The sequence below is a fragment of the Periplaneta americana genome, chromosome 15 (genome assembly GCF_040183065.1).
Source record: "Periplaneta americana isolate PAMFEO1 chromosome 15, P.americana_PAMFEO1_priV1, whole genome shotgun sequence".
NCBI lineage: Eukaryota > Metazoa > Arthropoda > Insecta > Blattodea > Blattidae > Periplaneta > Periplaneta americana.
In genome coordinates this window covers 118,808,673-119,962,105 of record NC_091131.1, presented here as the reverse complement: position 1 = coordinate 119,962,105, position 1,153,433 = coordinate 118,808,673, and the positions used below count along the sequence as shown (strand labels likewise).

The 1,153,433-nt window shown below is 35.8% G+C and overlaps 9 protein-coding genes across 19 annotated transcripts; all 9 read left to right on the top strand.

Moving 5' to 3' along the window:
• The first annotated feature begins 143,774 nt into the window (after positions 1-143,774).
• LOC138715301 (uncharacterized) lies at positions 143,775-167,957 on the top strand. Its single transcript, XM_069848076.1, has 5 exons — positions 143,775-145,395; positions 158,076-158,283; positions 160,582-160,763; positions 161,610-161,753; positions 165,540-167,957. The coding sequence occupies exons 1-5, from the start codon at positions 144,004-144,006 to the stop codon at positions 165,651-165,653; spliced, it is 2,040 nt and encodes a 679-aa protein (XP_069704177.1). The 5' UTR covers positions 143,775-144,003; the 3' UTR covers positions 165,654-167,957.
• Positions 167,958-182,332: 14,375 nt separating this feature from the next.
• On the top strand, positions 182,333-238,869 carry LOC138715298 (protein scarlet-like). 8 transcript variants are annotated; one of them, XM_069848064.1, is made up of 15 exons: positions 182,333-182,621; positions 201,747-201,912; positions 202,176-202,224; positions 204,270-204,319; positions 205,802-205,935; positions 208,474-208,626; positions 210,622-210,860; positions 213,393-213,588; positions 219,544-219,575; positions 226,233-226,338; positions 228,038-228,259; positions 228,773-228,911; positions 232,985-233,090; positions 234,107-234,207; positions 237,788-238,869. In XM_069848064.1, the coding sequence occupies exons 1-15, from the start codon at positions 182,619-182,621 to the stop codon at positions 237,967-237,969; spliced, it is 1,878 nt and encodes a 625-aa protein (XP_069704165.1). In that variant the 5' UTR covers positions 182,333-182,618; the 3' UTR covers positions 237,970-238,869. The 8 variants fall into 8 exon arrangements, 7 of the variants coding, with proteins under 7 accessions (XP_069704165.1, XP_069704168.1, XP_069704170.1 ...); XM_069848067.1 differs by lacking the exon at positions 182,333-182,621 and adding an exon at positions 183,263-183,605; XM_069848069.1 differs by lacking the exon at positions 182,333-182,621 and adding an exon at positions 190,247-190,265.
• Positions 238,870-260,764: 21,895 nt separating this feature from the next.
• On the top strand, positions 260,765-284,976 carry LOC138715296 (uncharacterized). The gene is made up of 5 exons (XM_069848061.1): positions 260,765-262,369; positions 263,085-263,298; positions 271,365-271,546; positions 280,079-280,234; positions 284,534-284,976. The coding sequence occupies exons 1-5, from the start codon at positions 261,653-261,655 to the stop codon at positions 284,636-284,638; spliced, it is 1,374 nt and encodes a 457-aa protein (XP_069704162.1). The 5' UTR covers positions 260,765-261,652; the 3' UTR covers positions 284,639-284,976.
• Positions 284,977-294,705: 9,729 nt separating this feature from the next.
• LOC138715669 (ras-related protein Rab-7L1-like) lies at positions 294,706-313,739 on the top strand. 2 transcript variants are annotated; one of them, XM_069848740.1, is made up of 6 exons: positions 294,706-294,795; positions 294,903-295,202; positions 299,341-299,548; positions 303,002-303,180; positions 308,247-308,381; positions 313,233-313,739. In XM_069848740.1, exons 2-6 carry the CDS (start codon positions 294,963-294,965, stop codon positions 313,317-313,319), a joined length of 849 nt encoding a protein of 282 aa, XP_069704841.1. In that variant the 5' UTR covers positions 294,706-294,795; positions 294,903-294,962; the 3' UTR covers positions 313,320-313,739. The 2 variants fall into 2 exon arrangements, with proteins under 2 accessions (XP_069704841.1, XP_069704840.1); XM_069848739.1 differs by having other exon boundaries at positions 294,716-295,202.
• Positions 313,740-322,960: 9,221 nt separating this feature from the next.
• Positions 322,961-342,310, top strand: LOC138715668 (ras-related protein Rab-32-like). Its single transcript, XM_069848738.1, has 5 exons — positions 322,961-323,167; positions 326,321-326,522; positions 335,275-335,453; positions 340,244-340,384; positions 341,939-342,310. The coding sequence occupies exons 1-5, from the start codon at positions 323,012-323,014 to the stop codon at positions 342,029-342,031; spliced, it is 771 nt and encodes a 256-aa protein (XP_069704839.1). The 5' UTR covers positions 322,961-323,011; the 3' UTR covers positions 342,032-342,310.
• Positions 342,311-347,592: 5,282 nt separating this feature from the next.
• LOC138715667 (ras-related protein Rab-32-like) lies at positions 347,593-378,471 on the top strand. The gene is made up of 6 exons (XM_069848737.1): positions 347,593-348,370; positions 350,279-350,477; positions 358,247-358,428; positions 366,616-366,759; positions 377,289-377,406; positions 378,001-378,471. The coding sequence occupies exons 1-5, from the start codon at positions 347,816-347,818 to the stop codon at positions 377,394-377,396; spliced, it is 1,188 nt and encodes a 395-aa protein (XP_069704838.1). The 5' UTR covers positions 347,593-347,815; the 3' UTR covers positions 377,397-377,406; positions 378,001-378,471.
• Positions 378,472-390,332: 11,861 nt separating this feature from the next.
• LOC138715295 (ras-related protein Rab-38-like) lies at positions 390,333-410,590 on the top strand. Of its 3 annotated transcripts, none has more exons than XM_069848059.1 (6): positions 390,333-391,186; positions 395,675-395,843; positions 400,776-400,945; positions 406,373-406,516; positions 406,828-406,926; positions 409,038-410,590. In XM_069848059.1, exons 1-5 carry the CDS (start codon positions 390,518-390,520, stop codon positions 406,888-406,890), a joined length of 1,215 nt encoding a protein of 404 aa, XP_069704160.1. In that variant the 5' UTR covers positions 390,333-390,517; the 3' UTR covers positions 406,891-406,926; positions 409,038-410,590. The 3 variants fall into 3 exon arrangements, with proteins under 3 accessions (XP_069704160.1, XP_069704159.1, XP_069704161.1); XM_069848058.1 differs by having other exon boundaries at positions 395,639-395,843; XM_069848060.1 differs by lacking the exon at positions 390,333-391,186 and adding an exon at positions 394,553-394,693 and having other exon boundaries at positions 395,639-395,843.
• A 6,463-nt stretch (positions 410,591-417,053) lies between these two features.
• LOC138715294 (uncharacterized) lies at positions 417,054-1,093,168 on the top strand. The gene is made up of 11 exons (XM_069848057.1): positions 417,054-417,239; positions 786,625-787,990; positions 799,959-800,012; positions 1,039,083-1,039,195; positions 1,053,583-1,053,853; positions 1,061,002-1,061,517; positions 1,069,986-1,070,169; positions 1,078,135-1,078,259; positions 1,083,551-1,083,670; positions 1,085,996-1,086,143; positions 1,087,316-1,093,168. Exons 2-11 carry the CDS (start codon positions 786,625-786,627, stop codon positions 1,087,431-1,087,433), a joined length of 3,015 nt encoding a protein of 1,004 aa, XP_069704158.1. The 5' UTR covers positions 417,054-417,239; the 3' UTR covers positions 1,087,434-1,093,168.
• An 18,681-nt stretch (positions 1,093,169-1,111,849) lies between these two features.
• On the top strand, positions 1,111,850-1,148,270 carry RpLP0-like (ribosomal protein LP0-like). The gene is made up of 5 exons (XM_069848056.1): positions 1,111,850-1,112,098; positions 1,112,201-1,112,363; positions 1,129,370-1,129,519; positions 1,147,494-1,147,722; positions 1,147,852-1,148,270. The coding sequence occupies exons 1-5, from the start codon at positions 1,112,071-1,112,073 to the stop codon at positions 1,148,077-1,148,079; spliced, it is 798 nt and encodes a 265-aa protein (XP_069704157.1). The 5' UTR covers positions 1,111,850-1,112,070; the 3' UTR covers positions 1,148,080-1,148,270.
• The last annotated feature ends 5,163 nt before the right edge of the window (positions 1,148,271-1,153,433 follow it).

The window sequence follows — 1,153,433 nt, the reverse complement described above, 5'->3', positions numbered from 1 at the left end:
ATTCTAAATGACATTGTAAGAATTGACAAGGTAAGGAAAAAAAATAATATACAAGATACTAAATCATATTTCAGTGTTTAGTTATGGTAATATAAAGAATTTTCTTTGCGCAGGTGCGAAGACTGCGAAATTTTGTTATGAATTGATTATTTTCCTGAGATGTTTGAGACCAGGTTATGTCCTTATGTCATATTTCTCTACAGTTTAGAAGAGGTGTAGACTGGACTTTTCCAGCTGTTTGCGATCAAAAAGGAAATCGCAGCGTTTCGAAGATTGACTTATCTTCTTCAGGTAATAAAAATGGGGTGGGAAGGGAGTTCCTACTTGTTGGCGCTGTTACTGTACATACAGCTAATCCTGGTCCCATCTTGCAGGTGGGGAAAATCTGGGAAACAAGTCAACCAAATAATCAGCCCAAACGGTAGTGAAGCCCACACCCTAGCGCAGCCTCGGATTACGATTCAAACTCGCTACGTCTGAGCTATGCTGATGGCTCATCTGTACTTCAAGCGTGCAATGTACTGTATACTTGACTCGAAAACATGACGGCCTTTCTTCTTGGAATTGGTAATCCCTCATAAACCCCCATCCTCTACTCAACCCCTAGCCGCGTGGCAGAAATACAATAGATCCCAGCATTGCCAAATCTAGCAGTCATTGCCTCTACCTGTTGGGTTTCACCCGTTTTCAGTATCTTTTTAAACATTTGTCGACGTGTTGTTTTATACCGTTGTGCGCTTCAATACGTCTATTTATTCCGGCCATGATTAATGAGTGTTGTAGCAGATGATCCGCAGCCAGGCCTCCTGATTCACCTGAAGATCCAGGACCATCACAAGAACAAATAACACCGTCGAAGAAAACAGAATATCTTATTTGTAGAGGAGCGTAGCTAAAAAAAACAAAGTGTTAAAATTATTCTAACGTTAGAAATTCTATCCATATTGTAATCGACAGTTAAGGCAGTTTGATAAGTACAAATCTTAATCACTTAACATCGGACGCAACCGGCGGAGTTGGTAAAAAAATTATATATGGGGCATAGAAATTAAGAATTACGATTCACCAACTGAAGAGAAAATAAACTAAAACAGAATTCGGTAAGATAGACGATTTTATACGTGATTTACTTCGTCGAACAGTATGTGAACAGTACGCGAAAAAGATATCGCCAACAGCAAATAAACTTACGGAAATATTCTGGCCTGATTTGTACATTATGTTTAAGAATACAGAAAAAATTTCATTCGATTCTATCCAGCACTTTCGGAATTACCAGGAAAAGGGTTTTTAAGGAATATAGTTCGCGAAGAGGAAAAAAAAAGCTCATGCCGTTTTCCACTTAACAGCTATTATAGCCAATGCCGCACTTTACATTAAAAATCATAACTTGAGAACTAATACAGAGCCACTGGCGTAGCTCAGTTGGCTGAGTTGAACAGTAAGGCGAATGTCAGGTAATCTATAGCGAATCCTCGACCTCATCTCGCCAAATACCATTTTGCTACCACCAATCCCATCGACACTAAATAACTTAAAGTTACAGTGTCGTTAAATAACTAAAAAAAACTAATACAGGTTGTTTTACCTGAATGAACTTCAATAGTTGGTGTAGAAATTTAAATTTTATATTACGCCTATATTTTACATAACAGAATTTTAAGGTATAAGAAATGTACATGCATCCTTAATTAATTCAATCATATTTCGTATCTTATAACGTTCCTTAGGCCTACAGAAAATTTGCATCGAATCAGCAACTAAACTGGCAGAGAAACAAATATATTATTTTTTGTGCTTCAATATGATTTTCGTGTTATGAAAAAATGATCTAAAAGGAATACATTTATCCATGACTGGTATCTAAACTGGTCTTTATTTCACCGTCCTTAGCAACCTAAATAATGACATTATTCACAGCAGTGCTTAAACGTTTTCTAACTTACATCAGTGAATTAAATGTTTTTAAATCACTCTCTATATGACAACCAACATATTAGCATTAATTAAAATGAATATATACGAACTTCTTTGCCAACAACACATTACAAAGAAAAGACCTACAATTTAAAATTAAATTTACATACCAGTAATGAATAAAATATTGTATAGCACACTAGAGTAAACATTTTAATTGCTTGTGGAAATTATCACCCAAGGCGAAGCGGATAAAATCTAATTTTACTCTCTTGTACTACAAATTGCTATTCAATGATCACAGTTTCCGAAAATTTTACCAGCGTAACACCCTTAATTAAGTATAAAATTCTGGAACTTCAATAACATGAGAATTTAACACTTATTATATCATTCTGCATTTCTTTGTTTATTTAGGCAAAACATGTTAGTGAAAATATAAATATAAAGTATTTTTAAAATAAGTTTGTTCATTTTTATACCAATTTTGTTTTAGTAATTTGTAAATGAAGATATATTTACAAAGATAATATAGTCTCGCTGAAAATCGCGGTTTCACGGAACAGAGTTTGAAAGACGTTCGCAAATCACAATGACTTGAAGAATTGGCAACTCGGCTAAGGGTTTATCCCTTGCGCGTGCCTGCAGTTAACTGGTGAAGGGGATGAGGGAAGGTCGTCATGTTTTCGTGCGAAGTATATAAATTAACTCAAACGTCATAATTCTGGCATTATAAAGAATATCTTTCGTGTGCAATACAGAAAAAATAATCCTATAGGCCTATAGTAATGTAATTAGAAATTCTGAAGCTCAAAACGAGACGCTTACTAAAACGACTGTTTTTACAGAAAACTCCCTCTCTTAGTCGTACAACATTCAGTACCGGAAATAGATATTTTAGGGCCGTATTCATAGACATTTTTAGCGCGGGTTTTCGGTGGATTATCAGCGTTTTTTGTATTCATAAACGAGTGTTAGCGATAGGATATGATTTGAATGCTGTACTAGTAACCAGTGGATAGCCGGGGCTAGCTTAGTACGCTCGTAGCGCGTGCTGCGAAATGTCTATGAATACCACCCTAATTCTTTAAATTTAAAATAATGTGAACACAACATAGGTGTAAACTTTTTAAGATTCATCGTACACCAGCTAAAAGCACTCAGCGTTGCCCGGGTTTTCCTTTTTGCTTCTGACTTATGGAGATCGGCAACTCAACTATAGAAAACCAAATCGAATTACTGTCTTTACTAAGCTTTCCAAAGCCTTTGACTGTACCACTACACTACAGAGAGCTATATTATAGTGAAATGGTTGAATTTACTTGTTATGAATACTTTCATGTTTGCTGCCTATTACGTTTGATTTTGAATTCTTAAATATTAAACTAAAATGTGTTTATGCCATATTATATTGTATATTCATGTCACATGACACATTCAATCAAGAGATTGTCCCTCATTTACGTAATTGAATGTTATTATATTTAATATTTCAGTAGCCATATGGCCGCATTTACAATGGAAGAAGATGCGCGTTACCGCGTTTCTGATTCGTGATTGGATGACGTCCAACTTATTTTATACATGCGTGATTTCTAGTTTTTGTTTTCAATAATTTAACGTCCATCTGTGTCCTCTCGTGACTAAACAACAACTGTCCTATTTTAATGTGGCCTTGTTCTTCTCCTGGTTATGGAGGTTAAATGTGTAAACTTTGGGAAATATCAGTCAAAGCGTGTAGATTTGTATAGAGTATATACATACATACATACATACATACATACAGTCCACACCTGTGGAGTAACGGTTAGCGCGTCTGGCCCCGAAACCAAGTGGCCCGGGTTCGATTCCCGGTCGGGAGCTTTTTAGGAGTTTTTTTCCGGGGTTTTCCCTCAACCCAATATGAGCAAATGCTGGGTAACTTTCGGTGCTGGACCCCGGACTCATTTCACCGACATTATCACCTTCATCTCATCCAGACGCTAAATAACCAAAGATGTTGATAAAGCGTCGTAAAATAACCTACAGAAATAAAAAATACATACATACATACATACATACATACATAGCCACATTGACTTTCATATATAAGATGTAATATTACAAAAACAGAACAAAAGTAGATTAGGTCTACTCATAACACTCATACTGAGCATACGTTTTTGGTGAATTAAATTCCGTGAGAAGTGTCGTATTCTTCTTTAAGAAATAGATGAAGTAAAGGAAACTGTATTTGAAATTAATTTCGGTAATTAACAATGCCTTCAATGCGTCAATCATCGATTTTGTTTTCTCCGATGTCGGTATATTGATCATTCTGGAACGTTGGTTCCAGTTAGAGATAAGCCAAATTCTACAATTATTTTAGTAATGTTACTATAGTACATTAATTAGTATTGTTGATAGGATAAATAATGCTGGAACATTTCTACCGATCTCAAGCGGACTTATTTCTCCGATTTATTCCATTGAGTGACCTTGTCTGTACTAGTTGCTTCACATAAACAAATTCATTCAACACGGCTTTGCCATCAATATTGGAATTCCCAGAAACGTTTGTAATGATGTCTATACATATTTCAACATCATTCCATTTTGGGCTCATTGTTCAAAAACATTTTTTGCATTTTACAACAAAAAATGGGACCATTAGGCATCCCAAAAATAACTGTCGGGACACCGGAACGAAATGTCTAAAAACGGGACGTCTGGTCACATTACCTATCAGTGCATATTAAATGATTTAATTTATGTACGCATGTCGTATAATATTTCAATAAAATAAACTGTAAACTAAATTTTTAGACAGCAATTTCTAAAAGTAGTTTTTTAACGCTAGGCAAGCGTGTTCAAAATTAACCATTATATGGCATCGTGCATAAAGTGCGAGAAGTACTTTTAACACTAGAGCAAGAAGTACTTTTAACACTGACTTTCTACTGTTAGCACCGCTTGTCAACTGCTTCCCACCAGATTTCACACGGCAGCAATTGCAGTTAATCATAAATCGGTTGAAACAGTGCCAGAGCTGCTTTTAGAAATAACCTCTTTTGGTTAAGAAACGTACACAAATTAAATAAATTGTTTCAACAACTCTTTTATTGATAAATACAACTACATGTGAAACAATAATTCAGAATTAAATGTAATTGAGGGCAGCCGGATTTGAACCACGGATCTCTCAATCTGCATTCGAATGCTCTACTAGTGATCTGTATCACCGCCTGCTTTCGATGTGATAAAGTTTTCTATTACAATGGGGCCTGCGACCTCATTTCACAAGCATCCCTACTCACAAAATAAAATGTTTTTAACACTTGTATTGTAAATACGTAATAATTATTGCGCAATCTAAGGAAAATGAATTAGGCTATTGCGAAACACCTAAAACGTATGAGAAAGTTGCGTCACCTTTATAACGCTCACTTTATATTTAGTATAGTGCATTTAACAGTTTTATAGCCTATTGTATAAAAAAGAAATAGCTAGTCTATGTTAATTTGCTGTAAGAAAATATTATATATATATATATATATATATATATTACGTTTGTCATGTCCACACCTGTGGAGTAACGGTCAACGCGTCTGGCCGCGAAACCAGGTGGCCCGGGTTCGAATCCCGGTCGGGACAAGTTACCTGGTTGAGGTTTTTTCCGGGGTTTTCCCTCAACCCAATACGAGTAAATGCTAGGTAACTTTCGGTGCTGGATCCCGGACTCATTTCACCGGCATTATCACCTTCATATCATTCAGACGCTAAATAACCTAGATGTTGATACAGCGTCGTAAAATAATCCAATAAAAAAAAGTTTGTCTTCATACAATATGATTTTCCATTCTGTACTTAAATTTTAGTTTTGAGATTTAATGTAATTATGGTATACATGGTGTTAAAAAAAGTATCCAATATTTTAGGAAGTGCTAGTATGCATCAAAACAAGAAAATAATATATAATAAACATGGGTTTTACATTACATAGACTACTTTCTGAGATCTATACACTTGTTCATAGGAGGTGCTCAATGTGACGTCCATTCATGGCAGTGCATTCCTCTGCCCTTCGGCGTAAGGAATCACGCACTCCTTGAAATTGACTTGGTTGTTCTTGATAACCAAAAGTCTAGGGGATTTAGGTTTCGGGAACGAGCAGGCCAAGGTGTGAGGCGTCCCCAATGAATCCAGCAGTCCTGAAATGTCAACGTCAGGTGTTCACGCTCATTGTGGAAAAAAAAAATGTGCTGGTGTGCCATCATGCATGAACCACATCTGTAGTCTTTGCTGACAAGGCACATACTCCAGCAAGGTAGGCAATACGTTAATAAGAAAGTCCTGATAACGAGCCTCAGTTAATCTCTATGGTAGCACGTATGGCCCTTAATCTATCGCCAAGAACGTCTACCCATACGTTGATTAAGAATCGGTGCTGATGCCTTATTTCTTCAACTGCATGGGAATTTTCATCAGCCCACACATGCTGATTACGAAAATTCACAACACCATCTCTGCTGAACCCCGCTCATATTCACAAGCAAACTTTTTTTTTCAGTATTCCTTTCGACGTATCAGTTTTCCATGCTAGGGGTGTCAACTACGGTATGATTATCTGGTAGCCTGCTGTATTGTAGGGCAAAAAAATGCATTGCCATAAATGGACGTCACATTGAGCACCTCTTTAGAACAAGTGTTCAGATCTCAGTAAGTATGTGTTGTAGGACTCATGCTTATTAGACATTTTTTTCTTGTTTTGATGCATACTATTACCTCTTAAAATATCGGGTACTTTTTTAACATCCTGTATAACTGGCTCTTCGCATCTTAGTAGCTTGTGAGTTGAACATAAATTTGAGAACCCAAATAGAACAGTCTTTCCATTTCAAGAGAAAGGCGTCAGTAGAAGGCGTAAATCTTCCATTTAAACTTCATGCGTAAAGGAGTTTTATCTGCCATTACTCTAGCGATAATTTGCTGCCCTCAAGACCTCGGAGTCTGGGCTCACAGTCAATGAACCCAATAGATGCTGCATCGCCTGAGTGCATAGGCTCCATTTTCCCAATGGATGATTGGGCATAAGTCCTTTATTTAGGTTATACAATAATTTTTAAAAACTTTCCTCCATAGCACGGTTGGAGTTCTGACCTCTTCCAGATCTATTGAGTTGTATTTTCCTTGACAACTTCATTCTCACAATAATTATTAATCTATACTAATAATAAATCTGTAGCCGAAATTTTTCTGGTAATTTTCGATTTTCCAAAAATAATTGGTCGTAACATATATAATTAATCACCCTGAAACCGAAAAACACTTTTTTGAAATTTTTGTTTGTCTGTCTGTCTGTCTGTATGTTTGTTACCTTTTCACGCGATAATGGCTGAACGGATTTCGATGAAAATTGGAATATAAATTAAATTCGATGTAACTTAGATTTTAGGCTATATGGCATTCAAAATACATTATTCAAAAGGGGAGTTATAAGGGGGCCTGAATTAAATAAATCGAAATATCTCGCTTATTATTGATTTTTGTGAGAAATGTTACATAACAAAAGTTTCTTTAAAAATAATTTCCTATAAGTTTTATTCCTTGAAACATTTTGATAGGACTGATATTTAATGAGATAATTGAGTTTTAAAATTAAAATAACTGCCATCTAAGTCCGTGTAATGAATTAAAAAACAAATGACTTCGTCTATAAGGGGCCTTGGACAGCAACAATCGAAAACTATGAAAGATAGCCTACAGAGAATGTTTCTGTGTTTGTATGAAGTAATATCGGAAGCTAAATTAACCGATTTGTATAATTAATTATTAATTCACCATTGTAAAGTGTAGTTTCTCTAGATGGACATAAAGCTATAATGTTATTACAGTAACTTCTGAGTGAATCGAGGACAGGTAAGATTAAAATAGCTTCTTATGCACTGAAAACTTGATAGGCTATTCTCTACATTCGTTTCCTGTATTTCCTAAAATAATTTTTATGACCAAATGAGTGGTCTGTGGATCAAAATGGTCGCATTTTAATTATGCAAATACAATTTAAATTAAGTAACATAATAAACGATTTATTCTTATATCAAACACGAATGTTCCCTGGATCAAATGTCCTATTTTAATTATGTAATTACTTTATATTTATTTCTAACGGGTGCAGCGAAGCGCACGGGTACGGCTAGTAATATAATATAATATTATATTATATTATATTATATTATATTATATTATATTATATTATATTATATTATATTATATTATATAAACATAATAATAAATCTGTAGCCAAAATTTTTTTGTTAATTTTCGCTTTTCCAAAATTAATTGGTAATAACAATTAAGAAACATGTTAAAGGAATTGTCATTGTCATGAGTGGTCTCTGGATCAAAATGATCGCATTTTAATATTTTAAATACAATTTAAATTAAGTAACATATTAAACGATTTATCCTTCTATCAAACACGAATGGTCCCTGGATCAAACGTCCTATTTTAATTATGTAATTACTTTATATTTATTTCTAATGGGTGCAGCGGAGCGCACGGGTACGGCTAGTATGATAATAATAGTAATAATAATAATAATGATAATAAAATCACCACCGTTATTAGCGTCATACTATCTCAGAACTACATGTTTAAAATTTAATCTCGTTTCAGTATGATCTAGAACAGTTACAGGTTTTACCAAAAGTTTAAAGACACTCCTGCATAGGTGATATTTCACTATGAAACCCCCTTATGTTTATACAGGGACGAAATATTTGTGAAACGTTAAGTTTTTACTGCAAACCCAACCTGTCTATCTTCCAAACTGTGGATTATATTACAATTTTTCTTTTATGAAACTTATTGAAGAATTACATATTGTGTAGGAAGAAAATTACTCCAGAATGGGTTGACTTAGATGAGCGTTTCTCAAACTATGGTCTGCGGACCACCTGTGGTCCTCGAGGTCTGCCCTTGTGGTCCTTCAAAAAAGACAGAAAAAAATAAGCAGATTATGTTGCGCTGTTCTAAAAGTTGTTCCTTCTGAGATTCAAGAGCCCCCACAACAAATTTAAAACTTACTTATCGGAGTACATCCGTCATCAACGTACTTTTCATATAATATAATATAATATAATATAATATGATATAATATATGATATGATATATGATATGATATGATATATGATAGGATAGGATAGGATTTGATATGATATGATATGATATGATATGATATGATATGATATGATATGATATGATATTATACTAATAATAAATATGTAACCGAAATTTTTCTGGTAATTTTCGCTTTTCCAAAAATAATTGGTGTTATTATTCATCCTGAGACCGAAAATCCCTTTTTTGAAAATTTTGTTTGTATGTCTGTCTGTCTGTTTGTCTGTCTGTCTGTCTGTCTGTCTGTCTGTTTGTTACCTATTCACGCGATAATGGCTAAATGGATTTCGATGAAAATTGAAATATAAATTAAGTTCGTTGTAATTTAGATTTTAGGCTATATGGCATTCAAAATACTTCATTTAACGGAGCCTGAATTAAATAAATCGAAATATCTCGCTTATTATTGCTTTTTTGTGAAAAATGTTGCATAACAAAAGTTTCTTTAAAAATGATTTCCTATAAGTTTTATTCTATGCAAAATTTTGTTAGGACTGATATTTTAGGATATACAAGACTTTTAAAATAACAATACAATACATTTTCACCGCCGCCTCAGATTGTAGCGTTGTTGTTCCTGCAGTAATTCCTATATGCAAAATATAAAATTTTTTAGTAGGAAGAAAAAACAAATTTATTCATTCCATGGCGATGGTACATAGGAGATCGTGAATTCTTACATTTTCGAAAGAAAGAAATATAATTACATATCACTGTTTATGCTGTATCACTATTTAAGTTATTTGAAGGGTTCAGAACCATAGTGGGCCAAGCGCCACTGAAGACGTAGAAAACAAGGGTTAAAATTAAGTTATTACCATAATTCAATGGAAACATATAGCAAGTAATATAAAGTTTACACATTAAAACTAAATGATATGTCAATCTTCATTAAACTTTGGTTACATATAATAACAAATAAGAAACATGTTAAAGGAATTGTCATTGCACCAAATGAGTGCTCTCTGGACAAAAATGATCGCATTTTAATTATTTAAATACAATTTCAATTAAGTAACATATTAAACGATCTATCCTTCTAACAAACACGAATGTTCCCTGGATCAAACGTCCTATTTTAATTATGTAATTACTTTATATTTATTTCTAACAGGTGCAGCGGTGCGCACGGGTACGGCTAGTGATAAATACAACGGGAACAAACACATTTTTTATGAATGATTTCTGACAAGTTTACAAAAATTACACTTCAATATAAACCACAAGGAAGACGAGACATCAGTATTATATAACACTGAGCTGATGGCAAATGACTTCAGTCGGAATGGGCCAGCTGGCCTACTGTGCAGTAGATAATGATTGTGATGAAGGCTAGTACAATCAAAATATAAAGGTTTTCAATTCATTTTTTTACTGTTTTTTTCTTTTGTTTCCTACTAGATATATTTTTATAATAAACATATATTAGGATGTTGTAATCAATTACAAAGCTTTCTTTGGAATATAATGTCAAAATGGAGCTTTTGTCTGACATTTAGAATGATATTTTATCCTAAAAACAATATATAATCATTCGCTGTCACATCATAAAAATACATAAGTTCGCCATTTTGAAACGATTAAAATGCAAATATGACGAAAGAATATAAACTATAATAACAGCCTATACAGGGTGTTGTAAAAGCCTTCATGGACTTACAGAGCAGGACATTTGGAGACGTTTGAGAAACCTTCTATTACAGCTACATCATTGTAAATTAATGTGTTAACCCCTGCAGGCAGCAAGTTGCTTGGAATTAAAGGCTCTTTTGGTGCCTAGTAACTGTGGCCGGGCAGGAAACAACTATAGCAAACAATACTGTAGGCGAGAATTGGACACTTTAAATGTGTTTGGAATTCGAAGTGTTTGTTTTATTACACAAAATAAACACTGTACCGTTTCTTTTACTTACACCAAATGTTCATAGCGATCGTTACATTTGTTTTGAGGTCCAGATTTTACGACATTTTTATCACCATTCCACTGTGGTAAAACATAGTACTCAGCTTAAAGGGCCTTGAATTTCAAGCAACTTGCTTACTTGAAGAACTTAACACATTTGCAATAACTTAACTCTTGAAGCAGGCTTCGGCGGACATGGATTCCCTATCTAAAACGGTTTCAAATGTCATGCCCTGCAACTCCACAAAGGATTTAATTTTTTTAAACGTCCTGTATACGATGTGGCATACATAATACCAATAATCACGGTATTTGTTTATATTATTCGAAAGTTATATCACATAAAAACAAACGACAGATTTCAATTAAAATTTGATTTTATCGATTACGTTCCGTAAAATTCGTAACTCGCCATTTTGAAATGAGTGGACTAAAGATTTTATAATGAATAACTATGTAGGCTAAATGATATTTGTACCCATTTTCAATAACTTTCACTATTCAGTGTTAAGGAAATTATGAATAACTGATGGATTTTAAGGAAACTTGAATCGAAAATGTCTATGCAGTTGCAAAAATATGAAGTTCCATAAACATTCTCCAAGTGGTGTATTAAATGTTTCTTATAAACAAACTGAAGGGTAGGCGTAGCAACCCTTTCGCTCTCAGCGTAGCCTGTCAGCTACATGTTCTTTGAAAGCCAGAAACTCTTATGGAATCGTACAAATGTCAATCGGACCAAATGTAGCTAGTCTCTGGTATATGTTCCCGCCAATTTTTAGAAACAATCTAAAATCATTTAAAAGCATTCATTCAAAGCATAAATATAGAAAGAGTGATTTTTTCGATCAACAAAACCTTCTGGGTATGAAAGAATTAACACATCTAAAAGAGGTTCACTCGGAGTGGAAAAATTACACGGAAATATTGAATATGCCTATCTGTTGAAACATTAAATACACACAAGACATCACATAGACAGAATCCATGACGTCACGCTCTTGAGAAGATAACCCCTTTCATTATGAGACACGTATCACGTCATGGTCAGTGTAACGTGTCATAACAAATATTGAATTTTGGTTGGTCTGTTGTGTAAGAACTCGGCCTCTTATTCTGGTATGTTTATTTTCTCCACATAACGCTAGACGAAAAAAAGCGGCTCTTTGAGACTATTGTTAGGAATTCATTATTTGATCAACAAAGAAGTGAAACCATCTGTGACAAATGTGCAAAGCATCATCACTTTCTCAAGAAATTGGTAATTTATTTAGTGTACTTGAAATGTTGCCAAAGAATTTAAATAAATTGTTAGTGTTGTTTATTCTTTCCGTCTCAAAAAAATGAATGCAACTTAATGAACTGATATAAAATGACTTTGCTATTCACAACTAAAATTTTAGACCAGGAAGGTCTTGTAAGTTCCCATAAATAAATTGTATTCTTCACTTAATATAATTACAGTTCTTCAACCAGGCGATTAGCCGTGAAAGGAATGTGCTTACTATTGCGTCATCTATTTGTAGCGAAGTAGATGGATAATATTACCGTTATAACGTCAGTTTAAAAAACATTCGCTCTCCTACATACGTTATTTTCTGTATGAAGGGATTAAAAGACCAGCAGATTAATCGTGATCTAATTTTGTAACTAGGATAGTATAAATATTTGTGTATTAGTATTATCGTTTGTGCTTTGAGAGTTAGCCATTGGAGATGCGTGTACCTACGTGTGTGACCTCATGACATCAACATTCATTTACAGCATTACCCCGCTGCGTCTCATTCCCCTGAGACTTTCTCCTGGTTGGAGTACAATAGGAACATTGAATCCAGACATTTTAGATGAGCAGGGCATGTAGCACATATGGACGAATCCAGGAATGCGTATAGATTGTTAGTTGGGAGACTTGAGGAAAAAAAGTGAATCCAGGAATGCGTTTAGTGTTACTTGGGAGACCTGAGGGAAAAAGACCTTTGGGGAGGCCGAGTCGTAGATGGGAGGATAATATTAAAATAGATTTGAGAGAGGTGGGATATAATGATAGGGACTGGATTAATCTTGCTCAGGATAGGGACCGATGCGATGGCGGGTTTATGTAAAGATAGCAATGAACCTTCGGGTTCTCTAAAAGCCATTTGTAAGCAAGTGGAAAAGAGGTTTTTCGAAAGCGTCTCAAAAACCTTGAATTTCTAATTATCTATTTGTTAAAATCGTATTTGATTATAGAGAAATTTTGGGAAGTCTTCTTAAGAACATGCGCGACATTTCGGACAACTGAGACATATGAAAATATCAGTACGTTTCTTCTCATTAATTTTTGGCCTCTTTCCAGGATTTTTATTTAGCTTTTTTCTGTCAATTTTCAATTAATTTATTGTCATTATATATGGTAGATGAGAGAGTTTAAAGTTGTCATCACCGCTGAAGAAAAGATTTCAAGAAATGTTGACTGAGTGTAGAAAAAAATCAGAAACCTCTCATAAAACAAAAAGGAGATGTCGAACTAAAAGCTTCTTCTTCTGATGTACGATGTAGCCTACATCCTGTTTGTTTCCCAGTTAAACTTCTTCATCTGATGATGTGCACTCACTCCCCATCCATTGTTTGGGCTGTCTTCCTCTTTATACTTTCCCATCTAACGGTCCATCTTCTTTAGCTCTTCCCAGTAGTCGATTTTTTCCTTCTGTCCATTAATGTTTTGTCCAATATTCTTTCCTGTCTTTAATGAATTCAGTAATGCGCTATCTTGAATGTTACTATTTGCTCTTATTGTTATAGCCTATTGTGTTTTCTGTCAAATGTTTTTCCTTAAATAGTCCTTAATTTTTTCGTAAATGCTTACTATTTGTTTAGTTTTTTTCTTTATCTGGCCTGGTACGTGCTAAATATATTAAAATATGAACTAAACTCAATTTTTTAAGACTGTATAATGAAATAATGCATATTATTCAGCATCAAACATTTGAAAAATTATCAATATTTGGGGAAATTGAAATTTTCTCCATTAACCAAGAACAGCTCAAGGTAATAATTTTCTGAAAAAAAAAAAAAAAAAAAAAAACAGTTTTCAATCTCTAAAGTTACAGTGAACGATGTAATTTTTCAGATTTTCGGGTGAATTAATAACATTTAATATATAAATCTTTCAGGAAAAGTGTTTCATAAACAGTTATACTCGTATACTGAGATGAACTGAATTCCACAGTAAAATGTTCCACAAATAGGCCTAGAGATTGTGTTACCTGAATTACAGTAATTCTGGACGATTCTTTATTCATTCATAATTTCTGTCCAAGGACAGCTCTTTCACTGCAAATCCAGCATTCTATAATCTTCCCTATTTTCCGCCTTTCTCTTAGTCTCCGCATGCGACTCATATCTTGATGTTGTCTATCAACTGATATCTTTTTCTGTCCTGAAATTTTCTCCCTTCACCATTCCTTCCAGTGCATCCTTCAGTAGCAGTTTCTTCTCAGTCAATGACCCAGACAATTATTTCTCTTTCTCTTCCTGTTCAGTTTCCCTAATAAACATTAAAATACGTAATAAAAAAATACATAAGAAACACAAAGATGAAATGGCGACCATTGAATGTCGGTAACTTAGGTCTATTAGAGAAATACTCATAGTGTGAAATGGCAATTAAAAATTTCGTCAGGAAAGACTGAAGTATTGAATTCACTTGCAAGTAAAAGTACAGAGCGTTCGGCTTGGGTCTGGGCCGACAAAGCGCTTAAGCCTTGATTTTTCTGAACCGACGCATGCGACGTGCGAGGTGCGAGGCCAGCCTCGCACAAATCCGGACTACACGAGAGATAGTGAGTGGTTTCTTTAGTTCCGAAGTGCGCATGCATCGCATCTCGCAGTTATAGAAACCACTCACTATCTCTCGTGTAGTCCGGATTTGTGGGAGGCCCGCCTCGCACATCGCATGCGTCCGTTCAGAAAAACCAAGCTTTACGTGCGTGACGAGTTGCGCGCAGCATAGACAGCGACTACTTCTATCAATTCCCGCGTAGTTCAACACATAACGATATAACTTATTAATAATAGCATGCACACAATTACATTTTTATTTCATAATGAGTAATAACCTTTGTTATTGAAGTCGTTCAAAGTGATGTTCGTCTGCATTCATACATTCCCGATATCTCTTTATGAAATTGGAATTGACTTACTACAGTTCTCCTTATGTAATTCTTGTAATTTTGTTATGTTGTCATATATATATATATATATATATATATATATATATAAACCTACTAAAGACTTGTTTTAAAATGTTACATAACTGTTAAACTGTGTGTATACATATATCTGTATTACATTAAGTTTCTTGCATATTAAGTTGTCAATGTACAGTGTACTCTATAAGACAGGGATGAGACGATATTAGCTCCCAATCATGGTAGAAGAGCTCGACCTTGATCACGAGCGCATAGCGCATTCACTGTAACGTAGACAACAGGGATGTACGTGCACATTAAGCGAATAAAGGCAGCAGTTATTACAATAACTTGGGTTACTAAATTTCTGGCTATGTAATAGGGTTAATTACTCAGTTATTTAATATACATGTACATATATATATATATATAAACAAATCGCAAAGGGAACGGTTTTTAGGTACAAAAAGAGAAATAGGAAAAGTTAATTGTATGTAAACCATTTTATTGTTAAAAGAAATTATTTATTATGTAAATACTTCACTTCATTGATTAGGAGAAACTAATAGGGTCTACCTGCTCGACGTGTGTGATCTCTAAAGTATTTGTTGAAAAAATAATAATGGCAATATTGATTGAAATAGAGTATATTGATTGTGTGATTGTGAAAATGTAATTAATTTACCTTCAATGTCAATTCCGAAATGAATTTATTTCTCTCTTCTCCTGAATAATGCCTATAATTTTTTCATGTTGCGTCTCATAATGCCGTTTTATGTTGCTTTTTTTGCAAATGATATTTTTTTTTACACAATAAACACTGGACTTCATTACCATGTTCGAAGCATAAATATTGTATCTTCCACTCTTCCTTGAAAGCTTTAAGCGCTTCCGTTCTATCATGATGCGCTGTGTTCTAATGCCACGTTTACACGGCGACAGTTTAGAGAAGAGAGCTAGAGATTATACCTGAGTATCACCGTGTAAACGGTTATGAGAGCAGGTATCTCGTTGACTCTAATATCTAAATAGAGAGTCTAAATAAAGCCTTGAAAACTTCTCTCGCCGTGTAAACACCCTGAACAGAGAACTCGCATATACTGTCAGCTCTCATTATAGCTACTCTAAATTAGTCAGCTAAGTTGAACTTTTTCATTAACTCTCGCGACTGTTGCGTACGAGATTATACAAGCTTGCGCATAGCTCTTGAAATACAGATCTAAAGTAATAATCATGCTACATTTGCACGGCGAGAGTTCAGAGCGAAGTTCTGAAGAATCACCAGAGCTCTCTAACGGAGTGTTTACACGGTGACAGAATATAGCTTCTCTAAACCCATTAGCGAGCTCTCATGCGATTTATATAATTGTAAACTCGAAGTTATGCTAGGTTTACACGGCGACAGTTTAGAGCGAGAGAAGATCTAAAGCATCAGGAGAGCTCTCTAACGGAGTGTTTACACGGTGACAGAATATAGCTTCTCTAAACCCATTACCGAGCTCTCATGAGATTTATATAACTCTAAACTCTAATGTTACTCTCCGGACCGTTTACATGGTGCAGACAGTTTAGAGTGAGGGAAAGTGTTACGAGCATATAGAAAAGAACAGGCTGGTCAGTGCGTTTACAACTATGGCAGAAACACAACGTTTTTCGGCCGCTGTAGTGTGCAATTCTTCTGAATTGAAGAAGGCAGAGGAAAAATAGATCTACGTGGGAAAACTCCTGGATATCTCGCCGGAACACGCATGGAGCTTACACATCGGACCTGTAATTGGCAAAAAAGACACAACTATGAGGATTGTCATTAGTATAAAGGAAAGGCTGTTGGTCACATTACGCTTCCTAGGAACAGGTTTATACCCTAAACACATTATTTTATTGTTCTTAACAGAATAAATAATAATAAAAATAATAAATAAATAAATAAACATATGAAAATAGTAGACTACATTGCTCATGTAAAGTGTATTAAGTTTCTTTCATAGACTGCTAAATGGGGCCGAAACAGGTATACAGAGGCCTAATTCGTGAAGGATGATGATGATGATGATGATGATGATGATGACTCAATTCCGCCGCTCAGAGCGCTGTTTGGTTCTAGATATTTGTAGCAGAACACTTATTGACATTGACATTTGGGGCATTTAAAGGACTCATCATTGCGTATTAAATGCTTCGTACAATATTTTATGGTCAATAGACGTAAGTTCAAAACTTCTACGTATTAATTATATTAAAATAAATGGTTGTCATTTTTTATATGAAAAGATATTACATATTATAAACTCAGGCACTACCTTCCTGTTGTTCAATTCATACACCATACCTTTTCGAACATAATGAAAGAAACTTAATCATTTTACATGAGCAATATAGTCTACCATTTTCATGTTTATTATTATTATTATTATTATTATTATTATTAATTTATTCTGTTAAGAACAATAAAATAATGTGTTTAGGGTATAAACCTGTTCCTAGGAAGCGTAATGTAACCAACAGCCTTTCCTTTATACTAATGACAATCCTCATAGTTGTGTCTTTTTTGCCAATTACAGGTCCGATGTGTAAACTCCATGCGTGTTCCGGCGAGATATCCAGGGTTTTTCCCACGTAGATCTATTTCTCCTCTGATTTCTTCAATTCAGAAGAATTGCACACTACAGCGGCCGCAAAACGTTGTGTTTCTGCCATAGTTGTAAACGCACTGACCAGCCTGTTCTTTTCTATATGCTCGTAACACTTTCTCTCACTCTAAACTGTCTGTAAACGGTCCGGAGAGTAACATTAGAGTTTAGAGTTATATAAATCTCATGAGAGCTCGCTAATGGGTTTAGAGAAGCTATATTCTGTCACCGTGTAAACACTCCTTTAGAGAGCTCTCCTGATACTTTAGATCTTCTCTCGCTCTAAACTGTCGCCGTGTAAACCTAGCATAATGCTAGAGCGAGAGAAGTATTCTTCCACCATGACGAGATGCAAGCGAGACTGAACAAGCGTTACCCCTTCACTCCTAACCGCCCGTAGAACTGGTTTCTCCATCAAGGTAAGCTTCACCAGGTTCCGTTCGAGCTCTATCACCGTGTAAACGGTTTTGAGAGTAGGTATCACGTTGACTCTAATTAGATATTAGAGAGACTAAATAGAGCGGCCTTGAAAACTGCTCTCGACGTGTAAACACCCTGGACAGAGAACTCGCATATGCTCTCAACTCTCATTATAGCTACTCTAAATTATTCAACTCAGTTGAACTTTTTCATAAACTCTCGCGAGAGAAGCAGTGTAAATGACGGCCAAAAACAATGGAGTGTCGAAGAGACGAAGACTCACTGAAGCATATGAATTGGAAAGTTGTTTGTGGAATGTGTTTAACAATAATTAAAAGAATAAGGACCTGAGAAATCAGACATTGTCAAAACTAGCTGAGACTGTTGAGGCGTCTGAATTTGGCTTTTAGTTTTGTTAATTTATTGTAATTTTGGCATTAATTTTTAGCAAGTTCCATTATTTTAGTTATTAATTATTTTGTGGGTTTTATTCTTGCTTATTTATTTGCTGGAGGAGGTACAGCGAAAGCTCCATAACCTCCGGTAAGTGCGAACTATAATAATAATAATAATAATAATAATAATAATAATAGTGACCATAATAATAATAATAGTGACCATAATAATAATAATAATAATAATAATAATTATTATTATTATTATTATTATTATTACTATTATTACTATTATTATTATTATTATTATTATCACTATTATTTTATTATTATTGTTATTATTACTATTGTTATTATTATTATTATTATTATTGTTATTATTATTATTATTACTGTGCAATTATCACCATTCACTTGATGTGGAATATTTTCTATATTCTATATTCCTTTGATAATGCATCATATTAATAATAATAACGCTCACCTAGTACATTACAAACAAATCACATAACTGGTACAGTGGGGTCTGTACCGGAATCTGAAGAATATAGTTATAATTTAACAAAACGAAATAGGCACAACTATTACACTGTATTAGTAGAACCATTATTAACACAATATAATGAAAGAAGATGAACAATGTTATGTGAAAAATTATAGTTTTTCTTTCTTTGAACACTCGGTCTCTTTTGAGGAGCTTAAACGCAATCAGTCATTTTCATCGCAAATTCTGCACACTTTTTTTTTAACATTGGAGGTAAATTGGACTTTGGCCCTTGTAGCAATAATATTTTTTTTTCCTCTTTAATTTTGGGGGACACAAAGCACATCTTCTTCTTCTTCTTCTTCTTCTTCTTCTTCTTCTTCTTCTCAAGAACCACTTCTTCAGCTGCATCCGTTGCCATTCTTTCATCAGGAAGCCTGAAAATTGTCTTTATACAGGGTTCCTACAAAAGACCTTTCCGGTTTTGAACACATGTAATTTACGTGCTATGAATGTGAGGCGCATGAAAATAGTACCAATGGAAAGAGAAACTCGAAACGTTTAGTTTCTTGACTTAAAGATGTTCAATGTGTCCCCCCCCCCTTAGTAACACGGCACACATCAAGCCTATAGTCAAGTTCCACGTAGGTACGCGGATCTTCCGATCTTCAGATTCTGAGGTTATGTCTGTTAACCTTACCAGAAAGTTGAAAAGTGATGTCGTCAGAAAACACTACGGAACGAATAAATTCATAAACGTTTTCAATTAAAGTCTGCATACTTGTGCAAAAATTTCTTCGTAGCACTTTGTCCTCTGGTTTTAGGGCTTGCAGCAACTGTAGTAGGTATGGATGGAGTCGCAACCGCTTGCGAAGAATCGTGCCTTTAAATCTGTGTACCATTAACGGATTTTAGCCCACTGGGCGGATCTGCACCAAAATTTGTTCGGTAATGCCGTTGCACATCAATAACGACTGGTTCACATAAAAATTAAGCTCTTCTGTCGTCTATAGCAGCCATTTCCCCTCAACAATGAACTAATTTGTTTATATGCGCTATTATGAGTTGTGTTATCAAGTAGGGAAACAATGTTAACAAAACTAAACGTTTTTATTTTCTCTTTCCAGTGGTACTATTTTCATGCATCTCTGATTCATAGAACGTAAATTACATATGTGCCGACTTGAGCTATAATTTGCACATTTTTGATCAAGACTATGAACTCCGTCCTTCGTGCAATTATAGTATTCTATACTATAAATAAATAATGACTCACCCAACAATATTAGTAACGCAAGTGCTATGCGCGGCCAGGTTACAGAACTGCTGACCACTGCTCAGAAGTTAGATGGATGCTTATGTCATAAAAACGCACTGACCAGCCTATTCTTCTCTAAATGCTCTCTCTCAACACTTTCTCTCACTCTAAACTGTCTGCACCATGTAAACGGTCCGGAGAGTAACATTAGAGTTTAGAGTTATATAAATCTCATGAGAGCTCTGTAATGGGTTTAGAGAAGCTATATTCTGTCACCGTGTAAACACTCCGTTAGATATCTCTCCTGATTCTTCAGAACTTCGCTCTGAACTGTCGCCGTGCAAACGTAGCATGATTATTACTTTAGATCTGTATTTCAAGAGTTATGCGCAAGCTTGTATAATCTCGTACGCAACAGTCGCGAGAGTTGATGAAAAAGCTCATCTTAGCTGACTAATTTAGAGTAGCTATAATGAGAGCTGACAGTATATGCGAGTTCTCTGTTTAGGGTGTTTACACGGCGAGAGCAGTTTTCAAGGCCGCTCTATTTAGAGTAGTGGTAGTAGTAGTAGTAGGGTTTAAGAAGGGCGCGTCAGCTAATATGGCTATTTGCGCCCTTATCTAAAATTCTTAATATAACAAATACATAAATAATATAATAATCAGAGTGCTAAAAGAACTAAACAGCGTTGTCACCATAAAACGAGGCACACAATTCTATTTAGATATTAGAGTCAACGAGATACCTGCTCTCACAACCGTTTACATGGTGATACTCAGCTATAATCTCTAGCTCTCTTCTCTAAACTGTCGCCGTGTAAACGTAGCATAAGATCTGTACATCCTTTAGCAATGTTTACAGGGCATAAAATAGCACTCGCCCGCAAATATTAGTCACCATCGCAAGACTGCTATAAGATGTGCAGTATACCTAACTACGTTGGATTGTGCAACAGTTTATTCACTGAATATTTAGTATAAAATCAAATTACAGTAGATCGGACATAAATGGTCGCGTTCCTATCGACCAAGAGATCCTCAAAGCGCAGGACGTGATATGCAATTTACACAATATATTGGGGCTTTCACAGTAATGAATATGGCTAATGTGCGACCTTTGTGACAAGAAGCCATCACTTCAATATATCAACTTGTCTAATGTCACAGTTTTCACATATAATATTTGAAGGGTAGACGGGAAAAACGAACAATGTCACAATGCTGTTAAGGGTGATGTCATTATCTAATTCACTGTATTTCTACAAACTTTAGTGGTATTTTTTACCAAAAGTGATAAGGGAGAATTAAAACTACGGATACATTAATCATTGCCTTCATTTCAAGTAGAAACACCAATAAATTTAGCAGTAATATACCGAAATAGATCAATATCTCAACCTTAATGGAAATGTGACATTGTTCGTTTTTCCCGTGTACCCTTCATTTATTTCTAATATCTGCAGCTTAATTCAGTAACAGATTCATGTCATTGTGCCACGTCAATGTAAAGTGTGCTCAGCATATGCCTGTTAGCAATGTTTTCGTCCATTTGGAAAATTTTGTGAATTGAGCAGTTGCTAATTGGTGCTGTGTAATGTACAGTATATGAAGGGAGTACAAATAATGAAAGACGAAATACATTAATGATTTAACTTCTACTCTGTCATTTAGATAATGTCTACGGTTTAATCACGAACGATGTAACAATTTTTATAATGATTTATTTACACTTTTTGTACACGAAATCTTCTCCGCCATTTTGGACGATGGCCTTGTATTGTTCGATACTTCATTAATGTTGTGACACTGAACAGAGCGGCAAAGTTGAAGAGTCTGATGCAATCTTGTAAACTACTGGTATGGATTATTTTTTTCTTCAAGATCAAGATCAAGGAGACAAATGATGCAATTACAATGTTATGGGCGTGTTCATGTTTAAACATTTCGTCATCTACTCATGAGAGGAAGGGAGAAACAGAGTGACAGCGATGAGTGGGAAAGAAATTTGTCCTGAAGGCAGGCTATAAATTTAAATGGAGATATCGCAGATGATAGTGCAACAGAAAGGAGTCTTATTACTCATATTACTTTTCATCTTTTAAATCTGCAGTACATACATAACATGCTATAATTCACACATCTACTCATCCTACTACATAAGCCAAACAAATATACTACGTACTGTTGATACAAACATAGGTCTACATACATACATACATACATACATACATACATACATACACTCAGTAAGAAGACAAAACTGTTCTTTTCGCAGTTTCTTAGAGCTGTTTTTTATTTTTTTCGCACGAAATAAGATAATTAAATTGGAATTTTACTCTTTGACAGTGGATTCTAGAGTAGAGTCCTGTATATATTTCCAAGTAACTCGATTTAATATATAATAAACTATAAAAATGAATATAATACAGTTTTTAAAATACACACCTCTGGTAATAGGCTATTATTAATTATTTCTCTGCAGCAGAATATACAACCGCACACTACAGCTTTAGTTAGAAGGCTGAAGGCAGAGATTACTCCGTTTTTAAACATCAAAGCAAATATTGACGAAATATTGAATGTCTGAATGTTATAGGGCCTACTTTCGTTATTTCTATAAGTTTTAGTAAGTTTTTTTTAGAAGATTTTAAACATTTCGGAAATAAAGTATTTTCTCCACACAATATCAAATTGATTAAGGTGTGAGGCAGTTCAAAGTACATAGCTAGTTTCGGCAGTGTGTGAATTTGCCATCCAACATACAATAGTTTCATCATGTTTAAACAGACTCAAGAGTAGGCTAATATAATACAAAATCATACATTTACAAAATTATGTTGTATCTAAAAGACATCGATACTAAATAAGGAAATGTGTTCTAAATCTGTTCACAAAATTCGTATAGTACTGTATACTATATTTTACTTGTAAGGCACTAATACTGAATAAGAAAATCTGTTTCAATTTTTGGGAAAACGAAAATTCCCTTATTTTTGTATTCAGAATTATGGCAGCCCTATCTATTACCAGCTCCACTGAAATCATACGCTGAATGTGCCATAGAACAAGGAACTTAAGAATCCTAGTTAGCACTGACACATTCGCTATGGCACAAAGATGATGGCTGGAGACTTGGAATTTAATCCTAGAAAAGTCGAGTGGAATATAGGGCCTATGAGTTCCAAAGACGGGCTTGGTATAGATTTTTCCCATTTTCTTCCTTTTCCCCTGACGTGGTTCTGCAGTTTCTCCATAAATAATTATTTTCCTCATTAAAAGGACTGACTCCGTTCAATCGTTACGGTTCGATGTTAGATGTCCTTAAAGCTTTTCAAGTTCTTCGCTACATGTCTTACGTGGTGCAAGGTCACCCTTTTAGATAAGACTGAACAAATAAGAAGAGTCCACTGCAAGAATGATGGATGTCATTCGGAATACATTTTGCAGGAGAAGCAATTGAAAGTTTGAAATCCTTAGCGCTCAAAGCTTAACTGTGATTTCCGATCATTATTGGACAATGACTATCAGTGTTAATGCCATATAACTCTCTATATACATTCCATATGTCTTAAGCTATGCATTGACAGTCTTAGTTCATTTTCGACAAGAAAGTGACATCCATCATTCTTGCAGTGGACTCTTCATATAAAACAAGTGACGTAGACTCATTCCCTGTTGAAGGAAGATATATAATCATTTTCCTGCATTGCCTGTGCAGTGTAGAATTTAGACCTTTTTCCCCCGGGGGCGATTATACCATAACTGCGTGGGAGGGGGAATGTACCGACAGCAAAAAAAAAATCTTATTTAACAACAGAGGCAGTCTGTGTAAAAGGATACATAAAAAATTAGGACAATAATTAAAGAAATTAAGCTTTCACTCGTTTATATTTGTTTTAAATATTACTACCAGCACGAATCTATTCGTCCTGTTACTACTAAACTAGGCATTAACTTAAAAATATTAATATTTGTATTAAAACATGGTGAATATGAACTATCCTTCTGTGTAAACTTGTCACATAAAGCTGGTGTTAAGTGCCCCTTTACATAAATCGCCTAAATTTAGTACAAGTAGTAATTACTCACCGATTAAATTAGATGAATGCGTCTTCCAGTAACTTTTCTAAAGTTTTGTGTTGTCTAAAGTTGTGAATACCCTATCTCGTTTTTGGAAAGCTTCGCGGTTATTTTAAAATGTATTTCATACAGTTTACAAAACCACCCTGAATACGATCGAAATACTATAAATCATTTTAGTTTTCCAAAGTTTGTTTTTTATATTTAATTTCACGTTCAACCATTTTATTCACTGACTCACCACTAGTAGCATTAAATGAAGGTAACACAGATGGAAATTCAGAATATAGTTCAAGTGTGATTTGGAACTTGACGGGAAGGAATATATATTTTCTTTCTTTCATTTTTGTTATTGTGTTGGGCTTTTGTGTTATATTTTATTTTTCATTAGGCTATATATTTGTGCTTGTATTATTCGAATATCAATAAATCTAATCTAATCTAAAGCAAATTAATTTTTCTTTCATTACATTTAACGGATGCGCTTTCCATTGACTCCTCAATACATGTTCTTTTAGCATCATACAGTGTGGTATTTATATTTATTAGATATGTAGCAGGTAAGAAAATATGTAGTAGGCCTACAACTAGTATAAGAGAGTCAAAAAAAGTTAGGCAAGTTTTTAATGATAGTGAAGTTGAAATGGGAAGAGAAAGTTAAAATTAATCGTGTATTAAATTGATCTCGTAGTGTGTGTATGTGTGTGTGTGTGAGTGGTATTTTTTCTGCTTAGAAAATAGGGGGTGTGGTATATGGATATTTTTAGGAGAGGGGTTGTGTTTAGATAGTAGCTAATTGAATGTGTTATGTTAAAAAAGTATATTGGATTAGTGTTTAGGGTAATGTATGACTTGGCATATAGGTGAATAAAATTGTAAAGTAAGACAGGTCGGGGGTAATATACTGTAGAATAATTGTAACAGGTCTGCCTTACAGATATATGATGGATGAATAAATATATCATATCATATCATTTGTATTTATGTATATGCTATAACACTGAAAACTACGCCAGTAGAAACACAGCTTAATTAACAGACTGAAAATTCAGATGGCTTAAATTTCAACCAGTCAAGATCGGCCGTAGACTCAGCTATGTGAATTGTGTTGTCAACTAATCTTTCCTAAAATGTTCTACATAAAAATAAACAAACAAACAAAAGACCAACCTTCAAGAAAACAACTACAAATCTACATAACAGAATTTATTTAATTTACTGAAAAGTCATATCAAATTGAAAGATGATATTGTGTGAATTATATTTTTTAGTTAAAGTCTGATATCTCCGGGGAGAGACATCCTGGAATCCATAGGGAGGGGTGAAATTCCTGTATTCATTACTGTTCCCTGGGGAAGAGAGGTACCAATACATGGTACCTCTCTGGTGATACACACCACTTCGCTGAATTCTCTGTGGAAGGGAGATATATCGTATTTCCTTGCCAAGGATCGCATCGAATGTAAGCGTGCTGAATTTGTATTCGAATATATGTTGTTAATTAAGGTACAGACGACAATAACTTCCGCAAATAAATATATACACAATATATGTTATGTTTTAATTGGTTATTTTATTACGCTTTATCAACTGCTATGGTTATCTAACGTCTGAGTGAGATGAATGTGATAATGCTAACGAAATGAGTCCAAGATCCAGCGCCGAAAGTTACACAGCTCATAATGGGTTGAGGAAAAATTCCGGAAAAAACCTCAACCTGGGTAACTTGTCTCAACTAGGATTTGAACTCGGGCCCGCTCGTTTCGCGGTCAGATATGCTAACTGTTACTCCATAGCGATGGACTACACAGTATATTGTCAATAGAATTTATGTACGTTAATTTGAGGTACGGTATTGAGGATTTCAAAATTTCAAACAGTAAGCCTACGAAACTCATGACTAGGGGGCTGATGTTGATGAAAAGTCATCTTCTTATTTTTCACATTAGGACGATGCCTATTAATATAGAAATCCTTTCTATGTTAATATCAACGTAAAAAATAATTTCTTATATTGCAGTTTTTGACGTTTTTGAACTAATAGGTTATTTTTATATTTTTTTCCGACAATTTTTGGTCATTTTTAATACTTTGAAGAACTTTTAGATCATTTGGAATGCATTTTACTTTCTCCTTTACCGATAGGTCTGTTAAATCATTTTATAAGCAAATAGGTCAATAGTAATTACCTACTGAATAAGTGAATAACAGTGAATTTCGAGTTTTATAGTTTGAAACAGACTCTAAAGTCCATCCCTCATTCCACTGAAGGCTTCACTTCACACAAGGGAAGTAATATAAAATACTTGACAACAGCTTAGTTTAAGTGAGGGCTTTGACCGCTACGTTCTTTTGTCGGTACGAGGGTTCTTTAGAATTTTTATTTGGAAGGGGGAAACTTTCAGCGTGTCCTGGACAGGACGTTGTGTGCTCAACATGGTTCGGAAGGGATGTCTACTGTAGTATACAGTATTTTTAACATAAGGATTGCAAGAATGTAGCGCCCACAATTTGTTTTGTCATTCACACTTCCTCATCTGAAAGATCTGGTAACAAAAGTGAAACGCGGTAAGAGGAGGAGACAGAATGAAGGCACTGACGTGGACCGCCCCTGATTGAAACACATTGTAAACCCTCATTAAAATCTATAGTTTTCCCTTAAAACTTTCATTTTGTTGCATGTTCTTTTCGTTTATCTTAGCCAAATTCCAGAAAATTGCCTCCTCTCTCCGAGATTTGCAGGGCAGTCATTGAAACAAGGTGACTAATTTTTAAGACGTTGTGGTGCGAGTACTTTGAATAATATTTAAATGTCATTTTCTTTTTAATGTTATGTCATTTTTCCATTAGTTTAAGGGGATTTTAATGATCATTTTAAGTAGATTTTTAGGTCATCAACATTCGCCCCATACTCATGACAGTAAATCTGCTGACTTGGAAGTGTAAATGTTCGGGTAACTTTTTGCACAACTCCGAGAAACTCACGCAGCATCCTATAAAATCTGTACTTTAGGAGTATAGCATTCTTTCCCTGGAAAGCTCTCAAAGAGACAGAGTGTTCTAGCTTTCTTCCCAACTATTAACACATTCCGCCCTTACTTTAGTTATTCAAGAGACTAAGACTAACATCCCCCCTTCCAGTGGGACGAAGAATCTTGGAGTGATACAAATGACTGATACGTTGTAACTAATTCAGTCAGTCCCATGGATCCTTGCAAAAGCGAGCTAGTCAGGCGTACTTTATAGATCAATTGTACTTCAATCTCTCTCTCAATCGATCAATGAAATAATAGAAACTCAATATGTGACTGGGCTAATCAAACAATTAAGCATTAATTAATTAATTCATTCATTCATTCATTCATTCACACTCTCATCTTTGCTCTTTATGAGAAGAAAGACTTCTGTGTTCACATTAGCTAAAAAGCTGGTGATGCTATTGAAATAAGTTGGTATGAACTGGTTTAATTTAATTCCAACAACAAACTTTTTTCCTCCTGATATGTAAGTTTGTACTCTAGAACCAAAGATACTAAGACTGTTTTTAGATTATAAATCGAATCCGCAAATTGTTATGAAGTTCATTATATGGCCGTGACCGACAAGAGATAATATTGATGCTAGTTGCTTATTATTCATACTTGTATGAAAAAATAACGTTTTTGCACGATATTGCGTTTTCTCGTCATTACAGCAAACGGCCGCCACGATTGAAAGTTGATTTTACTGAATTCAGAGTTACCAACCTAGATAAGTATGTTAAAATATTAAAAAAAAAAAACTGCTCTAGTGTTGTAATGAAAATCACTGCCTTCTATGTATGCTACAATACATGTAAATTTCATACGCAAAAGGCAGTATAAAAATCAATATACATTATACGAAACAAATCACTGCATTTGAAATGTATTGAACTTCATTTCAACAATTCAAACTTCACATAACAAAAAGAAATAGAAATTATTCTAATTGAACACGAAATATTACAAGTACCTGAATCATTTTTACTCCTTCATATTCCTAGGATGTGAACTACATTACTTTCAGCATTTAGCGTATTTACGTTGGCCAGACTGCCAACCTCAGTCAGTTATTCATAGTGTAACTTACGTGCTGTATATTAAGATTAAAAAAAAATATTTTCAAAATATATTATCGTGCAAAAAATACTACGATACAATTCTATTTCTATTGTTATAATTATATTCTGTAGTCTTTTGTATTCTGTATTAAGAATTAAGAATAAATGAACTGTGTCGGAATACCGTAAGGGTATCATGTAGAAAATAAAATAAACACGCTTGTAAAGTGCATTACAAAATCTCTGAAATTGAAAAACTCGTTCTGCTCGTTTTTCAAACGTTTCCTCGATTTTGTAAAAAACACTTCCCAATCTTGTATCGTAATATACTATTGTTTTAACTTTTAGTATTAAACGCCATGTAAAGCAATCACAATTCGTATCCGTAACTCCATTTTGTCACCGGCGTAGTTCAAGCGGTAGGCGCGTTTGCCTGCTTCTTCGGTTTGCGCTCAGGCGTGTGTTCGATTCCCGCTTGGTTGAAGTTTTTCGGAGATTTTTCCCAGCTGTAAGGCGAATATCAGGTAACCACATGGAGAATCTTCGTTCTCAACTCGCCAAATACCATTTTGCTACCAACAGTTTCATCGACGCTAAATAACCTTGTAATTGATATAACATCGTTAAATAACGGAATAAAAGAATTCTATTTTCTATTAAAATAATGTCTATTTTTCGACAATAATTATTCAGAGACCTGTTTTAACAACAGAGCTTATACAAAAACAGAGAGATGATAAAACAGAAGTAAGGGAGCAATAGTGAAATGAAAATGATAGGGGAAACCAAAACACTGGAACGAAAAATGTCAGCTCTTACAGCTTATATTTATCCATCGTAAGTGTTTAAAAAGCTGTCAGCTGACTGGTTGTGGCAGATTTAATATAGTAAATGAAAATCTTAGTAAAGATATGCGTCGTTGTTACATGTAAATCATCCCCCTCGATTGTGATTGCCACATCACACCCATGAAGTGCGCCTCTTGCAGGCGATTTAAAGAGGCTGTATTAGGGTGATGTACGATCTGGTATCTAATTAGGGGGAAATATTGTTCGTCCTTGAACTGGAATGAGTCTTTCTCCGTGGTGGTGTAGTTAACATTCTGGCCACTATATTTGAGATCTTCGTGTTCAGATCCATTGAGAACAATTAAAAAGGTAATTAATATGGCTCCGATCGGAATGTTGGGGGTTCCATCTTGGACATTTATGACAAGAAAAAGAAGCCTGAATGAGATATCTGGAGGAAAAATTCATCAACTATATTTCTCGCCCAGTAAAAATGAGGACGTTTTCCTTTGTTGATATGGTGTTCTGTGTTGCATATTCTTGTCACTAGAAGTCAGTCTATGTGTGTGTAGGTCATACGAATTAAGAAACATTCGACACCGTGAAGTCATAGAAGAGGACAGATAAGTGGGATGTTTGTGATGAAAAGCAAAGAATTCATTTTTTAATTAACTTATCATTATGTACACAAAGTTTAATAGTAAGTAGTAGCGACACACAAAGTCTATTTCTAAATTTCACAGAAGTATAACTTGGTACAAAAGTCCTCTATCTCTACTAAACAATTGCCTATTAATCTCACACTGACAACATGATGGAAGAAAGTAGGACGTGACTTTCCACACTGTGACACGGATTCAGTTATGGAGAAGGCAATGAGAAACCGTATCACCGTATCAAAGATATGTTTTGTGTGATTTCTACAGAGAACTTTCAAGTAGCATCACCACCACCGCCAGCATCATCATCATTATCCAAAGACGTCTCCACCATTGTGAATTAATTATCTCCATACGAATTTCTAAATATTTTTTTTTACTTTACTCATTTTCTGTCTTCTTGGTTTTTTTTTTTTTTTCACTTTTACTTCATTCTAAAGCTAAATTGGGAATGTATTATATTTTTATTATCATCATAAATCTTCATAAATGCGTAGGCCTACTTCTGATTGAGATTCTGGCTGATATGTACTGTACATCTTATATCAGGCAGTACATCTCATGTGTCAGAGGAAGAACAAATTGTTTGTATACATCTGAAATCTAATTAATGTAATATGTAGGGTAAAGTTGCCTAATTCCGTGATACTCCTAATTCCGTGATACGTTTTTTTTTTTTCACTGAATGTCCCGGGGTTGGGTATCTTGCTAGGAAGTTCACCGATATCTCAAAAGTAGGCGAAAAATGCACTCTTTCGAGAAGGATTTCTAGCGCTATGGTCGAACGACAAAGCTTTGACTAACATTCAATTAAAAAAAATAAGTATCACGGGATTACTTAGGGGTATCACGGAAATAGGCAATTTTACCCAATCTAGTCAGCGATGTATGCAATGAGGAGGAAAAGGAACTGGCCACCCTATCCCATTATCTCCTGGCTTAGTTGCCTCATGAATGATGCCTTATTAGTGTTACTTATGAGGTTAAAACCTGTCTTCGGACAGTTGACTAACAACATAAATACGGGCCATTATAATATTTTTCATTGTATCGATTATGTTAAATATCTTTTTCTAATTTTTTATTCGTTAATGTCACTTTTATTGTAGCTTTGGATGCCCAGCAAGGAGTCTGTAAATTAACCATAAATCAGGGCTTAAATGAAGTTACGATAGGCCTAACAAGCCAATAGTGAATTTGAGAATACAATAGAAAGCACTGAAAAATGGAAAACAAATAACGGTAGGAATATTTACAGTTGTCGCCTACGCCTGAGATGCGAGGTGTGGGAACAGCAATTTTATTGTGATACGTGTCGCTGACTTCCATTTAGTCCTGAGCCAGTTTCAGTTTCCGAGGCTAATTTTATTGCAGTCCAGCATATATGAAGACACACAGTAGTGCGATAGACGGTTGTTGCACAGAGATGCGGGGAGGCGTGTTTATGACGATAGCGTCGGACTGGCCCTGTTTACTACGTTCAAGGAAGGCGTCTGTCTGGCACTACTATGACGCGACCTTCCGACCCGCACGTCACCACGCACGACCTCAGCACTTCGCGTCTGCCTCCATTTGTTGGGTTAAAGTCCGAAATTTCTGTCTCAGGTGAATGATTTCACTGTGACAAGTTCCCAAACTCAGGGGCACGCCTCTTAGGACAATGTAAGTTGCTTTCAAAAGGGACTCGATAAGTGTGTAATATAAACATTTATTTTTCGGTTTATAAATTTTGATATCTCAGCTTGATCCAGAAACATACTGGAATTATGTAACCTATAAAACACGGTTCAACCTATGTTGTCGCATGTTTGCGGCGCTTAGGTGTGTCAGTGACAGAGAAAGACCGGCATATGAATTGAAGTCCTTTAGAGGACTAGAACCGTAGTAGCTCAGCTTGCAGAACAACTGACTGCGGAGTGGAAGATCGCAGATTCGCACCTGGGTGGCGGGTAGGGTGACCAGATTCACATCGATAAAAAAGAGGACACAAAGCTTCAAAAAGGAGGACATTGTTCGAAAAAAGAGGACAGAAAATATGTACTTAGATTTAGGTTTAGGCCAATATTATATTTTAATTTACTCCAATATCTATTTTATTACAAAATATTTACAGTATAGATTTAGGCTTATATAATATTTAAAAGTATATTAATATCTATTTTATTACATAAATAATTATGATAAAACTTAATAATAATGAGTTTACAGTTAGCTACATATGAAAGTCAAGGGAACTATAGGCTAATTATTAAAGAGGACAGAAAATATATATTTAGACTTACATTCGGTTCTCGATCTCTCAATTTACTAGCAACCTGTGAACAACGACCATAACAAGGAGGAGCAAAGAGAGTTATGATTAGGGTTCTTATTTTGAAGACCTAAAAGTTAAAAATGGCAGTGAGTATATATAGGCCTAATTAGTTGTGTGTTAGAGTATGTAAGATAAGTGTCTGGTTTACACTTCTTTGGAATTCAAACAGTCTTTGCTCAACACATGGTATTTCAAATGAAAAGAATTGTTTCTTGTGTAAACCGCGCAACAGATTTCGTTACCTGTGGAAAGGGTACTGTAATCTTCCTTTTGTTTACGTTTATTGTCGAAAAATTGTGAATAGGTTTCGGAGTCAATGTTCACCAGGCGTAACATAATACCTAGTGTTAACGAGGATTCTACCTGAGACAGAGGGAATGATTTCTTAGCTTGAACTATACTACGTTGCAATACTAACTTTTAGGTCTTCAACTTCCGAGCCCTAGTTATGATCGTTAGCAAAGAGTATATTCCATCGATGCTGCTGTCACCTACAGGCAAATTACAGTAGTTGTAAAAGGCTTTAAATAAGGTAATTTCAAAATATCAGGCATACATACAAGTTACGAAAAGAAGGACATTTCTTGATTTTTAAAAAATCCGTCCAGACCCCGGACAAAGGCCTAAAAAGGAGGACATGTCCGGACAAAAGAGGACGTCTGGTCACCCTAGTGGCGGGGCATTTTTCTCGTCATAACTTTTAGGACTGCTCCGGGGATCCACTCAGGCTTGTATTACATTGAGTGCCAATTCTTTCTGGCGGTAAAAGGCTGTGGGAGCGTGGTGCTGACCAGAGATAAAAAAACATGTGAGCTCTATCTTCACGTCCTATACGACGTAGGACGTCACATGACTCCTTTTGCTATACAGAAATGATTACAGATATTTACCAGGAATTGAAAACTGTACATTTTTAGGCTACATAGCCTAAATTAAGTTAGACTTGTTTCACGTTTTCACGGTAATTGTGTTGTGAAGAAGATATTTGAATTTTGAACCACTTGCAGGATTTTGTACTAAATTTCGAAACTACATGCATGTCGCAGTCTCAGGGTCGCATTGGTAGCTCGAGACCAAACAGGATAGGCGCCCTTTTTAGTCTTCAGCGACATGACTCTCAAGGCGAAACGATAGAGTGACGCAAACACTAAATCTCAACGCACAGTTGAAGGAGCAATATGAAATTGAATGGAAAAAGTCATGTACTTTGAATAAAGAATTATGGAATTTCATATCAAATTGTAAATTACAAACCTAACGAAGATGGCTGTTTGGAAGATCTAATATAATGTGGAATAAGATAGTAACTGACCAATAGCGCATACTGTATGTCATCAAAAGATACAGTAAAACCTGTCAGAAAGACCACCCCTCCTAAAGATCGATTTTTTAAAGAACCGAATTAAACATTCATAAAACCAATGTAAATCACACCCCTTTTAAGAGACCACCTCTCTCCCCGACCACCTACCAGTGATTGAATAGTCATTTTCTTAATTTTACCCCTTTTAAAAGAACATACTGTATTTTTTAAAATTTACAATTTAATCGGTGAATAGTAATATAGGTAGTGCTGGTGGTAGTAGTAGTAGTAGAATTAGTGGTGGTTGTGGTGGTAGTAGTATGTTTAACGATGCGTTTCAACTGCAGAGATTATTCGGCATCGAAATTCAACGTCGGCGAGAAATGGCGGATGAATTTTCTTTGGACCCCTTTTTATCAGGGACAGAGTTCATTTACGTTACGTGAATTTACGACACAGGGTCATAGCTTTAATAACCTCTCAAAGGAAGCTATATTAAGTATTTCGTCCATCTTCCTGGATCGAGTCTGAACACACGAACATCTGATCTCATAGTCAAGAATCAGGTATGTAAAAATGCCTGCACTGCGTGCTCTCAAAAACCCGCACATTTCCTTAAGAGCGATGATTGTACTCTATCTTGCTGGTAAGTGAACCTTGTTGGATTTGATTGTTTGTAGTATGAGTACGTAATTCAGGCGTTTTGAAATTCCTGGTCAAGATGTAACCGTCTGAGCACAGAAAGACGACATATCGGAGAGGTTTACAGACAGAAGGATAGATTCTTTTGTGGCAATCCAAAGCATCATGTAGAAGGTCTCGAAATGGAGTCTATACAAAATAAATGGTTATTTTACAGCATCGCTGTATACGAAACTGATTGCTCGGCGACATGATAAGTTATAATTCCTCCTCTTCTTGATGGGGTAAAGTCTTTAAGTTAATTGTATGGGCATGAATTCCTAAACGAAGCAAACACCTAATATTAACGCACAGTAAAAAATTCCGCAGCCTTCTTCACAATATACAAAATGTAATAGGAAAATAAATTACTTTGGATAGAGTAGAGCCAACTATAATTTCCAAGCCAGAACATGACATTCTAGGGAGCTGTCAACTGGAGGACTATGGAAAAAAAAAAAAAAAAAAAAGAATGTCTGTTAATGAGATTTGTGCAATAAAAATAAAGTATATAGATTCTTATTGGCACTTCAAAGGTATTTCTTAATTGTTAGCGAACACTGAAATTTAACTTTAAAATTACATATTAAATTAATTCGTCGTGTGAATGCAAGAACTAGGTAACTCGAAATTTGCGTTTTTTAATTACCTCTTTTATAGCATAGCAAAAATCGCACAAAATGTAATCTAGGATATAGGTAACTGATCGAACGATACCAGCGACATCTATTTTCCAATATAACAAATAGGTGAATGAAAACGAGACATACTCCTTAGTTGAATAAATAAGTAAATAGGCAATGTCACAAAATATGAGAAATCAAGTTACCTAGTTCTTGCATTCACACGACGAATTATAAATACATCTGCTATATCTTCTTATACTAATTGAAGAGTGCCTTCCTAAATGGTGCTAATTCAAAAAAGCTACTTCTTCAGGAAACATTATTTTTTTATATAAATGGAAATATCTTGAAGGTACTGAAAGGAGACTTTTTCAGTTAATACATTATGGAAAGTGAGATTTATTGACAGAATTTAATTTTTGGAAATTGATATTGTGCTAGGTAACACTGTTGTTAAACATTTTAATAGGGTAGTCCCAAAATGTGCTAAGTCACTTGACTTAACACGCCTTGGAAAAAATGCTGTGAACCTGTTTAGTAATTATGTATGTTTATTTTAAAATGTTGCATTACATGTAAAACTGAAAGTAAGCAACGTCTTAATAATAATAATTTTAATATCACATCAGAAAGACATATGTTTATAGCTGGTGCTACATAATAGAGTGTCAAATAACAGAATCTATAATATTATCAATGCTCCCTTTGCAAACATATTGTTTAGTAATCAATTATGTGTTTAGTTGAACATTTTGCATTATATGTAAAACTGACAGTAGGCAATGCCTTAATAATAATCGTAATATCACATCATAATGACTTAGCACAGTTTGGAACATTCATCATACTGACTTAGCACACTTTGGAAAACTGTGAGATTATGATGGAAATGACACGGAACATAACACCGTTTGGAAAGTTTCAAGTGTTTCCTGCATATAGATGTAGGCCTATGAGAAATAATAACGTTAACCTATGAAATAAAAAAGATCTTTTATAAATCACTTAGCACCGTTTGGAAAATCACTCTTCAATTGTGAGCTATACGTTTTTATAAGTGGACAACTTTCTTTATGATGAAGCTACAGGCTCATCTTTAGCTATGGATACATTCTAACGTACTTCGAGTAATTATTCAGAAGTATATTTGAAAGTACTGGTCATAAATCGTTAATCAGGACAGAAATGTCGTGGTTATATACATTAGTTTCCAACCAATTTGGCTTCCATCCATTTCCACATAGCTTTTAGTTAATTGTACGAGAACCTTTTTATGATTATTAATTCTGAAATACTCCTCTCTGAAGTCATCTGACGTTAAAATAGAAAATATACCTGTGATATTTATACATAAATGAATCGCTAAATTAGAGGGTAACACTAGTTTACCTCGCTGAAGTTGGTTAAAATAGAACTCGTCACATACAAGATACACAGCTAAGTTTTTGTGAATGTTTTTTCACAGCATAGACAGAAATGTAAATTACTTCAGGTAGTATTTAAAAACAGCTCTCATACATAAACGTTCAATGTTAGTACTAATTCAAACCTATAACAATCTGTTTCAGGTTATTCTTGTAAAAAAATGTTACAATTAAATTTTATTTCCTCGTATCTAGAAAATGTGTACTTAAAATTATTTTCAGTCTTACTTCTTATTTTCTAGGACCTGAAATATATAAATGTTAAATTAGCAACCACTTAGTTGTCTTTACTGACAAAATCTGCGTTCCAAGTTGCCACTTTGAAATTTACCTAACAAGCAATTAGGCTTGATTTTCTCAGAAACAAACTGTGTTAACTCATCAAAGTAAATGCGGTGTGAATCAATGCATGTGCTGGGTCCTGTGTCGATTTACCGCATGCTAACTCATATACTAACCTATCATTTTACCCAACCACGAAACCTAATCAGAAACTAAATCCTTCCATCACCTGCAGTGGTTAATTGCATTTGATTGGCATCTGCATTGAATATACGTTTAATTATGTTTTTAACATTTACAATATGCCATCACTTACAAATAAAATTATTACACTGACCGGCACATAGAGCAAAACACTTCAATTTTTTTTATTTATTATTATTAAACGATCTAAGTTAATGTTAATTGATAACCATACCTACTAGTGTCGTGCAATGTTCGAACGTGAGAGGAGATCTCAAGATACGACAAACTTCGCCCTACTCCATAGGCATCTCTCTCTTCCCTAAGAGAAATGGGCCACGGACCTATATGCCCTTCCCCATAAATTCCCCCTTTCTCTAACAAACGACGTAATGCCCTAGTTCAGAGTCTAAAATTATGAAATACATGTGCAAAGTCACTTATGTAGTCGCAATGCGAAAGGACAGGGTACCTTTCAATTTGCAGATTCAGAATTCACGGCGTCTCTCCTGGCGGTCTTCATCTGTCTTGTCATCGAACAACAGACGACAGAGTCTCGACTCCTCCTGTACTGCGAAATGACATAGTTAATTTCAATGTGCAGATTTACACGAGCCATTTCCTCCTCGTCCCGTCCCATGGTCACTTTGATCACATTTCTGTCCCCCTCGCGTATGTGGTACCTAAGAGGTTACGTCCATTTTCGGTTTTCCCCTTCAAAATTTTCTAGAGCTCCTTCAGTGGAGCAGCGTAACCCGGAGTGAGACTAGTGGCCAACAGGCTTGGAGCTCACATATTTAGTTTCTTGCAGACCCGAAACCCTTGAAAGGACGCGTTTTGCGTACCTTTTAAATCTGTCCTCCCAATTCTCCTCTTTCAATTCAATTCAATTCATAGGCATCTTAACAGTACGATATCTTTTGGACTGATCGAATCTTAAGTTTCAGGTTCAGTTTCCTGATATTCTGTCACTTGGGTGGGTTAATGTCGATTAGATGCAATTTGTAGCCCATCGTTTTCTCCCTAACAGCTTTAACGGTTTCTATAATTTCCTCCTTGCTCCAGAGTTTCCGTTTTCCCATCTGAAACCCACCAGAAATATAAATGACAACAGCCTTGTTGAAATTACATGATATGGGAATAGCATTCCGAAATCCGTCCCGGGGACGAAATTTAGACACACCCTGGGGGACGAAATATAGGCATGTGCACCACAAACGTATGGCGGCATGTTATTCTAAGCACACTGCAATGTCCAATCCGTTTAATATATATTCTTACACTACACACTTTACTCGATATATAGAAGCAAAAAATGTTATAAAAATATGTACCTTAGGTTGTGAAACACTGCTGAGAATATATAAGGAGAATAATTTTCCACCTTCCAGATATTTAAAACTTAAACTTGAACCGAACATAAGTCCTCTGACTGGTTTTCAACAGACAGGGTTATTTTAGTTTACATGCTTCATTTCCACGTACTGTTTATATGGCATTCTCGTCAGATTACACAAGATACAAGTCCTTCCAAGAGCGGTTAAATCCTGAACCGACTGTCGACGCACTTCTCTTCATTCATATTCAAAACAGTTAAGCACATATGGATGAATGAATGACTGATGGAACGCATAATCCAGCAATGCTTGCAGAATATCATCGAACAGACGAATAGAGTAAAGTTGATGATCGTATGCATTCGTACACCACCACAGCCACAGCGACAGAGAGAAGTGGGGGACCGCCCAGGGCAGGCACAGGGCAGCGTCCAGGCGCCCTAGCCCTCAAACTCTATGTTGGAATGGTCTGGCGTAGTGGACATTATTCTGGCCATTAAATCCGAGGTTCTCGGGTTCAAATCCATGGCTCCCGTCGGAATGTCGGGTTCCATGTCCTGCATTTATGACAAGGAAAAGATGCTTGTTCCTGAATGAGAGACCTCGAGGAGAAATGCATCGATTTCTTGCGCAGTAAAAGTGAGGTGGTGTACGTTAAGCAGCTATAAGTAGCTCCCCTAGTGGTGTCACGTAAGAGATTAATAGACATCTGCAGAAGGCTTAATAATTTTCTTAATCCTTTGTCATTTTAGTAAAGACATGATGTTATACGTTTTATTTCAGTGACAGTCTCTTTTTAGGTTCAAGTGGAACAATTTCAAAATTGTTGGTGAATTGGCAAAATATATAGAACATTTCTAAAACTGTGCAGGACGAAATAGTAATTACTGTTATCAAGTAATCGGCGTCTATTTTTTTAAATCATACAACATTAGTGATAAATATTTTTTTTTGAGGAAATCACATTTCTTTAAATAAATGCACGGAAATAAAAAAAAAATATGTTGCACAATTTTAATAACTCTCTTAAAAATAGTATTATGAAAATTAGTTCATTTTATTTCAAGTATAATATCTTGATATTCTTAATATCTTAATTTATATGTTTTTATTTTATACTGTTTTGTGTTATGAAAACTTTTATACAGTGATAATAAAATTACGTTATAGCCAACTGACGTGATTTACAAAGGTCTATAAATTAAATATTTTATACCGTACACCGCTTTGGCTTAGGAAAACATGCTAATTTTCTTTCAGTGAAGTTAGAGATGTTCGCATAGTTTGTGATTTCGATACGCACAGTGTCAAGATACTGACATTACTAATCGAAAGCCTAATTTTTAACGTGCCCAAGGATGATTATCGATGCAAACTGAAAGTTGTATTAGATTTAGTAAAAATATCTTCCTATTATCTACGTAAGTGAAAATCGTGAACTTTTTTTGTTTTCGTTATGACATCATCACTATACCAATCCTCAAGGCTCAATCATTAGCACTAACTAAAAGCTATTCTAATCCAGCGGTGATCGGCACAGTGCACCCTCGGGCTAGCGTCACTTACCCGCGAATAAGAGACTGCATTATGGTGCATGCGTGGCTGCTGGCGGGTATGCTCTCTTCCTCTTCCTGCTGCACGACGGGGCATATTACGATGCATTGCTTACCCGTTACCCATTTCAGCGACTGCTGACAACCACTATTCTAATTACTTGTTCTGTGGAACGTTAGTCCATGCAGTTGGTCTTGTGAGACGATGATACGGTGCGGTACTTCTGCTTTTTCTGCAGTGGTGTTAAAGATTATTATGAATTCACCGAGAAAACGAAAATCTATCCCTGCATCTTATTGACCGTCCCACGAAACCCCGCGTATTACCGGGGAACGGTGTAATAGAGTATAGAGTAGGAGAAAATGGTGGAGATTATAATTTGGCTTCCTTAGCAGGCAACTTAACTGACATTGTCGTTTCTCTGGTTGCCAACCAGCAAGGTGCTCTCAGTAAATATCAATTGCCTGTCTTCGAGGTGGTATCTTCTGTTACCTGTTATTCTTGTTGCGGTAGCAGTAGGCGTGCATCGAACCGTTAGCTTTCATGTGTGTGCTGTAATTAAACGTTATTTCATTAATCACAACAGTCAAGTACAAAAAATAAGCTATAAGTATAATTACCTATGCGTAGGTACCGTACTTTGTCCCAGGAGGTTATAAGATTAAGTATTACTGCAGTTTTTTAATGTAGTGGACGAAGCGCGAGCATCTAGCAATTTGACTGACTGGTCACGGGATTCTTGGTAAAGTTACGCGGCACAAAACATGGACCACTATAACAATTAGGCTACACTAATATTTACAGTTTATATTATTTACACTAGACAAAGTATATGATTATGTCTCGTGATGGAAATATTGTACGAAATATAAATATAAAAATTGGAAGTTTATCCTTTGAAGAAGTGGAAAAATTCAAATACCTCGGAGCAACAGTAACAAATATGAATGATACTCGGGAGGAAATTAAACACAGAATAAATATGGGAAATGCCTGTTATTATTTGGTTGCGAAGCTTTCATTATCCAGTCTGCTGTCAAAAAATCTGAAAGTTAGAATTTATAAAACAGTTATATTACCGGTTGTTCTTTATGGTTGTGAAACTTGGACTCTCACTTTGAGAGAGGAACGTAGGTTAAGGGTGTTTGAGAATAAGGAGCTTAGAAAAATATTTGGGGCTAAGAGGGATGAAGTTACAGAAGAATGGAGAAAGTTACATAACACACAACTGCACGCATTGTATTCCTCACCTGACATAATTAGGAACATTAAATCCAGACGTTTGAGATGGGCCGGGCGTGTAGCACGTAATGCATATAGAGTGTTAGTTGGAAGGCCGGAGGGAAAAAGACCTTTGGGGAGACCGAGACGTAGATGGGAAGATAATATTAAAAGGGATTTGAGGGAGGTGGGATATGGTGATAGAGACTGGATTAATCTTGCTCAGGATAGGGACCGATGGCGGGCTTATGTGAGGGTGGCAGTGAACCTTCGGGTTCCTTAAAAGCCAGTAAGTAAGTATTATTTATACTAAGTACACTAAAATAGAGTTCAATGAACAATGAAGTGCATCTTCTAAGGAGAATTAGCTCACCGTGTTAGAAGAGTTAGAGCTTTCTCTCTAGCAAGAGGCCTTTGCCCTTCACGGGAAACAGTAAGGTATCTTTGTTTTTATCTTTATCTTATGTAGACTAGAACACGCTATTTTTATCATTTACACTATCATGAAGAATGTAGCCCTACATTGATTAACATTATTTACACTATTATGCACAGTGTTGTGTATTGTAATGCAAGATATTTTATTTTATAATACTGTTGTTGTTTAATCAACTGTCCGAAGACAGGTCTGAACCTCACAAGTAATACCAAAAAGGGACCACTTATAAGGCAACTAGGACAGGATATAATGGATAGGATGGCCAGTACCTTTTTCCCCTCCGTCATAATACTATAGCCTACTTATTTTGTAAATAGTGTATAATAATATAATAATGTTTGATCAGTGTAAGCCTACATTTTTATTTTCAAAAGTCGATTACCAAAAAGACTGCTTTTCGTCTCTAGAATATGATCAGTCTTCAAATATAATTTTTGTAGAATATGATTTTTATTTTTAATATATAAATTCGATGGTGTTTAGGTAAAGAAAGATAAGTTATACAAATTAGTTTTGAGAAAAATGAAAATTGATCTTCGTACCCTTATTGGAAATAATTTCCTACAAAAAATAAAACACAACAGGTGCTAGTATTTTTTTTTTTGCACAAATAATGACTTAACCTTGTTTACTCGAACACCATCGAATTTTCCTTTATTATGTTTATCATTGCTTTAATCCAAATTGTTTTATTTAACACTAAATTGTGATTATTTAACTCTTAGGATTACATGTAACTAAACATATGCATATTTTGCTGTTATTATTATTATTATTATTATTATTATTATTATTCCATTGTTCTCTGTATTGATGCTGTTTATATTTGCTACGTAATTTTTTACTGGTTGAGAGTGTAAGAAAAGGCCTTATGGTCTTAACTCCACCAGTAAAAATAAATCAAATAAATGAACAAATAATTTAAATTGTAGGAAAGATCATCGTTCAGTCTTTATCATTAGAATCCATTGTAAACAGTCTATGAAGTCTATTTTTGAATCATGAATAGAACGTCAACTGCAACACAAACAAGATGCAAGTGTTCCCTGATAGTACCTGTGTCACGCGGCACACAGTCATGGCGTCACGTCAATATAGCCCAGGGTTGCAGAACTGGGGAAGAGAGGGACGGAAACATGGAGAAAAAGTTCGTTACCCTATCCACAAGGCCTTCAATGACGTTAGGTACTGCCCGTGTCTCACGTCCTGAACCGAGAGTTCCCTGGTGCTTATAACCACGCCTCTTAGGTCTGCTTGGACCGGCACGGCAGTTGCAGCGTGTGGCACGGCAGCATATTACATGTGCTGAAAACATTATCCTATGCCATTGCAGGGGTCTTTACTGTTTATAATACTGGATACTCTAATCGTGGTTACCACTATCGCTATTATCTCTGATGGCGATGGCGATGTAAGTACACACTAGGCCACTCTTCGTTCAGTCTGGACAACTGCTGAATTGCCATAGAGCGGCATTTCTCAAAGTATGTTCCGGGGTTCCGTGAGCCCTGTATGATTTTAAATTTTATTTTATACATTTTTTACTTGGTTATTTAACGACATTGTATCAACTACTAGGTTATTTTGCATCGTGGGATTGATGATAGCGAAATGGTATTTGGCGAGATGAGGTCGGGGATTCGCCAAAGATTACATGACATTCGCCTTACGGTTGGGGAAAACCTCGGGAAAAAAATCGAACCAGGTAATCAGCCCAAGAGGGAATCGAACCCGCGCCCGAGCGCAACTTTGGATCGATAGGCAAGCGCCTTAGCCAACTGGGCTGCTCCGGTGGCTATTTTATATTTAGTGGATATTATAAAAATATATAAATGTTACGAAAATATGAATCAATAATAACATGAAACCACCGATGATGATGATGATGATGATAATAATAATAATAATAATAATAATAATAATAATAATAATAATAATATTCCAAGAATATGCGTAATAATAATATTCCAATAATATGCGTAATAACAATATGTTTAGGCCTAATGAACATCTAAAACGGAAAATACCCATAATACTTATCACTTTCATCACTGGATTCTCTGCGTATGTGTCCACTAAAACAAAATACCGAAAAGACAAAATGCAGAAGTATAGCATAAATGAGACTACAACTTTCCGCTATAAAACCAGATTGCAGGCTTAAAAAGCAAATACATTCGTCCCACTGAACAGAATTATTGAGATACTAGCTCTCACTTGTCTGTTAACTATTAAATCTAATAAAATATTACAATGATTCCGCAGTTACACTTTAGATTAAAAGGGGTTTCGCGGTGGAAAAACGTTTGAGGAACACTGCCATAGAGGAAAGAGTTTACGGATGTGTACACGTGACAACCGTAATCCCATTAGGTCGATAATCTCAAGTAGAGACTGTAGTCTACCACTGGTATTAGTGTTTAGTTACAGGAATTGATAAGTAGAACATAATTTGTTTTGTGAGGGGACATACTATACATTCGCTTGTCCATGGCTTATCTTGCTCCATAGCTGACGAAAGGAATCCTGAAAAGGCCGATGTGTTGAACGTAGGATAGTAGGCACATGCGGTACCCAGGACCTCCTACTCACCCCCTCTGCCTCTCGCCCCGCAAAGAAACAGCTCAGTAAGTGAGGCACGGGCAGTATACAGACTGGTCTCTCTTCTTCTCCCCCCCCCCCCCACCGTACAATGACGCGAGAGTTGAAGGGAAGGGATGACTTACGTGTTCCGAGTTATGACGCGTGCTTCAATTGTAGCAGAGTTCTAGATCCCTGTATAGCCTTTGAATAACTAACCTTAGCTCCGTACGTCCTGGGACAAAATACGGTCCCTAATTATGTGTACTATGTAACTATGAAATGGAAACTGAAAAATAAAATAAATACTTCTACAAGAAATTAGGCTATATAAACGGACGAACACGTAATTGACAGTTGGGCCTTAAATAGAATTCAAGGAATAAAATCTGAAACCTTACAATTCAAGGAATAAACCCGAAACCTTAGAATTCAAGCTTTCTGAAGACAAGTTACTGCATACATACGAAGTGACTTAAACAGTAATATTACAGTTAAATGGACATATTAAAGGAAATATAAATCTAATAGCAAGATCTTATTAACAACTTAAATGGACAATTAAAGGCAATTTAAATCTAATAGCAAAATCTTATTAACAGACTGAAGGAACACGGAAGCACGAAGGACAGAGAAACATAGTTCACGCCTACGGAAACCGAAAAGATAATACAGTATTCAATTACATTGTAAGAGAAACATCGCGTGGTGTGATAGGCCTACTTGTTACACGGGGCTAAAAAGTGTTCAACACTTAGCAGGTTATATTTTTAATTTATGAGCTTTCATTGTGTGAAATAAGAGTGTATTCTTAATTTTTTTAAATAAGTAATTACATGCACTCTTTTACAGATATAAGAACCATTCTTTCTTAGTATCCTCAGTAAGAATATAATTGCTAGGCACGTTAAAGTGGTTGATGGTTGTGTGATTGGGTTTGAATGTTTGTAGGTTATTTTAAGATGTGTATGAAATAAATTAAAGATCATCAGACATGTTGCGTTATTAAGAGTTATTTTATTTGTATCCTTTATGCTATGTTGCTGGTTGCATCGACCGTTTCCGCTAAGGAGCTATGATATGTAACCGGTTGCATCGGCGCGCTCCCGCTAAAGAGCAAGACGTACTTAGAGTGGTACCGAAATGATACCGACATTTTTCCCGAATATGTGCTCACTTAAACGATCCACGTTAATAAAACAGGTTTTTCAACACAATTTCTATTTTGGCTAATTTTATTACCACTCGTACTCTCTGGGGTTAATCCTGGATCTCTGACGTGCGATGCCGACTCTTGATGGGTCATTAGTTTGGTATTGTTCATATCGTGATACGTAAGGTTTGAGGTTCTGTTTCCTGGCACTGATTTTCTTACGAATTGCCCGTATTCAATATAAAGAATTTCGTAACTCGTGATTGTTTTGATTTTCTCGGTCCACGTGAATAGTGGGGAATTAGGAAGAACGGCATTATTGGTTGTCTAGACGAATTCTATTACGGATGATAACGCCACTGAACTTGGAACTAAGACTAACTACCCACGAGGACATTCAGCTCTTGTAACGAGCTATTGTGGTGTTTGCCGCCGATTTATCAGTACAATACGTAGATATCTCTGGCAAATTATATAAATGCAGGGACCCTTGCGGACCTATTACTAAAAATACTAGTATCAGAATGACTCTTATTTTCAAGTCTTACAGTCATACACATCGTCGCCAGAAAAGTGATAAAACTGTCAAATAGAGCAGCAGATTGTTTCTGTTCAGTTTCAATTTTAATGATGGGAGACTTAATGAATTTTGAAGAGAAAACAAGTACATTAACCTACTCGTAGTGTATGTAATGGCTGAAGCGCAGCTTTGACGCTACGGAGAAGCGAGTGCGGATGTGGGATCGAATTTCATCTAGAGATTTGTTGTTTCTTACGCCTATGTGTTGTTTTAGTTGGAGGGCCTTTGTTGATCTGATTTCTCTTCACGGGAAGTCCCACAGTGTGACTGAATATAGTGTTCGAAAAAGTCTAAATATGTAGTAGTAGTAGTAGTAGTAGTAGTAGTAGTAGTAGTAGTAGTAGTAGTAGTAGTAGTTTATCTAACGACTCTTTCGTCTGCAGAGGTCATTCAGCGTCAAATTTCAATATGGACGAGAAATGACCCTCATATTTTGCCTGGAGCAATTCGGTACAGGCTATATGGAGACATCGGTAAACGACTGGCCGTTTTTGAACGGAAAATTTTCAGGAAAATAATAGAATCAGTTAAAGTTAATGATGAGTGGAGAATAAGGACCAACAATGAACTAGAGCGGCTGTTTAAGGATTTGGATTTGGTCGCATTTATAAAAATTATGAAATAAAAATAACATACCACATGAAAATATCAATCCTTGAGTCGGCATTGTTGGTGATGCTCTGTTGGGACCTCATGTTCTTCCACCCAGGCTCAATGGAGAAAAATACAAAGAGTTCTTAGATTATAACTTACCTGTTCTGTTACACTATGTGCCGTTAGCAATACGACGAAACACGTATTTCATGTAAGATGGAGCTTTTGTTCATTTCGGTGTCAATGTTCGTCGATTTCTAAATCAAAGTTTCCGTGACGGATAGGTAGAGATGGACCAACACCTTGACCCTTGCCTCTCCAGACCTAAACTCAGTAGACTTCTATTTGTGGTGTCATTTAAAAGAGCTTGTAAATGAAACCTCGGTGCAAGACGAAGAGAGTCTTTGAACCCATATTTTGGAAGGCTGCGAGACAAAACGACATTCTCCAGGGATACATCAGCGCATCCGAGATTGAATGCTATGTGATGGGTTGATGCATGTATTCATGCCAACGGGACCATCTTGAACACTTCCTGTAAGATAGATTTTCATGTGGTACCGGTATGCTATTTTTATTTCATAATGTACTGCATCAATGTAAGTAACGTTGTATATAAAGGCCTGTAGCAAAGAAATAAAGCATTTCTGGACCAATGTTCATATAACATTTTTCATCCGCTCTATGAGAGAAATATGCCCCTAACGTTTTGACATACATTTTAGTTACAACCTGTATAATGGTAGCATATGATTTGCAAGTAAGGAATAAAACGTGCAAATATGCTAATATCCGTCCCTTAATAAGAACATTTGTCGTCTTGTGTGGTATATTGTTTGCCATGCATGTCAGCCGTTGAATTCAAGTTTCAAGGGTTAAGACTCAGTTGAGGGCTACGGATTTTAAAGGGCGATAAAAGTTTTGGCACGGCTCCAGCCAGGATGAAAGTAGAAGTATGGAGCTTGAAGACTTACGACACATTAAAGAACCCTGTGCCATTTTTCGCCGGGTTGAATTAAGACAGTCAATGTTATCTGTAGTTGAGACCGTAGTTGAGTATACTACTACTACTGCTGCTGCTGCTCCTGCTGCTACTGCTACTGCTGCCACTACTGCTACTACTGCTACTGCTACTGCTTCTGCTACTATAGTGATGTCAACGAGAGCGCAAACGTGCTCGCAGCCCGTATGCGCTGATCAGAGCACGTAAGGCACGCAGGTACAAGTCACTGATGAACACAAGGGTTGTACATCACATTGACGAAGAAGTCGTTCATTAAGTTTCAGGCTGACTAGACCCTTGACTTCTTAGGTAAGTGAAAGATAAGGTTTGTTGGTTTGTGGAATTTATTTAGTTACAAAGACAAGCAGTGTCGAACGCCTGAAATTATTAGTTCATCTACAGATTGATATAATATTCAAATTTTATTGACATTAAATAGTAGTAAATGTACATATGTGAAGATGCATTGTAGAGCTTCTTCCTTACAGCATTGTATTTATGTTTACAGAATAAAATACAAACAAAAGTGTGTGCTGCTAATGGCGCAGACTCGTTACATGTCAGTTACGAGTTGTGTCTATAAATTGTCCAGATTTTCGTATATAAATTCTCAGTTTGACGATGTTTCTTACCATTACGATATCCTTTGGTTAAGCCAAGAAAAAATTCTGTCCAGGTATTTTGAATTGCGTGAATATTTATCAGAATTCATAATAGAAAAATAGAGACAACCAGAACTAGTTGACTCTACATGGATCGAGGAACTTGACTTTTTCAAAGATATATTCGAGCATCTGAACGTTTTGAATTGGAGATCGCAAGGAGAGAATTAATTTGTGTCGACAGATATTGTTAAAAGCTTTCAGATGAAGATTTCATTATGGATGTCACAGATCTCACAGCACAATTTTTATAATTCCAACACCTTCAGTCATTGAACTCCTGTTTAACAGTGTAAAATACTGCAATGTTTTAAAAAATCTCTGGGAAGAGTTACATAGACGATTTAAAGATATTGACCTACTCCAGCCCAACTTGGATTTGTTTTGTGATCTTTACTCATCAAACCCAGAAAATTGACAAACACCTCAAGTCCAAAATTTACCGAATTCGACTTTTTACCTAACAATTGTGTTTTACATTGTCAATCATTCTGTAAAAAAGAATATTCTAAGTCCGACTTTAAGCCTGTGTTTTTGGATCATACAAATATTTATTTTAATACTCATAATGCAAGCCTATATTGTTTCTTTGCGGTCCTGAAAAATTTAGTTCAATAGACTTGGAACGTTAGCCAATTCAGGTCTTCCATTAGAAATTATTTTGCTGCAGGAAACAACATTTCACCGGACATAAGAAGGCTGGTGTCGGAAAAATCAGAAAAAAGCACTTCTGAATTACGCGAGATGTCAGGAATTTAAATTTGTTTCTAGAAGTGTGATGATGCTCATATAAGTAGTAGGCTACATGATTATATAACAGTTAATAACAATAATTAGGCTAATTATAGGCCTCATTATGTAAAACTGCTTAAGTTAAAGAGAAGCTGTGTTTATTATTTGTTATATCCTACTATTTTATAATTAATTGCATTTATTAGAGAGGTACATGCTGCAAAACATGCCTTTATTTCTTGTTTTCTTGTATGAGCGTAACACATTATCTATTACTGAAGAGCAGTTTAATTCATCTTGCAGTGGTAGGCCAATAGAGTTCATTTTCCTCACCCTTTCTTTTTCACCGCTACTGCCTGCAGAATAGATTCATTGAAATCCGTGAGCGCTTGGTAGCTCGTAGAGTCTTTCACGTGCTCTGACCTTGACATTCCTGTATTACTACTACTACTACTACTACTACTACTACTACTACTACTACTACTACTACTACTACTACTACTAATCAAATTCAATAATTGTTTCTTCTAAATCAAGGAATTTCATTCCCTGTAGAAACATAATTATGAAATATATGTCGTGTATATACAGGAAAAAGTTGGTAAATCTCGTTGCTTTCCTATTTAGTTCCCAATTTTTTTCCAATAAGCCCACGATTTGGCTTTTCTCGACGGATACTAAATACGGAAGTAGACAAACATCCATGTTCTCTCAGATGAGGCTTCAACTTCTTTGGATCCTAATGTTCGAAACGAAATTCAAATCCATAACCATCGAGGTATAGAAGTGTAGACATGCTTATGGGACGTGAAGAATTCCTAAGCACTTCAGCCCAAGTAGACTTTTTGTGTTCCTGTAATGGAATTAATTGCGTGCCGAGTTTGCTGCCTAGCTAAGCCGGCTCCACCATCCGTCACACTATGCATTCCTCTCCAGCCATCAAATTAGTATCTTTGGTAGTGATCTGCCGTAGTACCTGAAACATCTACATGAGTCACCATATCCCATGAGGCAAGTGAAAACCTGGTTTTCTCCGATACTTCTTAACCGACATATGAGCTGTCTACAAATCTTTGGACTAACAGCGAGAAATAGGCCTACTCGCTATGGCTGACGAGCGATTCGACGTCACACAAACACAAATAGTGCCCTATTTTCCGAGACAGATATGATAATAAAGGGGGGATTTGGAAAGTACTAGTACTAGTTCGATTAATTAAAATGTGTCTCAGTGAAACTTACAGCAGAGTCCGTATAGGCCAGTTTCTGTCTTATGCTTTTCCAATTTACTGCGGGGTAAAGCAAGGAGATGCATTATGACCTTTACTTTTCAACTTCGCTCTGGAATATGCCATTAAGAAAGTTCAGGATAACAGACAGGGTTTGGAATTGAACGGGTTACATCAGCTTCTTGTCTATGCGGATGACGTGAATATGTTAGGAGAAAATTCACAAACGATTAGGAAAAACACGGAAATTTTATTTGAAGCAAGTAAAGCGATTAGTTTGGAAGTAAACCCCGAAAAGACAAAGTATATGATTATGTCTCGTGACCAAAATAAGCTTATTGTACGAAATGAAAACGTAAAATTTGAAGATTTATCCTTCGAAGAGGTGGAAAAAATTCAAATATCTTGGAGCAACAGTAACAAATATAAGTGACACTCAGGAGGAAATTAAACGCAGAATAGATATGGGAAATGCATGTTATTATTCGATTGAGAAGTTTTTATCATCTGCTGTCAAAAAATCTGAAACCTAGAATATATAAGGTAAGTTATATTACCGGTTGTTCTGTATGGTTTTCTCACTTTGAGAAAGGAACAGAGGTTAAGGGTATTTGAGAATAAGGTTCTTAGGAAAATATTTGGGGGTAAGAGGGATGAAGTTACAGGAGAATGGAGAAAGTTACACAAGGCAGAACTGCACGCTGTATTCCTTACCTGACATAATTAGAAACATAAATCCAGACATTTGTGTTAGCTGGGAGACCGGAGGAAAAATATCTTTGGGGAGGCGAGACGTAGATGGGAGGATATATTAAAATGGATTTGAGGGAGGTGGGATATGATGATAGAGCCTGGATTAATCTTGCACAGGATAGGGATCGATGCCGGGCTTATGTGAGGGCGGCAATGAATCTTCGGGTTCCTTAAAAGTCATTTGTAAGTAAGTAAGTGGACTAACGAGGGGGAAACGGGAAAAACTCGAGAAAAGCTCACAAATACAACTCCGCCGTTGCTGAGATTTGAACTCAAAATCAGATGTGCAGTAGTCGTAAGATAACGGTCTGCTGGTCTAGCATAGCGATTATCCTACAATGCTAGTTTTCACGCAACACCAGATCTTTGCCTTAATTGATATGTACACCTCGACTGGCTAACAGCTTATTTAATTCTGATTTAGGCCTATATTGTACTTGTATTAACTAGCGACTGGAATCTAGAAAAAGCCTGTCTTTTTATCTGTTTTTTAAAGGAGTCGCTTTTCTGTTGACATGAATAAGATATGATCAATAGTGACAAATAGATCTAATTTTTTCTCGGATCTGCGATCGCGAAAACAGTTAAAAGGTTAAAGACCTGGTATAAGACTGGGTACCAACACTATACATGAATAAGTAAACTTGCAATAAATTAGAATAGCAGTAATTAAATTGAAATTTTAGCTTTCGTATGTTATTGACATACTATCATTCAATACTGGAAGACGACGACGGGACCAAAGTTCTGCTAAGGTCAAACGTCCTCTGGCAAGCACTTCGCTTTTTTTCCTTGGCAGCCTTGCGTCTCTTTTTCCTTATCTCATAGTACGGGCGGATAACACGGGAACAAGCTTTTATATTTCATTTGTGTGCCTCTACGAAGAGCATTTTCATTCAGGACGCTCAGTAAAACTGTCATAGCCATAGCACAAGAAATTGGACAGACAAAGCTGAAATGTCTACTTGTATTGTGTGTGATCTGTAAGGACAAACGAATCTTTTGAGCAATGATGCTGTAGGATAAGCGAAACTCTACATAGATACAGTCTTGAGTTAAATTAGAATGTATTCATAATTAGCATGTACACAATGGGTTTCCATTTGAACTCATAATTAAATACAAGCTAATTCTTGCGTCGGGGTTAATATACAGTTGAGGAAATATTAGTGATATTTTTTCAATTGTGACATTTTAAAACTTGAATTGACCCTTTCGACGTAAAGGTAGTTTGATTTATAGAACAGTATTGATTTTAGAACATTTTATTGAATATTAGGGAGTGTTTTATCCCCTTGACTGAGTATAAACAGTGGTTAAAAGCCCAAAAATTTACATTTGAGAAGAGACGGTGATAATGATAGAAGTTGCTACAAGACCAAGTAATCCACGTTCAAGAGGCGAGAGAACAAAGCGACGTCTGAGACATCTGACTATGTCAAAGGAGAAGGAGCGTTATCATGCGATATCCGTGAAGATTGCACTGAACAATGAGAAGAATTGCAATTACATCTTGGTAAGCATTGTATTAAATTGTATGAGTTTGTTACTTAGATTTATTCGTTGTTAAGTACTATAATGGCAGTGTAGACTTTAAATAACGTTTTTGATATTAATATATGTGTATGTGTGTATACAGGGTGATTCAGTGACTATGTTACAAACTTTTAGGGATGATAGAGGAGACAATTAAGAACAACTTTCATATAGGAACCTATGTCCGGAAACGTTTCGTTTGGTAATAAAAAGTCAAGATATGTTAGTCAATGTAACCAGCTAGATTCGAACTGAAAGGCATTCTTTTGAAGTCTGGTTGCAGACGATTTGTCCCTGTGAACGTTAAATATTTCTCATAAACATGGTATAAGCACAGTCTAGTACATACAGTCACGAAGCTTGAGTTTATGAGGTTGCTAGGAACAATAGACTGTGCAGGTACTATTTCGCATTGTCTGTAATGAGGCGATAGTAGCGATCCTAGTGGTTAGCAACTATCTATGAATGCATGTTTACTACGTATTGAGCTTCGTGACTGTATATAATAGACTGTGGTAGAAGCTAATTGGCATCGTAAATGATATTTTGATTGATTAAACCTTGAAACTTACTGATATGCATTTCATTTATAGAAGAACAAATGGAAATGGAAGGAAATTTGCACGGTTTCATCGGTCAAAATATCATTTACTATGCCGACTAACTTATATCATGTTTATGGTTTATGACAAAATCACCAATGTTTGCAGGAACAGGTCGTTTGCAACCGAACTTCAAAAGGATGGCCCTGAGTTCGATTCTAACTGACTACACTGACTAACATATCTACACTTCTAACTACGATTCCGGACATAGGTTCCTATATGAAAGTTGTTCATATTGATGACCTCTATCATTCATAAAATTTTGTAATATAATCACTGAATCACTCTGTATATATTTTACAGAATTATAATTGGTGACATAATGTGTGAGTGTGTGTATGTGTGTGTTTTAAACCTTTTCAATTTGTATGTATAGATTAAATAATACAGGACTACTCTAAATTACTTCTACCAAATCAAACTATATAACAACTATAAGCTGTGTTAACTTAAAATTATCTGCTATTTTTTTTAAATAAAAGTCAGTTATTTGAGATCAAAAATCAGTAGGCTATATCAAAAGCGCATATTTCATAAAAGAATTGACTAATATATATTGAATTTGAACCAAATCTGCCTAAGAACGTAGGAGAAGTAATACTGCACACAAGCAGGAATAAAGAGAGTCAAGTCGGATGGCAATAAACCAATTTTCTCGGTATTAAGGGTACAGAAAATGTGCATTTTCATCAAAGTTTCCAAATCGATTTTTTTGCAACATCATAGTAGTTTGTCATTATACGAGCAGTTTGTCATTGTATGAAAAAGAAGAATGTAGAAGTTAATAAAATTTCCGTATCAAAAATACCAGACGACAACCAAAAAATATTCGCCACAAAACACATACAATCTGTTCGGGATCAATCTCGATTTCGTTTGGTGAAAAATCCTGATGTTACTGCACTATTGAAACAGTAAATTATAATTTATAACATATTTCTGGAAGTGCAGTGTGTAACATACCTGAGAATTAAGGTATGCACTGTACCTTATTTTACAGAATTATAATTGGTGACATAGTTTCTGAATTAATGCTTCTAACTTATATTTCCGGAGTTAAAGTTTGTGATTGATATTTTCAGAATAAAAGCTTGTAAGCTGCATTTACAGAAGTGGGATTTGTAGCTCGTATCAAAATATTATTGTTCATCGCTTCGATTTAGTGGATAGCATACGCGCCTCCCTTCTAATTGGTCCTTGGTTTGATTTCTGATGTGTACAATGGAAGGGGTTTTTTCTTTACCATGTGCTGTCCTGTGTTGTCTCAAGCGATTGTGTTGCACTGACCACACAACCAGAGAGGCGCGCATTGTTTCTCTGTCTAGTGTTGGTTCAAGAATATGCCTTCACCTACACTGCAATGGCTTGTACGTCGGTATCAAAAGGAGGAGATAAATCAAGACAATGCATCAAAATTATAATTGGGTAATTAATTTAGAATAGTTGTGCATAGCAATTAACTTACTTTTTCTTTGTTTCTGGTTAATGTTTCTATGATTTTGTGTATGTGACGTGATAAGAAATATGCTCTCTTGAAACACGTTTATCACTCTATTAAATGATTTATATCGTCGTTGTTCCTGCAATAACTCCTATGTGACATATTTATCGATATTCAGATAATGCAGTAAAATGAGCTGCTGCCAAGAAGTCGAAAGGAGATTAGCAATGGCAAAGGAAGCTTTTAATAGAAAAAGGAGCATCTTCTGCGGACCTCTGGAGAAAGAACTAAGGAAGAGAATAGTGAAGTGCTTTGCGTGGAGTGTATGGGGCAGAAACATGGACATTACGACGAAGTGAAGAGAAGCGACTAGAAGCATTTGAAATGTGGATATGGAGAAGGATGGAGCGTGTGAAATGGACAGACAGAATAAGAAACGAAGCTGTGTTGGAAAGAGTGGATGAAGAAAGAATGATGCTGAAACTGATCAGAAAGAGGAAAAGTAATTTGTTGGGTCACTGGTTGAGAAGAAACTGCCTTCTGGAGGATGCACTGGAAGAAATGGTGAACGGGAGAAGAGTTCGGGGCAGAAGAAGATATCAGATGATAGACGATATTAAGATATATGGGTCATATGAAGAAACAAAGAGGAAGGCAGAAAATAGGAGAGACTGGAGATTGCTGGGTTTGCAATGAAAAACCTGCCCTTGGGTAGAACACTATGAATGAATGAATATTCAGCTAACATAGACTGTCTATAATGAACTTGATAGTTTAAGTACTTGTTCTGTATTCTCCTGATATTATGTTTTTTTTTTCTTTTCGTTATATACGCACAGCATATTGGCGTCCTTAATTTATTGACCCAGACAACAAAAAGCAGTTCGTAGTAATTTGAAGCGTATGACCTCCTGATAGTGAGGTTATCAGTATTAAATCCATTCGATGTTCTGTTTGAAGTGTGGAATAAAATGTCTACAAATCTTTTTCCCAACGTACACAAATCCAGAGATTGATTTTAGTATTGCGAAATTTAATATAATGTATAATAGACCGTTATATAATACTGTATATAATGTTGAGAAGCTTTTGTCATCTAGTCTGCTGTCAAAAAATCTGAAAGTTAGAATTTATAAAACAGTTATATTACTGGTTGTTCTGTATGGTTGTGAAACTTGGACTCTTACTTTGAGGGAGGAACAGAGATTAAGGGTGTTTGAGAATAAAGTTCTTAGGAAAATATTTGGGGCTGAGAGGGATGAAGTTACAGGAGAATGGAGAAAGTTGCACAACGCAGAACTTCACGCATTGTATTCTTCACCTGACATAATTAGGAACGTTAAATCCAGACGTTTGAGATGGGCAGGGCATGTAACACGTATGGGCGAATCCAGAAACGCATATATAGTATTAGTTGGGAGGCCGGAGGGAAAAAGACCTTTGGAGAGGCCGAGACGTAGATGGGAGGATAATATTAAAATGGATTTGAGGGAGATGGGATATGATGATAGAGAGTGGATTAATCTTGCACAGGATAGGGACCGATGGCGGGCTTATGTGAGGGCGGCAATGAACCTTCGGGTTCCTTAAAAGCCATTTGTAAGTAAATATAATAGACTCAGCTGAATTTAGACAGACTCCATGACGTTTAAATATAATATAGCGCCTGGGCAATAATCCGTATTCAATATTCAGTCTTAAATTAGCCAGGTAAAGACATAGGACTTTGAAGTCCGGCATATGTTTCGAGATTAATGGCGAACAAAGAAAAAGTTTTCCACGGGGACTTAGATTTCTTCTACAATAAATTATCATAATATAATTGCTGCATCTTATCGTACCATCATCGACTTATTGCCTTTGAATCCCTACTGTATTTCAAAAGGGACGCTAAATAAATATTTGTGTTGTCATCTTCTACCTTGCAGTTTCAAGATTTTAATTTTCGCATGGCCTAAACACAAGATGGACACAGCGGGATTCCTATGACGTGGAGTCAGCACTACGCCAGGCAACGAAGATTCATTCAGAATGAAAAAGCATAAATGCTCGAGGCGAGTATTGAACGCGGCCGTACTTTACATGCAACACGTCATGGTGCCCATGGTGTGCATGTGTCCAGTTAAATAGAGAGTGAAGATGGTACAAAAAGGATTACCATAATTAGCAAATTAATTTATTATATATAGCGAAATTAAATTCGTTTTAGTGCAATCTTTTGAGATTTACATACATACATACATACATACATACATACATACATACATACATACATACATACATACATACATACATACATTAGTCCTGCATTCTGATAGTTACATTATAGTTTCAGTTTCACTACATGCGAATACGTGTCTTGTTCCAAGTTCGTTTATTTTATTAAATGTAGTGATGAAGCTTTCCCTTCGCAGAGTATCATTATTTTATTCCTAAACATATGTTGCGCATTTAATTCGCTTCGGATTGTTCTCTTGCTACGCTCTTTATTTCCACAGGCGATGTCCCGATCTGTTCATCTTCTTGCAAGAGGCAGTACTTCTATCTGCCCGCACCTCTCACTCTCTCGGCGTGCGTACATACACACGTCAAAACAAACAGTAACGCCATCACTGTTTTTCGGTAATCGTTCCTTGCGCAACCTATATAATGATATTTGATAACTGATAGGAAACAGCCTGCGCCATTTCTGCTATAAATCTGCCCGTAAAGAGTTCACCCATCTCACCACACCCTACCGAGATATTGTAAACGTAAGATATAACTATCGTAGTGCAGAAGGACTTCCGTCCGCCCACTTTTGTAGATGCATGCCCTCAGAGGGATTAGGATCCACGACCAAAGCTTTGGTGAAGTCCTAAAAATGCTAGTCATTGTATAAGTTACACCACAACCGGCAACTAAAAGTTATTCTCAAGAATATATGAGAAAATAGGTGTAATTCATTACCCTGCGTCAAATCCAACAAGTCCGACGTGTAACTTCCATTGCTGCGAGCGTTCTCCACAAAAACAAACCGCACCTGGCTTCATGAGATATTCATAGCTCCTTTGTTCATATTTCCTCCACTAAAGCCGCGCAGTTCTTTCCTTGTTGGTTCTTTCTTCAACCTGTTGAAACAGCGAAGTACCGGCTGAATGAGCCATAAAGCAAAGGAGCCAAATTATATTGTGCTGCCTGCCTGTTTATGAGCCAGATATTGAATCTGCGTCTCGGACTCAGACCTGGCACAAGTTCAATTTCCGTAGACCATTTACAGTCTTCCGCCGCAGCAGAGCGTTGAAAAATGTTGAGTAATATGAAGAGAAAATGTAGAATCTGTGTACGCACATTTAGATGCTTTTTCCAGTTCTTTAAAAGTAATAAAAAAATAAACGACACTACATATTAAACAAGCGTTTCATCAAAATTTGAGTGAAGTGTATTGTAATGTTGCCAGAAGAGATTTTACACTTATTATCAGGCCTACAAACGACATGTCAGTAGTATAATAATTAGTGCTGTTGATTGATCAAAATATTTAATCGATTAACTATTTGAATTTAATCGATTAATCGAGTTTTGATCTATTTGAAAAATATTTTAATATACTGTAATACACAATTATTGTTAAATTTAACTTGTGTCCGGTGATAAGTATAAGTATTAAAGGTTGTATATCTGTATATATTGTATCGTTATATTACAAAATAACTATTTTAATTACTTACTAACATATTTATTATGAGGCTTATAATTTATTGTGTCAATTTCTCCGGGAATTTTTTAGACAAACATAAATAACAAAAATTATGAAGACTCACCTAGTTAATACTGCTTCATCCATGATTTTAAACATGTGAGTGCATTCACATGCTCTAAATTAAGTGCCGTTCTACGTTTAGTAACAATGTTTCCTGCATCACTAAACACGAAAAAACTTTTTTTCTGTCATGCACTTCTCCACGATCGTTCAATTTGAATCCAAACGTTTAACTGAGTTTACCTCTCAAATTATCATATGACATAATGGAGTTTACACTTTACACAAACCACAGAAAACTTATTTTTTTTCTTTATCAAACTGAACACACAATCTTCATATACAAACTCAGCCCAGAAACTGCAATTGCAAAAGTACAGCGGTCGAAACAGAAGACTGGCCCCTATTGTAATCGAATTACCAGATTTTAGAAAGAGAAGAAGATAGTTACTCTCTCACTTGCACACAGTGTAGACATGGCTATTTTATAAGGGATGAGGGGGGACGAATCCAGAAAAGTATTTATTTCATAAGCTAGGAAGATGAGCTGAGAACAAGGTGGAAGTTTTCTTGGAAAACCATAAAACTTAATAAGGGTTTCGCATTGTGTTTCAACTTTCAATAGAGGTAGACTAGGTCACTGTCCTCATATCTCCATCTCTTTCTGAAATGTTTGTGCAAAGGTTTTCCCTACGCTATCTGGTGTACAGTTAGAAAATAACAGTACTATTGTGCTTTTTAAGTAAGCAATTTCCGAGAGAGAAATATTGTCTGAATTTTTAGTATGAGTTTGTATTAACAAAATAATAATTAATATCAACTACAACCGATTAATTTTAAACGACTCGATTATTCGATTAAATATTTTTGATCGATTAATCTTACAACACAAATTGATCGATTAATCGATTAAATCCCACAACACTAATAATAATACTATGTAAAGAACTAGTATCAAGAAAGGTTTTGGTATAATTTAATAGCAATAACGGTACATATTTAATAATAGACGATCTGAAAGGTGATGAGCGGTATAGGGTAAAGTTGCCTAATTCCGTGATACCCCTAAGTGTAGGAAATAGTCTCTAAAGAATTGAAAATAGGCTCTAACAAAAAATGTTTTCTTTAAAAACATGTCCCAAATCATCAGGAATTCACTTCTAGAATTTAATAATTTTAAATGCTTAGACTATACACTGTTACCACCACTACTACTAAAAGTACAAGAACAGCAAATATCCAACTAGTTATACATAAACTAAACAATTAAATGTGAAAAATAAGTTTTAGACATAAATTAATTCAGTACATAAACAAGTTAAATATAATCAATTTTTACCAAGCCTTGTCCGTTAATGTCCATAATTAGTTTCACAATAAATTAATAATACTCTTCCTAAATTTTCAACTAAAAAGCAATGCCGTCTGTCACTCAACACAAATTTATATGCTGAAAATGAACGCTCCACATCCACTGAAGTAACAGGAGCGTATTTTAAGTTTGACACTAGATGGACAGGAATGTTACACTGTAAATCCGTGTTCTTCCATGCTAGGATATCTGAAGCAGTGCGCAGGCCCTTCAGTCCTACATTTCTCTACAGAATTTGCTCCAGTTTATCCCGTACTTTATTTCCAACAGAACCAGGAACACATTCGGAATTTAAAAGACAATTTTTTTTATAAGAATGGGTGTTTTGACCTATTAGAGATAAAACATATTTAATAGGTTAAAATAGGCTTTGTCGTCAAATTAGGTATATTTAGGTGCTATTAAAATCCCAATTTTGGGCATAGTTTCATATGAAACATGTACTTGCAAGTTTTATGAACGTATCTTTTAAGGATTAAAATAGGTTTTTACCTAAAATCCGAAGTCTAGTGATGACCGCGATTAAACATTTGCGCATTCCATAAAGTTGTTAACATGAACCTTTTGCGCAAATCGGCAATCCCGTGTCCACCACAGTATCAATCCCGTCAACGCAGGAGATCGAACTCGAATTCGCGATAATTATGACAAACTCTCGCTCTAGCACTTAACATTATTAGTCGAACGACGGAGACCCAAATTACAATCCTGACTAAACCAAGTAAACCTAGTTACAAACATGTTGTTGGAGCATGTTTTCTTTGATATTCCGTTCTATTGTAGGCCTAAGTCGTACTGCCATTCTGATGCAAGCTTACCATGAATCCGATGATATACGGCTGACGCAATAATTACCCGTCTATGTGGACGTAACATATCGTAATTGAAGTATATTCTAACTTTGGACTTATGACTCTTTACGAAACCCAAAGTTCAAAACTTTTCTGACGATTTCTGTTTCGTTTCTTGGTTATGTACAATCATCCGCTCTTAATAGGCTATATGTTTCTCTAGTTGGAAGCTGCACAATTCTGTGTTTTTATGAATATTATTTCGTCGTTCTTCTTGCAATAACTCCAATGTGCAAAATATAAAACTTTTCAGTAGGAAGAAAAAACACATTTATTCATCCTATAGCAGCCGTACATAGGAGACTGTGAATTCTTACATTTTCGAAACAAAGATATATAATTACATATAGGAGATTTTATTATTTGCTGTATCACTATTTAAGTTATTTAATAGAGCAAAAATATGAAAATCGGTAAATATGTCACATAGGAGTTATTGCAGGAACAACGACGATTTGCTTTTAATTTTTTCAGATAATTTAATTTCTCATTTTACTTGTCATGTGAAGCCCCTTAATGATTTTAAAAAATGTCATTTACTTGGCTTACAGTATTTTATTTTCCCATTATATGAAGAATAACAACGTATTGTAATGCTTCAAAAGGGGCGATTTGAGACATTTTCACGCAAATTTACGTTTTCATCGTCTCTGATAGGAAAATAATATTTCTTGACATGCCTTCTGTCTTTCTGTATGTCTGTCTGTATAGCCTATAGCGATTTATACTGTATACTATTGAAAGAATTTTGTTCAGATTTAGTATATACGAATTTCGTCAATTCATCCGAAAAAAGATTCCTGTCAAATATGACCATTTTTACTGTAAAATGAATCGACTCTTTAGAAGAGATGTAGGTACATTGGGCTATTTCCATTGCTCGTAATGAATGAAGGAATTCACGGCTTATGGAAGATTGGCTCAGTCCTCGTCTCCAAGTGAACAAAAATATGGTGAGAAGGGTATCCTGTTCTTTGATGTCGTTACAAACTGTTAAGTCTGCTTGGCGAACCTTACCACTCTTCTGGCAGTATAATATACATAGAATGTAACTAGAAATGAATGACTTGTACTTATAATTCTCACAGTTTTGAGGATGGAACAGGCTAGATCTAGAGAGTATAAATCTTCAAAGCAGATGATTATGATGGTTTCTATGACGAACTGTTAGGAGTTTCTCTGCAATAGTAATGCGATGTCGAACACTTTAAATTTGAAAGTCCTGCTCTGTGAGTAAAGGCTACTTAAACAAATTCTTCCGCTTGTCTACGAGTTACTCGTGAGAAATCAATATCTTACAGCAGAGAGAGTAAAAGTTACAGGAGACGCGGTATCACTTGGAAAGTAGTCTATCGGATAAACTCTTTCGAGGTGTTTGCCAAACAAATTCAGAGTCTTTCGTGTTTACTGAAGTAAAAAGTAAAAAAACTACACACAGAACACTTCATTAAATATTCTACTCAGAGCACTTATAGAAAATAACGCCTCAGTTTGGAAATGTCCTCTTAAAGAAATTCAAAGAAATGTCATTTAATTTAGTTGAAACCTACGGGTATTTTCATAGTCCACTGGCGTTGTGTATAGGTAAAAACGGTAATCCAGCTTGAAGATTCGCCAAACTACCCGATCGGAGTTTTCCTAGGTTTTTCCCAACTGTACACCGAATGCAAATCTTCAAACTCATCCTCAGAATACCTTCTCGCTGTTACAAATTCCATTGTGTTTCAGTTGATACAACGTCGTTAAATAACAAATAACCGGTTAAAAAACTTTTTCGTTTAGTATTATAGGTTTTAGAATTATACCAGCATTTGAATTTTATTGAAAGTGAAAACTTGAAACTAGCGTTTCTGGGTTACTGTTAACATTTTACAATGGCAGTTATTTAATTATGTATGTATGTATGTATGTATGTATGTTATGTTATGTTATGTTATGTTATGTTATGTTATGTTATGTTTTGTTTTATTTAACGACGCTCGCAACTGCAGAGGTTATATCAGCGTCGCCGGATGTGCCAGAATTTTGTCCCGCAGGATGTATGTATGTATGTATGTATGTATGTATGTATGTATGTATGTATGTATGTATGTATGTATGTATGTATGTATGTATGTATGTATGTATGTATGTATTCAGCCTATATGATTAATTGAAGAATATGTTAGGATTTTTCGAATCGAGATTTGATTTAATCAATCAATAGATCCAATAACAACTGATGTTAAAAAATACAAGAAAAGATGTTTTTGATAAACATGCGAGAATAATATCTTGCCTAATTCCTTTTATAAGTTTAACAAAAATTTCATGTATGTATCGAATGCCTACTCACTTCACTTTACGTGATTCTTGTTCCGCATATATTGTAATTGTGGTTATTTTTTTGCGGACAGTGCCTATTCAGTCAGTATCTTACGAGAATGTAGATTCGTCTAGTAGAAATTATAAGTAGAAAATACCTAAAGACAAATAATCGATTCGCGAAGGCAGGCTGAGAGTATAAACATTTTATATTTTTCTTATGTTATTTTCAAATATTGTAATACCAAGTCAAAATAGTCAAGATCGATAATGTAAGACCAACCAAAGACAAATTAATTCAGAAACATCATCGAAACAAAGAGGAGTGATGAGTTTTTTTTAACACACAAACATAATAATAATAATAATAATAATAATAATAATAATATAATAAATTATACAATATTTAACTGGAAGACCGACAATCGCCTGGTAAAGAGGGCCGAGACCATAAAATTGCATATTTTGTTAGTTATTCCAAAGGCTGTGATATTAAGTCAATATCAAAGACTAAGATGAATCAGAGAACCTTATGCTCTGTAGGCAATTCGGCTGCGGTGTTGAATTGCTTCATGTTGTCGAGGTAACTGCCACTGCCTTCTTTTTTTATAATCGAGTTCCATAAAAAAAAAATCAAAATTGTGGAGCGGGGTTGCGGTCGAAGGGTTAAACATAAATTCACTCATATATTACTGCTTCGAAAATGACTTTTTTGTTTGAATTGTAAGTGTACCCTTTAGATTTATTTTATTAGCAGTATACATTATTTGTTCCTAGAAATCAGTCAGGTTATTTAACCACCTAAAGGATTTTTTTTTAATCTAGATGTTTGAGATGGGCAGGGCATGTAGCACGTATGGGCGAATCCAGAAATGCATATAGAGTGTTAGTTGGGAGACGGAAGGGAAAAAGACCTTTGGAGAGGCTGAGACGTAGATGGGAGGATATTATTAAAATGGATTTGAGGGAGATGGGATAAGATGATAGAGACTGGATTAATCTTGCACAGGATAGGAACCGATGGCGGGCTTATGTGAGGGCGGCAGTGAACCTGCGGGTTCCTTAAAAGCCATTTGTAAGTAAGTAAGTAAGTAAGTCTAGATCAAACTAAATCGCTTTCTCACACCTGAAAATGGTAGATTCGCACCATTTCATCAATAATTTTTAGTTTAACAATATTTGGTGTAAGCACATGCTAAATAATTTAACTCCAGAACATCAGCAGCTGGATAGAAAATTGACCTCTATGTAAAATACGAGCCTGCTATAGTACAGTACAGTATTATGAACATGCGTCGTTCAACAGAGCAACAATGTTCAAGTTACCACGTAATTAATTTTATTCGAAATGCACTTAATAAACAATAAATAATGAATTAGATTGTTTGTACGTTTTGTGAGGCAACGAAAAAAAAATTGCTGAATTGGATATAAGTAAAAAAGTTTAACTTTCGTACTAGTTGAGCGATTCAGAGCAGAAGTGGTGTAAGTCAAAAATGGAATGAGGGTTAAAGTAAACATTCTGTAAAATAAAACGCAAAGTAGCAATTAATATTCAGTTTATTTAAACTATTAGTAGTCAGTGGATAGCACGAAGGACATATTAAGCTCTCAACGGCTCAATTGTCATAATAGCCTATGTCAATTATTTTCATTGTGAAAATAAATCCATTATATTATGCTTGGAAATAAATACGATAGCTAAAAAGTCGACAACATTCCGTGTCTGGGGTGTACACTGGCGTAGGTGTACTGAAGTGTCTTTAATCCTCGTTGTCTACATACGCATCCGTCCTCGTGAAAGAGCTAGATCCCTGCTGAGCAGACTCTTTTCTCGGCTATTTAGCTGTCTTATGAAATTTTATAGGAAAAGTTCTCACATTTATTTGAAATTCGTGAACTATTTAATATACACTCAGGGACAAAAAAAAAACCGGACACTTCTATATATGCTTGTATTTTGTTGTCAATTATTTCAAAATGAAACAAAACCCATTTAAACAAAATAATGTTCCATTTAGCACCTTATACGACAACATTTGAAAAAAAAAATCTCTGATGAGAAAATTCACAAAAAATTACAAAGGGCGTATAGCCTAACTATGGCATCGTTTGGTCTAACTGTTTTTTCATTTTATGGTGCCTTAAACATTAAAAACTCTTTTTAGTAACGGGTATTACCCCCTCTGGCTTGAATAACTGCACCCATACGTCTTGGCATGCTCTCAATTTGGTTAGCAATGTCTTCTTGAGGAATAAGTTCCCATTCTTCGCCAAGTGCTCGCCTCAACTGTTGTAACGATTCTGGTCTCGGTCGTCTATTCTTAACACGCCGTCCCATCATGTCCCACACGTGTTCAATTGGGTTCATGTCTGGACTCCTTGCTGGCCATGAAAGAACATGGATTCCTACTTCTTGGAGATAATCTCCGACCGCATGGGCAATATGCGGCCGTGCATTATCATGCATTAAAACAAAATTATCGCCTACAAATTGGCCAAATGGCACAACATGATCAGCCAAACATTCATTTATATACCTATCAGCTGTTAGTCTTTCATTTTCAACAAAAACCAACTCTGTACGAGCATCCGTACACACTCCTGCCCCAACCATCACTCCACCACCTCCATACGGCACATTTTCGGAAATGCAACACTGTGAAAATCGTTCTCCCCTCCTTCTCCAAACTCTTTCACGTCCATCAGGTGAGCACAGATTGAAACGGGACTCAACGGTGAACAGAACACAGCTCCACTGTCCATTTCTCCGATCCCTGTGATCATTTGCAAAACGCAGTCGTTCAACTCGATGCATCCTGAGAAGTCTGGGACCAGTTGCAGGTCTACTTGATATCAATCCACTTGCTTTCAACCTCCTTCTAACTGTTTTGGCCGAAATTGGGCGTCCATGCATGTTAACAAATTGCTGGGCTACACTAGTAGCTGGCAGGTTGCGCTCCCTAAGAACTCTCAACACCATATACATGTCTTCATTCGGATTTGTAGCTCTTGGACGACCCGAACCTGGTCTTCTGGTATATTCTAGGGTCTCTCTATACCGTTTTATGGCATCATGGGTTGTGCTTCTAGCCATATTCATAACATTTGCAATGTAACGTACACTGCGTCCATCATCGTAAAGGGCTACAGCTCGAGCCACATCTTCAGGTCGCATCTTGTTTTAAGACAAATGTTACAACCCCACTTAAACTCAGAAAATGTAAAAATAAAGAAATAACGAATGATAACGATAATGAAGCACAAAATGGTTGAAACAAAATTGTTATAGCTGAGACTCCGAAAGCAAAATTGGAATATTTGGTTGTAATGTCTTGTTTATAAAACAAAAAACAATCAACAATGTATACACGTCTCCATAACAACAGATGGCTACCATAATATTGTATGAGAAGATAATGTTTTGCAAAATACCAGCAAATATTAAAGTGTCCGGTTTTTTTTGTCCCTGAGTGCATATTTCGTAAAATAAACGGTGTCTTAGTAACTAACTTTCTCGGTAAGTGGGCGAATATAATAAAAATTGGTTCAGGTTTTCCCTCATGGAACCTCCATTTATATTGCTGTCAGTATGTCTGCTTATTTAAGATTTGGATCTCATTACACTGTATTCTGTATGTTTTATGATTTAATAGGTTTTCAAGATACCACTTAGGATGTTGCAAGTATTTGGCCTATATAAGAAAGAGAAGGCTTACAACGTAGTCTATCATAATGTTTAAAGCACTATGATGATGTATCACATCTTGAAGCGATTCACTTTACACTCTGTATAAAGCAATGAAAACACTTTTATATTTATTATGACATTAAAAACCATTATATCACACTCTGCACTGCCTGTAAACATTTTGAGTGTGTTAGAACAGTACTTTAGTACTTCATAAATGACATTGAAAACACTTCGCTATGAATTGAGTAGTACATTAGAACTAACTGTTTCACAACTGGCTAATGAAGCTGTAAAACGAAAAATTTGCTGACATTCTCTGAAGCAACTCAATTAATTTAGTGAAAACCCTAATGGAGATTGAAAGAACTTCTCAATTACGAGATCTTTACAAACAACAGCTGTTTTCTTAAAATAAATCAATAAATAAAACATTGAAACTTAAGTTACATATTATTTAGTTTTCAAATACTCTACCTAACGTTCTAACCCTCTAAAGAGGTCCCATATAATTTTAATATTTTGTTCAGTGGAACTTGATATGTAAAAGAAAAATTAAATTTGAAAATTAATAATGTAGGAACCCCTATGACATATTTGGACTAAGCTGTAGGCCTACATAGGCCTATCATGTGAGAATGTATCAAATTTTGAAACTAATGGAAAGTGTTCGTTATGGAAATGTAATCGAATGTGTTTAGTTTATAATTTCTTCGTATTCTCCACAGCCCTTGCTTTATTATTGGTCCATTTATCTTTATGATAATTTTCATTTCCCGTAATGGATCAATATAAACAAATGTGAGCTAAAAGGTTATCAAATCAATAAATCAGTTTAGGGCACTTCAAAACCTAAGAGGTTTTTAGCCTCATTCACGATATATCGCCATTCGTCTCTGTTCCTGAAAGGTTATACTGAAAAAAATATATACAGGATGAACCGTAAGTAATATAATTAATTTAAGGAGGTTATTCTTTGAGATATTTCAAACAAAACAGTTAAATAAAATTTTGCTCGTTTTTTATTTCTTTTAGAGATAAAAATTGTTTTATATGAAACATTTCATAGCGTGTTTTGCGAAAACCTTGATTTAATTTTAAGAATTTCAGTTTTGTCCCTTAAATGTGCAGAAATTTGATTCCAACAAATGTACTGTTCGCGCAACTTATCTGGGCAGCTAAAAGAGCGGGGCAGCGGGGTGTAGCGGGGTTGCTTGTAGCGGTAGCGGGGCAAGAGAGGGAAGGATGTTCTATAGGCGGGTAAAACACATTTGCTTGCTTAGTGTGATCTGTACTTACAGTAATTTTGCGTTCTGTGAAGACATATTTATGCAATGGCCGGTAGTAATACGAGATGCAACAAGATTATACGCGCCTTCTATACTCGAGATTGCCGGTTCGATCCCGGCCGAGGTCGATGGCATTTAAATGTGTAAATGCGACAAGCTCATGTCGTAGATTTACTGGCATGTAAAAGGCCTCCTGCAGGACAAAATTCCGGCACACCGCCGACGCTGATATAACCCCTGCAGTTGCGAGCGTCGTTAAATAAACCATAATTTAATTTTAATATAGCGTACACAGTAAGTAGACGGAGATAATAAGTTCAGTGGTTGTTTGTTGCGACCAAGAGGCAAAAGAGAAATATCTTACTTACTTACTTACTTACTTACTTACTTACTTACTTACGGCTTTTAAGAAACCCGGATGTTCATTGCCGCCCTCACATAAGCCCGCCATCGGTCCCTATCCTGAGCAAGATTAATCCAGTCTCTACAGTAATCATATTCCACCTCCTTCAAATCTATTTTAATATTACCCTCCCATCAATGTCTCAGCTTCCACAAAGGTCTTTTCCCTCCAGTATCCCACTAACAGTCTATATACATTTCTGTATTCGCCCATACGTGCTACATGTCCTGCTCATCTCAAAGGTTTGAATTTAATGTTTCTAATTATGTCAGGTGAAGAATAAAATGCGTCCAGTTCTGCGTTGTGTAACGTTCTCTACTCTCTTGTAACTTCACCCATGTTAGCCCCAAATATTTTCCTAAGCACCTTATTCTCAAACACCCTTAACCTCTGTTTCTCTCTCAAAGTGAGAGTCCAAGTTTCACAACCATACAGAACAACGGATACTGTTTTATAAATTCTGACTTTCAGCTTTTTTGAGAGCTGACTGGATGACAAAATATTCAACCTAATAATAGCAGGCATTTCCCCTATTTATTCTGCTTTTAATTTCCTCCGAGTGTCATTTACATTTGTTACTGTTGCTGTACTATGTTCTAGTCACGAGACGTAATCATATACTTTGTCTTTTCGGAATTTATTTGGAAACGAATCTCTTTATTTGTTTCAAGTGTTTTCCCTAATAATTTATGGATTTTATAATACGTCTAGACGACACCAGCAGTGATGACTATGATGATGATGATGATGATAATGAAGAAGGGAAGAGGATGAGAAAGAAGAAGAATATTGATAATGACTGTATGTGAAAGTGAACTTTTTGGAAACCCAACAACACAGACCTGTGCTTCTAATTAAAGACTTCATGCATCGCTTACCATCAGTAGCTGACGGCCAGATACGAATATTGTAATAATTGGAGTTGTGATCATGCTGTATAGCACACAGAAGAAGAAAAATGTAATTTATTTATGTTTGTTATTTTGTGAACCCATATACTTTCACCTACCATATCCAATGGAATGCACTGAAATTAAATACCGAATGATGTTTTTGTAACTGTACGTACAACTGCGGCAGCGACGGTCAGGAGCCAGCAGATAGCCACGGGGCAGCGAGAGAGCACTAGGGAACCCAGGTGCCTAGATAAATTGCGCGGACAATAACATTGTAAAATTCCTTTGCAGAACGGAAAGTCTATACAGCCCATCCAACCTATCTTGTGCTCTGTGGCAGTATCGTCCCGCTATTCGAATATCTTCTTTCTCTACAGCTTTCTATAACCTGTTGTCGACCTGGTTGGCGAGTTGGTATATCGCTGGTCTTCTATGCCCAAGGTTGCGGGTTCGATCACTGGCCAGGTCAATGGCATTTAAGTGTGCTTAAATGCGACAGGTTCATGTCAGTAGATTTACTGGCATGTAAAAGAACTCCTGCGAGACAAAATTCCGGCACATCCGGCGACGCTGATATAACCTCTGCAGTTGCGAGCGTCGTTAAATAAAACATAACTTAAAAAACTTTATAACTGTTTGCAACACTCGCTCTCCCCTCTCAAACCGCCGAAAAATCTAAACGGATATACTTATTTGTTAGACGAACAATAATAATGTATCTTACTGTCTAACTTCGTAGCATTTCTGTTGATATAATTAACAGTTAATCGAAGCTTCCGTTACTTGAGTGGGGAAAAGATGAAAGAGAGAAGAAGGGAACTTATGGTTCTACTTCTCACCAGATCTCTTTATTTGTTGGGCGGATTGTACAGTGTAAGTGGAGGGATAAACACAAGATAAGCAACACATATCCAGTTCCTTAGAAATATGATATAATTTTAATTTATTTACTAGGAATGGAACCTGGGTCTATTGAGTCACAGGAGACGAATAATCTAAAAATAATTGAGAGTAGCTGAACTGCGATTCAGATGTTTGGTATCCGTAGCAGCGAACAGAAGCCCTCTAAATACTGGAGGGCTGTAGCGTTCAATGGGACATTACCGCGCACAGGAACCGTAATTCGATTAGGACTCTCAGTCTCTGTCTCTCTCTCTTCCTTCCGTGCGGGGCATCTCAGGCACCTTGGAGACCTTAAGCCATCGTAACTCTAGTATTCGAGATGAGCCACGTGCAAACACGCAGCATATTTATGCACTTTCCCTCGCATTCATACACCAAACTCACAACCCCAGAAAGACACTTTGGCGCTCAGCGCAGATCTGGATCATGTGCAACGTGCACTACTGATCATTTCGACTCCTGTGTGACAAGAACCTCCGTGATATTAGCCACAGCTGTGTATGTGCAGTCTCACATTATCTGTATAATATCAGTCAAAAAAACAAGAGCATCGTCGCCATCATCATCTTCTTCGTCTTCTTCTTCTGCTTCTTCACTTCATGGTTTAGGCCAATGGTCGTCAGCACTCGCTGAAATGTGCAATGGGTACGCGGTGCCGTCCCGTGTGCACTGTCGTGCAATAGGGAGAGATAGAGAGCATACCCGCTAGCAGCTACGAGAGCACTATAGTGCACTGCGTTTTCCACGGGTAAGAGAGGCTAGCCCCAGCGTGCTCTGTGCTGACGACCCCTGGTTTAGGCTTTGAAGCATGTTCCGTCTTCACATTCTGCTCCTTGAACTCCATATCTTCTTAGGACGTCTGACATATCTTTTGTCTTTAGGTTAATATTTTTTGTATCGATGCAGGTATTCTTTCGCTATTCACTTGAAATAGGTGTTGTTTCCAATGTGTAGGCCCTAATGAGTAGACTTCGAAATTCAGACACCGGCCGGGGAGATACAGGTTAATTGTTAGCGGAGTGTTGGATGGAGGTGAGGGAACAGACTTGGACTTGTTTACTTTTTCCAGTGTGGTGGAGGTTTTGTACATACTAGCATTGAAGCTGGGACAGTTAGACTACGTGAAGTCATTGCGATGAGGAAAGCAAGTTCAGTTGAAGCAAATTTTTAAATATACATTATTAAATTTCTTCCACAAAAAAACCCTACAAGTGGAAACAAGTAATTTTATTTGAAATGGTAAAATGATTCACAATTGCTGGCAAAAAAATATATAGCCTTAATTAATGAGTGAAAATGTATAACATAAGTCATAAATCCAAATTAGAAATAGAAGATGTTCACAATACTTAATTTAAAGGTATTAATATACTTTATTTAACATACAGTATATTTTAAATAATTATTTTGTTGATGTGTGATATCGGTTGATTCTCAGTTTACTTTATTTTCTTATCAAGTTAACCTAAAAAACTTTCATTTTAATTTCTTACTATAATTAAATTCTTACTAAATAGAATACTTCAGTTACTTTCATTTCAAGTATAATATTATCTTCGTTTCTTGGTAATGAGTTACTCATACAGGGATTAGGTTTATATTAAATACAACATATTGTTTTCTAAATGTTTTATTTAAATATTGTTTCTTTTACAGTAATTTTATTATTTTCATACAAGTCTATTTCTGTGACCTATGTTTTATCATTATTACTGTATTTATGTCGCTTCTTTTCCTTATTTTGTAGGCCTACAGTTACAAATTGTGTGTTCTGATATTCTAATGATACGTATAATAATAGTTGTTATTATTATTATAAAAATTGTTACAAAGTACCTTTGTAAATAATATTACCCTGTATCATTGTTTATAGGTCTAAGAAAAATATTACGTTTCTACATCCTACAGTGTAGTCTGATAACGTAATATTTACGTTTGTCCCTCAGACGAACATTTAATTTTTTCTTTGCTCGTCCTGTATTACTCCAACTGACATACTGACATGATGTGTATGAGGGGAGAGGATTACCTTGCCAGCTGCTTAGTAAACACTATTATTCTATGTGTATAGCTCGTGCGGAACCTGGTGAAGCTTGGCGGGAGAAAGCAGTAGTGTGGTGTGGAGTCGGCTATCGGCCGACGAGATGCAAGCAAGACTGAACAAGCGTTACCCCCTCCACTCCTGACAGTCCGTAGAACTGGTTTCGCCATCAAGGTCAAGCTTCACCAGGTTCCGTTCGAGCTATACTTAACTTCAGACTAAATGTGCCTCAACTTCGAAATCTAGTAATGAGAGCTTAACAGGCCAATCGGACTGGGTGCACATAATAAAGAATAAACAAGTGCATTACCATATTTTATATACATATATTCATATATGAGGTCTCGCCATCCTCAAGACTACTATTTTATGTTAGTAGTCAACGAATTTTTCTCAAATTAATAAGTATTTACCATATTTTATTTAAAAGTTGTTGTAGTTTATGCATTTTTGTCTGTCAGATAAAAATAGTATTGCGATTGTATGCCGTACGGTAGAGTTTGCAAAACCAAATAGTGAAACTATAGTTCAGTAGTTATGAAACTCTGTTTTCCTCCACAAAGTTGCTCTACGGGTGATTTATACCTTCCGATGTCGCTACTCCTTTTGTTCTTCCGCAAGTGTAATTCAGGAAATGGGATGTTGGATACCATTATTTCAAGCACTGCTTCACTAATGGAGAATCCACATAAATGTGCTTCGATCGTATAGGCCGCTACTGCCGAAAACTATGCAACTGCTCCTTCGGCACATAATACACTCAATATTTACCTGATATAATTATTGGAAACGATGAATAGCAGTCCGTTGTTATAGAAACCGTTTTTCTTGACTTTACAGTTTTCAATAAATGTTAACCTAAGACCAGATCTGGACCTTTTCTCGACGCGATACACTAAACCAACATAAGTTGGAACTCGCGTGATGTGGAGTCAGCACGAAGCCGAGTGTTCACTAAATAAACATCCATTCTCTTGCATAAAATTTGAGCCATATCCGACTACTCAGGTGTTGATGTTAGCATTAGAAAATCTCTATGATTAGTTTTGAACGCTTCACCTTATTCTTTATTTAACATCCCTTTTAAAGACTGGTCCACAATAAACCGGGAACGAGAAGTAGAACGAAAACGGAGGACGTAAACGTGAATATTTTTGATGCACAATAAACCGAAAACGGAAACGACTATACATATCGATATGTATACTACTCTGCAAACTTAGACGACTCCAGCTCAGAGGAAAGAAGTCAAAGAAGTCACATCAACATGCTCTCGATATTTATATTATGCAGTTGGCCGCGTCCGATAACTGAATTGCTTTATAACAGCGTTATAAAAAAAAAAAAACATCGTACTTGCCTCAGCCCAGCGGCTGAGCTAATTCAGTCATAATGTGACAACGCTGCATAACTAACAGGCATGCACCGTATGATTTATTATGTTTTTGGTAAGACACGAGTCAGCAGAGTGGTGTGAGGTCGTCTGAGTTTGGCGAGAACAGTATGGTTATATGTAAAGTCGATATTATGCATTCTGATGTTATTTGTGTATAATTTACCAATGGCGTTCTCTCATGAGTACAAGTCAGTCAACATGAAGACAGATTAACCAACTTCAAAATTTATGGTGCTGGGTAACTTTCGGTGCTGGACCCCGGACTCATTTCACCGGCATTATCACCTTCATATCATTCAGACGCTAAATAACCTAGATGTTGATACAGCGTCGTAAAATAACCCAATGAAAAAGAAAAAAAAATTATGGCACGGAATATTATTATTATTCAGATGGTAATATGGTCACATATACACGTAGCATATATTGAAAATGATTCTACTGAATTTCTGGGTTAGTTACAAGCAATGGATGAAGAGCAAATTAATGTCACGGCCTCCTTGCTACAAAATATACGAAAACCAAATAGCTTTTTGGCAGCAGAATAAATCTAGTAGGCTGTGATCGGAATCGAGAACGGCAATGTTATACTTGGCCAACCTTCACGTTCCCGTTCTCAAGCTCTGGCAAGCTTCTCGTTAATTGTGAATGCTCACATTTAAATACATTTATTTTAGCAATATGTTCGTTCTCGTTCTCGTTTCCGTTCTCGTTCCCGGTTTATTGTGAATCAGCCCTTAATGAAAGATGCTATTTAGAAACGATGAAGCGATACTGCTGTTGTGAAGAAAAGGTAGAATTATAATAATAAAAAAATTGGCACTGCGAGCACCTAGATGATCCCTCTACGTATTTGTACCAAAGTGTAAGACATTTTATGTCAAAAGAAGAGGAGAAGAAAGAGAAAATGGAGACCAGGAAGAGGAAGAAAGAATAGAAAGAGAAGAAGAAGAAAATTTTAACGCTAAGCAAGAAATCAAATAAAATCGACAGTGTGACATGCGCTAAGGCTGAGCCTAATGATGAAAATAAATATGACGTAAAGCTTTTGTGAAAGTGGCCGTGACCCATCATGGCTTATTATTCCGGAGTGTTCCAGTTCGGGCTACGGAAATCGAGCGTGCGAATTCAGTGTGCTACGCCAAAGAAGAAGTGAACCGTTTCTATCTGAAGATAAGTTGCGCCAACAGCTCGACAGAACTCGACGTTAAGTGCTATGATAACTCGGAACGGGTATTGGAAGGTCTCTTGTCTTTGGAACTTTGTCACTTTCTAACACGTGTAAGAGTAACTGTAACTTCTTTGTACAAAATAACTTATGTTTAATGACTATTCTTTTTCGTTTTCTTTCTTTTGCTGAGGTCATAAATCCCCGTTTTTTCAATAATGTGAATGATGAGTTACAAGCAGTTCTTACCCAGAGTTATAGTTGGTAACCGGAGTATAACGATTTGGGGCGATTTTACTTTCATTCTCCTTTACCTAAATTCAACGACTGGGTACGTCGTTCGCCGAGCGGCTAGAGCAGTGGGACTCATTACGCGGCTCGCGTAAAGACATTTATTGCGGCTCTTGAACTATTAATTATGGATACTGTATTTTTTCTGAGAATTATTTTTTAATTTCTGTAATAATGTACAATTGGAGAAAACATTGATTACTGCATCATTTCTGCAATGAAGGTTTTCAACTACGACACGTATTTGTTTTATTTAAAAAAGTATTATGTATCGTGTGCTTATTATGTCTTGATATAATAATGGGTTAAAAATGTTTATATCTTAATATACTGTATATTATAACAGCATGCATTCAAACTTTTATAACAAGTCTACAAAACATCCTCATCAAGGGTAGAAAAACTGAAAATGTAAAAAATGTCCATAATATCTGAACAGAAAGTAATGTAATCCACTGTACATAAAAACGAATTGACAACAAAAACATCGTACCACGTAGCAAAAATTAGGCCCTTTAGGCCCATCTTCTGTGCCCGAATTAACAAAACGACAGTATATTGGTCTGAAGTGACAACACTATTTCCTAAACGTAATTATCCCTTCTCAAAGTTCAATTTATTGAGGTACAGTACAGAAGAAGCTGATATTATGTTAGTCATATAGAGAATGAAATTCATGACCGTAAAAATGCTGCTTGAAAACAACATCATATAAGTAGTAAAATTTGATTTGTTATATTGAATTATTTCAACGTTACAATTGCTTGTTTGTTAAAATGTGTATATGATAACGTTATGCAATTTGTGTTCTTTTATTTTGTGTGTTTTTGGAAAATATGTCAATTAATGCTCCGCCATGAATGTCGTAACTAAAATCTTGTGCATCCCGCGTGTTTATCGTACGGCTCGTCCTCCCCCACATGTTATCTGGACTTTGTTTATGTTTTTACAATGCCTAAACGAGACGCTCTACTGTATACACAAGACAAGAGTGGCGCAGTCGGTACAGTGCTGGCCTTCTGTGTCCGAGAGTGGAGTTCGAGCCCAGCGCAGGTTGAACACTTAAGATTTACTGGCATGTAAAAGAACTTCTGGGAGACAAAATTTCGGTACACCGACGACGCTGATATAGACTTGGCAGTTGCGAGCGTCGTTAAATAAAACATAGGCCTAATTTAAATTTTTAATACCAGAGTAGACGACCCCCTGGTCTTACCTATCTGCCCTGTTGATGGAATCTGTAACGTTGTAAATGTCAATTTCCGAGACATGGTGGAATTCTGACTGCCATGCTTACTTTAGTGTTCTCGTGATTTATAATGATCGTGATGGAATTCCTTTAAAAACTTGTAGACATAATCAGATATTCTGTTCATATTTTACGAAATCACTTGTACACTTAAATTGCCGGTACTTTATATTGTAATTGATTATTAATCACTGAATAAACTTATCTTCACTCTGGTAGCTTCCTTGAAGAAAGAATAATGATAATACAATGTTATATATTTAGTAGGACCTAGGCTGTGTGTTTTGACAACTTTTTTTTTCTTGTAGCCCAACAATGCGCTCTTGTACAAGTACAGCACGCCACACCGTGAACTCAACCTGGCCTATTGTATGGATGATGATGATTTGTGAATTAATTATGGCGAAATGAGTCTGAGATCCAAAGCCGAAAGTTACCCAGCAATTCTACTTCAATTGGTTGAGGGAAAACCCCAGAGAAAAAACCCCAACAAGGTAACTTGTCCCAACCAGGATTTAAATTCGGGCCCGCTCATTTCACGATCAGACGAGCTAACAGTTACTCCACAGCGGTGGACTTGGCAACTCTTACTTAAGGGTAACATTTGTGGGATTCATTTATATAGGCCTACATGATGGGGGAAATGGTCTAAGGGTGGCAGAAGGAAACGAGCACTTCTAACATCGTCTTTGTCTACCATAAATTCCGTTTAGACTTAACTAAGATTCGAACTTGGGTTGCCATCTTGAAAAACAGTATTTGAGGAAACTGGGCTTTATTTCTCGAGTTTTCTTTCCCAGGTTGTCTTCTCTGCTGCTTTTATAATACTTTCGGTACCTAAGTTACACTGCGGAAACGAATCGTTTCTTAAAAAAAATCGCTCAGAAGTTATACCAATGTAATTAATTTTAGACAAATATAGGCTTACTAGATATTATTAGGAGAGATGCTAATATATTTTATTATTAAAATAATAGTTAAGAAAATAATGGACGAAAATAGACTAAAAATGTATGAGTAGTAAGACCAAGGCAACACTTCGATTCAAAACAAATTATAAATTCGTATTTTATGAGTTGATTATGATTGTGATGATGGTGGTAATGATGATGATGATGATGATGATGATGATGATGATGAGGTTTGATAGTGACCTTACCGGCTAGTAAATTCTTCCTCTTCGAGTGGACAGCTCTATTTCAAACCGTGTTTGGGGTGGTTCCAGAGTGGCTGTAATAATATACTAGCCAATAGCCCGTAGCCTCGTGTTGTCAGTTAATCGATAGAACGAAAAAAGAAAGAGGCATGCGATAAATATGCAGGGAGGTGTCAATTTATGGCCTTCCTGTAGGGAAAATCATAACTTATGACTGTGGTCTTTCGCGTCTTTCATAATATGTTTATCTCCAGTCACATAGAAAGGGAAAGTGATTGAGGGCGGGGCACGCAGACATCGCAAACTGCATTGTATTTTTTCGCCTTCAGCGATCCAGTTGTAGCTCGTCAGCTAGCGGCTTCTGTGCAAAAGAGATCGAGAGTCCATTTCGGGCAGATTTGTCTGCTTTCTGGCAGATAATATGACTGTGGCATAGGTTTTCCTTAGTCACTCTCCTACTGCTCTCAGCTGCACTAGCAGCTTCTGTTATGCGACCCGCAAGATAATCGCAAAATAATGTCTTGGGCAGTAATTCATTATTACCGTCAATATTGTTACTGTGTTAAAAAAAGGAGTACTATTTAAAAATACTCAACAGCCTGAAAGTTGGTGCTGAAAATATTTACCTTGAAATCCATATATTTTTTACTTCTGCGAAGAAAATTCTTTATTTTTTAGTAGGTTATTTTACGACGCTTTATCAAAATCTTAGGTTATTTAGCGTCTGAATGAGATGAAGGTGATAATGTCGGTGAAATGAGTCCGGAGTCCAACACCGAAAGTTACCCAGCATTTGCTTATATTGGGTTGAGGAAAAACCTCGGAAAAAACATCAATGAGGTGTAACTTGCTCCGACCGAGAATCCAACCTGGTTTCGCGGCCAGATGCGGTAACTGTTACTCCACAGGTGTGGACAAATTCTTTATTACCCGGTATAATTGCTATCTTGTTACGCAGTGAATTTCTCGGTAGACTATGTGTTTTCCGGCATTTATTGAATTTGTCGTAGGCTGTATAACTTGTCTTTAAAGTAAAAAATAAAAGGCGTCAGCTCCGGGGATTCAAGTGACCACAGTTTTTCGCTTTGTAATCTCTCAGTTTACGGGAAGATTTGCTTTCTACATTCATTAATTAATATTTGCGATTTCGTTGGTTAAATCATCATGATTAGGCTTATAATGTTGGGGACCGATAGAGTGCGTTACGGTGGTTTCAAGTTTACTATCCGTTCACCAGTCACTACTCTAGCATGCATAAACAGTGTACCAGTGCCGAAGGTTAAAGGTTCTCAGGCGCATATTTTTGCAGCGGAATTTGGTGAGTGTTTTGAAGTGAATGACGGGAACATTACATGTAAATTATGTAATACAAACATACGAGGTGACAAGGTATATTATATACAGAGACATTGTAGCACAAGAAAAGAAAGGAGAAAACTCAAACCCACGAATAAGTCTATGATAATTCTTCTGGACATAACGAAAGATACATAAAAATATATTTATAATGATGTGTAGCTTATGTTTACTTTTAAAGCTGTCCAGATTTGTTTATGTGCATCTTGTTATTCGCATAATCGATCGCAGAACCAAGTGAATGTCCTCGTACTAGCTCACGTCCCCGGCCTGTGTACCATGCTTTAGTCAACTTGTGTAATCGGTCCCCAACATTACAAGCCTAATCATGATATTAACTGTCTGGAATAACTCATCTGCATGTAAACCTGTCCTTTGCATACATACTGCATAGCCAAGACATCTGCCGCCGAGCTATCTACTCATACTTTCCTCTCATTATAGCCTTTATAATTTGTTGAGGCGGATAATAAGAATGTGTCCTATTCCTTATTTTATTTCAAGGAGTGCAGTTCGGTGGCTCCTTTGAACACCCACTTACAGATTTATGACTTTCTACACAAACACCTCTGACAATTCCATCCTGTTCCCTCGTCCAACATTGCACAGTTGCCACAATCCTGGTGACCATCGAAGTCAGACTGACGGGATTCTTGGAATTCGGAAAAGATGCGACAACTCTGCCTCCACGTGGATTTGAGGGGAGCCTGTCAATTCTTCTGAACGAGGGTTGTGATTGGTTAATAAGAGGAGAAACAAGATTTCCGTCACAGTAAGGAAGACATTTATTTATGACAACCAATTAGTAGTGGGCAGTAGAAGGTCTGTCGGCAAAGTCCTTTCTATGAAACTGCACTCCATGAAATGAAATAAGCTACTATTTTCCTACGTTTTATCATTTAAAATGGCATTAACAATACAATTTTTTGGCTTTACTTCGTCTTTATGAGCGTATTATCTCTCAAGTTTTCGGAATGACTTGCAGATTACATCATCATTGTAATAGATATAGTATCACATCTGAAGAGTCGTCTACACTATTGGACCCTTTAAGTTATTGCATGTATGTATGTATGTATGTATGTATGTATGTATGTATGTATGTATGTATGTATGTATGTATTTACACTGCAAATGGGTAAATACCCGGTGGCAGTGGTAACTAATTACACTAAGTAATAAAAATTAATAATAAATTACATTTAATAATAATAATAATAATACAATAATAATATTAACAAGGAGCATCCTAAATTTAATGAAGCACGATCACTTAAAATAACATTTAAAGTAAATCTAATTTGTATCTTAACCCTAAGTTCGAACTTAAACTCACGAGTATATATATATATATATATATATATATATATATATATATATATATATATACAAGTATCTTTCAGCACTACACTCATTACGTTCTCAACTCACTCACTGCACTGGAACTGCGACACATGTCACTGATACTATCTTGAGTTCACTAACACTTCAAAAACATTTCATTGTTCAAATACTTTGCACTATCACTATAAACTATAAAACTTCAATGACACAACACACTTCTTCACTGATAGAACACTTCAAATAAGAAAAAATCAATTACGCCCTTATTCCGTAGAATCCTACTTACTAGCTATATTGACCTCAAAATCGCTAGCCTAGACCCTGTTCCAAGCTATTTTAGCACGTTCACTATAACTCACATCCTTTCACTGTAAATTATTCTCTTTTCTCTACTACTATAACTCTCAGAATTTGCTTGAAGCTTATTGCACTTTCACTGCAACACACTGCACACCCAATATAAATCACTGGAGATTCACTATGTTTCTCTTCTTACTCACTATACTTGCAAAACAACAAAATAATGTCCATAATATAGGCTACTACCGTCTATTAGTAAAGTCCTTACACCCATTTTAAATACATTTCTGGTTATTGGTAAAGCCTTTAGTAAGTCTGCATGTAGAGCATTCCTGTCCCTGATAGTACGATTGAGAAAAAAACAAGTTGTTTGAATTTTCCAGAAGTTCCAGAATTTTTCTTCCAAACACAATCATTGTAAAAGTTTAAAACCTCATACGTAGGCCTATAAGTAGGATTTTCACTTCACACAATTAACATAGCACATGACTATCGCTTAAAACAACACAGAATAAATACAATAAGCCATCAGCGTAGTTCAGGCGGTAGACGCATTTCCTACTAATCCGGCCTGTCGTGCGTGAATTCAATTGCCACTTGTGTTGATTGCCTGGTTAGGTTTTTCCAAACTGTAAGGCGAATGCCAGATAATCAAATGACGAATCCTCGGCTTCATCTCGCCAATTACCACCTCGCTATCACAAACCATATCGACGCTAAATAATCTAGCAGTTGATAATGTAGTGTCGAATAGCCAACTGGAAACACATGGTAAGGAATACATACGGTCCCAGTGGATGATAAATATCTCATTCCTAGCTGGAATTCGAACCCAGGTCTACTGGCCTTATAGGTGAATACACTTCTATTTGAACCATAACGGAAGAGTATAATAAATTTCATCTGAACTACAATAAATTGCTGATGTTTATGACTTTCGTGCACATCGATGAATAAGCTGGTAGACGGAGTGGACACGTAATCCCTAGCACAATGCACTGGGAATTGTGGAGAATTGCTGTGTATGTGGGGCACTTGTCTAGCTCGAAGCTCCCTGAACAGCCTCCTTGAGCGCATTACTTATTCTGCACCACACCATGCTTTGTCATCTATCCTGCAACGCAATTCCCTAATTCACTCTACGCGTAGGTTACTTCTTATCCGAAACCTCTTCGGCCTGGAAGGTTTTCCGGTAGAATCCATCTGTCCTGATGAAAGTGCCCGCTTTTTTTTATCATAGAACTAACAAATCTAGGACTTCATGTAATAACACAATGTAATTTAGTAAGAAACAGTGCAGGCCTGAATATACAAGTTGGTTCCGAATTACGAAATATTGAATTGATTTCACTAATAATAAATATCGTGGAATAAAATTGTATACAAATCAAATAATATGATACTAATTTTAGCATGATAACTGACAGATTCTCCACATAAACTTTAGACTTAGAGTTACTGGAACTTTGAATCAAAATGAATCACGCTTTTAGACATTGTCAAATTGCAGTAAAATAATAAAATAACATAAAAATATTGCAATATTATAAATATAATTTCGTTTGAATATAAAATTAATAAGTGATTATCCACACAGATTCACTTAGTGGATGATGTCATGAGCAGAGATCGATTCTTCCTTTTATGAGCTGCTTTGTTCTTTGTCTGTAAAATCCAGTCCCACACATGAGTCCCATCATCCTTTGTAGTGCTGCTACATGTATAATGTATTGTGATGAAAGAGTGTCCCTTGTACATCGCTCACTGCCCTCAAGTTATCAGAAAGGAAATCCTACTGCGAGTGCAAAAAAGAGAGAGAGAGAGAGAGAGAATTTTGAGCGACGTTCTGCAGCCTAAGTTTTAGGGTAGCCCACACTGCGGCAGACTGAGGCTGCTGGAAACAAAATGTTTGTTGCTGTTTCAAACGTCTTCAATTCACATTGCAGCAAACAAGTCAAATTACCAAACACACAGTGACTTTGATCCTTCAAGATAATATAGTAAATAGCAGGACATTTTTCTATCCACACATGGAGCTTCTCAACATCAAACTTTACCTAAAAATTAGTTTATTATATTTTAGATACAAAGCTCAATTTATTACAGTAACCTATCTGATAACAATTAATTTTATTTCTGATCATTAATATAATAATTGTATTGTATTCGTCTATATATTAAACAATATACTGTATATATATATATATATATATATATATATATATATATATATATTCAATCTTGCAATTATTATTTCAGGTTTTGAATTATACTGTACCTAAATTATAACTCAGTTGTACAATATGCGTAACTGGTAGTAAGAATGTAAATATCGAATTCATAATTGGTGATAAATTTTCCTCACCTTTTAATTCCTTGCTACCGAGTATTTAAAACCTCTTAAAATAATATACACTGTAGCAAACAAATCACATAGTCAGCTGGGAAGATGATTTTGGATTTTGACTGTTGCAAACAGACATGAAACAACTCCCGGTTGTTTCTCCCTGCTTGGAACAAACAAAACGTTTCGTTTACATAGAATATTCATGTGACAGGCTCTAACCTGCTTATCAAGGGCTAGTTGGTTTAGTCCTTATAGTGTTTTATGAAATGTTGTATTAAGTTTTTAAGATATTCAAGATCTAAGAATATTTAAACTTACTAACAAGATAGAAGTTACTATCAGTGGCATTTCCTTGGGGGGAAAGGTAGCGGGCACGTAGGGATCAACAGGGCGCTGGGCAACCACCTAAGACAACACAAGACGTCATTATTATTACAGTGAACATGCATCCTTACCCAGAGCGAGTATTGAATCCATGGCATTATTGTAGCATTATTGAATAGAGTAAAGAAATGTGTCTCTTGAAAGTAGGAGTTGTAAGGAGGACTTAGTCCTGTTTTTGTGGGTGTTGAACTGGCATGAGTTCGCCTCGCACAGGTAGAGCGGGTAGCAGCGAGTCAGGAGCCAGCGGAAGAGATCGATTCTGAAATTACAGAGACCGACCGCCCTGCTGCTACAGACTACACCAACCGCCGGCTGACCTCCGTAGCACGGATCGAATGTAGTATATCGCTGCTAATTTTGTTTCGGCGCCTCTCTCCAATCCCGTGCCAGCGTTAATTGCTGTCGTCTTGAGTTATGAAAAAGGGAACATGAGCAAAGACCATGTTTACATCACAGTTATGCGTATGTACAACGTAGCTTGCCGAACAGGATGTTCCGCTTGTGTTAGGAATGTAGTCTTCTGTTTTTGCGAATTCAGCCTTTACTTTCTAGCAATTTGGTGTATTTTAAAAATAAAGATGTTAGGAATATATTTGTAACGAATACTTCCACGTTTCAGCTGAAACTAGTCAACTATAGATATTTACGAACTTAGTTTACATTTAACATGTGAAAGTGATCATCAGAAATATGTTCCTAAGTGATATAGTGCTAAAAGTTGTGTAATCAAGATGTCAATAAAGATGTCTTTACCATATTGTATTATTGTTATGATTATTATTATTATTATTATTATTATTATTATTATTATTTGATTTCAAAGCACATCAGTAGTCTCTTCCTTAGTTCTTTCTCTAGAAGTCGGCAGAAGATGCTCCTTTTTCTATTAAAAGCTTCCTTTGCCATTGCTATTCTCCTTTTGACTTCTTGGCAGCAGCTCATGTTACTGCTTATAGTACACCCTAAGTATTTGAAGCTGCCCACTTGCTCTACTGTCTCATTTAGAATTCGCAAGTTTAACTTCTTTACTTTTCTTCCTATGACCATGGTCTTCCTCTTGTTGGCATTTATCTTCATTTCATACTGCTCACTGCTGTCATTTAGCTCCAGTACCATATCCCTTAGTATTATATCCTCTTCTGCTAACAACGCCATATAATCAGCAAATCTCCTATACACTTTATTCTTCTTCCTCCTACTATCACTCCTCCCATGTTCTGAAAACAGTTCTTCATTAAATACTCCAAGTAGATGTTGAACAGTGTAGGTGATGAAGGGCATCCTTGTCGTACTCCTCTCCCTATTTCAATTCTTTCTGACATTTCTTCCTCTATCCTGACTTTGACTCGTTGTTTTATATTAAGGTTACTGAACAGCCTCCTCTCTTTCCAATCCACACCAATTTTCTTCAGGATCTCCAACAGTTTATTCCAATCAACTCTGTCAAACGCCTTTTCTAAGTCCACAAATACCATATACACTTCTTTATTCTTCTCTAGGTATCTTTCGCCGATTGTTCGTAGCAGTCCAATTGCATCTCTCGTACTCTTTCCCTTCCTGAAGCCAACCTGCTCTTCTTCCAACTCTCCTTCCATCTTAGAATATAAACGTCGATTTAGTATTCGCAGAAGAATCTTTGCCGAATGTGATATCAGGCTGATAGTCCTGAACTCGTTGCATTTCTTGGCATTATTTTTCTTCGGTATTGTAAACAACACTGTCTCGAGCCAGTCGCCTTGCATAATGATAGAATTTGCTTCTTGTCTTCACCCAAGCATTTCACTAATTCAATGGGGATTCCATCAACTCCTGTTACTTTCCCATTTCTCATTTCCTTAAACGCTAGTTCAACTTCTACCCTTAAAATAGAAAATCATTCGTCTTCTGTAACCAAGTCACCCGGACGATTCCTGTGTCATATAACTCTTTTACAAATTCCGTCCATCTGTTCAGTATTCCCGGTCTGTTTGTTATTCCATTTCCGATTTCGTCCTCTATCAACCCCATGAATTTACTCTTCTTATTTATGAAGTCCAAACATTTTACTTCGCGGTACATTAGATCTTCTATTTCTTTACATTTCTCTTTCATTGAGTCTTCTTTCACCTTATCACTTTCTTTTCTTAGTTCGTTGTTAAGTTTTCTGTAGTTTCTTCCAGAAAGTGAAAAAAGCAATTGAGAATTGCGAAATATTTTTCAGAATGAATTTTGTTATAATGATGATGATGGTGATAATAATAATAATAATAATAATAATAATAATAATAATAATAATAATAATACTTACTTACTTACTTATGGCTTTTAAGGAACCCGGAGGTTCATTGTCGCCCTCACATAAGCCCGCCATCAGTTCCTATGCTGAGCAAGATTAATCTAGTCTCTACCATCATATCCCACCTCCCTCAAATCCATTTTAATATTTAATCTATCCAATACCCGTTGTAGCGAATACTGACGACCTCTGCCTTAGCCAGAAAAACAGCCTGAAATAAGTCCATCTCGCTAATCTTTGTTGTACTATAGAAAAAAGTTAGGGAAGAAAAATAGCCAATTAAATTGAGAATTCCTGAAGCGTTATTTTGTAGTTTATTATTATTATTATTATTATTATTATTATTATTACAGGTAAAAGAATGACAACTGCTGTACGCTGTAAAGTGAGATTTGAATTGCAAATCCAAATTGGAATTGAACAAACTAGTAGACTTATGTACATTCCTGTTTCTTTTATCAGGATCTGCAAATACTCTCTTATTCCTATCATTTTGACCGCCCCACAAGAAAGTTTCTCGCATTGTCACAAGCACAACCTATAATTGGCATCCGTATGGATCATATTATCTTTCTAGCTCTTCTGTTCAATTTCGTAGTGTATATTGATAGAATGGCTACTTTTTTATATTACAGTTTATTTGGGTATTTTCTAACAGTATACAATTTAGTATTGTACAACATTGTAGAATGGGCACATGGTAGAATAATAGCTAAGACCCTACGCTTCAAAGCCAAGGTCGCAGGTTCGATTTTCTATGTGATCATGGATTTTTTTAGTTGACCTAATCCTTTCGGCTACACCATGATCCTGGGATCGACTCATTGTCAGCCTCTAACAGAAATGATTACTAGAGAGTTTTTCTTGAGGTAAAGATGTCAAACACATGGAGTTGACATCCCTGCTGCTTTTAATGCCGCTTTATTTTTTTTTTTGCAAAGTTAAGAGCCTAGCCTTAATCTCCCACTCTGTCTGTGAGCCTCTCATTAGGCTAATTAGCATCTTTTTGTCTGTAGCATTTACAAAATGTGTTTCTGCTAACGTCATTTTGCACTTCTTTTATTGATGGTCTGTTGTATTCTCAGAATATACGTAGGCCTATATGAGATTACAGTGGCATCCATTCTGGAAGGTGGAATATTCATTTATATCTTTATTCTTTCTTGCTCTGCAATCAGACTCGGTACATCACATGCATCTTAATCCCTCTCTTCCAAATCGTGATTGCATTTAATTGAATATTTTGAACACTAAAACTTTCAATCTTTCTTCAATAGGTTTTTCAGTAATGAGAAACATGATACGAAAAATTGAGTTTATGCGTCTGTAATGTACTTTTGTATTTGTTTCAAAACTTCCATTACTTTAACTTTGGATTTTTTAAAATTGTGAGTTCTGAGTGTCGATTGTAACATTCTCCAGTCCCCTTTACTTCGCCTCCCCTATGCATAATTCGGGAACTGCTTTGAAATCTCTTCCCCTCTCTTAGATGAGGCACCGAGTTCCTGGATGCTTTATGTTCTAAATATACATAGAATTTAATTAAACTCAGTCTCTGGAAGATTCTCTCTTATAATGCTGTGGATTATCTGATAAAGGGTAATAAATTCTGACCCTTACACCAATTATATCCTAGGTTTGTAACGATATTTTCCAATTAATTGCGGTAATTATACAAGATTATCGAGCTTGTTCCTTTCTTCTTCTTCTTCTTCTTCTTCTTCTTCTTCTCCTCCTTTTTCTTCTTCTTCTTTTTCTTCTTCTTCTTCTTACGAAAAGCGCGTTCTGTTTTCACAATCGGATTGCCTCCTATCTGAATTCTCCCCCATTCATTCTGTTTTCTTATAGGCCTTTTTAGTTGATTTCCATTTATTTAAATCATTTTAACTTCTGTCTGCTTTGGACCAGAACCATAATTATGTAAATGAGAAATAATGTTTCTAGTAAATGTTTTTGGAGATATATTGTTCACATAATTTCACTTATCTATCTTATGAGAGTCAAGGAAAAATTACAGCCTGTTTTAGGTAAATCACCTAATTTTTTCTCTCAAATAGATTCCATTAATTTTTATTCGAATTCAATATATTTCATATGTACCATTATCGGATGAATGGACTCGCAGCTACTGAATATGAACAAAATCAAATCAACGAGCTACAATAAATCGCTGTAAGTTACATGAATAGGCAGAACGCATATTTAAAACCATTCTTCTTGACTTGAGATATGCTGAAAACTTGTTTGTTCATAAATATTTCGAATTCGAGATTTGCAACATCAAGATGTAGATTCATTATTATTAGGCCCGGATTTTTATGTAATATGAAAGTGCGAAATATGTGCATAAAAATGTAGTAAATATCTGGGAGATATGTAATTAAATATGTAGTATTAATAAAATATGTAATTTAAAATCACTGTTTATTAATGCATTAAATTCACAAAATGTCGTCACAATTTAACTGGGCAGTTGAAATGGGAGGATGCAGCCTGGAAAGTGGCTTGCCATTTCCACCCCATTGTATAGTTTGCAAATACAACTTCTCTCTGCCATAATTTATGCTTTTTCTTGTGCCTTAAGATTTCCTAGAAAAATATTTTTGTATGGCACACATAATGGTATTTTGATTTACCTGACACCCGATCCAAACCCCTCGCTAATAGCCTACATTCAATTTGTAACAAAGTTAAATGTCCGGCGCACCTGACCATCCCAAATTCTGAGAAAGCATTAGTGCAAATGTACAGAGCTGAGGCACTCCGAACGACTATGTTTTACAGACAAAGAGTTGGAATTCCCTAGTTTTATGTTTGTTTTTTTTTTATTATTTATAAAAGGACTATTCTCTTAAGCCAACTTTAGAAATTGAAGTATTTGCTATAGTTGTGAACAAAACATAACGACATCAGTTCCGGGCCCTCCCTCTTTACCAGCATCGTGTACTATAATGAGAACAAAAGGCGGCCCTCCAATCGGAGTAATGGGACAGGGACGTTAAGATATATGTCCAAATATATATGAAAAAAATTCAGTAATATATTTGCTCTGAAAATAAAACGAATTTAATAAGAAAAATTGAAAACTCAATAATTGCCTAGATGTGTATAAAAATGTTACATTCTTTACGTAATATTACTAAGAATATGTAAAATGAAAGTCAACTATAACCATATCAGAACCACAAATCGTCGACATTTGTCATTTTCAGTAGTCTACAAGTAAAGGAATGCAATATGTAATTACATAAGAATCCGGGCTCTAATTATTATTCTTGTATTGAGAATGTAAAAAAGAAATAAGAAAACAAACAGAAAAGGAAAGAACATAAAGATATTACAAATATGTCGAGAAAAAATATGCTATTAGTTCAATACATAGGCAGCTTAAGTGCTGCAGGAAAGGCAATTTACGGTATAACTTCCCTTTCCATTGGCTGTGAACTTGAATTGCATCCACCCTTAATTGCGTGCCTGTGAGTCATTAGTTACTCTTACGTTAAGAGTTTCAGTTCTCTGTTTAGAGCAGAGTTGACCTTTCTCAGTTACCTTGGAAACGGTTCATTTAAAGATCAACGTTGAAACATGTTTCTTCGCGGAGTGAAATTGATGAATTTAAATTGCTTCTCTATCGATCTCAACTCCTAACTTGAAGATAGTGCGTGCCAAACTGGCTTATCCTTTTCACTAACCCGTGTAACTTGCATCCTTAGGCCCCATTCACACGGTACGGGAATTTCTCGAAACGATCATTTATTCGAATCGATTTCATGCAAACAGCAGTGTACACACAGTTCGATTTTTTCCCGTGCATAATGAAATTTAAGTTATATGTGGAAAAAATCGAAACGTGTGTACACTGCTGTCCGCAAGAAATCGATTGGAATAAATTTCCGTTTTGAGAAATGTTCGTACTTCGTGAACGGGCTCTAACTCTGCATGGAAATCACAGTCATAAGCTCGAATCGCGCCTGAGGCATCTCGTATGTTTATTCGTTCTCAATTTGATGTCAGGCAGAATTTCTCTTCCGTGTTGGTATCATGTGTCCGTCAGGTCAGTGTCACGTCTAGAAATAAATCCAGATGTGGACTGAGGCATAGATGCAACATAGATCTTCAATGTAAGGCCTGGGCGTTAATATATCAATTGAGGTACTGCACACTACCTCTTAACTCCCCACTTCACATACGCCGGCAGAGACAGTTTTGTATCGAACCGATACGAGTAGATCTGAATGCAGGCATTACTTATCACCGCCATCACTATCACCATCATTATCATCATATCATCATCATCATCATCACCACCATTATCATCACCACCTCGTCGTCTCTGGATAGACATAGTTAAAAGGAACTTTGAGTAATAAACTAATGAGTTATAATGACATAAACGCAGTTCCAGACAGAGTAAAGATTTCCTAATTTTTACGTTCTTAAAGAATCGTATGGGAACAGAAGCTACTATAAACGTATCGAATTGTAATTACTTCTGTCCGACCATCAATTCATTATTTCTCTATTACCAAGTGTTCTTTAATCTCATCGTCTTCAGATATACTTTGTAATTTAAAAAAGGAACGTTGAATATGTCAATATAATAACATGCATAGAAACTCTGAAGGCGATTGCTGAAATGATACTTTTTAAGTTGTTGGAAGCAGATTTCGCTAACATGTTACTAATCCATAATTAACTTATTGTTATTTAACTTAAATACGGAACGATGAAAGAGTAATGGAACGGAGAAAAATTCTCTCCGGCGCCGGGATTTGAACCCGGGTTTTCAGCTCTACGTGCTGACGCTTTATCCACTAAGCCACACCGGATTCCACCCCGGCGTGGAAGAATCGTCTCAGTTTTAAGTTCCAACTCTTGGGTTCCCTCTAGTGGCCGTCCTCTGCACTACGTCATAGATATCTATGAACCTAGGACCGAAGTCCACACATGTGCTGAGGTGCACTCGAATGAGTGACTAGTTGGCCGGGATCGTACGATGACGCAGAACATCTGCATGGAAATATCATATGTACTTCGGTACATTATAATAATATATTAAATACGGAAGTTAAATCTTATTTAATTTTATTGCATTTCAATAAACTAATGCGCATTTAAAATAAAGTCCACTAATTTATTTCCCAATTAAGTCATCACGGCCTTCGGAATTATATTAAAATTGTAATTTCGAAGACCATGTGCCTTGTTAATGTAAGCAGTGACCTTTATATGAGTTCATTTGTTATATTACCGTAACCGAAGATGGCTCTGTTATATTACGACTATAAATGTCATCATAAACTTAGGTAACCTCAAGACATATATCATAGAAAAAAAGACGATGGGCAGAATTCAGCAGAAAAGCCGAAAGGTTGGAAATAAGTAGAAATTAATTTCAATGCAAAAAAAAAATATATCCCAATGCCTTCACCAATATTGAAGACAAAACGGGATAATATTATGAAAGTAGATACAAGGAAAGATCATGTAAGAAGCAAAATGGAAGTACTTAATGGATTTGCGCTATTCTAGTGCCTTAAAATGTATGGGTAATATTAGGCTTGCATGATAAATTTGTTATTCGCATTACTTTAGTTTCCGTATTTTAGGCAACAGAAGATTGATTAAACGTTTCTTCAATAAATGTACAATTTAAATAATATTATGAAGTAGGCCTACTTAACTATCAGTTGGAAATTCTAAATAACCTTCTGTATTATTCAAAATATACAATTCTGATGTTTTGCTTAGCCTAAACCGCATTTGCAAATCTTTTTTGTCCACTGTATTAAAATAATCTCCTCATTAGGAAATTATCCTCGCCCATCTTTATAAGAAATCACCATTTTGAAGTCCGTCATTATCCTCACCATAATGAAAATTATTGTCGTTAATGCAGGATTAATTAAATGATCAAATATTGACCAATGAACTTAAGTGTAATTTAATGAAAGCTTAAAGCCCAATTCTGTTGGTGAAGTGCATTACAATATCCCTTTAAGTGTCAATTAAGAAGACATTAAGTAACAATTAAAGTTAAATAATTTTGGTAAAATCGGCCCTTAGAATAAGCCTGGACAGAATTCGATTTGTAATAAAGTCTTCTGTGCAAAACGTTCGCCAGCGAAGCAAAAGAGTTGATTCCACAAAGATATTTGGCTTTCTTGACCAATAACAATGGAGCGTGGGTTTGAATGAAACGAGAGCGTCGCGTTTAAGGCGTTGCGCTGCAAACCGGTAGGTCGCGAGTTCTATTCCGATAGCTTCATGGATTTTCTCCATTGATTTAATCCGTCCTCTTGCTACCCCATGGGCATCTACGGTATGTAATAGCGATAACTTAATTTCATGAAATTGAAAATGAGTTAATGGCCGATCGATGGCATTGTGGACAGTGTTATAATCAGGTGGCAACTCTAATAAGAGTGAGTGTAGTAACAGACTCCAGTCTGGACGACATGTAACATTGTCTTCAGATCAGGCCTGCATGGGCTTTCTGGTAAGTTGTTCAGTCAGCTGTCCGAGGACAGGTTTGAACCTTGTAACTTCATAAGTGACACCAATAAGCTATAACTCATGGACGTAAAATGTTATATTTCGCAATAACATTTTTTACTAACTTATCGTAAAACAGCGAGGCTCGGTATCATGCCAAGTCCATGGGAGTTCCGCCATGAGTTTGTCTAATTAAGAAGATGAAATTAAAAGTAAAACCTCGAGACCACAAAATAGGAGAAGACAGAGGACGGTCATATAAACAAACTCCTTATCGTTATCTCATCATTTCTGTAACCTTTGTAGTTTGAAGTACCGGGATTAGTTTATAATTTCACGTTAATATCGTCAAGCATGTTCGCTCCGGTACTCCAGTTGTTAGAGTTTCATGACATTTATCCTAACAGTAATGAAAGTGTGCATGCTGCTACAAGTTGATGAATGCCTTCTGCAGCATCCCCATTGCTCTCAATGTAGCTAACCGATATACCGTGGAGCACCCGGTCGTCATGGAGACCAACTTTCCTTGCTGGCGTCTGTGTACAGAGTGGGTGAGAGAGATCGTATGCAGCTCAATTAGCTGACGACTTCTCACCAGTGGACTCATTTCGATATCTAGCAGATTTATAATGCATAACGTGGCTGAAGGGAGGTGTAGAAAATAAAATTGATTGAGCATTTAAGTAGGCTATATAACAAAATTGATTATTGAAACCCGATTAAAACATTAATTACACGTATAAAATTAGACCTCTCAACACTGAAATGACTTTTAAGCCTTGGTTTTTCTGAACCGACGCATGCGACGTGCGAGATGCAAGGCGGGCCTCGCACGTCGCATGCGTCGGTTCAGAGAAACCAAGACTTTACTGGATTCAAAAGGATGAGCAAAGGTGGAATAGGAAGCACTTATTTTGTTAGGAACCACGTATTTTGTTTTGACTTTTTAAATTCATTGACATTAGGAATTCAATGATCCTAAAGCAGAATTTTGAGATTTCACTTGCTCTTGGAAATCTCGGAATGTTGGTGGAATAATAAACAATTTAATTACAAAGGTAAAAATCTCCTTCAAGCCAAATATATCAACTTATCATACCGAAAACGTGATTTTGTACCCCGAACCCAAAGAAATATAAAATAAATAAAAAAAACTTAAAATAAATAGCATACAAGCAATAATGGCTTGAGTTTTTCAAGCGTTTCCTGGAGAACACCTCTATTGTCTCCTTATAATATTTGTAAAGCGTTGTTCAGTTATAGTTATTATAGAAATATTAATGAAGAGGGAAAACCGTGCATATGGAAACCTATGAACATTTTTATGAAATATGAAAATTTTACCAAAATATTATGAAATATGGAACAAAAATGACGTTAATTGCATTCTATGCATCGTGAATCGTGAAAATCCTTGTTCCTATACCTCCAGCAGAAATGGTTTAGAATATGAAATTTCATATTTTGTTTGTCTCTAATTATAATATTATATTACACTTGTATTTACACTTTTTTTCTTTCTTTCTTTCTTTCTTTCTTTCTTTCTTTTTTTCTTACTCTGCTTAATGTTCATTTTCATCCGACTTACACACCACTGCGGATAGGGGAGGGCGATTGAGATCAAACATTTCATAATGCGGGCCGCTTTGGTCATGAGATCGGCGTGACACAGGATCGCTACAACGACATGACAAGACAATGGGCAAAAATGCAGTCTCATGGACGGAAGATAAATTTCTCCCATAGCCCACGCCTGGAATTCAAACTCGCATCTCTTGGTTGGATTGGTTGGCTCGCACGCGCTATCAACAAGTACATAGGCATAACGGTGGACTATACTTACACTGTAATAGGTGTAGATTATCATCAGTTTTATAGATGTTTCGGAAATTCAGTTAGAAAGCAGTGAAGTAATGAAGATAGGTATGTTAAAAATTACCGAGAATTCGATTCATATGTTTTCGTAACGTCAAGACATTTTAGTGAAGCCTTGCAGTTTCAGAAAAATTATGTTTGACAAGTTTTCTCCATTCCGAACTCCACTTTAAGAAGTCAGTTAACTTATTCCTGTGCAGTAGAAACATGTGCTCTCGGCGGAGTAGAGTTTACCCATCACCCAGTGGCACAGCTCTGCTGACCTCAAGGAAGGGTCCATGAATAAGAAATTATCCCCCACGAAATAGTGTGCTCCCATTTCCTTATTCCAGGTATCTACCCACTTGAGGTGCAAACCGTTCTATATCCCAGGCTAGCGGATCAATTCCCCATCTCGCTCGTCTTTATTGTAGAGCGGACAGAAACCTGTTTGTTTTTAAAATTTAATGATTTTGTGTCGAAAAGAACTCCCCTGTCGCTCAATCAGTTAATGATTTCTTAACAAAGAAGATGCGCATATAGGCCTATAACTATATTTATTCGAATGTGAGGAGGATCTTATACGCGATATTCTACAAATGAGTAGGGAAGGATAGTAATTCTTACGTGGATCAGTCTTTCTCTATTGAATTTTAACTCACATAATGACAAGAGCTTGTGCTGTTTCACACTCAGGCATTCGACAGTATTTCCGAATGATCCTGCTATGTAACACATGCGCTAACGATTAGCACGGTTCATCAATCTGATTCTCAGCTTTGTGTGAACAGTTCTATTTAAACCGGGGTGATGTAAATTGCCCCCAAGAAGGCTGCTTGTATTTTTATAAGTATGTAAATTGCCTCCTGTTTACTAGAGATTATAGTACGTAAATTGCCTCCCATTAGCCTAGGACTTCGAATCTTAAAATCCGCCACTGAGTGCATCTCGCACTGTGCTACTTGTTCCTCCGCCGAAATGACGTCATTCCATAGAAAACGTAACAGTATTTTCAATCCCACTCATCCAGAAACTGCCCGTCCGAGTGGTTATGTCGTAGGGTCGTCCAAACGGGGAAAATCACGTGATAGTTACTTACTTGATGAGACCCTTTTCTTTAAATTATTTAAATTATTTTAAACAGTTATGTAATATTGCGTAGACTTCCAATTCGTACAACAAATATTTTCAAGAAAGAGCCTAACAGCCCAGCCACTAGCGTTTACATAGATGCCAGCAGAAACAAGTGATGTATATGTATTTATTTACACTGCAAATGGGTAAGAAGTGATGAAAGATACAAATGTGGGAAAAATAGGGCATATGTAACAAACCTTTATGTACAGAATCGGCTAAATACATTTAAAATTCCATTGGTAACATTTTTTGCATTAAGAATTACTACAATATTTTTGTTGAAGATAGGGCTAAAAGCTGACAATTAGAAGAAATAAAATCATATTATCATTTTACACATAGGCCTATTAAACTACCGAAAAACGATAAATACCAAAATTTCATTTTTTTTTTCAAAATTCGGTGTACAAACTCCCCTTAACTTCGTTATCAGCATTTCTGTGATGATCTAATCTAGTCAATCTTAATAATACATAGTAACGGTCTTGAAGTGTTATTTGTGCAACTTCTAATGTATAATAAGCGCCTCTGCCGATTATCATCCATTACGCCTTGTCAGAGTAAATGTCAACTTTAAACGTGAGTAGACTGGGCTCACACAAGCCTGTTTTCAAAGTATCATTTGACTATTCTATTAATTTGGTTGTAACTAGGCTCCGTATTCCAGCTGCCTATAAATAGGAATGAAGTTGCCTGATTCGAAGTATATGTGACATCTCAGCGCAGGTACAGATACATTCCTATACAAAATAGTTACTCATTCTCTTGCCCTCTTTCTCTACAAAGTCAAAACCGGGACGCAGTCATCGTGAGTAGTCTTATCGATCACTGCTCTTACTAGTCGTATTATTTACATAACTATGTTTTTGTGGCTGATTGAAGGTTCATTGCAGAGGTAAAATTCCTTAAGTAAGAAGCTCAAGCGTGTAATATTGCAGGGCATAGTTGAGGATATTTGAACCAATATTTTCACTGTCAATATAGACAATATTACATATAAATTGTGTAAAATAAACGTAAAAGTGTCAAAAACAGTGCACTGAAAGGCACTGCAATACCAGAAGGCACAGAGAGTGTGTTGAACGTAATCCAAAAGAATCAGTACCATGAAAATATGAAAATTATGAAGACATTAACTCGACGTTTAGCGTGGATTTGTGTAGCCTACCATTATGTTCAGTGCCAACATCCCAATTAATAAATTCAGTAATTTACATTTTATGGAATTTCTAGAAAAGTATATAGAAAATTAATGAGGTTTCAGTGATGAGCGATATCCAATACCCTAATGAAACACAAAAAAATATCAGACAATAGGAATATCGTGTATTACATCATGCACCAATAGCATCATGTGATACTGAAAAAAATTTCTTGCAATATAAATTCATTTCAAGTGACATCCGCATATGTTCAAATTCCGTAACTTACGAGTGCACGTTATTATTCACTGCAAAGATCACGACGAAAATGAACACTACGGCTCAAGCATGTGCTTACTAATATAGCTTCAGAATGTCGGGAGTTGACTGTACTCCACGAAGACGCAGCGACGGCCTTTTGTTTATATCTTTATCTGATGCATTACCTGTGTTCGACGTACTATATACTTAATGTGTCTGTAACTTCAGTCTTTAGGTAGCTGGAATACGAAGCCTAGTTATAACTTATATTTCAGTTCAACTATAAGCGCTCTCTTTTCTTAAATAATTATACTTTCTGTTGCTGCCATTCTCAAATAAAATTTTACTCTGCTTCTAGCTACATGTTTGAGTTTCTTTGGTTTTATGAAATTAGATATTGCCGTATCAAAACTTGTGACAGTTTTATTTATTTGCAGCTATCCGCAACTCTTTCTTTCTATGCTAGTGTTAAGATTTCATTATTGATATAAGAAATGGTTTGACTTTTTTTTTTGTACCTTGAAACTTCTCTTTTTATATAGGCCTATATGCAAGACAGAATATTACTCTTTAAAGTTATAAGGTGTCAAAACTTTGTGTAATATATAGTTAAGCTTACTACTCTTTCAGGTAGAAGTAAAGTTTCGGAATACATTAACATCGCTAATTTAAAGCTATTCAAGTATATGGTACGGAATTTTGGGTTAATTTTGGAGCGAGAACCTGTGAAGTAAAGCTATATTTTACTTCGATAAATTTATTCTAGGTCTTAAACTATATATAAAAAAATGAAACTAAAGAATATAATTTCATAAAGAACACGCGTATGGCGTTTATTAAACAAGCTTTTGTAGAAATATATCACGCGCAGTTGGTTATTATGTAAATACATAGTCTTTAGATAAAATAATCAACAAACTGTAAAAGATCTTTGAGTCTTTTCTCTTGCAATTATTCCAAGCTCCTTCAGGTGAATAGTAACAGGTGCAGTCAGACAAATGATTTGCGGTATTCGGACTCTCTCGACTATACTTACTATCGAACCCAAGATCTCTCTAGTCAGGACGCGATAATCGCTCCATCCTTTGTCAACGTCGAAATACAAATCTAGATAAGAACGCCAAACAATAACGCTAGACATTTTCAAAGACTAAATGTCTTTAAAGACAGAAATCTAGTGGGAATGTTCATATTTCGTATTTGAATGACAAGGAATTAGTCTATAGGGTAAGTGATTTGAATAGACTTTGCGATAGTAACAACCAACTGGTAGATTGTGGGGCAAACACAATTAGGCGACTTATATGAGCACATTGTATTATTTTAAAATTTTAACGTGGATGGGAAATGGCCGGAAAATGTTGTCTGGAGCCCTGTATAAGGAACAGAGGTGTTTTACACGCCTTAAATATTAGACACGAGATCCACAGCGTTACTTCTCGCGGAGGAAGCCATGCTAAGGATTATATCCCCTTCAAAATTAATTCTCCTTTGGCCACATTTGAAACTACGAACACTAGACCACCGAAGACGATTGTAGTAAATATATTAATAATACACAATTTTACATTTAGATGTAGAATGTAGGCCTACATAAATACAAATATAATTTGTCGTCAGTCTCTGCCTGTATAGAGTGTTCCGTATAATACTATTCCAACTTTGTGTAATAACAAATTTCTTCTGGAAAGATCCAGAAACACAAAACTTATGGCTCCATAGAATTATTTTCTAACCAGAAAGCAATCTATATGTAATGTAGTAAAATGATGTTGGACACATAGTAGTTTATTGATTGTAGAATCACTGGGATACTAGCAATATTATTCATGTCCATATAAAATGGACCTAAATCTGATTAATCTATATTTAAAAAAAATGAAAAACAATGAAAAACTATTAAACATCCATCCCATACGCGTCAGAAACTTTTCGAAGGATTGTGATATTCTCACCGGATTATCTTGGTAGGAGAGTTCGTCTTTTCTTGTTTAATATAGAACTTGGGAGGACAACTGTGCTAGGCGCTGGCGTCGCGGTGCCTCGCTGGTGCAGATGCTGGCTGCAGTAAATCGACAAGAAGTGTTCCATATATCTCATGGTAATTTTCCCGCGGGAAATAGTTTTAAGAAGTGCAACCTTCGTGCTTATGTTACTGATGTACCTGTGTGGCCGGGGCAGAGTGTGAGACCCAGACTGTTTTATACCCATCTCGAGCTTACAAGATTGCCTAATCCTTTTCTATAGAAAGAAACCGAGATGTATGCTTGTATTTTGATTGGTTACGTGTCTTGGACTCTTTCAATTATACAGAGTGCTTCTCACATACCATATCAAAAGAAATAGTTACACATAAATTTCTTTTATTCGATATCTAAAAATGGAAACACTTAAATTGGAAGAGCCACACCAGGTTATAGGCCTATGTTTTTTTTTTATTTTCCTCTAAAAAAGATTAGGTTAATGTCAATCTGTTCCGGTTCCACATTTGTTATTTTAAATTCATATTGTAAATAAATCGAAAAAAAAAATGAATAGAGGAAACGATAATAAAATATCACAAAATAAAAAACAATAACCGTTGCAAAAATAAAGTTAAACGAAACATTGAGTTAGCAGTTTCATTGGTAAGATACGGAAGCGAGTTTGGGATAATTAAAGAACAAGAGAGAAGTAATTTACAAGCAGCGGAGATGAGATTTGTTCCTAAAGTAAAACGATGTACAAGAAGAAATTTGATAAGACATGGCAAGATCCGCAAAGAATTGAAGACAGTCGTAGTAATTTTAATGAAATTGAGTTAAGGACACATTTGCTACTATTTGAAACGTTTATAGACGCCATGAACGACCCATGTCATGTACAATAGCCTAAGGATAAACACCAATTGTACAAAAACGGGTGACATGTGTTGTTCTTTTTATGTTTTATTGTTCTCCTGAAAATAGTAATTTTGACAAGGGCTGCTTTTGTAACAATGTCTTCAATTGAATTTACCCTACTGATACAGTATAATTTAAATGATAAAATGGACGAATGTAAAAAAAATTGGAAATAACATCCTTATCTCGAATGAACAGCGAAAGAAATAATAGCCTACCAGAACTGGCACAGAACTATCAACCTAAAGGCAAAAGAATCTCGGAAATCCTAGATAAAGATGGAATGAAACGAACACAATGTGAAGATGGAACTAGCTTCAGTGCCTGAATTAAAATGTATACTTTTTATGGATAGGCATACCGTTATCCGAAAAACTAGTGTTGAATTTCCATACTGACAAGTTGTATTCAAATCCTGGGGAGTCTTAAGTGTACAGACGTGGACAAATTATTAGACTAAATGTGCAACCAAGCTGTATTTATCGATAGAAATAATGAACAAAAATGCATTTTGCACAGATATAACGAACAGAAAATTGAGTCATGAGGTTACTAATATTTTGTGAACATTCCCTTATTCTTTATTAACACGTTGATTTTGTCAGGGATGCTGGAAACCAAAGTTTGACACTTTCTTTAAATATCAGCATCATTTAGCCAGATATCAGACAGTGCTTAAATGAGTCCATGCTTTGTTGTAAGGCTCTTTTTGTCACTTTCTTCTTCAGTATAGATAACAGATTTTCAATTTCGTTCAAGGCCGGGATTTCTTGAAGACCATGGGAGAATATCTTCTGCAGTATATAATTAAAATACCAGTAGTACCAACATAACCAGAAAAAATATACTTAACCATTGCAAAAATATATCAGAAGATGTAAACAATCATATTTACAACAATAGAGACTCTGTGAATTATACTGATAGTTCATATGACGAATTATATTATGTTTCCAAGAAAACGTTTTAGTATAATAATTTGTTCACGTCTGTAATCTATAGCGCACAGAGACGTTATTTGGGACTGTTCAGTGGGCCAAGCGCCATTTACTAAAACCGTAGAAAACAAGGATTAAAATGAAGTTATTACCATAATTCATTGAAACATATAGCAAGTAATATAAAGTATAGACATTAAAACCAAATGATACGTCAATCTTCATTAAACTATGGTATTCACTTAACTTTAATCCTTGCTTTCTCCGTTTTTAATAAATGGCGCTTGGCCCACTATGACTCTGAACCCTTCAATTGTGATATAACGTAAAGTAAATATACCTTGCTTGGTTGGTGCCCACGGATAACGCAAAAATGGCGAAGTGATCTAAAGATTTTGCGCGTTACTTATAGAGAGGGTATCGTATGGTTTAATGGTAGATTGTGGGGTAGACTCGCACACAATTAGGCTACTTATATGATCACATTGTAATATTTTCAAATTTTAAGGTGGGCGGGAAGCCGGGAAATGACCGGAAGATGTAGCCTGGAGGAACAGATGTCTTTTACGTGCCTTAAATATTTGACACGAGATACACAGCGTTACTTCTCGCGAAAGAAGCCATGCTAAGGATTTACCCCCTTTAAAATTAATTCGCCTTTGGCCACATTTGAAACCACGAACGTCGAGTCCAATGGCAACACTAGACCACCGAAGACGACCTTGAGAAGACATATGAGATCAAATGATTGAGAATCAAAGTACAGGCCATTGTAAAAAACACAAATAAATTACTAGCTTCCTACGCACTGTAGCAGTAAGCCTTCTCAGCACTGCAGCTTAAAAGACTTCCTTCTGCGATAGTGCGTAAAGTTGCGCAGTACTGAGACCTAACTTCTAAACAATGTAAAGACGTTGCCAGTGTATAAGGATTCAAGCAAAGGGTATAATGTATTTGGAATAGAACCACCGCTGTTGTCTTCCACTCACAGCTCGATCAGTGACGTAGCTCGCCTGTCGTATACTATGTATAACATAATTTGATAAAGAACTGAATTATTTCCAAACGCGTAAAATGTGTAATGAGAAAATACGTGCTAACTTCAGTCAGTATCTTTTTAAAGTTACTTGTTTACAAGAAATGGAACGAACAGTCCGCCGATCATGATGTACACTTGTACACAACGTTTTCAATGTGGCTTCAATACTTCGTGGAAGCTGGCGTTGTAGTTTGGAAAGTTTGTATTTTTTCAATGAGATGTATTTTGTTGCTCTATGTCAGCCGTGGCGAAAATATGATCGTGCGCCGAGCCACTGTGTAACCTGTAACGTGCATAGCACCTATAGAGGGAGGCGGACACTCGAAGGAAAGTAAAGCAACTGTCTGTCTACGGATTTTCATTTTACTTACGTCATGCATTTAAATATAATTTTATACAGTATAAAGTTACAAACTAATGTTCAGTACGTGTAACGAAGAAAGAAATGAATAAGAAAACATAGGACACATTATCACAACCTAAAATTAACTGTCTTCAGAATGTCTCTGCGACAAATTTTCAAAATCAGGAATTATTATCACTTACTGCCAGTCGTAGGTGATCACGAAGGTATTTGTCTGTCAGTCGTGATCTAAATTTGGTTTTACTATTTTTATTGTTGAAAATAATTTTTCACAAACGTAAATTGTAGCGAACCTGGCTTCAACAGAGCAAGCGAAAGAACGAAGCTTCGGATATTTATTTTTTGGCAAAGATTTGAAAGTTCAACATTTGTCAAGTCCTTACATCTAGCTTTCATTTACCATCACATTGTAAATCTGTGGGTCCAAATTGAAGATCTAACCGCATTATTCGTACATCTGCTGAAAAAAAGGATCGAAGCCTTTTAATGTTTCATGAGTGACATGTAGTATAATGCCGTTTTATGTTATACAACCGTTTTCCTCCTAATACTTGTGAACAAATCATACATTTAATATCCTCATCATATTGGCGTCCTCCCATCCTACTTAAGAGGTACATGGTTTCTAGAGAGACATTGCGACGATACGCCACTCGCAGGTCAGAGACAAATACAAATGGAACGGAGTTTGACTACAGTGAGTGAGAGGGTGGGGATTGAGGAAGGTAGGAAGCAAGAGATATGCATAGCTATCATTGGGACCCACAATATGCTCGCGAGTCACATTCTCGCCACGGATGCCCTGTGTGAAGGCCCGACTCGTGCCGACCCCACGTCATAAGCAACCCACAGTGTGTTTTCTAGTATTAGGTCGAGAAATCCTCAAGATATAGATATAGACTTAGGCAAAGGTCATCTCCGCGCTGCAGAGTCGAGAAAGATAAACTTCAGTCGAATTTTAAAAGAAAAATATAAATAGTACGGTACTAATATCGAAAGGATGTTCGGTGAGAAATATTAACTGTTACTTTGGCTTGAAAATGAAAAAAAAAAAAAAAAAAACAGAAGAAAGAATTGTTCTGTGATATACATCAAACCGTAATAATTACGTAAATGAACTTATGTATTATCATTTCCCACTCAAATATCTCTTGTACGTTCAGTTTATTTAACCTCTTGTCTATCTTGACCTACATGACATTGTGATATAATGTATGCGACACGCTTAAGTTCCCTCTGTCCTTGAAGACAGAACCAGTAACGAATCCAGAAAAGTTGGAAAGTGCATTTCTCTGCACGATAAAACGTCCGAAAGTTACGTCACAATCCTTTTCCTAGCTGTTCATATTTTTCAATCTCTCCAATAATGAGAAGCATTTGGGAAATATAAAAAGTTAATAAGGAACAGACTAGCTGTATAGTGTGGGCTGTATAATACTGGATTAGACTTTATTTTCTCAATATACAAAGTACAGATAAAGTTTTATAAATGTTTCAAAAGTTTTATAAGTTTAAAATCGATTTCCAGATCTATATGGAAGAATACGCTTTCAACATCCCTGATGATGAAAAGTTAGTTTTTAACATGAGATTAGCATTGTCTGTCCCTCTGTGTATATTTTTATCTAAACTACCGGGTAGATTTTGTTTATACTCAGTATTCATAAATCGGTTCGTTCGAGTAGTAAGCACATGAAGTAGACCTGCATTAAATTTTAATTTGGCTATAATATGAAATATTTGATTCTGTGATGCCAAAATTGTAAAAACGACACATAACCCAAGATCAACTGTTTTGTTCTTACTTTTGACGCAAATGCGTTTATATCGAATGGTCAGTAGATAATTCGGATTGACGGAATCTGGGAACAGAAACAGAAAAGAAAAGTTCAATAGTTGAGCAGTTTGAACTTTTTCCATTGCTAATTGTCAAAATCATAACACAACTTTTCGAAGAATGGATCTTTTTCCGTCTTCAGGTGAAAACCTACTGTGGGGATCGTTACAAACAACTAGCCTGTCTGACTGATCCAGCTAGCTGTTTGTAACGATCCCCACAGTAGGTTTTCACCTGAAGACTAAGAGAGATCCACTCTTCGAAACGTTGTGTTATGATTTTGACAATTAACAATGTAACTAGTCCAAACTGCTCAACTACTGAACAATTCACCGTTGCTCTCCCCCCTTATTCAGGTCAATACTAGGAACGAAAAGTGTCAACCTAATTTCACTTGTGACAACTTAGAAACTAAAAAATTTATAATATTAAATCCTATAAATAAAATGATCAGTAAATAAAGAGGTTTAAAATAGTATTAATTAATTTATTTATTTACTTATTTATTTATTTACTAGAGCTTTCTCAAATTAGAGGCTGCCATTAGACAAAGCATACAAAACAATGCAAGAACAAATAGATGATGAAAGATAACAGAGTAAGAAAAAAAGTAAACAAGTACGCAAACAAACAAACAAACAAACAAACAATGGTAGTATACAGAACAAAAAAAAGTTACAAGTAAAGAAGCAATGAAAGCTAATAAGAGAAAGAAACATGATAATGGTGCGTCAGTTTTTTTCAGTACACTGAATTAGAGTCCATATAGGTGGTTCCGTAAAAGTTTGACTGACTCTCTAATTATGAGGAGGGCCAGTTCATTCAGAAACGATTTTTGCAATCCTAGGGTCTTACGGAATTGAGAAGGGAAGTTAGGTATCGTTCCTCTTGCTGCAAACATCAATCCCGTAACACTGATATCGTGAAGTTGGTATTTATCTTTATAATACGGGATGGTTGGAACGTAGATTGCTCGTTTCTCCTCATGTACGTCTTCAGGCTGTCCTTTATATGTTTCAAACCTGATGGTGGGGTCGATTATCATACCCTGAGACAGGGATTTGCTAATGGCGATTATGTCAATTCGTCTGTTACTGCCATTGTCGGCAGTTCCGTGGACTTCTTCATAGACGGTGTATTTTTAGTTTTCTTAGGGCATCGACCAGTTTAGTTCTAGTTGCGTGGTGCCTATGTATACGGAATGTTTCGCCATAAGGGCAGACTCCCAGGACATGTCCAAGGGTTTCTATGTCACTGAGGCATCGCCTGCAGTGGTTGTCCTGAGACCTACCGGGTATGGCTCTTACAGCACTTACGTTGGCAGTCATCTTGATAGCCTCCTTCCATTCACCGCTAGTCATTCCATCGGGCTTAGTTATCCATTTGTTAGAGGGAGTGAATTCACTGTACAGAATAACGCCTTTTCCCTTTTGAGGTAAGTTGCACCATGCGTTGTATCCTTGCTGGCGTAATTCGGTCCTAATTTTTCTGGTGTTTATTAGTCATCTCGTAGAAGTTAGGTGTTCAGTTCCATCGATTTGAAGGTTGTTCAAACAATGTTTAGCTTCCTCCATTAGACATCTAGTGTTGTTACAATATTTTAACAATTTATTAGCATTGTTTATTACTTAATGCAGCAAATTGTAGGTCTATAGCAAGGTCCCGTTAAGAGCCCGTAGCTCCAACAGTATTAAAGGTAGATCTAGATTGATGTTGCTTATAAAGTTATAAATATCTTAAAATGCCCTATCTTTCTAAATTACTTATGGTTTTAGATTTGAAGTAAAACCACTGGTTTGGAAATTATAGACACTTAATTGCAACAATAAAGGCGCGCGGCAGTTGCTTAGAACCTATAATGTTACTTAAGAATTTAGTATTAATAAGAACTTTCACGTGTTAAAATGAAAACTATGTTTTAAATTATGTAGTTGATTAGTTTCATATTCGTATCAGTCATCATCGCATCAGTCCCGCGCCGTGGCGTCGTGGTCTAGGGAAGGGGTCATCAGCACAGAGCACCCTGGGACTAGCGTTCCTTACCCGCGGAGAACACATTGCACTATGGTACACTCGTAGCTGCTAGCGGGTATGCTCTCTACCTCTTTCTGCTGCACGACGGAGCACACGGGACGGCTGCGCTTACCCTTTACCCATTTCAGCGAGTGCATACGACCACTGGTCTAGGGCATCCTGCCTAGGACACGCGTTACGGAATGCGCACTGGTTTGAGTCCTCATGGAGGAAGACGCTGGCTCCTAACCAGGAGGTTTCGAGTTCAATTACTGACTCTGCCAAGGGATATTTCCTTGGTTATGTTGGCAGAGACGGTTATAAAGTTTTTCTCACTAACGACGTCTTGTTTTCTCCACTCTTGAAGCAATGCAAAACCATGGATAAATATATAATAGGATGCGAAACTTAATGAGTTTCCCGTAACACATACTAGAGGCGCTGTTGTAGAAATTGATCTTGCTGCCACCTATTTTTGGGAGAGGCGTAATTACAAATAGCAGCGCACCAAGTAGCGAAAAGAGTAATTACTCCATGCATTTAGCAGCGCACCTGGTGACGAAAATGTTAAACTGTGCAAAAAGTATTCCCTCCCACCCTCATCGATATTCAAAACTAAACCAATTTAAAATAAAACATTTACAGTTTTATTCCTCACAGCATATTCTACTGAAAATTCTTACCGGAGCCAAGAGGAAGATAAAAGAGACGATGTGTTTTACACTACCCGATTAAAATATAACCAGACAGAGATAAAAAAAATAAAGCAAGAGGTTAGATAATTGGGATTGTATTCTTTGGGTATTTATTGTACAGCACAATGAAAAAGTCTGCAAGAACTACGTAGATAGTTCAATTTATTATATTATTATTACTTTACAATACATTCAACACTATTTTTACAACGTCCATAAACATCACTGTTTAACATACACTGCTTATACACACACGTATCACTTTATGTTCACTTATTAGTAAGCTTCAGTCCGCCATCTTCTCTCCTCGACCCTCCCATACAATATCTCGAACGGATAAATAGAGAACTCTCAGTAATGTACCCAACACGTAGTTCTAATGTTCACCACCTACGACGTCGGGCGCTGATCACCTTACTTCAGAGCACCAAATCTAGATGGTGCTGACCGCAGTTTCGCATCCTATTATATATTTATCCATGGCAAAACCCTCATTAAGACTTAGAATTTTCCGAAAGAACCAAACGCTGTTGTCATACATTCTTCCTATCTGAGCACCGTTTCACTCAGCCGGCTAATCGTTATTAGTGGCGGTGTTCACTTTGTGAGTTATTTTAGTTTTTGAGTTGTAATGGAGTTTAAGCATCACGAATCCGTTGTAAACATTTAAAATTACGAAATAAAGAAAACTGCATTAAAACTGAAAAACATACAAAGATGAAGCTTAGCGTTTTGTGTATCTGCTAAATGTGACCATAAATAGCTACGAGATATCCGGAAATGTCGAGAATTGGGTTACACTTTATTTTGCGCGAATGAGCGAACTCACGAACACGAAACACGCCGATAGCGAGAATTGACTGTCGTAACTTTTAAAAAGAAATTTCTAATAAGTGAGTGAGTGAGTGAGTGAGTGAGTGAGTGAGTGAGTGAGTGAGTGAGTGAGTGAGAGGAGAAACATTTAAAAGGTACGCGAAAACGCGTCCTTGGAAGAGAAATTAGGGCTGTGTGAAAGTGTCTATGTGAGCTCCATGTCTGTTGGCCACTTTTCTCACTCCGATTTACGGCATATATTGGCCTATCATATATCATATCGTCGTTGTTCCTGCAATAACTCATATATGCAAAAATATAAAATTGTTCAGTAGGAAGAAAAAACACATTTATTCATTCTATGGCAGTGGTACATAGGAAATTGTGAATTCTTACATTTTCGAAAGAAAGAAATATAATTACATATAGGAAATTTTATTATTTGCTATATCACTATTTAAGTTATTTAATAGAGCAAAAATCTCAAAATCGATAAATATGTCACATAGGAGTTATTGCAGGAACGACGACAATATACATATTAAAAAATTACGTTTCAACTAAGGACACAATTTTTGCGTCGATGGTACGAGGTCATGAATGTACTCGCGAACTATATTTTTTCCTGGCCAGGTCATGTAAAGCCATTGTCACGAAGCCTGTATTCTATTGGAGTTGTAGCAGAGTTCTCTCAAAGTGAAATGATTCCAGTGGGACTGAGACACTGAGCGGTCTGAAACAATGCTACCGCAATGCGTCACGGATGGCTGCTTTATTGACACTACTTTCGACGATCCTTCACAATAAGGAACGGGGTTCGATACTTCACACATTTTAGGAGATTCGTGATGCACAAAACTGCCGTGAAGCACGTTTCCTTTTCCTTATTATACCACTCCATTTCGCTTTGTCGATCATGTAATCGATTGTAAATGACGTCTGTAATTGAAAAGGGGCGTTAAATTAAAATAAATTTCCATTTCTCTCGAGTTTCAACTGTTGCTGCTGCAAGTATTATTATTATTATTATTATTATTATTATTATTATTATTATTATTATTATTATTAGGCTATGTCACCCATCATTCAATTACTTCTTAACGCAGAGGATCTAGTGTCACGTTTATATCCTCTTAAGGAGTTAGGTACAACTTACAGCAGTAAAATTTTTGGAAATATTCAACATTTTTTTCCTCCATTAATGTATCTTGTACAATAATGACATAAAATACATGGCTCTCGCCATGAAACAATACTAACAATCAGTGGCGTAGCATGAAATTTTGAGTAGGGGAAGCTAACTCAAGTTGTCTTTCATGCAATATGAGAAAACGTATTACAAAAATACAGTCTTAAAATAAATAGTAGTCAATTTCAAGTCAGCAGTCGAAGATTGGTTGGAACATCGTAAGTAACACCAATAAGGCATGATCTCAAATGATACGTAATAAAATATGATTTCACGGTTTACACATATCTCTAACAAATAGACAAGTGTACGTATAACATTAGCTCACTCCCTGTCATACTTAGAGAAATCACAGTATTAGTATCATTACGTAAGTATGCGTCTGTCTTTTGGGTGTGTCCTTCATTGACAGCAAGGGAGTCGGTCATTTGTTTTTTAAATCACACTTTTGTTCGTAAGTCAGTTTTGATAATACAATTGTCCTAAAAAAATTCAAGTAAATTGGTGTCAGGAACTGTTATTTCGCTCATTATTTATTATATTAGCCACAATGCACACTAACACTTCAACTGAACATAACTAGACGAAAAGGGATAACGCGGAAACTACTTATTTTAAATGTTAAAGCTAGCTTCTTTGCGAGCCTTGCGACTAGGGTAGCTTAGGAAGGGATGGAAAATCTGCGGGGTGGATTACACAGAAGAAACCGGTCTGCTTGGAAGCTGGTGTGTGCAGGCTTCTTGTTTACTGCTGCATCACAAATCATCCTGAGCTGCCGCATCACAATATTTAATGCGTAAATATAAATTCTATTAAAATTGATAAATAATTTTCTTCATAAACTGCAGGTTTATTATGAAATTATTATTAACTGGGGAAGCTAAGCTTTTTAGCTTACATTGACGCTACGCCACTGCTACCAATACCATCCCATCGCACCTCCTCATACTCATCCTCTTTCACAATAGCCCTGCCAAGACTCTGGAATTCGTTACCTGCTGGCATCAGGGACTGTCGAATAAAACTTACTAGGCACTTGGTCAGTAATTAAAACTCGTTCAGACATGGTTTCTTGTAAATAGTTCTCTTAATTTATCACAAAATATCTCAATATATGGTAATTTCATTACTACAGAATTTTGTTATTCTAGGTTTAATTTGTAATTCAGTAAATACAAAAATATTCTTTGTTCTTAACTTCTATGATAAATTGTCTAGCTTTCATTAATCAGGTAATCTTGTCGTACTTTAATTGTCATTGTAATTGTAGTTGTAAATTTAATATTAATTGCAATTTTATTCTTCATATTATAGTTGTAATCCCCTGGTAGAGGGGCAGAGAAGGCCTGATGGCCTTATCTCTACCAGGCTAAATAAATAAATAAATAAATAAATAAATAAATAAATAAATACTACTAAAATACTACTACTATGTGTAAAACACTGTCCTTCTGATATATGAAAAAAATATTTTTACGATAAAAAATTATTTACATTTTTTTTTTTTTTTTCAAAATTCAGTTCACTATGCAGTGATGAAGCATTTCCCACGTAACTAAAAAACTATCCAACATTCTGTGATAATTTTTTTTTGTGTATTTATGCATGTCATATCTACAATATGATGCAAGATCACTTCTCTACCTTTAATAGATTGTCTGATAAAAAATAAATTCATTTAAAAAAATGGTCAAACATCAGTATTTTCTTCTAACACAAAATAAAAAAAACAATATTATTTATTAAGGAATGTAGTTGAAATATCATGATATTGTAAACATGAGTTTCAGCAATAAAATAAAAGAGAGAGAACATGAAAAAGTTAAGAAGTTTATGAGCTATGAGGGAAACGCGTCATCATTCCACAGTAAACTGCCACCATTTTGAATTTTGAAAAAAAAAAAATTTTAATCATAGAAGGACAGTTTTTTACACATACTAATTTTCATTATTATACAGTAATGGAGGAAAAAATGTTGAATATTTCCAAAAATTTCACTGCTGTAATTTGTACCTAACCCCTTAACTAATATTGCTAAAGAGGGTGTAGTATGGACTGTTCTGAGTAAAAAGTTCACATAAACATGTGTCCAGTTTTCAATGGGTTGGAGATACAGTTGTTTGAATACTATGCATAGCAAGTATTACAAGTGTCAAGTTGGAAAGACAGATGTGTTAATGATTATATTTATTGCTTATTCAGTACATTCAAACACTTTTCCGCTCTTTTCACAACAGTAAGTGTTGCTCTTCTGAGATCGTCTTGATCTTTTATCAGGATAGCACTATTCGTAATGCGAGCGACCGATTAGTCCTTGTGTTTGCTTTGTTTTTGTACACTTCGTCTTTCATCCACCTCCACAAAGAAAAATCTACAGGAGTAAGGTCTGGGGACCTTGGTGGCCAATGCACGTGACCACCACGGCCGATCCATAACTCGGGGAATGTGATATTTAGATGATTTGTCACCTGACGGCTAAAATGTACAGATTCTCCGTTTACATTTAGTGCTTATTATGCTGGAAGAACATACCCATTCTTGTATCCAAGGGAACAACGAACAACTATTTCTTTATACCTATTATGAACAGTGTTGCCCTCAGACGATCTCAGAAGAGCGACACGTAGGTATTATTCCTTTATACATAGTCAATAGTACGCAGTCATTTGTCGTTTCTTCATACCATTTATAAAGTTTGTTATGCGTAACGTTCAAACAGCTGTGTTTCCGCACCCATGTTTACATGAAGTCTTTTTTACTCAGAATAGTCCATATTACCATCCCAAAAATATTTACTGTTTCCCTGAACGTAACATAATCCTGTAAACATTTTGCTCAAGGTCTTACTTCGAAAATGTTTTATTCAGTTTGGATAAAGACATATTTCACACAATACAAAATTGCAGGCATGATTAATATATAAATATGTACAGTATATTTTTCTTGAAATAAATTTACTTTCTACGAGTTTTGGTCAAGTGTCTGTTTACTTTCTGTGTTTGATAATGATTTGGTATTTACCACTGCTCATATGAGATATTAAAAAATCTTGATTATGTTTATTGAAATTTGTAGTATAACAAATAAATTCTCTCTTATTTCTGTTTAGTCTGTAATTAGTATCGTCATACAGTGTATCTTCTCAATATTATCGCCCTGTAATTTCATAGTCTCTTAATGGTTTTTGTTATTTAGGGTTATGTTGAATAAATAATTACAAATATACTAAATTCATCATCATCTTCTTCTTCATTATACTCGTACATGGTCTGCTGAGACATTCATCAGAGAGGACAGGGCTTCGATCCTGGTTATATTCCCTGAAATTTGTAGTGGAAGAAAGAAGTTCTCTCTGAGTATTTCTGTTTATTTTGAAATTCTTGTCACACCATTCCACATCTATCTTCGTATATGTTCATAATCTCTTCGTGCTTTTTGTTGTTTAAAGATATGTTAATTAAATATTACAATTATATTAAATTCATAATTATCATCATCGTCACTCGAAACTCTTTTGTCTCGTTAAGTTCTCACTTTTGTGAGGATTTGGAAACATTACTAAACGCTCACAAATATATTTCCTAGTCTTGTAGTGAACATGTCTCATTTCTTCAGCGTAAGATAACGAGCGGTCTACATGACCAGATCAGAAGAAAGTAAGATCAATGTTATATTTCCTGCCGGAAATCGAACTTATGTCCGCTTAATCTGTTGGTAGAAACGTTTGTTCCTATTGTGGGTTGCGTTTCTGATTTCCTGTGCTTGTACCTGACAACACCGTCACTTTAGCGACAGAGGAAGACACTAGTTTTGACATCTGGTGGGTGACACATGATTCACAGGACGGAGGATTACTTTGATCAGTATGATCCTTGTTCATTATTCTTGGCTATTTATTAAATACAAGCTTGTTATAAACTTACTTGCAGAAGTAATTAGACATATTTTCATCGATAAAAGATTCCTATCAGCATATCGATGTGCGCACGTCATCTAATGTCGTGGACGAGAATATTCTAGCTTATCTTCAATAACTTACAATTACTCAGTGCATTATTTATTATCAGATATCGGATTTATATGAAAATGCATATTTAGTTTGTTTTTACTTGTGATATGGAATTAACTTTTGCAATATGTTTCATGTTCGTCTATTTTTGTATGTGAAGTTTTATAGTGCATAAAATTGCATATCTCCAAAGTTACTGCATATTTCATCATTGTTCCATGCATCGAGCATATAATACATGTATGTTTCTATTTTTAATTTTAAAATTAATTTTTTAACACATTAGTGACAAGGTAGGCCCAAGTCTTTGCACACGTAAGAAGCCTCTCCGAGTGCTACTGACAAAATCACGTGATGTTACTGGGAATAACATTCCTATTTACAGTTGAAAGCAGAAGTATTTGCGAGTCCCATCCAGAGATAATGCTTACAAAGAAAAATTTACAATATATCTTTATTCCTACTGCCCTTCCACCTCAATCCATAGTTGAAGTTAATCTATCAAAACTTGACACATTTCTGGATTGAAACATGGCTAAATTCTCGTGGTGTGAAACCTGGCCTAAATCAACACAGAACAAACACGGCAAACATTCATACTCTAAATGAAATTCGAGTCCAGAATTATGACTTACTTGCAACATTAAGGAGTGTTAGTCTAATTTAATATTCTAGAAGAAATTTGAAACATCTGCTTTCTGACACCACCTTAACACTGACACCTCAAAATACAGACAATTTAAACATTTCCTTATTCAAAGGATAGGGAATTCCTTAAAATACTGATTCTCTGAGAGGGACATTTTGCAACATGGATAGTGATTTTAATTTTTCCTGGATACAATATACCTTATGAAACTGGTAAGTCTGAGAGTTAAATTTTGCTTTTTATCTTGTCTTTAAATATTCATTTACATATAGACTTCCTGTAGAACCACTGATCTTCACCTCTCAGTGGTTAGAGGGATTTTTCCAACTTTGTTTTGTTCACATAATTTTTCTTGACAGCTTGGTCCCTGCATTATCTCGACAAGGTTGCAATTATGAAATTCAGAGAAATGTATACTGGTATATTGTTAATCCGTAGAAGCAGGGTTGCACCTGAACTTCTCTTTTTAATAAAATACTCTTCAGCTTCCACTAAAACTTGGGATTATTGTAATTGTTATCATTAAGTTCCTACTAGCGTAAGTTGCACCATTGTGTTTCTTCTTATGACTTATGCATGTGGGTTCTTTTCAATTTATCAGTTGAGTAAGCAATATTTGTGATGTATAGAGACAGGATTTTCATGCGCTATCAAATCGTAAAATATGCATGCATCCATGTACTATCAAATGGCCAAATATGCACAATGAAGGAAAAAACAATGAAAATATGCACTATCAAAATTGAAACTTACATTTTATTTTCGAATGGCACAATGTACTACTAACAGTCTTTCCAAATTTTCAGCAGTCAAGTTCATGCGTTTATCTGTCAGAATGTTTTTGTACACAGAAAATGACCTTTCTACGTCACAAGAAGTGACAGATTCAAATTTAAATGATGAAATTTGAGACAAAGTGAGACCAAATTCTGTGTCTTCAACATTTTCATCACAAATAAGTTTCTTTACTGAACACACAAATTCAGAATCGGGATTTCCACTGATGACTTTGTCCAGTTTGTCTTTAGCTGGCGTACCCATATCCCCATTGACAGATCCTAAAGACTTTTGAATGTCTTCAACAATTCCAAGGGAATCGACGAGTGGTTGGCCCAGAGTCTCCAATTTTGTTATTGCGGTAGGCAATTTTGAAAAGTTTGTCTTAATGGAAATTAAGTCATGCTGGATATTCTTATGCTTAAATTCAGCTTGAGCATCTTTATCCTCGACGGCAAAACTCTCAACAACCTAAAATCGGAAAATTTGCAAATTAATTACCCGGTAACATTGTATAATATTATACTTGCATATATAACAATATCACGTGTCTAAAGATTTATATTTTTTACGGATTTAACTGTATCAAAATTGTCACAGTAAAACATTGCAGCATTTAGCCAGGTACCTCATTTCATTAGTATAGGCTGTTGTGACAAAGCTAGGTCTAGTAGGCGTTCTGTATGTACGTAGCAACACGAGCAGATGCTTTCAAGAAGCACTTCAATAAAAGTTAATGTTTATGTAAATGTAATTAATTCTATTCAGAAATTTGAAAGAAGGAAAATGTATTGTATATTATCTATGCGTTTATTTACCTTCTTTGTGGACGATATCAATGCATTTACACTGTCATATTTTGAGCGAACTGTTTCCACAACACGGTGCAATGCATGGGCAAGGCAGATAATAAACATGCTTCAAATGTGGATAAAATATCTTTATTGCTTTCCCAGCTTTTACCATATAAGGGGCAGCATCCCTTAGCAGCAAGAGAACTCTCCCCTTATTTAGATTATCTGGCCACAAAGTTCCTATAATATGAACAGAAAATATACCAACATGATTTGATTTCTAAACTTGAAACAATTGTGTGTGTGAATCAATAAATCATTATTTCATTAATACAACTACTTACGTAATACATCGTCAAATAAATTTGCAAGTGTGGAGTGATTAGTTTTTTCCAAAAATTCGCACCGTACAAGATGAGGATGGTCAGGTTCACCCTCACACAACTTTCCAACAATTAAATTTGCTACATATTGACCCATGGAATCCGTCGTTTCATCTACAGAAGTCCATACGTCCGAATTTTCTAGTTCCTCTCGAATTTCATCTAAAGCCTGCAGCATTTATACAGTTTTATTATTTAAGCTAGCAATTATACAGATTTATTATTTATACTATCTACTGTAATAGTTTTAGCTCCTTAAATTACTATTAGATTATTATTTACTTGTTCTCAGATAATAGAAATTAAAAATGAGATACCGGTAATATATTGTTTAAATTTTATGGCAGTACCTGTGTTGACATATGGAAGCGAATAATGGATAATTAAAGAACGAGATAAAAGTAAATTACAAGCTGCAGAGATGAGGTTTCTTCGCAGAGTAAAGGGATGTACAAGAAGGGATCTGATAAGAAATGAGGATATCCGTAAAGAATTAAACATATGCAACATAAACGATAAAGTTGAAGATTATAAAGAAAAGTGGAAAGAACACCTATCTCGAATGGATAATGAAAGAATTCCAGCACTGATACAACAATACCAACCTAAAGGCAAAAGAGATGTCGGACGTCCTAGGAAGAGGTGGAACTGAATAAAATGTGAAGACGGAACAGGCATTAAGCCTAAACCATGAAGTGAAGATGATGATGATGATGATGATGATGATGATGATGAAATTTTACAAACCTTTACATATGATATGGAATATTATTTTTGTGTATTTCTCTAGAAATACTTTCAATCCAGGATTTGCTAACTTTTCGAAAGGTATATTTGCTCCTACAAAAACATCACGCAAATCCATAAAGCATGCATTTGGTGCTTGTTTAGATGGTGCAGTGACAAATGATTGTATGCACCATGTTTTAATTAGTTGCCACTGTTTTTTCTTTGCCATATGTGAAACTGAAGCAACAGGTTGGTCAACTTGAATTTTTTTTAACACTGAATCTGCAAATACAATATACTTAAATCAATATTTTGATAATGAAAGTTTTACATAGGCTTATATTTCACTCATTTATTTTTTTTTCTTTTTAATGCCGTGATGATTTAGAACTAGTGATTATCAGATAAACTGACTGGCCTGCACGCCAAGATCTCTGACCAAGTACACCAAATTCACATGCAATATTATGTTCAAGGTGGACGAAAATAATGTTTTCTAAAATTGGTCTATATTATCCTAAATACTTAATTTGTAGTAAAAATATTAATACTTACATCTTTATTGCAACAATCACAGTAAATTACTTCGCCATCTGTTCTAAGATGTTCTTTTCCCTTGATCCACTGTGCCACAAGATCTCTTCTCGAACATTTAATTGGAGGCATTACAGCATTTCACAGATCACCACAGAACACAAATACAGTAGCTAATTCACAAAACACCTGTACATGTAGCCTACCACAGACCTTCTACCTATCTACCTGTCAAAATTAAAGGCACGTTAGGGAAGCGTGTTAAAGCTATCGTCGCCAAACTACGAAGTATGGGACGGAGCAGAAGAGACATTCTTCTAATAATAATTTTAGCCTCAGGGTAAGACTTGTATAGAACAGGAATTGCGGGTGTGGAATTACAGTGTGATAATACAATAAGAGGATTAGCTGGTATGGTTCAAAATCCTCAGGTAGAAACCCTGCAAACCGTTAGCATTTCACTTATATTTATCAGTACATACACTCAAAAATTGTAAGCTCAGAAATACCAAACTCTACGAGGCGACATTTATAAAATGCAGTATTATGCAATTTAACGTAAAATATGCAATGAAACTATAAAAATGGACGTAATATGTAACATAAACCACAAAATATGCATTATTAAACTTAAAATCTAAAAAAAAACATGCATTATGCATGAATTTACCACTAAAAAGACCAAAACATGCAAATATGCACGGAAAACATAGGCCTATACTTATTTCGAATCACTAAGCCATCAAACGGATTATTTACAAAGTTTGAGAACTGTAGCAAGCTTAGCCTATATAAAAACATGCATTTGCATGGAAATCCTGTCTCTAGTGATGTATGCCTCCATTATCAATGTCGACTAAAATCTTCACGTGTCATGAAGGAAACAACAATTTAGTATTAGTATTTAGTATTTATTTATTTAACCTGGTAGAGATAAGGCCGTCAGGCCTTCTCTGCCCCTCTACCAGGGCATTACAACTATAATATGAACAATAAAATTACAATTAACATTAAATTTACAATTACAATTACAATAAAAATTAAAGTACGACAAGATTACCTGATTAATGAAAGCTAGACAATTTATCATAGAAGTTAAGAACAAAGAATATTTTTGTATTTACTGAATTACAAATTAAACCTGCAATAACAAAAATCTATAGTAATGAAATTACCGGATATTGAAATATTTTGTGATAGATTAAGAGAACTATTTACAAGAAACCATGTCTGAACGAGTCTCAATTACTTGCCTAGTAAGTTTGCGTTTGAATTCAATTTTATTTCGACAGTCCCTGATGCTAGCAGGTAACGAATTCCAGAGTCTTGGCAGGGCTACTGTGAAAGAGGATGAGTATGAGGAGGTGCGATGGGATGGTATTGTTAGTATTGTTTCATGGAGAGAGCGTGTGTTCAGATTGTGGTGGGAAGAAAGGTAAGTGAAGCGAATCGATTTGCTTCTACAATCTATACGTTAAATAAGTAACCACGTACGATATTTAAAAATATATACATTTTTAACTGTTTCATTTTCTTTTCGTGTTAATATAATATATCTTATTGCGTAAATTAATAATTTCTATTAAACGGACACGCGTCTGGCCGCAAAACCAGGTGGCCCGGGTTCGAACCCCGGTCGGGGCAAGTTACCTGGTTAAGGTTTTTCCGGGGTTTTCCCTCAACCCAATACGAGCAAATGCTGGGTAGCTTTCGGTGCTGAACCCCGGATTCATTTCACCGCATTATCGCCATTTCATTCAGACGCTAAATAATCTGAGATATTGATACAGCGTCGTAAAATAACCCAATAACAAAAAAATAACTAAACGGACACCTCTGTATTAGAATAAGAACATGTGCATGTCCCACAAGAAAGGTTTTGCTGTATATGGGAATAAGTATGTTAACAAACGATTTCCACGAGTTTGGACTAGTGCGTAATATTATTGAATTCCCTTCATGTATGTATGTATGTATGTACGTATGTAAAGTTCTCTCCAAGCTTAGACGACCTCACTCACACCACTGTGCTGACTCGTGCCTTACCCAAAACATAACAAAATCATACGGTGCATGCCTGTTAGTTATGCAGCGTTCTCACATTATGACTCTGAATTAAGCCAGCCGCTGGGCTGAGGCAAATACGATGTTTTTTTAACAGTGAAGTTAGTAGTTGTCTCTTGCGACAAGATAAGCTGACCTCTCTACTCGGACTGAGGCCGTCTACGTTTGGCAACGCTGTTATAAAGCAATTCAGATATCGGACGCGGTCAACTGCATAACATAAACATCGAGAGCATGTTGACGTGACTTCTTTGACTTCTTTCCTCTGAGCTGAGGTCGTCTAAGTTTGGCGAGTACAATTTATGTATGTATGTATGTATGTATGTATGTATGTACGAGTATGTATATAAAGTTATGTTTCATTTAACGACGCTCGCAAATGCCAAGATTCTACCGACTGCGTCACCCAGGCATGTGCGTATTTATGTATGCATCCCTATGTTTGCATGCATGCATGCATGCATGCATCTTAATGCAGTTAAATATCTAGGTACTTCACAAGTGGATCTAGGAATATTTTACCGACATAATGGAAAAACTCTTTTTTCAGAGATTTTGTCCTTTAATTAGATCTGTAAAGAGTGGATAGAGAAAACATCAAGAAAATTCTGTCTTCTGTATCTTTATTTTATTATGCTTGCTTAAAAGTAGTAAAATGTCTCTGTAAATTTAAGTTCGCATATGCTATGTAGGCCTACTGTGCTCCAACCACGAGAAAGTCTTTCCGGAATGAAACGCAGGGGGGTGATGCTGTGAATGAATGTTGATGTCATAAGATCACACACGTGGGTACTCGTTTCTCTATTGGCTAGCTCTCACAGCACAAACAATAACATTGACACACACATGTTTATACTACCCTAGTTACAAAATTAGATCACTGTTAATCTCCTGGTCTTTTAATCTCTCCATACATATGCAGGAGAGCGCATGGTTTTTAAACTGATGTTATAACGATAATATTATCTATCTACTTCGCTCCAATAGATGACGCAATAGTAAGCACATTCCTTTCACGGTTGATCTCCTGGTTGGAGAACAGTATGTAATATGTATCGTTTTGATATTATTAGAGTTTGTTTTGGGTAACTAATTTAGGCTACATCAGTATGTACTAATCGACAGAGAAAAAGATGGACTCCTATGATGATACATCGCTACTCTAGGCTATGGTACTTACCGGTTTGTGCTTGGACGATTGAAGATAACCGTGTCCACACATTATGCGACGATATGGTGATATCACAAATCTCAAATTCATTCTTTTACCTGTGGCATAGTATATTCATTAACTTGAAAGAAAGACCAAGAAACTGTTCGGCGAAGAGGCTTATGAAGCTCTATTTAGAGTTGTGCACTTGTAGGTCCTCCTCTGAAAGAACAAAAGCACTGTTGGCATTGTATTTCAAAGGCATTCTTCTTGCTGTTAACAAATAGTCACACGGCTGCTCCGGCGCTTAAGCCGTGTAGTTTGTAACATAAATCAGAGGCGCCAGGTGTTGTGCCTCACCTGTGGTGTATTTACTTGAACTTAGGATCTCGTGTTACTCCGTCACGAGGGACTTGTGCATCCATTAGCATGCATCTTCCGCTACGGCTAATTTACTCTTTAGTATGTGAGTGCGTTATGACACGCGATGTTACCCTGTGGACTTCTTCTCACTCCAACAAGGATACGTTAGTCCTACATGCAGAGATAGTGTACCCACATTTTTTAAACTTTTAGAGAAAGTTGGAAGGGAACGATAGTATGGTTTTTTAATGTTTCAACATTCATGGTAATTTGAAGTCTCCGACATTTCGGATCTGCATTGTAAGGCTCGTTTAGTACTCACGAATTAGTTTCAACTTAACGACTTGTTCTCATCTTCATATTTTCTTATTTATTCCCTATTGTGTCCATCAGGAATTTCCGTCCTCTACGAGACATTTGCCGCAGATACATTTGCTCGCATGAAAACTCGTGGATAAATAGCTGAGCTATGAATTTTAGTTAGAATCTCCTGATTGAGGAACAGAATTCATTCACGCCCCTATGACACGATACTCCCGGCTTCACTTTCCTTCTGAAGGAGCTCTGCTAAGAATTTTCTTGGTAACAATTGACCAGGTTTGAACCCGCCATTCGATTACCAAGGCCGAACGGAACATTGCATTTTACCTGTGCCATCGGGCTACGTCACTGCTTCCTATAGGCGAGGGGAACAGAAGTATCGCCTGTAATAATATGTGCGAAAACAGTAGATCTGGAAATTTCACCTCTAAGAACAGATCTTTAAAACTTCTATACACAGATAGGCATACCATTTTATAAAAATATAATTTTAACAACGCTCAATAGACGAATATTTCAGTTTATACAAATATGATTATGATTATGATTAACTGCAAGATTTCAATCCAAACACTCCAGCAAACTAACACAAACTACCCACAGTATTGCCCTTTACCATATGCAGGCTCTCGGTTCATTGATGGCCCCAATCAGCAAAAAATGACTGTCTCGTAAACGGTTAATTTGCGGACCCATGCTTAATGGAACTTCTTTTACTCTTTTCGTTTTTATTTTTCATCCCTAAATTTTTAATCGTCACTTTTAAAACACTCTGTATATTTTTTCAATATAATGTCAAAATAAATTATTGTTTACATCAGTTTCATGTTTTATAAAATATGTTTTTAAGGCATATAATGAATAATATTGCAGCGTTGGACTTCGTGCTACGAGTAAACAACTCACTTAGAAGCCTGTAATAGGAATTAGCCTACACATTTTCTTTGTATACAAATAAATTAATTTCCACTCCACTTTCTGCGTTGCATAGTTGAATGAAACCTTTGGAAATGTGTAACGCTGTAATGAAATATTTGGTTTAGCTTTTGTAACATGATCTGGTGAGATCAAAAAAAGAAATTCAAGCCGACTAAACCAATTCCGTGTCAGACATAACATTCTCGTTCGTCATTTGCATAGTGATCGAGCCCGATGAGAATTAGGTTAGGTTGATACCCGATTCTGGTTTATTACAAAACCGCAAACCGATCTTCCCAAAACGAAAAGCAGAACATGTGCGTTGAGAATCTGTTTTCTCAGCATGCGCTGTCTCCTCACAACGTTCATTTCCTTCAATATCATTCATTAGGCTCTGGTCGTTTCCAAGTTCTGTGTTTTGGTATACGAAACTTTAATAATAATGCTTCTCTATTTTAAAATATTAAGCTTAATGTAATGTTCTCATAATTGGTATATTTCATATATTTCACAGTATGAAACGAGACTATTCGAGCTTGTTTTTATGATTTAAATCAAATGTAGACCTATCAACTGAAGTTCGCCCGTGGCCGAGTGATTAGCCGAATATATTACCCGATATTCACCTTCCGGTTTGGGAAAACCTCGGAAAAACTTAATCAGGTAATCAGCATTTTACCGTGGCGATCCGGGTTCGATCGTCGTCTGGGTCACGAAGGTATTTATGATGGACAAAGCGGGCAAGAGAGGTTTTTCTCGGGGTTCTTCATTTTTCCTGCACCATTATAATTATTCTACCAATAGGCCTACTCATTCTTGTTTATTAAAAACCAATATTTTTCTTGGTTATTTAACGACGCTGTATAACTATTGGGTTATTTTTACTATTATTAAGTTCGTTATTTAACGACGCTGTATCAACTACTAGGTTAGGCTATTTAGCGTCGATGAGATTGGTGATAGCGAGATGGTATTTGGCGAGATGAGGCCGAGGATTCGCCATAGATTACCTGGCATTCACCTTACGGTTGTGGAAAACCTCGGAAAAATCCAACCAGGTAATCAGCCCAAGCGGGGATCGAACCAGCGCCCGAGCGCAACTTCAGACTGGCAGGCAAGCGCCTTAATCAACTGAGCCACACCGGTGGCCTATTGGGTTATTTAATGTCGATAGAATTGTTAGTAACGAGATGGTATTTAACAAGAAGAGTCCGAGAATTCTACGTAGACTACTACGTAGAGATATTCACCTTCCGGTTTGGAAAAATCTCGGAAGAAACTTAACCAAGTATTCAGCCCAAGCGGGAATCGAACTCATGCCCGAGTGTAACTCCGGATCAGCGGGTGACTATTATTTTTCTGGTTTTGTATTGGTATCACCCAGATAAATCTCTTACATTACCTACGTCGCGAATCGAACCTCGGATCGCTTGGTTGGGAAGCTAACACACTATCCACATAGCCACAAAGGCGGACCGGAAGTTAAACCTCTTCCATAAATTAAAAATAATAGTTACAGTTACATTTCGAAATAAATTATGTATACAGTATAACATTAGGCCTATGTAATGTCGCTTCTCAGTTGTTCAAATTAAAGTCATTGAGAAATATACACATTAAAATATAACAATATATAGGCCTACATGTACAGTATGTATATTCAAAATTAATTAAATTAATCAAACACAGAACAGTTAAATAGGAATTCTGGTAAAATAAAATAAAGTAAAAATTAGCCAGTTGAGGTGTGCGCAACAATTAAGGCGCGTATTTTTAACGTTGCGTGAAAACCACAGTCGTAGTTAGGCGTTTTGCTTCCACCCCAGATCACATAGATTGCTCATTCCTATGTTAAAATTGGTTGCACTTTGAAGAGAACAACCGCCAGGATCGCCCTCCTTTCGCCGTAAACGAATACGAGATAGCAGTACAGTCGCTAATGCAATTCAAATGGAAGTTATGACGTGACTCCTTATGTAACAACTAGATGGCAGCATAGTAAACCTGACAAAAGTTGTTACCATAAAAGCCTATAAAGCAATCTGGGTATATATGATCTAGGCTTCCACGTCACAAGAGACATTCCACTTGTCCAGCTAGGTCAAGTGAAGAAGCAAAAGACACCGGCGTAGCTTAACCGTGGACTGCTCACCCTATTTTGGACTCATTACTGCTCACCTGGGCTATGTTGTCACCCCACGACTTTTCTCTCCTCCCTCCAATACAGGTAATTGAAACTTTTATTATCGTTGAATAGCCCAAACTATTATTAGATTGGACTAAAGTACAGAAAAAAATGGAGTTATCTGGGGTGACGCGTCACCCCGGGGAGCATTGCAGAATTAAGCGTGGGTTCGATTCCCACTCGGGCTGATTACCTGATAAGATTTTTTCCCGAGTGTAAAGTGAATATCAGATAATTCATGGCGATTCTTTGGCCTCATCTCTCCAAATACCATGTATCACCAATTCTGTCACCGCTATGTAGCGTTATTAAATAGCCAACTAAAAAAAGTTAAACTCCGAAGTTGCGAGACAGAAGCGGACAAATAACAAACAAACAAAAATTAAGCATTAAGCTAGATAAAAAATCGTAGTTTTCAAAAACACGAACGCCAATTTTAAAGCTCAGAGCGAGAACTGAAGGCCAAGTTTCTCGCAACCCCTTGTGTCTCAATTATGAATCTTACAAGTAGCAGCACATGTGCACATACGTGCAAGAAGCGATCATAAAAGCTATTGCGTCTCTGAAGTCGGATGGTAATTACAAGTGAAGGTAATTTCCTGTGTGCGAATTCAGTTTGTCATTAATTACATGGGAGTGTTTGTCTATTGTACTGTCTGACTGATGATAACTAAGTGCACACGTCCCTCTGTTTACATCAGCAACCAACATCCTCTGCACGCGGCTCTTGTAATACCCCGCAGCTCGCTAGCGATTTATTTTATTTATCACTCACGTAGTACGTACACGTCACATGACTCTGTGTATGTCAAAAAGAGCGGACGAGAGTCCTTCTCTATTTACTTAGACCATAATTGATCCATTTTACCTACAACATGACGTAGTGGTGATGTAAAATTAATTCATAGAGCTAGATTTTCACTCTCAGTGAAACCGCAGAGATTACTCAGGTTTATAACGGTCACCATATACCACAAACCATCTCCGCATATCAGGGCGTGTTCGCTTACTGGCATCATGGTCAGAAAATCTCGCCACTCGCGTTTTCGTCTGGCATTAGTGTACTGCTGTCAACAGAGTTGCCACCTTTCATTTTTAAGAAGTAGGGACAAAATGTGGAATTCTTTATCCATAAGTTCCAAGACTTTTAAACCTTTAATAGCTGCCTACTGTTCTACACAAAATATGGCATTATTAGTGTGTTAGTACTGTAAAACTTAGTACAACATTATACACACATAACCAAACTAACCTAGTCTTAGTAATATAAATGAATGGTTGAAATAAAACTCATATTGTACACCCAAAATAATTCTCAAGACTGCAGGTATCGCAAAGAACTGTAAGGCACATTAATATTACCTTCCTTTAAAAGTGCTTCCATATATACTTTTTGTTGCTCTAGCACAATGGTATTCAATCTATGATATGCGTACCCCAGGATATGTCTCAAGGAGTAAACATCCCACTGACTACGTATGTAAAAATGCTGACATATTTACTTTATTATACTTGTAGATAATTATTGCAGTTTACACATTTCCTTTTAAAATATCAATTCTTGTTTTTCCTTGCTTCAATAACATTTTACATAATTCATTACTATTATTATTGCATCAATAATAATAATAATAATAATAATAATAATAATAATAATAATAATAATAATAACGAAAATGGAAAGTTAATACTGGCGTAAAAAAAGTGAAAAATAACTCGTCTTTCATTTAAATATTTGGCCCTTCAATACATTATGTTCTTGTCAAGGATTTGAATAAAAACTACTCGTATATATTCAGAAGTAGCGAAAATTTTTGGTCATATCATCAACATGGCGCAATCTATGGCTTACGTTACACAACAAACATAAAACAAGAAACACACTCAGTTTCTATGGCAGGGAAATATAATATCTGCATAGAATTTTCTGGTAGAAATCAAACATCATTGTAGCTGGGACAAAAAGGAGGACGTAGAAATTTCTGGCGAAAGAAAGTCTTTAACCACATTCTTATTGAAGCATAGTCTATAATTAAGATTGGCCGACCGTGGTACAATATAAGCAACGGCTAAAAAAAGGAGCACATTATTGTATTTAACACTGCTCGTGAACATGGATGTTTGCTCATTGTTAGTGCGGCGTCCTGTACTATCTTAGATGAAGGTCCGACATCGTGCTAACCCCATGTTATAAGAGAATTCATCACATTTTCCGCAAGTAGATCATTTACAAGTGGACGAAATTTTGCTTATTACTGATAATGCGTCTGTTTCTTAATCCAGAATTTTGGACGTGATCGCGGAGGGAAGCTGAAATTCAGAGCAGTGAAAAACACAGTAGAAATCAGATAAATCTGCTACAAATCTCGCGCATTCCCTTAGGATTACTGCGAGGGAATTCATTGTAAGAAATAACATATAATGGTCTGCGATACAGCAACGATAAGATAAGCTTTATTTCAACAGATCAGCATTTCAAAACTTTGTTGCGAAAAGTGGTGAAAGAAAAAGAATAGAAAAGTTGCCAGAGTATCGTGAACTGGCACAGAATTCGGTGTTAGGTTGCAAGAAATTCGATCAATACACTTACATAATCCCCTCCTCCAGGCTCGGGAACAGAAACAAAACAGTAGCCAGGGCGTGTACATTGAATAAAAAAAGCACATTTCATTGGTAAATGTGTTCTTGAAATATTTACCTTACATATCCTATAAGTTAGTCCTACTATGAGATATAATTTATATAGAAGAGTGTGTAAATCTACTTTCGAAGTACAAAAGAACAGTCAACAATATATCTTGTTCCAATTATAAACAGTTATTGTAATTTTAAAATAATCTGATTCAGAAAAATAAATGGTAGATCGCAAAGCAAAACATGAAGTTGAGGCAATAATAATGTTAATATATCATTTAACGACGCTATATGAACAGCTAAATTATTTAGCTTCGATGGAATTAGTGATAGCAAGATGGTATTTCACGAGATGAGGTCGAGGATTCGCCGTGTGATTAACTCACTTTCGCCTTACATTTTGGAAAACCCTCGGAAAAAACCCACCGCACTTTGGATCAACAGACAAACGCGACCGCCTGAGCTTTTGTTAATAGCTCCAACAAGTCAAACTAAATTCGGGAGAAAAGTATTAGAAGTTAACTCAGAATTTTTAATTTAACAGAAAAATAAAACATTGCAGGCAATAATGACTCCACAAGACTTGAATCCTATAGATTCAAAATCACCTATATCCACTTCCACAAATTAAAGGCAAATGTAACAAATCGATGGTGTTGGACAGCAACCTCCTACGTCGAAAACATGAACGAAATAAAATTTCTCATGATTCCATCATGGAAACTTTCCCGAAACTTTTGTAAACATATCTTCGTCAAGATTTATACAAAAACTTCATAAGAAAAGACTTAAATATAATTTTATACCAAACATTTGTTCATTTTGAAGATATTAAAATGGTTTTTCGCTCTTCTGTAAAATTGAATTTTTTTACATACGAGGTTGCTGTTCAACATCATGATATACTGAATATCTTATTCAAAGCGTAAAATTTTGGGTGGCAAATGCAGTTTTATTTGCTTTATTTCCGGAATCTGTCTCATTTGAAGACCACAGGGGAAAAGGGAGGTAAGTCAGTATTTACCAATTTTATACAACAGCAAATTGAAAGTTTGCAACCAAATATCTCTTATCTATACAGAACCCTTACAAAACTGACTTCTGTCACAGGAAGGACATATATTTGTTTATCTTAACCCAAATGATGAATTAAATTAAATCGATACATATATGAAAATAACACTAAATTCTATCTAAATGTCACATCTTTAAGTGCAAAAAGGAGGTAAGTCAACTAAACCGATGTATTTTATCTGAATGTTACTTCTTCAAGTTCACTCCATTCCACTAAACTGTCATTTTATGCAATTTAATCACTTTTTTATTCATCTTGGTCTTACTTGGATATGTGTGGTAGATTGGTGTAGTAGGCTTGAGCCTCTGCAGAGCAAAATTTCTTCAGTTTCTGGAGATCATTGAACTTTTCTACCGATATGGGTAGAAGATCTGTAGCAATTAAATATTTCTTCATGTGATACCTTAGCAAACTCTCATTCACTGAGATTAATATTTTAGCCCGATTATAAGGTACTTAATGATGAGGACCTGTGAAGCTTACATTCATAAGCTCTTGGTGGATGTACGAATTCGTTGGATTCCAACTCTGGTACAGGATTTCTGTCTGACCTCCTCCCACGCAGACTGGTGGATACCCATGCTGCGTTGTACATTTCTCTATGAACGGCCAGCCGAGGATGTTCTGCTTCAACTTTCAGCTCTTTAAAATTTCTGGTGGGAAAAGGGCACTTCTTTATATACTTGTTGTTTAGGAAGCTACGCCAGCCTCTGATCAGCCCATCATCCACCTCTACAACTGTGATGGGTTCAGGCTTGTCTTGCATTCTGAAATACGCTGATCCAATCTTGAGGAACTTTTGTCACAGGTTTTGTTTTTATCAATCCCATATCTTTGTCACATTCCAAATAGGAATGTCCTCGTATGGGAAATGTTACAAGAACTGACCGAAGATGTTTTCTTTCGTGAACAATGTAGTGTACATATCGGAAGAGGGCGTAGTTTTTATTTTGACCTCCTGCAGAGTCACAGAAGATGTTTAAGCGATGGACTTCAGGGCTTAGAATATTTCTTATATATTCATTAAGAAAAGATGATACCTCATTTGCTCCCGTTCTGCCACAAGTTTCAGGGTAAACGAAGAAAATTGTTCTATCAGACAGTTGATGAATATTGAAAGAGAAAAAGCTTAATTGTCGTTTGTAATACATTATATTTGTACTAATATTGGGGCAGGAGAGATTCTTCTGAAAGGCTATAGAAATAGACTCTACGTGTTGATATTTCCTACTCCTCATTTTTGTTTCTCTTTTGCGACTGTAGAAAGTTTCACCCTTAAGTATATGAACCTTGTTCTGAGTTTCAATATCCTAGAGTTTCTTCTCTAGCTCACATTTTGTCTGATCATTTGCTGCATCTAGTTGAGCTATTAGTGATTTTTAAGCACAGTAAACTCATCACAGGAGCTGCAAGTGTGACTTCTGAGGAATCCAAATGAAATATTAAACTTTGTATTAAAAATAGTGTGGTAAGTTTAAGTTCACAGGACACCAAATTTTCAGGATGGATTTCTTTATACATGATGTTTAGATCCTCAAGCAGGTACATGTTCTTCGTTCTCTTCCTGCTGTAATGACTTTCACGACCTTTAAATGATTATATGTGATCTATAATTAGTCTCTCAGTTTCTAGAGACAGTTGATTGTGCCTGTTCTTGTGTTTGCCTCTCATATCATTGCCAGTTTCATTGTTCGATGTGATAAGTTTTTTAATGTTTTCAAGTCTCGTTTCAGAAATACTATGCACAGATCTAAATCCTTTTTGACATATCTCTATTTTTTTCACATTATCCTCTTCTGTTACCCCTACTACGGAGGATTGCTTCATCTTCTTCCTTCCTAGGCCTCCTCTGATATGAGAAGTAATCAGACCACTTAAATACAATGTTTGTTTCTCTCAAGCCTGTAAATTATTGAAGTTTCTAATTACGATATTTTGATTGTATTCGCCAAGAACATCAAAATACTTCAACTTACAATTACAGGGATCCCCTTTCTCATGCGACTGAGCTCTCAGCTTTCTGTTAGCATCAATTATCCTACCAAAACTCCTCTTCTTTTTGCCGCCTTGATTAGCATCACAAACTTCATGACATTCACTCATGGCAGTGTCTATCTGCTCCATCGTAATGGTCCAACTGACTGCTAATGTACTTGGAAAACAACTTATTGAAATAGGAAGCTTTGCTATTAATACTGCTCAAATATGCACGCAACAATGCACAAATACACATTCGAACAGTACTACCATTCATAATTTTCCATATGCACTGCAGGACTGACAAAATACATTCTTAGATTGACTTACCTCCCTCTTTCACAGTTTACTCCTGACTTACCTCCTTCTTTCCCTGTGACCTATATCTTAAACTTACAATTTCTCATTGACTAACCATCCTTTTACTCTGCAACTTAGTACACATAAACTACATCACTCGGGCTACAAGATAGCACCAACTCATTTCACCCCATGAGATGACTTACCTCCCTTTACCCCTGTGGTCTTCATTTTAAACAGTAAATTCATAACAAGCTAAAGTGTACACAGGTAATATGCCTTTTATAGATTATTAATTCGATATGCATTTTGTTCGAAACTACCCACCACATGTATAAGAGTTATTTATTACACAGTTCATGAAATGTATTTCGAATTTTAGCTCTTGAAGTCAACAATACCCATATCTTTGTAGTAGGCTACTATCAAGTAATGCAAAGAAATGTAGCTATTGGGCCTAGTTAAATTGGTAAAGTTTTTTCACTTAGTCCAACTGCTAAAGTTGTCTTCTGAACTCAATATTTCGATACGCCTGTATATAAAAACATTCCTTCTTTTGAATTATGATCTTGTCTTTTTAAGTTTCAGGCATGCTGAAAATATAGAATTCTAGCTCTTACAGTAACATATTCTAATACTTCGCCTTATACTTCGTTCAATAAGAAAAAAAAATTAGAAATAGACCTATCATTTTATAATGTCGGATAGCACTAGCCCTTCATTTTAAGTAATATTCCTCGTCAGACAGACTTACTGATTAATATCAATTGATGTAAAGGTAAAAGGTCATTCATAACTCGTTTTCACTTCTAATGAATCCTTGTTTAGTTTAATGGTAGGGCGTGGACTAATCATGCCTCGAATTTGGATTCGATCCCCGGCCTTAACTGAAGTGTTAGCTTACTTATGGTAGGTAAGATCGGAGGATGAGGGCTTTTTCTAGGATGCTCCCTTTCTCACAGATACATAAATAATATTTATCTGAGACTAGACTATCTTCAGGAAAATCAGACGCGACCAAATCCGAACAGTCAGTCATCGAAAAGTGTTAAATGGTGTGGACATGTGGCTTGCATGGAACAAAAACTCAACTTACGGAAGAAATACTAGAAGGCAGGAAGCCCCGGGGACGAACACGAATTAACTATGTTGAGTGCGTGGAAGAACTGGGCCACAGAGTAGAGAAGATCCTCGCGGAATTAAAATCTTTAGCAAGGAACAGGACGAACCACGTTCTCATTATTCACCACTTCATGCGAAAGCACAGTGATGAAATGGCTAAGCCTACGATTTAAGCAGCGTTTCAAAACTTCGTATAATGATGAAGGGAAGAAAGATAAGCAATGCTGCAAGTTCTTTCTATTAGTAACTGGTATTGTTTTATAAACATGGCATGCGTTTACGATATTGTTTTTCTGATATCACTGTGATATCCTAAAACGCCAAACCCTTACTTACTTATTTACTTACTCACTTACTTACAAATGGCTTTTAAGGAACCCGGAGGTTCATTGCCGCCCTCACATAAGCCCGCCATCGGTCCCTATCCTGTGCAAGATTAATCCATTCTCCATCATCATATACCATCTCCCTCAAATCCATTTTAATATTATCCTCCCACCTACGTCTCAGCCTCCCCAAAGGTCTTTTCCCCTCCGGTCTCCCAACTAACACTCTATATGCATTTCTGGATTCGCCCATACGTGCAACATCCCCTGCCCATCTCAAACGTCTGAATTTAATGTTCCTAATTATGTCAGGTGAAGAATACAATGCGTGCAGTTCTGCGTTGTGTAACTTTCTTCATTTTCCTGTAACTTCATCCCTCTTAGCTCCAAATATTTCCCTAAGAACCTTATTCTCAAACACCCTTATCTCCGTTTCTTTCTCAAAGTGAGAGTCCAAGTTTCACAACCATACGTTACAGAACAGCCGGTAATATAACTGTTTTATAAATTCTAACTTTCAGATTTGTTGACAGCAGACTAGATGACAAAAGCTTCTCAACCGAATAATAACACGCATTTCCCATATTTATTCTGCGTTTAATTTCCTCCCGAGTGCCATTTATATTATTTTGTTACTGTTGCTTTAAGATATTTGAATTTTTCCACCTCTTCGAAGGATAAACCTCCAATTTTTATGTTTCCATTTCGTACAATATTCTGGTCACAAGACATAATCATATACTTTGTCTTTTCGGGATTTACTTCCAAACCTATCGCTTTACTTGCTTCAAGTAAAATTTCTGTGTTTTCCCTAATCGTTTGTGGATTTTCTCCTAACATATTCACGTCATCCGCATAGACAAGAAGCTGATGTAACCAGTTCAATTCCAAACCCTCTCTGTTATCCTGAACTTTCCTAAGGCATATTCTAGAGCGAAAAGTAAAGATGATAGTGCATCTTCTTGCTTTAGCCCGCAATGAATTGGAAAAGCATAAGATAGAAACTGGCCTATACGGGCTCTGCTGTACGTTTCACTGAGACACATTTTAATTAATCGAACTAGTTTCTTGGGAATGCTGAATTCAATAAGAATATCATATAATACTTCTCTCTTAACCGAGTTATATGCCTTTTTGAAATCTATGAATAACTGATGTACTGTACCCTTATACTCCCATACACCAAACCCTAGGAAAGGAAAATATAAATAAGTAATAAAAAAGAAAGAAACAGAAATGAAGGAAATGCAATATAGAGAGGTAGAAATAATATTGAAGTGTCGTAAACTACAAACAGAAAGAACGAAAAGAGGATACAAATCAAAGAAAGAAGCGAATAAATGAAATAAACGAAAAAGAAAGAAGCGTAAAAAAGAAATGTAAGGAAAACGAAAGAGAGGAAAAAAGATAATAGAGGCGGTAAGAAAGAGAGAAAAATAAGAAACGAAAAGAATGAAGGATGCAGAAAGAAACAAATAAATAGAAGAAGGAAGAAAGGCAACACTGTAGAATTGTAATTAGCTTGTCTAGCGATCCATGACTAATTTCAAACTAAGTACGCCTACGTAATAAATGTATTGTCGCGACCTACGCAAGAAGATCAGACTTGTCAGCTGTTGAAGGAGATGCAGATGGCAATTGGTCCTTGTGCTTTGTACTTTACTTGCTCTTCGTGTCATATGACATTTCAAATTCTGTTTTATACCTGATACTGTACCGCTCACGTCGCATGAATATCGAAACAAATTTTTTATCTCTCCAAGTTGTTTTCGATAGTCTGCGTGTTTATTTGTGCACGACGATGACCGCGTCAGAAAGCTCCCAACTTCAGCATATGTAACCTTTCGACCTTTTCTGAAATTCAGCAACGTGACACAAACCAAAAAACTAAAAGCCAGTTGTAACTTCATGTAAAATTAGTCTGTCCTATCTCGTACCTTGTCCTCTTCATGGATCGGCCTTTGACCCGTTCCGATATATTTACATATTTTCCTCGGTCGACCGACGCCTCTTCCTTATTGATTGCAAAGGCATATTCTCTTGAATAATGGAGAGTTCGCCATTCTTTCGAAATGTTCTTCTCACTTCTCTCAGTGGTCAATTATTTTATTATTATAGTGTACGTGTTCAGCTCTTCATTCCTGATTTTGTCCTGCCTGGTGCATCCTTTAATAGATTTGGGGAATTTCATCCTATTTGTCCAAGTTTCATCTCCATACAATAGAGAATAGCTGCCTTAGCTTTGTAAAATTTCAAAAAATGTCTCTTTTCGAATTTAACAATTTGGCTTTGGCTGAAACTGTCTATATCTGAATAAATCCTGATAGGCGGATCCACGTCCCGGCATAAATCTACCAAGGACCAAGTAATGGCAGTGTGACGTATTGATGTATTACCACAGTCTAGTATATACAGTCACGAAGCTTAATACGTAGGTTATTAATAAGTATTTAATGAATTTCAATCTTAAGACATATCAACTTGCAAATGTTTATTTGCTATTTAATAACAATATATGAACGTTTTCGCCGTTTAGGGCATCTTCAGATATAACAAAACATATAATCTGGACCTAAAATAGTAAATTATGCAAATAACAAGGAATAGAGAACAATATATGTGATACATGAAATTCATGAGCTTTATGTAAAATATGACATAATACAGGATGAATATTGAGATAATATTTGGATTTTGAACTTAGACTGGACGAATATTTTATTTTATACATATATGTACAAAATATTAGACTGGACGAATATTTTATTTTATACATATATGTATAAAATATTCGTCCAGTCTAAGTTCAAAATCCAAAGATTATCTCAATATGCATCCTGTGTTATGTCATATTTTACATAAAGCTCATGAATTTCATGTATCACATATATTGTTCTCTATTCCTTGTTATTTGCATAATTTACTATTATAGGTCCAGATCATATGTTTTGTTATATCTGAAGATGCCCTAAACGGCGAAAACGTTCATATATTGTTATTAAATAGCAAATAAACATTTGCAAGTTGATATGTCTTAAGATTGAAATTCATTAAATACTTATTAATAATTTACCAGGCATATTGATATATAAAATGAATTGTAAATTAATACGTAGGGAATATGCATCCATAGATAGTTGCTAACCACTAGGATCGCTACTATCGCCTCATAACAGACAATGCGAAATAGTATCGGCACAGTCTATTGTTCCTAGTACCTTACAACTCAAGCTTCGTGACTGTATATACTAGACTGTGGTATTACCGTAACAAGCTGGAGAAAATGTGAACTCCGAAAACGAGTCGGATGACCAGTATAGAGGCCGGGAGATGGCAGCCTCATTACTTCTTAAGACGTTGGTAGCGTGCCGGAAGGAAATTTCTAAAGTTAATTACTTTCTCCGCTAAGTATTTTCTTTCTTTTTTTTTTTTTCAAATTATAATTATATTATAGAAATATAAAATTCTATTAGATTCTGAGCTGATTCAGTCATAACGTACATAATTAGAATTATGATTTTCTTGGTAACTTACATTAATTTATTTGCAACTAACGCGTATTATAAATAATATTTTGCAGTCTTTAGAGAACAGAATAGATCAACAAGATGACATGAGATTTTTAGACTTTTTCTTGGGATGCAAATTCGCCCAACGTTTCGAAGCTACTCATCGGCTACATCACCAAGGCAGGCAAGAAAAATGGGAACCCGTCTCTCAGTTCCATTACCAAGAGCTGTTATAGAAGAGAAAGGTTCCCTTTTTCCTGCATTTTCTCATGATAGAGCCGATACGAAGCTTCAAAACGTTGGATCTTTCCGTTCATATAACAGGATTCAAAGATAAAAAAACTCATACTCAGAAAAACAAGATTTGTGTATGATGTATCCAACTTACAGAATCCAACTATGTAGGAATCTTATGTTGTGTTTTGTGATTTATTATTATTATTATCATTATTATTATTATTATTATTATTATTATTATTATTATTATCGTGAAGGGGGAGGGCGAACTCCGGATTCGAATCCCGATGGTGGCGGAATCGCATTTGTAGTGCACAAAGGCAAAGTTCCTGAAGGCTTTTCTCAGGTTCTCCCGTTTTCCTCCATTATTCGACCTTCACTGTCCATTTCAGTATTCATTTCATTAGCATCAATAATAGAATTAATAAAAACGGTATCGACGTGATGTGGTATTGCGACTGGCGTACATGCAGGTGACGTCAAACTGAGAAGGCGTAGTAGGCTTATGCTTTAGGGGAGGGATGAAAAGGCAACCTTATATCTATATTGCTGAATCGACAGATGACACCACATACCTGAGTCACGATATCTACAAAGAAAGCGGCCGTTCGGACTTCAACAATCATTCATAATTGAAGGAGTGGTAATGCAAAATAATAATAATAATAATAATAATAATAATAATAATAATAATAATAATAATAATAATAATAATAAGGCTGCGGTGCTAGCTTTCGGGCCTCTCCGGTCAAAGAGAAAAGAAAGTCCTGTAAGATAGTACGAAAATTAAAAGAAGGAAAGAATAACGAATAACGGAAGTACATGTGTATAGCCTATTGTAAATATTTTCACATAGGTTCAGAATAAAAAATTACGAAGTATACAGAATTCTCGAAATATATTGAAAATAAACAAGGTAATGAATAATATATATGTTAATGGGTACATTAAAATTAAATTTATCCTTAATTTCGCATTTTTGTTAAGAGGCATATGCCCCCCCCCCGCCCTTTTTAAATATATCCCTTTGCGGAAGTTCCACCTCGTGTCCGTCTAATGACGCTGATGTTTGTGCGTCACATGAAATATGAAACCTCGTCACTCTATGTAAAAGAGGACGAATAAAAAAAGAAAAGCACGAAGTGCTGTTGCGCTTATTTCAGAGAGATAATTGAAATAAAAGGCGGTGTTTGAATTTTAAGCTTTGATTTACTTGCGACTCACATTTTCATCCACAAAGTTTTAAATTAAATTTTAATCTGTCCTGGTGTAGCCTGAATATAAATTTTCTGTGCTGCTAATGTAAATAGTTGTAAATTACCTGTTATCTCACTGTTGGTATTGTGTGATCTGTTTAGCAATTTGTGCAGAGTTCTAGTAGTGCCGCGTGTATAAATTCAACTCGAGTGTTTATAAAGCAGTGGTCCGCGAATCGATTTTCTAATACTTGACCTAAAACAGTGCATAGTTTTCCGCCAACAAAATTTCGCCTTGTCGACGAGCATGCTTCCATTCACCGACTACATAGTTGGTCCATTGTCTCTAATGCACATGAAACAGCAAAGAGGTTACATATTTATTTATTAAGGGGTTAGGTACAGCTTACAGCAATAAATGTTTTGGAAATATTCAACATTTTTTTCTTCCATTATTATATCTTGTACAATAATGAAAATTGGTATGTGTAAAACACTGTCCTTCTGCTATATGAAAAAAATATGTTTACGATTAAAAAAAAAATATATATATATTTTTTTTCAAAATTCAAAATATGATGTTCACTGTGCAGTGTTGAAGCATTTCCCTCATAACTCATAAACTTGTTAACTTTTTCATGTTATCTCTCTTTTATTTTATTGCTAGAACTCATGTTTACAATATCATGCTCTTTCAACTACATTCCTTAATAAATATTTTTTTTTTTATTTTGTGTTAGAAGAAAATACTGATATTTGACCATTTTGTAAAATGAATTTATATTTTATCAGAGAATCTATAAAAGATAGAGAAGTGATCTTGCATCATATTGTAAATATGACATGGATTAATATACACAAGAAATTTCATCACAGAATGTTGGATAGTTTTTTAGTTATGTGGGAAACGCTTCATCACTGCACAGTGAACTGATTTAAAAAAAAAAAAGTAAATATTTTTTTATCGTAAAAATGTTTTTTTTTTTTTTTTCATATAGCAGAAGAACAGTGTTTTACACATACTAATTTTCATTATTGTACAAGATACAGTAATGGAGGAAAGAAATATTGAATATTTCCAAAATTTTACTTCTGTAAGCTGTACCTAACCCCTTAAAGACAAACTATTAAAAAGTTATTTACGTACCAAAATAAATCAAGAGAATGTTCAAACTGCTCGCTTTTGTTTAGTAGCATTCTTTACACCTTTGAGAATTCACCTATCACTCGTTGCATTTACCTTCGGGAAATTTATGTAGGCCTAGTGTTTCCATGGAATTTTTTTCTCGCTGGTTTTAGAGTGCTAGGATTTGATTTACTGTGTACTCTTTGTTTTTTTTTAATTCACACAGAGACGAGAGCCACACGACGACGTTAAGTTGGGGTATCTAGAGGAGCCACACATTACTATTATTATTCTACAATCTAACACTTGAATTTCTTGCACAGAAACGTTAGCAACAAAAGCAGAAAAAGAAAAAAATAAAAAGCAGCTCTAGTCTCATTTTGATGAGACAGAGAAGGCCATTTTATAGGAGGTCCAGCACATTGATTTATATTCTCCTTTTCATCGTACGGTGCTTAGACACGAGACCTTTATCTTCCACAGAAAATTTATTTTTCGAACTTAAGACATGATATATAGAAGACTGAAAATGGGTGTTGTGGTGCTGTGACCGGATCAAACAGGATCAAACAGATATTTTGAAGACGTTATTTCAGTCATTCTTTATTTTGTACGCAAATTTACATTTATTCATTTTGTGATTAGCTGACTTTTTCTAGTGCACGTATATGAAAGCATAATGAACTTCTATATAGACATCGTCATGTATTCTCTTGGTTTTCTTGCATTTCATTCTAGAGGCCGAAGTTTCGTTGCATCGTAGATAAGTTATTTGGAAAGTTATGTAAACGATCTGAAATATTTTTAAGCGTAGAAATACTGTACACTCTTAAAACAGTAACATTTATGCTACTGCGATTCTACCGACCCAATAATACTTAAAACCAAGGTGTCTTTCGATCGGATTTGAACCTGAAAATATCGGATATACTGACGAGTATGGTAACTATTGAAGACGTCCGGTTAGCGCGTCTGACTATGAAACTAGCGGACCCTAGTTCAAATCTTGGTTGGGACAAGGTACCTGGTTCTTTTTTTCGGGGTTGTCCCTCAACCAATTGAAGTAGAATTGCTGCGTAACTTTCGGCGTTGGACCTCAGACTGATTTCGCCATCATTAACTCACAAATCATCGTCATCTATACCGTAGCATGGGTTAAGTTCACGGTGTGGTATGCTGAACTTGTACAAGAGCGCGGACGTTTGGCTACCCAATTATTTACAGAATGGGAGTAGTAAGCGCAATAAGCCTCGGGCTGCAGTGTAAGCCTTCGGGTGCCTCTTCCATACAAGAGAAAAAACTATCGAAAACCACATGTAATTTCCAAATAGTGTCTGTAACTTTTTTAATCGGCAGTGGTATACATACACAACGTAGTTTTGGCGATGTGTAGAAACCACACTTGTGATTAAAATCCCATACAGGTTTGGATGATTTGCCCGTTATCAGTATGATTTCATATGTTGTTGTTAGTGGAGACTAGGCTTCATAGCAATCCATATTATAGGAGTTCTGTAATTGGCCTACATTAAGTATGTAGGTCGAAAAAAATGGCAAAATATGACAGAGAGATGAACACCTTGGAAAGAGATGCTTCTATATAAACTCCTTCACGGAGTCTATATTTCTAATCCTCTTAAGCAATACAGGTCTAATCGTTATCCCCATCATCTTCGTCACCACCGCCACCATCAACTTACATATCACACATTAGTTTCCAATTAAAACTTTGGTTTCTCTGAACCGACGCATGCGAGATGAGGTGCGAGGCCCGCCTCGCACAAATCTGGACAATACGAGAGATAGTGAGTGGTTTCTATAGCTGCGAAGTGCACAGACCTCGCATCTCTCTTTGTATTTATGATTTTAAACCATTTAAATTACTAAACATTTCCTGTCTCACTATCTTGTTAATCCTCTCCATTATAATTTTACCTATCAAATTTATATTAATTAATTGAACCAGTTTCTTACCATAACCAATTTAGTCCTGAACTGCTTACATTATTTTCTAATTCTTTTATATAATTAGACTTAGTTTTCATCGTTTGTAGGAATCTTAAACATCATTTCAAGATATCGTTTTCTCCTTTCTCTACAATTAGCCTAACCCAAAAATTTAATTTTTCTAACTAATATTGTTCCCCTACTACCCTCCATCCCTATTTCCAATCTGGCTGCTATATTTGAGGCAACACAAAGATACTGAAATGCATTGCTAGATAGTTTTACATATAGGTAGTTATATATATATATATATATATATATATATATATATATATATATATATATATTTGAACGTTTCAACTCAAGGCGACCCTTTCAAGGTTACGATGCTGTTTGAAACTTTCCTCAAATAATGATCACGTTACCGTGAGCAAGTGTTGCAGAAACTCTTCTGTCATGTCCCGTGAGGTTGATTAATGCATCAACTTCATCATTTGATCCCCTACGTCATGTGACATCACATGTTACAGCGTCTGCGCACCACCTGTTTGCTAATAGTATGTTACAAGTTAAGGAACAGATGACTATTAGAACACTGAGGATTAGTGTCGCCGAGATCTGCATAATTTGTAGAGGTAAACAATCTCGGCTAGGACTCTAAACCCGACCGACTTAAAATCTTACATAGGCTATAAAATATGTAGGCCTATATTGAAATGCTTCTATAAATCGTTCGCACTTTTTTTGCATAATATTATTTTATTTAGTCCTCCACTTACGTTGACATTTTTAAGTGCCGCATATTGTCACAATAATTGTGTGCAAATTCGGACTTCTTCTTATAGGATGATGACTATAAGTTCACTGAGAACTTGCAGAATAATTACAATAATAACGGAAGTATCTCGAGAAAGTATACGGCACCGTTTTTTTTTTCAATCACAAATTCAATTTGAGTTCGCCAGATTTGGACCTGGATCTTCGGCGTGGAAAGTCAATGCGCTATCCGCTTTTCTAACAGTGTGCCGGCCATTTTACATTATATTTAAATATTTCAAAAATTTAATTCTGCTCGTATATTCTTTTTCAGTCATATGATATGATATGATATGATATGATATATGATATGATATGATATGATATGTATGGCATGACATGATATTATGATATGATATGATATGATATGATATGATATGATATGATATGATATGATATGATATGATATGATATGATATGATATGATATGATATATGATACACAATACGATACGATACGATATGATATTTATTTCTACAGCTCTTATTCGGTTATGGTTCGCCACCATATCTCTGTACTTGGGCTAATTACAATTTAAATTACAACTTTCATCGACGTGTGTTATCTGCTTATTTTTCCTTTACTACTAATAGGCTACTACTACTGTGTAATACATTCTTTCTACTGACTATCTACCTTGAAATCTTTCACATCTTTCTAATGATCACCTCAACACTTTTTTTGTCTATTTACATTTAAGTACCCTCCTATCACTTAAAATTTCCCTGATTGCACACGATCCTTTACAAACACTACCTATATTAGCAACCATCACTTCCATCTCAAATTACAATCGCTACCAATTTCCCCTGCCACCTCCTTATCGTCTATTATTTCACTAGTCACTAATTCACTTATTCATTTTTTCACTTCACCCACCGATTACTTTTTGTTAGTCACTATTATTGTTTGTTTCTTATAATAATAATAATAATAATAATAATAATAATAATAATAATAATAATAATAATAAAAATAATAATAATCCGTGTCGCTACACCCCACAAAGGGCCAAGACCGACCAGCCGGCTGTTGGCCTCACGGTCACATGCTGAAGCTGAAGTGGACGATCATCCAACCAGAATGGAGGTATCGTGTGGTTAGCACGATGAAACCCCCCCCAGCCGTTATAGCTGGTTTACGTAACCGGATTTCGCTACCTATCGTAGCTCCCCATGTGCATCACGATGCTGGGTGGGCACCGGTCCCATACACTGGCCGAAATTTCATGAGAAAATTTCTTCCCCCATGAGGACTCGAACCAGCGCGCATTCCGTAACGCGAGTTCCAGGCAGGATGCCTTAGACCACGACGCCACGGCGCGGGACGTTTCTTATAATACATACCCTTCATTGACTATCTATCCTCCTACCTTGAAATATTTCACATCTTTCCAACGATCGCTCCAACACTTATTTTGTCTATTTACATTTCAGTACTTACTCCCCTCCTAACGCTTAAAATTTCCCTGAGTCTACCTTCAGTCATATTAAATATCGCAAGTTCTAATTCCTCTCTTGATGACGAAATGTTTCTATAGCTGCAGACCTCAAGAAATACATTTAATCAGAATGATGTTTTCTCCTTCGTTTAGATTAGTACCCCAGAGTTCTGTACCATCTATACATTAATATGATAAGTGCAAGTAGTAGGATATAAGCTACAAATCCATCGAATCCCGATGGATTGTCAGTAGCCTACCGAAGTGAAGACTAAGTTAAATAAACAAGATCTGCAATGCTATGAAAGGAAAATATGTCTCGATATATTATATATTTTTTTCAATGTCGGGTACTTGACTGCGTTATTCACCCAAGCGGTCCCCATCTGGTGTGACGTGCCGAAGCTGTAATTCCTTTTGCCGTCCTTTTCCACCACAGGAGACGAAGTACATAGTATCACATGATGATTATTATTAGTAGAGAAACATGATTATTATTATTAGTAGAGGAATTGTTGAATTCCGGTGGGAAAACGGGAGTATCCCGCGAAAACTTATCACCAAACACCGTCTTTGTCCGCTACAAATTCCACTTTGATTCATCGGGACAAGTCCAGAATTATAATGTACATACGTCAAAATGTCCACGGAATAATGTCCACGGGATAACAGCTTGGAAAGCCAACTCTATAACCTGTAGTGGTCAAGTTTGTGAGCAAAGGTGTGTGGAGGAAAAGATATGATAAAGAAACTATAGGCCTACACATTGTATAAGAAAATATTATTGTTGTTATTAAGCATATATGTTAAATCTGACCAGATTAAAGTGGACAAGGACGTGTAATCACAGGCTAGTATATACAGTCACGAAGCTCAATACGGAAGGAATATGCATCCATAGACAGTTGCTAACCACTAGGATCGCTACTATCGCCTCATTACAGACAATGCGAAATAGTACCGGCACAGTCTATTGTTCCTAGTACCCTCAACAACTAAAGCTTCGTGGCTGTATATACTAGACTGTGGTGTAATGAAGAAGGAAGATGAACTAATCAAGAAAATGTTAACTTTTCAAGTAGAAAACCGACTCTTATAAACATCTGAAATTCATCATGCTAATAACTGTGAACAAAAGACAAATAAATGTTTAATAATTAACCCTTAAATTAAAACAACTCTCACACTTTCTTAAACCACGACGGACTGTACCTTAAAGAAAACAAAGACCCAGCAGTTATGCGACCTAAAATAAATCTTAAAAAAAAAAAAAAAAAACAACTAACGCAATGTTGTAATTAGTTTGTAATTTTGCTTAAATTTATATATTCCTACCAATTTCTTTTCTTTTATTTTAATAAAATATAAAGCATACCGATGGCTAAGAAGTGATAGCCCGTATCTACAAAAAGGTAATTTAGTTTAACTACATTATTATTTGTCGCGCGCCGTGGCGTCGTGGTCTAAGGCATCCGCCTAGGACTCGCGTTACGGAATGCGTGCTGGTTCGAGTCCTCATGGGGGAAGAAGTTTTCTCATGAAATTTCGGCCAGTGTTTGGGATCGGTGTCCACGCAGCATCATGACGCACTTGGGGAGCTACGATAGGTAGCGAAATCCAGTTGCAAAAGCTAACTATAACGGCTGGAGAGATCATCGTGCTAATCACACGATACCTCCATTCTGGTTGGATGATCGTCCACCTTTGCTTCGACATGTGGACGTGAGGCCAGCAACCGGCTGGTCGGTCTGACCCCTTTATGGGCTGTAGCGCCACGGATTATTATTATTATTATTATTATTATTATTATTATTATTATTATTATTAAATACGTTATTGTTATTATGTTTACAAAATTGGACAGTTAACTAATATTCTGTCCTCGAGTAGAAGATCTTGTCAAACAGAAACACATACAGCAAGGTTGTTTATTTTGAGAAAAATTTATTTTTAAAACATTTTACTTATTCACCTGCAAATCCACAGATACGAGATATCAATTCTTAGCCATCGATAAATTGTCATACTTCGTCAATGTAAAGGTAGCCGTTACGGAAATAGAGCAAAGAAGAAAGAAAAGGACTCTTGTTTTCTGTAGAAGTTTTACTTTCGCTTAGAAGTCAAAGAAATGTCATCAAAATGATTTTCTCTTCATAATAATTAATTTAAAAACCATGCAAGACTGTACGTTCGGGTCGTTTTTCATAGTCAGTTATAAAGACAATTTTTGTACTCGCGGCCGATTGACTTTCGTGGTAAGTACTGTAGCTGCGTCACAAATAATATTTATATAATCTCATTTTGAACTAATAATGCCTTTTTAAATAGCCTACTTCGTGAAAGCAGTCATATTACAAGGATTACAATCTGTGCAGAATTAATGCGTACATCATTCAAACCATGCAAATTACTTGAAGTCTAGTATCCTACTTTTGTAATTGAAAGTATTGATTTTGTGTACAACAGAAAATGAAAGTCTCTCTTATTATTTGGGTCGCAGATGATAGTTCAAGAAAATAAACGACAAACTGGAATTTCATTGGTGCTATGATAATGAATTGGATTGTTACGAAACGCATGAGACAGTATATTGTGCAATTTTTATGACACCGATTATTATTATTATTATTATTATTATTATTATTATTATTATTATTATTATTACCACCATCATTATCATCATCATTGTTATTATGTTCTCTCTTTTACAAGATGTAGGCCTATAGCAATTGCACGGGCTTGAACCAGCAGGTACGTTTCAAATGCATGGTACATTTTACTCGTGTAGCTTATAGGCCCACAATGTAGGCTAATACAAATACCGGAAATGTATTGTTTGAGTTTTATTTCATACATTCAGAAATTTAATTTCTTTGTGAATACGTATTTTTAAGTGAGGTGTTCTACATTGAAAGATTTCCTTATTATAATGTACACGTTTACTATGACAGCTGTCTCGATTTTGTGGTGTAGGATATCTGGTAGATTTATTTGCCTTACGTTTTTGTTAAATAAATTAGTCATTTCCCCAACTGAGATGATTGTTGAGACTAAACTTGTTTCCAAATCAGTATATTATTATTATTATTATTATTATTATTATTATTATTATTATTATTAGTTTGTACAATAATCGAACATCGTCATGTCTTCACGGATCTCGATTCAACTCTTTTTGTCGTAATTTACATTTTATTGAATTAAAATCGAAATTGAAATATTAAATTTAGTTTCAAAGCGTTATTATTCAAATATATAAACTTGAGTGTACAATATTTGTAACGTTGTTTTTAATTATATTTAGTTATGAAATATTAATTAATTAATTTTCACTGTTTGTGACGTCCTACTTGTGTTCTTGTATTTACAAATTCGATGCAACTTGAATGTAATTTTATGCAGTATTACAAATAACATCATATGTGAATCTCAATATAAAAATTATGTCATGAGGAGCTATACCGATATTTTTACCCCCCTCTTCGTATATTTGATGGTTTCAGCACGCCCTCCCCCGGTCACCCTCCCCCTCTCTACCGCTGCAGGTAGTGTTGTTGGTTACCTGAGCCAGTCTCGTCTTGAAGCTCACCGGGCCAGTGTCTTGTATCTAGTCGGTGACAACAGGCGTCGGAATCTTTACGCGCTCTTTCTTTAGTGTGCATTTCAGGGAAGGCATGTTTGTGATTGTATTGGTGTGCTGTACTTAGTCTATATCCGTACTCATAACTCTCGTGACTACTACAGTGTGTTAAAAATTGCTATGTGCATAGAGTACTTGGAATTTTGAAAAATAATATAATTATTTAATTTGGATTCATTATTAATATGGAAACGAAAGAGGAGCACGGTACTTCAACAGGTGCTTCTCCGCCAGAACCAACAAAGAGCCCCACTTCTCCCAAGAAGTCTGAAGTTGCATCCTCGCAGAGTGGTGGTGCTATTCCGAAGGGAACAACAAAGAATAGAACTGGAGGCGTTAAATTGGGTTCGTTCAGATTGGGTGGCAAGAAGAAAAATTCTGAAGGTAGCGATTCCAGTCCTGATGTCAAAGACGATAAGAAGAATAAAAAGCCAAAGAAGGGGAAGAACGATACGTCACAAGCAGGACAGACACAGGAAGGAAATTCTTCCGGAAAGCAGACCTGGGACAGCAAGGCGTCGTCTCTTGTACGGAAATTGAGTATCGGTAAACACAAAGCCAAGAACCCAAAATCTCCTCCTCCTCCTCCTTCAGAAGTGTCACCAGATGCGACTAAAACAGAAGATGCTTTGGAGGAAGACTACTTCTCTCCGGTCTCGTCCCCCCCGCCCGGAGATCGGAACCAGATGATAGACGACGAGGTTTACTCCACGCCCACTTCTACAGTTCCGAGTGAATCGACTGAAGATGTCACAAGTCCTGTCGACCAATCGCCGGTTTCCAGCCCTGCTGACATTAAGGTAAACAAATCTGAAACGTGCAGTAGCGAGCATAGGGGAAGACTTAGTTGTGACGCAGTGATGTCGGGGATTAATGTCGAATGTGATACTCGAGGGTCATCGGAGGACTTGTTGCCACAGCCCAAGGCCATTCCGGAATCGATATCTCCACAAGATGCTAAGAAGTCAGTCGAGTGCGAAATGTCTAAGAATCGCGGGATCGGCGAAGAAATCACGGACTTTGATTCTGCACAGGACAATGAGATAGATTCGGAGGATTCTCGTCTGATAGACTTGCAGTCTGATGGCTCTCAATCCCCAGGAGCCAAGAGCGATGACGAGAGTCTGTTCAGGGATTACTACAGACATCAGCCCTTCGCCGAGATCTCGCCAGTGAAGGAAACAGAAGTTCCTCTGGGATTTTTAGAGAAACCAGCAAAGTTTAATGCGTGGTTTGCGAAGAAACTTAGTGAAGCTAATCAAGGGCCAGATGTGGTTGAATCCTACAAAAAGCAGACAACACGTGACCAGATTCTTTCGATTACAACTCCGATGTTGCTGAAACAACGGCAAGAAGCTGAAGATTACTACAAACTGACCGAACCACAAGCATCTGACATCGAATCTCTCACTATGCATGTACCGGAGTTATCGGGAAATTCGGATGACTTGAATCTGAGCTTGGAATCTGAAACTTCCTTCCCAACTGAGACGGATCAGAAAGTCGAGAAGCCTCCGGAAACGATGCCGGCACCTAACGATGCGAAGTCCCGTCTTTCACAGAGCCTAGGAAACTCGGTAAGCGACGACGCTGTTAATAGCACGTTCACCGTGATACAGTGTTTGTGTTGTAGTTAGAACGTAGTATTTGCTGTTTTGACAATATGATTTGTGTACTAAAGGACACTGTAGATTCCAGTGATGAGAAGTTAGATTGGGTATTACTATAATTTTGTTGTGTTGACGTTTTAACGAGCTTTCCCTACGGATTTGAAAACTCATTTAGCATTGAACAGAAATTTTACCTGAATATTTTGTCGGTATGGCGAAATTTTGACATGTGTGCTTAAGCATATTACAAAGCGTGTTTCCCTTATAATGTTTAAGAATATTCATTCACTTTCTGCAGTCTTTGTGATTTCAAATATCGAAGTTCAAAAAGATAACCGCTAATACCATACCTCAGGAAAATGTAACTTTTATTCCGATTGTAGAATTCTGAAGATCATATTTAAGCCAAATGCATTTTTAAATTACGCAAATTTAGTAATAGAATTAATAGTTGGTGCTTTAATTTTCGTATTGTATTCAAATTCACTGAGATACGTAGATAGTTTACGCTAATTTAAACGTTCAATTTTATCTTCTTAATGTCATGCTGTTGCATTTATTTCATAGCGCATCAATTTGATATCTTGAAGTAGAAGAGAGGATTACAAAAATGTTACTTTGCATGCATTATCATTGCAATTTTGATATTCTAGGGCATGTTTCATATTTGTATGAAACTAACACCGCTGTCTCTTAATACTGAAATCATTAACATCAGACAGGTAAAAACGATCTAAAACGTCTACTCATTTTAAAACAAAGAAATTGGGACGTTGTACAGTTTATATTTAAAGATTAGGTTGGTCTACAGTTATTTGTAATAGTAAATTTTCGGTGTATTTCGATTACAAGTTGCATTTTGCAGTTTCTGTATAATTTCGGTAATATTCAGGTTTTCTGTTTCAGAAACGTAGCCTATACATATATAGCACACCCAGGAAAATGCTGTCGTATGTCGAAAATCGCATATTACTTTCGTAAATTATTTCCAACACTGTTTCAGTGGTTAGATGTATGAAATTCTAATAATAAAATAGTAAAGTATCAAAGTTCTTGTACCTATTTATTACCAGGTCAAATATTTTACAGTAGTATTTTACTAGAAAATATAATTCTTTCTAAATCACCATTTTCGAGTTACGACACTATTTTACTGGGAGTGCGATATACTCTTTATATATTGTTGCATAATTAAAAAAATAATTCAACATTTGAATAGTTTACAATTAAAATTATGCGGGTTATTCTTACATGTATAATACATTCTAGCTTTTCTGCTAGAAACGTAATTTTAATTATCTTAAATTACATAAATTTAATTAGACTTAACCATCTTCAAAACTTTATGAAGAATGAGTAGGCCTATAGGAATTATTTTGTAGAGAATTATCTAAACGCAAGATGATCTTTGTGTGTGTCAATTTTTAGAGAGTTTGTTTGGACAAAAAGTTTTAACCGGAATGCATTTATCCATGAATAATAGGTGAAGTTAGTATACAGGCGAATCAAAAGTCTGGAACCATTAATTTTATGTCTGATACCTATATGTTCGCTGAATATAGACGCTCCCACCTCCCACTTACTATAACACCATCGAATCAACCAATTATACATGTAATTGTAGCATTCCACCATCTTGGATACAACGTTGCCAAAGGAAAGCGGATAGCAAGGACCCCCTCCTCACCAAAGACATTACAGGATAGTGGAGGAAAAAGGGGTTTAGGTGGGGTAGTGACATTCTTTGGCAATTGTGTGTATATGCAAGACATACCAAAAGCCTAAACTAACCTAACCTGTCACTGAATGAACCTTACGAAAATTCGCCTTTTCTCTGTGACCTAGATCATATATACTCAGATAGTTCGGCCTTACAGGCTTTGACGGTAACAACTTTTGTCAGGTTTACTGTGCTGCCATCTAGTTATTACATAAGGAGTCACGTCATAATTCCCATTTGAATTGCATTAGAGACTGTACTGCCATCTCGTGTTCGTTTACGGCGGACGGGTGGTGATCCTGGCGGTTGTTCTCTTCAAAGTTCTACCGATTTTAACATAGGGATGATCTATCTGTTACATATATGATCTAGGTCTGCGATCAGTAAGGAAACTCTCAAACATGAGATGTATCTGTAAGTGTTGGTCCTCCCTGCCGCCTAGCCTTTGCACTTGGACGGAGCGATCCCGCCTGACAGCACTTCATCGCCAACCCGCACTTTCACAGCAACTTTCTACCCTTATTTCGGTGCGAAATTGGTGTAGACACTCATTTTTACTTTTGTTTACGGTACATATGGATAGACTAGATGCCAAATACGTAAATACATTTGTATCTTAACGTGGTAACGAATTGTAAAGAAACACCGAAATGGAAAAGCACTAGTGTGACCACTCTAAAATTATCGCAAAACCAAATGCAAAATCGGTTTTAAGATACCTCAATTGCTATAGAAAATATCGTATATATATAAAAGTTTCCGTAAAATTGGATGAAACTTTGAAATTCCAAATGAAAAAGAAATAATTGTATGAAATGGTAATTGAAACATTGTAGGAGTGCCTTTGGCACAAGCTTCAATGATGCGGTAACAGTTTTATGGGAAATTTAATGTGTAATATTTTCTAAAGGAATTGAGATATCTTAAAACAGATTTTGTCATTGATTTTGTCGTGAAAATCTAAGCGTTGGTGGTCACACAACCCATTTTTATTAGAAATTTAAGTTTTATCCAATATGGTGGCTTTCAAGAGGCGCGCGGAGTCTTACACTCGTGTGTGCAGTTGGTTTACTCATTGGTGTTTTATTACAATAAATGGGAACGTGTATATTCACTTAGCATACATTAGGCCTACCTTCCAAACATACAATAAGGCGATTCCAGACTCTCGATTCACTTTGTATCATAAATTACCTTGGTTTTTTTTGGCAACATTTTATAGAAAATTAAAATTCGCCTATTTATATGAAATATTAAAATTTCTGTTTATTACGTAGGCTACATTCCTTGTTTAATGGTATAAACAATGTTAAGATAATTAAATCTTCTTGTTGACTGAAAAGATACAATCACGTGAAATATGTAAATAATGTTGAGACCTAAAAATCACGTGGGCGAAAAGGTGTTGAATCTATTTTGATTATTTATTTTAGACTATATAAAAATAAATTTGGTTCATATTTGTCTGATCTTGCAGTAGGCATCTGTTACAGTAAATTCAAGCGATAATTCAAAAGTTATAGCAAAAATCATATTGCTTTTATTATAACCTACCAAGCTGTAGTCCACACCTGTGGAGTAACGGCACAGTCTACTATATACAGTCACGAAGCTTGAGTTTTGAGGGTGCTAGAAACAATAGACTGTGACGGTTCTATTTTGCATTGCCTGTAATGAGGCGATATTAGCGATCCTAGTGTTGAGCAACTATCTGTTTGTATATTTACTACGTATTGAGCTTCGCGACTATATATATACTAGACCGTGGTAACGGTCAGCGCGTCTGGCTGCGAAACCAAGTGGCCCGTGTTCGAATCCCGGTCGGGGAAAGTTACCTGGTTGAGGTTTTTTCCGGGGTTTTCCCTCAACCCAATACGAGCAAATGCTGAGCAACTTTCGGTGCTGGACCCCGGACTCATCTCACCGGCATTATTACCATTTCATTCAGAAGCTAAATAACCTAGATGTTGATACAGCGTTATCAAATAACCCAATAATAAAAAAAAAAACTATTACTCTCGGAATTCACAGCCCCTAATTCACTATTAGTTTAGAAAGGTGTTTAGAAATTGTGTTGAATGTTCGCTTTGATCTTATTTATAATCAAGCGTGAAGATATATTTCTTATAGCCTAATTATCTGAGTTTGAAAGTCAAATATGGACTTATCACGAGGATTGGAATATATATATATATATATATATATATATATATATATATATATATATATATCTTAAATTTAAACGAAATTATCCATTCGCATACTGAATAGTTTTCGAGAAACATGATCAACCGTTTTCCTTCTAACCGGAAAGGATTGGTATTTTATGGAAAAATAAACTGAACGGAAGCATAGAAATTGCTTACTCAAATACGCATAGGCGGATTTCCAAGATTTCTAAACTAACTAAAAAGTTTTCTTTTGTCGTTTTTCTGTTACACTACATAGCAAACCATGAATAGTTTATTATTAGGCCTATGAACATTCCCAAATGTTAATTTACATTATTCTACATACGCTTATCTAGGTTTTCACGAATAATTTTTAAAGATAGTTTTTAATACTAGTTTTGTATTGGTAAATAGATGCGTTAAAGCAATTGCCATATATAAGGCGCTACAAATAAACTTCATAATTGTATTTTATGTGAAAGAACTAAAATATTGCTACATGAACGCAATAACGTCCCCATCAAATGTAATTTAAATATGGATGCTCATACAGAAGGTGCTTAATATGATTGCAAGTTGTCACAAGAATTGACTGTAATTTGCGCTACAAATGCGAAATTACAATAATATTAATAGAATGGACATCATGCCAATGACTTTATCTTCTGTCCGTACTATTATAGTGCATAATCCGATATTTTGCTTACCGAAACGTCGGTTCTCTCAGGAATGAATGAATGCATACTTTCCATTATATCCGTGCATTATCGCTAATAGTAATAGGAAAACGTAATTGCTAAATTTTTATTAGACCTATTATAAACATATTTTTCAGTAGTCTGCACCTGAAACATAAGTTTTTCTTAATACACGAAGTTTAGTCAATTTGTGACTACTTGTAATCATATTAAGCATATATTAATCTGTATGAACATCCATATTAAAATTCTAATTAGATAGGATGTCATAGTGTTCATATAGCAAAATTTTAGTTCTTTTATATAAAATATAATCATGAAGTTTGTAGCATTTTAATTAAAAACTGTTAGATGCTATTATTGATCTATTATCAGTACTAATAGAAAACAATGCATGCAGAATAAATAACTTTTCTAAGTTGCAATGTACATGAGCATTACTTGGCTGTAAGACTCATTTTTGTCACTTGTTAATAGGAAACATTTAATTGCAAGTCTGTTAAATGACATTGAATTTATTTACAACACAACGAGATTTTAATTTGTCCTCGGTGAAACAGTATTCGTTAAGACGCGGGAGTTTACCCAAGATGAAAAAGAAAGAAAACTAGTTGGGAAGCAAACTTGATCTTTACACGGGGGATGCGTATAAGTTACGCTACCTGGCCGTGTTATATAACTTCCAACGCCAGAGCATGCTATATATTTTATATCTTCCATAAAAAAGAGTAGCAATTCCAGTTTTATATGATGCCCTAGAAAGTTTGAGAGGTCAAACTACACATCTGAGGTGACTCAATTTTTTGAATCCTTATTTCGAGGTTTTATAAGACTTGACTGTTAAGAACTTATTGAATATTTTTCATAAACTTAAAAATTATAAATTACCGGAACTCTCTTATAGGTTATACGTTGTTTAATATAGCAAGTTGATCAGTTTCCTGTCCTAGGCGCACTTCAGTAGTAACAGAACATTGGAAATATGTGCTGTTTTGTGGGCTTTTTAAAGGTTGATTGTATACTGTCTTGGAAACAATTGATGGCGCGACTCTTGGTGGTGAAAAAAGTATTGAGCAATTCACACCAGTAAATGTGTATTTGTGCTGTCTCCTTTTGGTTTTTTGCATCATTAATTATATTTGCGTAATATTTAATTAAAGTTAAGTACAGTTTAAAAACAATATTTCTAATTTTGTTCGTTACATTAAAGCAAAATAAGAACGTAGTATTTTTACTCGTATTTTTACCTGTAGAGTTTTAAATATTCTAAAATTTTGTTTTTATAACTTAAATAAGCATAATTATTTTTAACGATCTCTAGAATTTCAATTCAATGTGAAATAAGCGTATCTTATTGTCTGTGTTCTCTGTAAATTCAATTAAAATTAGGTTGTAGAGTTTATTTTAAATTTTCGAAGGTTTTGTTTAACGTGAAATGAGTGTTGTTCATTCTGTTGGCTAACACACTTTAAAAACAAAAATTAAACGGTACCAATATATCGTCTGCATTTTTTCTTAAGGTACGTTTTCCTCGGTGCGACTATTGCGATGATCGTTGAGCACTATTTCTTTGTATTTTCTAGAGTCGCTCGGAGGAAAACAGCTCCATAGAAAATACAAAGAAATAGTGCTCAACGATCATCGCAATAGTCGCACCGAGGAAAAACGTATCTTAAAGAGTTTAAAACAATATACAGTCACTCGAAAAAAAAAAAAAAAAAAAAAAAAAAAAAAAAAAAAAAAGATTGAGGCACACTTGATAGCGCATATGACAGAATCCCGACGCTGTGTTCACACGAACACGTTTTCTGCATTTCAGGTAACTTTACACGTTAACCCGGACTCTTATTCAGATATGAAAGAAAGAGAAAGGACAAGTCGGAGAGCTGCTTAGTAGCTACGCGGTTAGCGGTATAGTTGTGATTGGAATCTACCTATGACAGTTGAAGACGGACGTAGGTTTAAGTAATTACTCCTACCTACTTTTTTTTTTAATTTAGCTCATTCCACGTTGTTTTGAGAAATGTGGATAAGATTAGCGACCTGATCTTGGTAGATCCTTTACGCTTCCGATTTCAATGAATTTCCTTACGATCTTCGTCACTGTTGTACTGTATGTGGAATTGGATTGTGATCTGGATGCAGATCATTAAATAAATTCGCCGCCTCTCGATGAGGTCGTTGCTAGTCTCCATACCAAAATATAATTAAAATCAGAATTCTTTCCCTTTCGCTCAACATTAGATAGGATTATTTAACGCACTAAATGTCAGATTCAATTCCTTTAAGGGGTTAGGTATAGCTTATAGCAGTAACATTTTTGGAATTCAAAATTTTTTTCCTCCATTACTGTATCTTGTACAATAACGAAAATTGGTGTGTGTAAAACACTGTCCTTCTGTTATACGAAAATTTTTTTTTTAAGATTTAAAAAAAATTATACATTTTTTGTCAAAATTGAAAATTGTGGAAGTTCACTGTGCAGTGATGAAGCGTTTCCCTCATAACTCATAAACTTGTTAACTTTTTCTTGTTCTCTCTTTTTTATTTTATTGCTAAAACTCATATTTACAATATCATGCTCTTTCAACTACATGCCTTAATAAATAATAAATATATATATATATATATATATATATTTATTTAATTTTGTGTTAGAAGAAAATACTGACAATTTTTTTAATGAATTTATTTTTTATCAGACAATCTATCAAAGGTAAAGAAGTAATCTTGCATCCTATTAGAGATATGACATGCATAAATACACACAAAAAATTTCATCACGGAATGTTGGATAGTTTTTAGTTATGTGGGAAACGCTTCATCACTGCACAGTGAACTGAATTTTGGGAAAGAAAGAAAAAAAAAATAAAAAAAAAAAAAATAATAATAATAATAATTTTTTAATCGTAAAAAAATATTTTTTTTTCATATAGTAGAAGCACAATATTTTACACGTACTAATTTTCATTATTGTACAAGATACAGTAATGGAAGAAAAAATGTTGAAATTTTCCAAAATTTTGCTGCTGTAAGCTGTACCTAACCCCTTAAATAAGATGCTTCTGTATCAATAAACATATGTTTTAATGGATATAAACAAAGGACAGCCAAATCACAGTAAACGGAAGAAGCGTTTTACTCGTATTAATCGTTAGACCTACAGTTTTTTTTTATTTGGAAAGAATAAATTTATACAAAAGTATGGAGTGTGAGTACTTTTTGAAAAGCTCTTAATGAGCATTATTCGAAAATATAACAATATATTGGGGATTCCATTTAAAATAAGAGTTGGAGTTACTTCCAAACCGGAAGTAGAAAACGGTAATACCATTGAGTTCTTAGTATACGGCTATCCTCACAGAGTTTAAAGTTCTGAATCACATGCTTCAAAAGTTATTTAGGTGGTGCGGGACTTTTAACTAACTCTGTATGTATTTAGTCAACACTTATTTGTGTATGATAGGTAAACGATTATGGATAAAATAATACTGAAATTTAAATGCCATTTTTTTTCAAGCTTGGAGGGGAGGAGGTTCAAACTCGGTAACCTCCCCTTGCGTACGCCCCTGGATTCACTGTTTTTAAATACTATTCAAACATTTCATTGGAACACACAAAATAAATCGGCTCATTTTTCATAATAAACGGTAATGAAGTAAGCATTGAGATTGATTAACTTTTCGTGAAACATCTTTAAACCCGTTAACCAAAGATGTCATCTATGAAATGGAAAAGAAAAGTAACGGACTTTAATCGAACTCTCAATCTTCAGATTTGTTGCTCTATGCCTTAACTAGCTACGCTAAACTTTCACATGTGAGAGTAGAGCTGCCGTGTATCATACTACTAAACGTTGACGGATATACTTAATTAAAAAAATGTTCATTTCTTAATATAAGTGATTAAAATGAGCTATAAATAATAATTTAAAGGTCAATCAATTAAATTCAACCATTTCGTTCTCGAGAATAATGTAATAAAGTTAGGGACTGATGAAAAGGCTTTAACTAACACAATATTATTTTCCATGTGGTGAACGCATGCGCAGATATGTCCAATAGATACTTTGAAAATATTAAGTGCTCACTCTTTTTTTGGAGTGACTGTATATGACAATGACCTTTCACTTACCTATTCAGAACAAGCTCGATGAAGTGGTGAGAGGTTGTTCAGAGCAACACAACTTAATGTGCACTCCCTGCTGATTGCAGCGTTGCACGATCTCACAATTCATATGTTTTAAAATGCACGTTTTTCTGGAAAACTATTCACAACATAGTAAAATGGTATTTGATTTTTTTTTTTCTTTATTGAAGGAATCGTCCACTAGAATGAATAACATTATTTACGGTTCACTCTGCATAACGTCATTTATGGATTTTTTAATTATTTCCTTCTTGAACGTGAACTTTGTTGGATAAATGCATGTATAACATAGGCCTATTATTGTCACACGTTAGGTAAAGCATTAATGTTTCTATTAAGTTTTTATAATGGATCATTTTTAGTTGAGATAAAAAATTAACATGTATATTTTTCAAATTATTCATTCTTATTATTTTTCTTCCCTCTCACCCCTCTATTCCTTACTCTCGATATCAAATCTATCCTTAGCTTATCGGATTACAATGACCACCGAATGAAGGTCAGTTTCCTTAACAAAGATAATTAAGCAGTGGAAAAAGCAGCAACTATGATTTGTATCCTTTTTGTATCCAATGTTGCTGGAAAATAAAATGTAAATTTAAAAAACTCTATAAAAATCAATAAGAATCGGAGAAAATGATTTTTAATGACCCCAAAAATGGGTGGGGGAGGATTTGACAAAAATGCAAAAAAAAAAAAAAATCAATCTAAATTTACGTTTTCTTAAAACATAAAATGAATTACTGTATTAAAGAGCATGGTTTCAAAGTTAAAAGAAAAATAACTTTCCATAAACATCTTCGGAACAAGTTACCGTTTCAGCTCCTGCTTACACAAATTGAGAATAAATATGTTTTAACTGCTTATTTATAAGTGTGTATTAATAGTTCGTGGTGTGTCGAATTACCGATATTATGCGGTGTATCACCGATAACAAGGTCGTAAGAGTAATCAGAGTATGCGAGCTGTTCGCCGAAGTCAGGTTGCCACGTTGCCGTTTCTTTACAGTTTTTAACCCAGTACAAGGCCAGGAATTTGTATTATCTCTTGTACAGCACAATAATTAATCACTTAGTCTACTCTATGTAATAGAATTTTCTGTATTTCGGATTGCAATGCTTGGGAATCGGCGAGTAGTTCCGAAACTTCGAAGTAGATATACTTCGGTATAAGATTGAATATGACCAAAATGTTGATCACAACTGAACCACAATGAGATCTCGGATCTTGACATTGTAAGATATTTTCACTTGTATTGCATACTATAAGAAATGATTATTAATCTTGAAATTATGGAACTTCAAAGTACTTCAATTGAAAAAGCTCGTTTTGATCTTCTTTAAAGTTGTGAAATCTTAGCAACACGTTAACAGTTTCGCAGTTTCATATCCTGAGCCTCAGTCCTTGATCGTGTTGGCCTCAATTTGCCTTTCGCTTCTCATAAGATTTAATTTGCTGTCTAAAAGTCTACACTTTCTTTACATAAGCTCCAATATTTAAATAGAATATTGGTTATTCTTACTCTTCACTGCGATCTATAGAAATAGGACATTGAAAAGCTGATAACAGTAGGCCTATGCAGTAAGAACATACCGTCACAAGAATAAACGAGTTTCTTACTACTCGAATCATCCGCTGCTAAATACTAGTAGCTACGACATATTATGATGAACGCGTAAATGCTGAGAATACATTTGCATTTTTAACTTAATAGGTAGGTAGGCTTGCGTGTAATGATCAGTGTGCGGGTAGTAGGCCTAGTATATGAATGCAGTACATTGAGACTCCTAATGCGTAATTTTTTTAAATTCAAACCACTTCATAGCCTATGTGAACAATTTCTATTGTTAATTTTTGTTCTTGGAACATTTAATTTATCATTCGTAGAATTTGTAAGTTTTTTCGTCAGATTAAAAAATTGATGTCTAAGAAATCTACAGTTAAAGCCGTAGGCTCTATCTCGCCTCGAGTGAATTGACTCTGTTCTCTCATAATCAGCTCTACGCCTCTACATCCCAATTTGAGCCTCGGTTTCCCTCAGAAATTTCTTCCAGGCTTCCCTATTTTTGGCAACCATCCACCATCCTTTAATTCCAAGCCTTCTGAGGTCGTCCAAGACTCCGTTCATGCATCGCAGCTTTGGCTGTCCCATAGTCTTCCCCCCCCCCCCTCCTCCCATGACTTGGAGATTTCATACTCGTAATTTTTTGCCCATTACAATCTTGAGACAGTTTTTTTTACTGATTAAAAAAAAATCAAAGATCGCCTTTGTGCGATATGAACCTAGACCGAAAACAGATGTGCGAGAGTATGTTTAACCGCATGTAATACTTTCGTGTTGACTGCATAATTCCTTTAGAACACTCATCAAAGATATCAATGATAGTTATACTAACGAACAACCGTGTAACTAATTTTGTATGTCAACTTTTGAAAAATTGAATCAACATTCCTTAACACTACAAAATTCGCAAAACTGCAGATATTTCCTTATAGGTTCGATAAATATGTAGCCTACATAGTGTAATCTAAAAACGAAAGATCTTATCGCAAGAACACATTAGTCACTGACATACCTTGCAAAGATCGATCGTTTAGTATAACAGCTGATAACACTGATGGAGGTAAGCGCAGAATTTGACTTCTACAATTTACCTCTGATTATAATGTCTTTATATAGAGAGAATTGGTACTGTTGAAACCTCAAAACTGATAACATCTCAATGCAACATGTATTGCAATATAATATTTTGTTCGTAAGGTTACTGGCAAATTAAATTGTATTTCCTCTGAGATTTGTTTCAAGTGTAAGTTGTATTCTAAATACAGTACTGGTATATGCTGAATGAAAGCTAGTTTAACTGGATGAGGCATTAGAAGTATTAGGTGGTGAAGTAAGACTAAACATGGTTGATGATAGTTTGGGAGAATCATCTCATGGTCTAGTGCTCTCATTGTTATTAAATCAATATCCATTGAATTTAATATTAGCATTGTGAATTGTGTGATTTAATCTGTATTTGCAAAAGCTTTGTACGAGGTGGAAATACTGTAGATGGAAGTAAGTCTAACAACAGTTGGTGATAGTTTGGAAGAAGTGTAAGAGTAGCATGATCGTAGTGTTTCCACGAAGTGATGTTATTAAATTAATATCCATTTAATTTAGTATTGTGAACAGTGATTTAAAAATTATTAATATTAATCTTATGTCTACTATGATTGAACTAATAAATTCCATGCCTGCGTGCGAAATTCAATGTTTAATGTATATTTTCCTTGGAAGTTGTAAGAGATTGTGAAAATAAGTCTGGAGACATACTATTGTTCCAAAATTGAATTCAGAGATGTAGAGTAGTTAAGCACATTCCACATGATGATTCTAGTTTTCCCCAGAAAGTTTTCAAAACTGAACTCTCTTACACAGTCTATACAAAGATTAATTTTTGGTCCTACAGAATACATCTGTTATGGTGACAATTGATATTAGAGGAGAAAAAAAAATTCGCTCTGGTGCCAGGGATCGAGCCCTGGTACGTGGCTCTACATGCCAAGCGCTCTACCTGGGGATTCGATCCGCTGCTGTGGATTGAACTTCGGTGTAGCTCGATGGTTGGAGTGCTTGGTACGTAGAACCAAGGACCTGGGTTCGATCTCTGGTGCGAGAGCAAATTTTTCTCCTCTAATATCAATTGTCTCCTACACAGAACACACTATTAAGTATGTCACTTTACTACAGTGAATATTGCAGTACCGGTACTTTCAAACAATGTAGAAAATGTAGTTTACGGTAACACTGTGAATAGTTGCAGTTTTAAATGGCAATCCACAAAAAATTCAAATCTCGTCTAGGTTCTAAAGTTCTCATGTATTCTTGCAGTGTCTGATAAGAGATCTTTTTTTCATGAACAGGCACAGCAAGTTGGTGAAAAGCGTGAGCATCTTTACAAGATTTTGGTGATAGGTGAACTAGGCACAGGAAAGACTTCAATTATCAAGCGTTATGTTCACCAATTCTTCTCTCAACATTATCGTGCTACAATTGGAGTTGACTTCGCACTCAAAGTCCTTAACTGGGATTCAAATACAATAATAAGACTGCAGCTGTGGGATATTGCAGGTATGTGATGGAAATTGTTACTAGAACGTAGTATTTGTAATATTTCAACAATTGCTTTACTAACAACATATTGCAAATGTATAATTTTAGTATGCTGATACTACTTTGATAATATGAAAAAAAAAAAAAAAAAGACTGAAGAAAATGTCTGTCTGTTTAAATAATCCAAATGCTCAGCTTTCCATTATCTATTAGAAATTCAAATGCAATATGGGTGTTTAAAGTTGTAGTTACATTAATAAATTAAAGTACTACAGAAAAGTTTAAAACTTGAAAAAGTCATTGCCTGATACGCAAGTTGTACTCAAAATTTCAAAAGATGAATTTATGAATATTAGTTTTAATCTGCATTTAAACGTTAAACAAATGTTCTGGATATGTTGGTTTAGGTGATGCTAAAAGCTACAGTCTAGATTTCTGATGTCACTAAAAGAAGGTGGGAGGGGAACCCACCTCCAAATTTACTAAAATAGAAAATTTCTAAGCAATTTCTTAGTGTTAATTGGTAAAATGTTTATGAATTGATAACACAGTCCAAGTTTTGAAGTTGTAAGTCGTGTACAATAATTTTTCGTACCTATGAAAATTTTGGATGTATAAAGTAAGATTTTAAGTAGAGAGATAAACATTTCGCAAGTAATGCAATTGTTGTTGAATTAGCGAAGTAATAATTTGCTGTAGGTACAGTACATAGTTCATGGAAAAAGAGGACATTCAATAAAACAACGAAACTCGATAATGTCTTGTCTGTTTGCACAAGATTATTAGATTCATGCTTGAAATAGGACTATGTATCCACATGCTGAATATGTAACAAAAAATTTAAGTGTATATTAGTAATGCTGGTGTCTAGTTTTTAGTCGAATGTTCTTTCTTGTCATATTTCTTCTGTTATTTTTAATCCAAAGCAAAAATATACTGAATATATAAGTAATGAATTTAATATTTCTGGCACAGAGAGACTGTTCTTTGCAAAAAAGCCCATTCCTTTGCACTTTCCCAAACTATTGCAATGGTGAACAAAAGTAATAATGTATTTGGAAAGTTTTCTATACTTTTTCTTTTCACTTTGCAAGCCAGTTTTGAAAAGGGATGGTAGAACAGAAATTGCAATGAAAAGTGGAAACCGTGAAGTGGAAAGTTTAAGGGTGGAATTGGTCCCTGGACTTGCATAATTATAAACCTATTTATCACGTAATGAACAATTATTTGGACTTGCTGCATTGTGGGTTTCGTGAATCACATTAAGAGCATCTTATGTCTTTTGAAAAAAAAGTATTTCACATTACTTAGCTCCTGTGTACAGTTCATAGTATGTACTACTTCATAAATATCTGGATTTAAGTGTACGTATTCATAAAAAGCACAATTGTCAAATATTTGTATTAGCTGAGTATAAACTAATAAGGAAATATAAAATGAGAACGAACATAAGGCATTCAAATTTTGTAAAATTTTTGCGAGGGGGGGGGGGGAAGGAACTGGCCAGTTGGCCACCTTACCCCATTATCTTCTGGCTTAGTTGCAATTATGAGTGATGCCTTATTGGTATCGCTTATGAGTAGGGAACGGATTTCTAGTTTTGTATCTATTTTGTTTACTATGTCCTAGACGTATGTTATTCATATATCTCTACATTTCATGTACAGTATCCCCTACTAAAATTCTATGGGACCAAAAATGCCTAAATTAACTATAAAGCCCTATAAATGCCAAAATCTTGGCTTGTGCCAGAAAAGCGCCTTTTTTTTTTTATAAGCATTTTGCATACATTTAAAATAAAAATGCTGGTACTAAAATGATCATCTTACAAACACTGGTTTGGCAAGTTCGTTCCATCTTGATCTTACAAGGAGAGAGTACAAGATTTTAGCTAATTTCTTGGAACTGAATTTCGTTTGGAAAAGCACATCTAACATAAAAGGAGTGGTAAGTTGTTCATGTTAGGCTATAGCTTACAAATTAGTTTCCATGTCAATGAACCCCTGTTATGTGAAATGAAATTAACCAATCAGGTGTAAGTCTCTCACTGATACAATTTGAGTCTTCAGTTCAGTAGCACTCATTGTCAGCACCAGTTCTTTGGAATATTTACTAAAATTAAAATGGTTAATTATTATATAAACTCCTATTGGATTTTATAAAGTTCTAAATCTCTTTTTTAGCACCTAGAAATCTGTTCTCTACTTATGAGGTTCAAACCTGTCTTCGGGCAGTTGACTACATAACAATGTTTTTGCAACACAATCGAAAAGTGCAGTGTGTATTTTCAATGTGACAATATTTAATGAATTACAGGTCAAGAGCGTTTTGGGAATATGACCCGCGTATATTACAAGGAGGCAGTAGGAGCATTCATTGTTTTTGATGTAACGAGAGCAGCAACATTTGATGCAGTTGTTAAATGGAAGCAGGATTTGGACACGAAGGTGCAGCTTCCAGATGGCACGACAATTCCATGTGTGCTTCTAGCAAATAAAGTAGGTTCAGCAAATGCTAATGTTCTACCCAAGTCTTAAGTTAATTTTACTTATCATTCTAATTGAACTATTCTGTTAATATTTCTCGGTAAAATTGCTTACAAGATACTTATATTATTATTTCGTGAAAAAAAAGTTCTGGAATTTCATGGAACTTACTGATCTATTAATGCAGAGAAAAATTACCTTACTACGGACATTACAGCAATAAGTACTGATTTATTCTTCGACCACTGGGTGGCACTGTGCTTCGAGGGACTGCTGACATCCGAGCCCTTAAACTTGCGATGTTTCACTGAATTAAAACTCATATGCATACTTACTAACCATAATATTTTGTATTTAATATTAATTATGTTATATTAATTACGTAATTTTGTACTCACCCTCATGACCAGAGGGCGGATTTATATGCACTAAAACTAGTGAATATTATATGCGTGCATTTATGCAGTAAAAACTTTGAATATATTCTCTAAAAATTGAGAAAATATGCACAAAAGAAAGTCATGATTTTCAATGAAATTCACAATTTTCTCACAAATTTATTCAAGTAATAATGTAATAAACAAATGATAAGAATAGACTGATGTTATACTTTCATTGAATTTATAATTAGGCCTCATTAGTCATGTGCTCATGTCATTAATCATATTCCAATCTGATTAGTCGTTGAAACATTACACGAGGTATTGAACGCAGAGAGAGAGGGAGCTGGCCGCCTGGCAGTTGCTCAACCATCGACGAATAAACTGGTACTTATTGCTGAAACTCTCTATATATGTTACTGTAATACTTAGTATTGTTTGATCTTGTATACAAATGTGAGTGCGATATTTCTTACAGTGTGACCAGCAGAAAGAAGGTCTAGTAAATAATTCTGCCAAAATGGAAGAGTATTGCAGAGAAAGGGGCTTTACTGCCTGGTTTGAAACTTCTGCAAAAGAAAACATTAACATAGAAGAAGCTGCTAAGTGCTTAGTAACGAAGGTAAGTTTTTCAGGACTATTTTAATAGTATCACTGTTATTTTTTATTATAAAAGTGTACAGCTCCAGATTATATTGAAAATAGAACAGTTATAAAATGAATAGAAATTCTAGCATGATTTGTGGTAGTCTGTTTTTTTGCTCTTTACCTCTAATTACTGAAATTGGAGAAAACTTAAAATTTCTTGGAAAGTAGCAGTTTCTCTTTGAAAGATTATGCAAAATATAGGATTAGAAGAGTTCATTGAAATTAATCTTAAAATAAGGTAATAAAAATGTACACTTTAAATACCTCATCATATCCTACAAATCGTGAACAACTTTCTAAATCACAAATCTTGATAATACCGTATTTACCCACATAATAGACGAACTTTTTTTTTTTTTTTTTTAGATTTTATAACAAAAAAAAAAAAAAAAAGAATATAGTACGTCCTTTATGCGAGGGAAAAATTTTAGTGGAGAAAAAAAACCGCGTATTAAAGGTGCCCCAGCTCGAGTGCTGAAATATTCGATAGAATACGTAACAATATATGGGCCATGACTAATTTCTATATTGATTGCGTCACACTTAAGACACAATAGTTGCAGGTAACTTGTAACAATGAATACAGCGACAATAAGACAACACCTAATTGCTATTATTAACACTAGCCTTGCCTCATTCACTGGTACCATGCATTGTTGTTTAAAAACTTGAATTTAAACAGAAGCAGTGCGTCCAATCTTAAGATTTTTGATATTATTAAAACGATCTTTGTTTAAAATGAGATGTCTATTATGTGGGGATTATATTTTTTTAATTTTAACACAAAGAATTGGGCTGCATCCATTATGCGGAGATGTCCATTATGTAGTTACCATTCTCGCTATTAACAGAGGTTTGCATCTTCAAACTTGGTAGAGGATATGGATTTGTAAGGGTGGTAATTCTTTACATGGGATTTTATGTGATAGTGTCTGTTTCGATTGATAGGTCTTGTATTAGAATCAATCCTGCTAATCATGCTGGTCATAATTTTCATACTAATAATTCTGTATTAAATGTGCCTCCATTTAGAAAATGACTAAATTCTACTGAATCAAAATAATTCCGAAATAGTTTACCATGATTACGTGAAAACAAACCCATCAACCAGTCTCAAAATCTCTTCATTCAGCACTAAATGAGACTGCCGAAAATGTTACTATCAAACTCGGTCTAATTACTAGAAATTAAAGGATAACAGGAATGAGAAACTTATTGTTTAGCCACATGATCATAATATCAATAAATGTAAATAAAATTTTCTTTCAGTTGAGTAATGTTAGTTGAGAAGTAAGAGTGGAGTTTAATATTATACAACCTTGACTTTTGCTGTTTAAGAAGTTAAAAAAAAATAACTTGGTAATACTCATAGTTGGCGACAGGAATTTGAACAAGACTGATTTTGAAATCTTCTAGAAGTGTTGAATCTCATATTGAGTCTTAACGTAGTGTGGCCAATAATTGTAAACATTTCATGATTAAATTTTCCACTTAATTTTTTTATACATTTTCAAAGCATGCGGAAAGTATACAAATCATTACTTAAGTATGTTGACTAAATTTCCATTTACTTCCTAACAAGAAATATCTTGTATAAAGCAGGTTACAAATTTCTTTCATTGCAGTAGTTTGAACAAAAGTTTCAAATGGAAAGAAACTTTCAATTGCTATTCGAAGGAGTCTTAATTTAGAATATTCCTTACCTCGTTTGCTTTATTAAAGTCTCGTTTAAATGTTTAAGATGTGAAATAATTACAAAACTCTCGTGTCGCTGCATTAAATATAATGGTTTATCTTATCCTAACAGTTGGAATGAACAATAAATAGTGCATACACACGTCTTAATATTGCAAATGAATTTTTTAAGAAAATCTTATTCATTTCAATGCTTTAAAAAATCCAATAACCTGCATTTGACTTGCTTTAGGTTACTGTTGGGAATTCTTTAAATCCAGTGTTGAGATATATTACAAATACAAACTGAGCGCTGGAACTTGCCAGTGAATGAACTGATATGAAGACTGAAATTAAAATTTTCTATTAATTTTTCTTATTGGTACGCAATTAGATCAAGAAAGGTTATTGTATACTTCAGAATTTTTGACATTCGAAATGTTGCACACAGAGAAGAATGTTTGACAAATTTCTCTATCTGAAAATGGCTTAATTCGAAAGCTAGATATTCTTACTTGAAAAGAGGATTTTGTTCTCAGTTCAATCTGGTTTAGTACAGAAATAATTCCTTTTCAGATACTAAAATTTTTCTCATGGATTTTTAATGTTCTTCCAGAATTTGGGGTGTGTAGTACGGTACCTATTTTTCATTCAGCTTAAAAGACTTAAACAAAATTACTGTACATTAGTAAGATATTCTTTGAATTCATATATTCGCAGATACAGTCAATTTTGATTATAGTAAACCTCTGCGGACAGCATATTTCGTTCACTATATCTGAGGTTCACTAAACCGAAGTGTGTGTTTTATAATATTGACGTTGCTATACATACAACATTAATGTCCACTTGGAACAGACCATGTTCAATATCAGTAATAAATTCGCTTTATCTTCGAACTTAGACACTTTACGCTTCGACATTGTGATGTTCACAGTTCGAAATTTGAATTTAATCTGACCATGTAGGTAGCAGGCACTGACCAATTTCGCATCTTTTCCCACTAGAGGTATGCTACTGTGTACTCAGCCTTGGAATTTCCCCAGGTTCACTTTTACAAAGATGTGGGACAGAGGGTTGATGACCATTATACTGTAATCCTTCTTTTATTTACCCTTTGGTCATCTCTACTCCCTTTTACAAAAGAAAACCCTTCCTCTTCCTATTCTTCGAATAACCTCTTTTAAAAAGCCAGAACTAATCCTTCCTTTCTCCCTCACTGTGTACACTATTCTTTTTAACATGTTTCAAGCTGTCCAGGAAGCTAAACAAATTCTTTGTCTTTCGATGCGCATAATGAGTAGAAGGTTTGAGATTTTGTTCTGAACATGTTCAGGAGAAAGGGTTTCCTAAATTACCATTTTAGACATTTTAAAATTACATTTTCTTGAGAAGTTCTACTTTTAGGTTCACTATAACCGAAGTGAGGATTCACTATAAACGGAAATATTAATGTTGTTGTTTGATGTTGTTTTCTAATGCCAGGCGTTTGACAATAAAGTCATTTGACCTCTTGCACTCCAATATTTTTCAAAGATATTATCATGGTCAGTCACTGAAGCACAGATTTTGAGGTGTTCCCAATCCATTTCTTGGTTTGAGTTGCACAATGGGCAGTTAGGGGGCTGATATATTCCAATTCTATGCAGGTGTTTGGCCAAACAATCATGGCCTGTTGCCAATCTAAATGCAGCTACAGACTATTTTCGTGGTAAATCGGGAATTAACTGTGGATTATGATGCAGAGAGTTCCATTTTTTCCCTTGAGATTGTGTTATCAAATTTTGTTTGTTGAAGTCCAAGTATGTAGATTTAATAAAGCTTTTCACAGAGTAATATGTAGATTTAGTAACAGGTCTGTAAGTAGCAGTGCTGCCCTTCTTTGCTAATGCATCCGCATTCTCGTTTCCCAGGATTCCACAATGGGATGGTATCCATTGGAATACAATTCTTTTAATGTACTTTATAATGTATGCAGGTCGGGACCAAAACTTTAGGTTCACTATAGCCTAATGTTCACTATAACAGAGTTCATTGTATCCAGAGTTGACTGTATTTTCATAATGAAATTTAATTTTGATTGCAGATATTGCAGAATGATAAGATGATAAATCATAATGATTCATCGAAAGATCTGGAGAGGTTTGCACTTGATGGAAGGAATCAAAAGGAACAGAAGAGCAAGACATGTTCTTGCTGACAGAGCTCATGACTGCTGTAAACTGGAAAGGAACCTGGAATACTTCGTGCCTCATGGTGACAAGTTTGACTCTGTGCCTGGGCCGCAAAACAATGGCTACTCTTTTAAGTGGGAAGATGAAATAATTCTCACAGGTTCAATCTAAATAATGCTCCAAGCACAAATACACAGCACTGCTAATGGTCAGATAAATAATCCGAGCAAAATTGAGGGATAACACGTAAATGACACTGAAAATGGCTTAATGCCATTTCGTTCTCACTTTCCCCATAGAGTTGCATAACACTTTCTTCGCTGGCTGTCTGAACTTAATTGCCTGCAATGCAGATGATCTTCCATCATTATTACATCCTTGTTGTATATGATAGAGTAGAATAGTTGAAGAGCTACTTAATCTATTTAGATGGTGATGGAGGCAATTATGTACATTCCGCAGTTGGAGGAAAGCTAAAACTGTTCCTTCTTGCTAATTTTTTTTGCTGAAATGAGTTCCCATATATTTTCCGATACCAGTCATTTTTTCTTTAAAGAATCTTTACTGTGTGTTTGGATTCTGTTTTAGGAAACTATAGTTTTCTGTTTAGCCTAGAATACCATTTCATCTCGTCAGAGCTGTGGTTAATACTTCACCTCTCAATTTTTCTTAGATGTATTAATTTAGTCAAAGTTGTTGTGCTAATGCTTGGGCAATATCTAGATTGTACCTGTACAGATACTAGTCCTGACAGGAGAAACAAATCGTCGAATATATCGTTTGGAGACTTCAATTACTTTTGAGCTATTTGGTAAAGTTTGTGAAGTAGACAAACTGCAAGATTTTTTAATTTGCAGCGAGTATAGGCCCTAATCCATAACCAAAATGGCCATTACATTCTAATATTGAAATTACAGTACCAATAATTCTCCAATTTAATTCAAATATAACAATCAAGAAATGTCCATACACAAATACAGTTTATATATTTCCATAATATTTGAGCTTAAAACATTAAGCAGTGAAACAAGTGCACTTCTAAAAAGATATTAAATTTACTTCGCATACAAAAATAATTTAAAAAAAAATCTCGTCTCACATTTGTTGCATTCGTTCATGTTTTAACCTCAAATGTTATGAAAGTGTATGAACTACTGTAGTGGTATGTAGACAAGAAATTGATGATTACATAGGAATTAAATTGAAATATTGCCACAATTTTTATATTTGAAATAATGGCCACCCTTGTCTTTTAACATTCCATTTTGGATATGAGTTAAGGTCTGTAATACTGTAGAAATGTTAAATGTTTCTCAGCAATCTGTGTGGAGTAAGTTTATATAGATGGGAAAGCTTGCAGCATTATGTTTTCCACAGAATAAAAAGTGCAGAACAAGCATATGAAAGACATTGTTACATATTCAGTTCTATATTTTTGTATCTTGTTTGCAACACCCAAGGTAAAATATTGATCTTTTATAAATTTGTCTGAATTTTGAAAACTGAAACATAAGCTATCAAATGCACTTAACGACAGCAATTAACTGCATAATGTATACTAGTTAGAATGTTGAATTAGTTGCATAAGCGTTAGTCTAAAAAATTTGAATTAGTAAAGCAATGACATCTAAAGGAGCAAATTAGTACTGCATCGGTTGTGTTAATGTTGCTGAATGTTCTTTTCAATTCAGCATATATGCTAGATTTTTAAATTTATCTGCACTTTCCCTGAATGAGTTTGCTTGAATTTAGACTTGTTCAGGATTATTTCTTGATGTTTCATTTTTAATTTCTTCTACATGAATTTTGCAAATGGTTTGCCATGGCATATCTGTAATTCAGTGCCTCAAACGTATTAAAGACCAATTTTTTTATATTTTCTACACAATCTCTCGTAAAACATCAGCTCAATATATCATTCATTACTAACTATTCATTTTTATATTTATTTAACTGATTTTCACTATAAATATTTAAATGTTAGAAATTCGTATTATTATAACGTAACTTGAGAATAATTCAAATTTTAAAATATAAATTTGAAAAGACGACAAATTATTATCGTTTGTACATTGAAATTAGTTTATTGCATGCATTTAAAGTTTCTTTACTTAGCAAGAGAAGTTACACAAATTTGTGAACAGAAAACCTAAGAGTGTCCTCTGGACACAAATACTAAGGAAACTGAAAACATAATGTATTTACCTGGCTTATCTGCATAATTTGCTAGTCTTAAATATTCGTGGCCATATTTCCTGATATATAATGTATTTTTATATGTATGTTTGTAATGTAATTAGAAATATTAAATTATGAATTTCCTTAAACAATGCTCTTCCTTTCATTTTTCTTATTATTGTACATTTCTAGAACTAAAGCAAATTTTCGTAGGGTTTTAACAGACCTTGGAAGAGTTAAATGGGTTACACTAAATTAGTGCAAACGTGATATAAACCTGATTCTAAAGGCAGCCACTGAAATGCTATGCAAGAATGGTATCAACTCCCCTTCACAAATTGATCTAATATGGGTCCTACTTCTGATAATAACTGTTAGAGATGACTCATTCAACCTGGTCAATTTGAAATTACTCATTTCTTTTTCAGCTAGAGCTGTTGTACTGTGCACTCATGTGTCTGGAAAGAGCTTTGGCACTTTGATACACTTTAAGTGTACCAAAAATATTTCTGTTGAAAAGTTGACTGCTCAACTGCGAACTCCAGTAACATGCGAGTGCGACGTTGTCACAGTTACTCTCTCCGTCTCTGTCACTCAGCTACAGTAATTTTAAAACTGGAGCGCGACGCTTTACCTGAGGTTGGTTTGATAGAGCAATGCAGAAGGCTTCATCATAATAATAATAATAATAATAATAATAATAATAATGCATTAGATGAAAATGTCACAAAATATAGAAAAATTAGTTGATTCAGACGTAAATAATCATACTTGCTGAGTTTATATTAGTTTTTGTGATAGTATTACTTTTGTTGGGGTTAATAAAATTGTCGAATAACACAAAGGCGCAATGTGATAAAATAAATTGAATGATAGGCTTAATTTGAAATGGCCTCATCATATTGTATTGAAAGAGGTGGAGAATACTCTCTGCTGTTTCTCTCTCTCTCTCCCTTAAGGCTTTTCTTTATTCTTTCCCCCGATAGCTTTTTACTCAAATACATGGGAGAATTTTTTCCTGGCAGAATCAAAGTGCGAATCATGTATTTATCAGTATACCCCCTAATATGCGGTCCTGGTTAATACGCAGTTTAACACTGTCCTTTGAACAGAGTCTTATCGGGGTTTTACTGTATTAACCCATAAAATTGGAACCACTGGGGGTAGAAATGTGATTTTTGTTTGTGTTCGGAAAACCCTAAACATTCATCATATATAGATGCAGGGTCGCTACAACATACCAATTTTCCGAGCGCACTTGTTATTTGATTTTGAGACTTTCTAAGCAGTGAGTATGCAGTGAGTCTGCGTTCCCATATGTTGCAATGCAGCACTGCTGCTATTGGCTATGCTGATAAGCAGACACACCTGCAAAAGTCGGGAGGTTTGAGCATGACTGTAATCTTCTTTTGATATTAATTTCCTTGGAAGTTAATGAATTATCCCAAAAATGATCCTGTGGTACAGACAGCCAGGAAAAAGATCAATAGGATATCCCCCAAAAATATGGACCAAGTTTGTAACAGGCCACATGGTGTAACAAACGTTTGGATGATGATGATAAATTATTAGAAATTAATTTGCTCTGCAAGCTCAATTTTTGTTCACAGCTTTTCGTGTAAATTTAAATTCATATGGTTGTCTGTAACTCGAATTAAAATTCTAAACGTGAGGATTGAGATTAAAGTAATTATTCTATAAGTGTTAATTCGAAGCCATTAAAATAAGGCAGAGCTAAACCACATTTGAACGAAATAAAAAAAACATCAAATTTATTTCTGAATATGCAGTTTTACCTATATCTCTGAATATCCTGTATCCTTGGTATTAAAAATTATCCATTAATTACTTTACATGCACGATTACTTCTCTTGAGGATTGGATGTGTTACATGAAGAGGGCTTGTTTTAAAAGCCCAGAATATTGAAGGAAGAGAGATACAGTGAATTATATAAAAATGAAATTTATTTAGCCTATTGAAATCTTAGCCTGGATAGATTGCCTTGCACATGATTGGAAAATACAATACAGTGAAACCTCTATAACCTGGACATGTATGGTTCAATAAAAAATTGTTCAATGTAGAGGGAAGTAGAATTTTTTTTTGGTATGCAATGGCGAGGGAATTACTGTACATCATGTTAAGGAACTACAGTATTAACAGTTTGTCTTTTTTTTTTTTTTTTCTTGTTAGGAGGGAGGGAGGAAATATCCCACGCACTACGACCTGAGGTCTATTGTACACCCCCCTATATGGAATGAGTTGCGTGCCTAATGATTCTCTATGGGCACTGACCTAACCACTTGACCCCTTTAATGACCCCTACAGCCAACAGAGTCCATGTACCACTCCTGCTTTGGCAACCCCCCTCCCCCCAAGGCTCTCTTAATGGTCCGAGGTGGAAGTCCGCCCCAGAAAAGGTCTGCCCCGGGTTCCGTTGCGGAAGCTATCCATCATCACTTGAATACAATCCACATAGGCCGGTCGAGAGACCAGTAGCTTTGGAGGGCCGCCTGTAGAGCGATCTGAAAACTGGAAGAAGTAACAGAATGATGAATGAAAGGATGATAGGGGAGGAAAGGAAGTGGCGAATATGAGTGGGGTTCCAGTTGCCTGATAAAGTTACCTGATATTCGTCCATAGGAGTGAGGGGGGGGGCAGGAAACCCCGAAAAACCTCGCCCAGGCAACTTGTCCTGACTGGGGATCGAATCCTGGCCAGCTGGGTTCGGAGTTAGACTCGCTAACCCCTCAGCCACAACGGTGGACCAGTTTGTCATTTAGTTCGTCATTAACAGTTTTGTGAACTCTTTTTCTTTCCCCACTGCGATTTTGTTCCCATGCATTTAATATTGAAGTCCTATTGGTACTAATGTCTCAAACTGTTAATTTAAAATTATTGTCCAACTTTTCTGCAATTTTTCTAAAACTAACACCATAACACAAACTATCGATAACTTCTTTCTTCCTTTCAATGGGTAATTCCACCAACTTACACATACTCATATAGAGGCATTATACAAACTGACTCTCACAGATAAAAACCTCGACAGAGAATGATTTCTATACTGGAGGCCTACTACATCATAAAGTTTACTGTTATGAAAGATAATGCCCCTTCACTCCATACTCAAATTTAGCCGCAGTACAGTTACAAAAAGGACAAACTGGATAATTTCAGGAATGTAGAAAGAGGCTCACAGTCGCTGTACTGTACAAGGAGAGCCCCCCTCTCATTCCATTGTGCTAATGGTCCTTGTAAAACACAAGAGTTCAATGAAACTGAGCTCTAAACACATAGCAGAAATACACAATAGAACTAGAGAATCGTCCAAGATAGAGCTATAAGGGGTGTCCAGCGAATAGGGATTATAAAGAATGGACACTTCGCGTCGGTACCTTTGATGTAGCCGGACCGATTTCAATGACCTTCAAGCCAGCTAGAGCGTCAGATTCTGCTTTCTCCCTAGAGTTGGCGCTGACATCACACCAGCTAGCAGTCGACACAGCGGAAATATAACACATATAATTATAATAATAATAATAATAATAATAATAATATTTATTAATACTATACACTTGAGCTACATTAGGCATTGCAGCCCGAAAGAGCAGAAGCTCGTGCTCGGGCGCAGTTCAGATCAGTTATACAAAATATATCACAAAATTACGAGAGTTCATTGAGCACAATCACATTAATAAATGGTAAAATACATACAGCATGTAATAACAAGGTCTATATACAAATAGAAAATACAGAAGTACATGAATATTAGAGTAACAATTTTAACTCAATTGGCTTAAACAATTAAATAATTAATCTGATTTGTTTCTTAAATCTATGTGTGTTAAGTGTACTTAGCTCAGGGTAAGCTCTAATTAATGTATTATATATTTTGGGTCCAAAATTTCTGCTGTGTTTTAATCCAGCAGTTGTGTGACATTTGGGAGTATTTAGAAAGAAACTGTAGTTTTGTCTCGTCTGGTATTCATGAGGATCATATTTAAATTTATTGTGGTTTTTATGGAAGTAAATCAGCAATTTTTGTTTATAAATTTGTTGTAGATTTGATACGCCAAATTCCTGAAAAATTAATTTTGTTGGGTAATCAAAAGGTTTATATAGACAAATTTTGATAATTCTTTTTTGGAGCAGATTTAAAGGACGGAGAGTCGATTTTGCCATTCCTCCCCAACCTAAAATACCATACTGAATTATTGATTGAAACAGAGCTAAGTACACAGTACGCAGAACATAAACAGGTAAATAAGAGCGTAGAATGGAAAATTTGTGGATTGTTTTACGCAATCTGTTACACAGAAAGGAGATATGCTTGCCCCATTTTAGATTTGGTCAATAATAATGCCTAAATATTTAACTTGTGAGGATATACTCAAAGCGTTACATGAGCAAGTAGGTAGGTTATAATCATGTATAGTTATACTTATATTATTATTTATTTCTAGTTGCTCAAGGCCATGTGATGTTAATGAAAATGGTATTAATTTTGTTTTAGAAACGTTCAAAGAAAGTAAGTGAGCATCCAGCCATTCTTTAATAATATTAATACCACTGTTAGAATTTTGATAAGTTTCATTCCAACTCGAACCGCTAAATATAACCACAGTATCATCAGCATAAGAATACAGAGTACCAGAATATTTCTCAATGTCAATTTTAAGTAAATCGTTGATATATATTAAAAACAAAACAGGACCTAAAATCGTCCCCTGAGGTACACCTATATCAATGTTACGTGATTTACTAAGGTGATCATTTATTTTAGTTGCTTGAGTTCTGTTACTTAAGTAAGATTTAAATAATTTTAAAGCAATTCCATTAATTCCTAATCTATCCATTTTATTCAAAAGTATACTGTGATTGACCGTATCGAAAGCTTTTTGTAAGTCTAGAAAAATTCCTAGACATTTATTTCCTACATCTAATTCTTGAATTATTTTTGAGGTAACTGCCATAATAGCATCATCAGTGCACAAATTTTTTCTGAAACCAAATTGATTATCATTTAGTAGTTTATTTTTTTCTAAAAATGTTATTAACCGTGTTTTTATACATTTTTCAAATACCTTAGAGAGACTGGGTAATAGTGAAATGGGTCTGTAATTATTAAGATTACTCTTGTCACCAGACTTGTGAATTGGTATCACCACAGCATGTTTTAGGGCTGAGGGAAATACACCTTGAGATATGCACAAATTAAATATAAAGGCAAGTGGTTTAGAAATAGCTTCGATAATAAGTTTCAGGGTATTTGTTGTAATACCATCAATACCAGGAGCCACATTATTTTTTAAACTGTTTACAATATTAATGATTTCACATTCGTTTACAGGAAACATAAACATAGATGATATACTTTTATTATAAAGCTTATAGTGATGAGTACCAAATACTTTCTTTTTTATATTAGATACGATGTCATGACTTACATTAGTAAAATGATTGTTAAATTCATTTGCGATAGTTTCCTTATTTTCAATTGTTATTCCGAACTAATACATCTAGGTACATTATGTACTCAAATAAAATAAATTGGATTCATAAAATAATAAATCTATCATTAACTGTAATGTCTAGACTCTAGAGTTCCTTTATAATGAGAGTTGAGACGTTCACCCCAACAACAATTAAAATATGTAATGATTTGATAGCGCTGAAAATGGAAAAACAAAACTCTTACGAGAAGTAAAACCATATATCTATATTATATTATATACAAATATTAAACGAATTCGATACTTAATTTTATAATGTATTATATTATTTTATAATATAATTTATGATATCTGAAATATAAAATATTATTATTACAACTAGTTTGTCACTGAGAAATAGGGAAAAGCTGTTAACTTGAATTTATTTGAAGCAAAGCGTTACTGGATTATGCAATAAGGTTGGCGATGTTTGGATCCTGTGTCTCAACTCTGTTCTCAATTATCATCTTAGCGTATGCTCGATTACACTAACCTCTAGCGCTTAAAAGTGGAACTAACCGCTGGCGCACAGAGAAACAAAACACAGGAAAATTCGCTCAGTGTCCATTCTTTATAATCTCTATTCACTGGGGTGTCCAACATAGAGGATATAGTGGACATGTAGAAGTATAGAAATTTGTCTGGTTCCAAGAAAATATTCCAATATAATGACGTTCTAACATGCAGGGATGTCCAAATACAGACGTTTGACTGTAATATATTGTGGAAGGAAACTTAGTTCATTACATTAATTCACACGAATTATAGATCAAACCATTACGAGCAAATTTTGTTGCATGTGTTCGGTACAACAAATCTGTTTAGCTATTTAGAGTTTCTGGAGATAATTACATGCAGCGTTTAAGAACATTCCAGATCGTAAACAGTATGTATGCCTTCACTTCACTGATTTGAGGAATGGGTGGAATTCTATCTGCTCCACTTACAGTAGCAGATTATAAAAGGGGAAATTGTAATGTAAACAAATTTCTTTCCTGATTTAAGGAACATTGAAACGTAAAGTTTCCAATAAAAAAAAAATATGCAAACTGAATTCACAAGTTGTGAATAAATAATTTTCTGAGTTTGTGGAACACCAAATTCAGATAAGTGCTTAATAAAATGGTAGCAGTAACATTTACGTAAAAGATTTGTAATTTCAAATAACTGAATTAGAATGCACATCTTGTACAACTTAGAATGTCGACTAAAGAAAAAGTTGATGTCAAGAATTAAATGAAATGTGACGTAAGAATGGTTATTTTTGTAAACCAGCGTAACTAAACTATCTTAAAGGTATTGTTCAAAATATTCATTTCTGTGCTTACATCTTTAATAGCTTTTTATCCAGTTACGTCGGACTCTGGCAAGCATTGTTCATTGGATTTCCTTCTGACCTGAAAAGTACCTTCTTCGAAGGATTCAATTCAACATTTTGAATTTGTATTCTGCTATTCATGTTCCTTACAAGAAAAATTCCATGTCTGGCAATTTAGCAGGTTATCTGACAGGCCCATATACCTGTCAGAAAGTTATGCTTTAATTAAGTCACAAAAATTCCATGTCATGTGCGGATAGGTTCCAACTTGTAAAAATAACATGGTTCTTCTGGCTTTTAAGTGGACATTATCTAGTAAACCAGAAGGTCTAGCAGAAATGCCAGGTATATCCTGGGGAAGAATGTAGGAACTAATTATACAATCATTGATTCCAACCCACATGTTTACTGCAAATTGCTGAAATGATGAATGTTGTGGAGATTTTTTTCGGCCTACATATGGGTGTTTTGGAATTTGACAGTGCCAGTATTTGTGAAAGTAGCTTAGTCTGGGCCCTATTAAGGCTGGTCCACAATAAACCAGGAACGAAAACAAGAACGAGAAGGGAAATATTGTTAAAATGTATTTAAATGTGAGTATTCACAATTAATGAGAAGCTTACTGGAGCCCAGGAATGGTAACGTGAAAATTAATTGTGAATACTCACATTTAAATACATTTATTTTAACAATATTTCTGTTCTCATTGTCGTTTCCGTTCCCAGTTTATTGTGAACCAGCCTTTATAGAAATCTGTTGGAGGGAGAAGCTACATTGCTTGTATTTAGATCTGATCCTGCTCAGTTTGATGTGCAGTCGTCTCAAAGAGTCCATTGTGAAAATATATTCACTTTGAGGGGTATTGGATTAGTTGTGAAACTGTGTTAAGTGCGGTCAGATCTCTGTATGGTGTAGGATGTTCTGCTGCACAGCAAGTCAGGTGAGAGGAACAATCACATGCTACTCTCCCCTCCACTAACTCTCCTTACTTGCGCTGAACTGGTTTCATATCTAAATAATCGCACTGTAAGTTAGGAGCATGAGCTGCTGCTGAGAGAGACTGGACTCGCTGCTGGATATAGCAAGTTTGAAAAATTTGTTCTTTCACAGTCCTAAGGACAGTCCAATGGGATGTGCCTAGTGTGAGAGAGATTCTACGACTACTGCAGCTGGGATCTTCATAAGGTTTAAAATTTGTTCCTCAGCTTTAGCTGTGTTCCTTAGTTGTCCTCCTATTATGTAGGCTTCATGCTCCGTTTCTAAAACACTCCTGTGCTGTTGCCATAAAGATTCTGGTATTTAGTGGCTGTCAGGAAATCGTTTCTGGTATAACTGGGCAGCTACAGCAGCATTTCATCATAAATTACATATCTAGGTATTTGCGATTTGAAAATTGTGGCATCTCGTTTTCAAATTATTTCCGCATACATTACTGCACTAAATCGTTCATTGAGTAATGGTAGGTACCTTTGAAGTTGCAATTGAGGAAGGTTGGTTGTCTGTTAGAAGCTGTTCCACTGCAGTTGAACCATGGCCTTGTCATCTTGCGCAGGTTACGTGGGTGGCAGCATGTGGAAATCTTACAGAGTAGATGCAGTTTTGTTCACTGTGCATCCAAGGTTATGCTTCAACCAATGTGAAACGGCTTCTATATTGTAAGCAAGCTAACAGATACTATCCTGGCTGCATCGTTGCTGCCTTTTCGCATTGCTACAGTTGACGAGTAAAACTTTCAAACCCTTTTCATGCAATTATACCACTAAAACATGGTCACAAATACGGTAGTTTATTCAACACTGTCTTACAAAAAACAAAACAACTCCGTATTTTTAAACAATTTAATGGAATCTGCAATAACAATTTTAACATAATGTAATTTTGTTTTTTTTTTCTTAAACCTTTCACAGAGGAACAAAACGTTATATTATTATTATTATTATTATTATTATTATTATTAATACATCCGCCTGTCATAACAGATGACCATATAGGTCCGGAAAACAATTAAAAAAATGCATATATGGAATAGAGAGAAAAATCAATACAATAGGTTAGAAAGTTTAAAAATTGAACATTATATAAATCATTATGTAAAATGCCTATGGATTTCTTTAAGATATTTAAACAAATATTTTTAATATCTTGGGATGTCATATCATATTGTTTTAAAATGTCAGTAGTATATTTATATGCTAATCTGCGGGCACCAAAAAGCAACCCCCTCACCTTCCATGTGTAATCAATTGCATTATACCTCTCACTCAAGTGAGGAACACATGGACGGTAAATGACTTATTTTTCTTGATCAGCCGCTAAGGCTTGAGATACATCCTTTCAGAACTGTACATAAGGGTCCAATATTACTGCCTTTTTCGTCTGTCTATTAAGAGCAACTATATCCGCTCGTCTGTTATTGCCATCCTCAGGTAGTTCTTCATGTACTTCAAGATTTTTATTTTTCCTTAAATGTGAGGCAATATAAGAGCGAACACTATGATGATGTACATTACGCAATAAATCTCCTTTAGGACATAATCCTAGCAAATGACCAAGAGTCTCAATTGCCTCGCATCCTGGAGTTCTACACTGTCGTGAAATCGTTGTTTGCCCTGGTACTGATCTTATTACTGTAGTATTACATGACATTTTAATGGCAGTGATCTATTCTGTTGATGATAATCCTTTTCTGTCACTCATCCAAGAATTTACTTTTGGTTCATCTTGGAAAACTCTTCCTTTATGCTGAAGACTAGCCCAAGCATTAAAGGCTTCCTTTTGTAAATGTTTTCTAATTTGACGTCCAGTTTGTGGATCAGAATAGAATTGTTATTATATTGGATTGCTAAATTTCTTAAAGATTCTTCAATCTCGGACACTAAATTTCTACTAATATGAAGATGTTCATCATCAACTTGGAGTAATGTCTTAGCAATATTGAGGTACTGAATATTAGCCTCCCTTTCCATTTTAACCAAGTTCAATCCCCTAACATTTCGAGGAGCATAAAGCATATTATTTTGACAATCATGTGGTAGATATAACATTTCTTTAACAGCTGACCGAATTAATTTATCGACATCTTCAAGAAAAGAAACTGGAATCTGCTCAATGGAGTACATTGTAAATGATAAGTAAGTCATATTTCTGTGAATCTTGTCTGAAAAGAAATGTAATACGTAATCTTCCATCTTGTACAACCATATCATACAACAGTGGCCTAACCTGTAAGCTGTGTAAAATGTAATTAGACGACTTCTATGTAGCAATATTATTGCCAGTGATGAGGGAGAAAGAGAAGACTGAATACGGTTTAGTTTAGGGATCGACAATATTAGCCACTGGCGTGGCTCAGTCGGTTAAGGCGCCTGCCTACCGGTTCGATCCCCACTTGGGCTGATTACCTGGTTGGCTTTTTTTTCCGAGGTTTTCCCCAACCGTAATGTGAATGCAAGGTAATCTATGGCGAATCCTCGGCCTCATCTCGCTATCACCAATATCATCGACGCTAAATAACCTAGTAGTTGATACAGCGTCATTAACTAACCAAATAAAATAAAAATAAAAAAATCGACAATATTTTATGAGTTCTGCAACAAATTAATCATGATCCAGTCATGTTAGTCTCATTTTTAAAACAAGTACCGGTATGCTTCGAATTTTCTATGGTACTGGTACAAGTAAAGTACAAGTTGCACGTAAATACAGAATAAATTTTATTAAATATAAGTTGCATATATTTGACAGCTCGCACAATGCATTACACGTTCGTATGCCCCCAGAGTTATAGATAATTTGTTGCATAAGTTCAATTTATGTAACCAGATTTAATAGAAATTGGTGAATGTTTAAGAACAAAAATTAATGTATCTATCTTAAGGAAATTAAGTTAAAAATATAATTTAGGAACTGACTTCAAGTGGGGAAAAAGAAATTGTTGCAAAGAAATATAGGTAATTGTAATTTTTAAAAGCATTTAACACATTTCAATGTTGAAGATTTCTACAAAAAATAACAATTTTTAATAAGAAATATAAGCCTCCAATCATTGGCATAAAAGACAACAATGATAATTTAATTCTGGATAAAAAAAAAACACACACACAAATGTCTTAAAGTATAATTATGACAAACATATTCAGATATTCTGTACTGTCTATTATAATTGGGGCTTGCCCTGTTATAGGCATAAATAAATAAATAAATAAAATAAATAAATAAATAATTTACTAAATTGTCAGTATAATACAGATGTCACCAGGGGTGTATTTCAGACCTCATGGGCCCTACCGGTGCCAAGGTACTATTTTTCGAGGCCAGTCAGTGCCAAGGCACTTTTATGATTTTCATATTATCGTCGAACTCTTTTTTTTTTACCAATGGCGGGTACTTGACTTACATCATTCACCTATAATGAAGCCAGTTATGTAGACCAATTTACCAATAGAGTCATTGCCCAGAGTGTGGCATAGGAGGCTGGTCTACACTACACCTGCGATGAGATGATTATGGAGATTTGTTGGGATGCCACAGGGGAACCGGAGCTTCACAGAGAGAGCCCTTGTGTTACGTAGACCACAGGCTTGCCCAACACAAGTTATAAATCGGGAGTACATCGTGGATCGAACCTGGGTTCACAGGATTATAAGTCCAGCACTCTAGCCACAAGACCATTGTGGTGGCTACTATCGTCAAATTTTGCATTTATAAAAGTCATACTTTTTTCATATCTGAGGTGCCTAGAAGTAAAGTCTATTTTTTCACCATACAAAGGTGTTTCGAGAACAAGATTGGGTTTCTCCTGACTGTAATACCGATGATTTTGTGAGGATACGTGTCCATTTAAATGAAAATAGACCTCATCAGAAAAATAAATTAATGTCGAGTCAATTTCCTCAGGATTTACTTTCTATAAAATCCAATTACAAAAATGCAACCTCTTATTGGGATCTTATTCATTTAACTTTTGAAATACCGTAATTCTGTATGGCTTTAATACAAGTAATCTTGTTGCTTGACGAGCAGACTAGTAACTTACTTCTGTTTTACAATAAATGAGGTTATAAATTATATAAGAGCTGAACTCGAGTCAATCAGTGAAGCATAACTTCTTAAAGTAATTAACCATTTCATAAGAAGGTGTCAACAGTGTGTAGCAGTTAGTGGGGGACATTTTTAACATCTACTTTGAGCTGGGTAAGTACAAATTCCTATACTAAATGTTTCAGTGCCGGCAGACTGGGTAGCCGCTTGACTGCAGATAAGCTCCTAGTGGCAGGCAGTGAGAAAATGAAAACCGCGCAACTAAACAAAACAGTGTCACTGTATTTTAAAGCAAAAGGTGAACATTTTCAGCAATTTATGTGGTTTCAGGAAGTTCCAAAATCTGCTTCTTCTTCTTCTTCTTCTTCATTATTATTATTATTACCGGTATTATTATTAATTAAAATAATATGCATGCTAAAAATCAATTCAATTACGCATTGCTTGCACATAGAATGTATGTTCATATGCATACGCCCATCACTGTAGTCCGAGTTAACATTAGAATCGAAAGCAGCAGCATGTAGTGGCGGCAGTGAAGTAATAAAATGATCACTATATCTATACTGTATAATGCAGAGTTGAGACTTCTCTATATATGAGAGAGGAAGTCAAAATTAAACACATAAATTGAAAATCCCCTTCGTGTATTAGTAGTTTGCATGGATGTCAATTTCTAAGAAGTACTTGATGCAGCAACTAAATTGGAAATTACAGGGAAAACAACTGTAACTTACAAATGGCTTTTAAGGAACCCGGAGGTTCATTATCGACCTCACATAAGCCTGCCATCGGTCCCTATCTTTAGTAAGATTAATCCAGTTTCCCCAAAAGTCTTTCCCCTCTGGCCTCTCAACTAATACTCTATATACATTTCTGGATTTGCCCATATGTGCTACATGCCCTACCCGTCTCAAACATCTGGATTTAATGTTCCCAATTATGTCAGGTGAAGAATACAATGCGTGCAGTTCTGTGTTGTGTAATTTTGTCCATTCACCTGTAACTTCATCCTTCTTAGCCCCAAATATTTTCCTAAACACCTTATTCTCAAACACTCTTAACCTCTGTTCCTATCTCAAAGTGAGAATCTAAAATTACATTACAAATATTAACAAACAATTTTATTGAATACAATGCTTCAAAATGAAACTATAAAGGACTCAACCATTTAAACATTAAATTATAATTCAGTAATTATAACTATCATAAGACTCCCACGTTTGTTTACAATCTCATGATTAAACTCAGAGTGTTACATAAACTGATACTTGGTACAATACTTTGGTTATTTAGTTTTGGAGGAGATGTATTCAACAATCAGTCACCAATAACATAAATTCATTAATGCGTATAATGTGAAAGAATTTTATTTAAGTTGAAAATTTCAAATGCTGCTGTAGTGTGAAATACCGGTTCATTCACTTAGGTCAATTATTATTGTAATTAATGAACCCGAAGACATAATCGTTGCTAAAGACATTGTACAGCTTTTGACATGGAAAATTGGAGCTCTCCTGTAGCATGAATTTATCTAAGTGTCATTTGGGTTAGTGCGAGATTCACACAGAGCAGTAATAAGCATTGAGGTCTGAGGATGAAATCAAGTCATAGCAGTGATGTATCTATAAGTCATGAAGCGACATATTCCCAAAGAAGCCTTTATGGCTTTGTAATAGAGCTCTTTCTTCTCGTTACAAAGACTGGGCTTTGAGTCTATGTAAAATGTAAGCATGTAAACACAGTGCACACGATGATTCCGAACTAGTCTTAGGTGGGACTTAGTTTCTGAACAGGATCAATTTCCGTGTCAAATGGTGTACATATTTCAACCACTTCTAAAAGTTGACATATTCTATTTTTATAAAAAAACACGAGACCGAATATTTTTGTTACCGGTACCAATGAAGCAGTGTTTTGTGATATCAGAATAATGAAGTAGGTCCCCCATACATCGTTTATTTTGAAAAGGATTGTACAGTTTGTGCACCGTTAGTAGCCACATGGCTAGTATGTTGGCTTTCTAGGCTGGTAACCCAGGTTCAAATCCCAGTAGGTTCAAGTAGAATTTGTGGCGGAAAAAAGTGGTGCTTCATGGTAGGTTTTCTCGAGGTACTGGCAGTTTCGTTTCCTCTACTGGCTTTCTACCATTGCTCCATTTATCATCATCATCATCATCCTGCAGTTCTATATAGTTTACCTCCGCTGGAGCATTTTTGCCTATGGTGGCAATGGCAAAATGAACTAAGTCTACAGCAACCTACAGCTTTGACGCGTTACTTTTTAGATGGGGTTACTTGGGTGAATGACACGAAGTCAAATGTCCGTCATGCCATTGGTTAAAAAAAACTTTAATGTTTTGTGAAATGTAGATCTCTTGTTAAGTTGTTAATATGATGACGTGATTCATTTAGAAATTGGTTTTGTTTGTTTGTATGTATGTTATTTCGCCCTAAGGATCATACGCGACGATGTTAGACACGTCAAAAGGAATTAAAACTAGTGTGGCTAAATATATGGGTCTAAGTTTATAACAGTAATGTATTACGCAGTTGCCTTCGTAACCCGCGCTTATCATATCATTAACTCGATTACTTTTAAATAAATTATGTTATAGTACGAGAATAATTTTGTTATAAGTAAATTAGAGTTTGAATTGTCCTCTTTGGGCATCGCAACCCCGAGTTCAAAAGTGTCAAGAAGTTAGCAGTGAACTAAACGGAAGTTCTGTTACAAAACACACCCACAAGACAAGCGGCAAGCGCTGATTCTGAACAAAGTTCAAGTTGCTAGTTACGTGTTTTTTTTTTAATCGGTATTTGTGAAGCAACGTGACTGTCAAGGATGTATAACCTATTCAATGAATCTACAAAGAATGAAGTAGACCATACTAAAAATATAAATTAATGTTTACAAAGGTCACAATTTTATTTTGTGATTTCATCCCACGCATTTGAAAATGGTGAGAACAAATTTAATTAATTTTGTGGATATAAACATGATCTGATATTAATCGGTAATGTTATGAACTAAACTGTCATGATATTGATAGCCAATTGGCCTACGATACGCCTACTCTAGTTATCTCAATTATGTAAATGGAATTAAATACTAGAATGATAAATTTATAGCTCCAGGACGCCACTATATCGTACTTTAATTGTTGTTATACCTTATATAAGAATTAAACCTAACCTAACCTCATTGCTGTCGTAATCTGGAGGATTAATAGCCCTATTGTGTTTATTTAAGAAGATGATAATGGAATTTGGGATAGTAATATGATCTCACATTTTACCGTCAAATTGACTCGTAATGCAGCTTTAGCGGTACGGTACAATGTGTAGGCCTATCACTCAAACTGGTACCGATGTTTTACATTCAGCTGGCACTCAAAATCTGCAGGGTGATTCAGGAGGCATAGTAAATATTTTAGCGGGAGTAGTATGCACTATTATGAGTCAAAATAAGTTCATGTAAACATGTGTCCAGTTTTCAATGACTGTGGAGATAACAGTTGTTTGAAAGTTACACATAACAAGCATTGTAACATGAAGAAAAGGCAAATTACTTAATGATTCCTACATTTATTGCTTATGATCAGTTTAATAGTTCAGTGCAATTTTCCACTGTTGACTACAGTGTTGCTCCTCGTTGTTCCTTGTGTTTACTTTGTTATTGTACACTTCGCCTTTCATCCTCTCCCACAAACAAAACTCGACAAGACTAAGATCTGCGGACCTTGATGGCCAATGACTGTGATCATCGCTGGCGATCTGTTGTTTGGGGAATGAGATTTTAAATGATGTGTCATTAAATGGATAAAATGTACAGTGGTTCCGTCATACTAGAAGAACATGCCCCATCCTTGTAACCAAGGGAACTACAAACAACTGTTTCTCTACATCCGTTGTGAACATTGGGCCCTCAGACGATCTCAGAAGAAGTATGTAGTCAATTTTGTCGTTCCTTTATACTATTTGTAAAACTTGTTATGTGTAACATTCAAACAGCTGTATACCCACACCCATTGAAAATTGGACACATGTTAAGTTCATTTACTCCAGGACATTTTTGGCATCATTCATATGCATTGAACTGTCGAGGTATTTAAGATGATGCCAGTTAGGCATGTTTTATACTCTTTCAATAGTTCACAACACCAAGACAAAATTCTAAATGCCAACATCGCTCATTTTAACTTTTGTTTTATTGCAGAATAGAAACACAGACAGTATGTGTGTCCATTTTTCCTGCTAAAATACAATTTAGGTCTCAGTTCGCAAAACTTGAAAGAAAAAAAAAATGTAAGTAAGTGTTGGATATTCGCTTTTGAAAAATTCATAAAACTCTTTCAAGGTAGCCAAAATTAACCTTTTTTTGTCCCTAAACTTTTTTATCCTTATCCCTTATTTAAATTTTTCTTCCATGACATTATTGTGCTAATATCATCTCTAATATAAAAGTCTACCATTAGTTTTGCTGTACTTGTGTCTAATGTTCTTCTATTCTTAGCACTTGGAGTACACAGAATATCTTTTCCCTAAATAATTTGTTAGTTTTTCGGACCATGTAGTTTGAAATTCCAAATTCTTATTGCATCCTTTTAGCAGTCTAACTGGCTGGCAAAAAAAAGAGAATGTTGTCATATTTTCACTCGACTCTGAATGACATAATCTAACTTCTCTTTAAGCTGACTCAACTTAGAGGTTATTAATTTCGTTTCCAGGCTTGTGTGATTTTTTCAATCTCTATTAAGCAAAAGGCGGCCGGGTAGCTCAGTTGGTAGAGCAGCTGGCTACGGACTGGAAGGTCTGGGGTTCGATCCCAGGTGGTGACAGGATTTTTTCTCGTTGCCAAACTTTCTGAACGGCCCCGAGGTTCACTCAGCCTCCTATAAAATTGAGTACCGGGTCTTTCCCAGGGGTAAAAGGCAGTCAGAGCGTGGTGCCGACCACACCACCTCATTCTAGTGCCGAGGTCATGGAAAGCATGGGGCTCTACCTCCATGCCCCCCAAGTGCCTTCATGGCATGTGACGGGGATACCTTTACCTTTTATTAAGCAAAAGATTGCATGTTTTTCTTGACAGGTGACGCGCCAATAAATTCCACAGACTTATTGAAATAACTAATAAATGTATCACCACCACCACCACCAGTTTCATTCTGTATTTTCTTCTTACCTGGTTTTGGATGCCCTGTCACTTTGAAGTGATTGCAGCAGTTATAAGTCAGGAGACGAGACCTGGCATGTGAACTGTGTGATAGGGGAAAGAATAAGATATCAAAAAAAGAGTTTGTTTCATGATGGTTAATATTAGGCCCATCCACCTCTACTTCGGCATGTGGACATGAGGCCAGCAGCCGGCTGGTTGGTCTGGGCCCTTCAAGGGCTGTGGCGCCATGGATTATTATTATTAATATTAGGCCAGGTATACATGGGTGCACCAGCCAGCATTGCATGTAATGCACGGAGTAAACTGTGCACCCTCGAGCAAGCGGTGTGCATGATACGAATCATCTAAGTAGGGTGTGCAAACCTTGAACACCTTTCTAGTTTCATTCTATTCGCATGATACACGACCATGGAATACGAGGAAGCTTTGCTAACTGCTATTTGCGCTTTGGTAGCAATAGCATACATTTTCAACAGAAAGAAACGTAGACCAACGAAGCTGTACAAGAAGCAACTAGGGAAAATTTGTTGAGTGCTATAAAATTTCAAGAAATCAGCGGCGAGTATAAAAACTTTATAAATATTCGGATGATTTTCACCAATTTTGAAGAATTATTGATGAAAATTAGGCCAAACTTTAAAAAAGCAGCCACCAACATGCGAGAACCAATCTCAAGTCAAGATAGGACAGTATTTATTGTACTAAACTCAATTCATCCTTTGCTGAATGTTATTGTGTAATTAACAAAATATGTAAAGCACTATTTTTGGTTGACTGTCTGTATATGTCAATATTCCAGGTTCGCACTGACACTACGATTCTTAGTGACGGGATTCGTTTACAAGCTTTCAACACCTTTTGCGAATTTCAAAACAGGTTATCAGACAAATAATCCGAGAAGTTTGCCCAGCAGTTGTCAGCGCATTAAAGGAAAATATCAAGATGAGTTAAATCATAATACCAACATAATGTGCATCTTTAATAGGGATATTTTAATTGCAATACAAGTAATGAAACATTGAGAGAATTAACATTTAAAAATTCGAAATATCGCATCAAGAAAAATCAATATCATTTCGAAGTCGCATTATAATAATCCTGGAAGCAGGAATTTATAGTGTTTGTTTACACCCATGGATACATTCAAACCAAACAATTAAGGAAATCTGGAATATCAGAGTCCAAAAAAATTCAGAAATCGTTGATTTGACTTGAAATGACCTCAGGGTTATCTTTGCTAGACAGGTTGTCTTCTTCACTAGGAGTCCTTCTACTCGAATTTTCTGTCTGGGTCTCATCCCTTATCTTTTGGTATTCCTACAAGGCAGGAAGTCCCTCTTTGCCCATCATTTTATCGACCTAGCTTCCTGCTGGGATTGGTTACCCAACCTTTCATTAGGTTGCTCATCATACTGTTAGCAGGATCACTTTGTGCAGGTGGATATGGAGTTAGATTGTAGGCCTAGAGACTAAGAACTACTTGGTTATGGCTTATACTCGCATACAGTTCCTTGTCCCATTTGACATATAAGTTCTTAAATACATTCATAAACTGATTACGACCTTAAAGAAAACACTTTAATTCATAGTCTCGTGTAATAACGCTATTTTCTTTTAATATCCATCATTTCAAATTGGACAAAGAAAAGTGTTAGGTTGAATTTTAATTGGTAGGCTAATCAACAGGAAACAAAATTTGGAGCTCTAAAGAATATATTGAGACATGGTATATACAGTTCAATAGAATGTAAATTTGACCAAACTTCATTGCTGAGAGTATAGGGAGTATAGTCTGAACATATAAAATGACACATTTCATTTGGCTTATAATATTTATAAATACGTGTTACATACACACACATGTAACATTGATTGAATTTTGAACTGCACTTAGTACACACACTTGATTAAATCTTCAGCATTGTAATGTGCAATATCTCTTGAAGTAGTCTAACTCGTGCTATTTAGTGAGTAGCAGACTGTGTGGTAATTTTCCCTTGACACAACTGTATGCTCTAGCTTTGGCTTACGTACTGAGAATGGAAGCTTTCTATACATCAAGGGTGAATATAGCATGCAGACCTAGTAAACATTGAGCTGTGTACATGCCAGTCCTAGCTTTAAGAGCTCCTTATTCCATTTCCTGGTAATCAGGTATCAGTATAAATCATGTTGTACATCTGTACTGAATCGCGCGAAATAGGTGATCCAATATTGTAATGCAGAAATTCTTATACTGAAGGGCAGATGGAAAATATAGTCATATAAAGATATACAGTGAAACCTCTCCTTACGGACACCCCCAAGATACGGACAGATTTTTATGTCCCAACTGACATAATATAGCCTAGAAATAATAATAAATTTAACTCTCGTTTACAGACACACTCAGACATGGACACGGACAGTTGTTTCACAGTCGTAAAGCTTGCTTTACCTCCTGACTGCGGACAGAACTTGGTTTTCAAGACCTAATGTGTTACAAAAATGGAAAATTTAGTTTTGAGAACTGTACAGAAATTCCTTAACACATGAAAGAAGGCAATAAGGGTCTCGTAGGCTACCACTAGCCCAGCCGGCTACACCTTGTTAGCTGGAAGTGGGTGGATAAACAAGAGTCATAAAATTTAACCTGTCTAATGAGTCCAAGGTTGCCCCAATTGTGAAATTGTATTCGACACATGATTGAGTTAGTAGGATTATTCTCTTCACTTCAATCATTTGTTCTGTTTCGAGAGACATGGCACCTGAATGTAAAGGTTAAGTTGAAAACTGTAAAGTACAGTACTGCATAACTGTAGACGTAGAATAAAATCGCATGGCACAGTACTGTATTTTCCTTTTTCGGTCTTATCTACTGTAGTTAAAAGTTGCAAAGAATTTACTGTAGTATACTGTACTGTATTTAGAATTAAACTATACAGTAATACATTTCATTTAAAGCGTGAAGGGATACATAATGCATATTATAAATTTACTATTAGATTGGGGAGCCTCCTTCCCAATAAAGGACAGATGCAGACAGATTGTTACGTCCCTTTGATGTCCGTAAATGAGAGGGTTTCACTGTATCACATATGTCTAATTAAGAGTTAAGTACCGGTACTCTAGGTAGATGAAAAACATATTTATATAAAGATATATTACATATGCCTAATTAAAAGTTAAGTACTTCAGGCTATTGTCCATCTGGCCTTTTGAACCAGGACTGCCCATGCAAAATTCTAACTACGAATCTGCTTGACCTCAAGACTCTGAAAAGATTGATGGATCATTCCATAACAAGAGAACATCTTAATGAAAGTGCATTTTCTCATAAACTATATGCATACCAAGAAGGTAAGTACATGGAAACGGTGCTCCATCATCTATCATCTATATATAATAAATCTGTAGCCGAAATTTTTCTGGTAATTTTCGATTTTCCAAAAATAATTGGTCCTAACATATATAATTAACCACCCTGAAACCGAAAATCGCTTTTTTGAAATTTTTGTTTGTATGTATGTATGTATGTATGTCTGTCTGTCTGTCTGTCTGTATGTTTGTTACCTTTTCACGCGATAATGGCTGAACCGATTTCGATGAAAATTGGAATATAAATTAAGTTCGATGTAACTTAGATTTTAGGCTATATGGCATTCAAAATACATTATTTAAAAGGTGGGTTATAAGGGGGTCTGAATTAAATAAATCGAAATATCTCGCTTATTATTGATTTTTGTGAAAAATGTTACATAACAAACATTTCTTTAAAAATCATTTCCGATAAGTTTTATTCTTTGAAAAATTTTTGATAGGACTGATGTTTAATGAGATAAATGAGTTTTAAAATTAAAATAACTGCCATCTAAGGCGGTGTATTGAAATAAGAAACGAATGACTTCGTCTATAAGGGGCCTTGGACACAACAATCGAAAGCTATGAAAGATAGCCTACAGAGAATGTTTCTGTGTTTGTATGAAGTAATATCGGAAGCTAAATTAACCGATTTGTATAATTAATTATTATTTCATCATTGGAAAGTGTAGTTTCTCTGGATGGACATAATGCTATAATATTATTACAGTAACTTGTGAGTGAATTGAGGACAGGTAAGATTAAAATAGCTTCTTATGCACAGAAAACTTGATAGGTTATTGTGTATATTCATTTCCTGTATTTCTGAAAATAATGTTTATGAACATATTCATTTTTATCTCAGAGAATTAATGAACGAGAGTGTATTGATTTAGTATGCAGTAATAGTACGTTAGCTTAGAAATCCATTATTGTATAATTCGAATTTTAACTATGCTCAATTGAATCGTGATAAAATACATAAAATATATATGCAATAAATGCAATGCAAAAAAATTGGGTAATGAGCCAAGCAGATTATGTTGCGCTGTTGTAAAAGCTGTTCCTCCTGAGATTCAAGAGCTCCCACAACAAATTAAAAACTTTCTAATTCGAGTACATCCATTATCAACGCACTTTTTACATAATATAATATAATATAATATAATATAATATAATATAATATAAACATAATAATAAGTCTGTAGCCAAAATTTTTCTGTTAATTTTCGCTTTTCCAAAAATAATTGGTAATAACAATTAAGAAACATGTTAAAGGAATTGTCATTGCACCAAATGAGTGGTCTCTGGATCAAAATGATCGCATTTTAATATTTTAAATACAATTTAAATTAAGTAACATATTAAACGATTTATCCTACTATCAAACACGAATGTTCCCTGGATCAAATTTCCTATTTTAATTATGTAATTACTTTATATTTATTTCTAACGGGTGCAGCGGAGCGCACGGGTACGGCTAGTCTTATAATAAGATTGGTGGGATGCTAAAATAAGTGTACAGTGCTGTGGAAGTGTTTTTGGATATTGAAGGAACATTTGAACATACATCGTTCAAATTCATATCATATGTAACCATGAGGTAGACCCATTTGTGGTCAATTGAATCAACGTGTTGCTCCAAAGAAAAGTTAAAACAAAATTTAGTGATTTTGAAATTACAATCACCAACAAACGGATGTTCTTAGTGTGAGAATCTCTCATACCTTCTTTGGTATGTTATGGTTGACAGCTTTGTGACTCAACTTCATAGAAATGGGTTTTATATTCAAATCGCTGAGGATCTGGTCATCATCATTGAACCACATATTTTAAGCACATTGTTTGATTCCTAAATGGAACTCCTTAAGCAATCTGCAGGACTGGTGTGAATTTGAAAGAATACATGTCACTCACACTAAAATTACATAACATGATTCTATTTACCTAGAAAAGGAAGCTAGTATTTAAAAGATTTTTTTTCCTCTTTTTCTGAGGAGAGCCCGAAGGTTTGCATCGAAGTCTGAGGCTTGTTGTGCCGACCTCCTTATTGTGGGATGATTGTTGAAGTTCTTAGGATAGCATTCCCGTAAGTACCATACACGATTCACTGTTTGATGCCATCTTGTTGATTCAGCTATGGAATCCAGGTCTGATAGAGTCTCCCTGTTGTTTGCAGTCTCCTCAGTTTGATGGCATCTGTTCGCAAATCACGTACTTTGTCCTGCTGCATTCTATATTGCCCTGAAGAGATACCGTGATCCACCATGGCACAATCTGTCCAGAGAGCTATCAGATTCCTGGTCTGTTGTAGTCTGCTGTTAAAGCCCCTTTGACTCCCTGAGATCATATGCAGCTGCCCTAAACAGATGACACCTGTAGGCAAGACATGGCACCACATCTGCTGGATCTCTGGTTGACCTGAAACTATCGTAGATGATACATGAAGGCGAAATGTGTCCTAGGTCCAATACCGAAAGTTACCCAGCAATTCTGCTTCAAGTGGTTGAGGGGGGAAACCTCGGAAAAAAACCCCGACCAGGTAACTAGTCCCAACCAGGATCTGCACCTGATCCGCTTGTTTCACAGTCAGGCATGCTAACTGTTACTCCACAGAGATGGACTACTTATAGGTTACATGCCAGATGATAAATTCTAAGCCTTCTGTCTCACCAGGGCAATTTAGTTATATATGAGTGGTCCTAGATAGTAAGTTGAACTGGAACAATCATAAATCTTGCTGTACCAAAGAGGCAGTTATTGGAGTGATTTTGGACATATGCAGGAACTTAAGGCTAAGATTCTTTATCAGATGTAAGTTGCTGTAATATGTTTCATATTTTTATAAATGGCTTTTGTGTGGTGGTCTTGGATCTTGGTTGGATCTTGTACAGAGGGTTATTTGCATTGGTATTACAGATACTATGAGGACTTTTAGAAGTCTCACAGTTTAATACTTCAGGTAGGGAAGTTTGGAGAGTTTGTATCCTCGACCAGTTTCTATCTGGAATCTTCTGTGATTTACTTAGTGCTTCAAAAACAAGAACAACTGTCAGAGATTGTGTCTGTTGACTAAGATTCAAATGTAATATCTCTGTACTCCTTGTTTATACGTAACACTTTTTCAAGCAGATTTGTGTTCAATTCTAGTCTGTGCTATGGAAAATCTAAAATCTTATTGAAATACGTGTCTAAATTTGTCCTAATAGTCTGATTTTGGTATCCTAAAATTATTTAGGGTGACTCTAGACTCGTTGAAGAATGTAGAAACAGACTATGCCTATTAGCAAGTCCACCACTGTGGAATAACAGACATCTGATTGTGAAATGAGTGGACCCGGATTCAAATCCTGGTTGGGACAAGTTACCCAGTTGGAGTTTTTTTCCTGGATTTTCCCTCAGCCAATTCAAGCAGAATTACTGGGTAACTTTCGGCATTGGACTTCGGACTCATTTCGCCATCATTAATTCACATATCATCCATACCATAGCCCAGACTAAGTTCACAGTGCTGCATGCTGTACCTGTACAAAAGCACAGCTGTTCAGCTACAAGTATCATTCATAGAACAGGCGTGGTAAGCATAATAAGCATTCGAGTCCCACCTCTGTATAAGAGAGAGATATGCCTATTAGCAAGGAATAATAAAATTCATCTTGTATACATTGGTGTCATACGCAAATCAAGCTTTCAGGTATAACTTCCTGTAAAGCTGATTTGATTAATTTCGAGGGAAAAATTGTTCCAGGGCCGGGTATCGAACCAGGGACCTTCGGTTTAAACTTACATTCGCTCCCGGAACAATTTTTCCCTCGAAATTATTGGTGTCACACGTAATGAAGAGACTTATCTTCTTCTTCTTCTTCTTCTTCTTCTTCTTCCCTTCAAGTATTAGGCCAAATGGCCTGTTATGATCTCACAGTTGAATTTTCAATCCAGCGCATGAAGAGACTTATACTTTGGCTAAATGGGGATTTCAACTAAACAAATTAGGCCAGACCCTATTATTGATCTTTCTCTAAGTCCTGAATTTGAAACACTGAAAAAAAAAAAAAATCTCAAGAAATCCAGAATGGTTTGGAGTGAAATGCCTAGCTTTGAGACGGGCTTGAATTCTCATTGAAAGTCTATGGTCTGTCTTCAGTAGCTAAATAGAGAAGGAGTGAATCAGGCACATTTTGACCATACTGTAATTTTAACCATCCTGGTTAAAATTAATTTTGACCAAAAGTGATGATGTTGACAAAACTTATATTAAGGGTTAACCATGAATTCATGAATCATGACTATGACTTGTATTATATACCAGTACTATAATTTTTATGTAATTGCCAAGAAGGGATAGATGACACATTAAATGTTAAATTGACAGTGATGAAAAACTTTATAAAGGAAATGAATTGAACTGGGGAAGCCTTAGATTTTTTTTTCATAAATTTCCCGACTACGAGACTCTAGAATCAAAGAAGTGGTTTTCACAGGTTTCCAAATAGAAACATTATGAATGATGAGCATTTTGATGGATGAAGAAAAAATTGCATTGAAGCTTTGAGGTCAGTCATTAGGAATTAATTGAAAACAATAAGTTATCAAACTGCAGGGAAGCAGTGAGCAATATGTTAATAGCATACAGTAAAATGGAATCCCAACATGCCTCTTGAAATACACTTCCTTCCCCCACACTTGAATTCCTCCCTGAAGATCTCAGGATAGTAAGCATTTAATATGGCGAATGATTCTACCAAACTATTGCTACTCTAAAAGACATTATCAGGGGACAAATGGAGCATGTCGATGTTTGTTGATATTACTGCTGATGCGTGATAAGAGATGCCCCAGAGGTAAAATACGAAAGAAAGAAAGGATCACGTCTATGAGGAATGTGTGATTTTTTAAAAATGTTGTCATTTTCATATAGACAAAATTATTGATATCACAGAAAATTGAGAATATCCTCTAAACAAGAACAAATTAAGTTTTTCTAGTCATTTTGTCATGAAATTTCTGCCAGTGTATGGAACTGGTGCAGTATGATGAATTTGAGTATTTGCAGTGTATAGTGAAATCCGATTTTGCAAGCCAGCTATAATGGTTGGAAGAATTATTGTGCTAACCATACTGTTTGGATGATCGTTCATCTCTGCTGAGGTACTATGTAGATGTGAGGGCCAACAGTTGGCAGGTAGACTTTGGCCCTCCATTGGCTGTCACACAAATTTTATTTTCAAATTTAACTGATAAATATATGTATGGTTTCGTTGGCTTCATTTTTGATACTTAGTCAAATATGTTGTTGTCTAGTGTAATCTGGCTCATTTATGATCTGCTTATATATTTTTAAATATTTTTTGCAACTCTCTTACGAATTCAATTAAACATTTTTGCGGCTTCTTTTGATCTGTTATTATCATGCTAACAACTCAACCAGTAACGAAGATAAAAAATGATTGGAGAGAGGGGATTGCCTTTTTAATGATACACTACAGGGTGTATCAGAAATAGGACTATGCATTTGATTGCATCGTGTGATGATAGTATTATTGTTACAGGAAATATGACATTACTATTGGAAAGACAATTCTTCAACTTAAACAAGTCACTTACAACAATACTAATCAAGTCACTGTATTGCCTCAAACTGTTCATCATTCACATCCAAGCGTAATTGGCAACGTTTTGGGAAGTCATTCATTGATTTATGGAATAGCATGAATTTCTTCTTAAATTGCTATTCTCAGCATGTCGATGTCTTGCGGTTTCCGGGCATAAACCTTCTCCTTCAAATAACCCACAACCAATAGTCACAGGCTGTGAGATCAGATGAACGGGCTGTTCTTCTTCCCACCCACCTGTTTTGCAAATCACGATTCAAAATTTCCTTCACTGCAATAGCATAGTGAGGAGGCGCACCATCCTGCTGGAATAAGCAATGTTCGTGTTCAGCACTTTGCATCACTGGCGCCACAATTTCATTAAGGATATCACAATACCGATCAGCATTAACAATCTCATCCAAGATTCGCAATCCTAATAATCCTTCCCATCCAATCATGACTTTTCCGCATCTTAAATGTGCCTCTTCAATAACTTGAGGATTCTCTCTAGCATAATAATGACAATTGTATCAATTAACATATCCGTTCACATAGAAAACAGTTTCATAAAAAAAGTGTCATTTTTTAACCAATGTTCGTCGTTTGCACATTCTCTTACAACAAATTCACACAATTTCATCAGCCTATCAGGATTGTCCTCATTAAATTCATAGACACGAATCGGTTTGAAGGGATGGTACCTCTCATGTTTCAAATCACGAAACACACTGACATGACTGATACCAAGCTCATTTGCAGCTTGGCGGGTCGTTTTTTGTGGGCTAATATTGGATACTTCCAGAATCCTTCCCATTGTTGCTGCATCTATGATAATGCGAGGCCTTCCAGGAGATTTTTCTTTCTGGATGCTTCATGTTGCTGGCAGTCATTTTCTCCACTTATCCACAGTCGATGACTGCAATGCTACGTTAAACTCACGTCTTGCCAGTCTTTTGGCCTCAAGATCATTACCAAACATTATTGCCCACGCTGCAACTGTAATTTGCTGTTGCATGTTCAGCGCCATCTTGACTAATGACATTAGCTCAGCATTGTTGTGGTGTGGTATTGTTGTTCTTTGAAGAATTGCCTTTTCCAACAATAATGTCATATTTTCTGTAACAATAATACTGTCATCACACAAAGCAATCAAACTATAGCCGTATTTCTAGGAAAACGTTTCTATATATTCATATGTACTTAAAATACATTATAGTATATAATTTATTGACATCAGAAAAGATTCCACTTAACAATAGGAGAACTGAAATGGTTACAAACTTTTCCCCTCCTTTCTTCGTCTCACAATCAGACATCAGTATTTTTTTCATCCATTTGATAATGAGGGTTATCAAAATTTATTTTACTTTCTCATACGAAATAAAAAAAAGAAAGTTTTGATACTGTGAAAGATCGATTTTTAGGTCACCATTGCTGATACTAAAAATAATGGTTTTCAATGTGTCATCTGTCTCTCTGTAAGTGAACAGCAATTTGTGCTAAACATTGGCCAGATTTTGTTCTCATTCAGTACTTATAAGTCGATTTATGTGAAAGTAAAGCACAGGAAGCATAATAATATGTTCTGTTTTTTAATTAACAAAATGAAATTGTAATTTACTCCAAATTAAGTTCTTGATTTTTTATGATTGTATTTCATACAATAAACAAACAAATTAAACTTTACTGTGTATTTCGTATCATGAGGAACGTCATTCCGTCAGAGAAATGAAATATTATCGACAGAATTATTTCTACTCTTCAGTTTGAGTTCGGCCTTTTGCTTGTCTTTATCATCTTCAACATAGACGAATCAACACAAATTAGCCTACCTCTTCTTATGAATTGGACTATTTAAGAAGTAGCTCTAAAAAGGACAATAGAATAGTCATCAACGACATGATTGTTGATAATTATCGCAAGGATAACACTGCAATTCTGAAATTTTATCAGAATATTCGAATAGTTATAGAAACATACATAGAAAGTAATTATATTGGCCACTGGCATAGGTCAAAGTATAGAAAGTTGGTCTCGTGTTTTGAGGTTGCTCTTGAGCTGATTACCTGATTACGATTTTTCCTAAGCTTTTCCCAACTGTAAGGCTAATGTTAGGCAATCCATGGCGAATCCTTTATCTTATCTCGCCAAATAAGGACCATCTCACTTCACTTCTCAATTCCACTGACGCTATATAGCATCATACAGTGTCGTTAATAACTGATTAAAAAAAATCTGATGAAGCACCCCATTTGCACTTCGCTAGACATCCTCGCATCTTCTGTATGTGCGAAGACAGGAAAGAATATATATTTTTGAAAGTTGAATGACAATATGCATTCACTGGCCAATGAATGATTTAGTTAATATTCGTGGAAGAGGGCTCAATAACAATACTTTTTTCATCTTTATTTGCTTCAGTTTATTACAGTGGTTACAAACTTTGCATTTAATCTTTGAAGATACCAGTCTTTGATTTATTTGACTCTATAATATTTTTAACATAACTTCTTTTTAACTGAAATTGTTATTTTCGCATAATTGTATTAAAATGAAGACAAGACTTGTGAAGTTTTAAGAGAAAATGTCTATTATGTAGTAGTTACAGTGGTATGTGAAATTGGGATTTGGAGCAATTCTCTTAAAGTCAGGTCATGCCTATCAAAATTGGAGTGGTAAACAACTCTGTTAAACTGGTACATATTCCTTATTATCTAAAGTATAGAAATATACATCACATAGCAAAATAAAATGTTAGTCTGTTACTTACCTCAAGCAGAAGAAAGGAAGTCAAGGAAAATAAAAAATTACGAGAATTCGTGTTGAAATTTGTGAAGTTGAACGTGGTTGATCCAAAAACATCAATATCAATCACTTTGGAGTTCATCTTGGAATGGGCGAAACTGAATGAAAAAATCCACTGAGAATAATATTGAGTGCATTTGCTCTATGCCTGTAACAGTTATTGTATTAATTTTAAAAGGTAATCAGTATATACATACAGTGATATTGTTTTGTTTAGCCGTGTGGTTTTCATTTTCCCATCGCCCGCTGTCAGGAGCTCATCTGCGGCCAAGCAGCTACCCGGTCTGCTGGCACTGAAACATTTAGTATAAGAATTTGTACTTACCCAGCTAAAAGTAGGTGTTGAAAATGTCCCCCACCAACTGCTATATACTGTTGACACCTCCTTATGAAATTGTTAATTACTTTGAGAAGTTCTGCTTCACTGATTGACTCGATTTCAGCTCTTATATATAGTCTTTAAGCTCATTTATTGTATGCTGTTTTTTTTTTTTTCGTATAAACCTTATTTTTAAGTGCTCGCCATAGATAGAAATCGCATGGTGTTAAATCCGAACTTCATGGGACTTACAAATTTTTACAGATAATTCTCCTTCCGAAAATTCGACGCAATTCTCTCATGGATTCTTCGGCAGTATGAGCAGTGGCAGAGTCTTGTTGAAAATATACTGAGGAACGTTCCCCATAAGTCAGTTCATCTAAAAATGGGTCAAGGATCTCAATCATGTAATGCTCGCTGGTAATTGTGCCCTGAGGTGAAAATAGGCCCAATAATTGTGTCCGTTCATTGCACACCACACGCCTATTTTTTCACCGTACAAAGGTGTTTCGAGTACAAGATTGGGTTTCTCCTGACTGTAATACTGATGATTTTGTGAGGATACGTGTCCATTTAAATGAAAATAGGCCTCATCAGAAAAATAAATTAATGTCGGATCAATTTCCTCAGAATTTACTTTCTCTAAAATCCAGTTACAAAAATGCAACCTCTAATTGGGATCTTGTTCTTTTAACTTTTGAAATACCGTAATTCTGTATGGCTTTAATTTAAGTAATTTTCTTACTTGACAAGTGGACCCGTAACTTACTTCTGTTTCCTGCGCCAAATGCTTAGATTTTTGCGGGGTGTGCTCTAGTCTCTGTTCTATCTCGTCTAATTTTTCTTCTGTAAGAACATGTCTCCTCCTTTATATTTTACAATCATTTACTGAACCTGTCTGTTTGAATTTTTTCGCTAACCTTCGTATTGTAGTGGCATTAGGCATGAGTCTGTTTGGAAGTTCTGTCATGTTCTTGCATAAGATTTTTTATATTTTATGTATGTAGTAAGCATATACACACGTTCACGTAATGAAAATCGCATTGCAACAACTCTGAACACACACACACGCAACACAACACCACTAATTCAACCTTCACGCACGAGTGCAGATGATAAACTAACTCTCAACTGTCATTGTATGGCGTGGTGTTCGTCAGTGGAAGCAGGCAGAAAACACACTAGCTGTGCGGACAATGCGGCAAATGAAAACCCTGCTGCATAACAAAATAGTGTAACTGTATAATACCTAAAATGTTTATTTTATTTCCAAGAGCTATTGATAGGAGGTATAATTCCATAATTAATAATTAATTTTATCTGAATGATTTTGAAGACATATAACTTTCATTTGTCACTTCATTTATGTTAGAAATATTTGAAAATTTGTTAGAACCAACTTTGAATAAATCGTTATGTCATACTTTTTTTTTAAAAATAAAGATCCTAATAAAATTATCTTATTTTATGTGCACTATTCCTGGACGAATGGATTGGTATATTATATACAAACACGTCAACTATTTTAGAATAAATTGCTGTAAACCAACAGGCAGATAGCATGCCAAAAACCACTTTTCGGTTTCAGGGTTGTTGAAAACTTGTATTTCTAATATCTCGAAATTAATTTGTTGTAGCATCACAATACTTTAAACTTCATGTAATGAGAAAATGAAAAATAAATTACAAATGTACTTAATTTTTCCCTTTATTGCATAAATGGTACAGTAACAATTTCAAGAAACAGTTTAAATTCTTGTTAAACATAGGGCCAAAGATTACTTATTGAAACATGCATTTATTTCTTTCTCTGTCTGTAAATAATTTTTTGCGTTTATCGTTATAAAAAAGAATGGCTTTGAGCATGAAGAAAGAGCTTTCAAGGCTGTCCTTGTATGCCCTTGTAGATTGAGAACTTTTGAACCGCGTAGACTTCCCTTAAATTCTCATGAGGTTATGCAGTGGCATCTGCCTGGTAAGCAGTGGGATAACTCTCCGAATTGAGTTGAATGTCTGTCCTGCATCTTTTGTTACATATTCTGGCACCAACTCTATTAGTGATATTGAATCCATTTGTGCACCAGACATCCCCAGATCTTCAGTTCGTCACACACTGATACTTCTTTTATCAGGTACTAGATCTATACCATATTAATGTTACAATATATTTCATTGTTATCGGTTTGTTAATGGTAAAAACTTCACTTAGTGTCATTATTCATTGGACTTCTTGGTACAGTAATATTTTGTTCAATTCCTTATACTACAATTAAAATGATTTGAACTTATTCCCATAATGAAAGTAAGAATGTATTGTAAGAGTGATTTGTACATTTTCTTTTTGTTTAGGGTTTTTACTGAGTGGTAGAGTAGATTTATATTTTTTTCTTTAGGACATTATGGCTTTCTTGACGAGGGAGTCCGCACTTTCCTATAATGCCTCAATGTTTTTGAGGTCATATTGGAGGATTATGCTCTTTCTGAGGTCCTCTAAAATTTTTACTACTGTGTTCCATCTGTTATTTATCTGTTCTATGGCACTTCACTATTTAAAATTGCTTGTATGGCATGTGTGGAGTTTGTTAAAATCTTGTTGAATAAGGAATACAAATATCACAAAAACTGTTAGAAAGAAGTATTTATCCCTGGAGTTTTCATCTTCGTAATTTCTTTTTGTCATGAGTGATATTATAATGAAAACAATATACGAGTCATTCTTACTCCACTCTTCATCTATCTTGTACCTACTTTTGTTCATATGAAATGATTCTCTGTAATGCACAATTTTTGTGACGGAATTGTGGATATGCAAAGATTACGTAACCTATTGTGACAATATACGATTCGACAGTAGTAGGTGAGTCAGTCAATAAAACTTTGCTGCAGTAGCAAGAGACAAATAAAATAGTATTGAAGAATATTCAGTTATAAACAACCTCATGGTAGGTAGGCCTACTGTTCTTGATTCCATAAAATTGCGTGAATACGTCATGCTTTGCTTTGGATGTCAGTTGTTGTGTAACTTGATTTTGATATATACTGTACATAGGATTACCACATAGTTCTACACAAAACATGATAACTAGAATGAAGTTATCAACGTTAAGTGCAGCTTCTATTTAGAGTGCAAAGGTTTTGTAATGCAAACTACTCCATTTTTGTCTTATGTACATGCTACTGAGATGGAAAACAGCTGTTCAGTAGAAATGTCTGAATCTGTTATGAGGTTTGTTGTAAGTACATTTTTGAATTTACGTAATATAGTAATTATTAAAGGAAAAAGGAACTAAAGTCTTAATATACCAAAACACAGTGCGACCTAAATGGTGACTTCCCTCTGAATGGACTAGAATTCGATCATCAGCAGTTTCTCAGAGATATGTGACGGACATATTGGCTCCAGGACAGTTTTCGTTCCAAATATCTAAGTTTCTCATGACACTCTAATGCACCTTTTTTCTCCATTGTTGCCTTATTATTGTATCACAATCTCTGAATAGTTTTGTTAGTTTAAAAGGGACATTACGTAATGGATTATGTAACACAATTTATTGTTACAGATTTATCTGCGTATGAGTAATGATCGATTAATATAGTATGTTAAAGGATTGGCATTATTTTCAACAATAAATTTATCATGTACATATTCAAAGGGAAAACAAGTTTACAGATTTAATCAGAATTACATTTCTTTCTCCAGAATTATATTTTTCGGTGTTTGTAATATGTATTGATTGAATTGTTTATAAACGTGCTGTAATTAAATGAATATTATTAAAAGAATAAAATAAATACGAGAGTAACATAAAAATGCTTCTGCTTTCCATTACACATTTTACATAGATACAGCTAACAAAACACTTTACATAACATTACTTTTCGTTCCCAGATCCACAAACGACTTATATTATAATATATTACAGTGCAGGAACGTAATACCAGAGTGTATTTGTACCTGATTGACACAATGAATGGCATGTGTCAGTTGTGTTGTTAGTAAGCTGACAGCTGTAATAAGGTTACGTCGAGGATTTTGCTGACAAGCGTAAGCACGACGTTAGACACTGCCCTACATATTCACATAGAATGTACTGATTCAGCTATTCTGTTTGCTCACATATTGTCTGCATCTGCTAACCTCTATGCGATATTTATTACATGAAATAGTTAAGTAGTGTGTAAACGAGGAACTGAAATTTAAATATAAATATGACTGTGGTAAAAGATAATTAGATGAATATAGCAGCAAGGACGATTTATATACACTTGTTTATTATAGAGAAAAAAAAAAGAGAATTTCTATCTTAGCATGTAAACAAGTTTTGAATGTGTAAAAAATAAATGCGATAGGGTGAAAACTTGCACTAAAACCAGAAGTAAGTGTAAGTTAAACCACATAAGTTGAATAATTATATGATAGAAAATTTATTATTAAATTGTGTAAATATTGTGTATTATCATTATTTGTGAATGTATCAGTTTTAAGATTAAGTTTATGTACTTTTGAACTATTAATAAATAATATCAATATCAATATCAATATCAGTTGTGTTGTTTGATATATGTTCTGGCTTACTTCCCATTTAAAAGTGTCTGAGTGCTTTTTCACGTATATACTGTATAGAGACCTGGACTATGAGTTTATCAATGAACTGGTATTGGTGATGCTTCAGAATTTCTCTCAGACCGCCTTCATGGAAAACTTGATTGAGAATTTTTTAACCAATAGTTATCTCTACAAAAGCTTATGGAGTTTTGGAGCAAACAATTTATAAGGGAGGTTCAGGTAACTGTGCTGCATCATAGAATTGTTATAGAAAAATGATTCAATTAAGTGTCTTAATTTTTGCAGGAGACATCACCACTCCTTGGAAACCAAGAATTTGATTTGACCCTTTCCTGGCAGAATGTGACAGTTAGTGTTAAAAGAAAAAAATCTGCTCCTAAGTTGACAACAACATGGCTCAAGAGTCAATTTATCTGGAAAAAGACTGAACATGCAGCTATTCTGGATAATGGTTCGTATACATAAAACTATTTTCTCTGTTTCATAATGAAAGATGTATTCACTAACTATCCTCTTTTGCACGCAAGCACGTACACGTTCTCACTTACACTGACACTGATTCTCTCTCACATATGCATGCATACATACACACATGCATGCATACATGTTCAGTAATGTACATATTGGAATTAAATTTTATGTTAACTGCAGGTTCTTTAGTAACATAACATTCTTATGCTCATATAATTTAAAGATATTTTTTTTTTATTTCAGTGAGTGGAAATATTCGTAGTGGAAATCTGATTGCGGTTATGGGCTCCAGGTAACTTTTGCTTTGTACTATATACAAGTTTCCGTCTAAAAGTGTTTTACGAAGTGTCTATTTACATAGTTTTTCATTCTGGAAATAAATTGTTATATATTTTGGTAATTTGCTAGGAGATGTCGTGACACATAGGCCAGTTTTACACTAATCCTAAACATCTTATTAAATATTGAACAAGTTCTGAATTATAACCTAAAATAAGACACTTTTCCCGACACTTATTCATAATAAGGTGAAACGAGCAACGCATCTTGTATTTTTGGTCCAGGGAAAATACTTCGTTTAACCGTGGTCTATATGCAACGACGTCTCCAAGCAAATTACCGATATTTTATAAAATGCAATCACATAATTATAGAAATGTAGGTAAACTTACACTATCGGTATTTGCTAAATGACATACAGGCTTATTAATTTCTTGTACTGGCTCTCTGGATTCAAAACCTGACGCATTTGTGGAATTGATGATAGATAAACATTGTATTTGGTCAAATTGTCTTTTTTATTTTGCATACTTACTGTCTTAAAAGGAGGAGATGAACAAGACAAGTTACGAATTTTTCTTTTCATTTATTGTATTTCATAGATCTTACATCAGCATTGTAGCTTTGAGATGTGGAACAAGACAGAAATTTTATAAAAATACACAATACTGATACATACAAATTGTAGTAAGCACATTAATTCAATTTACAAGAATGAGCAATTCATCAGTTGAGTAGAAGGTATGAGTGTGGAGAAATTTTGTTAATTATGTCCTGCACTTTTTCTCTTAGCCCTTCAGAACTTTAATATCATTAGGCAGTGAATTGAAGACCGTAATACATGAATAGTGAACTCCTTTTTCATAATGACTGAGACTAACAGAGGGTAGATGGAGATCTAATTTTTGTGTCTTGTATTAAAATTATTAATGTTTTGAATACTACTAACTGTATTTTGGTTTGTAACGTAAAACACTATGTTGTTGTTTAGTCAACTGTCCGAAGACAGGTTTAATCATAAGTGACACCAATGAGACATCACTCATGATGCAACTAAGCCAGGAGATAATGGGTTAGCGTGGCCAGGTCCTTTCCCCTCCTTTGCATACATCCCTGACTAGTATTAAAAAGGTCCTACTGTTTTAACTCTGCCAGGTTAAGTAAAGCCATTATTTATTATTATTATTATTATTACTACTACTACTACTACTACTACTACTACTACTACTACTACACTAATTAGAAGTAAAACACTATAAGGGATAGGATGTATTCACTAGGTAAGATCAGTATTTATAAATTTTTTAAAATCCTTTTACGTAATGTCCTTTTAAGCACTCTTGTCCGTATCCTTATAACTTTCTTGTGTAAAATAACGTTTTTCTTCAGATGAGTTGCCCCAGAATATGAATCCACATTTCATTATAGAATGAATGTATACTAAATAACGGTATGATATGCTATTTTAAGTGTGTTTATGTTATCAGGAGAAGATAAGGATATTTAATGCATAACAGGCAAAGCTCGGTTTAGGAGCAATATTATTCTGTATGTGTTTTCCAATTCAAGTGATTATTTAATTCCAAATCAAGAAATTTTCTGCTTACAGATTCTTTATGATCAGTTCCATTTGAAGAGTACAGGGAGAAAACAAAGTTACTGTTCTCTTAAGGATGATGTTTTCTAATTCAGTATTTTATTGCAGTTTCTAATGAAAAAGTAGGAAAGGATGACTGTATCTATGGTGATAATTCACCTTTACCAGTTTTGATATCATCATCATAATCATCATCATCTTCATGGTCATGATTATCCTTATTATCATCATCATCATTATTATTATTATTATTATTATTATTATTATTATTATTATTATTATTATTATTAACCCAGGTAATCTGGAATTTCCTGTATATTGTAATTGCATGTGATATTTGTGGTGTAAATTTTATTACATTTTTGCACGTGTTTGTTGCATACTTGAGTATTTGTTTTTGCATACATATCTGGATTGTCATCATATAATACACACGTAACATTATCTTTTTCACCTTTCAGTGGATGTGGTAAGACTTCGCTTCTTGCTGCAGTTAGCAAAAGGATTAAAGGTACCAATTTAGTTAGAAATATTAAATTAAATTTACTTATCTCTAGGAATTAATATTATTCAATTAAATCGATGTCCAAAAATAAACATTTTACAGGTTCATGTATGCAAATCTAATCTCTCAGGTAAAGCTTCCTGTAAAGCAGATTTGAATAATTTCAAGGGAAAAATTGTTCTGGGGCCGGGTACCGATCCCCGGACCTCTGGTTGAATGTACCAGTGCTCTGCCAACTGAGCTACCCAGGAACTCCACCCGAGTCAGGTGGAGTTCCCGGGTAGCTCAGTTGGCAGAGTGCTGGTACATTCAACCTGAGGTCCCCGGGTAGCTCAGTTGGCAGAGTGCTGGTACATTCAACCAGAGGTCCCGGGATCGATACCCGGCCCCAGAACAATTTTTCCCTTGAAATTATTCAAATCTGCTTTACAGGAAGCTTTACCTGAGAGATTAGATTTGCATAATATATATGTCACTGTGTACGTTAACAGAAAAAAAAACACAATTTCAAGTCACACAGAGTTTGTGTGCACTCGATGTGGGTCTCTGGCATTTCGTCAGCCCACGCGAATTGTGTGGATATAAAGGGAAGAGTTGAGACGGTGTCGGGTGGAGTTCCTGGGTAGCTCATTTGGCAGAGCGCTGGTACGTTCAACCAGAAGTCCCGGGATCGATACCCAGTCCCGGAACAATTTTTCCCTTGAAATTATTCAAATCAGGTTTATGTATGTTTGATTTATTATTACTGCTACCTGAATCATCCTTTAACTTTATACTTAAGCACGCCTGTGGAAATGATGGTGAGATGATTTGAAATAAGTTATCATTTGAAACAAATCTGACTGTATTTTATGTAGGCCCAAACTTAATTCTGAAGAAGGCCCATAATAGGCCGAAACATATTAACCAGGTACGATAGAATTTAACACGAGAAAGACATATAATGCATATTCCGAAGTGATATAGTGTTAAAAGTTGTGTAATCAAGATGTATGGTTAAACTTTTAATTAAAGCATCTTTTACAAAATCATACCAGAGTAAAGAAAAAAAAGAAAGTCTATGGTTAGGGGAAGGAAACAGTATCCAGAGCTGCCTTTGAATATTTTTAGTTTAATTATCTTGACATTACATGCTTATATAGTTCAGGATATGAACGCTAAGGGGAACCATTAAATGACAATTATTTAAAAATAATACAGTTTTTGATTTAGTTGTTTTTATGAAATACATCTCGGTTAATATAAAACAATGACGAAGTTTTGAATAACAACTGAGAGTTTAAAATAATGACTAGTATTTTAAATAATGACTTTAATTCCATTAAACACTAAATTCTAACTGCAACAAGACAGATGTACGCAGCTGGCAATGAAAATAACACTATACCTAGGTATGCAGGATTATTAGCGTCATATATAAATGAAAATTACTTTAATTGCTGTCTATGATACTGCAAATTACAAAGTAATCCTAATACATTTTTACAGGTAAAGTTAGTGGGAAAATATTGCTCTGTGACCGTCCAGTTGATGGTTCATTGCTGACCAAAATATCTGGATTCGTCCCTCAAAAGGATATTGCTATTGAAACTCTCACTACTAAGGAACATCTACAGTTTATGGTAAGCTATCAAAAGTTGTATCAAATAAGCAAGAATTTTTAGGGAACATAAACAGTAAATTACATCATTTCTGGGTAATGTGTGAAGGAAGTAGTACCATTATTTAAAATACATACGGTACATAAATAAAATTATTCAATATGCGCCTAAGTAACAAGATAAACTTTCGTTCTCGGGATTGCACACGAAAAGTATTGTAATAATATCAGAAGTAGAACATATGGCATCATTTATACATCTTATGGTTGTGATTTCATTTGTACATTTTATAGTTTAAGTATTGGTAGATATAATTTGTAATGAATGCCGCACAATTTTACATGAAATACCAGTACATATTACACTAATTTCTAAAATAATTTTCAATTTGCGAAAATTCGTATTTATAAATACATATACCGATATGTTAAAATATTCAACCTTGCCTTATTGGTTCACACGTGTAATAAATGGGTTTACAGCAGGGATCATAATAATCTTGCAGCAATGAAGCACTCTGCTCTACCCATTTACTATCTGTTCTGGCTGCCTGAGGGTTCAAGTCTTTGCAACATTCTCAACAAATATAGTTTCTCTTAGGAAATTATATTTCATATCGACTTGTAGTTACTGAACAAAACCGACCAGAAGTTTAAGAGAAGAGAAGACAGAATGTTAGATGGTATGCTTGAAACCATTTTTTCCATATCAGAGAAAATATTGAAATGGATGTTTTGCAACATCACAATCTTGTCTATTTATATTTCGTATAATGAGGAAGTAAAATTTTCGAATATCTTGTTAGAATGTATAGTCTAGCATTTGGAAAAAGAATCGTTTTCTTATTCAATTGAGTAGAAGCCCTACTGATCCAGTTGTTAAAAAAAATTAAACTTCAAACAGTATAGGCCTATTATCAATGAATCTGTTAACGTCTCTGACGACATTACAGTTCATGGTAAGATACCTGAAGTTGTATTGAATAAGCAGCAGGAGTGTAGTAAATAAAATAGTATCAGGACACTTGGCGAAAAGTTTACTACTACTACTACTACTACTACTACTACTACTACTACTGTTATTATTATTATTATTATCATCATCATCATCATAATCATCATCACCATCATCATCATCATCATCTTCATCATCATCATCATCATCATCATCATCATCGTAAAGTCTCTCTTCAAGGAATCGCTTGTAAAAAGTGTGTTTACAGGGACTGCATATTAGGCAGTTATTCCGGTTCTAATTTTGACTTATATACAATATCTTTTATAAATTTTTTTATCGACTTAATTATTCATGGACAGTATTACTCCATTATGTAATGCGTCAAAGACAGTTACAATAGCAGTATATACTTAATTATTTAAAAAAAAAAAAAACGTATTTTCCAGTTGTTTTTCTAGTATATGAACCCTTACAATGAATAATCAGATTTTCAAATCATTTAAATATGAATTTACACGGAATTACATATTATTATCATCTGAACAAGAGCTTTTCATTAAAACTTACTGTAACCAGAATCTCAGTCGCAGAGACTTCGATACACCAATGAAAACAAACTGACAAGCAAAAATTTCCAGAATTACAGCAACTAAGGAAAGTTGTTTGAGAAAAAGAGGGTAGGAAAAGGTTAGGGTATTGTAACCGTATATTGGCTTACACAGGTAGAGGGTCGAATAAAAGGGTGGGGTATAGTAAACAGGCTTAAGTACTCAAATAAATACTGTATTATTATTATTATTATTATTATTATTATTATTATTATTATTATTACTACTACTACTACTACTATTGCTGCTGCTGCCACTGCCACTGCTGCTGCTAAAGTAAGATAAGTATTTTAAAAATTAAAGAAAAGAAGCAGGACGCTCCCAGGTTGCAGAAAAAATACTTGGACAGAGCCCTGGCATGACTACACTCCTGACAAGCAAGAGTCTGATTAATACATAAAGCTGAAGAAAAATTGGCAAAATGAAATTGTAAAATATTCACTGATGTTTTATATTCATTCATACTTTTCTGCTCAAGGGCAGGTCTTTCACTGCAAATCCAGCATTCTCGAATCATCCCTCTTAGTCTCTGGTTTGTAAATATAAATGTTTAATATTTCGGTAAAAAACTTATGGAATTATCTTTGCATTATTTCTCTCATGTTCAGCATAACAATACTGTTAATTCTGTATCTTTACTGTGTTGACTTCTCACATCTGCTTATTTTCTTCGTTAAGATCCAAGTATGTTCTGTTATTTGTATTGACTGGAAATGCTGATTTCCAATTTAAATTAGAAACACTGTTCCTTCTTTCATTTATTTAACAGGATATTTGGTCCATTGGTTTTAATAACTTATTTTTTTCCTTAAAATCCTGTTGTTGCAGTTATTATTATTATTATTATTATTATTATTATTATTATTATTATTTCCAATGAGGAAGATTAATGACTACGTTATGGCAGTGGTTTTGGTGATGATGATGATGATGATGATGATGACAAAGACGATGACGACAATGATGATGGTACAAGAGTAAACTTATTTTTCAGTCGTGGATGCGGCTGGACAGGGAACTGTGCAGTAACACTCGCAGCATGTGGATCCAGACACTGTTCTCTGATCTGAATCTTGTTGGCTGTGAGGACACTCCCATTTCAGCTTTGTCAGGTGGTGAGCGCAGACGTCTATCATTGGCTGTCGAGGTATGTAGGTATTTTACTTCTCAAGATATTCATTTATATGATCTCTACTTTATGTAGTTTCTTGCTTTCTCTCCTTTATCAGGTGCTTCTGCTATGTCTGGGTGAAGGTCTAGACCAGTAGTGTCAGAGTTGTAAGCTCCAATACCGGTTGTGGAGCTAGATCGGAGCTTGAACTTGCTTATGTCTGTGGAAACACTGGAGCATGCAACCAGTCTAGTGGAGCGCTCCGCTGCGTTTAGTCCCTGTCTGACATCGCTGGTCTAGACTGTCGAGGCTTTTCTCATGCCTTCATAATTCGTTTCAATCATCTTTCATTTTTTGTACCAGTAGTCATTTTAAATCCCTCCATCTCTCTCTCTCTCTCTCTCTCTCTCTCATTTTCTCGGACTTAAGTGCAAGAACTCTAAGATAGTTATTTTTGTAACTTGAGAGATAAATGTTAAACCAAAATGATAATAATAATAATAATAATAATAACAATAATAATAATAATAATAATAATAATAATAATTATTATTATTATTATTTTAGATATAGCTTTTAGAGAACCTGGAGGTTCATTACCATCCTCACATAAGCTCGTTATCGATCTTTATCCTAATCAAGATTCCAGTCCCTAACATTATAACCTAACTCCCTCAAATCCATTTTAATATTATCCTTCCATCTACGTTTCGGCCTTCCCAAAGGTCTTTTTCCCTCAGGTCCCTCAATTAACATACTATACGCATTCCTGGATTCACTATTTCACTCAGGTCTCCCAACTAACACTGTACATGCATTCCTGGATTCACCCATACATGGCCTGCCATCTCACATGTTTGGATTTATTATTCCTAATTATATCAGGTGAAGTATGTAATGCGTGCAGTTCTGCGTTGCGTAACTTTCTTCAGAGGAACTTCATCCCTCTTAGCCACAAATATTGTTCTAAACACGTTATTCTCGAATATCCTTAACCTCTGTTCCTCTCTTAAAGTCAAAGTCCAAATAACAACAAAAACAAAAATCGAAATGATTAGTTGTGCGACACTTGCATAACCACAATCGTCACTGGGTAAAATATGATTGTTTGGTTCCATAACCTTTTGATTAGACATCTTCATTTTGGTCTCTCTGGGCTGCTCTTTTTGTGGTTAATATCTGTTTAATACATTCTCTTTAAGTTGTCAGTTTAGGAAGTTAGAAAACTAAACTGAAGAATTAAAATTGTAAATATAAAAATCATTAATAACAATTTTAAGACCATAAAAATATATAATTATAAAATTATAAAATATATTCTTTTAGGCAGCCATTTCTAAAAATACCAGTAGATCTTTTAATGCTATACAAGCATATTAAAAAGTGGCTTACAAGGAACCCGGAGGTTCATTGCCGCCCTCACATAAGCTGTCATCAGTCCCAATCCTGAGCAAGACTAATCCAGTCCCTACCATCATATCCCACCTTCCTCAAATCCTTTTAATATTATCTTCCCATCTATGTCTCAGCCTCCCCGAAGGTCTTCTTCCCTCCAGCCTTCCAACTAATACTCTATATGCATTTCTGACTCGACCATATATGCTACATGACCATATATAAGTTGAATTACAACTATTACAACTTATATAAGGAACTAAGAACTCTCAAGAACGGAAAATTTTGGGATTCTATAATCAGGCTCCTAAAATTCCATTGTCCTCAGACAGGTTTCAGTTTGTAAACTTAAGCTCCAATGGGAACATGTTATCCACTGGGCTATCGAGGACAATTTTTTTTTATAGTAAGAAAGATAGGGAAAAGAGAAAAGATGTGTCTGTTAAAAGTAGACTGATTTAAGATATGTTCATCTGTTTGAGAAGAAAACTCGAATGAGTGAAGTAGAGGAATGGAATCTAAATGACATTTTTATCATAGGCTGGAACTAACTGTATTCAAGAAATTAGACAGAGATACTAGAAAGTTCGGTACTGAAACATAAACAATATCTGTAATGCACATTTGATGTTGTAGTTGTTGACAGATCCACCACTCTTATTCTGCGATGAGCCCACCACAGGTCTAGACACTTACAATGCATCTACGGTAGTAGAGAAACTGCGTGTCTTGGCTTCTAGAGGCAAGGCTGTCCTCTGCTCTATCCATCAACCGCCATCTGATATCCTCAGTTGCTTTCATAAGATAATTCTACTGGCAGCTGGAAAAGTTGCTTTTCAGGGTACATTAACACAAGCACACACATTCTTTTCAAGGTAAGATACATTGTTTTCATAGAAGAAATAGTTTTTTTAAATATTTTGAAAACAGTAAAGATGATGAGAAATGGTAAGATGTAGAAAGAGGGACTGACTTTTTTTAACCTGATTTTTAATTATTATGGAAAGTTTGAGTTAGGCCTATATAGGCGTTTCCAGAAAGATAGGTACCACAACAATGTTATTTTGTGTGCTTCTTACTTGTATGTCTATCTATTTGGCTGTGTAGTGATTTCTTCTAATGATTGTACTGATTTTGTTTATGTTAACGATCAATACATGCAGGAAATAGACACATGAAATATATAGTATGGTATTTATTTTTTTCGACAAATAATTTTGAGGGATTATTTGCAGTGTTGGCGCGTGAGCTTTTCATTTGAGTGTACACAGTATATTTTTTAAGTAAGGTAATTTACTGTCTGTATCTCTATCTTTGTCTCTCCTATCCTTCACCTTTCTCCCCTTCTGCTTCCCTTTCTCTGCCTTTCTACTTCCATCTCATCCTCCCATCTCTCCCTCTCCCCTTCTCTCTTCCTTTTCTTTCTTATTTTCTTACCCTCTTCCACTTCTTCGCATTCCTCTGTTGTGTTCATAATCCAGTCTGATTAATAAAATACAATTAAATTAAGAATTTTCGACCAAATGTTAATAAAATATTGGTACACGTGAAGAAGATAAGTATTATTCTATTCCCATATCAGGTACCAAATATTGCATATCTTTAATTGAGTGTCGATAAATAAATTTCATTCTTTCATCTTTCTTGTCTGCAAAGTTGTCAATTATGCATTTGTTAAAGTTGCTAATATTCCTCACGAAATCCTTCTTGATCGACAGCATAGCCAGTACAAAAGTTTCTGTGACATCGTATTATGGGGAAAAATTTTAACACGTGTTAATGTTTTTCACTTAACTTGTTGTCATTGTCACAATCACGAGTAGTTTGAGAGTCTTGAAAGTTTCACTGGATGTTTGGTGCACATTGTTTTTAATTATGAATACTACCAACTAAAAAGCGTCAAATACAATTTAGAAGCCATTGTGCATATAATATGTATTGCTACTACGAAGAAAGAACCGACTTTTGTCAGCTCCATAACGTCTATTTTTGAACTCCGTTCTATCTGTTAATCACTTCAACCTAAAGGAATTGGATTCGTCACTCATCTGTCTGATCCCACAAGACAAGTGAAGACAGAGATGGGAGTGAAGCTGCAGTGCTGCTCCCTGACCCTGTACCTTCCATGTGCTTCACTAGAGACGTCAGAAGTAGATTATTTCATTGCATAACAATAGTTTCTAATTCACCTTTCAGCCTTACTTATTGGTACGAATCTTGTAGACACCTTTTCAGAAATGCACAATTAAATTTAGCAAAATTCTTACAGGTGTAAAGATTTGTTGCTGGAACATGGCCAGTAAAAGATAAATGTTCCTTGACTTGATAAAGAATTACATTACCTATTTCTTACCTGGGCGCAATAGCCCATATAGATCAAAGACAGCCGACTGCTGGCCTCACGTCCACATGTCTCAGTAGAGGTAAGCAGTTATCCAAGCAGCATGGGGGTATCGTAGTCCACCACTCTGGAGGAACAGTTAGCATCCCTGACCGTGAAATGAGCGGGCTCAGGTTCAAATCCTGGTGGGACAAGTTATCTTGTTGAAGTTTTTCCGAGGTTTTTCCTCTCTACCACTTGAAGGAGAATTGCTGAGTAACTTTCGGTGTTGGATCTCTGACTCATTTCGCCTTCATTAATTTCAACTTCATCTGTCATCTTCAGTACCTTCAGTTCGATCAGAAGGTTGGGCAGACGTGCATGATTCGCCTACAAATGGCATCTGTCTGGGTGAGCTGCACATGTCCCAGGGAAGCGTAGGGGCTTTCAAAGCAGATTACAATAGACCAGGAGTGTAGCTCCCTCGAACAGATGATGCCTTAGTGAGTCACGGTATCAAGGTGCCGCTATCTTCAGGTCAATGGATGCAGCAGGACATAGTATGTGAATTGCTAATAGATGCCACGATCTGAGAAGTCAGCAGAATATCAACTGAGAAGTGGAGTGGCGTTCCTGCATATGTACGAACTCTGTCAGAACTGGATGCTGTAGCTGAATCGATAAAATGGCACCAAGCAGTGAATCATTTACTCATAGGAATGCATTCTAAGGACTCCAACAATCATCCCATATAAGGAGAAATAAACCTCAGGCTGAGGTGCAAGTCTTTGGGCTCTCTTCCAAAAAAAATGGAGGTATCATGTGATTAGCATGATACCTCAGCTGTTATAGCTGGTTCATGGAACCAGATTTCGCTATCTATAGTAGCTTCCCACATTCATCACGATGAAAATTTCATGAGAAAATTTCTTCCACGATGAGAACTCAAATCAGTGCTCATTCTATAATGCTACTACATAATATGTAATATAATATATTTTATTAACATATGTTTTAATTACTATATTGCTTACAGATTTATGAGTATATTTTTAATTGCAATTCACTGTAACTTTTGTTTCAACAGTCAAGGATTAGTTTGTCCATTGTCTTACAATCCAGCTGAATTTTACATTCAGCAGCTGTCAATTGTACCAGGAAAAGAAGATGAAAGTTTACAAAGAATACATTGTATATGCGAAGCCTTTTCGACCTCAAATCAGGATGAATACCTACAGCTGTCCATGCCACATATCCAGGCTGCTCGTAATTCTATTACTGAGGTAATGTACAAAATATATCAAAGCAAACTTGAATTTTTATTTTGTTAAAATGTCAAAGTGTCTAGTGTTATGGATAACACAGAAGTATTAATTCCAATAAATTAATTGTAATTTATAGTATAACAGACAAAGAGAGTAAAATTAAATTTTATGGATAAGTAGAAAGTTTAGTGTCTGAGATGAAGCCGAGGGTGATAATTTCCATGAGCACATAAAATCTGTGTACTCTCGTGTGCTATACAATATTTTATCCATTACTCATATTCATATTCATTTATTGCGTCCAACTGATCATATATGTGATCAAAAGAAGTACAACATAATTAAAATACAACATAGTACATTAACTAAAATACAACATACAAAATTTCAACATTAATTATAAATAATTTCAATATTAACAAATAACAACCACAAGAACAGATGTAACACTTTACAAGACAAATCACATTTCATTTAACAGTCTGGAATCAATTTTGACCAATGCGTCCTTCATGAAAAGACATCCCTTAGATGATGCTCTTATTAGCAATCGCAAAGCAAATTTTACTTAATTTTTTCCTACTTCCTGAAGGTGTATAGACAGTGAGGGAAGTGAAACGGTATTCATTGGTATGGAATACCGCCACTGGTTTCTATGGCCAGAAAACATACTATTAGTGAAAAATGACATACCGTCACTGAAAAAATGTGATCCATAAAAATTTGTTTAACACCAGCTATAACAGCTGGGGGGGATCATCGTGCTAACCACATGATACCTCCATTCTGGTTGGATGATCATCCATCTCTGCTTTGGCATGTGGGCATGAGGCCAGCAGATGGCTGGTCAGTCTTGGCTCTTTATGGGCTGTAGCACCACGGATAAAAATTTGTTTATACATTCTTTCACAGCAAAGAGTACTATTTGTTTGTTTCGTAGTTCTAAACCACAGCCTTCTGGAACTGTATTCAACGTGTATTTAGACACATTTATTTGATAATCAACCCCCTGTATGCTTACAATGGTAGCATTTCAAGAATAGAAGACTGTAGTCTGTAGATTGTGGTGACCATTGTTGCCAATTTAATGATTGTGTCATCAGATCTTATTCTTTTAAAATATTTGTCAGTGACAAATATCGTTACTTATCTATTATTTAAATAGAGTTACATACTATTTTAAATACTCGTTAGTGATAGAAATAAAGTTAATTGATGTACTAGTGGACTTACTCGTGTTAAATATGAAATATCTGTCCGGCTTACAGCTGTTTCAGTGCTTCACACACCATCATCAGAGCCTACTAGATCGCGCCGTCATCTCGAACTTCTCTCCTCCTAACAGGCAGAGAAGTTCGAGATGACGCCGTGATCTAGTAGGCTCTGATGATGGTGCGTGAAGCACTGAAACAGCTGTAAGCTGGACAGATATTTCATATTTAACACGAGTAAGTCCACTAGTTCATCAATTAATTATATTCAAGTGTTAAAAGTGGTGTATGCAAGATTCAAAATGGAAATAAAGTTTTAATCGTTAACACTATAGGAAGTAAATTCATTTTGCACAGATGTTAGTGATTTTCCGTAAAGCTCTATTGGCAATGTTTGGTTCGGGTTTGAATTTAGAGCTTCACTACTTCAGTACACAGCATCATTAAGTAACAGTTAACATATTCGTTTAAATCTAGTAATTCTCATACTTCGTTACGGTATAACTTTATTACTGGTGTAATGGTGTTTGTAATATAATAAGGGATAAATTTGTTTTAAGAGGAGTAAAAAGAAACTTCAGTGACATGAAAGTGTTTGCGTTAGTGATGATCGGACTAGGCCCAGTGAATCCAACTTGCAAGAAAATAGTTTGACTATGCGCAGTTTGTCAAACATTTCTTCAAGCCAGCAAAGTGGCAGTGAAATATATTTTGGTTATTTGCTGACATTTCTGAATGTTACTCAATCACAAGCGAAATTTCAAGAACATGACTGGCTAACCTACAAAAGATCAGATGAATGGTATTCACATCTGTTAAGGCTTTTGGTGACAGCGATGTTAAAATGCGTCATGGTCAGTGTGTTATGATTCACGAAGAGGATAAACAAATTATTGAAAATGCTATTGCTAAACAAGGTGTTTACCATGAAAGTACTTGCTCCCCCAGGATTAAAAGCAGTCAGGGAGTTTCTACATGAATAAGCATACTTTTGTAAGATCATTTTTGTTTCTGTTGCACTTTTTAGTAATAATTAAATAAGACATTTTGAAGCTTTAACATCATTTTAAATGATAAGTCTCAATGGACATTGCAAAATAATCTAGTAAATAACTGAAGCAACTGGAAATTATTTTATTAAGAAACTTAATGTTTTGCTTAAGCTTCAAAGATTCGCGTTACTGACTGCACGGAACAATTTATTGCATATGTCTTGTATGTGTATGTTGTAAGGGGGGGTATATGCCTTTTGTTAAATCGAGGTATGCCAGGGGAAAATCTTGGGGTAGCATACTGCCTCTGGTTTTTTCCCCACTTCCCTCACTGTGTGCAGACCATTTTAAATGTTCATCTAGCCATATACCAAGAAATTTTGTGTTATTAGAATACTGAATTGTTTCATTTTGTTACTCTATGACAGGCCACTCAGAGTTATTGTTTTGTGAATGATGAAAAGAAATGGCTTTGGTTTTCGACTTAATGATTATTATCAGTCTGTTTCTCTCAAACCATTCCACTGGTTGATTTATTGTCCTTTATATAAGAAAACGTATGGTATTGACATCTTTTCCTGATAAAAAGATACTGGTATCATTTGCAAAGAAAGTTGGTTCTCCATGACTAATGTATGACCCTAAAATATATATATATAAAATAGAATTGGTCCAAGAATTGAGCACTGTTGAGCTTTCTTCTGTGATAGGAATTTATTATTTCACTATTTTCTTTACAAGTAATCTCTGTCCTTTGTTCACAGTTTTCCGGGCAAGATGTAAGCCAACTGTGTGCCAAGCCTCTAATTCCATTAGTTTTTAATCTTTCTAACAAAATAGTCAGCAAATGCTTTTGAGAGGTCTAAAAATATTCCTATTCCTATTTGTTTCTTGTTGTTAGATTCATATACTCTTTTTAAAAAGTTTATAGTTGCCGTATTAGTTGATTTACCCTTACAAAATCCGTGTTGGTTTTCCACAGATATATATTATGTTGGGTTAAAAATGATACAAGCCTCTTGTGCATAATCTTTTCAATTATCTTAGAAAAAACAGATAGTAAGGAGATTGGTCTATAATTTTGAACTTTCGTCTGTGGTCCTTTTTATATAAGGGTTTCACTTTTGCTATCTTTAAACTATCTGGGAAGTGACCTGTTGACAGCGAAAGATTTACTATGAAATTTATAGGAGTAACTATATTTAGAAAAAAATTTTTGATGATAAAATCTGGAATTCCATCGATGCCTGCTGATCTTTTATTCTCAAATTATTTAATAATTTCCATAATTTCTGTTTCATTAATAGAATTTAGGAATGTGCTATTACAATTGCTATCCTTGTGTTTTGTTATATTATTTTTAATCTGTGTACTGTAACCTAGGATAGTTTCTGCAATACCTGTATAATAATCATTAAATATGTTTGCTGATTTATTGGAGTCACATGTTTCTCCACCATCGCATTTTAATTTGATATTTTTATATCATTATTATTAACCCATTTCATCTTTAATAACTTTCCACATAGCTTTTGACTTGTTTCCAGCTGAATTTATAAATTTATCATTGTGCAGTTTTTTGGCTTGACTTATTACTTTATTATAAATTTTCTTGTAATGATGATAATAATCTTTAAGCGTTTTTGAGACATTCCCCTCTTTTAATATGGAGTTCCAAGATTCTTTCTCATGTAGATGATTTAGATACTGAATATATTCTTCCTTAAAGAATCTTATTTTCTTGTATACAGCAGAACTATTATAGTACTGGTACCAGTAGTTATTTTTATTTTCATCTTTTAGATGTAACTGCAAGATCTGAGTATCATGGTCAGAGAACCCTGTTGTTATTACATTAAAACTGTAGTTCCACAAATCCTTATTTAGTATTATTTTTTCAACTGCTTACTGGCTGCTGCTTCTTATTCTTGTTGGGACATTTACTATTGCCTCTAATACTAGTTGTAATTTCGAAGTAATATTATTATTATTATTATTATTATTATTATTATTATTATTATTATTATTTAAAAAGGCCTACATTTATGTCGTCCAAAATTATAATATTTTTGTTTTTATTTCGCAAAGTATGAATTATTATATCTAATTTACCTATAAGGATCTGGATATTATTGCTGGGAATCCTGTATATACAGATTATAATTATTTTCAACTGGGGAAATTCTACGATACTGGTTTCAAAATGTTCTTCAATATTAAGATTATCAAATAATGTAAATGGTATTGCTTCTATACTTGTTTTTACAAATATACAGGAGCCTCCATATTTTTTTGTTTTTCCTACAGAATTTTGATAAAAGACTAAAATTGTTAAACTTACAGAGGTCTAAATCATCTTGGTTTAACCAATGCTCAGTAAAACATAAGACATCAAAATGAAAAGATTTATCAGAGAGTACTGGTATCTAAAATTTAATTTTAAATTGTACTTCTTTTCTTTGTAATGTGTTGTTTGTGAAGAAGTTTTAAATGAATGAATATACTGATTTTATGATTGCTAATGTGTTGGTTGTCATGGAATAGTATATTGTGATACAAGCGTGGTAAATGCATTATATATCTCGGAAATTCGTCTTTTTTGTCTCGTCTTCTCAAACTTTTCCTCGATTCTGTTAAGCTCTTAACACATGTATTGCATGCTATTTTTTGGCTGATCTTAATAAAAAAATAAATTATTATTAATAGTTTTAATTTAAATAAATAATTTGTTTTTGGACACTAACATTTTTATGTGTGATCACTGTTTGTTATTTATCAATAGATGTCATTCATTTGTTATTATTCGGATTTGTCGATAGGTATTATTCATTTGTTATTTAGTTACCGCATGTGTGTTATAAAGTTTAACTTACAAGGCCTACCAACAATTTCGATAAGGTTGTTAAAAAACACGATCGGCCAAAAAAGTTTTTAATTCACAGCAGTGAATTAAAAACTTTTAATTCATTGCTGTGAATAAAGCCATTGTTTCGGTTGGTAAGAACGATGAAATAAAGACCAGTTTAGATATCAGTCATGGATAAAAATATTTGTTACCATAATATAATTATAATTATATTATAATGATTTTAGTCATGTGTCTTATTCCATCCTGTTTCATCTCAGACTGAGATTTCCAACTGTGCCAATTGCATCACAAAGTAATATACTGAATTATTTTTGTGTAATATTCGCACATGGTTTCTTCTGTTGTGTGCATGAAATTTTTTATTTTTCTAATTTTTTTTTTTAAATTAACGATGGACACTTGACTTGGCATTGTATCCAAGCATTCCAATCTAGTGGGCAACACACCGGAGCTTGTTCTTTCAGCCACTATGAAGACTTTGTTCTTGATGCAGTTTATGAGGCGAATTGCATAACATTGTACGATGATGATAGTTAATGGAGCAGTGGCGGAATGCCAGCCAATAGGGGAAGCGGGAGTACCCCGCAAAAACCTACCACCAAACACTGTCTTTGTCCACCACAAATTCCAGTTGGATCTGCAAGGATTCGAACCTGGGTTACCAGCATGGAAAGCTGACGTGAAGTTGTAGCCGTTCGGTTAATGGTGCGTCTTTTTCTGCAAATGTTAAGATTCTGATAGCCTTTGGAGAGTTCTATAAATTACATTTTAGTTGAAAATAATGTTTTGATTTTTCTCTGTTTATATGCTATTTTCATTTGAATATCAGTTGTGTAATGCATTTGAACTAGATCAATTGAAAATATAATTAATTCTTAATATATATTTTTTCTTTTCACAGATATCAAATGATTTTCAGAAATATGTGACTATGTAAGTATATGCGATGTTTGTATAAATATACAGCCATCCATTTGTTTGGCATCAGGTAGCTGCACATACTGAAACATAAGATTGGCAAAATCACATGAATGGCATGATTCTGATTATTTTTTGCAGTGCTATCGTATTTAGTGTTCAGATTTCATTTCTCTGCGCATAAATTATGTGCTATTGGAGTCATAGTTCAGGGATTTAATGCAGAACAAAGAATTTTCATTTGTTGTAACTTTATAAAAAACGAATTAGCTGCTCAGTATCGTAGAGAATATCAGGAACGTTTTCCTGTGGTTAAGATACCCAATAGGAGTACAATTCGTAAAATAGTAAACAAATACAAAACTATGGGATCAGTATTGGACAAAGAAATAAATCGAAGAAGTCACATTTCAACAGAAGAAAAGATTCATGATATCGATGCTTGATTAAATAATCACCACAAAAATCTATCTCATTTTTTTATTTGTGGGGTAGTTTAAAAGAAAGTCTATAAATTAAATCCGTGAACATTAGATGACCTGCAAAACAAAATAGGAGAAGAAATGGTCAACATTTCAGAAGCAGAGTTGCAACATGTGAATCAAAATATGTCGTTTTCTAATGCCAGGCATTTGACAATAAAGTCATTTGCCCTCTTGCACTCCAATATTTTTCAAAGATATTGTCATGGTTAGCCACTGACGCACAGATTTTGAGATGTTCTGAATCCATTTCTTGATTTGAGTTGCACAATGGACAGTTAGGAGACTGATATATTCCATTGAATCAAAATATGTTAAAACGCTACATCATCTGTCTCACAGTGAATGGTGGACATTTTCAGAATATTTGTAATGACAAGCATTTTAGGCATGTTCAAAATTGTTGTTGTTTAGTCAACTGTCCGAAGACAGGTCTGAACCTCACAAGTGATACTATCAAGGCACTACTTATAAGGCAACTAGGCCAGGAGATAATGAGATAGGGTGGTCAGTTCCTTACTCCTCCATTGCATATATTGCCGATTAGCTATATGTTACATTAATCAGACCATTCACAATTATGAATTGCAAAAATATTCTATTAATATTGAGTCCTGTTCTGTCATCTGCTAAAGCTACGATTTATCTCATATGTCCTTGATACATAAGAATGTGTGTGCCTCTCTCTTCTGTTTTCCTGATCATCCAATGGGTGGAGTGTGAGTGGTGTGCAATGTCACCTTCATTCTGCTTCCATGAGCAGTGCTGAACAAATGGATGACTCTATATTACAATAATGTACTACATACATGTCTTGTTTCCTATATAAATCAGACTAGAAAATTTACAGTAAAAATTTAATTTGCTTGAGTTTTGGGAAATTCAATTTAAAATACTTCCTTTTATCACGATCTTAGTTCTACTATATTAGAAATTTTGCCTGAACTGTCAATGTTGTGTTGTATCTTTCACCATCATTAGATGTATGTAACTGCTTTTTGGAGTTCATTTCCATTTTCTTGGATACAACTATATCATCAGATGCAGGTTATTTCATAAGTACAATAAACACGATTTAATGGTCTGCTGAGGGCAAATGGGTGTTTTTTAAATTGCAAATTTTCAAAAACAATAATATTTTAAATATAACAATATAATTTGAACGTATTAATGTTATATGTTAAATATACATACCATTTTTCTTATGCCGACATCATAATAACGGATCACCATGTCACACATGACTACATTTTATCTCACTATATCAGTTGTGCTTCTGCTGGCGATCACAAATGATGCTGATATTGCTGCTGCTGATGATGATTGTAATAATATTAAAAATTGTACTAACTAGATAAAACTAAAATATTCTATGTTACTTTTTTGGGAATATTTTTTTTGTTTTGCGACTTTCCACTTGTATTCCAAAAGAGCACTGAAAAGTGCTGTTTGGTTTTGTTGGCTTTTGGAAACATGCTGATAATATTGCTCGTTTATCACCACCCAGGGGACATACGTAGCTTTTGTAGTGTTACAGAAGCGAGCAATGTTAGTGTTGAGAAATAATTCTCTATCTGCAAACAAGTGCATAATCTACGAAGACCAAGAAATAGTACTTAATAGAATCTACAGAAATGTACTGAATTAAATACCAACACAATAGCAGGACTTTCTTGGAAGAAAGACGAAAGGTAATGTAAATAAAAAACTGTTGGTAAGCAAGAAGGAAGATGATGTAAATAAAGAGTCTCAGTGTCATCAGCTCATTATAGAATAACACAACAAAACAACAACACCAGCAGCAGCACCAAAACTACTTTTTTTTTTTAAATACTTAATTTTAGAGTTACGGTGCAATGAAACAAAAGAAATACAAACAAAGTAATTTCTTCTATCTGTTTAACAATAATAAATAATGGAATTCTATTAACAGAGGCTTGTAGTGATGTCACTGAAATAGAAAGAGATGTGCTTAATGGTTAATTGATTTTGCAATGCCACAGAATCTGTTCAAGTCATTTCGAATAGTTTCATAGTCACATTCAATTTTCCATTGCAATCTTGCTCTATTTGGAATAGTTTTAGTGTACACTTGCAACTTGTGGCAATCTCACACGCAGAACATGGGGATTCAAGTGTTATGATCTGGCCGACCAATTACCTAATTCTCCACCACATATAGTGTGGATAGTTCCTTAGCAGATGGCTGAAATATACAGGAGTGTTACTGGATTGCTATCATCGACAACAGACGGCAAGCTTTGAGTTTAGTGCAAAGAAGGCTGACAAGCCTTAAGTTTTCTTGTGCCAATCACATTGTTTTCCAACAGTCAAAATTCATATACTGTATGTTTCCGCTTTTGTCACTCATTAGTTATAAAGTACATAATGTCTTGTGATGCTCATTGTATAGAGAAAATGTGGTAGCTAAGCTATTCCTATCCCTTTCCCGATGATATGTACCAGCAATTTCTTTGCATATCAATCAGGGGCGCAATCAGGATTTGGTTTTGGGGGCGGGCTTCAGATACCGTAATATATTGTATTTTGTAATGTTAATTACCTTCAGAATATTAATTTCATTTGATACAAATATTTTCAAAGAAAGGGCCTTACATTTACAAACACAAATATAATATAGAATAAAGAACACGCCCACTGCTGTGGAGTAATGGTCAGCATGCCTGACCGTGAAACGAGTGGGCCCAGATTCAAATTCTGGTTGGGACAAGTTACCTGGTTGAGGTTTTCTCCAGGGTTTTCTGTCAACCCATTAAGAGCAAATGCTGGGTAACTTTCGGCACTGGACCTGGACTCATTTCACTGGCATCACATTCATCTCATTCAGACGCTAGATAACCACAGTAGTTGATAAAGCGTCGTAAAATAACCAATTAAAAATGAATAAAAAAATAAAGTACACTAACTTACAAAATATGAGCCTACTGAAAATTTTAGTAGGTCTGCTCGCCTGCTACTTGTTCTAAAGTACAGTACCTAAATCTCATTTTCAGAGTTATGTCAAACTTTAAAAGATTGAGTCATGTAGAAAGTCACATATATTTCAAGTACAATCAAGCCTCCTTGCACTCTCATAGTCACAGTATCAAATCATTGCCACATTGAAAGCAGATAATTTTATGGATATAATGTCTGGAAAGAAATTATCTATTGTTTTAAGCATTGATGATGGAAAGAGAACTCAGGCTTTGGAAAATAGGAAATAACTGAAGCCATAATCGAAATAGTCATACTGTGTGGACGACAGGGTCTGCCATTACATGGTCATAGAGACCATGGTGAGTTTGATATGACTAAACTCCCAGTAGAGAATGAAGGAAATTTTATAGCTATTCTAAGACCTCACGTAAAGGCGGGAAATAGTGTGTTAAGAAACATTTTCTATCCGAGTTGTGGTAGAAATGCTACTTATGTATTGTACTTGCCAAACTTAGACGACCTCAGCTCAGAGGAAAGAAGTCAAAGAAGTCACATCAACATGCTCTCGATGTTGGTCGCTTCCGATAACTGAATTACTTTATAACAGCGTTGCCAAACATAGACAGCCTCAGCCCGAGTAGAGAGGTCAGCTTATCTTGCCGCAAGAGATAACTACTAACTTCTCTGTTAAAATACGTCTTTCTTGCCTCAGCCCAGTGGCTGGGCTAGTTCAGAGTCATAATGTGATAACACTGCATAACTAACAGGCATCCACCGTAAGATTTATTATGTTTTGCGTAAGGCACGAGTCAGCAGAGTGGTGTGAGTGAGATTGTCTGAGCTTGGCGAGAACAATTAAGTTGGAATATCCAAAACCAAATCATAGAACCTCTTGGCTAGTAAACATAACAACATTCGACGCTAATTTTGGGAATAATAAATTGTTATTATTATTATTATTATTATTATTATTATTATTATTATTACATATTATTATTATTATTATTATTATTATTATTATTATTATTATTATTATTATTATTATTATTATTATTATTATTATATTTAAAAGTAGTAAAAGTTGTATATATAATAAGCTTCTATAACTTAACGAAAATTGTCGTTTGCATGAAATTCTCGTATGTTTGGAACACAAGAAAACTTTGTTTTCGTACCTTGTATACATCATCGAAGTTCATGTGATTCTGTAATTAAAATAAAAATAGTTTGAGATGTGAATGGTGCAAGATGTTTCTCAGTTATTTCATGTGAGACTAGTGATGTGTTTTCTGTTAAACAATTTTTTCTTTGTGTGCACTGTGTAAAAGATGATGGCTTGAAAGTGTACAGTGTGAGACATTTTTTTTTACAGTTTATGCCTCTAGAGAATGTAAAAGGTAAAAGTGTAGTGCAATTGAATGGGCTAACAGAATGCAATATCAACACACAATAGGCCTATCTAAGAGGTCAAGGATATGATGGGGCAGCTGCCATGAGTGGCCTAAGTATTTGCCTCATGTTGCACTACCAGCAGGAGCATTGCAAGCAGTAGCGGCCGGTGATCAAAATCCTCGGTGAGGCCAGATGCAACTAGTTTAAGTGCCTCTGATAGGAAATATTTGTTTATGATATTATTTATTATTGTTATTATACCGGTATTATTAATAATATTATTACTGTATTATTATTGTTATTATTATTATTATTATTATTATTATTATTATTATTAGTCTATTATTATTACTATTAATGAAAAATAATAATTTCACTCACCAAATAAGCTGTTATGCTGTGAGTTTCAGTGATTGTTTCAGTGTGATGAAGCAACCCATATTATGTGTTGAAATTCCCCTTTCTTTCTTTTCCTTTTATTTTTTTTTCCTTTGACAGCAACAAACAAGGCCAAGAGAAGTTTATTTTGCACCACATTACCACTTAAAAATGTATGTTGCCTATACCAGGATGCAATAGAAACTCGCGTTTTAAGATTATCTGTCAGAAAAATTGTCAGCGATGTCGTAGGTTCTCAGTAGTCTCTCTCTTTATTTAAAACTTCCTTTCTTTCAGTATTATTTCTTCTCGAAAAAGGACACTCTAACAATGAATTAAATGCACTAGCATTATTTCTCTCATTTGTTTCTGTTTATATTTTCCCGAAATACATAACAACATTGGCCCAGATTCACTACTGTACTACGAAGTACAATAGTACAACACCCTCACTTAAGTCATAAACAAAGACACAAGGGGAGAGAATAGAGTGGGTCTCTGCCTGCCTAAGAGCTAGAAGTTTGTTATTTATGGCCTATGTAGAAAGACAGTCACCACTGCTATTCCCACCCCACTCTACCCTTGAGGCCGGCTCATGGATGGGAGAAGTGAAACCTGACCAGGCCAGACGAAATGTGCCTCAGCAACAACGTTTTAAGCGCAAACTCAAAGCCCGCGAAAAGACAGGAAATGCCAGACCCGGCATGAGCGATCCTGGCCTCAGGAACAAATTTTACTCCAAAACAGGCCTATATGCATCACAAAGTTTTCAAATACTTCTACAGCGATATATGTTTCATTCAAATAACTAATACATTATATAAAAACACAAAATTTGATTTCAGTTAAGCCAAGTGACTGAGGCCCGGTCTCACTTGCCTCAGTCAATCAGCCACCACTGATTGCAAGTACTTTAAGTCAGAATATATAGGGCTGCCAACATTCAAACACTGCTAAATTATAAATATCACTAAGGCATCACTAAAATTTCCTGCATAAGTGAAAGTATAGGAACTTAGCTCGGGAATGATAAATTCTTTCCATTTTACTGGGAATACACAATAAAAATCTGGTTCTGGGGAGGGGGGGGGGCTTGAGTTCCCTTAGCCCCCCCCCCTCTTCCCATGGATGCGCCACTGATCTCAACTGTTGTTCATCATACCGATCCAACAGTACCATCAGTCAAGGTGACTCACATAGCTAGAGAAACAGTTTTCGTATTGTTTGTTACTGTTTATTTGCACTGTAACTCTGAAATCATTAGCAAATAAAATATTACAGGATAGTTTAGTTACATTATATCCCTAAAAGTGTTTACTACATAAAAGCCCAAGAAACATTTCACTTTGTTTCAGTTTTGAATCTTTTTAACATCACAATCTTTCCAAAACATGATTATTTGCATCTGTAACTCAAATCACAAGTAGTAATATTTCTTAACTTTTAATCATTCTGAGAACTTGGCCTATTTCTCTTTCAGGCGTAAAATTCATTGGCACACACAAGCATACTGGCTTACATGGCGTTCTATTGTGGATTCCAGACGGAATAAATCTGGACATTCTGTTCAAGTTGCTGTATTTTTGGTATGTTTCATTTCGGTATTGCTCTGATTTATGTTACAATATCTCTGTATTAATATTCATTTTTCAAACAAAGGTTCATCTTCCACTCAACCCTGTGTACACTTTACTCTCTAGTCTTGTGTTTATTTCAGTAAAGTCTTTCTGGTATTCCTGTATCTACTACAACATGATACAGATTCATAATTGGAAGGCTGATAAACTATTCTACTTCTGTTGTAGTATTCCAAATTAATTGTAATATTTGCCAGCTAAGCTCACAGATGCATAAAAGATGCTGGGCTGTTTATATTTATTTTGTGCATAATTTGCAGACAAGATATGACTTGTAAATTGATACCATATTATACATAATACTTTATTTCTTTTCAGCACGAACAGTTTCTTTTTACATGATCTATTTCGTGTCCGTTCACAATAATATATATACAGTAATTTATTAATTTTTTTTTTTCACTAATCTATCTTTCAATTGTTCCTCTAGGAACTTACAGAATAAATTTTTAAACAGTGCTCTTTGTTTTGCTTTTGCATTGTCACTTTTTCCACAATGGCAGATGGTAATAATGTGGTCACTGATATCTAGTTTATCAGTGCTTTGAGTTCTAGAAGAAATCTAAGAAGAATCAGTCTCTAAGTCACTTTTAGTGGTCTAACGCGTTTCATATTGCTTCATTGTTTGATATGTATATTAAAACCTTCTTTTGTACATCAGTTAAGCAGTCTTTATTGTTAGTCAAAGTCATATACAATATGCCACAATATTGTACCAGTTCCGTAAAATATTACCATATGTGCCAACTAAAACGTAATGACTTCTATTATGGTGGCATGACTTGTGCCATAAAATTAACGATTTTATATTCCGGCATTATATATAGTCTTTATCATTAGTGAAAATCGTGTATATATGCCACATACCAATGCCATAAAATATTGCCACACTAACTGAAGCACCATGACTTCTGTTATGATGGCATAACTTGTACCTTAAAGTTAATGTTATGAGACGATTTTCCGTGCAATAATATTTAATGCATCACTGTTATCATAGCAACACATTCTTCATAGACTATGATATCAAACTGCCTATCATTACAAATTTGATATGTTCTTTCTGTATTGATTGTTTTATAATGCTGTCGCTCAAAAAATAGCATATGAAACACGTTTGTAATGTTACACAGTTATTGAATTTGTTTCCTAAACATTGATTCATAGAATAAAGTATAACATTATAATCTAGTTTCATAATATGCTATTTAGGGGGATGGGTTATTTTCATCTGATTTTTTCAAGTATGATGGTGTAGGCCTACAGTATACTTCTGCTTAAACTATAGTAATATGAACCCAAGGAAATGCTATTGTTTCTTTGTCGTCTTATCTGTGGGATTAATCTTCTTTATTTTAATTGTCAGGTATATTTATAAGTTTATTAACGATACAAATAATACAAATACATAATAAAAGTTAACAGAAAACAATACAGTAATAATAATACAAAATACAGTACCGGTACCATAGTATAAATACATAAATAATACAGTGGTACATATACAATATATGGTATCCAAATTATTGTAATCATTAATAAATTATAACTGGGTCACATCTGAAAAAGCAAGATGCTCATTGATAATAAATTGATGTGAGAGATTGAAGTATTTTCTCACAGACTTCATGTACTTACGTTGTTTCAGGTTGTTTCAGTTATGCTAACACTATGTTTCATGAACACAGAAGTCGGAACACAAAGTTGGATTCAAAATATCCGAGGTCTACTGTACCTGATAATTAGTGAAGTATTTTTCACCAGTGCATATGTCGTGTTCAACACATTCCCTCGGGAGATTCCCGTTTTCCTCATAGAATCTGGATTATATTCAGCATCTGCATATTATTTTTCAAAAATGGTAACTTTGGTAAGTACTTTTTTTTTTTACTTATCTAGGATTACTTTTTTCTTGAAATAATTTGAAACATGAAGTTCTTTGTACCATATCAAAAACTTTCTCGAAGTTCAGTAGAGCCAATTATGTCTGTAAACTTAATTCTTTTCTCCATTAAGTTCTTTCCTTTCTAAATCAATTTTTGGTTTTCAAAATAAATTTTTATGAATGTCTTTAACTTGATTTTTAATAATGTACATATGTATTGAGTGCTATTCCCTTCAGAGTTATCTGCTGATAATTGTGTTTATACTAAAACCATAAATATGCTTCCAAATGTTCCGTGCATCACACAGAGAATTGCTGTAATGTTAAAAAATGGAATAATATGCTCTAACACACACATTTCACACATGATATTTTTACTTGTCAATAATTATAGTGCACTTTGAATTGTGGGAGTGTTATTGTTAGATTGGTTTTTAGTATAATTATTGAACATTGTGTATTTCTTTTTTAAGTAATTTGGTTTTATATTACTTTCAGATTCCAAGAACAGTTATTGAACCATTAATTTTTCTGGGTATTATTTTTGTCCTGGTAGACTTTGTTAGACGAGACATAATTATGTACCTTACAATGGCTGTGCCTGTTGTGCTTGTTGCCAACTCTGCTACAGCTTATGGTAAGTCTAACAATAAAATTGTTCTCTGATTGTAACGTGAAAGACAAAGAAATTCATACTAGAATGTTATGCTCCTAGTATCTCTCAAAAGATATACCGGTATGTATAGCATGAAAGGACACTTCATGGTTCGATGATAATATGTGTGTGTGCATATGGAAAGGACCAGTTGTCGGGTATTGAGTTATTGTTATTTTTTAATTCTACGATATTAGTTTAACATGTGCATGGAAAGAAAAATAAGACCTGTAAAACTGAAGCCATAATCTTATTAAAGAAACCCCTATTTTTCACTATAGATGTTTCTAAATTTATTATATTTAAACATTCATAACTCTGGTCACGCACATCACTTATGCTGATTGTGCTATTTTCTTTTCATTGACATGTTTTATTTAGACCTTAATTTCCAAAATAAGTGAAAATGTAGTTTAGTGTTTTTTTTCTGACATTGTTTATCCACACGAACGTCCAGATTTTCAGTCTCAATTTATCTCTGTTTATTTTATATAAATGCACACATTTAACAACACATTTACACTGATCTGTTCGAATCACACATGCATTTGACCACTGCTGTTCATCTCTGTGTATTGGACAAAAGACCACACCCTTCACTGTTTGATCTCTGTGGCCAATCTTCTTCAATAACCAGATGTAGGACGTTTTCTTTTTATTTAGGAGATAGTTTTCTCAGAATAGGAGACTTCCGTATTTTACTATTAGAAGTTGAACATTCAGCAGATGTAGAAGGAGGTGGAGTTTGCTGATCTGTCGTCTTCTTCTGAATGTACAAATGGAGGTCTTGGGTACAGTATATCCTTCTTATGTTCAGGCACAAAGCGACGTATCTTGTCATAGAAATAGATCTGTCTCTCATGGGTAAGACCGCTTGGTCTTATGATTTCTGGCATGTCTGTAAAACTTGCAGGCACATCACCATGAAGAATATTGAACTGCACAATTTCTGAATGCAGAGAAGTTGTAGTAAGCACTTGTCCAGAAGCTTCTTTCCTTATTTCGAAATGGTAAATTTGAGTTATACTGGTATTTGGAATGTTCTTAAATTTTATTGTCTCAAATTTTAATTGCCAGTCAAAGATCGGAATAGATACCTTTCCTGTTCCTACAGTGATTGGAATTATAGATTCAGTAGACAGACAACTCCTTTGTGCTACTTTCAAAACATCATTTATGGTAATGCAAGAGTCCTTTCGGAATGCCCTTTTGAAACATCCAAAATATAACTGGTTGAAATTTTGTATGTTCAGTTGGCAACAAAGATATTTTACAGCACAGATTCTTGTCACACATTAATCGCCACATCAGATATCTCATTAATATGTTTTTATCTAGTTAAACACAATTGTCAGTATGCAGTAGCACAGTGCCAGCACTGGAAATAATACAACTGCACTGTAAACTTAGCACATGGGACTATTAGACTTACACTTTTACATCCTAATTTGTTACACGTGATTTAATTTTTGTTGAAAATACTGTAGCCTAATACTAAAGTTATTTGTAATGTGTTACAGCTGTGTACATTAATGATCCGCCTGTTTTAGTGGCTGGTTGAAAACTAAAATCATGGCAATAATAATGAAATATGGGTTCTTCTCTGCTTCCCTTTCTTGTATAATAAATATATCAGCAAACATCCCCCTCTATATGGGACAATGCATCTCAGCCCATCCTGTCTGGATTGGTTTTTGTCTCCCGATGTTACAACTGAAATACTGTTATACATACTGATTGTGCAGGCAAATATCGATACATCTGTGTTGTAGAAGAACGGGAAATGTTTCAGTTAAGTGCATGTGTTCACGTGCTTATGTTTGTCTGCATTACCTGATGTTTCAGTATTCAGATATAATTCACAGTAGTGAATCTGCCTTATTGAATTCGCACAAATTGTCACATTAGTATTTTGCATCTCGAAAACTCATCACACATCAAATTTAATTTTTCACTCATTTCTGCCCCCTTTCACCCTCTTAGGGAATAAATTCGCACAAAATAATGCCATATTCGTATTCTATGACCTGAAAACCCCACAAATATAAAATTTTATTGAGATCGGTTGACATGATATTTCTCACTTCTGCCTCTCTCTATTAGGCTCTACCTTTGGGAATCATATTTAAAAAAAATATTCAAAATGTTTAATCTAAATTGTAGTTATGGAAAGTAACATTTATTTTGAATTTTAAAGCTTTATGTCGAAAAGTTAAATTTTTTATTTAACACTTTCAACCCTTCCCCTCCATTTCCTGTTCTCTTCACTCTCTCAGGGGATGAAATTTGAAAAACCCTCAAAAGTCTAAACGAATTCTATAAAGGAGTCTTTGTTAAATTTCAAGGCTCATGTCTGTTGGTTCAAAAGATATGCAGTGAATTTTGACATTTTTCCCTCCCCTTTTCCACTAGGGATTAAAATAAACCTACACACAAGAAAGAGATACGATGTTGAGTCAGTCTGTTGATCATGAAATAACTTATATGTGTCTAGCTTAAATGTATAACATTTCATTATTTTATTACTTGTAAAGTATTGTTGATATTTACACTTGGCTTGCTTCTACGGATAGGGTAATTCAAAATGTTTTTTACATACCTAATACACCTCGATATGCGCACCAGACGTCCAATCTGTATTCCACCTCTTTCCATGTGTTTGCAACATTGCAGGCGTAACATTTGCAACAGCTGCAACAATGCGATAGTGCAGATCTGGTAGATCTGGTGTCTGGTAAACTTGATTCTTGACAAACCCCCACAGAAAAAATCGAGTGGCGTAATGTTTGGGCTTCTAGGGGGCCAAGCAATCGAAGGACTACCTCTCCCAATCCAGCGTTGAACGAACTCATTATCCAAGAAATTTCTCACAATATCCGCATAATGGCATGGCGGCCCAACCTGTTGAAAGATCACCTTAGGAGGAAGGTGTGGCAACTGCAACTGCATTAACAGTAGACTCCGCGAAAAAGAATGGGCCTATGATTCTGTTGGAAATGTCCGTGAATGACGTAGTTTGTGCATGCGAACATGCGACGTACACTCCCACCATGCAAACACAAGAAACATTTTGAGTTACCCTACCCGTAGAAGCAAACAACAATACTCTTCAAGTAATAAAATAATGAAATGTTATATATTTAAGCCAGACACAGTGTAGATTGTGTTCTAGTAACTAGGAAATCATTACGCAGCGGGAACCGATCCCTTTTCACCTTCAACTAAATTATAAAAATTTCCAGTGTTCCAACTTACCTATGACTTTGAAACTTATATACTGTGGTTAGTTTACACATAAAAGAACATAAAACCATCAAAAACGGAAATAGCAAAATTTCACCTCTTTTTCTTAATTACCTAGCAATTTCTCGAAAACTGTGGGCTGGGAACTGGTCCCTTTTCATATGCACTCACACATATGATGAAATACAGTTGTTCTCAGTGATGAAAAAGTTACCATGCTTGCCATTAGATTCGATTATTATAGGTTCAAACCCAGTAGAGATGGATTGATTTTTAAGGGCAAAATATTCGTAGCATTACTCCTTTAGGAAGAAAAAGTTCTACATTTATAATACATCAAAGTACTTTATCCCTGAATGAGAGAACTCTGTAAACAATTTACTAGCCAGTTCTCGTTTGTATCAAATGTTAATCATCTCCCCACTTATCATCCTAACATAGTAGGTAATATATTTCATCTTTACGATTATCTTAAGTCAGAAATGGATCTCTTAAAATTACCATGCTACCAGAGGTTAGAAAGATCTCACTTCATTGTATATGGAGAGAATGGAAACAAGGCAAGCTCGCAAAACTTGTAAACAATATAACAACTGTAATGCAAAACTGGTGATATGATGGCACAAAATGGGAATAGTTGGAGAAAATTTGCCCTGACATACTTCGTCCACCACAAGGTGTGCTGTTATTACTCTGGAGTCGTCAAATGGAAAGCTAATTTAAATTGCGAAATAAAATTTATTTTGTTAGAAGATTGATATATTGGTTTTTGTACTTATTTGTTACTAACTCCTTTATTTTTTTTTATACAGGTTGCATGTTGTCAGCATTGTTTGAATCACCTGATATGGCGTCTATTGTTTCAGTTCCAATCGATTTAATTTCACTAATCATGGCTGGAATATTTTACAATATCAGGTAATTTATGCAATATAGTAGGGATGGGTACTGGGAATTCACCTGCATCGCTTTTGCTCTAAGAGATTTCTGCAATATGTAAGCAGTGGTATGCATGTTCATGGTTCACTTGCTGTAGTGAAGTGAAAAATGTGTTAAAACGTGATAAAAAGACATTTGAAATGATTGTTCGTTTAATAATGCTGGTTCCTTTTGTGCAATCCAATACAGTGTTAAAACAGAAAAAGTGTAAATTTGTTTTTTGTTCTTATTTATTCGTCCTAATGGGTCCAAATTAGTGCTAATAGCCCTAAAAATATTGTATAAGTTTTCAGTTTACCAAACTAGGCTCATGAAGTGGAAAAGTCTTCTTACAATAGTCTTTCTTAAATGAATGTCGCATTTTTTCGTAGTGTTCCACTTTTTTTTGCACTTCAGTGTAATTTCGTAGGGTTCTTCCATCTTCAATAATCTGGCTGGACTTGTGATAAATGAGACATTTTCAAGAGTTGTATTGTAATCAATTTGCATAGGGCTCTTCCAGCTTCAATAATCTTGCTGGACTTGTGATAAATGAGACATTTTCAAGAGTTGTATTGTAATCATTTTCTATTTTCATAGGGCTCTTCCAGCTTCAATAATCTGGCTGGACTTGTGACAAATGAGACTTTTCAAGAGTTGTATTGTAAACAGTTTGCATAGGGCTCTTCCAGCTTCAATAATCTGGCTGGACTTGTGATAAATGAGACATTTTCAAGAGTTGTATTGTAATCATTTTCTATTTTCATAGGGCTCTTCCAGCTTCAATAATCTGGTTGGACTTGTGACAAATGAGACTTTTCAAGAGTTGTATTGTAATCATTTTCTCTTTTCATAAGGCTCTTCCAACTTCAATAATCTGGCTGGACTTGGGGTAAATGAGACATGTAATCATTTTCTATTTTCATAGGACTCTTCCAGCTTCAATAATCTGGCTGGATTTGTGATAAATGAGACATTTTCAAGAGTTATATTGTAATCATTTTCTATTTTCATAGGGCTCTTCCAGCTTCAATAATCTGGCTGAAATATCTCTCGCAGTTCTACTACTCTAACGAGGCACTGGCTGTTCTTCATTGGCAGGAAGTTGGACAAATAAGTAAGAAATATTCAACTGTGTGCATAGCCGAATAATTTATGCTTTGTTTTCAAATGAATTTTATTAAATGTAAAATATATTATAACAGTGTAATGAAGAAACATGTTTTTAGTTCTTTTACGACAAATTATGTTTTTATTTTGTTATTTTTTCATGAATTTTGAGATAATGTAAAATCTGTTTTTCACGGACATACATATAAAATGTGACCTCCACAGTGGCTCAGTGCTAGAACACAGGGCGTATAAGCTAGGGAGCCTGGGTTCAACTCCCACTCTCACCTGAATTTATAACTTGAGTTGAGCATTTGGTCCAAGCAACACTGGTTTTCTCCAGATACTCCAGTTCCCCTGCAATACCAACAATTTTTCATTATAATTATCATTCATTATGGGTGTAATGTGCATCCACTGCGTGTGGTGCACTCTGAATAGTCTCTGACAAATTAAGTGGTCTATGCTGTCAGAAGTAGTGACATTTATGAGCTGCTTATAGAGTAGGGATGATTAATGACAATTTAAACGGATTTTTTTTCTTAGAATTTGTTTCATTTTTACTTTCTTTGATGTTGTCTGTATGTGACCGAAGTGATAGTATTTATTCTATAATGTGTTAATTTAGTCGGAAAGAGCCCAAATTTGTTTAATAAAATTTGGTCTAAATATTTTGTGAACTAGACCGCCAATACTTCCTGTATTATTGCAGGAGGTGATGCTATAGAAACTGTGGTACCTGGAGAGAGAGAGAGAAAAAAAAGGGAGAGAGAAATTATATTAATATAAAACCGCGCACATTTTTGACTAAGTTGATTTTAATATAGCATTGCAAGTTGCGATAAGTGTAAAGAAGTTTGAAAGTAAATCTATACTAATAATAAATCTGTAGCCGAAATTTTTCTGGTAATTTTCGATTTTCCAGAAATAATTGGTCCTAACATATATAATTAACCACCCTGATACCGAAAATCGCTTTTTTGAAATTTTTTTTGTATGTCTGTCTGTCTGTCTGTCTGTCTGTATGTTTGTTACCTTTACACGCGATAATGGCTGAACGGATTTCGATGAAAATTGGAATATAAATTAAGTTAGTTGTAACTTAGATTTTAGGCTATATGCCATTCAAAATACATTATTTAAAAGGGGGGTTATAAGGGGGCCTGAATTAAATAAATCGAAATATCTCGCTTATTATTGATTTTTGTGAAAAATGTTACATAACAAAAGTTTCTTAAACAATAATTTGCGATAAGTTTTATTCCTTGAAAAATTTTGATAGGACTGATATTTAACGAGATAAATGAGTTTTAAAATCAAAATAACTGCCATCTAAGGCCGTGTAATGAATTAAAAAACAAATGACTTCGTCTATAAGGGGCCTTGGACAGCAACAATCGAAAGCTATGAAAGATAGCCTACAGAGAATGTTTCTGTGTTTGTATGAAGTAATATCGGAAGCTAAATTAACCGATTTGTATAATTAATTATTATTTCACCATTGGAAAGTGTAGTTTCTCTAGATGGACATAATGCTATAATGTTATTACAGTAACTTCTGATATAATATAATATAATATAATATATAATATAATATAATATAATATAATATAATATAATATAATATAATATAATATAATATGTAATATTATATAATATAATTTAAGTTATTTGAAGGGTTCAGAACAATAGTGGGCCAAGCGCCATTTACTGAATACGTAGAAAACAAGGGTTAAAATTAAGTTATTACCATAATTCAATGGAAACCTATAACAAGTAAAATAAAATATACACATTAAATCTAAATGATGTCAATCTTCATTAAACTATGGTTGCATGTAATAAAAATTAAGAAACAGGTTAAAGGAATTGTCATTGCACCAAATGAGTGTCTCTGGACCAAAATGATCGCATTTTAATAATTTGGATGCAATTTAAATTAAGTAACATATTAAACGATTTATCCTTCTATCAAACACTAATGTTCCCTGGATCAAATGTCCTATTTTAATTATGTAATTACTTTATATTTATTTCTAACGGGTGCAGCGGAGCGTATGGGTATGGCTAGTTGAATATAATATTAGTCCTAATACCTTCTGTTAATATAGTCTGAAGTGACTGTTAGTAGTTCGAGAGATCCTTCCTGTGAAATGATCATACAGTAGAATTCCTCGTATCCGGCAACTGTGGGACAAAGCTAGTGCTGGATAACTGATTTTGCCAGATAATTGGAAAATACGTTTATAGGTTATGTAAAGACTGCACAAACATTTTTTTTTTTTTCCATGTTGAAATTTAGTAATTTTCATATAGATATTTAAAAATAAAGTTTTGAAATACGTACAATGTTTATTTTTAGTACTGAATACGGTAATGTACATTCATCAGTTCATAATTATTGTAATACATTAAAACATAATAGCGTAAAAAAATACTAAAAGTTTTCATAACCGTATGACAGTTTTAAATGGCGGTCATGTGATGTGAAGAGCAGTATAGCCAATGTCGCAAATATGAAGATGATGAAGTAGTGCTGGCTGATTTGAGTGTAAGAACATTTCACTTGTGTTTCGCGGAATCCATTGTGCAACAGCAGTGCTTAGCAGTAATAGCCATGATACTATCACTCGAATGAAATTTTTACGCGCTGTAGGAACAGAGAATTTCACACTTTCCTATTTAGACTCCTCCAACACCCCTTCGAAATGGGCGAGTTCAAGTGGCAAATTTAAAGATACCGCCTCTGCGCATTGTTTGCAAGGTCCAAGTGACAGCTTACTGATGCTACTCGATCTACTTCAGGGACATAACGGGGTTTTCTGTCTCTGTTTTCACGCGTAAACAATTTAAAGCGTAAACACAATATGCCGTATGTGCTATCTACAAAAATCTTCACATAGTAGGCCCATCATTTTTTTCTCTTGTACAGGGGATCTTCAATTTATACTAAACCACGATATGAAGGCAAAAAAAGGACTGTCAAATTACGGGGAAAAATAGCCTTATTTTGGCCTCTACAGCTTTTTCTTTGAGTCATCTAGTACTTACTGCAGCTAATTCGGTATGGGTGAGTCTGTGATGAATGGCATTCGCGACTTTCATTTAATTCATTGTGAAATTAGTTTTCATCCCAGTAATAATATTGTACGGTATTTTTTTTTATAGAAAAAGACGTCTTGAACTTTTTGAAACTGATATAGGTATTTTATGTTCTCTAACAACGAAATAAATAGAATATTACATTTAATCGTTTGCAAGATTATATTTCAAGCTAGTGAATACTAACGATAAAAAACTCAAAATAGAAAAATGTGGCAGTTAGGGTGTTTGGAATTTTAGACTCTCACAAAAAGTGATTATAATATCATTTTGTAATTGAATTAATTTTTTTTGCAGAACTTTTCCTGGAATTTTTGCTGTTCCATTAAATTATTGCAGTGCAGACGTAAAATGCCCAAAATGACCTGAGCATCTCATATACGTCCTTCAAAATATTGGTTATTGATGGTACATTAAAAAAAAGTGTTATTTTTCATGCTACAAGTAGCCACTGGGCTTCTACATATTCTTTTGTTTCTTTACAGGATGCTCGAATGATACCAGTTTACCATGTTTAGAAAACGGTCAGGAAATATTGGATGAATATGGATTTGAGACTGAGAACCTATTCAAAGATCTTACAGCTCTTGCTATTTTCTACATTGTACTCCATTTTGTTGGTTTCTTGAGTGTCTGGAGGCGAAGTAAGAAGAGTGCAGCATACTGAAACCAGAAGAAATGTTATTAATATTAAAAAGTTAAACATGAAATGATATGAGTATATATGTAATTCTGTGACTTTGTTACAAACTTTTAGGGATAATAGAAGAGATCATTATAAACAATTTTCATATAATAGGTCTAACCCATGTCTAGAAACATTTCGTTTCGTAATTACTGAACATGATATGTGTGCTAACCATTATAAGTAACATTGGAAGGTCATGGTAAAATAAATAATTTTGTTTACTTCAGTGTATGCTGTGATGTGGCCTGGTGATTTTTGTAAACATTACAAAATTCATGCTAGTAGGAACAGAACCTTGTTTACAGCATACATTAAAATAGTCATTTGGCATCGGCACTCATTGCCAGTGCATTGAAACTTCACTTCAGTTTATATGTAGCTGATTAAGAGAATTTTCTGATATGCATTTCACTTTTGGAAGGACAACTGGAAAATGGAAGACAAGCTGCAAGGTGTTATCAGTCAAAATATCATTCACAATCCCAACTAACCCATACCAACGTTTGCAGATGGAGGGAGTTGTAACCAAATTTCAGAAAAGTTGTCTTGAGTTCAATGCTATGTGGCTACCTTGAGTATACATATCAAGAATTGTAACAAACAAATGGAAAGTTTCCGGACATAGGTTCTTGTATGAGTTTGTAACAGTCATAGGATCACCCGGTATTTTTCATAATTTCATAAAAGTAACAACCATAGTTGTTGTTGTTGTTATCATCATCATCATCATCATCATCATCATCATCATCATCATCATCATCATCATCATCATCATCATCATTCCAACAAATTGTGCTTTCTTCACAAAATGTTTGCATTATATTTTTATATTTCGTAAACATTGTTTCATTGCAATATTAAAAACAAATTCAAATGAAAGTCATCTATTGTCGCTTTCTCCATTTTTCTTCTTTTAAGAAAGTTGCATGTACACAGTATTATGATATTGCACAGAACTTGAAAATACAAGTTATCAGTATTCTTCAAAACGAAAAGATGGTCAATTGCGCAGAAATCATGGCAGTTTCCTCTTATCTAACATGGAATTGTCAACAGGTAAGACAAAAATTATTATGTTTTGTGGGATAGAACCAATACAAAGTAAAATTTGTCTCAATAAACTCGAGAGAAGAAACCATTTTTGTTACCTTGGCTATAATCCAAATACGAGTATAATTTTGAGATTTTGTTTCTGAAGTTTATCTTTTAAGACAGGCAATTTACAGGAAGCTTTTTAAAATGCTTCCTTCTGTTTCTTCTTCCATCAAAGAAGCCTTATAACATGCTCTTGAAGAAAATGCAGTTACATACATTGGAGAACAGTTCTTATGTGGACAGTAACAGTAAAATTTTCTTAATAACTTGTAAAACAAATCTAACTTTTCTCATGAATAATGAATGCATCATTATTTTGTCGTGTGTTAATGCTTTCAATATTCCTGTGATAATTTTTTTTTTACCAAATGTTAATATGAAAACATATAACATGTGATGCTTTCAGAAAAAAATATGTCTCCAAATACTGAAAAGCAGTTAGTCATTCAAAGCTTTTGTTAGATTATGAAATGGCATCAGACAATGCTGCCAAAATTGATTTTCCCAGTGATATTTTTATTTTGAATAAATTTTACTCAGCTTCCTCCAAGTGAAGGCTGCCTAGAAGACAAAGCTTACCACAAAATTGTTGTTTTTTTTTTTTTAGTAAATGGTAGGTAAATAATTATAATGGAAAGAAAGGAAACAATGGAGAAGGAAAAGAAAAAGAAATAACACAATTATAAATAATTGAAAACGACTAAACAAAACATCATTAATTCCAGAAGAAACGTAAAATTTCCTAGTATCTATTTGCTATCGGGTGATCACAGTCGTCTATTTAGCACTAGTTGCAAGACCCAACTTAAGTGAGCAGACCACTATAGCAAAGAGATCAATCTATTTACGTGTAGAGATGATTTCTTAGGATTTTTATAGATCCCTTCACTGCAGACATAGATACTTCAGTGACAAGAGTTTGTCCTAGACCAAACTGCTTGCAACAATGCGCAAATCTTTTTGTGATGGCCCCTCTAGCCCCAATCAGTAATCCAGTAACTTTGATCGACGTTAGATGATATTTTTACAGTGTGTAAATTTCACTAAAGACAGTGTTAGGAAAATTTAAGGAAACAGTATATCAAACCAGGAACTCCGAAACAAAACATCTGAAATTCGAAAGTGATTAAAAACTTTTATTTTTTGGTCTTTCCTTATTTACCAGCATCAGAGGCATCAGATGGTTTTTCAGAACTAATATCAGAGGTTCCTCCTGTTAGTGAATGTTTTGAATTTTCTCATATTCTGGAAGGTCACTGGCGTAGTTCAGTTGTCTGAGGCGCTTGTCTGCCGATCCGGAGTTTCTCTTGGGTGTGGGTTCTATTCCCGCTTGGGCTGATTACCTTGTTGGGTTCTTCCAGAGGTTTTACCCAACTGTAAGGTGAATGCCAGGTAATCTATGGTCTCATCTCGCCAAATTCCATCTCACTATCACCAAACCCATCGACGCTAAATAACCTAGTAGTTGGTTAAATAACCAAGTAAAAAAAAATTATATTCTGGAAAACTATATTGAAACATCAACCTTCCCCCCTAAATTATGGGCTGAAGAACCACAATTTCGAACTATACGAACTACAGACATGGCAGAATTTTACCATAATGATTTGCAGCATGAATTTTGTTAGACATATACACCTAGATTCATGGTCATAGATGTATTAAAATAAAAACATAGACTAAATATATGAGACTAAAATTACGAGAAATAGGGAAGGACAGTGAAAAAAAAAAAAAAAAAAAAACTGAATTGTCAAACACGTAAGGAACTGGCGTGCGGTGATGACGTTTTCGGGAAAGCAATTCCATTGAAACCCTGTATGTAGGCAACAGGCATCGAAACTCAGTCGAGCAATAGCATACATACAGGTACTGCTTCCCTTCACGTCATGCTATTCAACTTGAATCATTAAGAACAATAAACTTCAAACGAAATAACCCGTAGACTACTTGAGGAGCATGGGGTATCAAGAATAGGTGAGCACAGATTTATATTTTCACTGCAGTGTTGCCATGCGACAAAATGAAAAGTACTTGTGTGCTGCAATAAAAGAATAAAAAACGACGAAATGACTGACGGCCATATTTCTTTCATTATAGGTACTTTTAAGCCGGACACACTGTATTTCAACCGTATGAGTTTCTTAGCTAGTTCGTTGAGCACATCATTTTCATTCACAGGAATGTTCTCTCGTATGTATGTACAGTTGTCAAAAAAAAAAAAAGTGGCCGCACTCGTGAACAGCGAATATTTTCAAAGTCCACTTCGGGTCGCGGCAATGTTACACGATGCATGTGCTTGTACAAGCAGTTCCGGAACTATGAAAGTGTTCCATGTCTGCGCCTCGTAGACCAGCGGTAGAGTGCTTGTTTAATGATTCAAAGGTTGTGGGTTCCGGCCTTCTTGAAGTTTTCATTTTATTTTTTAATCGTTCTTTAGAGATGTAAATGATATTCAAATTATCATTTATATCCAGTTATCGTTCTTTATGGATATCACGTTATTTATATTTTGTTATCGTTCTTTAGAGATATGAATAAAATTCAAGTCAACATTCGTATTCTGTTATCGTTTTATAACGATATGAATAATAATAATTATTATTGTATCTCCAATGGGGGTTAGCCCTATTTTACATATGTATGTTTGGGCTATGACTCTCATTCAATCCTGAACAGATGGAAAAACTATTTCGGGCAACTACTAAATATACATAGGCCAAATAGAAATGATCAGGACGAAATTCAAATACAAACTGCTGAGCCATTCATACCGGAACCCACACTTTCTGAAGTCGAAATTGCGATAGAAAATCTGAAAAAGTACAATTCTCCATGTATTGATCAAATTCCAGCAGAATTAATACAAGAGGGTGGAAGGGCATTATCTAGCGAAATTTATAAACTTGTACTTGCAATTTGGAAAAAGGAAATTGTACCAGAACAATGGAAGGAGTCCATAATCGTACCTATTTTTAAGAAGAGGGACAAGACTAACTGTAGTAACTTTCGAGGAATATCACTTTTGTTGACGTCGTACAAAATTTTGTCGAATATCCTTTTGAGAAGATTAACTCCATATGTAGATGAAATTATTGGGGATCATCAGTGTGGTTTTAGGCGTAATAGATCGACTATTGATCAGATATTGGAGAAAAAATTGGAGTATAAGGGTACAGTACATCAGTTATTCATAGATTTCAAAAAGGCGTATGACTCGGTTAAGAGAGAAGTTTTATATAATATTCTTATTGAATTTGGTATTCCCAAGAAACTAGTTCGATTAATTAAAATGTGTCTTAGTGAAACTTACAGCAGAGTCCGTATAGGCCAGTTTCTATCTATGCATTTCCAATTCAATGCGGGCTAAAGCAGGGAGATGCACTATCACCTTTACTTTTTAATTTCGCTCTAGAATATGCCATTAGGAATGTTCAGGATAATAGACAGGGTTTGGAGTTGAATGGGTTACATCAGCTTCTTGTCTATGCGGATGACGTGAATATGCTAGGAGAAAATCCACAAACGATTAGGGAAAACGCGGAAATTCTAGTTGAAGCAAGTAAAGCGATAGGTTTGGAAGTAAATCCCGAAAAGACTAAGTATATGCTTATGTCTCGTGACCAGAATATTGTACGAAATGGAACTATAAAAATTGGAGATTTATCTTTCGAAGAGGTGGAAAAATTCAAATATCTTGGAGCAACAGTAACAAATATAAATGACACTCGGGAGGAAATTAAACGCAGAATAAATATGGGAAATGCGTGTTATTATTCGGTTGAGAAGCTTTTGTCATCTAGTCTTCTGTCAAAATATCTGAAAGTTAGAATTTATAAAACAGCTATATTACCGGTTGTTCTGTATGGTTGTGAAACTTGGACTCTCACTTTGAGAAAGGAACAGAGATTAAGTGTGTTTGAGAATAAGGTTCTTAGGAAAATATTTGGGGCTAAAAGGGATGAAGTTACAGAAGAACGGAGAAAGTTACACAACGCAGAGCTGCACGCATTGTATTCTTTACCTGACATAATTAGGAACATAAAATCCAGACCTTTGAGATGGGCAGGACATGTAGCACGTATGGGCGAATCCAGAAATGCACATAGAGTGTTAGTTGGGAAGATCTTTGGGGAGGCCGAGACGTAGGTGGAAAGATAATATTAAAATGGATTTGAGGGAGGTGGGATATGATGGTAGAGACTCGATTAATCTTGCTGAGGATAGGGACCAATGGCGGGCTGATGTGAGGGCGGCAATGAACCTCCGGGTTCCTTAAAAGCCAGTAATTAAGTATGTTAGGACTATAGTTTTATACACAAAAAAGATAAACATAAAGAGAAATGGAAAAGAAAATTAAATTAGCTTACGCGATGCAAACAAAACATAAATAATCCGTAAATTAGGCATTGGGATTGCAAAACAAATATCAGTTATCAATTTGAAACACACAAAAACATTAACAACACACATACGTAACACTTCCATAACACAAATATGCAGCTTTCCGTACCATACATCATAAATTAATACACAATAGTCACACAGACACAATCAAACTATGTATAATTACGACATTGCGACGACATCAAGCATCCCATAACTGACTCACATACATAACAAATCAAGCATCCGTTGCAACACATACACTTCAACATAGTAACCGCACTTTTAAAAGTTACAAATTTGGCTCCAAGAAGAATAAATAGGACACTGTTACTAATTACTATTCTTCTACAATTTCTTAAATACATCTGTAATAAATCTGTGAAATTCCGATATGAATAATGCTCACGTTTTTATATTGTTATCGTTCTTTAGCGATATAAATAATATTCAAGTTATCATTTATATTCCGTTTTCCTTCATTAGCATTATAAAATAATGTTCAAGTTATTTATATTGTTATTGTTCTTTCGCAATATAAATAATCTGTATTTTATGTAAGTAATTATTATAACACAACCATTTTTCTGTGTAAAATAAGTTATTTTATTTAGATAATTAAATACGTATTATATAATATCTTATATTAATTAAACAAACCATTATTTATTATTTATATTCTGTTATCGTTCTTTAGTGATACTGTATAAATAATATTCAAGTTATTTATATTGTAATCTTTCTTTAGCGATATAAATAACATAAATTTAATATTAGGTTTGGAAAAATCCAGTTGCATAATACTGGTATTAGTTTTTCTTTTAGTATTATTACATTATACTATCTTGAACCACAATAAAATGAAAAGTAGTAACGAGGAATTGAACCTGAGACGTTGACATCTAAATTCCGACGTTCGTCCGCTGAGCTACGAGGGCAAAAGTGTGGAAACATTTTCGGAAAAAATGGCCCAGTCACACTCTAAGATTTTCTGATGATTCGTAGAAGCTAGTCCAGGATGCAGGGGGCAAAGGCTAATTGAGATTTCCCGGTCTCTGATCGGGTCAAACATCCTGATAGAATTAATATCTAACCCTTGCCGTGACTTTCGGTGAAGTCCGGAGGGCCCAATTAGTCAAATCCACTCTCCTCACCTCCACGCTTGGGCCCCCTGGAATTTAATAAGATGCGAAAGAGATAGTGGTGTGCGGAAAGCAACGGGATGTTACCTTATTTAGACCTAACCTTACCAAGAAAAACTGCAAACATGAACAAAGGAAGCTTTTAATAGAAGAAGAAGGATCTTCTGCGGACCTCTGGAAAAATAACTAAGGAAGAGACTAGTGAAGTGCTTTGGGGAAGGAACATGGACATTACGACGAAATGAAGAGAAACGAATTGAAGCATTTGAAATGTGGATGTGGAGAAGAACGGTGCGTGTGAAGTGGACAGACAGAATAAGAAATAAAATTGCGTTTGAAAAAGTGAGTGAAGAAAGAATGATGCTGAAACTGATTAGAAAGTGAAAAAGGAATTGGTTGGGTATCTGGTTGAAAAGAATAATAGATGACATTAGGAAATGTGGGTCATATGCGGAGATTAAGAGGAAGGCAGAAAATAGGAAAGATTGGAGATTGCTGGGTTTGCAATGAAAGACCTGCCCATGGGCAAAACACTTATGTATGTATGTTCAGAATGCCTGGAATATCGTGTCTAAGAACAGTCGCTATTTGCAAAGACTAGTCAATTCCATGCCCACTCGACTGCAAGATCGAGATAAGAGGAAGATAGACTAAATATTGAATTGTGGCTTTTTGTTTTGTTTTTTGAACGCTTAATTGTTTGAATGTTTTAAGGCCGACGCCAGTAAATTTGTTTTGTTTATGCCACGAAAGATATTTTATTGAGGATAAAATCTTTTTTCTTTCCATTTGCAGCCACAATATCATAATGATAAAGTCATGGCATAATATATTAATGAACCTGATGTTAATTACTAAAATAATCGTAAAAGAGAAAGGAGCCATTATGTAGTATGTCTCTCTCAAAAACAGAACAAAAAAGGACATAAAAAGCACGAGGTTGTAGTCGAACGCAGGACCTCATGAATAAGAGGCCTGAACGCTACCATTACGCTATGGAATAACACACAGAATACTTCGATTATAACTGTAGATATCAGGCAACGTGGTCCAACAACATGTAACATCGCCTGTCTCCGAATTGTAGCGAAGATACCCGAAGGGAATTTTGTTTCAGGAGAGCGGCCACTTTTTCTTTTGACAGCTGTACAGTACAGGTCGGCCTCGGTACCATAGTCGATATAGCGCTGGCCTTCTGTGCTCGAGGTTGCGAGTTCGATCCCGGCCCAGGTCGATGGCATTTAAGTGTCCTACGGGACAAAATTCCGGCGCACCGGCGACGCTGATAGAACCTCTGCAGTTGCGAACGTCGTTAAATAAAACAATTTTTAAATTTTTTTTACATACACATCTAGGCTCCTACACATAGGGTGAATAAAAAATACTGGGGCAAACTTTGGGAGTGGATTACACCAAAAGAAGAAAAATGTCATAAGTGTATGAATATATGTCCGGAAATGCTCGAATTATAAGTTATGATTGACAGATTACATTTCGAAGTACACTCCCACAACGCACGTTGGATACAATTATGTACTGTACCTTTTCCAGACAATCGAGTGATGTTATCAATATAAGTCAACCTGTGGTGTAGGTACATTGTATAAAGACTGCCAGGTGTTGCCGAGGCGATGTGTTCGTGTTGCATTTGTTTAAGTACATTCGTGGTTAGTCTGTTGTGTCCGTTTTACTTTTACTGCTGTTCAGTTACATTTGAGCGCCGAATTGCAGGATACGCATTTTGTGAGCAGGCAGATATATGATTTTCATGTATGGTCGCGCGAATGGTAATGGACACAGGGCTGCACGGATGTATCAGATGGGGTTCCCAGAGCGAAGGCAGCCGAATTATAAAACCTTTTCTGCACTCTGCAGTTTATGGTTGAGTTGCTGAGACAGGATCTGTATCTCTATTTATTTGTCTATGGTCTGTAGCACCACAAACTGCGAATCGCGGAAGACCGAGAGTTGCTCATGCGCTTAATCTGGAAGAACGCATTCTGCAGGGTTGCTAAAGAACAGATATCAACAGACAATTGACCATAGTATGTGGTACATCTCAAATGTCCGCATGGAGAATACTGCATGAACAGCTTCTGTATCCATATCATATCCGTGTGCAAGGTCTTGTCCCTGCTGATTGCCCATCCCGGGAAAACTTTGGTTGATATGTTGTTGCGCAAACTGCCAATCCGTTGTTCATCTCTTCAGTCTTATTTACAAATGAGGCAAGATTTAGTAGAAATAATATCATCAATTTCCATAACACACATGTGTGGGCTAACGCAAATTCTCACAGTAGACCTACAATTCAGACTACATCAACAGCAATTCAAGAGCAATGTGTGGGCTGTATTGTAGGTGACTATCTGATAGGTCCATTATGTTCTGCCATAATGTGTTAGAGGCAGTGTCTAGAAGGACTTAATTGTGAACATTCTTCCAGACCTACAGGATGTGCCTCTGGCAACATGAGCAAACATGTGGTTTATACATGATGGGGCTCCAGCACATTTTAGTCACATTGTTCGAGATGCACTCGCTTATATCTACCACGATCTATGAATCGGTAGGAGAGGACCAGTTCCAAGGCCTGCACATTCGCCCGACCTAAATATGGATAGAGGAGGAAAGAATATATCGTGCTGATATTAATTTTACTTTTAATAGGAGGTACTTGCAGTATAATACATACAATATACAGTATTATGTACAATATATAGCATTCGTATTTGTTATTGTATTTTATTAAACTAAACTTGTTTCTATGGATGACAGACATTTACAAAATTATAGTTTAGTGAAAACAAAAGAGAGGAAAAAAATTACAATGAAACAAAAGTACAACTGATCTACTACTGTCCTTCCTGAATTGTAATGTCGTGACAGTTGCGTTGCAATGCACAATTATATTCATATGAATATTCTCAAAACGAAAATCCCTACGATGATGGTCACTTAGCAGCAGGGGCGTATTTTGCGGGATACCGGAGCTACCGGTGGTAGCCCAAGGAAATTACAAAAGAAAAAGTTTATAATATAACATAATGTAATAATTTTGTATTATTAGTTTTACCATAGTAATTTAAATTAAAGTAATTGTTAGATATATTTTGTGTAATAATAGGGTCAGCGGTAGCCCAAACCCTTTAACCAGTATACGCCACTGCTTAGCAGAAGCTTATATTGAAACCTCCCCTCTACATCAGAGGAGGTAGTAGGTGCAAAACAATAATAATTTATATGAGTGTGTAATATTGCTGGGACTGTTTTGCATTTTCACATTACATATCCCTGATCTCACAAAATGCAGAATATCCACCATTCTTGCAAATTTATAATTGACTATCTACGGTCATTGGTTTTGTAGGCATACGCAAATCTCTCACGCATTTGTTTGTGTTCAGTACCTCCAGCTGCAGTGTATTACGTCATAGCAAGCGGAAGACCTGTTTAGTGCATACAGTTCTAACAGTGCAGGCCAGAACTTGCGTACACTGATCATAACAATGTTCTAAAACGTAGAAATACGTCTATAATGCCCCTCTCCATTTAAAAGTTCGCCCATCAATAACTTCCACACCGTTACATTTCGGACATAGTGTAGATAGACCTACATCAGGTTAAATCGATTTAGATTAACCCAAACTACATTATCCTGAAGTATTTTATATTCCTCCTGAGACATTCTGTATATTTAAGGAAAACTCATTTAATTATGTGCTTACTGATGGAGTATTGAAACTATACTTTTTTCCTCAGAGCGTAGACCAGTTTTGGATCAAAAGAATGCAAGAATAGGCGTACCTCGAGCTTCAAAATAAACTACGTAGGCCTTTTACATTTTTTTTTATATAATTTGAGATATCGTATTTATGCATAATAAGTTTTGCCATCAAAACAAAAGCGAGAAATCCCCTTAAAATTGAAAGTATCACTGTGTGTTTATCGAATACGAGTTTAGATTTGAGAAGCTACGTTCCGAAGAGAGAGAGAGAGAAAAAAAAAAGGCACATTTATCGCATTAATTTTTTTTTTTTTCACTTTATAACTACTAAAAATTTATATTTATATACACAACGCACATGTATGTCAAGGAGGCGTTTTTCGTTTTATTTTGTAAATCATCTCGGGGCTCCTTTCAGCTCTACATGATTCCCCAGGGTTCGCGACCCACACTTTCGGAACCACTGCTCTACACTGTTTATTGTTAGCGTAGTTGTTTGTCTTAATTAAATTTTGTTCCACATGGCGTTTCCTGTTAAGATGTTCCGATTTCAGAATAACTGCAGCACTAAATGCGTTTGAATTCGCGAGAGCATTCATGTATGCTCATGACATCACCGAAAGATCTCGAGAGAACATAATTAAATTTGAATGTTGACTATCCAATGTGAAAAGTAAAACGAAGTGAAATTACTTAAAAATTATGCTAAATTAGTTTAATTTTATTATGGGAATGATAACATTAATGCACGTTTATTTGATTTAGTAAATAGGTACAGACAAATGGGACCGGTTTTTATTCATGTTATGCACGCCTCAGCATTTATGGTTTTCCCGTAACAATCTTTTCTGTTTAGGTCTTCCAACGAAATAATGAATCGAAATTTCACTGAAGAGTAGGCTAAATTATCATGTCTGACAATGTTTAGTCAGTTAAACTATTTCTTAATGAAATTGTTAACAAACGATCTTAATAAATTCAACGCTGCATTTATATCTAACTTAGTTTCGGCCAGAGCCTTCATATTAATACTCACGGTACTCTTGCCTTTAATACATTGCATGAATCAAAACATACGAGTATTATAGTCCTTACAAAACCTCAACAAATAATAATAATAATAATAATAATAATAATAATAATACTAATAATAATAATAATTCTTCCTTTGTGTAATACGATGTTGAATCACCGAACACTACATTAAAATAGTGACGTCTGTAAGATATAAAGCCAAAGGATTAATAAGCCTATCTACTAATCTTGTTTCTCCTCCCCATAATGTATGTACCCCTATATGTTCCCCCGTTTGTTATGTCCTTGTCTGCAGCAGTTTCTGATATCCAACTATTAGCATTTGACATAAAATACAGTGTGTCCCATAAGTCTGGAACCAAAGGTCAAATTCTGAAATACTGTTTCTTCTTCTTCACAGGTACTTCTGAAGCCAGAGTGATGTAGTTGCCGGTAAGTAAAAAGGAACTCATTCAAGTGATACTGTTTGTTGGCAATCACAGGGAAGATTTCACCGAATTTAACGTTTGCACCTTGAACGAGCGCCGATTTCACAAAGCTGGGTGGGAAATCTCCAGTGGCGTAGCATGAAATTTTGAGCAGGGGAAGCTAACTCAAATTGTCTTCCATGTACAGTAGTGGCAAAAAAAGCCGGACCGACCCTTGTAGCTGATTTCACAGCCTTGTTCACTCAGAGCACGATAGACTGGTAACTAAGACTTTCGTGGTTCGAATCCTGCCTGGGAAGGGAACTTTTTTTTTGTTCCTTATTCAAATTTATTCCCAATACTTTCGATTTCAGCGATATTTTACTACTTAATTAACTTATTATTTCCAGAACATGAATTTTACCAGTAATCGAAAAGTATTGGGAATAAATTTGAATAGGGGGGGGGAAGTTTCCTTCCCAGGCAGGATTCGAACCACGAAAGTCTTAGTTACCAGTCTGTCGTGCTCTGGAGTGAACAAGGCTCTGAAATCAGCTACAAAGGTCGGTCCAGTTTTTTTTGCCACTACTGTACATATGAGAAAACGTATTGCAAAAATATAGTCTTAAAATAAATAGTAGTCAATGTCAGCAGTTCGAAGATTGGTTGGAACCTCGTAAGTAACACCGATAAGACATGACCTCAAATAGTAGTACTAAATTATGATTTCATGGTTTACACATATCTCTAACAAATAGACACGTATACGTATAATTTAACATTAGCTTACTCCCTGTCATATATTTTAGAGAAAGCACAATATTAACGGTCAATAAATACAGTATTAGTAATTAATTACGTAAGTATGCGTCTGTCTTAGTTGTATCCTTCACTGATAGCAAGGGAGTCGGTCGTTTTTTAAATCACACTTTTGTTCGTAAGTCAGTCTTGAAAATGTAATTGTCTTAAACATTCTAGTAAATTGGTGTCAGGAACTGTTATTTCACTCATTTATTATATCAGCCACAATGCACACTAACACTTCAACTAAACACAACTCACGAAAGGGATAACTCGGAAACTAAATTCTTTTCAATGTTAAAACTAGCTTCTTGCGAGCCTTGCGACCAGGGTAGTTTTATTAGAAAGAGATGGAAAATCTGCGGAGTGGGTTACACAGAAGAATGAGGGGATTGGAAGCTGGGGTGTGCAGGCTTAATGTTTACTGCTGCATCACAAATCATCCTAAGCTGCCGCATCACAATATTTAACGCGTAAATATAAATTGTATTAAAATTAATAAATAATTTTGTTCATAAACTGCAGGTTTGTTATGAAATTATTATTAACTGGGGAAGCTGAGCTTTTTAGCTTACATTGACGCTACGCCACTGGAAATCTCATTAAAAACTATGAGAGTCGTGGTAGACAAACTGCTCAGCAGACCACGAGAAGGTCAACATACTAGCAGACAGTAAGTTTTCTCACTCAACTGTTGTGTAATCGGCGTTCTTTTAGGGTGCAACCGATTAAATTCGAGGGAAACTTCCCTGAGATTGTGGCTGCCAACAAACAGGATCGTTTGAATATCATTCTTCTTTACTTAACGACATCACTCTGGCTTCAGAAGTATCAGTAAAGAAGAAGAAACAGTATTTAAGAGATTTGGCCTATGATTCCAGACTTATAGGACACTCTGTAGTACTCAATCCGAAGTCCAGTTGTAGATGTTTCCACCCCTATAAAACCCACAAAATGTTCTTCACCATCTCCTGATTTCTCATTATGACGCAGTATCATCGCCATTTGTTCGGGATGGCTTACGTCTTAAAATGCAGTCAAAAATGAATGTAAAATATTTTGCTCGCTAAACCTCTCGTACAACATATCTAGCCATTAATACTCTTAATTAATTTTCACAATTCTCCAAAAATTAAACATTATGAAGACTAGTAATCCTATCTTCTATTAGATCCCGGCGTGGTCTAGGGGTAGCGAGCTGACTCGTACTCCAAGGATGATTAAGTTGTTGAGATTTTACCCAACTATAAGGCGAATGTAGGGTAATCCTATGGCGAAACCTCAGACTCATCTCGCCTAAATGCCATATTATCACAAATTCCATCGACGCTAGACAATGGCGTAGTAAAATAACTGATTAAAATTATCCTCAATGTTTTGTAAGTTTTCTCGAAAAAGTGACCCAAACTTCGCCGTAAATTTAAATAGATTTAGAATGTTTCATTTCCCTCTTGCCCTAAACTGTTCCTCTGATCTCTAAATATTAAACGATTATCAAGATTCTTTAACAAATACAGGCTAAATGTCGATTGCGTAATGTTCAAAGGTGAAAAATAAAACGTAAAGAAGTTCAAGCCAAAGGTAAAATCCATTAAGATAATTGTAGTATTCTCAATATTGGAAAATTGAACACAACGTTTTGAGATAATAAAAGATAACATTATTAATATATACGCTGGAAAGGAAAGCTGAATGAGTTTAGTTAATGAGAGAATTGTACTCGTAAAACCTTTACAATGGTCCTTATTACTAAGCAAGTATTTTCTGCAATTGGTCCGAGCTAAGCTAGTCCACCAGGATCTAACATATTGTCCCACGGCCAGGGACTCATCCGTAGAGGCTAGTGAGGCCGTCTGCGGTGCACTACTGTCCGTGGGTTTGGACGGGGAGGGCCCAGTTAAAATAAACTGGTACGGCACGCCTGGATGTTGACGGGGCAGATAGATGCACCGCAGTGTGAGATCTGTTTTGTTAATTTTGTAAACACATTATTATACTAATTTATTTTGAATTATACGCATTTATTATGATAATATACACTAAGGTACAGTACAGTAGGTATACCCAGAACTTGTTTCATGATATTCGGTCAATTCTTTGTAGAGTTATGTCATATTATATTTCCGTCTGCACATAAAAGTTGCCATTCAGTGAAATATTCCGGCATATGTGGGTGAACGATTATAAAGATTCTTTAACAAATATACTAGAGTTTCAGGCTAAAATGTCAATTTCTTAATGTCCAAAGATGAAAATGTCAGACGTAAAGAAGTCCAACTCAAAGGTAAAATCCATTAAAAATTGTAAGTGTTTCAATAGCGGTATTCCAAATTATCCACAACGTTTTGAGATAATAAAAGATAACATTATTAATGTATGCGCTGAAAAAGAACACCGAATGGATTTATTTTGTGTGCTTTTATAGCACAGTATTTATCATTTTTAAGCACAATTGTATTGTACATAATTGTATAATAAAGTTTTCTTATGATTTGGAAAAAAAAAGAATGAATTTATTTAACGAGAGAATATTGTAGAACCTTTACAATATTCTTCGTTGCTAAGCAACTGCTCTCTGTAGCTGATGAAAATATTTCAGAGTTACTTGTATAAAATATGACACAAATTATTAGGCCACAAAAGAGAAAAAGCATTTTAGTAGAAGATAGTTTCATTTACTATTTTCATATGTATTTACAAAATCTATTTACAATGCTCAGAAAGAAGCACGTACGTCAGATATGTAACAAAATCTGATTTTGATAACATTATTCTGTAAGATGAAAACATCACATGCACGAAAGTGACGTAGGTAGTAAAAGTTACAGTTAAAAGGATAAGAGAATGCATTTACTCAGAGTACGGGCTGCAGAACGGCCACATGAGGAACCTTGAAGAATGTAAAGGAAGTTATTGGGGAAATTGAGGGCAAAATTTTATCAAGACTTCCTGACTGAAATAACGTTAAAAATATGAACGAAGATAAAAATGAAACGCATCAATGGAATATCCAAAAGTTGCAAGAATTTGTGGTGGTTGCACCGGATTATGAAAAGTGAATAACCTTTCCTTATGTACATGATTCAGACAGTAGCGGTTAGTGGTACAGTTTATAGGTGGATACAGTTGACTTATTTAATATTATAAATGAGTCCTATAGTTCCAAAAACTGCTTTTTCAATTTTTCAAGTATTTAAGAAAAATTGTTCCACCATATTTTCTGTTGAAACTTGATAAAGGATTGTGTTATTTTGAAAGATATAATATTAAAAACAAATATTCCGAAGTGAAAATGAAAGTAATATCAATAATATAGGTCTACATGAGATAGAAATTAAACATGGAGAAGGCAACTTCTGGAATGAACTACTGGATAACGCAAATTTTGGAATAAAGGCTAGTTTTGGGAATGATGTTGGGAAGATCAAAAGTAAGTAATATCCATAAGGAGAACAGTATAATAGAAATACAGTAGCATGAATCGGGATTGACCGAGATTTTTATGTGCAGGCCTAACATTTGCGAGTAACAATTAACGCACAGTACAGCACCAAGCTGCTGAAAAACTCAGTACGAGAAAAATCATCTACAAGGAACGACCAGGGAATCTGTCCGAAAAGGTCATTATACAGTACATGACATTCCCGACTTCATAAGGCCAATCTGACAATATCATCTCTGACCGAATTTCATTGGGAAGTTTTCGTTTTCTTTGTAGTAATATAAAAGATTCTGTCAACTCTCAGCCATTCTTTAATTTGCAATAATGGTAGCACTTTTTATTTAATGTACTTTTAGTAGAAACATTCTCAGATCAACATCTTCGTCTACACATCCACTTTCACACAAATCATTGCCATTACTGGAAGAAACAGTAGGTTCGTTATTTACACTAATAAGTTCATGGTAAAACAATAATCCTGATAAAAAATTTAAATTATGGTTTATTTAACGACGCTCGCAACTGCAGAGGTTAAATCAGCATCGCCGGTGTGCCGGAATTTTGTCCCGCAGGAGTTTTATACATGCCAGTAAATCTATTGCCATGAGCCTGTCGCATTTAAACACACTTAAATGCTATCGACCTGGGCCGGGATCGAACCCGCAACCTCGAGCACAGAAGGTCAGCGCTATCCCGACTACGCTACTCAGGCAGACAATTCAGAAACCTCCAAAATGTTTTTTCAGCAGATTTTAAACATCAGTTAATTTTGCTTTTGTAATATGGTTTCTACATGCTGGAAGCTCTGTAGGGTTGATTTTTTGTAGTGAATGGTCATTTTTACAACGTTCATGTAACCGCTTGAGTCATTACGAAAGAATTGCTCCCCCGTAATAACTATTTTTTTTATAAAATAAAATTCATGTTCTTTTAAGCAGGATAAATAGCCTAAATATGTAGCATTGTAATCTGTGGATAAGGCATGTTTTCGAATAAACAAGACAGATGACCAACTCCATTTATGAGGATAAGGCAGCTTTTGAAATGGGTCTGCAGTAGGCAAGTTTTGGAACAATCTTATTGAGGATAAAGCAGTTTGTGGAATAAAACTAAATTTTTCATCACAGTTTTAAATAGGACCATATATATTTTTTTTTTGAAACAGAGACGACATAAAAGTAGCTAGATTTTATAATATAGGCCTAAAATGCACTGGCATTGCTAACTCATTTTATGATTTTTGAGGAGAAGACAGGTTTTGGAACCATAGGATTCAAATGTTACATTCTGAAAACGAATTTCAAACCATGAAAAGTAGATTTAACCTTGACAGAAAGAAAAAGTAATGGAATATGAGGAAGGAACGGTGGCGGCTCTGAGTGACTGAAAAAGTGACTTGCCAAGAAAGAGGTTTTCTCTTTCAAAATGAATAACTTTAGCTGCAAACCACAACCTGTAGTTAAATTACCGAACATACTTTAATAGTACCACCGATAATAATAATAATATAGACGCATTAATTATTGCAATTAAAATTATAACTTGCCTGATTGCTTGTAAATCAGAACAATTTCTTTCGTTCATTTTAGCGAAGGCGTCTATGATGTCTATATTGCTAAAGAATGACAACAAAATAAAATAATAACTTGAAAAAGGCTCGAATTTACAACTTTCGAATCATTAAGCGAGCACTCTACCGCTACTCTACGAGAGGCAGATAGTGAATGACTCATAGTTCCGAAATAATTGCTTTTACAAGCGCGAGCATCGTGTAACATCACCGTGATCCGAAGTGGACTTAGAAAATATTTGCTGTTCACGAGTGCGGCTACATTTTGACAGCTGTACATACAAATACCCGCATTATAGAATTCAAAATTTCATCCCCGTCTGATGATTGTAAAAAGCACCAGGATTAGGGGGAAATCACTGACACTGTCAATTATGAGAATAATTTATATCTGACATACATCGTAATTTTTCCCCAACACTTTTTACCCGTTCTAATATTAGTGACACCTATTGCGAATTAGCGGAACTACTTCAAAGTTTGACAATTTGTTATATCTTTGGTTCTGACCTATCCCGTGGTAAGAAAATTCACTTACATGATAGGAAAATTCTAGGTCAGATATCTTTGAACGTCAGTATACAATGGTCTTTGGTGCTGTGGTCGGATCTGAATTCAAACTGTTAATTTTGAATATTATTATTATTGGGGTGTTTGTAATTGCGTTTAATGAGGTTAATATAAGTTTCTCTAATATTTTTCCCCCTAAAAGTCAAGTAAACTTAATGATATACAGGGCGATTCCTAAGTACCTATACAAACTTTGTGAATGTAATGTAGAAGGGAAAATACGATAAAACTATTCTATACAACTTTCCCAGCAAGTTCGTATTTAAGAGTTATGATCAGGGAACGGATTTATATGGACTAAAAATATATGAAATATGTAAATATATATGTAGTTATTTTTACCAAAATATGGAATTAAATATGGATTTTTACCAAAATATGGAATTAAATATGGACTTAAAATTATAAAAAAATGACTATGTACGTTAAATATTGGTACATTTTAATCAAACTAAACAAAAAATATAATGGACGTACCTTATCTTCCAATGTAGTTTCAACAAAACACAATTTTTATTGTCTGTTACCATAACAATAGGTTACAAACATTTCTTTCAAGTGCTGAAAAGTGAATCTTCTTCTATTGTCTCTGAGGATAGATTTATACTGACTAAAAGAGCGTTCGACGTCACAAGAAGTAACTGGTACATAATTCCATTTCACAATGTCTGCTGGGGATAAGTCCAAGTTAATCTTCACTGTTGATTCACCACTCATCACAGCAACAACCTTTTGTAGTTCTTCATATCCAGGGTTTTTTGAAAGTACAGTGTCCACCTTAGCTCTTACTGCATCTGCAACTTTACCTCTACCACGATTCAGTTGTTCCACAGTACTATTTATAATTTCAAAACTTTCAGATAGTGAAAGGTGCCTATTTTGGAGACTTTTGAGCGTTTTTATGATGCATGAAAATGTATGCTGAATGTGAGCTAAGTCATTCTTCACACTTATGTCACAGGTAACTGTTTTCGCAGTATCAATTGAGACTGCATCTTCAGAGTCCAATGCAAGGAGAACATTGTTAATAGAGTCTATATGTTCGGCATAATATTCAACTGCTTCTAGCCATGTACCCCATCTAGTTAAAATTGGCTTTGGTGGCAATGGAATTTCAGGGTACATTTCTTTCAACACGTTAACTCTACTGGGAGCTTTGAGAAATACTTTTTTCACTGATGAAATCAACAAATCTACTTTAGGGAAATTGTCTCTGACCACTTCTGCCACACGATGAAATGCATGCGCCACACAAGTAAAATGAGTCAATTTAGGATATACAACAGATAATGCTTGTCCAGCTTTGACCATATAAGGGGCAGCATCGCTAATAAAGAATAACACATTATCGTACATAATACCCTTTGGCCACAGGATACCCATAGCTTCGTTGAACAGTTTAACTATAGTTTTGTTATTGCACTTTTCTAGAACATCACAATGTAAAAGAATTCGTTCAGAATATTGTTCACTTAACAAACCGATAACTACATTACCAACAAGTCTACCTTCTTTGTCGGGAGTCTCATCAATGGAAACCCAAATTGAACTATCTTTAATTTCATCTCTTATCTTCTGTATTGTCTCATCGTAGATGGATGGAGCATACGTCTTCCTAAGTGTTGACTCATCCGGGATTGTATGTTGAGTATATTTTTCAAGGAATTCCCTGAAGACCTTATTCTTTAGTTTGTAGAGAGGAATATCAGCAGAGATGAGAGAACGGCACAGGTCGATGTTAAACTCAGATCTTACATTCGATGTTGTTGGTTGTGTTAAAAACAATTGTCTCTGCTTGGAATTTAGTTGTTTGTTGGCCTGATGTTTACTAGTTGTAATGTGTTGTTGCACCAGGAACTTTTGTGTAGATGATACTGCACACTGACACAAATTACAAAATAATATTTTATTGTCAGTTGATAAACCATCTTCTTTAAATTCTGAAATGTAACTTGTTAGTTTTGATTTTAAATTGACTGAATGACGTACTTTTGGCATATTTACCGTCTTTATAGTATGATTTACAAAACTGAACCTATGTGTACTCTGACTGGCATTTAACTGTTGAGCTGCACAACTGAAGTCTGTTAAAAATTTTAAATTAAATTAATACAGTTTTGTAACTTACTTTCCCATTGTTGATAGGACTGCTAATTTTCAAATAACTCTGATGTTAAAGGGATTACTGAACATGTGTTTAAATCTCTATTGTTGAAATGTATTTTTAAAAGTTAATGGAATTTTGTTTTGTTTTATTGTTAAACCTAATATAATATGGACTGTTTTATATGAAATATGGAAAATATATGGAAATTAACGAAAATATGTACTAAACTCTAAAATATGGAAAAATATGGAAAATAAAAGTAGGATTTTTCAACCCTACACATTGTGAAACATAAAGATAATGCAAAATATAAATTATATTAGCTTTATAAGTAAATATGTATTTACATATAAATCCTTTCCCTGGTTATGATACATAATGTCCCATCTTGCTAGACATAAAAACATGGGTCAGTAAAGCCTTCGGATGTGTCATGTTCGCCTACATAGCGACTGCGGTACATGTTTATTATTCGTATACCCCACTATAGTTGATTCCGACTTGGTAGGACTTTGTTCACTGTACGTAGGTATTGTATGATTGTGTTGCAGTTTCTATCGTTACCACGTCTCGTAAGCACACATTCATTCAGAAGGTAGTACACGAAAAGCAAGACAACGGTACAGCGAGCTGTTTCCAAACAGAAGATTACCAAACCACCACATTTTTGTAGCTGTAGTAGACATGCGTACTAAGGAAATATGGCATCACTAATGTGCCATTGTCAGGTAGGCCTCAACTGCATGGGGTGCGTGTTGAGGAGAACGTTCTGGAAAAGGTAGATGAAGATCCGACCGCAAGTATCCCACAAATTAGTGCCACTGTAGGGATTGCTTAAGCAACTGTATGGCGCATGCTCCATTGTTTGAGTAAGCCAGTGATGTCAACTGATGCCCATAGGAGCAAGCGCGCGCTTTAGAGCCCAGGAGAGCCAGAGCGCTTTATAGCGGAAAGGAAAGAGACAGAAGAAAGAGGTAGTATATGCCGCTTGGTCGAGCTATATACAGGGATGGCCAGCACTGATTCAATGGATAAAGGGAAGAGAACTTGTTAAAACTGTATCCATATTAATTTTTAGATTTGTCTGAGAAATATAAGTGCATTATAAGAATGTAAGTTTTAATTTTAATGCTCATTTTTCACAAGTTTGCTTTTTTATTCAAAAGGAATATTTTCTCAACTTTTCTTTTACAGAAAAGTGAAATTTTCAGATATGTTTGTTTAGTAGCCTTACAGGTACTAAAACAATGTTTTCGTAAATCTAAGATATCGTAAATACGTATTACTGGAGATAGTGTATTAAAATGTTTGAAAATATTCCCATGGAAAATGTTTGTAAGGAAATGAATTAACAAAGCAAATACTGTTACTTCACAAACAAAAGATATGTGCATATATGTTGGTAAAACGTCAACTCTATAGCTTCAGCAGATTTCGAGATAATTTAATATTCTGATAACAGATAGTTGCGCACCAATATCACCTAAAAGCACAATGCGATAAGAATTTTATTATTTAATATTAGTTACAGTTAAAACATACACCTAGGCAACTTTGCTTTGTACTATAATATTGTTTTGATTACTTTTATAAGGCTAAAGCTACCATCAATATCAATTTCAACTTATCATGTCATATTCAGTGTCTTTCTTTGGGATAACACTTTCTTTATGAATCATGTGTTTAATTCACTTAGTACAGTATAGTTGTAGTTATTATGGAATTTGTGCGAATATTCCTTTTTTACTCTTTATTATGTTATTACCGTTTAAAACACAACTGCAATATTAGGCTAAGAAATTGGTGTTAGCACTTTTGTTTTACAGACAATATAGAAAATAACAAACAGAAAGAAGCCATATAAAAATGACATAAAATTTCACGTTCCGTTTCAAGTTTGTATGTACACCACTGTTTTCTTAATCCAACAGGCTGCTTATTCCTCCTAGCATACCTAGCGCTTGATGCCCGCGCACGACGTCAAGGTCAGAAAAATGCGCTTGCTTTGACATCACTGGAGTAAGCCTTCGTATCGTATATAAAAACTGAAACCTACTGTATTAACGACAAAATGAATGTATATTTACAAGACGTAATGACGGTAGGAACTACAACGGTACCATACATAACTTACGTAAAGTGAACAAAGTCCTATCAGGTCGGAATCTACTCGTACACGTCATTCCAAATTCATGAATGTGCATTTTCTTAATTCTGAGAAAAAAAGGAGTTTAAAGTTACAAATGCCCTTATAAATTCAGGAAACTTCATTTTAATGAACATATTATGATAAAGAATGTTGATTAAAATGAAGTTTTCCTGAATTTATAAACAACTTTAAACTCGTTTTTCTCAGAACTAAGAAAATGCACATTCATGGCTTTGGCATGAAGGGGACGAACTGTAGTGGAGTGTATGAATAACAAACATTTTACCGTAGTCGCTATGAATGTGACACACCCGAAGGCTTTACTGGCCCTTGTTTTTGATGCCTTGCAAGATGGGACATTATGCATCATAACTCTGAAAGTAAGAATTTTCGGGAAAAACTGTACAGAACATTTTAGTCTTATTTTCCCTTCTATGTTACTACCACAAATTTTGTACAGGTACATATGAATCACCTTGTATAACTAGAGGAAAGTGTGATACCTTTCCCTAGTTTACGAATAGTAATGTGTACTTCTTTCCATGCTAGGAGATGGTAAAGTGTCTGAAACCAAGAGTAAGTCATTGTATATCTTCGTAAGGTGAATTATGGAGCATGGAGATAGTCTTTTTAGAGCTAGGCTATAGGAAGAATGTTGTCTGAATCGGTTGCTTTCCGATCCGGGCTTGTTTAAATATTTCTTATTTCTCTGGGTGCGGCCATTGGTATGTTACGTCGCCTCAGATTAGAGAAAGATATTAGGAATCCAATATGCTAACCAAAGAGGGCGCCACAAAATAGCTCATATAAATGAACAGTTATCGATATATTTACGAATAGCTATGTTTTTTAGTGCCTACCTTCCATCCCTTTCTGAAGTAGGTCAGTTTCGAGGTTGCTCCGTCGTAATGTGGGATTGAATTTACGAATGATATTATGTTCTAGCTTTAATTTTGTGAAGTCTTAGTGTATATTGTTCATAGTTACGCTGAGAAGTGACTTGCCTTGTGTTGTATAGATAAGAGAGGAGGTGAAATGCTGCAATTGAAATATGACCTTTAATTTCACAGAATTTGAATGTTCTTTGTGCTTAAGTGTAATATACTGATACAACATGCGAGATTATGGATTTATGTATGTGACGTGTATGAGTGTTATTGTCTGTGAAATAACATTTAGAATATAGTTTAGCTGATTATTTTCTGCAGAATATTCTAGAATCGTAAACAAAATGGAAGACGAAATCCAAATGGAACCGGTTTTAAGGGTATCAGATCAGGCGGAAGTGAATGAGAAAGACAGCATTAAAACTAGTCCAGGCCAATCATATATCAATACATTCGTAAAGAAAATAGTACATGGTATCGAACTCGTCCCGAGAATGTTGTCTTCGACTCCCCCTCCAACACCTTCAACAAGCTCTTCTTTCGATAGTGAATGTGTTTTTACTCCAAAGGAAGAGGGAATTAAAGTGAAAGACGACTGTTTGAATAGTCAGGATTCTGCCGATAGCGCGAGCCATCCAGGTACAGAGGGCGAGATGAAATTTCCGTCGTATCGAGGTACGCCCGAGAGGCTTACCATAACCTCAGCAAAGAATAGGGAAGAATGTGAAAGGTTCATAACACGCGAGAAATTTTTTAGTACGCAAAGTTCTCCAGGTACACCTAACGTAAAAAGTGATCACATCTTGCTAAAAACGGGCGAAATTGAAACCGATGGGACGTCATCGGATAAATTTTTGTTGAAGTCAACTCCTTCGGACTATAAAAGCGTGTTTAATGTTGACGATGAAAATTACGTCACAAGTGAAAAAAAGACTCAGAACTCGGATGATGTCACCACTTCTGAAATTGCGAGTGTGGAATTACGGAAGGCCGAAGAAGAAGAAGAAAGCCTCGCGATTTCTAAACCACTGGAAGGATATGATGGAAGCAAAGATGAATGGGTAGGTCGACTTATATCATTTTCAATTATTAATTTGTAGATTTTTAGTTTCTGCTTTCTTGTAGTTTTAAGAGTTTAATTCCAGGAAGTGTTACTGTATACGTATGTTTAGTCAACAGTCCGAAGATTGGTTCCGTGACATCGTGAGGCAACTAAGCCATGAGATAATGTGATAGGGTGACCAGTTTCTTTGCCTCTTCATCACTTACATCGCTGATTAATTACATGCTCACTAATCAAACTTGAAATAGTGTTACAATATAGTTAGCCTAATTAGTTTTTAGAGTACAATTCATTAGTTGAGCTATACAAAAATATATAACACATAGCAAATAATAATATTATTATGTTTGTTTTCCATGGTAGATGGTAGAATTTCAGGTTCAAATCCCAGCGAATCCTGAGAAATTTGTTATGAACAAGAAGTATTGTATTGATTTAAATTTAGTGTACTTCCGCTTTCTCTGTTATCCACTTCACAGTTCCTGTAGATATAATTTATAGCCATTCTTAACCAGAATATCCTGCAATAGTTCTGCAGGAACTAGAAGTACTAGTGCTGCAGAAGGTAACGGGAAGCTATTGTTCCGTGCAATCTTAACACCAGTAATATTGTGCGTGTGAATTTTCATTTATCTTTCTGGTACTTAAAAATTAGCGATTTCTTTGAATGTATGTGTCCTTAAGTTTAATAGTTATTGTTTTTATATTTCCAGCAAAAGAACACATCTCTACTGGTTGAAGATGACATCTTATACAAGATCTTGGTAATTGGCGACCTAGGAGTTGGAAAAACATCAATAATAAGACGTTACGTAGTACGTAATTTTTCCAAGGAATACAAAGCTACGGTTGGAGTCGATTACAGTCTCAAAGTTCTCAATGAAAATGGAAAACCAACTATCCGAGTTCATCTTTGGGACATTGGAGGTGAAGCTTAAAATTCAATATTCCTTTATTATATATATATTAGCATCTTTGTTTGTTTTAACATAAAGTAATAGTAGTCTTTTGCTTATTAAGGAAACTTTTGGTAAATTCTTGTTTTATTATTCATTTAGACCTACAGGCAAATAATTTTTACCATAACAATGGAAGGAGTCCATAATTGTACATATATTTAAGAAGGGGGAAAAGACTAACTGTAGTAACTTTCGAGGAATATCTATCACTTTTATTGTGTAATATTCTTTTGAGAAGATTAACTCCGTATGTAGGTGATATTATTGGGGATCATCAATGTTTAGGCGTAATAGATTGACTATTGATAAATTTTTTTTGTATTGGAGAAAAAGATGGGAGTAGGTCTATAAGGGCACAGTACATAAGCTATTCATAGATTTCAAAAAGGCATATGTCTCTGTTAAGAGAGAAGTTTTATATAATATTCTTACTGAATTTGGTATTCCCAAGAAACTAGTTCGATTAATTAAAATAAGTTTCAGTGAAACGTACAGCAGTGTCAGTATAGGCCAGTTTCTGTCTGACGCTTTTCCAATGTACTACGGACTAAAGCAAGGAGATGCACTATCACTTTTACTTTCTAACTTGGCTCTAAAATATGCCATTAGGAAAGTCCAAGAAAACAGAGGGTTTGGAATTGAAGGGGTTAGATCAGTTACTTGTTTATTCGGATAACGTGAATATGTTAGGAGAAAATCCATAAACTAATAGGGAAAACAAGGGAATTTTACTTGAAACAAGTCTGATAGGTTTGGAAGTAAATCCCGAAAAAACAAAGTATATGATTATGTCCCGTGACCAGAACATAGTACGAAATAGAAATATAAAAATTGGAAATTTATCCTTTGAAGACGTGGAAAAATTCAAATACCTTGGAGCAACAGTAACAAATATAAATGACACTCGGGAAGAAATTGAACGCAGAATAAATATACTATCTTTCAGGGTGATAAGAAAACCATCTTATCAAATATAAGATCCTACTTCAAGACCTACAGCAGAATTCACTGGTAAGTTTGGAGAAACGGTGGCAATTGACAAGGAATCGAGATTTTTGTGAAATAGTTTTGGTTTACAACCGATAGAAGATCCTGAAAGTTTATAGCTTGAATTGATTAATGTACAGAACAGCACGCCACTCAGATTCCAGTGAAATCAGGAATCGAACTGTTTGTAATGCTGCCTAAGTCAGAATTTCCAAATATACTCTTTGCTTCTATATATATATACTGTATGTGCTTGAGTCAGAGTTTAATACAAGAAAGAAGTGTAAAAGCTCTCAATGTACAGAAAGAGCTTAGAAATAAGTTTATTTCATCTGCCGTGACATGTAAAAATACTTCCTTGAATTAGTGAATGTTTTCGAATCCAGACTATTACCTTTCTGAGAACAGAGGAATACTCTTTAATGTATAAAGACTTGTAAATTTCTCACGTTCTATATTTCAAATAAGACATATAATAGAAATATTAACACATAGTGCAATAATAAATAGCCTAAGTCTTGTAGCTATGTTTGGTGTATCTTGAAAAGGTTCTATTCAGTTTGTGTTTGCAGTACTAAACTAATTTACAAAGCTAGGAAATAATATAATTTTGTTATGTGTGTTTAGGTACAGTCTGTCAAAAATTACTATAATTATTGTACCATACGGCATTCTAAATATCAAATCATGGAGTAGATATCACGACCACCTGCATGAGCCGCCAGAGCGCACCGTGGCAATGAACTGCTTTTGCAGCAAAACTACAAACAACTTGTAACTGCTACGATTGGTTCCGTCTGTCTTTCTCTCTTTCAAGGTTTTTTAGCACTTTGTGAGCACGAGTTGCCCATCCATGGGCATAGCTGACATCGGTCGATTTTTTTAAAACATAGCTATCCCACCACCTGTATTTCCTGCTCCCACAGGTAACCTATCCGAATTGTAGCCTATAAAATTTATATTATGTGAATAAATATGAACAATTAATAAAAAGTCAACTGTTCAAATTTATGTAACTTTATTTCTATTAGCTCATATCAATTTCCTTCCATATGGCGTAATAAAATCAGTGTTTTAATTATCTATACAGAGATGACTTCACTGCACTGTATAGAAACATATTTCTCGCTGTAGTGTGAAGAAAAAGCATTGCTAGCCGTCTCCACACATATTGCATAGTTCATAGTTCTCGGTGTAGTGTGTTACGGGCCTTATTTTTTTTTACAGCTACCGTTAAATTTAATATGTGCTGTCAGGTACGGACAGTAAAAAGTTTTGTTCAAGCTTTAAAGCAATTTGAATCCTTCGTAAACTTACTGAGATTACGTAAAGACAGATCAGTCAATTAAGTGTGGCCTCACTCACTCACAAAAATTCCGCTGAACTTTCTCTTGCAACAAACTCATGTTCACTGTACTTTGGGATAGGAAAGGAGTACTGCTGGTGGATTTCATGGAATGAGGCACTATAATCAATGCAGAGGTGTTTTGCCAGACTTAGAAATGTTTGAGGAGGGGCATTCAGCGTTCAGCCATAGCAGAAATCACAGGCGACATAATTCTATGACGAGGAAGCGTAGGACGTTTGAGACAGTCATGTGTTTATAACATGAATAACAGAGGTCGTTTGGGACGGTGAGTTTAAATAATCGTGTATTAGTTTACCTGAATAACAAAGGTCATTTGGGACGAATTGTATGTTTGTTTACCTGAATAACAGAGATCGTTTGGGATCCTATAAATTTCTCACATAAACAACGCTAGTAGTAGTCACTTTAGGGGGCGATAACCTGAGTGTGAAATGCTATATTTCGTCATTTTACAGCAAATCCAATGGCGGTTTTTTGCTTCTTCATGTTCAATTTCTTCGTCACCAGTCTCCCTCTTATCTTCTTCAGACGAATATCTACTTCGTCTATCAGTGGACATGATATGAGTTAATATCTATTCCTGGTAAAGTCTTTGCATTTTTTAAGCAATTTCTTATTTTCCTGTAGGTCTACCAGTATATAGTCTATCTGAGACCTGTTTTCGTCCTTTAGGCATGTCCATGTGTATCTTCTTCGCTTATGTTGGTGGAATAATGTATTTTCTACAATCATTGCATTTCTTTTACAGAAATCGCCAATGATTCTCCTCTGTCATTTCTTTTTCCCAACCTATATTTTCCAATTGTTCTTCCATCTTGTCCTTCTACTACTGCGTTCCAGTCGACCATTAGGATTACGCATGCTCCCTTCTTCTCCTTCTCAACTATCTCGTCTATCTTGCCATAGCTTTCTTCCACTTCCTCGTCTGCTAATCCACTATGTGGCATATAAACTTGCACTAGCACCAAGTCTATTTTCTTGCCTAGTAGTCTCACCATTATTATCCATCATGTACAATTGTCAAAAAAAAAAAAAAAAAAAAAAAAAAGTTGCCGCACTCGTGAACAGCGAATATTTTCTAAGCCCACTTCGGGTCACGGCGATGTTACACGATGCTTGTGCTTTTAGAAGCAGTTCCGGAACTATGGAATCATTCCATATCTGCGCCTCGTAGACCAGCGCTAGAGAGCTCGCTTAATGATTTGAAGGTTGTGAGTTCGGGCCTTGTTCAAGTTTTTATTTTATTTTTTAATCGTTCTTTAGCGATATAAATACTGCATTATTCAAATTATCATTTATATTCTGTTATCGTTCTTTATCGATATGAATAATGTTCAAGTTATTTATATTTTATCGTTCCTTTAGCGATATATATAATATAATATAATATAATATAATATAATATAATATAATATAATATAATATAATATAATATAATATAATATAATATAATATAATATTCAAGTTATAATTTGTTATATTCTGTTATCGTTCTTTAGCGACGTGAATAATATTCAAATTATCATTTGTATTCTGTTATCGTTCATTAGCGATATAAATAATATTCAAATTATCATTTGTATTCTGTTATCGTTCGTCAGCGATATAAATAATATTCAAATTATCATTTGTATTCTGTTATCGTTCGTTAGCGATATAAGTAATATACATTTAATGTTAGGTTTAGAACAATACAGCTGCCTAATACGAGTGTTAGTTTTTTCTTCTTATACTGTTATATTATTACATTATAATATCCTGTAACATAATAAATTGGAAAAGTGTCACGAGGATTTGAGCCTGATACATTGACATTTCAATTCCGAATTTCGGGACGTCCGACGTTCCTACGTTCTTCCGACTGAGCTATGTCATTTACCTGGCATTAACGTAATTCAGCGCATTGTCAGAAACAGTACAACTGAACATTCATTTTAATTATATTCTGAATATTTAATAATGATATAAAAAGGTTACGTTTATGACAATAATATTTGTAGTTGTAATACCAGCTGCAACAGCAGCAGTGTTAATAGCAGCATTGATTAAGGACGTATTGCGTGGATACAGTTCAATACAGATTTTTCGAAAACAAATTACGACACTGAGGTCGAGATTATAAAATAATTATATTCTTCTTAACTCTGTGGACTTTGTTTGAAAATGATATATTTATTAATAGGAATCTAACAAATATTTATATTATTATTTCCTAATTAAATATAATATATTTTTAGTATAATGAATGTTTTGCTGTTATTTTAAGACCTAGGTAGAGGCTAATTCTCTGAGGAAACCACGACGCCATTTCTGCCTGCGACTTTGACTGACATGGCTCCACAAAGAGGTGCAGGAACGAATGAAAGTATAATACGGGCTATGGTTCATCTTGGTTTTTCGGCATCCGAGGCAGGTAGGCGTTTCAACGTTTCAATAAGAACAGCCCGGAGATGGATGCAAAATTATCAACGCTCGGCAATTTTTGGCCGATAAGCTGGGAGTGTTAGAAGGAAAATTTCAACACCACAACAGGACGCCAGATTAGTGGCAGAGGTTGAAAGGAATCCCTTTCATACCGCTGCTACTTTGAAGGCAGTTGTTAATTTCCCTGGCCACGACCAGACCGTGAGAAATCGTTTAAGGACCGCCAATTTGAGATCTCGACGTGCCATTCCTAGGGAAGTTCATAAGGAAGAGCATATAGAAGAGCATTTAGTCTTTGCAGTGGGAAATGGTGATCGGGATTGGAAAAGAGTAATCTTTTCTGATGAAGTCGCCTTTTCTACTACAAAGTAAGGACCCACTCTTGTATATCGTCCTCATGGTACCCGATTCGACAACAGATACGCTGCCATGCGTGCCCGCAGTGGTAGAGTGTCTGTGTCGTGTTGAAATTCTTCAATTTTTAGCAGGATAATCATCCAGTCCACACATTTCAATTGATTCGGGACTGGTTTGCGAGGAGACAGGATATTGAATTGATAGACTGGCCTCGTCGCTCTCCGGACTTGAACCCTTTAGAGAATACGTGGGCTCAAGTAAAGAAGCATATGCGGAAAAATTGGCCCAATCCCCCTCCAAGACGCCCTGATGATTTGTGGAAGCTCGTCCATGGTCCCTGGGATGCCGTGACTGAGAACAGTCGGTATTTGAAAACACTAGTCGATTCCATGCCTACTCGACTGCAAGATGTGATCGAGATGTGAGGAAGATGGACTAAATATTGAATCGTCGCTTTTTTTTTTTTTTGAACTTTTAATTTTTTAAGACAGACGCCTGTAACTTTGTTTTGTTTATGCCACGAAAGATATTTGTGTTGAGAATATAACCTTTCTTTCAATTTGCAGGCATAATGTCATAATAAATAATGACACAGTCATGGCATAATACATTCATGAAACTGATGTTAATTACTAAAACAGTTATAAAAGAAACAGAAACAATTATATTTTCTCTCACTCCTGAAAAAAAATGAAAAGCATTAGGTTGTGTTCGAACGCACGACCTTACGAACACTTGCCCGAAACGCTACCATTACGCTACAGATTAACACACAAAAACTTTCATTCTGACTGTAGATATCAGGCCACGTGGTCCAACAACATGTAACATCACCTGTCTCCGAATTGTACCGGATATATCCGAAGGGAACTTTGTGTCTAGAGAGCGGCCACTTTTTCTTTTGAAAACTGTACGTAAGGCACTGGTATCGCTTTATCTTTCACATGTGGCCCTAATAATACACCAACACCATGACTTCCTTTGCACTCACCATTTCAATAAAACAACCAATATTCATCACTTACCAACTCACCACTATTTTCCCACATCGCTACTGATAATCCCATCACATCTACTCTGTTTCTTCTAATTTTTGCCTTTAAATTTTCCAACTTACCTGGCTGCAGAAGAGTTCTTACATTCCACGTTCCAATCCTCAATCTACTTTTCTTCTTCTGTCTGTTGAGTTGCTTCATAATGTGTCCTTCTCCAGCATCCCCCCCCCCCGGACATCCGAATGGGGGGATAGTTTACGTCCTGACTCTTTTACGGCGGAAAGACGCATGATGCCATGTTTGCAGTTTTTCTTGGGAAAGAAAAATACTGCAGCTTCCCGTTGTTTTCCACACACCACTCTCTTTTTCTCATCTTAAAAGATCCCAGGGGGCCCCAGCGTGAAGGTGAGGAGAATGGATTTGACTAATTAGGCTCTCCGAAGTTTACCGAAATCCACTCCAAGGGTTAAATATCAGTTATCAGGATTTTGACCTTATAAGAGACCGGGAAATCACAATTAGTCTTTGCCCCCCTTCTATTGGTAGTTGAATTAATGGAGGCGCTTGTAGAAATAAATCAGTAACGTGGTATTGCCTTTGGAAAGAGATTTTTACACGTTCGGTGTCATAGACTGTGGTCTCTAATTCCAATATTGAAAGCAGATGTTACAAGTTGATTAGTTCCTGATACCTTCAAAGGCGGAAAGCATGTTAGAAAATCCAATGATACGTTTATCCTGTGCTTCAATTCGATTTACGATAATCCATTACTGCGTCAGTCTGGGCTTGTGATTGGTTCAATTCATCCTTTCAGCTTGAATATAAAAGCATACAGCTACTGAGCTAAGTTTACGTCGGTACATTATGTCCATACAGGGTGTTTAAAAATATTGTAAAAATCTTCGTGGGGTGATAGGGCAGGAAATTTGGAGCAGTTTGAGACAGGGAATGCATTTCTACCTAAGTTTCCATTCAGAACTACGTCATTGTGTTAATCTCTGCAGGTAGGCAAACTGCTTGAAATTGAAGATCCTTTTGGTGTCTAGTAAACATGCATTCCATCTCTTAAAAGACTGCCCTACCACCCCAAAAAGTTTTTAAGATTCTTTTGAAACACGTACACAGTTACCAGACAGAGATTAGCACTTTTACAATAACGTAGCTCTGAAAGGAGACATAGGCGGACATGTATTTCCTATCTCAAATGGCTCAGAATGTCCTTCCCTACCACACAGCTACAATTTTTATAATCTTTTTAAAACATCCTCTTTATGAACATACTGTAAATGGCTACATTTATTAGAGTATGTTCTAGCTTTCATGTCAACGTGAAGTGTACTTGCCTTTGCATTTCGAATGAGGCTTTTCTTCCTTACGTTCTCTCTGCTCTTTTAAGTTGCATCTTCTTTTCGGTTTTTCTGTATAAAAATTATCTTAGCCTCTTCGCAGAGGAATAGAGTACTCCAGAGCCAAACAGAACAAGGAAATGAAACTCATATTCCTATTTTGTCAGTTCTGGAACTCTTGCAAGGACACTCGATCACGAGTATCTTTCACATTTGTTTCCCTTCCAAAGCTCTCTTTTGCATCTTGATAAACCATATTCTTGCTGTTGTTACATTTGTCGACGTAGCTGAACACAAACAGAAGGCTATTCGATTTTGCTTACTTCTTTGCCTCGTGAAACCACGTCATGGAATAAAAATAGTGGTAGAACTACCACGCTAATCATAAACTACTGATTTAAAAAGTTAATTCTATAAGGGTTAGTAATAAAAGTTACGTTTCGTAGAAATTTGCTTGCTTGAATAACTCCTCAAAATAGAAGTAATAACTGTGATAAAAAGGACATAGGCCTATAGTTGTTTTCATAACATAAACTTCATTGTGTTTCAATTACAGGTGAGGAAAGATTCAGATGTTTGACACGTATATATTACAAACATGCTCAAGGAGCATGTATAGTTTTTGACGTCAGGAACGGAAGCACATTTGATGCTGTTACTAAATGGAAGCAAGATTTGGATTGTAAAGTGACTCTATCAGATGGAAATCCCATACCTTGTGTGCTGTTGGCCAATAAGGTGAGATAGATTTAAGTTTAGTGAGTTTAAAAGCTGCAAGTAAAAGCTAAATTCAGACATTTTTAGATCTGCTTAAATGTATGCACTATGGCACATTTCGTGCTCGATCTGTCCACTCATATTTAAAGAAAAGTTAAGCTCTTACTGGACTGTGATAAAAGGTTTGTCGATTAAATTTAAATTGGTTTATTCCAAACTGACCCCTTATGTTGGTATGGTAAATGAACGGCAACTGGTGTAAATATACCATGTGACAAATTATTTCTGAACAGCTATATTTAACGAAGTGTTTTGTGGTCTTATTTTTGTTCCTAATCTGCTTAGTGAAGGAAAGCATCTGATTTTTTGGAAAGACTGCTGTTGCTGCTACTAAGACTACGATTACTACTAAAAATAATAACAATAATAATATTAATAATAATAATAATAGTAGTACAAAGTTCGAATCCCGAAGAGTTGGAGACGATGCTGCAGAGAACAGAGGCGCGCCATCCGTGCTGATGAGAAAATTGAACTTCGTGGACTGATAGCGATAGACTTCCCTTTTTTTGTGTTCTGTAAAGTAATGCCCACTTATTTCCTTTTCTCTTTCGAACTGCACACCTCTGTCTAAGTGAAAAAAGTGACCAACAGATCCTTGCATGCTTTATTTCTTTCTCCTTCTTAACTTCCATTCTTTTCTTGTTAGGCCTACGTCAAATATTGTGTCAAATCATCAGGATTAGTCTGATATGGTACAACGAAGCATCCAAAGGTCAATGATGTAGTAATTGTTGCTCTGAGACTGCTTTCGATATGGGTTCGAATCCGACTTGGTCTGATTACTTGATTGAGTTCTTCCGAGGTTTCCCCCCCCAAATGTATACTGACACTTAGTCCAGTGACGAATATTCGGACTCATCTCTCCTAAATGTCGTCCCGCTATTGTCAGTCCTATGGATACTAGATAACCACGTTATTGTTACAGATTTGCTAAATAAACGGTAAAAATTTTTACAGATTCAACTTCTGAAATAACTGTGCTAAACAACGATTGAGTTATAAAATGATAAGAGATGGTGTCTGCTATGACAAGTTTTCAATAGAAAAGTATTGAAGTCTCCAGTGTGTTGCTGAATATATATTTTTCATAATGAATGACTGTATAATAATAATAATAATAATAATAATAATAATAATAATAATAATAATAGCAATAAGAAGTTTATTGATATAAAAATATACAAATAAATGTAAATATACAAAGTTTCTAGTATTCTTCTGAAAGAATGTGATCTCATGCTAAGGGGAGGATTGAATACGTAAAAAATTTGCATAGATACATTATAATAAATAACATTAAAAATGTTAATTAAGATTCACTAATAACAAAGTGCTTATATGCATTTTTAAATTTAAAACTCTTTGAATAACAATTAAATAGATGGGTATTTCTTTATTAATTTGTTATAAATTCTAGGACCAATGTTACTACTATGATTAAAAGCAGTGGTCGTTAAACAAATTTGGGTTCAAGCGAATGTATTGTATCCATGCCTTTAGTCTTGTGTTTGAGAGTATATGATATTAAATATATGCAATCTTTATTTTTAATAATATACTGATATACGTCGATCATTCTTTAGATGAACTTCATATCGAGGATAAAATTATCAGTAGAATGTGTGGCACTATCGATCCTTTCACCTAACCTCTTGTGACTTTTACTGTATCTCTGGTCTGGGGCACTCTAAAACACGAAATGTACAAAAATAATACACCCTGAGAGGCATGAAAAACGGTAAGTATTCGATAAAATAGTGCTTCTATTTTTCAACTGAAGCTGCAACGTTAGTGCGTCACTTCTTAGCCAGCTGTGATAAATAATTGAAAAAAGAAGCCAGTTGTTTGTTTTGTTTTTAAGTTGAGTGAGTAAATGTTTTAGCTACTTATACTTAAAAATTAGACTTCGTTGAATTTCCACACGCAGCATGCAATCAGGTTGCCGATGTACGGTAGTATAGAGGAGGTGAGCGACCGCATGGTCTTGTAGCCGTAAAATGGGGCGACTTTGATACCGCGAGGTGACTTTGATCATTTACATTTAATTTAAAAAATCCCGCCTTAACAAACAAATGAAGGTTCTCAGAAAGTTGCTTCTTTGCATGTTAATTTTAACAATGGTATCGGAACATAGTTTGCAAAAATTATATTAACAACTTTTTCCATTCTTCGTGTAGCAGTCATTGTCGTTAGATGTTATTTCCTGCATATTGTGAATTCACGTATAAAATGTGAGTACCCTTATTAAAGTATTTAAATATTTATTCTGTTGCATATACTATTATTTTAAATGGTAATTGATCTATGATTAGCATTAATTAAATAAGTTTTAAATTGTAAAGTACGTATTCAATAGCAGTTTTTAGTTATTGGGGTGAGTTTGATCAGTTTCATTTCTTTATCAATTTTAGATTGAAGAAATGGGTAGGACGTACAAAAGGAAGCCAGGATCTAGAAACTACAAAAACTATTCAGATGTGAATCTTGAGGAAGCTCTTACTAAAGTAGCAACCGGCAAACTTTCAATTCGGGTAGCTTCAAACCAGTACAATATAAGTTTCGGTACACTTTATAACAAATTCAAAGGCCTTCGTACAAAGAAACCCGGTGGAAAAACTGTACTTTCAGAGTTAGAGGAAAAATGCATTATACGTGAAATTGTAAAATGCGGCGATTGGGGTTTTCCCATTAGTATGTTGGATCTGCGTCTGGTCATCAAACATTATTTGGACACTAAAGGGCGAACATGCACTTCTTTGAAAAACAATTTACCAGGAAAAGATCTAGTTTACTCAATGCTAAAGAGACACAAATCTGAAGCATCACAAAGACTTTGTGCTAACATTAAACCAACCAGAGATTGTCTGTCACACGCAACAATACGCGATTATTTCAAGAATTTGGCCTCAACAATTGCTGATGTGTCTCCTTCCAATATTTATAATTTTGACGAAACAAACTTAAGTGACTATCCCGGTAAAAGTAATTTCATTTTCAGAAGAGGTGTGAAATACCCAGAGAGGGTAGTAAACTTCTCAAAGTCTGCCACATCTATTATGATGTGCGGCTCTGCAGATGGGACATTGTTGCCACCGTACATTGTGTATAAAAGTGAATGTATGTGGGATACCTGGTGTCAAAATGGACCAAAGGGAGCACCATGTTGTACCAAGCAATGTTGTTCTCAAGATTCTCGCTATGCACGAACTAAACATGGTTGGTTTGATGCTCAAACATTCCAAGATTGGTTCCAACTTACATTTCTGCCTCATGCTAAAAGATTACCTGGTCGCAAAGTGGTCATTGGGGATAATTTGTCTTCACACATCAACAACAGTGTCATTAAGTTATGTCAGGAAAACAGTATTTCTTTTGTGTGTTTACCACCGAATGCCACACACTTATGTCAACTCCTTGATGTGTGCTTTTTCCGTGCTATGAAAGAAGTGTGGAGAAAGCAACTATTGGAATGGAAACAAAAATATCCAAGATGTAAAATACTGCCAAAAGAAAAAATTCCTACTCTTCTGAGAAACACACTTATAGATTTGAACGGACCTTCTGGCAATAAGATATGTGAAAATTTGATCAGCGGTTTTCGTGCTACAGGAATTTTCCCACTACATGAAGATAAAGTCCTTTCAAAGTTACCGGAAGCCCAAGAGGAGTCAACATTGGGGCAACAAGTGAATGATACTCTCACACAATTTCTTCAGTCTCAAAGGACTGCGTTGGAGCCAGCAATAAGAAGAAAGCGAAATCGTCTGAATGTAGAGCCTGGACGAAGTATTACTGCACCACACGAATCGTCAAGTGACTCTGATGTAGATACTTCACATGACGAAACCAGTACTTCCGATGATTCAACTGAAAGTTCATCGGAAGGAAACGGCGAAACCCCTGAAACACTGAGTGGGAAGGATGGAAAAGAAATTGAAGTTGGAAATTTTGTATTGGTAAACTTTTGTTTCAGCTCTAAGAAAAGTCAGGTTTATAGATATGTTTGTAAAGTCCTACAGATAAACAGTTCTACACGTGAGGTAAATCATTTTCTCATACGAGAAAATCGATTGAAAATAAGTGTGCCTTCAAACCAGTTAAAGACGATGTGTCCACTGTCAGTGTGATACACATCATAAAAGTACTTCCAGATCCAGATTTGAATGCAGCAGATGATGGGGATGTGTACACTTTTCAACAGAATGTTGATATAAAGGAATTTTGTTAATCTGTGTTACATGCAATAAGAAAATACGTATACTTTGTAATGCTTTTGTATGGAACTACTGTAGGCCCTATAGATGTTGTGTGTTGATTGAAAAAAAATATTTTTGATTGTATGATGTGTTTGAAATAAATTAAACAGTTGATCAAAGTCACCCCCTCAAAAAAAAAATCAAAGGTGAATATAAGAAAAATTAAAAAAAAAAAAAAAAAATCAAACTTTTTTTTCCCACAGAATCGTTAGTTTGAGGGTCGTCTTTGATAATTGCTAATAAACTTACGGCCGATCTAATTCACCCCACTCTGAGTATGTCTTTGATCAGTGAAATTTTCGGTATTTTGGGTATCTGAAATGCATACGAATTAAATGTAGGGCACATGATAGCTGTCCCCAACGCAATATACAGGGCGTTTTCAAGTTTAAAAAAATGAATATTTTTGAAATTACTTTATGTTGAAAATTAAAAGTGATCAATCTCGCCCCCATTCATGTTAAGAGTTGTGACCGGTCCAATAAACAGAGCAGATACAGCTAATGTATACCTATGTAAGCACCTGTTTTTGCATTGCTGTGGTAGGAATAGTCAAAGTTTAACATCTGTTTAGTGCAGACAAGAATTCAATCAAACATACTAAAATGAGAGTGTTGCTGTTACAAATAATTGCCCCTGGAATACCCTTACCCCCCGCAGCCGGTCTTGACCCGTTACTATTAATTATTATGCAGAACATTACGGAAAAATAATGGAGGTAATTGATGCATTGGATAGCACAGACAGTTCCGCTATTGCAGATGTAAAATCATTTCCTTCTGAACAGCTATTGGAAGATATTCTGTTCATTGATTCTAATTTTAAAACCGTGTCCAAAAGCATCATCCTGTTAGAATCGTCTAAACTAAACTCTCAGAAGCCCTAAATATAGTATCACAAACCGTTATCCAAAATAAAAATTCATTAATTTCAGAAAAAGTGAATTGTAAGTTGAGAAAAATTATTGCTAAAAATTCTGCTTATTCACAACTTCGTACTATAAATGATGTATTATCAGGTCGCGACAAGACATCTGAAGTTGGCGTACTAAAAAGTAGTAACTTTCCGTTCTTCAAATATGTATGTATTACATCGTGTGATGTTGAACGTACATTTTCCCAAAATAAAAACTGTTTAACTGACCATCGGAGGAGGTTACTTTGCAGTCGTTCAAAATGTACGTAACTCTTCACTGCAATGCACATATTCAAGGATGATGTGAGAATCTTACATTAAATTTTAAGAGTTAATATATCTCAGTATAAATAATAGTGTATTTACATGTTTAGACATTTCCTACTTCAATTTTCATTCATTATATTTCTTGAATGCAGATTACAAGTTTTATTGTAACCGCAGTATATTGCTCAGTGTTTATATCAGAGGCATACTCCATCCGTTGCACGCCCCTTTCTCATACAGTCTATACTGCGTGCGTAGTAAACCTTACGATTCTCGTGGCAATTCCAGGAAGTCTATTAATAATACTTGACATTAATAGTTTGCAGTGTGTCGAATTAACGATACTATGCTGCATATCACCGATCGCAAACTATCTACGGAACCGGAGCCTGTGAGCGGTTCGCCGAGAGCCGTGTTGCCGAACTGCGATTTCTCTACAATTTATTCACCCAGTATATTAAAACAGAGACCACTTTTACGAACCTGTTGATACTCTAGACCAGACGTCTCCAAAAGCGTACTCGCGAGTAAGCCCCTGAACGGAACCGAAGCCAGTACGTAATGAGCGCGCTCCGCTTCACCCATCCCCACCTGTACTGTACTCAATGTTTATGCGCAAAAGAAGAGCAGTGGCGGACTGCCATTATCATTGTGTTGGTCGGCGTGTTCCACCTTTTCACAATGTCTTCTAATCATGGACGTAGTACATTCAAGGATGAATAGGAAGAGACAATTTTTTTTTTGAGTTAGTGGGGAGAATGTGAAATGCTTAATTTGTTCGAAAATTCTTAAGGGTGTGTTAAAATTCAACATGCGACGACAATACTCGACTCTTCACAAAGAATATCATACAATTACAGGCATGTTGGACATGTGGAAATAATTTATTTTGGAACTATCTGTATAATTGTTGGTTATACATAATAATCAGTATATTACAATACGTTTACACTCAGTTCCGCATGACAAACATATGTTTTTCGTTTAATTTTAGGTGAAATGCGTAAGCCTACAAATGTTTTGATAAATATAAAACAAGAAAATACAAACACAAATCACACACGTGTCCTCAGTATTAAACAAAAAAGTCTTTTGCTAGCTATGTTTTAGCTTGGAATATTGGAAAATCAATGAAGCCCTTTACAGAAGCATCATTTGTAAAATCGTGCATACAGGACGTTACTAAAATACTGTGTCCAGAACAAAGTCAAAGTTTAAGAAAATTAAAATGTTTCCAATTACAGTTCAGAGAAGGAATTTCAAGATTGTAAATGTAATTGAATCTGAAGTCGAAACCACAATTAACCAGTTTGTAGCTTACTCACTTGCACTTGGACGAAAGCACAGATAGAAATGACAAAGCTCACCTAGCCATTTTCATCCGAGGAATTAATGAACATTTTACTGTGTCTGAATGTCTTCTAGATGTAATTACAAAATACAACTGGAGAAGATCTTGTCCAGGCACTGAAAGGCACCATAGAACAGCAGAGGTTGAATTTGCAATGGCTTGTGTCAATAACAACAGACGGGGCTCCAGCTTCATAGTGTGTCAAAATAATATACAAACATATGATAATTCTTCTTATTCTTTTGATATTATTTGTAAACTTAAGGAGATCGTTGCCACGATCCCCCACTGATCGCTCCCATCTGTTGAGGTACGAGTCTCATCCCCTTCTCTAGTCTTTCAGCAAGATGTGTTCGGCGGGCAGCATCGAGAGCACGAATGACGATACGCTTTTTGGAGACCTCTGTTCTAGACTTACCTATTGCGTTTATCATTCAAGGTTCATTAATGTTAAAGGTTCATTATGTACGGCAATACTTTTATTAATAATTGATGGTGATTATTCTCATTTGGAACAAAAAATGCACTTCATATGTGACGAGGTACTTGAGCTGAACATTAAATATAGAGAAACATGTGGGTGGGGGCATGAAGATAGAACTTCATGCTTTCATGACCTTGGCCACGGGAGTTTTTGCTGGAGGAAAAGATATCTTTATAAGATATATTGCATGGCGTACTCTCCCTATTTCCTCTGAAATGAACTATTTTCCATAGAGTAAACTAGGGTAACATTCACCATAAAAAAGAGATTTAAACCATGATATCAGGCACACTGAACATATTTTTCATGTTCAATTTTTTTTTCTGTATTTATTAACTATTTTTTTTATTACTTTAAGTCACAAATAGGCCGATGTACTTTATTATTTTTTTATGGTCAAGTTTAGTTCACTTTACAGTACATTTCCAGTTTTCGCACATATGCTATCTATTCTTAACTTCTTATCTCTCTTATACGATACGCAATGCACATGCTCTTGCTGTTAATATGATGAGGTGCGAACAAATTATCATAACATTTGTTTATAAAGAAATATTAATTTCAAATAACAAATAAATTATATCTACTTTTATTTACAATAGGTAAGCCAATAATGTAGCAAATGTTTCATTTCAGCAAAATCACTAACTAGTTTTTCTTTTATTCCTTAAGCGTTCATGAAAATGGAATATTTTAATATAACAAGTACAGTTTGGGTCTATCACACATTTTTATTTAATAATAATATAAATTATTATTGTTTTTTTAATATTAAACACGGGGGTGGGCAATTTCCCCTATTACATATCTGACCTCGACACTAGGATGAAGTAGTGTAGTCAGTACAGGGAATGACCAGTGTCGCCGCTGAAAGACTCTGTACTCAATTTGGCAGGAAGATGAATGGGCATCGAAGTCATTTTCGAAGTTCTGCAACGAGAAATATCCCTTATCCCCTAACCTCTTGGGATTCAACTCGAGGGCTTCCATTTAACTGTACGAATTGAGCTACTGGGCTACCTGAACATAAAAAGAGACGCAAGAAAAAATTATCTCAGTTCATCGTAAATCGGATACCAACCTGTGTATAAAGTTGAACAATTTTTTTGTTTAATGTCCTATTTCGTCTGGCAACTATGAACTTTTCACTTTTCTCAGTATTCGTAATTGTTTTTTTACTAGATTAGTCATATGTAATACAAAGTCATGTGTTTCAGTGTGATGCTGACCTAATCGGCAAAGTTAAATATCCTGTCGACATGGACGAGTATTGCAGGCAGCTTGGATTCATTGACTGGATTGAGACTTCAGCGAAAGATGATATAAACATTACATATTCATTCAGGTGCTTAATAGATGAGATACAGAAAGTGGTAAGTATTACTGTCCATCTACCATTGCAACTCACTTCTCAGTATTAACCAGTTCTCAAGTTACCATATAAAATTGTTGGCTGGTTGATTACTAGAATCCCCAAATATAGTTCGTTTTTATCACTTGGACTCTGCTTACTCACTTACTTACAAATGACTTTTAAGGAACCCAGAGTTTCATTGCCGCCCTCACATAAGCCCGCCGTCGGTCCCTATCCTGTTCAAAATTAATCCAGTCCCTATCATCATATCCCACCTCCCTCAAATCCATTTTAATATTATACTCCCATCTACGTCTCGATCTCCCCAAAGGTTTTATTTCCCTCCGGCCTCCCAACTAACACTCTATAAACATTTCTGGATTAGCTCATACGTGCTACATGCTCTGCCCATCTCAAACGTCTGGATTTATTGTTCCTAATTATGTCAGGAGAAGAATACAATGCGTGCAGTTCTGCGTTGTGTAACTTTCTACATTCTCCTGTAACTTCATCCCTCTCAGCCCCAAATATTTTTCATAGAACCTTATTCTCAAACACCCTTAATCTCTGCTCCTCTCTCAAAGTGAGAGTCCAAGTTTCACAACCATACAGAACAACCAGTAGTATAAATGTCTAACTTTCAGATTTCTTGGACTGGAAAAGTCTATGTGCATTTCTGAAGCATGAACACTTGGAAAGGCGAAATTAACTCCGATGGTGTAACTGATGGAAAGGATGACTAGCGTATTTAAATTTCGATATAGGCGAGATTCGGTAAATTTTACTTGGAGTCCTCTTGTTTAGAATTTTTTTTTGCATGTTGGTAGTATTATATGGAATCTAAAATATTTATTAGAACTGTAGCTTGGGAATTTTTCCCTGTACAAGTTTTGAACAAACATCTATTCGTTTTCTGGTGCGAAGGGGGTGAAAAGGTTATTCTCTTTCTTAGGATTTTTAGGTGAAGCGAGGCATCATAACTAAATGGGAAAAAATATAAGAGGGAGCTTAAAATAACGTGAAAAATAAACTGAATAAAAAAAAAGAGGGTTAGGTGTAGATCCCTGATTTCCATGCGTTGGCCTCGGTAGCGTAGTTGGTATAGCGCTGGGCTTCTATGCTCGAGGTTGCGGGTTCGATTCAGGCCCAGGTCGATGGTATTTAAGTGTATTTAAATGCGACAGCCTCATGTCAGTAGATTTACTGGCATGTAAAAGAATTTCTGCGGGACAAAATTTCGGCACACCGGTGACACTGATATAACCTTTGCAGTTGCGAGCGTCGTTAAATAAAACATAATTTAATTTAATTTCCATGCACTGTCAAATATTAAAACATGAATGCATTCATGCAATATCATATGACAAGACATTCACAATGATGCGAAAATATAGTAACAATATGCAAGATCAAAATTGAATTATAGGCTAGGCTACATTACGTTACATTTTTTTATTTCCTTTTAAATCAATGCACTACAACTAATTTCTCCAAATTCTCTTTTTTAGGCTCATGCGCTTATCCGACAGCATGTTTCTGAATACAGAAAATGACATTTATACTTTACAAAAAGTGACACGAGCGTACTTAGGGGAAGAAATTTGGGAGAAAGTGAAATCGGATTGTAAATCTTTTCATTTTCGCATGACCATGATCTCATCGGAAATCGAAATCACGACCATCAGATTTTGCAGCGTTATGCCTTAACCGCGACACTACCTGACCCCTAAAATACACAAGTACTTGCATTTTTATTACAACAATCACAATAAACTACATCACCTTCCGTCTTTAGAAATTCCATTCCCTCAATCCATTTAGACACAAGATCTCTTATTGCAGTTCTAACGAGAGTCATAACAACACTTCACAATTCGACACAAATGCACTATGCACTAAATTGCAGTATGTAAGCATGCTGCTTTTGCCTTCCTTTTTTGCAATATCTTATCTTCAGGCTTGTGACGAGCGGGAGTTTGGCGTTAGAAATTCCAATGGTAACAGATGAAGAGGGTTTAGTGGAAAGTTCAAAGACGCTACTGTAGTTGACAGGTAGGCTGCCATGAAACCATAATAGCTTTCTATTATTTACTTATTTATTTTTCAATAAAGAAATAACTTTGAAATACTAGATTTCAAGAAGGCACTATTACTCAGTTAATATATGCACTAAAAGACATAATATGTAATATAAAAGTCTAAATATGTGCTGTTAAATCTAAAATATTCATAATAGTATGCATTATGCATGAATTTACTTCCGAAAAAGGCCAACACATGCAAACATTCATGGAAAAAGTAGGCCTACGCTTATTTTGAATCAGTAAGTCATAAAGCGAATATCTGCAAAATTTGAGAAGTCTAAAAAGCGTATATAAAAACAAGCATTTGCATGGAAAAATCCGGGCTCAACTTATGTAATTATGAACTGAAGCAATTACTGTGAAAAATAGTCGAAGAACAATTTATTAGAGAATAATATTCCCTTCAGCAGTTCGAGGAAGGATTAAATAAAGACAGGGTTTTGTAACCACTTTATTAGCCTGAAATTCACTTGAAATTTGCGTGATATCTGTAACGCAACTTCGTAAACAATTTCAAGTGAGGAAATTTTACATTTTTTGTATTAGATACAAAATTTTCTTTCCTTTCTTTTAAAGTTAGATATTAATGTGATATTTGATAATGTTTTAGAAACTCTCAATGAAGCACTTTTAAAATTTCCTCATTTAGATTTATTACGCGTACCATAAGCTTTCGTTTGAGCCCTGGAACACGTATTCGTGTCAAAGGATGAAGTTAACTCGTTTTGTAACGAAACGTTACTTTTTTATTTCTTTACGTTTATGACTCCTGGTTGGTACAAAAATTCAAACTAACATTTAAATATTAATTTCCAAGCTCTCTTATCATTTCTAGCATTTAAATCATTTACAGACACACAAAAAATGTGTTTTCATAAATCCTGCCCCCATAAGTAAGCCCTAATTTGCATTTCTTTCTTGCCACTTGTAAGGCTTGTTATGCATAGACCTAACACTCAACACCCATTGAAGATTGGACACATGTTTATATGAACTTTGTTTTTTTAGAATAGTCCATACTACCACTCCCTAAAGCATTTACTAGACCTCTAAAATTATCCTGCACATCCTAGATTTGTTCTACTTTTGGAAAAAGCTGTACTTCTGACATTTTTTTTTTTTCGAAAAATTCATCGTTCTCCGTCGGGTTTAAATCCGCTAAGCTTGTATTCACAGGGGCAGGCAGGCAGGCGGGCGGATTTATTGAGCAATATTATACATACAGATGTACTATATTATCAGAATTTTCTCTTAAATCCAATGCACGGATCTTCTGACCGTACGTGCTGTGTGAAATAAGTTATACTTTGTAAGTTTTACCCCCCCCCCTCCACCTATGATTAGATCCAACCACTCTCTAAAAGACCACACAGATTAAAATGAAAATGGCATAAACAAAACATATTATATAATATATCCTAACCTAAAACAGGCATGAAAGTGTACAATTGAGTAGTTGCAATTATCCCTTTGTCGTTCGCACCGCAAACTTCAACAGCTGAAGTTCTAATCTGTCCCGCCTTCAAGAGGAACAATCCAGTGTTTTATTCGCATTGTCTATTCCCCATGAGGTCAAGACATGCAAGCGAACTCCTATTCTGACTTAGCATCGAGGGTGGTAAATATTTTCTCCGGATATGTTCCGATTCGACACACTGCAATAAAATATGTCTCCAGGAGTCCTTTTCTCCGCACAGTGGACAAAGGTGCTCTCCTTCTTCGTTGACAATATTATTACCCTTCCATGCCCCCAATCTTAGCCACGCTAAACCTGCTCTGCTGTCTTTGTTACAAGAATTTATGTAGTCGCACCTCCCCCAGTTAAAAATGAGGTCTGATTGTAAATGTAGTGAGGACTTTTCTGAATATTGGAGCTCAATCTCAATCTCTTGCCTCTCGATATCAATAAAACGCATCTTCACATTACGCTATATATTCCTTCTGTTATTATCTCCTTTTCTCCACACCCATTCCATCCCATTCCTATATGATGCAGCCCTCTCTGCAGTTTATAAACCCACCCCTTTTCCCCACCCCTCTCTTTGTTGAACTTTGTAGCAAATCGACCGTAAAAACGACTGATCCCCGTATCCACAGGGAAGTACCCTACCAGTAAGCACTGGACTATCGAGAACGACCGCACGGAAAGTTGTAAGATACTTTATGCTTATTCAGTATGTTTTAAAATAATCTTGGTTTTCATTATACTTCTTGTCATTTATTTAATGCTACAGGTGGCAAGAGAGAGTGAGAACTGTGCTGAACAAACTGAAGCAGATGCATTTACTCTTGACATCGGCATCAGGGCAGAAGAATGGAAGAAGAAATGCATTTGTTGAATGTGCAAATTTAAGTTCATTAAATAGAACTTCATTATCCATATTCTATAGACTGCGACACAACATTGAGGACTATATAATATGCAATTCATAGATAACGTAATTATTGTTTATCACTTCACTGAGTGAATGTTGGTATGTAATGAAGGTGATGGTTTCTTGTTTAGTTCTCCTGTTATATTAACAACATACCACTAAATACTTGTGTTTGATTATGATGTTTGGTAGTTACACGAATTGACAAATTCATTAGAGTAAGAAATATTCTGGAAAACACGAAATGGTTGAAATTTTGTAGTACATTTTAGCATATTCTTAATACGAACATTTCCATTTATTTTCACGTATATTATTATTATTATTATTATTATTATTATTATTATTATTATTATTATTATTATTATTATTATTATTATTATTGTGTAACTTTTCATAACTTCTGTGACGTGATAGTTTTTTCAACTAAGTAAAAATAGTTCGCTAGTAAAATATATTTGTAACGTTGTTTCTTTTTCCTTCGCTTATCTATGATTAGTGTATTTCAGAGTTTGTGTGTTGGAAACACATAGCTGTTTGTTAATCACGCAAATGGAATAAACTGTAAAAGAAAGTCTCTGAAACCGCTATGAGCTAACCATAAGAATCTTGTTTCTCAAACGGAAAGCCTAAATTCGAAACGTTTTCTGTAAGAAGAAACTTTGAATAAATGGATATTGATACTTGCAAATGTATCTTAATTTGTTTAGTTATCAGAGAAAATGTCATAAAATACCAATAACTGAAAATAAGTAATATTATTATTTATTTATATATACTTGTAAAATAGTTTTTCTTAATTACATAAGTTACCAGTGTACGTGTCAATCTCTTACAATACATTTTTATTTGAATTGTTTGCATTGAAGCCACAATAATGATGTTCGTAAAATATAATTATACATAAATTTGCATTTTTTACACCTTTATATATGTCAATGAAAAAAAATAATAATTCTCCCATCACCTGTTATATCCCGCGGCTATTGGATGTGATCATAATCAATCCAGAATTAACCCAAAGTGCTAGAAAATAATTATGGAACTGTGTAAATAAAGTAATTGTAGAAATCTGGAATATCGAAACCATACCAAAATAGTAGACTATTGTAAGCTAATTGTCTTCCTGTCATAAAAATGTTTGTAAATGAAAACTGGATAAATTACCGATCCTGTCGCCCATAAATGCGACGTATAAACTATTTACAAACATTTTATCCAAGTTATATAGAACCATATTAAAAAAAATATTTAGGTGATAACCAGTGAGATTTTCGTAAAGGAGGATTTACCACGAAACGTAATTACTCTGTGTTATATCAGAAAAAATATAAAAAATGCACAATTGTGGACTGGACAAGGAAAACGGTATATGTGCCAAAATGACAACGTGTGGGAAAACACAAAAAACTATACTTGCAATTACTACTTAATTTTTTCAACATAAAGAGTCTCAACATCCAATTAAGTTCCCTGCAAACATATTGAGCTGTGAAATAACCCATTACCGACAATATTGTGTAGTGTAACTGGTTCCCACATTATCAAAGTCTGACAACGATATAAATGCCATGTATAATTTCCTTGAAAACGGTACAAACAGTCGAGTGCTTTGTGAATATTAAAAGGTAGAACACTAACAATTTGATTTGTAAGCATGAGAAACTGTTTTTTTTTCTTATTGGCACAGGTCCTTGTAGAAACCATGGCACTTAGTGTCCATGAAATTTAGCATTGCCAGGAGATCTTTTTTCTTCTCTGCCTTTAAAGAGTTCTTAGGAGTCAGCATAGCAAACTTCTCCAGATTTGTAATAGACTGCAGTGTTCGTCCTCTTCTTAGAACCTGACATGTCTTCCACTGTTCAGAATCACTCAAGTTATTCCTGGTAAGGACCAATGTTGGATGATCACAAGCAATTCGAATCCATGATACTTGAGTAATGCGCAATGTTAACGTATTTAGAGCCCTATCAGCTTCTGAGGCCACACCCAAGAAGTCTTCAGATTTCATTGAAATCACTTTGAATTGTTTCTTAATTCTGGCCGACCTTACAATGTCCTGCATCTCATCAGGAACCATGGCTTTACAAACCCTCTCCCTTAGCAGTTGTGTATGACTTCCCTTGCTGCCGTAGTTTCGTATTTTCTACACACTTCTTTGCCTTAGATACTTTTATAGTTAGTTGCCTGGTATTATCCATGATAAATGCTACAAAACCGCTACATTCATTGCAGATCAACACAGCGAGTAACTCTTCACAGAACATACAGTAGGTGGCACTTATATCGTTCATCAGGACTATACTACGAAACTTATATCAAGTGTAATCTAGAATGCACTCGTTTGACAATATGGAAGGATGTTTGGCACATATATCCATTACTATGATATTGCCGCTGCTACATATATCCTATCACATTCCATGACAAAAACAAAATTTGACCTCGGAGGCACTTATACCGTTTTCCATGTCTGCTCCTCAATTATTGTATCAACTATTTGTTGAATTAAAGCAGTTTACGCAGAATATAATCTCGATTCTATGGGGAAACTTGGAATACCTAAGAAGCTTACATACTTAGGCCCTACCAGAATAATTTTTTCTGAAACAAAGTCAAGTTCCAGAATAGGCCTTATATTTACTGATAAGTACTTTTTGTCGTAAGCCTAGACGGGGATATTCATCGTCAACTCTGCTTTTTAACTTCTGTCTGGAAAGAATAATTTTATTAGGAATATTGTTAGTCTTGGTCGTAGAATTTTTAATATATAGGCCTATACTATATCTATAAAATTAGTATTTGCTTATATTCTACTTTTAACTAGAAATACAAAGAGTTTAGAAGTTTTGACTCAAATGGAAACTGAGGTGCTCCTAGCTGGTCTAGAATTAATATAAATAACTCAATACGTGACAAATATAAATAATTTTAATAACACAGTATGTAAAGTTTTAAACTGAGCAAATTACGGAGTACAAAGTTTTAAGTACTTAGGAATCTGTGGCAACTGCCAATGATATTAACTGAAATCGAGGAGAAATTAGCATCAGACAACTTTTTTATGGAAACGAGAAAAATAATAAAACTGTGGCCGGTATGTCATTCCTCGATATGCTGCAGCAGTGGTTGTTTCCTCGAGTGACTGAGGATTCCAATAATTTCATATTCCAACTTTGAGGCGCTGCCCCATTGGCACACTGAAGTGCGTTGCTACCTGAACACACAACTCCCTCGCCGTTGGATTGGGCGATGCGCTGTTACAGTGGCCTCCTAGATCCCCCCGACACTCAACGGTCTGTGATTTTTTTCTTTGGGGGTTTGTAAAAGACGTGGTGTACGTGCCAGCACAACCAGCAACTTTGGTTGAGCTCAAGGATCGCATTACAGATGCATTTACGACCATTCTGTTAATGATCGTAAATACAGGTTATAAACCGATATGCAACAGCGCGTAAGGGACAAACTTCAATATCGCATCGATGTGTGCTGTGTAACGAGAGGAAGCCACATCGAACACTTGTGAAGGTGTGTCCGAAACTTGGACAGTTTCTGTATATTTTGGTGCATCATACATTATTGTGTTATATTTTCCCACCGAGTGCTGTCCTAGGGACGAGTGGGGTTGCCTGCTCGAAACCTGGGTACACAGATAACCTTAGTGTGGTCAGTCGGTATAGGTTTGGGAATGCGCCACTAGAGGGTTAGCGCAATAGATCTCAACAGACAGTGCTGGACCATTGTGCCCCCTTCCGTAAATTCCATTCCAAGTGTTATGTTTTCCTTTATACAGTCGCTTAAAACCTGATGAATCATTTGTAACTGCCCTGTATATCGAGCGGTTTATATGAGTTCATTTTGTTGCTATTTTGACTAACAAGTACCTTTCATTATCCTTAGAAATACCAAAGTTTCAATTAACATTTAAATTGACAATTAAATATTACATAATTTTATTTTATTACATTTTTCTAAGGTATCATAGTCCTATGAACTAAACCCGATAGGAAAAGTCCAAAGATATTTTCCGAATCAGCGCATGGATTTCCATAAAGATAAGCTATTTTCACTCCGGAAATATGACAAATTTCTTGTTCCCTAATGTTATCAAATGGAGATAAAATACTTAGCATTGCTTCTTTAGAGACTCTAGTAGAACTGTGAGTCCCCTATCATAGATTTACGACAAATAAATGAAACCTGTCACTGATAGTGAGCTTAAGGCAACATTTGTCGTCCATTTCTCGCCCACGTTGAACAACCAGTACAGTTGAGATCGTCTCTAAATAAAACAATATCGTTACTTATAAATTACATTAAAATAAAATCGAATTCCTGTAAAAGAAACGGAACTGTTGGGTTAATTACAGATTACAATAAATAAAAAACAATAATCGGGTATATAACCATGCTGTACCGACTACGCAATGCAATTCGCGATCGTGGAATGCTATTTGGCGAAATGAGACGAGGATTCACCATGTGATTACCTGACATTCGCCTTATAGTTGGGGAAAACCTAGGATTAAAACCAACCAAATGATAATAAACCCGAGCGGGATTCGAATCTGCTCCCGAGAGGAGCCTTGGAACATGAGATTCACATCTGTAGCCACCTGCTGAAATTACATGTTTCATCAAACATTTAATAAAGCCCAGTGCAACAATTGTAATAAATAGTTTCTAAACACGCGCTGTTTATTTGTCCATTTAAGCGCTTAGGTATCATGTTTCACTCAACGTGTATGTAGGAAAAAAATCTACATTTACACTAACGCGATATTGGCATACACGTCATAAAGATAATCGGGGGATCGAGGAGGCCATACATTCTTACTGATTATATCCTCGGATACTGTATGAAGTTCGTCCACAAATAGTAGGAAATCTGTTCGAGAGGAAGAGTGATTTTGCTTTTTCACTTGACTTTCATTTCTGGAGAATTCTAGAAGACAACACTTACAAAAATAAATCACATACCCTGGAGTAATCGGAAAAGAGTATTTAGGAAAACATCGCCTCCATTTGTCAACTGGAACTATAGTCAGTTATGTGTCACTTCTTTAGCAAATGTGACAAATGTTTGGAACAAGAAGATAAGCAGTATCAGCATCTTATTTCTTAATTTTGGTGAGTAAATAGTGTTTTAATTACTTATATTTAGTAATACTTAACATTAGGCCTAATAGTTTGCCTGGTGTGATACTGCACGGCGTATTATCAACAGCAAGCTCTCTACGTAAGCGAAGTTTACGACCTGATAGCCGGAAACCCGGGTCATCATTTTGAGGTTTCTCTGTAAGCCTTTCTTCTAGTACATGAACATAGAATTGCAGTAAACGGCAAAAGAAATTATCTAGAAACTTAAAAATAAATAGAGTCGGAACAAAATTACATACAGAATAGTTTTACTGTACTGTTATTATTATTATTATTATTATTATTATTATTATTATTATTATTATTACTAGTATTGATATTTTCATTCATTGCCATCCCGCAATCCTTTACGACTCATCCTCGTATCATTTTTGGTTACAAAAAATATAGCAAATCCAGATTCGATTCCCGGCAGATAAATGCAGATTTCCCTTCCACAGGGACAGAATGCGTATCCTGTGTTTTTTTTTATTTGCTCTGTATTGTCTCAAAGAAGTATCATTGTGCCATGCTGATCAGATGACTCAGGGTCACGATATTGTGAATGGCTACTGTTGGTTTAGATCCTTTAGAAGTGAAAGCGGATCATATTATGTCTAAATACTGGAAGGTAAAGCTCAGTAGATGATGATGATGATGATGATGATGATTATTATTATTATTATTATTATTACTTACAAATGGCTTCTAGAGAACCCGGAGGTTTATTGCCTCTCTCACAAAGTCCGCCATCGGTCCCTATTCTGAGCAAGATTAATCCAGTCCCTACTATCATACCCCAACTCCCTTCAATCCATTTTAATATTATTCTACCATCTACGTCTCGGCCTCCCTAAAGGTCTACTTCCCTCAGATCTCCCAACTAACACTCTATACCAGGGGCGTATTTTGCGGACTACCGGGGCTACCGGCGGTAGCCCAAGGAAATTACAAAAGAAAAAGTTTATAATATAACATAATGTAATAATTTTGTATTATTAGTTTTACCATAGTAATTAAAATTAAAGTAATTGTTAGATTTATATGCGCTCTCTGCTCTCGAAAAGAAACAAGTTGTCAAGGCGGCATCGCTGGAGAAACCGCTTGCTACGTGAGGTAGCCTGTGACCGTTTCGCTCACGCTGTCCTGTCACACAACTGCCCGTCCCCCCCCCGCTCCCATCTGTTTCCAACGTGCAATGTAGGGGGGCGAGTTGCCGCTCTCGTGATCGGTTTCTTCGCAGGCGCGAAGCAGCAATACGCTTAGTACGCTAGCAATTGAATGTGATTGTGTTCTTGCAGTGCATTATTTTAAATCTGTGATTTGTTCGAGTGTCTAAGAGTTATATTAATTGTGAATTATTAAGTTTTTAATTTCCCAATTAAGTGATATTGTGAAAAATATGGCAGAACAAGTTTCTGGAGAGGTTTGTGTTGAAAATGACTGTGTAATAGAAGGTTTATTAAAATTGCCTTTTAACCGTCGTACATAACAACGAGAAAGTTGAAATTGTGAAAATGGAAAGACCAACTCCTGAGTTAAATTTGTCCATGGACGTAAAAGAAAAACAGCGAGAGTACACACGCCATTTCACTTCAACATCATATGGTAAGTGGAATTGGTTGTGTGGTACTTCTAAACTGTCTAAACTATTTTGCTGGCGGCCATGTTTGTTATTTAGCCGCGAAACTAATGTGTGGTCAAAAGAGGGGTTTTCTAATATCAACTCCCTTCGAACGGCAGTCCTAGAATACGACAAATCAAAAGCTCATATTTGTAGTAGCATGAACTTTGCAAACTTTGGGAAGACAAGAATTGATTTACAACTAGATAAGCAAAAAGCTCTACACATCAACCAACACAATGCTCTTGTGAAAAAAAAAATCGGGAGATTTTATTGCATCTTATTAACGCAGTCTGCTTTCTAGGAAAACAAGAATTGGCTTTTCGGGGTCATAACGAGAGTGTGGAATCAGACAATATAGGAAATTATATTGAATATTTAAGTTCCTTAAGTGAATTTGACCATTTACTGGCCAATCATCTTGAGAGTTCAACAATATTTCGTGGTACTTCTCTCGCAATTCATAATGACTTAATATTTGCTATAAGTGGGGTTATGATAAAGAACATAAAACCTTTTGTGGCCATTGTTGTTGATGAAACAAGTTACTGCTCTAATCAGAGTCAATTGTCCACTGTTTTAAGATACGTCGACAGTACTGCCAATGTTCAAGAACGGTTTATAGGATTCACAAATGTCAGTTCGGACAAAACTGCTGCTGCTGCTTTGTTTCAGCATGTGGAAGGTGTTATAGCAGAATACAATGCCGGCAATAAGTTAATTGCACAGACATACGATGGTGCTTCAGTTATGGCGGGAAATATTAATGGCTTAAAACAAAAGTTCAAGAAAAGTATCCTCAAGCACTATTTGTCCATTGTTACAGCTATGTTCTCAATGTAGTTTTGCAACAAACTACTTCATCCATTCCAGAATGCCGCATTTTTTTTCAAAACACTGTTGGGTTTAGCTGCATTCTTCTCATCATCTCCTAAAAGATCAGAACACTCAAGGAATTTATGAACAAGAAACTCCCAAAAGTAGCACCAACTAGATTGAATTTTACATCTCGGCTTGTAAATACAGTAAAGGAATACAGAGAAAAACGGACTGCTTTCTTTAAAAATATCATTTGTAATGACTCTGAAGAAAACTGGGATGATGATGTAAATGTGCAGGCTCAAGGATATTTGAATTTTTTCACACAGTTTCAGAATATATTTCTTCTTGAAGTCTATGCTAGAGTGTTCGCACATACAGATGTGCTCTACAATATCCTTCAGACAAAAAGTCTAGACAGAGCATACTACTTGCAAGAGGTATCAAAGTTAAAAAAAATACTATATCAGAGTTCAGACGTAGTGGGTTTCCGTCCATATGGAGTAATATGGAAAATGAAAATTCTTCAGCCAATACAATGGGACCACCATTAAAGCGAAGAAAAGGAGATGATGAATTGAAATACAGGCAGCTGTACTACAGCATACTAGATCGTATGCACATGGAAATTACTGACAGATTTTCTGATTATGGAAAGCTTCAGTTCACATATCTTCTAGATTCTCAAAAATTTTTCTGCTTATAGAGAAAACTTCCCGAATGAGGCACTAAACAAATTATTTCAGTCCTATAACAGTCACTTTGATCAAGTACGTTTGAAAAATGAATTAAGTGTAATATATTCAGCAGAAGTCTTTCCTGAAGTCCTTAAATTGGCAACATTAATTGTGACAATACCAGCTACCTTCAGCATCGGTAGAAAGAACACTTTCTGCGTTCAAGAGAATAAAATCCTACTGTAGATCAACTCATACACAAGAACGTTTATCCGGCTTGGCACTAATATCCATTGAAAAGTCATTTCTACAGAAATTTTGCAAGTGGCCCAACTGTAATTTCAAGGACGAAGTCATCAACGTATTTTCGGTCCAATCAAGACGTCTGGAATTCACATAAATATGTAAAGAATTTTATTATAGGGATTTTAAAATATATTTTGTGTAATAATAGGGTCAGTGGTAGCCCTAACCCTTTAACCAGTATACGCCACTGCTCTATACACATTTCTGGACCCACCCATACGTGCAACATGTCCTAAACAACTAAAACATCTGGATTTAATATTCCTAATTATGTTAGGTGAAGAATGCAATGCGTGCAGTTCTGCATTATGTAACTTTCTCCATTCTCCTATAACTTCAACCCTCTTAGCCACAAATATTTTCTTAAGCACTTTATTCTCGAACACCTTTAACCTTCGTTCCTGTCTCAAAGTGAGAGTCCAAGTTTCACAATCATACAGAACAACCGGTAATATAACAGTTTTATAAATTCTAAATTTCAGTTTTTTTGAAAGCAGACTGGATGTCAAAAGCTTCTTAACCGAATAATACTAGGCATTTCTCACATTTATTCTGCGTTTAATTTCCTCTCGAGTGTCATTTATATTTGTTACTGTTACTTTCAGATATTTTATTTTTTTCACCTCTTCAAAGGATAAATTTTCAAAATTTATATTTCCATTTCGTACTATGTTCTGGCTACAGATATAATCATATACTTTGTATTTTCGGGATTTACTTCCGAACTTGCTTGAAGTAAAATTTCCGTGTTTTCCCTAATAATTTGTGGATTTTCTCCTAACATATTCACGTCATTAGTATAAACAGCGGCATATGTTACCATTATTATTATTATTATTATTATTATTATTATTAGTGTTGTTGTATGGAGCCTATATTTTAGTTCACACCGAATTCATATGGTAAATATGATGTTAAGAAAACTTATCAATTATGTTAAATATCAACAACTTAAGAAGGAAACAGGACGATTCCTAAACCTTCAGACTTGTTGGTATATAATTTAATGTCCGAATGTTTATTTTTTAATGTCATTATCGTTGGTCGTGATAACGGAGGCGTTCACTTGTCTTTGACTGAGTTACGTACTTCCTTGTCGCTCGGAAAAAAAAATAATAGGACTATTTTGAGCACTTGTTCACGTTTCGATTATTCATTAATTTAATTATAAAACTTCATACAACGATATAAATTCGAGACGAAAATGCTTCTATAAAAATATAGTTCCTCTTAGAATAGAAGTGCTTCTTATGTTTCAACTGTTTCGCCTGCCCCCTCCCTTGACTTGATATTAATGTCGAATTCATCAAGAATGTGGGTACAATAAATTTATAACAATTTATTGTAAATATTTTTTAACTATAACAGAGATATAAATATTAATGTAATGTTTTATAGTCGTTATAGCATTCTATTTTATTTTTACTTCATTACCCCCACCCGTCAACTATCATCTCTCATTCGCGATTCGTTTTGGTCTTGATACTCTTGTTTGAGTAGCTTCAGTGTTGGGGGTGGTTGGGTTATTGCTCTGCGAAGCAGGCCAGTTTGAACGTGTATAGTGGTTTTTAAATTATTAACTTTATCAATTCAAAGTCAATTGTAGACAAATCTTAATAATCTAAGTTTTTATTCGTAATTTTAAAAACATTGCTGTTTACAGAAAGCGACAAGGAATAATACTGGAATTAATCTAGTGTTCTGAGTTAGACGAGAACTGACTATGGAATTTGCTTTGGGTTCGAATGCGGCAAATCGACCAGAGAATGATAGTGAAAAATCATCTTTCTCGGAGGGAGAGACTGAATTCTCGGATGTGGATCTTACGATAAACGGATCTACTATGGCAGAACCTGAAGCTGGGACATCGAGACAGAGCTACAGCGCGAGTGGAATTCGACAAAGGCAGTTGCAACGAAATTTGGAAAGAGAGGCGCATACGTCTCGCAGCAATTTTGAAAATGTAAGTGATTCCTTCGACATTTATTAGATCCTTTGGGTCATTAAAATCATTCCAGCTTTTGTCAGAGATTTACAGGGATGCTTTGCGTTTGATTTGCAAATTAGAAGAATTCATGTGGAATTAAAGAATCATTCATCCAAAGCGAATAATTTTTCCATTCAATTTTGTATTTACATGTTAAAAAATAGTGCAGTTTAATGTGTTTTCCACTTAACCTGTAGGTTACATTATGATGATTTTCTTAAGAATTCACTTCAAATTTAAAGCTTGTGCAATCGGAGCAGAATAGAACTGAAATTGCATAACGATATACAGCGATTGTAGACGAGTATAGATTTCGAGTATTAATACGTTATAATGAAATTCTCAAATATTTAAAAAGTCGTGTTTGTTTTATAGACGGGAATGTAAGATAATTACATATACAGTATCTCAGTCGTAAGTGTGTACCATCAGTGTTAAAATTGTATTGAAATAAAAGCATTCCATTTTTGTCTTACAAGGAGAGGACACGCTCTGTATATCACCGAATGAAATAAGATTGTGTGAGATGAAAGTACAAGAAGTACTGTTTAAAGTCATACCTTCGTTTTGGAAATATTGGCTATTGTTTGTGACATACTTCTGTTAAGTTCCTAATAGGGAGGAATTGGACTGTGTAAAAGCGTAGCTCATATGCTTGGGTGCTGAGTTGTTATCCAGGCAACCTGAGTTCGAGTCTTAACTGGTCCTATATTTTTTTCTTTTAATAATGATTAATAGTGTGATCACAGTAATCTATTTACATATATCATATTTCTCAATGTATTGAACGCTTCATCATATTTTAAACAAATTACTAATTAACTAACATTATATTGTAAAAGATAAACAAGGAAATACTGCTCACGTAGGCAGGTCACTGGTGTCTGTTCTGTTTCTATTCCACTTCATTTTGTGCATGATTCATTATGATAAATGTCATAAAAAACACAAAACATACACATTTCCTGCACCATGCACAGCAAATGAAAGAAGGTTGTCCAGTCACACACATTTTTCCGCACTTCTGCTGCGAAACAGAAATCTTTTACATTCACAAACGCTTCTCGTTCGTTTATTAATTTTGATGCATACCACGCATATTTCAACATGGCTTTGAATATAGGAGCTGACAACTGAAAGTGAATTAAGGAGTGAATTTTGAGGGCATCCTCCCTTGAAGCAATTTGTCGTCCTGTATGTAAAAGGAAAGAGCTATTTTGCAAATATTTGATAAAAATCTTTACCTGTCTACAAAAAATAAACATCACAGGACTGGCATAATCCAGTACATTTGGGTGAAATCACTTTAAGGTTGCACGTTATTTAATTTTCTTCATTTGTAAATATTTCATCATACAAAGAAGGATTTACCTGCCCTTCCCACGAGTCCAGAATTAGAAGAAATGGCTACTCTTTCACATATGTCTTTCTTACTTTGTCCAGGCATTGCTTATGGAGTTGAGATGTCTGCTTTCCTGATAAAAACTTGTTACATATATATTTCCGAATTTAGAAGAGAGTTCATCTACTTGACGTTGCACTCTTGGGCCAAATTGTCCTTTTGGTTATGATAATAATAATAATAATAATAATAATAATAATAATATAATATATCAAGTTTAAAAAAATGAGACGGCATTAGGATTCGAACTGGGGTTGGCTGGATAACAACCATATGAACTACGCTGTTACACAGTCTAACACTTCCCTATTAGGCACCTAACGGAAGTATGTCTCAAACAATAGCCAATATTTCCAAAACGAGAGGTCATTGGCCACCCATACCAGATATGACTTTAAACAGTACGTCTTGTACTTTCATCTCACACAATCTCATTTAATTCGATGATATACAGAGCGTGTCCTCTCCTTGTTAAAAATATTCTTTAACTTACTTGGTGCAAGAGAGTCTTGTTGTACCGCATGCTCTTACAGATTTCTATCACGACCCAATTTATGCTTAATGTTACTGATGTGCTTCTTATTATGTCTTTTATCCTGTTAAGTTTTATTGAACACTACTTACAAAATGGTGATAGGGAATTTGAGGAAATCCCTATGATTCCGGGTAAGGTTTCTACAGGAATTTATTTGAATGTACAATTTTTTAAACCCTATTTTACCCGAAAGTACATTAGGGTTATAGATGTAGACTGATAGTTTAAATTTAAATTTTTTGTATAACCCAGTCTATGCTACTTAAAATGAACAAATGTGTCTACTATAGTCGAAGCAATTACAAGTTTTTAAATATATAACATATAAAATTACAAAGCACTTTGCAGAAACACGTTTTCCTGAAAACATTGAATCATATATTACGTTACAAAAGTGTAAATGTCCGACCATAAAAAATCTTTTATTTTCGAAAACTGGATAACGAAACAGAAGGTGGTTCACAATTTGCTGTTTCTCATAGATGCAGAAGTAGCGCTTGTACATCTTTTGGTTTCGTACGGTGTGCACATTGGATTAAATGTTACTGTTTACACTTTACATCATTCTGTGATCGATGTCCATAATGTTTGCAATTCAAACGTCCAACAGCTGTAATATCTCGTTTGCAATGCAGTGATTTAAAAAAACTTCATTTTAACCTTTAAGTGTGCACATTGAGTCACTTCCCACAGATTGCCATGTTAGATTTACAGCCCCATAATTTTTGTCCCTATGGAGCTCAGGCGGAAAACTTTCACCTGCTGACTTACTTTTGCTTCCTCTTTCCAAAAATATACGGCATTACCGCCTTTTAAATTCACCATGAAAGAAAGTTCCCTTGTTAGAGGAAAAATCATAACGGTACGTGATCTGTTTGCGAAAATTTTAGCTACGTTTCCATCTAAATAATATGTCCTTGACTTGTTTAAGGAATAACATGAAGCGGGCTACCTTTTAAGCAATAACAAAAGACAATATACAAAGAGAGCAATATATTTTTGTTAATAATAATAACAATAATAATAATAATAATAATAATAATATTATTATTATTATTATTATTATTATTATTATTATTACTACAGTATTTCAGTACATGGCATTGTGATTTTACCCTCTTTAGTGATATCTGGCATTAGTTGCTAACACTGAAGAGACTGCCAAATTAGCCTTTTAGGAACTGCTCTTACATGATCCTCGCTATACACCTGCGCTGTAGACTGGGAAGGAGAGGAGAAATACGTTACGCGCGATTTCTTCTCATTTACATTCCTGCTATACAGGGTGTTTAAAAAATACGGGGCATAATTTCATGTATGTATTTCCCACATGTAGACAATCAAAATAGTTCATTACAACATGTGTCCGGAAATGCTTTATTTCCGAGTTATGGCCTTCACAACAACTTCCTGGAAAACACCATACCTCATGTTTTAGAAGACACTCCACTGATCAATCGTCAACACATTCACTTCTTGCATGATGGCGCTCCTGTACACTTCAGTTTACGGCTCGCCGGTACTTGGATCGAAGGTTTCCTGATCGATGGATAGGTAGAGGTGGCCCAATTGCTTGGCCTCCACGCTCACCGATCTGAACCCTCTCGATTTCTACTTGTGGGGCCATTTAAAATCATTGGTTTATTCGTCTCCGGTGCCTGATTTGGAATCCCTTCGGAATCGAATTGTGGCATGTTCGGAGGACATACGCAATACTCCTGGAGTTTGGGATCGTGTTCGCAGGTCAATGAGACATCGATGTGAGGTCTGTATTCAAGCAGGAGGTGGACATTTTGAACATCCTCTGTAATGACAACGACCTGCGGAAAGAAAAACGTTCCGGTGAATTTCAATGTTGTGAAGGCCATAACTCGGAAATGAAGCATTTCCGGACACATGTTGTAATGAACTATTTTGATTGTCTACATGTGGGAAACGCATACCTGAAATTATGCCCCGTATTTTTTGAAACACTCTGTATATGAATGCAAGAAACTACATACCTAAGTAGTTATCCCGATTTTAGACATTACCCTCACAGTATTATCGCCTGACACTGAAAAAGTAACATTCTGATTAGTTGAAACTAGAAATATCTAATGTGGATATGAAACAAAAGAAATCAATATTAAAAGTAATTATTACACACATCATACTTTAATCATAATTTTATGTAGGTTCCAGAAACGACTAAGAAGAGAGAATATATCTTCAAAGTCTTGCTGTTTGGTGTAGCTGGTGTGGGAAAGACGTCTATCATCAAGCGCTACATTTACAACTACTTCCTTCCTGAAAATGGTGATGACATTCCTGGGCAATATTCAGTCAAGGTTGAAGTCCTGGATCATGATAGAATAGCTCTAATTCAAATCTGGGATTCCACAGGTATAATTTCCTTTCGTTATTCTTAGTACAGCACACACAAAACTTTATTTTCTATAAAATGTAACTTTATTTTATGATAAAGCATTATAAACATTTGACCAAAGAATGCATTGAATAAAAGCTGTAGAACCTACGATTTGCAACCTACGAATGAGTTTCACTGATCTCGTGTCAAGTCTCTACTATTGTAAACCTTTCTTGAAGTTGACTGATGAATACTGGCGTCGTTGAAGGGCTTTCGTTGTGGTAACTTTAATATAGAAACTGCACCGTGATAATTTTCCGGTGTTGGACCCAGGAAAATGTAGCACGATGTATTTTAAATTTTCCTGCGTCAGTCATGAAATTACGATTAATTGGGAAATTATGAAAAGAAGGCGCTAGGAAATGGTGTACTCGAACAATTTTTATGAAACCTCGCATCAAAATTTTGTCCACAATCTTAATTTCCTCGTTAGGATAAGAACTAGGATCTTCTGTTAGAATGTAAATACTCATGTTGCAGGCTAACAATGCATTATTGAAGACGAATCTTAACTAATTTAGAAACGAAATAGATTTAAATTTCAGTATTTGGATGTTTCAATAATTTAACGTGACACAAATGATTTAAGAGGCAGGAAAACTGTTTCTTTGAATTTTTAAAATAACATATATTGTTTTTTTTTTTTTTTTTTTTTTTAGCAATTGTCCATTTTTGCATTTGAAATAGTAGCTAACTGCAGAAATTAATTTTTGTAATACGATATTAAATCCGGACATTTGAGATGGGCGGGGCATGTAGCACATATGGGCGAATTCAGAAATGCATATAGTGTGTTGTTAGTTGGGAGGCCGGAGGAAAAAAGACCTTTGGGGAGGCCGAGACGTAGACGGGAAGATAATATTAAAATGGATTTGAGGGAGGTGGGATATGATGATAGAGACTGGATTAATCTTGCTCAGGATAGGGACCAATGGCGGGCTTATGTGAGGGCGGCAATGAACCTCCAGGTTCCTTAAAACCCAGTAAGTAAGTAGGATATGTATATCATACATCATACTTTGTTACATTGTTACATTATATATTACATTACATTAAAATAATGGAAGTTACTCGGAACGTCCGATGGAAGATGCTGAAAATCTGTCAATAAACTGAATAGATACATTCCACACAATGCAACACTAGCACCATTCGACATAACTAACCTATGCATTACTTACTTACTTTTAAGGAACCCGGAGGTTCATTGCCGCCCTCACATAAACCCACCATCGGTCCCTATCCTGAGCAAGATTAATCCTGTCTCTATCATCATAACCCATCTCCCTCAAATTCATTTTAATATTATCTTTCCATCTATGTCTCGGCCTCCCTAAAGGTCTTTTTCTCTCCGGCCTCCCAACTAACACTCTATATGCATTTCTGGATTCGCCCATACGTGCTACATGCCCTGTCCATCTCAAACGTTTGGATTTAATGTTCCTAATTATGTCAGGTAAAGAATACAATGCGTGCAGTTCTGCGTTGTGTAACTTTCTCCAGTCTCCTGTAACTTCATCCCTCTTAGCCCCAAATATTTTCCTAAGCACCTTATTCTCAAACACCCTTAACCTATGTTCCTCTCTCAAAGTGAGAGTCCAAGTTCCACAACCATAAGGAACAACCGGTAATATAACTGTTTTATAAATTCTAACTTTCAGATTTTTTGACAGCAGGCTGGAAACTACACTACACACTACAAATTTAGAAACAAATATCCATAAATTTCTTAGATGCCCACAATAATAAAGGTAGATAATAAACATATTATATTCAAAATTTATAGGAAATCCACTAGCACAGTAACACATACACAACACAATAAAACATGAAGCATTTCGATCCATGATAAAAGTCCAAATAGCAAGTAGCAGCGGAGTCAAATTCTCCAATTTCACAATTGCGCTATTCATATTATCTTCACCGTTGGACTTCTCAGCTTACAGTACTCTTTACTTAGGGAGTAAATCTATATTACCTTTATATACCGGCTAGTCATGGTCCCACAACACTTCATTCCCTGAAAATGATTGCAAAGCTTGTCATCGAAATATTATTTATTAATATTTATTATATTTATTATTATTATATTATTATATAATATTGATATTAAAAATTAATTGTCATCGAAAGCTTGAAAGCAACAATCCAACTCACCTGGCTGAGAACACGAGATGATTTATTCCACATCAAATGCCGGAAGGTCTCAAGTCATACAATCTTGAAGACGTTTGCAAGATTAAGATCTCATTCCATGTTACTTCGTTTCATGGAATTATGTGAAAGATAAATCGTTTGTGCCACCTCTACACTGGATATTAATGAATTAAACTGAGAATTACCGCAGCTAAAGAGACAATAGGAACATGTTAGGAAGGGTATGGGATGACTTGGATTACAAACCCAACATTTGTCGGGTCACAGATGGAACTAAAATTGATCATTTTCCGAATATACAGGGATATTCACGAGGATTTATCGTCACTTACGGAGCTTATTTCCGAAGACTTTCTGAGCAAAAACGTCATATAAACATTTGTCCTAATCTCAATATTTTCGGAATTACACTAATTTGAAATTGTTTATAAAATACAATTATTCTTGAGTTTTAAGGGTAAAAGAATATTACAAATAAAAAATGAACTATTTAGGAGTACCATTTCTTTAATTAACTAGTATTCTGAGGCTAAAAATATGTTGTGAATTTCATAGCTGCTCCGTACAGATTTTTTTTTATTTTTAACTATAAAATTACAGTTTCTTATGCATTTGCCACAACAATTGTTACAAATCACGCCACTCATGTAAATTCTTTAAGACTGTACATTAGGATGCATAATTAAACTATAAAGAATCAAGTTCGTGAAGTCGTATGATTTGTAGCAATTTTTTTTACATTTTTGTAAGAATGATGTCATTTTCAGTTACAGATTGAAGAATGAAATCTGTGCAAAACAATTAACAACACATTTTTAGCTTCAGAACACTAGTCAAATAAAGAAATGACACTTATGAATAATTAATTCTCCAGTTGTAATATTTTTTACTCTTAAAAATAAAGAAAAAAGGTATTTTACTAACAACTTCAAATTAATGTAATTTTGAAAATATTGAGATTAGGACAAATGTTTATATGACTTTTTTTGCTCAGAATGTCTTCGGAAATAAGCTCCGTAAGGGACGGTAAATCCTCGTGAATCACCCTGTATGTAAAACTTCAATGTTTTCATGGTTTCTTATGTCAAATGACTACTTGAAACTGTACAGCTGTAACACTTACCTTGATATAATAAATTACGTATATCAATACTTTACGTAGAATCATAGACGATATATTCTAACAGGATATGTTGGAAAGTGCAAACTTAATGATTTCGAATTCCCACCATAATAATGAATTTAATATCTTGTATGTACTGTAATTACAGCGGAGAGAGGAGATGATTCTGATGCATCCTTGTACTACAAAATGGCTTCTGGAGCAGTAGCGGTTTTTGATATAACAAATCCTGGCACACTTAAGGAACTCGACAGATTGAAGAAAGAAATGGATGAAAATGTAACCTTTCGAGGTAGACCCATACCTTGTGTATTGTTGGCCAATAAGGTGAGTACAGAGCTCACAGCTGCTTATTACAACATTTGGTGAACTTGGTTGACTTCTCACCTTGGGCCATAGGCGCCGACTACGTGGGTGCTCTGGTGCTCAAGCACCTAACGGATATATTTAATGAGTGCTCACCACCTACTGAATTTTTGTGCTGAAATTAATTTCGGTTTAGATTTTCACTTTCGTTCCACTATGGGATGAAAAAAAAATTTCATGGATCGCATAATGTGAGCTTTACCAAAGAATAAAACAATTAATCTATATGACGCAATTAAAAAAATTGTGATATTTATCAATCGAGTTCTTTTTCCCTACAGTGTATGATAGCATTCATTAGTATTCCGGTCTAAGTTGATATTGCCTTGAATTCATGTCTTATTAGTTATTACTTTCTTAGATTGTACGAATACTGGTGATTGTTTTATCTTGCATGTCTCATTTGTAACTCTGATCTTACCGTTCTACATAGAGCCGCTATTCATTAAAGAAATAATTGCAGCTGATTTATATCTCACGAAGGTTAAAGTTTTATTCATTGACAATAGTTGAATCCTCTTCAGTCAGTCGTTGTATATTAGACATGTACAGGCTTACCTGTTACATAGTAGTACGTAGTGTTGGATGTTTTAGTGCCGCAAATAGTAAAGGATACTGTGTTATTTACGAGTGATTCAGGATGGATACTTTCGTAATAAAGTTGTCGAAAACGGGAAATAATTATGGAATGGAGGAAGAAAGCCTAGTAACTGCGACCAAATTATTAAAAAATTCAAATAATCTGCAGAATATTCACGTAAAATAAGTGAACAAGAACAAGCTACCGTTCCGGTACTTTTTTCTGCAACCTGACACAACCCTGCTTCTTCATTTTTGCTATTTAAAATAATTGCTTTATTGTATCAACTTCGTATTTTATGTGTGGATTAGTAGTACCTATGTATAATAGTAACGGTATTACCTAATAAAGTAGATTGATGATAATAATACCAATAATAATAATAATAATAATAATACATTATTTACCTGCGTACCCCATCCTCTTCTTCGACCCTTTACCAGCGCGCTTAACCCTATGTTACAATACATTATCTTTTTTTCCTACATACTCTTTCTCAAACAGTTTTTCTCAGTCTACCGTAATTCTATTAATGTTTGCTGACCAGTTTGTTGTCTTTGGTGTACTGAAGTTTCAGAGAGTGTGATTAGGATTACAAGAAGCGTTAAACGCGAAGTTCTTGTTCTGATAATGAGTCGTTCAGAGCAGAAGTGGTGTAAGTTAACATTGGGGTAATGAGGTTTAAAGTGAAAATTCTGTAAAAAAAAAAAAACAGCGCAAAGTAGTAATTAATATTCAATTTATTTTAAACTATTGGTAGTCGGTGGATAGCATGAAGGACATGATAATTCAGTGTAAATTCTTTTTAAATAGTTTTAAAGTGTGGGTAATCATTGTAATAGTTCACTGCACTACTGTTCAACTCTGGAATGATGTAATTCAAAAAGAAAATGATAATAAATGCTGTATATAAGTCAAAATTAGAATACCCGCCTAATATGTAGCCCTGTAAATACATGGTTTACTCGCAGATCCTTGAAGAGAGTCTTGTCAAGATTCAATAATAATAATAATAATAATAATAATAATAATAATAATAATAATAATAATTTATTATAAACTTTTCGACAAGTGCCCTAGTACTATTTTATTTACGACTACTCCCCTGGCTATAGATGTAATCAGGAATCGTGGAAAGCATTGTGCCGATGGATTTAATGTAACGAAGAGTTAGCAAACTTAATATTGTTATGTTTTCTGTAAGAAAGCTCTAGAAACTAATCCAAAACCTGTAACTCCTTCTGTTGTAAAAAGGCGTTTGTTACAGAAGGGGTTTCTTCTTGGCATAAAGCTATTAAATGATTTAAAGTGTACTAGAGGAGTTCCTTGTATAGGTCATGCGTCATAGTGCGTCTTTTACTGAAAAACGAGTTAATGTTGCAGCTTCTATGTCCAGTAGTAAGCTAATAAAATGCAGGCAGCAAGAATTTACTTTTATTGGTTTATATCAATGCTGAAGTGTGAGCGCCGTTTAAAAAATTAAGTCTACGTCTATGCCTTGGGAGACTCTGTCATCGCTTTACAATATATATGTAGGCCAACAAGAAAAAGTAAGTTAATTTTAGAAGCATATAAATCTGTATGTTTATAATGTGTGGTGCAGGACACACATGTACACTATGGTGGACAAAAATTGCCCGCTTTGAATTAGCGGCCCTTAGACGATCAGTATTGTTGCACAGAAATATTGTGCAATAATATTGACGTTCCCCCTAGTCAGCTCAATTTGAAAGTGATATTATTGCACAATATTTGACGATCAAGACGCTTCTGCTGTTGCAATCTCATTACTTTGCTGTTAGGAGAAGAAAAAGTGAAGCTGGTTGAAGCTTCGTAAAGTTGTATGCATTCAATAATAAATTCTTTCTTTACTTTTCGCACTTATACCATATTAATAAAAATAATGGCACGATATGGAAAAAAAGAACAAGGAAAAGGAATTTGAAACAAAGAACGAAGATGACTCTCTGTGACAGAGACGAGGACTGTACTCCACGGCTTATCGTGAACATCTCACGGAATATTGCGCAATGTTACCTACCATAATACAGAGCGTTCGAGTCAAGATGTCCATTCACTACCGGTGGTCGCGCGCGCTCCGTATGCTATACGGGTCGCCCATCTCCCGCTAAACGGTGACCGTAATTTGCGGCAAAATAAAACTTATTTATTATTACAAACTTACCATACTGAAATAAAAAGGCTTACCTTATTGTAGTTATTGATCGAAATTTTGACTTCGACATTCAAGCATGCTTGACATTATTTCAGCACATTCCCAGACACTTGCAGTAGTTCATTTTCACTTATGTTCCCTATTCTTGTCGGAGATTTTTCTTCAATTCATCCAAGGTGTGAGGATTATTTGCGTACGATACACTACACTATTTAATTTATCCCACAAATAAAAATCACACGGATTTAGGTTGGGGTCACGGAGGCCACAAACCGCGACTCACAATGCGATCACCGAAAATATTAGCAAGTTAATGCATTGAAACAACCGCAGTATGCGCCGTCGCATTACCCTGCATAAAATATGCAGCCTTTTTCCTCACCTGTGAGCTGGGCAAAGAATGGCTATAGAATGTCGCACATAGCGCTCACAGTTTATAGTCTCCTAAAAAAATGGGCTTATTATCCTTTTTCCTGATATTGCACACCACACGCCTATCTTCTGATCATGTAACGGTAGTTCCTAAATGTTACGTGGATTTTCAGCGCTCCAATATCTATAATCTTGTTTATTTACATATCCACATGACTTGTCACTGAAAAATACTAAAGTCGGGTCTACTAAGCCATCATGGACTGATTACTGATACCACAAAAATTTATCCTAGCTACGTTGTCCGAGGACAAACGCTATTGCACTACAAGGGTTTTGTACGGTTTTAACATCAAACATTTATTGGGGTGTCGACTGAGGTTTTTGACACCCCTAATTCCAGGCTAATCTGTGCAAAGGTTTCTAAGGGCTTCGTTATTCTAATCGAAAACCTATTTCATCTAATATTTTCTCAGTTAAGACTCGTTTATTCACTCGACGCTTCGTATTTTGAACCGAGCCTGTCTCGTTAAATTTCTATACAAATCTGTATATTGTGTTCTTGTTTAGCACAGGACCATCGGAGAAACAACGTCTGAATTTAAGGCAACACGTTCTTCACGTATATTTCACGAAAGTCTTGCATATAAAAATGGTACGTCACAGCACAACGGACACTCACTGAATAGTGATTGAGAGAGCTGTGGGAATCTACCGTACTAGCGAGCGGCATAACGCCGGGACTCATCATTTCCGCCCGCCAACCAGTTTTCATGGAAGTGGGGACATCTTTGCTCGAACGCTCTGCATTTTTCAGATTGCACAATATATTTAAAAAAGTTTTTTTTATTTGGCTTTTTCTTACTTTCTTGTAGACTATGTAGGAGATATTTGATGTGTTATTTTAAAGACGTGACTCCCTTTTCTGTATGTGTGTTTGTATGCATGTGTATTTAGGGGAGAGTCGGGTAGTATCTGACATCGGGTAATATCGGACAGTGAGTTTCTTTCATCTACCACACGATGATAGTACCTTATTGACATGGTTAAGTTTCTGTGATGTCGCATAGAGAAACATAACCATGTCATTCAGGTACTACCATATGGTGGTAGATGAAAGAAACGCACTGTCCGATATTACCTGATGTCCGATACTACCCGACTCTCCCCTATATATATTTTTTCGAAGACTGATCCTGGCTTTCCTTGAAAAAAATAAATAGATCCTAAATAAACTAAACGAATAAAATTAATGAATAAATAAAAATAAAAATGATGTATGGGATCAGTACTTCGGCCGACCATACACAAAATGCGTTACGGTTACTCTCATAACTTTTCAAAGACGGTGTCAGCCCTGCATAGGATCTATCCTGATAGTGTCAGCTTCTCTACATACAAAAACAAAGATTTTCCGGTAGAACTGCAATGCCTGTTGCTGGTAAGTTCCGTCCAGTATCCTCCCCACCAGGTACTCCCAGTAGGGGATTAGGGTGGAAACCTCTAGCAGTTAATTATGTAACTTTGAAATACGCTATCTGGTAACGAAACATAGAACTTTCAACGTTTTTATGGTCTTATTTTACTTCCTTTTCCTTTGGGTTTGATTATTTTTAGAGGTTATTTTGATTATATAATCTCTAAAATTGCTTCAAGAAATTTATTTAACATTATAATATTTTGTCAAGGAGGCTGAAAAATTCTCAAATCTATTTCTAATTTATTGGTCTATATCACGATCTGTTCTTTCATACTCTGCTTTTGATCTTAGGGATTTCATTTCTGCAACTCATGCGAACTTGAAGTTTTAATTTCCAATTTAAAGGTTAGTTCAACAATAATTTTGAAATTAAATATTTCATTTGTGTTACAAATAATTCATCTGCTTTCTTATTTCAGTGTGATCTATTGGACGTAGACATTGATAAGAAGATGAAAGACCAGTGTAAGAAGAAAGGCTACATTAATTGGTTCAAAACTTCAGTAGTTGAAAGCATCAACATTCAGGAAGCATTTGGATATTTGCTTGATGAGGTCAGAATTTAATCTTGCTATCAAACTTTTATGGATTTTATGTTTACCATTAATTTATAAACTAGTGTAAATTATTTTAAACGACACTTATTTAGAGTCAAAATGTAGGGGTATGTAATGTTTCGAATTCCATTTGAAGCTTCTAAGAATTGAGTAAATGGATGGGACTTGGCATAATAAATATTTCATTTGCTTAACCTTCTTTCATCGACATAATAATATTACATGAACCATAAAGAACAGACAGAGAGGGAAAACAAAATGGGATTAACTGTGTTTGTTTCCCAGTAAAAATTTAAATTTGTTAAATTTCGTACTTGAAAAGAAGTATACAGTTTATCATCAAACTTAAGTGATTATGAAAATACTAGGCCCTAAATAGATAATAAAAAAACAAAACAAAATGCCTTTAGCTACTAAATTCAAATTCATCGCTTTGGAGTTGACTTTAGAAAACTGAAGACAACTGAAATTGGTCCTGTTGTATGGAGCTACCAAGTCGTGATTTACATTGTATCTTACTGTGTGGCTTTAGAGTTTTCTATTTTGTAAATCAGTAAAACAAATCCATTATGTAAGAACATTAGCATCAAGACTGAGTTGAATATGAAGTTACAATGGAAACTCTGTGCAATGCAGAAATTGTGTATTTTAAAGTTGTGGTGTAAAAAATTGAACATTACTTTATTTATTTCAAGGGATAGGCCTATTTCCTTCTCGTTACGGTCGTTGTGTACCTACAGCGAGAAATTTATTGTGGAAGAGAGATTTCGTTCTTATGTAACATAAAAAATAGAGGAGTTAAAATAGCTTATTCCGTATTTTATACCGCCTAGGTACAGTAGTTTAATGCTAGAGCTCTGCACTTATTATTAATAATACTCTGTACCCGGATTCGATTTCCGGAGTACCCCCGATTTATAAATTGTTTTGCACAAATCCAAGGTCCAGATAACGCATGACTCCGGAGTTCCGATTCCCCTGTGGCATCCCCACAAATCTCTATCATCATTTCATGTCATCCCGAGTGTAACGTAGACCAGCCTTCCCTGGCGCATCCTCGGAAATGACGCTGTCTACAGAATAGCTTCATATGGGTGAATGACAAACAATCGATTACCCATCATTAGTTAAAAGATCATAAATAAAGTCGCGGTGGTCTAAAGGTCAGAGCGCTATACTTAACAATTTCGTGGACACGGTTTCTATCACCTCCGATGTGATGCTCATCCTCGTAGTAACACAATGGGTTTCTCCGGGAGCGCCAGTTCCTCTATGGCATTCCAACTAATCACCATTTCATCTCATTGTAGAGTTGACCAACGTCCTATGACGCACCCTGCGCAACGACTATCGGTAAATTAATCTACAACTGGCTTCATAGGCCGGTAGGTGAATGACTAACATCAAGTAGCCTACTTACCATAATAATACTTACTTGCTGGCTTTTAAGGAACCCGGAGGATCATTGCCGCCCTCACATAAGCCCACCATTGGTCCCTATCCTGAGCAAGATTAATCCAGTCTCTACCTTCATATCCCCCTTCCCTTAAATCCATTTTAATATTATCTTCCCATCTACGTCTCTGCCTGCCCAAAGGCCCTTTCTCTCCGGCCTCCCAACTAACAATCTATATGCATTTCTGGATTCGCCCATACGTGCTACATGCCCTGCCCATCTCAAACTTCTGGATTTAATGTTCCTAATTATGTCAGGTGAAGAATACAATGCGTGTAGTTCTCTGTTGTGTAACTTTCTCCATTCTCCTGCAACAACAACAACAACAACAACAATAATAATAATAATAATAATAATAATAATAATAATAATAATAATAATAATAATATAAAATTATAAAATTTGTAGATGAGGTAAACTTATCCCATCGTTTAGTAAGGAATTTGCTTTAACTCCGACCAATCGGGATTTGAAGAGGAAATGCATATGAAAGGAACCCTGGAAATTAGAGGTGCCAAGAGAGTTGTATCAAGATCAACGAACAGAAATGCCCTAAAACATTCGTACAGAATAAATGCCGACTGGTAAATTGGCCGGGAAGTTATTTAATGTGCTGTGAAAAGTTGGAGGTACTCTGCCCCCTACAATTCTTTCTCGTGCCAGTGATCTTGCAAGGACAATAGGGAATATTTACGTCACAACAAGCAAGAGTGAGAAAATGGACTTAGCAGATCTACAGCTATGGTTTGAATACTGATTTTGGTCAATAGCTGGTGAAAATAACTTTCTTCTGCTTGATTCCTGGTTTGCGTATACAAATCATACTCCTTTAGAGCAAATTATCATGAAAAATGTGTGCCATTGCAATTCATCTACCTGGAACCACTGGACAAATTCAGCCTCTGGATGTTTTTCTTCATGCCTATAAAACATACGAGAATTATCACACCATCTGCAGCTCCGTCTTAAAGGAGAGCCAGTTTCACAAACTCCACGACAGACAGTTTCTCATTCAGTTGCATGTCCTCACATTCTATCAGTTCTAGTCACCACGTTATACCAATATGATTCTATATGCATTCTTTAAGAGTGGATACCTAGCTGAACGTATGAACGGTTTATAACTCCCAAGAAGTTCGCCTTCGATTTTGATGGTGGGAATCTTTGTGATCACTGTATCCCGTCAGTTTTCATTCGATGTTCATGGTGCAAGTTAATGGTTTGTTTTGAACATTTCTTGTATGTTGACGATATCCATTTTGTGAAGTGTAATACATAAATTCCATTGAGGATTGATCTCTGCACCTCCCGGACACTCATTTTCCTGATGCACATGGTGATCCGGTTTTCACCCATCGTTATGTCAATTGAGAAGGATGAAATGAAAATTTAATAATAATAATAATAATAATAATAATAATAATAATAATAATAATAATAATAATAATAATAATAATAATGCTTAACTTTTTCTGGTCGTGAGGCCTTCTCTTCCACTCAACCAGAGGATAAAAAGAATGATATATAATGTTAATGCAAAAGAAAGTTATAGGTATATCCAAGATAAAATCGAAATATAAAAATATGCATAAGCCAGAGAATTTTTGACCTTACATACTTACTTAAACTAGATGACAAATTAAATTACATGATTACTTTATAAACCAGTTACAATTGTGAATTATAATATATACCCTGGGACACTGTGCGTTCTAAAATAAGATTAGCTCTTATTAATATTATGTTTGCTCTAAGAAGTACTTTGAATTCTTTGTAGACGTTAATTATTTAAGTCTGTCTGGTCAATATTTTGTGATGGAGTTGACTGTTGCTGGAATAAAAGTTCTTATCAGTACTGATATTAATTTGATAGTATTATAATGTTTGTACATAATTTGAATATTTATGTCTTATTCCTTCTTTTACTACTTAGGCCATTTATTTTTTAATTTAATATAGATACATAGATATTTCTGCAGTGCCTGGGAGAAGTGGCATAAGTCAGTTTCCGCAAACATTTTTTAATAATTTGACAATTTACGGAACATCTGCTCGTTTGGGAAAAGAGACTAAGTATTTCTCCCACTACAATAATTCATACAGAAGAAAATCAAATCGACATAAACCAGTGTGAAGACGGTTTTTTTTTCCTTCTCCTGTAAAATTAATATTTTTGACTTGTGCCACTTTTCCCGCGCACTGCAGATTTAGCCTAATACTCGTACTAAATTTTTATCCCGTTACTTATTTACCAAACTTACCATCAGAGTGATCTGTCTAAAAAAAATATAATAATTTAAAATAATAAAAGAACACACTCGTAAATTTAGAATACATACTGTACAATGTGGGTATGAATAATTGAGGACCGTTTTTGCAAAACTTGCTGAGAAAACTAAATTTTACAGGAGAGACAAAACACTATAGTAGGGAAGTTTTGCTGCATCTCTCACTTACAGGAGAAAGCAAGTTTTGAAAAAAACGATCACACTTTGACACACTACAATGAAGAGAAATAACTCAATTTTACTAAGACGCTTTGAACACCATGTAGAGGCCTGTCTTGTGTTAACGAATCCATAAAAATCTCAATTTTCCAAATTTTGCAGTTAGCAAGTTTTGCAAAAACGGTCCTCAATTGGAATTATGTGCTATTGTTATATAAATTATATATAATCTCTGTTCCTCTCTCAAAATAAGAGTCCACATTTCACAACAATACAGAATATCTTGATTTATTAAAACTGCAAATTAGTATACAGAATATTCGGGGAAGTACCTATGTTACAAATTGAGGGATTACGCGAGCTAATTTTGCTAATGAACCCATAACCGGTGGCGCTTCAGTACGATACACATTATTAAAAGCATTACACCTGGACCAACGCTATCTGAAAATGAGGTTCTGCTGCTTGACCATCAGGTTCTTCAGACATAGTTTTCTCTCTAGGATTTTGTGGTCTTCGAAATATCTGTTAACGGACTTACTGAAAATAATACATAATTGAAAGACGAATATAAAAAATAATAAATAAAGAGTGTGGTCATAATAAAACTTAAAAAGAATCGCCCTGTATCACACTGCGAAAGAGAAAGAAAGAGCAAGAAAGTTGACAGGCATGAAACGAAGCTTCTAAGGCATGTAACGTTGCATCAGATAACTGAAGTATCGTCAAATATGGATCAATTAGCAAAGCTGCTTCTCAAAGTTTGTAGCGAGCTCGCCCGCACATACTGTATAACTTCCCCGAGAGATTTAATTAAAAAATTAAACATTTTGAAGGTGCAAAATAGTTTTAAACTTACTTTATTAGAATTACGATTGAAGTTCCGCAATAATCTTGCTATTATTTATGTAAAAATTTACGTTGTTTTTCTCTCTGATTTTACAGATGGTGAAAAAGGAAGAAGAACCTATTGATAATGTAGATCAGAATGAAACTTTTCTGTCGAGATGTTGCTCTTGTTCTCTCTGTTGAAATATGTGGTCAAGAATCATATAAGCAATTGAATGCTGTAATAGGAACTCGACTGAACTGTGCATTTCAAACAGGCTATGGAATTCAACTTGTACCAAACATCAATTTTATGTTCTCGATGATGGTGATATAATTGTTTTTAAGTAGTTTTTTAAGTGTTTATATTAATATTTCATTTCATTTTATTAAATCTTTTATAATTCTCCTTCATTAATATCATGTAATGAGCGACTGATGTTACGAAAGAGGTTATATCTTCATGTTTCATTGATATTAATTTTAGCCGTTGCAGAAATTCTGTACATAATTCTTACTTACTTTAGAACATGTTTTTAAATGCTAAGAATACACTAATTGTATATTTAAATTATAATAAGTAATATGAAATAAAGATCCAGTTTGTTCTGTACTGAAGTTTAACATTTGAAGTTTAACATTTGAAGTTTAAGTTTTTACACCCCCGGTACATTACCTATATGTCGTTAAAAGCTATATTTGTTCCCGCCCTCTGAGAGAAAATGTGGCGTTTAACGGTAATAATAAATTATGTTCCTTCATAGAGTTAGGTGCTTATTGACCTGTTCCGGCCTCACTTTTCAAAAGTCGTTAAATATTTCGTTTTAATTTGTTTCTAATACTAGCAGTGTTTTCAGTTCTACAATCTCTGTGTTAGTCTTCAGATTTACACAAATCTACGAAAAATAGAAAAGAATACTAGTGAATAAACACGTGATATACTCCTTAAATGTTACGAAATTATATCCATTTAGTCTTTACTGTTTGATACGAAACTGAATTCTAAGGAAGCATAGAATTGTCAAGAAATGGTTCTTGAGAGCATTGGTGAGATTCAGAATGCTGGACATACAGAGAAATGACTAAATAAAAATTGAATTAAATATAGACAGCCTGCATAACATAATTCAGAAACACAAAGTTGAAAGGATAGCATATCGAGAATTGAAGAGTATAGGCCTATAGACTACTTACTTACAAATAGTTTTTAGAGAATCCGGAGGTTCATTGCCACCCTCACATAAGCTCGTCAACGATCGCTATCCTGAGCAAAATTAATTCAGTCCTTAGCATCATATTCCACCCGCCTCAAATCCATTTTAATATTATCCTCTCATTCACGTCTCGGCCTCCCCAAAGGTCTTTCATCCTTAGGTTTCCCAACTAACACACTATACGCATTTCTGGATTCACCCATACGTGCTACATGCCCTGCCAATCTCAAACATCTGAATTTCATTCAGTCATTTGTTCATTCATAGTGTTCTGCCCAAGGGCAGGTCTTTCACTGCAAACCCAGCATTCTTCAGTCTTTCCTATTTTATGTCTTCCTCTTAGTCTCCCCATATGATCCATATATCTTAATGTCTTCTATTATTTGATATCTTCTTCTGCTCCGAACTCTTCTCCCGTTCACCATTCCTTCCAGTGCATCCTTCAGTAGGCAGTTTCTTCTCGGTCAGTGACCCAGTCAATTCCTTTTTCTCTTCCAGATCAGTTTCAGCATTACTCTTTCTTCACCCACTTTTTCCAACACAGTTTCGTTTCTTATTCTGTCTGTACATTTCACACACTATTCTTCTCCATATCCACATTTCAAATACTTCTATTCGCTTCTCTTCACTTCGTCGTAATGTCCATGTTTCCGACCCACACACTACTACACTCCACACAAAGCATTTCACTAGTCTCTTTCTTAGTTATTTTTCCAGAGGTCCGCAGAAGATGCTCATTTTTATATTGAACGCTTCCTTTGCCATTGCTATCCTCCTTTTGACATCCTGGCAGCTCATGTTACTGCTTATACAGTACAGTTTATAGTAAATCTATCCCAAGTATTTGAAGCTGTCCACTTGCTCTACTGCCTCATTTAGAATTTACAAGTTAGTTGGGCCCCCCAGTGAACCGGACGTCTATATACGGTAAGGCTGCAATATTCATGCTTGGTGTATGTGCCGCACTCTCCCCATCCCATTTCCTTCTAAGTGTGAGACGAAACAGATGATATGGTGAACGGTAGATAGTTAGAGGGGGACCTAACTACTTTATATATAAATACAATACGTTAAAATTTAAACTCAACATAAAATCATAGCGTGATAAAATAAATAATATGAATTACTATGACGACTTCTAGGCCATATCAACTACTCTGTTATTTAGAGTCGATGGAATTGGTGATAGCAAGATGATATTTGGCGAGATGAGGCCGAGGACCTATACCTAGATAACCGGAGAGGAGTGATAGTAGGAGGAAGAAGAATAAAGTGCATAAGATTTGCTGATGATATGACGTTGTTAGCAGAAGAAGAGATGATAGTAAGAGATATGCTACTGAAACTAAATGACAGCTGTGAGCAGTATGGAATGAAGATAAATGTCAAACTACGCAGACCATAGGAAGAAAAAATAAAGAAGGTAAACTAAATACTCGTAACTGTTCGAAATCTACTATAATCCATGTTCATATTAACTTTTGAAATTTAACTTATATCAGGAATAAAATCCTTAAACTTAGTGAATTATTCTGTATGTATTTCCCTACAATATTTTTTGAATATAAATGTAATACGTTAAAATTTAAACTCAACATAAAATGATAGCGTGATAAAATAAATAATATGAATTACTATAATGACTTCTAAAACTATAACCTAACCACAATTTAAAATTATATTATAAAACCAATTTCAAGCTAAAATAAGAAACAAATACCAAAGAGTTCTAATTGGAAATTAAATAATTTAACTGAGTCTTATGTTTGAGACTAGTAATTTTATGTTATGTAACGAAGCAGTCATACTTCCTTCGAACTTCGTGTTGGTATTCGGATGGCTTGACGAGAGAGAGCGTTTCGAGGTGTCGCTGCAGCAAAACTTCTGGGTTTGACGAATATGCTAATATCAAGTCAAGTTGGTTAAAGCAGATGTTAGAAAAAGGCAGTTATTTAGTTTGTCTAGAGGCTTTGACCAATATTTCCACACGTTCATCAATAAAAACTGTCTTGGATTTACCTTTTTAACCGTGGAGAACTCTGATGTTTTCTTTGGCTGATGTTTCAAACCATGTAGAAAATCCAAACTCAGAATAAAATGTACCCTCGTTACAATGTCTTCTAAATTGCATCAAATTTCATGTCACACTAAAGAAGAAAAAATAATTTTAACAGCATTATTTATCATTCTAATTACAGAAATAGTATCATGTAGAAAATATTTGGGGGTAAATATAATATAATATAATATAATATAATATAATATAATATAATATAATATATAATATATAATATAATATAATATAATATAATATAATATAATATAATATAATATACAAAGTATTTTAGAAGTGATGGTAAAAAATGTAAGGATGAAAAGTAAAAACGAACAGAAACAAAAAGTCACCGACGTAGCTCAGTCGACTAAGGCGCTTGCCTGCCGATCCAGAGTTGTGCTCGGGCGCGGGTTTGATTCTCACTTGACTGGGTTTTTTCCGAGATTTTCCCCAACAATAAGACTAATTTCAAGGTAAAAATATACTATTCGTAAAAATATTGCAGGGAAATACATATAAGTTTAAGGATTTTATTCCTGATACAAGTTCAATTTGAAAAGTTAATATGAACATGGATTAGGGTAAACATTGGTAATTTCGTGATAATTTCATGAAAATTAATTTAAAATGCAAATGTGTAAATATATCCTTATTCCGATTTTTCATCTAAAAGACGATAATTTGCTGTAAAAATCTGGAGACATAAAAGATTGGACACGTTCTTGAACAAGTGCCAAAAACCACTTTTACAACCTAAGCTAAAAGGTTGGTTATTTCGTGATATTATATTGATAATTTCGTGAGAGGTAGAAGAATTGTGGAAAAATCCATTAAAGTCGAAAGAAATTCTCATTTATTGTTACAAGACTTCAAACTTAGTAATTCTGTCTAATATTCATAGCAAGAAAACATAGAAATACATATAAACATATAATAAGAATGAAATCAAATTAAAAATTGAAATTGAAAAGGGATCTTCTTTGCCCTGAAAGGGTGAACACATTTATTACAGACTTTACTATAGCCTATATTACAAGGGTCACTCCAAAAGTAATGCATAACATTTATTTAAGAATTATATTTTTATCCTACAGCTTTGCTATTTTCACAGAATGTAGATACATCCTTTAGGAACAAAATGTCACTTTTCCACATAATCCCTTTCAACTGCCTTACGTAACCTAGGAACGAGGGCCTGTAGACCAGCACGGTAAAAGTCTGGACCAACACGTCTGAGCCACTCTTTAGCAGCGTGCACAAGGGAGTCATCTTCTAATCTCGTTCCGCGAAGGGATCCTTCAGTTTACCAAAGAGATTGTAATCGCATGGTGCCAGTTCAGGACTGTAAGGCGGATGTTTCAGCGTTGTCTATCCGAATTTTCTGATCTGGTCTGTGGTCTTGTGACTGACATATGGCTGTGCGTTGTCGTGCAATAGCAGAACATCCTGCTTCTCCCGATGTCGTCGAACAGGACTCAGTCGAGCTTGAAGTTTCTTGAGAGTTGCCACATACGCGTCAGAATTAATGGTGGTTCCGTGTGGCATGATGTCCACAAGCAAGAGTACTTCTTAATCGAAAAACACAGTAGCCATAACTTTTCCTGCCGAAGGTGCAGTTTTGAGTTTCTGTTTCTTTGGTGAATTTGCATGATGCCACTCCTTTGTCTGCCTCTGTCTCCGGTCCAAAATGGTGGAGCCATGTTTCATCTTCTGTCACAATTCTTGCAAGTAATTCATCTAGCACTTATCATTGGCACTTAGCATGATAACAAATCAAACAGAAGGTACACTGAACCCATTGCGTTCCCCTTTTCTTTTTTGTTATCACATCTTATCTTCAGATTTCTAAAATTAGTATTGTAATACAATTTTTAAAATAGTAAAAAATGTAATGCTTAATGCTCAACAAAATTTCGCCTCAAACAGCTAAGATTTCTATCAGTAAAGCTAAGCCTATATGGCGACTACTACAGCTGTATCTAAAATTCCAAAAACATTTCCAAAAATTTCATTAAGATATAATAAATCATTGTACCAAATATCATATGCTTACCTTTAGTAATAAGCCTGTAATGTAATTACAAACATCCACAAAATTTGTACGCCTGAAAAGTCGACGCTAACTTGCTCTCTCCAAACATAAAAGCTCACTGAAGCAGCTACAATAGTCACACAAAGCATAGCTGTATATTCCTGGAAACCGGACAACATATGCAATCCCTTGGCGGAAATTTGAATGTCGTAACACTATTAGTTAGTTCACGAAAAAGCAAAGAAAAAGTATCACGAAATAACCACTGCCACGAAATTACCAATGTTTACCCTATAGTAGATTTCGAACAGTTATTTAGTTACTTATAACTCTAAGTTTAAACGAGGCTTTTATAATTCTTCCAAATTTTGCTCACTAAAAAAAAAAAAAAGAAGTATATGTTAATGTTGTACTGTCACATAATTGGGCCTACTATAGAAATAACTACGATGACTGTAAATATGCAGCGACTACAATCATGATGTGAGCTTCAAATATCTGCGCGTAAGTAGTCTTAAAAATGTAGCCTGACAAGACATGAGCGTGATCCACAATCGGCTGTTTGAATTCAAATCCTGGTTGGGCAAGTTACCTGTTTGAGGTTTTCCGAGGTTTTCTTTCAACCCATCGAAGCAGAATTGCTGGGTAACTTTCGGCGTTGAACCTCGGATTCATTTCGCCATCATAATTATTACACCTCCACTCTTTCGCCGCCGCCGCCGCCGCCGCCGCCACCACCACCACCACCACCACCACCACTACTACTACCACTACCACCACCACCACCACCACCACCACCACCGTCGTTCCTTTCCTAAGTTTCGGACTTGCTCAGCAGGGGCAGCCCCGAACTTGAACCTCGTGAATATGTGGTAATTCATTGTTGGTGGTAGCGCTACGCATCATGGACTGTCCACTGGGCTGATGATAACTCGTGAAATGTAGGGGAGTTCGGAGGCGGCGCGCAGGGAGATCTGTAGCGCGGGGTACCTTAGGGCATGCACACTATTCCATCTCGGGTAGTACAATGGGCTCACCGGAGCGGCCTGCGTGGGAGGACTGTCCCAGTCCCCTGAAGATGTCACCAGGATTATTTGATTTGTGGCAGTTGGCTGTTCTATCTTTTATTATGATTTCCCATTGAACTCTATGGTTCACAACTGGAACGGACACTAGCGGTGTTACATACAGCAGGGTCTGAATCAGACAAGGAAGGAGATACCGAAGTATCACTGTCTTTATCTGCAGCATGTTGTCCCATGGGGTTTGTCTGTGTGGTCTTGCGCGAACTTAAATTTACATCTATTTGTTTTTTTTTTTTTTCGCTGTATGAAGCTAACAACTACTTAAAATTGAACAATGGTGACTTCGTGCATAGCAATTGGGTGCAACAACTTGCAAGATAAAAGAATTAAACGAAAATTTCACATGCAAGTATACACTAGTAACGAAAACTTATTGATGAGTTCATTCTGATACTTAACATCTACAGATCTACACATTATTTATAATGTCGAATTTAATATATCGGAACATTGTTGTGACATTGCGTAAAATGAATCGCTAATTGCATAGCAAAATATACACAATTTTATTTTAATAAAGGTAAATATTTATTAGTCCTACTGTATAGCATTATGCCAAATTTTGTTTATTGGACATTCTAAGGTAAATCGTCAGTAAATATAAGTTTATATTATGTATTATGAAATATTAACAAAGCCATCGGCGTAGCTTGGGCGGTAGCGCATTTGCCTGCTGATCTGGAGTTAAGTTTAGTCACAAGTACGATTCCCGCTTGGACCGATTACCTGGTTGAGTTTTTTCTGAGATTTTCGTCAACAGTAAGGCGAATGTCAGGTAATCTATGGCGAATTCTTGGTCTCATCTCGCCAAATATCATCTATCATCTATCATCAAATAACCCAGCGGTTGATAAAACATCATTAAATAAAGTAAAAACAAACTTTTGTTCTGAGTACATTTTTGTCACAATTAAAAAAAAAAAACAAAAAGAAAAAATTCATTGCATGAGTGGTATCAATTTCAGTTTAAAATACGATATATTAGCAAGTAAAACAATATACCAATGAATATTAGAAGAGGGAAATTCGCTCCGGCGTCGGGGATCGAACCCGGGTCCTTGGCTTTACGTATCAAGAGCTCTAACCATTGAGCTACGCGGAAGTTCAATCCACAGCACCGGCTCGAAACCGGACCGAAAATGTCAACATACATGTCAAACTTGGAGTCAGGCCACAAAGGGAAAAAACACTGGAGGAGAGGGATTCGATCCGGTGCTGCGGATTGAACTTCAGCGTAGCTCAATGATTAGAGCGCTTGGTACGTAGAACCAAGAACCCGGGTTCTATCCCCGGTGCCGGAGCGAATTTTTCTCCTCTAATATTGTTACCGTAACAGACGTATTCTGTAGGACCAAAAATTAAGCTTTAAGTAAATATACCAATGGATAGTAATATTAATATTAAATTTATCCTCAGTGTGTTAGAGTTCATATTAAGGTTTGAAAAAAATTGAAAATGGTAGATATTTAAATAGTCTTATCCTCTAAAATATTAGAAAGGTAATGTAGCTATTAAACTGTAAATAAGTAGAATTATATTTTTATATAGGCCTACCTACAGAATACAATATGTAACAAGATAATTTTGACTGTAGAAGGTTAAAAGATGGTCAATCACTTTAAAATTCCATTTGATATAAACCGAAAACTCATATTATGAATTAGGTTAGAGGTTTCCAAGCTCTTAAAGTTGATAACTTTAAAATTCAATTTTATTCGCATCTAACGCTATCAGTGCAGTAGGAACTACGTGAAGACGAAGTTAGGAATACTTCATTAGTGCTGATTGCATACTATTCTGCCGGCCTTACTCAATAGCCCTTGGAAGCCATTCCAGTTGTGAAGCATAAGGTTCAATGTGATTTCCTTACTTTCATTGAATCTATTTGACCTGAAAGAAGTGATTACTAAATCAATATCAACCGTTTTATAGACATTAAGAAACAAAAACATAAGGTACAACTTAACAAGGGTATATTAACAACCAATATAAAAAAATTCTCAGATTATATGTAATGTTCTTATAGCCTATCATTACTCCTTTCTAGCCTTGCTAAACTATCCATGCACTACAAATCTACTTCTAAATAAAGAAAGGTTGGCATGCGAGTTGTGAGTGCATTGTTTGTATTCGTATACTTGCGTTCAAATATATCGGACGTTCAATTTTCGTGTAAACGAACTTTCTAACTACGGGAAAAGCCAGAACCAAAGATATAACAAATTGGCAAACTTTGAAATAGTTCCACTAGTTCTCAATAGGTGACTGTCTTATTGGGACTGGTAAAAAAAAGTATTTGGGAAAATAGTAATGTAGATAAAGTATAAATAATTCCCATAATTCACGATATCAGCGCTTTCCCGCTAAACCTAGTGCTCGTTTTACAATCATTAGAGGGGGGGATGACTTTTTTTTTAAATTTATTTTTAATGCGGGTATATTTGTGTACTATTGGCAACACTGACTGTTATTTTCTCCATCTATTCATAGAAGTAATAACCTACACTTAACGAACAAATTATCAATTAGTAGATATCTGACCTACGATTTTATGCTCGTGTAAGCGAACTTTTTAACCATGGGATAAGTCGGAACCAAAGATGTAAAAAATTTACAAACTTTGAAAGAGTTCCGCTAGTTCTCAATAGGTGGCACTATTATTGGGGCGGTTAAAAATGTCTGGGAAAATGATGATGTAAATTAAGCATAAATTATTCTCATAAATTGACAAAATCGGCGGTTTCCAGCTAAACCCAGTGTTGTTTTACAATCAGCAGTGTACACTGGAATTCAAAGAAATCTGATCTACGATTTTATGATCGTGTAAGCGAACTTTCTATCTACGGGATAAGTCAGATCAAAGATGTAAATAATTGACAAGTTTTGAAATAGTTCCGCTAGTTCTCAATAGGTGATACCATTATTGGGGCGGTTAAAAAGTGTCAGGGAAAATGATCATGTATATTAAACATAAATTGTCCTCATAATTGACAATATCAGAGGTTCCCATCTAAATCAAGTGTTGGTTTACAATCAGTAGAGTGAGGTGAAAAATTGAATTCTATATTGCGGGTAAAATTATGTACGATTGGCGGCACTGACTATTACCTTCGCTATCTAGTCATAGAAGTAATAACTAAAGAAACCACACTTACATCAACAAATTATCGATCACTATCCATTAATACTGCCAGATATCTTTGGACGTCAGTGTATGAATAATTTAATAACACGATCCTGCGGGCGGAAATTATTGAGAGAAATTTTATGAACAATACCGAACAATAGAAATTACGTTTTGCTGCCTAAAATATAGCCATTATAAATCAGTCGAGTGCGACAAGGAATTCGATTTTAGTTTTAAACGAACCCCTTCAGAACTTGATTTATCGAAATGTAAATTTCCCGCAAGAGCGCATTTTAATGCACTTCTGTTATTAACAGGAAAGACAACAGAGAAAAGAGAAGCTTTTATACAAATGAGTTGAAAAGGAGACGAGCAAGGAAAGATGCCTGAAGAACTTTTGGTAGAAGGCGGTAGAGATAACGAGGCTTCAGGAGGAATTATCAGCAAGGGAACTTCTTCGGGAGAAGAAGGAATAGAAAAACCGAAAAAAACCAGTGATGTATCAGTAACAATTACTGCATCTAATAGTGCAACATCGGTAGATTCTGATTACATTCACTAATATATTATATTTGTGTAGTGAACTGCATAGTGACACTTATGTAAATGCTATTTAATTAAACTTAATTCAGTTCAATTCAATTCAATTAAAATCTCTGTAATTATGTAATTGGGATGGCCAAGTGGCCGGGGTATGTGACAGGGTTAGTGGGTTATTATTATTGTATCTCCAATGGGGGGTAGCCCTATTTTACATATGTATGCTAGGGCTATAGTTTTACACAAAAATTAGGCCTAAGGGTTAGTGGGTTAGTTGAGAGGATATATAACTAGCCTACTAACCTGTCGCATACCTCGCTCTCATGTCACTTAGCTATCCCCTCAACTAACTCACTAACCTTGTCGCATACCTCGGCCGCTTGGGGAGTAGTTAAGTGACATGAGGGCTAGTTATAGGCCTATGACAAGGTTAGCGAGTTAGTTGAGGGGATAGTTAAGTGACATGAGGCGAGGTATGTGACAAGGTTAGTAGACTACTTATATATTTCCTAAACTAACCCACTAACCTTGTCACATGCCTCGGCCACTTGAGTAGTTAAATGATATGAGGGTTAGTTATATGACAAGGTTAGTGAGTTAGTTGAGGGGATAGTTAAGTGACATGAGGCGAGGTATGTGACAAGGTTAGTAGACTACTTATATATTTCCTAAACTAGCCCACTAACCTTGTCACATACCTCGGCCACTTGGGGAGTAGTTAAATGATATGAGGGTTAGTTATATGACAAGGTTAGTGAGTTAGTTGAGGGGATAGTTAAGTGACATGAGGCGAGGTATGTGACAAGGTTAGTAGACTACTTATATATTTCCTAAACTAACCCACTAACCTTGTCACATGCCTCGGCCACTTGGGGAGTAGTTAAATGATATGAGGGTTAGTTATATGACAAGGTTAGTGAGTTAGTTGAGGGGATAGTTAAGTGACATGAGGCGAGGTATGTGACAAGGTTAGTAGACTACTTATATATTTCCTAAACTAACCCACTAACCTTGTCACATGCCTCGGCCACTTGGGGAGTAGTTAAATGATATGAGGGTTAGTTATATGACAAGGTTAGTGAGTTAGTTGAGGGGATAGTTAAGTGACATGAGGCGAGGTATGTGACAAGGTTAGTAGACTACTTATATATTTCCTAAACTAGCCCACTAACCTTGTCACATGCCTCGGCCACTTGGGGAGTAGTTAAATGATATGAGGGTTAGTTATATGACAAGGTTAGTGAGTTAGTTGAGGGGATAGTTAAGTGACATGAGGCGAGGTATGTGACAAGGTTAGTAGACTACTTATATATTTCCTAAACTAGCCCACTAACCTTGTCACATACCTCGGCCACTTGGGGAGTAGTTAAATGATATGAGGGTTAGTTATATGACAAGGTTAGTGAGTTAGTTGAGGGGATAGTTAAGTGACATGAGGCGAGGTATGTGACAAGGTTAGTAGACTACTTATATATTTCCTAAACTAACCCACTAACCTTGTCACATGCCTCGGCCACTTGGGGAGTAGTTAAATGATATGAGGGTTAGTTATATAACAAGGTTAGTGAGTTAGTTGAGGGGATAGTTAAGTGACATGAGGCGAGGTATGTGACAAGGTTAGTAGGCTACTTATATATTCCCTAAACTAACCCACTAACCTTGTCACATACCTCGGCCACTTGGGGAGTAGTTAAATGATATGAGGGTTAGTTATATGACAAGGTTAGTGAGTTAGTTGAGGGGATAGTTAAGTGACATGAGGCGAGGTATGTGACAAGGTTAGTAGGCTACTTATATATTCCCTAAACTAACCCACTAACCTTATCACATACCTCGGTCACTTGGGGAGTAGTTAAATGATATGAGGGTTAGTTATATGACAAGGTTAGTGAGTTAGTAGAGGGGATAGTTAAGTGACATGAGGCGAGGTATGTGACAAGGTTAGTAGGCTAGTTATATATTCCCTAACTAACCTTGTCACATACGTTGGCCGTTTTGGGAGTAGTTAAGTGACATGAGGGCTAGTTATATGACAAGGTTAGTGAGTTAGTTGAGGGGATAGTTAAGTGACATGAGGCGAGGTATGTGACAAAGTTAGTAAGCTAGTTACTTAGATATCCCCTCAACTACCTCATTAACCTTATCACATACCTCGGCCGCTCGGCCTTTCCTTTCTACGCAATTACCAAAATCTTAAGATAATATACATTTTTAAGTTAGATTTTTCGGAGTTTTATGATGCTCGTAACTTTTCCAAGACTGAAAGATGAGAGATAAACAGTATTCATAATATTTCAATCTTGAACTTAGTTATGAAGTATTTCAGTAATTTCCAAGGAAGAGTTCTATTCTCCATTCTTCACTTAACCTCACCTAAGAGTAGGGCGGGTGATAAAGTGAAGGCAGCGATCTTTTCTTGGAAGTAACCCAGTGTTATATTGACGCAACAATCATTAAAATACTTGTTGTAAATTACTTTAAATGAACTAATACTGAAAATGAGACAAAGTTTCTAGAAACTGTATGAATATTTTTAGATCATATTATGCTCCTGTGTAAGTAGCTGAAGATATTACAACTCTCAACAATCTTTTCAAAGTTGTACTGAACATTCTATTACTCAGTCGAAGAGGTTCATGTTAGATAGCACCAATAAGCCCTACTAGAATGGTTACTAGAGAATTCAAGGGCATAGGTCTGCAGATTCTCTCATTTGGCAGAAATATTACTTCACAGTTCAAGAAGTCACAGGTGAACCGTTAGAAATAGCTAGAGATCGTAGCAGTGTACTGCACTTTAATGCTTGAAGGGAAAAATTATATTAGGCATAGCCTATAAAATTTTTGTTCATTTACATATTCTTTATCTAGAGTTCAGGAAATAATGCATTGTTAAGAGGAACTACAGATGGCGCTTTTTACATTGCTGTTAATGAATTGGGAATTCGCATTGTTTCGAAGATCGGCTCTATCTTGGTCTTCAGTTGAGAAAGGGGGAGTTAGAAGAGTATCCTATATCCTACTCAATCGATACCTCGCCAAATATTATTTCGCTATCATCAATCCCACCGACACTAGATAACCACGAATTTGATACAGCGTCGTTAAATAACATTAAAAATATTTATAAATTTAAAATTTTTATATTTCAGGTTCTAGAAATCGCAGATGATGTGCCAACGTTCAAGGTTCTGGTGGTTGGGAATGCGGGCACAGGCAAAACATCGCTAGCCCTTCGTTACGTACACAAGTACAAAGGAATTACTAAGCCTGCAGTTGGATACGATTTCTTCCTAAAAAGTGTCAAAGTTGGTGATAAAACTGTTATGAAAATGGAGCTGTGGGATCTTCCAGGTACGAGCTGGGATTTTGAATTATCATAAACATGTATAGACAGTAGGAAACAGAATTTTAATCATGTTTCGAAGTTAAGCTTTCAAATAATTTTTTGACATGAGTAGTCTAAATTCGACCTACAAACTGGGAAAATGTGTAACACTATTTGTAAGATTAAGTTCCCAGATTTGATCATACGGGCAGCACCATCGCTTTCGTTATTTTATCAGCCGATAGTGGCATATTACAAATAAAATGTATATAAAAGGAAATGTTGAGGTCATACTCCGATAAGATAAGACTGCTGAATTTCACGAAACTTCATTATTCTTGCTATGTACCACAGCCTGTCACACACATTACAAATTTAACCGAGGTTAGTGTCGGTGAAATATTTTATTAAAATAATTAAAGCCTTCTTTGATGTTATAAAATGACTTTTTAATATTCATCACATTGATAATAATTTGCACATTTACAGTTGTTACAAATGCGTTATTATTTATGATATGATATGATTTATTGTCATTAAGCAAAGACATTCCAAGTGGTTGATGGCCCTTTCACATTTCTGTATTTTAGGAACTCACCATCACTATTTACAGATTTCTATACTAAACTATCCGATTCTCAAATTTACATTCCTACCCCTAAATTAACACATTTCCCACCCTATCTATTCTAACGACCACCCTCCAAATTCCTCTAATATCTGACTATTCCCCTACACCCTAAATTAGCTTTCTGTCCTCCTCTATACATATAATAATCACTACAACAAGATTTTTAAATTTATTTTAGTAGGTTATTTTACGACGTTTTATCAACATCTTAGGTTATTTAGCGTCTGAATGAGATGAAGGTGATAATGCCGGTGAAATGAGTCCGGGGTCCAGCACCAAAAGTTACCCAGCATTTGCTCGGAAAAAACCTCACCCAGACAACTTCCCCCGACCGAGAATCGAACACGGGCCACCTGGTTTCGCGGCCAGACGCGCTAACCGTTACTCTACAGGTGTGGACTATAACAAGATTCACTCACTATTATTGTTCTTGGTCCATTTTAAGTTCTATTCAATCATTTACTCTCGTTTCAAGACATCGTACCACACTCACACCACAATTGTCCACGTAACACTAAACTATCGGGTTCATAAAAATTACATTCCTACCTCTAGCTTCATACATTTCCAACCCTGTCTATTCTAACGATCACCCTTAAAATTCCTCTAATATCAGACTAACTATTACTGTCCTACCCTATACATAATAATAACAACAATAATCACAATTAGATTCACTCACTATTTTGTTCTTGGTCTATTTCAGTTCTATTAAATTTTTACTCTCGTTTCAAGACACACACCACACTTGTCCACGTAACAAACGAAATATAATCGGGAAAAAATAAAGTGTTACACATTCCTGTTTGCATAATTATTTAATAACGGATGAGTTTACTTTTTTAGAATCGTGCATAATAATAATAATAATAATAATAATAATAATCATAATAATAATAATAATAATAATAATAATAGCCTAATGTGTCCCTTGAAGGGCAAAGGCCTCCTGCTAGAGGGTAGCTCTGTTTCACTAACGCGGTGAGCTACTCCGCGTTAGATTGTGTCTAGTATTTCTTTGTCTGGTTGGAGTTGATTTCGCTGTCACTTTGATTAATTTGATTTCACTAACACTTTTATTATATTGAATGCACTTTCTCTGAGTCAACTTGGGATGTTGTTTGTGGCTGGCACTGTCTTCGTTTGTAGTCGACTTCCAATTGTTCTCCATGTTCCCCTGCTTCTTGCTATTCTGGACCATTGCTGGCCTGCTTGTGTTGTGTAGAAGTCTGCCCACCTCTTCCTTGGTCTGCCTCTGTGCCGGTCTCCTGTGCGCGGGTCCCACATGGTGGCTCTGTATGTCCATCTTTCGTCTTTCATCCGCGCGATGTGGCCTCCCCACTTCCACTTCAATTTGTTTGCTCTTTGTGTGACGTTTGTTGTTGATGCCATTTGGGACAGCGAATCATTGGAAATTCTGTCTCTCATAGTTATTCCCAATATCTTTCGTTCCATTTTCCTTTGGCATATTTCTAGCTCATTCATCTGTCTGTTTGTTGTCGACCATGTTTGGCATCCATAAAGTAGTGTTGGGTAGACGCAGGTTTGTAGTACTTCGAATTTGAGTCTTCTGCTGATTGTCTTATCCAGAAGTATGAACTGGAGGGACCAGAAGGATTTCCAAGCTAAGAATATTCTTCTTCTTATTTCTTTTCCAGTCTTGTCTTTAAAGGAAATTAGTTGGCCTAGGTATGTGTATTCCGTTGCATATGGTAGCGTTGTTCCGTCAATTGAGATGGGGATTTCTTGTCTGTCATCAGCTGTGTTTTTGCCATGTTCATTGATAGACCTGCGGTTTTGCTTTGTGTACAGAGTTGTTGGAGCATTGACTGTAGTTCTTCTGGTGTTTTTGCGAACAGGACTACGTCGTCCGCGAATCTTAGGTCTGTTAGGTGTCTTCCGTTTATGTTTATTCCCTGTTGCTTGTTCCAGTTCATTTTTCTGAATACATTTTCCAAAACGCTTGTAAAGAGTTTGGGAGAGATTGGGTCACCTTGTCGTACTCCACGTTCTAGACGGAATGATTGACCTTCTTTTTCTGTTCTTACCTTAGCAAAGTTTTGTCTATAAATATTGCTCAGTAGACGAATGTATTTGCTTTCCACTCCCTGTGTCGACAAGGCCTGCAGAATGCTTCTGTGTTCGATTGAGTCGAAAGCTTTGCTGTAGTCTACAAAGCCTAGGTACAAAGGTAAGTTAAATTCCTCTGACTTCTCTATCAGCTGGTTTATGGTTTGCAGATGATCTGTCGTGCTGAAACTTGTGCGGAATCCTGCTTGCTCGGGAGGTTGACTTTCGTCCAGGGTTTTTGTTATCCGTTTTGTTATTATCTTTGAAAACAGTTTGTATAAGTTTGACATCAAGCTTATAGGTCTATAGTTGCCTATGTCTTCCCTCGAGCCTTTTTTGTGTAGGAGGATAATTGTATTTGTCTTCCATTGTTCCGGGATTGTCTCCGTTTCTATGATTCTGTTGAATATGGTACATATGATGGGTGTTAGTTGTTCTGTTTCTAGTTTAATGAGCTCGTTATAAATTCCGTCTTCGCCTGGGGTTTTTCCGTTTTTCATCTCGTTTATTGCGGCTCTGACCTCGCTTTGCAGGATTGGTGGGGTGATCTGTGTGTTTGATGACTTGTGTGTAGTTTGATACGGGTCGTCATCTTGGAGGGAGGACTTGTATAAGTTTTTGTAGAAGTCGGTAGCTGTTTTATTTATGTCCCTCCTTGCTGTTATGCTTTTTCCTGTAGGACTCTTCGCTCCGAGTATCCATTGCTTCCCTCTTTGCATGCTTCTCCTTACTTTCTTAACTGAACCGGAAGTTTCCAGGATTTGTTTCGTTGTGAGTGAGCGGTAGGCTCTAATGTCTGTTCTGATTCTTCTCTTTGTCAGTTTGTCTAATTCCGCGTATTCGGTTCTTTTGCGTTCTGAGTGGTCTCTGGAAGCTTGTAGTTTTGCTCTTCTTTCGATTAGTTCGATGGTGTCTGCGCTTAATTTGTTCTTCTTTGTAGTTGTCGCTGTGTTTTTTATAGTCGTTTCGCTCGCCCGTTGTATGGCTTGTTCTAGTGCCTTGTATTGCTCTTGTACTGTTAGTTCCGATGTGACAATTGCTTTTGATATTTGTTCCTTTAGTTCAGTGTGTAGTTGGTCCTTGTTTAGGATTTCTAGGTTGGGTCTGTGCGATTTCGCATAATCCCTTCTTTTGCGGCTCAACCTTATTTTTGCCCGCACCATTCTGTGATCTGTGCTAAATTTCAAGTTTTGTATGACTTGAATATCTCTTACTTCATCCAGTGTGTCGCAGAGGACGTAGTCTATTTCGTTTTTGGTCTTGCCATCTGAAGATCGCCACGTCCACTTCATGTGTGTTGGTTTCTTGAAGAAGGTGTTCGCAATTTGCAGTTTGTTTTCTTGGGCAAATTGGAGAAGTCTATCTCCTCTTCCGTTTCTAACTCCGAAGCCATAATTTCCTACTGCCTCTTCTTCTATGTGCTTCCTTGTTCCAATCTTGCTGTTAAAGTCTCGGATTATTATGTTCCTTGTCGATCTGTGTAGGTCTAGGGTATTTCCTAGTTTGTCGTAAAAGTCCTCCAGTTCTTCCTCGCTGCTTTCCGTGGTCGGTGCATATGCTTGTATAACTGTTGTCTTGTGGTTTCTTGTGGTTAGTTTTAACACTACTATCCTTTCCGATACACCTATTATCTCGTGTACCATATGTTTTGAGTCTTTTCTTATTATGAACCCTACGCCTTTTTGGCCTGGGGTCGTTCCCTTATAATAGAAGAGGTCTCCATTTTCTTTTTCTATGATGGCCTCGTCTGTTTTCCTTATTTCACTTAATCCTAGTATGTCGTATTCTATTTGTTCTATGGCGTTGTCCAGTTCTTCTTCCCTCTCCTCTGTCCTCAGTGTCCTCACATTAAGTGTTGCTATAATAGTTTCTTGGCCTCGGTTTGTCTTTGGGTTATTGGTTGGTTTCTTTCCTTCTTTTACGTGGTTTGCTGCTGAGTCATATCTTGCCAGTTTAACCATTTGTCATTTATGAGTAGTTTTTGGTAGCCCACTTTTACAGTGTTGCCTCTCTCTCTTTCTTCTCTCGCTCTCGTTCTGATTTTTTGCTGTATTTCTCTTTCTTGTCTCGTGAGGTCTGAGTCGACATAGCAGTCATCCCCTTTTAGGTTGATTTTCTTTTTCAGGATGTTAATTTTGTCTTCCATTTTCCCAAGTTCTACCCTCACTATTCCGTTGTTCAAGCGGTCTTTGCCTATGTATGTTGCTTTCTTGTATTCACCTGTGTAGTCCATTTTTTGTAGAATGTTCTTTACTTTAGTGTTGATTTCGCTGGGTGGGTCTCCATTGAGGTCCTTGCTCTTTATGATTATATTGTTTCTTCTTTCCCGGCGTTGTCTGCGTTCTTCTGCTTCTTCTAGTGACTTTATTTGATTCTCTAACCGTTTAACTGATTCTTTCGTGGCGTTGTCATTGTTGGTTATTTTATCTTCCAATATGTTGTAAATATTACGTAAATAATACAATAATAATAGAATAGCTCACTTTGTTCAGAACCTAAAATGTTAATATAAATTAACAATATTCTTCGAACTATTCACAACTGTACACAGCTCCACAGAATATCACTTCTTGCGTTGTTTTTGTGAACATACTATGTATCGTCTGTAGCGAACGGGAGCAGGGCGAGGCGCGGGTGACATCTATACTCCTCGCTGTACTCAGCTGAAATCTGATGTTTTGGTACCAACTTCCAACCTATGGTAATGAGTTTCATAACCTTTACGAATTCTATAACATTATAAACTTGTTTCATACGTGATTGTTTGTACGACAGAATTATAAAAAATTAATAAAAAATAACATCGGATTTGTAATGGTTGAAAGTTTGATTTCATGGTCTATGAAGAAAGAGGTTGCTATGACAACAATGATATTATAGCATTGGCAATGTTAACTTTATGATGCATGTTATGCCTTCTTAATAGAAGTCATGACGTTTTATTTGGCATGGTAATATTTTACGACACTAATGCGATAATGTGACATATTATGCACGATTGTCACTAACGATAAAGACTGTTCATATGTCGATGTATAAAAATGTATTTTTCTACGACCATACTGAAATGAAGTTATTATGCAATGATCATCTACATCGAAATGATATTCATTTCCATACAGATTTCTTATTTAATAAATAGGCCTACCATTAATTTCGAGATGTTAAATGCTTTAATCAAACTAATAAAAAATTAATAAAGTATTGCTCACTTTTACAGCTTCCTCCATTATTTCAATTTAATCAAAATTGCTTGAATCAGATATTATTCATTAATTTTTATATTTCAGTTAACGTTAAGAGTCCCTTCAGACGTAACCACTTTTAGAAGCGCTGCTAACGCGCTGCCGCTTTTGAATAATGTATTTAAAAGGAGGCCTTCAGACACAGCCACGACCACAGAATCAGTCGCGCTACAGAAGCTCTGAGTGGTTGGCTTCGTGGTGGGAATATAATAATAGGTTTCTAACAATATTTTTAGAATTCACTTTTTACTTTAAATTAAATTTTCCAAAAGTTGACAATTTTCACACATTATTTCATAACTCCACAACCATTAGAGATAGAATTCTGAAATTTTGTACACTGATTTAACATGAATTTATGCAAAAGGTAGACTACAATAATGCCCATTTCTTTGAAAATAGAAAAATTAGGTCACAAGATATTATGTAAATATTAATATATTTTATATAGGACAAATAAAAAATAATTGTATTAAAATAAACAACTCTACATGTCTGAGAGTATTCTACTTTTCAGAAATAAGTGTTTATTACATGCAGGAAAAATATTAAAGATGTCAGAGAGACCATAACAATGTTATGGTTACCAAACTATGTAACTGCAGAATTTTTTTTATACTTTGATAAAAGCGGTTTGAAAAATATCATTAGTAACCTTTTTATACTTTTATCAGATATTTAAGTTCTAATAAGTCATGTTGTGTAATTTTTGTCCAATTGTGAGTTCATTTTCTTATAAAATTTTAGAACTTTAGAGCCTGCATTTTCTGATAATATTTGTGGTCGTTCACGTACATATACCCTTAAATATTAAACAAAAATATTGTAACTTTTTAAACCAGACAACAATGTAATTTATTGTCACAACAATAACTATTCAGTCTCTACAATTTAACTTCACTCCCGTCAACAATGGGATTTGCTCTCCGCACAGCAACACAGCGTTCGTTATTGCACTCCACAAACGACAATGACAATTTACTTGGACTATTACGAACAACAATGAACTGTTAATCTTAACTAATATTTACAAAGCACTATTTACAAATCAGAACTGTCAGTTCTCAGTTCACAGTTCTTCTTGCTCAGTCACTCGAGTTCACAGTATCTCGAACCACAGACCTTCAGAGACAGTCCACTGTACTCGAACTCAGGTCCCTCCAACTGCGGTCCACTGCACTCGAACTCAGGTCCCTCCAACTGCGGTCCACTGCACTCGAACTCAGGCCTTCGGATGCTGACACAGTTGCGGACGCACACTCAAGTCGAACTCCGGTACACAAGACTGGCTGGCTTGCTCTGTTCACTGGCTTACTCACTGACTGAATAAACTGAACTGCTCAAGTTCGCTCGCGTTTCTTCTTTTATAGCTAAACTATCGTTGCGAGAAAGTACGAGTTCCAGATAGTTCGCGGTATTTCGACGCGTGTGTCCATTCTCGAATCATCTCGCACGCTGCTGCTCCCCTCCACCGCACGTAGCCATGCCCCAGGAGGCAGATGCGCGCGCAACCCGCCCAAAACAAGGCCGACTTAGCCTCTCCTCCGTCGGTCGTGAGATCGAATCTCACGTGGGCATCACAATATGTTTTATGCCATATTGTCCCTCATTTGCGTAATTTTAAATTATTATTTTTATCGTCCTGATGTAAATCATCAAACAAGGTATGGAATAGTCCTCGATTCAGTCTTTCTAAAACTAATGGATGAACCCAGATTCTTCTTCTATTTTTACGTCTCTTCTTTCTCCATATAATTATGTAGTTTCCAAAAGTATCCCTCTTTCAACGTCCCAGTATAACTACAGATCTCATTTTTTTCTAATTATTAAATTAGATTAGATCTTTATTAGCCGAATAGAATTACAAGCATTCATGGCGTCGTCAGTACACAAGAAAAATTACATAACATACAATATAATACAAAAATAGACTTAATTCTAAATAAATTTAACAGTTTAATATTAAGTGACATGCAAAAAAAAAAAAAAAAAAAAGAGAGAGAAAAAAAAGAAAGAAAAAAAAATATATATATAGGACAAGCTTGATCTTCAGTCTCCACTGTTCTACCTAGTATCTTCTCTTTTTGCTTTCCCCTGAGATCTGTAGTTATACTGTTACTATTATTTATATATAAGGATTTAATATTATTAGCAATAACAATTGCGTACCACTGGAAGACTGAAAAATTCTCTACAAACATTTAGTGTATTAAGCAGTGCCACTAACGCGCTACTAAAGTGGACTCTTCTGACGGGACCCTTAAACTTATAAAAAAGACTCTGTGATTTCATTTATTTATTTTCGTACCTATAGGAACTGCAAATAAGAATCACTTGCATTCTTTTGTTTCCCACTGTCTCCAACGTCACTGTTTAGTTTCCCACTATCTAAAATAATATTGATACTTCCATATTGTCAATATAAAGAAATAGTTTGTATCTAAACATTAATTAATGAATTAATTAATTTTTTGTCTAACCTTACTACAGGTCGTAGAAAAACAGTTGTATGTAATTCTCATATAATGGCTATCTAGACATCTTGTCTTATTAGCTATCATTATTTATGATCGTTGCATAAGTGACTACAGTATTTTAGCACCTAACCGAAAATGGTTCATTATTATATTGCACTGTTATTATTGTTTCATTTTAAAAATATAGTTATATGTAGTGGTAATAAAAACTGATTGTAATAATAATAATAATAATAATAATAATAATAATAATAATAATAATAATAATAATAATAATAATAATAATAATAATGTTGAAAAGCTCATGTGAACTAGAAGAACGTAATTCTTATTGTTTTTTTTTTTATAAATATAGGGAGTGATCGTTCTGCACTTCTAACCCGTACAATGTACAGAAAAACTGATGGAGTAATGATCGTCTTTGATATCACCAAAAGAAACACACTTGCAGATGTGCTGTGGTGGAAGGAGGATATCAACAGAAAATTGATTGCAATGAACAAAACTGTTCCATTTATTCTTGTAGGCAATAAGGTGAGTGTAGCTAAGATGCTTATTACAAGATACTTGAATTATATTCGCAGAGGTGAGGAGTATGGTTGCATACTAAGCAATTTGCACTTATTCAGGTTGTGAGATATTAAGTAAAATTTGAAGATCTGAATTCACCAACATCCCAAGTCCAATAGTTACCGAATCTGACTTTTTACCTTACATATATTGTGACTTGCATATCCTACCATCCCGTGAAAGGAATGTCCCAAATCCTATTTAAGCTTGTGTCTTTTAATCATACAAATATTTTTATTCCAATACCCTTATATGGCAAGCTTTATAGTTTTTTTTTATGCTTTCCTGAAAACTTCACTTCAATGGACTTGGGATATTTTGTCAGTTCAGGTCTTCAATAATTGTGGCAGGTATATCACTTAGTAATTTGAATTACACAAATTTTGATTACTCAGAGTTAGATTACAAGTTATTTTTAATGCTGTGTTAACATCAACAATGAAGTAATGAACTAAAGTCAATAATTTTAGATTACCATCATTGTTGTATAAAGATGGTAATTGTATTCCGCGTATTCGCAGATGATTGTATCGTATACAGGGAAATAAATAGTTATGAAAATACTCTTCTTCAGTATGACTTCAATAGACTAAACAATTGGGCAATGGCCAACAAAATGAAAGTAAATTCTCCAAAGAGCATAGCCGCCAGTTTTACAAGAAAAATAAATAAAATAATCGCATTGTATACGTAAGGCAGTGAAACCATTCCGGAAGTTAACAAATGTACATACCTAGGAATAACTTTGAGCAGCGATCTCGGCTGTGGGGAACACGTTACTGACACAGCGGGAAAAGCATGGAGAGCGTTACACTTTGTGATGGGGGTACTAAGAAAAGGCTCTGATAAATCCAAAGATATTGCACTAGTTCGTCCAGTAATAGAATATGGTGCTGCATGTTGGGATCCTTACAGATTAGAACATATTAAGACATTGGAAAAGATTAAAAAACGGGCTCTCAGCGTTGTCGTAATAATTCAACATTAAAATGGGACACACTCACGGACAGGAGAACGCGAATTCGATTATGCGCAATGTTCAAAACATACAGACTTGAACCTGCCTGGAGAGACATAAAAATAGGTTGAGCCGCCAAATTACTCTTCAAGGAACTATCACTCATAAATTGAGGAAAAGAAGACAGAGGACGGACACTGGAAAGTTGTTTTCTTCTCAATCGTATTATCAGGGACTGGAATGCTTTACCTGCAGACTTACTAAAGGCTTCACTAATAACCAAAAATGTATTTAAAAATAGGTTTAAGGACTTTACTATAGCGGTTTCAGAATAAGAAGGCATATGGCCTACGCCAATCGAGTGTTGGCAGCAGTACGACGTTGTCACATGGTGCATGGTGCACGAGACGTGAAAGACAGAGAAAACCAATAAGGACAGAAACTATCAGTCGCTGTTCGCTGCAGCAAGCGGGCGGGTCGAGACCTGTTCCTTCATTGTGTGTAATGTTTAAATATAATTACTCTTATTGAAGTAATTTTCATCCCAATTTTTATTACTTCTTCGTTTCACAAATCAGTAGATTTTGGAGTCATTAACTTGCGAAATAAAGTGGTAGATATGTAGAAATTTACTATGCTAATTTCAGACAAAGAATTGTTTAATTAAAAAAAAAGAATACTGCATATTGTATTGCACTATCTGACATGTGGAAATACTCTCCTGAAAAAATTAAGGGCGAGAAAATTTACCCAAATGTTCAGACTTCCTTGTACAGCAAAGTTGAATTTATTATTGTTTATTTCTCCAGAGAAAAGATGAGATACAGTTTGTTTGTAGGGGCAGCTTACGAATCTAGTGATAATAAAACGTAAACATATATGTAGAAACGTAATTTAGTATTGATATTGAAGTTGAAAAGTATTTTATTTCTCCTCTGTTAAATGAAGCCTATATAATTTAATTTAATTCTCAAGCTTATGCTTACCTAGTGGTCCAAGGTTCTATATTCTGGTTACGAATCTGGCTATAATGCAACGTAACCATAATATATGATCATACATAATTCAGTATTGATACTGAAACTGTAGATTATTTTATTTTTCTTTGTTAAACTAACTTTGTTTTAATTTTATTCTCTAACTTTTACGTATCTAAAGGTCCAGGGTTCTATAGTCTGGCTAAGAATCCGGCTATAAGAATATAAGTAAATCTGTTGGCTTAATTCAGTGTTCATATTGAAATTGAAGATTACTTTCTTTTAGTTTGTTAAATCAAGCCTATTTAATTTAATTTAATCCTCAAGCTTATACCTACCTAGAGGTCCAGGGTTCTATGTTCTATCACTCTGGCCTTGTCAGTATAAACCTACGCGTGAAGGTAGTTGTATAGAAGTGAAAATGAAAACCGTAACTCATAATATCGTTAATATATTGAAGGTAAATTTGTATATTAGAAAAACGTATAAAATGTAATACATTATATACAACGCAAGATTTTTAAAATAGAAATTGAGTTTTGGAATTATAAAATCTTCTCATTTCTAGCATGCCTGTATTTATTTTAAAAGTGAAATGTAACTAAATTGCTTCAGATTATAAAGTTTTTAATGCTCTTAAGCAAGAATTTTGTTAATACTTTTCGTATAATTCATCGAAAAAGAGGCAGGAGTGTTTATGTTTACAATATCAACCAAATATCTCATACGTTTAAGCAATATTTCGCCTTATACCACGTGTAATATTCCAATGAAAAGTGAAAATCGTATGCGTGATTATTCTCAGCTTTCTTCTTTTTTTTTTTTTTTTTAGTAGGTTATTTTACGACGCTTTATCAACAGCTTAGGTTATTTAGCGTCTGAATGAAATGAAGGTGATAATGCCGGTGAAATGAGTCCGGGGTCCAACACCGAAAGGCTTTCTTCTTGCTTTCCACGTTCTATAATGGCACTGCTAACACATACTACTAATATAGTCTATTTAAAATATCGTACGATGAAGTAATACACGGTTCTGAAAATCGTCCAAATAATTAACACGTTTTGCGTTATTTTCCAAGAGAGGTAAATACAGGTATACCACCTATTTGAATTGTCTCTTTGCCCTGTCCGAGAATACGAGATAACGTATGCCTCTGCACAGTCAGACTCTTTGTGAAAAACTTACACGCACTGCATCATAAGCTAGTCCTCTAGAAAAATTATATACTTCTCGCCTGTGATTGTAGGACTATCCTTTTGCGTGTAACAGATGAAATATCAGAGCCACTTCCAATCCTTTCAAGAGACATTGTTACGGTAAGTTACACATCACACAAGAGAAAACAGACCACGTCTGAATTTGAAAATAAACAGAATCTATCTTCGTTTACAGAGAGGGACTTCAGAGGAAAATATATTGTATATTGTAGGTTGGATATCTCTGTTTAGTCTTAAAGCGATAATACGCGAGCCAGTTGATATATAATTGCCATTCTTGTACAGTTCAATTCAGAATTCGTAGCTCTACCGAATGGCACAGCTTAAAATTCATTTCTAGGCATAAATATTGTGCGCGTAAGAAAGAAACTAATACGCGACGCTGCAGCGGGACTTCACGACGATTTAACTAAGCAACGCCGCTTCACTGTTATGGCTAGTCGAGATAGACTGGTCTGAACTAGCTCCACCTTATATGCCTTCTTATTCTGAAAGCGCTTTAATAGACGGTAGTGTATATAATATACTACCGTCTATTAAAGCGCTTTCAGAATAAGAAGGTGTAATTGTGTTTTGTTATTATGAAGTGTTGTATCAATGAAGAAGTGTGTTGTGTCAGTGAAGTGTGAAGTTTTATATTTTATAGCGGTAGTGCAAAGCATTTGAACAGTGAAATGTTTTTGAAATGTTAATGAAATCAGTATAGTGTCAGTGAAATGTGTCGCAGTTCCAGCGCAGTGAGTGAGTTGAAGCGAAATGAGTGTAGTGCTGAAAGGTATTTGTATAGGTATGAACATATCGTACTCGTGGGTCTCAGTTCAAACTTAGAGTTAAGATACAAATTAGATTTATTTTAAATGTTATTTTAAGTGGTCGTGCTTCATTTAATTATTTTATTAGTGTATTATTAGCATTAATTACGATTATTATTTTTAATAATATTATTAATTTATTATTAATTGTATTTACTATTAATTGTATTTATTACTAATTGTCATTATTAAGTGTAATCAGTTACCACTGCCACCGGGTATTTACCTATTTGCAGTGTGAATAAATACATACATTATCATATTATACAAACGAAGAGTCCACTGCAAGAATGTTGGATGTCATTTGGAATACATTTTTCAGGAGAAGCAATTGAAAGTTTGAAATACTTAGTGCTCAAAGCTTAACTGTGATTTTCCGATCATTACTGGACAATGATTATCAGTGCTAATGCCATATAACTCTCTATGTACATTCTATATGTCTTAAGCTATGCATTGACAGTCTTGGTTCATTTTCGACAAGAAAGTGACATCCATCATTCTTGCAGTGGACTTTTCAAATAGAAAGACCACCAATGAGTTCTTCCATTGCAATTAGGATGTATGCAATAATTACCCTAGACTTGGAAAACAACAGTAATCATATTTATCGCAACAGGATGAGTTGAACTACATGCATGCAACACCCGACAAACGCCCTTGTACGTCGGCACGTACGACAGGCGTACTTTGGGGGGGGGCAACATTTCTGTACGTCCCATAGTGTCATATACGGAGGACTATGTAGTATATACAAGAAGGATAATGTAACTTTCTATTTCTTTTAAGTGTGATCTCAGGAAATTAAACGACGAGTCTATTGAGGAATTACGCGCCTACAGTACAGCCTCAGGATTTGATGGCTTCTTCCTTACATCAGCAAAAGACAACATAGAAGTGAGTGCGGCTTTTGATTCCTTAGCCAACATGGTAAGTTATCTGAAGTAAAGGTAAGGGCGATTACATTGACCTTTGCCACAGGTGTGGTCTAGGATAGAGAACGGGACTCATATTTCGATGCTTTGCTCTGTAGTGGGATCGAAACCCACTTGGGTCGATTACCTGGTTGGTATTTACTGAGGTTTTCCTAAACTATAAGATGAGGTGAGGTAACACGATGGCAAAGTATGAATCATTTCTTTAGAATATTATTTCGCTATTAGGAAATTTCATGGACTTTAAGATAGTACTACATGGCCAAATAACCAATTTACATAGTATATTTATTTTGAATTTAAAAATGTCAGATTGCCTTGTATAAATTTACTTTGTCCTGTGTTACACGTTCCACTTACTAGAGTTGAGTCATACTAATCTCAACAGTACCATCAATAAAAACCACCATCAGTGTGCATCTCCAAGAACTGGTGTTGATAACTTGAATGTTATGACATTTTCCTTATCAAAATACAGCCAGACTTCCTGTTTAAATTTAATTTAATTTATTGTATTTCATAGATCTTACATCAACATTGTAGTCTTGAGATGTGGAACAGGTCGAAAAAATAGAATGCACTCTACAAGTTGTTCTTTAGATCTTGAGCTCTGGCTTTTGGTGGCGCAGTGTCATATAGCACATTGCAAAGGAGGGGGAAGAAATCTCTCAGTTGTGTCTTAGCAGCGAACTAGATACAATCATACTGTATTTGCAATAAAAGAAACATCGGTCAAATTTTATACAGTCACAGTTTCAGAATGGATCAACAGGATTCCAGTAAAAACAAAAACAGTAAAATTTATTCTTCTAAAGGACTTCATAGTCAAGCAAGGGAAACAATTTTCAAAGTATGGAAATTATTTCAGAATACAGTAGTATGTAGTATAAGTCATTCGTTATCTCGTAAGTGGGGGGTAAGTGAGTTCGCTTGCTACATGTAGAAGCGTAGTGAGAAAGGGAAGCTTATCAGTCCACTTTCTTCTTCCCGTGACGCGCAGGTAGGTTTCAAGAGATACCGAATGGCCTAGGTAGTATTATAATCCAACTCTCCGCCTACAGAGGAGCAACATCTAAGGCAAGCCAGCTGACTCCGGCTCTCCTCCTTCGCGCAAGTCATAGCTTAAGTCTAACCGAACGACCTGTACAGATTGTCACTCTTGCAGTCGTAGCAGAACAGTGATTCTCTGTTTTGAGGAAAGGAAAATTGTTTATTTGTAATAAAATGAAATAAGGCATAATGTGTTCGTTTAAAAGTTTTGCGGCTTAGAATGAGAGAAGAGTATATTTTATTTTAAAAAGCTAAATTAAGATGGGCCTGTCTCATGTAAACTGTTCACACTGTCTTTATACTTAGTTACCTCATTACTCTAACTACAATATCATTAACTATCCCCCTAACACCAAAGACCTCATTTTTGTGCCCATTTTGATGTGTCAAAGCCTTCCTAAATTTAATACCATGATCCGAGGTTAGAAATTAATGTCGTGTATAAGTTTCAATGAACTCTTGAAATAGGCGAGACAATCGCTATTCATTCTACTTGCAGATGCTGGACAGAATGGTAAAAGCGAAGATAGACCAAGAAATAATAACTCTACATAAATCTAGAAGAGAATTTAAATTCTTCTGCTGCTGGTAACACATTAAGAACTGTTGTGAACATATGTATACAATGGTGAACTTTCGGAGTGGAAGACACGACAAACCGAGACGGGAAATGCATTACAGCTTAATCTTGGAATATCTTGTGATTTACAGTCCTCACGAAATTGATGTATATAGATTTAAATATGTAAATATTTCTTAAAAATGCCCTCTAAATGTACTATATAATACAAAACCATTGTACTTTAAGTATATTTCATTGCTGAATTAGAACGCTGCTTGGAAGAAAATTTTTGGCATGATTAAAGTTTTTGAAACTTATAATTATATAACAATTTAAATAAAAATATCATAGATGTTTTAAGTGTTTCATAGTTAAATTTTGTAATTTATAATAAATATGTAAAGTTCTAAAATGTGGTTATTTCCTAAAAGAAAGGAATGCAAGATGAATGTTTGTTTGTATATTTATATCTCTTCGAAATGTTTAATTATTTTTAGTCGCATTTCTCTAATTTCTGTTTCATTTTGATTGGTTTCAGTTCGAATATCTGGCTAAAGATGAAGTCTTTAGATATGAGTGGTACCGCACAAACTTGATTCAATTGACCTGGGGATAGGGTTTCATGCATTTTGTTACTTACAAGACGCTATATGGTAAATTTCGATTAATGGATTATAAAAATTGTTGGTACATTGTAGTAGATCTATGTTTCATACACTACACAAGTATTGTTTTCATAAGAATAACATTTTCCATTCGAGATAAAAAGTAATTTTAGAGTACCTAATCAGTATGGTTATCTATTTCAGAAAGGCCTCAAAAATCAAAAGTTTTATTTATTAAAAAATGCCTATTCTCTTTATCTTCAGCTACCAAAACACTACAATTAGGCCACTTTTTCGCCCAAAACTCCAATCTGCAAAGTACGGTAGATAAGGGAGAAGTTTTTATAGTCTAGATTGGATTTTAATGATGGACTAATTTTTGCTGCCTTTGGATTCGGAAACGGTGCTGAAAGAGAAAATGTTATTTAATTGAGAAATATCTACGAGTAGTAATGAGAACCAGGTAAGGTGATGTATTCCGGCTGTAAGGAAGTCTGGGCTTGGGCATGATTGCTATTCCCTTACGGATTACTTAGAACTGTAGATCAATATCAATCAAGTATATTAGAAACAAAACAATACAAACGAAATTGTTATCAGTAGGGACCGTATTTTTTCCCAGGGTGTACGGGCATAAGGTTAGCTGTTCATAGACTATATTGACGTTACGTCATGTTTGACGCGTGACACAGCATCTTGTTTGTGCAGAACTTGACGTACTATTTATGATTCAAAACTAGACCTCATAGATCGTTTACAATGCATTATAGTTCAATTCAATTCAATTTCTTAAGCCATTAGACAAACAGTGATAGGCTTCGTCACAAATACGGAAAGTGAAAAAAAAAAAAACAAACAAACAAACAAAGTAGAAAATAGTTTACATATAATATAACACAGTAAAGTTTAATTAGAACAATGAAAACACAAAATATTTTGGAACTATATAGAAATTAATGAAAACACTTCTCTCTTAATGCATTATTTGTAACTAAATGTAGATAGAAAACTTCATTTATTAAAAAAACAATTTCCTTTGAATATATGTTAAAAATATCATCTGCAGAGTAGAAAGGATTAATTAGAAGCCAATTATAAAATCTAGTTTTGAAACTATTGTTTGGTAACTTAAAATATTGACTGGGAAGCTTCTTATATAATCTCATCCCCATGACAGAAAAGTTTGTTAGTCATGTAACTTACAATATGGAATATTACTCGTAATTTATTAACAATTTCTAATTTCATGATATTAATGAGTAATTGTCTGTTATGTCGAGTGTGAAGAACTTTTGGTTGTGGGGTTACCTTAAAGAACGAGTTTTCCTGACACATCCAACAACTCTACTGCAACTGAAAGATGCTATCTCGCAAGAAATCGCCAATATTCCAAGACATTATCTGCAAAATGCTGTGCATAGTGTCGCAGACAGAATGCTGTACGTTGAACAAGAGAACGGGGGACATCTTCTCAATGTTTCGTAAACCACGTTGTTTGCCCAACACTGTAATGTTTTTGTTTTTTCCCTATGTCAAATATTATAATATTTATAGCGGTTTAATGTTTGAACTGACTCTTGAAATACCCTATACATACTTCATTGTATTTCCATTTAGTTTAATTTGTTACTAGACTAGAACATATTGAAAATATGAATCATTGTCGTAATCATCATCTGAATCGTCATATTATAAAGGCACTGAAAGTGGTCAGAATGATCTATAGAATGATAACAGAAAAACCTGCCGATCCTAAGCTGCACTGGATGTGGTTTCGGTTCCCGCTTGGGCTGTTTACCTGATTGGGTTTTTTCAAAGGTTTTTCTCAAACGTAAGGCGAATTTCAGGTAGGCCTAATATTATAGTGAATTCTCGGCCTCATTTCGCCAAATTCCATAGGTCTATCGCTATCATTAATTTCATCGAAGCTACATACATAATATAGTAGCTGATACATTGCTATTAAATAACCGAAAAAAAATAACAAAAAATTTACAGAAATGTGAATGAAAATTTCATGTATTCTCATGACAGTTAGGCCTAATATTTGCATTACGCACGTAATCTCTTATATTTTATGAACTAAAATTTAGAAGAACCAGTATATATGTATATGCACATATATAACATACATATATACATACATACATACAGTCCACACCTGTAGAGTAACGGCTAGCACGTCTGGCCGTGAAACCAGGTGGCCCGGGTTCGATTCCCGGTCGGGACAAGTTACTTGGTTGAGGTTTTTTCCGGGGTTTTCCCTCAACCCAATAAGAGCAAATGCTGGGTAACTTTAGGTGCTGGACCCCGGACTCATTTCACCGGCATTATCACCTTCATCTCATTCAGACGCTAAATGACCTGAGATGTTGATAAAGCGTCGTAAAATAACCTACTACATACATACATACATACATACATACATACATACACAGAGTGTAGGGGTATAGGTGCCGTCCTTTTTACAGTCGTCGGGGGCAGTCTACAGGATCAAAAAATGTCCATACAACATAGGGTCGAAACTTGATAGTTTTCGCAGAAAAAAAATTCTTCTCTTATTTTACTCGCGTTATATTGCTTATCTCGTTAGTAAAATTACGAAAACAATTACATCAGTAGGTCTATCTAGCAAAAGGGTTAATATTTAAATACATATTTGTGTTCTATTACGTTTTCGTGAAATTAAATAAAATTGCATGCTTAAATTTGTTAATATTCTGGCGTGAGAGACGTGGCAACGTGTTCAGCAGGCAGTACTCTGCATAGACGTAAGTACGAATCAGCTGAGTTCAAGCTCCCTGTCCATAGGTCTACTGCAGAGCGGATGACAGTTCGGTACCAGGTATTCGATAAACTACTTACAATGTCATTCACTGTTTAGTAATGTCATATGCTATTAATTTATGGAGAAAGTCGTCATAATTCAAGTGAGGCAAGAAGGATGTACCATCAATGTTTTCCACAATAAAGGTTACCTAATCGCCGAACTTTTGTAGCGGTTTCTCAACGATTATTAGAAACTACTGTCGGTGACTAGGGAGAAGACGAGAGCGGACTGAGGAGGAAGGGATGTGAGCAGATAACGTACGACAACACGTGCAATATTTGTACTGCAGTAAGCGGAAACATTAGGTCTCCTTCTGTTCAATTTAGCTTTAATTTCCACACGCATTGTTACTCATGTTTCCTGCACGAGTAATAACCTGGCTACTGGGATGCTTATCTGAGCGATGTTTATAATAATCAACAGCGATAGTCAAGAAGGTCACATTCTTTCCGCTCGGCTTCTCCTGAATAACGGACAGTAGGAGTCTCTTACCACCTTCGAAAATCGCAAACAGAAATTTCTTTAAAAATGGTACTGCTTTATGGAAGCGGGAGAGGTTAAAGTGTTGCATTTAAAAAAAAGTTCGTGTGATTTTATGTAGTAAACCATTATTGTTTATTTTTAGACGTACAATAAAAAAAATGGACCAATATTGCAAATATTGTTAAATAAAATGAAAATTTACCATAAAGGTCTATTAATGGGATTGAAAGTTTGTATTTGCTGTTCGTTTTATGTCAACAACAGTCCGCCCTTGCATTAGAACAGAGCATCTGCTTTGTACCGGTATGTCTGTACCCGCTTGAGCTGTACTGTGTACTTGTAAATCCCCTCCTCCCTATCCAGCAACGTTGCCAAACGCCTAATATTGTAAACTTTAATTAGTTAAATATTGCAATGAGAAAAAAATTGTGAGGACATTTTTTCTTCCTTATAACATGAATAATCATCAGTTAAAATAATTCATTTAGTGTTCTGCCCAAGGGCAGGTCTTTCACTGCAAACCCAGCTTTCTCCAATCTTTCCTATTTTCTGCCTTCCTTTTTGTTTCCTCATATGATCCATATATCTTAATGTCTATCATTTGATATCTTCTTCTACCCCCGAACTCTTCTCCCGTTCACCATTCCTTCCAGTGCATCCTTCAGTAGGCAGTTTCTTCTCAACCAGTGACCCAACTAATTCCTTTTTCGCTTTCTGATCAGTTTCAGCATCATTCTTTCTTCACCCACTCTTTCCAACACAGCTTCATTTCTTATTCTATCTGCCCACTTCACACGTTCCATTCTTCTCCGTAGCCACATTATATACGTGTATATAAATAAATAAATAAAATGAATATATATATATATATATATATATATAAATTTTTGCTATGAAAGTCAACTTACTATATCTTAATAAATAATTATTTTAATTATTTATTTCTTTCTTCCTGAAAATGTCTTTATCTTCGAGCTTACTATAGTGCAATATTCTATCACATGCGATAATATAATAAGTGGCTGTTATCAAAAGCGTCTCAAAACTCCTAAGGAAAAGAAGAAGGATAATAAGATATTCATTTCGGGGAAATGCGGATGTTAAGTCCAATTTCACTTGAACACTGGTACGTCTGTTTATAAGCGAATTCTATTTTCAGACTTTGGTATTGTAGTCACATTGATATTTCATTGATATTTGGATCACCCAGTACCACACTGTTCCAAGTCCATGTTACCCTTTTTTTTTATTTTTTTATTTATTTATTTTTTTTTTAGGAGAACTATTTTAAGCTCCTGAGCTCCTGACATTCAAAGCTTCATGAAACAATTTGGAATAGCTTCATAGCAACCTTATAGAGAGGAATATTTACAATTTTGTTCGATTCATATATACAGACAAGAACTGGAACACAATGAAACACAGATTTCTTTCTTATAAAAAGTTGGACTTAGAACAGTCTAGTTCTCAGCCATTAATGTATTAAGTTGATTACGTCTATATTCTATTGGTACTACTACATCCATATTTTCGTTTTCGATAAGTTACTATGATAATTTTTGTTATATACAGTACTGCCAATTAGGGCCAGAGTAATTTACTATTTCCAGTCAGAAAATTGGAGACGTGTCTAAATATCTGAGAGAAAGAAGAAGCAGAAGGCACTGAGAAGTGATAGTTCGATTCGTGTTTCGGCATAATCTATGCAGTTTATAGTCAGTTTTGGTTTGCTGAATTGTAGACAGTGTGTGTGCTAGATTTCAAATAAGTGAATTTAATGCTGTAGGAGAATCGTAAGATTTGTAATTACACGTGTTTTAGTGCATAAAAATATAAGGAAATAAATGAATTGGGAGAAACCTCACTGCTGAAGAAACGTCGTCTGCATTAAAAACAATGAATCAAAACTCATTACATCAGAATGGAGTTATAATTAAAACCAGAGATCAAAGTGAGATTTCTACCGATAATGAATCACTCGATAAAGACAGTTCTACACTTGAAGGACAAGAGTCCAGTTATGATTCGTTGGAAATAGATTCTGGACGAGTTTCTACTCCAAAGTCGTTGTTGAAACAGGTAGAAGATGATGCAATCACTTCTTCTTTGTCCTCAAGTTTATCATACTATACGGCAATGGCGTCCCTCGAAAACTCAGCAGATCTCGACAGTGATCAAGATATTAAAAAAGTTCCAGAACAAAACTCTGAGTCAAAAGTAGCTTCTGAAGGAATGTTAATTAAAAGTATTACTTCGTTAGCTGTAGATTCTGACAGAAAAGGACGTGAATTTCTGACCTTTAATTCAGCTGAAAAGCTAAAAGCAACCGAAACATTGACATACGGAACCCAACTTAAACATTCCTCAAGACGAACATCGAAATCAAAACAACACCAAATATTACGAAAAACTACTGTCAGTGCTACAAATCTTCAGGTTTCACAGGAAATCGTAAGTTTTTCTTGCTTCCAAGTGCCTTGACTAACTTTCTTTTCCTGTTGGACGAGACGAGACGAGACGAGAACCATTCGGAGAAGAGTTCAGGTTAGGTTTAGTCCCTCTCATTATACTTTACTGTCGATATCAAATTCTGAATATTTCTGATGTGCTTTTTTCAACTTCACCGTAAGAATTCCTTGAATTTGGCTTAATCGAATACTGGGCTTTTCTATAGCACGCGACGCTGAAACTTCAAACCTGAATTTTTCTAATCTGCGGGAATCTGCGACAGGTTAGGTTAGATTAGCTTCGTTTAAGCTTATCGTATATCTTGTAGGTTAGATTAGTTTAGGTTTTCTGTATGGTTTGCATGTACCAAGTAAAGTGAAATATGCGTTTCGCGTTATATTTTTAGTGTTCTACCGCTTTATTTTACGTGTTAAATAATCATTTTAGGTTATCTACACCGATAATTTTTTTCCAATTTTTATCCGTTTTCTAATACGTTTTCAATTCAACTGACGTCCTATATGAATTCTTCATATTTTAAACTGTCTTTCCTCTGAAAATTAGATTGTTTTTCCAGTTTTTTCGTCAAAGAAACCTTCAGTGTCGCGTGCTATAGAAAACCAGAAATATGACGAAGTAACTGGAAGTGCCCCGAGGAAACCTGTCCTCTGTTTGATCTTTCATAAATTCCTATTTGACTACGTTTACAAGTAGCAAGATCTTAAACAAATGTGCTCCTTGGTACATGAAAAATATCGGTGAATATTCCGCTGAATTTTCTACATAGGCTAAGGAAAGGTCGTCCAACAACAAATGAAGTTCATTCGTTGTAAGAGTTAAGCCATTACTATGAGAACCTATGCACAATATTAAATCACACGATGATACATTTCTGTGTTTTATCTTGTATTACTTTTTCGCTTTTGCTTTACTTTTATTATAATGCCGCAAGAAATTGATTTGCTTAGAAATTTCACTGAAATGCAGTTTTCAACGTTCGTGACCCCGAAAAAATATGGATTGTCACTCTTTCCGTTAAGGTTTTTGTGTTTTAAGTTTTAATATTTTCTTGTGATTTCAATGATAATGAATAATTTTTAAACATAATGTTCATGTTCAAGTGATGCTGATTCCCCCTAGTTGTTTCATTCTAACCAAGAGAGATAAGTCAAATTTTATTTTTATTTTTATAAATTTACCGTTAAATTTGTATAAAGCTTATATTACTGTCTTTGAAAATTGTAGTTAACGTTTCTTCCGTTTGAGTTACCAGTAATTCAACTTTATTGACTCAAACCACAAAATCATCTACGAAGAGCGTTGTCTGCAATTTTTGTGTTTCTAACGTAACCACTCCAAAGTTAATTTATTAGTCTGACTAGTGTATTATGTAGGTAGTCGGCGATGTATGCAATGGAGAGGAAAAGGAATTGGTCACTCTACTCTGTTATCTCCTGGCCTAGTTTCCTCATAAATTGTGCCTTCTTGGTGTCGCTTGTGAGGTTCAGTCCTGTATTCGGACAGTTGACTAAACAACAACCAAGTATTTCTCATTGAATATGAAATATATATTACTATGTTAAACAGAAAAGTGCTGAGGACAGAACTCTGGTTCTGTTGTAATAGGTAAGACAAATGAAGGGTGTAATACGTTGGTAGCTGGATTATAGCATACATATATTTTGAAGTGTTATTTTCTCCAGTTAGATTGAACGAGTTGTAGTTTTCCATGATAATGATTTTCTTTCAGAATTTAAAATTTTGATGCAAGATTACTCTTATACTCTTTAATATAAAGTTCGCTATTTATCTCACTTCAGGTGATACTGGCAACAAACAGTATGGAGTTTAGAAAGTCAACGTGCTGCAGTTCATGACATAGAACTTGAATATGTTTTCAAACTTCCGCAGGCAAATGCTGCTGAGACAAGAAAGAAATTTACGATTTTGCTGATAGGCGATGCTGCTACAGGAAAGACTTCTCTAATCAATCGCTTTGTACGTAACGAATTTTCTGAAGTGGCTGTTACAATTGCTATTGATGTCCACACAAAAACCATTCCAGGACCAGATGGAGAGGAAATAGATGTTCAACTTAAGGATTTGGCAGGTACATTGAACACTTCAGCTTGATTATGTAATATAAGTAATATATAATCACTATACAGGATGTTAAAACAGTATCCAATATTTTAGGAGGCGCTAGTATGCATCAAAACAAGAAAATAATGTCTAATAAAAATGGGTCCTACAACACATACTTTCTGAGATCTGAACACTTGTTCATATTGAGGTGCTCAATGTGACGTCCATTCATGGCAATGCATTCCTCTGCTTTTCGGCGTAAGGAATCACGCACTTTTTGAAATTGACCTGATTGTTCTTGTATGTGCTGACATGCTTTGAAGACGCGATCCTATAGTGTCTGCACATTGTTGATGGGATGGGGGAAAACCAATTTCTTCATGTATCCCCATAACCAAAAGTCTAGGGGATTTAGGTTTGGGGAATGAGCAGATCAAGATGTCGGGCTTCCCCGACCAATTCAGCTGCATTACGTTAATAAGAAAGTCCTGATAACGAGCCCTAGTTAATCTCTGTGGTAGCACGTATGGCTCTATTAATCTATCACCAAGAACGCCTGCCCATACGTTGATTGAGAATCGTGCCTGTGCCTTGTTTCTTCAAATGCATGGTGATTTTCATCAGCCCACACATGATGATTACGAAAATTCACAACACCATCTCTGCTTAGCCCCCACTCATATCCGCAAACAGAGTTTTGTTTTCAGTATTCCTTGCGACGTATCAGTATTCCATGCCAGAGGTGTCAACTACGTTATGATTATCTGGTAGTCTGCTGTATTGTAGGGCAGAGAAATGCATCGTCATAAATGGACGTCACATTGAGCACCTCCTATGAACAAGTGTTCAGATCTCAGAAAGTATGTGTTGTAGGATCCATGTTTATTAGACATTATTTTCTTGTTTTTATGCATACTATCACCTTCTAAAATATTGGATACTTTTTTAACACCCTATATTAAGTAAATATTTCTCTTGTGCTTGCTTTTCGAAGTCTTAAGTACGAACTGCCGGAACCTTTACCTATTGTACACAATAACCAACACTATTTAAAACTCCAATGGCAATTAGGTACAATTTGAAGTCTAACTCGTAAGTGATGTGACGGACAACAGAAATGTAAATTAAAATAGACTTAATTTATTTATTATAATTAATTTCTCTTAAACCAAATATTTCTGGGAACACGCGGTCTATAAAGATTCTTGTGTAATTATTTTAAGGAAGAAAACAAATTGAATGAGAATATGTTAGACTCCATCTTTAGTAGATTACATCATGTGTTATATCGTATTCTTAGCTACAGAAGTGTGCAAATTATTAGACTCAGCACCATATTTTTTACATTTTCATAATTGTCATGAATTACTGGCCACAAAATAATTCTGTAGAACTCTATGCGACAGGATCAGTACAAAAAAGTCCTAGAAACCCGAATTTTTCCACAAATGAGGGACTGGTTCCCTGATGGTGAATGTGTCTTCATGCAGGATGGAGCACCCTGTCATAAAGCCAGATCAGTAATTATTTTCTGGCTGAAAATAATCTAGACATCCTTCTCTAGCCAGGTAACAGCCCAGACGCAAATCCAGTTGAAAATCTTTGGTCTATCGTAAAGAGAAAACTAAAAAAAAAAAAAAAAAAAAACTTACCACCAAGGTGGACCTCATAGAAGCACTTATCCAAATATGGCACAGGGATGAAGACTTCAAGAAACAATGTGAAAATCTCATGAACAGCATGCCAAACCGCATAAAATTGATGATAAAGAACAAAGTGTTTCATACCAAATACTACTTGTTGCAAACAGTGTGTAATAAATGAGTTTTGTAGAAAAATTGTTACTTGAATCATATATTATCGTTTGAGTCTAATAATTTGCACACGTCTGTAAAGGTCTATTATAAATTAAAGAAGAAAATATTTGCCGGGTAGACTCAATCTTGAGTAAATCATTTATTGCATTTCATTATTCAATAAAAATCCATTACAATTCGAAATAAATCGTTACTTGATTTTGAGTAAATAATTTGTTGTGTTGTATTACTAACTAAAGCTCCATCCCAAATTGAGGAAGAAAATAGCGATATTCTATTCTATTCTTCAAAAAAAGATAAATTAAAAATTGAAGAAATTCATTACACTCGATATTTATTTTGTATTCTTCAATGAAGATCGGTTACAGTTTGAAGAAGAAAATCGTTAGACTCTGTCTTGGGTAAATCATTTATTGTAAATAATTATATTCTTTAATAAAAGTTCTTTACAAATTTAATAAGGAAATCATTAGAGTAGATTTAGATTTTCCGAAAAAGATTAATTACAAATTGAACAAGAAAAATGGGGTCTAGTATACATTCCGATATCAGACGTTGGGACTGTTGTCTTATGTGATGTCTGTGATGTTGATGTATGTTGTGTTACATCATTAGTTATTCATTGCTGTGTTTTAGGATACAAGTATGTTGGTTTAGTAGGCAGTGGATTTTAGTTTTCACGTTTTCAATGTTGGCATAATTAATTTTTTTTATTTCGAAATATGTAGTTTATGTTTAAATTTTTATTTTAGTCTGAGCAGATTTTAGAATTTTATTTGATTGCTGTGCTGTTCCAGAATGGTTTATTCGATGGTGGATGTAACTGACTGACGTCTGATTTGTGTTTCGTTATGGGCTAGATGGGTTAAATGAGGGGATAGCTAAGTGACGTGAAATCGAGGTATGTGACAAGGTTAGTGGATTAGTTGAGGGGATATTTAAATAACGTGAGGCCGAGGAATATGAAAAGGTTTGAACTATGAGTTATGGTTTAAATTATTTAAGTACGTTTTCTCTCCCGTGTGTAGGATGAGTAGATACTGAAGTTGCACCTTATTTCGTTCATACAAAAGGTAATTTCAAGTATCACTGATTGGGTATGTAACGTCATGTATTATTTCGAAGCCGCGGTATGTGACAAGGTTAATGATTTAGTTGAGGGGATTATTTAAGTGATATGAAGCCGAGGAATTGTGTAGTGTGAGGAGATACCGAAGAAGTTTGAGTGTAGTATAGGCATATATTATTAATTATTTTGCAATTCATTTTATGTAAATTTTCAGAAAAGTCGTATATATATATATATATATATATATATATATATATTTATATATTGAAGTTTATTATTTCAGTCATTGACTTTACTGTTGTGTATGTTTTAGGTGTTAACCTTTACATAATAAGTTACAAGACGTATAAACGTGTAAGCTTCATAGCCTGTCGTAAATGCTTATGCAGCTATTTGTGATAATCTTTATGCCAATATATTGGGTTTTAGTTGTAAATTATTGACTTGGTGGTGTGCGTTTGTTTTGTTGCTGTTCATTCACAAGATAAATAATCGAAATCCAATACTGTATATGTAGTGATTTATGTAGCAAGATGTGAGTCGGGTGCCTAAGCATTTACGACAGGCTATGAAGCATACACTATGATATATTGGAAAGATGTGCACCACTAAAATATGGAAATATGAATAAAACATGTAATAAAACATTGTAATTGCAAATCCTCACATGTATAATCTAATATAACATATAGTCAGCTTACTTTTATATTTTAACCTCATTTTTAGCATCACATCATTAATAGGCTAACACAGCCTACATGTGATGACTTGCAAAATATATCTACTGTACATTATATGTACATTTTTAAATGTTGACATTAGGGACACCCACATTTGGATATTAGAATATTAATGTGTATTATAATTATACTAATTTTTAACAGGTTTTTATCCCCGTATGTCATTAAACATGCATTGTATGTGTAGAGAAAGTAGAGAGTAATGATATTGCAAAATTGATTTTTCGTATCTGAAGATGTTGACACTGTTCAACGAAAACGTTTATACGTCTTGTAACTTATAATGTAAAAGTTAACACCTAAAACATACACAACAGTAAAGTCAATGACTGAAATAATAAACTTTCAATATATATATTGTTAAGTTATATATTACTGAAATTTATAATGATTTTCTTTATTATACCACTATTTATAAATTTATTAACAGTATAATCAACCAAAAACCCGGATTTCCAACGCGGATCCAGTAGTATCTTTTATTGGTGATGTCGCCATCTTGTGACGTCATAATTTCTGTGTAATGCGGTTTCACACGCAGATATCATAATGTATAATATTTCCGAAAAATGTTAGTCTCTATTTATGTTCTTCTATACAGACCCATTAAAATTGAAGAAAAAAATCGCTAGACTCGATCTTGAGTGTATCATTTGTTGTATTGTATTCTTCAATGATAATTTACGAATTGAAGAATCAAATCGATAAAGTAGAGATATAGTTTTCAATAAAGATCCAATACAAACTAAAGAAAATCTTTAGGCTCGTTGTTGACTAAATAATTTATTTTATTTGTGCTTCAATAAAGATGAATTACTTTTAGTAAAGAGTATTATACTCGTATTTCATGTACACTTAGCGGCAAAAAGAATGGTCCGACTCTTGGTCGATAGAAATGCTAAGTTCTATCGCGCGGTTCACTCGTGTAAACGTAACCCACTGCAAGGCATTGCTGTGGTGTCTCTTCATTGAAAGTCATCCGTCTATAATGTAATAAACCTTACGAGCAGTGTGTGGCCCAGTGATAAGAAGTCTTACATCCGTGCCAGAGGTTGTGAGTTCGCCTCCTGGTGCGGTAAAATTATTTTTTTTTATTTTAACTTTTACTTAATTTATTAGTTAAAATGTGAAATGGCATTTGTTAACAAACTTCGTTATGCCTGCCTTGTAAAAATATTATTGCCCATCACCTGTGGGCTATTAATAGGTGAAACCTGGTCTATATAAACAAAAATACTTGTTTCACATCCTAAAAAAACGGACGCATATCAAACACAAATAAATAATTAAATTAACAAAAACAAACAATTTGTTAATATATTAACAAAAGAAGGCTGTGGTGGGGACTAGCATCTCGTCCACAAACCACCTGCGTCAACATCTGCCCTCATTATGCGTGGCATGGAGTCCACAAGATTATGGAACAGGTCTAAATTCTTGGCCATCTTCTCCCTTGCATCTAGAACTCTGTCCCATAATTCCTCAGGTGTCCGAACGGGTGGTTGTTCTGCCCAATTAGAGCGTAGGGTCCTTTTGACTGAAGCCCACAAATTTTGAAACGGATTCATATCTGGTGAATTTGGAGGCCAGTCGACTGGGTCGACATCACGCCTCCTCGTAAACCATCTTTGAATCCGGTTGGCGGTGTGTATCGGATGATTATCCTGCTGGAAGAAAAGTGTTCCTTCTGGATATCGTTTTCGGGCGGAAGGGGCCAAAATGTGTTCGTAGACTTCTGCCGGAAACAGACCGTGGATGCGTTCCAGAAGTCCTGCCCCATCGTATGACATCCACCCCCAACACGCGACCCTCACGCGAAACGTATCGGTGGTCATTCATACAATAAACTAGGGCAGTACTATCATTGCTATTGGAGACAATTACCTCGTCGGAGAAAATGACATTTCTCCAATAAAAGTCCTGTCGGAGAGTAGCATACACAGAATGTTACTGGAGACATTTACCTGGTCGGAGAAAATGACATTTCTCCAATCGAAGTCCTGTCAGAGAGTAGAATACGCAGAATAACCTATACGAACCAGGCCAACGAGTTATTGTTTCTGTGCCATCTTCAAGCGTAATGACGAGACAGAATGTTATATTAACAGATAGCAGTATTGCTTGAAAGAGAGAGAGAGGTTTATTATTATTAGAGTTTGGGCGTATTCTAAGATATATCGCCACATAATTATAGCTTTGCGAGATACATAGGATGGCAAATTTGTAATAAAAAAAAAAAAGAAGATTGGGGGAGATTCGAACCTAGAGCTACTACGGTACAAACTTGTTCAATATACCAATGCCGTAACAACAACCCGCCATTCGATTTTATTACATATTTTAGCCTCTTATAAAATACATCAAATTTAAATGGTTTAATTATGTGTTACCTAGTGAACTATGGCGTTGACGAGACGAGCATGCGCAATGTATGTCTCTGGAACTTAGAAATTGTCGGCCGGCCCATTCTTTTTGCCGCTAAGTGTACATCGTTGTCTGAAAAAGTAATTTATTGATGCTTTTGAAATCGGTCATTTTATGACGCTGCATCAACTGCGCGGTTATATAGCATTGGTGGAATACTTTGGTAATAGCGGGATGGTATTGCGATGAAATGAGTCCGAAGATTCGCCATGGTACTTGTCTTATTGTTGGGGAAACCTTGGAAAACCCATAACCAAACAATTGGCCCGAGCGAGATCCTAACTCATTTCCGAGCTCAGTTTAGAGAAGTGGTCGTCAGCACTCGATGAAATGTGCAATGGGTAAGCGGGGCCGTCCCGCGTGCACTGTCGTGTAGCAGGAAAAGAGAGAGCATACAAGGAATGGTGTTACGTGATCAGCCCGACGAATATTGCAGACTCAGCGGACGCACATATTATGAACACATTGCAGCTCGCGCCGATGTAACGCTTAGGTCAGTAAATAGAATATCGCAGTAATCGAAGTGAGGCATCACGAGTGTTTGAACTAAAATCTTTTTCAGGGAAAGGGGTAGAAAGTTCTTCAATCGCCTAAACGAGTAGATTAGTGAGAATACCTTTTTGCAAGTTTCTCTAACTTGAATGTACCAATTTAAACCTTTACCCATATAAATATCTAGGTTCTTTACTGATTCACTGAAAGGAATTTCGGTGCCGTATATTTTAATCGGAGACAAATTTGGGCTGAGCAAGTGTTTTCAGTTGAAGTGCTCCCAAGATGTCAACTGTAGTTTAAGAGAATAATTTTGTCATTTCTTTTGCTTAGTTTTTATTAAAATGGAATAAAGTTCTTCCAGTTAAGAAAAACTTGAAAATCACTTATTTTGTAGTCAAGGTTTTCTTCCATGAAATATGGACAGAAATTGTGATTTATAATGTGAGTTTCGCCATTGATACAACTACAAATACATGACAGTGATGTAACTAAATTTACTCAAAAAAAAAAAAGGGAGAAGAAAAGGGGGAAACTTACTTCTCCTCTCGGCTTGTTAATCCCCAGGACTGTCCAAGGGTGTGATCTATGCCAGAAATTAATAAAACAAAGGAAATATATTTTTAGCTGCGTGAGTGGTATTACTGATGCCAAGTACCAAGTGATGTGGAAATAATTTTTATTGATGATATTGTTATCATAGTTTACGAATTTTCGGTTCTTGCTGGCTGCTTGAAATCCACCACTGGCGCAGACAGAGTGCCTTACTCTGTGTTCGTTTGTAAGATGGTGTAAACAAGGAAGGACATGGACGGGGGTTTCTCGGTTTCCTTGCACTACCCCTTCGCACCCAGGGCTGATCTAAATACGGTATAGCCCTATTTCAATGTAGTGCACTAGTGTTTTATACATTAATTTTAACTTATGTAATTAATCATTAATTTATAGCAGCTTGCCTGGTTGAATGGCGGTACTTATAATTTTTTAAATATATTCATGTTAGACAAAAATGAGCTATTCAGAAGTGACCATATTGAAGATATAGTGCATTGAAAATGGCAAGACATGGCGAAATTCTCGGAGAAAATCTACCGCAAAACGACTTTCTCACTACAAATTCTACAGAATGTAGTGAATCGATTCCTCGTATCTGTTGCAAAGCAGACAGCCAATAGAGCTGATACCAGAGTTCATAGAACTGAACGTAATTTTTAAGTGTATTGTACATATACATTATTTTGTTTAATTGCAGGTCAAGATAGATACATATCCTTGACTCATCCAGTTTATAAAAATGCTGATGGAGCAATTATCGTTTTCGATGTAACGAGAAATACAACTTTCGAAAACGTTGTGCGTTGGAAAGCAAATCTGAACAAGAGCGTCCGTCTACCAAGTGGCAGATCTATCCCGTGTGTGCTTGCAGCAAATAAGGTGAGATTCTTATATCGTTATGGCCCTACCCGATGTAATAAAAGACGAAGTTCTTTGTAATAATTTTCATATACAAATGGAGAATGGTTCAATATTATGTAAGTTATTTTTAAGATTACTTTAAACTTGGTAAGATTGCCTTCTGAATTTTATTACGTAATCATTTTTATATAGTGGAGAAAGTTTTTGTAAATTCAATCTTTGTATAGAAACTTCTGAAAATAGGATTACAAGCGTGTGTAATACTTGAAGATTTTATTTAACCATTTCCAAATCGATATGCTTATCACTGTAGAGTGTTATGGCAAACAGGAATGTTGAAAAGCGTTTGATGCTCCATTCACAATGAAAACATAAGCATTAACGTAATGAAAATATCACAGTAAATGTAAGGAGTCATTCCTTCATTCACGATGGGAACTTAAACATAACCGCAACAATAATTGGTAACCATGGCAACAAGACGAAGTTATTTCATCATATTTTTTTGTATACTTTAAAGCTCCATGATTGTTTATTGTTTTAAAATAACGTAAATATAGCCTAAGCATGAGAGGTTGGAGTTGGTAAGTATCCGTGTTAACGTCTTGTGATTAAATTTGTTTGCACTTACGTACGTAATTAATTGTGAATGCTTTCATTAAATAGCACATGTACAAGATCTTATACTTACGTCATGATTATGTTTAATTTTCATTATGAATAGTCGGCCTAGGTGATGCAGTCGGTAGAGTGCTGGCCTTCTGTGCCCGAGATTGCGGGTTTGATCCCGACCCAGGTCGATGGCATTTAAGTGTGCTTAAGTGCGACAGTCTCGTGTCAGTAGATTTACTGGCATGTAAAAGAAATCCTGCGTGACAAAATCCCGGCGCACCGGCGAAGCTGATATGACCTCGGCAGTTGCGAGCGTCGTTAAATAAAACATGATTTTCAATTTATTTAATTATGAACTATTATGTTAACTGGTTATGTCAAACTTTTCAGGTATTAATTTTCAGAATTCTAATGAAATTGATAAATGTTTTTCAGTTCCTATTTTTACAGTTATAAATCAACTTAGTTTAATTACAATCTATTCTCTCATATTTTCTGTCCAATTCAGACGTTCTTGCCATATCCACGGCTCCTTTTGCTATTTATTCCATATAAAACTCCCTGACTAAAGATCAATTTTGATCGAAGATCGGAAAGTGAACCGAGTTCAGACACTTCTTCTATTGTATAAAACTTTTCTGCGATCAAATTACCTAGGTTCAAATGCACTCTAAGTTCACGTGAAAAGGACTTGGCAACATCGCATAAACAGGTGAAGTATATGATACGCGGGCCATGTTGTACTGGTTTGTTCAGAGTAGCCAGTTTAGCGACTTTAACTCTTTTTCGACGACAATTTCTGTTAACTTTAATATTGCTTAAATAGGGATTTAGCGACCTTTTTAGCACCTCATAGTGACAAAATTTAATCTTTCTTTGTTGATAATAAGAAATCTAGCGACTTTCCAACTTCTTTTTGGCGACTTTCCGCACACTCTGTTGGAGACACTGGTTTGTTTTGTGCGTTGTAAATAATGACGGACAATAAGAAGAAGATTGACCGTTCTCCAAATTGTTATGTTATGGTGTTTGATATTGCTAAACATAATAAAGCTTTATAAAACGACCATTTTCGTTTAGTAATACAGTTAATTGAAAATTTATGAATGTACCTATCATATCCATGAATAATTAATGGTTGTTATAAACATAATATAATTATAGGTTATGTTATTTGATACTGCTGAACACGATAAAGCCTTATAAAATATAAGAATGTTTGTATATTAAGGCAAGAAATTGAAAAAAAATATATATATATATATATATAAATTTATCTACCATATATATTAATAATAATGGTTATTCTTTTTGCACAATCTGCCACTCGTATACTTCAAACAGAAAAGAAATAACTGAACTTGGATCATCTAACTTAATCGGAGAAATTTCTTCAGTCAAAGTTAACTTTAGTTTAAGACAAATTAATCTCAGATTAGACTTTATACAACACAAAATTCCAAGTTCAGCTAGAACGAGGATCAATTTAACCTCTGAGCTAAGATTAAATGATTTATAAAATCGGCCCTATGTTGTCTTCGATAGCAGATCTTATGATCAGTTCGCCCGATGTTTTCGTTGGCAGTAATAAGAGTGATAAGTTATGGAAGCATGAAGAGAGGGCAACGAATATATGTACACTTAAAGAAAACTTGCGATGTTTAGAAATATAATATAGTACGTGGAAAGCCGGTGCCGTATTCAGCGACCCAAATGTGTCTAAAGATTTCAGAATATAAAGCACAGTGCGTCTAGAAATAGAGTGGACTTGCCGGTTATTTACATGTAAATCTGGCTGTAGGTGCGGCAACTCTCGCCCAGTCCAAGGCCGCCGCGGTCCACTTTATCTCTAGACGCTCTGTAGTACTATATCCCTTATGGAACATGAAATCTACTTTATAATATCCTTAATTTTAGTTTAGGCCCTATCGAGTATGAGTGGGGATAAATTTTTATGTATCAAGAATGAAGAAGCAATTTCATACAATTCATAATTCCAAACATTTCACAGAATCATTATTCAAATCAACAATAATCTCCTACGGATGAACATATTTTCAACTGAGAATTACATTTTCCTTTCTCCAAATGTTTTTCATTCCGTTAATTATGATTATGATGTAAAATAACTTCTAAATGTATCTTTAAAGTGAATACGTGTATTTCTAATCAGAATAAAAGACTGAAATGATAAAAATAATGTTGGCCTCAGTTACTTAAACATACAATTTAAAAATTCCTGAATTTTAAAACTCAGATAAATGGAACCCTTGCAAGTAATTCACCCATCTTAAGCTTGGAGAAAATTATCCCAAATCTATATCATGTATTAAACTTACAACAAAATATTTCATGTATTTATATTGAACATGATGTAAAGCAATTATTTGTTATTTATTTACTTCGTTCTAGAACGTAAGAGTAAAATGAACATAAAGATATATTCTTAGATCTTACTTACAGACAATTGACATGCTACGTATTTCCTACAGGCACGTGGCATATGAGTTATTAACGAGCCATTAAGATAATACCTTCACATACACAGCCATTTTACACACCGACTATTGGTCTTGGTATTTTGCATATATATTCTTCTATGGTTACCCTCTACAATATGTCCACATACAGGCTGTTATAATACTATTATTGTTAACATTTTCTATGGTTACGGTTCAGTTTAGTTTACTCGGTCTGATTTTGATCGTTTCAAACACAAAAAGAGTATAAATAGAATGGAAGTGGAACTGATCCGAACAACTGTAGGAGTTTTCCACTATCTTCTTCAGGATTCTTGTACAACAAACAAAGAACCAATGAAAATAATAGAAAACATACTGATTGTGCATTAGGAAATCCATTTGTAGAGCATCAGCCGTGACTGAAGGACTCACCGAGAATTTTAAAGGTAACAGCATAACTATGTCTCCAATTTTGAGTTGGTAACAGCCAAGAAAATAGTTGTCAATAGGCCATAAAGAGGGTAGGTGAACAACAGCCAGAAGAATCTCTTGTTAAAATAATTAGAGAAAATCTGGCTCGGGTAGATGAATAACTGAAGTGTTTAAATAGCCTATATAATGGACAAAGTTACAAAAATATGTTTCTGAGAAAAACGCTTTTTTTTTTGTAGAAAACATATTTTTAATCACACAGTGTACTTGTCAGAATTTTATTAGATTAAGTAAGTCTAATTTTACACCGAGTGGGCTAGCTACGTGGTAGAGAGCTGTCCTTGCATTCGGGAGGTCCGGGGCTCGATCCCAGGGACCGGCAATCCTAACTGAGGTTTTTCATGATTTCCTCATTTATTTTCAGGCAAATCTCGGGATTGTACCTCTTGAAAATCCGGCCATGGACGGCGATCCTTCCCTTAATCCTTTCATATGTGTGTTGTATGGGAGGTGGCCCTGGCATTGAGCTGATCCCTCATCCAGGGAAGCCCTCAATGTCCTTGTGTTGTCAAAAAAGTATGTATGTGATCCAATAGCTTAATTCCTCTCCGGACAAGTATCGGCCCTGTAAGGCCCGTGTGGCGTGGGTCGTATAAATGAACCTAAAAGGGAGAGGTTGAACTAATGTAAAGAAAGAAAGTCTAATGTTACGTGTTTATCATGTTATTTTTAATTCGCACTACAGTATATTTTACTAATTATAATAAATGGGACAATGTGAATGAACATAAATATGGAAACAGATTATTTTCTTTAACTCTTACAAACTAAAATTAATAACCTTAGCTAATCGGCAATGTATTCAATGGAGGGGGAAAGGAACTGGCCTCCCTATTCTGTTATCTCCTGACCTAGTTAGCTCATAAGTGGTGCCTTGTTGGTACCGCTTGTGAGGTTCAGACCTGTCTTCGGACAGTTGACTGAACAACTTATTTAATAGAGAATAAACTTCTCTTAAAATAATAGAGAGACTAAATTACTCGAAGTAAACCTTCCATGTGTGCACCATCATTCTGACAAATGTCTTACGCTTGAAATAATATTATTGCAGGAGGTTTTCATAAAAGGGTTTATTTTCATCCTTTAGGTAATCCATCATTTCCTGCAAGTGCCTCTTCTTTTCAGCTGAAAGTCTATTGATGTAATTAAAAGGCTGCAGAAAGGAGGCAATGTTATTCAAATTCTTCTTGAAAACATCATTCTCGGTTCACTGTTCTAAATCACTGAAGGTTGTGCGAATCATCGCTACTCTAGACTTGTAGCGAGATGATCCACTGAGCTTTCGAGATCTGAAGTTTGGTTGTTGCAAGAGTCATAGAACTCAGATGGGTCCATTATACTTGCAGCATATGGATGATCAATTTTTGAGGAAGCAATTACTTCGATTATGGTACATGACAGTTATATAATAATTTGTTTTGTATATTTTTACTGAAGCAAGCATCATTTTCTGAGCAGACTGCATAGAACCTTGCCCTTTCTTCCTCTTTTTTCATTTCTTACCTTTACTATCACTCATTTTGAAACAATATCGTCATACAAAAGAAGTTATATTTACAAAACTCCTAAGAGCGAATAGGTTACTATAACTGGCACAGACATTGACTGGTAATAAAACTGAAAGCGTAGTTTGGTAACAGCACATAGCTAATTTTATCTGGAAACAGTGATGTTCCTTGAGGCTAGCTATATCTTTGGACACGGTATGGAACTACTTATAGGTCCCGTGTTAGTTGGCCCGTTATGTATTTAAATAACGGTTGTTTCGTAGCACACTTTAAGAAAAAAATCGATATTTTTGTCACTTGGCCCATGTATTTAAACTCTTCAACTGTTGCCACATACCTGAAGCCCTATTGTGAACAGACGACGACAAGCAGAACTCCCAAGAAAACCGGAGTGATTCGCTGATTTAGTAGGAATTGATCATGAATACACAATTACTGAGAGGAGAAAGATTCCTTCTGTACTCTAATTTAGCTGAACCAGACGAAAACAAAAGTTGTTTTTGCGACCAATGAGAACACACGAGTTTGTAACAAAGCGATGTGTGGTTCATGGATGACACTTTCAATGTGTCACCACAAGATTATGTCACAGTTGATTACGAGAGGCCTATATGAGTAGCTTAATATCAAAGGAGGGCATCTGACCTCAGATCGAAATTTAGATAAAGTGGATTCTTATACATTTTGTCATGTTCTTTTCAGTTATGGTGAACTATATGAAAACTCTAACACTACATCTATAAAAATAAATTGTGTTAAAATATTACAAAGAATACTGTGAAACAAAAAGTGCCTCTAGATCAAAACTATGGAGACAACAGATGTCCGTCTTTGATATTAAACTACTCATATGATTATCACGATAATGCATTTTCGTTTGTGTACTATCTACTATCCTCATAAGAAATAGTTATATATAAAAGAGTAAAGTTCTTACAGAAATTCAGAGCTATTGCCGAAAACATAATATTGCTCTACACTCGACAATTCTGTGGTGTTTGGGTAAAGGGAGCTAAGTCATAAAAATGAGTTCGGAGATAAATGAAAATTAAACTTGGAACCCTTATTACAAATAATTTTCTATACAAATAAAACACATCAACTGCTAGTATTCTTTGATTTTTGCATACCCACTTGTATAATTTAATTTGTGTGTTCATCTGGAGAACAAAATTCCACCTGGACAAAAAAATGACTTATACCCCTTTACCCGAACACCACAGAATTATAAGTAACTTTGAATTGGCCATCATTAACGCACATAAACTATTTTTCCTGAAGCCAATACAAGACTGTGTTTTTCCCACCTAGGCCAGACCCAGGAGCTATTCAGAATAGGGGTGTGCAGGGATAATAATAATAATAATAATAATAATAATAATAATAATAATAATAATAATAATGAATTTAGTAAACTATATTTATAAATTTCTTAAATAGTTAATACTTCAAAATTTGTATAAATTAAATTTGTTGGGTAATCCATATTAGCAGACGACTTCAAAATATTTGTCAGCGATATGCAGAGTATGAGGATCGCAATGCTGTTGTAGAATATTTAAGAACTTGTGGCCACAATTTTGCACTACAGTATTGTTGTAGTATTTCTTCAGATTGGTTGACAGTTTTTTCAAAACTTTTTTCCAAAACTGTAGGCCTAATATTTTATTACTAGTATAATAAGTACCCAATTTTATGCTAAAATTTAAATGCAGTATATTATGCATATGCAGTAGTATGTGAAGAGTACGTTATTGTGTGAAAATTTCTGAAATATAATTTCAATATGTCAAATGTTACGTAGGTGAAATGTATGTCAATTGTCGCATAGATGAAATGCCGTTGATGAACATTGTTAGTTTTGAATATGTTAGAAATGCATATTTTGCTTTTTTCAAAGTGTATTCAGATATGGACTTATTTTGTGGGGAAATTCTAGTGATATTACAGACATTTTATTAATTCAAAAGAAAACTATTAGAATACTGACAGTTTCAACTAGTAGAACACACTGTAGACCTCTGTTCATACAGACAGGTATTCAGACTGTCATAAATCTGTACACATATGATATTCTAGTGTTTATGAAAGAACATTTGCAGGATTTTAACATGAGAAATGAGATACACAATCCTACAACGAGGAATAGGCAATTATTAGATTATCCACTTTGTAGACTTGTATGTGTATGTATTTATTCACACTGCAATGGGTATATACCCGGTGGCAGTGGTAACTAATTACACTTACTTACAATTACTTAGTGTGACAAAAAACTATTATAAGTTGATTGGAATCAAATTGTTTAATAACCTCCCTATAAACATTCAGCTTCTTCCTGCTGAAAGTTATAAAACAAAATTGTACAGTTGGTTAATTAAAAACCCACTTTACTCAGTGAATGAGTTCTTCGAAATTGACATACATTTTTAAATAATGCAGTTTTAAATGTTATGGTTACTGTTTCTTAATGATTTTTTTTAGTAGTGAGATTTTGAATGAAACCTAGTGGTGAATCAATTAATATTTAAATTTCAATGTAATAATGAACAGAGCAAATTGCACTACCTTATGTTTTATTTTTTAAGTTTATTATTAAACTCTGTTGTAGTATTCTTAATTAATATTTAAACATATGATAATTAGTACTTGATATTGTCTACTGTCTTTTATCTAGTAAATATAGTACTTTTAGCTTTATATTATATAATTTGATAAATATCTACATTGTTTTAATAATTAAATTTATTTTTGTATATCCATGAAATGTATTGCAGTAAGATTGTAACATTGACAATGTCTATAGTGAAGTTTTTCATCCAGTGACAATAAAGATTATTATTATTATTATCATTATCATTATTATTATTATTATTATTATTATTATCATCATTATTATTATTATTATTATTATTATTATTATTATTATTATTATTATTATTATTATTTGTCTGTCATCACGTTTTGTACACTGTAGTAACATCCATTCCGAATTTCGAACTACAAGGTCTGCAAGTAGTGTCTTAGCGGAAAAATTAAAGCCTGAACGGATGGTTCAAAAGGTCAAAATATTCTACCGAACAAAATCACTAGAAGATGTGAAAGATCATATATTTCTTCTTCTCTTTCAGTGCGACATCAAACCGTTTGATGCCTTGGCAAGTGACGAACGAATGGATAAATTCTGCGAATATTTAGGAGTTGCTTCCTGGTTTCCAACTTCTGCTAAAACTGACATTAACATCACAGAGGCTGTGCTGTGTCTGATCGAGAAGGTAAGTGGCAAACGAAACACAGCCTACGAGTTTAAATTAGTTTTAATGTTGGGACTATAATTATACTAAGTAAATCTATTTTATAAACATTTTATATTAAAAGAAAAAAATAATTTCTTGTACTGAGGGAAGTACCACGTGTCTTGATTTGCTTTGAAGAATTAAATGAACACAAAACATACGATCTTTTGGTTATTCCAATGTCATGAATTCGATTCAAATCCCCTGGTCGGCCAATCGGACTGGTGTTTTTCATGGTTTTCCTCAGTCACAGTGACAAATGTCACTTTGTAAATTTGCATACCATGATTCATCACCGTCTTAATTAACAAGTCTGAGTAGTGTAATATGTTATTAGTCAGCGATGTATGCAATGGAGGGGGAAAGGAACTGGTCACCATACTTCATTATATTCTAGCTTAGTTGCATCATGAGTGATGCCTTATTGGTGTCTTCGGACAGTTGACTACATAAAAAACAACTCAACGATAGACTCCAAGGCCTACTGATATACCCAAAGATTCTACACTCGTGATATGACCATACAGTAGGTATTAAAGCGTGTATAAATAAATTTAAAAAAGGGGTTAAGTAAACTAGTGGCAAAAAAAAAAAGGACCGACCCTTGTAGTTGATTTCAGAGCCTTGTTCACTCCAGATCACGATAGACTTGTAACCAAGACTTTCATGGCTCGAATCCTGCCTGGGAAGGAAACTTTTTTTTTGTTCTTTATTCAAATTTATTCCCAATACTTTTCGATTGCTGGTAAAATTCATGTTATGGGAATAATAACTTAATTAAGTAGTAAAATATCGCTGCAATCGAAAAGTAATGGGAATAAATTTGAATAAGGAACAAAAAAAAGTTTCCTTCCCAGGCAGGATTCGAACCACAAGTCTTAGGGCCGTATTCATAGACATTCTTAGCGCGGGCTTCCGGTGGATGATCAGCGAACTTGTGGGTGGATGTTGTTATTGAGGCCCCACGTTGGAAAGCGCCATTTGAGGGTGGAATGTCGTTATTGAGTTCCCACGTTGGACGCCATTTGAGGGTGAGTGGTTATTGTGACCACACGTTGGGCGCCATTTGAGGGTGGGTGCGTCTCGATGTTGCGTGAGATTCACTCAGGGTAGCCGAGGTACGGTTGTGGTATAGGTTGATGTCGGGAATAATACCAAGCCGGCTACTTAAATAAAAGGCAGCGTAAACTTCAAAACTATAAGTTTATTGTCCTATCCACTTGGTAAACCCTAGAATATGTATTTCCGGCTGACATATAATTCAATCGTTGGTCGCCTTTTGTATCGACTCTATGGCGGCTCTGAATAAGCTCTATCCGATACTACAAACTCAATACTCTGTCCAGTACACTATGACACGAAGCGAAATAGTCCTGTCGACCCCAAACGAAGTAGTTATTCTGCCCTGTATGTAGGGCCGCCGACACGAAGTAAAGTTGTTTCGATGATCTCCGCTCCGAAGCGGAATAGTAGTCGTCGTCACCAAACGAAGTAGTTATTGTGCCCTGTATGTAGGGCCGCCGACACGATGCGAACTCGTTTTTATGATCTCCGCTCCGCGGCGGAATAGTAGTCGTCCTTATCTCCGCTCCCCGTCACCCTTATTTATAAAAACCTATCCTACGCTAAAACTAACTATTCTATTGGTTAAAAACTACGTCACTAACTGGCCTAAAATCTATTCCCTATTGGTCCAAAGTGACCTCATAAGCTGGACCAAGATCTCTTCTTATTGGGCGCGAAATATGTCATCTCTAAATTTAAACTTTGGATTTCCCATAACATCAAATTAGTTTGTATATCTCACAAGAATACCCGTTCTTTGGAAAACCCAAGCTTGGCAGTATCTTTCCCACGGGTCCAGTCTAACTCCGGCTTTATGCTTCATCGAGTCTCTATACGAAAACCCCGCTCAAGGTGGCCCTAAATCTGTCCGATGCTGACAAGTGACGAAACACCTGTGTGGGAAGCTAATTCTAACGAAGTCGCCAGAACATCCCCGCGAATACATGTAATAAAAATATGGAGGTATCACTTCGCTAATAAATCGGTCTCTCCCTCTCCTAATTACTGCTTCAAATGCCCATCTACATAACCATTGGAAATTCCCGAAAGAGTTTCCAATGTTATGAGATGTCCCCGCTTTCTGCCTATAACTAGCCTCATAGTTCCCCCGCGCGATCAGCCGGTAACACATTATTTACAATACAGTGAGATTACAATGTCACTACAAACAATTACAATAAATATTACATATATCTTCACAAGCCTTTCTATGTACACAACTCTCACACAATAAGCACAACAATGTACAATTTATATCCACATTTACATATGTACAATACCATTCATTCACATATTTACATTTATTTATTAATTGATCAATTACACACTCTGCGTGCTTGGTTGTACCAGCCGCCCTGTACAGGTTCACCCAGCTGTACGCGTGAGACTAGCCATCCTACTCTTTCTCATTCCTGCCTCCTAGCCTCTCCTGTTTGAAAGGCCGCAAGAGTTGCTTGTGGTACCTTCCAACAGGTTTACTTTTTCCCCTTTCTACCAATTCGAAAGTATGGTCTCCGTATTTACTCTTAATTTCGTAGGGCCCCTTGTACAGTAGCTCCATGCGTGAGTAACGTCCTCTAAGGGCGGAAGATAACTTCACGTCCCTGAGCAATACCAAATCGCCGGGTGAGGGCTCCCATTTGTGGCGGTATCTTTTGACTTTACCGAGTCTATACTCAGCCTTTTTCCTGATTCGGTCGAAAGCTAGTTTACACAGTAGTTCATCACTAGGAGGCTCACCCTCCTGTATTGCCTGCGGCAAATTCTTTATCATGGGATCGGGATCGATCCCTAACATAAGTTTGATCGGAGCTATTCCGGTCGTTGGATTGATAGAGTGGTTCATGACTCTCTCAATCACCTCACATTGCCTAAACCAGTCCTTATGGTTTCGGTGACACAGAATACGGAGGTACAATGATATATCCCTAAGCGCTCTTTCGCAGGGATTACCGCTGGGAAAGTATGCGGAGCAATTGTATAGTTTCACGCCCGCATCTTCCAGCCTTTTGCAAAACACTTTCGATTTATGTACCGACACATTGTCACTGAGCACCGCTGTTACCGGACCGTAAGTCGGTATGTAATCTCTAACCAGCTTGTCAGCACACAATTTACTAGAGATATTTCTTAAAGGGTAAATCTTTACAAATTTTGTGAAGACATCGTACGTAACAAATATGTACCTGTGTCCGAAGGACGATGTGGGCATTGGACCGTGTTCGTCCACGGCTACAAGTTCATTCTTTTTACCCCTGATAATGACCTGTGGTACATTGTCATACCTTACATTTAGAGGTTTCGCCCTCTGGCAGACCTCGCAACGAGATATTACCCTTCTAACCTTCTTTGACAGTTGCTTAATATAAAATGATTCTGACATAGTTAAAATGATCCTATCACTCCCAGAGTGACACATAGATAGGTGAAAGTTATTTATAAGTTCATTCTCCATACTCGCAGGTATGTATATCTTCCACTTCTGGATATCCCTACCATGCAATTTATACAAGATACCAGAGCGCAATCCATACACTTCGTCTTTCACCTGTGAGATTTCTCTAGCTTTGTCCATTAAGGCCCTTATCGTGGAATCTTCCTGCTGCAAATCTGCAATTTTCCGAAATTTTCCCGTCAGAGCTCCATTCCTCGTGGAATCAATTTTCATCACGGCAATTTCGTACGCGGGGGCGGTGATAGTTTCCGGTAGCCCCGATTTGGAATTCAAACGAGAGAGACAATCACCAAAGATATTGTCTGCCCCCGGAATATGTCTGATCGTCACACCATGAGCCAAAATCTCGTGCACATATCTAGATATTCTAGAGTTCGTCAATTTGCATCTACTCAGAAACGCTAGGCTTACATGGTCAGTAAATATGATTATCTGCCTATTAAAGATATACTGACGGAACTTCTGTAGTGCGAAGTACACAGCAGAAATCTCTAGTTCCGTGATTGATGCGTTGCTTTCGGTACGCGACAGTCCCCTAGAAGCTGTGGCAATCACATGTCGCTTATTATCTTCATCTGTCTGACATAGAATTGCTCCATATCCATATGAAGACGCATCCGTATAAATCTGAAAAGGTAGGCTGTCGTTAGGCCTTTCCAACAGAATTGAGTCGGCAAAAAGCAGTTTCGTTCGATCGAATGCTTCCTGCTCTGCCGACCCCCACCTGAAGGGTGTATCCTTCTTCAACAATGCTCTGAGTGGGGCTACATGCTCAGCATAATTGACGAGAAACCGATTCTGGTATTGTAGGATACCTAGATACCTACGAACCTGTTTCCGGTTCCGCGGCGGCGGGATCCTCGCAATGCTCTGAATTCTCTCTTGGTCCGGTCTAATTCCGTCAGACGAAATTACGTAACCCAGGAAAACTGTCTCAACTTTAAAAAATGCTGTTTTCCCCAGCTTGACTGTCATACCAGCCTCTCTCAATTTAGTAAGTACAAAATCAATATCCCTAATATGCCTATCAACATTATTGCCATATATAAGAAAATCGTCAATGTACTGTGCCAGAAAACCTTTCGTCGAATCACCAAAAATTATGTCAAGTGCTCTTAGTAGCGCAGATCCAGAACTCGCGATGCCAAATGGGCATCGGGTATATTGATAAACTTTCCCGTTATGTAGGAACGCTGTGAATTTTCTCGAGTCCTCGTCCAGCGGAATCTGCCAATACGAACTGGTCAAGTCTAAACTAGTGAATATAGAACAGTCACTGATACGGCCTAACAAAGTGTCCACTGACTCCGTCCTGAAATTATCTTTAACTGAAAACGAGTTAACGTGTCGGGCATCGATCGTTACTCTTAAGCTTCCATTGGGCTTCCTAACCCAGCACAATGCATTTACATAAGGCGAGTCTGATACTTCTATAACTCCGTCTTTTAACATATCATTTATGACTTCGTCTGCCTGATCCCTTAAAGATAGGGGGATGGGTCTACATTTATGCCGAAATTCCTCCATTCCTACCACCTTAATTTTGTGTGTATACACTCTACACAGACCCGGCGCGTCTGAAAAGACATTTAAATGGCTACCTACAACATCCATTAAGCGTTTTCTTTCACTCTCACTCAGGCCGTGTGCCTGGCTAACTTTATCTCTCACTATTTCAAAAGTATCTGTCTTCCTATTGTTATACGCGTCTACCTGCCTAAGATCGCCAAGCGAAATCTCATTACAATACCTGGCCCTACCGCTAATGAGATTACGTCCTATTTGTCTCGCCTGGACTAATTCGCCGATACACAACTCGCATTCTCCGCAGCCTACTTGACACACTCCCCTAGTTACCTCGTTACCTTCCCAAGGATTAACCTCTATAATTACATTCTTACAAATTTTTAGATGCTCTACGAAAAATAACTCTTCCTGTAATTCTATCTCTCCCGCGGTTCTCTCATCTAACTCAGCTCGAGCGTTATTGCTACTGAATGGGACATGGCCTACACTGCCGTTACCTGCCGTAACACCTAGTCTGTTTTCCCTGAAATCTAATAGCGCGTGCCATTCATAAAAGCTTTCTACTCCAATAATGATGTCGGTAGTCCACCTTTGTATCACAAGAAAAATAGCATTTAATTTCACTTCTCCGCACTCTAACTCGAACCATACTTGATATTTTACCTTTTCCTTCTTCTTGCTTAGGGCGCCTGCACAGTACAGTGAACATATGGGTAACGTTTGCAGTTTTATTCCTGAATCCCTAACCTTTTGAAAAAATTCCAAGCTGCATACATTATTTGTGGAGCCCGAGTCCAACAACACACAACACTTTATCCCAAATATTTTAGCATCTATATAAGGCAATACATAAGTCCCATTATTTTCTAACTCTGGGTTAGTAATCTCGCTCTGTCTCTTCACGCTTACCGAGTTGGTGGATTCTTTTGACAGTGGCTTACTGCACTTAGCTACGGAAATCTCCGAACCCTTGAGACTTCTGTCTAGCAGTTTCCCGAGTGCGACGCAGTCGGTTCCACTGCTGCCTCGTCTCTATTTCTACAATTTATAGGCTCCCGGCCCATACTCATTCTGACCGGACTTTGCTGACGTCCGTTCATGTCTCTATTCCTGCTTTGTCCCACGTTACACTGTGTAGGTGGCCTATTGCACCCTTGTGAGGCCATTTCTTGTAGGACGCCTCGCCTATCTCTCTCCTGCTCCTGTCTCCTCCAATCACCTCGATTTTGCGGTCCCCTGCTAAAATTAGGCTGCCAGAATCCCTGTCTGTAATTTCTGTTCCGAAGCCAGTGTGGTTGGGTTCTAAGCCTATTATTTCCATTTTCTTGTCTTCCCGTGTACCATCGTATGTGGTTAACCCTACGCACGGGACCAACACCTCCTCGATCGTTCCTCATCCTGTTATGACTACTCTGGTTATTCCTACTATTATTGTAAGGACCCCCAAAGGACGGGTCAATCCTTCTCTCCCTGTTGGGACTTTTCCCTCCGTTATGGCCATTATAGTACCGACTATATGCATTGTTGGGGCTCCTATCACAACCCCAGCTACTCTGATTTTGGGCTCCTTTCCTTGGGGATGAAAAGGCTGTACTTGCCCCCTTCCCCGCTTTCTGGTCGGTGAGGCTTGAACCCTTTCCTTTGCCCTGTTCATAATCTGCCTGTCCACTACATTCATAGTGCGTGGCGTCCGAACCATCCAGCGCCGTCAATAAATCTATTGTTTCCCCGAAGTCTCGGGGCCCTGCTACGATCAGATTATATCTTATGTTCTCGGGATACTGCGAAATCACAGTTTGGATCAGCTCTGAATCCGGTATTGGCGGATTGAGGCTTTTCCCTTTCTTAACAATTTCAAGAAAATAGTCTATCATGGAGACGCCTCTTCCCGCGTCAAACCTGCTCTGATTAATTTCCTTCCTAATTCTTTGTTGTTGTCTTTGTCCCCAGTATCTCTCCGAAAATTTTTCTCTGAATTCCTCATAAGTGACATTATCCCCTAGGGCCACTAGCGCCCAGTTGAGTGGTCGGCTCTTTAGTCTTTCGTACGACAGTCATTTTTAAGTCATCCGGCACCCCTCTTACTCTAAAGTACGTTTCTAGCTCACTTATGTAGTTATGCGGGTTTGAAAATTCAACCTCATCAAAAATAGGGTAACCAATCTCATTCAAAATGTGAGTGGGGTACTGGGGACGGCCTAAATATGCCTTGTCGTTTACATTTATCAGCTCACTACGCACATCATCCCGTGAGATCTGACATTCCTCACCAACACTATTGTTAACATGTCTTACATTTATGTTGCTACCTGATGCCGGGCTCTCACTTGTGCCCTCTTGTCTAGAAACTGCACGGTCCGAGCTGCTATGTCCGCTTAAATTTGCGGGACTACCCCCATTTAGTACGTCGTTTATTGAGTTTAGTTTACTTCTTAATTCTTCCAAACATTCGTTATCCGCCCTTTCTTTATTCTTTATGGCTCGCTTGAGACCGTCCACTTCCTGATCCATCTCACCTATTTTCTCTTCCACCGAATTCTGAATTTCTCGAACCTTCTCCACTATCGTTTCCTCAACAGCTGATTTTAGGTCGCTATTCTCTCTAGTAGCGCTATCTCTAACTCTAACTTCTAAATCCTTCATACTTTCTGACATCCTGTCCATAGCTATCTTCAATTGGTTCTCCATTCCGATCCCGTTCTCGGCTAATTTCCCCTCTAGCTTCTCTATTTTGTCCTCCATCTTGTTTCCTCTCTCCGCTAATTTTGCAATATGATCTCTAATCTCTCTCGAACTTTCCCCCAATCTATTTTCCATTTGTTTTATTTGTTCTCTACTTTCCCTTGAATTGTTGTCTAATTTATTTTCCATTTGCTTTATTTGTTCTCTACTTTCCCTCGAGTTATTTTCTAATTTAGTTTCCATTTGTTTTATTTGTTCTTTACTTTCCCTCAGAATCTGCTCTCTACTTTCCCTTGAGTTATTCTCTAATTTAGTTTCCATTTGTTTCATTTGTTCTCTACTTTCCCTTGAATTGTTGTCTAATTTATTTTCCATGAATTGTCTCATCTGCTCCCATAACTGTTCTAGCGTCATTTCCCCTTTGCCACTGTCTCTACTCTGTTGCTTTTCCACCGTTCGCTCTCCCTCTATTTCTTGTCCTGCGTTATTCTCGACCTCCTCCCTAATTTCCATAATTTCCTCGTCCTTCCTTTGCTCCATGGTTCCCTTGTTTCTATTTCCTCGTCTTTCTCGTATTTTCCTAACTACTTTACTCCTATGGCTACGTAGTATCATCTATACGCTACTCTGTCATCTATCCGACGCTTGCTTTCCCAATAATAATCTAACTAGGCCTGTATTTGCACTCGACTCACTTCCAACAAATTACGCAATACACTTATTTCACTCTTTCCCCCAAAATATCACACACAAAAAAAATACATATATATACCCAAAATATCATACCAGAAATTGAAACATATACACTTTATAATTATTCCCCCAAAATATCATATACATATACACATATATTCATCTTCTATTCATACTTGCCACCGCCTCTCCGAGTCGCCTTCTCTGGTGGTCCCCGTGTTGTCTTCTCTAGTGTTGTCGTGATGTCGCGATGGCTTGGTTATGTTCCCGCCTTCCAGCGTCGTTCCTCGGCTATGCAGGGCTGAAATGCTCCGTCCGGTCCTCCGCGTTGTTTGGTGCTGTGTTCGCACCCGGGGCCGGTCACTGGAACAGCTGTCTTCCTTCGAGCCCCACGTTGGAAAGCGCCATTTGTGGGTGGAATGTCGTTATTGAAGCCCCACGTTGGAAGCCATTTGAGGGTGAGTGGTTATTGTGACCACACGTTGGGCGCCATTTGAGGGTGGGTGCGTCTCGATGTTGCGTGAGATTCACTCAGGGTAGCCGAGGTACGGTTGTGGTATAGGTTGATGTCGGGAATAATACCAAGCCGGCTACTTAAATAAAAGGCAGCGTAAACTTCAAAACTATAAGTTTATTGTCCTATCCACTTGGTAAACCCTAGAATATGTATTTCCGGCTGACATATAATTCAATCGTTGGTCGCCTTTTGTATCGACTCTATGGCGGCTCTGAATAAGCTCTATCCGATACTACAAACTCAATACTCTGTCCAGTACACTATGACACGAAGCGAAATAGTCCTGTCGACACCAAACGAAGTAGTTATTCTGCCCTGTATGTAGGGCCGCCGACACGAAGTAAAGTTGTTTCGATGATCTCCGCTCCGAAGCGGAATAGTAGTCGTCGTCACCAAACGAAGTAGTTATTGTGCCCTGTATGTAGGGCCGCCGACACGATGCGAACTCGTTTTTATGATCTCCGCTCCGCGGCGGAATAGTAGTCGTCCTTATCTCCGCTCCCCGTCACCCTTATTTATAAAAACCTATCCTACGCTAAAACTAACTATTCTATTGGTTAAAAACTACGTCACTAACTGGCCTAAAATCTATTCCCTATTGGTCCAAAGTGACCTCATAAGCTGGACCAAGATCTCTTCTTATTGGGCGCGAAATATGTCATCTCTAAATTTAAACTTTGGATTTCCCATAACATCAAATTAGTTTGTATATCTCACAAGAATACCCGTTCTTTGGAAAACCCAAGCTTGGCAGTATCTTTCCCACGGGTCCAGTCTAACTCCGGCTTTATGCTTCATCGAGTCTCTATACGAAAACCCCGCTCAAGGTGGCCCTAAATCTGTCCGATGCTGACAAGTGACGAAACACCTGTGTGGGAAGCTAATTCTAACGAAGTCGCCAGAACATCCCCGCGAATACATGTAATAAAAATATGGAGGTATCACTTCGCTAATAAATCGGTCTCTCCCTCTCCTAATTACTGCTTCAAACTAAAGTTTTTCGTATTCATAAACCAGTGTTAGCGATATGATATGAATCCCGTACAAGTAACCAATCGATAGCCGGGGCTAGTTTAGCACGCTTATAGTGTTGGCTAGCGAAATATCTATGAATAGCACCCTTTGTTATCAGTCTATCGTGCTCTGGAGTGAACGAGGCTATGAAATCAGCTACAAATGTCGGTCCGGTTTTTTTGCCACTACTGTACATGTTTCGCCGACATTTACAACGCAGTGACTTGGATATTGTAGTGAATATTTGGTAGACAACTTATACAGGTAAGTTAAAATGCTGTCTAGTAAGACCGGATACTTTTCATGAAACGTTGATGGCAACGTAATAGTGGAAAATAGACGGGGAAACAGGAGTACCCCAAGAAATCTTGTCCACCTATTTGCCCAACACTGATTCCAAAATAAGATATTTCCGTGTGTAGGATAATACGAGTATTTAATAACCTTGAATAGCACATACAATTCCCGAAAGATTGTCAAAATGATTCTTATACACTTTGTATACACTGGAATTATAACTAACATAGTTACAACAATCTTTTTCTTTCTTTACAGATACGAGAAAATTTGTTGGATCCTCGTAATGTGCCAAGAAAAGATCCACAAATAGTTTCTCTTTCCTCACGGCCCAAAACTGACGACAAAGGAAAGTGCTATTGTTAATAGCTTAATGGTATGAGTTGTAAAGGAGCAACATGATTCTGCTACCTACTTAATGAGAAAACAGTGCATTACAACATTTGCAGACTTAATTTTTTTTTCATTTCATACAATATAAACAACGAAATTTCTAGAATTAATTATTACAAGTTCATATTTTAATTAACTTATTAATGAAATCACTAATTTCATCACTAATTAATTTCCACAAGAAGTCTAAAATTTTAGACATAAACTCCTTGTCTCAATTTCTGTTTTGGATATTCCTGTTTATTAATCAACAAAATATCTAGAATATCTGTACTCAAAAAAAAAAACAGTATTATGTTTAATAAAATACGACTTCTTTTGAACGCAAACAAAATTAGCAAAGTTGTTTATGAGAGATAAGTTAAAAATATTGCGCTGTTCATGAAGGTTTACATGTACAGGCTTAGATAGATTTTTATTTACCTTTGTATTTTTTTTAATTTCATGTAGAACAATAGAACATATTAGTTTATCTTCTAATTGCATCAATTAATTTATCCTTCAAAAACTCACATATTAGAATAAAATACATCAGAATGAATTATTTAGGGATTTATGATTTCATTTTTCTCCACAGATCTTAAATTGTCTTCAAAGACATCCGCACTTCTCAGTATTATAAAATCGGTCGGTTAAGAAGGCTAGAATTACAAAAACTAGTTTTGGCCGATCGTACTGCGATTGGAAGGATTTCTTGACTTTTAACCCTAACCTAACCTAACCTAACCAGGAAATGTGCAGCTGCAAATAAATTTTTTTTCTACGATAGTGCGTGAAGTGCAATTTCACGCACTGTTAGCAGTGTGTGAAGTGAGCTTTTTTCAACACCAATGCGTGAAGTGAGCATAGTGTCCGTGAAGTAATAACATCAGTGCTTGAAATGTGCGTGAAGTAATAATTTGAGGCTATCGAAGACAAAACATTGTATGGCAAGAATCGTTTTTCAAAACTACACTCCTATCAAAATACTACAACTTCACAAATTTATATCATAAATTACTATTCTGAAAATGTATTTTATTGTTTAAATAGAGAATATAAATTAGATTCCAACAAAATCTGTCATATTTTCTTTTCACACGTACGTTAATAATTTTTATCCTCTTTGATAACGTAAAGTGAAACATAAAAACATTGAAGCGAGTGTTCTAATGACCAACTTTATCTCACCGAGTGTCGTAAAGTAAAATTTTTATTTGTTATACACATTAATGGTAACATTTTCACAATTCACTTCTTCGCTGTAAAAGAGTTAACAATTGTGTGTATTTACTGATGTCCATGTTTTTTTTTTTTTTTTTTTCAATGAGATCGTAGACCGCAGCATAGTAGAATAATGAGTCCATAGAGAAATTGATATCTCCTCTTCACTATCCATTTAAAAATATTCCAGCATAACCTTTTTAGAAATATTCTCTACCTTTTTTTTTCTTACACCATTGTTCAGACTTCTCATATTCCTCTTCATATCTCTGTCGCAATTTTGTTAGAATTAATAAATCAATAGAACAATTTTCTGCTAATCCAATGTCTTAACAGTATAAATGATCCTTTTAAACATCCGCTTCATATCCCCAAAAAGTTGGATAGTACCTGGTCAAGTATAAGAATGGGGAATACTCATGCCTGCATATTTGTACAGATAAGGCCGCGTAATTATAGTTGTCCACACCTGTGGAGTAACGGTCAGCGCGTCTGGCTGTGAAACCAGGTGGAACGAGTTCGATTCCCGGTCGGGGCAAATTACCTGGTTGAGGTTTTTTCCGGGGTTTTCCCTCAACCCAATACGAGCAAATGCTGGGTAACTTTCGGTGCTGGACCCAGGACTCATTTCACCGGCATTGTCACCTTCATATCATTCAGACGCTAAATAACCTGGATGTTGATACAGCGTCGTAAAATAACCCAATAAAAAATTATAGTTAAAATGAGACCGTGTTTACTTTTAAGCTCACGACTTTTTATTTTTAAGTAATTTCATTATTTGATGGAAATTTTTTTTTATAAAATGGACATTATTTTACTCATGAAAGACAACACTTTTAACCACATCAAACTACAAAATGGTTGCGCAGTCCCAAATCTGCACAACGTGGGAGAGAATATTTAGTCTTTACATGGTTTCATCTCTTCCTACACACCCGAGACGAGTTGAGCTATAGGATTAACGCTCCGAGAAATAGGTGGGGACGAGTTAGACTATTGCATTAACGCACGAAAATTACGTCGGGACGAGTCGGTCGATATGGGACTAGACGAGCTATGCCATTCCACTCAGACTGACGTCAGTCGTGACCTTGGCCGAGACTTAGATCCGAACGGCACACAATCTCTTTCCGGCCGGATGATAATTTGCCCACTTCAATAGGTTATTTATGAAAGGGCCTAAGTCTTGAATATTAAATTGTTAGCAATTAAAGAAAAACTGCTTATAAGCCGAAATTTTGAAATTAAGGCTGAAATAAAATTGTATTATAAATTCTACTAAGCATTAGAGTGTGAAACTTGGTCTCTTCATATCTAAATCGATGTATCTACACCCAAAGAGCAGTTATTACATTACAAACTCATTTTCACAAAATAATGACTTAGGCTCTTTCATAAATAACCCATTCACTTAGTACTTGCAGTGTGTTAAAGAAATAGATGCAAATAAGAGGTCTAATGTGAAGTGCCGCCTCACCAAAAGGCATAGGTATTGTTTAAACACAAAGAATTGAAAAAGATAGGTAGATAGATAGATAGATAGATAGATAGATAGATAGATAGATAGATAGATAGATAGATAGATAGATAGATAGATAGATAGATGGATGGATGGATGGATGGATGGATGGATGGATGGATGGATGGATGGATGGATGGATGGATGGATGGATGGATGGATGGATGGATGGATGGATGGATGGATGGATGGATGGATGGATGGATGGATGGATAAGAGATCGTAGTAAACCAATGTCAGTTGTTTAAGATGATAACTATTGAATGTTCGAAACAATTGACTGATAGTTACGGAATAATGGAATTATTTTCATTCGTCCATCTGTCATACAAGGTATATTACTCTTTCAAGAATTGTAGCATGTCTTTTAAAGTTTTGGGTTTTCAAAAAGTTTTATATTTTTTAACAAGTGTTAAAGTGAACATCAAGAGAATAATTTTCGTTTCAATATCATCACCTCAAATTGTTTGACTAGTTAAAAGTTTAACTAACAGACAAATATTTAAAGTGAATTCTCTTTCATAAAAATTATACTTTAAAATAAAACTAATATAGTAGCTAATGATGCAACTAGTTGTGAAATGTGTATGATTTGCACACGAGATATGAAGGAAAATCTACAAAATTATTGCATTTCTAATAATTTTTTGCCCATTTGTTTAAGATGATGGTATAACAACAATGTAAAAACTGGTTGGTGAACTGTTGCCTAGGATTAGTTTACGAAGAATCAACGACATTCGTTTCATGGTAGCGAACTGCAAACTGAAGTCGACTTCAAATATTACGCGAGACAAAATCTTTCTCAAAATACTCTTCATTTAAGCGTAGATATCAAAGTGTAGAATAAAGTTTTTTTTTTTTTTTTTAAGTAACGAAACTGAATGATTTGCTGCTTATATGTACATAAAAAGTTTGTAAGCAAACTATTAATACAATAAATAACAACCACGTATCTCCATGGAGAGGGGAACGCATGCGCAGTGTGCATTACCTCTGGGATTACTCTCATACACTGACGCTCAAAGATATCTGACCCTACTAATCGACAGTGATTGATAATTTGTTGGTGTAAGTGACGATTCTTTAGTTACTTATTACTTCCATGAATAAATGGCGAAGATAATAATCATTATCGCCGATCGTACATAAATATAGCTGCATAATAGAATTCAACATTTCATCCTCCACTGCTGATTATAAAATAACACTGAATTTAGCTGGAAACCGCTGATATTGTCAATTATGAGAATAACTTCTGCTTAATCTACATCATCATTTTCCCCGACCAACGAGTATATAACTCGTTCCCGACACTCTTTAACCGTCCCAATAATGGTGTCACCTATTGAGAATTAGCGGAACTATTTCAAAGCTTGTCAATTTGTTATATCTTTACTGTCAGTACATTCCTACTATGTCCCGTATCCAGTACATTTGTTTAACGAGCCCATCAGAAGTCAAAACTATTATTAAACGCCTTAAACCTAAAAAGGCACCAGGTCCTGATAAAATTAATAACATGGAACTTAAAAACATACCTAGAAAGGCACTTACGTATATTACCAAGCTTTTCAATCAGTGTATAGCTCATCGATATTTTCCAGATGCTTGGAAACTTGTATATATTACTGCCATTTCCAAACAAAAGAAAAATCCAAAGGTTTCAGCAAATCGCAGACCAATAAGTTTGATTAATGACCTTGGCAAAGTATTTGAACGAATTCTTTTGACCAGACTTCTACAAAGTGTACCAAACCTTATTCCACCTTATCAGGCTGCATATCAACAAGGTCTCTCTACAACACACCAACTGCTGCGACTTGTTGAACAAACAACTATCGGTTTCAACAACAGAGCTACTACCGTAGCAATATTTCTCGACGTCGAAAGTGCATTTGACTCTGTGTGGCATACTGGTATAATTTATAAATTAATCCAATCAGAGGTTCCTGATGCACTGATTCATATAATTTCTGATTTTCTTCGGAACAGACGTTTCTGTCTTAAAGAAAACTGTTATTATCAAGAAAAAAGAAAATTCTAGGATGAGTTCCGCAAGGCTCAGTACTGGGCCCTTACTTATATTGTGCATATACTTCAGATCTTCCAGAAACTGACGTCACCAGGTTAGCCTTATATGCAGATGATACACTAGCATACACTACACATCGTAATGCCGATCTAGCCATAGGTCGACTTCAACGGTATGTCCACCTTATAGAAGAATGGTTCCAACATTGGTGCTTACTTGTAAATACAATGAAGAGTCAAGTTATAGCCTTCAGTAGAACTCGAAGTGTACCACAAACTAAACTAACACTGTACGGTACTGCTCTTGAATTTCAGGATTCTGTTAAGTATCTTGGAATCCATTTGGATAGTCGTCTGTTATGGCATACCAACACTGCTCAAATACACGAGCAAAAACAATAGCAAGAATGGTACAAACTATATCCCCTTCTAAAAACATGTGCATTGTCAACATCTAAAAAAGTGACAATTTATAAATTGATGATTAGATCAGTGCTTTTGTATGGTTCAACAGTATGGGGATATGCATCTAAGACAACGTTAAATCCCATTCGAGTAGTACAAAATAAAGTGTTACGTGTAATTCTTAACAGCGGGTGGTACACAAGAAACGAACAGATACATCAAGATCTAAACGTGGAAAGTATCCCACTTTTCATTAGGAGATTCGCTGAAACATTTTATAAGCAGGCACATTCCCACCAAAATGTGTACATATCAAAACTAGGAACTTATAACCCTCAGTACTACACAAGACATCGTACACCTTTATTCCTATTCTCATAGTTATCTGTCAAATTTGTTTTCACGCTATTCATCCTGGTTATGACGGGAGTGCAGCATCATAAAAGAACTACCTCTCAGCAATAAGCAAAAAGTAATTAGGAACAGTCGTGAGATCACCCAAATGATTTCGATACTGTATCCAAAAAGGTGACGAATTAAAAAAAAAGTTATATCTTTGGTTCTGGCTTATCCCATGGTTAGAAAGTTCTCTTACACGATCGTAGGTCAGATGTCTTTGAACGTCAGTGTTTTTATTTTATTGGGTTATTTTACGACGCTTTATCAACATCTAGGTTATTTAGCGTCTGAATGAAATGAAGGTGATAATGCCAGTGAAATGTTTTTATTATGCCTAGACATATAAGATCAACGACTAAACTAGCGCTGAGGTAGTTCCCTTTGTACTCTGCATATACACCTTGCATACACGAATCTGTGACAGGTTAGGTTTGATTAGATTAGGCTTTGTTATGCCTTGCATATACGGTCAACTGCATCTCCACAAAAAATCAAATTCAACGATTTTCACGTCCGAAATCGCCGAAACTACTTCAGCGCTAGTTTCACTATCTTATTATAAATGATGTAGTGATTAAACGATTTAAATAGTAACACCATTAGTTATCAGTACTCTATCTTGTGTAAAATCCTGTCTGAACAACTGTTTTGTTTTGTAATTATTTTTCAAAGTTTTTCCGAATACTTATACTCCGTTAATTTTTATTCTATGACTCATTATTATAATGTTAATGCACGACTTAAAATAATTTATTTATTATATACAATAAAAAGGATCAATTTTTAAAACGATTAGGATAATCACATAACCTCAATTTCTCCATACCCAACTACATTTAAAAATGAACTGATTCAATATCTACAATATAACCTCTTAATACATGAGGTTAAATTTGGATATGTTACTGTTCAGTTAGGTATTTATTTGTTAATGGTACATGTATATAATTTATTTGTTGGATTTTCCCATATAAATCACTGATGTGTGGCGTGTATAGAGAAATCGTTTTCACATTTCACTGCTCTTCAATATTTCCTGTTAATTTTTATCGGTGTGACACAATATCGGTGTAATTCATGCACATTGTGCTTACTTATCTATATAAAAATATCGGTGTGACAAAATCACCGATAAAAGTCACAGATATTTAATTGTCACAGTCACAGTTGTCACAGATACTTGAAAATATCGTTTAAGCTCATCTCTACTCCGATATGAACACTTGATTCTTTGATAATACCAAAGCGTCGCTAGGTCGTTTCTTTTATCGTTTATCGTTGCTCCATCATGTACGTACCCTAAACCGAAAGTGAGATGAAAATGAATAGTCTAGTTTTTCATATAACAAAAAAATAATTTATAATAAATGATTAATAATATTATTATTGCTCGAGTAAATATGGCTTCAGTCCCGCGGCGTGACGTCATGGTCTAAGGGTACGTATACGTTGGAGCAACGATAAACTATAAGAGAAATGATCTAGCGACGCTTTGGTATTATCAAAGAATCAAGTATTCATATCGGAGCAACGAGAACGCGGGAAGCGAACATTTTGGTTTATCAGTAGACGATATTCTATGCATCCACTTAATGAGAGAAGATATTTAGAAAGTATCAGTTGCCAAGGTTAATATAACTTAAATACGTACAAAATTAAACCCGTTTCTCAGCCCAAAGATAGTATAAATTCGTTGTGTTGTGATTGGTTATTGTGATCACATAACGTAGGACGAATAAATACACAACTGATCAATTTGTCAATATCTACAATAATTAATTTAATAAGCCGAAATAATAATAAATCGATTAATATTCGGATATATTGATAATCACCGGTATTTATACAGATTAATATTATCTTAATCAGAGATCATATGAACGACAAGAGCGAAGAAAATGGAACTTTGCTTTTTCGTCGCTTTTATCGTGTATCTTCGCTTTTATCGTTACTCCAATACGCACACCTCAATAACAATACATGCTTCAATTCTCTCTGATATAGCATCGCTGCTTCTTTTATCGTTTATCGTCGCTCCAGCTTTGGTATTATCAAAGAATCAAGTGTTCATATCGGAGCAACGAGGTCGCGGGAAGCGAACATTTTGTTTTATCAGTAGAAGATATTCTATGCATCCACTTAATGAAAGAAGATATATAGGAAATATCAGCTGCTAAGTTCAAGGTTAATGTAACCTAAATACGTACAAAATTCAACCCGTTTCTCATCCCGAAGACAGTATAAATTCGTTGTGTTGTGATTGGTTCTTGTGATCGCATAACATATGACGAATAAGTACACAACTGATCAATTTGTCTATATCTACAATAATTAATTTAATAGGACGAAATAATAATAAATCGATTAATATTCGGATATATTGATAACCACCGGTATTTATACAGGTTAATATTATCTTAATCAGAGATCATATGAACGATAAGAGCGAAGAAAATGGAACTTTGGTTTTTTGTCGCTTTTATCGTTACTCCAATATGTACACCTCAATGACAATGCATGCTTCAATTCTCTCTGATATAGCATCGCTGCTTCTTTTATCGTTTATCGTCGCTCCAAAGTGTATGTACCCTTAGGCATCCTGCCTAGGACTCGCGTTACGGAATGTGCGCTGGTTCGAGTCCTCATGGGGTAAGAAATTTTCTCATGAAATTTCGGCCTGTGTATGAGACCGGTGTCTATCCAACTTCGTGATGCACTTGGGGAGCTACGATAGGTAGCGAAATGCGGTTGCGAATGCCAGCTATAACGGCTGGGGGGATCATCTGCTAACCACACGATACCTCCATTCTGGTTGGATGATCGTTCACATCTGCTTCGGCATGTGGGCGTGAGGCCAGCAGCTGGCTGGTCGGTCTAGGCCCTTCACGGGCCGTAGCGCCACATATTACTTTAAATATGGCTTCATTACACTGGTGTTTAAAGAGCCCTATTATTATTATTATTATTATTATTATTATTATTATTATTATTATTATTATTATTATTATTATTATGGGCCGGGTATATTTAAACACCAGTATAATGAACCCATGGTGATACGAGCAAATTATGAATTACTATCGATTAGTAATTAATAATTTGTTCGGCTGCATTTGACTCTGTGTGGCATACTGGTATAATTTATAAATTAATCCAATCAGAGGTTCCTGATGCACTGATTCATATTATTGCTGATTTTCTTCGGAACAGACGTTTCTGTGTTAAGGAAGACGGCTGTTTATCAAGACAAAAGAAAATTCAAGGAGGAGTTCCTCAAGGCTCAGTACTGGGCCCTTACTTATATTGTGCATATACTTCAGATCTTCCAGAAACTGACGTCACCAGGTTAGCCTTATATGCAGATGATACACTAGCATACACTACACATCGTAATGCCGATCTAGCCATTGGTCGACTTCAATGGCATGTCCACCTTACAGAAGAATGGTTCCAACATTGGCGCTTAATTGTAAATACAATGAAGAGTCAAGTCATAGCCTTCAGTAGAACTCGAAGTGTACCACAAACTAAACTCACACTGTATGGTACTGCCCTTGAATTTCAGGATTCTGTTAAGTATCTTGGAATCCATTTGGATAGTCGTCTGTTATGGCATACCAACATTGCAAATATACGAGCAAAAACAATAGCAAGAATGGTACAACTGTATCCCCTTTTAAAAACTCGTGCTTGTCAACATCTAAAAAAGTAACAATTTATAAATTGATGATTAGATCAGTGCTTTTGTATGGTTCTACAGTATGGGGATACGCACCTAAGACAACATTAGATCCCATTCGAGTTGTACAAAATAAAGTATTACGTGTAATTCATAACAGCGGGTGGTACACAAGAAACGAAGAGATACATCAAGATCTAAAAGTGGAAAGTATCCCAGTTATCATTAGGAGATTCGCTGAAACAATTTATAAACAGGCACATTCCCACCAAAATGTGTATGTATCAAAACTATGAACTTATAACCCTCAGTACTACACAAGACATCGCACACCTTTGTTCCTCTTCTCATAGTTATCTGTCAAATTTGTTTTCACGCTGTTCGTCCTGGTTATGACGGGAGTGCAGCATCATAAATGAACCAACTCTCAGCAATAAGTAAAAGTAATTAGGAACAGTCGGGAGATCACCCAAGATTTCGATACTGTATCCAAAACTTGACGAATTAAAAAAAAAAATTTGTTCGTGTAAGTACGGCTTCATTAGTTACTACTTCTACGAATAGATGGAACACATGATCCCACATGCCCAAAATTCGCCCTCGGGTGATTTCGTAGTATAACCACAGTGTACTATATACAGTCGCGAAGCTCAATATGTAGTAAAAATGCAAACATGGGTAGTTGCCCACCACTAGGATCGCTACTATCGCCTCATCATCGCAGATCTCTCGCCTAGCAGATGACAAACACTTTCGTTGTCGTGTTCTTTTGGAAAAATTAACACCTTCCTTCCATTATTGAAATATTAAATGCATAAAGTTAATTTATTATTTTAATGAAGTATATTAAATTCCACCATAAACTCGAAGATACCTGCAACAAATAAGTTAATATAATTTTTGTTTGTGCAAAACGAACTGAAATTTACTATAATAGCTTCACTCATTCAAGATTATAGCGATAGTTAACTATGAAACCAATAAATATTAATTTTCATTTCCCTTTAAAACAATAATAATGAAAATATGAATTAATGGAGTAACTTACGTGTACCGGTACTTGTGTGTAAGCTTACGTAGTTAACAAAGTGGGATGAGGTTAAGCAATAATAATCACACCAGAATTGGAAATAAAACGTGATCAATGAATTTTATTGTAACGGACTTTTTCTACGGCTCTAGATAACCAACAAATAAAAATAACAACAAAATTAACAGCTATAATTAAAAACATGTCCTTTGAAAAAAAAAAGTAGGCCTAAGCAATAATAACCCCACCAGAATTGAAAATAAAACGTGATCAATAAATTTCATTAAAACAAACTTAATTTTTCTACGTCTTTAGTAAAATAACACATAAAAATAATAACAAAATTAATAGCTACAATTAAAAATATATCCTCTGAAAAAAAAAAAAGTAGACCTAACCTTTATTCCTCTGGAAATTTAGCAGCCTAAGTGACAGAACTTTAATCGGTATCTAATGTCCTTTCGGTTAGACTGAAACATTTCATTGTGAAATTTAAGGATATAATGTATTCTAACAGTCACAAAGAACTTCAAAATTAAGAGTTTTGTTTCTGCACAGCATTCTTGTGGAAACCTAGGAACCTTTCTGAATCTTTCGGAAATCGGAAAAAGGATAACTCTGGCCTCTTTCTCTTACTGTTGCTACAATTTATAGCACTACAAACGTCTCCTCCTTGTCCCATATTATTATTCAAATTATTATATTTTAGCCACTAACATTTTCATTACAACCAATAACGAACATTTCACAAGCATCAATGTGAAATACGCAACGAGCTAGCACTCGATAGAAATACGACACAGTCCAAAGTCGACCATGGACAGTCTATTGTTTCTAGTTGCTAACCACTTGGAGCGCTTTATCACGAGATTTGCAAAAAATACACCCCAAGCTTCGCGACTGTATATAGTAGACTGTGGTATAACTAGAGTCTATAACGACAGGTAGAACAATGAAAATACATAAGGCATATTGCACTTTTTGAAACGCCCCAAACTTTTTTCAGTAGTTATCCTGTTTATACTACCTATATGGTACATATTATGATAATTGGAGAGTTTTGTTGTTATGAATAAGTACAATGCATTTTCATGCTATTGCTACCACTCTGTTATTTTATGATTGTAAGTACTTTAGAGATGCTGAAATATATTATTTAAAGACTGGGTTCTAATTATTTAATTGCTTTAGGGATAAATATGGATTTCAGAGGTTAGAGGTTAGCCAGCGTATAGATAATAACAATAATAATAATAATAATAATAATAATAATAATAATAATAATAATAATAATAATAATAATAATACAGTATGGACACTTCGCGTCGGTACCTTTGATGTAGCAGGACTGATTTCAATGACCTTCAAACCAGTTTGAGTGTGAGATTCTGCTTTTTCCCAGGAGTTGGCACTGACATCACACCAGCTAGCAGTCGACACAGCGGAAATATAACACATACAATTTAATACATCTAGGTACATTATGTACTCAAATAAAATAAATTGGACCGATGAAATAATAAATCCGTCATTAACTGTAATGTCTAGAGTCTAGAGTTCCTTTATAATGAGAGTTGAGACGTTGACTCTAACAAGAATTAAAATATGTAATGATTTGATAGCGCTGAAAATGGAAAAACAAAACTCCTATGAGAAGTAAAACCATATAGGCCTACCTATATTATATTGTATACAAATATTAAACGAATTTGATACATAATTTTATAATGTATTATATTATTTTATAATATGATTTATTATATATGAAATAGAAAAAAATTATTATTACAACTAGTTTATCACTGAGAAATAAGGAAAAGCTGTTAACTTGAATTTATTTGAAGCAAAGCGTTACTGGATTATCCAATAACGTAAGCGATGTTTGGATCCTGTGTCTCAACTCTATTCTGAATTATTATCTTAGCGTGTGCTCGATTACACTAACCTCTAGCGCTGGAAAGTGGAACTAAATGCCGGCGCACAGAGAAACAAAACGTAGGAAAATTCGCTCAGTGTCCATTCTTTGTAATCCCTATTCGCTGGTAAAGCTATGACAGATGAGTTACGGTGTCACCTATTAAGAACTAGCAAAACTATTTCAAAGTTTGCCCAAATGTAAATAATTCCATGGTGTTCGGGTAAAGGGGCATAAGTCATTTTTTGTGCAAATGGAGATTTGTTCTCCAGGTTAAATTCTACAAGTGGGTGTGCAAAAAAAAAACAGTACTAGTATTTGATGTATTTTATAATTGTAGAAAATTATTTTCAATAAAAGTCCGAAGTGTAATTTTCATTTATCTCAAAACTCATTTTTATGACATCTCCCTTTATCCAAACACAATTGGTTTTAACTTATCCCGTGATTAGAAAGTTCTCTTACACGAACAGAAAATTCTAGGTCATATATCTTTAAACGCCTGTGTATTCTGAAAATGAAAGGTAATAAAAAATCACAGATAATGTTTTTGAGAATATTACATAAATCGATAATCTACAAGAAAACAGCCAATGGAAGTGGTTCAACGCTCAGAAACTGAAGAAAGCCTATTGGTTAACAAGATTATATGATTGTGCATGCGTAGAAGCGCTCTGTATCGAGCTTTCCTGATACCTGACGATCGCTATACGTAGTAGTTGCACTATTGACATTTGTCGTAAGTACCGGTTACAACTGTTTTATATCTGTAATGTGTTCCGTCTTCGATGTTAGTGTTTAAATTATTGATTGCTTTGAATTTTCTTAATATTTCAGTTTATAATTAGATCTTTTTAAATTTATTTTCACTCGACGGGAGCAGTAATCTGTCAGGACAACGATAAAAATGAGAAAGTTATTGAAAGGGGGTTCTAGTAAAAGTTTATTATTAGACACTACAGACTCACAAGAACGGAAATATTCACTTTATGGCAATGAAACAATGGCAGGGAGTGAAACTCATGTGAACATAAGCAAGGAAGATATCCTCGAAACAAGTGGAGTAGTAGGCGAAGGCAAACTAAATTGTTCCAGTGTGTCTAATAAGATCAAACAATTCTTTTCGCCGATAGCACTACTATTTTCATCAAAGAAAGCTAGAAATCTTTTCTCTTATAAGTCATTTGAAGATAATTCACCCACTTCATCGAGTTCTTCTTACTATTCTGCGACATCAACGGAAAAAGACACAGTGGAAACTCCTTTTCCTCAAAATACGCAGGGAAGAATTCCTGTTGCACAACGGGTATTGCCAGCATCTCCAGCAGGAGAACCATTGAACAGGCAGGACTCGGAGGATTTGACTGGAACAGATCAACAGCAAAAGCCGCAACAAGTACGAACACGAAGTTCGCATCGACGCCACACAGTTTCGTATAGAAGACAAATACAATTCAGATCTGAGCCAGGAGAACTGGTGCATTCGACAGTCGATAGAATGTTGCAGTTAAGAGAAAAATCCAGGGACACTGTTCCTAGACCATACCTCGGTATCCTGTCACCTGTGACCACCTATGTGAGTATTATCTGATAGACTACAATTTATATTACAATGTTACATTATTATTATTATTATTATTATTATTATTATTATTATTATTATGTTTTTGTATTTATTTGATTTTTGTCTACCTGCTTTGTGGAAGGTATAAAACGTAATGCACCTTTCGTGGTTTTTGCGACGGTTGTCAATGGTTGGTTCTGCTTCTTCTGAGTCTATTTTTCGATGTCCAATTATTGGTCTATGGCAACGGTCATCAAAACACTGCACGCTCGGGCTAGCGTCTCTTACCCGCGAACACGACACAACCCTAGCGTGCAATCGTCGCTGCTGGCGGGTATGCTGTCTCTCTATCCCTTGTGTACGACGGAGCAGAGTTCCTTACCCTCCATGCACTCTACCCATTTCATCGAGTGCTGACGACAACTGGTCTATGGACACCAATTTTAACGTTAAGTTTGTGAATATGTAAATAATGAAAAGTGGACGATTTTGGGATTTTCGAAAGGATCATGACTGAATATTGAAGAAGTGCGAGCTTTTACTGTTAAGACACGGTGCAATGTCCGATATGTGTGTTTCAAATTGTGAAACTATAGAATAAGCGAGTTTTCGTAAGGTTGAGGATCACTGACAGGTTAGGTTTGGTTTCTTGAGGTTTATGGCATCCCTTGGATGTAGCTACACTTCTTGGTAGATACGAACACAGATATACAGTAAGTATATTTGTGCTTCGTTTGTTAAAAATGTTATTTTTTTCTCAGAAATTATCTATTTTAGCCATTTTTTAAATTTGGAGTTTGCATTATTTCATGAGATTTCTAGAAATTTAAACTGTGTTTTCCGCAATTTTTCAGTAATTTTCGTTTTTGAAAAAAACATAAAATATGACGATTTCTTTAAGGAAAAAACTAAACCATATTGACTGGCTACAGTTTATCATCATCATCATCATCATCATCATCATCATCATCATCATCATCATCATAAATGGGAAGCTTTGCGATGGCGCAAAAATTATTTCGATGTTTTCTCAAAAATAAATTATTTTAGATTTTCTGATGCCGAAAAATTGGTCTAAAGTATTCTGCCCAATTGTGTACAGTTATTTCTGTTAAACTATGTTCTTTATAATTTGTAGGATGTAATAATTATAACAAAATACTAAATTGGACAATGGGCAAATTTGCAAAAATGGACGAAAAAGTCGCATAATCTCTAGTGAAATCTTGTATTTTCGTCTTTTCTATTTCTTTATAGCAAGAAATTTCGTGTTCCTTTCGAATTATTCGAAAATAATCTATATACCTGTAGGACAATCATATTCATTTATTTGTAAGAGATACTACGTAAGTTTTAAAGGTACAGTAAAATTTCCACTTCTGTACTTTTCTTTCATTTTAAACGCTCGGGCATCTTGACGTTGTTTTAAAATCCCCCCTTGGGGAGGGAGGAAGTAGAAGCAGACATTCGCTTCGATAGAAATCTTTGTTGCACAACAAACAATATTTACACACATACGAGTATTAATATCTGTATTTTTAGGCTCTAAAGAACTGAAGTTACAAAGATGTTTTCAAAATCAGGTTGAAACGCTCCTTGAAAAGTCGTACACGAAGGTGTTCCATGTCCGAATACATTTCGAAACGCATTACATTGTTGTAATGACTACAAGCGACCCGTTTCTTACGATTGAACTTTAATTATATCGTGCTTTGGATTAATATATTTCTTACTCCATTTGACAGTTGAGTATACAGCTGTATCTTTCGTAGCTGTTGATGTTAACAAGACACTTTTAGCCATTGGGGTAGCTCAGTCGGCTAAGGCGCTTGCCTGCTGATTTGGAGTTGAACTCGGGCGTGGGTTCGATTCCCGCTTGGGCTGAATAATTGGCTGGGAATTTTCCGAGGTTTTCCTCAACCGTAAGGCAAATATCGGGTAATCTATGCCGAAATCACGATCTCACCTAGCCAAATACCATCGCTAAATAACCTAATAGTTGATATAGCGTCGTTAAATAACCAACTAAAAAACACACTTTTTGTTATAAATTTTGTCAGTTCATTGCTAGGGTACATCGTCTATCTTCATCTGCGGTGGCTGAGGTCACATCTTCAGCCTGTCCGCACACGGTTTCGGTTAGACTCCCGGACAAAGTCTCAGTCGGGTTTTTCTCGGGTTTCTCTCCATAGTAAATATCAAGATCATTCCGTCCCATCTCCATTCCCTAATCGCTGGCGACGTTACAAGCAGGGGGCTGGTCGAAATCTGGATACTCTCTAAACCTTAGTGTAATCAGTGTGACTTGGGAATGCGTTCCTGGAGAGTAAACCCACTGGATCTATAAAGCCAAAGTGCTGAGACGTAGTGACCACCCCACTTAATAGTAAAATAAGATATACTGCCAATATTATCACCAACACTACCGATATTCTAAACCAGCGATGGTCTACTTGATACCCGTGAGGGCAAATTTAATTCAGAGAAATTCATCAGGAGACGGATCATGCTTTAAATTTAGTTGTATCAATGCGGAAAGAAAAATAAAAGATATATATTTATTTCACACTGCAAAGGGTATATACCCGGTGGCAGTGGTAACTAATTACACTCAATAATGACAATAATAGACACAATTAATAAAAATACAATTAATAATAAATTAATAATAATAATAATAATAATAATAATAATAATAATAATAATAAAAACAAAAACGAAAAAAAAAAACAAAAAAAAACAAAGACAAAAAACAACAAACAAAAAACAATGTTGGTTGCTTGACGGTTGTCAGCCCGCTTTGAGGTCTGTTGATATAGAAGGAAAAATTGGATCGGTGCGTTGAACCAAAGGTCCCGGGTTCGATGCTCGGCCCGGAACAATTTTTCCCTCGAAATTATTCAAATCAACTTCATCTGAAAGCTTGTTTTGCATAAATGCAGTAATGTTTCTCCCTCCGATAGTAAATAGCGTACCAGCAGATGTTGGTTCATTCGAATATTCTTACATCATTCTATTGATTCTTTCGAAATTTTTGCCAGTTGTAAACCGCTTCACTTGTCTCGTAATTTCGTACACCAAGATTTAATTAGCAATGTTTCTGTTTGTATCTACACTAGCATTACCTACCTATGTCACATTGTTTTCACCTCCAATAAAGTAGGCCTATGCTTCTTTCTGATCTTTAAAATATAAAAGTCTGCATGAATACATTTCTTTTACAACTTTCATGGGATCACATACATACTCATTCATGCGATATGAATGCATCAACTGAAAGCTTAGTTCAACGAACCATGGAAACCTTTGATAATGCGCGCACTAATAATACAAACCATTATAAATACATAGCCATGGAAACATTCCATGACATTTGATTGCTCTGTCATTCACAATTTTATTATGAGTTGCAAATGTAAGGCAGTTAAATAGTTTTTGTGGACAAAAATGCAATGTGAACAATTCCGAATATACGTTCAATGCGATTTGAGCTTCAAAGCTGCAGAAAATGTATTGTTGGTAAGTTATATCACAATGTATTAAAATGGTATGTGAATATTTTACCATTTGATATAAATTACGCTTAATATACTCGTATGTCCGTGGACTATAGTGAATTTTGGAAAATTTGTTTATAGTTGGTACATAAAGTGGACAGTTTCTCGGAATGTACATTCTGAAGACTTGTGGTAGTAGAAATTAGTGTGAATAATATTATTTGTCGTTCATACAATCATTTTATATCGTATTTTTAATAACGTAAACACGTGATTTATATTTCTGGGACACAAGTGAAATAAGCTAACTTACACCTTGTATTCATTAAAAAATAACAAAGCATTTCTTTCATTCTGTTGACTTTTCAAATTATTTTAAATATCGGTTTTTATCATTTATAATGTAGACCCTAATGTTTAAAAACTGGTGAAATGCGGACTGAGACTTTTTAATAATTACACTAATGGAAACTTCGGTAATTCAAAATTCAAAATTGTACTGTTACGAATTAACATCACTTGAACTTAGCATCTGTCTTAGTGCTTTAGCTTCTCGTTATATGAGCTGGTGCAGTTGAAATTATTCTTTATACAGTGTAAGCATGTAAATTATCTGAAGTTAGATGAGTTTTGTTAGGATTAGCTTAGGTTGCAGCTTTTTTTAGTATCGGTGGCTTTTTGAGTGTATGCTTCCATACTCTGTATGTAAATCGAGGAATTCTCTCACTAGAGTTTCATCGTGTCGCGTCGCTCTTCCTGCACATTGCAAATAAGTAACAGTGATTTCTTGCAATACTGGCATGACGAGGAAATTTTTTCCCCAAATTACACGACCAGGACTGCGAAAATTCTTAATTTTGCTCTAATTTATAGATTTTGGATCTGTCTTAACTCCATATAAGAAATCTTGATGCACGAGTAATATGTAAAGTAGATGCACATATTAATTTGTTCTTCTCTTTTACAGGGATATATGAATAATAGCCAAAGATCTTTTTTAAAGGTTTTGGTAACCGGTGATCGTGGTACAGGAAAAACGTCCTTGATCCAGCGATACTGTTATAATGCATTTCATGAGAGTCATGCTGCGACACTGAATGCAGATTGCGGGGCAAAACTCATCCAACATCCGGATGGACAAAGTACTATTCTGCAACTTCGGGACTTAGCAGGTACATTATTACAACAAATTACTGGCTTTTGTTCACTCATAATTTATTAGAATGTCTAAAATATTGTCGCGCAGCGTCAATAGAATGACTGATGCGTACTTTATACGTGTGAAGTGGCTCAAATATAGACAAGTCAAAGTAAAATCTAAGTTTAAAAATGCGAGATGATTCTTTTTTTACTGTCACAATTTCATCATTTACTCATAATTCACATTCTATTCGTCACTAGTGCAGAAAGCAAAGGAAAACTATTGCTAACTTTCATCTACCTGAGAAAGTATATCCATGATAGATATTAGGTACTACGGCAGGCATGTCAGTTGATGCCCACAGGAGCAAGCCTGAGCGCTTTACAGCGGAAAGGAAAGAGACAGACGAAAGAGATGGTATATGCCGCTTGGTCGAGCTATATTCAGGGATGGCCAGCACTGATTCAATAGATAAAGGGAAGAGAACTTATTAAAACTGTATCCATGTTAATTTTTAGATTTGCCTGAGAAGTATAAGTGCATTATAAGAATGTAAGTTTTAATTTTAATGCTCATTTTTCACAAGTTTGATTTTTTTTTATTCAAAAGAAATATTTTCTCCACTTTTCGTATAGAAAAGTGAAATTTTTAGGTATAGGCCTATTTTTTTTAGTATCCTTACAGAATGTTTCCTAAATATAATATACCGTATATACGTATTACTGAAGATAGTGTATTGAAAATTTTTTAAATGTTCGCATGGAAATTGTTTGTAAGGAAATGAATTACCAAAGCAACTACTGTTACACCAAAAGCAAAAGATACGTGCCCATGTGTTGTAAAAATGTCGGCTCTATAGCTTCAGCAGATTTCGACAAAATAATTTAATATTCTGATGATAGGAAGTTGCTCACAAATATCACCTTAAAAGCATAATGCGATAAGAGTTTTGTTATGTAATATTAGTTACACTTAAAACAGATACAGTACCTAGGTAACTTTGCTTTGTACTGTAATGTTGTTTTGATTAGTTTATTGATTACTTTTGTAAGACTAAAGATACCATCAATATAAATTCCAACTTATTATGTCATACTGAATCTCTTTCTTTGGAATATCACTTTCTTTATGAATGATGTGTTTCATCCACTTAATACAGTATAATATTATACTACTATGGAATTTAAGTGAATATTCCTTCTTAACTCTCTATTATGTTATTAAGATTTAAAACACAAGTGCAATATTAAGAAATCAGTGTTAGTACTTTTGTTTTGCAGACAAAATAGATAATATCAAAGAGAAATAAGCCATATAAAAATAATGACATAAAATTCCACGTTCCGTTTGAAGTTTGTGCACCACTGTTTTCTTAATCCAACAGGCTGCTTATTCATATACACAACCCTTCCTCTTTCCATACTTAGCGCTTGCTGCCCGCGCACGACGTCAAGGTCAGAAAGATGCGCTTGCTTTGACGTCAATGTACTACGGCAAACATTCCACGGAGAAAGAAACCGTAGAATTTCCAGTGGGCGAGATTTTATAGGGTATAGCTCAGTAAAGATGAGAATATCTTGCACAATATTTAGTACAGTGAAAGAAGCTAAACGAACTGTGTCATATTTGTTATTCAGGGTGAACCGTAAGTAATATCATTAATTTCAAGGAGCTATTCTTTGAGGTATAGAGTATTGCTCGTTTTTGCTTTCTTTTCGAGATAAAAATTGTTTTATATGAAATATTTCATAGCGTGTTTTGGGAAACCCATCGATTTAATTCCCAATATGCTAAGTGAATTTGAGAAAACAGAGTATTATGATAATAAATGATTGAAAGCATTTTAGTTTTGTCCTTCAAATGTGCAGAATTTGATCCGAACAAACATAACATTGTAAAATTCCTTTTCAGAACGAAAAGTTACATTTGTTTTGATCAAATTTCTGCACATTTAAAGGACAAAACTAAAGTTATTTAAATAACTTATTATCATAACACGCTACTCTCTTAAAGTGACTGAGCATTGGGAATTAAATCGAAGCCTATTTCCCAAAATACGCTATGAAATATGTCGTATAAAACAATTTTTATTTCGAAAAGGAATCAAACGCGAAAAAATTGTGTTAAACTTTTTTGTTTGAAATACCTCAAAGAATAACCCCCTGAAATTAATGTTATTACTCACGGTTCACTCTGTATATGCTTGCGCTTAGTATTCCTTCGAGGCCTCTCACCGACCCCGTATTGTCCAAGCTTAAGGAATGGCTTCAAAGAAAGAATAATATTAACTTACCGTATTCTATCATATAAGACCCTAGCGTGTGTAATTTTCCTTCAACATTTTCAATTAAAAAGTTAAATTTAATTACACATGCATTCCTCATAGAAGCTATCCTTTACATGGTCGTATTTCTCTTCTGTAGGGGCGTGAGCATTTGTAATTGCGATGTCGCACCATCTACCCTTAAATACTAAATACGATAATCTGTCACTGATAAATTGGACATTTTTTATTGCTGAATAAGCAGTCGTGGACAGCCCATAAGGGGTGGTCCTCCAGCTTGAGGGTTGGGCGAAGGGCTAACACCCCATCATCGTAAAAATAGCTGGTTACGAAATCACACAATAAGCCTCGGGATGGGACTGGTTCTCTGGCACGACCACAGCAAAGTGCATATGTACTAGATACAAAAACTGAAGATATATAAATTAAACAGAGATCTTTTGAGTAGTCGATGAATTTACATGTTCGTCATTATGAACCAGCCAATAGGCCTATTTTTATGTTGCATCGCAAATAGATTATTTAAACCGAATCATGTTATGCTTGGTTGTGTCCGCATATTTGAGATTTGTCAGCCAACTTTACAATTCAAAGTTATGGTGGACCCTTTACATTTCTGCTTTCTGATCCACCATCCTTTTAATATATACCGCTCTTTTATGTTAATATATACGTTTGCCAAGTATTTTCTGATTACTTTCTATTATTCTGTTTTAACTGAATTGCTATCTATTCTATTCTATTCTCTCTCATACCTAGACTGTCTCTCTTCCAATTCTTTCTTTCCTATTAAATATTGCATATTCTTTTCCTTAATAATTTACATTATTTATTTATTTATTTATTTATTTTTAATTCTCTGTTCTCAATTCTACCTACTCTTTATCATGCTTTTCCAGCCATTTTCTCTTAAATTATTTGACTAAATTTTCATTTTCTCTATTTTACAACACTTACATCCTATTATTCTATCCTCTATTTATTTACGTACTACTTATCTTTCTCTTCACTTCACTCGTAAATTTCTCCTTTTATTGCCTCTTTCCATAAATTTATTTCTAAAATACTCCTACAGTTATAGTACCCCTGATGCTACTCCCAACCCACAACATTGAATCAAATGAAATATATAATTCACTTCCAATTTCCCTCTTTCATTTCTTACTCGTTCAGCTGTTCTTTCACTTTAATTCTCTTTTATTCATTATTTGTATGTCTATCTTACTACACTCTCACTCTAACTTCTTACACTTAACATTTTCTTCTCTATTCTTATTCTGTCACTTTTGTCACCCCTGATTTTCTTGAACTCACTTTTTAGCACTCTTCTCCCTCGTTAATTCCAACCTCCTCACTAATCTGTCCTCAATTTCGCCATTTAATAACCTCTCACATGCCATATCTATTCTGTCCTCACAATCACTAATAGGTATCTGGAGCTGCTTCATTTCTTTGCCTGTTCTTATCATGTCTTCTTTTTCATGTCTTCCGTTAGTCTTGTCTTGTCTTGTCTATGCTCTTAGCCTCAGACACTTCCAGCTGTTTCCATAATACTTCGTCAGTAGAATCTTCTATCTGCCTCACGTTTTGTTTTTCTCCTTGGTTTATTCTGGTCAGCTGTTTCGTTCTCATAATGACCGCATATATGAGTATTTACTATCTTGTTACGCATATTTTTACATAATACGGCATTTGAAGAACATGAAAGTCTGATACCGAAGTGAAGTATAAAAAAATAATGTAGATAAATTTTACATTAAAAATTCTCGACAGAAGTTCACAATGATTTGTGTTACGAAAGCAAGAACCGTGGTTATTTGCAGAACTATTCAAAATCGGACACATGTATTTAATATGAACTTTTCTCTTCATAATGACAACAGGAATCAGTCCCTAGAGTATTGCACGATCTTTGTAAAACATTCGCTGTCTTTCTGTTCATCTGTTGAAAAATGATAGCCTTCTGAATTCGTGAATTAAGTATCAGGAAACAACGAATATTGTAACTTCATATAATGAAATCTTGTAGGAAACAAACAAATTCTATACAAAATGTTTCTTGGAATCTAAAATCAAGAAAATATATACCTAATAATAGCTTTTTTTTAATGAGATGGAAAAGTTACGTTGAAACACAATATAAGATGCTAAAATATTACTATGTCTCAGAACGCGAGAAAGACTTTGTAATAAACTAGCAATAAGAATATATTATGAATTAACTTTAGAATGACATTACATCTTTACTAAGCAATATAAGATAGACCTACTTAAATTTTGTACGATAATTAGGGACTATCCATTATGCGCATTTAAGATTATGTTTTTCGCATGGAAAATAACAGATTGGCGACTCACTTAACTACTACTGATGTGAAATATGTCTCAAACAAAATTGAACCGTTTTAAAATGGATGTTCACCCAGCCTCCCAAAATATAATTTTATCGAATACAGAGTTTTCCGGGAGTAAAAGGCGGTAAGGGAGTGGTGCCAGCCGCACCACGTCGTTCTAGTGTCGAGGTCATGAAAACATGGAACTGTACCTCCATACCCACCAAAAGTCTTCATGGCGTCCATAGAGGATATCTTTACCATTTTTTCCATGAATGTATCTAGCTTCTATGGTCAATTCTTATATTTGTAAATGGAAGAAATGAGAAATGTTTTCTTATTGCAGGCAGGAACAGATGTGATCGTGTGTTCTACAACAACGCACGTGGAGCAATCATTGTTTTCGATGTAACAAGGAATGAAACATTTGAGAGTGTGTTATACTGGAGAGGAGAAGTAAATAAAGTTGCTTCTCGATTGGGGAAGCACATCCCTTGTGTGCTGATAGGAAACAAGGTTAGTTTCGAGGTAACAGTGCCACACTGTGATACAGTTTTCTTGTGAATTTCGACAGGGATATATTTAAATAGTCTTGACCATGAATCTGCAAATAAGATTTCCAACCAGTTCATATTATTCTTATGCTATGTTAAACTTGTTTGGTTCCCGTACTGGGAAACAATATGCCTAGTTAAGCAGCCTGATTCAAAATATTTGGCTAACTTTTTGAAACGTGCACTGGATACAAAGTAAAATGCCTGTCGCATACAGTGGAGGGGACGAGAGCTGTCCTGTGACGTTATCATGTGCCGTGGCTAGGTATGACGGACGAAGATATGTATTAGCCTGAGATGAACTTCCGTCTCAGTAGATTACATTCGTATAATATTCTAGATCATATATAACAAATTGCTAATCCCTATGTTAAAATCGGTTACACTTTGAAGAGAACAACCGTCAGGATCGCCACCTGTCCACCGTAAACGAACACGAGATAGCAGTACAGTCGTTAATGCAATTCAAATGGGAGTTACGACGTGACTCCTTACGTAAAAACTAGATGGCAGCATATTAAACCTGACAAAAGTTGTTACCGTCAAAGCCTATAAGGCCGAGCAATCTAGGTATATATGATCTAGGATAATATTAACCATTCTGAAAGAAATTGCCTTTCTGATAGCTCATTCTTTCTCTTCTCGCACAGCTCACATGCCATGTCTCGCCTCCTCACCTATACTTGGCGAATAAATCATAGGACTGAATTATATTAAAGAGCGATTACAGCTATGAGTTACGATCAATAATATCACTTTACCCCATTAGAAACAAATCTATACAGTGAGCGATATGGTTAACTAATAACTGGATAGCTTTACGTTGATCCTGTTACAAATAGCTCGTAGACTGTCTATCAGCTATCTTGAATTGATCCACTGTCATCGAAACGTTTTTCCCTCAGCGGTATTTTTAGTTTCGGGAGTGGAAAGTAGTTGCAGGACGAATATGTTGGGTGAGCAAGTGGAGAGATTTGTTTTCGAGCCAGAAACTCTTGTACAACTGCTGCCTTGTGAGCTGCCACTCCAATCCTGAATTAGAAACCAAAAACCTAAGTCGCGACAGTAGAGTTTTATCAACTGGTTCGTCTATTAATACTAGTTCTTCTTTTACTAATGAAAACAGTAATTGCTCGCCTTCTCTTCATCTGTTTTCATGTCATTTAAAGTAGTCTGATATGCCACAGTGCTGCTGAAAGGTCCGAGTATTTCATTACGGAGCTGAGATAATGAGTTAATGTTGTAGAAATGGCGAAGACCTACTTTAACGCAGTTTTGACTAATAGGCCTACAGATTCAACTGGAACTCGGCAGAAATTGTACTCGAATAACATGCGTGCAAAGCAGACTTATTTCCGGGTTCTTGTTTCTAGAAACTGACGTTTCGACCATCATATTGTGGTCTTCTTCAGAGCTACAGTGACTTCTGACGCTAGCAAATACCTTACTATAATAATACCGGACAGCTGTATACTAGCAGCATTGACGTGAGTGCGAAATGTTGCGGAGCTGATATTTAACGAAGAGGTGTGGTATTACGACCACAAATACAAATATTAACATAGCGGGAATCGGACAACGTAAGGTATTAATATGAAATAATATCTGAGACACTTAAGAAATGTTGAATAGTATTTAAAGTGACATTATTATTTTATAGCAAAGCTGCATATTAACCTATGATAAATATTGCATACTTCGTATTATTTTCTGTAATTAATTGTTACCGGTGCATATTTTTTCTTTGTTTTAGTGAGACAAAATTAATTCTGACAATAAGAACGAATTCACAATAACGCTTTATATACCCATTGCTGACAACTGCAAAGATAACATTGGTAATAATCTGATGCTTGTAATAATTAGTAAAGCCAAGTGGACAACAATAAAACTCAATTTGCTAAAAACCTTAAAATTTCCAATGCATTTTAACTTCTATTCCGTTATTAGGTCTAAATAAAAAAGCTAATTTTTATTGTTCCTTCAACACAGAGACGAAGGCATTAGGCCCACTAAAGTATGTTGTTGATTCACGTTTTATGATCCCTCAGAATGCTGTAATTGTATCAGTTATAAACAGCACTTATACACCCTGACATTTTAACACAGCATTAATTAATGGAACTATTTACTAGCCCAGCAACAATCTACATTGCAGTGGATTTCAGCTTGCTTCGTGGGTTTTAGCACACCCTACCGTCTAGGTAACAGCACCAGGACCGTTCGCACGCAGAATTGCTATAGCTGTCCGATATTATTATAGGAAGATTTTTATTAATTGAATTGAATAAGAGAAGGGAGAGGAGAAATTTAACAGGTACGCAAAACGCGTCCTTGCAAGGGGTTCGGGGCTGAAAGAAACTAAATATGTGAGCTCCAGGCCTGTTGGCCACTTGTCTCACTCCGGGTTACGCTGCTCCACTCTAGGAACTCTAGAACATTTTGAAGAAGAAAAACCGAAAATGGACGTAACCTCTTAGGTACCACATAGCGAGGATGTTATATAGCTGCTTCTGTGTTCCTGCCGATTGCTGGTTGGTTGGTTAATGGGTTCTCTCTCTCTCCTGTGATTGGTCTGTTGGTTGACCATTCATTGTGCGTATTCCACAGCGTTGCAGGAAAAGACAGGTGACATTGACTATTGTAGTTCTGTTCTGGCTTTTCATAAACACCGGCCGCGGAAGCCTAAAGTCTACACTTAGGCCCAGTTCTTCTCTATGGGGAGAACAGAGACGAAATAGTCTCGGCAGATGTAGCAACAACCTCACTTTACTGCAGGCATGTCAAAACCCTGCACACACTGTGCACTGGTCTGCGTGCAACGTGCAGTTCCTATTCCCCTACCTGGAGGGAGTGAATCGGCTTGGAGGGGAACGCGACAGGGCTGTACAGTACCTATAGTAGCAGATCAGCTTTTGGATCAGCTTTTGGATCAGTACGGGTGCTCATCGAGCTGTGATTGTGAATGCGTTATGGAAAATAAAGTGAGGAGTCCATATATATAACGAAGAAGAGAAATCACGAATCATATAACATAACTGTTATGTTATGATGTTTTCCTCAGCCAATAGTAATTATTTTAAAATGAAAGACTTTCATCATATCATGTGGACCTAATAGTGATATGAGAATTTAAATCATATTAGTAAAGTTCTCAAAATATGATATTCGCCTGCTCTTATTTCTTAATTAGTACTCTCACGGCAAGACAAACATGAAAATGATGTTGTATTGGAGTCTGTACTAACACAGCCATCAATGGTTAGACGACTTACAGCTTTTATTTGATAAGCTGATAAGTGATGAGAATATAGTGAGTAATACATGTGAGGCTCTTGAGGTTGTAAGGGAAGGAAGAAAGCAACTATTTGTAAGGCAGAAAAATTTTCTGGAAAAATAATACATAATGGCGAATTTTCCACCTCACTTTACTATATTATCTAATATACTTACGTTAATAAATCCTTAAACCTGACATAAAGAAAATGTCCTCGCTTTACAGCTTGTGAAGTACTCTTTTAACTCAATTCAGTAACGCTCCCAACTTGCTAATACTTGCTCTCAACGTTTTCCAAATAAACTATATATAAATTTAAATTCAAGCTTAATTTATCCAATTTATTAATAATAATGTGAATTTATATTAATATACAGCAAGGAAATGATTCCAGTGTAAAAGCCTCACAATGTCCTATTGCATGTAATTGGGAGTAAAATATTTTATTTCTTAGCATTTGTGCACCAATGGTCCCAATAATGCTTGAGGAACAATGAAAGAGCATTACTTTGAAATAATCAGTACCTACTACGTAAAATGAAATACTGTGTTCGTTTTTTGTTGTTTCGAAATTACTGCAATATTTACATTTTCTTCAAATACTGTATACAAATCATGTAAATAAATGATTCTTTACAAACGACTGCATTGTGAATTGTAACTGAGTAAGTCTATTGTTTCTTGTGTACAATTATTGTCAAATATAGACACTGACAATACTTGTGTTTTTTCCTTCTGCTAAGTATGTTTATAATGTCCAAATGTCAATTTAATTGAACACTAGAAGCGCAGAATAGATTCTTGTGCATCCCTCCCGCTAAGAACTGGTAAGAGCAACACGTGAATGACGCAATCTGCACAGACCGGCGTTCCGCGCACATACACTGCACTTTCAGTGTCTGATTTTTGACATGCCTGCTTTACTGCAACGCGGTAGAGGCAAATACGCCCCTCATGAAATACTACAAACACTGGCCGCGGAATCCTAAGTCAAGACTTTTTAGTAGTTTAGCAATTGCTGCGCTGCATATGAAATTAAGGAAATTTTATTGTTACAGGTAAAAACCATTTGAAAGGAATGGTGAGGGCCGATAAGCTGATACAATAACAATAGGAGTTTTTTCAGGATCCGTCTGTGCTCATCTATTTAACAAATATTAGTAGTTTACAATATTTGTCACATTTATTTATTTAGTTTTTAACGCTTCTAAATGAACAGATCCCAAACTTACATAACCCATTGTTCAATTTGAACGCACATATCCCACGTGCTTGCTTATCAACCTATAACCATCCCCCCCCCCCTTCCACTGTCGACTGTAACTTAGTTCACGTGATAACTTGTAAACGCAGCGCACCAAACAGTTGTCTTCCTACCTCCAGCGTATAGCTTCATTTTCATAGCCTAGCTAATTACATCAATAAATCATAATTTTCATTTAACAAACTCCGTTTCTATCAAACCACATTAGAATTTCAATTTTATTTAGTACAACTGTTCCGTGCGCTCGCGTGCATATTCTACATCGTGATGTTTGTAACTAGATTTATGTAGCTTATTAAGCTTTTCATAGCTTTAACAGTATTATGATCTACATATGTAATTTGCTCTGTTCTTGTATATGACCCCTCATTATAATTTGGCATAGGTATCACAATCTGACACATATTTTCTTTTCTTCCCTCACAGTTGATTCACCATATTCTAGTCAGATCTGAACATTACTACAGATGAACCAACCTATTTTAATCGCAACTACATCGCACATGTTTTTAATTTTAGTATTTAATAACTTTTGATCATGGCTTATATAGCCCTTGTTTTTAATACAGTAATGTTTTAACCATTGTATGTTCACTCATCTCCACAGAGACTTATATTTTTCAACTATTTCATTTATTTGTACTATACACTTTCATACATATAGGCATAAAACTTTTTTCTGAAGATGGCTTGCTCAAGCCGAAAACGTTAAAAAACTAAATAAATAAATGTGAAAAATATTTTTAACTACTAATATTTGTTAAAATGATAAGCACAGACGGATCCTGACAAAACTCCTATTGTTAAAAACCATTTGATTGTTTTAAAATTACTCTTTTTCCTTTCAGTGCGACATTCATAGATTTGATTTTCTCAACAACACTGTTCATATGGATAACTTCTGCTCTTCAATCGGAATTTTAAAATGGTTTGAAGTGTCAGTAAAATGGGATCTTAATATTGCCGAAGCTGTGACATATGTATATCAGAAGGTAAAGTAAAAAGTAAAATTTCGGTAATACACTACAAAAGTTTCTTTAATTGTGACAGTTTGTTTTACTGAGATGGGATATCTAACATTTATCTGTTACTTTCACAATATTGCGATTATAGCTTGAATCTATATGATAAAACCTTAATTTTTCCATAATTAATTTAAAATTAGGATACCTCCTGCAGGTAAAATTACGTAAAACTTGAGCAATTAGCTTTTGAAGCTTTCATATTATAAAATGACTGTCTTTCATTGTACTCGAGATGTAAATTTGTCGACTCCTAAACTTTAAGATTATCTCGCTTTCAGATTATTGAAAGCAACGTGCAACCACAGAGTCAACAAGAACAAGATCCTGAACAGGAACTATAAGATAAATGTTCATAGATATGTGTGGACTGGTGGCAGGTTAGTGTTCCATTTGTCCAGGTATCTGCTCATTGGAACTTGAACATTATCGTCGTTGTTCCTGCAATAACTCCTATGTGCAAAATATACAATTTTTCTGTAGGAAGAAAAAACACATTTATTCATCCCATGACAGGGTACATAAGAGACTGTGAATTCTTACATTTTCGAAAAGAAGGAATATTATTACATATAGGAGATTTTTATTACTTGTATCACTATTTAAGTTATTTAATAGAGAAACAATCTGAAAATCGATAAATATGTCACATAGGAGTTATTGAAGGAACAACGACGATGTTCAGTGAACTGAAAGGTGAAGGAGTAACCCAGAGGCTACGGAAATTGCCCTGAAATTTTCTGAAACGAAATCTTGCAGATTCTGTGAAATCTTATATGGTTTGCATTTTACTGCTTCCATAATACGCAAGTTTTACTGTACATTTGATACATAAGATTAAAGTAGCCCGAATGAAGATCATACTGTATTAAAAGTAAAATATATAAAAAAGGAAGTTTAATAAATATAAATTTTTGTGGTGTGATATTATAATTAATGGCTCAGTATACCCATTTTTCATCAAAATCGTATTATTTGTCACGTACGGTATGTCAGTTACAGTGAACTAGCTCTGTTAGAATAGGGATTTTTATTCAGGAGTTTTATGAAACATTGATTGTAAAATACCAATAATTTCCATAATGTTCAATATTAGTCATGAAATGAAGCTTCAGATACGTTAATTGCGTTCACAATAGATGCAGACTTTTCGATGTTCCATCATGGACTGGAACTTAACTTCTCCATCGTTTGGGAATTACTTACAGGTTCCATCTTCAGAGCAAATTAGTAAGAGCTGAAGGGCCCAAAAAATTCGGCTATTTTTTTAAAGTGACGTCATCAAACGGAAGTAACTGCAATTCTTTTAACAATGAATTATAGTTTGGCTTATATTGCAATACTTTAATAAAGAATAAGTATCTGGTCTCTAGCATTTACTTTAAAATGACATTAGAGGAATAAATTATGTAAAATTACTATAATCTAAAGATCATTTATTTATTTACTTAGTACTTATTTGTTTAATGGCATTAGAGGAATAAATTACACCGTTCTGCATGGATTTTGTTGTTTTGAAATAAATTAGCGTTTCTGAATCACAATTTCACACTGATTGCAAACATAAAATCCGTTTTCGCGTACCACGTCAGAATTTTTTACAATTCAAAATTTTATGTTTTCAATATTTTTCGTAATATAGTAATATTACAATGTGCTTGTCGTTTGTTAAAAAGGCACGATAGCTTCTAATTTAATCTTTATTAGTTAAAATGTGACATAATATATTTTATTATGTTCCTATTTTATATTTATTAAAATCTACCTACTATATCCCCCCTTGAGGGATGTACAAAATTGTATCCTCCCCTTAAAATGAACCGAGGTTAAGACATCCGTTGTTTATTCTTGGAGATTTTTATCTGTCTGCACCCAACGTTATCTATAAACAGGAAGTTGAAATGTTTAGTGTCTCAGGTCATAAAAAATTACGAAGGAAATATTTACTCTTAGATATTGCTATTAAAACTAACAATAAATTAGAGAAATGACATATATATTTATTTATGGAAGTGCAATCCAGCTGATGAGGCTACAGATTTCCTTACTGAGATAATAAACCTATCCCCTTTAAAAGTTGTTTTAAAATTAGAGGTTCAGTTTTGTGTTGTTGGTTGTCGTGTAAAAGTGAAGTGTGTGACTTCTCATTTTTATGCGAGAGTACAACATAATAGTGTTGTTTCATAGAAATGTCGAAACGTGTTGTGTAAATGAGCCAAATTTGTTTTGATATATATGTGGGTCATATACGTTAGTAAAACAGAGACAGAATATAACAGCTTTTGTAAAGAATACTTACTTTCAATATTTTGGCATTAAGTTAGGAGACCAGAACTAGAGGAATAAATTATGTAACATTACTATAATCTATAGATCACTCATTTATTTACGTAGTTACTTATTTAGTTACTTTTATACTTATTCTTTATTAATTTATTTACTCAGTTACTTACTCATTTACTTCTTTACTTTATATATTTATTTATTTCAGAATCATCCTCGAGGCTCAACTTTTCCCTGGTGTAATATTCTATTCAAATATTTTAAAACACCAAGCTTATTTTGAAGAAATAGAGAATGAATAACCGAGACAAGACGACAGAATATTTCTGATATGCTTTGCAGTATCAAGATTTGATGTTCTAAATAACCCAGCTGTACGAAACAAAATAAAGCCATCATTTGATTGTACATTAATAGCAACATCTGCTTCTACTTTATTTGAATCAATCCGCAAGAGAAGATCTGATTATGATTAAACTCTGGTGATTTTGATTAAGATACACAAACACAATAAGTACAGATACAGCTGGGAAAGTAGACTTAAGCCAAACCCTGGTACAGTATAAGCAGAATGGGTGTTTAACTCTTATGATACAAGGTGTATCCTCATAGAAGTTTCTTAATTTGCCGCACTGGGACTGAAGAGTTGCTAGCTGTGTTTCAATGAGAATGACGAGGAAAAAACTGATTACTGTTGCCAATTTGATAATTTTAAACTTATGTTGTGATTACCCATTATTTACAGGATTTACCAGTTTTATAACATTGATATTATTATTGAACTATAAAATCGTACTTTTGAGTAGACGATTTAGAATGTCATCCAGATACGAAGTAACAATATTAGCCACTTTTGTTCAGCTTGCCAATGATTAAATGTTGGAAATCATGCCACTTGTGAATCCAATGACGTTATAGTTAGTGTTAATCTAATAACTATACAAGCCGTTGTTGTGAACAGATCGGGTAGTAGTGAAAATGTGTTATCGGTGGTTTCCACATCTGCATATGTTAAACCAAAAACCATATCATGTGCATAATACGGTTAAACAATTGAAGGAGTGAGAATGATACACAAGTAGTCCTAAGCCACAGAGACAAAACTTTACAGAAGAGAGTGTTAAAGGTTTAGAGTCCAATGCTATTAGGATCGGTATCATATTTTCTTCGGCATATACTTAGGATTACGTCATTTGTAGAGTAATTTGTATAATATTTTGCTAGTAGCTTCCCCATATGTGTAAGAAATGAACTTGTATAAAAAAACATTTTTGTTAAAAGTGTGGCTTTGGACTACCTCATTCTCACTCCTTCACTTTATTTAAATTGATGAATCATTACACGCTCCTTTGGGGAGTAATATGAAAAATACTACTGCTACTACTGCTTCTGCTGATGATGTTAATGTTGGTATAATGAATACCTGTAATAGCGATGGGACTGTGTCATAGGCGGAGTTATGCCCCCCCCAAAACTTGTCTGAACTCTTATTTTATGAACGTTAGAAAACATTGCATTGAAAAGATCTTTTTTTGCTTTTGTTTATGATTAAGTTTCTGTGCTTAAATTGACGAATTAATGTCTTCAGATCATGTGTCTGGACTATAATATTTATTTTAAATTTTTGAATATATAAGAATGTCTATACCTCATTTGAGGAATGGAAGCGTTGTAATGTTTCTTTTGTAACAGCCTGTAATCATGTGTTAGAACTCTGCAAGTGTTCAGGCCATCACTTGGAGAAAATATGAATAACATACTGCAGAAAAGAGAAAAGTGATCCCGGTATAATGTGTAAACTTAAAGACGAGGTTAGATAAAATAATTACATTTCATATGATATTTTCAGGAAAGCTTAATATAAAGTTTCTGTTAGCACTGTTACGTAGTTTTATTGATGTACAGTATATGCGTTGACGAATCTTTTGATCGTTCAGTCTCTTTGTAATTGTTCTTGGCTTATCTGACCTTGTCTACACACTGTTCTTAGACATGTAATATAAACTATTAAACTATTCTGTGCGAGAGAGAAAAAGAGAGAGATTGTTTTAAATTATGCCCTATCATAATTTGTAGTAGATCTACAGTTCAAGCCCTATACAATTTGGCCCGAAACATCGCGGATATGGATGTACTCGTATAGTCCCGTCACTCTAATTTCCGGCAGCCAATCGCGTTGCAGGTCGGCTACATTTAAACGTGTGCGTCTTGTGATTCGCTTATGAAGACGTTATTCATTTCTTAAGGCTCGATAAATACTTAATATAATCGCCCGCCATTTTGGCTCTTTCGTTGGCGTTCGCAGGAAGCACACGAAGACGTTATTTGCCGTTCAATTATTTGCTGAATTACAGTGCGTTTGATTTATCATCATAGGAGCTACGACATGATAATGTTTAACGGTGTGGCAAATAGATTCCTCGTCTGGTAGCTCGGTAACGAAAGAACAAAAATGGCGAACGATACTACCTACCTAGACTTTATAGAGCCTTCACTTCCTAAGACGTAAGCAAAGAGGAGGAGTCACGCCGGGAATAACAGCGTCGAGACTATAACACTGTAAGAAGCATGTCCTCCGAAAATACCTTTATTAAATGATCATATTCTGATATATTGTACTGTACCACGGTCAAGCTATAACGGGGGAGAAGGTAAATGATCTCCCCCATAACCCCGTTTCATGGGGATTCTATGGTTTTGCTTTGCCCCCCCCCCCCAAGTAAACTATTATTTCTCCGCCTATGGACTATGTAACATGAGATGTAGTTCTGAATTTTACCATCAGTGACTTTAACATTCGCTTATAAATTTCAATATTGTATCCAGGTCTCGAATGTATACATTGAGTTAGAGGCCTTCTAATGTATTTCTGTATTTGTCTATGATGCACAGTAAACCATGATGATATAATTTCATCTGTAGCGGCCGGCGCGGCGGGAGGAATTTCTTCCCTTCTGCGCTTTTTTGGCCCAGGTATGATCTTCCCAGTTACACATATTCTACCAAAAATGGTGTGACACAACAGGAATCGGATTTGAGCAAAATTATAATTTCAGTAGATACTAAATTGAAAATAAACATCATTTTTGTGACCAATATGAAACGAATTATGAAGTGTAATAAAATAAAATATAAAATAAAATGAGACAAAATAAAATAAAAATGAATATTTTCTGCTGAGTTTACTGATTGATAAATAACACATAATCATGACAATTGTTAAAATATGCTTTATAAATAAGATTGCTTTGGATGGAAAGGACGTAAGCATATGTACCCCTACCACTGTTTAGTAATAATCTCTGTAGAAATTAAGAATAAATATAATTCTCTCCCGGACTTCTTGATTTACTGTCATGTTAAAAGAAAATGACTCTATGTTACAAGCAGACGAAAAGTTCGCTTTGATTTTATATTAGATACACTACATTTTCCTTCCAAAGTAAATCTTTGTGTATTACGCTACTTGGATTTAACAATTTATTGGGAACAAATATGTGGACAAGAAAAACAATCCTTGTGAAATCTATAAGTTTTTCTTTCAGATAATATATTATAGATAATTATAAAGTTAGAAGAATTAACGTGCAAAATTTTTAATTTTGTCAATATCTCCAAAAATAAGATTCTGCAGAAAAGTTTTGAGTTAAAAGTTGCTATTATTACGTAAATATGTGCAATATTCTATTAGAAAATAGTGTAATTGGAATTTAATTTTACAGAAGCACCACAGTTTTTTAAAAACGAAATCACTAAGGTTCATTATAGCATTTAAGTGTACCATCCTTTTCTTTCAAGCAGATTTAATTTATGCAAACAAGCTTTCAGGTATAACTCCCTGTAAAGTTGATTTGATAGAGTTGATACCTGGCCCCGGAACAATTTTTCCTTCGAAATTATTCAGATTTAATTTAGTTTCTTTGTCGTGTCAGAATTACATTATTGTTCATAGTTTTTCTTGAACTACTTATTATTCGAAAAGCAAACAAATGAAATTGAAGACGGATGGGTGGAGCGGAGAAAAATCTCTCCGGCACAGGGACTCGAACCCAAGTTTTCAGCTCTACGTGCTAACGCTTTATCCACTAAGCCACACCGGATTCTAGTTCCGATGTCGGATTAAATGAATGTATTTATTTGGACCTGCATTTATTAGTATTTCAACCTGCGAAAACAACACATAATGATGTAACTATTGTATTTCTGGATATAAGGAAGGCGTTTGATAACTAGGCCATAGTCACTTACGCAAAGCCTTACCTGCCACTGCCGCGCCTTTAATCTAAGCTCTCCATGATGACAACACTACACAGGTTCAAGTTAACACCAGCGAGACTGAACCCATTTCAATCTATCGAGGAGTAATGCAAGGATCTCCACTGTCACCAACGCTGTACAACATCTGCACAATCATATCCTCCGTGAACTGAGTAAGACCGAAGTATCTACGGAGGATGGATATCATTTAGTCTACGATCTGCCCTCCTGTCATAGTACTAGGGTTTGCTGACGAAACAGTCGTAATCGGGAAAGATGTAAATTCTGCTATCACATTAAATGGCTCTTCATAAATTTGAGGAAATTGGTTTGAATGTCAATATACAAAAGTCCTCTGCTAGACTATTGCTATAAAAAGGGTAAACTATCTGCTACACATCTTGATATTTTCATATAAAATTGGTCTTCATATCAAGTCCATAAATGATCATGGTTGAATTAAATATTTTGGCCTCACTTTTTCTGATGTTCTTGTCTTTGATTTCTAAAGAATCCTACTTCAATTAAAAGACAAGTTGGATCTGCTCTCCTCCTCACCCTGGTTACATCCCGATCAGAAATGTAGTATTATAAAATCTTCAATATGTCTTGTTAGTAACAATGAATACTACGATTCACTTATAACAGACACTAGATTTATTTGGATCGATATGTATTAGTAAATATGAATGCCACAGTCCACTGAGTCCTATAACAGATAGTATATTATTTATTTAGATCTGTATTTAGCTATTTGTAACTATGGATTAATCGGATCACTTATAACTGGGGAACGGATATGTGCCAGAAAAGAGATTTAAGACTTAATAAAATTCAAGTTAGGACACTTAGGCGTTTATGTATAATTATGAATTAATACTTTTAATTTTTGTAAATATTCAGTTTTAGTTGGAATTTATGTACAAAGAACTGGTGCTGACAATGAGTACTACTGAATTTAAGACTCAAATTATATCAGATAAAAGATACTCATTGCCTATTGGCCAGTTTCCTTTCTCGTAACGGCGTGCATTAGCGCGAAAAATAATTTGTAAGCTCTCGCCTAATATTTTTTATGCTAAGATGAATTCTTGAAAACGAATTCCATGAAACTAGGTAAAATCTTCTTACCTCCACTTCTGAGTTTTTTACATTATAAATAGTTCTATTTTTTTTTTTGTTTATTGTGCATTTTTGTATTTTATAGTCCCATCACTCTTATTTCCGGCAGCCAATCACGTTGGAGGTCGGCTACATTTAAACATGTGTGTCTTATGATTCGTTGCTGATGACGTTATGCACTTCCTAAGGCTCGATAAATACTTAATATAAACGCTCGCCATTTTGGCTCTTTCGTTGGCGTTGGCAGAAAGCACACGAGGACGTTATTTGTCGCTCAATTATTTGTTCAATTATAGTGCGTTTGATTTATCATAGGAGCTACGACATGATAATGTTTAACGGTGTGGCAAATAGATTCCTCGTCTGGTAGCTCGGCAACGAAAGAACAAAAATGGCGAACGATACTACTACTTAGACTTTATAGAGCCTTCACATCCTAACGCGTAAGCAAAGAGGAGGAGTCACGCCGGAAATAAAGCGACGCTACTATAGTATTGGTATTTTTTATTTTAAATATATGCAAATTACTAAAAAACTGTGCGCTTAACTTTCGCTACTGTTAATTCTTTGATACCAAGCGTAAAAAAAGATTTCCTTAAATCTCCGAACAGACTCAGTTCGTTTAATAAATTGGCTCCGGAAATACCAATTCCTCCTGAACCGAGCACTACGAGATGGGGATCTGGTTAGAAGATGTCATATATTATTGTAAACATTTTGACACTGCTGAGAGCATACTAAAAGAGCTAGATGAAAATGAAGCAGAAAGCACTGTAGAAGCGAAGGGTGCTACATGTATGGTTGGAATAAAGGAGGAATTAATTTACATTTAGCCACATTTAAATTGTATTTCTACAGCAATCACAGCGCTCGAACAACATGACTTACAACTTTCCACAAACATAAATCGAATAGAAAATCGCTTACTAGAACTTAAATCTGTGTCAGGCGAAATTGCAAAGACCGCAGTACAAAAATTTAACTACCTACTACAAAAAAATACAGGTTATCACACATTACAACATACTGCCAATATTTTTGTCTCTTAAAACGGAGAGCAAATCGTCTAACATTGAAGAAACATTGTCATTGGAAGAAGTAACAAACTTTAATTATGCGCCAATAACCGTCTGTTGTAGCTGAGCGTCCTTTTTCTCAGTACACCTCAATTTTTAGAAGTAACAGAGAATTTTTATGTTTTTAAACCTTAAAAAAGATTAGGCCTACTGTTACACACTGTAATGGGAAGAATTAAGTTCACTTCAGCAACAGTTCCAGTCCACAAACTCGCGTGAGTTTTACATTTTTATTGCTCTGGTAGGCTATGTATTAACTTAGATTTTCAGTGACAAAAATGGCTGAAAAAGAACACAATCCCGAGTTTTTCATTATTTCATCATTTTCGTGAGGTTTTGGATAGTAGTCCTACATATTTTCTGGGTTGTTAATGCATATAATCCTGTTTTAAATCTCATAATTACATATTTTGCATTTTTAATGCAAAACTATCCGAGTCCTAGTTATATGTAGGGTGCCGGACATGTCCTCCTTTCTAGGTCTTTGTCCGGGGTCCGGGCGGATTTAAAAAAAAATCAAGAAGTGTCTTTTTCGTAACTTATGTGCCTGATATGTTGAAATTATCTGATTTGACGCCTTTTTCAAGTAATTTGCCTGTAGATTGCTGCAGCATCGACGGAGTTTGCCAATGATCATAAATCTCTTTGCTTACAAAGTAATATTAAATTCACATTTTGTGCGGACTTTTTATGTATTTTGGTAATAATTATAGTTCCCTTGGCTTTAATATGTAGTTGTGTAAAATAATTTCATATTGTTTTAGTTTTTAATGCTGTAATAGATATTGATAAAATTTTAAGTATAATATACGCAGAACTAAGCCTAAACATAAAAATATATATTTTTTTTGTCCTCCTTACTGTTGGCCTCGGTAGCGGAGTTGGTATAGCGCTGGCCTGCTATGCTCGAGGTTGCGGGTTCGATCCTGGTCCAGGTCGATGGCATTTAAGTGTGTTTAAATGCGACAGGCTCATGTCAGTAGATTCACTGGTATGTAAAAGAACTTCTACGGGAGAAAACTCCAGCACACCGGCGACGCTGATATGACCTCTGCAGTTGCGAACGTCATTAAATAAACCATATTTTTTTTGTCCTCTTTAATAATGTATTTCCTTCGATTTTCATACATAGCTGCCTGTAAAATCATTATTATTAAATTTTATCATAATTATTATACTTTGAGTATGACATAAGCCTAAATCTGTAGCTACTGTAAATATTTTGTAATAAAATAGATATTGATTTAATTTATAGTATAATATAGGTCTAAGCCTAAATCTAAGTACATATTTTCTGTCTTCTTCTTTTTTTTTTTTTTTTTTTGTTTGTTTGTTTGTTCTTCTTCGAAAATGTCATCCTTCTTGAAGCGTTATGTCCTTTTTTTTTTTTTTTTTTTTTAATCGATGTGAATCTGGTCACCCCTAGTCATATAGAAAAGAATAAAATGAAGAGTATAATTTTTTAAGCCCGCTTTTAAACAAGGAGCACTTCGAGACGGAAAAGAAAGCGGAAATAGTTCTACAATTTGTGACTAGATAGTAGCACTAAACATCAGACATTAGCGCCTCTCCGAACAGAGGCGCCAGGCCATAGAGTTCACCAGACGCCAGTTTACATTTTTTTATGAATCGATGAAACGCGACATCTTCAGTTACTTGTCTGAAACTTACAACATTAATTCAAACGATGGTCGAGAGATGGTGACACGAACCGTGACGTAAATAATGACGTAATAGGTTTGCGGCACGAGTTGGAGGAGGCGCGCGGCTGTTTGGTTTAGTGCTGTGTACACGTGAGGCAGGTGTATACATGCTTGATAAAGTGTGCTGGCCGTGTGATTGGTGGAAAGATGTGAACGTGCCATGCGGGCTTCGCTGTAATTCTGTTTCGCGTTACTATTTCTATAAACTGTGCGTGCGTTCAACTACGTAGATATTAATTACACGCAGTAGCGGTAAGTACATGCAAATAAAATTAGGTTTTGTGTAATTATGTGCCTTTCAGGGTTGTCATAGTAACAAATTGTAGTGTTGTGAACTTCAAAGATAGAATGTGGAATTGACATACAAATACAGTAATTATCTCGTGAAGTTCGATCGTAGCGTAATTGTCAAGAGCGACTCATCTCTCGGTGTAGCGTGTAACCGGCCTTTCAGTTTCATAGGCCGTTCTGAAGGTTTGTTACGATCGTATTGTTAGAAAAAATATTTTTAATGCATTGAAAGAAACTTGAATGAATTAAAATTTAAGTCTATTACAGTCAGATTTGAGCAATTGTGTAACAGCAACAAAATTGAATTTTTGTGAACTTCAAGGAGATGAGCGTATTTAATTAGAGTAAACTAACCTTTAAAAAACCGCAGGTTTTCTTACGGCAACGCGCAAAATATATCTGTTAGAGGGATCGTCATGTATTATTCTTAAAATGTAAATATCAAAGTATTTCATATGAACTTGACGAAACATGAATAACAAATGTTACATTGTTGACGTTAGATTAGGAATAAATTATGTTTGGAGAAACTAAATTTAGTGTTGAAAACTTAAGAAATTTGTTGTGAAATTAACATGCTTCCATACAGTAGTGAAGTTTGTGAATTCTGATCGTTTAAACATTTTTTTTGTAGATACAAAGAATTATGTTTCTATTATTACAAGCTAATATTAGAGAGGCAGAGTTATACTGTATATGAGCTAATGGACAAAGTAAATATTAAAAATCCCATAGCAAAGTTAGAAGAACACTCTATTCACTATTTTAAGTTTTAAGTCCTTGAGGTTTAACAATATTTCGTTGTAAATTTAAAAAATAGAGAATGTGAGATTAATTTAATTAGATCTTAATATTCTAAATAATCTTTTATATGAATTTCAAAGCTAGACTGTTAATTGGAAAAAAAGTTGTAAGTTTGTGACAATCAAATTGAAGCAGTTGTAGTTACTTTTTAACATTTTAGAATAGTGAAGTAGCATGTTCTTTTAGTGTTTCAACTTAAAATGAATAATTAATTCTTGCTGTTAACTTATCTCGCAATTTTATAATATACAATGTTATAGATATTTCTGAACAAAATATATATGATTTCGTTGTTACAAGCACATACGAAATAGTTTTACACGTGTAGATTCCGAAAGTTGCATGATTATTTAAAATTAATTCGTTATAAAGCTTCGTGTAAGTGCATATATGAATTACGTATGTAAGAGATTACAGTGCAGTAGGTTTATAAATTACGCAAATACATTACACGCTACATGATTTTCATGCTACCGGTACCATAAATTACGCAAATACATTATACATTACATGATTTTCATGCTATCATAAATTACGCAAATACATTATATGCTACATGATTTTCATCCTATCATAAATGACGCAAATTACATTATATACTACATGATTTTCATCCTATCATAAATGACGCAAATTACATTATATACTACATGATTTTCATCCTATCATAAATGACGCAAATATATTATACACTACATGATTTTCATGGTATCATAAATTACGCAAATACATTAAACACTACATGATTTTCATGCTATCATAAATTACGCAAATACATTACTACATGATTTTCATTCTATCATAAATGACGCAAATTACATTATATACTACATGATTTTCATCCTATCATAAATTACGCAAATATATTATACACTACATGATTTTCATGGTATCATAAATTACGCAAATACATTAAACACTACATGATTTTCATGCTATCATAAATTACGCAAATATATTATATACATGATTTTCATCATATCATAAATTACGCAAATACATTATAGAAATACATTATACGCTACATGATTTTCATGTTATCATAAATTACGCAAATACATTACACATTACATGATTTTCATCCTATCATAAATGACGCAAATACATTATGTACTACATGATTTTCATCCTATCATAAATGACGCAAATATATTATACACTACATGATTTTCATGCTATCATAAATTACGCAAATACATTATACATTACATGATTTTCATCCTATCATAAATTACGCAAATACATTATATAAAACATGATTTTCATCCTATCATCAATGACGCAAATATATTATACATTACATGATTTTCATGATATCATAAATTACGCAAATACATTAAACACTACATGATTTTCATGCTATCATAAATTACGCAAATACATTATACACTACATGATTTTCATCCTATCATAAATGACACAAATACATTATACACTACATGATTTGTCATCCTATCATAACTTACTCCAATACATTATACACTACATGATTTTCATGTTATCGTAAATTATTCACGAGATTAAAGTAATACAATTTAAATATTGTTTACTTCTTTCAAGTCGCCTATATTCCTGATTAGATTGCTTAAAAACTGCATTTTAACATTGTATATTTCCGTGAGACCATACGTCTGGTTTTTGTTTTGAAACTAAAAGGAAATTACCGCTATCAAATTACTGTTAAGGATAGTCAAATTGGTATTATTTTAGTACGGACGTTATGTTCAACACGTCGTCATTGCTGAGCGGAAAATCTGAAGGTAAATGTGATGAAATGATATTTCTGTACATATAAATTCGGATTAAATTCGACGTAACGGGTTTAACGAGTTCAATATAGAACTACATGAGGTGTTGAGTAACCGGCACTCGCAAACGTATTGATCAAACATACGTAGTACTGTATAAAGGTGCATCAATGAACTTAACATTCAAGGCAATCCGGAGGAGAGGGGGAGCTGCAGAGAGAAAACGTTCTTACTCATGCACCTCCTCCCATGTTTTTTAAACCAGAATCGCTGGACTTTAAATTTATTTATTGAACTGGAAATAAAAGTTCAACAAGGATCAAGGATCAACACGATGATGGATTTACATTTAACTTTAAATACCTATAAAACCATACTGACATCGAGAATCTATCATAACGCGGGTGCAAATAAACGAATGAGTTATAAAGGGGGTGGGAAAGAATTAATGGTTAAACGTTATATCCAGTTGTAAATTATCGGCACTTAACGACGAAATATTAGTTCTTATCCAATCAATATTAGTATTATTTAGTATTTATTTAACCTGGTAGAGATAAGGCCGTCAGGCCTTCTCTGCCCCTCTACCAGGAGATTCCAACTATAATACGAAGAATAAAATTACAATTACAATATGTCTGTTATATCTCGCTGAATGTCTGAATTCTAGAACTTTCATCAGTATAGTTATTTCTATTCCTATTACAAGAATATTATGCATAAATATAATGTTCAACGAACTTGACGCACTACCACTAAAACAAATTAATAATTTCTATTAATAATATTACTTTTGCATTATATTTAACATTCTCTGCCATCTTTCTCAATCTCGTTTATCTTCCTGGAGCCTTTAGATCAGACGTTCAAACACGGCCGAAGAAGGCAGATTTTAAAGGATGGCTTTCTGCAGGACGTAAGAGGACCTCTCTATTGCAGTTGAAAGAGTCATTAAATACTACTACAGGGTGGGCGGGAAGTAACTAGGTATTAAAAACTGCGTATAAAATCTACATTTGCAACGATAATTTATTTAAATTAATTTTACGTGTACATTATCAAATAGAAATACGGATGCATACCTCAAAATTCAACATAGGCACCTATGGCATCGACCAATTTCCCCAAGCGGCCGGGAATGCAGTGTTGCCACGACCTGCATACGAAAATCAGGAGAAAACCATCGAAAACAACAGGAGATTACAGTAGATTAATTAAGCATGAGTTTTCTGTCCGTATTATAATATTAACTACGAAACAGTGTATACTGTAAGAAAGATGATACTGTTGTATTACTATATAGCACATCCCTAACCAATGAACTGGAACAATTTTGCTAAATATTACTACTGTCATCTTTATTCAGCGTATGTTAATAAGTCATGCAATTCTGTTTTTACATAGAAATGTCTCATTGACAATGTTTCGCATTAATATGTATTAATCAGGAGTTTTTCGTATATTGACAAATGATTTTCGATAGAACGAGATTTATTTTAAAGATGATATTGAAGACAGTACTGCATTAGCTGCGATTATAACAGACGAAAAATGATCCCTTTTCCTGTTTTTGCACAACTACCCTTTAAACCGTTCATAATTTTCCCACTCTGATTTATAGTTCTGGGAAGGAGTATTTACTTGTCTTTCTTGCTGAGACACTTTCACTCATTTTAAAATATCACTGTGAACGATATGTAACACAAAAATACAATTACCTACACTTTACTTTCTCACTGTTTCACGTGTTCTTGCTCCTTTAAGCATCATTATGGCGACGCGTTATGAACAGGGAGACACAAGCTAGAAGAATATTCTTACTTCTAGCTCGTTGGGGAGACAAATGAAAACTTTGTTTGACTTCTGTGTAAGATGCAAAAGTAAGACATGGTGACATAATATAATATGTACTAAATTGAAAATCCGGGCATAGAACCAGTGACTGCAGCATGCAAAAAACGAAGGAGAAATTCGGACTTTTGACAAAAAAAAAGAAGTAGAGCAGTAGATTCAATGGAAAAACAGGAAATCTCCTGCTTAATCAGTAGGTATGGCAACACTGCGGGAATGGAAGTCACAGTCTTCTGGAGGAAGTTGTGTGGAACATTGGTGATAACGCCCCGAATTCGTGCTTCCAATTCTTCCAGTGTCCGAGGTTTCGTCCAGTACACCTCATCTTTTCCCAGCCCCATAAAAAAAGGTACAGCGTGCAGGTCAGGACTTCTTGCAGGCCATTCGTGAAGTCCGCGTCGCCCCAGCCAATGTACCGCAAACTTATCATCCAACCACGTACGCACGACATTTGCAAAGTGAGGTGATGCACCGTCCTGCATGAAGATAATGTCGTTGATGTTTATCCATCCAGTGCGTAAAATGTAATCTTCAAACATCTCATGGTACCGTTCCGCGTTCATAATATCACGCAGGAGATATGACCTGATGACATTTGTGATCGTCATTCCACGTCACACGGTCACTTTTGGACGAGACTGCATTTCTCCACCGTCATACCGGGATCTTGTGCAGCCCAATAATGACAATTGTGTCGATTGACGAAACCTCCCACATGAAATACGGCCTCGTCACTCCAGAGGATGTTTTGAAACAGTTGAGACCAATCCTCGTGCCAAACCAGAAGCAACTTCTCATACTCCATCCTGCGATCGCAGTCTTCTGGTGTCAGCTGCTGCACGTAATGGAGTTTCCATGGGCGGTAATTCAATTCTTTCTGCAACACCTCACATACTGGGTACCTTGTGAGTCCGATTTCGCGAACTGCCTGACGTGTTCATATAGCCGGGCTATGATTGAACATTTCCCGCACAACCGCCACATTATCCTCAGACCGAGACATGGATGGACGGCCAGTTCTTCTTGCATCCTTAACCGAACTTGTGGTCATTAGCTTCCTGTCACAATTCTTTATTGTCTCTGGACGGATTGTGGCATTCCTTCCCTTCACCGCACGCCACCATCTGACAGGCGATTTGCCATCTTTGCTATCGTTGCTCGCACTTTCTCGGCCACCGTCTGTATTACCGACGCGCGAAAGTTTAAAACCTATTTAATGACCTATATGCTATGTGTACACATTATTTTCATTATGATTCCTTAGATATTAAAAATTCTACAGCCATATAATAATACCTAGTTATTTCCCGCCTACACTGTAATACCACTATTAGTACTACTACTGCTACTATTGCATTAGTACTATTGCTACTTTTGCACTAATACTACTATACTACTACTATTGTATTAGTACTACTGTACTACTGCTACTATTGCAGTAGCACTACTGTATTGCTGATACTGTTGCACTAGTACTACTGTACTACTGCACTAGTACTACTATACTACTGATACTATTGGACTAGTACTACTGATACTATTGCACTAGTACTACCGTACTACTGATACTATTGCACTAGTACTACCGTACCGTAGTATCAGTAGTACGGTAGTACTACCGTACTACTGATACTATTGCACTAGTACTACCGTACTACTGATACTATTGCACTAGTACTACCGTACTACTGATACTATTGCACTAGTACTACCGTACTACTGCTACTATTGCACTGGTACCACTGTACTACTGCTACTATTGCACTAGTACTACTATACTACTGCTACTATTGCACTAGTACTACCATAGTACTGATACTATTGCACTAGTACTACCGTACTACTGATACTATTGCACTAGTACTACCGTACTACTGATACTATTGCACTAGTACTACCGTACTACTGATACTATTGCACTGGTACCACTGTACTACTGCTACTATTGCACTAGTACTACCGTACTACTGCTACTATTGCACTGGTACCACTGTACTACTGCTACTATTGCACTAGTACTACTATACTACTGCTACTATTGCACTGGTACCACTGTACTACTGATACTATTGCACTAGTACTACCGTACTACTGATACTATTGCACTAGTACTACCGTACTACTGATACTATGGCACTAGTACTACCGTACTACTGATACTATTGCACTAATACTACCGTACTACTGATACTATTGCACTAATACTACCGTACTACTGATACTATTGCACTAATACTACCGTACTACTGATACTATTGCACTAATACTACTATACTACTGATACTATTGCACTAATACTACTATACTACTGATAATATTGCACTAGTACTACTTTACTACTGATACTATTGCACTAGTACTACCGCACTACTGCTACTATTGCACTGGTACCACTGTACTACTGCTACTATTGCACTAGTACTACTGTACTACTGATACTATTGCACTAGTACTACCATAGTACTGATACTATTGCACTAGTACTACTGATACTATTGCACTAGTACTACTGTACTACTGATATTATTGCACTATTACTACTGTACTACTGATACTATTGCACTAGTACTACTGTACTACTGATATTATTGCACTATTACTACTGTACTACTGATACTATTGCACTAGTACTACCGTACTACTGATACTATTGCACTAGTACTACTGCTACTATTATGCTAGTAATACTGTACTACTGCCACTATTGCACTAGTACTATAACTATTGCACTAATACTGCTGTATTAGGCTATTACATTAGTACTGCTGTATTAGGCTATTGCACTAATATTACAGTACTATTGCACTAGTATTACTGTACTACTGCATTAGTACTATTGCACTAGTACTATTGTACTGATACTATTACACTGGTACTATAACTGTACTACTAGGCCTTCTACTACATTGGTACTACTCTACTACTACTACTACTACTATTACTACTACTACTACTACTACTACTATTACTACTACTACTGGTCTGCAATAACTCAATCGAGGTAATAGCGCCCAGGCTTATATTAAATTATGTTTATGCAATGTAGTTGCACGAGATAGTTGTCTTCCAGTATATTTTTCTATGAACTGCTTAAAATGCGGATTGTCCACCTTTTCAAAAGCAATGTTAGGTAATAGGTCTAATCATCTTTCCACACAACTCGTGTTAAAATACTGAGTACGAGGAACTTCAGCAAATGAAGCTATGTTTTTTGTCCTTGTAGCGAATTCGTCCACAGTTTTAATTTGTGCTGCAGTGTTTCTGAATGAAACGCTTTCTCTTCGTTCTGATTACAGAATGGCATAGTTTACAGAGAATATTTATCCCCACCTTAATAAAATACTCACTTCCAAACTCTTTTATAAACATGTTGATGTCCAAAGGTCTAGAATTTCTTTCTTCCGCCATTCCAGTACCTCACTCACTGACCTGCAAATCATTCGTTACTGATTGTAATCGGATCAGATGAGGTGGGGTGGGGTGGATTGTGTGCTTATGATGTGGTTGCATGTTACAAATCCCTATACAGGTTGGCAAGAAACCGTTTCAATTAGACTAAGAATCGAAACCTAACCTTGTTACCATCAGTCATTTTTTTCTATTACGGTATCTTCTACGCTGGCTGTACAGAACGTGCGCTGTGAGTGTACCATCATCTATGCCCCATAGCACAGCTAATCTGTTTCTGTGTACTCGGTGACCAAACGCTGGTCTCTATAGACATTACATTACGGTATACATATAATAATAATAATAATAATAATAATAATAATAATAATAATAATAGTAATAATAATAATCATAATCATAATTAGGCAGTGGATGCGGGATGACTCATCGTTGAATGTAGGTGCACATTTACTATATGCTACATTTTATTTTTCATTCAGATCATTGCCAGAACAGGTTTTAAACGTAAACATGCTACTGTATCTCCGTACAGTCAGAAGGAAAAGAAAAATGAAGTACTGTAGGACATACCTCGTCATCATGATGCAATTACCAGCGTTACAGTAAACTACGATATATTCTCGTAAGTTGTTGAAAGCTGAATCGTCTTCGCCTATCGCTTAAACAGTTTTTGTATCGAGAGAATTTCTGAAGAAAACCTCTAAAATGGGGATCACTCAATTTCTTTAGAGGAATATTTGCACTGAGCATCATGTTGCACATGTCTTTGCAAAACGTTTCGTTTAGACCCGCACAACTAAATGATGATGATGATGATTCCTCAGATTTCATTTCAACGCATTTCCTGTGTTATGTACTGTTGCAATGTTTCTCTATAGCCGAGTTCTTCTGGTTTTTATTTCAATTTTACATACATTACAGACGATATTGTCTTCGTTAATACATAAAATGTCACTCCCATACTTCCCAATTATTGAACTTCGTATCTCTGAGCGAATTGAACGTTTTGCTGTCGACATTATGAATGGATCAGCACAACACTATTCAACGCGTACTAAATACTTGAGCAGGATAACACGACTGGACTCTTTGCGTTGCAATGTTACTATGAACGGACTGGGCTTCCTTCATTCTGTACGCTGCTGTACCCGCCAGGTACACAAAAGACGGACGACGCGGCACGTGCCATATACTCTGATACGAAACAACTTCACTTTTCCTTAAGTCATCCCGCATACATTGTCTCATCATAATCATAATAATCATCATCCTTCATCATTAGGTTAAATAGTCTGTTACAGTCTCAAAAAGAAATTTTTACGGTATAACTGTTAATATCTTAATGTAGAGGAAATTCTACAGTAGGGCTAGTGAGGACCCTACAACTGTACCTCTCCGGGCTAGCAACCTATTGAGCGTTCTTTTTACAAGTTTTCAAGTCTCATTACATTTCATACATTTTATAATTAAATATTAAAAGTCAATTATCAGCTTTTAAAATAAGTTCCACTACGCTCCCAAAAGTGACAAGTGTTTGAAGAAGTACATTATATCCCTTATATTGAGTCAAACTCATACTGTTTTATGTACTGAATTTTACGGAGCATAAAAGATATTGAGTATTACCATTATTCACCACAAACCTATTCATTTTCCCATGCTTCTGTGAAATTTAAATGTACCTTGGAACTCGTCATATTATATTCACTTGTACGCCTCTGAATAGTACTACTGTTGTTTGTCTCAGAATGGAACCTTACATACACATAGTGCGATTAGCTTATAAGACTTGTTGAATGAGGAAAGAAAAGTTAGCTTGTTCAGAGAGCTTTACAGTACAACTTTACTATACTAGAGATGAACAACGATCGAGAAAACGAGACTAACAGCGCCCGCAAAGCCGAAAACCCGCACGACAATGTTTTATTACGTTGCGTCCTTGACGTAAAGACTGGTTGTGAGTCTTCCGAGACTCGATATTGATCATCTCCCGAAGTCCCGAAGTCAGCAGTTGTTTATACCTGACTGAACTTTTATCTACTTTGGCAACTGTTATATATGTATAAACAGTCAAGTAGCCTATTTGAAACATCTCTACCTTTCAGTGTATAATAATCCGTTCCCCAGTCTTTGTTTAATTACTAGGCTCTTATTAAAAGACTAGGAATTGTCTTTTCATACGTTTAAGATCAAGTGTGCAATCTCAAGTAAAAAGATATTGTCATGTTTTATGTTTCTTAGAAATGCAAATTTATTTGAGAATTGTTTTTTTTTATTTATACAACCGTAGATAATATCATATAACAGACCCGGAACATTTTGATAACTAAGTTACTGTTCTGTTTTGTCTTTTTTTCTCATTTAAACATTTATGTTATTTATTTAAATGATGTATGTTATTCAAAGTTACGAAATCTTTCCACGCCGACCAAATGCTATTTCGAGAATGATGAGCGAGACTCTAAGTGCAGCGAGAATGACGAGCCGAGACTCGAAAGACAAATGCAGCGAACACAGCGAGCGAGAGCGGCAGTTAGTTCTGTTCATCTCTAAACTATACGCATGCCTGTAAAGGTAAACGCGTAATATGAGACCTAGCTCATCAGGACTTGAAGGATGGACGCACGTTACATAGTGTTGATGTGTAGGCCTATTCGAATAGATTACTACTAGCTGCATACGACTTCAGGCATGTACAGGGACATCATTTTATTTTTACCAACATTTTTAATATTAACTTGTCTATACATCTGGATCAACGCCGTTTGCTATCCCTTCCACGACTGGAGTTCGATGATACTGACATAATATACAAACAAATCACTTTACTAGGTATAGGAGGGAAGAAAAGTAGTTCATCCATTTACGTAAATTGGAAATATTGCGCTTTTGAGTTTGATCATTTTCATTAGTTTTTTGTTTAATCAAAATACAGTACAGTATTAACAATGAGTGTTTTTACTCACGAACTGAGCTGTCCATGTGGACGTATTCATTGTGCAGTGTATATTATACTGTCTACAGCACATTAGCGTACAATATAGAGAATGGAGTTAAATTGAAAAAAATAATCATAATATGGATATTTAAACACATTTTTAAAATGGTGGCCGTTCATTTCGATACAGGCTTCAGTTCTAATGTGCATATTATCGCACTATATACTATTGTACCTAATCCCAATTACCAGTTTCATTCTTCGTACTAGTAACTCATGTTGGAATAATTCTGTACCTACTCTATAAAAGAGTACCTTACGTACTGTAAATTCAATCTTTACTTCTGCCCGATCCGAAAAGATAAAATTACTCAGACATACTATCTACTGTCCGTCCACGTGGTTATGTCGTAGGATCGTAGAAAGGGAGGAAATCACGTGACAGTTAATTACTTAACGAGGCCCTTTTATTTAAGTTATTTTAAACAGTTATATAATATTACGTAGACGTCCAATTCCTAACAGAAATTAATGTTCTCAGAAAAGAGCTGAGACAGCCCAGCCACTAGCTGGCGAATAAAAGCTGGTGGAGGAAACAGAGATACGACGTAGGCAAATGGACGGCAGTACCTGTGCGAAAATGATTCAATATTGAAAGCTCTTTCGTCACTAGAAAACGCGAACATATTTTTGGAACGTACTGTTTACTATGACCGTAAGGCTATTATGACTGTATATGCGGTTTTGGATCTGTGTGGAGAACGGTTGAATTTCATTAGTAGAAGGGGTGGGAGTGAAGTACATTAAAAAACTCAGGTACAATAAGAATTGAAGTAAAAATAAAATGATGTCCCTGTATATTAAGCCCTGTATATAAAAGGTTCTATATGCGAAGTGTCCCACATGTACATACATACTTCATTAGATTATTTCACAGGTTAATCTAATTAAGAAATTCATATAGGTACACTGTGGGTCATTTACGCTTTGTTGTCGATGTTATCGTGGACCTAGATATTAATTTATTTTGAGAATAAAATAATGAAAAATAACTTTTCTATTAGTGACCTTATCATTCCGCCACTGCACTGCACTGGTTTGAATTTCATCGCATTGTTCAAGCGAGCAGTGAGGTTACGTCACTGAATATGTAGCGCTGACAGTTGTGAATGGAGCGAGACTCTCGATTAGTAAACCAAATCCTGTGACGTAGGTCAAATGCGAGAATTGCCCAACGAGCAATTTTTTCATTTTCTGGATGAGAAGAGGAAGACCGGTGCCATAGACTGCTCTGTCACCTACCTCACTTTTCCCCACTAGATTTATTCCTGTAGCGCTTTCTAAAGTCAAGGATTATACTTGAATGACAAACCGGAAACACGAAAGCAGTTGATACAATAAATAAATAATACTAATGTTACCATAAGAAATGAACTCATCGATGTTCAGTGGATACGATTGATTGAATAACGCCTAGGAATATGCTTAGAAGAGGTAAGATGTGGACGTTTAGAAGAACATTTGTGAAAATGGTGACAATGGTAATGCAAGAAGGAATGTAAAATTAAAACAAACATAAATTGTAAATAATTCAATTTAGTACAGACAACTAGGACAAGTAAGGAGGCAGCGCGTTTATTTGGTGATCCGAATCCGCGCTCGGTCGTGGTTCGATTCCCGTTTGGGCTGTTTACCTGGTTGCATTTTCCCCATCTGTAAGGCGCATGTCAGCTAATCCATGAATAATCCTCGGTCTCATTCCACCACATACTTTCTTGCTATCATCAATTCCATCGACGCTAAATAACCTAACAATTGATAGATTTACAGCGTATTTAAATAACCGACAAAAAACTCAATCGAATCTCATTAACAAGGGCAAACTGGCCTTTGGTTATATGAATTTTTCTTTTTGCTTAGATTGATCTCCCAAATAGTTCAGTGAAGTGTGTCGGTTTAGATCTGGGACATACTGTATTACTCGAACGAGGCGAGTGGAGCCGCGGGCATAATGTGAACTATCGCGATGCGGTATTACGAACACATGAGCAGTAGCGCCACGGCTCTGGGCTTCAGGACTTCACTGGCTTTGGTCGAGTAACACATAGAATTTCTGTGTGTTGTTACAGGTATGTCGAAGGTATGACGATTCTGCCATGTACTAGACCACGGTCTTGCATTGTGCGTCCATCTCTTCTGAGGTCGCAGAGAGATCTTTTCCCAGCAGGACATTCCAAAATTGACTTTGGAAATATACTATTGTTCATGATTTCACATTATTTTTTCACTTCCGTTGGTGATGCCAAATGTAGTTCATTACAAGTTTCACCCAAAAGTCAGCCATTATGCTCTTATTTCTTCTGTGATGGTATCTAGTAGGCTATGACTCGCAGTCCTCACGAATTTTGAATCACGTACTGTGATTCTACTGATGTCCTCTTTTTTTTTAATTCCAAAGTTTTCTTTCATAAGGAAATATGTACCGGCCTTGCGAGAATAATATAGAGGAGTTAAGTGACTATATATATATATATATATATATATATATATATATATATATATATATATATATTTGAAGGCTTGGAAACATTATTAATACTATCTATTTTTTTCTTGTATTTATTAGTTTTCTGGAAAATATCGCGTTCACCTTCAGAAGATAATCGAGGGGCTCGAGCGTAAAATATGGTAACTGACATTTTGGTCAAAAATGAGATATGTAGCATATAATATGATATCATACATTCTGCGTCTAATGCAGTAGTTAGTTTTGCAACATCTCAACACAAGTCAGAAGTATACAGATTTAATTTTCCTAGTAACTATACAAACTGTTGTATATATAAATGTTTACGTACCTAATAACTTCAAAACACTGAAATGTCACTTATCATGTTTTACTCCCGAACCCCTCAAATTATAATTCAAATAACTCGATTTATTAATTCATTCTTTCCAGAATTTTCTTGTCTAAATATATTCTACGTTGAATTGATTCCTTGCCCTAGCCTGCCACAATAATTTGAGTCCACACTTCTGGAGTAACGGTTAGCGCGTCTGGCCGCGAAACCAGGTGGCCCGGGTTATGAATCTCGGACGGGGCAAGTTACCTGGTTAAGGTTTTCCCGGGGTTTTCCCTCAACCCAATTTGAGCAAATTCTGGGTAACTTTCGATGCTGAACCCCGGACTCATTCCACCGGCATTATCACCTTCATCTCATTCAGACGCTAAATAACCTTAGATGTTGATACAGCGTCGTAAAATAACCTACTAAAAATTAAGATGAAAAAATAATTTACAAATTTAATGGAAATTTACTTTTTAAGGTCATCTGAAAACATTTTACCATTTTCGCAATCATCTATTGCGTGTGCACGACAATGTTATAGAATCATGTCTCCAGTAAGTAACAGAGGTCTTTTCTCATGTTAACCCTTTACACCTAGATAAAACACGTACACAAATTTGCCAGAAAAATGATCCAAATTTACTCCCAACAGAGTATCACATCGATGATGACGACGTCGTGTCATAAGAGGAAATTGAGTCCAGTACCAGGGTTTCGAAGCGGCGTCAAAGTTGCATTTTAATCATTTCATACACCACAGCAAACTCTAGCCTTAGTTTCTTTAATAGATTTGTTTCCAAGTCAGGTGATTAGTTGGAGGTGAAGCCCCTGCCCCCGCCGTGTGTCGGAAGATATATTGGACTGCTACTGGCTGTCGGGTTGGCATTTCCTCATGGGGCAGTGATAATGAGGTAATTACGGAGAGGCGGTGGAACTGCGGCAAAGGAAACCGGGAATTTCCAGCACAAACACCTTCTTTGCCCACAACAAATTCCGCTTCGAATTGTTTCCGACGTGGAAAGTCGCCTTTAATGCCGCCCAACCAACGATGAGCCTAGATCCTGATATTTTTCTCTTTACTCTTTTAATCGAATGGCTAGAACGTCTGTTTTCCACGTCGAGGACCCGAACTGGCGAGTCCAAATGCCGTGACCACGCCTGCTACACTGTAACATACATAAATCTCAGACATGCAGTAGGGCTTCATATTCAATCATTCAAAGTTAAAACAGATTAAGAGACAACGAAAAATACTTTTTTTTTTTTTCAGCTGAAGCGATTGATCAAGTTCAGTGCTGACTGACGATGTCATACTTACTCAAATATATCTCACATCCTACAATTTATTCTAAAAATAATACATTTGTTTTCGTTTATAAATTGTACGGTTTAAGTAATGCTAATTACTCACAAATTGAAGGGTTCAGAGCCATAGTGGGCCAAGCGCCATTTATTAAAAACGGAGAAATCAAGGATTAAAGTTAAGTAAACACCATAGTTTAAAGAAGATTGACATATCATTTAGTTTTAATGTGCATACTTTATATTACTTGCTATATGTTTCATTGAATTATGGTAAGCACTTAATTTTAATCCTTGTTTTCTCTGTTTTTAATATATGGCCCTTGGCCCACTATGGCTCTGAACCCTTCAATTCATGTAAAATACTGTAGCTATTCGAGTATTGTAATAACTTCTAATAATACCGGTATATTATCATTCAGTTTAAGAAAATCTTCATTTACAAGTGATATATCGTAAATGCTTGATTTTTAGTCTATTGTTTAACGAAGTTGTATGAACTATTAGGTTATTTAGCGTCGATGCAATTGGTGAAAGCAAGATATTTGGAGAGATGAAGTAGAGGATTCGCCAGGGATTACCTGATACCTTATAGTTGGAGGAAACCTCTGAGAAAAAACACAACCAAGTAATCAGCCCAAGAGGGAATCGAACCTACAGACTATGAGACAATCTCGCTACTGACTGAGCTGCGCGTTGCTGACATGATCTGTTAAAATATAGTATTAAAGTTTTTTTATAATGATACTCTAAGCATATGCTATTCTTCTTTTCATTTGAATCTCCGTAAGATCTTGTTAGACTCAGAATTTACATTTACATCCATTTACTTCCTTGTTTCTTGAAAGATTGTCGCTTTTAGAACTAAATGTTAAATGTTATGTTTTATTTAACGACGCCCGCAACTACAGAGGTTATATCAGCGTCGCCGGATGTGCCGGAATTTTGTCCCGCAGGAGTTCTTTCACATGCCAGTAAATCTACTGACAAGAGCCTGTCGCATTTAAGCACACTTAAATGCCATCGACCTGACCCGGAATCGAACCCTTAACCTTGGGCATAGAAGGCCAGCGCTATACCAACTCGCCAACCAGGTTGATCTATTAGAACTAGTGACCGAAAATTCTTTAGGTAAGAGTTTTTATAATTTGCAAATACTGGCCTGCCTGTGCAGTCATCTGGTTGGAATTGGTAGAAACTTAAAAATTCGCAACGTAATGTATAAATTATTGTATGCTTAATAATAATAATAATAATGATAATGATAATAATAATAATAATAATAATAATGTATCTGAGAATGCAATTCTTCGCTTAACATAACTTCATTTCACTTGTCACTTTATTCTACATGATAGGTCTACAAAGTCAAAAAGGAGCTCGTCTATTACATCGACCGCCATTTTGTGTTTCTGATTGCAAATAAAGATCAAATAATTTTATTTTTCATTAAAATTTATCATACACCGTGTTTCAAAATTATGGTAATATTCAATATGATTAGACTATTATTAATTTAATTTGTTCAAAAAATTCTCAAAGTTTTTATTCGCACAGTATAGACACTCATTATGAGAAACATTTGTTACATAGCATACATAATACGATAGTCGAATTCTTGCCACACTCCCTCCAACATAATATCTCTGTTTATGAATGTAATCGCAGCAATGATCTGATGTCTTACTTTTTTTAGGTCTTAGGGTAGAGGTGGCACATAAATTGCATCCTTCACATACCTCCAAAGAAAGAAGTCATATGATGTCAAGTCTGGTGACGTGGGGGTCCAACGGCTATAGATCAGATCATTGACGGTAGTACGTCCAATCCAAAGATGTGGTAGATGTTTAATTCAGAAATGTCTATGAAACAACCATTACACCATTTTTATTGAATTTATTTTCGCAAGCTGCAATAGGTAAAACGATATATGTTGCGAAGTTGCCATTTTTCAACAATGTCTCCTATGGCAATAGTAATGATACGTTTTCCGAAACTTATAATTTCGAACTTTGAAAATTTAACAACCAAAATGACATGTACCATGTTAATTTCTCATTAATACTTAATAATGCACTTTTGAAAGTGTTACTATCATTTTGAAACACAGTGTATCTCATTTGTATATTTTTATAAAGGGTTATTCAAAATGTAAGGTCAATCGGCGAGGAGATGGTTCAGGGCGACATTTAGAGCAGGAAAGTCCTTTGTCAGTTCTATTTGCAATCGTTTCAGAGTTACAACAGATCAGTTAATTCACATCTCATAATACTTACAATAAATACTAATTTACAGTCAGTTTTTTTGATATAGGTTTGTTTCCATGAATTCCACCATTGATGGAATGACAATGGAATACACGTGTGAAATGTTAAGATTGGCCAACATGGTCCCCTGACTTAACGCCTCAAAATTTCTTTGTATGGAGTTGTATGAAAGAAAAGGTGCACGCTACGGAGATTACAGGCAGAGATCATCTGCTCCATCGAATTAACGCAGCTGCAACGGATATCAGACTACGAAACGAGATGTTAGATCTTGTGCACAGCGCAGTAAGAGAACGCACCCAGGCATGTTTGCGTGCAAACGGAGGACATTTTGAGCAGTTCTTCAATAAAATATTGTAAACTAGCAATTATTGTAAGTTACTCTTAGTTACGAGTATAGTCCGGATGTTTAGGCATTTATTTTGGTTAAAATAGGGCGGCATATAGGCACTAAAAATAGTAAAAATAGCCAGTGAAATAGGCATTTATTATTCATGGAAATAGACAACAAATAGACAAAAACTTAACAATCTATCCCATACGGTACTCACTTTCCTGGGTTACATGTCACAACAAGATGCTTTTTTAAGTTGTTAACCTGTCAGAGTGAACGTTTTTCATGATGGAAAAAGATCTAATTCTACTGAAGTGATTGGAGCAAACTTGAAACAACTTATTTCAGAAGGACTGTCTCTATTTTCTTTCAGAGATCGGGAAAAATTGACTGTGTATTGTCTCAAAAAATAGGGGTGTGAGAAGGGATTAGAGACTTCAAAGTACGCGTGACTTGTGCGTATAAGCGACAACAGTAACGGGACCTGGAGACTTGCTTTTAATACTTCCCTCGTCCCCTTTCTTTTGCTGGTAAACCCCGAAGTGATCTGAACACTGACGGTTATACTGTTCAAACATCTTTGTTAAGTGACATAAAAGATGGAATCGGTAGGGGAGGAAAGTTTAAGATTTCTTGGAAACATATGTATTGCTGGAGAATAAGATTCTCAGCAAATATTTGTGTGAGGTGAATAGGCCTACATATTTTTAATTTGTACAGCCGTTCTTTTTTATGTAATTTAAATGCGGTTTATTTTAAATGCATTAAAAATATATAAAATGTACATTAGCGACATAAAAAAGGCTAAAAAAGGCATTTAACCTTAAAATAGGCAACGGGAGCTAAAATGGGCAAAAAAGGCAAAATAAAAATTAGGCCTATCGTCCCCAAATATGTGGAAACGTGTTTATCTGTAATAGGGCTTTCATACATACACTCAGTTAAAAGAGGCATTTTGCCTAACATCCGGGCTCTAGTCATGAGTAAATGTTTGACCTGCTGTAACTCCGAAACGGTTGCAAATAAATAAAACTGACAAAGCACTTTCTTGCTCTAAATGTCGCCCTGAATCATCTCCTTACCGACTGACCTTACCTTTTGGATCATACTGTATAAATTGACTTGTAGATACTAAATACAGGAAAAATTCTAGAAGAAGTAGGTATCAGGGTGCTGTAAATGTGTATTTCCGTAAAAAAAATCTTGAAAACTATTTTCTGGAGCATCGCAATTCTTTCATCTTACACGACATACTGTACGTATAAAATGAAATAATTGCGTTTGAAATTGTCTTCTGTCGGTCGAAGTATACTCTCCAATCATTGTGCTCACAGGGCACTCCGCTTCTGATTTGAGCCTTAAATATTTTATACACTGAACAGACGGGTTGACTATTGAGAGCGAAGCTTCGTTCCCTGATTAATTTCATAGCGTAACGGGAGTGTTACATGTAGCAGAATTCGTTTTTATCAAGATTTCTCTATATGGATCTGGTAATTAAAATAAAAGCCTCCATTCTCAAGCAGATGCGGGCGGGTATCTTGCGACTGATTCATCAATCAGCACGCTGTTGGGGTGTTATCTAGACTAGAAGCTCTGAATAGAGATTTGCGTCGTGTTGTAATATTTATATCGCAATCCCGCCATCAATTAGAATGCAAATGTCAAGCTATGATGCCGAGGTTGTTCCGAGAAAGTTTTATCAGTACCGGGAACTGCTTAGCAATTTCAGACAGACTCTGAAGTGACTCAAGCTGAGATTAAAGGCACTTAAGTCGCGGCGAACATGTTGTATGTACAAGGAACATTTTTCTATGTTGCGAAAATAAAGTTTTGATAGTGAAAGTGGTGGCAGAACACGCTATAGACTGTAATAAGTCTGCTTCTTTACCTTATTTCATGTGTCGTGTACATAATGGACTGTAATACATGAATGAAATACTTTGCTGATTCTAAGAATTCTAATTGTTTCACGTTTCATAGGATGTATGTGACTCAGAAAGTTCGAGAGCATGTGAAGACTTTGTAGTGTTTCCATTGTTCTCTACAGTGCAGCGTGATATATGTATGGTTAAAGGTGAAGTTGTCTTCGATCATTTAATGATTACTGTACTCTCCAGTAGATTCCAAATTCGCTGGTTAGGTTCAAACCTGACCAAGGCCAGGGACTTAAGGGCGATAAATATCCTTAAGGTCAAAAGGTATTGCCTATCTCGACAATTTATTTATTTAAGTTTGGATGCACGTTTCTAAAAACACAGATATTTGAACATGATTTTCAGGGAATGTTTTTACAATCTTTATTTTTAATAATACCTATTACAAATTGAAGAGTGTAAATAGGTACTAAAATATAATTTTTAATATAAAAAACGTAAAACAAAGAAAAAATTATTCATGTGCATCTTTTTCAAAAACTGTTTTTTCAAACTAAATGGAATTTTTTTGTGCATTAACTAGATCAAAAAAAAAAACTAAAAATAGGTACGGATTTTGCTGTGGCATTCTTGAAAGTTTCAAAAAAATATTATTAAATTTTAGCCCAGAAATGATGTACTGTAATTTAAAATATCGGCGATGTATGCAATGAAGGCCACCCTTATCCCATTATCTCCTGGCCTAACTGCCTCATAAGTGGTGTCTTGTTGGTATCACTTGTGAGGTTATATATATATATATATATATATATATATATATATATATATATTAGCATTCTTCAATTTATAGTAGGTATTAATAAAGATTAAGTATGTAAAATGATACCTTGAAAATCTTTTTTAGATATCTGTAACAGCTTTTGAATAACGTGTACTCAAACTTCATGAAATTAACATAGCCGAGATAGGCAGTACCTTCTTACCTTAACTAGCTTCCTTTCTCCGATAGATAAAGAAAACTGGATGTCCTTGTCATTTTACGATACGTAAAGAATCCTCTCCTGAATGGAAGATCTGCAGATGAAATGTACCAGTAAAGTATCAACTATATTCATATATATGCACAGACCGATTATTTAGTTCTGACAGCTCAGCGATGCGAAAGAGGGGAAGTAATGGGAGGAGTAGGGAGAGTTCCGGAGTAGAGATAAGGGCGAGCGGTCGGTAAAGGAATGCAGTACAGCTTAATTGTACTGGAAACATACCGCTCTACTGCACGCATGACATCCGATCGCTTCGAAGGCAAGCGAGTGAATAACCCAAATACCCCTTGGCCTAACTAAATGGACTCGTCTGACCCAGGCGCACATCGCCTGCGACTGCTTGGACTAAATAATCGTACTGTAGCATGAAATGTAACATCAATTGGGTTGGTAATAAGGAAATGATCACTTAATAGTATATTACGATACAAGGTTGAGAAGTGCTTTTTACAAACTCCAGGAAAAGTTGAAAAATGAACAGAGCGAGTGTTTCAATTTCCGAGATTTTGTAACGCACTTCACAAACGTGTATTGTACAACATTTTTTGCACGATAATATTTTTAAAATTACAAATACAATATATTTTGCATTGAAAATTTAGAGCAATATTATTCCAAAGCCTTCGCAAAACTGCACTGTAATGGTAACTAAGTAACAATAAGTGCACTGCAATGGGTCTATTTCAGTGTAGTTTTATGTTATGAAGAATGGTTTCTCTAGCAACAAGTTTGTGTGTGGGAATTCTAACTTTCAAGGTCTAGCAACAATAGTTGTAAATACGGCAAGAAACACGATCGTGCAAAAATATTTTACACCAAATACTCTATAACAATAATACTGGAAAGCTTGCCTGTTTAGCATTGCAAGCGGCGGCGAAAAGTGACTGTGCTGCTATCTAGCGGCTTGGATTGTTTATACACTTCTTGCGGCGTGCTAGGTTACGTGAGGAAAAACGGAGAGGTGAGCATTTGATGTCAATAAAAGATGCAAATCAATAGTTTTATTTAGAGTTACAAGGTTCACAACATTTTAAATTAATAAGAAGTTACAAAGTTATTGGAATAGAAGTGAAATGAAACAATTCTCGTATTTTCAAATGATTTAGTTGTGCATGACTTTAGAAACTTTCATACATCGCGTATTTCGTTCCTTGGCTAATGGTTATCCATTTTATTTTTGATGTAACAATTTATTAGCACATGAAATGTTTGTCAGTGAAGATACTGGCACAGTCGCTGCTTTAGGGATGAAGCCTGTATTTTGTATTTTATTTTTTACATCAAGCAGATGTGATTTTAAAATCTCTCCAGGCATGATATCTTTTGATAGAAAATAAATTATACGTAGTTTGCTTTAAAAGTTTGCACATTCCTCGAATAATGAAAACCAGTGCTTGATTTGCAAATGGTACTTCTGAAATTTTTACATCGGTTGAAGTTTGTTGATTAGGCCTATCTATACCTAATTCAACGAATCTCTGAATGTGTCTGTTTTAGCATTATAAGTTGTTTTCCTTCAAAGACCTTTTATCTTCAACAATAATAGTTAAAACTTTTTCACTCAGTGGTAGAATATCGGATTTTATTTTTAATAGTTAATTGTAGAATGGTACGATTTATACCGGGCCTATACCCAATTCGTGAAGTCAATTTTTGAGAGATCTAACTGTTGGTAAACATAATTTAATTCTTACAAATCTTTAGCCTTGAGGTGAACATTAATGGAATGTTGCGGCAAACGTTTTATCGTAACTGGAATATCGTTTCCCCATTTCCTACTTTTTAAGTACACTTGTGACTAATGAATTAATCATCTTGAACAATTTTAATTAAATCGGCATTTGGACATGCTGTGTTCAGAGCTGTCATTTCCACTTGAGCCATTTTTTATTTTTTAGGATTTCTTGCATCGTAAAAAATGATCTTAATTTAGTGAAATATTAATGTAGGAATAGGCAAATTATTTGTCCGAATAACTACCCGAATCACTTATTATGAAAAAACGTGAGTCCACTTTCTTTACAAAATCAGCAATACGCATTTTTGTTACGCATCTCAAGACATACTATTTGGATTATAAAAAGTAAAGACTTCCAATTTTTTATACGGAGAAACTATAAAGAAATTGTGTTTTATATGAACAATTTAAAGTAGATTTATGCAGTTTAGTAACTGTTTCAGTTAACACAGAGAATATGTCATTGCTAATGCACTATCTAATTATACGATGGAGGAGTATGGTCTGTCGTTTCTGGCTAATATAAGAAAACCCGTAGCTTCCTCGATGCAAGATCTAATATGTTTATTTGGGACATTCGCGATTCTTTCATTGTGCTTTGATTTTGACTCATATTTTAGGAAGAAGGAGCTGTTAAATTCAGTGGAGGAAAATCTAATATCTTCATTCTCTTATTAAAAACAGAGTATTAAAAATTAACAGCCCTACGACTGATTTTAAACTTCGGTGTACTTTTCCGATTTATTACACTCTATTTTTACTTACTCATAATGTTTCGAATTATGGTTATTGAAGTCCGATAATCAAAAGTGATCTGAAAATATTTTGTGATTTTTGTACATAATATATTCTATCTCTCTAATTTTAAACGTTTCGCCTAGAACTGTTGACAGCGTTTTTAGTTAGTGCTCGCATTTTGCTTATGATTTTGCTTGTGTTTTGTTTTTAAAGAGGTTTAGATAAGGACACAAATAGCGGTAGCTGACGCGCCTTATTAAACCTCATTAAATACCGTCTGTCTAGATGAGCTTGGCACACCTAAAAGACAAAAGCAAATAACTGTAGTACCGGTAGTAGAAACAGTAATAATAATAATAAAATTAATAATAATAATAATAATAATAATAATATAATCATGATGATCATCATCATCATCTTATAACAGAAAAGTAATATTCAACTAGTGTTTACATGAATACTCCCAATCTCTATCTTTTGGAAATCTGAAGAAAGATCTAACATATTTTGCTAGGCATAGGTTTTACAAAACATAGAACAAACATTTCCACATTTAACCGACATTGGGTAGGCTAGAACTATAATGAGAATAATCCTTAGGACATTATGTATTTGTTGAAGAACAAAGCTCATATCACAGTTCAAAGCGCCATTCGTCACGTCATCCTCGCTGCCTACAATCCCTGCCGCTAGATAGCGCTGGTGAGTCATTTGCCACTTTTACCGTGAACTTTCCGGTATTATCATTGTAGAGTATTTGTTTACACTCTATCACCTACAAGTTCAGCCATGCAAATATATGTATATGCATACATTCTTCCTTGGTTGGGTTGAAACATACTAAAGGTTGTTACGATGCATTTTCACAATGGAATACTATGTCATTTGACACGAACATTACGATTAGAGTTCAGATTTTATGTAATTACATATTCTGTTCCTACGATAAAGGGTTCAGAACCATAGTGGGCCAAGTGCCACTTATTAAAAACGGAGAAAGCAAGGCTTAAGGTTAAGTGAATACCATAGTTTAATGAAGACTGACATATCATTCAGTTTTAATGTGTACACTTTATATTACTTGCTATATGTTTCCATTGAACTATGGTAATAACTTCATTTTAACCCTTGTTTTCTACGGTTTTAGTAAATGGCGCTTCGCCCACTAAGGTTCTGAACCCTTCATATAGGCTACTGTATGTACGAGTATCCAAAATAAAAGATAAATGTCGACGAATTAAACCAAAGGGATCATTATTCCGAAGTTTTAAGTTATATATTTTTACATATTTTTGTACATAATAAATGTTTTGTCTTATATTATATAATTTACAGACAAATCAGAAACAGTCCCTGTATTCACAAAATATGGTTACTTACAGACTTTTAATATTACACATTTATGCAACAATCGCTCCTCTATTACGTACTAAAAGATTCCGATGCTCACCGCTAGGAGCGCTGAATTACAGTATTATTACCATTACTTATTGAATACCCTAGTATATTTCGGCCCTGATGTTTCAACTTTGTTTATTTAGAAATGTTTGTGGGTTGACTTTGTCTCCGTGTATTACCGTCTCTAATGTCAGATTACAGAAATTAATTATGAATAGGCCTACTTATTTTACACGTGAACGTTGTAACTGGACACAGTCTATGTGTGTACACATCTATAAATAAATACATAAACAAATGGTGGAAATTACAATAAAGCAATTAAATCACAACAAAAACAAAATTATTTATACTGACTACTTGCTTTACGAGTCCCTATTCATTAAAACGAACGACTGTAAACATTTTAAGTGTTTCAAAAGAAAACTTTCTCCTTCTTTCTGATAAAATTCGTTTTCTTCTTTCCAGATGAAGCGCTCGCTATCAAATTATTCTATTCGAGCACTTATTTCCAACCGTACAGCTTTGTTTTTTTTTTTGGCGTGTTCGCTGAACAGCAGACCTGAAGTGTGTATGCCTCGCTAGACTCCATACGTATCTACACTGTTGCGGATTGCTTGGAGACTTTAGGTAACCAAATTAGGACTCTAGTCATGACATATACAGGCTTGTTTCCGTTCTCTGATAACGAATTTGAATGACATCATGTGCGTTAGGAGTCACACGACAGTTGAACTGTAGCGCGAGGTGACAGACCAGTAGTGAGTGATCTCATAGTCAGAGTGCACGGCGACTCGCAGCAGAAATTCTCAAGAAAATCGAGCCTTTTTGGGAGGGGTACATAACAACCCTTTCCGATGCCAAGTACAGTTAAGTGAAAATAAAAGAAGCCTGCAGTAAACGAGGTTTCGTTATTTCCGAGAAAGGCATCTTCTGTGTGCTTAATAAGATTGGTAAAGCTCGAATGGAATTAATTTGTATCATCTCGTGGGTGAGGCGACTTGTGTGGGGGGGGGGGGTGGATTTGCTTGGTTTTTCCACTCTGGAATTAATCCTATCCGAGCTTTGTCAGTCTTATTAGGTACACATAAGATGCAGGCTCCTATGATTTTCACGGAAAGGGTTGTTATGTACCCCTCCCAAAAGTCTCGATTTTCTTGGGCATTGCTACTGTGATACACCGTGCACGCTGATTATGAAATCACTCACTACTGGTCTGTCACCTCTCGCAGCAATTCAACTGTCGATGTTGATTCCTGACGCACATGACGTCATTCAAATTCGTTATCAGAGATCGGAAACAACCCTGCATAGAGCGAACAATGGACCAATGTAAGTCTAAGTTCAAGAATCGATCTCGAGTTCGGCCCTGAAAAGTCAAGCCAAGACAATGCTTATTTGTCAGCTGTACAGGTATGATTACAGGCCTATAGCGCCGTATTTTCTGAGCCACACTAATACAAGGAAAAGTTCCAAAGTATTATTTATTTATTTTACTCTCTTCAAGCTCCCCTTTCACCATCTACTTCCTTGAACTTGTATTTTGAAACATTCTGTGTAAAATGAGCGCAAATTGTATAAATTATTCTTCTATTTACGTCTATAAATATGTATATTGCTTAACTCTTTTCATCGGAATGTACATTTTCATATGACTAACTGTAGAAGAAATTTGAGTAAATTTATATCCTATTACCTATTGTGATTTCATAACTTTCTGGTGATTCGTCACTTTGTTCCCTAAGGAAGTTATTGCGAAAGCGATTTAGTAAAAGCTATAGCAGATTGCCAGCGCTGTGATTCTAGATTCGTTCATTAAAATGCTTTATATCTTTGATATTGTTTGCGATATTTAACGGTGATTCATACCTCGAGTGACGCGTGTGATTTGTATTGTGGAATTAAACGCGCCTGTGACTGGCTTCTCTGACTAATATTCGCTATACTAGCGCTTATGAATAATGAATAAAGAAAATGAAGATTTTTTTTTATTTCGCTCATCTATGTTGCAATGAGAGTTTTTGTTGCAAATTCATCTTATAAATACTGTGTATTCTGTAGAGAAGTGACGAAGTGTGCGTTTATGTTTTTCCTAAGCTAAGTAATGGGTACATATTTATCATTTCAATCCTCTACAAGCTTCATTACTGAATACAGCCGTTTTACTTGCACCACTGATTAGAGCAATAAGTGCACATCATTAGCTTCTATAAAGTAATTATCAAGCATAGCAAGGTCTGTTTTGCACAGCTTCTAGGATATTATTATACTATTCTAAAGGTTTTTGTCAAGCCCGGCGGTCTAAAATATACCAGTTACAACTAATTATTATGTCTGTAGATGTATAATGATAAATTTTTGTCATCCCAGACGGTCAAGGATATACCCGTTACAACTACAGTAGAACTTTGTTAATGCAGACTAATTTGGGGGGGGGGGATAAATTGACCGGTTTAACGAAAGTCCGGATTAACTGAAATATCCTAAAAGAACAGTAAAAAGTGCGTTAAAACTCCGTTTATAGGAACAAAACACGTTTATTATGGTGTATTTAAAGAGCATAGGTCTAAATACACTGTACAACCTACAGTAAAATTTGACGAATGCGATTGTTGACTTCTAGCCACATGTAAAGCCTTGCATTCTCATTTTGCCTCTTACTTATACTTTAAACCTTTGTTTGTGTGATCGATAATAATAATTTGTTTATATAATTTAATTTCTTTAACGAAAACTTGATGGATTTTCTTTATTTTTAATACTATAGGTGTAATATTGTAATTCCATAGTTTAATATGTAGAAGGTCTTTATTTTTTCCAAACTCGTAGTTTTTTTTTTGTCTTCCGAAATAAGCTAAGTTCGGCTTATCAGGGTCCGGATTAACGAGGTTTTACATTAATTATGTCTGTAGAACTAAAACTGAGGTTTTTTCTCATTCCCGATGGTCAGGGATATACCCGATAGAGAAATGATCGACATTTCGTGATTCGCGAGTCAACCCTTAATACTCAAGAAGGGCGTAGGGGAAAGGCGTGATCTCCTTCCCCTTAGCTCTCACTTGTTCATTCAATGTTAAGCAGTTCGGTAACCTCCCCTTTCTACCTTCCCCCTTGCTGTGTATTGTGGGCTGCATTTTATATGACGTAATTCTTGCGCTAGGGTCTACTCCTAATTATGTCTGTAGAACTACGTATAATGAAGGCGTTTTGTCATACCAGATAGTCAACAATATACATATCTAATTATAACTGTAGAACTATAATTAGGGTTTTTTTATCATCCGAAGGTCGAGAATATACTCGTTACATATTATTATGCCTGTAGAACTATAACCAAGGCTTTTTATGTCATATCACATGGTCAAGAATATAATATTCACTACACCTAATTTTAACTCTTTGATCGTGTGGTCAGCGCGGCACAAGGCCACCGCTCAGACAACACAGGATAATATATGAAATTGTGATTAACATCCAGTGCCGTGGACGGAAGATAAATCTCTTCCATTGTCCATTCCGGAAATCGAAACACAGATCGCTTGATGGGAAGAGCATACGCTATTCATGAAGTCAAGTCGGCGGAAAATAATATTCTTCTGGAAATTTTCCTCGTATTCTACTGTATCTTATCTTGTAATAGAGGACAATATCGTTAGCTATTTAGTACAATACTTCTGGACTGGTGGCTAGCCGTTGAAGCGTGGTGATAGTTACAGAATGTGTTATAGGGAGCGGGTCGTGGCCTTTGTAATTGATGAGTCCACTGCAAGAATGATGGACGTCATTTGGAATACATTTTGCAGGAGAAGCAATTGAAAGTTTGAAATGCTTAGCGCTCAAAGCTTAACTGTGATTTTCCGATCATTACTGGACAATGACTATCAGTGTTAATGCCATATAACTCTCTATATGCACATTCTATATGTCTTAAGCTATGCATTGGTTCATTTTCGACAAGAAAGTGACATCCATCATTCTTGCAGTGGACTCTTCAATTGGTATGCGACTATCCTAGTATTTGCCTGGAGAGACTTGGAAACCACGAAGAACCCAAGTCGGGATAGATGGCGTTGGGTTCGACCCAGACTTTTCGAATGCAAGGTAGGCATGCTAACCACGAAATCACCGTGCTTTATTGTAATACTAGTAATAATAATAATAATAATAATAATAATAATAATAATAATAATAATAATAATAACTCACAAACGGTATAACTTCCTAATCGTGTTATCATCATATCCCAAGACTACAGGTTAAACTGATACAGGAAAAACATAAAAGAAGAGACAAACTCAGGTCCGATGGGACAAAGATAATATGATAATATGATGTGGTAAGGTCTGAAATGCATGTGAAGGATGGTATAAGTCCACTCGCATTTTTGTCACTCATGTGGGCATGTTGCGCTATCTCAAAATGTTGATGCAAAATGACTGTAAAATTTCCTTAGTGCCCTCTTATTCGTTGGAAGGAAACGTGTTACGAATTTTTATTGCCCGATATTAGGCCTATTGATTGATTAATTGATTAATTCGCCATATAAAGTGGGTTTACTTTAAATTGAGATTTTTACCTTCCCCTGTTATCGTTGTCGTTGTTGCTGTTATTATTATTATTATTATTATTATTATTATTATTATTATTATTCTGCTCGTCTATACTTATAGCAGAAGGCAAATGTCTAACTACTTAGATATAACACGTGGAGGAAGTCCCTGCAATCGGCAAGCATCGTGGTTAGATACAGCTTGAAACTTCAGGCATATCATGGACAGTAAAATATCGATCAAAGGGAATAGATATTTAAGAGTTGTTACGTCATTAAAAAAAGTGAATCTAATGCGTATAAAGTTAATAAAAATTGATTTTTTTCGTAGAATATACCTATAAAATGCAAGAATAAATAAACAAAGAAACAAAGAAATAAATAAGGAAAATAACTAAGAAAAGAAAGAAAGAAAGAAAGAAAGAATGAAAGAAAGAAAGAAGGCAATATTACCTAAATCTCTCTAGCATTAATATTTGCGCCGTTTTCAAGGCGTTGATTAATACGGTACCTGTATTTACTTTGTGAGAAATACTCAGATCTGAACGTGTTTGTGACATGATGCCTTACTGGTTTGCGGCGAAGGCTTGAATTCTCGTCACAACAGATCACGTTGTACTGTTGTCTGCTTTCTTTGGACTCAAAACGCATTCAACTAAATTGGCGGAACAGTGTAGTACGAAATATACCGGCAATGATAACACATGATTATAATGGCATTTCAAAGATTTGAACGTTTGGTTTGTTTTCTTCGTTAAGAAGTGATTTTTTTTCACTAACACTAGAATCAGAAGCGTCGTGCTCCATTATTTGTGTGCCTTCATAGCGTAATAGAGAACAAATTCCATACTAATGAAAGTGCAGACACAGTTTCTGTATTTCCGCCTCATAGCCCAGAATCAAACTCTGTTCCGCTTGGTTAGTAGCCACACGCGTCACTAATGAGCACAGTGGTTGCTGTTCTTGTGTGAACCTGTATCAATTAATCCATTACTTTACCCAGGTGGTACGGCACAGCTACATAGGAACTGTGAACTGACCAAGTCGTGTAATGTTCGAGAGAGGAATATAGGTACCTCTTAAAGCCGAACCATATTGTAGATTTACACGATCTCACTATCTCGAAATATTTTGTAGTGCTTGCGTTGGAAGCTGAACTTTGAACTCTGAGCTGCCTACATAGTAGCAATAATGTGGTCACCATCGTAAGGTGAATGCGAGACGTTTGGGATGCACAAAGAGCTATTAAAGTGATTTGTGTCGTCGTTTGCATTCATTCAAGAACGTACATTTGCACACACTGTTATTTAGATGGTGGGAGGTCCTTCACACGCGTTACACATGCTTTCTTCTAGCCTGTACGGAATTCTCACGACCGTTCTTAGTGCTAGAAATATACCTCAGCATTTTAATTGCACATTGTTTAATTTTGCAGTGAACAAATGTGATTTATTATTATTATTATTATTATTATTATTATTGTTATCGTTGTTATTATTATTATTATTATTATTATTATTATTATTATTATTATTATTATTATTATTTATTTATCAAAGCTTCCTCAAATTAGAGGCTACCATTAGACAAAGCATACAAAACAATACGAGAACAAATAGAAGATGAGAGCTAAAAGAGTAAGAAAAAAGGCAAACAAATACACAAACAAACAATGGCAGTTTACAGAAGAAAAAAAAATTCAAGTAAAGAATCAATGAAAGCTAAGAAGGAAAAAGAAAAATGATAATGGTGCGTCAATTTTTTCCATACACTGAATTAGAGTCCATATACGAGGTTCCGTAAAAGTTTGACTGACTCTCTAATTATGAGGAGGGCCAGTTCATTCAGAAAAGATTTGTGCAGTCCTAGGGTCTTACAGAATTGAGAAGAGAAGTTGGGTATCGTTCCTCTTGCTCCAAACATCAATCCCGTAACACTGATATCGTGAAGTTGGTATTTATCTTTATAATACGGGATGGTTGGAACGTAGATTGCACGTTTCTCCTCATGTACGTCTTCGGGTTGTCCTTTATACGTTTCAAACCTGATGGTGGGGTCGATTATCATACCCTGAGACAGGGATTCGCTAATGGCGATTATGTCAATTCGTCTGTTACTGCCATTGTCGGCGGTTCCGTGGACTTCTTCATAGACGGTGTATTTTAGTTTTCTAAGGGCATCGGCCAATTTAGTTCTAATTGCATGGTGCCTATGTATACGCAATGTTTCGTCATAAGGGCAGGCTCCCAGGACATTATTATTATTATTATTATTATTATTATTATTATTATCATTATTATTATTATTATTATTATTATTATTATTATATTTGACAACTTTATTTTATTAATGTTCTATCGGCATGAAAGAAATCAATATTCTCACCGGTAGTCTAAATGTATATACATAACAGGTAGGTAGTAAGAAAATATTTTAGGATAGGAATATATTATTTTATCATTATGCGAAGTATGAAAAGAGATATTTTACCGCAATAAAGGTTCCATTTCGGAATTTTCAACAGTAACCTCACTAGAGGGTTTGATTTATCTAGAGAAAATCAAAACTCGAGTGGGATTTAATTGACTATTACACGATTAGAAGAAAGTATATCAAGATTAGAAAAAATAAAGTCTCTAATACAATAAAATATTAATTGACGCGACCACACCTGTGGAGTAACGGTTAGCGCGTCTGGCCGCGAAAACAGGTTCGGGCGGGTTCGATTCCCGGTCGGGGCAAGTTACTGGTTGAGGTTTTTCTGGGGTTTTCCCTCAACCCAATATGAGCTAATGCTGGGTAACTTTCGGTGCTGAACCCTGGACTCATTTCACCGGCATTATCACCTTCATCTCATTCAGACACTAAATAACCTAAGATGTTGATAAAGCGTCGTAAAATAACCTACTACTACTACTACTACTACTACTACTACTACTACTACTACTACTACTACTGCTACTAATGCTACTACTACTACTAATTAGCTTACTAAAATTCTATTTCACTAATGTTACCTTCACTAAAATGTTTGAACGGAGCCACCATAGTCAGTTGACTGTCTATGCGGGGAACAAATGACGATCACAAAGCATGTTTTATAGTACCGTAAAGAATTTGTATTTTTAAATGTTGGCAAACAAAGAAACAAATGCTAGGGAAGTGATAAAAACAAACAAATGCTAGGGAATTGATAAAATTGTAGCGATAAACAGCCATGATTGGTTGAAACACGTCCTTCCGTACCGTTTTATTGGTCAAAAGTAGGCTATTATGACGTAGTAAAAGTGTACAGGATCTCTGACACTGGGCATGCTGTTTTTTTTTTTTTATCTATAGCGATTTCTTTTGAAGCATTGGATGGATTTTGTTGATATTCGGTTTCTAATAGTCATTTTGCACATAAAATACATTGATTGGAATTTAATTTCTGGAGGGGGACACTACGACTCAGCACTGCGACCTTTCAAGATGTATAGCGTTAACCCTCTGGTTAGGCTAGGTCCGTATTATAGACCAGCCCCTCCGTGCATCGCCAGCCGGAGTTCGGGGAATGCTGTGGATTGACGACGAAGTGGAAATGTTGATGGAGTGATGTACAGACCTAATATGGGAAACGGGAGAACCGAGAAAACCCCAACTGCGACCTTGTCCGTACAAGTGCCACTACGGATTTTTAAATGAAAAATCCCAAGTCTGACCGGGACTCGAACTCGGATTGCTTGCGTGACATGCTAAAGGTCTGACTACTCAGGGGTATAATAATGATTAGTAAATGTTAATTTTAAATAACAATATGGTGAAATAATTAAAATAAAATCAGATAATTTCTTCGTGAATTCATGTAGCCTACTGTGTTGAATAAACTACAAACGAAACTGTACAGTTCATGTCGAATAACATTTTTTTTCCTAAGATAAATTATACGTATGTGTATATTTGTAATGTAGGTATGTAGACCTATTGTGTATATGTAATGTAATGTAATGTGATGTGTATATTAAATAATTATTTTCACTTCATTGCGATTATTACGATTTTAGTATAAATTGTATCTTCTCCGATCATACGACTACGTAAGTAGAAAAGGATCCTCTTTCTTAAAGGATAATCGGTGGATAAAATTGTAAGTTATCTACTTGTTTATGGGTGATTCTTCACAATGTTAATATTAATTATTTAGACATTAATATTCATACTGAGTTAATATACCAATTCCAAAATAATTTGGTTTTTTCCAAAATGTCCATTAATCTCCGCCAAGAGTAGAAATCAATCTCCAACAATCTCCGCCGACACCAATATTAAAAAATACAAATGATAAAGTTAATCTCCATAAGTACCTGCTGATTAGTCATTAAGATATCATATGTATGAAGGAGATCATCGATCACATCGTTGGATTGGACGTGTTACCGATGCTGATTTGGTCTATCGTCCTTGACCTCTCAGGTCACCAGACTTAACACCATATGACTTCCTTTTTTTGGAGGTACGTGAAAGGTGCAGTTTTTGTGCCACCTTTACCTCAAGATCTTGAAAAATTTAGACAACGGATCATTGCTGCGATCTTCAATGCACAGAGGCATTTTGAAGAAATTGTGGCAATAATTTAACTTGTTAATAATGCCGTGTAACAAAGGCCCTCACATTGAGTGTTTAAAATATGCCAATAAAAATTTTAAGAGTTTGTTAAACAAATCATGTGCACAAAGTTATTAATATCATTAATACGTACTTAATAGTATGAAAGTGTTGCCACAATTTTGAAACAATGTATTTTTTATTGTGAACCTAGAACTTCTCTCTTTTTCTCTCATATATGTATTTATTTACTTGTTAGAAAGACTTCTACGAAATTCGTCATATTTCGGCACGGATGGCAATTTTCTAAAATGACTGCCAGCATACACCATCACACGGTAGCCAACAGACATGGTGCATTAGTATAATATGTCAAAGTAAACTCCCTGAAGTTGTAAAAATTAATACGCAACAAGCAAAATATTGAAATATTTCTGCGTTCTGTGACTCTCTCGTGTCATTATCCATTCCTTTGTGTTCTCGGTGCGACGTAATAAAGCAGCAGCTAAGCGTAACTGAAATCCCGGGAGTAAAATCTACGATAGCCTCGCTGATTGCACTGTAATTAAAAAAAAAACGCTTTTTACGACAGGCGAGGAAATGGTATTTTGGAAAGTATGTAACAAAGAGACAAATGTATTTGAATTATTGATTTCAACAAATTTTTATCGTTACCAAAGTCCAGAATTATTAACAAATTGTTCATAAACTCTTAGTTTATTGTACATGTCGCAAGACTGTTGTGTGAGAAAAGCCGAATAAAGGCTGGGTCACAATAAACCGGGAACGGAAACGACAACGAGAACAGAAATATTGTTAAATACATTTATTTTAACAATATTTCCGTTCTCGTTTCCGTTCCAGGTTTAATGTAACAAGCCTTAAACCAACATGGTCAAGGATTTCTGTATAGGCTAAAGGAAATGCGAGCCTAAGTCGAAATGTAGCAAACGCTTTTCACTCAAAGTTCTGAGACATATTCTATGAAAAAAGATTTAATGCAAATATGTGACGTGCAGGTGGTATTCCTTTTCCATAACATTCGGCAATCTTATAATTGAAAATTCCATAATTCGATCCACCTGAGTCTGCACTGTGAAAAAATTACATGCAAGTACGTATGAAGACATTTCCTCTAAGATCTAGAGGAAATACAAAATTCTTACAAGTTGATTTCAGCCGATGAAAATTCCAACAATTTCAGTTATATAACAAACATAATTGCTTGAAAATTGAACTTCAGTGACGCACCATCTGGACGTCACCAGATATACACAAATCTGTTGTCCAACCTAACCCTCAAACAAAACAAGAAACAGACTTGAGAGTCAGAATCCAGACTTTTCGAAACATCCAAACTCTATGTTATCAACTGGTGAACGTTCAGTGACCAGTGTCATGAGGTAAAATATATGGAAAGTGTGAAGGAGGATTCTGTATGGATATACGTTACTCTAGTGTAGGATTTGCTAAATAACATCTTGAATAATAAATACCAATATGTGGTGTATTTAAGATTCTATTACAAATTTCTCTTCAAAATTTTTACTGATATCGAAGGTTAGAAAAACTCTCGTATGAGCAAATAGAATTCCTCAATATAACAATGTGGAAAATAATTCAAACGCTTGGAAAATTTGAGGAAAAGTGAAAAGAAAAACGGACAAATTTTAGAAAACAATACAAGACTGAAGATTTTTGGTTTGCAGGTGACATATTGATGAAAAAAGTAAGGTTCCAAAATGTCTTTTGCGCAATCTTGAGCATTATCCAGTAATAAAGGCCCAAGTGGATGTGGAACGGCCATTTTCTGTCTTTGAAGTAATACTTTGTGTACAATCTTAGGAAAAAGGTCTGTAAATTTTCGTCGCACAGATACTTTTTAAGTCCCAGAAAGGAGGCAGTGCGCATGCTCAGACATACTATGAAACAAAACTAATTTTATTACCTCAACTAGTCCTTCTCTTGCCAACCAGATCGCTCGTCCTCTGATCATGCGCACAGCCTCCTATCTGGGACTTGAAAAGTATCCGAGCGATGAAATTTTTTCTAAGACTGTACATGGTGTTATTTTGTCCCATGTTATTTGTTCTGATAGTACTTACGATTATTTAGGTCTATATATCAAATAAGCGATTTTTCAGTTGTTAATATTGTATCATTTTTTAGAATCCGAAAGTCCGCTAATGTGGCAATGACACTGATATCAGTCAGTTGCGATACTTATCTGACAGTGACAAATGGCCAGCCCGTCACCGAAGGTGAGAAGATGAGTTACAAAATAATGTTACGAAGATTGTAGAATTGGGAAGGTGTCGAAAAGTATTGGGAATAAATTTGAATAAGGAACAAAAAAAAGTTTCCTTCCCAGGCAGGATTCGAACCACGAAAGTCTTAGTTACCAGTCTATCGTGCTCTGGAGTGAACAAGGCTCTGAAATCAGCTACAAGGGTCGGTCCGGTTTTTTTTTCCACTACTGTAATTCACCCACATATAATCTGAAATTCGCCAATTATCTCTAACATTCTTTCCAAATCTTATGTATTCGTTTTTATCTTTCAGCATTTTTCCAAGTGGCTCTCTATTGATTGTTTTGGGTTTCGTTGGCATACAACAAACGTTTCTGTATGTATCTTGTCTCCGAAAGCAAAGTTTCCCATTTAAGTGTTTAAGAGAGCGCTACTTTTGTGTAGAAAGTTGTCTCCCAGCGGTTTCTCAGAGCTGCAGAGTGCATGTGTTTGTTGTGGGAGAGAGAGGGAATCTTTGCGAGAAGACCGGAATGCTTCGAGAATCTGCTTGAATTCGCTTTGTGAAAGCATAAAGGACTTACCTTTTCGGACGACAATTTTATCGTTCACTAGCTATCTTAAAATCATTTTTATTCTTGTACTGGAATACTCCTACCAAAAATGAAGATTATAAGAACAAAATAGTGAACGGACAAATCGTTCAAATTTTTATCTCTGTTACCATTGAGAAAGTATGATTTTAAGTTGCAGAAATTATATTCCTTCAAGGAATCAGCGTTTGCTGAAGAAATATTCACATCATATTAAGATATTCGGGCCGAACAAAGCATTTTGAATACAAAATATAAAAGTCCACATCTGTGGAGTAACAGTTTGCGCGTCTGGCCGCGAAACCAAGTGCCCCGGATTCGATTCCCGGTCGGGGCAAGTTACCTGGTTGAGGTTTTTTCCGAGGTTTTTCCTCAACCCAATATGAGTAAATGCTGAGTAACTTTCGGTGTTGGACCCCGGACTCATTTCACCGGCAGTCACCTTCATCTCATTCAGACGCTAAATAACCTAATCTGTTGATAAAGCGTCGTAAAATAACCTACTAAAATAAAAAAAAAAGATATAAAATAGTGAATACATGATATAAAACAGATTGTCACGACCATGTGAAGAGAGTCCAAAAGATCCCTCATTATTTATTTTAATAGTAAAAATTTACATATAGGGTAAAGTTTTCTATTTCCGTGATACCCTTAATCCCGTGATACTTTTTTAATATTGAATGTTAGTTAAAGCTTTGCCGTTCGACTATAGCGCCAGACATCTTTCTCGAAAGAGTTCATCCTTCGCCAACTTTTGAGACATCGGTGAACTTCCTAGCAAGATACTCAACCCCGTCACATTCAATGAAAAAAGCGTATCACGGAATTAGGAGTATCACGGAATTAAGCAACTTAGGAATATAAGATAAACAGTAAACTTAAATGCAGAAGAAAAAATCCTTTATTATTGTTACAATTTCAAGTCTTTCTGATTATTTTCTGTACAGTGAACTGATTTATTTAGATATGTGTAGTCTGGTTTCTATGTATTGTAAAACAGTTATAAGTTTGAGAATAAGGTTCTTAGAAAAATATTTGGGGCTAAGAGGGATGAAGTTACAGGAGAATGGAGAAAGTTACACAACGCAGAGCTGCACGCATTGTATTCTTCACGTGACATAATTAGGAACATTAAATCCAGACGCTTGAGATGGGCAGGACATGTAGCACGTATGGGCGAATCCAGAAATGCGTATAGAGTGTTAGTTGGGAGGCCGGCGGGAAAAAGACCTTTGGGGAGGCCAAGACGTAGATGGGAAGATAATATTAAAATGGATTTGAGAGAGGTGGGATATGATGGTAGAGACTGGATTAATCTTGCTCAGGATAGGGATCAATGGCGGGCTTATGTGAGGGAGGCAATTCGGGTTCCTTAAAAGTCAATAAGTAAGTAAGTAGTCTGGTTTGGAAGTCACAGTAATTCAGTTGGTAGAGCAACGGAATTGGAACTGGAAGTTCCCGGGTTCATGTCCGGGTAGCGGCGGGAGTTTTCGCGTAATCGTCACTTCAAAGACTCAGAGATGCACTCAGCCTCGTGTTAAATTCATTACCGGTTCTTTCTAGAGGTAAAAGATAGCCAGTGTGTGGTGCCGACTACATGACCTCTTTATCGTACCGAGATCAAGAAAGTTTGTGAGCTTTGCCTCCACGTTCTTATAAATTGTACAGCGTCACGAGTTTCCTTTACCTCTACATCCTCTTCCGATGAAAACTAGACTGGATAATTTGCCCGATTGTTTTGGTGTCTTTTGTTAAAAATTTTAAATTAAAAATAATAATTATTCAATATTTACAAGAGTACATACAATATTGACTTCAACATGTAAAAAGAATGGAAAGCTCCAGAATATCTAGACGAAGTGCTTGTTATAGGCTAACCACGAGAGAGAGATCCATTGGAAGATCTCGCAGACGTTTATTGGAGATCGTAACAGGTTAGCAGGTCTATTGCTTGAAAGGGTGAAAGAAAATATATTATGAGTGAAGTTCGATGATATGAAAGTTTTAAAGTATGATCTCAAATACAGAAGAATTCGGACGCTGTTTTTTTTTCTCCAGAAAATTTTGTACAATTATTGTATTGTACACCATTATACAATAAAGTTCTCCTTTAATAAGAAATAGTTTCTTATATTCTTATTGTCTATTGTTATTACTAGGAGCGTATTTTGTCCCAGGGCATACGGAAATAAGGTTAGCTGTTCATATAATATTATATTGGCGTGACGTCATATTTAACGCGTGCCCAGCATCTGTTTATGCTGAAATTGACGTTCTATTCATGATTCAGAACTAGACCTCATAGACTGTTCACAATGCATTATAGTGATGAAGACTGATAGTACGATGATGTATTCTACAATTTAAATTATTTGTTCATTTATTTAATTCATTTATTTTTACTGGCAGAGTTAAGACCACAAGGCTTTCTTTTCCACTCAACCAGTATAAAAATGCATAGAAAATATAAATAACAGCAACAGAGAAAACAAAGGGATGATGATGATGATGATGATGATGATGATGATAAAAAATATAGATGTGTTTAGTTACATGTAATTCCATGAGTTAAATAATTACAATTTAATGTTAAATAAGATAGTTTGTTTCAAAGGAATGATATTTCATAATGAAGAACAATTGATATATTAAAAATAAAAATCATATTCCGCAAAAGATATATTTGAAGAAAGATAATATTTTAGAAACGAACAGCTTTCTCTTTGGGAATTGGCTTTTGAAAGTAGTCAATGTTTGAAGTCCCTTTATATACTATTTATAAAATAAGTAGCTATAGTAAGAGTACTATGAAATAAACTACCTTTAATTACAATACACAACACTGTACATTCTCTTAATAGTGTAAATAATGTTTGATCAATGTAGGCCTGCATTCTTTATTATAATGTAAATAGTAAGAATAACGTATTCTAGTGTTTATAGTTTAAATAATATAAATTATAAATATCAGTGAAATTGTTAGTGGTCTATGGTTCGTTCTGCCTCACTTGACCAAACAGGTATTGCGTGAGCAGACACATGTACTTCGCTTGCTACATGCACGCACTTATCCGCCACAGTAAGAACTCCAGTAATACTTAAGCTTGTAGCTTCCTGGGATAAAGTACGGTCCCCAGTTATTACTATTACTAACCTACTCCACAAAGCATTTACGTTCCTTAATGGAGAATATATTTATTCAGATTCTTGATCAATATTACCCAGTTGCAAGTAATGGAACTCTGTTACCATGACGCAAGACGTTACAAACTCAAGAAAAGAAACGACCTATTCTCTGGGTTCCTGTGGAAAGGAGATGGTCTCCACTTAACGTAGGAGAAATCGAATCCAGGTGGTATCAGTTGCTTCTAACGTATCCTGAAGTGAATTGACCCATAATAAACAGAAAATGCCTAATTTAGAGAACCTAAGTTGCTTTTGAAATGAAAACTCTAATATATTATTTAAGATACGAAGTTTCATTATTTTCACTTATTTTGCAATTTTCGAATAATTACAGAGATTTGGTCTATAATAAAATTACGGATTGAATTATGCTTTCATTACTGTATTGAATTTTAAATTAACGCTGGATAGCAATAAAGCAAACCCATGAGAATTGAAGTTTATTTTATAGTCGCACGGGAAATAAAGGTCACCTGTGAAATATGAGACAGATATGAAAATTAAATTTATATTAAGCGAATAAAACAGCAACCTATGAAGCGTATGTTTAAATCAAACTATCATATTAGGACTATAACGTATTATGGATTTGCGGCGTATAAAGCAGTTGTCGGTATCTTCAACAAGGGAAGGTGTACCATGCTTTTTATTACGTAATCTACTATTGAAAGGTGACCTATAGTATTCAAAATACTCGTATATGCATGCATTTTCTTGCGTTTGAATTATTTACGGTGTGAAGTCTACGGACCTTATGCCATTTTGGGTAAGGACCATTTCATCCATGGAGTCTATGACATCATTAATTTGCTTGTTCTTTATCCTTGCATTTAAATCTTTTTGATCTCATAGTCATTTTTACGTACTTTATAAATTTATTCTTATTGTTTGTTTAATAAGTTCATCGCATTTTCTGAATTTTTTCTTTGGATCTATACAGAGTATCAACTTTAGGAAAGTGATAATTGGTGTCAAAAGGAACGAGTTTCGCTAATGGAATAGTTCCAGTACGAAGTGAAGGGTGAACCAGCCAGTGCTGGACTCCTAACCGCACTCACGGCGCCTGATTCATACATAACGAAGCTATCATATGCGGAGGATTCGTTCCGCGCTTTTGCGGTTAGTATTGCGCAATGATGTACTTACCGAATTCACAATTCATGTTTGAAATTACGTCCTTGTGATATCTGGCAGGCTGCACATCTCCCGAAGACATGTCCAGCAACTCGCCGCAGTTCGTTCTACGAAATAGCTCGAATTTCGTGCCGGATATTTTGAGTTCCTGAAGTGACTGTGGGTTATTCGCGTAAACTTTCCTTTTCAGTGTGCCCCATAAATGAAAATAGCAGGGATTTAAATCTGGCGATCGAGCTGACCATAATCCACGACTTACCACGTTGTCATCAAACACTTCCTCAATGCGGTCATTGACACATGAGCAGTATGACTTGTGGCATTATCCTGCATGAAATAACTACTCACTCAGCTCATTAAAAATGAACGGAGTATGAACTGTGTATGTCTTTGTGCGTTGACTGTTTCCTCAAAGAAAATGGGGCCAATCAGTCTTAGTCCGCTCATTGCACACCATACCCCTATTTTTATGTCATGTAGCGGTTGTTCGTGAAAACTGTGTGGATTTTCACTGACCCAGTAACGATTGTTTGAGTGTTGACGTAACCACTGAGGTGGAACCGTGCTTCGTCGCTATAAAAATTAAAGTGGGCTCAAGTAGTCAATCATACACTGACTGTTGGAACCACATGCAAAACCTAAGTCTGTTCTTATAATCGGGTTCCGTTAACCTCTGAACTACACGAATTTTGTAAGGTTTTAATTTTAATGATTTCGTACAGGTACGAGGTCTCTTATAACTGAATACTGTGACACCTCTGCCAGCTGAGCTACACGGCGGGATGATGTCGTAGGACTTCTCTCTATTCGGTGGCCAATTTCATCTAACATCTCCTCAGTGAGAACACGCTTCACACATGTTCGTTTCTTATCTAATACTGATCCAGTAGTACGAAATTTCTTCACTAAATTGTAAATCATTGCTTTAGAAGGCTCTGGCGAATCAGGGAATGACTGACAGAAGTTTGTTATAATTGTTCTCCAAGATTCGTATTTCACAAAGTTGTCGTAAATAAACACTCGTTGTTCAAGGCTATATTTCATAACGGACACACTACTGCACTCTAAATGTACGGTATACAGCTGCATCCTCACTGTGTGAACGTGTTTACGTAACTAAACACGAAACGTACGCGAGCAAGAGGTCTGACCACTGCTATGGCGCAGCAGTTACTACGCATACGACTTTTTGCTGACGCCGGTCTAGCCATGTCTGACTCACTCTCTATTATGTGCTCAGAAGAGTCTTTTCGCACCTGAACATTAGACAACTCTCTTTCTCGTTTGCATAGTAGGATGCGAGATGCTAGGCTACATATTTTTTTTATTAAGATCACATATTTAGTTGTGTATTTAAGTTTTAACAATATATTGCATGAGCGAACAGAACTATTGTAACATTATAAAAATTGTTTGATGTGGGCCTATAGAAGTTATGAAAATGGCGCCAATTCAGCTCGTTGCACACATTACGTCTTACTATGACGTCGAACTCATCCAAAGCTGCTTGGTTTAGTTTCGATGTCTTCATAAACTATTTAGGTTCTCCATTTTGTTCGCTGATATTTCGTAGATTAAACTTTTTCACGAGGTCCAGAGGAAAAAGTCGAGGTTTTGTGAGCGAAGTGGCCAAAAAGTAGGACCTCCTTGCCACAATGGCCTCAATAGTAACATCTTTCCAGATGTGACGTTGAATTGAACTACCGCCGGATATGAATTTATTAGGGAAACTTGCTGACACCACCTAGCTCTTTGCAGAGTGCGTAGCAACCTCATGTGAACACACTGTATATTCTATACATATTAACGTTTTCTTGATGTTTTCATGCTAAGATGTGATATCCTTCAGTCATAAATTCCCGTCAGCTGCTGAATGTTGTGATTTGCTGAATCATATAGTCTATAAATCAATGTGCAATTTTTTCAACTCTGTAGTTCGAACAGTTTTTAGTCTTATTTAACGACGCTGTATGAACTACTAGGTTATTTAGCGTCGATGAATTTGGTGATGTCTAAATGGTACTTTGCGAGATGAGGCTAAGGATTCGCCATATAAGCATCTGACATTCGTCTTACAATAGGGCAAACCTTAAAAAAAAAAAAAAATCGGGTAATCAGCTGAAATGAGAATAGTAACCACGCCACAGCGCTGCTTCGAATCAGCAGTTCCCAGTTTCCCTTCTGATTTCTAGTTCACAACCATATCAATTTATACTGCTTTCATCTGTTTTTTCTTTAACAATCATAGCCTTTTATCTCTTTGGTTCTCGTCGTAATATCCATTAATTTGCTTAAATTTTGAAGAATTTTACTGTTTGAGTTTTGTCAAGTAGGATTATAGGTCTTGTGTTGAGCTCTTTGGTGGATGAGATTAATTCAATTTACAAATATTATTAAAGCAGTAATTATCTGATTAAGCAAAAATGATAATGCCATAGCTTATTGGTCGTATTTTTCTGTGTATCTTAATACAAATTAATTATATATTAATTATAAAATTATCAAGAAACGTCTGTTCTTGAATTTGAGCAACAATATTTTTACTTCCAATACGTTGCTATCCTAGCAGAGCTTATAGTAATCTTTCTATCAGGTAAGAACATTCTGAAATATTATAAAGAATAATTTGAGAGAAAGATAAGTCAGGAAATAAAAAGTAAACGTAAGACACGAATAATAGTTATGTGAGTGGAAGAATGAAGTGTTTATCATAAAGGATGAGCAGCGTCATATTAGTTTCGATATCAAGAGAAGAGATACCCGGCCCCGGAACAATTTTTCCCTTGAAATTATTCAAATCTGCTTTACAGGGAGCCTTACCTGAAAGACTAGATTTGCGTAATATATACGTCACTGTGTACGTTAACAGAAAACCACAATTCCAAGTTACACAGAGATTGTGTGCACTCGATGTGGGTCTTTGGCGTTTCGTCAGCCCACGCGAGTTGTGTGGATATAAAGGGAAAAGTTGAGACGGTGTCGGGTGGAGTTCCCGGGTAGCTCAGTTGGCAGAGCGCTGGTACGTTCAACCAGAGGTCGCGGGATCGATACTCGGCCCCGGAACAATTTTTCCCTTGAAATTATTCAAATCTGCTTTGCACGGAGCCTTACCTGAAAGACTAGATTTGCAAGAGAAGAGTCCTTCAGAAAATGGGCGTCCAAGAAAGAAGTGAAGTAATTAAATAAATATGCTGTTAGACTGAACAGCAGGGAAATTAAGGATGAAGAAAACTTTAGGAATTCGTGTAATGCTAGTGGTAATAGTGTTAAATTTCCGACATTGAATCGGACGACTTCACTTTATATGATCTGAAGAGTATACTGAATGAATATGAAATGAAAAAACTGCCTGGAATGATGGAATCCACCCATTTTACCCCTGATCCGAAGGGAGAGCTCTCGTCTCTTTATTCGAAAGCACTTTCGCGTGATCTGATATTGAAAACGTCTCTTTTTGTGCTTCCGATCATTTCATTCAATCGGATAGATGTGGTCTACAATTCAAATCACGAGTCGTGGATTGACGAAACACGTGTACACGCATACGTCTTACTAAATGTTGTGTTCTTGAGCCATAGTCTTTGACACTTACCATTATTTAGCTTTTGATCGTATTCTCATATTTACTAAGACGACAAAGATGGGACGTCCACAAAATATAGATAGGCCCTATTATTACACTGTGGTATAAATACAATGATATTACTATAATAATAATAATAATAATAATAATTATTATTATTATTATTATTATTATTATTATTATTAGTTTATCGTTTTCTTGTTCTAAGGCCGTGGACGATTGGAGCACAAGTTTAGTTACCATCCGTCTGTACAGGTTTGCCGTTCTGGTTCACTGACATTGAGAGTTGCGCTACTACTTTTCATTCGGTAGATATAGTTCAAGTTCACACAACTTAATATTTTCGGTAACAACTTTCTAGCTCTAGTTATTACGTATAGTAAAGGAATAAAGTGGCATTCCGCCATTTGAAAAAAATATTGCAGACATAAGCGTTTTTGTCGTCATCCCCCCCTGTCACAGTCTTAATCGCAGTAGCTGTAGTCACAGCTATTATTATTATTATTATTATTATTATTATTATTATTATTATTATTATTATTATTATTATTTTGAATAAATTTTATTCAGCTTCCTCCAAGTGAAGGCTGCCTGAAAGACAAAGCTTACCAAAAATTGTTTCAATAATAATAATAATAATAATAATAATAATAATAATAATAATAATAATAGTAAATAAGGAAGTAGTAGTAGCAGTAGCAGCAGTAGTAGTAGTAGACTAATAATTTGTAATTAGGCTATAGACTTCGTAACTTCCAATCTAAAATAATTTACCCATACATATAAAAATAAGATTCAAAGTATACAACTATGATTTTAGCCTCATTATAACAAATAACAATGAACATTTTCATTTTATCAAAAGAAATGTTCCAAAAAAAGAAAAAAAAAACAATATTTGTACTCTGAAAGTATTCATTCTACGTCACAAGGCGTTACTGGAGCACTGCTATCATCAGGTGGACAACTACTTTGTGAATCTAATAATGTACTCGTATGTGACACATAGACCTAATATTTAACCCATAATTGTTTTCAAGAAAAATTTTCATTTCTATTGGAATGAATGAATGAGCCTATTTTGTCCCGTGAAGGGCTAAGGTCTCCTAGAAAGGGAGAGTAGGATATTCGTATCGTAATTCTGATGTTGAACGAACTTGAACTATAACGCAACCGAATGTAGAGTAGCACAGCAGCACGAGACGTCAACAGACCAGCAAAACAAACGAGTATTGACGGCTGGTAAATAACCTTGTCTCTTAACTAACATTTGACGAACAAAAATACGGAAAAAACGTGTTACACACTCCTGTTTGCATAATTATTTAATAAGAGATGAGTTTACTTTTTTGGAATCATGCAGAATATTAACATTACATAAATAATACAGTTATAACAGAATATCTCAAGTTGTTCAAAATCTAAACTATTAATATAAATTAACAATATTATTCAAACTATTCACGACTGTACACAGCTCTACAGAATGATACTATGCGTTGTTTATGTGAACTGCTTCTCGTCTGCAGCGAGCGGGAGCAGGACGAGACGCGAGTGACATCTGAAGCCGTTCCACCGTAGTTGAAGCATGATCTTGCATCTCGCGCAGGTTATGTGGGCGACAGCACGTGGAAATCTTACGGAGTAGACGCATTTTCGTCCACTGCGCATCCAAGGTCTTGCTTCAACCACAGTGAAACGGCTTCTACTCCTCGCTGTACGAACTTCCTTCCAGTGGTAATAAGTTACTAATAACAGTCCCGCGCCGTAACGTCGTGGTATAAGGCGTCGTGCTTGGACTCTAGTTACGTAATGAGCGCTGGTTCGAAGCGCTTCGTGGAGAAGGAATTTTTTGATGAAATGTGTAGCCTATAGGATCTGTGCTCACCCAGCATCGTGATGAATTTGGGGAGTTACGCTTGATAGAGAAATTCGGTTACGAAAACCAGCTAAAACGTCTGGGGGGATCTTAGTATTAACTATAAGATACCTCCGTTCTCGTTGGATGATCGTTTACCTCTGCTGAGGCATGTAGACGTGAGGTCTACAGCCGACTTGTCGGCCATGGCTCTTCATGGGTTGTCGCACCACGGATTTTTTCTTTTCGGACACATAATGAGAGAGAAATTTTGCGTGGTCCACATCCATACTGATATGGGTCGTCTTTCAACGACTTCATACGGTTCTTTCTTTAGTACAGTTTATCGATCGATAAACATCCAACTTTCCCCACCATTCCATCACTGTCATTGTAGACGATATTTCACTTGTAAATAAAGCTTCTTTATTTTCTTCCAATTTAACCGCACGTCTAAATTCCCTTAGATTAATAAGCTCAATTTTTCTCCACCCATAGTACCACGAAGTGCAGCTCTGGTCTTCACAACGTAGAGACGAGGTTGCTTGTTATAATGCAACGGGCAGGCGACTGACCTTCCACCATCATCCGCACGCTGCCCTGGAAATTACATACGTCCTGAGACCAGAACAAATAATGGAATTCCTCACAAAAAAGTACACATGGGTACTCATTATCTGCTCCCTTTCCTTTTACTTACAATTACATTATTTGAGTACGTATGTAGTTACCAGCAGCACCGGCAGCCGAACGGCAAGCGTGTTTATTTGTCCAAAACTAAGGCTCGAGCTCTCATGTTGACTAGTCCAAGTGAAATTCGTGGTAGACGAACATAGATTCTGTTAAGACGAGGTGTTTTCCGTTTCTCCGTCCCCATTTCAATAATTCATAACTAGAGACGAGAATTCCATGCAAATGCATGTTTTTGTAGGACGTAGCTCAAACTTAGTACTTACCCATTTCATTACTTTCTGGTTCCAAATATGTATACTTTTTCTGTGCATATTTGCATGTGTTGGCCTTTTTTGGGATAAAAACATACATAATGCATATTTAAGCGATTTTTAGCTTAATAATGGACTTACTATATATATTATATTCAGTTTAAATGCATGTTTTAATGGTTTTGAGTGGACACTTCAGTTTCCCTTATTCTGGCTTCAGGAATCAGGATTGAAGAAGAAAAAGAAAAAACTGAATAACACAAGAATGTAATGAAATGTTAAGATTTTCACAATAAGATGTTAGAGGACCTTTCCCTGGACGGAAGTTCACTTTTACAACACTTTACCCACGACCCTCTAAAGACTGCGTGCCATAAATGAATTTATTACTTTGGATATTGGGAGAAAAGTAGAGAGGAAATATATAGGGTTCCAGGAAACTGCCGACAAATAATTTAGGTCAAAAGCACCCTCTTTCAGGGAGGTTGTAAATTCTCTCCCTTTTCCAGTACTAGTAGCAATTTAGATTCTTATAAAACTGGAATCATTCGCATAGGATGCTATGCATAGACATTTCGCTAGCCCGCGCTACGAGCGTGCTAAACTAGCCCCGGTTATCGACTGATTACTTGTACAGGATTCATATCATATCATGTCGCTAACACTGGTTTATGAATACGAAAAACGTTAGTTTGCTGATCATCTACCGGAAGCCCGCGCTAAGAATGTCTATGAATATGGCCCTAAATGTCTTTGTAGCGTGTAAACCTCATAAGTAGTTAATGTGTTCGTTTTGCGTATGTTAATGTGGTTTTAATATGCTTCCAATTAAAGGTTCCAAAAGTGTACTCTTTGCACAGTGGATTAAAGGAAAGGATTTTATTAGATAAGATGGGAAAGTCGTATTTTGGGATTGTTGCAGTAAAGAGTTAAGCAATGCAATTCTGTTTCCGAATATTTTATATGGCATTTGTTCTTTGTAAAAAATTACAAAAATTCTTTAAAATAATTAATTAAATTACGATGTCCATTTTTAAATCGTGTATTAAAATTTCAGATGAAATGTACTAAAACATTTCAAGTCGACCAACATGTCGCATTTGCTTCACATATTGCAAGAATGTAAAAAAGGAAAGAATCTGCAAAGAATTCCATACATTCCTCAGTTATGTCGTGGGAAAGTGGGTGTAGCGGCGAAAAACAAATTGGATAGGATCATAAATGCTAACACGGAGTACAGATTCTTTTGTTCAGTGAAGAAGATTATTTGTGGCGAAAACTTGAATGAAGAATTTGACCTGTCACTGTTACAGATATGTTCATTCAAATTTAATTAAACCCATAACTTCTTGCGATGTAGAGAGGTCATTCTCTGTCTACAAAATCATATTGACTGGCAAGCGCAGGAACCTCACAGAAACCAATTTAGAAATGTTGTTAGGTTGTTAACTGTGAAAAAAAAAAATGAAGTGAAATAACTGGAACGAAACTGAAAGTGCATATTTTAATGTATTTTTCGCTTGATCGTGCATATATCATAGTTTGATAGTGCATGAATGCATGTATATTTTGGTATTTTATAGTGCATGAAATTCTCGTCTCTATTCATAACCTTATCATCAATACATGGGCCCGCCGGTCAGCGTTGTAACTTACTATCTTCCGACATTATAGATCTACGCTTATTTCCAACCCTGAAACGATTAAGTCAGAAAGTTCGAGACTCTTATCACCAGGCTTCGAGACTTCGGACCCGATAGAGCAGTTCAGTGGGAAATCCGCATAATGGCGTACTGAGTATAGTGGTAAAGCGTACAGTGGGTAGGGGTACTGTAGAATGAATGACAACAAATACGCAAAGGAAAACGCTCTGGATTTGGAGGTTCTGGTGAATAATTTGGTTTTCATACAAACCTATTTTCAAACTGTGTCTGAAACTATTACACGGTTAGAAAAGTCAGAGCAAGAGATGACGGAAGCTCTCAAATTAGTTGAGGAAATGACGCAGAGAATTAATGAGACACAAGTACACCGGTTAATGAACGTGTAAAACAGAAGTGGAAATCAATTTTATGTAAAAATAACGGATATGGAGCTTTGTGTAATATAAACAGCAAATTAGTGGACATAGATTCACCCGAGAATAAAGGACTGTCTCTTAGAGACTGCAATGATGTTAGGTTTTTTCGTTTTGCTCCTATAAAGTCATGCGACGTAGAGCGCATGTTTTCACAGTACGAACTGTGTTTGGTAGACAACTGAAAAAGATTTACGTTTGAGACAAGGAAAATGTATTTTGTAGTACATTGCAATTCGGTACTGTAACTGCACTTCCTAAAGATGACCAATACGATAAATGAAGAAATTAAAATTGCTACATGTTTATTTCCACCATTAAACACAAATGCTTATAAAAGACAGGAGAATAAATGCTTTTCACATTATTTTGACATTGTCATTGTGTAATGTATATTTACTTTCAGAATGTACATATGTGTCCGTTTCCCCACACTACCGTACTGTATTCTAAATAGCAACGTTGTTACCTCAACACAACCTTTCAGTGCCTGCAGCCAGTCAACAACCTATAGTACAAGGACAGTAAACTTATTGTATCGGGTCCAAAGTCTCGAAGCCTGCTTATCACTCAAGATTGTTTCTTCTTCTTCTTCTTCTTCTTCTTCTTCTTCTTCTCCATCATCATAATCATCGTTTTAGAGCATATGATCTGTAACGATAAATCTAAGAAAGATAGCCTTGATTCCTCCATCGATGTCTTGGTGTTTCTTGATCTCTGTGTCCTCTTGGTCTATAGACTGAGGCTAATCTTGAAAGTCTCTCCCTTTCCACTCTTTGTACATTGTTCTTTCACTGTTGCTGACATTGTTGAATTTCTTCGGTTATACAAGGAACGTGTAATGCTTTTCAGATATCTATGTCTCTTTTATGGTCCAACCTTGTTATACCCAATAACGATCTTAAAAAACGCATCTGAACTACTTCAAGTTTCTGTGAATCTTGTTTATTTAATATCCAAATTTCGCTTCCATAACTAAGTGCTGCTTTTGACGTTATGCTGTGTAGTCTTAAATTTGTAGCCACTGTCATCTGGCCAAAATGTCTTCTAATAACTCCATTTTATTATATTTACTTTTAAATTTTTTTAACGCCTTAAATTTTCGTGAGTATATTTAAAGTACGGTTATTATGGAAGGGTCGAATATAACAGTAACAGTAAAAACTTAAAAAACACCAGCATATTGGCAGTTTGCAACTCGATATTTATTACACACGGCTTGGTAAACTACATTAAGTTTTACTACAAAGTCTTATGTCAGAGAGCGTGTTGTCAGTTTATCGCCATCAGACGAAGTTTCTCACGACAAATGCCAGTCTATATATTATGTATGCTCTTTTTCTTCAAGCTCTCAACGCTGAATTTCCTATCCCTTTAGCCCACAAGTTCCTCTTGCCCGTGTTTCTGTTTTTTCAGTTAATATTTTGGAAACCAATATTAGTAAATAAGGATTTCAAGCATGATCAATCACTTTGGCTGAAAACAGACTTGAGTTTTCGTTATCGTTATCAGTTTTATGATATTTACTCATCGGAACCCCGTCTCTTTTTATTGTTCCAAATTTGTTATTCCCATAGAACTATGGTTGTAAGATAGTTTTACTTTTATTCTCCATGATTAAGTTGTTTTATTTGGCATTATCTCTAACAGATTTTGTACGACTGAGTTACAGTATTGATATATTATTTTATGCTGTAACCAGTCAATTTTTTTTTTCTGAAGAATCTCGTCTCTGTTATTTGCAGACTTTTTTTTTCCTTTAACTGTTACTGTTTAGGTTTCGCTGTCATAAAATAACGATGAAAGAACAGTTTCTTATGTACTGCAACTCTCACGTCACTAAACGTTATTCTCGTCAAACACAGGAAGTTTGAAGTCTTGGAGTTGTTCAGTAACTTAACCTTGAGTGACTATTTTAGCTCTTTCTTTGAAATTGATTAGTCTGCAATTTTGACGAAAAATATGTAAATTGTGTTCAGCTCCTTTCTCTTTCAGTTCACATAATGACTTTAATAGAATTAATATGTTTGGTGATAGGACCTGGCCCTGTCAGGCGTGATGAGTTCCCTATTAATGTAAGATCCACGAATGCCAGCGAGGCCACTCGGCGGACATCGAACAATCTTCACTTATACATTATGGAAGTGAAGTAACCCTTCAGATTTTCAGAGCGAATAACTTATGTTGTATGTAACAAAAAAGTGTAATACCATAGGCTATTGATCGAAGTCCATAATTTTCTCAGAAAAAAAAAATTCTTCCTCCCACCGCAAATGTATAAAACCTCTTAGTCAGTAACTATTGCAATAGGTTTTGTTTCGAAATATAGATATAGTCGTCCTCGATGGTCTAGTGGCTAAAATGCTAGCCGTTGGATTCGGGACTCATGGGTTCATACATAGCGGAGGGTTTCATCCGGAAGGGAAGCAAAGCTGTATGTCCCATTTAATAGATTTGAGCCGTTCAGAGCAAAAGTGATGTAAGCCAAAGTTGGGTAATGAGGTTTAAAGTAAACGTTCTGTAAAATACAGCGCAAAGTAGCAATTAATATGTCCTTCTTGCTATCCACTGACTACTAATAGTGTAAATAAATTGAATATTAATTGCTACTTTGCGCTGTATTTTACAGAACGTTTACTTTAACCCTCATTACCCATTTTTGACTTACACCACTTTTGCTCTGAACGGCTCATTTATAGAACGTAAGGGTGCTATTCATAGACATTTCGCTAGCCCGCGCTACGAGCGTACTAAACTAGCCCCGGCTATCAACTGATTACTTGTACAGGATTCATATCATATATCATATCATATCATATCATATCATATCATATCATATCATATCATATCATATCATATCATATCATATCTCATATCGCTAACACTGATTTATGAATACGAAAAACGTTAGTTCGCTGACCATCCACCGGAAGCCCGCGCTAAGAATGTCTATGAATATGGCCCTAAGAGTCGTGAAGAACATTTAACGGTCATTTCTCGTTCACGTTGAATTTCGACATTGAATATTTTTTACAGGTGAAAAGGTCGCTAAATAAAACATTGCCACTGTGGCTTCCTTAGGTTGAATTTGTTAAATACCTTAGTAAAGTCTAGGAAAACAGTAGATAAATTCTTAACATAAAAAACAATTCTCATGCAGGGCAGATATAAGATTTTGCGACCTTAAATATTATAAATTGACCAAAGATTAATTATTTACTGTTGGGCTGGACCAGCAGTAAGAGAATACAGACCAAGATTGCTTTGCATCACGATTAATGCAAGAGCGTTTACAAGTATTTCATCTGCTGACGGGGAATGTTGCTAAAGTGTAAACGCATTCTTAAACAATGTGTTATTAGGAAATCATTTTGTATGAGTTGCAAATTCGTGCACTTGGCAGAATGTCGTGGCGTGGCGCTTAGTCATGCGATCAGGTTTGCCTTTCACCAATACTCAGGTGCACACGCATTGCAACTTCTGTCTCGTACACCTTTCACATAGCCGGTGCATCAGCTGCGTCTCCGTATGTTGCAGGTGGACTGCTCAGAGAATGCATGCGGGGAACAAATTAACGGGAGGGAGGGCGAGATTGCAGACAGACGTGACTATAGTGGAGAAATAGAGTGTATGCGTACCTACTAAAATTTTATTAGTTTTTAATGACTATTACACTCTTACTACGTCATACTACTTTTGACCAATAAAACGGTACGAAAGGACGTATTTCAACCAATCATGGCTGCTTATCGCACAATTTTATCGCGTCCCTAGCATTTGTTTAATTTTATCGCGTCCCTAGCATTTGTTTAATTTTATCGCGTCCTTAGCATTTGTTTCTTTGTTTGCCAACATTTGAAACTGCGCTGGTCTGGACGTCAAAAAAATATATATATAAAATTACAAATCACTCCAGTCGATGCACAGCAGTTTCAAATATGACTCGCATTGGCATTCAAGAACAAGAATTAATAAAAATCACTGATCATACGTATGCATCTTCTGAAATCCGATTTACAAATAAATGAAGAGCACCATTCGGAAATCCTGAATAAGTTGAATACACCATGTAGGCTTAAATCAACGAGTTCCACTTCTATTACGCACACGTCCAACATAACATCAATTGAACCACCAACCACATTCAAATTTGAAAATTATACATTCAATAATTATTCCTTTTAAAATTATTCATTCGGAAATCCTGAATAAGTTGAATACACCATGTAGGCCTAAATCAACGAGTTCACTTCTATTACGCACACGTCCAATATAACATCAATTGAACCACCAACCACATTCAAATTTGAAAATTGTACATTCAATAATTATTCCTTTTAAAATTATTCATGTTTATTTTTTATGTCATCGTCGTTGATTAAAACTTTTCTAACACTTGTGTACAGTATATTAGTTAGGTTATGTTATAGCTTCTGCTATATGATATTATGGATAGTCACGTATCAGAGATTGTTTAATATTAAGATTTATTGAAAACCATCTGTAAAGTGACGTTGATTACTGGGATTCGGATAATTGAAGTGGAATGTTGCATTTTAATAAAAATGAAACTGAATCAACAATGCCTTCTTGACCAGTAACAGTCCACAGAGTTCAATGATGGTTCCATAGTTGGCACAAGTGATACCGGTAACAAGAAAACATAATCACTACTGCCATCTAGCGTAATGTTGAGATGGTACATATTTGTCAGAAACCAGTGTACAAGGCCTGGATATGACATCGTCAGGTTCGATAGTTGATACATTTGAAGACAGTTGTATTTTCATAAGCCAATTAATATTTTATTGTATTGGAGTACTTTGTTACTTCTAATCTTTATATACTTTCTTCTAATCGTGTAATAGTCAATTAAATCCCACTCGAGTTTTGATTTTCTCTAGATAAATCTGCTCGTGTTCCACTCGCAGATTTATCGATAAAATCAAAACCTCTAGTGAGATTACTGTTGATAAAACACACATGTTAGGTCAATAATAGCGTTCATTAATTTGATGAAATACATTAAAGGTGATATGTTACACTATTAGTGTTCATACAACTGTAACATATCACCTTTAATGTATTTCATTTTGTTCTTTAATTAACACTAAAAATATTATATACTCGTAGATCAAAAATAAATAAATAAAAATAAATGAATTTTATTTTATTTATTATTATTATTATGTTTACTATTAGACGGAATTAAGGCCATCATGCCTTCTCTATCACACCAAAAGGCATATACAAAAAGTAAATGCAGAGAGAAGACGTAAATAAAAAATATAAATAAAATTACAAATACAAATACAAAAAAACAAAAAACAAATGTAAAAATGCAGAAAGAAAAGATCAAAGTACTAAAGCAATATATTGACTGCCTAATATATTAGTGATTAAAGCAAATGACTAAATATCTAGAAATAAGTAACTGATTGTACATATATCATGAGAAGCAAAACAGTAACAAATTCAAAACATTTGCAAAAAGTTAGAATACTCAGTTTACTGCACTTCATTCTACGCAGTGAGAAAATGCTTAATAAGTTCGTTGTTGAATACTTACTGTTCCGACAGTCTCTTATATCACTGGGTAGGATATTCCACAAGCGCGATAGCGAGATTGTGTATGATGATGTACACGTTGATGTTTTATGTGTTGGTATGGCTAGTATACGGCTATTTTGCGTGCGTGTTTAGAGATTGTGATACAGGGTGTTTCTAAAGTAGACCGACAAACTTTGGGATCCGATAGATAACCTTCTTTCAAACAGTTTTTCTTAAGAAACCCATGGGCTGCGACACTTCTTCAGAGCAAGAGGAGTTTATGTCGTTATATGGTTCGATCGTACAGGAAGGGATTGAAGTAATTAGATACATGAAAAGTGAATAAACAAATCATTAATGTTACAGGCACAATTTACGATCCAAACATACAGAAAACACGAAGAAAACCAACCGAATGAAAAGGAAAAACACTCACTTCACTGCTAAATTAGCACTATTATCTAAATCTAATTTTTCTGCCTTCGCTGATGATGGCAGTCAACATTAACTCCTAAACTATGAATATGTGTACACCTGGAACACTGAGAAAATTACCAAAACCTTGCACCACGTTGATTATGAAAACCTCAAATAATTTAATAATTTCGCACTTTTCAAATGACGCTACCCAACGTAATGCTACTACTTCATTCTTGCAATCAAAAGTGCTCTCTTATGCAATATGTAGGCTATATACAGTAAGTAAATAATCGAATCAATATATAAGTGAACCGGTAGGTGAATGACTGATTAATTGCATGAATTAATGAATGAGTGAAAGGACCCTGTGGATGAAATGGGTCAATAGACGAATAGTTCAGTAAATTAATTAATTGATGAATAGTTGGATGGACGGATGGGTGGATGGATGAACTAATAAGTGAAAACTTAACGTCAATGAATAGGGTAATAAATTAATGTTGTAGGTATCTATTTCAATGCAGGATTAGACTATGGTATTTTATATTCTGATTTTCAGATTAGGTCTTTTTAAATGCATATGAAATTTTTATATTTTCTTCACTGAACGTGAAACATAAAAAAATCATGTTTCGATATAAAGAGTATAGGATCAGAATTGATTCAAACCTAAGAATTTTGAATTTTGGCCCTTAGGCTACATGTAATTAACCCCTAGACTATACGTGATTAAAACATACGAGCCCGTATTTCTTTGAGTTTTTAATAACAAAGGTAGTCAAAATGTTAGCACTGAATTACCTCGTAGATAAATTACAGTACTTGGAGAGAAGTTTAAAACAATCCAACAATATGCAATACGCAACTATAACACGAATTCTGTTTCTAAGCAAAAGGATAATGAAGCTGTTTTGGATTGAATTAAGTTTACTTGGAATATCAGAGTGCGATGAACTGTAATTTGATGGTTGGTATGAATGTGATGGTGCGTGATTGCGTGCCAACGCAAATTGCCTCGTGTTCTGTCTGTGGAGGAGACAATGTTCAAAGTGTGGGATGCGATGCTCTACAAACGACTTGTGGTGGAGTACCCAACGAAAAGAGAGCGAAACTATAGTAAAATAACAGAAACTTACAGTGAAAGTTTCACATCATTGTATCAGGAAGCAGGAAGGATGTAGATACTTTGATGAACATCAAATATTATGAATGAAAAAATATGTATGTACGCTCAGGCGTGGATTCGATTCCCGCTAGGCTTTATCTGCTTGAATTTTTTCCGAGATTTTCCCTAACTGTAAGAAAAATAACAGGTAATCCCATGGCGAATTTTAGGACTAATCCCGTCAAATACTATCTCTCTGTCACCAATTCCATCGACGCTAAATAATGTAGTAGTTGATAAAACATCGCTAAAACGTACAGAGAGAGATGGAGAGTTTCTTATTGATTTTACAGTGTCAAAGAAAATGTAATACTCAATCTACAGAGTTCATTCATTAAGAAATTATCTTTCAAAATAAGTAACAAATTTAACATTCATATCTACATTTTATCAATATTATTATTCTGAAGTTTCATGTAGTACTCATTGTAACAAGATTTATCATTCAACTATTCCTAACCGCTTTTTTGATTATATGGACAGTTTAGACGGCCATGAAATCGTGAATATATCAATAAAACAGGCTGCCATTTCATGGATACTTACTTCTTAATGGTTCTGACTTTAGATGGCCATGACATTGTGACCTTATAACTTCTCCAACTTGAAATATTTATTTAATAGAAATTTGTGGTACCGTATCATAGAAAAAACATTGTATGACACACATTCGTAAAGTTTCTAAATTCCATATCCTGTATTAATATTGTGGTTAAATTTCAATTATGCATATTCATTTTCCATTGTTTTTTTATTTATAAAATATTTTATTAGGGGGAAAGGAACGGTCACCCTATCCCATTATCTCCTGGCCTAGTTGCCTCATGAGTGATGTTTTATTGGTATTACTTATGAGGTTCAAATCTGTCTTCGGACAGTTGACTAAACAACAACAAATGTTTTTGTAATTTGCACGTTTTGGTAGGCCTATAAAAGAATCCGTAGTGGATAAACAAGTAAATGGTGTCATTTAAAAAAAGAAAGAGATTCATTGACAGATCCTTTATAAATGAAAAACTTAGTGTTTGAAAACATTCTCAAAATATTCCTCTTTTTATTCCCTGTAACTTTCGTATATAGAGTTTATCCATTAAATTAAATATAGGAAAGTAGTGTTCCATACTTCTACCCATTTTGTATATTTTCTTGGCCGGCATGGCCATGGCCTCGTGCAATATGTTGTATGTAATGTGACAATAACCGTAAAAATTATGATTAATGAAACATCAAAATTGAATAACTGTTCGAGTTATAACAGTTCATTCTGAACTGGGTAGGTACTGTACTTTTATTTAGTGATAGCATTTAAGCAGTTTTTGTATTGCTTGATATTTCTTGAATTTCGTAATTTTCTTTCGACACAAAATTCTTTTGAAACTTAGCATTATTCCTTTTTGTCTTTGTTGATGTTAAATTATTAATAGGGGATATTTCGGTTGACCTTTTCTTAATTTTATTTGTCTCGCAGGGCAGAAACAATATTGTTAATCATCTTCTTCTAAATGGATTTTATTGATCGTTCAGCGCAATAGTGCTATACAGATCTAAGAGAAAAGACGATCATAGCAATACATGTACTTAACAAGAAGGTCAATCAATTTGTATGTCCTTCTATGACAGAAAATGTAACAATGTCTGAATACAATTTGAGAAATGTATACAATTATGTTCTTCATAGGATGAATTAAATGAACCGGAAGATAGTAGTAGAATGTTCTGTGGGGACTGAACGGATCTTTTTCTGAGAGAAAAGAAAATAGCAAATCAACTGCGAGAAGGCAAAAGTGATAATATAAAGTCGACAATATTGCGATGATAGACGGCTCTAATTGGTTAAAATTTAACGGATTCCTACTGTATTTTTGGTTTAGTTACATGGGTGACATAGTCAAGTTAATGGGTACACTTATCGTCACTTCAAAAATGAAATTGAAACATTGCCAGCTAAGGGTCCGAAATTGTAATACAACAGTGGGTCTTATTTGGGACATTGGAAATCAACAAATTTGCTTCTAATGAGAAAGTAAAAGACTGAGTACTCTATTTCAAATTACATTTGTAGTCCAAATTAAATTTAACATACGTCTTTAAGGTATGTTTCCTATTGGTGTTGCAACTTCAAACTTCGTGGAAGAACGAATAATTACTTCTCTTATTTAAGATACCATATTTGATATGATTGAAGATCAATATTCAACTTAAGATTCTGGTGCCATTTTGGATGCATTTATAGCTTGTTAACGTGGAGGCCAGTGCTTGAATCATTAATTGAAGCCCGAATTTACATTCAAAATGCACGTTACATGTAACATCCTGCAATATATGCAAAATTAATACACTTTGACAATTATGGCTTGCCAACGATTTTAAATGCACTTGATTGTGCATATGCATTCCATATTTATTAAAAGATTTGAATGCCTATACCCTATATCTATTGCAAAACACCTTTTTATTAATATTTTAAGAGCTTAAATTTATTTCCAAGGGTATATTCTTAAAGTGATTGTAACTGAGAGAAAAAGCATACCATTAGGGCCTATATAATATTCGTCCGTACATAAGATGCTTGAATAAGACGCTTTCCAAAAAATTCAAGCATTTCTTCTGAAAAAAAAAAAAAAAAAAAAAAGGAACAACCGGATAATGCGAACGGTGTAACAGCGCTGACTACGCTCGCCACTAGTGACCGGGCCGTACTGAGCATGTGAAACTAAAGAGAATCGAAATGTAGCCCGTAAAATTTGTGACCATATTCATAGTCTTTAAGAATTCTCTGCATTAGTTAAGTGCAATATTCATGTAGTATGACGGCAGTTTTTGACGTGAACACGTCTATATGTCTGTTATTATTCGGTTGAGAAGCTTTTGTCATCTAGTCTGCTGTCAAAAAATCTGAAAGTTAGAATTTATAAAACAGTTATAGGCCTATTACCGGTTGTTCTGTATGGTTATAAAACTTACTCTCTCACTTTGAGAGAGGAACAGTGATTAAGGGTGTTTGAGAATAAAGTGCTTAGGAAAATATTTGGAGCTAAGAGGAATGATGTTACAGGAGAATGAAGAAAGTTACACAACGCAGAACTGCACGCATTGTATTCTTCACCTGACAAAATTAGGAACATTAAATCCAGACGTTTGAGATGAGCAGGATATGTAGCACGTATGTGCGAATCCAGAAATGTATATAGAGTGTTAGTTGGGAGACCGGAGGGAAATAGACTTTTGGGGAGGCCGAGACGTAGATAGGAGGATAATATGAAAATGGATTTGAGGGAGGTGGGATATGATGATAGCGAGTGGATTAATCTTGCAAAGGATAGGGACCGCTGGCGGGCTTATGTGAGGGCGGCAATGAACCTTCGGGTTCCTTAAAAGCCATTGTAAGTAACACGTCTATATGTTCGGTCCAATACTAGAGTGCCATCCCAGAAAGTGGACAGATACATTTTCAGGCCAGTTTTGTCGCGCCTAATTTATGAACTGCACAACATACCTATCACAATGAAGTAAACGGCATTGACAGACGAAGGATCCATGTATCTAACGTGACTTTGAGTTGGGGCCGATGGTGTCATCTAACGATACGCAGGAGGAGGGAATTTGAGGCACACACTCTCGGGTCGCGCGGCAGCGAGTGTACCTTTGAGAATGCGAAGCGATCGAACCTTCGCAGTGATGTCAAACAATTCGTGACAAACCAGGCTACAACTGAGCAACAATGAATAGTCGATAAATTAAATTGAACAATTTTGCGAGTGAAGTTGAGTAAAGCGAGAAAATTAAAAACGTCGAGACATAGGCAGGGCTAATGGAAGCGGACGTGTAAGCAATGCATAGCAAACGATATAGCACGATATTTACTGTACAAACCGACATGTTTACTCTCAATGTGATACAAGATGGCTGCACTCAAGAGTCTCAGCACAGCAAAGATATACCGGGTTTTTGGGGTATTTGGAAAGTAGAGATGTTGAGTTTACCTTAACAGTGATTCTACCAGCGACGTATTCACGCATAAAACTTACGGCTCTCTCTCTCCGATATAGCGTACTCCGAATGCACTAAAAGAAAATGCACGTTTTCGAACATAGAATAACACGTTATCACAGTGAAATAAAGAAGAAATGATCTGGTTCCAGGAAATATAGTTGAAAATCTACAGTTTGTCTAATTGATACCCACTCTTACCTAACCTTACCATTGTCAGTACGTCTAATTTGTACTAATATATTTCCTCATCAATCCCTCTCTAACCAAGATGAAGATGACCACTGAAACAATAACTATAACAGGGATGAAGACTATAGAAACAACTGCTATCTATCTATAACTTACTTGGCACGCTCTTAGAATGGTACCTCGTATCAACAAACGCACACGATCGTTTCTGATATATTATTGGTTGTTCATTCGCGCGTAATATTTCTGGACGTGGTAACACATAGCACAGTACAAGTAAGTCAGTGTTGAAAATGGGCGTGCATTTAAAAATAGTACGGGACTAATAAAATTATGGTAGAGTAGAAGTAAAACATTATAAATACAAATGTATGTAATATAAATATGAAGTTATAAATTATTAATTAAGCATTATTTCTGTTTGAGGTCTGCTATGGCGCACTCTGGGCAGCGACTCTTGTCTGTAAATTGGTCAACACAACTGCCTTCATATGGGTTGTCAAGTATCCGCCATTAGTATTAAAAAAGCTTCACTATTAAATTATTGGCAGCATATCAATTTATTTTATTAATAGGCTAACGGTACCGTATATTATATTTTGGGTGTCAGGATGGCAGGATAAGATAATTAGGCTAAATCAAAATCATAGAAGTTACGTGAGTAACTTAGTCTCTGTCAGATAACACGCCAATTCCTTCCGAATCAGATGGATGAGATGCTATCACGAAATAATCATTTGCCATAGTAATCTTAAATCTATCCACAATATTGTCCGGCTACCACATTCTATCTTCTTCCTGATAACATGTTCAATAATACTTTTCCATCTTGACGTCGTAACACAGATAACTTAGACCCTAGCTAATAGAAAACTACGCTCTTCAGGTAGTTTGTACTCTTAATGCGATATATATTTCTTTCCACTTTTAAGTGGCTTCCCTAATTTACTGTATATTTCTCAACAGATAAACCTGCAACTTCTTCTGACATAATATTCTATCCTACACCGGTAGACTACAACTCGAAAGCATAATATATTATATCATAACACACAACACAATCCATAATTTACTCTCACATAATTCACAACACCGAAGACAATTCACTCCACTACCATAATAATATCACAATTTATTGGTAAATGAATATTGCTCTCTGATAACTGATAAGTACATCTATTACAATTCACAAATTCATAACACAACAGTTGTTTATTATTCGTAGCACTTCATAAAAGTGACCGGTCAGCTAAAACTAAACTGCCCATCTGACATACTGCACTTCAATTAAGGCTTAATCTGTAACTGCGATTTCTCTAAGATTACGAGATGCTGAGGTCAGGCAGGTCTCATACATATCCTGTGCGCGTATGGCATTATTACTCGCGATGACATCATTCAAAATGCAACCATTCTCTGTCAACAAAGTGTTTCAGTACAAACATAAAACGTTAGGTTAGCCCTACTACATATTACTGCATAGTGCAATAGTGTATATTTTAATCTGATCACAGTGTACAACTTTTCCCTGTTTTGTATCAATGCGCTTTACTTATTATTTCAATGAAAATACGAGTAATTGTGTATATTGTTATAATAATATAAATTGGTATAAAAGCTTTCGTTTAATACTTGTAAACCGCAATATTGCAAAATTTTAAAAACAAGAATCCATTTATAAGGAGGGACTAGTTTTCTAATTGCGCACTGATGTACTTCGGTGTACAATCAATTGCGAGATTCTTGCCCACGTGCATTTGTTGATACGAGGTACCATTCTAAGAGCATGCCAAGTTTAGGCGATGACAACGACGATGGAAATAACTGCGACCGAGACGACGACGGAGCCAATTAAGTTGCCCTTTTTAAAATAAACTGCTCCATAATGGTGAATTTAAGAGTCCCATACTGCCCTTCTAAAGCAAAAGGTCGTATCTGCAGTTTTCATGTATTTTGAAGTAACAGCAGTTTTGGAATGTAGACATAACACAACTCTGTACAAGAGCATAAGGTCATATCTGGTTTCTAAATTATGTTTTCTCGCCTAAATAATTTGACGTATCTACATTCAAATACACCTATACTAGAGTTAGAAGTCGTATCTTGCATAAACTAAGGGTAAATGTCGTTTCTGCTCTTATAATTGTACATACGACTTTTTTACTTAGTATTTCGTTTAGCCACAGTGTAGATTGGTCTTATTATGTACTAGCCATACCCGTGCGCTCCGCTGCACCCGTTAGAAATAAATATAAAGTAATTACATAATTAAAATAGAACATTTGATCCAGGGAATATTCGTGTTTGATAGAAGGATAAATCGTTTAATATGTTACTTAATTTAAATTATATCTAAATAATTAAAATGGAATCATTTTGGTCCAGAGAGCACTCATTTGGTGCAATGACAATTCCTTTAACATGTTTCTTAATTTTTATTACATGCATCCATAGTTCAATGAACATTGACATCATTTACATTTAATGTGTATACTTTATTTTACTTGTTATATGTTTCCATTGAATTATGGTAATAACTTAATTTTAACCCTTGTTTTCTACGTATTCAGTAAATGGCGTTTGGCCCAGTATGGTTCTGAACCCTTCAAATAACTTAAATTATATTATATAATATTACATTACATATATTATATTATATTATATTATATCAGAAGTTACTGTAATAACATTATAGCATTATGTCCATCTAGAGAAACTACACTTTCCAATGGTGAAATAATAATTAATTATACAAATCGGTTAATTTAGCTTCCGATATTACTTCATACAAACACAGAAACATTCTCTGTAGGCTATCTTTCATAGCTTCCGATTGTTGCTGTCCAAGGCCCCTTATAGACGAAGTCATTTGTTTTTTATTTCATTATACGGCCTTAGATGGCAGTTATTTTAATTTTAAAACTCATTTATCTCATTAAATATCAGTCCTATCAAATTTTTTCAAGGAATAAAACTTATCGAAAATTATTTTTAAAGAAACTTTTGTTATGTAACATTTTCACAAAAATCAATAATAAGCGAGATATTTCGATTTATTTAATTCAGGCCCCCTTATAACCCCCCTTTTAAATAATGTATTTTGAATGCCATATAGCCTAAAATCTAAGTTACAACGAACATAATTTATATTCCAGTTTTCACCGAAATCCGTTCATCCATTATCGCGTGAAAAGGTAACAGTCAGACAGACAGACAGACAGACAGACAGACAGACAGACAGACAGACAGACAGACAGACAGACATACATACAAACAAAAATTTCAAAAAAGCGATTTTCGGTTTCAGGGTGGTTAATTATATATGTTAGGACCAATTATTTTTGGAAAATCGAAAATTACCAGAAAAATTTCGGCTACAGATTTATTATTAGTATATATTCTTTATTTTAAAGTGAATTCAATTGTTTCTTTGCATAATTCCGGTGTTTTTTCCCCCCCTTTCAGTCCCTCTATTGGCAGCAATTAAACAATGTTTTAGTACCAGCATTGTAAATTCTCATTCTGTGTTAGTTTTCTTCAAACAATGTGATAGAATGCAGACAAATTCAATTTAAAATATGGAACCAAATAAGGTAAGTGATATTAACCTGTAGATTTTATTTTAAAACCAATGATAGCTGACAAACCTGACTGTTTAATAAGAACAAAGCAATCGTTAACTGTGACGCAACAATTGAATCGGTTATTGTTGAAAGGAACTAAGTCTACTTTTTAAAGTTGTGAGATAATCGAAAAAAAAATGTTTTGTAGATAATCTATCGAAGATTAAACCAAAATATATTGCACACTTATATTTCATGTGTACAATATATTTTGGTTTAATCTTCGATAGATTATTAACAAATCAGTTTTTTTCGATTATCTCAAAACTTTAAAAAGTGGACTTAGTTCATTTCAACAATAACCGATTCAATTGTATTAATACCGCTTCTTTGCTGCAATTTTCTCGACCTGTGAAGATGCTAAAACCATTAAGTCATATGTCAAGAGGTAAACTTATGGTAGGCCTAAGTCTTGCACTTAATAAAACACTGGGAGAAAAACTTAAGAAACTACCTGCATCACCTGAGAAGCAACAAAGTGGGGGTTCCCATCAGACTGATTATCAACCTATAGAAAGTGAAGATTTCTCAATTAGTGATAGTGACAATGAAAAAGTGACAATAAGTAATGTGTCTTCTGACATAAATGCTCAAACAACTGAAACAACTGCAAATACAACTGAAAATAGTAATAGTCTTACATAAAGGGGGGGGGCATTCGTAAAAGGAGATTAATTGAAACACCGTTGCAAGAGAGAAAACAAGCTAAACTAGAATTAGAAAAACACAAACACTCTATTAAAGCTTCTTGTTCACATGACTGTAAAAGAATGTTCTTCGAATATTAGCAGAGAAAAACAAATACAAATTAATAATAAATTTTGGGCATTGACTTCTAAGGACAGAAAGTGGTTTATTTTCAAACATACAGCAAAAAGTTCTACAAACAGAAAAACTTCATGGCTAAGATCACACCGTACACGAGCCTGGCTCTTACGGTAGTGGCTAGAATCATTCTTGTTTTATAATTTTAATTTGTAGTCGCTAGCTAGCTAGCTAGTTAAATAAATAAAATTATTACATTGTTGTAATTTCTTAGTTGAACAAGAATTATGTGTTCATTGTTAATATCAATTATATTGCAAAGCTGTCAGTTCACTTACGACTTATTGCATAATACAATTTTTAAACATTACTAAAGCAAATAGCCGTATCTACTGTTCCTCACATAAAAATGTGAAAATTTGTTAATGTATTACTATAATGCCCTGCTAAATCACAAGGTCATATCTGACATGAAGTAAAATTGTCAGGAGGGAACATTTTGTGTTTAGTTTTATGCCATTCACAAAAATAATGGTATTTTTTTGTGATTTCGTTTATTAATATAATACTTTTAGACAATTTTAGCTATAGTAATACCTTAACAAATTTTCACTTTTTTATGTGAAAACAGTAGATACGGCTATTTGCTTTAGTAATGTTTGAAAATAATATTATGGAATAAGTCGTAAGTGAACTGACAGCTTTGCAAAATAATTGATATTAACAATGAACACAGAATTACTGATCAACTAAGAAATTACAACATTGTAATAATAATTATACTTTGAAAGATTACATAAGACATTGTTTTGAACTCATTTTGAACAATAAAGATGAAAATGTCACAATAATGTGACTCATAACTTTACTAAATATAATATAGTCTTAAAAGTACTAATTAACCAGTACAATACGTGTATACTGTACTGTCTTTCGAACGCAATAATTCTTGGAGTAAACATAATTTCCTTGAACATTTCACAACCAAGTCTCTTCTCATGTCTCTTTGATATTCAATCCTTACTAGCTTCACTTTTTCATTGTGTGAGTTATTCCTCTGACATGTGGAATAACAGTTCGCTTGAACATCATCTCCATGTTTGTGCACTTTCCACTGTTCACATTCGTAGTATCCTTCATTACCAAGCTGAGCGAAAGAAACATTCTTTTCTGCTATTACCTTTCTATACATTTCATACGAACACTTAAATCCTTTATGTATTTCTTGAAAATTTTCATACATGTGTTTTATTGTAATGTCACTTGGTAGATACCTTCACTTTGGTGCATGTTCTCTTCTATAGTACGAAATAACTGAATTGAAACTCTCAATATATTCTTTTATTAACATTCTATCTGCTTTAATTTATGTTTGCCTCTTTGATCTGGTGAAGGGGTTGTAATAATTTTGCTAATAACGTTTCTCACTACCCTATCATTGTTCTTGTCATATCCTAGAGTAGACAGAAAAAAAATTTGCACACTTCCTTGGTTTCAGTCTTATTATCATTATTACATGGTAGTTTGTATGAATAGATAAAAATTCTTCTGCTATTCGGGCCTGACGTTTTTCTGTTTGTAGAACGTTTTGCTGTATGTTTGAAAATAAACCACTTTCTGTCCTTGGAAGTCAATGCCCAAAATTCATTATTAATTTGTATTTGTTTTTCTCTGCTAATATTCGAAGAACATTCTTTTACAGTCATGTGAACAAGAATTTTTAATAGAATGTTTGTGTTTTTCTAATTCTAGTTTAGCTTGTTTTCTCTCTTGCAACGGTGTTTCAAATAATCTCCTTTTACGAATGCCCCCCCCCCCTTTTGTAAGACTATTACTATTTTCAGTTGTATTTGCAGTTATTTCAGTTGTTTGAGCATTTATGTTAGAAGACACATTACTTATTGTCACTTTTTCATTGTCACTATCACTAATTGAGAAATCTTCACTTTCTATAGGTTGATAATCAGTCTGATGGGAACCCCGACTTTGTTGCTTCTCAGGTGATGCAGGTAGTTTCTTAAATTTTTCTCCCAGTGTTTTATTGAGTGCAAGACTTACCATAAGTTTACCTCTTGATGTATGACTTAATGGTTTTAGCATCTTCACAGGTCGAGAACACTGCAGCAAAGAAATGGTATTAATAATACATAATAAGACCAAGCGACACTGTGGCTAAAGGAAATACTAAGTAAAAAAAGTCGTATGTACAATTTTAAGAGCAGAAACGACGTTTATCCTTAGTTTATGTAAGATACGACTTCTAACCCTAGCATAGGTGTACTTGAATGTAGATACGTCAAACTATTTAGGCGAAAAAACGTAATTTAGAAAGCAGATATGGCCTTATGCTCTTGTACAAAGTTGTGTTATCATGTCTACATTCCAAAACTGCTATTACCTAAAAATACGTGAAAACTGCAGATACGACCTTTTGCTTTAGCAGGGCAGTATAGCTAAAATTGTCTAAAAGTATTATATTAATAAACGAAATCACAAAAAAAAAAATACCACTATTTTTGTGGCTGGCATAAAACTAAACACAAAATGTTCTCTCTTGACAATTTTACTCCATGTCAGATACGACCTATTGATTTAGCAGGGCAGCATATGTCTCTTAAATATCGTAACTTTGCCAACCAGCTTAGTGGATACATCCAGTTGCAATAACTATTAACGCAGCGACATCAGAAATTCCGCGATGACGTCTCTGCGGAAGTCAATAAATCAAACGGCAAATGTGATATAATTAAAACAGCTCAACGCTTGTTCGCTGAAGTCCTATCTACAAGAGAAGAGCAGCATCTCTCCTTGTCCAGCTGCTACTCTCAACATTGGCTCTTCCATATTGAGAAGATACGGAATGAAGAGTCAATTTATTTTTTGTTAAGACTCCTTTGAACTACGGATAGTTCCATAGTTCCTTTGTCCTAATTAATAAACGTGAACAGCGACGACTAATTGCTGGCTGTCTATTAGATTTACGTGATTCACAATATTGGACGAAGTTCTTCAGACAATACTGGTAAAACACTTTTTGTTTCCTGAAGAATCTTGCATGTTCTTGAGCTATTGTCTTTAGTGTTCATATCAGTAGGGTATATTCTTCTTGGAGAAGATATAAGATGTAAAAATAAGTCGCTTAATAAGTTGATACAGTGCATTTAATTTGTATTAATTCTCTTTCCTTTCTTGAAGATTGTGAAACTGTGGCTTGTTCGATCTAGAAAGAAATCTCTAATTTTTTTCAGTGTTTTCACGTCACATTGTTCAACTTATTTATATTTGAAGATATTTTGGAGTTAATTTAAAGATAGCGGTTGTTTAATTTTTCTGTAAGTTGTAAATATCTTAGTTCTGTTGTCTGTGTCTCGTCTTTGCTGAAGAAGGGTTGATCTATTCAAAGATCTTACGATCTCGTATCCATTCGTTTAATTTTTTCTTTGGCTAATAATAATAATAATTATAATAATAATGATGATGATAATACAGTAGCGTGCAAATTAATCCGAACAACGTTAATTACTTATGCAAAAACACTCAAACGGGATAAAAAAGGGATCTAAGACATACCTCAGTAATCTATGTGGCCTCCCTTGTTCCTAATAACAGCTCTGAGACGATTTGGCATGGATTCCACTAATTTCCCACAAATATTCTTCATTTCTTCATCGCGAAACCATACACCAATGAGGGCAGAAATCATCTTCTCCTTTGTAGAACAATCCATTTTTTGCATTCTTCTTTTGCAAATTGACCACAAGTTCTCAATGGGGTTGATGTCGTGTGAGTTGCCTGGTCAGGGGAGTACCTGAATATTCTTCTTGTTGAAGAATTCTGTAGTTTTTCGAGACGTATGGCATGGTGCCAGATCTTGTTGGAACACACCTCTGCCATCCGGAAATGATTTTTGCAGCTGGGGTACGATTCTGGTTTCCAATAAGTGAATATATTTGTCAGAATTCATCATTCCCTTGATAGGTATTAATGCTCCAGGCCCTTCATGTGTAAAACAACCCCAAAACATTACTTTAGGGGGGTATTTGGGTGCTTGTTGGAGATGAGCTGCTGTTACTTTTTCGGATCCTTTCCGTACGTAAGAAACACGGTGGCCGTGGACCTCGAAATGAGACTCATCGGAAAAAAGTACATTCTTACAGTCATTCACTGTTCAGTTTTGATGTAATTTTGTCCACATTAAGCGTTTTTTGCACATAACAGGAGTTAGAAGTTGCTTTTTAATAGGCTTACGAGCCCTTTGTCCAGCTTCCAAAAGCCTTCTCCGCACTGTTGTGACGTGAATATTCGCCCCAGTGGTAGCCATTAACTCGCGGGTTAAGTCGACAGCAGTTAGTCTAGGATTTAATTTACTTTTTCTGACAATTAAACGATCATCTGCAGGTGAAGTCTTCCTTTTCCGGCCACAGTTTCCTTTTTTCTGGGGTGTGATGGATCCAGTCTCCCTGTATCGTTTTATGATCGAATTAACAGTAGCCAAACCGATGTGACACTCTGCAGCAATTTGCCTCTATGTCATAGAAGAATGCTCTGCTAATGTTATAATTTTAGACAGTTTTCGTGGAGTTGTATCCATTTTAGAAGACGACAGAATGTACACAGGATTGCAGTATTAAGTCTTCAACACAACTGAAATGCTTATAAGTACAAAACGACAGGCAAAATGTCACATATTATAAAAAAATAATGACAGACCTTCAACAATGGAATTACACCTACTACAGATGTCAATTAAAGCGGTATGAGCAGCTGTGAGGCCAACAGTGACAGAAAATGTAAAAATATGTCGTGTTCGGATTAATTTGCACACTACTGTAATGATAATAATGATAATAATAATAACCTGGCAGAGTTAAGACCGTATGGCCTTCTCTTACACTCAACCAGGATTAAAATTTGCTTACATAGTTGAACATACAACTGAATCGGGTTTAAGAAATTACAACAGATACGATTTACATAATGTGATCAAAGATAAATAAAAATTCATCTAATGAAATAAAAGTAAACACAGTGGAATACATATTAACGTTCTACGTAAAGATTAATTTTTTGGTCCTACAGAATACGTCTGTTACGGTAACAATTAATATTAGAGGAGAAAAATTCGCTCCGGTGCCGGGGATCGAAACCGGGTCCTTGGTTCTACGTACTTGGAGTCAGGTCACAAAGAGAAAAACACTGGAGGAGAGAGATTCGATCCGGTGCTGTGGATTGAACTTCGTCGTAGGTCAATGGTTAGAGCGCTTGGTACGTAGACTCAAGGACCCGGCGCCAGAGCGAACTTTTCTCCTCTAATATTGTTACCATAACAGACGTATTCTGTAGGACCAAAAAATTAATCTTTATGTAGATTATTTGAGCAACAATGCATATTACTGTGGAATTCCGGCTGCCTAGTCACTCAACTGAGTGCACTCCTTGTACACTTAGCGGCAAAAAGAATGGGCCGGCCGACAATTTATAAGTTCCAGAGACGTAACATTGCGCATGCTCGTGTCGTCAAAGCCATAGTTCATCAGTTGACACATAATTAAACCATTTAAATTTGCTGTATTTTGTTTAAGAGTCTAAAATATGTAATAAAAATCGAATGGCGGGTTGATTCTAGATGCTTCAGGGCCCTTGAAGAGTGAAATAATAATAAAATTGATAAATACAAAATCAACCGGAGCGAATATGAACAGGAAAACCACGTATTATGCCGAACCGATATTAACAGTCACAGTAGCGTAAGTCGTTACGGCATTGGTATATTGAATAAGTTGGTAGTAGTAGCTCAAGGTTCGAATCTCACCCAATCTTCAATTTTTTCTTACAAATTTGCCATCATATGTGTCTCGGAAAACTATAATTATGTGGCGATATCTCTTAGAATATGCCCAAACTCTAATAAATAATAAACCTCCCTCTCTCTTTCAAGCAATACTGCAATCTGTTAATACAACGTTCTGTCTCGTCATTACGCTTGAAGTTGGCACAGAAACAATAACTCATTGCCCTGGTTCGCATAGGTTATTCTGCGTATGCTACTCTCCGACAGGACTTCGATTGGAGAAATATCATTTTCTCCGACGAGGTAACTGTCTCCAGTAGCATTCTGCGTATGCTACTCTCCGACAGGACTTCGATTGGAGAAATGTCATTTTCTCCGACAAGGTAATTGTCTCCAATAGCAACTATAGTACTGCCCTAGTTTATTGTATGAATGGCCACCTATACGATGAACGCTTCGTGAGACGAATTATTAACACGTCGGGTTGCGTGAGGGTCGCGTGTTGGGGGTGGATGTCATAAGATGGGGCAGGACTTCTGGAACGCATCCACGGGCGGTTTACGGCAGAAGTCTACGAACACATTTTGGCAAATGTAATGATCCCTTCCGCCCAAAAACGATATCCAGAAGGAACACTTTTCTTCCAGCAGGATAATCATCCGGATTCAAAGATGGTTTACGAGGAGGTGTGATGTCGACCCAGTCGACTGGCCTCCAAATTAACCAGATATGAATCAGATTCAAAATTTGTGGGCTGCAGTCAAAAGGATCCTACGCTCTAATTGGGCAGAATAACCACCTGTTCGGACACCTGAGGAATTGTGGGACAGAGTTCTAGATGCGTGGGAGGAGATGGCCAAGAATTTAGATCTGTTCTATAATCTTGTGGACACCATGCCGCGCAACATGAGGGCAGATATTGACGCATGTGGTTTGTGGACGAGATACTACTCCCCACCACAGGCCTTGTTTTGTTAATATATTAAAAATGGTTTGTTTTTGTTAATTTAATTATTTATTTGTGTTTGATATGCGTCCGGTTTTTTAGGATGTGAAACAAGTATTTTTGTTTATACAGGCCAGGTCTCGCCTATTAATAGCCCACAGGTGATGGGCAATAATATTTTTACAAGGCAAGCATAACGAAGTTTGTTAACAAATGCCATTTCACATTTAAACTAATAAATTAAGTAAAAGTTAAAAAAAAAAAAAATACCTAATAATTTTACCGTACCGGGAGGCGAACTCACAACCTCTGGTACGAATGTCAGACATCTTACCACTGAGCCACACACTGCTTATAAGGTTTACTGTATTATAGACGGACGACTTTCAATGAAGAGACACTACTGCAATGCCTTGCAGTATGTTACGTTTACACGAGTGAACCGCGCGATAGAACTTAGCATTCTTATCGGTCTAGAGTCGGCCCATTCTTTTTGCCGCTAAGTGTACAATGACAGTTGACTTAATATAAAAATATCAACATAGGCCTACATGTCGAACTTGGAGTCAGGCCACAAAAGGAAAACACTGGAGGAGAGAGATTCGATCAGGTGTTGTGGATTGAACTTCTGCGTAACTGAATGGTTAGAGCGCTTGGTACGTAGAATCAAGGACCCGGGTTCGATCCCCGGCGTCGGAGCGAATTTTTCTCCTCTAATACTAACATATTCATGCTATTAGATTCAAATACGAATCACATAAAATCAGAAGCTCGTAATTCAATAAAATGTACATAATAAAAATAAAAATAAATACATTGGAATACGTAGTAGTATTAAATTACAAGTAAGTAGGATTCACATATATTCACAACAATTATTTTTTTTTACGTTATTATTTCATAATTCTTATAGAGCGTGGCTATGAACATTAATATAGCCTACCTGCAACTTAGTACCTAAAAGCCCTTTAACATCATACATTTTATTTTTTCGCTTAACGATTTGTACTAGAAAATAAAATTTTAAAATACTCAACAAATTGCCTTTTCTCCACTTTTGTGAAATACCTTCCTATCACTCAACCTGTAAATACTCGCGCTTGCCTTTTCTCCACTTTTGTGAAATACCTTCCTATCACTCAACCTGTAAATACTCGCGCTCGCGCGCGCGCGCGTGTGTGTGAAAGAGAGAGGGAAGGACAGAGAGAGACGGTGAAGAAAAATGAAGTTAAAAGAAATGGAAGAAGGCAGAAAGAAATAAAGGAAAGAGAAAAAGGATGAGGGAATAAAGAAAGATTCGTAAGAAGAAAAATAAGTCTACATATGCAACTAATTATTATCCTTGCTGTCTACTTTCTTAAATTTGATTACACTTAATGGACCAAATTGCTTGACTCATTGTTTCAATTTGCATAATATACTTAATGAATCCTTCGTTGTGTTGCCCTAATATAACGATTCTAGCACGCACGATGATTCTTTCACCATTATAAACTACCAGACAACATGACCGCTGTTCCTTAAAAAGTGGTGCTATTGTTCACAGTGAAAATTTTATCACATCAAATGGGTATATGGACGAAGAAATTCTCATACAACTAATTCGATGCAAATCAACTTAAGCATGTAAATCAAATTTCTAAGTAATTACTTTCTAGATGTATTGTAAACAGAGGACCTGGTTCCTATTGTCTCTTGTTTCCATAGTAATGTCATTTTCGTGAAGGTTTGAGAAATTCATTGCCGTGGGAAATGATGCTGCGTTCGTATTTGTAGGCATGGAAGAAATAAAGGTGAGTGATCTTTTGTATTAGAATTACTTCCAATAAATGGGATCAAGTTGAAAGGCTGTTTTTACCAGTCTTGTTACAGCAAAATTGACCTCAATCTCTTTCTCCACGCTACTATTGTGTAAAACTCTTGAATTTTATATGTGGAAACTTTAAATGCGGTGTTTTGAACGTGTTTCCTTGCAAACGGAATTTTCTCTGGATATGGGATCAACATTTCTCTGAGATAGTTCACTGGAGGAACTGCTGCCTAGACCTATGACTGGTTATCTGATGTATTACTTCGGCAGGGAAGTTTAATTCTTATCTTAAACGGTTTTAAGTTGTTTGTTCATTACGCTTTTCTTACTGTCCTTTCCATTTCTATTACTCGCATTTTTAGCACCACATTATGTAGTCTATGCTTTATTTTAATGCATTGATGACCATGAAGATAGGTGAATGTCTTACAAAATTCATATTGCAGTCCTTTGTGGTGACATTGTGCCGTATCTCTAGTTCGTATAGTTCAAAATTTTGGTGCGCCATCCCATAATTCAGGGGAGAAGGTTGATATTTCAATATAGTTTTACAGAATGTAATAAAAAAAATTGAAAATTCATTAACAGGATTGATCTTGATATTAGTTCTGTAAAAGCATCTAATCCCTCTGATGGTGGTAAATAAGAAAGACCAAAAAATAAAAGTTTTTAGCAACTTTTGAATTGCAGATTTTTTGTTTCGGAACTCCTGGTTTGATATACTGCTCTCTCAGACCAACCGGAAACCATGTTACCAACTTGTTCAACGAAAATTTACCGTGCAGGTTTTACTTTCTTCTGGCTGTGTAGGAACTTACATATTAGGCTTTCCTTTTATAGGAACTTACACATCCAAGTTGGGTTATCCCTTAACCATGTAGGAACTTATATCCGCCCCGAAAACTATATGTTCGCAAACTTCGTGATTACATTCTCATCACGATTTCCGGCAAAGGACAGCCAACACATTTAGGTTGAAATGTAGCTATTTTAACTTAATCTTGGTATTACTAATCAATAAGGCGTTTAATTTTCGGTATACCGGTACGTGTAAATTCGGCACAAATCCAACTACTCTCATAATGAATGAGTGCCGATTCTACTAATTCTTTCAGAAAGAGATAATTCATGTGCCTACACAGTTTTCTATCAAAAGTTCCAGGATTCGATGCAAACGAACAAAAATATTAATAGTACAGTTTTCTCGGTTGTCGAAATATTTATTCAAACGCTAATAAAATCTGTAATTTCAGACGGATTCTTCTAATATTTGGAAGAAGTGTTAACTTCATGTTTCTACATAAGTATCTATCAAAGGTTTCGAGGTTTGGCGCAAAGAAACAAAATCGTGAAAATATATTTAGAGAGATTGAAATTTCAATAACTGAAAGTTTTTCGAGATACTGGGAAAAAGCATCCAAAACTAGGAATGTTCCAGTAAAACCGGGATGTCTGGTGACTCTGGGATTAATGGCCATTAGGTGTAAACTCTCCCTTTTATCCTTGAGTTTCCGCTAAAAGCAATCGTTACAAAGGTGTGTGTTACTCATATAGGCGTAATCTATTTAATATTGTACAATAATTAAAGTTACATCTTTTGTGTGCAATCTAGCAAACGAAAGTTTATCTTATTATGTTGGTGCATTTTAAGTGACGTTTTTGTATTTATATCTTTTGATTAATATACAGTTAAAGAATATAAACTATTATATTATGTATAGACAGTACTATCTTCTGTTGCGGAAAGCGTAGTAAAACTTAATAAACAAAAAGTATGTGTTACTTTCGTGACACTCGTCTTGATTTGCAATTACTTAATATACATATACATTAGAGCTCTATACGTGTATGAAGAGTGCACTGCAAGAATGATGGATGTCACTTTCTTGTCGAAAATGAACCAAGACTGTCAATCAGTGGCGGCTCGTGAACTTGTGGATTGGGAGAGCTGCAGTAGATTTTGGTACATACAAATTTCACTTCTTGATACCATTACATATAGAACAAAAATAAATGCACTACATATCGAAAAACCAAAACTTCCTGACTTAGTTGGGAGATATCTGTGGCATCTTTTGCTAATCGCTAAAAAAACTAAGTCACCTTCGATTTCATTCTGAATTTCAGATCGGCAGACACTCAATTTGCAATCTACCAGTGCATTCTGAATTGTCTTAGAATTACCTTTCAACAGTGGCATGTTCCAAATGATTTTTGAGAGGCTCATTTAGATTACTCGCGAACTGTAGCAACCCACGAAATACACCAGGGTTCTTCGAATCGTTTTTTCATCATGTCCCCTAAGGGGAAGTTCATATTGGCCACAAAATTTGATACAATCAATTTTTTTTTAATAATTTCACGATTTTTTCTCACTTCTTGATTATGTTTGAGAATGTTTGTTCTGTTCGTTTCATTTAATTGCACAGCAGTATGAGTTGTGTAACATAGCCAATGAAACAACATTTTTCAGGTGAGACTGCGAAGATTCGTGCATTTTGCTTTTTAGGGGCAAATGCTCTAAATCTGTCACACCACTCCTAGTCCATGCAGTATCACCACCGAAGAAGAGGGAAGGAAAACAAAATACAGATTTTTTTTGTTCACATCCACGTAACCACAAATGCTTAGCGTAAATTTCATTGTTATACTTCCTTACATATATGCACTATTTCGGCTGGATGAAGCTTAAGTAAGATTTAAGTCGGGTAACGGACGACCCTTTAATTTCACTTCATTACATCAATATTCTCCGCAAGGGAAAGATGAGAAAAATAAAATTAATATTCTGTAATTCACACGCACTCATGCTTGCACATTTGCACTGGTTAAGTTATGGTATTAAGACGTCACACCAAAGCAACACTCAGATATACTGATGGTCAACAATTTTCTAAAACTGGAAAAGAAGTCGCTTTCGTATTTTACGTGCTATATCAAAAGGATTCTACTCGTGCAATCATTTTGAGTTAAGGCAAATATTAGGTTCTGCTGGAGGCTGGATATAGACGTAATAATAAGGCAAAAGAGAATATTAATTTCGTTATATTAACTCGATAAGATTCTACAACAATAAGTATGTGAAAAGAAAATAAACATTTTGTCATTAAGTTTCAAGGGAATAGAGAATCCATTTGACGTAGCATTGCAATAGGGGTGTAGGAGGGGAGGAAAGATCCTCCCTTGTGGTCTGGCTCTGCAAGCCACTGCAGCGAAATATGTGTTTTAAACAGCGGCAGTTTCCCTCTGCTTCCCTTCACCTCTCTATCCCCTGACCAAGCAAGACACACTCTCACACGAGCTGTCCCACCCTGCAGATCCCAGGACGACTTTGAATGGAGTGTCAATTCCAATACAGTCGACACGCAAAAAGATTATGCATAAGATAATAGTACATATTCCCGGCCAGATGAAATATAAAGCAATTTACCAATAAAAGCTGTAACAATTCTTCTACAAATTAAAATAAATATTATTTTTATTTTCCTGTCAAGCAGGGAGTGCTGCAGCTCCGCAGCTCTTATGGACGAGCCGTCCCTGAAGGCATAGCTTAAGACATATAGAATGTACATAGAGAGTTATATGGCATTAACACTGATAGTCATTGTCCAGTAATGATCGGAAAATCACAGTTAAGCTTTGAGCGCTAAGCATTTCAAACTTTCAATTGCTTCTCCTGCAAAATGTATTCCAAATAACATCCATCATTCTTGCAGTGGAGTCTTCATATGTATATTAAGTACGTATAGAGCTCTATACGTATATGTATATTAAGTAATTGCCTCATGTCGCTGTCATTAATTTTAATTCGTTATTTTACGACGATTTATCAACTGATATGGTTATCTAGCGGCCGAGTGAGATGGTGATTATGCCAGCGAGATGAGTCCAGGGTCCGGTGCCGAAAGTTACCCAGCATTTGCTATTAATGGGTTGAGAGAAGCTATCACAATTCTATCGATGCTAAATAACCTAGCAATTGATACAGCGTCATTAAAAAATCGACTAAAAATATACCTTGCCCCATTCTTATTTTTATCCCTTTTATTTGTTTTGTAATTCTATTTGCAATCAGTTTTCTTAAAACACACTAGTTTAATGGATTCTCGGCCAATTATAGGCCTAAATCAAAATATTTTCCTGGACGAGTTGATTTCGTTCAATAGAGCTCGGGAAACCCGTTGTTACAGTAATGCGCACAAGGGTTGTTTCTTTTTGTCGGCGAGAACGTGTGGGACGCACCGCAGGGCGGCTTCTAAGAATGTCGCTACTCCACGTCCACTCCTTCACAAAATGACTCAATTGGAGTTCCGTGCGGGCGGCGTGTCGGCCGGCCGGCGCAGGTAGGAATGATAACATCTCACTCTCACACTCACAATATGTTAAGGAAATTAAAACTTTAGTGTCCAATTTAACCAATCTCTGCCGCACGCACAAGATCCTCCTCTGCTACCAAGTACTACTTATTGTAAGGTCGGTCAGAGTTGATTTCTAAAAACCATCTACTCTCACAACAGCTCCAACATACTGCAGCACGTACTAGCTTCTCCAGCGTCACGTAATACTGTTCTTTCGTAAATTTCTGTGCAGAGATACTCGTACTACCGGGTGGGCAAAATAAAACTGGCCCGGAAAATCCGTAATATTTACATTTATACAGAATGGAAGGTAAGGTAGTACATTAATATTGTAGGTTGTGATTCCTTAAAATATAACGAACAAAAAAGTCTAATACCATTTTGCTCGTTTTTCCGAGGTTTTTGAAGAAATAATACTTTTATGCTGACATTTCGATGGCGAATTTTAGGAATACTGTTTAAAATACGTTTTAATTTCTTGTATAACAACGAATAGAAAGTTTGTTATGTTCATGTTGCAGCAGTATTTTAATTAGAAAATTCAGAGATTTCGAATTAATCGATTGAAGAAATATTGGAAACATTGATTGTCGAGTGACGTACAGAATGTCTAAAAATCTGGCATCGCTGTCGGGACGGCAGTCTCGTAGTACTCGCAACTGATCAGCTGTTGTGATGTTTACATTGCATTAGTGTGCAGTTGGACGTACAGCGATAGAGTTTAGTTTATTTCAAAACTACGAGATGCCAGAGTTCACAAATCGTGAGTACTTAGACATGATCCAGGCCGCGGAAGAAATTCGGAACAGTGAAGAACTACTGGGCAGAGTTCGTCATAATTGGACTAGAAGATGTGAAAGCTGCACGCACGCTGATGGTGGACATTTTGAACAGTACCTGTAAGACGTGAGTGGAATGTGGTTTACAGAGTTTATTACTCTTTATTTCGTTATTAACGCCCAGAATTAGTGATTCGTAAAACAACAAATTGTAATGTTAAATACATTTTGTTCACAAAGTTACATCAGTTTTCTTTTTCATTAATTGTAACTGAAACTTCAATCCGAAGTGTTTTCACTAATTTCGACATAATTTCCTGATGTTCACGTTATTTCTTATTACTGTGCGTATTTCTTCTTACATTAAAATTATTACGCCATACTTAATATTGAATTGTTAGTGTATTGCATTGTAAGTTGTTAATTCTGTATTCATTACTGAACTGCACTCGAACGCGAGCTATTTTGTTCATTCGGGTTATTAATTTACATTTTCTGACATTAAATTTCACAAACTGAAATAACAGTTACGTTCCTATTTGGAGTTTACATAGGTCATTTTTGTGCGAAGATTTATCTGCAGATTAGCTCGCGAAGTATTGCACCGAAGCTCAGTACATTTGTTTGCTGCCGTCCTCCTCTCACCTGCTGCAAGATACACAGTGAAAGGTAGTTGAACTTAACCCACCCCCTTCAAGTGGCTGACCGCATGGGGTGTGGGGTACTACTTATGCGGCGTTGAGACATCTTGCAATTGCCGTCAGCGCTTTCGAAACATTTGTAATTATTTCACTATCCTATATATTTTTTTATTTGACAAAACTTACTCTAAATAATGAGTTCTATGGGTCCTGTCAATTAATGTACTGCCTTACCTTCCACTCTGTATATATTTATAGTTATAAGACTGTTTAAGACTCTAGCAATGTTTTCTGGTGTTGGAACTCTTCGGATAGTTACGGCTTTTATTCGCTACAGAGCCCGTTTCACGCCATTTTTCCACTAAGTTTTGCATTGCAGTCTTTGCTGGAGGTTTTGCCAAAACACGTCCAGTTTGAAACTCTTGCGCAAACAGTTCCGCACAACTTTTCCATGAATTGTGCTTCGCATAACACTCGACAATGAACACGCGTTGTTTTATCGTGAGCACCATTTTGTGTTGCATTCAATTGGCCACTAAACACGTCTGCTTCTCTTACTCAAACGTAATGACACAGCGAAGCTCGGGACAGAGCATGCGGGAGATGCGCATGCGCGAACATGTTCTAGCAACCCATTGTTGGATCGAAATTACGATTACCTGCATTGCCACTTCGTATATAATAAAGCATTGATGATTTTTAACTTTATTTATACACGCTTTAACATCTGTGGTCATATCGCGTGTGTAGGATCTCTGAGTATATCAATATATTGTTGAGTTCCCGTTTCTGTTGACGTGTGTTAGAGGAGCTTCGGGTAATATGGAATAAGTGATATTTCATCTCTGTAAAATGTCGCAACCTATCGGAAACGCCGAAAACTACTTCATATGATCCTTCTGGCGCTAGGGCAGGCCCGGGCAGCAAGAGCGGATTCTACTCTCTCACGGGGAGCCATATGATTTCTCTTCATCCCCTTTCTTCCCCGCCGAACACCGCGGATGAATATTAAGCATCCCCGTTCAGAGTCTAGTTCCGCTCCCGATGCCCAGGCCTGCGTTAGGGCCTCGCTTGAGTCGAACTAGTGACAACTTTTTAGTGATCAATTCCATGATCTGTTTTTTCTAAAACCTTTGCAGGTAATTTGATATTAAATATGCGTGTGATACACAATTTAACGAAATGCGCCATGTAATGAAGTAGTTAATCTTTGTTATATCCGCGATGATGTCGTAGAAGTTTATTTTACAAAATGGTTATGCGGGTAATATTGCCCTCACTTATAACCGTATACCTCATAGGACAAATAATTAAGTTGAAATGAGACATTTTATTCTCGGTACTTTTACATATAGCCTCTCCTGTTATCAGATTCTTGATTAACGGAAACGAACATCGACTATGTTAACATTAAACCATTGTATTTGGTTTGGATTAGATTTTATCAGTCCGTCTTGCTTTTTTTTTTAGTTATTTCAAGTATTCATTTAGAGTTTTGGGCTTTTCCGACTATTTAATGTATTTTTAGAAACTGTTTTTAAATAAAAACCAACATTACCAGGTAATAATTGTAGTATTCCATATTATCCTCGTATTCCATATTACCCGACAAACGTATATTCTTATATAGGTCGTTTTTACCTAACAATTTATTGAGTTGATATTAAAAACAATTAAAAAAGTCAAGCAAATCATATGTTTGTTAATCATTTACTTTGTGTCAATAATGTTTAGATGCTTAACAAAAACAAAAATGGTATTGCATAATACCACCAAAAGTTTTTCTATAGATGTCTTGTGTTCATGTAATTGATTTTAAATTCTGATTAATGCTTACAATAGTGTGATTGAGGCGATGATGAATCATGTATGTAAATTTCCAATCCGGCATTTGCCTTTGTGACTGAAGGAAACAATGAAAAACCCCAGTCAAATTGACCGACCACGGGGTTTGAGTCAGGGACCTGTCTCGAACGTTACCTTCTGAGACAACTTGCTCGGTCATTACTAATTTATTCCTGAATGGTTTGCACGAACTGTTTCAGTCTTCCTACAATTGACAATTTTATGTGCAGTGTAATAATATTTGATCGAAAAAACATTTCGTGAGGTGCACTGGAGTGAAATAATAATTCTTTACAACAAACCCAAGTTCGGAAGTCATAAAGTATGTCATCCATACAGTAAACGTATATCTCCATTTGTTTATTCTGTCACATTACGCTTCATCAACGTTTCTCCTCGTCACTTATTAAATAATTTAACAATACACTTTGTTGACAGAGTGGAGTGGAGTTTTTCCATTGCTAGTGATAAAATATACAGAGTTGTCCAAAAAGATGTTACTACTTGGATGGGATTTACTTTTATTTGAATAACACTATGTACACAAGTTCAAATGTATGTATTGAACATGTATTTATTTTAGGCGATTGTCAAGATGACCATGACTAGACCAAGATAACCACGTGACTCCCGATTCGTGCCGAAGCCTGCCTTTCTTGTTAGCCACGATATAAACTCAGGGATATAGAAGTCATCGGATTAATGGTGGGAGCTAGAGGAACCATAACAAAACAATTCGTGTCATTCTGTCATAAATTTGGAGTTCCAACAACAACAATAAAATTAAGGAAATTTCTACGATATCTTTGAAGGGTTCTCTGCAGATTTTACGGCGACACTTGTACTTCAATTCAAATTACAGTTGAATTTTCTCATTCTATTTTATTTTATTTATCTGTATTTTTTATTTTACTGCAAATTTTCATTATTGTGAAATATTATCTATATTGAATTTCAGTTTATTATAAACAAATTTCTTGTAAGACATTTTTAATATCACACCTTAAATGTTACTGTTTAACATTCTTTGTCTTTGGCAACCTCATAAAGTTGAGGAAGATTAGATATTATTATTATTATTATTATTATTATTATTATTATTATTATTATTATATCATTATTGTATCTTCAAAGATAGCGGTTGAAATACGCATAAAATCAGTTTGAACGTCTATTCTTACTTTCTTTATCTGTTTTACCTCCCCTGTAGCAGCACCGACTTGCAAACAAACCACTGCGGTGTTGGGAAGGGAGGATATTATCTCTTAATCAACAATAAATATCTACAGATTACGGTCTCCCCAGATATGGGATTGGCACAACGCAGGGCCACCGCAGAGACATCACAGGACAATCACAAAACAGATAAATCATTCATTCGCGTAAGCTACCTCAGAGCCACCACGTCGGAATTAAGTGTATATGATTTTTTAATATATTTTAATTTGTTTTTCATTTTTCAACTAAGACAGCAATCAATATTACATTTACAGCTTGTTAAATATTTGCTTCGAGTGGGATCCGAACTCTCAACTGCGACTTTAATACATCATCAAAGCTGCACCTTGACTGCTGCTTTAATCAGTCCGATGAATAATACAAATTACTAAGATAACAAGAAATATGCGCGGGAAAGGAGGATAAAAACATGGAAATGATAGATGAAATCTGAGACAAAAGAAGACGTGAAGGGTGACAAAAAGAGAAATGGTTAAACGAGAATTGTGTTTCGCACGTACAGATCGGATGGGCACGCTTATAGAAAATAAACTGTGGTACAAGAAATTTCGTTCAGCCGGAACGTCTGTGCTTTTGATTTATCGTACTCTTGTCCCAACACCGGTGAATTGTGTTCGATGTCGAAATGAAATTGAGTTCTCCGGGCTAAACGAAGTCCCGCTGCACTCAAGGGCAACTTTTTTATTCTTGAAACATGCTTTGAATTTGAATGGCTGAGAGAGAAATTTGAAATTCTCATAGAAAATCGGTCCAAACTTAGTCTTTGTTTAGTATCCAAAGTTTTCATAACGGATTTGGCGGGAAAGCCATTGATAATTTGTTATGCTAAATACAGCTGGCTTTTCACCGAAGGCTGTTTCCTGCCTTAGAGTATACTGAGTTGGGATGATGATATTAAAAAATGTGATAAGCAAGAGATGATCTGTCGGAACACGATTTCTGCATCAAAAATGTTCATAATCCGCTTTGCGATTCCGAATCTGAAGCTGCGACGATAGCTACAGATCACAATAGAAGAGCTGTTTTTCTAAAACTCTCATAGTGACTATCTATTTTCCATGTCGTGAATCTAACGATTAAGAAGGTCTACACTGAATGTCATTTCGAAATTGTGCTAGCTTTAATAGATATACAACTCTGAAAACTGCAATTCTTTGTAGACTGCAACTGCACTAAGTTAGTACCCTAGATATAATACCCATAATTAAGAAATATTGGAAGAAATAATATTGACAGTTCACTCAGAATAGCACAAATAAATGATGAACTGCAAAATCGTTCTAAGTCAATTTTTTTTAGGTTTTGACTTAGGGACTGAAATGCATACTCTTAAAGTCAATACATCAATATGTGCAAAAACATTCTATGTCAGATGCCTATATAGCACTGTGTTGGCCTGTTGAATCATCAATGCATGCTAAAAGATTCTATGTCACTGACTTAGAAAGTTTTAATAGCCTACCACGGTAACTGACAACCCACAGAGATCATTAATACTTGGGGGCGGATGTTGATGAATAGTCATCGTCTTATTTTTCACATTAGGACGATGCCTATTAATATATAAATACTTTCTATATTAATATCGACGTAAAAATTTAATTTCCTATATTGCATTTTATATCATTTTTACATTTTTTTTCGGAATTTTTTGGTCATTTTTAATATTTTGAAGAACTTTTAGATCATTTTGAATGTATTTTACTTCCTTCTTTATATATAGGCGTGTTAAATCTTTTTCTAAGCAAACAAATTAGTAGTAGGTCCTACTAGTAATTACCTACTGAATAAGTGAATGACAGTGAAGTTTGAGTTTTATAGTTTGGAACAGACTCTAAAGTCCATCCCTCATTTCACTGAAGGCTTCACCTCACACAACAGAAGTAATATAAAATGCTGAGACAACAGCTTAGTTTAAGTGAGGGCTTTGACCGCTGCTGTTCTTTTGTTGGTACGAGGGTGTCTTTAGAATTTATGTTTGGAAGGGGGGAATTTTTCACCTATTTCCTGGACAATAGGACGTTGTGTCCCTAATAAGATTCGGAAGGGATGTGCTATAGTAGAAAGTATTTTTAACACAAAGATTGCAAGAATACATGCTGCGTCCACATTTGTTTTGTCATTTACACTCTCCCGATCTAGAAGATCTGGTAACAGAAGTGAAGAGCGGAAGGAGTAGGAGACGGAGAATGACACTGACATGGACCACCCCTGATTGAAACACATTGTAAACCCTCATTAAAAATCTATAGTTTTCCCTTAAAACTTTGATTCTGTTGCATGCTCTTTTCTTTTATTCACAAGTTTTCCCTGAACACAGGCTGGTGACTCACAGCGAGGCTGATCTAGAGACGAGTAGGGTTGTCTGCTCGAACCTGGGTACGCAGCGAACCTTTGTGTAGTCAGCCGCGGTGGGTTGGAAATGCTCCCGAGAGTTAGCGTAACAGAGCTTCTTGGTCGCAGTGCTGAGTAATAGTGTCCTTTTGAAAATTTAATTCTATTGCACTTTGTACTCCTGGACTGAAGTCTGAATCTACGGCTGATGAAGCAGCTGGTAGCAGTGCATTATTCCATTAATTCCACGCTAAAATGTAGCGTTCCGATCCCCTGTGCGTTCTGATAGTCTGTGGTAGAGTAAGCAGAAGCATCTAGAAAAGAACTCAAAGCAATGTTTGTCCACTGTACTTTTCATTATGAACATTGGTCTGTTATCCTTATTCGTTTATAGCTATAGCTACTTATTCATGTTCGGCTATTTGTATATTTATCCTTGTTCGTTTCTTTGTCTATTTATCGTTCGTGTATTTGTATATTTATCGTTCGTATATTTGTATATTTATCGTTCGTTTATTTGTATATTTATCGTTCGTTTATTTGTATGTTTATCGTTCGTCTATTTGTATATTTAACCTTGTTCGTTTATTTGTATATTTATCGTTCATATACTTGTATATTTATCATTTGTATATTTATCGTTCGTTTATTTGTATATTTATCGTTCATACACTTGTACATTTATCATTTGTATATTTATCGTTCGTTTATTTGTATATTTATCGTTCATACACTTGTACATTTATCATTTGTATATTTATCGTTCGTTTATTTGTATGTTTATCGTTCGTTTATTTGTACTGTATGTTTATCGTTCGTTTATTTGTACTGTATGTTTATCGTTCGTTTATTTGTATGTTTATCGTTCGTTTATTTGTACTGTATGTTTATCGTTCGTTTATTTGTATATTTATCGTTCATACACTTGTACATTTATCATTTGTATATTTATCGTTCGTTTATTTGTATGTTTATCGTTCGTTTATTTGTACTGTATGTTTATCGTTCGTTTATTTGTATGTTTATCGTTCGTTTATTTGTACTGTATGTTTATCGTTCGTTTATTTGTATGTTTATCGTTCGTTTATTTGTACTGTATGTTTATCGTTCGTTTATTTGTATGTTTATCGTTCGTTTATTTGTACTGTATGTTTATCGTTCGTTTATTTGTATGTTTATCGTTCGTTTATTTGTACTGTATGTTTATCGTTCGTTTATTTGTATGTTTATCGTCCGTTTATTTGTACTGTATGTTTATCGTTCGTTTATTTGTATGTTTATCGTTCGTTTATTTGTATGTTTATCGTTCGTTTATTTGTACTGTATGTTTATCGTTCGTTTATTTGTATATTTATCGTTCATACACTTGTACATTTATCATTTGTATATTTATCGTTCGTTTATTTGTATGTTTATCGTTCGTTTATTTGTACTGTATGTTTATCGTTCGTTTATTTGTATATTTATCGTTCATATACTTGTATATTTATCATTTGTATATTTATCGTTCGTTTATTTGTATATTTATCGTTCGTTTATTTGTATATTTATCGTTCGTTTATTTTTATGTTTATCGTTCGTTTATTTGTATATTTATCGTTCGTTTATTTGTATATTTATCGTTCGTCTATTTGTATATTTAACCTTGTTCGTTTATTTGTATATTTATCGTTCATACACTTGTATATTTATCATTTGTATGTTTATCGTTCGTTTATTTGTATACTTATCGTTCGTCTATTTGTCTATTTATCGTTCGTCTATTTGTCTATTTATCGTTCGTCTATTTGTCTATTTAACCTTGTTCGTTTATTTGTCTACTTATACTTGTTCGTCTGTTATTTTTCGTCCTGTCTATTTATTCTTCTTCGTATATTTGTCCATTTATCGTTCGTCGGCGCTGGTTCGATTCCCGCTTGGGCTGATTACCTGGTTGGGCTTTTTCCGAGGTTTTCCCCAACTATAAGGCAAATGTCAGGTAATCTATGGCGAATCCTTGGTCTCATCTCGCCAAATATCATCTCGCTATCACTAATCCCATCGACGCTGAATAACCTCGTAGTTGATACAGCGTCGTTAAATAACCAAGTAAAAAATTATCATTTTGCAAATCAAGCTTTCAGGTATAACTCCCTGTAAAGTTGATTTGAATAATTTTGAGGTAAAAATTGTTCCGGGGCCGGCTATCGAACCCGGGACCTTTGGTTTAACGTACCAACGCTCTACTAACTGAGCTACCCGGGTATATATTTTGTTCGCCTGTTTGTATATATGTATCCTTCGCCTATTTGTCTATTTACCTTTGTTCGTTTATTTGTCTGTTTATCTTTGTTAGTTTATTTGTCTGTTTATCCCTGGTCGTTTGTCTATTCTCGTTAGTCCATTTGTCTATTAATCCTCGTTCGTCTGTTTGTTTAGTCTTGTTTGTCTACTTATTTATTCTTATTCGTCCATTTGCTTATTCATTATTATTCAAATGTTTCTACTCATATAGTAGTTCAGTTGTATTTGTTTATTTATGCTTATTAGTCTTTAATATTATTAATATTTATTTCAGTTGTTTATTATAACGTATTTATTTATAATTTTGTTGTTGCTAACGACGTCAGCGCCAGCTGCCGTACTAACCTGAACACATATTGCAGTATGGAATATGTTGGTGAAAATCATTCGTAATATCATGTATTCGAGCTGTGCATTTTTAAAGTAGTCGATTTACATAGAATTCCCAGACACTAATATTGGGCGTGAGAAATGACCGTAAGTCTAGCTGACTTCCCCTTAAGTTCGTATCCCAACATATTTTGGGTGTCTTGATAATAAAAAAAATCTATGCAACAAAAGAAAATATGCAACAATTCCATTTCTGTTCACAAATATCTTTCAATTAGGATTCAAGTATAAATCGGCATAAAGCAGAACGCCTGGTGAATGATACTGATGAATAATACATAGGGGGCAAGAGGGTTGAGTGGAATACTTCTATTACAGTTAATCAATACGGCTGCTTCATGAATCTTCAAATAGTAAGGTAGTGAAAATAGTAGTAGACAAGTCATTAGCATGTTAAATGCAATACTTTGAGGTAAAAATGTTAACTAGAAAATAAAAGACAATTCTTCAAGTAATTCTGTAGAAATATAGAGCATAATTTTATGTGCAGCTGGAACATGGAATACGTAAGAACTACTTTCAATGTAAAATGGACTTTTGGAGAATATCTGTAAAGTAGGAGGAAAGAAGGTACGGTACTGAAATAAGAAAGTGGTGGAAATATATCTGAACAAAAACAGTAATACTAAAGCGTAAATTTGTTAGAATAAGAGAAGATTAGGCGATAATACAATACCAGAATCTGTAAAGGAACGGGATATAATAATAATAATAATAATAATAATAATAATAATAATAATAATAATCATCATCATCATAATCATAATAATGATAATGATAATTATTTATTTTAGCTGGCAGAGTTAAGGCCGTAAGCAAAACTTACAAAGAATTCAAAACAATTTGATTTAGATGAGAGTTACATGTATACAAGAGTTATTTACGAATTAAACAACAAAATACTATGAACTATTAATTAAACACTGAAATAAACTGTGTAGTGGAATTAAGCTAAAATGTATAGAATGTTAATATATTTCAAATAATATTAGATAATAGAAAGAGATTATTATGAGACAATTTTGAAAATACAGCACTATCAGGATGATGTCTAAAGAAAGAAGTAACAGTGTAGTCAGTGATAGTTTAAATCAGTATGATTGGAGTGAAATGCTAATAAGGTTATCTTTTAAGCTGTTTTTAAAGGTGTTTATTGTCTTACAGCCCCTAATACTTTGTGACAAGGAATTCAATTGACGCGAGGTGGATACTGTAAAAGATTATGAATAACAAGATGTTCTATGAAGAGGTATACTTAGCGTGCCACAGACAAGTGATCTGGTATTTACGTCATGGTTAGAGTGTAGATAAGAGAAACGAGACGAAAGGTAATTTGGTGTTGAGGTGTGCAGAATTTAAAAGAGTAAAGACAAAGAGTGTAAAGTTCTGCGTTCTTTAAGTCGGAGCCACGAAAGACTTGCGAAGGACGGTGATATGTGATCATATCGTCGGATGTTGCACACGTATCTGACGCACATATTCTGAGCTCGCTATAACTTGACTGACAGTTCAGAACTTAGGTCACTTAACAAAACGTCACAATAATCGAAGTGCGGCATTACTAGGGTTTGTACTAGGATAAGTTTTAGTTGCTGGGGCAAGAAGTTTCTCAAGCGACTCAAACAGTGAATGGAGGAACAGATTTTTTTTTATCGTTTCTTTAACTTGAAAATTCTAACTTAGATTATTACCAAAAAAGAAGCCAAGATTTTTTACGACAGATAAATAAGGGATTAGCGTGTTGTTAAGGGTAACAACTGAAAGATTACTGTTATTAAGGGAGTTAACTAAACGCTTATGTCCAATAATTATAGCTTGAGTCTTACTTGGATTAAATGCGAGTCCGAAATTGGCCGCCCAAGTGGAGACAGTGGCTAGGTCACAATTCAACTTATCAATCGATTCATTGATCGTATTGGGTCTGGAATGTATGTAAAGTTGTAGATCGTCGGCATAGAGGTGATATCGGCAATACTGTAAGTTCTTTGATACGTCATTAATGTAGATAGAGAAGAGTAGTTGTCCTAATACGGAGCCCTGCGGCACTCCCGCCTTTGTGCATCGCCATTGGGAGAACTGATTATCAAGTGACACACACTGTTGGCGATCCCGTAGGTAGGAATCTATCCAGCTCAATGAATTGTCTGACAGGTGCAAAGTCTTCATCTTTGCAAGAAGCAAGTCGATATCAACAGAACTAAAGGAATTGCTGAAATCGAGAAGAGTTAGTGCCGTTACTTCACCCCTATTCATAGCTTCACGGATGTCCTCAGTCACTTTAAGTAGGGCTGTAGTAGTGCTGTGTCCATGCCTAAAACCCGATTGTTAGTCATCAAGGAGTTTGTGTTCGTCGAGATAGTTCGTAAGTTGTCTGTGTACAATATGTTCTAATGCTTTTGAAAGAGTGGAAAGAATTGATATCGGTCTGTATTGGTTTACTGTAGAAGGTGTGTTAGATTTAGGTAAAGGTTTCACTAATGCCATTTTCCAGAGTGAGGAGTAGGACCCAGTCATAATAGATGCATTGAATATATGGGTGACGGTCGGCAGGATCACATCTATTATTTTATACAGGAGAGTGATATTTATATAGTCTATACCTTGGGCTTTAGATTTCATACGTCGCAGCGTCTTCATTACGTCAGTCGGGTTAATGTATTTAAAGAAGAATTTATCCCACACAGGTTGGGGGTAAGATCTGAGAACTTCAAGAGTCTCTTGTTTATATAATGGTTCAGGTGGAGCAGTGACGAAATGTTCATTTATACTATTGAGTGACAAGTTGATGTTATCTACCCGAGGCTTTGCTTTTGTTAGACCCAGGTTATTAAGGTTACGCCACAATTCTTTCGCACTGACCGAAGGTAGAATAAGGGAATGTGCATGGCGTAATTTAGCATTTCTTACTGCTTGATTACATTTATTTCTTAAAACTTTGTAAGTATTAAAATCTAATTCGTCCTTGCTCCGTCTGTATTTACGATAAGCAGTGTCTCTGTCATGAGACATTTTATGGCATCGCACATCCAAGGCGCAGGGCGCCTACCAACTCGTCTGGTTTTCAAAGGTGCGTGTTTATCGTATAACTGAATTACTAGGTCGTTAAATTTTTCGATTTTATCGTCAATGTTTGGTAAATTCCACACTTCAGTCCAAAGTAGGCTAAGTGCGTCATTGATTAATTCATCATGCTCAATATGCTTCAAATCACGGTATGATGTGATGTGAGGTTTATATTTTGGACAATACAAGGAATATTCTAGAAAGATTATGTCGTGAGCTGAGATACCCGGCGCTGGTAGTTGTCCATTCGTTAATACTAGCTGAGGATTAGTCGTGGCAATAATGTCAAGAAGTGTCTCCGATTCCTGGGTGGGGTGGGTAACTGCGAAAGGAAGGATGGATATATTGTAAGACTCAAACATGTTCTTAAGTTGAATTGTAGCGTAATTACTTGAATTTAATAAGTTTGTATTGAAATCGCCTAAAATAACAGTATGGTCATAGTGAGGCACAAGATTAAGCAAAGGTGTTTCAAGATCACTTAAGGATATGAAGGGATGGAAAAAAAAAAAAAATAAGAAGCAGCCAAATAGTCAAACTGTATAAGATAATGATGAACAGATCGAATTCAAGCTCAGAAGAAAAGAAAAAGAAATGGCCTATTATCATAAACAGAAGACTGATATCATTATTAATCGAAATAAATTAGTTATTTTTTATTTATATTTTCAATTCAGCTTTAATGATGTATAGTATTTTTATGCGTTAAAATGTAATTTTGTTGTCTGACAGAATAAGAAAACATTAGAATTGTTGAATGAAGCCCAAATAACTTCTCGCTTTAAGTTCTTTTCGTTCTTTGGGACATAGTATACTGAGAGTTTGAATTATATTAATTAGAAACTTGACGCATCACCGCCTTCGTCCACCACATACTTTCATAGTGGTCTCTAGGATTTTAATGGAGATAACTAATGCTAATGATGTAAATGCCCAACTGTCTCGTCAAAGGCCGGCACAGTCCGTGTTTGGGTAATGATGGGTAATAGGAGTATTAAAAGATAGTGTTACCCAACACCGTCTTTCGTCAAAGACTTCGCATTGCATTATCAAGATTTTCAACCGAAATCTGCAGCGTGGAAGCTCGATTCTAAAGGTACTTTGTATAGCTAATATGGAATTTTCGAGCTTTAAAAACACAATTCGAATTTCTCTGAAGGTACAGGGAGTTACAAAACTCCCTCCACAGAGCAGAGAACAAAGCTCGTTTACCGTTGGTGCTTGGAATGTTGGTAACTCTCAGTAAAGATCTGTCGGCCTTGGCGTAATCCTCAGTGAAGGTCACACCAGTGAATAGGAATTGTAAAGAATTGACACTGAGCGAATTTCCCTGTTTTGTTTTTCTGTGCGCATGTGCTCCGTTAGCGTGTAATTCCACTTTCAAACGCTAGAAGTCGGTGGAATCGAGCATGCGGAAACGGAGGTAGAGCAATCCTTATTCTTTGGCAAGTGTGCTAAAAGTATTTCTGCTGTCAATTGCTGGAGCGATATCAGCGCCAACTCTAGGGAAAATGGCAGAACCGCACGTTGATGTAGGTACATGATGTAGGTACAGCTGGTTTGAAGGTAAATGAAATGTCATTGCTACATCAAAGGTACCGACGTACAGTGTCCATACTTATAATTCTTTATACGCTAGTAACACTAGTCTGTGAGTGCCTGTACAGCTGCCAGCTGCCAGTGCTACTATCCGTTTTTCATACTTAGCGGATTTCTGAGAGTTATACTCACTGCAGGAGTTTTCTAACGGACTGTACGTACATTCCCAGAAACGATTGACTGATCCTTATAAATAAATATCTGGATTAGTAGGTATAATATAATTGGCACATAATGTTGATGTTTACTGTCAAAATTATTACTCCTTGAAGATGTCTTTTCTACGAATTATAAACTTGATCATTTATAACCACGTCATTATATAATTTATTTTGAGAACATTACTGTATACAACGTAGACATAGACTACGAACATTTAATATGAAAAATATTCTCAAATAGAGTGAAAGCTGAGTGAATTAATGTTACAGTACTATACTACATTGGTCACATGTTCGATTCTCGGTGTTCAATTTTCGAATAAAGTGGTAAAACGATTAATTTTCGCCGAATTTGAGTAAATTATAATTTCGTTTAAAATATTAAATGTTATCCCATTATCTCGTCGTCTGCTTGGAATAACACTTAGCTCAGTTTGAGAAGTCATTGTTACACCCGGCTACATAGCTACGCTATTCTGACACTTTTTTCGGCAGTTAATGAGGTTGATAAAAGACGAGTAAAGTTGCTGTATGCGTTATAAAATTCTGTTGGTTACAACAGTATTAAAAAACTATATTCCTGCATGAAGGGGAGATGGTCTTAATATAGTGAAAAACCATTGATTCAAAATTGTTTTTTTTTTTTGCTATAAAATGCACTTTGATATGTGAGAAATATATTACATGAAATTTAATGCGCATTTATGCAGCTGCTACGTAGTTATTTTTAAAGTTCTGGTGTGCAAAGTTTTCAAGGGGAAAGATGCTTAAAAATAGTGGAAAAGTAGTAAATTTTCTAAAAGTAAAAAAAAAAAAAGAAGCTTTAAAATAATCTTTGATACTTGAAAAAAAATATTACATGAAATTGAATAGCACTTATGGCCTTGTTAGCTGCTGTTAACTTTATTTTTTTACTTTATTCTCATACAAAAATATAAGTTATATATTTTCGTAGCTATTAATGCTACATGCATATTTGGAACACACATTCTTTAGATTACTTCAAAGCAAAATACCAGCTTGAAGACATTGAGGTGATTGGTCTTCTTATTGGAGCTCGTGGTGTGATTCCCAAGTTCTTTGAAAGCTTCAGGAAGACTTTTGAACTACCACAGACACTTACTGCTGACATCATAACTTCAGTTTTGAAACGCTCTTGCCAAATTTTGAGTTATCATATTCACTCTGTTTAAATTTTTTTTCTTTTCTTCACTTTATAATTCATATATGTTTATTTTAATTTTCTTTCTACAAAATTTATGTAAACATTTAATATTGTAAAATTCATGTAGGAGAGTATACTGAGTCTTTCTGGGCTACCTCCAATGAGAGGCAGTTGTTATAAAAAAGAAACTTTCTCTGTAACAGGAATATGTTATTTTGTTACATTTGGAAAATATCCTTCCATATTTCTATAAAAGTATACCTCCAAAATTTATTCTTAAAATGTAATCGTTTATCTTAAAAACAATGTTGAAAGCATAATATCAATATTATGCTGCATACATTTCGAAGGAGTAAAATGTCAAAGATATCTTGAATTTATTCTCAAAAAATGGTTTAGATATATCCATTTTAGTGAATTACTAATTTCTGATGGTTTCTTTTCCAAAATTTAGGCCCCAAACATTTTTCGAAAACAAATCTCGAATTTATGTTGTTGCAGAAATGATATTTTTATAAAAAAAAACAAACAAACAAACAAAAAACAAAAGCACTTCAATTATGAAAAAAAATTCAAATTACACCATCCTCTCCCCTCAAAATTTCGAATTTCTCTAAGGACTAGAAACAAGTAGATTAATTCTGGTACGTAGTGACGGCATTATGTTCAGTTACAAACCGCCCAAGTTACTACGACATAAGCGAGATCAGCTCCTTTATATTTCTTTGTATTGTAACGCTCATTTCGAAAATACCGAGCATATCAGTCATTTCTGGCCATATCCTTGTCATGAATAATGCAACCAGAAGAGGCATAATATTTAGCACAAACCACTTTCCTGAGTTTCATATTCAAGAGATGTCGAAACATTGATGTTCACTTATGGTTGTAAAATTTTGGTGACAGTTGTACCATTTGGCGAACTGTTTGAAACTATGCGTGGACATCAGCCTAGATCATATATACCCCAGATAGATCGGCTTTATAGGCTTTGAGGTTAACAACTTTTGTCAGGTTTACTACACTGCCATCTAGTTGTTACATAAGGAGTCACGTCATAATTCCCATTTGAATTGCATAGCGGCTGTATTGCCATCTCGTGTTCGTTTACGGCGGACGGGTGGCGATCCTGGCGGTTGTTCTCTTTAAAGTGCTGCCGATTTTAACATAGCGATGAGTTATCTGTTACATATATGATCTAGGACATCAGTCACATCTCCTCAACAGTTCGTAGCTTAGGAAAATGTTACAGACTAATAAAAATTATGCCGAAGACGTATAGACGCATACCAGAGGAAGAGCTGGAAATGCCGAACATATCTGGTACCAGTACGCGTTTTCCTTAATATTTTCCCAAGCTTCTTCTCGTCGATGGTCCAAAACTCTTGACTCACCATCAACACACAACGGAGTTAGAAGGGGCGTTTATAGCTGCAAGACAACTTCCAAGATTATTTTGAAGGCAGAACAAACTTTTAGTTGCTAAAGATGATACTTCACGTAATTTAAAGCGTCCTTGCATTTTTCAATCTAAAAACGGAAATAAAATTACCTCAAGCTAGCAATTCACGTTTGTCAGTCAAGAAAGAACTTCTGAAATTAGAACGTCGTATGCATGCTGAATACAAAGTGGTTAAAAAATACCATGGCGTGGTAATGTTGTAGAATGTGGGCTTGACTCAGCCCGTGTGAAGGGTGAGGGGGGGATATCCAAATTGCATAGCACAGCGCAATACTCGCTAGTCTGTTCTTTAAATAACCCCGACCATGAAACTCCTTGAGGCAAATATCTTGAATGCGAGGCAGGAAGGGCTCCGGGTCTTTGGGGTCTAGGATTTTATTAGGTCTGTAGAGAACTACACACATCTTCGTAGCGTGTTGTGTGGTGTTGGAGTGATAGCGTAAACGTGCCTTAGTTCCCAAGGAATGGCTCGGGAGCAAGGATAAAATGAGATTCCTCTGAGATAAAACACGGCTGTCTGTGACAAAGATATAGTAACAAGTTCGAACACAAACCATTTTTACTGCTGTGTGGATTTACACCGGGAATATTACATCTGGGAACAAATTATTTTTGGACACAGACATTAGGAAAAGCGGGACTTAGGCTATACTGTGTCTGCTCTTATATCGCCTGTTGTATTACGCATTTGCTATAAAATTCCTAAGGTTTGACTCTTTAGATGTCATGTTTGAATTTAAAATGAGACTAGCATTCCTTTCACAGCGTCTGTGATCTGGTCTTCCATTCAGGCGACCTGGGTTTGATTCCCGACCAGGTCGTGATGAATTTTGAGGTGGACAAAGCAGACGTAGCAGAGGGTTTATCTTGGGATACTCCCATTTTCCGTTATCATTCCATCAACACTTTCCACCTTTCTCTAATTTCATCTATCATCTGCAATAGTTAAAAATAGGCTGGGATGAAGTCTTGGAGATAATTCGGGTTTCCGATGCTGCTATAGAAAGAGCTTGAGTCTCGAACCCAGAAGCTTATGAGACTAGTCGTCTAAAGATTGCCTGACTCTTATCAGGGGCTGAGGCAGGATGGGTCACCTGTCAGCGCCGGTTTCACAATGCTTCAAGAAGACCGTGGGGATCCGGGCCCTTAGGGCTTATCAGACTATTCGCCTGCGGATTGGACCTGCTTCTTAAAGGAACTGAGGCGGGATGGCCGACTGTCGGTGTCGGATTCACAAATACCACGCAGACCGCCTATCGGACTTGAACAGTCATCGTATATATAGGGCGCACAATGGGCCAAAGTAAGCCTAAGTGTAAGGACCCGCCCCGTGTCCAGCACTCGAAAAGCCAGGCCAAAAGCCAGACCAGCATTTCTTTCCCTATTTTTCCTTTGCTCTTAACTTCGTGTTATTGGTCGCTAAAAATTATTTCGGGATATGAAAGTGATACATTTTATTTCTACTGATCTTTACTTTTCTATTTTCTCTAACATGCTGAAGATTTTACAATAACAAAAATATCTATTGTATAGAGTTGCGAACGTGGCTTGACCAGCAACAAGACAACATTTATGTTGTAGTCACAGGTCTCTAGTTTTGATTGATGTAATGAAGACACTATATATGGAATATATTTCAACTTGGGTTCCGAGTACACTGCGGTCTAAACCTACTAGTTTGTGCCCGATTTTTTATGTTCTACATGGTTGCCTGCTTTTTCACTAAAAACCTCTATGTTGGTAGGCTGATACATTTCTGTCTGCAAAGGATGGAATTTGCTGGATCGAGAACAGTTGACCGGAAATTTTGCGTATGCTTGTATCAATCATGGACAGGAAACTTTGACGTTCACTAAATCTACGACCGTTGACTAAACTATTTTAGTAAGAGAGAAGTATGTTGAGGACTGTAATCGTTCCTTTTAAAAATCATCGTATTGGTCGTATTTTAACTCGGGAACTTCCGACCTGATGGAAAACTTGCTAACCACTACACTGTAGCAAAGTCTAGTATATACAGTCACGAAGCTCAGTACGTAGTAAATATGCATCCATAGTTAATTGCTAACCACTAGGATCGCTAATATCGGTGATTACAGACAATGCGAAATAGTACCGGCACAGTCTATTTATTGTTCCTAGCACCCTCACAACTCAAGCTTCATGTCTGTATATACTAGACTGTAACTGTAGCGAGAAAGTAATAGCATTCCATAGACTAGATTACAGAAATGATTAAGAATACAGAACAAATATATCTGTACAGTAGTTGTCCTCAGTGGTCAAACAGTTACCGTGGTTGGCACTGGGTGTATGATTGGCAGAATCAAAATTTTGTGGGAGAAATTGACTTTTAAGACAGAAAAATCTTTAGAATAACTGTACTGTAAGATTACAGCGATCTTTGATGTTATACTCTGCAACATAAAAATAACATAGCATTCAATCACGGTATGTTCAGAAAGATTGATACGATCTTTTTGCGCACATTCGGGTAAAGTTTTGTGTTTCCAGGGAAATAAAAATATATCTATAAAATGACAAAATACAGTCTATTTTTACGGAGAAGTGTTCCGATGTCTAACATTGCATCCTATATTGGAATTATTGTACCTTACTGCTACTAAACTATTAATGATTTTTAAGTCCTAACGGTCGCTCTTTTGTAGATCTCGTGATTCAGCTTTGTGGTGCTATCTGTATATTCAGCCATCAAGTCTTAAGATTTTGATGGAGAAACACTACAATTCTGTTCCACCCCATGAAAGCATACTATGGCTTCTCAGAGTGACGCCACTTTGAACGCCGTCACAATATTACATCACCAGGGAGCGAAACTTGTTGCCGGATGAAACGGGTTAGCTGTTCCTTGACTATAGATACGGATTTGTTTACTCGTTCATGTGCGTGAGTAGTCATGTTCAGCGGAGGTGAGAAATAGGCAAAGACCACAGATTTTCACATAATGACATGAAGCGTAAAAGGAATATAGTAATTTCGAATGCAGAGGAGTCGGAAGGCAAATTAATTAACAATTTCAGTTTGGACTTAAACACTGAAATATAAGAATTATATAAGTATGTCAGTAAACTAGTGACTAAAAAAATTGAAAAATATGAGTTACATTATTCATATTCATATTTTGTAAATTCAAATGACTTATTCAACCCAGCAAATATTGTAGACTTACAGATAGACGTTAATAAAGTTAATGCACTCACAGAAAGGGTTAAAACAATGAGTTACTTCAAGAATATAAAAAGCACTGATTGTAGTTCAGCAGTTCTTACTTTGAAAGAAGTAGTTTTGAAGCAATCATCCAACACTTTTAATGTTAAAGTTGACGTGATTGAGGCATTACGAGCTCTCATGTTGAATTACCTTGAATTTACATTTGCTGCGTTGAAATGTGTTCGGGTTTCTCGTGTATCTGTTGAATAAATTGATGTATGAAACCTTTTTTATCATTATTTTGACGCCTAATGCGTCATATAGGGTTATTTTTTCAACAGTAATCTCACTAGAGGTTTTGATTTATCTAGACTATCTAGAGAAAATCAAAACTCGAGTGGGATTTGACTATTACACGATTAGAAGAAAGTATATAAAGATTAGAAGTAACGAAGTACTCCAATACAATAAAATATTAACTGACTTACGAAAATACAACTGTCTTCATATGTATTATTGTACCATCTCAACATTACAAATATTACGCTAGATGGCAGTAGCATGTTGTTATCAGTTATGCCAACTACGGAATCTTCATTGAACTCTGTGGACGGTTACTAGTCAAGAAGGCTTTGTTGATTCAGTTTCATTTTTATTAAAACAGTTGCATTCCCCTTCAATTATCCGGATCCCAGTAATCAACGTCACTTGACAGATGATTTTCAATAAATCTTAGTATTAAACAATCGGATACGTGACTATCTATAATAACATATAGCAGAAGCTATAATATAACCTAAATAATATAAACAATTGTTAGAAAAGTTTTAATTAAAGATGATAAAATAAACAAGAAAAGTTTTAATTAACAATGAAATAAAAAATAAACATGAATAATTTTAAAAGGAACAATTATTGAAAGTACAGTTTTCAAATTTGAATGTTTTAGTGGTTGGTGTTAGTGTTTTATATTAGACGTGTGCGTAAAAGAAGTGGAACTCGTTGATGTACATGGTGTATTCCTCAACTTGTTCAGGATCTCCGAATGGTGCTCTTCAATTATTTGTAAATAGGATTTCAGGGAAGATGCATAGCTATGACCAATGATCTTTATTAATTTTTGTTTTTGAATGCCAATGCGAGTCATATTTGAAACTGCTGTGCATCGACTGGAGTGGTTTGTAATTTTTTTTTTTTTTTTTTTTTGGCGTCCAGACCAGTGCAGTTTGAAATGTTGGAAAACAAAGAAACAAATGCTAGGCTAGTGATAAAAATAAACAAATGCTAGGGAAGCGATAAAATTAAACAAATGCTAGGGACGTGATAAAATTCTGCGATAAGCAGCCATGATTGGTTGAAAGACTTCCTTTCGTACCGTTTTATTGGTCAAAAGTAGTATGACGTAGTAAAAGTGTAATAGTCACATAAAAATCTCTTTCCAATTTATGCGAAATTATTGCGATTATCTTACAACTAATTAACGATAAAACGCGAAATATAATATTTTTATCGCGATTTTTTTCGAAATGAATACAGAATTCTGTGGTCTCTAGTCCATGATGTAAGTTACTTGTCGCAGTTGATAAAGCGTCCTAAGTAACCAATTAAAAATTAGTCGTAGGCTGCAACACAAAGCAAGTAAATAACTAACAACTAAGCCACAGTAGTTCAACGGGGTACGACCCACGCCGCCTTCTGTTGTACACGGTAGAGGGACTCTGGAACACGGTTAACCTGAAATAACTTGCTTCTCTCCCATCGGACAACAAGTTTCGCTTCCTGTACATCACACTGCAACGTTCTTTTATGAATATTATTTAAAAAATGATGATGAATACTGAAATGGAGAGTGATATTGGAATAATAGAAGGAACTGGGGAAACCCCAAGAAAAACCCTCAGGAACCTTGGCTTTGTGCACCACAGGTACAACTGCACTATCGCTAGGACTCGAACCCGTCTCTGCAGTCTTCTTAAGAGGACATTCCATTAAAATTAACAACTTTTCTCCTAATATTTTTTTTCAACCAAATTTTGAGAACATGTTCATTATGTAAAGAACTAACAAAATCCAAATTTTGAACTCTCAAATGTTTCTGGCTTCTGATTGTTTTACTTTTTTATTTTTTTATTTTTATTTTCAAATCCAAGTTTTTAGTACAAGATCTGAAGTTTTAAGATTCCATTTTCATACCTTTTGAAATTCTCCTCCGCTATATTCAGCTAGTAACTTCAGGGAGTCATCTTTAGAACAAAAAGTTACTACATTTGTAATCAGAAATTTATAAAAAAGAATTCTTTGATGAAAAAATAAATTTACAATTCTTTAAACGCCACGCTCCCTTACAGCCTTAATTACAGAAAAAAATTTAACATATTTGTAATCAGAATTGAATTAAATCCATTTGGGGTATGAAAAATATAGGTTACTCACTAAAGAAGTGAAATAGCTTGCAAAATAAAAAAAAATCATAGTTTCCACTTAAGCCAGCGTTATTCCAAGTGAGTTATCACGGCGGCTAGATATAGGCTTACTCAACCCTAATTGAATCTGTCTCGGGTATAGCTCGTTAACACTCCCTAAATCGGCCTTCGAAATGCAATGAGAGCTGAAAAAGAGAGCGCGCTTAAAATTTCTGCGTTGTATCTGGGATACGTAGGCACATAGAATATGTCACTCGGTTTCGGGAATGATACTATAGTTGTGTTGGTTTGAATGTTTTATTTTTGTTGCGGTTAACAAATAGAGCATATGGGTCTGTGTTAAGAGAAACGATTAAGGAAGGACATGTAATATTTATTCTTTTCATATGCAGCGACATTCCGAAATTAGTCCCAGCGTACAACTTTTTCAACATGGTTCACTCGGAGTGTCTCGCACGTGTCTGTCTGTCATCACTTAATATTGCAGAACTCGCGATTAAAACTCAAACGAGTGGTGACACATGTGTTTAGCTGCTCTCGATGCCGAGATATTATTGAGAGGCCGCGCGGAAGGACAAATTTTATATGTAATTTCGGCGCTCTCATGCCCGAAGCGAGAGGAGATGGCGTCATTGGGCGTGGTTATACAAATTATACATTGGTTCATGGCCTAGCTACTAACAAATTTAGCGTTTGACTGTGGCTCGTAATCTTGTTATAGTAAACACTTTAAATTCTGTATTTTTTTTGTTTCATCACGGATTCCGGAACGGGTACCCATACTCGGTGCGGGGAAAGACATATTCTACGTCAAAAAATCTGTAGACGCAACAGACTAAAAACTAATAATGATCCATGGTTTGATGCTGATATTGCTAAATAGGGTAAAGGTTGGTAATATTCTGATAATTCTTTTTGAGAATTTCTTACAATTTTACTGAGCGAGAGGAAGATCCGTTTTTTGTGCCAACGTATTAAGGGAATGTTATTGGAAAAGTTTCTGCACAAAACCGGTCCTCCTCTCGTTCAGTAAAATTGTAATAAATTCTGAAAAAGAACTATCATAATATTACTCGTATCACAATATTACCAACCTTTACCCTATACTTAATTCTTTGAGTATATTATTATTATCATCATCATCATCATCATCATGGCCTTCTATGCCCAAGGTTGCGGGTTCGATCCTGGGCCAGATCGATGGCATTTAAGTGTGGTTAAATGCGACAGGCTCATGTCAGTAGATTTACTGGCATGTAAAAGAACTCCTGTGGGACAAAATTCCGGCACATCCGGCGACGCTGATATAACCTCTGCAGTTGCGAGCGTCGTTAAATAAACATAACATGTTAACATCATCATCATCATCATCATATTTCGGTGTAGAAATGTGTGGCCTGCTTCTTCTTCTTCTTCTTTTTTTTTTTGGCCTTGTTCGTATCTCCTGCCTTTGTGTAGAGGCCAGTTTTTGATTGCGCAGAGCATGACGGACAACTGCACACAAGTTTCTCAGCAACCAGCTCATTTGTGAGATAAGGTGCACATTTAACGCCGCGTTATGGATTCGGAGACCATACAGTGGAAGGGTATAATGTAGCCTATTCAGCGTTATATTGTGAGGACGCCCTATATGGATCTAACGCTACATCATGGAAATGTTCATGCTAGTTATTGAAAGAAACTCTGAAATAGATTTCATACATCTGCGCGGGTTTTATTTTAAAATTCTTGATAAATATAAAAATGACTACCCTATCGCATTTGACTGTGTGTTATATGTACACATTATCAACATTTTCTCACAATCGGTTTTGCATTTCACAATCCACATGCAAAGTAACCAAACCGCTTACTTGTAATTAGTTTGGTATGGACGGATCATGATAACGTACGAATATTCAGGTCCTGTTCTTTTCTGAAAAGCTCGCATAGTTCCCTTTCTTTGTGGAAAATAAAAGTGTAGTAGGTCTACCCTCAAACAGGTCATTTATTTGTATTTGCATATGCTTCTCATTTTTCTGTTGTATAGCTGCATTCGTTAACAACTTCTCACAACTTAAGGACAATAAAAGTGAAGGGGACAGATTTTTTTAATACTTGGATTTTTTCTACAACTCTTATTTTGTCTATAGACCTAGTAATTTCACTAGAGGTTTTGATTTATCTAGAGAAAATCAAAACTCGAGTGGGATTTGGTTGACTATTACACGATTAGAAGAAAGTATATAAAGATTAGAAGAAACAAAGTATTCTAATGCAATAAAATATTGACTTACTAAAATACTAATCTGTCTTGAAAATGTATTATTGTACTATCTCATCATTACATATATTCCGGTAGATGGCAGCAGTGTGTTATGATGAGCTGTTCTCTTGTTAGCAGTTGTGCAAACTATACAATCTTCATTGAACTCTGTGGACGATTACTAGCCAAGAAGGCTTTGTTGATTCAGTTTCACTTTTATTAAAACAGTTGCATTTCACTTCAGTTATCAATATAGGCCCTAATTATATTAATCAACTATCTCTGATAATCTCATACAGCAGAAGCTGTAACATAATCTGAATAATATATGCAAGACAAATTATAGAAAAGTTTTAATTAAATATGATGAAATAAACAAGAATCATTTTAAAAGGTACAATTATTGAAAGTACAATATTGGCAAACAAATGCTAGGAATGTGATAAAAATTGAAGGATAAGCAGCCATGATCGGTTGAAACACGTCGTTCCGTATCGTTTTATTGGTCAAAAGTAGTATTACATAGTAAAAGTGTAATAGTCGTTGCTATCTGATCGCCATACCATATCTTTGTAATTATTATTTAAGTTGTCATTCCTGATTGATTGTACTGTTAACACTACAAAATAGTGTCGAATACGCCTAACGCCTAGCTCGAGAGGCAACGTAACGAATCTTCTAAGGTCGCAGTGATATTCATAGTGCCCTCCCCTCTCCCAAAATTCAATTCAACATGGGAGAATCAATAATACCTCCTGTGTTGTAGTCTGTATTTACTTCAAAGTAATGAAAAGCATTTTGCCGAGTCTATTGTTTCCTTTTCATACGTCTCCTTGATTTTCTGTACCTACTCTACCAGTTCTATTTTCGGCACTTGAAGCCGATCTGACATGAAGTTCCTTCTATGGACCAGTGGGGGTAGTACCGTTTGTGTGGTCTTTCAGGCTGTTACACAACCCTGGGGGCGGTGATATATGACTGAAGGATCAATGGTGGAATGAACTGATGGAAGAAACCGGAGCATTCATGGAATGCGTCGGCCTGGGTAGTGTAGTCGGTATAGCGCTGGCCTTCTGTACTCGAGATAGCGAGTTCGATCCCGGCCCAGATCGATGGCATTTAAGTGTGCTTAAATGCGACAGGTTCATGTCAGTAGATTTACTGGCATGTAAAAGTACTTCTGAGGGGCAAAATTCCGGCACACCGGAGACGCTGATATAACCTCGCCACTTGCGAGCGTCGTTAAATAAACCATATATATATGTATGTGTATATATATGTGTATGTGTATATATATATATATATATATATATATGTGTGTGTGTGTGTCTATATATATTCATGGAATGCCTGCTTCAGATTCTCTGCTACCACATATTTCACTGGCACTGTCGGTGATGGAACGATGAAAGGACGTAGTGTAGCCTAGGGCAGTGGTCATCAGCACAATGGAACCTCGGTCTAGCGTCTCTTACCCGCACTATGGTGCATCCGTGCCTGCTGACGGGTATGCTCTCTTCCTCTTCCTGCTGCACGACGGGGCATATTACGACAAACTGCTTACTCTTTACCCATTTCAGCGAGTGCTGACGACCACTGACCTAGGGTATACTAAGCACGGCTTTGTACATACAGTTAGACTTAGCGACTTGGTCTTCTGCAATGAATAGGTTATTTATGTAAAAATCCTCGTCTATTAGCATGATACTGTACAGACACAGGCAAAGCGGACAATACTCGCGCTCGTAACTGCCTGCCGTGAGGCTTTGTTTACGGCGCAGCTGCAGAACAGGTTACAATTAGGACTAGCCCATTCAGCCCAGGTTTTATAAGCCCAGTCCAGGCGGGACCCGAGAATGTCTGCCTGTGTGCTCGTATAGTAGAGTGACTTGCATTCAGGTATCATGGTTATCATGAAACAGTACTAGTTTGAAATCTAAGTTTGTTGTCTATTTAGTCACTTCAAAAAATCTGTATTTTCTGGTAAAATACAGCAGAAAACACTTGATTAAGCTAACAATTAGTTTACAATTTAAGGTAACAATTAGGTAGTTTTACAATTTATTGCACTACAGAATTTAATAAAATAATAAGATAAATGTTATACGAGTACATTTCAATTTCCTGCAAAGTGTATCTGACTCAACAAAATAGTAACCTTTTTTAACTTGTGTCTGGGAGAAGAGAGGAGGGGAAGGGAAGGTACGGGAAGAGAAGAGAAGGGAAGAGGAAGGGAAAAGGGGGGGAAACAAAAGGTAAAAGGAAAGATAAGGAGAGAGAAAAGGAAGGGAAAGGGGAGGGGAAAGGAAAGATAAGGAGAGAGAAAAGGAAGGGAAAGGGGAATGAAAGGAAAGGAAAAGGGAACGGAAAGGAAAAGGAAAGGAAGGGTATTAAAAATGCATTGGTAACAATTATTTTGAATATCAACAATTATTATAGGAAAAAAAATTCCATTTTAACTTTTTCCTTATCAATGTTTAAAAGCCTCATGAAAACCTGTAAAATGCAAAAAAGTTCTTCGGAATATTGATTTGCTATTTGACTTCTGAAGGATAGATTTCTTTTTATTTATGAAGCTTAAAGTCTGAAGAATTTGCATTACATTTATATTACTATGATGAAAAGGAAAGTGTAAGTAATTTATAACTGTTGACATTTAATGGATATTATGCTGACGATAAATAGTTTTCTGTGTATTTATTACGTTTCAGAAGACAAATTAATTTTTTAGTAGTTTGTCTATATCTGTATGCTTCCTGTCGGGTTTGGATGAGACTTGGTTAATATTTATCATGCACCTGAAAGCAGCACAATCTGGCGCAGGTCGGCGGAACAAAACAGTCCTTTCGGGTCACTATTAGGACTGTTTGGGAGTCACGTGCAACCACACTGCCTGCCTACTTGTGAGGAAGGGTTGACTGACATCAGGCGAGCGATAGTGTGCGTTAGCCCACTCACGAAGGTAAATAGTTATGGGCAGGTCTGAATGAGGTTTTGCTTGTCTCTGGTACTGTATTAAGTGTGTGTTGTTGTCAGTGGTCTAGCTCTCATTATTTCAGTCGTTGGATCCGAATTTCGTGGATGCAAACCCTGCAGAGAATGATTCATTTTAACGAGAGATGAAGTCCTTGGAGTGATTTCCTTCAACAGGAAAGTAAAACTGGTAGTTCCATGTCGTAGATTTACAGCATGTAAAAGAACCCTGTTTTCAATGGTGTGCTCCACACAAAATATGTCGACCATATCTCACTTACGCGGAAATTTGGAGCTACCACAATGAGCCCACATCAACGGTATAAGGGGTTGTACCACTCTCCACCTTTACTTAATCCGTACCATTCTTACCACTATCTTTATACTACTATATATTGTGTGTACAATAGATGTTACCACTTATTGTTATTTACTTTTTAACTACTTACAAGTTTATTCCAAATTGTAAGCCTTTAAATTATTATTGTATATTCACTTAATCCACAAGATTAATTTGTGTAATAATAAATAAAAGTGTTTCTAATAATTGTTTGATTACATTTTAACATAAAACATTTATGCTCGACTGTCGAATATGTTGCAATAATTTCAACATCTAAAGTCAGTTGCTTAGCAACGGCAATGAGTTACGTCATGCTATTCTAATGTCACTTGTTTAGCAACTGATCGTTCAAATGAAACACAGAAATTCCATTGTAAATACTTATACAGATATGTTGTATTATATTCAATGAATAAATAAAGGAAAATAATCACATTCATTAATAACACAACACTTACATTGCATAAATTTATTTCCCTCTGTCATATTCACAATCCTTATAAATAAGAACCAGTTCCTTAAAAAATCTAAATATAATAATACTCGTACATAACCGACAGCATAAACGCTTCACGCAATTACAAGGATCCTATAAAGTCCCTGTCACTTTTCATTTGGGTATGTGCAGAAATCTCGTGACATAAAATCGGAATTATGTTGAGTTTCAATCAAAAGACAAGTGACATACCAGTACCGATGCAGAATGAACATCGGGAATAAATGTTTATACAGTCAATTTCCCGAAAGGTCAAAATTGTAGTTTAGTCGTTGCGTACAGAAGTGGGCAGGGAGATCTACTAAGTTTTCAGAACACAAAATTCCGTACCATGTCTTCATCATCATCCTATTACAGCCCAAATCCGAACTGATCCTCTATCTGGATCTTCCCAAAGAATTTTCGTCTTTGTAAATTATAATTACATAGAATTCTGAGACTTTCTTATTACTTATATTGTGATCTGCATTTTTGTTTCTGCCCTAGTTTTTCTTCTTTCTACTCCAACCTGCTACAGATCATAAAAAATTCTCTTTGGCAGCCTCATTCTTCTTTCGCCTTCTTTTCTTAATAACCAATTTCACTGCAACGTAATAGTAAAGGCAAAGTAATCACTTTATAAAATTTAGTTAGAGTCTCTTTTATGTCCCTAAGATTCGGCTTATTGTTTCATCAAAATTACTTGAAACATGCCTTCATTCTCAAAGAAAGTAAAAAGGGATTAGCGTATAGTATATTTAAGGCAAATTTCGGATCAGAATTATGATAGCACATCAAAAAAGAAGAGAAATAGGTAAAATGGAAACTGGAAACTTTTTAGAGTAGTGACGAACTAAAATCTGATCAATTATATACAGAATAAAAACATCAGGCAATAGCCTGATCCAACAAATTATAAAAAGACAGATTACATAAATTATATTGATAACATGCTTTAAATTGAAGTACGAGGGTAAATCAATAAATAAGTCTCAAAACGGGATAGGTACAATAATAACTGCCTAAAATTTATTTCACTTTTCAATACATTCACTCTGTATATTTAGACGCTTATCCCATCTTTTTACAAGTCCTTGAAAGCCAGCAGCAAAGAAGTCTTTTGGCTGGCCATTGAGTGATCTCTTGGGCTACGGCATTATCATTTTCAATATGGCGGCCATCCAGATGATTTTTAAGGGCCGCAACAGATGAAAATCACTGGGAGTTAAGTCGGGACTGTACGGTGAATGTTCCAAGCGTTTCCAATGAAATGCTCGCAACAGCTCCTGCGTTTGTCTGGCTGTGTACGGGCGGGCATTGTCATCCAGAAGAACCATGCCCGCTGTTAGAGTCCAGGTCGTTTGCGGCGAATGGTCTGGTGCAGTATGACGGGGCATTCACAGTCTGACTGTGAGGCTGAAATGCCAGCAGTTTCACGCTTTGCGTGTTCCAAAACACGGTCATCATAATCATAACCTTGCGGGCTGATGGGAATCGTCTTGAACTTTTTTTGGATGGGGAGGCGGGATGTTTCCATCCAATGGAGGATCGTTTTGTTACACACGCTGCACTGTGGCTTCAGTTGACACCTCCGCAGGGCGACCAGGCCGCTGACACTTCGCCATCCATTGTTAAACTATTGGATCCAATTGTGCACAGCTTTCCTTAATAGACAGTTCTCACCATACAGGGGACGCATTTCGCGATGCACTTTTTCTGTAGACAATCCTTTGGCCCACAAAAATAGGCACAACGGTGCGCTGTTCTTCTTGTGAACATACATGTAGCACACTCGCCATCTTACACTGGCTGCCACTGAGACTGACCGTGGGCGCAGGATGTCGTATAGCATCTACTGGAGTCATGTCAACTGATGCCCATAGGCGCAAGCGCTCACTTTAGAGCTCAGGAAAGCATGAGCGCTTTACAACGGAAAGGAAATAGACGAAAGAGGTAGTAATTATATGTCGCTTGGTCGAGCTATATATAAGGATGGCTAGCACTGATTCAATGGATAAAGGGAAGAGAATTTATTAAAACTGTCTCCATGTTAATTTTTAGTTTTGTCTGAGAAGTATAAGTGTATTATAAGATTGTAAGTTTTAATTTTAATGCTCATTTTTCGCAAGTTTGCTTTTTATTCAAAAGGAATATTTTCTCAACTTTTTTTTTTACGGAAAAGTGAAATTTTCAGATATGTTTATAGCCTTACAGGTACTGAAACAGTGCTTTCGTAAATCTAATATATCGTAAGTAGGTACGTATTATTGTAGTAGTATATTGAAAATTTTGAAAATATTCGCATGGAAAATATTTGTAAGGAAATGAATTAACAAAGCAACTACTGTTACATCATAAACAAAAGATATGTGCCCATATGTTGGTAAAATGTCTGCTCTATAGCTTCAGCAAAATTCGATGAAATAATTTAATATTCTGTTGATAGGAAGTTGCGCACCAATATCACCTTAAAAGGATAATGCGATAAGCGTTTTGTTATGTAATATTAGTTACAGTTAAAACATATACCGAGGTAACTTTGCTTTGTACTGTAATATTGTTTAATTAGTTTATTAATTACTTTTATAAGGCTAAAATACCATCAAGATCAATTCCAACTTATTATGTCATACTCAATCTCTTTCTTTGGGATATCACTTTCTTTATGAATGATGTGTTCCATTCACTTAGTAAAGAATAGTTGTACTACTATGGAATTTATGTGAATATTCCAACTTAACTCTTTATTATGTTATTAACGTTTAAAACACAACTGCAATATTAAGAAATTGGTGTTAGTATTTTTGTTTTACAGACTATAATATATAATATAATCTCAAACAGAAAGAAGCCTTATAAAAATAACGACCTAAAATTTCACGTTCCGTTTGAAGTTTGTACACCACTGCTTATTCGTATAATACATAATCCTTCCTCCTTCCATACCTAGCGCTAGATGCCCTCGCACGACATCAAGGTCAGAAAATGCGCTTGTTTGACATCCCTGCTCTGAAAATATTAATAAAATTAGGTATTTATTCGGTATTTTGTAAATAATAAAAAAGAAAAATGCATACTCTTAATGCCGGTATCACGTCAGTATAGGACGACTGTACTGATGCAGAGACACATTAATGGAATTGCACTATTATACAGGTAAAAATATTACAAGTGGGGAGAGGGGAATACTTATGACGTGTTTTGAACAACTCGTTTAGTTATTACTTTTACGTAACAAAGATGATGTAATGTGACCGACTATTCATTATTTACTTAGGCCTGTAGTGGAGTGAAATAAGGTGACGTACACATTATCCGGCATTCTGGTGACTTGTGACGTGGTGCTTGCATAAATCAACCTTGACATGCAGTATTCTTTACAGTGACACTCTATGGTGTGCTGGTTAAAATGGAAAGAAAGAATACAAATCTCGCATACCGATATTTTTATTACCAGGCAACACCCAACACAACCATGTGCAAAATAAAATAACTTTCTCATCGCTGCAACTTCTCAGTGGCATTATGATATATAGTTATTTTCGGTTATTAAATGACACTATATCAACTACTATTGTTGTTTAGTCAACTGTCCAAAGACAGGTCTGAACCTAACAAGTGATACCAACAAGGCACCACTTATGAGGCTACTAGGCCAAGAGATAATTGGGTATGGTGGCCAATTTCTTCCCGCTTCCATAGCATACATCGTCGATTAGCTACATGTTACACTAGTCAGCAACTACTGTTAGATTTTATTACTTAACGCCGATGAAATTGTGCTAGCGAGAAAGTGTTTGGCTACAGAAGACCTAGGATTTGCCATGACATTACCTGGAATTCGTCTCAAAATTGGGAAAAATCTTGAAAAAAAAAAAAAAAAACTCAACCAGATAATCAACCGAAGTGGAAATGGAATGAAAAGGTAACAAACATCCAGACAGAAATTAAAAAAAAAAAAAGCGATATTTGGCCTCAGGATAGTTAATTATACGTTATACACGTTAATACCAATTATTTTTGAAAAAGCAAAAATTACTAGAAAAATTATGGTTAATTTACAGATTTGTTATTAGTATAAGTGTGTGTTTGTGTGTATATAGTACACACCTGTAGAATAACGGCTAGCGCTTCTGGCCGCGAAACCAGTTGGCCCGGGTTCGATTCCCGGTCGGGGCAAGTTACCTGATTGAGGTTTTTTCGGGGTTTTCCCTCAACCCAATATGAGCAAAGATTTTAAAGGTCGAACAGACCTAAACAAATTGAAATTCTACACCCAAATTAAATCTTAATCTAACATCGTGAAAATAAATAAATTGTTCTATAATAGGTGATGCTTTATCTTGTAAAATTATATTAGGTCATGTTGTCATTATTTATAATAAAAGTTTTCAGGAATACTTTATATATGGAGCTTAAATCCATTGCACTTATCTGCTGGATAACTTTCGGTGCTGGACCTCGGACTCATTTCACCGGCATTATCACCTTCATCTCATTCAGACGCTAAATCTGTGGTGTTTGGGTAAAGGGAGATAAAGTCACAAAAATGAGTTCGGAGATAAATGAAAATTAAACTTGGAGCCCTTATTTCAAATAATTTTCTACACAAATAAAACACATCAACTGCTAGTATTCTTTGATTTTTGCACACCCACTTGTATAACTTAACTTGTGTGTTCATCTGGGGAGCAAAATTCCACCTGGACAAAAAAATGACTTATACCCCTTTACCCGAACACCACAGAAATAACCTAAGATGTTGATAAAGCGTCGTAAAATAACCTAAATATATATAATGTCAATTCGGGAACAAGAGTTCCTTATTTGAGGCATCAGCAACAAGACATTCAGTCAAGCATTGAATATTTTGCCAGGAAATGTTTTTTTTTTTCACTTCCTGAAGAGAAAGTGTAAAAAATGGATCCAGCGCTTATTGGAACTGGACGGCCTAGTATATGTGCAACCTTTAGCATGCCCAAACATAAATTATTTCTAATTGTATCTATGCTTTTAAAGGAAGCAACGTGTCCCACATGAAGGTACCCTCACGTCAGAAATAAAATTCACACACAGTGCTGCAATAACAGAGGCCAGTACACTTTTAGTTCACCTTATCCTGGAATATTATAAAGCAGATATTTTAATAGAGTCCCGAAAGGTATTGCGTTTCATATACTTTAAAATTAAGATGTACTTATAAAATGATTATAAATCAGTCTTATTGAAATAACGGCAAAAATTGATCTGAAAAAGTTGATTAGACTATATAGCCTCTTAAGGTCGAACTGAACCACCCTGTACGCGGGAAGGCCGTGTGCCGGCGAGTCAGTCTCAAGCCGATCATCCAATTCAATTATTGAACAGACTCTCCTTACTTATTTACAAGTTCTCAGCGTAACGAAAGTAACATTCCGACCAATGTTTATTACACGCGACACCTTCGTGTGAGTTTGTTTCTCTATTTTCTGTCACGCGAGCTGTAAATAAATTTCGCAACAGCCCAGTGGTCTCGTTCTGTTACTCAAATATTCAAGAAGGTCAGTCATATAGATCAATATTAAACACAACGCAATGTGTACGGCTCTGAAGTTGGTCGATACGACAGGTCATGAACTCAGGTCAGAGGTTCGATTCCAGTCGTCGGCAATATATCTAACCACCGAAGTGAAAACGAGTATAAATTTTATAGGATATTTGGGGATAACCGACCGCGATGTACGCCAATGACAAATCAAGCAGTTTTAACTTTGCATAAAGTTGCCTTTGTGGGTTCGAACAATGCCTGGAGCATGGATCAGTGATTTTCAGCTTTCCAGTTCATAAGGTCAAGCAGAGACATAGAGCATTCATTCTTTGGAGCACATGAGTATTCTCTATACGTAGAATGTAAAATTAATATTTACACATCAGATTATTTTATGTAGTAATAATGTGCAAACTAACAAGCAAACGTTCTGATGGGGGCAAATAAAAAAGTTAATTTTTTTTCTTCCACCATGTTAATAATGTCAAAAGAAGTGCTTATACAAATTTTGGCCACTCGACCGCAATTACAAGGCCGTCCAGAAAGTGATATTCCCTGGGGCCGTTTACAGAAAAAAGCACAATTGCATGGAAATATTTATTGAAACAGATACAGCAATTTTTGCGCTATTTGTCAACATATTCCCCACTGAAGCTGAGATATTTGTCATACCATGGGATAAATTTTTGTGTCGTAGAAGTCAGCCGCCTCACATCGGAACCAGCGTTTGACTGCGTCTGCACCTCTCTCTGTCGATTCCATGATATAACAAATGTCTCAATTCCGATGGAAAATATTTTGGAAGATACAACACTGTGACCCATTTTCAATTTGTACACCACTTCGCCGAGCCACACTGTACAAGATGTGTATCTGTGAAGAGTTATGTCGTGTACTGGAGTGAATGTGTGTTATGTAGCTGTATTAATTCCTGCTTTAATTAATTTGTGCTGACGTTTGTTAAAAAAGTAGAAGTCCTAGCTGTAACTGCAATTTCAACACATTAAATTTATACGTCTCGATAAAGAACATAACCATTACTTAGCTATGGCCTCTATGATGGTGAATAATATTTATGTAGGATATAATGAACTAACAATGGATTTAACATGAGTGACCTAAACATCAATAGAGCCTATGAATTTAAATTTGCTTGGTTAATGAAACCAACTAATTGCAATGGGCAGTTCTGAATTTTAAAATAAATGTATAAAAAAGGTGAAAATCACATTATGCGTTTATGGCACGGTTATATTTTGATTTTAAAAATAACATTAACAAGTTTGAACAACTAATAAAATATGTGGCACGTATGGGCGAATCCAGAAATGCATATAGAGTGTTAGTTGGAAGGCCGGAGGGAGAAAAAAAACCTTTGGGGAGACAGAGACGTAGATGGGAGGATAATATTAAAATGGATTTTAGGGAGGTGGGATATGATGGTAGAGACTGGATTAATCTTGCACAGGATAGGAACCAATGGTGGGCTTATGTGAGGGCGGCAATGAACCTCCGGGTTCCTTAAAAGCTAGTAAGTAGTAAGTAAGTAAGAAACACATTTTAATTCATATTTCACACGGTACACAGACAGGATATCTGTGACTTCGTAGAGCAGTCAGTTGAAAATCATTAACATAGAATCGTATCATATTACTATGATATACCGGAGTACATATGATATTTCCATGCAGAAATTCTGCGTTACCATATGGTGAAGAATGGACAGAACGGAGAAGAATCCTCTCCGGCACCGAGACTCGAACCCAGGTTTTCAGCTCTACGTGCTGACGCTTTATTCACTGAGCCACACCGAATTCTAGTTCCGATGCCGGATTGAATCCTTCTCAGTTTAAGTTTTACCTCTCAGTTTTCCCTTTGGTGGCCTATCCTCATGTACTGTCACAAAATATGTGGCAGTGGCACAATGTCCAACGTACTATATATAGAGGTGCACTCATTACGAGTGACTAAGTGGCCGGGATCCGACGGAATGAGCGCCGTCTTGAACTACAAAGTGATTACTTACGCGTATCATATTACTATGATGTACCGAAGTACCTACATATGATACTTCCGTACAGTTGATGTTGATATCAGTGGACAGGGCAATATTTTTAATACTGTATTGGTGAAATAGGCATGATGTACGAAATTAAGGGTGATAGGCAGAGAAATAGCTGGTAAAATTAATTTCTTTCGTGAGCGAAGGAAAAGTGTTTTGAGTCATTCTTTCAGCACTCTACCAGAGAGACTAATCTGCTTCCCTTGTCTCTGAATACGAATGCGATAGTCGTAGTAATGATAATTACGCTGCTGATTTACGATGCTGATAGTGTAGTGGTTACAGTGACGATAGCGCCGATTATGATAATGATGATGATAATGATGATGGTAATGATGATGACAAAGAAAAAGTGATCAATGTTAATGGTTGTGGCGATGATTTATCTCTCATACCTGCTAAAGCGAACGGCTTTCCATCTTGATATTAATATTTCGAGTGTAGCAAGAATTTGCAGTATGTTGAGGAAGGTTTCTTGGAGTAGCCTATTCTGTACTGTCATTCCACATCCCTCGCTAATTAATGATCACATTTATTAGTTGTGCACAAACCAAAGAGAAAATACTGTATTTTTATTCTGTGAGACTAATTCTGTGGGTTCTAGTTTGACGAACGTTCCAAGAAGCAAATTAGAGTGCTGTAGAATAGCGCTTAAAACCGGTTTATATTCGACCGATCGGAGAAAAACCGGCGAGGTTGAACATCCGACCAAATATCCGATTTTCAAGCGGTTGCGCCTAATGTTTTGAGGGTTGACAGAACACTAGGCGCACTTCGCCATACAAGAACTCTGATAGAATTTTCTGACTACACAAATGGAGTAAGAATTGAAGGAAATTTAATTTTCCTAATTAAATAAAAGTGTTAGCTTGAAATAGGCCTATGATTGATTGGACAGTTTGGTACATTTATCTTCCTAACTAATATATCAATCAACTAATGGACACCAGTAACAACAAAGGAAATAATCGTATTGCATAGATAAAATCTGACATGTAAACAAATGCAAAAATAAAATAAATTACAATTACTTACAAAATAGAAGAGCAAATAAGTACAGACTTACTATTGTAACGTTCATACTTTAAACTCAAAATGCATATCTTGCAATTCATTTTGATTTTTCAGATAAATTTATAATCAAAATGCACAGTTTACCTGTAAAAGAGTAATTGTTATTATAGCCAATGCTATGAATGTATTTATTTAATTAATATATCATTTTAAGGAGATAAAAAGTTAAGAAAATAAAAACATTCTCAAGCTATAACGATTGTAGTTTCATGATCTGTTACTTCTGACGATACCTAACTGCAATACATGAATGAATGAATGAATGAATGAATGGAGAGAGAGAGAGAGAGGAGGAGGAAATATCAATTAAAAGGTACACAATGATAATCGCGTCCTTCCAACGATTCCTGAAACTCTTGGATGGCTCAATGTCGTCTGTCTTTCATGATCTAGAGCCGTCCACTCCGCGAGACGAAAGAGCTTTGCATACTGTCTATAGTGCCAGGCGTTCTGTAGCAATATATCATTTCTGTTTTTCGTAACCGGTCTTGCACGACTCTAAAGCAAATAATGTCAACTGTTGAAGTGTTTAATATATGCCCACTGCACAACTAGAGAACATGAAAATCACTGAATATTGGGATGTTACTGAATCAATTATGTATTACTATAGGGAATAATGTAGGTGGTTGGTTGAATTAAATGTGCCACTAGCATGTATTACGTCCCACACGGTTAATTTCACGAGAGTTATCAATTAGAACGCACGAAGCAATTTACCTAAGCTGCTTGCAATTACAGCTGCCGGAGTGGAGTCTGAAGTTACCTGCAGGGCTTAAAATGTGAGTTATATTCTAATGAACAAAAGTTAATATGAAATATTTCGCTCCCTTTAATGAAAGTTTCAAGAAAGTAAACGCTACTTAACATACTTACTTCACGATTAAAGGAAAGAATATTTAATAAAGCAAATATTAAACGCATGGAATGGTAACGTTACGGATATTAGAAATAAGGTAAGGGAAAGTTAGAGAGAACAGAGAAAAAGTACAAGAGCTTCAAACGTTTGGTGGGGAAACAGGAAGTTCAGTATTGCAAGCATTTAGTTACAAATCCACATGTGTCGGGCACTGTAATGGCCATTTTTAATTGTGTAAATAGTGAACAAAACTGATTATCATGGACGTAATTATAATTGAACAGGTTATTAGACAAACCCCTCATGTCCATTTGTTTTTTCAAAATTGAGATAAGGATCATATAATATCTTTAGGGGTCGATACATCGTTTTATGGAGAAACTCCTCAAGTTTAGCCATTCTTGTAGCATATAGAGCCTGTTGAAAAATACATATATTTGAGAAACTCCTCAAGTACAGGACATGAGGGTTTTCTCAATTACATCACTTTCCGTGATTTTAGAATAGCATTCAAAATGTTACAACATTTAATATTTATATGTTGATAATGTCTCGGGAGGAAATTAAACACAGAATAAATATGGGAAATGTCTCTTATTATTCGGTTGAGAAGCTTTTATCATCCAGTATGCTTTAAATAAACCTGAAGGTTAGAAGTTATAAAACATATATATTACAGGTTGTTCTTTATGATTGTGAAACTTGGACTCTCACTTTGAGAGAGGATCAGAGGTTAAGGATGTTTGAGAATGAGGTGCTTAGGAAAATATTTGGGGCTAAGAGGGATGAAGTTGTAGTATTCTTCATTTCACATAATTAGAAACATTAAATTAAGACGTTTGAGATGGGCAGGGCATGTAACGGTATGGCGAATCTAGAATTTATTGCATATAGAGTGTTAATTGGGATGCCGGAGCGAAAAAGACCTTTAGGGAGGCCGAGACGTAAATGGATATGAGGGAGGTGGGATATGATTGTAGACATTGAAATAATCTTGCTCAGGATAGGGACCGATGGCGGGCTTATGTAAAGGCGGCAATGAAACTCCTGGTTCCTTAAAAGCCATAAGTAAATAAGTAATGTTAAAAGTTACATATTTATGTTGGTAGCATTTGTATGATTTGATATAACTGGACAGTGCTGTAGTAAGACATTACTTAAGGATGATTAATAGAAAATTCTTATCAACCAACTTTTTTTTTTCGCAGTATTATTGACTGATACCAATAATTTTTGTAGACATCAAAATATAGGGTGTGGCAGTGGGATATGACGGTTTTTACAGCCCTGTTGTGGGGAACTCGGGACGAATTGAAAGGAAACACATACTGGATGTAATCTAGTGCAATGCAATTTATTAATGTTTGATTACTTTAAAAAAACTACATTTCGTAAGTAGCCTCCATGGCAACGAATTCATTCCTACAATCTGCTATGGAAGTTCTGCATAAGTCGCCCCAACAAAACAGGTTCGATGACACTAATTTCGTTCCTTATGTTTTGTTTTAGCTGGATGATGGTGCGAGGCTTGTTGCAATACACCCTCGTTTTGAGATAACTCCATAGGAAGTAATCAGCGCACAATGCTCATGGTTCAATGAACTGACTGCGAAACAAGTTTCCAGGACGAATAATTTCACGATTTGGAGACACTGCCTGGCCGCCAAGATTTCCTGACCTGACTGCAGCTGACTACTTCATATGGGATTATCTCAAAAGTAGAATGTATCGCAACAAGCCTCGCTTCATTATCCAGCTGGAACAAAACATAAGGAACGAAATTAGTGCCATCGAACCTGTTTTGTTGGGGCGAGTTATGCAGAACTTTCATAGCAGATTGCAGGAATGTATTCGTTGCCGTGGAGGCTGTTTACGAAATGTAATTTTTTAAAAGTAATCAGACATTAATAAATTGCATTGTACTAGATTACTTCCAGTATCTGTGTTTTCTTTTAATTCGTCCTGAGTGACCCACAACAGGGCTATAAAACAGTCATATCCCATTGCTGCACTCTATATAATAGGTGTATTGATATTTTATAACAATACAATACCTTCAATCGCATTCTACTTCAATAATTATGACATAACTTCCCACATTTAATCTTTTATTTGAGAAAGCCCTCATGTCCCAAATATTTAAATAATTTTTCTGGGGAACTGACTTGTGTTAAAACCTCAATTATGAACTTGAAACATGTAGTTACACCGTAAATCCAAGGGAAAAATATGTATTTCCATAAAGTTATTTTCATATGGGAAATATTTAGTTTTTTATCTCTCCTGAAAATTTTAAGATTTTTGATATGAGGGGTTTCTCAAATAACGTGTTCAATTGACCAAGCACGAACCTTTTGAATTCTGAGGAGCTGGATTGTTATTTCAAGAAATTAAAGTACCATTATGGAGTTTTTATAGAATGATCAGAAGAAATTTTGCAAAATCCATTAACAAAGATGTTTAGCTAAGAATACACAACAATATTAGAGAAGCTGCATTGATTTATTGTAGCAAAACTTGGCTACTTGCCATAGAGGAAGAGAGAATAATGAAGAAACCTGGATTAGATTCCTACGACCACTAGGCCCACTAGTGGTGAAGAGAAGAGATCATATTATAAAGTCGATGAAACAATAATAGAAGCATAAGGTATACATCGACTCTTGGTGTAAAAATCCACATTTTTTCCTTAACCCGGCGGAGCTCGGACATATTTTTTTAGCATAAATGCTCGCTTCGGATCACCCAATCTAGATATAAAAAAAAGTCTTAAGGTTATTATAAAGTTTTTTTAGTAAATGAGAGTTTAACTATGTTTTTACATAGTAACGTAGAACATTTAAACTATTTGCTCTGTGTCTCGGAGACCCAGCGCGAGCTGTGCCGGGTTAATGTCTTTCGAACTTTGACATGATTCTTGAGAGTAAACTAAGCAATTAATATAATTCAAACTTCAAAATCGAATTTATGGACCTAATTTTTTTTTTTTGCAAAAACATTTGATAATTTCGGACCGATCTAACTCTACAGGGTGTTTAAAAATACGGAGCATAATTTCAGGTATGTATTTCCCACATGTAGACAATCAAAATAGTTCATTACAACATGTGTCCGGAAATACTTTATTTCCGAGTTATGGCCTTCACAACATTGAAATTCACCGGAACGTTTTTCTTTCCGCAGGTCGTTGCCGTCAAAGGAGACATTAAGAGGGCACTCTGACAGTTCATTCCGAGGCGAAGGTTACATTCAGTGTTGTGTAGGCGTTAGACTGTGCGACATGTATTCAAATCAAGAGCTGGCAGAGATACACTTCATGTACGGTAAGGCGGACGGCAATGCTGCGCTGGCTCGTCGTTTGTACCAGGAGAGGTACCCACAGCGACAATGTCCAGATCGGAAGACATTTGTACGTCTCCATTACCGTCTGTGCGAGTATGGAAAATTTAACTCCTGGTTTGGGAAGAGGACGACCAAGATCTACAACTCCATAAGTACAGGAGGAGATTATGGAGGCTGTGAACATGACTCCTTCTATCAGCACAGAAAGGGTAGCGTTGCAAGTCAATGTTTCTCATACGACTGTCTGGAGACTGTTGAAAGAGTACGTATCAATTATATCCTTATCATTTGCAACGTGTACAGGGCCTGTCACCAGCAGATTACCCTGCACGAGTTAGGTTCTGTCGGTGGTTCTTGCAGCAGTGTGGTGTAAATCCGAACTTTCCTGCCTTAGTATTATTTACAGATGAAGCACAGTTCACACGAGATGGCATAACAAATTTCCACAACCAGCATGTATGGGCGTATGAAAACCCACGTGCAATTGTTCCATCTCATCACCAGGTGCGGTTCTCCCTCAACATGTGGGCCGGCATCATTGCTGATCGATTAGTTGGACCCCATGTACTTAGACTTACGGAGCAGGCGTACACAAACTTCCTGGAAAACACCATACCTCATGTTTTAGAAGACACTCACTCCACTGATCAATCGTCAACACATTCACTTCTTGCATGATGGCGCTCCTGCACACTTCAGTCGTACGGCTCGCCGGTACTTGGATCGAAGGTTTCCTGATCGATGGATAGGTAGAGGTGGCCCAATTGCTTGGCCTCCACGCTCACCTGATCTGAACCCTCTCGATTTCTACTTGTGGGGCCATTTAAAATCATTAGTTTATTCGTCTCCGGTGCCTGATTTGGAATCCCTTCGGAATCGAATTGTGGCATGTTCTGAGGACATACGCAATACTCCTGGAGTTTGGGATCGTGTTCGCAGGTCAATGAGACATCGATGTTGAGGTCTGTATTCAAGCAGGAGGTGGACAGTTTGAACATCTTCTGTAATGACAACGACCTGCGGAAAGAAAAACGTTCCGGTGAATTTCAATGTTGTGAAGGCCATAACTCGGAAATGAAGCATTTCCGGACACATGTTGTAATGAACTATTTTGATTGTCTACATGTGGGAAATACATACCTGAAATTATGCCCCGTATTTTTTAAACACCCTGTATTAGAAATTGACCTAGGGTAAAACTTCATTCGCCAAAACGATTCCCTGCCTATGAAGAATTTTACATATTAATATTATTTATTTATCTTTAATCATTCAAAATATATGCCATATTATATAAGCACTTAAAAATTCGTATGTATTTGTAGCATATATTTTTGGGATAAAATAATTATAATGGACTGAGAATAATAATTTTAGTTTACAACTTAGTCACATGTTTAAGCTTTAATGTGGTACCTTAATGAAGTCTTTTCCCCAATTGGAAGTCTACTTTTTGTTCGTCGGAAGGATAACAATTGTCGCAAAATGTGAAATAGGAGAAAAGACACTGAAGATGGTGTAAAGTATAGAAAGTATAGTGCGCTTATATTATAAATTCCTAAGTAATTATGAAATTATTGAGATACTAGGTACCTGCAATTTATATATTAAATAAAAACTAGAAGAAATGAGCTTCCAGATGAGATAAAAACATTATTTACCAAGATTTTGAAGAAATATGACATCTATAGAGTCGATGTATATCTCCGGAAAAACATATAGACCAAATAAGAAATGCGTAAAATAATGGAAGGAACATATTGACAAGATGCCTGATAGGCCTATATTACACTATCAAATTTCTGTGTCACAGAAGTTTGATAAAATATATATGATAAAATCTTTTACAGTATAATAAAGCATCTTTGATCACATCTAGCTGTGACATAGTTCTGTGACAAAAGTTATGGTCATCGTCATACCTTTGATAAAATCTGTGACTGTGAATAAAGAAAATGGCGGACATTAAGTACTCATGGTCTGTGAAAACCACAAAACTTTAATATCACATGATGAGTCACATGAAATGATACATCATCTTTTATTAAATATACTTGGTATATATAGGATTTCACATCTTCATACTGAAGTTCTCTCAGTAAAGTTTGATGGATTCCTTTTGTATCTTTTCTTCATACCCCAATCTGTAACCCAGATCGTCGGCTTAGAGTGTAAACTGCTAAAAAGAAAGGAAATTGTACAGGGGAAACAAAAAACTGAGTATAATTAACTCTGAAACTTCACCACCTATACTTTGGATTTGGTCCTAAAGTTTCACAGTTCATTTATTTGTTTCCAATGTAAAATTTCCTTTTTGTTGGTTAGCAGGTTTATACTCTAAGCCGAAGAAATACATTTTTCCTTTGATTTCTTCTTCAGTATTAATGCAATAACCATTACTGCATATTTTAGTTACAAAAAGTATAGAACTATTGTGGATTAATTATTAGAACTGTGATGAAAGTTATGATCAAAGTTTTGACATAGTGTAATATAGTCAAAATCTTACATTTGCTCATATATATTTTATCAAAAAATTCTGTAACACAGAGATTTGATAGTGTAACATAGGCCATAGAGAGACTGCCTTATAATCCTACAGATATAAACCAAAGTAAAAAGATAAAATGGAAGACATACATAGAGGTGACAAGATCAGTTCTTAGAAAGAACAAGACTTCCCATTTAATCTGTAATCATCTCGTTAGATAAAACCCACGTCACGACAAAATCAGGGAGGAGACAGTGGGCGAAGGTGACGGTAGACAAGATGGGCAAAGGCGCTGAGAAATGAGACGGGAGAAGGCGCCAGGTGACAGAGGGTGCGAAAGACATAATTGATAAATAAGTAAAAATATTAACGAACGGGCGAACGGGCAAATGGACAAGTGTGTAAACAAAATTATTAATGAATAATAAAGGACAGATGGATGAGTTAGTGGGTTATTGGAAATGTTCAATTATTAATGAACTGACCTACTTGAATATTCCTGTAGGAAAATACACAAAAACCAATCATGTCAGTAAACCCTTCTGTGGAAAATTGAACATATCGTATGACAAAAAGGGCAGTATGCCATTAGCACAAGCATTAGCATCAGCACTATGTTGCGTAAGTAGGACGAAACTGTCACCATCGATATCGTCATGTCAATGTTCTCTACCGCGGTGCAGACATGACTTGTTTCGTAAACAGCTTGCATCTCGAAGGTGATCGTTGTAAGGAAAGAGGCGGCATAGCGTAGCGTAGGGGAGTCTATTAGGAAGGAATTGGGGAAATCCACATACAAGTGGTGTATAGAAGAGTCTCTTAAAATGTCAGACAGGAATGAAATTGGGTTCTCTGATGTCTTCGAAATATCGATTCCAAGATCTATATCACAACCACACGCCTCGTCGCAGGAGTACCCTCCGCAAAGATCTGCGATGCGGCTTGAGATGTTTGACTTTCTCATTATATGAAGTATAAAAGTATTGTCATGCTGTAAAAAATCGATTTCTAGGCTCTTATGGAAATGTTTTCAGCATTTCCTATACGGAAAAAGTAGATTAGGATATTTTCCTAAATCACTGGACAGATTTTCCTCATATTCAATATCTACGAATCAATTTATCTGGAAGTAATGCACACAAAACAATTTCAGTAAAATATTAAATGGTCTTCATTTGAAATAAAAAGAAAAAAAAAATGTGCTTCACTTCTAAGAGTGGGGACAATTTTTGTGTATTGACTTTCTTATTTCGTGGAATAAACTGACAAATGAGGGAACAGAGTTATTATCAAACTGAAATCATTTTATTAAGATAAATTAATTAATTACATACAAAATCATGTGTACTCTCCGTTGCGAATTTCTTTAGAGTCACAATCTGTTGGACTGCAAACAGGTAAGAGCCTTTTGTGTAGAACCTTGAAAATACCCCAAGCAAGTGATCAATCCAAGCTGGGTTCGAACCCATGTTCGAGCGCAGCTCCGAATCAGTATTACAAATATTCTACCGCATGAGCCAGGGATGCAGAACTGGGGAAGAGAGGGGTGGAAGCATGGGGAAAGAGTTTGTTTCCCCGTTCACAATTCTCGGCTTTCAATGACGTATCTGTGACGCTTCGTAAGCACACTGAATACATCTTTCTTCTCCCCCTACCGTGTCCAATGACGCGAGGGTTGAACGGAAGGGATGAGTTACGTGTTTCGGCTTGTGACGTCTGCCGCAATTGTAATACAGTTTTGCATCCCTGATCTGAGCCATGCCGGTGACGAATTTTGGTCTAAGGTTCTTGGTACCATGAAGGTAAAAATTTATATTATTCTTGCTTTTTTAGAACTTGTTATAATAATATATTTTATCAAAACAAATGGTACCGGTGCCGTAACTAAAATTGGATAAAATGCATTAAATTCGCAGGAATATTTCTATGTTCTTGACAGAATTTCTCAGCTAAAACATTCACTCCACTTCTAGTGGTTACAATCCAAAGATTTTTCATCTTCTATGTTTATTTTCAGCGTGTTGTCCCTTATTTCATGCTTTCAAGTAATAAAATTTTTAAAATAATCAACCGAATTAATTAAACACCGATCGAGATAGAGCGGGAGAAAGCGAGTTTCAATATATCAGGGAGAAAGAGAGAGATGATAGATTGTCATTCGTGTTCGGTTTCGTTGGAAATGTTAAAAATTGGTTCAGAGTATGCATGGACAGGCGTATAAAATTCTTTGATGTGCGTGTAAATAAATATATACATGTAGAAATCAATCGCTCTTTTTGTTTTGAACCCGTTGATGTCGGACGAAATGGCGAACATAGCAAACATTCCACCACCGAGGAACGCAATTAGCTATCGTATCTTTATGTTCCTTAGAAGAAAAGGGTAGACTGTATTGGAGAGGTCGGATGTTCGACTATTGGTAAAGGAATGTCAATACATTCGGAGGAAATTGTTGTGTACAGGAAAGGTGTTTCCCCGAGCAAACAGAAGATTGAAATACAGAGTCAGTTTGTTAACACCTTGTTCTCGACATGCAGACGTGCCATGTATATTTCTGTCATTGAGGTAAAAAGCAAACGCCGGGATAATGAGGGCGCTGACAGACGAGCTCAATTCCCTCGTATTGAATTTCCGAGTATGAAAATCAATGCTGTTTGTTATTCAGGCTGTCTTCATGGCTCCTGCTTTCAGGTCTTCGTAGCTGTGATATAGATGCAAAGATAGCTTCATCGTTGTCATTATAAGCATAATTATCGTAGTAACGATCATAATCATAATAATCATAGAAATAATAATATAATAATACCATAACATTCATTGTAATGACCGTTTTAATTGCAATCTGTGTAATCGCGATTAAATTGTGTTAACCCCTTCATTATTTTGCAATTATACAGTTCTATTTATGTACACGGTGTTTCAAATAGTATACACATTTTCGTATAATGTTATAACTAGACTTCGGATTTTAGGTAAAAACCTATTTTAATCCTTAAAAGATAAGTTCATAAAAATTTGCAAGTACACGTTTCATATGAAACTATGCCTAAAATTGATATTTTAATAGCACCTAAAATGCCTATTTTGACAATAAAGCCTATTTTGACCTATTAAGTATTTTTTATCTCTAATAGGTCAAAACACCCATTATTATTTCAAAAATTTATATCTTAAATTCCAAAATGTATTTTCCAGTGTGCGTTAATAGTGTCACAGAGCATATCAGGTTACAGTATCCAAATGTATATAAATTGATTTCTACTGTAAAAACGTTTTCGTCAAGACGCCAACAAGGATTCAGATTTTCCTTGAGAATTTGCCTAATGTCTCTCTGCCACCAGAACCTGTACTTACCTGCTGGGGAACATGGTTGAAAGCTGCAGAATACTACAACGATCGCATTAGTGAAGTGAAAGATGTTTCAAGTCTAGAAGACGAGTCTGTAAGTATTGCTTCTGCAAAGAAAGTGATGGAAGATTCTGGTATTCAGAGGGGTCCAGCATTTTTAAAGTCACACTTCACTTTCCTAGTGCACGTTATTGCATCATTGGAAGCAGCAAGAAAACTACTGTATGAACAAATGAAAATATTTCATGATATGCAAGATAGAATCAAAAGTGTTGCTGGTTCTGCTGGAAATAAATACGGGATAAACTGGAGCAAGTTCTGCAGAGAAATGTGGGACTGAAGGACCTGCGTACTGCTTCAGATATCCTAGCAGGGAAGAACACGGATTTACAATGTAACGATTGAAATACGCTCCTGTTACTTCAGTGAATGTGAAGCATACAAATTTGTGTTGAGTGACAGACGGCATTGTTTTTAATTGATAATTTAGAAAAAGTATTGGTAATTTATTGTGAAACTAACTATGGACATTAATGGACAAGGCTTGGTAAAAATTGATTGTATTTGACTTGTTTGTATACTGAATTTATGTCTAAAACATAATTTTCGCATTTCATTGTTTAGTTTATGTATAACTAGTTAGATATTTGCTGTTCTTGTAGTTCTAGTAGTTGTGGTGGTAACGGTATATAAATATTTAAAATTATTAAATTCTAAAAGTGAATTCCTGATGATTTGAAACATGTTTTTAAAGAAAACATTATTTTTTAGAGTTTATTTCCAGTTCTTTAGAGACTATTTCCTATACTTTTAAGCCTATTTTAGGCACCTAAAATTACATTTTATCGTCATAAAAATCCGTACTCTAGTTATAACTATTAATGATACAACAACATGGTGTGAATAAATTGTTAGCAAAACAACTTACGAACACTCATGGCCGGGTGCACCATTCTTGATCAAAATCTTATTATACCGCGGTAAAGTTCGCATATCACCCTGTTCAACCTCAGTATCTGGTGCATCAATCACGATAAAAGTTAAACGTGATGGTTTACCGGGGTAAAACTTAACCGCTCGTGATGGAGTGATTATGAGGCATTTCTCAGGATTAAGTTCCAACAAATTGGCGGTGCGATTCGATGGAATAGAAGACGAAATGTTGTACTTGGATTATTTAAACACAAATCAATGTCAAATTGGCGTTGTTGTAGAAAGAAGGGATTCTTTTGAAGAATATGGGGATAGGAAATTGAAGATTTCGTCTGTCCAAAGAAACCGTATGGTGGTTAGTGAATGAAATGAATGAAAGGTTGGAATTTCCTACTAATCGAAATAATACCCTCTCACCTATGACTAGAGTTTTAACAACGTTAAGATCGTACGCTGCAGGGACATTTAACATTGTTATTGGTGATATTTCTAACATTCATCTTACCACGGCACCACGCATTATTAAAATGTGTCGAACATTTTTGCGTTTTTTTCCGCACGATATATTTCACTTCCTTCAATTTTCAAATATAACAACATAACCTGATGTGATGGACTCCATCAAATAGATGGATTTTCGGGTGTTATGAGAACGGTAGGCTTTACTAACATCAGAATTCAATCTCCCGGAGGAGACAAAGCTGAATATTACTGCAACAGAAAATCGTATTTTTCTACCAACTGCCAAACCATTATGACCGTAACTTATGTTATTAATAAAAGACGGGTAACAGTAAATAATATATATTCATTATTATTATTATTATTATTATTATTATTATTATTATTATTATTATTATTATTTACTAAACCGGGTTAGAAGAACAAGATGACTGAACTAGCTGAGTTATCTTGTATTTATCATACATTAGACATTTCACAAAGTCTTACAATAGAAAGTTAAAGGTCCGAGGAGCGTGGTGGCCAAGCAATAGGACCTCTTCAGATCCACCTTTCAGGATAATGTTGATCGAGATGTGACGCTTTTAAGGACACGTAGCATCGCCGGTTATGCGTTCTTTATTTCCTCTTGAGACCTCCTAACACTCAGAAAGGTTGGTAACAAATCGAACATATCGTTTTCGCTGAAAAGAATTCCGTGCAATTCGGTATAATCAGAATTATATACAATAGTACCGTTTTCCTTTTTCAGACTAAATTTGTTTTGTACAATAATATACTGTACATTATAGTACACAGTTCCAGAATTGAAGCTCAGACATTTTGCAACCCATTGTAGAGGTGGATTCTAAAGTGTCCAAAGTACTTTTTTTTAGATTTTAACTTGCTTCATTCACGTTTTAATTTATCCTTTTCAAGCCTATATATAATTGTGTAAGTTTATTTAACATACTCTCCTAAGTCTTGACTTAATGTCTGCATATGGTTTTCCAAACGGATCTAAGGATGTTAAATTTATTTTATCAGTTTTTGTCATTTTTCTCATAACTTATCATTTGGACTTCGACCAGTTTGGAATCCATCTCTTCAATTGCGTTTTTAAAAAGTGTAATATTATAGAAAGCTAACAGATACTTCTTTTTGTTCTTCTATCCAGGTTTAGGAAATGTATTATTATTCCGATCTCAGAAGTAGCTCCAGCTTTTATGTGGTTTACCATCATTCTTTTTTCATGTTAATTTTTTTGGGTAATATTTTGCCGTATTCATTCTTACATATTATTTAAAGTTTTCTAATTATCTCATTTTTATTAACTGTGGAATAGATTCCAATTCTTTCCTTATTTATTCATGTTTATTTTATCTAGTTTAGAGCACTTTTCACGAATTGAAATTAGATATTGCTAATATCTTTCATTTTTATTGTCCAGATTTCTGGTTAACAAAGTAAAGCATGTCATGTCATAACATTATAAAATTTTATCTGGGTGTGTTTTTTCTTAATGTCCTTCGTACAGTTTCTCTTATCCTCATATTATTTGAAATTTATTTATTTATTTACATCTTAGTTTTGATTATAGGAAATATCACATCCTAGGCACTTTAACCTGGTTTTCATTTACTATTTTTGTTTTCACAGGATAGTATCCATCCAGAAAAACAGGCCCAATTTTAGTTCTTTGTGAAAATAGTTCCAAATTGCAAACATAATGTAGGCCTATGTTACCGACCGACCGACCGACCGACCGACCGACCGACCGACCGACCGACGTGATCACATCAAGTATCACACCAAAAGAGTGTTTGCCTTGTCAGGTTTCCAGATCAAACATGAGGAGACCAGTCTCCAGTAATACAAAATCATAATAAAAATATTATATGAACACAACAGAAATTATTAGATTAATTGGCTAGTGAAATTTTGATGTTGTGAAAGAAAATTGTTTGAATTCACCTAATTGAAACTTCAGCACAATATAATTCTTAATGATCGACAGGGTGGAGTTGCGTTGGCTTATTGAAAGGCTGAATTGTCGCCATGACTTCTTGTGTTGAACATACTAATAACGACACTTGCTTAAAAACATCCTTAAGTTCTAGTAGAAAGTTTTGGATTTTAAAAGAACGGAACAATTTATGAAGTTCATTTAATTCTGTCTGTAACGGTTGAGATGTTTGTCTAGATGCTGACTGAGAATTGATAGACGCTATTTTAACCCAAGTTGAAGTTGGGACCGAAGGTGATGGGGATTGCATTCTGAGTTCACTTTGTAGTATTGGTTTCGGCGTGGTGAGGTTAACGTATGAAATAAACTTTAGAAATTTACGATAACTCGCAGTAACTCTACAATTTGCACATAGAGCTTCATGTTGTGGTCCTTTCTTAGGACAATCAGCTAGAGCATGTTCACCCGCCCACTTAACACATTTACTTTGGTGATGACACCCTGTAGCCACATGACCAAAAGCCTGACAATTGTAACACTCGTATAGATGGTTTAGGTCGATAGGGTTCTACAGTCATTTTAATATTAAAATACATAGTCCTTTACATTGACATAATGATTCACCGGCAGGCGAATTTTCTAACGTTTACAATCCAAATAGGAAGTTTCGAAGCTTCTTTGAAACCAGTTGATTTTGAGGTAAATTGACGAACGGATTGAACTGGATAGTTCAAAACTAGAAGTTCTTGGTAAATTTCTTCTTGGGAAATTGGTGATAGTCGTTGAATGACATACTTTAACGGCCTTTCTGATGGAATTCAATGATTTCAGAAATCAAGTGTTCAGTTGATTTTTTGTGGGCCTCTACTGTTTTTGGATGAATTTTTAATCCATTCATAGTAAATGTACATGTGAGGCTGGGTCACTTGTATACTTTTTAATGAAAGACAAATGATTGTTTAGGACTATGTGTCGCTTATTGCAATTACATTTCCAAATATTTCTATAGACAATGTGAAATAAATTTATAAATTCTCAGTACAGGGACAAGTATATATATTTTATAGACAGAATTTAATAAATTAAAAATACATATATATTTGTAAAAGAACAAATGATTATTTGGACAACATTCCAAAACGTATTTTTATGTTTCAGTAGTCATTCGAATCAGTTTTTCTTCCAATGAATTTTTAACGACCTTCAATTAGAATATATTTTTAACTCTATTTGCGTTTGGTCCGTCAGTTCTTGACTGAAATTTAATAGAAGTAGACAGAATTTAACAACATTCCACCAATTAAAATGTTCATTAGTTCAATCCTCAATTTAGAGCGAGAAATGTGTCAGATTGGACAGACCGTACATGGCTTCCCTGATTGATACAAATCCCGTCATCCTCCTCGATCAATTTGTTTGAATTCTGAAATGCTAGGCTGTATATTTAATCGGTCGTTCTACTTATATGCAGTGGTTAAGGAATCCCTTAGAGATATGGGAAGGCCTACGGGTTCGAATTCAATGCAAAGTATGAAATTTGCATATCGTTATGATCTGATAACGAATAATTTCGTCAAACGAAAGAACAAACCCAAAAGCCTATTCCTAAAGAGCAATAAAAATGTATTTCCAAATGGGATTTCCTTTCAGATTAAATTAATTTTATATAATACAGTGTCATGACTTGCAAGGTTTCTTTCTCATCTGATCCCTTCCAAAAATTACACTTCGTTATCGGGGAAGAAATTTGATTTTCTCAGTATGAATTTTATGCTTAGAAATTCTATGTTCACTCATTTGTCAATTTTTTGTAATTTTTTGACGATTTATTGTCAATTTTTTATTTTTGACACTTAATCAATTTGTATTTTACGTATTTTTGTTAATTTCTTGCTATTTTTAATTTGTCATTATTATTATTATTATTATTATTATTATTATTGATTTTCCAATTATTAATTTAACTATTTATTTTTCCTTTTGTCTATTTATTTTTATATTTATCGATTTGTTTGTCTATTTACTTATTTCGTCCGTTTATGCCTGTTTGCCTGTCCGTTTATGCCTCTTTGCCTGTCCGTTTATGCCTCTTTGCCTGTCCGTTTATGCCTCTTTGCCTGTCCGTTTATGCCTCTTGCCTGTCCATTTATGCCTGTTTGCTAATCCGTTTATGCCTGTTTGCCTATCTGTTTATACCTGTTTGCTTACATCTGTGTGCCTGTTTGTTTTCGTCTGTTTGCCTGCCTGTTTTTTCTATTTACGCCTGTTTGCCTTTCTGTTTACGTCAGTTTGCTTTTCTGTTTACGTCAGTTTGCTTTTCTGTTTACGTTAGTTTGCCTTTCTGTTTACGTCTGTTTGCCTTTCTGTTTACGTCTGTTTGCCTTTCTGTTTACGTCTATTTGCCTTTATGTTTACGTCTGTTTGCCTTTCTGTTTACGTCTATTTGCCTTTATGTTTACGTCTGTTTGCCTTTATGTTTACGTCTGTTTGCCTTTCTGTTTACGTCTGTTTGCCTTTATGTTTACGTCTGTTTGCCTTTATGTTTACGTCTGTTTGCCTTTCTGTTTACGTCTATTTGCCTTTATGTTTACGTCTGTTTGCCTTTATGTTTATGTCTGTTTGCCTTTCTGTTTACGTCTGTTTGCCTTTATGTTTACGTCTATTTGCCTTTATGTTTACGTCTGTTTGCCTTTCTGTTTACGTCTGTTTGCCTTTCTGTTTACGTCTGTTTGCCTTTATGTTTATGTCTGTTTGCCTTTCTGTTTACATCTATTTTCCTTCATATTTATGTCTGTTTGCCTGTCTCTCTGCGTCTATTTGCATTTCTGTTTACGTGTGTTTGCCTTTCTGTTTACGTTTGTTTGCCTGCCTCTCTACGTCTGTTTGCGTTTCTGTTTACGTTTGTTTGTCTGTCTGCCTGACTATTTGTGTCTGTTTGTTCCTCTGTTTATGACTGCCTGTCTGTTTATGACTTCTTGTCTGTTTGCCTGTATGTATATCTGTCTTTTTATTTAAACATTTTCCTGTCTGTTTATTTATTTGTTGTTTTTTATTATTGTTAACTTCGAAACTAATTTGAAGCAAATCTAATGAAATTATAAGTGAAATTCTTGTTTTTTAATATATGGGTGATGCGGAAGAACGTCTTTCCGGAGTAATTTATTTTCCGGTACAATCATTTCATCATTTCTGCATAACGTATCATTAATATCACTGATGCAAGAAGCAACGGAACCATGATGTACTGTATATTTTCTTTCAACGATATATTTGACCCAGAGCAAGATAATTCCTGAAGGACAGTTAACGGCACACAATCTAGTTTCTTTGTTAGTGTGGTTGTGAAGTAGGGTCTACCTACAGCAACAAGTTCTTTCACTAGAGAAGATACAGTAAAAAGAACTTCGAATCAAATGAATATAAACACGCCTTTTTCATTCGAATTGTTGACTACAAAGTTAAATTATAGAGACTGTAATATGTGATACGGTTAGATTTGCTTTCACAGATGATATATTAGAGTGGAAGTGGTTAACAGGTATTTCGTACAATAGAACTACCATTACTCTTAATAGATTTAAATTAAAAATTCACTAATTAAATTAAAAATCAAGGAGCAGTCGGTGTCATGCAGGTGTACATAGGCCTATTTATAATAAGTTTTGTGGATTTCTCAGCAAATAATTTGTCATGCCACGAATGATATTACTGTTTACAGTTTATTTTCTTCATAAATTACGCACAAAAATATTTAACTTTTTTTTTCTTGGATTGTACACAAAGGATTCTTTTTATAATTGAAGAGTGTAAACAACAAAGGTTGTAACAGCCATTCTTGTCATTATTTAAGTGATTCTCAAAACAGATTGTACAGTATTATGAATGCAGATAACTGAAAAGAACAAGTAGTAAAAGTATACATCTTTGTGAATATTCTTTCGCGCGTAACAAAAGTGATAGTTAATCCTTTAGGAAAGATTAATAGCCTCACCTTAACGATTTTTTCGTCCTACTTGGCCAACTACAAAAAAATTTGCGACTATATAAAAGTATATTTTTTACTGAAATGTCTATCATAAATATGCTCCGTATTCCAGCTACCTAAAGATTGAAGTTAAAGACACATTAGGTATAGGCCTATAGTACGCCGAACATGGGTAATGCTACGTCGTCACTGCGTGTTCGTGGAGTACGGTCAACTCCAGACATTCTGAAGCTATACTAGTAAACACATGCTTGAGCAGTGATGTTAATTTTCGTCGTGATCTTTACAGTGGATAATGTTGTGCGTTCGTAAGTTACGGAACTTGAACATTTGCGGATGTCACTTGAAATGATTTTATATTGCAAGAAATTCTTTGAGTAGCACATGACGTTACAAGATATTTTTATTGTTTGATATTTTTTGTATTTCATTAGGATATTGCATATATGTCGCTCGTCACTGAAAACTCACTAATTTTCTATGTACTTTTCTAGAATTTTCCTAAAAAGTAGATTATTTAATTTAGTAATTGTGATGTTGGCATTGAACATCATGATAGGCTACACAAATTCATGCTAAACGTCAAGTTAATATCTTCATTATTTTCAGATTTTGATGGTATTGGCTCTTTTGGATTACGGTCAACACACTTTCTGTGCCTTTTGGTATCGCAGTGTCTTTCCGTATACTGTTTTGTCACTTTTATGTTTATGTAATGTTGTCTATATTGAGAGTGAAAATATTAGTTCAAATATCCTCAACTATGCCCTGCCGGTTTTGACCTTCTCGAGCAGGGGTCGTCAGCACAGAGCACGCTGGGGCTAGCCTCTCTTACCCGCAGAAAACGCATTGCACTACAGTGCTCTCGTAGCTGCTAGCGGGTATGCTCTCTACCTCTCCCTGTTGCACGACGGTGCGCAGGGGACGGCACCGCGTAAACATTGCACATTTCAGCGAGTGCTGACGACCACTGTTCTAGAGGAAGAGGGCAGAGGATGCGTAACTACTTCGTATACGAGCGTACTTGTACCTGCGCTGTGAGTATACTTCGAATCAAGCAGCCTCATTCCAGTTTGTAGGTAGCTGGAATACGGAGCCTAATCATAATGTTAATTTTAAAATGTAAAACCCTATATGGATAAAATTATCCAATTTTTTTTTGTAATAAGATGTCGCTCATAGTATTTTGGAAACAGAAGTGTGGATGGTTTTCCACGCGCGCCGTCTAATTCCACTCTCTATTTAATGTTTTCCCACGTAATAATCATGGAAATAATAGATATATAGGTTATGTATAGAAGATGCATGTTTATCGAATTATGTACATTACAACTACGGTACTATGTCAAAGAAAACAGGTACATAACCTACTATATTTTATTAGTTCTACTTCATTTCCAGTAGAGACGTTTCACGCAATATGTTGTCACATTTCAATTGGACGTATAAGTTTGTAGGTCTTAATTTTCAAACCAAAAAAATATTTACGCTACATAACGTCTAGTTTTACGTTAATTTAGGAAAACAGTTGGTTAGATATCTTTCAAGCTCTATTTTTGTCCTAAGTAATTGATTGAACGAATAATTGTTATAATAATCAATTTATCTTGAACATATTGGTGCCTACGCTTTTTCATATATTACTTTATCTTATACAGGGACATCATTTTATTTTTACCAACATTTTTAATATTAACTTGCCTATATCTCTGGATCAACGCCGTTTGCTACCCCCTTCCACGACTGGAGAGTTCGATGTTACTGGCATAATATACAAACAAATCACTTTACTACGTATAGGAGGGAAGAAAAGTAGTTCATCCATTTACGTAAACTAGGAAATATTGCGCTTTTTAGTTTGATCATTTTCATTAGTTTTTTGTTTAATCAAAATACAGTACAGTATTAACAATGAGTGTTTTTACTCACGAACTGAGCTGTCCATGTGGACGTATTCATTATGCAGGGTATATTATACTGTCTGCAGCACATTAGCGTACAATATAGAGAATGAAGTTAAATTGAAAAATAATCATAATATGGATATTTAAAAACATGTTTTAAAATGGTGGCCGTTCATTTCGATACAGGCTTCAATTCTAATGTGCATATTATCGCACTATATACTATTGTACCTAATCCCAATTACCAGTTTCGTTCTTCGTACTAGTAACTCATGTCGAAATAATTCTGTACCTACTCTATAAAAGAGTACCTTACGAACTGTAAATTCAATCTTCACTTCTGCCCGATCCGAAAAGATAAAATTACTCAGACATACTATCTACTGTCCATCCAAGTGGTTATGTCGTAGGGTCGTAGAAAGGGAGGAAATCACGTGGCAGTTAATTACTTAATGAGGCCCTTTTATTTAAGTTATTTTCAACAGTTGTATAATATTACGTAGACGTCCAATTCCTAACAGAAATTAATGTTCTCAGAAAAGGGCTAAGACAGCCCAGCCACTAGCTGGCGAATAAAAGCTGGTGGGGGAAACCGGTATACGACTTAGGCAAATGGACGACAGTACCTTTGCGAAAATTATTCAATATTGAAAGCTCTTTCGTCACTGGAAAACGCGAAAATATTTTTGGAACGTACTGTTTACTATGACCGTAAGGCTACTATGATGAGTGGAGGACGGTTGAACTTCATTAGTAGAAGGGGTGGGAGTGAAGTACATTTAAAAACTCAGGTACAATAAAAATTGAAGTAAAAATAAAATGATGTCCCTGTACAAGAGCTGATTTGGAATAATGGACAGTTTGTGTTGTAGTATTTGTTATATTTCAGTTAAAGATCCGTTGTATTAATGTCACTGCTGTCATCAAGAGCGAGTCAATAATATACGATTTTTCGTGCTTCTTTTTTAACCTTCGTCTTTATATAATCAGAATTTTCTAAATTCTTCTCTCGATACTTGGTCGAGAAATTCGTAGTTTTTCAGAATTAAAAACTTCTTATGGACAAGTTATTTAAGCTATTTCAATCATTAATCTTTTGAGAAATTATATTCTATTAAAAGGCTTTAGAGCACGAGATATTTCAAACCCCATTAGGTAGCTGACTTCCTTACATTTATTTAGGTCACCTTTTTCTTCCTGGCTTTTATTTAAGACATGTCAATTCCTCGCGTTTAACAGTTCTTTGGCACATAATATTGAATAAGTTTTTCTTCAATATTATTATCATTATTAAATTAATAATTAATAAATAGTTACTCTCATCTAAAGATTAAAAAGATTAAAACTGAGATGAAACCTAATAATTTCATCCTTCTAGGGAGAAGATCTAAAAATACCAATATTCATGCACGTACAGAAGAATTATACAAATACGTACTTAGTGATCAATAATAATAATCAGAGGGCGGATCAGAGTGACCAGGTTCCGTGGCTTCATGTTACTGATGCAGAGAGCAGAATGTCTCGGCACGTGTTCCCTAGGTACAGACAATGGGTAAAGAATTAGGCCTATACAGTATGCAGTAGGAACATCACGTTCCGCTTCGCAAACGGGTGGTGTATGCTACTACTAGTGAAAGCAAATGCGAAGTTATTATGTGGGAATACGAGGTAACCGATGAACTACGCATAGTAGTGGACCTACAGTTAAACAGAGCAGTTAGGAACAAGATTGTGCTATTTGTGTTATTTATAAGCTGTCAGAATGCCTAAGGAAAAACGTGTTCAAAGTGAAAAAGTGAACGCTTGTACACCAGTTCGGAGGTAATATCTTCAGTAGTGAAGGAGAAATAATTACGTGTAATACATGTAAAGTGACGTTAAAAGCTACGAAAAAATGACACTTAGAAAGGCATTGCAACAGCAGACATCACAGGGAATACATACAAGAGAATCCGTCAACATCGGATGCAAATGTAATTGTAGGAACATTTATACTTAACTCTACTGGAAAGAAATATGTACTATCGTGTGAGACGATAGAAAATGTGAACCACACAACAATGACAACTGTATTTTCTAATGCCATGAGTATTTTGTGTCCTACTGGTATCAGGTATAATAATGTACTTCTTTCAGTCACACATGCTGCGCCCTATATGATAAAGGGGCCAATGACATAACAATAATATATCCTAAGTTGGTTCACCTTACTTGCTTAGCGGAAGTAATTCGCTCTTCTTATAATGACGTCGATAGCTTTATAGGCAACGTTAAGGAAATTTTTCTGAAAGAACCTTCTCGAATACAAAAATTTAAAGAAATCGCTCCCATAATAATAAGATGGGGTAGTTGGCTGGAGGCTGCCTTCTATTATGCCACATATTATGTTCAAATTGTGAAAGTGAACAATAGTTCAGATTCTACAAAGGCACATGTAATTGAAATAGCAAAATCTCTAATTTCTGATGATCTTGCGAGCAGTTTAGATTTCATACAGAATAACTTTTATCACTTACCGAAAGCCATAACGTTGTTACAAACATCTGATTTACACATGCCAAAGGCTATAAACATATAGAAGAAATATCTGTAAAACTTAAGGAAACCAAAGCCGGAAGTTACGAAAAAAGTTAACGAGAAACTTCAGAATGTGTTAGCAAAAATAATGGTTTTTCAATCATGTATGGCGAGCGAGATATGTTGCTGCAAAAAACAAACAGAGCCCTCGAGATCAAACAGTGAAAGAAATATATCAGATATTGATATTGATATTCCTGATACAGTAGGCCTATATTATTCGTATGCACCTATTACGTCTTGCGATGTCGAAAGGAGTTTCTCACGATTTAATTTTTGTTTAAGTGAGAGACGCAGAACGTTCACTTTCGACAATCTCCGCATGTACAGGGACATCATTTTATTTTTAATTGCATTTTTATTGTACCTGCATTTCTGAATGTACTTCACTCCCACCCCTTCACTAATGTCCTTGCTCCCGTCAGACACACAAACTTACGGCCGCTGTTGCATTCAAAGTCTTCAAGCAGTGAAGTAAACACTGCAGTGTATAGTGTGTTTCAGAAATATGGTTGCGTTTTCTATAGAAGAAAGAACCTATATTAATAATATCGTACTAAAAAATTATATTCAAGAAACGATAAATTCAATTTCAGAGAATATGCTTCAAAATGTTTTTAATAATATGCGTAAAGAATTGAAGCCTGCATTGTAATGAACGGCAACCATTTTCAGCAACTTGTTTAAAAATTCAGATTAGCTTATTTTGAATTGAGGTGGCTAGAAGCAAAGGAATGCTAGTGACATTTATAATAACATGAGTTAAGTGCATCCAGTGTAAGCTAAAGTATCTAAAATTTTAGTGGCAAAGGGATATTTTAATCTCATCACACATTAAAATTTAAATAAAAATTTCACCGATTTTACGAAAGCTTAAATATTTAAACCCCATTTTCTCAAAAGTAACTTAAGTGCACTAACAGCCCTTTACTTATGAGCCCTCAATTTAAATGCACTCTCTAGATATTGTATGTTAACACCGATAATTAATGTGCTAAATAAAGTAGACATTACATAACGAACATAGCCGCCTGAAAAGTTGAGTTTTTGAAAAAAAATGTTACTACTCCACTGTATTTTGATAAATTGCATAAAAGTGATGATCAAATTGAAAATAGTAATATCGTATTTCCCTACAACATAAATGGATACACTACTTTTCTCTCCTCCTATAGCTAGTAAAATTATTTGTTTACATATTGCACTAGCAACATCAAACTCCTGTAATGGAAGGGGGCAACAGTGTTTCCGAATATAGCCAGGTTGATGTTAAAAATGTTGGTAAAAATAAAGTGATGTCCCTGTACAAGTAATGCTTTACAACGGAGTACAAATTCACAGCCGTCATGTACAGCACAGTCTACGCATTCTTTTGACACAACTGTACGGACATTGCAGGTACGCGCCCGTTTTGTACTTCTGGAGTCACCGTCTGTGCTTCAACATAAACAGACTATAGTAAATGGTTAGTAAAATTGTAAGAACAGTCACTCTGATCCGTCCTTTGATAATAATAATAATAATAATAATAATAATAATAATAATAATAATAATAATAATAATAATAATAATAATAAAATACGTATTTCAGCGTAGAAATTATGTTTCTATATACTCCTAATTGAATCGTTGAGCAAAGTAAACATATTATATTTTGTCAGACAGAACAACAAAAAAGTTCTCCTTCTCTTTCTTTACGAAACCAGCTCTTATTGCTTGTAGAGACAGAGTTTGTAGAGCGACAAGATACCGCCACTGCTTGCCTTCAGTACGTGAATGAAACACACAGCAATATACAGGAAACTTCTCATATCCGTTTGAATGTTTGTGATTACACGATGTCACCGCTTTGGTCACCGCTGCTCTACACATACATGCATACAACAGACGGCACGTCTGAAGCTACTTTCTGAGTATCAATGATGCCAAAAATTATGTGAAAACCTCTAATTTTCCTTTGCAGAATCATCTATGTTTTCTCTATACAGGGTGAACACTAAATGCCGTCTTCAAAGACCGGGGCGTGATAGAGGATATTGCGGCCTTGTAATTCGAGATAGGAATCGTCATGTTATGATGATTAGTTATGGAGATATTAGAGGCAATACCCAGAAGTCAAAGGTTACTCGTGTGCGGACGGGAGCTGGCTCTATCAGGGCTGATGCAGGATGGCCCACCTGTCAGCGCCGGAAAAGCTTGGGGCTCCGGGTCCCTGGGGGATTATCAGACTACTTGTCCGCGAAACGGGAACTGGTTCTATCAGGGGCTGATGCAGGATGGCTCACCTGTCAGCGTCGGCTGATCAGGAAGAGCTTGGGGCTCCGGGTCCCTGGGGCTTATCAGATTACTTGTCCGCGAAACGGGACCTGGTTCTATCAGGGGCTGATGCAGGATGGCTCACCTGTCAGCGTCGGCTGATCAGGAAGAGCTTGGGGCTCCGGGTCCCTGGGGCTTATCAGACTACTTGTCCGCGAAACGGGACCTGGTTCTATCAGGGGCTGATGTAGGATGGCTCACCTGTCAGCGCCGGATTCACGAATGCCACCTAGGTCCCTATCGGACTTGGACAATCATCGCATGTAAGGGCGCACAAAGGGCCAAACCGTGCCGAAGTGCACGAAATCGTCTCTGGTCTAGCCCTCGCAAAACCAACCAAGTTAGTCGGCAAATTACATATCAAATTTCGTGATTCTTTAACGTCTTCCAGTGATCCATTGAGTCCAGATACATGTATAAGAGTTTCTTGGACAGTGATTAACATAATATAACGCTGTGACACAAAGTGACGATTCTAACAGTATAATTTGTCTACCTGTTGAAGCTTGCACAATGACTTGGAAACACATGAAAACGTAAAATGAAAGTCTTGGAATCAGAGCCACGTTGGAACCGGTAAAATGTTGCAGAGTACTACGCGTAATCGTTCCCATCATTAGCAGATCACTTCCTAGTTCCTGCTGAGTCGCTAGTCACTCGTTTCATTTTCTCCCTGGACGACGACGCAGTTTTCCTGTTTCTCTTTCATAATAACGCAATTTAAATTGAATATGCTAATGTCTACTTTCTTACTTGTATATCTTTTCAGTTATTGATATTTCGGTAATAGCAAGATAAAGATTTATTCGGTAGGCTTTTACAAATGGTGAGAGTAGATTACGTTACTTTCTGATTACGAAATATGACTAGGAAGAATCTGAAAAATATATTTTCACGAAAATGCATATTTTAAGCATTTCTGAAAACGAGAATGTGGTTTTGGCATATCGGCTTTGTCTGTGTAGAGCGATTCATCTTAAATTAGTGCAAGATATTTTTTCCATATCAGATTTTTGAGACTCTGTTCATCCGGGAAAGGTGCACTTGGAATATGAGAACTCTCATTCCAAATATTTAAAAATACCCCAAGATGTTTATTCACTCGACATACATTTAATAATTTTCTTGCTGCATTTGACAAATAGAATAACAGAGACAGTATGTGTAAACCATTTTTATTTTTATTAAACAAAATTGTAACCCCACGTAACGGCTGTGGTTTTTTCCCTCCTTTAACGGCGGAGTGGCCGGAAGGCTACCACCGGAGCCACGAATGGACTTATGCTTTACCACTCCTACACTGGATGGATAGTAACCTCTGCACCAAAATGAAACTGGTAATAGATCGTGAGGAGAGATTTGAAAAATCTAAATAAGTTTTTCTTTAACATTCATCGTTTTCGAGGAAATCGTTATGTTTCTATGGAGCATTTGGCAACATCATGACTTCTGCAATAACTCTAAGCAAGCGCCGCCTGCTCTCCTTACCTTCCCCTTCTCCTCCTCCTCTACTATACTCAGTCGTTAACACGTGACGTGTGCTGCGTTGCAGATTTATTTCAACAATTTTCCCTATTATTTAATTTAAATTCATGGCTAAACGGTTTAATTTAAAAAAAGACTTAAGACATTAACTGTTCAGATTATTTTTACCTATCTGCTTGTATAGCAATCAGCCATTTCTCTAGGACCATTATCGCACTAGAGAGCTGTAAACATTAGGCAAATACAATTTTTTTTTTCCTGCTTAACGGTGCTTCATTGAAGGAAAAGTGGAATGAAAGGTTTGTTATATTATTGTAACATGTAGAATCACCTCTTAAATTTTGGTGCAGAGGTTACCATTCATCCTGTATATAGGAATGGCTGTTGTAGTCCTAAGCCAGGACTGGGCACAGGGAGCGAATCCAAACTCTAAACGGGGACGCTTAATATTTATCCCTTACGGCATCAACGCTGCGCGGTGTTCGGCGGGGAAGAAAGGGGTTGAAGAGAAGTCATATGGCTTCCCGTGAAAGAGTAGAATCCGCCCTTGGTGCTCACCCTGTTCTAAGCGCTACTTTCTCTGTAGATTTCCTAATTCTATCTGTCGATTCAGCTATAGAGACTTGAAATTAGACTTATGTTATCTATTTGCCAGTGAAATTTTCTCCTTAAAACAGCTAATTTTGTCAGATACGGTGACGATGTTTTCATTTTTTCCTTGCATGCGTCTGGTAAGTGCATGCAATATTTCGGATATGTCGGCAAGAGAAGGAGCTCTTCATTGCACCAACTAAGTTATAGGATCTCATGTTCAGGTTCTTCAGACATAAAAGCAGTTACAGGATTAAGTTCGTAAAGTTTTGACTGTACGACCACACGATGACCACTCCACTTCTGTGTGCAGACGCAGCTGTGCAATTCTCTACGACTTTACGTCTACAACACATACCCACACATTGGCCACAGTGAGTCTCAAATAAAACTTTGTAAATATTCGAAGTTGTCCCATATTCGTATGGACTTAACTAAAAATCATCTCAAGAGTGAGCTGTTGAATGCAGATCAAATTTCGGAAATAACTGTGTATGCATTTTTCTTATTACCATAATAATAATAATAATAATAATAATAATAATAATAATAATAATAATAATAATAATAATCATCATCATCATCGTCATCGTCATCATTATCATCAAATTCAAAGCCAAGGATTAAGGCATGAAATGCTCGTTCCGGTCTCGTGATTTATAATTGCTGGCTCCATCTCTTCCTGGGTGTGCTGATATATCTTCTATCATGTGGTTGCTATCGTAAAGCTAGTTTCGGAAAACGGAGTTCTTCCATTCTTCCATACGTACTAATTTAGTCATATCTTAATAAATGTGAGCTGAGACTAATTTCGGAATATTGCTTCATATGGAGAGAAAATATATTGAAATTTCTTCATTAATTACTTCTCTTATCACACATCCACATTCTGTATTTGTAATCCGGAACAAAAATAAAACGTTCAAACCAACACAACTTTAGTTTTATTTCCGAAACTGAATGACGTGTTCTATGTGCCGGTGTATCCCTGATAAAATAAGGAAAAGTCAACCCCATGACAGATCAAATCGGCCCAGAGGGTGGCGAGAGGTTAAGGCTCCCACCTTTACAGACATTTAATAGTAGTAGGGATATCAGTCCCACGTGCCTGCCGCCTTTATCCCCTGGTACTCATTTCTGTTAGAGGCTGAGTAGACCCCAGGGCCATAGTGCGGCTGGAAGTATTAGATTAATGAAAAAATCCATGATCCTATCGGGAATCGAACTAGCGTTCTAGCGTTACATCTTAACCGCGACACTACCACGCGCCCGAATCCCTGGTACAGAGTAGTTCCCTTTTTCTACAAACTTCCTTCGTAACAGGATTAGGAGGACTCAAAATTTAAGTGACTTTTTAAATAACCATGTATTCGTATTTACTGATATCACGATATTCAGTTGATGGTTAGTTACTTTATTGAAACGTATTTATTAAGAGTCATTTGCGTGAATACTATTTATGCATTATAAGAATATAGTCAATAGAAATAAATTGTGAACCATAATGATACAAAAGGTATCATTACAGCAGACCCAGAAAACATTCGAATCGAATAGGAAGTGTAAATAAAGGAGTGAGACATCTCTCTCACCATCACTAGCCTATTTAATTTATATGAAAAATTCTACAATGCGGTGAAGAATGTGCTGAGATCAACAACCCATAAGAAGATAACATAGGCCTATGTGAAGAAAACGGATAAGAGCGGCTTACGTACAAAAAGTGTGATGAAGTCTAGTGTAGTGTCACGAATAAAAATTTAAGTGATTCGGGAAGTGAATTAATTAGCTTAGGGGGAAGGGAGGTCAGTGCCGAGAGGGGAAGTGAAAGTGTTTCTGTGAGTGCAAGGGCTGAAATAGGGAGAAGCGAAGAGAAGAAAAAGAAAGAAGAGTTTATGAGAGAAATGGGTGAAGTGGATGTGTCTGGTCCAGAGACTGTTAAGGATATAGTTAGTAAAATAAATAATAAATTAGAGGAGTATAGTATGAAGTTAAGTGAAATGATAGAGATAATGAAAACAGACGAGGAGTATGGTGGGGGGAGGCTAGCGAAGCATAATATGTAGAAAATAACTGAAATCAGAAAATGGAATGTACACAAGAAACAGGCATAATAACGAACATATTCGATAATGGTGCAGTAAGGTTTAGTATTATTAAAAAACAGTGTGTTCGATATAAGTGAATTGGAAATCAAGAAACAAATTGTGAAAGTGTCAATTTTGAATGAAGTCATTAAACTTTGAAAGGGGGGAGTATGAAAGAATTTAGATCGAAACAGAAGCGAGAGACTACAGTAAACAGTGAATACGTGTAAGGGAATGAGAAGGATATAGTAATGAGAGAATGTAAGTCCGAGATACGAATCTAAATTTTGAATCTACAAAAAAAGTGTATCTGTAATGAATGTAGGTCTAGTAGTGGCATCAGATACAAAATTGTAAGGTCCACTTTACATAGATGTAATTGATGACATGAAATATATCAAATACAAATTTAATTTATATATTGACTATGCTGTAAACAAATTGCAGAAAGAACAAGAAACACATTTTAAAATAAGAAATACAGTTTTAGACTCAATTTTATTTGCGGATAACCAGGTTCTAACATGTGACTCGGAAGATGAACTACAAAAGTCCTTATTTGAACTGAATAATGTATGTAAAGAACTTGACCTAAAAATATCGAGCAACAAAACTAAGGTTTTAGCATTTAAGGGACCACAGACAAAAATTATATTAGAGGGAAAGCCGACAAGACAAGTCAACAACTTCGACTACCTAGGTTACAACATTTTCTATCTTAATAAAAACCGATGCTACAAACAAAAGAAATTAATTCAATTATGTATGTGACACAATAAAAAGATACTTAAAAACACCAGAAAAGAATCAAAATTAAGCAGGTATAGAAGAGTCTATATTGAAGGGGTGGTTGGACTGATCCATTACGTGGGGGTGTACTACGTTAAATTGACAATATTTGTGTAGAAAGACGATTAAAATAATATGCAAAATAATGGGTATTAATTGAAAAAAAATATGTAGAGAAAATATCAAAGGAAATAAATAATATTTTACATTAATAATGGGGATTTATGGCCAAAATTAAATGGAAAATACCCCAAAAATAACCGAACGAAACAAAAAATGCTCTTATGAGTTGTAAAAGATAAAAAATACAAAAAATGCCCTAACAAATATGTTTTAAAACACTCAGTTTATCACATAACGTATAAATACTAATGCAGCTATGTTTCTGACTTACTAGAAAAAAATTAAATTTCATCAAAATCCTGGCCCTAATTATAATGTTCGTACATGAGAGGGGCAACAAGATATTACAAATTTCGTCCTATCCCATATGAAAAACTAATCGCAAGATATGTGCTAAATTCTTAACCGGTTAAAACATGAAGGGGTAGGAGTAAAGGACAGCGAATATTTTCATAACAAGGCCGAATAAACATAAGCCGCCTTCTGTAGAGCGAATATCGAACTTCACCATATTCGTTAGACTTGAACCGAATAAAGAGCCTGTAATACTCTACGCTATTATAAATTACTATTTTAAATAATTGCAACCACTATAAACGTAAAAGAAAAGCATGCTTAGTTTTTGTGCTTTTTAGTAGATATCATGTGCAAAACGTCGTAAATTTCCATGCAGAAGTTGATACTTGTTGAAACTGAAATAAAAAAAATCAGTTTGGTTTGATTCACACTGCTCGGCCTTCATAAATCAAATAGAAATAAACGACACTGAAGAATTATTACAAACAATGCATACACGGCTGACCAATGCAGCTATAGGTACCTACTCAAAATGATTATAGTAGCGAACTAATGACAACTCTTCTATGGTACGTCATTTGTAGCGATCAGATTACTTCACTTGCAGCTTCTAGCGATGTGTTCACCTCCCAACAGCATTTCTATTACCTTGCAGTGTCCTGATATGTCCGTATTAGTTAAGCTAATTTCCTACTAGTACGTTCAGTAGTTTCGTCAATTTGCATTGAATGTTATGTGTAGAGCCGGGATTCTATGTAATTACATATTCTGTTCCTATATATGTAGCTATAAGAAAAGCTAAAATGTTGACGATTCACACCAAAGGAATCATTATTCAGAAATTTTAAGTTACATGTTTTCACATACAGTTGATGCACGAGGATTTACCGCCACTTAAAGAGCTTATTTCCGAAGACATTCTGAGCAAAAAATGTCGTATAAACATGTGTCCTAATCTCATTATTTTCAGAGTTACACTAATTTGAAGTTGTAAGTAAAATACCATTTTTCTTTAGTTTTAAGGATAAAAGAATATTAAAAATAGAGAATGAACTATTCAAAAGTATCATTTCTTTAATTGGCTAGTAGCCTATTCTGAAGTTAAGAGTATGTTGTTAATTACTTTGTACAGATTTTGTTTTTCAGTTTATTAACTAAAAATTAGATTATTCTCACACACTTATCACAAAAATTGTTACAAATCATATGACTTTAGGAACTTGATTCTTTACAGTTTAATTATGCAGCCTAATGTGCAGTCTTGAAGAATTTACAAATTAGTGTAGCAACTTGCTGTGATAAATGCTTAAGGAAAATGTAATTTTGTAGTTAAAAATAAAAAAAAAATATTCTGTACGAAGCAATTATGGAATTTACAACATATTTTTAGCTTCAGAATACTATTAAAGATGTTATTAATTTTGTCCTACAGAATAATATCTGTAATGTTGACAATTAATATTTAAGGAGAAAAATTCGCTCCGGCACCGGGGATCGAACTCGGGTCCTTGGTTCTACGTACCAAGCGCTCTGACCACTGAGCTACGCCGAATTCAATCCAATTCCGGGTTCGATCCCCAGTGCCGGAGCGAATTTTTCTCCTTAAATATTAATTGTCAACATTACAGATATTCTGTAAGACAAAATTAATAAAATATTTGATCTCATAGCTAGCAGTGCATATTTCTGTACAGATTACTGTGCACTTTACTGCGGAATCGCGGCCAAATAGTCACTCAGCTGATTGCGCCCCTTATATAATGGCAGTCAACTTGAATATAAACTTGGAGTCAGGCCACAAAGGGAAACATTGAAGGTGGAGAGTTCGATCCGGTGTTGTGGATTGAATTCGGCGTAGCTCAGTGGTCAGCGCTTGGTACGTAGAACCAAGGACCCGGGTTCGATCCCCGGTGCCGGAGCGAATTTTTCTCCCTAAATATCAATTCAGAATACTCGCTAATTAAAGAAATAACACTCCTGAATACTTCACTCTGTATCTGTAATATTCTTTAACCCGTAAAACTAAAGAATAATGATATTTTATAAACAACTTCAAATTAGTGTAACTCTGAAAATATTAAGATTAGGACACATGTTTATATGACTTTTTCCTCAGAATGTCTTCGGGAATAAGCTCCATAAGTGGCGGTAAATCCTCGTGAATCATCCCGTATTTTGGTACATAATAAATATTTTGGCATATAGGCTATTATATATTTTAAATATTTTGAAGGATATTGCATATTTTGAAAGAATACACATTTTTTCACCAATTTTCCCTCTACTTATAAGTTACACGTTTGAAAATTGTTTATAAAGCTTGTCCCTTCGTCTCTAATGCATAAAAATAATTTAATAATTTAAAATAATAACGAATTCTGACAAAAAAATGGACATCTCTTTGCCATGCTAACATTTTGTGTATCCCTTAAGAAGTAACGGTAAAGTAGGAACAAATACCAATGCGAAGGATGCGTCATTGTACTGCTACCGCGGTGAAGGAAAGAGTGGAAATTATCCTGTTGGTATGACCGTTTTTCACAAACACTCCCAATAAGTTCCTCTGACGGTAATTCTTTCAGTTTTCTTGAGAAGCTTATTCTGACATCAGTTGATACAACTAGCTAGTCTACTGCTATGGCGCCAGTCGCCTCCAAGTTAAAAAAATTGGATTTGAATTCACGATGCCTTTACTAGTGACGGTAAAATCATGCTGAGTAAAGTGTGTGACAAACGCATTTAAAAACTGAACTTCATGTCACAAATAAAAAAAGGTACTATGTTGAAAAAACAAGTTCTTCTTATACAAGTGGTGCTGGAACCTTCTTCGTCTTCTACCAGTGAATTTAATAAAGATTTGTGCGACAATGGTTGCTGCAAACATACCGTGGTATAAACTTGGAGTGCCAAGTTCCAAGTATTCCTACGCAAATACTGATATTCCGGATGAATCAAAACTCCGGAAAAATTATGTGAACTCCTGGGTTAGCAGAATGTTAATCCATTAAATTTTCATCTATACGTAATTTGGTCCTAATTTTACGTTTGTCCAGTTATATGTTTGTCCTGCATCAAATTTTGTCCACAAATCTTTCGTCCATGTCATTTTAGTATTATGTGAAATTTCGCTCCATAAATATTTTGTCCTAACTTGATTTAGTCCAAATTTATTTACTTCAAATTGTCGTAGCTGTGTTTATTACAAAAACGAATCACTGAAATAAAACATGAGATTTATTTTAAGTTATTTCAAAGAACAAAGATCATGCATTCATTGCAGCTATTTCTTAGAAAGTTTAATTTACTTCTTCAATTTCCATCTTCGGGGTTGCTGTGTAATTTCATTACAGGTTCACCGTTCTCACATCGCCAATATACTCGTATCCTGGTTCGATACTTGTTATAAGGGTGGTGTTGATAACAGTAGCAGTCTTTTGTGAGCAGTGGTTTGTTCCCTTTTGAAGTAATCACTTTGGGATCCATACCTGATAATTTTAAGTAAAACTTATGTATGCATTTCCCTAGCAACATCTGTCCATTTTTGAGTTCTCCATTATTTGGTATTCTATTGTTGGCATCTGTTTAAAATTTTTTTTATTTTATTTTAGTAGGTTATTTTACGACGCTTTATCAACATCTTAGGTTATTTAGCGTCTGAATGAGATGAAGGTGATAATGCCGGTGAAATGAATCCAGGGTTCAACACCGAAAGTTACCCAGCATTTGCTCAAATTGGATTGAGGGAAAACCCCGGAAAAAACCTCAACCAGGTAACTTGCCCCGACCGGGAATCGAACCCGGGCCACCTGGTTTCGCGGCTAGACGCGCTAACCGTTACTCCACAGGTGTGGACTCTGTTTAAAATGTGTTTCTAGTTTCTGAATATCCAAAACCAATCACGATAGGACAATATATATATTGGACTAAAAAATTTCTGGACGAAATTTACTCTTGGACGAAAATGCTATGGACTTATTCTACTGGACTTAAATGTGTTGGTTATAGAAATGTGGACGAAATGTTGTATTGGACAAAAATGTTTGGACAAACATTCTTGAAAGCAAACTCCTGCTACACTGACACAATGGAAACGATCAGAGCTTAACTTGATGGTTCCTACGTATGAGTTGCCGTTGACGAGACAATCAGTGACAGCAGAAAATATGGAAAAATATTTAATTATTAATTGCGCTTCTAAACAATAATAATTAAATGAGGTTGAATCACATGTGCACCTGAATTTCTTATCAGTGTGCAAAAATACATCTAATAAATCTTATATTTAAAGTTACATATTTTGTATTTTTTATTACATATTTATCTACATATTTTGCCATTTTCAGCTACGTATTTCTTATTTTCATATTACATAAAATCCGGGCTCTAGTTATGTGATACAAAAATAAGGTAATAAACCTACAGACATAACATAACCAAAAGGCCCCTACCATTCAAGTCTTTAACACATGCTAGTTCATTACAAACGTATATAATTACATGATAATTAAATAAAATTATAGTAGCAGGGAAAGAGAAGCTTTACGGCATTTAATGTTGCTGTTCTCACCAAAAAAAAAAAAAATAATAAAAAAAAAATAATAATAATAATATTCCTCGTCATTCCCAGTCCACTGTTGCTCCATTGTTGTCCTACCTCTTCGTTTATGTATTTTAAAAAGGTGCATTAAATTGCTGCATTGCATTATACTCCTCATGCCCTTCAAAACGCTGTCCACTTCCCCCGAACCGGACACAAGCGCACGTATGCCGTTGATGCGTGAAGTGTAGCAGGATACCTTTCACCGTGACGTCACAGCGGTATTCATCACGCATCCCACTCCACCTCCTCCTTTCCTTCCGGTTTGTTGTTTCTCTTCTCAATCGTTGCCCTTCACGAGGATGAATTGGAGCGTTAGGAATTCTAAAAGTAACGCCCACTCGAAACAATGTTTATCCAGAATTTCGACCTTCATCCTCTTTTCAGCAGCACGCAATCCCCCTGGTCCATCGAGTCACGTCACAATGCAGACTGGCCAGTGTACTATTTCGATGGCTCGCCAGCTTCAGTTCAGTGAAACATTCCCCGCTGCCAGTTTAGCGACATAAAAAAATAGGAAACTTTTTCTCACCGTTTTCTATGTATACAATTACAGCAGAGCGCAGACGTGTCTCCTTGTAAATTGTAATTGCTTGTACGAGAAAACAAACAAAATTTAATGGGATTTGATTACTTCAGTTGCGTAATTGTTGTACGAAAATTCATTAATTTTATTGAGCATGTATAAATCGTTCGAGCAACATTAACAATAATATAAATGACAGTCGGGAGGAAATTAAACGCAGAATAAATATGGGAAATGCCTGTTATTATTCGGTTGAGAAGCTTTTATCATCCAGCCTGCTCTCGAAAAATCTGGAAGTTAGAATTTATAAAACAGTTATATTATCGGTTGTGAAACTTGGACCCTCACTTTGAAAGGGGAACAGAGATTAAGGGTGTTCGAGAATGAGGTTTTAGGAAAATATTTGGGGCTAAAAGGGATGAAGTTACAGGAGAACGGAGAAAATTACACAACTCAGAACTGCATGCATTGTAGAGATAGAGAAAATAATTTAAATCCCGATATATTGATATTGCAAACCTAATTTCGATAAATGATATATATTGCAAAAAATATATCGATATATCGAAACGATTAACGATATATCGCTATTCCGTTAGCAAATTAATAGATTCTAATGCAATTACATTTCTAAGTGTACATTTATTACAATAAACGTAAATTTTAATAGCCTATTCCTTATTAGCATTGACATTAACATAAGAGTCAAAAGATTAAATGTAAAATTGCAACGATAAACAATACTAATTCAATACCATATTATTACTATTATTATTATTATTATTATTATTATTATTATTATTATTATTATTATTATTATTTAGTTCCTAACCTAAATCAAAATTATGGTGGAGGTGAGCTTAAATGATACAATGGGAAAGTGTTAAGTGAACTCTATATGGGTCAGTATTTGATACTGAAACATTCATTCACTCATAGTGTTCTGCCCAAGGGCAGATCTTCCACTGCAAACCCAGCATTCTCCAGTCTTTCCTACTTTCTGCCTTCCTCTTTGTCTCCGCATATGATCCATATAGGCTATCTTAATGTCGTCTATCATGTGATATCTTCTTCTGCCCCAAACTCTTCTCCCGTTCACCATTGCTTCTAGTGCATTCTCCTACTATCACTCTTAGCATGTTCTGTTAACAGTTCTTCACTATATCCTCCAAGTAGATGTTGAACAGGGTAGTTGATAAAGGGCATCCTTGTCTTACTTTTCTCCCTGTTTCACTTGCTTCTATCATTAAATTTCTTCTCCTTTGACTCGTTGTTTCATTTATAGGTTACTGAAAAGCCTTCTCTTTTCCAATCCACGCCAATTTTCTTTAGGATTCCCATCAGTTTATTCCAATCCACGATTCAATTATTCTAATTTTATATAGGATTCAATCCAGGACACAATATAATGCTCTTTTCTAGATAACAACGTAATCATTTTAAAATGTAAGTAAACAGTTCTTGTATTCATCTTTAAATGTAAGTAAACAGTACTTGCATCCATTTTTAAATGTAAGTAAACAGTACTGAGAATATTACAAGTTTTAACAAACTTCACAATTGATTTAATACAATCCTTCTATAGTAAGTTCCCATTGCAAATTATTGTTACACTCCAACCTTCCAAACATCGATGATGATGATGATGATGATGATGGGGTTGCCAGGTTGAACAATCGCAGAACCTGGAGATTTACGAAGTCTATAAAATTAATTGTTAGGCCTATTATTACTATTATTGGGTGTATTATTATTATTATTATTATTATTATTATTATTATTATTATTATTATTCCTATTATGTTATAAATGCTTACGCCCCTACAGAAGAGAAAGACGACCATATAAAGGATAGCTTCTATGAGGAATTGGAACATACTTTTGATCAGTTACCTAGATATCACATGAAAATTTTATTGGTGGATTTCAACGCTGAAGTAGTACGGGAGGACATTTTTAGACCAACTATTGGAAAAGAGAGCCTACACATAACTAGTAGTGACAATGGAGTTAGATTAGTCAACTTTGCCACATCGAAAAATTTAATTGTCAAAAGTACAACATTCCCCCATAAGGATATACATAAATATACTTGGACTTCTCCAGATGCATTGACACACAACCAAATAGATCACATCTTGATAGATGAACGGAAACACACTAGTATAGTAGACATTCGAACTTTCAGGGGTGCAGACTGTAATTCTGACCATTATTTAGTAATTGGAAAATTAAGAGAAAGACTATCAGTAGCCAAGCGAGTAGAGCAACAAGTTAATACTACTAAATCCAATATTTTGAAATTAAAGGACGAGGAAACTAAGCAAAATTATCAGGTCGAAATTTCGAATAGGTTTGCCACTTTAGAAAGTTCTACGAAGTTGAGAGAGAATTAGATGTTAACAGTGTGTGGGAAAATATCAGAGATAGTATCAAAATTTCAGCTGAGCAGAGCATAGGTTATTATGAAACTAAGAAAAAGAAACCGTGGTTTGATGAAGATTGTTGCATGGTAGTAGAAAGAAGGAAACAGGCAAAATTGAAATTCTTACAGGATCCAGTTGAGGAGAAGAGAGATAATTATTTCAATGAAAGACGGGATGCAAGTCGTACACTTAGGAATAAAAAGAGAGATTACTTGAAGGAAAAACTGAATGAGGTAGAAACAAATAGTAAGAATAAAAACATTAGAGATTTATATAAGGGTATAAAGGAATTTAAGAACGGATATCAGCCAAGGGTAAACGTGATCAAGGATGAGAATGGTGACTTGCTTGCAGACTCTCCATCAATCCTAAACAGATGGAAAAACTATTTTGCGCAACTATTAAATGTACATCGGCCAAATAGAAATGATCGGAACGAAACTGAAATACAAACTGCTGAGCCATTTATACCTGCACTCACGCTTTCAGAAGTCGAAATTGCGATAGAAAATCTGAAAAAGTACAAGTCTCCAGGTATCGATCAAATTCCAGCAGAATTAATACAAGAGGGTGGAAGTGCATTATATAGCGAAATTTACAAACTTGTACTTGCTATTTGGGAAAAGGAAATTGTACCAGAACAATGGAAGGAGTCCATAATTGTACCTATTTTTAAGAAGGGGGACAAAACCAACTGTGGTAACTTTCGAGGAATATCACTTTTGTTGACGTCGTACAAAATTTTGTCCAATATTCTTTTGAGAAGATTAACTCCATACGTAGATTAAATTATTGGGAATCATCAGTGTGGTTTTAGGCGTAATAGATCGACTATTGATCAGATTTTTTGTATTCGACAGATTAATGGAGAAAAAATGGGAGTATAAGGGTACAGTACATCAATTATTCATAGATTTCAAAAAGGCATATGACTCGGTTAAGAGGGAAGTATTATATGATATCCTTATTGAATTTGATATTCCCAAGAAACTAATTCGATTAATTAAAATGTGTCTCAGTGAAACATACAGCAGAGTCCGTATAGGTCAGTTTCTATCTGATACTTTTCCAATTCACTGCGGGCTAAAGCAGGGAGATGCACTATCACCTTTACTTTTTAACTTCGCTTTAGAATATGCCATTAGGAAAGTTCAGGATTACAGGCAGGGTTTGGAATTGAACAGGTTACATCCGCTTCTTGTCTATGCGGATGACGTGAATATGTTAGGAGAAAATCCACAGACGATTAGGGAAAACACGGAAATTGTACTTGAAGCAAGTAAAGCGATCGGTTTGGAAGTAAATCCCGAAAAGACGAAGTATATGATTATGTCTCGTGACCAGAATATTGTACGAAATGGAAATACGGTATAAAAATTGGAGATTTATCCTTCGAAGGGGTGGAAAAATTCAAATATCTTGGAGGAACAGTAACAAATATAAATGACACTCGGGAGGAAATTAAACAAAGAATAAATATGGGAAATGCGTGTTATTATTCGGTTGAGAAGCTTTTATCATCTAGTCTGCTGTCAAAAAATCTGAAAGTTAGAATTTATAAAACAGTTATATTACCGGTTGTTCTGTATGGTTGTGAAACTTGGACTCTCACTTTGAGAGAGGAACAGAGATTAAGGGTGTTTGAGAATAAGGCGCTTAGGAAAATATTTGGGGCTAAGAGGGATGAAGTTACAGGAGAATGGAGAAAGTTCCACAACGCAGAACTGCACGCATTGTATTCTTCGCCTGACATAATTAGGAACATTAAATCCAGACGTTTGCGATGGGCAGGGCATGTAGCACGTATGGGCGAATCCAGGAATGCATATAGAGTGTTAGTCGGGAGACCGGAGGGAAAAAGACCTTTGGGGAGGCCGAGACGTAGATGGGAGGATAATATTAAAATGGATTTGAGGGAGGTGGGATATGATGACAGGGACTGGATTAATCTTGCACAGGATAGGGACCGATGGCGGGCTTATGTGAGGGCGGCAATGAACCTTCGGGTTCCTCAAAAGCCATTTTTAAGTAAGTAAGTATTCTTCCTATTATAATTAATTTATTAGGCCTATATTTTATTTTGTATTGCAAGTTAAAGGATCGGTTAAAAATTCAAGAATGTCGGATTTGATTTGACGGATAAATTAATATTTGAAAAAAAAAAAACCGTTTTCAACAAGTTCCTTCATTTTAATGCCAGTTTTGCAGACTTTAGGAATTTATTTCTCCGTCAAATAAAATTCAATCATGATGAAATTATTAGGCATGGCACAGAAAAATATGCTCTCTTAAATGCATATTAATTAATTTGTTCAGAGCCTCACATAAAAAAGTTGTAAAATTGTTAAAAATTCAGCAATAATCAAATTTTTACCGTATTAAGATTGACGTAGGCCTACCTTAAAATTTGTATTTCTTGGAGCTCCTTGCAGATTCCAGACGTCTCTTGTTTTCCAAGGCTATTTTGTAGAATTCCTAACAGCTTACACTCAAGTTCATCTTAATACCTACAAATTTCCGCTCTCACTAGTTCTGTTGACATTCTGTTCCTGTTATCTGTCCACAAACCGTTCATAACACTGAACACCCTTTCCATATGCGCGTTGCTTAATGGAATTTCTAGAACATGTCGCATTATTATTAACATATTAGGGGCCGTAACTTTTTCGAACAGAAAATTGGAAGTGTAGAAGTAACAAAATACAGAAAACGGTCTGCCACTGACAATGAGTATTCATTTACTTTATCTTCTTGGGAACATACAAATTTCCAATCACTTTTTGCCAAATAAAGGCCTACATTTTCAAAGCGCGCCACATTTTAACAAGGTGTTCAACAGCTTATTTGAAGGGACAATCATCGAACTGGAATATGACGCAAAATCTGAAAATAGTCCTGTTGAGCAAATTCACTCTCACAAAATCCAGCACTTCGCATAATAGACTGCACTGCACTAAGCTGTAAGAACTGGCTTGTGAAGGAACAAGGAAATGAATATTGAGCTTTAAATTTGAAATTGTTCCATTGTCACCATTGTCACGCATTCAGATGTCGTTAAAATACTGCTACAAAACTTTATTAACAACAAAAGTTAATTTAAAATGGTCTTAATTCTGAAATATATTATCACCATATCAAACTTATCTGTTTTAATTCTATATTTACGTCATCTTTCATTGTTGGTGATTGTTGGCATAGTGTGAGAGACTAGTGTCTGATTGGCGAAGCGAGCTAAAACTTCAACACTACCACAGACGCTCACTTTTAAAGTTATATGCTTGCGTCATTGTAAGCCTGACACTTTATTAATGACAAAAGTTTATTTTAAAGTTATTTTATAGACAGTGAATTTTTACTACAACATTGCTAATTATTAACATTTCAAACGAAATTTCCCCGGGCAAAGTTTTCTTGTCGGCCGGAGATGGATTCATAAAACCGGGTTCTCCGAGCGGCGCCCGGAGATCTGGCAACCCTATGATAGGAATAGAATTTTTATGTACTAAAATATATAATAAGTAAACAATGTCAGTACTAGGTTGTGCATAGAAATCCTAGCCGTAAACAAACCTAACCTAACCTAACCTAAGTGCGTCGGTGTCTATTCCAAAATCGGTGGAATCCGCTCAACGCTCGTTTAACCCAAATCTCAAACCAATATTGTATCCTTGTTTCTCTTTCCATTTCAAAACATAGAAATAAAAGTTTTGAAGTCGACGGTTCCTTTTTAAAAGTGGCAGTTGCTCCTGCCTTGGAGAACATTAATACTAAAACAGTATTAGATAAACCTCCCGTCTGTCTCATGTTCGCATACGTTGCATTTTGAATTTAGTATTGCATATTAAACAGTTTGAATTCGAATTGCAGCCCGCCAATCAGAGAAAGGCATTGATTGGATTGGATATTTCAAGGTTGCACAATTATGTAACTGTTCACTTTCATTAACGCCATCTCTCAGGGAATTATCGGAGTTAACTAATGTGGATTTTATTGTTATAATAATTCCACGAAAACAAATACAGAAAAAAACCGATAAATTTATGAGAAAACCGATATATTATACGATATATTGAATCAAAATTTCGATATCAATATATCGAAACGAAAATATCGGTATTTCGTAAAATCCGATATATCGTTCCCATCTCTAATGCATTGTATTCTTCACCTGACATAATGAGGAACATTAAATCCAGACTTTTGAGATGGGCAGGACATGTAGCACGTATGAGTAAATCTATAAATGCATATAATGTTTTAGTTGGAAGACCTGAGGGGATCAGGATAGGGACCGATGGCGGGCTTATGTGAGAGCGGCAATGAATTTCCGGGTTCCTTAAAAACCATTTGTAAGTAAGTATAAATCGTTCTACATACTTGAAATCTATAGGTCTCGGAAGTAGGGATTACCGACGGTAGGAATGCGAACGAAACAATTCGATAAGGAAGAGCGGGCGACAGGAAAGGTCACGAGACAACTTGAATTATATTCAAGAGTACAATCGGAAGAGAAACAACATCGATAGAATCGGTCCTGCATTCTGATAGTTAAATTATAGTTTCAGTTCAACTGCATGTGAATACGTGTCTTCTTCCAAGTTCGTTTATTTTATTATGTAGTGATGGAGCGTTCCCTTCGCAGAGTATCATTATTTTATTCGTAAACATAATGTTGCGCGTTTAATTCGCTTCGAATTTTCCTCTTGCTACTCTCTTCATTTCCACAGCGATGTCCCCATCTGTCCATCTTCTTGGAAGAGGCATTACTCCCATCGGCCCGCACCTCTCGCTCCCTCAGCGTGCCTACATACACGCGTCAAAACAGACAGTAACGCCACCACTGATTTTCGGTAATCGTTCCTTGCGCGAGCTATACAGAGGACACGAAAATCTAGACACGAGAGGGTTATTTGAAACTTGCTAGTTGTAACCATATAATTCTGCTGTATTATTACAGAGATTTGTTATGTTATTAGATTTTAGGGTTGTTTTTTACTTGGTAATTTAACGACGCTGATTCAACCACTGGGTTATTTAGCGTCGATTGAATTGGTAACAGCGAGATGATATTTGGCGAAATGAGATCGAGGATTCGCCATAGATTAGCTGACATTCGCTTTATGGTTGGATAAATCTCGGAATAAACCCAACCAGATAACCAGCCCAAGCGGGAAATCGAACCCACATCCGAGCGCAACTCCGGATCAGCAGGCAAACGCGCTACAGTCTGAACTACGCCAGTGGTTCTCTCCGTCTATTCTTCGTTCGAAAACACGCATGAGAAATTTCAATATATTGCATTCCAGTTTAATGCTTTGTGTGAACTACAGTATTAAGTTTATGTTTGTTGCAATTATTTTGTTTCAAATAAATATATTTCTTTGTAAATTATCTTTCGAAAAAGCAAATAAAATTTGGTCGTCTGCATAATGTATGGTGTCGAATAAATTTATCAATTTTGTATTTTATTTGTGAATTTCTCTGCCTCATTTGAAGGACATATTGAATGTTTATATTGAAAACTGTGGGAGACAGCGGACATCCTTGTCTTACTACACTTAGGCCTACTAGCTGATTTATACTTTCACTGGCCCTAATTTATTTGAATGTAAGTAACTTATTACCAAACTTTGAGCTTTATTAAATGCGGGGGATATTCTTCATGTATCATTATTTTAAATACAGTAGCTGTTTTCTATCGAGCACACCAAAAGCTTTCTCAAAAACAGTAGGCTAAACTATGTAAGTTGATAGGTCTATATTATATCGTGTTTTTCAATCAATTACCAGTATGTCAAAATAAAAATACAATCACTACAGGAATTCTTTTTCGAAATATACTTTGAAATTCTCTTAATTTCTTCTCTTCTTGCATTAAGCCTAATTCATTTTATAAGCTGCACAAAGTAAACTGGTATTTAAGTGATTTGGGTCTAAAAGCATTTTTAAATACTGGATACACTACGATTGTATCCAGTCTTCTGGTACGTTCCCTGATTGGCCTCAACAAGACATAAATTTTGAGGAACGCCATTTCCTCGACGAAATTTCCTGCTTTCATAAACTGTCTTCAGGTCTATGAGTGTGCAGCTGCGTTTGATGTTAGGCTCAGGGAATTAACCCTGATTACATAGAGTAGATTTATCAATAGTAATCTCACTGGAGGTTTTAATTTGTCTAGAAACAATCAAAACTCGAGCGGGATTCGACTTTTACACGATTAGAAGAAAGTATATAAAGATTAGAAGAAATAAAGTAGTCTAATACAATAAAATATTAATTGACTTACGAAAGTACTAAACTGTCTCCAAATGTATTGTTGTACTATCTCATCATTAGAAATATTCCTCTAGATGGCAGTAGTGTGTTATGATGAGCTGTTCTCTTGTTAGCAGTTGTGCCAACTATACATCTTCATTGAACTCTATTGACGATTACTAGTCAAGAAAACTTTGTTGATTCAGTTTCATTTTTATTAAAATAGTTGCATTCCAATTCAATTAACAATATATATTAAACAATCTCTGATATCCATAATTTCATACAGCAGAAACTATAACATAACCTAAATAATGTAAACAAGATAAATTATAGAAAAGTTTTAGTTAAGGATGGTGAAATAAACATGAATCATTTTAAAAGGTACAATTATTGAAAGAATGGTACAATGTTGGCAACAAAGAAACAAATTCTAGGGAGGTGATAAAACTTGTAGGATAAGCAGCCATGATTGGTTGAAACACGTCGTTCCGTACTGTTTTATTGGTCAAAAGTAGTATGACGTAGTAAAAATGTAATAGCCTAACGCATTTTCAAGACGACTCGTATCAATTTCTGTATCCTGCCATCCAGCTACTGCAAAAAAAAAAATCGCGTTATAACCCTGATGGAATTGCAGTGGAGGAATAGCTTCCAACTATACTTCCATCTAGCGATCATTACCAGAAGTTCATTTTCTACAGTGGAGATCCTAACGATTATTCTCTTTTATATGTTGCCATTTTATAGCATGTGAATGGTCAATCTGATATATATATATATATATATATATATATATATATATATATATATGTAACCAGGGGAATTAGTAAACCAGAACTCAGCATTGCTACCAAGGCTCTCAAAGACTTCTGCAATCTCTGAACTGAAGTGATAGTGCTGCATAACCAGGGACGCCTCTGATTGAGGTCCTGGCTGATATGTACATCTATTATCAGGCAGTACATCTCACTTGACGATAGTCAGAGGAAGAACAATTGTTTGTATGCATCTGAAGTCTGATTAGTGCAATATGTAGCTAGTCGACGATGTATGCAATGGAAGGCGAAAGAACTGGCCACCCTACTCTATTATCGCCTGGCCTAGTTGCCTCATAAGTGGTGCCTTGTTGGTGGGGTTCAGATCTGTCTTCGGAGAGTTGACTAAAGAACAATAATCCAGGGATGTACAAGAAGTCGCCAGTTTTAATTACGAACACACTCCTGCTTAACTCGCGTAACATGAATGTAGCATAACGAGATGTTTATCCGTAATGCACAGATCTAGAGGAGAGCTTCTTTCCAAAGAGGCATTTCGATTTTAAATTCGAACTTATGATTCTGCCTGAAGTGACCTTGAAAACTTACACTTCTTGTAGCAGAATATAAACACAAAGAAATGTACCAATAACTAAGAAATCGAAAGGGATCGTCGTAATAAATGTCGTAATAAAAGTAGCCTTGCATCGTATTGTGGGAAAATGATATATCCGTTTGGCACACTTGAGCATATATAGGGGGTGTTGTGTCACACTCGAACGCACATGTTTCGATCAGGAGTATACAGTATGTCGGCAGTGCAGTGTAGTGACTGAGGTGTTACGTTCCTTTCGTGCAGCGACTCAACTTTTTGTGTTCTTCTGTGTTGAACCGAAAGGATCTTTGTCACGACTAGTCGTCCATCGCCTGTGTAGCTTCACACATGGAGGCGCCACCACAAATGTTATTCTATTGTAATCTGCATCGCCTGCAGGTAAGGCTGGACTTGGAAACAAGTTAATAACACAATCAGTTTGACACTACAACTCTGAGTCAGTACTATAAATCCTTGACATTTCCTCCTCCACCTGTTCAAAGGTCGTATTTCTTTCCAGTTCTTTGTATTTGTTTTCAGTCTTTGAAGAGACTAAACAGGAAGTCACGTGTTGCTGTCGCCAGTCTTTATTGCAACATAACGATACAAAGTGGTGCGAAATTCAGTTTTTTGCTACTTTAAGTTTGATGCCAGCATATTTAAAATATCAGCATTACGGAAGTTTCAGACAATAGTGTAACTTGACCGTCGCGATAATTATTTAACGACAAACGAACTCAACATGGTGCACAATCACTTACTGTGACCTAGACCTTGTAGCTGAGTTACAGCTTACGTGGACTAGCAAGGTAAAATCTAGTTGCCAGTTTACTACTAATAGGCGTCATTCTGCACAGGAAATCCCTTTTAATTGTTCCGTTTTTGCTAAATGTGTCAACATTGTACTAGTTACTCTTCCAGACCTCTTATTTTCCCCATAAAACGATTTACTGTTTCGTTAGTTAAACTGATAATAACTCTTACAACTTACTTACAAATGGCTTTTAAGGAACCCGGGGGTTCATTGCATTGCCGCCCTCACATAAGCCCGCCATCGGCCCTTATCCTGTGCAAGATTAATTCAGTCTCTATCATCATATCGCACCTCCCTCAAATCCATTTTAATATTATCCTCCCATCTACGTCTCGGCCTCCCCAAAGGTCTTTTTCTCTCCGGCCTCCCAACTAACACACTATATGCATTTCTGGATTCGCCCATACGTGCTACATGTACTGCCCATCTCAAACGTCTGAATTTAATGTTTCTAATTACGTCAAGTGAAGAACACAATGCGTGCAGTTCTGCGTTGTGTAACTTTCTCCATTCTCCTGTAACTTCATCCCTCTTAGCCCCAAATATTTTCCTAAGCACCTTATTCTCAAAGACCCTTAATCTCTGTTCCTCTCTCAAAGTGAGAGCCCAAGTTTCACAATCATACAGAACAACCGGTAATATAACTGTTTTATAAATTCTAACTTTCAGATTTTTTGACAGCAAACTGGGTGACAAAAAAAAATAACAGGCATTTCCTATATTTATTCTGTGTTTAATTTCCTCCCGAGTGCCATTTACATTTGTTACTGTTGCTCCAAGATATTTTAATTTTTCCACCTCTTCGAAAGATAAATCTCCAATTTTTATATTTCCATTTCGTACAATATTCTGGTCACAAGACATAATCATATACTTTGTCTTTTCGGAGTTCACTTCCAAACCTATCGCTTTACTTGTTTCAAGTAAAATTTCGGTGTTTTCCCTAATCGTTCGTGGATTTTCTCCTAACATATTCACGTCATCCGTATAGACAATAAGCTGATATAACCCGTTCAATCCCAAACCCAGTCTGTTATCCTGAACGTTCCTGATGATGATGATGATGATGATGATGATGATGATGATGATAATGCATATATCACTGTTGATAATGATTCTCCCGTCGGATGGAGACATTAAGCCTGGCGGCCCCTTTGGTGCTATTCGACAGGAGTGGGCTACGTGTCGGCACCGGGTTTCCCCTTCTCCCTTCCCCACCATCATCATCCTCACCCATTCCCTACACTACACTTACACATAAGCTCACCCTAGTAAACGACATAACTCTTTACCGATACACATCATGCATAACGTGGCTCGCCGAAGTGGTGTGCAACTTGAAAATGGGTCACAGTCCTGCCATCTATCCGCAATAAACGGTACCCGAGTCACGCAAGTAAAGTGGGTAGGCATTAGATAATAATAATAATAATAATAATAATAATAATAATAATAATGATAATGATAATGACAGACACGGCTAGATTTTTTAGTTTCTACGCCGGAGACAGAGGTTCAAATCTTGATGAGCTCAAGTAGAGTTTGCGATGAGCAAAATAGTGTTTTGGGGTGACTTTTACATGGCACTCCCATCTGTTTGCTATTAAGTACGTCCACCTTCCATGTAGCAGTAACACCAACATTGAAAAAGATTTGAGAGTCGTATTTAGAAACGTCACTTCAACTATATTGCAACTTTTTTATGTAGATTTTTTACTTGGTTATTTAACGGCGCTGTATCAACTACGAGGTTATTTAGCGTCGATAGAATTGATGATAGCGATATGATATTTGGCGAGACGAGGCCGAGGATTCGCCATAGATTACATGACATTTGCCTTACTGTTAAGAAAAACCTCGGAAAAACCCAACCAGGCAGTCAGCCCAAGCGTGAATCGAACCCGCGCCCGAGTCCAACTCCGAATTGGCAGACAAGCGCCTTAACCGACCGAGCTATGCCGGTTGCTTTGATGTAGATTGGGTGAGCATATGCTTGCTACATAAGTTTATACATGTGTTCACCCAATCTATATAAAAAAGTTGCAATATACTTTCACATCGAAACAAGAAGCATTTAGCTTTTCATGTCTCTAATTCAACTTTGCACTTGCTTCAGAGAGCACACGATGTTATAAAATATCGCGAGCCTAGCAGTCATAAACGTAGATAAAATATTCACTTCGCTGTCGCAGTAGTTTGTCAGTTAGAATATTTTATATGTTTTTATCCAAGTATGTTTTAATGCTTTTATCAAATGACTTGTGTACGCCTATATGTAATTGTGCTAACATAGCATCTGCTCTATGCCTCCAATCTCTTGTATGCACAGACGTTTTTTAACCTAATTTTTAAATGTATTCAGTAAGGGTATTGTTCAAATTTATCTGAAACTGGCTCACTGGAGCTGAAAACTTTCATCAATAAAATATGTAGAAAGCATTTTTGTAGCTTAACACAAATTGCATCAGAAAAGCATAGACGGCCGGCCATTAAAATAAAATTATATATTACTGTAACGAGTTATCTGAAAACTCAAAATGTTTATAAAAATGTCTGTGAATTAGCCAAGAAAAAAATAGCAGCATTTGTAGCACATTATACAATTTTTCACCTGCACTTAAAGTTTCTAAAAATGTGAGCAAGATGGGTAGACTATCCAGAAAGCAAAGCAAAGAAAGAAGAGTTAAAATTTGGTTCCTATACTTCTAGAGGGTCAGAGTTTCGGGATATAATAAATTGTGACATTCGATGAGATTTGGGATTAATAATACAGCTCTGAAGCGAAGACTGCTAGAAGGAATACGTCCATAATTTTTCAAATTGCTAGAAAGAATCATATCTCATTCACAGACTAACATAGGAAAATGATTCAAAATATCAAAATTAAATGATGATTCTAAGGCGTGTAAAAAAATTTCATTCAAATCTTTGCACTAGTATATGGGAAACAATTGAACTTATATCTCAGTTTTCAGTTTTTTCACGGAACTTTTTCAAAAATATTTTATCAAAATCTTTATACTCGTGTGTTCATTAGAATATTAAAATTTACAGGTTGCCTTCATTACAGTTTCCTTCTAAAAATTTGAAATGGATGTCTGTAAAAGTTGAGATACAGAGCAAAATGTCGGTTACTGTAATTTATTTTATTTTATTTTGTTTTATAGTACATTAACACTTCCTGGTTACCTTCCTGTCGTTGGGTAAACCTACGTCAATATAAGGCCCAACAATTTCCTGTCGTGAAGTCAGAATTTGTGCTTGTGATAAACTTTATCAAGAATAATAAAATTAAAAATAAAGCCTTGAATTTATTACATTGTTATCATTATTATATTTGTATTTAATATAGCGCATTCTTTTCGATGGAAGGTTTTCCGACATGATAGTTTCATCAAATTTTCTACATGATGAATAGTTTCCTATGTAGCGTTAACTCAACCACGTGACTGGCGTATGGGTGCATATCCCGTAGAGCGTTCGACCGTGAAGATGCATGTAATCGAGTTATTGGTAATACGTTGCTGTGCAGTCATTTCCTTTTGATTTTTTGCGTCGCTGTAGTTATACTGTAAGCATGATTGTGTGAATTGAAGTTAAATAACTGGAATGATTGTTAATTGATTCCATCACCGTCTTTGTGCATGGCGGATTCTCTTTGATCGTGCCGGCATTTGAAGGCGATCCATATGCAGATTATTCCAGATATTACGAGATTCAGTAGTTGGAGAAAGAAGGCTGTTTTAAAGGATACGCAGGTTTAGAAGTAATTTAGTTTTAGAGAATGTACCAAAAGATGCGAAAAATACGGAATAGCCTATAAAATATTGAAAAAGAAAAAAAAAAGTTTCCCTTTGGACACCATGAGGACGCATGAAGGTGGAGTCCATACTTTTGTGACCTCGGAGGTGGAATGAGGTGGTGTGGTCGGCACCACGATCCGACAGCCTGTATACTTCCTAGGTTGAGTGAACACCGGGGCAGTTCTGGAAGTTCGGCAACGAAAAAATCCAGCTGTCATCCGAGATCGAACTTGAGACCTTCTAGTTCGTAGCCAGTTACTCTACTAATTGATAATACGAAAATGTGAAGTCTTGATTGTTCAGTTTTTGACTTATTTATTGCAGCAAAATATCAAAAAGTTACTTTTACTAATACATATTAGTGAACGTTTTCGCCTTTATTATGGGCATCATCAGACTAATAAGTAGATATCTATGTAAAGGTAAGTAAATCCATGTTAAATATATTGCAATAAACACTTGTTTATCTTGTTCATTTAGCAATGGGAGAAATTAAATATGCATACTTTTTACAAAAAGTCTACAAAGAACAAAGATATCCGCAAAAAGAATTCTATCATTAATATCTGGAAAAACAAGTGACGAAAAAATGTAACTGAAATCATGAAATGATATAATAAACATGGTTGGAAAGCACAGTATGGAATGAAATTGAATAGTGTATAACAGACTATGAATTAGGATAAGTTGCTAAATAAACAAGATAAACAATAGTGGTTACTTACAATTTTCTTCCCATATTCATTCAATGGTTGCGTAAAGTATACATTTAATAATTTACCCATGACCAACATAGTGATGATAGATAAGCATTGCTTCGTAAAAATTTTTAACTTATCTCATACAGACAATTTTTAGTACGGTTTTTTTTCATTAAATATGCATAATTTCCAATAAATTTTACATGTAACCTTGTTAATCATTTTAAATCATTTGCTTTTAATTAATAGTTTTAAACTTTAAATACTTGTTTATTGCAATATATTTAACATGAATTTACTTACCTTTACATAGATCTCTACTTATTAATCTGATGATGCTCATAATAAGGCGAAAATGTTGACTGATATGTATTAGTAAAGTAACTTTTTGATATTTTGCTACAATAAATAAGTCAAAGACTGAACAATCAAGACTTCACATTTTCTTATTATCATTATATGACTTATTGGAATACACATAAAATTAATCCAAAATTCAAATTTAAATCTACCAATTGAGCTGTCTTAAAAACATCAAATTTCGGATTTAAAAGATTTTGTAAGGTAATGATGACGCAATGATTCAGTTAGCAGAGTTGGGGTTTTTTGTTTCAATTTAAAAAAGTAGTTCAGAGATAATAGTAGAATAAAATTAGGTGTATTTAATTTAGTGTTTATAATATAAAATTGGTATAGGATTATTATGGACATATGTTAAGAATTCCAAAATAATCTTAAAAAAAAAAAAAAGAGAGGAAGGAATCAGGATTAGAACATTGACTAGATGGGAGAACAAATTTTCTTGAACACATGTGCCGACCTCTCTGCTAATATGAATAGTTAAACGTGAGTATGAGAAGATTGTGAGGATACTGTGATAAAAATTCTAGTAGAACATAATTTTATCTTTTTACCGCTTGCGGTTAATGCTACTCCCCTTACACTTTAGCAGCCCACGCTCGAGCTATATTAACTTTTGTGACAATATCTCGGACTGTGTAGGCAGACAATTTCCATTATGCAGTCGACAAATACTCATGCTATGACATGCAACTTTACATTACTGGGTTACTGGAATAAAACTGATGGGAATTTAGATAACAATGGGTATGAAACCTACGTAAAATCTTGTCGATGTATAAGCTACTTAATGTCTGAAGTTGGCTGTTAACAAATGTCATCAAGCGAGAGCTAATCGGAGGAAAATATAACCACAGTCTGGAGTGTACTTTATGTAAGGAGACAATAGATCAGATAGCGGATTTTATTCATAGGCCTATATAGGGGTAAATGAATTACTTAAGTATAGTTATTGTTGCATTATGAAAATATTCGGTCTGTTCCGACTGATACTTTCTATTTAACATCATATTAAGACTAGAGAAACTCGTCCTGTTACGTTATCATTATAATTTGAATTCTGCGCTTGTTAAAATGTAGAAAAAATGCTGTAGACCTATGTTCAATTTTGTAAAACTTTGTAATCGTGAAGAAAACACGTTTTAAATTATGCTCCTCAATTTTGGCCACTACATTATATCTACAACTGATTTTGAAATGTTGGAGTGGTAATAAAAAGTCGCAACATTTCAATTTAGTCCCGTCCATTTGAAATAAAAAGAAAGTGAGTATGAAAATTGATATAAGCAAATAGGTACTGGATTCCGCTTACAACATTAAAATCATACTTTTACAGTAGTAATAGCAGTGTTACTAGCAACAGTCTATTCTATACTATACTATAGTGCGTAATAATAATACTTTATTGACATATTTTCTACATAAAGAATTTTCAACTCGAAACATCCATTTTCGAAAGTACCTACTTCGAGATATTGTAGTTCGGTTCCAGTAATAACAAATTATCTAGTTGTTGTTTAGTTAAGTGTTCGAAGACAGGTCTGAACCTCAGAAGTGATAGTCTACCAACATGGTGCCACCTATGAGACAACTAGGGCAGGAGATAAATGGTGGCCAATTCCTTTCCCCCTCCATTACATATTACACTAATCAGACTTTTTATTTTGTTTTTTATTTTTTTATTTTTTTATATTATTTTTCCTACATTCAAATATCTTGGAGGAACAGTAACAAATATAAATGACACTCGGGAGGAAATTAAACGTAGAATAAATATGGGAAATGCCTGTTATCATTCGGTTGAGAAGCTTTTGTCATCTAGCCTGCTGTCAAAAAATCTGAAAGTTAGAATTTATAAAAGAGTTATATTACCGGTTGTTCTATATGGTTGTGAAACTTGGACTCTCACTTTGAGAGAGAAACAGAAGTTAAGGTTGTGTGAGAATAAGGTGCTTAGGAAAATATTTGGGGCTAAGAAGGATGAGTTACAGGAGAATGGAGAAAGTTACACAACGCAGAACTGCATGCATTGTATTCTTCACCTGACATAATTAGGAACATTATGTTATGCCCCAGGGCTAAAGAGCGCCATGTAGCATGATTTCCTGTGGAGTATTACATTTCAAACAGGAACAGTGTCAGCGGAATGCACGGTCTTAAGATGCTTGTCCAGCGTTATAGAGTCTTGTCGGGCGTGTGGTAAATCACTGCCTACAATGAAAGTATTCTTACGCCACAGATCATTGCTGGACTAATCGCATTGGTCCAGTAGAACAAAGCATGCATTTTAATTGGTTAAAATTATATCACGCATTGTTCGAACTCTTTTCTTGCGCGTAGTCTCATTATAGCGACTTATCACTATAATACACTGAATCAAATTAAATGTAAGAGATGTTTGGTTAAGACGACATCTATAAGTACGTGAAATCAAAAGTGCTTTTAAGCCCATCTCACCTGGTGGATGGCGTGGTCGGTACCCCGGGCGGGAAACGGATAACGAAACATAAAAAGTGTTGGTAAGGAGATGCTGCAGTTAGTTGAGATTGACGGAGGGCGTTAATCAAGTCTTTTTTTTGGTAAAGAAGAGACGGTAGCGTGATGGCGTCGGCGGAAGAAAACGAAATACCTTGTAAATAGATTTGTTTGTACATTTGTAAGTATATAATAAATCAAGTAGATTTTACAATATTGCAATCATTTCAGACTAAGTTTAGTAATCATGTAGTTTTCCTATAGTATCCTGAGAGCTCCAGCTCTTCCAGCAAAATAATTTTCCATTGTTGAGCAAAAATGGTGGTGTCAGAAATCCTGATAAGAAGGAGCAAAAGTCGAACGCAGTAGCCATCCGGCTAGCAACCAGTGCGACCTAAGTGACGGTCGCACAACAATTAAATCCAGACGTTTGAAATGGGCAGAGCATGTAGCACGTATGGGCAAATCCAGAAATGCATATAGAGTGTTAGTTGGGAGGCCGGAGGGAAAAAGACCTTTGGGGAGGCTGAGACGTAGATGGGAGGATAATATTAAAATGGATCTGAGGGAGGTGGGATATGATGATAGAGACTGGATTAATCTTGCACAGGATAGGGACCGATGGCGCGCTTATGTGAGGGCGGGAATGAACCTGCGGGTTTCTTAAATGCCATTTGTAAGTACGTACGTATAGTATTTTTCCTCTGACACATATCGACAAGTGAGATGTACTGCCTGATAATATATGTATATATCAGCCAGAACCTCAATCAGAGGAAAAATTATCTAGAAGGGATCCAAACCTTCGCGTCGGTCATATTTTCTTCTCGGAGTTAGGGCTGCATCTTAGTCCATGAGTGGCATACGTCCAAGGTTTAGAAAACTGTTTGCTTAAACTGTTAACCTTCCCTTTCCTACACTCAGGAAAATAAAGTAAAACAAGACTATCTTGGCAGTAAAAGCACACGAACAGCACAAATACACACGAGGTCCAGCACCTACACTGAAGTGTCGGCTCATATTGCACGATGTGTACAGAAGCTAATTGCTCTTCTCTTTATGTTTTAACTTGATTTTACATGCAATGCAGACTCCTTTACAGCACCCCGTAAATTAAATTTAATTTGAACTTCAGACATTAATTCACCCCTTTGTTCTCCTTACTGAAGCTTCTTTATTTGTTCGTACCGATCCTCGCTGCCTCCAGGCTGTTGTACACTTCTCCCGCATGTCTTAATAATTACAATTTTTAGTTTGGTTATCGTTTCGATATTAGAAATGTTATTAATGTATAGCAAGGTGGCAGGGAACGGAATTAAAAATAACTGCAGCTAATTTAATTTTCTTTCACTTCATTATTTTCAATCTTCATGGCAGTATGTACAGGAACATCACGGAATATTTTTGAAATAGCATAATACTGAGTGTTTCAAAATGAATATCGGGGTTTTAAGGCTTTGTAGTATTTACTACATTTAACGTACAATTATAAATAACACACCAAATGAAAGCGCAACTCAAACAGTTTTGCTACAAGTGCTCAATGTGAGCACCATTCGTCACACGACACGCATAGAGTCGATAAGCGAGTTCTTCCCAAACCTTGATCAGTGTGTCTGGAGTAATTGTTGCAACAACTGCTTCAATCCTCTGTCATGAGTCTAGCAGGTCAGTTGGTAGCGGAAGTACATACACACGATCCTTTATGAATCCCCAAAGGTAAAAATCGCATGGCGTAAGATCTGGAGAACGTGGAGACCATGCGAAACAAGCTCTGTCGTTCGGCCCCTTTCGGCCAATCCAGTGGTCGGGTACAACGTCGTTTAACCAATCGCGTACTTCCAGATGCGTCTCCTTAAAATTCTTCACACAGACGTCGCTGGAATTGCTAATTCACGACTAGCCTTCCAAACAGATTTCTTGGAGCTACCCGTGAAAGACACTCTTACTCGTTCAACGCGCTTTCTAACGGTAGACAAAGGAAACGGTGCATGCGCGTATAAAACTGTTTGGGTTGCTCTTTCATTTCATGTATTATTTATAATTGTACGTTAAATGTAATAAATACTACAAAGCCTTAAAACCCCGATATTCATTTTCAAACTACATCTTCAGGAATAGCGGAGTTCCCTTTGCGTTTGTGGTTCGTTGCTAGTGCGCTGATTTTCCATGCGTGCAGCCGAGTTCGATCTCCGCATGATGATGGACTTCATAGTGGATAAAACAGACGTTGCGTAGGCTTTTCTTCACTATGTCATTTAACCACTCTCTCCACCTTCCCCTGTACTATCTGCAGGGGTAGTCGTTACGCTGGTAAAAAGGGCTTGGGGTTGCGAACCCTCGCTCTTTCAGGTATGAGGCAGGATGGCCCACTTGTCAGCATTGGATTCACTTGTTTAACTTCGACAATAACTGCATTCAGCACGCACAATGGGCCAAATAAAGCTTAACCCTTTGCAGCATAGTGGTTGTTCAAAAGAACAATTTAGGAGCATAATATCAAAGTTAGACAACTCCATCTCTTGCGATTTCGAGATATTGATTGTTTCTCATAGAATTTGAATGTGATTCTGGAACTGTTTAGGTTCAAAACAGAGCGAAAATAGCACTTAATTGTGCTCTTTAGAATCAAAATGTAGACAACTCCACTGTGGCTTGGTTTCATATTAGGACAATTCCTTCAGTAGTCAATGAGAAGCCCATGTTTGTACCATCTTTCCGCATCACGCATCGCGAATCCAACATGGCTCATTGTTTATATAATCGGTTTGTGGATGAATAATTACTGTTTTACGTAAATTTGCTTTGAAACCGAGTTAGAAGAGACTTAGATTCAAAAGTAGACAATTACACTTTAAATATGGCTTCGTTTGGTTTCAAAAACAGACAATTCCATGACTTAGTTTCAGAGATGAACAACTCCACATTTTGAGACTGAAAAGATATTTCTATGACCCATGAGAATGTTAAAAAAAATGTACGTATAACGGTGACACTGGTTTCCATGGCTCTAGTTTTTCGCCTCTCCTGTAAAAAAAAATAAGCAAAATTGGAGTTGCGCAACTTTGATACCAAGCTTCTCAATTATAGCTCAGATATTCCACCATACAACCACCTCTTGAATCCTCAAGAGGTGGTTGTATGTCATCTGTGTTTTCAAATGAGAACCAGCTCGATTGTAGCAAGGGAAATTACAAGTTTCTGCAGTCAGTCGTCCTCTGCTAAATGTTTTCAGCTCCAGTGTTGCAGTCCAAAGAAGTTATTTCAAAAATAGCTTATTTGGCATTCATAAGTAAGATTTTCTTTGAACTTTTATCATACAATTTACTAAAGCTATACAACACCAATAAATAGTGTAAAAATAATTCTGAAGGTCTATATGTGTGAAAATATTGATGGTCTCACTTCCAAACCACTATACTATGCACATGGACATGCTTTTAACAAATTATGCATTTGTAAAACAATTTTAAATGTCACATTATGCTATATTTGTATATTTATCAAAATCCCTACAGTGATATAGTGGTCGTTCAAAATAGCCATAACTTTTTTAAATTGCACACAGAGTTAAAATTTTGAAAAAAAATTATCGAAGCTTTATGATCCATGATATGAAAAACAAAAAAAAATTACACTTTTTCATTTTTTGGCTTACTGTGCTGAAAAGGGTTAAGTGCAAGGATCTGTCCCATGTGGTCCTCGGAAAGCAAAGCGCTACCTATAAGATGACTATTTGCTATCTTATGAACTCATCTTGCCCAAGCTATTTCGCTACAATCAATTCTACCGACGATAAAAACAGCACAATTGATGTAGCTGAATAAAAAAATTTAATTAAGGGATTTTAAGTTCTGCTGGTCCCCCACGGTGGCTGAATAGTCAGACCTTCAGCCTCTCACGCAGGCATCCGGGTTCGAGTCCCGGTCAGGCCTGAGATTTTTTATTAAAAATCCATGGTGGCACTTGTGACGGACAAGATCGCGGTTGGTGTTTTTCTTGGGGTTTTTATGTTTCTCCATATTAGACATTTACTTAATTCCGTCAACATTTCTCCATTTCGTCATCATTTCAGAGCATTCCCCGAACGCCGTCTGGTGACGCACGAAGGGGGCTGGCCTAGCGACAAGGGGGATTGCCTGCTCGAAACCTGGTTATGCAGTGAACCTTAGTGTAGCCAAATGATGTGGGTTTGGGAATGCGCCTAGTTTGAGGCGTGAAAGGTCGCAGTGCTGGGTCATAGTGCTCCCTCCCGAAATTTCATTCCATTTCAAGTTCTGCTGTGTTTTCCTCATTTTTAATGATTGGTGACAATTGATAAAGGAAAACACATTAACTAGAAATACCAGGTATTACTCGACCGAAGCTGGTGGAGCGAGGGCGTAATGTGAACTATCGCGATGGGGTATTACGAAAGCAGGAGCAGTAGTGCCACGGCTCCGGGCTGCAGGACTCCACTGGCCTTGGTCGAGTAATATCTTAAGCATCTGCATTGTTTAAGTGATGGAAAACTTGAGAGGCAATTGTAATAACTGGTTTTGATCAAATCGTCACTGTTCAAACATCAAAATATTGTTAATATTCCACATATCGTCAGCTCACTTTAAACCCATGTAAGTCCATTTTTTCCGGAATGTCGAAATCTGTGTAGACCATACCTAAATTTTTAAAATGCATCTGCTGATAATACCTCGTAAAAAGAATACGACATTATATTGTTCTTTTCTGAAATTTTCTGAAACGTAGTTACGAGGTTTTAAAAGTAAGCCAACGATATATTTTTTGAAGTTCGCCTACTTTTCCTCCTAGTATACTTTCTTATTTATAAATGGCTTTTACGGAACCCGTAGGTTCATTGCCGCCCTCACATAAGCCCGCTATCGATCGGTCCCTATCCTGTGCAAGATTAATCCAGCCTCTATCATCATATCCCACCTCCCTCAAATCCATTTTAATATTATCTCCCATCTACAATTCGGCCTCCCCAAAGTTCCTCCTAGTATACTACTTTTAATAATTAATACGAAAATAATCCGTTCAGTCGTTCAAGCTCTACACAAAGCATGAGTAGACGTAAATGTGAGAACAGTTTCATAGATATTGATGCAGAAAAACGTTGAACTATTTCTAAATGTGAGTTTCACTGTTTTCTTATTAGTTTCTCAACATTTTTTCTGTTTAGGCCTATACTAGCGAGAAATTAGACATGCAATTGATAAAGTTTAATAACTGTGAAATGCAGCATGTTCAAGTCTTCGAATTAATAATAATTACCTTTAATTTATTGCCGGCTTCCATATCCATGAAAAAAGAAGTTCATACCAAGATGATAGATAATTCCTATTTTTTCCGAAACAAGAATGGAACGCAATAAAGAATGCAGTGTTACTTCGTATCTTAGCAACTAAGTCCTATGAAACTCGTAGACAATAAAATAAAATTGAAATGTAATTCCGTAAATGTTGAAAAAGGAAACGTTCTGGAAATTATGTAACTTTGCATACTTACTGGAGACACTTTTATTTGTGTATTTTGAGAATCTGAATATCAACATTTTGTTAAATTTAAAGGATGTGAACATTATTAAGGCAAGGTTTAGGCTAGTTCAGAAAAGAGTGTACTTTTAGCCATAAAACGATAGTAGATAAATTGTGAATGGTTTTTATTGGCTATAATTGTAAATATTTTTACTTTCTAATGGGAGAAATTATTGTGATTCTGCAGAAAATCAATTTAAAGATTCCACGAAAATGCACGTTTCAGCATCTTTGATACCGAAAATTTAGTATTGCTCATATAGTCTATTTGTGTGTGTACCCCGGTTTCGCCTCAACTATTGTCTGTAATATCGAAATTATGTTAATCATCTTACTATGGTTGGGTGGATATTATTGGTTTCATTAAGATATATCTTTTGGATAATATTTTAAGAAAATATACTACAAATATACTGCATACAAACTCGCAACTTGATAGAATGATTCTTTTCGAAATTCTTAAAACATAATGACCAAGGTTCGGATAAAGTAGCTGAAAAGTATCCTTGGTCCTTGCGTTTTGTTTACAAACATTAATTAGTTGTCTCGTGTCTCCCAGCCCACAGTAGTGACGACGTACATTCAGTTTATATCGGCTGTACTGTCCATTCACTAATATTTTAGCTAGGGGTTGTGGAGCGCTCTTCATAGCAGTTAAAGTTTTAGCTAGTGGAAGGTTGTAATGTTTACTTAGTCTGAATCAAGTCAAGGTCCTATTCTATACAACTATACACCTATCCTGATACATCTACTTAATCCGTACATTAATAATGAGGAAGGCAACACATCATTGTTTGAGCTATTTCAGTTATTCGCATAATTATCTCTTCTTATTCTCGACAATATGGTTGATGGCTTGTGTAACGAAGGTGCACTAAAGGTTACGTCAAGCTTGCTTAGTCCCCGAAAAATATGATGAGTTTCAAGTAGCAGAATACTTTTGTATTTCTTATATTTTCCCCTGTCTTGGCAGATTTGACAAGTTTTGTATCAACTTTCGTTTTGTGCAGACCCCGTTATAAATAGAGTAACATCAATTTTTAATACCTCACATTCAGCTCAACTTAACTGCAATATTAATTTTGTTAGCTGTATCCCAGTTTCCTTACATATCAAGTTCAGATAGCACGGTATAGCCACATCAGTCAGCTGGCTTGACTTCATATCTAACTTAGAGATTAATTACTATGATCCGAGTAGCCACTGGCGTAGCCCAGGCGGTAGCGCGTTTGCCTGATAATTCGGAGTTGCGCTCGGGCGTGGGTTCGATTGTCGCTTGACGTGATTACCTGGTTGTGTTTTTCAGAGCTTTTTCCCAACCTTAAGGTGAATGTCAGATAATCTATGGCGAATTCCAGGTCTCGCCTTGCCAAATAGAATCTCGCTATTACCAATTCCAGCGACGCTAAATAACCCAGTAGTTAGTACAGAGTCGCTAAATAACCAAGTAAAAACTATAGGCTTATCTAACATAACTTCATATAATACTACATACCTAATCTAACCTAACCTAACATTTCATATAATGCTACATATCTAATAAAACCTAACCTTTCATATAGGCCTAATGCTACAAACCTAATCTAACTTTACATTTCATATAATGCTACACACCTAATCTAATTTAACATTTCATATAATGCTACACATCTAATCTAACTTAACATTTCATATAATGCTACACACCTAATCTAACTTAACCTAACATTTCATATGATGATACACACCTAATCTAACCTAACATTTCATATAATGCTACATACCTAATCTAACCTAACCTAACCTTTCATATAATGTCACATACCTAAATCTAACCTAACCTAACCTAACCCCATATAATACTACACATCTAATCTAACCTAACCTTTCATATAATACTACACACCTAATGTAACCTAACCTTTCATATAATGCTACACACCTAATGTGACCTAACCTAACCTTTCATACAATGCTACACACCTAAATCTAACCTAACATAACCTCATATATAAAATATATTTCGGATGGGTTTACAGCAGCTTTCGCAGTGACGACATAGTGTCCCTGGAATGGGGTACTACAATTTTGATAGTATATTTATGAAGTAATGAAATAATTAAACTACGATCATTTGGTCCAGAGAACTTCCTTTTTGGTTCAGGGATAATTCGTTCAACTTGAAACCGTACTTAAATAATTTTATTAATATATGATCATTTTTGTCCAGGCAGCATAGGCTACATTTTAGTGCAAGGATAATTCCTTTAATATACTTCTTAAATTGATATTGTATCCAATATATCAGCGGTCATCAGCACAGCGCACCGTCGTGCTAACGTCTTTTACTTGCGGATAAGAGATGCACTAGCGTGCACCCGTGGCTGCTGGCGGGCATGCTTTCTACCTCTCCCTTCTGCACGAAGGTGCTTATTCCGATACACTTCTTACCCGTTATCCATTTCAGCGAATACTGATGACCACTGCAATATATGATAATTTTGTCCAGGGGAGTATTCTCTTTTTGTACAGGGATGACTTATGTGGCCTGTTTCTAAATTTGTCTTTTAAAGACCGGTACATTCTTTAATAAATCACTGGAAAACAAATCTGAATATAGGATGTGGACTGAGTACGAAATTATTACTTTTTATTTTTGACGCATCATTGTTTACGTAAATAACGACAAATAAAAACTAACATGCCACATAACATTATTTTAAGAAATACGGAAAACAAACATGAATAATATTCACCATTCTTAATGATCTTGGGGCAGAAAAAAGAACGTATAGAATAGAAATTACATATAGGCCCTAAATGTGCATGTAATAAACAATAAGCAAAGCATCTTCAATTAATCATTTCAAAACAACGTGAATATAGCGTGGATTGTGTAGGAAAATAATTTCTTGTATGTTGCCCCAATGTGCATCATTGTTAACTTATGAAAACAAATGAAAATTAACATGGCACATTAACACTATTTGAAGAAAGATAGGAGACATTAAGTAATATTCATCGTTCTTAATGATCTTTGGATGGAAAATTACAATGAAATATGTGTGAAATAGAAATTACAAAGTGAGCATATAAAAAACAGTAAGTAGAATCATATTTGAGTAATGAGCTTAAATTACGCCAGGTTTAGTGTAAGAGTGGCCTATATATAACGACGTCTCCTAGCAAATTACCGAATTTAAAAACAACAAAATCATGTTAGAAGATTGAATTTGTGGATTTTCTCTCAAACTTTCCAAATATTTGTAGGCTGTCTTTTACATTAGATTGCCGAAAATTGGTTTATAGCGCCACATTGGCAGTGATAAAAGTGTGAAATATTCGCTCAGTGGCCGGTGGATACTCTACCTTGACCAACAAATGTATAATTTAGAAATACAAATTGTGTGTGGAGAGTTCCATCTAAATTTAAAAAATGTCTCACTGATAATGTATATCTAAAGAAATTAGTATACACGAAAAATATCAAATGGTGTAAGCAATGATCAATCAAACTTAACAAAATAAGGAATGAAGATCAAGACTCACCTTTATGGTTGTTTCCTACTTACAATTAGCTGTATCGGCGATTTAATTGAAACCACCTTCTTCATTGCTGACTGCTGATGAAATGAAATGAAATTCGTGAGCAATACTTACTATATTTATTTGTCTGTAGCCATACCGTGGTGGCACTGAAAATAGTATACTTACAGCCAGTATGGAATCAGGCTGTATAAATATCGCTGGCATTCGGCTTCTTGATTTTTTTATGCACGTGCAATAAAATTTCACTCTTAGGTCCATAGGTTATTATGGTGTTAATTATAAAGTTAACAATTTCGCGTGGATAGATATACATTTATATATTCCCATCATATAGTATTATATCCGTTTAAAATTATTGTTAAATGAATAGCTTCCGTTTACTGTTATGCAAGGCCCTTTATAGAGGAAGTCATTTGTTTTCATTTCATTATAGCCTATAAAAAGCATTATTATTTTAAAACTCATGTATCACATTAAATATCAGAACTATCAAACTTTTGCGTAGAATAAAACTTATCGGAAATCATTTTTCAAGAAACTTTTGCTATTTAATATTATTAATGAAAATTAATGATAAGGCAGATATTTCTATTTATTTAATTCAGACCACCTTATAACCCACCTTTTAAATAACGTATTTTAAATGCCATACAGCCTAAAATCTAAGTTAGAACGAACTTAATTTATATTCCAATTTTCATATAAATCGGTTCAGCCATTATCGCGTGAAAAGGTGACAGACAGACAGACAACAATTTCAAAAAAGCGATTTTTGGTTTCAGGATGATTAATTATACATGTTAACACCAATTATTTTTGGAAAAGCAAAAATTACCACAAAAATTTCGGTTACAGATTTATTATTATTATTATTATTATTATTATTATTATTATTATTATTATTATTATTATTACTATATTTCAATGTTGTGTAGTAAATATTTCTTTCAACTCGACGAAGTCACTACAAGATGGAAAATTTTAACAAGTCCTGGTATATTTTTAACAAAAGATAGAACCATAAATAGTCTTCTGTTTGCGGATGATGTGATAATAATACATCATAAAGGAGAGAAATGACAAAAATCAATATCTATCTTAAATAATATTTGTAAAGAAAACGACTTGTTAATTTCAATAGATAAGACAAAAATAATGGCATTTTGTGGTAAATACATTGTGAGATCAAAAATCGTGATAGAATATAAAATGTCGGAACCAGTAACAGAATTCAAATACTTAGATTGCAATGTCAGCTATAAATATGAAAATGATATCCAAATTAAAATACATTCATTCCAGAGCATAACAACTTATGTGGTACATTTAATAGAACACTCCAAAAAATAATAAAATAAAATAAAATAAAAACACGAAGAGAAAAAATAAATAAAATTCTATAAAGTTATGGCCGCTCTGTTCTTCTGTATGCGTCTGAAACTTGAGTTTCTACTCAAAGATATTAGCAAATTCAAGCTGCTGAAATTAAATTTTTACGTCAAATCAAAGGTTGCACAAGAATGGACAAACTATATAATGAAGTTATCAGAAAAGGATTGGATACCTACTGTATGAATGATAAAATTTTGGACTACAGACATAAATGGAGACCACGTATTGAGAATGGGCGAAAATATGATCCCGAAAATGGCAATGGACTACAAACCACGCGGAAGAAGAGACCAGGATCGACCTCGCAAGAGATGGAGTGACCTTTGAAGCCGGAACGGGCAATGGAAATGCCTATACCGTGAAGTGAAGATGATAATTATATTTCTTTCAATTAACGCTAGTTATTTACAAAGTACAGGACAACCTCAAGACAAAGAAACTAGCCCTACAACGAGCCTTTTTTTTTAAAGAAAACTTCCGAAATCGCTTTTTGCACAACACATTCATAGGATGTCCCTGTAATGAACTATACCTCAGCTAAGACGAAGCCTGTTCGTGTATAAATGTTAGGAAATATAATGCACTGCACTGACACAACAGTCGTCGTGAGCTTGAGGCGATCGGCACGAATCCAATAGCGAATGAAGCGTATCAAACAAGGTGCAAAGTGTGGACCAGTCCCCTGCAGGAAGCAGCGCTTCCATCTAACAAGATGTCCCGGCGATTGCATTAATGCTAATGAAGGAAGTGAGTGATGAGTAGGAATGCAAATCTTGATGAGAAACCAGAACTGCACTTCGGACAGATCGTTAATCTGACATCTCCCGTCAGCAGCCCGCCCAGGAAATTGATTAGGAGTGCAAACTACCTCCACAAGTTGCTTTTACGCCACACATTCTGCTCACTGTTCTACGTCGAACTTCCTACGAAGCGTAGCTATACCAAAAGTTTTACAAACCTCTGTAAAATACAGGGTGTTAAAAAAGTATCATATTTTAGGAGGTGCTAGTATGATTAGATTAGATTAGATTAGATTAGATTTATTTATTTAACCTGGTAGAGATAAGGCCGTCAGGCCTTCTCTGCCCCTCTACCAGTATGCATCAAAACAAGGAAAAAATGTCTAATAAACATGGGTCCTACAACACATACTTTCTGAGATCTGAACACTTGTTCATAGGAGATGTTCAGTGTGACGTCCATTCATAGCAATGCATTTTCTGCCCTACAATACAGCAGACTACCAGATAATCATACCATAGTTGACACCCCTGGCATGGAATAATGATACGCCGTAAGGAATACTGAAAAGAAAAGTTTGGTTGCGGATATGAGAGGGGTTCAGCAGAGTTGGTGTTGTGAATTTTCGTAATCACCATGTGTGGGCTGATGAAAATTCTATGCAGTTGAAGAAATAAGACATCTGCACTGATTCTCAATCAACGTGTGGGCGGGCGTTCTTGGCGATAGATTAAGGGCTACCACAGAGATTAACTGGGGCTCGTTATCAGGACTTTCTTATTAACGTATTGCCTACCTTGCTGGAGTATGTGCCATGTCAACGAAGATTACAGATGTGGTTCATGCATGATGGATGGAACACCAGCACATTTTTTTTTTTGCAATGAGCATGAACACCTGACGCTGACACTTCAGGACCGCCGGTTTGATTGGGGAGGACCCCACCTTGGCCTGCTCGTTCCCTAAACCTAAATTCCCTAGACTTTTGGTTATCAAGAACAATCAAGTCAATTTCAAAGAGTGTGTGATTCCTTACGTCGAAGGGCAGAGGAATGCACTGCCATAAATGGACGTCGCATTGGGCACCTCCTACGAACAAGTGTTTAGATCCCAGAAAATATGTGTTGTAGGATCCATGTTTATTCGACATTTTTCTTGTTTTGATGCATACTAACACCTCCTAAAGTATTGGATACTTTTTTTTTAACACTGTATATTTTTGTCTTTTTAAAAATAATGAACAGTGATGTACGTTTTTCTTATAATTTAAACAATCATCATTTCCTAAAACAGTGTTTTGCAGATGGACACAATAATTTCTTTCGCAAGTTGACTATACAAGTTTATAGGCCTATATGTCCAGTATCAGTAGTTTCTTTCTTCATTCTTGATTCTTTGTCATTTGAATATTTTCTTCTTGCTAGTACGCATTCCTTTGTATTTTGCATTTGCATTCTTCCTGGATTATGGAGAGATCAGTTGTGCATTTTCAGTTGTGGCCAATCTTGAACTTCCCTTTGCTGTTGTAGTGCACAAAGCTCGCACCGTTTCGAAGGTTGAGTCTACCTATCCACAAAATTGTGAGACGTTGAAATCTTTGGAAATGAACTAGTGACGTGGAGTTCAGAAAGTAGGATATACTTCTCACAGTTTACTTTATCTGGAGACGATAGATTAAACCTTTAAAACGCGTGGGTCTCTGTATATTTCACCAGTCATAAGAAAAATCCAATCTTCACCTTCTGTGACATAATTCTTTTCTTGCATGTCTGTCAGTCACTGTTTATCACGTCTATGCCAATTTATCAATGTCTTTATTTCAGTTGTCTCTTGCAGTTATTTCAATGAAGATGTCTCTCCCTGATTTCGGATGCATTCATTCGAGCAATCAACAATTTTTTTTAATCGCTTGATTTGCTTGGGTTTACACTTCCCTTTCTAATATGCCATGATAGTTAATTTCATTACTTATATATCTTCAGGATATAACCTATTTTATATGGTCATGATTAGGGAACGGATTTATAGATGCTAAAAAAAGAGAGATTTGGGACTTTATAAAATCCAATTTAGGAATTTTAGAAGTTTAAATAAAATTAACAATTAATTATTTAAATTTCAGTAAATATTCCATTTTAGGTGGAATTTATGTAGTACAATGAACTGGTGCAGGCAATAAGCGCTACTGAACTGAAGACTCAGATTCTATAAGTGGAAGAGACTGATTGCGGATTGGTCAACTTCATTAAATACAAACGCATAATGGGGAAAACGCGAAAACTTAAAACCAATATTGAACGAATTTGCCTGACCAGGTTTGTGTAACAATTTTTATATACATTTTAAATAACATTCTTCTAGTTTTTGGGGGGCATTTTTGAATTTTTGATACTGATATTTTTATTTTGAATATAAGCAAAATACTAAAAAGGCGCATTTAGGCACAAATATAAGTATTAGGTATTTATAGTACTTTATGGTTAATTTAGGCGTTTTAAGTCCTGTAGAATTTTAATAGGGGGATCCTGTGTACATAAACGTAGATATATCTGAATAACATACGTCTAGGACGTAGCAAACAAAATAGGTACGGAACTAGAAATTCGTTCCCTAGTCATGATTTAACTCAGGATTACACAGGTTCAAAATAATATAGCCTATGCCTAACTCTGCAGATTTTAACAGCTTTTTACTTGGATAGAGTAGGTACAACAAAAAATGCTAATACCATGTTAGTCCCAAATGAATACTTTTCACTAAATGTTAACACTGTGTTACTCGATTTTTTGCTCTTATCAGCACAAAACTGATAAGAAATGATTTATCCCTATGCATTTTTCAATAAAATGTACGGTTTTCTTGCAAATTAAGTAAAAAAAAAATTAAGACATATCGTTTTCTGTCATTACGAAGTCTGGCAACCCTACTGTGGTGACTAAGAGACAGAACTCTGTTAGACTGCTGCGTGTGTGTATTCGTAGGTGAGCCGACGATGCGCTGTTGTCGAACTACGTAGACTCTCAGCTTAATTTTTTAATTAATCATGCACTTAATTACAAACGCATAATTAATTATATTTTTTTACTTGGTTATTTAACGACGCTGTATCAACTACTGGGTTATTTAGCATAGATGGAATTGGTGATAGCGAAATATTTGGCTAGATGAGGCCGAGGATTCTCCATATATTACCTGACATTCGCCTTACAGTTGGAGACAACGGGTAATCAATCCAAGCGGGAAACGAACACACGCCCGAACGTACAATAACTCGGGATCAGCAGGCAAACGTGCTATCGCCCGAACTACGCCGGCGACCCTTAATATTTTTCCATTGCCACCTTCAATCTACAAGGTTATGTCACTTCCACTCTGTATATTAAAACTTCTTCACAATGAATGTCAATGTTAATAAACTGACATCAGAAACTTTTTCCTTGCATTTTGAACTGTCCTGATTGTACCTGTGCAGTGTAAAATATTACCATGGTAACTGAAACTTACCGTTAAGCAAAGCTTGCATGGTATAGTAAAAAAAACAAGGTACAATAAAAATGTAAGGAAAAAGTTTTTGATGTCATCGTACAAGCGCAAGGGAGAAGTTTTGATTCAAGCGTTCGTACGCACAGAAGAATAAGAAAGAGTTGGAAAACTTGTGGTAGGAGTACAAAGAAAGAAGGAAGAATAAAAAAAGTTCTAAATGGAGGAAACTGCATTGTCATTCGTATGGAATTTGTTACAGATAAACTAGAAGTCTCTAGTTGACAAAGTAACAATTAGGTTTTGGAAAGTTCTAGAAGCTGTGGTACGCTTTGTATATTTTTTCGATAATTCTTCAGCATATGCAGAAAGTAAATAAAATTGTGTAAATCATACTACAATTTCATATGTGGTAGAATACATTGATTAAGCCACTTCAAAACTAGCCCTGACGTCGGCTATCACACTAAGAAGGTTACATAAACCAGATAATATTGCACTGTTATTTAAATTAAGTGCAAAATCGCAACAATCATGTAGATTTTATTCTTACAAGAAACTGTACACAAACTTTACATTGATTTTATCAGTAAAAATACTTACTTTTGGGGAGGGAATGGGTTTTTTTTTCTTGGCATAATAAACATTATTTGTTACCTTAAAATGTAATAAAACATTGATTAATGTTAACATAATAAATTCTAAAATTCTTGAATGTTATATTAGCTGCGCGGTTGGATCTTTTTTATTTCCCGCGATTGTTTGAAATCTCTGCAAAATGATGCAGTGTGCGTTCTACGCGGCTATTTCCACGTCAATTTCGCAATGGTTCTATATCATTCCCCAAGTTCAACATGTTACATTCACGACAGCTGAAACAGTTGATCACTGCCTCTGGATAACTGCAATCCGTCCTCTGCAAAGTATGACAAATTGTACTATCATCTCATTTACTTGGTATATCTCTAGATTAAGTGAAGGGTTAATCAAACTCACAATTACTCGAGATTAAATTCAGGGAGTAACATTTAAGCCGTTCAGAGCAAAAGTGGTTGTAAGTCAAAATTGGGTAATGAGCATTTAAAGTAAAAATTCTGTAAAATACAGCGCAAAGTAGCAATTAATATATCTTCGTGCTATCCGCTGATTATTAATAGTTTAAATAAATTGAATATTAATTGTTACTTTGCGCTGTATTTTACAGAATGTTTACTTTAACTCTCATTACCCATTTTTTACTTACACCACTTCTGCTCTGAACGGCTCATTTATTACCAATGATATAGCCCGATCTCAGGTGGCGAAGTAGCTCATTCAAAAGTAACTCATTCGAAAGGGGCCTGGAGTATACAGTTAAAATCTGAATACTCTTGGAAATTTGAAGAAAACGTTAATAAAAATAAAGCTTACAATTCTGAAACGAGACTGCACTAAGCAATGTTATTTATATGCAGGTAACACAAACAAAGGCACACAACTTCATCATTGCCTTGCTTAACATTTGAGTGTGTAAATCAAGTTTTAACTTTTACACTTAATAATTTTGTGTCTACAGTTTATCTTCTTTTCTGTTGAATTTCGGAATCAAATTGTACTCGTAACTGGTGCACAGCTGTGCATCTGCTAAAAAGAATTACGACATAGAGCCAATGCGAGTGTCTTACTTGACTTGCAAATAAGAAAATAGTCATCATTCAGTCTTACATGAGTAGCAATTAATTTCAAGGAACAATCAATAAACTCTTCACTTTATTATTATATTGATTTACAAGTTTTGATTCATTATTCTTACTTTACATCCGAAACAATAATATACATACAAATAGGACATTTTTTTAAGTTTTTTCTTACAACTGTGCTTCGGTCATTGCCGCAATTTAGACGCAGTCCAAATGAATGGAAGTAAGAAAAACTGTGGCCTCAGAAACACATGGTTGCTATGCCGTTTTGGTGCATATAATGCCATCCTCTAGAGTCTAGACTAAGTCGTCGTCTTCATGACCGAGGTTCGTCTTCAAGGCTTAGATCTCCGTCATTGAACCGCTGAAACAAGTTTGATGCCGTCCTATTACTGACCACTCTTTCACCTTCCACTTCACCTATGTATTTCTTTAACTGCTGATTTTACACTCCTAAGAACAAACGCACTCTAATTACGAATGTGTCGTGGCTGTTACGGCATTCTACTCACCATCAGACATGACTGTTTGGTGAGGCACCTGTGCCGTATTGGTATTTGACATGGACCATACTATCCCCTGTGTGACTTACAAGTAGAAATTATGACATATAACATCTACAACTGTGTCCATCCTTGAAGTCTACTTGTGAAAGTTATCGCTATTTGGAAGCTAGAGGTCTAATGGGACAGTGTTATATATAAATATCAATAACCTGTTCCATAAAAAAAGCATTTCCAATGAGAAACAGAAGATAATGATAGACACTAATACCGCAAATAGATACGCGGTTAAATTCTTCTTGAAATGTTTTTCAAAAGAATAGGCTACTAACAGAGATATAAACAAATCAAATACTTGCGACCAGAAATATTTAACATATCCCACAACATTTATAAAAAGAAAATAGTTTGTTTCAATATACGTAGGCCCTGTATAAATTTAGTATTTTATGTTTATATTAAATGCATGAGTGTTTCCTAAGTGGTGAAGAGGAGATATGGACGATGGAGTTGTCTGAAAGCCGTCCCGGCTAGGTCATATGAATCTGGTAGGCCTAACCAATCACAAGTGTAATCGGAGGTTGCGTGTATGTGATGTAATCGCCGTAAAATAAAAATATGGTGCCTACGTTAAAATGATTATACTTTTTGTTGCATCACATCTACAAGGTTATTCGAGAGCAAGACAGTTAATAACTTTATTGCCAAAAAAATCAGCATTTGTTAACAACTAGTTTAATATAATAGGTTTGTTCCTGCAGCAGTTTCCAATGTTTCCAACCGTCGACTTTACTGTTCGTGCAGCGATAACTTTAAACTCTGACTACTTGCTGAATGAAGCCAGGCGTTCTTGCAGCATATCAAACCGTCAACAAACCATTTCCTGACGGTCAGAAAAATTTGCGGATCAATTGTAAACCAATCTCAAACCACAGTGACACATGCGCATGTGCTTTACTTTTATTCGCTGGACTGGTACATACGTCATACTTTTTTCATTAATATATTATATTTCCATGTGTATCTATATTTGGTTATTAAAATGTACTGTGGCATTTAATTACATCTTCAATATACGAAATTAGTAAAGTATTTTTTAACAATCTTACCAATTTTGTTGATAGGCCATGTAAGTTAAACTTAAAGGGCCATATTCATAGACATTCTTAGCGCGGGCTTCCGATGGATGATCAGCGAACTAACGATTTTCGTATTCATAAACCAGTGTTAGCGATATGATATGATATGAATCCTGTACAAGTAATCAGTCGATAACCGGGGCTAGTTTAGCACGCTCGTAGCGCGGGCTAGTGAAATGTCTATGCATATCACCCAAAAACACTTGCGGTAAGTAAATAAATCAAATCAACTTTTATTTATTTACTTAAAAGTAACGAACTGACAGTGTCGTGCACCACTATGTGCTATGAAGAAATAACTAAGTGTTTTATTATACCTGTACTCTTTCTAAATTAATTTATTGGAGTGGAGATAAATTATAAGAAAACAGGAATTAATGTAGATAAGACGTAAACATGAAAACCATTTATGATGACTTCTGGTTGTTGCTCTCAGCGCCACTCGTGAGGTCTGGCTGAACGCGAAAACATCCATTGAGTAAAATATCCATTCAAGCATATATCCTACCGGCATGCAATTTATTAAACTGATGTATAATTAATGTGTCACCTACAAACATTTTCTATATGCTATTTATTTATACTGATATATGATTGTGTCATCTACCTACGTCTTTGAAGATAAAACTAAACTTTCTATAATTTATTTTATTACAACATTTTCACAATCGTCGAATAATAACAAATGAATGACAACTATCGACAAATAAACTGTGATCACACATGAAAATGTTAGCGTCCGAAAACAATTTATTAAAATTAAAAATGATTAGTAATTTATTTATTTTATTAAGATCAGCCAAAAAATAGTATGCAATACATGTGTTAAGTGCATAACAGAATCTCGGGAAAAAGAGAAAGACTCGATTTCGTCTCGTCTTCTCTGTTTCCTCGATTCTGTTATACCTAATGCATTTACCACGCTTGTATCACAATATATTATTACATTACAGGAGCGTTCGTGCAGAGATGGTTTGAAATTAATTTCAAACTGATCATAGATGATCATGTGCAATAGTTGAGATTGGAAGAATTTCAAAATAGTTGTGAAACCATCACAAACTCACTGCAGGAACAAACCTAATATGTTTTTCTTTGTTGGGGCCCGTTGCGTAGCAACTGAAAGTAAATTAGAACATGGAATGACTTCCGAAACAACCTAGTATTACAGTCTAGTACATACAGTCACGAAGCTTGAGTTGCTGAGGGTACTAGGAACAATAGACTCTGCCAGTACTATTTCGCATTGTCTGTGATGAGGCGATAGTAGCGATCCTAGTGGTCAGCAACTATGTATGGATGTATATTCCCTACGTATTGAGCTCCGTGACTAGACTGTGCTAGTATAAAGAAATAACCTGCAAAACTGAGATAACGGGACCTACGAAACATTATGCTTGTAACAACTGTAATATTCATAGAAGAGAGGGTGAAGCTTTGGATGAAGAGGAGAAAAGAGGAGAAGGAATAATAACAGAGATTAGAATAATGAGGATGAAGAAAAGAGGAGGAATAAAGTGAACAGATAGAAGATTGAAAGAAAAGAGTAACATTAGTGGGGAGAAGAGAGAATAAGCTGGGAAGCAACGCACGTTAGGCGAAGGAAGGTGCTCTAGGTTTTCTTCGCACTAACAAGGTAGAGCACGGTGTGACGTAGTTGTTCGGCCTGCAAGGAGAGTGGACACGGAGTAATTGGATAAGAGACTCCGTGCCCTGACCATGTCGGTCCGGTGAACATTGTTGCAAGAGGGGAAAGAATTAGATTCACGGAGGCATCACTTTCACGGGAAACTGTAAACATAAGAACATAATTAATTTTCACGATGTAGGAAATATAATCCAATAATGGCTTCACTCCCAGGAGGGGGGAAGAAGACGGCAGTTACCGTTGAGTTGTGCAGAACGTAGGCGGCAGACGCTCTACCTCTGAAAACCGATACTGCAGCCCTTTACTGCGTGTAACTTGGGCACCGAACAGAGACACAAGAAATAAAACGAATGCATGCAGAGGTAGGATTGTGTTATTGATATTTTATCTAGCAAAGCCGGAATTGAAGCTTTAGTATATTATGTGAAATAAATACCACGTTGTTAAATTAATATTTGCATGTTATCCACTGGTACACCACTATCACCACCTCCGTCGTCCTCGATGGTCTAATGGTTACCGCTGCCCGTTGGGCTCAGGGTTCGCGGGTTCGAATACGATCGATGAAGACAGATTTTAAGGGACAATAAAATTCTTATCATGAATTTCTCCGGAAAGGAAGTAAATTTACGAATTCCGTGTTATATATTTATGGTATATAAAAAATCTGTCTGTAATAGAGGGCTCCGGCAAAATTTGTTGGTCATTTTTCTCTCATGTTTGATGTCGACGCTGAATAACCTCTCTTGATGAAAGTTTCGTGTAATACTCGTAAGATGCTACTGCTGCTCGTGTTACTATAGCCTACACCATTATCAGTCACCGTAGCTTAAATGATGATTAAGATCTACAGGATGTTAAAAAAAGTATCTAATATTTTAGGAGGTGCTAGTATGCATCAAAACAAGAAAATGTCTAATAGACATGGGTCCTACAACACATACTTTCTGAGATCTGAACACTTGTTCATAGAAGGTGCTCAATGTGATGTCCATTCATGGCAATGCATTCCTCTGCCCTTTCGCGTAAGGAATCACGCACTCTTTGAAATTTGTTTTAATAAGAAAGTCCTGATAACGAGCCCCAGTTAATCTCTGTGGTAGCATGTATGGCCCTATTGATCTATTACCAAGAACGCCTACCCATAAGTTGATTGAGAATCGGTGCTGATGCCTTATTTCTTCAACTGCACCGGGATTTTTATCAGCCTACACCTACTGATTACGAAAATTCACAACACCATATCTGCTAAACCCCGCTCATATCAGCAACCAAACTTTTGTTTTCAGTATACCTTGCGACGTATCATTATTCCATGCTAAGGGTGTCAACTACGATATGATTATCTGGTAGTATGCTGTATTGGCGAGCAGAGAAATGCATTGCCATGAATGGACGTCACATTGAGCACCTCCTATGAACAAATTTTCAGATCTCTGAAAGTATGTGTTATAGGACCCATGTTTATTAGACATTATTTTCTTGTTCTGATGCATAATATCACCTCCTAAAATATTGGATACTTATTTTTAACACCCTGTATATCAGTTGTATACATTCAGGATATCCCACTAGACTTTAGCTGACTATTTAGTGCCAAAAGGACTGATATTCAATGCCGCTTCGTTATATTCATGAAACTGCTTTGGAGAAGGTTTTCTCACAATATGTACTTCCGGGCCCTTCCTACTTTTATCCCATCATTTTCCGTTTCCGTTTCCGTAGTGGCAAAAAAATCCGGACCGACCCTTGTAGCTGATTTCAGAGCCTTGTTCGCAGTGACAACACGATAGACTGGTAACTAAGATTTTCGTGGTTCGAATCCTGCCTGGGAAGGAAACTTTTTTTGTTCCTTATTCAAATTTATTCCCAGTACTTTTGGATTGCAACGATATTTTACTACATAATTAACTTATTATTCCCAGAACATGAATTTTACCAGCTTATTTTCTAATGGCTTTGAAATGGGCTAAGTCAGCAGTCGAAACTACAACAATTTCAATAGATTACTCGCTATCTTGTGAATGCGGGCGTGGCATGCGCAATGGCTCATTTCGGGGACTTTGATTATTCCGTCGGTCCGGTTTTTTTGCCACTACTGTACATTATGATTGTATCTGAATATGCTGTTATTTAAAAATACCAACTGAAGATGGCCTACTAAATAAAGTCTGAAGTCCCTACAAAGCAATAGGCACGCTTGTAAAAATTGAGGCCCTTTAGGTACACCAATATGAAAATTTTTAATTTCAGACTGTCATGAAAGTTAGTGTAGGGTGACCAGATCAATACGTTCAAAAGCAGGACAATTGAAGGAAAAAAGCAGGACATTTTGAAAAAAAGAACTGACAACACATTCAATTCCTTTTCATTCATTGAGAACAATAAAAACAATAGACAGATACAGTACCATAGCTATCCATTGTTATTAATCTTACAATTTCATTGTTCATACTTTGGTGAAGAGGAAATGTCGTTCAGTAGCTTTGGGGATTTCAATAAATAGGTGTGAAATTCTTTACATGTAAAATGCTTCAAATTATATTGTACTGTTACAATACCCTTTCCTGCTTCTATTGATAGTCTGTTCCTTTCATATTTACCATTGGGTATTGATTAGTGAAAATACCCTTTCAACATTGTCATTATGTGCAATTATTGAAAAAAAAAGAATTTATATATATACAATACTTTATATTCACAACCTGTTCAAAAAATGTATTCCACTGAAAATCTATCATTTCCAAGAAAAATGCTTCATCTTGCTTCAAAACAAATTCTTTTAGAGCACGGAATTCATAAAATGCATATTTTTCATACAATGACAGAAACACATACTTTTGACCACAGATTTTATCTCATGTAGGCTCTACTGTATTTCAGTATTTGGTACATTATGTTGTTGAAAGGCAGAAAGCCGGACATTTTGGCTTTATCGTAAAAAAACTGCCGGACGCTCACAAAATACTAAAAAGAAAAACAGGACATGTCCGGCGAAATCCGAACGTCTGGTCACCTAAGTTAGTGTGATGACAGGTGAACATTACAGAAAATCTATTTGATTAATTGCCAATATTGCGAGAATGGGTATTAAAAAAAAAAAAAAACAAAAACCTGCAGTCTAGAGAAAAATCTGCCTCACAACCTTTAATTGAGGTTCTGGCTGATACGTAAATCTATTATCAGGCAGTACATCTCACTTGATGATATAATATATGTCAGAGGAAGAGCATTTGTTTGTATACATCTGAAATCTGATTAAGGTTTAGCCTATTTGACACACTTTCTAGTAAGTGTAATTCTTGTTACTCATTCTTTTCCTATTCAGTTGCAAAAGTGAAAACAAATAAAATAAATTTAAAAAATACACGAATTTGATACACGAATATAATTTTGTAACACTATTCTTTTTGACCACGTGATAGTCTCTGGTAACGTATTTTCGCAACAAGTAGAATGTGGGGTGCAAGTAGTGTTCTGTTACAAAAATTCCTAACAGAATAATTACTTGGTGTATCTAAATATCACGTCAACCTCCAGCTCCACTATTTTAAGCATTTTAATTTGTGCACTGGGAACTTGTATGCAATTTGCATACCTCGCCAGAACAGGTATTTGAGCGGAAGAACAGTTGAATTCAAGGTTCACGTCCTCTTCCGACGGAGTGTCGCTTGTTTTTCAAGATTTCAATTCAGACCGCAAGTCACGTGATGAGACATATTCCCACACTTCGAAGAATTTTCATAAATCTCCATGAACGAAGTATCACATTTCAAAATTACTAGAAAAATGTATTAAAGTTCGATTAATGATTTATCTTGATAAACATAATATATTAAGTGGTAATCAATTTGGTGTTCGAAAAAATTTCAGTACAGATAATGCGATATATCAAGTTACTAAAATAATTGTTAGAGAATTTGATCAAGGTAACAAATGTATTGGTATTTTCCTGGACATAAGAAAAGCATTTTATACAATGAAACTTGATATCTTAATTGAGAAATTAGACTTAGTAGGAATCAAAGGTAATGCTTTAAACTTAATAAAATCGTATCTTAACTACAGAATTCAAATAACGAAAATTGATAGTTATTCAAGTGAACCTTCAATTATTAATATAGATGTTCCCCAAGACACAGTTCTAGACCCTATTTTATTTTTAATATATATTAATGACTTATTAAAAATTGACTTGCAACAATACAATGGTGTTCATTATTCTTATGCAAATGACACAGTTTTACTATTTGGTGGAAAAATCTGGTATGATGCATATAATAATTCAAATAATGGACTTAAATTAATTAAAAATTGTCTGACATAAATTATCTTTCTATCAACGAAAATAAAACCATAATTATTCCATTCTCATTATCTGAAAAATGTAACAAACCACCTACACCTATATTAAGTATTAAATTTCATAATTCTGATTGTTCTTATACAGTGTCAATGTCCGATTATTATTAAGGAGTCCTCTGAAGTTAAGTATTTAGGCATAATTTTCGACAATCATTTAAAATGGAACCATAACATTAATTATCTTCGTAATAGATTACGTAAAATAATATATTATTTTGTTTTATTGAGGAATTACTTGTCAATAAGTTTATTACGCACAATATATTTAACTTTATTTCAATTGGTAATTTTATTATGTATGGAATTATAGGATGGGGTAGCTTATTTAAATCAAATTTTAATCTGCTTTATTTATTACAGAAAAAAATAATTAAATTATGTCTTCATAAACCTATTGATTTTCCATCTCAGAAATTGTTTTTAGACTATAATGTTCTTAACACAAGACAAATTTATTATATTGTATTAATAAAATTCGTACATAAAAATCGAAATAATTTTGAATTGTATTCTCATAGTTATGAAACATAAGGTATGAATTCTTTAAGATTGTTTGAACGAAAATGCAACACTGCTACAGTATTTTATCATAGTAGTACTTTAGGTCCAAGGATATATAACAATTTTATATTTAAATATCCTAATCTTGTCAATGCTAATAGTTCTAGGATTAAATTTAAAAAGTTATGTATAGATTTTATAAAAATTGAAAAATTGTAAATTTAAATTTATATATTCTTATTGCGTAGTATACATAAGACAAATTGTATTATATACTTCTTAATTTCAATTCAGGAATCCACCCCTAAGCACGAGTTCTACTCTTTCAGGGGCGAGCTAAAGTTTTTCTGTATATATTATATTTTATGTTACAATTATTAGCATAAATAAATAACTAAATCTAATCTAATCTAATCTAATCTAATCTAATCTAATCTAATCTAATCTAATCCGATGACGGTCCCATCGTTTAGCAGTTTCCAGTTGCGGTCATCTAGTTAATTTGAGACGGTGGAGGAAACTTTGTTAAAATTTCAATTTGTTCGTTCTTGTATGTGCTTCGTAATGTACACCCGTTCATCTGTTCGCATGAAACAGCTCGGTTCTCACCGAGTGGATTTCCTTAGAATCTCTGTCAAAAGCACCATTGCCATATCGTGAACATTATTATTATCACCACCGTCACCATTATTATTATTATTATTATTATTATTATTATTATTATTATTATTATTACTATTACTATCATCGTCGTCGTAATGATCATGATTATGATCATCGTCATCGCGGTGCGATAGTTTCCCCATTTTCTGCACCGTTAATAAGGACGATGTGAATTATGGAGAGATGGAGCATGAGAATGAGAGTCTGTTGGGTAAAACCTCTTGAAATATCGTCTGAAGCCAGTAGCTCAGTCGCCAAAGGTATTTGCCTGCTTATCCGGAGCTGCGCTCGGCCGTGGGTTCGATTCCAGCTTGGATTTTTTCCGAGGTTTTCCCTAACTGCTAGGTGAATGGCAGGTAATCCTCGTCCTGAACTCGCTCTCAGAAACTCCATTAACGCTGAATAACCTAGTAGTTCATACTGTGTCGTTCTGAAAGGGTACTAAACATCGTCGTCCTAAACCACAAATGTTACACGGACGTAACGGTCACATGAATCCCCGAAGGGAAAAGCCCTCAAGCTGCTCGGTAACAGTTTCGCCTTTGGATGCGAGAATAGAATATTTTACATGAGGTAAATTTTTGTGCAAGCGTTTGGCCATTTGGTATCTCTTGAAACCTACCTGCGCGTCAGACTAAGGAAAGATTGGACGGGGAAGCTTCCCTCCTTCGCAACACTTCCACTTGCATTTAGGTAGCTCATTTACCCCCACCATTGAATTCTTACCATAAACTACGGCGCACACATGCATTTGGTTTCACGAGATAACGAATGACGTATAACAGACCTGGGCACTAATAACTCAATCGAGTCATACACCTTAACTCCCCACTCCACCTTCCCCGACTGAGACAGTAATGCTTTGGCCCTATGCGAGTAGACAGCAAGGTGGACATTGCTCAGTGACGGATTGTGGAAGTCCGGTATAATTGCATTTACTAACGTTCAGCTCTGGCTGTTCACCTGAAATTCACCACTAATACACAGTGCCTTATTGTGCGTTTGTTTATAAGGCGGTGTAAGCGAAAAGGATATGGGGGGAGTTTTCTGAGTTCTATTTCACTTTCCCGTTGTGCTCAGGGCTGACCTATGTCTACTCTAGTTTACTGTTCTTCGTAGTAGTTCTTGACAAACAAATAAGCCTAGTTGGTATTTTATTAAATGTAGTTCGTGGTGGAACGTGTTGAAACTGGCATGCAGCGATTATACCCAAGCATCCCCTATGAAGCAATACTTGGGATCTCTTTTTTGTATAATTTAATTCCATATAGAAACCTTGTCGCGAAAACTGACATATGATTTTTGACTACGAACTGCTCTTACAGTATGGGCGTTTGTTCCTTGCCAGGGTAACGGCGTATTTGGTATTAGAGGTTCGGTGCTGTGTTCCCTCCGTGTTAAGGGAATCTGTCTGTGTGTTCTTGTACAGCACGAAGAAGAAAATAGCTATCGCACATCTCCCACAGGAACTGAGAACCCATCATCATCTGGAAGGATGGACAAAAAGATTATATGAAAATTGACGTACCGTTTGCTCTGAAGTTAGTGTCTCTTTGTCGCCTTTGAACGCGGGTCTAGGGCATTTCGTAACCGGAAATTTCGTCACCGTTATAGTCATTACTTTTTGGTCATCAAATAACTTACATTTTGTCATGTTTTTTGTCACTGAGGAGATTTTGTCACCGAACATATTTCGTCATAATATACATTTTGTTATCATTTTCTTTTATACTGAGGGGATTTCGTCACCAAAATAATACAGAAAATTACATGTAGGCTGTTTTACTACAAGTACAAAACTACTGTTATTACTGTATAATTATTTAAATGTTGTGTATTGACATGGCTTTTGAATTGCATACATTCATCCCGTTTTTATGAAGTTTCAACCAAAATTCCCATTGAAGTGCTCTGTAGGTTCTTTTATAATGGTTTTCTTACCTGAAGAAATAATCATCAGTGAATTACAAATGTCGCGCTGATCACATCTCCATACAATCCCGATCTTCGTAACTTTGTGCTTTGTATACATACTGTATGTCCATTATACCTTTATGTCGATTAACCTAGCTAATGCTCTATTCCTTTTTACGAATCGAAATAATTCCGCCATACCTTAACTTGAAGATTTTGAAACCAATGAATCCTCTAACTTGAAGATTTTGATCCAAAAAAATCAATGTATCCAAACGAAATGAACAAAATATGAACACAATTTATCCCGTAACTTGAAGATTTCGAATCCAAAAAATCAATTTATCCTTGGAAACGAAATGAACAATGAAGTAGGAGGTTTTATGTTACGTATTATTTTATATAGATATCAAGGGAAGCGATACGAAGGGGGGGGGGAATTGTAGAGGCGAATATGATGAGGAAATTAAATTGGTGACAAAATATGGTAGTGACAAAAGTGATTTGGTGACAAAATATAATGATGAAAAAAGTAATTTAGTGATAAAATATGGTGGTGACAAAATGTTTCAGTAACAAAATGTGATATGTGACGAAATCACCGGGTGACGAAACTTCCGGATCCCTTTGAAGCTAGAGACCACAAGTTCGAAAGCTGAAAAATAAATAAGTAAATAAATAAATAAATAAATAAATAAATAAATAAATAAATAAATAAATAAGTATTTAAATAAATAAATAAATAAATAAGTATTTAAATAAATAAATAAATAAATAAGTATTTAAATAAATAAATAAATAAATAAGTATTTAAATAAATAAATAAGTATTTAAATAAATAAATAAATAAATAAGTATTTAAATAAATAAGTATTTAAATTAATACATAACGTATATATACATACATACACAGAGTGAACTATAAGCTATGTCATTAATTTCAGAGGGTTATTCTTTGAGATATTTCAAACAAAAAAGTTTAATACAGTTTTGCTCGTTTTTGCTTCTTTTTCGAGATAAAAATTGTTTTATATGAAACATTTTGTAGCGTGTTTTGGGAAAGCCATTGATTTAATTCCTAGTATACTCAGTCAATTTAAGAGAACACTGTATTATTGATGGTAAATAATCGAAAGTATTTTAGTTTGTCCTTTAAATGTGCAGAAATTTCATTAAAACAAATGCAGCTTTTCATTCTCCAAAATAATTTTTAAATATGTTACATTTGTTCGGATCAAATTTCTGCATATTTAAAGGACAAAACTAAAATTATTTCAGTCATTCCTTAAATTGAAGCAAAAAACGAGCAAAATTGTATTATTTTTTTGTTTGAAATATCTCAAAGAATAACCCCTTGAAATTAATGACATTACTTATGGTTCAATCTGTATATAATTTTTGTTATAAAACGTTCCCTAGACATTTCTAAGGATATGCATTCATGTTCCTTGTTACCTTTCAAGTTTATCCATTGATCATTATAATTGTTATTGTTATCTCGTCGTTGCCATTGCTGTTTTCGTTAGCTCTTGTCATCATTGCTGTCCCCGCCGTCCTTGGCGTAACATAGTGTAAATACACCTCCACAAGTTGTAGTGTAAATGATCACGCGTCGGTCGATTATGTCCATATCACTATTTCTGTCACCTAAAAATCAATGGGGGATTATGCACGATTTTATTTTCTGCCGAAAGTTTGCTATTTTAGTGAGAAATATAGTAAACGTCCATAGTCAGCCTATGTATCTGAAAACTTAAAGTTTATCTTTGTAGTTAAAAGTAGCAAACAAAATGCAATGATATTTAAACATTGTCGAGTGAATAGGAAACGCCACGTCACTGGTGTGAGTCATAACACAAAGTTGTTTCAGAATCCGATGTGGTTAATCAATCTTTCTTGCGCTTACATTTTTTTACCGCTACTAATTAGTCATTTGTTGAAGAACTGTACTATATATATTGTATTCTCGTTGAGAAGTTGCACACGAAGGAAGGAATGATGTATTGTGCCAGAATGGAATAGCACATCGCTTTCATCATCTGTGCTTAGGTAGCATTGTTTACTTCACAATGTGCTTGTAATTTCCACGCTTGACTTGGAAATGCAGCATGTTGTAAAATCGAGTCATGTAAAATAGTATTCATGAAGCTCTGAAATGTGTGTCCAGCGTTACAAAGACCAAAAAGCATAATAGGGAATTGGAATAATCCAAATAGCGTTGTGACAGCTGTTTTTGCAATGAACTCGTTCACAACAGGTATTTGACGATGCGCCCTAGTTCGCTCTATAGTAGAAAATATCTACGTTCCATAGAGTCTACTAGTCAGTGACACGAGGAATGGGGTATTTGCCAGGAATTGTGATGGGATCCAATTCGTCTATAATCCCCGCACGGTTCCATTCATTCGGATATTCTTGACACCATAATGTATGGAGCTGGAATTGAATAGGGACTCTTGTAAGACCGACAAATGCCTTGTTCCATCAAGCCGAACTCTGCTTTAGCAACATGTAATTTTTCAGGAGCCATTCTTCTTAGATATTGAAGGTAAGTCTGAAACCAGGCTTAATTGCATTTTATATTTCACCCCCCACTCCCAGCCACCCCCACTTTGAAATTTCAAATGGCACCCCTATATTTTTATACTTAAATATGAAGGAGCATTCAATTGCTTACACACCTCATTCATTTATTTCACATCTTTTGCCTGGCAACCTGACAAGAAACAATTTATTTTTCACTAAATCAAGTGTTCAAAATGTGCTCTATTGTTGGTTAAACAGTAATTCATTCTCTTTTGGAACTCCTCGGGAACGTTTATATGTGTTTCCTTACTAATCCGATTATATTCTTGGGTTATTCTATTTTTAGTTCTTGAATATTTTCAGGCGGAGGAGTATAAACTGATTTAAAGTGACCCAATAGGAAGAAGTCAAGCGGCGGCATTAAGTCTGAAGATCTCGCCGGACATTCTACAGCACCTCTCCTACCAATCCATTTTCCAGGAAATCTTCTATCCAGCCATTGTCGCACAGGTACTGTATAGTGTGGGGAGAGAGCTCCGTCCTGTTGAAAATGCAAATTTTGTTCGGCCAACACCAGGTTTCCTTCATTGACTTTGTTCTCTAGCGACAGTGTGATAAATGGATCAATTACATTTTCTAATATGTTCGGATACAATTCTTCAGTCAGGTTTTCTTCAATAAAAATCGGTCCAACAATAACATCCCCAAAAATTCCAGCCCACACATTTATCTTCTGTGGAAAGTGGGTATTATTTACGAAACACATGAGGAATTTCAATGTCCCAGTACCTACAATTGTGTTTGTTGACAAACCCATTTAAGAAAAAAGTCGCTTCATCATTAAAGCAAATATTTTTTGTCAATTTGTATCATATTCAATTCTCTGAGACATCTGTTCACAAAATTCACTCGTCTATCAAAATCGTCTTCGCTGAGCTGTTGGTGACTTTGTATTTAGTAGGGGAAAAAATTTGTTCATTTTCAGCACTTTATGTGTGGAAACAACAGAAATTTTTGTCACAACAGCTACTTTTGGAATGGAGGTGGTGAATTCTTTAATGACATGACCTAATATTTCAATCTGCGAAGTTTCGTCGAGTTTTCTAGGTTGGCTATTGCTTTATTGCACACAGAACCAGTTTCTTCAAATTTCCGTATTAAATCTAGGATGACGTATGGGTGACTTACGTTTCTCTCAGGATGCCTCTCGTTGAAAGCAGTTCTACGAGCACAACGGTTTTCAGCTCCGTAAATAAATATGATTTCTGTACTCTCTCGATGGGTATACACCATTTTAAAATAATTTAATACACGAACTATTACAAGAAATGTTCAATGGTATTTGTAGCTTCAGCTCTAATCAACAGGTAAGAATCAAGATTGCCAGGCAACGGTATAAAACAAAAGATGTGAAATAAATGAACGAAGTGTATGAACAATTGAATGCTCTTTCATATTTAAGTATAAAAATATAAGGGTGCCATTTGAAATTTCAAAGTGGGGTGGCTGGGGGTAAGGGGTGAAATGTAAAATGCAATTAAGCCTCGTTTCAGACTTCCCCCCCCCCCTCAATATTTAAACTGACGTGTTTTTTGTTTAAATTGAATTCAATTTAAATAATGAATTACTTAGACTGGGTAATTTTGAAATGAAAGCCCTGTGTAATGTTTTATATTGACATTGCCGTAATGAAGAGCGTAAAGTTTTGTCGGGGTCACCAATTGTAGGAATGATAATAAAATTTATATTGTTATTTCTGAAAAAATATATAAAATTGGGAACTATTTATTTTTCCCAACAAGACAAAACACAATAACTAAGAGAACATAATCATAACCATCTCAATGTTGATTGCTACAAACAAGTCAACATAATGCGTTGAAATTTTTAGATGACAAGACGTTAAAAGGATTCTCCAGAGAGAAGACAGTATGCAATGAAGGCAAGGTATACCAGTGAAACGCCACAGCAGGCACTGGATGATATAAACACTGTAAAATCTGGTCAACAAGAAGGTACATGTTTGTATTCTATCCCAAGACAAACGCTACATAGAAATAATTTTGGGAGGACAAATTTAATATATTTTCACCGAAAATGTGCAATAACGACTTTGTAAAAGTCTTATATAAAGGATCACTGTTCCACTGATAGACCTACAGTCAATAAATAGCATTGAAACGTATGGTTCCATCTCCAGATACAAAGTCAGTTGTAATGTTTATACTTTCTTTTGCAGTGCTGGTATATTTTATTGTTATAGTAAATGTTTTCAATAAACGTTTTTGTGATTTTATATGCAATAAAATTTCATGCATTTTCTTGTTATATGGTCAAAGGTTACCTTGTATTTGAAGGGAAATATATAGAGAATTTAATTTAATAGGAAAACGCATAAATGTGGTACAAAGTTTCCCCAATTAGCCATGTAACTTTGAACTACCATTAACTTTCAAATATCGCCTATTTAAAATATGATTTTTGATGTTTATTATGTGTCAACTCATTAAATAAATAGTTTCCTCAAATAATTCACTTTTAAACATCAGTTTCAATTGACACTATTTTAGGTATTTTAGGTAGGCATGAGTATAAAAATATGATAGAAGTGATACAAAGTTACCCCTAATGAGTGTGTAAGAGAGAGAGTGTGTGTGTGTGTGTGTGAACTGTAAGTAATGTAACAATTTCTATCTCGAAAAGGAAGAAAAACTAGCAAAATTATGAAACTTTTTTTGTTTGGAATATTTGAAAGAATAACCCCCTGAAATTGACATTATTTACGGTTCATCCTGTATGCTACAATTGGTTTTGCATGGTTTAGGTTAGGAGTGTGGAAATTGGAAGTTTTTAGGGATAATGTAGAAAATGACATATATATGTTTTGTGACGAAATAGAAGATATGAAGCATATATTGTTAACATTTGTTAAGACAGATTGGAGGGACAGCAGTTGTATGACAAAGGAATGGCTACGTTTTAACATCGGTATTGAAATTTTATTAGCCAATATACCAGAAATTACAAATAAACATATAGGCCTAATAAAGCCTCAAGAACATATTTTTGGAAACTATGGAAAAAAGCGAATGAGGACAAGAAATATGCTAAAATTATATCATATACATGCATGCGTAAATAGTGCATACGTACGTACGCAAACACGCACACACAAATACAGGCATACACAAATATACACATACATATTAACAGGTCTGTATAAAATTTAAGCAGAACTATCTATGTGTGTACAAGATTATATGTTGATAAGTTAATGACCGGAGTTCAATGCTGTCATTCAACATTGTAAAGCACTGTAAGCAAATAAACAAAATATGTTTGTAGGTTTTAAGTCAATGAATCCGGAGCAATGGCTTCGAAAATATTCACTGGCATTATTGATGCACAAAACTGTATTTTTAGAAAACTGATAGTTGCTAGTGGCCCATATTCGAAACGTCGCATGTATGTGAAGACACACGAAAGTCATTAGAATGAGGATTTTATTCTCTGCTATCACGCACTTAATGGAGACTGAACGTGGCTGTACTTCACAGCTTAACAACTACTACAAAGCTGCATGCAAAATCCTTCGCATCAGGTTTTCCTTTTGTGTGGTCATATTGTGCTTCTGAACTGTCCCCAAGCAGTTTCCTTAAAATCGTTATGAAAGCATATCCTGAGTGGTCCACTCAGCAGAGGGTATAACGTTTCCAATTAAGTCGATATTTTTAGCTTGTAATAAAACTTTAGACAGACATAACTTAAACCTAATAAAAACATGTTTCCATAGACAATACTGGAAACACTTTTTGTCCTGGAGTTACAATTTCCTAATAGGTCTACGTTTTACTTCTTCAAATCAAGAAAAAGGACAATTTAATCTGTAGAGAAAAGGTCCTTAAGGCGAATAATGGGATACCGATATATTATGAATGATCACATCCGCATTACCGGCATCAAAGAACTAACCATTTTTTTTTTTTTTTTTTTTTGGATTTACCAAATTGAGCAAAATTGGTTTGAAAATATAGAACGTATGAATTCATATAGAGTGACAAAACAGATTTTACAATACAAACCACGTGGACGACGTTCTGTTAAAAGGTTAGATTACAATGAGAAGATGATTTTTGATACGGTTAATAGCCAATCATTGCAGGAGATGAAGTATACAGTATTGCGGTGAAGTAAGTTATCTTTCGTTATTTTCACGAAAATTTCCAATTGGCATCGAGATAGAGACGGAAATATAATTATGTATCTGTATTATACTTCTTTCAAAATATGAATAATGTTCTGTCATAACGACAATTAGGTGATTACATACAAGCACTAACGCTCTTGTGAAAAATCGTTTACTAACAGTTTTATCCGAAAATGATACACATTAAATGTGAATTAACGAAAGGTATCTCGAAACCTTCAAAACATAGATTTTCAAGATTTATGGTTCAATATAAGATAGAGATGTATGGCGGTTAGGTTACAACTAAGCACTACTATACTGCATAGTAACTCTCTATAAGATGTGGATATTATAAAATATAAAGACCTACAATATTATTAAGATTGCGGTGAGCAGGGGACATCTGATGAGGATGACAAGATGAAATACCAAAGAGAGATTAAAACTACAACCAGAAGGAAGAAGGGAGAAGAAAAGATTGATGGAGTAACAAAGTGAATGACGATGCAAGGAACTTTAAAATAATGAACTTGAGAGTGATTCAGTGGCGGTGCGTCAATAAGAGCACAAGAGCACGTGAACACCTTGTTTCCATTAATGCACGACTAGTTTTAACTTATTATTTAATACCGTACTGACTTAGTGAAGATGTATAATATCAGAATCGAGTATTTTAAACTTCCTGCATCTTGCATAAACTTCTTATGTAAACCTGGCAACATGTGTTCACGTACAAGCCGTGCTCTTTTCAAGAAGGTTACAGGAATTTCACGCATTCGCAGGAGAAAATTGTCTTTAGCTGGTCGCTTATGACTCGTCAAGAGCACAATGCGTTAAGTGAACAGTGAATCTATCTTACAGATGTCAGGTGCATCGATGCCTATCGTTCACGTGCTATATCTCGAGTAAAGACATCTCGAGGAGTAAATTTAATAGTCTGTCTGTACGTGTCAGCATTTCTCAATGTCGGAACATTTACTTTGTGTGGATGTGTGTACAGTGCTGCTACGAGAGTGTAGTTTGTGAATTACTAGATAATACATAATAGCATAGTTTGGCTTTCAAACACGTGCTGGCTGATTGTGATAGTGGTATGAATGAAAGTATCTGTATGGTGGTGTATATTATTTAAGAATAATATTTACTGGCATGTATTTATAGTAATCAATCTATGCGAATGGGATTACAGTACTGGTATAGGCTATAGTGTATCAGTATGTTGTGAAACAAAATGTACTACTGAACACACGCTTTTGTAAATAACGGAACTGTGGTATGTATTAATTTTTAACAAACGTAAACAATAAACTCTGTTCAATCAATTTTGAATAGCAAAGAATTGGGTAAACTGAATTACCAGGAAAAATTGGAAATAAAGAGACTGGGTTTTTATTATTATTATTATTATTATTATGATTATTATTATTATTATTATTATTATTATTATTATTATTATTATTATTATTATTATTTATGTTTTGAATTTATATACAGGTTTTCGATAGTGAAACATTGGAATCATGACATTTCATATTAGGCTAAACGACGATTTCAAATTCTTTTCGGGTTTGGAACACAAAATTGTGAACACACAACATTATATCACGAGCCGCCACTGGAGTGATTGCATTGGAGAGGAACAGATGGTAGAAACTTCTAGAAGAGACAAAGACTCAGCAATGATTGTATAGCAAATGATAATGAAATATTAATGGATCTTTATTTGAAATGAACATACGATGGAGATTTATTCGAAATCAAAGGATACATTTTTGTTCATGTTTGTGTAACAAGAAACAAACTAAGAAATGAAACTGTATACTTCATATTAAAGTAAAAGTGATTTCTTAAATGAAATCATTAGGCCTACGAACAAACTTATTTCTGGTTTTCGGTTCGACTTCTAACAAGATAACTCTTAATGAGCTCCGAAACTTTCCTCTAAACCAGCGATGGGGAATTGAGCATCATGGGTAAAAAGTCCATTTCAGCCCCTTCCAAAGTTTAGCACCGTTTGTTTATGAAATAGCGGCGCGGAACATTGACTCAAGTTAAGATTACAGTGGCATGTACTTAGCATTTAATATGACGGAAGTTTCTTATGTTTGATCTGAAGTAAAAATTCCGTTTTTCCATCTTGAAGGGGGGGGGGAAACTTTTCTTTTCATTCATCGTAGAAATTAAAGCTTCGTTTCGAAGCCATGTTCTTTATTTACTCGATAAGTAAACACAAGGTTCGTAGAGAGTAATGGGTCAACGCCAGTGATCATTGCAGAGGGGGTTCCAGACCACGTGCTCGGCCTTGGCATTGGATTGGGTTGAAGGAGAAAAAAGTAGGGGAAGGTACTCAGTGAGTACATGTTCCGCAGCCCTGCTCTAAACTATGCACATAGATCTCCACAGCAGAGAGACAAATACAAAAATGATCTTCCCATATTAATTTTATTGTACTCGCAAAATTTTGAAATTGAAGCCTAAATAAAATGTTATCGAAAAATTGAGTAGTAGATAGTGCTCACTCAGCTGGAGCAGCGTGTTGAGTGCACAACCTTAACTCGCATGTCACTCTTATATTCCTTCGTACCTGTCGTCTCGCTTCACTTACCTTTCTTCCCACCACAATCTGAACACACGCTCTCGCCATGAAACAATACTAACAATACCATCCCATCGCACCTCCTCATACTCATCCTCTTTCACAATAGCCCTGCCAATACTCTGGAATTCGTTACCTGCTAACATCAGGGACTGTCGAAATAAAATTGAATTCAAACGCAAACTTACTAGGCACTTGGTCAGTAATTAAGACTCGTTCAGACATGGTTTCTTGCAAATAGTTCTCTTAATCTATCACAAAATATTTCAATATATGGTAATTTCATCACTATAGAATTTTGTTATTGTAGGTTTAATTTGTAATTCAGTAAATACAAAAATATTCTTTGTTCTTAACTTCTATGATAAATTGTCTAGCTTTCATTAATCAGGTAATCTTGTTGTACTTTAATTTTTATTGTAATTGTAATTGTAAATTTACTATTAATTGTAATTTTGTTCTTCATATTATAGTTGTAATCCCCTGGTAGAGGGGCAGAGAAGGCCTGATGGCCTTATCTCTACCAGGTTAAATAAATAAATACTAAATACTAATAGGATACCGTTTCACAGAGGATAGCAACTCTGCTACTCTAAAGTAGGCCTACATTTCGTTGATACGTGAGACAACTTTCAAAGCCAGTGTTTTATACCTTTACAGTTAGTATGGAGTATGGACAGCTATTTGTTTTTCTTGTTCTTGTGAATGTGCTGTGGATATGTGGAGTAACTATACGCAAAGTTTTGAGGGGAAGTTAGGCGACTTGAACTCATCAACAGTTTCTTTGCACAGACGAATCATTGCAAAAGACCCACGGTTCTATTGCATAAAAGATACTAGTAATAAGTGACAATTTACCAATATAAGGATGACAAACGACAAGTCTTAGTAATTTCTGTTGTATAACACAATTTTACTAATTGGTCATGGCTAGCATATTTTACAAGTGAAAGACAGCCATATTGACAAATTTTGTTTTAGAATATTGCGAGAAAAGCTGTGTTACAATACTAAAATCAGATTGTATTATTTCATTTTGCGTTTATTTAATTAAGGAAGAATAAAGACAATCGTAGTCTATGATGCATACAAAATATTCAACATTTATGTGTTTCATTTGTTGTAAAAATTTCGCGAAACTTTGTGTCATGTTTCTCAATAAAGCAAGAGGGAAAACGATATATTACTATTCACACAGTTTTCTTCCAATTAGACAAAGGAAGTAAAATAAATGGAAACAACTTAATACATGCGCTCAACCAATTGGTCTGGTACTACCGGGAAATATACGATTGACAATTTTTCCGAACTTATCTCTCAAATGAATATTATTACTAATTTTATTATATTTTTTTATAAATACAGTGTTCCATTAATACTATTAAAATAGCCTTCTCTTGGTTAGGGACCTATAGATAAAATCGTGTTGCAGGACCTAAATATGGCTTTTCAGTAGCAAGCAATATCTCAAATTTAATTTTTTTACATGCAAAATCTTTCTTTAAACTGTAACTCTTGAAAATCAGTATTTATTCTTGGCTCAATTATATTCCTCTGCCTATATGAATTCTTCTTCACTCTCACAGCTTGAAGATGAAGCCATATTATAGCTATTAAAATGTTATTTTCACACTTTTAAGAAAGTTTACCAATAAAAAATGGTAGGTAGAAAACTTGCTCGCGATTCTATTTCACAAATGACAAATTTTTATGCAGCAGTTCGTTAGTAAAAGAAATTAAACTCTCAGCAATTACTAGTACTTGTCACTTGTTGTGAAAAATTTACAATATAGATTTATGCAACGTAAATTACTGTTTTTTTTTTTTTTTTTACTTATTTACTAATTAGTCGCTGGTAAAAATAGATATTCTATCTTTATGCAACAGGCCCCAGATGTACAGTCAGGCAGATAGGATCTCTTTCTTTTGAAAGATTGGCGGTCCTTAGTTGCTAGTGTGTGGCTATATGTTCACATGATTAATTAATTGTACGTCTCCCAACACGAGGTGGGAAACACACAACTCTTCTTCTGAAAACAATCGTCGTGTGAGACAAATGTGATATCTGATACAAATGTGAACATTTTAGGAAATTAAATTTGGGAATAGGAAGAAGGTGCAGCTAAACAATTTTGAAGTATAACTCTGCAACGGTAAAAACGTGAAGTAGGCCCTAATAACTGAAGTTCTGAGATGTGAGAACGTGAAACTACAAGTTTTAGAAACTGCTGCCTCGATATTCGATTATAGATACAGAAGAATTTTCGCAATTATGGAATATGTTTTATTGGCGCCAAAAGTAGTCATTCGGAGTAATTAATATTCTTATTAATTTGCTGAAAAAATCCGGCTAATAAGTAGATCGGTCATCATTACTTACTTCCGATGTATAATTCTAGTTACTTCCTTGTAATTGAATTTATAAATAAAACTTCATATTACATTCTGTAATGATAACAGAATGTTTCTTAGTATTATCCCCGCGGTCTCATGCTTAATATTCGACAGGTCTTTGAGCGGCCCCGTGAGTAACATTCGGCAGGTCTTTGAAATTTAATTGTATTATTGTTTTCAATTTCTTGTGTCGCCGCTCCAATCAATCTCCTCAAGTTCAATGTTGCAACCAATAAGCTGCTTCCATTATAAAATGACATCTACTTGTCTAATCCACGTGGACTAAAACCGAGGTTGCAATGTCTTGTGCTGAGGAACGAACATTTAAGTATGTGATTAAAAATTATTATGAAAGAGTTATTATTAAGAGTTGAGAATGTCAACGTACTCGTAATAATAATAATAATAGCAATAATAATAGTAATAATAATAATAATAGTAATAGTAATAATTTTAATAATAATAGTAATAGTAATAATTTTAATAATAATAGTAATAATTTTAATAATAATAATAATTTTAATAATAATAATAGTCATTTAACAATATAACAAACTAGTGCTTATTCTTATCGAGAAAGTAGATGTGACAACGTGACGCTTAGAGTGAAACCTACAGAGCAACAATCGGTCGGAAAAATTATGTTTTAAAAGCACATCACACGTATGATATCTGCATGTTAAGCATGAGATCGCGGCTATAATAGCAATATTCATTTCAGTTAGTGATTAAAAATTCATGCTACAACAACAACAACAACAACAACAACAAAGATAAAATGCAGCTCACTCACCTGACAACATGTTACCAAAAGAAATCTGTACGTTCCTAAGCTGTTATTTATATTTATTTTGGTAAATGAAAAATTATTTTGGAAGTAGTCTTCATTGTATTAATGCTCTAGTCATTTCATTGTATTACTTTTTTTTTTAGTCATATATTAAGCATCCCAAGTATCTTTATGATATTTATATTAACGACATATTGTGTCTCACCAATGAGAGACAAAAATTTGATCTATGGTCATCATTTGGTACTTCGATTGGACAAATGCTTCGTACGGAAGATTTTCTTAGAGTTCTTTCTCTTGCTACTCTTCTTTTGCCATTCCTCTTTATTATCATGCTATTTTATTGGACAAAATAACTATAAGGAAGGTTTTGTTCTATTGCCATACCGTTTCATTGCATTTCAATGTGCCCTGTAGTTTAAAACGCATGTTACGAAGTTACAAATTGACAACACGGCTAAGTTCCTAAGAGAACTTGTTTAATCTCGTTGTCACGAACGCTGTTAATGGTATCATGTAACCTCTCAGGCTTGAGCGTCAATCGCTGCTCCTGTTAACCCTCGCATTGCTTGAGACTTGAGTAGGCGCCCTTTCGTAAAGTAAACCAAGGGAGCCTTACAAGTGAATCTAAACAGCGTTTAACAGTTTTGCGTGCCGTTGGTATTTCAAGTGAATCTTCTTATGTTCAAGTTACTTCTATGAACTCTTTACCTTAGAACTGTCCTTTACGATCCACACTTCAACGGTTTTTTTACATCAGTTTCGTATTGTATTATATACGACATCAATTTAACAGGGCTAAACAATCAAGTTGCTATTTCAATAGTTTTTAGTCAGAGCAAAACAAAACTACAAAAAAGAAACTGAAAAGCGGTAACAGCAACAAGAAGAATAATGGAAGAGAAGAACCAGAGGAAGATCAGGGTGAGAGTGGCAACAGCAACAAGAGGAATAAGGCAGGGAAATAAACGGCAAATGATGAAGTGAGTAGTAGTGACAACAAGAGGAATATGGGAGAGAGAGAAACGTGAAGATCAGAGTAAAGAGTAGGCAACAGTAACAAGAGAAATAATGAAAGAGAAGAACCAGAAGAAGATCATAAGACAGGGGAAATAAACGGCAAATGATGATGGTAAGTAGTAGCGATAGTAACAAGAGGAATATGGGAGAGAGAGAAACGTGAAGATCAGGGTAAAGAGTAGCAAGAGGAATAAGGCAGGAAAATAAACGTCAAATGATGAAGATGAGTAGTAGCGACAACAACAAGAGGAATACGGGAGAGAGAGAAACGTGAAGATGAGGGTAAAGAGTAGCAACAGCAACAAGAGAAATAATGAAAGAGAAGAACCAGAAGAAGATCATAAGACAGGGGAAATAAACGGCAAATGATGATGGTAAGTAGTAGCGACAGTAACAAGAGGAATATGGGAGAGAGAGAAACGTGAAGATCAGGGTAAAGAGTAGCAACAGCAACAAGAGGTATACGGGAGGGAAAGAAACATGATGGGATCGAATAGTAGGAGCTGTAACAAGAGGAATAAGGAAGAGAAAGATGATGGTGGTTGGAGTAGCAACGGCAGTAACAAGAATAGCGAGGAAGGTAAGACAATAAATGTAATGAATACCAACAGCATTAAGAAAAGTCATGGAAACAAAATAAACAGAATATGTTCAATGGAAATGACAGCAACAACAACGATAAGAATAAGGAGAGCGGAATAAATAGGCAATTTAAGGGGAAGATCTGTAGCAGCACCAGAGACAACAATAGTAAGGAGCAAACCACTAAAAAATTTAAATGAGGAAACGAAATCCAGGTGTATGCTCAAGCATTAGACTTGAATTCATTGCTGTAAAAAATTCCTAAACAAGCTACATTTAATCAGAAAGAAATAGGCATAATAAAATTTCAATAGTCGTACCTATCTGTAAGACTGTAAGTTATGTAACAGATATGTTGATCGAATGAATTCAACAATTTTAACAATTTTAGAAAACACTTGCAAATAAATTTAAAAAGGAATAGCCTTGATAATTCTTATTTTATTTAAATTTAAACAAGGAACGGTTAAGAAACAATTTCAGCCTTTACTATAAAATAGCTTGAATGAGATTCAAGGAAGAAAATTCATAAAAAAAAACAGATTTAGCAAAATTACTTCCCTTGTTGCAGCAAATGTAAAAAGGCACCAACGAAACACTCGTATTTTACATAGAAAAACACTGAATGAAATGTGTAGTCGTTTACAGAGAATGGCCCAAAGTTAAAATAATATTTTTGTAGGTGCTGCCTATCTCGACAATTAATTTCATGAAGTTTAATTGTCCAGACAGGCAGTACCTTCTGACCTTAAATTAAATTTTACAAACATAATTCCTCTAATGCAATGATTCATAAACATTTTGAAGGCGTGATCCACTTTTAGATCAGACTTTTGTTTGCGACCTCCCATTACCGTAGTAGTGCTTAGCCCCGTTCGAAAAAATACAAATTCCCATCAAATAGAAAACAATGATAATTTTACTCAAAACTAGTGGATAGGCCTACTATACAAAGGACGATCAGAATGGAAGTAAATTGTGAAAAAATGAATTAAATATTACGTAAACATCATTTCTATGGGGTAATAGAGTGTGCCAGTTAAGAGCAGAACTTTGTACGAGTACGTACAAGGGAAGATATGTTTTTAATATTTCCAGAAAAGAAATCAAAACAATTACGGCAATCACTGAACTCATTTTTGGACAATTGTTTTCAACTGGCCGAAATTAGAAGAAGAATAAGAAGAAGAAGAAGCTAATTGAAATAGGCTATGTACCTACTGCTGGAAAGTTAAAACTAAACTTTTTGGATCAAAAGATTGCAAGAATATCTCTAATTTACAAAAGAAGCTCTTAAATTTTTTTATAACATTTGTAATCTCGTATTTATGCAAAATAAGTTTCTCGTCTCTGCCATCAAAACAAACGCGACAAATCTTGAACTTGAAAAGTATATCACTATGTGTGAATCGAATATAGAGTCCAGATTTTAGAATGTACTACTTTCGGAAACTAGCAAATTTAATAATGTTTTGCTTTACAATTAACATACTGAAACAATTTTTTTAATATTGTTCAACAATGTTCATGTTTCTAAATATGAAATGTTATGTTATTAAGGCGTTTTTGTTTTATTTTGTAAATCATCTCGCGATCCCCCTCAGCTCCAAGAGGTCGCGCTGGGAACCACTGTTTTAATGAACTCAAGACAAACGATTTCTCTCTTTGGTCCATTGAGACTTGACGGGAGAGAGAGAAGCACGACAATTTCTGATTTTCCGCAGTTCCTAGCCGGACGCAGGACACACGTGTCCGGCTAAATCCGGACGTCTGGTAGCGCCAGAGGTTCCACCTCTTGTGTAGACGTGATAGTCGATAACCTCGGTTTCGACTTGAGAGATTAAGTGGTGGGATGAATCAGACCTGCTGGACTTTATTACGATCTGAAACATTTATTGGTGAGTGTTCCACTTGCAAATGCCAAGGTTCGTGCGTGTGCGTGTGGGAGTGCAGGTGAAGGGTTGTCCATCTGCACCACCAGGTGCATAAAATGAGGGAGAGTCAACAAGGGTGACCGTGACCGTGCTCACAGGCAGAGGGGGAACTTGAAAAGCGGTACAAGTGCTCACAAGTTGCAGCGTTTAGTCGGCTTTTTACCTATAGAGCGGCAGCGCGATTGGAAAGTGACCCTCTCTCTCCTCTCTCAGTGACATTAGTGCTTTATGCGTGCAGGCCGTCGCGTCACTCGTGCTCTGAATCTGAGAAGCTTGGATGAATACAATGCAGTCAATTGAGGCAGAAGTAAATGACAGGCTTTGTCTTAAAACACCGTGAAGATTGGCACAAGCTCCTGATCTATATGTAAATGGTAGGTAAATTGAACGATTTTGCAGAAAGAGTGATCGCTAGGCAGTATAACATTATTGTTGTTCAAATCAAGATTTTCAGGTATACCTGAAAATCTTGATTTGCATAATACACGTCACTGTTCGTTAACAGAAAACCACAATTTAAGTCACACGGAGTTAGTGTGCACTCGAAGTTGGTTGCTTGACGGTTGTCAGCCCACTTTGAGGTCTGTGGATATAGAGGGAAAAATTGGATCGGTGTCGGTTAGAGTTCCCGAGTAGCTCAGTGGTAGAGCGTTGGTACGTTAAACCAAAGGTCCCGGGTTCGATACCCGGCTCCGGAACAATTTTTCCCTCGAAATTATTCATTATTGTTGTTACTGATTGTATTATCCTTCAAAATTATGAGGACATTTTATTCTAACTTGATATTGCCATTTCAAGAGAGGACGATTGCCTCTCTTCGTTCGTGCTCTCCGCCTATATTTTCATTCCTTATAATTAGAGACGAGAATTCCATGCAAATGCATGTTTTTATAGGAACATAGGACATAGCTCAAACTTAGTACTTATCCATTTCGTTACTTTCCGGTTCCAAATATGTGTATTTTTTCTGTGCATACTTGCATGTTTTGACCTTTTTGGGAATAAAAACATGCATAGTGCATATTTAAGCAATTTTTAGCTTAATTATGCATATAATATACATTATATTCAGTTTAAATGCACGTTTTAATGGTTTTTAGTTGACACCTCAGTTTCTTGATTTATATGTTTCTTATTTTAACTTCAGAAACCAGAATTGCCAAAGGAAAGGAAAAAAAAAACTAAATAACAGAAAAATTAAATAAAATGTTAAGATTTGCACAGTAAGATGTTAGAGGACCTTTCTCTGGACGGAAGTTCAACACTTTACCGACGACTGAAGTTAACTTTTACTACACTTTACCGACGACTCCCTACAGACTAAATGAATTTATTACGTTGGATATTTTTAGAATAGTAGAAAGGAAATATAGAGGATTCAAAGAAACTGCCGACAAATAATTTAAGTCAAAAGCACCCTTTTTCAAGGAGGTTGTAAATACTCTCTCCTTTTCCCAGTACCAGTAGCAATTTAGATTCTTCTAAAATTGGAATCATTCGCTAGACTATCTTTGCAGTGTGTGAACCTCGTAAGTGGTTAATGTGTTTGTTTATTCTGTTTGCGTGTGTTAATGTGGTTCTAATATACCTCCAATTAAAGCTTCCAAAGTGTACTCTTTGCACAGTGAATTAAAGGAAAGGATTTTATTAGATCATTTAGGAACGTCGTCGTATTCTTCGATTGTTGCAGTAAAGAGGTAAGCACTGCTGTTCTGTTTCCGAATATTTTCTATGACAGTTGCTCTTTGTAAAACATTACAAAAACGTATTTAAAATAAATTGTACAGGGCCATAAATGCGAACCCGGACTACGGATTCTTTTGTTCAGTGAAGAAGTTTATTTGTGGCGAAAACTTGAATGGAAAATTTGACCTGACACTATCACAAATATGTTCATTTAAGTTTGCATCCATAACTTCTTGCGATGTAGAGAGGTCATTCTCTGCCTACAAAAACATATTGACTGACAAGCACAGGAATCTTGCAGAAATCAATTTAGAAATGTTGTTGGGGAAAACAAATTTGGAACAAAAATGGATGTGCATATTTCAATGTATTTTTCGCTTGATCGTACATGTTTCATAGTTTGATAGTGCATGAATGCATGCGTATTTTGGAATTTTATAGTGTATGAAATTCTCGTCTCTACTTATAATGATCTCTTTGCCTCTGACTGAGGTTCCGGCTGATATGCACAGCCTTAAACACAAAAAATTACCGATCTTCTGTAGCGTAAATTTGTCGAAGTCCACTTCTGGCAGCGTCTGGTTCACACGACTAGGGAAAGAATGTTTTTGCACCTAATTTACTCTATCAATATATCTTCGTCATAGATTATTAATAACACTTGACCTATAAACAGACAGAAAAAGCAACAAACACACGAAACAAAGCAAAAACGGAGCGGAGTTGTGCATGAGAAATTCCTTCACATGTAAGCCTAAGCTCTCACGGAATCAATCGAAGTCTTCCGAAGGGGACTTAGTGTATGGCAGCCGGTCTTTTTTTTGTCTACTGTATATCTATTATCAGGCAGTACATCTCACTTGACGATGTATGTTACAGGAAGGACAATTGTTTGTAGGCCTATTCGTCTGAAGTCTGATTAGTGAGCTAATAGGCGATGTATGCAATGGAGAGGGAAAGGAACTGGCCACATTACCACATTATCTTCTGGCCTAGTTGCCTCATAAGTAGTGCCTTATTATGACTTGTGAGGTTCAGACCTGTCTTTAGACTTCAGACAGTTGATTAAACAACATAATGATCTCTTCTTGTACAATCAACTCTACTCATTTCTGCCGATTACATTTTTACTTCTCTCTCTTTCTCTTATTACCCAGCGTGATTTCGAACCACACATAGGGCATGTAAGTGTGTCTGTTGTCAGCGTCATGCTATTGTCTTAGGAGGCCTGCGTAGTTCTCACCTTGCTATCAGAGTAACATCGTGTTCCCGTCTCGTGTGGGTCGATAGCATTTTACCATAATGGGAGTTAAATTCCGCTAGGTGCACGAAAATAACTGTCGATCGACGGATAAAGATGTAGCCAATTAAGATAATATTAGCATTTCCACATAAAAGATCACTGTTCTTACAAGAGAAAAAGGAAACAGTCCTGAATCAGAAAATGTTACGCAACTCACAAAGACAAAGAGTAGGTTTGCTTAGGCGTGTCGTGAATGAGAAACAATCAGCATCGCCATGATCAAATTAGGTTCACTGGGGGCGACGCACATTCTTAAAATGAAATGAGAATCTTTTGTGTTACAGTGAAGGAATAAGAGTGTCTTATACATTCTGTTGCCAGTGTACTCAACACCAATGTTTTTTAAAAGACATTCTGTCAATATAGGCTACACAGAAAAGATTGCTCGGGAAAGAAATGGTAACATGAACATTAAAACAGTAGTCTGTAAATGCATTCTTTTCCATATTTTTGTTTTGACAATAATTTGAAACACAGTTTAAGTTTTTAGTTACAACAACGGTATTGTGCAAATGAAAAAGTTAAGATAGCTATATATTTACATCACCAAAATCGAACATATCTTAATACAATGTCAGTCAAAAAAAAAAAAATAAATAAATATTGGCATGTTTCGAAAAATTACGAAAGACAGAGTTACAAAATAAACTTCCAAAAGAAGTATCAAATTTTAATTAACTGTGTTATTAAAATATGTAGGCTTGGCGAATTAAATATAATATGATGTAATAAAGCATAAGAAATGTCCCTAAATATTGCAGTAACATAGGCCTACTGTACATTTCATTCCTATAAGCAAAATAAATTCTAAAATACAGTCGCTGTTGGCCTGCTTTACCTTTGTATGTTATTCAAACATGAGTACTCAGAAAAAAAAGCCATAATACATAGAATAAATGCTTAGAAATGACTTTTTTAAGGACAAAACTTTACCGGTAAACGATATTGAATATTATAGATTTAACTTGTAGTAATACGTAAAATCATCGAAATATGTTAAATAAACAATAAAGTACTTAATTCATTAATAGTGTTCTGCCCAAGTACAGGTCTTTCACTGCAAATCCAGCGTTCTCCAGTCTTTCCTATTTTCTGCCTTCTTGTAATAAATTGGAGAAAGGAAAGCAGTCTAAATTAGCTTACCAATATCGTCAAGAAACAGAGAAGTGTGAAGACGAAGGAAAAAAGTGAGAATATATTTTGCTATGGATTCGAAACAAGAGATTAATAAAATCCGTGAAATATCAGAAGAAAAGAAGAAAACGATATACGCGCGCAAAAAAAATGGTTTAATCACATTCAAGGAACAAATATATCCGTAAATAGTTATCATTGCTGCTAAATAATGGTGAGTTCTTGGCAATAAAACCATTAACTCTCTTGCTCTCCAATATTTTTCACATACACAGTGGGTTTAGAGTAAAAGTCTGGACATCGCTGAAGATGATTTTGATCCGTTTCTTCCTGGAGACTACACAATAGACAAAGTAATGAATAAATAATTCCAATTTTGTTAAAGTGTTTCGACAAACAGTCATGTCCTGTGATTAATCGAAAGGATCCAGGACTCGCAGGAATTATATTTTGTTGTACGCTGATACATTTCTATTTTTATTTTAATTTTTTTAATGTAGTGAAATAGCATGATGTTATATCTTGATATTCTGAGTTAATAGAATTTTTAGCTGTTGAAAATAGTAAAATCGACATGGGGTTTTGTACAATATTAATACTTTCCTTATTAGCAAAACGATTAGCAGCTGCATTACCAGATAATCCACAGTGTGCCAATGCCCAATGAAAAACTATCCTTTTGTTAAGCTTCATCAGATGGTGTATAATTGTCTAAAATCAATTTTTTTCTTTACTTTTAGATGACAAATTGGTTGTTGTAGCAGTAATAGCTGCTTTAGAATCACTGAATATAACAATTTGTTGAAAATAAGAGATCCGATACAACAGATTTTCAAGTGTCGAATAGGCGGCCTCAACTTCTCAATCAGATTTCTAATTCCGTAAGTTAGGGATTTACAAAACGAGAAAAGTGTAGCTACATGTAACACCTCACCTGGTCCATTATGGTTGGACACTAGCCCCGATTTACATATACAGAGCGTTCATTTCAAAACTTCCCAGTCTAAATAACTATAATTTAAATTCAATTTAATTAAACAAAAAACAAGTCAATTTAGATACTTGGTGGGGAAGTTTAAAACCAGTCTTAATTGCATATTAGGTTTCACCCCCTCACCTTCAGCCACCCCCACTTTGAAATTTCAAATGGCACCTCTGTCTTGTGTTCATTAAATTTGAAAAAAGTATTCAACTGTTTACACATCTCTTGCATTTGTTTTCGCATTTTTATTTTCGTCGTTGCCTGTCAATCTTGATGGTTGTTATTGTTGATTAGAGCTGAAGAGAATAAAGCTGCAAAGACTTATTGAGCATTGCATATATAATAGTTGTGTTTGTGTATTAAGTTATTTTAAAATAGTGTATACTCTTCACGAGAAAACAGAAATCATCCTTATTGATTACATTTATGAAATTACATAAAATAAACGGTGTTTTCATCCTACAATCAACTGACAATAACAACAATCCAGGTTGTCAAGCGACGATAGAAAACAAAACATGAGAAAACAAATGAATGAGATGTATAAACAATGAATACTCTTTCAAATTTGAATATCACAAGATAGGGGTGTCATTTCAAATTTCAAAATGGGGTGGTTGGGGATACGGGGGTGAAACCTAATATGCAATTAAGACTGGTTTAAACTTCCCCCTCAATATCTAAATTGACTTTTTTTTTTGTTTAATTAAATTGAATTTAAATTATATAGTTATTTAGACTGGGAAGTTTTAAAATGAACGCTTTGTTATATCAGATTGGCCATTCCCATGTTATGAAATGACAACATATAAAAGAGAACAACCACTACGAACTCTGTCGAAAATTAATTTTTTTGGTAACGACCGCTAGATGGAAGTACTGCTGCAATCTATTACTTATGCAATTTCAGCAGGGTTATAATGTGACTTCTTCTGCAGTAGCCAGATGGCAGCATAGTGAAATTGATTAAAGTTGGTGTCTTGAAAGTGCATTTATCTGATCAATTTGTTATATGTGATCAGGGACAGTAGGGATCCATCAGTAAAAATATGAAGCCATTCTTTGGTAGAGAATATGTTATAAGTATTTTCCAATGCTAGCAATTTTATGATCTATTTTGGAGTGCCACTTTTTTGCTTCTTCGTATACTCAACTAGATCCAGATAAGATTATATTTCTATCACTTGTGTAGGGATAGTTTTAGGAATTAGATTTTCTTTACTTGTTGAGAGATTTATTCATAAATAGTAAATCTACTGTACCGCACGGTGGCTCAATGCTAGCACACTGGAATGAGCCAAGGGCCCCGGGTTCAAATCCCGGTCGATTCACCCTGACTTTATATTTTGTGTTAGGCAAGCCAATGGTCAAAGCAACACAGGGATATTCTCTGAATATTTAGAGTAGATTTCCCTGTGACATCCCAACAATAATTCTCCATTGTGTAATGTGGATCCACCGCCAGTTGTACACTCTGGATAGTCTCTAACGAACTAAGTGGTCCACGCTTCTCGACACTAGCGACATCTATGAGCACTCTCGTTGACTCACTGTTTGGCTGAGAATCTGCCGCCCTTCAAAGCCTATTTGGGGGAAGTCAGGGATGGAAAGCCACTTTTGTTGGAAGGGTACTAACATTTTTTAATTTTGTGTTGTATGTACCGTAAACCAGGGTTACTTTGATCCACTGAAATACATTTTTAAATGTTCTTTTGCTGGTTTCTTGTAAAAATTTCGGAGATAAAGCTTCAAATTTCATATGCGAATGCGGGAAAATTTCCTAAAAGCATTTCAACAATCATAATAGTCGCTGATAATAGTACATGTGATGAAACTTAGTTTAAAGCTGTGGGCCAAAGTTACCTAGTACATGGGATTTTTTTGACCCACCTATGCTTTCTCACATATAACCATAGTAAAATTAAACTGTACGAATGTACAGCATGTGGGAAATTAAACTACAAACTGGCAATCATATTTAAAAAAGTAAGTCTGTCTGAAACATAAAAGATATTTATTTTAGAGGCGAGTATTTAAACCTTTCCAATTTTTATGCTACAAATTCTTGTTTATAATACAATGTCTAAAATGGTATGGCACGAGATATACAAACATACATTATATTGATAAGGCTGCAAAACAAAATAAACAAAACAAAACTACAGATTTTTATATTCAGTTGACGTCTTGAAGATGAGAAAACCCCTTTTCAATTGTTTTAGGGGGTTTATTTTCTTTTCCTCTGGTAAATAAAATGTTCTTCTGTTGGGGCATAACCAATACCGACCAGTAGGACTTGCATGCATATAGTAAGTATAAATTAAATTTTCTTCCTTTTTGTGGTAACAGCTGGATATAACTGGCTTTTCCAAGTTACACAAAGTTTCCAACAGCCAATGATAGGGTATTTTAATTTCAATGATCTGATATGGCCTGCAAATAGCTACAGCGAAAGAAAATTTAACGCTAATGATTACTTTGGCCTTGGCCAATGTAACCCCTATCCACATGAATAGATGCTATTTATTTTTAGATAGAAGATACTGTCAAGAGGTTTTACAATAATCAGATATTGTTTACATATCTTATATGCCAATACTTTGAGCGTACAAAAAATACACTTACTTGATTTTTTCAATCATCGGTATTGGCTGGGAAGGAGAGAGTTTACATAATATTAATTTACTACTTCTACAACAACAAACGCCATGAATATCACAGGTGTGCAACGAAGGCCGTTATAGACAATCCTGATAGCGGGAGTTTTCTTAAAATATCTGACTATCGTATGGCGCGTAGAAATGAATGATGTGGATGAAACTTACAGTGCGAAACATTTGTAAAACTTTTTATCGTGTGTGGGCCAAAGTAACATGCGCTGAGCCAATCTAACCCTGGTTTACGGTACTGAAAATATTGTAACATTTCATTGATTCTTCCCTGTTTTAGCTATAGTGAGTATCAGTTAATAATAATAATAATAATAATAATAATAATAATAATAATTGTGACAAAAGCATTCTTTTGTTTTAACAACAGTGCAATAGGCGAATTCACAGTGCTACCATCCAAAATCCTTTACAGGGCGACAGCAGTCATATAGACAGAGTAAGCCTACTTGAAGTCGTAGAAAAAAGAGATCGGTAAATCTTTCTTATGTCCCAGCTACTACAGGAACTTGATGAAATACCTTGAAAATGCGTTGGATTTATAGTACTGATTAGTAGAAATTGATGTGATCACTGGGAGAGCTGTGAGCCCACCCAACACGCCCTAAATATGTACCTTACTTATATTCGAAAATCGTCGTGCGTGAACGAAGAATACCGCCATATTTCTTTAATGTAACAGTGGGTTTCAGTGTTGCCAACATAGTAATAATACTACACACCTAACCAAACCTAACCTAACCTCTCTCATAATAGGCTACTACACACCTAATCAAACCTAACCTAACCTGTCACATAATACACACCAAATGAAACCTAACCTAACCTGTCACATAATATTACACATTTGTAGTAACATTCCTTACATTTAGTATCATTTCCTTTTCAAGTGTTGTCGGCTCTGCCAATCGTGTCGGTTGCTATCTAGTGGAAGTGGATCGTACTACTTCTAAGAAGAATATGGCGACTTTCATAATAATTACATTTCACATGTTTCGTGATATACTAAATGTGTTAATGTAGTAATAAGCCTATATATATATTGTGACAGCGACGTGAGATTCGAACTCACGACCAGCGTCCCGCAAGAGAGAAGATCGCGCGGAGCACTTTGGGATGGCGCGCGGCGGAGAGGGGAAAGGGCCAACGCGGCGAGAGAGTGGAGAGAGTTTGCGCGCGCATCTTCTGCTTGCCTAGAGAAGCCGAGAAATCCGTCGAAGTGGAAGACTCGCGAATTCGAACGTTCGAGGCTACGCCGCTGTGGTTATAAATTACGGTCGCGAAGGAACGACAGCAGTTTTTCAGTTGATTAGTCAGCCAGTCAGTGAGAAAGCCAGAGCAAGCAAGCCAGTCTTGTGTACCGGAGTTCGACTCGAGTGTGCGTCCGCAACTGTATCAGCATCCGAAGGCCTGAGTTCGAGTGCAGTGGACCGCAGTTGGTGGGACCTGAGTTCGAGTGCAGTGGACCGCAGTTGGAGGGACCTGAGTTCGAGTACAGTGAATTGTCTCTGAAGGTCTGTGGTTCGAGATACTGTGAACTCGAGTGACTGAGATAGAAGAACTGTGAACTGAGAACTGATAGTTCTGATTTGTAAATAGTGCTTTGTAAATATTAGTTAAGATTAATAGTTCATTGTTGTTCCTAATAGTCCAAGTAAATTGTCATTGCCGTCAGTGGAGTGCTATAACGAATCCTGTGTTGAGTAAAAAACCTATTGTTGACGAGAGCGTTTAAAGTGAATTGTAGAAAGGAATTATTGTTGGAAGAATAAAATTCTATTGTTGAGTTGAAATAAAAATCACAATATATATATATATATATATATATATATGTTGGTTGTGATAAAAGTATTGAAAATTAGTTTATAGAACCACATTGGCAGTGATAAAAGTGTGCAATATTCGTTCAGTGGCTGTTGGATGCTCTAGATTGACCAAGGGATCTTGAGAAAGAAAGACTAGCAACAATGTATAGAAAGTCGTCAACAGGCGTTCTAAATCAGGATGATAAGGCTTCAAGTTCCGCCACTGGTTGCAGCACTTGCGAAAGGTTCATCTCTGTATGAATCACATTCTCGACCTACGGGAAAATGTGCGGCTCTACTACGTACGTGCTAAGGCGAAATGTGTAAACACCCATACGTCTTTGCCATGCATTAGACTTCGAAATGCCTTTTACGGTGTCCAAGACAAGTCGTGTTCACCACGGCAGTTGTACCAGGTGCGTTTCTCATTGTATTCGACACTCATGTATTAGGTATTCACTCATGACATTACCTTAACGAGATTACCATTAGTACCAAGATGTGTGTTCTGTCATTTATCATTTCACATTTTGAAGTCGAGGCTGTACTCTCTCTCTCTTGATCTACACACTACACATGGACATGGTGGAACTCTTGTGACGTGAGGTAAGCACAACGTCGAGTCTTCATTTCAAACATAGGACATCAAATTGAGAATGGAAAATCATTAATGATGTACGAGGAATTACAACCTACAACCGTGGCTTCCATACTGAAGTCCATAATACGAGTGTGTATATTTTCTTCTTTCTGCTGCGCTGCAGTTATTGAAGCCAAAGCTTTCGTGTATATGTCTTCTCCAACCTTTAATCCCCAACTTCTTAATGACTTCTTCGACATTTTCTAGCCATTTCTTTCTTGGTCCACCCTTACATCTCTTCGTACCTAGTCCTCTTTTATACACAATTTTAAATAAAGATGTTTCTTCACTTCTTTCCACATGTCCAATCCGCTCAAATCTACAATTATTGATTATCTTAAAATACTTGGAATACCGTATAATGTATGAAGTTTTTTTATCATTTCTAATTTTACATTCACCGTTTTTTACTTTTGGTCAAAATATCAGGCCGAGTATCGAACCAATTTCACAGGGAGTTATAACTGAAAGCTAGATTTGCATAATTCACGTCACTTTTCGTTAACAGAAAACCACAATTTAAGTTACACAGAGTTTGTGTGCACTCACTATTGGATGCTTGACAGTTTGCCAGCCCACTTTGAGCTATGCGGAGATAAAGGGAAAAATTGAGTCGGTGTCGGGTAGAGTTCCGAGATAGCTCAGTCGGGAGAACATTGGTGCGTTTAGCCGAAGGTCTCTGGTTCGATACCCGGCCCCGAAACAATTTTTCCCTTGAAATTATTCAAATCAGCTTCATAAGCTAGATTTGCAGTTTCAGGAAGATTTCTTCAGCATCAAAACGTAAGTCCACAGGAAGGACGAGCACCACCCGTACGCCAGATACGTGGTAGGCAGGGCAATGCTAAACTTCAGAATCAGGTTCCAGGAGTGCATTAGAAAAAATGGACGTCATTTGGAGGGTGTAATTTTCAAAATCCAATTTTGTTCCTTTGCATCAATGATGTTTCTTTTCGATAAACGAATAAAAACCAACTGCACGAGTACAACTGTGTTGTCTCATTTGAAAAACCATAAGATCTTTTTGCCGGACTGTACTATAAAATAGATGGCAAATAACCCATCAATGAGAGGAACTAATGGACTTAGTCAAATGGAGTCGTGCATGCATATGACGCATGCATACATACATGTGTAGATGAAGTCGATCATGTAAACCTCGACACAACATCACACACTAGATATGTACACATTGGTAAGACTTGTGCTATAGGGTCAGTATGACGCCCAGTCCACACCTAACGCAGCGTAGATCATCACATTTTCAATGGACAAACATTCGAATTTTGACGTAGGAAAGAAACAATTGGTATTTTGCTTCGGAACGTACTCAGAAACAGAATTATCCTGTTCTTCTTTCTAGGAGACCAGTGATGTCAAATCAAGCGCACTTTTCTGACCTTGACGTCGTGCGCGGGCGTCAAGCGCTAGGTATGGAAGAAGGAAGGATTATGTATATGAATAAGCAGACTGTTGGATTAAGGAAACAGTGGTGTACAAACTACAAACGGAACGTGAAATTTTAAGTCGTTATTTTTCTATGGCTTCTTTCTGTTTAATATTATCTATATTGTCTGTAAAATAGAAGTAGTAACACCAATTTCTTAATATTGCAGTTGTTTTTTTAAACGTTAATAACAGAATAAAGAGTTAAGAAGGAATATTCACATGAATTCCATAGTAGTATAATTATACTGTACTAAGCAAATGAAACACATCATTCATAAAGGAAATGATATCCCAAGGAAAGAGACTGAGTATGATATGGTAAGTTGGAATTGATATTGATGGTATCTTTGGCCTTATAAAAGTAATCAATAAACTAATCAAAACAGTATTATAGTACAAAGCAAAGTTTAGGTACCTAGTACTGTATATATTTTAAGTGTAACTATATTCCATAACAAAACTCTTATCGCATTATGCTTTTAAGATTATATTGATGAGCAACTTCCTATCATCAGAATATTAAATTATTTTCTCGAAATCTGCTGAAGGTGTAGAAATGCCATTTTTACAACACATGGGCACATATTTTTTGCTTATGATGTAACAGTAGTTGCTTTGTTAATTTATTTCCTTACAAACATTTTCCATGCGAATATTTTCAAAGTTTGTAATACACTATTTTCAGTAATACGTATTTACGGTATATTAAATTTATGAAAACATTGTTTCAGTACCTGTAAGGCTACTAAATAAATAGACCTATATCTGAAAATTTCACTTTTCTATAAAAAAAAAGTTGAGAAAATTTTCCTTTTGAATAAAAAAAAACAAAGTTGTGAAAAATGAGCATTAAAATTAAAACTTACATTCATATAATGCACTTATACTTCTCAGACAAATCTAAAAATTAACATGGATACAGTTTTAATAAGTTCTTTTCCCATTATCCATTGAATCAGTGCTGGCCATCCCTGAATATAGCTCGACCAAGCGGCATATACTACCTCTTTCGTCTGTCTCTTTTCTTTCCGCTGTAAAACACTCAGGCTCTCCTGAGCTCTAAAGCGCGCGCTTGTGCCTGTGGGCACCAATTGACATGAGGGTAGTAGACTTTTAGACTTCCTATATTAATTTTAACACAGAACAGTTGAACGAATTGTATCATTTGCACATAGTTTTACCAAGGAAGATTCAGTAGAACTAGGTACTTCCTATCAGTATAAATGACAATTTTCATTAGTAAAAAATTAACATTGGAAGCGATTGCAGTAGGCTATGCAGAATTATTTTATATGAGTTTTTGCAATATTAATTGCAGATATGTATGTAACTAATACAGTGTGTAAATGAAACCAGGGACATCATGAAATTTCCGTAAAATGCTTAAAATGTATCAGACAGTATGTACCATCTACATTACACGTTTATTTTAAGATGAAAGCAAGTTAAAAAGTTCTAATAATGGTAAAAAAAACTCGAAAGTTGTTCATGCGTTACATCAGCCAGGGACAGATATACAAGAGACGCCAGAATCAATAAGGACTGTAGCGTCGTGCTGATTTAAGACCTATGCATTTTAAAGGAGGAACAAGTCTAATACGTGTCGTAAAGGAAGGGGACCAGGGCTCAGCTGGAGGACGAATTATTACCGACTCACGACATGCGCATATGTTGCAAAATTGTCTCACGCCATTCGGCTGAAACAGCAAACTTCTTCCAACCAACACGCCACAAATTCAAAGAAATGCCGTACTTGTCGTGCAACTATCACAATGTATTGAATATTGTATAAGGGAACTGAAATTAGCTATGCACTCTTTTTAACTGTTGCCTTTTACAAAGTAGAGAGAAAAATGTATTTCTGGACTTTTATTTTTTGCACATAGTCTCTTTTTGTCCTTTCGTCTTTGTACAGTCTTTTGCTTCAAGTGTTACATGAATTTAAATTCAATATCTAGAACTCGGGTCAGCTGGCCTTTTATGCTCGAGGTTTGGGGTTCGATTCCGGCCCAGGTCGATGGCATTTAAGTGTGTTTAATTGCGACAGGCTCATGTCAGTAGATTTACTGTCATCTCAAAGAACTCCTGCGGGAAAAATTCCGGCACACAAGCGACGCTGATATAACCTCTGCAGTTGCGAGCGTCGTTAAATAAACCGTAACCTTTTCTAGAACTCGGTGTATCTATTTACTTGAATCCATCCATTCTAGGTGCATAAAATGTATTTTTTTCTAAGCAATAGTCCCAGTAATGCTGGATTTCCGCTTCAAAGAATTTAATTCAATTAGCAAATTTATTACCTGGAACAAAATTATGCTTGAAATCGAAAATTTATTTAAATAAAATCTTCCTTTTTAAAATAACTATTCCATGTATATTTTTTTTCAAAATTCATGCCAATTTATCTGTTTAACAAGTAGGCGTAGGACAAGAGGTCTTATAAATTCTGCACTTGAAGTTCAGTCAAAATGTTGTCGTTGCAACTTCACTTCTGGGAGGTAACTAGCTACTAGTGTAGACCTACAATAGATATCTTTTGACGGGAATTAGGACTTAAAATAATAGGTATAAATTGCGAAAAATATGTATGCATTTTGAGAAATATTCCAAAATATGTAGCATGAGCTGCAGACTTAATTTAGTGAAGACGTTCTTACGTAAAGAGTGGTTATTTTAGTTATTCCGTGGAATGTATAATAAAAAAGGCATATGAATCAGTAAAGAGAAAGTTTTATATAGGCTAATATTCTTATTGAATTTGGTATTCCCAAGAAATTAGTCCGATTAATTAAAATGTGTCTCAGTGAAACGTACAGCAGAGTCCATATATAGGCCAGTTTCTGTTGAATGCTTTTCTAATTCACTGCGGGCTAAAGCAAGGAGATGCACTATCACTCAACTTTTTAACTTTGCTCTAGGAATATGCCGTTAGGAAAGTCCAAGGTAACAGAGAGGGTTTGCAATTGAACGGGTTATATCAGCTGCTTGTCTATGCGGATGACGTGAATATGTTAGGAGAAAATCCACAAACGATTAGGGAAAACACGGGAATTTTACTTGAAGCGAATAAAGAGATAGGTTTGGAAGTAAATCCCGAAAAGACAAAGTATATGATTATGTCTCGTGACCAGAACATTGTACGAAATGGAAATATAAAATCGGAAATTCATTCTTAGAAGAGGTGGAAAAATTCAAATATCTTGGACCAACAGTAACAAATATAAATGACGCTCGGGAGGAAATTAAATCCGAATAAATATGGGAAATGCCTGTCATTATTTGGTTGAGAAGCTTTTATCATCCAGTCTGCTCTAAAACAAGCTGAAAGTTAGAATTTACCAAACAGTTATATTACCGGTTGTATTTTTTAGTAGGTTATTTTACGACGCTTTATCAACATCTCAGGTTATTTAGTGTCTGAATGAGATGAAGGTGATAATGCCGGTGAAATGAGTCTGGGGTCCAGAACCGGAAGTTACTCATCATTTGCTCATACTGGGTTGAGGGAGAATCCGGGAAAACCTCAACCAGATAACTTGCCCCAACCGGGAATCGAATCCGGGCCACCTAGTTTCGCGGCCAGACTCGCTAGCCGTACCGGTTGTTTTATATAATTGTGAAACTTGGATCCTCATTCTCAGAGAGAAACAGGGGTCAAGGATGTTTGAGAATAAGGTACTTAGGAAAATATTTGTGGTTAAGAGGGATGAAGTTACAGGAGAATGGAGAAAGTTATACAACGCAGAACAGCACGCATTGTATTCTTCACCTGACATAATTAGGAAGATTAAATCCAGACGTTTGAGATGGGCAGGGCATGTAGCACGTATGGGCGAATCCAGAAATGCATATAGGCTACAGTATAGTGTTAGTTGAGAGGCCGGACGGAAAAAAAAACCTTTGGGGAGGTCGAGACGTAAATGGAGAATAATATTAAAATGGATTTGAGAAAGGTGAAATATGATGGTAGAGACTGGATTAATCTTGCTGAGGATATGGACCGATGGCGGGCTTATGTGAGGGCGGCAATAAACCTCCGGGTTCCTTAAAAGCCATTTGTAAGTGAATACGAAATCATTTATTCGACATAATATAAATAGTCCAGTTTATTGAATATGGAAAACAGTGTGTCTGCTAGGATTTTATAATACCAGGATTCTGGTCTTTTTTTTTTTTTTTTTTTTTTTCGAAAATCAGATATGAAGAGGGATAAAGAGACTATTACAAATGACTCGCTAAAATATTTTTTTTCACATATTTTCAAGAATTTATTTAAAAAACACCAATCTGATAGTTAATATTACTGCACCCACATAATCAATGTGACGAACTTGAAACGTTATGAGAACTTCGTATTTGATTCACTAGATACAATGTTAACACAAAAACGTTAATAATGGATGTCGTCAATGAATAATAATTCCAAAGATTGTTTTCTTATAAAAGTGTAAAGATATTAATTGTTAGACAAGTAATAACTTGGTGAAAATTCTTGCAATCAAATTTTTACATAGCTGAAGACGCCGTGTACGGAATTGAAACTTCGTACTTTTATAGAGACGCACATTATTTGTCACAGATTCTGCACTTCTTGACAAGCGGGACACTAGGTTATGGCAGATTGTGTTTCAGACTACCTGTAGCTAAAGGTAAGTAGTGAAAATTACACTTTTCAAAATTAAACGTTAGGAAACAAAGATGAAACCGAAGTAGTTCGCAAAGTCTTTCCAAAATTAGAAATTATATAGTTTTAATGATAATCACTAAAAGGTAAACGCGAATCACTAATTAATGAAATGCTTTTTGGCGCAAAAAATTTTCAGAGCCTGGAAAATAGTATTAAAAATAAAACGAAATTGTTTGAAGATGAGAAAATAACAAGAATAGACCTGCAATTCATCTCGAACTACCTCAAAATCATACGCCGTACAGTACAGACTCCGAAAGGAAGCTTTATATCGGTAACCAAATTATTTCTTACCTGTATATTGGAAGCTGTCTGCCGCTGTGGCTCAGTGGATAGGTACGTGCTTCCCAACCTAGCGTTCCGTGGTTTGATTCCGGGCGTGCTAGAGGTTTATCTCCATCCCAAAGGACTGAGTGGTTTGTCCCCTGACTTGTGACTTCCTGTGATGTCCAGTATTTAGTATTTATTTATTTATTTATTTATTTTATTTATTTATTTATTTAACCTGGTAGGGATAAGGCCGTCAGGCCTTCTCTGCCCCTCTACCAGGAGGTGGTCTTACGTCGTGCAGATTCCACGGCCGGGGAGGCTAATAATGTGAAATCGTATTGTTGATAAAATGAAATTCCCACTGCTACGCTGCAGTGGCTTGTAAAATGATATAATAGGGAGGTAAAACAGAGGAGGATAGTATATTGGAAATATTTAAGTGCATAATGTTTCTTCAAACGAAAAGTTTAAGAATTTGAGTTTTAAAAACTTGTTGAAACAAAGGAATAAGCTATTGGAAAATTTACGTTTTTTTTTTCTAGGATTGCATTTTGAATTAGACCTCAAAACCTGTACTCATTATCTTAATGCTTTTATTTTTAAAAAGAGCAAGAAGCTCTGAAACATTTGAGGCAATATAGTACTGCTCAATGTGTTGGTATTAGAACACTCGGTATCGATGTAATTTTTTAATTTGTGAAACCAGAATATTTTATTTAATTTCATTATTGTGCTCCATAGATCTTATACTAGAATTAGATCTTTTAGATGTCAGACAAGTAAAATAGAATTACAAATTATTAACACATAATAAGCATATTAATTTAATTTTAAAGTGTACTTCTGTTCTAAACTTTTCCGCTTGATCCTTTAAATCTTGAAGACAAATTATTAGGCAGTTCAATAGAGACAAATACATGAATATTATGAACACACAACAATAGAGATTAGAAGAGGTGGATGGAGATCTGGTTTGTATCTTGTATAAAAATTATGAATTTTCTGATTAGTACTAAATGTAGCTTAATTTGTTAACACAAAACATCATCAAAGAAAAATTGTACAGACCCAGAAACAAAATTTGGGACACCTAGTTCCAGTTTTTAATGAACATGCGCTGTATGTTATAACCTATTTTAACTGGAACTTTGAAAATTAAGATGACTCAAAAGTAAATTTAAAATTTGCGAATTTTGGAAAATATTTGTACAGGACATTCTTTTACGCACATGTAATTATTCTTAGGGCTTTCTTTATAAAAAAAATAATATACTGGTGTCAATATTGACATTAAAAATTATGCGCACTGAAGTTATTACTTCAATTCATGTTTTAAATATGTTTATTTCAGTAATAAACTCTTTCGAAAGCTTCAGTATACCTTAAAGCAAATAATATTAAACTAATCACAAAAAATAATTTGGCGAGTAACTTAATGGAAGATGGAGAACCGAATCTAAGCAAATAATAAACCTACCTCGTATTTTCCAACTTGTTATTCGCTCTTAAAGATACAAGGAACCGAATAGTAGGCCAAATGCAGAATCTGCTGACACTAACAAAATTAGCGTCCTTATTCTGTGACACATCTCTAATGTAAACAAAATGTATTACCACGACAACGTCCTTCCAGTAATAATCAACAATAACAGTCGATAAACAATAAAGTTCATCACAATGAAGCCTGCAGTCTGAAAGTGGCTAGAGTTACATCAGAGCGTTTGGCTGTACTGTAGGGCCTATATTGTAAATTTTGAGTTCCTAAATTCCGTAGCATTAAATAAATCGAGTTTCAGTTCAAATATTCTCCTCTCCTCTCCTCTCCTCTCCTCTCCTCTCCTCTCCTCTCCTCTCCTCTCCTCTCCTCTCCTCTCCTCTCCTCTCCTCTCCTCTCCTCTCCTCTCCTCTCTCTGACATGTTCGGATTATCCGAAATTTCGTAGCTTTTTCCACGATTATTTTTAGTTTCCTCATTTATTATAATTTCATAATTACAAAATTGTCCCCAATTATGAGCTCGCTGACTTCAAATAGTCCCTGTTTCGATCCTCGATAGAACCTGAGCGATTTGTGGTTCACAAAGCAGTTGGGTGGAATGATTTATTCAACTACACCTACTTATCCCCATATCTCATTTGACCATTAATCTATCATGGCTATTTTAACTCGTGGACTGTGAATGCATCACCTCCAACTCACCTCTGCAGGGTAAATAAATAATCGACGTTACGATCTAGCTGGGTCCAGTTAAACATGCAATACTTCCAGTGTGCACTGTGGTTTCCATGGTATTGTCCGTCATTGTTGCCTGGATGTGCAAGGAAGCGTCACTCATCTCGTATTGTGTTACATTGTAAACAAACACCGAATTAGCATTGATCGACATTCATTTACTGTGACCTATATAGTCTTTGACATGTGGGTCAATTACATAAATAGCAAACAGCAATATGAAAGGGCAGCATGGTATAAGTTATCGATTATTACGTGGGTGCACTCAAGAAATGTTGCGACGTAACTTCGGTGCGTTGGTGTCGACTTCGTGGCGTTGGATCTGTCACGAAGTTTAAATACTGCAATGTCAAACATAGATACTAACCGCAGATAAATCAGCCGCCTTGGTAGTTCGATTGGCTTACGATGACTGCGGATCCGGGTTCGAATTCCGGTGATGGAGTCGTATTTGTAGCGGACAAAGTCACGATTCTTGAGTTTTTCTCGGGGTTCTCCCGTTTCCCTCAATCATTCCGTCACTCTCCATTTCAGTATTAATTATTATTATCATTTCAATAGCATTACCCAACCCGGTGCCAGCGTAATGTAGGCTAGTATTGCGACTTGCGCACAGATTATATCAGTCTGAGGAGTCATAGTACGGTTGGGGGAGAGTTGATTGGAAAACACTTTAGTGGGACTCTATCGGAATTGTAAAGATTGCAAGATGACTCGACAGATGGCACTACACAGCCGAGTTTTGATAACTTATCTACAAAATCGTGACCTTTCGGACTTCAACAGCATTAGTACAAGGTACAATAAACCCACTAGAGACTACAGTGCTAGACTTCGCACCTTTTCTCCGTATTAGAAAAAGAAAAGATAAATATTCCAAACGTAACCATCCACAGGATAAAATACATTTCTACATTTTTTCCACGGGAATTTTACATCATCATCGTAATCTTTATCGTCATGACGATTACCATTGTAATCACAATCGCCATGGCAACTACCATAGTAATCAGTCACAATCGCCATAGTAACTACCATTGTAATCACAATCGCCATGACAATTGTCATCGTAATCACAATCGCCATAACTACCATCATAATCACAATAGCCATGGCAAATACCATCGTAATCATAATCGCAATCAAAACCACCATCGTAATTATATTCGTCATCAAAACCACCATCGTAATTACATTCGTCATCAAAACCACAGTCAATATCACATTCGCCATCAAAACCACCGTCATTATCACATTCGCCATCAAAACCATCGCCATTATCACATTCGCCATCAAAACCACCGTCGTTATTACATTCGCCATCAAAACCACCGTCGTTATTACATTCGCCATCAAAACCACCGTCGTTATTACATTCTCCATCAAAACCACCGTCGTTATTACATTCGCCATCAAAACCGCCGTCATTATTACATTCGCCATCAAAATCACCGTCATTATTACAATCGCCATCAAAACCACCGTCATTATTACAATCGCCATCAAAACCACCGTCATTATTACAATCGCCATCAAAACCGCCGTCATTGTTACATTCGCCATCAAAATCACCGTCGTTATTACATTCGCCATCAAAACCACCGTCATTATCACAATAGCCACCAAAACCACCGTCATTATTACAATCGCCATCAAAACCACCGTCATTATTACAATCGCCATCAAAACCACCGTCATTATTACATTCGCCATCAAAATCACCGTCGTTATTACATTCGCCATCAAAACCACCGTCATTATTACAATCGCCATCAAAACCACCGTCATTATTACAATCGCCATCAAAACCACCGTCATTATCACATTCGCCATCAAAATCACCGTCGTTAGTTCACTCAACATTATTAATTTTATATAGACCAATCATATGCAGCAGTATGTTAGATGCCAACCAATTATGATCATCTACATCGATAATTGAGAATCGTCTTACATTATCACTCAGGAATTATTTTATGTTCCCTATAAATCAGGTATAACAATCATGTGTGCAGTAAAAACAAGTGCTAGATTCAAATAATAGGCTAATATGGCGTATGAAGGATTTGACTAAGCAACAAATGAGGAAGGAAATTAATGGTACAGGTTAAGCCTCAGAACACCGAAATAAATAGAAATATTATATAGATCTGTTAGCCTAAATTGGATTATTACAATCTTCAATGTCACTTTTAATATTACTTGAAAAGTATGTTGACAACCATGCAGTAACCAATGTTGTGAGGTTAAGATGCCATTTATTGTAGATCAATTTATTCAGCAATATTATACATACAGATGCACTACTCCATCAGAATTTGCCCTTAAATCCATTGCATGGATCTTTTGACTGTACGTGCTTTACAAAACAAGTCCTACTTTGTAGGTTTAAATCCAACCACTCTCCATAAAACATACAGATTAATATGAAAATGGTACAAACAAAATACATAACTTATCAGATATCCTAACCTAACATACAAACGGGTATAAACAATCCAGTCTTTTGTTCGTATTCTCTATTCCCCATGAGGTCAAGACATGCAAGCGAACCCCTATTCCGACTTGGCATCGAGGGTGGTAGAAATTTTCTCTGTAGATATTGTTTTTCACAATGGGCTAAAATGTGTTCCCATGTCTCCTTTTCCACACATAATGAACAGATGCGGGGTCCTCCTTCGGTGACAATTTTATTACCCTTCCATGCCCCGGTCTTAGCCACTCCAAGCCCGCTGTACTATCTTTGCTACAAGGATTTATGTAGTCACTCCTCCCCCAATTAAGCATGAGGTCTGATTGTAAATGTTGTGAGGATTTTTTCAAACATTGGAGCTCTTGCTTCTCGATATTAATTAAACACATCTTCACATTATGCCATAAATTTCATCTATTATTTGCTCCTTTTTCCTCACATTCAACCCATTCCTATATGATGCAGCCCTCTCTGCAGTTCATAAACCCATTCTTTTCCCCACCCCTCTCTTTGTTGAATTCTGTAACAAATCGCCCTTAAAAGCTATTGATTCCCAAATATAATTCTTAGCCAGTATTTCACCACATTGACTTTCATGTTAATTTCGTCGTTTTGAAGCCCAAACTCCTTTCACACCCCCCCCCCCCCAATTAGATGTGCTTCTTCCAATGCCAAGTATTCGTTTTAGGAAATCGGTTTGTATCTTATTTAATTTTTCCGCATTTTCCCAATCCCAAATTCCCGCCCCATACAACATACATGATCTTACCACAGCTCCGTATACTAGCTCCAATGTTGCTGCAGAGATATTTGGAGTTTTAGTAATCAATTTCAGTACTACCGCTCTCTTTACCTCGCACTTGCCTTTCGGTATGTTAATATGTTTAGTCCATCTCCCATTCATTAATAAAGTAACCCAAAATATATTAAATGTTTCACATTTTCTAACGCTCAGCGTATGTCCATGTCTCTTCCCTGCTAAGTTATATAAAGATCCATTTTAAAAGCAATTGTTTTGGTCTTGTCTGTATTAAGTCTTACTCCATTGACTATAATAAATATCCAAACAGTAAAGTTCCTGTTGCAGTATATTAATTGATCGAGATATCAAAATCAGATCATCTGCATGTAAGAGTGCAGATATGGAGATCCCGTTTCAGTTTGGAACTTCCGATTCGACCTTAACGACCATTTCTGGTATATCATCTACGGATATATTAAAAGAAGGGGTGAGAGTATGCACCCTTGTCTAATCCCTCTACGGGTAGCCACATTTCCCGAAACTTTATCACGATCGTATTTTATACAAAACTCTACTTTCTCGTATATTGCTGATATATAGCTTTAACAATAAAATTCTCGACGACATTCTTTTTTTCACAGCTTGTACAACAGTGCTTCACGTTCTACCCAATCAAATGCTTTTTTAAAGTCGACGAATGTGCAATGCAATTTTCCCCTCTTCTTCTGTGTTTCTTTTAGCCTTAATGTGTCCGAAACAGATATGCTATCTGTTGTAGTACTGTAACCCTCCATGAAACCAGCCTGAAATTTAGAGAGCCTGTCATATTGAAATATCCTTCTTCAGTCTCTCGTATATAATTTTACTATACATTTTGCCCATTGTTGGTAAAAGCGCAACTTCCCTTATTATATCAGCTATTAACATGTTCCCCTTTCTGTAGAATGGACATATAATTATCGATGTCCATTCGCTAGGATAAGTTTCTCCCATAAAAAGTTTGTTAAACATGTCCGTGATTTTACTTGTAAGTAGTCTAAGTAGGCCTATTTGGAATATTATCTTAATTTATGATTTGTATTAGTTCTATTAGAAATTCGTTTTATTCCTGAAAAGTTCTTAATAAATGCAACTCATAATTTTGAACTACTTCTAGATAAATCCGCTCGTCACTAAAGTGACCAGTGAACTTAAAGATAACTTCAAAATCACTCATGGCGTTACATATGGAAAATCTCTCTGAGCCAAGGATAAATTTCTCTCCATATATATTCACTATCTGTCTCTCTGCATGCATTTTAATGCAGTATCACGGAATCCTTTTTTATGGCTTCTGTAGGCCTACATGTTAACGTAGACTTGTACTGTACATAAACAATTCACCAGGTCATGTTTGCATTGTTTTCTTTCGTGTGTGTATATTGCATGTATTAAGCGAAAGGAAAAGAAATTCAGAGGCAAGGAAGGATTCCTCTTTTTGAATAACCCATCAAATGTTATAACGAGTGATGTAACCACTAAACTCATTTATCTCGTTATTTGTCGATCTATATCCGAGAGGGAGAAGTTGGTAATATGCGCTAATCGTATTTGAATTGCTTTGTGTATTTTGCGCCAACATGGTTCTTCAAATAATTTCATCATTTGTATCGATATTTAACGAATATTTTATTGTACTGCATAAATTCCGAGCGGGAGTGTTGGGGATGTCACTGGATATGAAATTGTTCTAAATCGGACGGGTGGGATGTCAAATCAGAAACATGTTCTGGTTAGGCGTGGAGGGTGGGGTAGGGACACAGAAACATGTGTTAATCATGATCGCTGTCCATGGGTCAGGCTCTGAGCAGCGCGTGTTCTGCAGTTTGCATGTATGTTTTGCAATAATAATATGACACGTTTTAAGTGAAACTGGCGTTATGTTGGCCCCGCGACAGCTTAGTCGTTGCATCTATCAAAGACATCGGTATTTGACTCTTTCTCATTTATGGCGAACAATGTGGCTGTGTTGTAGTTTTTCTGGAATTACTTTGGATTTTCTAATCCTTATAGTCAACGTGTTCTATTTCCTGAATAGTGCAAGTCTCCGTTTTTCAAAATCGTCTGTCTCTTGGCTACAGCTTTTCTCGCTTTCTCCTTTTCTTTCTTCCTCTTTGCTTCCTCGTCCTTATCTGGCTTGTCTCGTTTCTATATCCTCCCTCCTTTGTGTCTTGCATTGCTCCTTAAGTTCTAGATTCAACCTTTGTGTCCTAACAATTCAATTCAATTCCATTCAATTCAATTCATTAAGCCATTAAACATACAGTGATAGGTTTCGTCACAAAAAACATACATTAGAAAATACACATATAATTGAAAACAGTAATTAGAATGAAAACACAAAACATTTTGAAACTCTAAAATTAATTAAAACACTTCACTCTTATGTAATAATTGTAACTAATCTAAATAACTCTATTTATTAAAAAACAATTTCGTATGAATTTATGTTAAGAAACTCATCTACAGAGTAGAAAGGATTAATTAAAAGCCAATTATAAAATCTAGCTTTGAAACTATTGGTTGGTAACTTATAATATTGACTGGGAAGCTTATTATATAATTTCATCCCCATGACAGAAAAATTTGTACTAGTTTTATGTAATCTACAGTATGGGGTATTCATTTGTTCACTATTTCTAATTTCATGATCATGTATATTGGCTATTAATGAGTAATTGTCTATATTTCGTCGAGTGTAAAGGACTAGGTCGTATATATATAAATTTATGACAGTTAATGTCTGTGATTGTTTGAAAAGAGGTCGACAAAGTTCAAGATAGTTTGACTGACATAGAATTCTAATGGCTTTCTTTTGCAAAATCAAGACACTTCCAATTTTGCTACCATTTCCCCAACTTTGTACCTTAACCGACCTTTTCTCCCTTCACTATCTCTTTGTGACTCGATTACCTTTTTGAGATGTTCACCAGTTTGTGATTAGATCTCCTCTTTGAAACTACCACCGCTTTCTGAAACGACCATCTTCTTGATATGATAAACGCTTTATGACTCCGCCATCTTTTTGAAACGAACACAGCTTTGTAACTGGGGCTCCTCTTTGAAACAACGCTCCGTGACTCGAACAGCTCTTTAAAACAACCATTGCTTTGTGACTCGACCAACACTTTGAAATAACCACCGCTTTGCGACTCGATCACTTCTTTGAAACAGTCACCGTTTGCTCTGTGACTCGACTAATTCTTTGAAACAACCACAGCTTTGTGACTCGATCACCTCTTCGAAACAAAGCTTTGTGACTCGTCCAACTATTGGAAATAACCACTGCTCTGTGAGTTATCTCCTCTTTGAAACAACCACCGCTTTGAGAGTTATCTCCTCTTGGAAACCACCACTGCTCTGTGAGTAATCTCCTCTTGGAAACAACCATCGCTTTGTGAGTTATGTCCTCTTGGAAACAAACACCGCTTTGAGAGTTATTTCCTCTTGGAAACAAACACCGCTTTGAGAGTTATCTCCTCTTGGAAACCACCACTGCTCTGTGAGTAATCTCCTCTTGGAAACAACCATCGCTTTGTGAGTTATCTCCTCTTTGAAACAAACACCGCTTTGTGAGTTATCTCCTCTTGGAAAGAAACATCGCTTTGTGAGTTATATCCTTTTAGAAACAAGCACCGCTTTGTGAGTTATCTCCTTTTTGAAACAACCACCGCTTTGAGAGTCATCTCCTTTTAGAAACAAGCACCGCTTTGTGAGTTATCTCCTCTTTGAAACAACAATCGCTTTGTGAGTTATCTCCTCTTTGAAACAAACACTGCTTTGTGAGTTATCTCCTCTCGGAAAGAAACACCGCTTTGTGAGTTATCTCCTCTTTGAAACAAACACTGCTTTGTGAGTTATCTCCTCTTGGAAAGAAACACCGCTTTGTGAGTTATCTCCTCTTTGAAACAATCACCACTTTGAGAGGCATCTCCTCTTTGAAACAATCACCACTTTGTAAGTTATCTGCTCTTTGAAACAACCACCGCTTTGTGACTTAACCACCTCTTCGAAAGAATTAAAGTTTTGTGAGTCGACCAATTTTTTGAAACGACCATCACTTTGTGACTCAACCTCCTCTTTCAAGCAACCACCGTTTTGTGACTCGCCACCTCTCTGAAACTACGCTTTTTGAATCGACCAACTCTTTGAAAAGACCACCGCTTTGTGAGTTGACTCCCTCTTAGAAAAGGTTAACGCTTTGTGACTCAACTAGTTCCTTGAAACGATCACTGCTTTGTGACTGTATTCATAGACTAATTGCTGTGTTACAATTGTTACTAGTGGTTGTACAAATGGATATCCTGTACTCTCAGAATGAACACACAGTAACTAAATTAAGAAGTCAGAAGCTCTAACCTCCTGCTAGCTTGTACAGTCGAAAAGAAGTACTGATATGTTTTGTTTGTAATTATTAATACATTTTATAACAAAGCGTTCGCAAGTGTTCAACGACCATTTCTTTCAGTCAAGCCATTACGCGAAAGTATATGTCATTTAGAAGGCGCCGATTACTTTTTAATTAAGTCTTTGTTCTTATTTGTTATTTGTCGAAAGGTTTTGTTCACGAATATAGTCGATCTATTTCCGAAGAATTACTAGCGTATGACGTCAACTTAAACGTTAAAACTAGTATTTTTAGATAGATTAAATGAAATGGTCTGAAATAGTCTGTGTGTAATTAAAGGGTGGACGTAAAACGATGGCCATGTGACTCGTGCAATCGGTCACTCAAACTATTATTTCTATTTGTGGCGGCGCCGACACGCACACTGTCAATGCGGTCTTCAGCGCTGGCCTCGTGACGTGAGCAGAACAAGTATTAAAAAGTAATGTATCATTTGATAACGAACTGATGTACAAAGGGAAACATACTCCAATATAAGATTTGTTTCAAAGAAGTAGTTTTTAGAGTAAGTCGATAACTTTAAATAAGATATTACAAACCGATAAGTAAACGAATACAAGCTTGACTCAGAGCTACATGTTCCCCTCATGGAATCGGAAAAGACTGTGGTCTGAACTATGGCAAAGGAAAAAGAGCTTTCTTTGTTGAAAAAATATAGTACATATAAGACACTATACAGAGTGAATCTAAATTCAGCCGAAAAACTGTGTCCACTGATAGACATCATTTGAAATGTTTTGAGATAGTAAACCACAAGCAACAGAGAGCGAAATTTTCCAGGGAAGCATTCGATAATAAAATTATTTTCTGTAGGACGTATGCGCTAGAACTGTACCTAAAAGAAGTTTACAACGTAAGAAACTCTGCTTGCAGATCACCTACCCATACAGTGGAATTCGTCGACAATGCTTTTCCTGTAGATGGATAGGAGAGGTGGTCCAGTATCCTGGACTGGTAGGTCACCTGATGTAAGCTCGTTAGACTTTTTATGTGGGAACACACGAAGACCGAAGTTATCTGGGTCGTTACTGCAGTCCATGAGTTAGGGAAATTCCTTGTGTGTTCGCAATGGTCAGACGGTCAGTGATTGTGAGATGAAGAGCCTACATCGAATCAAAAAATCACATTTTGAACAAAATCTGCAGTAATTTGTTTTTGTTAGATTGTGCAACTACATCCATGTGCTAATATTTTTAATTTTGTATGACCACCCCTTGACACGGAAAATATTCGCTCTTTAGAGTGATTTTGTCCAAGTGTCGTTCCAAGTTCACACGGGAAAATATTAATCATCAAGGTTCGAGGATGAAATCAAGTCGTAGCAGCGGTCACGAAACGACATATTCCATACGAAATCTTTATAACTTAGCGACAGAGGACTCTCTTCTCGTTACAAAAACTCGGCTTGATGTACATAGACAGGCAGACGAACAAATGGACAGAAAAAACAAGCATTATATTAAAATCCATTTATTCGGTATAAGAGATTCTGAAAACGTCCATTTCCATGAAAATCTCTAGGCCTATATGTTTTTGTAGTTTCACAGCATTTACACTTATCCCAAAAGTTACTGTGCGCTGGAATGTACTGCAGAAGAGAGCAGTGGTTTCGGTATGAGGATTGTTCGTTCTCCGGTCTGCTGGAATAGAGAATCACCAGTTCTGTGTTAAATACTGCACTTCGTTTCGGAACTTACTTAAGGACTGAAAAGGTGAGGAAATCTTTTATGTAATCACAATCACATATGAGGCTGAAGCATGGTTTTACCTTTAAGAATACTAGTTGAATAACTAGAAAACTTTCTTGTGGATTAGTGAAGATCTAATCTATGACTCTATGTGGTGTGGTATGCAGTAAGTAATGTGAGCCTAATCGGGCTCCTTTTCACACACCTAGAACGTTAGTACACCGACATCTCGAATCATTCCTACTTCATCTCACTGAGCAGGAAATGCAGAAGTCTGGTTCCAGGATGGTGCAACTGCACACACTATTTTTTCATCGTCGTCGTCGTCGTCCTCATCATCATCATCATCATCATCATCATCATCATCATCATCATCATCATCATCATAGTTAGAGAAAATATTGAAAATTGCATAAGCACGCATGTAATCTGTCCTGCTCGTCCCCCTGACTTGGGTCGTCCGGATTATTATCTGCGGGGTGCACTGAAAGAGTCTCTCGAGAAAAATCACACACATTTGATGAGTTTAAGATAGGAATTGGCGCCCAGATTCAACAGAGAACATTGGCCATCTTACACAATAAAAAGCAGTGTGTCCATATAGATCTTGAAGCTCTTGAGGGACATTTATAGCGTCTGCTGTAGAAGAACTTCAATGTCGTGTCTAGTACTTTGCTGTACAATTAACTTTTTGGAACACACTGTATAGACCCAGAAATAAAAAATTGAACCACCTGAATTTTTGTAAGTTCCAATTATAATACATGCTCAGTAAGCATTTCGTGTATTGAAAAAGTAAATAAAATGTCAGTATTTAAGAACGAGTTAGTAAAATAATAAATAAGAAAAAAAATTGAAGATAACACATATGTGCTACAAAAATAAAGGAATATAACGCACTTCTAGCTGAACGGATAGATGATCAGAGCGTCGACTATCCATGCTGGTAACCAAGTGGTGAACAAAGATAGTAATCGTGGTAGGCTTTCGCGTGACACTCCCGCTACCTCTGCACACATTTTACCACTGCTTCGTTAACCATGATCTTCATCGTATTGCTGTACTGTAGACAACCTTCCGTGGTGAACCAAGGGCAACACTCTGGCGGCAAAGAGTTTTTAATTACAGACCGATTATTTAGTCCTGATACTTCAGCGACGCGAAAGAGGGGAAGTAATAGGAGCAGTGGGGAGAGCTCCGGAGTAGAGATAAGGGCGAGGAGTCAGTAAAAGAATGCAGTACAGCTTAACTAAACTGGAAACACCGCTTTACCGCACGAGTGACCTCCGATCGCTCTGAATGCAAGCGACTAACTAATCCGAACACCCCTTGGCATAACTTAATGAACTTGCATGACCCAGGCCCACATTGTCGGCGACTGTCAGGACTAAATAATCGTACTGTACGTCGCGTTCCTCCTAGAGTGGAGCATCTGGTGAATTACGCAAGTCAAGTATATACCTGGCACTGAAGATAAGCGATACAGAATAGTTGGTGGGTATACATACAAGTAAGGAAGTAAACTGGATTCTAGAAATGCATTTTTTATTTAGATAAGGGACGACGAATGAAAGTATGCGTAGAACCGTAGTGAATGTTAGACCTATAGATACTAAGACCTAATAAAGTAAAAATTAGGCTTACAGGGTAGCATGAGGTTAAAGCTCCAATCTTTATAGGAAATCGGTATTAGTAGCAGTATGGATGTCAGTGCTACGTGTTTGCCGCCATTAGGAGTCTACTCCAAGGAAATACTTCTTGTACTCATTTCTATTAGAGGTTGAGTGAATCCCAAGATCATAGTGCGGCCAGAAGGATTTGATATATGGAGAAAATCCATGACCCTATCGGAAATCGAACCCACGAACTTCCGGCTTGGAGCGCAAAGCCTGAAGGGGTTAGGTACAATTTACAGCAGTAAAATTTTTGAAAATATTAAACATTTTTTTCCTCCATTACTGTATCTTGTACAATAATGAAAATTGGCGTGTGTAAAACACTGTCCTTCTGCTGTATGAAAAAAAAATATATATTTTAATGATTAAAAAAGTATTTATACATTTTTTCAAAATTCATAATGGTGGCAGTTCATTGTGCAGTGATGAAGCCTTTCCCTCATAACTCATAAACTTGTTAACTTTTTCATGTTCTCTCTCCTTTATTTTATTGCTGAAATTCATGTTTAAATGCTCTTTCAACTACATTCCTTAATAAATAATATATTTTTTTTATTTTGTGTTAGAAGAAAATACTGGCATTTGACACATTTTTTAATGAATTATTTTTTATCAGACAATCTATCACAGGTATAGAAGTGATGTGGCATCATATTATAGATATGACATGCATTATACTGTACATACAAACAATTTCGTCACAGAATGTTGAATAGTTTTTGAGTTAGGTTATGTGAGAAATGCTTCATCACTGCACAATGAAATGAATTTAAAAGAACTGTAAATGATTTTTTATTTAATCATAAAAATATGTTTTCTTATAGCAAAAGGACAGTGTTTTACACGTACTAATTTTCATTATTGTACAAGATACAGTAATGGAGGAAAAAATGTTGAATATTTCCAAAATTTTGCTGCTGTAAGCTGTACCCAATCCCTTAAGAGCACCATATCAAAGTCTATTGAGTAACAAAAAAAGGGTGGGGGGGAAAAAGAAAGGGGCGAATAGGAGGAAGAAAACATAGAAGGAAACTACGAAAGAAAAGAAGAGAGAAGGGTTAGAGAGAAGAAACAGGAGAGGAAGAAGGAAATATGAGGAGAAGGACGAGGAGTATTGAGCGAGCACTTTCTCTTTTGCCGCGTCTATTTATCCTTTAAATAGTGTTTCGACAGGAGGATGAAGGACAAGACTATAATAAATATGCATTCACAGTTTTCCGCTCTTTTTAAATGAACGCTACAAGCTCGTAAGCGTTTGAACTAAACGCCATGGAACTCACTCATGTGATATCGTTAAAAAAATCGATTTGTGTTTGAAGTTACCGGAGGCTTCTCCCGGTGTCACTACTTCCTAAACGCTTTACTGCAAATGTTCAGAGTTGTATCATTTCATGTCTTCAAAGCGTACAGAAGTTTACTGAACTTGTTCGCCGACCGAAAACTTGCACAAAGACGAGAGGCATCTGACGATATTGCAATAATCTTTCCAGCAGTATAGGCGAAAAACATTTTCTGAAAATATGAATTCTTGCAGGACAGACGTGTAAGATGGAAGTTGCCTCAGGTGGTCTTCACAAATTTATATTACTTAATAGTTTGTAATTTTCTTCTTCTCTACAGAAAATATCCGGGAACTATAATACTACATGTACTTTTCTTTTTATTTCTTTTTCTAGGTTCCCTTTTCCCTCGCCCCGTCTTATAAGGCGTCTCTTTTGTCGTCGTCTCAAAGTCGCGTCGTCGTCCTCTTATTGGGATGTTACAACATTTATCGACAATTTCTAAATTAATGCTGTTGGTATTAGAACATCCAGTTTATTTGTTTCTCTCTTCCATATTATTAAAAGTTTGGTGTAGTTCTCTGTTTCTTTAACTGCACACATTCTTCTGTAATTGTGTTGTCTGTTCTGAAGTTCACACCATTATTCACATGACCAACGCAGAGTGAAACAAGATTTATGACATAAAATAAAATGTACGTTTATCTTCATCTCCATGTTGAATGCTTCTGTGTTTTCAGTTGAATGAACTATACTTCCTCTTGCATGTCTACTCTTTATGTAGGAACCCTTTTAGTAAGTTACAAAAAAAAAAAGACTAATATACTAGTGCAATATAAAGATAGAGTTTACATAGTTCTGGTGCTTTATATGTTTGTATTTTTATAACCTAAATTTCTTTATCGCGATAAATGAGATTGAAAGTGTTCTTGTACGAAGAAACGTTTATAGCAATTTTATACCATTATGCTAACACAAATTTAATTACAGCGAGTTATTGCTACTAGTGAGGTGCACTTGCGTATATTACTCTCAAATATATTACAAGATGAAAGTGACAATATGAAAACGACAATATTGTAGTGATAAAGGGCTCTGATTGGTTGAAATTGAACGGATTCTTACATTGCTCTGATTAAGGCCCATTCACAATGAAAATTAAACATAAACATAACGTAAGCATAAAACCTTGTGTCCATGTTATTTAATGAAAGCATTCACAATGAATTACATAAGCATAAACTTAATCTTAATCATAAGACGTTAACATGAAAGTTTGCAAACTCCAAACTTTCATGCTTATGTTTATGCGATTTGGAAACAGTACACAAGCGGAAAGCGTGTTTTCACTTTTTGTTTAACATCTCATGGGCTTTGCCTACAGGCAATATTTGATCTATTGGCCGTGATGATAGCTAGGCGCGCAACATGGAATCATATGACGAAAAGTTGATTATTTTACATCTCCGTTTCTTTGATTTCAAGTATTGAAAACCATATACTGATGCCATTGTAGTTATTAGAAACACAAATTGAATAGCTACATCGTCAGTCATTGTGCAATTCTCCATTTTTATGTAATAGATTCTATAGTTTTGTTGATTCGGTATGTTTGTTTCCACACACGTGTTATGTTTACGTTATGTTTAATTTTCATTGTGAATGGGCCTTGGCTACTTAAGTTTGTGGCATATGTTTATGTGCTTATGTTAATGTTTACGTTATGTTTAATTTTCATTGTGAATGAGCCTTTACTTAGGGCTTTTAAAGAATCCAGAGGTTCATTGCCGCCCTTAAGTAAGTCCGCCATCGGCCCCTATTTTGAGAAAGATTAATCCAGTCCCTACCATCATATCTCACCTTCTTCAAATTCATTTTAATATTATCCTCCCATCTATGTCTCGGCCTCCCCAAAGGTCTTTTTCCCTCTAGCTTCCCAACTAACACTCTGTATACATTTGTGGATTCGCTCATACGTGCTACATGTCCTGCCCATGTCAAATGTCTGGATTTAATGTCCCTAATTTATGTGCGGTGAAGAATACAATGCGTGCAGTTCCATGTTATGTAACTTTCTCCACTCTCCTGTAACTTCATCCCTCTTAACCCCCATGTTTTCCTAAGCACCTTATTCTCAAATACCCTTAACCTCTGTTCCTCTCTCAAAGTGAGAGTCCAAGTTTCACAACCATACAGAACAACCGGTAATATAAGATTATGAATTTATTTTAAAGTTTCTCAATCATATGACGTATCATTTATCAAAAAGGTCGACCTCGTTGGCGAGTTGGTATAGCGCTGGCCTTCTATGCCCAAGGTTGCGGGTTCGATCCCGGGCCAGGTCGATGGCATTTAAGTGTGCTTAAATGCGACAGGCTCATGTCAGTAGATTTACTGGCATGTAAAAGAACTCCTGCGGGACAAAATTCCGGCACATCCGGCGACGCTGATATAACCTCTGCAGTTGCGAGCGTCGTTAAATAAAACATAACATTTCAACATTTATCATAAATCATATGATTGAGAAACTTTAAAATAAATTCATAATATTGAACTGATTTATCTGAAAAAATAAAAAATGAATTGTAACCAGTAATATAACTATTTTATAAAGTCTAACTTTCAGGTTTTTTGAGAGCAGACTGAACGGCAAAAGCTTCTCAAACGAATAATAACAGATATTCCTCATATTTATTCTGCGTTTAATTTCCTCCCGAGTGTCATTTATATTTGTTACTGTTGCTCCGTAACGCGAGTCCTAGGCAGAATGCCTTAGACCACGGTGCCACGGCGCGGGACTCTTCAAAGGATAAATTTCCAAATTTTATATTTCCATTTCGTACTATGTTCTGGTCACGAGACATAATCATATACTTTGTCTTTTTAAGATTTACTTTCAAACCTATCTCTTTACTTGCTTCAAGTAATGTATTGCTTTGCTACGTGAGGGAAATAGTCGCAATAATGTACTCGGCAAAGTTACCTGGGAAGTGACATGTCTAGTGGCAATAATGAGATAGCCTATAAATTAAATTCTCGAGTTTTCAGAATTTGCATGATACAATACGAACGATATTGATAGGGAAATAAAACCAGAAAAGAAACACAATAGAAATATTGTAAAATAATAGTGGTACCGTCACTTCTGTACGAAATGAATGTTAGACTTGGAATAAGAAGGACGAAAATGGAATAAATGCATCAAAGTGAAATTTTTTAGGTCAATCAAGAGGTGTGCAGTCTTACACAGAAAAAATTACCTATCTCCTGTAGCGTGAATTTGTCAAAGTCCAGCTTCGTACAGCGACTGGTTCACACGAGGAAAAAATCTTTTGTATTTATAACAGTTAAGACCGAGGATTTTTATGTTGCTTCAAATTTATCCCTTGTTATAAATTTTTATTTATATTTATCTATAAAGAGACAGAAAACAAAACAAAACAAAACAAAAAAAAAAAAGAAAAAAATGTAGAGAGGAGTCTTGAACACGTAACCTCTCGTTTATTACGCAGTCATGTTATCTCTAGACTGTGGGTTCAAGGCAGCAGTATCATTTGAAACAATGACAAAAAAATTACTGGAACTCTGCCGTTACATAAGAAATTCGTTCACGTTTAAACTTCACCTCTCACGTAATCAACTTTACGAAAAGGACTTATCATTGGCAGCCGTCATATATACATTTTTTTGTATAAGATGATGAACTAAGAGATCATAAATACAAGAAAACATGCGAAAATAATTACAAGTTACACCTCTGTTAGATCAAACTATGAATAGAACATACGGACAGCATGGAAGGAAGTTTTATCCCCAAGAGTCTGGAAAAAGCCTATAGCAGGGATGTCAAGGTCAGAGCACGTGAAAGATTCTACGTGCTACAAAGCGCTCACGGGTTCCAATGAATCTATTCTGCAGGAAATAGCGGTGAAAAAGAAGGAGTGAGCAAAATGAACTATATTGTCCTACCACTGCAAGATGAATTAAACTGCTCTTCAGTAATAGATAATGTGTTACGCTCATACAAGGAAAGAGCAGTGTGCACGTTTGCGCTCTCGTTGACATCAATGGCCTATAGACTACAGAGTGGAAGTGAAATAGCCTTGCAGATTTCCAGAGCGAATAGCTCATGTTGTATGTAACAAAAAACTATAATATCATATTGGTGGAAAGTTCATAGTTTTTTTAAAGAAAAAAATGTTTTCTTCCTAAATGTCTAACAATCGTTATTGTTAATTATTGCGAGTTGAATCGTGATTTTTGTCCATATCAATAGGCAATCTAATAAAAAATAATTTATCCCTCTGGTGTATTTCAGTAGCGTGCACGGTTTTAATTTCAAAAACCCTTAAATTCAAGCCATTGCAGGAAGCATGCGACTGACAACCTCTTGGCAGATAATAGCTTACTTACGGAGAGTCGCCGACTTCGTTGATGTCTTAGGTCTGTATCATGAGTAGAGCGTATTAGCGACGATGTTGCAGGTCTGCTGGAAATTCAAACTTAATGTTCTAGTTAACCGTGAATTTAATCACAAAACGTAATATAGGTTTTCTATTCATTTACGTGTACCCTACCTCCCTTTCAATCAAGGTTATTTCACTTCCACTCTGTATATTCCTATTGAGAAGAAAACGCTGGGCAGACCAAGAAAGCAATGAAATGAAGAATCGGAACAGTTGAGGCGTTTATATAGTAAAATCGATTATGATGTTGGTGATAGTTTACAGCAAAACTGCTTTTGAACTTAATATTGACGAATCGTCGAAAAATCGTTATATATGGTCGTAAAGGATTCCAAATTAATTCAACGGGCTGTTGAGACCAAAAAATATAGTATTTCATAACAAAATCTCATGTTTACAGAACTGGCAATGCTTTAAATTTACTTTAACTAAGATTGCATTAAATTTAATAAATGTCCAGTTTTAATCCCATGTAGTGAAAAAATTGCGAGTTGTATTTGGGAATGAAACGTATCGAAAAATGTCGATACAATGGGAGTTTGAAACATATTTCGCATATTGTATGAGCATAAAAATGGGCTAGAAACAGCCGTCATTTCCCGGAGGTAAAAATAATGTTCCCTAGTGTAATTGAACACGTCAACATGTTCCTGTTCATGTGCATTAACTGGATGTTGTGTTTCAGCATAGGTGATATGACTGCTGTTATTAGTTGTTGAATCAATTAACCGTTATCTGTTAATGTTAATATCTTACTTATCTTTGCCTTTGCCTCTGTAATTAGCGCTACCATTTATCTCATCGTTATTGTTTATTGTTAATAACACTGTTATTAACACAAATGAATAAATCAATACTGTATATGTGGACGGAAGAAAGGTTTTTACTGGACGGTTCGACATTTCAACTAAATAATAAAACATTGTTTCATAGTTTAAACTTTAATCCAGGTAAAATACAAATATCTAGGTCTATTGTCATTCAAGTAACCTACATTTATTTTCGCATACACTCATACAGCTTCCTAATTTGTAAATTTCTCGACTTAAACTACACTATACTTTATGTGCAGGCTATGTATGTATGTATGTATGTATGAATGTATGTATGTATGTATGTATGTATGTATGTATGTATGTATGTATGTATGTATGTATGTATGTATGTATGTATGTATGCCTATGTTGTGGCTGAGTGGTCAGACCTTCAACCTGTCACGTAGGCGGTCCGTGTTCGAGTTCCGGTTAGGTCTGGGATTTTGTCATTGAAAAAATCATAGTGATATTTGTGGCGGACAAAGTCGCAGTTGGGGTTTTTCTCGAGATTCTTCCGTTTCCACATATTAGGCATCTAAATCATTCCGTCAACATTCCTCCATTTCGTCATCACTTCATAGAATTCCCCGAACGCCGGCTGGCGATGCACGGAGGGGGCTGGCCTAAGGACGAATGGCGTTGCCTGTTCGAAGCGTGGGTACGCAGCGAACCTTGGTGTAGTCAGCCGGTGTGGGTTGGGAATGCGACTAGCTTGACGGTTACCGCAATAGATCTTGAAAGATCACACTGTTGGGTCGTGGTGCTCCCTCTCGAAATTCAATTCAATGTGTGTAGGCCTAAATATGTTTTATATAACGTAATGCAATGCTGTATAACTTAATATTTATTATTTATATTCTTAGACCGTATTTTAGTACATCACGGTTTACAGAAGTACAGAGATATTTATCGGGCGGGAATACGTTATAACTATAAGCTTATGCTGATTGTGCCGCCCGGCCCCGAGTAGACCGGCTGTACCATCTGCCACACTACGCTTTCCTCCCCAGCAATCAAATTCGTATATCATACGTCTGATGGCGGCCTCTCATGCCTCATAGATCTATACATATAAGTCGTCATGTCCTCGTCAGACAAGTAAAAACCTAGGGAACCCAATACCTTTTATGCATATCTGTAAGTAGTTTAGAATCCATCACCACTGTAAACTACCAATCTTTGGTGAAACTGCGAGTAACATCTATCATGGCGAATGGTCGATTCGGCGTCATGCAAACAGAGGTAATGCCCTATATTACGAGATGGATGTAATGATGGTGATGGTTATGGTGATGACGATGAGGATGACGATGATGAAAGGAGAAATATCAAGAGTGTTGATGGAATGACGAGGGAAAATGGAATAAACGCGAGAAAAATCTTCACAACCTTAGCTTTGCCTACCACAAATACAACTCCGTCATAATCGAGTTTAGCTATCGGCGTAGCTCAGCCGGTTAAGGTGCTTTCCTGCCGACCCGGAGTTGCTCTCGGGCGCGAGTTCGATTCCCGCTTGGGTGATTACCTGCTTGGGTTTTTTCTCGAGGTTTTCTCCAACGTAAGGCAAATGTCAGGTAATCTATGGCGAATTCTCAACCTCATCACGCTATCACCAATTCCATCAACGCTAAATAACCTCGTAGTTGATACAGCGTTGTTAAATAACCAAGTAAGAAAAAATACAAAAAAAATTAAAAAAATCATCCGAATTTGAACTTCGGTCCGCGGTCGTCGTAAGCCAGGTCTTTGCCATACCAAGACAACAGATAATATATAGTTGATTATTGATTTCAGATTACTGTACTATAGTTACTTTATAAACCTGTTATTTTCAACGTTTTCCTCTTATTTCGTCATTTTCTTCGTTTATTATTCTAATATTAATCGCAGTGCTTTTCTTCTTGAGGTAAAGATGATGGAACTCTGTGTAGAATATAAAGCGGAAGGGGAGACGAATACTGTTCAGTGCACGGGAATTTGTTGTTTTAACCTCTTTTTCGTCCAACTTTAAGACATTGAAGGTATAAGCGAAATTGAAAGAAAAATTATGTTAGAAACCTCATTATTAACACCTCTCTCAGTTCCGTGATGAAAAATAAAACAAAGAGGTGCCGAAAAAAAGCACTGATTACTCGTATACTCCAGTTCTTGATTTCTTTTCTTCCCCTACATACTTCAGAAACATCGTTTTTAATGTTTATATATTTTCTTCTGTATGTTTTGTTTTGAATATCCAGAATCTACATCAATTATTTAATATAACTTCCATTTGTTTATCTTATAGTTTAAGTGTCCTGATAACTCAAGGGGCACTATCTCCAGATTTCATATCAATTTCTTTCATCGCTTCCATATTGATCTTTTGGAACCTCAAGGTATAGCCATTAATCTTTTAAGACATTACTTGTTAATTGTAAATAACAGTTTGTACAGCATATATACGAAAAATAAATTATTCCTGTCAAAGATAGCTACCAAAAAAAATTAAAATATTGTTCTAAAATTAATTTAGGTGCTGTTACCGCTCAGTACGCCCCATTCAAAGCCACACTCCACAAAAAGCACTTCACTAGTCTCTTTCTTAGTTATTTTTCCAGAGGTCCGCAGAAGATGCTCCTTTTTCTATTTCTCTTTCCTTTTTCTATTTCTTTTTTTTATCAATAAAATGTTAAATTCAAGGGACGCTTTTTGTGGAGACAGAAGTTTGCAGGAAAGATAATTTTATTTCAACTGTACATGCACCTAACTTATTCTATATTTAGTCCTTAATAATACATTATTTAGTCATTTTAGTGTTCCGTGACGTTTTCATTACTACATAGTTAACTTAAGGAAGAAAATAATATCAGCAATAACTACCGAAATTTACAAATTTAATATTTGGTCGGAAAATAGCATTATTGATACCTTTTAAAATTCGGTCATGTTTTAAGCATGGTATAAGGCCACCAGTCGCAAGTTGTGCATAAAATAGACTGAATTAAAATGTTAATTCAAATGAGATTATGTAAATTCAGTATTTCAGTACCTTTTACGAAATTCTTAAAAGTCAGGCCGAATATAACGACTAGATCGTCATTTGTATAGACTCAAGGAAATAACACGATTCCATACTAATAAACCAAAATTATTCTCTCTTTTTAAATCTGTTTTCAGGCACAAGCGGCTGGTTCAATACAAAGTTCCTAATATGGAAGAATACTGACTGCCGGGACCGTGTATCTTATTTTGTAAAAATGGCAATCAAATTAGGGTTGTCTTGCCCCTACACTGGCATTATTTATGGAAAATTATACTTTTATCCCCCGAGATTTCAACCTGAGTTCCTGATATGGAAAGCCAACTGGAACTTGCGAATACCATGACTTTATTTACTCCTGTTTCAAATATGGATACCACAGAACAAATTCAAGGGATTTATTTATTTATTTATTTATTTGTCTGTCTGTCTATTTATCGTTCTGTCTGTCTATTTATCTGTCTGTCTGTCTATTTATCTGTCTGTCTATTTATCTGTCTATCTATTTATTTCTTGTTATTATTATTATTATTATTATTATTATTATTATTATTATTATTATTATTATTTTGTTCTCTGTGAATATTATATTATCGTATTTTCAATCAGCCATGACCCCTGATGGTGGCCATTTAATACACTTAATACATACGTAAGCTGCAAAGCATTTACTATAAGACATTGACTTATCGTCTATATTTTGCACACGAACCAAGGACTCTGCATCCAAAAGTTCACACGCTAGCATACAATCTGCATCCTATCTGAGTAATAAAGTCACTGACTGTAATTTCCATTCGTGATCTGACACTAAAAACATTAATACACTCCATTGCAGAGTGATTTCTTACATGTACAGTTCGATACATTGCTGAAAGTGTATAAATATATAAATCTGCAGTCAAAATCTACATTACGGACTTGTAATGGCTGTTAGATATAGATACACGTTATCGCACTGAAGGTATAGATTTTGATATAATGGTTTGCGTGAACTATAAAGCCTACATTTAAAGAGAGACGAACACGATAGTAGTAGAGTATGCAATGGAACTGTATTATTAGTCTAGATTGGTGAAGAAATTTAGCGTAAATGAATCTATAGAGTTACCAAGTTCGGTTCTAAATTGGAGATATAATGAGTTATTAGATAAAGATTTAGCTTAAAATTACAATGAGTAGACTGAAAAATAAAAAATAAAAAAATCAGCAGGTCTGGATGGCATTCCAGTGAAATGCTGGAAAGAAATGAGTAAGAATGAGGAATGGCTAGTAATTATTTTAAGTATCTATACTAATAATAAATCTGTAGCCGAAATTTTTCTGGTAATTTTCGATTTTCCAAAAATAATTGGTCCTAACATATATAATTAACCACCCTGAAACCGAAAATCGCTTTTTTTTTTAATTTTTGTCTGTCTGTCTGTCTGTCTGTCTGTATGTATGTATGTTTGTTACCTTTTCACTCCATAATGGATGAACGGATTTCGATGAAAATTGGAATATAAATTATGTTCGTTGTAACTTAGATTTTAGGCTATATGGCATTAAAAATACATTATTTAAAAGGGAGGTTATAAGGCGGCCTGAATTAAATAAATCGAAATATCTCGCTTATTATTGATTTTTGTGAAAAATGTTACATAACAGACGTTTCTTTAAAAATAATTTGCGATAAGTTTTATTCCTTGAAATATTTTGATAGGACTGATATTTAATGAGATAAATGAGTTTTAAAATTAAAATAACTGCCATCTAAGGCCGTATAATGAAATAAAAAACAAATGACTCCGTCTATAAGGGGCCTTGGACAGTAACAATCGAAAGCTATGAAAGACAGCCTACAGAGAATGTTTCTGAGTTTGTATGAAGTAATATCGGAAGCTAAATTAACAATTTGTATAACTAATTATTATTTCACCATTGTAAAGTGTAGTTTCTCTAGATGGACATAATGTTATAATGTTATTACAGTAACTTCTGATATAATGTAATGTAATGTAATATAATATAATATAATATAATACAATACAATACAATACAATACAATACAATATAATATATGTAATGTAATATTATATAGGCCTAATATAATTTAAGTTATTTGAAGGGTTCAGAACCATAGTGGGTCAAACGCCATTTACTGAATACGTAGAAAACAAGGGTTAAAATTAAGTAGGAAACCTATAACAAGTAAAATAAAGTATACGCATTAAATCTAAATGATGTCATTGGTCATTAAACTATGGTTGCATGTAATAAAAATTAGAAACATGCTAAAGGAATTGTCATTGCTCCAATGAGTGGTCTCTGGACCAAAATGATCGCATTTTAATTATTTGGATGCAATTTAAATTAAGTAACATATTAAACGATTTATCCTTCTATCAAACACGAATGTTCCCTGGATCAAATGTCCTATTTTAATTATGTAATTACTTTATATTTATTTTTAACGGGCGCAGCGGAGCGCACGGGTACGGCTAGTATTTAATAAAATAAAGAAAAGGTTCAGGATTCCTGATTTATGGGCTTCGGAGATATTACTATCAATCTATAAAGGGAAGGTTAGTAAGAAAGAACCGAATAATTATAGGGGGATCTCACTCCTGTCGAGTCCAGGAAAAATTTATATACTTAGGACTGTTAGCAAGGAGTTTAAGACAGTGGTTGGGAAAGTACAACATTATTTCTGAATTTCAGAGTGGATTTAGAGAGAAGTGGAGAACAAGTGATAATATTTTGGTCATTAAGACGATTATAGATAAATATCTAAATTCTAAAAGAGGTTGTATATATTGGTGTTTTATTGACTTGGAAAAAGCATTCGATTCAATTAAAAGAGAGAAATTACGGTATAAAATTGAAAAAAATGGGATTAGCTCTTCATTTATAGAGAATATAAACGCGCTTTATAAAGGAGTAAGGTATAGAATTAAATTAGAAAATAGAAATGTGTCTAAAATGATTAACCAAACAAGAGGAGTGATCTCGAAGTTGTAATCTGAGCCCCTATTTATTCAATATATTTGAGTGATATTTTAGACAATATTGTAAATATAAATTCTCATATATAGTAGAATATATACCTATTCCAGGCCTACTCTTTGCAGACGATTGTACAATCGGCGCTTTTTCGGTGATGGGTCTGCAAAAAGCAATTGATGAACTTTAATAACTTCTGTAAAATTTGGGACCTAAAAATAAATTAAAAGAAGTCCAAAGTTTTGATTTGCAAAAAGGGGAATATTTGGAGTAGGAAAGAGAAATGGTCTGCGAATGGGATACCCATTAAATGCGTTTCCAGATTCATGTACCTAGGAGTAGTTATAGATAATAGAGGAAATTGGAAACTGCAAAATGAAACAGCGATACCCTACATAGATAGATATTTGATAGCCGTCCCAACCAGGGTTTAATAAGCGGCTTCCTAATCAATGCACTACAAGAACCAGACAAATGTTTAAATAAGTGGCCGAATTTGAGAGTGAAGGATTTTCTAAATATGTACAGGGCATTAATAGAATCGAAAATATTATATAACGTTGAAATATGGAGCAATAGAGAGACTAGTATAAATATCGATAAGTTAAGAGCTAAACTGTGCATAAAATTTCTAGATGTACCATGGAACGCGTCAAATGTGGCAGCGAGACTGGAGGTGGGAATGGATAGTAGTCTTAGGAATAATCCTGGAAAGGAAAATAAAATATTTAGGTAATATTATACTAAGGGATAATAGATCGATTTAAAAAAAAAGTATTATATTTCTAAATAAAACTGATCTAAAATCGAACTGGTTAAGGGAAAGGGAAATAATATTTTGTCAGGAGGGAGATGTGTTTTATTAAGGATTCAATTTATACTGGAAAAAGGAAAACGAAGTAACGTGTGTTAAGCTGTTATTCCAGAGAACACCTCAATTACACTAGTCACTTTTAGTATTACTTACATTATATTTTTCTTACAAGTCATACAATCTTAACGCTAATATTAACTTTAGCATTATGAACAAGATTTATGCTACTTGGTTGAATCAATAATGCCAGATATATTTTTGCTATTCTTTTTTTATCTCAGTTATTTAACGACGCTACATCAACTACGAGATTATTTAGCGTCGATGGGATTGGTGATAGTGAGATGATATTTAGCGAGATGAGGTCGAGGATTCGCCATAGATTACCTGGCATTTGCCTTACGGTTGGGGAAAACCTCGGAAAAAACAGGGTAAACAGCCCAAGCAGAAATCGAACCCGCGCTCGAGCGCAACTCAGGTTCGGCAGGCAAGCACCTTAACCGACAGAGCTACGCCGGTGGCTTTTTGCCCTCTTATCAGGCGTTGTAATATTTTGAAATGGACAGGAGTTTTCCTACGAGAGATACACAAAGAAAGGGCATTTTATTATATTACGAATCTTCTCCTCTTGCTCTCATAAGTCTTCCGCCGCTAACGTAATATGAATAGCAACAAATAGTGACTCGCTCGCCTGGAAAAGGTAATCGTATGGTGAACGTGTGACGCGGTGGATGGATCAGCAAAATTTCGAACATCCATCTAAGACAATACATAATGCCATGTAGATAGTGATGTCAAGCTCAAATGCCACCACAAAGCGTGAACTGCATTGCAAAAAGAACCGGTGCAGACATCGTGCTACAGGCGATGGGTTCAAACCGAGTTGAGTGGTAGAGATGGAGATACATATACCGAAAGTGTTCGATCTGTGTACAGTCTTGTAAAGAGAGAATAGCATCACCTTGATGCATGCTGAGCAAACTATCTCAAATAAATACTGTAATTTCTTTGTATTAGTGTTCAATTTTAAGCAGTATGAATCATGTATAATACACGTTAAAGAAATACAGGTTGTTAAAAAAAGTATCCAATATTTTAGGAGATGCTAGTATGCATCAAAACAAGAAAGAAAATATCTAATAAACATGGGTCCTACAACACATACTTTCTGAGATTTTGAACACTTGTTCATAGGAGGTGCTCAATGTGACGTCCATTCATGGCAATGCAATCCTCTGCCCTTCGGCGTAAGGAATCACGCACTCTTTGAAATTGACCTGGTTGTTCTTGATAACCAAAAGTCTAGGGGATTTAAATTTTAGGAACGAGCAGGCCAAGTTGTGAGGCCTCCCCAATCAATCAGGGGTCCTGAAATGTGAACGTCAGGTGTTCACGCTCATTGCGGAAAAAATGTGCTGGTGTGCCATCACGCGTGAACCACATTTGTAATCCTTGCTGACATGGCACATACTCCAGCAAGGTAGACAATACATTAATTAGAAAGTCCTGATAACGAGCCCCAGTTAATCTCTGTGGTAGCACGTATGGCCCTTTATCGCAGGGGTCGTCAGCACAGGGCACTCTGGGGCTAGCGTCTCTTACCCGCTGAAAACGCAGTGCACCATGGTGCACTCCGTAGCTGCTAGCGGGATGCTCTCTATCTCTCCCTATTGTACGACGGTGCACACGGGACAGCACCGCGTACCCTTTGCACATTTCAGCGAGTGCTGACGACCACTGATCTATCGCCAAGAACGCCTGCCCATACGTTGATTGAGAATAAGTGCTGATGCCTTGTTTCTTCACGTGCATAGGAATTTTCATCAGCCCACACATGCTGATTACGATAATTCACAACACCATCTCTGCTGAACTCTGCTCATATCCGCAACCAAACTTTTGTTTTCAGTATTCCTTACGACATATTAGTATTCCATGCCAGGGGTGTCAACTACGGTATGGTTATCTGGTAGCCTGCTGTAATGTAGGGCAGAAAAATGCCTTTCCATAAATGGACGTCACATTGAGCACCTCCTATGAAGTGTTCAGATCTCAGAAAGTATGTGTTGTAGGACCCATGTTTATTAGACTTTTTTTTTTCTTGTCTTGATGCATAATATCACCTCCTAAAATATTGGATACTTTTTTTTAACATCTGTATATTCGTGTGGGGACGTCTGTCATAATGGTAACATTTTCATCTGTTACTAACCGTAATTAACATACAAAATCTCAACATTTTATGTGACGTAATTTCGTGTTCCTCTGTGCTACTACAAGGTAGTGTCTGAATAGAGTGGTCAGAGCTTCGGCCTGTCACGCAAGCGGTCCTGGTTCGAGTCCCGGTGAGGCTGGTTTTTTTCATTTGGAAAATCCATAGTGGCACTTGTGGCGGACGTCGCAGTGGGGTTTTTTTCTGTGTTCTCCCGTTTCCCACGTAAGGCTTCAACGTATTTTGTCCTGTCTCCATTCTGTTACCATTCTATAGCATTCCCCGAACGCCGTCTGGCGACGCAAAGTATAGATAAAGCCTTGGTTTTTCTGAGTGGTTTCTATAAAGTTGCGAGATGCGAAGTTTCCGCACCTCGCAACCATAGAAACCACTAACCATCTCTCGTGTAGTCCGCATTTGTGTGAGGCGGGCTTCGCAACTCGCACGTCGCATACGTTGGTTCAGAAAAACCAAGGCTTAAGGGTAACGAGAAGGGGCTGGTCTAGGAACGAGTGGGGTTGCGTGCTCGAAACCTGAATACGCAATTAACTTTAGTGTAGTTACTAGTGTCCTGCAATGTTCGAACATGGTAGAAGCAGCTAGGACATTACAAAATTCGTCTTATTTCATATGAAAAACTAATCGCAAGATCTGTGCTAAAATCCTTCAGCGGTTAATATATGACAGGGTGGAAGTGGTGGACAGCGAATATTTTTATAACAAGGTGGAATAAACACGACAGGCCTCTTCATGCAGAGCGATCATCGGCGAATATAGAATTTCACCATACTCGACAAACATAGAGCCTGTAATGCACGAAACTAACAGTTACCTGGTTGAGAATGCTCCTAGCTCGAGGGTAAGCGAAATATGAGTAGATCTAATGTTAGTCGTAGTACTCTATTCCCAAATACAATACAAGACTAGACACTACTCCAAATTGTTGTTTATCTTAATAATAAAAAAGGTAAAGGTATCCCCGTAACATGCCATGAAGGCACTTGGGGGGCATGGAGGTAGAGCCCCAATCTTTCCATGACCTCGGCACTAGAATGAGGTGGTGTGGTCGGCACCACGCTCTGACCGCCTTTTACCCCCAGGAAAGACCCGGTACTCAATTTTATAGGAGGCTGAGTAAACCTCAGGGCCGTTCTGAAAGTTTGGTAACGAGAAAAAATCCTGTCACCACCTGGGATCGAACCCCGGACCTTCCAGTCCGTAGCCAGCTGCTCTACCAACTGAGCTACCCGGCCGCCGTTTATCTTAATAATAATAATAATAATAATAATAATAATAATAATAATAAGTAATAAATGACAAGACATTGCTTTATTACCAAAAAATATTTCTTTGACATACTAATGCACAATTAATTATTAATTTCACTTATTATACTTTTTAAGTTTGAACAATTTACTGTCTCTTACAAATATGTCTTGTAATTATTGGAATTGTGAAACTTAGAACACTTATTTTACTTAATAATCTGAATACTTATTGTATTTAAAAAAATACAAATTGCCTAGTTGACGTATATAAAAACGACTTCAACTTGGTTCGTTCTTCATGAAATGATCTATTTTCCGTGTGGTGTTTTGTCTCGTAATGTCTTTTCATTTTGTACTCTATATAATTAAACATTTTTTACACAATAAACATTTATATTTGCAGCATTCTACGTAAGAATAGATTCTAAATACTGAGTGAGTGAGGAAGCTAAAACTTGAATGTTGCACTGCTACGCTCCGGTTACTGAGAGAGCGTGTTGTGAGTGGTTTATTGCGAAATGGTATTTACTTGTAAACAATTACGGCATCATTTATTCATCCAGATTAAACAAGGAGATTCTGAAACTATCCGGCTTCTTGTTCCAAATATTTTCTGGCACCTGCTTAGGGAATGCTGTATCACTCGCTGCAGTTCCCTTTTGAGAAATTGAAGCGATGTTTTCCCGGGTGCTATATTCTTGTAATGCCCTAAAGCACTGAGTTTCATGTTTTCCTCTTTCAACTTGAATTTTTATGAAGCACCTTTGTTCGTACCTTCAAGGCTGTATTTGTTTACTGCAAATCAGAAACAGCCACTGTATTTACAAAATATGGCTACTTCGAGATTTTCAATATTGCAAATTTATGAAACAATCGCTGCTCTATTACGTAGTACAAGATTTCAATGGTCACCGCTAGCAGCACTGATTTACAGCATTGTCACCATTACTTGTGGAATGCCCTAGTATTAAAAGGTACCGGTAGCCTATAAAGATTGTAACGACTGTAACGTTAACACAAAATGTCGATATTGTGTGTCACTTTTGAGTGCACAAACCACAGATTTTAAACCTATCGAGATCCCTAACTTCGCATCTAAAAGTGAGGTCGAAGCCGCCATTTTTGAAGTGGGCAAGAACCTGATTGGCGCCCGCCACAGACTTCAGTTACATCGTCGGCTTAGAGTGTAAACCTGCTAACCGCCAACAAGAAAATTTTACAAGGGAAGAAAAAACAAAGTTTAAATTAATTCTGAAACTTTAGGACCAAATCCAAAGTACAGGTAGCATTTTATATTGTACTCTGGATTTGGTCCTAAAGTTTCAGAGTTAATTTAAACTTTGTTTTTTCTTCCCTTGTAAAATTTTCTTGTTGGCGGTTAGCAGGTTTACACTCTAAGCCGACGATATGATATACAGATGTGCAGTTTTCATATTCAGTGTGACGTTAACATAAAATGCCAATGTTATGTGCTGCTTTTGGTTGCACAAACAGATATTACGTATACGTTCTTGCCCGCTCGACAGATGGCGGAACAGCTCATCCACGGTCTCAGTCCCTAGAACATCCGAAAAAGCGATCTATATAGATTTGAAATCTGTGCACACAGATCATGACGAACTGCGGTTCTTAGTGTGTGGTGTTTAAGTTCAAGGTTAAGATTAATCACGACCGACTCTTTAATTTTATACTATAGCAGACTAATATTAGTTTTTCGACACACTCAGTGATGTTATTGCCAAGCAATTAATGACTCATTAAATGTTCGCACAGCTTGTACTTCCACTGTATGACGCACAAAGGACGCATGAAGCATTAGCCAACACTTAACTGTCCACATTAACACTCATCAACCAAGAGGATATCTATTGTTTCTCATAAGGTAACCTTGGAGAAGTCAATTTATGAGATCCGGAATTTGAAAGTTCAACATTAGTATCCTATCAGTAAGCAAGTGTTGTAGGAGTTACGTTGTGCGGAGAATGATCGAGAGTAATTTTGTCTTATCGAGGATCATTCGCCTGAAGCTGATTTTGTAGGACTTATCAAATATTTCACAGTGTTGGATTGTAATTAGTCTATTTAATAATATAATAATAATAATAATAATAATAATAATAATAATAATAATAATAATAATAATGGCTTTATTTAACGTGGCAGAGTTAATGCCTTAAGGCCTTCTCTTCCACTCAACCAGAATTAAAACTTGCTCATATAGTTGAACATAAAACTGGATCAGAATTAAGTAATTACATACTGATACAATTTAGGTACATAATGAGAACAAAAGAGGTAGTTACATAAAAATTTACCTCATAAAATACATAGTGGAATACATATTAATGTTGTTAGAATCAAATACGAATCACATAAAAACAGAAGCCGATAATTCAATAAAGAATGTACACAGTAGAAATAAAAATAAACACATTAGTATATCTATCTATATATATATATATATATATATATATATATATATATATATATATATATATGTATATATATGTATATATATATATATATATATATATATATATATATATATATTAGTATTAGATTACAATTAAGTAGGATTTACATCATTAAACCAGAAACCGACAATTGAATAAAGTGTACACAAAAAATAGATTAATAATAAAAAAACAGCACAGTGGGATACATATTGGCGTTAAGTGATAAATAAACAAGATTTACATGATTACACAATAAAAATAAGAAACAAAATAAATAAATAAATAAAAATAAATAAATACAGTGGAACACATTCCATTAAATATTTGCAACGCGTTAGGTCTGACAAGTCATCCTAAGATATTTTTCTAATTTACATTTAAAGGAAATTAAAGTTCGGCAGCCCTTCACTTCAGGCTGCAGAGAATTCCAGTGACGAGAAGTAGCAACAGTGAAAGATGAAGAATAAAGAGATGATGTGTGGAGTGGTATTTCTAGCGTGTTGTCATATTGTGACCGAGTATTTAAGTTATGATACTGAGAAAGACTGTGGAATCGGACAGATAAGTAAGAGGGAGTAGAGGTGTGCAAAATTCGGTATAAGAGAGAAAGGGAATGTAACTTTCTCCTCTCATTTAACCTGAGCCACAATAATTTATCGAAAGAAGGAGAAAAGATATTTTATTAAAAGACTATAAACTATTTTGAGAAAGGGATAATGGTATGACGATACGGGAACAATGATAGACTGAAATTGTAGGAAGAAAATGAGACTTCACAGTAGGATGGAGTGAATCTATACAAGGAATTGTTTTTAATCTGTTTTCTATATGTAATAGTTGCAAAAATCTGTATTTTCACTTAACTTAGGAATGTGAAAAATATGGAATTTCTATATTTAATTTTTGAGGTGCCCCAAGGGCTTTGAAGTTTCTTAAAATTATAATTTTTTTGTTTCTTTCTATATTTATTCTATTATTTTGTTTTTCATTACATAGCTAATGAATTGCTGTAAAATCACGTATTTAAACTTTATTTGGAAGACTCTAAATTGGGCTTGCAGTATACAGTATTTTTGAGGAGATCCAAAGGGATAAAATATATAGTATTTTACATAAAATATGACAAAAATTCCATTTCAGCCCATTTATTTTTTTTAGTTAGAATTTATTATTGTTTTCTTTTTCAATTCTTTCTGAGTGGTAACTAAATCAACAGGTCCAATTATCAGCCTTCTTTCTGTTCTTTCCTCTAGTAGAACAATTTTTTCTTGTTCTTGTTATCACAATTGGGCCTATAGTATTAATTTCTTTCTTTTTTTTCATTTGCAACTGCATATACAGTATGAAATAGTTTGTTTGCTTCTTCTTTGAATTTTGCAATGTCATTTTAGTTGTCGTCACTATGTCGTTTCTTACAAGGCTTCATTAAGTTTGTGTATTGATCATGGTAAGCACGAATCAGTTGCAATATTCTTGTATGACTGACTTTCGGAATTTATGCCTTTACCTGAATTTCCTTAACTTTGATAGAAACTCTTCCTGAAATCTCTCCAACAGTAGATTCTTTTGATTTGAAGTCAGATTTTAATTCATTTTTGACCCATAGATAATAATTCATTACGTTCAGCCCCTCTGGCATTACGAATACAGCGTAGAAGGTTAGATTTCTTGTATTAATATTAGAGATATTCTGATTTAAATACCCTGCAACATAAGAAGAATGAATTTCCATTAATTTTATTAACTTATATTAATTACATCATACCTAAGAGTTTTGTGATTATTCCCAATTTTCTTATAAATTGAGGTTTCTGTGACACTTCAAAATTAAACAACAGGGGACCAAAAATAAGCAGAGTCTTTTAACATGTATTTTTTTTACATGTTCCTGGTATCCTTTTCAGATGAAATCACTGGAGAATGTTCTCTCGCTAAAAAATCTGAACCTCAAAATTTTGTGAAAATTTCAAAATTTGATTGATGCTCTTGGGGCACCTCTAAATATTAATCTAGAGGAAATATATTTTGCATTGTTCTTTATGATAGCACACCACAACTTTTCCCTGGTATTACATTTTGATTCTATAAACTTCATATTTTCACTCCACCCTACTCCACAACTGATTTTTACACTATAAGCCTCGAATAACGCTTTACAGATGGAATCCCTGCCACTTTATGGGAAACTATAAATCGTTAAAACGTAATTTTGTTCAGATTTCCCATATTTCGTCAATAATCTCATTCCTCCACTTCTTATGCATCAAGGGAGCAGTAGATGATGGTACATGCCAGAAATCTGAGATACATCTGTATTCGAGTACCGTAAAGAAAATTAGTTTTATATCTCCCAAACATTATGGACATGGAGCACAGTTAATCGATAGAGTTTGTGAACCAGCCTTCATTCCAAAAAGTCGCGACTCGGCCAGCTGGCAACCTTTCAACAAAGGTATCCGTGTTCGATAGTAGCAATTTCTCTCAGATTAATTATGGTTGCAACAAAGTGTGAAGTCTGACTATCTTTGGAGTGGAGTGCTTGGACTTGCTTTCCTGTTTTTATTCTGCCATTACTGAGTTAGATATTTTACTTTTTGTCTCTCAGTAGGATTCGTAGTTTAAAAAGGAGTTAAACAATTTGTGATAAATAAAGACTGTCTTGAGCCCTATTTTAAGCACATTTTCGTATCTACATCAACCTACCATTTGCGCATAGGCCTATGTAAAGTCATCTTCGGTGATCTAGCGCGGATACAAACTCATCAAGGGCGATCAAATCTTTAGCATGAAATATAAGTAAAGCTGGGAGACTCGTCGTAGGCCTATATCTAAGGGACTTAAAAACTGTCTCTAGTAGAGCGCTTCAAGTTAAATGTGTCTCCCATTTCTCGCCCGCGTTTAATTTTGACGCTGAATAACTTCGCTCATAAAAGCATAGTTAAATAAAATATGGGTACTACATTATTTATAAGTACTTAAATCACTATTCCGGGTGTGGAAAGTAATGCGGAATAAACTTCATGATGTCATTATTTTAATCAACATTATAATCATAATTATCATCATCGTCATTTTACTTTCAAGGTTTAGAGGTTTAAGGCCCATTCACAATGAATATTAAACATAAACGTAAAAGTTTGTGGCCAGGTTACCAAATGCGATCATTCACAATGATTCACATAAACACTGACATTAACATTGCCGTTAGACGTTAACATAAAAGTTTGCAAACTTCGAACTTTCATGCTTATGCTTACGTGATTTGCAACCGTACACAATCGTGGAGCGCTGTAGTATATGACAGAATATGATGAAATGACGTAGTTGTTATGTTTCCATGGTTACCAAGTATCTTTGCTGTTATGTTTATGTTCCCATCGTGAATGATGGTATGACTTCTTGACTTTACCGTAACGTTTACATTTATACGATAACGCTTACGTTATGTTTAATTTTAATTGTGAATGGGCCTTTAAGACTATCGAATTTCTTCCGGCTTCACATTTTCCTGCCATCTCTTCCTGGTCGCTCTCTGTCTCGGAGGCCTGAAGGGTAATGGGGCGATAATTTAGTCCCTATTTTGTGATTCGGTTCTCTTACATTCTCTCTATGTGGTTCGTCCAATCATCTATGTATCGGGTTAGTTTATGCGTAATACCCTCTACATTAAGATCATTTCTTATTTCAGTAAAGCCTATGGATTTACAGTAGACTCAGCAACCTACAGTCTTTTACAGCTCTTACGAAATGCATTTCAACTGCTACTATTCTCCGTAGGTCTCGTTTATTTACAATGCATGATTCCCTTCCATGAAGAAAAACTTTTAATTTTTAATTTCGCATGAAGATAATACAGGTTGAGAGAAAAACTATACATTATTTGTATCTTTTCTGTTGAAACTATGGGAACGTGGTATCTTGAGGCCAAAACTGTTATATCTTAGGATAAATCGAGGCAATTTTAATAATTTCAAGCTTTCTGAGCAATTACTTCAAAAATTATTTTTTTCTTTTACTTAATAGATAGAGGGAAACATACATTCCTAGGAAATGTTCATCCAAATTATGAAAACAGTATTTTCAAATATAAAAGTGTAATGTCATTATTCAATTTACTCCATGAATTTCAAGATTAACATTTGCGGGACAAATTGGATATCTTAAGGGGTAAATTGAATAACACCAATAATGAACGTTAATGGGCATGCTAAAACAAAAACAAACATTGTGTCTAACTGTTCTTTTAATGCTAAATTCTTCTTGTCATGTTAAACCGAACTCCTTGTAAACCGAACTACTAGTGTGAATGAAGTTAACAGATGCATTGTGACATTTTTTCCTCGTTCAACGCTTGTTTGGGCTGACACTTTCCTTTTGCCTTTTCGTGCAGTAACTTTTGGCCTTTTATTATTCAAGGAAAGTTCATTTTTATCTATCTTTTATATATATTTTGGTTGGTTGTACAGGTTAAACTCGTCTAGAATTTGCCAAAATAGGCATTTACAGCTTCCTTATTAACACTAGCGGCTCTAGACCTGAGAAAGAGATTTAGATTTTCTTAAACTCAAATTGTTCCCCTTGCAAAAGGCTATATAGCAATCATTACCAGCCGTTTTGTTTTCAGACCATGAAGAGGTTGTTTCGATACCCCATTTGGTTGCATAAGTACCTACATGCTGAATTTTTTTGAAGTTACTCCAAAACCTTTGACTTCGAGGACTAGAGTTTCTTCCATATCGTTATTAAACACAGAGGGGCGCCCAATAGAACTGCTAGCGACTACATTTTCACCATATATTTGCTTTCGTTTTGATTACACTTTTCTATGTAAACTTGTGTACGGGACCTGAAATAGCAGTGAAGCTCCTAAAATGGTCACCATATTGTAAGTCACCGATTTAAGGGCTTGTTTCATGCCCTCTTTACTCCACTGCATATAATGTATCACCCTCTGAAATAATGAAAATGTATTAATTTTATGTATAGGCCTAATTAAATATTAGTGTGCTGAATACTGTATCAAAATTGCCCCACGAAAGCATCAAATTTCCCCGCTCGTCAACAAAAAGATTTCGTAAAATGATACAAAAACTATGCAACAGAATGCGCCACTATTCAACTAGACGATAGCTAATGTATGCAGGTAACATGATCAAGTTATGTTAAACTCATTGTTTAAGCCTTCATTTCACAAAAGCTGAAGGCAAGAGAACACATGTTTTTTAAATCACAGGTATGAGCGTTCACATCCTTCCTAGATCAATACAAATGGCTCCACAGACATATGAATTCACTAATTTTCCTGCTAATTTATACCATTATGCTGCACACAGACTGCACACTACTTCTACTATCAAAAGTATAAGATGGTGACACGAATCTCCCAGTAACACTTGCAAACGTTTAACATTATCCAAATTTTCCCGCTATTAAAAATACTCCGGTGTATCCTATATTGGCAGTAAACTGAAGTTTATTACTGGGGACTCACGTTCTACCGAATTGCTGATACAGCGTATAGAAACTGGCCGTTCAACGAGGGAACGTTGCTAGTATGATGGGTACGTTTGCTCACCACTTCCCTGGGAGCAATTTCGTATAGTATAAGATATGATATCATTCCCGCTATATTTTCAGCGTATTAAATTTAAATATATCGGTGGAGTCACTTAAACCTTGCATCGCAAATATTTCTGAAATGGAAGATGCTATTGATGTGCTGTTTTCACAGAATTTAAGTGTAACCAAGGGCTCAATTTACTGTAGTCCTTACACAGATATTAATAATTATTAAAATGTGTATTTTTTTTAAAGTTACATTTTTTTTTTCAAATGGAGCAATGCCTATGACATTAATAAAATATTTTTTTTATTTATTTAACTAGCTAGCTAGCTAGTGAGTACAAATTAAAATTATAAAACAAAAATGTTTCTAGCCACTACCGTAAGAGCCAGGCTCGTGTACGGTGTGGTCTTAGCCAATAATATAACATAAAATTTACAAGGACAGTTTACTAAATACAGTAAGTAATTTAATTCAAACCAATAAATAACACACGAGAGCAAAAGAAGAAGAAGAAGAAGGAGAAAAAGAGAGAAAAAACTCATTTAATATAAATTGACAATCAGGAAAACATCAATATAGTCGACAGAAATAAAATGTTAAAAAATACATTTGTTAATATTATATATCATGACTAATTTTATAAATTTCTTTTTTAAAAGCTTCAATTTTAAAATATTTCAAATTTGGAAAATAGTTTGTAATTTTATTATAAAGTCATGGGCCGAAATTAGCACCATGTTTAAGAGCTGCACTTGTATGACATTTAGGCTCAATTAATGGGAAAGTAGACTTTTGTCTTCTAGTATGATATTCATGTCGATTAGATTTATGTTTTATTTGATTTCTGTGGTAGTAATTTAGTATACTATGTTTATAAATTTCTTCAATAGTTAATACTTTAAAATCTGTATAAATTAAATTTGTTGGCTAATCCATATTTTTGGTTAGACAAATTTTTATTATTCTTCTGTGTAATAAAATTAACGGATTAAGTACAGATGATGCTACTCCACCCCAATTTATTATACCATATTGTATTAATGATTGTACTAAAGCTAAAAATATTATCCTCAATGTCTCCTTAGTCTTTCTTATACTTGTACACATAAAAACTAGAGTAAATTAGAATGTCAATGGTGTTTTTCTGCAGGTTTTTAGTGGAAGTAGTTTACGAGATATCGTATGTACTATCAGCTAGAGCTCTATATAGCGCTCTACTATCAGCTGGATGTCTGACGCATGACAAATGGTGCTCACACTATACACTTATAAGGTGCGGTATGAAAACTCGTAGAGCTGCTCTTTATTTCTATGCAAGGTTTGTTCTTATATACTGCAAGTAAAGGAATTAAACAACTTTGAAATCCCGATAATCATTTAGGGACACTCTGTATTATTTAGAGTTTACATACCAGAGCGAAATTCGCTAAGACTGGTATTATACTTTAGGACATAAAGTTCAGGAGATTTTTGCCATGAATCGTCCGATGCAAAAGAAACCACAATGAATTATTTAATTTGTCAACTTCTGAATCGTTAGTATGACATTCCTCAGTTACCTTGATTGTTTTATTTTACTAGGACTGAATCCGGGATGGATTCTTGCACTTTGGTCGTTTAGGCCCATTGTACGACCTATGTGCGATTATTGTCCAAGGCCGACAAATGGCCCGGTGGCACTCGTAAATCCGACGCTGACAGGCGAGCAATCCTTCGTAGGCCCTGCAGATAAGATCCTATCATCTACTGACCAGCTTGAACCCAGAGCCAGGAGCCCCAAGCCCTTAGAACCGGTGTGCCCCGGCACCCTGATCGGCTAAGGGGTGCCGCGAGATATTGAAATAAACCAAAAAAAAAATACTGTCTACTTAAGCCTAAAATCTTGTAAGGTCTTGAAATAAAATAAATCAAATTAATTACTCTCATGCACTACAGATCGATTCATTTCGAAGATTTAATTATTCTTGTACCCGGCTCCGGCAGATGGCATTACAGCCAATCCCTGCCGAACATTCCCGATTCAGTATACTAGTATAGACTACTCGCTTCCTCACGAACATTCCCGAGACTTCGACAGAACAATATATAAAATTGATGTATTTTTACTAAGTGATTGTAGTAAAGTTTACCGTATTATATTATGATATGTTACTTATTATATCATCTTTCAACAAATGAATATATTAAACTTCATTTTTTTTAATTCAAGAAAGGGTGCCCCCAGTTTTTAATTTATTCTCAAGGGTGCTGCGAACTTAAGAAGGTTGGGAAACACTGCCTTAGAATCTAGATCAGCATCGGAAACCCGAAATAACCCCAGACATCACTCGAGTCTGTTTTCACTGTTACAGATGATAAATGAAATGTGGGAGAAGTGGAGAGTATTGGTGGAGTGGAAGAGTGAAACGGGAGTACCCTGAGAAAAACCTGCAACTCTGTTTTGTCCACCAGAAATTCCACCCAGTCCTGACCGAGAATCGAACCTGGGCCTCTTAGATGGAAAACCAGCGCATTAGGATTGTAGTCACAGTTAGTATATGAGCCGTTGAGAACACAGTCAAAATGGGTAATGAGGGTTAAAGTAAACATTCTGTAAAATACAGCGCAAAGTAACAATTAATATTCAATTTATTTAAACTATTAATAGCAGTCAGCGGATAGCACGAAGATATATTAATTGCTACTTTGCGCTGTATTTTACAGAATTTTTACTTTAAACTTCATCACCCAATTTTGACTTACACCACTTCTGCTCTGAACGGCTCATATCTTATTTCCTGGAATCCTTGACGTCCACCAAAATATCGAGCCCTATAGTTTAAGAATTACTTGACTGTGATAGAGAAAATAGCAGTCCTCATGTGAGAGTGAAAGTAACCAATGAAATCGCTACAGACAGAACTTAATTCAGCATTGTCCGAGGAGTATATTCATTACCGAATAGGATCATATGCGTTCACTCAATGCAGGAAACGGCACTCGTACTTCCAAGCTACTCCTGGATGCGGGTTCTAATCTCGCTTGAGTTGATTACTTGGATTTTACGACGTTTTCGTGAACTGCAATTCTTTAGCGCAGTGATCGTCAGTACTCGCTGAAATGTGCAAAGGGTAAGCGGAGCCGTCCCGTGTGCCCCTCGTGCAGCAGGAAGAGGTAGAGAGCATACCCGCTAGCAGCTACGAGTGCACCATGGTGCACTGTGTTCTCCGCGGATAAGAGACGCTAGCCCCAGGGTGCTCTGTGCTGACGACCGCTGCTTTAGCGAATTCTCAGACACATCTCGCTATCAACAGTACCATTGACGCTAAGTAGCTGCACAGTTGAAGAAGCGTCGTTAAATAACCGATATCCATCAATCATATGTTATTAGCAATGAAGAATTTCGGCAAAGAGGAGATACGGATGAGATGGATGTCCATAGTAGATGAACGAATCGGATGAAGTTTGTTCGCTAAGAAAAGTAAATAAACTGCAGCTCACTGGGTAGGAAGCCGCAAGACAACAGGAAACGAGGAACATTGGAGGCTACATAAGATAAGTGGGCAAATGAGTTGAGAAAGGATGCAAAGTTGTGGCCACAATTTGAACCTACTTAACAAAATATTGTGGTCAAATTATTGTCGAAATCCTTTACTGCAGTGGAAGAAATAAAACTTAGAACTATTGATGGAACTGCTCATCATCGTAGTCACATACTAGGTCCAGTGACTCTTATAACATCTTTTTTAAAGATCTGTCAGCACTATTATTTTAAAATGTATTAAATTCGTTTGACGTAAAACTACGTCTTCCTCTTCACTGGATATGGTGAGAGTAATCTAGAATTGACAGACACGTAAAAATGCAGTCCCTTCTCTCTAGTAGGTCTAGTTCCGATTGTATTCCTCTCGTTCTCCTCGTATTCTTGTTCTTGTTATCGTATTCTTCTCCTCGTTCTCCCCGTATTCTTCTCCTTGATTTTCTCGTATTCTTCTCTTTGTTCTGCTCGTATTTTTCTCCTTCTTTCCTTATCCCTCTCCTTGTTCTCGTATTCTTCTCCTTGTTCTCCTCGTATTCTTCCCCTTGATCTTCTCGTATTCTTCTCCTTGTTCTACTCATATTTTTCTCTCCTTGTTCTTCCCTGATTCTCTTCCTTGTTCTCGTATTCTTCTCCTTGATCTTCTCGTATTCTTCTCCTTGTTCTGCTCGTATTTTTCTCTCCTTGTTCTTCCCTGATTCTCTTCCTTGTTCTCGTATTCTTCTCCTTTATCTTCTCGTATTCTTCTACTTGTTCTGCTCGTATTTTTCTCTCCTTGTTCTTCCCTGATTCTCCTCCTTGTTCTCGTATTCTTCTCCTTGTTCTGCTCGTATTTTTCTTCTTGTTCTTCCCTCATTCTCCTCCTTGTTCTCGTATTCTTCTCCTTGATCTTCTCGTATTCTTCTCCTTGTTCTGCTCGTATTTTTCTCTCCTTGTTCTTCCCTGATTCTCCTCCTTGTTCTCGTATTCTTCTCCTTGATCTTCTCGTATTCTTCTCCTTGTTCTGCTCGTATTTTTCTCCTTCTTCCCTCATTCTTCTCTTTGTTCTCGTATTCTTCGCTTTGTTCTTCTCGTATTCTTCTCCTTCTTCTCCCCGTATTCTTCTCTTTGTTCTCCTCGTATTCTTCTCCTTGATGTCTTTTCATTATTCTCTTTGTTGTCCTCGTATTCTTCTCCTTTGTTCGAATGTTCTAATTCAACAGTTGCCAACCTGTGGTCCACGGACCCGTGCGGGACCGGTTTTGGTAAATGAAATCCGAGTTCTAATAATAATTACTCTCAGGAAATCATGTTTTTCCGTACAAAATGTACTGTTTTATTTGTCAGTTGGTTGTATATAATACAAAAATTGTAAGAAAAATATCTGACTTTATGTGGAGTAGGTCATTATATTGGATTTCAAATGAACTTTATTTTTTTACTACAATTATTATTTTAAATGTGGAAAATTCCTTGATTAAATTGGCTCGTTAACACTGAATGCGAATAAAATCCGTCCAGTAGCTAGGAGAAATCACTATACATAGACAGGTAAACAGACGAAATGCTCAGAACCGTTTCTTTGGTATTAGATAGGCCTATGCTGCAAACATAGTAAACGTAAAGTTCGGGGAAGAAGAAATCAGATGATAGACATTAAGATTTATGGATCGTATGCGAAGACTAAGAAGAAGGTGAAAAGAGTGGAGAATGAATAATTTCAAGGAAAAATTGTTCCGGCGCCGAGTATTTTTCCTTGAAATTATTCAAACCTGCTTTACAGAGAGCTACTACCTGAAAGCCAGATTTGCATAAGATTGGAGAATGCTGGGTTTGCAATGAAAGATCTCTGAAAAAATGACTGAACAATGGAACGCTGAAAACGTGAATTTCCGTGAAAATATCGAAATCGTTTTATGTTTTGCAACACCTCGATACTTTTATACAATGAGGAATCAAAAACTGGAACTACCACCAGTGTAGTTCCGAGGCTGCGTTCTAGCGAAGGTTTCAATCCTGCTTGCGCTCATCATTTGCTTTGATTCTCTTCGAAATTTTCCCTATCTGTAAGGCAAATGTCAGATAATCCATACGAATGCTCGGGTTTACCAAGATAAAACACCATCTCGCTATCATAAATTCCAACGCAGTTGATACAGTGTTTATAAAGAACTGGTTACAAATGGAGCCAAGAATATTGCCGAGAGAGAAAGAAAATATCTGGAAAGATCAGTAGATACGAGCCAACGAGGGATTTAATACTGGTTATGGTTGAAATGACGAAAACTGCGGTAAATTTGGTATTACACTAGTAAGTGATGTTCCGTTATGACGATAAGGACTTCAAAATCCGCGAATAGTTGTCTAAGGTGAAGGTTTATTTATCGACAATTCGTCACGGTTTCTTCGAAGAAACACACGGAGAATGCACAACACAACTTTCTAGGTTGTGCTGAACAAGAGTTATCCTTCGTCCTGAATACATCCGTCAGGTTACTGAACACGCTCTATTTGCACCGCTATTCAATTGTCTGAAGTCATTGACACGTTCATGACCTTTACATTGGATAGAGTCCAGAGCTAAAGTTGTTGTTAGTGAAGCATTCACGATATAATATAGTTGTTTTACACACACCAGAGGGAAAATCTTTATTGCGACTTGTAAGTTGGTAAAAATCAGGCCACGATGTCTCCAAAAATAATGTTTATCGTCGCACTAGGTTATGTTACAGTGAAAGAAAAAGGAAACTCAAGATGTCTTTATATGTTACTACCGCGCGAAAGTTTTCTCATTCATAACATGGGATAAATCCGTTTGAGAACTCCCATGCAGATGTTATTGAGAACAATGAAGTTTGTCATCAGAACCAAACACTTCCGAGACTCGGCGATAATTAAGATACACAAGACATTGTCTTAAGTACAGCTGGAGGAAGTTGCTGTAATATGTGTGTTTTATGAAAGTCTTGTGAACTGCGATGAAAGTGAGCCTTTTCATCAGCAAGGGGTCGTTCAAAGAGAAAAAGAGTTTAGCACAATAAACTGCGGTACTGCTGGCTTCAGTGAGGTATCTTGCGCGACAAAGGAAATGGGTAAGGTCATGTTGCGGCATAAATTATTTATGATGCTCTCTCGTGTTCCCTTGGTCCTGTTTATGATAATAAGTCCCGTGGAGTTAAGGCACACCGCTCAGCCGCTCAGGGTAATAGCTGTGTTCCATAAACGAAACAATAAATTAACGACATCTTAAAGCGGCCCAAACCCGACTGTCCGCACCACACCACACACAGAAATCTTTGTCCAAAATTGTGCAATAATTCGGAATGGGTTTCGTAACACGATTTCTTCCAGCATGTCTAATCAAACACGCAACAGCACTCTAGCTACGTTTGAAACACTGTGAAGATATGTTTTAAGAGTACGGGTACTTCGGTTTTCCTTACAATTCTCTTTCTGTCATTTACATTATTCTTTCTGAAATGACTATGCAGCCTGAAATGGATATTACTAATTACATTTACACTTCTATCGCACTTAATGTACAGTTTTATTAGCTAAATGTACACTTAAACTGCGCTCAATGTACACTTAAATTGCGCTTAATATACACTTAAACTGCGCTTAATGTACACTTACATTGCGCTTAAAATGTAAACTTTAGTTGCACTTGCCGTACATTTTAGATGCACTTGCGTAACACTTCAGTTGCACTTTCCGTACACTTCAGTTGCACTTGTCGTACACTTCAGTTGCACTTGTCGTACACTTCAGTTGCACTTGTCGTACACTTCAGTTGCACTTGCCGTACACTTCAGTTGCACTTGTACGCTTCAGTTGCACTTGCTGTACACTTCAGTTGCACTTGCTGTACACCCTAGGTGCACTTGCCGTACACTTAAGTTGCACTTGCCGTACACTTAAGTTGCACTTGCCGTACACTTAAGTTGCACTTGCCGTACACTTAAGTTGCACTTGCCGTACACTTAAGTTGCACTTGCCGTACACTTAAGTTGCACTTGCCGTACACTTAAGTTGCACTTGCCGTACACTTAAGTTGCACTTGCCGTACACTTAAGTTGCACTTGCCGTACACTTAAGTTGCACTTGCCGTACACTTAAGTTGCACTTGCCGTACACTTAAGTTGCACTTGCCGTATACTTCAGTTGCACTTGCCGTACACCCTAGGTGCACTTACCGTAAACTTTAGTTGCACTTGCCGTACTCTTAAGTTGCACTTGCCGTACACTCTAGCCACACTTGCCGTACACTTCAGCTGCACTTGCCGTACACTCTAGTTACACTTGCCGTACACTTCAGTTGTACTTGGTATACACTTCAGTTACACTAGCCGTACACTCTATTTGCAGTTGCCGTACACTCTAGTTGCAGTTGCCGTACACTCAAGTTGCACTTGCCGTACACTTCAGTTGTACTTGCCGTACACTCTAGTTGCACTTGGTCTGCACACACATTGCACATAGATTGCACTGCTTCTACTATACATTCACTTTGCGCTGCGAGTTCTTTCCACAAACATACTACTACCGAGCGGGGTGGTGGAAGCAGTATCATCTCGGACTCTCAGTCGGGAGACCCGGGACCGACCTATTTGAGTGTTGTTTTTTTTTTTTTTTCGGAGTTGTCTGCGCTCTCAAAGGCGAATGCCGAATTAGAATTTCCGTTGTCTGTGTTATTCGTTTTGTCATTAGGAGATGATCCCCCACGATGAAAGTCTCTCCATTATCCATGTCTTGAGTGTTATCCAAAGAATTTCCCCTACCCTGCGGGCACTGGCTTGTAAGACTCAGAAAGGAGGTTGAACGGATAAAGAAAGAAAACTATTAATTGAAAATCTACTACTTCATTTTAAATCACTTCTGCATTCCTTTTGACATTATTTTTGTCTTCACTGCCGTGATATGGGAATTCCTCCATAAAGTCGCTTTAATCTGCATTAACTGGTCAGACGAGACGTTTATTATATCTTCCAGTGGATACTGCTTTCTTTCGTCCAGGATCCAATCCGAGTTCTTCACTCCAAGCTATAGCCGTCAGCTAATTCTATTTCTAATAGTTTAGGCTAATTGTATGAGATAAAAGTTCTGCACACATACAAGTACCCCAAGACAATATTACGTAAATGGAAGTACTCAGAACGAATACTGCAGTGCTAGAAGACATGGTCTGCAGCAGACGGCGCATAATTAGTGATTATACAATATTATTACGCGAACTTGTACTAGTCTTCATCTCGTTAAAATTAATGCTGAGTTACTTGCACAGACGTACAATAGTATGACTCAACGATTAGCTTTGTTCCACTTTGTGTCATGTTGTACAACATTAATTGTTTACCATTTCATGGAAGTTGGCTTTCATCATAGAACTTCGATCGTAACTCCACGATGTCAATAACAAATAGGTAAATAAAATATTATCTACGTATATTAATTTCTGGAACAACGGACTGAAAAATATTAAAACACAAGGATAGAGAAATTAATATTTTACCGCGGTTATGCTATTGTGTTGTAATTGCAATTTTATTGTAACTACAGTTTTAATCATTGAAGAGCTTTCTTCAAAAACAAGTTAAGCTTACAAAAATGAAAAAAAGAAGACTTTTTGCTGAATTCCTAGTATTCTTTGAAATTGTCGGAGGTCTGCTGCATGTTTTCCCTCGAAACTCACTTCCATGAAGTAAATATCGAGGTAGAAATATGACGACTTCATATAAAACAAATTAAGTCCATAGCACGAATTCCATCGAAACACGTTAAGTTCTTCCCGGATTTGTGCAGGAAACAGAAGTCTTTTGCAACTTCACATTTGTTCAGGAAACAGAAGCCCTTCATGCATGCGCAATAAGTTCAGGAAGCAGCTGAGTATGAAAGACATGAACGAGAGAGATTTTCATAGTGACAAGTCGGAGGTTTTAATTACGGCTCGGAAGTTGATGACCTAAAAATCATAAAAAAATGACCTGTAAAATGATCTTGCATATCTGAAAATATGACAATAAAATAAAAAAATTGCAATGATTTTAATAGTAAATACTGGTACAAACAAAATACAGTACAGTATAATTCCACCTGTTTAAATTACATTCTCCCCAAACTCAGTCAACTGTCGCAAAAAAATCTCTGCTTTGGTTTTCTTTCGGCATTTTTACGTCTTCACTTGCTTGATACAATATGCTGACTGCGGGCACTGCGGCTGCAGCATCTGTTCTGTTGCGTTGAATGGAAGGAAGCATGTAACACAAGTGATCAGAAGTCAAGGCAGTCTTGTAAGAGGAAATCGAATTACATAAGCAATCTGCAATAGGTTCTCAATATAGACTACGAGTGCACAGTAAGAAATGTCCGTTCATAAGCAGAAAAGGGCAAAAATGCAACAAAACGTAGAATATTTCTTAAGAAATGACCAATAGACAATGAAAGACTGAAAAATACAAAAAAGTGCAAAATAAAATTAGGCTATCCTAGTATTAGGCCTAGTTTTTATTGTAGTGAAACGAGTTTGTATTGTATCCCGCATTATCTGTGATGTCTCAGAAAAAAATATGATATTTCATCAACTTCCTAACCCTAGTTATAAGTGAAATAGATACTGGTGATTCCAATTATCGGCCAGAAGATATGCAGGAGAAGCAAGCGAGTACGTGGTGAGTCAAAGTATCATGTTTACATGATTCCGCGTACCGCTAGATGTTTCGCCCTGTTATTGTCAGATGTTCGCAGTTGACCCTAGGGCAGTAGGTAGCATCTTGTTGCATGCATGTCGAGGTGTATGATGAGAATTTCGTATAAATGTAGGATATAAATTTACAAACACAAACATGTTTTGTACTGTTTTTGGGATTTTGGTCAATAAAAAGTTTCGCACAGAATTTGTATTTAATTAATTTATTTAGAAATGGTCCTAGTTAAAACGTCGATTTAAACTGAGGACTTATTATTTTACCTATGCTGAAAACACACATTTGTGTACAACAATGACAAATTATCAGGAAACATCCAGCGTAAATCGAAATGTGCACAGTTTTTTGTCAAATTATTGAAAATGGACTTAATTCGTTTTGAGAGAAAGCTTTTCAATTTATTGTAACTGAAATTTAAATAATAGTAACTGCAATTTTAAGTATTGTAGCTGAAATTTTAATGTTACTGAGCGAGTTGGCTCAGGAGGTAGCATTTGAGACTCGTATTCGGGAGATCCCGGGTTCAAACCCAGTGGTCGGCTATTCTGATTGGAGTTTTTCATGGTTTCCCGCAGTCACAAAGGTAAATGCCGGATTCGAAATTTACATACTATGATTTATCATCGCCTCAATCACCAATGTCATAAACATTAATCAATATCTAAAATCAGTTACATGAATGCAAGCTATCAACACACAATAGAAACAGGAACTCAGCAATAGTAACAATGGCCTACTGGTACACCGATAGATTCTAAACATGCGATATGACCACGGATGTTAAAGCGTGTATAAATAAACAAATATATTCTACTATATTTATTGTAATGCATTGCATTACCGATCTGTTTCGTTACGCTTCATTCGACAGTATAACGTGTCTTAGGGTCATTTGTACAGGGACATCATTTTATTTTTACTTCAACTTTTATTGTACCTGAGTTTTTGAATCTACTTCACTCCCACCCCTTCTACTAACCAAGTTCCAACTGTCCACATAGAACTAAGACCGCAATACTACTGAGTTAGTGATTATAGTACGTTTCAGAAATATGTTCGCGTTTTCCAGTGACGAAAACTTCCAATATTGAATCATATTTTCGCACAGGTACTGTCGTCCGTTTGTCTACGTCGCATCCCTATTTCCCCCACCTGCTTCTGCTCGCTCCACTGTAAAGACTAGTGGCTGGGCTTTCTTAGCTCTTTTCTGAAAACATTAATTTCTGTTAGAAATTAATTGGACGTCTACGTAATATTATGCAACTCTTTAAAATAACTTAAAAGGGCCTCGTTAAGTAATTAACTATCACGTGATTCCCCCCATTTCTACGATCCTGCGACATAACCACTTGGACGGACAGTAAATAGCACGTCTGAGTAATTTTATCTGTGCGGCTCGGGCAGAAGTGAAGACTGAATTTACAGTACGTAAGGTACTCTTTTATAGAGTAGGTACAGAATTATTTCAACATGAGTTACTAAGTATGAAGGACAAAACTGGTAATTGGAATTAGATGCAATAGTCTATAGTGCGATAATAGGCACAAAAGACCTGTATCGAAATGAACGGCCACCATTTTAAAAAATGTCTTTAAATATCCACATTATGATTATTTTTAATTTAACTTCATTCTCTATATCGTACGCTAATATGCTGTAGACAGTATAATATACACTGCATAATGAATACATTCGCATGGATAACTCAGTTCGTGAGTAAAAATACTTACTGTTAATACTGTACTGTATTTTGATTAAACAAAACCTAATGAAAATTATCACACTCAAAATCGCGATATTTCCTACTTTACGCAAATGGATGAACTACTTTTCTTCCCTCCTGTACCTAGTAAAGTGATCTGTTTGTATTTTAAGCCAGTATCATCGAACTCCAGTCGTGGAAGGAGGTAACAAACGGTGTTTCCGGGTCTCAATCATTAATCCAAAGGTATAGCCAGGTTAATATTAAAAATGTTAGTAAAAATAAAATGATGTCCCTGTATAAACAGTTAACCTCAGATTAAGACATCATGTTAATCTTCAGTTTTACTTCAGTGAGAATTTTTGATTGTATAAATACTAATTTTAGTTTAAGTCGTCTTAACATGAAGTTAGATATAACTGACGAATCGTCTCAAGTTTTGTTAATCATATTGACTTAAGTGTACAGAAAATATTTATGAAAGAAAAGGAAAGAGAAGAATCTTTTTATAAGTAAGACGATGAATGAAGTTTATTTTCACTCTCTTTGGACAGATATTTATTACTTTTTTTAAGTTTCAATTGTAGTGAAATTATGTATGCAGGGCCTACACTTGCAATATTATTTTATAGGTTAAGTTAAATTATGAAATAGGGAGAAAAGTATGACAAGAATACCCTTTATCACCTACCCTGTTCAACAGGTTCTTGGAGGATTAGTGAACTGTTTCCAGAACATGGGAGGGGTGATAGTAGGAGGAAGAAGAATAAAGTGCATAGGATTTGCTGATGATATGACGTTGTTAGCAGAAGAGAGGTGATATTAAAGAATTTGTTTCTGGAGCTAAATGACGACTGTGAGGAGTATGGGATGAGGATAAATGCAAGCAAGACGAAGACCACGGTTATCGGGAAAAAAGAAGTAAACTGGCAAATTCGAAATAAGGCAGTAGAGTAAGTGGATAGCTCCAAATATTTACTTGGTGTGTACTACAGGCAGTAACATGAGCTGCTGCCAAGAAGTCAAAAGGAGGATATCAATGGCAAAGCTTTTAATAAAAAGGAGCCTCTTCTGCGGACCTCTGGAAAAAGAACTAAGGAAGAGACTAGTAAAGTGCTTTGTGTGGATGTGGCATTGTATGGAGCAGAAACATGGCCATTACAACGAAGTAATTAAAACGATTAGAAGCATTTCAAATGTGAATATGGAGAAGAATGGAGCGTGTGAAATTGACAGACAATAAGAAATGAAGTTGTGCTAGAAAGAGTGGGTGAAGAAAGAATAATGCTGAAAATAATCAGGAAGAAATAAAAAAAAGTTGGCTGGGTCACTGGCTCAGAAGAAACTGTCTACTGAAGGATGCACTGGAAGGAATGATGAACGAGAGAGAAGTTCGGGGCAGAAGAAGATATCAGATGATAGACGACATTAAGATATGTGGATAATATGCGGAGACTAAAAAGAAGGCAGAAGCTAAGAAAGATTGGAGAAAGCTGGGTTACAATGAAATACCCTTTCTTATTATTCTGATATCTCATATGATTATGGTATTGAATTTCGCCATGCTCTTCCTTCTGTTTCTACGAGTGAGGAAGTCCGTTCATTGAACTCGATGAAAATTTAAAATGAGATTTCGGTTACTATAATTTGTAGCAGAAGAAGATGAATAAAAGTTACGTCCTCAGAACAAAAACAAAACGAAATCATGCTCTGAATCCAATGTTCATGATCCTCCGTATACGTAGTGAGACGCTCATTCATTGGCGAAAGTTGAAAATCAACTGACTTTAGACACGAATTTCATACACGATCCGCGATGTTGCCGCAAATTTTACTGCAAATTTACTGGTTAGTGCTAAGCTTAGTTTACAAGTTCATAAGTTAATTTTATATTAGGCCTACTTAAGTAGAAACTAACCTCGAGTTCTTTACTATTATTCATTTAAAAATAACCCATAGTTAATGACTTTATGCAACTGGGTCTTAATATTCTGTATTTACCTTATCGCCCTCTGTCGTGTTTTATTGTTACAGAACAAACTTTTATGGAAAGGTTTTAGATCTTTCGTGTAATAAAATTAATAGAAGTCGGGAAAAAATTTTCTGACTTACATAGATGAATTGATTTCCTCTTGAAATGAGTAATTTACATGCGAATACATGTAGAATGTATGGTTATATTTTAGTTGTAATTGAATAACATATTACTTAGGCTATAGATTATTTTTAAACCGAAGGATTATGTTATTATTAAAAATCAAGAATGTTATACTTATTTATTTTATATTAATTTATTTATATTTAGACATTATGCAGATACGTAAATACGAACTACGGGTTAAGTGCAGATACTAATCGCACTCCCAGTAAAATACTGTCGTATGTCGAAAATCACATATTACTTTCGTATATTATTTACAACGCTGTTTTACTATCTGGAGGTGTATGAAATTCTAATAATAAAATAGTAAATTATCAAAGGTTTTGGTACCTATTTATTAAAACATTTTACAGCAATTTTTACCAGGCAATGGCATATCTTTACGAACCACAATATTCGAGTTACGATACTATTTTACTGGGAGTGCGATATGGTCGTACACAAAGAAGGAACTTGAAAACCTTTTTTATTCACTAATTTATTGCAGCTTTAGTCATCAAGCGGCTTCTCAGAAAAAGGGATATAATATAATATCAATTCGGCTGTAAAACAAAGTTTATTATTTTTTTCCTTCTGTTTTACCGTCGTACCATTTAATTTTTTTTTTCCAAATTAACGGGCTGTCTCGCTAGCTAACGGGCTGCCTTCGCTAACCGATCGGCTGCCTCGCTAGCTAACGGCTTCCTTGCTATCTCACTAGTCAACGGCCCGACTCGCTAGTTAGTTAACTACCTCGTTAGCTAACGGACTGTCTTCGCTAATGGACTAACTGCCACGGTAGCTAACGGACTGCCATACTAGATGACAGACCGCGCGCCAACGCCGCGTCGCCATGCCAGGAAACGAACCACCTTGTTAGCTAACAGGCTGCCTGGCCAACTAACCGACTTTGTCGCTGACTAACCGACTGCACGGCCGATTAGAATCAATCAGTACATTCCGTCATCTTCGTAAATCGCAATAAAAAAGTCTTTATTTTGCCCCCGAAACTTTTAATTTGAAGGAAATATCTGGAAAGGATTTTACGAACATACATATACATATGAATAGACTGCGGGCTTTTTACACACTAGCTCCTGAATCAAGCGGACTCAATATCACGTCATAACGTTTACTATATTTCAGCAGCAATGTCAACGTGAAGGCGGAGGACAATACATAAACTCGTGCATAACTAGATATTTCAAAAGTGTCGTGGTGACCGGACAGCAGGATATTTGTGATAAAAATTAATAAATATGCCGGAAGTAAAGTGGTCTCTGAATTATAAATTACAATTACTTGTACAGGAATTTGGTAGACAGTATTTTGTAGTGATGGGAAAATAATTCAATCCAATTAATGTACCGGTAATTTAAAAATGAGTGGTGTTCAGAGACTGTTTATACAGGATCTTTCCAAGGTGGTGTTACAAACTTTCAGGGATGATGGCGAAGGGCACATTGATCAATTTGAGATAAGGAACCCTGGTCCGGAAATCACTGAGTCGAAAGTTATAAGCAAAAATAGTTGTGTGGAAATGGAATTGTAATTTGGCACCACGTGCCCTCCTTTCCTTAACGTTTGGAACAGTCGTGGAAAAATGATATGGGCCGGATGTCTCCTACGTAGGTACTTGTACCGATACAATCTGTGAGCTTGTCTACTGTTCCCATTGGCTCATCCGTATTCGAAAATCAGGTCTGCTTATTCCGCTCTCGTGTACTCCTCCATTTCACTAGGACTGACCGACTGGACACTGCAACTTGTAAACATACACTGCTGTCTGCAGACGTGCATATCAGGACCGACCATGTCCGTTACACATTACGCTATCTGCATTGCTTTAGTGTAGTTTTCTGTCCCCACCCCTCAGACAGCGCACTGAATGGAATACTGTAAGTAGGCTAGACAACGTAAACAACGTCAGATGAATACAGTATGTGTAAGATGTACAGATAAATACACATAAATAAGGTGTACAGAGGAATAAAATTATTTCATTTCCACAGAACTATTTTTTCTTGTAACTTTCGACTCGGTCATTTCCGGACCAGGGTTCTTTATCTCAAATTGAGACATGTGCCTTTCGCCATCATCCCTGAAAGTTTATAACACCACTTCGGAAACTCTCTGTATAACAGCATTGTAACAATAAAGGATACAATAACCGGCTTAAAATTTTACAAATGAATGAACAGGAAAGAACATCCCCAACTTCATTTCCAAGTAATCAAACTGAATTATTTTAAGGTTTATGTCATGCGTTTGTTCGTGCTGATATCCCATTTAGACAAGTTGATAATTCTAGCATTAAGAATTCCTATAAAATACACAAACAGAAAATTGCCAAATGATGCGATGTTATGGAAATACTCTTTCGAAGTTTGCTATAAAAGAAGATAGATTACATAAGGAAAATAGTAGCAGATAACAAAATTTGGGCTTCAATAGACGAAACCAAAAATTCTGCAAATAGATCGGTTGCAAACTCCAATGAATTCTTTATGAACATTGCTGACATTATTGTAGAATCTTCTCACAATCTGAGAAAAAATAATTGATTCTACTTGTAATTTATAGGCTGTCATATTTTAAAACAGGCCAATGAAATCGACGATTAGCTGTATTAATAATCTTATTTTCGTTTATGATGAATAATGTAATGCTTTCTTTCATCTCTTTATGTTCTATTTTTTCACTTACTTCAATAGTCTACACCTGTGGAGTAACAACTTGCGCGACTGGTCGCGAAACAAGGTGGCCCGGGTTCGATTCCCAGTCGGGGCAAGTTACCTGGTTGAGGTTTTTTCCGGGGTTTTCCCTCAACCCAATATGAGCAAATGCTGGGTAACTATCGGTGCTGGACCCCGGACTCATTTCACCGGCATTATTAGCTTCATTTCATTCAAGCGCTAAATAACCTGAGATGTTGATACAACGTCGTAAAAAACCTACTAAAAACTTACTTTAATAGAAAGTGAAAACAACGGACCTATTGTGATTGTCTTGTTTGTATGAGTGTGCGCATTAATCTGTCAATATGGCGGCAAGGATTCCTTAAATACATTCCTTCACATACACGTCAATTGATTCTAAATTTATATTAATTACTATGCTGTGTGTTATCCGACTATCCATTCTGTTCTGTTCATAATGACATATTTGTAAACATCACTTCGGTTGGGACGCTGTCTGCTACTGACCTGTGTTTAGAAGAGACGTCATGTCCAGTTGCAGTTAACTTGCGAAAAGTGTCTCAAAAGTCCGCAGTCCACATATGAAGAAATAAGAGTAATATGATAAAAAAATATATTTTGAGAATAGTAGTTAATGTGTTTTCCGAAGGTCTATTTTCGCAAGAATTACATCTAAATACTGCTTTGTTAAGTTCTATTTCCTGTAGGTGTGACGCAACTCCGCCGTGTCATGTACCTCTGTGCCCTCCAGCACCGTCACCGGCTAAACCAATCACCGACTCGTATCTCTGTAATTAAGAGCTGATTGGATTACGGCGCTATCTGTGCAACAATTGCATTAATAAATTCACATCTGAGAGAGAACCGTGGCTTGTGTATTTTTCTCTCATTGCGTTGTAAAGAACTTTTAACCAGAGGAGGGAGACGCGACGATGAAATTAAGGGTAACTTATTGAGATGCGTACTTCGCTGTTTATGTTCCGCAAGCGTTATCCGAACAGCTAAGCGTCTGACTTCCACACTGGAGACTGTTTCAAATCATGGCGAGTCCAAATTAATATTTTGATTGACAAATACGGTAACAGGTAGGACCATATTGTAAGGTTAGCTATTCATAGTCTATATTGGCGTGACGTCATGTTTCGCGCGCGACACAGGTACTACTAGGGAACACTTGCATCTTGTTTGTGTGAAGTTGACGTTCTATTCATGATTCAAAATTAGACCACGCAGACTATTATGCATTCTAGAGATAAAGAACGACACTATGATGATCTTTCCTACAATTCCAATTTTCTATTTATTTATTTGATTGATTTATTTTTACTGGCAGAGATGAGGCCTTAAGGTGGTGTCTTTGAAAACCGACTTTAACACAGATTTTTCAGGTGAGTAATAACGTGAATGTTCTTTAATGAATTTATAATACACCCGGTACCATTGTTGTGAATAATTTAAATACTTAAACCTTCATAATATCTACGTTTATGTTTAACATTCAGGAGGGCATAACTCACTCAATTTAAAAAAAAAGTGACATTTTTATATGAACTTTTTTTCATCAGAATGATGCCAGAATATATATATGAGTTGGAATGCAACTGTTTTAACAAAAATGAAACTGAATCAACAAAGTCTTCTTGACTATTAATTATCCATAGAGTTCAATGAAGATTGTATAATTGGCGAAACTGATAACAAGAGAACAGCTAATCATAGTACATTACTGCCATCTAGCGGAATATTTGTAATGATGAGTCGATACAATAATACATTTTAGTAAGTCAATTAATATTTTATTGTATTAGAGTACTCTCACTTTGGGAGTGGAACAGAGATTAAGGGTGTTCGAGAATAAAGTTCATAGAAAAATATTTGGGGCTAAGAGGGATGAAGTTACAGGAGAATGGGGAAAGTTACACAACGCAGAATTGCACGGATTGTGTTCTTAACCTTGGAAAACAGACGTAGGTTGGAAAACAGACGTAGGAAAACTAGACTAACATCATTGTATAGAGCACATCTAGGTCAGAAAGCATGGGTAGACATAACGGCTCGGTTAGAAAAGCCAACGTACTATGGTAGGAACGATCATGATTTTAAAATCAAATGCAGGAAACAGAAAACGGATGTAGGTAAATTCTCATTTTTAAATAGAACTATAAATGATTGGAATGACCTACCTGCAGCGGTCTTTGAGGGCTGTCCTTCCTTAAGGAGATTCAAGAATAATTTAAAAAGTTGTGTATAAAGTGCAAATTAAAATTAAGGCGACATTTAACATTTAATTTTTTAAGGTGACATGTATTTATTTAGCCTGACGAGTTACTTCCTTGATTTGAATTGTAAATTATTTAAAAATAGCGTGTAAGAGGGTATTAGACTAGAAATGTTTAGTTTAAATGTAGTTCTGTTTATAAGTACAGTATGCATAAGGGTGTAATTATTTCATTTATTTGAACTATTGTATCAGTGAAGCGAGGTGAGTCAGTGAAGTTATGGTTTTACAGTGCAGTGAATAGTTCCGATCAGTGATAATTTATAGCGTCAATGAAATGTGTTCTATAGTGTCAGTGAAATGTGTGCTAAAGTGTCAGTGAAATGCGTCATAGTGCCACTACAGTGAGTGAGATGAGAGTAAAGTGAAAGACTGTTGAAACTTATGTAGGGCTTATACATAATAATGTAGGTTGTAATGTAAAATTAGGTATTTTATTTATGTTTTAATATTATTGTGTTAAATTATATTGTGTATTCTTTTTGTATTGTGTATAAAATTGTAGGCCTATTGTGTATTGTATAATTGTATTGTGTATTGTAATTTTATTGTGTATTGTTTATATTGTGTATACCACTGCCACCGGGTGCATGCCCACTTGCAGTGTAAATAAATACATATATACACACATAGTTATGAACATTAAATCCAGACATTTGAGATCGGCAGGGCATGTAGCACGTATGGGCGAATCCAGAAATGCATTTAGAGTGTTAGTTGGGAGGCCGAAGGCAAAAAAAATCTTTGGGGAGGCGGAGACGTAGATGTTACAACCAATCATGGCTGCTTATCCTACGATTTTATCTCTTCCATTTATTAAAATGGATTTGAGAAAGGTGGGATATGATGATAGAGAATGGATTAATCTTGCACAGTATAGGGACCGATGGCGGACTTATGTGAGGGCGGCAGTGAACCTCCGGGTTCCTTAAAAGTCATAAGTAAGTAAGTATTAGAGTACTTTATTTCTTCTAATCTTCTAGTCTTTTTGTTAAATTTTAGCTGCTTGTATACTTTGTGACCTGGTAGAGTGTAAGAGAAGGCCCTATGGCTTTAACTCTGCCAGTATAAATAAAGAATTATTATTATTATTATTATTATTATTATTATTATTATTATTATTATTATTATTATTATTATTATTACTTTCTTGTAATCGTGTAATAATCAGCTAAATCCCACTCGAGTTTTGATTGCCTCTAGTTAAATCAGAACCTCCATTGAGGTTACTATAGATAAACTTTCCACGCAGAAAGAAACCACAGAAATCCTTAACAATGATTCTGACATGTAAATGGTACAGTTAAACGGTCTTTGGAGCCAGCATAAAAGATAGAAGTTGGACGTTCGTTTTTGCACTACAGGGGCTATTTAGATTTGAGTGGGTGACTACTAGATGTGATGGTACAATTTGAAATGAGAATGACGAAACAAAAAAGGAAAAAAATAATAATTAGAGAAAACAAGTTCCAGAGCAACTTTAACCTCTAAAAATAGCACGAAATTTGACGGTAAGCGTTTTTAAATCAAAAGTTGTCGGATGACTGAGATACTTCTGATTTTTAATAAAAGGAACTAAAAGAGAAAATAAATAGTAATTCCAAGGTGAAAGGTATGACAATATGGGGTGTGTGATATGAAACTCTTGCTACAAAATGGATATCGGTACACATGTCTTAATAAATATTGAGTTACAGGTTCGAGAAAAAGGAGAGTAAAATATTTTCCAGAAGAAATTAGTTTGTCAAAACAGACTGTCTGATATTCTGAAGTATTACGTTGTTGTTCATGTTGATGGTTTCGAAAACATGTACTTACTGAGATATTAATTCTGTAGTCTAATATCGAGAATTTATTTCAATTATTCAATTGTATTTAAAGGAAAATTTATGCATATAATCACTACCTCAAAAAAGAACAACATAGAATAAAAATAGGCTACATTGCCATAACAACAACACAAAAATATGCTGTATGTAATCAATTTTATTAATCAGTAATGTTAGCCCAGTAATAATAATAAAATCGAATAGAATTGATTGTTCATTTTTAGAGTCAGAATAATAATTATCTATCGGTCAGAAAAAATGTTGTACAACCGCTACCCTGATGTCATATCAAGTATTGGTGTTCCATTTGTTTACAATATTTCACATAACATACATTTCCTATTTATTGTACAGAAATACTACAGGGACATCATTTTATTTTTACTGACATTTTTAATATTAGCCTGGCTATACCTTTGGATCAAGGATTGAGACCCGAAAACACAGTTTGCTACTCCCTTCCACGACTGGAGTTCGATGATACTGACGTAAAATACAAACAAATCACTTTATTAGGTATAGGAGGGAACAAAAGTAGTTCATCCATTTACATAAACTAGGAAATATCACACTTTGAGTTTGATAATTTTCATTAGGTTTTTGTTTAATCAAAATACAGTACAGTATTAACAATGAGTGTTTTTACTCACGAACTGAGCTGTCCATGCGGACGTATTCATTATGCAGTGTATATTATACTGTCTACAGCACATTAGTGCACACTATAGAGACCGAAGTTAAGTTGAAAAATAATCATAATATGAATATTTAAACACATTTTTGAAAATGGTGGCCGTTCATTTCGATACAGGCTTCAGTTCTAATGTGCATATTAAAGCACTATAGACTATTGTACGTAATTCCAATTACCAGATTCGTACTTCGTATCAGTAACTCATGTTGAAATAGTTCTGTATCTACTCTATAAAAGAGTACCTTACGTACTGTAAATTCAATCTTCACTTCTGCCCGATCCGAAAAGATAAATTTACTCAGACATGTTATCTACTGTCCGTCCAAGTGGTTATGTCGCAGAGTCATAGAAAGGGAGGAAATCACGTCACAGTTAATTACTTAACGAGGCCCTTTTTTAAGTTATTTTAAACAATTGAATGGGTATAATATTACGTAGACGTCCAATTCCTAACAGAAATTAATGCTCTCAGAAAAGAGCTAAGACAGCCCAGTCATTAGCCTTTACAGAGAGGAGAATAGAAGGAGGTGGAGGAACCGGGATGCGACGTAGGCAATGGACGACAGTATCTGTGCGAAAATGATTCAATATTGAAAGCTCTTTCGTCACTGGAAAACGCGAAAATATTTTTGGAACGTACTGTTTACTATGACCGTAAAGCTACTATGACTGTATATGCGGTCTTGGATCTGTGTGGAGGACGGTTGAACTTCATTAGTAGAAGGGGTGGGAGTGAAGTACATTAAAAAAATCAGGTACAATAAAAATTGAAATAAAAATAAAATGATGTCCCTGTATAATTACGTTATATCGCAATTACTTGAAACGCAATAAGAGAGATGTAATATAACTCTATCTGGTAAAAACATTTCCCAAGATGTATAGGGTTCTTATCCTGAATTCTCAAGTTTTCTTGCCAATTTTACTCTTTACGTTAACAAAATTTGGACCACCAGAATTTTCCTAGTTCCAATGGCCCAAATTTTGTTTCTGAGTCTGTACACCCCAATAAATAATTGTAATAGCGATTTTCATCAGTTGAATTCTATTAAGTAACTTTCTTTCTTAAAATAAAGTTTAATGCTAAAATTATAAATACATTTTATATATATATTTATTTATTTTATTGCTAGTAAGTTCCAAATGAATAGAAGTTAATACAATATAATATAAATTAACCCACTCCTGAATGAGTAAGTCTCGTGCTTTAGAGGGGATTCCAATACGAACGAAAATTAAATTAAAATTGAGAGTGAATATAGATTAAAAAGTGTTAAATATCTTGAAACCCAAACTATAAATCCAATACAATTTTATTTTTTTATTGACTTGGAGAGGATTAATGGTGAAATATTGTTAGAATAAAATTTGTTTAATAATCTAGGACCTTGACTCATACTATCATAAAAAGCTGCATTGGTTTTACATTTAGGTTCAGATGAACGCAGATAATTCATATTTTTAGTTCTATATTTATGTATATACCTTTCAAAGTTATTAAAATTTCTGTGAAAATATTTTAATAAAATAAAATAGAATAATAAATTTGTTTAATGTTGAAAACTTTGAAATGTTTAAAGAACAATTCAGTTGAGTAATCTTTCTGCTTTTTAGTTTACAGTCAAAGATTTTCACACCCAAAGCTGTTCAGGTCTGACAATACTCTTACAAGATGAACCTTCTGTGACATTAGTTTAGCACGAAAATGATTTCAGCCAGCACATCACTCGACAAGTCACTGACAAGGAACATACATACATGTCTTACTCCAGAATCAATCCCACGACCGTTACCTCAAGCCTACGCATGGTCGATAACAATAATGCGATGTTTTGATTCAGTAATAAATTTATCCCCTTTGCTTGGAATAACAGAAATTCTCGACAGACTCCACAAGGACTTCGACAATTTCAGTGTCAATGGCATGGAACTTGTTCGATTCACACGGACTGATTAGCTTGCATTTACCCAACTTGTTTTACTTCCCGACTGCACAAACTTATTACCGGTCCTAGACTGAGATTGTATCTAGATCATACAATTTAATATGCTTCCTGAATTAAAAAAAACACATTAATCTTCTATATCTACGTTCTCTTTTCTTTCCTTCACTCTCTCATACATGAACACAGGTGAAATATGAGATGTTAAAAAAAATGAAATTTAGAAATTTTTACGTAGGACTCATAAGATAAGGTATGCCTATTTGTTATTTAAAATTTTCACTTCAACGTGGTGCGAAATTTTAGGATATTTTCACAGTGTTACAAATGAATGATTCAACATTTCTTCTCATCGGGTGAAATAATAAAAGGGAAAACGTTTATGATGATAGAGAAGATGCGTAGGTCAGAAATTTGAGATGTTTCCAAATATTTGACACGAAATGAAATCCCAAAATGTAAATAATGAACCGTAAATTACTCTTGCCATCGCATCTAGGCCGGGTGCACACAGAATCAGACACGACGCGACGAGACGTTTTGCTTTACAACTCCTCGCGACAGCTTAACAAGGTCTGCTCGCGACAACTGATTTGCTGATTGTGTGGGTTTGGAAAACTGGCCTAGGCTAGAAAATGACGTCAATGAAAGAAGACTCTCTATATCAGAAATTCTATTGTATTTGGTTATTATTTCCCAAGGATGCCTACGCTTAAAAATCTATTCAATTGAAAGCGTCTTAAAATTAAATAATACTAATGTAATGCACAAACGTCATTTTATGACTAGTTCACGACACACAATAAAGAAAATAATATATTAAATCAATAATGAATGATGGTATAGAGCAGAGAAGTAGGCTTACTTACTACAAATTATTATTATTAATGAATTATTATTCACGTGGTGCTTTCATCTCATTTGCAATTTCTTACATATTTTTAGAAATCACATTATTGTCGTGATATTGTTTCAAAACTTGTACAGGACGTATCTTTCCTGTACTAAAACAACTAATTTATCCGCAGCGAACTCCATTCTGAATAATGTGCACTACACAACAATAGTATTTGTAGATAATGAAAGCGTGCAATCATAGCCACTACTAACGCATGCGCAGTACACTGCAGCTATCAGACTGTCTTCTCGCGACGAACTTCAAGCAGTCATTCGATGTTGTATCTCCGTGTCTCCTCGTGTCGCTTTGCACCGCGCCTGATTCTGTGTGCACTCGGCCTTAATGTGTGTGTCTTTCTGGCTACATCTCCTAAGTCTCTCTCTCTCTCTCTCTCTCTCGCCCCTATAAGCGTCATCTGTGTATATCTCTTCTTCTCTGTTTCTGCATCGCCTTCGCTATGTCTCTCGCTGTCTCGACTTCTCTATGTCTCTCGTTGCCTCGACTTCTCTATGTCTCTAGCTATGTCTTTCGCTGCTTCGCCTTTGCTATGTTTCTTATCTTCTCTATGTTTCTCACTGTCTCACCTTCCCACATTCTCTGTCTCATTTTCTCTATTCTCAGTTCCTATCTTTGTATTTCTTCCCTTCCACAATTTATTATCTGTCCTTGGGTCTCTATGCCCTTTCAACTTCTGCATTTTGCCTCTATATTTATCTTAATCCCTCAGCCTGTTTCTATATCTCTTCCTGCTCTACATTATTATACAGATTTTGTCCGCGTTCCACAGTTAAATGTTCATCCGGAAAATTTGTGTATGAAATGTCAGTAATTTTAGCCGATAAAATGACGATGCATTATTTGTTTGGAAGCAGACTATGCCAGTATTCGCCCTTCAATAATATAAAAAACTGTGTATTGAATAATTCAATTCATAACATTCCAATTTTTAAAATATTAATGAACATGTAAGCCTATACAGGAATTATTAATAATATGACGTCCATCGGATACAATGTATTAACAGGTAGCATGCATTAGTTAGCATATTGGTTGAGGCTATATGATATAAGTATAGCCTACCAGTAAAGGGATTGCTGGCGGCTACTCAATGGGACGCTTCAATATAGGAACCCCTTTGTGTCATACAAACATGTTTCCCGTTTCTTTCTGCTCAGCCACAACGAAGAGCGTAAGGATTTTGTTGAATATTTCTATTTTTCAGATTATTTACGCTCTGTTCTCATTATTCACAAACTGAATAGTTTACCACAGCAAATACCGTCACGTTTACACTAACAACTGTGGTGAGGAACCTTCTATTTATTAACATTAAATTAATGATGCTTCGAGAAACACTGAAGTAAATTAGTTCCCTCTGCATTGCATGTGTCATTGGACACTACTTATAGATTACGCTGCGTTATGTTCTATATGTTATGTTGTCTTTATTATACACTCGTATTATATTAAAATTATTGCCATATAAACTATTATGTTGTAGTTTAATGTTCGTTATAGAGCTATTATGTCATGTTATATTCTAAGTTACGTTACATGTTAATGTCACGTTAAGTTATATTTCACTTATTCTTACAGTGTCGATATATTATATGTTATGTTCTATGTCATATCGTGTGGTGTCATGTTATGTTCTATGTTATGCCGTGTCGTGTTACGTTCTATGTCATGTAGTATTTCTTGTCATGTTATGTTCTATATTGTCATGTATGTCGTGTCATGTTATGTTCTTTATCATATCATATCACAGATCTTGTATGAGGGAGAGCTAAAATGTAACCTTAATAATTGTTTTATGATTGAATATGCCTACAAACACTTCATCACTTTTCAACATAGTCCCAACTACGTTCAATGCAAGTGTTCCTGTTATACTATGTTGAAAGTGATAAAATGTTTGTAGTCTTATTGTACATATTTAATTTAAAAACCAATATTATTAAGGTTACTTTTTGACTCCCACTCATAGTATATATCTTCCTCTGCGCAATGTAATTTTTTCGATGTGAGGGAAGAGAGATGACAGAAGTTCGCAATGATTTTTAATACTCTGACGCCCACGACTAAAGATTTAATAAAAGAACTGTGTTATGTTCTATGTCATGTCGCTTCGTGTTATGTTACATTCTGTCATGTCGTGTCATGTTACGTTATGTTCTATGTCATGTCGTGTCATAACGTGTTATGTTATGTTACCGTTGATATGTTATAATATAATATAATATTATTACCGTCGGTATGTTATGTTGTTACGTAATGTTGCATTGTAGGCTCATGTTGTATTATGCCAACTTATAGGCCTATTTATTGTTGTTTTAACAGTTTCATCCCTTAATTTTAAGATTGTATTCAATGAATTAGGTTTATTACATTATCGGAGAGGATTTATTTTCATACCTCGTAATTGTTAGACCACTTCAAGTATTAATTCCAGTATGAAACAGTACAGCACATCATTTTCGACGTCATAAGCATACAATGGAACCAATTTCCGAGATCACTGAGATCGTTATGTATGTTCTTGACGGTTTAAATAACGGAATGTTAGCAAGTCAAGATTTCAGTTTCTACAGACTTGCCACAATTGAAGTTTATTCTGTACGTCAGACGCATGTAATAGCAGATTATAGAACTTCAGAAATCTGAACATGAGATAATTAACGTCTCCTTAATGCAATAGCCGATAATCCCTCCATTACAGCGTTGTATACACGCAAAGCTGACGTCAACATGCATAGCGTAGTGAAGTGCTGTTATCTTGTCTGAAGGCCAGACATTAATTAGAATTTATAATGATGAAACTATGAAAATAATACATATTATTTTTTAAGGATGGATGGATGAATGAAGAGAGGGAAAGTGGGGGGTATGGATGGAAGGAGGAAGGGAGGGATGGAGAATTGATTGGTTGATAATAGGGGTGAAATTAATAGAAGGAGAAAGAAGAAAAATCTTAAAGATATGTACGACTCTTTCATATTTGTAAGAAATCTTGTGTTTGAATTGTAAACTTAAAATCCAATTCAATGTAGGGGTGGATTTATCTGTATCTGTGAACCAATACTTGACAAAAAAACATTGTGGGCCTCCCAGATCGCGTGATCAGCACTGCACAGGGTCACTGCTGAGATGGCGTAGACCAGGGGTTGTCAGCACAGAGCACGCTGGGGCTAGCCTCTCTTACCCGCTGAAAACTCAGTGCACTACTGGGTGTTCATTTCAAAGTGTGTCATGACGTCACTGTTGTTGGGTCACCGATTTGAAGCGAGTTTCAGCTTATATGTTAGAGAAGTTGCCTATTATTTAAGGCGTTCTTCAATATGAACTTGAGAACGTGTACGGTATAACTTGAACGTCGTAGCAACAGATGGCGGTCTCTACGGTCTGTGTGCTATCATAACCTCTTTCAAACTGTGTTTTGCGCCGGCAAGTCGTACGCAGGGTATTTGTTATCATCGGTTGCGTACGGTAACATTCCACAACACAAATCAAATGCTCCGTGTCCATGTTTACCGTCGAAGTTAATGTCAACAAATACGTAAGTAATCGTCTTAACCCTCTCACCATATCCCGACAGTACGTATTTCCAAACAGTTCACATTCCTGCCACTACCGGCGTTACCGTACGTATCGGTACGTACTCTTCAGAATGAACGCCGTACTTGCTAGGCAACTTCTCTGCCTCTTAGGTTATACACCTCTGCGGAAGTGTAGGAAGATTGAATTCTCTAGGCTCATCGGCTAGCAACATGACGGCATACAGCGAGCCAAGACACATTTTGAACTGAACACCCAGTATAGTGCTCTCGTAGCTGCTAGCGGGTATGCTCTCTATCTCTCCTTGTTGCACGACCGTGCGCACGGAACGGCACCGCGTACCCATTGCACATTTCAGCGAGTACTGACGACCACTGGCGTAGGCGCTTGCCTGCCGATCCGGAGTTGCACTCGGGCGCAGGTTCGATCCCCGCTTGGACTGATTACCTGGTTGGGGTTTTTCTAAGGTTTTTCCCAACCGTAAGGCGAATTTCAGGTAGTCTATGGCGAATCATCGGCCTCATCTCGCCAAATACCATCTCGCTATCATAATCCCATCAACGCTAAATAACCTCGTAGTTGATACAGCGTCGTTAATAACCAAGTAAGAAAAAAAGAGATGGCATAGGACAGCATATAATAAGAACAAGCCTCAGTCCCGTGGACGGAAGGTAAACCTCTTCCATTGTCCACGCCGGGAATCGAATCGCGAGCCGCAAATAATTATTATTAAGCGGCAAAAATCTATTGCAGTTCTCAATAAAACATGTAGAAGAATCCATACATTTTCTTAAAAATAGATTACGGTTACTTCAGATCTAGTGGTCATAACTAGATATCGAAAGTTAAGGCACTAAAAATGGTATTTTAGGCGCCTAAAAAGGCTCTAAAAACAACAAAAATAGGGAAACAAAAGGCATTGAAATTATATTGAATCACCCATAATTCATAAGACCAAAGTAACTTAACAAATTACACTAGAAAAGTAGTTTCTCTGTTCCATGGACTTGTTTCACTTGAACTTATTCATCCACAACTTCACGTCCATTTAAGTTACAATAAACAACAAGCAACTTTTCATGATTAACGCACAAACTTCTGTCACGTTTATTGGACAAAATCAGTGTGAAGATAATAAATTAATGTAACCCGCAATATGGAGAACCCGAATCACGTAAAGTGTAGTGGGTAGGCATTGGATACATACATACATACATACATACATACATACATACATACATACATACATACATACATACATACATAATTAATGCAACAATAATGAGACATCGGTAGAGTCGCGAAGTTCTGCCAGCAAGCACTGTCTTTGTCCACCACAAATTATAGTTGGATTCACCGGGATTCGAAACCGGGTTATCAGCATGGAAATCTAACGCTTCATGTATTCGACTAATAACTGATGTTTGTTGTTTTGTCAACTATACGAAGACAGATTTGAACCTCACAAGTGACACCAATAAGGCATCACTCATAAGGCAACTAAGCCAGGAATGAATGGGGTAGGTCAGTGCTGGAATCAGGTAGCAGTGCTGGGTAAGGACAAGGTCGATTCCAGAGTAAGCGAAACAACAACACTGCATTGCAACAGGACGTCCCATATCTATGGCTACTATAAGAACTTCAATTTCCTTAGTTTCGAAAGCAGAAATGAATGCAGTATTGTTGAGTGAGTAGTCATATAAAGAAAAAGGCAAAAAAGTACATAATGAAATCAAGAAAAGGGGGGGGGGAAAGGTGTAAACGGCAGAAAAGGCAAAATCAAACTTCATCAGAATGCTTCATTTCTTAGGATTCGTGCACATTTACTAAAAGACTTTAAAAATGAACATTCAAATAAAATAGGCATTTCCCTAAACATCCGATGTCTAGTCATAACACAATTACGGAAAACCTCGTGTGTTAAATACCCGTAAGATAATCTTAATGGATTGTCACTTAGTTATTTACATATCAGAATGTCACATGTTGGTGAACTGAACATTGCTCTTATAATTACAGAAAAGAACATTTTTAATTCTGTAAAATAATTATTACTTACTGTATATATTTCACGCCCTTTTAGGCTCTCACTTTTTAGCTTATAATTTAAACGCCACTTTAAAAAAAATTGCATTCTTCGTTGTATTTTTTTATCATTTTGAATTCCTCCTTGAAAGATGAAGACTTTTAGGGGTAAAATTCAACTGTAGGATCTAGTTAGCCATCATTGAGATAGCGGATGGCTTTCCCGTGTTTGTGAAAGTACAGTAGATCAGACAGCTCTTTCCGGCGATAATCTTTTGATTCATAGACAGAGAGAGCGAGGGAGGGATACGAGGAAGAAGTTCTTAGAAGTGAGAGCTCCAAGCTCATTATAAAACACTCAAGAACCCTATAAGGATATAAAAAATATGCAGTTTCTCATCTAAAGAACTCTGTTCCTTCCTTGGTTATGCCTCTATTGACGTGTTTATTGCCGATACCTGGATATCGCATATCGAAACGTTAAGGGTTGATGCTGAGTTTAATCTTAGAGTTACATGATACACGAACAGAAATGCAATTTTTAGAAATGTAAACTCGATTAACGTAACAATCGATCAGGGGCGGCCCGTCCATAAGAGCTGCGGAGCTGCAGCACTCCCTGCTTTGACAGGAAAATAAAAATAATATTTATATTAATTTGTAGAAGAATTGTTACAGCTTTTATTGGTAAATTGCTTTATATTTCATCTGGCCGGGAATATGTACTATTATCTTATGTATAATCTTTTTGCACGTCGACTGTATTGGAATTGACACTGCATTCAAAGTCGTCTTGGGATCTGCAGGGTGGGACAGCTCATAGAGAGTGTGTCTTGCATGGTCAGGGGGTAGAGAGGTGAAGGGAAGCAGAGGGAAACTGCCGCTGTTTAAAACCCATATTTCGCTGCAGTAGCTTGCAGAGCCAGGCGACAAGGAAAGATCTTTCCTCCACTCCCACACCGCTATTGTAATGTACGTCAAATGGATTCTCTATTCCCTTGAAACTTAATGACAAAATTTTTATTTTCTCTTCACATACTTACTGTTGTAGAAGTTTATCGAGTTAATATAACGAAATTAATATTTTCTTTTGCCTTATTATTACGTATATATCCAGCCTCCAGCAGAACCTAATATTTGCCTTAACTCAAAATGATTGCACGAGGTAAAGATGCCAACAAAGTATAAAACAATAAATAGATACCAGCCTGAAGACGTTCAGGCTGGTATCCCCAGCTGGTATCCCCAGCCTAAAATTAAAAATAAAGTAGGAATTAATCTACCCTAAAAAATAAATAAAATGAAAATATTCTCAATCTTCTAAAAGTACAATAAAGCACAATAGCACGTAAAATACGAAAGACTTCTTTTCCACTTTTAGAACATTGCTTTGGTGTGACGTCTTAGTACCGTAACTTAACCAATGCAAATGTGTAAGCAGGAGTGTGTGTGAATTACAGAATATTAATTTTATTTTTCTCAACTTTCCCTTGCGGAGAAAATTGATGTAATGAAGTGAAATTAAATGGTCGTTCGTTACTCGACTTAAATCTTACTCAAGCTTCATCCAGCCGAAATAGTGCATATACAGTGTATGTAAGGAAGTATAACAATGAAATTTACGCTAAGCATTTGTGGTTATGGGGATGTGAACAAAAAAAATTCTGTATTTTGTTTTCCTTGCCTCCTCTTCGGTGGTGATACTGCATAGACTAGGAGGGGTGTGACAGATTTAGGACATTTTCCTCTAAAAATTAAAAAGCACGAATCTTCGCTGTCTCACCTGAAAAATGTTGTTTCGTTGGCAATGTTAGGCAAAACTAATATTGATGCGCAACTAAGTGAAGCGAACAGAACAAACATTCTCAAACATAATCAAGAAATGAGAAAAAATCGTGAAATTATTAAAAATAAATATTGATTTTGTGGCCAATATGAACTTCCCCTTAGGGAACATGATGAAAAAACAATTCGAAGAACCCTGATTATTTCGTGGGTTGCCACAGTTCATTAGTAATCTAAACGAGCTGGTAGATTGCATGTTGAGTGTCTGCGGATCTGAAATTCAGACTGAAAAAATCGATGGTATACAGTTTTTTTTATGGCAAGTGATGCCACATACATCTCCCAACTAAGTCAGGAAGTTTTGATTTTTCGATATGTAGTGCATTTATTTTTTTCCTATACTTATTAGTAATGATATCAAGGGTGAAATTTGTATGTACCAAAATCTACTGCAGCTCCCCCAATCCACAAGTACACGAGCCACCACTGCAATCGATACTTCAGTAAGAATGAATTTTCTAAAAATGTACTTAGATTGATTAGTATGCAAATAGGATGTAGGATTAGAAATTTTTAAAATGATTAAGTGTGGGGTTTTTCAGGTTTAAATCATAATTCTGCTCTAGACGTAAAGCTTTATATGACGTTTCTAAGTTCTAGATTCCTCGGATTCTACGTTCTGAGTTTTAGGTTTTGTGTGTAAGTATCTTACGTTCTATATGAAAGAATTTTAGATTTTATATTTAAGGATCTCAGGTTTTTAAGTACAAATTTTACTTCACAGCCATAACCAAACTACACAACAATTCAACCTACGTAGAACACATCACAAACTTCAATCATAACTACAGCAACATAGATACTGACATGAAAATGCTACACTTCCAGCCAAGAAACCAGAAACTTGACATTCTAGAACAATATAACATTTACAAACACACAAAAAAGCACCCACAGCACTTCCTGAACACTCAACTGAATTTCAAAACCCACACCCTTTTCGACACAATTATGAACACACCCCACCACAACAGGAAACACGAAGATAGCGCGGGATCTCACTAGGCTTCGGACAATGACGAATACCACGTTGAAACTAGTCAGCCAGGTAATGTTCTAATATTGACACAGTAAAGAAAATATAAATTAATCATTAAGAATTTTAGGTTTAACATGTAAGGACTGTAGTTTTCAAATGTAATGATTTTATGTTCTATGTGTAAGGATTTCAGGTTTTACGTATAAAGATTTTAGGATTTAAGTGTAAGGATTTTAGGTTTTACATGTACGGATTTTATGTTTTAGGTTTATGTGTAGGGATTTTAGTCTTTAATTGAAACTATTTTAGGTATTTATATTCCAGAGTATCTAACTATTGAATTTTTAGGTTCAGGCTTACATTTTTGGGTTCTTAGATGCACAATGGCAATACAAAACCTTCCATTCCAGTGCCTCATTCAGTCGCTATAAAAGAAAATTATGAAAACATGTCTCTAATATTGAATGCAGTAAATTATAATGAACATCATTGGGAAATTTGTGGGGATTTGAAAGTAATAGCTTTGTTGCTTGGATAACAAGGCGGGTTTACTAACTTATGTTGTTTTTGGGACATTTTGTGGGACAGTCGAGCAACAGCATAACATTATGTGGTGAAGAACTAGCCTATCAGAGAAAGTTAAATATCCTCCGCTAGTGTAACATGGAAAAGTACTTCTTCCTCCACTGCTTATAAAACTAAAGCTAATGAAAAATTTTGTGAAAGTTCTAGATAAGAGTGGAGAAGTCTTTCAACACTTAAAGACTCTGTTCCCTAAAATCAGTGATGCTAAATTAAAAGATCCACAAATTAGAAAACTTTTGAAGCACAACACTTTTGAGAAAATACTTAACCCTAAAGAATTGCCAGCATGAAAATCTTTTGCATCTATCGTCAGAGGTAGGGAATCACAAGGCAGAAAATTATCGCCAATTAATAGAGACGTTACTAAGAAACTATAAAAAATGGACTGCCGTATGTCACTAAAGATCCACTTCTTACATTCACATTTGGACTTCTTTCCTGAGACCTTGGGAGCTGTAAGTGATGAGCAGGAAGAAAAATTTCACAAAGACATTGCTACAATGGAGCAACGGTATCAAGAGAAAAAAATTAAGGTGTTTTTATCTTTCTCTATTTTATTACACGAAGAGTGATTTTCATAAGTCTTAATAGCTGGTCAGTTATTAATGTATCAGTTTTATCGTATCTAAGCTGCCCTTGGAAATTTTCATACAAAAGATGAGAACAAAGTAATTTTAATACGGTAGGTCAAAAATTCTGATTTTAACACAATAATGTTACGTGTTACGAGCTTTTCACTGTCATTTTCATGTTCAGCGCATGCAAATTAGTTAAAATCAGCCTATTTTATTAATGTTATGGAAAAAAAGTTCAAATTTGTTGAGAAGTGTAATTTGTATGGTGAGTAAGTTTGTACATGCATCAGTCTGTTGGTTATTTAACAGCCTTTTAGAAAATTTTTCAGGATCAAAGAACGGTATGATTTAATTTCTATTTCCCTCATTCAAATATCGGAGATTGATAAATCGCATAGGTTTACAGACATGTCTTTTCGAGGTGTAGCGCGAATCGTAAGTAATTTTTCCAGAGTTGCTTTATTCCCGGACAAAATTAATTTCCCCAATACATAACATGTTGTGCTCTCAGCCTGCTGTAGCTGAATTGACCGTTGAAGTTTATCAGCAACGAATAATTTCCTGCCGTAAATTTGAGGCAGGAACTTCTGGCTTTACTTCCCTTCCATATGAAGAATCTTTATCTCTCATTAAATCTATATAGGTAATTATGACATGTGGTAACCATTAGACCTCAGAGAGAACGACTTCATACAAGTGTATAACTCAATATTTTCTTAAATTTTGGAAGATCCACTTCCGTTAATGATTTCAATGTTTGCAGTGCGAATGGACTTAAGTTAATCTCGGAAAAGTACATTATTTCCCCATATTTTATAATGTAAACGCTTGTAAATAATTTCCAGGCTAAAACTTCAACATTTCATACTAGATAACAGTGTTAAAATACCTGTGAATCCACTGGAACTTGCGGCAGACATATCAGGAAATGTTTCATCGGAGCATTCACGTTTCCTATATAACCAATTCTCAATTTGCACTAAAGCAAAAATAGAGCAACCTTGAACACCTTATTCTTTTCGACATTGGACTGCTTAAAACCTGTATTACCATAGAAACGAAATCTATTATTGTTTCACTGTTGTAATTTCTCTGTTGCTATTACTTCCAAAAATACCAGCTAAAAGAGCTTGAAGTAATCGGACTTCTGTTTGGAGCAAGAGGTACAGCTACTCTCTTCATGAAAGATGTGTTTAAGAGGCTTGGAATACGTACATCTATTATTCCGGTTGTAACCTTAGCTGCATTGAAAGGATCAATTGCTCTCCTGAAGCATCACCTATATTCGAAATCAAACTAAGTTCATTAGCATTCTTTACTTTTTTGTAACACTTACCTCTCTAAAACTAGATATTTCTACTAATCTCAAAATTAATTTGCAGCTATGTTCTTGTAGGAGTTTCATTGTGAAAACAAAATCAATGGATCAATGAACTTGTCAACATTTATATGGTCAAATACTCTTTGCCCTTGTGGCAGCTCACGAGTGGTGAGAAGATTTATAAATTAAATTTGTCATTATCTGGTACCTTGGTTTTCATCATTGATTCAAACCTTTGCGTGTGGGAGTAACGCACTGAAATTGTAATCACTCCATCGTCATGCACTTTACTTCTGGTGCATCACGGGATATGGACTGTGTCACTCCAGGATGATGACGGTGGTGATAGAGAATGCAGAATGGTGTAATGCTGACAGGGACATGAAATAAAAAAAATTAACTGTAATACGTGAAGAAAAAAGAAAGTAAGTTGTATGCTCTTCGACGTCATGCATTACATCTTATCTACTGTATTTTGCAGCTCGAATATTAATGTGTCCATTTCTTCTTATTCTGTCTGCAACTATTTCTCATGGCAGTTGATCTGAAATTCTTAATATCTCTTGCCAATCTAACACATTGAATTTTGTTCGTTATTTTATACCATCGATAAAATTTGCTGTCACATTCCATTCTTCACACGTGATTCTGCCATTTAATCCAGTGCTCATTAATTATATCGAGAAAGAAACACAATCCTACAACATTTATTATTGTCATTTCTAAATACCCGATGGTATTAATGAGCCCATTGGCGGACCTAGAGGTAGTGAGAGGAACTATTCTTAGAGGTCGCACTCGAGAGTGGGTTCGAAGCCCGTTTGAGTTGATTACTTGGTTGGGATTTTTACGATTGTCTCCCGAAAAATAATGTGAATAACGGATATGCTCTAATAGTCCTACAACGAATATTCAGCTCAACCCACCAACATACAGATTCACTATCACCAATTTCATCGACGCTAGAAAACATTCCAGTTGATACAGCATGGTTAAATATCCGATTAAAATGCCATACTGTGCTTTGCAGAAATAACATTACTTTTATGTCTTGTTAGTGTCCATCTTTCACTTCCACAGATACTTACTGAAATAGTCGTTAGGTTCACATGACTTCATTTAATATACGAGTATATGCCGATAGATTTCATTTTTAGTATCCTGTTCACTATGTGATAGTAGTCGTGTTACCTCGTAAGGTCTCCACTATTCCTCGTTTCCCTTTTCCTATGGCAGAAGTCCTCGCCCTGCAGTCGCGTTCTTCCTTCCTTTTGCCTTATTGATAGCGTCATCATAACTACCCCACTCCTCTAAATAATTTATCTCCCACTACCTTCCTCAAGTCTCCTGTTGGACGGAGAATAGTCCAGATCAGCTTCCTTAATACCCTAAGGGTGAAATCTAACCATTTTTCCCCCCATTACTACATAAGCTAGTGGATTATGGTGATTTTATAGTTTGCAGGTTGAATTTTCTTTTGCCAACTTCGTTTCGAATTTCGGTACTGAGAATTACTACAACTGGTAGTGATTTTATAACTGTTATGTTGGCAGCAGTGACACAAGTTGTCGGTAGTTTAAATTCCGAAAATTTAAATTGTTCTAGATTTCTGAGCCGATTACTGGAAGCTAGTGAAATTTGAACATACTAATAATTAATTAATATCAGTATTAATATTAATTTATAATAGTTATTGTATGTGTTGCTTTGTGTTGTGGTTACATTCCAAGATTATAGTCAGGTAGGCTAAGTGTAAGTAAATATAATATATTTCGTGTGATACATGCCCTTGTGTAATCGATAGAAATATCATTTTACATTTTAATTAAAATCTTTCGTGTTTAGACTTTTATTAAAATACTTTTGTAAATATTCTTAAGCATACATTTCAAAGTGGCGTTCATTTTCGGAATTCGTACTAATCATTTCACGTGATCAAACAAAATACATTTTTAGGTTAGGTCTCGTGATTCGTAAACTGTTTAATCAAAGCAATGAATTTCATGTTGTCAGAGAAAATACATTTTAATATTAGATCATATACTAATCTACTATACTAACAATGTACGAGAGGTTCAGAAGGAAAATATACTCTTTCACATATTATTGAACCTTTTTGAAAACACCTCCCCAACATAAAGATGAGATGTGGTAAATAAGCAAGATATCGTTGTTGTTAATACTATATTATTATTATTATTATTATTATTATTATTATTATTATTAATATTATTATTATTATTATTATTGTTATAGTACATGTCATTGTGATTTTACCCTCTTTTGGTGATATATAGTATTAGTTGGCAATACTGAAGAGACGGCCAAATTAGCCTTTTAAGAACTACTCTTATGTGATATAGTTTTTGATTCGTCGTTCTTGTTTCGGACTCTCTTCTAAGAGGAACTCTTTGCAGTCCTCTGATTGGCAAATGGCGCGTCATTCTTGTCTTCCGACTTCTTTTCTGTATGTTGTTTCCATATTCCAGAACTAACTTGCCCGTACTCTGTTGCCGTAATCTCTTACGTAAATTGTAATTGGGACATTGTTGCAGTTTGCACTTGTTAGTCTGTTTGGCATTTCATATTATAAAACTGTTAAGTTAATTTTCTATTTGATGTTGCGTGAGGTCTTATACAGACCTATTATTTAGTCCTGACAGCTCGGCGACGTGAAAGAGGGAAAGTAATGGAGTAGTCGGGAGAGCTACGGAGTAGAGATAAGAGCGAGCGATCAGTAAAGAAATGCAGTACACACGGCTCTACCGCACGCGTGACATCCGATCGCTCTGAATGTAAGCGATTGACTAATCCGAACACCCCTTGGCGTAAAAGTAATGGACTCGCCTGACCCAGGCGCAAATTGTCGGCGACTGTCAGGACTAAATAATCGTACTGTACTTTTATAAGGATTTCTCTGCTTATTATTTAATTGTAATTTTCTGTTATTTATTTATTTATTCGTCAGTTTTACTTCCTCCATGCATTACCGACTTAGTATCTAATGTGGTGTAGGGGAGGGTAGCTATTATTGTTTTGGCCAACAGTAGACAAGAATAATATATTGCGGACCTCGCGTGCCGTGTGGTCAACAGGGCACAGTTACCGCTGAGATAACACAGGGCAGCACATGCCAAGGACAAGCACCCAGTCTCGTGTATGGAGATCTGTCTTCCACTCTATAGATTCATGTATGTTTGTTAATTGTAAGACAATGATCGTTCAGTTAGTTGCTTTATCATTGGAAGAAGCAGCTGTTACTGATTCGATGTAAGTATGTTGACTCGCGTTTATCATCTCTTGTCGCAAAATGGTATCAGCTGTTTGTCTATTAGTGAATCCGATGCTGACAGGCGGACCAACCTGCTCTGACAAAGCCACGTCCAATCTGAAAATGACTACCTGATAAATCCGTGACTCTGAGCCCGATGTTTTGAAATCTTGTGTGCATAGAAGATCATACCATCCCCAAGACTTAACGCCGGCTTATTGTTCTAACTAATGCAGATGATAGATTAAATGAGAGAGAGAGAGAGAGAGGTGAAAGATGTTGATAAAATGAAAGAGCGAAACTGGAGTAGCTAGGAAAATCCTCTGTAATGTCATAAATTCAGTCACCATCAGATCTGACATCGAACCCAGGACAACTTGATGGAAAGTCAGTGCACTAGCGCTGAACTACAGAGGCGGTCATTGCAAACTTTCACACTTCCGCTAAATCCGTATTCTATCCACTTCTCCCACGTTATCTAGAAAATTAAATTGAATTTTTTCAGTGCTTAGGTTATCAATACAGATCTCGTATTTCAGCGGACGTTCGCTTCAAAAGCCGCCACTCTGCATTACATGGGAATGACAGGTGGGAGTGCGGTTCCAGCACAACACAAATGACAGCAGCGAGGATGACGCTAGCGCCGTCGTGAATCGAACGCACGTCTTCAAAAGACGATCCGTCGGGGGATCGAACAGTGTGTGCAGTGAACTGTGTCACTGGAGGTCGCAGTTATCGACCTCCCGACTCGGTACTGCTACTGTTGCTATTATCGCATGCGCTCATTTTTCATGTCGCAATGCATATCAAGATTAACTTGCTCGCTGCATGTTTTACTTAATTCCAATTTGTGGAGTACAAATTTAAATTCCGATGGGTATGGGGCTGATTTGTATTACCCCGGAGGCAATTATAAAATAGCTACAAACTCGGTTATACATAAACAGGCAACTATTAGTACTGTGGCCCAAATACTCTGTTAGAGATATGTATTCACAAATTCGTTACGCTGTTCTCTGTAGTATTGCAGTCTCCATCATAAACCAGGATGAGAGTATAACCCTTCTTCAAACTTTATTACGGGAACAGAATCTATGTACAAAAGATTTAATATGCTGTATGTAAATGTAAATAGATCCGTGCGCATGTAATTGAAGCGCGCAGGATGCAGGGAGGTACAGATCCTGTGCTTTCGTGTCCTCGGCATTGGAGGAGGTAATGTGATCAGCTCCACACTCCAGCCGCATTTTACCCCCGAGAAATATCTGGTATCAAATTTTAGAGCCCGGATTTTATGTAAATGAGGAGCTGAGTACAATAAGAGCGTTAGCGGGGTAACACTGTTATTGCACTTAAATATTACACATTATAGACCTAAATGCTCATTCACAATGAAAATTAAACATAACGTAAGCGTTAACTTAAGAATGTAAACGTTACGGTAAAATCAAGAAGTCATACTATCATTCACGATGAGAACATAAACATAACCGCAAACATACTTGGTAACCATGGAAACATAACAACGACACCATTTCCTCATATTCTGTCGTATACTTCAGCGCTCCACGATTCTGTTGTGTTTGCAAATCACGTAAGCATAAGCATGAAAGTTTGGAGTTTGCAAACTTTCATGTTAACGTCTTACGGTAATGTTTATTTCAATGCTTATGTGAATCATTGTGAATGATCCCATTTTTTAGCCTGGGCGCAAACTTCTGTGTTTATGTTACGGTTATGTTTAATTTTCATTGTGAATGGGCCTTAACACCTTAACATAAGATACTCGTAAAATCATTACATATGGTAATAATTAGTTCCTTACAATTTTAAATTTTCTTTCTAATTTTTCCTGAAAGCATTTTTTTTTTAATTAACTTTGTTATTACACCCAGCTCCTCAATTACATATTCTATTCCTATACATGTAGCTAAGAGAAAAACAAAAATATCAGCAAATCTGACTAAAACATCCTTATTCCGAAGTCTTAAATCACATTTTTGCATATTTTGACACATATTAAATATATTGCATGTTTTGAAGAATATCGCCTATTTAAAAAATATAGAAATGTGTGTTTTTTAGAATTTAAATCTCTGTCTGCTGAACTAATATATGTTTGAGAATTGTTTATACCGCATGTCCCACTTCTCTCTCTCTCTCTCTCTCTCTCTCTCTCTCTCTCTCTCATATGCACCAGTCAAATTTACATTACTTTCTCTCCAGTGCAGATTCATATTTTGGCAAAGAAATGGTGTATGGTATTTCATAAATCGCTCGTTTTTAAGTTATTTTGTCCACACCTGTGGAGTAACGGTCAGCGTGTCTGGCCGCGAAACTAGGTGGCCCGGGTTCGAATCCCGGTCGGGGCAAGTTACCTGGTTGAGGTTTTTTCCGGGGTTTTCCCCTCAACCCAATACGAGCAAATGCTGGGTAACTTTCGGTGCTGGACACCGGACTCATTTCACCTGCATTATCACCTTCATTTCATTCAGACGCTAAATAACCTAGATGTTGATACAGCGTCGTAAAATAGCCCAATAAAATTTAAGTTATTTTAAAGTTAAAGCAACTTCTCCGCTCGATGCCACAACCATTAAAGCAGCGATGTCAAGGTCAAGAGCATGTAGACGGTTCTGCATGCGATCAAGCACTAACTGGTTGCAATGAATCTATTCTGCAGGCAGCAGCAGTGAATAAGAAGGGGTGAGCAAAGTGAACTCTATTGGCCTGTCACTGCAAGATGAATTAAACTGTTTTTAAATAATAGATAACGTGTTACAATGATACAAGAAGCAACAGAACATGTTTTGTAGCGTGTATCTCTCTAATAAATACAAAGAATTATAAACTAGTAGGCTACAATAAATAAGAAACATAGCTTCTGCTTAACTTGTATAGTTTCAGATAATAGCTAGAATATAATTAATTTTTATATAATTATCTAATAATCCAATTAATATAAAAACACTTTTTCCTGTTTTGAATTTACCAATACAAAAGTGAAAGAAATTACAGGACATTGTGCATGCGGAAAAATGAAATAATAGGATTGCAACAAATAATAAATATAGTATATTTTTTTGTCTTGGAGGTTTTAGGTAATGAGGCTACCTAATTAAATGTTATGTAACTGTTACACACTTAATAATGTACTTTTGTGAAAAGCACATTTCTAGAAACAAATATAAATTCCTGACTTCTCGTCTAATACAGAAGTGTTTCTTCTTGTTTTACCCGACACCAACCTTCTTATGTCCGGCGAAATTATGTTTCCTACAGCATGACGTAGCATAGCACGCTTATTATCTTCTGATAATCTTGGTATTAGTCTTGGTTTTTTGAGGTTCATAAGTGAGGAAAATTTCTCATACGTGCTTACTGCCAAGTACAGAAATAATCTGCGCCGCAAATATTCGTACCCTGAATATATTTCCAGGCAAAGTGAACTTCCAACTTGGCTCTGTTTACGCAATTCAGAGAACCTGGAGAGAACTTTTCCTCGGCTTAACGAAAGGACACCACAATGGTAAGGACCATTGTCAAACTGAAAATCTATAGACGACATATCTCCACAATTTTTAGACAGAATTCATAACGAGTCTACGCTATTAGCATCCATACTTTTTGTACTTTATTCTGTAAACTTAAAAGCAATGCAGCGAGAAAGAACCTCTATAGTACATCTAAACATATATTTATTACTATTTAATGTCAATACAACAACAAAATTTCAATACATCCTTATGTACCTACATCAATTAATAATTTCAGGCGTTTCACATTGCTCCTCTTCGTAACTAAATGCTTTCCATACATCAAAGAACATTTTTGTCTCTTTCACTCATAAGAAGTCAGAAGTCCAGTCAGCCTAAAATTCACTGAACGACTTCTTCCTCAATGTGTAATGTACAACCCTTGAGTTCATCAGTAACTTGTACCTGCGTGCTATACGTGCTCTCAAAAGCGCATGTGGGCGATGAGGCACGCATATGCTCTCGTTGACATCACTGGATTAAAGGATCACAACCTAAGTCCACATCTGGAATAGGCTATGTTCTTGATTTACATACTTGATGGACAATCTGTCACGCTTCCATGTCGTGTAGACATCATGATGACAGTTCCAAGACTTCAAACTGACAACGAACATAGTCTACTTATCTCACGGGGGATTCAGAATGTATGCGTGCAAGTGTGTGTGTGTGTGTGTGTGTGTGTGTGTGTGTGTGTGCAGAAAGACGAACTTGCGTGGGTATTCTGGATGGGTGTTTATTGTGCGTCAGTTTATTATGTATTGTGCGACCGAGCGTTAGCTGTATCCGTGAAATACTAAATTAAACGTTTTACGTCATTATTGACAATCGCAGAAGCGCATGTAACATCAGACCTGCCAACCTAGAGAGATGAAATGCAAGCGATCGGAATTTAGAATGTGATTCTTTTAAATGATGATTATTATGATGATAATAATAATAATAATAATAATAATAATAATAATAATAATAATAATAATAATAATGGTAAGAAAAGATAACATTAAACATGAAAGTTACGCGATCACCTCTAAATCCCGGAGATTATCGTGTGAATACGGAGACCGGAAATCGTGAGCTAATGAAGGGTGACTTTTATACAATGCATGAAAGTTGGTAGGTCTGTAATTTAACCCAGGCCTGGGCGTTAATGCCTCAATTAAGATCTGCAGACTACACTTTAACTCCCCACTCCACATTCCCCGGTACAGACAGTTATGTATCGGACTGCTAAGAGTAGGCCTGAAGGCAAGCATTGCAGAGTGACGAGTTGTATGAGGCATGCATCATAGCTAGAGTCCTGCGTTTGGTTACCTAGAGTCAGAAATCAGACCGCATCAGTGTAGTTGCATACAGGGTATAGATGGGTGGCATTGAACCCCAGACACACAGTTCAGGTCTGCCTTCAATAAGGCAGGCAAAATGGCGAAACAAGACAAGAAAAAACTAATCCCTGTAAATAATTGTTTATCGTTATTCATTATACTATTGTAATTTCCACCATTAATCTCTTTATTCACTTATTTTTACTCTTTTGTTTACCTATTTATTTATTTGTTTGTGTTTTTATTTATTTGCTTATTTATGTATTTATTTTTTTTATTTATTCATTTGTTCATTTATTATTCATTTATATATTCATATACATATTTATTTATTTGTACATAGGTAAGTTGTGTTCAGTTACAACGTTACATGTAAAACAAGTATTTATAATTAATTTCTACAATGTGGCATTGGAAACGGTAATAGCACAGTCGAGTTAATACAGTCACGAAGCTTGAGTTGATGAGGGTACTAGAAACAATAGACTGTGCAGGTACAATTTCGCATTGTCTGTGATGAGGCGATAGTAGCAATCCTAATTGTTAGCAACTATCTATGGATGTATAGGCTATTTACTTCGTATTGAGCTTCATGAAAGTACATACAGTATATACTAGACTGTGGTAATAGCCTACCTGGAAACAAATCATCCTACAAACATTTTTAAATGGATGGAAGTTAAAACACCAGGGCCGAAATATATTTTATATATTTCAATATTAACTCATTTTCAATATTGTAAATATTCAAATTTAAATTCTTTCAATAACTTGTCAAAGAGTGTCATTTACTTCTAAACTAATTTTCCCATTGATAAAATATATCTATTTCTTTTCAGAAAGTACAAATTAGTATTAAAAACTCTGTACGAGTAAAATAATGAGCATTGGTTTTACATTTTGAATGAAAAATATATTATGAAACTTAACAGATCTGACTCGCAGAGCGCTGCTCGTATAATCCATATACACTTTACTTGTACTCAAAGTAACCAAACGCAGGGCTGTAATCATAGCTGTCGGTCGACTCTCGCTGGTCGCCTAAAATCCAGTGTTTTACTATGTGTTCGTTTCTAAAGCGGTGAAGCGGGAAGAAAATGGGCGGGGGTATCTTCTTTCCTTTTCCCTACCCCTTTATGCCCAGGGCTAATTAAATCAGAAACTGGTGACAAAAAACCTACAGCACCGACCTGCTTCCGATACGGCTCGTCCCTTGGTCGCACAGTATGTATCAATTTTTGTATGAGAGTTAAGGCCCATTCACAATGAAAATTAAACATAACCGTAACATAAATACAGAAGTTTGCGCCCAGGCTACCAAATGGGATCATTCACAATGATTCACATAAGCATTGGCATAAACATTACCGTAAGACGTTAACATGAAAGTTTGCAAACTCCAAACTTTCATGCTTATGCTTACGTGATTTGCAAACAGAACAGAATCGTGGAGCGCTGAAGTATACGACAGAATATGAGGAAATGGCGTCGTTGTTATGTTTCCATGGTTACCAAGTATGTTTGCTGTTATGTTTATGTTCCCATCGTGAATGATCTTGATTTTACCGTAACGTTTATATTCTTAAGTTAACGCTTACGTTATGTTTAATTTTCATTGTGAACGAGCCTTTACTTTTTTGTGCATACTGTATGATGAACTTCTGCTTTGTTCTTGTCTTAGATACTGGTTAACAACTCAGATTACAAAATCACCTCCGCTTCTTTTTTGCGTGTAGTATTTAAGTCAATGAAATTACATTCTAGAACAGTTGCTAAAGAATCTCTTCAGTCTACCCAAATTTATCGTTATTTACAATTAAGCTTTTATTATGGAATGTACACAATTTTTTTAAACTTAAAATTGGACAAGTACTGTTTGATTTATACTCATTAGGCTTACTTATTCCTCTTCCCTATTTTACTGTTTCTATTACATTGGTGAAGATCATACAAACATTCGAATTTCCTCCTTTGAAACGTGTGATTTTGAACTCCCTGTTCAGCCCTGATTGCCCTTACATTCGTTTCTCGGAACACGTTTACAAATTTCATGGCACTTGTTTCAAAACTAGAATATAAAGAGGTAAATAAATGTGGAAGTTGGAAGCTTTTTGTACAACGTTAAATATTAATCCTTTTCACACACGTAGCGGCGAAATCAAATTACATGATTGAACATGCAGTTCCACAGCTCCAACAACTAGTGCAAACTATGCTTCAAACTGACGTGGTTAATTGAACTGTGAAAAGTCGGAGTTTACAAAAGTTATCCTGTACTTAATTCAAATGAATTAATAATGACGAAACTAATGTAAAGTGTATTCAAATGTTGTCATCCTCACAAACTATTCAGAGGGAGTTACTGCGGTAAAGCCTCTTATCCGAAATGGTAAGTAGGGACCGGAGTCGGATATCTAAAAATTGCCAACTATGACAATGAGCTAGGTAGAAAAATACCTATTTCATTAAAGCTTCAGGGTATTTTTTATTTATTCATTCCAGAACAGTCGTTTCCGAACACTCTTATCTAGCGAATCTTTCTAACAAAGATCCGAGATCAACGAACTTGTCGGCCTGGTTGGTGAGTCGGTATAGCGCTGGCCTTCTATGCCCGAGGTTGCGAGTTCGATCCCGGACCAGGTCGATGGCATTTAAGTGTGCTTAGATGCGACAGGCTCATGTCAGTAGATTTACTGGCATGTAAAAGAACTCCTGCGGGACAAAATTCTGGCACACCGGCGACGCTGATATAACCTCGCCAGTTGCGAGCGTCGTTAAATAAAACATAACATTTAACATTCAACGAACTTATAAAAATTCATTGTCAAGAATTTAGCTAGTACTTAATTTTATACCTAGCTAATATTAGGAAATACATTTAATTGCAATCAAAATGTTTAGAAACTTTAAGCTTTATATTAATCAAAATTTACGAGTACTTTGATTACGGGATAGGTACTTTGGCATACCCCACTAATTATGCAAGGATGCTTAAAATACTGAAGTTACGTTAAGTTCAAGTTCAAATTATCTTGTACATTTTTACGTTACGGGAGAATAAAATTGGTTTTTGGGTAAACATTTTTATTTATCGTTTTATTTTTACAGTTTATTGTTTATTTTTTCCTCTTTTTGATATGGTAAGCCTAATCAATTTCACATATGGCTACAATAAAATTATATCCATTTTAATTTTTCGATTTTCTGAGAAACAGTGTAGAAATATTAATTCTAACCCTCATTTTCCAAAAATTTAAGGATTTTGGGAGGAAAATTATGTATTTTTTTATTTTTAAAATATTTCTCCCACATATTCTTGGGATGCGTAGAGTGTGGGAAATAACAAAGCTGTAACGTCTTTATTCTCTGTCACAGAGAACTCTCCTCCAAACTTCACCAAAAACCAATTAATGACAAAAATGTAAAATTTCAAAATGTTGCTCCTTTTATTTACTCTTAATGTGAAGACTGAAGTAACTGCTGCTTCTTCTGAGAGATTGCGAATCCAATTGTTATTATTGGTCATAGCGAGGAAATATACTCTTAAGATTTTTCCAAGTCCTTTCAAGTAGGCTATTTCAGAACCATGTTTTTACATTTTCGTAAAAAAAGAGGGGAGGGGAAGATAAGGAGTGCAGGCCGCGCTTGCTTAGAGTTATTGCAGCAGCCGTGATGTTGCCAAATGCTTCATAGAAATAAGGCAAACTCAGCCAATTTCGCAGTACGTCTAATTTCGCAGTATCTCATATATTAATTAGTTGCGGAGTTGTCCGTGTTTGTTTGAGCTTACAAAAAACACGGATAAATGCCAGAACCTGTCGGGGATGTTTCATGCAGGAAGATCCTATTGCAACGCATTCTGGCGAAAGTTATACAACTATCTGCTTTAGTAGGTGTGTGTTTGCTCAGATAGAGTGAGTAAATTTGCAGTGTTGTGTTTCTGGACGTTTTATCGTCGAGATATTCAGAACTGTAAGTATCACACCGTGATTAATGAATTCTCCACAATCCTGATTAATTTGAACCCTTGCTTGTTGTTTTATCTGATATAGTTTGTTCGTAATATGCTTTTGCCGGTATTCAATTTCTTAACTATTTTCCGCTAGTTGCCGGCAGAACAGTTCGAGTGGCACGCAGATTGGAACTTCTTTTAAGAAGCGTTATAGGCTACGTATGCGCCAGCTAGAAGATCTGTCCTACCATAGAGTAATAGCCTCAACTCGCTCGAATTTGAAAAAAAAATTATGATGTGCTAGGAAGTGTGTATGAGAAAGCAAAACTGAATAACAAGCCTAATCCATTTGAAATTTAGATGAAACAGGGTTTTCATTGGTTACGAAACCTAACAAAATTGTGTCCCCAAAAGGAACAAAGTCTCTCTACCTTCAAACAATGGCAGAGAAAGGAGAAACAACAATTTTCTTGCCAGCGGAAGCGGATTCTGATTAGGCCTAAATAGTTCTCATAATGTTTTTTTTTCTATCTTTAGCATAATGTTTAATCCAGATATGTGTTAGATAAATTTATTAATTTACAATTAATATGCAAGCCTTTTCCTGTTATTAATGTTAATAATTCAAGCCCAGTTCTATATTTATTGCCTAGTTTGTTAATATGTGTTCAGTTGATGTGTGTAAACATGTTTTGATATTTAGATTACATTAAAACATGTTTTGAGCTAAAAAGAGTATTCTTGAAAATTGCACAAGTATTACTGCGTAATTACCCGAGCAGTACTGCGAAGCTACACGACTTCCTATGATCTCATGTTTTAGATGGGGCTATTTCCCTGTTGGGATACACTTAAAAAAATAAAATTTTTATACCAACCAATACAATTATATCTGGTGATTAACTGCTGCATGAAGGAAAGTTTTTTAAGCGTTTTTGGTTATAACTATAGACAGAAAACCTTAATATTGGGAAATTAGCCGAATTTTCCTTATAACGAAAACTGTGAATGTTAGAGAAAAAACTTATTTAGAGTTTTCAAATCTCTCCTCATATATTACCAGTTCCATTTTGATGCAGTGGTTACCATCCACTCTGTATATCTTTTGACGGGCGATTCGACATTGTGTTGCACAACATGAAAGTTGTTAATATTTGCCCCCTTAAGGGATGGGTTTGAACTGTTATTTTTTTTTAAGAAAATGCCTGCCAAATAGGCCAAAGCCTGCAGCCACATTTGATATTAAGTGCATTATGCTTTGTGAAGGAAAAGCTAAAACTTAGTTTAAGCTCATACAAACTCGTAAGAGTTCTTTCTCAAGATAATTACCTAACTTCAGTGTTAGACAAACTTTTATAAGCGCTTCCCATTTCCTTACATAGTGCTACAAAAATGTGGGAATTTTAGGGCAGGCCTTCATAATACTAGGTAACTATTTTCAATCAATCGTTTTCAATTCACATGGTTTTGGAATCAAAAGCTTGTCTATGAATGCATCATTATGTCTGAAAAAAATTTAGCGCTGCTGATTTCACTTTGGCAACAAATCCCGCATAAATCCCTATCACACATTTCGCACCATCTGAACATATAAGCCTACACAGCGTAACCATTCTACTGCATTTCCGGAAAGTAATGGTTGGTTAACTTAAATATACAGGATCCGACAGAGGAACGGACGATTTTAAAGAGCATATAGCTACCTCGCAGCGCCAGTACAATGCCATTTAGTCATCGTGGAAAGGTAGAACGGTGCACAACGAGATTTTCCAATGAAAATATTTTACAAGAACGATAATTTTGAGAGTACTAGGCGTGAATTTCGACATTTTAAATTATGACACCATGATCTTATCCCATTTGTTCGTGCGACTTACAGTTTCAGCCATATAAAATTCAGATTGTACATCAATTGAAACATCACGGTATTCTCAACAAAGGACGCTTTTGTCAGGAGAATTTAAATCTCATGGATGAAGATGAAGACGAAGACTTCATTGCCACTTTGTGGATGTCTGGCGAAGCACATTTCCTCTCAGTGATAGTCACTTGAATGACGTCCTTTACAAGAAATAAATGGTAGACTATGTACAGTCTTAGAGAAAAGGTTTGTCGCACAGATACTTTATAAGCCCAGAAAGGAGGCAGGGAGCATGATCAGACACACAACGAAACAAAACTAATTTTATTACCTCAACTAGTCCTTCTCCTGAGAACCAGATCGCATGTTCTGTATCTGTGCGACAATTTTTTTTCTAAGATTGTACATTACGATCTTACGTAGGCCTATGTCATTTTGAAAAAATAAATTCTTTGTGTCAATAACAAACTATAACACTGAACAACAAATTTTTACTTTTTGTCTTACTCCGAAACGAAAATAGGTGAATATTACTAATGTGTGTGCCTTAAATCCGAATTCAAAAACCAAATTGCGCCAAATCCAAATTGCGCCATCACGTACCATTTTCCGAGGAAAGTGAATTTAATTTTTTATGACAAAACTTATTTTTTTCACTGCTACTGATAACCTTACGACAGACTTGGGATTCAAAATGCCTCATAATACTTGCAAAATGTGTACTGGATACAGAAATGATGTTACATAGTTTAAAACACAAAAAATACACCACAAACATATTTTTTGGATGACTTCTGCTTACAACCAAATCCGGGACTGTCTTTTAAAGGAACCAACAATAGTCTGCAAGTATGCTGGATGATGATCTTCTATATCGCCTTTCCATTTCAGATATTTCTTCATGAAATCTTTCTCCATGTTCGTCGCGTACCGCTCCAAGGTCAGGAGGAAAGAAATCCAATGAGAATATAGAAAGTGTATTTTAAAACGCACATTACACTCAATTTTCTCATATGCACTTAACATGGTTTCCACAAGTTCGATGTTGTTGTCTGCCCTAGAATTTCCAAGGAAATTTGAGCAAACATCTTTGAAAGCGAGCCATGCCATTTTTTTTCTGTAACTGAAATTTTTTCTTCAAATAAAGGTTCAGCCATAACTTTTCGAATTTGTGGACAGATGGAAATTCTATCCTTTAATTTGCCTTCAATCAAACTGGTAAACTTTTCTTTTAAATACTGAAAATCACACCCCTGTTTGTTCATTGCGTAGACCTCACTTTGAACTGTTATGAAATTTACTGAATAAAAAGGACCAATATCTGTTTATTTATTATAAGAAGGCTACAAAATAACATGCTAACAACCATAAGAAACCGGAAATAGGTATCTGTTTATTTATTATAAGTAGGCTACAAAATAACATGCTAACAACCATAAGAAACCGGAAATAGGTCATAAACTCATAAAATGCATTAGCTTTTGTTTTGGTTTACAGCCCCCCAACCCGCGCCAGATGTTTCCTGGAAGAGCGCTTATCGAAAAGTGAAATCATAGTATATCTTAAAAATCTTACGTGATACGAATAAAAGAGATGCACTTTCGGATTCAGCGCACACCAAACCATAATAGACACATTGTTTTAAGTCGGAGAAAAATTCTTGTTGTTCAGTGAATCGCTCATTCCTCTGTGAAGAATTACATTTCTGAAGTGGGAATACCTATAAGACGAAATAATTACATCATCTCCATGATGAGATGTTAGGCAAAAATGATTGCCCAAATTAAATTTTCACATGAATTATAAATGATCGGTAAATTTTGCATGACCATCTCATTTAGAGACAGTGTTCTTTTACACACTATAATCTATGACATTGGTCTATCAACTTTAAAGGAGACATGCTAATTAGGTTGTCAGTCGTACGGTTTTTTAAGGAACAGTACGGTATTTTTCTTATTTGTTCCGCGTGCGGTACGGTATGAAATAGATACTGTATGGAAAATGTCCCGCTATTTCAGTTAATGAGAATTGTGTTAAACATTTAAATTCAAAATCAGAATAAATAAATTATCTTCACGTTACTTAAAAATCTCCATAGTGCAGTCTTCTATTTGACTAGCATTGATGATTTCCCAGTTTTTATAAAAAAAAGAACGTCATTGGTATATCAGTCAGACTCGGGGGGGGGGGGACAGAAAATTGTTACAAAATGTTTCTATAGCTACTTATGCGAACATTTAACATACATGTTTAAAAAAACATTTCTTTAGAACAAAATTCACTAATAATCTGTAAAGTTGATATCCAGTAATGAAGAATTTAAAACACCGGTGACCAAAGCGGGTGTCGTGATTACATCGTGTAATCACAGACATTCAAACGGGTACGAGGAGTTTCCTGTACATTGCTCTGTGTTTCATGTAAAGGCAAGCAGTGGCGATATCATGTCGCCCTACAAACTCTGTCTCTGCAAGCAGTGAGGTGATTTCGTGAAGAATGAGGAGAACTTTTTTGTTGTTATGTCGGACAAAATGTAATATATTTACTTTGCTCAACGGTTCAATTAGGAGTATATAGAAACATGAATTGCCACGCTGAATAATGTATTATTATTATTATTATTATTATTATTATTATTATTATTATTACTGACACACTAAGTGTGTGTTTCTATAATTCTCGTGTACGTGCATGAATATTGATATTTTTAGATCTTCTCCATAGAAGGATAAAATTATTAGGTTTTATCTCAATTTTAATCTTCTTATTCCTTATATGAGTTATTCATTTAATAATAATATTGTAGAAAAACTGATTCAATATTATGTGCCAAAGGACTGTTAAACGCCAGGAATTGACATGACTTACAGTCACGTAACTCATACGTATAAAATATGCCAACATTTGACAGCTGGCGCGACAGTAGCCCTCTAGCGGCAGGCAAGTTAACAGTGTGCACACGACATATGATAACACATCAGAAAACAGGTTTTGCGTAATTTATTTTATATTTTTATGCTATACAGTAAGTGTATATTATGTTCTTATTAATTTTACTTTAGAATCCTAGAAGAATTTCACACGCAGTTAATCTACAATTTTCAGAAGCTGGGAATAAACGTAATTCTTTCTGCTCCTTACAATCGAATCTTGGCCTGATCACGTATCATGCTTTGAAATAATATAATTGTTCGTACGTGGACGGTTAATTCAATTCATTCCTAAATATATTTATGAATCATTGGAACTCTATATTTACTGTGAGAAGAGTAAAAATTAGTAGCTTCAAAATTGTAGGCCATATCTCGTAGGGTACATCACGTGGTGAACTCCTCTCCCTATTTCCTGAGACATTAACTATTTTCCATACCACAAATTGGGGTAAACTCGGTCGCTGAGGTAAACTTGAAAATAAAAAGGGGAAGATTTAAACCTTAATATGACATTGATTTATGAAGTTCATTATTTTTCCATTTCTTAAGAACCGGTATTTCCTTTATTATTTTGAGTCACAAATAGTGCTGATATTATGGTGTAAATTTTTATGGCAAGTTTACCGCATTTTGCATTACATTTCCAGTTTTCACACATAAGCTTAATTTTGACTTATCCTACCTATATAATACGTAATTTACATGCACTTACTGTTAATATGACGTAGGTGAGAACAAATAAATGAACACACAATTTTGTTGAAAAAATTGTAACTTCAATATTAACTCAGAAAGTGTACGCCTAATTTTATTTTCAGAGCAGAAGTGGTGTAAGTAAAAAAATGGGTAATGAGGGTTAAAATAAACATTCTGTAAAATACAGCGCAAAGTAGCAGTTAATATTGAATTTATTTAAACTATTAGTAGTCAGTGAATAGGACGAAGGATATATTAATTGCTACTTTGCGCTGTATTTTACAGAATTTTTACTTTAACCCTCATTACCTAATTTTGACTTACACCACTTCTGCTCTGAACGGCTCAAATAATCACTGGGGATGTAAAATCAACACCAATGACAGTTAACAGTCATGCAAATTATTACAGAAAAGATTGCTTTTTATATTAAATTTAAAAAGGCTCTTTTATTTCTTGAGAACTTAATACATCTGCCACATGAATCTACACCAACACGTCAGAAATTTTATCGACACAGTCCGGATTTATTCAAGAAGTGAATATTTCGCAAAAGGATTACAATACTCCATGAATTCTTGAAAAATTAACACCATGATCCCTACTTGAATGCAATATAACATTCAACTTCTGAAAATATATAAAGAAATAAACACGAATACAAAAATTATGGAATTACTTGCATTAAAAACTCTATATACATTATCCAAAATCGGAATGGTTACACATTTACACATATGATCTCTGCAAAAAAATAATATACTGTAACAGGTATCTACTTTGACATACAAATAGGTAACTGATAACTAATACATGTTTTTAGAACACTATACGTAGGCTACCTCCAACGTGGATTATTGGTTATGACTGATTTATGATTTTCTCTTGGTCTTTAGGGAATCTGAAGAACGACAAATTCGGAGATTTAAACTTGTTGTTACTGCAATTTTCGTCATTGCACACATTGCCTTTGTTCCGACGCATGATTAAAACGTTTATAACATCTCGCATCCCTTTAAAGCACGTGCTGGCTGAACGAGATTGTATCAACCCTATTACCAGTGCCTTGCCTGCCGCTTGGGCGCTAGTGTCGCGAATGTTGGCAAAAAAAGTGTTGAAGTTGCGCGACTGTAAGTATTAGACTGTGGTAATACCAAGGTAGTCTGTTCTTGTAATATGCTGGCGCCACTTGAGCTTGTTCTCGTAAGCACGTGATAGTATGGCTTCTGCATACTCTATGTGTGTGGTTTCTAGAGTGGAAACTCTCTCATAACCGCAGAGAAAGAAATAATGTTGAATGTATATAGTAAGTTCCAATTAATAAATTATAAAGTAACATTTTCCTAAGCAAACGAATGCATGGTAGTGAGATTAGGTCTACTCTGATGAGAAACGGTAAATGTTTAACATGAAACTGAATGTACAGGAGTGGGGGGATTACTTACTGAGAATCTCTGGCGCCAAATTGTGGCCAATCAAGCCTCATTTCATTCACATGCCATTGTTTACTGTAGGATTATTCTTACAACGAAAAGATTATATGTCATTTCTTTCTGGGAAGACATCAGTTCAAACCCTAGTAAATACAAATAGGCTATAATTTGTTTTCAACAAAGACTGTCTTTGGAATAGGTATCACGAAATATTTCAATTTTTCGTCAAAATCATTCCACTAATTTTATTTTATTAACCAGCTGGTTACGGATTAGAAAGTCTCGCGTTCAAACTCTGGTGACGGCGGAATTTTCTCGTTACCAAACTTCTAGAACATCTTTGAGGTTTACTCAACCTCCTGTCGGATTGAGTATCAAGCTTTTCTCGGGAGTTAAAAAAATGGCATTTGGAGCGTAGTGCTCACCACACCATCTCATTGTAGTGCCGAGTTTATAAAAGCATAAACTTCTACAACCATAAATTCATGCGCCTTCATGTCATCTAGAGGGAACTCCTTCACCTTTACCGTTCACTTTTCCTTTACCATTGAATAGTAATAGACTATTAATAATAATAATAATAATAATAATAATAATAATAATAGTAATGTCATTATCCATGATGAAATATATCCACCGGAAAAGTGATCTGAAATCCATCGCCTTCATCTTGCGGAAGAACGCTTGGATCAAGAGAATCAATCAACTAACCACCACTCAACAAATATAATGCAATATGGGAGGAATGAAAGTAGGAGGAAGAAAAATAAAGTGCATAAGATTTGCTGATGATGTGACGTTGTTAACAGAAGAGGAGATAATACTAAGAGATAAGCTACTGGAGCTAAATGACAGCTGTGAGCAGTATGGGATGAAGATAAATGCCAACAGGACGAAGACTTTGGTCATAAGAAGAAAAGTAAAGAAGGTAAACTTGCGAATTCTAAATGAGGCAGTAGAGCAAGTGGACAGATTCAAATACTTGGGGTGTGCTATAAGCAGGAACATGAGCTGCTACCAAGAAGTCAAAAGGAGAATAGCAATGGCCAAGGAAGCCTTTAAAAGAAAAGGATCATCTTCTACGTAGCTCTGGAAGAGACTAGTGAAGTGCTTTGTGTGGAGTGTAGCATTGTATGGGCTAGAAACATGGACATTACGATGAAGTTTTGAAATGTGGATGTGGAGAAGGATGGAACGTGTGAAAGGGGCAGACAGAATAAGAAACGAATCTGTGCCGGAAAGTGTGGGTGAAGAAAGTATGATGCTGAAATTGATCAGGAAAGGAAAAAGGATTTGGCGGGGTCACTGGTTGAGAAGAAACTGCCTTCTGAAGGATACACTAAAAGGAATGATGAACGGGAGAAGAGTTCGGGGCAGAAGAAGATCTCAAATGATAGACGACATTAAGATATGTGAATGATATGCGAAGACTGAGAGGAAGACAGAAAATAGGAAATACTGGAGAAAGCTGGGTTTGCAGTGAAAGACTTGCCCTTGGGCAGAACACTGTGGATGAATGAATAAGCCTATATATGTACACACACGAGCCAGTAAGTTACGAATCGAAGTACAGCAGGCAACAAATATTTCAAAGTGCGCAGAAACCAAGTGCTCCTACCAGTCATACTGGAGTGGGGATTGTCATGAAACTCTTGAAGAGTAAGGGTTTGCTCCTGCGAAATACGATTTACTCTTGCTAACGTAATTTAGGATTGTTGTATTCGTACTACTTTAGCGTATTTGAGATATATCTTAAAGTGTAAAATGGTCTCTCACTCTCTGTCACGCCTCTCGTTATCAGTTATTGGGCGTCGAAGTATGACATCATGCACTAAGCAGAAACAGAAGCGTCATGTTCAGTCTGTTGCCACACTATAGCGACCTATATTTTTTAATGAGGCCCCTGAAGCCATCACCGCTAGATGGCAGTATTATCCAGGTGTCAAGATGGCCGATGTGCGCACAAGAGGACAGAAGCGAAGCAAGGAAGCATCAGTTCCAAAATGGAGACAACCGTTGTCTAGTAGCACTTCGTTGTGCGATTTTTCCTGGCAAAAAGTCTGACAGCAAAAGGATATTCATAAAGAAATTTTGTTGATGTAGGCCTATGGTGAGCATTGACTGTTACGTCAAGCCACCTAAAATTGTGTGAAGAAGTTCTCTGAAGGGTGGACAAGTATCGAACACCGATTCGGTCGGCCAGTGAAGATTGCCACGGACGCAAATGTACAACAGGTTGACGACTTGATCAGAGTAGACAGGATTAAGGGGACGTTATCCTAGCCCGGATAGCCGCAGGTGATTAGTCTTGGGTGCATCAATACCAGCCCGAGACAAAGTGTGTATCAGTGCTCGAATCAGGTCTCCAATGGTACACTCGTGCAGATATACAGACTTGCAATTGCTGCTGCTTTGTTTCGCTTGTGCGCAAATCGATGTTACTTCCATCGAGCGGTGGTAGTTTCAGGCGCCTCATTAAAAATTGTAAGTCGCTACTTCAATTTATAACTTACTGATTCTTCCTCGTGCGTGCGTGCGTGTGTGTGTGTGTTTTTTTGCATGTGTTATGTGTTGTGTGTTATACATAAAATATATGTGTAGGCCTATGTATGAATGTGTGCATGTGTATGTATATGTTTACGTCTATGTGTATGTGTTTAGAGATAGGTTAAAAACTGGAACAATATTTTTTAACTGTTTGCCAATTGAAACTCTTCCGACAAAAGTAACTTGTTCCAAAGAGTGTTACGCTGCTCCAGTGATCATTCAACGTTCCACTTGGTTCCAAGAGATAAACAGTTAATTTCCAAACAGTTTGAGGGAGTTTGCTGTCTGCAATGGCCACGTGTAGCTCTAACTTCGACCTCCAATCGAAAGTACAGTAGAACCCCGATTATCCGTCTCTCTATTAACCGATTGGCGGATTATCCGTCTGTCTTTCTCTCGCGGGATTTTTTTTTGTGACACAGAAATATATGAAGTACTGTACATTATTAGCCTGTAATTTTTTTTCTAGACAAAGCTATTACAAGACTTTACCCTTACACAGTATGGTCTAATGTTCGAGTTGTCGTACTGTATGACTTCTATATAAAATGTCTTCTTGGAATATAAAAATTAAGCCTGTTATTCTAAGGATAAAAAGTGCAAATAACTGAGTGGTTTGGAGAATGAGAAACTGTGGCTCATCTTAGAATACGAAATTGGAGTCACAATTGTATGTAATATGTAGCTAATCGGCTATATATGCATTGGAGGGAGAAAGGAACTGGCCACCCTACTCCATTATCTCTTGGCCTAGTTGCTTCATGAGTGATGCCTTATTGGTGTTACTTATGAGGTTCAAACCTGTCTTCGAAAGTTGACTAAACAATAACTGTGTGAAATTTAATAAAATTCAAGTATAAAGTATGTAAATCTACAACACGAGACCTCCACTATCCCTATCTTACCACAGACAACCATTACAAGGAGTTTCTTTGCCCCTTAAAAAAAACAATTTTAACAACCAGACTTAAATGAGTGAGCTCTGATTCACTACCTAGCGTGTTGAATACAAGACCATGGAGGAAATCACGAAAGAGTAAGCATTATTCACTAAATTTACAAAAATCTTTTATGGTACGGATTATCCGATTTTTTCGATTAACCGTTCAGCCTACCCCCTTTATTACCACGGATAATAGAGGTTCTACTGTAGGTACAATAACGATTTTTCACACGGCCTCCGTGCAACACTATGTAGGACCGCGCAATTTACCTCTACGAATGAAATTCTCTAATAAATCTGATATTAATAATTATTAGCTGCCCATTGATGCAGAATATAGTTATGGTTCCGTGACATAGTGTTAATTAATAATGTAGTCCTACAGCGAAAAATATCAGCACCTAATGATTTTAGACAAATATATTCGGGGCGAACAACAATATTGCCTGATGCAAATGCAGTTCGTTTCTTTCTTTCCAGCAATGTTGGAAAGTGCTTTTGTTTTATTTTCGTTAATTATATTGTTATATTATATTGTTCCATATTATATATTTTATATATTATTAAGTACTTTGTTAAATGTTCAGCACCTTTTCGTCACTTCGTAGGAACGCCATACTGTGTTTTTGGTCCAAGGAAAATGTTTCCCTTTAACAAAAATAGGAGTGTTGGACTAAAAATGCATATGGCGTTGCCACGAAGTGATATTCTCAAATTTACCACCATTTATAATAATTAAAATGCCAGTTTCTCTTGGAAATTTAATTCATGAATGTTTAAAAAATATACTATTGTATGAAAGGTACTGTGATATAGCTATTAAGGTTTACAATGTATATAAAATGCAGGTTTATTCTGAGATTAATACCTAACCTAAAAAGAATATGACATTTTATTAAAGCATTTCCTTATACTTAATGTTGTATCGTTATTAAACTCTCCTAGGGTTATAAATTCGTTATTTTTTTAATAAATCGATTAATTTTGAATTGCAGTTATTTACTACATTTCTTTTTTAACAGTAACCTACGAAAAATTACTATTGTTTTCATAATACACTGAACATATGATTTAAAGACGATCCAAAGGCTTTGAAACATGTTCTTGAAACAAATGAGAAGTTGAAACAGTTGAAACTGACGTTGTGAACATACAGTATTCTCATGAAACTGTTATTTTGTAACAGTTTCGTTCATAAAATCGTTACAGTCGAAACTGTTTTTTAAAAAGAGCAGTTTATCCGATCTCTAATATGTATGAATATATAAGATGTTTGTGTCTTTGTACATGTGTACGTATATGTTTGTGTCTATGTGTATGTTATCCGTTATCCAGGCTACTAAGATTTTAGTCCAGTTCTTTATGAGCAGCAATTTTATTGTTCATGGCTTCATTGAAACAGATCGAAGAAGCAACATCCTAACCCAGAGAGATTTGTTACATGTACGTGGCATTTTAGGTAAAAGTTTTATTACTTTCAATTACGAAGCCTCTGAAGGAAATTTATAAAACGTAGTCTGTAATTTATCATGGCGTTTACCAAGCAATGCGAACATTGAACAGTCTGTAGGTCGGTCGTTCGGTCAATAGAGTTCCCAACACACAGAGCTTCGTGAAGGAAAAGCTACACCTAGGCACTTGTATAGCCATTGGTGCAGAAACGTTTTGAATTTAGAACGAAAGCTCAAAGCAGCTAAATATTGAGTTGACGGAGGAATAGCTGTGCTGTGTTGTAACGAGCTGCCAGTACTTGGAATTGGGAAAATAAAACACGAAGCATTTTAAATGTTGTTTGATACAGACGGAGGTGTTCATAGAAGAAACCTGATAGCAAATTGTTAGTCGGTGAATGAAACGTACCCCATTTATATGTAAGAGAAAGTTTTGGCGTTTTCACCAGTAACACGTATGACTTCTACACTACACTCTGAACTGTTAGCAAGCTCATTTTTCACGACGGAGACGCGGTTTAGATCTCGACTATAATTAATAACGCAAACAATATATGGTGGAGAAATTATATATCATATTTTAAGTCTGATTAGTGAAATATGTTACTAGTCAGCGATGTATGAAATGGAGAGGGAAAGGAACTAGTCACCTTACCGCATTATCTCCTGGCTTAGTTGCCTCGAGTGATGCCTTATTGGTGTGACTTATGAGTAGAGATGGAAGTTGAAGCACATTTACTCTTAAGTTAAGTACACACAGAATAATGCAGTATTTACAAAGCAGCTGGCAAGGTAGTCCTCCTTCATATACATATTATGTCAGTTGAATGGAGCTGTTGCAAAAAATTAAACGTTCACCTGAAGGACGAGCGTAAATATTATGTTGGTCAGAATATCTTGCATTATCGTCTCTCTGGTAGACAAACGTAATATTTTTCTTAGGCCTATAAATTTTTTAATTTTTGTACTTGTGATTTTCTTTGTGTTCTTGTATTTTTCTCCGTTCTTTTTGTATTGGTAATGTTACTTCTTTCTCTTATTGACTTCTTTTTTTTAATTTGTGTTTCTTTTTTTATTGTGGTGTAATAGAGAAAGTCTGATCGCCTTAATTCCACCAGACTAAATAAAAAAATAAATAAATACAAAGTAAATAAATACATAAGTACATAAGTGAATAAGTGGACTAATAGCTAGGTGGGTGGATGGGTGGATGGATGGATAGGTTAATGGATGAATGGGTGAATGAATGGGTGGGTAAATAAATGAATAATGATGTGGTGCGATGTATTATAACTGGCGTACGGATGACACTAGTCTGAAAAACGGCAGTACGATTTCTGTGGCAGGGAGGCTGTAAATGGGCTTTCTAATGGAGCTCCATCGGACTTTCAAGCCTACACGGATGACAGATGACTCTTCATAGTTGACTCACTGTATCTTAAAAAAAAATTCGGCCACTCGATCCTTAACAATCATTCCTCAGTAAGGGAGTAGTACATCTAAGGCAAAATAAACCCACTTGTGACTGCAGTTCTAACCTTTGGGCCCTCCTTCGTACAAAGGGAAAAGGGGGGCTTAAATATCAGTGGTTAAAAATATCATTAGGGCTATTATTGATTTTAAATCCTTTAAGATTATTGTAAAAAACTAAAAATAATCTTATGAATTCTTCTTCTTCTTCTCTTTCTTCTTCTTCTCCTCCTCATTATTATTATTATTATTATTATTATTATTATTATTATTATTATTATTATTTCTGTTTTTTACATTACCTCATAAATTATACCGTTTTAAGAACTATATATATATATATATATCTTCAACACGTAGAACATTAAAATTCATAGTCTGGAGTCACCTTTTAGCCAGAAGAAAACGTCAATCCTCCTCTGTGAACCCAATTACCAATTCATTTCACTGTAAGGAATTTGTATTTTGTAGCAATTTTTTTTAGACCGAAGTGGTTAACTGTACGTATAATGTGTCTTGCCTTCATAATAGAAATATTGAGACTTGATTCACCAAGTTTGGGTTGCTGTTCTTCATTTGGCTTATCTTCAGGCTTTCCCATTTTTTCCATTTCCAAGTATTTTTCTACTCATGATTCTCAGGTATTCGTCTAAGTTTTTTAGCCATTCTCCCTTAGCTTTCCCCCCCTTTTCCTTCCAGTACGCTGTAAAGGTTGTTAGTGGTAAAACCCGAAATCTATCGAAATCAGCTTTAACTAGTAAAAACTAGTTTAAACGAATGTAGATAGAAAGCAAGTTATCGTAAGGACTAGAATCAGTGGCAGATTTGGTTTGGTTTGTTTAGGGTTTTGGTAGGCCTTACATACTGTATACCGGTACACTTTCTGTTCTTGCTTTTGTTTGTTTAAACTAGTTTTTAGTAGTTTAAATTGGTTTTGACGGATTTCTGGTTTTGACAGTAACATATGTATGTATTTTATTCGCCTATTGTTTTTACTTGCCCCATCACCTGCAAAACTTCGTAGATATCAAAATGTCTTCACTCTTGACAAAATTTCATGGAATTTAGAGGCTGACAAATTAATTATAAATTGTATGAATTTTCTCTGAAACCATGAATGTCTCTGAGCGTTTTAACATTGTATGTACGTACATGTCGAGTCTTTTGCTGTATTTAACGCTTTCAGATAGATCACGTACTAAAGCAGCTGCTCCAACAGCCTTCCGTCACCTGTGTGAGGCAGGCAATCAGCATGCCATCCGCATACATGCAAGTGTGCCTTATTTAATACAGCGCAGATTATTCTTGTGGAAGACGAATTCTGTACTCCAGCTACAGATTAAATTTTATTCGCCATACATTTTCCAACCTAAACTTATGATCCAAATTGTTGAAAGTGATTTATTTTTCTCCTCACTGTAAAGTTATTTGCCTCGCTGTCTTTTTATATTTTCTTTACTTAGTTATTTAACGACTCTTTATCAACTACTAGGTTCACATTTAGGCTCAATTAATGGGAAAGCAGACTTTTGTCTTCGAGTACGATATTCATGTCGATTACATTTAGGTTCCATTTGATTTCTGTGGTAGTAAGTTAGTAAACTGTATTTATAAATTTCTTCAATAGTTAATACTTTTTATCTGTATAAGTTAAATTTGTTGGGTAATTCATATTTTTGATCAGACAAATGTTTATTAATCTTCTGTGTAATAAAATTAATGGATTAAGTACAGATGATGCTACTCCACTCCAATTTGTTACCGGTATACCATATTGTATTAATGATTGTACTAAATCTAAAAATATTTTTCTCAATGCCTCCTTAGTGATAAAATTTTAAAGTATTATGAATTTACAAATTGTCTTTCTTATACTTGCATACATAAAATCAATTTGTTTATCCCAACGTAAATGCTGATCTATAATAATTCCTAAATATTTGACTTGTGTAGAAGGTGTTAGATGTGGGCAATTACAATAATATTTGTTAATTCATTACATTAAATATTATGTATTACTAAGTCATAATTATTCATAGGTGGAGGTAAACTTTTCGTTGTTAAAGAAAATGGAATATAGGCAGTTTGATTAGTATTTAAGGACAGGAGATTAGAGTCAAGCCAATTTTTCACTACTTTAATTCCATTGCTAGCATTTAAATAAGTGTTATCCCAATTTTCCCCAATAAATGTTAGTACAGTATGATCTGCAAAAGAAAATATATTACCACCATACTACTCTAGATCAATTTTCAACAAATTATTAATATATATTATAAATAAGATTGGTCCTAATACTGTACCTTGTGGAATTCCAATATCGATCAATTTATAATTGCTATTATAATTGTCACTTTTGACTTTTTGATGTCTATTTTCTAAATATGAACGAAAAAGTTTGAGCAAAACTCCTCTAATACCAATGTTTTCTAATTTTGAAAGAAGGATATCATGATTAACTTGACTTCTATTATTGGTATTTATTTGACTCAACCGCACGAACGAAGGCGAAAACTTCAGATAATTTGTTTTATGCAGCAGAAGCGCATGTATGCATACGATCTTCTACACCCGCTGATGTTAAATATTGTTAAATTCAAGTATGATAGCTCTATATTCTGTTGAGTTCTGAAAAGAAATTAAGAATAGTAATTATACCCCTTTGTTTAATAATGACAGAGTAAGAAATTGTGTGTTTTTAAAAGCCAGAAAAGTAGAACGCAACACAACATGTATCAGTACTAGTTGTTGAAGTGAAGGCGAATAACTTCACGAGCCGCATCGAAGAAATGTTGTCAGATGACACGAGTGTACGGCAAAGTGAAGTTGAAATGCGAATTCTATAGAATAGAGGTTGCTGAGGGAAGGAAAGTGTTACATTAATGCAAGGGTTGATGTGACATTCCGTTCACCAGATAAGCAACATAAAAGCCAGAGACTGGTATTGACAGGAAGCAATGTAAGTTTCAAACTGCAGCGGTCTTGCTCCCTCCCCTAAGTAATTTAAGTCTTTCCAACCTTACCTAATAGCACTTACTGTTTGTCAATCTAATCTCATCTCTATGTCTAATCTCAACTGCATGTCTATCAAACCTTACCTTGTTTTGTCCTAGTCCTGAATTTTCTTAAGCGGTGGCCCATCGCCATGCTGACCACATGACCAGGGAGCTTCTCTCTTCGTGCATATCTAGTGCAGATTCACGAGTGCACGGACCAAAGCGATCAGTCCCTGAAAGTGGATTGTATTATTATTATTATTATTATTATTATTATTATTATTATTATCAGAATTACTACTATTATTAATTACTTACAAATGGCTTTTAAGGAACCCGGAGGTTCACTGCCGTCCTCACATAAGCCTGCCATCCGTCCCTATCCTGAGCAAGATTAATCCAGTCCCTACCATCATATCCCACCTCCCTCAAATCCATTTTAATATTATTCCCCCATCTACGTCTCGGCCTCCCCAAAGGTCTTTTCCCCTCCGGCCTTCCAATCAACACTCTATATGCATTTCTGGATTCGCCCATACGTGCTACATGCCCTGCCCATATAAAACGTCTGGATTTTAATATTCCTAATTATGTCAGGTGAAGAATAAAATGCGTGCAGTTCTGCGTTGTGTAACTTTCTCCATTCTCCTGTAACTTCATCCCTCTTAGCCCCAAATATTTTTCTAAGCACCTTATTCTCAAACACATCTTAACCTGTGTTCCTCTCTCAAAATGAGAGTCCAAGTTTCACAACCATACAGAACAGCTGGTTACTGTTTTATAAATTCTAACTTTCAGGTTTTTTGAGAGGGGACTGGATAACAAAAGCTTCTCAACCAAATAATAGCAGGTATTTCTCATATTTATTCTGCGTTTAATTTCCTCCCGACTGTCATTTTTATTTGTTACTGTTGCTCCAAGATATTTAAACTTTTCCATCTCTTCAAAGGATAAATTTCCAATTTTTATATTTCCATTTCGTACTATTTCTGGTCACGAGACATAATCTTATACTTTATCTTTTCGGGATTTATTTCCAAACTTATCTCTTTACTTGCCTCAAGTAAAATTCCCGTGGTTTCCCTCCTAACATATTCACGTCATCCGCATAGACAAGCAGCTGATGTAACCCGTTCAATTCCAAACAATCTCTGTTATCCTGGACTTTCTTAATGGCATATTCTAGAACAAAGTTAAAAAGTAAAGGTGATAGCGCATCTCCTTGCTTCAGCCCGCAGTGAATTGGAAAAGCATAAGATAGAAACTGGTCTATACTGACCCTGCTGTACGTTTCACTGAGACACATTTTAATTAATGTAACTAGTTTCTTGGTAATACTAAATTCAGTATGAATATTATATAAAACTTCTCACTTAACGGAATCATATGCCTTTTTGAAATCTATGAATAACGACGTACTGTACCCTTATATGCCCATTTTTTCTCCAATACGTACAAAAAATTTGATATATAGTCTATCTATTACGCCTAAAACCACACTGCTGATCTACATATGGAGTTAAACCTCTCAAAAGAATATTGGATACAATTTTGTACGACTTCAACAGAAGCGAAAGTTACTAGTTAGTTTTTCCCCCTTCTTAAAGATAGGTACAATTATGGACACCTTCCATTGTTCTAGTACAATTTCCTTTTCCAAGATAGCAAATGCAAGCTTATAAATTTCACTAGATAATGCGTTTCCACCCTCTTGTATTAATTCTGCTGGAATTTGATCGATACCTGGATACATTATTATTATTATTATTATTATTATTATTATTATTATATATTATTATTTCATTATTATCATTACTATTTGCTAGCTAACGTGTTCCTTAACTGAAGACCTGAATTGACAAACATCCCAAGTCCAATATTCACCGAATTTGACTTTTTACCCGACATACGTTTTGTTTTGCATAAGCTGCCATCCTGTAAAAAATAATATTCTAAGTCCGACTCTAAGGCTGTGTTTTTAAATCATACAAATATATTTTTTTCAATACTCTTATATTGCAAACCTCCGGAAAACTTTACTTCAATGAACTTGGGAAATTTGTCTATTAAATTTTGTATCCCTTACCTCGTACAGTAGAGAGCGTTTTGTTTTTCTACGTTAGTCAGGTTATTGTTAACAGTTTACACGATTTCTCGAAATAGATTATGGTGTCGTCAATAGCATCTACAAACAGGAAGGTTTCCGGTTCGATTCCTTATGAATTCACGGACTTTTCCGACTGATTTAATCCTTCCGGCCGCACTGTCGTCCTGGTGTTCACTCAGCTCTTAAAGAGGGCTCATTTTACCACAATGTTTATTTCGTAGTAAAGGCGGCCCGCATTTAGGACTAACATGCCTACTGATATTCAGTGCCGATAGTCTTTGGGGTGTGAGCTTTAACATCTCGCCACCATAAGAGAATTTCGGGGCCTGAAGTGGGATTGATTTGCTTTGATTTTGCAATAAGAATCGCTAAATAATCTTCACATCGATTTTACTCTTGGATGGCACTATCGCAAGTATATCGACATTGTCATCTGCAATACATGAAACAGAAACTGTAGGTTGACGATACAATGACCGGTTTGGGAATATGCTGAGCCGTATATGCCGGCTCACTCAGTGAGGTCGGCTCACATCCATCAACGCCACCTTTTTCAGCAGCATAATTTACGGGCATTTCTTTTCATATTCGTTACGCCATAGCAACACAGATATATTGGTAAGCGAGGAGAGGGGGAAACCTAGGCTTACTTCGATAACTAAATTCTAAGCTACAGACACTCGGAAATTGGACAGCAACGGAGACAGCAACGGAGACAGCAACGGAGACAGCAACGGAGACAGCAAGCGAGACAGTCACTCGGAAAGGAGATAGTAACGCGAAGGGAATTTTATTGGTCAGTTTGAATGTTCCGGAGTTGTAACTTAAGTATGGGGATCGTAACTTGAGATTCGTCCACTGGTAATGTATAGAACAGCGGTGATCAGCACAGAGCACCCTGGGGCTAGCGTCTATTACCCGCGGAGAACACACTGCACTATGGTGCACTTGTAGCTGCTAGCGAGTATGCTCTCTATCTCTTCCTGCTGCACGACGGGGCACACGGGACGGCTCCGCTTACCCTTTATCCATTTCAGCGAGTGCTGACAACCAACGGTATAAATATTGGTACTATAACTTGATAGAAAGCCTCCTCCTCTCGTTTACCGATTCGATATTAAAATTATTGTAATAGAGGGTTACATCTTTCTTGATTACAAGCCGATAGTAAGATTTTGTGTATTGTATTTGCCACAATTCATTCGATGTACCTTCAGGAAAGTTTGTTGTAAGGAGATCGGCCGTTATTACGAGTACATATTCATTTTCCTTAGGTATTGTTTATGCAGTTATTATTATTATTATTATTATTACTATTATTATTATTATTATTATTATTATTACTATTATTATTATTATTATTATTATTATTATTATTATTACTATTATTATTATTAATCATATTTATAGACCTACTTGTTTGTATTTTCTATTAATTATATTTTATTATAATACTAATTAATATCAAGTCTTGGTTTATTTCTGCTCGTTTCCACTGCGCTATATTGGCCAAATTCTTATTCACCTTTAACATGCTTTGTGTGACATAGCCTAAGACTATTCTACTATTGGAAGCCGTACTTCGGATTATTTCGTCTTAAAAACCCATCGCCCTCGGGCGAATTTGAATCCTTGAAACTTGGATTCACAGAAAAATGCCACCGAGCGACATTGTCGAGAAATTTTATTTTGTTTAAAAGTGTTTTGTCTCCATTGAGTTAAATGTAACGCTTTTCTTTAAAATGCCAACAGGCACCTACATAGCCCAAACCGTAGTGAGCTGGATTCATGATCCTAAGCTGCGACCGTGGGTTTGAATGTCGTTTGGGCTGATTACTGTACGACTGGTGTCACTTAAGTCCATGATGAATCCCGGGACTGCTTTTATGAAATACAATCTCGCTTTCACCAATTCCACCGACATACACCACACTTCGTTCCATAATGTCTGACAAGAGATGTAAATATTTCCGGCAGAGAAGTGTAACTGCTATTCAACCAATGGAAAAGTTCTTATTACACGCTGGCTTGAAGTTGGGCGGTCTGAATCGTTCTACTCCCGCCTGACTTCAAGACAAGCGTGGAATGAGACCTCTGTCATTGGTTGAATAGCAATTATTATACTTCTCTCCTCCTCTGTCGGCAATATTTATTTCTTCTGTCAAGCATTATGGGACGAAGTATAGATAACCTTGCAGTTCATATAGCGTCGTTAAACAATCAACTATATAATTTAAAGTGCTTACAGCAATCATCTCAAGTCTCAATATACGTGGATTAGTTAAGTCAATCTAAGAGACATGCGCTTATTTTCAAAGTAGACGTCCATAAAAGAAATAGAATTCTCCCTTGTGACCAAGTTAACACCATAAATTCTTCCGCAGAAAAAGAGGAAAAAGAGAATGGTCTTAATCCCGGGTCTATGTAAAGGCGATAAACGTGAGGTATGGTACTTGTGAACGGCTGGAAAAATCATTGCCCCTTCCGGTAATCGATTCCTGTCGTCTAGTCCATAGTCAGCATTCAAGCACGTGAGCTCCAACGAAGTAAAGTGGATGGGTTAATGCAGAGCTCGTAGTGTACGAAAATCTCGAGTATTTCACAACTCCTGTACGACGTGCTGGTTTTAGGTTCTGAATCTCTGCAGACAGGCTTATGCAGGTAAACGAAATATATTTCACATGATATTAGTTGAATCAGTCCTCCGCTGAGCTTCAAGTGGTAACGTTCGCGGTCGCAAGACCATCGGACTCGGGTTTGAGTCCTGACAGGGAATAGGGAAGTCATTTTACTTTCATAGGAATTCTGTATTCTGCTCACATTTGCCAAACAATAGATTGCTGTGGGATGCTCACGAAATCGACTTCTATTAATAAAAATAGAACTTAAAGAATGACAGCCGAAAAAATTTGTTCTGCGGTTAGATTAGGCATGTCAGAATGGTGGCGGACAAGACTGCAGTGGAGGGTTTTTCCAGAATTCTCTTATTTCTCCAATACATAATTCCGTCAACTCTCCACTTCGCTCTCATCCATAGCATTCTGCGATCGCTGGTGGCAACGCCTAAAAGGCCTGTGAGGGTTTCTGCGTGGAATCTGGTTACCCATAAAACCTTAGCGTAATCACTAGAGATGAGCAAAACTAACTGCCGCTCTCGCTCGCTGTGTTCGCTGCATTTGTCTTTCGAGTCTCGGCTTGTCATTCCCGAGTCTCGCTCGTCATTCTCGAAATAGCTTGGTCGGCATGGAAAGACTTCGTAACTTTGAATAACATGCATCATTGAAATAAATAACATAAATGTTTAAATGAGATAAAAAAGACGAACCAGAACAGTATCTTAGTTATCAAAATGTTCTGCTTGACAAAAAAAAAAAAAAAAAAAAAAAAAACAATTTTCAAATAAATTTGTATTTCTAAGAAACATAAAACATGACATATCTTTTTATTTGACATTGTACACTTGATCTTAGACATATGAAAATAAAATTCTTAGCCTTTTAATAAGGGCCTAGTAATTAATTAAAGACTGGGGAACGGATTATTATACACTGAAAGGTAGAAATGTTTTCAAATAGGCTACTTGATTGTTTATACATATATAACAGTTGCCAAAGTAGATGAAAGTTCAGTCAGGTATAAACAACTGCTGACTTCGGGACTTGATCACAATATCGAGTCTCGGAAGACTCACAACCAGTCTTTACGTCAAGGACGCGACGTAATACAACATTGTCGTGCGGGTTTTCGGCTTTGCGGGCGCTGTTAGTCTCGTTTTCTCGATCGCTGTTCATCTCTACTAGTCAGTTGGCATGGCTAATAGTGCGCCCGCTAAGGAAGGTTATTAAAATAGATACATCTCATGTGGTATAATCGTAATGAACTGAGTTTGCTGTTCTCCAGAGGAATGAGAAAGAAATGGTTGCTTTGGGTCTAACTTGAGAATAAGTTACGCGCGGGTCTTTATACTGTCCACTCGAGTGGTTATGTCGCAGGGTCATCGAAACAGAAGAAATCAAGTGACAATTACCTACTTAACGGGACCCTTTTGTTTAAGTTACTTCAAACAGTTTTATAATATTGCGTAAACCCCATTTCAGTTTGGTTGATAGGCCTCTCCCCTCTACTCACACTCTCTATCATCAGTGAAGGGGAAGATGCTACTGTCCAACTTACTAACGTTCGACAAAATGACTTTCAACATAGTTAAAAATTTTCATTATTGAAAATGTTTACCGGTAATCTATATTTCGAAAGTAAAGGGAAGATGCTACTGTCCATCTTACTAACGTTCGACTAAATGACTTTCAACATAGTGAAAAATTTCATTATTGAAAATGTTTACCGGTAATCTCTGTTTCGAAAATCTATAATAAGCGTTTCTATTTCATTTTTATTACTGTTAATATCAACTGGCACATTAAAATCTACTGAGATCAGAAAATAAATGTTTTCTTCACCGCTAGTTGCTACTGTACAGCATGCACAATGGGACAATCTGAACTGTATCAATCCCCCTTGACTTCATAATACAAACTGACATTCCTTAATATGCCTTAATTTAATTAATTATTAGTTGAAAACAGTGTAGGTAAGAATGGCACTAAAATATACTCAAACATGTAATTGTTAAACGTCTGTGTGGCTGTATTTCATAGTCACTTATGAACTTTATTTAGTATTTTATTTTCTTGTGGGGGAGGTGCAGGTATAAGAAGTAACAGCTACCGCTCTGTCGCTGACGAACTCAGAGCAAGTTGAAGGGAAAAGAAATGCTTTCGCATCCTCTCAACTTGTATGAAATGTCGTTTAGGTGTCCAATTTCGGAAAGGAAATGTTTTCAGGAGATAGCTAAGACAGTCCAGCCACAAGCCTTTACAGAGCGGCAGCAGAAACGGGTGGGGAAAACCGGGATGCGATATAACCATTCGGACGGACATCATTTGGTCGCACGATCATCGAAAGGAGGGAAATCACGTGACAGTTACTTACTTAACGGTGGCCTTTTCTTTACGTTATTTTAAATAGTTGTATAATATTACGTACAAGTCCAATTCCGAACAGCAAAAAAATGTTTTCAGGAAATAGCTAATACAGTCCAGCCACAAGATTTCACAGAAGGGCCAGCAGAAATGGGGGGGGGGGACTGGGATGCGACATAACCACTCGGACGTCTGACATGGAGAAACACGTGATGGGAGGTAGAAGAAATTGTTCCTCGAGGAATTACAATGTGAAGTGCATTTATTTTTAATAGAAATGGTGATACACCGTAGTGCGTAGGTGCTAATCTCGAGTAAAGCAATGATACTGAAGTTACATAAATACGTCAAATGAATTTATTTTAACGTTTTCTTTATTGTAGTGTTTTAAATTAATTGCATATAAAAGCAGTTCCGCAAGCTGAATATTGAAAATATAATAATACTGATGATGATGATTGTTAATCAACTTTCTGAAGACAGCTTTTAACCTCATAAGTGACACCAATAAGACGTCACTCGTGAGACAACAAAGCTAGCAGATAATGGGGGTATAGTAGTCAGTTTATTTCGTCCTCCTTTGGATGCATAACTGATAAGTAACATATTACACCAATCAGACTTCAGATATACACAAAATAATAATAATAATAATAATAATAATAATAATAATAATAATAATAATAATAATAATATAAAATTATGCATTCAAAATTATGAAAATACTACATGAATACATTAATGTGTATTTTAAAAATATATTGAAACGTAATAAATATACAGAGTAATTCTCGAGGATTTACCGTCACTTACGGAGCTTATTCTCGAAGACATTCTGAGTAAAAAAGTCATTTAAACATTAATCCTAATCTCAATATTTTCAGAATTACACTAATTTGAAATTGTTTGTGAAATACCATTATTCTTGAGTTTTAAGGGTAAAAGAATATTACAGATAAAGAATGAACTATTCAGACGTATCATTTCTTTAATTAGCTAACATTCTGAATCTAAAAATTGTGTTGTGAATTCCATAGTTGCTTTGTACAGCATTTTTTTTCGATTTTAACTACAAAATTACATTTTCTTACACACTTATTACAACAATTGTTACAAATCATGCTACTCTTGTAAATTCTTCAAGACTGTACATTAGGATGCATAATTAAAGTGTAAAGAATCAAGTTTCTAAAGTAGTATGATTTGTAACAATTTTTGTGATAAGTGCATAAGAATCATGTCATTTTAAGTTAAAAATTGAAAATCAAAATCTGTACAAAGCAAGTCACAACACATTTTGACCTTCAGAACACTAGCCAATTAAAAAAATGATACTTCTGAGTAGTTCATTCTCGCAATATTCTTTTACCTTTAAAACTAAAGAATTAAGGTATTTTACAAACAACTTCAAATTAGTGTAACTTTGAAAATATTGAGATTAGGACAAATGTTTATATGGCATTTTTTTCCTCAGACTGTCTTCGAGAATAAGCTCCGAGAGTGACGGTAAATCCTCGTGAATCACCTGGTATATATAAATTACGAGTTACGTATAAAATATAATGGAATAATAAAATAAAATTCTCTTCGTAACTGATAATTATTGGGCACGAATTACGTTGCTTTAATTGAAGAAACATAAAATAAGCTTATTACACTAAACTGAGGTGGTCTCTTACTTTTACATTAAACTTAACCAATATTCCAGATTTTTATAAATAATAAACATAATCTAACAGCATTGACTGCATAATATAATTCATAATCATCAATACAGTAATTCTTTAAACTTAATACGTCAATTCCACTTCTTTATATCCGGAGGTAAATATTACGGTTTTTCAAGAGAATAATCCGCTGCGCCACAGACAGGCTTTCTTTTCCTCGCTACTTTCTACAAAAATATTTCGTCCGCCACTTATATATTTATATTGAATTTCAACTTGATCTTCCCATTTCTGACATCTACTGCCGTGCGCCATTGTGTACTTGAAACTATTAATTATACCTGTACATAATGTTTAATAAAGATAATTAACAGAGGTATCCCGACGAAACACATTCATATGCAGTCTTTTCTGCCATGAATGTCACTTGGATAGACGGATGATTTGCAGTAAAACGGTGAGCAGTTAATATTGCTGACATCGTTAAGCTATGTCATACATGTATGTGATAAATGAAATTGTCGAGATGTTGCAACGCCCCCTGCACCTTCCTTCGGACTCTGGTACAATCTGATACGGAGGGCCACGGCGACGCGTTATCGATTGTTACATACGGCAACAATGAGGGTAGCTGCTTGTCTTCTCACGCGAGGCTTCTCCTCCGCCTACACCTCCTCATCAAGGGGCTTCAAAATTTTCGTAACAGCAGCCTATCCAGGTGTTATATTGACATACAGTTGATACACCCAGTCCGGGTTTGTCACAAGGTTGGATTCACTCGTACCGGAAGGATTGAAGGCGCCTTATCGACTTGCTGTCGAAACACTTGTCTGTCTGAATGGCAGTTGCTGTGTTGGCCGCGCCTTTCCGACAATGACAGTTCCCTCGTCATTGTACAACGTGCCTCCCTTTGACTGCGCCGGAAAGCGCACAAGCACTGCAGAACAGTACAAATAAACGACAGGTACAATTGCGCAATCAGAGATTCGCACAAATCACACTCTATCTCTTGCCTTCCCCACGATTGCTGTGATGCCAGATGCTCTGCTCGTCAGAGTAAGTCTTTGAATTGTTTTTTTTTTTTCTTTACTCTGGATATTCAATGAGTTTCGAACCAATCGCACATGGTTAATAGGTTTGATGCTCGGAGAGAACCGTTTCCTTTGGGGGAGGGGCAAAGCAAAACCATAGAATCCCCATATAAGAGGGTTATGGGGAACATCATTTACTTCCTCCTCCCGTTATAGCTTCACCGTGGTACAGTTTATCGGAATATGATTATTTAATAAAGGTATTTTCTGGGGGCATGTTTCTTACAGTGTTACATCTACAGGGACATCATTTTATTTTTACTAACTTTTTTAATATTAACCTGTGTATACCTTTAGAGAACCGGAAACACCGCTTGCTCCCCCCTCCAAGACTGGAGTTCGATGATACTGGCGTAAAACACAAATCACTCTACTAGGTATAGGATGGAAGAAAAGTAGTTCATCCATTTACGTAAACTAGGAAATATCGCGATTTTGAGTTTGATAATTTTCATTAGGGTTTTCTTTAATCAAAGTACAGTACTGTATTAAGAATAAGTGTTTTTACTCACGAAGTGAGTTATCCATGCGAACGTATTCATTATGCAGTATATATTATACTGTCTACAGCACATTAGCGTACAATATAGAGAAAGAAGTTAAATTGAAAAATAATCATAATATGAATATTTAAACACAATTTTGAAAATGGTGGCCGTTCATTTCGATACAGGCTTCAGTTCTTTTGTGCATATTATCGCACTATAGACTATTGCATCTAATTCCAATTGCCAGTTTCGTCCTTCGTACTAGTAACTCATGTTGAAATAATTCTGTACCTACTCTACGTACTGTGAATTCAATCTTCACTTCTGCCCGACCCGAAAATATAAAATTACTCAGACATGCTATCTACTGTCCGTCCAAGTGGTTATACCGCAGGATTGTAGAAAGGGAGGAAATCACGTGACAGTTAATTACTTAACGAGGCCCTTTTATTTAAGTTAAATTAAACAACTGTATAATATTACGTAAACGTCCAATTCCTAAGAGAAATTAATGTTTTCAGAAAAGAGCTAAGACAGCCCAGCTTTTACAGAGGGGCGAGCAGAAGCAGGTGGGGGAAATCGGGATGCGACGTAGGCAAACGGACAGTACCTGTGCGAAAATATGATTCAATATTGAAAGCTCTTTCGTCACTGGAAAACGCGAACATATTTCTGGAACGTACTATACCCAGTAACTCAGTACTGCTTACTATCTGCGGTCTTGGTTCTGTGTGGAGTTGGAACTTCCTTAGTGGAAGGGGTGGGAGTGAAGTACATTCAAAAACTCAGGTACAATAAAAATTGAAGTAAAAATAAAATGATGTCCCTGTATATCCGCGATGTTTCGGATCGAGTTCTGTAGGACTTGAACTGCAGGTCTAGTACAAGTTATAATAGGGCATAACTTAAAACAATCTCCATCTTTTTCTCTCTCGTACAGAAACACATGTAGGCCTATACATCAATAAAACTACGTAACAGTGCTAATAGAAACTTTTTAATATGAAGCGTACATTACTGAAGATATCACAAGGAATGTAAATTCTCATCAATCACCATCTCTATTCATCTTTATAATATTCATTGTATAAGCTTATTATTTATTTTCAATAAATTTTTATCATTTTGATAGCTACCAAATCTTGTCGCAGAATATTCGTTTTTAAAATTTCATTATGTATTTTTTTAACATTAATTTACATTTTCTTTTTTGTTCATTTGAATTGATTAGGATGACGATACTTTAAATCCAAGATTTGAACAGCTATCATTTCGATGATATTCTCTCTATATATCTCGTTTTTAAGTTTACGCATTATACTGGAATCACTTTTCTTTTTTTCTGCATTATTGTGCAGTATGTTGTTCATACATCTCCAAGTGGCGGCCTGAACACCTGCAGACTTCTAACACATGAGTACAGGCTGTGTGCTTCCATTCCTCAAATGAGATATAGGAATTCTTATACATTCAGAAATTTAAAATCATTACTGTATTATACTCCAGATACATGATCTGAAGACATTAATTCATAAATTTAAGCACAGAAACTTAATCATAAACAAAAGCAAAAAAGATCTTTTGAATTCAATATTTTCTAACATTAATTAAAGAAGAGGTCAGACAAGTTTGCGGGGTGGGCAGTGCCCCCCCCCCATTCCCTCCCTAACTTAACCTATGCTCAACTACAAAAGATATGAAACATGTGATGTATTTTTCAATAAGACAAGAAGCAAAATATAGGCCTACTAATACTTTCTGCATTGAATTAATGCTTAAAACAGGCATAGTGTACCATTTGACGCGGAAAATGGTCGCTCTCTTGTAGCGTGAATTTGTGTGTAAATGCTTACAAAGCATAGACATTTTACATTTCGTCCAAAAGCGGCATATCAACCAAACCAAACTGCAATGTACCGTGGAATAAGGTACTATCACAGTATAGTATATACAGTCACGAAGCTTGAGTTGTGAGGGTACTGGAAATAATAGACAGTGCCGGTACTATTTCGCATTGTCTGTGATGAGGCGATAGTAACGATCCTAATGGTTAGCAACTATCTATGGGTGCATATTCCCTACGTATTGAGCTTCGTGACTATATATACTAGACTGTGGTACTATAATAGATAATAATTAGTCAGACTTTAATTGTGGGATCATTCATTCAAAGTTTTCTGCTTAAGGGCAGGTCTTTCACTGCAAACTCAGCATTCCCCAATCTCTTCTATTTTTTGCTTTCCTCTTAGTCTCCGCATATGATCCATAGTGCATCTTAATGTCGTCTATAATCTGATGTTTTCTTCTCCCCCGAACTATTCTCCCATTCACCATTTATTCTGATTAGTTTCAGCATCATTATTTCTTCACCCACTCTCCAACACAGCTTCATTTCTTATTCTGTCTGTCCATTTCACAAGCCCCATTCTTCTCCATATCCACATTTCAAATGCTTCTCTTCGCTTCTCTTCACTTCGTCGTAATGTCCATGAACTAAGGAAGAAATTAATGAAGCGCTTTGTGTAAAGTGTGGCATTGTATGGAGGCAAAAATATTTGCGGGTTTTTATGGATAAAGAATGTATTCATTACTTCTAGACATCTCCGTTTAGCAGAATCACAACTGTTGTTCCTCAACATGAGGTACGCTTCTTTCATCAAAGATCGTTTTCACGAGGAAAATTGTGATTACTTTTATTCGTGACAATTTACAAAGTTAATGGTTTCTGAACATTTTCGTCATCATTGTGTCATCGGCGCTTTATTCATTGCTATTGTCGTCACCTATCAAATCTTTTCACATCACATTGTTTTTGTACGACCAATTCCTATCTTAATTTAAGACAACCCACATCTCTATATCCTTGCTGTTTATAATTAAATGCTTGTCTGGGAATTCTATGCTCTTCTATTCAATTGTGATAATAATATGATCTAGCAAATGGGTAATGATTGTTTTTGTACGAGTAATATAAATGTAAATACAGTAGACCGTCTCGTTTAGGCACAGTGAAAACGTAAACAAAGTGCAGGTAAGGTGTGGGGGCAAATCGATCGACCGTACGCTAAACACAAGGGATGCACAAGGTTTTAATTACAATTAATGATATTGATTAACATTAATTGACATTACATTTTCCAAAAACACACAAAATAAAAGAACACAAATTGCATAACATTATCATATACACATTTTAATAAACAAGGAAGTGTAATGTTGAAATAATTCAATATAACAAATCAAAATTTTTCTACTTAGTCTATACGATGTTGTTTTCAAGCATTATTTTTACGGTCATGAATTTCATTCTCTGTATGACTAATATAATATCACCGTCTTCTGTACTGTACCTGAATAAATTGAACTTTGAGAATGGATAATTATTATGTTTAGGAAATAGTGTTATCACTTCAAACCAATATACTGTAGTTTTGTTAATTCGGCCACAGAAGACGGTGATATGTTAGTAATACAGAGAATGAAATTTATGATCGTAAAAAATGCTGCTTGAAAGCAAGTAGCAAAATTTGATTTGTTATATTAAATTATTTCAACATTACAACTCCTTGTTTGTTAAAATGTGTTTATGATAAAGTTATGCAATTTGTTTTCTTTTGTTTTGTGTATTTTTGGAAAATATAATTTCAATTAACGCTCCGCCATAAACGTTGTAACTAAAACCTTGTGCATCCCTCGTGTTTATCGTACGGCTCGTCCTCCCCCCACACGTTACCTGCACTTTGTTTACGTTTTCACTGTGCCTAAACGAGACGCTCTGCTGTACGGTATATCTGTTTGAAATTATTTATCTCGTTATTTCTATATTTAGCAACTTGTTTTAAAATTTATTCATCAAGTTTTCCATTATTCAATTATCTTCAAAAACGAGATCTCATTATTATAAAGAGTAATTGATGTAGTCATCTTTCATAGACTTTCATTTCGGGTTTAGTAGTCAAACTTAGTGTACCCGGAGTTTGACGCTCCACAAAGAACGTTTTTTCACGAGGAAATTTTTGGGTACAGTACTCATGTAGGAAGTTGGAGCGAAAGGGAAGTAACAGAGCCAAAGAAGGTGATCCCACTAGAATTCTCTAGCATCGACTATGCGAGCATAAAACAAGAGATAAACTGAATCCAGCCTAGCTGGTTAGGCTACACGCAGCTCTTTCCGAGATTGACACTGTCGGCGAGCGACTGCTTCGTACGAGCACAGCCAAGCAAAATCTCGTTAGACTACCAGCTACATTAAGGAGTACCAAACTTACCTATAGTACTATGTTAGCCTATGTTCTTTCGTCAACTGTCAATTTGAAACCAGTGAACAGTTCTGATCATGTTTTTAGCAAATTAAGTTGACTGTAAACAAAGTGTACCTCATTTCCGTCTTTTTTTTTTTAAATATTTGTTTAATGGTACTGGTTTTAAGTAAGTTATTACAGCATTAACACTACCATTTACCTATACTTACTTACTTACTGGCTTTTAGGGAACCCGGAGGTTCATTGCCGCCCTCACATAAGCCCGCCATCGGTCCCTATCTTGAGCAAGATTAATCCAGTCTCTACCATCATATCCCACCTCTCTCAAAAACATTTTAATATTATCTTCCCATCTACATCTCGGCCTCCCCAAAGGTCTTTTTCCCTACGGCCTCCCAACTAACACTCTATATGCATTTCTGGATTCGCCCATACGTGCTACATGCCCTGCCCATCTCAAACGTCTGGATTTAATGTTCCTAATTATGTCAGGTGAAGAATACAATGCATGCAGTTCTGTGTTGTGTAACCATTTACCTATATTTAACTTATTACATTTTATATTCCTTTTGATCATGAAAAAAGTAATACAGGTCTACTTGTTCACTGATAAGTGAAAATACTCTTGTTTTCCCTCACCAACTAAAGTTATAGAGGAAGCAAACATTTCAACATTTTCAATTAATATCATCTACTAAACAGCAAAAAGAAATGCGTGTACCTACAACGTTCACAAAAGAATGGTGGGGTGAATTATTTAATTATAAATTGGTGACAAACTTCAATCGGAATAATAATTGTCCACGTTTGCTGTACATCACTCAAAGTCCCTCAATGTGCGCATTTCAGGTCACCCCGCACACATATACGCTCTTTAATCATATGATTGTTCAATTATACCCATATATGTATAAATAAATAAACTGCACATACGGTGTTCACAAAAGAATGTTAGGGTTAATCATTGTATTTTTTTAAATTTATGAATTGATGAAAAACTTCAAACGGAAGAATAACTGTCCAAGTGTTACGTACATCGCTCAAAGTTCCTCAATGTGCGTATCTCTGGTCACCCGGCACACATCTAAGCTGTAGTCAAATTCCTACCAACTTGATTGAGCATGTCTGGCGAAATGGTCTCCACAGCTCGAGTGATTTGTCCCTGGAGATACCTGAGGGAACGAAGTATTTGGGGAATGTAAACTCTGTCTTTCACATACCCTCACAGAAGAAAACACCATCTACCAGGATATGTTAGAATAATGGTTATTTCCACAATTGAATAGTGATTATTACGACCATATTTTCCAACAGGATGGAGCTCATTTCCATTGCGATGTGAGACTCCACCTCAGTCATATTCTTCCACAGCGCTGGATTGGATGTGCTACAGATGCGGACAACCATCTCCTCCAGTGGCCACCACGGTCCCCGAATCTAACACCGTGTGATTTCTTGTTGTTGGGGGTATGTGAAAAATAGGGTTTACGTACCTAAAATGTCTTGTTCCATCACAGATCACTCGTGCTGTGGAGACCATTACACCAGACATGCTCGATAGAGATGGCAGGAATTTGACTACCAGCTTAGATATGTGCCGGGTGACCAGAGATACGCACATTGAGGAACTTTGAGCGATGTACGTCATACTTGGACATTTAGGCTATTCTTCCGTTTGAAGATATTGTCATAAATTCATAAATTAAAAAATACAATAGTTTGAAATCCTAACATTCTTTTGTGAACACCGTAGGCCTATATACAGTATATACGACCCCACCATACCATATTATAAGGAAAAATATCATCTAACGTCGATCGAAGTTATTGGATTACTAGTTGGGGCTAGAGGGACCATCACAAAAAGATTCGCGCATTTTTTAAAGCAGTTTGGTCTAGGACAAACTCTTGTCACTGAAGTATTTAGGTCTGCAGTGAAGAAATCTATAAAAATCCTAAGAAACCATCTCTACACTTAAATAGAATAATCTCTTTCCTATGGCGATCTGCTACCTTAAGTTGGGTCTTGCAACTAGTGCTAAATAGACGACTGTGATCACTTGATAGCAAGTAGATATTAGGCAATTTTATGTTTCTTCTGGAATTAATGATGTTTTGTTTAGTTGTCTTCAATTATTTATAATTGTGTTATTTATTTTTCTTTTTCTTCTCCATTGTTTTCATTTTTTTTCCATTATAATTGTTTACCTACCATTTATTAAACAAAAACGACAATTTTATGGTAAGCTTTGTCTTCTACGCAGCCTTCACTTGGAGGAAGCTGAATAAAATTTATTCAAAATAAATATATAAATATATATATACATATATGGACATAATTTAACATTCATGTGGTGAAATAAACGTTTGTGAAATCCCTTTCCTTTCGGTTTATTTAATTCATTCACTAATAATAATAATAATAATAATAATAATAATAATAATAATAATAATAATAATAAAAATAATATAATAATAATAATTATCATTATTGTTATTATAATTATAGTTGTTAATATTATCATTGCTATTATTATTATTATTATTATTATTATTATTATTATTATTATTATTATTATTATTATTATTATTACTTATTCGTAGCTTCTTTCATTCCGTTCATTAAACTTACTCAAATCTTGAAAAAATAAAATTGTACTTACTTATTACAATTCCATTACCTTAATTCCTATATAGACGTTACACGCAATCATTGATTTACTCAAATCTCGTGACTTTTTTTAGCAAATTCTTTCATTAACGTGCAGAATTTATTCAGTCTTCCCTTAAACAGTTCAGAATATACCAAACCGGATAGTGTTCAATGACGGCATATTTCCTGTATCTCTAGTTCCTTCTGCTTCACAAAGAACATTATTCAGAGGAAGTCTGTGAGTATTTTTGTTCACGGCAATTGGTTGGGATCAAGGTTACCCAATATTTCTTGTGCTACAAATTGAGGAAACGCACCGACATAGTTTCGAAACACCTTATTAGTACCAAGGTCTTGAAATGAAGGCAGGGTTGATGTCATCTGTTCCAGAAGGAGGAAGGCTGCTGGCAGGAAGTCGGTTGCGAAATGCGGCGCGCATAATTCCAAACGTCATTATAATGTATTCATGTGCAATTTTGTTAAGCTGCTCGGGCCGGATATTGTGTGGAATGTAGCTGGCAAGTTACACGAAGCTTTACTATTTTATAACCATTTTATGCAGCGATACCTGAGTGGTGCAAGAAAGCGCACACGTAGTTACTGCTGCACTTGGCCAACTGCATTGTTACTTACGTAAATTATATTATGCTTTCAGACATAGGCTATAAATATAAAGTTGCGAATATTTAATAGCCGTCTGTGACAGCTGCAGGTGGCCACATGCATTAACATTAAATTTGCGACAAAACTCGACTGACGTACGTAACTTGTGTCTTGGTAAAACTTTAATAACCAACTCTCTCAAATTCGTAAACGAGAGCTTCTTCTTGCCGCTCAAACTAAAGTGGACATTAATATCGTGCAGACTGTATGTTTTTTTACAAGTTTTACTTCAAATTATTAAGTCGCCACGGTGGTCTATTGGCTAAAGCACTGGACTTATAATCCTGTGGACCCGGGTTCGATTCCGGTGTACCCCGATTTATAACTTGTTTTGGGCAAACCCTTGTTCAAGGTAATACAGGGATTTTTTCCTGGAGCTCCTATTCCCTGTGGCATCCCAACAAATCTCCATCATCATCTCATCAGTAATATAAATGACACTCAGGAGAAAATTAAATATGGGGAAATGCCGATTGAAGAGAGAGAAGCTTTTATCATCCAGTCTGCTCTCAAAAAAGCTGAAAGTTAGAATTTATAAAACAGTTATATTACCGGTTGTTCTGTATGGTTGTGAAACTTGAACTCTCACTTTGAAAGAAGAACAGAGATTAAGGGTGTTTGAGAATAAGGTTCTTAGGAAAATATTTTGGAGTTAACACTGATGAAGTTGCAGGAGAATGGAGAAAGTTACACAATGCAGGACTGCACGCATTGTATTCTTCACCTGACATAATTAGGAACATTAAATCCACACGTTTGAGATGGGCAGGGCATGTAGCACGTATGGGCGAATCCAAAAATGTATATAGAGTGATAGTTGGATGGTCGGAGGAAAAAAGACCTTTGCGGATGCCGAGACGTATATGGGAGAGTAATATAAAAATGGAGTTGAGAGAGTTGAGATATGATGGTAGAGACTAGATTAATTTTGCTCAGGATATGGACCGTTAGCGGGCTTATGTGAGGGCGGCAGTGAGTCTCTGGGTTCCTTAAAAGCCATTTGTATGTAAATAAATAAAATAAACTTGCATCGCATTATATATAATGTAGTCAAATATTTTAACACATAATTAAAAATATTACCTGTTACGTGGAATTTCAGGAAACCAAAGTTTCTTTTTTACTTAGGCGCATATTAAATTATTCCATTTATGCATGACTTGTGAATAATAGTTAAAGAAAATACAAGTAAGTTATAGAATTTCGTAACATGATAAAGGATCGGAATTTTTGCGAAATACGTCATACCTACAATAAGAAAACGTCGTGGTACTCAATTTTGCTCTTTTCTTTCTTGCCATTTTCTTAATTTTTTTTTTTAAACTTCGTATACTTTTTTCCCTATATTCCCATTGCTATTGCATAATTTTCTATAGTAACTTAAAGAAATACTTAAATAATATTAAGTCTATTAGTCAGACAGAGGTTCCCATACTTTCTCGGTTCATACTGCTCTTAGTGTCTTCGCGAATCTTTTAACGTCAACAATAACTCAGCAATTCCATTCATTGAGTACGTAATTAGGTCCTAACAATTTAAATATCTGCCCTAACAGTAGCCGTTATAAGGAGTAAATACACGTCATTTAAGAAACCAATATTTATACTTAAAGCCACCGGTGTAGCTCGGTCGGTTAAGGTGCTTGCCTGCCGATCCGGAGTTGCGCTCTGGCTGATTACCTGGTTGGGTTTTTTCGAGGTTTTCCCCAATCGTAAGGCAAATGTCAGGTAATCTATGGCGAATCCTCGGCCTCATCTCGCCAAATATCATCTCGCTATCACCAAATCCATCGACGATAAATAATCTCGTAGTTGATAAGCGTCATTAAATAACCAAGTAAAATTTAAAAAATATATACTTAATCCTTAAACGTTGGTATTTATAGAAGTTTAATAACAGCTGTATCATGTTAAAAGTCCTACAACGTTGTATTTTCTCTATGAGAAACATTTGGGGTTGATAGCTGCATACTAGTGTTTGTAACCATCATATTACATTCACTGCACTGTTCACAAATACGCTGGTCATCGTGTACTAAATTTTTACATAATTTGGCACTGAACTGGAAAAAAATAGCGCTTTAATATTGAATCAATATACCAGCAATAATTCAGTACTAATGTAGGCCTATGGGTAGGAATAATTGGCGATAATTTAATCAGACCTGTAGTTCTAGCTGAACGTTCGACAGGGGAATTCTACTCTCATATTTAAGAGAAAAATAATGTGAGCTGCTGAATGAAGTATCATTTGATATATATAATGCGTCGCTTAAGGTTTGTGCGCGATAGTGTTCAGCCTATTTTAGTCCAGTTGCCAGAAACTTTTTGGATAATATTTCAAAACGAAAAGACCTATTGTTCGACCTATATGATGCCCGGACGTCAGTGGATTTGGTTCTCCTTTGTAGAGATATCTCAAATTTCTACTTCACTCAACACCAATTGAGAGCATTGAAACTTTCCAGAAACATGTTGCGCAAAGTGAGCAGTCTATAGCGAGAGACAGTGCGAAGCTGTACAGAGGCGGAGGAAGCTTATTGTGACCACAGGAATAAAACTAAGTTCATATGAAATATATTATTTTTAGGCACTTACTCCATTCCTGAAGTGAATTTCACATGTTGTAAAAGAGAGTCATTCCACATCAAATCGCAAAGCAATAAAACACGACCTTCTCGGAAATGGTCGAATTTTTTTTTATGAATTCCAGACATCAAATAAGAAGACCCATATTGTTTTATTTTCACAATTATTAATTATTTGTGTAGTTATGACTATCTGAAATTACGCAAATTATGCGCGCACTGTTACATAAACTCACTTGGAACTCTGTGTCTACAAATAGTTGAGATTTGAGGTTTGGCGCATTTTAAAGACTAAATACAACACTTTTTATTACTTTAGGCCTATCACAAATAAATTTAAAATTTGGACTATTTTTTAATCGTTTCTTTTTCAAAACAAAATTACTATATTAAATAGCCCAGTTAAAAACCTGAAAAAATTATAGACTTGTTCCCTGATCTATTATCTGTAAACTACTGCATTTAGAAATGTGGGATCTACACACATACATTTGTAACAATTTATTTTCCGGAGGCATGCACGCGCTCGCAGTTCCCAGCTAATAACTACTTGCACCCATATGCTAGAAGGCTGCCGGCGGAAAGTTTCACGAAATCCCCCGTTGCATATAACTGATCTCGTCACACTATAAAAGAAATGCAATCATTCATAAAATGATTAATACCTTAAGGAATAGTAAATATCTAAAGTTATTCTATTATTGTCAGCACAGCTAAGAGGGGGAGCCCTTCACAATGCTGTATGTTTATATTGTAATATAGCCAAGTGTTTAACGATAGCAAGGCTGGGTAAGGCAGTAAACTTTATGGCAGGAGACAAAATATAGAAGAGAAAAATAATCAGTCAGGGTTTGAATTTCACGGAGTGACGTGACTTCTATACAACAAGGGTGAAGGTAAAGATCGCGTAATATATAACAAGTGTTTAAATCCATTTGATCTTCCTAATCACGCTTTTAAAAAGAGAAGAACACTAAGACGCATAAGTCGCGATTTATTGATAAAGCTTAATTTAAAGGAGTCTTTGAATGTGCGAATATGTAATTCGTTCCGTAAAACATCTATCAACTTCCGGATAGGTCAGGTGAAATTATATGTGAAGCCGGTAGTTCTTGTGATATTAGTAAACATAAATGAAATGAAAGTGCGTACAGAGAGAGAGTGATTATCCCAGTTCTTCTTCTAACATTTCTATGGATCAAGTTAACAATACAAAAATATGAAGACGATTATGGAATTAGTGCTGAATGACACTTCTTTGCAACATCGCATGGTAAAGGTCCATGTGGTGGCATTGGAGGAACTGTTAAAATACTTGACACGAGAGCAGCCTATACAAGATCCTATAACAACACCCCCCCCCAAAAAAAAAAAACCTGTTTGATTGGTCACAAAAAAACATTTTCTAAAGTGTCATTTATATTTTGTCCATTGAATAAGCACAACACCCACACTGAAAATTTGCAGGCCAGATACCACAATCTAAAACCAATAACTGGTACATTAAAATTACATTCTTTCATTCCGTTGTCAAAAACTGAAGATTTAGTAAAACAATTTTCTTTCAAGAAAGAAGGTAGGCGAATGAAAATTTAAAGTGCGAATGAAAAGAAACATTTAAAAAGCATAATGTACAAATATTTGAAGATATTATAATAAGTAAGTTAGCAGTGTTTCCTCGAGTGACTTGATCCGTACTGGGTGTAATCTTGCAACGTTCAGTCGATCATCCAGCGCCGATAAACTTCCCAGCGCGCTTCAACGCTTCCCGTCCACTGCTACTGCACCGACCGCTACACATTGTGTCGTAAATAATTAAACTTCCATTAAACTATTGGAGATCCCATTCTGATTTTTTCTGGAATTATTAAGAATACTTCAGTGCACCTATTAAGAATTTTTTTTCGATTTTTAATAGGGCTATTTCACATTGATATATAACTTTTAAAAATTGAATCATAAAAAATATTTGTAATAATTATATTAAAATTAGTTAGTCAATATTTAACAAAAGACAGTACTTTAAGCTTTTAAATGCATTTTTTCAAAAAATTTTAACATCAATATCGTCAGAAATATGACGCTTTAAATGTTGCATTGTGCGACATTTTTAACGAATTTTAACATGCAATATTATAAAAACATGTGGACTTAGGAGGAAATAAAAATATACTTGTTGGTTTATTAGACCCATAGAGTTGGTAAAAAAATATAAACGTGATCAGAAATGAAATATGAAGGTCAAAATTTGTCTAATTTTGTGCGATTTGACGTGGAATGACTCAAGAGTGTGTGTGTGTGTCTCTCTCTGTCCTTGTCTTTCTCTGTCTCTCTCCCCCTCTCTCTTTCTCCCACCTCTCCCCCCTCCCTCTCTCTCTCTTCCCCGTTTGATTGACTGGATACGAATAATTTTTATTTCTGGAAAGCAATATCATTGTGCTAAATTAAAAATAAACGTACCAACGCTCTACCAACTGAGCTACCCAGGAACTCCACCAGACCACAGTCTAGTATATACAGTCACGAAGCTTGAGTTTTGAGGGTACTAGGAACAGTAGACTATGCAGGTACTACTTCGCATTGTCTGTAATGAGGCGATAGTAGCGATCCTAGTGGTTAGCAACTATCTATGGATGCATATTTCTACGTATTGAGCTTCGTGACTGTATATACTAGACTGCGACCAGACACCGATCCAATTTTTCTCTCTGTATCCACAGAACTCAAAATTGGCTGACAACCGTCAAGCAACCAACACTGAGAGCACACAAACTCTGTGTGACTTGAAACCACAATTCAAGTCACACAGAGTTTGTGCGCTCTCAATGTTGGTTGCTTGACGGTTGTCAGCCCACTTTGAGGTCTGTGGATACAGAGGAAAAATTTGGATCGGTGTCTGGTAGAGTTTCTGGGTAGCTCAGTTAGTAGAGTGTTGGTACGTTTAACCAAAGGTCCCGGGTTCAATACCCGGCCTCGGAACAATTTTTCCCTTTAAATTATTAAAATCAGCTTTACAGGGAGTTATACCTGAAAGCTCGATTTGCAAATTAAAACTAGTTTTAAGATGAATCAAGTCAAAATATTGTATTAGGCCTAGTCTACTCATGAAATTTGTTCAGTATTATCTAAAGAGATCTGGATCATAGTTTAAAATATTAAACAACACGTGGAATAGAACTCTCATATGCTACTGCTTCGTCCAAAATAATCGAGTATGCGACATCATCCGAAATTGTAATCCTTCACTATGTGAAAAAAGGCGTAGGCCTACTGCTAGCCGAAATGCTACAACGTCAGCTTTCCACTCTTGTAACTAGGGTTCACATCCAGGTAAGTCCATGTTTAATTTGTGCTGAACAAAGACGGTGTTCGGTAGTAGGTAGTCGCGAGGTACTTCCGTTTCCCTTAACGGAATTTCGCTATTGCTTCATTAATCATCATCATCATCACTGACTGGTGCGCAGTAGACCTACCGTGGTAGATTAAGGGCAACGCTCTGCTGTATAGTTTTCAAGTACGGCGTGCTCCTTCTAGAGGGGGACACTAAAAAAATCAAATTACACGCCAAAGGGGAGATAAAATGTTTTAAAACAGTGGTCGGCAGGTTGTGCATTTGTGACGTCGGTGCAAGGTCAGACTAGATGAGCACCTGGAGTGGAGCACTGCAATCGCACAGCGGCAAGCTAGTAACCTGCAGTTCTGTACATTGGAGTTAAAGGGCACTATGTACATTTTTTACGAAATTGAGGTGTTTACTTGTTTTTTATTATTTTTTCGCGCTCTTTTTAGTGGTGCAAAGCACTAACTCCTACGCGTAACCTAATAATAAGCGATTTAGTCCGTTGGGAAGAATACTATGTATCATATGGCATCGAGGTAAAGCACATTTTCATTTAACTGTCCTAAAATTCAATATTTGTGACATAGCGTCCTTTACCTTCGGTATTCAGAGTTGTATAATAGGTAGCTGAGGAGGTTTGCTTAAGTTCTGATTATATTTATACGTAACAATTTGTCTGCATGTTAAAGTGAGTGTATACGATTTGGGGGAAAAAGTACTAGCGAAAGACCATTAACATATAAACATTACTATCAGTGTGGAACATTTATTTATATTTATGGAATATGAGTGCAATGACAAATAAAATTGTTTACTTTGTTGTAAAGTACTCCAGCATGTAAAAAAAGTTCAATTTAATGCATCATTATTCAGAATGTCATGCCAATGAATATGGCAATTAATGTGAGCGAGATGATCGGCGGGTGTAATACAACAATTGAAAGACAAGCTGTTAAGTGCTTTTTTTATATTGCAGTTGCTAAAGTAATTTCATTTTGTGTCCTTTGGAATTCTACTATCAATATGTAGGCTTAATAATTTTGAAGAAATGAAATATATATCTTAATTTACATACTATCAGTACTATCGAACATGTACAGTATACACTAACGTATCACATGCACGAAATCAGATGCATAAGACGTCAATTAAAGCAACTAACAAGCAAACATTCTGATGGGGGCAGATAAAGTTAATTTTTTTTCTTTCACCATGTTAATAATGTCAAAAGAAGTGATTATAAAATTTTGGCCACTCGACTGCAATTACGAAGGCCGTAAAAATGAAGTTCGCCAGGGGCCGTTAACAGAAAGAAAACACAATTTAATTGGAAAAATGTATTGGAACAGATTCAGCAATTGTTGAGTTATTTTTCAACATATTCCCCACTGGAATTGAGACATTTGTCATATCATGGGATCGACAGAGAAGTGCAGACTGCTGTCAAACCCTGGTTCTGATCCCAGGCGGCTGACTTCTACGACATAAGGATATAAAAATTTATCCTATGATATGACAAATGTCTCAATTCCAGTGGGGGATATATTGATAAATAGATAACAATTGCTGTATCTGTTTCAATAAATCTTTCCGTACAATTGTGCTTTTTTCTGTAAACGGCCCAGGGAAAATCACTTTCTGGACGGCCTCGTAATTGCGATCGAGTGGTAAACATTTGTATAAGCACTTCTGTTGATATTATTAACATGGTGGAAGAAAAAAAAATTAACTTTATCTGCCCCCATCAGAATGTGTGCTTGTCAGACCTCTGGATGCCAATGTTCTTAAGAGAGCACGATTGCACTGAGGGATAACGTCATAGAGCAGTGATCTTGCCGATCACTGTTTTCAAACTTACTTATGATTTAATGTTTACGTAAACAGAAAATTTTCGCTATAGAATCTCAATGTGAGGTTCTTGTTAGCAATTTTTTTATTAGATATGAGCCGTTCAGAGCAAAAGTGGTGTTAAGTCAGAATTGTGTAATGAAGTTTAAAGTAAAAATTATGTAAAATACAAAGCAGAGTAGCAATTAATATGTCCTTCTTGCTATCCACTTACTACTAATAGTTTAAATAAATTGAATATTAATTGCTGTATTTTACAGAATGTTTACTTTAACCCTCATTACCCATTTTTGACTTACACCACTTCTGCTCTGAACGGCTCATTTATCATGAACTAATACTCTGAATGTAAGTTGGAAAGCGCCATGTTAGAAAATGTTACCATGTATAGTTGACTCACTTCCGAAAAGTGCTAAAGACAAAATCATGCTATGAAGAATACGCCCAAATCACATTTTTATTGATTGCACTATCAAAGTATCAGAGACAATATAAGTAGTTCAGTGGAGAATTAATCTCTTATTTTGGGATACGATGTGACGTAACATTTCGCCTTCTTACTCTACACTAAGGGTAAGATTCCATTTGAGGCCTCCTGTACTTTCCAGCTTAAAAATGCAAGCTTTCCCCCTTCGTAATTAGCAAGTTGTCTCCTTTGCTAATCTCCCGTAGAGTAAAAGCAACTCATCCGTAGAAAATAATGAAGTAGGTGACAAAGCTCACCTGATAGTGGGTGTCAACCTCGTCTCGCGCTCAGCTAAGTTGATAAAAGCAGACAGAACGCTGGAAAGAATGTGGCAGTTACGAAACCAGACAATTCAAACAAAACGCTGTGAGAAAATAAGCTTTATCTTGCAGCGACCCAGAAACGCTTACAAGTGTAGGGAGAAGATTTTGCTTCATCTCTGTAGCCCACAGGCTGTCAACTGCAGAACAATTCCACCCATCTTTTTCTCTTTTTACTGCGGATCGTGCTTGTCAATATGGAATCCTTAACTCAATTTCAAATCATTCGCTTTGAAAATATATATTTCAGTTCTGGAAACGATAGAACCCTCCTCTTATCTAGAATTTCTTATTTTACCACTCACACCTCCAATTTCTCATAGACAATGGGTTACGGCAAAATTCAAACTAATAATACAAATTGGCGTTAATTTTGAAATGCAATATTTAACTGTGCATTTTTAAGAGTCAGATCATCACATGTGTGTATGAATTAGAACACATTTCTTTGTAATCGGTTATTAACGATGTTGTATCAACTGGGAGGTTATTTAGTGTCGGTGAAATTGGTGATAGCGAGATATTATTTTAGAGAGATGAGTCCAACGATTCGTCATGAGATTACCTCACTTTTCCCTTACAGAGAAAGCTCGGATAAATCCTATCAAAATAATACTCCAAACGGGATTCAAACTCACTCCCGAGGTCATTCTCGCATGGCGAATCCAGTTCGTTATCCTTCAGCCTCGTATTAATAATAATAATAATAATAATAATAATAATCATTTATTTTAGCTGGCAGAGTTAAGGCCGTAAGGCTGCACTACGTACTGCCTTATTTCAGTCTACAACCCAATATGGAATATCAGGATGGGGTAGTACTTATATAAAACTAACCTCACTATACTAGATTTATTATACAGAAGAATAATTCGCGGGTGCTCGTGTAAAGGGGGTTAAGTATGATTTCGTTAAACTGGGATAAGTACAGATCTCAACTCTCCACGATTACATTTTCCTTGTGTTAAAGGGGTTAAATTATTCTTCCATCTATGATGCAGTTACAGTACATCATATTTTGTGACAAAGGGGTTTTGTTCAGTACCAAAGGAGAGAAGTTTACATACCTTGCAATTTGACTTAACCCCCTTTACACGAGCACCCGCGAATTAAAATATGTCTAAAAAGAAACCTATTGATTTTCCAACCGAAAAACTGTTTTTAGAATTTAAAGTCTTCAAAATACATCAAATTTATATTAATGCATGATTATATTTTATACATAAAAATCACGCATATTTCAGATCATATACTCACAAATACAAAACCAAAGACGTGGATACAATACGTTTGAAATAAAGTGCTTCACGAGCATTTCTTTCAACCATTGTACTGATATCGGCTCTGGAATTTACAACATTAATAAAGAAATACCCACATCTTTTTACCTCCATCAGTTTGAAATTTAAGAATGTAGTTAAGCAATTTGTTATGACCAGGGAACGGATTTATATGGACTAAAAATATATGAAATATGTAAATATATATGTAGTTATTTTTACCAAAATATGGAATTAAATATGGATTTTTACCAAAATATGGAATTAAATATGGACTTAAAATTATAAAAAAATGACTATGTACGTTAAATATTGGTACATTTTAATCAAACTAAACAAAAAATATAATGGACGTACCTTATCTTCCAATGTAGTTTCAACAAAACACAATTTTTATTGTCTGTTACCATAACAATAGGTTACAAACATTTCTTTCAAGTGCTGAAAAGTGAATCTTCTTCTATTGTCTCTGAGGATAGATTTATACTGACTAAAAGAGCGTTCGACGTCACAAGAAGTAACTGGTACATAATTCAATTTCACAATGTCTGCTGGGGATAAGTCCAAGTTAATCTTCACTGTTGATTCACCACTCATCACAGCAACAACCTTTTGTAGTTCTTCATATCCAGGGTTTTTTGAAAGTACAGTGTCCACCTTAGCTCTTACTGCATCTGCAACTTTACCTCTACCACGATTCAGTTGTTCCACAGTACTATTTATAATTTCAAAACTTTCAGATAGTGAAAGGTGCCTATTTTGGAGACTTTTGAGCGTTTTTATGATGCATGAAAATGTATGCTGAATGTGAGCTAAGTCATTCTTCACACTTATGTCACAGGTAACTGTTTTCGCAGTATCAATTGAGACTGCATCTTCAGAGTCCAATGCAAGGAGAACATTGTTAATAGAGTCTATATGTTCGGCATAATATTCAACTGCTTCTAGCCATGTACCCCATCTAGTTAAAATTGGCTTTGGTGGCAATGGAATTTCAGGGTACATTTCTTTCAACACGTTAACTCTACTGGGAGCTTTGAGAAATACTTTTTTCACTGATGAAATCAACAAATCTACTTTAGGGAAATTGTCTCTGACCACTTCTGCCACACGATGAAATGCATGCGCCACACAAGTAAAATGAGTCAATTTAGGATATACAACAGATAATGCTTGTCCAGCTTTGACCATATAAGGGGCAGCATCGCTAATAAAGAATAACACATTATCGTACATAATACCCTTTGGCCACAGGATACCCATAGCTTCGTTGAACAGTTTAACTATAGTTTTGTTATTGCACTTTTCTAGAACATCACAATGTAAAAGAATTCGTTCAGAATATTGTTCACTTAACAAACCGATAACTACATTACCAACAAGTCTACCTTCTTTGTCGGGAGTCTCATCAATGGAAACCCAAATTGAACTATCTTTAATTTCATCTCTTATCTTCTGTATTGTCTCATCGTAGATGGATGGAGCATACGTCTTCCTAAGTGTTGACTCATCCGGGATTGTATGTTGAGTATATTTTTCAAGGAATTCCCTGAAGACCTTATTCTTTAGTTTGTAGAGAGGAATATCAGCAGAGATGAGAGAACGGCACAGGTCGATGTTAAACTCAGATCTTACATTCGATGTTGTTGGTTGTGTTAAAAACAATTGTCTCTGCTTGGAATTTAGTTGTTTGTTGGCCTGATGTTTACTAGTTGTAATGTGTTGTTGCACCAGGAACTTTTGTGTAGATGATACTGCACACTGACACAAATTACAAAATAATATTTTATTGTCAGTTGATAAACCATCTTCTTTAAATTCTGAAATGTAACTTGTTAGTTTTGATTTTAAATTGACTGAATGACGTACTTTTGGCATATTTACCGTCTTTATAGTATGATTTACAAAACTGAACCTATGTGTACTCTGACTGGCATTTAACTGTTGAGCTGCACAACTGAAGTCTGTTAAAAATTTTAAATTAAATTAATACAGTTTTGTAACTTACTTTCCCATTGTTGATAGGACTGCTAATTTTCAAATAACTCTGATGTTAAAGGGATTACTGAACATGTGTTTAAATCTCTATTGTTGAAATGTATTTTTAAAAGTTAATGGAATTTTGTTTTGTTTTATTGTTAAACCTAATATAATATGGACTGTTTTATATGAAATATGGAAAATATATGGAAATTAACGAAAATATGTACTAAACTCTAAAATATGGAAAAATATGGAAAATAAAAGTAGGATTTTTCAACCCTACACATTGTGAAACATAAAGATAATGCAAAATATAAATTATATTAGCTTTATAAGTAAATATGTATTTACATATAAATCCTTTCCCTGGTTATGACCTAGTTATTAATTTTTGTATGCTATTTTATTGTAATTTATGCTTATAGGCCTAAATTTATTGAGCACGAGAACACTCTCTTTCAGAGAAGCGCTAGAATATTGTGAATTTACAATTTATTTGTACTGTATTTTTCTGACAATAAACAATATTACCTAATGCATTACTGTTTATAATTCCACATTAATCAAAGGTCAGTGTGAAAATGGAGGCTACATATTAAAGTCGGATATGCTTTTTTTTGACAGCGCAGTATCCGTGATTTGATAAGTCACGAACTATTAATGGAAAATATGATTAAGTGTAACCAGTTGAAATATTACTTACTCTTCCTTAATTAAGAAATTATATTCTGAGACTTCTTATGATTGTACCAATAGTAATGTGCCCCTTTTGATTTTCCGATTCGATTTGCACCTCTGGATAACTTTATAAGACAAAGTGTATTAAAATAATCCACATAACCTGGAAGAATTGTAATATACGAGCAGCTTCCGGGAAGACATCGTCTGAGCTGAACTGCACTGAATGGAAGTCAGTTGTTTACTAAAATTCCAACCTGTCAGCTTTGTTATCTGTCCACACAACGCAACACTAAAACTTCCCATGTTCGATCCAGGGGAATTGTACACACTATTTTCTCTGCAGTCGCATTGGGTCTATAACAGTAAAAGACCTGCCATACGTAGTTTGTCAAAAGAAACATTTGTGTCATAAGTAGATAAACTACGTATGTATATATTGCGTTGATGCATAAGTTCTCAGCGTTTTTGTTTCACCTGTTGGTGCTCCGGTTGCTATGGATTTATTTATCGATTGTCATTTTTTATTTGAAGTTCAGTTGTGCTTAGTTTACATATTGAAGTATTCATTTTTGCAGATAGTGAGTGGAGTCGTGGATGCTAGAAAATGGGGGTCAGATGGAGAAATTGGAACATTTACGACATATTCTTCTTTCTTGAGTTCAATAGAGGGGCGAAAGCAGCGGAGGCAGCCAGAAACATTTGCGCCGTGTATGGGGACAATGCTATCGGAGAGAGCACGGCAAGAAAATGGTTTTCTCGTTTCGACATTAGTAACACTCCACGTTCAGGAAGACCTTCGGAGTTTGATGAAGACCGTTTTAACGCATTAATTCACAATGATTCACGTCAGTGTTCCCGAAAACTGGCAAATGTGATGAACTGTGACTATTCCACCATCGTGCGACATTTGCATTCAATGGACAAGGTGAAAAAATCAGATGTATGGGTACCGCATGCTCTAAGCCAAAACCAAAAAAAATCAACTGGTGGTCATATGTGCATCTTTGCTTGCTCGTCATCGATTGGCTCGTGAACAACATCGAATATTCCTATCCAATACCGTTATTGATGACGAGAAATGGTGTCTTTATGCTAACACAAGGAAAAGAAAGGAATGGTTGAGCCCGAACAAAAAACCAACTCCCCATACAAAGGCTAGCGCGCATCCACAAAAGATAATCCTATGCATCTGGTGGAATTTCGAAGGTGTGCTGTACTACGAATTGCTTCCCCGAAGTGTAACCATCACTGCCGACATTTATTGCCACCAACTGAGACGTCTTGCACACGCAATCCAAGAAAAGCGACCAACAAGACTGCGTCAAGTGGTGCTACTCCACGATAACGCCCGTCCGCAACCTGCTAACCTGACACAAAACACTATCCAGAAGTTGGGTTGGGAAGTCATTCCTCACCCACCTTATTCACCTCATCTTGCGCCCTAAAATATTCACCTTTTCTATTCTCTATCGAATAACTTTCAAGGAACTTCCTTTCCAGATGAAATTGCGCTGCGAACATAGCTTGAAGTCTTCTTTAACTCAAAGCCACGCGATTTCTACAGGTGTGGAATTGGAAAACTACTCCAGCGTTGGCAGACTGTTATAAACAGTGAAGGAGAACATACTGTTGATTAACTTCTCTCTTATGTGTATCTGATGTGTTTAATAAACTTACGAAAAATCGCTACGGAATTATGCACCAACCTAATACATAGTTGCACATTGTAATTCCTTATTGCTAAGAAGATGATACTCGTCGCCCTCTTTGATTTAATGCTTGACATTGGATCGCGGGTTCAAACACGGCCGATGACGATGGATTTTAAAGGGGACGAAATTCTTGGCATGATTTCTTTCGGAAAGGAAGTAATGCCGATTGTCCCATGTCGTAGTTATAGTACGTAAAAGAGATCTTTTCCTGATAGAGGGCTCTACGATAAAATTTACTGACCATTTCTCACTCACGCTAAAATTCGGAGGTAGCACAATGGGCCCTTATCAGTGGCCTATGTGCAAGTGGACTTGTTCCATCCTCCACCGTAATCCGTATCATATAATTTGGCCACTTTAAAATCTACAAATTAAAATATCATATTTTCCAGCATATAAATCCAGTCCAGCCGTGGGTGTATCTCGGACAGTAGCGCGTTTTCTTTCGGATACGGAGCAGTACTCGGGAGTGGGTTCGATTTCCGCTTGAGTTGATTATCTGCTTGGGTTTTTCCGAGGTTTTCCCCAAGGCGAATGTCAGGTAACGCTGCGTGCTATCTTCGCAATGACGCTGAGAGATTTGTGGTTTCTCAAGTTGCGAATTCGGGTGGTGAACCAGTCGCTGAGCGCAGGTTGTGTCCTGCTTTCCCCTTAAAAATTCCCTGAAGTTCCTTCGTGGAAGAGCGAAACTCGGAGACAAGTGGGCCAACAGGCTTGGAGCTCACATATTTAGCTTTTTTCATTCCCAAATTCCCTTGTGAGGACGCGTTTTCAAGTAGGCCTACCTTTTAATTGTTTCTCCATCCATTTCCTCAATGGATCTCGACGCCTGTTTACTATCTTTGAAAGAGGAAGCTAATGTATGTACGTATGTTTAGTCAACAGTCTGAAGACTGGTTGGAAGCTCATAATGACATGAATAAGGCATTATTCATGAGGAAACTGAGTCAGGAGATAATGGGGAAGGATGGCCAGTTCCATTTCCCCTCCATTGCATAGGTTCATCACATCACATACGAGTAATAGGGCTACATTAACCAGACTTGAGATGTATGCAACAAGCAACAATTTGTTCTTCCTCTGACACATTTCGTCACGTGAGCTGTACTTTCTGATAATAATAGATGTATCAGCCAGAACTTCAATCATAGGTACAAGATAATGAGGAAGAGAACGACATTCTTTTTGTGTGTGTGGAGATGACTGATTTCTTCAGTAATCTGTCAACATCCCATGTATCCGATTATTGTTTTCTTTTTTTACTATATTATCAATTTTTGTCACACATTCGTTCCTTGAACCAGAATATGAACTTAGATAATTTATCGATATGAAACATTACAAATATCTCCCAGATAATTCATTTTTGAGTCGCTAGATGCCAGCCTGAGAAAAAGCTAGGTACAAAAACCAAGGTTTCATTCCAAGTACGCTTCCCTATACTGTTATATTGCTAGACGCATGGATATTTACGTCCAGTACACTGTCTTTCCCTACTCCACGTATCTAAATTTTAATTGTTTTATTTTCCTAGGTAAGTTACTTTATTAAATGCAAAAAAAAAAAAAAAATCAATCTACGCCTCTTCTTTACAATCCAAAATTGTTTCTTCCCTCTAGATCCAAAACCATTTGCTGAAGCCTCGCAGCGCGCGCCTCGTACAAATCCGGCAGGACGAATCGGTCCGAGGTGGCGCAGCGAGGCCTCTCTGAGAATCTGTGCAAACCGCGCACCTCGCAGCTTTGGTAACTACTTACTATAGCTCTTGTAGTCGGGATTTGTGCGAGGCGGTCCTCGCACCTCGCTTGCGTCGTTTCAGAAAAACCAAGGCTTCAGTGGCGTAGCCAGACTAAATATTTTTGGTGGGCCAGATATGCAGGGTTTAGAAAGTAACTGACCCATCTCCTGAAAACGCTGCTGCCGTCAACTCTCTTGAAACTCATTCTCAGAAGTCTCGGGTTTAATAACATGCAAAATTATGATAACAATCATGCAAGGCATATCTATACAAACTCTTTATATGGTGAAGCTGGAACCATCGAGATTTCCTAGCAACGAATCTGTTGATCACTGATGATGAGTCCTTCAACATATCCCAACTTTTCTCCCTTTTGATGGATAAAATTGCTAGATTACAAAGCCTTATGTTTGACATGGTTGTTCCTGGTGTAAAGCAGAAAAAATCATTTCTGCGGATACAGCACTGGAATGAAATTCTTCGAATTTTTCTTCGTTTCGGAGCTTTGAAAAACTATCTATCATTGTCTTAATGAGGGACGGACATTTACTAATATCCATTTTTGAAGACTGAAATGCTTGCGATAATGACTTTGCAAGAGCAAGAATACCATCTAAACATACCAAATAAGATAAGGTGTCAAATTTTTCTAACTGATGTAACAATCCAGTAGCCTCCAAAGCTCCCTTCTTTTTATCGCTGCCAGACAAATCTAATACAGTTAAATTGACTCTTGAAGAAATGAACGCATTTTTGACTTCTTATCTTAATTCTATCGATTGTAACTATTACTCTGGATACATAGTTTATTTTTAATGTTGAGTGTTTTCCCTAAAACCCAAAAATTCGCAAACATTTTGGGTCGGCCTGGGTCCACCTGGCTCACCCGCTGGCTACGCCATTGCAAAGCTTAACTGTAACAAACCTAGCAAGATTAATTTTTATAGGTATTATTCTTATACTTCCCTCTTCGCTTTCTTTCCTCATTTCCTTTTTAACCTTCAACATTTAAGTGAATACTTTTTCGGAAAAAATGTCCGACACCATTTATTTTGTGCAATATTCTACGCGCACTTTGCTCCTTAGTGGAGGCGCACTGTTGTAAAACGCAACTTACTAGGCCTACTCCATAGTAGCAACGAGTAGGTGTAACCCACAAGGTATCATTATTGTAAAGATTGATTAAGTTTGAATATCATCATCACATTGAAGATATTTTACTGGCCTGAGCAGCGAACATTGCATTTATTTTCTTGCACTGGTAGGTACGATAGTCATTAAAATTTCAATTTGTTTGTTTTATGATTATGCTAAGATGATTCTCATCCAGCGTTGAACTAAAATTATTTGGAACTAATTAAACGAAGTATCTTTAAGATTACACAATTTAACGACTATTCCACACGTATCATAAGCTACAAACATCTAATCTATGCAATCTCACACCACCAACCACTTAATTATAATGCCATTATTTTTGTTTTTTTTTTTCTTCCCTCACCAGTTAGATTCCTAACTTATTAAGTCTATTTAAGAATTCTGTTTCACTGAAGAGTATTCGTGAAGTTAATTGCATGTTGCATTTATTCTTTTTCGCTAATGGGATCCGTTTGTTCTGTGGTCAAGGCTGTGGATTTTAAATATTGGACCATTTCCCTTGTAATACAAGGTCATAAAGGTGATATGTGTTCGCTGTTTTAATGCAACTGTGATTCGGAAAGCTTAATCTACGTCATTCAGAGGCATGACGTCATGCAAATCCATTTCCTTGCCTCTGCAGTTACCCCAAATAAAATAACGAACCAGACCGCGAGAGATAAGCGGGCGCATTTGATTTTATCGCAGACGTTGACGCTCGAAGTTATCACCCAGGGGTGCTTTCATTTAACTCTTGCTAATATTCTAAATGTACAAATAAATACCATTGGCTCAGAGTCGATGAAAATTTTATACGGGTGGGAGAAGTGGTGTATTCTGCAGTCACCCTCACCCCACTACTCAGCTACCCCATTAGCGAACGTTGCAGGTAGATCAGGACCCAATTCTCCCGATGCTGGATCTGGTGGAAGCAGCTATTAATCCTTTTACAGCTTACAGCGCCACAGCCGTCTGGTGCACGTAAAATGGACCCAGTCTTTTGTCTTGGATATACAGAAAGTTTTAACTGCAACATTCCTCACACTTGCAAGGTTGTGTGGTTATTATTTATTTCTCTACATGTTGAATTACATAAACCACAGTGGCAGAATTCAATTTCCTTCACGGAATAGGATATTTATTCCATGCGTTCGTCATGGCCACGCCATTCTACACATGACCAGAGGTTTTTCTCACTTGTGTTGGTTAATAATGTGAACAAATATGTATAGGAAATAACGTAAAGTTATTTCTTTATTTTATTTGTTTATATATTCATTTTAATAGCTTCCTAAGAAGAGCATAGTATAATCCAAGGCTAAGAATAGCATGAAGGGCTATATTATGCAAATGGATATTTTCAAGTTACGTACATTGTAAAGAATGCACAGTATAGACTCATTCAATATATACTTATTTATTCATTCATTCATTCATAATGTTCTGACCAAGGGTAGATCTTTCACTGCAAACCCAGCATTCTCCAGTCTTTCCTATTTTCTGCCTTTCCCTTTGTCTACTCATATGATCCATATATCTTAATGTCGTCTACCATCTGATATCTTCTTCTGCACCGAACTCTTCTCCCGTTCACCATTCCTTTCAGTGCATCCTTCAGTAGACAGTTTCTTCTCAACCAGTGACCCAGTTAATTCCTTTACCTCTTTCTGATCAATTTCAGCAACATTCTTTCTTCATCCACTCTTTCCAACACAGCTTCGTTTCTTATTCAGTCTGTCCATTTCACACTCTCCATCCTTCTCCATATCCACATTTCAAATACTTCTATTCGCTTCTCTTCACTTCGTCATAATGTCCATGTTTCTGTCCCATACAATGTCACACTCCATACAAAGCACTTCACTAGTCTCTTCCTTAGTTCTTTCTCCAGAGGTCCGCAGAAGATGCTCCTTTTTCTATTAAAAGCTTCCTTTGCCATTGCTATCATTCTTTTGACTTTTTGATAGCAGCTCATGTTACTGCTCATTGTACTTACAAATGGCTTCTAAGGAACCCGCAGATTTATTGCCGCCCTCAGATAAGCCCGCCATCGGTCCCTATCCTGTGCAAGATTAATCCAGTCTCTATCATCATATCTCACCTCCCTCAAAGCCATTTTAAATTTATCCTCCCATCTACGTCTCGGCCTCCCCAAAGGTCTTTTTCCCTCCGGCCTCCCAACTAACACTCTATAGACTATGTATTTCTGGATTCGTTCATAGGTGGCTGCTTATAGTACACCCCAAGTATTTGAAGCTGTCCACTTGCTCTACTGCCTTATTTAGAATTCGCAAATTTACCTTCTTACCTTTTCTTCATATGATCATGGTCTTCGTCTTGTTGGCATTTATCTTCATTCCATACTGGTCATAGCTGTCATTTAGCTCTAGTAGCATATCCCTTAGTATCATCTCCTCTTCTGCTAACAACGCCATATCAGCAGCAAATTTTATATATTTTATTCTTCTTCCTCCTACTATCACTCCTTTCATGTTCTGAAAACAGTTCTTCATTAAATCGTCAAAGTATATGTTGAACAGGGTAGGTAATAAAGGGCATCCTTGTCATACTCCTCTCCCTATTTCATTTACTTCTGACATATTGAGTAATAAATTAATACATTATCTACGTTGGAAATATTTTTGATAAAGAAGCCATTATCTTTACAAAATAAGTGTGTAGTTTTAAGGGTTTGTAATTTTGCTACAGCCCATGCATTATGTCCAGACATACCCCCACTCTTCCTACAGAGCTGCGCAGGAGATCGGATGAGTCTACTTACGAATTATAGGGGAATGGGTTAGCCTTTGCCTTGAACTTTGTAGACACACGCCCGACCTTCCCTTGTACTCCTACCCTCTCCACAGAAACGTTGTTCGCCTACTTCGCATCGCGAGTGTCTTGACAAAATGCCTGAGCTGTATACAAAATGCTCTTGCTCGTCATTTTCCTGCTTTTTGCTTCTATCTTGATACTTCGATCCTACATGGCTTATCTGTCTCATTTTTTAATTTCTATACACATAATTTGTTGAAGACTTTTACATTTGTTTTGGATTATTAGAATGTATTTATTTCGGGATTATTCGATGCTGTTTTTGATAAGATTTAGGCAAACTATAAATACTAAGCATAGTTTGAATTTGTGTACCTCGAACGTTCTGTCTTTAGCAGATGGTCCCTGCGCCGATCTGATTCCTCACCAGGGAAGTTCCTCAATTACCCATGCATCGTGTGTGATCCACACATAATTTGTTGAAGACTTTTACATTTGTTTTGGATTATTAGAATGTATTTATTTCGGGATTATTCGATGCTGTTTTTGATAAGATTTAGGCAAACTATAAATACTAAGCATAGTTTGAATTTGTGTACCTCGAACGTTCTGTCCGTTGTCTGTGTTCGTGTTGTCTTTAGCAGATGGTCCCTGCGCCGATCTGATTCCTCACCAGGGAAGTTCCTCAATTACCCATGCATCGTGTGTGATCCAAAAGAATTAACCCCTACGGACACTGTCTTGTAAGACCCAGAAAGCAGGAGGTTAAACGGATAGAAAAATAATTCCTGCGCCAATTAAAATATATTATTCGCAATCATTCCAATAAAAATTGATTTCAGAAATACTTTGCAGCCAGTGGATTGCAAATTCCTCTTGCAATCATCATAATCATACGATTTATTGCTATCTTTTAGTTTACGATTTTAATACGCTTCCGACTTGGGGGTCTTCCTCCATGTTTCTTCCCTTCATTACCTCTTTCTCCACCAGTCTCTTTAAATCTGAAACTTCTGAAAAATTATCTAAGATTATGCTAATAAGATAAAACCACGAGTGCAATTTATTAAGATTATTCAACGAATAAAATTAAATAACTTGCAAAACCCAATTTCTTAAATAAATAAATAAATAATAATAATAATAATAATAATGATAATAATAATAATAATAATAATAATGATAATAATAATTGTAATTATAAAAAAGAGCAAAAAGATATTATTATGTTTCCTTGTAATGAAGTTCAAAAACAAACTGCTATTTATCACGACATACCAAGTACTATCACAGTCTAGTATATACAGTCACGAAGCTTGAGTTGTTGAGGGTACTAGGAACAATAGACTGTGGCGGTACTATTTCGCATTGTCTGTAATGAGGCGATAGTAGCGATTCTAGTGGTTAGCAACTATCTATGGATGCATATTTCTACGTATTGAGCTTCGTGACTATATATACCAGACTGTGGTATTATTGCCAACTACTCAGAGGGAAATACGAAACAACAATACTTAACCTGAAAAGTAAGATAAGCTGAAATGTTGAATTAACAGAATAAAAACACGAAATGTTTTTACAGAATTTATTGATTACTTGAAGTTAAAGTTATTGGAAACGCAATTTTCAAAGTTAAATTTTGTTGACATTTCTTCAGTTTCTGTGACTGACACTGAAGTGGAATGGACTGAGCTGGAGGTAGAGGGAATAGCAATGGAATGGGTAGGATTTCATAAATTTATCTACGATCGATGAATGATCCTGTTTACTTATCTGCAAACAGGGTTTTAGTGATGCTGCATTCGCGTGACTTGTCATTTTTATTAATTCTTCTTCCTGTATCCCAACCTGAACCATATTTGGTACTGCTGTTGATACATGTCCAGTATTGTACGAGGCGTCTTACCAGATCAGGCGCTTCCTTACAAAGCTTCCATGTAAAAACAACCAGGGAGGTTTCCTAATACTCGGTACTCGTTATATAAGCTGTTAAGTCAGCCATTGCTGTATAATCATGAAAGATGTGTATTTTCCCTGGACCAAAAATATATATTACAAACTGACTAGAATCACATCTAGTAACAAACTTTAAAATTCTTTTCAGAAAGGAGCCACTGTTTAAACACAAAAACGACCTATGTAACGAGTACGGGTACTAGGAAACTACCAATAACAGAAAAACACATAACTTATAACAAATGTTCTAATGATAACTAAACTTCTATTTACAGATGGACAACCTAGGATTCCAACACGACGTCGAAGAAGCTTCGTTCACCCTAAGCGAAAACAGCAACAATGAGTATACACGACATTCCATTGTGGATCCGCATCTTCTTCCAGGCAAAGAGGACAGCAGAGTAGAGGCCAGTTCACGACATTCTTTCTTGTTACCAAAAAAGACGAAATGTGGCGCTCCGAACGGTAACCAGCGCCCAGCGAAACTATCATCGTCTTCGTTTAATTTACCAAAGAATAAGACATTAAACAAGTACAGACGCTTTTCGGAATCATTTTCAGCTACTAGTCGAGTTCCTTACTGCGTCGGGAAAATTTTGAACATTCCGTCCAGAGAAGATCACGAGAATGTTAAAAGCGATAATATAATATGTTCGTCGTTTATTGTAAGTGACAATAATAATATAAGTAGTAACAAACCTGTGCCTGATTCTAAGAGATGCCAGAAACACTCGTGCGATGAAGTAGACAACCACTGCGTAGGCTCGAGATCTGATCTCTCGCCGGCTGAATTTCAGCCAAATAACCTGAGGATATGCTCACAACAAAACAACTTCCAAGGAAACAATTCCAATTCATCTCTGCTGAACAACGTACAGGAATGTTCAAACCACACATCAGTGCCTTGCTTACCCCTAAATAATAGTTACCACGAAGGGTACCTGAGTTCGATGCCGTCCTATTCGAAACCTTCTGTAAGTATCTCGCCATCTTTTTCACACAAAAGGAACTTGATTAGCGACACGTCGCTAGACATTCACAATACGATGTCATCACCGGTAGCTTTCGTCAAGTCTACAAATAAGTACAGTAATTTGAGCCCTGCTCAATCCTTCCTCAACAATGCTCAACGTTCTGAAAGCCCTTTTCCATCGTTGAAGAAGAAGCATCAACAGTTTTCTGAAGAAGATGCGGATATGAATTCGTCGCCGTGTTTGACAAAATCTCAAAATAATGTCAACAGTGTCCTAAGTCGTGCCACGTTACCAACAGTGACAATAAAAAATGTGAGAAATCAAAGCCAAGAATACCTGACGACATCGCAGTCGGGAATACCGACTGTGTCTGGGTCGGTGCCCATGTACTACTCCGGCTTCCTGAACCAGCAGCAGGCCTCCCCCAGACCTTGCGCCGAGAACAGACAGAACATGAGGCGGTCGTCTAAGATTATCGGCGACTTGGGAAGTCATGTCAGCAGGGGGGCGACGCTCAAGAAAAGAACTATTCTCAGGGGCTGGAAACTACAGTTCATTCCTAGTGACCACTCCAGGAGGAGAGCTGTCGCGCTGTGCTGCATCCTTCTGCTCGCCTGTGCGTTGGTTCTGGTTGCCACTGGACTAGTCATCTACATGACCACAGGTGAGTCCATACTCTTCCCTATGTCATTTTTAAATACCGTATATATATTTTATCGCGTGCATGGAGCTCTAAAGAAATATAGAAAGTACATTGTCACTCTTTAATACACAGGAAGATTCAGAAGGAATAGTCGATATTTTAGAGGATAGTAATACGGAATAATGTGCTTTAAAGTTCATATAAACATGTGTCCAATTTTCAATGGGTGTGGACATTCTGCTGTTTAAATGTTACGAATAACAAGCATTGCAAATGGCAAGAAGGAAAGAGAAACGACTTAATGATTACATTTAATGCTTATTTACGTAGTATCAATACATTTCAACTATTAAATACACTTTTCCGCTCTGTTGACAAAAATAAGTGTTGCTCTTCTGAGGTCGCTTTGTCGTTCTTTCACGAGAGCAGTATAATACTGTTCATAATGCGAGCGACCAATTCGTCCTTTCTCTTAATTTTCCTTTCATTAATTCTACAGACAATAGACAGGAGTAAGGACTGGGAGCCTTGGCGGCCAATGCATATCACCATGCTAGATCATCTGACTAAAATATGCAGGGGCTCTGTCATGCTGGAAGAACATGCTCATTGCTCTATACACATTATTAACATTGCTGCACTCACAAGCAAACATTCTCATGGGACAGATAAAGAAGTTATTTTTTTATTCCACAATGTTAATAATGTCAAAACAAGTCCTTATACAAATTTTGGCCACTCAACCGCAATTACGAAGCCGTCCAGGAAGTAGTTTTCACTGGGGCAATTTACAGAAAGAAAACACAATTTCATAGATTTATTGAAACAGAGACAGCAATTGTTGCGATAGTTTTCAATATATTCCCCACTGAAATTGAGGCATTTGTCATGCCATGGGATCAATTTTTGTATCCCCGTGTCGTAGAAGTCTGCCGCCTGAGATCGGAACCAGTGTGTGACCTCTCTGTCGATCCCACGGTATGACAGATGTCTAAATTTTGGTGGGGAATATGTTGAAAAATAGTGCAACAGTTGTATCTGTTCCAAAAAAATCTTTCCATGAAATTGTGTGTTTTTTTTAAACGGCCCCAGGGAAAATCACTTTCTGGACGGCCTCGTAATTGCGATCGAGTGGCCAAAATGGCCAAAATTTGTATAAGAACTTGTTTTGACATTATTAACATGGTAAAAGAAAAAAATAGCTTTTTTACCTTCCCCAATGGGAATGTTTGCTAGTCAGACAATCTCAGAAGAGCGAAGCGTAGTATTCATTTGTACTTAATCAATAATGCAGTGCGTAGTCACTTGTCGATCCTTTATACAGTAGAGAAGGCAAGACCTGTCCTGTGACCTTATCATGTGCCGTGGCTATATCACCAATGGATATGGAGGGGGATGGTAGTTTTAGTCTGAGATGAACTTCTGTGTAGGTAGATTCGTATACTATTAGCCATCCTGAAACAAACTCTCTTCCTGATAGCTTATTCTCTCCCTTGTGGCACAGCTCACATACCAGGTCTCGTCTCCTCGTCTGTACCATTTGTAATGTTTGTTCTGAGTAACACTCAAACAGCTGTTTCTCCACACGCATTGAAAATTGGATACATGTTTATATGAACTTTTAAATTCAGAATAGTCCCTACTATCACCCCTAAAATATTTACTACGGGGTGATCCGTTTGGGTATGGATAAAATAAAAACACCGTAAAACATTTACTACTGAACTTTATTTGTTGAAACTTTGTGCATACAACACTGAAAGATGAGAGATTCCTCAGAGCTCAACATGTCCCCCATTGCGCACCCTGCACAACTCATAACGGTGATGCAATTCAGCCCATGTCCGTTGTAACATAAGAGGGGTGATTTGTTGAAAAGCTTGAGTAATTTTTACTCTCAGATCATCAATGTTCCTGGTTTCTGTGAATATACAATGTCTTAAAAAAAAAAAAACACCACACGAAGTCAGGAGGGGTTAGATCTGGGGAGTTTGGGGGCCAAGCCAAGAGATAGCTGCTTTTCATACTGGGTTTCGCCTGCGACCTCCTGCATTTTTTTTTAACACAGAACTGTTTCTACAATTCGATACCACAATATTATGGAATCGTATTTAGGTATATTAAGCACGTCATACTCACGTCGAAATTCCCTTTGAACTCTTTTAACACTCTCAAATTTAGCATACCAAAGAACACATTGTGCTCGCTCTTGATTCGTAGTAGATACTTTAATAATCTACTATTTTCATTTGTCCTTTGAGATTATGCATTGTTGATTGTCATATAGGCTATGGAAACTCCCGTCTTTTAAACATAATATAACCAACAAGAAATATTTCCTACTATCATAATAGCTTTATAATAATAGATTAATATTATCCATACCCAAACGGATCAGACTGTATTATTCCTGAATCACATTTATATTTGCACCATCACACGTATAATGAACGGAGTGGTATTAACGAAGTTATAGTAACTATATGCTAACGATCTTTTTTTCTAAATATGTTTGAACTTAACAATGTTAGTCATATTTGATGTTATAGAAATTTCCTCCATCCATTGATTATTTCACTGTTCGGTTTATGTAAGAAGACTTTCGTGTACTTGCATTTAAAGACATTAACTACGCCATTGCTTTTAATTCGCATAACTAATTAACATTTCTTGTAGAGCTATAAATTAAGTTTCATTACTCAATCCTTGTAACAGCCCGAGGAAAGAGCCACTGCATAAAGAAAACAATTAGTCAAGGACAAGGTTATGACAATTTATGTTTGAAACGTTTAACATGCCAAATAAAAATAGATCCAATTTGCGAAATACTTCGAGAAAATAAAAACACTACTAAAATTGGTCTAACAAGACAGGTAGAAGTATACCGTACGTCCATTCCTGGATAGTTTCAATACAAGGTTTCTGGAAACAAAGGAGCAATGTGTTGTTTTCCAAGTTGAATTTGCAAGTTCTATGCAACCCTTCTTCTTCTTTTGTATTGGTATTTTCCAGTTTGTTTTCTCATATATTCCGTGTGATGATTAGCTACATCTCTTCGTTCCATCTTTTTAGATGTCTGTCTACTTCTGTTCTTCCTCTAGTTCGTAAATCCTTTAGGCCTATTGCTTTAATAAATCTTGTATTGTCGGGTCTGGCTACGTGAGAGTTCCACTGTCTTTTTCTTGTTTTTACAAATCAACATCTATAATATTACATTTCTCTCTTACATTCTGGTTTCTGATTCGGTCGTCTTGTTTTGCCTACGATGGCTCTTAAAAGTGTTCATCTCTGATGTTCTCGTAAGTTGTCTAGTTTGATTAATGTCTGCTCTCGTGTCTGTTCCATATATCATTATCGGTCTTACACATGTTTTATCAATTTTTGCCTCGCTTTTTGTTTGTAAATATTTGTTTTAACCATACAGCGTCTAGTAAATGTCCTGATATTCTTCAAGCTTTGAAAACCTGAGTTCTTATTTCGTAGAAAAACACGGATGAATGCTATGCAACCCATTCCAGTTAAATACAAAATTGTGTGTATCACAAAAAAGGTTATTCTTTATATTTTCTTCAGATCTCCGAAAGTAATGTAAGATGTTATTTTGTGTTTTATTGCATTATTTAATTTCCCTTTTAAACTACAGACATTATTTAGAGACTGAAGGAGAGCGTGTTGAATAAGTACTTGTAAGATATGAGTAAATGAGTGAATGAAAGTATGCGTAAGAGAGGGAGTAGGTAGATTAATGCAATGATTGTGTACATGAGTACGTGGACGATGAAATAAATGTACGGATGAATGGATGAATAAACAGATAAACAGTGGTGTGTGAGTGGGTGAATAAGCAAGTAAGTGAGCAGATGAAGTGGCTGAATAAAAAAAGGAGTGATTAAGCATGTGGGCGAAATAAAACAATTTTCAACTTTTGAAAGCCAATGATTGGGCAGATATACGGTATCGATAATTGTACTGGTGGGGAGATGAGTGAATGAGAATTAGTAGACAACTGAACGAATGAATGAATAACTGGGTATGAGATTGGGCTAACGGTTAAATGAAATGAAATAAATGTACAGAGAGTTCCTATGCAGTCCGGTCCCACTCCAAACTTTACCTAACAAAATCTGTCATAGGGCGGCTAGCGATTGTACGCCGGTGTACGGAGAGATCTGTGTACGCTGCCCTACGCAGACTGGTCCCACTCTACCCCGATTGCTTAGCTTCCTCAGGACAGGCGCTCCGCACTATCGTCATTAAACCGACTGAACATTACAACCTGGGACCGATCTCCATAGAAACTATTTGTATATGTGGATAATGAGCGATTGTTCATTGTATGAATGGGTGATAAAGGAATTACTGGATGTATGAGCGGGTGAGAAAAGAATCACTGGATGTATGAGTGAGTGAGAAAGGAATTACTGGATGTATGAGTGGGTGAGAAAGGAATTACTGGATGTATGAGTGGGTGAGAAAGGAATTACTGGATGTATGAGTGGGTGAGAAAGGAATTACTGGGTGTATGAGTGGGTGAGAAAGGAATTACTCGATGTATGAGTGGATAAACTAGGGAGTGTGTGGGTGAGCGAGGAAATGAGTGGCCAAATGAATTGATGAGTGGTCAGATGAGTAAGAAGTGATGGATAATTTGATGTAAAAATGGACAGGTGACGGAGTGATTGAGAGAATCAGTGGGTAGATGACTGGATCTATAAGAAAATAGTTTCGTAAAAAAACAAATAGGTGGACAAGTGGCTGAATGAGCGAATGATAAGATGTTGGTGAAAGAATGCATTACTCAGTGTACAGTAATAATTCATCAGTGAGTGAATGAGAGGGCGCGGCGTTGCAGGCGGATAGTGACGCAACTGATGAATAATTGGGCTTATAAAAGGATTAATTAATGATTGAATTTGTTGATTATTTTATAATGAACGTAATACATCCTCTTATTTCGTTGCGTCGTGATTTCGTTTTTGGAAGTAATAGATTGCCAGCTTGTAGCTCGAGTCCTTTTGACTGTGGAACCTGCCAAAAATGACCTTCACTTGATGCTGAATATTCATCACGGCATTTACATCCTGTGCGACGCTGAGCTGTTTCCCATCAGTTTTCCCATTCAGCACACAACAGTTCCTGTACAACATCCCGTTGAATTTGCTCTCTCTTTCATTGGTAATGACAGGAACAAGTTATGCACTGCTGGTAACGATGAGAGATCAAATATATTAACGATGGGTTATCGTCAAACACGCTTATCAACAGGATCCTCAATCATATTACTGTAACCATCATCATCATCTGTATCATCATTATCACAATACCTTTCACTATCAAACCGTCACTTTCATCACCACCGTCACTTTCAGCACTTTCACCACCACCGCCACTTTCACCACAATCGTCAATTTCATCATCAACATCACTTTCATCACCACCGTCACTTTCATACCACCGTCACTTTCACCACCATCGTTACTTTCACCACCATCGTTAGACTACTTACACCACCATCGTTACTTTCATCAACATCGTTACTTACACCACCATCGTTACTTTCATCAACATCGTTACTTTCATCAACATCGTTACTTTCACCACCATCGTTACTTTCACCACCATCGTTACTTTCACCACCATCGTTACTTTCACCACCATCGTTACTTTCACCACCATCGTTACTTTCATTACCACCGTCACATTCATCACCACTATCACTTGCACCACCATCGATACTTCCACCACCATCATTACATTCATTACCACCGTCACTTTCATCACCACCGTCACTTTCATCACCACCGTCACTTTCACTACCATCGTCACTCTCATTACCAGCGTCATTTTCATCACCGTTATCACTCTCATCACCACCGTCACTTTAATCACCACCGCCACTTTCACCACTGCCGTCACTTTCGTCACCGCCATCACTTTTGTCACCTCTGCCATCTTCGTCACTTTTATCATCACCAACACTTTTAACACAATCGTCACTTTTATCACCGCCGTCAATTTTGTCACTTCCATCACTTTAATCATCACTGTCACTTCAATCACCACCGTAATTTTTATCACCACCTCTACTTTTACCACCGCTGTCATTTTCGTCACCGTCGCCACTTTCGTCACCTCTGTCACATCCGTCACGCAGTCCTTTCACCACCACCATCAATTTCACTACAACAGTCACTTTCACCACTATTGCCATTTCACCACCATCGTCACTTTCACCAGCACAATCACTTTCATCACCACTGTCACTTTCGTCGTCTCCGCCACCTCCGTCATTTTTATCACCCCACTCACTTTCATCACCACTGTCACTTTTATCGGCACCGCCACTTTCACAACCGCCGTCACTTTCCTCACCTCCGCCACCTGTGTCATTTTTATCACCACCGCTGACACTTTCGTCACCGCCGTCACTTTAATCACCACCGTCACTTTCATCACCACCGCCACTTTTGTTGCTACAGCCACTTTTACAACCGCCGTCACTTTCCTCATCCCAGTCACTTTTATCACCACTGCTGACACTTTCGTCAGCGCAGTCACTTTCGTCACCTCTGCCACATATGTCACATTTATCACCAGTCACTTTTATCACCACTCTCACTTTTATCACCACCGTCATCTTCACTTTTATCGCCGTCGTCACTTTCGTTTTCATCTCCACAATCACTTTCATAACCTTCTTCGCTTTCATTACCAACGGCATTTTCATCACCTCAGTCACTTCGTCACCATTATTAGGCCTACTTTTATTACCGTCGTCGTTATGAACAAGATGGCTACAGTCACCACGGCTGCTAATTACAGCACCACAGTCGTACTAACTCTACGGGCGCCACTATAACAAAATATTTATCATCATGGTATTCGGTATCATCACTACCGTCACTTTTACGACTGTCACTTTCCAAAAATGTGGCCTCCGCGATCTCCAGAATTCAATCCGGCCGACTTTTGGTTGTGGAGTTACCTTAAATAACGAGTTTTTCTCAAACATCCAACAATCCTTCTGCAACTGAAAGATACCAACTCGCAAGAAATTGCCAATATTCCAAGACATTATCTGCAAAATGCTGGTGCACGGTGATAGAATGCTGTAAGTTGTACAAGAGAGCCGCGGACATCTTCCCAGTGTTTTGTAAACCCCGTTGTTTGCCCAACACTGTGATGTTTTTGTTTTTTTCCCTATCTCAAATATTATAATATTTACAGCAATTTAATGTTTGAACTGACTTTTGAAATACCCTATATATTGAACACATGAAACAATATTTTCACAACTAGTGCAAATAATATACTATTTTTGTCCTAATTATTCACTTTTTAGTTTGATATATACCTACTATTAATCATATTAATATTGCTCAGACTTAATTTCACATTATTTTCACAACTAGTGCACTTGTATCATTTTTTTTCTTAATTACTCACACTTCACTTTTAAAAATACTAGTAATCATATTATTAGTATTACTCAGACCTAGTTTAAATTTTACATGTTAAGATTTTTTGCAATCCTTATAAATGTGTTTTTGGCTAAGGTAATACAATTTACAGTTAGACTATATGTGTCCTGACTTTTTAATTTAATATTATAATACATTCACGTTTTCCCAAAAGTTTTAGAAATTTCACTCGTACCACCTTTTTTCTGAATCCTTCATATATAAGGAATGTGAAAGGGAGAAGAGTTCGGGGTAGAAGAAGATATCAGATGATAGACGACATTAAGATATATGGATCATATGAAGAAACAAAGAGGAAGACAGAAAATAGGAAAGACTGGAGAAAGCTGGGTTTGCAGTGAAAGACCTACCCTTGGGCAGAACACTAGATGAAATGAAAATTAAATACTTTTATTATTAGGCCCTAATATTATATCCTATTATTATTAATATTATATTATTAATATTTATATTTATACTATTATTATTGATAATAGGCCTATATACTATTGTTATATATTATATATTATTATTATTATTATTATCATTATTATAATTATTAATATTATAATATGATTATCATTTTTAGTATTATTATTATTATTGTTATTATTATTATTATTACTATTATTATTATCATTATTATCCATTCGGTGTTCTGTCCAAGGGCAGGTCTTTCATACCAAACTCAGCTTTCTACAATGTTTCCTCTTTTCTGCCTTCCCCTTTGTCTCCTCATATGATCCATATATCTTAATGTCGTCAATCATCTGATATCTTCTTCTGTCCCGAACTCTTCTCCTGCTCACCATCCTTCCATTGCATCCTTCAGTAGGCAGTTTCTTCTCAGTTAGTGACCCAACCAATTACTTTCCCTCTTCCTAATCAGTTTCAGCATCATTCTTTCTTCACCCACTCTTTCCAACACAGCCTCATTTCTTATTCTGTCTGTCCACTTCACACGTCCCATTCTTCTCCATATCCACATTTCAAATGCTTCTATTCGCTTCATCGTAATATTCATGTTTCTGCTCCTTACAATGATACACTCCATACAAAGCACTTCACTAGTCTCTTCCTTAGCTCTTTTCCCAGAGGTCCGCAGATGATCTTTTTTCTAGTAAATGATTCCTTGGCCATTGCTATCTCCTTTTGGCTTCCTGGCAGCAGCTCATGTTACTGCTTATAGTACATCCCAAGTATTTCAAGCTGTCCACTTGTTCTGCCTCTTTTAGAATTCGAAAGTTTACCGTTTTTATATATTATTATGATGTACCGAAGTTACCGTTTTTATTTCTCTTCCTATGACTATGTTCTTCGTCTTATTTGTATTTATCTTCATCCTTTACGGTTCACAGCTGTCATTTAGCTCCAGTAGCATTCTCATAATATCGTCTCCTCTTATGCTAACAACGCCATATTGTCAGAAAATCTTGTGCGCTTTATTCTTTTTCCTCCTAATATCACTCCTCCCTGATTCTGAAAACAGTTCTTCCACTAATTTCTCCAAGTAGATGTTGAACAGAGTAGGTGATAAAGGGCATCCTTGTCGTACTCCTATTCCAATGTCACTTCCTTTTGACATTTCTTCTCCTATTCTGACTTTGACTCGTTTCATATAAAGATTACTGAACACCCTTCTCTCTTTCCAAGCCACACATATTTTACATAGAATCTCCATCAGTTTATTCCAATCCACTCTATCAAAAGACTATTCTAGGTCCACAAATACAACATACACTTCATTACTATTATTATTATTATTATTATTATTATTATTATTATTATTATTATTATTATTATTATTATTATTATTATTATTATTACAAATATATATTGCATTATATTAAGGAACACGGAGGTTCATTACCACCCTCACATAAGCCCTCCATCTGTCCCTAGCCTGAGCAAGATTAATCCAGTCCCTAATATCATATCTCACCTCTCTCAAATCTATTTTAATATTACCCTCCCATCTACGCCTTGCCTCCCCAAGGTCTTTTCCACTCAGGTCTTCCAACGAACACACTATATGCATTTCTAGATTCACCCATACATGCTACATGTCCTGCCCAACTCAAACGTCTGGATTTAATCTTCCTAATTATGTCAGGTGACGAATACAATGCGTGCAGTTCTGCGTTGTGTAACTTTCTCCATTTTCCTGTAACTTCATCCGCCTTAGCCCCAAATATTTTCCTAAGTAACTTAATCTCGAACACTCTTAACCTCTGTTCCTCTCTCAAAGTGAGAATCCAAGTTTCACAACCATACAGAACAACCGGTAATATAGGTAACTGTTTTATAAATTCTAACTTTCAGCTTTCTGGAGACCAGACTGGATGATTAAAGTTTCTCATCCCAATAACAGGCATTTCCTTTTATTTATTCTGCGTTTAATTTTATCTCGAGTGTCATTTATACAGAGTGTTTCCGAAGTGGTGTTACAAACTTTCAGGGATCATGGCGAAGACACATGTATCAATTTGAGATAAGGAACCCTGGTCCGGAAATGACCGAGTCGAAAGTTACAAGAAAAAATAGTTGTGTGGAAATGAAATAATTTTATTCCTCTGTACACCTTATTTATGTGTATTTATCTGTACATCTTACACATACTGTATTCATCTGACGTTGTTTACGTTGTCTACTTACAGTATTTCATTCAGTGCGCTGTCTGAGGGGTGGGGACAGGAAACTACACTAAAGCAATGCAGATAGCGTAATGTCTAAAGGACATGGTCGGTCCTGATATGCACGTCTGCAGACAGCAGTGTATGTGTACAAGTTGCAGTGTCCAGTCGATCAGTCCTAGTGAAATGGAGGAACAAGAGAGCGGAATAAGCAGACCTGATTTTCTAATACGGATGAGCCAATGGGAACAGTATACAAGCTCACAGATTGTAAAGGGGCAAGTACCCAAGTAGGAGACATCCGGCCCATACCATTTTTCCACGACTGTTCCAAAGGTTAAGGGAAGGAGGACACGTGTTGCCAAATTACAATTCCATTTCCACAGAACTATTTTTGCTTATAACTTTCGACTCAGTCGTTTCCCGGACCATGGTTCCTTATCTCAAATTGATACATGTGCTCTTCGCCATCATCCCTGAAAGTTTGTAACACGACCTCGGAAACACCCTGTATTTGTTACTGTTGCTTCTAGATACTTGAATTTTTCCACTTTTTCAATGGATAGATTTCCAATGTTTATAGAGTAGAGCATCGATTATCCGAAACAATTGGGGATAGGGGGTGTTCGGATAACTTATTTTTCGGATAACCGATCATTTAGAAAACAAATTGTACCGTTGTCATAGGAGCAGTATGAAACAAAGAAACTCTGATATTAAACACAAAACTGTACATATATATTTTGTATCACACGTCTTACAAATAACACAGAGAACTGACTAGCCTAATTTGACATGTTCAAAATGGCCATTGAAGTAAAATTGCTGAGTGGAACGCTTTCGGTTAACCGATGTTTCGGTTCATCTGTATTCGGATAATCGATGCTCTACTGTATTTCCATTTCGTACTATGTTCTGGTCACGAGACATAATCATATACTTTGCTTTTTCGAAGTTTACTTCCAAACCTATCTCCTTACTTTCTTCATGTAAAATTCCCATATTTTCCCTAATCGTTTGTGGATTTGTTCCTAACATATTCGCTTCTTACGCATAAACAAGGAACTCATGTAACCCGTTCAATTCCAAACTCTCCCTGTTTCCCTGGACTTTCCTAATGGAATATTTTAGGGTAAACTTAAAAAGAAAAGGTGATAATGCATCTCCTTGCTTTAATCCGCAGTGAATTATATTATATTATATTATATTATATTATATTATATTATATTATATTATATTATATTAATAATGTGCTTAGGAAAATATTTGGGGCTAAGAGGGATGAAGTTACAGGAGAAGAGAGAAAGTTACACGACTAAGAAATGCACATTTTCTGTTCTTCACCTGACATAATTAGGAACATTAAACCCAGACGTTTGAGATGGGCAGGGCCTATAGCACGCATGGGCGAATCCAGAAATGGATATAGAGTGTTAGTTGGGAGGCCAGACGGAAAAATACTTTTTGGGAGGCCGAGACTTAGATGGGAGAATAATAATTATATTATATTATATTATATTATATTATATTATATTATATTATATTATATTATATTATATTATATTATATTATATTATATTATATTATATTATATTATATTATATGGTAGTGGTAGCGTTGCTCATTGGAGCTACTGCTCTTAGGCCTACTGCTGCTAGTAGCAATGCTATCATGGATGGTATTACGACCCTTAAAGAAATATGTCTGGACTACTCTTATAACAACAAGAGACATCACATTGACTGCTCACACGTACCCTAGGCGAGTTTCCAAGTCTCGATCCTGTCTTCGCAATACTTTGCCTATTTCACGTTCAGATTCTTTGTTACAATATTTAATGCGGTATTCGCTTAAATTAATCATGTCTTACTTATTAAAGTTATTTTTTTTTTTCAGCCATGAAATCGCTGCCCATGAAATTGGAAGGAGCCAGTCACACAGGAGAAACTGGTGAGTGTAATAAATAATTTTAATACTTTTCCTGTAAGGACATCAGACATGTCCATTTTTCCGGGCGTTGGATGATATATATTAGCACTTGTAGTATGATACAATGTGTAGCATAAATATGTTTCCTAGAATACATTGGACACAGATTGTTTTTCTCTCTTAATTTTAAACATGCACTATGAATTCTATATTACTATTACTACTAACTATTCTTAAAACCCTCTCATACAACAATGTACCACGCTCACGGGTTTTGAGGGAGTGACGGGGGAAAAATTGTTTTTCTAAACCTCCGAACGTGAAGCTGAACGGTAGCGTTCTCATTCGTTCGTGAATTTGGTTTAGCTTGCTTTCTCGAGGACCGGACTGGAGACGGACACATGCACTTAAGCACTCATTGTGCGCTTTGTACAGGGTGGAAGGAATATAAGTGTGCAGATTGTAATAGATTGGATAGAGCAGGGATGCTCACCGTTGACTCGATTGAGTCACAAACACCACCCCTCCTTTTCTCCCACCTCTTCGCAGCGCAGCCAGTGCAGTTGTTTGTAGCGAACAGTAGGAGAACATCATAAACATTCAGTGCCGGATTCATTATGGCAAGTCGATCTCGGCACAATTTCCATAATGATTGGGAAGTGCAATATTTTTGTGTACAGGAAGGAGTGTATTGGATCAGATGCCTAATATGTAAGGCATTAATTAAAGCGTTCTCCAGTTACAACATTAAAAGGCATTTTAGACTGTGTGATCGTGATTACGGAAGTCACGTTTTGTCTGATAACTGTAGTCATATTATCCGCAGTAATTTATTATCTCTGAACGTTATTAATATTATTGTAATTTATATGTTTACTATTATAATATATTCCGGAATACTGTTATTTTTGCTACTGCTATTGTTAATATTACTCGTATATCGAACACTGATGACTAAGTGGTGATAATAATCGCTATAAATGTGCATACAATACGAAAATAATAATAATAATAATAATAATAATAATATTATTATTATTATTATTAATATTATTATTATTATTATTATTATTATTATTATTATTATTATTATTATTATTATTATTATTATTATTATAAGTTTCATCATCAGAATAATGACCACTAAGATATTAAAGATCACTTAATTTGTTTGATCGTTATGCCTGACTAACCCAAACAGCTAAGAACAATATATATGGAATTCAATATGTGTCATTAAACTTGATGTATGTTCCTCTTGAAAAAACAGAAATAGCAATTCATTCTGTGTATTCTCATCAAGCGAATTTCTTTATTCTTTCATACACACACATGACCACATTACACCCTCGTTCAAATCTTTATCCTGGCTGCAACTTAGTAACCGTAGAACACTTCATTCGCTCTCTCTTCTGTTTCGAGTTCTCCACACTTCTACTCCAAATTATCTTCGTTCCCGGTTTAACTACTTATCCTCCAGTCACAATCTAAACGCCAGGTCACAGGAGAGCCAAATCCTAGCAATTCCTGCCCATAGAACATCCCACCACTCATCCTCTTTTACTGTCTCAGTCCCCCGTGAATGGAATTCTCTACCTCAGAAGATTAGGGGCTGCCAGACAATAACCACTTTCAAGAAAAGGCTAAACGATTTCTTACGGGCGCACTCAAATTGAAGTTATACTTGTGATCGAGCTTAATAATTAATTTAATTTAGGTATGACTATCATTACTATTATTATTATTATTACTATTATTATTATTATTATTATTATTATTAGTATTATTATTAATTATTATTATTATTATTATTATTATTATTACATAATTATTTTATTGGTGTTGTGAAGATGAAAAGAATTGTCATTGTATTATATTAATCATGTATTATATTGTCTTGTATTTGTAGTATTGTATTGCTTTGAATTGTATTGTATTGTATTGTATTGTATTAATTATGTTATATTCATAGCATTGTAGTAATTTTTTATCATACTGGTTGAGTGGAAGAGAAGGCCGCATGGCCTTAACAATGTCAGTTAAAATAAACCATTATTATTATTAAATAGGATGAAGTGACAAATTAAATAAAATATATTATAGATATTTTTAAATTCTTCATTATTCTATATACCCTTTTAACACTTACATAATCCCTTAATCACTGATTAACTTTATAACTTCTTTACTGTGTTAACGTATTAGGTAATTACCTGGCTGACTAGTTTCGAAGTGTTATCCTTCATTGTCCAAAGCCTAGTCTTGACAGTAAAGAAGTTGTAAAGTTAATCAGTGATAATTTTAAACGTTTGCTTCATAAAAATGAGTTATTATCTACTTGGGAGAACAAGAAATCTGTACTCGTGTACTACATTATTATTATTATCCTGTTCATTCTACTAGTAAACAAGATTCTGAACTCTCGGTTGCCGGATGTATCCGCAAGTTTATGCTTGGGGGATTCGGCTATAAGTGTTTGGGGTGTGGGTTTATAATGTATGTTATGTATCTCTGTGGCAGGATTCGGAGCAGTTAAACTATTTTGGTAATGGATATTTTAGGCTTCCAAATACAGTAGAGAGGGCTTTGTAGAAATGTGACTGCGGATACTGTGACATATTGTAACTTTACAATATAGTGATTATTTTGAATTGAATTGCGATAATATAAGAATAAAAGTACTTCACAAAAGTGGTACCTATTTTTCTCTCACATATATATATATATATATATATATATATATATATATATATATATATACACAGAGTGAACGCTATTTGGGAAAAGAAAATTGTACCAGAACAATGGAAGGAGTCCATAAATTGTATTTTTAAGAAGGAGGACAAGAGGAATGTACTTTTGTTGACGTCGTACAAAATATTTTGTCCAATATTCTTTTGAGACGATTAACTCCATATATGGAGTTTTAGGCGTAATAAATCGACTATTGATCAGATTTTTTGTATTCGACAGATATTGGAGAAAAATGAGAGTATAAGGGTGCAGTACATCAGTTATTCATAGATTTCAAAAAGGCGTATATTCTTATTGAATTTGGTATTCCTAAGAAACTAGTTGGATTAATTGAAATGTGTTTCAGTGAAACATACAGCAGAGTCTGTATAGACCAGTTTTTGTCTGATGCTTTTCCAATTCACTGCAGGCTAAAGCAAGGAGATGCACTATCACCTTTACTTTTTAACTTCACTCTAGAATATGCCATTAGGAAAGTTCAGGATAACAGATAGGGTTTGGAATTGAACGGGTTACATTAGCTTCTTGTCTATGCGGATGACGTGAATAAATTAGGAGAAAATTCACAAATGATGAGGGAAAATACGGGAATTTTATTTGAAGCAAGTAAATAGGTAAATTTGGAAGCAAATCCCGAAAACACAAAGTTTATGATTATGTCTCGTGACGAGAACAAAGTACGAAATGGAAATATAAAAACTGGAAATATAGCCTATTCCTTGAAAAGGTGGGAAAATTCAAATATCTTAAAGCAACAGTAACAAATATAAATGATACTCAGGAGAAAATTAAACGCAGTATAAATATGGGAAATGCCTGTTATTATTCGGTTGAGAAGCTATTGTCATCCGATCTGCTATCAAAAAACTGGAAGTTGGAATTTATGAAACAGTTATATTACCAGTCGTTCTGTATGATTGTGAAACTTGTACTCTCAATTTGAGAGATGAACAGAGGTTAAAGTTGTTTGAGAATAAGGTGCTCAGAAAAATATTTGAGGCTAAGAGGAATGAAGTTACAGGAGAATGGAGAAAGTTACACAACACAGAACTGCACGCATTGTATTCCTCACTTGACATAATTAGGAACATTAAATCCAGACGTTTGAGATGGACAGGGCAGTAGCACATATGGACGAATCCAGAAATGCATATAGAATGTTAGTTGGGAGGGCGGAGGATAAAAAGACCTTTGGGAGGCTGAGACGTAGATGCAGGAAGATATTAAAATGGATTTGAGGTAAGCGGGATATTATGGTAGAGACAGGATTAATCTTACTCAAGATAGGGACCGATGGCGGTCTTATGTGAGGGCGGAAGCGAACCTCCGGTTCTCAAAAAGCCATTTGTGAGTAAGTAATAAGTAATAATACTAATAGTAGTACACAAAAGTTTTTAAACTGAATGAACATATGTCGTATATATGATTCAGTGCCATTTTATCCCACTGACAACTACCGACAGTCTCGTCGCTCGGTCGGCCTGCCTGTCATCCTTGAGACTTCCGTATTTCGATTGTCGCTTCCCTCCGGAGCTCCGCATCCCTCCGTGTACTCCCTATACCACCTACCTAGTACCGGAGATCACCGGAGGAGAGCTTTATTCGTAATATTCGATTCCTCCGCAGTAATATTCGCTCCGCTGAGCAGCACTAACTGAAATACATATTATAGTATTTATCTATTATGCTTTCGGCAAGAGTATACTGTATAGTACTAGTCATTAGTTCATTACAATTCACTTGAGATCAAGTCAGTCGTACTGGACTGCTATGGAGCTCAGTTAGGTATTTGTTAGAAACGCGCTGTCGTTTGGTTGCAAATGTGACAAAAGCATTATCTTTTTGTCGCATACATCATACATTGTTGTGTTCTTGACATTTACTGTAAGTCCAATTGCTACGCGCTATGGATTAAAAGTAACTATGATCCCTTTTGACTCCTGAATATTTCCATAACTAATCATCATAACATGACAGTTCCTACCTCGAATTTCATCGCCACAATATTCTCTATCACGCCCCGGCCTTCGAAGACGGCATTTAGTATTCACCCTGTTTACTTTTTGTTCTTTTTAGCCTTATATAAAAAAATGAAGTAGAGGAAGATGAAAGGGTGAACATGAAATGAAGGAATGCAAATGGGTTTGAAGAAGGATGAAGTAGGGGAAAACGAATAGATAGTATAAATATGAAATGAAAATAAACAAATGGGTAGGATAAATGATGAAATTAAGGAAAACGAACGGGTTGGATTCAGGATGAAATAATGGAAAACGAATTGGTAGCATGAGGGATGAAATGGAGGAATACGAATGGTTAGGGTAAAGGGAGGAATGGAGGAATACGAAAAGGAAAGGATGAAATGAGGGGAATATAAAAAAGGATGAGGTAGAGGAATGTGTAAATGTAAAGGATCAAATGGGGAATTCGAAAATAGTAGGAATATGAAAATGTTGACATAAATTATGAAATTAAAGAAAACGGAAGAGTGAAGGTGAAATGGAGGAAGATGCAAGGATAAAGGATGAACTGGAGAAATGCGAAAGGGAAGGCTAAAGAATGAAATGGGAGAATACGAAAGTGTAGGCTATTGGGAGAATATGAAAAGATAGACTAAATGCTGAAATGGGAGAATACGAAAGTGTAGGCTATTGGGAGAATGTGAAAAGATAGACTAAATGCTGAAATGGGAGAATACGAAAGAGTAGGCATGGGTTAAAGGATGAAATGGAGGAATAGGAATGGGTATTTGTCGCTGGTCCTTCTACAATATCAGATGTATTGTTTCTTCATCAATTCCAATACAAGACCTCACACGTTTCGAACGTCCCCTTTATCTTCACATGAAACTGTACATGTACTTCTATTAACGTACAGTAACGTTCGTCAACATTTGTCGCTGGTCCCTCTACAATACTGGACGCATACTTCTCTCTATCGTTTTCAATACAAGACCTCACATGTCTCTAACGTTACGTCTTCTTTATCTACATATGAAGCTGTATTTCTACGTTCGTTCATCAATTGTACCAGCATATCGACTTGACATCCTGTAAATGCAGTCTTCATATTGCTTCTGTGATATACAGGGTGTTTCAAAAATACGGGGCATAATTTCAGGTATGTATTTCCAACATGCAGACAATCAAAATAGTTCATTACAACATGTGTCCGGAAATGCTTCATTTCCGAGTTATGGCCTTCACAACATTGAAATTCACCGGAACGTTTTTCTTTCCGCAGGTCGTTGTCATTACAGAAGATGTTCAAAATGTTCACCTCCTGCTTGAATACAAACCTCACATCGATGTCTCATTGACCTGCGAACACGATCCCAAACTCCAGGAGTATTGCGTATGTCCTCAGAACATGCCACAATTCGATTCCGAAGGGATTCCAAATCAGGCACCGGAGACGAATAAACCAATGATTTTAAATGGACCCACAAGTAGAAATCGAGAGGGTTCAGATCAGGTGAGCGTGGAGGCCAAGCAATCGGGCCACCTCTACCTATCCATCGATCAGGAAACCTTCGATCCAAGTACCGGCGAGCCGTACGACTGAAGTGTGCAGGAGCGCCATCATGCAAGAAGTGAATGTGTTGACGATTGATCAGTGGAGTGTCTTCTAAAACATGAGGTATGGTTCCGGTGAATGTCAATGTTGTGAAGGCCATAACTCGGAAATGAAGCATTTCCGGACACATGTTGTAATGAACTATTTTGATTGTCTGCATGTGAGAAATACATACCTGAAATTATGCCCCGTATTTTTGAAACACCCTGTATATCAACCATATGGAGTTGTTCTTATTGTCACTTTTTATAGTTTTAATTTACATATTTCATTGATTAATCATAATATTTTAACAATTTTATTTCTGTACATATAGATTTTATCTACTCGTACTTCCACACGCATCGTTACAATCTATCAAATTGTTCAATTTTTATACTTCAAATTATAAACCTATGTCTCACTGTTTGTTTACATTATAACATAAGTTGTTTGTAGTGTCTACGAGAGATCTGATGATGGTTCCTTGAACCGAAAACGTTCATCCAACATGTAAATAATTATATATTTTTGTTTATCACTATGTAATTTGATAAGTTTGACGGCTTTATCAATAGAACTTTGATAATTTGTACGGCTTATCGGACCCAAAATGTTTTTTTTTTTTAATTTAAACGAATGGGTAGGCTGAAGAATAAAATGGAAGATAATAAAAGGAATATGTGTTATATGACTTTCTTGTGTTAAGTTCTATCATACCTGGTTTACATTGTTTTGACCTTTTATGGGTCGTCCTCAGAACTGGTCGTTGTTGGTCTTGGCGCCTCTTGTTTTGTTTCCTGTGAGAGTGTGTTCGTGTGGTGTAATGTAGAGTCAAAAAGTGTGTGTGTTCTGAAATTGAGTTGTGTGTTGAGAATTTCATTGGGGTGTGTTTTTGTGTGTGTGTATATTTTATATTGTTCTAGTGTGTTTAGTTTCTGGCTTCTTTGTTGGATCTGTAGTATTTCCATGTCTGTGTTGATGTCTCTGTAGGTGTGGTTAGCATTTGTGATGTCTTCTGCATAAGTGGAGGTGTTTTATAATTTTGTTATAGCAGTGATGTATTCTCTGTAACGTGTTTGAAATTATCTGTCTGTCTGTCCTATGTATAAGTGGTTGCAGGTGTTGCATTTGTGTTTGTATACGCCTGTGTGGTTGTATTTGTTTGTTTGCAGATATGGAAATATTACACATCCAACCAAAAAGCCATAAACTAAACACACTAAAACAATATGAAATATACATACACAAAAACACATCCCAATGAAATTCTCAACACGCAACTCAATTTCAGAACACACACTCTTTGACTCTACATTACACCATACGAACACATCCCCACAGGAAACAAAACAAGGGGCGCCAAGACCAACAACGACCAGTTCTGAGTATGACCCATAAAAGGTCGAAACATATAAACGAGGTACGATAGAATTTAACACGAGAAAGTCATATAATACATATTCCGTAGTGATACAGTGTTAAAAGTTGTGTAACCAAGATGTATAATAAAAGGGTAAAAGATGACATGTGAAAAGACGAAAGGGGCAGTGGGAGGGAGGGGGAGAGGAAGGAAAAGAGAAAGACAGTAGCTACAAAAGGTAAAAAGGAAAAAAAAAAGGAAGATCGGGAGAAATGAGTATGAATGGATGGACGGCAGGAAGGTAGGACGATAAGAGGGAAAGGAAAAAGAACAAATTGAGTGTCAGTAAACACGAACAGAGACGGAAATAAGATCGAACTGAGAAAAGGACGGAAGTATTGAAGGAGAGAAGGATGTGAAAAGGGAAGAATAGATGAACAAGAGCAGAGGAAGAACATGAAGAAATGGAATAATGGATATTAATTTTCGCGGGCCACTCGTAGCGAACTACCGCTCTTGCAGTAATTAGGATCGGGTCTTTCCATGCTGGCAGTAATTATTTTATTCCGTTGGTGTAGCTCCATCCCGCACCTTATTCAAATTAAAAGTTGGGCTCTTATCCAAGACGTTGTTGGGTGCAGCATGGTATCGATCAAGAACATTCCACCTCGGCACTTCTCCCATTATAACCACGTATTGCAGACTGAATGCAGCAAACAACAGGAAGCCGCGGCCTCTCGTGAGACTTCTCTGAGCCATTTCGTTTGTCTCCGCACAAATAACCTATTGATTAAGCCTACTCCATTTCCAGAATGCAGTTTCAAATTGCAAGGATTTTTTCGGTACCATTTCGTGTGAAATATTCCTTACAGAATGTCGCATATTCAAGAAGAGATTACTAACTAGATAAAAATGAATGATATGGGTCGTAGTAATTGATCAGCAATATCGACAGGGAATATTAAGTGCTCGTATGGCAATAATTTGCGAAATCTCAAGAAAATTATATTTTGATAAACAACGAAGAAGTCTGATATGTAAGTATAATAAGCAGACATCGGATTCTAGGGCAAATGCCTATTTTGTTTCTTTGGGAGAAAAGTAAAAATAATTATTAATATTTGTGTTTCATGGAAATTGAAAGGTATTGAAAGAGTTTTATAGTGCCCTAAAATGCCCTAAAACGGTTATTAGAGCCTAATTTGTTAATATTCGCCTAAAAATGCCTAACTCACTGTAAAGTTTCGCATTTTACTCTTACTTTTTATAATTTATACATGCATTCACTGCGAAATTTAAGGCATTTAAAAAGTGGAAAGTTTGCTTCACACCGGCCATGAAACCATTGATAAAGGAAACAAAATGTTTTGAATCTCACGACACTCGCAATAGATTTCACCGAATTTAACATGTTTGGAGGCATAAATGCCGACAAAGAACCAACCTTAGTTTTGAAGCAGGCAACAATCACAACATGTGCTGCTACCGATTCAGAGATATACTATACTATAAAAATGACTGTTTTCGGTCTCATACCGATTAGCTGTACTGCCCTTCAGAGTGTCATAATAAAATCACAATTTTTGGAGAAAGAGTGTTTTTGAAATATTTATGAAAAGTCGTAAAACTGCGAATTAGTAGGGTAAACCGTTACAAAATATTTAAAAGAATGGTCCTCCTAGTGTTAACACTACCAGGAAATGCAACAATAAGTGGAACTTTGTATTTTTGCGCCTGCTTTCAAAATGATTCTCAGTGACAAAAGGCAAAGGTTAACTGTGGAGAATTTAGAAAAAATTCTGGTGGTGTACTGTGCAGATAATTATAATAAAGTCTGAGAATGGAACTGAATTTCAATAACTTAAAATGAGTAATCTTGATATCAATAATCATTATTTCATTAGTTTCAATATATTAAATTTGTGCAGCTCTGTTTATAAATATAATATAGTATTCTTTTTTAATGTTTCAACATACGTTTTTGTGCGTATTTTAGTGTATAACTAAAAATTTCAGTGAAAGAAATAAGTATGATACCTTGATGTGCCTAAAATGCCTATTTTCATTAAAATAGAGCCTAATTTTACAAATTTTGAGCTTATTTTAGGCGCCTAAAACTGCAATTTTTAGTGCCTAAAAATCCGATGTCTAATAATAAGTGATAACACGGAGATCACCAAAATTGATTAATAGCAGTAAACGTATCGTTTTTAATCAAAAAATTCTACTCTAATGCTTTGACACTAACAAAGTATTTATGTTGAAGTAAGTGACGAAAATAATTTTATACGACCAAATCGTAATGTAACTAATACGTACCTAATTTTAGAACTGAAAGTAGCAGTCTAGTGGCACTATAGCTACGTAAATTACGGTGAAATCTGCATTCCTATAAATGCTGTATGAGGATTGCCGTTATATTTCATAGAGTCCGCATTATACAGAGCGTTCACTAACCTAATGTAGGTCGACAGGGCGGCGCTCGACCGACACGAAGGCCATGCAACACGCGGCAAACCGTCTTCCGCACGCTCGGCAGTCCAGTTCAGCCTCTCTGTAGGAATAGTTGTTTTGACGTTAGATTGTGTGTTACTCTTCTGATTGTGTTAGTGAAGTGTTTAAATTTAGGAGTGCTTATGTTGACGTTAGGTTGCGTGTTATTCTTCTGATTGTGTTACTGAAGTGTTTAGATTAGCTTGCTCACATGCAACACAGAAATTTACATTAGAGAGCAAAATATTTTCGTGGTAGAGATTTAACTGAAAAACAGTAACTATGTAAAGACAGAAAGACGATTTGCAAGAAAATTACCTAATGTCATTGTTCCACGTAACAGCACAAACAAAATACCATTTATAAATCTAAATGTAAACACTTCACTAACACAATTAAAAGAATAATACGCAATCTAATGTCAACACAATCGCTACTAAAGAGAGACTGGACTGGACTACCGAGCGTGCGGGAGACGGTTTGCCGCGTATTCCATGGCCTTCGTGTCGGTCGCGCACCGCCCGGTCGATCTACATTATGTAAGCGTCGTTACTTAAAAGTGTTGGTAAGCCTAATCTGCCCAGCATGGTTTCAGTACTCCCTCTGGTTATACCCTATAGGGCAGCAAGCAAATTAAAATAGTTAATTTTATTCCATAATGTTCAAATCTTTATTTCCGCAATGTTTTATTTATAGCTTGAGACATATTCTCTCTTTCTAAACAACTTACATAAAATATTAAGGAGCACAATGACGTTTCATACCTGGGTGATTTCTGTCGTCACAAAATGAATAATTTATTCAGTGTCTTTGGTAATTCGCTACTTCTGTTTCCTCTCGGTTCATAGCTTCTGTAAAATTCTGTGAAGTCGTTATGAAATCTTACTCGTTGTACAATATCAAACTCTGCAACGCAGTTTCTATGACACTCTATACAATTGATGCAACAGTGCAAGAGACAGGATGATTATCTGAATTTTAGACATAATGTAATATACGTACAATCCATACCGTTGCTCAGCAACGTATGTGCATCAATGTCTCTGTGTTTCAAACTGTAAATATTTTATATTTTAATTTACACGGCGACAACTTCGAATATTACTTCTAATGAGATGATTTGTTTCATAAGCGCGTTGCGCTGACAATAGGCTGAGAGAATGTTTAGTAGTTTCATCTACAAAAGAGAGACAGACTTAAATGACATAAACGTAGATAGACAATATGTGTTCTCATTTTTTAATATATTATCACAAATAAATTATACAGGACATTTCATAATTAAGTCCATAAATATTGAGATATAATAAAGAGGCTAAAATAGAACTGAATTATTTTATGATAAATACCTAACAATGTTTAATTTAAGAGTTACAGTATAAAACAGTACAAAATATTTCCGTCCCTATACGAGCTGCTTCATGATTCATAAACGACGCTACCCCTCCGAATTTCAATAATCAAGTGAAGGATCAATTCAATATTACATGTACAATACATAAAAACGATTAGGTCGTATAAGGCCATGTGAATGGACAGTCAGATCTCCGGACTTGGAATTTTACCTAAAGTCGCTTATTTGTTGCGTGACATTTCGAACAGAACATACATAACTGGAGCAACATAATTCGCTTAACTCGGAAACTTCGCCTCACTGGCGAAAATGGTGAAAAACTGTATGTTAACTTGTGGCTTGTAAATGCAGACATTATGACATCTTTTATATAATTACAAGATACCTTTTACATACAATCGCAAGGAATTGCATGCCGTTTGTTCCACATAATTTTCATATTGGACTTACTGCTTGATTTTAATATTTTAACAATTTTAAATTTGTGTATACATTTAATATTTTATGATATTCATTCCTTTGTATGATTTTACACTTTCAACATAATTTGCTTTTGTGTAACCCATTGTCCTTCAATGTTTATAATGTAACAATTGTTCAATTTAAGGGTTAATGATGATCTGATGGTTTAAAAAAAATCGAAAACGTTTATCATGAAATGAAATAAAAATATTGTGATATTATATCAAAATCAGATAAGTTTATGACGGTCTTTTGTAAAAAAAAACATTTGATAAAATTCCACTCTGTAGGCCTATAGTAAATCAGGGAATATATTGTGTCATCTTACAAATAAACGTATAATGAATCACTTGCACCCATTAAGGCAGGTTTTGTCTATGTACTTACATTCCTTATTGCAGTAGGATTTCATGTAATTAATGGCACAAAATCCTATCAAGTCGCTCTCCGTGTCTACTGATTATCAAAGGTACGCGGATTTAATCCAAGCGAGGGCGATGGATTTCAAGGCTGAACAGTTCGTAAGTACGGCTTCCCTAGAATGAGGAAGCAATGTCGTTGCAACATGTAGCAAGTTTACTGTGTTAGTACGTAAAATAATGCCTTTGCTCGTGAATGGCAAACTGCTACATCCATTGTCGCCATTAGTCCGATGTGTTGCAATTAGACTCGAAGTTCGCGGGTTCAAGCCCGATTAACGACACAAAAATCTTTAACATGGCATCCTTCGGAGGATAAGTAAACATAGAAGCCAATGTTGTACGTCATGTAAAAACCCTGTCCCTGAATGAAAGGGTTCTAGGCAAAATTTACGGGAATTTTTTTTTCTTAAGTAAAAACTGTAGTAATGTAGTGAGCCCTTATGAATGTCTTAAGTGCGCCTATAACACATACGAAATCTTGATAACAGATGTGACCGAAACAAGAAAAGATTATTCAGGCACACTTTTTTATGAATTGTGAAGTTGTTTAACCTGTAAATTATTGATAAAGCAATGACTCTCCTGCAGTCAGAAAACACCCATCACGATGATATATTATTTTATTTTAAAAGATGCGGCTAGATGTATGTATAATAAAGGACTATGTTTCTTTCAGATCGCTTTAATCGAAAATTGTATACATAAACATGTCTTGCATATTTCTGTTACCGAATTTGTGAGAAAATCCTAAGTATTTTTCCATATAGGCTATCGAACAGTTAATTATAAGTAGGCTTCGTATTCCAGCTACCTAAAGACTGAAGTTAAGACACATTGCGTATATAGTACGCCGAACACAGAAAGGATATAAACAAACACATCGTAGCTGGGTGTTCGTGGGGTACAGTCAACTTCCGACATTCTGAAGCTACACTAGTAAACAAATGCTTGAGCCGTGATGTTCATTTTCGTCGTGATCTTTGCAGTGAATAATAACGTGCATTCGTAAGTTACGGAACTTGAACATATGCGGATGTCACTTGAAATGATTTTATATTGCAAGAAATTCTTTCAATAGCACATGACGGTATTGGTGCATGATGTAGAACAAGATATTCCTATTCTGTGATATTTTTTCGTGTTTCATTAGGATATTGCATCTCGCTCATCACTGAAAACCCACTAATTTTCTATGTACTTTTCTAGAAATTCCCTAAAATGGAAATTATTTAATTTATTAATTGGGATGTTGACATTGAATATCATGGTAGGCTACACAACTCCATGCTAAACGTCAAGTTAATATCTTCATAACTATGGAATTTAATGGTACTGGTTCTTTTTTTATTACGTTCAACACACTTTCTGTACCTTTTGGTATTTCAGTGTCTTTCACTGCACTGTTTCTTTGTTACTTTTACGTTTATTTTACACAATTGATATGTAATGTTGTCTATATTGACAGTAAAATATTAGTTCAAATATCCTCAACTATGCCCCGCAATATTACACTCTCTGCAATGAACCTTCCATCAGCCGCAAAGGTGTAGTTATTTCAATAGCCCTAATACGACTAGTAAGGGCAGTGATCGATAAGATTGCTCACTATGACTGCGTCCCGATTTTCACTTTCTAAAGGAAGAGGGCAGAGGATGCGTAACTATTTTGTATACGAACGTACCTGTACCAGCGCTGTGACGTCACATATACTTCGAATCGGGCAACTTTATTTTAGTTTATAGGTAGCTGGAATAAAAAAAAGGTAAAGGTATCCCCGTAACAGCCATGAAGGCACTTGGGGAACATGGAGGTAGAGCCCCATGCTTTCCATGACCTCGGCACTAGAATGAGGTGGTGTGGTTGGCACCACGCTCTGACCGCCTTTTACCCCCCGGGAAAGACCCGGTACTCAATTTTATAGGAGGTTGAGTGAACCTCGGGCCGTTCTGAAAGTTTGGCAACGAGAAAAAATCCTGCCACTACCTGGGATCGAACCCCGGACCTTCCAGTCCGTAGCCAGCTGCTCTACCAACTGAGATATCCGGCGGCCCGGTAGCTGGAATACGGAGCCTAATTATAAGTATGGAAAGATATTTTTCGAAGGCACTGTACAGAATTGTTTTATTTGTATCTTAAGCGCGTAAAGTAGCCTTGCAACCTGTTCCGATTCTTATCAGATACTAATGTGAACACATTTTATTGTGGTGAAGAGTAGTAGGCCTATCGAGTCTTTGGAGGGACGTGATCCATCAGAGATTCGAATAAATTATTTTATAATTGCTAATTCTTCGAGAAATTCTGTTGTATGGTGTCGAGTTTTAGAATTTCATAATCCACATAACTTGCTCGAGTGGACAGGAGACATGCTACATGTAGTGAACAAATATCAGTGATGAAAACAGTTGTGGACGATGTTAATGGAGCTCCGGGAAGCGTTGGAAAGGAAGCAATAGAAATGGGGGGGATGAAGGGAAAAACAACATGTGTTACAAAATAATGTGTTTAATTTCCGACAAATTAAATGCGGAAAATCTTTCACTTCCGACATACGAGACTGAATAAGAATTAGAGATACATTTTTGTTCAAATACAATATGTAGCCTACTCTCTATTTATCAGTGGAAGTAGAACGGAGATTTTCTATGTAACCTATACTAATCTGTTACCTGATAATCTCCAATCATTTTACTTTCAGAATTTGCATCATACTCTTGTGGTACTACATTATAACTTGAATTAAAACTTATTTATTTAAACAACCCATACTAACTACTAGATTATATTTTAGCGTTGACGGGTTGTTAAAGCGAAATATCTGGCAAGCTGAAGTTGAGCAATGTAGTTTAAGATTAACAGATAACATAATTATAATAATGAAGGGAATTGATTTAAATTTTGTGCTTTTATCTATAATTAATACTAGTATAAAAGCTGTACGAAAGTATTTTAGGTCACAGTTAATAATATAGATTGTAGGTCGTACGTGTATAATTTTAGATAACTATTGAATAATTTATGCCACTATTATGATCCTTGTCCTATCGACGACGAAGATGAAATTATTACGGTTGGAACAAATTGCTTTGTTGAGGAATCTCGGATGTTTTCCTAGCCCTGTCAAAGACAGTTGCTGGATAACGTTTAGACAATGTATTCGGTTTCATTGTCACCTCATCTTCATCCTCACATCAAGAGGGCTATAATTGATATTTACTCCTAAATAACTGAACTGCACTACATGATCTTTACATTCATTCTCGACCATTAATACGCTCCGGAGAGGTTCTCAACATACTGATTTCGTCCTCTCAGTTAAAATCTTCATATTAATTTTTTTAGCAATTCATTCAAATATCTCTGCATATTACTCTATGCCTCCGGTAAAATTGCTGTATCGTCAGCATACACAACTAGTATTTATTTCCCTAATTTTTATCTTTAACAGCCTTTTTATTATCTTACCCATGACGACATTGAAGAGAAATAGAATGTAAAACTGCCCCTTATCGTATTCTCGTTACTATAGGTATATTCCCTGTTAAGTGATTATCAGTGTTTATTCTTATATTGTTATTCTAAGATATTTTAAAATTCTTGTTAATCATATGTCTCTCTTGCAGTAGCCCAAAACCTTAGTCTTATTCTACCGAATTATAATATTTTCATATATTCATATTCATATTCAGTCATCAAACGTCTTTCAGGTAGTGGTTTCCCTCACATTTCTGCATACGGTCCACCACTACCTTGCTTACATTCCATCCTATATCCTTTATATTTCTCTTATCATCTATGTCTTCCCAATCTGCCACTTATCTAAAGTTTACAGTAATCCTGCTTCTGTCTATTTCTTCCTCCATCCTTTCTGCTGCACAGTATTTACAACTCTTAGGCCCAATTGTATAAAACTCCCTGACTAAAGATCAACTTTAATCGAAGATCGAAAAGTGAACCGAGTTCAGACACTTCTTCTATTGTATAAAACTTTTCTGCAATCAAATTACCTTGGTTCAAATGCAATCTAAGTTCACGTGAAAAGGATTTGGCAACATCGCATAAACAGGTAAAATACGTGATGCGCGGACAGGTTTGTTCAGTGTTGCCAATCTAGCGACTTTAACTCTTTTTCAACAACAATTTCTTTTAACTTTAATATTGCTTAAATAGCGATTTAGTGACCTTTTTAGCACCCCATAGTGACAAAATTTAATCTTTCTCTGTTGATAATGAGAAATCTAGCGACTTTACAACTACTTTTTGGCGACTTTCCGTACACTCTGTTGGAGACACTGGTTTTTTGTGCAATGTAAATAATGGCGGACAATAAGAAGAAGGTTGACTGTTCTCCGAGTTGTTATCATGTTATGGTGTTTGATAATGCTAAACATAATAAAGCTTTATAAAACGACAATTTTCGTTTAGTAATACAGTTAATTGAAAATTTATGAATGTACGTATCATATCCATTAATAATTAATGGTTGTTATAAACATAATATAATTATAGGTTATGTTATTTGATACTGCTGAACACGATAGAGCCTTATAAAATGTAAGATTGTTTGTGTATTAAGGCAAGAAATTGAAAGAAATATATATAAATGTACCTATCATATCTATTAATATTAATAATAATGGATATTTTATTTGCACAATCTGTCACTCGTATATTTCAAACAGAAAAGAAATAACTGAACTTGGATCATCTAACTTAATCGGAGAAATTTCTTCAGTCAAAGTTGACTTTAGTTTGAGACAAATTCATCTCAGATTAGACTTTATAAAACACAAAATTCCAAGTTCAGCTAGAACGAGGATCAATTTAACCTCTGATCTAAGATTAAATGGTTTATACAATCGGGCCTTAACCTTCTTTATCTTCCCTCAATATAATTTCCAAATACTATGCCATACTGTCCACCTTACTCTTATATAGAAACATTCGCGTCTACATCTACTCCTCAGTCTCTACTACTATCCTTGTCATCTTTCGTTACTGTTATCCCTACTTTTATGTTTAACGTTACAACCTTTTTATCTCTGACTAGTATTCACTAATATTTCTGCTATCTCATCTACTTTATCTTATTATATTAATTTGTCTCCATTATTATTGCAATGTTCTAATGTTTGTGATACCTCCTTGCAATTTCTTGATCGATTCACTTATCACTTTTTCACTTTATTGGATCGCTTTTAGGGTTCACTCTCACTACTTGCACTCACTTTCTACCTCCTCACTTCCCCTATTTTCCCTCGCAATTACGTCAAAACCTACCTATTATTTACATACTATCTCTTACTCTTATTAGTCTCATTACCATATTGCTTTTCTTCTCTCTAATTTAATCTATTCATCTTCTATTAACACTTCATTTCTTGATCCTCTATATTATTCACCGTTCCACTTCAGTTACACTAATTGATCTAATACTCACATTTTTGACCGCATCTAATGCCTCAGACTAAGTCAGATCTTTTCACTAGTTCACTTTTACACTTCACACGTCTTAGTTTGCACTTCCTTGTTTCTTTAACTATCATATAACTCGCTGAATTTTTATAAAAGTTTCATCTAGTTTTTCGCACATCTTTTTTAGTTCCCTCTCAATATCACCCACAGTTGCTGGCCTTTGACGATCTGCGCTCTCGTTTTCTGTTGTATTCTCGACTTCTTTCTTCTCTTCGTCGCTGTCCATTTCGTAACTTACACTCGGACTTGCACTCTCAAAGACTCCTTTCTTTATGAATTATATTATTATTATTATTATTATTATTATTATTATCATTATTAATATTATCATCATCATCATAAATGGGGCATAAGTATATAATGTCTGCCTTAACTGTAATCCGCTCGAAGTTGTTATACATGTGTCTTGAAAGGTGTACACAATAATCAGGAATAAGTTGTATCATCTTTAATATTTCGCACCTAATATAATTGGTGATAATCCTATAAAACTGTCTTGTCATTGATAACGTCTAGGCTATACAGTAATTTAGACATGAAGGCTTTTTAGGTTAGGTAACGGTGGCTAGGGGCGAGTTAGCGACAATCCTTTGCACGTCGTCCATACTGAGGCCTACTGTGCACCCCAAATTTATGAGATTAATGAGGATGAGATGTACCAGTCCACAGGCCGCATGTGATCCCTCAACCGCTCACCCAATGGGGGCTCCCTACCCCCACTCCCCAAGTTCATACCGGCAAGGTGAGCCCTCGGAAGTGCTCTTAAGGAATGAATCATGACAGAGATATTGCGGAAGGCTGGGAACCCAGGGACGGTTGTGGAGAGAACGCCCCCACCTCCCGTAAGCGGACGAAGACATGCGTCTTGACCTGAATATGTCTATGGAATGAGATGAGGATGAATGATATGAGATCTAAATTCTTTTTCTGCACGGGAGGGGAGGGAGGCAATGAAAATTCCAACCCGGCGTTTGTCTAAGTAACTGTGGAAAACCACGGAAAGACAAAGTCAGGTTGGTCGCTCTGGGAATCGAACAACGGACCTCCTGAATGCGAGTCCCATGCAGAACGCATGAGCCACCTCACTCGGTTGAAGGCTTTTTAATTTATCCTTAAATTCGGGCAATTTCTCCCAGGCTTTGCGTTATTGTTTGTCATACTTTCAGTGTTTTCTCATTATCGCATTAATGTCATTGTTAGCAGTTAACAATAGCAGAGTAATAATACCGCAATAAAAGAATGCGCAAAATAAACGACGTATTTTGCGGTCTTATAAAATTATGACGTCAGAATTTAAGGTTATAGACTATAGAGATGAAGAGAATTCGAAGCATGTTGCAACGATGCTGTCAACAATGAATAGCAATAACAAGGTCTTAAAAATATTGTCTCGAAACCTATGTGTAAATATAACATAAAAGGAAATAACATGCAGGTAGCCTAATTTCGTTCTTTCGATTTTCGTGGTAACCTACTCGGCGACTCAACAATTCCATTACTCGCCGACTGCTCCTCTTATGTAGCCTAAATTCCGATAAATATGGCAACCCTGATTGCTGGGTCATATCATCACTTACCGGATCAGAACCGGATACTGTAGAACTTTGTCTCCATCGTTGATTAATTCTTTATATTCGTACTGTAACATTATCGATTCGTAACCGTGTCTGACATAAAATAAAGGTCAAGATATATCTCCAGTTTGGCCATTGTTAGGCGAACTGCTAGATCATCCGTTAAAACGAGTAGAATATACTTTTGGGTACTCCCACTTCCCCTGTCATTATCCTGTCACTTCATAATCGCTTGCCATCGTGAAGAAGCAACGAGAAAATAATTCTTCATTCTTAGATACACTCTTTTAACACTTGTATAATCACTGAATAAGTAGTAACTCCTTTACTGTGTTATTATTATTATTATTATTATTATTATTATTATTATTAACACAGTAAAGCAGTTATTACTTATTCAGTGACAAAATAATGATTTGTGTCGTCCAAAAGACTAACTTCACACAATATATCTATTAAATCGAGAAAAATTCGTTCCGGCACCGGGAATCGAACCCGGGACCTCTCTCTCCCGGCATAGCTCAGTTGGAAAGAGCGCTCAGCGCGCAGAACTGCCTGCCGGTTAGTCGGTTTATTGATTTCCAGCTCGATAAATCGGTCGGCCGGTCTGATGTGCAGTCTTTCGGTCAGTTACAATAATGATAGACTAGATCGCGATTACCGAAAATGTGTGGACACACTAGGTCACGTTTGGTCCCGTCTGGCCAACATCTGAATCACCATAGATACACAGAGAAAACAATTTTTTTCCATGTTACTATTTTTATGTTTGTTTCCCCCTGGACAACATCTGAAGTTCATGCTTTCTTTCTATGTTTATTCATTGTTTTTCCCTTTTTATATTGTTGTTTCTTGTAACTTGATATGGGAATTTATTTATTAAAATGTTTTAGAGATTTTATAACTTAAACAGATACAATCTATACCATTACAGTTTATATTATTTTGGAACTAGATTTTATAATCTATGCAATTTATATCATTGGACTCACTATTTGTATTACTTTGTAATAAAACAATACTTTTAAAATTAAGCCTAACCTCAACGATATCGTCGTAAGATCAAATTAAAAATCCGCAAAATAAATCAATTAATCTCATGTTATTGAAATGAAACATCCTTAAGCAGCATTCTGTTACCCTCCATATAAAAATAATTCGTCTCCATTTGTTAATATATTTCTTTTTACTTTTCTCACATCTGCATTAAATTTCTCCAACACTTCTAAAAGTAACTAACATTCACTTCATTTTTATTCTCTTCTATTTAATACAATGTAAGGAGTAACAACATTCTACAGCAGCTATCACGACTTCCAGATAGAAAACTTTAAAATATCAGGGTGATTTGAAACCAGATATTATTAATATCTTACTTTCGTCCACTGGGCCGTGCCCCAGCGCGATTATGTAGTTCTGGGAACAGGATTAAGCTTCTAATCGCGATCGGGACTGTGACACACTACAACCACGATCGCGATTAGGTCGATAATAATTGCGATTATTGAATGTAGTCTGTCACTAGTCGGTTTGTTAGTTACTTGCTTATTAACTGATTTTTAGGTTGTTTAATCTATCGAAGTGTGTGTCGGTTGCCAGTTTTGAGTCAATTGGTTGATCGGCAGGTCAATGGCTCAGTTTCCCAGCTGTATTATGTTTAAAAATCTCCGTCTTGGAGGACAATGAACTGAGCTCAGTTCTATCCGATAAGACGAAATATTAGCGGGCGCATTTGTCAGAGCGATAAGCGGAGGTAAGATGAAAGTGTCTGGATGACGTCACTCGAACGTGTTTCCCAGTGAGAAGTGCATTGGAAGTGTGTAAGAAAGACAGTATCAAACCTCCTCCTAACTAAATGCAGTGTATTTTATGTATTTTCTTCGGTCATGGTTCGATTTTCCCCAAACGAAATCATTTATATTTGATTATAGGACACGCAGTAGTGTAGTGATTAAGATTCTTGCGCTGCAAGCGGGAAGTTTCGTGTTCGATTCCCGATGGGGCATAGATTTTCTCAATAATTGTCCTAATCCTTTAGGCTGCACTATGGTCCTGGGGTTCATTCAGCCTCTAGCAGAAATGAGTACCATGGAATTTTTCTTGGGTGGTAAAGGTGGCAAGCACATACTACTGACATCCTTACTGCTACTAATATTGATTTTCTACAAAAGTACGAGCCTTAATTCCCCGTTAATCTGTGGGCCTCCATGAGCTGTAATGGGGATAACTTTGTCTTTTACCTTAAAATATATATATATATATATATATATATATATATATATATATATATATATATATATATACTTCCAAAGTGTCTGAAAATCGTCATTAAATTCACTTAGTATAAAAGTTCAATATACTGCATATTCTTACTTTTGTCTTCATGTGCTAATACATTACCATAATCTTCTATACTAAAACTACCAGGTCACGTTTAGCTGACAGCAGTTTCTTCTAAAAGAAAGGGACGAAGTTTGGAATCTGAGATATCCTGTAACATTTATGATGGAACAAAAAAAATGACTTCAGGATAAGTTCTCTTTGAATAATTTCGAGGGAAAAATTGTTCCGGGGCCGGGCATCGAACCCGGGACCTTTGGTTAAACGTACCAACGCTCTACCAACTGAGCTACCCGGGAACTCTACCAGACACCGATCCAACAGAAAACCACAATTTAAGTCACACAGAACTAGTGTGCACTCAATGTTGGTTGCTTGACGGTTGTCAGCCCACTTTGAGGTCTGTGGATATAGAGGGAAAAATTGGATCGGTGTCTGGTAGAGTTCCCGGGTAGCTCAGTTAGTAGAGCGTTGGTACGTTTGACCAAAGGTCCCGGGTTTGATGCCCGGCCCCGGAACAATTTTTGCCTCGAAATTATTCAAATAAACTTTACAGGGAGTTATACCTGAAAGGTTGATTTGCATAATATACGTCACTGTTCGTTAACAGAAAACCACAATTTAAGTCACACAGAGCTAGTGTGCACTCAATGTTGGTTGCTTGACTGTTGTCAGCCCACTTTGAGGTCTGTGGATATAGAGGGAAAAATTGTATCGGTGTCTGGTAGAGTTCCCGGGTAGCTCAGTTAGTAGAGCGTTGGTACGTTTAACCAAATGTCCCGGGTTCGATGCCCGACGCCGGAACAATTTTTCCCTCGAAATTATTCAAATCAACTTTACAGCGAGTTATACCTGAAAGCTTGATTTGCATAAGTTCTCTTTATTTTTTTATGATTTCTCGAGATAGTGTTAAAAACTCCCTCTCATTACCGAACTTTTAATAAAATTTTTGTATGGCCGCCTTAAAAAAAAGAAATTAAAGTGTTAGACCGCGGCCATCGTTAAGTTATAAAGGCTTTACACTAGCACCCGTGACATCACAACAGACGTGCTATGTCTCGCACTCAGGTAAGTTAATCCCTGTATCGATACGATTGTTTCTTTTAAATAATATGACAAAAATGAAGCAGCAGAGCTCCAGATACCGGTACCTAAACTCTAAATAAACACTTTCAAAACTAATTTTAATAGAACTTAATATGTAGGCCTACTTCAAATTTAATAAAAACTTGAATGATTTAGGCCTACATACCTGGTTCTTTTGACGGCCGTGGGAGAATCATTGTGCCGTATATGTCGTTCTTTTGCGTTCGTTTGAGCACGCAGTGTTGTTATTAATAATTATGTTTGAACAATTATATCCCAAAATGGATATCCCCAAAATGTTTCCCATAATATGACAGACTTTTCTAACAGTTATGAACTCTATACCACTATAGCTTATTACATTTTTCGTATAAATCAATCCCATTTCTTCGACTTTCTATTCGAAAAGGATTATAAAATACATAAGTATATTTACCGGGTTCAAAATCTGCACTGTATACAGCACGAATCCACTTTTCTCATCTTACTTTGTCACAATGAAAAGGATGTTGAAAAGGTTTTTCTTTACTTGAACGGTAATTGGACGCACAACCAGGCACACTACACATTCGTCCATTTTGTAAATGACAGCCTGTACCACTGACAAAAAAAATTAATAAATACCGGTAACTGAATATATAAAGTTACAAAAGTTCAAATCGTTCACATAACCTAAAAATGCTTGCTGCCTTCGTAACAGCAAGCCACCATATCTCCAACGACAATGCGACACCAGTAGAAATGTTGCAACACAAAAATATGTTTTACTAATGGTTCACATTGATGACTTTTATTTTAAAACATTGAGAAATCACTTAATGACTGCTTTTAAATCACAATCACATGATCATAATACAAACTTCCATGCTTCTATGTTTACCAAAAGCACGCCTCGTGTGACGTCATACAAGCTGAACTGTTAACGAAATAAGGCCGGAACTTAATGACGACCGCAGTTAGATCCGTATCGTGTATTTATGATAAAAAAACAGTGTCTTTTAAGAAAAGGGCTCTAAATAAAATTTATTTGTCATTTCTTGCCCACCACATAATTCAGATCTTCTATTCATCACTCACATCACTTAAGATTTCTTCACACCGCCAGGCCAACGGAGCTATCGTTAATGATAATATAGAAGTATGAGGTTTTCGTGATGACTGAGCTGTGAAGATGATTTTTTTTTCAACCTTGTGTTGGGACTTAATTTTTCCGACATTGTTGCTATCTTTTGCCACTATGTCCTCAGGACTTGAAGGGGCCTACTATCCCATTCCGTCCTTTAAACTGTAGATCAGTCTCTTACCATAGATTTGAGAGGAGAGCACCATGGAGGATGAATTTGCATTGTACCTGAATGTAGTTGTCTTGTTTCTAGTGGTCATTGCAAACGTGAAATCTATTCCAGACATTGTCATTATTTGCTTGGACTCGCAGAGATATAAAACTAAATCTTCTGTGCGGAAAGGCGATAATTTAGACTGCCGACGGTTCGCCAGCTAAGTTATCCAACGTGAGAAGAAATTATATGGAATTACTCACGGAAATACAGTGTGTCCACAGAAACATTCCGGGGTTATAAACAGCTATAATTCTGTCACTAAGGGTGGTATTCATAGACATTTCGCAGCACGCGCTACGAGCGTACTAAGCTAACCCTGGCTATCCACTGGTTACTAGTACAGAATTCAAATCATATCCTATTGCTAACACTGGTTTATGAATACGAAAAACGCTGATAATCCACCGAAAAACCGCGCTAAAAATGTCTATGAATACGGCCCTATGAATTGTGCTTGTTTACTTTTCAATTGACGTGGAAAGTTGTCTCGTCACTAAAAATGAATTTGGCTGAAAGATCTTCATCATTCGCCATAAATATCAATAAATGTTCACAGAAAACACGTCGTTTTGCATGATCATCAGGTTTCAATTTATGCACTAATTGCAGTTTGTAGGGGTGAAATCGCAGACGAGAACGTAGGACCTTGAAAACGGTGGATTTAGAAATGAATTGCAGGCTAGCTCTAAGCACAGACTTTCCAGGACTATGTGCAAACACCTCCCGCACCTGTTCTACAGTTTCCGCACTGACAGTCCGTTTCCCTGAATGGCCTTTCATTTTATCACATATGTATTCATCTCTATACCACTTCAGAATCGTTTTGTCGGTAGGTACCTCATGATGAAAATTCCGTCTGAAAGCACTCTGTACTCTTACTACACTCCGAGTACTATGATATTCCAATGAACACCAACTACGTTCCTGTGGATTCGCCATAACCTAAATAACCCTCTAAATGCTGCACAATTCACACAGACTTGAAATTTTAACATTCAGATCATTTAACACAATGTGCTTATATCCAACAATGCCTTAATGACGAGCAAAATAGCGGAAACGGCGTTTTTTCTCCTTTCTTCTTGTGCTGCCATCTGTTGTTTCGGTCAACAATGATCAATTACGCATTTCCTGAAATTCTTTGAGCTGTTCTTTCTAATGACACCGGTATGAATTTCGTAAAACATATAGTGACAGAATTATAGCAGTTTATAACCTCGGAATGGTTCTGCGGACATACTGTATATCTCGTATAAAGAATAAAGAATGTCGGAACACCATGTTTGAATCCTCAGTAGTTTGTAATTAATTTATTAACTAGGGTACTAATTGAAAACCGACAACACTGTACCTCTTTCACTGTCCTTCATTTGAATATCATCAACTGAGCAGGCTTCCTGTTTGCATAAGGTAATGTCGTAACACCACTGTATTGCCAGCATTACGGAAACTGTTTTTTTACTTGGTCATTTAACCACACTGTATCAACTATTGGATTATTTAACATCGATGGAAATGGTGATAGCGAGATGAGACCTAGAATTCGCCATAAATTACCTGACATTCGCCTTACAATTGGGGAAAACCTCGGAAAAAGGCCAGGTAATCGGCCCAAGCAGAAATCGAACCTACGCCCGAACGCAACTCCAGATCAGTAGCAAAACACGCTACCTCCTGAGCTACGCTGGTGGCCACGAAAATTATTAAACGCTATAATTGTGTAGTCATGACACTTCGCTTTGTGAGGGGGGGGGAAGAATTTTTATTTCACATTAATTCATCTACGTATATCTGCAATTATCAGCTTAAAATATTTGGTAACTGTTATGTTACAGAGCGCTGAACTACATACAGAAAGCATTTGGATGAAGGGATGAACGTTTTATGAAAAAGAAATTGTAAAATATATTTGTGATATTACTTACAAATTTTTATTCTAATATGTTCAGTCATCAGATGAAAATTCTTGCTACATATTATGTTACAGAGTGCTGAAGTGTAGACAGTAATCATTTGGGGGGGAAGGGTCAATGGTGCTATGTAATATAAAGTATAAAAAAAATCGTTTTTTTAATACAAAAATTTTTCTACATGCATCTGTGGCCACCAGCTGAAATTCTTGGTAATTGTTATGATAAACAACGCAAAACTACAGATATAAATAAATTTGAGAGCAGGTTAATATGTTTATGAAGAATAAAGTAGAAAATATACGTTTGTTGCATACAAATGTTTGTAGTAGGCCTACATTTACAAAACGCATATGACTCGGTTAAGAGAGAAGTTTTGTACAATATTCTTGTTGAATTTTGTATTCCCAAGACACTAGTTCGACTAATTAAAATGTGTCTTAGTGAAACTTACAGCAGAGTCCTTATAGGTCAGTTTCTGTTTGACGCTTTTCCAGTTCACTGCGGGCTGAAGCAAGGAGAAGTACTATCACCTTTACTTTTTAACTTTGCTCTAGATTTAAGAATATGCAGTTAGGAAAGTCCAGGAAAACAGGGAGGGTTTGGAATTCAACGGATTACATCAGCTGCTTGTTCATGATGACGTGAATATGTTTCGAGAAAATCCACAAATGATTAGGGAAAAACAGGAATTTACTTGAAGCAAGTAAGGAGATACGTTGAAAGTAAACACCGAAAAAACAAAGTATATGATTATGTCTCGTAACCAGAAGATTACGAAATGATAATATAAAAATTGGAAAATTATCGTTTGAAAAGGTGGAAAAATTCAAGTACCTTGTAGCAACAGTAACAGATACAGTATAAATGATACTCTAGAGGAAATCATCCAATCTGCTCTCGAAAAAGCTGAAAGTTATAATTTATAAAATAGTTATATTACCGGTTGTTCTGTATGGTTGTGAAACTTAGACACTCAGTTTGAGAGAGGAACAGAGATTAAGAGTGTTCGTGAATAAGGTTCTTAGGAAAATGCTTGGGGATAAGAGGGATGAAGTTACATGAGAATGTAGAGAGTTATACAACGCAGAACTGCACGCATTGTATTCTTCACCTAACATAATGCGGAACATTAAATGCAGACGCTTGAGATGGGCAGGGCATGTAGCATGTATGGGTGAATCTAGAAATTCATGTATTGTAGTGTTAGTTGAAAGACCTGAGAGGAAAAGATCTTTGGGGAGGCCGAGGCGTATGTGGGAGGATAATATAAAAATGGATTTGAGGGAGATGCGATATGATGGTAGGGACTGGATTAATCTTTCTCAGGATAGGGACCGATGGCGACAATGAACCTCCGGGTTCCTTAAAAGCCATTTGTAAGTAAGTAAGTAAGTTGTAAGGCGTAAATTTGCAGTCATAGGCTGAAATTCTTGGTAATTATTATGAAACAAAACACAAAATTGCATAATAATTTAGGGATAGGATAATTGGTTTAAAAAATTGTTAGAAAATTTTCTGTGTATCACTGCAGTCATCAGCTGAAATTCTTGGTAATTGTTATGATATAGAACGTAAAACTGCAGATATGAATCATTTGAGGGAAGAATAATCGTTCTTGTAAAAACAAACTTAAAAACATAGTTTGGTTACATATGTTTTTACGTATGGCTGCTGCAGCCATCAGCTGAAAATTCTTGATAACTGTTACGCTGCAGAGCTCAAAATTTCAGGTGGAAATTATTTGAGAGGGGAGAAGGCAGTTGGTATCCCGAATATCAAAGTAGTATAAACATTGTACTTCCATTTCTCGCAACGAATGCCTTGCTAAAGTTCTGACATTCAATTCTCTTCCACTCTGTAAAGATATACGGCACTTTGGATGTGATTTTCTTTGTCCAGGTCTCAAGCGATACGATCCTAAGGACGGAACTCGTAAGTAGTTTCGAAACGTCTGAGAGAATGAATCACGGATATCTGGGACAGCGAAGAAGCTGAGAGTCTATTAAAATACGAAACACGAACTCGGAATACGAGTCCGTGCTTGAATAAGCCACTTTGTACTACCTGACATATGGTGTAGCGCAAGCCTGGAAATCGTATGGGTGCTGGCTGCATGGCGGCGCTGCGGCGGTCCCGGAAACGAATGAGTCACGTCATACTTTATCGCACTTCCGGTCTGTTGGTCTGTCTGGGGTGTGAGGGATGAGGGACTACTTTTAGACTGGGTTAAGGTCTAGATTGGTGAATGTAGCAAGGGACGAAATAACGCGCTTGGCAAGAACTGCCCTCAATCCGTGTTACCTCTCTCTTCATGTTCGTGTATAATGCACGTTGCATTGAAGATGGCGATCAGAACTTCGATTAAATGCAAATTTCGTGTTGCATTATGGCATTCTGAAAAATTTTCCAAAATTATATTCTTTGATAATTGCCATTTTGTATTCTGTCGGCGATATTAAATGCATGTCATCATCATCTCATCATCATCATCATTATTATCATCTATACTAATAGTCTAATGAATCTGCAACCAAAATTTTTCTGGTAATTTTCGCTTTTTTTTTTTTAAATAACTGCTGTTAACATGTATAATCAACCGTCCTGAGAAATTTTTGTTTCTGTGTCTGTCTGTCTGTTTATTACCTTTTCATGCGATAATGGTTGAACCGACTTATATGAAAATTGGAATACAAATTAAGTTGTTCTAACTTAGATTTTAGGCTAATGTTATTTTTTAGTACGTTATTTTACGACGCTTTATCAACATCTTCGGTTATTTAGCGTCTGAATGAGATGAAGGTGATAATGCCGGTGAAATGAGTCCGGGGTCCAGCACCGAAAGTTACCCAGCATTTGCTGATATTGGGTTGAGGGAAAACCCCGGAAAAAACCTCAACCAGGTAACTTGCCCCGACCGGGAATCGAACCCGGGCTACCTGGTTTCGCGGCCAGAGCGCTGACCGTTACTCCACAGGTGTGGACCGCTAATGTTATTCAAAATACTTTATTTAAAAGGGATATTATAAGGGGGCCTGAATTAAATAAATCGAAATATCTCGCTTATTATTGATTTTTATGAAAAATATTACATAACAAAAGGTTCTTTAAAACAATTTCCGATAAGTTTTATTCTATGCAAAATTTTGATAGGCCTGATATTACTATGATGTACCGAAGTACATTATGATTTCCGTGCAGGAATTCTGCATTACCATATGGCGAGATATATCTAATTTAAAATAACAGTGCTTTTTATATCATTTCCGCCTCAGATTAATATACGAGCACGGCCGACTTGATGCTCGCTTCGTTTCTCCTTTACCGGCCTTGACAATTCATTTTGATCCCTGTGTTAAAGCTGTAATCGAGAAAATATGAAATTCCCGCCAGATGTCACTGACTCCCAAGGATAACTGAGAAATGTTTGTATGGTTTCTTTACGCTTCTTTCTACTGATATGTGAGTTTATTGTGATATGATTCAAAATGACGTATTGTTGTGTACCATTGTGTACTTCGAATAGAAGAAAAGAGTGGAGGAGGAATATCATTCCACGAATTTCCGAGTGACAGAGAAAGATGATTATATTTCGTGACCAGAATATTGTACGAAATGGAAGTATAAAAATTGGAGTTGTATCCTTCGAAGAGATGGAAAAATTAAAATATTTATTTTATTTTAGTAAGTTATTTTACGAAGCTTTACAAACATTTAGGCTGTTTAGCGTCTGAATGAGATGAAGGTGATAATGCCGGTGAAATGAGTCTTGGGGCCCAACACCGAAAGTTACCCAGCATTTGCTCATATTGGGTTGAGGGAAAACCTCGGAAAAAATCTCAACCAGGTAACTTGCCCCGACCGGGAATCGAACCCGGGCCGCCTGGTTTCGCGGCTAGACCGTTACTCCACAGGTGTGGACAAAAATTCAAATATTTTGGAGCAACAGTAACAAATATAAATGACACTCGGGACAAAATTAAACGCAGAATAAATATGGGAAATGCCTGTTATTATTCGGTTGAGAAGCTTTTGTCATCTAGTCTGCTGTCAAAAAATCGGAAAGTTAGAATCTATGAAAACAGTTATATTACCGGTTCTTCTGTATGGTTGTGAACCTTGGACTCTCATTTTGAGAGAGGAACAGAGGTTAAGAGTGTTTGAGAATAAGGTTCTTAGGAAAATATTTGGGCTAAGAGCTATGGAATTAGAGGAAAATGGAGGAAGTTACATAACACAGAACTGCACGCATTGTATTCTTCACCTGACATAATTAGGAACATTAAATCCGGACGTTTGAGATGAACAGGGCATGTAGCATGTATGGGCGAATTCAGAAACGCATATAGAGTGTTAGTTGGGAGGCCAGAGGGAATAACACCTTTGGGGAGGCCGAGACGTAGATGGGAGGATAATAAAAAATGGATTTTAGAGAGGTGGGATATGATGATAGAGAGTGGATTAATATTGCACAGGATAGGGACCAATGGCGGGCTTATGTGAGGGCGGCAATGAACCTCCAGGGTCCTTAAAAGCCATAAGTAAGTAAGGGAAAGATGCGAAAATGCCTTAAAGTGATTTCACGCCAAGACTTTGTTCTTAAAGCAACTCCCCATCTTCAGTCGTTTGTAGTTACATTTCAGGGAAGAAGATTATTCTAATAATGGGAAATTTAGATTATTAATACCAAATTCTGTGGTAACAATATTCCCTCATTATCTAGGTATAAAGTGACAGATATCAGAAGACCATGACGAACAGTTACTAAAACTGATCTCCCTCCACCCAAGAAACGCAAATCTTTTAGTAATATTGGTTTTTCACTATTTGAACAAGATGTTCCGAGTGGCTCAGCATCAGTTACTGACATTCCCCCATAAAGCGACGCAAACAGACGTTGTCAACTTTGTGGAGCTAAAAAGAAAAAAATCAACAGATTGCATGTGAAAATTACACAACTTAATCAGGTATTACAAGAGAAGCAAGATGAGATAACGAAAACAACCTAAAAACTCCAACTAATTGAAAGAGATCCGTTACATAAAGAACTGGAAAATGTAAGGAAAGAGGCCGATGAAGGCAGTATTCATGAAAAATTGATTCTAGATTAGCTGCTTAATCATCGAAAGAGAATACCAAACAAGAATATATTAGAAAATTTGTGTTCAGAAATTGAGCCGTTACTGTATAGATGCCCTCTCTTGCAATGCCAATTTGTGATGAAGACGGCCAAAAACGACTTGTTAATATCATTACTGTGACATTTGTTAGGCCACTTCTAGATAACATTGCAGCAGCTTTAACTGAAACGCTTGTTTCTTCGAAGAATGCAGCTTATAATCCACTGAGTCGCAAAATCTTGAAACTATGATTCTTGAATCTGCAATATCAAGTGGAATGTATAAGTGCAGTGAGTGAAATTATAAAACTTAGTACAAGATATTGTAAATAATTACCCAAGTGATTGCTTTGAAACATCGCAGTTTAGCCTATGGGTGCTACCCAGTGAATGAACTACAAAATTACGCCTCTGTCATGATGTTACGTAAACTGAACAGGTTACTATGTGGTACCTTCCCTGCTTTTAAACTCTCGCTTTTACTATAATTAACAGAACTAAACATAATAATACTTATTATTTTCTTATTTATTATTTATATGTGTTATTATTACTCTTTAATTATTTATTTTCATTCATATTGAGTATTTCTTCTGTGGACACCAGAGCTTGGCAGACAGCGCCTCGTAGTGGAATTGAGAAATTATCCAATTTCAACATAAGATTACTATTGTCAAGGCCGTATACAAAAAAAGCGAAGGTAACATCAAGTCGGCCGTGATACGAGTAACAAAGATAAAACAATAACTCTGCATTTATTTAAGGCGGTCTTGGACAACAATCGGATTAATATTTATTTAACAACCCTTTTTATACGGATCATATTCACATGTGTTTATAATATAATAAATATTATTATAAAGAGAGAGTGTTTGTATGAGGCAATCTTAAGAAACTATTTCATAGATTTGAATAATTCTTTATCATTGGAAAGTGTAGTTCCTTTAGATGGACGTAGGTAGGCTTTATAACATTACAGAAGCTCATGAGTGAATCGAGGACTGGGCACAACTGCATATAAGGTAGGACTAAACAGAACCTTACGCACAGAAAACTTTATATATTGTCGAAACTAACAATTAGCAATATGTATTGTATGACGAAAGATGAGTGGAACGGAGAAAATTCTCTCCGGCACCGGAATTTGAACCCGGATTTTCAGCTCTGCGTGCTGATGCTCTATCCACTAAGCCACACCGGATTCTCATCCCGATGTCGGATCGAATCCTCTCAGTTCTCAGTTCCTCCGTTCCGCTCATCTTTCATCATATGATGACGCAGAATATCTGCACGGAAATATCATATGTCGGTACATCATAATAATATATGATTATTCATAGACATTTCGCAGCACGCACTACGAGCGTGCTAAACAAGCCCCGGCTATCCACTGGCTACTTGTACAGAATTCAAATCATAATATCATATCGCTAACACTGGTTTATGAATACGAAAAACGCTGATCATCCACCGGAAGCCCTCTCTAAGAATGTCTATGAATACGGCCCTTAGTGATTTAAGACGGCGCTTATTCCATCGGATCCCGGCCAACCAGTCACTCATAACGAATGCATCTCTGCAAATACGAGTATGTGTGGACATGGTCCCACTGTCATACATCTATGACGCAGTGAATGAGGGTAGACCACTAGAGGGAACCCAAGAGGTGGAACTTAAACTGAGAGGATTCGATCAGACATCGGGATGGGAATCCGGTATGGCTTAGTGGATAGAGCTGAAAATCCGGGTTCAAATCCCGGTGCCGGAGAGAATTTTTTCTCCGTTCCACTCATCTTTTCATCATGATGACGCAGAATATCTGCACGGAAATATCATAATATGTACTTCAATAATCATAATAAAATATGTACTGTAGTTCAATTTAATGCTATTTGAAGGTACCGTACTGGAAATGTATGTCTGATTTGCGTTGCGTTTTTTATGAAAGAATGAATGTCAGAGATGGAAAAAGTATTAATAATTATTCAATAACATAACAGTACATATTATTATTGCTTAATTAGGGTTATGTATTTTGGTGAATTACGGTAATGTATACTTAATAAGTAACAGTCTATGTAGTGCACAATACTCCATACTGATAATTAACAAACCAACATCTTTAGCAAGACTTGTGACTTGTAGGCCATCTCAAACCCAGAATTCCACCCCTCTGAGCGCGAGATCTCATGTACTCGGTCAGTTATGGCCGAATGTTACAATAAAAACAATTAACAACATAGGTATCTCAGTAATAACGTCACAAATTCCAGATGTAACTATGAAGTAATTACATAATTAAAATATGACTATTTGGTCTAGGGAGCATCCGTTTTCGCTGCAAGAATAATTCGTTCATGTTGGTAAATTAGTCTTGAATACATTGCGCTGCTGGAAAAGTTTTTCTTCCTGAGATTCAAGAGCCCCCACAACTAATTAAAAACTTAGATAAGTACTTATAGTAGCACATCCGTTATCAACATACGTTTTGAATAATATAGGACAGTACAACACCTTATTTCAAATGGTATCGTTTGGTGACAAAGCCTTCTTCTAGCTGAGAGTAACAACCTTCAGTTCTTACACATATATGAAGACATTATTACAAAAACATCTCTTGTCAAAATTGCTATTTTTCAGGAGAACAATAAAAATAAATAGAATAACACATGTCAGCTGTTTCCGTACAACTGGTGTTTATCCTTGTGGTTATTGCACCTGACATGTGTCATTTTTGGAGTCTATAAACATTTGAAATAGTAGCAAATGTGCCTTTAACTCAATTTCATTATAAATGACTAGAGCTGTTTTTGTAATAATGTCTTCATATTCTATTTCAGACGCTGTTAGGTCTAACATAATACCAACTTAAAAGTAAAATTAATCGAATAACTCCAGATATTGTTGCATATTAATAACAGTTACATTCATAGTTCTAAATACAACTTTGAAAGTAATTCAGGAGCAAACGATTTATAACTGATAATAAATTAATTATTCACTAATAATAACAAAGCTGTATTTGGAAATATAACAGATTTAAGTCAATGATATTTATTTATAACAAGTGCAGCGAAGCGCACGGGTATGGCTAGTCATTAATAATAATAATAATAATAATAATAATAATAATAATAATAATAATAATAATAATAATAATAATAATAATTTTTTATGTTTTCGTCCTTATACTTTAAGGAAAGTCATTCAACCGCATCTCTTTGGATATTCAGTACTCTCTGGTTATGTGGTCAACATGATGGCAGATTATTTCTTAAGGGTAGGCCTACATCCACATCAAAAAGTCGTGGTTAGCTTTATTTACTGTATTAGCTTCGTTAAAAAATCAAGTTCATTGACATTTCTCTATATTATTTTGTTAACAAAACCACATATTTATTAACTTTCCTGCCTTGTTCATGAACAAATTCTCATTAAAATTTGTGAATGAAACATTTCACTAGATTTAGCGATGTTTATCAACCTTTCCAACTGCAAATGTGTTTAACAAACGAGATTTCGTTAAATCAATTATAATCTACAATAATTTATTGTTGCTTTCTAGTTCAGCGAGCCCAGCCGGGACAAGCCATGCCATTTCACTGTATGAAAGTAATTGTATAATAGGTATAGATACTTATTTTATCATGTTGGAAATAAGCAATCAAAAAGTGATTTAATTATTCGACTCATGAAAATTGCTTTGTATGTGGGTCTGCGTACATACAACAATAAAAGGATAGAAATGCAACGAAAAATGTTCACATTAAATGTTTAAAATAATTCAAAAGCAATATCGAATGCATTGAAACAAAATGATTTAAAATAAAAATTTCAATGAATAATTACATATCTCTGAATGTTATAGCCAGTAGCTAAGTTTCTAACTGAAATATATTTACGACAGTTCGCGTATTTTTCTTTTATTTTGGATCAAATTGTGGTCATTAATAATTGAGAATTAGCGAGAGAAATTCTTTAAACAAATTGAGAAAACCAACTTCCATCTGTCTTTCTATCCGTCTATCTGCCTTCCAGTGTCTGTCTTCTACAAAGTGCATCTGTTTTCGGTGTCTCTCGGTCTCTGTCTCTCGGTCTCTCTCTGTCTCTCAGTTCCTGTCTGTCTCCCGGTCCCCTGTCTATCTCTCAGTCTCTGTATGTCTCTCGGTCTCTGTCTGTCTCTCGATCTCTGTCCCTCTCTCGATCCCTGTCCGTCTCTCGGTCCCTGTCTGCCTCCCGGTCTCTTTCCGTCTCTCGGTCCCTGTCTGTCTCTCGGTTCCTGTCCGTCTCTCGGTCCCTGTCTGTCTCTCGGTCTCTGTCTGTCTCTCGAGCCCTGTCTGTCTCTCGGTCTCTGTCCGTCTATCGGTCCCTGTCTGTCTCTCGGTCCCTGTCTGTCTCTCTCGATCTCTATCTGTCTCCCGGTCCCTGTCTGTCTCCCGGTCCCTGTCTGTCTCCCGGTCCCTGTCTGTCTCCCGGTCCCTGTCTGTCTCCCGGCCCCTGTCTGTCTCCCAGTCCCTGTCTGTTTCCCGGTCCCTGTCTGTCTCTCGGTCTCTGTCTGTCTCTCGACCTCAGTCCGTCTCTCGGTCTCTGTGTGTCTCTCTGTCTCTGTGTGTCTTTCGATCTCTGTTGTCGATCTCTGTCCGTCTCCCGGTCCCTGTCTGTCTCTCGATCTCTGTCTCTCTCGATCTCTCTGTCTCTCGATCTCTATCTCTTGGTCCCTGTCTGTTTCCCGGTCACTGTGTCTCTTCTGGTCCCTGTCTGTTTCCCGGCCACTGTCTCTTCCGGTCCCTGTCTCTCTCTCGATCCCTGTCTCTCTGTTTCTGCCAGTCTGTAGTATACGTTTATCTCTATCTCTCCATCTCTATTTTTAAGGCTCCATCTTGTCTCTTCAACCATATTTCTGTTTTTTTCTGCTGCTCTTTTAAATTCTTCATAGTTCTCGCACTTCATTCTGTTGAACATACCTTTGATGTATTTTCTTCTCGATCTTCCCTTGCCAAGTATATACCCCTCCAATATATTAACTAAAATTATTGTATCTGATTTTTTGACCAATGAATTTTTATTTTTTCTTTCCCTAATTCCTTCATTAATGTTCTGTTTTTCACTTACCCTCTTCAAAACTTCAATATTTGACACACCTTCTCTCCAACTGATTTTTAACATTTTGTGTCGGATTCACATTTCCGTAGCTTATAAGTTATTCATGCTTTCTAATCCCTAACGAAAGTAAAACTGCAATGTGGAAGACAAGGATAAACTACTTCATTACTGTCCCTAATCCCAAACAACCTAACTACATCATAAAAACATCTTCTAAACTTACTTCTGTTCGTCTCCGTAGAATTTTTCTCTGTCACAGTTTCCAATAGACTTTATTTTTGTCTATGATGATAGAAAATAATAACATATGCACTTCATATTTTCTTCTTCCTTAGATCCATGTTATAAAGTTTTAAAAAATTTGATATTGGTGTTCAAGCAAAAAATTGTAATTAACAACACTGAAGAACAATGTCTATGAACTTCGATGTAAAGACAACATAGAAGTAATACAACGCAAAGAACGCACATCTAATCCCTATAGGAGGATGAGTGAGTGAGTGATTGAGTGAGCGAGCGAGTGAGTGAGTGTAAAAATCATCATCACCACCACCACCACCACCACCACCACCACCACCATCATCATCATTGACCTCAAGGATTTAGGTCTTTGACTTGTTCCGATTCTTTAAGTTTTTCTCCATCTTCTCCAAGAGCGCCCTTATCTTTTTCGTCCTCTAGCATTACATTGCAGGCTGTTTTGCCAATCTGGTTTTTGGTGTACGCTCTAAGTGCTCATACCAGTTCCTGTATTGTATGATTATGTCTGCTATACTCTGGTCATTAAATTCTTTCCTAACTTAATTGCTTTGTTTATGACCAACAATTTATATCTAGCTACATAGCGGCGTAATCTCATTTCAGGTGATTCTATGTGTTTTAATTGAGTTTTTGTTAATGTCCAGTTTTCATTACCACATAGTAATATCGGTAGAGCTGTAGCTTAATATAGTTTTAATATGGTCTCTTTCCTTACTTTGTATTTTAACGTAGCCACCCTGTAGCCTATAGTTTCTATAAATCTTCTAAATTTGTCAAATTCAGTGTAGTATATAGGTCTTCTGATTTTCCGTATGTCATATGATAGCATAAATATGTAAAATCAATTAATTATATAATTTTATTTTATTATTATTTTTGCCGTACTTGGATTTACTTCTATAAATTTTATTATCTTAATGTTCACGGTCGATATTTTCATATCGAATTCTTTGGCGACATTATTTAATTTATACAATGTTAACTGGACTTCGTCAACTGTTCTTCCAATTATGAATTGATCTATCATCAAATAATTATGTGAGGTTCCTGTTATTAATTTTAAAATGTTGTTTCAAAATCATCTACCATTTTATAATGACTTCATCAATGTATGTTATAATGTTGTAACAATTTTAATATTGTTTCTTAAAGCCTTAAATAAAGTTGGCAATGCTATTCTTTCGTCTATTCATATTATTATTTTTTTTGCTTACGACCATATTTGGAAAGAAAAAAAACAAAGATCTACAAGGATCTGTTTTCACAAATTATAAACATGAAATTTTCAGAGTAAAATTAACTAAATCAATAGCAGTAAATGGTAAAATCAATAGTTTGCATAAACATAATAATTAAATAGATAATAGATTTTGTTTGTTTAAGGACATATTAAATTGAATTGTGTAAAGAAATTTTGGAGAACATATGAGAAAAATTCAAATTAAATACCACAATATAATTTCAAAACAAACTCTTCTCTATTGAAGTGAATGTGAGACTTTGCGTCAACATGATAAAACCAGAATAAAAAGTTCACAAATGAGATTTGTGTGTGATGAGCTTAGAAATGAATTAAATGTCGAAGAGTTGGTAAAACAACTTAATAAGAATAATAAGTATTTATAAAAATGGAGTCAGTACTTTCTGTTTATCTTTGAAATTATTAAATTACAAGCCACAAGCGACAAAAGTTTAGGAAGACCATATTGACGATAGATTGGTAAATAAATGTATGTATTAGTTGAACAAAAATATACTGAATGAGTTGATAGTAAAGAAACCGCAAAGCGACATTTTGGCTCTTCACCGAACCGCTTTCATTTTCCGGCCATTCAGAGTGCTTGCCATCGGTGATACGCAGCGCAGTTTCTGTAATTCAGGACACTATAAACTATTATTGTAAAATATTATTATATCAATTTAAGTAGTTAAATATAATTTACTTACCCAAATTAAAAATGGAGATGCTAAAATAGTCTTATTCTTTCAAATATTTGTAGTTCGCGTTTAGAAATGGAGGCGATATTTTATCGGGTGCTATTTTTCAGTTTTATAAGTGTTTGTGATTTATTTTTGTACACTTTTTCTTTCAGAGTTCCCTAGAGATAAAGGCCACAAGGGATAGGTTTGTCAATTGAGCGGACCATACATTCATACTGTAAATTTGTCTTCGAATAATCTATGAAAATCGTCCATAAAATATTGTAGGCAGCTATATGTGCCTTCGTAGAGACCTGCTGTAAAAAGGCTAAAGCAAGCAGCGTCTCAGAAAAAAAGATATCGACGTACCTCTCGGCATTAATATTTTGTTTAAAACTGTGGCCTATTAGTCTCTCACCACTCATAGCACATCATAGACTACTTTTATTTCTACATCATAGAGGGGCTCTTGATGAAGGAGGTTGAGTTTCTCAGAGCTCCATTACATGTTGTTTTGGGTATTTACACACTCATGAAGATGAATCCAAGCCTTGTCCGAGGGCATGAGGTGAGTAGGGTCAATTTCGCCGTCGTGAACTCTGTTAAAATTCAGTGACAACGTTCACGCCTGATAGAGAATCATCGAATCGTAGTTCTTGCACCACCATAAATTTATAAGGTTTTAATTTCAATAGCTTTATAGCAATTCGCACAGAACTGTAAAATATATTAATTTCCTGTGAAAGACGACGAAGCAATTTTTATAGGAATTTTGCAAGCGATGTCCAATGTCATTCGAATTTTTCTCTGTGAACACAGTATACTGTCTTCTGTATTTCTTATCTGTAACACATCATGTCTCACAGAATTTGTTCACAAGGCTATGGATCGATTTACGACTGGAAATTATCACCTGGGAATCTTTCCTGAAATCATCGTAGAACTACGTGGGTCGAATTTAACACATAATTATTGTACATAGACTTTCCTGTGAAATGCTATATTTGAGTGCCATTTCATGCTAAATTGTAGTAACGATCACATCAGTGCAACTGTATCAAATTGCTTCCACAAAAGATTCGGCTCTAATCACGTGAGCTGATCTTAGGAATCAAGCGACTCGGGGAAGAGCCAGAATGCCATGTTGCGGTTTCTCGATATACAGGGTGGACACCTCGAATGTACCTAATTTCAATTGTATGTGACTGGTAAACGGTTTAAGATAGAAACCTACAGTAACGTTTATATGAAAGGAAAACTCAACAAGTTTCGATATGCACATCACCATATCTCTACGTGAGCTCCAGCTGTCACTGTGACGATATCGAGGCGATGAACGATTTCTTGCCAAGCACGTTGGAGCATGTCTTCTGGAATGCTCTCAATAGTTTCTATGATGCGCTCCCGAAGATCTCGAAGGTCTTTGACTGGGGTGGCGTACACTTTATCTTTGACGTAGCCCCAGAGAAAGAAATCAAGAGGTGTTAAATCCGGAGATCACGGGGGCCAAGCGATGTTAGGCTGCAAGAAGAATTTGTGGAAAGAAGAACAACTCCAGCATGTCAAGATATGTGGTACCACACACAGTTTTTTCGGCGAAGAAAAACGGTCCAGTGACCTGCTGCTGTGACAAACCGCACCACACATTTAACTTGGGACTATCACGAACGTGCTCTTGTATAGCGTGAGTATTCTGCGATCCTCAGATCCGCACATTATGCCGGTTTACTTTACCTGACACATGTAACGTGTCTTCGTCCGAGAATAAAATCTTGGACATAAAATCAGGACCAGCGTCGAGACGGTCTAGCATTGTATTGGCGAATTCCACTCGTTTGGGTTTGTCATCCGGCTCCAGACGTTGCATTAACTGCACTGTGTATGCGTACAGTTTGAGAAATTTGTGGACAACTCGTTACAATGTTGATTTTGGTATTTGAAGTTCCCGCGAAGCTTTTCTTAATGACTTCCGCGGGCTTTGCTCATACGCGGCTTGAACATTTTCGTCGGATATTCTACGACCATCACCATGCTTCTAAAAATGTATCGTGGCACTTCTTAATGCTTTTAGCAGTTGGAGCATCATGGTTAAACACTCGCCGATACTCCCTTTGAACTCTAACAATTGATTTAAACTCCAAATACCACCACACAGTTTGCGCTTTCATCTGCGGTGTCGCCATTTTGCCAATCGATACAATCTACGAAAAGAAACCGTATCTGCGCACCATATACCGACAGGATTCGAAACTTGCTGAGTTTTCCTTTCATATAAACGTTACCGTAAGGTTCTATCTTCAACCGTTCACCAGTCACATTCAATTGAAATTGGGTACATTCGAGCGGTCCACCCTGTATTACAGAATTTTACATAGTTTATTCTTCATGAGTAATTCATTTATTTCTCTTCCATCAAACTTTTAGATCTGAATCTGTGAGTGACCTGGAGAAATATTACATCGACTAAGTTCTGAAAAATTACTAAAAGATTATATTATAGTAAGCTTATGTAGTCAAGTTATTTATTTTCTGAACTAGTAGTAATGATTACACTGTACAACATGAAATTTATCCTTTTCATAAAAATATATGTATTCGATGTATTTTGTTGTCGCAAAGACGAATCTGCAGTTAGTTTATGTCCAACACGTACTGTTTCTCCAAAATAAAAAGTTATTTAATGTTAGTGAAATGTTGCACTACTTTCACCTTATGGGATGCAACATGTCACTGAAAGTACACTTTCTTGACATCCACCTGGACTTCTTTCCAAAATACCTTGGTGCTGTAAGCGATGAACACAGGGAGAGGTTTCATTAAGAAATATCTACCTTCGAAAAGCGCTTCAGTGGATGATAAAATGCAAGTGTGCTGGCTGAATATTGCTGGTCACTCAGTCGTCAGAGAGATTGCAGAAACTGTCTACAAACGTAAAAGATCAAAAAAGACATTTTAATTTGTGAATTTTGGACAAACAAAGGTTGGTTTATGTGCTAATGTAACAAATTTGTGTAAATAAGTAATATGCGTGTACCATAAAAAATAGTATGTGTTAGAAAATTTTGGTTTTCAGAATGAACTCAGCACCTCCCATTTAGTTAAAATTACATAGTTTCATCTGAAGGACAGAAACGAAGTTTAAATTTGTTGTCCAGTGTTAGTGCCACAATTAACTTATATTTATTTTTATTTTAGTATTTATTAGTAGTCGCTTTAAGTACGAGTCATACCGTGACTGTTGGGAATAGTACATTGTATTTTCATTTTCTTGTCACCTACCGTCCAGTCTGCAGATATGTTGCCATATAATGGTCATAACTGAATTCATGCCCACCATCAGGTCTTTGGAAATACTCTATCTGAACCGACACTTAACACTTATTTGTGGAAATATAAATGTAGTTTCCTAGTTATTTTATGATCATGGAAACCACTACTAACCCCTGTCAATTGTCCGACCCCGGGATCTACGGAATGCAAGTCCAGTGTTTTACTACTGATCCACCTCTCTCGGCATCACAAATGTTATTCCTGAGATCATGATGACTAAATTATTCCGCATGGACATGATACATTATCAAACTTTCTTCCGTTTAGAAAAGTGCGTCGCTAGTGCATTATATGACAGTAAAAATTTTTAATAGTCTCCCTATGGATATAAAATATCAAACTCAAAATATAAGTTTATTTAGGGCCAAATTAAAGAAGTACCTAATTTCTCACGCCTTCTATTCTGTAGGTGAATTTAGGCTATGACATTCAACAACGCTTTATAAATATTTCTATCTTGTATTAAGTACTGATAGGCCTACTAAACCTTTGCGTTGTACTAGTAGAGTATATTGTAAAACTCTGTATATACTTCACTAGACTGTGACTATAATTAAGACTTCATAGTACTATTAAGATTTTTTGACATGTTTCATATTGTAGATGTGAAGCGATGTACGAATACCATGCAATGTAAATAAATTCAATACTAGGAACCAAGCTTTTCCGTTCACCAGTTCATGTGAGTCTACGGAGTCTTAATCAAACGTAACTTTATCAGATCTGTACAGTAGAAGAGGCAAGACCTGCCCTGTGACCTTATCATGTGCAGTGATTATATCAACAATGGGTATGGAGGGGGAAGGTAAGTTTTAGCACAGTCCAGTATATGAAGGGTTCAGAACTATAGTGGGCCAAGCGCCATTTACTAAAACCGTAGAAAACAAGGGTTAAAGTGAAGTTATTACCATAATTCAATGGAAACATATAGCAAGTAATATAAAGTATGCATGTTAAAACTAAATGATATGTCAATCTCCATTAAACTATTGTATTCACTTAACTTTAACCTTTGCTTTCTCCGTTTTTAATAAATTACGTTTGGCCCACTATGGCTCTGAACCCTTCATATACAGTCACGAACCTTGAGTTGATGAGGGTACTAGAAACAATAGACTGTGCAAGTACTATTTCGCATTTCTGTGATGAGGCGATAGTAGCGATCCTAGTGGTTAGCAACTATCTATGGATGCATATTTCCTACGTATTGAATTTCGTGACTTTATATACTAGACTGTGGTGTTAATCTGAGATGAACTTCCGTGTCAGCAGATTCGTATAATATTAACCATCATGAAAGAAAATCTCTTTCTGACACTCATTCTTCCCCTTCTCGCACAGCTCACATGCCAACATACCAGGTCTCGCCTCCTCACCTATATGTTGGAAAGAACGGCTTAGCCGCGTATGTTTAGTCAGGTGCACCGAGGCGGCAGGAGGAGAGTTTTTTTAACATCTGATGATGTAGATATCGTTTTGCATAGAGAGAACAAACTTCACCATATGCAAACATACCGTTCATTAAGTACTGATTATCCTTTTATGCTCTACGAAGTAGAATAACGACAAAAGTTATTTTTCAAACTCAAATGCAAAAAAGAAAAAAAACTCTTGCAATTTGCAAGCGAAATATTACGACCTGTACTGTAGCACATACTTATGATTCAGTGAAGTAGTAGTACTATCGCAAGGATTCATTTTAACCGCGTTATTTCGTAATAAACATAAGATCTTACTAATAAAAACTCTTATACAGACGTTTAACTGTCTTATACTTACATAATGAATAGCTCGTAAGTAAATTTATTACTAATAATCACTACATATGTCGTGTATAACAGACAACTGTTACACAGCTACGTCATAGTTTCGTCATTACTTCATTACGAAAGTTAATAGAATAACTGAGGTTCTCTATTGCATCCGATAGTGCGCGCTAGTGTGCCGCACTAAGTATCGATAGTACAACTGGGCCTGATCAATTACAACGCTACATTTTAATCAAAGAGTACAGCTACAGCAATATTATTCTAATTATTCTGTGATCTTTGGTTTGTTCTTCTGTGGTTACAAGGTAACCATCATCATAAAATGGCAATCGATACTAACAGCTGTTAGAGGGGCGGCCGTTTTTTCTCTATATACAACACTTAAACAAGGGATTTCGTTTATTATGCCTATAACTACTGCAAAGGAATTTCCACGTATTGTTACAGGTTTTTTATACATCTATCGTTTATGCATGATTATTAGTAACGTTTTCTATCTCAACTTTGCATAACTTTCGTATAAAAAACTATACACGGTTTATTAGTAAGATCGATAATACATTGTAATTTTTTTATGAATATAAAATTGTCACCGGCGTAGCTCTGTCAGCTAAGGCGCTTGCCTGCCGATCCGGAGTTGCGTTCGGGCGCGGGTTCGATTCCCGCTTGGGCTCATTACTTGGTTGAGTTTTTCGGAGGTTTTCCCCAACCGTAAGACAAATGCCAGGTAATCTATTGCGAATTCTCGGCCAAATACCATCTCGTGATCACCAATCCCATTGACGCTAAATAACCTCGTAGTTGATGCAGCGTCGTTAAATAACAAAGTGATATATATATATATATATAATTGTTAGGGTACAATAATAATTGGTAATCGAACATTCGGTATATTCACTTGAGGAATACAAACTCAAAATTACCAAAGAAATAAGCTCTGATATGTGCCGGTATAACTTTGTGAGCCTGTACTGTAATAGCGTTTCGTCATTTTTACATTGGTGTATAATTTGCAGCTATCGGAACTGTGGCCAATATAGATCTAACGAAACAGTTTTCTTATTCGTCTGGTTAGAATACGTTCTCCGCGTCGTAATGGGACATGTAACCTATAAAAAAGCAACCAATGCGTTAAGCTAACCACACAAGTTCATATGTGTTAATAATAAATGAGACACAACTCTCTCAACGGGGACTGATACTGGGAGTCGCCTTAAACAACTGGCGTGACTTACCGTGAAAACATTCTATAATTATTTTGAATAAACTTTATTCATTCAATTTCCTTCAAGAAGAGGCTGCCTAAAAGACCAAAATTACCATAAAAATGTTTTTTTAATAAATGGTAGACAAACAATTATAATGAGGAAAAAGAAAACAATGGAGAAGAAAAAGAAATAATACAATTATAAATAACTGAAAACGATTAATTCAGAAAAAAAACATCAAATCTTCCAAGTATCCTAGATCATAACTTATAGGCCTATACCTAGATTGCTCGGACTTACTGGCTTTGGCGGTAACAACTTTAGTCAGGTTTACTATGCTGCCATCTAGTTGTTACATAAAGAGTTACGTCATAACTCCCATTTAAATTGCATTAGCGACTGTACTGCCATCTCGTGTTCGTTTACGGCGGACGGGTGGCGATCCTGGCGGTTGTTCTCTTCAAAGTGCTGCCGATTGTAACATAGGTATGAGCAATCTGTTACATAAATGATCTAGGCTAGTATCTATTTATTAGGTGATCGCAGTCTTCTAATCAGGACTAGTTCAGGACCCAACTTAAGAGTGAACAGATCGCCATAGGAAAGAGATCAGTCTATACAAGTGTACAGATGGTTTCTTAGGATTTTCATAGATCCCTTCACTCCAGTACTCCAGTGCTACTTCAGTAACAAGAGTTTATTCTAGACCAAACTGCTTGCAAAAGTGTGATGGTCCCTCTAGCCCCAAATAGTAATCCAATAACTTCGATAGATGTTAGATGATATTTTTTCTTACAGTATGGTATAGTGGAATTTTATATATCGAATTTTTCCTGATGTACCTCAGCAGGTTGCTTTTCGTATGTTTCCAACGTTACAGTTGGATCAATTATATTATGACTCGAGTTGTTGCTCTTGTCGAGATAACGATGATGCCTTGTAGACCCATTTGTGGAAAAATCACGAACCTCCTCATTGTTGGTGTCATAAGTTAATAAATAATGTTCAGTGAGCCATAATTTTAATGCTACAAATTCACGGTCCTAGGTTCGAAATAGCCGTATAAGATGGAGCTTAATCTGTGTAAATTTAATTGGAGATCAAGCGCCAAACCAATTTCACGTCATATGAATCCTGTTGTGTATTCTAGTGTCGCGTCGAGAAAAAGTCCACGTATTGATTTTGGGTAAGACTCTAAGAAGTAGTGAGAATAAGAGGAGCGATAATTATACAATTCCTTGGATATGAGAAGCCGATAAGGTGCAATAAGATCAACACTTGAAGTAGATGTTGTTGACGATGATGATGATGAACTGATGACGATCTGGATGGCAAAAATTAAAATTATACTGCTGCCGATAACGATACTAACGACGACGATGATGACGACAATCATGATGCCAACCACGTTGCTGTTGATGTCGACGCTAATGACGAAGACAACGATAAATAACTATTCTGACGATGACGACTATGAAGATTCTGACAACGGTTACGTTGCTGACAACAACAGTTCCGGGGATGACCACAATGATTACGACAACTGTGGCGATTCCGACAAAGACGACGCCAACTATAAGTAGTAATTCCGACGACGATTAGGATGCGGACGACGAAAACGACGATTCCGAGATTACTGCATATTACAAAGAACCGATGTTGATGACGTCTACAACTGAATTGTGAACTGCAGAAATCTCATAAGTCACATTCTTTCTCGAATTCAGTTTTTCATATGGTTGTCGACAACTATGGAGACACGATGCCGATGACGATGACGTCAACTAAGACTGACTATGAAGATACCATACCGACGACGACGATGTCGACTACTATGAAAATACAATGTCGACGATGACGTTGACAACTATGAAGATGAAGATCCCGTTGACAAGTACAAGGATGCTCACGACGATGACAACGGCTGTGATAACTTGTTTGTGTAACGTATGAGGTACCTACAGTATATGAGGCGTCCGTTTCCAAAAGGATCCTTGTCCATACTGTTCAATTTTAGGGAATGTGATAAAACTTTTTATTGATATTTTTGATTGGAAAATATTAATGAAACTTTTCTATTTTGTTTATTCCTGATTGTAGAATGGCATCCTGAAAGAATTAACTCCAGATTCTTATTGGTTTTGTTGAAAATAAGGTTATTTACCTGGATAAATGCCATTTCGGAATTGTTTTATGGACAACGGCGATTTTGGAAATGTCTGAAATGGACAAGGGGCATTTTGTTCTTGCAACATTTTATTAGTGACAGAAAAGAACATAATAATAATAATAATAATAATAATAATAATAATAATAATAATAATAATAATAATGAAGAATCTATGTTATCTTATTTAGTATACAAATATTGAAAAATAAAAGCAATTTAGAAGCCTAAATAATAGAAATGTACACTTCGGTCGTCTCCACTAAGGCAAAGAAGAAAGGCCATCAATAAAATTAACACAAAATTAATGAAAAATGAATGGAACACAATTCAGAATTTTGATAAATCATAGTTATCTATTAATAGCAAAATAGCAAATAGGATTTACATTGTCTCTAGCCATTGTCAGTTTCAAGATCTTCCATGAACCCCCCTCATTTTCATCTTCAGATAGCAACTCAACTTGGACATCACTGACAAGTCTTAAGGTGTTTGTAAAATTCCAACTGTTGCAAGTTAGTCCAGGCCTCTCCAAAGTGCAGGCTCAGTAAGAGATGGACCCTTTCCCTTAAGTGAGGGTGTCACTGCACCAGATACTTGCCTAACCTCACTCTCAAAACTTGTAGACTGCTGCTGTCGTTAATCCATATTCTTGATAAAAGCTATGATGAATTAAAACATAATAATTAATGCAATGATTAAACTGAGAATATGTCAGTAAAAATAAAGTACGGTAAGAGAAATAAAAGCCTACAATGCACCATTTACCTCAACAAAACAAGACAAGTTTGAATATGTTTCACAGCTGTACTGGTCGTTCAAATTTATGTGTTTCTTATGTTTTGTGCCTATTGAGGTACTACTAACAGAGACATATTAAATTATTGTATAAAGATGTTTAAGTCTCTGTACAATTAAGCATTAAACCTAAGATGACAAATCCAAATGAGAAATGGACAAGGGAACTTTTGGAAGTAAATGTCACATTCTTCATAAGCTCCGCCATTGGACAAGATTCCATTTGTTCCTGTACTACGACTGCTGCTACAGTCAGCCATGACTGATTGATTTTCTGTTGTGGACAATGGACATTTTGAATCTGTTCGCAATTTTCAAATGCTTTTTATACAGGTTTAAATGCGTTTTGGAACTGTAAGACGCGTATATTTAGATAGAGAGTGATCGTCTAATTGCAGGGATACTAATATTTCAATTTCGAAAATTTGTGGACAAGGACGCATTTGGAAATGGACACCTCATATGTTGTCTAACAATGTGTGTACTTTGCAATAGAATGAAATTAAAACAAAAATTATTACATGATACTTCATCTTTTTCGTTACGATCGACGAGCGTAAACAACATAGCCTATTAGAAATTGTATCCAAGATGGGCATAGTTACTCTTCCTTATCATGTTTACATATGCTTTTGCTACCATAGCACGATAATACGAGTCAGGCCACGAAAACTAATGAAGTGTCGTTCAGTGGCCTTTAAATTATGGGCGTGAATGGGCGAGCCCCTAATTTCTGCACGTCTCCGATTCAAGGGCTGTCAAGAATGAGTCACGTCCATAATAACGACACTTTGGGCAGTACGTTATCTTTGTGTACGAGCGTACGCGTATGGATATGAGAAGGAGGGGGAGAGAGAGGATGGTTGAATTAATAACTGATTGTGGGGAAAGAGAAAGAGAATGAGGGTGGGTGAAAATGTAAAGTATGCGAGTAAGAGAGAGAGAGAGAGAGGGCCGAGTGTGAGTTGGATAACGCGGAAGTGAGAATAAGAGTGAGAGAGAGGGTATGAGGGAGTATGAATGTCTGGGAGAAAGAGTGAGTGTTTGAGAATAAATATCTGGTAATGAGTGCACATTGATTGCAGCAGGAAGTGTTAACGAGAAATGCCGCCTTGGCACGACTTACGATGACCGCGGACCCGAGTTCAACCGTGGCGATGGCGAAGTTGTATTTGTGGTGGACAAAATCGAAGTTATAAAAAGATTTTATCAGGAATATCCCGGTTTTCTCTCATTCCACCAACACACTCCACAATTCCCCTTCAACATTATACCCATCTCGAAAAGTGAGGAACCACTTGTGTCTGCATGACGCCGAATCAGTCATGATTACTCCACAGTCTAGTATATACAGTTATGAAGCTTCAGTTTATGAGGGTACTAGGAACAATAGACTGTGCAGGTACTATTTCGCATTGTCTGTAATGATGCGATAGTAGCGATCCTAGTGGTCAGCAACTATCTATGGATGCATATTTACTACGTATTGAGCTTCGTGACTGTATATACTAGACTGTGGTTACTCCTCGCGATTTGTCTAAATACTAGTAGGTAGCAGTATTGGTGGAGTCTTGGCGACTCATACATCTGCGTAGTAGGCACCGAAGCCCCCCAGGTTCTTGCTTGTTTGACGGGAACATGACAGAGACCCTATATAAACGCAGTTACACAACGCAGAGCTGCACGCATTGTATTCTTCACCTGACTTAATTAGGAACATTAAATCCAGACGTTTGAGATGGGCAGGACATGTAGCACGTATGGGCGAATCCAGAAATGCATATAGAGTGTTAGTTGGGAGGCCGGAGAGAAAAAATACTTTTGGGGAGGCCGAGACGTAGGTGGGAAGATAATATTAAAATGGATTTGAGGGAGGTGTGATGTGATGGTAGAGACTGGATTAATCTTGCTCAGGATAGGGACCAATGGCGGGCTTATGTGAGGGCGGTAATGAACCTCCGGGTTCCTTAAAAGCCAGTAAGTAAGTAATTAAGTAAGTAATCTTTCTGCGTTTTTAAACAAATGTTTAATATTATTTTCTGTATTAAAATTAACGAATATAGGTTGGATTTATAAGTTCCATCCCAACCTATAATATCATACATAAATATAGATTGAAATAATGTTAAATAAATTATACGTAAACAGTTAATTGACAAAATATTTCTTAGAACAACAAAGTAATATAATGTTTTACGTAATTTATTACAAATATAATGAATATGATTATTCCATTTTAAATGATTATCAATAATTATACCTAAATATTTAACCTCCTTAACTTCATTAATAACTTAACAATTGGAATTTATATAGGAACACTGAAAATTATGCATTTTAATTTGTAGTGTAGATGAAATTGGTTTATTACCTTTACTATTTAAAGAAAATGGGATAGCTATTGTTTTATCTTTATTAATTACAAGTGAATTTAAATCGAACCTTTTTTTATTAATTTTAAGCCGCAATTTGAATTATAATAAGCATAAGTCAGAGCAATACATACAATGTAATATAATTTTTAATACTATAGGTGTAATATTGTAATTATTGTAATTTCATAGTTCCAATGTCTATAAAAGTAAGTCTTAAAACAAGATTCTTTAATTTTTCCAAACTCATCTTTTTTATCTGTCCGGATTAAGAGAAGTCCGGCTTATTGGGGTCCGGATTAACGAAGTTTTAATGTATTGTAATTTGTTGTGTAGAATCAGAGAACTGAAATCAGTTTTACCGTGAAATTTCCAGTTTGGAAACAGGTGGGTGTTATAGCACAAATATCTGCTTAGAGATCACGTACTGCATTAAGTTTCATTTTATCCAGCATTAAAGCATTCGCCTGGAGATGTAGCGAACTCCGTGAAATAGATTAAGGCATCGAATATAAGAAGGGTTCAGAATCAGAGTGGGCCAAGCGCCATTTACTGAAACCGTAGAAAACAAAAGTTAAAATGAAGTTATTACCATAAGTCAATGAAAACATATAGCAAGTAATATAAAGTATATACAGGGACATCATTTTATTTTTACTAACTTTTTTAATATTAACCTGGCTATACCTTTAGAAAACCGGAAACACAGTTTGCTACCCCCCTCCACGACTGTAGTTCGATGATACTGGCGTAAAACACAAACAAATCACTCTACTAGGTATAGGAGGGAATAAAAGTAGTTCATCCATTTGCGTAAACTAGGAAATATCGCGATTTTGAATACGATAATTTTCATTAGGTTTTTGTTTAATCAAAATACAATACTGTATTAAGAATAAGTGTTTTTACTCACGAACTGAGTTATCCATGCGAACGTATTCATTATGCAGGGTATATTATACTGTCTACAGCTCATTAGCGTACAATATAGAGAAAGAAGTTAAAATGAAAAATAATCATAATATGAATATTTAAACACATTTCTGAAAATGGTGGCCGTTCATTTCGATACAGGCTTCAGTTCTTTTGTACATATTATCGCACTATAGATTATTGCATTTAATTCCAATTACCAGTTTCGTCCTTCGTACTAGTAACTCATGTTGAAATAATTCTGTACCTACTCTATAGAAGAGTACCTTACGTACTGTAAATTCAATCTTCACTTCTGCCCGACCCGCACAGATAAAATTACTCAGACATGCTATGTACTGTCCGTCCAAGTGGTTATGCCGCAGGATCGTAGAAAGTGGGGAAATCACGTGACAGTTAATTACTTAACGAGGCCCTTTTATTTAAGTTATTTTAAACAGTTGTATAATATTACGTAAACGTCCAATTCCTAACAGAAATTAATGTTTTCAGAAAAGAGCTAAGACAGCCCAGCTTTTACAGAGGGGTGAGCAGAAGCAGGTGGGGGAAATCGGGATGCGACGTAGGCAAACGGACAGTACCTGTGCGAAAATATGATTCAATATTGAAAGCTCTTTCGTCACTGGAAAACGCGAATATATTTCTGGAACGTACTATACTCACTAACTCAGTGCTGTTTACTATATGCGGCCTTGATTCTGTGTGGAGGACAGTTGGAACTCAGAAGGGGTGGGAGTGAATTATATTAAAAAACTCAGGTACAATAAAAATTGAAGTAAAAATAAAATGACGTCCCTGTACATTCAAACTAAATGATAGGCTATGACAATCTTCATTAAACTATGGTAGTCACTTAACTTAAACCCTTACTTTCTCCGTTTTTAATAAATGGCAGTTGGCCCACTATGGCTCTGAACCCTTCATAATCTGTAAATACATGAAGTGGGAAGACCTAGTTGGAATATATCCTTACCTACACGTTTGCGGCTCACTTGCCGGGGAGCACTGCAGGCAGAGCACACTCACTTTTCTTCGTTAAACCAATTTTTTGTTGTCTTGAGTTTTGTGAGAAAAAGATATTTGCCTCGGAGGCTTTTGAAAAACTGAAACATCAGAATAAAACGAGAGTGACGTTAAAAGAAGCCAGAACAAAAGAGAGATACTCCGTAAAGTATCTGCACTCGGAATAGAATACACAAGCGGAAGAAATATATACACACTTTAAAGGCGAACAACGATCATGTCTCAATATAAATGAATTGTAACCTATAAACTGGAGTGGAAATTGAGTTGTGCTGCAACTGAGCTCGATAAACGTGAACTGTAAGAAGCTGAACTACAAATAAAGCTTAACTGAACCGGTGCTGAACTCAAAGAAAATAAATAAAAGCAACTAAACTGAAAGGGGTTGAACGGGACTGAACTAGAGTCAGCTTAAATGCAGATGAATTATACTTCGAGTTTGGACGAAGCCGAAATTAACCCCTGAACTCGGTATTTAAAAGTCCCGGAGCTAAGCGGTGAAGCAGTATTTAAATTCCCTAGTATAATTAAATTTACATGACGTCATTTTTTGTTTATATTTTCGAAACGGTTGAACATAATACAACCATATGACAGTAAAATCCAGATTCTATGCAATGCACTCGAAAAACCCGCATGAAAATATCTCCAATAGATTACGAACTGTGGTCGGTTTTGTGTAATTATGCATGATGCGTATACGTGTACGTAAAACCGGTACAGCACTAACCTAGAGAGCTGCGTACATGAGTGCGGCAAACCGGTCTGAAGGGTTTTAACGAGCTGAATAGAGCTAAAATATGTCGGAAGAAACTGAATTGAACCGATTCGAAGTAAACTGAGCAGAACCGAAGTCAAATGAACTGAACCAAAACATAAATTCATTAATATCGTAGTTATATTTGTGTTTCCTTGTTTTTATCGCACCTTAGGAGAAGTAATGTGAAATAAACCAAGAATAATGATTTTAACCTTTTTTACAGTAAATATTAGCAATCCTACCTCAAGGGACAACTAATATCAATCCTAAAATTATCAGTCCAGGTCTGTATTCCGCTATGATGAGTGACAATCTGTACGCTACATAAATTTCAAATTTTAGATTCTTTTATTACTAATTCTTAGAACTCATCTGAGTTCAATAAAATTTGACGAGATGTAGACATCATAAATATATTTACCAGTTATTCAAAATAATTTTGTTAGTCTGCCAATAATGGCTGCGGACTGGAAGATTCCGGGTTAAATTCTAGGCTTTGGCGAAATTATTCTCGTCGCCATACTTCGAAATCGAGCCCATGGTCCACTCAGCCTCTTATCAAATTGAGTATCGAGTTCCCCCCCCTCCCTCGAGAGCAGAAAGGCGGTCGGAGTATGGTGTTGATCACACCACCTCATTCTAGTGCCGAGGTCTAGAAAACATGTCCTCCATGTACCTTCATAGTACAAGGATTATTCTTCACAGTTGTATTAGGTATCTGTTTTACCGTCTTACAAGCCTATGAGTATACAGAAGCACTTTCACCATTGCAGACTCCGTTTATGGCTCTACATTTTTTATCTGTATGAAGGGGACAAAATTATCTTTAAATTCACGTAATCATAATAAATCATTACTGGTCACACACAAATATTACTTCGGAAATTATGCTTTTGTGTAAAGCAAACTTAGTAATTTATATTTCCGTTGAAATGTGAAAATATAATCAGTGTGTTACGAGTGCTGAGAAAATAAAGAACTAACTAAAAAAATGTACAATTCCAGTTCGATTTCTAGCTTCAACACACATTGTTTTAGGAATTCGAGAATTTTCACCCTAAAAATTGCTCAAGACAATATATTAAATTGATTTGTATTTGGTAAAAATCTAATTGTTGTTCTACATTGGATTTAAACTCACACTGTGAATTTATTATGCGTATTTCACGAATAATTAGTTCTACTGTATTTCTCTAGACGACTCCGTTATACAAAAATAAATATCGTTCAACAGAAATTAAAATATTACGCTAACTATGAGGTTGATCCCAGAAGTAATGCACAAACTTACTTCATTGGCACGCATTATATTTTTTCAATCCACTTACATCAAGACCGTTCAAAATATTCCCCTTGAAGTGTTATGACTTCTTTCCAACGTCGTGGTAGCTTCTGGATGCTGCTTAATTCTCCTTTGACGTATAGGTCTCGGATGCATTGCGTCACAGCTGTGTTCAGGTCATTTAACATTGTAAAAAGTTGATCCCGAAATGGATTTTTCATTTTTGGCAAAAGATCATAGTCAGGTAGATTTATGTCCGGACTATAGGCTGGTTGAGGGAGTGTTTCCCACTTGTAATCGGTCGTACGGCATTCACTGCTCGCCGATTTGCAGTCTTACATTATGAAAGAGAAGTAGCACACCAGATTCCAATAGCTGTAGTCGGTTCTGGCGAATTTTTGGGCACAGTTTCGTACGGGCTATGTCTACACATGTTATCTGTCTGTCTTCTTCCAAAATATTGGCAACAATTACCTCAGTAGTGAAGTCCGGTGATGATTTCAGTCTTCCAGCGCGTTGGTTGTCTTTTATAGCAATATGACCTTCACAAACACGTCGACACCATCGGGAAATGGTACACTGGCGTTCAGAAATGCCTGATCCTACTAATCGATAGTGATAGATAATTTGTTCATGTAAATGTGACTTCTTTAGTTATTGCTTCTATGAATAGATGGCGAAGATAACAGTTAGTTTTGCCAGTCGTACATAAATATACCCGCATTATAGAATTCAATATTTCATCCCTCCCTGCTGATTGTAAAACAACACTGAGTTTAGCTGCAAACCACTGATATTGTAAATTATGAGAATAATTTATGCTTAACCTACATCATCATTTTCCCCGGCACTTTTTTAATCGCGAAACTAGCGGAATTATTTCAAAGTTTGTCAATTTGTTATATCTGTGGTTCTGATTATCCCGTGGTTAGAAAGTTCGCTTAAACGATCAAAATATCGTAGGTCAGATATCTTTGAACGTCAGTGTACTACGGTCTGCTGTAGAGTCACCACACACTTCTCTTAAAGCAATTAATAAATTTTCGGGGCGTACAGTCTTAGAAGAAAGTTTTGTCGCACAGATACTTTAGAAGTCCCAGAAATGAGGCAGTGAGCATGATCAGAGGACAAACGACCAGGTTCACAAGAGAACGACTAGTTAAGATAACAAAATTAATTTTGCAAATCTGGCTTTTAGATATAGCTCCCTGTGAAGCAGACTTGAATAATTTCAAGGGAAAAATTGTTCCGGGGTCGGGTATCGATCCCAGGATCTTTCGCTTAGCGTACGAACGCTGTACACCCGACACCGTTCAATTTTTCCCTTCATATCCACACACCTCAAGTGGACTGACAAGGCGCCAGAAACTCAACTTCGAGTGAACATAAACTCTGTGTGACTTGAATTGTGATTTTCTGTTTTCATACCTGAAAGCCAGATTTGCATAATATATACGTCACTGTGGGTACGTTAACAGAAAACCACAATTCAAGTCACACAGAGTTTGTGTGCACACAAAGTTGGGTTTCTGGCGCCTTGTCAGTCAACTTGAGGTGTGTGGATATAAAGGAAAAAATTGAGAAGGTGTTGTTCCTGGGTAGCTCAGTCGGTAGAGCGTTCGTGCGCTAAGCGAAAGTTACCGGGATCGATACCCGACCCCGGAACAATTTTTCCCTTAAAATTATTCGAAATTAGTTTTGTTTCGTTGTATGTCTTTTCATGCACCCTGTCTTCTTTCTGGGACATAAAATATCTGTGCGACAAAACGTTTTTTAAGACTGTACGTCTACGTAAAGTTTCTATTTCAATTAATGATCTTTGATCTCAGGACTGACTGATTTTTGTCGTCCATTTCAATCGCCTACATGATATGATATTTATTTCTACAGCTCTTATTTAGTAATAGGTCGCCACCACATCTCTGTATTCTACCTCCCCATCACCTTCTAATTACAATAACACATACAAACTTTCATCAACCTGTGCAGTCATCTTATTTTACCTTTGCTGGTCCTATTACTATAATAGCCTACATGCCCTGAATTTACTACCTAACCTCTCACCTTGTAAACTTTCCCTTGTATCTAGTGATCACCTCACTACTTTTATTGTTTATTTATATTGAAGTACTTCCTATCGTTTAAAATAACCCTAATTTTTATACTATCTTTTATCAACACTACTTAATCATGACCATTCACTTTCATCTCCAATTTACAATCACTTCTACCTCTCCTCACTTCTGTCATCACTCTTACCCCTATTTCTTCACTAGTCACTGAATCACATATTTATTTGTTCACTTTCATCCCTGATAAATTTTTCGTTAGACACTATTAGTCACCCTGAGTGGCACAGTTCATATAGCGCTGGCCTTCTGTGCCCGAGGTTGCGAGTTCGATCCCGGCCCAGTCAATGGTATTTAAGTGTGCTTAAATGCGACAGGCATGTAAAAGAATTCCTGCGGGACAACATTCCGGCACACCGGCGACGCTGATTTAACCTCTGCAGTTGCGAGCGTCGTTAAATAAACCATAATTCTAATTTTTTTTAGATATTATGGGCCGTATTCATTGACATTTTTAGCGCGGACGTCCGGTAGATGATCAGCGAACTAATGTTTTTCGTATTCATAAACTAGTGTTAGCGATATGATATGATATGACATGACATGACATGACATGACATGATATATGATATATATGATATTACAGTATATGACATGACATGATATATGATATATATGATATTACAGTATATGATATGATATGATATGATATGATATGATATGATATGATATGATATGAATCCTGTGTAAGTAACCAGTCGATAGCCGGGGCTAGTTTAGCACGCTCGTAGCGCGGGCTAGCGAAATGTCTATGAATAGCACTCTATTATTGTAAGTCAATGCTCAACTCAATCTTCATTTGTAAACTTACACTGAAATACTTCTTCTTTTCTTATCATTTAAATTTCCTGATTGTACACTAAACTTAGCAGTCACTTCCTATATAAGTAACATTTCACTACCATTTCCCATTAACAAATACTTCCAATTTTATCTTGTCACCTCTGTTATCATAAATCGCCTACATACAAAACAGTTTTCAAACAATTTAATTGAACTTGCACAGAATCGTTCGGAATAACTCTCACTATCAACACAATAAATAACAACCACGGATATGGGAGCGCATGCGCATTGGGAATTATTTCTAGGATCGCCCCTGTTCTTAATGAATTCAAGACGCAGAGTAAAAACTGGTAAGCGCTTCATTTCGCGACAAATACGAATACAGCCAGTATTTGTACGAGTTACAGTAGTTCTTGGACCGCCCAATTTGTTCCGAACAAAGAAACAATGGTGAATGAAAGTAGAATAGTGTTAGCATTGAGGCGGCTAGCGTCTCTCGGAGAGCGTAAAGTGGTGCAGAAAATATACTACATTGTTATTATCGACCGAGTTTCTCACATACTTACGCGGAGTACATACTCAAGGCATTGTATTGAGCTTCTGTTTATCAATAATGCTCTACTTCTTTGCGCCAGGAACCTACCTACATGCAGGTATGGAGACATCTTTGACGTGTCCAAAGTTAATTCCCAAAGAAGTTGCTGATTGTTGATGAAGCATCGTAGACCGTATTTATGGTATACACTTTGCTGATTGGCTCATAATAAAATCTCACAAGTTGTTTACAGTCAATAATTATTGTAAATGAATCCATAGGCAGAGTTTAAAATTTTCCACAAGTTACCAAAATACAGAGTGAACAATTTATTTCCCGGCCGGAAGAAGTTAATTGGTGGGCCCTCTTTCACACGATGATTATGGAAACTGCGTATTATCTTTGATTCAACAAATCATGAACTACTCGTAATTTAAAATATTCTTAAATACAAGCATTTAGAAAGTCATTTACTCACAAAAATTAAGAAAGGGGATTCTAAAACTCTCCGTAACTGTATTTCATATTTCAGACAATTTAAGAGCGTCAAAATTAAAGACAAAAAAAGTTACTTCATCTTAAGTATGAACCATACGCTTATTTAGTAAAGTACGACTAACAGTCTAGTATATACAGTCACGAAGCTTGAGTTTATGAGGGTACTAGAAACAATAGACTGTGCAGGTACTATTTCGCATTGTCTGTAATGAGGCAATAGTAGCGATCCTAGTGGTTACCAACTATCTATGGATGCATATTTACTACATATTGAGCTTCGTGACTATATATACTAGACTGTGGACCGATTTCACCAAGATTATTAACTTTAATTGCTACTTAAAGTCTTTCTAACTGATACTTAAAGGAACAATGCATTTCACCAACACAAATTGGGCTTTAAGCTCTCATTAAACTCTATTTAAGTAAATTGGTCAATAATTCTGCATTAATGACAATAATGTTCATCATGGCAAGGACAATGATGGACTTGATATATATATATATATATATATATATATATATATATATATATATATATATATTTTAATAATTTATTGATCGATCAGCGCATTAAGCGCTATACAGATCATTTCTAAAAAATATAAATACCATATATGACACTGAATTGAGGGCAGCCTAGATTGGGCTCCTCAATGAACAAAAGTAATTGTGAATAAATAATTGTTTACATAGGTTGGTGTGATGATAAATTTTGATTATAATATGAGGTCCATTGGAAGTCGGCTCTTGATTCTGGTGGGAAATGTGGACTTCTTTCCGAGAGAGTAATGGACGGCGTCTGGAACATTTTCTAGGTTGTCATAGAACTTCTTAGCTTGTGAATGAATAAACTGTTTGATTGTGTTAATACCAGTTTCTCTGTGTAGTTGACTGTTACGGACAAACCAAGGAGAATTGAGTGAAATTCGTAGGACTTTATTTTGAAATGACTGGATGTGTTTAATTTCACTTATTGCAGCTCCTCCCCAGACAGGACAGGCATAAAGCAGTAGAGGTCGTAATAGAGATGTGTAAAGTAGCATGCAATTTTGTAGCTTTAGAGATGATTTCTTGTTGAGGAGCGGATATAATTTAGCAAGTCTTGAGCAGGCCAATTTAAGTTTGTTGTTGATGTGATGTTTCCATGATAGACGGCGATCTAAGTGCACTCCAAGATATTTTACAGCTTCATCCTTTGGTTTCCACGGTATCACGTTGGTTGAAAGATTTATGCATGGAGGATTAGCAGGACGACACAAAGTAAATATCATTGCTTCGCATTTATTGTAGTTCAGTGCGATGCGCCAATTTTCAATCCAAGGGCATATGATGTTTAAGGCTTCCTGAAGGTGATTTGAGGCTATGTTAATGTTGCGATGGGTTGCATAAATAGCTGTATCGTCTGCATACATGGCAATTTGTGCAGTTGGTGTTGCAGGGATGTCCGAGGTATATACATTGAATAACATCGGACCTAAGGTAGAGCCTTGTGGAACGCCAGCACTAATGGGTCTAACAGAGGAGTGAGTACAACCCACTCTGACTGAGAATGTGCGATTTGACAAGAAACTAGTCATTATGTTGCATAGATAGTCTGGAACGCCGGACTTGTGTAATTTGTACCGAAGAACTTTATGCCAAACTCGATCAAATGCTTGAGTGAAGCCAAAAAATGCGACTGCAGTCTGTTCTTTGTTTTCAAAGCCCTGTGCAATGTGTTCAGTGATACGAAGCACTTGATGGTTGGTTGAATGATTTCGACGAAAGCCAAACTGATATGGAGGTAGGATGGATGCTTGAAGTAGAAACGTATCCAAACGTTTCAGCAAAACCTTTTCAAAGACTTTGGATATAGTTGATAAAAGACTTATGGGACGGTAACTTGTTGGATTTGAAGCAGGTTTTCCAGGTTTATGAATTACAATTATTACTGCATGTTTCCAAGTATCAGGGAAATATTCCAGACGAAGTAGAGCATTGAATAATGAAGCTAAGTTTGCTAGAGCTTTACGAGTAAGATACTTCAATACAAAGTTTGGGATGAGATCGTATCCAGGATATTTCTTTGTTGGAAGTTTCTGAATTATTGAGTGGATCTCATTTGGCGAGGTGAAGTTTACGGGCAATGGTGCTGAAGGATAATTATTCGGAAAATGTTCTATTTCTTCATTGAATTCTTTATTCTTGATTGGGTTTGGTATGAAAGAGGCTTGAAAGGTGTCTGCGAAAATTTCATACTTTTCATTGTCACTTGCATATTGACAACCGTCTTGTTGTAAAGGTGGAATTATACATGGCTCTTTCAATACTCTCTTTGTCTCTTTCCAAAGGGAGGAATCTTCTGGAGATAAAGTGGATAGATGGCGTTGATAAGATATGAATCGGCGTTCGTCCAACAATTTTTTTACCCCTCTGATTAGTTGATTTAGGCGGTGATGCTGCCATGGTTCTCTATGTTTTTACCACAATCGACGGGTTTGATGTTTCTCCTTTATAAGCCGTTTTATTTTTGAGGGAAGAGTTTCGTGATAAGATTTTCTATGTACCCGTCTTGTTGGAACCGTTGCTGCTCGAATAGATGAAGTAATAGCATCAGTGAAAGTACGAACTGCTGCATCAGCATCGGTGATTGTTTTCAAGTTATTGGTGGGCTGCAAAACATCGTCTAGGTTTAGTTGAAAGTTGTTCCAGTTTATAGTACCCTCGATAAGTCGATTGGGAGGAGGGCGAAGCATAGGGTTGTCGTCAAATGAAATCAGAACAGGACAATGATCGGAGTCTAATTCATGTAATACACGCATGTTTGAGGTGTTCTGAATATATTTGTGCAAAGCTATGTCCAGTATATCAGGTAATATGTTAGGTCGATAGAACGTGGGTTCCAAAAGTGCACCGATATTAATAGAGTTTTCCTCTGAGATAATTAGTAATCGTCTTCCATTAGGTGTGGTTACACGACATCCCCGTATTTGATGTTTACTATTTAAGTCTCCTAAAAGTATTGTTGATGTAGTATTAGAAAAAAGATTAACAACATCTTGAGAATTCAAACGTACTTTTGGTGGCTTATATGCTGAAATTATAGTAAACTGTGGAAGGTCATGTGAAGTTATCTTAATAGCACAGGCTTCTAAACAGTTCAGTTCTGGCAGAAGTATTGAGTGATGCTGTATATTTTTCCTAATTATAATTGCCACACCACCGGAGGTTTCGGGAGCAACACAATCAGTTCTATAAATATTGTAACCAGGAACTGTAAACTTCTCTGGGTGAATAAGATGAGTCTCAGTAACACACGCTACAGCTACATTGTGTCGAGAGAGAAATTCTAAGAAAGCTCCTCGCTTAGCTTTGATTCCATTTGCGTTCCAGTTTAAAATAATCAGTTCAGAGAACGTTTTATTGACATTAATGTTCATTATTGAGAAGGTCTGTGACAAGTTGGAGGAGGAAAGTTTTAATCACAGGTAGGTGTGGTTTCAGGGAAGTTATCACTAATTGAATTAAGTTTCCAATAACATCCGTAGCAGGAGCGGTATCTTGAATTGAAGTATTGGTAACATTTGTTTTAATAGGTACTGAGTGTGGCCAAGAAGGTGTAGATGGCGAGGCAGAAGGAGAATTTGCTGTAAGATTAGGAAAATTTTGCAAATTTAATGTTGGCGGTGATGTTGAGAGGTTTTGCTGTGGAGAATTTGAATCAGACTTTTTCTTTAAGCCAAGATAATAACTACAACCCTTAAAATTTGCTGAGTGTGCTCCTCCACAGTTTATACATGTTGGTTCGGCTTCTTTAGGTTTAGTGCATTCAGAAAAGTGATGATTTTGAGGAGAATTCACACAGCGTGGTGTGAGATGGCAAAAGTTTTTAGTGTGACCGTAACGCTGACATCTTGTACACTGAGGAATGTTTCGGGGTTTTCGGCGATATTCTACTCTAATGAGAGCATGTTGAATTTGTTTTATATCAAAAATCTTCTTACCCTGTTCACTGTTGTCTAATTCCACTGCGCAGAGCGGCATAGGTTGTCTGTCTCTATAGAAAAGCCTGGTAACTTTAATAACAGGCAGGTTGAGGGATTTAAGCTCCAAGATGACATCATTATCTGTTAGAGAGTGAGGAACATTGCGTAAAACGACTTCCAGTCTCTTGGTATCTGGATTACAAAAAGTATGATAACGGAGCTGTGATTCTTCTAAGAATGTTGTAACTAAACGAAAGTCAGCACCAGTAGTAGTAGTAGTATTAATTTTTAAGACTTTGTTCTGTTGTTGTGTTGAATACTCATTGGAAACAATAGAATCTATGTCGCATATTAGGCCTATCTGCTGGTAATTATTTACTTCGTGAAGAAATATTGGTGGTACTCTGATTTTGGGAGTAGGCCTAGTAGAGGTTGATTCTTGTGTTGATGGCTGGAGTCACATTATCAATTTCATTATCCATCTCCTCGAGAGGGGAGAACTTGTTGTGGACGGTAGTTAGATCGACTACATATTTAGAATTTATTTTAGAAGCTGAAATTGTTTGTTTTTTAGTTGGTGTGAAAAAACTTTCATCAGAATTAGAAGAATTATTTTCAGTTATTTCTTCATATTGTCATTTTGTGACTAATTTTGAAGGCTGTATCAAGGAACGTGATGTAGAAGAGTTAACTGGAGGGCCTTGATTTGGGAAGGATAGTTGGCCTTCGTCTTGTTGATGTGATTGCATATTGAAGGCTATGCAACAATGCCTTCTTTTATTTTATGATAAAAACAAAACACTATCTGTTTCAGATAACCAAATTGTTCGTATTAAACTTATTAAATATTATATTATTTGAGTAAAACAAATGTTCCTCATATTTCCACACTTTCTTCAGCAGTCAATAATACAAATGAAGTTTAAATTCACTTACGAACTTTGCTGGATGTAGTTATAAGCACTTAAATAATAATATCACCATTGAATACAAACTTACTAGTTTCATGAACTCGACTTGATATTTGAAAATTATGATTTGTCACCAAGACGGGCGCAGATAATTTTCGAAAGAGATTATTTTAATACAATGGATGAAAAAGATTTGCAAATACTGTTTAAACTAAGCAAAACATAAGCATTGTATATTTTGAATAGTACAGAAAGTGATTTAGAATTTTGAAATGATAATCAAGTATACTTCATAATATTATTTAAATGATACATTTATTGAAGACATGTTTAATCTATCTTCGGTTGCCTAAAATACGGCAGCTAAAGTATTATGAATAACAAATTTATCATGTAGGCCTAATATTATATTTGAAGGCATTGAATAGCGCAAATCCATTAAATCTAACCAATTTGCTTGTTGCATGATATTTTCTTGCCATCTATTTTCATATTATCCCGTTTTTCTTCAATATTGCTGAAGATATTGGGTTGAGGTATTTTTTACATTGAAATCTCTTTTTATTTATTTTCAACCTTTCTTCTTTTCATCTAAAGTCTGTCCATCCGTCTATTTTGTTTTCGATGATTTTAATACGTTTTGAGGGTAGGCCTACCTCTGTTTATGATGACGTAATATAACAAATGAACTCACTGTGAAGGTCACTGCTTACATTAACAAGGCACAGGCCTTCGAAATTACGATTTTACTATGATTCCGAAGGTCGTGATGACTTAATTGGGTACCCTATTAACTTAATTGACTTTATTTTAAATCCGTATTAGATTGGTGAATAATAATAACAGGTATTTCCCATATTTATAATTAAATATAATTTCACTTCCGTATTTAAGTTAAATTAAAATTAATTAATTGTGGATTAATAATAAATTTTTTGGTGAAATCGGCCGTAGATAGGCAAAAAGTGGGACATACTGTACGACCAAGCGTTCAACCTCACGTCATTCTCGAGTCTTGACTATCGCAGAGCGCATGTAACATAAAAACTACCAATCTACGAAAATGAAATGCAGTAGAGGATATCTTTTTAATAATGTATTATTATTGTTATTAACAATTTACATTATTATTATTATTATTATTATTATTATTATTATTATTATTATTATTATTATTACTTACTTACTTACTTTTAAGGAACCCGAAGGTTCATTGCCGCCCTCACATAAGCCCGCCATAGGTCCCTATCCGGAGCAAGATCAATCCAGTCTCTATAATCATATTCCACCTCCCTCAAATCCATTTTAATACTATCTTCCCATCTACGTCTCAGTCTCTCCAAAAGTTTTTTTCCCTCCGGTCTCCAAACTAACACTCTATATGCATTTCTGGATTCGCCTATACGTGCTACATGTCCTGCCCGTCTCAAACGTCTGGATTTAATGTTCCTAATTATGTCAGATGAAGAATACAATGCGTGCAGTTCTGCATTGTGTAACTTTCTCCGTTCTCCTGTAACTTCATCCCTATTAGCCAAAAATATTTTCCTAAGCACCTTATTCTCAAACACCCTTAACCTATGTCCTCTCTCAAAGTGAGAGTCCAAGTTTCACAGCCATAAAGAACAACCGGTAATATAACTGTTTTATAAATTCTAACTTTCAGATTTTTTGACAGCAGACTGGATGATAAAAGCTTCTAAACCGAATAATAACAGGCATTTCCCATATTTATTCTGTGTTTAATTTCCTCCCGAATATCATACATATTTGTTACTGTTACTCCTAGGTATTTGAATTTTTCCACCTCTTCAAAGGATAAATTTCTAATTTTTATATTTCCATTTCGTACAATATTCTCGTCACGAGACATAATCATATACTTTTTCTTTTCGGGATTTACTTCCAAACTTATCTCTTTACTTGCTTCAAGTAAAATTCCCGTGTTTTCCCTAATCGTTTGTGGATTTTCTCCTAACATATTCACGCCATCCGCATAGACAAGCAGCTGATGTATTATTGTTGTTGTTATTATTATTAATATTATTATTATTATTATTATTTATTATTGTTATTATTATAGGAATGTGACGAAAAAATAACTTCAAACACGAAAGTTGCGCAATCGATCACTTCTAAATTCTGGAGAGTATCGCATCAATGCGGGAGAGCGGAAGTTGTGAGCTAGTTTTGAGTGACTTGGCGCATTATGCATGAAAGACGATGGATTTATATTTTAACTACAAACTGATGACAACAAACCTACAGCAGTGACCTGCTTACGATACGACTCGTCCCTTGGCTGCACAGTGTACAGTAGCCTACATGAGTTGTTGTCGGCCCAACATATTTTCACTTATTTAGTCTGCATCAATTGAATATGCACTTCAAGGTCAATGCACAGTTGCCGCTTCGGTTCAGTCATAAGATGTTTACGGAAAGAGAATTTCCAGCGAACTTCATGTACAGCGTGCTATACTCCTCAATGAAAACATTGACATATATATTTTTTACTACAAAAGTGACGCCTGCATAAAAGAGATTAATCCCCAGTACAATATAACCGTCCTTGAAGAAACGTACCCGTTATGAAAACATTGATCCCTAATGTTTAATACTGTATAAAATATCTGCATAAAATAGTTTAATATAACCTTTTTTAAAATATGAGAAATATGCACACGTTGGCTCATATATGTTTAATATACGCTTCCACAAAATAGATTAATCCCCAGTACAATACAGTCATTCTTTTCAGAAATATATTATGTTTTCGAGATATTCGTCCATATAATATGTTATGATGCGGAAAATAGATTAATCTCAATAAAATATAGCCGTTCTTTGAATAAATGAGATATGTACCCATTACGAAAACACTGGCCCATACATGTTAAATATATAGTGCATAAATGTCATCTTTCCACGCTCGTGGACGTAGAGCGGAAACGGCAGAGCACAGCGCAGCTGTCCACATGCAAGCGTGGAAAGATAAAATGTATTCACTGTAATATGCCTGCACGAAATACAGTGTATTCATTCCCAGTGCAATACAACGGCGCAACATGTCCTTATCAAAATCATTGAGATCTGTCACAAGACGATGTCATTTGATTGCTTTCTTAGCAGAAGAAAATTTCACAAGATGTTCTGTAGATTTTAGCTCTTTCTCGAAATCTTGTTTACATTTCGTTTGGAAATTCCACACATATTTGCAGTCAGATTTTGAGATTTTCTAAAATCAATGGTGACAATTTTTTTGGGATGTTCCGCAAGATCTTTAAGAAAGCTATAACATTGTAAACAGTCTTTTTGCTGTGCTTTCCAAATCAGATTGTCCCATTCGTTTGCGTTTTATAACTAATGTACTGTAGATAGCAGATGATCCAGCCTCACCCTCCATAATGCCAAAATGAGCAATAAACGAAATTAGCAAAATAAAAATGAAAAATAATGAAACAATACAATAGACGTGAATTTAAAGAGCACTGATACTGCACAATTAACACGCTGCTTTCTATACGGTTATCGGTAAAGACTGATGTTTTCCTTATACGCATATATATATATATATATATATATATATATATATATATATATATATATATAGCACCACCATTTGACACCGAGTGACCTATGCTGTTTCAAGACATGCGTGAGCTGAGGTAGAGATAACATTCACTCACAACATTGCGCGAAGTTTTAAGGCTCGCGATGTGGAGGAGCAAGACATTGGATTTGACCTTCAGATGCATTTTCTATTGACGCGAAATATAATTAGACCTATAGCCTACATGTAACGGGCAAAAATCGATACCTATGTTAGGTGGGATTCTAATTCGTCAATGTGCTTCCACACAATTTGAAACCTAGGTGTCAACCGTCGCGTACACCACTGTACTGTACTCCAACCACGAGAAAGTCTCAGGAGAATGAGACACAGCGGGGCAATGCTGTGAATGAATGTTGATGTCATAAGATGGTCACACACGTGGGTACTCGTATCTCTATTGGCTAACTCTCACAGCACAAACGATAACACTGATACACACATGTTTATACTACCCTAGTTACAAAATTTTAGAATTTAGAATTTAGCCTATGACATCACTTGAGGGCTAAGGCCTCCTGCACGTAGGCAGGGTAGCTCTGATTCACTCTTTAGGTGAGCTAGCCTAGAGAGTGTTCGACCTTGTTCCCTTGTTCATCGTCTCTGTATGAAGCACTTTCACTGGTTTACGATCACTATTCACTGATTCTGCCGCGCACTTTGCATCATTTCACTATTCACATTATCATTCGCGTTGCAGTTACAAAATTAGATCACTATTAATCTCCTGGTCGTTTAATCCCTCCATACAGAAAATAACATATGCAGGAGAGCGCATGTTTTTTAAACTGACGTTATAACGATAATATTATCTATCTACTTCGCTCCAATAGATGACGCAATAGTAAGCACATTCCTTTCACGGTTAATCTCCTGGTTGGAGAACAGTATGTATATTTTATCTCTTTAACATTACGTCAATCTGCAGACCACTTACATGGCTGGCAGTGGAAGGAAGCAAACGAAATACTTAAGGAGAATCTGTCCACGGTCCCTTTGTAAGTCTAATCCTAGCAAGATGTTACAGAATCGAACTATAGACTCTATGGAGAGCTGACCTAACCACTAGTCCCTGCAACAGAATATTTGGTCGCATATGTTGAAGATAACGATCGTACCACATTCCCACCGGCGCGGCAGAGGAAAAAAAACATTGCGCCCACTAAGATAGGAACTTTCATATGCATACGAGACCAGAAGTAATTGCAGATGTCGCTGAGTGGCCTTGCAATTAGTAAGCAATTATCGCGCCTCTCAAGACTGTTAAATATTCATAGCAATGACTAGCAACATTTAAATAATTTGAATAGCGGTATCATGAATCGCCTAGTTATGTTAGTGCCGTGCGTACGTAGAGCATTGTTTCTTAACATTCCCACAATACAAATTCACACGGATGCAGTTTAAGATCTTGAAGGACACAAACGGGACATAACGGTTCTTTCTGTAACATGAGCCACGCTAGAATACTGCCGAGATAAGAATAGCCGAAATATATTAAATACATTAATTTCAAGTCAACGGTCAATTTACATCCTTCCACTAACTAATTTTATTCTTCGTTTTGAACTGATTCTGTACAATGGGCTGCAAAAGAAATGTCGATACAAAATTATATCGTTATATCATTAAATTTGTTATTGTCCGGTTATTTTTGTTCATTAAATTTCTAAATAATAATTATTATTATTATCATATTGATTCCATTGACGTTACGATTTTGTATTACGGACATTGTTTAGAAAATTTGTTTCAACATATTTCTTTCATTGGTTCTTAATGCAGATCATAAATCGTCAGTTTCTAAGGAAAGTGGACTCTGTGAGTACACAAGATTCTTCAAATCCCCATAATGTCTACTATTCTACGTTGGTCATTCGACATGGAATAAATTGCATTGTATTATTTCTCATTAACTACTCTCTTTCTAGATATCACAGGATGTTTCTTATTTTTAAGCCTGAAGAAACTACTCGACCATTATTCGTGTCACCACAATATTTCCTCATAATTTTGCATTACATTGCCACTCCTGTCAGCACATTCGTTTGCTTCTCCTTTTCAAGCTACTGAGTTACTATGTCAAAGCAGTATCTTTAGCGAGCAGTCTCGGAACTTGTAACACCAAAGCTGCATTGAGCATAACACCGCAGTCTAGTATATACAGTCACGAAGCTCAATACGTAGTAAATATGCATCCATAGATAATTGCTAACCACAAGGATATCTACTATCGCCTCATTACAGACAATGCGAAATAGTACCTGCACAGTCTATTGTTTCTAGTGCCCTCATAAACTCAAGCTTCGTGACTGTGTATATTAGACTGTGATAACGCTCCGTTTTTAGTTTTATCCAATTCTGAATTTGACACTCCTAGGTATATAGTATTCATCATACGAGAGAGACAGAGCTAGAGAGTGCAGTGCATCAAAACCAAACTCTGTCTATTTTAGCTACGACTGTTTATTCCCTGGTCCCACGCATCACCTTCAGTGACCAGATATTTCACTAATTCTTTATAATTGTTTATTACCTCATCTGGTGGTCTGTACTCGTCTCTTCGTACTCTTTTGTCCGTGTATTCGCCCCACATACTAATTCGTCTGTGTGCTAGCTATCAAGTTAGTCATCCCAAAAGTTAAACACACGTTATAGGTTCTGTAGACATATACAGGGTGATTCACGAGGATTTACCGTCACTTACGGAGCTTATTTCCGAAGACATTCTGAGCAAGAAATGTCATATAAACATTTGTCCTAATCTCAGTATTTTCAAAGTTACATTAATTTGAAGTTGTTAGTAAAATTCCTTCTTTCTTTAGTTTCGTGAGTAAAAAAAAAATACTACAAATTGAGAATGAACTATGCAGAAGTGTCATTAATTGGCCAGTGTTCTGAAGCTAAAAATATGTTGTTAATTGCTTTATACAGATTTTTTTCCAATTTTTAACTAAAAATGACATCATTTTACGTACTTGTCACAAAAATTGTTACAAATCATACGACTTTAACAACTTGATTGCTCTTGAGGAACTCTAGACATCATCTTGTAAGATCCAAAATTGCTGCCGCATTAAGAAATAAGGGCTGAATAGTAGAAGAAGAAATCTCCTGTCTAGCTGAAAATGGGTCAACGAGACGAGTAGATATTTTAGCGTACAATGCTGACACCAAACAGGGCATCATTGTGGACCCCACGATACGTTTTGAAGTAGAATGCCATCAGTCAGCCGAGGTCCACCTTGAGAAGAAGTCGATCTATGAGCCTACAATCAACTATTTCAAGCTGAAATATGCCTTAATTCACGATGAGGTATTCGGCTTGCTCATAGGTGCTCGAGGGACTATACCAGGTTTTTTCGAAGAATTTCGACGGCAGTTTGCTTTGCCAACATCTCTGAGGGATGACATTGTGATAATTGTGTTAAAAAAATCCTACCAAATCCTAATTAATCACATGGTGCCACATTAATAGCAATTGTAATTTTTCACGCCCTTTTCTTTGTTTCCCTTCTTTAAAATTTAATATCTATGTTTACATATGTATAATAATTTTTTGAGGATATACTGAGTCCGTAAGGGCTACCCTCAATGGGGGGCAGTTTAGTATTATTATTATTATTATTATTATTATTATTATTATTATTATTATTATTATTATTATTATTATGCATCCTAATGTACAGTCTTAAAGAATTTACAAGAGTGACGTGATTTGTAACAATTATTGTGATAAATGCGTAAGAAAATGTAATTTTGTAGTTAAAAATCGAAAAAAAAAAAAAAAAATTCAGTATGAAGCAACTATGGAGTTCACAACACATTTTTAGATTCAGAATACTAGCTAATTAAATAAATGATACTCCTGAATAGTTCATTCTTTATCTGTAATATTCTTTTACCCTTAAAATCCAAGAATAATGGTATTTTACAAACAACTTCAAATTAGTGTAATTCTGAAAATATTGAGATTAGTACAAATGTTTATGACATTTTTTCCTCAGAATGACTTCGGAAATAAGCTCCGTAAGGGACGGTAAATCCCCGTGAATCACCCTGTATATTTGGACAGCAAAAAGGTTAGGCAAAAAAACTAAAATAGTCTGATAGTGCGAGGAATGATGGAGAGTTCATGTACGGAAGGAGAGGGACGTGGCACCTCCGTAATGAAAGGCTGACTAATTACTACGGTTTGCGGATCGTTACATCAAATTCCTCTCTCACCGATGACCGCAGCTCTAAGGGCAAGCACTGAATGTACATCTCAATCACCGGAGCAGTTAAAGTTCTCTGACGACTAGGAAACTTAATTCACTCTGTATTCATTTTAGGAGTCAACGTATGTGCTGTTTGTGCACGTCTATTAAGCCTTAATTAATCTCACACTCATTGAAGATTGTGTGTGCAAGTTCGTGCTTGCAAGAAGAGATTCCTGCTGCTTGTTTTGGCCTCAATAATCTAATTTCAAGACACTGTTCTTTTTGCCGTGCATTTCCTGAAAAAAAAAGTCAGTATTTTTATCCATCGTCTTCGTCGCATAGCTACATGACACCACTCGTAGTCTATATTGTAATATTTTAGTCTACTTGGCCGAGCTCGTCGTCTGCGGTCTTATGCGTTTTCTAACAAGCAAACATTCTCATGTGGACAGATAAAATAGTTCGTTTTTTCCTTCCACTTTGTTAATAATATCAAAATAAATGTTTATACAAATTTTGAGCACTGGAGCGCAATTACGAAGGCCATCCAGAAAGCAAGTTTCCCTGGGACCGTTTACAGAAAGAAAACACAATTTCATGGAAAGATATATTGAAACAGATACAGCAATTGTTGAGCTATTTTTCAACATATTCCCGACCGGAAATGAGACATTTGCCATAACATGGAATCAACTTTTGTGTCCCTTTGTCGTAGAAATCTGCCGCCTGGGATCGGAATCAGTGTAACACAGCTGTCAGTAACTCTCTGTTGATCCCATGATATGCTAAATGTCGCAACATATGTTGAAAAATAATAATTGCTGTATCTGTTCCAATAAATCTTTCCATGAAATTGTGTTTTCTTTCTGTAAACGACCTCGAGCAAACTTACTTTCTAGACGGCCCTCGTAATTGCGCTCGAGTGACCAAAATTTATAGGCCCATAAGCACTTGTTTTGACATTGTTAACATGGTGGAAGAAAAAGAATTAATTTTTTTATCTGCCCCAATGAGAACGTTTCCTTGTAAGTGGGAACACCTGTTGTTATCTTCTCATATTTGACTTTCTGGTCAGTTTGGACCCACTCAAAGTGAGAGTACAAAATTGTACGACTACAAAAGTAAGAATTTTAAAATAACAAAAATTCACAAAATAAAATTAACTCACAAAGTGAAAAAAGGAGAAGATGAAAGACCTAAGGATTCTTCTAAATAAACTCTGGATAACTGAGAAACATCATGCAACACCGTTTTATCAACAATTGTTTTCTCTTGCTGCCACTACTCATAATGATAGTGATAGTGATGGCTATGGCTGAAGACAATGTACTTCACGTTTTGAACATTTATTTTAAAATTTATTTTGCTCATGTAAGTGCTGTAATGACTGGTATAATAAATATTATAATTATAATTGTTGTGTTTAGATCATTTCATAGGTCTATATATCACTCAAAACATGTCAATAAATAATTTAATTTCTAAACGTCGTAACTACAGGTTACATGAGGTAATTATCACCAGTTCCAATGACATGATATTTGTATCACAATGTGTATACATTTAATGAATAACAGTACATTATATTCATAATCATATATGAGTTTGAAGAAAATAAAAAATAGTGATTTCTGAGATTTTGTATTTCATAGATTTACGTCACTTTGGAAATAAGCTCTTCAATTCTTTAACAACGAAAGGTTTACCCCAACCTATGAATAATTATCACTTAGTAATACATAATATTTCATGTAATGAAATAACAAATAATTACTGTAATTGCCCACATCTAACACCTTTCACACAAGTCAAAAATTTAGAAATTATTATAGATCAGCATTTACGTTGGGATAAACAAATTGATTTTATGTGTACAAGTATAAGAAAGACAATTTATAAATTCATAATACTTCGAAATTTTATCACTAAGGAGGCATTGAGAATAATATTTTTAGCATTAGTACAATCATTAATATAATATGGTATAATAAATTGGGGTGGAGTAGCATCATCTGTACTTAATCCATTAATTTTATTACTCAGAAGATTAATAAAAATTTGTCTAACCAAAAATGTGGATTACCCAACAAATTTAATGTATACAGATTTTAAAGTATTAACTATTGAAGAAATTTATAAATATAGTTTACTAACTTACTACCACAGAAATCAAATAAAACATAAATCTAATTGACATGAATATGTATTATTATTATTATTATTATTATTATTATTATTATTATTATTATTATTATTATTATTATAGTTGCCTTAATGTGATCTCGTTATTCAAACTAGTCGCGTATCGTGGGATCTTCAGAACGCCTGAAACTATACGATAGCCCGACTAACTTACATGTCGGAGATGTTGCCTTCGCAGAATGCCGCAGGATTAAGAGAAGTTACGAAGTTCCGAGAGCGCATCTTTAATAAGACTCACGCAGACCACACCTACAGCTAAACGACACTTGTGCAGTGAGGGCGGCGCTCAGCTCTGCCCCTGCATGCGCTCTCACATCCTAATACTAAACGGAATATTTCCCTGTGAATTGATGTCCACAGGAATTGGTACCACTAGAGATGAAAAAAAACTAACTGCCGCTCTTGCTCGCTGTGTTCGCTGCATTTATCTTTCGAGTCTCGGCTCATCATTCTCGAAATAGCATTTGGTCAGCGTGGAAAGATTTGGTAACTTTGAATAAACATACATCATTGAAATAAATAACATTATAAATGTTTAAGTGAGACAAAAAGACAAAACAGAACAGTATCTTAGTTATCAAAATGTTCTGGTTCTATTATATGATATTACCTATGTATGTGTGCATGTATTTATTCACACTGCAAATGGGTAAATACCCGGTGGCTGTGGTAACTAATTACAGTCAATAATGACAATTAATAATAAACACAACTAATAAAAAAGCAATAATTAATAATAATAATAATAATAACAATAACAACAAGGAGCATTCTAAATTAAATGAAGCATGATCACTTAAAATAACGTTTAAAGTAAATCTAATTTGTATCTTAACCCTAAGTTCGAACTAAGACCCACGAGTGTGACAGGTTTATACCTGCACAAGTACCTTTCGGCACTACACTTATTTCGCTGTCAACTCACTCACTTCACTGATTCTATCCTGATTTCACTAACACTTCAAAACCATTTCACTGTTCAAATAATTTGCACAGCCACTTCACTGACACAAACATACTTCACTTACCTACAATATGTATGTGTGTATGTATTTATTCACACTGCAAATGGGTAAATACCCGGTGGCTGTGGTAACTAATTACAGTCAATAATGACAATTAATAATAAACACAACTAATAAAAAAGTAATAATTAATAATAATAATAATAATAATAATAACAAGGAGCATTCTAAATTAAATGAAGCATGATCACTTAAAATAAGATTTAAAGTAAATCTAATTTGTATCTTAACCCTAAGTTCGAACTAAGACCCACGAGCGTGACAGGTTTATACCTGCACAAGTACCTTTCGGCACTACACTTATTTCGCTGTCAACTCAGTCACTTCACTGATTCTATCCTGATTTCACTAACACTTCAAAACCATTTCACTGTTCAAATAATTTGCACAGCCACTTCACTGACACAAACATACTTCACTTACCTACAATACACTTCACTGACACTACACACTTCACTGACACAACACACTTCCTCACTGATAGAACACTTCAAATAACAAGATATCAATTACACCCTTTAAATAGTGTGTATAATATACTACCGTCTATTAGTAAAGTACTTAAGCCTATTTTTAAATACATTTTTGGTTATAGTTATACAAATAAAAAAAATATTTCTCAAATAAATTTGCATTCCTAAGAAACATAAAACATGATATTAATATCTTTTTACTTTAGATTGCACACTTGATCTTAAACATATGAAAAGAAAATTCCTAACCTTTTAATAAGGGCCTAGTAATTAAATAAAGACTGGGGACCGGATTATTATACACTGAAAGGTAGAGATGATGTTACAAATAAGCTACTTGATTATTTATACATAATATAACAGTTGCCAAAGTAGATAAAAGTTCAGTCAGGTATAAACAACTGCTGACTTCGGGACTACGGGAGTTCGGGAGATGATCTCAGAAGACTCAACAACCAGTCTTTACGTCAAGGACGCGATATAATACAACATTGTCATGCGGGTTTTCGGCTTTGCGGGCGTTGTTAGTCTCGTTTTCTCGCTTGTTGTTCATCTCTAGTAACCGCACTGTCTGCTGCTCAGAGCTACAGTGCGGCTTATCATTTCATGATCGATTCCAGCCAATGACTGGATTGATTATTATTGTTATCCTGAAGGGGGATGGTGAACCCTAGCGCTACGTCCATTTCAGAGAACTTATGTGCTGATCCCAGCTAAGTGCATTTGCAATCCACACCGGCTGACTACACTAAGACTCGCTGATTGTATTTAGATTTCGAATAGACAACCCCTAGACTAGCCCCCTCCACATATCGCTAGCGGGAATACTATGGAATGGTAATGAAATGACGTTGATGTCTAACGTGTGTAAACGAAAGAAAACCCAAATTGCGGCTTTGTCCGCGCCAAGAGTCACTGTGGATTTCTAGAAAAAAAAACATCTAGCCGAGACTTGAACCCGAGCGTTTATCCATCACAGAGCGGACAGAATTGATACTAAACTTGTGATGAACAAAATCAGAGGACGGCGGCTTTTTCCGAGGTTCTCAGTTTCCCTCAACGTTATAAATTCCATTCCATCAACACCCTCAAATTTATCCTACTTTTTATTTCAAATTATTATTTCATGTCATAATAAAATCATTTCATGACAAGGTGTACGAGTTTCGGTGATGCCGAGTGGACAAGTTCAGCCAGTTACTGATTCTCTGTGCAACGCTCACAACTGTACTGGACGGGGATGCTCAATGGGCGGTATTACTGAATCGGTATCATGTCGCCGATGATAGCGATGCGATAATCCTTATCCAAACTCTTATAATGCCGTTATTTGATTACTGCGATATTCTATTAACTGGTATAAGTTCAAAATTAGCCATAAAGCTACAGCATGTCCATAATATGTGCATTATATTTATATGCAACATTCGGAAATATGACCATATTTCACCATACTTCGAATAGCTGTCGTGGCTCAGACTTGAGACGCGGAGAAAACTACATTCATTCTCGCTGCTGTATCAAATCATGCACACTTCTTGTCCATCTTACCTGTCATGTCGATCTCAGAATCTCTCATCTCTTCACAACTTTGGCACCCGGACTAACAAGAAACTATTATTCACCTAAGCACATAACATGCTGTTATTCTCAATCATTTACAACCTACACCTCTCGAATCTGGAACCTTCTTAACTCCGATATTAGAACCTGTCGGACGGTATCATCTTTCAAAATTACCTAATTCAACAGGCATAATAAATTACATTCGCTCTTAAATGTAATACTCGTAAGGAATAATTAATAACACTAGTCTGCGATGAAATTGCTGCCTCCAAAGTTTTAATGTTTTTAGAGTATTTTTAGCATGCTGAAATCAAATTCAAAGCCAAAAAGTTCCTATCACGTACCATTTTTTTGTTATTTTAATTTTCTTATAATATATTGAGACAATTTATAGCGTAATTATTTAAACTGTAATACTTTAATATATGTAGGTTTAGTATGTTATGATATGAAAACCAAATGTATTCAACATATTTTTAAGGTGTTTATATTGAAAACCAAGGACACTAGATGTTTCTTAGCAGATAGGGGGTGCAAGCACATAAGGAAGTTAGGGCGAAATAACGTGCAGCCTTGTCATTATTTTTATTTGTGAAAGATAGAAATGTCAGCCACTCCTTGGTGAGAGACTGAACTCAACTCGTCTAGTTTCTCTCAAATTTCATTAATCTGCGTTTCATCTGGAAACGAAACGATATCAATTTGAAGCTTTATTGTGGAGTAGAATGTTGAAAGTTTTTAGTTCAGTAAGAAAGTATTTACCATGTTGCATCGAGGATGACTAAATAATCCAGACCACTTTTGTTATATTCGTAACTTATTTAGGATATACACATTGCCTAAGCAGATTTTGTGAAAAAGTCATACAGTGCCTATTTTAGAATCAAACTTGGAGACCAAAGTAAAGCTTGGGCACCACACAAAGTATGTAGAGTATGCACTGAAGAGCTTCGTCATTTGATCAATTGGAGAAGACCGTTGCTATCTTTTGGAGTACCTATGGTTTGGAGAGAGCAGTCGAACCATAGTAAATGACTGCTACTTCTGTTCGTATGATGTGAAGGGGTACGATTCTAAATATAAAAATCAAATCGTGTATTCAGTTGTTCGGTCAGCCATTTTATCTGTGCCTAATATACCAATCCCTGTGCGACCAGAAAATCTTAAACATCATTCTATTGGTACTGACAACGTGAAATAGGTTTTAAATACTTTTTCTCCGAAGATGATAATCTTGTATATTGCAGTAATGTGAAAGAACTTTTGCTAAAACTTGGACTTTCCAAACTATGACCTAAATGAATGGAGACTGTTCGTTGATGCTTCCAAGCGAAGTTTAAAGGATTTCCTCCTTCATAATTGAAATATTTTTGCTTCAGTGCCCGTTGCCTATTCAGTGATACTCAAAAAATCATACACAAATTTGCAACTGCTGTTATTGCGACTAGACTATAGGACCACAACTGGCAACTTTGTTATGATTTCAAAGTTCTTACTATGTTGCTGGGTCAACAATCTGGTTTTACAAAATTTCCATGCATTCTTTGCCTGTGGGATAGTAGGGCACGAGTTGATCACTGGACTATGAAAGCCTGGCCACCTCGACAAAATTTGGAACTCTGTTGTAAGAATGTTGTGCGCCAAAGCCTTGTAAGTTCTTCTAAAGTTGTGCTGCTATCTCTCCACATCAAGCTTGGCTTAATGAAACAGCTTGTAAAAGCTTTAAATAAGGAAGGAGACTGTTTTAAGTACATATGTGAGAAATTTCCACTACTATCTGAAGCAAATTGAAAGAAGATATATATTTAATGATCCTGACATAAGAAAACATGTCTGGTGCAGCATTTAAAACTGTATGGATAAAAAGGAGAAATCAGCATGGATGTTGTTTTGTGAAGTTATTTTAAAATTTCTTGGCAACAAGGATCCTAATTACCGAAACATTGTGGCTAACATGCTTGTATCATACAAGGAATTTGGTTGTAACATGAGTATCAAATTTTTCTGTTTTCTGAGCTAGATTATTTCGCCGAAAATCTAGAATTTTTCAGCTAAGAGTAAGATGAACGATTTCATAAGGATCTGGAGGAGTTCGAAAGAAGGTACCACGAACGCGGGAGCATCAGTATGCTTGGTGATTATTGTTGGATGTTAAAGCGTGAAATACCTGAAGAGAAACATAAAAGAAGGAGGAACAGGAGGACTTTCTCAACTAAGAAGCAAGTGGTGTAATTTTTGTGTGATACATTGTGCTAATTTATACATCCAATAGTGAAGTAATCAAGGCAAAATAAAGCAAAAACACTCTAGTGACATGTATGAACAACCATATATATAATTTCAGCAAGCTGTGTCCTTTAAATATTGTTTTCGAATTTGAAATAAAAAAGTGAAATGAAAAAGTTTGTGTTGAAATTCAGGTATTTATAAAATACATTTAAAGTGATTTTGCGAACAAACCTGACGTGATAGAAGCAAACGGATTGAAAATTCGGATTCAGCACATCGATATTATATAAAATCACATTACTTAGTTCAGGCAACAAACACAAAGTTGAAATTCGCAGGCTAGTGTAATTTGAGTTTTTTTTTTTCAGACTGGTTTAATGAATTGATTTTCTTTTCATATGTTGAACAGTGATTATATTTAAATATCTAAATCATTGTATTTTTACTTCATAAATTTTAGTCCTAAGCAATTATCTTTACATATCTAATGTATTCAGATTGACTGGTAAGTTAGATAAGTTTCAATAACAGTATTTCACATTATTATTATTATTATTATTATTATTATTATTATTATTATTATTATTATTATTATTATTATTTTGTTATTATTTTTGTTATTGTTATTATTGTTATTATCATCGTCATTATAATTATCATTATTATTGTTATTATCATCATTGTTACTGCTGCTGTTATTATTATTGTTGTTATTATTATTATTATTATTATTATTATTATTATTATTATTATTTATGCACTTGTATTTATTGTAGATCTGACTGAGTGTAAGAGAAGGCCTTAAGGCCTTTAACTCTGTCGGGTAAAATAAAATAAAATAAATTATTATTATTAATTATTATTACTATTATTATTATTATTATTATTATTATTATTATTATTATTATTATTATGTCCCATGCCGTGGCGTTGTGGTCTAAAGCATCCTGCCTAGGACTCGCGTTATGGAATGCGCGTTGATTCGAATCTGCATGGGGGGAAGGAATTATCTCATGAAATTTCGGCCAGTGTATGGGACCGGTGCCCACTCAGCATCTTGATGTACTTGGGGAGCTACGATAGGTAGCGAAAATCCGGTTTCGCAAACCAGCTATAACGGCTGGGGGGATTATCGTGCTAACCACACGATACCTCCATTCTGGTTGGATCATCGTCCACCTCTGCTTCGGCATGTGAACGTGAGGCCAGCAGCCCTTCATGGGCTGTAGGGCCATAGATTTTTTGGGTATTATTATTATTATTATTATTATTATTATCATCATCATCATCATCATCATCATCATCATCGCTGATGTGTTGTGGTTGTACTCGTATATTCAGGCCTTTTCTAGTAGCCTATAGCCTATGAGGCATGTGATGTTTGCATGATCTATATGTGGTAGAACGTCCGCCCGCCCGCGCGCGCGTCCACACACACACACACACACACACACACACACACACACACACACACGGTAGATTTTAGAGTATTTCTAACCATGTAGTTCTGAATAATATCTCTATCATTACTACAACAAAACAGTAACTCTGCTGCGTTCATTACTATTTTTATCACTTTTAAAGTTAAAATGGCGAAAAATTTCGGCCGTTTATTTGGATCCTGCAAATGTTTCTTCTTGCCTGGTGCAACAACCTGATTTAGGACAAGGCCATCTTTACTGTTACTTTTCCGAACTGTTCTTTCAGTGGCTTCTGTCTTCCAGTATTTAATTCCAGTGACTTGGAGATCCTGTCGTATTCTATCCAACCATCTCATTCCAAGGATCTTATAGGAGGTTACTTTCTTACTGACCTGCTATCCTTCATTCGATGAGTCGCCTCAGACATCTTATTCTAGTGGATTTAATCGTTCTTATTACGTCTGGGTCTTAGTATTATCTATGGTTTAAAACTCCGGTTATACTTGATTTGCCATACTCATGAATGTTGTATACGATCAAATATTTCCTCAGGATCTTTTTCTAAAATTAGCGGCTTACTCTGAGGATTTGGTGAGTGTGCAGCTTTCTGCTGTATACGTAATTATCGATCTGATTAAAGATTTATAAAGTTTTATCTTGGTGTTAATACTAAGGAGATTGGAACTGTTGTTTTAATCCACAGTAACTCTCCTTTACAACTATTTTTTATTTAACTAGCTAGTAGCTAGCTAGCTAGTGAGTACAAATTAAAATTGTGAAACAAAAATGTTTCTAGCCACTACCGTAAGAGCCGGGCTCGTGTGCGGTGTGGTCTTAGCCAATAATATAACATAAAATTTACAAGGACAGTTTACTAAATTCAGCAAGTAACTTAATTCAAACCAATAAATTACACAGAAAGAGAAAAAGAGAGAAAAAACACATTTAATATGAATTGACAATCAGACAGAAGCAGTGATATTCAATAAAAACATGAATATAGTCGACAGAAATAAAAGGTAAAAAAATACATTTGTTTATGTTATATATCATAAATAATTTCATGAATTTCTTTTTTAAAAGCTTCAATTTTAAAACATTTCAAATTTGGAAAATGGTTTGTAATTTCATTACAAAGTCTTGTGCCGAAACTAGCACCATGTTTAAGAGCTACACTTGTATAACATTGAGACTCAATTAATGGGAAAGTAGACTTTTGTCTTCGAGTACGATATTCATGTCGATTAGATTTATGTTTTATTTGATTTCTACGGTAGAAAGTTAGTAAACTATATTTATAAATTTCTTCAATAGTTAATAGGCCTACCGTACTTAAAAATCTGTATAAATTAAATTTGTTGGGTAATCCATATTTTTGGTTAGACACATTTTTATTAATCTTCTGTGTAATAAAATTAATGGATTAAGTACAGATGATGCTACTCCATCCCAATTTATTATACCATATTGTACTAATGATTGTACTAAAGCTAAAAATATTATTCTCAATGTCTCCTTAGTGATAAAATTTCGAAGTATTATGAATTTATAAATTGACTTTCTTATACTTGTACACATAAAATCACTTTGTTTATCCCAACGTAAATGCTGATCTATAATAATTTCTAAATATTTGACTTGTGTGGAAGGTGTTAGATGTGGGCAATTACAATAAGTATTCCTATTATCAATCTCAGTTGTATTATTATTGTTTTGCAAACGTTTGTACTATGAATATCTCGCGAAAACAAGAAAACAAACATTTTATTGCATCTATACTTTTTCCGCTAAGACTCTGCAAGTACCACTTGTGGCTAAAAATCTAGCTCCCTGCAAGAAGGTGGAGATTTCTTTCTCTCTTCAGTGGATACTGAGAGTGTGACATTTTTGTGTTTGTCTTGTGCTTTCGTACGTTTCTTTAAAAGTGCCACCTGACCAGATATTCTGAATAAATAGGACTATATGAGTACTGTATACTTGGTACGTTTTGAAAATTTTCAAGGATGGAACTAGGCACTCGTTGAAGGATAATAAATTATTGTAATGATGACAACGACGATGACTATTAAGATGATGATCATGAAGTCGACGACAACGACGGCGCCGACGACGACGATTGCGACGGCGGCGACTAGATTAGACGGGATTTCGGAAGGCGGTCAGCTGCTACATGCGCCGTAGCATTTCTGGTATGTGACGTCACAATGTTGTACAGTAGACCCAGTCAGAATCAGTTTATAACAAGTACTTCCAGAGTTCGTTTGTTCACGTGTGAGTGTTTCAATACATTGAGTAAGTAAAACTAACATTTACTGTGTATGCGTAAGAAAAATAAATGGAAGAAGAAACTGTAAAAAGAAAAGTATTGCACAGGCAGGCGCGGAAAATAGTGTTTAAGATGTATAATTATTTTAAAAAACGTTGACGAGCAGAACGCTGCCGGCCATCTTGATGCTGACTGCAACGTTGCCAATACGCAAGAAACTACTGTAGAAGCATGTGGGTGGGATTGAGAAACGTGCAAAGAATATTGCTAGTGAAGGAAAGAGGGTTTGTTTGGTGTCATGCTTACAGTAATCAACGGCTAAGGTCATTATTGTCTTTTGATAATTTAAATTCTCTCCTGCACTATTTGTATTGCACGTGCTCGTGAAGTACGATGTGGCAATGTTGTACGCTGCCTTGCCCTCACTATCTGTCTCTCTCGACTCAAACGCTAGCAGACTACCGCCTTCCGAATTGCCGTGGTAACAATGTTAAGCGTTAATTATAACAAAAGTTATTCCTTCCTTAGGACGACGTAGGGAGAACATATTAAAAGAACACATGCTGAGTCCCTATGGAAGAGAGAGAAATCTCCACCTTCTTTCCGAGAATAAATAGGACAAATAAAAAATCTGAACGTTCTTGGACTACAAGTGGACGAGAAGGATATGTGCAAAGTTAAATACATAAAATCTTTCTGTGACATAACAAAAGAATGTTGGAGACTCAGAGTTAGCGCAGTTTCGCTCTACCGATGCTAAATAACCGCGCAGTTGATACAGAGTCTTTAAATAACCATATCCGCTCATTAATTCAAGAGATCACATATTATCATTACGTATTGCTTATTGATGTAGACAATTGTATTATACATAATAGAACAAGACGAACAAGGATGAATCTATACTAATGGAATGAGATTTTTTAAGCTTATAACAGGATTTGGAAGAAGAGTCAACGAATGAAATCAGGCAGTTAGAAAATTATCGCAAGCACTATAAGACTTGGCGGCTGGGTAGCTCAGTTAGTAGAGCAACTGACTACAAACTTGAAGTTCCGAGGCTCGATCCCGGGTAGTGATGAAATTTTCTCGTCAAGAAAGGATGCCGGGTGTTTACTGGGGATAAAAAGTGATCGGAGCGTGGTGCTGTACCTCCATGCCTCCAAATCCCTTCATGACATGTACAAAGGATACCTTTATATTTACTATCAAACTTCGAGACAACAAAGGAGCACTCGATATATTACTGTTAAAGCCAATGGAGTGGTTCAGGGGTAACGATATAGACTGATGTTTCGAGGTTGCGATCGGGAGAGGTTTCGAATCCCACTTGGACTGGCTACCTTGTAGGGCTTTTTTAAGGTTTTCCCCAACCGTAAGGCGAATATCATGTAACCCCTTGACGAACTCTAGAACCAATATCTCAAATATGATCTCGTTATCACCAATTCTACCGATGCTAAATAACCGCGCAGTTGATACAGAGTCGTTAAATAACCATATCCGCTCATTAATTCAAGAGATCATATATTATCATTACGTATTGTTTAATATTACGGTGTAGGAAGTAGGCCTACAGTGTTCGAGATATTTAAGAATAAGTGATTGTTTTTTGTGATTTTCTGTCATTTATTTTAATTTTTAATGCCTGTGGCAATGTTCCTAACTTATAAACAGGATATGGATGATCTAGAATATATGACTCGGACTTTGAAAGAAGAATATAGTAATTATGGTCTTGAGATAAAGATGGATAAAACAAAATATATGTGCGTTCGGGGAACACAAACCAATTTAGACTTGGACAAAAACATCAAGTATTGTGATGATTAAGCCTACTTAATATTTAGGTGAGATTTTGAACAAAATGGGCTCAAATGAGAAGGGAGTTTGAGGAAAAATTTCCAAAACAGGAGAATTACTTATACCTATGGCCAATTTCATCCTATGGCAAAAATCTATAAGACATGAAAGCAAGATAATATTGTTTTATGAATCTGTCTTAAAAAATACAGTTACATATGGATGCGAGGCTTGAACCTTATCAAAACCACAACAAAGGAAACTACTAGCTGCAGAAATGGATTCCTGGCCACGATGCAGGTATATCTCTCCTAGACAGAGTTAAAAAAATTATAAAAATCATGAAAGTAGAAGATAAATCTATACTGGATGATATAAGGGATAAAAAACTTTACTGGTTTGAACATGTCCAAAGAATGTCACATGATGTTCGTCTTTCAAAACAAGTTTTGAATTGGCAGTCCTTGGAAAGAAGAAGACGCGGATGACAAAAACAATCTTGGATAGAAGGATCAGAAGAACTACGTGACACAGAAATGTTCAAGATGGTAACTGGGAAGACCTTGATTGATGGAGGATAGGAAACCGGAAATCCTCATAGAACGATGCAAACAGACTGGAAGAGAATCTCTGTTACAATCTTTACATTTCTCTCAAAGTGAAATAAGCTTCGAAATTATTAGGGTTTTATGTACATCTTCATTTATGAAATGGTAATTTTCCAGGTAGTTCTGTAAGGAAATAAAAAGATGGTAATCTGTTTGTGAGAGATCTGCAGGGTATGAAGGATGGATTATATAGTCCCCGATCCAATTATCTCTATTGTCTCCCGCATAGTATTTAGCAATATGTTGTCGCAGCGGACTTTGTCCTTCGTTGTTCTGCAGACAGGCAATGGTGTGGCTAACTCTAATTTTTGTGAAGATGTATTCTTCATTACAAATCTGCACAGCATAAAGAAAGCTTCATGACGATAACGAGTAAGCAGTACAGACCGATTATTTAGTCCTGACAGCTCAGCGACGCGAAAGAGGGGAAGTAATAGGAGTAGTGGGGAGAGCTTTGGAGTAGAGATAAGGGCGAGCGGTCAGTAAAGGAATGCAGTACAGCTTAATTGTACTGGAAACGCAAAGCTACACCGCATGCGTGACAGCCGATCGCTCTGACTGCAGGCAACAGACTAAACTGAACATCGCTTGGCGTAACTTAATGGACTCGCCTGACCAAGATGCACATTGGTTTGCTGCGACTGTCAGGACTGAATAATCGTACTGTAAAATATAAATAGATAGCCGCTGCTCTTTATGCTTATCCAGATGGTTATATAAAACGCATTTCCCATCCTCGCAGATTTGTGCAAAGTGTCTTTGATAGCTATTACATAGGACTTTTTAATGTTAAAATCAACCTAAATGAATTATGGTGTTCAAATTATAATGTTGCCATTCATTTTTAATATCCTAGTAAATTCCTTGGCTAGTGTTAGTTGGTTTCCGAGAATTTAAATGACATAAAACCAGCCACCTTGTAATCACAGACATTCACGAGGAGTTCCCTGTACATTGCTGTGTGTTTCATTAACGTACTGAAGGCAAGCAGTGGCGGTATCATGTCGCTCTACAAACTCTGTCTCTACAAGCAGTAAGAGGTGGTTTCGTAAAGAATGAGAAGGAGAACTTCTTTGTTGTTCTGTCGGACAAAATGTAACATGTTTACTTTGCTCAACGGTTCAATTAGGAAAATATAGAAACATTAATTGCCACGCTGATTAATGTATTATTATTATTATTATTATTATTACTATTATTATTATTATTATTATTATTATTATTATTATTATTATTATTATTGACCACTAAGTATGTGTTTCTATAATTCTTCTGCAGGTGCATGAATATTGATATTTTTAGATCTTCTCCCTAAAAGGATAAAATTATTGTGTTTTATCTCAATTTTAATCTTCTTAATCTTTAGATGAGGGTAACTATTTATGAGTTATTCATTTAATAATAATATTGTAGAAAAACTGATTCAATATTACGTGGCAACTAACTGTTAAATTATAGCGAGGAAGAGAAAGATGAGATAAATAAACGTAAGGAAGTAAGCTACCTAATGGGGTTTGAAATATCTCGAGCTCTAGAGCCATATTCATAGACATTCTTAGCGCGGGCTTCCGGTGGAAGATCAGCGAACTAACGTTTTTCATATTCATAAACCAGTGTTAAGGATATGATAATATGAATCTGTACAAGTAATCAGTCGATAGCCGGGGCTAGTTTAGCACGCTCGTAGCGCGTGCTAGCGAAATGTCTATGCATAGCACCCTTAAAGTCTTTTAATAGAAAAGAATTTCTCAAAAGAGTAATGATTAAAATAGCGTAAATAACTTGCCCATAAGAAGTTTTTAATTTTGAAAAACTACGAATTTCTCGCCCAAGTATCGAGAAAAGAATTTAGAAAATTCCTGATTATATTCAAGAGGAAGGATAAAGAAGGAAGCAAGAGAAATTGTATATTATTCACTGGCTCTTGATGACAGCAGTGACATTACTGATACAGCAATCTTGAGATTTTTATCCGCGGGATTGTTCAAGATGTTTGTACAGGAACCACCACTGGTTGTAGTTTTCATGCCAAGTACCTTTCCTCCATCTCCTTACTTCATAGGCTGCCTGTCGCATGTAATCACTGCAGCTCGAGTTCTGGTCACCGCTGCTGTAGATTGTTCACTCTGAAGAAGAAATGAAAGAAAGTTTGTCCACAGAAGAACGTTTTAGCCTTCAGGATCCTTCATATTACTGAAGACTACAGAAACTCGCATAATAATGACATCGTCACTTAGGAGTGTGCCTGCTTATTGCAGCAACAAGCTTCATAACAAAATTTAATCTAATGTTTGAGCCGGTCTTAAGAAGATGTGAGACCTATGGGAAATCAGTCCGCTTACACTAGAAGTTCCCGCACAATAAAATATTTATTTGTATGTCATAATCTTCGACTCAACAAAGCCACATTGAGTCGGAAGAAACGCAGTGAACGTCCGAATTGTTTTCCTCCCATTTCTTTGTTGAAACCTATTCATCTAGATCAGCTCAATTATTGTTACTCAGTCAAATGAAACTAATTTTTATATGCAAAACCAATATTTACCACATAGTCTTCGAAGCTATAATATTTGCACCTAGAGATAAATTGTTAAATCTTCTAGCTCCAAGATGGAAGGATACAATTTTGAGTATCGTTACGATTCTGTCAATAGTCATTGGCCACCGGCGTAGCTCAGACGGTAACGCATTTTCCTGTTGATCCGAATTTGCGCTCGGGCGTAGGTTCGATTCCCACTTGGGCTAGTTGAGGTTTTTTCGAGGTTTTTATATCCATAAGGCGAATGTCGGGTAATCTATGGCGAAACCTCGGTTTCATCTCGCCAAATACCATCTCACCACTTACATCGACTATGAATAATCCAGTAGTTGATATAGCGTCATTAAATAACCAAATACAAAAAATAGAGCCATTGAGGCCAAGCATGTGACTCATATTTTATTTTTAGCTGTGACTGATTTTATAGTGCCTTTCGTAAAGTTTATTAATATACAGAAATTGCATAGATTTATTTCTGTTTTATTCAAGTGAGCATAATATTATTAAAAGTGTTTGTATCGAAGTATTACAGTACAGTAGGGTAAAAGGACGTTTCCTTGCATAGATTTGATTCAGAAGTGTCATGTTTAAACAAATATCACATATTTATGTTTTTTCTTTTCTGCAAGTAAATTACCTAATTCCATACTTTTCTTCCGTTTCATTTCATCCAGATATTTCACAATTGATCATTTACAGGACTAGAATAACAGTGATAATTTAAAAGACGAAGTTGCCAGTAATCATTTAAAGGACTAGGACGACGGTGAAAATTTTGAGAACGAGGAAGACGGTGAACATTTTTTAGAAGACCAGGACGACGGTAAACATTATTTAGAAGGCGAGGATAACTGTGAACATTATTTAGAAGACGAGGATAACGGCCAACATTAGTTAGAGGACAAGGATGACAGTGAACATTATTTAGAATACGAAGACGACGGTGAACATTATTTAGAATACCAGGACGACGGTGAACATTGTTTAGAAGGCGAGGATAACGGCCAACATTAGTTAGAGGACAAGGACGACAGTGAACATTATTTAGAATACGAAGACGACGGTAAACATTATTTAGAAGGCGAGGATAACTGTGAACATTATTTAGAAGACGAGGATAACGGCCAACATTAGTTAGAGGACAAGGACGACAGTGAACATTATTTAGAATACGAAGACGACGGTGAACATTATTTAGAATACCAGGACGACGGTGAACATTGTTTAGAAGGCGAGGATAACGGCCAACATTAGTTAGAGGAGAAGGACGACAGTGAACATTATTTAGAAGGCGAGGATAACGGTAAACGTTATTTAGAAGACGAGGATAACTGTGAACATTATTTAGAAGACGAGGATAGCGGCCAGCATTAGTTAGAGGATAAGGACGACGGTGAACATTATTTAGAATACCAGGACGACGGTGAACATTATTTAGAATACCAGGACGACGGTGAACATTATTTAGAATACCAGGACGACGGTGAACATTATTTAGAATACCAGGACGACGGTGAACATTATTTAGAAGGCGAGAATAACTGTGAACATTATTTAGAGGAAAGAACGGCGGTGAACATTATTTAGAAGACGAGGACAACGGTGAACATTATTTAGAGGACGAGGATGGCGGCGAACATTATTTAGAGGACGAGGGCGACGGTGTATTTGATGTTGCAGAAATTTACAGGAAATAGGTTACGTACCGTATATTATACTCATTCCCAATACAGCTACTTTAATTAATTTTACTTCATGAAAATGAGCCATGTCTTCTTTTTTGGTATTATAAAGACTGTATTTTGTATGCTTCCAGAAAACCAAAGTTTATCTTTTGATTATATAGGGAATGACAATGTATGTATAAATTTTCATTAATTGTTACAATATTAAACTATAGAATAACCCTGGGCACAACGGGAAAGTGAAACGGAACTCAGAAACCCCCGCCCATGTCCTTTTCGCTTACATTGCCTTAAAAACAAACACGCAGTAGTCACTGTCTATCAGTGATGGATTTCAGACTACCAGCGAGAGCCGAAATTTCGTAAAAACCTTTTACAATCTGTCACTGAGCAATACTTACTTCCTGCATTCTCGTTTCAGCCGGGAAAGGTGAAGTGAGGAATTAAGGGAAAATCTGTATGTCTCAATTGAGTTAATAGTGACAAGGCCTGCTATAGATGCAGTGTCATTCGCAGCATGATAATGCAGCTGAATTATTAAGAAACGCCTAAAATGTATATTGAGAAGATATGTCACCTTCGTTAATCTGTTTATCTTTTCTTCTTGTGATATAGGCTATGAGAACCTAACGTCGCTTCATATGAGAAAGTTGCGACATATCGGAGAGTAAAAGCATAAAATTCAATTTGAATAATCTCTTTCAACTATTTGTTATTCAAAGTGTCTTCTCGACTGTGCGAGTAACCATGTCGGATGGTTCAGCATACAATTTTGTGCCTTGAAAGAGATTTATAGCGTTGAATTACAGCTACAATTAGCACGAGCCCGCTGGAAGCCATGGAACTCTCGATGTAGGGATTCATGCACGGCAATCTGCAGCCTGGACCTCAACGCGTGGCACGTTGACGCACGGACAATCGAATATTTCAAGAATAACAGGAAGCGGCAAGTTGAGAGACCGAATGCTGGAACGACTTCCGGTTGAGGACGTTTTCAAAATGCAGACGAGCGTGAAGGAATGAGATGCGTGCTCCAGCAGTGCCGAGCAATAAACGTCTAAGTGCGAAGACACGCGAGGCCCTCCGGCAGTGATCTCAACCTTGTAGGTAAGGGTAGAGAGTGGCTCGTAACTGCTGTCCCCATGTTGCACACGGGAACAGCAACACCGTTCTGACTTGCATTGAGGAGGAAAGCAGAAAGGAAAGATGACCTTTCTCAATCAAAAAATCGAAATTAAAGGAAAATACCATTTTTATACCCTTCCTGACCTTAAATATTTCACTTTCATTTATTTTATTAGGACATGCATATTTTATAACATAATTTACGTTGGGTTTAATTTATTGTTTCTTGCTAGCAACTTTAGCAAGTTAATTAATTTTTACGCTATAATTAGGGATCATATTTTACGGTTATACGGTGAATAATAATCTTAAATTTCGGTACAAAATATGGTTAATTTCGGTGCCATTTCGTACAAAAAACCGACAACAAAATCTATGTTACCTCATACTTAAAAAATTTGACTTCTTGACTCTTGTAGTGCAAAATACATTTCTGAATATAATTAAAAAGACTAGATGTCTATATCACCAGAGGAATCCTAAGGTTCTTTGTACATTTTAATAACACTTGCAGTTTTCTATCAACACCTATTTTGTAGAAAAATTAGTGTAATAGTCTCCTAAAGTATATGTGAATAAGAATAAAGTAAAACTAGTAGCCACCCCAACCAACCTATTCAAACTATTTATATTTTATATTTAAAAATAGTCTTCGAAATACGGTTTGAATATTAGATTAAAAAATTTGTATAGAAATAGGGTTTGAATATTGGATTCAAAATTGTTTCATAAATATCGATAAGCAACAAATATATTTATCCATAACTGGTCTTCCTTTATTCACAGCAACCAACACATTAGCAATAATAAAATCTATACATTCATTCATTTTTAACTTCTTCACAAACAACACATTAACAATAATAAAATCTATACATTCATTCATTTATAACTTCTTCACAAACAACACATTATATAGAAAAGACCTACAACTTAATAGTTATTTATGATACAAGTTCGTAAAGGTTCTATTTTTCGCACCAGTATAAAGTTTGTGAAAAGAGGTGAAGCCGAGTGTCACAAACACACGAATGCTAAAAAGATAAATTTATCAATGTGTGTCATACCACGTTTTTCTACAATGGCACAAATGTACGTTAAATAAATATTTAAAGTTGGAAGGGTTGTAACATCACGATGTCATGGCCGTCTAAAATCAGAACCGTTAACAAATAAGTACCTATCCATGGAATGACAGTCTGTTTTATTCATGATTACGATTTCGTGGTCATGATAAACAAAGCGATTAGGAAAAGTTGAATGTTACATAATATTGTATTGAATACTAGATACATAACTTCAGAACAATGACTAAAATGTAAATACTTACTTACTTACTTACTTACTTACTTACTGGCTTTTAAGGAACCCGGAGGTTCATTGCCAAAATGTAAATATCAATGACTATTTCGTTTATATGACTTAATTCTATTTTGGACCAATGAAGTGTAATCAAATTTTGAATTCCAACCAATCACAGTCAGACTTTGCGATAATTTTTGCAGCTAGATTTATCGCTATCAATTTATCTTATGGTCATTCTTTTGTTTAGTCGTTGTCGCAAACTGTTTCCCCGTAAATTGATGACCATGAATACATTAAGATGCAACTACACGGTTAAACTTTTCTGTCAACTTTAAAGCAATGAATTCAAGATTTATATTTAATATTAATTAATATATTTACGCAGTGAAGGCGACGTTCAAAACAGCGCACAATGTAGACACAAAATCTTCATGCATCTTAAGTGAACGTACCTTTTAAACTTGATTCTTTTAATATTCTTCCCAGATTGCACGCATACGCGATTGGAATATTGAACTGTGTAGATCACTGCCTGCGGTGTAGATGCAGCTTTAGTTCCTTTACACACTACAGCGAGAATGCGTTTGTCGAGCTATAAAAAATACTTTCGTGTAGCACTGATTGTAACGGTCGAAATAAGACACAGCTGACATTGGTCCTGCTCCCACAGGTAACATAACCAATAAGTAGTCTATAAAATTGTATCTTGTGAATGAAATGAAACATTTAATAGAACGTCAGATGTTCAAATTTATGTAACATCATCGCATATCAAACTCAATGATCTTGCATAGTAATAATAAGGTCTTTTCATCAAACTGCCTTCCATATGGGGTAATAAAATTCGTGTTTTAATTAGGCCTATCTATACAGAGATGGCTTCACTGTGTAGCAACATGTCTCGCTGTGAATAAATAAGCATTGGTATATAGCTGTGCCCACTGTTACTGTTAAATTAAATTATGATTTCAGCAGCTAATGAAAATGTATTTATGTTATAATAATAAGAGAAAAGTGCAATACATGTAATTAACATTATTAAACCTGTATTTCGCTTTTCGCAATTGGCGTTACTGAATAATAACGTCGAATTTCTTTATTCCAGTAATCGATATTCATCTACGAGTATTTCAACTTCACAATGTCTGAATAGGTTAAGTATTCATTAATAAACAATTATTAACATTTTGTGATCGAATTTTAGGGATATATTATTTACATTTTTATTTTATTCACGAAATAGTCCTAATACATGCCAGACGAGGTCTGAGATTTCCCAAATAAATCCACTCGCTTCGCTCGTGGATTTATCGGCAAATCTCAGACCTCTCGTGACATTACTACAGATAAATTTGTTACTTATTGTGTGACGTGTAATATTTACGTCATGAAAGATCGAGGCAATGCATTAATTCCTTATTGAATGAAGCTTTTACATTGAATATTGCATTTTCTTTGGCAGTGATTATTTACTTTTTATGCACTAATGTTTTAAAGGCTCACTTCACGCACTGATAACAGTGGGTAAAATACAACTTTACGCACTATCATAGAAAAAATTAAATTTAGATACAAGTAACGGATAAAATATTGTTTAGCACACGAGAGGAAACAGATTTTACTTTCTTATGCTATAAACTACTATTAAATCATAATTTATAAGAAAATTCTGCTACTTAATTCAAACAAATTCGTAAATCCAGCTAACTTAAAATATTTCCATGTCTGCCAACAGTACAGCGTGCAGAGCATTTAGCTTTACAAAAGCTTTATCACGCATATAATTTATGTGACTTCTAATAAACACATCTTTTGGCACATTGAATTAAAATTTCATAAAAAAAAAATAAAAATTTATCAACAGTAATCTCACTAAAGGCTCAGATTTATCTAGAGAAAATCAGAACTCCAGTGGGATTTAATTGACTATTACACGATTAGAAGAAAATATATAAAGATTAGAAGAAATAAGTACTCTAATACAATGAAATATTAATTGGCTTACTGAAATTATATTTCACTAATGTTAGCTTCACCAAAACGTTTGAACGAAGCCGCCATTTTCAGTTGACTGTCTATGCTATAAACAAATGACGATCGCAAAGCACGTTTTATAATACCGTAAAGAATTTGCAGTTTGAAACAAACAAAGAAACAAATACTAGGGTAGTGATAAAAACAAACAAATGCTAGGGAAGCGATCAAATTAAACAAATGCTAGGAAAGCGATAAAATTGTCCGATAAGCAGACATGATTGGTTGAAAGACGTCCTTTCGTACCGTGTTATTGATCAAAAATAGTATGACATAGTAAAGTGTAATAGTCTTCATAAACACTATCTCCTCTTCTGATATCAATGCCTTACGGCCTTAACTCTGCCAGGTTAAATAAAGCCATTATTATTATTATTATTATTATTATTATTATTATTATTATTATTATTATTATTATTATTATATCAGCAGAAAATCTTATGCACTTCATTCTCTTCCTCGTACTATAACCCCTCCCATGTTCTGAAAAAAGTTCTTCACTAAATACTCTAAGTAGATGTTGAGCAGAGTAGGTGATAAAGGGCATTTTTGTTGTATCCTCATCCTATCACACTTTCTGACATTTATTTTCCTATCCTGACTTTGACTCGAATTGTGATTGATGTTGTAAAGTGATCAAAGTCCATATGTTCACGGAAACGCACGCTTTACAATACCTCGTACAAGAAGTGGTTTTCAGCAAGAGCGTCCAGCCTCCAGCAACAGAGTATTCTACATGCGCGCGCAGCTTTGAGCACGCGGACTGGCATGCAGATCAGCCTATGAGTGTACATGATAAACGCGCACACCTTCAATTCAGTATAGGCTAACATACGCTGCGTGTCGCATAACAACCAACATGGGTTGTACTTGCATGTACCGTGATCAGATTTTCCATATTTGCAACGTAAGGTATGACTATAAGGTGTAAATGGGATATGTGGTCACAATTCAGAGGCCAGTTTTCGTATGTTTACTCACGTATGCTTTCTCAGTACTATTGCCACTGAAGGATATAATGAAAGAATAGGTTATCGTGTGAAACGCAACAGATTTAAAAAATACCGGAAGAGTTATCAGTAATATACTTCTACATGCTTCAGCTACCGGTATCTACTTAGTTCACGCAGAAGACACGCCACTTCTCTTACCTTTCAGCTAACATTCTGTACTCCACATTATATGCTCGAGACTGCGCGCACATGCATTAGATGCTTCTGTTTTTACCATACAGGGTGGAAGTGAAATAACCCTGGTTGGGGCATACTCAATAAATTTAAAAAAAAAACACAAACACAAAAAAAAAACAAGTCCATAGAACAGAGAAACTACTTTTCCAGTGCACTTTAAGTTACTTATGGTCTTATGGTTGTTTACTTCATGAATTTTGAGTGATACATACAATTTCAATGGCTTTTATTACTCTATTTTTGTTGTTTTTAGAGCCTTTTTAGGCGCCTAAAATACCATTTTAGTGCCTTAATTTCCGATGTCTAGTTATTAGCGACTGTAATGTAACATATCATTTTGGATATCGTTACCGACCGGTTGGCAATCTACCGTGCCGAATACAAATACATAATAGTTGTCGTGAAAACTCTCATCTTCCGATCTAGTTCACCACCAGTATCAATCCAGTCAACGCCGGAGATCGAATGTCCTCGGAATGGTATACCTTCGCTTCAAGCACAGAACTTTCGGAGGTGCAGTCGACCTGTAGGCTTTCAATAACGACGTGCCTACCTCTTAGAACAGCATCTGTAATTCAAAAGGGTCGTTGAATAATTACGTGACGCTAACATCTAGCCAAGACCTCGTACTCGCACAATTAGTTCTCTCGCTTGTTGAGCAGTAATAAATTCGCACCTCGCAGTGCGCACACAAAGTAATGCTGGCTGTATATATTACCTGCAGCCTGCATATTTCACGGATGATATGGGTTGATTACAGCGACAGGGAGGAAAAATGCGAGAGACAATGACCTCGCACAGCGTTTCTCAAGCGATGTTCCATGACGTTAATCCAGGTGCGCCGAGGGTACCAGAACATATCTACATGTGCTAACATACGTATTGTAGCGTTCTTTTAATACCATTAATTTAGCTATACGCATACGACTCTGGTAACTCCAGACTTACAATTCATGTGATAAATGGAGGATGCTGCTATCCGGCTTAGAACGAAATTCGGACAAGATGTACAGTCAAAATAAACTGTGAAACCATTCTTTTTTGGAAGAAAAAAAATTTCGGAACATAGTTGCAAGTTTTTAAACGTAGAAGTACGTCTGGGGCTGCATAGTAAATAAAGGTCATGAGTGTTGTAGATTATATATGAATCAGGGATTGCAGAAACAGCACATGTCACTATTTACGACGAAATGAATTTATTCGAGTTTCATGGACTGTTGATATAGGGCTATCATTCCATGCAGAAACTACATTTGTCAGTATAGCCGTCTCACATTTGGAGACCTGTGAAATCCTGGAAGCGCTCAGAAACAACTCATGTCAAAGACATGTGCCGACACATTGGTTCCGATTCCAGACGGCAGACATCTGCGGCACAAGGATACAAAAATTGATCCCACGGAATGACAAATGTCTCAATTCTGGTGGTGAATACGTTGAAAAATAATTCAACAATTGCTCTATCTGTTCTAATAAAACTTTCCATGAAATTTTGTTCTCTTTCTGTATACGGCACCAGGGAAACTTATTTTTTTACGGTCTTCGTAATTGCGCTCGAGTGGCCAAAATTTGTGTAAGCACTTATTTTGACATTATTAAAATATTGGAAGAAAAATGATTAATTTTTATCTGCCCCCATGAGAATGTTTCCTTGTAAGTACAAAGGAGAATACCATATTTACCTTCTTCATTGGCATATCCAGACAAAATCGTGCCAATTCAAAGAGACAAGCTTGACGATATACGCAAACTAATGCGTTACATACCACATGAATATCAAGTGGCCTATTGTGGAAAAATAAGTTCATTTACTTGCTGAACTTATGTCTTAAATATACAGTAGGCCTATGCATATATTATATCCGTAATTTGACAGACTATTTCGTTTATATGACGTCATTCCATTTTCGACCAATGAAGTGTAATGAAATTTTGAATTCCAACCAATCACAGTCACACTTTGCGATAATTTCTGCTGCTAGATTTATCGCTATCAATTTATCGCATGGTCGTTCTTTTGTTTAGTCGTTGTCGCCAACTGTTTCCCCGTAAATTGATGATCATGAATACATTAAGATGCAACTACACGGTTAAACTTTTCTTTCAACTTTAAAGCAATGAATGCAAGATTGATATTTAATATTAATTAATATATTTACGCAGTGAAGACCACGTTCAAAACGGCGCACCATGTAGACACAAAATCTTTATGCATCTTAATTGAACGTACCTTTTAAACTTGATTCTATTCTTCCCAGATTGCACGCATACGCGATTGGAATATTGAACTGTGTAGATGCAGCTTTAGTTCCGTTACACACTACAGCGAGAATGCGTTTGTCGAGCTATAAAAAATGCTTTCGTGTAGCACTCATTGTAAGTAACGGTCGAAACAAGGCACAGCTGACATTGGTCCTGCTTCCACAGGTAGGCCTAACGTAACCTATAAAATTGTAGCCTATAACATTTGTATTGAAATTAAACAATTAATAGACGTTCAAATTTATGTAACATCATCGCATATCAAACTCAAAGACCTTGCATAGTAATAATGTATTTGACCAAACTGCCTTTCGTATGGCGTAATAAAATTCGTGTTTTAATTAGGCCTACTATACAGAGATGGCTTCACTGTGTAGCAACATGTCTCGCTGTGAATACCTAAGCATTGGTATATAACTGTCCCTACTGTTACTGTTAAATTAAATAATTATGATTTCAGCAGATAATGAAAATGTATTTGTTATAATAATAAGAGAAAAGTGCAGTACATGTAATTAACAATGTTAAACCTGTATTTCGCTTTTCGCAATTGGCATTACTGAATAATAACATCGAATTTCTTTATTGCAATAATCGATATTCATCTACGAGTATTTCAACTTCACAATGTCTGAATAGGTTAAGTATTCGTTAATATACAATTATTAACATTTTGTGATCGAATTTTAGGGATATATTATTTAAATTTTTATTTTATTCACGAAATAGTCCTAATAAATGTCACTCGAGGTCTGAGATTTCCCAGATAAATCCACGAGCGAAGCTCGTGGATTTATCGGCAGATCTCAGACCTCTCGTGACATTACTACAGATAAACTTTAGCTGAACTGAAATTATTACCCTACAGTTTTGATTCCATGCAGAAACATCGCATTTCGAGCTAATATATTTATTTACTTCATTAACAATTCATTAGATTCCAATAAATTTTGTATAAAAGGACACATCTATTAGGCTTCTGTCTGAAGTACTATTACCAATGATGTGGTCTACCACCAGTAATACCGTTTTTTTGTGTGTACTGAAAAATTTAGTTTTCATGACATGTGCTGTTTCTGCAATCCCCGATTCATATGTATTTTATTTTGTTATTATTAGTTACAGTTTCTATTGGTATAGTGGAATGAATTCTTGGGCCGCAAGTAATGGGGAATGATATGAGAAGTAAGAGATGTGGCGAGTGCATCTGAGTCCTTCCAAATGTCTCATAAAGTTCATATCGTTGGTTCTCTGTCGAACTGGAAATAAATCATTAACATAGTTCTTATAGTTTCCATATAGTAAGAGTTTCAAATGTTGCCTTTTTAGAAGATCCGAAATTCCGTACGTACCACCTCACATACACTCGGAAAGGACGTAATTATGCTACAGAGCGAGGTATCAGGTACTACTACATTTAGGGGAGGAGTGAGTGCTGAAACTATTTGCTGAACTATTAAAGCTAGAGATACCATTTTTTGTACACATATTTAGAATAGCTATAAAAGTAACTGTACAAATTTTTGTCTCATTCTGTTAATTACTTTATGAGATATTAATTATTTTATTTTTAACATATAAAATTTAAAACGTGACTCCTCCAATAAATATTCAAATAAAAATTTGAGTTTTTCATTCCTTAATTCTGTGTAACAATTGTCCGATTGATTTTTTCTTTAATTGCTACTTTTTAATTTTAAAAATATGTTATACTTGAAAATGAGTCGACAATCAAGAAATTGATACATGATTATGTCAATTATTTTATAAACGTACTAGCTATTACATGCACAGAAATCCCAATCGGACATTTTATTGCACATATTCTGAAGTACACCTGCAGAAAATATCAGACCTCCTTCTGTATTTTTGTAACATGAGATAGAATTTGAATCTGAGAAGATATAAAAGAAATGGAACCGAGAAAAGTAAACATAGAGTTGAACATGCAGTTAATGTAAGATAAGTACCTCAGAAGCTTCGAGCTTTGTGGATTTCACCTTCTTTCTTTTTTGTAGTCCCTTGGGTTTTTATTTTGGCCAATTTGATGGTTTAACTGGATTTCTTAATTTTTTATTCCGGCTAAGGCTGGCAGTCTTGACTCTCACTTGGAGATGATGATGTGCAATTTCCCTAGACTTTGTTCCAGGAGATAATCCTGCACACTTTCGTGTTTCTAACAATGTCTATTTGCACTCAACGTTAAATTCACAAACTGCTTGACCTATAGCCTACAGCATATACCACTGTTGTTGTTTAGTAAACTGTTTGAAGACAGGTTTGAACTACACAAGCGATACCAAGAAGGCACAATTTATGAGGCAACTAGGCCAGGAGATAATGGGGTAGGGTGGCCAGTTTCTTTCCTCCTCCATTGCATATATCGCCGACTAGCTACATATTACACTAGTTAGACTTCAGATGCATACAAACAATTAAAGGGTTTGCGGGAAAAACAATGAATGTCACAATTCTGTTAAGGTTGATGTCATTATCTAATTCAATGGATCACTACGAAATTTAGTGTTGTTCTTATGAAAAATGGTAAAAAGGAGAATTACCACCAAGAATACAGTAATACTTTCCTTTATTTTCTTTAGAAACAGCAATACATCTTGCAGTTATAGACTCAATTAGATCATTATATAATCCTTAACAAAAATGTGACATTCATCGTTTTTCACGCAAACCCTTCAATTGTTCTTCCCCTCTGATACATTTGTCAAGTGAGATGTACTGCCTAATAATAGATGTACATATCAGCCAGAACCTCAATCAGAGGCATACTCCACTTGGCCCTTTGAAACAAAAATTGATTTCTGTCATTTTCTCCATATCATGGAGTGAAGAAATTCATTGGCATTTTGTATTTGCCCAACAGCCATCATCTACTCAGGAGACTATCTGAGGCAAGCCTCTGGTAAAAAGAAATTATTTTTGCCAGGTAATCCTCCCTGAGTGGTGTGCCAACATTGCCATAATGAGAGGGTGGTTGCCACCCTTAAATGGCGCGGAGGTATTTAACTAGCGCAGACTTTAAAAACATGTCCAAAACATGTGTTCTAACTGCCCTAAGTGAATATAATTTTACAGAACGATAATTTAAGCTATGTTGCATTTTTTAAACCTAAAATTCAAACATTTAAATTTTTTTACCAAAATAGCTGTAATAGTATCTACCTCACTCCTCCCTTAAAAAGCAAATAACTAAAGGTACATCTGAATATCACTTCATATCAAAGTCATCTATGTTTACAGTAGCTCTGTTTCTACTAAAAAACTGAAGAGATTTTCCACTCTCGCGCTTAGCCTTCAACCGGGATCTGTACTCTCGTGGACTTTTCTGAATCGTTATACCCTCGACCAACCCTCTTAGCGCATTTCACTGGTTGCGATGCTATTTTTCACCGCATTTCTTCGGCATGTTTGAAATATTTTCACTAGTTGGGTCTCGTAACTCTCGTAATTTAATTAATAGATAAATGGTGTTTTATCTTCTAATAGCATTGTCTTTAAGATACAAAACAAGGTACTGCTCACTTCCGTATCTCAAGTCACACTGACGCAATCGGCCCTGATTCATACCACGGCACCGCTCCAAGGTCGCTAAATAGTCGTTAAATATGGTCATTTTCGCCGTGCCTCCTTTTCTCCCCATGCATCTGGTGTAACCGGTTTACATATTATTAAGAAGAGACCTCTATCTTCTATGCAATTGTAGGCCTAAATAAATAATTTATTTATCTCTTACAATTCCGTGCGGTAAACATTTCAAATATTGTGCTTTTTGGGACATCCGAAACTCCGTACGTACCCCCTCATTCACATTTGGAGAAGGACGTAGTTCTATTCCAAAGCTTGACTCGACCTGGGAAATGATTCAGTTACAATTGCCAGAGTATACTCAATTGATTTCCAGCAACACATTTACTTGACTTAACAACAAATCACATTATTAACCAACATCGATCTTCAATGTAATATGGATTAAATTCACTAAACTGTACTATTGTTGTTATAAAATTGTAATTATTAATATTATGCTTTTCCCGGAGTGACATTGTTTTCTGCATAAATCCACGCTCAGAATCGATTCGCGGCAAGAAAGTGGCTCTTCCTTAAGACAGAGTGGGCGAGTCTCTTGGCTTACACTTTTTCTGGTAACTTTGACAGTCACATGGCAGGGAGTTTTGACATTTGTGAATGTTCTCAAATTCTGAAAAGGATAACCGAACAAGCCAGTAAGTGCAGCCCTGCAGGCGGCCCTGGGTTCGAGTCCCGGTCAGGTCTGGGATTTTTCATTGAAAAGTCAATAGTGACACTTGTGGCGGACAAAGTCGCAGTTGGGGTTTTTCTCAGGGTTCTCCCGTTTTTCTCCATATTAGGCATTTACATCATTCCGTCACCATTTCTCCATTTCGTTATCATTCCATAGCATTCCCCGATCACCGGCTGACGACGCAATGAGGGGGCTGGCCTGGGGACGAGGGGGGTTGCCTGCTCGACACCTGGGTACGCAGCGAACCTTAGTGTAGTCTGCCGGTGTGGGTTTGGGAATGCACCTAGCTTGAAGGTTAGCACAATAGATCTTAACAGGTCGCAGTGCTGGGACATAGTGCCCCCCTCCCGTAAATTCAATTCAATTCAAGTGCAGCCCTGCTGGGAAAATTTACTACGGGTTACCGTGGTTGGATACGCGAAATTAGAGTACATTTCTGTTATTTGTTGGAGGACATGGTCGTGGGATTCTGTTGAGCGCATAAATACTTTTCCGTATCAAAGTGATATTCTATGCTGGTTTACTTGTTAGCTTGAAGTCTGGCGTGGTGCTGCTGACTTTACTTCGAAGGAGACCCGTTACATGTTCGTCTGTTAGTAGTAGTAGTAGTAGTAGTAGTAATAATAATAATAATAATAATAATAATAATAATAATGCAATGATGGTGATGATTTTCCTATTCCAAATTCAAGTTTTCAATTCGTTTAGATATTGTTACCTGCCTTGACCTCGATGATACGAACTAAAGGTTCGTAAAGTTGTATACAGTATTTTCCAATCTTGGAAAATGTATGAAGTACGAAAATGTGCATTCAATAAAAAATATGAGACAAAAAGTCTTAGAATTTAAATAGTTTTGTAAAAATAATTTCCAATAAATGTAACCTTACATTGTTCAGAGCGAGAAGTAACATAGGCCTATTACATGCTACGAGTTAGCACATATTGACTCCTTTCAATCTACTTACCAGCCACATATACGGTGGGGTGAACACGACATTGGAACAACACAAACTATTATTGACAACGGGCAAATATCCAAATCATGGCTTGGATGCCACGAAGCTGTAAAGCTAAATATTAGCTACGTTGTACACAACGGTCGAATATTATTATCATGGCCCGGATAATTGTGTAATTACATGTTTTTTCTATTACCATTAATATACGAGATTTATGATATATTGGAGTTTCATGCCAATTAGAGCCTAAAAACTTAAACTTGAAAGTACAGATATTTACATATTTTGCTCTTAAATACATATTCTCACATATTTTACTCTTAAATACATATTTTTGCATATTTATTAATATTTCCTTGCTTAGTTGCAATTTTATTCTTTTATAACATACCAGTATATCCTAGAAGTGTATGACTTGCGCGAGACAGTTAAAAAGGTTTTCTGTCTTGAATCTCACTTCCCGTCCGTCGGTCACGTGATGCGCAACTTGCCACTTCGTGTCCTAGCCATGCCATGTTATCGAGTGAAGGATCAGTTAGTCGCAGTTGTCGACGTATGTAGATTGAACAGTAACTCAGCATTTAATTTTCTTTTGATTTCAAGTTAAATTTTGTACTAAAAGATGCCGAAGGAGAAAACCTCACTCTGTGTAAAGTTAAAGAATTACACAGAGGATTGATGCTGTAGGCTATTACGCGAAGAATTTTGATTCTATGAAACAAGTTCTCCAGCATTTTGATTCCCAAGATGCAGTTTCTGTAGAAACAGCAAAGCAATAATTTAGTGATGTAAAGCTTAAAAATGATATTGTCTACATCCATTGAAATTTTTCGCATTTATGCATTGTCATTAAATCTTTGGAGACATCTCCTTCCAAACTCACAGACAGCCTTGATGTTGTTCATTCTGATGTCACTTCTTTGGAACGTCTAGAAGGACCGGTTGGAGCTGCAGTAAGGATAAGTCCTCTTCCAGTTTGTAGAAAAACCCAGGATTCAAGACAATCAGTGCTATTAACAGAGTAATAAGTGACGGTAGTTCCGAAATTGAGTACACACCGGAAGATTTTTTCAAGTTAAAATATGCACTCATTACTTCATGTGAAGTTGAACGATCATTTAGTCAGTACAAAGCCATGTTACGCGATAATAGGAAAAGTTTTCTAGTTGACAATTTTAAACACATGTTTGTTCCTCATTGTTATAGTGATCGTAATTTGGAAAATTAACATCAATATGTAATTTTAAATTTTTGAGTTACTTACGAGCCTCTGCAGATTATTATACCTAGTTGTAGTATTGGATCCATAATATGCTATACGTTAAGATATGTGATTCTGTAGGTAGCCTATCAGCAACATATTTCAAGAAAATGTAGGGAAATTCTGACATTATGATGTTACATATTTCTTCGTATTTTAATTATTTTATTACATATTTCCAAGATGTGTATACACATATGTATGTACATATTTTACTAAGTTTTAGTATATAACTATCTGGGCCCTGTTTATTACTATCTTAAGAGTGTAGCCTACTCTAAATTATTTTGTTCCGACTGAATCCTACAAAAATGAACCCTTGCTGAGACTCGAGTTTTTTCGCTGCTTCTCTGAAAACCCTATCTACAGTATTTTTCTGTCACATGGGCACCAAGGCATTTATCTGCAGATGTCGTGTCATCTCAGCTCAGGACAGTTTACCTTTCCCTGGATTTGGGCTTAATACTTGCAACTCCGTTTCCAAGATCCTACTGGATTACGCCTCATTATCAACGAGTAGCTTCTCTTGTGAACCATCAAGCAGTACTAACAAGACAAATGCTTATTCTCAAGATATTCGTACCGTTTGTAAGGATGGACTAGTTAAACAATATTTTTTATAAATTCTACCATAATTAAATTTCCCTTTCGTTATGAATCATTTCACGCTAAATTGGACACTTGTAAAACAATATTTTTTTTTCTAATATGCGTAACTACCTCACATAGAATTTAGTGTAGCGTCAATTGATTAATTCTAATAATTTGGAAAATTTTCCAAATTGATTTTCAAAATCATGCGTAATACATTATTAAAAGTATTTCTATTTGTAATCGTATAGTTTAAAGCGTCATGTCTCAGAATAGCGATATGGAATGATCGTTGGTTCGAGTCCTCATGAAGGAAGAGATTTTCTCATGAAATTTCGGCCAGTGAATGGCACCGGTGCCCATCCGTTTGGGGGTAGGGAAATCGGGTTACGAAAGCCAGCTGTAATGGGTGGGAGTATTATCGTGGTATTCACATCTTATCACTGTAACGATTGAATGATGACCTCAGCTGAAGCATTTGAACGTAAGATCAGCAATCGACTGGTAGAGCTTCGTTTACCATGGGTTGTTTTTTTATTTTACTAGATTTTTTCATCTAATATGGTTATATAGCGTCTGAATACGAAAGTTATTCAGCATGTGCTCTTAATGGGTTGAGGAAAAACCCGGGGAAGAAACCTCACCAGATAAGTTGTCCCAATCAGGATTTGAATCGGAGTCCGCTCGTCACGGTCAGACATGCTAACCGTTACTCCACAGGGGCAATGGCTGTCATAACGTACTTCACTAAGAAATTTCATACAGGGCTCATTTTAAGGTTTGGCATGAAAACGTGTGTCACGAAGGTGACACATACTTTCTCATACGGCTTACGTGTGGTGTATTGAGATTCCAGGACCCCTTCCTTTAATGGTTGATGTTCACATCCGCGTAATAAATTAGTAAGGCCAGATTATTTTGGTGAAAGTTTTTCAGATTTTTCGTGAAAAATAAATGAAGTATCGTAATAATGGTTAAAAATATGACGGTAATTACAATTGACAATTTCGTGATTGTTTTTTCTCAACATTCATACAAAATCTTAATTGGCAATAATGTTATGCACATTACGCAACAATCTTAGCGAAATAAAGCTGTTCATAACAATAATAATAATAATAATAATAATAATAATAATAGTAATAATAACAACAATAATAGTAGTAATAATAATAACAACAATAATAGTAGTAGTAATAATAATAACAATAATAGTAGTAATAATAATAATAACAATAATAGTAGTAATAATAATATCAATAATAGTACAGTAGTAATAATAATAATAATAATAATAATAATAATAATAATAATGGTAATAGGCCTAATAATAATAATTTGTATCATTGGTAAATCAATCTTATAATATTAAACTCAGTTTTATACACAATTCCAGTCATCAATAGTCTTGCAGCTTATAGCTGCCCACTGTAATAAATCATTTGCATTTATAATTAAACCTGCATATACTTTTTGGTGAATCTTCGTCACATTTCTTGTTTACCGCTAATAACAAAAACTCAATTCCCGCAAATGTGTTTTAAAAAGGATGAGAAATTCTTGATAGTGAGCCCAATCTCCTCTCTTGGTATGTTGTAGCTTCCTGCATCAAGACTCAGAATGAATTCGGAACGAGGAGGAGATAATATAATTCTTTATAGGTCTATAATAATCAATTTCTCATAGAAATGAAGGAGCACAACACCTGCAGTAAGCATTTCACGCCTCTGGTTTTGAATGGCACGTCGCAATTTTCGCAGTGTTTCACAGTAACGGTCAGCGTTCACTGTTTTACCTCTTGGAAGGAAGTCAATGAGCAGAATGCCCTTCCTGTCCCAGAACACCGTACACATCACTTTCCGTACCGACAGCATCTGTTTGAATTTCGTCCTGACCGGAGATCTACTATGCCGCCAATGCATTGACTGCTGCTTGGTTTCCGGGGTGAAGTGCGAAATCCAAGTCTCATCGCCCGTGACTATCCTGTTGAGGAACTCGTCGCCGTCATCGTGATACCATTGCAGATATGTCAGTGCTGCTCCTAAACGTTGCATTTTGTGTTCGGATGTCAGGTTTTTCGGCACCCACCTGGTACACAAGTTTTTGAACAGTAGGTGCTTAGTGACAATCTCATGCAACAAGGATCGCGATATCTGCGGAAAATGGCTGCTCAGCTCCGTAATCGTGAAGCGACGGTTCTCCATGATGCACTGCCGCACCAGCTCAACACGATCAACATTGATGAGGGACGGTCGCCCACTGCGCTCTTCATCATGGACACTTTGACGACCTTCGGAAAACTGCCTACACCAGCGACGCACCATCTGCTTACTCATGATGTTCGGCCTATAGATCTGCCAGAGCTGCCGATGAATTTCAATTGGCGCAATGATTTGTGCATTAAAGAACTTTATCACCGACCGAACCTCGCAGGCGGCGAGAAAAGGAATAAGAGCTTCCATTTCGGACCACTGCTGCCACGCTACTGGCACCAGGCGGGACCTGTCCGGCTGGCATATGATTGATACGTCATAGATCTGTTACGCATGCGCAATTGACACGGCTAATTACGTTTATTTTCAAGGGGAAAAAATCGGGAAACTTACTTTCTGGATGCGCCTCGTATGTACCTCACTTGAATAGGACATAAAATTAAAAAAGTTAGAGGGTGGGTTTCTCTACTGAATTTACGTAACTGATCTCCTTTATCACGTGCTATTCTTTTCAAACACCATTTTATAAAGAAACTGTACAGAAAATCTAAAGATTATAAATATTTTGTTTTCTTTATGGTAATGGAAAATCAATCGAAGTACACCTAAATGAATTCACAAAGCGCATACGATCAGGACACACCCTATTTCTAATGTATCTAATGCCTACCCCCCTTCACTTGCGTGATTCGGGTTCTGCATATTGCGGACAGATGGCAGGACTGTGATCCATTTTCAAGTTGCACACTACTTCGGCTGACCACACTATGCATATCTTTATCTAAAGAGGGTGAGTGTATGTGTAAGTGTTCGTGTAAGTGTAGTATAGGGAATGAGTGAGGATGATAATGAAGATGATGAAGGGAGAAAGGAAACCCGGTGCCGGCACGCAGCCTACTCCTGTCAAATAGCACCAAGGGGGCCACGCCACGCTTAACGTCCCTCCGACGGACGAATCACTATCAACAGTAACATACGCCTTCTTTTCATATGCACTGCGGAGGGATTTGAGATTTAACCCAGACAAATTGGTCCAGAATGTAATAATTATAAGTTGTGAACCGCCACTTCTAGTCTCGAGGTACAAATTTTACACGAACATTTCTAACCCCGTCTAGAACAGAACTCGGATCTGCTAGTCTGGAGGTAGAGCTAACTCGGCGGATCTACTCTGGTTTTCTCGTGGCTTACGTACGGTTCCCTAGAGTAACGTAGCAACGATTGCGGCAGTGTTCAACAATGTGAGCATTGTGAGCTGTTACCATGGAACAGATGTTTCAAGAAGTACGTGCTGCAGATCATGAAACACATTTGAGATCACATTCTTCTGTCGTTTATTAATGAATATAATATTGCTGTCTCACTGGATTGGAAAAATACAATACTTTTACAACTCTGTAATGAGTATCTGTAAGTAATTTACAAAAGCTATTATATTAAAATAGAATAGCAATATTGAAGTAATAATAATTGAAAGTTAGTGTACACAAATGTATATTTGCAATAGACCTATTATATCTTAAAAGAAACAATATAGCATCATCAAATATGCAATATTAAATTTTAAAAATGTATATTACAGTACTTAAATTTTTCCTTCATGTTTTAATTATAGTTGTATACAAGATTAAATAAAAAAATGTTTATTTGCTATTATACTATTACAGTACTTAAAATTTCTTCATGTTTTAATTATAGTTGTTTATTTATGATTGATTTGGTATGTTATTTTCTTTAATAAATGGATTTTCCTTTCCATATAATTATAGTTTCTGAAAAATATACTGTATATGTATAAAATATAATAGTTCTATATGCATATATGTATGTGTTAATGTTTCATGTCGCTGTCAGAATTTTCTTTGAGCCTATTGTTTTTATGACTTGATATTAGGATGATACACAGTGGAGTTTCGTAAAATTATTAGCACAAGACAATAATTATTGCCTGGCCGTTGTGTATGCAATTACTAAAGGCATGCAGCTGTAACATGGATTCGAATACCGGCGAGGATATGTACTGTATGATTTTCCACCGGGAATGTGATTTTCTGTTTTGATTTAGGCACAGGCTTAGTGTTATGCAGATCCCACTGCGCTGAAGTTCCACTGTGTCCGTCTAATTCCAGAACAAATATAGGCCTAGTTGCGATATGTTGTATTATTATTTAACAACACTTTCAACTTCATAGTTATTCAGCATCGAAATTCAATGTGGATGAGAAGTGGTAGACAAATTTTGCTTAGAGCTCTCTTTAAGGAACAGGGTTTTCTCATGTGCCGTATTTCTTCCAACTTTACTTTCCTCCCTAAGGAAGCCATGTTTTAGCATAAGGGTCTTATTATCTTTTAATATCCATCCTTGGTGGGTTTGATCTAGAAATGAACAAATCTAACCTCCGCTCTCGCTCGTTGTGTTCGTTGCACTTGTTTTTCGAGTCTCGTCTCGTAACTCTCGTCCGCTTCGAGTCTTGCTCATCAATCTCTAAATAGCATCTGGTCGGCGTGGAAAGATTTCTTAACTTTGAATAACACATATAATTGAAATAAATAACACTAAAGATGTTTAATTGATACAAAAAGACAAAACAAAACAGTACCATAGTTATCAAAATATTGTGGTTTTATTATCAGATATTACCTATGGTAATATAAATAGAAAAAAAATCTGAAATAAATTTGCATTTCTAAGAAACTAAAACATAACGTTAAATAAAGCGTTAATATTTTTTTCTTGAGATTTTGCATTTGATCTCAAACATACGAAAAGAAAAATCCTAGCCTTTTAATAAGGATCTAGTAATTAAATAAAGAATGGGGAACGGGTTATTATACACTGAAAGGTAGAGGTAATATTTCAAATAGGCTACTTGATTGTTTATACATATATAATAGTTGCCAAAGTCTTCCTTTCAATGTATAATTTACGGCATTTAATATTTGGACTTTGTATGATTATTAATCACTTACAACCAATATTGAACCACAATTTTTGCACGCTTTCGAGTGATTATTCAGTTCAATATTTTTCGTGTTTGTACAGTTGTTTCATGTAATACTGTTTTTAATTCATCATCTTCACATTCACATGCTTTTTATCAAATCCTATTGTTTTTCCACACTATTCTTGGCTTTATGCTTAAGTATCACTATGATATGCTTTTAGACCTGATCATGCCATTAATTGGCGAAAGCACTTGTCACGTTTTAATTGCGTAAATGACGTAATGTAATTTATTTCTATCATTCTTTAGGTTGAATAAGACACTTATTTGAAGGATTTTTATACTTTAGTTGCCAAAGTAGATAAAAGTTCAGTCTGGTATAAACATCTGTGGTGATTCAAGGCTGCTTGACGTTCGACAGTTGACCACTCCCGATGTCTTGAAAGTTTGCTTGATTCACTCACAAGCAGTCAACGACGTAGGCAATACTGCCATGCGGGTTTTCGGCTTTGCTGGCGCTGTCTCTTGCTTTCTTGATCGACTCTAGTTTGATCCAACGGCCAGTATTATAACTACGAGACAACAGAGTACGACTGTAGAGTTAATGTAATTCGGCTGAAGACGTGAAAAATCCTCAATAAAAATACGCCTACAAGTATTGGAATAAAAACTGTAATCGTTTGAATACCTAAGATTCAGTACTTCCTTCTTCTTAAAGTGTTTACCACTTGCGAGAATACATAATAATAATAATAATAATAATAATAATAATAATAATAATAATAATAATAATAATAATAATAATAATAATAATAACAACAATTTTATTAGGATTTTTGTACAATACATTAGATATTCTTCACTCAAAGAAATGTTGCTCCTCCACAAATCTCTATCCTCAGCATCTTCATCAGCAAGATCTCTTCTAGTCATATTCGTCCTGACGCTATCCATCCATTGTTCTCTTGGTTTTCCTCGTCTTCTCCTCTTCTCAGTCCACTTTAGCAACATCTTCGTCATTCTTCCATTTCTTATACTCTTCGCATGTCCAGATCATTTTAATCTTCTTTCTTCAATTACTTCAATAACGTTCTTTTCCACCTTCGTAATTATTCTAATTCTTTGATTTCCAATTTTTTCCCTTTTTGACTATCTCTCTGCTCTTCGCCAAAAGTCCATTTCAATAGCCAATAATTTGTTTTCATGTATAAATGAGAGTTTTTTGTTTTATTTAAAATGTCATTTTCCAAAGAACTGAGTTCAACATGCCAATATAGGCGTACTACTTCCTTCATATATACACCATGTCCCGCTTACAGGGATCGAGAAATAAATGCTAACCATTTAAAATCAGATGAAGACATTGTTTTGATTTACATCTGACAAGATGCAGAAACTGTCCAAGTTTATGCACGAATGGTTTAAAAACAGTTGCATGTTCATGCGCATGCGCACTAACGTTTATCGTGGGGAGAAGCCTGGCGCCATTTAGTAGAAAATTCCGTCATCGGACCATTCTTCTTCATCGAGGCGACAGTCACAGGAAATGTTGCAGAACATTTTTGTTGATCAACTCCTCCCAGAATCGGTTTTGCAACAGCATGGGGCTCCACCCCATTACTATGGAGCAGTGCGTCGCTTCTTGAATGCAAACTTTCCCAATAGATTGATCGGAAGAGGAGAACCCTTGCCTGGCTACTTACATAGGTCAACCGACTTGACGCCCATTGACCTTCCTCTGGAGCTCTGTGACAAGTGTTGTGTGCCAACGTGATACAGAACAGTTGACACTTGGAAAAACTGAGACAACGCATTATAAATGCAGTTGCGCTAATCACTTCACAAATGTTATGGCAGAAGGTTGAGTACCTTTTAGATGTCTTCAGGGTAGCTCGAGTTGCACTGACCATTCTCCGAAACTCGGAGAGTTTTTACATCAAGTTATATAAAAAGTTATGTTATAAAACCATCATTTAGCTCAGTGGTCGTCAGCACTCGCTGAAATGTGCTAAGGGTAAGCGGAGCCGTCCCGTGTGCACCGTCGTGCAACAGGAAGGGGTAGAGATCATACCTGCTAGCAGCTACGAGTGCACCATGGTGCACTGTGTTCTCCTCGGTAAGAGACGCTAGCTCCAGGGTGCTCTGTGCTGACGACCGCTGATTTAGGCTTTAAATTAGCACTTAGGCCTATTTATCAATTCCTCTAAGCGGGACACGGTGTATATATCATTCATTTAGTGTTCTGCCGAAGGGCAGGTATTTCACTGCAAACCCAACTTCCTCCAATGTTTACTATTTTCTGCCTTCCTCTTTGTTTTCTCATATGATTCATATATCTTAATGTCGTCTGTCATCTGATATCTTCTTCTCCCCCGAACTCTTTTCCCATTCACCATTCCTTCTAGTACCATGTGTATATGTATATAGTTTTTCAATTTCAGTTATATTCTTCCAATCAGATTCGAAAATTGACTCCAAATATTTATAAATTTATTGGCCATTTTAATTTAAGAAATACAGAAAAGAAAAATGTGTAAGTAATATAAAAATGAGTACCTTACGGAATAATTAACGCCAAATATGTGCTGCATGTATATTTATGAAGTTATTGCATCTGTCATTTTCATTCGATCATGAATTAACGCGAAGCAAATCAGACATCAGTTCCGTATATAGTGTGAGAGAATATGCAAATGTTAAAACATAACCTTTTGTAATTAAATATTCTGTTCTGTTTTAATGGTTAAAAAGAAAATAATATGAAGACGCACTTTGCAAAAGATGAAAGTAAAACAAGTCTCTACCGAAGTCATGAATTGTAGGGCTCAGAGCCAAAGGCGACTAACCCACAATTACAAAATGAGTAAATAAGAGTTGAAGTTAAGAGGATCCTGTCAAAAATGATTGGTTTCACAATTTATTTTAATTGGTCTACATTGAATAACTACAAAACATATCAAGAATCTTTAACACCAATGTATAGTTAAAAAAAAAAGCTTAATAATGAACAATACAAAATTGTGGGTTGGTCGCCTTTGGCTCTGAGTCCTTCAATTAAGGAAGTAAAAGAAGAAAAGTACGATAATAGGTTGTTTTTGTTGGTTATTAACAACGCTCTATCAACTATAAGGTTATTTAGCATCGATAGCGTGATGGTATTTGGCGAGATGAGGCCGAAAATTCATCATAGATTACCTGACATTCGCCAAGGTTGGGGAAAACCTCGAAAAAAACTCAACCAGTTAATCGGTCCAAGCGGGGATCGAACCCGCGCCCGAGCGCAACTCTGGATCAAACATCGTGTTAACAAGTATGTTTATAGCTACTGAAGTATTTGATATACTAAAACTTAGTTGCATTATGAGAAGAGTGAAAATAAAATTCGCTAAGTCTGTAATCAGGTTGTTCTCACATTGACGAGAATGACACTTGCGTGCTGGAGGTCTAATAACCGCCCCCTCTTACACCGGCCAGGTGCTTGTAACAACTAGCCAAAGTACAATAAGCGTTTGGTCTGCGGTGTGTCCGGAACACAGAAAAAAAAAAAAACAGTCCTGCTACGGATCACTACATACACATGGCTCTCCCTTCTATATCGTTATACATATTTAATAGGTGCAAATATCCGGTAAAATATTCACAGTATGGAGAAGGAAGAAAATAGATTGATAAAGTCGTGTCAGAAATGAAATACAATATTTTTTTTTGGAAATAATTTTGTGTCTTTGGATTTTCAATTTTTAAATGAATAGCCATATAGAAAAAAATTAATGATAAAAATTGATATAGTGTAGTGCTCAAAGTTTTTGAGTAAATTTATTAGTTAATATTTACAACTTACATACAAATGACTTCAGGAGCCCGCAGGTTCATTGCCGTCCTCATATAAGCCCGCCATCGGTTCCTATTCTGTGGAAGATTAATCCAATCCCTAACATCATACTACACCTCTCTCAAATCCTGAGATCGCGCCAAAAAATCAGTACCATTCCGAGGCTTATGTTGGGGTTTCGCAAGAAGCTCCTTTTTTTTTTACGGTAATCGGCTGTTAGCCCTTCGCCCAACCCCCAAGCCGTAGAACCATCCCTTATAAGCTGTCCACGACTGCTTATTCAATATATTCGCAGCCACCCTCCATATCTGGAGACCGTCTCCTCTATCCGCAACCTGAGGACGTGCCATGTCATGGTGAAATATATTAATTCATGCTCTGATTAATTATAAGTCCCACACCGTAGAGTGGTGGTCTAAACCCTAAGATATCATGTCTTGAACTCCCGTTACTGAATGCTCGCTGGTTCGATTCCTCATGGGGGAAAAATCTTCTCATAAAATTTTGGACAGTATGTGGGACCGATGGCCACCCAGCATCGTGGTGAATTTGTGGAGCTACGCTAGCTAGCGAAATCCGGTTACGGAAACCAGCTATAATGACTGGGAGGATCACTGTGCTAACCACACAATACCTGTTCTGATTGGATGATCGTTCTCCTCTGCTGAGGTATGTGGACATGAGACCAGCAGTCAACTGGTCGGCTGCCATGGGTTGTCGCATCACGGATTAAATTAAATTTCATTAATTACAATCAATTTATAAAAATAATATCTTTTTTTTGTATTGTCCTAGTAATGTTTAGGCTATATTCTTTAGTTGTTTAGTCGACTGTCAAGACAGGTCTGAACCTCACAAGTTATAGCAACAAGGCACCACTTATGAGGCAACAAGACCAGGAGATAATGGGGTAGGGTGACTAGTTTCTTTCTTCTTATTCCTTAGTCTTGCAATTTAATTAGTAATTTAGTTTACAGAATGTTTTGTGTCTAATATTCGGATTTCCAGCGTTTGCAGTCCTTTTCCTCCTAGTTCGTCTCATTCTCGCCGCCTCATCCTCTTACTCCTCCTCCTCACCCTCCTGTACGTTCTACTTTTATTCCTCTCTTTGTCTGTTACCCACGCTCTTCTCTCTCTCTCGCTCTCTCTCTCTCTGATGTGCTTATTGCAGTACTTACAATTTGATCCGAGATCCGCAGGTTCAAAACGTACGGTGACTATTTTGTTTATATAACGTCATTCCATTTTTGGCCAATGAAGTGTAATGAAATTTTGAATTCCTACCAATCAGTCATACATTGCGATAATTTCTGCAGCTCCATTTATCACTATCAATTTATCGCATGGTCGTTCTTTTGTTTAGTCAGTGTCGCCAACTGTTTCCACGTTTCGATGGGAATGAATCCATTGTACTAAATAAAGTGCGAAATCCTACTTCCACACCTACATCTTCATCTTCTAATTCCATGTTCATTGCATCTAAAGAAAATGACACTCCTTCATAACAATTGTTCATTTAATTAATGTATTAATCAAGTTATTTGTAATTATACTATAAAATGTTTAAATTAAATTATGATTTCAGCAGATAATGAAAACGTATTCCTGTTATAATAACAAGAGAAAAGTGCAGTACATGTAATTAACCTGTATTTCGTTTTTCTCAATTGGCATTACTGAATAACTTTCAATTTCTTTATTTGCAGTAATCGTTATTCATCTATTTCGACTTCACAATGTCTGAATGGGTTAAGTATTCATAAATATACCATTATTAACATTTTGTGAACGAATTTTAGTGATATGGCCTATTATTTACATTTTTATTTTATTCACGAAATAGTCCTAATAAATGTCATTCGAGATCTGAGATTACTGTGGATAAAATCTTTAGAATGACTACTTTCGAGAGAAAAGTAAAGCTGAGATTTCCATTTATAGACATTATCATAATCTTTTTCTTCTTTTCCATTCTTAGGCTTGGTGACTTGTTACATTTTCTCGCCATATTTTTGTTGTCTTTCATGCGCTCTTTTTCCTCTGGGGGTGCAACGAAGATTTTTTTAATTGATATTCATTCTGTTAACATGCTATATATCTAAATCGCAGTGCACTAATTAATTCTTTCTACTATCCCTCTTCCCCCCCTTCTTGTCGCCGTCCTCCTCTTCTCTGAGCATCCGTTCTATTCGCCCCCTCTTTCTGTTCCTTCTCTTCCGTGTGGAATTATAAGCGGGATAGTAACAAATGAAAACTTTAAACTTCGTTTACCTTCAATATTTAGTTTTAAGCGTACAATCAGAGGCAATCCTTAGAGATTTTTTTTTTGCGTTTATTAGTTTTTTTTCTGGGCCAAAAATTAATGAATATACTGAGGAGTATTTTTGGATCAGAATTACAATAAAACTGAAGTAAAAATTAATAATTTATCGTGGACCAAAATAATAAAAATGGAATATTTTCCCCTCGATATAATTAGTGCTTGCGGCATGTACACTTCCGAAGGCTATGACGCTGGTTACTTTAGAGCAAAAGTGATTTGTGTTAATTCTCATATTTAGTTACGGTAAAGGTCAACGAAGTATAACCAATGAAAATAGCGAGTCATATTAATATTCTCATAAAAACAATTGGAATGTAGTTGGGGAGTACTAGCGCCAGAGTTGGGTTATAATAATATGAAGTGTGGTAAAATTAAATGTCTTTCGAGCCGATTTATAAATGTATTTATTAACGTACAATCTTAAAAAAATTTGTCGCACAGATACTTTATAAGTTCCAGAAATGAGGTAGTGCGCATGATAGGGGACGAGCGACCTGGTTCACAAAAGAAGGACTAGTTGAGGTAATAAAATTAGTTTTGTTTCGTTTTATGCCTGATCATGCGCACTGCCTCCTTTCTGGGATTTTAAAGTATCTACTGTATGCTACAAAACTTTTTTTTAAGACTGTACATAAGTATGATAGTTACAGAAAGAAAAATATTTAAGAACACACGAATAGAGTTATGTTTCCATAGATAAAGTCTCCATAGACATTCACAAAGGTATGCCTTTTTATGGGGAGGCGTCTGATGTAGGCAACTGCATACATGCATACAGAGATTTCTTAGAAATCTGCATATACATTCATATACATTCACAAGGGCAACACTTTGTATGGGGAGGAGTCAGAAAAAAAATACTTTGCTTCTTGAAAAGTTTTAGCCTACGGCCTTAACTTCATCTATGCGAAATCTATGCCCCTTTCGATCTTTCTTTTAGGATACAACAGGAAACTTTCCTCGGGGTATTCTCGTTTCACTCTTTCATTCCAACAGTCTCCAGTTATCATCTGCAGTAGTTGAAAATAAGCCGAAGTGAAGTCTTTTTTTTCTTTTTTTTCCTTTCTGAGTAGGGCCCGAAAGCTTGAGCAGTCTGAGGCTTACTGTGCTGATCTCCTTATTATGTGATGATTGTTGAAGTCCTTAAGATCTCATTCCTGTGAATACGTGATCCACTGCTTGATTCCATCTTATCGATTGAGCTACAGCATTCAGATCTTATGGAGACTCCCTATTAATATTCCGAAGCTTCCTCAAATCGATATTATCTATTCGCAAATTACATATACGTCCTGCTGCATCCTGTAGATCGCAACACCGCAGTCCGCCAAATCTTCCGGTCGACCTGAAACTATTGAAGATGATAAATGAAGTTGAAAATTAATGAAGGCGAAATGAGTCCGAGGTCCAACGACGAAAGTTACCCAGTAATTCTGCTTCAGGTGGTTGAGGGGGAAATCTTGGAAAAAAACCGCAACCAGGATTTGAACCCGGACCCGCTCGGCCACGGTCAGACATGCTAATCGCAATTCCACAGAGATGGACAAGTCTTGGTAGTAAGGGTTTCCGATGCTGATATAGAAAGGGCTGCGGGGCTTGGGGCTTATCAAGTAGGCCTACTTGTTTGGGGATGAGACTTGCCTCTGTCAGGACGGAGGGAGGATGACCCACCTATCAGAATCGGATTTACAAATGTCAACCATACCATCTATCGAACTGGAACAATCATCGCATAGCCTATAGCCCTATATAGTATTAATAATGGGCCAAAGTAGGCTGAAGTGCACGGGTTCGCTCCGTATCCGGCCCCAATGAGAACCAGCCAGCTAAGGGCTACAACATGTAACAAATCGGGGCTGTAAGCTGAGTGGTCCAGAGCCTTCTGCTGTAACGAATTCAATCACGCTGTTCCCGATTTATATAACCAAGGCGACTATCATTTCACATACTACGTGATCATACTTCAAGAACAGCAGACCACATAAGGCTAGACAAACGAGTTTCATTTGATCATTATTCGTAAGACAATACAGCTGGATAGTAGACTAAATCTACCACTCTCCTTTCACAGCAAATATATTTTTCATTTGGCGACGGACTTAACCATTCGTGAACAAGTCTGGTTCGATACAGTTGACTTGTCGAGCTATTAGTACAGAAGCCCATGTCATCTGTGAATAAGTAAGAGGAATTGGTCGGAAGACGAAAGAATTAAATTGTTTATGAAACATTATAATATTTTCAGAATTCTTTCTGGAACTTATTCTATATTCTTGCTTCTTCTCTATTTTAAGTTCCCTTGGTAACAGTGCCCTTGTGCTGTGAGCGTCTCTCTTAGTTATCATATCTCCCATCTCCTCTTCTTACTATGCAATTACTCCCCTGAAACTTCTTTCACCTCTTCCAATAATATAGTTTCAAAAACTCTTAGAGAGTTACGATAACGGTGGTTCTGTAATAGAAGAGCCCTTAAATTTCCAACACTTCTTAATTTAATTAAACTTTTTAATTTCCCACTTGTTCTTGCTTTCTGTAACTGATATTAGCCTACATGATAAAATATAAGGAACGGGTGACTTCGATGTGTTTGCTTACTAATGATTCAAGGGGCCACAAAAGATTACTTCGGCGGGAGGAGAAGGAATTTTCCGATACGAGATTGGTTCTGCGCTTTACTGTATATTACTATAAAATTTTTGTTTGAACGGTTTCTATTCCGAAAATGAAATAATACTACAGTTAATGGCATTGGCATTAATTGCTGTCCCGATTATTCTACCAGTGTCAACTGTGATTTATACTCTGAAACTACGTTTCTTCATTTTTCACGTGTAAGAGTCGTGATAAGAATAGCCACATTTTACGTAGTAGATTCTACTTGACATAATTTCCATGCTGGACGGTATTTAGCAAAAGTTTATTTACATATGATTGCTTCGTGTGAACTACATGGGCCATGGAAATGATGGAACTTGTTCCTATAATATGAATCAGCTGTTTTTAAGCTCATCTTAGTAAACAAGTGAACGCTATGAGCTACGTATATTCTGATATTTTATAACTTTCAGTAAAAAAATCACGCCATTACAGTAAATTGCGTTTGAATCTTTAGAACATACGACGACGGAAAAGCTGGTCTTCGTGTTTTTACCCAGGAGATTCCAGACTCTGTTTCTTTGATGCTACAGTAGATTTCCACTTGACGCTTATTGATTTGATTAGTGATATTTTTCTAAGATCTAATTGTGGTTCAGAAGAACAAAATTAAAATGGTTAGCAGATACGTGGTAGGTAGGTAAGAGGTATACAGTTAATAGGTGTATATATGAGTAGCTTAATATCAAAGGCGGACATCTGACCTCAGATCGAAATTTATATAGCTGTGGATTTTTATGCAATTTTTCATTCTCTTTCCAGTTATAGTGAAACCACATGCAAATTCTAACACTACATTTATAAAATAAATTGTGTTAAATATTACAAAGAACACTGCGAAACAAAAAATTGTCTCTAGATCAAAACTACGGAGACGACAGATGTCCGTCTTTGATATTAAACTACTCATATGATAGTAGGTAGATAGGTAGGGAGGCTATGTTTATATGTCTTATTTAATTAGAATTGAATTAAAAGAACACTAAGAGCCGGTTGTATAAAGCGTTTGAGCCGATATTAAGGGTTAAAATGGCTGTCAGTCAAGTTGAATCCAATTTTCTGTCGTATAATCGCTAATCTAAGTTCATGTCATTTCAATCTACGTTCTTTCTTTAACTCTCGAATTTTCTCCGATTAATCTCCTTGAAACTGGATCATAAGCACTCATATTTATTATTTAATCGGTTCTGAAGCATAAAGCAAAAATTGTCATGTACTCTAATTGTGTAAGAAAGTTCATTGGGGTGAATTATGTATATTTTGAATGATAGTCATTTAAATAATATTATTTAAAGGTTGTGGAGTTTATTATTTAGCAGAAGTGAGGTTATGAATATCAGTAATGAGGAATGTTAGCCTACATTCGAAATACAAACGTCTGGTATTGCTATCATTTAAGAATAAACATGCACGGAATCGTAAATAATTGATGAATTTCGAGTTTTTGGAAAAAAGCTAAGAAACAAATGGATAGGTAATGAAAAATGTGTACCTTACGGAATAATTAATACTTAATGGATTGATAGTAGGAGGAAGAAGAATAAAGTGCATAAGATTTGCTGATGTGACATTGTTAGCAGAAGAGGAAATGATACTAAGGGATGTACTTCTGGAGCTAAAAACATCTGTGAGCAGTATGGGATGAAGATAAATCCAAATAAGACGAATACAATGGTCATTGGAAGAAAAATGAAAAGGATAAACTTGCGAATTCTGAATGAGGCAGTAGAGCAAGTGAACAGCTTCAAATACTTGGGGTGTACTATAAGCAGTAATATGAGCTGCAGCCAGGAAGTGAAAAGGAGGATAGCAATGACCAAGGAAGCTTTTAGTAGAAAAAGGAGCATCTTCTGTGGACCTCTAGAAAAATAATTAAGGAAGAGACTAGTGAAGTGCTTTATATGGAGTGTGGCATTGTATGGGATAGAAAAATGGACATTACGATGAAGTGAAGAGAAGCGAATAGAAGCATTTGAAATGTGGATATGGGGAAGAATGGAATGTGTGAAGTAGACAGACAGAATAAGAAATGACGCTGTGTTGGAAAGAGTGGGTGAATAAAGAATTATGCTGAAACTGATCAGGAAGAGGAAAAGTAATTTGTTAAATCACTGACTGAGAAGAAACTGCCTACTAAAGGATGCACTGGAAGGAACGGCGAACGGGAGAAGATTTCGGGGCAGAAGAAGATATCAGATGATAGATAAGGTAATATATGGATCATATGGGGAAACAAAGAAGAAGGCCGAAAATTGGGAAGATTGGAGAAGGACCTGTCCTTGGGCAGAACACTGAATGAATGAATGAATGAATGAATGAATGAATGAATGAATGAATGAATGAATGAAACTTCTGGGTGTATATTTATAAATTTATTCCATCTCTCACTTTCATTTGGTCATGAAATAAAGCAAAGAAAATCAGACATCAGTCCCGTGTGTGGTGTGGGAGAATACAAAAGTTTCAATTGTATTCCTAGCAGTGAATTCAGTTACAATTTCCTTCCACATCTTTTCTTTAGATTTAGAAGTAACTGAATTGGCCTTTTTATTTTCTATAATGTTTATAATATATATCTTATTTTAACGGAACTCGTCTTGTGCAGTCACTACACCGTCACGGGTTGCTGGAAGCTGGATCGCATTGCTGTGTATTATCCAAGAGGGCTAGATTACATACAGGTTGTTTCAGAAATACTTTGACAAACCTTGGGGACATGTTCCTCATACCAAAACAAGAAAAAAGTTCATATAAACATATGTCCGAAAATCCTTAGTATTTTAGTTATTGATGAAAGAACATAATGAAACATCTGTTAAATATTGTCAGCTTGATGGGAAGTATTGCAACTTTAATAAATTCAGAAACTCATAACAAATGTTCAAAATGTTTTCCTCTTGCTTCCATACACGCATGCACTCGTCGGATCATGGACTGTCGCACCCTTTCAAATACTCCCACACGGTATCGACTTGTATCGATAACATCATTCGATTATCTAATAAAATGAATATTATTATGGGTTACTTACTTACTTACAAATGGCTTTTAAGGAACCCGAAGGTTCATTGCCGCCCTCACATAAGCCCGCCAGCGATCCCTATCCTGTGCAAGATTAATCCAGTCTCTATCATCATACCCCACCTCCCTCAAATCCATTTTAATATTATCCTCCCATCTACGTCTCGGCCTCCCTAAAGGTCTTTTTCCCTCCGGTCTCCCAACTAACACTCTATATGCATTTCTGGATTCGCCCATACGTGCTACATGCCCTGCCCATCTCAAACGTCTGGATTTAATGTTCCTAATTATGTCAGGTGAAGAATACAATGCGTGCAGTTCTGTGTTGTGTAACTTTCTCCATTCTCCTGTAACTTCATCCCGCTTAGCCCCAAATATTATTATGGGTTACAAACTTAAATTGGATTGTACCTCGAAACGCGTTGAACGTAAACTTTCATTGTTATGGAACTGCTGCAAAGACAATGCTGCTAGTGCGCTCTGATTTTATAAAAACAAAACTGGAAATATTTAAACACCTGCGACAATGAAGTCTCATAGGGTGTGAATTTTCATTTCAACAAATTTTACTGCACAATCAAGCGAAGAACCAGATCGATCTGCTTACAAGTTTAACCGCTGACATGCTAAAAGAAAAAAGTAGCAGAAAAGTTTTATTGAAGGAATGGGTTTCTAAAGACAAATGTTTTTCTGCGTCTTCTGTCGCAATATGGCTTCTTAACATTTTTACTTTAAATTATTTTCATTTATATTGTATTATTATCGCATATTCTACAGTTTTTACTGCATAGTTGCATGCATATTTTCAGAATGTTTAGTGCATGAATTTCCGTGGTCTATTTATGAGATACTACCACTGAAAATCAGAATATAATAGAAGCAAGTAAAAAGGTGGTAAAGCCAAGGTCGACAATAACGTTGGTTTGCTTTGAAAGCGTTATCAAAAGCAGGCGCGAAATTGTCTATTTATGACTTGGACATGCTTTCGATAAATGGCATTCGAAGAAATGATGCTGTGAAATGGTTGTCCTATTATAATACATAGTGTTCTCTGAGAAGTTTGACAGCTTATTGCTGTCCACTTTTGAAATGAAGAAATAATAATTATGATAAAGAAATGTTTTTAAGAAATAGGCCTACTATCATTACGTAGTATTTCGTTCAACATTGCATCGTATTATTAAGTTACGTAGACACACGCATACATACACACATACAGACACTCCGTCTTATGAAACTTGTTTCCATTTATATTAACGATTCTCGTAAATTGTGATTTGTATACTACTTAAGGGAGAAATTTCTAACTTTCATTAGCTCTGTCTTGATTTGTAGTTTCCTTTATTGTCGCTGGCAAAGAGTGATGAAGTGTGCGTTTCACAGGAAATACAATGTACAATATCTGGGAATGAATTCCTGAATTTCTACTAATTATGATTTACTTCGCTTATGCAAAATTCCTCTTTTTCAAACTTGCGCTGGGAATTTCTCCAAGATGTGGTGAGTAGGAGGAGTTGAAAGCCCGTTCCAGTTTAATCTGCCCTCCAGTAGTTATGAAAGAATGAGAGGGAATAAGAGAGATAAGAAAATAAAGAAACAGGCAATGAAAGCGAGAAAGACAAAGACAGACAGAAACATAGAGACATGTACAAAGAACGAGAGGCGGAGTTCGGAAGCAGAGAGATTTCTGTAAGGAAGGAAGTAATTCTCAAGCAGGAATAATCCAGTCTTTTGTAATGACTTTCTACTACGGAAATAACAAGAATACTCTGATAGAAATTGGAGTGTTTCTCTTGATTCATTTAACGTAACTTCAACTTTAAAGATTATTTTGTATAGTAACAAACACAATCAGACGCAAAAGATCTTTGCCAAATGATATCTTCCTTCCATCGTTCCTTCTTCCTTTAATTATGCTTTTCCCTTTTCCTTTCTTTGGCTATTCTTCAGTTCTTCCCTTCAGTCTTCCTTTCCCTATCTATCTTCTTTTCTTCCCTTTCTTACTTTTCTTTATTCCTCCCTTCCATTTTTTTATATTTGTCTTTCTTATTTGTATGTATTTATTCACACTGCAAATGGGTGTATACCCGGTGGCAGTGGTAACTTATTACACTCAATAATGACAATTAATAAAAAATACAATAATAAATTAATAATAATAATAATAATAATAATAATAACAGGGAGCATCCTAAATTAAATGAAGCACGATCACTTAAAATAACATTTAAAGTAAATCTAATTTGGATCTTAACCCTAAGTTCGAACTAAAACCCATAAGTATGATATGTTCATACCTGCACAAGTACCTTTCAACACTACACTCATTTCGCTGACAACTCACTCACTGCACTGGAACTACGACACATTTCACTGATTCTATCCTGATTTCACCAACACTTCAAAAACATTTCCCTATTCAAATACTTCACTGTTCAAATACTTTGTTTCATCCCTTCACTCCTTGCTTTCTTCTTTTTCTTTATCTATGTTATTTTTATTTCCTTCATTTCTTCTTTTCCAGCATTTGTCTTTTAGACTATACTGGGCTGGTAAAACAATAAGTGTGAGAACTGTTGTAGTTCACCGTTTCCGCCACGTGGTGGTGCTAGCTCTGTTTGGTGTGGCGCTCCGCGTAAAGCTATGTGATTTAACTGCCCTGGCTCGACTGTGTTTAAAGGGAGTGAGAATATTTTCTCCACTTACTACATCGTCAATGTATGGAAACATGCATGTGTTTTGTTTCCTAAAAAGAGAATAATTATTTCTATGAAGCTAAACCAAACAAATTACGAAACTAATTGAGTGGAAAGAAATCTTACCTCTAAGTAGAAGAAAGTTTTGCCAGATTCCGCGTGGATTTTGCACTTGTCTTAGATTTCTTCTCTCTTGATATTTCTCTAGCGCAGAAAATGAACCGACACTTAATATAGTGAAATACCAGTTGAGGTAAATATACAAATAAGTGTTCCTCTGAAGAACACAGAGAACGAAAAACTGGGAGTTCATACATCATTTCGACACAATCTGAAAATACATCACCCCACAATGCGTTGTCATTCTTTAACTTAATGTCAAGAGTTGTGTTGATTCTTTTTATTACATCATAAAAAGCCAGAGAAGGATATTTGAGAAATTTTGTCGTTTCTCCAAAGTCCCTTACTGTATTAAGATGCTGTAAGTCTAAACTAATTTCAGTCTCTTCTCTCTGCAAAGACTTCAAACATTCCTTACATTGCAAAAATCTTTTTTCTGCTGTGTGAAGTAATAAAATACAAATAATAAACAATACTGTTGGCTGATCTTGTTCTGCTGTTATCAAATGGCAGATCCAAAGGCGTCAACTCCGGTTCAATGTCTGTCAGTGAAATATTTTTCTCTGATTTGTTTCTCGATATCTGCCTTAATGTTCCTACTTTTCTCAACATTAATGCGTGCCATATTTCGGATTTGCTGCGTAAATGACGTCAGCTTATTATCAATTGTATCTTCACAATTTGCTTTCGATGACAATACACCTTTCACTGGCACGTAGATGGACTGGAGCTGGTGTAAGTGTAGGAAATCGATTGACGTTGGATGGTCATCACTGCTCAAACCTCGGATAAGACCAAAATGTCTTTCAGCAGGGTCTTGGTTTAATTTGGCAGTTAGAACATATTTATAACCTGCCGCCCAAAGACTTTCAGCCAAGTCAAGTGTACTCTTTACAGTAACTCTAAGAGATTCCAAGGTCTGGTTCGATGCAAATGAATTATCGTTGCGCTGGAGAACTTCGTTGAATTTTTTCAGGGTTCTGTGTTGCTTATCATTTTGTAGTCCTTTAATTGGTAATTTAGAGTTCATTGCATCGAATAAGTCGTTCATATCATTTGTAAACATTTCAGTGTTCTCACTGTTCTCGAATCCATGTACACCCATTTCTCTACAAAATTTAATACCCAAAGCCACGGACCTGCTAAAGAGCTGCGTCGCTAGTTTTACGGTCATCTTCTGAAATGCCCTAGGGTCTAAATGACTTGATGTTATGTGTGGAGCTAGCCTCTTCCCATCGCCTGACAGTATGTCAAAATTGTAGAGTTTCCTGTAATAATCATATTGTATGATGTTGCCATTGTACACAACGTTATTTGACTTGTGGAAATTATTTCGCACACACTTCATTTCATGGCAAATGTCGTCAAGAGCAAAAATTTTTCTGTCGGAATCACAAGGATTGGTTACATAATTATTAACCTGGTTAATTTTCCCGGAGATTCCAAGTTCCTTCCACGCTTTTATGTTAGGTTGACTACCATCACAAGTGAAAGCCACCACCCTTATATTGTTCTTTTCTAGTTGCACAATGACTTGCACGATTATTTTTGCTAGTGTGGCGCCGTCAGTTGCGTTCTTACTTAAATAAATAGCAATAGGCTGCACCCAGTTCTTCATTAAAGGGACGAGGAAAAAAACCAAAGCATGATCTCCTAGAACATTTTTGGCTTCTTCCTTTGTGAATTGGCCCATATTAATAAATCCATCAAAAGTGCAGCTACTCGAATTATATCTGATATCCTCTCTTAATATCACCTCGTCGAATATTAGAACACAATTACGGCGATTGTCATCATCTCCTTCCATATCATTAGCTACTGCTGAGAGTACATATGGATTAATACCATAATTGCATTTCATCCCACGGGATAGCTTCCTTAACAAAGAAAGTGAAGGCAATGGCAATAAGTGATGGTTCAAACAATGTTCATAACCTTTTCTCGATTTTATTAATAGCATCAAACTCTCTAAGATAAATTCTGATTCATACCTCATTCCACGTGGACATGCCTCACTCTTCTTAGTCATAGTTCGAACCATGAGTTTTTGTTTATCATTTAACAAATTTATTTTATATCTACTCAATAACCTTTTTAATTTATTTATTTCATTTACATAACCCCGCTTCTTTTTCCTACTTTCAGAGAGGGGAAGTCGCAGCTGCTTTACTTCTTTTCGAAGTTGAATCACTTCATCTGAAAGATCATTGTTTATAATCGACGAATACTTACAATCGGCTTCATCCACTGCTTCACTAACTGCATTCGATTCTTGTGATATAATTTTGGGTTCCTCAGTCTTTTTTCTCTTATGTTGATGAGCTGATTATTTCTTTTGCTCGGTTTAAAATTGAAATATTTTGGAATTCCAGGGAATTAGTGTGGTACAGCATCTGTTGTTAATTTCCATTTATCACGTTTCAGTTCAACTGTTTTCCCTTGTATTACAAATGAATCTGCCTTCACTATCATGTCATTATTAAAGTGAACATCTCAAACCCGATCTTTTTCTGTCAATGAGCAGTCACTTCCCGGAATTACCTGTTCCATTCATCTAAACTATTTTTAGGGGGTTTAAAGAAGTGTCTACCATCTCCCGTCACATACCCTGATTTACAACCAGGCACAAAACAGCTGGGCATCGTGAGAGTTGATTAATACTTAAACCTTTTGTCCAATATAAAGTATAAAATCATAAACATACTATTATAGCATAACATTACGCTCAACTGGTATACTCACATGCATTTACTCTCACTTAATTCCGCTTAATTCACATAAAACACACGATTCTCATAAAAATGACAGCGATTCCACTCACATTACTACGTGAAGTCCACAGTCACTGCCAGCCATATCGTCCGCTACGACATCTGTTGAGGGAATTTGGAACTATGTCAGCTGAACTATGGGTTATGTATGTTCCCTCACTTAGGACTATATATATGAGGAGGTCCGCTCCAAACCGTATTAAGTCCACTGATGTAATTTTTTCAGGAGAGAAGAAAAACTGTTTATGTGCCAACTAAGGGAGGACAATTAAAATACAAAAATTATTAATAACTGGAAGAACTTAATTTATCATAATCAATTATATTCGAAATCACTTCTACTCAGAAAATATCATGGACATAATACGGTTTGACGTCAACATAAAAAATATAAAAAAAATTGTATAAATCTAACCAAGTAATTGTATAAGTAGTTGATAAGACTCCTTGATTTACTCCTGTGTAATATTGGATCACGAAGGTATAATGTTCATTAATGCTAACGATCTTGATCAGCTTTTTTTTATTTTTTTATTTATTTATATTTATTTATTTATTTATTTATTTTTTTTATAAAATCCTTTCCATGACCCTGTATATAATGTTCGGGAATTGGACAACAGTGGAACCGACCTTCCCTATGGTTCGAACAGTGTTAAATCAGAATCCTTGTTAATGTGTCTGCAGATTGAAACAAGAATACTCTGTTGTACGAGTACATTAGATGATTATTGTATAAAACAGTTTTTTAATTAAAATAAGTCTCCTAAACACATATTAATTATTAAAAAATATTAGACCGCAGCTGACTTTGTTCCTGTCGTGCTGTTTTCTTCTTCTTCGTTCTTTTACTACTTCCTCTGCTGTTCTCAGCTGTAGATACTTCTCCCTCCATTTTCACGGATATCACATGCATAACTGGGCTGCAGCGGCACTGAACACAGTATAGAGAACATTATACTGTGCACTGAATTGATACAAAGGTCGACAATATGTCAATACTGTAAGTTGGCGCTAGTTTTTCTCAGTGCAGGAAACTTGACACGCAACCTTACAATGAAAAATATTAATTGGTTTAGGACAGAATACGGTTTGACGCGGACAGATGTGGACATAATACGGTTTACCACGAACACCCAGTTTCATGCATTCTTTTCAAGGGGATTTAATACAGCTAGACCAAGTTCAGAACTATACGAAATCATATAAAACTCAATTTCGTCAGTGGGTGGACTTAATACGGTTTGAAATGGACCTCCTATACATTTCCTCATAAATTTATTTATATCCTTCCTTTTCTTGTATATTTATTTCCTTCCTCTTCTTGTAGGCCTATCGTCTTGATTAGGTATTAACTTATTTATTTAGTTATTTCTTTTTCTCTTTCTTTCATTCATGATGGTTTTTATTTTAGTGTTACAGTCTATTTTAACCTAATACACACGAACACGCAAAGTGTTTTACCATAATAAAGGCACAACAGCATCTGATTAAGAATTCCTTCCATGTCTGCACTCACAAGTAGAAATGAGATCCTAACATTCTAAATGTGCTAAGTGCCAAAAACAACTTTCTGAGATATTGTTGAAAAACATACTCCGCAATGCATGTTGAGAGATCTACAACACTGTCTTTTGGCGCATGAATGAGTCATTTACAGTTGAGCTACGACAAAGACAGTTTAGTATGATATTCTCATATGGATGTTCCTCCCTTAGATTGAATAAAATGAAATTAGAAAAACTGGTACTTAACATATTCAGAATGTTAGGTCTTCAATTGTGAACTATGATGGATTTTAATATATTAAAATAATATATATTAAAATCCTAATTATAATTAGGCTTTGTAATTCATCTACCTATAAACTGGAATGAGGTTGCCTGATTCGAAGTATATGTGACGTTATAGCGCAGGTACAGGTACGTTCGTTAACAAAATAGTTACGCATCCTCTGCCCTCTTCCTCTAGAAAGTCAAAACCGGGACGCAGTCATAGTGAGTAGTCTTATCGATCACTGCTCTTACTAGTCGTATTATTGAAATAACTACATCTTTGTGTTATTATTATTATTATAATATTATGATGTACCGAAGTACATATATTTCCGTGCAGGAACTCTGCGTTACCATATGATGAAGGATGGATAGAATTGAGGGGATTCGATCCGGCATCGGAACTGGAATCCGGTGTGACTTAGTGGATAAAGCGTCAGCACATAGAGCTGAAAACCTGGGTTCGAGTTCCGGTGCCGGAGAGAATTTTTCTCTCTTCTACCCATCCTTCAATATATGTTTGTGGCTGATTGAAGGTTCATTGCAGAGGTAAAATGCATTAGGTAAGACATTCGAGCGTGTAATATTGCAGGGCATAGTTGAGAATATTTGAACTAAAATTTTCGCTTTCAATATACGAGTAGACAGCATTACATATTAATTGTATAAAATAAATATAAAAGTGACAAAAACAGTGCACTGAAAGACACGGCAATATCGAAAGGCACAGAAAGAGTACTGAGCGTAATCCAAAAGAACCAGTACTATCAAAATCTGAAAATTATGAAGATGTTAACTCGACGTTTAGCATGCATTTGTGTAGCCTACCATGATGTTCAGTGCCAACATTTCAATTAATAAATTAAATAATCTACATTTTAGGGAATTTCTTTAAAAGTATATAGAAAATTAGTGGGTTTTCAGTGATGAGCGACATATGCAATATCCTAATGAAACAGGAAAAAAATATCAGACAATAGGAATATCTTGTACTACGTCACGCACCAATAACGGCATGTGCTATTGAAAGAATTTCTTGCAATATAAAATAATTTCAAGTGATCTCCGCTTATGTTCAAGTTCCGTAACTTACGAATGCACGTTATTATTCACTGCAAAGATCACGACGAAAATGATCATCACGGCTGAAGCATGTGTTTACTAGTATAGCTTCAGAATGTCGGGAGTTGACTACACTCTACGAACACGCAGTGACGACCTGTTTGTTTATATCCTTATCCGTTGCATCGTCGTGTTCGGTGTACTATATACCCAATGTGTCTTTAACTTCAGTCTTTAGGTAGCTGGAATACGAAGCCTATTAATAATAATTACGTACAAATTTGTCTTTATGTCCAGCTTAAGCATGTGGTCATATTTGAAGGTCTTCCCGGTATCAAACGGGACAGAAATTTGAGTAACATTAATTCCAGTTTTAATGTGCTTATGCGGATCAGTAAGAGTAACGGGTATCATAAGTTACAACGAACAAAAACGTAGCTAAAAAAACGTGACGCCAAGTATTCAAACTTATTTCTTTAACCACATACAGGTACAGTATATCTTATAAATTAAATTAAACGCCTACTTTAACAGAAAGTCACACACCTTAAAAATATATTATGTTATTTGAAAAATGATTTAGATAGAAATGAGCTACGTGCATATTGTTCTTCTGTTACGTCGTGAACTTCAACAAAAAATTTCGCGTAGCTTTATTATTTGAATCCGAATATAATTATTATGTCCTCAACTTTAAATGTTGCAAGATGTGAATTCAGACTTTCAATATTGACACGTACATGAATAGCGTAAGCATGAACGTAGTATTGTCAAAGTCGATCCATACTTATGAAGAGTCCACTGTAAGAATGATGGAAGTCATTTGAAATACATTTTGCAGGAGAAGCAATTGAAAGTTTGAAATGCTTAGCGCTCAAAGCTTAACTGTGATTTTCCGATCATTATTGGACAATGACTATCAGTGTTAATGCCATATAACTCTGTATGTACATTCTATATATCTTAAGCTATGCATTGACAGTCTTGGTTCATTTTCGACAAGAAATGACATCCACCATTCTTGCAGTGGACTCTTCATATAATATTAAATACGAGGAATACACATATAAACACGACATACTTTATAGAATTGAAGAGTGTGATCCCAAAACGCGTTCAATTCATTTTTGTGAAAGAACTAGGCCAGTTTTTTTATCCACCGGTCTACGGACTGAATGAGTTTTCAAGTGACATGCACAATAACACAAACTTATAGACAAGGATTGGCGTTGCTTTGGAAGAAAATAAGCACAAAATATGACAGAGGTCTCAGAAAAAAATCGTATATATGTATAAATCATAAATAACAAAATGAACTGAGCTAGTTTTGGGATCACATTCTTCAATTACTTATGTAACGTAACCATCTTAGTGGGCAATAGCATACAAACCCTTGCAAATATAAATAATGATAAAGTGAGTTCTCTATTTTATTGCTGTATGAAGTGAACAAGCAAAAAACGCAAACAAAACAACACGCAGCAAAACTACCAATTAAGCCAAGAAACAACAAAGGAACAAAAAAATCGACAAATCAACAAACAAAAACCAAAGAAGAAATCAACAAGCACTGAAACAATAATCAGCAAAACAACAACACAAATCAGCAAAAGAACAAATAAATAAAGCAAAAATCAACAAAACAGCGTCAAACCAACAAATAACAAAACAACAATCAACGTTAAAACAACAATCAACGTCAAATCAACAAAACACACAACGTCAAATCAATAAAACACACAACGTCAAATCAACAAAACACACAACGTCAAATCAACAAAACACACAACATCAAATCAACAAAACAACAAACAACAAGAAATCAACATCAAATCATTGAAATAACAAATCAACAAACAACAAAACAACAAACGGTAGAAGACAAGTGGAAAATAAACAAAACAGCATAACAAAGCAAAACAACAAAACAGCATAACAAAGCAAAACAACAAATTAGAACAAGAAAACAGGACAAAACAGAACAATAAACGACGTCAGACAACAAAACAACAAACAAGCTTGGAAAAGAAAGAAAAAAGAAAGCAAAAAGGAAGCAGATTAGAGGAAACAGAAAGCAGAAAATCAAGATGAAGGAAAAAATAAACCAAAGAAAAGAAAGAGAAATGAAAAGTAAAAGTTAGAAAATAGAAAAAAAAGTTAAAGAAAGGAAAGGAATTAAAAAGAAAATGAAGCAAAGAAATGGAAATAAAATAAAATAAGAAAGGAAATAAAACAGAGGTTAAATGGAGAAGAACGTAGAGAAAGATAAGTCAAAGGAAGAAAATGAGATGAAAGAGAAATAAAATAAGGATCTAATAGGTAGAAAATAAAAAGGCAAGATTAATGAAAGGAAAAGGGATAGAAAGGAAAACAATAAGAAAGAAAAATAAGAAAAAAGGCTAAGAAAGAAGAAACAGTGAATAAAAATATAAAATAAGATTAAAAAGTGAAGAAATAAAGTACCTTTAATCAGAAGGAAAAAGGAAATATAGGCGAAACAGAGAGGTAGAAAATAAATTAAATATTCGGTTTAACGACTGTGCTTACGAAATTTGAATCTGAGATGTGACTGTAATGCAAAATGTCATCCACCCCAGCGCTCTCCTTATTGATCCTGTGCTCTTGTATAGAGATGTTATGTGGTTACGTGCGTATGTGTGACAGACGGGATGGGAGTAAGAACTTTGGGCTCTAGAGCAGCGAGTTTGGAGAGCTGTGGGCTCCACTTCACCGACTTTAACAAAGTTTAATAGCGAGAGAAATGTCAGGAGACGTGACAAGACAATCACTGCGTGACACACTACTTCTGTGCTCGATGGCACCTGTGTCACTCGTTTAACACTGTTAACTGAGCTAGTACTAAAGCAACAACAAGAAGGACTAAGCATATCGAATTTCTAAAGGGTTCTGATCAGAAAAATTTGATTCCAATTCCCTCTTCGGTTGATCTAAAGGCAATTTTTTAAATCACAATGCTCTTTGTAATATTTAAAACACTTTATTTTATAAATGTAATGTTAGAGTTTGCATATGGTTTCACTATAACTGGAAAGAGCATGAAAAATTGTATAAAAAACCACAGCTATAAATTTCTATTGAGGTCAGATGTCCGTCTTTGATATTAAGCTACTCAAGTATTTTGAATGCCATACAGCCTAAAATCTAAGTTAGAACGAACTTCATTTATATTCAAATTTTCATAGAAATCGGTTCAGCCATTATCACGTGAAAAGGTAACAAACACCCAGACTCACAGACATACAAACAAAAATTACGAAAATGCGATTTTTTGCCTCAGGATAGTTAATTATATATCTACATGTTAACACACATTATTTTTGGAAAAACGAAAATTACCAGAAAAATTTTGGTTACAGATTTATTATTAGGCCTAGTATAGATAACAGTTTGACAAATTGTGAATTCAGTGTTCTATTTATTTCTGTAATTATGGTTCTCACAACAAAGGAGGTGTTTATCATCGAAAATTATTTCCGGTCATACAGAGTATTGAAATTACAAACATGCTTTGAAAATCAAGGTAAGTCATAACATTTAAGGAGACATATGACTGATCGCGTACGACGGAAGTTCTCGACGACAGCTAACATTGTTGTGTTATTTGGTGCAGCATTGTTAAATCGCTCCTGGTACTGCTCTTTAACATGGCGCAAGCTCGGCCATTTCTGACGCCCCAATGCTCGAAGAAAAACGCCTCCTCTGTTGTGAGAACCATAACTGCAGCACTAAACTTACAAATGGCTTTTAAGGAACCCACAGGTTCATTACCGCCCTCACATAAGTCCGCCATCGGTCCCTATTCTGTGCACGATTAATCCAGTCTCTATCAACATATCCCGCATCCCTCAAATTTATTTTAATATTATCCTCCCACCTGCGTCTCGGTCTCCCCAAAGGTCTTTTCCCCTCTGGTCTCCAAACTAACACTCTATATGCATTTCTGGATTCGCCCATACGTGCTACATGCCCTGCCCATCTCAAACGTCTGGATTTAATGTTCCTAACCATGTCAGGTGAAGAATACAATGCATGCAGTTCTGCGTTGTGTAACTTTCCCCATCCTGTAACTTCATCCCTCTTAGCCCCAAATATTTTCCTAAGAACCTTATTCTCAGACACCCTTGATCTCTGTTCCTCTCTCAAAGTGAGAGTCCAAGTTTCACAACCATATAGAACAACCGGTAATATAACTGTTTTATAAATTCTAACATTCAGATTTTTTGACAGCAGACTAGATGACAAAAGCTTCTGAACCAAAACTATCATATAAAATAAATAAATATTTTGTTGCTAGGGAAACATGGACAGCAGATGAGCGATAATTTCAGTATTGTTTGTTTTGGCGCATATTGTACTATTAGAGAAGTGAGAAGTGAAATTAGTTATTTAATGCAATCTAGTATTTTCTTATTTCTGTGACAGTGTACCTATTTTATCGGAAAACAGATTCAGTGACCTAATATATTCAAGCAGTAAAATCTTTAACAATTTTATCAACAGATATCGGAAATTATGTGATTACATACAGACAACACTTTGAACAACGCCTATAACCCAAGTTCCACTCATGAAATAAAAGCGTATTTAAGTTATTGTATATATGTTATCAATAATCAGTGTGTGCGTGTGTGTGTGTGTGTGTGAGTGTGTGTGTGTCTAATGCCTACCCACTTCACTTGCGTGATTCGGATTCCGCATACTGCGGACAGATGGCAGGACTGTGACTCATTTTCAAATTGCACACCACTTCGGCGGGCCACATTATGCATGATGTGTATCTGTAAAGAGTTATGTCGTGTAATCAGAGTTACATGAATAAAATTACGCTGGAGGTTACGGATCGATAGTGATGCAGTGTACATCGGTCACGTAAGCATGTTTCATGCGCGTGTTCCGGACCGAAGAAGTGCTGAACGCTCTGTACTGTACATAACATTAAAAAAGGAACGTAGGAAAACCATTTCGAAGATGGTGAATTATGAAGTCGGGACAGGTAAGATTGCTCCTATCCTTGATAGGAAAAGAAAAATGAAATGAATTTGAACAATAATGTAAGTTGCAAATATATAGACTATATACAAAAGTAACTCGTGTTCTTGTTCTTTTTTCTTCTCTATTTTTCTGTTTCAAGAACAGAGTACTGCTTCGTTCCAGCTTTTAACTTTAACATGTTTGTGATGTCTTTCTACATTTCGTCACCCTATTGTTGTATATTTGGCTCATTTTAGTTTGCTATCAGTTACATGGCCTGTGCAGTTTTCATGAAAGAATAACATTGAAATAAGAAACTTCTGCTAAACATCATCCAGGATGGAAATTATGTCAAGTACGTCAGTAGAATATAGAAACATTATTTTACATGTATTACAGCTTGGGTGTATAAAATGCTGATGTTTATGTGAGTACAATAGTAAAAACAGGAAAACAAAAAAACAAAACGAGAAATGCTCATTTTCTAAAAAGAAATGTAGCCAGTCAACCACTAATTATTACAAAACAGTTTATTTACTACCACTGAGAAATTTTGTAAAAGAATGGATAATAATGGAAACAGATTTATAAACTTTAAGATTATAGCTGCATTCACATAATAATTAAAATAGCCTGTAGAATCCTATATGGACAAAAGCCTCCTGTAACAATAGTTACCGGTATAGCTTGTATTAATTCAGGTGAAGACACCCCAAGCGAGATCTTAACTTGTTATAACTAGAGCCCGGAATTTTAGGTGCTGAAAGATAAGAATGATACTGAGTGTAGATGAATAGATGTGGTGCCTGTGAGGAGGGTTTTAAGCCTAGTTCACAGGAGTCCGATATGCAATAATAGACAACGGAGTCAGAAGGACTGAGCAATGGATCTTGTAAACTGTGCGCTAATTTTTAAGCGGTGGTTAAGAGGATTAAAGACCTTTAACAATACCAAAGGGAAAACACTGAATGACAAGAATGGCATCTCAAAGAAGTGGGGGCATGACAATGATAAATTGAGCGCTAGTTTGTAAGTGGTGGTTAAGAGGATTAGAGACCTTTAGCGGTACCAAAGGGAAAAATACTAATGACATCTCAAATAAGTGGGGCCATGGCATCTATATTTATAAACTATAGTGAAGAACAATATTAAATTTTAGCACCTAAAATTCCGGGCTCTAGTTATAACCTAGTTCTGTAGTGCTCGGAAAAAGTGGCACAAGTCAAAAATGTTAATTTTACAGGAGAAGGAAAAAAACTGTCTTCACACTGGTTTATGTGGATTTGATTTTCTTCTATATGAATTATTGTAATGGGAGAAATATTTATGTCTCTTCTCCCAAGAGGAGATGTTTCATAAGTTGTCAATAAATTAATAAAAAAATTTTGTGGAAACTGACTTATGCCACTTTTCCCAAGCACTGCAGTGTTGTTAACTAACCTTGTATTTACAAATATTATTTTAAAATATTAATATGTTTTTTTTCATGTATGTGAAGGTCTGAGTATGTCTCGTGACTAACTGTATGTCTAGTAACTTTAGTTTGACGTAATCCAGGAAACTTGAGTATCCACAACGAGGAATGTTTACGTAAGAAATAACCAATTCTGTTGGTTGTCGAGTGATATTGTCGATTGCTGGAATCGATTTCGTGATGTTACCGTAGCAATAAGCGTAGTTTACATTCTGAATTGCGGAGCATTGGCTCCAATCAATTCTGATATTGCAATCATATTTTGTTCTAATTTGGTTCCTTGTATCTTCATGGGCGGAAACCGCGCCAGAAAATACGACGCTATATTATATTCTCTGTCTTTCACTACCGCTTCACTTCTGTCTTGTGATTGGCTGAATTATTCGTTTCGCTGTAGACTTGAACATTAAAATCTACAGCTGCCAAATTTCGAACTTGAAGACTGTACGAATATATCTACACAACGCAATGTGAATAGTTGCTTCTAGCCTTCAAGTCAACATTACGTTTCGTTTAAATATGCATGGTGAACGAGTCCTACATAATATGTAAGATTTAGTGCAGGAAAAATTAAAAGAAGGAATGTTCGTGGCCTCAAGTTAGAAAACTGATGATTGATAGAAGATGCTTTCTTTGGAAGCCTGTTAATAGCTTATAGTTGAAGCAGGTACATGAACATCTTTCAGAGAGTCTTCAAATTTCTGTAAGACTAGTAGAGCTGACAACTACAAGTAATTTATCAATGAGGATATAAAGAAATGGGATGATACGCCTATGAAAAAAAGGAACCTTTTTTAAATTTTAGTTTGGATTTTCAATTTCTGCTAATCCGGATCTGTGAACGAAGAATAGGACATCAATGTCTTCTTTACGAGGAAAATTGGAGCCTTGAAATGTTATCAGATTACTCTTGTACACAGTCTGTCGAGTTAGCTCTGTGTAGCGTGTCCGCCTCCAGACTGGCCGGCCCGGGTTCGATTCCCGGGTGGGGGTCAGAAATTTTCTTGTGAAATTTCTACCTCAGAACTGGGAGAGATGGCGGTGCACAACATCTAATCACTAAGTTGTGCACCAATATGCCTGGATTAAATTCCAAATCTCTCCGCAGTGCATATGAAGGGAAGGCTGCTATTCGACAGGAGTAGGCTACGTGCTGGCACCGGGTTTCTCCTTCTCCCTTCCTCACCTTCATTATTATCCTCACTCATTCTCTACACTACACTTATACGAACACTTAACACACATTCATCCTAGTACACGATATAACTCTTCACAGATACACATCATGCATAACGCGGCCCACCGAAGTGGTGTGTAATTTGAAAATTGGTCACGGTCCTGCCATCTATCCGCAATATGCGGAACCCGATTCACGCACGCAAAGTGAAGTGGGTAGGCATTAGACACACACACACTTTTGTACATATAAAAGAAATGTATCTTAATAAAAATCAAGAAAATAGTTTGCATCAAACACGTTTTAGATTAACACATGTACCGGTAATTATTCTATAACACGATCTTAGAGATAAGATATATTTTTAACTACATGTTATGTATTTTGTTCAGAATTAGCAAAAAGTAAATGTGTAATGAAATTGTTGCAGTAATTGCTTCTTATGGTCCAAGATGTCAAGTTTAGCGTTTCTCAGTAACCACATTGAAACATTGTGAAGTCAACAATCATTGTTATTGTTGCAATTTTTTTATTCCCTGAACTCATTGTGAAAATACTGAAAACGGTCGAGTAATGATAAGAAGAGAACGAAAATGAAAAGCTTTTGAACACCTACTCCACCAAGAAACTGTACACATAGTGTCCATAATTATTATATTCATAACCAGAAAAGTCAAGAAAGTGGTATGAAACTACTTACAAGTTATATGAGGAATGATAAATAGAAAACTGAAGAAGATTAAAGACTATTGTTTATTGACTTTTTTGACAAATCAAATCTTTTCAAGCATTCTAGTCTTTGTTCTGGATTAAATCAACGTTTCAGATTAACGATAATGTGTGTATATAAGTAAATACGTTACTCTTAGGGTGTTTAAAAACAATCTCTTGGTTTCAGTTTTAAAAAATAGAAAATATTAAACAGAAATGAAATTCACAAGTTTCTCCAAAATTCACCAGATGAAACATGCCTTATGATGAAATTAGGTTTAAAACTGTAGTTTTATTTGTATTATTTGCTAAAGATTGCAGTTATACGTGGCTTCTTATAAATTTAGTACCCTCTCTCTCTTTTACAGAGAAAAGTAGATAGAATAGGTTACGTAACCCTTAAATTCGCAAAGTATCCTATAGGATACAACGGGTTAATAGAACAATAGAAAAAAATGGTAGGAAAATTAAAATTTCACAATACTATAATATTGTACGATATATAAAATATGGACATTGAGATAGTTGTTTTCTTTACAGTTCGACACGGTTTAATTAAACTAGTGTGAGAAATGAAATTTTGCCAATTTAAGGGTTAAAGTAAAGTTAAACAATGAAGTCCTTGGGTTACTTCAAGACCACAAGTGATAAATGAGGCTATCAAATGCAAAACTCGCCTTATCCAGATAAAGTGATTTGTCAGAAAACAGGAAAAACCGTTATGGATATGGACAGTTTTGCATTTGATAGTAGTTTTCTGAGCTCTATGAAAGAGGAATTAGACAAGATTTGCACAAACCGACTATATCAGTAGATAGAGAGCTGCAAGAAGTACAACATCCCATATGTAACTATTTTTTTTTTTTAATTTTGGATAAGGCGAGTTTTGCACTTGATATCCCTAAATATTTGGTAAACAAATAACTCTACATGAAACATCCGCTTCTTCTCTTTTAGCTAAAAAATGCTGTCTAAGTTTACCAGTATCATATAGTATTTATGTTTACATTTATTGTATCTAGATATTTTTAATGAATGGATCTATTCTAGACCTACTCTTTACTAAAATTTCATAATTTTTTCTCACATTCATAATTGTATATTTCGATATCTTTTCTCAAAAATTTAATCGAAACTGCCTTCAATTTCTCTTTTTGTTTGATAATCCAACTTCATTATCACACAGCAGATATAAGACTTAGTTTATTGTATATTTCTGTTCTATAAAACTTTCGAAACGGGCTCCTAAACTAGATTTTCAAGTTTCGTTCGGCGCTGAACTCTAGAATATAGATAAGCCATCTGTTCCAGCATTAGCGACAGTGTCATGTCGAGGCTTGAACGAAAGGAGAGGAGAAACAAGTGAAGATGGCTGTACAGTGTATTCCGAATAATTATCCCTGGACCAAATACTTCGGCTAATTTAGTAGATGTTGCAAAATATCAAGTCAAAATGAGTATGTTTGATGAGCGAATAAAGACGAGTACCTTAATTGGATCAAAAATTTTCTTTTAGAAAGAAAGAAAGAATTTCTACACAAACTTCTCTGTACTGTTGGCCTTGATTTCTTGCAAGTTTTAGCTATCGTGCTTACCTGTATTCCAGAGTTGTTCCTCGTTTCATATCCCAGGATTTGTTTTAGATTTTTTAATATTTCCTGCAAATGTGTAGGCCTATAATTTTCGGCATAACTATTTTTTGGGCCTATTACCCCATTTGATTTTGTTCGAGGTTTTCTCAAGGCGAGCGTCAGGTAATTTAGTGGAGAATTTTCTGACTCATCTCTCTGTCAACAATTTTATTCTACCCCGTCAGTTAACCGAGTAGTTATCAGTTTCATTAAATAACAATTGAAAATGTAAAATTTCATTTGCAAAGCAAAGTCAAAAGACGTAAGTCAAAAGACAAACCAATAGCATTTGTGGAGGTGTATCAAATTCTATAATTTGGAGTTTCTCATTAGAGATCTTTCCTTCTCCATTCTGTCCTAGAGTATCACAGTCCAAAGCCTTTGGAAAAGCCAAAGATTGCAAAGGATAATACCAAAAGCAATCAAAGGATTAAACCTTTGGTAAAGATATGTGAAAACACAAACTTGTATTTTAAGAGTGTAAACTCTATTTGTTGTTTTGTGTTTTCTCTGTTTCGGCTTCAATTAGCCTCTTCAGCTAGAGAAGTGTGATGACATTAAATTCTGTCGATCACTACTTTAGGACAGAGTGGAGAAGGAAAGATCTCTAACGAGAAATTCCAAATTGTAGCAAAATTTCAGTTCATGTAACACAAAATTAACGCGTTTTTTTAATATATGTTATTGATTCTTGCCCTAAAAGTGGTACTCTTTTTAACTTTTTTGTTTATACCTTCATCCTACAATATTTTGGTAAATTGTGTGATGTGAATATTTAGATTTGGTTCAAACTTTTCACGATATTAAGAATAAAACGTACCAATAAATCACGAATAAGAAAACTAAGACAATTATTGACATAACTATTACCTATTGCACATGGTATAGCACCCAGATTGCTCTGAACTGACAAACATTCTGATAGGGGCACATGTTAATAATGTCAAAACAAGTGCTTCTACAAATTTTGGCCACTCGACCACAATTATGAGACCGTCTAGAAAGTGATTTTCCCTGGGGCCATTTACAAAAAAAAAAACCAATTGCATGGAAAGATTTATTGAAACAGATACAGCAATTGTTGCGTTATTTGCCAACATATTCCCCACTAGAATTGAGACATTTGGATCAATTTTTATATCCTTGTTTCGTAGAAGTTAGCTACCTGGGATCGGAACCAGCGTTTGACAGCCGTCTGCATCCCTCTGTCGATCCCATGATATGGCAAATGTCCCTTTTCTGGTGGGGAATATGTTGAAAAATGGCTGAACAATTTCTGTGCTGTTCGAATAAATTTTTCCAATGAAATTTTGTTTTCTTTCTGTTAACGGCCTCTGGCGAACTTATTTTTTACGGCTCTCGTGATTTCGGTTGAGAGGCCAAAATTTGTAGAAGCACTTCTTTTGATATTATTAATATGGTGAAAGAAAAAAAATAACTTTTTTACCTGCCCCCACCAGAATATTTGCTTGTGAGACAGAGAGAAGCTTAAATATAATTAATTCAAAGGGCATTCTACAAATCCAGATCTCGACAGTTCAATTTTCTCTTACACCTTAATCAAAATACTTTCAACATTGCAATGGATTGTCGTAGACGAAAAATCGTAATAAAATTATTGTATCAAGGAGGTAGATTGTACATAAGTACGACTATGTTGCTACCCGCATTGAAGTGAGTGATTGATGAGTGCCTGGAATGGAACGGTAACCAGGGCTTTATACTAAGTCTTAAGTTTTCTCGTTAATCTAAGTGGGACTGCTTGAGGATAACGCTCTCTGCAAGGAGTGACTGCCTCCAGAGTTCCAAGTCTATATCCCAAACCCACAGTAAAGGGACTGTGTATGTGTGCGAACCCCTGTGTAAGATTTTCTGGAAAGTCAGACATTTATAATGAGCAATTTGTTTGTATAACACAAACGAAACAAATTACATGTTCATTTCGGAACATTAAATCCAGATGTTTGAGATGGGCAGGGCATGTAGCACGTATGGGCGAATCCAGAAATGCATATAGAGTATTAGTTGGGAGACCGGAGGGAAAAAGACCTTTAGGGAGGCCGAGACGTAGATGGGAGGATAATATTAAAATGGATTTGAGGGAGGTGGGATATGATGATGGAGACTGGATTAATCTTGCACAGGATAGGGACCGATGGCGGGCTTATGTGAGGGCGGCAATGAACCTTGGGGTTCCTTAAAAGCCATTTGTAAGTAAGTAAGTAAGTATAAAAAAATATCAGATAGAAATGAAACGTCCCCCAAAATAAATCTATTACCAAAGATGATGTACCAAATGTGTCTGAAATTCTTGAAATCTTAGAGCCTGACTATTTTTATGTCACTAGATATAGCTGTTCTATCCATGTTTACCGCATATCTTTTTATCCAGAAACAGCTTTGTGATATGTAAAGAGTTAATCAAAATTCACAAAATTTCAAAAGAACTCTTTGTTCAGAATTAGTAAGTTTCTAGATGAAATAATAAAACAGTTTTATTTGTCAGGTAACATTCAAAACATTCAGCTACAATTTTAGCTGTCTTTTGAGAAAACGCCGCACTGTTGTATAGCTTATCTGCTGTCTCCTTGTAACTTGATTCACACTTCATGTTCCATACTCTGATATCTGTCTCATTTCTAAACTTCTTTTAAAACTATCGCAACATTCACATAGTTTTTTTTTACGAACTTTGGTCTATCACAAGTTTTTTTTATCTGTCACGGAACCGGTCTCTTCAAATTTTTTACAAGCTTCCACAATGATGTCAAATCACAGGGGGTCCCTCCTCAATCATTTGCACTATATTTTCTTTTACCGTACATATTTATATCTAGTAATTAAGTCTTTCAGTACTTCACACTCCTGTTGGGATGTAATTATTTTCGTGTATTCTCCATTTTGTAAGATTTTAACGTAACAACACTAAAAAAAAAAAAAACAAAAGAAATGCAACCCATAAAGTAACAGCACCCAAAGGCAAACATAGGCCACACGAAATTATAGGACACGTTCGTTTCTATGTAAAACGGAATAAGCGCAGTCGTTTTTGGACATTGACTATCATCTTTGTAGAGATATGTCGCTTTGTAGAAACAGTGTACTATCAGAGATCTTACCCTAGTTAAATGAGATGTCAGCTAATCATGTGTAAATAACTGGTGATTATGAATGGTGCACAGAAATTACACTTTAACCATTGTTACTTTTTAACCATGGTTACTTTTTTAACCGAGGTTGGTTCATATCGCCATTTGCAATGGAGATCACCGACATTTTGAAACCAGATATTTCACTTCAGTATGGACTTGACCCACATTTTTAACTTACGCTTCGAAAATACTGTACTTGCAATTTCTCAAACAAATCTTTTTTATTGCTTTGAATAAAATATATCCCTACAAATAAATTTATTAATTATTACTTTTATGAAGGAAGAATTAATTAACTTTTATTTAAATACTGTATTTCTATATAATTTTATCAACTCTCGCAGTAACAACTGTTCGATTGTCTTTTTTTCTTTACAAATTACAGGAAATATATTCTTGATTGCTTAGTGTTTGCAATGCTTGCCTTTATACCCAGGTATCGTGGGTTTAAGTCTGGAAGGGAGCAACAGATTAAGGGAGCCGATAAGAATTCAGCATGACTTCCTTCGAAAGAAAAATAAATCCTGAAGTCTCTTGTCATAGAAAAACAGCACGTAAAGAAACTCTGATCCGAGCAAAATTCCGACTATCTATCTCTCGCCCCAATAAGTTCCCCGTTCTGCAGATAGATTTCCCTGCAAGATAATGTGTTGAGACCGCAAAATCGTTTAGCGAACAAATCAGTAGAATGAAATACAAAGGGCCTTTAAAGATTACAACGTATAAGGAAACATGATCATGAGTTAATCAATTTTCCGAAATTAGAAATGAATTTGTGTTGAAAATCGGACCTCTCTTGAGAGTGGTGGTGGTGGTGGTGAAGATGCCGCTCGTTACTGGACGGTGTTTATACGAAAATGTGTCGGGCCCAGGTGCAGGGTGCAATTAGCAAGACGGCAAGGGTCGCGTGCTAATCTTCATATAATGGTTCCAATTACAGAACTTGGCCACAAAGTCGTTAAGTAAGACAAACAGCAAAGACTGGAAGTTCTTAAGGCCTACGATGTAAGTGGAGTAATTAAAATAAATTGACTTCGGTTTAAAAAGGTTTTCAAGTAGGTCTATGGCTAGTTTTTATATTATATTATATTATATTATATTATATTATATTATATTATATTATATTATATTATATTATATTTCGAAGAAACAGTTTTAGATCATCGCCTGTCTCTCTTCATTTCTCTGTTTGGTTTTCCTCTTTTTGTTTCTTAAAATTTTCTCGTTACAGTATATTTCTCTTCCATTCTTTCTCTCAACATTCTCCTCCTATTCTCTGACTCAACATTTACATCTTATTCTCTGACTCAACATTTACATCTTATTCTCTGTCTCAACATTTACATCTTATTCTCTGTCGTAACATTTCATTTCTATTCTCTATTTCAACATTTCCCTTCTACTCTATACTGTAACTCAACATTTCCCTTCTTTCCTCTTCTGTAGCATTTTCCTTTCTCGCTGTCAGTCTTTATTTCACTCCTGCTCTTTGTCTCTATACTTTCCCTTCTGGCTATCTCTGTAATTCTCCCCCTTTCTCTACCTGTAGGCTACTTTCCTCTTTCTCTTTATATATTTCTCTTCCTTCAGCTCTCTGTAGTTTTATTGCTTTTCTCTCTTAATTCGCTTCCTTTCTACCCTATCCTATAGTTATCTTCATTTTTCTCTCTCCATTTCTCTCCCTATTTCTGTCTACAGTTTTCTTTAATTTTCACTCTATAGCTCTCTCCCTTTTTCTCTCAATAGTCTTCTCCCATTTTGACTAAATAGTTCTCTTTTTTTTTCTGTCTATCAACGAAATAGAAATAGGAATACTTTACTTCTAACCCGTTGCTGTCTTCTTCAACTTTCATTCTATAGATCTCTTCCTTTTTCTCTCTATCTCCCCTTTTCACTGTATTATTCTCTCCGTTTTCCTCTCTATTCTCTCCCCTTTTCTCTCTATTATTCACTCCCATTTCCTCTCTATTCTCTCCCCTTTTCTCTCTATTCTCTCCCTTTTCCCCTCTATTCTCTCCCCTTTTCCCTCTATTATTCTCTCCCCTTTTTACTCAATTATTATTCTCCTATTTCCTCTCTATTCTCTCCCTTTTTCTCTCTATTCTCTCCCTTTTCCTCTCTATTCTCTTCCCTTTTCTCTCTATTATTCTCTCCCCTTTCCTCTCTGTTATTCTCTCCCTTTTTCTCTCTATTCTCTCCCTTTTCCTCTCTATTCTCTCCCCTTTCCTCTCTATTATTCTCTCCCTTTTTCTCTCTATTCTCTCCCTTTTCCTCTCTATTCTCTCCCCTTTTCTCTCTATTATTCTCTCTCTTTTTCTCTCTATTCTCTCCCCTTTTCTCTCTATTATTCTCTCCCTTTTTCTCTCTATTCTCTCCCTTTTCCTCTCTATTCTCTCCCCTTTCCTCTCTATTATTCTCTCCCTTTTCTCTCTATTCTCTCCCTTTTCCTCTCTATTCTCTCCCCTTTTCTCTCTATTATTCTCTCTCTTTTCCTCTCTATTCTCTCCTCTTTTCTCTCTTATTTTCTCTTTTTCTCCCTATTCTCTCCATTTTCTCTCTATTATTGTCTCCCTTTTTCCCCTCTGTAGTTATCTCTTTTTATCTCCATATAGTTACCTCCCTTTTTCTCTTTGTAGTTACATTTTTTCCTCTCAACAATGATCTTCCTTTTTCCCTTTATAGTTCTCTTCTTTTTTCTCTTCGTGGTTCTCTTTCTTTTTCAATTTAAAGTTCTCTTTCTTTTCCTCTTTATATAAGTAGTTCTCTTCGTTTTCCTTTGTATAATTATCCTTTTCCATTCTACATTTTTCTCTTTTTTTCTCTGTAGTTCTTTAGGGCTGTTGGAAGGATCTATGTGAGCTCCAAACCGATTGGTCATTTGTCTCACTCAGTTTCTCACCGTTCTATCAAAGGAACTTAGAGAAGCTTTGCAGGGAAAGCCGAATATGAACTAAACGTTAGCACATAAGACTTATCTTAAATTTAAGCTCCTCTTTACATCGACTTACAATATCCAATCGTGTGCAAGAAAGGGTATTTTTGGACTAACACTAGATTTTCTCACAATGTAAGCCCCCCTAATCGTTGGTCATAACGATGCAGGGCCACCGCGGAGATGTCACAGGACGAGTAAAAGACGAAGGGAAAACATGCAGTCCCGTGGAATGAAGATAAATCCCCGTTCATGCCAGGAATATCACCCACGCGCTATCCATTAAATCGAATGGGTGACCAGAAAGAAAACAGCAAATTAAAATGGAGAAACAAGTCAAATCGTCTGGCGCACTACTTTGTAAGGCTCTGAAAAGTCGGGGACTCAGAAAGAATATAATATGTGCTAATGTACAGTAGTGGCAAAAAAAAAAAAACCGGACCGACCCTTGTAGCTGATTTCAGAGCCTTGTTCACAGTGACAGTACGATAGACTGGTAACTAAGACTTTCGTGGTTCGAATCCTGCCTGGGGAAGAAACTTTTCTTTGTTCCTTATTCAAATTTATTCCCAATACTTTTCGATTGCAACGATAGATATTTTACTACTTAATTAACTTATTATTCCCAGAACATGAATTTTACCAGCTTATTTTCTAATGGCTTTCGAAATTGGCTATGTCAGCAGTCGAAACTACAACAATTTCAATAGATTAATCGCTATCTTGTGAATGCGGGCGTGGCATGCGCAGTGGCTCATTTCGGGGACTTTGATTTCCATCGGTCCGGTTTTTTTGCCACTATTGTACAAGACAGTGAATCTCAGTAATAGCAGAACTGGAGAAAGATCATCAATGAAACTTCATAGAAGATGTCGATTTTACGATTTGAACAGAAGACGCGACATCATTGATCCTAAAGTACTGTAGGTTACAAGGGGTAAGTAAATTTCGAGAGTGCATTATAGACGCTGTAAACATAATATCAAAAGTCTTGCAGCGCCCTGAAAATATCACAATATAACACACTAATAATATCACCGAAATTAAGTCCGAACTTTGAGTCGATGATGGAATTTACCAAATAGGCCACATCAAACGGTGCTGCCGTGTCGCGGCATGTCTTTCCGAGGTCCGCTCTCGGGATGGATTCTTACACGTAGAATCATATTAGCCCATAGTGCATCCTATATATGCGATGATAGTTCAAGTACCACAGGATACCTGTGTGGAATTCATAAATTCAATGCTAGCAGGTGAACCATTAGACCTATGCCCGGAAAACGGTAGACCTATTAAGTTTACACCCAGTACTTCACCTCAGCCTATTTTCAATTGTTTCCGATGAAAGATGACATCAGGAGAAAGTGGAGTGTGTTGGTTGAACAGAAGGAGAAAACGGGAGCATCTCGAGAAAACCCTCTGCAACTTTCTTCTCTATCGCAAATTCCATCAAGGCCTACTGCATGTAGCCTGAGATGAACCCGAGCCTCTTGAGGGGAAGACCAGCATGCTATTGCGCTGAACCACAGACGTGGCTCGATGTATATCACTAGTTTACACTGCAGCTGCCTACTGAAGGATGCACTGGAAGGAATTGTAAACCGATGAAAATTTCGGGACAGAAAAAGATATCAGACGATAGACAACATTAAGATACATGGATCGTTTGCGGAGAAAAAAGAAGGCGGAAAACAGGAAAGATTGGGGAACGCTGTAGTGAAAGACCTATCCTTGGGTAGAACACTATGAAATAATAATAATAATAATAATAATAATAATTATTATTATTATTATTATTATTATTTTACTCGCTTATTTAACGACGGTAGATCAGCTACTACATTATTTAGCATCGCTGTACAATAAATTGATGATTGCGGAATGGTATTTGGCGAGTTGAGACAGAGAATTTGTCATGAAATTATTTGACATTCGCCTTACAGTTGGGAAGAAGCTCGGTAAAAACAGGTAATCAGCTCAAACGGGAATCGAACCAACGCCCGAGCTTTGTATGAGCAGGCAAACGCGATACCGCTTGAGCTACAACGGTTATTATTATTATTATTATTATTATTATTATTATTATTATTATTATTATTATTATTATTGAGCTACAACGGTGGTTATTATTATTATTATTATTATTATTATTATTATTATTATTATTATTATTATTATTATTATTAAAGCCCGGATTTCTAAGCAAAATGCATATTCTTTTCCACACTTTTAAAGGCAAGCAGAAAGGTTATACTTCGTAAGACACACCTAGATAAGCAGTGTTAACTATGTTTGTTAGTGCTTATAAATGCTTATTTCGCAGGAAAACATTTTTTCTTACTTATTTTACAATTTTTAATTAAAACAGCATATTTTACTCAAAACTGTAATTTTAAAAGTGCATACTTCACTCCTAGCTGTCATTAATCACTGATTCCCTATTTTTATTGGCCAATAAAAAATTGACTTCAGTCGAATGCGTAAGAAAGTAATGCTAGAGTATGACCCAAGATGTTGTGAAATAATACTGCATAACTCTAATTAGGAGAGAACCTTGGGTTTCCCCGCCAAAAAAAGATTCAGTACATCCATAACAGTTTCTCCAAAATATCCGAAATTTTAAAGCAGTTGGAAGATCGAAATAATTCCTTGGAACATTCACTTTCTCTGATAGACTATATTTCGGTAACATTATCTTCAGAAACACATGGGGTTGCAAAAATTGCTTTCGACAAACTCAGTCAGGTATTACAGAAAAATTCTGGTTACAAAACACTGTGTCAAATTTCTAAAAACCTTTCTGGTGAAGAAACAGATATTGAAGAGGAATTCACCGAAGAACTGTGGTGCTTTTCACATGCGCCTGTGACGTCATGTGACGTCGAAAGAACATTTTCACTGTACAAATCATTCTTCACTGACAGACGAAGGAGCTTCACACAGGAAACTCTCAGGATGATGTACCTTATATACTACAACAGCCTTCAAAAATGCAAGAGTTCTACGAAACAAATAATTTATCATCATATTTCCGTGTATTCGTTTTTGCTTATTTTGGTGCTTATTTTCATCATTTTTCGTGCTTATTTTACTGTTTCCGTGTATTCGTTTTTGCTTATTTTGGTCCTTATTTTCAGCATTTTTCGTGCTTATTTGCTTGCTTATTTTACTATTTCATTGTGCTTAGAAATCCGGACTTTAATTATTATTATTATTATTATTATTATTATTATTAAGTTGCTCTTGCACCTCATATCGTACTGGGAACGTGCTTCTCTGCTAAATTCTGGACTCTGTATCTACTGCATGTGATGAAATGTTGTCTCGACGTTCTGGCCGCGAGTTGCACTGCATTTACGCGTCCCTGCATTCCATTCCAGTCGTAATTAATAGCCCTCGCGTCGGCCTTTTTAATGCTTCTGCTCCAAATGAATCCATTATGGAAGTGGTGTGTCGGCACCTCAAACGCTTGCTGTGTGGTTTCACACTTTGTGTATATTTATACATTTTATGTTGTGTTTGCTCTTGCATTAGACAATGCATGTTGACGTTACCCAGACCCTCAAGACAAGTCTCCATTATTCACCCTATCACAACAGGCTCTTCAGTGTATTAGAGCAGTGGTATTCAACCGGGGGTACGCGTACCCCTTGGGAATACGCGAAGACTTTTTATGCGGTACGTAAAATTTAAAATAAGCATATGTTACATGAATGATCAGAGCTGAAGATTAGATTACAAATCCGTTTTCTACCACAGCCGTCAGTTTTTCTGAACTTGCCGTAAAATTGAAAGAAAGTATGCTAGAAATGTCCGTTGCTAGCGCACTGCATATAAAATTCAAGGACTTGTCAATTTGTAATTTTTGTTTTTTTATTATTTTTTTCTTTTGTTATTTAACGACGCTGTATCAACTACGAGGTTATTTAGCGTCGATGGAATTGGTGATAGCGAGATGAGGCCGAGGATTCGCCATAGATTACCTGACATTTGCCTTACGGTTGGGGAAAACCTCGGAAAAAACAACCAGGTAATCAGCCCAAGCGGAAATCGAACCCGCGCCCGAGCGCAACTCCGGATCGGCAGGCAAGCGCCTTAACCGACCGAGCTACGCCGATGGCTGTAACTTTTGATGTTACAATTGCTAAGAGTGTATTATGCAACTTAGTGTTACTGCCATTTCATATCTTCTGCCATCCCCCTCTATTTGTTTGTATGAGAAGGATTTCTCTGCATTGACAACAACCAAAACGAAACAGATAAATCGTTTGAATCCAGAAATCATCTCTGATACTCGCACTCAAAAAGATTCGACCAATAATCAAGGATTTGGCGAGCAGAAAAGAACAGGACAGAAGCACTTAAGTTAATAATATAATAACTTTTCTTTTCTATAATATCCGTAACGTTGTTTCTGTATTTATGTAATAGCATGATTATCTCTTTTATAGTTTATAGGTGATTTAATAATTATTGATTGTTCAGTTTAATTAAGTTTAGTTTTTTTTTCAATGCCATCAGGTTGAGATTTGACATTTCTGGTCTCTCCTGGCCACTTCTGAAGTTGAGTTACGCTGCCCCGATGATATTATGATAGGATGTTTATGAAGTGCCAGAAGAGGTCTTAAACCTAAGCCTAACCTAATTTTCAGACCACGGACGAACACAGGAACATTCCCCTTTAAGGAAAATTCCCTGAGTTCTAACTGCGAATCGAACCTGGGACCTCATGAACTATAGTCAGAAGCTCTGACCGCTAGCCCATGAGGCTGGTCTTAAATTTAGAATATAGTTATGTGTAATTTGAATTAACAGCTTTGGTGGTACAAGCTTGAGCAGAGAAATATCTCTAGGGATACGGGAAGAAAAAAGGTTGAGTACCGTCGGTCACAAGTGTTCTGTAACCGGTGTGCCTCCACAAGGTGAAAGGTGTGACGCGAACTTTTACCTATTATTGTAAGAAATTAATAAAATTGATAAAAATCAAATTCCTCTCTCTGCTGACACAATCAGCCGTCAAGATAGTGACATGTCCAGTGACATCGAAGGCATTATGAAGGAGAAAATAAAAAAGGAATCAGAAGTTCTCACTTCAGATCGACGAGTCCACTGATATTAGCGGTGACGCACAACTTCTTTCCTACATTCGATACATTGATGGGGATATAATTGCAAGTAATTTCGTATAACTAATGAATATGTGATCCGTAATGAATTAACATAGAAGGATTAAGTTAGTGTTTATACAGACGGAGCCGCTTCTATGACGGGTCGAGTGAAAGGATTCGTGGCTGAAGTACGTGAAGTAAATCCTAACATACGGAGAGACCAATGTCTCATGCACCGGGAAGCCATTGCTGCTAAGTCTTTGCCATCTTCTCTGAAAGTTGTGATGGACGAAGTAGTAAAAGTCGTGAACTTCATCAGAAATAAAGTAGATATACGTGCGAATTCGAAGTGTGACAACAGAACAATGGGCATCATATTATAGGCCTACTTTGGGTGTATTAGAAGTAATAACATGAGCTGCTGCCAGGAAGTCAAAAGGAAACCATAGTAAAGGAAGCTTTTAGGAGCATTTTCTACAAACCTTTGGAAAGAGAACTAAGGAAGAGACTAGTGAAGTGCTTTGTGTAGAAAATCATTTCAAATGTGAATATGGAGGAGAATGGAGTGTCTAAAATGTACAGACAGAATAAGAAATGAAGCCGTGCTGGGAAAAGCGGGTCGAGAAATAATAATGCTGAAACTGATCGGGAAGAGAACAAGAAATTGTCTGGTCCACTGGCCGAGAAGAAACTGACTTCTGAAGGATGCACTGGAAGGAATTGTGAACGGGAAAAAAAGTTCGGATCAGAAGAAGGTATCAAATGATAGACAACATTAGTATTAAGATTATTACAGATTAAGAGGAAGGCAGAAGAGAGAGGAGATTGTATAATATTGGGTTTGCAGTGAAAAACCTGCACTTGGCAGGAAGCTATGAATGAATGAATTAGAGAAGTACAAAGAGCGTTCGTTCATTTATTGCAAATGAAACACATTTAAAAGCAAGTACAAAATTTAACCGCGATACTAAATGTTGTACATGAAGCTGAATAAGAATCGATATAAATCTGTGCAATGAATGAGAAAATAATATACTACTGAATAAATTTAGTCCTGTGTAGATGAAAGTGAGGACAGCGATCTGACAATAATTGAGGCGCTGGGTTCAATAACAACTTAAGTTTAAAATCCATGTTTTCAAAAAGAACAATGTCAAAGTTGTAGAACAATGTAGAAATTTTAATAGTATAGATACTCGCATCATTTGTTTTGTATAATATTTTAGACTGTATAAGTCATTCAAATTCAATACCAGTTATAATGTAAACACAACCCATTTTTAAATATATGTAATTAATGTATGGAAAACTTTAGTTGTTATTGCATAGAAAGTCTGAGAATTTTTAAATTATAGTACCTAGGCATTAAAACCAGTACAAAAGTGTTATTTCACTAATATACACGAACTTTATTGAAGGGATAATAAAAAATAATAGTACATTAAGGCTTCAGCTTATCAAAATAATACAAAATAATAATTTTTAGCGGATAAACTCATACATTTTTATGAGAAAATACTGTAGAAACAAAATAACCGTTTTATTTTTCGAATAAGAAAACCAGTAGATGTATTAAGAAAATCAGATCTGAAACTATGCTACAGATGCAAACTTCTCTACTCTAGTGTCAAATATTCTTATTCATGTTCATTGACTTTCAATAAACACTGGTTCAGAATTCAAAATATTTTGAAGAGAACATGCATTTTCTGGTTTCAAGAATTCCATTAATGAAAAAATATCATTTTTCTTTTATAATATTAAGTGATAACGAGGGGGGCTTTTTTAGATTAAGCTCTTCCTTTAGTGATATATTATCGATGGTCCAGAATCAGACTGTTGTAAGTCCATTTTACTATTTTTTTTCAGGAGAGCTTTTTAAGCTCCTTACATTGAAATCTTCATGAAACAATTTGGAATAGCTTCATAGCAACCTTATGGAGAGGAATATTTACAATTTTGTTCGATTCATATATGCAGACAAGAACTGGAACACAATGAAACACAGATTTCTTTCTTATAAAATGTTGATACTGCCAAATACTCTGATGTATAAAACATGAGAGTAACATATTCTGTATTGCGTATTTTGAACCTTTCAGCACTTCACATAATCAACTCTCCTGCCATTTAGGGTCAATGAAATGAAATAAAACTTTTACGGTCGATAGAGAAGACATAATAGAAGATTATGAAAATACTTCGCCGAAATAACGACTTAAGTAGCGTTAAGCTGTTATTGCATTCAGTGCCTCAATTAAAACGTGCTAAATGAAAAGATTATGTACTGTACCAACAGCAACTCCACAAATTATGTTATCAAAGTAATGTTCTTAATCATTATTACTTTGTGATGATTTAAAATTTATCTTCTGTTATGTAACTTATATTTTCAATCCAATTACATACATTCTGACATCAACATAATATTTTTTTCAGTCAGTAAACATTAACTTGATTATATTTAGGTGCACCCAGCCTTAAATCTCTCGCTAGTCCTTGAAGGTGCATTCCTTCTTGGGACTTATCTCGTGAGTAGCAGACAGTATTACCACTACTGCTGTGGGATGGCCGTGACGTGAGATTTTCAAGAAACCAGATGTACAAGAGGACATGAGTGACATGACACTGACAACGAGCCGCGTCTGCTGACTCAAAGCTAGCGCGCCGGTCTTCCATCTGGGCGGGCTAGGGCTACCAACTGTCCAGGAAAAGGACTTTTGGTCCAGGTAACATTTTGATACTGCACTGAACGCCGAAATGTCCAATAATTGATATTTCGTGCTGTTTGGACGAGTTTGATCCCGCTCAATGAAGTTGTACAGTACTTACTAGAGATGAACCGATCGAGAAAACGTGACTAGCAGCGCCCGCAAAGTCGAAAACCCGCACGACAATGTTGTATTACGTCGCGTCCTTGACAGACTGGTTGGGAGTCTTCCGAGACTCTATATTGATCATCTCTCGAAGTCCCGAAGTAAGCAGTTGTTTATACCTGACTGAACTTTTATCTACTTTGGCAACCGTTATATATATGTGTAAACAATCAAGTAGCCTATTTGAAACATCTCTACCTTTCAGTGTATAATAATCCGTTCCCCAGTTTTTATTTAATTACTAGGCCCTTATTAAAAGGTTAGGAATTTTCTTTTCATATGTTTAAGATGAAGACAAGCGTGCAATCTCAAGTAAAAAGATATTAATGTCATGTTTTATGTTTCTTAAAAAGGCAAATTTATTTGAAAATTGTTTTTTTTATTTATATAACCATAGGTAATATTAGAACCAGAACATTTTGATAACTAAGATCCTGTTCTGTTTTGTCTTTTTGTCTCATTTAAACATTTATGTTATTTATTTCAATGATGTGTGTTATTCAACGTTACGAAATGTGTGTTATTCAAAGTTACGAAATCTTTCCACCCCGACCAAATGCTATTTCGAGAATGACGAGCGAGACTCGAAGCGCACGAGAATGACGAGCCGAGACTCGAAAGACAAATGCAGCGAACACAGCGAGCGAGAGCGCCAGTTAGTTTTGTTCATCTCTAGTACTTACTATATGATGAACCCAGTATCTTAAGAAGTGTGTACGAACATATTGGTTCTCATGAACAGTCTGTAGATAAAAAGAGTGCATTTTATTTAGAAATTGCCAACACGCTGTGAATTTCTGAAATTAGTATCATTCGTAATTTTTAATTCCAGTAGTTGATGCCTTCTGTAAAATAATTTTTTTCACTCTACTCGATCACATATTGACAGATGACAGAAACAAACTGTCTGAAGGCAAAGCTGCGAGTAAAAGTTAATTTTGGGGTACCACTTCTGACATTAGAATCTTAAGAATAATCCTAGTATCATTTCTGCAGAAAAACGTGAAAAGAAATACTGGTTTAAGAGGAAATAATGATGATTTGTCATCAAAATGTTAAGAGTAGAGTCTCACAAACTCGACGTAATGTGGACCGAGAGGATGTCGAGTTAAGAAAATGTCGAGTTTTGCGGACTTGTAGAAGAGTTATGTAAAACACATTATTTCAGGACACAACATATTAAAAAACTCAAAGTTTTGAACATATAGATGCCAAAAGAAAACATAAAATCTAATCTAAAACAATTTAGTTTTAAAAATAATTTTAAAACTTGCATATAGGCCTACATGAAATTATTAGGCTTTACTTCTGGCTTTTAGAAAACCCGGAGTTCATTGCCGCCCTCACATAAGCCCGCCATTGGTCCCTATTCTGAGCAAGATTAATCCAGTCTCTACCATAATATTCCATCTTCCTCAAATTTATTTTAATATTATCATCCCATCTACGTCTCGGCAGCTCCAAAAGTCTTTTTCACTACGGCTTCCCAACTAACAATCTATAGGCCTATGCATTTCTCTGATTCCTCTTCAGCTTTCTCTTCCCTCTCTCTCACCACTGCAACTGCCTAGTAATTCGCCATTCCGTCCCATCCATTCTCCAACATCATCATCAGTATCTTCTTCGCAGTCCGGAATATTTTTCAGTAAGTCCATCAACAATGCTTCAACATTTCCATTTTACTAGTTTGCAAATTCGACGAAATTGTCAATCTTTAAACTTTCTTTATAAAATTATTAACAATAAGTTGGACTGTGTTGGTTTATTTTATTATATAACATTATATGCACCTAAGCTTAAAACGAAATTTCGAAATTTGTTTTACATACCAAGGACAAATACTGAATCCCACAAAAATTCCCCAGTTTTCCAAATGTTACAGTTATACAATAAATTACATCCTCATCCGAATGTTGATATTTTCAATATGAATTTCTCTAGATACAGAATTATTTGCTATCATATTTTACAGAATATTGTTGTTAGTTAATTTGAAGCTACTTTCACACCTTATTTCAATTTCTCTTTTTTTCTTTCCCTTTGTTCTATTATGTTTCAGTTTTTAATAAGTGTATGTTTCCTTTTCCTTGTTTATGTTTTATCAATTAATTTGTTAGTCGTGAACATTGTAATTGGGCTTTGCCTGTTATGTTCATCAACAAATGAATAAATAAAAAATAAAAAATAAAAAAACTCAACATTTTCTGTCTCTTCTCTACCACTTGGAACTCGTTCCCACCATGATAAAGCAAGCGAACAAGACTTACAGGCTGAACCTCGTCCCAAAATTCCGAAATCCATTCTACTACATCCAGTAGGTCAATTTCTTTCACTCTCTCAATCATCTCATGGCCCTTCTCCATGGTTAGGATTAGAGATGACAGAAGTTTTTCGCCTGTATCGCTGCTATATTGTTATTAAAATCCCCTGGTCCATAGAGAAATGAAATAAAAAGACTTATATCATGATTTATCCGCTATGAAAAAAATAGAGAAACGTCTGCAAATGTCGTCTTTTACGGAATGTCGAATTTTCGAGAGTCGAGTTTCCGGGACTCTACTGTATTGTCCATCTACTGTTTCAAATTTTCATTGTGTTGTGTTGTGGACTTTACCGGCGGCTATTAAATATTACAATTATTATTGGTGATCAGTATAATTACATACTTCATACTTCTATGGTCATTTTGTGTATTTTCTTGTAGGTCTGCTTTAAATTTGAATCGTGTCCAGGAATCAGCCAACAGAAAGATGGTAGAAGGCGGCAACTGTTCGGCTCAGACTACGTATGTCGTGATAGAGTGTTGTGGACAAAACAGAAAGTGTAAAAGATTATTCTCGGCGTCCTCCGTTTACCTATTTTATTCTATCAACAATCTCCACCTTCTTCTAATTTCATCTATCATCTGCAGTAGTTAAAAATGAACTGTGGTGAAGTCTTGAAGATAGTACGGGTTTCCGATGCTGATATAGGATTTAAAGGCTTAGGGCTCCGGGCTGGAGGCTTACCAGGTACTTATCTGAGGATGGGACTAGCCTATGTAACAAACAGACTTTACTTTTTTCTAAATGGTAATTGTAAAAATGAACATTTCTTCAGATAAAAATTGTTGGTGTTATAGATCCTAGGCGAATTACTTTCCAAAAATAATGTGAACCTAGCAATTGCGGAAATAGAGCAAAGAGAAAGGGACGTGAGTGATGCAAGAACCATTTAGAATTCAAGAACTCAGGTAGTAGTAGTTCATAGCATTTAATTATCAAAGTATACTGTCAGCAGTAATTTAAAAATCAGGAAAGACCTGTCGACAAGAATTAGAAGATACGTTCTTTGTAATAAAGTATTACTGCTTTTCACAGTCAACTGTGAAAATAATGTTTGTATTAGAGAGAGAATATTCGTCATTTACTTTCACTCGAACGGTTACTTTCATGAAAATTAACATAGAATCTCTTGAAAAAAAAAAAAGACATAGACTTTTTCATGCCCCTTTCTACTTCAAATACTGATTTTTGTAAATATGGGAGTAATATTGGTAACGATCGATTACAATACACGAAGAGCTGGTCATGGGAATTCATGCAAGATTAACTAACCCGTAATCAAATACTAATTAAGATTTATCGGTTTCTGAACGGGTTAAAAACCCTGATAGAACTGATATTTAACCCTTGCGGTGAATTTCGGTGAAGTTCGCAGGGTCCACTCTCCTCACCTCCACGCTGGATCCCCCTGGAATCTTTTAAGATTCGAAAGAAAGAGTGGTGTGCGGAAAGCAACGGGAAGTTACCGCATTTATCTGACTGTAAACATGGCATGATGAGTGTTTCGTTAAGTTATATGGATCATATGCGGAGTCTAAGAGGAAGGCAGAAAATAGGAAAGATTGGAGAATGTTGTATTTTCAGTGAAAGGCCTGCCATTTGGCAGAACACTATGTATATATTATATAATATATTTATTCATCTACTTAAATCGTAAATTTATAATAGAAGTTGTATAGTACCTAAGTTTTTCGGATGAAAATGTATTTTGCATATAATGCAAGCAGTGAAAATTCTTATTTATTTATTTATTTATTTATTTATTTGCTTGTTTATTTGTTTATTTATTTATTTATTTATTTACTGTGGTGGAGTTAAGGCCATTAGTCCTTCTCTTCCACACCACCAGAAATGCAATCAACTACAAGAAAAATTGTACATCAATGCAATTAATCTACAGTAATAACGAGTGACAGAATGAATATGACATAAAAAACAACTGAATGTACAAATAGAAATTTAAAATAATAAAAACAGTCTAACATAAATGATGCACAAAAGAAAAAAAAAATAAGTCAAAACATATACAACAAATAGAGACACAAAATAACAGTGACACTCAACATCATTGTTATTAACCAAGGACAATAAGCTGTTCTAGTATCCTGGCACAAAGATAAGAGAAAGGGTTAATCCAACAAAAAGAAATTATTGCCAAAATACTAAAGATAATAATTTCGGCTTAAATTTAGCAACTACTCAGAAACGGATTTCGTGAGATAAAACATACTTTTCTACTTTACTTTTAAACTGTGACAGTGTCAGGCAATTGCTGACGACACTAGGTAACGAATTCTAGAGGCGAGTCAATGATACAATATAGGAGGAGGAGCAGACTATAGGGAACTTCTGTGTCGAGGAATAGAAAGGAGAGATTGATGCTGATTTCGTGAAGTGGTTAGGAACTCAAAGAGTGAAGACAAGTAATTTGGAGTAGAGTTATGTAAAATTGTGTATATAAGTGAAAGAACGTGTATGATTCTTCGTATTGTAAGTGAAAACTCAAGAAAGTAAACTAAATTCCTGCAGATCGTATAAAACGTATGAGAAAGTCCTCTCCTCTGTGCGGGTTTTTCTGGTTTTTTAGATAGTGTGAAAGAGTCAGATTTGTGAGGAAGACGAATCACGGTCATAGTGTATGACGTGGAAGAGGAATGAAGGGCGACGCGAGGGTCTCGCGAACTGCACAAGTCTGAGAGAGTTGAATCATTTGTATCCGACTGCCAGATACCGCTGGAGTACGCTGCAGGATGATAAATATTTCACATGCTGTGGGTGGCGGCTACGCTCGTGAAGTCCCCACAGGACATTGATGTGAAAGCAGAAAAGTCTTCGCATCCGAGCTGCTCGCTGAATTCTTTATAGACGTCGTTAATTTTGCATATATGTGTTAATGAGTGGCAGATTCCTCATTAAGAATTCTTTGTTTAAAATTTAATCAAAATCCGTTGATGGATAACGCGTCTGATGGACACCCAGGAGAAGCCGACGTACTGTACCTCAGGGCGTCGATGGTGCGAGTGCTTTCAAATCCCGCGAGATTTCAAATGGAAAAGTAGGCCTTCATCTTGTACACACTGATGCAGATACACTTCGCAGACTGTCAGATCTGGAAAAGTCTACATATATTCGTAAGTACCTACGCAATAATTCAGTTGCGTTATTGTAAAAAAAGTTTCGCCATGAATTAGTCAGTTTCTCACAACAGCAACCCCGGCAGATCCTGTGAGATAAGTTATAGACTGACTACATAGGATAGGGGTTCCCGAACTTTTTTCTGAGACGACGCCGGCCTTTACATGTTCTGTGCGACGCCCCTGCACCTAAAATTAAAAAAAAAAATTCTCCAAAGTGCGTATTTTTTTAAATGTAAAAAATACGAAATTAAAATACAATTATAGCACTGAATAAATAAGAATAAATTAATATGACATGCATATTTTTTTGTATATGACCTCGTGTGTACAGTTTGTTCTTAATCACGGAACATCTAGCCTTGTATTTTTTTATTATTATTTGTTTCACTTTTCATTAACATTTAAAAATGAGAAATATTCCTGTCCTGGAAGAACAAATACAATGGGCGTGGTATGTGACTCTTTTATATCTACAAACAGCACCAAATAGGGTACATCGGGGTAATTTGAATAATTGCAAGCTTTTTGACTCTATTATTCCAAAAATAATAATTTTATTCTTCTACTTAATAGGTAGGAGGAAATATACATATATATTCTTATAAGAGGTCTCGCCATCCTCCTCGAATAATCAGTGACTATAAGTAGCCATGCCGTAAATATCTACTTATAGTCATTGATTATTCAATGAGGATGGCGAGATCTCGTATAAGAATATATATCAATGTTAACAGTAACTCATAAGCTGTTGTTGAAAGTGGCCATAAAGTCATTTAAATATGCGCTCCTGCATACATGGCTTGAATGTCTTAAATGCAGGTAGTAGGCTATTAATATAATACAGTGACAGAAGTTCGGCCGACAGCGTGGATCGTGTCCCGGTATTGCTCAGATGGAAAGAGCGCTCAGCTGAGAGGTCCCGTGTTCGATTCTCGGTGCCGGAACGAATTTTTCTCAAATTAATAGATAGGTAGGAGGAAACTTACATTCTTAGGGAACGTCTATCAAAATTATTAAGACAGCAAGCTCAAATATAAAAGTGTAATGTCATTATCCAATTTACCCCATGAATTTCAACAAGATTAATATTTGCGGGAAAAATTGGATATCTTAAGGCGTAATTTGAATAAAACAAAAAGTGAACGATAATAGACTTACTACAAAAAAAACAAGCATTGTATCTATCTGTTCTTTTAATGCTAAATTCTTCTTGTCATGTCAAACCGAACAGAAGAAAAAATAAAACAACCAGTTCACTAATATCGAAAACTCAAGCACAACAACCACAAATGAATTATTTTAGTCCCTTTGCTCCAACACATTGCTCCTGAAAGCAGGTTTTGCAGTGCCGGCATTGTATCCAGTTCCCCTTCTTTGTAGATACATCTGAGTAGTAGCTAACTGTAAAAAACCTTCAGATGCTGCCATTTCCTTCTCCTACATTTGCAACTACCTCTTAGTCTGGGAGGAGGAAAATGTATCGACGACTGCGTTGTTAGCATATTATCACTAAGTCCTGCTTCGTTAGTGTCTGCTAGTAGAATTTCGTTGCATGAAGTCTCTTCATTTTCGAGGAAGATTTACCCAACTGAAGCCCACATTTTTTCTTTACAGTGGCGATGTTTTCAGGTGAAGTCGAATGGCTCGGATTGGCGTTATTTTCTTGACTACTTTTTGCGGACTTGGAAGGATTTGCTGGGCCGTTGAGGCAAAATGAACAACGTTAGTTTCTTGAGCTGTCGAGGGAAGAGGAGAAAGATTAGGCTGAGTGTTAGGACTCGGAGAAGATGAGATTGGATACTTGATAGCTACTTCGCAAGTCTCAGATGGTGCAAATCTAAACTGCTAAATACTTTGTGGTCTGTAAGGACAGATTCCAATACAAGAGAAGCCGTTAAGTGCCTATACAACTAATGCAATGAGATTCCACACCTCTGTGAATAAGGAACACAACTGAAATTTGGAGATTGAAGATTCGATTGTCTACGCATCCATGCTGCAGCTTATTTGTGATAGTTTGCATAAAGTGAATTAAAACCGTATGGTGAAGTGTTTGTAACACTTGGGATGCGTGAGGAGGTAAATAGAGGAATTAAATTCAATATCGTTGGCAGAACTCTAGAGCTGGGAGAGCAGAGTGAGAAGTATGCCCATCGACAATCAATAGAACCCTTCCTGAAGCACGGTGTTTCTGAAAATGTTCAAGAAATATAAAACGAAATTCTTCCTAATATAACGGCTATCACTTACCCAAGCAACACCTCCAGTTGGAAGACTATCCTGTAGTTCAGGTCATTGTCGAACTCCTTTAAATATTACTAGTGGTGAATGAAGTTAACACATGTATTGCAGCATTGTGATGTTTTCTCGTTGAACGCTTGTCAGGCTGCCCACTTCCGTTTTGCTTTTTCATGCAGTAACTTTTGGAATTTTATTATTCAAGGGACGTCCACTTTCATCCATGTTGTATATGTATTTTGGTTGCTTGTAAAGGTCAAACTAGTCTAGAATTTGCCAAGCACCTCAAAATAGGCATTTACAGCTTCCTTATTAACGCCAGCGGTTCTAGTCTCGGGAACGAGATAAGGGTTTTCTCAATCTCAAATTATTCGCCTTACAAAAGGCTAATACCTATCACTATACATTATTAGTGTTAATTTCTCCTTATAGTTTAGATACGCCCCAGACGAAGACTGGGAACCACTGATTTAGAGTGGTCAGATGTTATTCGAACTTATTTGTGAACACTACACAAATAAAAAGTTAAACCCCCCCTTTTTTTTCAAAATAGTCTCGCAGCTTATCGATACCCTTCTGTCAATGATGAGGAAGCTTCGTCATTCCTTCCTGAAAGAACGCCTTTAGCTTTGTGTATATGGATATTATACATCCATACATAACATGCATACATACATACATACATACATACATACATACATACATACATACATACATACATACATACATACATACATACATACATACATACATACATACATACATACATACATACATACATTACATATCATATATTATATATTTACTGTGTAACGTATATATGCTTATACAGACGTGCACGTGTGTAAACATGTATGTATAATATGTGTGACTATATGCGTGTGCGCGTAGATGTAGGCCTATGTGTGTGTGTGTGTGATTGTGTGTGTGACTGAAGGATTTATGTTATTTGTGAGTCCTCTTAAATTTCAATCTGAGCCCATTTAAAAATCCTGTTAAATGTAGAATTGGACGAACGATTTGGTGGACTTGGGTGATGGGAGAGCGCAGGTCATCACCCCACCTTACATGCCCCGTTTAGTAGACGTTGTCAGACGCCATGTCCGCCCTTTGTGAAGCGCGGCTTAGCATAGCTGTATATAGTCAGTCATTCATTCCCTTTACCGATTGAGCTATCACGTCTCTTGCAGACGTCGACGACTGATCAGAATGGATCGTGTTAACGCCCTGATTCTCTCAACCAGAAAAAGCATCGATGTTGCTTTGTGACAGGAGTGAAAGAGCAGACTGAGGGAGAGGGTGGAAACAGTCACTTCAAATGAATGACCTCTCTCATATGAGTTGAGATACAGGTTAAAAACTGCGATCACTGGAGGGAATGCGTGCTTCATTTTGTTGTTCTCGCCAGCTTAGGTCTGTGTTCAACTCTACACGTCAAATTCAGATAATGAAGTATTGAAAGAGATATGCTGCAACTAACTCTACCCTACACAACACTATCGCCTGAAATAAATGGATTATATCAATCGATAACTTTCGATGAAGCCGTGGAGTTATAGATAGGGTTTTCCATGCCTGTATGTGAAATATTTAATGAAATACACCCACAGCTTGAAAAGCGAGGGGCCAGAAGTCATAATTTGTATAAAAAATAAAATCTCTCCACTGTAAACCCAGATTCTTTACTATCAATCTAGCGAATGCAACTTCAAGCGGAGATGAATGTAGATTTAGGAGGTCATCCTCCCATTCAGAGTAACTGGATGTGTCTTCTAGGTCTTTTGTCCTGTGTTGCCTTAAGTCATACATGGGCACAATTTTCGGTTACGTGAGGCACTCGATTTGAAATAGTTTGTTTACTAGGAGAGGAGACTGCAGAGTACGATTGGAAATATAAACTGCTGCCACTTTATCGTAATCGCTAAGGCGGTCAGTGGCGAATTATTAGGAAAGCGCTTGGTTGACGTGAGACTCTCGAAAACTTTTATTCAATTTCGCAAATTAATTGGGCAGCTTTAATCATAAACCTCTTTACTGTGTCTCCGTCGCTGAATTGATTTAAATCACAGGCGAGAAATTGCGTAACTAGCCAATAATATTCCATCACGTTGTCTACGTTTATTTTCTTGAATATTCTGGCGTTTATCAAGATTACTTAATAGATTTGCACGTTCTCGATCTAAAATAATTTCAGAAAATCATATTTCGTTTTCTACGCACATTTAATATATTTTTTTATAAATTTCTTTTGGAAATAATACGTACAAACAACATTTAATTCCTCGTACCTTTTAATGCAGCATGTTTAAGGTATAATGTCGTATTTAGTAGGCTATACTATACAAATGTTAAGATCATAAATTTTCTTCGGAATAGTACGAAAACTAACATTTAATTTATCTTACCTTCTAATTCAGCATGTTCTTTATGACATAAGGAGTAATGTCGTTGTATATTAAATTTATTAATGCCTAATAGGATTTTCGAGCATAACATACATCGTATGTTCTCCCCTTCTAAACAGCAAAAAAAAACTCTTCCTCCCATTTCTCATGAAATAATCATTTTCTAACGCGTACACACTGCTTTGATAATGCCATTATGCCACCACTGATATTGCTTATGAAACTGATAAAGAATCTGCCCACGCCTAAAAGCTGCGTGAGGGAGGAACGGGGACTGTGAAGATGATGTCACTCAGAGCGATAAGCTCTATGAAGGTCAGTGAGGTATTATTTCTCAAGTGAGGCACGATGCCCATCCATGCCTTAAGTAGTGATCTAGAATAATGATGACTGTTATATTATTATTTTTATCATCATTATTATTAAAATGTGAGATTTTTGACTTCCTAGGTTTGTTTGTCTGTGTGTTGGTCCGTTTGCTTGTCCGTCAGTCTGTCCGCCCCTCGCCCGTCCATCTACGTCCGTTAATCTGTCTGTCTGTCTCTCCGTCCGTCTGTCTGTCTGTCTGTCCGTCTCTCAGTTCGTCTGTCTGTCCATCTATCCGTTCGTTTGTCCTATCCGTTTGTTAGTCTGTCCGTCTAACCGTTCCTCTGTCTATCTGTCTATCTGATTGTCCATCTACTCGTCTTTCTACCTGTTAGTCTGTCTGTCTGTCTCTCTGTTTGTGTGTCTGTTTTCCCGTCTGTTGCTTTTCGTTCATCTTGTTTGTCTGCCTATTAGTATGTACTTCTATTCATCTGTTCGTGTGTCTCTCCGTTTGCTTGACTGACTGTCTTTCTCTATGTCTCTGTGTGCCTGTCTGTCTATTTTTATCTGTCTTCGTTCGTCTGTATCTGTCCGTTCCTAAGTCTGCCTGCCTGCATGTCTGTGTGCCTGTCAGTCTCTCTCTTCGTCCGTTTGTCAAATTGTTTATCCGTTCTTCGCCTGTCTTCCGTCCATCCCTTGATATTTGTCATCGTCATCATCATCGTGTAGGCCTAATTGACCTGTTCCGACTTCAAAAATTGTTCTTCTCTTCTTTATTTTTCAAAGATTTCTGCGGTTTTTTAGATATGTAGTTTAGAGCTAATTTTGCAGACCTCGTATTTGTCATTCTCATTACATGATCTTTTCAGTTGTTTCTGTATTTTATTATGATCTCATTTATATTTTTTATATTTGATTTTTTCTTTATATCTCTACTTGGTTTGTGATCGAAAAGTGTATTCTGCTACTGCTACGAGAAATTTCATCTCAGCGATTCTGTTCTCTTTAGCCTATTTGCGCCGCCGTCAATGTCCAGCATTCACTTCCATAAAGCAAAAGGAGGCAAAGCTATTATTTTATACAATTCCAGTATACTGGTGTTCATTTCAAAGTGTGTCATGACGTCACTGTTGTTGGGTCACCGATTTGAAGCGAGTTTCAGCTTATATGTTAGAGAAGTTGCATATTATTTAAGGCGTTCTTCAATCTGAACTTGAGAACGTGTACGGTATAACTTGAACGTCGTAGCAACAGATGGCGGTCTGTACGGTCTGTGTGCTACCATAACCTCTTTCGAACTGTGTTTTGCGCCGGCAAGTCGTACGCAGGGTATTTGTTATCATCGGTTGCGTACGGTAACATTCCACAACACAAATCAAATGCTCCGTGTCCATGTTGACCGTCGAAGTTAATGCCAACAAATACGTAAGTAACCGTCTTAACCCTCTCCCCATATCCCGACAGTACGTATTTCCAAACAGTTCACATTCCTGCCACTACCGGCGTTACCGTACGTATCGGTACGTACTCTTCAGAATGAACGCCGTACTTGCTAGGCAACTTCTCTACCTCATAGGTTATACACCTCTGCGGAAGTGTAGGAAGATTGAATTCTCTAGGCTCATCGGCCAGCCACATGACGGCATACAGCGAGCCATGACACACTTTGAACTGAACACCCAGTAGTTTCTTTCCTCATTATTTTCCTAATGTACGTTGCAAAGTGTCACAGAAATATCGAAACTTATTGGTATTTGTCTCTTGCTAAATTGCACGTGTGCATGGTCATCATGTTACTGAAACGCTAAATGCAATAGTTATCTTAATAAATGGGTCTGGAATACAGAATTCGAACCTTGCAGCCTTAGTTTGGACGACTACGGTTCACCGGAGACAAAACGAAGTAGTGTGACATGATTATAAATGCAGCTTCTGTTAACATGAAATCGTAAACTGCAGCTGAAAACAATCAACTGTGTTGCCATGTAATTACTGCTGTTCACTTCACTGTAGTTTGCATATAGCCATAGGAACAAAGGCGGGAAATTGCGTGATAAAATCTGAAACGTTGGTTAAGCTGTTAAAGCTGTGAAAATCGTTAGAATTTGTGTTTGTGGGAAGTAAAATTTGACTCCTTTGCATCAGGTCTCGCTTTTGATGTTTTCTTTCAACAGACATAATATTATATCTAGTGCGCTGAACAGTAACCTCGTGTGTCAAAGAATTCAATTTTACAGATGAGCGGAAAAAACATTTTAATAAGTTGAAAATGAAGAGATTTCTGACATAAGAGGATATTTAAATCTCTTCTTATGAAGTCTGTATCCATGCCTTGACTTATGATGAGGTTTAAAAGATTCAGACAAATTTATTTGATGGGAATGAAGTAATAGTATATTATGAAACAAGTTGATAATGAATATACAGGGTGATTCACGAGGATTTAACGTCCTTTACGGAGCTTATTTCCGAAGACATTCTGAGCAAAAAATGTCATATAAACATGGATCCTATTCTCAATATTTACAGAGTTGTTTCTTTATTGAAACGCATTCCTGAGAACGCTTGATCTTGGTCAGCGTGCAGTCAGCAGCCAGCGCGAGCGCTACGGAAATCAAAGATAGTCGTATGCTGTTACGTAGAACAAGTGCCGTTCACAAGCGTGCGGCCAAGTGTACTGAAACGGACGGCGACATTTTTTTTAATGTGTTTTAAACTCTCCAAGACTGTAAATTAGGATGCAAAATTGAACTGCAAATAATTAAGTCGGTGGTAGTAGTGTGATTTGTAATAATTGTTGTGATAAGTGCGTAAGAATAATGTAATTTTCTAGTTAAAAATGGAAAGAGATGTCTGTACGAAGCAACTAAGGAGTTCACAGCACATTTTTAGCTTCATAATACTTGCCAATTAAATAAATGATACTTCCGAATGGTTCATTCTCTATTTGTATTATTTCTTTACCTTCAAACTAAAGAAAAAACGTATTTTACAAACAACTTTAAATTAGTGTAATTCTAAAAATATTGAGAATAGGAACTATGTTTTTATGACATCTTTTGATGAAAATGTCTTCAGAAATAAGCTTCGTAAAGGACGGTAAATCCTCGTGAATCACCCTGTATGTTGTGACACGTGACAGGTTCCTCATTTTAACGAGTGCAATAACTATATAATATTATAAACGTGTTTCATACGTTATTTTTGTACGACAGCATTATAGAGCAATTACTAAAGAAATAACAGCAGGTTTGTAAGGATGGGTAGTTTGATATCATGGTCTGAAGAAAGAGGTTGCTAGGACAACAATGATGTATTAAATATTATGGCATGGCAAATCGTATCATAATGTTAACTTTATGGCACAACTTATGCCGTCATAATAGAAGTCATGACGTTTTAGTCGGCATGGTAATATTTTACAACACTGGTGTAATAATGTGGTATATTATGTACGATATTCACTAACGATAATAATATATTGTATTATAACGACGAAAAAAAATGGAGTTTTATTACCGAGTGGGTCAAGTTAGATCACGACCGGAGGGACTGTTCTAAGACCCACAAATTAATGAAGATATGTACGTACTTTTGTACGAGTTGTATACGAAACTTTATCTACGTTGTTCATTAATTGCCGAAAATTAGAAGAAAATAAATCCATAGATTCAATTAGGCGTATTAAATTTATTATATCAATTAAGAATTTTATGCTTTATGATTCATGACGTCAGCTGTATTGTTCCTATGGTATAGCTCGCGCAAGGAACGATTACCGAAAAGCAATGGTGGCGTTGCTCTTTTGACGTGTGTATGTAGGCACGCCGAGGGAGCGAGAGATACGGACCAATGGAAGTACCGTCACTTTCAAGAAGATGAAGAAATGAGGACATCGCTGTGGAAATAAAGAACGTAGCAAGGGAAAAATTCGAAGTTAATTAAACGCGCAACATATGTTTACGAATGAAATAATAATACCGTGCGATATAAGACACGTATTCACATGCAATGGAAGAAACTAAAGTCGTAATTTAACTATCACAACGCAAGACTGATTCTATCGATATCATTTCTCTTCCGGCTGTACTCTTGAATATCATTCAAGCTATCTCGTGACCTTTCCTGTCGCCCGCTCTTCCTTGTTGCATTGTTTGATTCGCATTCCTTCCGTCGGTATTCCCTGCTTGCGAGACCGATAATAATCTGTTATGAAATGCTTCATAACACGTTGCTAAGTAAAATAACATAGCAACGTGTTTTCCATTTTATTTAATAATAAAGGCAAACTTTTGTAGTACAAAAGTGTCGAATAATGGCCTACTTTCGCAACGAAATTAGATAAAAACTGTTTATAATGTTGGAGTACAAAAAATCTTATTTTGCTGACTTTTTGACATACGAGGTTGCTTTTCAAAAATCCCCAAGTGCATCACGATGCTGAGTTGGCACCGGTCCCATACACTGGCCGTAATTTCATGAGAAAAATTTTCCCCCATGAGGACTCGAACCAGCGCGCATTCCGTAACGCGAGTCCTAGGCCGGATGCCTTAGACCACGACGCTACGGCACGGGACGTTGCTTTTCAACACCGTCGATATAATATTATCACACTCTAGTAGGCCTATTATGTACAGTCACGAAGCTTGAGTTGTGAGGGTGCTAGGAACAAATAGACTATGCTGGTACTATTTCGCATTGCTGTAATGAGGCGATATTAGCGATCCTAATGGTTGGCAACTATCTAAGGATGCGTATTTACTACGTATTGAGCTTCACGACTGTATATGCTAGACTGTGATATTATACCACCTCTCTCTCTCTCTCTCTCTCTCTCTTAGCTGTCTGTACTGTCGGTGACTCAGGAGAAGACGAGAGCGGACTGAGGAGGAAGGGATGTGAACGGATAACGTACGACAATACGTGCAATATTTGTACTGCAGTAAGCGGAAACATTAGGCTCCTTCTGTTCAACTTAGCATTAATTTCCACACGCATTGTTACTAATGTTTCCTGCACGAGTAATAACCTGGCTACTGGGATGCTTATCTGAGCGATGTTTATAATAATCAACAGCGATAGTCAAGAAGGTCACATTCTTTCCGCTCGTCTTCTCTTGAGTAACGGACAGTACATCCGTCTCACTGTCTTGTCTTTAGTTTTTGTCTCTCTCTCTCTCTCTCTCTCTCTCTCTCTCTCTCTCTCCCCCTCCCTCTGCTTACCTCATTGTTTGTTTTTCTGCTGTCTGCCTCCCTATCTGTTTCTGTCTTTGCCTCCCTGTCTAATGGTATACCTGTCTGCCTCTGTTTGCCTCCTTCTCTACTGCTCTACCTCTTTGTTGCCTCCCTATCTGTCTCTGTTTGCCTCATTGTCTGCCGCTCAAACACTTTCTACTTCCTCCTTGTGTCTTTCTCCAGCCCATATTTGTTTTATCTTTCTCCGGTTCATTCTTGTCTTTTCGTCTACTGCATGCCTCTCCGTCCCTGTGCCTGTTTCGACTCCGTTACCCTCTGTCCGACTTTGCTTCTTCCTTTTCCTTTCACTATCCGGTTGACATTTCGCTGTGATCACACTTCTTGCTTCATTCTATCTTTCCTTAAGTTTCTTGCCCGGATGACGGTGCGCCGTTGGACTTTGTGATGAAACATTGATAAACTTCTTGCGTCGTCGTCCAAAACTCAGGTGAGGTGAGAGAAGATTACATATTGTATGCAAATTGCTAATTGGCCACCCGGCCCTTTATTAAATCCACGCCAAGTTTCAGTTTCAAGTACGAAGTTGAGTTGCGCCGGACGTCCTGCCGATTCTCATACGGAAGGAGAGTTAATTAAAGATTAATCAAACTTGGTAGTGATTCAGTTACATGACAGAGAAAGTAATCTATCTCGGTAATGGTATTTCCCGGAACATTAGAACGGAGAGTTCGTTGCCTTCAGCATGTACGCTAAATAACCATCACTCTTTCCTACAGTTCTGCCTCTTTTGACGCGGACTACCCGCGTAAAGCCACTGCCACCATTAACATGAAACTTAATTAAGAGTTGGTAGCCGATGAAGTAGTAAGCAGCGTCTAAGCTGCAGCTATGAGGCTAGGAAGGTAGGCTACAGTCATTGACTAAGGCATCGATGTTTGTCAGTTCTAGTATGATTAGGGCACGTCCAAACTAGGGTTAATGAATATTGTTTATCGGTAATTTTCGTTAATTATGTTATCGTTACATTTGTTAACAGTGTTCATTAAAATATTTATACTTAATTTCTTAAACACTCTGTTCATATTGTAAGTTTATTATTATTATTATTATTATTATTATTATTATTATTATTATTATTATTATTATTATTATTATTATTTAGTCAACTGTCCGAAGACAGGTCTGAACTTCACAAGTGATATCAACATAGCACCACTTATGAGACAACTAGAGCAGGAGATAATGAGGGTATGGTGATCAGTTCCTTTCCCACTTATTATTATTATTATTATTATTATTATTATTATTATTATTATTATTATTATTATTATTATTATTATTATTATTATTATTATTATTGTTATTTTACTAACATGTGCTAACAACATGATGTTGTCAAAAACTAATGAGCACAATGAGATACACATGCATAGTATTGTTGTTTAGTCAACTATTCGAAGGCAGCTTTGAACCTCGTGACACCAATAAGGCATCACTTATGAGGCAACTAAACCAGGAGGTAATGGGATAGAGTAGTTAGTTCGTTTCCCTCTATGCATAGTATTAATATACAAAAATACTTAGGAGATGTCAATAACTATTTCTGAAATTAAATTATTTCTATAATATTTGAAATATTGTTGCGGAGGGAATAACAATTTCCAATGTACAATTCGGCAGCTCTTAATACATCTGGATGACAGGAAAAACAGAGTTAGAATTTTGTTGTAGAAGAGACTGTGGTCTCTCATGCGCTTCATAGGAATAAGTAAAATTAATATTGATCATAAATGATCTGTATATCATACAGAACGTTCAGCCCGGCTTCCGACTGGTAACACACGCATCAGACACGCTTGCCTGGACGGTGTAGACTGCGTCATTATCGATACGTAAAACCTCCCGCGTATTTTTACTCATATAACTTTGATTAATGATAACGTATAGGTCTGCACAATAATAATAATAATAATAATAATAATAATAATAATAATAATAATAATAATAATAATAATAATAATTTATTGCCAGAACAAAGATACATATTGTTTTTTTATAAAAGAACTCTCTAGCACCCCCAGAAAGAATAAGTTACATATTCGTGCTCAGGAGGCATTCCACATAAGTTAATGTTAAGACATTTCATTGAATAACAGAGTAAAAAGTAATTAAAGAAAAAAAGAAGAAAAACACATATCACAATAATTGAAGTTTAAATTGTCTCTGTAAACAGCAATTTTTAATAGATTTTTTAAAATAAGGAGCATTATCAAATTGTATGTTTGGGAATTTAGCTATTATCATGTTATAAAGCCTTGGACCGAAGTTGCTACTGTGATTATATGCTACAGTTGTAGTACATTTAGAAACTGTGAAGCATATGTTGTCTGATCTAGAATTATGAATGAATAACAATGAATTATATTTCACTTTATAATAAAATTAATACTAAACTGTGTTATATGACTCCTTCGAAGTGATGTCCGTCTGCGTTCACACATTTCCGACATATTTTGATGAAACTGTGAGCTATTTATACGCAAAAGTTCCATTCCGTCATACTTGCAATTTCTGTTCTTACATTTATTTTAAATTCGTCTGTATGGTACTGGGATTATTCCTGTAAACTCTACTTCTTATGTTCACACAAATAATATGTGGACACGGTCAGATTTGGGGGAACGTGTGGGTATAATCGTCCAGAAATAATCTTATCAAAAATCTTCTGTACATTGTTCTAAAAATCATTAGTAGTGTGTGATGTGACAGAATCCTATTGCAAATTTGCATTTTGTTTCTCATTATCTGATAAGATTAAAAAAGCGGTGCAAATATTTGTGAGCAGTACTTCTCTGAATATACGATATCATATATGGGTCTTACTAATCGGTTTTGCTGATACAGCACACCATAGCTATTTTTTATTCATGTATTTGGACTTCATGAATTAATCAGGGAATATGTGTGTTCCAGCACCTATTGTTCAGTGAAGCAATATGACCTTGTAATGGAAATATATCTTCAGCACTTTTCAATAATAATAATAATAATAATAATAATAATAATAATAATAATAATAATAATAATAATAATAATAATAATAATAAAATAATAAAAACAATAATAAATGCTTTAAGGTGGCAGCTAACTGAAGCCGAGCGTTATAATGTAATGCTCAAAGCGAGCAAATGTTACTATTCGGAGTGATGTCAGAGGGCGAATGCTCACTTTGAATGTTCGGCTTAGAAGTGCTTCGATATTTTGTTAACCCTAGCATTATCAAGATTTTTTTTGTGATGTAGATTACCAATTATCCAACAAATTGGGTAAAATTGCCAAACAAATTAAATTTAAATATATTATTTCTAATGTAACAAAAATTGCATTGTTGTATTATTGTATTATCATTGAACAATAATCTTATTTTTTAAAGTTTTACAATACGTTCAATTAAATATTATCACCAAACATTTTACATTATTTTAAAAAATGCACATCAGTTTTTCATTCCAGTAATTTTACATTATTTTTAGCAAAATGCTCTAGCACGCACAATTTTAGTATCTGAATATTTTTACATAAATTAAGTCCACAATTTCCACATGCGAAGATTGTTACAATAAGATTAAAAGTACAGAGAAGATATCTGACTCTGATAGGAGTATATGCACCCGAAGAGAACAAAAAAGAAGAGAAACAGATATTTTATGAGGAATCACAAAAAGTAATAAATAAGACCATAAAATGTGATCTCATTATAACCAGTGATTTAAACGCAAGAATCGGCAATTTACCAATACAAGGATTTGTAGGAATATGCGGAGAAGAAACCATAAATATAAATGGGATGAAATAAGGCACTTCGCTATATCTAACGAACTCAAAATAACGAATAGCTTTTTTAAGAAAAAAGACATACACAAATATACATGGACCGCAAGAGAATACAGATCAATAATTGACTGCATAATTGTTAATAAAAAGTTAACAAGTTTAGTAAAAGATGTAAGAGTACATAAATTCAAACCATTTCCTTGTTCTTGACAAAATAGCAATATTAGCTAGATGGAGGAAAGAAAATAGAAGACAGAACAAAAATTAAAAAGTATATAAAGTATATTATGTATTACAAGATGAATTCATAAAAATTTATATCAACAAAAGTTACAACAATATCTGCAAAGTACAACAAAAGAAAATGTAAATAATGAATGGAATAATATAATGAAACTAGTGGCTTGTGCAGCAAATGCTGCAAACTAAGTCAATTAGACGTTTAAATAAAAATTTTTCATATCTATTTTCAGTGAAGAATACCAGACATTTTGAAAGTTATTTGCTTCCATAATAATGAAACATACTCCCTCTGAATGGTTTTTTATGCCAAATACTTTTTCTTGAACCTATCCACCTTCAGGTTTTGAGTTTCAACGCGAAAACGCAAGTAACAATGTGAGGACGATCAGTGTGTTTTTTTTTTTTCATGTGGGAGTAAAGCAATCGCTATTTCAGATCATTGTGGATTGTAGGGGAATGTTAAAAAATGACAGGTTTGCTATGCTTTCGAACAATAGACATAGCATCTTGGTATACCTGCTGCATGGCGAGCTTGAAATGTAGGGGGTGAAATATCATTTTATCCTCCTAAGAGATCTTCCTGAAATGATCGGGAGCCTACAAAATTTTCTAGGTCTCTTATTTTATCAGTAAGTAATACCTTTTGGTCTTTCCTTAGGAACTTTAATTTTTGCGCTCTCTTGAACCATTACTGATGAGAATGACGCATATAAATTTCTACACCACACCGCCATTAAATATATGAAAAAGACCCAACTCCACTTGATTAATAACTATAAAAATATTTCATTTTAATAACAATATTATTATCTTACGTAAGTTTTAGTTTATATACTACATAGCCGCCACTCAGTAAATTATAGAAATAAAGATCTAATTTCAGATATGTTCTACATCTACTTAAATAACCCCAAAACGTTTCACTTTCATATCATCAATATAGCATTAATATTGTATTAATGAAAAATAGTCATATCATGGCATTAAATATAATAATATTTAATTTCTAATGGTAATAATGTCATCAAACCACCTCAAGTTTTATAGATTTTAATATCCAATACACAGCTGTACTCAGAAAATTACACACCGCAGAATCAGACCTGTAAATTTTATTATTTTTAGTAAGCCTTGAGGTTTTTAATAACGAATTGAATTTGAGCTCTAAATAGCCTATATCAGCAATTCTGCAGGTCATAGTCTTCGTGTAATAGCCTATTGTTATTGTAGTGTGTGTGTTTTTTTTTATTCTGAAATGCAATTAGTTCTCAAAACTGACGAAAAATGGATTTTGGAAAAATAGGAAAATTATATAGGAAACTAACGCTTCACTGAAAGTTACTATTCTTCTGAAAATCCTTGGATGCCAATCTTCAAAATGACGGGTCATTCATTAAAATCTGTTCAGCCTTTTTCCCTTAATTTCCATTATCAGTTAAAATTATATATATATATATATATATATATATATATATATATATATATATATATATATATAGATTTATTGTTTTCATGTGTACATTTTTTGTTATTCTGTTCGAAGAGGCAAAAAAAGTTTTGTAATAAAGTACTTAAGTTTGAAGTGTTTACGAAATTATAAGTCAGTATGATACCCGCCAAAATCAAAATTAATAGAAAAAATTTTCACGAATTGTTTTAATTAAACAAATGTGTTATTTTTAATCCTATTGTGTTAGTATATTTCGACTTAAGCAGTGTGCAAACCATATTAAATATCTATTTACTGTGATAGAATAAGAATTATTGGTCTTGTTATATTCTATTGGTAAAAAACTGTAAGTTCTTGTACTTTCTTAATTTCTTTTGCCAGAAAGATTCAATTAATTTTCCTTAAGTAATAGGTACTCTATATTTTTCGAAATAAAACATAAATTCCCACAAATAAATGCCTTTTACGCGTACAGACAGGTTTATTTCTACTACTACGATGCTGTAAATAAATCAGATGGGACACAATTTGTTTATTTATTGAGTTTCTTTAAATAATGAATTTATTCCTGAGCCCTGTCACGTATGAGCCACTGCCAAAAAATTGTTCAATCCTTACTCATCCCTCCATCGTCCTCGGTACGAAATACGTATGTAAAATCATTGTATGTAGTCTTTCCTTGGCAGCCCGGTACAAGTACATAAATATCTGATAAATTTTCTTCATGCTTTTGAACCCTATTAGATAATTCTTTGTTCGTCAGGTAACTATGCATATTTAATGTCCTTTCTAGCTTCGGTCCAGAACAAATCTTTGCTTAAAAAAAAAAAAAAAAAAAAAAAACTCAACAATCAACGGAGATGAAAGCAAGGAAGTTAACCCAAATCGTGATAGCTGCAATAAAGAACCTACAGCAGCCCGGCCGGCGGTTCTACCCTTCGCAAAATAGCAGAGTAGGCCCTACATCTCGGCATGCTTCCTTACAGTTGGGAGCACGCTGATGCGGCAGTTAGTGACAACACTGAAACGACGCGTCATGTAGGGTATACTGAGGATAACGAACGGCCGCCGGTATCAGCTCCTCGAGTATCTATCCTAAGATAGATCCTCGAGGAGTTGGTACCGGCCGTTCATCATTATCAGGTATTTAAGTACTTGTCCCGGACTGTCAAGGAAACACTACATACAATGATTTTAAACAGTCTTGAACAGTGTGCATTCCTCAATCAACGGATGTATAAAGAATTATTAGTGGCTTGTGCAGCAAATGCTGCAAACTAAGTTCATTAAAAGTTCAAATTAAAATTTTTCAAATTTATTTCCAACTAGCCGTACCCGTGCGCTCCGCTGCACCTGTTAGAAATAAATATAAAGTAATTACATAATTAAAATAGGACGTTTGATCCAGGGAACATTCATGTTTCATAGAAGGATAAATCGTTTAATATGTTACTTAATTTAAATTGTATTTAAATAATTAAAATACGGTCATTTTGGTCCAGAGAGCAATCATTTGGTGCAACGACAATTCCTTTAACATGTTTCTTAATTCCTATTACATGCAACCATAGTTTAATAAAGATTGACATATCATTTAGTTTTAATGTGTATGATTTATATTACTTGCTATATGTTTCAGAAGTTACTGTAATAACATTGTAGAATTATGTCCATCTAGAGAAACTACACTTTCCAATGGTGAAATAATAATTAAACAATGTATGTATGTATGTATGTATGTATGTATGTATGTATGTATGTATGTACTGTATGTATTTATTTACACTGCAAGTGGGCAAGCACCCGGTGGCAGTGGTATACAAAATACAATTATACAATACACAATACAATTATATACACAATATAATAAGAATACACATTACAGTTTAACACAATAATTACAATTAATAATAAAACATAAAATAACCTAATTTTACAATACAACCTACATATGTATAGGCCCTACATAAGTTTCAATAGTCTTTCACTTTACTCTCATCTCACTCACTGTAGTGGCACTATGACGCATTTCACTGACACTTTAGGACACATTTCACTGACACTCTATAACACATTTCACTCACACTATAGAACACATTTCATTGACGCTATAAATTATCACTGATCGGAACTATTCACTGCACTGTAAAACCATAACTTCACTGACTCACCTCGCTTCACTGATACAACAGTTCAAATAAGACAAATAATTACACCGTTATGCATACTTATAAACAGAACTACATTTAAGCTAAACATTTCTAGTCTAAGGCCCTCTTACAAGCTATTTTTAAATAATTTACAATTCAAACCAAGGGAGTAACTCGTCAGGTTAAATAAAATACATGTCACATTAAAAAAATTAAATGTTAAATGTCACCTTAATTTTAATTTGCACTTTATACAAACTTTTTAAGTTCTTCTGGAATCTCCTTAAGGAAGGACAGCCCTCAAAGACCGCTGCAGGTAGACCATTCCAATCAATTAATTAGCTTCCGATATTACTTCATACAAATACAGAAACATTCTCTTAGGCTATCTTTAATAGCTTTCGATTATTGTTGTCCGAGGCCCCTTATAGACGAAGTCATTTGTTTTTATTTCAGTATAGCGCCTTAGATGGCGTTGTTATTGTAATTTTAAAACTCATTTATCTCATTAAATATCAGTCCTATCAAAATTCTGTATAGAGTAAAACTTATCGGAAATTATTTTTAAAGAAATTTTTGTTATGTAATATTTTTCATGAAAATCAATAATAAGCAAGATATTTCGATTTATTTAATTCAGGCCCCCTTATAACCCCCCTTTTAAATAAAGTATTTTGAATGCCATATAGCCTAAAATCTAAGTTACAACGAACTTAATTTATATTCCAATTTTCATATAAATCGGTTCAGCTATTATCGCGTGAAAAGGTAACAAACATCCAGACAGACAGACAGACATACAAACAAAAATTAAAAAAAACGACTTTCGGTTTCAGGATGGTTAATTATACATGTTAACACCAATTATTTTTGGAAAATGGAAAATTACCAGAAAAATTTTGGCTACAGACTTATTATTAGTATAGATGAAGAATACCAGACATTTTGGAAGTTATTTGCTTCCGTAATAATGAAACACACTCCTCTGAATGGTTTTCTTTATGCTAAATACTTTTTATTGAACCTATATATTATTTTCAGTTCTTGAGTTTCAATGCGAAAACGCAAGTAACAATGCCAGGACGATCAGTCGGTTTTTCATGTGGGCGTGAAGCAGTAGCTATTTCAGATCACTGCGGATTGTAGGTGAGAGTTAAGAAAATATCAGGTTTGCCATGCTTCCCAACAGTAGACATAGCGTCTTGGTATAGCTGCTGCATGTTTCGTAAACTACCTTGAAATGTAGAGGGTAGAATCATTTTATCCTGCTAAGAGATCTTGCTAAAGTGATCGGGACACTATAACATTTTGTAGGCCTCTTATTTTATTAGTAGACTTCGTTGAATTGCCACACGCAGCATGCAATCAGGTTGCCGATGTACGGTAGTATAGAGGAGGTGAGCGATCGCACGGTCTCGTAGTATAAGCAGTTCGTGTTAAGAGTTGTGACCAGTCCAAGTAGATGGAGCAACTACAGTGTTAATGTATACCTATGTAAGTACTTGTTTTTGCATTACTGTGGTTGGAATAGTCAAAGATTAACATTTGTTCAGTGCAGACAAGAATTCAATCAAACATACTACAATGAGAGTGTTGCTATTCCAAATAATTGCCCCTGGAATACCCTTACCCCCGCAGCCAGTCTTGACCCGTTGGGGAACGTGTTGGATGCTGTTAATTATTATGCAGAACATTACGGCAAAATAATGGAGGTAAATGATGCATTTGATAACACAGACAGTTCCGCTGTTGCAGTTGTAAAATCATTGCCTTCTGAACAGCTATTGGAAGATATTCTGTTCATTGATGCTAATTTTAAAATCGTGTCCAAAAGCACCATCCTGTTAGAATCGTCTAAACTACAACTTTCAGAAGCCCTTAATATAGTGGATAAAGTATCATAAACCGTTATCCAAAATAACAATTCACTAATTTCAGAAAAAGTGAAATGTAAGTTGAGAAACATTACTGCTAAAAATTCTGCCTACTCACAACTTCGTATTATAAATGATGTACCATCAGGTCAGGACAAGACATCAAAGTTGGCGTACTAAAAAGTACTAGTGACTTTCTGTTCTTCAAATATGTACGTATTACATCGTGTGATGTTGAACGTACATTTTCCCAAAATAAAAACTGTTTAAGTGATCATCGGAGGAGGTTACTTTGCAGTCGCTCAAAATGTACGTAACTTTTCACTGCAATGCACATATTCAAGGATGATGTATCTTACATTAAATTTTAAGAGTTAATATATCTGACTATAAAATAATTGTGTATTTATATGTTTAGACATTTCCTACTTTAGTGATCATTCATTATATTTCTTGAATGCAGGATACAGGTTTTATTGTAACCGCAGTATACTGCTCAGTGTTTATATTAGAGGCATACTCCATCCTTTGCACGCCCCCTTCTCATACAGTCTATACCGCGTGCGCAGTAAACCTTGCAATTCTCGTGGCAATTCCACGAAGTCTATTTATTAGTAAGTAATAACTAGACTTCGTTGAATTGCCACATGCAGCATGCAATCAGGTTGCCGATGTACGGTAGTATAGAGGAGGTGAGCGACCGCCCGGTCTAGTGGTATAAGCAGTTCATGTTAAGAGTTGTGACCGGTCCAAATAGATAGACAGCTACAGCTAATGTATACCTATGTAAGCACTTGTTTTTGCATTACTGTGGTTGTTCAGTGCAGACAAGAATTCAATCAAACATGCTACAATGAGAGTGATGCAGTTACAAACAATTGCCCATGGAATACCCTTAGCCCCGCAGCCAGTCTTGACACGTTGGGGAACGTGGTTGGATTCTGTTAATTATTATGCAGAACATTACGGCAAAATAATGGAGGTACTTGATGCATTGGATAGCACAGACAGTTCCGCTGTTGCAACTGTAAAATCATTGCCTTCTGAACAGCTATTGGAAGATATTCTGTTCATTGATTCTAATTTTAAAATCGTGTCCAAAAGCAACATTCTGTTAGAATCGTCTAAACTACAACTCTCAGACGCCCTTAATATAGTGGATAAAGTATCACAAATCGTTATCCAAAATAGCAATTCACTAATTTCAGAAAAAGTGAAATGTAAGTTGAGAAACATCATTGCTAAAAATTCTGCCTATTCACAAATTCGTATTATAAATGATGTACTATCAGGTCACGGCAAGACGTCTGAAGTTGGTGTACTAAAAAGTAGTGACTTTCCGTTCTTCAAATATGCACGTATTACATCGTGTAATGTTGAACGAACATTTCCCAATATAAAAACTGTTTAAGTGACCATCGGAGGAGATTACTTTGCAGCCACTCAAAATATATGTAACTCTTCACTGCAATGCACATATTCAAGGATGATGTGAGTATCTTACATTAAATTTTAAGAGTTAATATATCTGACTATAAAATAATTGTGTATTTACATGTTTAGACATTTGCTACTTCAATGATCATTCATTACATTTCTTGAATGCGGGATACATGCTTTATTGTAACCGCAGTATACTGCTCAGTGTTTACATCAGAGGCATACTCCATTCTTTGCACGCCCCCTTCTCATACAGTCTATACCGCGTGCACAGTAAACCTTGCGATTCTCGTGGCAATTCCACGAAGTCTAGTAATAACTTTTGGTCTTTCCTTAGGCATTATAATTTTTGCGCTTCCTCCAGACAATACTCAAGAGAATGGCACATATAAATATCTATATCACTTACAAATGGCTTTTAAGGAACCCTCAGGTTTATTACCGCCCTCACATAAGCTCACTATCGGTCGCTATCCTGAGCAAAATTAATCCAGTCTCTACCATCATATCCCATCTCCCTCAAATCCATTTTAATATTATCCTCCCATCTACGTCTGCCTCTCAAGGTCTTTTCCCTTTAGGTTTTCCAACTAACACTCTATATGCATTTCTAGATTAACTCATACGTGCTACATGCGCTGCCATCTCAAACGTCTGGATTTAATGGTCCTAATTACGATAGGTGAATAATGCAATGCGTGTAGTTTTGCGTTGTGCAACTTTCTCCATTCTCCTATAACTTCATCCCTCTTAGCCCCAAATATTTTCCTAAGCATCTTATTTTCGAACATCCTTAATCTCTCTTCCTCCCTCAAAGTGAGAGACTAATTTTCACAACCATTAAGAATAACCGGTAGCATAACTGTTTTATAAATTCTAACTTTCAGCTTTAAATATCTATACCACATCGCCATTAAATATATGGAAAAGACCCATAGGCCCTAGCACTTGATTAATAACTACAAAAATATTTCATTTTTTAATAACAATATTGTTATCTTACGTAAGTTTTGTACATACTACTATATAGCCGTCACTCAGTAAACATTATAGAAATGAAGATCTAATTTCAAATATTCTCTACGCCTACTTATGTAACCCCAAAAGTTTTCACTTTCATATCATCAATAAAGCATTAATCTGTATAATTAGTGGCAACACTCGCATCATGGCATTCACTATAATAATATTTCATTTTTAATGGTAATAATGTCATCAAACATTCTTAAGTTTTTTCGTTTTTAATATCCAATACACAGACAGCTGTACTCAGAAAATTACACACCAGAGAATCTTTTTAATAAGTCTTGAAGTTTTTAATAACCAATATTACAGAAACGTTCTGACCGATATATTGGCATTACGATGTCAGAGAATCTGAGCCCTCTGAACTCTAAATATGTCAGCAATCCTACAGGTCATGGCCTTCGTGTGATATTGTTTATTGTAGTGTGTTTGTGTTTTGTTTTATTGTGAAAAGCCATTATTTCTCAAAACTGACAACAGATGGATTTTGGAAAATAGGAAAATGATGTAGGAAAATTGACATTTCACTGAAAACTACTATTTTTCTGAAAAACTTTGGGTTCCAAGCTTCAAAATGAGGGGTAATTTTAAAAAATCGTTCAGCCGTTTTCCCGTAATTTCCATTACCAGTTCAAATTATTATATATAGATGCATGAAACAAGCTGCAACTGAACCTTTAAGGAAAGAGAATAAATTTAGGAAGAGAAAAGGACTAAGGATCTGGAATGAGGAAATAGAAACTGCAATAAAAGAAAAACAAAAAGCATATAAACAACATCTACAAAAGAACACAGAAGAAGCCACATTAAGATAAAGAGAAAAGGGGAACCATGCTAAAGAAATAATAAGATAAGCACATCAAATATCCTGGGATAAGCTAATATCCAATATAGAAAAAGACCTACATGGTAGACAAGATGTAGCCTATAAACCCATGAGGCAGCAAATACACTAGAAAAAGACATAGCACAAATAGGCCTGTATACAATTTATAAAGAAGAATGGACAAAACATTATAGGCTAAAGAGTTATGGAAGGAAGTAGAAGATTTTGAAGATAAAATATATTGCAGAGAAGATGAAACGAACAATTTTAACACATACCAAGGAGATAACATAACATTAGAAGAACTACAAGAAGCTTTAAAAGAGATGAAAAATAGAAAAGCAGCAGGTATTGATGGAATAAATACTGAACTTTTTAAATATGGTGGAATACTTCTAGAATTACGGTTCCTACATATAATGAATAAATGCTGGAAATCAAAAGAAATCAGAGATTATAACAGTGCATAAAAAAGGAGAAGAAACCGATGTGAGAACTGCCGAGGAATAAGTCTATTGAACTCATCTTATAAACTATACGCTGGAATTATTAATAACAGGTTAAAATATTGCCGATGTGTTACTACATGATGAACAAAATGGATTTATATAAGTAAGGTCCTGTCAAGATAAGTCATAAGACAAATAATAGAAAAAGTACGAGAATTTAACCTTGAGACAGATATTGGGTTTATAGATTATGAAAAAGCCTTCAACCGGATCAATAGATCTATATTGTGGAATATTATGGAGAAAAGAGGATACCCCTAACATTTCATAAAAGTAATAAAAAGTTTACATCAGAACACAGAAATTATAATTAATACCGGAAAAGAATGAACAGAACATATAAAAATTAACAGAGGTGTGAGACAAGGGTGTAATATATCACTCACTCTATTTAACATTATATATATATATATATATATATATATATATATATATATATATATATATATATATATATATATATAGACGACATTGTAAGACAGTAAAAAAAAAAAAGAAGTAAACTTAGGAATAAAGCTACATCCCGAAAACAAATGTACAAATACTTTAATGTTTACAGATGACCAGATTATTATACAAAAAAGTAACAATGATCTGCAACATGCAGTACATCACTTAAACCTATTATGTGAGAATTATAATTTTAAAATTTCTTACAAGAAAGCTAAAGTTATGGCCTTTAGAGGCAGATATCCAATACGTTCTGAGATCATCATAAATGGTAATATAATTGAACAAATATCTCATTTTAACTTCTTAGATTGTGATATGTTGTTTGAACGAGAAAGAGATGTAGATAAACGTAATAAATTCCAAATTATGTGTGATACAATTCAGAGAAAATTAAAAAATAAAACAAAACAGAAACAAAGCTGTTCTAACCTATTGGAGCGAATCATGGACTTCAACCAAGAAAGAACAATAACGGATACAAACTGCACAATGAAATTCAAAGAAAGATATAAGGTTGCAGTTCACACCGGTGGAGTAACGGTCAGCGCATCTGGCCGCGAAACCAGGTGGCCCGGGTTCGAATCCCGGCAAGTTACCTGGTTGAGGTTTTTTCCAGGGTTTTCCCTCAACCCAATACGAGCAAATGTTGGGTAACTTTCGGTGCTGGACCCCGGACTCATTTCACCGTCATTATCACCTTCATCTCATTCAGACGCCAAATAACCTGAGATGTTGATACAGCGTCGTAAAATAACCTAATAAAATAAAATATAAGGCTGCACATTACTGGATGAAATAGAAATTAAGATGTAAGAACAGAACTGAACATATTTTCCATATTATCGTATACAAGAAAACAACCAACAATGGATACAACATATTGGAAGAATTGAAAATGACTGAATAGTAAAACATACACTACTAAAATATAAACCAGACGGAAGATGAGAAGTGAGACGATCAAGAAAAAGATGGCTGGAGTGAAGACGGACCAGGCTGCAAGCCTAATTCCTGATAATGAAGGAGATGATTTTCACATGTGACGTTTGTTTTGGTGACATTGTCAACAGCGTTTTTGTTGGCATCTGTAGAGTATTCCAACTTAAGAAAACTTACGGGTCTTGGCTAGTACACTGTTGCCGCAAGATGTCTCCGTTAGTAGAACGAGTGAGGTATAAGTATCTCTATCTCACTCTTTCTAATACGTACAGCGTTCAAGCAAGTTTATCGCACAACGTAAGTACTTTGAGTCCGTTGAAATGTTAAAAAAAAAACTATTAATGCCACAATGATGCCTTTAAGAACATACATTATATTTATATACATTATAACTAGACTTCGGATATTCAGGCCATTAACCAACTTTCAGACACCTCAACTAGGCTCCATAATGATTAAAAGTACGCATTAAAATACAGTTTTAGGGACCTAAAGAGGCAATTACAAATAATAGTAGTAATAATAATAATAATAATAATAATAATAATAATAATAATAGCAATTCATTCATAGTGTTCTGCGCAAGGGCAAGTATTTCACTGCAAACCCAGCATTCTCCAGTCTTTCCTATTTTCTTCCTTCCTCTTTGTCTCCGCATATGATTCATATATCTTAATGTCGTCTATCATCTGATATCTTCTTCTGCCCCGAACTCTTCTCCCGTTCACCATTCCTTCCAGTGCATCCTTCAAAAGGCACTTTTTTCTCAACCAGTGACCCAGCCAATTCCTTTTCCTGTTTCTGATCAGTTTCAGCATCATTCTTTCTTCATTCACTTTATCCAACACAGCTTCCTTTCTTACTCTGTCTGTTCATTTTACACGCTCCATTCTTCTCCATATCCACATTTCAAATGCTTCTATTCGCTTCTCTTCACTTCGTCATAATGTCCATGTTTCTGCCCCATACAATGCTACACTCCACACAAAGCACTTCACTAGTCTCTTCCTTAGTTCTTTCTCCAGAGGTCCTTTTTCTATTAAAAGCTTCCTTTGCCATTGCTATTCTCTTTTTGACTTCTTGACAGCAGCTCATGTTACTTCTTATAGTACATCCCACGCATTTGAATAATAATAATAATAATAATAATAATAATAATAATAATAATAATAATAATAATAATAATAATAAAACTGTTATTTTATTGGGTTAAGAAGTGCTTATAATACAAATTTAAGATTATTTGCAGCACACGTTTTCCGTTATTAAATGTTACGGAACGCTTATAATGCAAAATTAAGATTACGTGCAGTATACGTTTTCCGTTATTAAAAATGTTAAGAAATGCTTATAATACAAATTTAGTATTATGTACAGCACACTTTTTCCATTATTATCTTCACACTATAAAGAATACCTAATGCCTTTGTTGTTTTGCTGACAGTTAAATTTTGTGTACTTCTTCAAATAAGCGTGTTTTAACAGTGAAATCTTAGCCTTAACTGTACCACCCCTACTTGTCTGTTATGTTTTTCAGCGGAGATCTTTGGCAAGAGAGCGGAAGATTATTCCATCAATTTAGCTGTTACTCCGTTATTCGTAAATTAAATATATGGTAATTTTAGAAGTGTAACACAATTTTAGCATACGAAATCGATCTAGTTCTCAATGAAATTGTGTTCTATGAATTAAACGAAACTAATTAATTCCCAGTTCTCAAGAAAAATACTTATAAATAGTTGATGGAACACCCTCCATATGTTCAATGCTATTTTCATAAGTGGAATCCTCTATAGAACTTTAAGTGTAAGTCGATTCACCTTCACCAACCACTTCCGTATTATCTTTCTCACTTCCACTTTCTTTCTCCAACTCCGCCGGTAAATCAGTTTAAATAGCACTATAATCTCACTTTCACAAAAAAAAAAAACCATTAGGCCTACTATCATCCACAAAACAATTCATGTTTATGTTCTGTATCTCTGAATACAACTAGATTTGTATAAACAACAATAAAGAAAGTAGGCCTACTACTTTACTAACGCAAGTTTCCACACTGCAAGAAACTGGTAAAGTGAAGAATTGAAACAATCCACGACTTTAACCGCAATGAAAAACAGTTACAACAATGGACAAAAATCACAGAATTCAAACTTGAAAATGTTTAAAAATATAGGTCACATGAAATAGTAAGGGCTGGTAAAATCTGGCCATCAACAAATACTTCAATTATAGTCTGTTATATTTCAAATTTAAAACAAAACAAATGTATACACTTATGTATACTTTATCATGTTAAAGACATATAGAGGCAGGTTGAAAACTGTCAGATTTCATTTATTGCAAACATTTTAGGTAATAAAAAGAGTGAGCAATTTTTCTCCAGCCTTGATATTGTTAGGGTTAAAATAGTTCTTGTTGAGATGTTGGACGTAAAAGTCACGAGTGCTGCTTTCATTGTTGTGGGTTGGTGTTCCTTGCAGACAAAGAAAAGAATCGATAAGGTGAAGAAAAACGACGACAAAAATCTTCATGGTGCATCGAACTTATTCAATATTAAGAAAAAATGAGAGAATCAGTGCTCAATACATAAAATGGCATTCGAAATGTCTTCTGTAGACTTCGAGTACCTATCTGCTACATTTAATTGCACCAAGAATTACAAAAGAACACAGTACTTTCAGAAAAACTGTATAATGGCGGAAAGAATGACAGTTATTTGCGTTTTTATGTATCAGGCGACTCTCTTACCAGTTTCCAATATTTAAAAAAAAAAACTACATAATGCGTAGGCTTTATATTAAAAAGTAGTCATTTTAAGGCCGATTCACAATAAACCGGGAACGGAAATGAGAACGAGAACGGAAATAATGTTAAATGCATTTAAATGTCAGCATTCATAATAGTTAATTGTGAATGCTCACATTTAAATGCATTTATTTTAACAATATTTCCGTTCTCGTTCTCGTTGTTTCCGTTCCGTTATTGTGAACCAGCCTTTATTGTTAGGCATAATGTTTTTTTTTTTATTTTTTTTTTAAGTTTGGTATAATGTTGTGGATTCCGGGGATCCTACAGACGGGTTTATTCTTATAATTTTCTATAAATGTAATGTTTTCCCTTGGTTCCACTTCATTGTTGAATTCACGAACACAAAATGAAATAAACTGTCTACACTCGCTACAACACGACTTCACTTCACAGTGGCGGGAAAACAATATTGTGCAAGCAAATTGTGCTCTGCTCAAAGCGCGGCTCGCTGACCTGTACTGACTTGTAACATTCAAAGGGATTCGCGAAAAAACCGACAGTCCAGTGAAGCACGCGAAGTCCATGAAACTTTTTCCGTTTGCAAATCGATTTTTTCTGTTATTTTCAAAAGTTTCCATTTGCTGCGTCCCTCTTCAGGCTAGTATGTTTTATTTACAATGGGATACGATTTAATTTTCCGGGTGCCTTGTTGGTGTTAGGTGTATCTCTTACATTCATAAGTGCTCTCCTCATGGGCAGGTCTCTCACTGCAAACTCAGCATTCTCCAGTCTTTTCTATAGTCTCCGCATATGATCAACATATCTTAATGTCGTCTATCATCTGATATCTTCTGCCCCGAACTCTTCTCCCTTTCACCATTTCTTCCAGTGTATCCTTCAGAAGGCTGTTTCTTCTCAACCAGTGTCCCAGCCAATTCCTTTTTCTCTTTTAGAGAAATGAAGAATGGGAAAGCAACAGGGGTTGATGGAATCCCCATTGAGTTAGTGAGATATTTGGGTGAAGACAAGCAGAAAATTCTATCATTATGCAACGAAATATATGAGAAAGGCGAATGGCCTGAAGATTTTACGGAGACGGTATTGCTGCCAATACCGAAGAAAAATAATGCCAAGAAATCTAAAGATTTCAGGACTATCAGCCTGATACCGCACTCGGCGAAGATTCTCCTGTTAATACTGAATGGACGTTTATATTCTAAGATGGAAAGACAGTTGGAAGAAGAGCAATTTGGCTTCAGAAAAGGAAAGGGTAGAAAGGATGCAATTGGACTACTACGAACAATCCGGGAAATATACCTAGAGAAGAATAAAGACGTGTATATAGTATTTGTGGACCTAGAAAGGCGTTTGACAGAGTGGGTTGGAACAGACTGATGGACATCCTGGAGAAAATAAGTGTGGATTGGAAAGACAGAGACCGTTCAACATATAGCTATATGAAACAACGAGTCAAAGTGAGGATAGGAGAAGAAATGTCAGAAGGAAGTGAAATGGGGAAAGGAGTACGACAATGATGCCCTTTATTATCTACCCTGTTCAAAATCTACTTGGAGGATTTGGTGAAGAACTCTTTTGAGAACATGGGAGAAGTGATGTAGGAGGAAGAAGAATAAAATACATAATATTTGCTGATGATAAGGCGTTGTTATCAGAAGACGAGATGATAAATACTAAAGGATATGCTACTGGAGCTAAATGACAGCTGTGAACAGTATGGAATGAAGATAAACGCGAACAAGACGAAGACCATTGTTGTCGCAAGAAGAATGAAGAAGGTAAACTTGCGAATTCTAAATGAGACGATAGCAGCAAGGAAAAACTTCAAATACTTGGGATGTACTGTAAGCAGTAACATGAGCTGCAGCCAGGAAGTGAAAAGGAGGTTAGCAATGGCAAAGGAAGCTTTTAATAGAAAAAGGAGTATCTTCTGTTGACCTCTGAAAAAAGAACTAAGGAAGAGACTAGTGAAGTGCTTTGTGTGGAGTGTGGCATTGTATGGTGCAGAAACATGGATATTACGACGAAATGAAGAGAAACGACTAGAAGCATTTGACATGTGTATCTCTTATTTTAGTGTTGTTTAGTTACTTGCGAATAAGTTGGTTTCACTAAAGGTCAAGGATATATCCCTTTAGTGCAATGATTCTCGAATTTATTAGCACTGGGGATCTCCTTTCCATAGATCATTATTTTCACGGACCTCTTCAAAGTCATCAACGAAGTTAACATTAAATTAATTGGATTTGTGATATTTTTGATTTTCCAAAATTGAATCAATAATTAACTGTATATTTGAATAAACAAAATGTAAAAACGTAGATGGCTTTCACTAATATGTTACAAAAGAGATGGTATTAAAAATAGTAAAGCAAATCCATACTCTAGTTTCAATACATTCTTTGCATAATTTTCTTGCATAGAAAACGAAATCAAATACTGTAAAAGTTTCCCTATTTTAGTGAGTATAATGGAGCTGTTTCTTTTGTACTTAAAATGTCTTTATATTTAGGCTCAATGTTAGTTATCTTTAATCTTAAGTTTGCCGTCGCATTTATTCGGTTTCTTTTTTACAATTTTGATATAGGAAAGAACAGAAAATGCCTGCTCGCACAAGTCTTAGGAAACGGCATTAAATGTTTCAAGGTCGTTCTGAGAGCTCTTTGTACTCCGCATGAAAACCTTTTTTTTTTTTTTTTTTTTTCTTTTTTTTTCTTTTTTTTTTGCGGTGTCACACAATAACTGGACAAGCTGATCTTCCTTCTTGGTGAGATTTTGAGTATCTATGCCGATAAAAGGAATTCGAATTCACATATTGTTAGGATTAGGAACCGGAAAATAATATGAGTTCATCTTCATCCGTATTATAATGATGTTCAAGCCAACGATCCATTGTAGACGAAAATTAAAAAATACTTGTAGCTGTGTTCAAACGTAGAGAATTACGCTTGTTTAATAACGTTAATATAATAACACACGAAGGCTGCCAATAACAATCGAACAACAATGAATAATTTCAAGGGAAGAATTGTTCCGGGGTTGGGCATCGAACATGAGACCTTCGGCTTAGCTCGCCAATGTTCTACTGACTGAGCTACCCAGGAATTCTATCAGACACCGGCTCAATTATTCCCTTTTGTATCCACATACCTCAAGTGGGTTGACAGGATGTCAGAGACCCAACATTGAGTGCACACTTTCTGTGTTACTTAAATGTGTGGTTTACTCTTAACGAACAGATACATACATAATACACGTTACTGTTCGTTAACAGAAAACCACAAATCTAAGTCACACAGAAAGTGTGCACTCAATATTGAGTCTATGAAGTCTTGTCTACCCGCTTGATGTATGTGGATATAAAAGGGAATAATTGAGCCGGTGTCTGGTAGAATTCCTGGGTAGCTCAGTGGGTAGAGCGTTGGCGCACTCAGCCAAAGGTCCTGGGTTCGATGCCTGACCCCGGAACAATTTTTCTCTTGAAATTGTTCAAGCCAGCTTTACAGGGAGGTATGCCTGGAAGCCAGATTTGTATAATCGAACAACAAATTTGTAAGTTGTATTATCAACGGCCAATGCACTTGAGGCGTTACTGCCACACAAAATACCTTCATACAGTCTCACATTGTTTAATAACACACAACGAATTTATACGTTGTACCAACAAAGTGCAGTGAACTTCTGACATTAATGCAACATAACAAAATCCTTCTGAAGAAAGGAAAAAAAATCCCTTTCCAGAATATTGGCGGGCCCCCAGAATGAGCTTCCTGGACCTCTTTTTGAAAATCACTGCTCTAGTGGCCTCAGCAGCCGTATCTCTTCATGCATTACATGCCATAATTCGGTAGAATTTTGTAACTATTTTAGATCTCAGGTTCTCATGACAGTCCTTATAATATATAGGGTTGATTCAACAACAATTGAGGTGTCTTGTTGTATGGACTACTCCTATAAGAGACAAGAATGTTATATGAACTTGGGTCCTACGTTCAGTAGTATGTTATTTATTTGTAAAAATGTATTCCGTCGCCCATTGAAGGGGGACTGTAGCTTGTTTACGAACTTAAATACCATTGCGTATGCCCCAACGCAGCAATATAGGACACGCTACGGGCGCGATTCACTCCCGTATGACGAAGTGCCTCAAAATGGAAGGAGAACTTTTTGAACATTTGTTTAAATCCACTGGTACTTTTGTTAATAAATGGTTTGTAAGCATTTTGTTTGTATTTATCATTAACTTCCTTTAATTTTGCTCATAATACTTTCAATTTTCTTCATTTTCAAATAGCTGTAACTTCTCAAGCACTGGGTATATATGTAGTGTTCTGCCAAATGGCAGGTCTTTCACTGCATTAAAAATCATGGTATGTTTGCAGTTTTTCTTGGGAAAGATAAATGTGGTAGCTTCCCGTTGCTTTCCGCACACCACTCTCTCTTTCGCATCTTAAAAAATCCCGGGGGAAGGCAGCATGGAGGAGAGGAGAGTAAATTTGACTAATTAGGCCCTCCGGACTTCACCGAAATTCACCGAAAGGGTTAAATATCAGTTCTATCAGGGTTTTTGAACCGATCAGAGACCGGGAAATCCCAATGAACCTTTGCCCCTTCTCCACGCACTGAGAATAGGGTCTATTTCACATGGACATTTCGATGGCCCAGAATCACACTGTTCCAAATCTATTTTACTATTTCTTTTCAGAAGAGCTACTTTAAGCTCCTGACATTCAAAGCTTCATGAAACAATTTGGAATAGCTTCATGAAACGATATGGAATAGCTTCATAGAAACCTTATGTAGAGGAATATTTATAATTTTGTTCGATTCATATATGCAGACAAGAAGTGGAACACAATGAAACACAGATTTCTTTCTTATAAAAAGTTGGACTTAGAACATTCTGGTTCTCAGTCATCGATTTGTGCTCAAAATAGTCCATAGTTCGATTCCTGAGTGCTATAGAATCGCTCTGTACACGCTATTTTTCAATATTTATGGTTTATTTTGGTCTGAGAAAGTGAAAATAACAAAGACATGAACAGTAACTAACTCTTCTAAAAGCGGATGGATAACACGGTTAGATTTTCCTGTTCGCTTCACCTTCCCAAAACTGCCATTGCCATAGAAACTGAGGAAACAAGGCAGCAAGTATGTTGTGATGTATATCACGAGCGACCCCACATAGTAGAGATAGGCATGCTGTGAATTCTTGTTACGGCTCTTACCTTATTTAAACTATTACGTAAGGCCGATAGCATCAAGCTGCCCTAGATTAAACCGCAGTCTGACATAATTACATCTAATAAGGGTTCTTAATTACGGAAGGAAGCAGTTGTGTGTTTTAGTGTTTTAATCATGGAACCGCTGTTAGGTGGTAGAAATTACAGTTCATTTTTGTTTTCTGAAATTCCAAGCAAGTTGAGAGCCGTTAATCATAACTCTGCGCAATAGACTAAAGTCCTATATCACATATTTTAAGTTCTTGTGCCTTTTAGTAGGGCTATATGTATAATGCACAACGTAATATAAATGCAGAGGAGGAGAAGAAAAGAGGAACAAGAATAAAAAGCAAGGAAAACGAAAGACGAAGGAGATTGTGTCTGCGTCACCGTTTTTGGCGTATGAAATAAGTAATGGGAACGTTAAGTACAAGTGTTTTACCTTTGCCACAGTAAGTCTGGCAACTGTGTTTGGCAAATGGTTGATTGACGTGTATAGGAAGTGGTACCATTCTCATCTGCATTAGCAACACGCTCACAAATTGGGCATTATACTCTAGGACACACGGCAAAAACGCTGACGTCGGCTGTACCTTTCGATAAAACATATATACTATAGGGCAGTCGTTTGTTAGGTAATTATTTTGAAGAATTGCCTATGGAACAACAAACCGGTTCATTTTATAGATCTCATGATGGGCATCGGGGGTTCAATCTTCGATAGACAGACAGTTTGAGATTTTTGAGATACAAAGTTGTTGTGAATCAGGCTTCCTCCAAATATGTTGGTTTCCTAACCACTTTTTTTCTTTCATTGTTCAGTTGTAACTGGGGACCGTACTTTGTCCCAGGAGGCTACAAGGTTAAGTATTACTGCAGTTTTTACTGTAGCGGTTGAAGTTGCGTGCATGTAGCAGGCGTACTACTTATGTCTACTCAGCAACTTCTTTTTGGTCAGGTTGGGTAGAAGAAAACAACAACTCTAACAATTACACTAATATTTACAATTTATATTATTTAAACTATGTACCGTACGCTAGAATACGTTATTTTCACTATTTGCACTATAATAAAGAATGTAGACCTACATGATCAAACATTACTTACACTATCATGTAGGTTACAGTGTTGTTTATTGTAATGCAAGGTATTTTATCTCATAATAACCTCCTATAGTGTATAAAGGAGCTTTAAACACTGACTACTTACAAAAGCCAATTGTCAAAATGACTGCTTTTCGTCTCTAGAAAATGATCTTTTTTCAAATACAACTTTTGTGGAATATGATTTCTATTTTAATATACTGTATCAATTGTCTTATTGAACACTAAATTGTAATTGTTTAAGTCATGACATTACATATAACTAAATATATCTACATTTTACTGTTATTATTATTATTATTATTATTATTATTATTATTATTATTATTATTATTATTATTATTATTATTAGAAACTCAATGTTCAACGCCTAACAACTGCGGAAATGAGGTTTCTAAGGAGGACTGCCGGCTACAGCTTGCTTGACCACAAAAGGAATGAACTAATCACAAAAGAATTGAAAATTACACCTATTTATGAACATCTCAACCACTATTGACAAAAATGGCTTAACCATGTCAATAGAATGGACCGTTCCAGACTCCCAAGACAAATTCTCCACTATATACCACATGGAAGACGATCTTTGGGACGCCTCTTGAAATGATGGACGGAGACCGTAACAGGCCACTAGGCCTAATACCTGCAAGGACGATGATGATGATGATTATTATTATTATTATTATTATTATTATTATTATTATTTCCTTGTTTTCCATGTTGCTGTTATTTATATTTGCTACGCATTTTTATACTGGTTGAGTGGAAGAGAAAATCTTTTGGTCTTAACTCTGCACAGTGAAAATAAATTAATTAACATCATCGTAGTATCAGTCTTTAATAAAGGGTGCGTCAGAAAGAACGGATGGATTTCAAACTATCGATACGCAACGAGGAGAGAGATATAGTGAGGGGGACCACGACTGTTGGGTCAGCCAGAGAATGCAGTTTCAGTTGAGAACATGGTGTTGGTCTGGTGTACAACGTGCTTTCATCGTAGAGACATTTTTGAAAAATGAAGAGTCTGTGATCGCCACTCAGGACTCATTTCGACATCGGATGTCACGCTAGGATTCCAACTCGGAATACAATTTTGCGGTGGGTGGCTTCATTTCGTATCACAGGTTCAACATTAAAGAAGAAATCACCTGGACGAAATTCTATTGCACTGAGATTGTCCGAGGCTACGGTAAGATCTCGCGCCCTGCGACTTCTTTCTTTGGGACCATTTGAAGGCGTAAGTTTGTAAACATCGATCACATACACTGGACGAACTGAAGACAGCGATTTGTGAAGAAATCGTGGCAATTGCACCAGCTATGACTGTGAAAGTGATGGCGAACATCAGAAAACGCCTCGATGCCTGTATTGAAAGCCAAGGACATCATATGGATAATGTTGTTTTACATAAATAAACTGCATGTATTGGTGAATATGTTGATAACAATAAATTTTTGATTTGATGAATCTTTACAATTTTCTTGCCATGTGAAATCCATCCGTTCTTTGTGACGCACTCTGTACTATAATATATTGTAAACAGTCTATGAGGTGTAGTTTTGAATCATGAATAGAACGTCAACTTCAGCACAAACAAGATGCTGTGGCACGCGTCAAATATGACGTCAAATATGACGCGTCAATATAGTATAAGTCAACAGTTAACCTTATTTCCATACGCCCTGGGACAAAATACGGTCCCTAGTTATAACCATATTATCAGCTCTCCTGTGGATTAACTCTAGCTGTCATTTGGTTGGCGTAATACAGTGGTCGAATCCTGGTAAATCTTGCAAGATTTGTGATTAACAGAGCGATTATGGAAAAGTTTATCGAGTACTTTGGCTTCTCTATTATTGGAATCCTCTATTGCTCCATTATCTCCACATCGTCTTTAAATAGTCTCTGTTATCTAAAATGGAGGTTACAGAAGTAATGTGAGCTCATACATCTGTATTAATGGACTACCCCAATTCTTTCCCTAGTAGATTGATTTATTTTCGACGCTTTATAAACTGCTATGGTTATCTAGCGTCTGAATGAAATGAAGATGATAATGCCAACGAATTGAGTCCAAGGTCCAGGGCCGAAAGTTACCCAGCATTTTCTTTCGATGGGCTGAGAGAAAATCCCGCAAGAAACTCAACCAGGTAACTTGTCCAAACCAGGATTTGAACCCGAGTCCGCTCGTTTCACGGTCAGGCATCCTAACCGTTACTCCACAGCGGTGGCCTTTCCGTAGTAGATTACCATTTTTTGAAGTGGAAAATTTGATTCTCATATATTGATACTAAGCACATCACTTCACAACGAAACTTAATAAGCATTTTGGCAAAGTTATCACTAGGCTTGTAATGTTGGGGTCTGATTACACAAGTTGCGTGCGGCATAGTACATCTAGGCCGGGAACGTGAACTAACACATTGACTTGGTTCTGCGATCGATTACGCGAATAACAAGGTGCACATAAACAAATCTGAACAGATCTAAAAGTAAATATGCGTTACATGGCATTACAAAGATATATTTTTATGTACCTTTCGTTATATTCAGTTTGCGACCTCCTCCCACTGCCGTACCGACTCTTGACTCCATTCCAAAAATACAAATCCCTGTAAAATTGTAAACAACTATAATTTTACTCAAAACCAGTAAATACCACCCGAAGTATGATTTTAAACAACAGTTTTATAGAGTATTTTCCGAAAGAAACTCAAAACAATTAGGGCAGTAACAGATGAATACTGAATCCATTGCGTTCAACTGGCTGAAATTTAAAAAAATATATTAAGGAGAAACTTACTGGAATATGTACAGTCTTAGAAAAAAGTATTTTCGCTCAGATACTTCATAAGTCTCAAAAAGGAGGCAGTGCGCATGATCAGACATAAAACGAAACAAAACTAATTTTATTACCTCAACTAGTCCTTCTCTTGTGAACCAGGTCGCTCGTCCTTTGATCATGTGCATTGCCTCTTCTGGGACTTGTAAAGTACCTGTGCGATAAAACTTTTTTATAAGACTGTACTTACTGATGGAATGTTGAAACTAGATATTTTTATCGAATAGCTTTGACCAGTTTGCATCAAAAGAATACCTAATTCGAGTTTGCAGAAGTTGCTTTTAAATTTTTTATAACATTTGCAACCTCGTATTCATAGGCCTACATATCTCTTCTATGACTTCCATCAAAGCAAGAACGAGAAATCTCGAATTTGACAATATCACTGTGTATATCGACTACTTAGTCCAGATTTATGAGGCTACATTCTGAAAAACAAGTATACTTATCACATTCATTAGTTTTTAGTTTATAACTGCTTAAAAGTTTTTTTTTTATTATTTTTACGTTCAATGTTGTTTATGTTTCTAAATGCAAAATAAATGTATTTTAATTGGGTAATTTTGTTTTATTTTGTAAATAATTTCCCGACTACCGTCGACCGGGTATACTTTACACAAGGGGGATAACTTTACACATTTCTAGAAAAATGCTGTATAACAGTTTTAATAATGGCACACACTTCAGTTTACCACAGATATGTGCTGTTGTCACATAGAATCAGTTCCACGGAGTTGCTACACATTGTCTGTAATGTGCTGCCTTCTAAACATTTTTCTAGAAATGTGTAAAGTTACCCCCCTTGTGTAAAGTATACCCGGTTGACGGTACTCTAAGCTCTTTACACAACCTCCACTTTGGGAATCCCTGCATTAAACCATTATTGCTTCTTAGATACTCGAACGGTGAAGACACGCACTTTAGTGGAGTCGCCGTAGTTTCCGGCACCCAATCAGTAAATGTACGAGTCAGCTGACTTGATGCTTGCTTGAGATTCGCTGCTGGTGACGTTATGTTGTTGGAGGGAGTTGCAGCATTGTCACATTTTCTGTTATAAGGTCAGCAAGCAACTTTCGAGTTCCAATCAAAAGACGTGACGGCTTCCGCGCAAATTCGGCAACCATGTAAGCACATGGTGCCAGCCTGTAACGACAGTGCGGTAGGCGGAGCCATGCCGGAAACTACGACGACTGTACTTTTTTTATAACTTTCTGACTTGGTTCTATTCTTTGTCATATTAAAATATCAACATGAAAATAGAGACGAAAAGAAAGCTCTATGTTCCTCTTTTTTTTAATCGATGCATCTTGTAGTAATAATTTGATCAGTGACTTGGTTATTTTCTAAAAAGTGCGATTCAATTATTTTATATCTTAGTACGAGAGAACAAGTATTTGAAATAATTGATATTTTGTGAAGACGTGGGAGGCATCGGTTCGCTATGATCCGAGGAACCACTAAAGCGCGGCTTCGATGCTCCAGCGTGCTACCCACAAAACTTCCTGGACAAGCGCAGCGCGCGACAGAAACTTTCACAGTCGTGTATCAACATCCTTCCTTTTTTAAATCGTATATGGCGTTCGCTGTTTCCACTTTATGCGACAAGGTGACAACGATATTTCTGCGTTAAACATTTTCGTTTCATCCAACTCCGAAATGTCATCTTTGAGGAACGATTGGATAGAGATAGACGGAATTTCTTCCCCCCGTGAAGTCTTTAACCAGTGCTCATTCCGTAACGCCTTACACCAGGGGTTCCCAACCAGTGTGTCGCGCAGCCCCATGGAGTGTGTCGCGAAATTTTGGAATTGAAAAATAAATTTAATGCCATCCAGAAAGTCTAATTACAACGTATTTTGTCTTTTTTTTATTTAGAACGAAGTTTTGATATGGTACATTTTATTTTGAGACAGACTTTATCAATGAAACGTGAACACCTGCAACAATGCTCAGTTTAATTTTTTTTCCTGGCAATAATTCGAATGAAAAACTTAGTAATTCGTTTAGTCTTCCCATTTATTAATAATTAATCACAGTCTAGAATCGTTAGAACAGATAGTGCGATTATTTTATCAAAAGTGCTTTATTTATATTTTTATGGACAAATTTTTAATACAATAAAACACATCTGAATTAAGTTCTGGGTTAGATGACAGCAGTGCTAATTCAAATAATGTGAGCGAAAGTTCCCTTCAGGGTTCGCAAAAGGTACTGCGTTTCGTAAATATTATAGTGATGAGTACTTGCAATATGGTTTTACGTGGTGTGGAGATTAATATAAACAAAATCCCGAGTGTTTTATATGCGGAAATGTTTCGTCATAGCAGTCGATGGTGCCGAATAAACTAAAAAGACATTTAGAACTGTCGTTTTCAACGTCATACTTATGTGAATAAGTATTTTCTACCATGAAAATAGTGAACTCTAAACAAAGTAACAGACTGTTGCATCTTGAAGATGATTTACGTGTTGGCTTGTCAATCATAAGGCCACGTATAGAGAAACTCTGTGCAACCCACCAAGCGCAGACTTCACATCAATTTAAATAGGTGCATTTCCAAAAATTATAATAAAAATCTTTTATCGGACATACAGCATAGACAGGTTGACATTTTTGACACATACTTTTTTTTTCTAATATGCTGCTTTATGTTTTTAGATTGTGTGTTAACATCGACCTATTTACAATACTGGATATCCGACACTACATAGAAATTGTTGTAAGTGCTCTTTTCTAACGGAACGCTCTGGAACAGCATTCTGGTACCTTTTTGTTACATTTTTCATCATGGAACCGAAATTTGTGTCAATAACTATGTTTTAAATATTATTTGTCTTTGAATTCCGCTTAGACCTAGAAAGTCTTAGTTGGACGAAAAGGAGGTTGAAAACGACAAAATTCCTGTGTAATGAATAGTAACCATCTCCCCGTCCGCTATAAAATATTCTACACAGAGTTCCACCACCTTTTTCTCCAGAAGAAAAGCACTTGTTATTATTATATCACTGGTTTTTTAATAAAATCAAGTAAGTGTGTCACGATATCGCGGGCGTTCAGTAAAATATGTCGTCAGTCAAAAAAGATTGGGAACCACTGTCTTACACTATACGCAGCTAAGGTGCAGGACCATACAACATCATTGCCATGTTAATTACCAACATTAGGCTAACAAGGTTTCAGATTTTCCGGACAAATGCTACTGTTTTCTTCTTCAGTTTATCATATCATTACATCGCGAAAAAGAAACGGACGAAGCCGATATTTTTCCTAGATTGCTCTCATTCTGAAACTGAGTTGTTTCCTGTGCTGTACAGGGTACTGTAAGTGCACGACATAACATAACTTTCCTTCTAGCAGAAGTCATGCTAAGTCTGTCATGCTAAGCCTTAGAAATCAATCGCGAACTTCGGATACAACGAATCCGACAAATAAGTAACAAAAATAACCTTAAACTCGTTTCACATTTCTATGAAGTTGGACATTTTTATTTACTTGGAAAGAATGTGCGACCTTCATTTTGTTTACTGTTCAAGAATCACAGTTTCAGAAATCTCTGACACGCGAACAACTAGCATGACCTGTTTGAGGATTTCTATGTAACTTCATACATTCTTCACTTCATTTTGAATCAAAATGTCTCTCTCAATCGAAGTCCTCTCTGTTACGAAACTCCAAATCATTAATAATTGCAGTCAATATTCGTGAAATTCCAGGCACATCTTTTATTGCTTCGTACAGTGTGTAACATCAATAATTCTACTATTGCTTATGTTACTCCTACTGTTACTTTTAATGTTACTTCTACTACTGCTAATGCTACTGCTACTTTTACTACTAGGCCTACTGTTATTTTAACTGTTACTTCTACTCCTGCTACTTTTACGGTTGCTTCTACCACTACTTTTACAACTACCGCTGCTACTTTTACTACTAGTACTGCTACTTTTACTATTACTTCTACTACTGCTACTTTTACTACTAACTACTACTGTTTTACTACTACTGCTCCTTTTATCACTACTGCTGCTTTTATCACTGCTGTTACTTTTATCACTACTGCTACTTATACTATTACTGCTACTGCTAACTGCTGCTGCTTTGCTACTACTGCTGCTTTTATCACTGCTGCTACTTTTACTATTATTGCTACTGCTAACTACAGCTGCTTTTGCTACTACTGCTGCTTTTATCATTGCTGCTACTTATACTATTACTGCTACTGCTAACTGCTGCTGCTTTTGCTACTACTGCTGCTTTTATCACTGCTGCTACTTTTACTATTACTGCTACTGCTAACTGCTGCTGCTTTCACTACTACTGCAATTCTTATCACTAGTGCTGTTTTCACTACTACTGCTACTTTTATCGCTACTGCTGCTTTTATCACTGCTGCTACTTTTACTATTACTGTTTGCTGCTTTTATTACTGCTGCTACTTTTACTATTACTGCTATTGCTAATTGCTGCTGCTTTTACTACTACTGCTTTTATCGCTACTGCTACTTTTACTACTACTACTACTACTACCACCAACTTTACTGTTGCTTTTACTACTACTGTTGCTTTCAGCACTGCTGCTACTTTTTCTATTACTGCTAGCTTTATTACTATTACTACTATTACTTTTACTACTACTGCTACTTTTACTATTGCTGCTACCTTTACTACTACTACTACTACTACTACTACTACTGTTACTTTTACTACTACTGCTACTTCTATTACTATTGCTGCTTTTACTACTTACTGTTGCTTGTACTATTACTGATACTTTTACTACTTCTGTTACTTTTACTACCACTGTTACTTTATTACTACTGCTACTTTTACTATTTCTGCTACTTCTATTACTACTGCTGCTTTTACAATTACTACTTCTACTACTAGAGGTATAGAGGTGTTTATCAGGCGGGACATGGAGCATCGCTTAATCCTTCAGGCCGAATAGTAATTTTGTATACACTTAATGGAATGATTTGCGTGCAGTTTGTGCTCCCTGGCTAAGCTAACTCCATCATTCGCCTCACCACGAATTAGTCTTCAGCCTTAAAATTTGTATACAGTATCTCTGGCGATGTTCTACCTTAAATCATAAATCTGCATGAATCGTCATGTTTCTGTCAGACAAGCTAGAACCTTGGGGATGTACTTCGGTGCCTCTTACGCAGATCTATGAGTTGACAGAACCGACCAACATTGCCATCTACCAATCTTTATACAAACCGCGAGGAACACCCGCCATGGCGGACAGTCGATTCAGCCTCAAGAAAAGACAACTAGTTTCCTACTTTTCATATGGAGATGATAATGAAAGGGGAATTGTAGAGACGTTGGGGGAATAACAAGGGAAAAACGAGAAGAATTCTCTCAACCTTAGCTTTGCCCACTACAATACAACTTCGCCATCACCGAGATTGAAACTCAGGTCCACGGTCGTCGTAAGCCAGCGTTCTGCCAATTGGGCTACCAAGACGACTAATTGACTTTGGACCTCGGACTCATTTGGCCTTCATAATTACACTTCCCTTCTTTCGCGTTGTAATCATCATCTCCGTTTCTTTCACGTATTTCGATGCTTGCTTCGATGTAGAGCCGGCTGCGGGCGCCACCGAACTTGGACCCGTGGTATGTGGTCATTAGTTGCTGGTGGTAGTACTATGTACTGTGGGCTCTTCCCTGGGGCTCATGGTAGTTCGTGTGGCCTGGGATTGAAGAACCGCGGTGATGCCTACGCGACCCGTAGAGGAAACTGTAGCGCGGGAGGATGTAGGGCATGAACATAATTTCATTCCAGGTAGTACAATGGGTTCACCCAGGCGGCCTACGTACGAGAGTAGACCCCAGCCCTTGCCCTTCCCTTGAAGGAGAACCAATAGATAGATATAAGGCGGAAAATTTATAAGATTATTATTATTATTACTATTATTATTATTATTATTATTATTATTATTATTATTATTATTATTATTATTATTATTATTATTATTATTGCTGAATAAAGAATTGTATGGGTGTATACAGTTGCAGTTGATCGAAAAACAAACTTTTCTAACATCAAGGTACAAAGGATGACATATTATATGAGTTTACAGTACCTTAAAGTAACAGAAATTGAATAATAGATGACACGAGTACAGTGAAGTGTGTACACATCATGACAGACTTCCAAGGTTACTGGAATAGCATGGGACGAGGTCGGATATTGGTTCAAATATTAATCGTCTCAAGATACGAGAAAGAGAATTTCCGGCCTTAACCTTCATAGCTGTCTCTACGTCGATAAAGTCAATGACCCATTTAGAAGACAGATGAGTACGAGAAGCATGCACATTTAATGTCGATATATTTTGCATAGCAAATCTCAATTCCCGGTATAAAAGTATACGCTTCGTTAACGAAATTTGCCACCGGCGTAACCCAGTCGGCTAAGGTGCTTGCCTGCCGATTCGGAGCTGCGCTCGGGCGCAGGTTCGATTCCCGCTTGGGCTAATTACCTGGTTGAATTTTTTTCGAGGTTTTCCCCAATCGTAAGGCAAATGTCAGGTACTCTATGACGAATCCTCGGCTTCATCTCGCCAAATATCATCTCGTTATCACCAATTCCGTCGACGCTAAATAACCTCGTAGTTGATACAGCATCGTTAAATAACCAAGTAAAGTACCTGGTTTAATTTTTAATTCAGTAAATATAAAATATTCTTGGTTTTTCCATGGTAAATTATCTAGCTTTCATTAGTCAGGTAATGTTTTAGTACTTAAATTTTTATTGTAATTGTAATTATAAATTTAATACTAATTGTAATTTTATTTGTAATTGTAATTGTAAATTTAATACTAATTGTAATTTTATTCTTCATATTATAGTTGGAATCTCCTGGTAGAGGGGCAGAGAAGGCCTGACGGCCTTGTCTCTACCAGGTTAAATAAATAAATACTACTACTAAAAAAATCACGAATTTGTTGGAGAACAGAAAATGTGTTCTGTTCATATTGTACGTTATGAGTGTTATTTATTTTAATAACTTTTGTTTACGTATAGCTATGTTTAGTCTTAACCTACATCTTTTTATCATTTTTCATTATTTACGTATACTTATTCGCCTGCTGAAGTTCATTCCCCAACTTATAAATAATTATTGACCTCCTATTTATTTACTCTCCTGTTTAAGGGGTTAGGTACAGCTTACAGCAAGTAAAATTTTGGAAATATTCAACATTTTTTTCCTCCATTACTGTATCTTGTACAATAATGAAAATTGGTATGTGTAAAACACTGTCCTTCTGCTAATGAATATATATATATATATATATATATTTATGATCTAAAAATGGAGGAAAAAATGTTGAATATTTCCAAAAATTTTACTGCTGTAAGCTGTACCTAACCACTTAAGTTTGTCTTATTCCTATTCGTTTATTCATCATTCTTCAGTTTATTTTTCTTATCCATTTATGGTTATTCTTCTCGTTGTGTTTCGTTCCATATACATAAAACCCTTTTCCCTCTTTCCCACCAATATTTTCCACTTTCCCCTCGTTCCATCTATCATCTGCAATAATAAAAATTGGCTCGTGTGATGTCTTATAGGTAGTAGGTATGGGTTTCTCATACTGAAACAGTAAGAGCTTGGGGTTACGGACCCTGGGGCTTATCAGATACTTGTCTGGGGATGGGACCTGGCTGTTTCATGACTGGGGAAAGATGGCCAACCTGTCAGCGTCGGATTTACGAATGGCATCCAGCCAACTGTCAGACTTAACAGCCATCGCATATATACAGTGCACAATTGGACAAAGCAAGCCTAAGTGCATGAAACCATCCCGGGCCCGGATATAGTTATTTATAAAAACTCTACCTGTACAATGTCCTGCGCCACCGCAGCGCCATGGTCCAAGCCAGACGTGCTCACGGTGAGCATATTTCCCACTAACTCTAGATGTGCTTGCTCTGGAATCCTGCTGCTACTGCTGCTCAGCGGAGTGAATACTACTGCGTAGGAATCGAATATTACGAATAAAGCTGTCCTCCGGGTGATCTCTGTTACTACTGTAGGTGATATAGGGAATGTACGGAAGGATGAGGAGCTCCGGAGGAAAGCGACAATCGAAATACAAAATTCTTGAGGAATTCATATGGTTCGCCATATTCTTATGACATGTGTTCAAAATATTTATACATATATCAAATTGAAGATGACCAATTGGTCGAAAACGTTAGTGAATTAAATTACCTTATGAATAATGAATTGATGGTTGTTAACCTTTATTATATTTGATAAGTTTGATAACGGAAACAAAATTACATTAAATCATTAAGAAGACTTCGCTTTTCGGGGGTAGAAGGATACTCTAGTGGCACTCTACCGGAATCTTAAGCCTGCACGACTGAATCGACAGATGGCACCACACAAATGAGCTATGTCTACAAAAGCGCGACCGTTCGCACTTCAAAAATCATTCCCAGTTTAGGAATGGTAAAGTACAATAGGCCCACTGGAGGTTGCAGTGCTATCCTTCGGGCTCTCCGGCACGCCAAAGGATATGGAAGAAGCTTAGTCTTGCATCTATGAATTTCAAAGCAATGGGATATGGTCCTATATTGATAGTTACTGAGTTAAGTTCCATAAAAAAATTATAAGTAACAGAACTCCAGGCGATCTAAGTAGCATATTTTTATGCTGTGATACTTGAACTATACTTATAGAATTTAGTAACAATTGTAATACCTTAGACCTACTGTATATGATGATTATTGACGACTGACTGTAATAATCATTATTATGAATGAATGTATAATACTGCTTTTACTGTGCTTCTTTGAAAACTGGCTGCCATTTTACTCCTGAAATTGATTAAAATGCTTGACTCTCTAAGTACAATTGCATGTTACTTGTACAGAATGTTGGTATGGATATCTCGTGAATTTTAAACGGGGAATACTTGTGTCGCAATAAAATATCCTCTTAAATATTCATGATTCATAAAGAGATTTCCTCAATTCATAGCCACATGGGATACAATAAAACAAATGGAGGCAAGATCGAAATGCATAATTAACGTAGAGGTTGCCTCAAAACACACATGTTGAGCCAGCCACGCTGCAACCCAAGCACTGGCTATGATCGCAACCTCGTGTATAAATCAAATGTTCAGTGCATTTACCCATGCGGTGACTGAGTGGTCAGACCTCCAGCCTGTCACGCAGGTGGTCCGGGTTCGAGTACCGATCAGGTCCGGGATTTTTCATTGAAAAATTCATAGTGACACTTGTGGCGATATGGCCGCAATTGGGATTTTTCACGGGGTCCTCTCGTTTTCCCCATTTCTACATTTCCCCATCATTCCATAGCATTCCCTTATTGCCGGATGGCGACTAAAACATACATAGACCTGTTTAAATTCTTCATTGAATATGGTTTATATATTAACTTCGATGCTAAATAGTTATAAATACAGTATATGCTTTATTATTATTATTATTATTATTATTATTATTATTATTATTATTATTATTAGTAGTAGTAGTAGTAGTAGTAGTAGTAGTAGTAGTAGTAGTAGTAGTAGTAGCAGTAGCAGTAGCAGCAGATATAGCGCTGGCCTTCTGTGCTTGAGGTTGCGGGTTCGATACCTGTCCAGGTCGATGGCATTTAAGTGTGCTTAAATATGACAGGCTCATGTCAGTAGATTTACTGGCATGTAAAGAAACTCCTGCGAGACAAAATTCCGGCACACCGGCAACGCTGATATAACCTCGGCAGTTGCGAACGTCGTTAAATAAACCATGATTTATTAATATTATTATTATTGTTATTATTATTATTATTATTATTATTAATATTATTATTATTATTAATATTATTATTATTATTATTATTATTATTATTATTATTGACACTTTCAACTGCAAAGGTTATTTACCATTGTTGTGGTGATACAGCAGAGAATGATGAAATGACTATTAACATGTTTCCAGTTCTTTAATCCTCTCATTTAGTAACTTGGTTCATCGGGCAGCAGGCCTTAGTGTCGACTGATATTTAGGTTGCTGTTCTAAAATAATTAATTCCACGAAGACGTAAGGCCAGCAGACGGCTGGTCGTCCTTGGCGCTTCTTGGGCTGTCGCACCATGGATTGTTATTCTTAGTACTGTATTATTATTGTTGTTGTTATTATTATCATTATTATTATTATTATTATTATTATTATTATTATTATTATTATTATTACTTACTTACTTACAAATGGCTTTTAAGGAACCCGAAGGTTCATTGCCGTCCTCACATAAGCCCGTCATCGGTCCCTATCCTCTGCAAGATTAATCCAGTCTCTGCCATCATATCCCACCTCTCTCAAATCCATTTTAATATTGTCCTCCCACCTACGTCTCGGCCTTCCCAAAGGTCTTTTCCCCTCCGGTCTCCCAACTAACACTCTATATGTATTTCTGGATTCGCCCATACGTGCTACATGCCCTCTCCATATCAAACGTATGGATTTAATGTTCTTAATTATGTCAGATGAAGAATACAATGCGTGCAGTTCTGAGTTGTGTAACTTTCTCCATTCTCCTGTAACTTCATCCCTCTTAGCCCCAAATATTTTCTTAACAACCTTATTCTCAAACACCCTTAATCTCTGTTGCTCTCTCAAAGTGAGAGTTCAAGTTTCACAACCATACAGAACAACCGGTAATATAATTGTTTTATAAATTCTAACTTCCAGACTTTTTGACAGCAGACTAGATGATAAAAGCTTCTCAACCGAATAATAACACGCATTTCCCATTTTTTTTTTATTCTACGTTTAATTTCCTCCCGAGTGTCATTTATATTTGTTACTGTTGCTCCAAGATATTTGAATTTTTCCACCTCTTCAAAGGATAAATCTCCAATTTTTATGTTTCCATTTGGTACAATATTCTGGTCACGAGACATAATCATATACTTTGTCTTTTCGGGATTTACTTCCAAACCTATCGCTTTACTTGCTTCAAGTAAAACTTCCGTGTTTTCCCTAATCGTTTGTGGATTTTCTCCTAACATATTCACGTCATCCGCATAGATAAGCAGCTGCTGTAACCCGTTCAATCCAAACCCTCCCTGTTATCCTGAACTTTCCTAATGGCATATTCTAGAGCAAAATTAAAAAGTAAAGGTGATAGTGCTTCTCCTTTCTTTAGCCCGTAGTGAATTGGAAACGCATCTGACAGAAACTGACCTATACGGACTCTGCTATTCGTTTCACTGAGACACATTTTAATTAATCGAACTAGTTTCTTGGGAATATCAAATTCAATAAGAATATCATATGAAACTTCTCTCTTAACCGAGTCATATGCCTTTTTGAAATCTATGAATAACTGATGCACTGTACCCTTATACTCCCATTTTTTCTTCATTATCTGTCGAATACAAAATATCTGATCAATAGTTGATCTGTTGCGTCTAAAACCACACTGATGATCCCGAATAATTTCTTCTACGTATGGAGTTAATTTTCTCAAAAGAATATTGGATAATATTTTGTACGATGTCAACAGAAGTGATATTCCTCGAAAGTTACTACAGTTAGTCTTGTCCCCCTTCTTAAAGATAGGTACGATTATGGACTTCTTCCATTGTTCTGGTGCAATTTCCTTTTCCTAAATAGCAAGTACAAGCTTATAAATTTCGTTAGATAATGCGCTTCCACCCTGTTGTATTCATTCTGCTGGAATTTGATCGATACCTGGAGACTTGCTGTTCTAAAAGAATTAATTCCACGGAGACGTAAGGCCAGCAGACTGTTGGTCGTCCTTGGCGTTTCTTGGGCTGTCGCATCATGGATTGTTATTATTAGTACTGTATTGTTATTGTTATTGTTATTATTATTATTATTATTATTATTATTATAAAAGTGCATTATACGTTGCTGCAGTAGGAACTAGCCAATTGGCTGTGAGATTACTGTAATAAAACACAGCATGATCGCCAGAGCGCTGGGCTTATAAGCCAGGGGGATCGAGTTCAAATCTCACTTTAATCTGAATTTATAACTTGTGTTGGCAAGCACATCGTCCAAGCAACACAAGATATATTTCTCCGGGTACTCCGGTCCTCTGTAACATCCCATCAGTTCTCCATAATCATTCATTACGACTGTAATGTGGGTTCACCGCCTGTGGTGCACTCTGGATAGTCTCTGACAAACTAAGTGGTCTACTACGCTTCTTGATACTAGCGACAACTTTGAGCCCGCTCGTGGAATCGGAGCGAATAACGTCAAGTTCAATGACCCTATTACTGGACAAAAAATTCTTTAAATCAAACTCAAAATCCATTAATCAATAAACGTTGTTACTGTTGAGTTCTATTATGTTTTATCTTAATGTAAGGTACCTACGTCATGACTTATTATCGCACATTGTTGTTACAGATCCCGTTAACAGAAAATATTTCCAATTTTTTCTTCGACGATCCTGTGGACCCGGATTCGATTCCCGGCGTAACCCCGATTTATATCTTGTGTTAGACAAGCCCGTGGTCCAGGTAACACAAGGGTTTTCTCCGGGCGATCCGTTTCCTTTGTAAATTCCAACAAATCACCATCAACGTCTCATCTCTTCGCCGTGTAACGTAGACCTGGCTCCTATGGTGCACCCTGTGCAACGACTGTCGGTAAATTGGTCTACACAACTGGCTTCATATGGGTGAATGATGAAAGAGTCAAGTACCCATCATCGTTTTCCTCTCTCCCTATTCCTCTCTCCCCCTCTCTCTCTCTCTCTCTCTCCTCCCTCTTCCTCTCACTCTCTCTCCCTTCCTCCCCCTCTCTCTCTCTCTTTCTCTCCGTCTGTCTGTCTCTGTCTTTCTCTCAGTTGTTCGTCCTCAGTCTCAAAAGGATTTTGAAACTCCCGATGCTCATATTTCAACATGACGAAAGAATCCCGCTTAAAACAACACGATATAAAAAGGTGACTTGGGATTCATAGGATCTGATCTCTGTACTTGCGTGGAACGTTATGTTCTCGGTTGGATGTTATTGTGATATTTAGATTTGTAGCGAATTGGTTCTTATTTATAAAGGTTGTGAAATAAATTTTATACAGTAATTTATGTGTTATATCATTAATGATTAATGATTACTTTCCTTTATTTCTTCATTCAATATATATTGTATATCTGTACAAGTATTTACAATAGAATTACTATATTTTACCTGAATGATCCGTTGCTAGGCAATTGACGTCAGAAAAATAAGACGTATCTCATTGCCATTGCTAAGTAACTGACGTCAATGTTGAAGTTTTCGTAACATTGTAATCTTTGACACTTCAGCAAAAACATTTTACGATGAAGAATCGGTGGAGCGGAGAAAAATTCTCTCCAGCACCGGGATTCGAACCCGGGTTTTCAGCTCTACGTGCTGACGCTCTATCCTAAAGCCACACCGGATTTCAATTCCGATGCCGGATTGAATCTTCTCAGTTTAAGCTCCACTTCTTAGTTTCCCTTTAGTGGCCAACCCTCATGCACTGTGTCACAGATGTGTGACAATGGCACAATGTCCAACACACTAATGTGCAGAGGTGCACTCATTACGAGTGACTAAGTGGCCGAGATGCGACGGAATGAGCGCCGTCATCATATAACAGCAGAATTCCTGCATGGAAATATATGTACTTCGGTACATCGCTATAAAAACGTTTTACGTTAAAATAGCCTATACATTCGCTCAACGTCCATGGGAAAGCGATAAATCGTAATGTTTCTAACGAGAACAAAATTGGATTTGTGGTCAGAAACGCTATCGGTTGAACCAGAGCGCAGTATTAAGTACTTTACAGTGGTGGTGATGGCGGTTGTCGAAGTTATAATGGTTGTCTAGATCATCATAATTATTAATCATCACAGATCACAATAATATTGGATTTTTATGTTTCTTTTGTCTTTTGAAGTGTCCTATTACAATCTTCACAGACGCTTTTGGTACTGAATACTGAGGTGAGACGAATGTTGGGATTCTCGTCTCTAGACTAATCATCGCGGAATGCTGTCGTATCGACTCCCAATAAAAGGATTGCTTTTTCTTCCGAGACAGTTGACTGTGTTCTTGTTACGCGGAGTTGAATGTCCAAATTTTTGCTGTAAAAGAAGAGCCTCTTTCATCCAATTCCATTTTATCCGTTGAGGTTGTGACGTGCGCACGGACTCTTAAGAGGAACCCTCGGACCCGAGAAACATGATGCTCACGTGAGCACGGACGCAACTCCCTGAAGCAGAGCATAGCATCGGTTTCAAAGAAAGGGAGTCTCAGAAGTGATTCGGTGCGATCCCACTCCTTCCATATTGCAATCATTGTATTTTGCACAAATATATCATAATACAGGGTGTAAATGATATAAACTGCCAAAAAGTACTGGTAAATAAATAAATAATTGAAAAAAGTCAAATAACGTTTTTCTGTAACTGTCTAGGGTTTCACAGAAAAAAAAACGTGTTTTGTGAGTCTAACTTTTTTAAAAATGAGAATAGAGTCATTATTTACTTTCCCCGTTACATACGCTGAAGCAGTTGTTTGTTACTCTGCTATGTATTGGTATATGTTAGGAGCAAGGTCATTGGCAATGTCATTCACGTTCATTCGAAATGTAAGCAAATAATTAGACTACTATGAATCTTAATAACATGGTACAGTATTTTACAAATTAAAAATACAATTATAAGAAATAATTAAATGTCACTGGACATTCTGTTCAGTAGACCGATATGTACTGTTTATATAATTTTGGCAGTTTATATTGTTTACATCCTGTATATGCACAACAAAACGAAAAGAAGAAACAAAAAAAACCTTCATTTGTACTGTTCTGTTTTATTCAGGCGTCGTGATCTAAAGCTCAGAGGAAAACATTCGCCCTCGATGGACTTGCGGTGATCATGCTGGCCGTTGGGTCGCAGGATCAAACTCGAGGAGTGCTTAGGGACAGTATCTGTCCAGGTTGTAGCCAGTGAAGTTATCCGCACGACAGAATAACTCAAGCGCGGTTGCAACACGTAACTTGAAGAAGACTAGTTAGTATTCCTCGCGTACGAGTTTAAACAAAGTTTTGTGTTGGGATTAGCACCGATAATAACTGTTGAAGTGTAAATTAGTTGTTACATGTGAAGTCCTTTGGAGTGTGTCTGGAAATATTGATTGTGATGATGAAAATTAGCGTTTTAGTCACCAATTAGACGCGGTAATCCCACAATCAGCTCAAATCATTCAAAATATGTAGATTTTTTTAAGGAAGGGGAAGGGCAATGACATGACCCACTTCCAAAAGCCATAGTTACGGAGTTTCCAGTTTCTGCTTCACAGCATAATCAGAAACACTACACAGATGTCATTTTGAAACACTGAAACTGTAATTTGTTTAGGAAGAAAACGATGAAATGTACAAAAGTCATCGTATTTCTAAAATAAGGCGTTCCAGATCTATTTAAGTACATGTAAAAGTCTTTGTTTATAAAGAAACTGAACTAAAGCGACCTGTTCTTTAGCAATGTGAAGACTTTTATTTTTGAACTGGGTCACCTGTAAGGTGCAATTTATTACCCTGATGGTATGAACTTCTTCTTCTTCTTTTAACATACAGCTCTTATAGTTTAGCTAAAGCCTCCTTTAAAACAATAGCCCAATCACTTCTGTCCTCTGTCTTCCTCCATCTCCTTATTCCCACTTTCCTCAAATCTTCCTCAATACAGTCCAACCGTCTCAATCTGGGACGACTCCTATCTCTCATTCCCTCCAGTGTTCCAGTGAAGATCATCTTCACCATTCTTTCGTCCTCCCTTCTAATTAAGTGACCTACCTATTCAAGTCTTCTAATTTTTATCGAGGTTACTATATTAGATTCCTTATATACTTGTTCTAATTCCAAATTACTACGGATTCTCCAATTATTTTGTTCTTTAACAGGACCATAAATCTTTCTCGAAATTTTCCTTTCCCATCTTCTAAGTTGTTATTGTTGCTGTTCCGTCATGGTCCATGATTCACACCCATAAACCACTATGGGTTTAATTATTGTTTTGTATATTAGTAATTTTTTCTGCTTAGAAATATATCTTCTCATGACTTTGCCCAAGACATAATAACATCTATTCCCTGCTGAAATTCTAGCTTTTATATCTTTACTGCAATCATTGTCCCATGTAACCACTGAACCCAAGTATTTAAACTCATTACATTCCTTAAATTACTCTAAGCTAATAGAAACCAACTTATTTTCTTCTGTTCTTATCCTATTTTTTTATGTGTTCATAAATACTGTTTTATCAATATTAATTTCGAGTCCAATCTCCTTTATTTCCTCACATACTTCATTTATTGCTGATGCTGATCTTGTTATTATAACAACATCGTCTGCATAGGCCATATATTGCCTTGTTCTGTTTATTATACTGCCATCTGGGATGGTATGATAATAAACTGAAATTGATAGCAGACAGAGTTGAAATTATATGTGATAGAGAAATAGGTAAAATTTGACTGCAACCCTCTCATTGTCAGATACAGGATTCATTTCCGTGCCGTAAATCTATCAGTTTAACTTTTCATTCTTAGCAAGTCCTCTCCCACAGGCTTCTTGTAATATTCTAAAGCAGTGGTCGTCAACACTCGTGAAATGTGCAAAGGGTAAGCGGAGCCGTCCCGTGTGCCCCGTCGTGCAACAGGAAGAGATAGAGAGCATACCCGTTAGCATGGTGCACTGTGTTCTCCGCGGGTAAGAGACGCTAGCCCCAGGGTGCTCTGTGCTGACGACCGCTGCTCTAAAGCACTGAGTTGCATGTTTTACTCTTGTAACTTGGATTTTTAGAAAATACATTTGTTCGTACCTTTAGGACTTATTGTTTACTACAAATCAGAAACTGCCATTGTACTTATAAAATATGGCTATTTCGAGACTTTCAACATTGAAAATTTATTAAACAATCGCTGCTCTATTACGTATTACAAGATTTCAGTGATCACCGCAATAGGAGCACTGATTTACACCATTGTTGCCATTACTTATCGAATATATCCTACATTTTTTCCCCTCATATCCTGATTAAAAGCACTTACATTGCTGGTATAAAATTGCAGACTCAGAAACAACGTGACTGCTGTATAAGAGTTCTAAACAATCGTCCTCGCTATCGAAATAATTTGAGACGCTTCTGAAAGAAACTCAGTTTAAGTAAGTAAGTATGTGCATTTGTCCCTGCAGTGGTAGAGTGGTCTAGACATTTTACCTGTCCCACAGGCGGTCCGAGTTCAAATTCCGGGCGGGCATAGTGACCCTGTGGAGGACAAGTTTGCAATTAGAGTTTTTCTCGAGGTTCTCCCATCTCTCCGCTTTAGAAATCAATATTATTCCGTCCAATCTTCTTTCCATTATTATTCTTCTATAGCATTCCAAGATCGAGTGCTAGCAACGCACGGAGAGGGCTGGACTAGGAACAAGTGAGGTTACCTCCTCTAAACCTCGGCTGGTATTGGTTGGCAATGTGCCTATCTGGGGTTCAGCGTAAAAAGTTCTCTCAAATGGACGTAGCGCTAAGGTTCGACCTCTACTTTCAGAATAACATAAGATTATGTACAGACCTAGAAACAAAATTTGGGCCACCTGAATTTTCCAAGTTCCAGTTATAACATACTGCGCATACTCAGTGCTTACTGAACATGCGCAGTATGTTATAACTGGAACTTGGAAAAATTCAAATGGCCCAAATTTTGTTTCTGTGTCTGTACGTACATGTTCTGACTATGCGTATTTTGCCATTTAAAAATTCCAACGTTTTATCTTGAATTGTGTATTTTTCTAATTATAACTGAACAACTTCAATACCAAACTCCACAATCCTTCGCTGTTATGAAATAAAACTAGTGCTATTTCATAAACAGCAACTCCTTGTTTTAGATAATAAGTACTGACATTCGTTTCATACGAAGACGCTGTAATTGACACAGATGTGGATCCGCGGAGTTACAGGTGGCGCCATCCGATGTGACAAATTTACACTTTCACTAGACAATATTACGCATAATCAAGTAGACTATTATTGTGACCCTTCTCAATATGTAACATAATAATCACTTCCTGATAATTTTATTGTTTCCTCACCAGCGTAATTTTATTGAATGACTCAGCAAACGGAAAATTAATACTTCTCAGTCATTTGAAAGCTTTTGTTTTTATTTTTCTATGAAAATAGTTCATATTCTACGTTATTACCATTTCGCTTCATGAGGAAAATTGTAGGATATACACTATATGATGGAAAGAAAATGTAGACTAGATAATGTTAAACAATTTCAAAGTTACTCCCATGTTAAAACATTTACAAAATTACAGAACAAATTGGTTTGAACATATTAATAGAATGGAAAATTCAAGATTACTGTACAAATTCTAACGTACTAGGCACGTGGAGATTGGGAAGGTCTGAAGAAAAAAATGATGGCATAAGGGCGGAAAGATCATTCGGCCTAATTTCCCTGACAGGAAGTCGATGACGAGATTATCTCCAATAATAATTATGAAGCCAGCTAGAATCTGGTTGATTTTAGTTTAGCTCTTCATCTACGAATAACTGAAGACCATTGACAAAGCATTCGTAAGTACCTGTAAAAACTCCCACTACTACTAATATTTTCATTACTATTCCTACAATCATATAGACTACCACTGTTATTTGATACTACTATGGTCACGTTCACTTGACACATCCACCGGTCACAGATGTAGTTTTGGAGTAACTAGAGAATCTCATGCTACGAAAGTGCGCTGGATTGTGAGTTCGAATCCCGCTCGGCCTGATTACTTAGTTGGTTCTTTTCCAATGTTTTCCTGAACTTTAAGTCATTGCATGGCGAGTCTTCCGTTCATCTTGTCAAAATATAATTCGCTTATACTAATATTATATATCAGTGGTAGGAACTTTTATACATTTAACCGTTCTACTGTATAGTGATCGCAGCAAACCCACTAGCTCATTCATCTCGTCGCAAACCTTCCCTGCTACTGCTCAGTGGTGGCTCGTATCCAACAGTACTATTTGCTATCCTTAATGAAAAGAAAAGTGGCTTATCTATTATTAAAAATGCATATTTGTGCTAAAAAATAGTCTTTTTAATAATAATCTCACCAGAAACAATGGGTGGAATGCATAAAGATGTAGTATTACCTTTTGCTTTGATTGTAGAAGATACTTGAAGTAGAAGTATATACTTCGTTTTGTATGCATAAACCAGATACTAGGCCTACTACTACGAAGTATGTACTACGCGGCAGTAGTACAAACTATCAAGAGTATTCGATTATATCGATTATCAACAGTAATTTCGGCTTATCCGCTGAGATTCGTTAGTTTTCGCCTTCCATGTATTTATGTTAATTTCTTGGTGGGAAAATGGATTGTTGTCTTCAAAATCTGGTTAGTTTAACAAGAAAAGAGACAATTACGACGAAATGGGAAGTGTGAAAGAGAGAGAATGAGAACAACTGCTGTTTGTTAATCTATTAAAATAATACCCAGCATTATTAAACAAGTCGCAAACTCCTGCTGCAAGAAGTGATGAAGAAAAAGCCATCCAGGCTATGAAAGTTAAGTCGGAAGTTTACACCAAGAAAAAAATTGACGAAAAGCAAATTATGAAGAAAATAAATAACATCAAAAGTAGAGTAAAGTAAAAATCAGACATAAATCAGGCAGTACCAAAATGTTAGTCATTAAATTTGCACGTAACCTAAATTATTGTACGCACACGGAGTTTTATCACATAAATTAAATGTATTATAACTACATCACACAATCATTTTTTAAAAGTATATTATTTTAAATAACACTAACAAAAATCAACTGACAGATTTCCAGTTATCTCAAAATCAACATTTCGGTAGTCCATTACAAAAACTGATCATATAACTTTTTTTTTTATTTGTAAAACCTATACAACTTCTTATAATCACGTTCTGATTGTTTTCGTCTTTTTTTTTGTAGGTTTTTCTAGCGTGAATTTGCATGAGCCGTACAAATGCTTGTGCTGAGGTAACAAAGTCTCAAAGAGAGCAGACTACGATTTTTCTTAGTTTACACTTAGAAGGAGAAGTATATACTTCTTGTTATGCATATAAGTAGTGGTTTAAACTACAAATTCTAGCATAAGCTAAACACGGCCTTCCAGATCAACTTTCTGCTACGCAGGGAAGAATTTATCGTTGCTTACGAGATTATACGGAATTTACTATGATTTTTCATACATAGTGTATACAGTAAAACCTCTATTATCCGCGGTAATGAAGGGGATGAAGTAAACGGTTGATCGAAAAAATCGGATAATCCGTAACTTGAAAGATTTTGTAATTTCCTCCATGGTCTTGTATTTAATTCGCTAGGTAGTGGATCAGAAGTTCACTAATTTAAGTCTGGTTGTCAATGACGGGTTTTTAAGCGGCAAGGAAGTGCTTTGTAATAACTGTCTCAGTAAAGATAGAAATAAAGGAGGTCTAATGTTGTAGATTACATACTTTTTTACACTTTATTATTATTTTTTTTATTAAATCCCGCAGTTGTAACTCCAATCTCGTATTCTGATGCGAGATGAGATACAGTTTCTCTTTCTCAAACCATTCAATTTTTTCCATTTTTTTTCGATACTTAGGATAACATTAAAATGAATTTGAGGGAGGTGGAATATGATGGTAGGAACTGAATTAATCTTGCTCAGGATAGGGACCTATGGCGGGCTTATGTGAGGGCGGCAATGAACCGCCGGGTTCCTTAAAAGCCATAAGTAAATAAGCACAACACATTTTTTGTTAACTTCAGTGGAAGACATTTTATATACAATTTATATTACAGAACGGCAATTCGAACAGTAGAAAATGCTGTGTAACTATAAAGACTTGTAATAAGACCCTCTAGCAAAAACATATGTAGAACCTACTAATATTAATGTACAAAACAGTACTTCATATAAGCTATTTATTTCTAAAGAAAAAAAAAGAGCGAGAAATAAATAGTCGTATAATCCCCCAATCGGTTAATAGGGTGACGGATAGTCGGGTATCTACTGTATTGCGAAAACCTTAGCAATAGCATTTACTTCAACTTTATCCATAGCAGCCATTAACGCATCATTTATCGTCATAATGATCATTTTCAAAATTCATCCTTTCTTCAGGATATGTTGTGCAACTGTAATAAGACTTTTAATAAATTCTCCTTCAGTATATGTTTTTCTTTATATATATATATATATATATATATATATATATATATATATTAAAGAGAAAAGAGCTGCACGTTTCAGAAAAATTCTCCTTCAGTATATGTTTTTCTTTATATATTAAAGAGAAAAGAGCTGCACGTTTCAGAAAAATTGAATGAAATTGTAATTAACTGAATATTAAAAAAATAAACACTTAACCTTTGATATAGTTATAGGCACGATGCGTATTTTCATAATGCCGCTACACATTTTTTTAAATTTATCAAGCTTGTAATACTTTTTGACACAGGAAACATTTAATGTTCTCCCCTTTCTCACAAAAAAGTATTGTTCTTCCCATTTTTTATGGAAATAATATTTCTTTGCCTTCTTCAAATCACTTACCTCCTCCGAAAGAGGCATTCTTTCTTAATAAACTGCCTCTGCCGCTGTGCTGATGACTGTGACTACACGAATGAGTGTATTGAAGCATGTCAACAAACCCTGCAAATGCAGTTGAACTAGGGGGGTGGGGGTTGAGAAGTCGCGTTCTACAGTACAAGTTCTAAATGTATACATTTTCCGAGCGCTGCTATGGACGCTGAATAACCGCGCAGTTGATTGAGCGTCAATTAATAAAAATTTTAGCACGACCAATACCTCTACTGCTACGACTACCACTGCTAGTGTTAGGCCTACTACTGCGAACATAATACCACGGTCAATATTCTTGTTAGGCCTACATCAAGAAAATTACTTAATTATAGCCTAATTATTGTAAGTAATGTGAACAATTTTGATATGTTCAACTTTAAGAAAGTGTCGCGTTTGACGTAAGCCGATGCAACGGGGCAAACATGTTTACCCTCAGACGTCGCAAGCCGTAACGAGTGACTAAATTTTATGAAGGTCAATTTCCGTTTGTTTGCTTTATTGACTATTCTGCCAGTGCTTCAGCCCCACTCCCCTGATGACAGGCATGCATAATTCTCGAAGAAGGGTTTCTGCGCGTGTGTCTGGTGGACATGCAGTCGTACAAATTAACAACACGACCTCTCTGCCCTATCAAAACGCCTCCACCCACCAGCCGCGCCTGGAATGCCAGTGCTCAGGGTTACTGACCATGCCGCGATTGATTTTGTTGTTTTCGTGATTGTCGATTTCTTTTATTGTCCATTCGAAACTTATTTTTAGTAACTTAATTTGAGTGATAAAAAACCAGTTAATCGTCCTGCAGTAACAGTTAACTCTTTTAACACAGGGTTATTCTAAATTAGCCATTCAGAGGGAAATTTTAATGAAACAAAATTTTTCAATGAGCTTCAAACGTAAGATCTAAAATATGTATTTATTTTATTTGCTTGTTTGCTTATTTTTTAATAGTTTAGTTATTTGTTTGCATAGTTATTCGCCTTGCCTAGTTATTCTGTTGCTTGGCTGTTCGGTTGCCTAATTATGCTTAGTCATTCGGTTGGTTAGTTGTTCGTTATTTGTCTGCCTAATTGTTTCTGCTTAGTTATTTGCCTAATTGTTTTCTGTCTAGTTATTTGTCTGCCTATTTGTTTGCCTAGTTATTTGTCTGCTTAGTTATTTGTTTGTCTGGTTATTCATTTAAGTATTTGTTTGTTTGTTTAGATATTTATTTATTTATTTATTTATTTATTTATTTATTTATTTATTTATTTATTTATTTAGTTTGCTGCCTGGCTAGTTAGTTGTATGTATGTATGTATGTATGTATGTATGTATGTATGTATGTATGTATGTATGTGCGAATATATCTGTCTGTCGGGCCTCCATCTGTGTATGTTATGTATATATACAGGGACATCATTTTATTTTTACTTCAATTTTTATTGTACCTGAGTTTTTGAATGTACTTCACTCCCACCCCTTCTACTAATGGAGTTTCAACTGTTCTCCAGACCGAATCAAGGCCGCTTATAGTAAACAGCACTGAGTTACTGAGTATAGTACGTTCCAGAAATATGTTCGCGTTTTCCAGTGACGAAAGAACTTTTAATATTGAATCATATTTTCGCAAAGGTACTGTCCGTTTGCCTACGTCGCATCCCGATTTCCCCCACCTGCTTCTGCACGGCCCTCTGTAAAACCAGGCCTGTCTTAGCTCTTTTCTGAAAACATTAATTTCTGTTAGGAATTGGACGTTTACGTAATATTATACAACTGTTTAAAATAACTTAAATAAAAGGGCCTCGTTAAGAATTAACTGTCAAGTGATTTCCCCCCTTTCTACGATCCTGCGGCATAACCACTTGGACGGGCAGTAGATAGCATGTCTGAATAATTTTATCTTTTTGGATCGGGCAGAAGTGAAGATTGAATTTACAGTACTTAAGGTACTCTTTTATAGAGTAGGTACAGAATTATTTCAACATGAGTTACTAGTACGAAGGACGAAACTGGTAATTGGAATTAGATGTAATAGTCTATTTTTTAATGGGTTATTTTACGACGCTTTATCAACACCTAAGGTTATTTAGCGTCTGAATGAGATGAAGGTGATACTGCCGGTGGAATGAGTCCGGGGTCCAACACCGAAAGTTACCCAGCATTTGCTCATACAGGGTTGAGGGAAAACCCCGGAAAAAACCTCAACCAGGTAACTTGCCCCAACCGGGAATCGAACCCGGGCCACCTGGTTTCGCGGCCAGACTCGCTAGCCGTTACTCCACAGGTGTGGACTGCAATAGTCTATATGCGATAATATGCACAATAGAACTGAAGCCTGTAGGCTATCGAAATGAACGGCTACCATTTTCAAAAATGTGTTTAAATATCCATATTATGATTATTGTTCAATTGAACTTCATTCTCTATAGTGTACGCTAATGTGCTGTAGACAGTATAATATACACTGCATAATGAATACGTTCGCATGGCTAGCTCAGTTCGTGAGTAAAAACACTTATTCTTATTACAGTACTGCATTTTGATTAAATAAAAACCTAATGAAAATTATCAAACTCAAAAGCGCAATATTTCCTAGTTTATGTAAATTGATGAAATACTTTTCTTCCCTCCTATACCTAGTAAAGTGATTTGTTTGTGTTTTACGCCAGTATCATCGAACTCCAGTTGTGGAAGGGGGTAGCGAACGGTTTTTCCGGTTCTCTAAAGGTATAGCCAGGTTAATATTAAAAATGTTAGTAAAAATAAAATTATGTCCCTGTATAATGTGTGTGTGTGTGTGTGCGCGTGCGTGTGTGGAGGGAGAGAGAGTGGACGATAAGTATGGAATATTGTTAATAATTTCTTAAATTTTAATTTTACAATAAAAAAGTTTTATAAAAAAATTAATATTTTGACAATTAATAAAAAAAACTATAATATTTTAATAAAAAAACTGTTGGAGGTAAACCATACAATATTATGCCAGTGTTCGAAAACGGTTATTCAGACATACAGAGTGTGACAGTAAACTAATTTTTATATACTATTTTTTTTAATGGCACTCTATATTAAAATTAACATATTCCGAATCTCCATTAAATTTTACGTATGAATGCGTAGAAACTTTACCCATTCATCCGTTTCATGTCTTTTCACAATTTATTAAACTTGTTTCGTGGACTTCAAATTTGAGACGTACAAGTATGTAAAATCATGTCGAGTAGGCCATAAAATTAAACAAGACACTATGACTAACCAAACGTTATGACTTATCATAGATGTTCAAAATGAGAACCATGCACAGCCAAACAGTATCCCATTTTATCACGAAAACAGTTCATTGTACATATGAGATGGGACAGAACAGTCACATAACTGTGAGAAAGACAATGGACTGTTTTCGTGATAGACTGAGATATTTTTTTGGCTGTGAATGATTCTCATTTTAAGCATTAGTGATAAAGTTTGTATTGTTATAGTGTTTTGTTTAGTTTTATGGCTTACTCAACATGACTTTACATACTTATGTGTCTCAAATTTTAAGTCCACGAAACAAGTTAAATAAATTGTTAAAAGGCGTGAAACGGGTGAATGGGTAAAGTTTCTACGTATTCATACGTAAACTTAAATGAAGATTTGGAATATGTACGGTAAATTTTGATATAAAGTGCTATTTAAAAAAAAAAATGTTTACTGTCACGCTCTGTATGTCGGAATAACTGTTTTCGAACACTGGCATGACTCGTTCAGACATGGTTTCTTGTAAATAGTTCTTCTAATCTACCACAAAATATCTCAATATCCGATAATTTCATCACTATAGAATTTTGTTATTGTAGGTTTAATTTGTAATTTAGTAAATACAAAAATATTCTTTGTTCTTAACTTCTATGATAAAATGTCTAGCTTTCATTAATCAGGTATTCTTGTCGTACTTTAATTTTTATTGTAATTGTAATTGTAAATGTAATATTAATTGTAATCTTATTGTTCATGTTATAGTTGTAATCCCCTGGTAGAGGGGCGGAGAAGGCCTGACGGCCTTATCTCTACCAGGTTAAATAAATAAATCTAAATAAATAAATAAAATCTAATTGTATAGTTTATCTCCAACAGTTTTTTTTTATAAAACTTTTTTTGTAAAATTAAAATTTAAGAAGTTATTAACAATATTCCATACTTACTGTTAACTCTGTATATCTCTGTATGTGCATCTATCTATTTATTATCTAACCACCTATCTACAATATGTCCATTTCTAGTAACGTGAACTTTGTATCGTACATTTTGTTAAAGTTCAAGAAGGAAGGATCCAAAAAATCTCACCTCTGGCCCTCACATAAGGTACTTGTACTAACAACTGGTACTAACTATACTGCCTATTTGGTGTATATATTTAGTTGTAAGCAGTTATAACTATCATTATTCTATCACACGCAAACTTGTCTAGAATCTAGATATTGAAGTAGCCCTAATTCTGTGAGACATTTATTATATTATAGTCATTTATTTCCTTATCCAAGTGATTGTGTTTAATGGAATAATGAACTAAAACAATGTCAAAACACGAAGGTTCTGCTTTACGTGATTACATACAATTCCGTAGTCTACGTTGTTAGTTCCATTCGGCGCGACCTACACTTCGAAGCCTCCCAAGTCTGCGATTCAACTCCGCCGAAAATGTGATGATGATGATGATGATTATTATTATTATTATTATTATTATTATTATTATTATTATGGGCGGCCTGGTAGCTCAGTTGGTAGAGCAGCTGGCTACGGACTGAAAGGTCCGGGGTTCGATCCCAGGTGGTGACAGGATTTTTTCTCGTTGCCAAACTTTCAGAACGGCCCCGAGGTTAACTCAGCCTCCTATAAAATTGAGTACCGGGTCTTTCCCGGTCAGAGCGTGGTGCCGACCACACCACCTCATTCTAGTGCCGAGGTCATGGAAAGCATGGGGCTCTACCTCCATGCCCCCCCAAGTGCCTTCATGGCGTGTTACGGGGATACCTTTACCTTTATTATTATTATTATTATTATTATTATTATTATTATTATTATTATTATTATGATAAGGACGACGACGACGATGGTGATGCTCAGCACGGTTTCTTTGTAAAAATAAAATAACATTTCCTCTAAATGACAGGGTTTGAGGTAAAATTTATGGATTACCTCGTTAAAATTCCTCTGTTAGTCATTCTTATCTATTGTCCTATTTTTAAATTCCGTCTTGCATAAATAGAGTTCTTTACACTGATAGAGTGGCAAGATTCAGGGAGGTTTCCATTTGCCATTTCTAGAGATGTAAGTAACCAATCAAATAAAAACCGTCATGAAACAGTGGTAACGTGAGAAAATAAATTAGAAAATGTCGAAATAGAGAAATTCAAGGGATTGAGGATTTTCCTAAGCATCTTTGGGCTTTGAATTAGTAACAATAAATTATGTTACCTTGTTCTACAAATTTTAAAAGCCTGCTAATTTCTAAACATGGACCACTGATTTATTTCATCATTGTTTTTATTATAATAGATTTCTTATGGCAAAGTTAAACCCTTCTGTCCTATACCCAGAAAAGCACACCGTAGTCTATATTTTTCCGCATTGCTGATATCTGTTCATTTTTTCGTCCTTGCCAACCTAAACAATGAGTTTATCCTTAGCAGTGATTCAAAAATGTCAATCACTCTTTCCTTGACAACTAATACATGACATTACCAACAATAAAACACGCATTCTTTCTTTAATCACTTCTACACAGCCTACACATTACGAAGAATAGGCCTACAACTTAAAATTAAAATTATCTCATTATAGTTAATCTGGTTTAGATACTAGTAACGCCGAAGTCCACTTCTGTGGAGTAACGGTTAACATGTATAAAACGTGCGAGCCTGGGTTCAGATCCTGATTGGGACAAGTTACTAGGTTGACGTTTTTCCAGGGTTTTCTCTCAACCAATTGATACAGAATTGCTGGACAACTTTCGGAGTTGGACTTCGTACTCATTTCGCCATCATAATTACATTTCTCCTCTTTCACGATCAGCTCCATTTTTTTTTTCATGTTTCGGACTTGTTTCGATGTAGAGTAGGCTGTGGGCCACCACCGAACTTGGACTCTGAGATATGTGGTCATTAGTTGATGGTGGTAGTGCTATGTACCGTAGTCTCTCCCCTGGGCTCGTGAAACCGGGGAATGTGGGACCGCGGTGATGCCTACGTGGAAGGCTAAAATGACTTCTGCAGACTGTAGGGGAATCGGGAGGTGGGGATCCTTAGGACATCCACATCATTCTATTCTGGATAGTACAATAGGCCCTTAAAGTAGTCTATGTGCAAGGGCAGTCCCCAAGCCGTACCTCATCCATTAAGGGGGACCAATAGAATAGAACGAGTAAAATGTTGTATGCAAAGCGAGAGTAAATCGATTTTATTCTGTCGTGTAAATTACCATCCCGGCTACTCCTCGGGCGCTAAACTTTCCACTCGTGGATATTTTGATGTTTGGCATTTATTTATACTAAATTAAGTGTATGAAGCATAAAAAACAACAGGAACACCCGTATGAGCAAAGCTCGTACTTCTACATACAAGAAATACAAAAGGTAATACACAAATATTATATATGTAAAAAAAAAAAGAAAAATATAAAAAACATATACGTAGAATCAATTTAAATATTATGAAAGAAGATGTGTAATTTTTTACCGACCTTAATAACGGAAAATATTGAAAATTCAGTCCTTTTTGTTTGTTTGTTTGTTTGTTTCCTTGCTTGCTTGCTTGCTTTTGTTTTGTTTTTGTTTTGTTTTGTTTGTTTCTTTTGGTTTATTTATTTATTTATTTATTCATTTAGTTATTTATTTATTTATTTATTTATTTATTTAACTAGCTAGTGAGTACAAATTAAATTTATAAAACAAAAATATTTCTAGCCACTACCATAAGAGCCAGGCTCGTGTACGGTGTGGACTTAGCCAATAATATAACATAAAATTTACAAGGACAGTTTACTAAATACAGTAAGTAACTTAATTCATACCAATAAATAACACACAGTAGCAAAAAAAAAAAGAAGAAGAAGAAAGGAAAAAAAAGAGAAAAATACACATTTAATATAAATTGACAATCAGACAGAAGCCAGTAATATTCAATAAAAACAAGAATATAGTCGACAGAAATAAAAGGTAAAAAAATACATTTGTTAATATCATGAATAATTTTATACATTTCTTTTTTAAAAGCTTCAATTTTAAAATATTTCAAATTTGGAAAATGGTTTGTAATTTTATGATAAAGTCTTGGGCCGAAACTAGCACCATGTTTAAGAACTGCACTTGTATAACATTTAGGCTCAATTAATGTGAGTACGACATTAATGTCGATTAGATTTATGTTTTATTTGATTATGAAGTCATATAATCTCGATCCTAGACTAATATTGTGTTTTAAACCTGCAGTTGCGAATAAATCATACTTCAGTCTCTTGCACTATAAATTACTATAACCTATAAAATGTTGTTGAATTTATAAATCCAAACACCGAAAATGTGATTATTCGTTAACTAAAATTATAGCAACACGAGCTTTTCATCTGGTGTTACGGTTCTCGTAGATCCATGACCGATAATTTAAACACAGAATAAAAGCGAGTTTTCTTATTGGCAAGGAAAGAATCATGCTAAGAGAAAATATACTGATTCAGTTCGGGTCAAACTGCCACGCCTGTGGTTGAAACACTACGAGTAGCACGCTGTCCTATCCAGGCGGGAATTTGTGGTGGACAAAGGAGATGTAAACCTCTGATTGAGGTTCTGGCTGATATGTACATCTGTTATCAGGCAGTACATCTCACTTGATGATATTTATCAGAGGAAGAACAATTGTTTGTATACATCTTATGTCTGATTAGTGTAATATGTAACTTAGTCAGCGATGTTTTAAATACAAGTTAGGTGTACAGTAGTGTCAAAAAAACCGGACCGACCCTTGTAGCTGATTTCAGAGCCTTGTTCACTCCAGAGCACGATAGACTGATAACTAAGACTTTCGTGATTCGAATCCTGTTTGGGAAGGAAACTTTTTTTTTTGTTCCTTATTCAAATTTATTCCCAATATTTTTCTCATCTCGACCGGTGGTGGGTCGATTCATTGGCCAGCACGGTCGCCTGATCTCACACCTCTTGATTTTTGTTTGTGGGCACACATGAAGACTTTGGTATATCAAAACTCGGTAGACACTGAGGAAGACCTACTTGCACTAATTGCCGCTGCTGCAGGTGAATTTCGCAATAACGCACATGTTGTCCAACGGTCCTTGGTCCGACGAATGGAATTGTGTCGTCAGGGCAACGGCAGACACCTTCTGTGAGTTACGTTCAAGTAAATGTAAATGTAAACTGAATAAAACTGATCTTCACCTCTCGTGTCTTCTTTTCTTAACCAAAGTAGACATCTTATGCTTCGAACCCCACCCCATTGTGGGATGTTAAAAAGTAATCTACTCTATACGAATTGTTCCTTCATTCATTCCAAAGCACCTCCTGCTGCCTATCCCCCAGAGTACGCTATGCCAACTTCGGCATTACATAGAATGAAGGCGACTCATCAGGGACACTAGGTTCCTATCCTTAAAATGAATAACCAGACTCAACCTATCATCCCTAAAAAATTCCTGTATATGGAGCACAATAGGCCAAAACAAGCTTAAGTGCAAGGATCGATTCCGGGTCCGGCCTCGAAAAGCTAAGCCAAGCCACGTGGACGTAGACTAGAATTGTACTCCCACTATGCCAGATCTCTTCTTAAAACAATACAGAATACCATATTGATAACAGATAAAAAATCCGTGTTGATAACGGGATTAGAAGCCACTATCGGTACTGCACGCAACACCTTGCTTAAGCTTTTGATCTCGTACACATCATGACTAATAATGGGAGTTAAGACAAATAAAGATATCGATTGAGTTATCAATATAACATTTACTTTGCATCGTGTCACAGCAGTTTTAGTTCGTGTTGAAACTTCTGTGACAAATGGAAGCAAACATCGTTTTCACAATGGAGTTGCACTAAGTAGAGCAAGAGTCGTCCATTGCATTGTTTTCTTCTTTTCCTTTTTCCATTTGAATGACTGGTTTTTTAGAACTCGTATCATCAAATATCAACCATAATGTGTCGTTCTTTCATATTCTCAAACATTTTCTTAATAGCCTAGTAATTCAGTATGTATTTTAGTGCCCGTTATATTTAGGTTTCTTCCGACGTGATAACCTCGATTTCCGGACATTTTCCAGAGGCCATTTTCCCGAAAGACTCTCTCGCGAATCCAATTTCCAGGATGATTCTGCCCGAAATCAGATTTTCCGAAACAAAAAAAAATCCTGAAGGAATACAAAAAATCAGTAACTGTTCAATAATATTACTGATGTAATTATTAGAATAGGCCTACTATTTTTAAAACACGACGTCTACAAAGAGAAATTATATCCAATGCGTCTCTTGTAGTCTGATTTGTTTTCCTCTTTATATTCTTGTATCCCATGGTGATTATCCTGATGTGGGTTTGAAGTGATAGCCATTGCTTCTTCGGCTGTGCATGTACGTTTCTCTAGGACAATTTCTGTGTCGCTTTGTTCCTTTTTACATCGAGAAACCAGATGAAGAGTTCGCGGAAAAACGATGAATGTCACATTTCTGTTAAGGATTAGATAATGATCTAATTGAGTCTATAACTGCAAGATGTAGTGCTGTTTCTATAGAAAATAAAGGAAAGGATTACTGTATTCGTGGTGATAATTATCCTTTTTACCATTTTTCATAAGAACAACTTTAAATTTCGTAGTGATCCATTGAATTAGATAATGACATCAACCTTAACAAAACTGTGACATTCATCGTTTTTCCCATGTGACATTTGAATATGTCTAAATTTTGATATGTTCTGAACACGATTACCCGATTTTCAATCTCTCCATCTTCATCAATAGAAGGTGGTTATCGCCTTGAAAAGTTCTTTTTTTTTTAACTCCCTGGAATTGTCAGCGATATTGTATTAACTGGTAGATCTTTTCGTCTATCCTTCCTTATCTATAGCTTTCTTCAAATTTCACATTCTGGTGATAGTGTTAAAACACGTAAAGAAACTTCGAGTAATTCATTTCTCAAAATTTGTCCAGTGTTCAAGATATTCGTCTGCCGTACGTTTTCAGGTTTGCTTTTACAATTTCAGCATTAGTCTCTTCTCTCTTGGGTGCATGAGAATGTGGAGAATCCGCATCGCCTTAAATAACTCTTGGTCTTGTCCCGTGGCTTACCGTAATGGTTCTTGCATTACACTTCCTCTGTCTCAATTTCTTGCAAACCCAGTAAGTTCTTCCTCCTGTCCTAGTTCCACTTTTATAATAACTTGGTGCATCTTTTTCCATAGTAATTCTAGATTCGTTGCCACTGTCGTACTCCTTGATGATTTCTCTCTAGGCATCTCTATCGTAACTCAAACACTCAGGGCAATGAAGAAAACGGAATACAGAGTTGCCAGACAAATGAAACGCAACTGTTGTACCAACATATGAAAATTATCGTACTTCAGCTTAAAATTGTCGTAATTTTCTTTATATATTAGACTATTATATTTCATCAATTGGCGTGGATTGGAAAGAGAGGAGGCTCTTCAGTAAATTTAAATAAAACAGCGAGTCAAAGTCAGGGCAGGAGCGTGGCTAACGAGAAAGACAGGCTACGGCGCGACGTCACATTCTTAGTCATAACGTGGCCAACACTGAACAAGTTTAATTGTAAATACAAGTTTAACGTGAGTTTAATATAGAAATTCCTTTGTTTTTTAGAACTTTGAACATGTATTTATATTAGGCGATTGTCAAGATGGCCATAACTAAACCATGATCATCACGTGACTCCAATTCGTGCCGAAGCCTGTCTTTCTCGTTAGCCACGGGCAGAAGAAGAAATGTCAGAAGGAAGTGAAATAGGAAGAGGAGTACAAGGATGCCTTTTATCACCTATCCTGTTCAACATCTATTTGGAGGATTTAATGAAGAACTGTTTTCAGGACTTGGGAGGAGTGATAGTAGGAGGAAGAAGAATAAAGTGTGTAAGATTTGCTGATGATATGGCGTTATTAGCATAAGAGGAGATGATACTAAGAAATATGTTACTGGAGCTAAATGACAGCTGTGAGCAGTATGAAATGAAGATAAATGCCAACAAGACGAAGACCATGGTCATAGGAAGAAAAGTAAGAAGGTAAACTGGTGAATTCTAAATGAGGCAGTAGAACAAGTCAACAGCTTCAAATACTTGGGGTGTACCATAAGCTGCTGCCAAGAAGCCAAAACCTAAGCTGTTGATAAAGCGTCGTAAAATAACCTAAAAAAAAGCCAAAAGGAGAAAAGCAATGGCAAAGGAAGCTTTTAACAGAAAAAAGAGTGTCTTCTGCGGACCTCTGGAGAAAGAACTAAGGAAAAGACTAGTGAAGTGCTTTGTGTGGAGTGTGGAATTGTGTGGGGCAGAAACATGGACATTACGCGAAGTGAAGAGAAGCGACTAGAAGCATTTGAAATGTGGATATGGAGAGGGATGGAGCGTGTGATGTGTACAGACAGAATAAGAAACGTAGATGTGTTGGAAAGAGTGGATTAAGAAAGAATAATGCTGAAACATTCAGAAAGAGGAAAAGGAATTGGCTGGATCACTGTTTGAGAAGAAACTGCTTTCCGAAGGATGTACTGGAAGAAATGGTGAACGAGAGAAGAGTTCGGGGCAAAAGAAGATATCATATGATAGACGACAGTAAGATATATGGATCATAAGAGGAGACAAAGAGGAAGGCAGAAACTAGGAAAGACTGGAGAATGCTGGGTTTGCAGTGAAAGATCTGCCCTTGAGCAAACTATGAATGAATGAATGAATATTTCATCAATACTATCATCGCCGAAGGCGTGAACGACAAGGCGTGGTCATAAACACTATTATTACATCCAAAGTCAGCAGAAATTTGATCCTTGGCCTGCGTAGCAGCAGATATTTAATATCAATCAATGCGAGAGCTGATAATTAAATGAATCCACCTGCAGTCGACTCAAACCCGACATAGCTATAACGTCGGGGTGTTTAGACTACTTAATCCTATTGCGGTACCAACTACTATTTCATTGATGAAAGACTTCCACTGTCAACAGACAAGTAAGTCAGCAGATCTCTGAACTCGTATTGCATTGATTTAACCGCGCCATACATGAAACCTAGAGCTCAAGGTGACAAATTATGTCTTACATGGCAAGCGTAGTCACCATATTGATTTTCAAGGTATATTTCTCCCCTTAAAAACATGTTTCTTTCATATTAGTGAACGACATACTAAATGTTGAAAACGAGTCTAAAAAACTAATTAACCGTTAATTTTATTCTAATATAGACCAACATAAGTTTCAAAATGATTTTGTCCCTTTGGTAAAATAGTCGTACAAAATTGCGTACGACGTGGTTCCATCGTATCTCTTACAATTAGTTAAAATAGTCGTGTGCGTACGACCTTGACGGAATATGTCTGAATCTTGACAATTTTATGTTCATTGTAAGATCACTTAGTACTAGAGATGGGTAAAAAATAACACAACAGTTATTTTGGAACTGTTCCGGTCTCGGAACTGTTGCAAAAATGAACAGTAGGTCGGAACCTCCTGTTCCGAAATAACAGTGTTCCGACTCCGAGCTGCTCACTTGCCCAGCTGTTGCGGGCTCGCAGTACCGTGTTGCACAAGGTATGTTCCGACTCCCTCGGAACTGTTGCAAAAATGAACAGTAGGTCGGAACCTCCTGTTCCGAAATAACAGTGTTCCGACTCCGAGCTGCTCACTTGCCCAGCTGTTGCGGGCTCGCAGTACCGCGTTGCACAAGGTATGTTCCGACTCCGAGATAACAGTCGGAACGTCGGAGCTTGTTCCGATGAACCAACGACAGCTGCAGTTACACTGTTCTCGTTGTTCTTTATGTTATACTTGGAACTTCGTTGGATGAAGTTGGTACTTGAAACTCTCACGTGGTTGGAGGGGGGCGCATGGAAATTAAAATCCTTGCGGTGGCGCAAACTTTAATATCAAGACTGGCCAATCATCTGTAATGTTATAGTAAGTATTTAATAATCTGTAATATTCATTCCCGCTTTATGGTTTATTTCACCATTAGTTGACTAATTCTGTTTTATAAACATTCTACAAAGTCATAAAGTACGCATACTATTATTAATTCATTGACCAGCTGATTTTATACAAAGGTTGAAGTCGTAAATGGTAATGAGTGGTTTAGTTACAATGTCTGTATGTCGTTTGTTGAGGTTAAGTCTGACAAGCACAAGTTTTTGTGCTATCTTCTCTGTTATCAAAGAACGACAAAAATGTTGTAGCATTATTTGTTGGAAACTACCCATATAAGTACTGATTTGGAGAGCGAGGTTTAATGCGAAGTTTAAATTACACTTTGGTAAAGATGCGATTCCAACATTTTACTAACCCACTGCGGGGTTTCCAGGTTTCAGCACTGCCAATATATATCTTTTTTATTTATGAAATTGTAATATATATTATTATTATTATTATTATTATTATTATTATTATTATTATTATTATTATTATTATTATTATTATTATTATTATTATTATTATAACTGTGCATTAAGAAAAGTAAAAATAAAAATTAATGATTTGTTTTTTTTTTTATTATGTAATAGAGAGAACAGAAATTACATACCATATGTTTTAAATGTTATGTTATTTTTTTTTAGTTGGCTACCATGTCTTTATAACTTTATGTACGAAAACAAAGTGTTGTATTCTGTCCTTGTAGTCAACAGCTGTGTAATTACTAACATTAAGCTTTTGAGTTCTGTCCGCATCGTAAGCAACGGTCCGCATGCACAGCAATTTTCCAAAATCGATTCGAATGTGCATTGCAGTGCCATCTATAGATAAGAATGTGTACTATGTCCTGCCTATGAGTGCTCCAGTGTGAGCAGCATGGTGAAGAGGGAGAGTACTGTACCGTTCGTTTGAACGACTCAACGACTCCGACTCATCACCACTGGTGACTGTTATTTCGGAACTGTTATTTGGAACAAAGTATTTTTTCGGAACCGGAACAGTCGGAACTGTTCCGGGAAAAGAACAACTTCGCCCATCACTACTTAGTACTACTGGTTATTTGATAATATTGAGGAGTTTTGAAACAGCTGCTTATAATTTAAAATATTGATCGTTGTTAATTTGATACCATATTAACAGTGTAGACAGCTCATAAATGAAGGCGTGTGCATTGTTGAGTGTGTGTCTTCTATTGTTATAGCCTACTATTAAACATGTTTAAACTGAAATTAAAAAATAAGTCGAAATACGCAATTTAGGCACTAAACCATGAAATAGGTACTAAATTTCCAAATAGGTATTTTTGGATATACAGTGGAAGTTCTTAAGTTCGACAGAAAACAAGTTCTACATTCTATAGTGCGACTGCTTACGTAGGAGAATTAGACACGCCCCTATACGGGCACTAAGAAATCGGTTTGCCATTCGAATGGGAATTGGTTCTGTGTCTTGTAGTGATACTTCTGTTAAAGGAAAGCAGAATATTTTGTTGATTAGAACATCCATATTTAATCACTGATTTTAAATTAATGAACTCTTCTTTTTCTATTTGAGAAATATATCGTTTGTGAGACGGAGCTGTCGAAGCCCACTGTGGTACTAGAAGCACATACACAAGTCTTGGGGCGGGCAGGAAATGCAAGTACAGTACTGTATTCGTTTATGGATAACCAATAAGAATTTGTATTCATTTCACCTGCCACACCCAATAGCCTTATTGGACTGAACTTTCAATTCTGTTCAGTCGAACTTAGGAGAGTCCACTCTACTATAAAATTCTACCAACACTCATGGTTTTTCCATGAACCATGTATGTACATATTTTAAAATTTCTAAATTAATGCTTGAGGAACAAAATAGGCAATTATCTTAAAATCTCAAGTCTACGTATGAGACTATTAAACTTTTACTACGTCATACTGACCAGTAAAACTGTACAGAATGACGTGTTTCAACCAATCATGGCTGCTTATCCTACAGTTTTTATCACCTCCCTAGCATTTGCTTCTTTGTTTGCCAACATTGTACTTTCAATAATTGTACCTTTTAAAATTATTCATGTTTATTTCATCATCCTTAATTAAAACTTTTCTATCATTTATCTTGTTTATATTATTTTGCTTATGTTACAGTTTCTGCTATATGAGATTATGGATAGTCACGTATCAGAGATTGTTTAATATATATTGATAATTGAAGTGGAATGCAACTGTTTTAATAAAAAGAAACTGAATCAACAAAACCTTCTTGACTAGTAATCATCTATGTAGTTCAATGAAGATTGTACAGTTGACACAACTGGTAACAAGAGAACATCTCATCATAACACACTACTGCCATCTAACGGAATACTGTATTTGTAATGCTGAGATGATACAATAATACATTTTAAATATCTCGGAACAAAACTTGATAGAAGATTAACATGGCAGTGTCATATCAGTTATATAAGGCAGAGAACATTACAAAGAATACATCAATTGCATCCCCTGCTTTCCTCTCCGGTTCTGCAACTTCAAAAGAAACCTCAGTTGTACAAATGTCTCATTCTTCCAGCAATGCTTTATGCAGTACCTGTCTGGGGGATCTGCAGCAGACATATCTCCAAAGACTACAAGTCCTTCAAAATAAAGCTGGCAGAATAATTTCTGGAGCAGATTACGACATTCGTATTGCTCAATTACATGAAGATCTTGGACTTAAGTATATCACACAAGAGATTCAACAGACAGCCAGCACTTTCTACCTTCAAACTAGTGAAAACTTACACCCAATTATCTCAAATTTAGGACACTACGATCCTCGACATTTCAAGTACAAAATGCGTAAACAAATTTTAATAACAACTCCGTGAATAAATAAAAAACACCCGGTACCATGACTACTTCATCGGATTGCGGTGAAGTGTTATCATTCCGTGATCATATCATCTGATGTGTACTTAGGCGTGAGCAGGAGCAGGCGTGAGCGAGAGCTCGAAACTGTGCTCCACCATCATTGAAGAGAGTGAAGAAGTTATAATACATTTTCCAGACAGTTTAGTATTTTAGTAAGTCAATTAATATTTTATTGTATTAAAGTACTTTATTTCTTCTAATCTTTATATAGGTTGTTAAAAAATATCCATTATTTTATGAGGTGCTAGTATGCATCAAAACAAGGAAAATGTCGAATAAACACATACTTTCTGAGATCTGAACATTTGTTCGTAGGAAGTGCTGAATGTGACGTCCATTCATGGCAGTTGTCCACACCTGTGGAATAACGGTCAGCGCATCTGGCCGCGAAACCAGGTGGCCCGGGTTCGATTCCCGGTCGGGGCAAGTTACCCGGTTGAGGTTTTTTCCGGGGTTTTCCCTCAACCCAGTATGAGTAAATGCTGGGTAACTTTCGGTGCTGGACCCCGGACTCATTTCACCGGCATTATCACCTTCATCTCATTCAGACGCTAAATAACCAAAGATGTTGATAAAGCGTCGTAAAATAACCTACTAAAATAAAAAAAAATGCATGGCAGTTCCTCTGCCCTTCGACGTAAGGGATCACGCATTCTTTGAAATTGACCTGGTTGTTCTTGATAACCAAAAGTCTAGGGGATTTAGGTTTGGGGAACGAGCAGGCCAAGGTGTAGGGCCTCCCCAATCAATCCAGCGGTCCTGAAGTGTCAGCGTCAGGTGTTCACGCTCATTGCGGAAAAAATGTGCTGGTGTGCCATTATACATGAACCACATCTGCAGTCTCTGCTGACATGGCACATACTCCAGCAAGGTAGACAATACGTTAATAAGAAAGTCTTGATAACGAGCCCCAATTAATCTCTGTGGTAGCACGTATGGCCCTTAATCTATCGCCAAGAACGCCTGCCCATACGTTAATTGAGAATCGGTGCTGATACCTTATTTCTTCAACTGCATGAGAATTTTCATCAGCCCAAACATGGCGATTACGAAAATTCACAACACCATCTCTGCTGAACCCCGCTCATATCCGCAACCAAACTTTTGTTTTCAGTATTCCTTGCCAGGGGTGTTAACTACGGTATGATTATCTGGTAGTCTGCTGTATTGTAGGGCAGAAAAATGCATTGTTATGAATGGACGTCACATTGAGCACTCCTATGAACAAGTGTTCAGATCTCAGAAAGTATGTGTTGCAGGACCCATGTTTATTAGACATTTTTCCTTGTTTTGATGCATACTATCACCTTCCAAAATATTGAATACTTTTAACACCCTGTATACTTTCTTCTAATCGTTCAATAGTCAATTAAATCCCACTCGAGTTTTGATTTTCTCTGGATAAATCAAAACCTCCAATGAGATTGCTGTAGATAACATAAAACACACATACGGTTATGGTTGACAGGAAATTTGAGAACCTGAGAACAGGCAGAGGCCTCATCTTACTTTCGTTTTACAAGGAATATGCGACAGGAACATGGAGGCTTCCTGGAAACACCCACCGATCTGTAAGATATTCATATTAGCATAATTTCAGCCTCAAGATAATTCAATACAGCGCAGGTCGAACTGGCGCTGAGGAACTGATTGATGTTAATCCATCCCCATTGTCCCAGAGAGGGAGGAGCAGCAATTATAAGTTTTACGTGGGCGTTGTTATCGCACTTCAACGTGTCATGTCGGGGAGTCACTGACTTCCACCAGACGATAAACGCAAAGGACTTGCTCGGGGCTCACGCGAACTATACTCATGAGGTTGTACGTCACGGCGATTTGTCCCATATTCATTGTTTCCTGGAATAGATCGGTCGATTGATCGATTAACAAACTTGCATTGATAGGAATAAACTATGTTTGCTTGCCATGGGACCTAGAGTTTTGCTGCGTAGCTTCCTGTGGGGTCTTCCAAGGCCGATGGAAAAGGTTGCTAAGTGATAAGTAAGCATTGCAATAAGCCTTCTCTATCCACCACTGTGGAGTAACGGCTAGCATGACTGATCGCGAAACGATGGGCCCAGGTTCAAATCCTGGTTGGGATAAATTACCTGGTTGAGGTTTTTTCCGGGGTTTTCCCTCAACCCAATAAGAGCAAATGCTGGGTAGCTTTCTTTGTTGGACTCTGGATTTATTTCGCTGTCTTTATCACCTTCATCTCATTCAGACGCTAAATAATTATTGGGTTGGTGCATAAGTTCATAGCGGTTTTGTTTCGCGTGTTGGTACTCCGGTTGCTATCGGTTTATTTATCGACTGTCATTTTTTTATTTGAAGTTCAATTGTGCTTGAGTTTATATATTGATGTTTTCAGTTTTGCAGATAGTGAGTGGTGATACTCTGTGTATCTACCTTTAATCAATGTTTAATTCTGTACACCAGTGAAAGAACACTGTACTAGAAAATGGTTTTAGAAAAGTTGTGAAGAGGAATAAGGAAACAAAATAAAAAGTGTTGGTTCCCATTTAAAAAACGTACCTTGACTCTTAAATGGCCATCCAAACGATCTCCAAATAAAACACGACAAATGGCATTTACTTTCCTCCATAATATCATGCAACTTCTATTCAAGACATTTCTTTCTACAACGCTTAGTTTTGGAGATACTGTACAGTATCAACTTAACTGGTCCACTCTGTATACCTCTTATCTGTTTCTATCTGTAGTCTGTCTCCGTTTGTATGTCTGTCTCCGTTTGTCTCTATATTTGTCTCCGTCTGTCTGTATGCCTATCTCCGTCTCTCTGTATGTCTGTCTCCGTCTGCCTGTATGTCTGTCTCCGTATGTCTGTCTCTGTCTGTATGCCCACCTGTCTGTCTGTCTGTTTATAGCTTTGTAGTAAGATTATGTAGGAATATTCAATTATTGAACGAAATTATTTAATATACGTATATTCGTATATACGTTTCCATTGGATGGCGCGAAAGGGATAAGGGGGAAAAAATTTAGGAGCGTATGATACGTAGGTGGTTTTTTGTGGTAATTTGCTTGTAAAAAGAAAATTTAACTATTTAGAGACGAGAAAATTGTGTGGAAACTCAGCCAATCCTTGGTATTTCTCACAAAAATAGGCCTGGTACAAACTCCCTCAGCCAATCTTTAGCAATTTCCGAGAGATATTAGACCAAAGATGCTAAAGGACCATGAAAAACTAGATAATATTATAGAGAAGATAGGATTTGAGGTATTAGAGCTGACGTCTCCAAAAGGCTACTCGCGAGTAAGCCCCTGAACGGAACCGAAGCCAGTACGTAATGAGCGCGCTCCGTCTCACCCATCCCCACCTGTAATGTACTCAATGTTTATGCGCAAACGAAAAGCAGTGGCGGAGTGCCATTATCATTGTGTTGGTCGGCGTGTTCCACCGTTTCACAATGTCTTCTAATCATGGGCAGAGTACATTCAAGGATGAATAGGAAGAGAAATTTTTTGTGTTAGTGGGGAGAATGTGAAATGCTTAATTTGTTCGAAAATTCTTAAGCGTGTGTTAAAATTCAATATGCAACGACAATACTCGACTCTTCAGAAAGAATATCATACAATTACAGGCATGTTGGACATGTGAAAATAATTTATTTTGGAACTATCTGTATAATTGTTGGTTATACATAATAATCAGTATATTACAATACGTTTACACTCAGTTCCGCATGACAAACATATGTTTTTCGTTTCATTTTGGGTGTCATGCATAGGCCCACAAATATTTTTATAAATATAAAACAAGAAAATACAAACACAAATCACACTCGTGTCCTCAGTCTCAAACAGAAAAATCTTCTTGCTAGCTATGTTCTAGCTTGGAATATTGGAAAATCAATGAAGCCCTTTACAGAAGCATCATTTGTAAAATAGTGCATACAGGACGTTACTAAAATACTGTGTCCAAAACAAAGTCAAAGTTTAAGAAAATTAAATTGTTTCCAATTACAGATCACAGAAGGAATTTCAAGATTGTAAATGTAATTAAATCTGAAGTCGACAGCACAATTAACCAGTTTGTAGCTTACTCACATGCATTGGACGAAAACACAGATAGAAATGACAAAGCTCGCCTAACCATTTTCATCCGCGGAGTTAATGAACATTTTACTGTGTCTGAATGTCTTCTAGATGTAATTACAAAATACAATTGGAGAAGATTTTTTCCAGGCACTGAAAGGCACCATAGAACAGAAGAGGTTGAATTTGCAATGGCTTGTGTCAATAGCAGGGCTCCAGCTTCGTAGTATGTCAAAATAATATACAAACGTATGATATTTCTTATTCTTTTGATGTTATTATTTGTAAACATAAGCAGACCGTTGCCGCGATCCCCCACTGATCGCTCCCATCTGTTGAGGTACGAGTCTCTCCCCATTATCTAGCCTTACAGCACACTGTGTTCGGCGGGCAGCATCGAGAGCACGAATGACGATACGCTTTTTGCAGACCTCTGTATTAGAGATTTCTGTAAATGTTTGCCTTAACCCCAGAGTGAGAAAAGTTTAAGAAGACTGAGAGTCTATAAACTCGAAAAAATATTGTCAGTTGCGCCGTATTTGGAATTGGTATCTGAAGAGGTTAGAGATAGCCATAGTGGCTATATTGTGGTTGAGGAACTGAAGTTGCGGGGAGTGGCTATTTACAATTCGTAAAATTGTTAGAAGAAGGGGATGATCTGGAGAAGTTCCGAGAATCTCTCTAGTTCGGTGAACAAGTGCTGCTGAAACGATTGGGACTCGAGCTGGCATAGTGACGCCTTGTTGCAAGAAAGATACAGGTAATTCATTATTTCGTGAAACCAACTTGCAGCTAGCAAACCTACCATGAGATTCTTCTTACTAGAAGCTACGGCGCACGCATGCATTTGGTTTCAAGAGATAACGAATGGCCTGTTCATGATTTGTCAGTCTTTAGACCCAAACCTGAGACGAGGTCAGTATGCTACAGTATGAAGTGCTCCTGAAGCGTTATTAAGAAAATACTAGGGCATTCGATAAGTAAGCTAATGGCAATAATGCTGTAAATCAGCGCTCCTAGCGGTGATCATTGAAATGTTGTACTGCGTAATATAGCAGCGATTGTTTAATAAATTTGCAATATTGAAAGTCTCGAAGTAGCCATATTTTGTAAATATAGTGGCTTTTTCTGATTTGTAGTAAACAATACAGCCCTAAAAGTACGAACAAAGTGCTTCATAAAAATCCAAGTTGCAAAAAAAAAAAAAAAAAAAACATATAACTCAGTACTATAGGATATTACAAGAAGCCTGTGGGAGAGGAGTCTTACCATACTGAACTATTGCAAGGTGGGTGGAAGCGGGACATTCGCTTTCGATCAAGAGTTGACATCCGAACAGATTATTTTAGATTGATCAGTGAGAGATGTATTCAGAAATGGTGCTGCAGATGGAGTCCGCCGTCTTCCAAGAATTTGGCAACGTATTTTTGGCATGGCAGGAGACTATATTTGAAGTATGTACTGTCAAAAGTAACCTAAATAAATTTAGTGTGAAACAGTAACTATGTTGCCATTACTTTCCGAATTCCCTAGTATACTTCGGTAGCCCCCTTGCGAAAAAAAAGAAAAGACGGTAAGATGAAGGAAGCATACGTAGCAATAGGCCTAGCAACCAGTGACTACAGCAAAGTGGCGCTTCACAATGTCACTAATATTAAGATAACAACATTATTTTTAACCAATACTGCACGTTTACATCTCATTATGGACCAAAAACACCGTTTAAGGCGATAGATTACAAACTTAAAATGAGGGATACATCCAGTACCTACTGAAAGAAGATCTTATGTCCACTTTCCTGCCAGGAATCTAATCGATTCTTCTGAATTTTCAGCCGGAAGAACTACCGTTCTATTTACAAGACAATATAATACTTAAGGTAAAAAGTTTCAGTAATTGTACGTCTTTGTGGCTTCACTACATTAATGTTTTTGTTTTTTCCAGGGGTAAATGTGATCGCTGGTGAATTCCGAATAACAAATGAAAAGTTTGAGCCTAGTCTAGAAGATAATACCTCAGGAGACTTCAAACAACTGGCTGCACAAATCACACAACAGGTATGTGTACATATATTCCTACATAGAACATACACCTTCCGTTTTTGGGGGGTGTATTAAACTAGAGACGAATCCAGACCAATAAATTTTTCTTAATGTACTATTTGTTTTAAAAAAATTCGATAGACATGTCTAGGTATTTGTTGGCGGAATGCTCCTGGATCGAAAATTGTACTAAATAATTTCTCTATTTGTAGATAAGTCAATTGTCTGATTTTACAGAATCAGAATAATTTCTTTCGCTCAATTCAACATTTAACTTCTATTTTATTTCGTATAATTAGCTGAATTTGATGATAAAAATGTGACAACTTATAGAGAAATGTATCAGAACCTGAGCTCATTATGACGAAAAAGAGGATTGCACATAAATACCACATTGCTAAACTGAACGATATTCAAACATGGACCGCCAAATCCCAGGAAGATAATGGACAGAACTATTGATTTAAAACCACAATCGAAACTTGCTAATGAAATCTGTAGCCGTACAATTTATAATATGAATCTGCGCATTATGTCGATATGGATGACTGTAGCTATGAGAAAGTGAGTGTCAAGTAATGCATCATATAAAGGAAGAATAATTACACTAGTCAATAAATTTCAACTTGTTTTTTCGATAACGTTGGTCAAAATACGTTATTAAGGGTAATTTGAGCTTCTGAATCAGGAATAATCATCGAAATTGCTCTATCTGCTCTCATTTCTAAGTTATCGCGAAGTACTTTTAATATGCATCATTTGAGTGTATTTAAGAACACCCATACCCTATGCAATTATCCATAAAAATTGGCTCTTATCGCACATATTAATAAAAAAATTAATTAAACATGATTTTAGCTTATAAGACATGTAAAGATTTTCAAAATAAACTATAAGAGCTCGTATTATTTTGAATCATAAATATGTTTTTATTTACGTTCGTTTGTAGGTCGAATCGGGCGTTTCCCTGTAGAAAAACCTACAGTGGTTCCACTGGTTACCCATCATAGCTGGGTCCCAACGTTCTTGGTAGCGTTTTGATATGAATAGGCCTACGTCTTTAAAATCAGACCAACACCTGGGGTAATCAGGACAGAAACAGCGATTTAGGGTGATCCATTCCGACACTATAACTTCGTGACTAATAACACGATTGAAATAAATGTGATGACGTTCGATCGCATATACGACTACGATGCGAGTATGACCTTGAGGCGGCGTTGCGCATGCGCGAGGCGCGGATGGGGGTCCGCGGCGACTGGCGGTCATTTTGGATGTGTGAAAATATTCGAACAGTAGCCTACATCTTGCGACTCCGATGTGCTAGCGCGCTAATTTTGGTGTCAAACGAAAATCTCGTCTAGATTTGTCGATTTAAGCCAGACGTATTTGACGTAAAATACACGGCCGTGTCCCCGACACAACCACACCCCGATTCCCCCTCTCCCATTTTGGCAATGTCCTGTGGAAACGCTCACCCTGCTGACAACCCAAATTTGCAGGGAAAAAGTCGAGATGAGAATTTAAAAAATGAAGCTTTAAACATATGTGGCAGCTCAAGTTTTTATAGTCCTCTAGAAGATCTACATAACTTGGGGCTTCTGTGTTCCTAAGTAATCTAGCAGTTAGGGCTTCAAAAGAATTCCAGGTAGGCAATTCTCCTTCATTCAGTTTCGCATCAAATATCTGATCCTTTAAGAGCTTTTTGATTTGCGGACCAGCGAAAACGCTCTCCTTCAACTTGGCGTCATTGATGGCTGGAAATATTTTTCTTTGATGCAGAAATCCATCCCCATTTTTGTCTAAGGCCTTAACGAACATTTTAATGAAACTTAGTTGTATATGCAACGTCTTGAGATGTTTCAGGAAATTGACTTTCGTCACTTTATATGGATCCGGCACAGGCAGGTCATTACTATGTGGTACAGATTTTAAAGATTATGCTACTTTCGGATAAACAATTAAATTTTTATCTTTTTTTCGATATATCCTGAGATTTTTTCAAGCAAAAGTAGTAGTCGGTCACATGATCTTTAGGTTCTCGCCAAATCATGGAAACTTCTCTTCATTCCTTTCTGCCAGTCAAATAAATTGACAAAGAAAGAACAACAACACATCTTGGGGGGCCCAAAGCCTATCCTCGTCACTTAGCGGGCAACCAATATAGAGTTTATAAGCTTTTGTAATAGTGGGTGTAATGTTTTCCCTTTATGCTTTCGGAGTACATTTTTATACAAAAAAATATATAACAAATTTTTCTGATAGTGCACACACCTGCGAACTTTAGAACCTGACATGATATCGCGTGTTTACTTACTGTGAACCATACCACTATCATTTTTGCCCGTGTTTATATTCGTTAAAAATTAATTCAAATACGAATCACCACAATAAAATACTTTACTACACAAAACTCGCACTTGTTAACTCAATCACACTCTATTTACAACTGCTTGACTGAAAAGATAGGATATTGAGCTACGGGTTGAAGGACCGCCTAGGTATTAAGCCAGCCAAGGTCCGATAACCGACGACAGGAGTCCGAACTACTGAGCTCGTTGCATGTTTCCTGTTTGTAGCGATAGCAGCGACCTCATCTCCAATCGGTAATAAGAAGCTGGTTGGCCTATATCATTACTCTCTCTCCCTGGTAAACATAGTCTATATCAGTGGCGGCTCGTGGGTACTGAATTCAGGGGGGCTGCATATAAAAATAAACCATGCAAATTATCTTATTTAAAGATTAGTTCCATGCGCCTTGTCTTGTAGGTTGCGGACTTTTGAATCATCTTATTAAAATCCGATATGTCGTTTAACATAGTCTTTACAGTGGAAAACATAGCTAATGCGGTCAGTCGCTTCTCTCATCGTATTTCTAAGATAGGATTTCACTCTTTTCAAACACGAAAAGCAACGTTCTGGTTCGGAAATTGTCATTGGTATGGTGATAGCTATGCGTAGTAGTTCCACAACTTCTGAAAATGAGGCCTGCAAGTTCTCAGATAGAAGAAACTGCAAGAGCTTGACTGCGTCACTATATTTCTGAATTCTTGTCTCTGATACAACACAGTGAGTTCCGTTTTTAGTTTGTCTTTATCGAACATTAAAAAAAGCTTCACACATACATTTAGGTCATTTTCAGGAAATGAGCTTTTGTAGCATTCAAATTTTTCTTGACACAGAAGAGAAGATAATATCAGATGATCTATGAATTGGAATCGGGTGTTAGCTTGTGTGATAATGAGGTCACACACTTCCTTAGTTGCCGCAACCCTTGCCTGAATCCCTTCAACTTTACGACCCTTTTTAGAGTTTTCATTTTCACAGATCTCGCTGCTCAACTGTTCACTGTTCCGTATTATCAGTATGGCATTAGCAAAGCTTGATATGCGGAGTCGGCCTCGGTAGCATAGTCGCTGTGGGTTCGATCCCGGCCCAGGTCAATGGCATTTAAATGTGTTTAAATGAGAAAGGCTCATGTCAGTAGATTTACTTACTGACATTTCAAAGAATCCTGCGATACAAGATTCCGGGACACCGGCGACGCTGCAGTTGCGAGTGTCGTTAAATAAACCACAATTCAATTGTTTTATATGCAGATTTGGACCTTAAAAATATCTAACTGGCGATGTTGTAGTTGGTTTTATAATATATCTACATGATACATCAATAAACGAAAAAATCTGAGCCAGAAATTGAATTCAGGATCTTCAAGAGCACGCACCAGGGTGCTTGCCTCATTTATTGTGATGTTGTTAGATGTTTCGGATTCCATTATGGTTTGAAAACATTCTAGCAATGGCTCCTTCTTCTCATGAACAACATTTACTGTTCTTATTTTAAAACTCCATCTTGTTGCCCCAGCTGATGGAATTGTCTTTAAAACACATTAATTTAATACAGACTGAGTGGAGATCAAGAGAAGAAAGCAGGAATACTGGATAAATCAGCAAAAAATATGCCAACCTTTCTATTTTGTTTAGCGGCTCTTTCCGTTATGAGATTCAACTGATTGGCACTTAATTTCACATTTCTCCTGAACTGTTAAGGTTCTGAAGTGAATAGACTGTAAATATTGTACAGAATTAAACATTGTTACACTTCTTACACTCACAACATTAAAGAAAATGTATTTAAAACTGCGCGCTACTGACAAGCTGCTGCAAATTTTGCAGCGCCTGGTGACTCTGGATTCACGGCCAGGGGCAGCAGGGGGAGGGGTAAAACTAACGCGCAAAGCATCCGAGAAGAGACTGGCAGCTCCAGGGGAGGAAGTGGCTTCACCCATAGTCCTTGTCTCTGGCTTCGCTCTGGCAGCACCAGAGGAGGAAGTGACTTCACTAACGATTGCGTGCACGTCAATGGAGCGAGATTTTAAAAAATTCGAGCCGCTAAATAGAGACTGTGTAATAAATGTATTTCACAACATAAAATGAGACAATAGTCACAAATGTCTGGGGGTGCTGCAGCTCCGCAGCCCCTCTTCGAAAGCCGCCCTTGGTCTATATTCATCAGGGGTTCTTGACCTTGACAAATATTCATAGAAGAATGCAAGTCTTTACCGAAAGACAAAATTATTTTTTCAGCGATCAGTGACGGTTTTTGAGACTAAGTGATATGCACGAAAATGTATGTTTGATTTTGTTATCATTCATGTAGGCCTATAGTTTGTAACTAAAAAACAGAGCCCGATAGGCTTTTGGTGATAAATTCGGATTTAAGACATAAAAATCATGTGAGATCACATGTTTTCGTTTAGGCTACAAAATGGCTTTTGACTAGTGTTATAAGCTTCATTTTGAGTTTATATTATTGATTCGTAATACCTCGATCATACCATAGGTATACAGTATGTAAATAATAATAATAATATTAATAATAATAATAATAATATAATATAATAATAATAATAATAATAATAATAATAATAATAATAATAATAGCCTATACAGTATAGGTATTAATACTTATACATTGATATGTATTATTTTATGTATTTCTTCCTGTAACCACCAAAAAGTACAAAAGTACCATGATACAATAAATATAGAGTAAATGCCTTGAGGCTTAATGAAACATATTTTTGTTGTTACAGTGAAAAATAACAAATTGAAATAGATTGAAGCACATAATAATATACGAAGTAACGTCAAGAAGATGTGAATTAAAGTCATGGGCCGTATGTATGTTGCCTGAAAATAACTATTGATCCTTTGAGTGTTGCAATTGTTAGATCTCTTAAAATATCTCTATGCAGACCAAAAGATTTACAGAAGTCGACTAGGAACCAGGGTATGGTCCCACGAGCTCCTATCATTCATCCCGTAATGACGATGGATTCCAGATTGTATTTGTCCTTATAAAAATATGACTGAAGGTTCATTATACCTTTTTTCCTCGTGTACTTCTTCTAGCTGATGTTCATGCGATTCAAATCTCACATTAGGGTCTATGATATAACCTTCAAGAGAGGGAGGTTTAAACGAAATTATGTCGATTCTTCGATTACTGCCCTCACTGGATATGCCGCGTACTTCTTCATATACTGTTCCTTAAAGCAGTTGCTATTATAGATCGTACTGTATGATGCCGCATATTTCGTAGACGTTCACCGTGTGGACAGGCCCCCAGGATATGGGTAAAAGTTTAAACCTCCCTGTCGCAACGTCGACAGAGGTTACTGCCCGAAGACCTGCCAGGTACACTACGCACAGCTGATACGTTCGCATTCATCTTGATCGTTTCCCTCCACTCACTACAGGAAATACCCTTGTGATTCCGGATCCACTTATTGGGCGGGGTATATTGGTGATATAAAACATGCCTTTCCCTTTGTCTTTTTCTGGCTCCAATTCTGAAACGCTTTTTCTCTTAATACTCGCGGTACCTTTCGCGTATCTACAGTGCCACATTTGTCTAAAATATTTGCTGATTCGGTGATACTGAGTGCTGTTAGACTGGATGTAATTTCTTGGGATAATTACCTTGTAGCATGTAGGAAAGAATTATTGGATTTAAGCAATATCTTGCATGCATTTATATGTTGTAAGTATAATTCCCATGTTGAACAAAATAAACCTTTGAATTTTGTATCTATATACAAAATATGTGTAGGAAGGTCATTAGGCAGTTGCAATATTTCTTTCAGTACACCCCTTATCATAATATCTGCATCCACTATGAATTTATTAGAATTTTGTTTTGGAGGCACTGTCTGAAATGGATATATTAGACTAGGGCAGATTGAGGTGTTAATGATGTTGTATTTTTGATCCGCTTGTAAGTGTGGTGAAGAAATAAGCAATTCTACATTTGTTCTTAGTTTAATCAGTGTTGAAAGAAGATCAAAATTAATCTCGTCATAAAAATTGACACCTAGATAGCGAATGAAGTCACCTCTTTGCAAACCAGCTACTTATTTCCAGACGAGATGTGGAAATTTTCTTCAAACAGTTGACCCTTTTTAATACATATGCCTTTACACTTGTTCATGTTAATATCTAGTTCCATTTCACGGAATTGTTGAACTGCATAATTGAAATGTGTTAAAGCGGAATTTTTGTCTTTACCAATGAGAACAATATCATCTGCGAAACCTATTACAGTTAATTGATCTACAGATGGACTTAAGTTAAATCCATACTGAGTAGTCATGCCGTGTTCACTTAGTTCGTTCAAAATATGGTTCATGCATAGATTGAAAAGAGTAGGTGACAAAGGGGAACCTTTTATAAAACACCAAAAATATGAAGTAGGGAGATATATAAAGAAATAGAACCGGAATTGATCTTTAAAATACGTGTTTCATTTAACATTTTGTAACATAATTATGCTATAACCATATTCTTACAAAATTTTACTTTTGTTGATGATTTTACAGATATTTGATTGTGCATATAATTGCAAATTTTTGTAGTAAATAGTTTGAGAGTATATTTCTCTACTTAGTTTTATAGAAAGAAAATAATATTTTCCCCTGTAATTATCAATTTATAGCTTACATTGCTTAAGAAATATGTATTTTGTTTTACAATAATGATAACTGGAAAGAAAATTGAAACATTTCAATGTTTCATGTGTACGTATTTATTGTAATGCACTGTTTTTCCGTTTCAGTAATCTGTGGATGTCCGTAGTGTCTTGTGACATATGTAGAACGTTTTCATTGTAAAAAATCTTCTTAAAAAATATATTTTCCCCAGTAATTGTCGTTTTATGGTGTAGCTTGCATTTGTTAAGAAAGTGATATTTTATTTTAAAACTATTTCTGGAAAGAAACTTTAAACATTTGAGTACTTAAATAGGTCCTAGGGTTATACGTAAATTTCGTAAATCTGCCCTTTTTCATTTCTATAATATGTGGGTGCCCGTAATGTATTTTAACGTGTACAGAAAGTTTTCACTGTAAAAAACGTCCTTAAGCGAAATACGTAGTAATTGAATATAAGATGTCTCAATAACATGCATTATACACTGCAATACTGTTAAAAAGGAAAGCTCACTGGGATGATGCCCATTGTATCTTTCCTTTGTGATTTAGTTCGTAGCGTGTTTATCATTGGATCCGAAATGCGTAAGTTTAAACCTTGCTGAGGACGATGAATTTTTAAGGAAAGTTAAAAAAATTCCCTAGCCTAAATTCTGGCACACGAAAGAATTTTGATTCAGAATAATTGCCCGTTAACTTTCCACACCCATCAAGTTCTCACAATTAGCGGACAGAAGTTCAGCTCGCAAACATATCGGGAGACCGCAGAATCATGAATCAGAATTTAAAAATGTAGTCTATACTTTGATAGGCTTGTTATATCAACCAACCTTTGGAAAAACTCCGCAAGGAACTACTGCTAGCCTCGTATTCGGGAGGTCCCAGATTCAATCTCTGGTGTCGGACAGACTGACTAATATTTTTTTCATGGTTTCCCTAGTCGCTACGGCAAATGTCCGGCAAATGCCGTATTGGCCACTTCCTTAACACGAGCCCCAGAAGTTAATTTACAGTTACAAAATGAAGTCGAAATAGTTAATGATATTTTCTTTATTATTAATTATTATTAACAACAACATGTATCCATGTATGGTACATAAGTGTCACCCAGTAAAGGCTTTTACTTTAACAGAAATTGTTAACAACCAGAAACATTTATATTTTTAAGTGAGGTGATCGATCATGCGGTAGCTGCGATTTTATACAGTTGTTGCCAGGGCTCTTATCAGAAGATTGGAGTGGTACAGTAAGTCCTTATGAAAATTTTCTGTAAATTTCTTTATTATGAGGTCGTAGAATGATTATATATTAAGCATGTCTTGTAATTGTAAATTGATGGTTCTATAGTCTGCACCAGTGATGGTTAGGGATACTTTTCTCTGTAGTCCATAGCATAAAGACATCTGATAATTTGGACTTGTTTTCCTCTAATATTTCGCAGACATAGGTCATTTGAGGTCTGATAACAGAAGTGTATAGTATTTTTTTCAAGGGAAATCTGATGTATGACGATTTCAACATTGCATATACGAGCAGATGAATGAATATGGCTAATGGATAATGATCATAAAAGCGAATATGCAACTGACTCTATCTATTAACACACTTTGTAAAGTAAAGCAAGTGGTACATACAGGAAGGCGACTAAGCAACTAAAGCGAACTAAGGCCACCTGTCTGTAATAAAGTGAACTGAACACTACTTTCTGTTTTCACGTGCTACTTCACCAGATGTCGCGATGTGACCTTAGGCCGGGTGCACACAGAATCAGACGCGACGCGACGGTCGCGAAGAGACACGGAGAGACAACATCGAATGACTGCTTGAAGTTCGTAGCGAGGAGGCTGTCTGATAGCTGCAGTGTACTGCGCATGCGTTAGTAGTGGCTATGATTGCACGCTTTCATTATCTACGAATACTATTGTTGAGTAGTGCACATTATTCATAATGGAGTTCGATGCGGATTAATTAGTGGTTTTAATACAGGAAAGATACGTCTGTAAAATCTTTGAAACAATGTCACGACAATAATGTTGTTTCTAAAAATATGTGAGAAACTGCAAATGAGATGAAGCACCACGTGAATAATAATAATAATAATAATAATAATAATAATAATAATAATAATAATAATAATAATAATAATAATAATTTGTAGTAAGCCTAATTCTCTGTTCTATACTATCACTCATTATTGATTTAATACATTATTTTTTTCTTTATTGTGAGTCGTGAAGTAGTCATAAACATACAAAATGACGTTTGTGCATTTCATTAGTAATATTTAATTTTAAGACTCTTTCAGTCGTATAGATTTTAGGCGTATTAAGCGTCCTTAGGAAATAACAAATACAATAGAATTTCTCATATAGATAATCCTCTTTCATTGACGTCATTTTATAGCATAGGCTACTTCTCCAAACCCACACAGCCAGCAAATCAGTTGTCGCGAGCAGGCAATTTTAAGCTGTTGCGAGGCGTTGTAAAGCAAAGTGTAGCGTCGCGCCGCGCCGCTTCGCGTCTGATTCTGTGTGCACCCGGCCTCAGTTGCTAAAGCGACAATAAATAAATAGAATAAAAAAATTACATTAATTCTGCAATTACATAATTATAATGCTTCTTTTATCAATTTTGTTACATATTCTGTGTCTGCACTTTGTAAATATAATTTTTATATAAATATAAGGGCTCCTTTGATGTTGCTCGTTAATTTTAAAAGTGCCGGTGGCAATCTACAGTGTATGAACAGACTTATAGGTTGCTGTGTGATATATTTTATAAGCAAACCATATTTTACATTTGATTCCATCGGGCACACTGTGATAGACAAACGTTAACAAACAATTGACTTGTTTGAATGTAAATTATGAAAATAAAAATGCAACCAACAAACTTATAATTTCCTCTTGCATCAGTAACAGACAGTGTTGCCACACCATTCTCCCTCTTTGTAATAAGAAAATTGTCGAATTTCATCTATTAATCTGAGATTGGTTGTACTGACTGGACATGCAAGTTCTTCGCCTCTTACTTCTCAGTCAGTCGCCACTATCCATAATATGAACGGCAACAAACAGTGGCTTCGTTGTCTAAAATCGGCACTAGTAAGTTATAATGAGCAAAATACATCAATATGCTGATGTAATGATTTTTAGAAAGTTTCGTATATATACACATACATATATAATGGATTCTTTTCAGTATCATCATCTTTTTTCCAAAAATTCTCAACTCATTTTCAATTCGGAGTTGAGCATTAAAATTGACGTCAGTTCATACAATCGGCAAAAGTTGCTCGATAGAACGCACGTTCGGCATAAAATAAAGTTATAAAATAGTTCGTGTCATATTTCCATATAGGTATTACACATAATTACACATAATTACACATGAGTTATTTCTATCTCTTTCACCAAACAAGTCGTTTCAATTTCAGATGTAACACAATTTTAGAAACAGATGCATTATAGAGACCATCCACCACCACAGTGAAAAAAAAAAAAACAAGTAAGCGGAATTAACGTTTGATTAGCGTTTTTAGTAACCGAGATTAGGTAAGGTGTAAATACTAGGCCTACTGTACTACAACGTCATTATTTATATATTTTAAAATTAAACTTAATTTTATTTCCTGTATATAATTTCCCCTTTCTTATTACTTTCACCTGAATATTGATTATTCAACTGCTTTTCGTTTCAATTAAATTTTCGTAGATCTGTATTTGTGTTGAGGGGGAGCATTTTTGTAATGATCCGGGGCGGAAAAAATGTTAAATGCAGCTCTGAGTATTACAGTGAAATGGAAATAATGTAATATGTCCTAAAACAATAGTACGGCAAATTAAAATGAATATATACTTCTTAAGTTAAATACATACCTTATTTTTTTAGAAGACTTTAAAGCAATCTGGAAAAACGATTACCTCTTTCTAAACTTCCATATCCAATATGAATGTTAAATATATTTTCATTTCCTCAGCAACGGTCTGGTTGCAACAATATTTATGACAATAACACACATTGTTGTTGTCTTCGATGGTCTTGCAGTTACCATGGATCCAAGGTTTTCAGATTCATACCCGGTCAAGGGCGATAAAATTTTAATCGTGCCTTCCTTCAGGGAGAGAAATAAAGCTTATGGTCCAGTGTCGTAGATCCTGTCCTTGATAAACGGCTTCAGGCAAAAATTGGTCGGCAATTTTTCGCCAGTGTACAAAATTGGAAGCAGCACAGCCAGTGGTTTAACTGCACATAGATTTGTCCCATTCTCCTCCCCCTATTCAAACCACATCAATAACGCACATATGTTGAATTAATTATGTACCGGTAATATGTAATAAAATATGCATTTTATTGATTTAATATGTACAAATAAATTAAAACTAATTTAGTACCGGTGTACATTAAATATTCAGTTAAAGTACCAACCAAATTTGTTTTATGTATTGTTGAAGACTGATTCCTATTTACCTCAATTACTAGACTATCTCTCGTAGAACAAATACCGAGTGATGCACGAGGAGTTACCGTCACTAACGGCATAATCCCGAAGACATTCTGAGCAAACATTCACATAAACATGGGTCCTATTTTAAATATCTTCTGAGTAATTAAAAAGTTGTTAAAATACCCATTTTCCTTTAGTTTTAAGGGTAAAAGAATATTACAATTAGAGAATGAACTATTCAGATACATACATACATACATACATACATACATACATACATACATACATACATACATACATACATACATACATACATACATACATACATACATACTGCAAACCCAGCATTCTCCAATCTTTCCTATTTCTGCCTTCTTCTTAGTCTCCGCATACGATCCATACATCTTAATGTCGTCTATCATCTGATATCTTCTTCTCCCCCGAACTCTTCTCCCGTTCACCATTCCTTCCAGTGCATCCTTCAGTAGGCAGTTTCTTCTCAGCCAGTGACCCAACCAATGTCTTTTTCTCTTTCTGATCAGTTTCAGCATCATTCTTTTTTCGCTCACTCTTTCCAACACAACTTCATTTCTATCTGTCCACTTCACACGCTCCATTCCTCTCCATATCTACATTTCAAATGCTTCTATTCATTTCTCTTCATTTCGTCGTAATGTCCATGTTTCTGCTCCATACAATGCCACGCTTCACACAAAGCACTTCACTAGTCTCTTCCTTAGTTTCAGAAGTCATTCATTCATTTATTGTTCTGCCCAAGGTCAGGTCTTTCACTGCAAACCCACATTCTCCAATCTTTCCTTTTTCTGCCTTGCTCTTTATCTCCTCATATGATCCAAATATCTTGATGTCGTCTGTCATCTGATACCTTCTTCCGCCCCGAACTCTTCTTCCGTTCATCACTCCTTCTAGTGCATTCTTCAGTACGCAGTTTCTTCTCAGCCAATGACCCAACCAATTACTTTTATTCTTCTTGATCAGTTTCAGCACTATTCTTTCTTCACCCACTCTTTCCAGCAGAGTTTCACTTCTTATTCTGTCTGTTCATTTCACACGTTACATTCTTCACCAAATCCATATTTCAAATACTTCTATTCGCTTCTCTTCATTTCGTCGTAATGTCCATGTTTCTGTCCCATACAATGCCACATTCCATACAAAGCACTTCACTAGTCTCTTCCTTACTTCTCTTTCTAGAGGTCCGCACAAGATGCTTCTTTTTCTATTGAAAGCTTCCTTGGCCATTGCTATCCTTTGATTTCCTGGCAGCAGTTCATGTTGCTGCTTGTAGTACACCCCAAATATTTGAAACTGTTCACTTGCCCTACTGCCTCATTTAGAATTCGCATGTTTACCTTCTTTATTTTTCTTTCTATGATCATGGTGTTCGTCTTATTTGCATTTATCTTCATCCCATACTGTTCACAGCTGTCATTTAGCTCCAATAATAGCATATCCCTTAGTATCATTCCTCTTCTGCTAACAACGCCATATCATCAGCAAATCTTATGCACTTTGTTCTTCTGTCTCCTACTACCACTCCTCTCATGTTCTGAAAACAGTTCTAGGCCATCCTTGGCGTACTCTTTTCCCTATTTCACTTTCTTCTGGCAATTCTTCTCCTGTCCATTTCTTTAATTGGCTAGTATTCTGAACGATGAAAGAGTAATGGAACGGAGAAAAATTCTCTCCGGCGCCGGGACTTGAACCCGGGTTTTCAGCTCTACGTGCTGATGCTTCATCCACTAAGCCACACCGGATACAACTCCGACGCCGGTTAGAATCGTCTCAGATTAAGCTCCAACTCTTGGGTTCCCTCTAGTGGCCGCCCTCTGCTCTAGGTCATAGATGTCTATGAACGCAGGACCGAAGTCCACACATGTGCTGAGGTGCACTCGATATGAGTGACTAGTTGGCCGGGATCCGACGGAATGAGCGCCGTCTTAAATCACGAAGTGATTTACGCATATCATATATATTATTTTAATGTACCGAAGTACGTATGATATTTCCATGCAGATATTCTGCGTCATCATACGATGAAAGAGTAATGGAACGGAGCTTAATCTGAGACGATTCTAACCGGCGTCGGAGTTGTATCCGGTGTGGCTTAGTGGATAAAGCATCAGCACGTAGAGCTGAAAACCCGGGTTCAAGTCCCGGCGCCGGAGAGAATTTTTCTCCGTTCCATTACTCTTTCATCGTATGATGACGCAGAATATCTGCATGGAAATATCATATGTACTTCGGTACATTAAAATAATATATAGTATTCTGAAGCTTAAAATGTGTTTTTAATTCCATAGTTGCTTCGTACAGATGCTCAAAATGAGAACTATTCACAGGCAAACAGTATCTCAGTCTAAAACAAAAACAGTCCATTCTAGATATGAGATGGAATAGAACAGTCATAATAACTGCGAGGAAAACAATGGACTGTTTTCGTGATAGACTGGGATATTTTAAGCATCTGTGATAAAATTTGGTTAGTTATAGGCCTAGTGTTTTGTTTAGTTTTATGGCTTTTTCAACATGATTTTACCTACTTATTTGTCACAGGTCTTAAGTCCACGGAACAAGTTCAATAAATTGTTAAAAGGCATGAAACGGGTGAATGGGTAAAGTGTCCATGCATTCATACGTAAAATTTAATGGAGATTCGGAATATGTAAATTTTAATATAGGTTGCCATTTTAAAAAACTAGTTTACTATCACACTCTGTATGTCTGGAATAACTGTTTTCGAACACTGGTATCATATTGTATGGTTTATCTCCAACAGTTTTTGTATAAAACTTTTTTTTGTAAAATTAAAATTTGAGAATTTATTAACAATATTTCGTACTTATTGTTCACTGTGTATAACTAAAAACCAGCATACTGCTGTACTTACGGACTAATCAAATGTTCAAATTAAAAGTGACTCGGATGTATATTTTTACATTTCAGCTAGACATCCTGTTCTCCGCCAGCACTCTGTCGCAACATTACAATCACTCCCACGTGACACAATTCAGTCATGGCATAGAAAAAGCAGGAGGTGGTGCTATTGCTAGTGGTGGCATCCTGGTACGATGCAAGCTGGTGCTGGTATCAGCACCTCCAAATGGTGAGGCAGCAAACCAAGCAGGACTGGAATTTCTCCGAGGACTACAGCACCATCAGGGTCAGATGTGGCTGGGAAATTTCGTCATAGATGTGCAGTCTATAGGCTTCGTTGGTACGTTTATTGTTCAGTTTAATTTTGTTTCATGGCACTATTTATCAGAAAACCATTATACTTGTTTAAATGAAAAAACAATTTAAGTATTAACTGCTGTGGCCTAGAGTTACCATACTTGTCATTGAATCCGAAGTTCGCGAGTTCAAATCCGGCCGTGGATAATGAAGTTATAAGGAAATGTAAGTTTTCAATATGTAAAGAGGTGTGGTTCAGATAATGTTATCGGCTATTGTCCAAATTTCACGAGAGGATCCCTGCGAGGGGAGTATGGTCCTTGCGAGGTAAGAGGAGGGTAAGCCAGTAACTCAGCGTTCTTGAAGGAGCAGGTGTATGGAAGTGGTGTCATGGCCGGCTGGGACAAACAAGGCTCAGTCAATGGCCGGCAGGTTCCGTGTCGGGGCTAGATTATAAGAGTGGAGGGAAAACTCGCATTCCTTGCTCGGATCTTCTCGTGAAATGCGGACTGTAGCTACTTTCTGGCCTTTCACGTTTCTTGCATGACATTTGAAGCTGTTTCTTTAAAACAGTGTCTCATGAGCCTCGTGACACCAGAGAACTTTAGCGGTCAAAGAAGGAAACAGTGTAGAAATATGATACGAAACAGAGCTTAAAAAGCGTTTAGATGACCTAAATTATTTTGAATTTCAGAACGTATTTGTTGACCTCCAACTTCTTTCACCTGTTAAGGAGGGAAAGGCTCTTCTTGGGGGAAGGCAGAATCGCACATTGGTTCACTAAATACAGAGTGGAAGTGAAATAACCCTGCAGATTGAAAGACGCGATAGGATATATTGAAATGAATAGAAAACCTATATTACATTTTATGATTAAATGCACAATTAATTAGAAAATTAATTTGGAAGGTTCAGCATTCTGGCATATCGCCGCTAACACACTGCTCTTTCTTCTCGTAATACAGATGTAAGAGGTCAACGAACTCAGGTCTGTCCACCTAAGTGAACCTCTCCCTCTCTGACTACAACGTTGCAATCTGTTCGCATCGTTCAGTGACTTGAAATTAGTGGTTTTTTAATTAAATTTATATGAAAACCGTCCACGTTATTTAAATACGCCTCTTTGACTACAACGTTGCAATATGTTCGCATCGTTCAGTGACTTGAAATTAGTGGTTTTTAAATTAAATTTACACGAAAACCGTCCACTCTATTGAATTACATCAGAGGGATAGATGATTCTTTATTAGATTTTCTATCGATATGGACAAAAATCATGATCCTAATTGCGATAGATACCAAATAAGAGGGTGTTAATCATTTGGTGGTGGAAACATTTTCTCTGAGAGAACTATGAACTTTCCACCTATGCTATTACACTTTTTTGTTACATACAACACAAACTATTTGCTTTGAAAATCTGCAGAGTTATTTCACTTTTACCCTGCATTTATAGTCGAATATGTTGCCACCTGAGTCTCAGGCAACCATAAGCAATAATATACTATAGGTAATAGGCTATAATGAGAGTGCTGAGAGGTCAGGTTCCTGTTCACAACTGTTCGATACGATGCTCATGTACATGCATATGTTCACCAAGTTCTGGTGATTGACGGAAGTAATGCAAACATCTGCCAGTATTACTAATTTACAAAATCTATTTAAAAAATCAGTGGGCCTTATTTATTTTTCAGGGTAAGAAATTGATGGCAGTATGACTATTTATCCTTTGGCAGTATACGCTTCTAATAATGTTCTGTTCAATTATGAAAATCGTGTTTTCAGCAGGATAATTCTTTTTATCTCTTGCTCACTCCGAAACATCTGTCTCGCAACTCTTTTCTCGTATTTTAAAATATCAAAAAATCGCAAGTAAGAGATCCTTCATTCCTAGCCGCTTCAAAAATGCTTAGTAGTTTTAAGGGGTCAAAAGCAATTTATGCCCTTGCCTTCTTGCAATTCCTGCATTCAAATGCATATCCTAGTACAAACAGGACAACATTTATAATAAATAGAAACTGAAAATGTTTTGAATATTCACTCAATGTATTTATGTAAGAGAACAATCCATTATTAATAAGTTAATGATGTAATTTTTTGACTCTCTTTATTTTCTCTGACAACTCTATCAGCTGTTGATCAACTATGTATCTGATTGAGTAGTCATGACGCTGTTTGTCTAACTCATCTTAGAACGTCTCAATACTAAGCACGGAAAATGAGCGAAGTGAAGATAATGCTACTTGTTTTGTTGCCGAGGAGATCTTGCTGTAATGCAAATTAACGTGAATGAATGTACCTAAGTGTTAAATTAATCATTACTGAGACACCGGCGTAGCTCAGACGGTAGCGGGTTTACCTACTGATCGGGAAATGGGTTCGATTTCCTCTTGGATTTATTACTGGTTGGGTTTTTCGAAGTTTTTCCCAGCTGTAGGGTGAATGTCGGGTAGTCTCTAACGAATCCTCGGCCACATCTCGCCAAACATCCTCTCGCTATCACCAATTCAATCGACGCTAAATAAATTAGTAGTTAATACAGCGTCTTTAAGTAACGGACAAAAAATCATTATTGAGCTGCCTCGGTACTCCCCTCCACTGAAATTGCACTCTTGCGGTGCCCGCCAATCAACCTGGTTCTGCTTATATAAAAGGTATTTAAAGCAAAGGTCTTTAGGGTCTCTAACGAGCCATTGCCGATTAGAACTTCTAAAAATGGAGACTTACAACATTTCTGCTCTCGCTGCTTTTCATAACAGCACGAAAACCAATGGCCAGTCCTTCAATTTGTCTGTCGAGGAGTTCCAGACTTCGACAGTCGTTTCTGGGTCTCTTTACATGTTCCATGGCCCTATAACATTTGGGTAACTCATCAGATCGCAATTCACGCACTTTGAAACACTCTGACGTAATGTTTTTTTTAAGCCACTTGCCAGTTTGTCCTCCGAGGCTTCCTTGAAAGATGAGATCTCTATATTCTTAGCAAGACCAAAAATTGATTCCTTGGCTAATTTCTAGGTCTCAGATATCTCGTGTTTCTCTTAAAACTCTTGGAAGAATATCATTGAAATAATTGCCAACATGATTTCCGTCACCACATCTAATTCGATCCTTGATCTCTGTCTGAATCTCTTACCCTGTTGCTTAACAGGAGTGTTGAATATGCTTCGAAGTCCACACCTCTGGAGTAACGGTCAGCGCGTCTGGCCGCGAAACCAGGTGGCCCGGGTTCGAATCCCGGTCGGGGAAAGTTGCCTGGTTGAGGTTTTTTTCGGGGTTTTCCCTCAACGCAATACGAGCAAATGCTGGGTAACTTTCGGTGCTGGATCCCGGACTCATTTCACCGGCATTATCACCTTCATTTCATTCAGACGCTAAATAACCTGAGATGTTGATACAGCGTCGCAAAATAACCCACTAAAATAAAAAAAAAATATATGCTTCGGTCTTAGCTAGGATGAGTTTGCACCCTATAAGAACAGTCCTCCCCAGCCTTAGTCACAGTAAACTCTTGAGTGATTTTCCTCTTAAGTTGCCTCTTGTATCGCACTCATTCTAACTGAAATGAGGTTACCTTTCTAGGTTTGATCCTCAGTCAATGCTGTAGTTGGAAACGATTTTTAGGTGGTACTGTTGAAATCCCCTTGGTCAGACTAGGCTCTGTATAGACTCTTAGGGTGCTATTCATAGACATTTCGCTAGCCCGCGCTACGAGCGTGATAAACTAGCCCCGGCTATCGACTGGTTACTTGTACAGGATGCATATCATATCATATCGCTAACACAGGTTTATGAATACGAAAAACGTTAGTTCGTTAATCATTCACCGGAAGCCCGCGCTAAGAATGTCTATGAATACGGCAAGTATTGACTCTTCTCCAAAATTACTTCTTCGTCATGCAGTCGCCTCTGCAGACCTCCTTCACAATTGCATATACGTAAGGCAAGAAATTAAACGCTGACACTGATAGCCCAATACTTTTTAGGAACAAAAGTTTAGGAACTCTTTTACTGGAAGAGTATTCCTTTTCTTAGTACAGATATCGTTCATTACAGTAATGCTCATTCACATTCTTTAGTTGAAATTGGAATAAAATCTATAATATGTAACTGCACTCACGATTCATGAACGCACGAAAATTCCCTCCTCCAGCAAATTGCTAGCATTAGGCTTGAACGAGTTTTAAAATTAGCGAATCAGTGTAGCAGAATTCTTGAGGCGTAACATCATAAAATCAGTGTTACGCGAAGGCATCTAAGTAAGGTTTGAATTTAACGAATGAGTGTAGCAGATTTCTTGAGACGCCATGCCATGAAATTAGTGTTAATTACTTATAGAAATAAGGCGGCGGTATGAAAGCTTGAGTCCACACCTATGGAGTAACGGTCAGAGCGTCTGGCTGCGAAACCAGGTGGCCCGGGTTCGATTCCCGGTCGGGGCAAGTTACCTGGTTGAGGTTTTTTCCGGGGTTTTCCCTCAACCCAATATGAGCAAATGCTGGGTAACTTTCGGTGTTGGACCCCTGACTCATTTCACCGGCATTATCACCTTCATCTCATTCAGACGCTAAATAACCTAAGATGTTGATACAGCGTCGTAAAATAACCTACTAAAAAAAAAAGCTTGAAATTAAGAAATTACAACTACTCCTGAAATGCCAGACCATGGTTTTCGTTAAAACACCGAATGGACAAGGGTTTAAGCAAAGAATATAAGATGCCAGCTGCTACTTTTACGCCACATATCAAACTTAAAATGTTTTTCAAATAGCTAACATTCTCCAAAACAGTATATTAAAAACTATTTATACATAACTAAAATATTTTCGAGTCTATTTTTTTTTCTTTTCCGTACGGTAACAGCGAGTTTTTATTTTAGACGGTACGGCGTATCGGCCCGTACCGGCCCAACTACAGCACTGTCCTTAGTCATCTCAGTTTCCGGCTTTGTCAGAAGACCAGGGTACCCTTGCATGTGGCCGCGTTTCCTAAATTAAAAAAAAACACGTAAGTTTGGAACTGAAGTGCGCATATTATCAGATATGAACATGACAACGACCCCAGTATTTACACATACATAAGTCGTTCTCCATACCATAGCCCTCAAGCAACAATTTCCTTTTATTCTAAAAAGACCTCGCATAAGAGAAGAAGAGAAATTGCTTGCTAAATGGAATATATTGCATCCACATTATTTTAGTTCTTTACCAACGCATGATCTTGTAAATATGGGCACTTGAATTTGTTCGTATCTTCGAAATGGTACTAGTCTACGTACAAGTCGAATAAAAGCAAAAGGTTAATGAAATGTTTTTTTTATGTGATAGTCATCTGTTATAATGTAAAACGAATGCATGTAACTCTTTGAGTATATCATCACGAGTTAAATATTTAGGCATTATTATTGATCAACATTTAAAATGTAACAAGTATATCTCCTTCCTGTGTAACAAATTACGTAAAAAAACCCATAAATTTTCCATTCTACGTTCTTATTTACCTATTTATGTTCTGCGTACTGTGTAGGCCTACTTAGTTCTGTTTCAGTCAATAATTCAGTACCTATGGTATATTAGGTTGGGGAGGAATGGCAGAATCGACACTCCATCCTTTAAATTTGCTCGAAAAAAGAATTATTAAACTTTGTCTATATAAACATTTTGATCACCCAACGAAATTAATTTTTCAGGAATTTGGTGTATCAAATCTAGAAAAAAAATTATAAACAAACATTGCTGATTTACTTCCATAAAAATCACAATAAATTTAAATTTCATCCTCATGAATACCATACGAGAAAAAACTACAGTTTTTTCTAACACCCCCAAATGCCATACAACTGCTGGGTTAAAGCACAGCAGAAATTTTAGTCCCAGAATATATAATGCATTAATTAGAGCTTACCCTGAACTAAGTACACTGAACACACATAGATTTAGGAAACAAATTAGATTAATTATTTAATTGTTTTGTCTTTCCTTAAGCTATAGGAGTTTAAAATTGTAATCTAATACTCGTGTACTTCGTATTTTCTGTATTCGTATATGTTATTACATGGTCTGTATTTTACTATATATTAATATTATTGTGCTGAATTAACACTCTTCAATTTTATGTAAGTAGGCTGAACTGCTCCCGAGCACGAGCTTCTGCTCTTTCGGGCTGAAATGCCTAATATAGTGTAAACCTTGTGTATTAAATAAATAAATTTGAATTTCACTTTACTTCTCTTACAATGTTAGTATCTATTCTTTATAGAAAAATGAGTAGTTTATTGAATGAAATGTGAAAACTATTTAATACATTTGTGTATTGAAATAATATTTCTTTTTGAGACTAAGTTAATACCGGTACAGTATTTAACTACTGAAATTCTACCCATTATATCAGTATCAATACAAGCTAATCTATTTATATACAAACATTTGAAAAAATCACTAGAAGAAGTAACAATAATAGCTGTAATAGGTTATATGACATTAATTCACTAATTACACTATTAGAGCATCGAAACTGTCGGCTAAATGGCAGCTCCTACCGGCCAGTGAAGTTGCTTGTGGATATATAGGTCCTAAGCTTTATGTTTGTAATATGTGATTAAAATATTACTTTGTTTCGCGACTCTAATAGCTTCTTCTTCCTCTTCGTTAATCCATTATATTCTTTGCTCTTCAAAAAACAAGAAAACCGGAAACCTTTTTCTGTACCGAACTTCCTTATATTACTAAGTTGAGGTTTCACGAATTTATCCACAAGAATTTCTGACACAAGTTTCTGATAGTTATACACGCTTCAATATGTCACACTGGCACAAAATAGATAGAACAAAGTTTTTTTTTTTTTTCATACTTTGGAACAGATATACGGATGAACATAGTATATTTGGTGCTACCACCTACCATTTCAGCGAAAGCATTGCTAGAATGATCTTATCAGAAGGCAGTATAAGCAGCCATCAAATGCATTCAAGCAGGCGGTGATTAGAGGCAGGAATGTGTGTTGTTTGTGATAAATAAGTGGTGCGTGTGATTATGTAGTAACATTAAATGCATACTAACCTTGAACATCTCTTACACTCTTAAAAATCTATTTGCTTTGAAAATGATTTTAAAATAAATTTAAAATTTGCTGCCTGCAAAAAATGTATGATAGTAGCCTATGTGTAAATTCTTATAAATTCGTGCATTTTAGCTGTGGTAGAGACTGCGTCTGTACCCGAACAGACCCCAGACCCAGCTCTTCTTCCCGGCTGGTCATCCTGGTCTTCGTGGAGTGCCTGCAATTCATCGTCGCCGTCGTCATCGCTATCCATCAACACTCAGATACGAACCCGATCCTGCCGATTGGACAGAGGGGCGGGAGCGGAGCTCTCCAACATTGAGCCCTGTTTGCTACTAGAGCAGGCGGGAGGTGATATGGAAGTGAGGGACTGTGAGGCCAACGGTGGTTTGAACACGAATACCGTGACAGTTCTTTCGTCCAGGGTGCTTGAAGAAGGTGAGGTTGTCTCCAATGACATAGGTGTCGTCGACACCACAGTTCAGCCAACTGCTACATCCAGTTCTTCCAGTGTAGAAACAATTGAGGGGAATACAGTTACCATGCAATCGACAGTATTGAAAAGAACAACAGAGAACTTACGTGTTGTTGGAGATAACACAACATTATTAAACACGAGCAAGAACAATCCTGCGATACCAGTAATGGGTGAGTGAGAACGATTAAGATGTTTCCCTCTTGCATGACAGTTACAATTGAAAGTTTTATTTGGAGAAACAACCATAGTCCAAAATCATAAATTTTCAGGAGAAACAAAAAAACTATCTGGCATGAATGTAGTTGACACTTCAAGTAGAAACTTGGGAAAACTGAATTACATTTATAACTTAAATTTGTTTACTTTATAAATGGCTTTTAAGGAACCCGCAGGTTCATTGCCCGCCACATAAGCCCGCCATCGGTCCCTATCCTGTGCAAGATTAATTCAGTCTCTACCATCACATTCCACCTCCCTCAAATCCATTTTAATATTATCCTCCCTTCTACAGCTCGGCCTCTCCAAAGGTTTTTCCCCTCCGGTCTCCCAACTAACACTCTATATGCATTTCTGGATTCGCCCATACGTGCTACGTGCCCTGCCCATCTCAATCTTCTGGATTATGTCAGGTGAAGAATACAATGCGTGCAGTTCTGCATTGTGTAACTGTCTCCATTCTCCTGTAACTTCATCCCTTAAATTGCGTCATATAAATACATGTGTAAATGTAGGTAATTGTGGACAATGGTTGTTTTAAGAAAAAATTCTCTGTTTGGTTGAAGTGTGCCTCTCTTTTAATCTTCTTTTTCTTTATTACATCCTGTTTCTACTCCTTTCATGGAAAATATTTTCCCTTTCCATAACAAGGGAAGATTTAGGAATGGATACTAATGTTGCTAGTCCAAGAAACAGATTTTGGAAGACAATGCTAGTGTCCATTTCAATGGGGATGCACAATAAGCCTTTTAGGCTGACGTGCAGGAGGTCTTTAAGACTCCTTAAAGACCGTCCCGTAACCTAATCTAACCTATTGCTTTCATTGTGTACATTTCTTTCATGGGGTTATTTCTGCACCTAAAGATGACTCCATAACTAATGAAATAATTCACGTGCTAAAGTATTTTTCTCTGAGGTGGTTTTTGCCGTTTACATAAAAAGCAGTAGGGCCTACTGCTAATCTACTACAGTTTAAAATTGTATGAATAAATGTTTCAAGATGATGTGAATGAGATATTTATAAATGCTCCCATCGTCCTGAACAATGGCTGTATTCACAAAAAAGGCCTTTGGACTATGGTTGTTTTATAAAAACCATTGAAAACCATTGAAAATTTCTCCTCCTAGGACTATGGTGTTTTTTTCCACTAACAACTAATTCAGAAGATGACCGCTACAATACGCTCACCACATGCTAAATATCTCAAATTTGCATTTTTTGGAGTACCGTAGTTTCCCCTAACTATGGTCTACATTTGTCACATTTTTCTTTGTATATTCAATACTATTCATCCAGATTAAGTGCAATTTTGGCTTCGGACTCTTGTAAGTGTATATTAAATAAATATTGACATATGTGTTTGAAATTATTTAATTACAAGTGTTAAAAAAATAATAAGCATTGGTACATAGTTGTATTCTGAGTTGCCCAACTATGGTCCACTCATATATTCATGCTTGAAAGCATGAATGGACTATAGCTGGAGCTGTAATTATTCGTAAATCAATACATTGAGTTTCTAATTTAAGGGTAGAAACATAATCTAGCACAGAAATATTAAAAATAAATGAAAAGTACATGGATTCTTTTATTAGTATACATTGCATAAACACACAATAAACAAGTGAAATCTGAAAGTCATTTTCCTGCAATAATGAACAACTACACTCATCGGCAAAAATACCGGGCCACCTAAAGTTTCTCAATTTTTTTTATGAGGTGAGAATCAGAAAACCCATTATGAAACGCAGAAAACATTGCTTGCCAGAAAAAAAAACTCTTTTTTATTATAACTTGCGCTATTATTTTCAACGCCAAACAATGGATATAATTAAAAGGTGTAAAAACTTACAAATTGTTTCAATTTTCTTCCAAATGTTCAACTGATTTTGTGGCCACCCATATGTTACTAATAGCGGGTATTGCCTCCCCGCGAATGTATGACTGTTACCATTCGCCGATTCAACCTTTCGATCAGATTCTGGATGTCAGTCTGGTCGATACTATTCCATTCCTTACTTAGAACATTTCGGAGCTGCTGTAAATTGCTGTGAGGAGTTAGTCGACTTCTAACTCGCTTCCCTAGCATTTCCCACACAAGTTCAATAGGGTTTATATCAGGACTTCTTGCTGGCCATACCATCCTATTCAATCCAACGTCGTGAAAGACCCACACATGTTCAATAGGGTTTATATCAGGACTTCTTGCTGGCCATGCCATCCTATTCAATCCAACGTCGTGAAGGAACTCATCCACGATTCTTGTAGCATGAGGGCGAGCATTGTCATTCATTAACAGGGACTTTTCACCAATAAGTGGGGCATATGGTGTCACATGTTAAATTAGACCTTCTTCGATGTATCTTGTAGCAGTCAAAGAACCTCCATTAATGAAAACAAGTTCTGTGTGAGCTTCATACGAAATGCCATCCCATACCATTACTGATTCACCTTGGAAACTGACACGTGAACTGAAGGTATATGAAGAAAAACGTTCTCCTTCTCTTCTCCACACTCTTTCACGTCCATCTGTAAACTAAATCTCGATTCATCTGTGAAGCGCACTCGTCGCCACTGCCCCAGGTTCCAATTAGCATGATTGTGAGCAAAACGTAATCGTTCGACACGATGTTGCTGGAGCAATTCTGGGCCTTTAGCTGGTCTTGTGGAATTCAGCCCACATTCATCCAGACGTCTGCTTACAGTTCTATCACTCACGTTAACTTGTCTTATTTTCTGGAAGGCTCTTCTGGTCCCAAGAACTGCAGCCACATAACGCTGACTATTCCCATCTTCTATCAATGCAACCATGTTGCTGAATCGGTAGGACTTAGTGACATTTGTATACAATGAAGTACTCCAATACTGCCTCAAGAGAGCTTACCAGTCTGTAGACTTCTTCAGCATAGCTCGAAATGAGTCCGAGAAGTTTAGACACAATATTGCAAGAAGAACGAATCTCCTTTTCAGATCATTGTTGGCTATTACGTATTCAGTATAACATTGTTAGATATCACAAAATAAATGAAAAGCTAAATAAACTTCAGCACACCTACAATTATTTAAAAAATCCTACAATTTCAAAAAATTTTAAATAAAATGTAGTTGAATCGGGTTTTTGCCGGTGATTGTGTATTAAAGAATAAAAGTTCGGTATCAAAATAAACTAACACATTCTTAGCAAAATATTATGCAAATAAATTCACTGATAATGTTTATTTACCATACTGAGAACTATATTCAGTAGGCTTATTTCTATCCTGTGAATCTCCACTTCTCTTGTAATTCTGAAATTGGAAATAGATCTCTCTTTTTCGAGACGCATATGGGGTCTTCAATTTGTTTAATTATGTTTTCCTTCCTATAAAATAAAATGTCTTCCATTTCTCGCCACCTCAGTAATTGCCGCTTCTTACTATACATGAAACAACAGCTCCATTGTTCTTCACTTCCAAAACTTTCCCTGGCCACAATTCCTCCTCATAAGTAACTACCATATAACTATTTGCCTTTAGCATTATTTTAACAGATTTCGTCTTCTTTTCCACATCTGACTCACTGTCTGTAAATATGGAGAGTACACCGGAAACATCATAATCTGTATCCAATTCAATTTCATCGCTCCCCTAGTCACTTACAGGTACGGTTGTGATCCTTCTACCCTGAAGTTTTCGTTTTTTATTCGAGCTAGTACCATTGATGCTGGAACAGCCTGTTTCTTTATTTACTGGATTATAATTTTAAATGGTGTTTTAGAATATACTGAGATGCCGTATTTGCAGAAATAAATCAAATTGTTCACATTTAATTAAAACAAATATTTCAAAATGAAATACAACTATGGTCCATGAAAAATTGTGGTACATAGTTGAGGACTGACTTCTAGCCTTGAGGTTAAACATTTTTCACGCAGAGTCCTTAACCTCTGCCAGTCTAATTATTACGTGAAAGTAAACACTATATAGCCAGGTTTAATTGTACAAACAATCATATATCTAAAACTTACCAGTCCTACAGAGGAGAGATTAATAAAACAGACAAGCACAAACTGAATGATTTCGTGTCTTCACACATTCAATAGAACGATGCACACTGACCTTGTTAAGCATCCATATCATTGCCACGTGTAATGATAGATAGAAGCATCTATGGGGAACATAATTCCATCACAGTGGCGCCTTAAATGGCAAATATCGAACTCTTGGGGGACTAAGAAGTACATAATGCGTTTTGGACCATAGTTGGGTGCCTGGACCATAGTTATGGGAAATTACGGTATGGTTTTTTTAATCCCTTACATTAATTAATTAGCCAGTCTTAAAAACTATAAAATACAGTATATCAGGACTGTAGCTGGGCAGTAACCTGAATACAAGTTTAAGCGTCACATTGTTGACAAGTAACTCCATCAGTTAGCACAACCATAAAGCACTAATAGATGCTATAGTTACCAACGAAAAAAAAAAAAACCTCATTTAACTTCATATCGTCGTCGTTAACATCTACTATCATCAATCACAGTCACCGTCGTCGTAAATCATCTTCGTCATTGTTGTCAATCACAGTCTTCACCGTCATCGCCGCCATCATTGTCAATAACTGCCAATCATCGTCATCAATCACCGTCAACTATCGTCGTCAATCACCGTCAAGCATCGTTCTCAATCGTAATCAATCATCATCAACCATAGTAGTCAATCACTGTCAATCATCCTCGTCAGTCACCGTCGTTATCGTCGTCAATCATTGTCATCATTGCATGGTCGTCAATCACCATCGTCATCAGCTCGTTACTGTTGCCAATCACAACTGTCATCGTCAATCATCAATCGCCATTAAACCATTATCACCACCATTATCATTATTGTCATCACCATCTCCACTATGATCACTATTATCATTACTCATCATCTATTAAGTTTAATTCTTAGTTGCCTTTTCCGATTTCTAAAGTATTGAAACTAATTCCTCTATTCTATATTTTAAGCATACAGTTTTTCCTTTGAGGCAATTATGGAGATTTCAAGTAACTCTATTTGCTAATATTTTCTCACAGGTCTCAATAATATGTTAAAAGCTTATCTTTTGACTTTAATATATACTAGATACATTTACGTTCGTCCTTTCTCTTCCTTTATTTGTTTGTATCCATAATTCTTCCTTTCCCTAGCTCATTTCCTTTTTGACTTTACTTTCTTCCCGTCCGAAATACGAGTAGTATAAAATCTGTGACGCTGCAAAATACAGATTTGTATATTTTCACGGAAATGTGCTTACGTTATCAACGTCCCTGATTCCGAAAAGTAGTCTCTGTCTATCTATCTGTCTGTGTGCAGAAGAATTTTGTTCATAGTCTATTCAGTGTCTGTGACTCAGCTTATCCGACAATGATTCACGTCAAGTTAAATATAATTTTTGTAAAGAGAGAGAGAGTGTGCACGTGTGTGTGTGCGTGCGTGTGTCCACTTCACTTTGCGTGATTCGGTTTCCGCATACTGCAGATAGATGGCAGGACTGTGACCCATTTTTTTCAAATTGCACACCACTTCGGCGACCCACGTTATGCATGATATGTATCTGTGAAGAGTTATGTCGTGTACTAGGGTGAGTGTACTGGTACCGGTATGTATTTTTGTAAAATATTTTCTTAAAAAAATAATACAAAATAGTGATTTTTTTCTTCAATACTTCTCTTACTTAAAAATGAAGTGAACAATTAAACGTTATACACTAGGCCTGTGTGTATCATGTGTATCTACATAATTTCATAGGTGCAATAACTTACGTCAAATTTCCTGTTTAACGAATTTCGTCCTTTTTTTTTTTTTTAATATCTTGACAAATGGTGTTCATCAATTGCAGTTATAAAACTAAAAATATATTAATCATATAAAACCTTCTACTATTTCATTGCCATATTGTTGTTTAGTCAATAGTTCGAAGACAGGTTGAAACCTCATAAGTGACACCAATAAGACATCACTCATGAGGTAACTAAGCCAGGAAATAATGGGATAAGGTGGCCAGTTCCTTTTCCCCTCGCTAATTAGCTATATATTCCACTAATCGGACTTAAGATGTATACAAGCTATTGTTCTTCCTCCGACACAACGTCAAGTGAGATGCACTGCCTGATAATAGATACACATATCAGCTAGAACCTCAGTCAAAGAATTATTGTCATATAAATATTATTTATATACATATTAACGTAAATCATGTAATTTAAATGTGGATGAACGTCTGGAAGAACAAACAGAATTTAGTAGTTAAATGAAGAACGTTTCTATAAATTATATCTTAGCAAGAATGTCGAAGTAACGGTTAGCATGCCTGATTGTGAATTTGAGCGAGCCGAGTTTAAATCCTGGTTGGGACAAGTTACCTAGTTGAGGTTTTTTCCGTGGGTTTCTCTCAACCCATTAAGAGCAAATGTTGGTTAACTTTCGCCGCTGGCCCCTGGATTCATTTCACTGGCATTATTACCTTCATCTCATTCAGACGCTAGATATAATCTAGCAGTTGATAAAGCGTTGTAAAATAACCAACTAAAAAAAGAAAGGTCGAGCAGGAAACACAGCTTTATAGGTTATTACCAGACAGCGAATTTTTTGTCCCTGCACAGCGACAAGATGTCACGTCCCTTCATATACGGAGGGAGCGTAACAATGAGTTCAATGAACCCCTGCAACTGACGTACACCTAACGTTCAGTATCGGGACCGAAAATCCGCTGTCTGCTTATTACCACAGTCTAGTATATACAGTCACGAAGTTTGAGTTGTGAGGGTGTTAGGAACAATTGACTGTGCCGGTACTATTTCGCATTGTCTGTAATGAGGCGATATTAGCGATCCTAGTGGTTAGCAACTATCTATGGATGCATATTTACTACGTATTGACCTTCGTGACTGTATATACTAGACTGTGGTAATAGTCTAGTATTCTTGAGAGATGAGACTGTGTTATTACTCTACCTAATGTTACAATCCAGTATTCATACTTCAATTACTAAATGCTACAATACTGAATCGCCATACTGCCTTTTATACAACAAAGAATTACCTGTGACTTCAAACTTCTCAACCTTTAAACTTGCGTTTCACTGGAACGTTGCTATACAACTCAGACTCACTTTCAATAATAGCACGACTAACAAAAAAAATTATGGGAACTGAAAATGTAGCGTAGAAACTAGTATACGAAAGCTTTATGAAAATTGAATGATGAGCAGTAGACAGTGCTGTCATCGGGGCCGTACAGTATATGGGAACCTACAGATTTTTAATTAATCGTACGGAGACGAGAGAATTTTTTCATATGCAGCCATACGGCTTATGGGTGCCTAAATTTTGTATGTAGGCCTACATGGAGATCTACCGTATATATTATATACGGAAATTATATTTGTACGGGTAGATCTGTACTGTTCTAGGATCATTTATTGTTAATTTTCTTTTTTGATACTCATAAACATACATAGTCCACGTCTACAGCCCTGGAATCCACAATCATGCATAAAAGAAAGAATAAATTAGAGACTACAGAGTTGTTTCCGATCTCTGATAACGAATTTGAATGACATCATGTGCGTCGGGAATCACACGACAGCTGAACTGTGGCGCGAGGTGACAGACCAGTAGTGAGTGATTTCATAGTCAGAGTGCACGGCGACTCACAGTAGAAATTCCCAAGAAAATCGAGTCTTTTTGGGAAGAGTACATTATGACCCTTTCCAATGCCAAGTACAATTAAGTGAAAATAAAAGAAGCCTGCAATAAACGAGGTTTCGTTATTTCAAAGAAAGGCATCTTCTGTGTACTTAATAAGATTGGTAAAGCTCGAATGGAATTAATTTGTATCATCATGTGGGGTGCGGCGACTTGTGAGGGGGGGTGTATTTTTTGCTTTTTCCACTCTGGAATTAATCCCATCCGAGCTTTGCCAGTCTTATTAGGTACCGGTACACACAAGATGCCTTTCTTGGAAATAACGAAACCACGTGTTTTGTAGGCTCCTATGATTTTCACGTAACTATACTTGGCATCGGAAAGAGTTGTTATGTAGGCTACCCCTCCAAAAAAGGCTTGATTTTCTTGGGCATTGCTACTGTGATACACCGTGCACTCTGATTATGAAATCACACACTACTGGTCTGTCACCTCTCGCCGCAATTCAGCTGTCGGTGTGATTCCTGACGCATATGAAGTCATTCAAATTCGTTCTCAGAGATCGGAAACAACCCTGTAAATTTTCAGTAGTTGACAATGTCTGTAACAAAACAGTACTGTCGCAACATTTTGGCTATGATGGACATACTATGTGGTCTTACTGTCTTACATTATTCTTATATAAACTGAGATTATAAAATGAATAATTGTTCTATCTCTAATAAAATTTATTATGTGTTTTGTTGAAACAGATTTATCTCTGCCATCATTTCGTCACTGCGATGAATGTACGTCCGATGAAGTCTGCGTGGCACTGAGTGGTGAGGAAGTACCTACATGCAGACAACCCCATGATCCGAATGATCCAACGGGTTGTGGAGGTCACTGTCTCATCAATACGGAGTTATGCCACAAACTTGACGTAGATGCGTTCAGGTAACTTTATAGTAGCCTGTGAATTTAACGTTTTTAACAATTGCATTTCGGTTAATGATAATTGCAGTAATACCTTTCGAAACTTGATCAACATTTTGGTTTAAAATATAATGGTGATAATTGAAACTTATTAACGTCATTAAGAAGTTGAAATTTTTATATTAGCAGCAACTGTCAAGAATTCTTAGATTTTCCTTAGGTCAGTGTTCAGGTTACAGTTCGTGAGAGGAAAGAAAGTTCTGTAACCTGATCTTAGGAAAATCTAGTACGTGCTTTCAACTCCTCTCTCGCTGTACCTTGCATCAAGGTCAACCGCAGCAAATGGAAAGTATAACAGTTTATTCTTAGAACCAGTAACCGCATTGTATTCTCTTAGGTTTTAAAGGAAATGGGATTAATTGAAAGTACCACATGCAGTGGCGGCTCGTGATCATTTTTGTTGGTGGGGCCAGATATTTCACAAATTTTGCGGTATACGTTAAATGAGGCGCCAAGATTTTTATGTCGTTTTAATTAATTGTTTTTGCTTAAAAATTAGTTCAGCACAATACAACTAAAACTACCACTCATTACTGCAGCACCATCATATGCTTGAGCTATGAGTTTATTTTCTAAATTGAAAGGTTGTAGACTTTGTTTTATAACCTCGCTCCGACCATTAGCCGTGCGGTTGTTTATCTCTTTGAAGAAAACAAACCTTTCCAAAGGTTTACAACCTTTTGTGTAGCCTATATCAAAATAATAACAAATTGGCTCTTGCAGGTTATGTCTATTGTTTCGTCAGCCTGCACAGTAACAAAATTTGTAGAATTAATGTTCTGTTTCAGATCTTCGATGTATAGTCTACATCATACATACTGTCTAATAATTCATTTTGTATAATGTGTAAAGTATATTTAAAAACAGAAGTACTGTTTAAGTGTTCATCCAATACATTATCAAGACTGGCAAGTAAAGATATCAAGTCTAACAAATTTCTCTGATTTGCAGAGCCCTGATTTTCGTTCTGAACACTCAGTTATATAATTCGTGAGTTCCGCAAAATACTAAAGAATCAATTACTCTTGCTAGTATATGTCTGTTTTTTGTGACCTGTTCGTTGTGTTTCTCGATTGAAAATTTGACCGCGGAATCAATTTGTGCTGCGATACTTACTGTCCGAAATAGTTTAAACTTACAAGCATTTTCTAAATGTATTGTAATTTCTTTTTGTTTTTTGATGTGTTCCCTTAAATGTCTTAGATCTTTGCAACCTGTCGATGTCCACAGTCCCTCGCCACCAAACAACAGACAATAGAAACAAAATAAACTTTGTTTTTCGTCACTTACAGTTAGCCAGGACTTCTTTGTAAACCACGAGTTGAAGAAAGTTCTCCTTTTCATACCATCCGTCTGTGTAAAACTGAAGCCATTAGGTTGATGTGTGCCTAGTCGTTTAACTTCAAGTTTATATTCTAATTTTAACGATGAAAACGATGTTTAATAGACAATCCACTTTATTCATGTTTTCACACTTTGCTCGCATGTACTATTCAAAGTTCACACGGACACTTCTAGAATTAACCCACTGCTCAGTGGCACTGCGACTCACACAGTACAACAAATAACTGCGACTGACGCTTCCGTTCAACAGGCGGGCCAGGTTCGTCGAGCCCCAATGAGAAGCATTATATTCGTGACGGTAACTTCGCAACACTTCGTGAATCTCCGTCGATAGCTAACATTGCATACCTCGCACCATGGCAGTTGAGCGCTAAAGTAATTCAAGTTATGGACCCTTTGACGCGGGCCCAAACTCACAATATTTAGTACCATACAATCTTTGAAGTTTTACTGACACACATTGCGCCATGTTATGAAATTTACTGAAACATTATGAATCCAGGACACTGTTCTGAACAAAATTTACACATTTTAAATGCGAAAAGAAAATTACTGGGAAACGAAATATTGGTGGGGCCCGTCCCCGGTGGTCCCTGACCACATGGGTACACTTCCCAGCGTAAAGGTGATTTAGATGAAGCCGAATGCTATCCTCAACGCATATGTTAAATACGTGGGTATAACTTTAATAGTGGCAACACTGCTGTAAAAGCGAAACGAGACGGAGTTAATTGTTGTCACTTCTACCACACGTTAGTCTATGTCTGCCCTCCTCCACCCTAAAAGGACTCTTCCGTCCGACTCCCAGCGCATGCACTGTGGAGAGTTGAAGTTAGTCTCCTGTTAGTTCCTACAGCTCTAAGCGGATGTGTTTCGCCATGTTTACAAAGCAGGAACAGCGATCTTGGTTGAAAATTCAATCTGCCCGTGGTCATACAGCACGACAATGTCATACATGACGGTCTTGTTGAGGCATTTGGAGAGACGGCGTTACCATACAGGACTGTGGCGAGGTGGGTTCCGGCGTGACCGCATGGCTCGGCCAGGTCGTCCGAGTGTTAGGTGAAGAGGAAGTGCAAGCTGTTTCTTCGCTATTAGACAACGATCGACGATAGATGGTACGTGAGTTAGCCCAGGAGACAGGAATATCGCATGTGACTGTGTTTCGTATTCTAAAGAATCGCCTAAAAATGAGAAAAATTGCATCTCGGTGGGTTCCCTGGGATTTGACGGAGGCACAGCGATGGATACGATACGATACTGCTCAAACTCATTTGGAGTGTTATGATCGTGAAGAAGACGCCTTCTTACGGCATGTTGTTGCACTTGATGAGACATGGGCCAGGTCATAACGAACCTCTACTTAAGCGCCAGTCAAATGAGTGGCATCATTACGGTCATCATGCAAAACAGTGGTGCGTCATACCCCTACGAATGTGAAAGTTATGCTGATTGTTGTGTACGACTGTGATGGCATCATCCTAACACATACCGTTCTGCAAAGACAGAATAATGCACAGTTTTTCTGTCATTCTTTGGAGCATAATCTGAGACCAGCGTTGCAAAGAAAGCGCCCACACATTTTGCAGAGCCCTCCCATCATTTTGCAGGATAATGCAAGGGCGCACACGGCACACTCTGTAGTTGATTTGTACCGTCTCTGGGGCGAAAAGTGCTTTTCCATCCAACACATTCACCGGACTTAAGCCCCTGTGATTATGACTTAATCCCAAAGATGAAGGAACCACATCGTGACGTTCGATTCCGGACTGTTACTTATATTCTGCAGGCAGTAGGGCAGTACATCAGAAACATCAACAGAACAGGAGCTGCTACAGAGATACTACGATTTCCACATCGCTGGCAACGAGTTGTAGACAATGCCAGTTACTACATTGAAGGACTGTAGAAGGTTCACAGATGTATCACTTGTATATTCGTAATAAATAAATAAATAGTTGCCATTGTTAAAGTTACAACCTGTGTATCAGACATTTTCTCTTGCAGCACGGACTGTAAGTTGTTAAAGATAATTAACAATTACTATCCTTCACCAGCTCCATACTCAAACTTAATTTATACCCACTTTTCCGTTTTCCGTAGGTAATGGTTAGGTTAGGAGCAGCAAACAAAGGGTTTTGAGTTCTATATAGACAGAGTAGCGCATTTGCAGGCAGTAGGTACATCTGACATGATCTTTGCTTCTTGATGGTCTCAAACTTGGAGGATAGCTGTTTATGAAAGTGCGGGAAGGTCATAAAAGTATTTAATTTTGTAGCAAGTTTAAGGCAAAAAAAAAAAAAAAACAAAAAAACAAAAAAAATGTTCACGAATATAAAATGTTACACATGGCAGGAGAAAGAGTGTAGTTTCTCATTGGTTCCTTATTACCCTGAGATGAAATCAGGAGAATAGAAGTAAAATTTGACGGATAATATTAAACCGGGATTTGAATCCTGCTTGGGCCGATTATCTTGATGGGTTCCATTCCTCCCTCCCTCCAAGTTTTCCCCAACAGTAAGAAGAACGTTGGGTAATGTCATAAGAATCCACTGTCTCATCCCGCCAAAATACCGTCTCATTATCACCAATTCCATTGACGCTTGATAACCTTTCAGTTGATAAACAATGTCGAAGAATCGGTATAAAAATATTTTTTATCCATTGACGGGTACTTCACTTTGTGTTACTTTCTAAGCGCCCGTACCCATCTAGGAATGACGCGCTGTTATTTTTCTATCATAGGCATTGCCCTCAATGCACCCTGGAAGGCGAATTACATAGCACCTCATGATAATAATGATAATAATAATAATAATAATAATAATAATTATAGTGGTAATAATAATAATAATATTATTATTATTATTATTATTATTATTATTATTATTATTATTATTATTATTATTATTATTATCATCATCATCATCATCATCATCATCATCATCTCTCTTTGGTTCTCTCTCTGTGTCTATCTGTGTCTGTCTCTATCTCTCTTTGTGTCTCTCTGCCTCTCTCTCTCTCTCTCTCTCTCTCTCTATTAGACCCAAATTAACGTACGATAAGAGTTTTTTTAATGATATCGCACAGTACAGGACACTCCCAAATAATTATCGTTCTGCTATAGTTCACAGCTCTGATGCAGATGCATTCATGCTGAAATAGCTGCGAGTTACACTTCTGTAACACGTTCTTCTTTGTTGCTGTTGCATGGGAAATCGCGTAATAACAGTAGCTGGTTGAGATATAAACGGTTCCTGGATAATTTCTTTCATTGCGCCTTTCATAAACAATTACTGTAGAAAAAATTAGTAGTTCATACTACTGTAATCTACATGTAATAATATCACTGATTTCTAACTACGTTCAGCAATCATGAAATTCTTTGGAAGATTAAATTTTTGTAGCAAATTATATTCTACCAATTGGTAATTCGATAAATTTTAAATATAATTGAGGGGTTGGGTGCAAGAAAGGCACTTCTCTCAAATGCAAGTTTTGAGAAAATTGATGTTGAAAATTCAAACCGTAATAATGTTACTTATGCACACCTTTACATTTTGGGTATTCCTGACCTCTATGAACACAGTATTGAACTACAACTTGGTGATCATATGCATAACAGATCAGAGAACACAATAAAGCATTTTACTCAAAAAGGGCACATCCTCTAAAAAGGCCCTTCTTGCACCCAGCCCCTCAGTTACATTAATTTTATTGTTTAATTAATTTTCTTTATTAAACTTTTTTCATAATTCGAGTGTAGAAAGGTCCGCATTACTTTATTGAAACATATTATATGAATTAAATAACTACACTGACCAGCATAAAAAGTGATACACTCAAGTATTTTTAAACAACGTTGTTATTTTATTTTTAAAATTGATTTCATAGTAATATTAAAACAGTACATTTAAATAACAATAATAGACAATACCAATACTGAGGTTGGTATGTGGCTAACGAGAAAGACAGGCTATGGCACGACGTCACATTCTTAGTCATAGCATAGCCAATATTGAACAAGTTTATATATAAATGCACATTAACATGAGTTTAATATAGCAATTCCTTTGTTTTTAGAACTTCGAACATGTATTTATATTAGGCGATTGTCAAGATGGCCATGACTAGACCATGATAATCACATGACTCTGGTTCATGCCGAAGCCCGTCTTTCTCATTAGCCACGGGTTGGTATGAATTCCATCAATGACAACAGAATAAATCGTAACTTTTAAAATGTTGTTGCATGGTGAATGTAAACAATCACTGTCGAGCCGTAAAAAAAAAAGGATAACAGTCCTGCAGTTTAATAACGAGTATTCTCTCCTCTGGCGTTAACTATAGTTCTCATTCTCCTCTGTAATGACTGAATAACAGCAGTTATTTCCTCCTGAGTGATGCCCCTCCACTCTTTCAGTAATTTCGTAAGAAGATCAGCCAAGTTTTCAGTCTCTTTTCTCGCCTTCCAAGCATTTCCCTGACATGTTCTATCAGATTCAGATTGCACTTCATGCAGGCCACCTAATGCACTGAATACCAACATCGTCCAGATATTTTGAAAGTGCATGAGCCACATGTGCACGGGCGTTATCATGCATCAAAAGGAAGCCATCACTGATAAAAGGACCAAAGGGAACCACGTGATCTGCCAGTATCTCTTTATTATATTGCTCAACATTCAGAGACCCATTTTCAACCATAACTAGAGTAGTTTTGACCTCTGTGGAAATTTCTGTCCAAACTATAATGGAGCTTCCACTAAATGGAGTTCTGGACGAAAACGTACGTACGTGGTGCAAAATGCTCACTTTGCCTTCTTCGCACTCTTTCTCTTCCATCTGATGATTTTACATAGAAACTGGACTCGTCAGTGAAGAGCACTTTCCCCCCAATGCTCAGCAGTCCAATTGAGATGTTCATTGGAGAATTGCAATCTAGCAAGACGATGTTCTCTGAAGAGCTCAGGTCCAATTGCCAGCGTGCTTGCCCGCAAATTAGCTTCTGCCAACCTTCGTCTAACTGTCCTTTCGTTTACTCTGATGTTTCTTACATGTTCCAAGCAATTTCGGGTCTCTACAGCCAATGTGTGCCTATTGCGAAGTATCTGCATGATTATGAAATGATCGTCATTCAGTGAGGTTTTTCTTTTACAGCCTGAACCTGGCTTCCTGTCATAGTTATTGAGATCCCTGAACCTTCTTATTATCCTTTGTACACTGAATGAGATGATCCCAACATTTCTCTACAAAACAGTAAGATCAACCATCTTCCACTAAGGCAACAGCCTTTGCAGCCTCTGAAGCATTCATTATTGTCGTGAATAATCACAAAAATTGGAAAAAATCACTTGCATTAAATTAGCAGTGATAACTTCAACAGCAGCAATCAGTATTTTCAACAATGATCTAAGATACCATACCAAAACATTGGTAATTTCGTTTTCAGATTCCTAGTGTTCACGATCTTGTCTTTGATAATCTTTGTAATCGCATTTATCAACAATGCAACTGAAACGTCATGATCGTCTAAATATTCTATTTCTCGTCTGTAATAAATAGCCGTTATTACGATCATTTTAAACACTCTTATTTTCCATTTCACCAAAATATTTGAGTGTATTGCTTTTTTGCTGGTCAGTGTATAATGGAGTAAAGTATTTTCCTATTATTGTAGTATTTTAATGAAAACTATTTCCTTTTCCCAATTTTAGCATATCATTGACCATGCAAGCTAAAAGTTCATTATCTTCAATGTAGTGCTAAATAGTAAATTTGAAAATATTAGCTTCGTCTTAAGACTGCCCAGAACGAACATTCTCACTTCGTGAAATGTCTTTGTGATTAATTTTGTTCATATCATGCACATTGTGCTCAGTATACCATATATTAGTTCCTTCTTTCATTTTCCTTACCCTGCTTACACTCCCCCATTTATCCGAATTATACACCACTGCGGGTAGGAAATCATAGACTAGACAATCCAATGCTGTGAAGTAATGGTTAGCATGCCTGACCGTAAAACGAGCAGGCCCGGGTTAAAATCCTAGTTGGAACAAGTTACCTATTTGAGGTTTTTCCAGGGGTATTTCCTCAACCCATTAAGAGCAAATATTGGTTAATTTTCGGTGCTGAACCCTGGACTCATTTCGCTAATATTATCACCTTCACATCATTCAAATGCTAGATAACCATAGCAGTTGATAAAGTATCGTAAAATAACCATTTTAAAAAATACACTAGATACCTCAATGCAGACCTCTGATTATGGGATCAGTATGACTCAGGGTGGCCCTGACATCACAAAACAATTACAAGACGGCAAACAAACACTCAGTCCCGTGAACGGTAGATAAATTTCTTCCATTGTCCACACCAGGAATCGAATCTCGGATCACTTGATTGGGAAGAGCAAGTGCTATCCACATAGCCACAATGACTGACAGAGAACATGAGTCAGGAAAAAGAAAGAGTATTAAATATGGTAACCTTTCTCCTTTTAAATAAATAATCATATTATATTTTATAATTAAGTAACGAAATTAAAACCAGACTCAGTTGGAACATTACTATTTTCCAGGTGTCTTGATGACTCTTCCTGCCTTCCAAATGAATGGCGGTGCTCCAACCAGCTCTGCATTCCACAAATAAAAAGATGTGATGGGCACATGAACTGTTATGATCACACTGATGAGTATGACTGCAGTAAGTTATATGCTTAAACTATTTTCTATAACCAAACAATAGATTTTAGCTAAATTTTCTGTTTCGACTATATTAAAATATTCCATAACATTTTTATTTAAAATTATTACTGTATTCTATATTTGAATACTTGCGGGCAAAATGGTTTTAACAAGCAAATTCTAAACATTACAGAAAAGAATAGATTTTCTTCTAGAATTTTACTTGAAAAAATTTTTTTTTTTTTTTTCCCTTTTCATTTCAAGGTAAATGTATAACAATATGTTGAACTAAAAAAAAGAAAAAAAAAACATGAAAATGTGCTTCATTTCCTGAAATGAACACAACGATGTGTTTTCCGTGCAAAAAAGTTGTAATAGTTGCTTACATTGTAATTTACAACTTTTGAGTTACAGACTCATACAACTTTTCTGTTCCTGCACAACCATTGACAACTGAAATGTGACTATTAAAATATCAGGTTGCCAACATTAACTCACTTTCCATAGTGCATACAATAGTTCTGAATGGAAAAATTATTTTTTTACAAGAAATGCCCACAGGTATTTGAGAAAAACCTTATATCATCATTGATCAAACAGATCTCATCAGTACAACTATACGGAAAATAGCTGAAGCCCCTGAAGAAGTTGGAGAAATAGTAAAAAGAAGATTAGACAAGGTATCTGAGAAGAATAAGTGACTGAAGAGTCGTCGTTCTTCCAGAAACTGACATATTGATAAGAATGTTATGTGAAATCCAAACCCATCTTTTACCTATTTTTATATTATTCCAATAACATGAGTGGTCGTGCAACTTTCGTTTTCAGTACAGGTATAAATTCACATTACTTACAATCAGCAACAAAGGCCAAAAAATATACGAGTATATAGCCATACTCGATGCCAACTCAAATATGGTAGATTTGTTCATGGTAACGATCAGTGGCGGTTCCTGCAGATTTTATGGGAAATTATAATTAAAGTAAATGATAAAATCGTACAATTATTTATTTACGGGGTATCTTATAAAGTTAATTGAGTGAAATTTGTTTTAATTGCTGAATTATAGCCATAACGTACACACAGATTGAAAAAGTTTCTCACACTAGTCTGTAACAAATAAACATAGCTAATTCGTACACTTACGAATCTAAATTGTACCACTATCACTATATGCCCAACCCAATTTTATGAAGAATGAAACATTTTCTCTGCGTTTTAGGAACAAACTGAAAATTCAAACTTGACATACAATAATTACGTCAGCCTGTCACAGCTGCTAACAGTGTTACACGGTGCTTAGATAGTGTAAATCAGTTTTAATACTGAAAGCATATCTGTTAAAAATAAATATAGAAATAACACTAAATTTACTAAAAATTATATCCCGTAATTGTTATTATTATAATTCTACTATTCATAAACATAATTTATTGCTATTTGGTTTCAAGATTTATTTCTGATATTGTATGCTAAACTGTTGTACTTATTCTTTGACTAGAATCTCGCCCCTTGCATAGTAACAGTGATGCGATTATGGGACATTCTCTGTCGCATCCCCACTCCCTCCTCCACCAACAAAGGTACCAATCCATATTCAGCCTTCAAGAGTACACTGGCATATGCGAGGGTATGGTTATGCGATTATGCACATACCCAGTAACCGCCACTGATAATTATTGAAATGTGCTAAAGAAGGAGAAGAATATAAAGTTAAAGTTATCCCTCATAATCGGCATTAGTGGTAATAGGGATATATATTGTGTTATTTTCTCTACTGCATGTTCTGATAATGTTTATATTGTTAATAGCATTAAATTTGTTATTTGTTTAAATCTTATTTCAATACTTCATTTTAGGACCTGTTTTATGTTCATCACGACTATTTGGTTCCCTTGAAGAGCCTATCTTAGGTACTTAAAATATAGCTCTTGAATCTTACAGTCCGCTACCAAATAATAAAACGTTGCATCGTGGACTATAACAGAAAATAAAATACGGTAATTGTATATTGGATATTGACTGCAATGCAAAAATACCGGTATATATATTTTATGTTTTTCGACGTATTAATACTAGAACTATGCCATGCAACATGTCCCTAGAAATGACCTAATTCTACTAAATTCTGAATGTATCTACATAGTGTTACTATTTATTTACTTTGAAGAATTCGGTGAATTAGCCAACTCATAGCTGTATCGTTTAAAGACTTTGTGTATCCTGGATTTCTTAAATACCCAGTACCTACCAAATATAGCTTTTGCTATAACAACAGCTAATAAATGCTATACTACTACTATACTAACTCTAGTATTACAAACGTGAACCTTCAGATCACGCAAAATAAATCGTAATGTCAGTTACAAAAGTGAAGTCCTAGTAATGTAGACATACTTCCTCAAAGCTAATTTATTCTCTGAACAACGATTTGGCTCTGACAATTTTGTATGGCTTCAGTTTCCATCTCTCTTTTCCCCATGTTACACGTTTTACAGATAACTGTTGAAATGACTGAAGTGTTTGTTTACATCTATAGTTGTAAAATGTAACACGTTTTATACACACACAGATATATAATATAATATAATATAATATAATATACAATATGTTGTTGTTGTTTTCTAATGCCAGGCATTTGACAACGAAGTCATTTGACCTCTTGCACTCCAATATTTTTCAAAGATATTATCCTGACCAGCCACTGAAGCACAGATTTTAAGATGTTCCGAATCCATTTCTTGGTTTGAGTTGCACAATGGACAGTTAGGGGACTGATATATTCCAATTCTATGCAGGTGTTTGGCCAAACAATCATGGCCTGTTGCCAATCTGAATGCAGCTACAGACGATTTTCGTGGTAAATCGGGAATTAACTGTGGATTTTGATGCAGAGAGTTCCATTTTTTTCCCTTGGGATTGTGTTATTAAATTTTGTTTGTTGAAGTCTAAGTATGTAGATTTAATAAATCTTTTCACAGAGTAATACGTAGATTTAGTAACAGGTCTGTAAGTAGCAGTGCTGCCCTTCTTTGCTAAAGCATCCGCATTTTCATTTCCCAGGATTCCACAATGGGATGGTATCCATTGGAATACAATTCTTTTATTGAGTGATATTAATTGAGAGAGCATTTTAGTTATTTCTGCTGTTTGAGATGAAGGTGTGTGTTTAGAGACTATTGATAGAATAGCTGCTTTGGAGTCTGACAATATAACTGCATTCCTAAATTTATTGATGTGGCATAGAAGATTCCTGAGACTTTCCCTTATTGCAATGATTTCACCATCAAAACTTGTTGTTCCATATCCAAGAGATCTATAAAGTGAGAAGAGACAGCACGTAACACCTGCACCGGCACCTTGTTCTCTGGAGATCAAGGATCCGTCAGTGTATAAATGAAGCCAGTTTTGTGGAGGGTACCTAATATTAATTGTCTCTAAAGACAGTTGTTTCAGTATTTCAGTGTTTACTTCTGATTTCAGTATTTCTTCTGTTAAATTTAGATTATATTCTATATTTAATAGAGTTAAAGGGTTTGGTTTAATTTGTACGTTTTCTTTTAAATTCGGGATATTGATTTTCTGTTTTAATTCTTGAACAATGGATATGAAACTTTTTTGAGTTTTCAATCTACAGAGAGGACTGTATGAATGCCAATTGTTTCCTGGTAATCTGATAAGTTTTTCATATTGAATCAGTGCTTTTTCTTCTATTGTCATTTTGATGCTGTTAATATTAGTGAGGAATCTCATAGAATCTATTGGCGTTGTTTTGATTCCACCAGTAATGAGCCTGAGAGCTTGGTTTTGAACATATTCTATGTCGTTTATGAAAGGTGAAGTAATTAAAATTTCTCCGCAGTATGTCAGCACTGGCTGTATAAACATTTTGTATGTAGTGTTCAAAGTATTCCTAGAGCATCCCCATTTCTTTCCTGCTAGTCTTTTTAGAAGGGAGAATCTTTTACGAGCTTTTTCAGAAATGTATTTCAAATGGTTGCTCCATGTTAACTTACTATCGAAAATAACTCCAAAATATTTGGATTCATAAGTCCTAGGAAGGTGTTGGCCATTGTATTGGATATTGAATTTTCTTTCTTTTTTACCGAGTGAAAATATTTGGTAGTTACTTTTGCTTAAATTGAGTGTCATCAAATTTGATGTATTCCATTCATGTAGTTGATTTAGAGCTTTAAGAGCAGAATTTTTAATTTTGTCTCTATGTCTGTAAGATCCGGGAGTCCACAAAACTATATCATCTGCAAATAGTGCTGTTTTCATGTTTGATTCCTCTAATAGGGAGGGTAAATCATTTATATAAATATTGAATAAAGTTGTGCTGAAGACAGCGCCTTGAGGTAGACCTCGATACGTTTGTCTGTAACTAGAAAGTGAGTTATTGAATTTAGTGGCAATGAATCGTTGACTAAGGAATTCTGATATCCATCTGAACATATTGCTGGAGATACCTAATTTCTGGAGTTTTAGTAATAATTTTTTTCTCCAAACAGAGTCATATGCTAACTGAAAGTCAATAAATATTGCCAAGGTATCTTCTTTCTTGTTAAAACTGTCTTTTATTTCTTGGCCGAGGCGTATGACTTGTTCATTGGTAGAGTGTAGTTGTCGAAAGCCGGCTTGTCGTGGTGATAAAAGATTTTGGGATTCTAAATACCAAGTTAATCTGTTGGAGATCATGAACTCCATGGTTTTTGCTATCATGCTGAATAGTGCTATTGGTCGATAACTATTAACATCATGAGCAGGTTTCCCTTTTTTGTGAATTGGTACAATGATTGCTTTTTTCCAAGCTGCAGGAATTGAGGTGTTCCATGATAAATTGAAAATGGATAAAAGTACAGACTTGGCTTTTTCCCCCAGATGTTTAAAAAATTCGGAATGAATGTTGTCGGGGCCAGGAGATTTCTTTTTGTACTAGTAATATTGTTTTTATTATTTTTTTGTAATTCTCTTTTGATAAATTTGTCAGTTTTTTTGGTATTGGGATGTAATCTGTGAGAGTTTGAGTAGTGTCTATTAAATGCGTTTGCTATATCTCTACTATCTGTTAGTAATAATATATTTTATAATATATATAATATATATATATAATAATATATATAATATAATATAATATAAAATCTTTCACCTTAATATATTCAAATAAGCCTACACTTATGTTGCAGGTAGCCTACTGATATCTTGTTGTTTCATATGTTTATATAACATTCGATGAAAAATTTGTTGTAATAAAGATAAACTTTTAGTTGAGCCATTTAAAAGTTAATTTTTGTTAAATTTAATTGCAGTGTGCAATCTGACATCCCATTTTCACTGCAGCAACAGCACTTCCTGTCTTCCTCTTAAGAAAAGATGTGATGGTATTATAGACTGTTGGGATGGCTCTGATGAACTCAATTGCACAACAGGTATGGCATATCATTCAATATTGAGTGTTTAGCAATTTCATTGCTAAACGATTATGTTAACATAACCAAAATAAAGTCCAGATGGGGCAAGGGAGTGTACCAATTTAGATGTATCTGGAGAAGAAATTTCGGTAAGATGAACTGGTAGAGGTCCACATCCATGACTTCAGCTTCTTCATTTCCCGGATTTCTTCAGTTAAGTTAAGTGAAAGCTATTGTTTAGCAATCACCAGTTACTGGTAGTGATAATACAAGACCAGTATTATGGTTCTAACAACACAGCTAAAATCTGAATGAACACTGAAGGTTCTTTATGCTAATAAGAATGCACACATTGAAGTGTATTAGCCTTTAAATTTATAAAGTACCTATCCTATAGGATATAACATTTCAGTTTGTGTTAAACTTTAATAAAATAACAGAAAAGAAAATTGGTAGGAAAAAATAAATTTTATTTAAACAAAATTACAAAATATTACACGACATAAATATAATATGAACATTGTGTTTCGTTGTAAGATTTTTTCTTTAATTCTTCTAATTTGGCAAAGCTGAATTCCATTTGTGAATTATGATCATTTGTAAGGCAGAATTGAATCTTGACATGACGACAAATGGCTGGTAAACATAATTTGGAGCCCTCTCATCCAAGAACATTGATTTTTTTATTTTCCATAAATTTGTGCTCTTGAAAATGCACAGTTCTCGGCAGAGGTTTGAATTCACAGATTTCAGATCTGACGTCAAGCATGGTACCCATTCAACTGTTCATAATTTGTACATTAATAATAATACCAGTGTATAGGGAATTACAATTTCAGTTCACTGATAATACTTTTAAAAGTGCTACAAGAAATGATATGTATGTCTATAACTGCAACACCATTGTATAAAATTCAATAATTATCAGTAGGCCTACCTACAATTTAGAAGGATTAAGGATAGAAATTAATGGTGAATAGTAGTAATGTTACTTTAGAATTGTTTGAGACAAATAAGGACAAAATTTATAAACCAAATTATTAAAATTAAAATGCAATAAAACAAGTAAAATAGTTACTGTACCATAGAATGGGGATACTTGCAACAATGTCAAAATATATTTAATTTCTTATGTTTGTCAACATTTATTACGTTCAACCTTAATTTTTTCATTTGTCATTTCTATCTCAAACATGTTTTAGACGGCAATTCTGATTTTTATGAGATTATTTGTAAACTTAAAAGTTGTTGTTGTGAAGTGGGGAAAATCAAAATACGTTAAACTTCTGCTGTGTATAGTTAAGGGTGCACCTGGAAAGCATTTATTAAATAATTATGGCTTAAATATAATGTAAAGAAATTTGTCCTATAGTTGTGCTGAATAATATGGTACCATTTTTTGTAAATTTACAATTTTATGGGTTACTGTTCCTGATGGGGTAACTTGCAACACTACCACACCCACTTTCTTAGCATTTAAAAAGTAACAAAAACAGTTTTCATTCACAGTTTTACTATAATAATGCATGTTGTAATATGGAAGTGTTATTTATTTTATAAGGTTTACGTTACATTTACAAAAAATTTCTTGTTTTGCATTAGAACTTGTATTAATTAGATCTGGTTGAGTGTATGAGAAGGCCTTAACTCTGCCAGGTAAAATAAAATAAAATAAATTATTATTATTATTATTATTATTATTATTATTATTATTATTATTATTATTATTATTATTATTATTATTATTATTATTATTATTATTATTATGCCAGGGAAACACAAAAAGGTTCCAGTTTCACTGTGGAAATTCTATTAATTTACCCTACTTAATAATGTGAAATTTTGCTTGTTTTCATTATCCACTGTTGTATAAGTATAAACAGGAAGGTATTAAGTGTTGCAAATAACGTTATTTAGCTGCTACTTTGACATTACAGTATTATTTAATTGCTGTTGCAAGTTACCCCACCAGCAGAGCAACTTGCAACATTCATGATTTCTAAAAACGCAAAATGAACAAACAAAATTTGAATATATCATATTATTGTACGCATCTACACTTCTTTTTAAATTATTTCCAGTTTTGTGTAACATGCTGTTGAATCACACATCTGTTGCAAGTATCCTCATTCTGCTGTACGGTACTTGTTTTATTGTATTTATCGACACTGTCAAATAGTGACCACATTGTATAATTATTATAAACCAAAGTTAAATATTGTTGTTGTTTAGTCAACTGTCCGAAGACAGGTCTGAACCTCACAAGTGAGTTAAACATGAATAGCTTGTGAAAGATATAGACTCGAAAAATATAATATTTAACTTAATTGTGAAATATTTCAGCTTGTCCTAGTACAGAACAGTTCACATGTAATGATGGACAGTGCATTCCACACATTCAGTTCTGTGACGGCTATTCAGACTGTAAAGATAAATCAGATGAACCCTTTGGCTGTGGAGGAGAATGTAAAAATCATGAATGGAAGTGTAGGTAAGTTGATGCCTGCAAATTGCCAGTCAGTGTAAATATTGTAGTATGTACATTATTCTAATGTCCGTTATAGTACAGTTAATATTTTATGATATTAACGACACCAAATTAGCAAGAAAGTAACTACTGGTACTTTATGCAACATAAAAATTCGTGCACTGCAATAGGCCTACATTAAAACCGTATTTTATTCTTGTTCTATTTCATTTTACTACACTATTGCTTCATTTTTCCAGAAGAAAACTCTTCTGGAATTTATTCTCGAAAAATACTGTTATTAATACTAAATACATTCCAAATAGTTTTCTCTTCAAAATCCACGGAATTTCTATATTAATTTCAGATCTAACTACGCAATGCGCAGAGTGAGTACATGCACATAGCGGAATGTAATTTAGAACTAACTTCAAAACCACGAGTTTGTTTTGTGTCCTTGCTGCTTTCTTTTTTCCGTTTTTTCTGTCTTTCTCTATTTCTTTATGTGTTTGATGAGATAACAGTGTTTCAGTTTCTATCCGAGTTACATTACTTAACAGAATTACCAACAATATTTGTGTAAAATTTATTTTCTATAACGTCAAATAGAGTTGTTCATACTGCAATGTTACAATGCTTTGTACAGACTTATGATATAAAATTCATTACGTCTTGTTTAATATTTGTTTCATTTGGACAGCTGCCAAAAAATTGAATACGTCAGTAGAAAAGGCCCATGTACAAAATTAAACATTTTTAAGAAGAGAGGAAAAACTGAATACCATTCATATTATTTTTTGTGTATCAGCACAACTTTCTTTAAATTGTGAAGGGCTTGGAGTCGACTCAGTGAGCCTCTCTTCTGGTCAATGTATGCGTCTCAGGATGGACTGTATTTTAATGCAATCAAACAATTTTCAGAAAAAGTGTAGATGGGCCCTTTTTCTACTGACCAATAAAATTCAATAATTGTATAAAGGACACTTTATTCCTCAATTAGTTAGAATCTTTACGTAACTGATAAATTATCAATTTCCACAAAATACCCAACGAAAAAGTTAGTAATGTGTAGTAATGTGTGTCATATTATTTAAGGTCTGCTTCAATAATTTTATTATTCTTGTCAATTTCAAATATATTTTTTACCTTTTTTATTATTCTTAGCTTTCAAATAGAATAAAAATTTTTGTTTACAGAAATGGACGCTGCATTAAGAAACAGGCTGTATGTAATGGGATTGACAACTGCGGAGATGAATCAGATGAAAAGAAATGTCCACTAAGTCGAAGACGTTTGAATACTGGTAGTCGTTAATTTGTTAATCTTGTTTACTATTTCACGGAGGAACCATGTTGTTTTAAGTATGATAAGAGAAATTATCAATTAAGTATTTTCTTTTCAATTTTCTCATTGTTAATTTCATTGTCTCCCTGTCATTCAAATAGTGTCATTACAGCAATCCTTCCTTACTCCTAAAAACATTACGATGTCATATTATATGCCTTCGTCCCCAATAAGAAATTACTTAGAATGTACACAATAAACAATTTTTGTTACTTATTCCAATGTAAATTTCCACCAGATTTTAATATAAGTTCATCTGTTTAAAAAGTGGAAATAGTGCAAATTTTCATGTATCAGTATTTTACTAAAAGTACTTGTTTTGAGTCAGAATATATTATAAACCTTAAGTGAAAGCATCTATTTCGTTGTTCAAATGAGTGATTTGCCAATTTAGCATAAATAACACTTGTTTTAAAGTGTGAATTGAATTTTTATTGTGAAATTAAGTGTAGCGTTTGAATTTATTTCAATGTGATTTGCGCACTTTGTCTTCACTGATGAAGTATTACATAGAACTTTTGGTGTATATAAACTTCAGTACAAGTCTCATGTTGTGAAAATGTTTGTGTTTACAATATAAAGAAGAGAGTATTATGGTAAACAAGAAGCTTTTATTAACTATTACTACTATTAAAGTTACAAACAATATGAAATGTATTAATTTTGTCTTTAAGAAAACGTTATAATTACGGGCATATACTTATTTACGCGATCAAAAATCTTAGAAGAAAAATATTTGAAGTATCAGTTACCTACAGTAAAATAAATTAAATACTTCCATTCTTACAGACGTCTAGTTTTGGAGTTTTAGAGACATGAAGCAAGTGTGGCTTAAAGTGTTTTCTTTGGATTATTTTCATTTCCGTAAATACAGTACACCTGAAAACATTTTGTTAAGATCAGCAGGCAAGGAACAGTGGGAAATCTACTCATTTGTGTTGTTACGACTGCTTTTTAATTGATAGAAATGGAACCATTCCTAGGTTTTCCTTCAAAATGCCATAATTTAGAGGCTTTATTAGATAATATTGATGTATGCCGCTTGCTTTTCTGGATATTTTAACAGTTTTAAGGTATTCTGGTTGGCAGTACCTAATTTCGTATTACAGAAATATTATTTCCACCAGAACAGCAGAGCTCCTAAGTCTCTCTTCAGCAGATACTGGTATTGCATTTCATACGTCTTATCTCTTCTAAAATCTATTGAAAACTGTTGTTTGCTAATCCTCCTGGCTTTGGTTTTCCTCTATTTCAATAAACTATTCATATTAATGGGTTACATTCGACAAAGCTTGCCTCATCAGATTTTGAATATGGTATAAAATATCAAAATATTTTATGGTATCAAAATATTTTATGGGTCATACACATCTGGGTGGAGCAAACTGATTAAATTAAAGTAAAAATAATTTGAGTAAAACATTTTAATTTAAATTTTCAGTATATTTTAATCATAAAGTTCATAGGAATGTTTGTTCAATAAACACAAAATAGTTATTTTAATATTCGCATTTTGTTACATATTATAATTTTGTTCTTTTTTATCCACAGCCAACTTCAGTGATAGCATAATATTCAAACATTCTTTGTTTACTCTCACATTTCCTTACAAATTAAAATTTTTAGGCACATTATGAACGTTCTTACAAATGTTATCAAAAAATCATACGAGATATAATGATAATTTTGGTTAGTTTGGATTCTGAGTGAAAGTTCAATAGGCCTATATCGTCGTTGTTCCTGCAATAACTCCTATGTGCAAAATATAAACTTTTTCAATAGGAAGAAAAAACACATTTATTCATTATATGGCAGTGGTGCACAGGAGATTGTGAATTCTTACATTTTTGAAGGAAAGAAATAAATATAATTACATATAGAAGATTCTATTATTTGCTGTATCATTATTTAAGTTATTTAATAGAGCAAAATTCTGAAAATCGATAAATATGTCACATAGGAGTTATTGCAGGAACAACGACGATATATTTAATATTTCTTCATCAAAATAAGTGCAAGGAGCAGAACTTTAATGAAGACAAACAAATGCAACTCTTGCCATCAAATATGTTTCTATAATTTTGTTTTGTGAAGTTTCACTTTCAGACTAATATATAGTTGATACTCTTGTTTTATGTAAGTAGGCTTGAATTCATTATGGAGTGGTTTTTACTGTTAATGCAATTCAAGGAATAAAAAATATTAAAAAAAGAAAGGAACTGTAGGAATAAATTAATTATCTTTCTTAAGAATTAACTTCATTGATATATTTTAATATTTTTCCATTGTATAATTTACTTTATTGATATAAATGTTTAAGGCATAAGCTCTTGAATTCATTATCAATAATTATTAATATAGTAAATACATTTTATCTTTCCACGCTTACATGTGTGCAGCTGTGCTGTGCACTGCCTCATCCGCTCTGCATCCGTGAGAATGGTACGATAAAATATATGTACTATAGTTGGTTGCTGACAGTCACTATGATTACCTTCTTCATCATGATTTCTTTATGTTTGTGACATGTTGTTTCCCTTCCAAAGTCCAAGATATTGTCGTCAACGTTTATGTTAGGATTATTATTACGTTATCATTATTGTTTTATCCCATAGGTATGGCAAAGAGTTCCATCTTACATAAGCATACAATTAAACTTCCCTGTTCTGAGCTAGTGGCTCACAGTTTGGTATAATAATTTATTATCTGTTATTTTTTGTTGTTATTGTTGTTGTTCACCTCTTTCTTCTTCTTCTTCCTCTTATTGCAAGTCTGGGTTCTGTGCATGTTATGACTAATGACTAACAATTTGTTACTCTTGCTACATATATGAAAATGAAACATAGCATCATTTTTAATAACATTATATAAAATATTCTTTCATAATGAAATCAGAAAAATTGCATTTATATTTGTAATTAAATATATCATAGTTTTTTAAAAGAGAATGGCATTACAACATTATATTACTTTCCACATTGCATACATACAAAGGCTCCTCACGTAAGTCTAATCGCAACCGCAGAAAGCAAACAGAAATTCGTAATTGTACTGCTCCTGAACCAAGGACCAGTCATATTTCTTAGACAAATACAAGATTTCATAAAAAATCAAGAAGGGTCTCCATCATGCATGATTTTTTTTGATGTGGTTGGTGAAGCTAAAACAAAACAATGCAGATCGACGTAGTACTACGAGAATAGTGGAAACACGGATTAATAACATAGTGGGATGCGAGAAAAATCACGAACATTTTTCTTTTATGCTAGAAATAAACTAGGTACATAGTACAAGAATAATAACAGAAGTTAGGCCTCTCTGATATTATGAACATTATTATAGCGTAAACAATTCTTGAATTTCTTATTCGAACAACAATGAAATTTTAGAATATTTTACCTTAACTTTCATAATATAAAATCTGCTTACTATATAAATATAAAGTAGTGAAAATAATCTCGACTTGGAAGTTCCACCATTATGGGGAGATATGTATAAAGCAGAAGTCTCACCAAGAGCCATACATATACTGCATGTGAAATGAAAGCTAGAAAAATTTTAAACTTAACATGTTTCCCAGTACCTATAAGCAAAACAGTTAGTAGGCCTACTTTTTTCTAACGTACCACAATACACAATCTAAGTATTTTCTGATAATTTCAATTCCAAAACGAAGGTTTTTTTTTTTTTTTTACTCTTCCTGTACATACAACCCTGAACATCGGTTGACAGATTTCCTTTCGACAGCCATTCTTTAACATGTTTTCGTGGATGAAACCTGTACGCAGGAGGAACTACCAGCTTGAAAGGACAAATTTTGATATGATTTCTACAGAAAGAGAATGTTATCACAATGTTCTTAGCATTGAAGACCCCACAGTAGAAACAATACCAGTACTGATATAATGATATTGCATCTCAAGAGCTAATTGTGATACGCATTCTTTAAAACCATTAACTGCTTCTCGTGCATAAATACCAAATGCAGAACAAAACACTCTTGCGTATTCATCTTTGTAGTATGCTTCTTGGATCATTTTGTTTTGTCCTGTATGTCAAGATGACTATAGATTTTGTATTTCTACTTTACAGCAGTACTGGTATATGAGCATTGAGATGTCGGAATCCTATGTATTATGTGGTTGTGGTTCTCCACATTAAAAAGAACTTGAGTTATTATATGGCATTCTCATTTCTTTTAAATATGTTTTCTTCATCCCGGGAAATTTTACTGTGTAATATTCACTTGGTCGACTTTACATTGAGTGAAGATTCTCACTTTTGGTACAGTGTTCTTGTGGGCTTCCATTAAATTCGGTACATTTTCAATCAGAAATTAATTACAAATTGTCTAATATTGTTAAAGGGTCCACCAAAACTCCCATAGTTAAAAATTACAGTGTGCTGAATAAATAAGTATACAAAAGATGCGCTACTTTTTGTTTTCATCATTGCCTGCAGACCCAGATTTAAAGTAGTGATCAAGAGCTGCATAACCTCCCTACAATGCTCTAAAGTCTAACTGATCTTACATTGGATGCCAACCATTGAGAGTATTGTATTTTTCCAATGCTGAGCAATTGAACAGTTTTCATAGAAGTACATTGCTGTAGTTCATTCTGCTTTTCGTGGGAGAATGAAAATTGAATAAAATTTATCAAAGAAGATCTTCATGTGGTTTCTTTTTTCAGACACATCACCGATGACTGATGTTTGGTACAGTGCCACGTGATTTGACTAGGAAATTTCTGGAGTAATACATTTACTACAGCAATGCATTTGTTACAATTACAATTAGCCCATGTACATCGTTGAAAGAGAGCTAGTTTCTGCAGTCCCAGTTAACCAGTCCAGGAAAGATCAGCCTAATTTTCTATCTGATAGCTGTTTGCACTGGTTGGTTCCAGGTTCTTCTCTTTTTCGCTATCATGGTCCACCTGATGCCGAAGATTCCCCTGAGTTCGTCTGCCCAGCAGGTTCTCTGCCTACCGATGTTCCTCCGTCCAGTCCTGGGGTCCCAAACAGTCACTCTGTGTGTCCATCTGCTGGTGTGTTGTCTCATGATGTGTCCTGCCCACCTCCATTTTAAGCAGCTTCCTGTAGTCGCGACGTATTTTAATCCTGTTCTCTAATTCTGTCTTTCAATATTATGCCCAAAAGTTTTCTTTCCATTTTTCTTTGACAGATTCTTATTGCTTGCCTGTGCTTCTTTGTTAAATTCCAGGTTTGAGAGCCATATAATTAGACCGGTAAAATGCACATGTTCATTATTTGGCCTTTCAAATTTATGTTGTAGGATTTGTTCAGAATATAAATCCTAGAGCCCAGAATTTGGACCATGTTGTTGAGATGCGTCATGCTGTTACTTTGTCCACTGTGTTCTTAAAGGAAATGGTTTCATCAAAGTATGCAATTTCTTGGACATATTCTAGAGGTTCGTTATCTACTAATGTGATTTCTACTTACCGTATCTGCTATTTGTCATCAACTTAGTCTTTGTTGGCTTCATTTTTAGGCCTACTTCTGAGCTCAGGTTTTTTAGCTCTGTAATATGTCTTCAATTGATCTGGTGTTGTGGCTATGAGTATTATGTCGTTTGCAAACCTCATATGAGATAATTTTGTCCTGTCCATGCATATTCCATAGTCTCCAGTGATCTTCCGAAATATATCTTCTAGAAGACATATGAAGAGTTTGGGGGACATTGGGTCTCCTTGTCTTACTTCTCTTTGTAGCTTGAATTCATTTCCCTGTTTGTCTAGTTTTATTCTCGCTGTGGCATTTGAGTATAATTTTGCAAGATCCTGATGTATTTGTCTTTTGTTCCTTGGTTCTGTAGTGCTGTTATTACTGAGACATGTTCTACAGTGTTGAATGCCTTTGCAAAATCGATGAATGCTAGATATATGACTTGATTGAACTCTTGCGTTTTTTTCTACCAACTGTGTTATCACTTGTAGGTGGTCGGTAGTGGAGTATCCTGCTCGGAAACCAGCTTGCTTCTCTGCTTGGTTCTCTTCCAGGTGCAGTTTATGTGCTTCGTGATGATTTTAGAGAAAATTGTGTATACATTTGACATGAAGCTAATTAATCTGTAATTATTTGTCTTCTTTTGATCCTTTTTTATGAAGTAGAATTATATTGTTAGATTTTCATTGGCTGGGTATGTTTTCCGTCTGTAATACTTTGTTAAATAGATCAGTCAGTGTACTCACTAGTTCTTCTCACCCTAGTTTTAGATGTTCGTTGGTGATTTTATCTTTTTCTGGTGGCTTGTCCATCTTCACCTCTTTAATAGCTTCCCTGACTTCACTTTTCAATATCGGAGGAATTGCCTGGATTTCTTCTATTTGTTTTTCGATGAACTGGTGGTGAGTAGTTAGTGCGCTGCGGTACAGATTTTCATAGAAAGTTGTAGCTGTTTCTACTATGCCTTTTTTATCAATGAAGTTTTTTCTTGTATTTGTTTGCAGTTGTTTTAACAGTCCCTTACCTTGGTTTAGCTCTTTTTTTTTTAACTTTTCTTAGTGATATTGTATTCCCCATCACTTGTATCACCACGTCCGATTTGTATTAGCGCAAGTCTTTTCTGATAGCTGTCTTACCATATTTTTAGGCCTCATCAATTCTAAAAGGAATAAAATTTCTTACCATTATTCCCCAGAAAAGTACGTACCGGTACTTGCATTGTAGGGCAGTAGTTACCGAATCAAGAAATTCGTCTTCTTCCTCCTTCTCTGGGTCTTCTTTCTTTCAACCTAGTCTCCAGTGCTAATTTTGGGTACGTGTATCTCTCAGATGACAACGTTTGTACGTGCCGAACCACTGCAATTGCGAATGTTTTATATGGTTAATTAGAGGTACAATGTTCAAAGCTACCCTAACTATTCAGTTTCTTACTCGTTCTCTTCCAGTCTTTTTAGTAACTGCCCTCAAATACCACAAATATCTCAGGTCAGCTGCCAGTATTTTGCCTTCTAATTTAATAGTTATGGGCCAAGTTTTACTACCAAAAGCTAGTATTGGTGCATAAGTGGATCAGTATAAACTCGTAATTAATTTGACAATTTTTGTAACTTCCTTCTTTTCTTAAAATGTAGTTTATTACACAAAACATTTTAGCAGAGAGTGCTATTCTTGCATTTATTTCGTTAGTTAGATTTCCATCTTGATTTAAGAGTACCCCTATATACTTATATCACAGTCTAATAGATATGTATTAGACTGTGCTTATATCATGTGACTTGTTCCACGGCTTTTGTCTTTTTGAAATTATTTGTTGCTCCTTTCTTTCTCCTGAGATTATCATTGTTTTTGTTTTGTTTTGTTAAGATTTGCTTTCAATCCCGTTCCAAAGCAATTATTAGAAGGTTGAGTTTGTATTGTAGTTTCTGTGCCACATTGGCCATTAAAACTACGTAATCTGTATATACTGTACCAATGTATTAATAAGGACTTAGTTTAGTCTTCAGTTGCCTATTTTATACTTGAATCCTGAACAAGCTTTTTAAAGCTTATTTAATATATTATCACAAAGAGCAATGGGAGCAGTGGTCTTAGTACTATATCTCCTCGTTCTAACCTGCTTTAGTGGTGAAATTCTCCTTCCTCCTTTCACCAAGCTTCCAGAGTCGTAGGCTCCAGTAACTCGGTGTCTCTTGTGGACTTTGGCATTGAGGGTGAGTGACCATAAAGACTAGCTTGTTAATATAGTGTTTAATGGATCTGCGTCTGACCTGTCTTTGGGGGATTCTCTAAATTGAAGATGGGACTGCACCTTCTAACAGAATGTGCGTCATTGTCTTCCTTTCTATACACTGGGCAAATTGGTGTATCTGCTGAATTAAACCAATGTGGTTGTATATGAGTTAAAATGTCTGTTCTTGTCCTAGTTGCACAATTTGTAGCTTTGGAATGACACGCATTTCTACATAGAGACTGTTCTAAGAATTCACGTTGCATCATAAAATTGTTCCCCTTTGGCGATATCTGTGGAGGAGAAATTATATGTTCTCATGTGGTTTCCACAATTAACATAAAACTCTTTATATATATATATATAATGAAATATTCAGGACATTTTCTTCTTTCAGGACTCTCCAGATAATCATTCCATGGAGTTAATCAAATGCCTTCTCTATGTCAAAAAGCATATATGGATTTCCTTGTCATATTATTCCTCTGATATTTTTCGGATATAGCTTATAGTGTGCTTCTATTTAGTCGAAATAGACATTGTGCTTCTTCTGGATCTTGTTCTATTCGTTGCCTCAGTCTCCTTTCAAGTATTCGGCTATATACTTCCTATGAGAGAATTAATTCCTCGATGACATGCAACAATCCCAATGAGTAGGAATTTCTTCTCTGTCCATTTTGCTCACTTGAAGACAAAGAGAGAGTCGATCTTTCCCTACGAACAATACAAAAAATCCAATCTGCACCTCTTCTAAATATCTAATTCCGTTATATTAATTAGTTCTTTAAAGTAAGCAATCCACCTACTAAATATCATTTTCTTATCATATGTTATGATAAACTGATCTTTCAGTTTCTACAAAGTTCTATTCGAGGTTTAAAATCCTTGTAACCTTTACTACAGAGTAGGACTTTTATTAGAAAATCATTCGCATTTTTCAAGTTCTCCACATCCTGCAGTTTCGCCTTGTTGAATGACATTCTTCAACAGCTTTCTGTGTATTATTTCTGTGCATTTTCTAATACTCTAATGTTCCTTATTTTTGTAAATATAGAGCGTTCGGAGTTTATAAAATACCTTTGGGTATATAGGCATCTTCTTAGCAGAATTCTCCCCTTTTTGTAATAATAACTAAATTATTAAATTATCTGGCACCTATAGTTTCCCAGTATTTCTCGTATATTAGACATTCTAGCAATGATTCTTGTAATACTCAGACAATGATCTAATTTGTTCTTTTGCAAGTTTTAATGACCATTAAATTCGATAAATATCTAATATTTAAAATCCGGTCAATGTGATTAAAAGTATCACTATATGGAGATCTTTAAGTCACCTTTTGTATAGGCTTACATGTGTGAGAGCTGCCAGATTTTGAGATGGAGAAATGAGGAACTATCACCGACATTCAGTTTCTTAGAAAAAAAAACTTTCATTGAGCGTATAAGAGGAGAATGAATTACATATCAACTAATAAAATTAATCATTATCATGATTTATGTATTATAAATTATAATTATTTATTACAACATAACTATACATATAATTATACTGTGAACATAGTCTTTCTTTTTATGCATTCCTACATTTCACATGTAGCCTATTTCCAATATTTCTTACTTGAAGATATCATATTTAACAATTATTTGTCTAACAAAATCTTCTTGTAAAATTCACCATTGTTAAAGTATACCGGTATAAATGTTATTTTTTTATATTTGCAGTACCAGTATTTATATTTCTTTCATTCATTCATTTTTTTAGCCATTACTGAAAATATTCATTTGATAGGAAAATGCGTAACAAAAATTTGATTACAATGGTATAGTTGTCACTTTTTTGCACCAACTAAATCTATAAAATACACTCATCTTTTTAGTACTGCCGGACTGTTATACTGCCACCATCATCACTGACGTGGTTAGCATTGCGATCAAAACCAAACAAAACTGCGTGAGGCATTTGAAGACTAGCACAGTATGTAGAACAAAAATAGCTAATACCATACAGTATATCTCGCAACCCTATGAGCGTATTCCAAATCTCAGTGCTGAGCAATCTGATGGCATCACGGAGTTCCGAATTTCAACGATGATGTCACTGATGCTTCACTGGTTCCATTGGTGGTGGCAGTATCCATCAGCCGCCATCATGAATCTGATTGGTTCTTGTATAGGGCGAAAATTAGCAGACGAATGACATTCAGCGTATTCCGGATCTCATTGGACCGGTGGACAACAATGACGTCACGCTGCAGCAAAATAGGAACAAAACTGCTGGAAGGATCGATGGCTGTCATGGCGACTGTATAAGTTGTTGTCTGTGCTACGCTAACAAAATTTTGCGAAATTTCCGTACTGCCATCTCGTTCAAAGAAAAGAGAGCATAAATAATTTATTTCTTGAACCGGTAGTAATAACTGGTCCGTTGACATGTTCGCTCATAAGCCATTAACATATTGTTTTTACGTTGTGCTCATTACAAACAATACAGCAGAACCAAAGCAGAACACATCGCTATGACACAACAGTGCACAATGTCATTCATCTGCTAATTACCGCCCTATACAAGAACCAATCAGATTCACTGATGACGGCTGATGGAGACTGCCACCACCTCTGCAAGCTGATGGCACCGGTGGAGCTTAAGTGAAGCCATCAGTGAAATTCAGAACACCGTGTTGCCATCAGATTGCTCAGCGCTGAGATTCGGAATACGCTCATTGTGCACTATTGTGTCATGGCGGTGTGTTCTGCTGTATTGTTTGTAATGAGCATAACGTAAAAACATATGTTAATGGCTTATGAACGAACATTTCAACGGACCAGTTATTACTACTGGTTCAAGGAATAAATTGTTTATGCTCTCTTTTCTTTGAACAAGATGACAGTACCAGTACTTATAGAAATTTCGCAAAATCTTGCTAGCATAGCACATACAACTTGTACAGCTGCCATGATGGCCATTGAACCTTCCAGCAGTTTTGTTTCTATTTCGCTGTAGCATGACGTCATTGATGTCCACTAGTCCGATTAGATTCAGAATACACTGTATGCGTGCTTGTGCGAGAAAATATTGTACACCATGTTTCGTGTAAATGCAAAACTAATTAATCTCACTCCATTATCAGTTGAGTCGGCATTTAATAGTATATTATTTGCCAATATTGTTGATTTACATCTTAATTTCCTTACCCATCTTCGCATTCGTAATACCAACAATTAGGCTATTAGATTTTAACATTCCTCTTTGTGCAGTCACCATAGATTCTGTCCAAATTTCCATAGAAAGAGTGCTCATCTTCTCAAATTTTTACTTTTGTTGGAGAATGTGCACAAATAATATTGTAGTGAAAGAACTGTTAATTTGATTTACAGTCTTCTAAGCCTACAAAGTAAGGTGATATATTGTACCAGTATTCTATTATTCACCGTGAACTCTGTTCTCTCCTTTGCTTCATACGTACAAAAAAATGATATGGGTTGGAAAAGTTGATCAGCTTAAGAATAAACAAAGCTACTGTAATTTATTTTAATAATTGCAATATGGATTATTTACCGTATGGTTAAAAAACCGAATACAATAAAACTTCTCCTTAATGAACATCTCTTATTAGTGCTCATTAACAGACAGTTTGAAATTCTTCGCAGATGTACACATACTCTTATGAAAAATTATTTCTCAATAGTTGGCATTCTCATAATGAATGTGGGCACTTACTGTAATATGCATGCAAGAGATTTAAAATGTTCTCAATACCTACCGGACTTATTTAAACATGCAAGTCTCCTTATTCTGCAAATCCTTGCATCTGCTCTAACAACTATTCTGTACAACTATGAATTTATTACGATTATTAACTATTTATGATGTAGAAATATGCCTGAAGTCATTAATTAAATAATGTCAAAAAAACAAATAACCATCTTCGATATTTTTTAAATGTACAAGAATGTAATAATATGCTTTTACTTCCCTCTACCTCTAACCAAATACTACATCATAAAATTTCACAGTATGTTCTCTGAATTAATTAAAAACTTAACATTAAAAATGTACAAGCTCTAAAAATTCATGTTTATTTTTAAATACTGATAACATTCAAAATTATTTAAAAAGAAATTATGAAAAGATCATTTTACTTAAAGCACAGAGTAAGAGTAAATAACTTAAAAATATTATCTTAATCTCATACAATTAAAATTACATTATTTGCATTACATAATCCATATACAGTAAAACCTTGTTAATCCTGACTAATTGAGGAATAAGTTGACTGGTTTAACAAAAGACTAGATTAACTGAAATAACCTAAAAGAATAGTAGAAAGTGCATTAAAACTCCGTTTATAGCAAGAAAACACGTTTATTATGGTGTATTTAAAGGGCATAGGCCTAAATACACTGTACAGCCTGCAGTAAAATGTAAAGCAAGACATAAAATGCAGTATAATTTTTAATACTGTAATTCCAGTTCTGTTGTATAAAAGTAAGTTTTAAAACAAACTCATCTTTTTTTTTGCCTGTTTGGCTGTCCAGATTAAGTGAAGTCCAGCTTATAGGGGTCCTGTAATTAGTAACATATCAAAATATAATAATTTCTACTGAGTTTTCGAGTAGCGAAGAGTTCTCAGTGGCAGACACTTTAATTTCCAGATGACTGCTATTAGGAAGTTCATGAACTTTTATCCCCATAAAATGGAGTAATTTTTTCTTTTACTTAAATGTATTTTAAATTATGATTGAGCATCAAGTTTGTTCAGTACCGGTACACTCCAAAGATGCAACATAGGTACGGTACTGGTACTGTATATTTGTTATTTAAAGATCAATATTGTTTGTTGGACGGCATAGATCTTACTTGTTTGCACATAAGACCATGACATGATGAATACGTATTAATCAGTGTTGATAGCAAGTTTCGGGAAGTCTCTGTCTTTCAAAAGCTGATATGTCTCTTTGAAGAAACTCATAACTAGTATGTAAACATTAATAATATTACTAACAATTTAGTCAGTCATGTAGTAAACCATTTGTCCTTAATTTGTATTTGGAACGGATATGTTTGAAGAAATAATATTGTGGGATAATTTTTCAGTGTATGGAGACAATTCACAACTAGTATCAGTAACTAAAGATAATATAAATTTAAATACCATTCACTACAGTGAATTCATGAATTTTAGTTTTTTTCTAGTATTAGGCATGGTAAATGATTGTTTTATGTGTAGTATGAACACAGAAGGACTAAACACATTAGTACACTGCTGAGTTAATGTAGGTACCAGTAGGTACCGTACTGTAATATCAGAAACAGATTCCATCAGTGTCAAGATGAATTTAGTTTCTCTTAGCAACAGAAAGCTCATATAGCTACCCGTCATAATAATGACTTGTTACATTGAATAAATAAATAATAATTTATTGTTATTATTGCTGAACTTTTGTTACTAACAAAAAGACTGAAAACAGGAAGAGAAATGATGGGTTCACAACCAGAGTGGACCAAGTCCTTCTGGAATAATTTTGAGAAATTGAATCTTTAATGTAAAGCCGTAGCACCCAGTGAGGTGGCTCAGACAGTACCGTTTGAGACTTGCATTTGGGAGGTTCTGGGTTCGATCCCTGCTGTCGACCAGTGTGATCGAGGTTTTTTCTGTGGTTTCTTGGACTGAATATAACTAATTGTCAGTTAAATAAAAGCGAATACCAGATTGGGCTCCAATTAGTATTTATTTATTTTATTTTATTTTATTGGGTTATTTTACGACGCTGTATCAACATCTAGGTTATTTAGCATCTGAATGAAATGAAGGTGATAATGCCAGTGAAATGATTTCGGGGTCCAGCACCAAAAGTTACCTAGCATTTGCTTGTATTGGGTTGAGGGAAAACCCCGGAAAAAACCTCAACTAGGTAACTTCCCCGACCGGGATTCGAACCCGGGCCACCTGGTTTCGCGGCCAGATGCGCTGATCGTTACTCCACAGGTGTGGACTCCAATTAGTACGAAATAATAGATACAATACCACAGTTCGTTCCCAATAGTTAAAAGCTACAGATAACTGTGATATGACCTAGGAGTTAAACCAACTATAAGTATTACAGATAAAAAGAAGACATAAGAATATGTGTGATTTAATTATTACAGTCTTGTAATATTGATTTGTCTATAGCAGTTAAGCTGAGGACAAAGAAAAACAAATACTTACTGTAAGCATTTAAGAAAATAAGATAACACATTCATCATAGCACACACACAGCTATATGAAAACATGAAATAGTTAAGATGACAAAGACAGAATTAATACAAGAACCAATTTATAATTATTGTCTTAGAATCAATATACTGGTATTATGTGGTAGCGGTACTTAAAATTACTAAGGTTTTTTTCACGACAAATTTAAACTGAATGAACTTGATCATTCTGACTGGAAACTAACGATAGACACTGCATTAATTTTGTTGACCACTAGAATATACATTAAAGGATAAAGATGAAGTTATGGTACCCATAAGAGACAAATGACAAATAATTATGGACTTAAATTACGGTACACTATACGGTAATTTCTTATTCATTAAGTGTCCATATAAGAACAACTTCGATTCCAACACTAACTACTGACCCTGACAAGAAAAACAGAAAATGAAATCACAAATCTTCTTTGACGAATGCAAAAATTCACAAATTTCAGTATTGACACGTTACTGATGAAAGAGGTTATGGAATGGATAGCTTTGTGCTTCAACTGTATCTTCTCGTCTCTCAGTCAGATTCTTAATGATTTGTTAGATATATGTGCGATATAAATTCAAGACAAGATTATAGTCATAACTTAATAGTTACCATCCTTTCAATTAGTTTCTTCATATTCTCAGATTGTAAATTTGTGTTCATTCGATTTCATTCAATTTAAGAAAGGTAAAGGTGTCCCCTTAATGTGTCAGGAAGACGCATGGTGGGCATGGTTATATAATGAAATACAAATTATTCGTGTTGTGCGGTTTAAAGTGTGTTTCCTTGTGATCTGGTCTCATTTGAGCATCTCGTTTCTTTATCAGCATATACTATTATGGGAGCAGGATATCTACCTGTATTCAGACCACATTATGAACAGACATGGTATTTTAATTATCATGCATAACAAAATTACTACAAATAAAACATGATATTGTTATGCCTGAATGATTAATGTTGATAATATTTTGAGGAAAAACTAATGCAGAATGTAGTGAGATAAGTTTCAATGTTTGGATTGAGAGAGCTGAACGAAAGTGTGAATGGATGGAGTGAGTACAGTACCGGTATGGTAAATGTAGAATTAACACACATTATATTTTAAAGGATGGTCTTAATGTTCGCGATGTACCAGTATTCTGCCTTTTTGTAAAAATGTGTACAAGGTGCACACAGTAACTATCTTACATTTGGCCAAACAATGATTATTATACAAATTCTTTATGGTTGAGGGAAAGCTAAGATATCACACACTGGCTACTCTGAACCTTTAAGAAGCGTCAGTTCCTTATGTGACAAAAGTTCTTCACGCTAAAGGCTGCAAGAAGAAATTATCCGCACTTGTGACTCCTTGTCATTATTTTTGCCTCTGATGTCTTATTTGAAAGTTTGTTCAATATAGGACCATATTAGAATCTGTAATCTTTCTATATACCGTACCGGTATTTATTCAATTAAGAATTTTAAAATTACAAGAGAAGTTTCAAAACATAAGATAAAGACATTAATGCATACTGTACAGTAGGCCTACTTATTCCGTACAATTTCATAATATTCGTATACTTTTATTATTGTATGACACTGAGCGTAGAAAGTTTTATGGAATGGGACCTAGGTCTACTGGTACTGCATAAATTGAAATCTAGCATCCCTAAATGGATGGGTGAAATGGATTGGATGGGATGGATGAATAAATATATAGCTACTGTATTAATATCTACCATGTGTGTTCTTAAGATGGTTCAACCATAGAATAGACTACTTATTGATTATCTCTTCAAAACTGAAATACCTACCGACCTTAAATAATAGAGTACCTTAGTACGTACCCTACGTAATCTTGAAGTTACGTTGTTAAAGAAATGGAAAGTTACTTCTCTTAATAGATAAGCATGTCATTCTGATTTTAACATATAATGTGTATATTAGATGAAACAGTAGTATATTTTAAGAAGATACATACCACTGGTAAACAATGGTAAGCTTTATTTTTTGAAATAATGAGTGATATTGTACATAAAATATAAAGTTGTCAATATATTACATAAAAATAAATTGTATAAAGTGACCATTCTTTTGTACGTATCATGTCTTTGTTATTTGATGTATGATGTATGGATTGTTTTAATGACTCACTTGAAGGTTTTCAACCACAGTATGTATGTAAAACGTGTGAGAGAAATTATCTTTAGTAACAATGTAAATAAATATAATAAATCAGTACTACTGGAAGTAAACAGAAAACAGATAACTCATCTCTTATCCTGTGTACCTGAGAAAATTATATACTTTGTCTGCACTGCTACAAATTATCCACTCCTTTACTAAATATTTATTTCAAGTAAATGGTCACATATCAAGCATCTACATGTATGGAAGTTATACTCACATATTTGTGCTAGTTGACTAGGCTGAACGTTCATCATAGACTGGTAATCTGATAATATTGGCGACAATAGATAGAGAAGTGATGTGGAGTGCAAACAGTTTAATCAAAAGAAAACTCGCACTCATTATCAGTTTTGTCTACCACAAATTCTACTTTCCTCTTCCTTGAAGCCATAAAAAAGAAAAATACTGGAACAACAAACCTTTGCTATGGATTAAGCAAGAAATTTAGCTACCGGTACTGTATCTTTTACACAGTTTAATTAATAATGCAGAAGTAGGCCTAAATATAATTAGGCCTAAATTGCAACAGTAAATTTAAAGAGGTGCCAAGACCAACAACGACAAGTTCCGAAGATGACTGAAAATAGGTCGAAACATGTTAACAAGGTACGTTAATAATATTTAACACAAGAAAGTTCTTATCATACATATTCCGAAGTGATACAGTGTTAAAAGTTGTATAATCAAGATGTATAAAAAAAAATTGATAGAAAAAATTAATTTCAACCACAGAATATTGAAACAGTTTTGTCTGTTTCTTCAACACATGTATCCGACTCTTTTTACTCCAACTTTGAAAGTGCTTTCCCATTAAGTATCTTCGTACATCTGTGAAGTTTGATTTTTGATTATGCTTGGATTCAAACAGTAATTTTGTTGGAAAAAAAATGTCACTATATTCCACATAGCCTCATATCAGACGTCATTATCTGGCTCATGACGAGTTATGCAGTGTCCTCAATTTAAGTAGGTACCACCACTGATTTAACCAAAGGAATTAGTTCAACATTATCATAACTGGCGAGTCATGGATGTTGACAATGTGCATCCTGGTTATCAGTGTTGCGGTACAGTCTGTATTAAAAGAGTGTAAGAAATTCACAGCAATTCCTATTACTATATAATAATTTTTCACAATAGCCACCAGTGGCGAGGTGTGAGTTTAAAAGCAGGGGAATCTTTGCATTATGATTTAAAATGATGTCAGGGGATTCACGAATCTCTGTAATTGCGTGAAACATTTACTGTATGGTAAGCGATTGGTGGTTGTGTGATTATAATGGCTTTAGATGTTGGTACAGTAAGTTATATGTATGAAATACAGTAATCGTTAAAAGGTGTGATCTTAAAGAACCTTTGTTTAATTAGTTTCAACTACTCGTATGGCACAGCTTGATGAGAAAAATCTTATCTAATCAGAGAACAAATAACTTTAACTTTTAATGAATATCGTAACCAACGCAAGAAAAAAAAATGGAGCATTCACTGCTCAAGCCAAGCTTGAATGTAATTTAATCTAATCACACTTATAGAACAACATTTTATAAGAATCTGTTTTTTTTAATTTTTCTAGGATCGGAACTAAAACGAATCCTTTATTCCATTCCCAATCTTTGCACTTACTCCATACAGTCAACATATTCTCATAATTGAAAAAGATGACTAAGAAATTTTCCTGTCAGAAGCCAGAAAGCAATATCAAAGAATTTATTCTGCGATACATTCGAAAGGATATGGTATTATTTTCTGGAAATATTAGTGAGAAGACAGTCAGAAAAAAAATTTAAATCAAAATTCTGTAATGTTTTGCGTAGACTATGCACTCTGCATACATTCTCCCTAGTTACTCCATTTGTCAAGAGTGTCTATGATTGAAGTCATTAAATTTACAAGATCGTTATGATGGTCCTTCACAGTCTTTGCCATCATGCTGTTGTTATTCCATCTAGTAGTTGAGGCTGTGAAGGGAAATTTTTCATTGATCTTGGCATTGTGCAGTTCTCCTTTTTATGGATTTCCAGAAAATGTTCCAAAACTTAGAAGACTGGTAAAAAGTATTTACAATTTTCTATAAAAATCAGTAACTGTGAAAGACTATACAGATTCATTTATTCAGTTTATAGGCAGTACATAAATAAAACTTTGGCATACATGTCTTCTTCACATTAGCTTGCAGTTCATTATGTTCGCCTTAAGGGTAGACTGACGTGAAATTTCAATTTTGTAACCTATTCTAGGTAGATCTCTGAAATTTTGTACAGTTATCTTGCTGCATATAGGCCTAAATAGTCTTTGTACAAAATTTCATCTCATTTGGTGAAAAAATATATGAATTATTAACAATTTTGTAATTTTAAGTTGTGTAAATTTAGATTTCCAAAAATTGCTATTCCTTCCACAAATTCAAATATTCTGGCCTGAAACTTTGTCTACATACTTGTCAGACCGTCAGAAACAAAACTTACTATACAATTTTTATTTTTATTTTACTAAAAAAATAATTTAAAATATTTTATGCACTAAAGTGTAAAAACAAAAAAAAAAAAAACAAAAAAAAAAAACAAAAAATAAATAAATAAATAATAATAATAATTCAACTTGAGCATAAAGAAAAATTAATATTAAAAATATGAATGTTAGGTATAATCTTCAGAGTAAATTTTGTTACGAACACATTAAAAAATATCTACAAAAAATCATGCATGTAATACAAAATTTGTAGAAAGAGTAGCATTTTAGCAATGCAAAATTTACAGAAAATGAAAGTGAAAAAAAATTGATTTCAAAGTTTGGGATGATAATGAACCAGATCTATGTCTTTTTTTTTTTAATTTCTAGGCATTTTGAAATATATATGCGTAGCTTATTTATATGCAGAACTTTTTTTTTTCTTGTTCGGAGGGAGGGAGAGAGGGAACATCCCACGCACTATGGTCTGAGGTCTATTGTACACCCCCCTATATGGGATGAGTTGCATGCTCACCAATCCTCTGTGTGTGCCAACCTAACCACTCGACCCCCTTAACGACCGATCTCTACAGCCAACAGAGTCTATATACCACTCCTGTTTCGGCAACCACCCCCCCCCCCCACGGCTCCCTTAACAGTCCAAGGCGGAAGTTCTCCCCCAAAAAGGTCTGCCCCGGGTTCCGTTGCAGAAGCTATCCATCATCACATATGCAGAACTTACCCTTATATACACTACCACGCTGTGCACACCTAATCTACACTAGTAAATAAAGTTGACAGCTGAAAAAAAACTATGTAAACTTATGAAAACACTATACTAGATTGCTATTATTTACAAATCACTATAGACTGTAGACACTATTATAACACTAACAATAAAACTGTTCGAAACTTGGAAATATTTCTTGCATCACAAACAAAAACACGTTGTTATGGCTACTAGCAACAAGTGGAATTTTCCTTTAGACAAGAGTTGTGACTGAATATCTTTCAAAGGAAAACAGCCTTTGAAGTGACATCTGTTGGATTCTATGAAGAACTATTTCGAGAAGTCGAGGAGCTTTTTTTTTAAATTCGTCAACTTTTGGATACAGTATCGAAATCTTGGGTGATCTCCCGACTGTTCCTAATTACTTTTACTTATTGCTGAGAGGTAGTTCATTTATGATGCTGCACTCCCGTCATAATCAGGATGAACAGTCGAGGAGCTACACTAGCTCAATCGGAAATCTAATATAATAAATAATGTATGAGAAATGACCGACAGAACTTGGGCAGGACCCAACCAAGAACTACGACATACAATAACAAGTCTGGCGACCCACGGCTACCACCATAAACTCTGCAAGACCCAACACTACCACTCTCCTAGTCTGGAATGCATGTGCAAACTCTGTGATCAGCTCTGCGAAAGATATCACATAATAAAATGCAAGAACAGAATCAAGTCAATTAGCGAATATAGCAAAGAATAATAACAAATCAACTCTTGCACACTTGTGCGCATTTCTTCTTATTATTATAAATAATGTATGAAATACAGCGTAATTTCCAAAATGGCCACAGAATTCAGAGTGGAAGGTGTGGACGAGGCATTTAAATTACCAGTCAGAGTGCGCAGCCTTTTAAAAAATGTAGCCCTAAATAGCTGATAGACGGTCGTATGGCCATGAAAATTGACACAGGGCATCTTTACACCATAAACAATTTTTTAAAGATAAAAACAAAAAATCAATTTTTTGACCAAAAATGACAAAATCTCACACAGTGTATTCTTAATTTAACTGATAGCTTGGATTTAGTTACAGTGTTTGTTCCCTATTAATACCATAGTATATATTCTAACTTCGTGCTTTATTTTCATGACCATACGATCAGAAATAGACAATCCCAAAAAACATTTTAGATATATATCTTGATTACACAACTTTTAGCACTGTATCACTTAGGAATATGTATTATATGACTTTCTTGTGTTAAATTCTATCGTACCTGGTTTACATGTTTCGACCTTTTATGGGTCATCCTCGACCCATAAAAGGTCGAAACATGTAAACCAGGTACGATAGAATTTAACACAAGAAAGTCATATAATACATATTCCGAAACATTTTAGAATTTACTGCGTCATCTTTCAATTCCATATTACTTTCAATTACGGTACCGGTAATTCATTTAAAATCTCTATATACCGTAATTTCCTCTGTTTAAGAATGTATGATTCGTCATGACCCCTAAAGGCTAATTTCTGTTTTCTCAAGAAACAAACTGCTTTAACCATATGGCTAAGAATTCTTCCATTCTTTAATTTCTCATCATATGCATCGATTAATCGAAATTGCTGACTTCAGTAAAACTCAATTCCGGATTTGCCAAGTAATTTTAATTGTTTATGATACAGGGAGATTATTGTACTGTGGAAGTCCACTTCGCGGCTTGCGCAGCATTTACCATTACTTATCAGCGTCTGCCTTGCATTTCATACACGTTTCATTCCACAGTGTAATAACCTCCCGTTATTTTGATATGATAAAATAATTAGCGTCTTCTCTGAGATTTATATAAATTATTCAGATCAACGAAGCCTAACTTACTCTAAGTAAGCAGGAAAGTAAATATGTAGACATGTTATCAAAAAAAAAAAAAATAAAGATCCATACCAAAAGGAAAAAAGTTGTGCTTCCTATGGAAATTAAGTTGAAAGCTTCAAGGTTCATGGAGTTGGGGAATATGGAGTAAAGTTGTCTAAAGAACTAGAAGTGGAGACAAGCACCTTCGGTGACTGGGGAAAGGGGGGAGCGATTTTAGAAATAGAGAAGTGGTGTTCAGCACTGGTTTCAACAAGAGAACTGGAAGTACAAAGACAATGAAAATAAGTGAGCATCAGAATGTAGGAGAAGCCACAAAAGAGTAAGTTCAAGAAACATCTGGAAGGGAGGTGTATAAAAACAAAAGTGCAGATTGCAGAATGGACAGTGACAATGTCGAAACAGATGGAGTTGAGGAGAAAAAAAAAAGTGGAACGCCTTCCTACAAGAGTAGAATTACAACATAGTTCATGGATGATAACGAAGTAGTTTTGGCTCAAGGAAATTCGAAAGGAATAAAGATTCCGTTTTAAACAAGTTCACGTATTTTTTTTTTAAATCATACAGAGTTCATACATGAAACAAAAGAGCTTACAGAAATATCGTGTGTTAGGTTCGAAGTCTGTCACTTAGGAATATGTGGACGGCATCATTTACTGTGGTCGCTGATCTGCACAAGCATGGTTTTGGTACCCCAATGTGCACCCTCCCCCACCTGTTCCACTAGGAGAGTACAGCGCAATCGAAACTTTCACAGTCACGTCTTTTCTCAATCGAACCATTTCCACTTCGTCTCAGTGATAACGATATCTTTGTGTTACATATTTTTCTTAGTCTATAGCTATCCAACTCCGAAATGTCACCTCTGAGGAACAATCAGACAGATGTAATAATCTGGAATTCTGTGTTCATTAGAGGTAAAGAAGCCTTTTTCTCCTTTAGATAGAAGAGAGACCTGAAGGCCATGTCCGCACAATCCAAGGCTAATTGTGTTTTACCACCACTTTATTTAGGAATGTTTGTTAAGTCCGAACAGTCTCTTTCTTTACAGATATAGTGAATCGGTGTCAACTGTCGATTTGGCCATATAGGCTTAAGAGTCCAATGAACTCAAAAGTGGAATGTGAAAAATCGATTTAGTGTTGCATTATCTACAGCAAAACCAACCAGAGTGCACTTTCACACTTCTGAGAGCATACTATCTCTCCTCAGACAGATGCCAATTGTGAGTCATAATAGGTCTACTACATCATGTCACACCATTTTGTGTATAGATATTTAAATGATGATGATGATTATGAACATTGAAATGGAGAGTGACGGTGGAATTGTAGAGGAAAACGGAAGAGTCCCTAGAAAATTCTCAGGAACTTTGACTTTGGGCACTCAGCTCCATCATCGCCAGAATTTAAGCTCACCATACATTCCGTAAAAAATGGGACAGTCCCCTTTTTGGCCTAGGTGGCCTCGTAATTTTTGTCAGGACGCGCAAAAGTCCCGTACTTTGATAAAACTTTATTTCATAATGTAAAAATTCAGTAATTTCTCTAACTGATGGTTACTTCATAAATTAATGTTGAAATTATTATTTTGATTTGTATAAATATTTGATTTTGAAATCAGCAAATATGAGTGAACTATGTATGAAGGGTAGGCCTACTGTTAGGCAAAAAGATAAGTGCAAAGTACTGTCAAGTGACGTAAATAAATTGATATGAATAAACATTATTTAAAGAAATAGTGTTCTTTCTTTTCTTAACTGCCCTGTTTTAATCTCGGATTTGAATGGAATGGAATTTTGGAAGAGGCACTACGACTCTTTCAAGATCTATTGCACTAACCCTCAAACTAGGCAAATTCCCAAATTCACACCGGCTGACTCCACTAAGGCTCGCTGCATATTCAGGTTTCGAGAAGGCAACCTCCTCTGTGTGTCGCCAGTCACCACTCGAGGAATGCTATGAAATAATGACGAAATGGAGATATGTTGACAGAATGAGTAGATGCCCCGAGAAAAACCCCAACTGCGATCTTGTCCGCCACAAGTGCCACTATGGATTTTTCTTTGAAAAATCCCAGGCCTGACTGGGATCGAACCTGGACCACTTGCGTGACAGGTTGAAGATCTGACCAGTCAGCCACTGCAGGGGAGTTTTTTCAATTTTCTTGTTCAGTACCTTCTAACTTTAATTTCCTTACAAAAGATATCAATAGTAAAAGTGTCCCGTATTTTCAGGAAACATTTATGGCAGGCTTACTGGAATTCGAACCTGACTCCTCACGCATTAATCGTAAGCTAGTGCTCTACAAACTGAGCTACCAAGGCAGTGGAGAAACCTTTAAAAACATAAAAAGTAAAAGCATCAGTACCATCCACTTGTACAATTTTTTTTTAATCACTGCTGCTTTACAATCTGTTCCTAAAGAACAAGATTGGACAAGAAAATCTTAAGAGTTGTCAGACAACTTTTCAGTTAATGTTCACAAAACGAAATGTCAAATCAAAAATGTGATGACACTTGAGGCAATACAAGTGCTTCACTGTTGTCCAGTAAGTTGATGGCAAGAGGACTGGATGTAAGTTGAGTCACTGCTGATATCAACAACTGTATAAAGTGATTTCTTCCTTGATTCCCAGGTCACAGTGTAAGTTAATATTGGACATGAACCATGGTGCTTTGGCTATACAGAGAAGAGATTTAGCTTCGAATCTTCTTAAAATGTCTATGTTGGAGGTGCTCATAGAACTCCACAATTGTATGCCATATTTAATATTAGAGGAGAAAAATTCGCTCCGGCGCCAGGGATCGAACCCGGGTCCTTGGTTCTACATACCAAATGCTCTAATCATTGAGCTACGCCGAAGTCCAGTCCACAGCACCAGATTGAATCCCTCTCCTCTAGTGTTTTTCCCTTTGTGGCCTGACTCCAAGTTCGACATGTATGTTGACATTTTTATATTAAGTCAAATGCCATTATACAAGGAGAGCACTCAGTTGAGTGACTTGGTGCCGGGATTCCACAGTAATATTCACTTTTGATGTAGATATTAATTTTTTGGTCCTACAGAATACGTCTGTTACGGTAACAATTAATATTAGAGGAGAAAAATTCGTTCCGACATCGGGGATCGAACCTGGATTGGTTATCAACGAGTAACTCGTTTGTTCATATTATACTGGAAAACAAATGCACACGCAAGCGCATCCTCAAAGTACACGCGCACTATCTGTCGGTGCTAGTTCAAGTTATCCTTATTCAAAGTTCACTTTATTCTTTTTTTGGTTTCCTTCTACTTCTTTCACTTCAGGTTGGCGATACTGGGTTACGGATTGGGAGGAACGTGAAGACAGAAGACCGTGTGGAAAGTTTGTAGTTAGTAGAGAACACATGGTTTGTTGAACGAAAGAGAGCAGAACAGTATTAAAATAATTAATTAAGATGCCGAAGTCAAAGCGTGATAAGAAAAGTAAGTGTCGTTTTATTTAAATACAAATTTGAGGCTGAAGTATTATAAATATTTCTTGTATGGGCCAACATAACCTCAATTTTCCATGCTGTGTTATTTCAGTATCCCTAACGAAAACGAAGAAGAAGGGCCTGGGGTTTAAGCAACAGCTGGTAGATGAAATTCGAAGATGCGTAGATGACTACAAAAGAATATTTGTATTCTCCGTTGAGAACATGCGGAATGCTAAATTGAAAGATCTGCGTACTGAATGGAGACATAGTAGGTATGTATGCATTTATCAGTTTTTTTCTAGTCATGGTGGCTCCCAAGCTTTTTGGTCCAAGCCTCACTGCCATAACATGAAACAGGTCTCGTCAAAGTTTCGTAGAAGTGGAGGCGTGTATGCCTTTGGATTGATAATGGTTTCATAATGCTGTTGGCGATACCCATAGATTTATTAAATTTAAGAATTTGGCTGGTGTATCTGATTCTGTCATAAATTATATTATATAATTAATATAACTGAATTCATTTGCTGTAAAACGGGGTGTGAATCCGATGTTAGTGTTATGAAACCGATCAGTTATGTTTTTTTGAACAAAGAACAATGCACAGATGTCGCTGGTAATTTGAAAGCATTATTGATACTCGTGTTTCTAAGAAAGGTAATTTGTCAGCAACAATTGATATTTAAATCACGCGCAACTCACTGTCTTCAGTAGCGAGAAGGATTTCGAGGTGCTCTACAGTTTTGTTGGAAAATTCTTGTAGAAAACTTGTACTATAGCCTACTTCACTACACATTTTGTTAATAGAGCGAGTAACACAATATTTAATTTTGTAGAAGTCCCTTAAGGGTCAGTGTAAAGTATTAGAGATAAAATTGTTTCCATTTTTTATTTTATGCCCTCTTAAATGTAGTTTTATTGTTTTGGAAAGTGACCCCGATCAAGCACATATGTAAGGGAGAAGCTGATAATTCATGATTGGGATTAATTTTGTTACTAAGTTATGCGCCCTTAATTTTCGCTACGTGTAAGTTAAATTAAACAATTAGGGTATAGGCTATGAAAAGAATCTAGGAGCAACATGTAAGTGCAATAATTGCAACTCAGTGTACCTTAGTAATGTGGTGAAAGCTTTAAAATTATAAAAATTAAGCATTAGAAAGGTTTCAGAAGAATATGGAGTCCCTTACACGATACTGAATGATAAATAAAGCTATTAGAAAATAAATTCACTATATTGTAAGATTCTCCACTAAGAAAAGAATAAAATTTTAATGGCAGAGTGGATAGAAAAGTAGGAGAGGACTTATGTGAGAAGAACTTTCTCCGAAAAAAATGTGAGAGAGGTGTTACTTTTTTATATAGGCTATCCTGCCACTGAAGTAGAAGAAGGGCAGATAGTTCGAAAGGTGGTACAACAAACCTTGTGACGTGAAAAATATACTTTTTTTAATATTAAAGTCTACATTATTGATTAAGTCATTTATGATCTTGTTATAATTATATTTTGTCATAGGCTAAATATTGAAACATTCTTTAAAAATATTTTTAAATCTTCAATTAGTGATCGTTTTCACATATTCAGTTATATGTATCAGATTTTAAATTATGAAATAATGTGTGATCAGATTCACCTCTCCTGTTGAGGTGACACCCATCAACAATAAAAGTTTAAAAAATGAATTGTCGTCATCCATATTTCGTAAACTTCTCATTCTATGCCAACTTTGTTGTTTTGTACCCAGACTTTCATACGCTTCCTACTTCACTATATCTGAAATATGTAACCATTCTTTTTCGACCTCATCACTCATGTATTATGTTGTTTAAGTCGTCTAGTTTTTTTTTGGTATAACCATTTAATACTATAGTCATAAAGTAAGTGGACTTTATATGATGATTTCTTATTCAGATTGTAATTTTGTTTTTCCTTTTTATACCATCTGTTTCATTCTTACTGGGCAAACAAGTAAATAATGATCTGTTTTTATTTCAGGGCCTCGGAAAACTCTTGTGTCTAGAACTTGTGTCTTTTAAAACTTCAATTAGTGATCATTTTCACATATTCAGTTGTATATATCCAATTTTAAATTATGAAATAATGTGTGATCGGATTCACCTCTCCTATTGAGGTGACACCGATCAACAATAAACGTTTAAAAAATGAAGTTGAAAACAATTGAAGATATTTACATTCGGTAGATAGAATTCTGAAAAATGAAAATTATAAAATTAAATCAGCTCTTCTCTTGGATGCAACCTTATATGGTTAACATTTAAACAACTGAAAATTTTGATCGGATTCAGCTCATGTTATGGTACTGTTTCTGATATTTGATTACTGATACAAATTTTGCTTGTATTGGTTCTTTTCTTTAAAATTTATCTGTAAAATTTCCTTTGAATACCCATCTACTTTTGATATCAAATTATGTACAGATCATTGTAGAACATTTTCTGTAGAGGCTAAATGTAGTAAGTCATCTGCAAAGATTAATGTATCTAAATGCAGATGTCAGTTTACCGTTATACCAATGTCATGTCAATTTAAATTCTTTGATGATAGCATTCATATAGATATTAAATAAAAGTGTAGAACCTTGCGTAACACCTGAGTTTATTTCCCTCCAAAGTGATAGAGTATCTCCAGTTTTTACTGCAATTGAAGTTTCTTTGTACTATAAGTGAAATATGTTTCGGATAATTTGATTTGGTATATTATCATTTCATACTATGTTTAACAAGATACAGCGATTAACTTTATTAAATGCTTTTTTGAAGTCTGTGAAGGTGATGTATTTCCATATTAAATTCTTTTTGTTTGTTTTTATATTAAAATTTTCAAGGTAAAATATCTATCGCAACATGATCTGTAGAGACCGTTTTGTTCTCGTCCCAAAATATTGTAACATTTTATACTGAACAACAATGTAACTTTATTATCTCAACAATAGGATTTGCTCTCCACACAGTAACACAGTATTCGTTAGTGCACTCCACTGACGACAATGACAATTTACTAGGACTATTACGAACAACAATGAACTGTTAATCTTAACTAATATTTACAAAGCACTATTTACAACACACAATGGTCAGTTCTCAGTTCACAGCTCGTTTGTCTTGGCTAGTTCTTCTAGATCAGTCACTCGCGTTCACAGAATCTCGAACCACAGACCTTCAGAGACGATCCGTTGATCTTCGAACTCAGGTCTCCCAACTGCGGTCCACTGCACTCGAACTCCGGGCTTCAAGCTCCACTGTTACAGACACAAGTCAAGTCGCGCTCTGGTCTCGAAGCTGGCTTCACTGCTACACAAGACTGGCTTACTGGCTGACTTTCACTTGTGTTTCTTCTTTTATAGCTAAACCATAGTTACGAGAAATTTCTACGGGTGTCCTCTCGAATTATCAGGATATCTCCACTTCGGACGGACTTCTGGAAGATTCGGGAGGGTCCGTCCCCCCCTTCACTCCGCACGTAGCAGTTTGCTTCCTTCAATTCTCGGCAAGCACCAGATGCGCGCGCAACCTCCCCTCGCGCGTCGCAGTAGTACACCGCCCCTCTACCCTCTCAGCATCCAGACGCTCCTCTCACCGCCACACCTAAGTGACCAACAGTGGGACTCTGGCATCCCAGTCTCGTTGATGGTTGGACACCACCTTCCGCAGGTGCTCTTCCACGGTTTTGATGTAGCATTCCACCATGCCGTCGGACTGTGGGTGGAGGGGAGTGGTCCTGGTTTTATGCACCCCCAGACGCTCGAGCAATTCTCCCATCAGGTTGGATTCGAAGTTGCGCCCCTGATCGCTATACAATTCCCGGGGCACCCCGAATCGGCAGATGAAGTTGTCAAGCAGCGCGTCGGCCACCGTCGAAGCCTCTTGGTTGGGAATCGCGTACACCTCTGGCCATTTTGTGAAGTAATCCATGGCGACTAGCAGGTAGCGGTTCCCGCGATCTGTGACTGGGAACGGTCCAGCAACGTCGATGGCGGTCCTCTCAAAAGGAGCTCCCACGTTGTACTGATGCATGGCTCCCCTGCTGCGTGTCCTTGGTCCGCGACTGGCTGCACAGGTGTCGCATCTTCGGCACCACTGTTCTGTGTCAGTTCTCTGATGCAACCAGTAGAACCTCTGCCTTAACTTGTCCAGCGTCTTGTTGGCTCCCAGGTGGCCTCCAGTCACTCCAGCATGAGTCTCCTCCAGCACTTCCTTCACCTTGCTCCTGGGCAGGACAAGTTGTTCTTTGCGGGTCCTTCCATTGGCCGACTCCCAAATCCTCTTCAGGATACCGTCCTTGACAGTGAAGGATTCCCACTGGGCCCAGTAGCTCTTGTAAGTGATGCTACGGTTGGCGATATCGGCCCATACTGGTCTCTGGCCGGACTCCACATCACGCAGTAGCTGCCCAATGTTTGGGTCCTCCAGCTGCTCCCTCCTTATGGCGGCGTTATCCCATCCTGGGCTCGGCTGGGCGGCAGTTGCTCGGACTGCATGGGTGCCATCTCGCTCTTCTACTTTCAGGCAGTGTTTGCAGCCATCCGGGCACGGGCGTCGTGATAAGGCATCACCATTGGAATGTTTCTTTCCTTGGCTGTGTTCGGAGGTGAAGTTGTACTCCTGCAGTCATTGAACCCAACGGGCGGTCTGCCCCTCCAGATTCTTGAAGCCCAATAGCCAGGTGAGTGCAGAATGGTCTGTCCTCAGATGGAATTCCTGGCCATACAAATATTTGTGGAAATGCTTCAGGGCTTCCACAATGGCAAGAAGTTCTCCACGCGTCACACAGTAGTTTCTCTCAGCCTTGGATAATGTTTGGCTGAAGTAGGCAATCACCCTCTCTTGCCCGTCCTGTTCCTGAGAGAGTACTCCACCGATGCCTACATTGCTGGCGTCCGTGTCGAGCGTGAACTTCCTTCCAGGGATGGGGTATCCTAGTACAGGAGCAGTGCAGAGCGCCTCTTTCAGTGACTGGAAAGATGACTCCGCCTCGTCTGTCCATTGGAATTGTCGTTTCTCCTCGGTCAGCTGGGTTAGAGGCTTAGCAATGTTGGCGTACCCAGCTACGAACCTTCTGTAATAAGTGCAGAGGCCGAGAAAGCGGTGCAACTCCTGTTTGTCCCTCGGTCTTGGCCATCCTCTGACGGCTTGTAGCTTCTCCGGGTCCGTGGCCACTCCGTTGGTACCTACTACGTGTCCCAGGTAGCTGACCTTCTTCTGGAACAGATGACATTTCTTCGGGTTCAACTTCAGCCTGGCTTGTCGCAGTCTCTCGAACACTTTCCTCAGGTTCGACAGTTGTTCACCGAATGTCTTGCCGACCACGATGACGTCATCAAGGTACAGCAAACAGGTGTCGTATGTCAGGCCTCTCATTACGGACTCCATTAGCCTCTAGAATGTAGCCGGGGCGTTGCAGAGGCCGAATGGCATAACAGTGAACTGCCATAGTCCCTGGCCTGTAGAGAACGCCGTTTTCTCCTTGTCCTCAGGATGTAGCGCCACCTGCCAGTATCCTGACTTGAGATCCAACATCGAGAACCACTCTGCTCCGGCCAGGGTGTCCAAGGTGTCGTCAATTCGTGGAAGCGGAAAGCAGTCCTTCTTGGTGACGTCATTCAGTCTTCTGTAGTCCACGCAGAAACGCAGGTCCCCATTCTTCTTCTTCACCAGCACCACAGGTGATGACCAAGGGCTGTCGGATTCCTCGATGACCCCTCTTGCTTTCATGCCCTCTAGTTGGCTGTCAATCTCCCTCTGTTTAGCTAGAGGGACGCGTCGAGGAGGTTGTCTGATTGGGCGAGCATTTCCGGTGTCGATGCGATGCTGAACTTTCTCCGTTCTCCCGTAGTCGTTTTCAGACAGACTGAACACATCTTGAAATTCTGTCAGTAGATCGTGGACTTGTCTTCTTTCTCCTTTGCTTAAATTCTCCGCCAATTCTCGAGCCTGCTCTTTCAGTGATGGGTCTAGATCTGGACGTGGTCGGTGATACTCCTCGTTATCTGCCAGAGACGTCACAGACACCACCGTCTCGACGCTACCTAGTACAGTTCCATTAGGCACCTCCTTGTCCCGATTGGTGACATTCAGGACCCTCACCAGTACCACCTTCTGATTTGGGAGTAGGAATCTGGCCACATAAACACCATCTATCAGAGTTGTCTGCGAATCGAGGAGCAAGTTTCTCTTAGGCTGTCCGTCCAGTCTTGCCATCACCACCATCTCGCAGCCTGCCAGGATTGTCACATGATTCTCCAAGGTGAGTCTGCTGGCCATGGGTTGGTCTTCGACGTCCCTCAGGAACACTTCATCCTGACCAAAACGGAGGATACGGTGCCGGACGTCCACCGTTGCATCGAAGATCCACATGGCGTCGAGTCCCAGGATGACGTCTTCACTGATGTTGGCAACAAACACCCACATCTCCAATCTCCTCTTTCTCAATGTCAGATCCAGGAAAACCTCTTTTTGGATGGGCAGGTTCTCGCCTGAGGCAGTACGTAGCTCATACCAGCGCAGCGGCGTCCTCCCAGGTAGGCCACGTACGACTTCCGGTCTGGCGATGGTGAGCAACGCCCCAGTGTCTATCAGTACTCTGCATGGGCGGCCTCTTATCCATCCGTCAGCAATCAGCCCATCGTCGCATCTTCTGTTAACTGTCTTCAAGATCAGCCGAGGGGATGGTGATGACGGCACCGACGTGCCCCTCATCGCATCGGCCCCTTTTAGTTTTCCTGTTTGTGACCAGATCAGTCACAGTCCCTCCTCAGGTGTCCAGGTTCGCCGCAGGACCAGCAGGTGGGCACTCCTCGTCTTCGTCGCTCGGGTGGTTTCAGTTGACGCTCCTCGACGTCGGCCGCCGCGACGCTCCTAATCCGGTGCGACGTCGAGACATTCGCCGTCAACTTTGCTGCCTCCATTCTGAGGGCCCCGCCAGAGCTGCGTTGATGGTGCGATGCTCTGCCAAGAGTAGCTGTTGTCTTATTTCCGGGTCTCGAACTCCGCTGCCAAAGGTGCAGGCTGCCTCTCCAGCGATGAAGTCATTAGGTAGGCCCCTGAGGGGCCTTATGGGCCAGTTGTTCCACTGCCATCGCAAATTCTTGTAGGGACTCGCCTGACTGTTGGACCCTCGTTTTTAGTTGGGTCCTAAATGCTGCCGCAAGTTGATGGTCACCATAACGTCCCTCCAGGGCCGCCATTATCTCGGCGGCTGTCCCATCTTCTGGAACATTATGAAGAATCTCCGATGCCTGTCCCTGAAGCGCGGCCAGCAGCTGAGTAGTTTTCTCTGCCGGCGTCCACCCATTGTGCTCTGCGATGGCCTCGAACTGGCGACGAAATATCGCCCAAGACGTCGTACCGTCGAACTTCGGCGTCTTGACGTTGTAATGTCTGGCTGAAGGCGATGGTTCCGCAGGGCCACTATATGGAGTCCTCAACTCTGTGGCTGCTTCTTGCATGGCATGTCGAACCTCCTCGGCAACTATCTGTTTATGTTCTCTAGCCTGGCGATCCACCAACGCGAGGATGTGCTTGTTTTCTACAGCATGTTGGTCCATCAGCACACTCGTTTCCTCTTGACGCTCGAGATCGCGAATTTTGCCGTCAAAATGATCTACATCCTGTCTCAACTCGGCTACTGTCTCGTTTATAGTTGTAAAATTCTGGTTTAGTTTATCCAAATCGGTCTTAAGTTCGTCTTTCACGATGGCGACAATTCCATCTACGTGGGCCGAAACGCTTTCAATTTGCGTAGTGACTTTATCTTTCACTCCGCTTATGTCGCCTTTCACTTCACTTATGTCATTTTTCATCTCTGTTTTCACTTAACTTATGTCACTTTTCATATCGTTCTTAACCTCACTGATGTGCTTGTTCATGTCGTTCATGTTATCTTTTACTTCACTAATGTGCACGTTCATTTCTGCTTTCATTTCTGCAATGGCTTGCAGGATCTGCTGTAGGTTCTCCATTGTCGATAATATCCCGATTCTGACACCAGTGTAACGTTTTATACTGAACAACAATGTAACTTTATTATCTCAACAATAGGATTTGCTCTCCACACAGTAACACAGTATTCGTTAGTGCACTCCACTGACGACAATGACAATTTACTTGGACTATTACGAACAACAATGAACTGTTAATCTTAACTAATATTTACAAAGCACTATTTACAACACACAACGGTCAGTTCTCAGTTCACAGCTCGTTTGTCTTGGCTAGTTCTTCTAGCTCAGTCACTCGCGTTCACATAATCTCGAACCACAGACCTTCAGAGACGATCCGCTGAACTTCGAACTCAGGTCCCCCAACTGCGGTCCACTGCACTCGAACTCCGGGCTTCAAGCTCCACAGTTACGGACACAAGTCAAGTCGCACTCTGGTCTCGAAGCTGGCTTCACTGCTACACAAGACTGGCTTACTGGTTGACTTTCACTTGCATTTCTTCTTTTATAGCTAAACCATAGTTATGAGAAATTTCTATGGGTGTCCTCTCGAATTATCAGGATATCTCCACTTCGGACGGACTTCTGGAAGATTCGGGAGGGTCCATCCCCCCCTTCACTCCACACGTAGCAGTTTGCTTCCTTCATTTCTCGGCAAGCACCAGATGCGCGTCGCAGTAGTACACCGCCCCTCTACCCTCTCAGCATCCAGACGTTCCTCTCGCCGCCACACCTAAGCGACCAACGGACACGCGTTCGAACCCCGGTGTAGCTGTCACAATATGTTTGTAATAACAGTAAAGTCTATTTTTTTATTATATTCGCAAAAATTTCATATCTCATGTTTAATAGGCTTATCCCTCCATAATTGTCACAGTTATTTCAATTGTCTTTCTTTTGTATTGGAATTACAATATATTTAGACCAACTTTTGAGTAGTTCTTGTACATTCCATATCAAGTTCAGTACAAGTTTTCTACAAGAATTTTCCAACACAAAAATGTAGTGCACCTCAGAATCCTTCTCGCTACTGAAGACAGTGAGTTGCGCATGATTTAAATATCAATTGTTGCTGACAAATTAAGAGGAAAGCTTGTCCTGCACATTTTGTCTATATTTATACAATCTTAACCTGGTGCTTTGTTACTTTTCTTTTTTTCATAGGACTGTAAGAAGTTCATTCAAGGTAGTGGTTTCTGTATGAGAATTATCAGAATATATGGCAACATCAGAGGGATAGTGTTTTGATGCCATGAATGACATTGAAATTGTATTTAAACTTAAAATATTGAAATTGCTTGGTAAAGAAATTAAAGAAACTGTCTCAATTTTGTCTATGATATGTTCTGATGTAATGTTTGGCGATTGCTTATTTTTCATGGTAATTAATTTTATAATTTTCCTTTCTGGTGCAAAGATATTTTTGATATGCTTCTCATTTATTTGCAATAATTTGTTTAATGTCATCATCCAAATTTCGTAAACTTCTCATTCTATGCCATCTTCGTTTTGTGCCCAGACTTTCATACGCTGCCTACTTTGCCATATCTGAAATACGTAACCATTCTTTTTCGACCTCATCACTTATGTATTGTGTTGTTTAAGTCATCTAGTTTTTTTTTTTTTTTTGGTATAACCATTTAATACTACAGTCATAAAGTAAGTGGACTTTATATGATGATTTCTTAATCAGATTGTGATTTTGTGTTTCTTTTCTATATCATCTGTTTCATTCTTACTGGGGAAACAAGTAAATAATGATCTGTTTCTATTTCAGGGCCTCAGAAAACTCTTATGTCGAGAGCTAATTCGGCTAATTTACAAATACTGTAATGTAGTCAATAATCGATTTTAAGCCTCTTGCTTTTCAGGTAAATTTGTGGCTGTCTTTATGGTTGTAAAAGAAGTTCATAATTTTCAAGTGATTAAATAGGACAAAATCAATCAGACGAGATCCATTATCATTTCTTGTTGGTTCACCAAATATATCAATATTTTGATCTATTTTTAGATTGCCAATGTGGGCATTAAAATCTCCCATTAATATGATAAAGTCATTCTTATTAATCTTATTTAAAATTAGGTGTAATTGATTATAAAATTGTTCACTCTCTTCGTCATCACCTTCTTTTGTGCATAGACTCCTATCTGATGCAGGCAATAAAGCATCATATTCAGTCAGGAACAGTGATTTGTGGAAAGTCTGGGAATTGAGGGATTCCAGCACTTCATGACAAATCAGTTAGTGACTTTCAAAGATCCTGTAATTGGCTGTAATACCAACAACATCGAGAGACTGTGGCACCTAATTAAATAAAAGTGACCTTCCACAAATGAGCAAGGCCATATGTTACATTCATGTATCATGTATCAGCAGAGTGTCAAGAACAATTGATAAGTATAATAGTTACAGGTTTGTAACATTCCTGAAAGACCTTGCCACTACTATATACCCATTCTGTATGTATGATGAAAAGCCTTTCACCAATCCTATCCTTAGATAATGTTAGCTAAGCTAACCTAAACTAACCTAACTTAAGGTAAAGAATGTTTAATTTAACCTAACCTAAACTAACCTTATTTAATGCAAGGAAAACCTAAGCTAACCTGTCCACACCTCTGGAGTAATAATTAGCATGTCTAGCTGCGAAACCAGGTGGCCCGGGTTCGATTCCTGGTTGGGGCAAGTTACCTGGTTGAGGTTTTTTCCGGGGTTTTCCCTCAACCCAATATGAGCAAATGCTGGGTAACTTTCGGTGTTGGACCCTGGACTCATTTCACCGGCATTATCACCTTCATCTCATTCAGACACTAAATACCTTAGCTGTTGATAAAGCATCGTAAAATAACCTACTAAAAAAAAAATAAGCTAACCTAACCTATTCTAACCCATCCTAACCATAAAACTAGTATATTTGGCAACAATAACATTTTGTTATTATAAGCTCCTGAATTCTCATTGCCACCCATTGCTTGTCTGTATCAAAATTGTGCTAGCCTTGAATCCTGCATTTGCAGTGGACACAGTCAGAACCCTCATTCATAGTACACATGATTGATTGATTGATTGATTGATGAGATCAGGAAAGAGCAAGGACCGTATGTAGATCTGTAGGCTACTACACAACTACAGATAAGTGTGCAGTAGCTCAAGTCATTATTCAGATTCTAGATTTTATCCCTGAAATATACTATAATGTGGTTTGCTGTCGAACTCATGTATATGTGGTAGATTGTTAATATTACCACAGTAGGTATAACACAGTACTCACCACACGCAGACTAGTAGGCAAGCCCCACCCTTCTCTAAGTCATCCGTTGTACAAAGTGTGAAAGCTTATGTGTCATGAATTTAGAATGGAGGAAAACAGTAACACTATAACATACACGCAGCAAAATACAATGAGCACTATTACTTAACATATTAGCGTCAGGCTACAGAAATCTCTGTAGTTAGGTGGCCAGCGTTTTGTGTTGGGAGCCACTGAGATTTCTGGTTTTACGTAAGGGTTTGTTTTGTCATGTGTCAACTTTTGTAGTTTAAGTCATAGGGTTTTAAGTTCCGTAACATATTACAGACTAGAAAGTTTCTTGTTACCTTTGGGTCCTTCGTCCCCCCTCCCCCTCGTCTAAAACTTTATAGCATACAGTAACATTCTCAAACTGTCAATAAAATTTCAGTTGGAACTGTCCCTGAATGAGGCAATTATTCCTTAGAAGCTATCTAAGAATATGGACATGTAATTCTGGAAAATTAGTAAAACACGGCAGTCTCGTGAGAATGGTAAATGAGGTCACTACAAGGTAATATGTAACATGGAAATTTACTCGTATGCTACTGAAGGAAAGAGATTGAAAACAGACATGATATCCTCTTTCTGGAACCGAAGTTCGATCTATGGCATATTCTTGAAAGAAAGGCAAGGGTTTTTGGTACAATAAGAAGCAACAGAGAGCTTTCGAAGTCTTTCGTTGAAGAAAGAAATAATTTAACAGCAGGACAGAGCGTATTATATAGGGAGGATGACGTCTTCTCTAGATTTTGAAAGACGAAAGAAGAGAGAAGTTAGTTGGTGACACTTGGAAGAAAGGAAAATGCTAGAGGAGGCTGTGTGAAAGCTCTCTTGCATCATTCAATATAACAAATATATGAAGGTTGTAGACAGAGCAGGTCAATATCTGTTCTACTACTCAATTCTGAGAAAAACTATAAAATGGAGAAAAAAAAGTTGTGTTGTGATTTCTAAACTGTTCTTTAGGGTCTATAAATTAGAAACTCTGACATCAAGTTGTCATACAAGAATAGGCCTGTCTTGCTAGAAACAGTCTTGCTACTGTCTTGCTACTGACGGAAATGATTTAATCTAGATGTCATAAGGTACTTGTACTTGTCTCTCTTCAGTTCCTCAAACAGACCTCGAACACTCTGTATAAAAATAAAAAATCCTTCCTGAAATGGCAAAATAACTTTCTTACCACATACACGTATTGAGTTGCACAACTGAAATAATTCAAGTAATTGATTAATTAACGGACTTACTCGTGTTAATTATGTAAGTCTGTGCGGCTTACAGCTGTTTCGGTGCTTCATCACACCATCCTCAGAGCCTACTAGAGTAAGATTCAAAATGAAATAATTCATCTAAAGCCTGATCCTATTTTTTAGTTTCCATGCTATAGCTGTTCTTTAAATTATTGCTATTATTCAGTGGCTGAAACATATTTTATGAATTCTAACACATGCTTTTCTTCGGGAATAAGGTGCAAAATGGCTTTGGACATTGCATTAGAAAGAACTTTTGCGGCCTTTCTTACATTTTGCCTCTTCATTTCACACAGAGTTAAATGATCATTTTGTATCTTGTATATATATATTTCAGATCTCCTATATTGCAATCTAGAAGTTTTAAAAATGTATTCTCGTTCACAATTTTGTCGCTTGATAATTGGAAACCACTATCAAGAAGATCGTTTCTTAACAATTCCAGTGCATGTGGCACATTACGAAAAGCCCATATTGTTCTTTCAGAAGTGTTAGTGTTCTGAAATTGGGTTTTATTTTGGACACAGATCCAACTTTGACAGAATTCGCATATTATGCAGCCCCATGTCACTTACGAATTCTCTCATCCTTAGACCTACATTCTCCAATTCATTTACAGCAGTATGAAGAATGGCAGGGGTTACTGCACTGTTAGATCGTAAAATATTGGTTGTTTGCAATGACTTACAAGAATGCTTATCATCATAACTTGAATGTTATTGTGTGGGCTTCCAAAACAGTCAAATGTATTGTCGTAAGAAATGCTGTGCTGCACTTTCATTTCATCAAAACTTATTATTATTATTATTATTATTATTATTATTATTATTATTATTATTATTATTGTTGTTGTTATTATTATTATTATTATTATTATTATTATTATTATTATTATTATTATTATTATTATTATTATTACAGGAAAGTGTCCAAAACCGGACGCCCATTTTGTTTTTGATTTAAAAAAAATATAAAATAGTAAAAAATTATGTTTTAAAAGCATGTAATATTTACTTTATAATGTTATGCACCATTTACATTTTACTTTTAGAAAATATAATTAAAAATTAGTATGAAAAAAAATTATTTTCAATAACCTTACACTTTGGAGATTTGAAAAATAGTTGCCAAAATTGGACCCCTTGTAAAAATAATCAAAATAACACTAAACAAATTTGGAAAAAGGTATTAAATGAGAGAAAACATAATCTAGTTACAAAGTATAAGTATAATATTACAATTACAGGTTTTAGTTTTTAAAAAATGATATAGGATGTATTCAAAAATGATACACAAAACGTACAACAAAATTAAATCGTTTAGCGACAAAAATCGCAGATGTTTATGTCCTTTTCAGTCCCAGCACATAGCGCACATGACCCAAAGTTCCCCTTTAGAATCCTCCGAAAATTTGCTGTCACAAAAAACACCAAGCATCATCTTTGGATGAGGAAACTCCCGAGAAAAGATGAAATTCATATATTTCAGAGATCACATTGTTTTCATCTTCAGTGCTTGATTCTTTCACATTTTTCTCAAAATTTAGATGCTTTTTCACAAGCCCTTTCCCTTTTCTTGAAGGCTGTACTGCTGAATCACATCCCTGGCTGCGATTACTTTCGCGGCCTTGAGCACAATTCTGTGCTTGTTGTTCAGCTTCCATGACTTCTGTAGCTTTTTTAGCTTCCACCAATTGGGCGTTATAAGATGTAGATGTGATGACCGTAGAACTGCAGGTCTTTTGCCCCCTATTCGAGAACTTCTTTTTTTAATTTTGGAATGGGAGTGATGTCAGACGGGCTTGTCTTAGAAGATGTGGAACCCTGAGGATCCTCAAGTGTAGCTGATGACAGAAACACCCTGACCTGCCGAAGATGTTGATGGTTGATTTGGGTCAAACTCTACAATAACTTGTGGATCGTTCACATCACATTCTTCTCTGTTCCCTGGAAAGTTCTGATTTCCTGCTGTTTGTTTCTTCAACACAGATTCATAGAGAGAGAAATTTCGTTTTTTGTTTGCCTCTTCAATGTATTCGGATCTGAAAACAGCTTCTTGTTCAAGGGTTGCTTTAAATCCATTGATTGCTATTTGAGCTGTTTGGCATCTAATATAGGCTTTGCCAAACAGGTCCATTGCATCAAAAGCACTGACAGCACGTTCATTGTGCCTTAACCACTGCCTGATTTCCTTGCTGTAGTGAACTTTGAGGGGACCCATGAAAGTTTTGTCCAAAGGTTATAGTTTGTGTGAAGAGTGAGGTGGCAGTGACACAATGGTAACATGATTTGTTTTTGCCAAATTGATCAGATCAATATTCTGTGTGTGGCTAAAGTGGCCATCCAAGAGCAACAGCACAGGTTTTTTCTTTGTAGGATTGGCAAACTCGAAGTGTCAAAACCACTGAGTGAAAGTGTTCATTTGGATCAACTCTGAATTGTACGCTGTAAAGATTGCTCCTTCGTTCCCCATTATCCTCTTGAAATTTGGAACAGAATTCCAAGAGAATAAGAGTGTGCACAATTACAGGTAGACTTTAAACATGAAAAAATAAGGGGTCCAGTTTAGGCAACTGAAGGGGGTCTGGTTTATGCCACTATAGCCAACTTTGTTAACTCAATCGATTTTTAACCAAACATCTAAATTAAACGGCTCATTGACAAGAAATAACCTTAAACCTTACCATTAAAGAATATATATTGGTCGAAAGGCTTACCTGCCAATATCTAGGGGGGGAAAAAAAAAAAAAAAAAAAAATGGAGCACAGTGTAAAAACTTTTTCCACTTTCAAAACACGTAATTGCAGACTGATAAGCATCAATTGAAGCGGGTAACGTGTGTGCTCCGCTACAGCATGGTAGAAACCTAAACTAATATTTACACTTAGTTCTGCTAGAGTTAAGAAGAATCCAGAGCCAGGAGACTGGGGGTTCGCTTTAGGGGGAGGAGTCCGGTTTAGGGCACTTTCGTCTATTATTTTTTTTTCCATGTTATTCATATTATTTATATTATATTTTAAGATCTCAAAACTGAAAGAGATCAAACGTACATGGTATTTTATGGTGGAGAGGCACCTTTGTAAGGTTCGAGGAGAGGGTAATGGAATTTAAGTTGTCTTATCAAATCATAGGCTTTTTAGACAGAGCTCGTAATGTGACTGCTACAGGAACATCTTCGACCCCTCCCCCCCCCCTCCAAGTTACTGTTCTTCCAGTTATTAACAGGGATTTTTGTTGACGACTGAAAATGGAGGAAAATTTAATACTTTCATTTTCAAAGGTCTTAATACAGGCTTCTAAGTACATATTTTCATGTTTTAATTCCTTCAAAGTTTCTTCTAGTTCTGTAATTCACTTCGAATGTGTCTATTTTTGGATTTCAACAATTTATTTTCAAATATCAATTTTTCCGTGTCAGAGATACTAGAATTAGTGAACACTTTTTCATTTTCATTATTAATTGTAGAACAATAATTTTCTCCCGTGTTTGAGAAGCTGGAATCCAACACATTTTCTAGGAACTTTATGTTATTTCTCCTCTCCATGCGTTGAGCCCGGTGTTGTGCAGCATCATTATTTGATTGGGGATTAGAATTCAGTATATTTAGATGGGGTTCAGCGCATTCACGTAGTATTCTTTTAGGTTTCAAATTTGAAAGCTCTGCTTTAAATTCACTTTCATAATCATTTTCACTAAAATGATCAGAACAGACTCTTGCGGTTTCTTCATTGAAAGATCTTGCCTTTTACACAAATATGCCCATTTTTTATCTACGCTCATGTTGCTTAGACAATCTGTGGAAAGTGATACTTGTGCGAGTAGAAATCCTTGTTATATTTGAGCAGATAGCAATGGCGCATACAAAAGGCGTTTTTTTCTTGATTTGTTTTCACAACAGCTACTATCAATTGTATGTCATAATATTAGTCCCTAGAACAAATTAAGTTTATATTTTAATTATGCAATATACAGTTGTAAGACATTTTACTGAGAAACATAGCATAAACAGTATTTCTATTAACATTTTCCAGAAATGACCTTATGATTAAACTTATTTATATGTACAGAATTAAATAGACCTATCACAATCAAACACAAAATTATGTACAATCACTATTTACACACGCAAAAAAGAAATAATTTCCACTCAAACCCTCAAACTACTGTATGACTGGCAAGCCCCGCCACGTGGAGTGTACAACGGCTGACGTAACAGGCAGGGTTTGCTACCTCACATCCAGTTCATGGCTTTTACCGTTTATACTTACCGTGAATATTACCATAACATAATGTACATTTAATTGTGACATTTCAAAATATGGACGAACTACAGTATATCATTGCCATTGCTGTTGTTGTTTTCAAACGGCTGGAGCTTGGTTTCACACAGTTTGTCATTGTGCTTCCCAGTACAGTCCTGGATCTCATCAGTCCTTTTCCCTGCAGTGTAACAGGTGTTCCTTGTTTCGAGCTATGCCTCCTTTCTGCACAGGAAGCACCCTGTTCCTGAGACAATTTGCATTCATTGAAGGTGTTCATCTATACAGTCGTGGCCTATTTCCACGTTTCTTCATAAAAGGTGTTTAATCTTACCAGCATGTTTATCCTTACCTTCATATTTCTTATTTAAAGGATCTTCTTGTTCTGTTCTTCTCTATTATGGTTTATCTTTTGTTTGAGTATGAACTATATCATGTATATATACTAAATTAAAGTGTCCCCTATTTTAAATACATTATTTTAGTCAAATCATTTCCTTTGGGTGTCACTTTGATTACAGATTTTTCTTCGGTAAAAATAAAGTGATGGCATTAGGTCTTGGAAAGACGAAGGAAACTGAGGTGCAAAATAAACTTCATAAATTGGCAAAACAGCTGATTGGACAGTGTGGTTTACTCTTCACGAATAAGGAAATGGAAGAAGTTCTAGAGTAAGTACTAGTTAAAATTTTTACTTTAATAGATAATATTACTATCATCATCATCATCATCATCACCACCACCACCACAGTGACCGAATTGAACCATTATAAGCCAGAATGGCATACCAGAAGTAAAGTAAGTTGCCAAAAAGCATACCAGCAGTCAAAATAGTGAATGTGGTCAGACAATCAGTTACACTAACCAGTAGTGTTAACTCGCTCATTATTGTCATTGCTGTTTATCTCTTTCTGCACACCATCTCTCCGGTACAAGGCAGACCGCTTTCCATCTTTCATGTCATGAGTGGCTTAACAATAGCGTCTGCAATTGAATAAATTTTAAATAAGTGTTAATAATATCAGTTTTACTTTTAGTAGAGGAGAATTAAAATTAAAGCATTAACTATTTGTCCTTTCAACAATTTACTTTTATTTATGAAAATCATTTATCAATAGGTTTGTTTCAGCACGATTCTGAACTGCCTGCTCATGCACAGTATCTCAATGGCAGATATTAATAAAAATGCTTGAGAGTGAGTGAGATGTATCGGACAACTCAGTGAGTGGTAAAGGGGCGAGTGAGTGGTAAAGGGGCGAGTGAGTGATTAGTCTGAATTTCATATTAATAAATATTTTCCCCTCCTGGACATATCTCACTCATGACTCTGAGTTGTTACTCACATTTTATCGCCTAGACATGCTATGCAAGTTATCAATGTTTAGACTAGAGCTCCTTGCAGAGGGAAGTCTTCGTCACATTCGGTTTGTAAATATACTTTTGTTTCGATCATAGGGGAGAAAAATGTGCAGTTTCAAACTTCATTTTTTAATATTTTGAAACAACATCGCATATTATTATTCACTAAACCAGTTACCGGAAGTGAGAAGTAGGAAGTCTTTTTCTGTCATTGAAGACTTGAAGACAAATGCAAAGGAATTTGTAACATAGTCTTCACTGAAGCAAAAAAAAGAAAAAAAAAACTTATGAATATGTAACAATATAATGTGATGATAAACTTACCTATATGTGTATGCTGTATATTATTAGTATTTCCTTTCTAATGACTCGCCTGAGTGATACATACAATCTGTTCGCTAATTCTATCTATCTTCCTCTACTTCGTCCTACAGTAATGGAACTTAATCTTCAAGTAGGTGTTTAGTTACCTTGTGCAATATAACGTTGCTTCACTTGGCCGAAACATCTCTCTATAATCGCATGTTCTTTCGTTACTGGTATACATTTATTGTAGGCTCTTTGTTGTGGAGTGATGGTAAAGTAATAAGCCAAGGAGCAATTCTGTGGCTCCAAGACAAAATGTGGTAGACCTCTGTCATTTATTTCACTTTTCAAGAGCGAGCATGTACAGATGTATTTTAAACAACCGTATAAAATCGTAGGAATCATGTTTCATAACAGTGGATTAGAGAAAAAAATAATAGAGATATACATGTCATCTTTTGCCATAACAAAGATACCAGCAGGATGCATAACATATCGCAAAATCTCATTTTCAACAACAATTTAAATATCATCTTTTGCCTTGGAACCACAGAATTCCATAGCCCATATCACCTAGAAGAAGTGCATTGGCATTGTTGCCAATCATTGCTCTACAAACATCCGAATTTCTCCATATAAGCCTAATGTAGAAATAATAATTATCCACGCTTGTGAATTCTTCCTTGGCATTGTAGGTAGCTCGTACATTAGGGCTGGCAAGACTTTTTTTTGCTAAAATACTCATCGCCATGTTCATTTTCTTTTTTAATAAAAATATTGGTACAATCCACAGCTTCAATGGCGTCAGGAAATGAGTACTTCCACTTCCTTTTTACATCCTGTAACTCCTGGACACTTGTTGGAATTTGAATCCAATTAAATGCTTTTAATTTCAAAGCATCTGCAACTTCCCTGAAGTTAGAATTTGTTTTATAAAAGAAAGCTATAAGGATAATGACATAGAAGGACATCAGGTAAAAAGATTTTCCAAAATTTAGAAATCTTTACTGTACATTGTGATTACACTCTTTCCCTGATGATGTTTTAAATTAAAAACCAAGGAATATTTAATACTACTCAAAACATTTACAATTTTAATACTAGACACAAATCAGATCTCCATCTATCCTCTGTTACTCTAAGCTGATATAAGAAAAGGAGTTCACTATTCATTTACCTATTACAGTCTTCAATGCACTGCCTGATTATATTAAAGCTTTGAAGGCCCATAAGAAAATGTTGAGAACGTAATTAACAAAATATCTACATATACATACCTTCTATATAACTGACGAACTGTTTACTTATTATTATTTATTTAATGTAAGAGAATGTATGCTTATAAATTGAATTAATCTGCTTTCTGTGTCTTGCATATGTTTGTATAGATCAACTGATGAAACTTCTTGCTATGCATTGTACTATAATTTTGTAGAGCCACAAGCGTAACTATTTCTCCTTGTACTGATCACCTGATTGGGTTTTTTCCGAGATTTCCCAACTGTAAGGCAAGTGCCAAGTAATCCTCAGCCTCACTTCATCGCACCAAAAAGTTGTTTAACTCGTTTCATATCTTGAAGCTTTAATGCTAACATAAGATCTATGAAATACAATAAATGAAATGAAAAGTGACACAGTACCTTGGGAAATACCAATATCCTCTGAAACGCTCATTTGAAAACCTGGATCGCCTACATATGGTAAGAAAATTCTCATTTTCATTTCATTATCGAGAGCTCTTCCTCTTTCCCCATTTGATTTTTGCAAAAAATGCTGCGCTAGCCACTGTATGTTCTACTTCTTAAATTTGTACAAATCTTTGTAACTATGTTTACAAGCTTCTCTGCGAGGTTTATACCTTTTCTTCTGCGTTATACAACATTAATATACCTCATCATTACGATTTATTAACTTCACTCAACCACTTTGAGTCACCTATTCAAGTAACTCAAAAAGTTGGTAGTATAAACTCAATTATATGAGTGAGAGGTAACGTTTATTAATATCGAATAATGACTTGTCACTCGTGTGTTGCATCATCGAGAGTTGTTACTCAAGGATCAAAGGTCAGTGCCAGCCTGAGTGAGAGATAAATATGTTTATTAATACACATGCGAGTTAGAACTCGGAATTGTCGAGTAATAAGTAACAACTCAACATTATTAATATCTCCCAATATGCATTCCAACAAGACTTGAACTGATTCTGAACTCCCAGTTTCCTGTTCCAACATGCTTTGAAATTCGTACAGAACGAGTGAAATTGATTCTCAATTAAGAGCAGGAATTTGGAATTCTGACCTGCTGACGCATGCTCAGATGGTTTAATCTGAGGTTGAGGTTAAAATGCTTCGAGACTGGATAGGTTAAGATAAAAAAAAATAGTGATTTTGAAGGTGAAAGCTAAGTTGATGTCGAATTAAGTTCGGAAGTTGAATATAATTTTAATATGAAGAAACTCTGAAGACCATGAAAGAACAGCTCAAGAAATGTTCCGACGTAACATCCTGAACTAACTTTATGAACGTACTCAACTAGCACATGCATCAAAAGATGTTTGGTATTAGTTCGTAACACGTTCTGAATTGCTTGCTGGAACAAACCTAATATCATTTAAAATTTTAATCGCAACAATGGACAACCACATGATTTATCCGTTTATTAAATGTATGTATGTATCCAATGCCTACCCAGTTCACTTTACGTGATTTTGGTTAGTTTATTCAATATTCAGTTTCAGTTTTAATCTGGACTCGTGACAAGGGAGCGGATTCATATGTACTAAAAAGCTGCAAAATATGCATGCACATAAGCACTTAAAAAACAGAATATATGCACTGAAAATAACAAAATATGCACTATTAAATTTATAAAAAAAAAATAATAATAAAAAACTGACACTTCTTGCTCTTTTTCGTTGGGCTTTGTTAAAAAAAAACTAATTCAAAATTAATAATTTTTTTGTGGCTAAGCTGCTTTAAAATATGTTTTAAAATACAATGCACTCTACACACTGTCGAAGTTTCTCTGACGTTTCATCATAAGAAAATGAAATATTCTGATTTTCCATGTTGGCAAGCAGAAAACATAAAATCGCATTATTTTACGTGTACTTATTATTGATGATAGACAGCGAAATTCGAGTTTCGTGAGCACAAAGAAGTCCATCAACACTTCTCTATATACGTGCGTAGTAGATGATAAGCTGGTTCTTGTTTTCATTATCTGTCCTTTTAATCTCAACTGTCATCCCTCATAATGTCACAATATTACAATAGTGCACTGTCTGCAAGTTGTCAGATTGCAGTAATTTTTTTATAACTACTGTATAATGTATTTCAGTGTCTGCATTTCTTCTGTATTACATTTTTTTTTTTTTTTTTTTCCATATTCTTAATCTTGGTTTAAGTACCAGATTGCTAAAACAAATAACAAAATATGCTTTTATATGCGCTAAAAGATAAAATATGCATTAACCCTTTAAATACCATAAAATCTTTTGGTTACAAATAACTTCAAATGCATTTATATAATGATGGCATATGATTTTCAACTAAAGAACAAAACATACAAATATGCTAAAATCCGCCCCCTTACGACAATCTATGTCACATTGAGTGAAGTTTAGTATAATATCCTCTTGCTTATCCAGGCTAATGACCAGGAAGAGATACCCAGATTAATTCGAAAAAATGGTTAATACGAAAATTTATTATTTTGCATGTACCATATAGTATGTAGGCCTAATTGGTGAACAAATACAGTATGTACTTTTAAGTCCATGTTTAACTTCGTATTTATTGTAATAGACACAGTAGTTGTATATCATTTTACACATAAGATTAAAATTCAGTTACAATTTAGGATTGTAGAAAACAAAAGTAAATTTCTTTTTCCACTTCCTCAAAGGGAACTGTTCACTTCAAAGCAGCAAAGCTTAGTTTCACAACCTACCATTTTAATTTGAAGTCCAGTATAATTTTTTCATGATTTCTTGTCAGTTTATATTCATTCATTCATTCATTCATAATGTTCTGTCCAATAGCAGGTCTTTCACCCCAAACTCAGCATTCTCCAGTATTTCCTATTTTCTGCCTTCCTCTTTGTCTCTTCATATGATTCATATATCTTAATGTCGTCTATCATCTGATAATCTTCTTCTGTCCCGAACTCTTCTCCCATTCACCATTCCTTCCAGTGCATCCTTCAGGAGACAGTTTCTTCTCAACCATTGACCCAACCAATTCCTTTTCCTCTTTCTAATTAGTTTCAGCATCATTCTTTCTTCGTCCAGTCTTTCCAACACAGCTTAATTTCTTATTGTGTTCAGTTTATATCAATAAGTAAAAATTTATTTTCGAGCGTAAGCCATGCACGGATAATTTGCGAACCAGATAAACTGCGCACGGATAATCAAGAGTATATTGTATTTGTTTTTGTCCTGTTGGTGTCATGGGTTTGTATTTGGCAAGTGCGACGTATTTGTTTTGCGTGTGAATGTAATAAGTGAAAAATGGGTTTAGATTTGTGGTTGAAATAAACACCTTCCTCCAGTAAACGTGTTATAAATGAAGTTGAATCTGAAATTTACATCATTCAGGGTAAGGAAGCAGAAAAAAAAAGAATCCTCGTTTACAAGGATTTTGGAAACACTGCTGAAAGCGAGTCCAGTTTTTTTAGTAATCTTATTAATTAGTGTATTTGTTTATAATATTTTCTTATCAGAACATGGCCTACATACTCTGTACCTTCTCTTAGACATTCCTGCAGTAGTACATGATGTCTTGTATATGTTATTTAGTTTGTGCACATGAGCAATGTCTTATTTAAGAAATCCCCAAAATAGTTGTATCACAAAAAAAGTCTGTGCATACTGGCAGTAATTTATATTCAGTTTGATTACTGCATCATCGTCATCAAGTTGTTGGCCTGTTACGGTCTCAAGCCATCTCCTTTTAGATCTTCCAGGAAGTCAACGACCTCACGGTATATATGTTGTTCATTCTATCTATATGATATTTCCATTGTGTTCTGTAACTATAAAAGTATTGCAAAATTGGTTCAACTTTCAGCTCCTGGAGGAAGTCTTCATTTCTTCTTCAGACAATTATAAAAGTAAGCCAGTTTAATAATGCGTTTGCTATGGCTATATAACAGAAGAAAATGTCAGAATTATGAGTATTAAACTGTCTACTGAGTGATAGTTAAATAGAAATGTCATATATCTATTTTAAAATAATCATAAAAATAATTTAAATGCTTTTATTACAATTAAGTAGGCTGTGCTTTTTATTTTCTGTAATTTACTAAACAGGATATTATATCAGATTATAAAATATTTGGTAGATGTAATTAACTTAAGAGCTATGGCCTGATGTTTACATATGGGAAGAATCGATAGAACGGAGAAAATTCTCTCTGGCACCGAGACTCGAACCCAGGTTTCCAGTTTTACGTGCTGGCGACTTATCCATTATGCCACACTGGATTCAAGTTCCGATGCCGGATTGAATCCCTCTCATTTTTAAGTTCTACTGCTGTGTTCCTCTTTGTTGGCCTACCCTCGTGTACCGTGTCACAGTATGTGTGACAGTAGACACAATGCCCAACCACAAGTACAGAGGTGCACTCATTACGAGTGACTAAGTGGTCGGGGTCTGACGGAACATGGCGTCGTCGTGAATTACGAAGTGATTACTTATGCTTTATCATATTACTATGATGTACCGAAATACCTATTGAGTTTCATGCAGTAATGCCATATTGAAATCAGAATTACTGCACTGAAACTCCATATGTACTTCAGTACATCATAGTAATATGATAAAGAATAAGTAATCACTTTGTGATTCAAGACTGCACCATGTCACTAAATCACTCGTAATGAGTGCATCTCTGTACTTGTGATTGGATATTGTGTCTACTGTCACATGTACTGTGACACGGTACACAAGGGTAGGCCAACAAAGGGGAACACAGGAGGTAGAACTTAAAAATGAGAGGGATTCAATCCGGCATCGGAACTTGAATCCAGTGTGGCTTAGTGGATAAAGTGCCAGCACATAAAGCTGGAAACCCAGGTTCGAGTCTTGGTGCTGGAGAGAATTTTCTCCATACTATTGATTCTTCACCATATGGAAATGCAGAATTACTGCACTGAAACTCCATATGTACTTCGGTACATTATAGTAATATGTAGGGAGTGGATTTTTATGTGCTAAAAAATTTAAATATATTTATTTTTTATCTGCTAAAAGTACGAAAATATTTGCTTACTTACTTACTTACTGGCTTTTAAGGAACCCGGAGGTTCATTGCCGCCCTCACATAAGCCTGCCATTGGTCCCTATCCTGAGCAAGATTAATCCATTCTCTATCATCATATCCCACCTCCCTCAAATCCATTTTAATATTATCCTCCCATCTACGTCTCGGCCTTCCCAAAGGTCTTTTTCCCTCCGGCCTTCCAACTAACACTCTATATGCATTTCTGGATTTGCCCATACGTGCTACATGCCCTGCCCATCTCAAACGTCTGGATTTTATGTTCCTAATTATGTCAGGTGAAGAATACAATGCGTGCAGGTCTGTGTTGTGTAACTTTCTCCATTCTCCTGTAACTTCATCCCTCTTAGCCCCAAATATTTTCCTAAGCACCTTATTGTCAAACACTCTTAACCTCTGTTCCTCTCTCAAAGTGGGAGTCCAAGTTTCACAACCATAAAGAATAACCTGTTTTATAAATTCTAACTTTCAGATTTTTTGACAGCAGACTGGATGATAAAAGCTTCTCAACCGAATAATAACAGGCATTTCCCATATTTATTCTGTGTTTAATTTCCTCCCGAATATAATTTATATTTGTTACTGTTGCTCCAAGATATTTGAACTTCTCCACCTCTTCAAAAGATAAATTTCCAACTTTTATATTTCCATTTCGTACAATATTCTGGTCATGAGACATAATCATATACTTTGTCTTTTCGGGATTTACTTCCAAACCTATCTCTTTACTTGCTTCCAGTAAAATTCCCGTGTTTTCCCTAATTGTTTGTGGATTTTCTCCTAACATATTCACGTCATCCGCATAGACAAGCAGCTGATGTAACCCATTCAATTCCAAGCCCTCTCTGTTTTCCTGGACTTTCCTAATGGCATACTCTAGAGCAAAGTTAAAAAGTAAAGGTGATAGTGCATCTCCTTGCTTTAGCCCACAGTGAATTGGAAACGCATCTGACAGAAACTGACCTATACGAACTCTGCTGTACGTTTCACTGAGACACATTTTAATTAATCGAACTAGTTTCTTGGGAATACCAAATTCAATAAGAATATCATATAAAACTTCCCTCTTAACCGAGTCATAAGCCTTTTTGAAATCTATGAATAACTGATGCACTGTACCCTTATATTCCCATTTTTTCTCCATTATCTGTCGAATACAAAATATCTGGTCAATAGTTGATCTATTACGCCTAAAACCACACTGATGATCCCCAATAATTTCATCTACATATGGAGTTAATCTTCTCAAAAGAATATTGGACAAAATTTTGTACGACGTCAACAAAAGTGATATTCCTCGAAAGTTGCTACAGTTAGTCTTGTCCCCCTTCTTAAAGATAGGTACGATTATGGACTCCTTCCATTGTTCTGGTACAATTTCCTTTTCCCAAATAGCAAGCACAAGCTTATAAATTTCTTTAGATAATGCGCTTCCACCCTCTTGTATTAATTCTGCTGGAATTTGATCGATACCTGGAGACTTATAATTTTTCAGATTTTCTATCGCAATTTCGACTTCAGAAAGTGTGGGTTCGGGTATAAATGGCTCAGCAGTTTGTATTTGAATTTCGTCCCGATCATTTCTATTTGGCCTATTTATATTTAGGAGTTATCCAAAATAGTTTTTCCATCTATTCAGGATTGAATGAGCGTCTGCAAGCAAGTCACCATTCTCATCCTTGATCACGTTTAACCTTGCCTGATGTCCATTCTTGAATTCCTTTATGCCCTTATATAAATCTCTAATGTTTTTATTTTTACTATTTGTTTCTACCTCATTCAGTTTTTCCTTCAAGTAATCTCTCTTTTTATTCCTAAGCGTACAATTTGCTTCCCATCTTTTATTGAAATAATATCTCTATTCGCCTCAACTGGATCCTGTAAGAATTTCAGTTTTGCCTGTTTCCTTCTTTCTACTACCATGCAACAATCTTCATCAAACCACGATTTCTTTTTCTTAGTTTCATAATAACCTATGCTCTGTTCAGCTGCAATTTTGATATAAAAAATATTTCTTTTAAATATGACAAAAATACCTTACTTAGCTTGGAAGAAAAAATGTTACTAGGTACTCACCCACCACACTTGAGTGATAGTAGTTGGTCGAGAATTGCAGTGAACAACAAAGGTCATCTCCAAATTCTCCATCACAAATGCATGCCGATTATCTCTGAACAACGACTTATACTGTGAAAACGATCTTTCCATATCACAGGACGTCAGACGTGCATATTTAAAGAGAGGAATATCACAAACACAAACACCGTCAATTTCACCTACAGGCACACCCTCCAATACTTGAGCAACTTTACACAATTTTTAATATCCACTGTTTTTCCCAAACACATTCTGGAATTTGTCCCTTAGTACTTGTACTTCTGAACCTGGTAGCGAGTCTAGTTTAATTTTCACGGCACGCACCTCCTTGTTTCAGACAACAGGTTTTTGGATGTTTCGAGTTTTTTTATGGTGTTTCACAAAAAGCTTAGATTTGCTAATAGGAAACAACCATCTTTCAGTATATCTTGAAGGATATCGATTGTCGAAGCCCAGTAACAGGGAATCACAACTAGACGTATTGTCTCACTTGATGGACATTAGTGAGAGATTTGTTTAAATTAAATAATGTTCATACCCGAGCTCTTATCTGTTCTGTTTCTCAAACAAAACGTGGAATGAAATCATCTTCAGCAACAATAAACATTCCTAATTATGTGTTGCAAGATCTCTCCTCCTTGTCCATGTTAATTTATTCTCTAATTATCTAATACTAATACTGATATGCTGCCTAGCAGTTCTCAGAACTTGAGGCGATACTATTACAAAATGTATGACGGATACACCACATAGCGGTTGGAAACACGAAGCAACTAAGAATTCTTAAAAAGATAAAGTACTTCTGAGTGACATAATTGATTTGGTTTTAAAATGTTTAAAAGTTCTTGTAAAAAATTATTTAAGTAAAAAATAAACCCCAAGATTTATGTGTTTATAATAGATTTCCTGAAAATATGTTTTTACATAATTTTTTGTGAAAATATGTGTTTTCATGTGAAATAAAATTCGGGTTTTAAACTTGAGACTTCATGTTCGGAATTTTTTACTTTGTTATTTGTGTTTTATCAAACGAAAAAATAATATTTAATAACATAGGAATCTGCTCCTTAGTAATATGATATTTACGTTTTTTTTTTTTTTTTTAGACAGACTTCACCTACATAAACTAATTGGATTGTATTATATTTAAGATGAGTGATTAGCTTCATAGGTTTTTATATATATATATATATATAATATATATATACTTCGGTCCTATGTTCATAGACATCTATGACGTAGTGCAGAGGGCGGCCACTAGAGGGAACCCAAGAGATGGAACTCAATCAGAGACAATTCTGTCCGACGTCGGGGTTGTATCCGGTGTGGCTTAGTGGATAAAGCATCAGCACGTAGAGCTGAAAACCCGGGTTCAAATCCCGGCACCGGAGAGAATTTTTCTCCGTTCCATTACTCTTTCATCTCCGTTCCATTACTCTTTCATCTTCATAGGTTTTTGTATGACCTTGAATATTTAAGTTGTTACTCCATTTTTCTTTCTTATACAAATGTTCAGAGTCCTCTGACAAGTATCTTTCACGTTGTTATTTCATTTCTATTGTTTGTACAAGTTTTCGAACTTTTAAATCAATCCCAGAATTTTTACTTTTTTTATCTCTTTATACTCGTACAGTACGCCAGATTTACAACCCTCCTAATAAGTGGTATTTTTACTGCCCACATTTGTGCTTCCAACTTCTGTCTCACAAGAAGACAATTGCGGAATTACAGGTTTCCATCCATGATGAAATTGCAGCCATTCCATGTGACATGCTGGCATGTATGATGGATAGTTTTCTGAGTCGACTATACATTTGCCAAGTGAATGAAGGAGGGTATTTACTAAATGTAATTTACAAAGATAAGCATCACCTGGCATTAAAGATGATCACAAAAGACTCTCATTATTATTATTATTATTACTACTACTACTACTACTACTACTACTACCACCACCACTACCACCACTACCACTACTACCACCACTACGACCACCACCACCACCACGACCACTACACTACTACTACCACCACCACTACTACTACTACTACTACTACTACTACTACTGCTGCTGCTGCTGCTGCTGCTGCTGCTCCTACTGCTGCTACTACTACTACTACTACTACTACTACTACTACTACTACTAATACTACTACTACCACCACCACCACTACCCTACCACTACCACTACCACCACCACCTTAAACTTTTAGGGACTTACTTACAAATGGCTTTTAGAGAACCCAGAGGTTCATTGATCTCTCGCATAAGCCCGCCATCAGTCTCTATTCTGAGCAAGATTAATCCAGTCCCTAGCATCATATCCCACCTTCTTCAAATCCATTTTCATATTATTCTCCCATCTATGTCTCTGCCTCCCCAAAGGTATTTTTCTCTCAGGTTTCCCAACTAACACTCTGTACGTATTTCTGGATTCACCCATATGTGCTACATGCTCTGTCCATCTCAAACGTCTGGATTTAATGTTTCTAATTATGTTAGGTGAAGAATACAATGCGTGCAGTTCTGCACTGTGTAACTGTCTCCATTCTCCTGTAACTTCATCCCTCTTAGCCCCAAATATTTTCTGAAGCACCTTATTCTCAAACACTCTCAACCTCTGTTCATCTCTCAAAATGAGAGTCCAAGTTTCACAACCATACAGTACAACCAGTAATGTAACAGGTTTATAAATTGTAACTTTCAGTGCTTTTGAAAGCAGACTAGATGACAAAAGCTTCTCAACTGAATAATAGCAGGCATTTTCCATATATATTCTCGGGTGTAATTTATATTTGTTACTGTTGCTCCAAGATATGTGAATTTTTCCACCTCTTCAAAAGATAAATTTCCAATTTTTATATTTCCATTTTGTACTATGTTCTGGTCACAAGACATCATATACTTTGTCTTTTCGGAATTTACTTCCAAACCTATCCCATTACTTTGTTCAAGTAAAATTTCCGTGTTTTCCCTAATAGTTGGTGGATTTTCTCACCTCATTTGCATAAACAAGCAGCTGATGTAACCCATTGTAAGTACGCTTATCAAACTAATTGCCTCGAAATAGTATTTTGCTCATTATGTATAATAGTTTATTGACAATTGTAGAATGACAGAATTCTGTTTAGTAATCAAAATAGTTCGTTATATGGACAAAGTGTACACTAAAATGGATCTGCCCTCTCAGTGTGGACATATTAGAGTAACAATCCACAGCGAACAGCAGATCAGTATACACGTGTGCGGAGAGAGCTCAGCAGTGAGAAAATATTGTAGTAGAGGCATTGACACCGACATCACATAACAGTGTAATAATGGCGAATAGTGAAGAAAATAGTCAAGCAGTAGTAAACCTTGAAGCAAACATTGAAGAGATCTACAAGAAGTTGGAAATTCTACTGAAGGAAAATGACCAAATGAAGAGTAAGGTGAAATATCTAGAAGAAGGTCAGAGAAGAAAGAACTTAATATTTTTTGGAATTGAGGAAAAGAAGAAGGAACAGGCATTGGAAACATACGAGACTGCAAGGGCGGCTTTCGAAGGGGGGCTGCGGAGCTGCAGCACCCCCAGACATTTGTGACTATTGTCTCATTTTATGTTGTGAAATACATTTATTACACAGTCTCTATTTAGCGGCTCGAATTTTTTAAAATCTCGCTCCATTGACGTGCACGCAATCGTTAGGGAAGTCACTTCCTCCTCTGGTGGTGCCAGAGCGAAGCCAGAGACAAGGACTATGGGTGAAGCCACTTCCTCCCCTGGAGCTGCCAGTCTCTTCTCGGATGCTTTGCGCGTTAGTTTTACCCCTCCCCCTGCTGCCCCTGGCCGTGAATCCAGAGTCACCAGGCGCTGCAAAATTTGCAGCAGCTTGTCAGTAGCGCGCAGTTTTAAATACATTTTCTTTAATGTTGTGAGTGTAAGAAGTGTAACAATGTTTAATTCTGTACAATATTTACAGTCTATTCACTTCAGAACCTTAACAGTTCAGGAGAAATGTGAAATTAAGTGCCAATCAGTTGAATCTCATAACGGAAAGAGCCGCTAAACAAAATAGAAAGGTTGGCATATTTTTTGCTGATTTATCCAGTATTCCTGCTTTCTTCTCTTGATCTCCACTCAGTCTGTATTAGATTAATGTGTTTTAAAGACAATTCCATCAGCTGGGGCAACAAGATGGAGTTTTAAAATAAGAACAGTAAATGTTGTTCATGAGAAGAAGGAGCCATTGCTAGAATGTTTTCAAACCATAATGGAATCCGAAACATCTAACAACATCACAATAAATGAGGCAAGCGCCCTGGTGCGTGCTCTTGAAGATCCTGAATTCAATTTCTGGCTCAGATTTTTTCGTTTATTGATGTATCATGTAGATATATTACAAAACCAACTACAACATCGCCAGTTAGATATTTTTAAGGTCCAAATCTGCATATAAAAAAATTGAATTGTGGTTTATTTAACGACACTCGCAACTGCAGCGTCGCCGGTGTCCCGGAATCTTGTCTCGCAGGATTCTTTGAAATATCAGTAAGTAAATCTACTGACATGAGCCTTTCTCATTTAAACACACTTAAATGCCATTGACCTGGGCCGGGATCGAACCCACAGCGACTATGCTACCGAGGCCGACTCCGCATATCAAGCTTTGCTAATGCCATACTGATAATATGGAACAGTGAACAATTGAGCAGCAAGATCTGTGAAAATGAAAACTCTAAAAAGCGTCATAAAGTCGAAGGGATTCAGACAAGGGTTGCGGCAACTAAGGAAGTGTGTGACCTCATTATCACTCAAGCTAACACCCGATTCCAATTCATAGATCATCTGATATTATCTTCTCTTCTGTGTCAAGAAAAATTTGAATGCTACAAAAGCTCATTTCCTGAAAATGACCTAAATGTATGTGGGAAGCTTTTTTTAATGTTCGATAAAGACAAACTAAAAACGGAACTCACTGTGTTGTATCAGAGACAAGAATTCAGAAATATAGTGACGCAGTCTTGCAGTTTCTTCTATCTGAGAACTTGTAGGCCTCATTTTCAGAATTTGTGGAACTACTACGCATAGCTATCACCATACCAATGACAATTTCCGAACCAGAACGTTGCTTTTCGTGTTTGAAAAGAGTGAAATCCTATCTTAGAAATATGATGAGAGAAGAGAGACTGACCGCATTAGCTATGTTTTCCACTGTAAAGACTATGTTAAACGACATATCGGATTTTAATAAGATGATTCAAAAGTCCGCAACCTACAAGACAAGGCGCATGGAACTAATCTTTAAATAAGATAATTTGCATGGTTTATTTTTATATGCAGCCCCCCTGAATTCAGTACCCACGAGCCGCCACTGCGAGACTGTAATGAAAGTGTGCTGGGATTGGTTCAGGATTGATGTGAGTGATGGTCAAATAAAAGAAGCGTACAGAATCAGGAAAAATGGAAATAGATATATGCCAGTTAAATTCTCAAGTATAATGGCAAAAGAAAAAAATTCGAGTAAACTCAAATATTAGACTGGAACATGATTTTGAATATGAAGTAAGATGCAGGAGAAGAATATTGATTCCTTTTATGAAGACTGCAAAGAAAAAATGGTCATTTTGCTACATTATACGGAGACAAATTAAAGATAAATGGGGAGATGTTTGATGTGGAATTCTGCTTGGAAAATTTGAACCATACAGAGATAGGGACAATGAAAGAAGAGATAAGGAACATTATAGTGAAACATACGATGAGAGAACTATTTGAAAAATTAGAAGGTGGAGAGGTCATCACATAGGAAAGAATAGCAAGCAATGGAATGAATCAGTAAGCGAGTCATATGAACCAGAAGTGAGGCCAGCGACCAGAATAATGCATAGCGTAGCAACAGCAGCAGACGAGGATGTCAACAAGCGATTAAAGAAGAAACAAGAAACTTGCACTAAAATAATGATGACGCCATCAGGTAGACAGGGGAGAACAGAAGGACGGTATACAGGAGCTGAGAACAGCAAAAAGAGTTCAGTGAATCCAGTTGGAAGAACAAATATGGGTTAGCAATATATTGCAAAAAGGATTGAGAGATGAAGAAGAAACTAAGATAAGAAATCAAGATTCTGCAAGAACTGGAAGGGATGAAGTAACATTAGCGACACCGAATAGAGGTATGTCAGTGGGAAGAAGTAAGGGACAGAAAAGTTATAACTTAGGATGTTAGTGCATGAGTGACAAAACATAGGAAAGTGATATAGTGAAAATAGTATGCATGAGTAACAAAACTTAGGAAAGTGATAAAGTGAAAAGAATGATAGTGACATAAAAGACTGTAAGGCAAGGGAATAATAGTGAAAAAGGATAAGATATAAGTAATAACCAGAGAGCGATAATAAGTAAGTAGTGATACAAATATAATAAAGAAAGTAGGAATGGAAATGTAATGAGACTGTAGAAACTACTTCGTCTGAAAATATACAGAGTAGATTAATGGGAATAAGTGGTCAGTGAATGCTAGTGATTCAAGTGAAGAAATAAGTTAACAACTATGGAAGAGTTCAATTAATGTAAACAAAGTTGGGAACAAGTAATAAGAGGTTGAGAGAAGTGATGTTTAGTTAAATGAGATTAGTTAGAATAAGATAGATAACTAGAAAAGGGAAGGGTAAATATAAAAAGAAGGGAGGGAAACAGAGGTGAGTGACTTAATAGAAAAGTGATCAGGGTCATTTATATGTAATAGCCGGATGTTTAAAAAAGCGTAAGCGTATCCAAGGGAGTGATGGCACTGTGTGCAGAAATGTGAAGGCCCATCACGACCAATGTAAGCTGGTGGAATAAATATATCATATCATATCATATTAGAGTAACAATGAATAAAATTTGTCTTGTTTGTTTCATGAGACTAGGTTGTTAAATAATGAAAGTCAAAATGAGCCCAGTTGCTTCTCATCAACCATTTCCGAATGTAACATACTATGTGGCCTTCAGATACTTGTTGTTATTTATGTCTGTAAGAGACAAAGTCCATTCTTAACAGCAAATTCTGTAGCTATAGAAGATGAATCATGACTTGTAGGAGGCAGCAGCAGCCAGCTAGATGTTTTATACAAAAATCTTGAAATCTTTCAAAACATGTTTTGCAAAAGTTCAAAATATTTTAAAACATTTGTGTTAGATGCAATCCAGTATAATATGAATGGATCTTATGAATTCCATTTTCACTTTCAAGTCTTAATATTGTAAATTTATTTCCACTCAACAATAGGATTTATTCTTCCAACAATACTTCCTTTCTACAATTCGCCTTAAATGCTCTCGTCAACAATTGGATTTTCACTCAACACAGTATTCCAACAGCACTCCACCAACGACAATGACAATTTACTTGGACTATTACAAACAACAATGAACTGTTAATCTTAACTAATATTTACAAAGCACTATTTACAAATCAGAACTATCAGTTCTCAGTTCACAGTTCTTCTAGCTCAGTCACTCGAGTTCACCGTATCTCGAACCACAGACCTTCAGAGACAGTTCACTGTACTCGAACTCAGGTCCCTCCAACTGCGGTCCACTGCACTCGAACTCAGGTCCCTCCAACTGCGGTCCACTGCACTCGAACTCAGGCCTTCGGATGCTGGAACAGTTGCGGACGCACACTCGAGCCGAACTCCGGTACACAAGGCTGGCTTGCTTGCTCTGTTCACTGGCTTACTGACTGAACTAATCATGAATGACTGAAAAACTGCTCGAGTTCGCTGGCGCTTCTTCTTTTATAGCAAAATCATAGTTGCGAGAAATTTCTACAGGTGTGTAGAGAATTATCTGGATATCTCCACTTCGACGGACTTCTCGAAGAGTTGGGAAGGTCCGTTCCCCATTCACTGCGTACGCAGCAGTTGCGCGCGCACTCTCGCTCCACTCTCTCGCCACGTTGGCCCTTTCCCCTCTCCGCCGCGCGCCATTCCTCTGTGCTCCACGCGATCTGCTTTCTTGCGGAAGCTGGTCGTGAGTTCGAATCTCACGTCGCTGTCACAATATTATCAATTCTTAAAGTGAGAATAAAAATCTTGTGTTTATTTTTTACCCAAGTCACCATTCACTTGTAGTGGACTCATCTTACATCTTGTGCATGCGAAATTCACATCGTCCACAAGGGATAGAGAGACAGCATACCCACCAGCAGTAATGATTGCACACTAGGGCAGTGTCTTGTCCACGGGTAAGAGACTCTAGCCCGAGCGTGCAGTGTTTTGATGACCACTGTTCTAAATGATTGCTCAGTTAGGCAAATTTTTCTGAGTAATTCAGTTTTTTCTTCCATTTTCATTCAACCATTGCTACATTGATGCTGAATTATCATGTCATTATTTCTGCCTAGTGGCTGTAGTTTAAAAGAGTACATAAAGTAGTGAATAAGTCGAAAGACATAAAGAAGTTAAAATGGTATAGTGCTATAGGAAAGATTCACAAACAGGTTGATGATGAATGGTTCCATAAATACTGGGATATTAAATAGTTCTCATTCTGCTGGTAAGATATATACTTGTGCTTTTACTGCAAGAATGGGTTGTGTTAATAAATTTTATGTTGTTTAATTATTTTCAGTTGGTTTGAAAACTACAGTGAAAGTGACTATGCTAGATCTGGAAATGTTGCTATAGAAACAATAACGTTACCAGCTGGACCTCTACCACAATTCCCTCATTCAATAGAACCACATCTTCGTCAACTTGGTATGCCTACAAGTCTGCAAAAAGGTGTTGTCACATTACTTTCAGAATTTATTGTATGTAAAGCAGACCAGCCTCTAAAACCAGAACAAGCAAGGATACTGGTGAGACTTTTCTTGTTTTGACACATAAGTTATAACATTGTACTGCATTGATAATTTTATATCTAAGAAAGTTTTATGGTGAATTAAATATTTGAATTATAATTGTAGTTTTTTTTTTTCTTTTTGTAGAAATTACTCGGACATCAAATGGCAAACTTCAAAATTACAATGAAATGCATGTGGTCAAAAGATGGAAAATTTAAGAAGTTTGGAAAGAAAGAAAAGAAGAAAGAAAAGAAATCACATGTTGAAGAGACAGTTGATGTAGATATGGAAGATGGCGAAAATGATGATGGTGGTAATGAAGAAGTTGAAGTTGAAGATGAGGGTGAAGAGAGTGCAAATAATGAGCATTGATTACAGTAATAGTGATTTTTCAAAATGAACGATGTTTATTTGTACATAATTCTATTGAGTTTTTTGCAGCAGACATTAATGTGAGGAGTGCAGAGTTTAGTGGGACATTCCACAAATCAACCAAGATATACCTAATTGCCTGGCATTTTCCCTTCCTCCGTTTTCACTTAAATTTGTCAGTACATTACACATGTTGTAACTTATACGTAAAAAATACTGTTAAAGAACACTGAAGTCTTGCAGAAGAATATTGATAACAATTTATATTAATAGATGTTCATATTTCCTAATTTTCATCTATACTAGAATCTTTCAAACATTGCTATCAAGGTTGCACAGTAGACAATGTGTCGTTAATTAAAAGTTGTAATTCATAAAAAATAAGTAAAACTCGCTAACTTATCCCCAAGTATATTATTTCTGTAGAAATGTTTGTCATTTCAGAGAGAGAAATGAATGGGTGCTTTGTACAGTGTTGAAATATGTATTCTATATAAAATTGACAGAACCGCCAGGTTGTAATTCTCTTATCTGACCCTAATAAAATATTGGATTTTTATTATCACTCCAGTTGCGCTTATTCTTTTTCATTTTAAATATTGGGAAGAAATTTTCTTATGAAATTTCGGCCAGTGTATGGGACTAGTTCCCACTCAGCATCGTGATGCACTTGGGGAGCTAAGATTGGTAACGAAATCTGGTTACAAAAGCCAGCTATAACAGCTAGGGGGATCATCGTGCTGACCACACGATACCTTCATTATGGTTGGATGATCACCCATCTCTGCTTTGGCATGTGGCTGTGAGGCCAGCAACCGGCTGGTCGGTTTGGGCTCTTAAAAGGGCTATAGCACAACGGATTATTTATTATTATTATTATTATTATTATTATTATTATTATTATTATTATTATTATTATTATTATTATTATTGTAAATACAAGGTGGAGCAATGTATGATACAGAAAGAACAATGAATTATAGAAGAATGCTTGCATACCTAAAATGCAGTTTATTTGCAAATAATGTACACATTTTGTCATTTACTTTAATGACAGCTGATGCTTATCTTTTTAAATTACATCTAGTAAAAACCCTCCTTCATTCACTTGGCAAATGTATAGTCGACTCAGAAAACTATCCATCATACATGCCAGCATGTCGCATGGAATGGCTGCAATTTCATCATGGAAATTACACCTGTAATTCCGCAATTGTCTTCTTGTTAGTGTGATATACATTCTCCTTGAGGTAGTCCCAAAGAAAGAAATCTGGAATTGATAAGTCCGAGAATCTGGAGGGCCAGTGGATGTCACCAAAGCGAGAAACAGATGTCGCAATCTGTTCATACTGATATTGGCTCTGTGGGCAGTAGCTCCATCTTGCTGGAATGATGTGTCAAGATGTACTATCCTCCTTAATTCAGGTACCAGTAAGGTGTTGAGCATTTGAAGATATCGTTCTGAGTTAACAGTAATGGTTCTACTCTGGGAATACTCGAAAAAGCGTGGGCTAATAATTCCAAATGTGGCTACAATACGCCATACTGTGACTTTAGGCCTAGATCATAGAATACCAGATAGCTCAAGCCTGTACTGATATCAGCAGCATGTGGAAAATAATGGATGCTATGCGCTGCCACCATCGAGAAATGAACTTGCGATAACCAACATTAGATGGCAGAGTACCTGAGAAGTACATAGAGTAATATGACTGTGGGAATACTTTATCACTTACGTCATGCCATCTGCGAATTTCTTTCTCATTGTAATGTGAGGTTATGTTACAATAAGACTTTGATGTGTCGCCAAATTGTAGCATACAGAAGCCTGTTTTACCCAAATTTTTCAACACACATAGATGACATTTTGGTACATGGCTGATATAATGTTGTTTGCGTTCAATATACAATTATACAACCTGTCATCATTTGATGTTTTTAATTTTCAGTATACAAGTACCTCACTATAGTCCTGTCACTCTAATTTCCGGCAGCCAATCACATTGCAGGTCAGCTACATTTAAACGTGTGCGTCTTGTGATTCGCTGATGAAGACGTTATACATTTCCTAAGGCTCGATAAATACTTAATATAATCGCCCGCCATTTTGGCTCTTTCATTTGCGTTCGCAGAAAGCACCAGAGGACGTCATTTGCTGCCCAATTATTTGCTCAATTACAGTGCGTTTGATTTATTATCATAGGAGCTACGACATGATAATGTTTAACAGTGCGGCAAATAGATTCCTCGTCTGGTAGCTCGGCAACGAAAGAACAAAAATGGCGAACGATACTACCTATCTAGACTTTATAGAGCCTTCATTTCCTAAGATATAAGCAAAGAGGAGGAGTTACGCTGGGAATAACAGCGTCGTGACTATAGCAACAATTATCACAAAATACTAAAAAGAGCAGATTTGTCTGTGTTTGTTGAATGCACATTATGATGCTCACAAAAAGGCACTAATTTATTTGTGTGCACAAGATTAGAATTTTGGAATAAGAATTAAAAGCAGATATCCGTCTTCTGAAATTTATCCGAAAGGGGGAGAATTACAACCCCTCCCCAACATGTTTCCTCTTTTCTAGGCCTACATGTTTTCATTTTATAGGTGTATTATATGATGCGATATGGGAGCAGATGAATAATAACTGTACGTTCCTGTCCACATTAAATCCAACATGTTCATAATGTAGGCCTAATATATTGCTTCATGTAACTTACACAGCTGGCAGTGTTTTTGTACGAATAAGCAGTCATACTAATCATTTTCTTTTCATCTGAACTATTGCTACAATATGCGTTTGTGTTTTTATTTACTCTGTATGTTGTTAAAAACTACTGAGCATTGTCTTTGGTTATCAAATTGTTCTAGTATTCATTTCATATCAGACTAACGGTACTGGTACTATATTGAATTATGTCCAGAATGTGGGCGAGATGATATCAGGCTGCAAAATTCGCTCTGAATGCATATTTTTTTACACAATTTTCTCATTTTCAGCAGATTTACGATATCCTGTGGGGTTTTTCTGCCGATGCAGTGTTAATTGCAATATATGGTAATTCTGTTATTTTTCTAGACACTTTTATATCCGTTCTCATAAATGTATTGATTTAGTTTCTTTACCTTACTGTAGGTATTTTGCTCTCTACAAATCATTGTTAGTCAAATGAAATATAATAGTTGTTTGTAACGAATAGGTACCAGTAGGCAACCTCAATCCCTCCTGACCGCTTCCTTTACGAATTTATTTCTCACTATAATCAAGTTTCCTTTATACTGGTCCTTAAATTGTTGAAACTAGTGCTGAGGTACTTATGGTGATTTCTGAAGTGAAAATCGTTCAATTTATAAGGCTGAATTCAAAAATAATTTTTGTAACCTCTTCTTGTCCTTAATTGGAAATCTGAATAACTTCATATTACGACAGTATTTCTTCCTTCTTCTGCAGTTAACATAATCGCAGATGGACATTTCTGAATGAATAGTTTGTTACACAGAGACCTTTGAGACAATACTGACACTTGAAGTTCTTTATATAAATCATCTATACGAGTTAAACTAGTGCTGAAGTTGTTCCCTTCATACTCAGCTTATTCACCTTGCATACAAGAGTCTGTAACAGGCAATGGTGTAGCATGAAATTTTGACCAGGAGAAGCTAAGTCAAGTTGTCTTTCATGTATGAGGAAACATATTGCGTCTTAAAATAAATAGTAGTCGATGTCAAGTCAGCAGTCCGAAGATTGGTTGGAACCTCATAAGTAACACCAATAAGGCATCACCTCAAATGGTAGTAAAATATGGTTTCATGGTTTGCACATCTCTCTATAGACACATACAGTACGTATAATTTAACATTAGCTCACTCCCTGTCATATTTAGAAAAACCACAATATTAACGGTCAATAGATACAGTGTTAGTAAAATTACATCAATCAACTTTAAAAGCCACCATCATAGCTCTGTCGGCTAAGGCGCTTGCCTGCCTATCCGGAGTTGCGTTCAGGTGCGGGTTCGATTCCCGCTTGGGCTGATTATCTGGTTGGGTTTCTTCCGAGGTTTTCCCCAAACATAAGGTAAATGTCAGGTAATCTATGGCGAATCTTCGGGCCTCATCTCGCCAAATACCATCTTGCTGTCACCAATCCCATCAACGCTAAATAACCTCGTAGTTGATACAGCATCGTTAAATAACCAAGTAAAAAAATCAACGTTAAAATCTTTATCAGAAGATTATGTTTGACTACATAAATTAGTGTCAGGAACTGTTATTCCACTCGTTATTTATTATATCAGCTACAGTGCACACTAACACTTCAGCTGAACACAACACCCCACCCCTTGTTTTCTCCCTTGAAATATATTTTACTCTTCTCTCTCTATCTCTCTGATTGTTATTGAATGATTTTTTTAATATTAAATAAGGAGTAAAAAAATTGTTTTGCTTTACATTTTAATTGTACAAGTTTGATTTAAAGAATACACCATGTAACACCATCTAAATGCACACTTATCTCGATGAATCTTGAGTGTATATTTGCAGCACTTCTTGTGTTTCAACCATTATTTTATATAATTCTGGATACCAGTGCTACAGAGGTGGATAATTTTTGTTTATGAACATCAAACAAAATACCGTTACATTAGGAACAGCAAGAGATGATCCAAAATCTGTACAGATCTCCACTCACCAAACTTAGGCACCCATATGCCATATGGCTCCATACAGACAAAATTTTCTTTTCCCCATACATTAATTAAAGAAATTGTAGGTTCCATATGATATATGGCCCCGTATGGCCTCCATCACAGCACTGGTGTTGGTTAGTTTAGGCACTTTTACGCCTTGCATATACAATCAACTGTATCTCCACTAAAAAAATCCCTTATAAATAGAACGGTTTTCACTTAAGAAATCACAGGAATCACTTCAGCGCTACTTTCACCCAGGTAAGTAGTTAGTAAGTTAATCATTTCAAAGCTCTCGTTATGTTATGAAATAGCATCACACAATGCTGCCAAAATAAATGTTCCCAGTGTTAAGATTATAGAGTGTAAATTTCACTTAGGACAGTTTTTGCTCTGGAAAATTAAAGGAAACAAACAGTATATCAAACCAGCAGCTGCGAAACAAAACATCTGAAATTCGAAAGTTGTTAAAAATTTGAATATTTCGTTCTTTTTTATTTACCTGCATCAGAAGTATCAGATTTTTTGTAATAAAAATAAGTGTGGACAATCAAAGTCATTATCTATCCCTCCATGATTCTTCTGATGTGCAAGATACACACACGCACACAAAAGTTTATTCCCGATATTTTTTATTCATCATGTAATTTCCTTCCATC

Coding starts and splice junctions, on each gene's coding strand:
- LOC138715668 (XM_069848738.1), top strand. CDS start 323,012: ATGCCTGAAGAACTTTTGGTAGAAGGCGGTAGAGATAACGAGGCTTCA. Junction 326,523..335,274: donor GGAGCTGTGGGATCTTCCAG/GTACGAGCTGGG, acceptor TTATAAATATAG/GGAGTGATCGTTCTGCACTT. Junction 335,454..340,243: donor TTATTCTTGTAGGCAATAAG/GTGAGTGTAGCT, acceptor ATTTCTTTTAAG/TGTGATCTCAGGAAATTAAA.
- LOC138715301 (XM_069848076.1), top strand. CDS start 144,004: ATGGAAACGAAAGAGGAGCACGGTACTTCAACAGGTGCTTCTCCGCCA. Junction 158,284..160,581: donor GCAGCTGTGGGATATTGCAG/GTATGTGATGGA, acceptor AATGAATTACAG/GTCAAGAGCGTTTTGGGAAT. Junction 160,764..161,609: donor GTGTGCTTCTAGCAAATAAA/GTAGGTTCAGCA, acceptor TATTTCTTACAG/TGTGACCAGCAGAAAGAAGG.
- LOC138715669 (XM_069848740.1), top strand. CDS start 294,963: ATGGAATTTGCTTTGGGTTCGAATGCGGCAAATCGACCAGAGAATGAT. Junction 295,203..299,340: donor CTCGCAGCAATTTTGAAAAT/GTAAGTGATTCC, acceptor AATTTTATGTAG/GTTCCAGAAACGACTAAGAA. Junction 303,181..308,246: donor GTGTATTGTTGGCCAATAAG/GTGAGTACAGAG, acceptor TTCTTATTTCAG/TGTGATCTATTGGACGTAGA.
- RpLP0-like (XM_069848056.1), top strand. CDS start 1,112,071: ATGCCGAAGTCAAAGCGTGATAAGAAAA. Junction 1,112,099..1,112,200: donor GTCAAAGCGTGATAAGAAAA/GTAAGTGTCGTT, acceptor GTGTTATTTCAG/TATCCCTAACGAAAACGAAG. Junction 1,129,520..1,147,493: donor GAAATGGAAGAAGTTCTAGA/GTAAGTACTAGT, acceptor AATTATTTTCAG/TTGGTTTGAAAACTACAGTG.
- LOC138715295 (XM_069848058.1), top strand. CDS start 390,518: ATGAGAAAGTTATTGAAAGGGGGTTCTAGTAAAAGTTTATTATTAGAC. Junction 400,946..406,372: donor GTGTGCTGATAGGAAACAAG/GTTAGTTTCGAG, acceptor TTTTCCTTTCAG/TGCGACATTCATAGATTTGA. Junction 406,517..406,827: donor TGACATATGTATATCAGAAG/GTAAAGTAAAAA, acceptor TCTCGCTTTCAG/ATTATTGAAAGCAACGTGCA.
- LOC138715667 (XM_069848737.1), top strand. CDS start 347,816: ATGAATCAAAACTCATTACATCAGAATGGAGTTATAATTAAAACCAGA. Junction 348,371..350,278: donor TTCAGGTTTCACAGGAAATC/GTAAGTTTTTCT, acceptor AAACTTCCGCAG/GCAAATGCTGCTGAGACAAG. Junction 366,760..377,288: donor TGCTGTGTCTGATCGAGAAG/GTAAGTGGCAAA, acceptor CTTTCTTTACAG/ATACGAGAAAATTTGTTGGA.
- LOC138715296 (XM_069848061.1), top strand. CDS start 261,653: ATGGAAGACGAAATCCAAATGGAACCGGTTTTAAGGGTATCAGATCAG. Junction 262,370..263,084: donor ATGGAAGCAAAGATGAATGG/GTAGGTCGACTT, acceptor TTATATTTCCAG/CAAAAGAACACATCTCTACT. Junction 263,299..271,364: donor TCATCTTTGGGACATTGGAG/GTGAAGCTTAAA, acceptor TTTCAATTACAG/GTGAGGAAAGATTCAGATGT.
- LOC138715294 (XM_069848057.1), top strand. CDS start 786,625: ATGGACAACCTAGGATTCCAACACGACGTCGAAGAAGCTTCGTTCACC. Junction 1,061,518..1,069,985: donor TCCTGCGATACCAGTAATGG/GTGAGTGAGAAC, acceptor TTGTTGAAACAG/ATTTATCTCTGCCATCATTT. Junction 1,078,260..1,083,550: donor CACTGATGAGTATGACTGCA/GTAAGTTATATG, acceptor ATTTAATTGCAG/TGTGCAATCTGACATCCCAT.
- LOC138715298 (XM_069848062.1), top strand. CDS start 200,035: ATGCAAACTACTCCATTTTTGTCTTATGTACATGCTACTGAGATGGAA. Junction 226,339..228,037: donor TTCAAGTTGCTGTATTTTTG/GTATGTTTCATT, acceptor ACGTTGTTTCAG/GTTGTTTCAGTTATGCTAAC. Junction 228,260..228,772: donor TTTCAAAAATGGTAACTTTG/GTAAGTACTTTT, acceptor TATTACTTTCAG/ATTCCAAGAACAGTTATTGA.